This window comes from Ambystoma mexicanum, chromosome 9 (assembly GCF_040938575.1).
Source record: "Ambystoma mexicanum isolate Mex_15411 chromosome 9, UKY_AmexF1_1, whole genome shotgun sequence".
Lineage (NCBI taxonomy): Eukaryota > Metazoa > Chordata > Amphibia > Caudata > Ambystomatidae > Ambystoma > Ambystoma mexicanum.
The window spans coordinates 623895391-625048823 of NC_090931.1; the positions used below are offsets into that span (position 1 = coordinate 623895391).

The window sequence follows — 1153433 nt, forward strand, 5'->3', positions numbered from 1 at the left end:
GTACAATGTTTTATTGGCATGGCTGGGAGCACGCATATTTAACAGTATGTATTAAGTAGCGTTTTGTACGCTGCAGGAATGTTTGGTTCCACCCTACCAGCCTGTCATTTCTATTGCATTACACCCGCCCTTCGCCCCCGTCACTTCCACTGCAGGCTCCGTGAGGCAAGAGCCAATAGGAAGGCTAGCTCTCTTGTCCAATGGGAGCCGGCGGTTAGCTGACCGGCGTATTTGTGGGGGTAAAGTTCAAGGGCTGCTGTGTGGGCTCACAAATAGTAACCAGGAAGTGGTTGCGGGATGAGATAGCGAGCGTGCTCAGGCTCAAGCCTTCACCCGTGACCTGCTCAGGAGAAGGCGTTTAATGTGTCTAGAGAATGGCAGTGTATTCTAACGAGGTCCAACAACCAATGTGTTCATTTGGAGTGTACCCCCCTTTAATTAGTGGGCACAGCCGAAGTTTAAAGACCGTGTGATTTTCTTAGCTACAAGGCACCCGAGGAGACAGTGTGTGAACTGTGTGGAGTTACACTTACTTCAGTGTGTGACCAAACCAGTTCTACTAGGATTGTCAGTCTTTCAGGTTTGGTGGGGCTACATCAGGGGTGCGCAAAGAGTTTGGAGCTGCACGCATCGCGCAGTAATCGCGAGGAGTTCAGGGACTGTTACTCCTCGCCCGGGGGCCAACTCCACGAGAGTACAGGGAGTGAGTTGCTCGGCAACAGCATTTATTCTCCTCTTCCTGTATCCGAGCATCACAGTGCCCTTTTAGTGTAGGGGTGGTTGCATCTAAGATGGAGAACCTTCTGCTGGGGTCAGGGCTGGTCCTAGGGGCCTATGTCCTCATCTACTACAACTTAATCAAGGGGTCCCGCTGTCGGAGCTCCCGCAGCCTGAAGGGCAAGACGGTGATCATAACAGGTGAGTGCTGTCGTAATGAAAGAGGTACTGCCCTGTTGTCAAAACACCGTGTCAGGTTGGAGGGGGGGGAGGGGTGGGTGGAAACATTTTATACATTGTCATTTGTTTGCACTGCTGTCATTTCCTCGAGGTGCTGTGTGCTTGTCAGGGTGCCTGACCGCCCAAGTCCTGGGTGGAGTGGTGTGTCCTATGGGGTTGATGTCCTTTGCCATGTGTCGCGGGCAAAGCTTGTCGTGGTGTATTTGTCGTTGTCTTGTGTGTGCAATGGTTTGTGAATGATTTTCAACGGCTTTACAAGGGAGATTTGCCATTTGTGCTTATTTTTCAGAGAGCATGCAGAATAACTGTGTGGTATACACTGTATTATATGTGAGCAGTAGAGGATGGTCTGTGTAGTGGCCACGTTTGCCCAGTCAGCTGTGTGCACTTGTGGCTAAAGTGGTTTACATTAGTTTGGGCATGAGGTGATCTCATCCCAACCTGCCGCTGCGTGGCTTAGGTGAATTCACCAGGGCATGTTTGGGGTGCTAACTGGTTCGACAGAAAAGCGTAAGGTGGGATGGAGGAGAGAGAGCTTTTCTAAAAGTTCTTTACAAATCATGGAGGTTCTGGATTCTGTGGATGTGAATTCCATGGTTGTGTGGTGTAGACTGATGTTGGGGAGATTTTCCTTAAGACATGCAGTTAGGGTATTTCGGGATGCCTTTGTAACTTAGGGATACTAGTGATTTCCTCAAGGTTACCAGGCTCCCTAAGTGTAGTGTGGCAGTGCAGCCCGGACCTAACTCTCAGGAGGTGGAGTACAGTGGTTAACCGGTACAGAGCACACTCTCCAGCAGGCAGTTTTCTGATGCATTCACTGAGCAAGTTTTTAGTGACTACCTTAGGTTCTAGCGATGACACACTGATGCAGGAGGGACCCCAAGACTCCTGGTAATGGCAATTTGACATGTGGTGGTTCCCAGCTCAAGGGTCTCAGCTAGAGTGGCTGAAAGGCAGAGACATTGTCGTCAGTGGTAGTCTGCGATACAAGGTTTCAACATAGTCCTCAGGCACTGGATTTTACTTTTGATTCTGGGGGTCAGCTTGTGAAGACCCTGGGGAAGAACTATTATAGAAGGTATTCTTGCAAAGTCATCCTGAAGAGGGGCCAGCCAAGGAATAAGGACAGGGAGGTGAGTTTGGTGTGGTGGAAGGAAAAAGGGCATCACTGAGCATTGGAGCTTCCCAGATGGTAAAGATGTCTTGTGATGAAGGAACTTGGGTCTAAATGGTGTGAAGCGTCTTAAGGCTCCCAGCAGCGAATGAGCTCCCACCTCTGTATCCGGAGGTGCAGAGACACGAGGACCACGGGCAGTAGCTGTGATCCAGTAGTCCCTACCAGGCTTGGGGAAAGGAGTGCTGCAGTCAGTTCCTTCTGATCTTCTGGATAAGCCGAGCCTCGCTGTCAGATTTGATGTAGTGTCAAAGATGCTGGTGTTCTGTTGGTTCTTCCTCGAGCAGCAGGCTACCAGAAATGCAGTTAACGCTTCCACGCAGTAGAGGGTTGATTTTTATCTCCCTTGGAATGTAGTGCGTGAGCACAATGACCAATCGCACACCAAAAATCATTGAAACAAGGGGCTTTATCAGCGAGTGGCAATCATCCCTCCAAACACATCCATGCGCTGAAGAAGGGCCTTACAAAGGACATGCATCTTACTCTCTGCCAGACTGGCAGCTGCATATCCCAGCCAGAACTGGTTGCAGGCAGGCTTCAGCCCCCAGTTCTGGGTAACAGGCAAACAGTGGCCAAAGTTAGCCACCTCCTTTCACATAAACAAAGGGGAACAAGAGTTAGTAATGTGCTCTTCAAGGCTTTGAGGCAAACAAAGGCATTCAGTGTTGGTAAAATGGAGGACGGGTTTTAAAAATGACCCGGCCAGGTAAAATGAATTCCTCCAGTGGAGCCATTTTACACAAGCAAAAATGCAGCCATCAGCCTAATCACATGTCTGTGAAGGATACCCTCTCTTACACACTGAGGTAGCATTGGGGGTACTCCTACCTTTAGGATATTGATATTTTATTTCTATCGTGCTCGTACACAAGTGTTTCACAGTGCGGCAAGGGAATGGAGCAGGGGAGAACAAAACAACTATCTTACTAGACCCAATGACATTGAGAATGCGCAAGTGAATGGGAGAGGTGGAGGGGAAAAGTGCATGGAGGGGGGAGAAGTGGAAAGTGCAGAGCAAAGGAGATGCAGATAAATAATAAATAAATAGTAAAGGCAACAAACAGTGGTAGTGCAGCCAGCAATTGGCAAGTGCTGGGTTTAAGGCAGCAGACAGGGTAGGTCTGATAAGTGCAGGAAGAAAAAGGGGGGACTGTATGGGTACAGATACAGACCCCAATGCAAGGGGTGGGCGAGAGGGGGAGCAAAGGCAGAAGCAAAGATGAAGGTCTTGAGTTGCTTCCAGAACTGGAGATTGTTCTCCTCAAGTTTTAAAGTGGCAGGCAGGCTGTTCCAGAGGGAGGCCCCAGCCGAAGACTGAGATCTACCCCCAGCTCATTTCTTTGACAAACGACTGACCCTGAGGGAGTTAGAGGTAGAGGAGCAAAGAGCTAGAGAGGGGTAGTATTGCGTAGGAATAGCTGAAGGTATTTTGGACCCAGGCCCAAGAAAGCCTTGTGGACAATGCAGAGGGTTTTGAATTTAATCCTTGCATCCACTGGGAGCCAATGGAGAGATATGATCCCAGGGCTTAAGGCCAAGGACAAGTCTTGCAGTCCTGTTCTGGATTAGTTGCAGAGAGTATAGTTGCAGAGAGTAGAGGCTGGTAGATTTAGAAAGAAGCTGTTACAATAGTCCAACCTAGAGAGAACCAGAGCTTGGGAGACCATGAGCTTCTGGGGAAGGAGAGGAAAGGCAGAGAACCTGTGAGGAGGTGCAGTAGGAAGTTTGACTTTTTGGAGACATCAGCGATGTGGGCGGAGAAGGAAAGATGATCCTGAGGTTCTTAGCCTTGCAGGTGGGGGTTTGAGGAAGGCCAAGGGAGGCCGGCCAGAGAGTGAGGGAAAAGGATGGTGAAGGTGTGCCGATGAGGAGAATCTCAGTCTTGCTGGCATTCAGACAAAAATCATTGGCGGCACACCAATCTTGAATGGCAGTTAGGCAATCGTAGATGAGAGACGGAGAGGAGGTGGCCAAGGGAAGCCTGAAAATGAGTTGAGTGTCATGAGCGTAGCACTGGAAATTTGAGCAGAAAATGTCAATGCAGGGGGTGAGAGTTGCCAGGTATTGGTTGAAAATCCAGGGCAAGAGATTAGACCCCTGGGGAACACAAGTCATCGCACCAGGAGTCATAAGGACTCTAAAGCAGAGCACATAGAAACAGAGCCACACTGTCAGACATGGGGTAAATAAAGTCCAACGTTGGGCTTTCTGTTCAACAACTGAGAAGGAATAACTTGGGTCTGGTGCCCTGTGCACTGGCCTTTAATGAGGTGCTTCTCGCTAAAGGTCACACCTGTATCTTTAGAGGATTCAATGTAGTCATCCTCACTGGAGACTCCTTGTTTCTTCTTGCTTGCTTTTTGTTTGTCTCTAAGCCGTTCGCTGAATAAGTAAGGCCTTTCCTGACCTCCTGCTACAGTGTTGCCTCAAGTAACGGGAACAACAAATGACCCCTATACGGAAAAAAATACAGGAAGGAAAACTAACCTTGTGGACTGGGCTAAAGGACCTTGAAATGGAGCTCAAAAGGACTGGAGAGTGTGAGGATCCAAGCAGGATGGCAGGGTATCAGAGGTTAAGAAAACGGCAAAAAAAGGGTTGAAGGTAGCGGAAAATAGGGATGCAATGCACCAGTAGCAGAGAAGATTAGCGGAGAACGGGATCAAGAATTGCAAAGGCAGGAAGAGGACATCGCAACCCTTGCATGCTCCCGGGTAAGATAAAGTGCTGGTTCGTCGTCGGACGCCGAATGGTATAGTTGCTGATAGAGCGGGCGGCATCTTAGAGCCAACCAGATCGTGCCTGACGGTTCACTATTAACGTGATAGAACGGCTACTTTCTGAAGCACCATCGCTGCCACAGCGACCACTGCCCTGTGACAAAAGGTAATTCGAGCACTTGTTAGGCCCAGAGTGTGGTCCCATTGGTTGAGATATAGAAGCAATCATGTTGCGGCATTGGTTGTATGTCTTTGACATACACTTTTCCAAGAGGGCGATCGCCATTGTGTTCTGAACTCCATGAGTTAATACCAAGAAAGGGAGGCAATGCCCAAAAACCTTCCATACATGTAATACCGAGTGGGTTTGTATGGGGCCCTTTATTTTGTTGCCCCTAGACACGTGCTTCTGCAGTTCAGGGGAGGTTAGGATGGCTAGAGCCAGGTGTAAAGCCTGTGGTGGCGATGGGTGCTTGCTGAAAGAACTTGTTTGCAGGTAGGATTCTAGGTTGGTTATTATGATTATATTTTAGTGTCGGTTTTTCGAGAGTTGAACTCAAGATGTATTGGTTGTCAGTGCTGGCATTCTGCTAGTGCCACTGATCTGAGGGAGGCACAGTAGTGTTCCATAGGGATAAAGATGTAGAGACCACTCAGAGTGCTCAAAGTAGCCCCCGGTGCTTAATGTGTGCTAGCATGAGTGACTGCAGTGCATGCGGGTTGTGGAGACTGGTAGATGAGTTGAAGAGGTGGGAGAATTTGTCAGGCTGTTGAGGATGTTTGCTGGCCTGACCTTGTAGGGTTTTGGCCTGCTGGCTGTGGAAAATGGGGACTTCTTGTACTTGTTCTATCATCTGGATGGCGGGCTCTTGCCATTCAATGTTCTTTTTTTTTAATTATCATAGTTGGGTGGTGGTAGTTGGGGAGGATCTGAAGGAATCCAGTGTGTGTGGTTGGGTTGGACGGACATGGTGGGTTTTGGTTATTGAGTATGTTAGAATTAGGTTGCGTTAGAAGAGGTGTCTTTAATTCCTCTGCTTGGTGTGGAGGGCCTGCAGTAAAGACAGTGTGAGACAGCCCAATCTGTGCTACAGTCCTGGTCATTGCATAGAGCAGAGAGGGCAGATTCCCAAAGGGGTGTTGGAAAGGCTTACCTGATTGAGCCTGGAATAGAATGCAAACTGGATTTCAGTTTGAGGAGTAGATGAGTGGAAGGCTTTAGCACAGTGCTACTTTGTCGTGCTGGGGAGAGAGCGGTTTCTAGGATGAAAGCAAGATGTTCACTATTTTAATCTGCTTGTGTGTCGTCCCAAGCTCACCGGGCAATAGGATGAATAGTTGAGTTGGAGATTTCAAGTTGCCGCAAGTCGGTATATCACAGATGTGCATTTATATTCTGGTCATTTTGGGTTATGCAGTAACCTACTTCAAAAACAAAAGATACAAATGAATAGGTCCAAGGATGCTAGGCTCAGAACAACACCTCCACATGTATTATCAAACTCTGCATTGCTAAGGAAGGAATCACTCTTCAATAGTACTTCAGTCATTGCGTGATAATTGTGTTAGATGAGTGTGATAGAGCGGATTGAGATAGACCAGGCAATACACGGTTTGACTTGAACTATATCTTTTTATTTAACTTCTTTAACTTAACAATAACAACGTTAGGCGGTCTGCTGGTAACCTTTGACCCTATTCTTCGTCAGGCCGACTGCCTCCACACTCTTAGACTGTTGTCTAACGAACTGGTCAGAGATACGAGTCCTTTAAGCCAAGCTTGGCCTGTCCTTGGCCTTTCGAATAAAGCTAACCCTAATGGGCTTGGACCTCTTGCAAACTCCTCTGTGTCTTTAAAGTGGCTTGCCCAGGGGAATGTCAAGCGAGGGGTTAATGGCTGATTGCAGTCCAGTTTAATGTCTTTTGATTCTTTTCCCCTCCTCCAAGAATGAAGGTCTTTCTTTATTTCCTCTTATGAACTCCCTCTATCTCTTTCTCTTGACCTTTAAACACTCTTTCTTGCTTTCATTTAGGCCCACTTGGTAAAAGAAACTTCTCGCCTCGTTTGTTTCTCACAGCTTCTTTGTGTTCGTGTCTCGGGTGAATCGCTCTCTCTGATCAGCTCTCCGTGTCAGCTGGCTCACTGGATACACTTCCCGTGACGTGCTGGGCTGGCCTGGTGTTCCGTTGCGGTTCCTAGACGGCGGGCTTCTCCCTTCAAGCCAGGCCCCGCCCCCGCAACAGTGGGGGCCGAAGAAGCACTCTGGGCCTCTCGCAGCTGATCTGTCAGCTCCGGCTGGATCGCAACGGTGAGGGCCGGAGCAGCGCTCCGCGGCCTCTCACAGCGGATCTGTCAGCTCCGGCTGGATCGCGAAGACACCCCCTTGCACAGGAAGGCCCGTGCCAATGTGATTGGCGCTCTGCCGCTCCTCACAGCTGGTCTGACAGCACCAGCCGTGCGACGACTACAGCCTTCGGCCAGGGAGAGCTAGGCCAGCGCTATGCACAGTCTTGCAGCTGCTCAGACAACCCCTTCCTCCGACACGTCTCGCATACTCTTCAGCTGTTCGGAAGAGTCTTTCGGTCGTTGCTGGCCGTTATTTGCTTCCTGGTCTCCACACCCGATTCACCTCTCTGTCTCTCGTTTTAATTCGGCTCCAGCTTAAATAAAGTACAACTTCACGAGATGCTCAACAGGAGCATATCTCGTCTTAACTCTTTGAGAATTGCTAATAAGCCCACTCATAAATTGTCCCCTCTTTGGGGGGGGGGGGGGGGGGGGGGGAGTCTTTCCTCCTCGCTCTTCTCCATACTCTACAAACAACAAAAACCAGAAGTCCAGTATTAAAGTAAAGCACCACACTTTTCTCTCAGTAGAGCACTTGCTTGTCTGTCAGCAGGAAGGCCCTCCCTCCAAGACCATCTGACATCATCCCTGCAGTGCACTCCTCCTGGAAAGACATGGTTTTAATGGCTCTTCACTATTTAATTGACCCTGATGTGGCTTAGCTCCCTCTGACTCATCACAATGAGGCTTCAATATTTTATTATTTCAGGTAGCGCTTGACCACTGGACTGTGTGCGTCTTGGGGCACTTCTTCAAAGAGTTTAGGGCCATTGATGTACTGAAGGGTGGCAGATAAATTGTTATGACCTGATCAGCAAGGAACAAATAGATCCCGCCAAGGGCTGACTGAGCCTTGGACCCCTATTAGGAATGGCTGGTGGATTAAGGTTGGATGGCCTATTGTATTGAAGCAATGGAGAGGTTAAGAAGAATTCAAACATGTCCTTCATCAGTGTCGGCCTTTGTCCCGTATGATATATTTTATTTATATTGTGCTCATACACAAGTGTTTCAGAGCGCGACCAAGCAAAGGGAGGGGGTAACAAGGGAGAAACAAAAACAACAATGTTACTAGGCCCAGTGACATTAAGAACACGCAAGAGCAGGTAAAAGGGGGAGAAGTGGAAAGTGCATAGCAGAGGAGAGAACAGAATAAATAATAAGTACAATAAATAAAGGCAGTGAAGAGTGGTAGTGCAGCCAGCAATTGGCAAGTGCATGATTAGTCAGATAGGGTATATCTGATAAGTGCAGAATAAAAATGGGGGATTGTATGGCTACAGATACAAATCCCAGTGCAGGGGTGGCCCGGAGGCAGTGCAGGAGGGAGGCAGGGTGAGTAGGTACCTGGGCCCGAAGGACAGAGGGTGGTCAGGTGCACGCTGCCACGAGAGAGAAACAGATCAGCCAGGTAGAAAAGGGGCAAAGGCAGAAGCGAAGGGGAAGGTCTTGAGGTGCTTCCGGAACCGGAGATGGTTCTCCTCAAGTTTCAAGGTGGCCGGGAGGCTGTAAAGGGAGGCCCCAGCCGAAGACTGAGATCTGCCCCCAGCTTGTTTCTTTGAAAAATGACTGACCCTGAGGGAGTTGGAAGTAGAGGAGCGAAGCGCCCGAGTGGGGAGGTATTTACGGAGGGATAGTTGAAGGTATTTTGGACCCAGGGCACAGAAAGCCTTGTGGACAATGCAGAGGGTTTAAAATTTAATCCTTGCATCCAGTGGGAGCCAAAAATGGGATTTCAGAGCTGGAGAGATAGGATCCCAGGGCTTGAGGCCAAGGACACGTCTTGAAGTCCTGTTCTGGATCAGTTGTAAAGGGCGGAGAGTGGAGGCAGATAGATTTAGAAGGAGGCTGTTACAGTAGCCCAACCTAGAGAGAACTAGAGCTTGGGAGACGGTGAGCTTCTAAGGGAAGGAGAGGAAAGCTAGAGTACCTCTAAGGAGGCGCAGTAAGAGGTTTGACTTTCTAGAGATGTGTGAGGTGAAGGAAAGTGGAGTCAAAGAGATTCTTGGCCTCGCAGGTAAGGGGTAGGAGGAGAGCCAAGGGAGGCCGGCCAAAGAGAGAAGAAAGGATGGTGAAGGTGTACCAATGAGGAGGATCTCAGTCTTGTTGGCATTTAGACAAAGAGCGTTGGTGGCACAACAATTATGAATGCCGATTAGGCAATCCGAGATGAGGGAAGGAGAGGAGGTGTCTGAGGGAAGCATGAAAATGAGTTGGGTGTCATCAGCAAAGCATTGGAAATTTGAGCAGCAAATGGAGATGCAGTAGGCAAGAGTTGCCAGGTATTGGTTGAAAAGCCAGGGCGAGAGGTCAGACCCCTGGGAAACACCACAGGTGGAGAGGGATATAGAGGAAAGGAAGGACCCAAGTTGTACCTGGGAGGGTCGATCAGAAAGGAAAGAGGTCAGCCTGATCAGTGATACCCAGGTTGTCACTGAGACGATTGAGGAGGGCGGTATGGTTGACCATGTTGAAAGCAGAGGAGTGATCAAGTAGGATGAGGACGGAGGGAATGTTAGAGTCAAGGTTGGAGAGCAGGTCTTCACGGATGTTCAGGAGAGCAGTTTCTGTGCTTCTGGCAGCTCTGAATCCAGATTGTTGGTCATGGAGAGAGCCAACAGTGTCGGAATTAAGGTTAAGCTTTGAGATGGCCAGCTTTTCCAGGAGCTTCCCCAAAAAGGGAACAATGGAAATTGGGCGATAGTTAGCCTTACAAGAGGAATCCGCTGTGGGTTTCTTGAGGAGAGGATGCCCAAGGGAGTGCTTCAGAGGGGAGGGGAAAGATCAAGAGGCAAAAGAATGGTTGCAGAAATTGGCAAGGGCTGGAGCGAAGGTGTTGATGTGGTCCTTAATGGTTTTAGAGGAACAGGGATGGACCTGTTGTGATGAGGCTTTCATAGATCGGACTTGTCTAGCAACCTCATCTGGGGAGAAAAGAGGAAAGGGGGAGAAATATGGAGGGGGGGTGGCTGAGGGAGGGTCAGCAAGCCGGACGGAGAGGGGAGAGAAGGGGGGGGCAGAGGAGAGGGTGGACAAGATGTCCTGGGTTTTGGAATTAAAGTAAGCAGCAAGGGCATTGCAAAGAGCCTGGGAGGTGAGAGGAGGGGTGGAGACTGCAGCAGGGCTGGCCAGCTCCTTACAGATTTTAGAGTTTGGCCGAGTTGTTGGATGCCACAGAGACGAGGACTTCAATGTGGCCTCTCTTCTTGGAGCAGACAGCGAGGCGGTATTGCCTTTTGGAGCAGGCGGCAGGACAGTTTGTCAGAGGATGAGCAGGAAGCCCTCCATTTCCTCTCAGACGCCCTACACTTGCGCTTTAGTGTAGCTAGGTCAGAGTCATACCAGGAATTACACTTGGCTTTGGACTTCAAACGGATTCTCATGACGGGGGCAAGAGCATCAAGAGTAGCAGAGATAGAGGAGTAGAGCAGGGACAGGGTTGTGTCAGCCTGAAGTGGGGGACGGGGGAGAAGGTGGCAGCGAAAGCCTCAATTGACACACGCTTCATGTGCCGTATGTCGGAGAAAGTGGGTGGAAATCTTGGGGAAGGCTTGGCTTGGTGGGAGGAGATGGAAAGATGAGGGGAGGAGGCAGTGATCACTCCAGGAGAGAGTAGTGGTGACAGGAATAGGTAGGGGGAGGCCAGAGGAGATCAAGACATTAATTGTGTGACCGGCAGAGTGAGTCGGGCCGGAGGGGAGGATAGAGAGGGAGAGTGAGTCACGTAGGTCACGAAAGAGCGCAGATGAGGAACAGGGAGAATCAAGATGGTTGTTAGGATCACCAAGGAGCAGGAGTTGAGTGGTTGAGGCAAGGAGGTAGGAGGAGAGGTCTGCCCATTCAGTGAGAAAAGAGTACATTTGACCATGGGGCAGGTAGAGAATAGCGACAGTGAGAGTGGCTAGGAGAGCGAGAGAGAGCCTTCATACCAGGCATTCGAAAGAAGAGTAAGTCTGAATGGGGATGATGGAGGCAGGAATCCACTTGGGGAAGATCAGGGCTACAGCTCCTCCAGGCAGTTGGATCTGAGGGCAGAGAGGATCTTGTAGCCGTCTGGGAGGAGTGTGTCAAAAGTCGTGACAGAGCTGGCCGTGAACCAACTTTCCGTAAAACCAAGCACATCAAGGTCAAGTTCTTCTAGGAGGTGGCAGATGTCAGAGGAGTTTTCGACAGCAGAGCAAGAGTTGAGAGTGGCAAGATGAAGTTTGCCAGCCTTAAAAACCTTCCGGGGAGGGGTCAAATCAGGGGTACGCCCTGCAGAAGTGTGGAGGGAGCTTGAGATGGGGAAGAGGCGGAAGGAAAAGAGGGAAAGGTAGCCAAGGGTGGAGAGTAGGGGACAGCTGGAGATGAGAGGAAGTTGATGAGGCGAGGGAACCGTCTATCAAAGAGGAGGGGATTAGCCTGAGGACCTTGCACCATGACAGTGCCATTCAGGTAGACATTAATGGTGACTCTGGAGGAGTCAAATTCATGAGGACTTCCCAGCGGGTGCCACCATTAATGGGAGAGGAGGAGACAGGCCAGAGTACAGAGATCATATGAGGGGTCCAGGGATAAGGCGAGGGAACAAAAAAGAGAAAGTCAGTGAGGGTTTGTCTGGCAGAGGCGCTGGAATAGGTATTGGCGATGGGGAGACCCTGGTTGGAAGCCAAGATATCCTTTTTTAATTTCTTCTTACCAGATTTGGCGAGCAGGGATGGATATTTAATAGAGAAGCAGTTGGAGTAGATGGGGTAAACAGATAACGTCATGAGCAAGTAAAGAGAGGATGGCAGTAGGAGAAATATGCAAGAAAAGCGGTAAGGAAAAGTCACCATTAAGTCACTGTAGTCTGCACTGGTGGCAGAGTGTACTGTTATATGAACAAATGGAGTCAGTACGCCGCCTGTGCATTGTGATGGAGGCTGTTGGGTTCCCTTAACTCCTGTAGCTGCAGGTAGACTGCTCCCACAATGAATCCACCAACCAAGTAGTCGTTGACTATTGGACTATGGTTGTTTTGATTGATGCGACCTGCTTTCTTAAACACTGGTTTGAAAAAGTCCTGTTTATTTGTGCTTTTATTGCTGATTTGAATGAGGCACACAAACAGTGCAGTCTGCTTTTGCAGTGTATTCCATGACTTCCTCAAAGGGTAAAAGACCTTAAGGAGTTCTGCTTTTCTGCTGATGGTGGATATGCATTGACGTTGTTGATGGGGTGTTAGAAAGAGGCTTGGTGTGTGGCAGAGAGAAAGCATTAGGAAATGTGAAGCAATAGCTATTTGGGCAGAGCATAGGCTTCCAGGCCTCAAGATTTATTTTGAAATTGGTCAGGGTGGGGTGTGCACAGGCATAAAGATGAATGATTATGTTATGGACACAATCCATTGAGATATGGAACTCTTGATAGGTGTCCAACCAAATCTTTGTAAGGGCAATGATTAGGCCGTTGGATTTATTTCTTTGAGAGCCTTCTGCTGTTTGGTATTGTCTGAGCAGACAATAGTAGTTGAGCACACTGCCAGGAGTAAAAGCATTGCACAATCTATGCCTCAGAGACTTATTGGTACCATTGAGCCCTTCCCACTCCTCCTGAATCCTCTTGACTTGTACTCTTTCGCGCTTCCCCCAGAGCCACTCCCCAGCACCTGGTCTCTCTGCCCCCCTTTGCCCGGTGTCAACCCGTACCGTGCCTTCCTCCTCCAGGCCCTGCTTCCCTGCCCCGCTGCCCCCATCCACCAACAACTTTGCCCTCTCTTGCCTTTGACAATGAATGTTCTTGTTAACCTGTTTTAGTATGGCCCTTTCTTGGCTTTGGCAATGCGGGTTGTTAGCTTGCCTTAGTATTTCCCTTTCTTGGCAGTGATGTTTTTTTAATTGGCTTAAATATTGCTCTTTCTTGGTTTTGGCAATAACGTTTGCTTTCAGGGTAACAATTGTAACCTTTCTCTTGTCTGTTCACAACAATCTTATCGCGCCACTTCAACTTCTTTAGATCAGTTCGGTATTCAAAATGCACACACAAGTGGCCAGCGGGCGGTTACAGAGAGTACCGAGGTTACATACTCTAGGTAAACTTCTGCTTTCACTGCTGCCTCCTCCGGTTGGCCTCCCCAAGGCCCGTGCCGACTGGGAATGGAGCATTCTTTGCTCCAGGAGCACTGCATTGCTCGCCTTTCACCGGAGCACACGTCTTCAGCGGGAAAACTTGTCACTACAACACTTCCTGCTGCGCAACCTCGGCATACAAGGCCATTAGGGTTAGAGACCCTCTCAGAACCGGCATCCGGTCTAACTAGCGGTGGCCCCGGCGTCTGTTTCCCTTCTGCTGCCACTGCAACGTGGAGTCACAGCATTCACTCCACTTGCTGCTTTTCTCGTTGGCCTGCACTTGAGGAGGTCTTACATACAGTCACTCTCACGTGTGGTTTATTAGAGCCATTAGGCTGCTTCAATTTTCCAATAGGCCATTAAGAGGGTAGCGTCTCTTGGGAAGTTATTGAAGGTGTTCTGCCAGGCCTCCTGACCTGATTTACGCCCACCCACCCCCACCTGCATGTGGTCCTCACGCAGAACACCACCCCTAGGGTGGGTATCAAGAAGCATCTTCCTTTCTCTGGCCACATGAGTAGGGTCCCAGGCCAGGTTTTCTGGGGGAATCGCCTCAGCTTCATTTTACCAGCCAAACCAAAATCATACACTTTCTCCAAGGGACCCGTGTAATGTGTGACACCTTCAGCCAGTCCTTGAATCTTGCATGCTAACCAACATCACAGTTTTGCGGTTTTGTATTTACCCATATGAGCATTGAGTGTCTAGTTGAGCGCAAACATCTATTGGTTGATAAGATATTGGGCTAGAAGTCAAACAAATTATTTAAGAAAAGTAATGGCACTCCTTTTTAGTGGAAAAAATGAATGGCAGGCAGGGACGGCATCGGGGCCGTTAACGTTTTTTAAATGAAAGGGGCCTCAACTTGCCATTTTTTTTTTAACATAATTTTATTAATTTTATTCAAACAAAACAAAACCAACATACAACCAAAAACCGCAGTGTCTTACAGAAACAAGAAAAAAAGGGAGAAAACACATAATCAAATTAATGCTTAATCTTGGCCACTGCTCCCCACCCTCCCACCCCCCATCATGAGCCTGTCTGTTTATTGTTCTCCGTGTCCGCTGCATGCGGCGGGGTCCCGCTTCCTGTAGATTCCGTATCTTGTGTTGCTCCAAACAATTCCGCTATGAGTAACTTCCATGCCATCAGGGTCCCTATCTCATCCCCCCCCCTTACAGTGTTCGACTCTTGCCATACTATCGTTTCTGCCTCTGCCCATTTCTGTAGTTCCTTCCACCATACCTCCACCCGTGGTTTATGACAAGCCTTCCAACCCATGGCAATCCTCCGTTTAGCAAGCACATACGCTAGGTCTTTCAGTTTATTTACATGCTTAAGTTTTGATGATCTGGGGTACCCTCCCAACAAACAAGCCCAAGCTGTGTCTATAAGAAGCGTGACCCCTTTCTCAGCCAACGTTTGTGCCACTTCTCCCCAGAATCGCTCAATCACTGGGCATGACCAGAACATATGTGTCATATCCGCGTTCTCCTCGTCACATTTGGGACATGCTTGTCGTCCAGCATTTTCAAACTTGGATATCCTTAAGGGCGTCATATATGCTCTATGTAGTATATATAGTTGAATTTGTTTAAGTCTAGCATTCCTCGACACCTTCTTATGGTATCCGAGCGCCCGTTCCCACATCCCATCCTCTATCGGGGTTCCCACCTCTGCATCCCAGTCTAGCCTTAGCTGCGTCGGGTCCTTCTCGACTTTAGACATCACCATCTCATATAGCCTGGAAATCTCATGCCCCCCATCTGAAATATCATATATTATTTCTATGTTGGCATCGGGTTCTTCTCCCAACACAGCTTCAGGCCACGTCTCCCGGACTCTCATAACAATTCTATGGTATGTTATGTATTGGGCCGCATGCAATCCTGTCTCTTCCCCCAGGTCCCCAAAATCCAGAATGGCCCCCATCTGCCAGACATCTCCTAACGTCACCAGCCCCACAGATTCCCAGTGGGTCCTGAGTATAGCTCTCAATTGCGCATCATCCCCTGCCAACACAACCAGCGGCACCTGCGGGGAGCAGGGAAATGGGTTCTCCATCATCCGGCACGCCCTGCGCCATATCTGCCACCCCAGCATCATCTTAGGGCGCTCTCTCATTACGGCCCTTGGCACCCAGATCATTTCCCTCAAGTGAAAGGGGGTGCAGTCCTGCCCAAATAACCTAGACTCAGGTGTCACCTCGTCCGAAAGCCACTGAGCCACATACTGCAGCTGACACGCCACATAATACACCTCAAAATTGGGCAGTCTTATTCCCCCTTTTTCGTAAAAGTTCTGCAACTTCCACAGCGCCACCCTGTTCCGGGTGCCATGCCACAAGAAATCCCTGCACATACCGTTAAGCTTAGCAAAGAACTTCTTGGGTATCATGTATGGGACATTGCTAAAGTAATGTAAAAGCCTCGGCAGGACCACCATTTTCAGCATTGCACCCCGCCCCATCATAGCCAAGGGCAGCTTAACCCAGAACTGCATACACTTCTCGATTTTCCTGAGTGCCACCTCGGTATTATGCTTGTGCTCCTCCTCCACGGTATGATACACATCTACCCCTAAATACCGGAAAGAGCTAACCTCCCATGGTATCTGCAACACTGGTAACCTCGTCTCAGGGGTTCCCTTATAGTCGCCTAGTGGGAACATGCTGGACTTCTGGGGGTTTACCATTATGCCAGACAGTTCTGCGTACCTAGCCATGACCTCCAGTATGTACTGGAGGTTTTCTTCCGGGTATCTTAAGTATAGCAGCAAGTCATCTGCATATAAGGAAATCAGATGTCGTTCCCCTCCCACTTCAATACCTATCGTGTCGTATTGCTATCTGAGGTATATCGCTAGGGGTTCAAGGGCTAATATGTAGAGCATCGGGGACCAGGGGCACCCTTGCCTAGTGCCTCTACTCAATTGCCACCTCTCGGATATTACTGCACCCGTCTTGACTCTAGCCAGTGGCTCACTATATAGCATCATCACCCACCTCATATACCCGGGTCCCATACCATACTTCTCCAAGGCCGCTAACAACCATGGCCATTTGACCGAGTCAAAAGCTTTGACCGCGTCCAAGGACACAATCGCCATTTCGCCCTCAGCAGTACTGCCCCATTCAATCACCCGTCGGAGTCTCCTGTGATTATGGGTTATATTTCTATTTGGGACATAGCCCGTTTGGTCTGGGTGTATCAGCTTGCTGATCACTCTCTGTAATCTGTTTGCCAGGACTGCCGTCAATATCTTGCTGTCCTGGTTTAAAATTGAGAGAGGTCTATAGGAGCCACAGCTGTGTACAGGTTTATTAGGCTTAGGGAGCGGTATTATGACCGCCTCCCTGAGCGTTTCCGGCAACCGTCCCACCTCAAACGCCTCGTTGAGCATATTCAACATCGGGGGGAGCACCTCTGCTTTGTATGTCTTATAGAATTTACTCGGGAACCCGTCCGCCCCTGGGGTCTTGCAGGTAGGTAATTGCCTCACCACTTCCTCTAGCTCTTCCAGGGTGATCGGTGCATCTAGCTCCTCCCTGTCCTCCTCACTTATCATGGGTAGTCATATATCTTCTAGTGTTTCCAATATTTCCTCTCGGCTACTCCCTATCTCATCCGCATACAACGCTTTATAATATTCTACAAACTCCTCGTTGACACCCTCTTGGGTGTCTACCACGCTACCATCTTCCATAATCACTGCTCTAATCGGGGGCCTTGGCGCCTCACTCTTATATAACCACGCTAGCAACCGCCCTTTCTTATCCCTGCCCGCATGCTGTCTCTCAATGTACTTCTTGTAATTCAGGTTACTGAGCCTTTCCCAGTGCTCTGCGCATTGCTGTTGAAGCCCCAATACTCGCTCCATGTCTTCGCATCCACCCTTCAATATTTCCTCTAGCGCCTCTTCTGTCTGTCGTAAATCAGTTAGAACCCCGCCCTGCAGGCGCTTTGATTTTGCTATTGCGACCCCTCGCATCACTACCTTGAAGGCTTTCCATAATGTACCCGCTGAATCAACGCTGCCCGTGTTCTCCTCAAAGTAATTAACTATCTCCTCCCTCATGTCTTCTCTAAAGACCGGATCCTTAAGCGCCTCAGCGCGAAGGCGCCATGTCGGGATCTTTGCCCTCGGGGGGCGGTACTGCCACCCCAGTACCAGTGGCGAGTGATCGGAGAGGACCCTCGCCTTGTGCTCTACCTGGCCAACCTCCACCATCACATCCGACGTGGCAAAGATATAATCCAGCCTCGTGTGTAGCTGATGAGGGGCGGAGTAATGAGTACTGCCTGTCCTGGGGGTATCTGGTTCTCCACATGTCCACCAGGTGGAAGTCGTCCAACAGTGTCTGCAGCGCTTTCGCTGCTGGGGAGGGCCCATCCATCCTGCTATCCAATCTGTCTACATTGGGATGGAGTACACAGTTAAAATCGCCACCCCAAATCACTGCGCTTCCCATACATATGCCGAGGTTAGCACTTGGAGTCCTGAAGTAGGCCGCTGTATCCCGATTGGGGGCATACGTGTTTATAATGCTGATCTCTCTGTTCTCCACCAGTCCTCTCAACATGACCATCCTCCCGTCCGTCTCCGCCAACTCCTGCAATGGTTGGAACGGAACATGCGGCGCCACCCAGATTAGTACTCCCCTAGCATACGCAGAGTATGTAGAGCCCACCACCACCCCTTTCCATTTCTTAACTATCGCCTCCATCTTCTCTCGCGTCAGGTGCGTTTCCTGCAGCAACGCGATATCTATCCTCTGCCTCCTCAAATACAACATGACCTTGTTCCTTTTCAGGTAGCTGTTGAGCCCCCTGACATTCCACGTAATTATTTTGAGATCCCCCATAGCTCATCCCCCTCATCTACTTCTACCTCCAGCAGGTCCCACCCTCCTGCGCGACACAGATCCAACCAACCAATCTTGCTATATGGGCTCATGTTTAAAACAAAACTCACACTCCCCAAAACTATATACATATCGAACTCCCCTTCCCCAACAAAACCGTTCCCAACCGTTGCCCAGCTCCATCCCTCAGCTCTCCAGTATTCGCGCTCAGTGTGCCATCCCCGCACTCTTCAAGGCCCCTTGCTCCTTCCCAACACCCCAGGGTACTTATGGCAGAAAATCCCCGCAGACGTCCACCCTCGGCAAAGTGTGGAGACCTCTCGTGCCCCCTTGGCATCTAGCACTGTTTACAGGCCCAATGGTGTAATTCCGACTGTCGCCGTGTTAGATCGTTTCCATTCGCGGCTGCCGTGTATACCGCACTGTTCAGTCCCCCACGCCGGGGGGTATTTTGCTCTGTGTAACTGCGCAGCTGGCTCTCCAAACACCCGTCGCTGCCCACCATGCACCCTAGCAGGCACCCCGGGGCAGCCCAGCTCGAGTGATACTGTCCAGGCTTCTCTTCCGAGCTCCACAATGCAGCCTGATTGCTGCTATGGCCTCAGCTTCAGTCCTTAGGCAATCCAATGCCCGGTGGGCGGGGTTTCATGCACTATCCTTTCCTCACAGTGGCCCTGCTCATGGGTGCTGCGTCTTTATCTATCTGACCATCCACCCGGCTCCGTTGTGCTGAGCCCCTTCCAATGGAGACCTGACCTCGTGGGGGGAGCATTGCGCCTCTACTCACCTCCCTGCTGCAAGGTGTTTGTTGAAAAGTTTATGTATGCTCTGCTTTGTAATTACCACAGACCTAGCGTGACAATCATGCTGCGCAGTGATCTCCCCAGTCCAAGACGTATCACTGTGCTGCTATTCCAATGAGCGCTTGTTACAGTTCCATAACTGCGGGTGAGTCACTACTGGACAGCAGGTCCTAAATCATCCGGCGCATTGCATTCATTTATGCTCTTCCCTTTGGCGCCTCATCCCACCTGGCAGTGGGCCACCACTTGTGTGCAGCAGCTTACTGGTCAAGCCTCACCAATCCATGCCTCATCAGCTCCGCCTGTTGCCTGCACTCCACAATGCTGTCCACTGTCATGCGCTTGCTCCTGTCTACGCAGTTAATGTGTTAGTGTGTTACAGCCCAGACTCCATCGGCTCTGCTTCTGAGGAGTGACTGCGTAATATTCCTGCGTTTCATTCCATCTCCGTTGCCTCTCTCTCTCTCGTGAGCAGCGTCCATGTAATGCCCACGCTATTTCTGCATACGGGACACGGGACACAATGTATCTATCCCAGCGTAATTGTTCGCAGTTGCTCGTCCGTCGTTCTCCTGTGACCTCGCCGGTTTATTGAAGTTGCAGCAGAGGCAGGCGCCCGGCATCAAGCCTCTTCCTGGATACTTCGTGACTCCGTCCCTCGTTGTATTATGGACCCTCTTTCTCATGCAATGGGCCCTATGTGGATACCGTCCGTAGTCACCTGTATGTTGCGCTGGCTGCACTTCACTGCCGACCGCGTTGTTTGTTGTCAGTGGTCTTGGCACCCGCTCAGGCCATTATGATTCCTCTGCAGCCTCATATGTTCCTGTCCCGTTCCTCTGTTCCGAGCGGGCTGCCATTTTCGTTTTACTCTCGGCAGACTTCAAAAGGTTTCCACTGCCCGTAACTCGTGCATCCAAATACCAATCATTGCGGTTTCATGCTGTCTGCATGCTGCGTGTCTTCATTCAGCCGCGCTTTCAATCAGAATCCCGTTCCGCCTTCACTCTCGACATTCTCGCGGGTCTCTTTGTCCTCAGTGCGCCGCCATCTTGCCTCAATGTTGCCGCTCGCGGTCCGTGCAACAATGTTTCATATCTTGCACTCGCCTGGGTCGATTTACTCGCGGGTGCCTGCTAATTGTGCCAGACGTCTTCATACATCCATGGTGCTATTTTAAAGTCTGTATCTGCTGCCAGGCAGCTGGCGCTTCTCAGGATCAGTCCACGGATCACGGAGCCCAGTAGAGACGCAGCCTACTCCATGGCTGCCAAGCCACGCCCCCCCTCAACATGCCATTTAGCAGTCTTATGATACTTGGATTCCTTTCTATATTTTCGTTCTCTGACTTTTAAATGTGCACTTGCATCTTCATTTGCTGGCGCCTTTCTGCCACCTAAAGGGCTCCAGCAAATGAAACTTGTAACACAGGCACTGCAGATTGGCCATTTAAAGCAATGAAGTGCACCCTGGCAATAATAACGGCCTATTATCCCGAGACCGCCAGCCAGAAGGGAGCTGAAATAATAAATGCCCACTAAAAAGCAATACGTTCTTCTTTGTCAGCAATGAGCGGATGTGGTGGAATCGGTGTTAAGACAACAAGGTGATAATCGGTGGGCATTTAGGGTTTCAGCTCCCTGATGGTTGGCAATTTCGTGATAATTGGTGGCTATTAACCCTGGCTGTATTTGTCTCCATTATAATGTATGCACCTCACGGGTGCCCCAGACAGTTTTCCCGCACTAAGCAAGGGGGGAGGGATGGAGGGAGCCCAAGCATCCTGTTGAAATTTGCCCCCCGCACTTCTTCAGCCGGCCCTGATGGCAGCCTACATCATTGCATCCTATCATGCGAGTCTCGGGGTTGCCTCAGTTGATTCCACTTAACGCTCTTTGCAAGGCTTGTCATCCAGCGTACAGTCCATGAGCAACTTCTAAAACAAATGTAGTCTCATATTGGCAAAAGAGAAGACCGTGTTGCCACATCTCCACGGTATTAGTTGTTTGGTTGTGCCATCCATCCACTGACATCGCACTCTCCTCTCTTTAGTCTTTCCATTGCCTATTCTGCATGACTCCCTTTCCTCCTTCCTAGCTTGTCTTTCTTCTCTTTGACCCCTTTCCCCTGTACGCCCTTAGACTCACCCTCGAGCCGTCATTACTGTACCCTAAACTGTTTTCCCATCTTAGGAGCATATACCGTCGCTTTGCCGAAGTAAATTACTCTGTGGTAATTTACTTTGAGAAAATAACTTAATTGAAGAAATCCTGATTTGTTTTTTTTTTTTTATAGGTTAGGAAATACAGGGGGAATTTACAGTAGTGGTGGCAATGGGTTGAGGGGAGAGTGAAGAGTAAGATGGGCACCCCCATTGGAGAAAAAATGAAAAAACTCTTTGAAGTGCTTTTAAGTAAATTACCACAGAGTAGGTTACTTTGGCAAAATGACAGAACCCTTGGGAGTACCAGAAGCAAACTAAGGTGGAGAGCCAAGTTGGGTGAAGGTTTGCCATGAGGTTCATTCCAGGTTCTGGTTATGGACTTCTCTTCCTCTTGCTCTGTTGCCATGTTTGGGGTTGTTGCCTGGTTGTGTTAGTATCATTATTCATGTGTGCTATTGTATGTTCGATGGTGGATTTCACTCTTGAATTCTGTCCTTTCTCAGGAGGAAACACCGGCATCGGCAAAACCACTGCGCTGGATCTTGCCCGGAGGGGAGCTAGGATCATTCTGGCATGCCGCAGCAAAGAGCGAGGCGAGAGTGCAGTCTACGATATCCGCAGAGTGAGGCCTTGTGAAAATTTCCCATCTCCCAGCACACTGTTTTGCCACACCTTGGAACTGTTGTGCCCATGACCAACCCTGATGTGTTTTCAAAATGTTTTGATAGACATGTTTATGGACTGCACTGCCCAAAGTACTGTTTTGTTGCTTCAAATATATTTTTGCCGTCAACCATTACAAACGCAACGCAGCGACCACGTTTTACGATCCATGGGGTGATGGAGGGAGGATGAAGAATCCTCAATAAAATACACATTATTTATTTATCATGACACTTCCACACACATTGCCTAAGTAAATACATTAGAGAGTAAAATAATACATATGTGTTGTCATAGGCATTGTTTTATTATCTTACTGTGATTTGTTCATACACAGTGTGTAAATAAGAGGAGACTGCAAACACCTGTTAAAGAGAAAGCACACCCTGAGGCAATCCCTTTCAGGCTGTGTCGCAAACATCAGGAATACTCATTTCCCTGAGCTTTGTTTTTTTTTTTCCTTTATCTTCCACAGAGAACTGAACGCCACCAGATTTTTGATATTTATTTGATCAAAAATGACTTACACTAACACATATACAGATGGTGGAGTGTCATGATGCATACCCCCAGGCATCCAGACCACGTCCATCAGCCCCGGGAGCAGGCATCATGTTGCCTTGAGAAAACCCAGCAACCCCTGTTAGGGGCTGTCTGGGTTCAGTCCTGGCGCCTATGGCGCCAGGCTCATATGGGACATCAGTCCTGGCACCATAGGCGCCAGGCTCATATGTGCACACTTACCTGATGCAGACCATGCTGCAAGAAGATCCAAACCCATGTGAGGCCTAGAAGGGCCTACTTTACCTTAGGGACTATTTTGTTACTCGGGTGTGGTCGGGGTGGAATACCTACCTGGGACTACTTTGGAGGCTATTTAAACCAAGCCGAAGAGCAGCACACGCTTCGCGTTATTCTGCATCCAGCAGCGTAACGTTCACCGTGCCAGCAGAAGCATCCAGCCTTCTGCCATGCCCGCCTCGAACCGGGAGCACCTAGAAAGAAGGAAAGAAGCAAAGGTTAGAACAAGAGTATTACCTGATTTCGTACCTGATTTCGTACCTGATTCCAGATTCATCGCATCTTCAAACCAGAGGAAAGACTTTGTTTTAAATTGCATCGCAGCAGCAGCGCTGCGCCATTCTCGCCGTTCCACGCAGCATTTCTTCGATCCGGCGCTGTCTCCATCTTTACATCGCCGAATCCCGGCATCTAAGGGGGACAAGAAACAACAAGGTGAGCAGAGAGAACAGACAGAGACAATCTCTTTAGCCGCCATATGCTTACCTGATTTTACCGCCGGAGGTATTATTCATCAGCACGCCACATCTTCTTATGCCGCACCTGTAAGAAAAGGAGAAAGCAGCAAGTTTAACCCTTGGCATTATTTACCGGACAGTGTTGGGTAACACAGACTTTTACGGGAGCGCTTTCAGCAGTCAATCTTCTTATTGGGTCAAAGTTGCAAGATAAAAGAGGAATTGGGCAGGAGTGAATTCCAGACATTTTGAACTCTTATGAACTATATACTTACGGCTCTTCGCCAGGACCTTTTTGGAGTCAGGATTCATCTACAACTCTTCCAATATCTTCAGGCCAGTGAAGTAACTGGTCATCAACGCGCCCCTGCGTGCTTTGCAGGATGGAGGGCTCATCCTTCAAGAATATAAGGTGAGATTGCTGAGAGGGCACATAGGTGATTAGTGGGGAAGACAGTGGGGAGCTATCACTTGAATCACAAGTGGCTAAATCCATCCCTCCACTTGTAGGAGAATATTTCTACGGGTCAAGCAGACAAGATTAGGAGGGCAGATCCAGTCAGTCATCGCTGCACTACGCATCACGTGGGTGGAGGCTGCAGCAGTCTGGGTCCGACCGACGCCCCTGTGGGAGCCAGGTGAGCGTAACAGAACACGAAGCCTACCAAAAAAAAAACACCCGGGCGTTATGGAAGCCTCTGAAACCGATCAACTAGCCCAACTGTTAGGGGAACTTAGGGCAGAGGAGCACTCTGCACGCCAAGAGACTAATGCCCTCAGGAGAGAACTTATTTTGTCAAAGGAACGCACTGATGATCTTGCTAGACAAGTGCTGCAAAGCCAAGCCGGCCAAACACCACTACCTGGACTCGGAGGGAATCCAACTCCTGTCTCTTCGAGCAATCCTGTGCAAGTGGTTCTACCAGGGAGCATTCCTTTAGCTCCACCCGAACGTTTTGCTGGGGACCCGAAAAGGTTTGCCGTGTTCATGAACCAGTGCCACTTGCACTTTCTATGCAGACCAGGAGCTTTCCTAAACGACCAAGCCAAAGTAGCCTTTGTACTATCGTACCTTAGTGGCAGCGCAGCAGATTGGTCAATCCCGCTGGTCAACCAGGATGACCCTCTTCTTTGGGATTTTCAAGGTTTTCAATTGAGCATGGAAAAACTATTTGCCAGACATTCACAGGGTCAGGCCCTGGATAACGAACTTTTATCTCTACGACAAGGCACTCAGGATCTGCTAACCTATATCGCAACCTTCAACAGGTTAGTGGTGGAAACCGATTGGCCAGAGGTGAAAAGAATTGCCTTATTTCATCGTGGGCTTCGGGGTGAACTCAAAGATGTTTTGGCCCAAGTGGTGAACCCACCCCAGGATTGCACAGAATATATAGACTTAGTAGTCCAGTTAGACCACCGACTCCAGAATCGAAAGGCTGATTGAGCTAAATTCGAGAATCGAGTACTGGTCAAACCACATGTTACCTCCAAAGGAACTGATGCATCAGGACCCATGCAGATCAGGGGGGTTAAGGGACCCTTAACGCAAAAAGAGAGGGAAAGAAGACGACAAATGCAATTGTGCCTTTATTGTGGGGCTTCAGGACATTTTCTAAGGGATTGCCCTATTAAACCATCCAAGAAAGTAGCCGGAGTAGCTGTTAGAAATCAAACGGAGCCTGAATCGGGAAACAACCACGCCCGACAAGCGTAGAGGTCCGCTTGCCGAGCTTGAAGAAGGACACTCAGACCTCGCATCTAATCGTACCAATGGTCCTCATTGATCCAAGACTCCCATCACATATGCACGCAGCAAGGGCATTTATCGATAGCGGGGCCGTAGGAAACTATATGGACCATAAATTGGCTTCTAGGATGAATCTATCTCTCTGCAAAAAAAAGACCGCTCCGGATGTCGTCACCCCAGTCGATGGAACTTAAATTGCCTCAGGGCCTGTAACTCATTCCACTACAGAGATGACATTGCTGGGTCAGGACGGGCATCGAGAGACTATTGTGTTTGACATAATCAAAGCCCCACAGTTGCAAATAATACTGGGGATACCTCGGTTAGAAACACATAATCCTTGTATTGATTGGCGAGAGAAGAGAATAACCTTCCCCGATTGTACACACACCTGCTACCCGGAAAAACCCTTGAACAAAGGCCTGGCCACAGTCACTACTCCAGTCGTGCAGTTACCTCAGGAATACCAAGAATTCCAGGACGTTTTCCAAAAAGAACAGGCAAACACCTTACCGCCACACAGATCATACGATTGTCAAATCGACCTCATCCCCGGTGCACAACCCCCATGTAGCAGAATCTACGCCCTAACGGAACCCGAAAACCTGCACCTACGACAATATTAAGACCAATACCTTGCTAATGGTTTCATTTGTCCATCCAAGGCCCCTGTTTCCTCAGCTTTGTTCTTCGTGCCAAAAAAAGGTGACCTTAGAACGTGCATAGACTACCGCGCACTAAATCAGATTACGGTAAAAAAACAGTACCCATTGCCTCTGATCCCCGAATTACTAGACCAAGTAAAGGATGCTTGTATCTACACTAAGTTAGATCTCTGAGGAGCATATCATCTGGTACGTGTAAAGAAAGGAGACAAATGGAAGACGGCCTTTCGCACTAAGTATGGATTATTCGAGTATCAGATGATGCCCTTCGGGTTGTGCAATGCACCAGCAGCCTTCCAGTATTTTATGAACGATGTCTTTCGTGAACTCATTGACGTCTGTGTTGTTGTATACATAGACGATATCCTTGTGTACTCCTCCTCAGAATTAGACCATGTTAAGCACGTACGTGCAGTCCTTGAGAAACTATGCCAGCACAAGTTATATGCAAAATTGGAAAAATGTGTTTTTCATGTTACGGAAGTTGAATTCCTTGGATTTATCTTGACTTCAAAAGGAGCCCGAATGGACTCACGAAAGGTGGACGCAATTCTCAAGTGGCCATCACCTAGTTCAGTTAAAGGGGTACAAAGCATGCTCAGATTTTCCATTTTCTACCGCAGATTCATTCCGGACTTCTCACATGTTGTACATCCCATCACAGCACTTTTGCGAAAGAACAAACAATTCTTGTGGACCGAACAGGCTGAAAAGGCCTTCCAAGAGCTGAAAGCGAAATTCACGTCTGCGCCTGTCTTAAAGCATCCACGCCCAGAGCTTCCATACATAGTGGAAACTGATGCATCCAGTTTAGCCATGGGAGCTGTCCTGTCCCAGAAGGATCCTGATGGTCAACTTCACCCCGTGGCATTTTGGTCCAGAAAGTTCTCGGCACCCGAGTTAAACTATGCGGTTACCGATAAAGAGTTATTAGCCATCAAATCCGCCTTTAAGGCTTGGCGACACGATCTTCTCGGTGCCGGGCATACCATTACTGTAATCACCGATCACCGGAACTTGCAGTATCTATAAACAGCCAAAGCCCAGTCATCGCGCCAACTTCGATGGGCATTGTTCTTTGCCGAATTCGATTTTGTGATTACTTATCGACCAGGCTGTAAAAATGGCAAGGCAGATGCCTTATCCCGAATAGGAATGGAAGAAGCATATGCGAACCCGGAGCCGGTGCCTATAATTTCCGAACAAAGAATTCTTGGCATAACTACTTTACAGACACTAGAAGAAGTTCATTTAAAAATCCAACAACTCTTCGATCCAGCAGCCCTGCAGGACTGGGTAAAGAAAGGCCCGGATTACTCCTTCATCAATGATCTACCCTACTATCAAGGATGACTATTTTTACCACAGGAGGAATTACAGGAACTTGTCATCTCCAATTATCATGATACCCTGATGGAAGGTCACCCAGGTATCGCAAAAACCAAAGCTAAAATTAAGACAATCCTGGTGGCCCACCTGGCGAAAAGATATAAAGTCATTTGTGATGTCTTGCGACATTTGCGCCCAAAACAAAAGTCAGAAGAAAAAACCAGCTGCCCTTTTACAACCTTTGGATATTCCACCTACACCATGGCACACCTTATCTTTAGACTTTATTACTGATCTGCCTTCATGTAATGGATTTACACCATTCTAGTTATCGTGGATCTTTTTTTCAAGATGGCCCACTTTATTCCTTTGAAGGGATTACCTTCTGCTTCAATTCTGGCCAAGGAGTTCCTCGAACATTGTTCGAATACGCAGGTTTCCTTCCGTATTGGTCTCTGACCGAGGTAGTCAATTCATTTAACATTTTTGGAAGAAATGTTGCCAATTGGGGCAAATCGATGTAAGGTTATCAACCAGTCACCATACCAGACCGATGGTCAGACGGAAAGGACCAACCAGACCCTTGAACAGAACCTACGTTGCATGCTTCACCAGACCGAAAGTAATTGGAAAGATATTTTATGGATTTCCGAATATGCATACAATAACTCTGTACATTCGGGAACCGAACAAAGCCCCCTTTTTACACCATATATGGACATCACCCTCGAACCTCAGAACTTGATTCGCCTCAGCACTTAGAAATGCCTGCAGTTAGTCATTTACATTCTACTATTACACAAGCCTTCAAGAAAGCAACAGAACATTTAAAGCAAGCAAAAGAGAAATACAAGAAAAATGCTGATCTACATAGAAGTGAAACTCCACAGTACCAAATTGGAGATCAGGTTTGGCTAGCTACAAAACACATACCTCTAATAGGAATGCAGACTTTTAATCCTAGATATTTGGGACCTTACACCATTAAGGCCATTATCAACCCGGTGGCCGTCAAACTGGAATTACCCTCCAAAATGCGAATTCATCCTGTCTTTCATGTTTCACTTTTAAAAACAGTTCAACCAGGAACAAGACTACCCAAACCACCATATCCTATCTTGATAGATGGAGAACCTGAATTCGAGGTGAAAAAGATCCTGGACTCCAAGGTGGTTAAATCAAAACTTTTTTACTTAATCGATTGGAAAGGTTACGGGCCACAGGAAAGGTCATGGGAGCCTAGTGACCATGTTCATGCACCACGATTAGTGAAGAGATTCCACCGGGACTTCCCAGACAAACGAGGACCAAGCGGAGGAACGACTTTAGGAGGGGCCTTGAGGGGGAGTGCTGTCATGATGCATACCCCCGGGCATCGAGACCACGTCCATCAGCCCCGGGAGCAGGCATCATGTTGCCTTGAGAAACCCCAGCAACCCCTGTTAGGGGCTGTCTGGGTTCAGTGCTGGCGCCTATGGCACCAGGCTCATATGGGACATCAGTCCTGGCGCCATGGGCGCCAGGCTCATAGGTGCACACTTACCTGATGCAGACCGTGCTGCAAGAAGATCCAAACCCATGTGAGGCCTAGAAGGGACTACTTTACCTTGGGGACTATTTTGTTACTCTGGTGTGGTCTGGGAGGAATACCTACCTGGGACTACTTTGGAGGCTATTAAACCCACGCCCGAAGAGCAGCACACGCTTCGCGTTCTGCATCCAGCAGCGTAACCTTCACCGTGCCAGCAGCAGCATCCAGCCTTCTGCCACACCCGCCTCGAACCTGGAGCACCTAGAAAGAAGGAAAGAAGCAAAGGTTAGAACAAGAGTATTACCCGATTTCTTACCTGATTCCGGATTCATCGCATCTTCAAACCAGAGGAAAGACTTTGTTTTAAAACGCATCGCAGCAGCAGCAACGCGCCATAATCACTGTTCCACGCAGCATTTCTTCGATCCGGCGCAGTCTCCATCTTTACATCGCCGAATCCCAGCACCTAAGGGGGACAAGAAACAACAAGGTGAGCAGAGAGAACAGACAGAGACAATGGCCCTCATTACGACCCTGGCGGAAAGTGACTGACCGGACCGCCACAGCGTAAATAGCGTTTCCGCCATTGCACGATGGAGCAAAGTGCGGCCCATTCCGACCCATCGGGCACGAGCACCACGGCATGGCGGAAGTGCAAAGTCCGCGATGGCGGAAATGACCCCAAAACGGCCCACACCGCCGCCGTACGGCGCCCTAGGTGCAATACCGCCACCCATCTTAGCGGACACCGCAGTGAGCGCCAACCGGAAAGTACGGTGACCGTAAATATACGGAAACGGAAGTAAAAACATGGGCCCGGAACGGGAAACAACACGCCGTACACCTATAAAACCACAAAATCCACACAACCACTAAAAACACTACCCTGAGACACATCCCAACCCGTCATCCACCCTAGCGAAACCAAGAAAAATGGGAAAAGTAGCGAAGAAAGCGTGCGACCGCAAGCGGCAGGTCCACTTCTCCCGTGAGGAACTCACCGTGCTTACAGACACCCTCCAGGAGAATGCCGCCGCCGTCTTCTCCACGCAAATGACCAGGACGGCACTTGCGAACAAGAAGGCCATATGGGCCCTGGTGGCACAGCGGGTAAGTGCGGTGGGGACCGCACCCCGCAACCCACAGCAATGCAGAAAGCGATGGGACGACCTGCGGATACGCGTCCGTAGCATACTTTCTGCCAACCGCAACATTGCCACAGCCACCGGGGGAGGATCGGAATCACCCATCAAGTTGACCCCCTGGGAAGAAATCTGTGCCTCCACCATTGGAATGGAGAGCATAGAGGGAGTCGGAGGGATGGAGAAAGGAGTGCAGACATCCGGAGAATCCGGTAGGTGGCCCAAATAAAACCATGCCAAATCCACAATGTCCAATCATGTGAATCACATGTGTCCACATAGCGCAACAGCAACACATGGCCAGGAGAACTTCCACACACATTGGCCTGATAGCGCACTTTAAAACTCACAATAAATACATAAATAATTAAAAACCCCAAAAACACCCACTACACGTGCAGCAGGCACACCCTAACTGCAGGCTGCCAAACAACTGCACCCTCACTCCACACACAAATGAAAGCACCTCCAAGGCCCCGACCCAAATCACCCTCGGGTACCACCCCAATGCATGTGATACATTGCCATTCCAATTCCCACAGACCCATTAATAACGCTCGCCCTCCTTTACTCCACCACAGGGTCCGATCCAAACGACGAGCTTCAGGACACCCCTACCAGCACACCTGCAAAGAGGGCCAAGACCAACGGCCAAAGACCCTCCACCTCAGCTGCACGCATCAAGACACGGCAGCAGCACAAATCAGGTGGCAGCACAGAGGAGGGAACATCAACAGGCACCCCAGCAGCCAGCATGCCCACAACAGCAGCACCACAGGTCCCCCCAATGGATGCTATAGAAGGCACTGCCTCTGGTGGCAGCAGCACCATAGGTGACACCCCATTAATGGCAGCATGCTCCGACACAGAAGACGGGGATGTCGAAGTCAGATCCATCCATGACCTGTCCCAATCCCCCCTGTCTGTTCCATCCCGTACACCATGAGGATACCACGCAGGGGCACCCACAAGACGACGACTGGCCATCCCCCACAAGCCCTGTGGCAGGGCAACATGAGGCGAACAGCCACTCTGTGACACCACCGCAAATGGCCATGGCCCAGCAGAGGCAACAGTCCCTCGACCAGTTAATCGTGCAACGGCAGCAACTGGCCACGCTCCTCAAGGACCATGCCGATGAATGTGGGGGCACTAAGGCAGACATAGAAACATCAACTGAGACACTTAGGGCAGAAATGGAGAGAAGTACAGAGACACTAAGGGCACAAATGGAGAGTAGCACCGAGTGCCTGAGAGTACAAATGGAGAGTAGCACCGAGAGCCTGAGAGTCCAAATGGAGAGTAGCACCGAGAGCCTGAGAGTCCAAATGGAGAGAAGCACCGAGAGCCTGAGGGGGGAACTGCATGCGACGTCCAAAGACGTATGTGCCGAACTTGCCGCAGTGCGCCGTGTGCTCACTGAGCTCTCACAAACCCTTAGGGACATGCATGGACGTGAGCAGGCAGAGACATCATCCGTTGCAAGTTCCGTCCAGGGCAGCCCCCAACGTAGATCTGGGAGGAACCTGCGCTCCACAGGCAGGGGTGCCCCTGATACCCGCAGAGGGGGCTTGCAATAGCGACTGCCCACTGACAATGAGCATCTTTGGACACTGGTGTTCGGGGGGGAGGTAGGAGGGTGGAGGGGGTGTGTTGGGCTCACTTGGGTGGCGGGTCGATAGGGTGTTCAACATGATATCACATATGCCATAAACAATGCACGATCAACCAATGAGATGTGTGGACAATGATCTTTGTGTACTAGGCCATCATAGGCGTACAGTCCATATTGTGCATGTACCAGACACACACAGTGCCACGAGTCCCGTGTCCATGTATCAGCCACCAGGCGTGAGTGCTAGAAGCATGCATCAATGAGATGCTGACGAATGTCACGGCCCTCCTGTGCCTCGCGGACTCCTTGAGGTGCTGCCACATCCCCACCCTCATCATGACCATCTTCAGGTGCTTGCAGTTCTGCGTCAGGGGGCATGGGCACATTTCTACGTACGCACATGTTGTGTAGCATGACACATGCCATCACCATCTTTGCAACCTTCTCATGGCGGTACAGGAGTGCCCCGCCAGACCTGCTGAGGCACCGGAAACGAGTCTTCAGTAGGCCGAATGCCTGTTCAATGACTACACGGGTACGTGAGTGGGCATGGTTGTAGTCCTCCTCATGCTGGTCCCGTGGGTTCCGGACTGGTGTGAGGAGCCATCTCTTCAGTGGATATCCGGCATCACCTGTATGTGGACGATAAACGAATTATGTGGAATGCCATTGCTACGTACGCACCCCCCCCCCTTCCTGCCAGGTCATTGCCGCATCACATACCCCACATCATCATGCATGAAATGAGACTCACTGAGTAGCCAGGATCTGTACCCTGCGTGTCGCTCCATGTAGCGTGGTATTGTTGAGTTCCTCAAGACCATAGAATCATGGGTTGATCCAGGGAATCGGGCACAACAATGTGTAATGATCCTGTTGGAGTCACACACCATTTGTACATTCAGAGAATGAAATTGTTTTCGGTTGCGGTACTGGGCCTCCATGGCATGTGGGACGACCAATTCCACATGGGTGCAGTCGATGGCACCAAGGCAACCCGGTATGCCGGCAAGTGCATGGAATCCCACTTTTGTGTTGGTAATTTCCTGCTCCGAGCGTGGTAGAGAGATGTAGTCGTCTGCGTGCTGCAGGAGGGCATCGAGCACTTGCAATAGTGTCCGTGAGAACAGTGGCTGAGAAATGCCATGCAACTGTCCGACTGTGTGCTGGTAGGTGCCTGTGGCCAGGAAGTGGAGTACAGACACCACCTTCAGTAGGGGTGGGATGGCGGTTGGGCTATCTATCATGCTGACAAGGTCAGCCTGTGTCATGTCCACAATGGCGGCTATGGTGTCCCGGTCCAAACGGTAGAGGGTGTGGATCTGCTCATCAGTGAGGTTGAACGGATGTGCTCGGAGGCGTGGGATTGCGGGCTGCCTGCGTGGTGGTAGTGGCTGTGCTGGCGGCCCTTGCTGGCCCTGCCTTGCCCTCCTCCTCCTCCTCCTGCGTCTCCTCCGTGCGGCCGGTTGTAGTTGGTGTTCGTCTTCTTCTTGGAGTTGGAGTACTTGCAGTGCTATCAGGTCCCCCAGGGCCAACATTGCGAGTCCTGCCGGTAGCATTTCGGAGTGGGTGTGGTTGTGGGAGGAGACTGGGTGTGCAATTTATGTGTTTTCAGGCTGTATGGCCTCCACCTGTGGTGATTCATTCCACCTGTGCAAGCTGCTCTCCCCTTTGGCCGAGCACGTCCCGCACACAACGCTGCAATTCGAGGAATGGCATCTTGCTATTGCAATCATGTATTTGTACCCGATGGCCGTGTAACATTGGTTGATATGTTCATTCGGCTATGGTCCCATTGTTTCACATACAATCTTTGCAGTTGCGAACAGACTTGTGAAGGGTCAGTGGAACGTAGTACTCGAGTAACGGTGGACCCTCATGCATCACTGTACCGAGTTGCAACGACGGGCGGGGCGTCCCATTTGTGAGTGAAGGCAGTTGCCATTTTCACACACAGCCGCACTAGATGGATTAATTTGTGATTTCAAGCGGCCACAGATGCCTTTTCGACGTGATGTTGCAAATGAGGAATTCGAAGGGCGGCGCTTTCGGTTATCAGCTAGCGGCGAGGAGATGCCCACAGGTCTGACTGCAAATATAACGTTCTATTGTTCAATGTCCTTGGGACAGGGGCCATGGCGAGGATGCAATGATTGATATGAATAGTTTGGGATGCGCAATAGCGAAGTGGACGGTGAGGCCGGACGTTCCCAAATACATGTTACTTCACAACACTGGAATTACGGGCTGGGGCACAGTGGATTTTGCAGGCTGCATAACGCACAGACTCAATGGAATTCTCACATGTTATGTGAGTATGGAAACAGGCGTTATCATTACGGGATGAGGGAATGATGAATGGATGCATGGACAGATGATTTGATACAGTGTTTGCCATGTACAGGGCTTCTTGGAATCTGTCCGCCTCCCCTGCGCTATGTGATGCAGGGCTGCCATAGTGGGACCATCGTCTATCTGGCCTTGTTGAGCCCTCCCTGTCTCGACGCGCCCTCAGACACTTGTGTCCATGCACTTTACCAATCCCATCTGATGGATTCTGTTTTCACAGACGCAGGCACAGGTACACTCGTTTGTGATGGTGTTTACACCTCGATATAGATAGTTATGAGTCGCAAGTGGTTTTGGGGTGGTGATGATCCTTTGGAGTGGGCTAGCATGCATATGGCTGTGGATTTAGTGTGATCATTGAAGTGAGTTGTTCGAATGTAGTTCTGATGGCCATTCTGTTCTTTTTCTTTTCTTTTGGTTGACAGGTATCTCCTCCCCTTTTGCCACTGCCATCTGTATGCCACTCCTGCAGATGGCTTTTACTCCCGACACCTGCTGCTTCGTGTTAATCAGTGGAGCAGCATTACGATCTTATGGGACGATCGCCAATGGGCCACATGCCCTTACGCAGTACTAGTGGCTCGGAGCAACATTTCGGCCTTTCAGCTGGACTAGTGCCTCCCCATTGGGACGGCCCTGCGGTTCTGTGCGCTTCCATGTTGTCTTTTCGTATGAGAATGTGGCCCTGTGTACCATGAAGGAACAGGGCGTCGCACAAGAAGCAGCTGGTCATTTCTTGCGGATGCAGCCCACAATGGTGAAATGTGTTTTGGAGTTCATGGCCTAATGGCTGTATGGGCTTGGTGTATTTGTTGTGCATTAAATTTCTATTCTGATATGGGCCGTGTAGCGTTCTTCTTTGCAAGTGATGTGGCATATTCCTATTTGGGGAGCGATGTATTGTGAGGAGATCTGCATTGGGTTCCAGCTTCGGAGTATAGTTGCGTGGTACTGTGCTGGGCGCGTTTGCCTACGAAGCCCAGTGAGGTCAGGTATGAAGGCTGCCAATATGACTGTTTGAATGATGTCATGCTCAGGGGCGGGGGATTAGGTTTTGTGTAACAGATGCCGGTCAGCCAGGTGGACTGGTGGAATGATGTGATTTTCGGAATATTGCTGGTCACAGGTGCCTGTGTTTGCGTGCGTTTCTTGGTGGGGGACTGTGGTCATGTCCATTGGAATGGCTTCTGTATTCGTGCCATCTGTGCCCTGCAGCTCCCATTGGCCCCTCTTGAGATTCTTTTGTTCATTGGCATGCATGGGTGACTTGTACATTTCACTGGTTGCATTGTGACTTCATTGCACCTACGGGGAGTTGTACTATGTGGCCAGGGAGCGGTGTACAGGCACTCAGTGGGGCCGTTTACGGTTGATTCGCGATGCCGTACTTCTCACCATGGCGGAATGGTACTTTCCGCCGTGCTTGATGGCGTTAGGTACATGTCCGCTAGGGTCGGAATTCACGTACCCTTGCGCCATGGTGGTATTTACGGTTTGGCATGGCGCGCGCGCGCGCGTACTTGGTGCAGTTAGCGTTGGCGTTCACTACGGTGTCGCTAATGGCATCGTACTTTGCGGTGACGGGTCATAGTCGCACCGAGCGCTATTCGATGGCGGTATTGCATTTCCGCCATCGTTTTTCGATTTCCGCCAGGGTCGTAATGAGGCCCAATCTCTTTAGCCGCCATATGCTTACCTGATTTTACCGCCGGAGGTATTATTCATCTGCACACCACATCTTCTTATGCCACACCTTTAAGAAAAGGAGAAAGCAGCAAGTTTAACCCTTGGCATTATTTACCGGACAGTGTTGGGTAACAGACTTTTACCGGAGCGCTTTCAGCAGTCAATCTTCTTATTGGGTCAAAGTTGCAAGATAAAAGAGGAATTGGGCAGGAGTGAATTCCAGACATTTTGAACTCTTACGAACTATATACTTGCGGCTCTTCGCCAGGACCTTTTGGAGTCAGGATTCGTCTACAACTCTTCCAATATCTTCAGGCCAGTGAAGTAACTGGTCATCAACGCACCCCCTGCGTGCTTCGCAGGATGGAGGGCTCATCCTTCAAGAATATAAGGTGAGATTGCTGAGAGGGCACAGAGGTGATTAGTGGGGAAGACAGTGGGGGAGGTATCACTTGAATCCACAAGTGGCTAAATCCATCCCTCCACTTGTAGGAGAATATTTCTACGGGTCAAGCAGCCAAGATTAGGAGGGCTGATCCAGTCAGTCATCGCTGCACTACGCATCACGTGGGTGGAGGCCGCAGCAGTCCGGGTCCAACCGACGCCCCTGTGGGAGCCAGGTGAGCGTAACATGGAGGCATTACCCCGAAGGGTCCCTTTTTCTCAAAGATGAGAACAAGTGGCGAGCGAATTGAATCAATCAATATCCATTTACTTCTGGCGTAAGCCCATACAAAGTGTAGTACAGGAAAAAAACAAATTGTGGGACCATAAATAACATATCGACACATGATACAAAAATAATGGACTAAACCAGTGCATGTAATCGTCATAAGTTAAAAACGAGTGGATCAATTGTAAAAACGAATCTTTGCTTTTGACCGAATTTGCCATGCCTTATTAACAAAAGGTGCACATAAACATCCTCATGATTAGTCATTTTGAATAGAACATATGCATCTTTGGCACATACTTGTTATTTAAAAATAATAGCTGTATGCAGGGCAAATCGGCAGAAAGTAAATATCCGTCTCGACTTCAGAAGTATAAAATGGACACAGGTTTGAGGAGTCTGGACCATTTGTTAACTCTGCGACAGGAAAAACGTTCACTCTAAATTCAATAAATACAGCTCTATTGATACTAGGAAACACATAGTTGAGATTGGGTTCTGGGTCCATGTTAGTTTTGAATGGCAAATAACCTGGAAAATGTGATGGACTGGAAGTCAAACATTTTATGCATAGATGGAAGGCGTTGAGTCGGGTCCTGGTTGCCCTCATAGTTTCCTACATGACTGCGGCCCCTTCAACTAGGAGATGTGGCTTTGTTATTCTGCATAATGGACTCTACAGGTGCCTATACCACTTTCACGATTACCATTCAGAGACTCTACTATGGCTTTGAACTCATTTTAGACACTTAAATCATTTGATTTGTTTAGGTGTAACCCGTAAAAAAGAGGTCTAATAAGAGCCAAAAATGTAAGGCGTCCGACACCTTTTTCCATCAATCACAAATTCATAGGAGTGCTATAAGGAAGATTATTTTCTTTTGTGTCTTGGTCATAGAAGAAGTGTCAGTGTATTCCCATAGTTTGCTGCCGTATAGGGCAGTGGACCGTGCTTGGGCTGAGTACACATCAAATTCAGTTAAAAGGGAGTTGGTAACCATATTGTGAATTGAGTGTGTGTACTGTTTCAGAGATCCTTTTAAGGATAATATCACTCTTGGCTAGTTGGGACGACCATTTGACGTTATCTTGTAACCTGACCCCTAAATAATGATAGACGCATACCTGCTGGAGCAGTTCCCTTTCAATAAATATTCTTGTTTTTGATTTTATAAGTGAAATTTCAAACAATCACCATAGTTTTACAGCTTTTGAAATCCAATTTTCTATCTTTATGGAAGTCTATCAGTGATTTTAGCTGTTTTAGAATGCCCGTTTTGGTCTTTGAGATGAAGACTGTGATACCTGTGTACATGAGAATGACGACTTTGCGGTTAGCAGTTCCTGGGCCGTCTGTATTTAATTTTGCAATTCTTAAAATCAGATCATTAACATAAATAAGAAAAGGTGAAGCAGCGAGGACGCAACCCTCGCATACACCATTTGTTAGCGGGAATGATTTGGTAGTTTCCCCATCTTGGACACACCTAAGTGGAGTTGAGTTGTTACCATAAAGTTTTCTGATGTGGCTTAAGATTTCAGGAGGATTATTAAGTTGGTATAAAACGCTCCAAAAACCAGCACAATCCGCTGAGTTGTATGCTGATTTGACATTAAAAAAAACTAAAGTCCCCATTTTAATTTGTTTTTATTGTACTATAGTCAAAAATATGACGTTTCACATATGCAGAATACAAAACATAAGATTAAACAATCCATACAATAAAAGAGAACAAAAAAGGAAGGCTAAAATCATTATTTTCTTATAAAACCTAAAATTTTGAGCACTCTCAATGCTTCAGTGATGAGACCTACTTCATGGCCGGCTATCAATTTCTCCTAGAAAGAATTCAAGGTCCACCAACTGACCAAGCAAGCGACCACTTAGCTCCGCAGTACACCTGCAATTGATCATTGTTCTTTATGGACTGCGTTAGCCTCTCGTCACATAGGGAACAAAAATTGGCTCCACTCGAAGGCTTCTCGTGAATTGACTGGATTTCACCTGTGTAAATCAAGTTTAAACGGAACCTTAAAAATTCTGACTTTAATTTTGAATTTGGAAAACGTCTCAAATAATTTGGCAAAAGCCTCCTCGGTTTGTCGTAGATTGGCAGTCTCAAGATCTTTGTCAATCTATGCATGTGTGTTATTGTTTGAATACAGTCCATACTTGGCAAAGTCATTTTAACGCCCACTGGGTTCATAATAAGATCATCCACTACTCGATCACTCTGTTGCAAGATCTTGATTGCATATTTTTCCAACTGGACCAGAACGGGGCAAGACCCCCGTTTTTACCATTTTACATCTGTATAACAAGATGATCTTCCAATCCATATACATCTTTAAGGGTTGTAATCCTAATTTGTACCTCTGGTTTACCATTAGAAGGCTCTGAGAAAGAATCGGTACCTTCTTCCATAACCTTCCTTCTACTCTGGACCAGTTCATTACTTGGGATTGAAACTTTACATCCAATCCGTACAGTAACGATGGAATGACCTTTAAATTATAAAAGCTTACCAGGGGAGATATTGAAAACGTACAGTAGGTATTGCTGAATCCTTTTAATTTGGCATACCAACTGAGCCAGTTTGTCCTCTGTCAAATTCAAACTGAGCAAGTGTTGAAAAAGAGCCCAGACTGAAGCCCAAATAAGTGACTTCTTTTACCAGAGGAACTGATTGTTCTAAAAGAGTCCACTTAGAGGTTGGGGAAGACTTCAGGAGCCTCCTAAAGGCAACAATGTTAGATTTAGCTGGGCTTATTTGGAGGTAATTTACAGAGGCATATTTACCAAAAGCACTTGAAAGTCTATGTAGGCCTATTGGTGTATAATCCAAGAGGACTATACCGTCTGTGTAGGCTATCCAGTTTAAAGATTGAGGACCAATCTTCAGACTAGGCAACGATTGACGGTGTAATGCTTCTGATAAGTAAGCTAAATAGAAGTTAAAGAGGCAGGACATAATAATACACCCCTGCCTCACTCCTCTCCCAGTTGATACAAAGTCAGACAAGTCCCCCCCCGAACATTTACTCTAACTTGTAAGTTACAGTCCGCATGCATACTCGCAAGTATTGCAAGTATTGCAAGCAAGGAATTTGGCAGCCCCATGCAAATCGTTAATCGTGTCAACGGCTTTGGAAAGATCTATCTATGCCCCATATAATGTGGGACCACCCTTCATCCAACACTTATTTGGCACGATAGACATCACAAAGCCGTAAAGCAGAGAGAACCCTTCTGAAGCAGATTTGCTGCTTGCTTTGCCCAGACTTCGAAATCCCTCAAAATAGCCCCTGAAAAAATGTTGCCATCAGCATCCAGGTGGGCGATCTGGCGATAGTTGGAAGGATCCGCCTAATCGCCTTTCTTATAGATCGAGATGATAATAGTCAGCATACATGAATCTGGGCGAAGCGCACTATTTTAAGTATGAAATTGGTCAATCCATTTGGGCCAGCGGCCCTGGAAGATGAAGATCTTTTCATTAGGTCTGATATTTCTTTGCTTAGGGTCAACCTCCACATTGTATGGAGTCTCTTTAGTTACTGAAGGAGTGAGAAACCTGTAAATGTCACCAAAATAATTACGCCAGTGTAAACCCCTCTCGGGCTCCTCAGCCATGTTCAGGGAAGTTGAAGAAGCCGTGGAAAACGCCTGGTCGGAAAGGACATACCCAGGGCAGCTTCCCCAACAGAGGAAGATGCGGTGAACCGTGAAGTCGCCAGCAAACGAGCAGCGTTTGCTGAGATAATGGCTGAGGGGCAGACAGTAAGAAAAGAGGACGTTCCTACTGCAACCACAGCCGAGGAAAATCAAAGTGAATTAATACTTTGGCCAGGCGAAAGTGTCTGGAGTAAAAACACGTGTCTTCACCTACACAGAGACAGTGGGAAGTAATGGAAAACTACATGGAAGGAACTCTGGAGCAACAGAGTGGGGTTTACCTAAATCAAAAAGCAACAGAGTTTAGAATACAAAGCAGTGTTAGGCAATGCTTGTTTTCACTTACCTAAAACTTCAGTGCCGGGAGGGTCAAACAGCAGTCCATGAGTCAGCCGTGCAGAACCCATTATGGCGGCTTACATTCTGATAAGACGGGGCAGGGCTTGGGGAGGCTTATCAAAGCTTCACAGTATGGGAGAATCTGATTGGTCTAGGAGACTCACACCCCTATATAAACCGGACATCAAGAAGGGACTAACAGATTGTTCTCCCTTCTGTTTCAGAACAGACTGAGGTGAGGAAGGAGCTTCAGAACTTCATTGGACGTATGAGGACTAGATCCAGGGTCTTACCTTATCCTCGAAGAAGCCCCAGACCCAGGCTATCTTTGGACTTCATTTAAAGGAGAATTATCATGTTTTTGTATTTTTTTTTATTTTCCTTTTCTTAGTCAATAAAGACTAACATTTTGTTTCCAGTCGTATCCTATCTAGTGTGTTCTTACAGCCAAGATGAATCCGCTATAACGTTAAACGATTAGTCAGAGAATCCTTGGAGCTATTTAAAAACGACCCAATATTCGGTGAATTATTGTTCACCATAGCGCTCAACATTATTTCCCCATCTTGTTGGTATCTATGTGATCCGGACCAATTTTTAAAGTTATTCCGTAGAATCTTTAATTCTGTTTGGCACTCTTGTTGTGTTTTGGTTGTCCGTTTTAGGCTAGATTTCCTCAGGGCTTTTTCCTGAGCCATGTTTCCTCATGAAAACAGTGTGCAGGAGTTTGGCGCTTTGTAGGACCGTTGGATCCTGGAACATCCAAATTGCATAAAAAGTCCAAAAAGCTGGTTGGATTACATGCTCTGGTCAACTCCCAGTCAGGTCGTTGTCCACTCTTTTTAAGTTGTTATTCAGTGACACCTCGTCTCAATTTCACTACTCTGTTTTTGCATTATTCAATGTCAGATAAGAGAGATGTCCTTATGCCGACCCCAATGTCCTGTGGGTAAAATACCTGAGAGCATATCATGATCACTACTGCTCCCACCTATAATCTGGAAATCTTCACACCTGGCAAGCAGATCTTCAGAAAGAAATGGATAATCTATGGTTGAACTCTGCAGACCCCTAGACCAAGTTTGCGCTGAGGGGGGGAGGGAGGGGAAATATCCCTTCCGCACATTCCCATTGACCATGACAAGGTTCCAATCTGAAATGAAAACAAACCATGAACCACTATTTACTGTGGGCTTTCTAGATGTCGTTACTAGACACAATATTATGCACTGGGAATTAAGATCTGACCGTATAATGCCTGCTGAACCATGTGTGGTCTTTATTCTCAACAGGTCAGATGGTGACTCCAAAAAAAACGGTTAGATTCTGATAAGTGGGGTTCCAGTAGATGTTGATCACAATTTCCTTCCACTTAATGATACTATGGCAGCTAGTACACCATGAATTGAAGTTGGCATCAATGGAAGCCTAGACCCTGAATGGCAATCGTAAGGCCTCCAGCCGGCCGCCCACCCGTACCCTGGATCACTAATTGCTCTACTATGAGAAAGCCATCCGTCTTAAAATGATGGGTCAGCCAGGCTTCCTGAAATAAGATTAGTTCATAGCTGCCAAATATACCCTCTCTCATTGCTTTGCTTTTGAAAGAACTGGAACCCTGCATGTTCCAACCCAACATTCGGAGGTCCTGCTTCACTAGAGATTGTCCTTGGTCCCGCATCGCTTCTGAAAGTTTTGAGACTGCATGTCGGGCAACGAAAACCACTCCTTTATCTTAGTATTATGCGAACAACGCTGCTCTCCGGAAACTTATGTTGCTAATCTAATATTTTATGTTCTAGTGGTAGAGGAAAGACCTGCCTGATTTGTTACTCAACTAACTTCTAACAATTATTTCCCTTTTTCAGCAACACATTTGCTTAAGATGTCAAAAAGGCTGAAAGCCTGGTCGATTGTGAGATAATTTGAGGGTATAAATAAAGTGGGACATAGACCAGGGACAAAACAAAGAGAAAACAATACGGCAAAGGTTTTAGAGCAATCTACCTGTGGCCCTCACCCAAAAATAATGTTAGCCCATTCTACCCCCAGGAAAAGTTCATTCGCCCATTTCTTGCAACATTTACACTGTCCACACTCATTTTAGCCTTTTACCAGCCCTCAAAGTCCATCATCGGAGCTTGTATGCACTATACTGCAATGCCATGGGCACCCAACTTGTTGGTCATTTCAGCAAGAACTACCTTAGCTGAACGTGCAGGGTAAACTGACATTGATTTAAAAATCTGCTGCAAGAAATTGGAAATACTGTGGCACAAATCTGTTCAGTTGCAGCATTTATATTAAAGTAGAATTGTTGGTTTGTTACTAAACTTGGATAATTGAGTTGCCCTTACTGTTCCTCCTTATGGGGAATACGTTTGCAGAGGTAATTCCTTCATTTAAATATGGTGTGGGGGTGGGGAACACTGGCGCTGTAGTCCTCAGATGGTAGAAAGCAACAGTGACTTTTTCTTTAGACTATTCAAAATGAGTGGCTTGTGTGTAAAATACTCGATTAGCAACATTTGAGAAATTCAATTTCCACCACCTTAAAAATGACACATTTTGCATTTTTTGTTACAAGTACAAAATTGCTGTAAGCTGTGATGGTCTGCCAAACGAGGCCCATCATGGCTGAACGTACTCTGATGCCAAGCCATGGCTGATGCTTCCCTTGCTGTACAATCCACACATGCAACCTTTTTGTCCATATTGCCCACACCACCAACCCACTTCAGTCCCATACAGAAGACCCTTTCCTTCTTTTTTCCCCAGTCTAACACTGCACGCCTCTTGATTCCTACTGTATCTTTGCCAGGGCCTTGTCCTTCTATGGAAGGACTGGGCAGGTGCCTGGCAGAATACTGATTCCCTTCCCACGCATGGAGCCCCATTGCCCCGTGGACATGGCCTTGCCCTCTCTAGTTGCCTCTCAATCGTGTAGGGGACTGCAAGCATTACCTCTGATGCGCTCTGTGAATCTGACCTTGCTTACCTCACTCTGCTAGGTTGGTCCCTGGTCTTTTAATGGGTTCCAGAACAACAAGGTCCAGTTTGGCCCGGAGTGATAACCCCCTATTGCTGAAAAGAAATGGCTTTAAGCCCAGCAGGTAACAAGGGGAATGTTTTCAGATACACCCATAAAAAGCTGGATGTCTGCCCTGGGACATGTCCAGCACTGTCTGCCTGTGATCTCATTTTGCTGGTCTCTCCCATAACCTTATTTGATTCCTGACCCCACTGTGATTGGCAAGGGCCCGTGTGGATCTTCAATTCCTAGCCAGTAGTTTGACTGGCATCCTTATAGTCTATGGAGTAAACAGCGGAGTCCAAATAATACTGTGCTTATCTACACTCAAAGGCAAGGCGTTGGCCGACGATCATCCACAAGCTAATCTTTGCAAGGGGTGAGGCACATCAGCCAATGAGGCCCTTGCCTGTCTGGAGGCATCTGAGCTGCCCCCTCTGCCAAGGATACACTAATCTCTAATAAGCAACTTCCAGCCTGGACCCGAGTGCTCTCTGACTTATCGCTCTCCGAGTCTTATTCTGTTTTATAGATTTGGGAGAGATTGATCTGTGGAACTGTTAAAGCACATCTCTTACTCAGCGAGACCTGGAAGGAAGAGCAGGGGGCAGGTACGAGGGGGGCTGTTTGAATGTGCATAGATGGTGGGAGCTAGGAGTGAGGACTGGGAACAAGCGTCCTTAAAGAAGCACAAATCCAGCTGCAGGTGTCCAAAAGGCCCATGGTTAGTAGTCGGTGGTAACTGGGGGCTCCTTCCCCAGGTTTCCCTATCGGCACCTTCTGGCGAATCGGCCTTGGGAAACCAACAATATAGGGAGTCAGTACTTTCGTGCGCACAATTCTCTTCTATGAAAATTTGTTCGAAAATCTTATGTTACCTTTTCCTTTCTAGACCAGTTCTAGTTCTATATAGCTCATCTGAGGGCCTACCAGCTCATCCCTACTCCCAACATTACACACGGAAGTACACAATCTCCCCACCAACCTTTAATCTAATAATATTTACTGCTACAGGCTGTACACCAACACTAAAGGTCCTCTCAAAGTAGACAATAGCAACCCCCCCCCCCCCTCCCTGTAACTTCATTTTCGGGAAATGCAGATAATTTCCTGGAAAGTTGTGTTTTATTTCTTTGTATGCTATATTGATTTGCATAATGCATGTACAAACGGTCAGGTATGTCCAGGGACGTCTGCTGCTACCCCTGGCTCCACCTCTGCTAGACATGTCCTTGCGACCCCTGGGCCACTGGACAAAGAGGCAGTGCCAAGAGCAGATATGTGTTGCACCTGAAAAAGGCAATTGTGAATGTAGCGAAATATGTACAACTGCTTTTTTCATCTGGAATCTAGATCTCGTTAGCTGGAGAAATAACAGGGATGCAGAAAAAGCCACGAAGCCACCATCGCTACTAGTTTGGTAGTCCATGAGTAAAGACTGCCTGGATGGTTGCATTCAGAGGCGGGGCTGTTTGTGCAGCTCATTCCTAGTACTGTAGCAAAAGGAAATATCTGGGGGCTAGGTCTAGCTGGCTGGGAATGGTTAAGAGCAGCCTGCAGTACTCAGTGACCACACAGCAAGAACACAAATCTCATTATTTCTCGTCCGCTTTGCACATTCAAGGAGCCACTTGGCCTGTGATGAGTGGTGTGTCCTAGGTTCTGCCACCAATCCTGCCTGGGCACTCTGTGACCTGACCCAGACCTGCATCACAGGCACACTGCAGATGGATGCAAGCTGAGAATTTGCTTGAAGCTGCCCTTTGCCTTTTGAAGTAAACCATCTGCTTACTTTGGGAACAAGAGGATGCAATGCAACATGTGCTCAGTTCCTGTTCAGTGCTTAGAAGCTGGAAAGCAAGTTATAAGGAACAGAGAATTGATAGCATGGTCCCTTTCTAGGGGTGATGTTATGGAGCTGCTGATGCTGTTTAGATTTTGACATTATAAAAACGTGCAACTACTGTGACCCAACACATCCTTCCCATCTGACAAAAGAACTGTGACTTAGTTACCAAATGAGCAAAACAGAAAGGTGATGGCTGGATGGTTTCAAATCATTCATAGCCACTGCCACAGCTCTGGGCAACACTCCAGACCATCATTTTCCAGCCTGCCAAGCCACTATACAGAAGGGGAAAGACCATCAGCAAATCATGCTTGGTCCCACCCCAAAGGGGGCAGTCCAGCCCGAGCTGCTAGATCATACCCCTTCTGCACAAGACCACAAGCATCCCCAGACATGTTCCAGCCTCATTGGGTGCCATGGGTGAGGAGTAGCCTAGGTCTGCAGGCCTATCAACCGTTTCTAGGGGTGATGTCATGGAGCCGCTGCTGTTTGTTTTAAAATGAAAAGTCCTGCAATTGTGACCTCCAACACATCCTTCCCCTCGATCTCCCATCTATCAAAAAACATGGTTTACTTACCAAATAAGCAAAATAGAAAGGTGATGTCTGGAAGGTTTCAAATCCTTCATAACTGTCAGAGCTCTGGCTAACCCTCCAGACCATCGTTTTTCTGGTTGGACTTGTGTTGGTCAGCTGCTGTTTCCAGTCTGTGTCGGACACTTGGCAAGCACTGATATCTGGCTTTGGGGTTTAGGCCTCTTTAAGATGCTTTATTTACAGTTTAGCCTCAGTGATGTACAACTGTGCAGGTTGTGTTGGACGTCTGCTTGCATTCAAAGTGATGTGGTAATATGGGCATGTACACACTTATATTAACAATACATGTGGTGGTCCGTTTTTGTATGCAATGTAATCATTTTACAGGGATATCGTAAGCATATTTATCTTGGTGTACTGAGGAACAATGCTATGTGATGCCACTTCCTGTTTTGTCAAGGGGTGAAAGGCCATGTGATGTCACTTCCAGTGATCCCACTTGGGGTGGGGTCAAATGACATAACTTCCTTTGATGTCATCAGTGGGTCGTGTGATGTCACTTCTGCTACCCCAGGCATTTTGGTTAAATTGTCGCTGCGTATGCCTCTGTGCACTAAGCTATTCTCCACTGCAGGGAGGGCAATTCTCAGTCGCACTGCGCCCAAGAGTGAAATATAGTCATATGTTGCAAGTAATTGAAGAGATATGTGGTTATAAGTCCTATGGGACCGAAGATAAATTGAATGAAGGACAGTGCCAGAAAACTCTCTCTCGGCCTTTCACATCACTTTGGCTTTTCCTGCTGTGCTGAAATTACCGCAATTGCGAAGCCGTGAGAGAGTTTTCTGGCACTGTCCTTCATTCAATTTATCTTGGGTCCCATTTACAGCCTCGGATGAAGAGTCGGTTTAGACTCAACGAGTGTCAGGCTACTTTGCAAATAAATCCATCAGACTTATAACCACATCGCTCTTCAATTACTTGCAACACATGCCTATATTGCACTCTTGGGCGCAGTGCGACTGAGAATTGCCCGTGCTCTAATTGTTTCCACAACAGTTGGTTGTACTTGGCAGTACTCCCACACCTCTCAGGCACCTGCAGCCTATGTGCACTCTTAATATTTATTCATACAAGTGCTGTGGTTTTGTGACTTTTTCTGCCAAACCTGTGTTATTATCCACTGCAGGTGTGGCCTCATAGTCGCATGTCCATCAGGCCCTCCTCATTCCTGGGTCTATGAAATGCATACCATCGCATTTGGTAATAAACATATCAGTCTATAGTGCCAAGAAACCCACCTGCAGCTGAACGAATCTCTACAAATGCACAATCTATTATAGTTTACCCTAGCCACTTATGGCATTTCTGGGCCACGATATGGAAAACTGCATAAATGAACCCATATTTCGCTTTTTTTTTTTAACTTCTGATATGATTTGGTATTTATAACGCGCCTGCACACAAGTGTTTCTAGGCGCCACAAGACGAGGAAGACAGGACAGCAAAGACAGGACAACGATCTACTAGGCCTTTTGTCATTCCGATCGTTCAAGTGCGACAACATAAATGCAAGGGAAAAGGGAGGGTGGGGGGGTTTAGTGCAGTGTAGAGGGAAGTGGAAGGTGCACAAGCACTCAGGGCACCAAGCTTCTGAGTAAGTGCCATTTTAGAGGAAAGCACCTGTAGGGGACAGAAATCTACCCACCCGCCCCCCCACTCTCAGCTTGGAGAAACATCTGACCCTCACAGTTCAAGATAGCTGAGCAAAGGGCTCTAGAAGGAAGGTATTTAGGCAGAGAGAGTTGGATATAGTGTGGGCCCCGGCCCCAGAACGCCTTGTGGACAATGCAAAGAGTCTGGAACTTGATCCTTGCAGCCAGTTAGTGCAGAGACTTCAGGCTTGGAGAGATGCAGTCCCTGGGTTTGAGGCCAAGGATAAGTCTTGAAGTCCTGTTCTGGATTAGTTGAATGGGGCGAAGAGTAGAGTTAGGCAAATTGAGAAAGAGGCTGTTGCAGTAGTCTAGCTTGGAGAGAACCAGAGCTCTGGAGACGGTGAGCTTCTGGGGGAAGGTGAGAAAACGGAGACTACCTCTGAGGAGGTGCAGCTGGAAGTGGGCCTTTGCAAGGTCTGTGATGAGAGAGTGAAGTCGAAGATGACCTCAAGGTTTTTTTTGCATCTGAGGAGGACAGCGGTAGAGGACCCAAGGAGGGTGGCCATAGTACAAGAGGGAAGGTGGAAGCAGGGGTCCCAATGAGTAGAACCTCAGTCTTACTACCGTTGAGGCAGTGATCATTGGAGATGCACCATTTCTGAATCATGGATTCACGGTCAGGAATGAGCGAGGAAGGAGAGGAGGCTGAGGGAAGCCTGAAAGAGAGCTGTCTCATATCCGCATAACACTAGCAGTTGGAAGACGAGGTGGAAATCGGGTAGGCCAAAGGGAACAAGTAGACCAGAGCCAGGGGGAGAGTCTAGAGCCCTGGGGGACAACACAAGTGGAGGGGGAGGTGGTGGAGGGGAAAGGACCCAAGTTGGACTTGGGAGGGTCAGTCCAGGAGGAAGGTGGTCAGCCACGCCAGAGCCTGATCTGTGATGCCCAGGTTCTTGCAGAGATGTGTTGGGCAGAATCCTGTGCAGTTCCTTTGGGGAAACACTGCAAAAAGATTAAGACTACAGGAGCAGCAGTAAACCCAATTGGTAGCAGTCTGCACCACCCAAATTTACCTGGTAGATGTGGCTGAGCAGTCAGACTTCTCTCAAGAAGAGTAGGGCAGTATGCAGACTATACACAATAGGGCCAAAACACAGTAGAGCAAACAAACACTGACCAGAGCTTTGTATAAAAGTATATAGTTATTTATTTAAAACACACTTTAGGTAATACACTAGCACTCTCAATGAAAAGTAATCTAAAACACAGTCAGGTAAGTATACACACCTCCGTTGATAACTATCAGACAAGTCAGGGTTAAAGCACAACTATTTGTTAAGACAGAAGTGAGCGCTTAACCTAGATGGCACTCCAATAGTTTAGGTTAAAAAGGGAGAGAAAAGGCAGAACATAAAATAAAACAGTTCCCAACACTTAGTTCAGAGCAAGGGGTGAAAGGCAGGTTATACTGTAGAGCCAAAGTTCATAGGCTAGGCCCACTTTAAAGGGAGCCAAGCGAAATGTGCCCAGGATCACAGTTAAAAGTGCACTGAAAGTCTTTGCAGAGTGTTCAAAAGAGGTTGGGGTGAGTCAGAAGATATAGTTAGAAGGCCTAGAGCCAACCCAGTTTAGAAGCCAAGGATTTAAGGATCACCTTTAGCAATCTGTAGAAAGGGAGGCCTGGCAGGACACAGTACCTTAAAGAGAAAGGAAGCTCCAGCGGGGGCAGTTGTTCCTGGCAGTGGTTGAAGTTCGTGGTTCCGACCAGGGGAAGAGAAGATCTCATCGAGGAGGAAACGTGGAGTCCTTGCACTGCACAGGGATGAAACCAGCCGCGGAGTTCCCGATTAAAAGGTGCGGTCCTTTTATTTGCGGTCAAAATTGGTGAGCTTGGCCATCCAGCCGGCGGGGTGCTTGGCACGGGCGATTCCACCAAGGGCCGTCTTTGGCAGGCGAAAAGGGTGAACTGGTTGGTCCCACCAGCTCAGAGGACGAAGACTCGTCCAGCAGAAGATCTTCTCTTGTCGTCGGGAAAGTGGTGAGGTAGCTGCAGCAGGGCTTCACCGGCGGTGTCTTTGTTGCAGATGGCTCAGTTTCGTCCCTCTTCGGATTCTCAGGTCGTGTGGCGACTTCTGAAGTTCGAGTCCCAAAGGCCCTGCTTTTATGCAGAAAACCCCCATTCATCAGCCTAGCTGTCAATCACACATGCTAAGTGGTGAGCCGGGCGGCTCACCACTGGGCCAATCAGAGTAGAGTGCGACTTGGGTTGCTAAGGCAACGCATACCAGGGTGCCAATTCCCCCCCCCCCCCCCCCCCCCCCCCTCCCCTCCACCCTTCCTCTGGAACCCAGACAGAGTGGCACCATTTGGAGGGCTTCTGTGGAGAAGCCTGCCAAAATAGTGGAACAAAGGGCTCGGCCTTGGTCAGAGTTACAGAGACAGACACAAATGCCATTTTAGAATCGAGTTCTGGCAAAAAGACCCAAACGGTGATTTAATATTAAATAAATAAACCGGCGGTATCTTTAACATTGCACCAAAAAGTGGTGCGTTTTAAAATCAATGGGAAAATCCCATAGAGAATATTCCGGTGGAACATTTTGCGTGGTAACCACTGCCACCAGCCAGAAACTCGACAAGGGGAGACGGGACAGTGCCCCCTCGAAAACAGACCCAGGGGCAATCGAATTACCCTTTACCAATACTTCCACAATATGATGGTTTGTACTGGTTCTGTTCACAATTTTGGACTAGTAAAGCCAGTGGTGACTTTATATGCCCTGGGAGACAGTAGTCAGTCCCAGGGTATCGAGTCTATGTTTGGGGGTCACTGTGACACCCCTGTGGTACTGCACTGAGGGTGCTGTGTACCAAACATACAGAAAAACAGATGATACCCTATGGAGTAAAAAGGAACCCCATAGCCCATAGGCACATAACAAGTCAAAGACATACCTCAAATCATGCCTAAGAGTGGGAGTAAAAGAGTCTCACTCTTAGCAGGAGAAACAAACCCCCCAAAAATCCAGCAAAGCTGCTGGGGGACTCACTAGGTTTGGGAAATTAGCCTTATAAGAGAATTCTCCCTAACAAGATGATTAATCAGGATGGTGTGATTGACCGTATCAAAGGCAGAGGAGGGGTCAAGGAGGATGAGGACAGCGAGAGAGCTGGATCAAGGTTAGTGTGCATAGCTTAACTGGTGTTCAGAAGAGCAGTTTCCCTGCCTATGGCTGCTCTGAAGCCAGACTGATGGTTGTGTAGACAACCAACCGATTCAGTGTAGAGGGTTAGCTGGGAGATGGGCAGCTTTTCCAGGAGCTTGCCCAGGAAAGGAGGGATGGAGATCGTACAATAGTTTGCCGGACAGGAAGGATCGGCCGAAGGCTTTTTTTTTTTAGAAGGGGGTGCACAAGGGTGTGCTTGAGGAGCGAGGGGAAAGATCAAGTTGAGAGAGAGATTACAGAAATCGGCCAAGGCTGGTGTGAGGGAAGCAATGTGGTCCTTGATGGTTCTGGAAGAGCAGGGAAGCACCTGTTTGGAAGACACTTCCACAGATCGGACTTGTCTAGAAACAAAGTCGGGTGTTTTAGGAGAGGGGTGGCAAAAGGGGGCCTAAGAGGAGGTGAGGAACGTGAGGACAGGATGCCCTGAGTTTTTAGTGTTGAAATGAGAGGCCGGAGCCGAGCCGACGGCCTGGGATGGAACGGGAGAGTTGGAGACTACAGTAGGGTTGGCCAGCCCCTTGCAGATTTGAAAGAGTTTGGCCGTGTTGTTGGAGGCCACAGAGACGCGTGTTTGAATATGGACCCTCTTTTTGGAGAAAGCAGAGTCTATCACCTTTGGAGCAGGCAGCAGGCCAGTTTGTCGGAGGAGGCGCCGGATGCCCACCACTCCCGCGCAGCTACCTTTCACTCAAATTTCAGGGCAGCCAAGTCATTCATACCAAGAGTTCCACTTGGAGGTAGGCTTCTGACAGATCCTCATGACGGGGCCGTGGGTGTCGGAGTGTTGCACATAGAAAGATGTAGGTTGGCTGTGTCACAGTGGCACTCAGCCGCAGGAGTAGGAGGAGCAGAGAAAGTGGCGCAAAGGCGGCCATTGGCACTTGCTTCATGGGCTAAATGACCGAGAAGGCAGGTGGCAGTGCTGGGGTGGGCTTTGCCTGGGGGGACCGGATACTTCAAGTAGGAGGAGAGCAGAAAGTGGTCAGTCCAAGAGAGGAGTAGTGAGAGGGTTAGATGGGGGAGATGTCTGAGGAGATGAGAACATCCAGAGTGTCAGATCATTGAGTAGAATGGAAAGGGAGAGAGTCGCAAAGGTTGCAAAAGAGCCTAGAGGAGAGGTCCGAGGCATCCAGGTGGATGTTGAGATCTCCGAGGTGGAGAAGTTGAGAGGAAGAGAAGAGGTGAGGTTTGCACATTCTGAGAGGAAGATTGTGACTTGGTCAGGTGGCATGTAGATGGTGACCACAGTTGGAGAGAGGCCGAGAGAGCGAGAGAGAGAGAGAGAGCGAGCATGCACACCACACATTCAAATGAGAAATAAGTCTGTGTGGCAATGACAGAAGCAGGAACCCATTCAGGAAAGAACAGGGCCACTCCACCTGTGGGCTGATTGGTTCTGGGCTCGGAGAGGATCCTATAGCCCAAAGGGAGGAGAGTGTCAAAGCTTGTGACAGAGCTGGCTGTGAACCACGTCTTGGTGATGGCGAGGACATCAAGGTCTTCCAGGAGGTGTCAGAGGAGTGTTTGACAGCAGAGCAAGAGTTGACACAGCACAGGTTTGAATCCCGATGCCACGCTTAGAAACCAATCCCTGGTATTAAGCACGTTATAAATGAACAATTATAACAATAACTGTAAATGTCAGAGGGGCCCAAGGGGGGGGCAGAGGCAATGTTCATTGTTAAGTCTTAGTCGTATTTCTCGTTGTTTCTCATCTTTAAAGGCTAGGGGTTGCAGCTCGGCAGTCTATTTTAATATTAATCTAGGAAGAGCTTTTTAAAATTTGCAACATTAAGACCTCGCTTTTCGGCCACAATTGGGTGGGAAAGCGTGCTCCAGAAGTGTCAGCTTCCTTGACCCCATCCCATATTTCACATTGGATAGTTTTTCAGTCTGGTTTTAGGTGTTTTTATTTTCTTTGCAGCCTGTGGCTCTCCCCCTCGGTTTGTTCCTGCGGTTTTGCATTGCTAGCCTCTGTGAAGCATGCGGTTTCTCAACCTCTGTGGTTGTTGCCTGCGGTTTCGTATTGCCCACCGCTGTGAAGTAGTCTGAAGTTTCCTGCAAGTCATGTTTAATATGTGAGTTTCTTGTACTCACTGAGGCTCGTGTCCTAGTAAACTATTGATGCTGCCGCGCGGCGCCTGCCTTTGGCATTGTATGCTGGGATTCTGACAAGTGGACCTGAAAAGAAGCGTCGGACCAGGTAAATTAGGTGCAGGTCTTTATTACAGCGGGCCCACCTCCTCACGGCTCCACTAACCGTATACTTTTAAAAGCCTGTATCCCAGCTTCACGAGCCTCAGAGAACAGGTTGCATGTCTTGTGAAGCTGGAACGCGGCCAACAAAGGAAACACAGATCATTACATATCTTCCACCTTAAAAATATAAAGTACAACACACCATGTAAAATACAACACTGCTAAAAGAACTTAATAACTGAAGTAGTGAAAAATATAATAAAGAACTAACTGATCACTTAACAATTTGGTAGACATAACCTAGATAAAGAAAATCATTAAAACTGTAAATGTGCAAAAGCAAAAATATTCACTGAACAAAGTCCTTCATCCAACTAGGTTTGCTTGAAAGTCTCTTATTATCACCCTTGTTGCTTTCTTTGACACATCTACTTTCAGGATAATCACTCTCCCTTTGCTCTCTTGTAGATTGTCTTTCACTCTCACCCAACACTTTCTCCAGCTCTCCACCAACATTATTTCCTGCTCTTGCCAACTGCCCTGCGACCACACCTCTCGTCCATCCATTATGACAACTCTACCACGTACTGCAGAAATTCTTTTGGGACCTATGAACTTACTTTCCACACACTTTTGTGTAGACCTGGGATTTTTTTACCCATACCCAATCTCCAATTCCACTCTATATTCTTGACACACTCCCTCCTGTCAAACGACTGTGTTCCTCATTTGTCTTTTTTCAATCATTCTCATTATGGCACACCTATTCACCGCAATGGTCCCTGCCAAACCTAACCACCCAGGACACAACTTGGTAACAGGCTCCCTTCCTTTGAGTGAAACAAAAGGAGATATGTTGGTAGTGGAGTGAGGAGTCGTTAGATAACTCCACATCATGTGATTCATTACCTCCCTCCAGGGAAGGCCATTACACATTGCAAGCTGGATCCCCCTTTGATATATCTATTTACTCTCTCGACCAGACCATTCGCTCTTGTGAGATAAAGTGCTGTTCTGCGTTGTTTGATACCATAGTCCCCCAAGAACATTTTCATGAAATGAGAGACAAAGTGTACACTGTTGTCTGAAACTAACTCAGCTGGACAACCTTCCCTGAGAAATACCTTTTCCAAAAAAGAAACTAATTCAACCGCTGTCACTTCTCTGACTGCCTCCCACTCCACCCATTTAGAATGGAAAACCACCAGCACAAAAATGTATTTAAAATCATCTCCTAACCCTGCTATCGGTCCCAAGATATCCACCGGTAGCTTCTGCCATGGTTGACTTGGTACCGAATTAGGTATCGTAGGCACTTCCCTCACTACCTTGCTTTTATCACCCAGTTGATTAGCATTACACTAAATCTTCAGCCATTCTGTCTATCCTGGGCCCCCAGTAGTTGTCTCAACCTCCTCTTAGTGGCTCCCTCACCCTTGGTGGGCTAAATCTTAACAAACTCCTTCGGGAGGCACTATACAACTCCCCCCCCCCCCCCCCCCCTCCTCAACCTGTCACCCAGTAGACTCAACCTGTCTCGTATTTCCCATGAAACTACAATTTATTTTTCTTCAAGTAGCTCTTTATCAGGCCACCCTTCAACCATCCATTGCTTTATAAATGAAATCCTGATCTGCAAGTTTAGCTTGCTCCCACTCTTCTCTGCCCACAATCACTAACTCGGGAACAACCTACTTTTCACACTCTTGAAAATGAACTGTTTGATCTTGATCCACTGGCAATATCGATAGACAATCTACCAAATTTCTTTTTCCTGGTATATAACAAACTTCAAAGTTGACTGGAGCCCGAGACCCCATCTGCTTATTCTTGGGGATCCTACAGCCCATCTGCTACTGTTAAATAATTGTACTAAAAGTTTATGATCTGACCGTACCGTAAACCTCCTTCCCCACAGAAAATATTTGAATTGATTTGCTGCCCGGAACATGGCCAATGCCTCACACTCTATTACTGAGTAATTTTCTTCAGCCCCTCTGAGCGGTCTAGAGGCAAATGCTATAACCCTTTCAGCCTTATTATTGTCATACTGCAGCAATGTAGCTCCCACACCTAAACTGCTGGCATCAACTACTAACACTGTTCTGTCATTTGCATCAAATTTTCCTATCAAAGGAGCCTGAACAGTCCCTTGTTTGATCAATCTAAAAGCTTCCTCACATTGTGTGGACCTCTGAAATTTGACCCCTTTTTTAATAAAGCACTTAATGGTGTGGAGATACCTGCAAAGTCTCTCACAAACATATGGTTATACTCCGCCAACCCTAAGAAGGACCTGACTTGGTCTTTGTCACTGGGACATGGAGCTTTTTCAATGGCCTCTACAAGACTTGATTTGGGTTTTATGCCCTGTCTTGAGACCATGTGACCCAAGTATTCCACACTATCTACAGATGGTTTACATTTATTCAGTTTGACAATTAAACGGGCTTCCCCCAACTTTGTCAACACAACCTCAACCTTCAACAGTTTATCATGCTCTTAACTAGACTCTGCATACACTAGTATGTCATCCTGGAAAATTATCACATTCTGAACGCCCTCCTTCACCATCTCCATCACCCTCTGAAAAACAGCAGCTGCTGAAGCCAAACCGAATGGCATTCTGCAATATCTAAATGTGCCTTTGGTAGTGATAAAGGTAGTTAGATGTTGACAATCCTCTGAGAGTGGAATTTGATGGTATGCTTGTGATAAGTCAATTACAGAAAATGTGTTTGCTTTCCTCAACATGGCCAACTCCTCGCTGATAATAGGTAAAGGGTGATGATCCACTAAGATGTTCTTATTAAGGTCTCTCAGGTCAACACATAGTCTTTTATCCCCACTGGCCTTGGTAGCTACAACAACTGGTGGCAACCATTCTGACCCTTTCACTCTCTCTATAATGTCTCTTTGAAGTAATGCTTCAATCTCCTCCTTTACTTTGTGTTTGAGATTCTGTGGAACTGGTCTGACTCTGTGTATACTTGGAGCAGCTCCCTTCTTTAGCTTAATTCTGTGTTCATAACCCTCTAGTTTCCCTAGGTCCTCAGTGAACACATTCGGGAACTCTTTTTTTTTTTTTTTGTTTCCCCCCCCCCCACTGATCTCTCACTTCTGTGATGGTGACTGGGTTCTCAGCGTTTGCTTGAATCCGAATCCCAAACTACTTCTCGCTCCAGCCCAACAAAGAGGATCCTTCTTTAGTGACAAATATGTCAGCTTCACAACTCCTCCCTTTTGAACTTGATGGTGGTTGAAAACTTTCAAAGTAACTCTATTTTGACATTTCCATACGCATATGGTTCTATGTCTGGATGCTTTAATTGTTCAATGTTCCCATATACAAAATTCCCAAATGTTTTCCTAGATATAATAGTCCATGGAGAGCAACTGTCCACTTTCATTGTGACCACTCTGCCGTTGACCATGAAGACATCAATTGGCCCCTTATCAGCATTGGACACATCTCCTATTTCCAAAACATGTTTGACTTGTTGATACTCTCCAGCAATGTCCTCTTGTTCTGGGCACCTAGTATTGGCATTGGCTTCTATGTTTTCCACTGAAGAGTTTTCCCTGCAGACTCTGGCGAAACGTCCCTTCTTTTTACACTTGAGACAATTTGCACTCCGTGCTGGACAGAATGGGTTTGACGAGACATGTCTGTTGCTGCAACACTTAAAACACTTTAAGCTTCTAGCATTGCTGGGCTTCTTGCTGTTTCTGACTGCCACCACCTCATTGATCTGCTTGTCTGTCTTCATGCTGGCCATGTACTTAGATTTCTCCTCCATACCCCCTTGCCACTTCCACCGCTTGCTCAAGGGCAGGTCTTTTGACAATAACTTTTGTCGCTCCCTACTATTGTTGGTGCAGTGCACCAACAGATCACGAATCAGTGATTCTGCCAACTGTCCAAATTCACACAAATGGCTGAGAGTGCGAAGTGCAGCATTAAACGTTTCTACAGGTTCATGAAGTTCTTTGTTCCTTCAAAAGAACTTGTGCCTCTCAAAGGTGACATTCTTCCTTGGTTCAAAGTGTAATTTGTAGTTTCCTGACTGCAACGGAGAACTGATCCTCTTCTCCTTGACCCATCTACACGGGCTCTGCCAGGCCATCAAAAACGCTGCATCCTTCAGTCTTTCCTGGCTGGTGCAAACTTATCCCCCCCAATGGCCACCAAGTAAGTGTCCAACAGTTTCTTCCATCTGTCCCATCTGATGAGCGGAGTACCCGATTCTGACAGAAAAGGTGGTGGGGGGGCATACTTGTAGCTGCCATGTTTGCTTTTAGATTGCAGGTGTGGCTTTCAACTTATTAGTTTATGCCAATCTGGTTAAACCACGCACATACACACTGTTTGTTTTGTTTGTGTATGTAGTACAATCGGAAGACTCAATTGTGAAGGTGGTGGCACCCTTAATATGTCTATACCACTAATGGCCTGGATATTGCAGTCTTAACATATGCCAATGGTTAGCTGGAAAGGCTCTCTGCCCCTTTTAATCAGCTGTAAAGATGATCCAATTACTGTACTTGCCACTATCATACAGAAATGACGGCACTTGTGAATTCAAATTCTCTGCACATTGCCACCAGGTGCTACAGCACGCATGCGTTGTCCCAAACTTCCTGCTCCTTACTACAAAATTGTGCCTTTGAGCTGTTTAAATGCGTGTGCTAACTGCTGTGTTATGCCAAACCTGTCACTGCTTGCCCCTCTATTAAAGAAAATATGGTAGCAGGCCTGCAGATCCCGAAATAAACAATTGGGCATGGCTTCACCGGAGACGTTGTTGCTCTAAGTTGGCCGCATCACGCTCAGGGGAAGAGCGGAGCGGCTTGATTGGACGGAAACTGACTGTCTCTGCCCTGGGTATGCATCTGGTCCCTCGTTGGCCACTGCAACGCCCTGGGGAGGGGGCGGAGCGGCTTGAATGGGAACTGGCGAAACAGCTGTTCCTGGACAGCACCGCCGGCAGACTTCTCTGCACGCGTAGAGCCCTCGGTGACGGGGTATGAAATATGTGCGGCGTGCCCGCTGTTGCTCCTTTTAAACTCGTCACCAATGAAAATAAGCGTCGGACGAGGTAAATTGGGTGCAGGTCTTTATTACAGCGGGCCCACCTCCTTCACGGCTCTGCTAACAGTATACTTTTCAAAGCCAGCATTCCAGCTTCACGAGCCGCACAGAACAGGTCGCATGTCTCGTGAAGCTGGAACACGGCCAACAAAAGAAACGCAGATCATTAAGGGACTTCTGGGAAACTCAATTGGGGATAAAAAATGTGTTAGGGGGAGGTTATCTTGTTTTTTTTTCTAAGATTTACTTTTGTGGTTCCAGAATGCTGGTCCATTTTTATCAAACAAAATGAGGATTGCCCTCTGCATCGACTTCTGCCGTTTGATGTTCTTAGTTGTGGAAGTTTTCGTTTTGCAAAACGTAGGGTGGCTTTTCTTTGTGATTTTCTTCTCATTCTGCCACCCCCCACCCCCATCACACCCTCCCTCTAGTTTAGCTTTTGGGGCAGTAATGCTCCGGTCTCCAGTAGTTTTAGCATGCGTTGTTGTTCACATGAATTAAGGATGCGAGTTGTGTATAACACGCAGGCCTTTTTGACCAATCGCCCAACGATTAACTGGTTCAACCCACGGACCGAATCCATCTGTATTCCACTTTTAAGCCAAAGGAAAGGATCTGGCAGACTGCTGCCTCAGTCCACGATGTTCACAGAAGGGGATAGGCGAGGCTGCAATGGTCATAAACCTTTTGAAAGTTTTGTATCTCAGTGTGTACACCAAGCAGGGGCAGAAATGCCCATAACCACCTCTGCCCTCTCCAGCTCTGACTGCTACCGCCCCAAGAGGCGAGGCAGGCAGGGCTGTTTCTAGCCAACATAGGGCCCAAAGCAGAGCACTGGACCGTGCCCTGCACCCACACCACAAGCCCGCCCCAACACTACAAAATCTTTGAAATATGAGCAAAATCTGCTTTATTAACTTGTAATTGAACTACTTAAAAGTATAAAGTAGGCAAGCAAAGTAGACAATATTGCAAAAAGGAATTCCTTTTAATTGTCGAAATGGAGCATACGTGGCTGGGTTTTGATGCGTAAAAGCATTATTTCTGGCGTGTATCATTTTTCTATAATTTTGCACTCACTCGAAAGTATAACCTGAGCCAATGTCTTTCTTCAGTCATTTAAACCATAAATATGGTTTTATCAGTTTTAATGTAGTCCAACTCCCCTAAAGCCCCCCCTCTGCTATCAGCCCACTTCTCGAGCATGCTCAACAGTTCCAAGGCTAGTGGAGTTCTCTGGTGTACCAGAAACCAGACCACCTCCCCACCATTCCATCATCCTCTTCTCCCTACTCAACATCCCCCGCAAAGCCCCCTCCACCCACCCACCCCAACATCAACTCAAGGCTCCCTAGCACACACACCCCTTGTATCCAATGCACTCGCCCAACTTCCAAACTTCCAGCACTATCCCCAGGCCCCCCTCCTCCAACCTTCTCTCAGCTTTCACTAAGAGCAGCCTGAACAGACCTGGTTGACTCCCCAATCAGCAGCCCCACCCACCTTAAACCCTCTGGCACCCTCACTTCGCCCTAGACACAGAAGCCCCTCAATTTTTATTTTATTTACTTGTGTGCAATCAAAGGAAAAATTGATTTTTACAAGAAGTTGATGAATACAGTAGGTGTAAATCAAAAAGAAAATCAAGAGAAGAGTTCGCCAATGTAAAACTCAGCGACTAAACTTCACAGAAGTTTTCAGAGTTGCACCGGCAGATCACTAGCTAAGCCACCGATTTTAATGAATGCTGCTTCCAATATTTTGGCCGTGGCTACCGCCCATCGAGGCTTCTCGCCAGATATTAAACGGCACCACCACGTGTGCTCCTCGATCAAGACCGAGTCAAGCCAAAGCGGAGTCAAAAATGGAGCGCGAATGTCGTTCAAAGCCGGGCAGTTTAAGAGCAGGTGGCGGATGTTCTCCACCGAGCCAGGGTCTTCACACAATTTGCAGGCCTACCTCGCCTCCCTTCCCAATCTCATCCCGTCCCACTCAGCTACAACTCTATTTCCCGCCCAGCCATCTATCCACTCTTCCACTCACCTAGAAACTACACTAGCCCCTTGCACCCCTCAAGCTGCAAGCCCCTTTGCCCTTCTCTCAATTGGCTTCACCCCTTAACATGTCTCCCTCACCACCTCTCCCTTCCAATCCCTCCATTATTGGACCAACCACCGATGCCCTGTATCCTTCCCTCTGCACCCTCTCTCAAAATACCAACCCCTCCCCCTCAATTACCCCCTTCCTCCGGCCACTGCCCCCACTTTCATGCATACTCAACACCAGATCTGTTGCCAGAAACCAGACACCCGATATTCGATCATATCTCCGATGAAAGCCCAGACCTCTTCCATTACCGAAACCTAGTTCTCTGAAGACTTCCTTCCTACTGCACCCCCCCCCCCCCAACCCATTACTCCCTGATCATGCAAAACGGATGCAGCAGAGCAGAGGGAATATCCATCCTCCACAAACTTCACCTCGAGAAACAACCCTGCAGCAACGTCTGTGAATCCCTGATAGTCAAATTCCAACTGTCACCCTCGTTCACCCACAGCTTCCTCCTCCTTTAGAGACCGCCTGGCTGTAACAGAACATTTGCAGATTCTCTTAGCGACTCTGTAGCGGTCATCATGATCTCTCACCTTGCTGCTTACCCTAATAGATGACCCGAACGTCTGGTTCGATATCCCCTCCAACCCCATGACCTGTCATCACATCGACAACCTGGAAGCCCTCCAACTGACCCGCTCATATCGGAGCCCACCCACGTTGCTGGTCCCACATTGGATGCCGTTTTGAACTCCACCAGTTTGATTTCCTCCACCCTCACCCGTCCCCTATTCCAGACTGATTACTCTGCCATTCTTTTTTCACTCCTGACAATACCCCACCTCTCTCCCCCTCCCCTGCCGCCTCCTCCCTGATTCCCTTTTGGAACAAGGTCATTATCTCCTGGACTTGTCCTCCACCCTTCCCTGACTCCCCCCTTCCCTCCGTCCCCCTCCAAGGAGGAACCCCCCAACCCCCTCTACTTAGACCAATGGCTCTCTGAAGCGCCCCCCCCCTCACACCCTCCAGATCTGCCTCCTACCGCACAGGTCCTTCTCCCAGGTGGTTCAGCCCCTCCCTCAAATCCCTCACGCACTGTCTGGAACACCATGGCAGGCCAACCCCTCCCCGCAGAATAAAGCCACCCTTGCTAGACCGATCAGGGCCTACAGGATAAATATCATGAAAGCCAAACAATCTTTGTATAGCACCCGCATCTCTAACACCAACAATCCCTGTAAGGAACTCTGCAAGATTATTACAGAGCTCAAGACCCCTCTCTTGCCAACCCCCTAGCCCCATCTCAGAAGCACTCTAAAATGCCCTGTCAGACCACTGCTACAACCTACAAGATGGCCATTGAAAGGAACTTCACCATCAGCACTAAACTAGCTTCTTTCTCCTGCTTCTCCCCCTCCATGCCCCCACCCCCGACACGCACCTTGTCCCCCCCCCACCCTTCTCTGCCATCTCCCAACCCAGAGTTCCTAAGGCTTCTCTCAAACAGCTGCTCCTCCGGAGACCCTCACCCTCCTGCTCTCAAGAACATTCTCACTTACACCTGCAGATTTTCCCAGAAGCATACAAAACCTCCCATGACAAACCTTACTCAAAAAGCACTCTCTTGAGCCCCCTCTCCCCCTCCAATTACTTCACCGTCTCTAACAATCTTGTCATTGCCAAGCACCTAGATCGCACGGCATACTCCCAGTTCACCCTCTTCGCAGAATTCCATGGCCTTCTTGACCCCGACCAGTCAGGCTTCAGACCCCTCCATGGAACCGAAGCATCCTTTGTCTCAATCTGTGATGACCTAAAAAGGACAGTGGACTCTGAAGGCTGCGCCACACTCATCCTTCTTGACCTCGGGAGTTTTGGACATGATCCACCACACCACTCACACGAACAATCTCTTCTGCCTAGACATCAGGAACTGTGCCCTTAGATGGATCTCCTCCTTCCTCACGGACCGCTCCCAAATTGCCCTCCTCCTCCCTTGCCTCCCGGCCAGTGCATCACGGAACACTTCCCCTCTCTCCTTCCTCTTCAACATTTACTTATCCCCCCTCGCTGCTTTAATCTGCACCCAGAATCTCGCCTGCTACAACTACGCCGATGACACAGATTAATCTCAAGATTCCGAACTCCACTACCTCGCCCGTCCCAGACCTTGCCTCATAGACTTGGACCACAGGATAACGAACAAGCTCCTCCTCCTGAATCCTGCCAAAACAAAAATCCTCCTCTGCAGTAAAACATTGCTGTTCCCCCTCTCCCCCTGCCCCCACCACCCCTTGGCAGCCGTCCTTATGACGCCCACCCTCTGCATTATCCTTATTCAAAAACTTAGTATGTGCCATTAGCTCAGACCTGACCCTCTCTTGCCACAGTTTCTTTCCAGAATAGGGTCAGAGAGTCAGATAAATATATTTCCAAAGGGCCTATATTCTACATCTAGTTTTGAAGTTTGAAGTTTTGTTTATTTATAAAGCGCAAACCAGGCCCAGGAGCAACCGGGCGCATACTCTTGAAAACAGATTACAATAATCAGTAAATACACAATAAATTTACACAAATATACAACAATATACAGAAATAAATACCATTAGCAGGTTATAATACAAGTACAATAGGAGGTGTATATACACATAACCTATATTACACGTGGAAGGCAGGTCTGAGTGAGGAGCCTCATGGATCATGAGAGAACAGACAAGTTTTAGCGTTGTTCTTGAAGGTTTGGAACGACGGTTCAATTCTGATAGGAGTAGGCAGTGTTCCAAAGTTTGGAGGCTAAAACAGGGAAGCTCACACCACCTGCTTTTTGGAGTTTGAATCTAGGCAGGGTGAGGCTGTGAGTTTGGGCTGATCTAGTGGGTCGGAAGTAGGTGTCGAGTGTAAGGCGGGAGGAGAGGTAGGGTGTGGCATTGTTCAGGCATTTGTGGGTCAAGGCTAAGGTTTTCAGGGCAAGTCTTTGTTTTACTGGGGGCCAACTTAAGTCAGATCTGACGGTGGAGATATGGGAACGTCTCGGGATGTTTAAGGCTGCCCTTATGGCATTATTTTGTACAGTTTGCAATATATTGAAGTTGGACTGACTAGTCCCTAGGTAGAGGGCACTACAGTAGTCGATTTTGGCCATAGTGAGTGTTCTGGCGAGGGTGATACAGTTGATTGAGTTAAGAAAGGGTCTACAGGCGGTGAAAAGTTTACAAGTATAGGCTGATGCCGACCTTACTGCATTAGTTTGTCTATTCAAGGAGAGCGTGAAATCGAGATAGATGCCTAAAGTTTTAGTGTCTTTGGAGAACTTGATATCATTGCCGTCAATGGTGAAGGACTTGTAAGTTTGATGTATTTGTTAAGACGATGGCTTGATCCTAGTAGTAAGAGCTCGGTCTTATCATCGTTAAGGCAAAGTTCATGATGTGCCATCCAGGCCTGTAGGACCAGGTAGGCGTCATTCAAGGCTTTGGTGTCAGCAGTGTAATCACCTGTGATAGGAATGAGTATCTGGGTGTCTGCGTAGTTGGTGTAGGAGACACCCAGACTAGATCTAGTGACCACCACTGAAAAAAGTGTATCACAACGAGTGGAGCAGCAAGTATTAGACACATTAGTTGGTGCTAGTTGCCCAAACACAATGTCCATAAGGCCTTCTGGGGTTTGGGACCAAAATATCCCCAGCTTTCTCTTCTGAAGTCTCTTCCTACTCGAGCTCTTCGCTCCTCCACCTCCCACTCCTTAAGGTTCAGTCGTTTTTCCAAGCAACGAGCTGGGGGCAGATCTCTCTTCGGCTGGAGCCTCCCTCTGGAACAGCCTCCCTGTCGTTCTGAAACTTTAGCAGAACCATCTTAGGTTCCGGAAACAGCTCAAGACTTTCCTCTTTGCTTCTGCCTTCTCTCTCCACCCCCCCCTGCTGATCTCCTGTCTGATACTGCACTGGCTACCCTCTGAACCATGGGCCCAGGTCCCTGCCCTCCCTGTTGCACACCTGCACTGCCTCCTGGCAACCCCGCACCTTGGGCTGTATCTGCATCCCTACAGCCCCCTACCTGCACTATCTAACACTTGCTGTTGTAACTTAACCCCTGGCACTGCCACCTGCTGGCCACACTTCTTTTTATTTTGATCCTATGTCCTGCACTTGCTCTTCCTCCCTTTCCGCTGGCACTTCTCCCCTGCACTTGCGCGATCTGTCACTGGGCCTAGTGAGATCATTGTCTTGTCCCCCCCTTGTTCCTCTCCCCTGCCTTGTCGCGCCTTGAAACACGTGTATAGGCGCGCTATAAATAAAATATATCGTATATCGGTGATCTAGAGGGAAGGTACAACAAAATCTTTGAGCAAGCTTGTGAATACACTTGTAAGTTAGGCATAACATTTTAAAGGCATAACATTTTAAAGACCATCTGTTGCTGGACTGACAGCCAATGAAGAACTCGTTGATAAGCAGAAATAGAGTACCATTTGGGCAGTCTAAAAATGAGGCGAACATCCACATTTTGAAAAATGTTCAGCTTGTTTCAGAGGCAGTGCAAAATCTCTGCTTGGAGGGTATTGACATAGTCCAGTTGTGAGTTTTTATAAGGGCAACCACCATCTGGTCATGGACTGCTTAAGGGATAAAATTAAGTCCGACTATGATGTCCAAGTCATCAAAATGATGCTCAAACGATTTAATTTATCTGGTACATAAGTGAAGTTCTGGTTCCCAAATAAACCCACGGTCCTTCACCTTGCTACAAAAGGATGGGTGCAATCTGAAAAGAGTAGGAGGTGGCACAGAACATAGTGGATCATTTAAGAGGTGTTTTAATCATAGCAATAAAACTTCCGTCTTCGGTGGGTTAAGCTAAACCCCATCGAGTATCATCCATTGATGAACCTCAGACATTTGCCGAAGAGCGGATAAATTGCAGCAGATGCAGAAACGTTGACATATATCAGCGTATCCTCCCCGTAGGAATGTTGTTGCTGGAACTTTTGAATAGTCTTGTGAGGTTGACGATAAATATCAAATATTAAAGGCGATAAGGGGGCAGGGCCTTGAGTGACTCTACTACCTAGCTACCATGTTGATAAATATGTAACCCGTGGAACAAATGGGGCCCACCTAGGTTGGGCCTACATATGTTATTAGCACCTGTAGAAAGAAAAAATAAATAGCCATGCACCCAGAGTTGGCTGAATATACTTTATTTGATGTGTAAATGTAGTGTGCTTTAATTACTGCAATTACCTGTCCTTTGGTAGTAGACTGTAGCACCAGCAACGGGTCATTTTGGCATCCTGGGGCAAACACAATGGACATGCCAACCCTGCAGTGGTCGGCTGTCGTAGACTGGAGTGACTGGAAGGGAGCTGCGAGAGAACCCCCACCAATTGGGCAGCTTGGGGAAGAGAGTGCAGAGGGATGGGACGAGGATGCCAGGTAAGTGCAGACATAACAGTAAGTAAAACACACTACTTTTACACATCAAATAAACTATATACAAACAGCTATGGGTGCTTTAAAAAAAGGTTTTATTTAGCGTGCAAGCTTGATGGAGGGATTCATCACCTGTTTGAGATCACTCTCGCAGTGAGACCATTGCGCCCCATAGAGAGAGCTTGATTTGTTTGCCACAGATATTCACTTGCACCAAAAGGCATGAGAAAGTCAGTGTTCTGGCTGTGAGGGAACTGTTGTGATCAGCGTACCTGATTATTCATGAGCTGCTGCACATGTGTTTGTACTCCACAGTTTGTCCATGCCCTGACAGTTGGAATACAGTTTCAGTGGTAAGGAACACTTTGTAGCGCCTAGCACTAGGGCGCAAATGTGAGAGCAACTGGCCGAAGGCAAGTCTAATCTTTATCCGATCACAAGACTAAAGGGAGGAAAGAACTTTGAGAACATTTGCAAAACTGTACATAGTTTAGGACTAGATTAGGATTTGCCGACGTGCTGTCTACCAGAAGAACTGAAGTAACAGACTGATCTCAAGAGTCCAACTAAACTGCAGCAGTGGCTTCCTACAGTTGATGGAATTAAATATGCTCCTCCACACTGTTAGCAGAGAAGACCAGATATGGAGAGGAACTGTGGAGTGTGGTGAAGCAGGAGTGGACCACTGGACATGGTTAACCTGAAAAAGGTTTATTAACTTAAATGCAAAACCTACCTCATCTGGCCCTTACTGCTATGATGATGATCCCCATCTTCAACTGAAAACCTAAGGTGCTCGTCAGGATGTCTAGTCAACACAATAGCTTGTCCTCGGTCTGAAACCTAATCAAACTGGCCCCACCAGCACACACAAATGATAACATCTAAAGTAAATGTGCATTAGGCTTGACTAATTAGCATCTGATGGCCGACACCCCCTCCTTTTGTTAACCTTTTTTTTTAAAAACACTTTTTTATTAGCGGCAGCCTTCTCATGGGCTTGCTGTTATCTTTCTCTGGGGTGTCAGTGTCTCATCTCCTTTCTCTGTTGGCGTCTTTCAGGACGCGAGCAGAAAACCTTATTTGGCCAGCATTTCTGGGCTCTGCAAAGTTCTGCAGGCTGCTTGCCATGCACCTTCACTCTGTGGTCCTGTCTGCATGCAGCGCTGCTTTCACACCATAGCGGCTGTGTCCTCTCTGCTCGTTTACAATCCAGCTGATTGACTCTACGCGAGCTGGTCTCTCCTCTCTCCAGGTAAGGATCTTGTCCCTTATAGGCTGTTGCCTGTAACAAGAGACACTTCAATTGATCCTGGGGCTTCAACTTCAAGGAGCGGTCAGTAGCAGAATTAGACATCTAAAATATCATTACATTATTGGGATCATTCACTCCCCTGTAGGCTAAAACATTTGTGATATTGGCGTTAAGGGAGATATTGCATATATGTTCATCTAGGAGTTCTTGTCTGAGCTGAGACCTGCTCAAAGCCGACTGCTTGGGTTGTCTCCTCTGAGGAGCCATATCCCAGCTCGAAGTGTGGGGACCAACCACGGACAGTTGAATGTGTAGTTGGGGTGGAGCTGCCCAGGGTTATGGGTAATAATAAAAGCTGGAAACATGTCTTTGGATGCCTTGTGTTATGTTACATTGCTTATGGGATGCTAATAAAGTACAACATAGGGTGTTGGCCATGAACCTGGGCAGTTGCCCCTCTCCATTTAAATATGTCCTCCTTTATTTTGCATGTTGCTTACCATGGGTTTCTCCCCACAGCTGCTTTTATGGTTGCAACATGGGTTGTTAGTGGTCCTTCCCTGGCCTGGTGGCAATGGGCAACCAGTGTTCCAGGTGAAAAATCACCTGGGCTGATAAATATAATGATGTTTGATCTTCAAGTGCCTAATCAAATGTTCCTTTATGGCAATGACTTGATATGTTCACAATTAAGCTCGTTATATTAACACAATGAGGAAAAAGCATATGATTGCAGCTTTATTTTGCCAAACCACAATGGAAGCTATCAAGTATCGGTAGGCAAATTAATGCAAGTGAGAAGAGTATCCCCTTGGTTTTCCAGCTGCACTTTCAATACTTAGAGACACAGTGAAAGCACACGATACAATCCACCTGTTTCTAGTCATTGTTTCACACAGCATGTTGCTTGTTATGCACCCCTCATTTCAAATCGCCCAATATTCACGCTTTTAAGGCATGACCCAGGCGCTAGCTGCTCCCAATTACCCATTCAGTACTGTCGCCAGCCATCTACCAGTAATTGCTCCCGGCATGTTAGGAAGGCATTTGACAGACTCCAGATAAGCCTGCATGCTGTCCTGTTGCTTGCTTGGTGCCAGAACTACAAAATAACAAATTCGAGCAGCACTCTTGTAGTCTGAGATTGGAAGTTAATACCTGAAGGCTGGGAACAGCTGTCTCTCAAAATACTATACATGGCTTAAAATGTGGATGCCCACCTCCATGAAGGAAGAAAATGTAAGAATCGAACTTTGTGTCCTACCTAGAACACAGTTGCACTCTTTCTTTGACAAGATACCATAAATATCGCCACGTATTCTATTAGGGATAATTACACAGTATTAATAAAGTTTACTTTGAAAGGAAGTAAATGATCACAAAACTTGTACTCGCCACCCGAGACTATGGTCTGCTCCTCGCGGTTTCCTCCCGTGGTTGCTTGTAGATCTCTTGCTGCCAATTGCCCGCTCTCCCCTGTTAGCTCTCCGCTCCTGCTCTCTTCACTGCATTCTTCCCCCATGATCCGAGCTCAATAAATACCATAATAACGGTTCTATGTTCTTAGATTGCCTAGTTTCTTTTGGTGTTTTTTTTTTTGCTGAACATTTTTGGGCGAAAACTCATTGTTTTTTGTGTTTTAAAAGAATATATTTGAGGGCGTTCCCTCCCCCCCCCCCCCCCCCAACCCCACCCCAATTTTCCTATTATCTAGTCCCTATTCCCAGGCCCCTATATTTTATTTGATGTTTTTTTCAGCTGAACATTTTTGGCAACAAAATCTGCAACAACAAAAAAAACAAGTGATGTAACAAAGTTGTACCAATAATAACATTCCAAATTGAAGTTAGTGTCAATAGAACTATCCATGTATGTATAGCAATTCAAGGGTTAAACATTGATTTATACATGGTCCATTGTATAAATGATCACAGTAAAGTTGACAAATATTCATCATCGTAGAAGTTAAATTGAAAACTCTTGTTTCTGGAGTATCCCTTCAGGAGTAAAGAATTTCTTAACCTCCTAAAAACAAACAAAAAAAACTGCGTACCAAATTCTTACCTCTGTTTACCTATAAAGAATCGATCATGGATAACCATCCGGACGAACCTGGTATTAACTTCCCTCCATTACAATAAATGCAAAAGTGTCACCTTGAACATTGTCGTGTGCTCAAAAATTGTTCTGAGAAATATATACCTAAAAGGAATTTACTAAGATGAATAATGAATACATTCCAAAACATATTTTACCGTCAATAACTAAACAAAATTTTACCTGAATTCATGGCAATTCACTTACAAAAAATTGTTTGCCTGCAATTGCCCTTTTAGGGACATTGAAATCTATGGGAATAAAAAACTTATGTAGAACCACAATAAACAACAAAACCCTGTCATGAAAATCATAATCAGCGTTGAGGCAATATAACCATACTACAATGCTTGCTGACTATAATCAAATTAAGTGTTGTTGTTTGGGACACTGCTGAACTGTGGCAAATAGCAGATGAGTGTGTTGTCCATGTATACGGATAGAAGCTTCAGTGTACTGTTCATAATGTCACTTCCGGTCCGGGCTGAACCGCATTACCGAATGTTAAGGAGCCAAGGCCTTAAAGTAAAACATTTATTATAAAGGAAACCTCCCCAAAGGCAGCCATTTTCAAAAGGATTGCAGTTCCAATGGGCACCTGAGATCCCATCACGAAATGAACCACAGAAATAGTAGTCACTGGAGCCAGGTTTAAAATGAACACATCTTTATTGGTAGAAAAAAAAAAAGTGTTGCCGCTCCTGCAGCTTTATCATGGTTTAGTTAACATTACGAACACACTTTTATTCATACCAAACACAAAAAAGGGTTAATGAAGATTAAATAGGACGACAAATAGTCTGCTTTCAGAACCCGTATCTTCATTCGTTAGAGTGCATATAGTGCCAAGATGATATATACATTGCAGCGAAACGGAATTAAGATTGGATAAGCAGCAGCTAAAAGCAGCTCCTGGGTATCCAACGTTAGCCGGTGACCAGGAGGTAATACGGCAGGACGAGGAGCTAGTACACAGCGTTCTGCAAATCTAACTTCCACATAAGATGCACAAATATAATTGTGTACAGTATTTGACCCCTTAGGCTTTATATGTGATACAGATGTGTCCTTATGTTTATTTATAGATTGTTCTAAATGCAGTTTTAAATTCACATGTGTATTTTGTTGGCATCAGGTGGCCTGGGAGCCAAAAGTAGCTCTCTGTAGCTGTAGTCATAAAGCTAACCAGGCTCTTCTAGGCTACAAGCCAGGAGCTAAATAGCTCACAGCTACCCTCAATTTCGAACCCTGAATTCATTCTTGCCTGAATCGTCTTTATTTTAACATTCCAGACATTCGATTAATATGGAAACCTAGTCATGTGGGAAGTACCAATGTCTAGGTATGGATTACACAAAAAGGTCAAATTATGTTAGCATACCTATTGAAAAGACAGCCCGGAAGTGACATCACTTTCGGTAATCAAGAACCTCGACTGCAAATTGCATGAAATCATACCTCCCAAAAATAATCCCTTTTTAACCACACAACATAATTATTCTTAAATGTATGTAAAGTCGTAATCCTACAATTAATGAAAGCAGTTCAAATCAAATTCCAAGTCCATCCCCTTAGGACTTTGGGTAGATAAAATAAGAATAAAATGAATTTTGCGTTGTATATCCCATCCTCTCCTAGGCAGTGACACTTGTTCCAAAACCACACCTTTTAATTGTGCCATGGAGTGATACAATGCAACAAAATGAACTGCCACATGTGATTTTAAGTTCTTGGTCCGGATTTGTGTTCAGTCCATCTTGTTTGTTTATATGCTTATTGCACTGGAAGCCCACGGAATGTTGTCTTGACCTTCCAGGTAGTTAGACCCACGCCGAATAAACAACATTGGCGTTTCTGTCCATGAATAATGTTAGAAGAGCCACATGTTGCAAAATCTCTTAATTTGATCGTCTTGCCTGTATAGAGATGGATAATAGCTGAACCTTTGCTATTGCAGTGTTGACGAAAGTAACATGGAAAGGTACCAATTTTCAAATTTTGCGGACACATTTGTTGTACATTCAGCCTTAATCAGAATATTTCTGATCAATTGAGGATTGTTGTATGCAAAAAATCAGAGCGTCCATAAATAAGCTCGATGCCACTGTCATATTCAAGAATTTTCCAATGCTTAAGGATTCTTTTATAGATGAACTCTGACATGAATGCACTAATGTAAACCAAACTTGTTTCTTTAGATGGTTTACTTTTAAACAACTCACTTAGCTGTATTAGTGATGCCTTCTTTTAAGCCAAATTCAAACGATGCTCATACAGTCTAGATCTTAATTTATTTAGTACCTCATTTTGTATTATCAAAACATCAGAATCGGAAATGATCCATTTTAACCTTAACAGTTGGCTGTATGGTGAATCCTGAATAGTATTGGAAGTATGAAAACCTTTCTCATGTAAGAAATTGTTACGGTCAGTAGGCTTAATATATAAAGATGCAACAAGTTTCTGATCAAAGTTCCTGTCATGATCTCTGCTTCCAAAAGATCAGGACTTGCCCGACTCCCTTGGAAGCAGACCCATAACCCCGGTTCCGAGTGCCAGCCAGTCCCAATTGGGACCTTTTGGACTCTGTCCTGGCGCCAGTGGCACCAGGCTCATAAAGATGCCCAGTCCCAGCGCTGGAAGCGCCGGGCTCATAATGCTTGGGTGGACTTTCCTGCAGCAGACCATGCTGCTTACTTACCTGCCAGTTGAGCCCCTGATCCTCTTCTGTTTGGGACTACTTTTCCTGTTGGGTGGGGCAGGAGCCACTCCCTCAGTTCAGAACACTAGACCTCTTCTGGAAAGCAGGAACTCTTTTCTCACCTAGGCGAGGCTGTGGAAGGAGACACCTAAGCACTACAGGAGGCTATTTAAACCACACCCGATGGATGAATCTTGCTTTGCGTTATTCTGCATTCTCTGCAGCAGAACGCTCATCGTGTCTTCTGCTTCTGATCCTGGGCCTAAGGGAACAAAGGCTTACCATCCTGGAATCCAGTCTTCAGCAGCACCTGTAAAGACAAAGAAAGAACAGGTTAGCACTACAGTCTTCAGTGGCAGCGCATCTCTTACCTGGTCCATCGGCTGTCACCAACGCCTCGCACTGCATTCCGGCATCTGAAAGACAGAGGCTTACCTACTCTTCGCATGCTCCGGAGGTCTTCGCACTGCATTCCGGCATCTGAAAGACAGAGGCTTACCTACTCTTCGCATGCTCCGGAGGTCTTCGCACTGCATTCCGGCATCTGAAAGACAAAAGCTTACCAGCTCTTCGCACGCTCCGGAGGCCTTCGGCGCTGCATCTGAAAGACAAAAGAAGGTGCGTTTAAAGACATTGGGCAACTTTATTACTCACGTGTCATTACTCCTTCCCACGCCGAATCCAGTGGGTATTCCAGCACCCTTCAGCTTCTCTAAAGCTCCGAACTTGTACCTGCAAGATAAAAGGGACAGTTAGTGCGCATCGTGAAGCAGGCTACAAGCGCTTACTTACGTGCTTCCAGGCGCTTCTATTCCTCACGCGGGTTCGATCCTCAACTCTCATCAGCCCGCCATCCGCCATCGCCGGAACCCTGCAAAACAAGAGATATCATTACAAAAGACTTTTAAGACATTTGAAGTGCCCAGAACTTACCGTTCGTGCAGTTAACGACAGACAGCAGTCCTCTGAGGTCAAGAGGCCTGCACCCTTATCCAGTGAAGAAACTGGTTACGGCACCCTGCCCCGAGGCAGATGGAGAGCTCGGCGTTCACTTACCTAAGGTGAGGGCGTTAACCTTTGGGGTTCTACAGGAGAAGAGAAAGGGAAGAGGAGAGAGGCACCCAATAACCCCAGTTCATTAATCCCATATTTTCTATCTGCAGACATCTTACTCTTCGAGTCAGACATACAGTGCACAGAGGTCCAGCCCATAGAGCCAACCGTGTGTTACACATCACCTTTGAAGATACGGCATTCACCCAGTCAAGACCGGCGCCTCTGCGGGAATCAGGTGAGCGTTACAGAACGCAAAGCCTACCGCAAAACTCCCACCCAGGCGCTATGGAAACCTTGGATACCGACCAGCTAGCCCAGTTACTTGGGGAACTAAGAGCAGAAGTGCATGCAGCCCGTCAGGAAACGAATGCTCCAAGAAGGGAACTGATTATTTCCAAGGAGCGAACAGACGCTCTCGCTAGACAATTGCTACAGTCACAAGCCGGACAAACTCCGTTACCCGCATCAGGAGCAAATCTTCCTTCAACATCCTCTACGAACCCAGTGCAGATCAACCTACCTGGGAATGTACCTCTGGCTCCGCCCGAACGATTTTCTGGTGACCCAAAGAGGTTTGCAGTATTTATTAATCAGTGCCGGTTGCACTTCTTATGCCGGCCAGCAGCCTTTCCAACTGATCAAGCTAAGGTAGCTTTCGTGCTTTCGTACCTTAGTGGCAATGCGGCAGACTGGTCGATCCCTCTAGTTAATCAAGATGATCCGGTTCTCCATGATTTTCAAGCTTTTCAGCTCAGTATGGAAAAACTGTTTGCAAGACATTCACAGGGGCAGGCCTTGGACAATGAGCTCCTTTCATTGCGACAGGGTAATCAAGACCTTTTGGCTTATATTGCGTCTTTCAACAGACTGATAGTGGAAACTCAATGGCCTGAGGACAAAAGGATTACGCTGTTTTATAGAGGTCTACGTGGAGAGCTCAAAGATGTGTTAGCCCAAGTAGTGAATCCCCCGCAAGACTGTTCGGACTATATTGACTTAGTCGTTCAAATTGACCACAGACTGCAGAACAGGAAGGCCGATCGTTCCAAGTTTGATGCTCGAGTATTTTCCAAACCACCAACTCCTACCAAAGGAGTAGACTCCGGGGAACCCATGCAAATAGGGGGCCTGAAAGGACCACTAACACAAAAGGAGCGGGAAAGGAGAAAACCGCTGCAATTATGCCTCTATTGCGGAAACTCGGGGCACTTTCTTCGAGACTGTCCGGTGAAACCAGCCAAGAAGGCAGTAGGAGCTGCAGTTACCAGGGTCACAAACTCTGAGCAGGGAAACGACCTCGCCCGGCAAGAATAGAGGTCCTCTTGCCGAGCGTTAAAACCAGTTCCGTGACCTCGCATTTCGTGATACCTATGGTCCTCATTAGCCCTGAACATCCGGATCGATTACATGCGATTGAAGCTTACGTCGACAGCGGTGCCATCGGCAATTATGTGGATCATGAAATGGTTTTGAGGATGAATCTGTCTCTTTGTCCAAAGGCTGTAAAGGATGTCATTACTACGGTGGATGGTACGGAGATAGCCTCCGGACCAGTAACGCACACCACCCAAGAAGTGACGCTAGTAAGTCAAGATGGATACCATGAGAAGATCGTGTTCGATGTGATCAAGGCCCCTCAGTTCCAGATTATTCTAGGAATTCCTTGGTTAGAAAAGCACAATCCTCAGATCGATTGGCGAGCAAGAACGGTTCAGTTTCCAGAATGTGTCTCTACTTGTCATCCTCGACCTGGTGTTGCACTGGCAGCAATTTCCTCAGAGGCTCCCCAGTTACCTCCTGAATACCTAGAATTCCAAGATGTTTTCCGGAAGGATCAGGCTAACTCTCTACCTCCTCATAGGTCTTATGACTGCCAGATAGACCTGATACCTGGATCTACTCCTCCTTGTAGTAGAATTTATGCCCTCACCGAGCCTGAGAATCTTCACCTCCGACAATACCTGGATCAATACCTAGCGAATGGGTTTATTCGTCCTTCCAAGTCCCCTGCTTCCTCAGCTTTGTTCTTCGTTCCAAAAAAAGAAGGGGACCTTAGAACTTGTATAGATTATCGCGCCCTGAACCAGATCACAGTTAAGAATAGATATCCGTTACCTTTGATCCCTGAACTCCTGGACCAAGTCAGAAAAGCATGCATATATACAAAGCTGGATCTTAGAGGAGCCTACCACTTGGTACGAGTAAAAGAGGGCGATGAATGGAAGACGGCCTTCCGCACCAAGTATGGGCTATTTGAATATCAGGTCATGCCCTTCGGACTTTGCAATGCCCCGGCCGCCTTTCAATATTTTATGAACGATGTCCTCAGAGAGCTCATAGATGTGTGTGTTGTTGTTTACATTGACGACATCCTCGTTTATTCTTCATCGGAAACTGAACATCGGAAACATGTGAAAATGGTCCTCGAGAGATTGCGTCAACACAAACTTTTCGCTAAGTTGGAAAAATGTGTTTTCAACGTGACTGAAGTTGAATTCTTGGGATTCATATTATCACCTAGCGGAGTGCGTATGGATTCAAAGAAGGTCGATGCAATTCTCAAATGGCCATCGCCATCCTCCGTAAAAGGTGTTCAAAGCATGTTAGGCTTCGCTAACTTTTACCGCAGGTTTATCCCCGAATTCTCTCGAATAGTCCAGCCCATCACCGCCTTGTTAAAGAAAAACAAACGTTTTGAATGGTCTACCGAGGCGGAACAAGCTTTCCAGAATTTGAAGACTAGATTAATCTCTGCACCGATCTTAAAACATCCTCGCCCAGAACTCCCCTACATCGTTGAAACTGATGCTTCGAGCCTTGCCATGGGGGCAGTTCTATCACAAAAGGACCCAGTAACCGATCAGTTGCATCCCGTGGCATTTTGGTCCCGCAAATTCTCGCCTCCTGAAATCAATTACACTATTACTGATAAGGAACTTCTAGCTATCAAGTCCGCCTTTAAGGCTTGTCGGCATTATCTTCTGGGGGCCCGACACACCGTTACTGTGATTACAGATCACCGAAACCTGCAATATTTGAAAACCGCAAAAGCTCAGTCCTCTAGGCAACTCCGTTGGGCACTATTCTTTGCCGAGTTTGACTTCATAATTACCTATCGACCTGGTACAAAAAACGGTAAAGCTGATGCCCTTTCTCGGATGGGAGTGGAAGAACATTTGATCAATCCTAAACCTGTACCTATCATTCCCGAACAAAGAATTCTAGGTGTAATCGCCACACAATCCATAGAGGAAGTTAAGGATAAAGCCAGGCTACTGGTAACTCCAGCAGACATACAGAATTGGCATCTGCAGGGAAAGGACTTTACGGTGAAGGACAACCTATTATATTTCCAAGAACGGTTATACCTGCCCAGCACAGATTTACAGAAAAAGGTAATCTCTTGTTATCACGATTCTTTAATGGAAGGACATCCCGGTATGACCAAGACCTCGAAAAAGATCAAGCGCTACTTCTGGTGGCCGTCTTGGAAAAAAGATATCCGAGACTTTATAATGTCCTGTGGAGTATGCGCCCAAAACAAGAGTCAAAAGGAAAAACCAGCCGGCCTCTTACGCCCTATTGACATCCCACCTCACCCTTGGCATACGCTTTCTATGGACTTCATCACCGATCTACCTCCATGCTCCGGATACAATACGATCCTAGTAATCGTGGACCTATTCTCCAAGATGGCGCATTTCATTCCACTCAAAGGCTTGCCAACAGCAGCAACTCTGGCCCAAGAATTTCTCGAAAACATCGTCCGACTGCACGGTTTTCCTTCAGTTCTCATTTCGGATCGAGGTAGTCAATTTATTTCTCATTTTTGGCGAAGTTGCTGTCGGTCGGCTCAAATTGATGTGAGACTTTCGACCAGCCACCACCCTCAAACCGACGGACAAACCGAGAGGACCAATCAAACTCTGGAACAGTATTTGCGCTGCATGCTACAACAAACTGAAAAACCTTGGAAAGATATCCTTTGGATAGCCGAATATGCCTACAATAACTCTGTCCACTCGGGAACTGGGAAGACCCCGTTTTTTCTTTTATACGGTAGTCACCCTCGAACCTCGGAGTTGGATCCACTCCAAGATCTTGGAACACCAGCAGTAGACCACCTGCATTCTACCATCACCCAAGCCTTTAAGGAAGCCGTTTCTCACCTTCAAAGGGCTAAAGAACAATACAAGAAAGGAGCAGACCAACATCGGAAGGAAGCCCCCCCCAATATCAAGTAGGAGATCAAGTCTGGTTATCCACCAAATATCTACCTCTAAAAGGACCACGCACATTCAACCCAAGATACCTTGGTCCCTATTCCATCACTACCAAAGTAAATCCAGTAGCGGTCAAGTTGGACTTGCCCCCTCACATGAAGATACATCCGGTCTTCCACGTCTCTCTATTAAAACCCGTGCAACCTCAAACCCGACTAACTAAATCTCCAAAACCTATTCTAGTTGCTGGAGAAGTCGAGTTTGAAGTCAAAAGCATCCTGGATTCCAAGATCTCCAAATCTAAACTATTTTACCTGATTGACTGGAAAGGCTACGGTCCCCAAGAAAGATCCTGGGAACCTGCAGAATATGTCCACGCCCCTCGTCTAATCAAAAGATTTCATCGAACATTTCCTAACAAGCCAAAACCCCCAGAGAAGCCCGGTTTGGGAGGGGCCTTGAGGGGGGGTGCTGTCATGATCTCTGCTTCCAAAAGATCAGGACTTGCCCGACTCCTTTGGAAGCAGACCCATAACCCCGGTTCCGAGTGCCAGCCAGTCCCAATTGGGACCTTTTGGACCCTGTCCTGGCGCCAGTGGCACCAGGCTCATAAAGATGCCCAGTCCCAGCGCTGGAAGCGCCGGGCTCATAATGCTTGGGTGGACTTACCTGCAGCAGACCATGCTGCTTACTTACCTGCCAGTTGAGCCCCTGATCCTCTTCTGTTTGGGACTACTTTTCCTGTTGGGTGGGGCAGGAGCCACTCCCTCAGTTCAGAACACTAGAACTCTTCTGGAAAGCAGGAACTCTTTTCTCACCTAGGCGAGGCTGTGGAAGGAGACACCTAAGCACTACAGGAGGCTATTTAAACCACACCCGATGGATGAATCTTGCTTTGCGTTATTCTGCATTCTCTGCAGCAGAACGCTCATCGTGTCTTCTGCTTCTGATCCTGGGCCTAAGGGAACAAAGGCTTACCATCCTGGAATCCAGTCTTCAGCAGCACCTGTAAAGACAACGAAAGAACAGGTTAGCACTACAGTCTTCAGTGGCAGCGCATCTCTTACCTGGTCCATCGGCTGTCACCAACGCCTCGCGCTGCATTCCGGCATCTGAAAGACAAAGGCTTACCAGCTCTTCCCATGCTCCGGAGGTCTTCGCACTGCATTCCGGCATCTGAAAGACAAAAGCTTACCAGCTCTTCGCACGCTCCGGAGGCCTTCGGCGCTGCATCCTGCATCTGAAAGACAAAAGAAGGTGCGTTTAAAGACATTGGGCAACTTTATTACTCACGTGTCATTACTCCTTCCCACGCCGAATCCAGTGGGTATTCCAGCACCCTTCACCTTCTCTAAAGCTCCGAACTTGTACCTGCAAGATAAAAGGGACAGTTAGTGCGCATCGTGAAGCAGGCTACAAGCGCTTACTTACGTGCTTCCAGGCGCTTCTATTCCTCACGCGGGTTCGATCCTCAAATCTCATCAGCCCGCCATCCGCCATCGCCGGAACCCTGCAAAACAAGAGATATCATTACAAAAGACTTTTAAGACATTTGAAGTGCCCAGAACTTACCGTTCGTGCAGTTAACGACAGACAGCAGTCCTCTGAGGTCAAGAGGCCTGCACCCTTATCCAGTGAAGAAACTGGTTACGGCACCCTGCCCCGAGGCAGATGGAGAGCTCGGCGTTCACTTACCTAAGGTGAGGGCGTTAACCTTTGGGGATCTACAGGAGAAGAGAAAGGGAAGAGGAGAGAGGCACCCAATAACCCCAGTTCATTAATCCCATATTTTCTATCTGCAGACATCTTACTCTTCGAGTCAGACATACAGTGCACAGAGGTCCAGCCCATAGAGCCAACCGTGTGTTACACATCACCTTTGAAGATACGGCATTCACCCAGTCAAGACCGGCGCCTCTGCGGGAATCAGGTGAGCGTTACAGTTCCGGACATAAGTGTCCAAAAAGTAAATGTTATCTTGATTCATATTCAAAGTAAATTTAGTACGATAATGAATTTGATTAATAGCATTGACCCATGTTAACTCTAATTCAGTACCAGTGCAAATGCCATAAATGACATTGTATCCTCTATAGAATATCAAATGACACCGGCAAGTTCATAAGTCAATATATAGTGATTTTCAAAATAATACCTAAACACATTAGCATATGTCGGAAGTCCCAAGAATCTGAAGAAATAATTGATATTGAAACCTGAAAAAACGGGTAGTTCAATATCAATTTCAGTAATGACTAAATAAAGATGTTATCAACTCCAATGTTTTCATGTTGCAGCAAGAACCATTCAATTTCTGAAATTCCTTATGAATGAGGTGCTGACGTATCCAAACTACATCACAAGTACACAGAACCAATTGTGAATAATCAAAGGTAATTCCATCAAGAGTCCTTAAATAGTCACTGGTATCTTTCAGATGGGTCTCCGTGTCAATTATCAAAGGTTGTACAATTTGATCGATATATTGGGCTAGAGGTCCCAAAAGTTGTTATTGGAATTTTATTTGTCAAAGACACTTGATCTAGACGGAAAGCCATCTTGTTTTTTCAACCTCATCCAAGACAATCAGTTCCATTAATTGAAATGTAGGGGCAACACCTAATAGCATATATGTCGGTGTCCTTCAGTAGACATTCCTGAATGTAATCTCAGGTGTTCATAACAACCAGAGTTCCATCCTTATCTGCAGGTTTAAATCTAAGATTATCCTGACTCGCTAAATCCTTCAAAGGTTTTAGTTTATTTGTGAGATTGGAATGTTTTATGGACTTGTAATTCACTTGCTTGAAGCCCCTAAGAACCAGCTGTTCAAAAACGTCAAATGCTAGATTTCTAACTGGTGGATGAAATGTATTTTTTTATTTAAATTAATTTAACCCGTGTCGTCTTTCAGTAATATCTTCTCTAAATTCAGTCGTGGAGAAAAATACTGTCTCATTTTACATAAAAATATGTGAAGGTCAGTTTGTTGCTTTAGAAAATTAGTATTTTATGTGGTGTGACGAATCGCAGGAATTCATTCCTTCTCAACAAGGGGAACCCCTTTCCCCTTTTGAGGATAGGGAGGTGAGCCTGCTCTGCAACACCCTCCCTATAGCTCGAGGGAAGTGGAAACCTCACTGCCAGAGCCTCCCCCTTTGGGGACACGTACTCCCATTTCTGTGAGGAACTCCCTAAAGCATATACCAATTTTGCCTCTTCAGACATATCCTATAAAGATATCTGAAGAAAATACTAATAGGTGCCATTGTAAATATTACTTTAACTTTAAAAAACACATTAACTGAGACGAAGAGGATGACCTGTGTATGAGAAGAGAAGCCATGGGAGACCGAGAGACAAGAATATGAATTTACGGCAGAAAAGTCCAATGGTTGCAAAGCATACGAAAGGGGAGGAGCCTGGAGATGAGAGAAGGAAGCCCACAACTTACGAAGCAGCTCGCACGCCGGCACTGATCAGAGGCTGGACGCTCCACGTCCTGAACTAGAGAGAGAGCAGGAACCAGAGTGAGACGTGCAGCATCTCTTAACGAGAAGGAGAGAAGTGAAGTTGGATGCACCACGTCCTAGAAGTTGGGAAGCGAACGAGACGGAGAGTGGTGGCATGACCACAATAACCATGTGGTGGACCAGGGGTCCTGTAAACGTTGCTGGTACTGCTCTGCCTTCAAATACAGCGACACAGAGAGATGTTAAGGGAAAGGCAGAAGCCCACCTGACAATCTGATGAGACAACCAGGAGAAAACTGACAACCTGGTGACTGTTAGCCCTACCAGCACAACGTAACAGGGAAGTGGGGAAGACTGGAGACCCGGGAGGGGGGAGGGGGGCGGAGAACCATTATTGGAATGCTTATACCCGTCCCAGTACATATATATATATATATATAGATTTTTATTTGTAATGCACTCCCAGTCCTTAGGCATCTGGCCTCTAGCTTACAGGTTGCATAGTTGCCTTTTACATTATAATATTTACAACATTACATTTAACATTTTAATATTTACAAAGTTACAAATGTACATTGCACGTAGATTAATTAAGCGATTGTCAGGTTACAAATATACAGGTAAAAGATATGTAGCTTACATGTTGCCTAGAGTGACCCATGAACAGGTGCATTGAACTGGAGGGGGTGTTGGCTGGTAGCATATATACAGGTAGGTTTCATGGTTGGCAATGGTTGGATATTGTACAGGTATGTGCAGATACATTATCAGTAGTGGCGATCTTGCTCCAATAGCCAAAGCGTACTGTTTTTCTCAATAGGTGGTAAAATGGTTCTGCTCTTATCGTAGGGGGTGGGGAGGGAGTGCTTTCCAGCTTTTGGCTGCGAGGACTGGAAAGCTAATTCCTCCTGCTCTTTGTAGGTTGAACCGAGGGATCTTTATGCAGTTTGTCTGGGCAGTTCTGGTCGGGCGGGTAGAAATGTTGAAGTTTAAGCTATTAGACCGGTATTGGGATGCACTGTTGGTGAGACACTTGCGAGTAAGACAAGGTTTTGAATGTGATTCTTTGCTTAATGGGAAAGCCACTTCAGCTTGCCCCTGATTTCTGAGATATGATGAGATCTAGGGATATTCAGAGCTGATCGGATAGCGTTATTTTAGATGGCTTGCATCTTGTTTAGATTCTGTTGGGTGGTACCTAGGTATAGAGCATTACAATGGTCCAATTTTGAACAGTACAACGCTGGGGGGCGACTGCCTGGCCTTAACAAAGATAGCCCCACTCTACATGGATGGCTGTGCCCAAGACACAGAAGGATGCTGAGAGGCATGGACGATGCCACACAAGGGAGGTGGTAGCTACATTCTTAGAACAGACCCCGGACGCCCAACAACTGGTAAAGGCGGCGTATTGCACACAACAGACCACGTCAGCATATTGGATCCGCAGCTCTGGGTCGAGAACCACGGCCCAACACTTCCATCGCAACAGAGCTCACTATATGTTGCAGCTAGACCACTAACACTGAGGACAGGGGAACGAAACCCCGAAATCCCCACTGAGTATTCCCACTCCCCCAGACACTGTGGTAAGAAGACATACAATGCCCAAAGGGGCAGCGCCCAAAAAAAGAAAAGTCGCCATTGAGAAATACAGACACCTAAAGCAAGTGACAAGGATTGCACTGGTCCTGGATCAACCAGGCAGACTGCGCCTACAGCCACGCAAGTCACCGAGGGCCCCCAGGCGGTCTTTGCTTCAATGCAACAAGGCTTTGCGGCCTTGAACGACCGACTGGACGAGATCAATGCGAACATAACCACGATCAGAAACCAGCTTGAGAAGGCCACCAACCGCATCAGAGGCCGAAAACTGGATCAGCACCACAGAAGATGTGCTTGACACACTACGGAACACTGTGACAGAGATGGTCAAAGATCTGGGAACAGTGAAGCTCAAATGCGAAGACTTGGAAACTAGATCCCGTCGCAATAATGTGCGCATAGCGGGGGTGCCCGAAGATGTGCTGAAAGGCCGGATGGAAATAGTGGTGGAGGAATTGCTCAGACTTGTTGGGGACCCTGGCTGGTTCTCGATGTTTGTAATTGAAAGGGCGCATAGATCCCTGGTGCCTTGCCCCGCACCGGGAGCCTACCCCAGACCTATTATAGCCAGACTGATGAACTATAGGGACAGGGACCTGGTGCTCCGGGCAGCGAGAGACAAACTGGAACTGAAGCTGGGCCCCAGCGTCATCCGGATCTTCATAGATTATACATTGGCAGTCCAACAGGAGCAACGCTCATTTACAGGCATAAAGAGAATGCTAAGTGAAACGGGAGTGACATGCAATGCTGTACCCCGCCAGGCTCCGTCTACAACATAATAACAAAACCTACTTCTTTACTTTTCCAGAGGAAGCAGCCTCCTTTGTTGAATCCAGCATCCCAATGCCAGCCAAGCAGATGCCAGGCGCCACCGGTGTAAGTGATGACGTCTCGACACTGTCTGGTTGAGAAGTCCAAAACAACTGTCTAAATACTACATTTAGGAGCAATGGACATAGGGCTACAGTAGCAGATACCCAGGATCAGTATATCCTTCCTATATAGTTGTCTTCTGCAACGTACTGTTATACTACTGAGTGCCACTGATCATCATGTGTACTGGAAACGTTCATGTTGGTAACTTTATGGGCCGCTATATTATGGTCCTGGGCCTCGGCAGCCGCAGAACCCCCCCCCCCCCCCCCATGCGGGTGCAAGGTTTTGTTGAGCCGAGAAGGGTATGGGGGTGTGGGGAAATGCATAGTTCAAGTTCGGGGGACTATGAGGATGGGAGTTAAAGTTAAAAATGCACACATACAAGATGGTCATATGGAAATAGCAAGGGGCACTTGGTCACCATGGCACTTACTAGACATTGTGCGGAGAATGGCTGAACAGGGCCCAAAAGGATTTAAACAAATACGTCGGAATGTAAGGGGACTGGGGACGGCAGTAAAAACACGGAAAGTAATGGCGTACATTAACAGAGAACTCGGAACACCCAGATCGCATTCCTCCATGAGACGCATCTACTGGGAAACCAGGCGGACAAGATGGCACTGGGCTGGGGCAACTACATCTTCTACACAACCTACTCAAGCAAAGCATCGGGGGGTACTCACATTACTACATAAAGCACTACCATACACCCACTTAGCGGCTGAGTGCAATCCGGAAGGGCGATATGTGATCGTTCACTGGAAATTGGCAGGGACGGAGGTACTCCTCATTAATCTCTATGGCCCAAACACGGACGAGCCTGACTTCTATACCAAGATCTTCCAGAAGTTTGCTAAATATCCTACTGCTCACATAATTATGGGTGGGGATTTCAATACGGTACTAAGCACCCAACTGGATCGTACATCCAACAGCCCCAGAACACTCACCCAGGCTGCGCGCACGATACACACGCACAAAACTGACCTGGACCTGCGCGATGTCTATGGATTCGGCCCAAATTTTGTGGGATAGGTACGGATATTATGCACGAGACCGTATGCCAGAATCTTTGTCAAGGGGATCCTTTTCACGATCCTGGAGCTTGCCGGTCGTACAGGGCTGCCCGCTATCCCCTCTATTATTTGCAATGGTTATAGAGACACTCGCAGGTTTGCTGAGAGCTCGACATAGCAAGATAGGAATTTCACTGGCGGGGAGGTTGGAGATCATTACACTATATGCAGACGACCTAATGTATTTAAAAGACCCTGAAACTACCCTTGGTAGTGCGCTACGATTGGTCAAAGAATTCGGGGAATATTCGGGGCTGAAGCTGAATTCGACCAAATCTTCCCCTCACAGAGGCAACTCATAAACCCACAGAGCTACATGGGCTCTCATGAACCCACACACAGGTGAAATACCCGGGCGTTGAAATAGCATGAAATACGCAGATCGCCCACGCCTCAAACTATGCATCAATAGCTGACATGCTATGTGCCAAACTTGAACGTTGGCTGTCCTTGCCAATCTCGCTTATGGGTAGACTCGCTCTAATCAAAATGATCCTCCTGCCAAAACTATTCTATTTGTTCAGTACTGTCCCCATATGGCCGGGCAGATAATTATTTACCAGAATCCAAGGGGCATGTACACCATTTGTCTGGAATGGGCAGCCCAAAGTGAGTTGGCAAAGACTTACCCAAACGTATCCCTGAGGTGTTCTCTCTGCTCCAGATTTTGTACAATATTATCTAGCAGCGCAAGCATATTAAGCCACATTCTGGATAGAGGGGAGTCCCCCGGGCACCACACTCAGCGATCAAAACGCATACACTGGGCCCATTGAAGTTTCTGCACAAAGCAGCAGCAGCCAGAGTCAGAAATGACAACACCATCAACCTGGCATTGGTAACCTGCTTAGCCTGAACCTGATTGGCCGGACACCCCGGACATGAGATCCTGTATCATCCAAACATGGCGTTATGGGAAGCACACTATTCCCTCTCCCCCCTCTCCCTCCTCCGCCCCCACGCAGGATAAGACCCTCGCCACACATGGGAGAGATAAGGGAATACACCGGTTTGGAGATCTATTCATAGATAAACAGTTGATCAGTTGGGAGGAGATTAATTAGACCATAGGGGGCAACCCACTGCAGAAGCTGCAATACCTATGACTGTGCTCGGCCTTAGCAGAGGTATGGGCTATATTCCCTACTGTACCACAGATACATCCGGGCCTAGGGTACATGTTTTTGGCTAACGCAACCAAGACGTCCATCTCCACGTTATATAAAATTGTACAATCCACCAAAGAGTTATTACCCCTAGACGACAAAGGAAAATGGGGAAATTGATCTGGGCCACACGATCTCTGACCAGAAGTGGGCAAAACTGTGTGCACGAACAAGAAATGTCTTGTATAACTCAAGCTATTGGTTAATACACTATAAGGTATTGCACAGAGCCTACTACACCCCGGCCAGGATCAGAATCTTATACCCTATGGATGATGGGAAGTGTCCCAGATGCCGGAGTGAAGAAGCTGGCATGCTCCACATGTTGTGGTCGTGCACGCGGCTATCTAAATACTGGACAGATGTGTGCAATGTACTTGATGAAATGTCAGATCAACCTATTGTGTGGGATCTAGGTATATGTATGTTGGGTACAGTCAGTAAAATGAACCCCACTTGGCGTACATTGCTTAATCTCAGTTTGATACTTTCAAAGCGGACAATATTAATGCGATGGAAATGTTCTGAACCACCCACAAAGAATGATTGGGAAAGGGACATGACATGGGCCAATGACTGTGAAGAAGTATATGCCAGCTTACTACATGTACACAGCCGCCCCAGAGACATATGGAGCAGATATAAGCAGTATTTGTCCGATCAAATGTGTTGGAAATGGGGACTTTGATACAGTATTACAGTGCCTCTAAGTGTACCTGATTGCTGTAAAACAAAATGATGATGCTGAAATAGAATGTCAGGTTATGATGTTATGTCTGCAAGTTAAAATAAAACAATAGTCCAATTTCAATAGGACTGGGATTCTGGCTAGAGTAATACAATTAGCTGGTGTTATGTAAGGTCTGCAAGCAGTGAGGAATTTGCCAGTATAGGCGGTAGAGGATGCAATGGCATTGGTCTGTCTTGTGAGTGAAAGAGTGGAGTCCAAGTAAATACCTATAGCTTGTACATCTTTGGAGATTTTGATTATATTGCCATCAATGTTGAAGGCAGTGAATTGATCATCTAATTTAAGTTTAGCAGGTGATGTAAGGAGAAGCTACTTTGTCTTATCGCCATTAAGACAGTGTCTGGGCTTGGCCATCCAGGCTTTTATAATGAGATAAATGTTGAGCTTGTGGCTATCGGTGGTGTAGTTGCCTGTGATGGGCATGAGTATTTCGGTGTCATCAGCATAATTCATGTAGGTGACACCCAAATAGTCAAGGTCATCAAACAGTGGTTTGGTAAACACATTGTAGAGTGTTGGTGACACACGAGCCTTGGGGAACACTGCATGTTACTGGTGTTGGTTCAGCTGAAGCTGATGATGCAAAGACTCTCATGGATCTGTTATTGAAAAATGACTTAATCCAGGCATTTGCTTCGTTTGAGAAGTGTGCCAGCAACGTGCGGTGACTGCACAGGATTTTAGGATTAACAAAGTCAAACGCTGCCGATAGGTCGAGAAGGAGCAGCAGGACGTGTATGCCTTTATCTTTGAGGGATTGGATTTGTGTGTTAAGGTCGATCAGTGCCGTTTCAGTCCTGTGTCTGGGTCTGAATCCAGATTGTCTGAGACCAAGAAGATTGTTGGATTCCAGATGATGTTGTATCTGCAGATATGCTGCTCTATCCAGGATGTTTAACAGAAAAGGTACTCTAGTGATAGGTCGATAGTTTGCAGGATTATTAGGGTCTAAAGTGGGCTTTTTTAGTAGCAAGAGTACCCAAGTATCTTTTTAGGTTATTGGGTACAGTACTAGATTTAAATGATGCATAAATTAGGGTTTTAATGAAAGGGGCGAGTTACTTAGCAGTCTCTTTAATAATGGGCGCAGAGCAGATATCTCCCTGGCAGTTAGAGGGTTTTAATTTCATGATGATATTTTCAACTTCTTTGAGAGGGGTGAGAATTTAAATTGGTTAGGCATGTTCTTGTCCGGTAGGTTGGGATTGGGATTATGTGCAGTATTTGATAAGTGGAGTGTTTTAGATTCTATTTTGCTTTGAAGCAAAGTGATTGCACCTTGTAAAACTATCTTTAGTGCAGGTTTCAGGGGGCAGGGCAGGCGATTCTAACTCTTAGTGCTTTATTTCGCATTGGAGATCCGGTCATTGTAATTGTCTTTTTAGCCTGGACAATGGCTATTTTATAATTCAGGGGCGCTAGTGAAATGTGGTCTTTGTCTGTGGTAGGGGTACCTCTCCATAACGTTTCTGCATTTCTCTTCAGTTTCCGTAGAGATCTGAGGTGGGGGGGTGTACCAGGAATTGAGGTGCGCTTGAGGTTTAGATTTGCAGGATTTTAATTGTGCTAGCTTATTAATAGCTGAGAGTAAGGTATGGTTATAAAGGTTGACTAAGACTTTGGGATCTGTAATAGCTGTATTGTGATTAATGATGGGCTGGAGCAAGGGCAGGAGTTTCTCCCGAGTTGTTACGTTTTGTTTCTTATATTCATAGGTGGGGCCAAGAGCAGATTGTTGGAGTGGGTGCTTTCTTTTATACTGAAGGAGATTATATGATGGTCTGACCATGCACAAGGTATATTGGATGTGATGTGTATGTCACAATCGAGGTCGGCTAGCCTTCAAGAGTTCTGCCTTTATTGTGGGTAGGTTCACTGATTATATGTAGAAATCCCAAATCAGAGTCGGCAATGGCCGCAGCTTTAGGGTATTGATGGCCCAAATTAAGATCAACCAAAAGGATAACTTGAGATTTGGGTTTGATATTAGACGATGGGAGGATTGATTATATCGTCCTCGAAGTTGTGGGGCCTGGCGGACGGTAGATGAGGTGTATAGTGATTAGTGGTGGATGGTGAGGTCGGTAGTTTGATGGATAGTAGTTCAGCAGAGGATATAGTTTGGTTGGCAATGGGTCTTAAAGCAAGGGTTGTTTTGTAAATGAAGGCGATACGCCCGCCCTCGGAAAGGTTAGGGTCACGGTCACGCCTGATGGAGTAGTTGTAAGGGATATTAAGGGCAAGAGACGGTCCTGAGGCGGCATGGAGCCATGTCTCTGTGATTGCTATGAAGTCGAGGGCATGAGATGTAATGTAATCTGCTCTATCAAGTGCATGGGCTGGCAGGGATCTTGCATTGACAAGTGCTCCTTTGATAGCAGTATGGGCACTGTCGGGTGTGTATTTCGCTATGGGCAGGCGTTGTTTGATTGTAGTAGCAGTGAGTAGCACTTTCTTAGAGGCGTTGTCTCTTTGAGTGTTGCGTTTGTTGACAGAACGGGAGTGCCTCAAAGAGTCTCGAGCATATTATTTAGTGGACAGGGAGAACTGGGCTCTAGTGTAGAATTCGTTAGATTGGAGCTGTTGGGATGAGTGATGCTAATGGGCAAATCTTTAATAGTTGGTTCAGTAAGCAATGGTACTGGTGTTGTCAGCTGTAGTGGTTGTAGGTGGCCATATCTGTGTGTGGTGTCCAGTGCGGGTGAGTGCAGTGATGTAATGATTCTCAGTGTGTATGGCAGATGGTGAGAAGCCTGGTGGGGTATGTCTAATGGTGCTGCTTGTGAGCAAGGTGGTAGAAAGCGAGATGGTGGTATATGGGTGGATAGCGGCAGGCTGCGTGCCATGGATAATCAATAACATGTGATGAGGTTAGAGTCCATAGTGGATGTCATTGTGTTGCAAGGTGCAGTAAAGGCTGTGGTAGGATGGTGCAAAAATATGAGGCAGTTTAGTAAGATGGCTATGTTAGGGAGTGTCATGCACATGGTTAGGCGTTTTGTGTGAAATGCTGTCTGTGGAGAATAGGGCCACTATGGACAGTAGCTATTTTAGGTATGGTGCGCATATTGTTAAATGGTTGGGCTGTGAGATCTAAACACTAGTGGGTGGCAGGCGTGGTGGTCACTATGTTGGGGACAGCGCTATGCAGGTACCAATCAAGCGTTACAAGGCACTTGGAATACAGTTCAGTTCTATGTCAAGTGGACAAAGGTCAAGATGAAGTAACAGTTATGATACAACTCCAAATGCAAATTAATGATGCGGTAGGCAGTCTAGTACTCGGTGCATGATCTCATTCTAGTACTCAACATGCAGGGCTTGAGGCTAACTCGGGTAGATGACGTGCTGACATTAGTACTTGGATGTTGGCATCATAATAAGTAATCGAATGTGAGGGCAGAGATGCAACTTAGAGGTGTAGTTTTCATCAGCGGCAAGTTGATACAGTAAGTTCGCAGTTGGTACTGACAGCAGTTTTGCACAAGAGAAGCTATAGCGTCAGGAGACAATCATGGGGCACAACATGTTAAGAACATGTTAAGAGGTATATATAAAAGTAGGCTTGGTAGCTAATCACAGGTGTTTGGTGAGCAACAATCGTACAACGTAATGGGTAGTGCATGACAGCATTGGCATACTGTGTTAGAGCTATTAACATAAAAGATTGCTGAGCGATGAACGCAAAAATGCAAATGTGTGCACATAGGACACATGGATAGGATAAACCGATGCAAAGGCTTATATGCAGGGTTGGCAAATAGTGTATACAAGGTTGTAGGATCAGTCATTAAGGATAAGATAATTATGTATGTCTTCGTTGGTGCTGTAGCGTAACTAACAGCGTAGCTTTGGCATGAGTAGAACTACAGCGCTATGAAGTTAGTGATTTATATGTCCATGAGAACAGTGCTTACCATACTGGATGAGATGACCAGAGCATGATGATATTAAATCCCAGTGAAGCAGATAAGAATGAATATTGGAATACTCATAGGGTATATCACGTTATTATCTAGAAAAGTGAATAAGTATCGCTACTGGAATACTCCTACTTGTCCCAGTGAGCAAGGCGGAAATATCACCCTAATAGCCAGACAAGGGAATGAAGATCGGTATTGCAATGTGCACTCTCCCCCCTGCTTCTCTGCTCTTTCCCAGTTTATTCTGTTCCCTCCTCCTCCCTTCTCCCTCACTCCTCCCGCCCTCCCTTTGTTTTCTATGCATTTATTCTATCAGAATTGTCCCTTGTCCTAGTATGATAGCAACGTTTGTCTCTTCCCCCCCCCCCCCATACTTGTTCTCCTCCTCGCCCCCTTCCAGCACTATCTGAAATGTCGTCAGGCCTGGTACGATAGTCTCTTGTTTTGTTCCTCACCCACTTTCTCATCCCTTCTCCCTCTCCTCTTGTAAAATTCCGGCTCTAACAGAAATGTTATCAGGCCTAGTACGGTAGTAGCCGGTCTGTTTCCCATTCCTTCCTATCTGTATCTTTGCATTTGCTCTATCTGAAATGTCGCCAGGCCGAGAACGATAGTTAATTTCACATTCTTGTTGTTCATGGTCTGTAAGAATGTCATTGTAATTTTCCCTTGTTCCCTCCCTTGCCGTGAAGCGCTTTGAAACACATTGTGTACAGGTGCTATATAAACTATCATATACTCGTATAAGTCAAGAAAAACTAAATAAAGGAGAGAGAGGCAAGGAATAAGTGAAAAAGCTGAAGAAAAGGCTGGAACAAAGTAGATACAGAGGATGTTTTCAGAATTGTGTACAAAAAGTGAGTGTAAAAGGAGAGAGTTGTTATTTGATAACGCTACCAGGGGGAAAAGAAAAACTATTATTCATTAATAAAGTTAAAAGGAAAACAAGAAAAGAATGGAAATCTCTAGTTAAAGAGGCAAGGGAGGAAAACCGAATATTATTTTAAAAGAACCGAGTGAATTGATCAAAGCAGTCTCTAGAGAATACTTGAAGATAACTTATTGAACTGAAGTTTGCAAGAAGCAAAGACATCCGGAGAAGGGAGTAATTCTCCTGTACTTGGTTATTGGGATTAGTGGTAGGGTTAGTTTGGGCAGATTCTTTGTGAGAAATTCAATGATGACTGACGAGCACCGTAGCTAGTTTTGTTATGATGGGACGCCTTATAATATAGGGAAGGATAGGCCTTTATTCCTTTCTTTAATAAATCAGTGAAATGAATAAACAGTCTGCATCCTCCTTCTGACCTGCCATATTGGGTACAAAAGAAAGCCCTTTGCAAATTGTTTGTCTCTAAATCTGTTAGTGAATTTATCGGATATTACATTCATTATCAAGTCTTTCTTGGTGATTTCCTTGTGGGTTGATTTTATTTTGCCCTCATCTAGTCTTCTCTTCTTAAAAAAGTTGTGATCTTGGGTGTCCTGTTTAAATTTCTTTAACTGTTTAGATTCTAATTACTTATAATCCTCTAATGTAAGGTTAATGGACTCCAATGTGGCTAGCCACTCCTCTCTAGACAGATGCTGTGTAAGATTCATTTTTAATATCTCACTTCATGTCTGCTGAGATTGTTGGCAGGTTCTTCAATTGTCAAGACACTCAGATCTAATGAGCACTTGTTAAGACACTAACAGCATTTTTAACAAACTGAGGGCTATCCTTACAAACAGTGGGATGTAAAGAGACTCTAAGCCATATTATTTCAAGTCCTTTGTTGATTGTTGGGGAAATATGGATCCCAAAAATAGTCCCTTAAAAGTAAGCTAAAAACATGGGGGGATTGCTTGGGTTTAGAACAACATAGACTCCTTGCTCAAGAGTTTGTTTTTACGGGTTTCCGCTTCTTACTTGCTACCATAATGAAAAGAGTACACTGCGCAATACCAATAATCATACATTTTTCAACAAAGCAAGAGGATTCCACAAACGATAACCTTTTTTGCCCAAAGAATCTGGAGTGTGATGACCAGCAAAAGAACTTGGCTAGGCCCCAGAACACTTATTTTTTAAGCCTGGAAGCTTAAAACAAATGTTATCAGCCTGTTGCTATATTTTTGTTGCCATGCGTTTATAAAAAAAAATTCAAACGTGCTGCTTTCTTTCCATTGGTAAAGTCAGATATATAATGTAAAAAAAAATAATGTATTCTGAAATGATGATGAAACAAAACACCATTTGAAGTTCCATTACTTTTAATAACACTCTATTGTATTTAACTTGAAATAGTGCATGCCTTTATATGCAAACTTGGATTTATCTTGGAGTAGTGCAGCCCAAACCGTAGGAATTTGCGTCGGAAGCCTTATCAGGGAGATGCTGCTGTCCGCAGTAAGATTGATCTGCCGTAGCCTGTTGAAACCAATTTACCAGGTTCTGGTCATGAGAAATTGTTTGTTTACCCCAAGAGGAAAATCATATTTGGAGCTTTCCTATAGTACTATTGGACCAATTGCCCATTTTTATAGAAACAATAGGTTTTTCAGCCAGCACCAGATCCGAATTGCATACAATTATGTATATTATAAGACATGAAAAATGAATTTCTCCAAATATATACAACTCATAGCCATATCGTATCTCGAATCAGCTATCCTGATGTATAGATTGTTTTTTATTTTTATTAAACTACCACTCTCCCATCAAAAGTTATTGTATGCAAATGAAGGGCCTCTCCATAAGATTAGAAGTGAATTTCTCCTTCGTGTCCAGTCCAAACCGAGAAGTGAATGGCACCCACTCCTTAGTCACTAGATTAGAGGAGGAGATTTGATTTTAAAATACATTGCACACAGAGAAATTAACATTTGGGACAGGTGTAAGTGGATTTAGGTCAAGTGGCCTAAATCCCACCACGCTGTCCATGACTTCTCTGTTGGTGCCTTCATTTCCCCGCCCACCTTTTTTTTTTCCTACTAAAGCAGCCCTCCAACCTCTCTTCCATTTGCAGGTACAAGTGAATCTAGGTCACATGGCCTAGGGCCACCCACCTTCTTAGCACTCTCTTCCTTTCTGCTCTTAACATTCAGATCAAGGGCTGGGCGTCCGAAGTGAAGAGAAGACAAAGAAAAGGGCAATTCCTGTATGGATCAGCGCTGCTGCCCCTCTTAGCATCAAGTGATCTCCCTTGAATATGTGTTTCACTCCTCTCTGCCAACAGCCCATTCCTACCATCACCAACATTCCTACCATTGCCACTCATCGCAAACCACGCCGCTCACCAGCAACATCATGGACATCAAATCACAGCAAACTTCCCCTTGTCACCATACACCCCATCACCACTCTATCATCCATCATTCCATGAACATTGATGTGAGCCAGTGTAAGCTCAGCAATCAACCATGCAGCTGACATCGCCAACCTCATCACCACACATGAGTTGGATGCCATCTTCATTACTGATACCTGGATAACATTCACTTCCACCCACACACCAACATGCATGTCCTCATCCCCAGCGGCTACAGAAGTCTACAACAAGACCGTCCATACAAGATCAGTGGAGGCCTCGCCATCATTCATAAGGGATTCATGGCCATGCACCCAACCACTTGAAGAATGAGTGCACTCTTTGTACGTAAAGAACGTTTATTGTATGATTTATTCGGGGAGCAGTTAGATGGTGTTGCAGGACCAAACAAACCTAAGCCTCAATGCACCACATCAGTTTACATCTTTTATACATTTTTGCAACAGTTAAAACATACAGATACTTTATTGCATTCCACCCCCCAAACATGATTGGACAAAAGCCTCTTCAAAGAAATCCCATCTTTTCTCAATTCCTACGTTTTCATTGGCCAGTATTCTTACTAGCCATCTTCAGATCGTATTTATAACACACCTCTCAGGATTCGTTTGTGGTGGGTCATGACATCAGCACATGGTTAAACATTGGCATTGAAACAGAATTCATTACTAGCAATAACTGGCCCAAGCCTGGGTAAATGATTTCTTTTTGAGTTAGTGATTTTTTCTCATTGCCCAGGTCATTATTCTCAGTGGAAAATTCAAATCTAAATTCCCTGCCGCTTTATCGCACATAGCACATCTGACAATACAATTGCAACTCCTGGTTTCTTACTAGTTAGCTATGGGCATTGGCTCACCCTGTGTTTGACTGCTAGCTAGAGCAAATGAGGAAAACCCCTGCTGTCATGCTCCTATTCATCAGTAGATTACCTTCTGCTGTCTGTTATTGATAAAACCATAAACTCATGGGCAGTTCCTGCAGCTCCGCTGACTGTGCATTTTGATCGGTACTTATTAACCCATCCCCTGACTTTCAAAGCCTCACAGAATAAGTTACTTAACAGTCAAAGTTCACCTCGCAAGAAATCCTGACTACAGTGGGTTTGATTCATTTGTAAAAGCCCACTGTATTGAGATTCATTAATTCCCCATCTATTTGTATTAATGTGTATGCATGTTTTTACATTTTGGTGGGTTTAACATTTTATTTTTCTACGCATGTGCAAGCTGATGTGGATCAATTCCCATAATTAACCACACTTTGACACATATGAAAAGTGCAACATCGTGCCCAGTTCGCCCCCCCCCCCCATCACTTATCAATACAGCGTTTGTAACATGAGCCCCTTGTATTCATGGGGACCTTGCCTGACCACTCCACACAAACATTTACTTCCTGGGTTCCATCTATGTAGATGTAGCAGTGCTATGTTTCACAGGCGGTCTAAGTGCTAGATGAATGCATAATACCTTACGCAACTGAAGTGTTTCCATTCCTCTCATTGGTCTGAATCCGACTTGTGCTTGTTCTTGTGGCTGCTTGTTTTCTACATGTTTCAGGATTTATTCCTAGACCTAGCTTTCTGGGAGGTTTTGTCAGGTATGGGATGTTTTGATATTGGTCGGTAGTTGATTAGGTCTTCTTTGTTTCCTGAGTGATCTTTAAGGAGTGGTTTGATTTATGCAGATTTGAAGCTTTGTGGTACATTTCCAGTTTTCAGTGAGTGGTCAAAGAGGGTGCAGACATATTCTGCCTGTGTTTTTTCCATGAGAATAACTTTGTATAAGTTTGGTGGGCAGGGGGTCTGTTGGTGAGCCTAATTTGCTGCATTTTTCCACTAGGCCGGTGAATTTCTCCATCGAGATGGGTGGGAAGAAAGTAAGTTGGCTAAGGTGTTGGTTGGTTATGGGTGCTGTTGGTGTTTTTGGATCTGGTCTTGATGATTTGCTGGATTTTTGGGATGTTTTTGAAGTGGTTTGCCAGGTTGTCACATAGTTTTTGGGAGGGTGTGGGTGGTGTTGTAGGCAGTTTGATTTCTTAGCTCACCGTTGGTGCTGAACGTTGCTTTCTCGGTGTTGGTTGAATTGTTGATACGTTGTTGAATAGCGACCAGAACTCTGTGCCACAGCTACACACTAACAAAAACCAAAAGTGACAGTACAACATCAAGGCAGCAAAGTTAGTATTCGAATTTAATGTGGTGATCTCCACAGTTGCAGAACCCAAAGTGGCAAGGTTCAACTGTAGCAAAGTCAAAGAGGTGAAGTTTAACAGCATAATCGAAACACAGCCGTTTCACAGGGGCACATTCAAAGTGGTAAAGTTTAGTAGGAACATTGAAGGTGGCAAAGCTCACAGTATCCAGGCTCACAGTGACCTTGTCCCACAGTAGCAAGATTTAGACTGGCAGAGTTGCAATGTTCAAAGTCTGAATGTTTCCCAGTAGCACCGTCAAAGTCGGAAAGTGCCACCAGTGATAAAATTCAGGGTGCATAAAGTTCACGGTATCAGGTTCCCAGTGGCCAAGTTTCACAGTAGCAAAGTTCAAATTAGCAGAGTTCTACAGCTGTAAAATTAATGTGGCACGGCTTCACAATACTAGGATTTGAAAAGGCAAGGTTGCACGGTATCAGAATTTAAAGTTCAACGTGGCAAAGTTCCACAGTGGCAACATGCGAGGCAGCAAAGTTATACAGTAGCAAGTTTCATAATGTCAGACTTCGGAAGCGGCAAAGTTTCACAGTAGTAGGATTCAAAGTAAGGAAGTTCCATAGTGGCAGAACCCAAAGTGGTGAAGTATCACAGTAGCAGAGTTTAAACCAGCAAGGTTCTTCAGTAGCAATGTCGAGGTGGGAAGGTCTTGTAATGAAAAACTTAGGGGAGCTTTATAGAGGGAGCCTAGAGTTGTCATTCCTTACCTTTTTTTCCAGTGGTGGTCCTGGTTTGTGTCACTGCAGCGCAGAGCTGGGTGCCAGGTAAACACGAAATTGTCCTTGTCCTCTGCTAGCTGCAACAAGGCTGTACTGGGAGGGTCAGAGAAGAGTGCCATTCTAGGTCATATGAGCCCTCCCCACCCCCCCAGCAGTACCAATCGGAGCCTAGGGAGGGCAGGGGCAGGGGGTGGCGAGTGGGAGTTTATTTGGGTTAAATTAAGGAAGGGGATCGGGTGGAGATGTGAGAGGGGGTTAGGGGATTGCAGGAGTTTACACCTACTTACCTGCAGGTGAGCAGTGGGGGTCTTCTTTGCGTTATGACTGGAAGCAAGTTGCACAGTTAAGCAGTGTGAGAGACATTTTATTGTAAGCAATAGAAGCATACTTAGAATTCCTAGTATTCTTTAGAGCTTAATATATACATAGTTTATGTAAATCGATGCTTGTGTGTGAAACATACTGACATGCAGGTAGGTAACATTTCTTTTTGCTTACAAATTGTCTGAACAGATCGTGATGAATTCCCTGGCATGAAGCTGAAGACGGCCTTTGTTTGGATTTGACTTTAATTTTCTATAAATAAATTCAAGTTTTCACACAACTGCCTGTTTTTGCCTGGAATTGTGGGGTGGATCTGTACAAGTGGGGGTGTGAGACCAGCAAGATCATACTATTGCGGAGTCTAGGAGTTAAAGTAAAATATATCCTCCTAATTAATAAGACAAGATGGAGGTCTTTTTTTCTGCCATACTGAGAAGGGAAAACACAGGATAAGGTAGCAATTCAATTTGCAAATTCTCAATCTGTCCCAGGTGAGCAAAGGGTTTGACAGGGAGATTTGCAAGGAAAATAAGACCACCAAGTTTTTAAAGATGCTTCTGAGGGGGCTCTTGTGCAAGATGGTGACATAGACGCTCTTTCTCCATCTGCGCTCCTATGGCAGATTTGCGAGGCCGTAGGTGCTTCCAATCAGCATGGATTGCCTCCATCCAGGCAGGAATTGTCTTCGGTGTGGGTGGGGCGTGAGGAGAGCTGTGCCAGAGGGAGCGCGGCAGCTCCAGTGGGGGAAGATTTTGAGTCCCGTTCGCGAGGAGCCGGTGGAGACAAGATGACGGTGTGTGGCAGCTGCTGCGGCCAGTGAGGAGAGGGCCGCGGTGCAAACACAATGCAGGGAGCCGGTGAGCGGCCCTGCCTTTACCATTACAGTGGCAGGGATGGCACAACAGGGAGGAGCTTGAGGCTCGGGACATGCACGGGAGCGTTGTCAAGGTGATGGCTTCCTGTGCGGTCTCCCAGTAACACTGGAGCAGTACGTGAAAGCAAGGGACAGCTCCTGCCCCCTAATTGAATGTTTGTCCCAACCCCCAAATCCCCCATGGGGAGCCATTTGCTGTACTGAAGGGCAGGTGACCCGTGACCTGGGGGGCGGTGACTACAGCAACCCATAGAAGCAATGTGGTAAGGAGCGACCACTAGAGCCAATTAAACTGTGCCATAGCCCAGGCAACATTCACTAGCACGAGGAAGGAGGACATAGCCTGGGACATGTGTGGGCAGGCAGTAGAGCAGCCACACCAAGGAGCACATACGCAGCAGGGTGGGCAGGACTTACCCTATCATGCAAGAACTGCACGGTACGTGGCGCAGAGGGTGCCCAGAGCCATATAGAGGGAAGAGGGCGCTGGCACAGCTGTGTCGAATAGGGTGTAAGGAGAGTGGGGGCAAGGAGAGGAGCAGGAAGTGCCCCAATAGAGCATCGGCAGGGAAGCTGCAAGAGGGGCAGAGAGCAGTGCAATACCCACCGGCGAAAAAGAGGACGAAAAGGCAAGTGCAGGCAAGAATGGACACATTTACGGGAACCCCCAAAGACTCCCCTGCCTTGCAACACAGGTGTGAAGGACACTGGACACACCACAGGCCTCTCCAACTCAGACAACTTTTGGCTGCTATCCAGGACTCGATCTTTGTTGTAGGGCAAAGTGGATGCAGTAGGGGCAGAGGTGAGCTTTCTGCGACACAACCTGCAGAAATGTCGACAAGAGTGGGGAAAGCGGAGCCAAGGATTTCAGATAGAGGATGTGATGCAGCCGATGCAGAAGGATATTCAAGACTTGAAGAGCAGAACAAAGCTTTTAGAAGTTAGGGTAGAAGACGCAGAGGGGAGGGCCTGTTGCAATAATATAAGGATGCCAGGCCTCCCGGAGAAGATTGAAGGCCATGCCATGGAGCTGTATCTTGAAGGATGGTTGACAGAGTGGATGGGGTCATCATGGATGTCGCAGTTCTTCCTGGTGGAACAATCCCATCACATCCCGAGGATGAGAGTGTGACCGGCTGGGGACCAAGACTGCCAACCAAGGAACAATGTGATCTGAACAGAATGGAGCTTATTGAGGCCTGCTTATGGCCTGGGTATAAGTGACTTAGTTGGAGCGTAACTGGAGAACTGTGACGAGCACAAACACCCGGATAGGCTGCCTGCAGGCGAGGACGATCATTGCTTTGGCTTTTGATGTAGTGACGACCGATGCTTCAGGTTTGGGAGGGACACATAGGGAAGGATGCAGGATGTTGGGGATGTTCTACGCTTGGTTACGGGTTTTCTCAGTGCACTCATCTGGGAGTGGGACAGGAGGACATCCATTGGCAGGGCTGGTGATGTAAGGGTCTCCAGGGGTCGGACGCTGTTCGCGAGATAGGAATGGCGGAGGGGGGTCAGCTGCATAACAAGTCCTTCAGCTGCATGTCTTGGAATGTCAGTGGGCTCTTAGATGAGAACAAACTGGGGCTAGTGGCGAAATTCTTGGCGGCATGCCAGTCATACATTGTGCTATTACAAGAGACTCATATGCTGGGAACGGTGTGTAACATTTTGGGAACGGCAAGATATTCGGTGGTGGAGCATGCAGGGTTTACCAAAGGATCCAGGGGGTGGCAATTCTAATCTGGAAATCACTGTCCTTGCTAGCACAGAAGGTTGAGAGGGAATAGTGAGGGAGTAGGATCCTCATGAAAGGCACACTATGGGGGTGAACGCTGTGTATTAACTTTTATGCCCCTCCGACCCTGCAAACGGAGCCATTGAAGAGGGTGCAAGCCCTGTTGGCCAAGCAAGGGTTGGCTCTAATGACACAGTGCATCCCAAGATTGATAGGAAACCGTGTGGGGGTAGGAGTCACATCCTCTGCTTAATTCCTTTACAGAGGGAACTGGGTTGCAGGATGTATGGAGAGAGATGCACACTGGGGGTGTGGGGGTGTGGTGGGTTCTCCTTTTCTTCAGCGTGCACTCATCCTTCTCACACATTGATTATATTTTTCTCCCGAGCACTATGGTGGGCAGGGTAACCAAGGCCAGGTTCCTCCTAAGGCGTACATCAGATCATGCCCCCTTATGTGTAACGATTAGGGGAGCAGAGATGAGGCAGAGTGGGGGATGGTGGTTAAATGCATACTATCTGAAAGACGTGAGGACAGCAGAGGCTCTGAGGGAGGACTCTGGCCTACTTTCTGAACAGGGGGATGGTCGAAGGCCGCTCCACACTCTGGGAGACATACAAAGCGGTGGTATGGGGAAGGGCAATGCAGGTGGTTAAAATCTTATGGAGCGCAGAGATGATGTACTGGAGCAGGAAGTAGAGGTTGCGGAGGAAAAGATGGTGCGGCATGGAACGGACGCAAACAGGATGGCCCTCACCAAGGTGTAGCAGCTGTACAGATCAGTGGCCCAGGACGAGGCAAGGGCAGCTCATTGGGATAGGCAGGCAAGGGTTTATGACACAGGTGATGAGTGCGGCACACTGCTGGCGTGGTTTGAAAGGAGGGATGAAGGGACGAGGAGGTTGAGGGGGATTAGAAGGGCGGATGGGGCACTTGATTACAAGAGTCTAGATTTAGCTGATGCGTTTGCAGCATATTACGCAGTTATATCGGGGCCCGGTAATTGGGGATGTGGCCAGGATTGTGGGATACTTAAGATACAGGACTGGCACATGTGACCCTAGAGCAAAGAGAGCGGAGATCCAATCTGCAATTAATCAACAGTGGAGGTAATGAGGGCCATGTTTGTGGAGAGCCAGGAGAGGGGCATACTACCCTAGCACCAGTGGTCGAAGTGTACGAAAAGAAGTAGTGAAGCTATGTTCCTTGCCGGTCTGCCCCACGCTCCACAAATCCCATTGCTGCGCCCCCTCCCAGACACAGGCCAAACCCCCAAACAAACACACCTGTTATTTAAGGGAATGTTCAGTGAAGTACCAGCTTCAACATCTTTCTACACTTTTATTTTAAAACTAAACTGTTCCCGGAACGGTTTCTTTTTAAAATAAATGTATAGGAACAGTGAGACTAAAAAAATAAAGTATAGGAGCACCGCTCCCGCCCACTTCGACCTGTGGCTAGGACCTGTGGCAGGTGATGATTGTAGTATTGCACAAGGAATGGAAGCCGCCGGACCAATTTAGTGGAGATCACCCGATCTCCCTGATTAAAAGGGAGGTGAAAATACTGTCAAAGGTCTTAGCCAACAAACTATTGCCAGTCATCGTGGCATTGATACACCCAGATCAATGCGGGTTTGTTCCAGGTAGGGCAACCAGGTTGAATATCAGACCCTTACATAATGTACTGAGTGCGGCCTCCTCCCTCAAGGGGCCACATGCAGTGATGGCGATCGACTGCATGGGGTGGGAGTATAAATCTCTGGCAGAGCTACGTTCACCCAACTAGGAGCCTCCTTGGTCAAAAAAATGCTCGAGGCTCCACAGCTGTAAATCCTTGCAATCTATGGGAGCTTTTAACAATCCGACTCCTGTTTTGGTGTTTTTGGTTTTATGGCCTAAAAAACAGCCAACAGAGCTGTGAAAGAATGTCATCTAGCGTGGGCAGGATAGCTGTACCTTTTTGTTTAGAAATAAAATGTTACAGGTCATTCTGTTTCTGAAAGGGAAGCCTGCTAATTATATCCCCCTTTTTAATAAAGCTCCATTACAAAATCATAGTTCACTCATCTGCCTTTAATGTGACCGTTTCCTGACCTCTCCAGTAGCAGCAGGGCAGGGTTTCATGTACACAAAGTTCCAACAGGCAAAGGTGGCTTTTTAATAGTCTACGCCTATGGTTAAAAACAGAACTGTGCACCTGAGCTGTCTGGCGGCAAGGTAATTAATATAAGCCTTGCCTACTAATAACATGGTGCCTGCAGAAGTTACACAATTACACAAACGCAGCATTTGGATGTCATATTGCTGTCCGCTTTGTAAGGTGATTCTCTCATGACCGGGGTGGGTATTATTGGTCTGACTTGGGTGTACCGACAACATTTTTGTGGGACCCTGACAGTAAGCTGCCTCATGGATCCCTCATAGAAAGGCTGACTCCTTCCTGCAGGTCAAAGGAACCTTCCCTGGGAAACAGTGCTTCAAATATGGTGCCGACATAACAATGGCCTTATCACGCAAGGGTTCTAATGGGGGAGGGGAGGATACCCTATATCTTGTCTTTAGTGGGTTAATCTTTGGACTTTAAGACGAGGATTCACCTTGAACTCTGTTGGAGATGCAGTCTATTCCAAAGTTCCAAAGTCCTTTGCATAGAGGTGGAGAAAGAGGAACGCTCTTAACCCTACTCACCGTAAGAGTACTTTTGGGGTGAAACTGATGAGGACTAAGCAGCTTCTGCTGCCTGTGCACCGAAAACAGGATTTTGCTCACCAGAGGTGAAGGAGGCCCTGTAGGTGACATACCAGCTTTCTGGAGTGGATGGGTGAAAGCAAAGGATCTCCTTTTCCATGGCGATCTTAGATTGGGCCTCCTAGTAACTTGGAAGCCATGAAGCAGCTCCGAGTCCTGTTTAATTGTTTTGGTTTTCCACTTTCAAACTAGCTCTACTGCGCTTTACTCACTTCAAGCCACTACAGGACCTGTGCTGCTGCTTTGGCCCTCTAAGAATTTTGTACCGCGTTACTTCGAGATCTCTTGTCACCAACTCAACCCAGTGAAGCACATTGCCTCTGCGACTTGACCAATGCCTCACTGGCGTGGGAGCACCTGACTCGCAGCTTCCCAAGTGCTGACTCGTCACAACAGAAGCATTGTCTCAACCCGCTTCCAACGTCAACTCTATCAGCTGGAAGCCATCGAGTCACCCATCTTGAAAGTTGGCTCGACCCAGCAGAAGTATCATCTCTACTCGACCCGTCTTGAACGCTGACTGTGTTGTTGGCTCACCAATGGAAAATTGCAACTCGACAGGCTTAACTACAGAAAAGCAACAAGAAGTCCAGCTCAATGCTGTCGAGCCACCAAGACCAGCAATAATGGTATTTGCATTGGTCCCCTCCCCGCGTCCACTCTAAAAGGCCCTCTTCGACCCACCTTTGTCTTTTTAAGACACTTTCAAGTACTCTTGATATTTACTGCTCAAATCAACTGCCTGCAGCCCTGTCTTCACTCAAAGTGCCCTATTTTCTGCAAAAGTCTGCATTCTCTGAGTTTATTGCATGGTTAGTTTTGATTAAAATTCCTATTTTTATAGAACCTTGGTTGGACATTCTTTTATGTTGGTGCCACTGTGCTGTTGTGTTGTATCTTTACCAGTTCACAGTACTTCTGAAGAGTATGGTCCACCCTCGGCCCACGTTACCAAAAGAGGCAAATTAGTTATATCTGTCCGGCTATGCCTCTTTCACCTTTGATTGGGATCACTGCTGTGTATTAGTAGTAGTAGTGTGGGCCTCAGTAGGCTGTTCAGCCAGTATTTATCCCAGTACAACTGCAGAGCAGTAGTCGTTTTTGTCAGAAAGGCCTAAGTGAAGCACTGCGTGGAAGTAGGTGGTTTTGAACTGTGAGCAGCAGTTAGCCCTGGTTTCGACTTACTTTTTATGCGAGCAGAGCTTGCTCCTAGTTTTCAGTTGCCCTTGTATCGACTGACCTCCCGTCTGGCTTGCCTGAATCGCTTTATTACCTCACCTTCTCTTGAGTTGGCTGACAGATTTCAGCTGCCCACCTGCTATTTTTCAGGCAGGTTGGCCCATTGCCACAATACACTACAATGGTCGCACCATTTAGGTTTGTAATGTTTTGCTATTTGACAGCGCGATTTGTGACAACCTTGTTTGCTGCCTTAGCTGGTGATCCGTGAAGCAGATTTTGAATTATTTAGGCAGCATTACTAAGCCCTCCTTTAATTCTGCTGTTTTTGTCGTTTAGCAGCACATGTTGGATCCTCGGGTCCCAATTCTCGACCACTCCTGATGTTTTAGTATGTGTTACATTTATTGAAATGCTTGTGTTTTCTCCTGTGCTTTGCTTTCTTGACGCCCACCGCCCCCATATTTTAGTTTCTAAGAAATGTCTGAGTTCTCCAGTGCACTACCTCTACTGCGTGTCCGCCCTACGGCACCTGGAAGTTTGCATGCGAGAGCCAGGGCTCTGCCCTGGCAGTGTCCAAATATTGCCCTTGAGTCGGGCTCTGCAGGGCTCTCCGAACTTGCTTTCCCGACCAGATCTGATCATTGCAGTAATGTAAATACAAAACTGAGCGGCAATACTGCTCTCCATCGGTAGATGTCACTATCCGTCCTGATTATAATTACATCAGTTAAATACTTTTTGAATTGGTGTAACAAGTTTAATTATTGCAACACATTATATTACGTATTTCTTTCGAAGGATCTATGGGATTTGCATGGTGCAGTGACCTATTTTGATTTGAAGTTCTATTTTATTGATTAATGTGTTTTGGACAATAGCTTTAAGCGCACTTATATATTTTACCCACTTTCATTGCACGTATGAAAACTCGTGGCTCGATTAGGTCACTCTTAATTACATAGGCCCCAACTCTTTGGAGATTTGAGTGAGGCAGACTTTTTTTTCCTTCTTTTTTTTTTTTGTATTACCGCCCCCCAAAGCTGCATCACTGAGCTGTAGAGCGCTCGTCGATTTCTGATCTAACTAAAAGCACTGGGGAGAGCCATGTGCCAATGTTTTATAAGCGTCCTTTATTTAACCTGGAGTATGTGCAGTGCTTTAAGTGGGGTAAGAAATTGAGGGGGCCAGGGGTCTCATTTGGGGACGTGGCCTAAGAATTCATGGGCGTGTCTATAAGGCACGTATAATAATTTCAGATTTGTGTTATAGTGCTCCTTGCAAGATTCCTCTAGCTTCCTAGGACTGTAGAGGGCTCATATTTTTTTTGAAACATACTATAATAGACCGTATTACTGTTGTCTATTATATGATTGTTCAATCGCATGGGGAGCAGGTGCAAGTGGATCTAGGTCACCTGGCCTAAGCCCCGCCCACCTGATGCCTTCCTGCCTGCTGCTCTTTTTCACCACTTAGCAAGCCCCGCCCACCTGGTGCCTTCCTGCTTGCCGCTCTGTGTCCCTACTTAAGGAGCCCTCCAGCCTCTTTTCCTTTGCAGATGGGGAGCAGGTGCAAGTGGATCTAGGTCACGTGGCCTAAACCCCGCCCACCTGGTGCCTTCCTGCCTGCTGCTCTTTTTCACCACTTAGCAAGCCCCGCCCAGCTGCTGCCTTCCTGCTTGTTGCTATTTTTCACCACTTAGCAAGCCCCGCCCACCTGGTGCCTTCCTGCTTGCTACTCTTTTTCACCACTTAGCAAGCCCTGCCCACCTGGTGCCTTCCTGCTTGCCACTCTTTTTCACCACTTAGCAAGCCCTGCCCACCTGGTGCCTTCATGCTTGCCGCTCTGTTTCCCTACTTAAGGAGCCCTCCAGCCTCTTTTCCTTTGCAGATGGGGAGCAGGTGCAAGTGGATCTAGGTCACCTGTTCTAAGCACCACCCACCTTCTTAGCCCCGCCTCTTCCTGCCTGCTCTTAACTCTTAGATCAAGGGTGTCTCTCGCCCAGGCATCTGCAGTGAAGGGCAGACGGAGAAAAAGGGCAATTCCTGTTTGGACCTGTTCGGACCAGGAGGACCCAGGGCCCGACCCCCACACCCCCTGCTCAGACAGCAGGTAAGCATGCACAAACATAGGTTGCCCCCCTCTGTCCCCACAGGCCATCCCCACCCCCTCTCGTCCCCCTGTGATGTTCCCTTGTGCCCCCCCCTTCTCGCACACAGGTGTTGCCTGTTTTGCTTGATTCTTCTACCCTGCTCCCCCAGCCTACTTCTTCAGGAGTCTATCCTGATGCATTCTGGTTTCACCATCTTGTGGCCAATGCTGGATTTGACTTTTATGGACTTCATTCATTCACGGTGTGTCACTCTTTCTCAACTCTCATGCTGGACTTACTTAGCATCTTGTACTCATGGTGGCCCTGAATCATGCTGTTCCCATCTTCAACCTGTATCCTGGCTTGCAACATTGTGTTACTACTGACTTCTGCAATTTATTCGCTCTCCACTCTTTTTGACTGCTTACTCTATTCTCGCCTCCTTTCCCTTCTCCCTTTTCCCATCTCCTCCCGTTACTTTCTTCTATGCACTTACTCTATCAGAAATGTCCCTGGACCTAATATGATAGCAACCTCGTCTGTTTCCTCTACCCTCCCATTACTGTTTTTTTCCTCCCCACACACCCCTCCAGCACTATCTGAAATGTCGTTGGGCCTAGTATGATAGTCACTTTTTTGTTCCCCCCTTTCTGCACCCCTCTCCCTCACCGTTTTGTTTTTCTCCAGCTCTATCAGAAATGTTGTCAGGCCTAGTACGGTAGTCGCCTGTCTGTTTCCATTTCCTTCCCACTCTCCCCCTCCCTTCCTTATCTATGTCTTAGCTCTTGCACTATCTGAAATGTCGTCCGGCCGAGTACGAAAGTTAATTTCACATCCTTACTGTTCATGGCCTGTAAGAATGTCATCGTATTTTCCCTTGTTCCCTCCCTTGCCTTGAAGCGCTTTGAAACACATTGTGTATAGGTGCTATATAAATAAACTATCATATCATGCAATATATTTGAATTTAACATCAAGGCATTTTTTGTCAAGTTATTGCTTTCCGAGGCTTTAAAAAGTAAGTTGTGAAACCCTTTAATGCTTTAAGAATGTGCTCCGCCAAGCAGTGCGTGTCCTTTTGATAATGGAATGCCGATGTACTGTGTAAACGAGTCTCCAAATTGCGAAAGTATGCGGCTTTGGTTTCACTTCATGACGGGAAGCGTGAAACATTACCGTGCCTAGCAATTGTGCTGTTTCGTATTTCCAGTTCTGAACTCAGCGTTCACTTTTAGCCTATCACCGCAACTGACGGACCATGGTCAGGATAAGCCAAGATTGTTTGTTTTATCCTTACTAGCAATTGCGTCACTGAGCAACTTACCCCTTCAGGCAGCTGTGACTGGCAGAAGTGTCAGCCAGTCACAACGTTGCTCAAACAGTTTGCGCGACGCTGTGACTGACTGGCAATTCTGTCAGTCACAGCATTTGCCTGACTCAGTTTGCCACTGACTTGTCTGACTTCATCATGGGCGGCCGGCAGGCTCATCCCCCGTCACCGCTGTGGCGGGGGATTATGACCCTCTGGCGCCGTTTCTTGGTAGGACGGGGCCCCCGGCTCAGCCTCACTTTTTGGAGTCTGTCGGGGACCCGGCAGGCCCGGCCCACTTAAACCACTGATGTGTTTAAAAGCCGAGGCGCCCCACTCAGCGATCTGCTCAGCCCAGCATGTAACTATGTAAAGAGCAAGCTATCTTAGTATTCTTAGCAGGAAAAATAAATATATGCCCATGACTGCTTGTGAAAATAACCCCCAGAGGAGCCCAGCACCAGTTTGACTGGGTCCCACCCTTCTGGGAAGAGAGTAAGGGGCCGTCTCTCCTGAAGCACCTACTACCCATAGACCACTGTCTGCATAAAAACACAGGGCATATGGTAGAAATTGAGTTTTAGAACTTGAGCATAATATGTAGAATATTACATTTGCACCAAGTCACACATGCCACACTGCCAGTTAGTAAATGCACATCCAATTCATAGCCGCATAACCAAGGCATTGTGGTTATGAAAATGTGCTCAAATGCTAGCCCAAATGGAATATTCTACTTTCAAGTTTCATTTGGAAGAGGTTTTCTAATCCTTTAACCCCCCCACCCCACATAAGTTTATATGTGTATGCTGTAGTAAAAAGGTTTTGGAGAAGAAAAAAAAACTTTCATCTGAAATGTGAAAATTGGTAAGTCCATTTGAGCCAAATCACACATTCCACAACGCCACCTAGTAGCCATCGCTGGAAGTTCACCTCCAGTTCTGAGCAACAGCAAGGCATTGTGGGTATAAGTAAGACCCCCAAGGGCTAGCACAGGCACCAGTTGGAGGCAGGAGGAGACTAGCAGGGGAGGGGGAGAAGGAAGGAGGAGGCGAAAAGGAAGGTCTTGAGAAGCTTCCGGAACCTTAAGGAGATCTGGCTCAAGTCGAACAGAGGGGTAGGGGGGGCGGTCTAAAGGGAGGCTCCTGCCGAAGAGAGATCTACCCCACACTCTCTGCTTGGAGAAACATCTGATCTGCAGAGAGTTGGAGCTAGAGGACCGAACGACTCTAGCAGGTAGGTATTTAGGGGGAGAAAGTTGGATGTAGCGAGGTCCCAGGCCCCAGAAAGCCTCAAGGATGATGCAGAGGGTCTTGAATTTCATCCTTGCAACCACTGCAGGCCAATTGAGAGATTCGGTTTGGAGAGATGCAGTACCTAGGTTTGTGACCGAGGATAAGACTTGCAGTCCTATTCTGGATTAGTTGAAGAGGGCCGAAGAGGCTGTTAAAGTAATCAAGCCTTGAGAGAGCCAGAGCTCTAGCAACATTTCGTTTCTGGGGTAAGGTGAGGAAAGGGAGAATGCCTTTAAGGAGGTGAAGATGATAGTCTGCCTTCTTGGCAAAGTCAGTGATATGAGGAGAGAGAGGAGTTGAAGTATTTAGCCTCACACAAGAGTGAGGAGAAGGGGGGCCCAAAGAGGGCAGCCAGAGTGTAGGAGGGAAAGCGGGGATAGGAGTCCCAATGAGAATGTTCTCAGTCTTACTGGCATTAAGGCAGAGATCATTAGCAGTGCACCATGCCTGAATAGCAGACAGTGGGGAATGAGAGCGGAAAGAGGGCTGTGTCAGCATAACACTGGAAATGAGAGAAGGTGGATGTCGAGGGTGAGGTAGAGGAGAGAAAAGGGCCCAGTTGCACTTGTGACATCCGATTTGAGAGGATTAAAGCTGGGGGCCATTAAAAGATGCTAAGTCTTTGACAGTAGTGCTCCACAGTCAGACATGCGTTAGGCAGAAGTTATGAAAAGCATACAACTGAGAGCAGGATGGCTTGAAGTCTACCACAGCTGTCTACCACAGCAATGCCATACTCGCACTGTCTGCCAGTATGCAGGACACCAGCTCAGAATAACTGAGAAATGAGCCCAGACACTGTTCTTGTTCAGCGCTTTAACTCTCTCTTTGGAAACAGCCGACGCCTGTAGGTGCTCGGTCATTACAGCAGCTATGTTGATAGATTCAGGTGCTGTCTCAAAACGATAGCAGCCTTGCCAAGAAATGTGGCATGAGGTGCCAATAAGTGTGCAGAAGCCCTGTTGTGGATAATTGACATTGCCCCATGAAATTGGTATGGCGCTCTGTGGGTAATTGGGGGTACTGTGCATAAATATATAGCAGACTTGCTGAGCAGCACTGGCACTCTCTAACATACATAAGTCACTACGTGGGCTTTTATAAGAATTGTATTCATTTCAATTTTCTACATTTCATACCCTGTACCTAATTTACGAGGTGGTTTTGACTTAAGTATATAATTTGATCAACATAATATACCATCGACCTGAATTGATGCACAACATACTATTCAAATATGAATCATCATTTTCTTGATTGATACCTCTCTTTATATACACGTGCCCATACATTCATGTGGATGGCATATTATGTTGATCAAATTATGTAGTTAAGGGCAGACCACCTCCTAAATTAGGTATTCAATGGTATGAAAGGAAGAACAATTTTGTATACAAGCCCACGTAGAGCTTTGTGTACGTTATAGACGTTGTCGGGCCCCTGGATTCGTGGGAAAACAGGGAACCCTGGTGTAAGGTACAACAGAAAAAATATAAAGCAATGCTAAGAGGTGTCTGATATAACGAATATCAGCTTCCCTCACTGGGAAGGGTTGCTAATGTTCCATTAAAAGAATGAAAGCCTACCCAAGAAGTGCTGGTAGATTTTCGCACTGCCTTCCTGTATGCATTATACATGCTCAGAAATGGGTGGGACAGTGGGGGCGAGGGTATGGTTTCGATCGCAACTTTCTTGCTCTCTGCTCAGACAACTAACCATAGACCGTGCCCTTTCATGCAGTCTTTTTAAAGCGCATCTTCATATCAAACATCAAAAAGCTTTTCCTAATCGCATGTGCAAGCACAATTGCTTGCTGAGCATCTCTCCTAAAACTTCTCATCGAAAACCCCAAGCCATTAAATGACATTAATGCACTTCTGATATGAAAATAAAACGGTACGAAATGCTTATGCTGCTGTAAAGAGCTGCCTCAATTGCAGCCGATGAAAACGGAGGAAACCAAACGCAGCCATGCTTGACTAACATGAACCCAAAAAATGCAAGCAATTGAACATCCTAGATCACTCAAGGACCACACACTCCTGTAGTCTAAATGACTCAACAGTTGCCAATTCTACTGACAGTAAAAGTATTATATAGGTAGAATTATTAACAGAGGAGAGTGTTAAAAAACAAACCAATCACACCTCCATCCCAGTTGCTTCTGGTAAGGAACTGTGCGGATAGCTAAAGTAAGAGGTGGGTTTCAGTGCTTAATTTGTAAAAAAATAAGTGCCAGTGCCCAAAAAATATTGGCCCCATAATTCTGGGTGTGGCGCTGCCCGCAGTGCGGGCACAGTGCCGCCCTCAGCGCGGGCGCGCCGGCCACACCAGTTCAGTGCTAGACCTACCTAGATCAGCCCACCACCAGCCCATCACACTGCTGCTGCTGTTCCATGTCACATGTTTGGTGCTGCAGCAACTGCTGGCACAGGCTAGTAGTGGAATGGATGGGGAAGGGCACACATGGGTTGAGAAAGTATAATGCTTTAAAGTTGGAAAACACTTGTTATGTTAGGTGTAGTGGTTCCAGCATTCTGGCAAACCCAGAGGCAAAAGAGTGCATTTGAACACACTTCTAAGTTCTAGACCACACTTTTTAGACATCTGGACTATACTTGCTGTCCTCGAAGTGAAAATGCATTTGATAAAATTGTTGCAAAGCTCAGGGTGTTATCTTATTTGCCAATTTTGCAGAATGATCCCCCCAACCGCCCAGCCCACCTCCTCCCACTGCCCTGTTTCCCAAATGGCTGAGTGGAGCTGCGTTGCAATCATTGTCCTGGGACTCAGCAATGTGCTTGATTGGAAGCAAGACGACACGAAGCAACACAGGTTCGATCCCCGACTCCTCGCTTAGAAACCTCTGGGTATTAAGCATGTTATAAATGCGCAACTAAGACATGCTCCTCCTGTAACTGTGCCTCGATGCCCCCGGGCTGTGTGAGCGCTTTAAAAATGCAAATAAATAAAAAAGCATTCTGTTTCAGTCACTGTTGCACTGTATTTGTCTCTACCCCTTTTGCCCCATCTGACAATCTGTTAAAGTACACCAAGTATTGTTAATCGATTACCTCAGGAAGAGCACCCTCCCCTCAGCCCGTTCCTTAGTCACCTGATCCAGGTGATTTGTGTAATCAATTTACTCGCAAGCCCTTATCAGTCATCACAACTCATAAATTCATCCCCCTTCACCCTTCCATCAAGCATGAGCATGGTGTTGTATAACTCGGAAAAAGTCATTTCTGCAAGACATTGACCCTCATTACAACACCAGCGCTAAACCATGGTGCTATTAGCACAACGGTTGCTGCCAGTATTGTAACGAGTCAGCCATGGTGAAATGGGGCGCTGGCCCCGCATGAGTTCCGGTGCCCAAAAAAAGAGTGCCGGTGTTGGCCACCGGCAACTACCCCCACAAATTAAGCTGTGGTGGGTTTACAAGCTACTCCTTGAACAGGTTGTCGGCAGTGGGCTCCATGATTTATCGGGGTGCTCCTGGTAGGGAACAATGACAGGCTTCGTATTCACAAGATGTATGTGCATTAAAAGGCATGGTATGCTGCTACCCTTGCAGGCACTATCATTTTTGTTGTTGTTGTGGATACCAGGTTTACCTTTGAACGGAATCTATTGCATTGGAGATGGGAGGGAAACGGTGTCCGGAATGGATAATGTTGGCATGTATGGGGCTTGTGGATGTTGTTTGGTTATTTACCCACCCTTTGACTGCCTGTGGCCATGCACATGACTATTCTGATTCCCACTGACTATCGGCGCCACCCCAACCAAATCACACTCTCCCTGGGATCTCTCTGCGCTTGCTCTGTCGAGCAGTAACGTCAAGGCATCTGATCTATAGTATAGTACCTTCCAGTGTTATATCTAAGCAGCCTTCTGAAAGTTTGAGGCTTAATAGCTGCTGTATATGTATGCCTGGGGTAATAAGTGTGTTGCACTTGCACTGAAGTTCCATGAAAAACACGCATTGGCAAAGCCAGCAATTTTGGCTTGTATATAGTTATTAGGCATTTGCCTGGCACTGTTCTCACATTGAGTTACTCGCACAATTTGCAGCTGTTGACATTTTATGGCCAGTGTGTGCCATTAAGGCAGTGTCCGGCAAATGCCTGTACACAAACCCAAACTGTTGGCTTTGTCAATGCTTTTTTTATCCTCGTGGTTCGTTGAAAATAGTCTATCTACCTATTTTGCGCTCGGAACCATGATCATTATCATTTGCGCGTCTAGTGTTGCCTCCGTCTGTATAACTAAAGGTGGAGAGAGACGTTAGTTGGACCTTAGATTCCAAGTAATCGCCCTCATGGATTCAAGGAGTATCTACAGAGGAAGCACCTCATATTGTATTGGTACGTTTATCGTCACTATCTATGACGTACAAACCTTGCGAGATTGTATTATTAATGTGAAGTAACTTTTTTCCTGTGCTGCATTGTTAAATTTTAGAACTCGTTTAAATTCAGACAAATTATTGGTTTTCAGCACTGTTACTTATCAAACTAAATCGAAGAGAAAAAAGATGGTCCGACTCGAAGCATACTCGTAGCAGGGGAATGGCTTGACCTAAAATGGAAAAACGAGAATTCTATGCCAGGGCTTTCAAATCTACACAATTTACAGTTCAGTATGACTCATTTAATGAAATTATTCATACGTGCCTCCACTTCTACCGCTCTTGTCTCGGTGGTGGAAGACTTCCTCGGCCCACCAGTCCATAATGGTCTCTGTGCTGGGGGGACTCCCTCAGCCCACCAGTCTACTCTTATCTCACTAGTCTGAGCGATAGGAGACTCCCTCTACCTACCCCTGTGGTCAGTGCTGATGAACTTCCTGGGAGATTCCCCAAGATCCCCAAGCTCACCTCTCAACTTTTAATAGCCTTGATGCAGCAACTCCTCCGATGCACTACACAACAGATACACTATTGCACGTCTGTCTCAGCAGTGGCAGGGAACTCCTTTCCACCACTGCTCTCGTCTGCCTCTTTCAGTTGTAGAGACCGTCACCCCACGTACCTCAGCCATGTGTTTTCAATGGTGCACATTCAGGCAGCACTGAGTGCGTGGCTAGTTCTTGCTCAGGGTGATATTGAGTGGATTCTTTTCTCTTCTCAGGAGTCTGGAAACCAGCAGGTTCTCTTCTTGAAATTGGATTTGGCGAGTCTGGCTTCGGTACGGCAATTTGCTGATGCATTCCTCAAATCTGAGCCCCAGCTGGATATCCTCATTAACAATGCAGGTACGTTATCAATTAATTGATACTGGTGCCGTTCCAGGATCTTGGTGACCATTATATGTAGGAGAAACTCGTAGTTGTGCAAACAAAATGTGGAGTTTAGAACAAGCCCATAAATAGGCAGGTCTGACTGCTACTGTGTGGCCGTCCATAGGGCGTCTTCCTGCTACTGGGCGGTTGTCCACGGGATGGCCGCCATGGGCAGGCCTTCTTGCTACTCTGAGTTGTCCGCATGTAGGCCTTCCTGCTAATATGTGGTTGTCTGCAGGCAGGCCCTCCTGCTGCTCACCGCAGGCAGGCTCACTTGGCCGACTGCAGGCAGGCTCTCCTTCAGATGGTCCATACACCTTCATTTTATGCTCCTGCAGAATAGCCAGCCTGTGCATAGACTATTTCTATAACTGTGCTGCCAGTCCATATCTGACATTCCATATCCCCCACTCTACCCTATTCTTCGTGTGCTTTGCCTATAACTTTGCTCTGAAATGGTCTGTGCAGATTCTTTAATGTTTGTTTGTGATAATTGCAAACGTATAAAATTCCACCTTTCTGCCCCACACAGGTGTCTCTTCAGATGGTGCCACAGAAGAAGGCTTCAACCTGATGTTTGGCGTGAATCACCTAGGTCACTTCCTGCTGACACACCTGCTCCTTGAACGTCTGAAACGCTGCACCCCAAGCCGCATTGTGATCCTCGCTTCCAATGCCTACCGCAATGGCAAGATTGACTTTGGGGCTCTGAACATGCCCACAGGAGGCTGGAAACAAAACTTCCAGGCATACTGTGACAGCAAGCTTGCCAACATCTTGTATGCCAGGGAGCTGGCGACCAGGCTGCAGGGAACCAACGTCACCTGCTATGCTGTTCACCCAGGTAGGCCTTATCAAACGCCCTGATGGGGCACGGGGGAAAGTGGGGGGAATGCTTGGTTGAATATTGGAGCTAGGATTGTACTCCATGCTCATCTTTTGACAACCTAGACGACACTTCAGGGTAACTGAGCTTTTAGCACAAAGGCATAAAGCTATCTCTTCTCACTCAAACTATAAGATACCGGTGAGGGATCCGTTTGGGAGGTGAGAGGGAAGACGTTTTTAAAAGGTGCTGAATGGCAGGGCAAAAGGTGTGGTAGAAAAGGCAATAGATGCAAGTTTGTGGGGAATCTTGTTTTATGGGTGCAGGATGAGATTGTAGTTGAGTTGAGAAGGTGTTGGCATAGAAGTTCAGGGTAAGAAGTGTACAGTGAGATTTTGGTATGAGGGGTGAGAAGGCTATGGTGATGGGAAGAAACACGCAAAAACCTTAATGGAGTGAAGACACTAATGCTGTACCAAATGCAAGATCTGCGGGCAGGAGATTAGGAGTTTATGATCCCTAAATTGTGCAGACCAACTGGAATGGATCGCGGCAGCCAATGGCCCCTTGCAAACGTGTACATCTTGAAATTGGACAAAAGGAAAGTGTAGACTCCACGACCACCGAAAGGAAGGCCACATATGAAATGTTGCTTTGTGAAGACTAGTAAATGAGATAAGAATCCTGCGGGGGAAAGCCAGCCAATCGGGAGGCTAGAAACGCAGGCTGTAACTGCGGATCTAGCCCATGTTCCGAACTGCCTGATGGCCGGTTCCCCCCACACGCCATCTCCACCCCCACCCCCATCTATACCCTTTTTTCAAAACCTCCCTCCTCACGAGTGCTGCCACTGCAGCTGCTTCAGCTCTGTGAGGCTGCCATGGAAATGGAAGATCGGCTCTGTATGGAACCCCGCCTTCCAAATCCATAGTGTTTATTTTGGTACAGTATTTTCTTTCCATGAACGGGACGCAGCGATGGGATCTGTTCATGAAAAGAAAATACTTCAAATGAACCCTGTTCCTGCCCATGGAACTGGTGCTAATAGTATTAAACACCTGTTCCAAGGGCTGGAACGGAACACCTGTTGCAGCCCTTGGAACGGGTGCTCAATGCTAAATTTAAAACCCCACTCAAGATGAGGATGTGAGCTTATGTGTGCAGAGGGGACAAGTGAGTAAGGTGCAGATGTGAGCAACATGTATGTCCTGGGCTCTGGTTTTTATAAAGTTTATGCTAGGTTTGTGGTGGCCCAGACATGTTTATCTATGGTGGTTGCTTAGAGGACTGCAGTACCCAAATAGGTTCTTCAGAAACTCATAAATATGTTGCATAGGCCACACTGCTGCCAGATTTTGGGGTTCCTTTCCGTGGGAGCTTTCACTCCCCATTTTCCTGCCCACCACAGTGCTGGATCCTTACGTTTGTATTAGTGTCTTCATTTAGCACTAAGGGATTTTAAGTAGCAAGTATATGTCATCCGTGAATTCTAGATTCCTCCCACAAGCTTGACTCTCCCTCTCTCTGCAATGAATGTAAGTGATTGCGCGCTCTTTGACAGTGGAAAGCGATGAGGTTACCATCAAGGCGCTGCATCATGCATTGAGAAATGCGTGTCCAGCCCAGTGAGCCTCCAGTTCTGTGAGGAACAGCACGTTCTACACGCCCAGTTGGCCTGTCCAGAACCAGTCAGCCTAATCCAGAACAGGACTGCGAGACTTGTCCTTGGCCTGAAGCCCAGGGATCGTATCTCTCCACTAGCTCCCTGTGGCTGCGAGGATGAAGTTCAAGACCCTCTGCATCGTCCAAAAGGCTTTTTGGGGCCGGGGACCACACTACATCGAAACTTTCTCTTCCTAAGCATCTTCTTGCTTGAGCCCTCTGCTCATCCACCTCCAACTCTGAGGGTCAAACGCTTCTCCAGGCAGGGAGTGGGGGGGTAGATCTGTCCTCTGCTGGGGCCTCTCTCTGGAACAGCCTCCCTGCCTCTCTCAAACTTGAGCAGGACCACCTAAGGTTCCGGAAGCAATTAAAGACCTTCCTTTTTGCTTCCACTTTCTCTCTCCCTTGCTGATGTCCCCGTCTGCTGCGCATACTGGCCACCCACTGAACATATGGGACCAGGCTCCTGCACGACCAGTTGCCATTGCACTGTCTCTAGGCCTACCAACCACTTAAGGGACTGTCTCTGCAACCCTACAGTCCCCTGACTCTCTGCACTTATGAGCTACCGCCAGTTAGCACTTAAGTTACTTTCCACTCCCCCTGCACTTGCATGATCTGAATGATACTAGGCCTAGTAATATCGTTGTTTTGTCCTCCTTCTGTCCTCCCTTCCTTGTCTTGTCGCGCCTAGAAACACTTGTATACAGGCACGCTCAAAATGACTTTTCATATCATCCTGCTGCGTGTGACGTAAGTTCCACAATGTGGGAGCCCAGCAAGAAATGTCAATTAAAATGCTTTGGGCCTGATGCATCAGAGGGTCACACCTAAATTCTGGGCATTAAATAAGACAAATTATGTGTTAAGTGGTGGCAAAACCTTCCAAATGCAGGCCAAGTTAGAGCTTGTCATTTAACAGTCGGTGCTATAAGATTTATGCCAGTTGACATTGCTTATTGTCAATGTTTTGGAACTCCAGTCAATGAAATGTGATCACCAGAGAGCTCTTCCATGTCATACAGTTTCCATAAAAGTAAAAATATATATATTGATGAAACTGACTTACAGATTTCTAATACAAATACTTATAGGAGGAAGTGGCGGACAGACCTTCATGCGTCAGAAGATGTTACGAGAATTTACGAGTTCTAAAAGGAATGGGTTTCCGCATTTGGGACAGACCTCCACCCCTATGGACCTGCTGCCTATGGCAAAGCCGGGTAAAAGAAGCATTTACCGATCTTGCAGTCCTTTTAAAAGGGTTCATTCGAAAAGTTAACATACCCATAAGAATGTAGAGTTCCTTCCAGTCTGTGTTCATCCCAATATTAAGGAAGTGATGCACGCAGTACTGTGTATACAGTCTGTGTGGGAGATTGGCTAAACCCAGCTTCATGCCTTTCTTTTGGCACACCTCACTCTGCACCATTGTCAATCCAGCTTTTGTGTAGAGCAGGGGACAGTAGCTAAACTACTCTGGTGTCTGTTTTGGCCAAAGCACTTGCAGATCTTTTTAGAACTGGTAATGATCTTCAATATCACAATCATAGTAGTCTGCTGGAGCTTCAATAAATGGCAAATGCAGTGTGAGCGGAAGGGGGTGGAGGAGGGGCAAATCGCTGGTCCAACATTCAATTTTTTCTATTTTTGATATTGTGGTGATTGTGAAGAATCCAGAAAATGTGTCCCTTCTCAAGGGGAAGCCACCCCCTTTGGGAGTAGGGAGGTGAGCCTGCTATGCAAGACAGTCCCTAGAGGACTGGGCAAGCATGATCTTACTGGGGTCGACCCCTTCCCCTTCGAGGACAAGGCAGTCCCAAAATGGATTTAGCCCTCGTCTCACTGGTCAACAAGTCCCACCTGCCTTAACGAGAAACAATCGCCTGATCAAATTGGAGAACATCCTTCTCCTCCAACCTATCACCAACACTCACACACTTATATATGGTCCCTGCCAACTTGGTGGACCTCTACAACCAGAATTTACTCCAAGCCCTCGACCAAACAGCTCTGCTGAAATTGAGAAAAGCCAAGCCCCCAGCACACCTAAACAAATGGTTCTCACTAGACTTGAAAGCCCTTTGTAAAGCCAAAAGATGCTCCAAAGCTATGTGCAAAAAGAACCCCTCTATCCAGAACAAGGAAAAGATTAATAATGCTTCCAGCAGCTACAAAACCGCTATCCCGAAAGCTAAAAGTGCCATTTTTAACCGTATAATACAAAACGCAAAGTCCAGCTCCAAAGAGCTCTTTTCCATCCTCAAAGAGCTTGAGTCTGCCACCTGACTCGTGCATTAAAGACGCCCTTTGGTGTGGCAACATCCAAAAGGCACTTCTCGACAAAATCGCCCTACTACAAACGAAAATTGAAGCCAAAAAACTCAGCTTCACACCAAGTGCCAAATCAAGTGAATCCCACTCTACTCCCTTTACCTACCTTTTTTGAATTCTGACCAATCACTACCAAAGAGGTAGAAGCTATAATTGCTAGCCTTAAACCTTCTAGGTGCCAGGGAGACATCTGCCCAGCTACAATTATAAAAGAGGGTGCGAAGGAATTTGCTCTCTATCACATCATTCATGAATTCCTCTTTCGCCTCTAGTTCAGTCCCAAAAAAGCTTAAAGATGCCTGGGTCATGCCTCTCATCAGAAAACCTCATCTTGACCCTACCATTCCAACCAACTAAAGACGAATAACAACCGTCCCCTATCTCTTGAAGATATTGGATAGAGCAGCCTATATCCAAATAGAAAACCACCTCGAAACCAAAAACCTTCTTGGCCTTCGGCAATCCGTATTTAGACCATGACACAGTATTGAGACAGCACTCCTGGACTTAAAAATCCAAATGGATGAAGCCGAACATGATGGAAATCCTGCCTTACTCCTATTACTCGACCTATCTGCAGCATTCGATTGTTGATCATAAGATCCTAACCACACATCTGACTACAGCAGCTTCTTTTTCCACTACAGCTGCTGCATGGGTCTAATCCTTCCTCTCAGACATAACAATGAGGGTCTTTTCTCCATCAGCCTCAGCAGAACCCTCACCAATCAAATGTGGAGTCCTGCAGGGCTCTTGTCTCACCAACCCTATACAACAACTTTACAAAGCGTCTATTCGACCACTTAGATGACATGGGTGTCCCTTACACAAATTACGCTGACGATATGCAAATTCTCATCACTCTATCAGGTTCAGATGATAAAGACTCCACACTCCTAAATTAAATTTACCTCAGAATTCAAGCCTGGATGGCTGAGCATGGTCTTTGCCTCAACAACGACAAAGAGCTACTGCTCATCGGCTCCAGGCACCGCCTCAACAAGCTAGATCCCCAATACAACACATTCAATATTGATGGGAACAACATCAAAGTGTCTATGGATGCCAAAACACTTGGAGTCTACTTGGACTCCACCTTATCCCCGTCTAAACAAGTTAACGCCACAGCATCAGCAACAGCCTATATCTCCAAATTAATAAATTCTTGCAGAACCTTCCTGACCATTATTAGCTGCATCACGCTTGGAAGAGCCCTCCTACTCTCCAATTTGGACTATTGTAACACTCTATACTTGGGCACTAGCAAACGTAATCTCAATAAGTTATAAGTGCTGCAAAACAACAGATCAGCTCTTAATATTCCTTGCTCCAACCACATTTCCCAAGCAAGACACAACACAAACTGGCTCTCAATAGAAGACAGGATCATGTTTACAGCTTTAATGATCACTCACAAATGCCTCTCAAACTCTGCCCCCAAATACTTGATTGATAAATTCTCCAGAAAAGAATCCTTCAGACCTACCAGAGCGAACTACCTTCATTGCCTTAATATCCCTAAATTCAAATTGCAGAAGGCCAGCAGGTCTAGCTCCCTAGTGCTGGTAGCCAAAGCTTCAAACCCTCTGCCCCCTGCTCCAAGAGTCGAACCATCCTTCAGAAACGAGGTAAAATCCTTGCTCTTCTCCCAACTGAACTAAGTATATGCTGCCAACACTGATTATACACCAATGTATCTGTCTACCACATACAAAGGATGTGGGCTTAGATCTGTAACACTAGACGCCTCCCTCGACGTTCTCCACTCCCATACTTATATACGCTGTATATAATTTGTATAGTGCTTTCTAAGTCATTTTATTTAATTTGCAACACTTGGCAATCGCCTACACTGCATTTTACTGTATCTTATTATCATTGTATGAGACTACCGATTGCTCATGTAAATAACTGTACCATTATATAACAATTGTCGTATATGTAAGAAAAAGCGCCTAGATACCCTTCGGTTTGGTGCCCTATATAAGCAAATAAACTAAACCTCCCTTTTGGAGTGAATCCTCATTGTTTGTGTTACATGAGATTTCAAAAGTATTGTGAGAACAAAAGCCGTTTGAAAGGGAATGGCATGGTTACTGACCCCGCTCTGCTGGCTGCTGGACCTTGTGCAAGGAGACAACCCTGTTTTCTCTCTTGCTACACAGGTGAACATCAAAGGAATCTGTATCGTACCTGGGGGTGAGGGGCAGTAAACCTGAGCCAGCCCACGCACAGGCAGGACCGCGTCCAATACGTGTGGGGGGGGGGGGGAAAGAGGGCTGGATGCCTGACGATCGAGAGTCTCTGTGAGCTGGAGACCAAACCTGACGAAAGCTGATGCACCCATGCCCCTGATCATAGCAGCAGAAGCGCGGACCGCTGCAGAGAGGCAATGAATGCAAGGGTGCGGCTCCACAGTCAACAGTTGCCAGCGCTGATTCCGAAGGACACCACTGACAAAGTACGCTGACGGCACAGAGGAAAGGGAGGTGAGCGGTTTGATACCACAGAGACCCAGAAGGGGTTGGAGACACTCCAGCCCACATACGGCCAAAGAGGTCTAGCAGCCGACAAGAGGCTGAGTGACCCAGAGACCCTGAAAGGGTTATAGATTCAGCCACTTGTATGTGGCCAAAGAAGTCAAGCAGCCCACAAGAAGTTGGGAATCTAGAAGCCCTGAAGGGGTTGGAGACACTGCAACCGACCTACATCCTATACGACCAAGCAGCCCATGACCGGCTGTGCAAAACAGTAGACTAGAAGGAATCTGGGACACTACCACTCAAATACGGCCACTGAGGCCGAATCTCACATGAGAGGCTAAGAAGATCAAGACCCTTGAAGAGGGCCACAATATTGTACTGAAACGATTCTTCAGTTAGAGAAAACATTGGTAAATTTTGAGAATCCTATTGAGAGCCGCAGGAGCTCCCTTCAAAATAGAGTGCCAAGAATAATACAGAACTTGTGTGATTTTTGAATTGTGGTCTAGCTTGCTGAGGGGGACGAGTTCTTCCTTTTGGAAGTATCTAGAAACCAGAGACTGTGTTAAAAAAGACGGTGTTTGTTTTGAACGCTACCCAAGCTTGGTGAGGGGGCTAGGAAGCGTCTTCGGGAAGTTTAAGAAAGCAAGAATTTTTCGAGAGAATATCAAAGTTAGCTTGACATTTTTGGTTTTCCAAAGGGTGCCGAAGGACAAGGGGCCCTTCTCTCTGAGGCATAAGAACGAAAGACTCATTGTTTTCAGACTATATGCAGTGACCGATTTTCCACTCTAAAGCGGGAAACAACGAAGTACAGAAGGATTGGGGGTGAAGTGTCAGCAATCGCTAACAAGAGGGGAGCAGAACACATTGCTAGGCTGATTTGAGTTTCGTTATTGTTAATGATAGGGCAGGTAATAGGACAAGAATAGGTTGAGGACAGATGACGGTTATTTTTTAAGACTCCTTGACGAGCGCCTTCTTTGTTATTTTTTTAGCATAGGGATTCATCACCAGTAGAAGGGCCATGGTAGGCATTTCTTTTCTTTAATAAAAGCCAACCAGGATTAAAATGTCTGTGTTCGTCTCCTACATTTGATTTACCACTAGATGTCCGAAGTGGGTTTCATATGACTCTAGATAAACTTGCAGAGTTCTTACCGGGCCCGGGTTGAAGTCCATAGAAATATTGGGTCCTATCGGGCAATTGGGGGATTAAACCCTCTTTAGGGGGTGATCGGAAAACCTCCTTAGTCAGGTAATGGGCAACCAGTACCACAGACCTGTGGCCTCTCCCCTGACCAGTGGATTTCCCAGTGGTTTGGAAAACGAAGGCAAGTTTAAGACCCCAAGCCTGAATTATTTTCACCCTCTAGTGAAAAGGTTGTTGAGGGGCTAACCCAAAAACCCTTGTGTTTAAATATGGCATCTTCCCCATTACATCAAACACGAACCAGGCACGGGCAGACTATCGGGAGAGCCTAGATGGATTAGGATGTAGTCTGGCACTGCCACATGGAGCGTTTAAAACAATATTGAGAGGGAAAGCACTTGGGAGCCGCCTTCCATAATTTTTGAAGACTGGCAACTGTGACAAACGAGGAGTCGGAGTCGGCCGAGTTACTGACATGTTAAAAGGTTTTATTTAAATGAAAAGAAAAACATCTAGCTATCCCTATTGCTGTGAGGGTAGTTCCATACCTAGAAGAGAGAACCGGCTCCCCTAGAGATGGAACCAACCTTGCTAATCTCTATTAGGTTGTTTGTTTCTTTTGTGATAATGGTGGCAAGGTCACAGGTTTGTCGAGGTGTAGCCCACACCTCTTTTGTTTAGTATAGAGAAGGGGGGTTAACCTGGATACCTCACATCTGTTTTTTCAAAAAGAATTAGATTTTCCACGCAGTTCTCACGTTTTGAGTTTAGTCGCAAGAGGTTTTGTTTTTATTTCATCTTATTGCATTGAGAACACCTCTTATAGATACAGTGGGGGCTGTTATGTCCCGAGTGTGGTCAGCCGACACGTGTTTCGACCCATAGGTCCTTTTCAAGGCTGATACATGTTCAAAATCACATGCATATTGTGACTTTTTGTGTTTCATGTGACATTTGGTGATATAGTACGTGTTAAATTGTGCATGGTGTTGGGTGGAAAGTAGTGTAGAATGATGACATGGATCATACATTAACACATTGTAGTTTAGATGAAACCATTGTAGATCATGTGGAGGAGAGAAAATAAATGGAGAGAGGGGAAGCATGCAAGGTCAGCATAAGTTCTGGAAGAAGTTCCAGATTGTGATATTGGTGGATCTAATGTCCTCTTACCTATGTAATGCGGTCCAGCGCCCCCTATGGGGTCGTTGTTTGTTAAATCACGTAATTCTTGTGATAACAGCTGGGCTCTGTTGGGCCCTGTATAGATGGGACGCACAAGTGTTATTCCCTGTTTAAGGGGCTGGCAGGTGTTGTTGCTAACATAGGTTACTTGTTGTGCCTATGCATACCGTGGCTTGGGGGGGTGGAGTGGAAGGAAGTGTGCCTGGGTGTTAATGGGGGGGGGCTGCCATGCTTGCGATTGGTGGTGCTTGCGGGTGATTCCTATGCCGTTGGCATGTTCCTGTAACCTGTAGTGCGCTTAACCGTGTTACTGGCACTGATGAGTTCCTATTTGCAGTTGCAGTGTGTTATTAGCGCAATAGGGGCAAAACTGATGCTGCAGAGTCAGAAGGAAGCGGATGAGCAACAGGTAAGTGTGGGCGGAGGGTGAAGATGTATTGGTGATGGGGGCATAGATGTGTGGATTATGGCAACTGTAAATTGGTTTTGTGGTGAAATTGACTACGGTCAATTCCGCCGCAAACAATTCTGCCACGGCCAAATCACACAGATCCGGCTAATGCCCTAATTGACTCAGGCACTTGACAAACCGCCATTCGATCTGATTTGGTTTATCCCCAGAGGATAAAGCCAGGGAAGGTCATCAAAATAACTTGCGTCCATGGGGATGCCAAGGTATACCTAGAGGTCCCTCTCACTCTAGAGGTCAGAGGGGACTGTACCACCCTGAAGGTAGTTGTTGTCCGAGGTTTACCCGAGGAGGCAATATGGACTGACTTCCAAACCTTTCCTGAGCTCTTTCAATGGAATATTGCTGCAGGAAACTTGGATAGATATTAATCATTGTCCTCTTGGCAAGAATTTCCCAAAAGTGACCAGGATCCAACATGGGTTTGGTAGGGAGGTTTTTTCTCCCTAATAACCAACCCCGAAGAGCGGAGCTCCGGTTTAAGAGAAGAGGTATCTGATGAATCCAAGGAATTTCTCCCTTCTCCTCAAGAGGGAGCAACCCCCTTTGGGACTAGGTGAGCCTGCTACACAAGACTCTCACTAGAGGAGAAGGCAAGCAGGATCTCACTGAGGCAATTCCACTTAGAAGAAAAGGCAGTCCTAAGCAGGGATATGCTTTCCACCTCCCTTTTGGACTGAATCCTCCTTGTTCGTGGATTACATGAGAACGAAAAAAAAGTCCATTCATTGGGAATGGCTTGGTTACTGGAATCGCTCTGCTTGACCGTGTGCAAGAAGCTGGGAACCAATCCCGTTTTCTCCTGCAACACAGGGGATCATTAAAGGAAGCAGGATCATAAGGAATCCAGATCATATCCTGGAGTGTAGAAGCAATAAACCTAAACCGGCCAGCATACCTTTGCCGTGATGCTGGCAGATTATACCTGGAGGCAGGACCACATCCAATATGTGGTGGCCCAAGGAATCTCCGAGCCTGCAGAACGCTGCTGTGCCCAGGCGGGCAGGACGCACAATGATCCAGAGTCTCTGACAGCGCAAGACCGAATCAGATTAAAGCCAATGCACCTGTGTTCCCGAGCAAAGATGTGGCAGCTCAGACCACTGCAGGAGAGGCAACGCACACAAGGGTGTGGCTCCAGAGTTGAGGGTGTCCCTGCAGCTGACCGCGAAGGACACTGCTGAAATTCAGGAACGTGGATGGCATGGAGGAAAGGAAGGGGGGTGGTATGACTCGAGAGATCCTGAAGGGATTAGAGACACAGCAACCCACATACAGCCAAAGAGTTCCAGCAGCAAATTAGAAATTCGGCAAACCAGAGACCCAGATGGAGTTTGCGGGGGGCAGGGGGGGCGGTATATATACTGCCATTTGTATATGTCCAGAGAGACCCAGCAGCTCACGAGAGGATGAGCGAACCAGATACCCTGAAGCGGTTAGAGACACTGTCACTTGCATAAGGCCGAAGAGTCCAAGCAGCCCACGAGAAGCTTAGGAATCAAGAAGCCCTGAAGGGTTTAAGGACACTGCAACTCACCTACGTCTGATACAAAAATGTAGCCCGCAAGAGGCTGAGCCAAACAGAAGACCTGAAGGAATCGGACACTGCCACTCAAATGCAGCCACTGTGGCCCAATCTCACACGGAAGGCCGAGATCAAGACCCTTGAAGAGGGCCACAATATTGTACAGCAACAGAATCCGATTCTTCAGTTAGAGAAAGAACTTTGAGAAATTAGGGAAATCCTGTTCACCTCTAGCACTATCCAAAGTAACCTCAAAGAATCTTCGGTGCTCCCCTTACTAAAAAAACTCGAGACCCAGCCATAGCTACGAACTACCGACCGACCACAACAGTGCCTTTTCTTCTGAAAATTTTAGATAATATGGCTTATCTACAAAAACAGAAGTATTTGTAATACAACCACATCCTAGGTGCACGACAATCTGGCTTTCGGTCACAACATGGCACAGAAACGTCCTTAATAGACCTTAAGGCCCAAATCGACGAGCTTAGGGACAATGGGAAATCGGCCTTACTGCTCCTCCTTGATCTGTCGGCTGCATTTGACACTGTGGACCACAAGGTCCTATGCAGCCACCTGGACTCAGCTGCTCATTTCTCTAAAGAAGCGATAACATGGATACAATCATTTCTAAGCAATAGGACTGAGTCTTTTCTCCCACAGCTGCAGCAGACACCATCCCCATTACTTGTGTAGTGCCCCAGGGATCTTGTCTCACCCACATTATACAATATATTCACCAAGCCCCTCTTCGATGATCTGGACCAACTTGGTATCACCTACACCAATTATGCAGATGATACTCAGATTCTCCTACCACTTACTGGGTATTACAACAAGGATTTGGCCTTGGTGAACAGGGTAGATCTCATCATGCAGGCATGGATGGCTGCTCAAGGGCTATGCCTTAATGATGACAAGACTGAGCTTATCATCCTAGGCACTAACTCAACCCTCAAAAAACAGAGACCTAAATATTCTACATTCAATATTGAAAATAACCCTATTTCTGTCGCCAGCGAGTAAAAACCTTAGGTTTCTACCTTGACTCGACACTTTCTTTCACAAAACGGGTCAATGCCATGGCTTCGGCCACGGCATATACTTGTAAATTAATCAGAGCAGGCAAATCCTTCCTTTCCAATAACAATTGTATTACCCTCGCCAGAGCCCTCATATTATTGAAGCTGGATTACTGTAAGCAAACAAAGGGGGGTCTGGGAATCTCTCTACCAGCACGAACATAGCCCAATGACCTGTTCTTGGGTGAATAACCCCTGGGAGAGACTCTACCAAGTCTTTAGCTCACTGTCCTTTTCACAGAGAAGAAATTTCCCCGCATATCAGCCTTTGTCCTGCCCAGGGGCAGTCCAGCGCCGAAATGCTAGGCTGGACTGCCCCTGGGCAGGACAAAGGCTGATATGCGGGGAAATTTCTTCTCTGTGAAAAGGACAGTGAGCTAAAGACTTGATAAAAGAACTGAAACCCTCCAGAACAACACCCTGAGAGCGGCCCTCGGAATAGCTAGGAGAGAACACATTCCCGAGACCAGAAGACAAAACAACTTCTTATCCACCCACGACAAAATCCGGCTGAAAACTGCCTCATACTCACAAATGTCTGAATAATGCTGGGCCCTGCTATCTGAAAGAGATTCACCAGCAAATCTTCATTAAGACCCGCTACAACAGCCAGCAATAATTGCCTCACAGTCCCAAGATTTAAACTTTCCAGAGTCTGGGGATGCAGCTTTCTGGTCAAGGACACACAATTCTGGAATGCCCTACCCACCGCATTGCGAGTGGATCAACCATATTCAAAGTTCAGACAGAACCTTATCAACTGGTTCAAAGACAACGACCAGTAATGTGGCTATTCCACACCTTACTATCCTGTAAATGGATCTCAATCTGTCTGAGAAGGCTGCCCTCTCTGTTTGCCTCTTGAAGTATGACTATCACTTTCACCTCCTGCTGACCCTGTGTTAATATTTATATTGTACATGCTATACCTTTTTTACTACTGACCTATCTGTACCGCCCTGATTTGTATTTTCTGATGTGTAACTAAGCTGTAAAATGTCTTATTCCAATGCACACTATTACCCTCGGGTCTCGTGCGCAATACAAATAAATAAACAAACCAACCTGTTGAGGGCCTCCAGGTCTCCCTTCCTTCAAAATAGAGTGCAAAGAAAACCAAAATTGAAAACAAAAGGTACCTAAGAACCACAGAATGTTAAAAAGTACACTTAAGTTGTTTGTTTGGAACTCTACTCCTGCTTGGTGAGTGAGGGGGATAGGAATCGTTCTCTTCTGTACCTTTAGGAGACGGTCTTTGTTGAGAGACTATCAAAGTTGGTGTTTTTCCCAACAGTTGTTGAGGGGGGGGGGGAATGCCTTCTCTCTGAAGCATGAAAACCAAAGACATATTTTTTTAAACTACATGCTGCATAGACTGAAATTCCACCCAAAAGGGGGGAAAGGACTGGAAGTACAGAAGGGGTAGGGTAGCGCGGGGTAGGGGGGATGTTATGGGCACGGCACACACGTTCCAGCCATCCCTAAGAGTGGGAACAGAACACTTACTAGGCTGATATGTGTTTCATTATTTTTAGTGCTAGGGCAGGCAATAGCAAAACTAAGTTGAGGTCCTAGAACGGTTGTTATTTTTGAAGTCATCCTGGCAAGCATCTTTTGTTATTTCTTTTAGCATATGGAGTCCCCAGTAGAAGTAGGGACAGGATAGCATTTATTTTCTTTAATAAAGCCAACCAGAATGTCTTAATGTGCGTCTCCTATGTCGGACTTATTTACCCAAAACTTTTTATTTTTGTGTGACCACTTCCGTTTGTGGCTATATCACAAAATCATGGCTTCTGCCTTCATCCTTATTCCAACAATGCAGTACCTGATAAACCTACCAATGCATTATTGTGGCACAAGATGCCTTTGAGTTTTTGGTAACCAGCGATTACGTTGCAGGAAAAAATAGTAAACGGAAGGTGTAATAATATTGAAATTCAAAAAAAGAAAGAGGATAAAAAACATTGAATTGAGGTTTGCCTATCGACAAGCATGTGAAAATTAAGATTTGCAGATGGGAATTGTATATAAAAAACATGTCTAGGTAGAGTTCTGTTGAAAAAGGGAAACATTATTGGAGGCTTTGGTTGGGGGGGTAAGGGGGTTTCCCCACCGAAAAAAGTGGCATTTGTAAGTCGGGTGGTGATAGTATGCATGTTGAGTGAGGGGAAAGGACCACAACAACCTTACAAACATTTTAGCAACACAAACGCATTATTGGCAGAAACGCATTCTGACACCCTAGATCGTGAATGCAGGCACCTCTGAAAAGGGGAATTCAATATGTTTCTCAGTTGTTTGCAGATGGATGAATGACCATCTTGTGGTTATAAAAATGGCAAAATCTCATATAACCGAGTGTTTCACTTGCCTCTCCACTTCCTTTAATCCTCCTCGATGCAACGGCAGCAAGATGGTGTGCTAAGCTCTGTCCTACACAAATAGAGCTGAAACATTCGCCTCTGTTCACATGCCCTCCACCAAACGGCCAATGAAAGGCTCACCTCCTTCCATTTCTTGCTTATTCTCTGTAAGGCAACACAAACCAAGTCTGCATCCCTTTGGAACCCTGGGTGGCAGCTCTGATCCCCTCTACATATTGCTAGAGCAACATATGTTCGGCTATGAATCTAATTATTCACCTAAACACCAAATGCTTTTATTTCAGCCTACCCATGTCCAAACAGCCATTCAAAACCTACTTTGGGGTCCCACCCGACCAATCCCATGAACTAGTAGATCGTCTTCGAAAGACACCGTCCCACTTTGGTCTTAGAAAAGAGGTCCTAACAAATCCATTGGAAACCTTAAAATGCCCTTGCCAACCCAAACCGCATTCTCATAAACCTGAAAACTCAATTCAGTAAAATGTGCATTTTACTTTCTGTAATCCCTGTGGTGGTGTTCCACCTAGAGATTACACACGAGTCAGTAACCCAATCCACCACGGAAACCCCTTGATGTGGTTTTGGTAAGGTATGAACATCTGTAATGGTGTCATTGAGCCCTTTGAGATAGATGAACTCTCCGTACCACTTTTATTTTGGTGCATACTATATGGGCTGTCGTGTTTGTTTACTTTGAGGCTAAGTGAAACCATTATCACTTACATCTTGTAATCTGTTTCAACTGAGTCTTCTAATCTCTGCAGCCTTTCCACTGTCACAGACTAGTCTCTGGCTGTAGAAAGATCTTTTTTCTGGAAACCAAATTACTTTGCTGGCTTATCCCACAGTCTTTTGATTTCCTTGGGGCATATCCCATCTTTGCCTGTAAAATGTTGTAAATAACAAGGATTTAATATCATTCTTAAATCCCTGGTGTGGCCATCCCATAATCCTAGTCCCATGTTGATCGAGTTTACAGATTTCCACCCTCTATTGTCGATCATTGTACTCCATGTCAACCCAGTTCTACGCCTGTTGTTTTTCCTGCTCTAATATTCTACATACTATACCCCAAACAAGGATCTGCTATAACTGTAACTGTTCTCCCCTTCACGGACACTCGTAATCCCATTCTTGTCGCATTCCCGCTCCATATCCTCCCATTTAAATCATGCTCCACCTGTCTTAGTCCTACAATTTTTGGTGAAATGCTCTCTCCGGTTTCTGTTTCTGACTTAACTCCATTTTTTTTTCTTGTTATGCAAGTAAGAGGGAGTTAGCCCTGGTGGCGCTTATACCTTTAAAGAATTATGAATATCCTTGGCCTGTTGTAGTTTGTTCCAACTTTTACATTTTATTTTATACAATTGGTGAGGTACAGGATATTGGTGGTGCATTTCCTTTGACATCTGCACACGCTTGGTTACGTTTTTATGATTGTGTCTTCTCATTCAAACTTATCACAACTTCCTTTTTGTTCGGTTTGTGCTTTAGTCTGTTACTTCACTGGGACATGGTCAATTGCAGCTATGCAGTTCAATTCAATCTTGTTGCCGTTTCTGTATTATTGTATAGACCATTTCCTTTTTATGTAATTTGTCCTTAAGTCACAGTTACTGCATTGGAACATAATCAATTCCTTGACATTGTTTCACTTGCTGCTGTCTGCAGGGTGGGATAGCTCTTGTTTTTTAAAATACATATTTAAAAAAACAAAGAGAAAACGTTCAAAGATGCAAACTACAGAGTGAACCTTTCTTTAAGAACATAAGACTACACACATGGGCTCGCTCAAACATAGGTAATTACAATTTTAGTTAGCCCCAAGTAAGACCCTGGCAAATCTCTATCAAATATGACAATAGAAACGCTAACCATTGCCACTACAAATATTACGGCGTCATATTATGCAACTATATTAACCCAATCTGAGCCCAAACCAAAATGGCGGCCGCGATGCGGACACATCATGACGTCACAGCATGAGCAACGCGATGACGTCATCGCCATGCGCAATGGTATTCAAAGATGCTATGCGCCGAGTATTCAGCAACCAGAATACCCGGAATCCAACCACAGATTGCGAGGGACCCAAGACACACAAAGGTAAGCACACCAGGCCATGCAACTCATCAAATGTGTAGCATTGGACTTGCAAAGAGTCTTTATATGCAAGCCATGGAATGTTGGCTGTGTAGAACCCCATGTCACCCAGGGTTCCACGAAGGACGGTTGGGACACAGGATGGGACAGATAACCTGGAAAGATGTATTCGCCATAGCTCCCATTCCGCTTCCTCTCCAATCCCTGTAACTTAATAAAACTAACTTCAAATCACACTCGCCAGGTCTCCAGAGTACTTAATGTTTCCTGCATATCTGTGGGACAGGGAATACTACAAAATATCAGAGTAGAGCCCCAGCACTTGACTCACTTCTCTTTGAGAATAGATATAACTAAAAAACACTTTTAAATATACTCATGATAGCTCATATCTCTTTAGGACACACCATCCTTAAGAATGTCTACCTAACACGCTCAACTTTAAGAAAACTCCATTGAAGTAGCCTGTAAGTATTGGCCCGTTGAGTGTATAGCTAATGCAGCTAATGCTAAATTAAGAAGTATATTCTCTCAATACCATGTCTCTTAACTATACTTCGCAATCTATTCCAAAGGTAACCCACCTAGTGAACAGAAGAACGAAATCTCCTCCCCTGAAGAACTGCCCCCACAGGGGCGGGGAAACACGTGTCGGGAGTCATCATTGCAAAATGTAATCCAATGCCCTCCCTGCAGACAGAGTGAGGCAAGAAAATCAGTATCCTAAACCAACATTTAGCTCCTTTTGAATACAGCATAAAGTGAGGCAATAAACAATACCCAAAGAGCCGACAGTGAAAACCAGCAGCTATCCCACCCTGCAGACAGCAGCAAGTGAAACAATGTCAAGGAATTGATTATGTTCCAGTGAAGTAACTGTGACTAAAGAACAAATTGCATAAAAAGAAAATTGTCTATACAATAACTGCAACAACAAGATTGAATTGAACTGCCTAGCTGCAATTGACTATGTCCCAGTGAAGTAACTGTGTCTAAAGCACAAACTGAACAAAAGGAAATTGTTGATACAGAAATTGTGATAAGTTTGAATGTGAAGACACAATCATAAAAACTTAACCAAGCGTGTGAAGATGTCAAAGGAAATGCACCACCAATAACCTGTGCCTCACCAATTGTATAAAATAAAATATAAAAGTTGGAACAAACTACAACAGGCCAATGATATTCATAATTCTTTAAAGGTATACGCGCCACCATGGCTAACTCCCTCTTATTTGCATTTTATCATAATCCTGACCAGTCACAGGATATAGCCCAGGTAAGCAGCTGACCAAGTACTTGCATAACTTTATAACAATATTGGGTTTAGCGCCTAGCTGTTGAAGACTGGAATAGAACTATCAAAAAAAAAAAATCTTGTTACCCAGTTAACCAGTTCTACATTCCCTACAAAACTTAGCCATCCATACTACGTAGCACTTTGACACGTTTTGTGTTTTCAGTGCATTGAGCAGTGAAAGTATTACATGCATCTTAGATATGATCCGTTTATGTCAAGTTGTTCCTGTACTTTCTTGTCATAGTTCTTGGTCCCCCAAGGCGTTTTTATTATTAAGTCTTAAACCACAACTAGCAATGCACTTACGATTGGCTCATATTCCCCCTACATCTTGGAATCAAATTTGTCTTTCCATTGATTTTTCTTCTCCAAATCTCTTCTGAGACCTAGCATATTCCTACACCTTGTAATCTCCACCCTATACCCACATCTACCTCTCTTTGCACAAGTAACTACTGATATGTTTACACACTGTGCTTGTGCAAGCAGTGCTGTGTTATAGCCAAATGAAAATGTTCACTTTCTAAACTTGCACAAATATGTGTCAAGCAGATTTATCATGGTGTCCATTTTATAGGAGAGCGCCATAGTGAAGCCAGGACTCCAGAAAAGGATTAACCCCCTTTCTGTCTCCCAAGTGCCATGGCATACATGTAATTGTCACTTCATAGTTTGTGCCCACTACTGCTGAGATGCATCCCGTGGCGGCGGGCAAATGCGCAGTCCGACTCTGTGTTGTGGACTCGGGGGCCGCTAGCGTCTGGTTCGCGCAGGGCACGGATGTCCGCACCGCAAGGATGCTATAAAGATACTGCGGACTCAGGACTTCACACTCATCAACCATACATACCCGTTTCTTCAGTCTCTTGTTGTCACTGCCTCCTGTTTTCATCTTCTGCCTGTTTTGCCAACTTGTTTCTGGATGCCCCTTGCCTGCCTTGGTTGCCTCCTGGATTGATCTCTCTTGTACCCGAACCCTGGATTGCCTGCTCCTTAGCAACCTACCTGCTTTTGGATTCATCTTCGTTCTTAAAATTCTCCAGCATGGGGTCTGCATGGATTCACATGCGCCTGAATATTCCCGGTTGTCGGGCCTTTTCAACAGGGCTTAGAAAAAGGAAGGCTGCAGCCTCTTCAAACTCTGCGTGAAGTGTGGTTTAAGAAACGTTTTTGTGGAAGATCGACACCATTAATGCTTGTACTGCCTGCATCCGAATTGTGATGAGGAGGGATGCAAGGTGTGCTGTGGTTTCTCGAAGAAAACCAAGAAAGACAGATACAGCAGACAGTCGGCGTGGCTCAAGTCGAGTAAGTCCTCTAACACAGCCATGGGCTGGGTCAAGCCTCATCCAGGACCATCCAAACTCGGTGTGTCCGTGGATAGTCCGATGAGCGCTAAGGCTTCAACCAAGGCCAAGTCAACGGAGTCGACAACGCACCATCGATGAAGGCAGCCACACGCACTTTGTCTAAATCATCGTCGTCCACCGCGGCTCTGAAAGAGCGGTTCCAGGAAAGAGGTGGCAGCCGCAGAAGCAAGGTACGGCTGTGAAAGCAGTGGCAAAGAACCCAGTGCCAGGGAGAGACCCGGTGGCCACTCTGGTCCAACAGCCGCCTGAGAGGAAAGCGGTCCCACATGTGGAGCCTCCCAGGTATGCGGACCCGCAGGCTAACTGACGAGGACGACGATCCTCATGAGGCATGCTGCTAGGATCACGGAGGGGGAGAACCTGAGGGTGCAGCTCAGTCCCCGGTGTGTAAGAAGACTCATTAGCCCAGATCCGACTCTGTTGGCTTGGTTTACCCCTAGACCTAGGGATGTGGCTCTAGGCATTTTATCCATCCTGCACACTCACCGAAATTCAACTGCGGATGCCCATCGTCTGGGCCGGCATCTCCAGAACCTCTGGAAATTAACTCTCCCCCGCAGAAGAGAAAGTCCAAGGAGGGCGTGGGTCCTCTGCATCATCTGACCCCCGCCGCCGCCACCACCACCATCTCGTCACAACAAGACTCCTACCGGAGTTGCAGATCCGCGCACGGACTCAGCTACCATGGCTACTGGTACCTGTGAGGACGACAATTTAATTGTGGCAGATTCTGCATACAGGCCCAGTAGTGCCTCCCCTCTGGACGAAGTTGGATCTTTCATTCGGTCATCTTGAGGGCCTCAGAACTGTTTTAGTCCCTGAGGAGACGGAGGGCTTCCTGTACCAACGACACAAGTAGAGGAGGAAGACCATCAGGTTTGCTCCCTTCCTGGACGACATCTGGGAAGAGGGCATAGCCCTTATGAAGAATCCAAGTACAGCCCAGACGAAATGGGACGGATTGAAAAAGTACAGGGTAACCAAGTCGGCCTCCAGGTGCCTAAGATCTCAGCCCTCGCCAGATCCAGGGGTCTCTGCCACAGCTAGGGAAACGCTTGGCGTACCCGTGCTCGGCAGCATTGCTATGTCAGGACCAGAAGAGGAAGAAGCTACATGCGATGGGCAAGAGGATAATTTACAAGGCAGCCTCTACCATCAAGGCATCAAAAGCCCTAGCCATTTTATCCCGTTATGACCGGGAACTCTGGTACAAGCGGACCCTATTCTGGACTTCCTACCCGAAGATGAGGTTGAGGCACTGGAACTGTTTCAGGAAGGTGAAGTGGCCTCGGATCACGCCATCATGGTGGCGGTGGACATCGCAGACACAGGTTTTCGCCAGATGGGGGAGGGTCCAAGATTTGTAAAAATTATAGTCAGTCGACAACCCCATTTTAAGACCAATACATTCCTGTCTATCTAACTTGATACAAATCTCCCGCGGGACAAGACCGGGGTGCCCATTGTCACCTCTATATATGCCATATACCTAGGAGTGAAACTAACAAACTCAGTATCAACCATGTATGGGTCAAATTTCCCGGACGTGCTTGCCACAATAAGAACCGACCTAAACAGATGGACTCCATTGAGAATATCCTGGCTAGGCAGGATAGCTTCAATAAAAATGGTGGTGCTCCCCAAACTGTTATAACTATTCCAGACGCTTACAATCAAGATACCACAAATATTTGTAAGACTCTGAATAAAATGGTCTTGCAGTATATATTGCAGAAGAAAACCCAGAGAATAGAATAGGAAACCCCTGACAGTGGACACAATACCTTGCGTTTCGGGCGAGCATAGGTACTCTGACTACTACAGTGGGGATTTGGCACATTATAAAAACTTTATAACATGACACTTTGACCGGATTTATTTGTACAAGCTGACCGTCTTTTGGTTGGCCTGTCTGTGTATGCTATTGGTTTGTGGTGTTTGCTACAGGAATAAACAGACTACACATTGTGGCTAAGCTGCAAGCAGGTAAGCCCCCAAGGTTTAGTTGAAGGAAGTGGGGAGTATAAACTGCAGACCTGTGACCAGTCTATGCCCTATGCAGAAACAGCAGGGAGGTTTCAGAGTAAGTGGGTCCTTTTGGTTTCAATCCTAAATTAGGGTGGTTCTTCGCATGATAATCTTTTGTTGGTACCTGGGATGTGGTCTTCTCAGCAGGAGGTTATTTGTTAATCATAATTCGATAGACCTGCATAATTTGTGTGTGGATGGGCCTTTCATAACCTTAACCCAAACAAGCCAACCACTTAAGAAGGGAGTACACGGTTGTACATAAAGCAAGTTTATTGTGCAATTTACTGGAGAGCAGTTAGATTGTGTTGCAGGACCAACCTAACACAAGTATAAACAAGCCACATCAGTTACCATCTTTTTATACATTTTTGCAGCAGTTAAAACACTCCCAGATACTTTATTGCAATCCATCCCCAAACATGATTGGACAAAAATCCTCTTCAAAGAAATCCCTTTTCCAAATTCCTAGGTTTTCACTGGCAAGGTTTAACTTAAGTCATCTTCAGATGATATTCATAACAAGCCTCTTCTTAGGATTCGTCAGTAGTAAGTCATGACGTCAACACATGGTTAAATATTGGTATTGAAACATAATCAATTGCGAGCAATAACTGGCTTAAGCCGTTTAAGCCCTCACTCTTGGTTTGCACATGGTTCATATGAATATCCCCAGCAGTATGAGGAAGGCTGGGTAAATGTTTTCTCTTTGAATTGGTGATGCTATCTCATTCATAGGTCATTAGTCTCAGTGGGAAATTGTAATCTAAATACCCTGCTGCTTTATCACACATAGCACATCTGACCATATAATTGCAACTCCTACTTAGAGTTTAGCCATGGGCATTGGCTCACATCGTGTTTGACTGCTAGCTAAAACAAATAACGAAAAACCCTTCTGTTACCCTCCCATTCGTCAGGAGATTTCCTTCTGCGATATTGAAAACCTCACTGAATCAGTTAATTAACAGTCAAAGTTCACTTTGCAAACAAACCTGACTACTGTGGGTTTGATTAATTTGTAAAAGCCGACTATATTGAGATTTATGAATTCCCCATTTATTTGTATTAATGTGCATTTTTACATTTGTGGGTTTGACATTTTATCTTTCTACACACGTGCAAGCTAATATGTATCAATTTATAGACGAGCTGTAACTTTAAAGTAACTAAAATGTCCCATCCATAATTAACTACACTTTGAAACATATGAAAATTCCAACATTATGCCCAGTTTGCTGCCTCCACCCCCACTTATTAATAAGGTGCACACACCATTAACCCCTCGTAATCATGGGGACCTTTCCTGACCAACCCCAGCATTTGCCTTGGAATAATTTACACGGAATGTAATGCTCCGTCCTCCCAACCACAATAGTTTATGGCTAAGAATAGATTTTTTTATTTTTGTTAGCATTTTTATTTAGACTCAGTTGAGATTAGACCGTTGTCTACACACACCCCCCCCCCCATTAGTGCAAGATATTTCTACACGTGTGTTTGATGGGAGCAAGGCAAATTAAATCCCTTTCTTCGTAGTGAGCGATTTTGGCACTGGACCTGTATACTTGGAGTCATGCAGTCAGTTCCCTTTGTTTCAGTACTGAAGTTTTTTTATTTTTCTTCCTCCAACATGGCAAAAGAAATTGCCCTAGATAGTGCTTTGCGGGGACCTCTTTGCATGATTTTTGGTGTTTATTAGACTTCTTGAAAGGTTTTGATGGGATTATTGTGAGTACCAGTTTCGTTAGTTTTGTTTACTTTTCAATTAAAATATTGTCAGTTTGTTGCAATGGTCTTGAAGTAGAGGACATGTGTACCGCCTTGAAGAGCTTGTGGGGCAGTTAACAGCTGTGTGCGTGTGTATTTGTGTTGCCTGACTGGAACCCTGTTGTGGTATGAGGTTGCAGAAACTGGCCCGACTGGTCTGCGTGGGTTTGTTCGGTAATGCTCATTCATTCTTACATTTTTGTACCTCGAGAGCTGCAGGCCCTTCTACTTCTGAGACAGTCACGATATTGAGGAAAGTCGTCATCTGGGCATTTTGCACCCACCCATTTCCTGGCATGTAGGCGTGACACAGTGCCTTTCCAGTTAGTGCCTTGGCAGGAGAATGGAAGTCTGCCTAGTCCTCCCAAACTACGATGTGCTACTAACCAGGAGCATGGGGGTATTGTTATTTGTATAGATTAGGGGTGTACCGAAATTCCGCTTTGAGTAAGTATTCCTCTGAAGTCGGACTGAAAATCAAATATTCGGCTTTGGCTGAATACTTATCCCTCGAAACCGAATAGTTTCCCCAAGTACTGCTTTGACTGCTTGCCTGAAATCATTCAGGCGTGTACTGTGTTGTTATATAGTTGCCTTCTGTAAATGTTTCCCAGTTTTTCTTTTTACTATGACATCAATAAAGAATTTTGTTTTTTAAATCAATAAACAAATGCTGCTGCCACTTTATTTGAGTACCTACAGAGCATGGGCGTGAAAGTGCAAACAAAGTCCTTGCCCTTCATGTGCTGGACAGACCTTCATCCGTTGGTTTGCTGGAAAGGGGTGATTTGAAGCAAAACTCAATATTTTGAATGCATCTCTGGTCGCTGCACTATTTTGCAGTTGGAAACCGTTGAGCTGGAACAATAGTTTATGAAGTCTCTATTTGAAAATGGTATTCTCTTTAAGTGATTACTGATTTGCTGGTGACCTGCGTGAGAAATATGAAAGTTACAGGTTTAAATCCCACCAATTCCCAATCAAATAATATAATCAAGTGGATTAATATAGCTGTTACAGAGATCCCAGTAATTTTCAAACTTGAGCAAAATAGCTCAGGAGGTAGTGTGCCTGCAGCACAGAACTGTATTGAGCCTGCAGGCCAAGGCTATAAAGCAAGTAAGATGGCTAAGTGGGAAGTGTGCCTGTGGCAGAGAGGCGCTTATAATATCGAAACCTAGGTTACAATTACTGCTTGCAATTATGTCATGTTGACAAAAGGTCTCTTTGAATTGAGTGGAAGTGGCAGATGTTACTAAAGAATGTGGGACATTTTGGTTAAAAAGTCTGTGGCAGCAGAAATATTCCTCCCAACATTAGAGGGTTCAAAAAGAGGGATGTGTGTAAGAAAGAGGAGATCCAAGTCTGCAGTTTAGAAACATTTGACCAAATTAATCAAATAAGTAAAATAAACATGCACGTGCCAATTAAAGATCTGCAAATCAGCACTGCCCCTTCCCTACAGGGTCAGCCGAAAACTATGGATGCCTCGGCATTCCCTATATCTTTTGTCTTTTACCATGCCCGAAAATACCACAAACAGACCCCACCCAAAAAAGAAAGAATAATGCTAGCTTAAAATGAAGACATTTTGCAAATGCCTCATCCCCTTTCAGTACCACAGGTAGAAAGCATAGCATCCCAAAGGCTTGTATTTAGTAGTACTTCAGCAGGATTCTAATTGATGTACTCACTCCTTTTGTGTTCGGAGCCAGAAGGCTAAAGAAGGGCAAGCCCAAAAGGAACATTTGAAGGTACAAGTACACACACCCCAGTTTCCCCTCTGGGATTGCATACTATACTTTTGGGCTAGTCTTAGTTACTTGGGCCCTGCCCAGCAAGCGACACCTATGAATGTACAAAAATATAATCTGTGTAGTTATTGAACATTTTTTTTTCTGATAACTTATTCCTTTCATGGCTTAGACAAACATATTCTATAGACAACAAAGAAATGCAATAAAAAATAGGTATACATGTTTTAAAGTTTTTAATTTGCAGTGTTTTTCTTGTCTACATAAAATGATTTATTAAAAAGGCAACTATTCGGGTCACTTCAATGTGATTTCATTGAATCCAAATGAACTAATCCAATTACAACTAATACCAAAATAACTAATTCATTTTTTGTTGTTTTTGAGGAGGTTCCCTCCAAAGCCCCCTTTTTTGTGTCTAATACTTTCCCCCACCCCCAAAACCACTATTCCCACTCCCAACCCCTTTTTTGTTTTTTCCAAATTCGTTATTTTCGAATTAGTTATTTGGTTTTTTTTGTAATTGGATTCGTTATTTTGTTATTAGTTATAATCCCTGCATACCATTCGGGTCCGTATTCAGCTCAGGATGAATAATTATCCATCTCTTCCGTATTCGGCCAAATACTTAAATCTACTATCTGGTCCACTATTATAGATATATGGATTATTGCGTTCAGATTTGTCTCATCTGCAATATTGTGTGCAGTTCTGGATATCTCCTTTGGCGTATTTTGTCCAGTTCCAGCGGTCTTGCTCTGGTATACTGTGCCCAGATCTGTAGGTGGCACGTGCAGTGTGTGGTTTGCCTCAAAAGAAGGCTGATATACAGTGCACCGGAAAGCTACAATGGTGCCACACTTGCATGGCTAATTCTTCATAGGCAGGTGGCCGTGAATTTGTATGGCATGGAATAGCAGGGGTTGAAGTGTAAATTTTAAAAAGAGTCAAACTATGTGCCCATCTGCCCCACCCACTTCGTCACTGCGCTCCATTCATTCAAAGGCAACGCTTTCCGCCACTTTCTTCACATCAGACTCTCAGGCCAAACTTTCAGAGCTAAGAGGCTCATTGATCTGATATTCTCAACACAAGCACAACGAGGATGAAGCAGCATTTGCATCTGCATGTATCCAGATTACAATGTGAAGAAGCACCTGAAAGCTTTGCAGAAACTTTGATTGCCCCATTGCCGTAGCAGAGATGTCGGCCAGGTACATATGTTCCTTGAATGCTCAAACTAGGCGCTTTGGTACTGGCTTTTCATAGACATCTCTCACTTTGCAGAATACTTTGTCTCCACAGCTTACATTCCTCTATGCTCCAAATGTTCATGATACAATATGATTATTTATTGCAATTATCGCAAGGTAACTTCTAGCTGAGTAGTGGAAGCGCAGCGATCTCCTACTTTTCAAGGAGTGGAAATTCGAAATGACCAGCTGTTTACTTTGAAGACAGTAGAAATGAGACGGATTTACTGAAAAGTGAGCAACCTTCTACAGATGGGGTGGAACCTTGTGTTTACCCATTCCTCTCTGGTTTCCAATCAACGACTAAGTGGCTGGATCGGATACAGAAGGACACAGCGGAGAGTCTAGACATTCACAGGCAAACACCTGCTCTGCAGAGGGTGATGGCCGCACCTGCTTAATTGCAAAAATAGTGCTGTTTCTTCTTTCGCTTCTCTGTGTTTTATTTGTGTACAAAAACTGAAAAATATATCTTTTTTTTGTAAGAGGATGTATAGATCTTAAAAAGCATTGAGAATGTGAGCGCAGACCTTGACATTGAAGATAAAGTGCAGTAGGTAGCTTTGCAGCATATTGACATTATGTAAACCTGCTTCACCTAATCAAGATTCCTAAATGCAGCTGCATCTCGTAATTAAGAAATCCATGAAACCACTCAATTTGTATCCAACAATGCCTATTGTCATTAATGATTCAAATATGCTCAACCATAATTTGTGTGTGTTAGTAAAGAGTGACTTGATTTACAAAGAATGTGCCACAACTGTATGGCCATCAGTTTCGCCCTTTGCTGGGCTTCTTCAAGGCATTTTAAATCATGGTTCAGCATATTTGAATCATTAATGACAATACAAATTGAGTGATTTCCTATATTTCTTCAATATGAGATGTGGCTGCATTTAGGGATATTGATTAGGTGGAGTTAATTGTAAGGCTTTTGGTTGTGAGCCTTCCGTTAGCAGAGCAGCCCTCAACGATAGTTATTTTGATATGTGAATATTTCAGTGGCGCAGCACTGCAAAAACTGACAACCAATCAGCTTCTATATTATGTAAGCATAACCCACATTGTTTATCTTTTTAAAGTGTCAGTGCCACCAATAATGACTTCATCTATTGGAAGTAAACCAGTCTGTGTACTGTATATCAAGTGATTTTCATTCTACTTTAATCCACTTTGTAGGCCACTTCGGGACATGCAAATATGTTCTTCCGATATGTGCCGATTCTGCCACTGTCTGTCAAGAGTGAAGGATAATTCAGGACATGCCATTCCACTTCCTTTAACACTGATACATGTTAACAATGGACAGATGTATTTATTTCTATTCCTAGAATACAGTCGTCCATTCTGCGAGGCTGAAGTGCATCTATGTAAAAAATCCGAGTGTTCTAGGAGAACTATTTTATAGTCCTGATTTTTGAAAATGTCATATAAACAGTCTGCGCTATGTGAAAACGTTTTTCTCTTAGTCTACTTCATGGTTGCTATCCTCTTAAGTGACATGACATTTTGAAAATCAACTAAATAAAGATATTGGAGGCTTGATTAATTCATTTTGTTCCTTCAATAACAATGTGATTTATTAGATGTTAAGTGTCACTTTGCAGACACTCCAGACCACTTGTCCTCCGCAAAGAGTTCCCGAATTGGTGGTGTCCCATCCTTCAAGTAGGAGTTGTGGGTCATCGTGATATGGTTGACTTGCATGGAAAAGCTGTGTCTCCGTTCTCCCATGCCCAGCAGTCTTTTTTTTTAGTTTGCACAGTATATGTAAACTAAATGTTTTCTATTGTTCTGCCCTGTGGCGTCCCAGTTTGCTGTCTCCAACTCAATTCCCATCACACACCAGTTTATGTACCAACCGGTTTGCCATGACCCTGCCAGGGGTCTGCAACGTTAGGCTATTGGACTACAACTCCCATCAGCCTGAGCAAGCATAATGGGAGAAGGGCCCTGGGAGTGTTAAGTCAGAATAATCTGGAGGCCCTCAGGAGTGCAGACCATTGCTTTGTATGAAGCACTTACAAAGGGATTGTTCTCTGTTGGAATAAACCTTCTGTACAGTTCATCTTGGAGAAATACTCTCCTCTTGAATTACCTGTATAAAAAGTGTGTGTTTTTTTTTTTGTTTTTTCGGTACCAGGCTTAGTTCCACTATTCACTACAAATGGGGCGTTTGCGGATTTACCCGGTTGGGGACCCCTGTGGTACAATATATTTCCACCAATGATGCGCCATCCTCGAGGCTGCAGGAGGCTCACCAGGTAGACGAACAACCTATACCCATTTTCAATCTGGCTAATGTTGCCCTCTCGAAAATACAAACATCAGCCATTTCGAAAGGACTTTCTTATGTCCCCACACATCAAACCGATTGGTTTAACACCAAAATGGAGGTGCGTACATTTTTCTGCCCGGTACGATTAAAAGTCTTTTTTGAGGATCAAGATTGTGAGGACATGGACCCCGACTCAGGGCTACATGTACCATCCACTTTCTGTCCCCAGGACCATCAGGTACCCCCTGAAATTATCACTTTTGAGAAGTGTTCTAAAAGATCTACATTCCCTTAAACGAGAAAAATCCAATAACCATCACAACCTATCAAGAGAAGAAAACCAAGCCATTATTGAACTATCCAAGAATCGCTCGTTGGTTATAAAATCAGCGGATAAAGGTGGTGGCATCGTTTTGATGACATCAACCCAATATCTACTCATGGTTAACGACCTCCTAGCCGACGGCATAAGCTATATTAAAATCAGACAAGACCTGACTAAAAACATTTTGAATGAGATTACTGAGATCTCCAACTATGCCCGGGAAAGAGACTGGATTACCAAAAAAGAATTTGAATTCCTGACCAATAATCAAGGGAGGGTACCTACCATCTACGCCCTCCCCAAGATTCACAAGAATAGTGTTAACCCACCAGGCCGGCCAATCGTGTCTGGATGTGGTTCGATCCTTGAACCAGTTTGTAAATTCATAGACTTCTTCCTGAAACCCATCAGCGTCCTGACCCCCACATATTTACATGACACTACCCACACCATTCAAACTTTTGAAGACCTACCCTTTGACCCGACATTATACTTGCTAGTAACTATGGACAGCAAATCCTTGTATACTAGCATACCGCAGGGTGAGGCTGTTGAATGTATGAGGAAAATGTAACCTTTTCCACAAACCAAGCGATAAGAAATACCCTGCTCCATTTTTCCAGCGACCACCCGAGACACCTTAGAGAAAACCTTCCATTTGGCCAGTTTCTTAGAATTAGACGTAACTGCACCAACATCGAAGATTTTTACCAACATGCACAGGACCTTGATAGCAGACTGATCCAGAGAGGGTATCCACGCCATATAATCTCCAAATCTAAAAAACGTGCCAGATTCTACAATAGGGAGGCCTTACTGACACCTGAAACCAAAGCCCCGGACTCCCGCACCAGGACTACCTGTGTCATCACACACAGAACGCACTCTCAGAAAAAACTAAAATTAATTTCCAAATATTGGCCCCTGACTCGACTTTGCCTCCAGGATGAGCCAGTTCCCAGATTTGCGTACAAACGTGGCAAGAACTTAAGGGACCACCTTGTTAACTCAAGATTCGTTAAACCAGCACCCAGAGTGGGACTATGGAATCTGAGGAGTGCTGTGGACCATTTTCCGTGCGGAAACTGCACAGCCTGTAAATTTACAAGAAAGACTAAAGATTTTGTGGTCAATGGAAGACCATGGACCCTTCGTAATCTTACAAACTGCAAAATCAAACAAGTGGTGTACGTTATTGACTGCCCCTGTGGCCTCAGATACGTGGCCCAGACGATATGCCCAGCCCACATTAGAATCTGTGAACATCGTTCCAGAATTCGGTGTAAGATCATGATGTAACGCTCACCTGGTATCCACAGGGACGTCACTCAGCCTGTTCTGACCTCTTACGACCTTGAACGCTTCCCTGGAGGCTATTCGACTGGAGACTGGGCCTGAAACACAGGATTGGTAGAGTTGAACTCCCTATTGTCTCTGTGTGCTTGAACCCCTTCTTCCCCGGGGTCCAACCCTTCCCTTTGATCCACAGCTCACCTTGTTTTCTTGGGTAGTGTGCTCTCCGTCCTGCCTTCAGCGCAGGGGCGAGTTGATTGATGCAGGCTCGTTGCTGCCTAGTTACTTCACTGGCAAGAGTCCGACAGGTAAGTATGAGTCTTTTGAACAGTTCTCTAACTTTGTTCCTTTCCTTCCTTAGATGATGGCCGGCGTCCCGGGATGGCGGCGTACTGCTGAGATGAGTAGCGCTGAAGGTGAGTGAGAGCGCGATGCACCCCTTTTGTATTTGCATTGACCCGAGTTCTTTTTCTGTGTCTTTTAGGTGCCGCGATGTTTTCAGCATGGATGCCGGTTATGAAGAACAAATGCGGTGGGTAAGCGCGGTATGCGGCGCCTCTAGATGTTTCCACGCTAACCTGGAGTGTCTTTTCCCTCTTGCAGATGGATGAGAAGTTCCGGAGACAAGAGTTCCCCCAGAGTGGCTGGGTTTCAGGTAAGCGTTTGAAGCTCGTACAGTATTTAAAAATAAGCAAAGATTTGCAGAATTCTTACTAATGCCTTTTTTCTGTTCTTTTCCCTTTTCCTTAGGAAGCGGCATGCCGGGATGGGAATGACACCACTGAAGATGCCTGCAGAACAGAAGGAGCGATGACTGATGGGCAGAAGCGCCGCAAGGTAAGGCTGTTTCTAACGGTGTTCTTGCAGGAGCTGAGCGCAGAAGAAAGATGCAGGCCTACTGGAGACCGATCCGAACACGGTGAGTGTCACGCTGCAGGTTCAGAAAACGCAAAGCATGTTTCTCAGCCTAGGTGTGGCTTAAATAGTCTCTGGGTATCCCAGGTGCCTCTGGGCTGAACCACACCCAAAAGACTAGACCGCGCATGCAGTTCTGGGGACCGAAATATGTGGGGGCATCCATCTTGTCCCCATCAATGCACTACAAGTCCAATCCCCAATGTTATCCTATGGGAGTGAGTGAGTCTGGTGCCACAAGCGCCAAGTCTGACTCCAAGTGGGTCTTTGGAGGGATGGAGAGGCCCTTGAGGGCCATGTAGGTGATCGTGGCCTGGCTCCAGCCTGACCTCTTGGAGGGCTGGGGACATGAGGGGCAAGAATCATGACACATGAGTGCTCCACTAGTAAGCCACTATGTAGAATTCCACCCCACCATTCTGTTGATGACATCACTTGGTGGATTGTAGACTTAGTTGTCCACTCCACTAATGCCCTTGCAAGTCTTCTATCTAAAGAAGGCCGATGGATTCACCGGCTTGATTCCTTTTGCAATGGCCTGAATGAGGAATTCATACCTCCATTATGATCCCTCTGACCGCCACAACAGCTGGCACACACACCTCTCCAACATTGCCCCCCTGCCTGTTTGGCGGTGTTTGTTGCCGCTCTGACTTTTCCATTTCCCTTGCCTCCCTATTTTTCTCCCCTCTGACACCTTTGACCTGCTGCGCACCTCCGCAGCAGCACAGCCGGTCTATACCATTTAGGCAGTAACTCTCTTCCTCACGACCTGCCCCAGCACTGTGTGCTGCATGCTCTTTGGCACCTCTTTGCCACTCGTGGATTGAAGAATTAATTGTGGAGTGCCCACCTGGCAGACTTTGTTGCCCCTCCGTTTTCACCATTTCTTCTCTTCCCCCTTTTTGACCTGCTGCGCACCACAGCAGCACCATGGCCGGTTTATTCTAACTACGCAGTAATTCTCTGCTTTACGACCTGCCATTATTGGTCTGGACAACTATTTGTGGAGTGCCCTCCTGGTCCGGACCCTGGTACTACACGACCACCTCTCCGTGACCTCCCCAGCGGGGTCTGTTTGTCTTTCCTCAGCTTTGTGTCCCGCAATGACGGGGCTTCTTTTCCCTACCCCCCTTTCCCTCCCCCCGGGGCCTTATTATCCACCATTGTGGGTTTGCCTGCCCCGTTGATATCTCTCTGCGATGTTGTTTTGCTGGTTTTCACAGCAGCAGCGCAGCCCGCTCATTATTTTGGGCTTTGTTTTTCCTTTTGTGGCAGGTGCCCCGCCTCCCGCGCCATTGGCTCCTTTGTCCCATGACACGCTCCACTCAGGTGAGCGTTGTACGGGTTGGCGCCAGACACACCTCCGCCCAGCCTTCTTGGCGGCCGGTTGCCATGATAACCTTCCCACGAGTTGCTAGCCGGCTTCTATTAGCCCAGCTGCTCGTTGCGCAAAGGCTTCACTGCTGTGTTTTCCTAATCATGACGCGGCATTTCTCTTCTTGCTGCACGCCTCACCTCCATTAATCACTCCAGCCAAGCGTCCGCCGCTCTGCGAACGCACAGGTAAGCGGACCTGAAACTTTTCTCCTCCCCACCCCCCTCTTTTCCATACATAATTTAGGGCTCCCATTGGCATAGCTAGGCACTGGCGCTGCCTTTCTGTAGGTGATTTTTTTTTCACCTTTTTATAAAAAGAGAACATGTCGCCCTTTTTTGCAGTTCTCTTCAGGCGATTTTCCGTTATGTGCTGTTCCCCTTCCGGTGGTTTATCCACCTATACCAATGTGAACAAGTTGTCCCCTTTGTAATGTGCTTCTCCGGGCGACTTTGCATTCTTTTCACAGCATCATCTGTGCTGCGGATTTGGTCCGTGCATCGTCAGTCCATCCTGGACTCCTTTCCTCATCCAAGCCTTTCAATCCAGCATTGTCGGGTACTGTGCTCACAGGTAACCTTTCTGCCATTGTATGCACCACTTTCTTTCTAATCCGCTCGACCGGTGTATCACACGCGTTACTTATGACACTCACGAGCAGTCGCTCTTCTTATTCTGCCTTTTGGTTGTGGTGCCTAAAATTGTGTCTGCCATATCTCTGCCTTTTTTTCCCACATTTTCCAAACTAATCCTTTTTTCCCTGAAAATGGCCACTCCTGTGCCCTTACCTACCGGACACTTTCACACGTGGTGTGTGCACAACCATATACTAATACACCTTTTGCTGATGTCTGTATGCAGGGTTTGTGCAACAGCCAACCCTATCACACTTTCCCTCAGACCTGAGACCCGTTATCTCTTGTGCTTGCCTCCACAGTTGATGGACTCCCTGTACAGCAAGCTGGAGTATCGGCCATGGTCCACCCCCTTTGGCTGAACTTACAAGTAGTGTAAGATTCCTAATACACCTGGATAGTAGCTCCACGGATTCCCCCTGCCCTCCATGTACATACAGGGTGAGTGATCCGTGCCCGTGTGACAGCAGTAAAACAAACTTTGATATCCCACTGAATGTATCCTATAGAGTACTAGTTGTACCAACTATGTCCTATTCTTCTCGGCCCCCTTTAGGGAAAAACTACCATACTACATAGTTCGTGCCCTCAGGAAGGCCCCAACTACTGATGCTTGTTTTGGCACGCCGAAACATGTTTTCCATGTGTTTTGTTCCCCTCCCGTTTGGAAGTACTTCGGGAACAATTTCTTGATCTCTCCTACACGTTGGCAGTTAACCATATGGTAGATAACCATATTAATCAAGTTGATTGAATGATTTCGCTTTTACCTACCAGGGTAATTTTTTATACACCCTGGTAATACCTAGTCCACAGGAACAATCTTTTTCCTGCTAGGATTTTTTCATCAATTGAGTTCTTGAAAAATATCCAGTTTGTTCTCTGATGAATATACCGCTCTTGGTGAACTTATGTATATACGATGAATGTTATGTTTTATGTCTTTTTCTTCTTTTGATATTTCTCTTTAACTTGTGTAAAAAGTAACTTGTACTACAAAAAATGTGTTTTGTGTAATAAATTTATTGTTTGTACTCTTAGGACCTTTTCTTTGGTTTTTGTTCTTGTGACTTTCTTTGAAAGCATATACCTTGTACTGACATGGAGATTTGACCAAAATAACTGACAGAAATTAGGACTGTCACAAGCGTGGGTACATCTTTTGGTTCCTTGTTTCAAACGTGTCAATTGCCCCTGCCCACGCGTGCACACCGGGGCACACCTATTGTTTATATATAAATGATTTCCTATGAACAGCAAGAAGCTGTGCCAGACCGTTCTATGCCAAGTCAAGCTATGTTTCAAGCAGAAAATGTTCCAGTCTTAATTGCCTAACGAGTGGGACCTGAAGCTATTGTAGTTGGGCCCAGTGCAGTGACATTATGTCCACACAGCACTGCAGAGTGGGCATTTACACATTTTGAGCTGGAGGGGACTGGGGACCAGGGGATTTCATGGAACCGGTAAGTGGTCTCATTGATGGAAGGTCTCGCATGGGCACCTTCTGCTGGAGGGGTTGACGAGGTATCCCTGAGATGGAGGTGCTGCATTGAAGCACTGGGCGAGCTGGGCTAGAGGGACATCTGGTGGATGGCTGGTGGCGAGGTGCCCTGTTGATGGAACACCCTGGGAGGTGCTTTCTCATTTAGTGTCGGGGAGTGTGAGGCACCTGAAGGTGTCTCACATGCTAGTCCCCGGAGATCTGTCGTCCAGGTGGCCAGGACACGGCCGTCGCTATTGGATCCATTTCCTGGGGATGGACCAGGGGAGGAGGATCACTTGGGTGAGGGGTCTTCGAGGAGTGGAAGTGGGACACCGAGGCTTGAGACGCAGCATCACCTTCCTTGGAACACCTTTCCCCTTTCCTACCCTGTAGGATATTTGGAAGCACTGCCCCCCACCCCTTTTTCCAACACGAACACTCTTACACGGTAACGGACAACGGACTAAGCAGAGACGTTTACCTGACATGTCCCAACACACAGGTCAGGCAGAGTCAGGCAATTGAAAATAACCACGCACACCAGACAGCCCTTTACCTTCCCCAGAGGGATAAAAGGCGTAGCACGAAAGCACACTTCAAGCAAGGCCAAATGCACAAAGAGACAGCTACATCAAACTGGCAGTTCAAATGGATGAGAAAGGCGGCGAGACCTGGAAGGATGACGAAGTGCGATTGCTCTTGCCCTTTTCAACTCAGACCCGCGAAGCAGCCGAGAGGGAAATCTTAAGACCGGGAGTTACAGCTGGCGTGCGGACCAGCAGATGTCAACGGTGCACGGTGGTCTCCCGCATTGATAAAGCAGGTGGGGAGGCAAGCTGGCTATCATGGCACTATCCTTGATGCCAGAGATCAGACAAGCCAAAGGGTTCAGCACAGCCGGTGAGTCAGAGGAAGCTGATAGCAAACCAAACTGTGTTGAGCCCAAGGTTGCAATTAGCAACATTTTGAACGCAAGAAGAAAGAACTTGTGTGTATGTTTGAACTGTTAAAGCCCAGACACGGGCCAGCTGCAGAGTGGTCAGGTGCCGTAGGAGTGCTCATTCGAAGGACTCTCGCTGACCCCTTTGGTGTTCATTGAAACTGCAAAGACCAGAAGGCCCCTGGAAAGGGCAACGTGAAGTGTCAGAGTGGTCCTACAAGGGTCACATCAAATCTCTTGTACAATCGAAAGTCTCTGACCCATTGCTAGGAGAAGACTAGGGGAAGGGAACCACGCTTTCCGACAAGGTTGGGAACTGTGGAGAAAGGCAAGTGTGAACCAGACAAAAGGATGCCAAAAGAAAGCTAATAGAAGGGAAATCCTGCTTTCTGATGAACTGAGCAATACATGGACTGTTAAAGAAAGGCCATATTGAACCTGACGGAGGGAGGCCCATCTGTACATGGAGGATCCGAGCCCGGCGGAGGGAGGTCCTGGTGAAGACACCGATGAACGTTGTGTCAACAAGAGTGAACCCGGTCGAGTGTTACCTGCAGTGGGAAACTGTTTAAAAGGACATTTGAATATTGCAAGATATATATTTTTAAGGTCGGAATGAACCAGATGGAGGGAGGCCCAACTTGAAAGAGGATCCGAGCCTGACGGGAGTTCCTAGGGGCAAAGAGCAATTGCCCAAGGTACAGGAATACCGAAGCAACTTTTTGTTTGTTTATTACTTTGAATCAGCAGGCCTTCTAAGACAAGAGACTTTTACAGGAAAGAACCTAAACCTCTGACGGTTTTGATATCGTTGAACTGGAACTGTGAACCTTGTGCTGTCGAGGCCCGGAGTGTGCTGTGCTCAGAAGTCCCACCTTGTCCCATGCTTAAAACGTGGGGAAGGGATACTCAGCCATACCATCCTGACTTTTCATTTTGTGAACACTTTTCTTTTCTGTTGAACATTATCCCACACTCTTTTTGTAATTTAGCAGTAAGGATTGGCAATAGTTTTGCTTTTAGTATAGGCCCCTTTTTATTTGACAAGATCCCACTAAGACTGCCTTATTATTTGATGGTCATAGCTTGCCCCCAACTTAGATTTCGGTTAAGGTTCGGCATTTATCTCACCCATTATAAAGTTCAATAAACATCCTTGAACTGTGATCACTTGTGTCTGTCTTTACTGTTGCCACCATGAGTTCCTTACAGGAGACCCCATAAGGATGGAGGTCTGCGTTTGTGTGTTGGCGGAAAGAGGGACTGAATTGGTACCCAGAAGATGGTGGGGCTGGTGCAGATCCCTGAATTTGTGGTTAGTGCTCTGGAAGAGGAGGGGTGTGTTTGGGAAGGTGATCTGTCAAATGAATTAGCATGGGGGGCTGGGGTTGGTCCCTTGGCATTTGCAGGAGCCATGGGCAGTGACTCTGACTGGTGAAGGCTGGTTTAGGGTTCGGAAGACACTCCTAGCTCTGTTAACTTTCTAATCCTAGACAGACAACTTTTATGTATTCCTGGGCTCACCTAGTAGTCACTGTGATTAAGCAATTCTCTGTTCAGCATGGAGCCGGGTAGACAAGAATACAGTGTGACGCAATGATTTTGAATATAGTAATGTCACGTGCAGAGAGGTGCTTGAAAATATACTTTATAGCTTGTTAAAACATAAGTAAGATGTTGATGTAGATTAGAGATGTCATTCAAATTCAAAATGTCTAGGTGTAGAGAGGCGTGTTTTTACTTCTCAACCCTGCTTGTTGAGGTGAATCACAAAATTAAACTGACCTGGGACTCTAGGTTACAAACTTTGATATTGTTAGCCTGGGTGTACTGTGGAACTTATGTTGGCTCCGTTGGGGTTCAGTCTCTCATACGAAATAGTTAGAGAGACTTGATAGGTGGGGGCATTCAGTGTGTACTGTAGAGCCCATAGTGGTAAGCATAGGGCCTAATGTCAGGCAGGACCAATGTGAAAATACATTGCCTTGGGACTGCTTATTTGACTTTCTGAAGGCCTGCCAAGTGGTGGGTAATTCACTTTAGGGTATTTTGAGCAGTTTTCTTGACCACATTGTTTTATTATTTATAATGCGCACCAGACCCTAGTGTATCAGGGCGCAGAAAAGCAGGAAGAATTTGTTCAGCTTCGGTTACATTGCTGTGCAGTTATATACATAAATAGACAAGTATACAAATTAAAGTACAGAATAATACAAGCAGTAGGAGAGGGACATGAATAGTGGCACAGGTATGGGCAGTTCTAACGTTAATTTTCCTTAATCCAGTGAATGATGATGTGCCTGAAGTGTAGGTATGTTTGATCTACGCTTAATGCAGGAGGAAGGGAGTTCAAAGTTGGGCGGCTTTCACCGGAAAGCTGCTTCCTCCGGTTTTAGAGCGTTTAAATCTGGGCACTGTCAGGAGGTTGGAGCATTGTCTCTGTATTCTGTTGATGAGTTATCGTGGGGCTGCATTATTAAGGCATTTGTGAGTGAGAGGCTACTTTTAGTGTGATTCTATCCTTTGTGGTGAGCCAGTTATGTGATCTCCTTATGTCAGAGATGTGTTTTTTTTTTTTTTTAGTGCTGCTCCAAAAGCATTGTTTTGTAGGATCTGGATTTTGTCAGTGATATATTTGTTCGTCCCTAAGTGTAGGGCGTTAACAATAATCCAGTTTTGATAATATTAAAGCTCTTGCCAGGGTAGTGCAGCTGTTGGTGGAAAGGAATAGCTTGGCCGCTCTGATTAGTTTACATGTGTAGGCAGTAGTGGAGGCCATGGAGTTGACTTATCTGTTGAAGGTGAGGGTGGCATCTAGGTTGAAGCCTAGTGTTTTGACTTCTTTGGCTACTTTGGTCGTGTTGCCATCTATGATGAAGTTGGTGTAGTTTAGTCCAACTTCATTGTTATTGGATGAGGTGCCGAGGATTATACGCTCTGTCTTATCATTCAGGCATAGACCATGAGGCCATCCATGCCTGGATGATGAGGTACATTCTATTCACCAAGGCCAAATCCTTGTTGTAGTCTCCCGTCAGCGGTATGAGGATCTGGGTATCATCGGCATAGTTGGTTCAGGTGATACCGAGACCATCAAGATCATCAAAAAGGGGCTTTGTGAATAGGTTGTACACGGTGGGGGAGACAAAACATCCCTGGGGCACTCCAGAGGTAATAGGAATGGGGGCAGCGGATGCTGAGGTTGAGAAGATGCGCATGGTTCTGTTGTTAAGGAATGATTGTATCCAGCCTAACGCTTCCGGCGAGAAGTGTGCGGCCGAATCCAGGTGGTTGCAGAGAATTTGATGGTCTACGTCAAATGAAGCTGATAGGTCGAGGAGAAGTAGTAGTGCGGCTTTACCATTGTCTCTGAGTGTGTCAATTTGTGCCTTAAGGTCAATTAATGCTGTCTCAGTCCGTGTTGGGGTCTGAAACCGGACTGTCGGATTCCTAGGAGGTGATTTTGTTCAAGGTATTGCTGTATTTGTAGGCATGCTACCTTGTCTAGAATTTTAAACAGGAAGGGGACAGTGGCGATGGGTCTGTAATTGGTTATACAGGGGTCCAGTGATAGCTTTTTGAGTAATGGGAGGACCCAAGACTCTGAGGTTGCGGGGATAGTACCAGTGGAGAAGGAGGAGTTAATCAGCTTTGAGATAAAGGGTGATAAGTCTCTGGCTGCGTCCTTTAAGATTTGAGATTGGCATGGATTGCATTGGCAGTTTGAAGGTTTGAGGGTAAGTATGACCTTTTTGACCTGTAGGATGGTTTCTTTGGAGAAGCTAAAGCAGTGTGGGGGGTTTTGTGAGGGTCTTAGTGTAGGATGGGACATGCTAGTTTCAGGGGTTGAGTGGTTTCTTTTTTGCTGGCAATCTTGACTTGGAGGGTTGCTACTTTATTGGAGAGGGCGTTTTGGATGTTGGTGCACCAAGTATTGTCCTTTACGCAGGTGTCTGGGACTGGGATAGGGGATTCCAGTTCTTGAAGAATTGTGAACAGCTCTTTTATACTGGAGTTTCCTTGAGAGATTCTCTGGTTGTAGGAGTCATGTTTGGCTAGAATGATTTATTTCTTGCAAAGGGAGGTTAACTTGCTAAGCTTGATCTTATTGCATTCAATACTTTCTCCCTCACTGGGTGAGGGATCCATGGTGGCAGTTGTAGTAATCCAGCAATGTGCCTGATGAAGATCTTCAAGGGAGATTATCTCCTGGAGCTGGGGTACAGTGCTGCTATCTGGTGCATCGGAGATGTCACACCCTTGCAATGTGAAAACTGCTCAACAGTGGCAGTTCAGGTAGGATGGGGACTCCTGTGTCTCACCATTACTTTATTTCTTTTCTGCGACAAAATATCATTTCTTTTTTCACGTAGCAACTGTAGGCCTCAAGCTCTGTTCGCTGCTGGTGATCGCAGTGTCTGCTGATTCTACTCCATCTCATCATACCAATGTAGGGACTAGGCAGCAAGAACACATTCTTCAAGCTTTGTGTGACGATTGTCCCCGGCAGGTCAAGAAAACAGTTTGTTGGTTCTCAGTTTGCTCTGGTTGGTAGAAGGCCAGTGTCCGCAGGTACCAGGCCAAACTTTGTCCTCAGAATATTGATTGGAAGACTCTAGGCACCAGCACAGCCTTCTTGGTTTAAAGTTGTGCATCTACTGTGCTTTGGGCCCCCTCACCAGATTCAATCAGGTAAGACTTCTGAAGCTCATTTTATATGCAATATTTGGGCTTGGGGAATAAATCCACTCCCAGAAACCAAGGTGTCTGCCATTCTGCCTTCCTTAATCTCACTTATTCCTTCTTTCATCGCATTTTGTGTCTTTTGTGCAAACGCGAAGCCTGGTGTGTTTTCTGACATCTCTGCACCCCATTTTGCATTGCATTTTGTGTCTCTTGCGCAATTTGTAACATCTCTGCACCAATCTGCTATACCAAAGTATTCCCAGTGCATTCGTTTTCTTGCTTCCCTTGGCTACTAGGCTGCCTGGTGAGTTTGTGCTCGTACTGTGCTGCGCAGCACCTCCTCTTTCTTCCTCCTATCTTCCATCGCCCCTGTGGCACTCACCATCTCCCCTATCTTTTCTAATTGCTATACTATCACCTATCTTGCCTCCCTCACGATGCCTGGAAGAAAAAAGCATATAAAAAGACATCCTGGCCACTAACCCTGCCTACCTGTCGCATATACCTATGTTAGTGCAACTTCCAGACAAATCTTCACTGACATCCTCTTTTCTGTCCCCTCTCAAGACCTATGGACTCATCTCTGCTCTTTCTCCTCTCACATCCTCGCCCATTAATGGCAGCACTAGATGGGAAGTACTCTTGGCGGGCTTTGCATCATCCAGGTGTATCATTGTCTATCATACTGGTACTATCTTGGTTCAGGATCCTCAACCCAACAACCTCCTCTTTGACCGGCACCTGCCGTCCCTTATTAACTTCCTTCCCACACCTACTACTCCTTCCACTCTCTCTGCCCCCGTCCCCTCTAGCTGGTGTACCATGCCCCTGTATCCCTCCTCAGAAGACCTTCAAAGGTGGTGACCACCTGGATCTAGCCAAGCATAATGCTCGTTGTGCCATTAAACACTGCTGACATCTACCCCCTCCTTGAAGACCTTGATTTCGATAACCTAGCTCTTACCGAGACGTGGTTAAATGCCAGTCATAAGGATCGGCCTGAAAAATTCCTCCAAGTGTAACACCTGGTTCTACTCCGAACATGCAACCCTGAAACACACAAGTGCAGAGCTGCGGAGCAGAAGTGGCAGACCTCAGGCTCACCCTCTGGCAAACTGGCTTGTCTGTAGCTCCAAAGGCTATACCGACTCGCCATCCGCTCCAAGAAAAGGGCCCACATGCAGGCTCACGTCTCGGTGCATCCAACAACATGACTGAACAATTTTAAAATCTGCAAGGAACTAGTCGACCCTTCCACAGTCTCATCTTCACCTCTTCCTTCCCAGGCCTTCTGAAGCGCACTGGCCACACACTTCACTGAAGGAACTCTGGACATCCTGAGCACCCTTTCATCCCTCTCCTTGCCCTGCCTCCTATGGCCTCCTATCCCCCTCTGCCTTTCTCTATTACACCTGATGAGGTCACCAGAGTTGTCCGCTCCATGAAGGTCTCCTCCAAACAGGTCCCCCCTGTTCCTCCAGAACCATTAAGGACAATATTGGCTCTCTTGCCCCTGCACTTGCTGATTTCTGCAACCAGTCCTTTTCTTCTGGATCTTCCCCTTCTCCCTCAAGCACTCCCTTGTTCGGCCCGTCCTGAAAAAACCTTCTGCAGACCGGTCTTGTCCAGCCAACTACTGCCGCATATCCATCACCCCCTTCTTGGGAAACTCTTGCAGAAGCTGGTCTTCCCTTCACTGTCCCAGCACACTGAACTTGTTGGTTGTCTACTCGACCATATCAATCTGGATTCCGAGCATCCAGACGCATGGGAACTGCTCTTTTGAACACCTATGAGGAACTGCTTGCATCTCTTCACTCCAACTCTCCAGCTGTTCTCATTCTACTTGATCTCTCCTCTGCATTTGATATGGTCAACCGCTCCATCCTCATAAAACAGAGGCCTAAGTATCTGAGTGGGCACTGGACTGGCTGACCTCCTTCCTCAATGATTGTCCGTCACAGGTTATTCTGGGCTCTTTCTCCTCCCCCGCCATATGCAGTGGCCCCCCCTGGCTCCAACCTTTCACCCTGGCTCTTTAATACCCATCTTGCTCCACTTGCACACCTGATCTCCACCTTCTCCACCAACTTCAAGTGTTATGCAGATGACACACAACTCTTCTTCAAACTTCCTTCTGGCCCTCTCCTTACTTTGTCCATCATTCCTGACTGCCTATCTGCCATCCAGTCCTGGTGTACTTCCAATGTGTTACATGTCTTTCCATCGATTGATTTATTTTTTTGCATCGCGAATATTTTCCATTGAAATGTTTCCATTGAAAACTTTACCATTGAATCACTCATTGAAACTGTTTCATCGCTGCTTTCAATGGAAAATCGCTAATACTACACAACTAAGAGGGATCTGTCCAGTGCTGGAATTGCTTCCATGCGTTAAGCACTGGAGAGCTCCCTCTAACTTCTGTAGTGTCAGCGAGTGCACTTGACACTTTTATTTTAATGCGGGGGGGGGGGGTCTCCTCCCCCAACCCCCAAATAAAATAAAAGTCCATAGTCCAGTCAGATGGAGCTGTCCAGTGCTGAAATATATTCAAAACAGTTGCAATGTATTTCAGCACTGTACAGCTCCCTCTAACTTGTGTGGTGGTTATTTTTTTTATTGGGGGGGCGGGGGTCCCCCCCACCAATCCCCCCAATCCCATGTTTACAAAACTGCACCCTTTGCCTCACCCAAACATCAATACATCTATTTTTTAAAGATCCATAGACACTTTCCATCGAATTTTAATGAATTAAATGCTTTTCCATTGAAATTCAATGAAAACAATTGTCAATTAATATTAATTTCTATGTAAAGGTATTTCAATACATTTCGATGGAAAAAGTGTCTATGGATCTTTTTTCAATGGAAAAGACTGCATACCCTTCCAATGATCTCTGTGTCAAAGCCAGCAAGACCGAGATCTTTCCTATTGGGACTCCTGCACCCTCTTTCTTCCCCTCACTCTGGCAATCTTCTATTGACCTCTTTGTCTTCATCTGAAGCCAGAAACCATGGCATCATCTTCGACTCCTCTTTCTTTCCTCCCTCACATTCAGGACCTTGCCAAGAAGACCCACTTTCAGCTCCAGCACCTCAAAGGAATTCTTCCTTTCCTCACTTTCCCCCAAAAGCTCAAAGTCTCTAGAGCTCTAGGTCTCTCTAGGTTAGACTACTGCAATAGCCTTGCCTTAACTGACTCTTCTTCTCTACGATCCCTCCAGCTAATCCAGAGTAGAGCTATAAGACTTATCCTTGGACTCAAGCCCAGGAACCACATCTCGCAGCCCCAACAGTAGAGTGCACAACTTGATGGTAGTATTGAGGAAGAGGTCTCATCTCTAAGGAACAGTCCCTCCCTGCCCCCCACCCAGCCAATACAATTGGAAGAAGGGCCCAGTGGGCTGTGAAGTAGTTGTGAGGGGCCACAGGGTAGTACAAGGTGGGAGAGGGAGATATGACTAAAGGTTCTGAAGGGGAGAGGAGGGGACTTTAAGGGACTCTGGAAGTTAAAGGGGGAATGGTCGATCTTTCTCATCAATCTCACAATAAAGTGGTATAAAGGAAGAGACTATTACAGTGATAATGTCAATTATGATAACGTCCTATAATGTACAGGGATTAAATTCCCCCGCCAAACTGAAGAAAGTTAAAAGGCTACTGGACCGCAATAAACCAGACACTATCACATTACAAGATACCAACATAAAAAAAGGCGGAAAAGGCAGTCCCCCGCTTTCAACACTTCACACACATCTATCAAGCCAACGCTCTGAGTAGGTCGTCGGGGGTTTTGATAGGCATCAGACAGTCTCTGCATGCAAAAAAATGGAAGATAAATTGGGCAGGTGCATCTTTGTGCAAATCCAATTGGGGCATAAAAACGTAACTTTGGGATCTGTATATGCTTCAAATTCTAACCAGCCCAGCCTCCTTCGCACTGTACTTCAAAAACTAGAAAGATTTATGATAGGGGTGATTATACTTACAGGAGACTTTAACTTAGCTTGGGAGCCTTCCAGAGATTGTAGTTCACATCGTCCCCAGGGTAATAGTCCCCTTCCCAAAACCTTAAAAGCAACCTTTGAGAATTTGTCCCTCAGGGATGCCTGGCGAGAAATAAAGGGGGGAGGATAGCGGGTTGTCTCGTTTTTACATGTACACCAGACGCATTCCAGTAGTGACTACGTTTGGGTTTGGGTGTCTTTGTTGGGGGAAGCGCCAGGCATGGACTTGGGGGTAATTTACCCTTTCAGATCATGCACCGCTGACTATCTCAATACGCATATGGGAGCCCCGAAGAGGTTTATGGGCGTTCCACAGGGAGATCGTGTCTGATGAAGCGGCGCTGGGCACCTTGCAGGACAAAATAAATGAATATTTTACAGAAAATGAGAACTGTGGAGTTTCCTTGGAAGGAGTATGGGAGGCTTTCAAGGTGGTCCAGAGGGGGTCGGGGGGTAATTGTTACAATTCAGTCTCAAAAAGGAGAGCGAGAAAACGGGTGGAAGGAGACATAGAGGCCCACATTCAGGAAACCATGCAATCTCTAGCAAAAGACAAACGCTCCACATATAAGAAATTGAAAGACCTTAACTCACAGTTGGAACTGATCTGCTCTCGCAGAGCGAAGAGGTCTCTACTGTACACTAGAAAGCTCCAATAAAGCGTGTAGACTACTGTCCAGCCAAGAGCAGGCAAAACCAACTATATCGGCCCTGAAGCAGAAACCGAAAATAATCTATGCTTTCCAATCTTATTATGGGGCTCTACATAGATCTGACCACCCTGACCAAGAAGCAGTGAAGCACTTCATAGGTGGGTCTCATTGCCACTGGTTGCGAACCAGGATGGGGCTCTCCTGGAGGGTGAAGTAGGTAGCGTGGAGGTAGAAGCTGTAAATAGGGGGCTGCTGAGAAATAAATCCCCGGGTCCTGATGGATACCCGGCGGCTTTCTTCCAGAGATTCCAAATAAAGCGGAGCCCAATTCGAGCAAACTGTACAACACATTTACTCATAACGGCAGTGTGACTCCCTCGATGTCAGAAGCCAAAGTTATTGTTTTAAGTAAACCTAATTGGGACCCGACGTTCTGTGGATCCTATCGCCCAATAGCGCTACTGAATTTGGATGCCAAGATTTATATGGGAGTATTGGCAGCATGTTTGGCACTTCTCTTACCAAGGTTAGTGGAAACTGATCAGGCAGGCTTTAGAAGAGGTAGGCGTACATGGGACAATACTAGAAGGGTGCTCCATCTGATGGAGAAAGTAGAGTGCCAGTCGGTGCCTGAGTGCTAATCGCAGTCAACCCGGAGAAGGGGTTTGACCGAGTTGAATGGACATTTCTAATGGAGACCCTTACACACATGGGGGTGGGTCTGAGATTTGTACAAATGATAGAGGCAGTCTTCAATAACCCCATTTTAAGACTATCAATAAATTCCTGTCTATCTGACTTGATACACATATCCTGAGGGACAAGACAGGGGTGCCCATTGTCACCGCTACTATATGCCATATACGTGGAACCATTCCTTAGGTCCATTAGACAGAACCCGGCTATACAAGGGATTACCTTTGGCGCAGAGGAACATAAAGTGTCCGCTTTTGCATATGACATTTTGATTTCTCTATAAGAGCCGACCATATCAATTCCGACACTACTACAAGAAATGGCCAAAATGGAGAAGTTTTCTGGGCTAAAGGTCAATAAGGCTAAATCAGAAATTCTGAATCTAGGGCTTACGGGAGACCAATTGGTGACACTGCAGAGAGTCTCTCTGTTTAAAATCGCTAAACACTCGATTCCTTACCTAGGAGTGAAACTAACAAACTCAATATCAACCATGTATGGGGCAAATTTCCCGGACGTGCCTGCCACAATAAAAGAACCAACCTAAACAGATGGACTCCATTGCAAATATCCTGGCTAAGCAGGATAGCTTCAATAAAAATAGTGGTGCTCCTCAAACTGTTATACCTATTCCAGATGCTTCCAATCAAGGTATCACAAATATTTTAAGACTCTAAATAAAATGGTCTTGCAGTATATATGGCAGAAGAAAACCCAGAGACTACTACAGTGAGGATTTGGTGCATTAGAAAAACTTTATAACATGGCACTTTGACCGAATGTATTTGTGCAAGCTGACCGTCCTTTGGTTGGCCTGTCTGTGTGTGCTATTGGTTTGTGGTGTTTGCTACAGAAATAAACAGACTACACTTTGTGGCTAAACTGCAAGCAGGGTAAGCCTCCAAGATTTAGGTGAAGGAAGTGGGGAGTAAAAACTGCACAGACCTGTGACCAGTCTATGCCCTATGCAGAAACAGCCGGGAGGTTTCAGAGTAAGTGGGGCCTTTTAGTTTCAATCCTTTATTAGGGTGGTTCTCTGCATTGCCGGTCACATCAGTGTGTTCCACTCTCTAGATAATCTTTTGTTGGTACCTGGGATTTGGTCCTCTCAGCAGGAGGTCATTTGTTAATCATAATCCGATTGACCTGCATAGTTTTTGTGCGGATGTGCCTTTCATAACCTTAACCCAAACAAGCCAACCACTTAAGAAGCGAGTACACGGTTGTACATAAAGCAAGTTTATTGTGCAATTTTCCAGGGAGCAGTTAGATTGTATTGCAGGACCAACCTAACACAAGTCTAAACAAACCACATCAGTTGCCATCCTTTATACAATTTTGCAGTAGTTAAAACACTCCCCGATACTTTATTGCAATCCATCCCCCAAACATGATTAGACAAGCATCCTCTTCAAAGAAATCCCCTTTCCCAATTCCTAAGTTTTCATTGGCCAGTTTTAACTTGAGTCGTGTTCAGATGATATTCATAACTTGCCTCTTCTTAGGATTTGTCCGTAGTATGTCATGACGTCAGCACCTGGTTAAACATTGGTATTGAAACATATCAATTGTGAGCAATAACTGGCCTAAGCTATTTAAACCCTAACTCTTGATTTGCACATGGCTCATATGAATAGTCCCAGCAGTATGAGGAAGGCTGGGTACATGATTTCTTTTTTAATTGGCGATGCTATCTCCTTCCCAAGGTCATTAGTCTCAGTGGAAAATTGTAATCTAAATACCCTGTTGCTTTGTCACACATAGCACATCTGACAATATAATTGCAACTCCTGCTTACTTACAGTTTAGCCTTGGGCATTGGCTCACACAGTGTTTGACTGCTAGCTAAAACAAATAACGAAAACCCCTTCTGTCACACTGCCATTCGTCAGGAGATTTCTTTCTGCTGTATTGATCAAACCATAAAACTCGTATCCAGTTCCTGCAGCACCGACCGTGAAGGTTTTGGAGTTACTTATTAACCCCTTGCCTGGCATCTAAAACCTCACTGAATCAGTTACTTAACAGTCAAGGTTCACCTTGCAAACAGTCCTGACTACTGTGGGTTTGATTAATTTGTAAAAGCCCACTATATTGAGATTTATGAATTCCCCATTTATTTGTATTAATGTGCATTTTTACGTTCGTGGGTTTGACATTTTATCTTTCAAGATGCGTGCAAGCTAACATGTATCAATGTATAGATGAGCAGTAACATTAAAGTAACATATCCCATCCATAATTAACTACACTTTGAAACATATCAAAATTGCAACATTGTGCCCAGTTTGCCGTCCCCACCCCCCAGTTAGTAATACGGTGCACGCAACATTAACGCCTTGTAATCGTGGGGACCTTTCCTGACGAACCCCAGCATTTGCTTTGGAATAATTTACGCGAAATGTAATGCTCCGTCCTCCCAACCACAAATGTTTATGGCTGAAAATAGATGTTTTTATTTTTGTTAGCATTTTTATTTAGACTCAGTTGAGATTATACTGTTGTCTTTCCCCCCATTAGTAAAAGGTTTTTCTACACGTGTGTTTGATGGGTGCAAGGCAAATGAAATCCCTTTCTTCGTAGCAAGCGATTTTGGCCCTAGACCTGTGTACTTCCTTTGGGGTCATGCAGTCATTTCCCTTTGTTTGGGTACTGAAGGGTTTTTTATTTTTCTTCCTCCAACATGGCAAAAGAAATTGCCCTAGATAGTCCTTTGCGGGGACCTCTTTGCATGATTTTTGGTGTTTATTAGACTTCTTGAAAGGTTTTGATGGGATTATTTTGAGTACCAGTTTCGTTAGTTTTGTTTACTTTTCAATTAAAATATTGTCAGTTTGTTGCAATGGTCTTGAAGTAGAGGACATGTGTACCGCCTTGAAGAGCTTGTGGGGCAGTTTGTGTGTGTGTGTGTGTGTGTGTGTGTGTGTGTGTGTGTGTGTGTGTGTCTGTGTCTCTCCTGACTGGATCCCTTTTGTGGAATGAGGTTGCAGAAACTGGCCGGACTGGTCTGCGTGGGTTTGTTCGGTAATGCTCATTCGTTCTTACATTTTTGTACCTCGAGAGCTGCAGGCCCTTCCACTTCAGGGAAAGTCGTCATCTGGGCATTTCCTGGCATGTAGGCGTGACACAGTGCCTTTCCAGTTAATGCCTTGGCAGGAGGATGAAAGTCTGCCTAGTCCTCCCAAACTACGATGTACTACTAACAAGGAGCATGGCGGTATTGTTATTACTTGTATAGATTAGGGGTGTACCGAAATACGATTTTGAGTAAGTAGTCTGAAAATCAAATATTCGGCTTTGGCTGAATACTATCCCTCGAAACCGAATAGTTTTCCAAGTACTGCTATGACTGCTTGCCTGAAATCATTCAAGCTTGTACTGTGTTCTTATATAGTTGCCTTCTGTAAATGTTTCCCAGTTTTTCTTTTTACTATGAAATCAATAAAGATTATTTTTTTTAAAAATCGTTAGACAAATGCTGCTGTCACTTTTTTTTATTTGAGTACCTACAGAGCATGGGCGTGAAAGTACAAACAAAGTCGTTGCCCTTCGTGTGCTGGACAGACCTTCATCCGTTGGTTTGCTGGAAAGGGGTGATTTGAAGAAAAACTCAATATTTTGAATGCATCTCTGGTCTCTGCTGTATTTTGCAGTTGGAAACCGTTGAGCTGGAACAATAGTTTACGAAGTCTGTATTTGAAAATGGTATTCTCTTTAGGTGATTATTAATTTGCTGGTGACCTGCGTGAGAAATATGAAAGTTACAGGTTTCAATCCCACCAATTCCCAATCCACATAATATAATCAAGTGGATTAATCTAGCTGTTGCAAAGATCCCAGTAATTTTCAAACTCGAGCAAAATAGCTCAGGAGGTAGTGTGCCTGCAGCACAGAACTTTTTTCAGCCTGCAGGCCAAGGCTATAAAGCAAGTAAGATGGCTCAGTGGGAAGTGTCCTTGTGGCAGAGAGGCACTTGTAATATCGAAATGTAGGTTACAATTCCTGCCCTGCAGTTATGTCATGTTGACAAAATGTCTCTTTGAATTAAGTGTAAGTGGCAGATCTTACTAAAGAGTGTCTATTTTTTTTTATAACCAAAATGTCTGTCTGTGATAGCAGAAATATTCCTCCCAACATTAGAGAGCTCAAAAAGAGGGATGTGTGTAATAAAGAGGACATGCAAGTCTACAGTTAAGAAACATATTACCAAATTGATTTACAAATCAATCAAATAAGTAAAATAAACATGCACGTGTCACAGATCTGTAAATCAGCACTGCCCCTTCCCTACAGGGTCAGCTAAGAGCTATGGATGACTCTGAATTCCCTATATCATTTTTGTCTGTCTTTTACCATGCCCCAAAATACCACAAACCTACTCCACCCAAAAAGGAGAGAATAATACTATCTTAAAATGAAAAGACATTTTGGTAATGCCTCATCCCCACTCAGTAGCACAGGTAGAAAGCATGATATGATATGGCATTTGTAACGCGCCTATACACAAGTGTTTCAAGGTGCGACGAGGCAGGGAGGGGGGAACAAGGGGAAGACAGACAACGATCCTACTAGGCCAGGTGTCATTCAGACCGCGCAAGGGCGAGGGGGAAGGGAAAAGTGCAAGGGGAAGGGGAGGGGGCAAGTGCAGTACGTAGTAAGTAGTAGTAAGTGTAAGTAGAATAAAGTAAATAAATAGGGCCAGCTGGTGGCAAGTGCAAGGTAAGTGCAGACAAGTGCTGGGAAAGGGGGGTGCTGTAGGGATACAGAAACAGTCCCTCAGTGCAGGGGTTGCCAGGGAGGCAGTGCAAGAGGAGAGTGACTGGGCCCAGGACCGAGGTCGGTGAGAGTGGCCCAGTTGCAGATTAGGTGCAGATTCAGTCGAGAATTTAGCTGGGGAGAGGGAGAGAGAAAGCAGAAGCAAAGAGGAAGGTTTTGAGGTGCTTCCTGAACCGGAGATGGTTCTCCTCAAGTTTCAGGGAGGCAGGAAGGCTGTTCCAGAGGGAGGCCCCTGCCACGGCGAGAGATCTACCCCCAGCTCGTTGCTTCGAGAAGCGGCTGACCCTGAGGGAGTTGGAGATGGATGAGCGAAGGGCTCGGGAAGGAAGATATTTAGGAAGAGAGAGTTGAAGGTATTTAGGCCCCAGGCCCCAGAAGGCCTTGTGGACAATGCAGAAGGTTTTGAACTTAATCCTGACAGCCACTGGGAGCCAGTGTAGAGATTTCAGTCCTGGAGAGATACGGTCCTTGGGCTTGAGGCCAAGGACAAGTCTCACAGTTCTGTTCTGGATGAGTTGCAGGGGGCGGAGAGTGGAGGCAGGCAAGTTAAGATAGAGGCTGTTACAGTAGTCCAGCTTTGAGAGAACCAGGGCTTGGGAGACAGTGAGCTTCTGGGGGAAGGAGAGGAAGGGAAGAATATCTCTGAGGAGGTGCAACTGGTAGTGTGACTTCTTAGAGACGTCAGATATATGAGGAGAGAAGGAGAGTGTGGAATCGAAGATGACCCCGAGGTTTTTTGCCTTGCAGGTAGGAGCAGGAGGAGGGCCAAGCGAGGCTGGCCAGAGAGCTACAGGGAAGGAGAGAGTGGGTGTGCCGATGAGTAGAATCTCAGTCTTACTCGCATTAAGGCAGAGGTCATTGGCGGCACACCATTCCTGGATGGCAGACAGACGGTCAGAGATGAGGGAAGGAGAGGAGGAGGCCGAGGGTAGCCTGAAAATGAGTTTGGTGTCGTCCGCATAGCACTGAAAGTAGGGGCAGAGAGCGTCAGCATCCCAAAGGTTTGAATTTAGTAGTACTTCAGCAGGATTCTAATTGATGTAATCACTCCTTTTATGTTTGGAGCCAGAAGGCTAAAGAAGGGCAAGCCCAAAAGGAACATTTGAAAGTGCAAGTAGACACATCCCAGTTTCCCCTCTGGGATTGCATACTATACTTTTGGGCTAGTCTTCGTTACTTGGACCCTGCCCAACAAGCGACACCTATGAATGTACAAAAATATAATCTGTGTAGTTACTGAGCAATCTATTTTCTGATAACCTATTCCTTTCATGGCTTAGACAAACATCTTCAGTAGACAACAAAGAAATGCAATAAAGAATGGCGCTGCATATTTTAAAGTGTTTTTAATTTGCAAAATGTTTTTCTTGTCTACATACATTTATAATATTAAAAGGCAACTATTCGGATCGCTTACATGTGATTTCATTGAATACAAAAGAACGAATCCAATTACAACCAATACCAAAATAACTAAGTCTTTTTTGTTTTTGAGGAGGTTCCCCCTTTTTTGTTCCGAATACTTTTCCCCCATCCCCAAAACCACTATTCCCACCCTTTTCTTTTTTTTCTTTTTCCAAATGTGTTATTTTGGAATTAGTTATTTTGTTTTTTGTTTGTAATTGGATTCGTTATTTTGTTATTAGTTCTAATCCCTGCATACCATTCGGGTCCATATTCAGCGCAGGATGAATAATTATCCAACTCTTCCGTATTCGGCCAAATACTTAAATCTACTATCTGGTCCACTATTCTAGATATATGGATTCCTGCGTTCAGATTTGGAGGCCTCATCTGCAATATTGTGTGCAGTTCTGGATGCCTCCTTTGGCGTATTTTGTCCAGTTCCAGCGGTCTTGCTCTGGTATACTGTGCCAGATCTGTAGGTGGCACGTGCAGTGTGTGGTTTGCCTCAAAAGAATGAAGACTGATGATACACAGTGCACCAGAAAGCTACAATGGTGCCACACTTGCATGGCTAATTCCTCATAGGCAGGTGGCCATGAATTTGTATGGCATGGAATAGCAGGGGTTGAAGTGTAAATAAAAAAAGTAGTCGAACTATGTGCCCATCTGCCCCTTCGTCACTGCGCTCCACAGAGACCCCATACTTGCCCTAATTCCCCCAACTCAAATGATACCTGGGTCCTGCCTTTCCTCCATTCCACCCCACAAAGTTGTATTTTACAACTGTTCCTTCAAGACTAAAGAAGACACTGAAATAAAATGCATTTAAATGACCAGTGTCAGTCAACATACCCACAGCATTCAGGTCTGTGCACCCTTCCCGGTCACCCCCCCCCATTCACACCTTTTAAGGGACATACCTAGGACTATAGCCACACACATACCCTCCCAAAAGTGCACAGACCCCTGCAATTGATGCATAATTGCTGAAGACAAAGGAAGATTACTGTCGGCAATGCTTTTCGACTAGCAACAGGTTTATGTCCCAAACAGTCTATTCACATTAACCACCTCAATCCACCCCCTTGCGAGATAGCAGAGTGATTTATGACCCTGGATTGCTAACGGCGGGTCCCTGGTTCAAATGTCCAGTACGGGAGATGTATAAAATAAAAGTGCCCACCCGCAACAGTGCTCTTTGTCACTTAAAGTAAGGATACGATAGTGGGTTTGCCTGAAAAGTAAGGGAACGTTGTACCCTTTGGTTACCACCCACTTTGTTCTCTGATCAGTGGGAGAATAGTGTCAGTGGCCATTGAAATACCTCTGGGGTATGCGAACAGTAGAGCATGAAATCCTTTGCTAGTGGAGGGTTTGCAAACACGTGCATCATGATGTCCTGTTTTGTGTTAATTGGAAAGTGTTATTAACAGAGGGATATTCCACCAAAGACTAATAAAAGTACAGAACCGGATTCTAGCTGGACCGTTGGGAAGTGGAAATCCAATATAAGGCCTTGGACTGGCACAGAGAATCTTGGTGTCAAGAGCAAGTATAGACTGGAGGCTATGTAGCCTTGCTGCTATTGAAATATGAAGGGGAAGACTGGGAGGTCCTGCCAACCCACATATGTAACTTGCTATCTGTATAAAATATAATGTTCATGTATTTTCACCTTCAGAAATGTGATGATCATTTTGAGCACCCATAGAACATGTATGTATGTATAGTATATCTTTTGAGGAACTCTTTCGGTGGGATTGTCCTGTTGCTGGACCTCAGCGCCCTTGGTTATATTGCTGGCATGACTCTTCAGGGTCGCATGGAAAAGTAACAGCGGAGTGTTAAACCACAAAATAACATAAGGTTAAATTTCACTAATACTTTTCAATGGTAAATGAACAGGTATTCATGTAATGGTCCATGCACTTATTGATTTATATATTTTATTATTTTTTTCATTATTCTTGATTTACTTTTAATTATTATGGTATCAGGTACTACGCACACAGCCTTACCTAGTTGCACTGTTTCCCACTAGTATTCTTAATGTCTTGTGAATAATTTCATGGGTTAAAGCCCAGATCCATCTACAAAAAACAAAAGGAATTGTTGTTGGGAAGCATGTTCGTCCTGTTATGTGTTTACATTAACCGAATTTGTGCTGGCTCACGTTTCTTAATTCTCATAGTTCCCATAAAGAAAGAGTAACAATCTTTAAATGGTTGGAAAAGTGTTCTATGAGCATTTTTTTCACTTGTTGTTGGCTGGCCTTCACGGTAAATGCAGCAAATTGAGAGCGATAAATTTACAGGCTTCTGTTCTCTTGCGTTTTAAGCACACACTTTAATAATTGTTCAGAAATGTTCCACGTGTTCCCACGTGTGCGAGATAAACCAGACCCCTTCGTATTTCTAGCCTCCCTCCCCCCCCCATGAGCGGGCTTACCTTTCCTTCACTGCGTCCCGTGACAAAATATCGTTGTGTTTATGGCGTCACCACCAGACTATTGTATGCTACGCTGTGGTAGCCTGGCAACCCAGTCTCGTTTCACCGTAGTTGCCCGCGTCCATATTGGAATGGGAAACCTAACTGAGTTCACATGTTTACCCATGGTTCTGATCGTGAATTAACCTCTTTAGTTACAAAGAGTGATCCGATGTACAATGTACAGTTACTAATTTGGCATTTGTTGAAAATATTAGCCAAATAGTTGCCTGTTACTTTTCTTTTTATTTTAATAGGTTACTAATGCTAGTTAATACCGCATTATCTATAGTCCTTTCTCAATTACTGGTACCACGGCCATGTTCCTGGGCTACTCAAAATTACGGTCTTGTTTAATACAGTATTTCAGTTCTAGTCCCTGCGATATGTTATGAATGGATTTTATGTCAACGCTTTTCTGTCAATGTGTGAAAACCTGTCTGATAGCACGTGTGTCTTCCCTGATACCATATATCCCTTACTTTATCAGTTCCAGTTGAAGGTAGTTCTTTATTATTCAATACAAATGGATTGATATATTCTCTCTGTATTCATGGTTAACACAAAGCAATTTGTACATTTGCACATTTTCTAATTATTAAAAAATGCTTGTTCTCAATCCGCAAGTTCAACAAATACACTTTCAGTCAATGCTCTTCTCAGTGCGTAAACACATATATTATTCATAAAAAGGAGGCCATCTCATTGTCTGTGTTGAGGCCTTTCACTACAGCTTGAAATTTGCAAATTAGTTCAGCTTCTTGTTGCATGCATGAGTTTTAGTTCTTGGTCCCCGCCTCTTGGGCCTAAGGTTACTTTTTTCAGCCCAACAAATCTCAGCGCTTTTTTATCGTCCATCTGATGTTTCTTCTGCCAGTGTTGGGCTAGTGGTAGGTTTGTTGCTTGACTTCCAGTGGTTGATAGTTGTTCCCGTATTCTAATTCTGAGTTCCCTAATGGTACTTTTACCAATGTATATTTCTCCACATTGGCAAATGATGGCATACACCACATATTTTGTCTTACAATTTATATAATCTTCAATTCTTTGTGTGACACCATATTTGTCCTTTAAGGTTGTTGAATTGTCCAATGCATACTTACACATTGTGCAGGTGCCACACTTGTAGAAGTCTTTAGGAAGTGCTGGAAGCCATGTTATTGTATTATCCTTTTTCAGCTCTGGAAGAAGTGAAGGACTCAAAGTTTTTAATCGTTCTTGCCCGTTTGTAGATTATAATTGGGTTGTCATCAATGTATTTCTTCACATTTGGATCCAAATGGAGTAAATACCAATTTTTCTTTAGAATTTTCCTCAGAACTATGTTATCCGCATAGTAGGTAGTAATGAAGCTTATTTTTCGTCTTTAACCAGTTTTGTGTTAGTGGCTGAGGTATTGGATCTGGGATTTAACCCATGAAATTATTCACAAGACATTAAGAATACTAGTGGGAAACAGTGCAACTAGGTAAGGCTGTGTGCGTAGTACCTGATACCATAATAATTAAAAGTAAATCAAGAATAATAATGAAAAAATAAATGATAAAAAATAAAATATATAAATCAAGAAGTGCATGGACCATTACATGAATACCTGTTCATTTACCATTGAAAAGTATTAGTGAAATTTAACCTTACGTTATTTTGTGGTTTAACTTACTATTTTCTCTTTTTTCTCATCTAATTGTTTTATTCAATCCGTAACACTCCTACCCTTCACCCCTCCCTAAAATGGCCATTCTTTAATTTTATTTTAGCTTACTTAATTTGTGTATTTTTGATTTCAATAATTCGTTGACTTGAATGTTCTTACTTGATAAATCAATAACTCTCATATGTTGTTAATATGGGAATTTCATGGTATGTGCTTAACATGTGTAAATTATCAAATTATAAAAAATGTTATGTAATACTAATAGCCCTGATTTGAAAAAGATGATTTAGTCATCGAAACGCGTGTAATCACAAAGGGCACCAGAATATCTCATAATAAACAATAAGATGTGGATTTTCTGAACACTGTAAAGGGAGTCATTTGTCATCCTTTTCAGTTATTTGTGGGCGCTTGGGAATAAGCCAATGTAACACCCTAAAGATGTATGGATGTATGTATGTATGTATGTATGTATGTATACATAGAAATCTGCAACGTGCTCCGCCTTTTCACTTTTGTTTACCAGCTGTCCTCTGTCTGGCAGGGGTGGTCCGCACTGAACTGTTCCGGTACATGAAGCTCTGGATGAAGGTTCTGGTATTCCCCATTGCCTGGCTCTTCTTCCGGGACTGCACGGATGGCGCCCAGACGTCCATCCACTGTGCCGTGCAGGAAGGCATTGAACCATTCAGTGGTCGCTTCTTTGCCAACTGCCGAGTGAAGGAAGTCCGCAGCCATGCCCGTGACGACGCAGTGGCAAAGAAGCTCTGGGAAGTCAGTGAGTCAATGGTGGGTTTGGCTGGGTAAGGCCCGGAGCAGGATTGCCTCTACTGCGCAAAATACTGTACCATCTTAATAAATCTTAGGTTTTGGGACTACACGGCCTAAACCTCATCTTAAGACTTTTCTCTAACTAAGCAGCACTGTCTGAGGATGGAACTACAACTATGGCATGAAGCTAATTCGGCAGACCAAATGGAACTTGCTACCCAATGAAATCCATCCGAGCAACACTTCCAGCATAGCTCAGTCTTATTGGCTGATTCCATTACTAAGCGGACCCGCTTTTTCTTTAGTTGTGGTCCATTGCACAATGTCTCTGCTAAAATCACTCCATGGAGACCAGCCTCTTTGACAGGTAAGAGTTCCATGTCATTGTGCGCATTTTATTGTGTCTACAATGGGTTGTCTGACGACGAGTTTTATCCCTGGTCTGAAAATGACAGAAGAGTATTGGAAATAATCTTCACACTAGTATACCACACACAAATATCCGTTATTTCCCTTTCGAATTCTGATTTAAAGGGCATTACAATAGTTTTAAGCAATTGAAAAACAACTGGAGATAATGGTCTCCTGGCATAAATATCTTAAACATGTTTGACCAGCTTAGCCTTATGCGCTTTTTCAGCGCTAACTTAGTATAATGGAGGACTGATTTCCTGTCCCTTCCTGTGACTCTAGCGTATTGATTTTTTTGTAACTAAAAAAAGCACACTTCACACACAATCCAATAGGTCTACATCGCTGCTTAACACAGATATTAAGATGTTCTAGGATGATACTCCCAAAATGCCTGTCCAAATTTATGAAGACATTTGTTTGACTGCGGCAACATGCCTTCACCCCTGAACGCTTCACCAGTGAGCATACCAACTATGTTCAGCTCAGCTTTTGACAGTGGTCGTTTCTGTGGGTGGTACCAGTAGACATTGCTATGGGACCAAATGATTTGCAATATGCACAAACACCAGAGCCCCCTTTCCTAGAGTCTTGTCAACTGCAAAGCTTGCGGGAAGTTACCAATGCAGACAGGACAGCACAAAGTCCTTTCTACTGTTTGCACTATTTTTATAACCATTTGTTATTTATAGTGTGACATAGGAAGGAATTCACTTTTTCAAAATGGCAGTCGTCAGTGCGGTCCTGGCCTAAGCGGACAATATCGCTATTACCACAAATACAATGGAAGTATTACTGCCAATGATTCTACCGTTTGGAGAAGAACTTGCCCAGTACTCTAGCTACAAACTTATTACGACTATAGCCACCGTTATTATGATTGAAAGTAATACACTTTTCATTTCGTGATGTCAAAGGTGTAATATCTGGGGGTGACGCCTACTCTCTTCCACTATCGCCAGATTCATACGGGTTTATAGAAAAAAACGTCAGAGTGCTTACACAACTGTGACTCCCATTGGAAACTGGAGGGCTGGCTATCCCAAACTTCTTATATTAGTAGTGGGCAGCAATCTGTCAGCGACTAACCAAATTAGTAGATACTACATAGATGGCAACATTACCCATTTGCATACTTGTCTAAGAGGGACAGGATTATTAATCAAATGCAATACCCCCCTCCTCCCAGTTCTTTAAAGATCAAACTAAAGTGTCTTCAAGTTAGCTGTCATGTATGATGTGACATTGCACATGCATTGAAACTGCCCAACCTGCGAAAGTATATACCCGTCTGCTCAATCCAGAATTTTCCCTGAGCGTTCGGTGACAGCGGCGCACCAGTGGTTAATGAAAGAAATAGGACAATTATAGAGGCGAGGCCATCTGACACAGCTACGCCAAGTACAAGAAATATTGAATACCCTGCAACTGGAATTCTTCCATTCCCCTACACAAAAAAAAACCTAACCAACTGTCTCTTGGACATCCCGTCTCTGTTGCTGTTCATCCAATGGCAACGCTTTCCGCCACTTTCTTCACATCAGACTCTCAGAGCTAAGAAGCTCATTGATCTGATATTCGCAACACAAGCACAACGAGGCTGAAGCAGCAATTGCATAACTATGTACAGATTACAATGTGAAGGAGCACCCGAAAGCTTTGCAGAAACTTTGATTGCCCCATTGCCGTAGCAGAGATGTCGGCCAGGTACATATGTTCCTTGAATGCTCAAACTAGGCACTTTGGTACTGGCTTTTCATAGACCTCTCTCACTTTGCAGAATACTTTGTCTCCACAGCTTACATTCCTCTATGCTCCAAATGTTCATGATACAATATGATTATTTACTGCAATTATCGCACGATTACCTCTAGCTGAGTAGTGGAAGCGCAGCGATCTCCCACTTTTCAAGGAGTGGAAATTCGAAATGACCAACTGTTTACTTTGAAGACAGTAGATCGATTTCCTGGGGCAGGCTAGAAGGATTTACTGAAAAGTGGGCAACCTTCTTCAGGTGGGGTGGAACCTTGTGTTTAACCATTCCTCTCTGGTTTCCAATCAACGACTAAGTTGCTGGATCGGATACAGATGGACACAGCGGAGAGTCTAGACATTCACAGGCAAACACCTGCTCTGCAGAGGGTGATGGCCGCACCTGCTACATTGCAAAAATAGTGCTGTTTCTTCTTTTGCTTCTCTGTGTTTTATTTGTGTACAAAAACTGAAAAATCTTTTTTTGTAAGAGGCTGTATAGATGATATTAAAAAGCATTGAGAATGTGAGTGCCGCCGACCTTGACATTGAAGACAAAGTGCAGTAGGTTGCTTTGCAACATATTTACATTATGTAAGCCTGCTTCACCTAATCAAGATCCCTAAATGCAGCTGCATCTCGTAATTAAGAAATCTATGAAACTACTCAATTTGTATCCAGCAATGTCTATTGTCATTAATGATTCAAATATGCTCAACCATAAATTGTATGTTAGTAAAGAGTGACTTGATTTACAAAGAATGTGCCACAACTGTATGGCCATCAGTTTCGCCCTTTGCTGGGCTTCTTCAAGGCATTTTAAATCATGGTTCAGCATATTTGAATCATTAATGACAATACAAATTGAGTGATTTCCTATATTTCTTCAATATGAGATGTGGCTGCATTTAGGGATATTGATTAGGTGGAGTTAATTTTAAGGCTTTTGGTTGTGAGCCTTCCATTAGAAGAGCAGCCCTCAACGTATAGTTATTTTGATATGTGAAGATTTCAGTGGCGCAGCACTGCATAAACTGACAACCAATCAGCTTCTATATTATGTAAGCATAACCCACATTGTTTCTTTTAAAGTGTCTGCACCACCAATAATGACTTCATCTACTGGAAGTAAACCAGTCTGTGTACTGTATATCATGTGATTTTCATTCTACTTGAATCCACTTTGTAGGCCTCTTCGGGACATGCAAACATGTCCTGCCGATATGTGCAGATTCTGCCACTGTCTGTCAAGAGTGAAGGCTAAATCAGGACATGCCATTCCACTTCCTTTAACACTGACACATGTTAACAAAGGACAGATGTATTTATTTCTATTCCTAGAAGTCGTCCATTCTGCGAGGTTGAAGTGCATCTAGGTAAAAAATCTGAGTGTTCTAGGAGAACTATTTTATATTCCTGATTTTTGAAAATGTCATATCAAACCGTCTGCGCTATGTGAAAACTTTTTTCTCTCTTAATCTACTTCATAGTTGCTATCCTCTTAAGTGACGTGAAATTTTGAAAATCAACTAAATAAAGATATTGAAGGCTTGATTAAGACATTTTTTTTTTCCTTCAATAAAAATGTGATTTATTAGATATTAAGTGTCACTTTGCAGACACTCCAGACCACTTGTCCTCCGCAAAGAGTTCCCGAATTGGTGGTGTGCCATCCTTCAGGTAGGAGTTTTGGGTCGTCGTGGTATGGTTGACTTGCATGGAAAAGCTGTGTCTCCGTTCTCCCATGCCCAGCAGTCTTTTTTTTTAGTTTGCACAGTGTATGTAAACTAAATGTATTCTATTGTTCTGCCCTGTGGCATCCCAGTTTACTGTCTCCAACTCAATTCCCATCACACACCAGTTTATGTACCAACCGGTTTGCCATGACACTGCCAGGGGTCTGCAAAGTTAGGCTATTGGACTACAACTCCCATCAGCCTGAGCATGCATAATAAGAGAAGGGCCCTGTGAGTGTTAAGTCAGAATCATCTGGAGACCCTCAGGAGTGCAGACCGTTGCTTTGCATGAAGCACTTAAAAAGGGATTGTTCTCTGTTGGAATAAACCTTCTGTACAGTTAATCTTGGAGAAATACTCGCCTCTCGAATTACCTGTATAAAAATTGTGTGTGTTTTTTTGGTACCAGGCTTACTTCCACTATTCACTACAAATGCGGCGTTTGATGATTTCCTATGAACAGCAGGAAGCTGTGCCAAACGTTCTATGCCAAATCAAGCTATGTTTCAAGCAGAAAATGTCCCAGTCTTAATTGTCTAACGAGTGGGACCTGAAGCTATTGTAGTTGGGCCCAGTGCAGTGACATTATGTCCACACAGAACTGCGGAGTGGGCATTTACACATTTTGAGCTGGAGGGGATGGGGGACCAGGGGATTCATTGATGGAAGGTCTCGCATGGGCACCGTCTGCTGGATGGGTTGACGAGGTATCCCTGAGATGGAGGTGCTGCATTGAAGCACTGGGCAAACTGGGCTAGAGAGGGGACATTTGGTGGAGGGCTGGTGGCGAGGGGCCCTGTTGATGGAACACCCTGGGAGGTACTTTCTCATTTAGTGTCGGGGATTGTGAGTAACCTGAAGGTGTCTCTCACGCTAGTCCCCGGAGATCTGTCGTCCAAGTGTCCAGGACACTGCTGTCACTATTGGATCCAATTCCTGGGGGTGGACCAGCGGAGGAGTATCACTTGGGTGAGGGGTCTTCAGGGAGTGGAAGTGGGACACCGAGGCTTGAGACGCTGTATCACCTTTTTTGTAACACCTTTCCCCTTTCCTACCCTCCAGGATATTTGGAAGCACTGCTCCCCCCTTTTTCCAACACAAACACTCTTGCACAGTAACAGACAAAGGACTAACACCAGAGACGTTTACCTGACATGTCCCAACACACGTGTCAGGCAATTGAAAATAACCACGCACACCAGACAGCCCTTTACCTTTCCCAGAGAGATAAAAGGCAGAGCATAAAAGCACACTTCGAGCAAAGCCAAACGTACAAGGAGACAGCTACATCAAACTGGCAGCTCAAATGGAGGAGAAAGGCGGCGAGACCTGGAAGGATGATTGCCCGTTGCCCTTTTCAACTCAGACCCGCAAAGCCTCAGAGAGGGAAATCTTAATACCAGGAGTTACAGCTGGCATGCGGAGCAGCAGATGTCAACGGTGCACGAGGGTCTCCCGCATTGATAAAGCAGGTGGGAGGCAAGCTATCCTTGATGCCAGAGATCAGAGAAGCCAAAGGGTTCAGCACAGCCAGTGAGTCAGAGGAAGCTGATGGCAAACCAAACTGTGTTGAGCCTAAGGTTGCAATTGGCAACATTTTGAACGCAAGAAGAAAGAACTTGTGTATATGTTTGAACTGTTAAAGCCCAGACACGGGCCAGCTGCAGAGTGGTCAAGCGCCGTAGGAGTGCTCATTCGAAGCGCTCTCGCTGGCCCCTTTGGTGTTTATTGAAACTGCAAAGAACAGAAGGTCCCAAGAAAGGGAACGTGAAGTGTCAGAGCGGTCCTACAAGGGTCACATCAAATCTCTTGTACAATCGAAAGTCTCTGACCCATTGCTAGGAGAAGACATGGGGAAGGGAACCCCGCTTTCTGACCAGGTTGGGAACTGTGGAGAAAGGCAAGTGTGAACCCGACAGAGGGATGCTGAAAGAAAGCTAAGAGAAGGAAAACTCTGCTTTCTGATGAACTGATTAATACATGGACTGTGTTAAAGAAAGGCCATAGTGGGAGGTCCATCTTTGCATGGAGGATCTGAGCCTCGCGGAGGGAGGTTCTAGTGGTGAAGACACTGATGAACGTTGTGTCAACAAGAGTTGTGTGTCTGCAGGTAACCCGGTCGAGGGTTACCTGCAGTGGGAAACTGTTTAAAAGGACATCTGAATATTGCAAGATATATATTTTAAAGGTCGGAGTGAACCCGATGGAGGGAGGCCCGACTTGAAAGAGGATCCAGCCCGACGGAGGGAGTTCCTAGGGGCGAAGAGCAATCGCCCAAGGTACAGGAATACCGAAGGAACTTTTTGTTTGTTTATTACTTTGAATCAACAGGCCTTCTAAGGCAAGAGACTTTTACAGGAAAGAACCTCAACCTCTGAAGGTTTTGATATGGTTGAACTGTGAACCTCGTGCTGTCGAGGCCCAGAGTGTGCTGTGCTCAGAAGTCCCACCTTGTCCCGTGCTTAGAACGTGGGGAAGGTATACCCAGCCATACCATCCTGACTTTTCATTTTGTGAACACTTTTCTTTTCTGGTTAACATTATCCCACACTTTTTGTAATTTAGCAGTAAAGATTGGCAGTAGGCCTTTTTATTTGACAAGATGCCACTATGACTGCCTTATTATTGATGGTCATAGCTTGCCCCCAACTTAGATTTCGGTTTAGATTAGGTGTTTATCTCACCCATTATAAAGTTCAGTAAACATCCTTGAACTGTGATCACTTGTGTTTGTCTTTACTGTTGCCTCCATGAGTTCCTTACAGGAGGCCCCATAAGGATGGAGGTCTGCGTTTGTGTGTTGGCGGAAAGAGGGACTGAATTGGTACCCAGAAGATGGTGGGGCTGGTGCAGATCCCTGAATTTGTGGTTCACTGCTCTGGAAGAGGAGGGGTGTGTTTGGGAAGGTGATCTGTCAAATGAATTGGCATAGGGGGCTGGGGTTGGTCCGTTGGCATTTGCAGGGGCCATGGGCAGTGTTTCTGTGACTGGGGAAGGCTGGCTTAGGGTTCTGAAGACACTCCCAGCTGTGCTAACTTTCTAAACCTAGACAGACAACTTTTATGTATTCCTGGGCTCACCTAGTAGCCACTGTGATTAAGCAATCTTCTGTTCAGCATGGAGCCCGGTAGACAAGAATACAGTGTGACGCAATGCTTTTGAATATAGTAATGTCACATGCAGAGAGGTGCTTGAAAATCTACTTTATAGCTTGTTAAAACTTAAGTAAGATGTTGATGTAGATTACAGATGTCATTCTAATTCAAAATGTCTAGGTGTAGAGAGGCGTGTTTTTACTTCTCAACCCTGCTTGTTGAGGTAAATCACAAAATTAAACTGACCTGGGACTCTTGAGTTACAAACTTTGGTATTGTTAACCGGGGTGTACTGTGGAACTTAGTTGGCTCTGTTGGGGTTCAGTGTCTCATACAAAATAGTTGGAGAGACTTGATAGGTGGTGGGATTCAGTGTCTACTGTAGAGCCCATAGTGGTAAGCATAGGGCCCAATGTCAGACAGGTCCAATGTGAAAAGACTTTGCCTTGAGACTGCTTATTTGACTTTCTAAAGGCAAGCCAAGTGGTGGGTAATTCACTTTAGGGTATTTTGAGCAGTTTTCTGGACCACATTGTTTGTATTATTGTTTATAATGCACGCACGACCCGAGTGTATCAGGGCGCAGAAAAGCAGGAAGAATATGATCAGCTTTGGTTACATTGCTGTGCAGTTATACATAAATATACAAGTATACAAATTAAAGTACAGAAGAATACAAGCAGTAGGAGAAGGACATGAATAGTTGCGCAGGTATGGGCAGTTCTAACGGTTATTTTCCTTAATCCAGTGAGTGATTTTGTGCCTGAAGTGTAGGTATGTTTGATCTACCCTTAATGCGGGAGGCAGGGAGTTCTTTAGTTGGGCGGTTTTCACCGGAAAGCTGCTTCCTCCGGTTTTAGAGTGTTTAAATCTCAGCACTGTCAGGAGGTTGGAGTTGGCAGTTCTAGTAGGGCGGTTAGAGCATTGTCTCTTTATTCTGTCGATGATGTATCGTGGGGCTGCATTAAGGCATTTGTGAGCGAGTGAGGCTACTTTTAGTGTTATTCTATCCTTTGTGGTGAGCCAGTTGTGCGATCTCCTTATGTCAGAGATTGTTTTTTTTTTTAGGGCTGCTACGTGCTGCTCTAAGAGCATTGTTTTGTAGGATCTGGATTTTGCCAGTGATATATTTGTTAGTCCCTAGGTATAGGGTGTTAAAATAATCCAGTGTTGACAATATTAAAGCTCTTGCCAGGGTAGTGCAGCTGTTGGTGGAAAGGAATGGCTTGGCCGCTCTGATTAGTTTACATGTGTAGGCAGTAGTGGAGGCCATGGAGTTGACCTGTCTGTTGAAGGTGAGGGTGGCATCTAGGTAGAAGTCTAGTGTTTGACGACTTTGTCTACTTTGATGGTGTTGCCATCTATGATAAAGTTGGTGTAGTTGAGTCCAACTTTATTGATATTGGATGAGGTGCTGAGGATTATAAGCTCTGTCTTGTCATCATTCAGGCATAGACCATGAGAGGCCATCCATGTCGGGATGGTGAGGTACACTCTATTCACCAAGGCCAAATCCTTGTTGTAGTCTCCCGTCAGCAGTATGAGGATCTGGGTATCATCGGCATAGTTGGTGTAGGTGATATCGAGATCATCAAAAAGGGGCTTTGTGAATATGTTGTGCATGGTGGGGGAGACATAAATTCCCTGGGGCACTCCACAGGTAATAGGAATGGGGTCAGCGGATGCTGAGGTTGAGAAGACGCGCATGGTCCTCTTAAGGAATGATTGTATCCAGCCTATCACTTCCAGCGAGAAGTGTGCAGCCGAATCCAGGTGATTGCAGAGAATTTTATCGTCTACTAAGTCAAATGCCGCTGATGGATCGAGGAGAAGTAGTAGTGCGGCTTTACCAGTGCCTTATGGTCAATTAATGCTGTCTCAGTCCTGTGTTGGGGTCTGAAACCGGACTGTCGGATTCCTAGGAGGTGATTTTGTTCAAGGTATTGCTGAATTTGTAGGCATGCCACCTTGTCTAGAATTTTAAGCAGGAAGGAGAGAGTGGTCATAGATCTGTAATTGGTGGGTATAGAGGGTCCAGTGATTGTTTTTTGAGTAATGAGAGGACCCAAGACTCTTTGAGGTTGCTGGGGATAGTACCAGTGCAGAAGGAGGAGTTAATCAGCTTTGAGCTAAAAGGTGATAAGTCTCTGGCTGCGTCCTTTAAGATTTGGGATGGTCAAGGATCACCATGGCAGTTTGAAGGTTTGAGGGTAAGTATGACTTTTTCGACCTCTAGGATGGTTACTTTGGAGAAGCTAAAGTGGTGTGTGGTTTTTTTGTGAGGGTCGTAGTTTGGGATGGGACATGCTAGTTGGGGTTTCTTTTTTGTTGGCAATCTTGACTTGGACGGTTGCTATTTTATTGGAGAAGGGGTGTTTTGAATGTTGGTGTACCAAGTATTGTCCTTTACGCAGGTGTCTGGGACTGGGATAGGGGATTCCAGTTCTTTAAGGATTGTGAACAGCTCTTTTATACTTGAGTTTGCTTGAGAGATTCTCTGGTTGTAGGAGTCCTACTTAGCTAGAACGATTTCTTTCTTGTAAAGGGAGGATTAACTTGCTAAGCTTGATCTTATTGCATTCAATACTTCTCCTTCACTGGGTGAGGGATCCATGGTGGCAGTTGTAGTAATCCAGTGATGTGCCTAGTGAAGATCTTCAATGGAGATTCTCTTCTGGAGCTGGGGTACAGTGCTACTATCTGGTGCATCAGAGGTGTCGCACCCCTGCGCTGCAAGGTGAAAACTGCTCAACGGTGGCAGTTCAGGTAGGATGGGCACTCCTGTGTTTCAGCATTACTTTATTTCTTTTCTGCGACGAAATATCATTTTCTTTTTTCACGTAGCAACTGTAGGCCTCAAGGTCTGTTGGCTACTGGTGATCGCAGTGTCTGCTGATGCTGCTCCATCTCATCATACCAATGTAGGGAACAGGCAGCAAGAACACATTCTTCAAGCTTTGTGAGATGGTTGTCCCCGGTAGGTCAAGAAAACAGTTTGTTGGTTCTCAGTTTGCTCTGGTTGGTAGAAGGCCAGGGTCCGCAGGTACCAGGCGCAAACTTTGTCATCTGAATATTGATTGGAAGACTCTAGGCACCAGCACAGCCTCCTTGCAGTGGTTTAAAGTTGGGTATCTCCTATGCTTTGGTCCTCCTCACCAGATTCAATGAGGTAAGGCTTCTGAAGCTCATTTTATATGGAATATTTGTAACCTCTCTGCACCAATCTGCTGTACCAAAGTATTCCCAGTGCATCAGTTTTCTTGCTTCCCTTGGCTACTAGGCTGCCTAGTGAGTTTGTGCTCGTACTGTGCTGAGCAGCCGCTCCTCTTTCTTCCTCCTATCCTCCATCGGCCCTATGGCACTCATCTCCCCTATCTTTTCTAATTGCTATACTATCACCTATCCTCCCTCCCGCATTCCCACACAAGGTCTGGAAGACCAAAGCATGTAAAAAGACATCCTGGCCACTAACCCTGCCCACCTGTCGCAGATACCCATGTTAGTGCAACTTCCAGACAAGTCTTTACGGACATCCTCTTTTCTGTCCCCTCTCAAGACCTATGGACTCCTCATCTCCGCTCTTTCCCCTCTCACATCCTTGCCCATTAATGGTGGCACTAGATGGGAAGTACTGTTGGCGGGCTTTGCATCATCCAGGTGTATCATTAATTTCTATTGTACTGGCACTATCTTTGTTCTGGATCCTCAACCCAACAACCTCCTTTTTCACCAGCGCCTGCCATCCCTCATTAACTTCCTTACCACACCTGCTGCTCCTCCTTCCATTCTCTCTGCCCCCCCCCCTTCCCCTCTGACACGGTGTACCACGCCCACTGTACCCATCCTCGGAAGACCTTCAAAGGTGGTGACGACCTGCATCTAGCCACGCGTAATGCTCGTTGTGCCATTAAACACACAGCCAACATCTTCCGCCTCCTTGAAGAACTTGGTTCTCGATATCCTAGCTCTTACCGAGACGTGGTTAAATGCCAGCTCAGTCACTGCTTTTGACTCCCTTGTCCCAGATGGCTAAAAGATCATTGCCAAACCTTGTCCGAACTGTGCAGGTGGCGGGGTTGCTCTGATTTTCACTGAGCGGATCCCTTCTTCCCTCATACCCACCCAGCCTTACTCTTCCTTCGAGAGCCTGGTTTGCAAGCTGGTCATCTTTACCACCTCCTTTCTGACCATTGCCACTATCTACAGGCCACCTGGCTCGACCACTCTGTTCCTCTCTGCATGGGCTGATTTCTCCTCCTGTCTCCTTACAACCACCTCTAAACTCCTTCTCTTTGGTGACTTCAACATCCACCTTGACTGCTCAACCACGGCATCCACTCTCTTCCGTGACCTCTACACCTCACTCTCCCTTTCCATTCACTCTTCTGGTCCTACTCACTCAGCTGGACACAGCCGTCATCCACACTGATCACCCAACTCTTCCTCTCAGCCCATTCTCTCCTCTCGGCCCTCTGGCCGCACCTTCACCAACACTGCCAACCTCGTGAATGTACATCGGTCCAATGAAAGGAGTGTCAGCTGCTGCCTTCGCATCTACCTTCACCCCCCCCCCCTCTCCCCACTATAGACTGTACCCCTGACTCTGCTCTCAGCAACCTCCATCTTGCCATCACTAATACCCTTGACTTTCTTGCCAGAGTCATAAGGATCTGCCTGAAAAATGCCTCCAAGTCTAACACCTGGTTCTACTCTGAACATGCAATCCTGAAACACACGTGCAGAGCTGCCCAGCAGAAGTGGCAGACCTCAGGCTCACCCTCTGACAAACTGGCCTGTCGCCTGCTCCAAAGGCAATACTGACAGTCCATCCACTCCTAGAAAAGGGCCCACATACAGGCTTGTGTCTCGTGTGCATCCAACAACATGGCTGAACAATTTAAAATCTGCAAGGAACTAGTCAACCCTTCAACAGTCTCATCTTCACCTCTTCCTTCCCAGGCCCTCTGCAGCGCACTGACCACATACTTCACTAAAAGAACTCCTGAGCACCCTTTCATCCCTCTCCCCACTCCCTGCCTCCTATGGCCTCCCATCCCCCCTCTGCCTTTCTCTATTACACCTGATGAGGTTACCAGAGTTTTCTGCCCCATGAAGGTCCCCTCCTGTTCCTCCAGAACCATTAAGGACAATATTGGCTCTCTTGCCCCTGCACTTGCTGATTTCTGCAACAAGTCCTTTTCTTCGGGATCTTCCCCTTCTCCCTCAAGCACTCCCTTGTTCGCCCCGTCCTAAAAAAAACCCATCTGCAGACCCGTCTTGTCCAGCCAACTACCGCCTCATATCCATCACCCCCTTCCTTGGGAATCTCTTGCAGAAGCTGGTCTTCCCTTCACTGTCTCAGCACACTGAACTTGTTGGTTGCCTACTCGATCATCAATCTGGATTCCGAGCATCCAGACGCACAGGAACTGCTCTTCTGAACACCTATGAGGAACTGCACGCATCTCTTGACTTCAACTCTCCAGCTGTTCTCATTCTACTTGATCTCTCCTGCATTTGATATGATCAACCACGCCATCCTTATAAAACGGCTCCACGATACCCTAAGTATCTCTGAGTGGGCACCGGACTGGCTGACCTCCTTCCTCAATGATCGTCCATCACAGGTAATTATGGGCTCTTTCTCCTTCCCCCCCGCTCCAACCTTTCACCCTGGCTCTTTAACACCTATCTTGGTCCACTTGCACACCTGATTTCCACCTTCTCCCCCAACTTCAAGTGTTATGCAGATAACCCACAACTCTCCTTACTTCCTCCATCATTCCCGACTGCCCATCTGCCACCCAGTCCTGGTGTACTTCCAATGTTTACATGTCTTTCCATTGATTGATTTATTTTTTGCATCGCAAATATTTTCCATCTAAACCTTTCCATTGAAAACTTTACCATCAAATCACTATTAATATAATTAAACGTGAACATTCATTGAAACTGTTTCATCGAAATGAATAGATGGTAAATTTTCAATGGAAAATCGCTAATACTACACAAGAGGGATCTGTCCAGTGCTGGCATCGCTTCCATGCGATTAAGCAGTGGACAGCTCCCTCTAACTTGTGTAGTGTGGGGGGGGGGGGGTCTCCTCCCCCAACTAAAATAAAAGTCCACAGTCCAGTCAGATAGAGCTGTCCAGTGCTGAAATATATACAATACAGTTGCAATGTATTTCAGCACTGGACAGCTCCCTCTAACTTTTGTGTGGTGTTTATTTTTTATTGGTGGGGGGGGGTCCACCCCCCAATCCCTCTCAAACCCACGTTTACAAAACTGAATCCTTTCCCTCACCCAAACATCAATACATCTATTTTTTTAAGATCCATAGACACTCTTTCCATCGAATTTTAATGAATTAAATGCTTTTCCATTGAAATTCAATGAAAAAAATGTCAATGAATATTAATTTCAATGAAAAGGTATTTCAATCTATACATTTCGATGGAATACTATGACTTTGTGCTGAATGTGGTTATTGTCATGCTACGGCCTCATAGTCTTGGGGGCATAATATTGTTTAGTCTCACCCTCTACCCCAGTGGAGAGAGCGAGTATAACCCAATAGGTTTTATTTGTATATAGAATTTGTAAGGAAATATGCTGTTACTGTAGAAAACCCCTTAGTTATGCACTGCATGTCCCTTACCCTCGTTCTAGTTTTCCTACTTCCCCATTTCTATCCACTAACTTTCCATAACCCTCTTCTCCCCCCATTTGCTTACTCAAGGTGACCATCTCGTCAAAGTGTAGGCACCTGTGCCAACCAAGGTGGGAGGATAGTGTTGTATGGCTCTGGGGTCATGTGGAGGATGTGGCCATCCCTTTTTCCGCGCGTGAAATGTGAGACAGTCTTTCTCTGTTTGCGCCCTATATTGTGGTGCTAGACTACCAGGATGTGTTGAATGCAATGGAGACTCCGAGCAAAGCCCAGAAGATGCAGCTCATGAAGAATTACATTAATCACTTATCATTGGCCCTCAGTTATAAAGCAATGAACCTCAGCTTGTACCTTAAGGAAGGCCATGGGGATACAGTTCCTTTGTCCGAGGACACACCACAGGAGAGTCCTAGGACTGTTGGGGTACCTCGCTGGTCAAACTGTACCTTCTTTGTGTTGTGTCAGAGAAACAGGCCTCTGGGGCTGCCAAACAGAGAATGACCGCCAAGTACAAGGTCTACAAGTAGCATCAGCAAAACCACAAAATGGTTCCCCATTAGATCACGGCAGAGGCCAGTGACTCCTGTTATTGTGAAGGGGTTCTCTAAATTGGATACTGTTTTTTTTTTTATTGGAGTATTGAGCGCAGACCTAGCTTCAGGAAGCAATATAGCGCTTCACAATCATAAGGGGGAGGAAGGATAGGGGTGGCAAGGTTAGGGAGCAGAGAAACAAGGGAGTAGGGTTCTGAGAGGGGAGTAAGGGCAATTGTCAGCAATGGATCTACAAGTAACCAGGGGAGGAGATAGTGGGGATCAGATCACCCAATTTTGGGTATGTTGGGGTGTGGACCGAGGTGTTTAGGAGGAGCTATTTCTTGAATAGGAGGGTGTTGAATTTTGATCTGTTGTGACGTCTAGGCTAACATTTGAGCTTTGTTCGTCTAGCTTGTGCCGCCCATGATCAGATGTCACCTGGAGACCTTTTGATAGTTCTTACCTGCCAGATTATTTGCAAAGCAGCTACATAATGTAAACCTCATTTGGTTGCCCTTATGTTTCTTTGAGTACTGTTGAACTCTTATTAAATGGGTTGTTGGTCCGCGTGATGCCCTCTAGCAGCAGCAATAGTAGGTGCATCATTGTTGCCATAAAATACATTGACATACCAAGAAGTGGTGTTGGGAAGATCCACCCACAAACAGGAAGTGACGGACACCTTGTCATCTCTCTGGTCAGTAAGATTCTTGAGCAGGTGATCTTGGGCATGTCTGTGGCAGCAGCCATCATCCCAGCACAAGATATGCCCCTGACACCTATGGCCTGAGAGGTTCTATGAGAACATCAATACACAGTGTCTTTTTGGAGAAGCCTGGGTGGCACTGAGCAGGCAACTGGGTTTTGTTTTTATGATCACAAATATGAGGGAGGGTAATGAGATGCTTTCAGCTGATCTATGACGACCAAGAAAAGAAACGACTCAGCCCATATTGTCCTATATTATAAACTAACTGAATTACTTTAGGAGCTTATGTGTCACGGGGGTAGACGGTCTGACAGAGGCCCAGAAAAAGCAGAAGTGGGACAGAGTTTTCTTTTCCGGTTAGAAGGAGGAGGTTCCACTGTTTGACCCTTTGCAGCATAAGTGGCAAGCTGCATGGATGGAACTTGGCCAAAATCTGCAACATCGGTTATGTGCTGTGGAGGACAGGCTGATGCACAGAATAAATAAAGATGACTAGGCCCCATATCATGGGATTGCTGATGTGGCCCCGTTTATCTAGAACCAAGAAGATTCAAAAGGGACTTCAGGGCAAATGCTGTACCTGGTGGAGAGCTGCAGGAGTGGCTACAATCATGTCATGGTTGAACTTTCATCAGAGATGACCAGTGTTCCGAGGAGGTTGCCGCTGATTGTAAGCATCTTTGAGATAATGTATGCCAGAAAGTGTTGGCTTGTGAAGGTCGTGGGGCAAGACACAGCAACAAGTGATGTTCTGCCAATGCTGTCCCATCAACGATGGTTCGCACTAGGCTCTCTGGTGAAAACCTGGAACTTTTGGTCCTCTGCTCAGGTGGAAGAGATTGGTGAATCTGCAGTGATGATAAATGTTGTCGGGGACCAAGAGGGAATAGCTGGCATTCATCTAGTCATTGAAGGAGCTGCTGCTGTAACTGTATGACATCCTTCATAGTTCTCATAGACTACAGCCCTCCGGCTTTCCTGCCTTCTCTAGAACCATTAAGTTGGGTAACCCACCCCTATTATCTGTCAGTAGCGCCAAGATGCCCCTTGGGGTGAATGTGCGCTCTACATATACACCTGTTATGTTATGGATGCTATTGGGAAACCTCTCCAGTTAGAACCGTACATGCTCACTGTGGAATATTGCCTTCTCGTCAAGAATGCCAATGTCTGATCCTTCCATAATTGTGTTCTGGAGATTAGGCAATGACGAGACCGACCAGGTCCTCGTTTTATGGCAGAACCACCACTTGGGCAATCTTGTTTGTTTGTGCAACCAGGCCCTTCCACAGCAAAATAAAACAAATACTGAATCCTGTGAAAAGGATAAGGGGGCCTATGGACCGTGTAGTGCAAGATGGGACATCTCGAAGCTTGTGTAGTGCAAGATGGGACATCTCGAAGCTTAACCGAGGAGACTAATCTGCAAGTAATGTCATATTACGTGTTGGAATACGCCTTCATACACAAGCTTGGCAGTGCTTCTTTGTAAACGCCATGGAACTTGTGTGCTGAACCCTTCCCTTGATTATGTGACTATGAAGGGTTTACTAGGTGATTACTAGGATCAATAGAGGACACCCTCATCCTTTGCCTAGGAGTAGATCACTGTCCTCTGGACACAACTTAAATATAAATCATTAGTTTACATGACAATCCGTAGCATTTTATTTTTCTTAGATATACTTATCACTGTGCCTCAAAACTCTTGTGTATAGGTGCATTACAAATGAACAATAATTAAAACTACTTGGATAAAAGATTTGTTATTTCAGGGTGTATATCCCAAGTGTATAATGGTGTAATCCGTCATCTACATTTTTGAGATTTGATGCAAAATAAGCAATATAATTTCACATCAGTGATGTTTAATATTCGGAAAATGTGCAGGAGATTAATCTTTCAGTATAAACCTTCATAAATAGTAACGTTAAAGGGTTTTATACCGTACGCAAGCGCCACTTGTGTGGTCTCTCGGCAATCCAGTGGTTCTGTGAAAAAAGAGGGGGGAGGGGTAGGTTAGTGGGAGGAGCAGGAGAAAAAGCAAGGGAGCTGTAATGTGCTGTTGGCAGCGTCAGATCGGATGTACAGTTCACTGAGCTTGGGTGCGAGATTCGGGAGGCAGACGTCATGTGGTGTTGTGCAAGGTTTTGTATGCTATGTCGTGTTGTGAAGTGTGTGGTTTGCTGTACTTAGTAGTTCTGGTTCTTTTAGTGCAGTGTGTGAGAGGTGTATGCAGAGGGTTAATTGTTAGTAACAGTTTGGGTTGTTAGTGGCAGTGGGTGATATTCAGCTTTTATGGTTTATTGTATTTTCCCTTCCGTGTGCCCTTTCTAGTTCTGTTGCCCGAATTCTGAGTGCAGTCCCCCTTTGTAATTAAATGCCCAGAGAGTGTTCAGCAGGGAGTTCTTAACCCACCACCCCATGGTAAATTGGTTAAAGTTCTAGTAGGGCCATATTTAGTGTTTGGTCCCTCTTGTTGCCCTTATTTGTGGCATGCCTCGGGAATGATCGCCTCCCCCTCCCCTTTTCCATTCCTGGGTTTTCCTTTGCCTACTTCCCTGGCCCTAGCGTTTCTCCACAGAAAACCACAAACTAGCCAGAAAACGATTGCAAAAAGCACATGAGACAGGCCAAAAAAGGATTGGAATCAATGTAAAACGACTTGCTGAGCATCATCCAGCCCCTGAGACTGTAATCTAGAAGCACCATGCAAGGACACAACTTGGAAAGCAGTCAGGAAGGCAAGTGGAAAGGGCTGCCAGGAACAGAGGCAGAGAGACACCTGACTGATTCAGCCGATTGCAAGGGGGAGGGTGGGGCCAGTAACAAAGCCAGAAACAAACAAAGGACTACACCACAGACACTGCACACCTTAAATGCAGGCCAGCTCAGAAAGCGGGGGTTGCGGGGAGTCCACCAAAAACACAAGATAAACATCACAGAAAACCACAAACTAGCCAGAAAACGATTGCAAAAAGCGCACAAATCCCTCCACAAAAGCACCTAAGAAAGGCCAACAACGGATTGAAATTAATGTAAAACTACTCACTGAGCATTAACTAGCCCCTAACACTGCTTTTCAAGTGCTGTCCATGCAGCATGCCTACCCCAGCACTGCCACCTTCCTTCTTGGTCATTCAGCCCATGAAGTGAGTGTCAGTGGATGCCTTTGCCTAACTTCTCTGCTCCTTCTCCGGCTGACTTGCACTCTGACACAGCCCTCTATAACCTGCATCTTTCTATCTCCAACACTCTGGACAGCCTTGCCCCTGTCATGAGAATCCATCTGAAGTCTTCCACTAAGTGCAACTCTTGGCACAACTCTGACCTCGCCGCCCTGAAACGCAAGGGCAGGGTGGCTGAGGGTAAGTGGAGGGCTTTGGGTGCATCCTCTGACAAACTGGCCTGCCGCCTGCTCCAAAGGCAATGCAGACTTTCCAAGAAGGGAGTCCATATCCAAGCCTGCGTCTCTGCAGCCTCTAACAGCACAGCCAAACTCTTTAGAATCTGCAAGGTGCTGGCCAATCCTTCTGCAGTCTCAACGCTCCCAGGCCTCCTGTACGCTCTGGCCTCTCATTTTACCACTAAAACGCAGGCCATTCTGTCCACCTTACTCTTCCTCTACCTCTCTCAGGTCCCCTTTGGCCACCTCTCCCTCTCCACTTCCTTTTTCCTCCTTCGCCCTGATAACTCTTGATGATGTCTCCAGACAAGTCCAATCTCTGAAAGTGTCTTCCAAACAGGTGCTCCCCATTTCCCCCAGAACCATCAATGATCACATTGCCCCCCCTTGGCCAATTTCCGCAATCACTTTCACCACTGGATCTTTCCCCCCTCTCTCCTCAAGCACTCCCTTGTGAACCCCCTCCTAAAAAAAAAAGCCAGCTGTTGATCTTACCTGTCTGGCAAACTATCACCCGATTTCTATCACTCCTTTCCTGGGCAACTCCTGGAAAAGCTGTCCATCTCACAACTGATTTCACTCTGAATCTGTTGTCTGCCTCCAGGACCATCAGACTGGTTTCAGAGCAGCCAGAGACACAGAAACATCTTTCCTGAACACCTGTGAAGATCTGCTTGCTAACTTTGATCCCAGCTCTTCTTCTGTCCTCACCCTCCTTGGCTGTTCCTCTGCTTTCGATACAGTCAATCAGGCCACCCTGATTAACCGACTCTGTGTGAACCTGCACATCACAGATCAAGCCCTGGCGTGGTTGACCTCCTTCCACCTGGACCATCCCTCCCAGGTCCAGTGTGGGTCCTTTCTTTCCACCACCTCTCTCCACATGTGTCCCACAGGGTTCTATCCTCTCACTCTGGCTCTTCAATGTCTGCCCCTTTGGCCCACCCAATCTCCACCTTCTCTCCTAACATTCAGTGTTATGTGGATCACACTCGGTTCTCTTTCAAGCTTCCCTCAGCCCCCTCTTCTTCCTCACTCATTCCTGACTGTCTTATCAGCGAATTAGAATTGGTGCGCCTCCAATGATCTTTGCCTAAATGCCAGTAAGACTGAGATCCTTCTCATTGGGACCCCCTGCTCCTGCTTGAACTTTCACACTGGCCTCCCGCCATGGGCCTTCCACCCTCGCCTTCCTGTGAGGCAAAAAACCTCAGTGTCCTCTTCAACTTCACTCTCTCCTTCTCTCCTGACATCACGGACCTTGTCAAAAAAGGCCCACTTCCAGCTGCATCTCCTCGGAAGTATTCTACCTTTTCTCACTTTCCCCCAGAAGCTCACCGTCTCCAGGGCCCTGGTTCTCTCCAGGGTGGACTACTGCAACAGCTTATTTCTCAATCCGCCTACCTCTATTCTTGCCCCCTGTAACTAATCCAGAACCGGACTGAGAGACTTATCCTTAGCCTCAAGCCCAGGGACTGTATCTCTCCAACCCTGAAATCTCTCCACTGGCTCCCTTTGTCTGCAAGGATCAATTTCAAGACCCTCTGCATTGTCCACAAGGCTTTCTGAGGTAGGGGACTGCACTACATCCAACTCTCTCTTCTGAAATACCTTCTTGTTAGAGCCCTTTGCTCAGATACCTCCAGTTCTCTGAGGGTCAGACTCTTCTCCGGGCAGAGAGTGGGTGGTAGATCGCTCTCCTCTGCATGTGCCTCCCTGTGCAATGGCATACCTGCCCCTCTAACTTGAGCCGGATCACCTGAAGTTCTGGAAGCAGCTCAAGACCCTCCTTTTCTCCTCTGCCTTCTCTCTCTCTCGCTCCCCTGCTAACTAACTTACCTGTCTGTTGTGCTGACTAGTTGCTTGGTTCCCTCAGCCTCTCACTGGGCACCAGGCTCCTCCGCGACCAGTCGTCCTTTGCACTGCCTCTGGACCTACCACGCACTTGAAGGCTGTACTGTAACCCCTACAGCCCCCTGCCTCCCTGCACTTACCCAGAGCCGTGCTACCCTGGCTGGATTTACTGAGAGCCATGCTGCCCTGATTTCACTCCCCCCTCCTTCTCCCTTGCACTTCCCCATCTCCTTCCCCTTGCACGTCTATTGTCAAGCTTGCACGATCCGAATGACACAAGGCCTAATAGGATCGTTTGTCTTGTCGTCCCTTTGGCTTCTCTCCCTTGTCTTGTGCCTCCTAGAAACACGTGTGTACAGGCGCATTATAAAAGACATACATCATAAAAGCACCCCCCAACACCCCCACCCCCTTTCAAACCTCTAGATGTGCAGCTTCCTATTCTAAACATTTTCCTTTCCCCAAACTATTATGGTCAATTCTTAAGGAAATTGACTTTCACAAACCATTATTCTTGGGTGTCACTGGTGGCTTTGCACGTGTGCTTCGATCTGTAATGAGGGTTGTTCCTGTAACATGTCTTAAGTATACGTATCTTCTCTTGTATAATATACTTATAGAATCCATATTAATGTGGAAAGAATATTTGATGCGACTATACTGGGAAAATGAAAATAAATTAGTATTTTCAATGTCAAGAGTTTGGACTTTTGTGTAGGCCTGGAAAAGACACTTGCCAGGGACTGCCGTAGATGTATTAACTGACTATTGATGTTAGCAGGTGCAAAATGGAGTTGGCACCTGGACATCTAATAGCAGTTCCTGCAAATGCCTAATACCTATACACAAGCCAAACCTGTTGACTTTGCTAAATCTTGTTTTTAACAGGACGTCCATGAAGGACATAATGTTTATAAATCGAGTGCCTGAAGGCAGACATCGTTAAGACATTTGTATTACACCAGTAGTGTGTTTACAACTCCAGTTAAGTGATTACCTCGTAGAAGACCGATTTGAAAAAAACACTGGAAGACATTCAGAGCATAAAGTTTGATGGTAAAGCTTGATTAAAGCTAGCTCAAAGAGCTCCAATGAGGAGGTGTTTTGGGCAGGAACTGGGTGGGAATGGCCGTAGGGATTAGCATGGCCGTATGCAGTCAATTGCTGGGCAAATAAACCAAACACTGAGAAGCTTTGTATCCCTCCTCCTATGCCATTTCTCACTAAGCTAATGCAATAGTTTGGGCTTTTAGGTGGGCACTAAAGCGCTACCGAATAGCCCAAACTAAAAAATTGGAGAAAAAAAATGGATTGAAAAGACTTTCCTTCAATTAAGTGCTTTGGGTTGGTGGGTGGGGCGGTCGGTCATTAACCCTTTCTATTTTAATGGAAGGAGATCCCAATAGTGGAACTAAGTGGAATAAGTTTTTATTTTGATAAAAGGAAAGATTTGTAAGAATAGATAAACACTTGGTATTAACGCTATATTAATTAAGAGGGATGACTCCCGGAAGGACTTCTAAGGAGCCCACCTAGACTCTTTCTCTCCTAAGAGAAATTTACAATAAATATGACCATGTTGCCAACAACGGTGCACTTATGTCGCGTCTAGACCAGTATCTTGAAAAGCAATCTCCAGGGAGATCTGCAGAATGCATAGAAAGATACCAGAACCAAATATAATGGGTGGAGGGGTTGGGAGAGAGGTGTGTAGGCATACTGGGCAAGAGATGGGTGTAGGCAGGCAAAATGAAACGTATGTCTCTATGTAGCGCCCTCAGCCCACCCGTTACCAGTCTCAAGCAGCCCCAGCTCTACCTGTAACTCATTTAGCGTCCAGATGCCTTTGGGCCTTAGTTTCGCGCTTTATATATCCATAAATAAATAAAGAGATCACCCTGGATGTGCCTTGTGCCACACTGGGAAGGGTCAAGAAGAGGAAAGGGAAGGGTCCCAATGCCCCAAATGAAGTAAAACACAGGGTTATGACACTTCATACTATTAAAAAAAGACCACAAAGATACACTGACAGCGATGTTTCTTATGTAGTCACTGGCTTTGAAGGGGAAAGAGCTGATCCAGTTCACTTTTTTAGAGTTTTTATTATTTTAATGAAAACGTGGGGTTTAACACACTTAACATGTAAAACCTGACTAAACGGAAGCATTAGAATATCAAAAAAAGTCGTTAAAAAGATAAAAAATTCTATAAAGTGCCCTTATAAAATAAAAAGAAATGCACAAAGGGACCTTCCCTTTATCGCAGACGGCCTGTCCCAGGCTTCCTGCATGAAGTCCTTCCCACGTGGCTGTCTTTCATCTAAATGATCTTGGAAGTCTGGGGCAAGCGTGCAGGGTGGCTCAGGGGAGCAGCAAGGAGCCACAAACAGAGTCCTGACCCCGGGCTGTGTATGTCCAGGGTGCCCAGCTGATTGTCCTGATGGCACGGGCTGTGTGTGTTGCGAGCAGCTCAGCTTAGCATCAGCAGGGGGCCCCCCATAGGAGGACCTTAAAGCTGGGCCGTGAATGCCAGGAACGGTCTGGCAAAGTGGCAGTGGGGAGCCAGAAAAATATGTCTCCTGTGTTGTGACTCGAAAACAGACCGTGGATGGAGGGAGGGTCCGCTGGTGCAAGGAGATTGGCCCAGCAATGGTCTCTGCTGTGCTCCCTCTCTACGTTTGGGAGCACGGCGGGTGTATGAGCCTGTGGTTGTGTGCACCACAGGGCCCCTCCTTGTCCCTAGGGCGCTGCTCTGCAGTAGGAGATGCCAGGCCATGGCAGGTAACATCGCCTGGCACACTTCTTGGCATTAGGGCACTGGGTTTATGAACCGAAGCAAGATCAACCAAGTATTGGTTTTAGAGGAGCGGGTCGCCAGCTCGCTGTCTGAAGTGAGGATTGGGCGCCTACTGATTCTAGGGTGCCGCGTTTGCACCTCAGTTAATGTTCCTGTTTGATTTGAAGGGTTCATCGTGCGACACCTGCACACAGAGACCCTTCACTTAGGTGCAAGTCAGGGGTGCCCTGCCCTGGGGTGCACTATCTTTTTGATATATTTTTTTAAAAATTTTAAAACATTTGCCATTTTTATTTTTTTTAAACATGAAAACTTCCTTCCACTCCTTTTATGGTGGGGAGGCGGGTTACATGCTCCCTGGAACTATCCTCGGCTCCGAAGATAGCCTTGGCATAATCAAATGTGTCCAGCCATGATCTTTATTTAGGGGGCCACCAGTTGCCACCCACTAGCCTGAATCTCCGGCACCTCCCACAGAACCCCTGGACTCACAGTAACCTGCTCTAAAGAGGGGGCAACGGAAGACCAAGGAACCGAAGACTGGATCCTCACACTGAACTCCTGGTGAACCACATGTCTGTTTTATAACTGGTGACTTGCTCTCTTTCCCCCTGGTGGAACACCGGAGAGCAGCCTGGTCATTGTCTAGGGTTTCTTCCTGAACTGACAATCAATATGCTGAATCAGGGTCCCTATCGACCAGTGGAGGGTAACATTTAATTATTCTCTGCCATTTCCGAAATAGCGCAGGTGATGGGAGCAGGTTCAGGATAACGCTCAATAGGAGCAGTCCTAGGTTTGGACTCAGGCTTTCTAGGAGTGGGTTCTGGACACACTGGGGCAGGAAACCACACTAGCGACTAATCGGGGAAACTGACTGCTCTCGCCATTACTGTCCTTCCTGCTAGTCTTGCCATTGTGGGAGTTCGTGGAGCATATGGTGATTGAGCCAATAGGTGGTCGTCTTTGTTAGCAGCGTCACTGCTGCCTCATCATAGGCCACTTGGGTGTTGAGATGTCTACCTCTTCTTATGTAAGCGCGACCTGATCTCCTATTGAGAGCAGTTGGTTGGAGTGCAAGGTCTTCATATTCCTTGGCCATCTTTCTTCCCGCAGTCACTAAACCGGGTTCTCTCCCAGCTGATGATCTTCAATGAACGGTTGGGACTCCCACTTATAGCCCAGCTTGTTCCATCCCCTTCTCTCCAGGCTGCGGATCGATCAACCCACAATCACCAGGCTGAAGAGCGTTGAACCTGACAGTCGCCCGGTAGTAGTGTTTCTTGCTTTCAGCCATTTCTCAGCTGCAACCTGGGAGAGCTGATGGATTTGATCTAGCTGAGGTTTGAGATGCTTCACATAGCTGGTGCCAGTTCCATCTGTGGACAATCCAAAACACAGATCTACAGGCAGCCAACATCAAGTAGTATGGTGTAAAGTTGGTGGCATCGTTCTTCATACATTTGTAAGCATAGGTCAGGGTAGTGACATGCTGATTGACTCCACCTGGTCTTTTCCTCTGGCCTCAGGGTGCCTGGCTTCATCAAGAGAGTGATTGAACATCTCCACATATGCATCTCCCTGGGTGTGATATGGAGTTGTAGGGGTCTTCTCAATGCCAACCAGCTCCAGCATCTGCTTAATGAATGTTGATTCGAAGTCTGGTCACTGTTCAGAATGGATTCTGGCTGGCCAGCCATAGTGCATAAAGTACTTCTCCCACAGCACAAGGGTAACGGTGGTGGTGTGTTGATCTTTGGTGGGAAATGCCTGGCTGTCTAAAGTAAAGTGGTCTGTCACCACCAGGATGTTCTGCACACCTAGGCAATACATCCCCTACCTGAAGAAGTCTATGCAGATGAAGTCCATGGGCCCGGGTACTCTGCAGGTGATGCAGACAGGCTACTGGACAACCCACTGTCTTACCGGTGACATACCTGGTGCTGTACGAGGAGTAGTACTCTACATCAGTGGCTAGTCGGCGCCAGAAAATGATCTGGCCAATTCAAATATTCTGTCGCTGCGGGGATATACATGCTGCTCATGAAGATTATACAATGCAGCTTGACCGAAAGGCTGCGGTAGCTCCAGGTGATGTACTTCCTGGTCTTCAACATAGCTTTCCTTGTACAGGACTCTACTTCTGTACATGCATCTTCAACACCCTGCGCTTTGATTTCTTATAAAGGTTCTGAGCACTTCCTCTTCTTTGGTCTTGACTTGAAGGAACAGAGTGATGCTAGGGTCTGCTACTTCTGACACTTGGAGCGCATCTCAGGTCAGATGCAGTAGCTCTGATACTTCCATGTTGGTGATTTGTAGTAGACCACTGGCACAGTCTCAGCCAAGGATCCCAAGCAGTCTCACCCTTGCCTTTGTCTTGGTCCTGCGAATTTGCAGCCTTGCAGATAGCCCTGAAGCCTGCTGAAGACAACTCCTTCCATGCTGTGTATCTAGCTGTATCACCCATGAAGCATGAGGCCTCCAAGAGAGGGCATTGGCATTGATGTTAGTGTAGCCAGGTCGGTAATGTAGGTTGAAATTGTATGTGGACAGAGCATTGAACCATCAGTGTCTGGTAGCATCCAGCTTCAGACTTCAACACATAGGTCATGGGGTTATTGTCAATCCTCCTAATTAAAACAGCACTGTAGAGGTAATCCTGGAACCTCTCAGTAGCCTGCCACTTCCAACACCAAAAACCCCAACTTGTGGGCATGATTTCTGTTCCATGCAGGCATCGCTAGCGAAAGCACTCGGTCTCATCTCACTGTTGGTCTCCTGGTACCAGACAGCTCCCAATCCCTCCAGGCTCACGTCCATATGCAAGATGTACTGCAGCTGGTGATCCACGTAGGTCAGGACCAGTGCCTGCGGTAAGGGTCTGCTGAGCTCCTCGAAGGCCTGTCAGTCCATCTTTTGCCAAAAGGCTCTCATAGGTGGCATAAATGGTCAGTAGGATCTTGTGGTTTCCTTTTGCACTTCTGGATAGATTGATATCATTTGGTGAGGTCCACAAGTGGTCCAGTGATGATGTTGTACTTGATGCTTGTCCGGCAAAACTTGCACTTTCATAGTAGGTGGTGTTGCAGCAGGAGGTCCCAGCTAGGCCACAGGCTTTACTCAGTCACTTAACATGGCTAATAAGGGACACTAGGCACTCTGTCAGCTTGAGCATCTGGATCAGCTCAGTCCAGCTAATTACTTGATGCCGATCCATGAGGGTGGTACCTGTCTCTCTGGTTGGTGTCCAGTCTGTTATAATCGGTTACAATGATTAAATATATTTACAAATCAATCCCTATCCACAAAATTGCACAAAGTAACTCGAAGGATAAAAGTAGAAACTTACTCTGGTTAGAATAGATACATATGTACACTTTAGCCCAAGGATGGCAGACAGGAGGATTGTAGGAAAAGCCAGGTAGGTAGTGTAGGTGTAGACACACCACCAAAGGGTGATCTTTGCAGTGCCTCCTAAAATGGAGTGTGAGGGTGTGTGTGTAGGTACACTGGGCAAGAGACGGGTGTAGGCGGGCAAGATGAAACATACCTACATATGTTTGGGAGCCCCTCTCCTGATGGCGAACATGGTTCAAATAAACCTGTTGTATGGGATGTTTCCCCACTCACGAAGGTCTACAACCATAAGTTAACAGTGTTCCACAGTGAGGGAGCCCTGTGCATCGAGCCAACTTGGATATTAACAGGCAATGTCTTGCTATTGCAATAGGATTCAGTCGTTCCAAAGTATTTAAGGAGCAGCATTTTATTTGGCCAATTCTTACACCTCTACTATAAAGGCACGTAGAAAGAGGACTATGAAGGAGACAATTTGGGAGTAACCTGGAATAAAGGGTTATCATTAGCATGTTCTGAAAGGAGAGGTGAACGAGAACCAAATGGCCGTTTTGAAAGGAGCTGGAACCAAATAGCTGTCACCTTTTCAAAGTTGTTACATAGTTAAGTGTATTATCTTAAAACCTATATTTTGCATAGTGGCGAGGTACATTTGAGGCATCCCTTTATGCATTGAAAAAGAAGCACCAGCCTCAAAGATGGCGTTATACGTTGAAACATTAAGAATAAGGCTAGAACTAAAGAAATTATATAATTACAAAGAGTTGCCGGGCATACTTGTACTATGGAATCACCCTTGTGTCTCCTGTGCAGTATATCAAGTGGATATAGGACTGCACAAAAACTGGCAACAGAGACCTGCTAGCAACACAAGCATTGTAGTCTATGCCATTACATTTCCGTGAGGCAAGATCTATACTGAGCGAAAGCTAAGGGAGGTGAAAACCAGAAAAGAAACATGTTCCAGCAGGCCTAAACGAAGATACCTTTAACAACATAAAGAGCTCCTCTGAGCTAGGCTTGGCAGACTGAGCTAACTGAATTGTACAACCTTGTTTAGTTTCCACAAACAGGAGTAGGACCAAGGTTAATTCATGTAACTAAGACCGAATACACTATGTAGGCGAGTTGCAGAACATACAGCTGGACCATAAACACAGAAGGGCCATCATGTTTCTGACCTGCATCCCAGGGAAAAATATACAGCATGTGTAGCTGGTTTGCAATTTGTATGATGTCCAGGGAAAAAGATGGTCTGAGGAAGAAACGCTGGAACACCTTAAATTGTAACTCAAGTGGTGAAGCTATGATGTACCCCTTAACAGAACAAAATCCAACCACAGATGTTCAAAAATAAAAACATCAGAGGTGCCCCAGACACACTGCCTGATGATATGAAGGGACACAAATAGAAAATGTTTTTTTGAACTGATCTCACTTGCGGGCCTACATATGGACACCTCCTGTTTCTAGTATGGCCACGGGCCTGTTTCTTGTAACGTCCGGCCCTTCCTCTGTCCTTATTCCATTTTTCAACATTTACATACAGCAGTTGATATCGCCCTACTCCTAACTGCAACAGAATCCAGTATGACAGAACCTCTACTCTTTCCCTGGCGCTTGTAGCCAGCTATAGATCTGTATTGCCTAAATTCAGAATCTGCAAGGAAAGTGACTCTCCTAGATGATGTCAACTTTTTTTCTGTTTTAAGCAATATAATAATTTTAGCCTTGAATATTCTTTCTAAGATCCCTACTCTTTCCACTCATTAGATTTGATAAAATAATATTCAGACCTAATTGGTCCTTTATGTCTTCTGTATATCGGTATGTACCCTGTAATACTCCCATTAGAAAGTACTGGCTGTTCTCTGTATTTTGGCACCATGCGTCTTTTATTCTCTTTTTGTATGCTGTAAAATGCTGACTAATGTGTACTGCAGTTGACCTTTTTTTTTATTACCTTGAGCACAGTTTAGCCACAAAAATGTTTTTTTCAAAAACGTTGAACTTTCATACTCGTGGAACATAGGAGCTGCATCAGACACTGCGCCTATCCAATGGCATCAATTACATAACTGCCAACCCTTCAGGAAAAGAGGGTAGGTGGACAGTATCACAAACATATATCACAGCCAGCATCAGATTGCTGAGGGACAATATATTTAGAACAGTGAATGATTGTATGCATGCAAACCGACTGAATAGGACTTAACAAAAGCGTAAAGTGGTATACGGTAACATTGAGATGATCTAGTTTATTCCTGAAACTATTTGGAGTGCTTGTGTGAAACTCCAAGGTATAACATGGTTATAATAATCATGACAATGACAAGGCCACACAACGGAAAGACAATTGTAATATTAAGTGTTACATGACTGCAAATAAACTGCAATGGAGGTGAACAACAAGAGACATCAAGGTAAGACCAAGTACACAGAGGTTAAAATAAAAAGCAGTGTTTGGTCACCATAAACATGTGCATGACACCAATTGAACAAGAGTAGAACTGCAAACTCGGATTGTCTCAGTTGTTTGGTAAGCAAGCTTAATTTTCTTAAGGCTTTAGCACTATTGAGATTAGGTTCCGAACATCATGAACAGGCTATCCAGGGCATTTGCAGCTGTTGTTGGACCTAAAAATAAATCCTTGAACAAAGAGGCTTATCGGACCAAAATAGTTCTCACAAGTGGCTGTTGAATGAACTTCAGCCTATATTTTGATGATAATGAGTCTAGTAAACCTTATACAATTGCATGGAATTAATATAGACAGTGGGTCAATATTAAGTCATCTCGTAGTGTCCGCAGATTTATGGTGCCAAATGAGCACAGAGGGAAAGAAAGTAGGCCATGTGAAGTAGGCAGACCACCCAGTATGTTATTCCACTATTTCAAATGTTCGGGGTTAAGCGCCACAAGAATTGTAATTAATGTACTGTGGCTTCTAAAGAGTATCCACATAGTTAGATACATATAATTATACACTTTCTGTGATTACATTTCTCCTACAAGTTGGGGTGTTAATGCAATGCCATGTGTGATTCTTTGTTCCTCCCAAAAATCATTGAATGTGAAAGTCCATTGCCTGAGGAATTCCCCCTGGTAATCGGGGAAAGAAACCTCTTTAGTTTAAGAGGCAGCACATCTGAAATGTAACCCGTAAAGACCAATTAGTTTATTAGGCTTGATTTGGCAATGTTTGGCATATTATCTGTTTTTTAAAAGTAGGGCTGGTAATGATACAATTGCTTTATTGTGCATCTAATCTGGAGATTTGGGCAATGAATTGCATTTTTCTGCCCTTGGGATGTGCATTGAAGTAACTAAACTGTTTTATGTAGTGGCACAGAAGACAGAAAAAATATGGTGTGGATGGTTTCCCAGAGTAATGCCGGAGATCATGAGCCACCATTCTCCAGCTTTCCATTAACACAGTGGATGCTGGTACATAAGATGCACGTCTAGGAATTATGCCCGTGGTCTGCCTCCTATATTCCCCTCTTTTCGGTGGGACATGGCCAGACAACCCGGTTTTAATAGCTACACCACCTTAACTATGAGCCTCCCAATTGTACAACCCATGAAAACACTGATGGCATCATCAATAGTGACACTGGAAACTAGGGCACACTGAAGACAGCCATGGCCTATTGCCATGTTGCATAAGCACAGCTTAATTTGTGGGGGTGGTTGCCGGTGGCCAACACCGGCACTCTTTTTTGGGCACCGGAACTCATGCGGGGCCAGCGCACGTGCAATTGCTTTGCTTGTTCTTCCACTTCACTTTGCTTCGATTATAAATCATTGGGATTTTTCATTCTGATCTTGATCTCTCGTGCTAGCAGGTTGCAGGCCATGGCTGGCTGGGCCTGGGAGGGGCCAGCAATAGCAATGAACAACAAACTGTTACAAACAACAGCCAATGAAAACTACCATTCTGTTGTTACTATGCAGTAGTTGATACATTCTGTATAGTAACACAGTATGTGCAGTTTTTCGTTGGCTTCTCTACTGAGCCAGTGAAATGACATGGTGACGTGTTATTGGTGCCACAGAAGGCAGCACGGCGCCACCTTCATTTCACGAGTTACTGTGAAGTGAAGGTGTCGATGCGTGGCATCGTCGGTCCTGACTTGTGAGAGAGAGAACCTGCCCTGCGTGGTGCGGCCTAGTTGCTTCCTGGGGGCCCCCTCTGCCTGCTTTTTCATTTATGCGGGTGCCGGTGTACGCACCCGGCCCTCCCCACCCTGGGGCCCCGACAGGAGACTACGTCCCAGCCGGCAAAGCAGGTAAGTCAGTTGTTGTTGCGTGCAGTGCAGCCTGAGGAGCCTGTCACAGTTAAGTGATCAGGCAAGGCCCAGTTCGGGGCCCGGGTGGCTGCACGGTCCCCTGGTGGTATCCTGACTGCCCAGGAGTCAGGACCCCACCAGGATATGGATGGTTTGGTCTTAGCACAGTTGGTTTTTAGGTTGGAATGAGTGTCCACCAGTTTTGAGTTGTTGAACAATTCTAGGAGGACTGAGGCATTTATTGTGGTGAGGTATGTGAAGTTTACCTCGAGCTCATTGACCAGGAAGGTTTTGAAAGAGTGGCGCTGAGTCAGAGGACGTTTAGCCTGACCTTTGTGGGCATAGTTCACTGGGTGGCGTGGTCTGACCCATTGAGTGGGATATGGTCTGCGCAAGTGATGTCAACACTATGTCTAGGGTGTTGCCTTGGTTGTGCGTGGGGGAGAGCACAATTTCCTTGAGGTCCATGGCTCCGGTCAGTACGAAAAGCATGCTTTGAGTGTGGCGTTCAGTGTGAGGTTGGAGGATGTTAAAATCTCAGAGTAAGACATTAGTAGAGTGTGCTAATTTGCCAAAGGAGAGTAACTTGGAGATGTTGGCAATGAAATAACATCACAAAGCAAAGGCAGAAGTAGTGTATAGATGTTACATTGCAACAACAGTATTGTTAAAGTTTCAACGAACTTTACAGAGGAAAATGCTTTCTTCTGCAACCTTTGTTCCCATCCATGAAAGTTCACCATATTTGGCCGACCACTGTTCTGGCTAAATTGCCAAACCTGAACGCTCCAGCTGAATTTGGCAAAGTTTCATCAATGTTTTCATGCAGAAAAACATTGCTGAAAAACTGTTATTTGCACTGGGCTTTCCTCCAAGGCAGAAACATGCACTTGTTAGCCCACAATATCTTAGAATTGCACACTTTGAATTTCAGAATTTTCGGCAGCCACCTGGCCTACCATGAAGCAGTGCAATCCACAATAATGTTAAGTGCATCAACCAATTGTTTTATGTCCACATGTATCTATCTGCGAGCATGCCCCGTAGGTTTAGAGGGACAAGCAGAATTAGAAGTATACTACAAATCACGCAGACAACCTAAAGCCCACAAACACACACACAAGTCTATTTTACAAAACTCATCAAAAGCCCCCACACACCCTATTAAGTCATGCGAACTAGAGTCGATGGGACCAATCAAAATAAAAGTATTCTGCAAAATGATATACAGTCCACAAAATATGTCACACCAAACACACAGTTGGGCCACCGTAGGTGCCTGAGGATAAACTTATTAAATATATTTTACAAATTTCACAAAAAACATCCCCAACCCGAGTATGCACCCTGACGCATACTCCTATATAAAACAAAATAACACTGAGCTATACCCTGAAGATGGCTGCACCTAAGTTGTAAATACTACAATTAGATTTTCATAAACAAGCACATGTTCACACTCAGCAAGTTGTTATGTGCAATGAAAATTCCAATGCATTTTGGACCAAACTGGTACTTCGTCATGGCAATGTCTATGGATAAAAGAAAATAAGGATCTTTCAGTGACCATCCACAAAAGAATGCTGAGGTAGCTAATTGCTGCAATTTAAGTTCCCCAGTAATTAACAAGAATAGATGCAGCTAACACGTACCTGGATAGAAGATATATTCGAGTGCCACAAAAAGATGTAGTGGCATGTCACAAAAATCTGAAACATAGAGTCAATAATTATTATAGTGGGTCCACTAAGATGGCAAAAGGGTTAAAAATGCATATTAAAAGTATAATACATCTCTGTGGTGAGCCATACCTGATTCAAAATGACCCACCTAGAGGTCTAATGTAAAGACCAAAAGACAGGTTTTATCACAATAAAGAAAAAAGGAAAATGTGTGTCAGAAAAATAAACGATGTCAAACCAGTCGCTGTTAGAAGGTCCAATTAGACCTATATTTAATGATCATAATACAATAAGGGCTTACCAGAAATGTCAACATGTTACATCCAAACGCAGATGTAGGAGGAGGTATTTGCTACGGAACAGGCAGCAACATTATACATTATCCATATATATTTACGGAAAGCCCACAGCCGACTCCATGTGGACGCATTGCCACGGTGATATCGCATAAAAACACAATGGGCCTCATCACATGGTATGCAGTAACCATGGCGCTATTAGCGCCATGGTTGCCGCCCGTATTTTACCATGTCCGCCTTGGTGGATGGCGGAATTACCGGCCTACTCCAAGGTGAGAGGGGCCGGTAATTCCCGATTCACCAAGGCACTTCCTCATTCCCATTTTTGCCCCCACAGGGCTCAATGGGAATGGGGAAGGAGGTAATTACGGTACCGCAAATTGCGGTACCGTAATTAGCACCAAGGTCCCTTTGGGGGCCCGTTCCTTAACGGCTGGTAAAACCAGCCGTTGAGGTCGGGTCCGGCAAAGGGACCTTGTAGTAAGGCGGTAAGGGTTTACTGGTACCGGTGCCCTTACCGGTACCGGTAAACCCTTACCGCATACCGTGTAATGAGGCCCAATGTCTTCATAGCATTGTAAACAATGTGTATACTCGAAAAGGTAGCAGGAGCCCCTCTCTAGATAGAACATGGCATGATAACCTGCTCTGTGGTCGTTTGCCACTTTGAGAGTCCGCAACCATCACTTTTTGCTCACTGTACCTTTCACAAAGGAGGAATATCCATTTGCATATCAGTCTTTGCCCGCCCACAAGGGCAGTCCAGCACCGAAATGCCAGGCAAATCTCCTTTGAACAAGAGTACAAACAGCAACCTCAGACATGTGTTTCAGCCTTGTTGGGTCTCATCAGTGAGGTGGAGTGCCTCTCTGAGTACAGTGAGCAACGGGTCCACGTCTGGGTTCCGCCTGCTAACTTAAGGTGACCAGCCCCAGGTTCCTTGCAAAAATACAAGAAAAGGTAGCAGGCGCCCCTCTCTAGATAGAACATGGCATGATAGCCTGGTCTGTGGTTGTTTCCCACTTTGAGAGTCTGGACTACCCTTGTGGGCGGGACAAAGACTGATATGCAAATGGTATTCCCCCTTTGTGAAAAGTACAGTGAGCTAAAAGCGATGGCTGCGGACTCTCAAAAGTGGGGGGAAAACCACAGAACAGGTTATCATGCCATGTTCTTTCTAGAGAGGGGTGCCTGCTACCTTTTTTCTATTTTTGTAAGAGACTTGGGGTTGGGCACCCTAAGACCTGGGGTAACCCAGACGTGGACCTCTTGCTCACTGTGCTTAGAGAGGCACAGCTCCACTCACTGATGAGGCTCAACAAGGCTGACACACGTGTATGGGGTTGCTGTTGGTACTCTTGTTCAAAGGAGGTCTGCCTGGCATTTCGGTGCTGGAATGCCCTTGTGGGCAGGACAAAGACTGATATACAAATGGTTATTCCTCCTTTGTGTAAATTACAGTGAACTAAAAACGATGGCTTCGGACTCTCATAGTGGGAAAAAAAAACAGAACATGATATCTTGCCATGTTCTTTCTCGAGAGGGCCGCCTGCTACTTTTTTTTGTAATGTCTATACTTGTGGAACCACAGTGAGCACAAGTAATTGGAAAAAAGGCATACCCAAACAAAAAACTGAACGCAAGGCTGAGGTAGGTAACCCAAAAATAGTAGAAATACACGGACACAATAAAATAAAAATAGAAACCCAGCAAATAATGACAAAAATTCAAAACAAAATAGGATGATGGAAACACCACAAAAAAGACGGATGAAAAAATATGGAAATAAAAATAGATAAAATGTCAACATAAAATGCAAGAAATAAAATAAAATATAAAATACCATAAACAATATAAAGAGGCAAGTAATAGGAGAACATACACAATTGTACAGTCTCAACATTCATAGTGAGGAATAGTTCCCAAATCCAATAATCAACCGTTTACATTTGGACCAACATATGTAATCTGGAACCGAGATAACTGTGGTGAAATGAGCTACGTCGTGTGTATATCCCATAACATGTAGTGTCCTCAATCTAATAATGCTGTATCACAATGTAAAGAAAGATAAATGGGACACAGCTCTGGTACTTCCTAAAGTAAAAGTATGCAAAACGATAAACAGCTCAGAGATTACAGATATGATATATTTTATTTCTATCGCGCTCGTACACAAGTGTTTCAGAGCAAGGCAAGGGAGGGGAACAGGGGAGAACAAAACAATGCTCTTATTAGGCCCAGTGACATTGAGAATGTTCAAGTGCACGGGAGAGGGGGAGGGGAAAAGCGCATGTAAGGGTGGAGAAGTGGAAAGTGTGGCGCAAAGGAGAAAAAGATAAATAATAAACAAATAATAAAGGCAACAAACAGTGGTAGTGCAGTATGGGTACAGATACAGACCCCAGTTCAAGGGGTGGCCCGGGCAGTGCGGGAGGGTGGCAAGGGGAGCAGGTACCTGGGCCTGGAGGACCGAGGGTAGCCAGGTGCACAGTTCCAAGAGAGAACAGATCAGCAGGGGAGAGGGGAGCGAAGGCAGAAGAAAAGAGAAAGGTCTTGAGGTGCTTCCGGAGCCGGAGATGGTTCTCCTCAAGTTTTAGAGTGGCAGGGAGGCTGTTCCAGAGGGAGGACCCAGTCGAGGACGGAGATCTACCCCCAGCTTGTCTCTTTGAAAAGTGACTGATCCTGAGCCTGAGGGAGTTGGAGGTAGAGGAGCGAAGAGCACGAGAGGGGAGGTATTTGTGGAGGGATAGCTGAAGGTATTTTGGACCCAGGCCCAGAAAGCCTTGTGGACAATGCAGAGGGTGTTGAGTGTAATCCTTGCATCCACTGGGAGCCAATGGAGAGATTTCAGAGCTGGAGAGATACGATCCCAGAGCTTGAGGCCAAGGACAAGTCTCACAGTCCTGTTCTGGATTAGTTGCAGAGGGTGGAGAGTAGAGGCCGGTAGATTTAGAAAGAGGCTGCTACAATAGCCCAACCTAGAGAGAACCAGAGCTTGGGAGACCATGATCTTCTCGGGGAAGGAGAGGAAAGGAAGAGTACCTCTGAGGAGGTCCAGTAGGAAGTTTGCTGTCTCTAAAAAGTCAGAGATGTGGGTGGAGAAGGAAAGTGTGGAGTCAAAGATGACCCCAAGGTTCTTAGCCTCACAGGTGGGGGTAGGAGGAGGGCCAAGGGAGGCCGGCCAGAGAGTGAGGGGAAAGGATGGTGGAGGAGTGCTGACGAGAAGGATCTCCGTCTTGCTAGCATTCAGACAAAGATCATTGGCTGCGCACCAATCTTGAATGGCAGTTCGGCAATCTGAGATGAGAGAGGAAGAGGAGGTGGCTGAGGGCAGCCTGAAAATTAGTTGAGTGTCGTCAGTGTAGCACTGGAAATTTGAGCAGAAAGTGGCAATGCAGTAGGCGAGAGTTAGCAGGTATTGGTTGAAAAGCCAGGTCGAGAGGGTAGACCCCTGGGGAACACCACAGTTAGAGAGGAAGATAGATGATAGGAAGGACTCAAGTTGGACCTGGGAAAGTCGATCAGAGAGGAAAGAGGTCAGCCACGCCACAGCCTGATAAGTGATACCCAGGTTATCACAGAGACGGTTGAGCACAATGGCATGGTTGACTGTGTCAAAGGCAGAGGAGAGATTGAGGAGGATGAGGACAGAGGGAATGTTAGAGTCAAGGTTGGAGAGCAGATCTTCACGAATGTTCAGGAGAGCAGTTTCAATATATAATTGATCTAAATAATCATTGATGAAAATCAACATATCAAAATTAAAGACTCACAAAAAGCAAATTGCTTGTATCCTCATTAATTCCCCCGGGCACCAAAGCAACACGTGTATGAATCCAAAATGCGCCTTTCTGCTCTATCCTCTTCTCTAGATTACCAGATGTATTCAGTTTCTCAGTGACTTATAGTATTTTGAAACAAAGCTGGGTTATTGATTTCCCGAAGTCCTTGAAGGGCTTAGCTACTGATGAGTTCATGTTGGTCCTAATGCATGAGCGGTGCTCATGCCCTTTTATGCATGCTTTCCTGTGGTTCTGACTTACATAGTAGATGCCACAGGGGCAACAAATAGAGTATATGACATTCTCAGAATCACATGCAGCAACATTCCTAAGCAAGATCGATTCCCCGGTCTTGGGGTGAAATAGTGTTCCCTTAAATGATATTGTTGCAGTTGCCACATTGTAGACATGGCCATGTGCCGGTTTGTGCAGTGGTAGTTACATTACATTGCTCAGTGTGCATTAATGCATATCATAAATTACTGCTCCTACCAAATGCAAACACTCAGGAGTAGGGAAGTGTTAACTAGTTCTGCTGTCACATTGGAGCATGGTGTACACCGCACATGCAGTTACCATGCATGTAGCACACCTGTGACAGGCTCATAACCATTTCGGGGGTGCCAGTCCCTGAAACCTCCTCTTCTGCCATGCAAGCTGCCAATGCTACCACCCTCTGTTGCACAATGCCTCACAATATTGTTTCTGACCAGGGTTTTGTTTTTCTGTTTTAGGACAACTCCCAGAAGGCCCCTCGGAGCAAGCAATAGAACCCGGACCGCAACTAGGAGGACAAAATCAAGAACAGTCAGAGTGGACAGGAAAAGTCCTTGCAAAACAGAAATGAGACACTCAACACACGACCTGCCAACCCCAAACAGACCCCAGGGGAACGGTGAGGTAACCAAAAAAAAACAAAAAACGAGGAGCTGCAGGGGTGCACGAGAAACACTAAATCCTCCGCAAACCAAATGGGAAGAAAACTTGACAGCACATGAAGGGAGCTACAAGGAAGAGGAGCAGCCCGAGTCCCTGCCTTCTATCACGCCTTCAGAGACTGCAAAGAAGTCTGTGCTGTAAAAGTGGGAGGGGCATTAGAGAGTTTTTTCAAAGCTTTTCACCTGTGTAACCTAGCCCGTGGGGACAATGCAATATCAAATTGGCCAACTGTCAGGTGAACACTACAAAAAATGGAAGGAGAAGGTGTTAGAATCAGGAAGAGACACGTATATAAGGGGAGAGTATGGGTCGTTCGGATGAGGTGCAGTGGAGAGTAGGCAAACCAAGAGACCAGCCAGGAGGGTGTACCAGGTGGAGAAGGTGATGGAGGCTGTTGGGAGTATAGAGAGAGATTGAAGGCAAGGTATTGGTTAAGAGAGAGTCGTACTAGTTGTGTGCATTGTGAGAAAGGGTGTAAAAGGTGAGTGATATAAAGGTAGGGGAGTTGAAGTTTAAAGGGAATTTGGGGGGAGAGAGAGGGAGAGAGCGAGAGAGAGAGCGAGAGAGAGAGAGAGAGAGAGAGAGAGAGAGAGAAATGGCAGGCGTAAGGTAGCGGTAAAGGATAGGTGGAGAGAGTGGGGTATGGTGCAGCTAGAGAAGAGGCGTAGTGAGGCGACAGGGTTAGAGAAGGGGAAAGAGAGGGGAGGAGAAAGGTGAGGGACCAAACGAGGGAGCGAGTGGAAGGAGCAGGGTCTCTGAGTCTGGCAACATCTTAAAAGCATTATTTGATATTTGGGGAAAGGCTAGGATACCATAAGGAAGTCCTGGAGGGAGAAAGATAAGGATTCTGCATTTAGGCCTCGGTCCATAGCCAGATAGATGGGTTTACCAATCTCTAGTGTCCATCATCTTGGGGATTAGGGAACGCTGGGCTAGGGTCGAGAGAGTCCACACGAAGAGGATAATGAGGAGGACAGCCATTAGTTAAACTCCCTATAAATCCCAATAAAAACCCTTAAACTGTCTTTGAGACTTTGTGTTATTGAGGCCATCTGTCAGACACCACAGCAGTGGCACACCTCTAATTTCTCAAACACAAATGGCAGAGGGCAATTTGAAATGGGTGCACAGCAGACGGGCAATACAGCATTGCATCACACTTTAACACACTTCCACGACAATCCACCCGTTCACAAGTGCACCTTTTGAAAACAAACATGCAGACAATCAGGATTTGGCAGGCCTTGGTCAACACTCTGTTAAGGTACCACACCAACTGAAAACCACCCTCTTTCGGTTGCAAAGCATAAACCGAAAAGATTCCCGACCCTGCAGCAAAATTACAGAAAACATGGGCTCCAAATAAAGACTACTACCAACATAAACTGTGGTAAGACAATTACAACATGCAAGAAAACATCATGACTTCTGGATCTAAAATGAACACAGAGGCTGTTAATGTGCAGTCAATTATACAAACGTTGCACAGGAAAACTGTAATATATTAACTGTAAAACAGTGTTAACTTTAAATAAATTATTGCAATATACATGAGTGCAACTAGCAAAATCTAAACGTTTACTTGTTACATAAGGTTTCATGGGGGATGAACTTCCTTCACAAACTTGACAACTACCATGCCTAAATATGTTCTCTGGATGGATACAAAACATGCGCGAAAAGATGATACTCATAGCAACAGAATAAAAATAATTCGGCATTGAAGGATTGTTATAGATCAGCAGTAGACGGTAAAAGAACATAGTGCCCAAAGAGTAAGAAGATGAGATCCAACGAAAATGAACAACCACAACGATAACAGTCCATTTTTATGTTGTGACATATTCATGTGTGCAATTTGTTGTGCTACTACACTGAGTAAATTGTCAATCCACAGATAAAGATAGTAGCTTAATGGTGTTTTTATTATAGTTTAAAACAATTGGTCTGGGAGGATTGCGATGGTTGAAACTAATCTCGTCTCAACGGCTCTCTCGATCTCCCTGTGGGCTGCCTCCACTCTATTCCAGACATACCTAACCCCCAGAATCTCTCCCAACATTCTCTAACGCAAGGGTAACCCCTACTAAGACTTTCTAACCTTGACGGGGAGACTTCAAGGTAATGGCCTGTTCCATCTATCCCCCCTGGACTTTCTTAGGGATACTTCTGGTCTTTTGGACTGTCCAATGTTGCAAGGGTTTCTCTTCTAGTTGCTCGCCTTCTTCTCAGTTGCTCTGTTACTCTCTCTTTCCCTCTGTCGGTACTCTTTTTTTTCTGTGATCTTCTTAGCTTCCCTCTTTCTTACTGTCCCCCATTCCTTTTCCTCACACCTCACCTCCTTTTCTCGTCTCCCATCTCCTAACTGCTTCTTTCTCCTCTCATCTGTCACACTTGCACTACCAACAGGTGCCTGCTCTCCCCTACCCCTCTACCTGCACCTCTCACCTCCCTCACGCACCCGGTCTGCTCCTCCGTCTCCTAACCTTACACAACCTCTCTGCCTGTCTCCCACCTGACAACTTCCTCCTCCGTGTCTGTTATCCCTAGTGGCAGTCCTGCAGTCTACTTTCTGGTGGTCTGTCTTCCCTGGCCACCCTTACCTGAAGGAGGAGTCAAACCTACCCTGCTCACCATAAAGACTCAGACCTACCGCGGAGCGGGCGGAGAGTGGCAGTCCTGCAGTCATGGCTGGCATGACTGGTCTGACTGGTCTGACTGCCCCCCCAAACACTCCTCTAGAAGAAGATAACGAGCGCTTAAAAACTTTGTGACCCCGTCCACTCCTCGAAAAACTCCCTCTAGAAGACCCGCAAAACTCACCAAATACTTCAGCACCAACCACCAAACTTTCCAAAACTGCAGGAAACAAAGTGGGAAAAAAAGTATTCAAATTACCCACAAGGACTCTAACCAAAAGCCTGTGGCCGACGCCGAATGAGTCCCAACTTTCAACTGAGCCTCTCTTGAAACCACCAGAGGAGCTTGAGGAGCGTGAGACATCTATTACTCAATATCAACATTCAAATTCTGACATCGCTTCAAGTTCACCAAACACGATCCCTCCCACCATGCCTCCCCTCGCTCGCTTACCGGCTTGCCCCGGAGGGGGTGCTGTGTCTGCAGTCGAGGGGAGGACCTCTGGTGGGTCCGGATCCGTGTGCTGGTCCGCGCGGGCGGCGGTGGAGAGTCTGGAGGCCGCCCGACCTCGCGGGGCCCCCCCGCCTTCCAGGACGCGGAGGCGTCGTTGAATCCAGCAAGGAAAATGATTGGGAACTCTGATGTTTCCCTGGCCGCCGCTGACTCTGCGGAAGATGATACTCCCGCGGCCCCGCATTCGACTCTTGCACTCGTCCATGCTGAAGGCGAGAGCCGGGAGCCGCGGGAACGGCGTGATGGAGGCGCGGAGGCAGCTGGACTTGGCCCCGCTGCGGCTGCAAGCCGCCGACTGCATGCCCTGACAGCCACGTCATCAGAGCAGGAGCTCTGTGAGACCTATGACGATCTTGAGCCATACCCCCCAGAGACTCAGCCTACTGAGAAAAACAAAACAAGCCCAACCAACCCAAAAAAAGATCAGCGCCAAGCGTGAACGACGACGAAAAGAAAAGGAAATCGGCAATACAAAGCCATATCTACTCGTGAAAACAATACAACACAAAAAAACATTATTAAAACGAAAGCAGAGAAAGTGATAACTAAAATCCTAAACACTAGACCAAAACTTTCGCCATTGTCAACATTGACAAAGTTCTTTAAAAAAAAAAAAAACAAAATGGGAGAAATCACACAGGCACGCGTTATGAGCTCACAGATGCTGAATTACTGGATGCAGTGCACGACCTACAACCTCTCAGCAAGCACAGAAAAATTGAAGGAAGCGAAAAGGTTACACCAATTCCTCCAAAAGCAAAGTCACTCCACACAGGACAAAAAGATATTCAACTTGCCAATCCAGAAGGCAATTCTATGCCAGACAAAACAATCACCATAGTGATTCCTGACGATTTCACCTTTGGTCAAACCCCGCTCATACCGCAAACCTCAGCCTCTTCATCTTCTCCAGTGATCGTTCCTTCAAGCCCAATACCAAATGAACTTCAAGTGGATACAGACTCTGAGATCGTCCCAGTTGCCGCCGTAAACAAGAAACAAACAATTATCCCTCCATCCCCTCCAATGTCAACACTACTCTTCCCAGTCTTACAGGATATAACTACCCCCTTACCCTTGCTACCAATTGAACAAAAAGACTCAAGTCATCAAGAACCAGAAGACCAAAATGAACTCAAACAAATCGACCACACAAACCGACCACCTCAGGAACCCAGAGACAAAAGGAAATCACATCGCAAGTATGACCCTCGACCGGACAGGAGAAGCTTCTATATGCCATCCACTCCCACACATGGACCAGGTAGAAAATCATCTGCTTTGACAAATGAAACACCCTCAAAGAAACTGGACCTACTATCATATGTGTCGGCATTATCAATTGCCCTTATTCCCTTCACCAAACTCTATGAATCGCTAAATGAAACACTAAAAGATCAAACAGTACTTCAAGTTATGATCCACACGAAACTCACCTTCCTCGAAGGTCACGTCAGAGCTCAAAAAGACATAAAGAATACTCCCTGGACAAACCTGGCAGATATCAACGCACGCCTACAGACAATAGAATCGACTCTGAATCTCCTAGAAGAACGATCAACACCAGATACAACAGCAAATCAACTTAAAACACCTATCTTACCTATTGATCTCACAGCTGAAAACTTACACAAAAATATAGCAGCTAATCAAACAAATCCGATCTCCAAAAAAACGCTACAACATCCCCCCATTTCCACAAACGGATCTATCACCAACATCGTCCTAGTTATCGACGACGAAGAAAACAGAAGCAAAGCGGCCAAAGACCAAATGGAGCAACCCTATTCAATCTTTGACTCAACCAGATCCAAAAACTCAAATAACCCTACAGCCTCAGACGCTACTAACAAAAAGCCTCTTCCAACAAAAAAAATCACAAATCAAAGATCCAACCCCGGCACACCACACAGGAGGCAGCAGTCTTCCCAAAAAAACACATCCCACCAATCGAACAACTCACTGAGCTCTCCACCTTCTCTCACTACTCAACTTACCAGGGGCTCACCGACAACAACGGACGACTTCCTACAAAACTCAGACCTAATGAATCTTTCAGAACACCTAGATCCAACACTCGATACGAGCAATACACCTCACCAACAAGAAGAAAATATCAACCCTTCCAAACCGAACAAGGAAAATAATACTCCCAGGATCAACAACAATCGTGAAGAACAAGAAAGTCCACTGACCTTCCTAACCCTAGAAGAACGTCGACAAAAGATAGAACGGTCGGCAGAAATCAAACAAACAACAAATTCAACCAAAACGAACATGCACCTAAGATTCGTCAGCACGAAGATCGATCAAAAAAAGGAAAAGACACGTGCTGAAAAAGATAACAACACCCAGCCAAAAAATCTAAACGAACCCGACCGATCGTCTGCCCCAGAATATTCGCCCAAATCATCGCGAAGAAATCGAGAACGAAGCAATAGCCAAAAACAAAATGCTGTCTATTCGACTCAACAACAAAACTCCAGAACAAACACACAATATAATTCCAACTACTCCGAACGTCAGACGGAAAAGTGGATCCTGAAAGTTGAACAAACGAAAGACAACAGAGACGAAGTCACACTAAACAGAAGAGGAGTCTTGACGCTGATACATCTTGTTCCAAAATTGTCCCAAATAACGTCAGACGATCTAACAATTGTTGAACCAAGTCACTATCACGGAAGAGCTACATGCCACCTTCACATCATCTCGAGAAGAATCAAAAACAAACTGCTAGACCGAGAAAGGGACTTCCGCAGTTTGGGATATCATCTCTCTCAACAACAAAGCAACTACGAGAACCCAAACTCCAAACACACAATACCCTCAGCGAAGAAATCACGTAACAGCGAAAACGCCTATGACCCAAGACCCAAACATAACATAAATGGTAGGGCACATGAACGGAGACCTTCATACCGAAACACCACTACGACCGCTCAACAAAACTTAGATAAGCTACCACCAACTAAGTCTCAACCTCCATCTCAAACTGCCCGAACTCCATCCATATCAGTCGCTGCTACTAAAGACAACCAAAAAGCGAAAATAGCCTTCCAAAAGGAACGACACGACCAACACAAGAACCTTACCAAAACCATCCACTTACCACAAAACTTGCCCTCTACACCAAAAACCAAAAATTCGACTTCATCTAGCTTCTGGGCTTGGCTCCCAAAAGCACTGGCAACGCATCGATCGAAATAGCAACTCATGGACAGATCCAGCCTACAAGAACCAACAACTACTCAAGAAAGACTCCCTCGTGACTTGAAACTACAATCATGGAACACCAGAGGATTCAAACAATTCACCTCACCTAGCGACGTCAACCTAGGATCAGCAGATCTGTGGTGCCTCCAGGAAACCTGGTTGACCAAAACTCCATCACTCGATGGCTTTGACCTTCGTTTGGCACCAGCGTCAAAACGATCACTTGGCCGACCATCCTCAGGCCTCATAACTGCATGCCGAATCAACAGTGGCCTGGCAATAACAGCCATTATCGTCTCAAACTATTCAATGCAGGCATTACTGCTAACATGGGAACTCCCTCCTAACGCGGAAGCACTCCACCAGACGATCCCGGTGGCAATACTAAACGTCTACTGGTATCCCGCGGCAATTGATGAAAAAAACTTTATGGCCTTAATTGAATCCACTGTGGACGAGGTACGCACCACCTACAACACATACCACATTATAATATGTGGCGACCTAAACGCCCAATGCAAACAAACTTCCACTAAAGCCAACACACAGAGTGAACGACAAGGCGGAGCTTGGACCAAACTGATGAATTCTAGACACCTTCACAATTTGGATCCTGTGTATAAAAGCAACACCCGTCATCCAACATGGACAAACAACAACTCGACATCCACCATTGACTATACTTTTGTATCCAAACCCATGCTATCCTTAGCAACTTCTTTCGATGTCCAGCTAACGTCATCCAGCGACCACAACATCCTGGTAACCACATGGAAACCACCACTCATCACCCGAGATAAAATGGAGTATGGACTTGAACAAAATAATCAAAAAAATAGACTGCGTCTCACAGCTCAAAGCATAAGAGACTTGACAAATCGTTACTCAAAAACTAACGATACACCTGAACACAAAACCATGGATTATGCTCCCCTGCTTATCTCATACATGACACAGCGAACCAACCCAAGCAAAACCACTCAAACACCCATCCATACATACGACAAACTCTTGGTTCCCAGACGCCGTGCCTACAGGAAAGCAAAAAGATCAGCAGCAACACTTCCCCCGTCCAACAGAGAACTAACCATCAAAGAACTAACGAGAGAATATAAATCTTGGGTGAGAAGACACAGATGGACATTGCATCAACAAGATGCCGAAACCATGCTAAAAGCCATCTGCACCAATAACTCAAAAGAATTCTGGTCTCTACTCAATAAAACATCTTCGTTTACCGGACCAGAAATTACCAATTCAATCGATGAAGCAACTTGGGCCACCCACTTTAGATCACTCTTCGAGCTGCCAAACACTCTATCCAAATACGAGCGTCCGAAACCATTGTCGACTGACCTGAATCGCCTAAACCAAACTAACATCTGGACAAAGCTGGACGATTTAGATGACATTTGTAACATCATTAAAAAATTGAACAAATCCAGAGCTCCGGGACCTGACGGTATCACCAACTTTGACCTGAAATCACATCCAATCGAATGGGCCAAATTCATAAGATCCGTGTTCACTCGATGCGTGGCTGCACAATCGATACCTCCTACACGGCTGTCCGCAATAGTGGTCCCGATTTATAAGAAAGGCGACAAGCAAGACCCTACAAACTACCGCCCTATCGCGCTACTAGACCCTATAGGGAAAGTTTTCGGGTCCCTTCTCCTAAAAAAATTCCAATCTTGGGCCACAGAAGCTCCGTGCAATGACAACTTCCAAGCCGGATTCAAAAAAACACTGGGAACCACGATCAACATCTTCCTCCTAACCATCTTGAAAAGCAAAATAAAAGACGGCCACCCAAAAGTGTACTCAGCCTTTATAGACTTCTCCAAAGCCTTTGATAGAGTCGATCGCAACAGACTCTGGCAGAAACTATCTTTCTGGGGCTGCCCAAGCGACATTCTAAATCCGATTAAGGCACTCCACAGGGATACCAACATTAAAGTACGACTAAATCAGCAAGGCAACTTATCCACTCAGATCAACACGGATAGAGGAGTCAAACAGGGCTGCCCTTTGGCCCCGGCCCTCTTTATCGCTTACATGGGAGATTATCAACATTCCGAAGCCTCAATCAGATCCTTCCCACCAAAAATAGCACAAACACCCATCAGTAGACTGCTCTACGCGGATGACCTTATTTTGCTGGATTTAACACCCATAGGCCTCCAGCGCCAACTCACCAATCTACAACTATTTTGTAACGAGAACAATTTGGAAATCAACACCGACAAAACCAAAATCATGGTGATGGAGCGCAAAACCAGAGAGCGGGACAAATACAACTGGTTCCTGGAAAAACAAAAATTGAAAGAGTAAACAGCTTCAAATATCTTGGCGTAACTCTGGACAATTCAGCAAAAGAAACATCTATGCAAGAATCCCTGTTCGATAAGATCCGAAGCCTGGCAACAAAAGGCAAAGCAATAGACAGAAAATTTGGTACATTTTCCACCATCTCGCTACTGAACTTCTACCAGCAAAAAGTGGTCCCCATGGTTACATATGGATCAGAAGCGTTGCAGTGCGTACCCAAGACTCTTTGGCCCAAATTGGAAGCCTATTTCTGGAGGACGACCCTTGCCCTTCCGGACTCAACGCCAATCACACTGATCCGTCGGGAACTCAGTCTGCTTTCTCTTCAAGGCACTGTAGACTGCAGCACTCTGGTGCTATATAGGAAATGCATTCTATCAAACTGTTCCTTTCTCCACGGCCGAGTGTCCAAAGAAATTCTAGAGGGAAGCTGCATCATGCTACGTCAATGGAAAAACGAAAACCAAGCTCTACTGAAAATCATCGAATGTACAGAAGAAGATCTGATTAACAATCCTACAAGAATAATAAAAAAAACTAAAGACATGGACTGGATTCGCACTTTAGATGCAGCCTCAGAATACAAGCTTGTCTCTCACTTACCACCGCTATGGAAAAAACGTGACGATCTACAGAACTACATCAAAAGATTCCCCAGCCGAGCGGCACGCAATCTTATAATCAGAGCAAGACTGAATCTTGTGGACACCAACGAAATCCGCCACATAAAGAAGCAATCACTGACTAGTACCTGCAGATTCTGTGGAAACGAGAAAGAGACCATTCGCCACCTTATAATGTCTTGCCCAAGCTTGACAATATCCGCCACCCCTATATGAAATATATCTGCCAACTCTCCACAGTAACTGATGAAGATACATGGTGGAAAAGGATGATAAGTGATGACCGGACATCGTGGCAACTAGCGACATACAAAATCCTTGACGCTTTAACAGAAAAACTCACTGCGCAGCGAAATGAAAACTAAGACTCTCCTTGCTTCCTTTCTTTCATTCATCTTTTACACCCTCTCGCTGCCCTACACTCAACTGGTACAACTCACTCCTACACACAATACCAAACCTGCACTCACTTATAACACAGCCACAGTCTTCTCAGCACTCCACTCTACTGCACTGTCGGGTATCCGCCACCGCTCATCCTGATCACCTTTCACTCTCATCTGTGTTGGCTGGGTGTTTACAACCCAGCCTTCCCCCTACCAACACCCCTCCCAACTCCATTGGCCCATCTGGCCACATGCTCCTATTGGACAATCTCTGGCTAAGCTATCCCTGGAAGGCTTTAAAAGGTATTTTCGCCCCAACCCTTTTTCAGTCTCCAATTTCAGGATATCAGCCATTTGCTCAGACTGCTCGTTTTCCTTGTGGCTTTCTTCATGTGCTCGTGAGTTGTTTGCTCCCAATTCAATTTGGAGAGGATTTCTGTCTATCCTGATCCCCTGCAGTCCCTTTTCACTCTGTTAGTTTTCTGTTGCCCTGCCACTCCCACAGGGTCCACCGGGGGATGGTAGGTCAGGTGTCGGGTGTGTCATTTCTATTGAACAGGTAAAATGCCAGTCTATACCTTGCCTGTTCTCAATTCCATTCCACTCATTCTGGGTTTTCTTTGTTGCGCCCAGGTACACCCAGGGAGGAGTTGTCCTAAAAGACAACGGAGAACTCTGTCCAGAAAAGAGGCTGACCCGGATTATGCACGGGACAGCTGTACTAGCTGACAAATACAATGAACAGCCATCAGGGTGGGAGGATATGGGGCAGGGACTGGGGCCTCCTGAACTGTTTCACCCCGCCTCAGGGGTAGGATTAGCTCTGGCATACACCCTAGTAGGCTGCCCACCATACCCCCAGGTTGGCGAGCGTCTCTGTACTCCTGACAGGGTCAAGACCCTGACCCTGTCACAAAATTCCATATAATGTCTCGAGTCCCAATACAAAATCAACAGCAAATCAACGTGTGAGGGTCACTTCACAAATAGTTAAGAACTTCTTCGTATTAACACATGCATGTGAAGAATTAAATGCATCTCCCCTTCAAAAAAGAGGAAATCAATAATGGAGTTGTTTTTTCAACAAATGGTATGGTTACTAGCTATAAAAAGGGGAAGTGAATGCTCATTGGGAATATCAACGTCAAGGGTTAACCTAGTGTGACCTATTTAACACTTAACAATATTAAAACAAACATTGTTGGAACTTTAGCACACCATCACAAATAACAAGTAAACAAAACAGCAGCACCTTAACATACTAACCTGCATAGCAAGCATACAATATATTATAAAAACGCGCATTACATTTTAAATCAATAGGAATAATATACACATTATACTACATGACCTCAAAATATACACCCATGATCACACCCTTTATAATAACTGAGGTCAAAACGTACACCTATAAATACAACTTATGTAAAATGACCAGCACACCCTCATCATTAGTAAAATCACAAGTTCACACAATATACCACAGTAGTATATTAATAACACACCAAAGACTGTGCCAGGGTCATGATTTTGGTGGGTCTTGGATCAGGCACACCTCTCAACCTGGGGCAGGAGGACTACCAGAGTTTTCACCAGACTGAGGAGCTGAGGGCCCCTTCTCTGATCTTCTACATGTGCTATTCTCGCCAAACCCTATTCTGGCCAGAATTATTTTTTTCATTACATGACTACAAGTCCCAGAAGACCATGAAGTAACAGAAAGGCACCACTCCCAGCTGGATGAAGCTGTCACCTTGCAACTGATTCAAGAATGGCAGGGGCAGTTACACAGCACAACCATACACCAAAAAGGACCGCATCTCTGCAACAGCTGCACAGCAACCGAGCCCTGCACAAGAGAGACTGATTCAACAGCTCATGTGCCAAAAGGTCAGAGGGGCTAAATGAGGGTTCAAAACCTGCAGGTATTGTGGCCCATCACCAGGTAAAGAGTAAGCCCAAATTGAGGCGTCTAATAAGAAGTGTAACCAATGGAAGGGGAGAAAAGGGATGTCGGGAGTATAAAAACCCAGCGGCAGCCAGAATGAGAAAACAGTGTTTAAGTGAGGTCAGGTAGAGTGAAGGCGGACTGAGACACCAAGGGGAGAAAGGTTTGTGGCACAGTGTGTCTGGTGGAGTCTGGAGGCTGACCGCTGTGCTTTTTCTCCCGTTTTCAGCAAAAAAGTCTGAGTCCGCTTTCTACTGCTACTGCTACGAGTGGAATTTTGAACTTAATCACTGCGCTGGCGCGGAGCGCGGCGCGGTGTGTGGCACAGTGTGTCTGGTGTCCCGTGCACCGTGCACCGCGCACTGAACCCGAACTGCTGACTGAAGATCAGAGGTGAGAATCACTAAGATCTACCAAGACCTAGCAAGAGCGTCCAAGAGTGAACCCAGCGCTTCCTTGCCTGCCCCCTTTCCCCATCCACAGTTATCTTTCTGTCACTCCCTCCCTTCCTCCCTCCCTCCCTCCCTATCCCCATCCTACCCCTCCCTACACATTTCGAGGTCTGGTCCCCGGTACACCCCCTTTTCTTTCCTCTTTTTTTCCTTCTTTTTTTTTCTTTTTTTCTTGTTAACCTAATCCACCCCCCTTAGTCACTACTCCTCCCCCTTTTCCCCCCTCACTCGACGGTGCTCTTAGCTCACCTCCTGTGAGCCCTCCGACTGCCCTTTGACTGTCTGGCATCAATCAAACACTGAGTGGCATCGGACTTCCAGTGGCTGCTACTTATACCATCTCCTGGGTCGCGCTAGAACTCTTTCTGCTGCCCAAGCCCCCAGCAGAAGGCGACAAACCCCTGGAAGCCGTCTCGGGCTTTTGTAACCCGTGCTTCTCAAGTGCTTCTCAAGTATAGTCCGCAGCATGGTATCGCTACCCCCTGAAGGGGGTCAAGGGCGCTGGACCCGCAGCATGAAAACCCAACAAAAGATTGCTCACAGAAGTCTGAGCTCTCTCGGAACTGATGCAGAAGGAAACGACCCCGCAGTCGAGACTGTGGTGGAGCATGGGAGTCCTCGTACTCCTCCGTCTTCCGACAGGGTCTCCCAGGTGACTAGGGCGGAGGAGGGGGGGCCAGGCTACCTGCGGGGTCAGATTGAGCTACCGCTCGTAAGTACTCAGCAGCCGTCATTACTCCTAGACCAGCAAAGAAGAAAAACTGTATTCACCTTCAATAGTTCGACTGATGAAATGCTTCGTTCCCCCTCCTCCTCAACCCCTGGCCAGCCAACCGTGCAAACGAGAGGTCCCGGGCCCGAGGCGGTCGGAGGACATCCCCGGCAGGGATCTGTCTGGCTGGGGGAGCTGGGGGTGGAGGCAATCAGCGAACAGAATAACCAAAATTGAAAATCCAACTACCTGGGCCCGGAGAAGTCTAGAATGACACAAGGAGGAAAACAAATAGTCTCGGATAGCCCACAAATGCTCGGGTCTGCACCGAGCCTGGTGACTTCAGTGGTCATGCATACCAATAAAGACACAGGAGTTTGCATGAGCAGAGAGGAAGAGGTCTGTACGGATGTACCCAGGTCCAACCTAATAGAAGAAAGCGTCACGACGCCAGAAATTGTACTGGACTTGTGTGGAAGGGGTCACAAGGCAAACATAGATGACTTAGTGTTTGAAGCTCGGGAAGGTTCAAATGCCTCGTGTTTCAAAGCCCCCGAGGAAACACTAACTGCAACGGGCCCCTCAATGGTGCCCCTCCCTAAAATAAGCCTGGAGTGTGACGGTAACTCCGGAAGTACGACCGCCAAGGATCAGGTCTTGGAACCTATGGGGTCCGTATCAACTCACACATTAAGTGCATCAAATGATTCGCTCTCCGCTCTGGAGGAAGAAGAACAAACAACAAAAGTAACAAGTCTCAAAAGAACCTGTAAAGGAACGGCAAGAAGACCCAGATCAAATAAAAAATACAGGAAAGATCATGATAAAGGAAAGATTGCAGCTGGAAGAGGACCTGCTAAAAAGAATTTACAAACAGGTCTAAAAGGGCATGGCGGAGTAAAGGGGCTATCAACTCCTTTACTGTCGACCTCCCTGAAAGACTTTTTCATAAGATCTAGCAAGCGTAAACTAACCCCGGACCATGAAATGTCCGACGCAGAAATACTTGAGGCTATAGAAGACCCTCCCCCACTGAATAAATCTCGGAAAATTAATCTAATACAGGGGAACTCGGCGCCCAGAATTAAATGGCATGCTCACATCACACCTATTGAGGTGGGGGTCACCGAGGCAGTAAAAACTGTCTCCAACGTCACTCAAAGTGCCGGTAACCAACCATCACCGGCCAAGTGTATAAACAGTCCATCAGCGACGGAACCATCGATAGGCCTGATTGTAGAACAAGGTTATCCGAGGCCTCGGGCGGGTGGAGAAGCAGGTCTGACCCCCTCACTCGACCCCCCTAATCTCACACAACTGGGATCTATATCTATACATCCCCCGGAGAAAGAACCAGAAGTAAGCATGCAGTCTGTGGTTAAGCCACTCGAATTCCCCCCAAGCCTCGACAAACAAGAGAGACCTTCAGCTAGAGTGAGGCATTCATTGGGGGACGATCCGTATGGTTGGACTCGTGAGCATATACAAACTAATGCTAACAGAAGGGGGACAGACGCATTAAGCGCCACCCAACCTCTAAAATCATTTATAGATAAAAACGCAACGGAAAGATTACCCCTTCACCAAAGTGAAAGGGGCATACACACGCCCCACAGATCGAGGAGGCAAAGCGAAATATCAGTTACCTCCGATAAAGAGACGTCGGCTTCGAAAAAAAAATCTGACCTGCTGTCCATTATGTCGGCCCTCACCATAGCACTCAACCCCTTCAGTAAATTGTACGAATCTATACACGAGGCTTTAAATGACAATACAGCAATAATCAGCACCCTAAAGGATAAACTAACCTTCATTGAAGGCTACGTAACGGCAGTAGAACAGAGCTCGGCTGTCATGCATCAAAAAATCGAAGAAAAAATAGAAAACCTGGGGAGGGAGCTAGCCAACACTGCACTAAGAGTGAAGTCTACCAACTTATCTACCGCCAGAGGCACACAAACGGACGAAGCTGGCCTTATTAAAAAAAAGGACGTAGCATCCATCTTTTTAACAGGCCCACCCAAGTTACCATCATGCCCCACAAAGCAAATACTAGCCCCAAAAAGTCAAACCAATGACAACGCCAAGACGAAGGGACCAGTGCTGTGTCTTAACACAAAAGAACCCTTAGATGGACCAGAGAGGGCGAAACCCCAGCTGCTTAAGGGCCAAACAACAAAAAAGGATTCAAGTAGCCCTCCAGAAGACTTACCACGGCAAAGCGCTGCTGTGGAGAGGGGAGGGCCTCACCACAGGCAAAGCCAACTGAGACCCGTCGTAGTGCCGTCTATACAAATGGATGGAACTGATTCATCAATCCTGGATCTGGATTCCTCAAATGGCTCCCGGCCCTTGGAGTGTGTAGAAATAACGACATCATCACCTGAGAGACAGAGAGTGGAAACAAGACAATCCCTCCCGGATGAGAAGGAGGGACAAAAAGAAAGGGAAAAAGAAAAAACAAAAAAAGAGGCTCAACAGCTACCACAAAAAAAATCTAATACGGATGAAGACCGGAAGCACAGTCCCCAAAGACAACGCTCAAGCACTCCAAGTGCAGGCCTAGAGGCCATTGAAGCCCTAAAAAATAAAGAAAGAAATAGAACTCAGACCAAAGAAATGACTAAACCCACATGGAAATCACGAACACAAGATCAAAGAATTGATCGGAAGTATTCCTTCCAAGAAGATCCGAGCAGGTCTAAACAAACAGGAAAAAAAGACCAAAAATCAAATGAGATAACAATCTTCAAGTTAGAACAATCCTCTTCAGGACATAAGCACATTGTCCTGAACAGAAGAACTGTCTTAAAAATAACAAGGCAAGTGGAAACACTAAGGCACTTATCGACATCGGATCTGGTTCTGGTGGAACCGTACCACAGGGACAACACAGCGAAGGCCTACTTACATGTGAAATCAAAAGTCCTAAAGGATTGCCCTCTAGAAACATCAAAAGAGCTGCAGCATTTGGGACTAAAATTAACACAAGTACAGATTACCAAAACAGCGAATGAAAATGGGACCAAAGAATATCAGACTAGCTCACAAGAACACTCGGTCAAATGGAAAAGAGAAACTCCTAGGAAAAAAGGCAGATACCGAAAATACACCCCAGAACGGTGTAGAGAAGAGAGGAACAAACAGGATGAGTACCACCATAAATATCGAAAACCGATACTCTCAACAACTACTAGGAACGTACGACAAGAAATAAACACGATTCCGGATCAAACAACAAGAGTCCAAGGTGCTCCATCTAACATGTCCTCTAAAGCCCAAGCGCCCTCAAAACCATGGAAATGGTTAACAGACACCTTCGGGCGCCAAAAGAAGGATTAGCAGTTAGCCCATGACGCCACCCAGCAGAAGGATACTAACTTCAATGTGTCCAATAGCTTGAACAAAACCACACTACAGATGGCGTCATGGAACACCAGAGGCTACCTTCACCTGACTAAATCTAATACTACAAACTGGAACGAATTCAATTTAATCTGTTTCCAAGAGACCTGGCTTGCGGATAAACCTTCCCTGGAGGGATTCACCTTGGAAATCTCCCCTGCCAAGAGAGCAGCCGTGGGGAGACCATCATCGGGACTACTCACGGCAGTCCGAATGGGTTCCGGAATTGAAATAAAGAAAAAAATCAGCGAAGATTACGGCATGTTAGCCATTCTAGCGAACTGGAATCACGAAGCTGTGGGAGAACTCGGAAAGTCCACTACCGAGCTGGTTGTGATAAATCTCTACTGGAACCCGGAAAAAACATCTACAAAAGAATTCTGTAACATGGTTGCAAATACCATTGATGATGTGAGAATTCACTATGGCAGCCCCGACATCATCATCTGCGGGGACCTGAATGCGAAATGTGGAACGCACTCAAGAAACGAACTGGTCCACCCCGCATTAAGGAAAGTTGATGAAAGAGGACGGGCATGGCAGTCCCTGATGAAATCAAGACACCTTTATAACATTGCAACCTTGCAGGAGGGTGTGACCAAAATCCCTACCTGGGAAAGAGATACCGCAATTGCTAATATAGACTACATCTTCATATCAGACGGGATTACACCCTTCTTCCAGGAATTTAAAGTAATAAGAACTGTAGAAAGCGACCACAATCTGCTCCACTTCACTTGGAGGGGAGTAGTGAAAGTTCATCTTATGTATCAATTCGATATTGAAACCAACAAGCAGCAAAACAGGATCCGTATCACGTCAGAAAACCTAAAAATAATGAGGAAGGCCCTCGTTAAAAACCAAGCAGCCGGGCAGAATGAATCTGTTAAACAACGTCCAGAATATGTGTCCTTATTGATTCCACATAAAGTGGCCTTTGGAGGGAAGCCTTGTATTCAACCATCGCATACTCATACGTTCAATGCAACTTTAGTTGCAAAACGCAAAGCAATTAGAAAATTAAAAAGATTAGCGGCCAAAGAGGCTACTGAGGTCGCGTGGTCTGCATATCGCTGTGGAAAAATAACATACAAAGCATGGCTAAGAGAAGAGCGACAAAAGCTCTACCAAAATGACGCTGAGGCCATGTTAAAAACTTGGGCCTCGAAAAGTAGTCGAGACTTCTGGTCGTTATTAAAGGTCGTAAAGAAACAGCGACCAGCACAGATTCTTAGCTGTGTTTCTGAACAGCAATGGGTAACCTACTTCTTAAATCTCTATGCACTCCCAGAAAACGGCACATTGAAGAAGGGACAGCAACATCATTCAGTATGCCAGACTGAACCTTGGAAAAACGTAGCCGTCTGGGGGGATATTAGGGAGTCCATCGCCCGCCTTAAAACCTCTAGGGCACCAGGCCCGGATGGCTTGACCAATAATGACTTGAAGCTCCATCCAGAAGCGTGGTCCGACGTGCTGTGTGAGCTGTTCGATCAATGTGCAAAGACCAAACAAATCCCCATCTCGTGGACGGAGGCGGTCCTAATACCGATTTATAAAAAGGGTCCCAGAACAGAACCGGCCAATTACAGACCAATTGTCTTACTGGACATAATCGGTAAAATATTCGCCACCTTGATACTAACCCACTTTAAAGAGTGGGTTAAGAACTCGCCAGCACAAGATATATTCCAGACTGGCTTCCAAAAAGGAGCAGGTACTGCGATCAATATCTTAATACTAAACACCATCAAGGCCAGAGCAAAAGGTGGTGGCCCCGGAGTACATATGGCAATGATCGATCTTACCCAGGCTTTTGACACCGTGGATCGTAACAAACTATGGGCAAAGCTGGAAAAGTGGAACTGTTCACCAGCCATCCTAGAACCGATCAAGGCTTTGCACACAAAAACTTCTCTCTGTGTTCGACTTTGCCAACAAGGAACCCTTTCAGACAAGATACTTACAGAAAGGGGTGTCAAACAGGGCTGCCCTCTGGCTCCGGCACTCTTTGTCGCCTTCATCGGAGACTTCCAGAACACCGAAGATCGGGTGCGATCGTTTCCCCCGAAGTTAGGTGAATCATCAATATCAAGATTATGCTACGCAGATGACCTGATCTTGTTAGACCACACTCCTATTGGTCTACAAAGACAGATCGACAATCTCTACAATTACATGGAACAGAACAACCTTAAGATAAACACGAAAAAAACTAAAGTCATCTCGTTCACCAAAACAAATCAAAAAACAAAGGCTCCCCACGCATGGTATTTGAATAAGACCAAGATTGAATCAGTAAAAGACTTCAAGTACTTAGGTGTCATGCTTGACAATACTCTGAAGGATAAATCGCTCCAGCATTCGCTGTGGGAAAAAATCCACAACCTAACTGCCCAAACCAGAGCTGTGGACACCAAATTTGGGAAATTCTCCTGGGCACCGGCACTTCACTTTTATAAATCAAAGGTCCTACCAGCCTTAACTTATGGTATGGCTGCAAATCTATCACTCCCGGCAGAAATCTGGATCAAATTGGAAGGTTACTTTTGGAAGTCAGTTTTGGCTCTTCCCCAATCAGCCCCTATGCCAGCCATTCGTAGGGATTTGGGTCTGCAATCGATAAACGCAGTAATAATTCAAAGCGCAGTCCAGTTATATACAAAAATTTTGAGCCCTAGTTCGCTTCCCATCTTTCAACTTATGAGCTCTGAAATTGCCAAAGGCACCAGCAAACCCCTACGTGATTGGGTTGCAAACATTTCTGAAAAATTGATTGAAGTGGCCTGCCCTCCAGAAATGCTGCTAATCAATCCAGGGAAGGTGAAAAGAAAATTGGAAGATCAAGATTGGATCAATACCTGTGAAAGAGTTCACCAATACAAATCCTTAAAACATCTTCCGCCGACCCATAATGGCCTGAAATCACCCTTAAAATACTGCGTAAAATTTCCAGACAAGAAGCTCAGAAAGACTTTCATGAGAGCACGTCTGAACCTTCTTATCACAAAAGAAATATTGGCAAAAAGAGCTCCCACGCAGGAGAACCATTGCAGACTATGCAAAGATCCAGACCAAGTCGAAACACCATACCATTTAATCATGAAATGTCCGGCTATGGCAAATGAAAGACACTCTTACCTGACACCACTGGCTTCTAATGAAATCATCTTAGACGACGAAACGCGCTGGTTCCGTCTAATTGCGGGAGACTCGGCAAGATGGTCTAGGATGACGGCGAAATTTCTTACTGAAGCCCTAAGAAGGGCGTCTGCTATTCCATCACATATTGGGGACTCTAGCATCCTAGAAATTGCCGAAGCCTAAGCCGAGACTCAATTATTGCTTGAACAGATTCAGTGGTGTCCTAAGTAGGAAGCAGGAAGACGAAAGATAAAAGACTGAATGTCTTAATGTGTGAAGTTATCTCTTCTTTTTGCAAAAACCTAAACGGTTAAAACAAATTTAAAAAAAAAAAAAAAAAAAAAAAAGAAAGGTTTTTGTATCAGAGTTTGTGCTAGAGTTTGTTGCATTTGAGGTGTTGGTAGTGGTAGGAGTGAGGCTATTAATGAGTAATTTAGACCGTATGATAGGGGATAGGAATAGAGGGGAGAGAAAAGTAGATTGGAGAGAGGAGTGTAGAGGGATAGAATAGAGGGAAGGGGAGAGGAGAGTGGAGAAGATAGTGTGGAGTTAGGTAGAGAAGAGGAGAGTGGAGGAAAATAGAGTGGAGAGCTAAGAGGACTGTAGAGTGGGCGGGGAAGGGAGAAAAGAGGACAGTAGAGAAGAGTGGGGCAGGAGAGGAAAAGGGGAGGAGTGTAGATGAGTGTAGTGGGAAACAGAGAGTAAACTAGGAGATTGTGGGCTGGTCTGGCCACTATCCGGTGTGTCTCAGAGTGGGTTGGAATTTTCCAGATCCCATAGGCTTGCCCCCTTCCCCCACCCCTTACCAAGGTATGGTGTTTCATCCTCAAGGATATTGAGAGACCAGAACCGGGGACCATGAACTCCATCCCAGGATGTATATGGGAAAATAAATCTCTGAACTGAGATGTTCAGGAGCAATCACAATCCTGCCTAGAATCACTGAAGTTGAAGTGCAAATGCCACGAGTTAAAAAGATCTGATAACGACCCACCAGTACTGGGCTAATGAACATGCCTCTAAGCGCCCTAACAATCAGCAGTGCTTACAGAGTGCAGGTTAACAGTCTGCATTAACAGGGCTGGAGAAGCCCACTCACAACTGTCTTGGGAGTAAAATTCACAGAAAGGAAGAGAGAGGAAGCGTTCTCGCCACGTCTTGCAAGAGCACAGAGAACACCACACTGGTATAACCTGTGAGTTTGCTGAAGGAAGTGTTGGGAACCGGAGACCCGATACAAGGGTAAAAAGTTGGCCGGAGGTCCTGGAAAAGACCTGCAAAATGGAACCCGAGACCCCATGTTGTTGAGGTACTGGCCCAAGTTGAAGGCTGAATCTGATGTCATGCAGAGAGCTGCCCAAGCTGAATGCTGTATTGGAGATTGTGGAGATGTCTACCCAAGTTGAATGCTGAATCTAAGGTAGTTGAGGGACTTCAGAAGCTGGATTCTGAAACCCAGGCCTTGGAAATATCAGAGCATCTGAATCCCAGACATGAAGAGACCTGAGAAGCTGAATCGCAGACGTGGAGGGACCTGATTGAACGAACATCAGGTCAAGGTTAGACAAGATAAAAGAAAAGCTGGGAATTAAGGTCCACCACCCAAGTTAATATTAAAAGCATAAAAGCAAGGATATGGAAAGACCTGCTTCCAAAAATCATGAAGCCTGAGAGGAAGGCAAATGTGTGTTGTAATGGTCTAGAAGAGACCAGTCTGGCGGACTACCAAATATTTGAGCTAAATCCAGTGACTAGGTGGGAAAAGCTGAGAATCCAAGGTGAAAGGGAGAGCCTGCTAAACCTTGAAGTAAGGGACAAGAGAAGAACCAGAGTGAAAACGGACAACCACAGTGGGTCCAGACTCTGTATAATCCGTAAAAGAGCCTTTCCGGGCCAGGCTTCTTTTTCTTTATATTCACGACAAGCAATGAGTGGTGCAGCATATGCGTTGTGAACTCCTTTGTTGGCCAAGATTGTTTTACTTTTACTTTACAACATTTATACTGCGCAGCCATAAACCCATGGGTGTGAGGGCGTGGACAAGACAGACGAGAAAACAGAACAATACATGTCCCGAGAAGAACTTAACTAAAACGGTGAGGAGGCAAGGACTAATTAAAAAGCAAGGTCTTGAGCTCTTTTTTTAAAGGTGCTCGGTGATGATGGATTTCTTAAGTGAGATGGCAGAGTATTCCATAGCGTTGGAGCAATGCACAAATATGCTCCCGCTTGAACTTTCTTAGTTTTGCATCTGGGCAGAAAGAGAAGATTTTGGTTGGTAGATCTTAGGTTTCTGTAACCGGGTTTTTCACTAATATGCTTTTGAAGATAAGGAGGCATAATCATCATGCGACACTTGCAGGTAATAACCAGCAGTCTAAAGGAGATTCACGCCTCCACAGGGAGCCAGTGTAGTGCCTGGCATGCTTCTGTAATGTAATGTGTGTGCTTTAGGGCAGAGTACTTCTAAGATTAGGTTATGTTTGTTTTTTTTGTTTATTCATTCATTTATAATGCGAACAGACCCTAGGGTATCGGGGCGCAGCAGTTACAGGTAATGCAAACCTTAATTAACAAGTTACAAGATATAGCAAGAAGATGCAGGCAGGGTGATACAAGTATGGTGCAAGAGTACTAAAATATATACATGGGTACAAAATATAACAAAAAGGCGAAGTAAATACAAGTATGGTACAGGGATGCAGAATGCAAGAATATATACAGGCATGGTACAAGAGTGCAGCACTATATACATAGGTACAGGGTGTGAGTCACACATTCAGAGACATTAGTTATCGTTGGACTTGAGCCACTGGATGTAACTGAGTCTGAACTTCGGATAGGGTTGATCGTCTCTAATGGATGTGGCAGGGAGTTCCAAAGTTGGGCCGCTTTGACAGGGAAACTGCTGCCACCGACCTTGGAAAGCTTGAATCTGGGGATAGTGAGGCAGTTGGTATTAATTAGTCGCATGGGTCTGGTGGAGGTTCTCCTTTGGAATCTGTTCATATGATAGCTGGGGGCAGCACTATTTAGTGCTTTATGGGTGAGGGAGGCCGTTTTTAACTGAATTTTGGTGAGGGTGGAAAGCCAGTTATTTTGTCGCCTTAACGCGTATATGTGTGATCTTTTGGTCACGCCAAGGGCCGCTCTTAAAGCATTGTTTTGGAGGATTTGTATCTTTTGGATAATTGATTTATTGGCACCAACGTATAAGGCATTGCAATAGTCGAGCCTAGAGAGGATAAGGGCTCTAGCCAGGATAATGCAATTGTCATCAGAAAGAAAAGGTCTGCCAGTTCTGATGAGTTTACATGTGTAGGCCGTGGCGGAGGCCGTGGTGTTTACTTGTTTAGCAAAGGAGAGGGTGGAGTTGAGGTAGAAGTCAAGTGTCTTTACCTCCTTAGCCACCTTAATGAAGTTGCCATTGATTATGAAGGATGAGTACTCCTGGCCTAGTTTCTTGAGTTTGGTGTGGATACCCAGGATGATGATCTCCGTTTTGTCATCATTAAGGCATAGACCATGGGTCGCCATCCATTCCTGGATGATGAGATGCACCCTATTCACCAAGGCCAAATCCTTAATGTAATCCCCGGTAAGTGGGAGGAGAATCTGTGTATCATCTGCATAGTAAGTGTAGGTGATACCAAGATGGTCCAGATCATCGAAAAGGGGCTTAGTGAACATGTTGTATAATGTAGGGGAGACGAAAGAACCCTGGGGCACCCCGCACGGGATGGGAATGGGATCTGCTGCTGCTGAGGGGGGAAAAAACTCATAGTCCTGTCGCTTAAAATGGACTCAATCCATATTATGGCCTCTTTTGAGAAATGGGCAGCTGAGTCGAGGTGTCTGCATAAGACCTTGTGATCCACAAGGTTGAATGCAGCCGAAAGGTCGAGAAGTAGGAGGAGGGCTGTTTTCCCTTTGTCTCTTATCTCATCGGCTTGTGACTTCGAGTCAATAAGGACGGTCTCAGTTCCGTGTTGGGCGTGGAAACCTGATTGTCGTGCTCCTAGGAGTTTGTGGAGTTCCAGATACTTTTGAATTTGGAGATGGGCAATCTTATCAAGTATTTTTAGCAGGAAGGGTACTGTTGTAATGGGGCGGTAATTTGTAGGTATGAGTGGATCTAGGGTTTGTTTTTTTAGTAATGGGAGCACTCATGATTGTTTGAGATTGGATGGGACGATGCCAGATTAAAAGGAGGCTTTAATGAGTTTAGATATACAAGGGGCAGGTTCTCTTGCAGCGTCCTTTATGAGCTGGGCAGGTAATTTGGAAGTATGCTACCTGAGTTGGTGGATGCTGGAGCATTTCTTAAAATGAGAGTCTCTCTCTCTCTCTCTCTCTCTCTCTCTCTCTCTCTCTCTCTCTCTCTCTCTCTCTCTCTCTCTCTCTCTCTCTCTCTCTCTACACACAGGTGGATGTTAAGTCAGGAGTGAGGAACAAGTTACTTACCTGTAACTCTGGTTCTCCATCATTGGTATCTTTCATAGATTCACATGCTGTAAATATCCCCCGTCATCAGGCTGGGAATCCTCGGTAACATAGAGCACTTTAAACTTAAACTGAAACTTTCAGTCACTTTTGTGCTCTATCATAGTCATTTTGGGTCATACTGCTCACAGCCAATAGGAACACTTCCCTTAGCTCCTACCCTGTCAGCCATCTTCAGATGTGGCAGTGCAGGCTAGTGGCAGTAAAAGCCAAAAGACGAGCCATGCGGGCTAGGCGGGAGGTTCACATGTGAATCTATGAAAGATTCCAATGCTGGAGAACCGGAGTTAAGGGTAAGGAACTTATTCCTTCTCCAGCATTGGATCGTTCATAGATTCACATGCTGTGAATAGATTACAAAGCAGTATTACAACAATACCCATGGGTGGAGGCAAGCTTCCAGTATAACTTGCCACTTGAGACGTACCCACCTTACGCAAAAACGTTAATCAGAACCAACTGGCCAACGCTAGACTCTTCTGCAGAATCTCTGTCGACACAGTACAACCTGGTGAATGTATGCACCGAACTCCAGGTGGCTGCATGGCAGATGTCAGGCTGCGGAATTCCGGAGAGGAAAGCAGTGGTTGCCGCCACGGCTCTGGTAGAGTGAGCTTGGGGCCTGCTAGGAAGTGGCCTGCCCGCTTGCTGATGGCAGAATGAGATGCAGGCAGCAATCCATCTTGCGATAGAGGACTTTGAGAGAGCCTTCCCGGCCCAGATGGTCCAAATGAAACAGTTGATCTGTTGAACGGAATGACCACATCCAGCATTTGCAGTGTTCGCTCCGCTGGAGATATTGGTGTGCCAAAGAATACGGGCAAAACCACCTTCTGATTTAGATGGAAAGCAGATGACAAAGACCCAGGGCCATCTTAAGCACTTTTGGGGCCCGGGGCACAGACATCTTTGGAGACCCCTCCACCAAAACAAAGGAATTAAGTGATCAAGAATATCCGATCGCACCCACCCTTCTTCGCAATCACAACCCATAGGTTGATATGCTGCCTCACAGCATTCAAAATAAGCATGTTTACTCCCTTAAAGTCCCCTTACCCTCTTCATTCTTGGTCTGATCAGAATGATAAACAAGTGGCATTTGAAGGCCAACATTAGCAGGGTACTAAGAGGTTACTTCTGTTCTTGTATAGATACAGGAGACAGTTGATCAGTAGCATCCAGGAAGGTATGCAGCCTGTACTATTAATGCAGGACCATATGTAAAAGGTGAATGTAACTCAGAAAAGAGAGAGAACTCCCATTGGCTGCCTCACAGAATGCAAAAGTGCTCAAGCATGGTTAGAGGAGACTAATTGGATGGAAGGAGAAAGCTACACATACCATAACATAGCATGGACAGTGGATGCAGATTAGAAACTACCAGGAAGGTATCCAGACAGACTGAGATTAGAAGTGGGATATGGCTTTCAAATAATGTTCCTTTGATCTCTAATGGCAACAAGTGCCTATGGTGTGCAATATATCCATGCTCCCTAGTAGTGGAAGCAACATTATAGCCAGTGAAACCATGAGTGAGGCTTTTTTGAAGATGATACCCTGAGAAGGAAATCACTCTGAAAGTCTGACAATTTTGAAAGGTTTAGGGACTGGCAATCTTGAGAGGTTAGGCAATACAAGATTAAATGAGATTCCCAGGACCACACATTGATTAAGGGGTGAAGCTGGGATTTGTGCCAACTATGCAATTTCTGCATATGAACACTTTCTTTTCCAGTTCTTACCATGAACTAAAATAATCTCATGTCATAAAACTGACTTGGAAAGTACACAAATCAAATGACCAAACATGAACATTTGTAAAAACAAAATATTATAGAAGGGTGTTACGCAAAATGGGAATGATTCAAGCTTCATTCTCTCTATCAAGGGAAGTACATAAGTGCCAGCATACCAATAGAGTTGATTTAACAGATCTAGTCTGGGCTTACTTACAAAACACTGGCTTGTGAAATTGTCATTTATAAACATGCAGAAAAACCGACTTTTTCCAAAAAAAGCAAACGTTTTTGTGTGAAAAGAGCAGACCTTAAAATATGCTTACCAGAGGCCTGCAACATCTAGTCTGCTATTTTCTGTCTACCAACCCTTCCACTCAAATGGCCTATAAAAGAAGAAAGATCAAGTAATGGGCCAAACGATGCCACCAGCACGTGAGAAGGCAAACCTCACAGAAGACAGCACAGTAATGTAAGAGATATTAGCTGATTTGACCAAGATGACTGTATCGTCTGTTGGAAAACCCAGGATACAAGCATGAACGCTTTGGTTCCACAGTCTTGAATTTGGATACTTATTCACCTCTTGGAATAACAGTTTATGCTAATCGTTGGAGGTGATATCCTACGTTTTTGCAATACCCCATCTGAACAAACCAATTTCTAGACCTTCACTATATGGATGACATGTTAATTTTTTATAGCAACCCCTATCTGGTGCAGGTGCATTACTGATAATAGCACCCGTTGTGCTGCAAAACCAAGTGCATATGCAGGCAGGTTTCTAAACTTCAGACATAGGAAAGGCTCAGCCAGCATTGCTGGAATGTGCTATTCTAATCTTGCATATGTACACATATCTCTGTAATTAATTAGTGCTTAACACAGAGCTAACCTCTGAACCATTGTGGCACTCAGTGTATCAAAATGCATTTCAACTTTGGCTATAGCACATGATCAACATGATTCCCACACGAAAGAAAGAATGCTACAGGAGTTGTGCTGCAAGGAGCACACAAACTATGTATACCACAGTGAACACAGAAAGCCTTACATGACGAATTTATCAAGGCAGAATGTACTTGTAAAACAGACAGGCAAAAGGGTTTAGAGCTTCAGCAGCACACCATCAAATATCCTGACATGTGCTATTCAAGCCTGATGAACAATTGAATCTTACTTCTTTAAATCAGGCAGTCTTGTGGGGCACCCCTCCAAGGTGGTGGCCCGAGGTAAGTGCCCTTTTGCCCTCTCGTAAAAACGTCTCTGCAAAGGGCGGGTTAGTACGTAGAACAGCTTTCTCCTTGTGAAATGTCAAATAGGGCGTTTTTGCGGAATTTCACCCACTCACCTGGCCGAAGGTACGGCCACCAAGAATGCCGTTTAGCAGGAAAGATGTTTAATAGATGATTGGTGCATGGGCTCCATAGGCAGCTCCATAAGTCTTGCATATAGCACATTCTGCTGGTGCTGGGCTGCGGACAGGTGGAAAAGACTGAAACAGCCCACTCAAAAAGTCCTTCACCAGCTGGTGAGACCACAGGGATGGCACTCCTGCAGCGTGGTTGTACCTGGAGATCACAGATAGATGCACCTTAATGGAAGAATGTGTTAAACCAGATTGAGCCTGGGGCAACAGATCCTCCGGCTGGATGGTCTGAGGTCTCAGCTGCTGGTTTTTGCACCATACTTGAAAACGCTTCCACTTACACCTTTAGCATTTCAAGGTGGACGGAGATTTAGCCCTGGCCAGGATGCCCTGGCAATCTTGCGGTAGGGACAGAGTCCTGCAAACACAGGAGCCAGGCCATCGGATTGAGAGAGGCCGGGTCGTGATGCAGTACCGCTCTCTGATTCCTGAACAGGAGCGACTGGTGTGGGCGCAGCTTGATCAGTGTTGCTGACGAGAGGACAAGGAGGTCAGAGTACCAAAGCGGTCCTGGCCACGCAGGGGGCCCTAATATCAGTTTGCACTGATACAGTCTGAAGTTGTGTAGGACTCGAGGAATCGGGGAAAATGCATACAGAAACTTCCCTTCCCATGGAAACGCAAAGGTTCCCCCAAGCTCTCCAGATGGGGGAAGCGGCTGAGAAAGGTCTTGCAGCGACTGTTGTCATGGGTGGCAAAGAGGCTACTCTCCGGAGTGCTCCACATTTCAAACAAGTGAAGCTAGTCGTTGTGCAGTTCTCACTCATGGCAAAAGCGTAACTCCACCATAGTGTTCTGATCACACAGTAGTTGAAGGGGAATGAGAAACATGCCCTGCTGTAGAGCCCAATGCCACAGGGCTTGAGCCTCCCTGGAAATCTGTGGGACCTTGTTCCTCCTTGTTTGTGGATATAAAACATTGACGTTGTGTTGTCGGTGTAAATACATACCACCTTTCCCCTCAGCAGGGGAAAAAAGGACTTCAGGGCCCAGAAAATTGCTCGTTGCTCCAGCCGGCTCTTTTCCTCCTGCTCCTAACCAAAGGCCCCTGGTGTATTTGTCTTGACAGTGGGCGCCCCGGCCCTTCAGTGAAGCATCTGTCATGATGGTGCAGCTACCTGAAGGGGGTGCCCTGCACCAGATGTTCCCTCACTGACCTCCAGCGAAGGCTCTGTTTGAAAATCAGTGTCAGAGCAATGCAGTCGTCCTCGGACCTTGAGGCTTGGATCCAGCGGGCATCCAGAATTCCTGCACCGGTTTCATGTGTGACCGGCAGTTGGTGATCAACGGAATGCATGATGACAACATCCCTAGCAGGGATTTGTAATTGTGGACTGGCGTTACCTGGGCGCCGTGGAGACAACGCACCTTATCATTAAGAGCTGCCACCCTTTCGTCCAAGGGTCTGGCGGTGCAGGTTTGGGTGTTGAGTCTTGCTCTGTGATAGGAGTGCCTGTTGTGATGGCACCAGTCACGACTTTGGGAAGTTGATGGAGAAACCCAGTTGCTGCAGACACTGAATGGTGGTGGCAGTGTTGGTTTCTGCCAGGTGATATAAGGGGAGCTTACCAACCAGTCAACTCTGCTGGAGGTGAGCCACCACTGGAGCCAAGGCATTTGGTAAATACCCACAGAGAAGACCGCATGCCAAAGGGAAGGGCATTGAACTGATAATGTACCCCTGCCACCACAAAGCATAGGTAGCGCTGGTGTGAGAGGCGAATACGGATGTGAAAGTAAGCGTCCTAGAGGTCGAGGGATGCCAAGAAATCTCCTTGTTGTGGCAGGGACAACACCTGCTGTAGTTTGACCATGCGGAACGTCGTTTGTGCTTTGAGGAACTTGTTGAGCACCCTCTGATCTAATATGGGCCTCCAACCCCCTGACTTGTTGTGCAGTGGGTATTTCCTTAACATGAATTAGCAGGAGTTGACTCCTGCTCTCAGCTTGCCCTTGGGACCCTTCTCCACTGCACCCTTTTGCTGCAGAGCTCTTACTTCCTGAAGCAAGAGGTGTCACAACTACTCTGGTTTGTGCGCAGGAGGAATGTCCGGTGGATTGTCCACAAACTACAGCGAGTGGACCTGCGGGAGGAGGGATAGCACCCATTCGTCGGTCGTGATGTGTCCATTCTTCGACAAACGACAGTCCTCCCACCGGGGTGCTGAAGCAGGGGGACCTGGCCCTGGACCGATCATGCCTGTTTGATGCACTGGCCCCTAGATTGGGAGGAGCCACAGCATTGCTGCAAACCCCTGGAGGACTGTGACCTTTTCCTGTACGATGAGTGCAGGGTCTTGTAATAGGAGGAAGACTGATACGCAGTGCGGTTATCCCGCAAAGTCCTGCCATAGCGCCCTTTTCCTGAACAAAAGGACTGGCACCTTTGCTGTAGTGTGCCCAAGGAGCGAGTGGTTTTCGTGTTCATTTTTATGGACTGTAAGGCCTCATCCACCTTCTTTCCAAAAAGGGCAGATCTGTCAAAGGGCATATCCAAGACCCTGGACTGGAGATTGCCTTGAGCAAACCCTGCCTGTGTAGGACCGCTCCATTCCCAAGCTGGTCAAAACCAGTATTGGCAATGTCGCAAGAGACCTTAATGGCACAGTCTGATGCCAACTCGCCTTCATGGAAGACGTCCAAGGCCTCTTGCTTCTCGTCATCCAGCAGGAATTCCAGCAGGGGGCCCAACTTGTACCACAGCTCGCGATTGCAACGTGCGAGTATGGCCATTGCATTAGCCACCCTGATAGTCTTGGCTGCGGTGGTAATGATCTTCTTACCAAAGGCGTCAAGGTGTTTGCCTTCCTTGTCTGTGGGTACAGAGCAGGATGATGATGGGTTAGCTGACTTTTTCGTGGCAGCTGCAGAGACAACAGAGTCTGGTGTGGGTTGAGTGCAGAGGCAGGTGGCGGTGCTCTCTGGGGCTCTGTACTTTTTGTTGAACCGGTCTTTCTTAGCCAGCGCAGTCCCGGGATGCGCTAAGGTGATCAGGCCATCCTCCCAGACGTCTTCCAACAGCTGGATAGACATGATAGATTTTCTCTGCTGCTCTCTGTGCTGGTACAGCACACTCTCCTTTTGCTGCTCCTCCGGCGCAAGGCCGAACATAGTGGTGCCCTGGACATGAGCGCGTGGAAGTCCCCTACTTCCTCAGGGAGTAAGTCCCTGAGTGGAATGTCATCTGGTTCCCATCAGCTGTGATGAAATTGTCAAATTCATCAGTGTGGGTCGAGTTTGTGGAGACCACGTTGTCGGGGTTCTGTGTCTGTCCCAGTATCCAACAGCCTCTGTGGCACTGAATGGTGCTTACCCCTTCTGGGGGGACAAGGGATGTCATACATTTTCCTGGAAGGCCCGGGGACATCTGTGCGAGGTTGCCTAATAGGCTCCGCAACTGGGGCTGGTGCAGGCTGCTGTTGTTGCAAGGTTGCCACCAGAGTGGCTGAAGTAGATAAAATGTCCAGTGACATCTCTCTTTGTGGAGGCAGCGATGACTCTGGTAGACTGATGGCTTGAGCTGTAGGCAGAGGTGGTAAAGGTGATAGCCTGATCAGGCTTGCCTCACCCTGCGGTGAACTTCTGGGTGGTGATGTCCTGCGTGCTTGTGACAGCAGCAGTAAAATGATAGACGATGTGGAGGAAGCAGAGGAGGAGGCCAATTGGGAGAGAGGCTGCACTGACACAACAATACCACCCGGGAGCAAGGCCACCCCAAGGTTAGGGAATGATGCCCATGGATGGGCCGTCAATGCAGACACTGTGCTGGTGTGGGTGTCGGAGACGCCAGTGACAATGGCAGTGGCAACAATGGTATGGAAGGAACCACTTTTGGCTGTCGACGGGGTCATCAACAAGGGTATTGCAGCTGTGGACATAGATGCCGTCGCCGAGATCCTCATGGCCGTCGATGACGCAGTAGTTGTTGCCGTTGATGGCTTTGTTTGGCAGTCATAGCGAGGTAGTCCTAGTCAACGGCTTTGTTGATGGAGTGCCAATGGATGGCGTCAATGGCCCTTGGGGTATACGACCTGGAAGGAGGATTGGTCGTCGCCGATGACTGCATCGTCACCGATTTCAATGACTAGCCAGTTTTCCATGTGGATCTAGAAGACGTCTCCTTCCTGGGGCAATGGAAAGGCCTTGGCTCTCCTTTTCTGCTGACACCCCTTGGGCACTGACCTTTGGTGAAGACCTGTCCTTGTGCGAGGATATGGGCCTGTCGCTGGAGGTGTCTTTATGCCTCTTCTTGTTGGTGGCCTGGACTTCATGTGACCTAGACCCCTTACTGGAGATGGTTCGCTGGGCCATCCTGCCCCACCCTAATGAGACATGACTCTGTACCGAAGAAGAGTCAGAGGCCCCGTCGGCATCCTCGAGCCACGCGATGAGACAACAGTGACGATCCCTCAGCATCTTGTTGGAGAACGACTGGCAGATTTCGCAGTCCTGGATGACATGGTGAGGATGAAGACGGCAGAGGCAGTCGTCTTGGTGATCCTCCACGTAGACCTTCTTCAGTCCACAGCAAGCACAGGTCTTGAACAGGCTCTTCCTCATGGATTCCGCCATAATGTAGGCCCAACTGCACAGATGAAACTTCGTCGAAGATTACCGGTGGCGGGAACGGTCTACGGAGCTAGATGTCGAAAAAAGAAAAAACCTTTTTTGTGGAAAAGATGTTGAAATCCAGACTTATTAGTAGAAATGTTGAAGACGATTTTTGAGGATTCCGTACACTAATGTACGGTAAGGAATCTGAAAATGGACAACAGGGTAGGAGTTAAGGAAGGTGTTCCTATTGGCTGTAAGCATTATGACCCAAAATGACTCTGATAGAGCACAAAAGTGACGGAAAGTTTCAGTTTAAGTTTAAACTGCTCTGTTACCAAAGATTCCCAGCCTGACCACGTGCAATATTCATAGCATGTGAATCTATGAAAGATTGAAGCTGGTGAAGAAACACTAACCTATCAGGGAAAGTCCAGGTAATGTTTGCCAACAATGGATATGACGATTTATAACCAGGTTGAAGATCTCATTGGACACAAAGTTCATCAATGAGGTTATCATAAGCCCCAGAATAGAGAAGGTAACTACCTTGAAGGACAATGTGGGAGGTAAAGTAGGATTTGGTTTTACCAGAACATCTTGGACTCTCACAGATGTTACTACAGATTCTCCCTCTTTGGTCTGGACTTAAACATCCTTGAGAACCCCTCTCCACGATTCCACATCTCAATGAAATGACCCACCGTTGAGAGATGCTGTTTGACTGGACATGAGTCAGCAGGTGTGATGTTATAGGGGCCATGTGTTTCTCGAAGTAACTGGCGCAAAAATCTTAAAGAATGATAGCAAATCTTTATACCACCTGCTAGCTCCTAGGGCCTGGCTTAAGGTGCGATCGGGCAGTGCTGCCGCACAAGGCAAAAGGAATATGTGCCCTTTCACTCTTTATTTCTTTCTTGTGCCTTTGCTTTGTTTTGATTTTAAGTTTTGATATTTCTGACTTTGGTGCCTTCTTTCCCTCTTACTTTTTTTATTTTCTTCTTTCTTTTGCTCTTTCCTTCACTATTGAACTCCTTTTGTCTGGTCTTTTGCTCCCTAACTCTTTATTCCACATGGTATTTTTGTCCCTTCCCCCGCTCCCTCTCTCTCCGGCAGGTGCTAGAGGAGAAATATATGAGACGTGAATTTTAAGTTGTGGAGCACGAAAGCAGCTCATTAATCACTTGTGATGGTGATGGTCTTTTTCATGTCCTTCCTCTGAGGGTTTGCTTCCTGCTGTCAAGCTAGGCACACTCACTGTATAGAAAGCCCTGCTAAGCCCACGGACCACACAGAGGCAGACTTGCAGTTAATGCACATACAAGTCCCCAGGTGTTGCCATCCTAGGGGTCGTTGCCACGCAAATGTACCTGCCCACTCCTGGCACTAAAGAGAGGGATGAGCCCAACCACTCTTTGTAACACATTTATCATTAGCAGTGAGTGCGACATAAGCAGGATTTGAGGTACTGCCACAAAAACGGCCCTCTAAGGCAGTGTGCAGACAAGCCGGCGATGCCCAAGGACCATTACATAGATGGACTAGGCAGGTCAGAAAGACCTGCAGTTGCAACACAATAATGCTTTATTTGCATGCCCAGACAAGTACTACCAACACTATTATTTAGTTTATATAGCAAAGCCCTCTGGTAGAAACAGGCCTACAGTAGTTATCAATGGGTTGATTTTCCTAAACTATATGTCTAACTAGACCTTTTACAGATTTGCAGGAATTATGTTCCCCACATTACTAACTGAATTGCTTAGCAACCTTTGACTTTTGAATTACTTTGGTATTCTCATTTCTCCGAGCAGTGTTGTTCATGAACCATATGTGAAGAATCTGATAAGATTCTCCCCAGAAACCTGTTCTGGGACCCTCCCAATGTGGCCAGGGAAAGGCAGACTCTTCCTGATCCCGACTGTTAGGGTCCCGGGCAGACCTGTGCTTACCTGACATTTTCACTGCTGCACAGATAACCATGGATGTTTGTGCATACTGCGTTCACGAGAGATCGGGTTCTGCTACGCGAGAGATCGGATTCTACTTTGCAGCGTTACCGTCTCCTGTGGCAACTGGGGAACATCGGGAAGTATTCCCGATGTTAATGCCGAGTTCTTCCGTGCCCGCACAGGCGAGCAGCATCACAAGTCAGCTGACTTGCAACACTTTAATAGGGCCTTTCCTCTAATTCACGACTAGCGCACCGGATCATGGCATAAAGCCCAAACATTTTCATTACGTCCTTAATATTGCAACGGTCACACCCATGGCCAGAACCTGTGCATCCAGAATTGCTCCAAGCTTTTCAGGTAATTAGGTATAAGTATTTCGTTAGGGACTGGATCATCCACTAGAGTTCCAGGCTAGGAGTCATTCCTCATTGGGTAAGAATGTTATTATATTGTTTACATGTTCTGTTGTAATCAAAACAGTATTTTCAACATCTCCAATAACATAACCTTATGTCTCCACTACAGCTCCTGATCCTTTCACTAAATCCAGAGGGGGTGTGTGCATTAGCACTCCTGCCCTGGTCCATGTGTCACACAAATTTTACTTTAATCTATTGAGCTTGTAGATTAGGGAAGAAGTAGCATAGCTTCTCGACTTCGAAGAAATCATCTGAAGCATCCCGAAACTCTGGCAAACCTTACACCGACCCTGGGAGTGGTGTAATGCAGTAGGATCACATGGGGCGGGGGGGCGACAGACCAGTAAGACTGGGATATCCCCTTTTTAACTTTCCCCGTAATTCCACCCTTTTGATGGCTCTTTGCCAAACTAAAGAAGTTAAAAAACCTAACTTTGTTGAAAAGAACTACATGTCCCAGAATCCTAGAAGAACTGAGAGGAGCAAGAGCGCTGAAGCTGCATGTGGATGTAGTAGTCAGGCAATTAAACCTGGTAGCCACTGCAGGAGTCAGGCAATTGAAGCTAATTGCTCACACCTGAAGCCTATTGTAAAACCTGTGAGGCATAAAATGTGTCAGCAGGAGAAGGAGCTGGAGCAGGAGTTGGGAGGCCGGCAGTGGTATTAGCAGAGGAGAAGCACGAGTCTGGGAAGTCATGAGGAAGTGGGAGCACAGAAGGGACGCTGACCGTGTAGATGGCAGATTTCACCTGCAAGTTCTGGGAGGGTCCTGTGTTCCCAAAACATGTATTGCAGAGGCTATGCAGAGGAAGGTGTGCTGGAAGTGATGTTTTCTGCATGTGAGCCAGGTTGCTGTGATTTCAGAGCCATGACTGTGCAGGACCCCAAGGCCAAAAGCAAGAAGGCAAGCTGAGGCTCTCGGGAGTAAAAGAAACTCCCAAATAAGGTAGCCGGACTAGAGACACCCGTGCTGAAGAAGGGTGTGGGTGCCAAGTTAGCCAGAAGTGGTAGCAGTGGTGGAGGAAGTCGGGGAGGCAGAGCAACCCGCAACTGCAGTGTCCCTGAAGCTGGTGAGTGAAGCACAGCCTTCAGATTCACTCCATATGCCTTGCTGGTAGCTGTAGTCAGCTCTGAAGTAACTTGCGTAACGTTTAAAGCAAGTTAAAGTTGTTTGATATCTTTACACTGTTGGTGAGAATGGAATTGTGGCACTTGCGCTTATTCCGAAAGCTGTAATATTTGCGTGAGAAGTGAAAAGCCAGTACATCCATTGTTGAACTCTTTTCGGATAAACTGAGTGTTTGCGTGTCCTTGATTGTGAAGAAGGAAGGCTTGTAAAATCCATTCCGAATACCTAACATTGACGTTGTACAAGAGTTGCAAGTAATATCAAGTGAAAACTGTATCAAAGGAAGGTTGTGTGTGACCAATTGTCTTTCCCGAAGGAAGTCTGAAGTGGTCTCCTTCAACGCTACAGGGGAATACAAATCTATTCATCACTTTAAGCTTAAAAATGTACCTTAGAGTGGTTGTGTGTGCCCAATTATATTTTCATTTTGAAGACTGAACCTTGTATTGTATGCAGAATTGATATTCTTTCGCATTCCAAGGAGTTAAGAATACGCAGTACTGAAGAGAACAAGCTTTACCAAAGCCAAGGGGTGAATCTTTTCCAAAGTGACACCAGTCTTGTTCAGAGCTATCCACTGACTAAAGTTGTCCAGTAGCCCAAGAGATAAGTATGGCATTGTTACCTGAAGCTGAAAGTGTGGCACTATGGCTTCTGGGTAATTACCTGAGCAGAAAAGGTGCGAGTAAAGTTGGGGAGGGTGAGCTGGGTGCTTGTAAAGAATATTCAGAAGTTAACCAGTAATGCTTAAGGCTGCTGAAGCTGAAAGGAAGTACATCTTGTGGGCAGAAGCAGGTTATTCTTGTAGCAGTCAGACAGACAAAAGAGGCAAAGAGGCTGTCCCCTTTTTAGAAAGTCATTAATGGGAAGGGTGCCTTGCCCACCCGAAGAGGTCGAAGTGTCTTGTCAGTACATGCCTAATAATTCTAAAGACACTGAACGGTTGTAATTGTATTCTTGTGGCAGTCAGACAGGCGGAAGAGGCTAAGAGGTTGCCCCCTTTGTAGAAAGTCATTGAAGAGAAGATTGCCTTGCCTACCTGAAGAGGTCGAAGTAGAGTTTGCCTAATAATTCAGAAGTAAAGTTGTAGCTGGAGAAGTCATAATAGTAAATATTACATATTCTTTTGAAATCATAGAAATAATCTTGAAAAGAAGACAATGTATCGTCATAACCCAGGCTACCACTGGTGCTATTTTCTTTGCTGGAATTGGAAGGGGATCTTCTCAACCAATACCAAAGAATTGTTATCAGCGTTTTTTTGTTTGATGGACTTTTGTTTTGACTTGGAACTGATAAGAACTGGTTCAAGGCTTTTCTTTTCCTTTGAACATTTTGAAGTTGCCTTTAAAGCCTGGGGAAAGGATCTTACCCAGGACAGGTGAAGCTCATCCAGATATTGTTTGATATTGCTTATTATCTTGCGTTGCTTTATAATTTCCTTTGTATGTTTGTTGTTTAGAGTGAGGGCCAGTTTACCCATGCTAGAGATTGTTCCCTTGGCCTATAGACTAGGTAGGCAATTCCTTGGTAGAGTAGGGCAAGCAAGCTTTATTTGAAAACATTTACTTTTAAAAAGTCATATTTTCAGAAAACTACAAGCAGTTGTCCGCCTCGCATTACTGACCTCTCACAGTTAGCAGTTAACTTCTGTAAACGGCTTCCACTGTGTAGCTTGAAGGTGAGTTATTAATGAAGACCGCAAGTGGGATGGTTCGGATGGGAGCTGTTAATGGCAGTGTTTTGACCATTTAATCCTCATGGATTTGGATCTGCGCTGGTAATCTCCTACACTAGGTTTGTCCTGATTATTGCAGGCAGCCATGGAAGCCTGATGGTGTTGGGGCTTGACATCATCAATATCCATTGATGTGTTAATGGGAGGCCGGGGATTGCTTCCGATTCCAAGAGGGTTTGCGTCTGACCAGAAAAGAGGTTAGTGATAATATTATTATTACTTATTGGTTATATATAGAGCGATTTCGCCAAAGCGCTGTACAACGAGCATTTTTATATACTACAATTGGTATTACCCAATCGAAGTAGGTACTCATTTATCAGATAGATGACTCAGTTGGCCTTCCTGGGATTCAAACCTGCAGATTGCACACAGATTTTAGCAGCGAACATGCAACCCGCTGAGGCTCAGTGCTGTTTGCTGTTAAATAGCTCAGTGGCTGTGGAGCTAAGGGGACCTGTCTAATTGGCTGTGAGCATTATGGCCCAAAATGAATTTAAAATGGAGCACTCAAGTGTCAAGCAGTTTAACAATGTAAAGGTAAACTGCTTTAATGTTACCGAGGATTCCCAAGCTGTCAACGGGAATATTCAAGAGAATGTGCATCCATGAAAGATCCCAATGCTGGAGAACAGGAGTTACAGGTAAGTAAACTGTTCCTTACCAGCTTACAGTACAGTTGCCTATCGGAATGCATTGTTTGAAACTTACTGCAGCCTGACCTGAGATGCAAGTTGTTTTTGTATCTTTTTCTACCTGCTGTAAGAACCACTTTTTACACTTGACATTTTCTAAGGGCATGTCATTCTGTCAATTATGTTATATGTCATCAATGGCAATGCACCCTTAAGAGGTGGTAATTATAGTCGAAAAAATAAATGTTGCAATGTGCATAATGCAAAGCAAGTCCATGGACTTCAGAAAGCGCAGATCGTATGTTAGGCGCATACCCCAAGTTAACAAAAGTTGCTCTTTATTTGCCCCCAATATGGTCCAAAGAATTCTCCAATGGCCTTTACCCACTTCAAAATGTACCCAGAGTGGGTTTTCATTCAGCAGCTAACATGACACTAATCCCTCCATTTCTCCCTGTACTTTCAGTCCCTGGCTGCTGCTGAAGCAGACTTTCAACAGGTCGCCACTGAAAATGAAGTTGAGCACAATGCAGGTCCATTTTCTGCTTTCTTAACATTTACAACTGTCAGGCAACCCAAAATGGCGGGCTTCAACTACGCAACGATTGATCATCACGATCACCTACTCGCAAGTGGCAAACACGTGTGCTATGTGAAATAGACATAATATAGGTCTGCAGTCTGCCTGTCCTATTATTGTATCAAGAAAAGAATTGCCTTTTAAGGATGACCACTGTGTACAATGTGGCGTTCATCAGCAAAGTTGGATTCTTTTTATTTTTTAATGCGATCGACCGGGACTATGGCAACATTTTCGATTTTGTACAGATTGAAATGTAGCCTCAAAAGTATCACACTGGTAAAAAGAACCCATCGGGTGCAGAATTTAAAAAAAGAAGAGCTGTGGAGAAGGAAGCCGAATTTCAAGGAAAATATAAATAAATGTATGAACCTTCAAAAGTAGTTGACATGGACAACTTAAGTTACAGAGTGAAAAAGCCAACCAAGAGAAGCCTATGACATCAAGCTATGGTCCCCGTCACTTTGTGCAAAACAAATACCAATGCTGGTACTCTTTATGGTGTAGATAAACCCAAACTCACTACCTGATATTTCGGATGTTCATGATTCCAAAACATCCAACACAAATCTAAGTGTGACAGATCCAGCTTCATGGTCTAAAACTTGCCATACTAAAATTATAGATTACTTAGTTCTTAAGTAATTCGGCTTACACATTATCCTTGCGATGCAGGCGCTCACCATTTCTCTAACAACCATTATTTTCATACACTTCCTAATTTAGATGGTGGTTGGATTCCGAAACGAGGGACCACATATTTTCTTCCGGCCGCCTACGTTTTGATCAAGACTCTAGTTAGCATCTAGCAAGTGTTGCCTTCAATGACTGGAGCCATTTATCTTCTGCCCTAAAATATCATAAAATCAGTGCTAATCACAGTAATTGATTGAAACTGAATATAGACCTATCCAAATGTACAAATTGATATGTTCGAACAACTGTTTATTCAGAAGTAATCAGACCATTGGGAAAACCTTTTGACTAGATTGTGCCTGTCAGAAAAGGTATGGCATTTCGTCTGATACTGTACACAAAAAATGGATAGGATCTATGTTTTATACAGTTATTGGCCAAATTTGATCCCATTATGCAAGAACACGGTCGTATTTTGAAAGTTGAATTAGCAGTTCATTACTGCGAGTAAATATCAGAAATTCACTTACTGAATTAATGGCTGAAGAAGTTAATGGCAAAATCATTTCAAGGAAAGACATTTAAAAATGTTTTTCAATAATAGCCGACTGCACACCAGACCTCAGTCACGTGGAACAATTGTCTTTGGGAGTAAGATTTTTCTATTTCCCACACGATAATGCTGAAATCTGTGAACGGCTCTTGGGGGTTTACCCCAATTGTCGACTGCACTGTTAAAGGACTACTGGATGTAATAATGAATTGCCTGGCAAAAAATAATCTAGACTTAAAACATTATTGAAAACAGGGATATGACAATGGAGCAAATGTGAAAAGCAAGAATACTGGTCATCAAAGGAGAATTGTAGACCATAATCCATTAGCATTTTTTTGCCTTGCGGATGCCATAACCTGAACCTAGTTTTGTGAAATATAGCAAAATCATCTGTCAAATCTGTCTCTCTATATGGGATCTTAGGAATATGGTATTCTGTTTGCTGCCTCTGTCAATCATTGGCAGATTTAACAGATAATGTTAAATCTTTCACCTTAAACTGATTTAGTGACACACATTGGGAAGCACACATTGCCAGTGTAAAAGCTGTTAGATATCAGATTTGTGACATCATTGATGCACTTATCAATGTTGCTGAGAAGGAGGAAAAACACGATCCTGAAATTGCACATGAAGCTACTACTTTGTCATCAACTGAAAGATTTCCGTTTTTTTTTCATTGGTCATTTGGTAAAACATACTCTTCCAGCTTAATGTTGTCAGTAAATCAATGCAGAATGAGAGTATTGGTGTGTGCGAGACTGTGTATATTAATAAAGGGTGGTTGACTGTGTCCAGTGTTTTGTACGAGTACAGAGAAAATGGTTATGAGAGAGCTATTGCTAGGTACTAGTGAACCTGCTAACCTTCTTGAAGTTAAACCTTGATTTCATAAAGTGAAAAGAATAAGGTACGTAAAACAGCATTTTGATTATGAGAGCAGATATGAGCTAAGGACGAGGCAGTCTGTGGTTGAGTTGAACCGTTCTCCTCTGATGCCTCAGTTTCCAACATTGGCCCCTGCCACCTCACCAAATACAAAAACGCTGGAACCCGAGACCTCGGCACAGTCTGTGGAAGTCTGGTTAGAGTGGAATTAACCAAAAACCTGGCCATGGACTTCTGTCTCACTTTTGTCGGACTCCTTAATTTGGGATCCTGTCAGATCTTCTTGGAGGTCTGCCTGGGGCCCATTTACCTGTACAGCCGCCTGGCTTAATTGACAGGAAGTGGAAGCAGCTACCTCACGGCTGGATTATTTGATCATAAGTTTTGTGTATAAAATTGGGGCGGACTAAGGCAGCTCCTTGAACCAGTTGGGCGTGCCCCACTGTTCTCTCTCTTTTTGAACTCCCAACAACAATATTTATTTCTGTTATCTTATTTTTGTCAAAAGGCATAACGGAGGTTAACATATTCATTCATAAGATTGAGTGTTTGTTAGAAGACTTTAATGACCCAGTGGTGGCCATCCTGATGTGAGCCCTTCCACTTTGGACAAGCATTCTGACCACCGAAGGTAACAAAAGGCTCGGCAGTGTCAAAAACACTCCAAACAAAATTGTCATTTACTAAATCCACAACTAATCTTATACTGTCCAAAGTCGCTTCTCAAAAGGAAAGATTTAGTGATCGTAATCCAACAGTCATTCCAAGGTCACCTAACCAAATAGGGGCCTGCAATTACACCTTCCCATTTAAGATGCATAGTATTAAGGAGAGTATTATGGAAAAGAGCAGAACATATGGAACGGCCCCTAATTAATCATTCAATGTGCAAACAATTACTGAGAAACTATACATAGAAGTACCCATTTTCATAGCTGAAGGCAGAGACTTCCAACAGCTGTGATCCTCTTCTCACCCTTGCTAACCAAGACCCTGTGGACTCATTGAACAATGATCTTTGCCCCAAGATAGTGGACCGAGCCAGCAACAATGAAGACATTAAATCAACACAAGAGATGTTCTAAAATGTGTTCGCAGCAATGGGGTTTGGTCTAACTGTTCTTTGTTATTGTGTGAGATAAAAAGACTATACAAGGTTAGGGGGAATCTAAAAAATGAATATGCTTTAGTTAAACAAGATTTAATAACCTAATTTGTTTACTGGAATTACCTAATCGTAGCCCACAACTTGAAATGCTAAAAACGCATTTACCAAAACCAAATCCTTCACTTATGAGACAAAAAGAAAAAGATATGATCTAGTCCTGCAGTTGATTGACAGTCATGCCTAAGTCACCCTTATCCAAATAGGATTTTTGATACGCTCATGGGCAAGACGTCTAAAGAACAGGTAATTACACCTACCATGTCTCATACAGAGTAAGTGTCACTGGCATAGGGTAGACCAAATGGGAACCATCGACAGGGCTCCCATCCCATGCCCCCATTCATGATTTAAAAGGTAGAGCACTATATATTGTCAACGTCCCAAGGTTGGAATAAGGCAAACGGGAGGGGAAAGAAAGCCTAATGAATAAATGCATTTATTGGACAAACCACCCGAAGCACTGTCTTTCATTTGTGAGAGGAGATTCTATCAGTGTATTTCGTCACCATGCCAGAGGGGCAGCGCATCAGGACTACATTGAGATCATCTTTCACAATCTAGACCTTGCAAACGGTCTTATATCAATAGACTTCCGCCCCCCCCCTCGATTTAAAAAATAGCAAAATAAAATGCAGATTACTAGATGACCCAATTCATGGACAATTCTTAAATAACCACTGTTCCAACTCCGATAACCAGTCATCAACTACTAATGAAGTGAACCCACATGATTCTAGTATCTGACACATCTTCTGGTCACCACCCCCAGCCCCCGCCAGTCACTTCCTCCCAGCTTTGCCAATCTCCTGGCAGAGCGAGAACTTCCCCAGCATTTTTGTCTGGTAGCATGGAACAATGCAGGACTGCAAAAACATTTGTTTAATACCAACTGGGTCGATTTCATTAGATCGTTTGACCTAATATGTCTTTAAGTAACATGGCCTTGTTCATCCCATCTACATGAAGGAAGGTATATGCATGTTTTTAATTGACAACTGTCGGCCAACCTATTATCTGAGATGGGCAAAGTGGGGGGCGGGGGGGTTATGTATGTGGGTGAGTGTTAAACTAAATGCTTGTATAAGATGCAACAGGCACACCAGGTATACATGGGCTAGATGTGGAGATTCTGGGATGGGCAACACTCTCCCTCTTTAACATCTATGATAGAACTTACGGGCCTGATGGCATGAGAACACTTCAGAATTTGGAGCATTTAATAACTAATCTGACAACTAATGAATCGGGTAACAAAGCCAAAAGACAACCTTAATAGCTGATGGAATATGAACCCTTAAGTGAAAAGTTTAATGTTATTGATTGATCCTGACATTAAGAAATCTTATAAATATGCCCTGTAAACCACACAGCTCTTCTATCGACTTGGTATCCAAGCATGCAAAGAGATGATCAGAGTTTGATTCACTTCCAATACCTACTTATTACAATGCTGGAACATCTAGTGACATTGAAGATATTTTAATTGATTTATATAATTGGAAATTTGTGAAGACCTTTCAAGTTGTCAAAGAGGTAAAAGTGATCACCACCCCCTATAACCATGACACTATTTACAAACATGGCAACCCATGTGCCGTTGGAAAGGTCACAGGCCCTGTGCTTCTTGGGTAACAATAGACTCTTGAGATGGGATGGCTGCGATCTGAATAAAATCATATGAATGATCCATAGAAATCAAATTCCGACTTTTGAAAATATTTCCAATTTGTCAGAGGTTGATTCCTACATCATTTGCCATTTACATGAGGGTTACTACTACCAGTGCTCTCCTATTTTCACCAAGACACTAAGAGCAACCTCCGCTCAACTACTGAAGAGAGAGACTTGGTTTTATTAAAGATTGTAAGTATAAGAAAAACATACAGCTTGCTGTACTTAAATCATGCAATTGTGAAGATAATGCTAACAGAGTATTGAGGTCAGAATATAAGAGTCTGTTGAAAGAGAAAAACTAAAGAAATCCATATAATTGGGAAGCTTTAACATTGGCCTCTAATTCTAATGATTCAAGGGCATTTTGGTAAAAAATACACAAAGGTACATCACAAAAAGATTACTCACTACCCTCAGCATAACTTGCATAATCATTACTCTACGCTCCATCTAAAGGACAGAGAGCCCTTCTTAATGAATGCAGAGGCTGTGAATACTGTTCACCTAAGGGAAATTGCATACCTTTAGAATTAAGTCTTTCTGAGGGCATTGTTGCCATAAACTCCCAAACACGAGATAAAACCCCCAGCCCAGATTGTATCCGGATGGATCTTTATAAAGATGGACCAACTGTGTGGGACCTCACCTTCATATGCTTTTTAACGCTATTATTAACTTCTGTGGGGTCCCAAATTCTTGGAAATTGCGTGAGATATATAACAAGGTGGGCTGTCTGTGAATTATAGACCGATTTCCCTGCTGGATGCCTGCAGTAAAATATCCGGCAAATCCCTCCTTCTCAGATTGGAAAATTGGATGATGTAGACATCCGCTATCAGCCTTCAAGCAGGCTTTAGGAAAGGGGTCAGCACCCTGGATCAATTCTTTAGATTAAAAATAATCATGAACACATATTTCCATCAAAGGTGGCTCCCTATATCCACTATTTAATGACCTAAAAGCCGCTTTTTACAGGATACCCAGAGTAGATCCCTGGAGAGAATTGATAAGGATGAATATCCCATTGCCTCTACTGAAAGCCATCATAGAGCTATACGAGGGGAGTATGGCCTGTGGCGGCTGGGGTACAGGGTAGTGCACGCTACCCTTCGCTGTGGGAAAAGGAGTGAGACAAGGGTGTACTCAGTGCTTTAAGTGGGGTAATACATTTAGGGGGGCCCTCATTTGGTGGTGTGGCTAGCATGATGGACGTGGCCTAAGGATTGATGGGCGGGGCCTAAAGACGAACATGTAAAACTGGTCGGGCCTACATTACTAAGTACATATCGTAACACAGACTACTTGCTACATGCCATAAATTATAACAAATCAAATCTCAACGTTATTATTTATTGGACCCTTAACTAGGGCCGTTGACAAAAGTGTATGTGTTGAGGTACACACAGGGGTAGGCATCCTCCTCCATTTTGCAGAACGATGGTCCACCTAACAGAACTGAGGTGCTCCCATGATGTCACAAAACCCTCTTCTCAGCTGCCTCCCTACTTCCCTCTCTGTGTTTGTAGTATTTATTTCCGTTTTCCCATCCTCCCCTCACTCATTTTCGTTCCACCAGCAAGCCAAGGTCTGCATACCCCTGGTGGGGGAACACCACAACCCTCCAGGGACAAGCCTTGATGCCCTTACACTACTATGGTGCTATATAAACGCCTATTAACATAGCATAGGAAAGCCTATGCTGTGTTATGGCACTCCCTTCTGAGTACGGATATTCTGCTGGGTTATTGGGTGTGTGGTTGTCTTGGTAGCAGTGCTCTACTCTATTGAAGCGTGTGCACCAGTGTCTAATGACACGCTCCCATGTGTAAGGTCATCCTCGGTGTAAGGTCTCCCTGCCCTCTGTAAAGGCGATGTGCTTATGTAAGGGCACTCGCCCTTTCTAAGGTTCAAATCTGCTGTCAAACAAGCCCTCACCCTTCAAGGTACACCTGCCCCCTGTATCACTTCCACTACCCCGCATGTGTCATCTTCTCTGCTCCCTACTCTGCATAATTGTGCACAACTGTAAACATGTGTATCATCAAAGTCTCATTGTTTGTTTGTTTATTTATTTGGTAATGCGCACCAAACCCTTAGGTAGCTGGGCGCAACAGGACAAGTAAGCTTAAAGCTTAGTTACAGAGCATGTCAAGTGCATATGCATACATGAGTGGTGGTACATGCTGTAAACATCCATATTATTAGGATGTTCTGCATCCCCTTCATGTTTCCACTCCTCTTCACAACAAGGTTGAACTCTATGTATATTCCGCTAATATTGTAACGCGCCTGGATACCTGCTAGCCCCTCTTAGCGGTGCTCTGTTTGTGCTGTGTTTCTGCTAGAAGTGCTATGTGACCTTAAACAAGTGGCCAGATTAGAGTGAGAGCAAACACTGAGCCAGAGACTAGGGAGAAGCGCATGCCCCCTCCTGAATAAAAAAAATAGACCCATTCTGTTTTAGTTCTAATGCAGGGGACATCATGAAGTACCCTGCAGTAGAACTAAAACAGAAGGCGTCCGATTCAGAACGATTCACCCAAGGTTTGCAGAAGGTCAGGGGGTGTGTGCATTGGGCTGAATCATGCGCACGCCAGCGCACCCACTGACCCTCGGCGAACCTGGGGTAAAAGAAAGCAGACGCACGCATCACGGAAGGGAAAATAAGATAGAGCGAAAGGCAGGCAAAGATAACAGGAGGTGGAAAGTCGAGAGCAAGAACAGTTTCCGCTGGTAGAGGCGAACACACGGAAGTGAGAAGTTTGCCTCGACCACTTGAAACTGCAAAAGCAAAGTCACTCATCATACAGCAGTCAGGAAAGGGCCCAAAATGTCACCCTCGCAATTGCGACAGCCGAAATGGCCGACTTTTTTTTAAGCTCCCCCTTTACACCACATATATAGTGGGGGGGTGATGGGATATTATAGAAATATCAGGGGGTGGGGGGTCTCCCCGGTCATATCTATGTGGTGTAAAGGGGGGTTTAATTTAATTTAAAAAAAGAGAAAAAGTCGTCATTTGAAGCCGTCGCAATTATATGTGGTCGCAGTGATCACATAGATCCCAGCAGTCACGTTGTTTTGGATGTAGCTATGGGGCTGTGGCTTCTCGTCGGATATCGGATGGTCTCAGCAGGCAGGTAGGGGCTTGGAGTCTGGTGCCGCGCAGTAGGTAAGAAAGATTTGCAAAATGGTGAGCCCTTCTATCAGGGCTCACCTGGAACTGCAACTTCCTCCTGTGACATTTTGTTTCAGAAAGCTGTGTGCTTCCTGCAGACAGCTGTGACTGGCAGAAATGCCAGCCAGCCACAGCATTGGTCAAACAGTTTGACAGAAGTGCCATACAGCTACAGCGTTGCACAGTCAGAGCTGCCTGACTCAATGATGACGGCGGGCACGTCTCCTGTCGCGGCTGTGGCGGGATAATGATCTGCCATTGTGTACCGGGACTGGGGGTCCCTGGCAGGGCCCCGGCTCAGCCTCACTTTTTGGAGACTGCCGGGGCCCGGCTGGCCCCGGCCCACTTAAAGCACTGGGTGTACTCTCACACTGTTCTTGCTTAATTTGTTCTTAAATGGTGTTCAGGATGACCTGCCAGTACATACATCGGACGTCGCAACACTTGGAGGTAAAAAATCCCATTACTGAAGTTTGCGGACCATGTCATCCTCCTCTCCTGCACTCCAGGTGGATTAATCAAGCTGAAGGAACACTTTGTCAAATACTGTGAGCATATGAAAGGTCTGGGAGCCCCTCTACCGAGAATGAACAAGGCCAAATAACCTGTTCTATGGGTAGGTGCCCACCTGGGAGTGTCTACAGCCATGTCTTAGCTTCGTACTTTTCACGAAGAAGAAATAGCTATTTGCATATCTGTCTGGTCCCACCCACTTGGGCAGTCAAGCACTGAAATGCTAGGCAATTTTCCTCTGAACAAGAGTACCAGCAGCAACCCCAGACACGCGAGCATAAGGGCCCAATAATAAACACTGAAAAGACAACACTAATGAGGTGTGGTAAAAATGTAAGACCATGTTCATGCATGGACCTATGCATAGGGGATATCAACAGTGAGGATGTCCCTTTTTTTTACTATCTTGGTGTAAGGCTAGGGTTGAACATGAAATGGCAAAACCAAATTGATAAATTCAATGCAATTGAATGTAAAACGGCTGGGGGGACTGTGTTGTCTTTCTCAAAAGCCTTTTGTAATGATATGGCCTCCTGGGCCTTAGAGATCAGGCTCTTTTCGGCAGCATTGTATGGTGTGGAACTTTGGGGACACTGCAATATTTTCTCATTGGGAACAATTGAAAATACATTCTTAAAAAATGTACCCCCTAGTACACCGAACATACCATTACATTTAGAGGTTTACCTCTTATCATAGATAATGTCCATTTGAAAATAGGACTCTTTTGGATACGTATCTGGTCTGGGAATTCACTTTTGTATGGATGCATTGTTGGACCTATTGGGGTACCCAAATGCTAACTCTCTCTCATGGTTTAAGCAAATAAAGAACCATTTATATCGTCTGCACATGGAGAGATATTGGCTGAATCCTGCATCAATTACCCTGACTGGCAGATATGTTGTAATTGACACTCTTGTCAAATGGTCTATGGGGAAGAATATTAGCAATTGCCTGGTGCTTTTGACAGGCTATGTGCACCTTAATATCAATTGTGACCGCACTTTTGAAACATGCTTAATTAATGCCCCAATCCAAAGGTCATAGGTAAGACTGGCTGGGTACGTTACCAATTGCCTCTTTCAGGTCGGGTTGGAACAAGGATATGTCTGATGGTTGCCCATTTTGCCTGACTATGAAAAAAAGCATCCAACATTTCCTCTTTTTATGGCCCAGATATAAAAGGGTGAGTGAGAGGAATCTGAACTTGTCTACACAATAGAGGTGTTCAATCTCTAAATACTGCAGAACTGTTATGTAAAGGTTCTGAAGATCTCAATGTTTTTTTTGCTGGCTGTACTTATTTGGGCCGCGCGTGATGGCTAAGAAGTATATCTCCTGCTATATCTTAAACCAACCCGTCCCAAGTAATTAAGAGATTTCGGCCATGACAGTGGATCTTACCTCTAATTATAATGTAACTGCATATCATACCAAATGCTTAACTATGAAGTTAAATGTGTAGCATTTTCATGAAATATCGATAATTATAATTAGGTTTATGTGTTCAGCAAATGTGTTTAACTTGGAGATGTATTTCATATTCTTTACATCATGTTTAACGTTTGTGAAATTGATTGAGTGATTTCAATCATTATCCATCTGACATATAGAATGGTTTTATATGGATGATTTTAAGGAAGTCATTTTTATTTTTTTTGCACTTTTATCGTTACTTACTAACCAAAATAAAGTTTATGATGATGAGCCCATTACAACCGCCAAGAAACAATTTGAAATCAAATGTTTCACTACAGTGCTTGACACAGCTTTAATGTCAATTCAAGAATGATTTGTATAACTTCAATTGCATGCAGAAGCAAAATTTACAAAATAAATAAATTACAGAAGCAAGAAGAGCTTGAAAATAACTGCTCTGTACTCGAGTAGGCCTTCACAGTTGCCGTAGATACAGATATTGAAGTGAGTCCTCTATGAAATGAACGTATAGGTCTTCAGAAGCTTGTGGAAAATCCGACTCCACTAAACATTTAGAATTTCATTAAAAAAATAAACCTGGATAACTGCCTCCTAATATATAGATTTCTTTAAGAATGTTGTTGACAACACCAATAGCTTGTCTTTCAATGGCAAACGAGGTTTCTCAAAACATGCACTTAACAGAATCAATTAAAACGTTTGCTTGTAAAAAAGGAAGAAAAGTCATATTTTATTAGTTATGAATGTAGATTTATATGTACCATCCTATGTTTTAGTTATCAAGTCATTATTGAACCACACATGTAATTTATTTTGTTTATATTACATAATGAGAGTGGATCATATGTGAAAACCAATACTAAATGAAACTGTATTGTGACATTTTAAAATATTCCACACTTTGAGAGTATTGTGTAAAAGTGCCTTTTAACAGTCGCCTATAGTGTCAGTCTTCCTGTTTTACATTCATCAGAACTCAATTTACTATTGTGTGGATTCCTTTGTCCACTTTCTTCCCTTAGTCTTTGCCTCATGGCGGTTTTACAGAAGGTTCGGACTTTGTGCAGATCTTCAGGTCTGCTTGTTGCGTGCTAATATAAAATGTGCCGCATTAGATCGGTTTATAATACCTTTTTTCTTTAATATGAGAATCATCGTTTTTACAGCCATACTTTCAAGGTGTTGTTTAAAATAAACACACTCTATTTATCCTACATTTTGATGTCTCGCAAATGCTTTACTTATGCTATGTTATTTTGTTTTCTTCATGATAAAAAAATGCTTCCCCGTCAATAGATGATTTCGGTAGGGAGGTGCGCAAGTGCACAGACAAGCTACATCTCTGGACGGGGGAGAGAAATGTCAGCCCATGAACGCACTTGTCATCAGAATTGGAATTCGGGAGATGGGGCCTCTCAGTAGGATAGTGACAGGTTGAAGTTTCATAGTGGAAATAGCCAGTCCTGTTTGTGAGAGTTTGAGAGCAAGCTGACCGGCCTCCCTTGGCCCTCCTCCTACCCCTACCTGTGAGGCCAAGAACCTTGGGGTCATCTTTGACTCCTCACTTTCCTTCTCCTCACACATCTCTGACATCTCTAAAAAGTCAAACTTCTTACTGCATCTCCTCAGAGGCACTCTGTCTTTCCTCTCCTTCCCTCAGAAGCTTTCTGTCTCCCAAGCTCTGGTTCTCTCTAGGTTGGATTACTGTAACAGCCTCTTTCTAAATCTACCTGCCGCTACTCTCCACCCTTTACAACAAATCCAGAATAGGACTGTGAGACTTGTCCTTGGCCTCAAGCCCTGGAATCGTATCTCTCCAGCACTGAAATCCCTTCATTGGCTCCCAGTGGATGCAAGGATTACATGTAAAACCCCCTGCATTGTCCACAAGGCTTTCTGTGGCCTGGGTCCAAAATACCTTCAACTATCCCTCCGTAAAAAACTCCCCTCTCAAGCCCTTCGCTCCTCTACTTCTAACTCCCCAGGGTCAGTTGTTTTTCAAAGAAACAAGCTGGGGGTAGGTCTGTCTTCGGCTGGGGCCTCCCTTTGGAACAGCCTCCCTGCCACCTTGAAACTTAAGGAGAACCATCTCCGGAAGCACCTCAAGACCTTCCTCTTCTGCCTTTGCCCCGCTTCTCCCCTGCTGATCTGTTTTCTCTCTCAGCACTGTGCACCTGGCCACCCTCTGTCCTTCGTGCCCAGATACCTGCTCACCCTGCCACCTTCCTGCACTGCCTCCAGGCCACCCCTTGCACTGGGGTCTGTATCTGTACCCATTCAGTCCCCCACCGACTTCTCTTCTGCACTTATCAGATATACCCTACCTGCTTAACCTAGCACTTGCCACAGGCTAGCTGCACTACCACCTTTATTTATTTATTTACTTGTACTTATGTATTTATTCTGTTCTCTCCTCTGTTCCGCACTTTCCACCTTTCCCTCTTCCATGCAGTTTCTCAACTTTTCCCTTTCGCATGCACTTGCACGTTCTCAATGTCACTGGGCATAGAAAGATTGTTGTTTTTGTTCTCCCCTGTTCCCCTCCCTTTGCTTGGTCGCGCTATGAAACACTTGTGTACGAGCGCGATATTAATAAAATATCATTTTACACTTTTCACACATTTTACTCTTCTCACACTATCTTGAGGCTTGGTTCACTTCACTAAGGATTTAAGGCAGTTCACTGCTTGTGCCTCAACTTCAGAATCCTTGCCCCATGTCTCTGCGCAGGTGCCTCCCCTTCTTCAGCCTCTCCGGCCCCCTGGACTTAGCTCTCACTGACCTACATGGGTAGCTAATCCCTCCTAAATTGGGGCTTTCTTCCTCCCGTCTTATGCCCTGGGTGATGGGTCTTACTTGTCTTGGGGGGCAGTGTTGTCCTTCTTGTCCATCTTCTTCCTGCATCCCCCGCAGCAGGCTTCTTCCGCTTACTTCTGTTCCTTGCAGGCACAGGTTCTCCTTTTTACGACCAACTCGTCGGCATTGCTACAGTGTGACTTCCAGTTTTCTTAGGGTAACTTCTAGGGTTTATTAGCAAGTACTTAAGTTACAGTTACAAGAAGATATAGACATAAGTTAACCGGATATAACACTGGCTTCCATCACCCGGTTTCAGTTAGGGTGTGGTGGGACTAAAGCAGCATGCCAACCGGCACGCTTGCATCAATTTTATACAGTTAGAAAGGTATCATTAAAAACTAGCTAGATTATTACAAAGGTCAACTCGAGAGGAGTTTGGCCTCAAGGAGCACATCAACCAGCTGGAGAAATCCCAAACTATCAGGTGTATTTACACTTAGTGATATACATCATCCTAGTTCTATATCAGAATCGCAGTGGAATAGCGAAAATCGCAGTGCAATTGCGAAAATCGCATGAAAAGCAGCGCACGTCGATTCATGGAAGGCTGTGCGCGAGAAAACCAGCGGATGTGCGATAAAAAAGTGTGCGGTGCACGTTGGCGCACAGGCCATCTAACAGCGTGCGCCAGGTCACAGCGAAAATCGCACAGGCCACAGCGAAATTCGCACATAGCGCGGCGCACGCAACAAAAGTAGGCGGAACACGGGCGTAACACTCGGAATGGGGAACAACTTGCCAAAACGTGGGCGTCACGGGGGAAGTACAGGGCACAAGTGCGCGGAACGCCCACACGCTCGCCTACAACACGTATTCATGGAATAGAATAGGGCAAAAAAGCGCACGCTCAAACCAGCGCACAGGCACAAACACGACCGCCACAAGAAAGCAGGCGGTAGCGTCTCTGCGGCTGTAAGAAATGTGCGCCAAAAGGTGCGCCAACAAATAGCACCTATATACTGCCATGATGAATGTCCCATACTGTGGCCCTCCAGGAAAAATGACATGCAAAGGGGTACCCACAAACACGGACACCCACTGACAAAAAATACGTGTGCGTGTATACCGGGGTGCGCGGGAAGTCTAACACGCGATTTCAGCAGGGTACGTGCATCACAGGGGTTCGCGTGAAGTTATTCACGCGATCGGGCCTGGGGGAGCGGGCTACGTGTATTTCAGGGGTTCGCGTGAAGTTTCACACGCGATCGGGTCTGGGGGAGCGGGCTATGTGTATTACAGGGGTTCGCGTGAAGTTCCTCACGCGATCGGGCCTGGGGGAGCGTGCTACGTGTATATCAGGGGTTCGCGTGAAGTTTCACACGCGATCGGGCCTGGGGGAGCGGGCTATGTGTATTACAGGGGTTCACATGAAGTTCCTCACGCGATCGGGCCTGGGGTAGCGGGCTACGTGTATATCAGGGGTTCGCGTGAAGTTCCTCACGCGATCGGGCCTGGGGGAGCGTGCTACGTGTATATCAGGGGTTCGTGTGAAGTTTCACACGCGATCGGGCCTGGGGGAGCGGGCTACGTGTATATAAGGGGTTTGCGTGAAGTTCCTCATGCGATCGGGCCTGGGGGAGCGTGCTACGTGTATATCAGGGGTTCGCGTGAAGTTTCACACGCGATCGGGCCTGGGGGAGCGGGCTACGTGTATTACAGGGGTTCGCGTGAAGTTTCACACGCCATCGGGCCTGGGGGAGCGGGCTACGTGTATTACAGGGGTTCGCGTGAAGTTCCTCACGCGATCGGGCCTGGGGTAGCGGGCTACGTGTATTACAGGGGTTCGCGTGAAGTTCCTCACGCGATCGGGCCTGGGGGAGTGGGCTACGTGTATTCCAGGGGTGCGCGGGAAGTTCCACACGCGAATAGCCTGGGGGCGCGTGTATTCCAGGGGTGCGCGGGAAGTTCCACACGCGAATAGCCTGGGCGCGTGTATTTCAGGGGTGCGCGGGAAGTTCCACACGCGAATAGGCTGGGCGCGTGTATTTCAGGGGTGCGCGGGAAGTTCCACACGCGAATAGCCTGGGGGCGCGTGTATTACAGGGGTGGGCGGGAAGTTCCACACGCGAATAGCCTGGGCGCGTGTATTTCAGGGGTGCGCGGGAAGTTCCACACGCGAATAGCCTGGGCGCGTGTATTTCAGGGGTGCGCGGGAAGTTCCACACGCGAATAGCCTGGGCGCGTGTATTTCAGGGGTGCGCGGGAAGTTCCACACGCGAATAGCCTGGGCGCGTGTATTTCAGGGGTGCGCGGGAAGTTCCACACGCGAATAGCCTGGGCGCGTGTATATCAGGGGTGCGCGGGAAGTTCCACATGTGATTTGACAGTGTGGGTCCTCCCAGGTGTACCCTGTACACCCTCCACGGCCCCTGCAGGCAGCCCACACCACAGGGGACTACCCTGCATCCCTGGTCATGTCCCGCAGGCAGCCCACCCACCATGGGCATGCCCCCCAGCAAAGGCACATGTCTCCTTGAACTAATGACCACCAACTCATGTCCCCTTGCACCCCCACCCCCCAGCACTGTGGGGCACCTGCCAGCAGGCCCCCACCCATGTCCAACTCATGTCCCCCACCACCCCCAGCCCCCAGCACTGTGGGGCACCTGCCAGCAGGCCCCCACCCATGTCCAACTCATGTCTCCCACCACCCCCACCCCCCAGCCACCAGGGTCACCCTCCACCAGGCCCCCACTCATGTCTCCCACCACCCCCACCCCCCAGCCACCAGGGGCACCCTCCACCAGGCCCCCACTCATGTCTCCCATCACCCCCACACCCCAGCAGTGCAGGGTCACCCTCCACCAGGCCCCCACTCATGTCTCCCACCACCCCCACCCCCCAGCCACCAGGGTCACCCTCCACCAGGCCCCCACTCATGTCTCCCACCACCCCCACCCCCCAGCCACCAGGGGCACCCTCCACCAGGCCCCCACTCATGTCTCCCATCACCCCCACACCCCAGCAGTGCAGGGTCACCCTCCACCAGGCCCCCACTCATGTCTCCCACCACCCCCACCCCCCAGCCACCAGGGTCACCCTCCACCAGGCCCCCACTCATGTCTCCCACCACCCCCACCCCCCAGCCACCAGGGGCACCCTCCACCAGGCCCCCACTCATGTCGCCCATCACCCCCACCCCCCAGCCACCAGGGTCACCCTCCACCAGGCCCCCACTCGTGTCTCCCACCACCCCCCAGCCACCAGGGGCACCCTCCACCAGGCCCCCACTCATGTCACCCACCACCCCTACACCCCAGCAGTGCAGGGGCACCCTCCACCAGGCCCCCACTCATGTCTCCCACCACCCCCACACCCCAGCAGTGCAGGGTCACCCTCCACCAGGCCCCCACTCATGTCTCCCACCACCCCCACACCCCAGCAGTGCAGGGTCACCCTCCACCAGGCCCCCACTCATGTCTCCCACCACCCCCACCCCCCAGCAGTGCAGGGTCACCCTCCACCAGGCCCCCACTCATGTCACCCACCACCCCCACACCCCAGCAGTGCAGGGTCACCCTCCAGCAGGCCCCCACTCATGTCTCCCACCACCCCCACCCCCCAGCCACCAGGGGCACCCTCCACCAGGCCCCCACTCATGTCTCCCACCACCCCCACACCCCAGCAGTGCAGGGTCACCCTCCACCAGGCCCCCACTCATGTCTCCCACCACCCCCACCCCCCAGCCACCAGGGTCACCCTCCACCAGGCCCCCACTCATGTCTCCCACCACCCCCACGCCCCAGCCACCAGGGGCACCCTCCACCAGGCCCCCACTCATGTCTCCCATCACCCCCACACCCCAGCAGTGCAGGGTCACCCTCCACCAGGCCCCCACTCATGTCTCCCACCACCCCCACCCCCCAGCCACCAGGGTCACCCTCCACCAGGCCCCCACTCATGTCTCCCACCACCCCCACCCCCCAGCCACCAGGGGCACCCTCCACCAGGCCCCCACTCATGTCTCCCACCACCCCCACCCCCCAGCCACCAGGGTCACCCTCCACCAGGCCCCCACTCATGTCTCCCACCACCCCCACCCCCCAGCCACCAGGGTCACCCTCCACCAGGCCCCCACTCATGTCTCCCACCACCCCCACCCCCCAGCCACCAGGGGCACCCTCCACCAGGCCCCCACTCATGTCACCCACCCCCCCCACACCCCAGCAGTGCAGGGTCACCCTCCAGCAGGCCCCCACTCATGTCACCCACCACCCCCACACCCCAGCAGTGCAGGGGCACCCTCCACCAGGCCCCCACTCATGTCACCCACCACCCCCACACCCCAGCAGTGCAGGGGCACCCTCCACCAGGCCCCCACTCATGTCTCCCACCACCCCCACACCCCAGCAGTGCAGGGTCACCCTCCACCAGGCCCCCACTCATGTCTCCCACCACCCCCACACCCCAGCAGTGCAGGGTCACCCTCCACCAGGCCCCCACTCATTTCACCCACCACCCCCACACCCCAGCAGTGCAGGGGCACCCTCCACCAGGCCCCCACTCATGTCTCCCACCACCCCCACACCCCAGCCACCAGGGGCACCCTCCACCAGGCCCCCACTCATGTCTCCCACCACCCCCACACCCCAGCAGTGCAGGGTCACCCTCCACCAGGCCCCCACTCATGTCACCCACCACCCCCACCCCCCAGCCACCAGGGGCACCCTTCACCAGGCCCCCACTCATGTCTCCCACCACCCCCACACCCCAGCAGTGCAGGGTCACCCTCCACCAGGCCCCCACTCATGTCTCCCACCACCCCCACCCCCCCCAGCACTGTGGGGCACCTGCCAGCAGGCCCCCACCCATGTCCAATCCATGCCCCCCTGCACCTGGGTCCCAACATTCCCCAATCATGTCCGTAATGCCCATCCTCCCCTGCCAAAAGGCCCAACCAACTATCACACCCACCCACATATCAAAGGCAATTACATGTTACAACCCCAATTTAAATAATGCAATTGAACACATGTCTGTCACACACAATGGCTGCAAGTGAATGACAAAACACCCAACATGACATGCCTGAAAGCAATGAGATGATACGACACATTGAAGATTAAAAAAATAATATGTATTGAACAGCAAGTAGAATGGAAATGAAATAAGAAAAAACACAAAGCAAATCAAACAAAACAAGATGAATGTCCAAGAAAATAATCTGAAAAATTAAAATAAGCCAATGAAGAACCATGAAGAAGATCATCCTGGGTCCATGAGCCCAACCAAATTAAACCTAACTATGACTACTAACTAAAAACTGAACTATATACAAAAAAGTGGTGCATTGTCTAATCGCAACCAAAAGAAAAATCAAAAAAACAAAGGAAACCTAACCCTAACTATACAACTATATGCAAAGGCAGCGGGCTATTCGGACGGCTCACTGGTTGTTGTCATGGGCCAGGGCATCATCGAACTCCTGGTCAATGGCTTGGAGGCGGGCATGTTCCCTGGCCCCGAGGTCCCGCAGGGATAACGCAGTGTCAAGCTCAAACTCCCTGCGAAGACCCTCGAGGCACTCAGCCCGCCTCAGCGCCCTCCGCATGGAGTCCTCCGCCCTGACCATCGTGAGCCGTTCCTCCTCTGCCCGCTGCCGCTCCGCACCTATCCGCTGGCACAACCGCTCCCATACGGAAGCCACTCCCATTCCAGGGTTCTCCTGCCCTCCGGCCGATGCCTGCACCCCTGATGTTGATGGCCCCGAGCCATGATGCCTCCCACGTTGAGCCTGCTGCTGCCTCCGACGCAACTGCCTGTGCCAGCACGACGGCATCCAGGCTGATGGAAACCACCGACGCCGTCGTGCACGTGCCCTGCCCGATGATGCCGTCACATCCTCCATCTGCTGGGGTCCAGTTGCTCTGGTGTCCACCCCTGCTGGATCTCTGACTCCCGACTGTGGCAGGGATGGGATCCCCACCGAGCTGGCTGCATTGGTCGGGGCAGGTCCACAGGGGGCCCTGGTGGCATCTGGGCTGGAAGACGGCAAGGAGAACGACTGGTGGATAGCCTGCACAGAGGAGGAGAGGGCCGCCACATTGGCCAACACATGCAGGAAACCCCCGAACATGGCCGATCCCAATTGGGCCACGTCGGCACGGTGCACTTCGTGATGACGTGCGTGCTCCTCCCGGGAAGCACGCACGGCATCACGAATCACAGCCGTGCGCATCGCGACCCCAATCAGGACCTTCTCCGCACGGCCAGGGGTTCCCACGTCCGCAGGTGGAGGGGAGTCAGGTGACATGGACATCCCCTCTACCTGCGGACAGGCCTGGGACGGGGCATCCCTGCTGGTGCATGGTGGTGCACTCACAGGGTCAGGGACAGCGACATGCACAGGCCCCTCCACAGTGACCTGTGCTGCCTCCTGCCCCTGGCCCTGGACTGCACCACTTGCACCAGCAGGGATGCCCCCACCAGGCCCCATGTGTGCCCCAGTGGCGGCCTCCTCCTCCTCTGTGCAAACCACCAACCTGGATGGCTCCTCACCGTCTCCCACCGTAGCAGGCCCCTGTGGGGGCTCACCCACCCCTTCCGCTGCAGCCGTGGGGGCATCCCCGCCGCCTTGCTCCACAGCGCCGTCTCCGCCCTCTTCTTCACTAGCCGCTGCGTAGAGGGAGACAAAGAACACAAGCATCAGGGCACTGTACAATGGTCCCCTAGACAGGAAGCAATAGCAGATGAGCACCACTGTCAAAGTACACTTCCATCATGTCCCTCCACAACACATGGGTCAGTCCAGGCAAAACACACACAGTAACAGGCATGGTGCATGCCATGGACATTTCCATGCATGTCCAATGGACTCTTGAAACATTCAATGATATGTAACTCACATGCATCATGGCTCATGCCCATCACATGCACACACTTCACCTCAGTCACATCCATCTGGCCCCAAACACACCAAACACAGCGGATACAAGGGTAATTTGGCTGCTTTACTGAATCTGTGCATTGTCACACACATGTGTCATGCATCCATGGCATGCACAAGTCACAGACACGCAGGTCAGGCACACAGACATGGCTACCATATATGTACCTGGCATCAGCACCCATCCCTCACCCCCACCCATGTCCAGGTACAGAGACTGGCATGCTCTCATGTTCAAAATCTGCATAGGGCTCCCCATGCGGCATTTCAACACATGCAACAACCATGTGCATCACACATCACTGGTCGCACATGCATTACCATGATGTCCCTGCACACATACATGCATACATGGCCTATGGCACACATACAGGCAAGTATCATAGAACCAGCACACCGCAACATGCCCTGTCTCACACAGTAATGCATGGACACTTACCGCTCAACTCCAGACGGGCCTCCCTCTCAAGGATCTGGGCGTGGAGCGCTGGGCGTACGCGTTCCAGGACCCTCATCTGGATGGAACTCATGCGGCCCCGGCCCCCCTCCACGAGGCGCTGGGCCTTCACAAGGGTCCTGGACCTCAAGTCCTCCCAGCGCTTCTTGATCTTCAGGACGTCGCGGGTTGCCACCCCCTCCGCGTTGATGGCAACCACACAGTCGGCCCAGATCCTCTGCCGTCCTTCCTTGCTGGCGCGGGACGATCCAAAGAGGGCATCATACTGCCCCAGGACATGCTCCACCAGGACACCAACTTCGGTGACAGTGAAGCTGGTGCCCCTCTGCCCCTCTGGCCTGGGGTTGCCACTGGTGCCAGATGTGGAAGTGCCCGACATGGCAACCCCAGAGGCAGGTGTGGGTGGGCAACTGGGTCCTGGGGCTGGGCTGTGGAGCGATGTAATCCCAGTCGGGAGTCTTCAGTTCCAGCAGGGGTGGACACAGCAACTGGACCCCTGCAGATGGCTGATGTGCAGGCACCAAATGGCAGGGCACAGTGGCAGCAGGCAGGCAGGCAGCAGCAGATGGCACGTGGGAGGCTGCTCGGGGCACTGGGGGGCAGTAACTCGGCCTTCTGGGCAGGAGCGTGGGCTTCCGTGTGTTTTCGCGTGGCCAGCTTGATACGGAGTGATTTGGCACGTGAAAATCCTGCACGTCAGCGTGAAATCCGAGGAAAGGCCCTTAGCGCGTAAGCGCGTCAGCACGCATACGCGATTCTATTGGACCAGAGTCCCTCAGCGCGTAAGCGCGTCTGTGACGTGACCCGCACGGGTGTTCCCCACTCAGCACGTGATGACGGGGCACACGTGGAGATACTGCACGTCAGAGTGTCATCGCGTGTAATTGGACAAAAGTGCGCGTACACGCGATTGGCCTATGTACGTGTATTTAATGGGTGCGCGGGCACTTACACACGCAAGTACGTCAGCGAACCTGTATCCCGTGGTGCGTGTGAATTTCCACACGCTATTGGACTGGGAACTGGATTCCAGGGGTGCGCGGGTCACACGCTGTATCCCGTGGTGCGTGTGAATTTCCACACGCTATTGGACTGGGAACTGGATTCCAGGGGTGCGCGGGTCACACGCTCGCCTAGAACACGCGCAAAGCATAAATTTGCGGACTTTAACAATAACAAGCTCAGACGGCAGGATGAACATACCGTTCCTAGCAGCAGTGGCAGTGGGCTACCAAAGGAGGAGGAGGAGGATAGTCAGGGCCAGAATATTCACACCCAGAACCAGCCTTTTCGGGATGCCTGATGACCAGGTGTATGGGAGGTACAGGTTTCCACCACACATCATACTGGACCTGGTGAGTGAGTGGGAGGAGGACCTCACATCACCCACCCTGTGCTCCCAAGCACTCAGCCCCCTGGAGAAGGTCCTCAATGTACTGCACTTCTTAGCCACTGGATCATTTCAGCGGACAAGTGCCATAGTGGGTGGGGTGTCACAGGCCACCCAGTCACGCTGCCTACACCAGGTCTTGAACATCATCACTGCATGCCCATCAGTCCGCAGGCACATATACCTGCCCAGAACACCTGCAGAAAGGCATGCTGCCGCCCTGGATTTTTACGCTGTGGCACGATTCCCCAAAGTGCTAGGTGCCATCGACTGCACCCATGTGGCTCTACGTCCCCCCAGGGCATCTGAGCACATCTATAGGAACCGCAAGCACTGGCATTCCATCAACGTGCAGCTAGCATGTAATGCCAAGGGAATCATCACCTCAGTATATGCCAACTATCCCGGCTCCACCCACGACAGCTTCATTTACCGAATGTCCACCCTAAGCCGGGACCTAGAAGCTGGGCGGCATGGCGATACATGGCTGCTTGGTGAGTATGTATGCCACTGCACATGCATGCATGTTGGATACTGAGCAAGGTCACAACCCCACCAATGATACCAATCACCACCTCCACAGGGGACAGTGCCTACCCTCTCAGCCCCCACATGATGACGCCAATTCGGAACCCCACCACGCCACCCCAGGTAAGATATAACACAGCCCACATTACAACCAGGGGCATAGTGGAGCGCACATTCGGAGTGCTAAAGTCACGCTTTCGCTCCCTTGACCGTTCTGGCGGGCAGCTGTTATACGCTCCCCCAGTAGTGTGCAGGATCATAGTGGCAGCATGTGTCCTGCACAACGTTGCAACACGCCGGGGCCTGGCCGTGGACATGGTGGTGGCCCCACATCCCCAACCACATGCACAGCCGCTGCGCATGGGAGGGGAAAGGGCACGGGGGGAGGCAGCCCGTACACAGCTAGTGGCTAATTACTTCACATAGAAATCACACCCCTGTGGAGTGCACACTGCCCTGGCACATTCCATCTGACAATCAATGATGACTCAACCTGACACTGATCCTGAATGTCTGGAGAATGAACCAGGAATACCATGTCAGCCTGAGATTGTTCACCTGGAAGTGTCACAATGTGTGCATCCCTACCCACACAGACACCACCAATGCAGTTTTGTGAAGTTACACATTGAAGCAGCTAAAATGAATACCCACTTGCAAAATGCAACAAGAGGACAGTGCCATGTCAGCCAACCCAACCCCAGCACCGCCACACGACACACCGTGCCATGTCATGCTAATTGCAGGTAAACAAAGTAATCCCCACAACATGACATCAGTCTCACTATGTACAGTGGCACTATTAGAAACCTGCAACACCTGAAATGCTCACAGCAATGCCGGACCAACAACATACTTGAGCACGTAGTACCATTAACATGACATCACAAATGTTACATATTAGTAGTCTCACCACCTGGAAATGCCTGCACTCCCACCACTACCAACTGTGCAGTGTTGTCGCCATGTAGAGTTGTAGGTGCACTGCTGCCAACATGGTCCCCATCTCCAGACTAGAGGTCCTTGTGTGGACATGAGGAAGGGACCTGCAAATTGGGAGGTAGACACAGAAGAAGAGTTACACATCAATGCAACATGCAGTGTACAACACAACAGCAATATGCACTATGAATGTATACACAGTATTGCCTACAGACTGGCCACACAGCTCATGGGAGTCCAACGTCACTGTGTAATTCACTGTCACTTGGGCACACCCTTTGCAAGCCCATGGAAACGGGAAGCAGGAGGGGTGTGTGACTCAAACCCAAGTATCTGAACCAAATACATTACAAGCCTGCATGTGCCCAGCCACAATGCAGCGTATGCCCACAGGAACCACGGAAGCCAACAGATCGTCCCAAAAAAATTGGGAATAAAAGAAATCAAAATAAAAATAAAAATAAGAAACAATCAAAAATGGCCATTGATGGGCCCGGGGGGGTTGGGGAGGCCACCCAGGAGGTCCGAGGACAGGATGCACACCAGAACCCACCTGCGTGGATCCTGGGAAGATAAAACACCTCCATGGGCTCATGGCCCACCCGGCTACCCTATTGTGGGAGTATCACTGCTGTCGCTATTATCACCCTGTGCAGCTGCATCCGGAGGTGGTTGCACTATGGGAGGCAGCCCACGCAAGGCCCTAGTCTGCTCCTCCATGGCTGCAAGCATGCGGGTGTGGTAGGTCTGGTTCTGGAGGATGAGTGTGCGGAGGTCCCCATGCAACAACTCACGGGATGCCCGGACCTCCGCCCTCGTTGCCTGCATCTCAGCTGAGAGCGTACGGGTGAGACGCTCCAGCTGCTGTTCTGTCCTTTGGTGTGTTGAAGCCTCAAGCTCAACAAGAGTCGTCCTGAGGTGAAGGAGCTCCTGCCTCAGGGCTTCCCTGTGGCCCTGGGACTCAATGGAGATGGCCTCCTGCAGAGTCGCCAGTGCCGCCCGCCTGTCCCTGTTGGACCCCAACATGTCCTCCCTGTGTGACTGGCAGATGGAGTCGGTTGCCTGCTCTAGTCGCTCCATCAGCCTTTCTGGGGGGACAATGGAAGTGGCCACCCTATCCATGGCCTGAGCCATCATCTCGGATGATGCAGCCTGTTGGGTTGCCATACCGTAAATGGATTGCTCCCATGCGGTATTGCCGGGTGGCGTACGGCCACCACGTCGGCGGGCACCACACCTGTCTGGGGCAAGGCGAACTGCGCCTTGCTGTGCCGGCACTGCCTGAGGCTGCAGGACTGCATTCCCCCTCTGATCTGCTGGCCCAGGAACAGGATCAGATGTCGCGGAGTGTGACCCTGCATCCGTAACCACCGAAGGCGTAGCTGCCAACACTGACATCCCCATGGAGGGTCCTGACCCTGGTGCAGGTGGGTGAGACAGAACAGAATCCCTCCCTGGAACACTCACCTGCGACGGCACGTAGGTCTCATCCGAATCAACACCTGAGTACAGCTCGGGGGAGGTGCAGCCAGAGACACCCCTTGAGAGCACGACCTGCAGCACTTGTGGGTTCTCCCCCACCACCACACCACGTTACTCACTGGTGGTTGGTCGGCCCTCGGACCCCTCCTGGGTCTGCACCATCTCCACAACCCCAGCAGTATCAGGTGCGTCTTCCCCTGCAAAGACATGAAAACAAAGAAATGGAAACAGGCATTAGCACCATGGCACACAATGAGGGCTGAGAAGCAAGAGAACCAGTACTTGATTGACACATGTCCCACATGACTAAAACCCTCCCATGCATGCACCCTCACTGCGTATGAAGTGCAGGCAAATGGCACACACTGATGACACCAAGATGGAAGATGAACACATTTTCTGCATGCTGCCTGGCAGTGGCATCACACATTGGCCTGTGATTGCCAGGTGAAACACACATGCCATCACACAGATGGCATGTACCATTGCTATTGAGTGAAGATGGAGAGGAGGGCAGCACCTATTCATTCAGTCCAGTTCCTGCATGTAATTGCTTTTCTAATTCTAACAGGTCAGATTTTTCACCTGGAGCTGCCAGTCTGAAATGGTCCAATTGCACAGGGACATGTGTGTACAAATGATATCCAGGTAACAAAGTCACTCCACTTTACCATACCCATGTCAGACATGTGACTAGTGGACAGCGACATGCCTAGTGAAAGTGGTGGAATGCAAACAAACTGACTGAATGAACAGTGAAAAATAAGCAAATATGTTGTGGCAAGGTGACACTTCAAGGGCAACTGGCGTGCAGTTGGGCTAGATGTCTACTGTTGGCAGAAGGGATACTGCTATGGCCAAATGCAGCTGCGCAGGAAGGATTGCATGAAGCACATGGCTGACCCATACGACTCAGGCGCACACACTCTCACCTGGCACACAAACAGAAGCCCTCACACACACACCATGCACATGGATGACACACACATGCATGTGCACTCACCGGACAATGCCTCGTAATCAGCCAGATCTCCCACGCCTTGGATCTGTTCCTCCGTGACGTAGGTCCCAGCGACTGACTCATGTGGAGTGAGTTCTATGTCTACTACTGGAGACCCACCTCCAGTCACTAGAGTTGCGGCATGACTTGAGGCCAGCTTACTCTTTGCCCTGCGCTTTAGGTCATTCCAGCGCTTATAGCAATCATTGGCTGTGCGCCTCACAATTCCAAGGGCACTTACGATGTCCGCAACGGTCTGCCAGTGTGCCTGGCGTTGTGCAGGTGTGGTCTTGGATCCTGCAACAATGACCATCTCGTTGTCATGTCCGGACACATACTCGACAAGTGCATTCAGTTCGTCATCCGTGAAGCTGGGCTTCCTGGACGGGCCGGACTGTGTAGCCGTGTCTGGGGCATCAGCCTGTGCCGGACGAGCACTCTTCCTCTTCCGCTTGGAAGGTGGTGGTGATCCTGAGTGTCCTGCGCCGCTCTGGACACTAGGGGCAGGAGCCCTGGTGGACTCTGTATCAGGAGTGTGGGATTGCACACTCAGCATGGGAGTTGGTGCAGGCATTGGCTCTAGTGTGATGGTGTCAGGGGGAATGTCAGCAGCATGGACTAGGACCGACACTGTCCTGGCTGGGTGTGTGAGGGCTGGGGTGGATGGAGCCGCAGCTGCCCCTGCAGCCTCTCCGCCCTGCCTCCTTGGTGCAGCAGATGACCTTGCTGTCCCAGATCCACGTGGCATGATGGCATCAACGTGCACCAGCGCACGTGTCGTAGCCCTGCTGACCTGGAAGTCAGCCATGGAGTCAGCCAGGTCTGGTGCCACAATGGGCTGGTCCAACAAGGGCTGAGCATGGATGGTGTCAGCCACATCAGCCTCAATGGGAGGAGGGGAGGGGGGATTATGGGTGCCCGTGACTGGTCCTCCACACATGGGGGGACAGGCTCACCCTGCAAGTTACGACCACGTCCCCTACCGGATCCACCACGGCCACCACTTGTGGCTCTTCCACCTTTGCCACCCTTACGGAATCCTCGCCTCCCAGCCATGGCACTGATGTTAATGTGCGTATGGGAGTGGATGTAGACTATTGTCCTGGGCAATTGGGGGTCAAAGGGGTTGGGTACCAGATGGTAATTGTACCCTAGTGCTCTAGCAAGGCTGAATGTAACCCCTGGGGAAAGATGACGGGTCACGCAACGCACAGGAGGCCCAAAAAAGGGAGATGACGTGCACGCAACCCCTCCTAGACCACGTGTGCAGAAAGAAAAACCTGCACTACGCTGTGGCACCCAGAAACACAAGAATGAACGTATGCGTGTCACACGCAGCCTAGAATGACCTCTGAAGGGGTAGGCTACACACGGGGCAAGCACAGATGTTAGATACGTGCGTGACTCACCGTCTGCCTGGTAAACGAGCGTGTAAAAGGAGCACTTTTGGTTGGCAACACCCCCGCCAAAAGAAGATTTGTACGCTGTCTGAGGAGACAGGACAACAGTAGAAGGGAACACTGTTTGAGGGAACAGGCCCAGGTAAACCAGTAAAAGCGAAAGAAGAGAAAAAGCTGTCAGAGGTAACAGGGAATACGAACTTGAAACGCCGTGAAGTAAATCGCGTGTGAAACGACAAGAAGTACAGAATTCACCCACTCGCTCTCCACGAAAAGCACGTACAAGGAAGTGGTGTTCTACGCGTACCTTTTATACAGGCCCACACGTCCAGCGTCACTTACGCGGCGTGTACGCGCTAGGGCCATTTCCACCAATTACACGCTTTGTCACTTCTGCGTGTAGGGACATTTCCTCCAATTACACGCTTTGTCACTTCTGCGTGTAGGGACATTTCCTCCAATTACACGCTTTGTCACTTCTGCGTGTAGGGCCATTTCCACCAATCACACACGATGAGACTCTGACGTGCAGTCTTTCCACGTGTGCTCTGTCATCACGTGCTGTGTGGGAAACACCCGTGGGGGTCACGTCACAGACGCGCTTACGCGCTGAGGGCCTTTGGTCCAATAGAATCGCGTATGCGTGCTGACGCGCTTACGCGCTAAGGGCCTTTCCTCGATTTTCACGCTGACGTGCAGGATTTTCACGTGCCAAATCACTCCGTACCAAGCTGGCCACGCGTAAGCACACGGAAGACCACGCTCCTGCCCAGAAGGCCGAACTACTGCCCCCCAGAGCCCCGAGCACGCTCCCACCTACCATCTGCTGCTGCCTGACTGCCTGCTGCCCACGTGCACTGCCATTTGCTGCCTGCACATCAGCCAGGGGTGCTGTTGCTGTGACCACCCCTGCTGGTACCGAAGACTCCCGACTGGAATTCCATCGCTCCACAGCCCAGCCCCAGGACCCAGTTGCCCACCCACACCTGCCTCTGGGGTTGTCATGTCGGGGCAAACACCATCTGTGACCACTGACAACCCCCGGCCAGAGAGGCAGAGGGGCACCAGCTTCAGTGCCACCGAAGTTGGTGTCCTGGTGGAGCAAGTCCTGGGGCAGTATGATGCCCTCTTCGGAAGTTCCCGCGCCGACAAGGAAGGACGGACTCGGATCTGGACTGACATTGTGACTGCCATCAACGCGGAGGGGGTGGCAGTCCGGGACTTACAACATGTCAGGAAGCGCTGGGAGGACTTCAGGTCCAGGACCCTGAACAAGGCCCGGCGCCTCTTGAAGGCAGCGGATGCCAAGGGGCGCCGGGGCCACTTGTCGGAAGAACAGATGGGGGTCCTGGAACGCATATCCCCAGCGCTCCACGTCCAGGTCCTGGAGAAGCAGACCCGTCTGGAGTCGAGCGGTGAGTGTACATGCATCCTGATTGTGAGCAGTGCGTGTGGTGATTATTCGGTATTGTGCAGGTTGCACATCTGTTTGTATGGGGTCGAGTGTGGGTGGGGGTGTACATGGCCGTGGGGCTGACACATGCGAGGGCTGTAATGTGTGAGACATGGATGGTGCTTGTGTGTGTAGGCTTGCATGGCAAATGCAGTTGTGCGTGCACACATGTTTGTATGTATGTGTATGTAAGTAGACATGTCCGTGATGTCACGCATGTATGTTGTATTGGGCTGCATGTATGAGCACTGTGTACATGTGCATGTGTGTGTATTTGACAAGGGTGCAACAGTGATGCAACATGGATGCATGTGACTGTGGTATGTGTAAGCCTGATTGGCAGATGTGACATGGATGCCCGTCTGAACAGTGCGACACTTGGCCGAGGTGTACACATGCATGCAAGTGTGGTGGTGTGTGTACATGTGTGGTGCACTTCCTGTGTTGCATGTGATGTCTGGGTCACCTTTGGCTGCTCATGCTGTTGTATGTGTATGGATGGTGGTGGCAGTTGCGATATGGCTGTGGTATGGCTCATGTGTGCGAGTTGCAATGACATGTGTGTTGGGGATTGTGATGACATGTCTGAGGTTTGCCAATGCCACTCATGTGCAACTGTCATGTGTGTATGTGTCCATTGTACAGTGCCCTGATGCCTGTGTTTTGTTTCTCCCTGTGTGCAGCGTCAACTGATGAAGAGGGCGGAGAAGGTGCTGTGGAGCACAGCGGCGGGGATCCGACCGCCAGCCGGAGACGCAAGGCCCGGCTCCCCTCCCGTGTTGTCATCTCGTCGGGGAGTGAGGAGTCCGGTGCCGCGTCCCAGGCCGCAGCTGCCGGGGGGAGGTCCAAGAGGCGGAGGTTGGAGTTGGACTCCTCGGCAGCAGAAGGGGCAGCTGGGACCCCACAGGGCCCAACAGGGGAAGATGGCACGGAGTCATCCAGGTTGGTGGGGGGTCTGGTGGAGGAGGAGGCCGTGCAAGCACCAGAGACGGGGTCTGGAGGTGGGGATCCCACTGGTGCTAGTGGTGCAGTCCAGGACCAGGGACAGGAGGCAGCACAGGCCGCCGCGGAGGTGCCTGTGTGCAATCCTGTCCCCGATCCTGTCCCTGCATCATCTTGCACCAGCAGGGATGCCTAAGTCCAGACCCGTTTCCAGGCAGGGGATGAGCTGACGTCAACTGGCCTTCCTCTGCCTGCGGACGTGGCTATCCAGGTCCGGGTTGAGCCTGTCCTGGCTGGTGTGGCGTTGAGTCAACGGGCCATGCGAGGTGACCTGCAGTCTTTTCATGGAGAGACTGCACGTCATCTCGAATGGCTCGTTGACCACGTCAGCCTGCTGGGACAGGTCACCCAGGCCGGATTCCTCCGTCTGATGGGGCTTGCTCCGACCCCCTCCTCAACTGGACCCCCTACGCGCCAGTCGTCCTCTGTGCCATCTTCCCACCCATCAGTCACCTGGGTGCCCTGTGGAGCTGCCTCTGACGGTGCGGCCAGGCTGGTGGAGGAGGCATCCCTGCCACAGTCGGGAGTCGGTGGTCCAGCAGGGGTGGCCACATCAACAAGTGCACCCCAGCCGGCGGAGGATGTGCAGGCAGCAGGAGGCAGTGCACGGGCAGAGGCAGAGCAGCAGCAACATGGTGGGAGCCATGAAGGCTCGGGGCTTTCGACATCGGAGGGGCAGGCATCGGCCGGAGGGCAGGGGGACCCAGGACAGAGAGTGTCTTCCGTGTGGCAGCGGTTGGGCCACGCCATAGGTGCGGAGCGGCGGCGGGCGGAAGAGGCGCGGCTCACATTGTCAGGGCGGAGAACTCCATGCGGAGGGCCCTGAGGCGGGCCGAGTGCCTCGAGGCAATCCTATTGGGGTTGGAGGAGGACACAGCGTCGTCCCTGCGGACCCTCGGGGCCATGGAACTGGACCGCCTCCGGGACATCGAACAGGAGTTCGATGATGCCCTGGCCCGGGACACCACAGAGTGAGCCGCTGGACTTGCCCGCCGCCTTTGTATATAGTTCTTTAGTTTTAGGTTTCCTTTCTTTCGTATTATGATTTGGAGTCGACGGACACTGCTCCACTTTTTGTATATAGTTGATTTTTAGGTAGATTTTTTAGTAGGTTTCCTTTGTTCAGTTGGGCTCATGGACCCTTGTTATTTTTGTACATAGTTCTTTATTGCATGGAGATTTTTTTGCATTTGACTTTGGACAAAAAATTTTTCTATTTGGATTTCAAGTTTCATTTTTTCATACGGACATGCAGCTTACTTTTTTCTCATTCACATTGTAGTTAGTTTTCTTTCTTTAGCATTCTTATTTTTTTTCAATACAATTTTGTTTGCATACTTCACTGTGTGGTATCATCTCATTGGTTTCATGCATGTCATGTTGTGTGTTTTCCCATTCAATTGCAACCATTGTGTGTGACGGACATGGCTTCATTAGCTTCATGAACATTGGGGGTGTAACATGTGATTTCCATTTCCATGTGGGTGAATGGGTTACTTGGTAGGGCTTTTTGGCTGTGGAGGCTGACCATTACGCACAAGATTGGGGATTGTGAGGACCTGGTGGGGGCTGCCCATGGTGGCAGGGCGGTGGGGGGTGGTGGGAGACATGATTGGGGGCCTGGTGGAGGATGCCCCTGGTGGCTGGGGGGTGGGGGTGGTGGGAGACATGAGTGGGGCCCTGGTGGAGGGTGCCCCTGCACTGCTGGGGGGTGGGGGTGCAGGGGGACATGAGTGGGGGCCTGGTGGAGGGTGACCCTGGATGCTGGGGGGTGGGGGTGGTGGGAGACATGAGTGGGGGCCTGGTGGAGGGTGCCCATGCACTGCTGGGGGGTGGGGGTGCAGGGGGACATGGGTGGGGGCCTGGTGGAGGCTGCCCCTGGTGGCTGGGGGGTGGGGGTGGTGGGAGACATGAGTGGGGGCCTGGTGGAGGGTGCCCCTGGTGGCTGGGGGGTGGGGGTGGTGGGAGACATGAGTGGGGGCCTGGTGGAGGGTGCCCCTGGTGGCTGGGGGGTGGGGGTGGTGGGAGACATGAGTGGGGGCTTGGTGGAGGGTGCCCCTGGTGGCTGGGGGGTGGGGGTAGTGGGAGACATGAGTGGGGGCCTGGTGGAGGCTGCCCCTGCACTGCTGGGGGGTGGGGGTGGTGGGAGACATGCATTGTTGATCAGTAGTGCAAGGTGACATGTGGGTTGGCTGGGGGGCATGCCCATGGTGGATGGGCTGCCTGCGGGACATGAGCAGGGGTGCAGGGTAGTCCCCTGTGGTGTGGGCTGCCTGCAGGGGCCGTGGAGGTTGTGGAGCATACACCTGGGAGGACCCACACGGCCAATTCACGTGTAGTACTCCCCAGAACCCCTGAAATACACATACCCTGCAGAAATCGCGTGTGGAACTTCCCACGCTCCCCTGGAATACACATACCCTGCTGAAATCGCGTGTGGAACTTCCCGCGCACCCCTGGAATACACGTACCCTGCTTGCACGGGGCCAATCGCGTGTGGAACTTCCCGCGCACCCCTGGAATACACGTACCCTGCTTGCACGGGGCCAATCACGTGAGAGACTTCACGCGAACCCCTGAAATACACGTAGCCCGCTCCCCCGGCCCGATCGTGTGAGAAAGTTCACGCGAACCCCTGTAATACACGTAGCCCGCTCCCCCAGGCCCGATCGCGTGAGAAACTTCACGCGAACCCCTGAAATACACGTAGCCCGCTCCCCCAGGCCCGATCGCGTGAGAAACTTCACGCGAACCCCTGAAATACACGTAGCCCGCTCCCCCAGGCCCGATCGCGTGAGAAAGTTCACGCGAACCCCTGTAATACACGTAGCCCGCTCCCCCAGGCCCGATCGCGTGTGGAACTTCCCGCGCACCCCTGAAATACACATACCTTGCTCGCACTGGGCCAATCGCGTGTGGAACTTCCCGCGCACCCCTGAAATACACGTTCCCCGCTTGGCGTTTGCTGTTTGCCAGCCTGGTGAACTGGTCCAGGGTTAGCGCAGCCCTTTGCGATGATTTAGCGATTTTGATGGCTTTTCCTTGCGCGAGGGCGTTCTTCGGGGCGTTACTGGCGCTGCTGCAGGGTCGCTGCGATTCTCTGCGCCACGGCTGGTTTGGGAGCCTAAAATCCATGAATACGCTGTGCGCGGAAATCGGTTTTAGCGCACGTGCCTGGCGCAGTCAATCGCACGCGGACACTCTGCGCCAGCTGCTTGCGACACTTTTCTGCGAAATTCTATGAATTACCCTCTTAGTATTTACCGTCAATAGTCCTCTACCATATTCTCATGAGGGTCATGGTGGAGAAGGGGGGCAGGTAGCTAATATAGTTACATTATGTACCGTGCTTACCTCCCGGTGTATCAGGGTGTTTCCTGGTAATGCATTCCCAGCGGCGACATCAGTATGTGTAACTGCGTCTCCGATATGTTTCTGGATGCAGTTAGTGTACAGAATATGGATACCACTGTAACAAGGACTGAAAAATGTTCGTACTTATAGCAGCAATGTTGTCAAGCAAATAAAGCATAACTGGTGTGACATTAGAGATGCAGTTGTTTTGCAGGAAAGATCTTTAGAGTCCACATATAATTCTTAGGACAGGCAACTTAAAGAGAAAACAGGTAAACAAAACAGGTAAACAAAAAAACAAAAATTAAAGAGTTGCTAGAGTTTGCCAGCACATAGATTCATTTAAGCCTTTCACATCTGTGCACAGTCTGCAAGTCTGTATATCCACATTTGCTCGCGTTTAAAGAGCAAGTTTTGAATGTTGCCTCCTCTTGTTGGAATCTTCACCTTTTCAAGGATTGTCCATTTGATTTCTGTTGGACTGTGCTTCTTTTCCAAGTAATGTTCCACCATGGGTGCTGAGATTATTTTGTTCGTATACAAGAGTGGTACTCTGCCAGCCTAGTTCTGATCGGGCGAGCAGTCATCCCTACATACCTTAAGGCGCATGGGCATGTAATCAGATCAATCAGATAAATGGCATTCTTGCTGTTGCAGTTGGTCATATCTTTCTGTATCCATGGATAGCGCCATCCAATATCCATGGTTTTAGTTCTCATTGTTCCAGGGGAGGCACTACAAGACCCACATGGAGTGTGTCCTGATGGTTTTTCTTGATTCCAAAGTGTCTCATGGAGGAGGCTTTTTTCTTTGTAGGTTTTGACGAGGGAATCCCTCAGATTCTTGTTTCTTTTCATTGCAAATCTCAGGGGAGCCAAGTTCGTTTCCCCTACGTTCAAAATAGGCCAAAGTTTTAGAACTTCTTGTTTAAGTTTATTGGTGAGTGGAGAAAACATAAAAATATCTGTTATCTTGTCTTCGGAGTTCTTTGGTTTTTCATGCTGTTCTAGGGTGATATCGCGTGGTATGATGCATGCTCTTTTTCTGGCCTGTTTTATGGTACTTCTAGGGTATCCTCTCTTCTTTAGTTTGTTTGCCAGATGTTCTGATTGTCTTTCAAAATCTAAGATGTTTGAACAATTTCTTCTATACTTTAAGAATTGGCCAAAAGGTAAGTTGTTCTTCAGGCTGGCCGGATGAAAACTCGAAAAAGTCAACAAGGAGTTCCTATCTGTGGGTTTGTTGAATATCAATGTAGTTATGGTATTGTTGCGTACCTGAAGTTAGCGATCTAAAAAGTGTATCTCGGATTTGCTATGAGTTTTAGTGAACGTCAAATATCTGTTTTGTTCGTTGAGCCAAATCATGAATCTTGTGAGTTCTTGTTCAGTGCCTCTGAATATCATCAGGACATCGTATATGTAGCGTGACCAAAGTTCTATCTGAGTTTTCCAGGGGTTTTCATTAGGACAGATGGTGTCCTCCTCGAAGGCTGCTACGTACAGATTGGCAAGAATCAGCGCATAGATTGCCCCCATTGCTGTGCCTGATATTTGCTCGAAGTATGTTTGTTCATATATAAAATAGTTCTTGGTCAGTGCTATTTCCGTCAGCTGCATGATCAAGTTTACTGGAGTATCTAGAGGTGGATCCAGATTTCTGAGAATATTCTCAACCACTTGTAAAGTGGCCATTTGAGGGATTTGTGTGTATAATGATTCAATGTCCAAAGTTACCAGTGGGAACCTTGGGAACGGAGCTTCTAACAAGACATGTATCTCTGAACCTGAAGAAATAGGAGTTGTCTCAAATTACCTCTGGTCCAACATTCCAAATACTCTACCTTTGGTGCCAATAAATATTCCGTGAAGCGAGCTCACGTGATATAAATGTTGCCTCTCGACTTGGATAACAGAAAAGTATTTTTTCAGCCGGGAGACATTAGACCATCTCCTTTATTTTTAACCCGTTGCATTCCAAAAAACGAAATAAAGTTTGATGTTTATTTGGGAAACAACAAAAACATAGAAAAACATAATGTGTGGAATCCTGAAGGATGAAATGAACAGGAACCCAACACTATGGATCAAGTCCGGAATAGAAGCAATGTTTAAATAGAATTTACTCAAATCATACTGTGTTACGATAAATATAGCCTTGTCATGGTGGACTGTGCCACCAGGTACCTTGAAGCATTCCCTCATCAAACCAAGAGCCAGCAGCAGATACTTACACACACTCTCCTTTATTTTTTTTAATGGATTAGGTTTCTAAAGAATTACTAATGGGGCAGGGAAATACATGTTGGTGTAAGCGAATGCCACAGATAAAACAATGTTTGGGGATCAAGACCATCCACACCTCAGTGTAGGCTGGTACAGAGATTTAAGCAAACTGCTAAGTCCATCTTTCGGCAACTCATCAATGAAGACCATCAAAATTGGGATATACTAATCTCATGGGCATTATATTTAGTGGGCAACCCCCCCAGTGTTCCACTGGCTTTGCACCATTTCAATTAGTGTGTGGGTGTCACAGTTGATTCAAGAAATGCTCTGAGTCTCAGAGATAGTTTAAGGGGTTTTATTTGGGTTTTCAGGGCCCTGTGGCTGCTCTCTCTCATCAGGAAAGCACCAGAACATCCTAGCCCTGGTGTCCCTATTACCCAGGTTAGTATATACAGAAGACTGACCCCCTAGCATCTAAGTTCTGACTTATGCTACAGTGGATAACATACGTGCTGAAAGCCTTCTCTGTCTAATCTACCTCCGGGACTTCCTAGACTGACCCTACACTATCCAGTGCTTAGTTGTAAAAAATAAAAGGATGATGGGTTGTGCCTCTGACATTCTGCCAGACTTGATCTTTTTTTCTATTATGCACACATATTACTCTCCCTCTCACTCTCTGTTCTTTCCCTCTTACTACTCGCCTCCCGTCAACTCCACCTACCGCTTCTACTCCCTATATCTTCTTCTGTTCCTCACATGTCTCTCACTTCTTTTAAGCTGTAACCCTATCCCTTACTCTACTACTGCCCCCCTCTCTACTACTCCACCTCTTCTTCTACTCACACGCTACACAGTCACATCCTACACTTCTTTACCTAAGCACACAATTTACTCTAGGACGTCCTCTCCCACTGGAGTATGACTTGCACTCAATAGCCAATGCCTCACCTGATTTAAAAATCTCCTCCTCCATCCTTGCCCTTGCTGGTCTCTTGGTCTGCCACTGCTACCTGCTCTGATCTAATCTAAACAGCCCATAACTTCCTTTTTCCTGTTGCCCTCTGTATACTCCCTTTTCTGTTAGCTTTGGGGGTCTTGCCCTGTCCAACTGATCCTGCTTTCCCCTCCTGAGTGGTGTTACAAAAAGGAATGTTGATAAATAGCAGGTTAAGCCCCACCCCTTTGCTTCACGTGGCTCTGCTGTGATTCGTGGCTTGCAAAGTCTCTATGTTGGGGAACATCTGGAAGGCATCCCCACATGTTGGCTAGTTTCTGGGGTCACGGCTCCTTTCCATTTCTCTGATGGTTTCGGGTTAGGTCCACAGTGCTAGATGAGCCACCACCACTGCTTTGGAGCACACTACTGCACTCTGCATTCGAGGGGCTTTTCTCAGTGTAGTTCTCTTGCCGAGGAGATGTTCTGGGTGGCAAGATCTGCTCGTGTGGTGCTCTGGCAGCAGCTTTAGCTTATGGGGTGTGGATTGCTGCTTTGGTTTCCATGGTGTTTTTGCAAGAAGTAAACAAAGTCTGATGAGCATCTCACTTATGGGGTATAGCTTGAGACAAGATTGTACAACATAGAAACATACTGGAACACGGTTTGGCATATGAACTGTGATCCTCACAACTGCCACTGTCTGCCAGGGAAGTACTGGCTCTGGATTTCTCCCTGGTGGACCGCCAACCCCCCTCAGACGGGTTCCATCCCCTCTTGACAAGCCCAGGGTACTGGCCATGTCACAAAACACAATAGTTGAAGACAAGTGGCTCTGAGTTCCAACATTGCTTGTACCATCTGTTGTACTATTTGATGTTTGGCTTACGGTAACTGGTAGGATGGGATTTGGATGGACTTTCCGAGAGGAGAATTGAGGCAATGCACAAACCCATTTACTCACCCACGTTACTCTCCAAACACCTCATGGAAGTGATTGAGTTAAGCCTGTTGGTTTGATTGATCATCAGACTGACATGGATAATTTTCCTCAGGCTGGTAGCGAGGACTGATGTATAAATGCCCATGTTGGCCATCATTGTGGAGGCCTCTGGATCCCTCTATGCCCTCAACCAGTAGAGCTACTGCAAAATGTATATCGTAAACATTAAAATATAGCTGATCTGTGCTGGAAAGTCTTGATTACTTGTTCTCAAACTGACACTCATGTTTATTTTTGTGTGTTTATTTTAGAACAACACGTACGCTTGGTTTAATTGCATGACAACTGTTTTGCAAGAAAAAGGAAATCTGTAGCAGAGATAAAACTGCGAAGTGTTCTATAATGGAGGGGAAGATGAGGCTTACCGAGAAAATTTGTTGCAGGTAGTTAAGTTAGATCAAACAAGAATTCAAAACTAATCCTGATTCATATTTGTCTATTGATTATTTTAGTGTTTTCAGTAAGAACACTCAATTTTTCCATGGCAAATCTTGAAATGATGATGGAGAAAGGATATTACTTGTATATCCTAGTTTATTGTGGATAGACCACTCCTGGATGAATCCCTTGTATCTAGAATTATCTTGTTTGGTGCTAATAAAGTGCTTACGGATCATTGTCAGCATGCTGGACAGATACTATCTTGGTTTTCAGCTTTTCTTGGTGATCATGCACAAACGTTCTCTTCCACCTTTCCGTTCTGCCTCTGTTCCTCTGGTCTTTGTGGCCCCTCAGTGTTCAGCCTTGTCCCCCCAATCTGTTTAATGTGTATATCCAGCCTTTGGTTGACCTCATCCACTCTCACGGCCTCTGATGCTATTCCTATGCTGATGACACCCAGATTATTCTGCGGCTTGATTTTTCTTATCTTGATCTGGCATCTCAGTTGCAGCGTTGCCTGGAGGACATGGGGTGCGGGATGGGCAACAACTGACTTAAACTAAACGGGGCAAGGCTGAGATCATGGTGGTTGGCCTCCCCCTCTGCCCTTTCTCTTTGGACCCCTGCTTTCTGGCCGCCTTCTCTTGGCACCTGTCCTAGTCCGGTTTCTGTTGTGAAGGATTTGGTGGCCAGGATCTCTTCCTCGCTCTCTTTGGAGACTCAGGTGGCCTCTGTTTGTCAGCCTGGGCACTACAAACTGAGAGTTCTGTGCAGGGTATTGGGTTTTCTCCCTGCACAGTTTCATGCTCCAGTGGTTGCTGCACTGGTACTGAGTGGACTACATTTTTGTAACTCTCTGTATCTAGCACAGCCACTGTATTTAATCCACCTCCTCCAAGTGCTGCAAAATGTAGCTGCCAGATTGATGGTTTGTACTCCCTATCGCATGTCCATCACCCCAGCCTTACGGCAACTACATTGACTCCCTGTGGCCCACGGGGTGCACTTTATATCTATGTGCATTGTGCACTGGGCTTTCTATGGCGGGGGGGTCTAATACCTGCAGTGCAAGTTTCACCCCTACGTTCCAAATCGCCCACTCCTTTCCCTTGAGTCGTGCACTATCATTGTTCGGCGGGTGCGGCTCTGCCAGGTTTCGCTGGTTAGTGAAGACGTTTCTTTTTGTCTAACTCCGTGACAGGGGGTCTGAGCCTTCGAATGTGCTCTGTTTATCGACCAAAGATGCCCTTGGCTGGACGTGCGATTTATAAGTTAATTTAAGATAAGATGCAATGCTCTGATTGAAAGGTTTCCCTCCATGCAAAGGCGTTTGTGAGTGCCCTACGAACTGCAGTTAGGTCGCTTTCATGGGTAAGACTTCACGGCCCAGCATCACGGTACGGGCGGCAGCACCTGGCCCTAGTGGAGTAACTTTGCTGAAAATGTTGAGGGGGACATGACATCTGAAGAAAAGGTGCCCCAGCTAAATGAATGGGGACAACATGGTGTGCCATGAAAGTTGGGGGGGACAAACACCCCTGTCCCCCCCTAAAATTACGCACATGCCTGGCCCCCCATAATTACCCCATCCACCACCCCTAGGCACAGGCAGGCAACTTCATCACAGATGTGTTTAATCAGGGATTTTACAATGCATGCATTTTCATTTCAGCGTGTGTTTGCATTTGAATTGTTTTTTAAGTGACGTGTTTTTGGATGATTTTTCTTTTTACTTTTGAAATGAGAACATTTCCTATACAGTTTCTTTTAATGAGTGGAATACATTAATGAAATGTGCACATTAGTAAATGAAACTGAGCGACGCAATGTTCTTGGGTGCGGTGTGAGTTAGTGCTGGGAAGGGGTGTGTGGCTCTGAGGATTGATTCTCTGTCATTAGGTTCTGGATGTATTGATTGGAATGCCTTATGATGTGTTTATGAGGTGGTGCACAAATGATGTCAGCCTGCATTGCTGATGATGTACTGTGATGGGGTTGATTGTGTGCATTCACGATTGTGATGGGGTGGTGCTTGGCATAAGTATTTTTGTGCATTACAATGTGTCTGAGGTTTGTGCATGATATTTTGACAATGGAGTTCTAGGTCTGGCCAATCGCATGTGTTTGATATTAGAGAGGGTCCCTGCTTCGGCCCTGCATGATTGATATATTGGGACATTTCAATGTTCAATGTGTGAGTGTTGAATGAAAGGGGGAGTGTGTCTAAGTGCTAGGTTGGTCTGGATGGCAACATACCTTTTTTTGGATGACTTGTCTGGCTCTGTAGGCATCACTATCTTGTCTTGAATGTGCGATTGACGGCCCCACAATGGCACAAGTTTGTTTTGCCAGTGACTGCATAAGTGTAGTTGTTACAGTCGGGTTTATGCAGGAGCCTAGATGTGTGATTGGCCCTCGCATTGTCATGTCGTAGGAAACGTTTTGAATTTTGTTTCATGCTTGGTAGCACGTTGCGTGTATTCGTTTGGTCCACGATACCTTTCTGCGCGTGAGTAGTCTTGTACTCTTACTGTAGTGTCCTCTCTCTATGCCCAAGACACAGAGGACAGGCTCCTTCTTTCCTTTTATGCCTGCACTGCATATTTCAGAATTGCTTTTGTGTCTGACCTTGGAGCGCATGCACTTCATGTTGGGTGTGGGATCCAGAGATATGTGTCTATTGACCAGTGTAAACTATATTTTGTTTGACCCTTCGACCTTACTGCGCATGCGTTCCAGGTTGGACGCTCCATTTGCGAATGTCTGTTTATTGGATGGTATAAACTTCATTTAGTTTGGCTCTCCTTTAGCCTCTGGTCTTGTCTGAAACGACTGGTACATGTTTTAGAATTTTAAGTTAATATCTCTAGTTTGATGAGATTTTCGAAATGTGTGTCTTATGCACCTTAGTTTAATGTTAGTTTTATGCCAAAAGTCTTGAAAATCAAGACTGAGAGTGTGAAGGTATATTCGGCAAAATAGTGCATCCTTCAGCCTCTATTGAAATCCTGATGCATAAAATATGGCTTTACAGTAGTCATATTGGCAATGAAAGCGTTAATAAAAGGTTGCCAAATGTGGCATAAGCATTTGGATTTGGCAGACCAGTTGCATGCACATTTTTGTGAACTTTCATGGATGAGAACAAAAGTTAGAAGAACACATTTTTGCATTTTCCTTTGTAAAGTTTTTTTATAACCTCAACTCTTGCTTCGGCGTCAGCAGTAATATCCATAAGCTACTACTATTGTGCTTGCTTTCTGGTGTTAGGGAATCAGCATGAGTGTTATCTACAGAATGTATTTTGTATAAGAACGCTGCGTCTGTTTTTTGGTGAGCTGCATATATTCCTTGACAATGGCTGCAAAGCACCCGTATCAGGCGGGGCTCTTCAAGGCTGTGGTAAAGTGGTGTACGTGTGTGAACCCTTCACTCCGGGGTCCTTAGTCAAACCTATTGATTCCTCAGATCTGACATACAAGGGTGAGCTTTTGTTGCCTCATTTTCATGCACCTCACTGCAGTTGTCTGTTGCAGCCTCAGATGGAGTCTCATGCACCCCATTGTAGAGGTCTGATGCCCGCTCAGATGGCGTCTGATGCACCCCATTGTAGAGGTCGGATGCCCTCTCAGATGGAGTCTCATGCACCCCATTGTAGAGGTCTGATGCCCGCTCAGATGGCGTCTAATGAGGTGTATGGGACTCCATCTGAGCGGGCATCAGACCTCTACAATGGGGTGCATCAGAGTGGTCTGTTGCAGCCTCGGGTAGAGTCTCCTGCACCCCATTTTAGTGGTCTATGATGCCCATGCAGATGGTGTCTCATGCACCTCATTGCAGTGGTCTGTTGCATTCTCATGCACCTCATTGCAGTGGCTTGTTGCAGCATTGGGTACAGTCTCATACACCCCATTGCAGTGGTTTGTTGCAGCATTGGGTTGCAGTCTCATGCACGTCACGGTAGTGGCCTGTTGCAGCATTGGGTGCAGTCTCATACGCCTAATTGTAGGGGTCTGTTGCAGTCTTTTGTGGAGTCTCCTGCACCTTATTGCAGTGGCCTGTTGCAGCATAGGGTGCAGTCTCATACACCTCATTGCAGTGGTCTGTTGCAGTCTCTCCTGGAATCTCATGCACATCATTGCACTGGCCCGTTGCAGTCTCTCATGGAGAATCATACACCTCATTGCAGTGGCCTGTTGTAGCATTGGGTGCACTCTCATACACCTCATTGTAGTGGTCTGTTGCAGCCTCAGATGGAGTCTAGTGCACCCCATTGTAGTGGTCTATTGCAGACTAAGGTGGGGTCTCCGGCACCTCATTGCAGTGGCCTGTTGCAGCATTGGGTGCAGTCTCATACATCTCGTTGCAGTGGTCTGTTGCAGTCTCTCATGGAGTCTCATGCACATCATTGCACTGGCCTGTTGCAGTCTCTCATGGAGCCTCATACACTGTTACTCACCGGTATGGGGAGTGCGTAAAAAGCAGACCGGTCCTCTTGTGCTGGGGATTTGCTTGAAGAGCTCGGGTTGGAGCCTCCACCCGAGCCTCCTCTCTGTGAGGGAATGATCTCTTTAAACTGATATGACCACCTGCTGAACTGTACAGACAAGGGGACCGATCAATCAAAAGAGCAGGGAGATCACACCGCCACGGACCCAGCTGTAAAGAAAAGACAAGAGATGAATATTCTAGCGGAATCAACCCTGGCTTTCCCCAAAACTATTACCCTTAATAGAGTACCTGAGTGAGTTCCCCTTAAGCCACAAAAAGGACCTGGAGCAACCTATAAAGCAGAAGAGACTTTGATACTAGCTAAATGTGAAAACTGCCCAATGATGGTAATCAAGGAATAATACTTTACCACTGGTGGAGGTAAGACTAGTGCAAAGAATCCTGGGCAACAACGAAAGTATAAAACAAAAAAAAAGGAAGGTTAGTAGGGTAGCTATATCCGGACAGAACCAGGGTCGCACTGGTTTCGGGATGGTGCACCACAGCAAAGCGTTCCAAAATGCACTTTAGAAATGAAGCAATGTTATCCAAAGATGAGGTAACAGTTCGATGAAAAACAGGATTCCAAAATGAAGAATTGGCCTTACCAGTGTTATTCCCCAGGAGAACGCAAACACTGTGAGGAATGGGCTCAAGAGTCCGTGGACAAGTGAGAGATGGTATTCATACAGGAAGTAGCAGTAGCAAAGTCTTAAACCAGGGATCCAGGAGCAGGCAAAAGGTCTGGTACAGGAGCGGACAGCAAACAAAACCAAATCACAATCCAGGAGTCCAGGAGCAGGCAAAGGGTCTGGTACACGGGCGGTCAGCAAACAAAACCAAGACAGGATCAAGAACTAGAAGTCTGTGTGCAGGCAAGGTCGGTACACGGGCGGACAGCAAACAATACCAAGGTAGAATCAAGATTTAGGAGTCCGTGTGCAGGCAGGGTCGGAACACAAAGAAAACGGGAGACTTCCGGAATTAAGGCACAGAAAGTAGCACTTCAGAAAAATGCTGGCTGCAACTATAAACAGAAGCGGTGTTCTGAAAAACCGCTGTAGGTTAAATACAACAAGGAGGCGGAACATAATCGAAAACGAGGCTCCCGTATTAATGCCGGGAACTACAACCCATGTCAGGTTTTCCGGGAAATGTAGTTTATTGCAGCTATTCTCCATGGTAGCTGCCACCGTGAGAAAAAAGGTGCATGACAGGGCCGTAGCCCCTTATGAAGAGCAACCACTTTCTTGTTCCTCTTTCTGGCTTTACATAGAGCTCCCCAACTGTCCTTGTTAACGCGGGAGACCGGAGAGGCACGGGGCAGACACCGGGGAGTGTGATGAGGCGAATGTCGGGGTGTAACAGCATCCACCCCCAAAAGCGGCGCAGACCCCCTCCGAGCATGGAAGCGGCGTAAGGGCACTGGAGAATGAATGTTGCATAATGGTTCCCAGGATCTGTCTTCGGGGCCGTACCCTTTCCAATCGACCAGATAAAAGGGGCGCCCCCTGCAGAGACGAAAGTCCAGAATCTCCGCCACTTCATACTCATCACCCCCGTGCACCTGAACCAGAGGAGGGCGATCGGGCAGCCGAGTAGAGGGCGGACAAGGTTTCAAAAGACAGACATGAAACACAGGATACTGTTTCCAAGAGGTAGGTAAGGAAAGACGTACAGCCACCGGATTTACAATCTCCGTGATGGAAAAAGGACCTACAAATTTAGGCAGCAACAAACGTTTGCCAGGCATTCGCAAATTGCGGGTGGACAACCAAACTTTCATGCCCACTTTATAGTCGGGTGCAGGTTTTCTGTGATGATCAGCATTCTTTTTAGCCCTCGCTTGGGCTTGAAATAGATGGAACGGACCGTTCTACGGATTGTCACCAACTCCCTCACACAATCCTGAGCAGCCGGGTTGTCGATGGGAAGAGTCGAGTCCAGTGGCAATGATCATGGATGACAGCCATACAGAGCAAAAAACGGCGAGACCCCTGAGGCGTTGTGCATAGAATTATTATAAGCAAATTCTGCAGAGGGAAGCATTGTCAACTATGAGGCTTGAAAGCGGAGGCAGAGGCACCGAAGGAATTGCTCAAGGGTGGCATTAACCCTCTCAGTTTGTCCATCAGTCTGAGGATGGTAAGCAGAACTGAACCGGTCGTCAATACCAACGGACGCAGTCAAGGCCCTCCAGAAACGTGATGTAAATTGAGAGCCACGGTCTGAAATCATGATAGCAGGCAGACCAAAGAATCGGAAAACGTTCTTAAGAAAAAGGGAAGCCAAGACAGGAGCAGAGGGCAGACCCGAACAGGGAATGAACAATGCCATTTTGGTGAAGTAGTCAATGACCACCCATGTGGTATCAAAGTCCTTCACAGGAGGTAGGTCCACAACAAAGTCCATAGAAACCATGTACCATGTCTTGTGGGGCACAGGAAGAGGCCGTAACAGACCCACAGGTTTAGAATGGGAGACTTTGCATTGAGAACATACTGAACAGGATGCCAAATAGTCAACCACATCCCTGAACATAGTGGGCCACCAAGACCATCGGCGTAAGGCCTCCAGCGCCTTCTGTTGACCTGGATGAGCCGCGAATAGGGAGTCATGCGACCAAGCCAGGGCATGCAGGCGTGCCCGTCCTGGAGGCACAAACAGGAGTGCCTGAATGTAGGGCAGGCCTTGAACCACATCAAGATTAAGAGTGTCACATTCCTCCTTATGTGTGGAGACCCAGTCTGAAATCAATGTCCGGAGGGTAGATTGAGGGGTGCAGGCACAGATAACGTTACAAGGTAACAAAAGAGGTTTGTCAGAGACTTCGCTGCCAGAATGAAGGGCAATGCACGACAAAGCATCCGCGCAAGAATTCAATCGGGCCGGCCGATATGTGATTGTGAAATAAAACTGGGAAAAAAAAGATGCCAGCGAGCCTGTCGGGCAGTAAGGCATTTCATTGATTTAAATGCCAAAAGACTCTGATGATCGAAAAGATTGTGACCTGATGACGAGCCCCCAAAAGATGATGCCGCCATTCAGAGAAAGCATCTTTTATGGCTAGGAGTTCCCATTCCGTGATCGGATAGTTGCGCTCATAAGGGGACAATTTCCTTGAAAAGAATGCGACTGGATGAACCTCTCCTGAATCTGGACATTTCTGAGAGAGAACTGCCCCGATAGCCGACCCAGAAGCGTCAGCCTCAACCAAAAACGGGAGTAAAGGATTAGGATGCTGTAATACTGGAGCGGAAGTAAATGCTGCTTTAAGGGCATCAAACGCTCGCTGTGCCTCCTGGTTCCATTGATAGGATTTCTTAGAGCTAGTCAGTGCCGTCAGAGGCGCAGAGATAGAGGAAAAGGAACGGATGAAGCGCCTATAGATGTTCGAAAACCCCAAAAATGATTGCAAAGCTTTAATCGATGTAGAAACGGGCCAGTCCAAAATAGCTCTAACCTTGGAACGGCTCATTCGTATACCTCGACTGGTCACATCATAACCAAGAAATTCCACCTCACTGGAATTGAAAACACACTTTTCAGCCTTGACAAATAAGTGGTTTTCTCTCAACTGTTGCAGGACAATTTGCACGTGTTTCGTGTGTTCCTCTTTGGAGGACGAATATTTGCCAGAACTTCCGATCCAAGGTTGTCTCCTGGCTGAAACTAGGGTCCCACTAGGATAATGTAATACCTAGCGCTACCCGCACACATCGTAACCACGTGTGCCTTCCTGCTCTCTTGTATATTACAGTCCTATAATATGTCTGCTGATCTGTATATAACTTTATGTACCTATTTTTGTATCATGTATCTTCTCTGTGTATTGTAACCAAGCTTTGAAATTTCTTATATGCTGCGCCCTGATACCCCCGGGTACAATCGCGCATTATAAATAAATAAAACAAACAAACAAACAAATATGAGTATATTGTCCAAATATACCACTACAAACTGTCCAAACAGTCATGAAAAATGTCATTCATAAACGCCTGGAAAGTGGCCGAGGCATTGCACAGACCGAACGGCATAACCAGATATTCATACAATCCATAAAGTTTTTTGAAGGTGGTTTTCCACTTGTCCCCTTCTCTAATTCGAATGAGATTATATGCACCCCTAAAATCAAGCTTAGTAAAAATTACAGAGGAACCGAGTTGATCTAAAAGTACTGAAATGAGCGGGAGGGGGTACTGGTTTTTTTACTGTCACCGCGTTTAATGCCCTATAATCAATACAGGGGCGGAGGTCTCCCTCCTTCTTAGGGACAAAAAAGAGAGGGGAGGCCGCAGGGGACCTGGAAGGTCTGATGAAGCCAATAGCCAAGGCCTTGTCTATATATTCCTTCAACACCTTATCTTCTGGTACAGTAAGAGAATAGACCCTACTAGCAGGAATCTTAGCCCCTGGCAATAAGTCGATGGGGCAGTCGTAGGACCTATGAGGTGGCAACTGGTCTGCCCCTCCTTTGTCGAACACGTCTCGAAAAGACTTGTATTCAGGAGGGATTTCAGGTTCAGGAGACTTAGTGATGGCTCCAATTACAGACATGGACGCCACCAAAGCCTGACAGGAAGACTCAGGGGACACATTAGTGTCTTGGAAACATTTATCATTATACTCAGACGAAGGAAACTGAACGGTTTTCTTTGCCCAATCAATGGCTGGATTATAATGTTGCAACCAAGGGATGCCCAAAATGACCTGGAATTTGAGGGGCTTTAATTAGATCGAAGGAAATTGACTCTGCATGTCCTTCCTCTGTTTGCATACGAACTAAGGAGGTATTTTGTGTAACCAGGCCAGAGATCAAAGATGTGGCATCCACAGCGTGAACAGCCTCGGGTTGGGCTTTAGACAAAATAGAAACATTATTACGTGTGGCGTAATCGTAATCCATATAATTTCCGGTTGCCCCAGAATCAATGATCGCCAAGGAAGGAAAGGTATTAGCTTCAATAGTGGTAAACACCACAGGAAGGCTAACGGGAGCAGAAACAGCACCATGGGAGTCCAAAGAAAGTACCCCCGGCGTAGGGACTCTGTCTATCGCCGGGTTCTGGCGTTTCCAGATTTTTGACAGGTTTCTTAGGGCAGTCCTTCAGTTGGTGTTCAGCAGACCCGCAATACATACATAGATTAAGTGATCTGCGATATTCGCGTTGTGCAGGGGTCAAAGGACCTCTCACTGCCCCGATTTGCATAGGTTCTGGAACAGAAGTGGAAGGAGAGGGCTGGTCCAAATGTGGAGTAATAGGGACTGGTGCCTTGCGTTCCCCTTTTCTTTCGGACCTTCTAGCATCTATTTGCAAAACCAAATCTAGCAATTCACCAAAAGTGGTAGGAACCACTGGTACTGTAGCCAAAATGTCCTTTAATTCTTCCGACAACCCTTTATAAAAAACAGCTGATTTTTTCTCTTCAGGCCAATCTGTCTCGGCTGCTAATTGGTTGAACCTGGTAAGGTACGAAAACAAAGAAGACGTGCCTTGACGCAGATTGAGAAACTCCAGGTCAGTAGCCTGAGATTTATAGCGGGTGTCAAAAACTCTGTTCATGGCAGTGATGAGTGCATCACAGTCGTAAAGGACATAGCTATTGGACTCGAGTAATGGATTAGCCCAAGCTGCTGCTGTGCCCCCAAGATGGGAAAGGACAAAGGCTGCCTTTGTAGTGGAATTAGGAAAAGCAGTGGGCCGACACAGAAAATGTAACTTACACTGGTTGATAAATGTCCGGTATTGTTTGGGTTCCCCGGAGAAACGTTCTGGGGGGGCCAGCGGGAAATGGGTAGCCATAAACACCGGGTTTGCCGTAAAGCCAGAAGCAGAGGCCGTAGGAACACTCGAACCCGATGCAGTAGCACCAAAAGTATCCACCCCCAGGGTTTGGGGAGTTGGAAAACTCTGTAAACTGTCGATCCTATGATGGATAGCATCATGTGCAGCTGTCATGTCAGACCGAAGTTCGGACACCAAGTGAACCAAGGTGGCCAAAGGATCGTCTTCTTCCATCGGCTTCTGTTTTTGTTACTCACCGGTATGGGGAGTGCGTAAAAAACAGACCAGTCCTCTTGTGCTGGGGATTTGCTTGAAGAGCTCGGGTTGGAGCCTCCACCCGAGCCTCCTCTCTGTGAGGGAATGAACTCTTTAAACTGATATGACCACCTGCTGAACTGTACAGACAAGGGGACCGATGAATCAAAAGAGCGGGGAGAACACACCGCCACGGACCCAGCTGTAAAGAAAAGTCAAGAGATTAATATTCTAGCGGAATCAACCCTGGCTTTCCCCAAAACTATTACCCTTAATAGAATACCTGAGTGAGTTCCCCTTAAGCCACAAAAAGGACCTGGGGCAACCTATAAAGCAGAAGAGACTTTAGATACTAGCTAAATGTGAAAACTGCCCAATGATGGTAATCAAGGAATAATACTTTACCACTGGTGGAGGTAAGAATAGTGCAAAGAATCCCGGGCAACAACAAAAGTATAAAACAAAAAAAAAAGGAAGGTTAGTAGGGTAGCTATCCCTGGACGGAACGAGGGTCGCACTGGTTTCGGGATGGTGCACCACAGCAAAGCGTTCCAAAATGCACTTTAGAAATGAAGCAGTGTTATCCAAAGATGAGGTAACAGTTCGATGAAGAACAGGATTCCAAAATGAAGAATTGGCCTTACCAGTGTTATTCCCCAGGAGAACGCAAACACTGTGAGGAATGGGCTCATGAGTCCGTGGACAAGTGAGAGATGGTATTCATACAGGAAGTAGCAGTAGCAAAGTCTTAAACCAGGGATCCAGGAGCAGGCAAAAGGTCTGGTACACGAGCGGACAGCAAACAAAACCAAATCACAATCCAGGAGTCCAGGAGCAGGCAAAGGGTCTGGTACACGGGCGGTCGGCAAACAAAACCAAGACAGGATCAAGAACTAGAAGTCTGTGTGCAGGCAAGGTCGGTACACGGGCGGACAGCAAACAATACCAAGGTAGAATCAAGATTTAGGAGTCCGTGTGCAGGCAAGGTCGGAACACGGAGAAAACGGGAGACTTCCGGAATTAAGGCACAGAAAGTAGCACTTCAGAAAAATGCCGGCTGCAACTATAAACAGAAGCGGTGTTCTGAAAAACCGCTGTAAGTTAAATACAACAAGGAGGCGGAACATAATCGAAAATGAGGCTCCAGTATTAATGCCGGGAACTACAACCCATGTCAGGTTTTCTGGGAAATGTAGTTTATTGCAGCTATTCTCCATGGCAGCTGCCACTGTGAGAAAAAAGGTGCATGACAGGGCCGTAGCCCCTTATGAAGAGCAACCACTTTCTTGTTCCTCTTTCTGGCTTTACATAGAGCTCCCCAACTGTCCTTGTTAAGGCGGGAGACCGGAGAGGCACGGGGCAGACACCGGGGAGTGTGATGAGGCAAATGTCGGGGTGTAACATAGACCTCATTGCAGTGGCCTGTTGTAGCATTGGGTGCACTCTCATAAACCTCATTGCAGTGGTCTGTTGCAGCCTCAGATGGAGTCTCGTGAACATCATTGCACTGGCCTGTTGCAGTCTCTCATGGAGCCTCCTGCACCTCATTGCAGTGGCCTGTTGCAGCATTGGGTGCAGTCTCATACACCTTGTTGCAGTGGCCTGTTGCAGCATTGGTTGCCGTCTCATACACCTTTTTGCAGTGGTCTGTTGCATCACTGGGTTGCAGTCTCGTGCACCTCATTGCAGTGGCATGTTGCAGCATTGGGTGCAGTCTCATACATCTAATTGCAGTGGTCTGTTGCAGTATTGGGTGCAGTCTCATACGCCTCATTGCAGTGGTCTGTTGCAGCATTGGGTGCAGTCTCATACACCCCATTGCAGTGGCCTGTTGCAGTCTCTGATTGAGTCTCATGCACACCATTGCACTGGACTGTTGCAGCCTCTCGTGGAGCCTCATGGACCTCATTGCAGTGGCCTGTTGCAGCCTCGGGTGGAGTCTTATGCACCAACGATTTTTTATAAGACCAACCAGACAACTGCATTTTGCTAATCTGTGGCTATTAAACCAAGAAGCTGTGTTGGAGGTATTGCTATGCAACAGATGGGGTAGATAAATGTTGCAAGGGAGTAGGGAGGTTGTTGGGGGGGGGGGGGACCTTCGGCTTCTACAATGTTCCGAGGAGTTGGTAAAGGAAACTCCGGGTTATCTAGTGGCATCTGTGACCCAGTGTAGGAAGGCTACATTGCAAGAGTCGCCTTTCGGGTGGAAAACCACTGAGCTGAGGCCGTCTTCCGAATGGGGTATGCTCTGCAAGCATGCATAATGCCCACTGCTAAACGCTCAACTGGACCGGAGATGGCCGCCCATCCCTTCATCTCATTAGGGCTAATGCTTCCCACTGGCGGGGGTGGGGGGCGTCCATAGAGTGCCTCATTACAGACCGCCGCCTCCAGCCCAGGCGCTTAGTGGTTGAAAGCTTTGCACTTAGCTCGATCTGTTTGTGTTTCCCACTACACGCATTTAGCACTGCTCGGCTGGCTGCAGATACTCGTGCTGGGACACCTTACTGGCGGAATATGCGGTCCCAATATTTCCTCCAGCTGCAGTCTTGTTCTCTTTGGTAATGTCCTATTTTTTTAGCGCATTTTGTATACATAGCTCTCAACAATTTGTGTCGCAAAGGCGGGTGAAAACCCACGATTTTGTTTTTGGCAGGTGAGAGCCCATTGGAATGAATGGGCGTTCAGGAGACTTGGCGGTGAGTCAGCTCTTTACAAGGCAGGTGACATGCAAAAAGCGTACACGTTGAGAGCTATGTGAGTGACGCCTTAACACTAAACGTCCTCTTCAGCGCACGTGCAGACGGGGAATTTGTACGCAAGTGTCTACGGGTCTCAAACTCTACCCATTTAAGCAACGTGTTAACTGACAGACAATAAAACAATTTCTATTTTGCAACTAACATTTTTAGTTTTCGTCGGGAAAAGTACTTTTTTGTTTGTTTTTTAAATGTTTTTCGTGTTATACAGATCAGTATATATTGTCGCCGCTAAAGATCGACTAGAAGGCAAAAGAACCCTATCCATGTCTGCCATTTTGGATCCCATTTCTCCTCTTCCAATTAAGATATCAGCTCCTGCTTTTCTCCTAATACGTATTGGTGGATGTGAGATTTTAGCTCGTGGCGCATCATCCACGGTCATGTTTGGTCGGTCCTTTGTGAGTCATTCCTGCGTGGGTCAAAGAAGTTAACTGCGAGCAAGGAGCCAACAACATGACCACAGGGCAGGTGCAGGATGTGAAGGGCTGCTGCTGAGTAAGTGTCTCAGCTGAGTGCTGACTTATAGATACATTATTTGTGGTGTTTGGCAGGTAAGTTCACGAGTGTGTTAGTGATTCTGTCTACATTGGTACATTACTTTAATGTAAGAAGGAAGCACTTTCGTGCTGTTTTCAGTGCAAAGACAGTCCAAATGTTAAACTTGCCACCATTAGAATCAGGTGAAAAGGATAACTAGATTGATGTCTTTAAAGAAGCAGTTACAAATTTGGGGCCTTATTTACAAAGCCTTTTTCTATGGGGTTTTCCCATTGAAAAGTGTTTTTGTAAATCAGGCCATTGGTGTCCTATTTCGAGACACCACTGGTATTTCATGTTACATTATATGTTTTAATCTTGAGCGGTATTTGTAAATCACACATCTGCCAGGGGTGGTGCACCCATCTTTTCCAATGAGCATCAATCCCAAATATATTGATACTGCGGGGAAAGGCAGTGAGTGGTGGGGCAATGGGTGGCAAGTTTCTGCCCTGACACGGCGAAGCTGCCCTGAAAAAAATTGGGGCCCTTGAACCCATTTTACAAATTACGCACCGATGATTGTAGACGAGGTGCCCAAGTGTCTGTGTGATAGCCTTTGGTGGCTGTGCGACAGGAAGGTCGGTAATGTGCTGGAAAATGATGCTGTGGTTATAGGGATGCTGTCTGTTATCCAAATGTATGTTAACAAATTGCAATTTTAGGACGCCTGCTCCTGAAATTGCAATTTGTAAGCATTAGCGCAGAAAACAAAATGAACGGGGGTGGCAGGGAAATATGCAAGGAGGAATAGGAAGACATTGGAAGACAAAGGAAAAAGCAAGGGGCAGACTTAACTCCCACCCTACCATATAGTGCAGGCCAGAAAAAGAAACGGGAAAATACCGTAAGAGTTCTGTCATTGAACTGCATGACTGGAACACGTGCATTACAGATGTTGGCACGTGATGGACCTGTAGTGCGAGCTGTGGTCGAGCACCCTCTGAAGATCTCTTGGTTAACGCAAAGCGACGGATTTCACCCGACCCTCCCTCTTAACTGGGGTCACCCAGGTCTCCAATGCTTTCCCTTCAGTCTTTGCCTCCTGGGCCGGAGGTTGGCTTTCACCATTCCTCCTGCATGTGCAGGGTTGCTTCCTTTGCTGGTGGCCACCTCCTCTTCACATGGTCAATGGAGTAGAGGCACCAGGACCTCCGGCACCAGTAAGGAAGGGCTGCGGGTCAGTGTGTGGGTGGTGGGTCAAGAGTGTGAGGCCGTGATATAAGTGTACAAAAAAGTAGTGGAACTTTGACTCCGGCCAGGGACAGAGTAAGAAGGAAAGGAGCAACGGGAAACACATTTTTTAAAGGTGGCAGTCGTGCTGGTTGGCAGCCAATTGATTTGAAACGGATTTCAGTTTTGCTCTAACTGAAATCCAGTGGTAAAATGGAGAAGTGTGCTTTAACTTCACAAAGAGCAGTTCCGAAATGGTGAAAATGGTTGCAAAAAGTAGTGGAGCTGGCTTCCACATTCTGATTTCTCATTTGTGAATATTTCTTCCTTTCTTGTAAATCCTATCCCACACTCGTTTTGATATTTAGTTGTAAGGAATGGCAATAGTTTTTTTTTGTATAAACCTTTTATTTTGACAAGACGCCACTAGGGCTGCCTTATTTTGATTTGATGGTCGTAGTTTGCTCCCATCTTAGATTTAGGTTTGGACTAGGTGTTTTTCCATCCTACCTATACAGTTTAAAAAACACCATTGAACTGTGATCACTTGTGTCTGTTTATTCTTGATACCATGCCTTCCTTACAGTACTCATTTATCGACCTCAGAAGGATTAAAGGCTGAGTTTGGCCTTGCTGGGATTCAAACCTGTGACCTGCACATCAAGCACAGATCGCAGCAGTGAACGCTCAACCCACTGAGCTATCTTGCCGACATTTCATTTTTCATTGTTAAACCTGTCTATTATGTATGTGCTCATGGGCTTTGCAATGGGGAGACGCTGAGTAAAGATGATCATCACTTCCCACATCTGCTGAGTTTCAGGGGTTTTGCTGCATTAAATCTGATCACTTTAACTAAAGATTTTCAATGAATTTCTAGGGTTTTGTTATACCATAGTTTATGCAAGGGCCACTAGCAATAGCCTTTGGCCATGGTCAATGTACATGTTCCACCTACAGGTTCCCTTGTGCCCCACTAGCCATGGCCTTCGTCCCTGGTCAGTGGGCATGGCCTTCAACCGTGCCCATTGTATATTTTAATAAACTAGGTTTCTTTCAAGCCCACTCGTCATGACCTTTAGCCACAGTCTTTCACCGTGGCCGCTGCACATGTTGCACCAATAGGCTTCTTTGGGGCCCACTGACACAAATACCCCTTCCCCCTGCCTACTAGATGTGATAACAACAGATGTCCCTACATTTCTTTGTTTTTCACCTGTTTGCATTTCCCCAATAATTTCTGCAGTAATATCACGCTAATTTCCACAATAACGCTCGAAAATGAAAAAGTCCTCAGAGGCGCTCCCATGTGCCTCCTTCCTGTTCCCTAGGTCCCCCACCCACCTCAGTGGATGTTTATTTCACTGACCTTGCCCCTTACTCCCTTTCTCTCTTTGCTTTGTGTGATGCATTTTCGTTTCCGAGCATGTCTTGCGTTATTACCGCTGTAATCTTGCAAAATTCATCCGATAATACGAAAACGTCCAAACTGTAACTCTCTCTCCACAGGCCACCCCCAAATCCCTATGCTGTCCTCTTTCCCCCTCCCTACCTCTAGCCTAATGGGATTGCAAAGTTTTCCTCCTCCAAATAGCTTATTTGCACTTTTCATATTTGTATTCCCCCGCATCGAGCAAAAAAACATTTTGGGTTTTCATTTCTGAAAAGGCTCTCTGCTGCTAAGCACCATGGGAGATATAGCTATATTATTGGGAGAAGGGGGCATCCCCTTCCCTGTCAAATATTTTTAAAACTACTGAACGGAATAACCACAAACCTGTCCCGGAAATGTAGTCAATGCTTCGTTGTCCAAGTGGTTTCTTATTTGGTCCCATTCCCTCCAGCGGTTTTTGCTTTTCGGTTTGATAAAATTTGGACTTTTTCTCTAAGAGAAAATTAATGAGAGCATGCCAAAAACAGCTTTTTTTTTGCTTTCTTAACTTTTTCATTTTTTAATGACTCTTTCCCATAATTTCCAGTCTGGGGCGGGAGCAGGGCGTGACAATCTTTTTGTTTTGAAAATATCAGCCAAATCTGTCATGTTAGTTAAAGGTTATTAGCAATAGAATTTTAGGATATGCTATGGCTCATGTTACTCACCTTAACTATAGTGCAGCGACCACTGCACTACTATACATATATATTCACTGAATAAAACTTTAGTTAAGGGACAGTTAAGGTGATCAGATTTAACGTAACACCCTTGAAATTCAGCAGATTTGGAAAGTGATGATCATCTTAACTCTGCGTCCCCCCATTGATGACCTATAGGATCTAATGATGTGTTATTTATATATAGGGTAATTCATAGAATTCAGCGCATAAGTGGCACATGCAGCTGGCGCACAGTGGCGCGTGCGACTTTCTGCGCCAGCCGCGTGCGCTAAAATCCATTTCCGCGCACAGCGTATTCATGGATTTTAGCTTCCAAAACCAGCCGTGGTGCAGAGTGGCGCAGCGACCCTTCAGCAGCGCCAGTTACGCCCCCAACCCCTCCCCGTTTGCCATGCACAGCGCACAAATCCCGTACATGGCGCACAGGCCCCCAATCACGAAAACGCCTGTTAAACTCCCCGCGCACCCCTCCGAATACACATACCCCGCTGCACGGGGAGTCTCACGTGATTGGAGCGGGGTACGTCTATAACTGGGGTTCGCTGGAAGTTTCACACGCGATTGGAGCGGGGTACGTGTATTTCGTGGGTGCGCTGGAAGTTTCACACGCGATTGGAGCGGGGTACGTGTATTTCGGGGGTGTGCAGGAAGTTTCACATGCGATAGGCCTTGTGCGAGTGGGGTATGTGCATTACTGGGGTGCGCGGGAACTTACACACGCAATAGGCCCTGTGCCAGTGGGGTACATGTATTTTGGGGGTTCACAGGAAGTTTCACATGCGATTGGAGCGGGCTACGTGTATTTCGTGGGTGCGCTGGAAGTTTCACACGCGATGGGAGCAGGGTACGTATATAACTGGGGTTCGCGGGAAGTTTCACACGCGATTGGAGCGGGGTACGTGTATAACTGGGGTGTGCGGGAAGTTTCACACGCGATTGGAGCAGGGTACGTGTATTACTGGGGTTCGTGGGAAGTTTCACACGCGATTGGAGTGGGGTACGTGTATAACTGGGGTTCGCGGGAAGTTTCACACACGATTGGAGTGGGGTACATGTATAACTGGGGTGCGTGGGAAGTTTCACACGCGATTGGCCCAGTGCGAGCGGGGTATGTGTATTACGGGGGTGCGCGGGAAGTTTCATACGCAATAGGCCCTGTGCGAGTGGGGTACGTGTATTACTGGGGTGCATGGGAAGTTTCACACGCGATTGGCCCAGTGCGAGCGGGGTACGTGTATTACGGGGGTGCGCGGGAAGTTTCACACGCAATAGCCCCTGTGCGAGTGGGGTATGTGTATTACTGGGGTGCACGGGAAGTTTCACACGCAATTGGCCCAGTGCGAGCGGGGTATGTGTATTTCAGGGATGCGCGGGAAGTTTCATAAGCAATTACGCTGTCAGAGCGGGGTACGTGTATCCAGTGGGGTGCGCGTGGAGTCCCACACGTGAATTAGCACTGTAGGTCCTCCCAGGTGTCCCCTCTACCCCCTCCACGGCCCCTGCAGGCTGCCCACACCACAGACTACCCTGCACCCCTGGTCATGTGCCTCAGCCAGTCCATCCACCATGGGCATGCCCCCCAGCCAGGCCACATGTCACCTTGCACTACTGTTCACCAACTCATGTCCCCAGCACCCCCACCCCCCAGCAGTCAGGGGCACCTGCCAGCAGGCCCCCACTCATGTCCCCCAGCACCCCCACCCCCCAGCAGTCAGGGGCACCTGCCAGCAGGCCCCCATTCATGTCCCCCAGCACCCCCACCCCCAGCATTCAGGGGCACCTGCCAGCAGGCCCCCACTCATGTGCAACTCATGTCCCCCAGCACCCCCACCCCCCAGCAGTCAGGGGCACCTGCCAGCAGGCCCCCACTCATGTCCCCCAGCACCCCCAACCCCCAGCAGTCAGGGGCACCTGCCAGCAGGCCCCCACACATGTCCCCCAGCACCCCCACCCCCCAGCAGTCAGGGGCACCTGCCAGCAGGCCCCCACTCATGTCCCACTCATGTCCCCCAGCACTCCCACCCCCCAGCAGTCAGGGGCACCTGCCAGCAGGCCCCCACTCATGTCCCCCAGCACCCCCAAACCCCAGCAGTCAGGGGCACCTGCCAGCAGGCCCCCACTCATGTCTCCCAGCACCCCCACCCCCCAGCAGTCAGGGGCACCTGCCAGCAGGCCCCCACTCATGTCCAACTCATGTCCCCCAGCACCCTCACCCCCCAGCAGTCAGGGGCACCTGCCAGCAGGCCCCCACTCATGTCCCCCAGCACCCCCACCCCCCAGCAGTCAGGGGCACCTGCCAGCAGGCCCCCACTCAGTCACCCAGCACCCCCACCCCCCAGCAGTCAGGGGCACCTGCCAGCAGGCCCCCACTCATTTTCCCCCACCACCCCCACCAGTCAGGGGCACCTGCCAGCAGGCCCCCACTCATGTCCCCCAGCTCCCCCAGCACCCCCACCCCCAGCAGTCAGGGGCACCTGCCAGCAGGCCCCCACTCATGTCCCTCAGCACTCCCACCCCCCAGCAGTCAGGGGCACCTGCCAGCAGGCCCCCACTCATGTCCCCCAGCACCCCCAACCGTCAGGGGCACCTGCCAGCAGGCGCCCACTCATGTCCAACTCATGTCCCCCAGCACCCCCACCCCCCAGCAGTCAGGGGCACCTGCCAGCAGGCCCCCACTCATGTCCCCCAGCACCCCCAACCCCCAGCAGTCAGGGGCACCTGCCATCAGGCCCCCACTCATGTCCCACTCATGTCCACCAGCACCCCCACCCCCCAGCAGTCAGGGGCACCTGCCAGCAGGCCCCCACTCATGTCCCCCAGCACCCCCACCCCCAGCAGTCACCAGCAAGTCCACACTCATGTCCCCCTGCACCCCCACCCCCCAGCAGTCAGGGGCACCTGCCAGCAGGCCCCCACTCATGTCCCACTCATGTCCCCCAGCACCCCCCCCCCCCCACAGCAGTCAGGGGCACCTGCCTGCAGGCCCCCACTCATGTTCCCCAGCACCCCCACCCCCAGCATTCAGGGGCACCTGCCAGCAGGCCCCCACTCATGTGCAACTCATGTCCCCCAGCACCCCCACCCCCCAGCAGTCAGGGGCACCTGCCAGCAGGCCCCCACTCATGTCCCCCAGCACCCCCAACCCCCAGCAGTCAGGGGCACCTGCCAGCAGGCCCCCACACATGTCCCCCAGCACCCCCACCCCCCAGCAGTCAGGGGCACCTGCCAGCAGGCCCCCACTCATGTCCCACTCATGTCCCCCAGCACTCCCACCCCCCAGCAGTCAGGGGCACCTGCCAGCAGGCCCCCACTCATGTCCCCCAGCACCCCCAACCCCCAGCAGTCAGGGGCACCTGCCAGCAGGCCCCCACTCATGTCTCCCAGCACCCCCACCCCCCAGCAGTCAGGGGCACCTGCCAGCAGGCCCCCACTCATGTCCAACTCATGTCCCCCAGCACCCTCACCCCCCAGCAGTCAGGGGCACCTGCCAGCAGGCCCCCACTCATGTCCCCCAGCACCCCCACCCCCCAGCAGTCAGGGGCACCTGCCAGCAGGCCCCCACTCATGTCACCCAGCACCCCCACCCCCCAGCAGTCAGGGGCACCTGCCAGCAGGCCCCCACTCATTTTCCCCCACCACCCCCACCAGTCAGGGGCACCTGCCAGCAGGCCCCCACTCATGTCCCCCAGCTCCCCCAGCACCCCCACCCCCAGCAGTCAGGGGCACCTGCCAGCAGGCCCCCACTCATGTCCCTCAGCACTCCCACCCCCCAGCAGTCAGGGGCACCTGCCAGCAGGCCCCCACTCATGTCCCCCAGCACCCCCAACCGTCAGGGGCACCTGCCAGCAGGCGCCCACTCATGTCCAACTCATGTCCCCCAGCACCCCCACCCCCCAGCAGTCAGGGGCACTTGCCAGCAGGCCCCCACTCATGTCCCCCAGCACCCCCAACCCCCAGCAGTCAGGGGCACCTGCCATCAGGCCCCCACTCATGTCCCACTCATGTCCACCAGCACCCCCACCCCCCAGCAGTCAGGGGCACCTGCCAGCAGGCCCCCACTCATATCCCCAGCACCCCCACCCCCAGCAGTCACCAGCAAGTCCACACTCATGTCCCCCTGCACCCCCACCCCCCAGCAGTCAGGGGCACCTGCCAGCAGGCCCCCACTCATGTCCCACTCATGTCCCCCAGCACCCCCCCCACAGCAGTCAGGGGCACCTGCCTGCAGGCCCCCACTCATGTTCCCCAGCACCCCCACCCCTCCAGCAGTCAGGGGCACCTGCCAGCAGGCCCCCATTCATGTCCCACTCATGTCCCCCACCTCCCCCACCCCCCAGCAGTCAGGGGCACCTGCCAGCAGGCCCCCACTCATGTCCCCAGCACCCCCACCCCAGCAGTCAGGGGCACCTGCCAGCAGGCCCCCACGCATGTCCCACTCATGTCCCCCAGCACCCCCAGCAGTCAGGGGCACCTGCCAGCAGGCCCCCACTCATGTCCCCCTGCACCCTCATCCCCCAGCAGTCAGGGGCACCTGCCAGCAGGCCCCCACTCATGTCCCCCAGCACCCCCACCCCCCAGCAGTCAGGGGCACCTGCCAGCAGGCCCCCACTCATGTCCCACTCATGTCCCCCAGCACCCCCCCCACAGCAGTCAGGGGCACCTGCCTGCAGGCCCCCACTCATGTTCCCCAGCACCCCCACCCCTCCAGCAGTCAGGGGCACCTGCCAGCAGGCCCCCATTCATGTCCCACTCATGTCCCCCACCTCCCCCACCCCCCAGCAGTCAGGGGCACCTGCCAGCAGGCCCCCACTCATGTCCCCAGCACCCCCACCCCAGCAGTCAGGGGCACCTGCCAGCAGGCCCCCACGCATGTCCCACTCATGTCCCCCAGCACCCCCAGCAGTCAGGGGCACCTGCCAGCAGGCCCCCACTCATGTCCCCCTGCACCCTCATCCCCCAGCAGTCAGGGGCACCTGCCAGCAGGCCCCCACTCATGTCCCCCAGCACCCCCACCCCCCAGCAGTTAGGGGCACTGCAGGTACCCCCACTCATGACCCCCAACACCCCTACCCCCCAGCAGTCAGGGGCACCTGCCAGCAGGCCCCCACTCATGTCCCACTCATGTCCCCCAGCACCCCCACCACCCCCACCCCCAGCAGTCAGGGGCACCTGCCAGCAGGCCCCCACTCATGTCCCCCAGCACACCTACTCCCCAGCAGTCAGGGGCACCTGCCAGCAGGACCCCACTCATGCCCCACTCATGTCCCCCAGCAGCCCCACCCCCCAGCAGTCAGGGGCACCTGCCAGCAGGCCCCCACTCATGTCCCCCAGCACCCCCACCCCCCAGCAGTCAGGGGCACATTCCAGCAGGGCCACACCCATGTCCCACCCATGTCCCCCAGCACCCCCACCCCCCAGCAGTCAGGGGCACCTGCCAGCAGGCCCCCACTCATGTCCCCCAGTACCCCCACCCTCCAGCAGTCAGGGGCACCTGCCAGCAGGCCCCCACTCATGTCCCACTCATGTCCCCCAGCACCCCCACCCCCCAGCAGTCAGGGGCACCTGCCAGCAGGCCCCCACTCACGTCCAACTCATGTCCCCCAGCACCCCCAACCCCCAGCAGTCAGGGGCACCTGCCAGAAGGCCCCCACTCATGTCCAACCCATGTCCCCCAGCACCCCCACCCCCAGCAGTCAGGGGCACCTGCCAGCAGGCCCCCACTCATGTCCCACTCATGTCCCCCCTACATGAAATACAGATGCACAATCATGTCCCACTTCTACACCAAAATACCACAGCACGCCACCCCATTCTTGAGACGCAATGATTTCCCAATCCACCCCACACTGACATGCCTATCTAAAGACTCAAACCAATAGTCAACTATGTACATCAACACATGTCCGTCACACACACACACTGGTTGGCATTGATTGTGTAAACCCACATTTTCACATGCATCAACCCAATGAGCGAATCCCACACATGGAACTAAAATATGAAAATGTATTATGTACAAAAAAAATCAATGACATGAAAGCATTAAAAAACAGCAAACATGAAATGAAAAGCATGTGCAAAAGATGAGTAAATGAAAAGTATAACCAATCCAAACAAATCCGAAAGAAAAATAGTCCAAACTCTCCCTCCAACAACGCAAATCCAAAGGAAACGTAAAAAGAAAAATCCATTGATCCATGGTGAAATCAAATGAAAAAGGTCAAAATAATCCATTGTCCAACTATGTACAATCTATTGTCAAGGGTCCATGAGCCCAACGAAACAAATGAAACCTACCTAATAAACTACCTAATAAAAAAACTATATACAAATGTGTGTGGCATAGTCCATTCACCACAAATCAAAGGAAAAGGAAACCTAACTGTAAAAACTATTTACAATGGCAGCGTGCTAGTCCGACGGCTCACTTTTTGATGTCCCGGGCCAGGGCATCATCGAACTCGCGCTCAATGTCCTGGAGGCGGTCCTCTTCCATGGCCCCGAGGGTTCGCAGGGATGATGACATGTTCACCTCCAACTTCCTGCGAATTGCCTCGAGGCACTTGGCCCGCCTCAGTGCCCTCCGCATGGAGTTCCCCGTCCTGAACATTGTGAGCTGTGCCTCTTCCGCCCCCTGCCGCTCCGCATCTATGGCGTGGCCCAACCGCTGCCACACGGAAGACACTTGAAATCCTGGGTCCTCTTGCCCTCTGGCCGATGCCCGCCCCTCCAATGTTGAAGGCCCCGAGCCATCATTGCTCCCACCATGTTGCTGCTGTTGCTGTGCCTGTGCCTGCGCCCTGGCTCTTGCTGCCTGCACGTCCTCCTCCGGCTGGGGTGCAGTTGTCTTGGTGGCCACCCCTGCTGGACGTCCGACTCCCGACTGTGGCAGGGATGTGTCCTCCACCAGCCTGGCCGCTGGCTCAGAGGCAGCTCCACAGGGTACCCAGGTGATACATGGGTGGAAAGATGGCATGGAGGACGACTGGCGCGTAGGAGGTTCAGGTAAGGAGGGGGTCGCAAGAAGGTCCAGCACACGGAGGAATTCAGCACCGGTGACCCGTGCCAGCAGGTCAACGTGGTCAAAGAGGCATCCAAGATGACGTGCAGTCTCTTCACGAAAAGACCACAGGTCACCTCGCATGCCCCGTTGATGCAACACTACCCAGGCCAGGACAGGCTCAACACGGTCACGGATAGCCACGTCCGCAGGGAGAGGAAGGCCAGTTGTTGTGTGCTCATCCCATCCCTGAAAACGGGTCTGGACGTAGGCATCCCTGCTGGTGCCAGATGATGCAGTGACAGGATCAGGGACAGGATTGCACACAGGCACCTCTGCGGCGGCCTGTGCTGCCTCCTGTCCCTGCCCCTGCACTGCACCACTAGCACCAGTGGAATCCCCACCTCCAGACCCCGTGTGTGTCCCTTCCGCAGCCTCCTCCTCCACCAAACCCCCCACCAACGTGGATGACTCAGTGCCATCTTCCTCCGTTGGACCCTGTGGGGTCTCAGCTGCCCCTTCTGCTGCCGAGGAGTCCACCTCCGACCTCTGCCTCTTGGTCCCTACCCTCGGCAGCTGCGGCCTTGGACGCGGCACCAGACTCCTCACTCCCCGACGAGATGACAATCTGGGAGGGGAGCCGGGCCTTGCGTCTCCGGATGGTGGTGCGATCCCTGCCGCTGTGCTCCACAGCACCCTCTCCGCCCTCTTCATCAGTTGACGCTGCAGACAGGGAGAGATAAAACACAGACATCAGGGCACTGTACAATGAGTGGCAGTGTCAAACTTCAGACATGGCATCAGACTCCACGACACACATGTCATTTCAACTCACACACATGAGCATTTCCACAGCAATATTGCACCAGGCAGCACCATCCATACACATACAACAGCATGAACAGCCGAAGGTGAGCCTGACATCACATGAAACACAGGGAGTGCACTAGACATGCACACACGCCACCACACTTACATGAATGTCTACATCTCCTCCAACTGTCGCAGTGATGCGATCGCCATACATGTCACATCTGACATTCAGCCATCTACATATCAGTGTCACGTGCATCCATGTTGCATCACATTTGCCCACTTGTCAAATACACACACATGCACATGTACACAGTGCAGATACATGCAGCAGGAACCACCATCCATGTGTGACACCACAACCATGCCAACGTACATACACAGAAAATCAAACTTGTGCTCCCACACCTGCATTTGCACAGCATGCTTACCAACACATACACCATCAATGTGTCTCACACCTAAGAGGACTCACATGTGGCAGCCTCACGCCCCTGTTCATACACATCCCTACATGGCCCTACGAAAACACACGTGCAACCTGCACACTACTGGCACACCACCACACACACAGCGTCCAATCAGTATGCATGTACACTTACCGTTCGACTCCAGGCGGGTCTTCCTCTCAAGGACATGGACATGGAGCGCTGGGCATATGTGTTCCAGAACCCTCATTTGGTGGTCGGACAGGAGGCCCCGGCGCCCCTTGGCATCCGCTGCCTTCAAGAGGCGCCGGGCCTTGTTGAGGGTCCTGGACCTGAAGTCCTCCCAGTGCTTCTTGACATGTTGTAAGTCGTGGACTGCCACCCCCTCCGCGTTGATGGCAGTCACGATGTCCATCCAAATCCTGGTCCGTCCTTCATTGTCGGCGCGCGAACTTCCAAAGAGGGCATCATACTGCCCCAGGACTTGCTCCACCAGGACACCAACTACCCTGGCACTGAAGCTGGTGGCCCTCTGCCTCTCTGGCTGGGGGTTGCCAGTGGTGCCAGATGGTGTTGTGCCCGACATGGAAACCCCAGAAGCAGGAGTGGGTGGGCAACTGGGTCCTGGGGCTGGGCTGTGGAGCTATGGTATCCCAGTTGAGAGTCTTCGGTTCCAGCAGGAGTGGTCACAGCAACTGCACCCCTGGCTGACGTGCAGGCAGCAAATAGCAGGGCACGTGGGCAGCAGGCAGTCAGGCAGCAGCAGATGGCAGTTGGGAGCATGCTCGGGGCTCTGGGGGGCAGTAATTCGGCCTTCTGGGCAGGAGCGTGGTCTTCCGTGTGTTGTTGCTTGGCCAGCTTGATACGGAGTGATTTGGCACGTGAAAATCTTGCACGTCAGCGTGTAATTCGAGGAAAGGCCCTTCGCGCGTAAGTACGTCAGCACACGTACGCGGTTTCATTGGACCAAAGGCCCTTACCGTGTAAGCGCTTCTGTGATGTGACTCGCGTGGGCGTTTCCCTCGTGACGTGGGCATAGTGGTTCAGCGCGCGTGAAAAAACTGCACGTCCATGTGTGAATGCGTGTAATCCGAGGAAAGGGCCTACGCGCGTAAGTGACGTGATGCGCGCAGGCGTTTCCATCAACACGGGTGCATGTTCATCGTCCACGTCCAAAAACTGCACGTCCGAGTGTCAGCTCGTGTAATTGGAAGAAAGGGCCTTAGCGCGTACACGCGTGAGTGACGCTGTACGTGTGGGCCGCTTTAAAAGGTACGTGTAGGACACCATTCCCTTGTACCTGCTTTTTGTGGAGAGCGAGTGGTTGAATTCTGTACTTCTTGTCGGTTCACACGCGATTACTTCACAGCATTTCAAGTTCGTACTCCCTGTTACCTCTGACAGCGTTCTTTATTTTATTTGGGCCTGTTTCCTCAAACAGCGTTCACTTCTTCTTTTGTCCTTTCTCCTCAGACAGCGTACAATTCTTTTGGCGGGGATGTTGCCTACGCGTGTTTTTTTCACGTTATTTTTCCAGGCAGACGGTGAGTCATGCATGCATTTACCAACTGTTCTTGCTCCATGCGTCGCGTACCCCTTCAGAGGTCATTGTAGGCTGCGTGTAACACGCATACGCTTGTTTTTGTGTTTCTGGGTGCCACAGCGTAGTGCAGGTTCATTTTTCCACGCACGTGGCCTACGAGGGGTTGCATGCACGGTACTTATTGTTTTTGGGGTGCCTGTGCGTTGCGTGACCCGTCATCTTCCCCCAGGGGTCACAGACAGCCTTGCTAGAGCACTAGGGTACGAATTCCATCTAGTACCCTACCCCTTTCTCCCCCAATTGCCCAGGACACTTGTTTACTGCAACTCCTATACGCACAACAACATCAGTGCCATGGTTGGGAGGCGACCAAGCGGTAAAGCAGGCAAAGGTGGCTAACCTCCAAACAGTGGGCATGGTGGCCGCGGTAGTGGACGTGGCCAGGATTTGCAGGGTGCCCCTAGACCCCCATGTGTGGAGGACCAATCAGGGACACCCATGCTCCCCCCCCATGGTTGAATGAAACGTGGCTGACACCATCCCAGCTCAGCCCTTGTTGGACCAGCCCATTGTGGCACCTGGCCTGGCACAGGATGACTCCCAGGCTGACTTCCAGGTCAGCAAGTCTAAGCCACGTGTGCCGGTGCAAATTGGTGTCACCAGGCCACGTGGATCTGGGGCAGCGATGTCATCTGCTGCCCCAAGTAGGCAGGGTGGGGAGGCTGCAGGGGCAGCTGTAGCTCTATCCCACCCCAGCTCTGAGTCTCCCAGCCAGGACAGTGGCGGTCCTGGTCCATCAAACTGACGTTGCCCCTGCCAACATCACACTTCAGCCAATGCCTGCACCAAGACCTATGGTCATTGTGCCTTCGCACACTCCCAGCACCCAGTCCACCTGCGCATCTGCCCCTACTGAGCAGAGCGGCGCAAGCCACTCAGGCTCTGCTCCACCTTTGAAAAAGAGGAAGAAGGGTGCTCTGGCACTACAGGCTGAGACCCCAGACATGGCTACACAGTCCGGCATGTCAAGGAAGCCTAGCTTTAATGACCCCGAACTTGATGCACTTGTGACCTATGTATCGGCACATAGCCGCGAAATGGTGGTGACTGCAGGGTGCAAGACCACACCTGGTCAACGTAGGGCACACTGGCAGACCATCGCGGACCGCATAAGTGCCCTTGGATTTGTGAGGCGCACAGCTGATGATTGCTACAAGCGGTGGAATGACCTGAAACGCTGAGCAAAGAACAAGCTGGCCGCAAATCATGCCGCTACTCTGGTGACTGGCAGTGGGTCTCCACCAGAGGACAACGAACTCACTGAACATGAGTCTGTTGCTGGGACCTTCGTCACAGAGGAACAGATCCAAGGCGTGGAGAGCTACCTGATTACGAGGCATTGTCCGGTGAGTGCCCATGCATGTGTGTGTAATCCATGTGTATGTTGTTTGGGTGACGGGTTCTGATTGAGTGCCAGGTGAGGGTGTGTACTCCTGAGTGTTATGGGTCACCCATGTGCTTCCTCCAATACATTCACGTGCCTTTGATTTGGGTATAACAGTATCCCTTCTGCACACAGTAGCCAATTAGCCCCACATTACTGCTTTTGCACTTGAACTATCATCTTGCAACAACATTATTCTGATTTTTTCTGTGTTCATTCAGGCTGATTGTTTAGATATCCCATTTTTCATATGCTTTTTTCATCCCTAATGCCACATATGTGACATGCTTCTGTCATTGTTTACACCCCACATTGTGCCACTTTAGTTACCTGGTTATGTGAATGTTTAAACCATTCAGGGCGAGGGAGTATTGGCCTGCTGAAATGTATTTTTAGGGCCTGTTTGCATGTGGAACATGATAGTTGTTTCCTGTCATGTTGAAGTGACCAACCATTGATGTGTACATCTGCCTACAATCACTGACTAATTGTACACTGGATGTTTTGCAGTGTGCGGCACATGCATATTTTGCAACACTATTCTGCATTAATCTTCTCATCATGTCCATGTGACATGGATGTGTGACAGTACTCATTCACTGACATATCGTTGTAGTTGTCTAATTTACCATGGCTATGCTACATGACATCTGTGTGCTGGCATGTGTCATGTATGTGTATTGGACATGCCACTCACAGGCTGATGTGTGATGTCAGTGCTTCACGACATGCTGCAAATGTGTTGCTTTTCCATCTTGGTGTCCTCATTGTCTGCCTTTTTGACTCCCTTTCAGAATCATTGACAGTGCATGCATGTCAGGGTTATGGTCATGTGGGACATGTGTTAACCATGTACAGGATCTCTGTCTTGTCAGGCCTATGTGTGTGCTATGGTGCTCATGCCAGTTTCCATTTCTTGTGTTTCATGTTTTTGCAGGTGACGACGCACTTGATGCTGGTGAGGTTCAGGAGATGGTGCAGACCCAGGAGGATTCTCAGCCACGACCATGCATCAGTGGGGGACGTGGTGTGTGAAAACACTTTGGTACTGCAGACCATACTGTCGAGGGGTGCCTCTGGGTGCAGCTCCCCAGACCTCTCTCTATTCAGGTGCTGAGTCGGATGATGGGACTTATGTGCTGTCGCAGGTCAGTGCTTCTGGCAGGGATTCTGGTCTGTCCAACTGTCAGGGATGGCACTCTATTAAGAGTGGCACAGGACACCCAGAAAGGGTTTGGGTGGTTGTGCCAAAATAAAGTGGACAGATAAGTACACACACAGCTGAAAGGAAAGAGAACGAAGAGTGGGCAAGAGTAGCAAGGAAAAAGATACAGAATGAATTCCCTCTTGGGGTGTATGCAGATATAGGAAAAGAGTATTCCACGAACCTTAGGAAAAAACTCTAGCCTTCTGCACAGTTTGCTATAACAGAGGCCCACAATGTTTGCTCATGGCTTGGAACAGCAGCTATGGGTGTCTGTAATGTAGAAACGAGACAAGGGAAGGGGCAGAGGTTGACTGATGGGAACCAACAGACAAGCTCTGTACAAAAGGGTCTACAAACAGTACAAGAGAAGATACTTACAGACAAATCCAGGTAAAGGAGGTTGATAGCAAACTAGCAGAAGGAAATGAAGGGAAAGTCGTGTAACAGGATAGGATAGCAGAGGACAGTAAGGAACAAGGTTGAGAGCTCAGAGGAGCAGGAAAGCAATGAGCAAGCCCACAGGAGCAGGGCTGTAAGGTAGAGAGCCCAGAGGAAAAGGGCTTAGGGCAGCAGAGTAAAGCAGGCTGCACGGCAAGGAACCCAGAAGGGCCGGGCAGCAAGGAGTGGGCCCTGAGGGGCAGGGCCGCTGACCGTAGAAGTTTGCAGAGGACTGTAGAGGGCTGCTAGGCCGAGAACCCAGCGGAAAAAGGTAGGTAGTAGGCAGCGGAGCGTGATAAGCTGAAAAGTAGGAAGCCCAGAGGACAAGGGATGTAGGCACCCGGAGTGAGGCAGGCTGCAGAGCGGGGAGCCCAGAGGACAAGGGCTGTAGGCAGTCGGAGTGAGGCAGGCTGCAGAGCAGGGAGCCCAGAGGACAAGGTCTGTAGGCGGCCGGAGTGAGGCAGGCTGCAGAGCAGGGAGCCCAGAGGACAAGGGCTGAGGCTGGAAAGCAGCAGAGCATGATCAGCTGCAATGTAGAGAGCCCGGCAAGGCAAGGGCGGAGGCTGGAAGGCAGCAGAGCGAGATCGGCTGCAATGTGGAGAGCCTGGCAGGGCAAGGGCGGAGGCTGGAAGGCAGCAGAGCGTGATCGGCTGCAATGTGGAGAGCCCGGCAGGGCAAGGGCGGAGGCTGGAAGGCAGCAGAGCGTGATCAGCAGCAAGGCAGGAGCCTGGAAGAGCAGGGCAGAGGCAGGGAGCCCAAAAGGCTAGGGCTGTAGGCAGCAGGGTGTAGCAGACTGCAAGACAGGACGCCCAGAGGAGCAGGGCTGAGGCAGGGAGCCCAAAAGGCTAGGGCTGTAGGCAGCAGGGTGTAGCAGACTGCAAGCCAGGAGCCCACCAGGGCACTGGAACAAAAAGCAGGTGAAAGCAGGAAACAGCATACAAAGTTTGTAGCTCGAAGCAAAAAGGTGCCGGAAGGACTCTCAATGCAAGAGACTGAGCTCTCACAGGCAGCAGCCTTTATACTGCCCAGCCCAGCACAGAGGCAGGCTAATTGGTTGCACCTGGCTCAGCACACCTGCAGACAATCGACCACCTCCCTCTCTGTTCCTGAGCTGGTGGAAGCAGAGCAAATCCCTAGGGCTTCTGGGGATTGTAGTTCTGATGAAGAAAAATAGGAATAGCCAGGAATAGATGGTTATAGCCCAGTGCATTATGGTAAGTGTAGTTTTCTGGGAAAAATAAAAAAAGTCTTGCAAATGGGAAATAAAGTCCAAATAGTGAATAGCGGTTGATCCAAGAGTTTTCTGTAGATAAATGAATAACAATTTGTCCATATTGATCGCCAATGTATGCGCCCATGGCGCAGGCATGACACCAACCCACCTGGACCAGGGGTAGAACCCTCTATAGGGATGTCAGTGTTGGTAGGTCCGCCTTTGGCGGTTACGGATGCAAGGTCACACTCCACAGCATCTGATCCTGTTCCTGGGCCAGCAGATCAGAGGTGGAATGCAGTCCTGCAGCCTCAGGCAGTGCCAGCACAGCAAGGTGCAGATCGCCTTGCCCCAAACAGCTGTGGTGCCTGCCGACGCGGTGGCCGTGTGCCACCAGGCAATACTGTATGGGAAAACTCCATGTCTGGTATGGCAACCCAACAGGCAGCATCAGTAGAAATGATGGCTCAGGCAATGGAGAGGGTGACCACTTCCATTATCCCTCCTGAAAGGCATATGGAGCAACAACAGCAGGCAACAGACTCCATTTGCCAATCTCACAGGGAAGACATGTTGGCGTCCAACAGGGACCGACGGGCGGCACTGGAGACTCTGCGCAAATCCATATCAATAGAGTCACAGGGCCACAGGGAAGCCCTGAGGGTGGAACTCCATAACCTCAGGCAGAGTCTGCTTGAACTTGAGGCTTCTCGAAATGTTAGGGCAGAACAGCAGCTGGAGCAGCTCACACATTCGCTCTCAGCTGAGCTGCAGGCAACACGTGAGGAGATCCGGGCATCCCGCGAGGCCATGCGTGCAGAAGTGCAGGCAACCCGTGATGTGCTGCATGGGGATCTCCGCACTTTAATCCTCCAGAATCAGACCTTCCAGACCCGAATGCTTGCTGCCATGGAGGACCATACCAGGGCTTTGCGTGGGCTGCCTCCCATAGTGCCACCACCTCCTGATGCAGCAGCAGAGGGTGAAGAGACCGACAGCAGTTCTCCCACAATGGCATAGCCGTGCAGGCCATGAGCCCATGGAGGTATTTTTTTTCCGCAACATCCAAGCTGGTGGGTGTTGGTGTACACCCTGTCCTCGAACCTCCTGGGTAGCCTCCCCCCCTGGCCCCCACATGGCCATTTATTATTATTTTTTTTATTTTTTTTTACAGTGTGTTGCCTTGTGTGGCTCCCGTGTGCATCCACTGTATTCCGGCTGGGCACATGTAGGCTTGTCCTGAGTTTGGGTTAGATGCTTGGGTTTGTGACACACACACCCCTCCTGCTTCCCGTTTCCATGGGCTTGCAAAGGGTGTGACCAAGTTACAGTGATTTACACAGTGACATTGGGCTCCCATGAGCTGTGTGGGCAGTCTGTAGTCAATACTGTGTGTACATCCCTAGTGGGTATTGTTGTTGTATTGTACACTGCATCGTGTATTGATATGTGCTTGTGTATCCATGTCTTCCTCCTAATTTGCAGGTTCCTTTCTCATTTCTTTACAAGGCCGTCTCCTTTGCAGATGGAGTTCATGTTGTATGCAGTACACTGACACATTTGCGTGGCAGCAACACTCTACAGTTGGAAGGGGTCGATGGGCTGGCTTATTCAGGTTGTAAGACTACCACTACTTTGACTTAGTACTGTCATGTTTTTGCAATGTTTCATGTTGTGTTGCTGTATTGTGTTGGTGGTAAGTATTTGTTCATGTGTGCTGTTTGTTATTGATTACTGGGAGCATATTGTCTATGGGCAGTTTCCATTTGGGACAGTGCACATTATGACATTTGTGTCAGGTCTTGTGCATTGCTTTGTTTGCTTTCACATTGCATGACATGCCATGGTATGTTGGGTGGCAGAGCTGGGGAGGGGTTGGGTGACATGGCGCTATTTTCATGTTGTATTTTGCAAAGGGGTAGTCATTCATGCAGCATAAATGTGTGTTTTTTTGGTGACACAGCATTGGTTGTCTTTCGGCAGGTAGGGATGCACACAATGTAACAATTCCAGGTGACCAATCTCAGGCTGGTATGGTTGTGACAATTGACTGTCCCTTATGTCATCATCATTGATTGTCAGCTGGTATGTGCCAGGGCTGTGTGCACTCCACAGGGGTGTGATTTTAGGTGAAGTAATTAGCCACCAGCTGCGTACGGGCTGCCTCACCACGTGCCTTTTCCCCTCCCATGCCCAGCGGGCGTGCTTGTGGTTGGGGATGTGGGGCACCACCATGTCCACGGGCAGGCCCTGGCATGCTGCAACGTTGTGCAGGACACATGCTGCCACTATGATCCTGTACACTACTGGGGGCACGTATAGCAGCTTCCCACCAGAGTGGTCAAGGGAACGAAAGCGTGACTTGAGCACTCAGAACGTGCGCTCCACTATGCCCCGGGTTGCAATATGGGCTGTGTTGTATCTTACCTCTGGTGGTGTGGTGGGGTTTCCGAATTGGCGTCATCATGTGGGTGCTCAGTGGGTAGGCACTGTCCCCTGGGGAGGTGATGATGGGTATCATTAGTGGGGTTGTGACATTACTCAGTATCCGACATGCATGCATGTGCAGGGGCATTTATACCCACCAAGCAGCCATGTATCACCATGCCGCCCAGCTTCTAGGTCCCGGTTTAGGGTTGACATTCTGTAAATGAAACTATCATGGGTGGACCCTGGATAGTTGGCATATACTGAGGTGATGATTCCCGTGGCATCACATACTACCTGAACGTTGATTGAATGCCAGTGCTTGCGGTTTCTGTAGATGTGCTCAGTTGCCCTGGGAGGACGTAGAGCCACATGGGTGCAGTCAATGGCACCTAGCACTTTGGGGAGTGTACCACCCCGTAAAAATCCTGGACGACAGCCTGCCTTTGTGCAGGTGTTCTGGGCAGGTATATGTGCCTGCGGACTGATGGGCGTGCAGTCATGATGTTCACACAAAAAGAGTGGGCAACACACATCTGTATTATAGGCTAAAAGCAACCGAGAAATTACCAACTTCTATGGTGTGTAATACATTCAGCCTTACAAGGCTGAATGTATTACACACCATAGAAGTTGGTAATTTCACTCTTATTCTGTCACTATTAGACAGGCGTTGCAACACTGCAACCTAGTTGAGAGTGCACAGTAGGCAGGGATAGTACCTCTTTTTTCGCTCTATCCTTCTGTCTTCTGCCACAGCCTTGTTTCTCACTTCATTTACAATCAGAGTCCACACCACAGTTACTCTTGGGTTTGGTTTCACCAACTGGACCTCTCTTGGGTCTTTCTCGGCTGCTTTTAGCCTATAACACAGATTTGTGTTGCCCACTCTTTTTGTGTGAACGTTATCTACTAAGGGCAGTACCCTGTTAACTTTGTAGATTTTGCCCTATTGTTTGTTGCAGTCATGATGGCCAACACCTGGTGCAGGCAGCGTGACTGCGTGGCCTGTGAGACCCCCCCCACTATGGCAGTTGTCCGATGGAATGAACCAGTGGCCAGGAAATGCAGTACATTGAGCACCTTTTCCAAGGGGCTCAGTGCTTGGGAGCACAGGGTGGGTGATGTAAGGTCGTCCTCCCACTCACTCACCAGGTCGAGTATTATGTGAGGTGGAAACCTGTACCTCTCATACACCTGGTCATCAGGCATCCCAAAAAGGCTGGTTCTGGGTGTAAAAATTCTGGGCCTGACTATCCTCCTCCTCCTGCGGTATCCCACAACCACTGCTGCGAGGAATGGTATATTCATCTTGGCGTCTGAGCTTGTTTGTTGTTTGCGCGCACATTTATGCTACGCGGGTCAACGTACACCTGCTTCCTGCTGGCGTACGTGTTTCCGGATTAGCGCGTCTTTTTTGGCGCATGCATTTGCCCCGTTCGATTCCATGAATACATGTTGTAGACGCGCGTGTGGGCGTTCCGCGCATTTGGCTCCTGTACTTCCCCGTGACACCCACATTTTCATGCATTGTTCCCCATTCCGCGTGTTACGCCCCCTGTTCCGCCTACTTTAGTTGTGTGGGCTGCGCTATGTGCGCTTTCGCTGAGCGCATAGCGCACACTGTTTGGAGACGTGTGCGCCAGCGTGCGCCACGCAGGATTTTAGCGCACATCCAGGGATTGGCACGCGCACGGACTTCCATGAATCGCTGTGCGCGGGTTTCGCTGCGATTTTCGCACTTGTGCTGCGATTCGCACGCTTTCGCACGCTTTCGTGGGAATTTTCAGCGCACATTAATTCCATGAATCGGCCTCATAGTCTTTACACCTAAGTGCTTTACATACTACACATATACCTACATTGATAGACCTCAGAAGGATGAAAGGCAGAGTTTGCCTTGCCAAGATCCAAACCTGTAACCTCAAGACTGTTGAGAGGCAGATGAATGTGTCATTCACAGCGTCGGCCCCTCCCCCACCTCCATATCATAAGAACGAGAGAAATGCGACATTGATATGATACGGCATTTATAACGCGCCTATACACAAGTGTTTCAAGGCGCAACGAGGCAAGGGGGAGGGAACAGAGGGAAGACAGAGACTACGATCTTAATAGGCCAGGTGACATTGAGATGGTCTCTGCTCCTTTCCCGCCTCTATACCACAAGTTTGACAGATGCTATTCACTAAGGCAACCCTACAGATCTTATCCTCCATCAATCAAAGAAGAAATTAATCTGTAAGCTCAAGAAGAAATGAACCTGCTGTAAATAAAGATGACACATGTAGATACATTAGACACAAAGCAGATATGCACTCACCATGAAGATACACAGACAATAGGTCAAAACTTTCATTTAGACATGAAGAATATTACTTGCATCAGTAGACACTAGAAACATATCATAATCAATGTATACACTGAAACGCAAGGCAAGCGAGATGCACACAAAGCTTGCTTCATGTAGAAATGCAATGGTAACCAGTGGCCATTTTGGATGAAATGGACGGCAAAGCCACGTTTGAGTGAATGGGAAGCATCGAAGAAACATGAAAGCTGCAGGGAGATTCGACTTGCTCAATTACCTGAACATTCAGATCTGTGCAGACCAGATAGTAGCTGCACAACTCCTGCCAAGGCTATTGTGGAAAAGGGCGGTTTGTGTAGCTCTAAAGCGAACAGAAGATAATAATTCCCAAGCATAAGGCATATTTCTCTTAGATTAAGTAAAGAAACAAACAGCCTTTGAAAGCCATGTGCCCAGTAATGAATGCTTAATATTGGAAGAAAAGTAGCTCGAACAAGTCTCCAGTGGCCAAAGAGGGTAAAGACACCCGTGTTAATATGGGGTAAAATCCTAATAAAAGTTGAGCAGAATATTTCCAAGTGTGGGCTCCTCACACGTGACTGATAGTTGGAGAGCAGTAGCTTTTCGTTAACCCCAGACATAGATAGGCCCATGCCTTCACTCCCCTTAAGTTCTCAGAACAAAGATACCAGACAGAGCCAAGTTCAAAGCTAAAGTCCTGGCTAGTGGCCTAGGAAATCAGAGCTGGTGTCTTATTTAATTGATAAAAGCAGCTCCTTGATGCCGCTCCCTGTACCACTATTGTTGCTCATGTGCTGATGACCTGCCAAACTCTCAAGGTTGGTAAAGCCAAAGCCAACCAATCAAAGCTCTCGAATGATGCAGTCTTGTAACTGTTCCAATAGCCAATAATTTGTTGATACAATGATGTCTTTCCTACTGTTATCAAGTTTGGGGTGGTCCGAGGTGGGGCTATCAGATAGATTGTACCTGATGAAACTACTAACACATATGCATACCATATGTAGACAATTCCCTAACCAATCCCAATTCCCTATAGGTTTTTGTAACCAATATTGAGATGCACGTCAATCTTTTTTTTTAAAAGATATTTTCATGCTTGAGAAGAACAAGAGCGCAGAGACTTACATGCTTTTTGCTGTCCCTGTTTTATATATGGATTGTTAATAAAACAGGCCTTTGCCATTTGCCTTGTGCCTTCTGGTTATTGGGCTCGGGACCTACCGACCCATCTGTTCCACTAGGACTGGGGATTGCCAGTCCACCTGTACGTATGGTAGCATAGGATGGTTCAGTCCAGGCCCTTCGGATAGTCGATGCCCCCCACCCCCACTGCAAGCCTGAGGACTGCAGAGGTGACCTGTGAAGAACAGTGAATTACTCGTACAATTGAGACAGTCAACAGGAGCCCACTTGGAGAAAATCCGAGTGGCCGATTGACGGAGAATCGATACCGATACACAGGCCGATACACAGGTGTAACTATAGAGCAATGAAGTAGCAAACAATGGTGGGAGGGATTGGATTGACTTGGATTGGTCTGTGTATATTGGGGAATAAAATGATAAAGTGTTTAGTTATTAGAGGATACCTGTAACCAGGGTTATAGAAGGTGGCGCACCAACCCTTGTGATGAGGTATTATGTTATTAAGAGTAAAGAGATTTCCTGCGACAAGGTCAAAGAAGAGTGCACCACGCCCCGTTTGGGGTAACTTTAAGAGATAAAAGGATACCTTGATAAGAAGGGCAGGAAGACGGCCTTAGTGATTTTGTTGTGTTATTTTGAGGGTGCACCCATATGTGTAGTGATTGCTGGTACCAGCAGGAGGGTGAGAAGTGGTTTAAGTTGTAAAAAACGAGACTTTATGGATATTGGTTTACATCATAGAGCACATGGAGTTGTGGTTTAAACCGAAGGGGTGGGGTCCTGAGTGTTAGCAGCTTTTGTGGTGCTTGCCCAAACAGTTGTTGAAGCTGAGTGGCTTGGAAAAGAGGCACAGAAAGTGTTGAAAGTAGAGGAAAGTATTGTTGACAGAAGATAGTGAAGGAGAAGTGAAGAGATAGTAAGGTTAAAAAGGGTTATTTAGGTCCAGTAAGTATCAGCAGGTAGAGCGTGACATGACAACATGGGAGGAGATACTCCCCTAATGCATTTATGCAAATCACTGCCGAGGTATAAAACTAAGATGTGTTCATGGCACAGCGTGTAAAATGTTTATGCCCTGGCCACAGGAGGAGACGCTTTCGAAATCAGTGCTGCAACACATGACGACATACTTACACGCTGCGTACAAACAGAAAAAATTGAACAAAAGGTTGGCCATTTTAGAATTATGGAAGATGTTTGGAGACGAGGTAGAGGATCTACCAGCGAGAGAGTGGATGTTTAGTCAGCATCAGGGTTGTTGCTAGGTCTGGAAAAGATCTGGGGCTCTGCTAATTTTGGGACTGTCAGGACTGGCGGTTAGCTAGCCTTTTTGGTTGTAACCGCTGAGCTTCTATCCGGGGCTATAACCAAAAGATCCGGGACAATAGCTCCCTCAGCCCCCCCCCTAGCAACGCCTCTGGTCAGCATGAAGGGGAAGGCACAGCCCCCTCAGCTCCTCCTCCTCCCAAGAGCATTGTGCCACCAAATGAAGGACAGGGATTCTACCTATCGAAAGAATTAAAAGCAGCAGCAGGGTATACTAACACAAATATGCACTGTGATGACTCCTGCAGAGTCGTCACTAGTCCCCAGCCTAATGTCTCCTCCCATGTGGCCAAGGGAAGGCAGCCGCTACCTGATCCTGACCCTGGGGGTGGTATTCTGAGGGTGGATCACAGGGGAGGAGATGGATGTCGGGGGGATGTGATGACTTCTACAGGAGGGATGCAGTATTCTTTCCTTATATGTGAAGAAGAATCCCTCATCCCAGAATTTCTAATGGCCTGTTGTCATTGATCAGAACACTGGAATTGTAAGCGCTTGAAACCTACTTTGGCTGAACATCAAAATCAGAACTTTACTTCTCATTCACATATGCATAGTGCCTCTAAAACTCTTTTGACATCTGAGGTTGAAGAGGGTTGTCATGTAGATAAAAATGTTCAACAAAAGCATTAAAAAACATATTGTAAAACCTTGGACTCCAATTCCCAGAAAGATTTTGATACTGGGACGAAGAAGATGAGCATAGAGTTAATGAAGAGCCATAGTGCTGCCAAGAAGAACGTGTCGTCTAGTTGTTGCTATTTCCATCAATCAAGCGAAATCTGCAAATTACCTGCAGGTGAGAGAAGCTGAAGAAGTCGTGTGGCGCGGCAAAGTATGCAGAGCGGCAAGCGGGATCGTGGAGGAAAGTAGAAGCATGGGAGGAAGCCCAGCTGAAAGGGATATGTGCTCCCGAGTTGCAGAGAATTGCTCTGATGTGCAAGATCATCAGGCAACCCGACAGAGCCCGGTGAGCTCCCGGGAAGTGTTGCGCAGGCAACGGCAGCCGCAGGAGAGCAGCTGTCAATGGTATTGTCGGATGGTCTAAGAGTTTACCAAAGCTCTTCTCTCAGCGATACCGCACCGCAGCCACGTGAGACAACAGAGAGATGCCAAAAGAAGCCAGTGAATTGGCCTAAGGAGATATGTAACCCTGATTTCTCCAAAGGGAACAATTACAATTAAGAGAAAGTTTTGAATACCAACCAAATAGAACTATGGGAAAAATAAAAAGGCACACATGGTACAGTTCTCCTGACATAAGATGTCAGTTGGGGGAAACTTGGAACTGGCCATGCCGTAAATACTTTATAAAGAGAACAAGAGGGCAGTTGTGGCACTGTTCTCCTGACGTGAGAATCTAAGAATTTAGAACCAGTATTGCCGTAAGCCAAAAAGACATTGTAAAGAAGAAAACGGTTGTACAATTCTCCTGACATGAGATGTCAGTTGGGAGAAAGTTAAAACAAGCATTGCCAAGAGACGTTACCAGAAAGGATAATAGCAAGAGTTTGAACCAACCCTCATATAAGGGATATCTGTATGGGGAGATTGATACAATTAATCGTGGAAGTCAACAAAAGAGTGCTAGTGAGAAAGCACTGTTATGTGATACCTATGAAGAAAGTGAATGTAAAGAGAAGCCTGATAAGGATATCCGGCATTGAAACCTTTATGGAAACAGATACCTGGTAGGAGAGTAAACCAGGAAACTCACTTTAAGTTGGTGTGTTGAAAAGAGACTTGGTCATATTAAGTTCTTCTTTCCTTTGAACCTTTTGTTAACCAGAAACTTTGAGAATACTTGCCTTTAGCCATACTTGAACCTCAGTTGTGGATAATATACTTTGTTCTGTCATTCTGAAAAGTACTATGGACTTACTTTTGCCTTATTCAAAACAACATTGGGCAAAGATGCTTTGTTCTGTCATCCTAGGAAGTATTAAAGACTTTCCTTTTCCTTGGTCAAAACAGCATTATGATATAATATGATATTTTATTTATATTGCGCCTATACACAGGTGTTTCAAGGTGTGATGTGGCGAGGGAGGGGAACAAGAAGGAACAAGACAACTATCTTACTAGGCCCAGTGACACTGAGATCGCCCAAGTGACATTGAGGTCGCCCAAGTGCAGGGGAGAGAGACGGGGAGAAGTGCCAGGGGAAGGGGAGGAGGAGCAAGTGCAGGACATAGGATCAAACATTGAAAACAGGAGTGCGGCCAGCAAGTGGCAGTGCAAGGGTTAAGTGAAGAAAAACAGATGATAGATAAGTGCAAGTATGGGGGTTGTAGGGTTGCAGATAAAGCCAGAGGGCAGTGCAGGAGCGCAACTGGGAGGGCAGGAACCGGGGCCCGTGGTTCAGAGGGTAGCCAGGTAACCAGTGCGATATAGGACATGAGATCAGCAAGGTAACGGAAGAGAGAAGGCAGAAGCAAAGAGGAAAGTCTTGAGCTGCTTCAAGAACCAGAGATGGCTCTGCTTAGGTTTCAGAGAGGCAGGGAGGCTGTTCCAGAGGGAGGTGCCAGCCGTTGAGAGAGATCTGCCACCAACTCGTTGCTTGGAAAAGCGACTGACCCTCAAGGAGTTGGAGGTGGAGGAGCGAAGTGCTCGAGGAGGAAGATACTTCAGAAGAGAAAGCTGGAGATAATTTGGTCCCAGGCCCCAGTAGGCCTTGTGGACAATGCAAAGTGTCTTTAACTTCATCATTGCAACCACTGCGAGCCAATTGAGCTATTTCAGTGCTGGCGAGATACGATCCCTGGGCTTGAGGCCAAGGACACGTTTTGCAGTACTGTTCTGGATGAGTTGCAGAGGGCGGAGAGTAGAGGCAGGCAGATTTAAAAGGAGGCTGTTACAGTAGTGAGGCCTAGAAAGAACCAGAGCTCTAGATACAATGATACAATGAGCTTCTGGAAGAAGGAGAGGAAAGGAAGAATGCCTCTGAGGAAAATGACATTAGGGAAAATATACTTTGTTTTGCTATTCTGAGAGACTAAGAGAGATTTCCTCTTTTATAAAACCGTCTCATGCAAAGAACTTTTGTTTTCTCATCTCGAGGAGAGTGTTAGGTAAAAGACATTTGTAAGATCTTAAAGAGACTGGTTTTGACACAGAACATTGTGCATAATTTGGTTGAGACAATCCAGGGGAATTGAGTTGTTAACCCTTGGATACAAGAAGTGTTTTGTGGAAGTTATGTTTGATTTATTGCACTTTTCTATTGAATTGAACTTTGAAATATTTACCTTGCACATTTGGTTTGAATGTGTTCGTGTGAGGGTCAGACTGAGTTTGAATACTAGGTCATCCTACTTTAGTTTTATTTCATTGGAAGGGACACTTGTTAGGATAGGGAAAGTTAGGCATTTATTCAACCCCTTTTTATGTCAGTGAAATGTCTGAGCTTGAGAAAAGTATCTCTTTGTGTTCGCCACTCATTGCTGACCCCTCACAGCACCTTCCGCTTACAGTAGTGAAGGCACTATGAATGCGGTCAAGTTAAATAAACAGACGCCAGTGTCTATGTGCAATAAGTATAATGAGCGCTGCGAGCTGCAGGTCAAGCTAAAAGAGATTGAAGGAGAAATGCAAAGGCAAAAAGGCTGATGAAGTGATAAGGAGGATGTGGCGATCATCCCGAATGAGTGGGTTGGAGGACAGATATGGCTTAATAAATTAGATGGAAAGAACATGAGGGATGCTAAAGACAGAGAAATGGAAATTTAAGAGAGACAGGAAAAAGAGGAAGAAGAGGGAAGAAAACAGGACGAAGAGACACGGCAGAGACACAAACAGGAGGAGAAAGAAAGAGAATGGGACAGAATAAATGTGAAACTGAAGGAAAGGCAAAGGAAACATGAAGCATACAAAGAGAAAGAGAAGAGGTGATACAAGGAGAAGAGAAGGGAGCTAGACAAAAGAGAAAAGGAGAGAGAAGAAAGGAAAAAATGAGAAAACAAAAGGAAGAAATGGAAAGGCAAAGGGAAGTGCAGAAAAAGAGAGTGAAGGAAATCGAAGAGGAAATAGAGAGGCAGAAAGATACAGGAATGGAACAGAGCCAAGAGAAATGGCAAAAGGAAGTTGAAAGGATTGTCAAGGAACGTATTCATCGAGAGAAGGAGAAAAGTGAGGAACAGGAGCAGGAAAGAGAAAGGAGTTTAGAAAGCCATAAAGAGGTAGATGAGATAATAAAAAATCAATCATACTCTCTCAGACGAAGATGAGGGAGCAGCAATACGAAGAAGGGTTGTATCCTGTACAGAAGCAGGAGGGACAGTGGTATCATCCGAAAGATAATGAGGAGTGTAGTAGGGTCCCCACAAAGAGAAGAGAGTTTACTAGAAAAGGCACATAGGGATTGTACAGAACAAGCCATCTTAAAAGGTTCGATTTTGGGGACAGAGAATTGAAGGAAGTGATGAAGTTGAGATGATGCTTTCAGATGAGAAGAGACATGAAAGTGAAAATGAGGTAGAGGGGGCTGTGCTCAGTGAAAGAGATAGCGTAATCCGATTTGAAAGAACCAGAAGGGGAAAGGCCAGAACTTGTACCATACTCTAAATGTCCAAAAGGGCAATCGCTTAGCATGGAAGAGGCAACCCCATATGTAGACAGGTTAAGAACGTTACCAGAACGAAAGAAAGTGAGCATTACAGATGCTGTCCTCAAAAGAAAGAGTGTAGCTGGAAGTGAACATGGGGCAGGATTAATGCAATTCCCATTGTTGAAAAAAAGGTGGAGGACGGCCTCAATATATACCATGGCCACAAATGGATAAGGATAATTTGAGGTGTAAGTTACCAATGTTGACATCGGGAGCGGGTAAATGGATTCAGGAATTCGAGAGAATGACGGCAGGAATGACGTTAGCAGTGGGTGACTGTGAAGGCATCACGAAAAAGGACACAGACAACAGATTCAGATCTCAAAATTAGCACTTTTCTTAACTTAAATAGCAGGATGGAAAAAGGCCTAACTTGCCCTATACTAAGGTAGGATTTCCTACCCAAAGAAAACTAAGGAACGTCTGAGTCACGAAGTTCAACTGAAGAATCTGTCAGTGTCCAAAATCTATATTTGCCCTCACAACTAATCCTATAATCCTATACAAAGTGTAGGGATATACGTAAGCACAAGAAAACAGTTCTGAGCTTCTTCCAGCTCGCAGATTCTGTTCAACCCTCTTCCCCAAGTGTGAAAACAGTTGTATAACAAAGTCTCAAAAATCTCCTTTGAAAACCATAGAATAAGGAATTGTTTTTATTTTCACATCACTTGGTTTTAATTAAACCTTAGATGCAAACATCTACAAAACATAAAAATATAAAACAGATAAAAATCATCATCGTCTTCAAAGGCCCATTCTACAAAACAAAAAAAAGGAAGAAGAAAAAAAGAAAAGAAAGTAAAGGAGAAGCAGGAGAAGGAAAAAAGTAAGCCAATCCACAGCCAGGCTTGTAGTAACCTAAATAAGAGTGAAGATTCTTCTAACCAGCTGTAGTACGGCTAAAGACAGAGAAAGCCGTCCGCCCCATTTTATGGAAGCCCACCAATCCTCCTGCGATTTCGTTGATGATAGAAAAAGGAAATCGTTTAAATCATGATCCAGGGTTCTCTTTCCCAAGTTTAAAGCTGCTCCCAAAAAAAGCACTGGGGTTCCCTTGCCTGAGTTCAAAATAGTTTGCACTGTAAGCACTAGGGCTCCCTTCTCCAAGTTCAGAATAGTTCACAGTGAAAGCACTCAGGTTCCCTGCCCCAAGTTCAGAATAATTCACAGTGTAAGTACTCAGGTTCCCTTCTCCAAGTTCAGGATAGTTTACAATGGAAGCACTGGCGTTCCCTTCCCCAAGTTCGGGATAGTTGACAATGGAAGCATTATTTTCCTGTATACAAAGTGTAGGGATATCAGTAACCAAACGAAAACCATGTTTAACCCCCAAGTTTCTGAGCTTCTTCCAGCTCGTAGCTTCTGTTCAACCCTCTTCCCCAAGTGTGACAATAGTTGTCCTCATGTGCTGCACAGACCTTTTCACTTGCGTGTGAGTGAACGAAATGCAGACAAGCCATATGAATATCAAACTATTAAGACCCTGCGCAAGCGTTTCTAAGAGTCAAAAGAGTGTAAGCAATGCCAAGGGCCAAGAGAGAGCAAGTGTTGCCAGAGGTCAAGAGAGAGCAAGTGCTGCCAAGAGCCAAGAGAGAGCAAGGATTGCCAAGTTGTCCTCTAGCCAGGAGAGGAACAGTTTTGTTGTGTTTGACATTGATGAACTCTTGGGAAATCTGTAAGGTGAATACACCAGTTCCCAAGTGGAGGACCCTTTGCTTTGTGAACTTTTTGAGAACTTAGCCAGACAAGAGGGGCTGGGGCGCACCCTCCCGTTTGTCAGCTGAAAGTATTGTGGGAACCTTTGAGAACTGTGTCTTGATGAAAGTGAAGAACCTTTTGTTGGACAAAAGGGGCTTGGACGACTCCCCTATTTGTCATTTTGAAGTGCCTGAAAGCCTGGTGAAGAGTCAGTGGAACATTTTTTGAACACTTATCATTTTGAGACTCAACCCTTACACATTTTGATCCAAGTAGTACCTGAGGACAAGATAGGTTTGGACATAGACAGAACGTTTGATTTGGACTTCCTGACATAGACTGAGCTTAGTTTCAGTTAGGTAGGGAGAATCCCACTTAGACTAGGGCAAGGTTTCCAACCCCATTTTCCTTTCAGTAAACGTTTATAGCCAAAACTATATCTTTTGTGTCTGTGTCTGCTTCATGATGCTTTCACAGTGGGTGGAAAGGAGTACAGGGAGTGAGGGGTGGAGATACTGGGGGTAAGTAATTTGAAAGGGAGATGTGCGTGCCAGTTACTGTTCTAAACACTAGCTTTGAGACGTTGGCTAAAAAGGACTTCATCTCCTCCCACTCCAATACTCCTTTCGACCCACCCCCGGGCTCCTTCACATACCTGCCAACCCTCCCAATTTGAGCGGGAGACTCATGATTCTTTCCACCAAAAATGGGGCTATTTTGTACTTTCTCCCTTCTAAAATAGTCGTATCCCCAATTCAATCCAATGGGTAAAATTCACTTATGCGATTATAACAAAATCTCCCTCCCAACTGTTGCAAAATGTTGGCATGTATGCCTTCCTCAATCCAACCACAGACACTCTTTGCAGTACCTGGGCTGTATTCCCCTCCAGTCCTCTGTGTCAGTGTGTAAGACTTCGGCGCACTTCTCTGCACTATGCATACATACCAACCCTGCTGATTTAGATGGGAAACTCGATTTTTCAGTGAAAATTATTGCTATTTTTGACGTTCTCCTGCCTAAAATAATGATAGCCCCAATGCATTCCTATGGGGATATGTATGTCTCCCGATTTTCCTGACACAATCTCCCTCCCAGGGCAGTCGGAATGGTGGCATGCATGACTTTGTAGTGTGATTTTGAGTTGTTTGTGGAGGAATTAATGGACTGTGGTAATGAGCATACCTCTACGTGGAGCCACAGAGATCAATATATATATTTGGTGTACAAAGTTGCCTAATTTATTTATTTAAATGTTCAAAGTTTGGTATTGCACATGTTTTGTATGTGGGTGGGTGTATATATACACCAAGAAATACAATTTCCTGGAGAAAAAGATTTGCATTTGAGCTAATTTGTATACCCACAATGCCTTGCTGTTGTGGCTCAGAACTGGAAGTGAACTTCCAGCAATGGCTACTAGGTGGCGTTGTGGAATGTGTGACTTGGCTCAAATGGACTTTCCTACACATATATATATATATATATATATATATATATATATATATATATATATATATATATATATATATATATATATATATATATATATAAAATACAAAAACAAACTTTGTTGAGGGGACATTATGGTTAAGTTGTCCTAACAAAAACCTGTACACTTCACTAAAAAAATACTTTCCACCTCCCCTTTATGCTTCAAATTAAAACTGAAAACCCCTGAAATTCGACAGTTATGGTAAACTAAGCCCCCAACCCTGCCACCACCCCTGTGCACTGCTAACACTAACATGCAGACCATGAAAGGTGTCATCTCAAATGTCATTGATGACATCAATGACGACATCACTTGTTTAGCCCCTTTCTTTTCCTTCCCTGCCATACATAAATATGTACATTCAGTAAAATAAATGTCACTAAAGGAATGTTATACTTCACAGTGCAACCAAAAACCACTGCACATTCCCCCATTATGGTAAGCTAAGCAACCATAACTTGCACCATCTACGTGCATTGCTAAGACTAACACCCAGGACATCAAAGATGACATCAAAAATATCATTGATGACATCACGTGTGCCTCACTTATATTGGTGCATTGAAAAATGTAGGCCAGGTGGTTTTATCCACTGACCAGCACAATATGAAAATTGAAAAGGTGCTGTATAGCAAAACGTTACCCTTGTAGTGTGTTCTTAAACTACTTTCCTTAGGGTCTGGTGTGACCTCATGATGCACATGCATGGGGCAATAGCAGGCCTCAAACAAACAATTAATTTGTATACAGGAAGGTCGGATGCTGCTAGTTCTTTCTTCCTTACGCCAGTTCCCCTGTATGTGCGTCTCATTTATAAGCATTGGGTCGTCATATGTATTGTTTGTGCTAGCACAAGTGTGTATTAAGTCTAGATTTGTGAGGTAGTTATTACATGTGTAATATTACACAATCACTCCTGACATCTTGCTACCAACATAATTGAAAGAACCCCTTGTAGTTAGGGAGTTTTTAGGAATATTATTTTCACATGTGATGTCATCAGTGATGTCATCAATGATATTTGTGATGTCATCTTTGATGTCCTGGTTGTTAGTCTTAGCAATGCACATAGATGGTGCGAGTTATGGTTGCTTAGCTTACCATAATGGGGGAATGTGCAGTGTTTTTTGGTTGCACTGTGAAGTATAACATTCCTTTAGTGACATTTATTTTACTGAATGTACATATTTATGTATGGCAGGGAAGGAAAAGAAAGGGGCTAAACAAGTGATGTCGTCATTGATGTCATCAATGACATTTGAGATGACACCTTTCATGGTCTGCATGTTAGTGTTAGCAGTGCACAGGGGTGGTGGCAGGGTTGGGGGCTTAGTTTACCATAACTGTCGAATTTCAGGGGTTTTCAGTTTTAATTTGAAGCATAAAGGGGAGGTGGAAAGTATTTTTTTAGTGAAGTGTACAGGTTTTTGTTAGGACAACTTAACCATAATGTCCCCTCAACAAAGTTTGTTTTTGTATTTATATATATATATATATATATATATATATATATATATATATATATATATATATATATATATATATATATATGTGTAGGAAAGTCCATTTGAGCCAAGTCACACATTCCACAACGCCACCTAGTAGCCATTGCTGGAAGTTCACTTCCAGTTCTGAGCCACAACAGCAAGGCATTGTGGGTATACAAATTAGCTCAAATGCAAATCTTTTTCTCCAGGAAATTGTATTTCTTGGTGTATATATACACCCACCCACATACAAAACATGTGCAATACCAAACTTTGAACATTTAAATAAATAAATTAGGCAACTTTGTACACCAAATATATATATTGATCTCTGTGGCTCCACGTAGACGACAGCGGCAGCGGCACAGCCGGAGGGGTTTCCCGGCTGGTGGACCGGTGTCCTTGCGCCCCTTTCCACGGTGGCGGTTGCCATGGCGACACCCCCACGCGTCACATGACCAGAAGACTCCCGCAACACTAATCCCTGTCTGCATCCCTGTCTGCATTGCGTTCCACGTGACATGCAGCCGCGGCCACGTGATCATGTCACATGACCACGCTCGCATTTGAAATGGGCCGAGCAGACGCGGAAACATTGCTTCACAGCTTCTTCACGGAGACCTGTTTTGGCGTGTTGTTACTCTTGCTATTCTTGTACTACCTCGATCACGGAACGTTTACTTGGACTGCCCTTGGATTATTCTTGGATTTTGGCGCGCTCTCTGATTACCTGGATTTTTTTACCTCTGGCTTGGATACTGGACTTGCATTTGGATTTCCCTGGCTCCAGTTTTGATTATTGGCTCCCAACCTCGGATTGTGTTTAGGACTGATCGGATTATGTTCTTGTTCCCTACCTGACTCAGGTGTATTCCCGGAGTGCCATCAGAACACCCCAGCCTGTTGCCGCTGCCAGCTGTATTACCTGCCTACACCTACAGATTCCCCACCTGTTCCCAATAGGTAAGCTGCTGGTGTTACCCTGTTACTACAGTCCCTCTTATTGTTGCTAGCATTGTCACTGTTTAACATAACCCTTCCTTGCCTTACAGTGGTCAGGGGGTTCTTCCGGCATTCCCGGTTCCAGGCTGACGACACTCTACACCTGTGGCCTCGAAGATTGCTCGAGTAGTGTTTTTGCTCTTAATCGTGTGGTACTTGGGGACGGAGGTATTTACTATCTACACAACCATCAAGTTAGAACAGTAGTAATAAGTAAATATGGAAACCTGAAGATGTGAAAAGAAAACGACACATTTAATAACCATGTAGAATGAAGTGGATGGTACCATTTAAAAAAAAAAAAGGATGCCTCCAGCGTAATCACTTCACAGAAACTTGGCAGCCTGGAACGGCAGGGGATGGACGCAGTAGGACGAAGGGAGATTACAGCAAAAGAGTGAGTGCAGGTCATTTTTTTATATGGGTGTGGGTTTTTTTTGGTATGCGGTGCAGAAATAATAATTTCTTTCTGTAGTTTTGACTCAGAAATGTCTAGTACTTTGGAGTGGCTGGAGGAGTATTTCCCGCATGGCAAAATGTCTGAAGACAGCGACAATAATGGTACACATTGCTCTGCATATGCAAAATAATGACCAGTATTTTATAGGCATTTAAATTATGTATTTTTTTTTTCAACAGACCAGGAAAGAAAAGAAGAAAAGGGCAACAAACGAGACAGAAGAAGACAGGATAAAAAGGATAGAGCAGAGAATGGACATATTGAACGAGAATTTTAAAAGTTTACGGGAGTTTGTGGAGGACTCTGTGAGAGGAAAAGTGTGTTACCCATTGCCCCACCTACACCTGCCCTGCTTCTCCATTCCCTAGTGACCCATCCCCAAACCTTCAAGAGGAAAATAGACGTTTTGACGAAATATCCATCCCTTCTTCCGCTCACAAATCTTCTCCTCATAACCACAGCCCGTGTTGAATCCTAATTCCCCCATATTTGTTTCAGTGTCCGCTTCCCCCGCTATTTCTTTATAATGATGTGTGTGTGTGTGTTTTCAGTGTTTTTGTACAGTAGTTGTAGAGAAAGAGTTTGTTTAATTCTTTTTTTTAAAAGACGTAAAATGTTTGCGAACAGCGCGCCTGTGCGACCTATCCGCAAGGAATGGAATGTGGCTGCTGTAAAGGCAGTACACCTACCCTTAGTAATGTCAAGTAAGATGGATTTGATGTTTGACTGCATCATCTGTTGAAATTGTGCGTACATAAACAGAAAGGGGTGTCCAAAGGATATAACACCTCGCTGTACCGTTTGAAAACGAGATGATACATGTTCGTAGAACACACCAGATATCCGGAATGGGTGTAAATGAGCAAAATGGGAGTGTATGAAGGACAGTATAGCTGTCTGTATCGAGCGCAGCCAAAATGGTGCCGTCTGTAGAACAGGCACGGTGGCCGGCAAGTTCGTATGCAAACAAAATGGGGTTGTCCTAAGGACACTGGAACTGTCCGTACAGTGAACATAGCATGCGTGCACATGCGCAGTACAAACATAAGTATAGCGAACAACGCTCCTGTCCCTAACTGTCCGTCTTACTTGTGTCACACTTTGATTTACTTTGAGAACCTGAACTTTGTCCGTAGGACACCAGCGCGCATGCGCACGTTTGATACTCTGCATTTGCTGTCCAGGGGACTTCCATTACTGGTGCGGATGTGTTGAGGACGTCATCATGTGACCGCACCCACACTCAGCGTGGGGACTAATTAGCGCGGTTGGTGTGCTTCCACAACAGTACAAAACAACTTGTAGACACAAGGCAAAGTATTGTAGAGTGTAAAAATTTGAATATCCCAGACAATAGCTGACCTCAGGACTTGCTGTGTAAAATTTTTGTACCGCTTTGCAGGGATGAAGACGGTCACGAGGCACACCCCTCCACCCCTACAAATGGCCACACCCCCGAGCGCATCTTCATTGTCCTTGTAGCTATAGCAGATTGAGGTGTACTGCCTTTACTGCTGTAGTGACCAAAAGGAAACTAATCGGTATGGCTTCCATATCTGTTGTTGGGTCATTTGCCTCTGCACCACCCCCAAACCCGCCACCATCATCACCTCCCCAAGGGCCTGCAGATAGATATACAGGTGAAGATGTAGAGAACGAGGAAGAAGAGGAGGAAGAGAATGAAGTGGAGGAACTCCGCACTAGGAGAACTTGCCGGGAGTCGTGGGTGTGGCGGTTGTTTTCTGTTTATGGGAACGTACCAAAAGCACGTGCGAACATGGTGATGTGTAACCAGTGCGAGGTGGTGCTGACTCGTGGGAGATTTGGTGCGTACAGTTTTGGTACGACAACCATGAAGCGACACCTCACTTCGTTCCACACTGCGGACATTCGCAAGGTGGTGCCATGTGAAGAGCGTAGTCGATTGAGTTCCTCCACAGCATCTTCCATGTCCGATCCTCCCACCACAAGAGACACTCCTGTGGGGGAGCGCCTTCCACCAGCTGCCTCACAAGCCATTCGCAATGCTGTTAACCCTTACCTTTCAAAGGTGACAGTAGTGTGCACGTATTGTGACGCAGTACTCTGCAGGGGGGAGAGTTTTCGAAGTGCTTTTTAGGCTGCAGTCACAGAGCACCAGAAGAAATGCTCCTTACCTAAATAAAGCTCACCCTATATCTTTCTCTGTTCACTTGCCCTTTCTTATCCCTGTGGCCGGTGTCCCTTCCTTACCCTCCTTTGGCCTCTTCTCCTAGTGTGTCATGTGCTGTTAAGCAATAAATGTAAAAACATCAAAAATCACAGAAAAGGCTGTTTTCAGAGCCGCCTCTCTCAGTATAACAATACAATTATGAAGTGACGGTCGTAGACCCCCGTGGAGTTCTGAAAAAGTTTGTGGACAGTCGTAGGGAAAAAAAGGGAGGGCGCAAGCGGAGCAAACACAATAAAGTGTACACTCGGAAAAGAGCCTTTTGGTGGTGTGTTGTGTGGGTCAAAAACTGTGGATTGGTGAAAACGTATTGTCAGGTTAGGGTGATTGCAAAATAGGTTGCAATGCATTTTGTACATTGCGAAGAAAAATCTGATTGCCAGCATATGTGAGGTGGACTCCATCTCTGCGTAAAGAACCAAAGGGGGGAGGTCACATGGGGAAGTACTTGGATTGTTTAAGTACTCATGAACTAAGAAAGATGTGGAGAAAGGAGAGGTTCAGTCAGGTAACCAGTTACAACATCATATTTTAATATTAATCAAAAAACATTATAAAATTGTATAATACATTCACATAATATCAACCTTAAAAACCATTGAATTCAATAGTAATGCAAAATAGTTGTATCAAAATTGTTGAGAAAATATCTATTACTAATTGGAATCATGCATGCCCATCTCTGTGTTAATATATTTCATTGAACGATGGAGATGCTTTTGCAACAAGTACTAAAGGCAAAAAAAGTGCTAAGTGCCAACTGTAGATACAGAATGTTAAAGTATCATAAATGTTACAGTTTCGGCGACAAGATTTTGTCTAGTTCGTTAAATTGAACTGATGGTCGCTTTCATTAGGGTGCACTGTAGAGTACAAATCACATTGGAGACATACTGGTACAACAATTTATACATAATTTGTAAATAGCCCAGTAGATCTCATAGATGAAACGTTGAATTGTTCCAAACTTGATTGCAGGTCTCATCTCATCTCACTAGATTAATCCACATGTGGCGCAGGAAACCATTGTATTGTAAAAGCAGGCCAACCAGAAAAAAGATGAAAACCAATTTACATCTCTGATATTGAAGTGTTTCCAAGCCTGGAATACAACTGATGACTCGAGGTAGAGTTAAGCAGAGTTGAGTCCAAATTATTGGAACCCTTCAATGGGAAAAGGTGAGGAGGTAGCCCCTTGATTAAGGAGGCCTACGTAGACTGCCTCAAATCTCATCTGGTAGCCTTTGTTCTGTTTCTGCATATGCAGAAAATGAAAGTGCAGCGAAACAAAATGTTTTCATTGTGGAAAGAGGACATGCCAACATCACTTAAAAAGGCACACACAGCCTTATTCACATTGCGTCTCGCTTTCTCCATTTGTGGACCAAACACAGAAGAACGCAGCCATATTTGTCTTTGTACAATACGGGAAAAAAGTATTTGACAATTTGGAAACATGTCCATGAGCTTCGCGAGTCCTTCCTTCATTGCAAATTGCAAAGAAATTCCAGATACATGGCCTAAACTGTTTCCTCCGCAATGAATGATCAGTATATCTGGAGGACGCTCTGTCAGTAAAGTAACACAGAGAGGTACCAAGTCCAGCCATCTCATGCCATGCACGCCATGCCAGTGCACTTCCACATGAGGAAATCCGAGATCTGCAGATAAACTGCAGCTTTCTGCATGCACCTTCAACCAATGTATCCATGAGTCTCTCAAAATCCAGATAATCTGTTTTCGAGCATGGAAAGCCACGGCTGTGTGGTCTCCTGTGAGGGAGAAGACAGTCTTACTAAAGTACGTCGGTCATAACACACCTACTAAACTTTATGGACCAATCCCTAGCTCCGCTCATTTTCATTTACATGCGTCTCCACCCCTGAATCCCCGTTGGTGAAATGTGCTAGTTTCAAACTACCGCCAAGTTCGCGGACATGTACAGGATCAGAGCGTGACGACGGTACATTAAAGTACTATTCCCCTTTTTCCCCTCTGAAAAGAGAAGTTTTTTTAATTTTTGGCCAGATACCGTATAGAGATCTGGTATTTTATGTATTTTTTTGTATTTTTTGTCCTTGCTTTACTCCTGCAAACATTACAAAACCTTCTCTAAAGCAAGCCTTACGTTCCAAAAGAACATCGCATTTCCCAAAGAAGATAGCACAACACCATCTCCTTCAAAGTAATCCGCTTTGCTTGGAGCAATGCTATCATGGCTGCAAAAAAACATACCAGCTCGTACCATGAATGCATGCATGCCCCGATTGATGATACACCTCCCGATGCTTTGATCTGGACAGAAAACAGAATTGTTGTTCCATTGTACTCTAGGGAGTAAAGCAGAAAAAATGACTTTCGTTGTTGGGAAATGGTCATGAGTGCTTCAACCAACTGCGCCAAATCTGCCAACAAAGTACGCGAACTCGCGTATCCCAAATGGCAAGCACCGTAGTGCAAAATTACGACATGAGGAGTAGTCATTGTACGCATGTCTCCACAAACTTGCAGAATTGCCGCAGCATTCGCATCAGTGTCAGCGCTCCACACCACCTCCACTCCTCTCACATTGAAATGGTGTGCCACATGCCTACTCTCGGCATAGTGTTGTAAGCCTTGAACAAAAATGTCTCCAAGCACCAAAATCTTGACCCTCTCCACCTCTGCCATCTTCAGTGTGCGCACTGTCTTTCGACACAAAAGAGTAATGTGAACATCTGATTGGCAGATGCCTACAGTCGCCTTTCCATGCAGGATTTTCTGTAGAAACCCGTATGTGACATGCCCTACCAGCGGACAAGCATTGCCTATGTGCGGCACGTAACTCTTACCCAGTCCTTCCACCCTTTCTACAGCGGTACCAAAGCGAGTCCCTCATTGGACACAACTAAGCAGTCGCACAATCATACACCAATCACATTGAACATCGCTAATTTTAACTCTGTCATCAACATTGCGCACTTCAAAATTACTGTTGATGACTCTGAATGGAAGTCGCATATCATTGCAAAGCACCTACTTCACAAGCTACTGTGCAAGTATTGTGATTTTCTACGTACAGCTCCATGCATGTGCACATGCATGAGTATAGAGTACAGGTATGTATATTTTAATCAGAGAACATGTGGAACCCTTATGATTTAATTTAGACAAAATAATGCCGCTAAATGTGCATAGGGAATACATAACAAGGCTCCCCCTTTTAAGTGCAAGATGTCCGATTTGTCATTCACAAACCGCACAACTGCTTACTGTCTTCCGCATAACCTGTACATACGTTGCAAGCATGCCTATTTAGGGCAGAACTCAATTTTGTATGTGAAAATGTCGGAGTTGTGTACTCTGTACGGGCTACAGTAATGCTACTTGAAATGTGATTGTATGAGAATAGTAAGTGCTCCCGATTGCGGTGGTGACATTTCCTTCTGAGGGTCTCCCGATTTTTCAGCATTGTGCTTTTAATTTACAAGTAGAAAATGTTTCCCCATCTAGTACTATGCCCTATGGCTTACAAACCTCTCTCCTATGCATAGTACATCTTGTAAACAACAAGGCATTTCCATACCCTTAAAAGTTTTAGCTATTTTGAAGGACTTTCAAGTACCATATTGCAAGTACCATGCAAAAACTGCACAGAGTGAAGTGAAATGTACACGTGCACTGGGTTGAAATATGAAAGTTGAATGCTCTGACGAAAGAAGCACAATTTATGTCACACAAAGTAATTGATTTTTTTTTATCGCAGTTAAGACTAGTCTCCTGAGAATCAACAGTATCTACACTGCAGACGACATATCCGAAGAAACCTGGTCATCTTGCAAAAAAAGTAAGTACAGTACAACCCTTATATTGTAACTACTCCTCAAAGATGCTGCGTGCGCTATTTGTTTATTTTGGGCACCAAAGCAAGCATTGATATCTAAACCATTCTACCTACAAATATTCATTTATTGAACAAAGAATAACAGGCAGAATGGCTGACAAATCCCTGCATGTTTGGTACTCAAATAACATATGTAATCCTTAGAACAGTGATCCCCAACGTGTAGCTCGCGAGCAACATGTTGCTCTCCTGACCCTAAAATGTTGCTCGCCCGTTGCTCTGGGTCATTGTGTGAAGGCTAAGAAGAAGGACATTCAGATATGAGACAACAATGGCAGTGTACCCTGAGCCAGAACTGTGCAGGAAGGCTAGCCAATCAGCCTACTCTATTTGACAGGCATGACATACTGTTAGGTATTGACGCTTTAGCTGTGGAGGCATCAGTAGAGTGGTCTGAGTGGTGGGGCAGGCCAGGTGGGTGCAGGGAGCAAGGGGGGGGGGCGGTTACAGAAATGAATCTCTTGGGGCTTCAGATGAGACAGTCCCCAGTGATTGAAGAGAACCTGAAGCACAGAAACTAAGCTGGCCTGGCCACCCATGTGAATACCCATGGTACTGCTCTGTAATCAGAAGTAAAAAGCACTCCCCACTGAATCCACCCTTATTCAGACAATTTCTGTTTTAGCACTCTGAAATGTATATGCCACTTGAAACTCTGGTACACTATGAGGTGCATCGCTGGCTGGATCAAGAATACAATCTACGAAGATAATGTTGCCGCCAACTGAGCCTTCCCCCGTTGCACTCAGGTAGACCGCAAAGGGGTTAGTCGTCGAATAGTACGAAAAGAAGTTGGAAAATAAGTGACTTGAATGCCCAACTGTCAAGGAAGTTCCAATAAGATTCTTTTGTACATGTATGATTTGCGTTTGTTGCCAAAATGTAATTTTTTGGTCCAAAATGTTTCACAATAATTTCATAATCTTTGTGAAAACATTTTCATCTTCTGATTCTTCTTTCTAGTACGGAAGTGCATTAATGGGAAAAATAATTGAACCAAATGCCTGTGTTTGTGTTCTGGTGACAATTGCCAGCTTCTGTGCCTTTATACAGCTGGTGCCGACATATTGGGCAAATAAGTGGCATGCATGCTCAAACTTTCCTTCTTAAACAATTTGCTTATGCCAGTTTCTTTACATGTGAAGTTTGTGTTTGCGGGCCCCATGCCTCATAATTGGCATAAATGTTACATACTACTTGTATTGCAGTGCCTGGTGGGAACATTCACATTGTATGATGCTTTGCTTATCTGGCATATGACTAATGGATTTCTAAGGGGAATGAGCTCCAAATTGTGCACACTTAATTAGTGTAGCTACCAACTGCAATTCACTTATGTTACTGAAAATAATTTCTTAGTGACATAGAAATTATTTTTACTTTAGTATAGTGTTTCTTGCTAGATTCTTCCTGCTTCTAAATTCTTTAAGAACGGATATTACCCAATGTAATGTAATGAATTAATCAACCTCGAGCAATGAATGGCTAAGTCGACCCTGCCACAGGTATGAACTTGCGAAGTGCAGGCTGACCCCATGTCAAGGGAGTGCACTTAACAATTGAGGTATACAACCATAAACATATAATGTGTACAATATGAAGGAAGAATGCCGCCCCTTCTGTAAAGTGGTCTTCAAAAGTTCCAGTTTGTGTACAATGTTACTGGCCCACTAGCATGCTTAAGAATGCACCACTTACAACTATATTTCCCAGGGGATTGCTTGGGGAAAGAGTACCCAAATCCATCAGAAATCGTTTTTTTTTTTTATTCCTAATCACTTGTCTTCAATGTAACAGACCTTGAGTGCTTTAAAAAGCACTATTTTCCGCTAGATTTCTTAGGTGGATAACCCTCCCCTCACACAAAGCCTGGTTGAAATGATCTTTAAATTCTACCATATTCTGTCTAGTTTTACTCATCCTGTTCTCCTAAAAATGCCCAATTTGCCCCTAAAGATCCTGACAATCCCTTTGGAGGGATAGATGGGGCAGCACCAAAATAAGCCTTTATATTTTGCAGTAAATTCTACTGTTAAAACGTGCTTAAAAAACATTTACCATTAAATCGCTTGAACATTTCCTGGGAGAGAACTCCAAGCACTCAAATATTTTCATACATCCTGCAATGTTTTTGAATAATTTTGCTGGCCCAGTGCCTAGAAATGCACTGTTTGCCACTTAATTTACTAAAGATTGTATTTCTATACCAGTTTAATGTCAAATGATGTTATGATTTGTTCCAATCATTTTACCACTGAATGCTGATAAATTGCATCAAAGTGCTGAAGTTGCTCACCATTTCATCTGACGCTCAAATGTTGCTCATTGCTAACAAAAGGTTGGGGACCCCTGCCTTAGAAGGTTAGATTGTGAAAAGAAGTTGCTGTAGCAAGTTTATGGCATTTCAGTTATTAATAATGGTTCTCGTCACAAGTAGGCCACTTTGTACTCTCATCTGAAGCACATTGTAGTAGTATACAAACAGTAAAGTAGCCTTACCAAATCATTTCAAGCGTTCAATGCACGTTGACACACCATAACAAAGAGCTTCCCCATCAGACGCATGCACATATGCACACTGCACACATACATTGGACAACAGACCAAAGTATACTTTTTTTTTCAACAGACACCAAAGAATGCCTACCAAAAAGCAACTCCGTAGAAAGGAACGCAGAAGTAGAGCAAATAAAAATAAAGGTGCCCAATGTAAGCATCCACCGGTTGTAGAGTTTGTAGAGAATGTTGGTACAAAACAGCTAATGCAGTTGGTTAATAAAATAATGGAAGTCTCAACTACCGAAAGTGTACCTCCTCCATCAAAAAGTGTCACAAAACACAAAAATGTTGTAAAAAAAACGGCTACCAGTACAGCTAACAATGTTCCTAATAATCCTGATAGTGTAAGAAGAACCGATAGTAAAAAAAGTATTTTAGCAAAAATGTTTCCTCACAGAGTCCTTAAGAATCTACTAAGAAGAGGACCGAAATCACCCTCACCTTTTAAAACCTACCGTAGAAAGTTAATCATACAAGCTCTCGTGGACAGTGCAATCCTTCTCAAAAGGAAGTTGTTCATAGTTTTGTTAGTGCTTTCATCCTATTTAACACTAATAAGTACCAAACTACAAAAGAAACTCAGCAATAAACGGAATGTGAACAAAAACTATTTCTTACATGTTTGTGGTGGTGAATGGAGTCACACAACAACCACATAGCCATATTTTAATGAAGAAGCATACAAACAAAATCAAACAAACACAACTGCCATCCATAGCAGTGGACGAGGGCATGAGAAAATCAATACTACCATCATGGAACAAGAAACAGTGCTGACAAAACTATCCCCTGAAAACTCAGAATTACCTCTCGATTCAGCAGTACCACACCGTCCAGTGTACAAATGGCTGTGCACATCAATGTGTGTCATTCCAAACAAAGCTTTCAAATCTTTACGTCAGTTCCTCAATCAATATGTAAAAGGTAAAGAGAAAAGTAAAATGAACGTGCTGCAAAATATGGATATTTGTCCAGTGCGGAAAGACACCGGACTAAAAGGACATTCATTAGCTTGCATTTCTGGGCCTATTTGCAAAAGTACCTTCCATGATATCAAAAGAATATCAATACATCATTCCAATGTAATAAATTTAGTGTATAAAATATACTATGCAAAAAGTCCAGCTTCAGAATTAGGCAATGTAAATACCACTCTTCTGCATGGTACACCCAAATACTTACAATAAGAAATTGACCGTATTCAGAAAATGTATTTTGGAAGTGAGAGCCACTTACAAAATGCAACAGCTTTAGAACATAGTAGCAACAATTCTGCACATAGCAACCTTCTATTACACACATACAGAAAAGAAATAGTAAAATTTAAAAGGTCATCGGCTGAAGTACCAAACCATGTGTGTGTGTGTGTGTGTTGCCGCAGAATGTTTTACAAAAGGAACACAAAAAATGTGGACATAGCATACAAAATAGAAGACAATGAAGACTCTAAATGGTTTGAATTAGCTTTGTACCTTTTAGCTGAAAACAAATATGAACTAACTGAACGCCTAATATGTTGCAGTTACTGTACTGCAAAATTAGACACCAACCACACTCCTTCACGTGCTATTACAAATAATTTGGAATTGTTTCCATTACCAAAAATCCTGCAACAGCTCAATTTGTATGAGAGCATAAAAATTCAAACAGTTCACCCATTTCAAGCAACTATAGGCCTTCATCCAAAAACAGCAAAATTACCTTCCTCTGAATTGGTGAAAGGCATTTGTGGCAAAGTAGTTTATTTGCCATTAGATCTAACGGAAAATGTACACACTCTAGGAGTGCAATGTTCATTAGAGCATTCTTTAATAGTCTTGGTAAATGGAGTACCAACAAAGGACAACCAAATTTGGGAACTATTAGTGGACTTACACAAAGTTAGACAAGCATTGCAATATCTAAAAGACAATAATGAGTACTACAAGGAAAAAATATTGATGAAAGCTTAAGGGAAACAACTGAAATAATTCAGGAGCCATCAGAAACTGGACAATTCAAACTTCTGGATCCAGCTACAGTATCCACTCTTTTGGACCATTACACAATTCATCCATTGCATTCCAATGAAAGCATAGGTGATGCACTAGAAACTTACCAAATGCGACAAACCAAAGGGTCACCAATGAGTATTTGGGAAAAAAGTATAGAAGTATGTGCTTTTCCACCGCTATTTCCTACTGGCAAAGGTGGAAGATACGATGATAGACCCACTCAGATTGGGGCATCAGAATACCGCTCATTACGAATGTATTCGCAAGATCCCAGATTTAGACAAAATGTGGAATACATATTCCACCTACTCTATGAAAGTGAATTAGCAACACTATGTTATGGAGTTGCACACATTCTTAAATCTGGAACCCACTTTCAAAATATGTCAGCTACGCAGTTAATACAAAAAGTACAGGAAAAAGATGAGGTTTTACAATCAAGTATAACAAATTTGTTTGCAAACATGCGTGGTACAAAGGAATACTGGTTCAGACGGCATGGAGACATGCGTTGCATGATCAGAAACCTTGGACCACCGACTTGGTTTGTTACGCTAAGTTGTGCAGAATATGCATGGGAAGATTTACATGACTTCCTACGCATAGCAAACAGCAACAAAAACAACAGAGATATATAAACACCTGGAGAACTTTGCTCTCTAGATCCAGTTAATGTCTCGAGATATTTCCATCATCGTTTCATTGCCATGCTACACTTTATTTGCAATAAAACTTTTCCTCCCCTTGGAGAAGTGCAGCACTTCTTTTGGAGAAAAGAATATCAAGCAAGAGGAGCACCACATATTCACATGCTGTTATGGATCAAAGGTGCACCGAAATTTGGGCACGACAGTGATAGCACTGTTTTGCAGTTTATCCAAAAATATGTCACATGTGAAATCCCTTCACAACAGACACATAGTGAGCTGCATGGGCAGATTTTACAATTTCAAAGACACAAATGTGGCAAATATTGTCGACGCAAATACAAAAACAAAGATAAATACTACACCAAGTGCCGCTTTGGTTTCCCTAGACCAGTTACAGAAACAGGTGAAGTAAACGACTTCATGGGCCTTATTTTGACCCAGGCGCTAAGTGTTTAACGGTGCCGTAAAAGGCTGCGGCGCCGTTAAACACTTAGCGCCTTATTACGAGGTCCCTTTGCGGGACCCGACCTTTACCAGCCGTTAAAGTAGGGTGCGGCAAAGGGACCTTGGTGCTAAGTACGGTGCCGCAATTTGCGGCACCGTACTTAGCGCCTTCCCGATTCCCATTGAGCCCTATGGGGCAAAAATGGGAATGGGGAAGGGCCCATGGTGAATGGGGAATTACCGCCCCGCCAACCTTGGAATGGGGCGGTAATTCCACCATTCACCATGGCGGACCCCGACATGGACCATGGTGCTAATAGCACCAGGGTTTAGCGCCGGGGTAGTAATGAGGCCCCATGTCTTCAGTTTGACATAGTGTTAAAGGTAAATCACATAAAAACACGTATTACATAAAAAGAAGGAAAGAATTAAAATATATCGATGATTACAATGCAATCATTGCCCTCTTATGGAATGCAAACATAGATGTGCAGTACATTGCAGACAATTCAACTGCTGTTGCACGATATGTTACAGCCCACTTAACAAAAGCAGAAAAAACAGAGCTTCAAGACCTCTGGGATGACCTAGCATCAGACAAAACATCATCACAGAAATTGTACAGCCTAGGCATAAAAATGCTCTCTCATGGAGAATGTGGGGCCTATGAAGCAGCAGATCGTTTAACCGGCACTGCTTTGTATAGAAAATCAGACAACATAGTCTGGCTCAGTCTTGGTCCTGCAGAATCTAGAAAAAGAGTGCTAAAATCATATGAGGACTTAGAAACAATTGCCAGAAATGATCCCAACAGCCAAGACATTCTAAAAAACAATTTACTGGAAAACATACTATCCGAACAGGAGTAGCACTCTGGAAAGCATGTGTCTATACCACATAGCTCAAAACTTTGCATACAAAAATAATGTAAAACCCGATGAAAGCAAACGTAGATATAGAGTAACCGATTGTGAAGGGAGCTTAGTGAAACTTACCAAACAAAACTTAATTAATCATGTAAAATTGTCATTAAAAACTCCTCAACAGAAAGAACTATATTACATGTCTCTGTTACAACTTTTCAAACCATGGAGAAAAGAGGAAGACATACTAGATAACTATGACTGCTATGCAGATGCTTTCAAAGCAAATGAAAACACTATCACCGACGTGAACTTTAAGCAGTACAAAACAATGTTACACAATGAGCAGCAACAGGAAGAAGAACTTCAGGCCCAACTAGATAAGGACTCTTCCGACAGTAGTCAACCTTCTGTAACAGGAAGTCAAGAACCACTAGGACAACCACTAATAGCAAATGAGGCTGAAGTAGCTATGGCAGAAGTAGAAAACACCCTGTATCAGTATCAAGAAGATACAGAAGACTTATCTGTACAACAAGCAAAACTTAACAACGATCAGCGCACCATTTTTGTATATGTAACAAAACAAATTGTACATGGTGTGCAACACGAAAATAAAGAATGTACCTGCCAAAATTACAAACCTATACTGCTGTACGTCAGTGGTGAAGCTGGGTCAGGGAAAACATTCTTAATCAAAATCATCAGCAAGTTCCTTCAACAATTGACAAACAACAACTGTCAGCTGTTGTAACGGCCCCCACAGGTTTAACTGACAACATAGGCGGTGTTACTTTACACCGATTACTACTGCTTCCAGGAGAGCATCTAAATAAATTAGACTACTATAAACTTTCTGCAGAAGCTGCAATGGAATTACGTAGAGTATTGAAACAAATGAAAATGCTATTAATAGATGAAGTGAGCATGGTCTCCAACCTAATGTTGGCTTTGATTCATCTCAGATTGCAAGAAGTACTTAAAAATAACAACGAAGAACTCTTTGCATCGAAACACATCATCGTTTCGGAGATCTTCTACAATTGACACCAGTGAAAGGTGAACCGATTTTTAAAACCTTAGGCCACAAACTCTGCCGGAAAACTGTTAGTAGCATAGGTAATGTTAACCTTTGGCAACATTTCCAATACAGAGAATTAACTGAGAACATGCGGCAATCTGCAGATCTCACTTATGCCAACATCTTAAAAAGTATTAGAGTAGGTGTATTATCGCAAGAATCACAAGTTGTATTGAAAACCCGGCATATACATGTACTTTATGGCGATAATGCATGTACAACTGATGTTATGGAACAAATAGCGTACAAAGATGTCAATTGTATGACCTTAAATGCCGAATCTTGCAAGCTGTTTCAAATTCAATGAAACAATGTTAAAGAAAGAAATGCAAACAATAATAGAAATTTGCACCACAGATAAACTAGACGTACATGGTATGACAGTACCCATGTGTGAGCAAGCCACAACAAGACTTATAGTTTAGAAAATTCAATCTCCAACACAGCTGGGTTGGAAAAAATATTGAAATTGTCCTTAAATTGTAGAGTAATGTTTAAACGTAACCTTGACGTAGAGCAAGGGCTAGTTAATGGAGCACTGGGCACACTTGTTGGCTTTCAATCAAACCCACGTGATAGCAACATTCAGTTTGTAAATGTTCGCTTTGATAAAGTTTCAGCAGTGAAAAGGATAGGGCGCTCAATTGCTCGATTCCTTCTCTTCAAAGACATGTATGTACGTAGAGAGCAATTTTCTCTAACTCTTGCATATGCAGTTACATTCATAAATCCCAAGGTCTTAGCCTAGACAAAGCATTGATAGATATAGGAAACACAGTGTTTAAGGAAGCCATGAGCTACGTAGCATTATCACGCTTACGTACACTTGACGGTCTATTGCTAATAAACGTTGATTCAAGTAAAGTCAAAGCTGATATTCCTTGCATTCTAGAATACAATAGATTGTGTTCACTGTACACCCCTCATCTGAAACAATACCCTGTTCCAGATAAAGTGAAATGTGGTAAAAGAAAAGTAAATGAAACAGAAATGCAACAGAACTCAACAGCAAAGTCCGCAAAGAAAAGAAAAGAAGCTAAAGTTTCATCAATTGCCGCAAACATAGAACAACCTAGTAGGGAATGTAAACCAGGGACGTTGGCAAAGAAGCAACAGAAAAATCGAAAAATGCACTCAGATCCAGAACTTGCTGGGCCATTCAAATTTGCAAATGAAAGTGGGGTAAGTTGCTATGCAAATGTAGCAATGAATATTCTATTTCAATTGCCACCAATTGTTAAAAATATTTACCTGCACAGTACAGACCAATTGTGTTTGCAAATGTTAGTGCTGCATAGAAATGCAACAAGCAATCCTGACAACACATACAGTGTTCATGGAGTAAGGCAACAATTGGACGACTGTGCTGGAATGGTGAGGTTCACTATGAACTTACAAGAAGATCCACAAGAATTTCTAATGTACATACTATTAGTATTGGAAAACAAAAGCATACCTGTAAATGAAATCTTCCAAATTTTGTACATGTGGAAACATACATTCACTCTCTGCAGCAAAGTGATACAGGAAGAAATCCCAAATGAGCGATTTGTGTATGTTTCCATACCAAATTGTGAGAGCATTCCATTTCAGCAATTTGTACAAAATGCAAACCATGGCAGATTATGTAGTATTTGCAATTCAGACAATCACTCCACCTTACTGATACAATCAAATAGTGCCTACATAATACTTATGCTTCTACGTTATAATGCAGATGGCACCAAATACAACTGCAACTGACTGGATTCACACACGGTCAAGTGTCACTTGGAAAGAAAACCTTTACAACTGTAGGTATAATCTACCATGCAGGAGCTACAGACAATGCAGGTCTCTACACTGCATACATTGAAAAGAATTGTGGATGGTTCGAATGTAATGATAGCACCATTACTCTAAAGCAGAGATTGCCAGCTAACCTAACAAATGCGTATTTAATGTTCTTAAAGCCGAAATTTACGAAATAATGTGTACTTCAAGATTGTCAACAAATTATGTGAAAGACTACAAACAGTTAGAATACGCCCACAGGTATCTAACTACCCAAGAGGATGGAAGAATGACACAAATAAATGATTATCACAGATGGTTGGAAACAAATGCGCAGGTAGAATACGCCTACAGGTATCTAACTTTTGTTCAAAATCGGCAGGAAGGCAACAAACAAAACATTAATGAGAATGATGAAGGAAACATGATATACAACAACACAAATGAATGAGTATCACAAATCTGTAGGAACAAATGCACAGTTAGAATACGCCTACAGGTATCTAACTGTTGTTAAAAATGGGCAGGAAGGCAACAAACATAACATTGATCAGAAAGATGAAGGAAACACTCAAAGGAAACAAGGAAGTAGTTACTACCATAGTAAACAAAGGTTTTTTTTACTCCAACAAGGATTTCTTTTCCCCAGACCAAGGATTAGAAAAGCAAACACAGAAACTGAGCGCAATGCACAGTACACTGGTTTGTAAACTAAATATGAGGGTAAAAAAAAAGGTTAACTGTCTATTATGCAATGTAGTACATTTTCAAAAAATGCAAACACTAACACACCTTTTTCTTTTATCACAGAAATGGAAGTAAGGCCTTCGGCCGAAGGCCTTACTTCCAAAACTCTAGGCCCTGGCCACAACCACTGTAGCATGTGTGTAGAACATACGTCATTAAGAAGGTATAAGTGTATTATTGGGTGCATAGCCTTCAGCCATGCACCCAAGATTGCAGGGTCTCCCCAAAACCACCTCCGTGATGTGTGGTAGTGGGGGTTATTCTATAGGTGTGTTATCCTTCAGTGCTTTTGGCTAGAGGCTTCACTCCTAGCTGTATGTCCGTACATCTTACTTGGGATGGGTGTGCAGTGGCTTCCACGTCTAGTACTTATCACTTTGCTCATGGGTGCATGGCCTTTGGCCATGCACCCAAGACTGCATGCACTCCCCACAACTTGCCAATCAAAACGCAACACTACGGGTGTGTGCATGGGTGGCACATGCGGCGGTGGTTGTGGCCAGGGCCTACAGTCTTGGAAGTAAGGCCTTCGGCCTTCGGCCAACGGCCATGCATGCAAGACTCTAGGCCCTGGCCGCAACCACTGTAGCATTTGACACCCATGGCGGCGTACTAATGAATATAATAATAGCCATAGGAAAAAATAATACATTCACGGCATGATGTCAATTTCAATGTTGACTACCACTACGTGTGTGCTTTCAACAGTTACAAGTTTCCTGTCCACTGCATGGACTGAAGTGCTATCGTTATTACACCCCACATTTACTGTGCGTACAAGGTGTCCATATAAATTACATCATGAAGACCGACCCCCAGAACAAATGCACTGATCACCCATGTCTTACTGTCTGAACCTTTTCCAATGCTCTGGACATAGCAAAAGAGTTTCACGAATAGAGCATGTGTACGCTGGTTGTTGCTCCGCTTTCGGCAGATCCAAGATGTCGGGCGCATCCAAACAATCTGACGCAGAACACGTCTCGCAGCAGCCAATGGACAGACGTTGCGTGTCCGCGGTCATGACGCCAGCCCCTTAGCCAATCGGTATCTTCTTCGTGGACCGAACAGGGAAGTGTGACCGCAGAGCGGACATAGATATCACTAATTTTTCCAGACCTACTTTTTGATAATTATAAAGAAAAATACTGCACAGCTTGTCACCAAATTTACAAAAGCACGCTTTCTGGGCCAAGCACCTGTACCTGCTGCAGATTTCGTCAAAATCCGCCCAGCGGTTTGACCTGTAGCCGTGCGCAAAGTTTTTCCCCCATTCAGTCTATGGAAAAAAGACGTTTTGGGACCCCCCTATAACTTTTGCACGAAACACCTCCAAAATTTACGAAAAAATTCAGAGTGGCCCATATTCTTTTTTTGCAAAGTTTGGTGAGGATTCGTCCAGGGGGAGCGAAATTATAAGCCGCCCAAAAAGTGCTCTTCCTATGGAAACAGCAACTTAACCATAACTACACGGCCATGTAATATATATATATATATATATATATATATATATATATATATAATATTATTATATTATTATAGAGGCAACAAATCCAAATCGTGTACGCATGTGTAGTGTGGCTATTTATAGCAGCTTAATGGGTGCTTGTGCTTAACATGCACAAGCTCTAAGCAAGCATGCCTTTTACCATTGAGTTCCCTTCTGTTATGGGCTTGGTAATATTTTTTTCAAACCATTGTGGCCTAATATACAATCAAAGACCAGATTTTGTACCAAATATTCTCATGTCTATATTTGTAGCTGTGTTACAGATTTTACGAGCCTTATAGATAAATGGTCTCTTAATGAAAAACACATTATATACCAAATCATCTATACTGATCTTTTGGGGTACCTGTAGTAAATCCCAGTCATCTCATGCACTCAGCACTTTATACTATTCTGCAATTTTTAATTGGAAAATATTAAAAAAACTAGGACAAGTGTTCTTCTCATTTAATATCAATGGGAATACCATTAAAGTCTCCAAAGAGGTAAAAACCCTTGGTTTCTATTTGGATTCCACACTGTCTTTTGACAAACAGATAAAAACGTTAAACTCATCTACGGCTTACACCTGTAAGTTGCTAAGAGCAGGTAAACCTTTCCTCTCGGAGGATAGCTGTTTGATTCTGGCTAGAGCCTTAATACTTTCCAGAATTGACTATTGTAATGCCCTATACAGTGGGGCCGATAAAACTACCACCCGGAAGCTCCCGATATTTCAAAATTATGCTTTAATAGCAGCCCTAGGTACCAATAAAAGAACTCATATTTCATCCCTTAGACGCCAACATAAATGGCTGTCTACAGACAACAAGATTCAGCTCAAGACGCTTTCTCTGACTCACAAAGCCCTGAACAATGCTGCCCCTAGTTACCTTTCAGATAAATTCCAGAGAAGAATCTCTCCTATACTCACCAGAGCTGGTAATACTAACTGCCTGACTATTCCTAGATACCGGCTCACCACCATTGGTGGCAATAGCTTCCCTGTAAAGGCGGCCAAACTGTGGAACACCATTCCTCAAGACCTGCGTAGGGACCAACCGTTCCCATCCTTTAGGAGAAATGCTATCAAACACATTGTCTCGACTGACCCATAGTCTCCTACCCCTTCAGGCCTTTTACTCTCTATCCTTACGTAACTACATCTTACCTTTGAAACACATGTGGAATCTGTTCCACTTGTGAGTCTAGCTGTTACATGGTAGTGTAACATGCTGTCATGATGCCTACCCCCGGGCATCCGGACCAAGCCCATCAGCCCCGGGAGCAGGCATCCAGGTGCCTACAAAAAACCCAGCCAAACCTCCGGCTAGGGGCTGTCTGGGTACAGTCCTGGCGCCATTGGCACCAGGCTCATAGAGGAAATCAGTCCTGGCGCCATACTTACCTCATGCAGACCATGCTGCAATGAAGTCAAGCCAACGTGAGGCCTGAATGGGACTACTTTACTTCAGGGACTATTTTTTACTCGGGTGTGGTTCTGGGGGAACTTCTTACCTGGGACTACTTTAAAGCCTATTTAAACCACGCCCGAACAGCAGCACGTGCTTTGCGTTATTCTGCATCCAGTAGCATAATGCTCACCGTGCCTGCAGTCAGCATCCATTCTTCTGCCACGTCCGCCTCGAATCCTGAGCTCCTAGAAAAAGAGGAAAGGAGAAGAAAGGATAGAACACGCACTTTATTTTAATTCCTTACCTTATTCCGGATCCATCACGTCTTCGATCTTGGAAAAGACATTATTTCCGCACGCGTTGCATCGCCAGCTGCAGCGCCGCACCATACTCACCAGTCCTCACAGCATTTTTCGATTCGGCACTGCCTCCATCATTTTCCTCACCGAACTCCAGCATCTAGGGGACAAAGAAATATAAGGTGAGCCGAGAGAGCCAACAAATACAATCTCTTTTTACCACCATAGACTTACCTGATTTACCACCGGAGGCATTATTCTTTAACATCCCGCAACTTCTTACGCCGCACCTGTAAGGAGAGAGAAAAGAACAAGTTAAATACACGCATCTTTTACCGGACAGTGTTGGGTAATACAGACTCTTACCTGAACGCCATCAGCTGCCACAAGACAATCTTCTCTTGGACCGGCTGCAACACAAGAAGGGAATGGGACAAGAGTGAACATCGGACATATTGAACTCTTTGGACTTTATACTTACAGGTTCTCGCCAGGAACCTCGGAGTCAATATTCATCCGGAACTCTTCCAACGCCTTCGAACCAGTGACGTAACTGGTATCTACGCGCCCCTGCATTCCACGCAGGATGGAGAGCTCATCCTTCAAAAACATAAGGTGAGATTACTGAAAGGGAATATTGGAGGTGATTAGTGGGGAGAACAGTGAGGTGCCATTACTAGAATCCACGGGTGGCTAAATCCCTTTCTCCACTTGCAGGAGAATACTTCTACGGGTCAAGCAGACGAGATTAGGCGGGCCAGTCCAGTCCGTCATCTCTGCACTACGCATCACGTTGGAGGAGACCGCAGCTGTCCAGGTCCAATCAACGCTCCTGTGGGAGCCAGGTGAGCGTAACACATACTGCATACTGTATATTTGAACATTGTATACCGTTGAAATTTATATGTCTCTATTCTACCTGTGAGTTTGAGGGTTCCACAGAGTAATCATCTGCAATTTGTATATTTGTACATTATATATCATTGTAACTATTTGTACTTTGAACTGTGCTCTGTATCTATTGTAATTCCTATTATATTGACATACTTTATTTCTGTACACTGTATAATTATGTAAGTCTTGCATCTTCATACTGTTGCGCCCTATTACCTCTGGGTCTGGAGCGTGTAATAAGTGAACAAACAAACAAACAAACAAACAATATACCTTTCGGGTTCCGATTTCAGATCCCTTAGGCATTATCAGAGATCTATGAACCAAATTATGTACTAAGCACTTTACTGTGACGCTCATAGTAGCGGTGGAGGTATGTGGTATCTTCGATATTTCAGGTCCTTTACTGAAAGGTACAATGCACAACAGGGTGCTCATGTATGCCATAGAAGGCGCAGCTGTTTGTATTAAAGCTCGTAGTTGTACTGGGCATCTTCTAAAAGATATTGGGCCTCATTACAAGGTGGGCGGTAAGGGATTACCGGTACCGGTAAGGGCACCGGTACCAGTAATCCCTTACCGCCCTATTACGAGTTCCCTTTGCGGGTCCTCCCTTAACGCCTGGTTGTACCAGGCGTTAAGGACGGGACCCGCAAAGGGACTTTGGTGCTAAAAACGGTACCGCAATTTGCGGTACCGTTATTAGCGCTTTCCCCATTCCCATTGAGTCCTATCGGGGCTCAATGGGAATGGGGAAGGCCCCCGGTGATTGGGGAATTAACGCCCCGCCAACCTTGGAATGGGGCGGTAATAGCTCCATTCACCAGGGCGGCGTCGGTAAGGGTTTGGAGGCAGCCATGGCGCTATTAGCAGCATGGTTACCTCCAAACTCCTAATGAGGCCCATTGACATTCGATAGACTATTGCTTTGTACCACATATCAAGGCTTAATCAAAGTGGAACTTGCCATCATGCCAAGTATTAAGATGTGACTTTATTTGGGTTTGCTCATATTTGCAGAGATGTTATGCACTGACTACCATGTGTTTTGTTATGGGACCAATGTATGCACATATAAAGTATCGTGCACTATGCACTTTACATGAACTTTTGTTTAGCATTATGCAACATGCACTTTATACATAAAGCTTCATGTATCATGCACTTTACGTTAATATATATGAACTATTATGTAACATGCACTTTATGACGTACCTGATGGTATTCCTATATTCATCAACTTTGAGGCACTTTGCACATTTTTACCATGCACCTTATTATATGGCAAATGTAATTTCTATATGACAGGACTACCATGTATTTTATTATGTGATTCATGTATGCATATATCAAGTATCATGCACTATGCACTTTATGTGAATTCATGTTTAGTGTTATGCAACATGCACTTTATATATAAAGCATCATATATCATGCATTTTACGCTAATATATATGAAGTATTATGCAATATGCACTTTATGATGTATCTGATGGTACTTTTACATTCATCAAATTTGAGGCACCTTGCACTTTCCAGTAAGTTTCTTATTATGTGACAAATGTGATTTTCACATTTAGAAATGACTGCTTTGACTTAAATCAAATTGAGTGGAAAAATGAAGCACTTCTTAATAGCATGCACATAGAATTCAGCAGCACCCTTAGGGTTCTCTGCTAAGCAGTGTCCACACCCAACATGGCGACCAAAATGAGCTGCCAATTATCAATTTGGAACTGCCTCAAGTGTTTGGAAATGGAAAAGGCACTCATTCATCACAGGAAGGTTAAAACCCAGAAACGCTTTCACTTTACACAATCTGACAAAGCCTGTAACAGACATTATGGATACAGGAAAAACCAAAAAACCCCAGAAAACAACCATGACTCCCGCTACCACAGTGCACTGCAAGGACTAACACCAATGACATCAAGGATGACATTATAAATGTCATTGATGACATCACTATTGATATTACATGTGTATTTAGTTTTCATGAAAAGCCTCCACAAGGATTGTCGGTGTAATGTCGGCAGAAAAATATCACAGATCATTGGAAGAACTATAATGACGCAAATAGTTCATTAAAGCATGCATTCCTATAAACACTATTTCTTAACATAGTTCTTTCTAGTACATGAATCCAGTGATGTACAAACGTAGGCATTGTCTGCACCATGCATCGTAAAGGTGCAATAATGAAAATGTTCTCATGTTGGATAGTGCAGTGATGAATGCTTTCGTTTCAAAGTTTTGTGTAATGTAACACGTGTAATAACTAGCTAAGAATGCCTCACTTCCTACGTAACAGTACTGGTATACGCAAAACATAGAGACCACAAATCATACTAATATCAGCATATACAGAGAAACTAAAGTCAGCAAAACCATAGCACTACTACCACAGTGTTCATACCCTCACTGACTATCTTCATGCACAGACATGATTGCTGTGTTTCAGGGTTGCCTCTTCTCCTATGTACATGTATGATATGATGTGACTGAACCATAAGGGAAGTAGTGTAATAACATATCAGAAGGGTAAGGTCTGCAAATATGGTACCTTTTGATTTTTTACTTCCTGACTGTCAGTGAAGAAAAGCACCTGGTGTACATATGCCACTGAACAAAGAAAGAGGGAGCCGGACATGTCATGTCATCAGTAATGTCATCAATGACATTTATGATGTCATCCTTGATGTCATGGGTGTTAGTCCTTGCAGTACACAGTGGTAGCGCGAGTTATGTTTGCTTAGCATACCATAACTGGCAAATTTCTGGGGGTTTTCGGTTTTACCTGTATCCATAATGTCCCTGTAACAACGTTTTTCCATTGAATTGCATAGGTTGTTACTAGAGCAACTGAGCCATGACGTCCCTTTAACAACATTTTTTCAGTGAATTACATAGGTTTTTACCAGGATACCCTTAGTTTGTAAAGATGTACGGTACAACATGCTGCACCCGCTAGCAGCATGTTAATGCGCACAGCAGTTGCGAAGTTGCGTCTGGCCTCGGACATCGGATGTTATTCAACCTGCTCAGAAAGCCACAGGCTCTCCTACAAAGTGAACCATTCAGCAAACACAAGGAACATATAGAAACAGCACGATGTACATGAATTGCAAGGGAATATACAATAGGTCTACAAATTGTGCACTTATGAAACAAACAGCACAAAGTCATAAGGACTGTACCATTACAGAATGCACCAACACGACATGTGACCTCTGCCTTCAACAATCTTACCACACAGCGACTTCAAAAGGGAACAAAGAACGAATTGGTAGAGTAAGGACTGGAAAGTACCAACAGCAGAACGGCAGTACAACATTCTAAGCACAGTTAAGTTTGTCTGATAATTGCCCAGGTGATGCAGTATACAATAGTAGGTAAGCATAATGTTGCTTTCTTTACGCAGCAATGGCAAGCACCTTACAGTGGCTGCAAAGAAATTTCCCGCGTAACAGTATGACATGATAGTAACCCCATTCGTATGTACAGAAGTTTAAAACATACAATATTTCATATGTATTGCTTCATGTACACCTAACAGATTTTCTTTTCTGTAAAACAACATATTTGAAAGGGAAGCAAGGCTGTAGAAGCGGCACCCCTTTCACAATAGCATATGGGCAAAATAAAGGCAAGAAACACTATAAATAGCAATGTGGGGAGCCTGGAAGCCAGAATGGAAGAATTGGTGAACAATTTTGTCGCCTTAAAAGATAATGTATAAGGAGAGATTATGGGCAAAATAAAATTCCTCTGCCCGATGTACACGTGTACCTCTTCCCCATTTCACAAGATGCCATCCCTTCAAAATCCGTGTAATCACAGACGGTACGATGATACCTCAATCCCTTCCTCCCCTCTCTACCAACTTGTTGAAACCCCCACTTCCCTACAATAAGTATGCACTTCTGCTACTCCTTCTCTTTACTAAAGGTATATAGGAATGTGTGATGGTGAATGTTAACATGTAAGTTGTTGTCCAGTGTCCATGTACCTTATCCTTTTTTTTTAAATGCCGTTTTGACGCAGTACAGCACAGTACGGGTGGGAATGACTGCAATTAAGGAAAAGGGAGGTACCCTACTGACACCGCACCTGGACCGCCTATTCGCAATTACAATACAGGCATCCGCAGGACGCTAGTATGACCCGCATGTCGACATCTTGTGGACCACCTCCAATTAGTTGTGGGAGCGGACGGTTTGTGCGTTGTACAAGTACGCGCATGCGCATCTCTTCCTCTGTCTGCTGGTGACACCGCCCCTGTCCAGCATATGGCAACAAACTTGTAACAAACTCTTATTTGTTGGACCCGCCAATGCACGTCCTACAGCTTGTTCCAAAATGGTCGGCGCAGGTGTGTTGCACTATTAATCAGGCCACAGAACCCAACGCTATGCATAGCACACCTATCCACATGTGCACAAAGTATTCCACCCAAAAAGCGTCCTGCAGAGAGCCAAGCCAATGGAGAATATTGGCGATGCCACCATGCAACCGCACCTACGTTCGGCCTGGGCCCTTATTTGGTGGGCGCGATCCGCACCCTTCTATAGCAGAAAAGTATACTGTTGTACTATGTACAGAGTCGTATTGAGAAAGTACACATTTACAAACACCGCACAATCTGCCATTGAACATGTATGTATGTGTGTCAACAATTTAATGCTATATTCTGGGTGCCCGTCTTCACACCAACCCTACAATAAGCCACACTATAGAGGTGCTCCCCAATCTGTTTGGAGCTTTTCACACAAGAGCTGGCCACATAGCTTTGCACTGTAATTGATGCCGGCCCAAATCTGCTTTGCTACATTACATTCCCACGTAATAGCACCCATGTCAGCCCGACTGACTACGCACAGTAATGGAGAAAATTATTAATGCCCCTTGCTATCAACCAAATCGTCAGTGTCGCCAATCCCCACTGTCCCATTCTCATATGCAGCATTCTGAAAACGGTAGTATGTGGCACGTGCGCTTCCCCAAGTACTGCGAGGGCCATGCCCCACTACACCAGAAGCAGTCCTTCTGGTCTGTCCTCTATGTTCTTTCCAACACGACCTCACTGGGTACTGTGAAATATTCACACACGCATCCATCAATCACATTGAAGAGCTCTCCATTTAACACTATCAGGCCTGTGCAACAGTCCTCTGTGTAGCCACCACACCCAGAAACGTTATTACGCAATCCCTTAGCATCCACAGTCCTATTTCTATGGCAGCCACTCTCAAAAGCCCCGGATGTGCCTTTGGTACTGTGTGCGGGTGTGAGGGAAGAAAGTGCAACCAGGGTAGGGGATTGCATGTTGAGAGGTGGCTATGAAAAGAGCCATTATTTTTAATTAATTTTTTTACATGCTTCTAGTCAAACAGCTTCTTTTCTGTTTTTATATGATTTTGTGTTTCATTCTCCTCACATTTTTACAGTAAAGTCTTCAGTGCATCCTGCAGATTGGCAAACAAAACAGCATTACCAACGGGTGACAACAAAATGCCATTTGCATCGAAAAACTCTGCATTTCGACAACTAATCGTCATTGTTGCAGAAGAACATCCCACCAGCGGACAAAATGTTAGACATGCTTCTGTTGATGAGACACCTTCCAACCTCTGGCTGGGAACAACATGCATTACCATTATCCCATGCTCTTGGGGGTGGCATTGATGAGAAAAGCACCTGGGCAGTGGGAAAACGCCTCTTCGCTGACTTCATCAACCTCTTTTGGTCAGTTTGTGCCCATCTTCTGGTGGAGTGGGCTGGAGCCCCCACCAGCTGCCCTGCCACCCTGCCCGCTGCCCTGCCACAACACTTACCTGGACGCATTCTACGACGGCAACTGCATCCGACACACGGTGAGCAATCCTCAGGCTGCCAGCCAGCCCCTGCCTGGGCTCCGATCTACAGCTACCTGATTTCCTTCCATTGTGCTACCGAATCTGTCCATATAGCATCGCACCGACTTGCCCACATTTTAAAAATGTCGGGCGCGATGCGGCCTCAGAACGAGGCTTGGCTTCTCCACGTTGCTAAGCAACGGCCGGAATAAGGATCAGGAACATCCGCCGGCAGGCGGAAGAGCCGGCTCCAGCTAAGGCCAGTATAAGGCCCTGTTAGCTCCTGTGGCCTTCCAGTTTGTGCCCATCTTCTGGTGGAGTGGGCTGGAGCCCCCACCAGCTGCCCTGCCACCCTGCCCGCTGCCCTGCCACAACACTTACCTGGACGCATTCTACGACGGCAACTGCATCCGACACACGGTGAGCAATCCTCAGGCTGCCAGCCAGCCCCTGCCTGGGCTCCGATCTACAGCTACCTGATTTCCTTCCATTGTGCTACCGAATCTGTCCATATAGCATCGCACCGACTTGCCCACATTTTAAAAATGTCGGGCGCGATGCGGCCTCAGAACGAGGCTTGGCTTCTCCACGTTGCTAAGCAACGGCCGGAATAAGGATCAGGAACATCCGCCGGCAGGCGGAAGAGCCGGCTCCAGCTAAGGCCAGTATAAGGCCCTGTTAGCTCCTGTGGCCTTCCAGTTTGTGCCCATCTTCTGGTGGAGTGGGCTGGAGCCCCCACCAGCTGCCCTGCCACCCTGCCCGCTGCCCTGCCACAACACTTACCTGGACGCATTCTACGACGGCAACTGCATCCGACACACGGTGAGCAATCCTCAGGCTGCCAGCCAGCCCCTGCCTGGGCTCCGATCTACAGCTACCTGATTTCCTTCCATTGTGCTACCGAATCTGTCCATATAGCATCGCACCGACTTGCCCACATTTTAAAAATGTCGGGCGCGATGCGGCCTCAGAACGAGGCTTGGCTTCTCCACGTTGCTAAGCAACGGCCGGAATAAGGATCAGGAACATCCGCCGGCAGGCGGAAGAGCCGGCTCCAGCTAAGGCCAGTATAAGGCCCTGTTAGCTCCTGTTAGCGCACTGGTAGTGCACAGTGTGGGAAATCCTATCTCCTTACTGTGATCTCATCGGCGGGCAGGATCTCAATGTTGGAGCAGTGCCCTGCACGCCTGCATCCGCTGATCAGGCCTATCCACCCATAGAGGCCTGCATCTCCGCTAACAAGACTCCCTTCCACGGTCATCTCAGCATAACGCCACCAATTTCAATCCAGCACCCTGCTATCTGCAGCGCTTGCACTCACCACCCCCTTGACCAGCACCAGTTGTATTCTGATTGGCCTCTCCAGTCTATCTCCAAACCAAGGACCTGACCCCATGACAATTCTCCATAAGGTAATACGAACGCTATCTCACAATTTGATGCTATACTATCTCCTTTCTCACGGTGCCATTGTGGCTGTATATATATAAGTATAAGCATAGGCAGCTTACTGTACCTGCCCTCAACTCCATACTGTGTACTGGCCTACAGTGCCTGCCCTCAATTAGACTTGCCATCAGACTGCATTGTGTTGTGCCCTATGGTCGCCTTGACCTCACTTGCATTGTGTTGTGCCCTATGGTCGCCCTGACCTCACTTGCATTGTGTTGTGCCCTATGGTCGCCTAGACCTCATTTGCATTGTGTTGTGCCCTATGGTCGCCCTGACCTCATTTGCATTGTGTTGTACCCTATGGTCGTCTAGACCTCATTCGCATTGTGTTGTACCCTATGGTCGCCTAGACCTCATTTGCATTGTGTTGTACCCTATGGTCGCCTAGACCTCATTTGCATTGTGTTGTACCCTATGGTCGCCTAGACCGCACTTGCATTGTGTTGTGCCCTATGGTCGCCTTCACCTCACTTGCATTGTGTTGTGCCCTATGCTCGCCCTGACCTCATTTGCATTGTGCTGTACCCTATGGTCGCCTAGACCTCATTTGCATTGTGTTGTACCCCATGGTCGCCTAGACCTCATTTGCATTGTGTTGTACCCTATGGTCGCCCTGACCTCACCTGCATTGTGTTGCGCCCCATGGTCGCCCTGACCTCACCTGCATTGTGTTGTGCCCTATGGTCGCCCTGACCTCACTTGCACTGTGTTGTGCCCTATGGTCGCCCTGACCTCATTCGCATTGTGCTGTGCCCTACGGTCACCTCAGACCCAACCCACATTGTGTTGTGCCCCACCTATATCACCAATGCCCCCCACCCGCCACTCCTCTGTACATCACCCTAGCCCCAGCATGCTACTTTGCCTGACGGCGATCATGTTCCCCTTCTGTGTCATGCAAAGCAACATACCTTGCACTGGCAATAGTTACCTAGCCTATAACAATGGCTTAGTCAGACCCGCCTGCCCAAGACATCACCCGATCACCTGCCCCACACCATTCCTGCCCACCACACCAGCCTTCCTCCCGGATCCTAAATCCGCCCATCCCACCCATAGCCATGCACACTCTCCGGATGTCCCAGCTAATACGCACCTAGCTGTCTACAAGCGGAACCCCATCAACACGAGAGCATCATGCCCCACTTTCGACTACAGCACCACCACAATAGCTAACCCAACTATCTCCCGAACCACCACCTTCATCCCTTCCGATCGAAACATTAGACTTGGCGCCAGAACCCACTACAGATCTAGCAAAGGCCCAGCCAAATCACCTAATAAGACCAACCCTCACACTGTAACACCTATCAACACCATCCATCCCATTCCTAAAGGAGCTCTCCTAAATGTCAGATCACTAGTCGCCCACTCCACAGAAGTCGCAGATATTATTCTAACAAACAACCTGGACTTCCTTGCGGTAACCGAAACATGGCTGCACGATGCTGCAGGACCATCTCTCACTCTAGCCATACCTGATAACTACACCATCCTTAGAGCAGATAGACCGAACGCTCGAGGAGGCGGTGTAGCCATTATCTTTAAGTCCACGCTTGACATCAGACTAGCCTCCTCTCCTCCACTTAAATCCTGTGAGCACATCACAGTCAAATTTCAAACTTCCCCTAAAAGTACTATCACGTTGCATTTAATTTACCGACCCCCGGGCCCACCTGGCTCATTTGAGGAAGACATCACCTCACTAGTTGCTGAAAGCTCCAAACCATCAGCACAAATGATTATACTTGGAGACTTTAATCTTGGGTTTAACGACCCCCTCGACACCCCAGCCACTGCCCTGGCCATGGCATTAGAGGAGCATGGCCTCCAACAACTTTGCTCCAAACCCACCCACTCGAAGGGCAGAATCCTCGACTGGATAACGGCCCTTAATTGCAACATTACTGTGAAAGATCCCACACAACTTATTTGGACTGACCACTACTTCCTCCCTTTTGACATTCACACTAGCAACTTAGCGCATAAAAGGCCTATCATTGCACCTGCCTGCCCAACCAGGAAAAAGAGCAACATTACAGCGGAAGCCTTAATACCTTTGGTGATCCCTACTTTGAACGCACTACCTGCTATAACGGACTTGAACCAATTGGTCAACGTCTACAATGATTCCATGGCCAAAGCCATCGACATCATTGCCCCACTGAAACTGCGTAAAGGGAAACCTAAAGCGCACCTGAACACATGGTACACCCCGGAGCTCAAAACCCTCCGTCAACAAAAAAATAAACTCGAAGCACTATGGAAATCAGTGCCTTCTGTAAATAACAGAACTAATCTCACCAACATCTCCACTCTCTACAAAAACGAGATTACACGTGCCAAGAAAGAATCTCTCAACACTAGAATCTCCCAGGCAAGCTCCAGCACAAAGGAGCTCTTTAACATACTAAAGGAATTAGAAAACCCCATTACTCCCACCGACGCTTGCACTAAGGACAAACTGTGGTGCACAGGGATCCAGAATGCCCTAGCTAACAAAATCTCAGGGCTCCAAACCAAAATCAACAACAAACGACAACAACTTACTCTTGATCCTACCTCCATCCCCATTCCCCCTCCACTTACTGCCACCAGCTCAGGCTTCACCTTCAAAAAGGTATCCATATCGGAGGTTCAGAAAATTATAGCATCCTTGAAACCATCTAACTGCAAGGGGGACAGCTGCCCCGCACAGATCATAAAAGATGCAGCTAGGGATCTCTCCCCATTCATCACTAAACTAATAAACCTGTCTTTCGCCAATAACATGGTCCCCAGCAATCTGAAACAGTCCTGGGTCTTACCTCTACTAAAAAAAACTACGCTCAACCCTGACATTCCCACGAATTATAGACCCATTACCACCGTCCCATTCTTACTAAAAATCTTGGACAGAGTGGCCTATTTACAAATCCAGGACTACCTCGAGGCAAATCATTTACTAGGAACTCGCCAATCTGGCTTTCGACCACAACACGGGACAGAAACGGCCCTTGTTGATCTCAAATGCCAGATAGACGAACTCAAAGACAAAGGTAAGGCTGCCATCCTTCTACTCCTCGACCTCTCCGCTGCCTTTGACCTGGTCGACCATAAAATCCTGTGCAACCATTTGTCTCTGGCAGCACACTTCTCCCACTCTGCGGTCACATGGATCCAATCTTTCCTGGACAATAGGACCATGCGGGTCTTCTCTCCCTTAGCAGCAGCTGACCCTATCCCCATTACCTGCGGTGTCCCACAAGGTTCCTGTGTCTCACCCACCCTATACAATATATTCACTAAGCCCCTATTCGATAAGCTGGACAATTTGGGTGTCACCTACACGAACTACGCAGATGACACCCAGATACTCCTCACCTTATCAGGTAACTACAACAAGGACGCCAAATGGATCAACGAAGTCTTCTCCATCATTCAGGCATGGATGGCCACACATGGCCTGTGCCTGAATGATGATAAGACTGAACTGCTCCTTGTCGGTTCACCTAACACCATCCGAAAACTCTGTCCCGGCTACACTAGCTTTACTATTGACGGTAACACCATACCCATCGCCAAGAGCGTAAAAACCCTCGGCTTTTACCTAGACACGAACACCAACCTAGCTAAACAAATCAACATGACTGCCTCAGCCACTGCCTACACTGGTAAATTAATTAGGGCCTGCAGACCATTGATCTCCCCTAACAACTGTCTCATCCTAGCCAGAGCACTCATTCAATCCAAACTGGATTACTGTAATAGCCTCTATGTAGGTGCCAACAAAACAGTAATCAATAAATTGCAAGTCCTACAAAACAACGCACTCCGTGCCGCCCTCAATATCCCCAGAAGAGAACACATCTCCGCCACCAGAACTGCTTGTAAATGGCTGTCCATCCAACAAAAAATAGACCTAAAAACTATATGCCTTACATACAAAGCCCTTAATCATCTTGCCCCGCCCTACCTCTCTAACAAATTTACATTAAGACAGAATACTAGAACCACCAGATCGTCTAACACTTTACAACTAACAGTACCCAAATACTCCCTCAAAAGAGCCGGTGGATCCAGCTTCCCAGCTCTGGCCTCACAACTTTGGAACACTATCCCACTGGATATCAAATCCACACCCACTTTCCAACCCTTCAGAACCAAGATCATCTCCTGGTTACTTAACAAATAACCATCCTACCATATATGTATGCATTCCCAATGTCCAATTGTTTTCCTATGTTATTTGCCTATTATTATCTATGCATTAACTGCCTTCCTGTTCAACTTTCCTATGCCCTATTACTACTGTACTATTGTCCGTTACTTGTAACATGATGTTAAAGCGCACATATACCCCTGGGTCAAGAGCGCTATACAAATAAATAAACAAACAAACAAACAAACATGGAACAAATGTGAACAAGCCGCATAACCCAAATGCATGCACCATAATGTACGACTACAACATTTACAGTTGCAAAACTGGAAATTTTTCTGCAAAGGTCAAGGAAAACACGAAAACTACGCACATGGACAGCGCTCCATACTGCGTCCACTCCATCCAAACCAAAGTCACCATCAAAGTGTCTTTCCAGGGCATACTTGTGCAGATCTATTAGGAAGGGATCACCCAAAATCAACACAACTTTCTTCTCCATCCCTGCCCTCCTCACTACGCAGAGTAATAACAGAGTAATAAAAAAAACACAGATACCGCCCCTTTCTGTAACCCACTCCCTCGGTACCTCATTGGATAATCCTCACAGTCCCATTGCCATTGGCCAGCACAGTGAAAAGCGCACAATGTGGCATACGTGCTTACCCACGTTCCGCTAAGGCCACACCCCAGTAAAGCAGAAGCATTCTTTCTTCCCTTTCCAGTAGTCCTTGTCCAGCACTCCCTAATTGGCTACTCTTAAACGGTCACAGACGCATCCACCAGTCACATTTAAGATTTCTCCGTAGAAGGCTATCATCTCACTTCAAAACTCATACTAACCGTTACACACGCACGGTAGAAATGTCCTATAAAGCAAACGCACCTGAACTGCAAAGTGCTGTAAAATGATACATTACTAATACATCCACATTCATCGACACCGCCAGCCATCACCACGCCGTGCGGGTACCACTACTTTTTGCACAGTACATTTGCACCTGTGTTACAAGTCTATCGCACCCTGGCACGAATCACTGAATGTCCATACTGTAGTACAAATGCATACTGCCATTTGTCCCACCACCTACCATAACATAGCTTATACCATGGTAGGTGCTAGCAAAGTTGGCATTTTTCCATACCTGCCATTCTTATATGCAAACGGTTACTCTCTTCTTGCTGTCAGTGAATTGTACGATGTTTTCCCCCATTAGCACACCTGCTATAAAATTTGAACAAATCACACACAAAACAACCACTGAACGTATCCCACCAAAGTATGCCACGTGCATACATTACATTAATAACAACAGATTGCCTGCCACTTACCTTGCACACTTTCTACATAGCAATTTACTGAAAACAGAAAAATGTGTATGTGCGAATGTACAACTGTACCATTCACAAATGTACATAAGGAAATGAAAGAACAAAAGCAACTGCTCCACTCATGGTGCAAGGACATACATGTAGAAAAGTGCATTCAAATGCACACACACAAGCATTCTCCTTTGCAATGTCTACATCTTTCTGACCCTTGTTGTTATTCCTCCAGAATGACAGGTTCTCCATTTTGTTACTGTACAGTCCTACCGCAATATCCACACTTGCTAAATAGGACTTCATACAATACGCTTGCAATTAACCCAGCCCCCCATCACAAACATGCTCGTACTCCCAAATCCCTATTGACATACTGACCCCTCCAATGACACACACACTTTCTCATCCTGCCAACACATCCCCCTATACTTTTGAAGAATGTATTGTACAAATGCAATTAGTATGCCATTACCCAACATATGGTGTTACTATCTTCTTATACAGGTGTAGTACCACCTCTGTCCTGAAAGACACCAGCATGTGCACTTCAAAATACAACCTGCAATAAACCTACTGCTACCAATCAACAAAGTAAGTACAATACCATCATAGTGTTTTATGTGTTACTGTGACAGTGCACTACTCTTGCATTGTACAATACAGATTTGCAGGAACCCACCAGTATGTACTCCATTCTTACTCACAACACCTCTGCAGGTGCTCAGTGTTCAGTATGTCGCCAACATTAGACTAATCCTCAGGTACTAAGATATAGTCCCTACGCGAAATGTAGAGGCCATTAGACTGTAAGACATTTGCATTTATATGCCTACCCTCTTAGACAACCAGTTATGCACATTACAAACATACCCATTTCACCATCTCCACACCCACACTTTCCTTTCTTCTCCAACAGGTACCACACAATGGCTACCAAACATCAACTCTGTAGGGAACAGCACTGAAATAAAGCCACACAACCTAAAAGCACAGAAAGTAGGAATGCACTCCAAACACAACGTGTAGAGAAAGTTATAAGAGAAGAGCTAATACAGTATGCACCTACCAGTAAATAAACTGTAATTCCTCTAGCAAAATGTGTGATTGGAAAGAAAACCACTACAAAGAGTGCTACTCGCAGTACTGCTAACAGAGCATGTGGAAATGGTAATGTAACCAGAAGCAAGCATTCCCAAACATTAATTTTACAAAAAATGTTCCAGCACAGAGTCCTTCAGAACCTTATACATAGAGGGGATAAATCTCACGCAACCGTGAAAAGTTACTGCAGAAAAGTAATCTTGGAAGCTGTTGTAGACAGAGCAATGATCGTAAAATGAAAATTATTTACACTAATTTTAAACAGAATAAACCCACTAATAATATTATTTGGTAAACTACGAGCAGTACTTCGAAACAAGTGCAATATCAGCATAGATACCTTTCACCAGATCATTCCAGGTGAGTGGAGTCACACCACCACCACAGAGCCATACTTCAATGAAGAATGATACAAACAAGAGCAAAGCAACTGAATTGCCTTACATGAGAGTGGACAAGGGTATGAGAAGAGACACTGCTTTCACAAATATCCCCATCAAAGTTACATGTCACTCTCCATTCGACCGAACCAAGACGCCTCACATACAAATGGCCTTGCACATCAATGTGTAATGTTCACCGATGCTCAATCAAATATTTGCAGCAGTTCCACAATCACTATGTGAAAGGCAACGTGAAAATTAAAATACAAATACTGCTAAGTATGGACTCCTGTCCAGTGCACAACTACACAGGAATACCAGGACATTCCTTAGCCTGTATTTCTGGACCAACTGGCAAAACCACCTTCCACCATATCAAAATGTTAGCAACCAACCATTCAACTGTCAGAAATCTCGTTTACAAACTGTACTATGCAAAAAGTCCAGCTTTAGCACTGCAACATTTAAATGATATTCTCCTATACGGTACAGCCAAGCAAGTGCTTCAAGAAATAGAGCACATCCAAATGAAATATTTTGGAACTAAAGAGCACGTGCAAACTCCAGCATTTTCAGACAACAGCAATGACAACATTGCAGATGTCCCCTTTTTGTTTCACACATACAAAAAAGAAATAATAAAGTTCAAAAGCACATCTGCTGAAATACCAACCCACGTATGTGTGTGTTGTCATAGAACTTTCTATAGGCAGAGCACCAAAAGTATAGATATAATGCAAAAAATAGAAGACAATAATTTCAATTAGCTCTGTACCTTACAGCTGAAAACAAATACAAAATGACTAAGACCTGCATACTGTGCACATACTGCACTGCAAAACTTGACAATAACCAAATGCCTTCATGGGCGATCAGTAATCATTTGAAAGTATTATCACTCCCAAAATGCACTGCAGCAGCTTAATTTATATGAGAGCATTATAATCTAAACAGTGTACCCATTTGAAGCAATAATGTGACTACAAGCGAAAACTGCAAAATTGCCTCCCACCAAATTACTAAGAGGCAATCGTGGGAAGTAGTTTAGTTGTCATTAGAGGTAAAAGAAAATGTACACACTCTACGCGTGCAAAGGCCATTAGAATAATCTTTGATTATCTTGGTAAATGGTGTACCTACAAAAGACAAAAGAATTTGGCAGCAACTAGTGGACTTAAACAAAGTTAGGGAAGCCTTGCCATACCTTACAAAAAACAATGAATACTACAAAGGGCCTCATTAGGACCCAGGCGGAGTGGGTTTCCGCCAGCGCTAATCGCGGCGGACCCGTCCGCCGTACTACGAGTTCCCTTAGCGCCATGGAGGTTTTCTCCGCCTGGTTTTACCAGGCGGAGAAAACCATGGCGCTACGGGACCTCGTTGTTAATTACGCCACCGTATTTTACGGTGGCGTAATTAACTCCTTCCCCACTCCCATTATACCCTATGGGGCAAGAATGGGAATGGGGAAGGGCAGAATGGGGATTGGGGATTTACCGCTCCGCCGAGGTCGGAATGGGGCGGTAAATCCGCCAACCCCCATGGCGCTATCGACGGCTTTCCGCCGTGCTTCGCGGTGCATTTAGCACCGCAAAATCCGCCTGGGTCCTAATGAGGCCCAAAGAAATAAACGTTGAAAAAACCTGAGAGAAACTACCAAAATAATTCAGGACTTCTCGACAAACTGGCCAATTTCAACGTCTAAATCCTACTGCAGCCTCCAATATTTTGGATCACTATACAATTCACCCACTGCACTCCAAAGACACCATAGACGATGCACTAGAAACATATCAAATGCGGCAAGTGAAAGGTGCGCCAATCAGTATATGGGAAAAAAGTGTAGAAGCACAAGCCTTTCCTCTACTCTTCCCAACTGGAAAAGGTGGAAGATATGATGAAAGATGCACACAAATAACAGCAGCAGAATACCGCAGTTAACAAATGTATTTTGAAGATCCTAGATGTAGACAGAACGTGGAATACATATTCCATCTTCTCTTTCAAAGTGAACTGCCAACACTATGTTATGGAGTTGCACACACTTTGAAAACTGGTTCCCATTTTCAAAACATGTCTGCTACACACTTACTTCAAAAGGTGCTAGACAAGGACGAAGTTTTACAGTCAGGTATCACAAATCTCTTGGCAAACATGCGTGGTATGAAAGAGTACTGGTTCCGATGGCACCCGGATGTACGGTGTATGCTACGCAACCTTAGCCCAACCACATGGTTTGTCACTTTAAGTTGTGTAGAGTATGCATGGGAAGACTTGCGCACTTTCCTAGGCATAGCAAACAAAAACAAAACAGGTGTACACATAAAGACACCAGGAGAACTGTGCTGTCTTGATCCTGTAAATGTTTCACTTCTGCTTCCCTTTTTTTAATATTTAATAGATACACCATTTAAAAACCACACCCTCCTTACTATGTTTGAAGAAGGCATGAAGTAATTGCTTTTCTTTACTGACCGACGGCCCCAAACATCTTCATGCTGCAATACACCAAACTCCGTAGTATGGGGCAGCCACCGACACATGGAGACCCATCGCTCACACAGTCTGGCATTGTGCACTGTTGCCTCGTAAGACACTAAACATATACATATTCTTTAAGGCCTGCACATATACATTTCATATACGTTGCCATCTGTGCATTCACTGTACCATGTGTACGTCAACATCATCTCTCCTTTTTCCTGATATTAACTTCAACGTACTGACACTACCAACATTCTGCAACGCATTGTAAAATGAAAACACGTCGCCGCCTGGATCTCTTTTTTTTCGCCTTGGTCTCTGGAAAGCAAAACCTAACATACCTCTCCTTCAACATGACAAATGCTCATTGTAAAAGAGTCTTGAGTGGAAAGCAGGCTTAGCTCCAAGAGCACACATTATATGCAATTGTACAGAAAAAGTAAAGATAACTTACAGTGCCCCAAAGTTAGACTTCAACGGTTCATTACGCCGTACACAGCACTTTCTCGTCCGCCCAATACAAGCATGGAATTTGCAGAAGTTATGTAAGTACAACTTTTCATTACATGTGTATTACCTTTACACTGTAATAGACTGCACTTCTGTGTGCATAATTATGAAGTCCCCTTAGCGCTCACTTTGTCTGTCTGCATTGTACGGGGGTTTCCAACAGCAGTAGTCACACCGAGTTACAGTGCCATGTCTCTACCATTCAGCGTAAATGGCACCTATCATTTTGTTCCTTTCCTTGCCATGCTTCTCCAGCCTCTGCACATCCATTAATAAACCATAAGTTGAAAGGGAACGCAACTCGTGCATTGAAACAGCACACCTCATTCTCATTCATACATTGCTACATTGCCTGTTCTGTCCTTACTATGCCCTTTCAGACAGTTAACATTTCTACGCACCCTTATTGTACAGACATTAAAATGGCCCACAGGTGCACTTAGCACTCTACCACCATACAAACATGCACACGTGCTATTTTCGTATTGCATTCTCTAGCAAAAGAGCTCCTGCATTCTCCTGCAATCTGAGAAGATCCCCATGAGGTTTTTTTTCATCTTCCTTTGGACACACACACAGAGATTGTGCCATCGGTCCAATGACACTCGCTAGCACCGTCATCTTTTTTAAAAAGGAAACACATGAAAGGAGAACCTGTTCGCAAAGTTTGCAAGACATTTCCCATCCGTTCTGCCCTACAAGGACAGTACCCCCTACAAAGCACACAGCAAAGCAGTGGGTGAACATATAGCGGTACTCATTCACACAAACTACATAACCCAAAGGTCCATGGGACAGCCACCTACTGCCCGTTTACTACATCCTTCCCGCTAACACTTGTCCTGTACGCTGCCACTAATAACGGCTACTTACATTTATTCTTATTCCTGTTTCTTTTCAGATACCTTGCACCTTACTGCGCATGTCACACCTTCCACCTTCCAACAGATGGATGGTGGACGGATCATTACAAGATTCCCATAAGCGATGCATTTTCCGTCATTATTACCTGGGCCAACCAATATGGGCCTGTATGTCCATTTGCGCCTCCAGCAATAAGAACCAACCTACTAACTTTCATAATGTAACGCATTACAGAGACAACAATGCCTACCTTTCCTACCTTGCAAAGAAAATGCGTTCTCCCACACGGTCCACCAAGGACCATCAAATAATCCTTCTCCCCCTTTCCCACAGGACAAAAGAAGTACAGAAATGCACAGACGGCATTGCACACTGAAATTGCACATTTGTGTCAACAGTCTGTACCAAATAAAGCACTTGCAACACTTCACAGTGTACTTCTTAAAGTATTAAAATGTTTTCTGACCGTACGGTCTGTGTGTGCATGTCTGCTTTTGCTTCTGTTTATGTTGTTCTTTCCATACTTTGCTGCTCAAATTGAAAGGCGCGCTATGCTGGGCACGCACGTTATAAAAGTACCTGACTCCACGGCGTGACCAATGACTGTCCACAACTAATGTCAGCTATGGAAGTGAGTGTTGCCATGGTGTGTCGCGCCGACATGTAAAGGTAATGCAAGCAATGCACACATAACAATTCCACACAATAGGAACGGCAACCACGTTCGTTGCCCACCTCAAGAACTACACAAAGCAAAGGTAGTAGTGGGATGGCCTGCCGTCCTGCACATGGCAGCACTTAACCAATGCTTTTCTCCAGTGCAAACGCATGTGTGTCGGTCTGTACATTAGCCATACTTTCAACATGTGATGCTAAGTAACTCATGTCATATCCCAATGTCTTCCATCACTCCCAAAGCAAACGGTATGATCAGGGGCACACCATACCAAACTCAAAAGGTGGCATGTCAGTCCCTCAATGGCCACAAATCCAATACTGTACACAATAAGCACGTCCAGGCACTCCAAACCACCTGTGGTGCTGCACCAATTCTAACATGTCCTCCACAATCAATCTGTAATGGTTACCACCCACAGGAGACATACATAGTTTCAAGTGTAAACGCTGCAGTTATGTATGGATACAAGAAGCAACGCAAATAAGTCAACAATCTGAAACCTACTTGCAAGCAATGCCCTGACTGTTACGTCCAAGAGCCCTATGCATGCACACAAGGCAGTATGTCCTTGGCACTCACAATAGTACATAGTACACCAAATCCACATATCCTGCTATCATATGCAATGCACTCCCCATCCGCAATGGAGTCTGCCTGCACTGAACACAGAATGTAGTGGCCTGTACAGCTAGCCAACAATGAAGTGCATGTGAGTATCTCCGTAAATGGTCCATATCGCAAAAGTGTTATGCTAAAAATCTCCTTTCATGTCGCTATCTCTTAGTGCCCTCCCTGAAGCAAGGCTATGTTTACGGCCACACAATTCCACACGCGAATGTTGGCATGCGTCACCACTAGTATACTAATATACCTTAAGATAAAGTGATCCATAGTCTACGGATTAAGTTAGACGTCCCCTACAGCACAACGTCCCTACAGAGTTTTTGAGTATGTGCGCTGAATTGGTCCTTGCTAACAGTTTCTTCAGGTTTAAGGAGGAATATTTTTTGCAAAGTAAAGGGACTGCAATGGGCTGTACCTTTGCCCCGAATTTGGCCATTATCTTTATGGCACTGTTAGAAGGAAATAAAGTCTTGAGTAACATCAACCCATTTGGTTAGCAGATCAAATTATATTGTAGATACACAGATGATATGATCTGGGAGGGTTATGTTGAGACACTGCTCTTGTTTGTAGACTGGCCTTATCAGGTAGATCCAAACCTACATTTTACATTTGACCATTCTATCACGGGAATCTCATTTCTGTATTTGCCAATCTTTAATGAATCGGGTTTCCTGCAGACTGAACACTACAGGAAACCCACTGAAAGAAACACCACGTTAAAATTTGTCAGTCAACATCTTAAAATTTTGTTATGTAATCTCCCTTACGGGATGTTTTTACGTCGTTATATCGTAATTGTACTAATATCGTGAACTTCAATAAGCACGCTGATATTATAGAAATTACTTTCCTCGAGTGAGGTTACCATGAGAAATTGATCAGACACTCTAGAAAAAGGGTACAATACACCAATCATGAGTTATTGCTTTGCCCTAAGGTCAGACCAGCTGATCCACTTTCTGCCAGCACAGTAATGCAATTAAAGCAATTATCCTAAAGAACTGAAGAATTCTCAATTTGACAGAGATTAAATTGCAAAAACCGTTCTTTGCATTCAAAAAGAGCAAAAACGTAAGACAGAAACTTACTTGTGCCAACAGACTATCCTCTAAACATACATCAATTAGAGATACCAACTTCAATCCGGTATTGGGTCATTACCCTTGCACCTCATGTGTGGCCTGCAAGTATTCTAAGAAAACAACTTCTTTCTTTGGCAAAGGTAAGACTTGGGACTTGCACACTTTACCACATGTAAAAGCAAAAATGTTATCTGCGTGATCCAATGCCCCTGCCAAATGTTTTATATTGGGAAAACAACAAGAGAGGTAAATGTGCGCATCAATGAGCATTGCTCAATAATTAGAACATATAATTTGAATGCACCAATAGTGCTTCATTTCGTAGAGATGGGCCATGATATGGACCAACTGACATGGTTTTGCGTACAAAGAATTGGTGCATCCAATATTGTGCAAATAACAAACATATTGACCTATAAGGAACAATTGTGGATTTTCAATCTTAAAACATTAGTTAAAGGCCTTAACACATTAGAACCATGGAATTCCAGCTCGTCATAAAAACGCATTGTAACCATATAGCTTTCATTCTGTCAATAATTTTTGTGTTCCATTTGCAAAGGTGTTTTCAACATAAATAGCTTCCCTCCCTCCGTCCTCTCTTTTTAGGCTTAAGAGTCTGCCCCAAATCAGAAATAGCAACCGTTCTTTTTATTTACTTGGGTTTCATTATACACCACTTTTATCTTCTAGATTATTAGTGCGGCACCACACCACCTAATGTAAATGCTTTATGTAATTGGACTAGCGTAATTGGTTCCTTTTTCACTTTAGTAAGTGGCCTCAGTAGGTGTAGCAATATGCGCCTTTGTGCATTTCCATTGTGGCTGTAACATTGACACGCTTTACCTTTAAGAAGGCTTGGGTCTCTTGAAATAAACATGGGAGTGTTTCCCTTTTTCTATCACGTGATTGCCGCAGCGGCACATGACTTACGTATTTCTAGATGTCCGCACATGCGCACTATGTCAATGTGCGTTGTGGAGGCCACCGGATGCTGCACGGATCGGGTCTGTGTCCAGTGGGATGCCCTTTACTTCATAAGTACTTTGCCGCTTCGGGTACATTTTTGGGAATCATTGTGCTAATGGCCAGACAGGCCCTGCCTACTTCTTTAGCTATTTCTACCCATGTGAGCTCACGTCTGCAATTGGGTTCCACATAAATACATTTTGCGCTTATTTGTGGACCTTATGCTACAGATGGACTTTGATTTCGGCGTTCTGTTTTCTCGCAGTCTCGCGTTGTACATGCAAGTAGTGGGACCTTTATCCGTCTCAAAGCTTATTGTCCAGTATTTGGGATATTTACACCATGTACCATTCTGAGCATGCAACGCTGTCTATGGTAGCTCTTGTACAATAAGGGCTGTTTTAAAAAAAAAAACTCTGTATTCTAGGTTTATGTACGTGTGAATGTAATTCGGTTATTATTCTTTTCCATCCAGATGATGTATAATACATCTTGTTTGAACCACACACTGCAAACAGCATACTGGGCATTGGCTGTCGTAGTAATAGCGCTTCTGGTGCCATTTACCAACATTGTTAGTACCCAATGTGAAATAGGTTTGGCTTCTTCCTAATAGTGAGGTGAGTTACCCCAGCCAACAGTGTATATTTTCACTACACCATTTGTTACTTTAGGCGTAATTTAACTACTATTATGTTCTTCCCAGGAACTGAAGCCTTTTTGGTTTCAACCATTGTGTTTTTTAACCAGTTAGTTTTCTGATTCCTTGCGTTGAAATTTGTGATCATTGATGCAAGGTCAGTTTTTGATTCATACTCTGGGAAATGAGTTGCACCGTCTTGAATTCTTCCGCTGTGTTTTCTCTCTAAAAAAATCTAAAAACTTGTGGTTTTTAATTTGTTTTTTGCAGGTTTGTGTATAGGAATTATTTTTCTCTTTTAGTGTCCTTGTTTTCTATGTTGTTTGTATAGGTAAGTGCACTAATCATCATGTGCACATTCCTTTTTAGTACATCCATGTTTTTCCTGATGAAGACGTTGATCAAATCATCTCTATATGTCAAAACCGGTCGAAGAAAGCTGAGGATGTGATCATTGGATTACATTTATATGATCCACTCCACTAGTTGAGCAAATGTTTTATAATTGTAGTGATCTTTAACATTGAATGCACTTTATGAAATAAGCTTGTTAGTTGTGACCATTAGAATGTCTCATTACACACCTAATGTATTTTGGTTTAGTTTTAGAAGTTTGTGATGGATGATTGGTGCTGAATGTGGACGAATGAGTGAATGACTCACTGTCAGTTTGATAAATTGGCATGTTTTAAGTTCATGTTTTCTTGCAATGTAAATGAAATTCGAAGTGTTGACTAATGTATGATTAATTAATTTCTTACAAATTGTGTATCAAGCTAAATAAATGTTTGATACTTTATTAAAATTTAATGTCCTCTGGACAATTCTTTCAGTATAAATCTGGTATGGTAATACCCTGGTCCAGAGCGTAGGATTTCCTACACCTTTCAGTTATTCATGTGTCACCACTGGTGCAGTAACAAGTGTAACATGTCCTCCACAATTATTCTACAAAGGTGGGTACCGTAGCACACTTACATATGTTAAAGTGTGAAGTCTGCAGCAACGTATGGTTGTACTAACTTACCCAAATGACTGAAGGAAAAGGGAGTGCACTCTGTATACATATGTGTGCACTCCACATACCACTATCACACTGATCTCATGCATGGGCCCATTGTATTGCGGGGGTTCTAGCCAAGGCTTAGCCTTAAGGGTACATTCAGAGGCCTACGGCCTCCACCCATCCACCCAAAAGCCTACCCCTTGCCCACAACCCCTACAGGGCAATGCAGCCATGCCATGCATTGCAACATGTAGCCACAGACCCTAACTCATTCCACTTAGCTACGGTTGTATGAATGTACACAACCAAAGGAACAATCTGAAACCTAGTTCCAACCAGTAGCCAGACTGTCAAGTGCAAAGGCCTTAGCCATGTACATAAGGCAGTAGGGCCTTCACACTCAAAGCACAACATGGTACAACACTTTCAAATTTCCTGATCCTGTCCACACAGCGCAGTCGCCTGTGCAGTTACCCGACAATAAAGTAAATGTGAACAGCTGTGTTAATGGTCCTTATCGCAAAATGTGTGCCATACAGCACAGTATAGCTACAATAAGTTACCCAAATGTTCAAAGGACAAGGAAATGCACTCTGTGTACATATATGTACAATCCACATATCTGTATCACACTGATCACATTCGTAGTTCCATTGCCTTGTGGTGGTTGTGCCCAAGGCCTTTGCTGTTGGGTGAATTGCGGAGGCCTAAGTCCTCCGCCCATACACCCAACAGCAAAGGCCTTGGCCACAACCACTGCAAGGCAATGGAGCCATGCATGGGAACATGTGGCCACGTTCCATAACTAAGAAAAGCACCACAGTCACCAGCACCTCTTCCCAATGCTGCAATGCAAAGGAAACCTACAAACACCACATAACCACTGGCATCCCTACCCACCCGCACAACACATTTTCAATATCTTCGTATCATCCGCAATCCAGTCCCCATTTCCCATGTAGCATCCATACAATCAGCACAAAAGGTAGTTACCTGAAGACGTCACCACAAAATGCTGCAATGCTCGCAGACACCACTCGCACACCACCGTCTTCTTCGACCTAAACAAATATATCATATGTTCCACTTTCCACTCCGCCAACCTTCCCATCCCCTCTTTCAACCATCCGACCGCCAGTACTATGTTTTGCAATCCCTTCTGCTGCCGCCGCACTATCCTCTCATACACCATGGCAGCGTTTCCCAAACATTTTGATGACCAGCACGCTTCCCTCCAGCCACCCACCGGCCGTGTCCAATGTTCGCCGGCATCATGGCACACTGCAAGCCAATGACACTTGTGTCCGTGGAGCGAACAGGGAAATGGGTTCGCGGAGCTGAGACAGATATTACTAATTTTTTCAGACGTACTTTTTAGATCACTGCATCACTGCTCTGAACTGTGGTAAACTAGGGTGCTTTTCTCCCCTCGCAGGTGGCCCGGTACCTAATACGCTTTACTGTTTGCTCTGAACTGTGGTAAACTAGGGTGCTTTTCTCCCCTCGCAGGATTCTCAAACTTAGGTGGCCCGGTACCTAATACGCTTTACTGTTTGCTCAAACTTAGGTGGCCCGGTACCTAATACGCTTTACTGTTTGCTCTGAACTGTGGTAAACTAGGGTGCTTTTCTCCCCTCGCAGGATTCTCAAACTTAGGTGGCCCGGTACCTAATACGCTTTACTGTTTGCTCTGAACTGTGGTAAACTAGGGTGCTTTTCTCCCCTCGCAGGATTCTCAAACTTAGGTGGCCCGGTACCTAATACGCTTTACTGTTTGCTCTGAACTGTGGTAAACTAGGGTGCTTTTCTCCCCTCGCAGGTGGCCCGGTACCTAATACGCTTTACTGTTTGCTCTGAACTGTGGTAAACTAGGGTGCTTTTCTCCCCTCGCAGGATTCTCAAACTTAGGTGGCCCGGTTACCTAATACGCTTTACTGTTTGTTTGCTCTAATTTTGGTAACTTGTGCTTGCCGCTCACTTCCTGTCTGCGTGCTCTCGTTTCGTCTGTCTCCCCCCCCCCCCTCCCTTCTACTCCATGGTGCTCTCTGTCTCGCCTATCTTCTCTAACTGCTTCTCCATTGACTATCCTGCTCTCCTCACTAAATCTGGTAGGAAAAAGTTTAAAAAGGACATCCTGGTCTCCAACCCAGGCCTCCCTATCGCTGACACCTACACTAATGCCTGCTCTAAGGAAACTCTCACTGACATCCTCTTTTTCGTGCCTTCGCCTGACCTATGGACCCTTCATATGGTCTCTGTGCTCTCTCCTTTCTCCTCCTCTCCCATTAATGGTGGCACCAGTTGGGATGTCCTCTTGGCCCCCTTCCGCTCCTCTAAGGCCATCATTAATGTCTACGCTAATGGGACCGTCTTGGTCCAAGGCCCTCAGGCCAACCTTCACCTCTTCGATAGACGCTTCCCACACCTCATCAACTTCCTCTCCTCTCCTGCTGTCCCCCCTCCTCTATCCTTGGCTACCTTGCCTCTACCCTCCCTCCCTGCCCCCTCTCGTGCTCCTTCTTCACCTCCTTCTTCAATACCTCCGCAGGGCGTACCTCTGATCTGTACCCCTCCCCGGAAGTTCTTCAAGGATGGCAGCCTTCTCCACATTGCCACTCTAAACACTCGCTCTGCCATCAAGCACTCCTCCGATATCTGTCACCTTCTTGAGGAACTGGACCTCGACGTCCTTTGTCTCACTGAGACATGGTTCACAGCCAGCTCTGCCACCAGCTTCGACACACTCCTACCTGACAGTTACAAGATCCTCTCCATGCCCAGGCCTAACCGTGCAGGGGGTGGTGTTGCCCTTATCTTCCCTGAGTGGATTCCTGCCACTGTCACTCCTACGCAGACCTACTCCTCTTTTGAATGTCTTGTCTGCCGACTCTCTCTCTCTCTCCTAGCCATTCCCTTACCGTGGCTACTATCTATCGGCCACCTGGTCAAATTTCCTCCTTCCTCTCTGAGTGGGCTGACCTCTTCTCCTCACTCCTGCCCTCAACCACTCAACTCCTCTTTCTTGGCGACTTCAACATCCACCTTGATGCCTCCAGTCCCCCCACTGGTCTCTTTCGTGACCTCTGCGACTCTCTCTCACTCTCTATTCTCCCGTCTGGGCCTACTCACTCTGCTGGGCACACTCTTGATGCTCTGATCTCTTCTGACCTTCCCCTCTCCGTCCCTCTCTCCACTCCTCTCTCCAGGAGTGATCACTTTCTCCTATCCTCCCACCTCACCCTCCCTACCCCACAGGCAAAGCCACCCTCTTCACTGCCACCCACCTTCTCGGTCATCCGACCCATGAAGCGTGTGTCAGTTGAGTCTTTCGCTGCTTCCTTTCTCGCCCCCCCCGCCCCTTCGGCTGACTCCCACCCTGACACAGCCCTCTCCATGCTCCACTCTGCTATATCTGTTACTCTTGATATCCTTGCCCCCGTCATGAGAATCCGCCTGAAGCCCAAAGCCAAATGTAACTCCTGGTATGACTCGGATCTCGTCACCCTAAAACGCAAGTGCAGGGTTGCCGAGAGGAAATGGCGTGCATCATGTTCATCCTCTGACAAACTGGCCTGCCGCCTGCTCCAAAGGCAGTACCGGCTCTCCGTTCTCACCAAGAAGATAGCCCTTATCCAAGCCCGCATCTCTGCGGCATCAACAACTCTGCCGAACTCTTTAAAATCTGCAAGGAGCTGGCCAACCCTGTTGCAGTCTCTACCTCTCCTGTCCCCTCCCAGGCCCTCTGCACTGCACTGGCCTCTCACTTCATCTCAAAATCTCAGGACATCCTGTCCTCGCTCTCCTCCTTTCACCTCCCTCCCTTCCCGGCTCTTCCTCTGGCCCTTCTGCAGTCACCCCTCCTCCCTCTTTCTCTGCCTTTCCACCTTTCTCTGCTGACGAGGTTTCCAGACAAGTACGATCAATGAAAGTCTCGTCTAAACAGGTTCACCCCTGTTCCTCCAAAACTATCAAGGACCACATTGACTCCCTGGCTCCTGCCCTGGCTGACTTTGGCAACCACTCCTTCGCCTCTGGAGTCTTCCCTTCCCCCCTCAAGCACTCCCTTGTACACCCTCTTCTCAAGAAACCCTCTTCCGACCCCTCCTGCCCGGCTAACTATCGCCCTATCTCCATCACTCCCTTCCTGGGCAAGCTCCTGGAGAAACTGGCCATCTCCCAGCTTAACCTCCATGCTGAATCTGTTGGTAGTCTTCATGACCATCAATCTGGCTTCAGAGCTGCCAGAAGCACGGAAACTGCTCTCCTGAACATCCGTGAAGACCTGCTCTTGAACCTCGACTCCAACACTCCGTGTGTTCTCATTCTGCTCGATCTCTCCTCTGCCTTTGACACTGTCAACCATGCCATCCTGCTCAACCGTCTCCGGGAAAACCTGGGTATCACTGGTCAGGCTCTGGCGTGGCTGACCTCTTTCCTTTCAAATCGACCCTCCCAGGTCCAACTGGGGTCCTTCCTCTCCGACATCTTTTTCTCCACCTGTGGTGTCCCCCAGGGATCTAATCTCTCCCTGGCTGTTCAACCAGTATCTGGCACTCCTTGCCCACCGCATCGCCGCTCTCTGCCCTAATTTCCAGTGCTATGCGGACGATACCCAGCTCATTTTCAGGCTACCCTCAGCCTCCCCCTCTCCTTCCCTCATCTCTGACTGTCTGTCTGCTATCCAAGAATGGTTTTGAGCATTAGCATTAAGGCTGCTAATGACCTCTGCCTTAATGCTAGTAAGACTGAGATTCTACTCATCGGTACTCCCACTCCCTCCTTCCCTGCAGCTCTCTGGCCTGCCTCCCTTGGCCCCCTCCCTGCTCCTACCTGCAAGGCAAAAAACCTTGGGGTCATCTTCGACTCCACACTCTCCTTCTCTCCTCATATTTCTGACGTCGCCAAGAGGTCACACTACCAGCTGCACCTCCTCAGAGGTATTCTCCCCTTCCTCTCCTTCCCCCAGAAGCTCACTGTCTCCCGAGCCCTGGTTCTCTCGAAGCTGGATTACTGTAACAGCCTCTATCTTAATCTGCCTGCCTCCACTCTCCGCCCTCTGCAACTCATCCAGAACAGAACTGCGAGACTTGTCCTTGGCCTCAAGCCCAGGGATCGTATCTCTCCAGGACTGAAATCTCTACACTGGCTCCCAGTGGCTGCGATGATAAAGTTCAAAACCCTCTGCATTGTCCACAAGGCCTTCTGGGGCCTGGGTCCTAAATACCTTCAACTCTCTCTTCCCAAATATCTTCCTTCCCGAGCCCTTCGCTCATCCGCCTCCAACTCCCTCAGGGTCAGCCGCTTCTCGAAGCAACGAGCTGGGAGTAGATCTCTCTCCGCGGCAGGGGCCTCCCTCTGGAACAGCCTTCCTGCCTCCCTGAAACTCGAGGAGAACCATCTCCGGTTCCGGAAGCACCTCAAAACCTTCCTCTTTGCTTCTGCTTTCTCTCTCCCTCTCCCCTGCTGAACAGCTAATATTCTTCACTGAAACTGCACTGATCCTGCAACTGGACCTCTCTAAACGGCCTCGGCCCTGGGCCCAGCCACTCTCCACTTGCACTGATGCCCTGGAACCCCTCTGCACTGCGGGACTGTCTCTGTATCCCTACAGCCCCCCCCTTCCCCAGCACTTGTTCTGCACTTACCTTGCACTTGCCACCAGCTGGCCCTATTTATTTATTACTTTACGCCACTTACCTTGTACTGCACTTCCCCCCTCCCCTTCCCCTTGTACTTTTCCCCCTCCCCCACCCCTGCACTTGCGCGATCTGAATGACACCTGGCCTAGTAGGATCGTTGTCTGTCTCCCCTTGTTCCTCCCCTCTCTGCCTCGTCGCGCCTTGAAACACCTGTGTATAGGCACGTTAGAAATACCATATCATATCATATCATATCAAATGTATTACTCAGATTTCAACCAAAACACACAAAAGCACTCTTTCTGAACCAAGCTCTTGCTCCTGGCGCAAATTTGGCTAAAATCTGTCCAGCGGTTTGGGCTGTAGACGTGCGCAGTTTTCCCCCATTCAGTCTATGGAGAAAAAAAAGGATCTGGTTGGAAGCCCCCCTATAACTTTCCCCCCCTCCCCAAACCTGGCACAAATATTCAGAGTGGCCCATATACTTTTTTTGCAAAGTTTGGTGACGATTCGTCCAGGGGGAGCAAAGTTATAAGCTGCCAAAAAAGAGGTCTTCCGATGGTATGAGCAACTTAACCATAACTACACGGCCGCTACCGCGGGCCATGTGAGATATATACATATATATATATATATATATATATATACACACACACACACACATATTATAGGATTATAGGGCGGCGGTCGCTGCCCTATAGTTAAGGTGAGTCGGAGACACATAGGAACCCCTCAGAATTTTATTGTTAATAACTTTTGATTCGATTAACAAATTTGGCCAAAATTTCTTAAGTGATTAAAAGTCTGCAGCCCCCCCCCGCCCTCACCCAGACTGCAAAGTTTCATAAAGATTCGTTAAACAATAAAAAAGTTATTTAGCGTGAAAAAAATATTTTTTTTCAAAAAGTGCGGCCTATTTCCCCATTCATTCCCCCATAGACAAAAAAAGCTACATTTTTGCCAAAGCACACAACCGCTGGATGGATTTGGACCAGGTCCGAAACAACTTGGGCACAAAGCATTGACTTGCGGTCAATGCATGGTTTGGGGTTATTCCGTGCCGTAGTTATTTTAAAATTGACATAGAAGAGGGTGCACCCTTCCCCAAAAATTATAGTTAAAATTATAATGGTGCATTGCAGGGTCATGGTTTTCAGAAATTAACCGACCTCCATCTTGTTTTTCAATCGATACGAGAGATATTCGCAGCTATAGCTAAGATTATGGGAAAATGAAACGCAGAAAAAAGTTATTTGCAGGTCAGAAAACATACGTATGCATTCAGGATAGAGGTGGGGGTGGCTAGAAAGCACTGAGTGGAAATTTGTGAGTTGGAGGGGGTCCGGGGACCAAGTTTTCAACACAAATCTTTCTCTAGTCTCGGCTGTATCTGAAAGCAAACTGCATCACAGAAGCAGCGTGTGCTCTGGGGTGAATGGGAGAGGTGAGGCTATATCCAACGTTATAGAAAACTGCCAGTATGGCCAGTGACTCAAATGCCCTCCAGGTATCCCATTCATGCTGTAACCAGGAAACATTCTGCTTAGTTTCAAAGGGAGGAAGGGGCCAGCCTCCTCAGGCAATGTTGCCTGATAAATGACCCAAACTTGCAAGACCACTTAGAGAACTGGGCTGGTCCTTTTCTTGCTTTCAAGCTAAGCAGGGTCAGCCCCGCTTTGAAGCTAAGCATGGTTAGCCCAGGTTACTGCATGAATGGGTGACCGAATGGGCATCTGAATTATTTACTTTTTAAACTGTGCTACTGTCAGTCCTTGAAAGTTTTGCACTCGGGGGCAATTTTTTGCCTTTTGCTGAATATATGCACCCCCCCATAGAAGAACATTTAGAGAAACATGGCCTAAGGGGGCTGGATCTTTCCTCCCTTTGAAACTAAGCAGAGTCGTTCCTGGTTATTGCACCAATGGCAGACAGTCCATGGTCCTGAATGCTCTGTGTTTTCTTAGCTTTAAATATCTCATAACACACGGCATCCGCATTTTTATAAAATAGAAAAAAATGAAATAAAAGAACAATCACATTTATGCTGTACACTGCTATCAGAGCACTCTGGTCTTGAGGAGTTCAATATGCCGCACTTAACCATTATGCTACAACAATGTTACTGTTTGGATTTCCACAAGTTTCATACCTAGCCTTTTAACATTGAACATGCTAATTATAGGCTAAATATGAAATGTATGCCCTATAAAGCACCAAGCCATTGTGGCCTAGTGGTTACGTGCAGGGCCTTGAACTCTGGCAGACTAGGGTTCAAGGCTGTATTTTTTTTGTATTTAACTAATTTAATTTAATTAAAAGAAAATCAATGCAAGTGGGAGGTGGCGAGGTTTGTTGCAGTGCAGTCCTGTTATCTTATTTAGCATGAGGGCATTTAGACGTAGCTGCAATGTCAGCCACGTCCAAACATCCTGGGCGCCAAAAAAAGGGTGACGGAATGGTTTTCGCGCTGAAAAGGGCATGCCGGAATGGGTGCTGCAATGAAATGCCCGTGCCAAATTGGGCCGTGCCAAAATTATGGCACCGAAAAGGGGTGTACCGCTTGGAGAATGCTGCTTTACCAAAGTGTGTGCTCCATGGCAAGTAATTTAATCTCATTGCTCATTGTCAAAAAACATGAAATATCTCATAACACACGGCATCCGCATTATATTTTTTTAAACAGTGCTGTCAGTCGTTGAAAGTTTTGCACTCAGAGGCATTTTCTTTGCCTTTTGCTGAATTGCATTCTGGTATTTGCAGTCCCACAGTCAAGATGGGGGGAATAATGCAATAATTGTACACTTTTGCCTAACATAGTTCTAAAAGGATTTATACATTTGAGAGACACTATACTATGTGTATTTTTGAAGTTAGCTTTATAAAGCAAAGTATTGGTGAAAGACAGGCATGGGGGTGAGGAGGGGAAAAGATGAGAGGGCAAGTAAGTCATGAGTATGTGCCCACAATGTGGCAAGAGTTTGCAATCCTGGACAATGGTGCACATATTTTCCCCTGATTGTGATTGCTTTTCAGGGCACCAGTAAAGGACACATATGGGTGGACAGTGTAACTTTTTTTCAGAGGGCGGATGCAACCCCGTGGGTTTTTTGAGGTTGGTAAGCTTGCATAAGTATTTGGATACCAGGATTTTACTCAGGTTGTCATGTTCCCAATGCAGACGCTTACCCACAAGACCACAAGCACTTGTTTCATATTGTGATTTTGTTTTCCATGGAATATTTCACTACAGATTGCTGAGTTTAAAATGTGAGCACCTTTTATACTTTGCCAGCATATTTATTGAAAGATTTCCTCTCTCAAGTTATTTTTCTGGTGTTCGTTACTTTTTTAAACATCCAATGCATTTTGTCTTGCACACTTTCTACGGAGGAGAAGGTCAATTGAATTACATTTGTATATTTCAGTTTAAAATATGTGGCCACTTACTGTGCGTACATTCATGGGTGCCAGCTTTCAATTTTCGCTATGGGGAAAAGTACCTGGGCATATTTTATTCTTGCAGCCGTTCATTTTTTACCTTTTTCTGTGCTGCTTAAATGTGGGTAGTTGGGGGTCATGCGATTTATCTCAACAGTCACCAAGAGGCCTAACCAAAGTGTGTGATACTCTGCAAATAATATAATCGCACAGGGCATTAACTAAAAACATTGGGAGTTCTCAAAGCCTGCAATGTTTTATGCATAAAGAAATTAGATATTTTTACAGCTACAGTGACATTGAGGGCAAAAAATTACTGGTGACATGGGTCTCCCATCCATGAAGTAATCAGAACTGACCCTGCTTAGCTTCAAACTGAGGACAAGGCCAGCCGCCTCAGGCCATGGTGCCTAATAAAAAAGCAAATTTGCAAGACCACTTACAGCAACATGGCCTGAGGGGGCTGGCCCCTTTCCTCACTTTGAAGCTAAGCAGTACTGTGCTAATTTTCAAGGGGGCCAACTTTTGATTTTCGGTATGGGTGCAGAAGGTACCTGGGCATATGTTATTCTTGAAGCCGGACATTTTCTCCCATTTCCGTGCTACTTAAATGTGGTTAGTTGGGGTTGTGTGATGTATCACAACAGTCACCAAGAAACCGGCCATAAAACAAGGGGCTTGGAACACGGTACAGGACATTTCGGCATGGGCAGTTAGGTGCACGCCATTATTGCGTGACCGTTTCGCAGCAGGTTCTGTTTTGGCGCGCCCAGTTTGACGCAGCCAGTTGGCACAGGGACCTCTCGGCGCAAGTATTTTGTGGCGTGAGAGGTCACAATTGGCATGACCCTGCAGGTACTTTGTATTTTGTAATATGGATTAAACATGAAAAAGATGTATTTACTGCAACATTATAAAACAGGATGGGACATGTATTACACTGTCGTTGCAGAATTAAACACGTATTAAACAAGAAACACATTTATTTACTGCAACATTATAAACTGCAGGCAACTATCCCTCCCAAACAACTTCACACCATGTACACACACACACACCACACACACGCTCACATCAAACACACACATATTCCAAGCACACCCTCTCAGATGACATGCACACCCTCACACCACACATTCCCCATTACGCTGTACATACATTCAAAAAGAGGACTACGTCGTCTCTGGGCAACATTATAAAACAGAAAAAATGAAATTAAAAAATCACATTTATGCTGAACGCTGATCTCAGAGAACTCTGGCATTAAGGAGTTTGAGATGCGGCACTTAGCCATTATGCTACAATGATGTTATAGTTTGGATTTTCACAGGTTTCATACCTAGCCTTTTATCATTGGACATATTAAGTGATAGGCTATGAAATGTAAATCCCATAAAGCACCAAGCAATTGTGGCCTAGTGGTTAAATGCTGGGTCTTGAACTCTGGCAGACAAGGGTTCAAGGCTGTATGTTTTTTTATTTAACTAAGTCTAGTTTAACTAAAAGAAAAGTAATGCAAGAGGGAGGTGGTGAGGTTTGTGGCAGTGTAGTCCTGTGATCTTATTTAGCATAGGGACCTTTAGACATGGCTGCAATATGAACCACGTCCAAACATCACTCACGCCAAAATAATGGTGCCGGAATGGCTTTTGTGATGCAATTTGGTGCGCCGATGGGCAGTGCTGGGATCTTATTTAGCATGAGGGTATTAAGACGTGGCTGCAATGTCAGACACGTCCAAACATCCCATGCGCCAAAATAAGGGCACCGGAATGGTTTTCGCACCGAAAAGGTCATGCCGAAATGGGTGCTGCGACGGAATACCCTTGCCAAATCGGCCCGCGCCAAAATGATGGCACCAAAAAGGGGTGTACCGCTTGGAGAGCGCTGCTTAACCAAAGTGTGTGCTCCATGGCAAATAATTTAATCTCACTGCGCATTGCCTAAAAACATTGTGAATTCTCAAAGCCTTTAATCCGAAGGCCATGGCTAGTGGTCTGGTTGCGTTTTAAAAATCTATGCAATAACAAAAACCTTGAAATTCAAGGCAGAAACTTAAATTGCAGGTACGTTAAGGTGAGCAATAATTTGTAACAAACATTTGAAATTCAAGGAAAAAACTTTTGTTGCAGGGACGTTAAGGTGAGCAATACATTGTAACAAAACCCTTGAAATTCAAGGAAAAAACTTTAGTTGCAGGGACTTTAAGGTGAGCAATACATTGTAAGAGAACCTTTGAAATTCAAGGAAAAAACTTTAGTTGCAGGACGTTAAGGTGAGAACTTAATGTAAGAAAACCCTGGATTCAGCTAGAGCCACCTTAACTTCGCACCCCTGTTGCGCAGACTATGACCACAATGATGACATCACAAATCACATCACTGATGACATCACTAATTACATTACAACAGTAACTGGCATTAAGCATGGCCTCGAGCCATGGTCAGTGTGCATGACCAAATATATTTTAACACATGAATGGGTACTAGTTATGGCCTTCAGTTATGGACAGTGGTCACAACTCTCACCCATGAACTTTCACCGAGCACTGAATATTTTAAAACACTAACAAGGTACCAACCATAGATTTTGGCGTTTACCAGTGGACGCAGCTTTCAACAGTGTCCATTGTATATTATAAACACTGAACAGGCACTAGCCATGGATTTAAGCACAATACTGGCCAGTGGCTACAATCTGTGACTGTGCCCACTATATATTCTAACATATAAATGGGCCACCAGCCATGGCTTTTGACCTTGATCAGTTTGTACATCTTTTTGCCATGTCAACTGCAAATTTTAAAATAATAACATGCAATAAGCGATGACCTTCGGCTGTGCCCACTGTGTATTACACAACACTAACCAGCCACTAGCTATGGGCTTTGACTGTGTCCACTGTATATTATATACACTAACCAGCCGCTAGCCATAGTTTGCAACACAATACTAGCCAGTGGCCACAGCCTTTGGCTGTTCCGACTGTATTTTCTGACATGTTAATGGGCAGTAGCTATGGCCTTTAGCCATGGCCACTGACTCCAGCTTTCAACATTGCACACTATATTTTAAAGCATTGACAGGCTACTAGGCCTGGCTATTTAACCAGGCACATTGGTATTTTTACTAAACGACCACTAGCTATGGCCTTTGATGCTGGCCAGTGACCCCAGCCTTTGTCATTGTCAAGTCCACCGCCTAAATTGTTATTAAGGTAATCAAAGTTTTCATGAGCTAACTTATAAATGATGTTATGTCTAATTCCATTTTTGATGTAATTAGTTATATACAATGAAATTAGTGTTAGCACCAGTGATGTGATTTGTAATGTCATCAATGTTCCCATATAACATGTAATTTGTGATGTGATATGTGATATAATCATTGTGGTCATAGGCTGCGTAACAGGGTGCGTGAAGTCAATGTGACTTTAGCTGAATTTCCAAGTATTTGTTGCATTAAGTTCTCACATTAATAATTATTATATAACTTGCCTTAACCTTTTGGCATTATTGAAATTGTAGTATTGGAGGGCGCCCAAATATTTTAAATGAGCAGATATTGTAAAGAATGGATTAAAACAGGAAATAAAATGCAGGCATGCAGATAACCCTCCCTCCAGGCAGCGAGCATCCATCAATGAAGAGCCACGCCTGGCACTTCCTGCGTGTGTAACGCGCCCACGCCACCTGACAACTGTCTGCCTCTGGAACGAGCCCGTCACTCGGAGGGAGGGTCCTGCGCGCTCCCGTCTCTCTAAGCATCCGAGCTATACGCGCTTCCGCTGGCACACGCTGAACTGCGGCTAGGGAGGCTTGTTGTGGAAAGAAGAAGAAAAAAACCATCAGCAACCCCGCCCCGGAGCTGGTGTGCAGTGGAGAACCTCTGACAACAGGTCTGATAGGATTGACCCTGCTGGGCTCCCACGAAAGCAGCGACACTTCCCAGGCGCCCCTGGTCCTAGCTGTACCCTTCATTACTGAGTTAGGGGCTCCTGTTTCACCCCCCCCCCCTTCCCAATTGGAAGAACTCGGATCCCATACACCGCCTCGTCTATAGTTCACACAACCCCCCGAGATGGGGAATTGTCACACGGTGGGACCCAACGAAGCGCTAGTGGTTTCAGGTGAGTGTGTGTCTGTGTTGTTGAGGGGGGGGCGTGTTTGGTGCTGGTGGTCTTGTTTCTCTTGGTGGGGGAACGATAGTGTTTCTGTGAGGCATGAACAGGAGTCGCATGGTGGCAAGAAAGGTGGCTAAACGCAGATGTTAGGGGCTTATGTGAGGGTGAGAAGGGTGTACTAGTAAAGTAGGGGGTCTGAGGAATCGAATGCGTTTCACTGGCTGGCTTTGAAGACTGGATTTGTTATTGTTGAGAGGGGGAGGGTAGTGATTTGCCCACTCGCCAGAACAGTGTGTGGTTCCTATGGAGCAGAGTAGTGTTGCTTAGCGAGAGGGGGGGCCAAGGTGGTGATAGGGCGTGTTCATGGGGAGGGGTTCTCGGATGCAATTGCTGTGTGGCTACGAATCCAGTAGAGCCCCACCCAAGGGAGTGGAGATGACAGTACAAAATGAGGAAATAACGGCACGGGGTTTCTTAGGGAGAAATGCCAATACGACGGAAAGTGGGATATTCGAGTGTTTCATGTTATTTGGCGAAATATTGGAAGGATGGTGGAGAAGAACCGGGGAGGGGACAGAGGATCACCGTGGGGGAGGAAAAGAAGAAACAAAATGGCAGGAAGGGGTAGTAAAGTGGGAGGGGATTAACATTCAAGGAGCAAGCGTGTGGTAGGTACATCGTGGAGATACTGGAGTATAAACCTGGAAGTCACATTGTTAGGAAGCTATGCAGGGGTGTCAGAATAAACTGTCCCAAGACATTTACGCCCCCCCCCCCCCTACAAGGAATCCTAAACCATATGAGGTGGAAAATTAGGCTGTAAGCATTATTTCACAATAAGCTATGCGTAACAAACCGAACCAGATAAAATAAGAAATGGTAAACATTTTGGCGAATATGGGATCAGGTGAGCGGGGATCCTGCTCCATCGTAGGGCATACTCAGGGCTGATACCTACCGCCTTTAACCAAAGCTCACGACTTTTATTTGCAAACAGTGTTGAGCCTTGTCATATTTTCGCATTCGCAGCTTATTTTTTGTCTATCATAACCTCTTTTCATTGCCTTTTTTTTGAGGCATAGATCTGTCACACATTTCCAATCACCAAATCCTTAGGTATTATTTGTCAATAATAAAACTAACTTTAGTTTCTTTGCCTTTTTTCGAGTCGTTTGGGCTGTGTCGTGGTTTTCTCTTTTTGTTTGTGTTTTATGTATCCATTGTGCCCTTTTTGTTGATGGATTTTCCCCCTCCCACCCAGAGGACTGGTGTTACCTGCCCCAGCCACCTTTGCAGGACTTGGGCGCGCAGTAGTCTGGGTGCCTTTGTCTTTCCTATCCTGTGCCCCTCCCTGCACATCTGAGTGCCAAGGAAACGTGTTTTTTTGGCTGTTTCTCATTTCCTTGCGAGGAAGCCCTTCCTTCCTCCATTCCTACCTCCCAACGTATCCCTCTGGGCCTACTACCTGCGGGTCCCATGGGAAACAACGTTGAAATTGACTGGCGAAATAACGTGAGCATGGAGAGTGTTGTATTTTGATGAAACAGGTGACTTAAAATAGCAACAGGAAGAAGATTAAAGTGCAGAGGGAATGCACCAATTAGAACTTACATGGGAAAACGAGTAGCAATAACATAATACAAAGAAGTTATATGAGGAAAGGGGACGGAATAGCATCTGGAAAGAAACGGGTGGAGTAACTTGGGGAAGCGTAGTAAAATGGAGTCGAGGAGAAAATCTATGCGAAGAAGGGGATAGTAACGGGGGTCTAGGCAGTCGGCCTAGCGAAAAAACCGAGCAGGGCACAGGCATTAGTGGGATGGGAGATTAGAGATAGAGCAGGGGAAGAGGTTTGCCCAGTAACACGTTGGAATGCGTTAGCAGTAGGATGGAAAGAGCAGAGTAATATTTTAGAATGAAGAACAGTAAACATGGGAGAGCCACAAGGAAGGAATGGAAGCAATAACATACAGGGGGCATAATTTACGGGAAGAAGATGATGGAGTAATAAAGGGAAGAAATGGCGAGAGCAACGTGTTTTGGAAGATGAGCAGTAAGATTGGCTGGGGCTTGGAGGAGAAACCTGAGAATAAAGAGGAGTAAAATGGAACGCGGCGTAGTCAATTGGTAGCCAGGCGGGTGGATCACAAGATAAGGTAGGGCATTGCCAAGGCGGGATAGTAAGATTAGTAATACAACAAGGTACTGTGATGGTGCCCCATCCCAGCAGGTGATTGCTGTGACTATTAGGGAGCCGTGAATATTTGGACATACGAGTATTTCTACACTGAGTAGTACATGCACTGTTTATTTTAGGGGCTAAAGGAAAGTCTCCTGGCTCTCATTAATCTGTGTCTAGAGCCGGATTCACACTTTACTCCCTCTTTTCTGGAAACATTTGGGTTTCAGCATGGGTCTTGATGTTGGCTTCTCAGGCTTGATTGTTTTATGACCACCTGTAAGGTCTCGTTGACAGTGTTTTTCTTTTGCCCAAAAAGGATACCAGTGTGCAGGCTGTTTCCCGCACTTGTTTGCTGTGATATTGAGCCATGGCCCCTGTCGCCTGTTACTTGAGGCTGTGTTTTGCATTGAGAATTCCTTTCTTGTCCTTATCTGGGTACCTGGTAGCGCTTGTAGTTGATTCCTCTATGTTTTCAATCCCTAATACTTTGTCCATCTTAACAATAAGCACTTTTCCAAAATGTGTTCCTGTCCACATGTGAGTGTTCTCTTTCTCGGGTAGACAGTAGAAGTAATTCCAATAATGAACAGCTTCACCTGTTTCGTTGCCAATAGTATTTCACGTTTCCTCCTCTGTTCAGATCAGAACAATGTGGCGCATGTGTCAGCTCCTCCATGTTCAATGTGCCCTAATTTACTCAAGTAAAGGGGCTGGAAAGGAATAATAAATCTCTAGCCTCCTTTAAGTATTTGTTTTTCTGTGCTCCTTAGCCCAGTTAGTAAGGGGCAGAGGCAGGGTGGTCCTGCTCCTCTTTTTGCAAGGAATGCTTGTGCATTACATAGTTTCGGTCAAAGTTAGTAATATAGAAGATGTGGATGACTAACTTCTCTTTCTGATTGGTTTAGTGCCATAATACTTGTGAATAAATGGCTTGAGAAATAATGTTATTAAGAGTATGGATACCTATTGCAAGGGGAAAGAAGACCTCATGCATACCAGAAAATACAGAGGATCATCGGGCATTGGTCTAACAGGGAAGTAATAACTACCGGAAAAGAGTTATCACCAGAATAAGGAATAACTTGCAGGAATTATTGGATGTGTGGAGGGAACTGCACCCGGGGGAGAGCTTCACGTTGTATTCCATGCCACACGGGACGCATACCGGTGTGGATTACTTTTGCGTATGCAAAGAGCTGCTGGGGAGGATCGCATCCTGTGATCTGGTCCTGTTGGATGGCCTGACCATGATAATGGTATTCATGCAGTGACAGCAAGTTTAAATACACAAAATACACAGGTTTCCCGTTGGCGTTGTAATGATTCCCTATGGAAGGATGCTTTAAAAAAGAAAACCAAGTTTTATCGAAATGCAAGTACCATCACCGACTATTTTCAGAGGAATGGTACGGGAGGTCGACCTTTGTACGGTGTGGGAGGCAGCAAAGATGACATGAGGGGGGCTGCTCATCAGGGAAGCGTCTAACTATGCGCCCAGATACCTGAGTTTGGAGAACTATATAAACAAACAATAAGAAGAGTGGTTACTATTGGAAGATTGGTTATGCTTCGCAACTAGCACGTTAGTCCCACTAAGAGCAAGTATGCTCCATTCTATCTATTCCTTGGTGAATGCCTCCTTAACTCAAGGCTGTGTGCCTCTGAAAGGAAAAAAATCCTATTTCACTCCTCCTTTTTAAAAAAGCCAACATTGGACCATAAAACACTGTCCAACTATCACTGTATTGCTGGTCTCCTGTGGCCTGCTAACATTTTAGAAATAATTGTGACCACACAGCTGCAGGATTTTCTTGAAGAACATAACATCTTGGATTCTTACCAGGGTTTAGACCAGGTCATGGCACAGAGACTGCATTGACTGCCATCTTGGATCACCTACTTTAGACTGCCGACAATAGTGTCAACGGCATGCTTGTCATGCTAGACTTGTAGGTAGTTTTGACACAGTATCATCATTGGCACATGTATCCGATGAAGCACTGAAATGGTTTACCTCGTTTCTGACCGATCGCTTTCAGCAGGTTAAAGCAGGTCCTTACCTTTCTGACTCATTACCGGTTACCTGCGGAGTGCCGCAGAGTTCTTCCTTGTCTCAGCTATTGTTGTATATATCCGTCCACTGCTTAATCTTTGCCTAGTTTGACTTATCATTCATATGCGGACGATACGCATATCTATGTCCAGTTAAACCGACCATTTGAGGCAATGGAATGAGTCTTAAAATGTGCATTCGAAATCCAAAGTTGTATGCTGGAAAACAAGTTAAAACTGAATCCATCTAAAACGGAGATAATCGTCTTTGGCCTAGAAAAAGAGCCTAGCAAATGTGGTCCAGTTTGTTCCCTGTCCAACTCTATTTGGAACTCCAACCATATACACCCAGACAGTAAACATTTTTGGCTGCATATGGCAGTCCAAGTTGTAACTCACAAGTCAATCGAACTATTAAGCATGTCTACTTCCACCTAAAACTTCTCAGGCCTCTACTCCCGCTAACCTCTGAGAAGGATCGCCCAACAGTAGTGGGAATTCTCACAAACTTCAAAGTAGATTATTGCAATGCTCTCCTGACCGGCATACCGAAATATCAACTTCAGCGGCTTCAGGTAGCCCAGATTTTCATGGTGTGATGGATTTTTAACAACAATTTCAGAGTTTCGAAAAATCCTTAATTTGCTCCCAGTGCAGCAGAGGATCCAGTTTAAAATACTGTTTGGTTTTGTATCCATGGCCTTGCCCCAGCCTATCCGATTCTAATTCCTCGTCCTAACTGACCTTTACGATCTATGGGACAAGGCCTGCTGGTGGTCCCTCCCCAACCCCCAGGACAGCTATATGGGTTGACAGACGTTTCTCCCTTCCGAGCCCTAGAGCCTGGAACGCCCTTCTGTTAAGGCTATGGCAAATTGAATCCATAACATTTTCAGGAAGCAACTGAAGCAACTAAAGACATATCTGTTTAAGTAAATCCCCAGACCAACCAACTTAAAGCAAGCAATTCATGTCATGTATTTATTTCTTTTTCCCATCAGCGCCCAGTTTCTGCCAGGTTCCCCAATGGGATATGTGCGTTACAAATACGGAACCAAATCATAAAGTTGGGAACCCATGAGAGAAAGGACCTCATAGGAGAAGTTGGAGGGAGGGATGCAGGGGGGGACGGTTTCTGGAGATGGGGAAAGTTGTGCGCAATTCCAATTTTTGCACCAGAAATATTACGAAAAGGAGGATAAAGCAGGCGCACTCCTGTTGAAGCATCTGAGGGGGGCGTCATAGGGCAGATAGATGGGTGGAGGGGTTTTCAGATGCCTGGAGGACATTGGCGACTGGTCACAGAACCTGTAGACATTGGCGACTGGTCACAGACCCTGTAGACATTGATGACTCTTTGCAGCATTTTATGAGTGGCTGTACAGTCTAGAGAATGAGCCGAGTGAGAAGAGTATCAGGAGATATTTGGCCAAAGCTTCCCTCTCCTGGTTGGAACCGAGTGAAGTAGAGGGGTTGGATGCCCCTATTTCTGAGGAGGAAATAAGGCAAATGCAGGCAAGGCCCAGATTTGTTGGTCTTTCACATGGCTGTTATTCAACTTAATTATGCTAACGGGCAGGGCCCCCAGTTCGTTTCGCCAGGCGTTGATCTCTGTATTGCGTAAGGAGGGGGAAGGACCATTGTCTGTACACGTCTTACTCCCTCTCCTCAAAGATATTTACTAGGGTTCTGGCTTCTAGATTTTGCTGCCGTTTCTCTCTTGTTTGATGTATCACATGAGCCTTTGGTGGCGCAGCTGAAGCATGACCATCGAGTGAAGGGGGTGGTAGCGGGTGACAGTTTAAGTTGGGAATGTATGCCGACGACATTCTCCTACATTTAATAAACCACCTGCATGTCTCAGTTCTGGCGGCCTTGGAAGTGATAAAGGAGTATGGGTCCCTCACAGGGTATAAGGTTACTAGGACCAAGTCCATTTTGTTCCCGTTTGATGTGGACTCTGGTAGAGACATGACTGCTCCACCTCGACCCAACATCCCCAACGAGAGAGAGCTGTGTCAGTATTTAGGTGTGATCATCGCAAACTCTTTTGAGGAACTGTCTGGTGCCAATTACCTGCCATTGTGGGGTGGACAAACCATTTTTTGGATGGGTCGGCTTAACGCCTTAAATTTTCTCCCCAGGATATTAGGTGTTCAAATGTTACCAGTAGCAGTGCCGAAGGGGGTGTTTGAGGCAAAGGGCTGTATGCTTTGCTTCCTTTTGGGCTGGGAAAAAGCTACTGGTATCCTACAATAGGTTCACAGATCTTAATTTATACTACAAGCCCAGCTTAGGGTGAGGACATGGATAAGCTGTGGGTCTACCTAGAGAACCACCATTTGAGACTGGCAACAGTGGGAGGAGTGGTTGTGGGTCCTGAGGGAAAAGGTCCCACAAAGTATAAGGGAACACCTTGTACTGGGCGTGATTTGCAGCATCTGGAGGCGAGGCCCGGGAATGTGGGGGGGTCACCACCTGGCCCTCGCCATTGAACCACTTGTGGGCCCTGGTGATCAGGGACGACATCCAAATTCCAATAGATTTCAGGGCTGGTTTGAAGCCGGCTTGAACGGAGTGGGCCAGATATGGGTAGAAGGAAGTTCATCACCATCCAGGCACCGAAAGAGGCATCGCAAGTTGGGAGACTCACTGTATTTCTATTCCTTCCGTTAATGGGGGTTTTGACAGCAGAGAAATGGAAGGAGTTGGTTCAGCGGGAGCTTACATAGTCGTAACATATTTTGAATACACAACGGGACATATAGGGGCTCCTTTCCCTGCTTTATGCTTTCCTGGTAAAGGCTAGTATGGGTGATATGGATGGGTAGAGGCTACTATGGATGGGCTTCAGTTCAAATGGGAGTGGGACTTGGGGCGTGAGGTGAATGAACAGCTATGAAAGATGAAGTATTCACGCGAGCCGGGGTGAGTACTTAAGGATTAATGTTTATTTATGATAACAACTGGCGCCCCGCACTGCGACCGTCTCTTACAATTCTCTTCATGTAACTGACTAGAACCCTTAAGTTCATTTCTAACTAAAGATTCTAAGAGACGTTGCAGCGCGAGGCCAAAAAATCCAACTAAGAATACTACACCCCCCCACCCCATAAATATTGAATGGGAACATATGGCTTACATCGTAGTACAATTAACAAGACATAATGGCCATATGACTTACATCATAGTACAATTAACAAGAAATAATGCTAGGAAACCAACCATTTTCCAATGCCCTTGAGTAACATTTGACAACCTACCTACTCATAAATATGAATGCTTAGCCTAGAGAACATTCTGAGAAAGTAAAATGATAAAGAAAACTAAACATAAAGTGTACATTTACTTAGGCATAACATAATCCCTGGACCAATATGGTAATCTTCTTTCTCTGAACTTCGTGGAAGATTACGTCCAACTACATTTTGTACATTGTTACCTTGTCGCATATTCACATCCATTCCTTCACTTTGTCTCGCTACGTCCCTATCATCACTCTCTATTTCATTTACATTCTCCCTTCTAAACAAAACTTCATCTGTAAACAAATCATTTGCTCTTTTTTATTTACCATAGAATCTGCATTCGTCCTGTTTGCCTCCCCATCTCCATCTACTTACCCTGTCCAAATTCCATACCGCTCTCCCAGCATCTCTAACTGCTCTTCTAAACACTTGCATAACTTTAATTGGACTGCTATATTTAGTCACCTTTCCTCACCTTACGACCACACTTAATCCGTACATAATCTCCTGGTGAGAGTCTCAATTTAGGTTCTCCAACATCCGGTTTTCCACTAGACCTCTCATTTTTATTTTGATGTTTGAATAACTTATATTTCTTATCATCCACTACTTTCCTACGATTAACCCAATCTGGATTAAGTAAAGTATTTGGAGCTCTTCCTCTCATCAATTGAAAAGGTGACACATTCATTCCTCTCTTAAGTCATCCTACTGCACCACACTTTCTCTTTGAGTACTTCATCCACCGACAAGTTATTACTCGATGCCAATTCTACAGCCTCTACAATCACGCGATTGTATCTCTCCACTAATCCATTGGTTTGAGGATGCTATAAAGATGAAAACCTCCATTCCATTCCTGATCTTTTGGCAAACTCTCTTATCTCTTTACTTTTGAATTGAACTCCATTGTCGCTCATTATCACTTTAGGGAATCCTTCCCTTCTACATATTTGCATAATGAACTTCATAATCTCTTGACTATCAATCTTACTCGCAGCCTTAACTTCAAGCCACCCTGAATAGTAATCAACTAGTACTATTGGGAACTTTTTCTCTCCTATCAATTTCCCGTATGGCCCAACGATATCAATATCTATCATTTCCCATGGCGCTTCACCTTTGTGAATGTCAATAGACTTTGACTCTACAACTCTTATCGCTATTTTGACATGGCCAACAATTTCTAACCACTCTTTCTACCATTAGGTCCATACCTGGCCACCAATATTTCAATCTTATGTTATTTTTCGTGCCTGTAATAACAGGATGACCCTGGTGTGCTTTCTCAATAAGTTCATCATATAACTTGCGTGGGGGAGTCAATTTGTCTCCTCTCAACAAAAATCCATCCTCCATGGACAACTCATCTCTTACCTCCCAAAATCTCAAACATGCTTCCTGAACTGCCTTTTCAGGCCACCCAGATTTCATGTATTCGCATATTTGTTGAAGCTCATCATCCTTCCCCAACTCCTCAATCCACTTATCTTTGGACGTAACTTCAAACACAACAGCTACCATTTCGTCATCCATTTCTACTATCATCTGCTTACTTCCCAAAGGTAATATCGAAAGAAAATCAGCTACAACATTCCTTTTTCCAGGCACATACTTCACAGAAAAATTATAATCCTGCATTTTAAGCCTTAGCCTTGCTAATCTTGGCGAAGCTCTGCACATTCCCTTGACCGTGAGAACCTCAATCAACGGTTTATGATCTGTCTGAATAACAAATTTTGTTCCCCACACATATTTCCTGAAGTAATTTACCGCCCAGGAGCAAGCCAACAACTCTTTTTCAATCACTGAGTATCTATTCTCCGTGTCTGAAAAAGCTCTCGAGGCATGACTGATTACTCTTTCATTTGCATCTTCATCAACCTGTGATAAAACTGCTCCCAATCAGTTTCCACTGGCATCTACTGTAATTTTAGTCATCCTACAAAATTCAAACCCTCCTAGCTCCAATGAATTGCAAATTTCGCTCTTTATGCATTGTACTGCCCTGTAGCAATCATCATTCCATACAAACTTAGCATCTTTTTTCATAAGTTTCCTTAAAGGTTCTGTGACACTCGCAAAATTTCCTACAAATCTATTGTAATACTCAAATAATCCCAAAAATGATCTTAACTCGTCTTTGTTCTTAGCATTAGGGGACTCTTTGATTGCTTCCATGGCATCCTTTTTAGGTTTATATCCTTTGCCATTTACAGTGTGCCCTAAATATTCCACTTCATTCACTCCAATTTTACACTTGCTCTGTTCAATTTTCAAACCCATATCTTCCAATCTTTTCAACACCCTTTTTAGCCTGTCATCATGTTTTTCAATTCCTTTTCCGAATACAATAATATCATCCTGATATACGAAAATTCCTTCTACTCCCTTGAGGACATGCATCATCACCCTTTGAAATACAGCTGCAGCAGAGGCTAAATCAAGCGGTATGCGCTTATACCTAATATAGACCATGTGGCACAATAAAAGCTGTAATATCTCTACAATCTTCAGTGAGTGCAATTTGATGATAAGCTTTTGAAAGCTCTAATGTTGAAAACACATTTGCATCACCAATACAATTCAACATCTCAGAAATAATTGGAAGAGGAAATATGTCAATTATGTTCTTATTGACGTCTCTTAAATCGATGCAAATCATGGGTTTGCCATTCTTCTTTAGCGCCACCACGATGGGACTCACCCACTCCGAGGATTCCATTTTTTCTATGACACTTTCAGATTCCAACAATGTCAACTCCTTCTCAACTTTGTCAGCTATGGCAAATGGAACCGGTCTTAACTTTGTGTGTCTAACCGGTATTGCTCCTTTCTTCAGGCGGATCCTGTGCGCAAAATCCTTTAACAAACCTAACTTTGATTTGACTTCACTCTTTTCTACTGACACATCGTTTCTGACACTACTATTGACTAATTGTATCCATGTTCTGAAGAGCAGATTCTATCTGATTCTCAACCCAGCTTGATCTCTCCATCCTATGATGTTGATGCCCTTTTCTGCCATATAAACTTTAACTTGGGCCCGTCTGTCTTTAAATTGGATGATGCTGGGAAACCATCCAATCATCTTTATCCTTGATCCTTCAAATCCACCCGGATTTTTAATGTTTGATAAATTCAATTCGCTCCACAGACCCTATGTCACAAGGTTTTTCCATGTCCTTTTGGTAATGATCGTCCAAGGTGAACAACTATCCACCTTCATCTTAAGCTTCCAGTTATCTAAGATCACCTCGCAACTTGGGCACTTAAACTCTCCTTCTGGGGGTTCTTGTATGAAAAATACTCTTTCCTCCTCTGACTCTTCCTCTTCGTCCACGATGACTGAAACTCTTTTCTTTTTCTTGCAAACAACTGCAAAATGACCTTTTATGCCACAATTCCCACATTTCTGTCCTAGAGCAGGGCATTGTCTTGCATTTGCGTAATGGCCATATCTGCCACAGTTGTAGCATCTATTTCCATCCCTTTGGTGGTAATTCTGATATCTATGATCATATTGTGTGCGAGGGTCACTCTTAGTCCAGCTTTTCCCATGAACTTTACTTGAACTTCCTTTTATATTCTGGATTTTTCATCTTGTTGCTCTTCCCTGGAGCAGCTTCAGCCTTGTCTTTAGGTCGCAGTGCATTAACCTGGCTATGTTCTTCCTGCTCCTGTACCAATTTCGTAGTGTTTACTTGCATACTCTGTACAGCTTCTTCCTTCTTGTTTTTCATTTCCTTAGAACATAATAGACTATGCTCAACTCGTTTGGCAATAGCTATAGTCTCAGGTAGTGATGGATTGCCAATCATCCACAGCCTGTCTTGAACTATATTATCCTTTGAGTGAATTATTATCTGATCTCGTATTAGTTCATCAAGAGTGATACCATTACCAAACTGACATGTTCTAGATAAGCCCCTTAATGCTGACACACATTCCTCGATACTTTCACTTTCTTTTTGCACTCTGGTATAGAATTTATATCTATCTAGGCCACATTGGTTTCCGGCGCATAATATTTGTCCAATTGTTTTATGGCTCTTCCATGTTCGTCAGCATCTCCAGCCTCATCTCTTGTTAACTCTGGAAGTTCTCTAAACTTCCTTTTGACCTTCTAATCCGAGTGCATGCAACAATAATAGTTTATTTTTCCTGGATGTGAGTTCTTCTTGATCCACGGCCTGAATATAATTCAGCCAAAATTCTTTCCATTCTGACCAGACAACTGCTGGTTGTCCTGGAGCCGGTAGAAAACTTGCAGGAGGTTGGATACTGATTCCTTGCATTATAGTATTCCAACACAGCTCTTAAGACTAAAAGTCTTTTAGTAATGAAATTCCTAAGTTCGTGTGTTCAAATAAATAGAGATGAGAATTTTTTTTTTTTTTTCGTTCTTTATGTACTGGGACGAGGATGAGGGTGCCTAATCCTCACCCTCCTTAGACTTCCTGGTCTTGATCCAGCCGGATCATGTGACCGCTATCTGTAGAAAGCTTCTTTTCTCAAATGTACGCGCTCAACAGTCATATGCGTGTGTTCCAATGCAATCGCTACACGTAGCGATGTGGGGACTGAGGGATCCTTTATTTCCTAATGCCAAAGAGGTGGGGCTGGAAAGGGCTTCCGGAGAACCAGGGGCAGCAAGTGTCCGGAGCTCAGCACGAACCAACGAAGCCTCAGTGGTTGGTTCGGAGCGTTCAAGCTCTAAGCTGCAGCCCCCTCTGTGGATTGGCACTGTAAGGCAGCGCAAACCGACACGTGATGTGTCAGTTCGGAGCATCTGCTCTCGTTCAGCTCCACGTTACTGTGTGTTGTGTGACAGCACAAGCCTGCGCTAACCGGTATCGCGCCAGGGCTCGGAGCAGCTGCTCTCGTTCTCCTGTGCTGTGTGGGTTCACCAGGGGCCGGTATCCTCGTCGCCAATTGAAGTATTCACGCGAGCCGGGGTGAGTACTTAAGGATTAATGTTTATTTATGATAACAACAACCGCCGCCCGCACTGCGACCGTCTCTTACAATTCCCTTCATGTAACTGACTAGAACCCTTAGGTTAATTTCTAACTAAACATTCTAAGAGACGCCGCAGCGCGAGGCCAAACAATCCAACTAAGAATACTACAAAAGAGTTTGTGCAGTAGAGTGTTCAAGACTTCTATAGCCCGACAATATAAATTGCACAGGGTGATATTGCTTCATTGCTGGCAGTATGATCCAGGTCGGCTCTCTAGAATGTTCCTGGGGGTGAGCCCTATGTGTTGGCACGGTTTTGGGGAAAGGACCACGTATTGGCACATGTGGTGGTCTTGCAGTAAGGTACAGGGGCACTAGTCGTGGTTTTGGTGTGGATAAAAAAGCATAGATTGGATAGAAATTTGCCCTGACCCAATGTTGGTGCTTTTTGGTTTGGAGGCAGTGGATGGGAAGCCATGTCTCACATGGTGCATTTCCTACTATTGGCGGCGCAAGCATACCTTGCAACACATTGGAAGAGAGAGAAACTTCCAGGAATGTCAGAACGGCTGGCCAAAGCTGGGGAGATTTATCTCATGGAAAAGTTCACTGCTGCTCTTAATGGGGTGTTGCAGACTTTGAAGGGGAATGGTCAGGGTTTTTGAATGGGTTCCCAGTGTCCTGAGGATATAGGGAGGGAACAGGAAGCCTTTAATGTGGGACAGGATGAGTTTTTCTCAGTTCTCCTCTTGCCCCTGCTCTGAGGGCAACTTAGTGTATTTAGATGTGCTCCCACGTCACAGATATTTTATGCTGTTTGATGCAGTTGCAACTTCGTTTCATTGATAATGCTGTGGGGTTGTTTTTCCTGTACGGGGTAGAGAGATAACAGTTGGAGCAGAGTGGTACATTTTGTTCATGGATTATGTGCCCCCTTCTTCTTTGCAGTGTTAACATCAATAACAATTGAAAGAAAAATAGGAGTAACTCATCATGTGGTGAATTAATACACACTGGGTGTGCAAGCAGTGTGTGTTTGGTGATCGAGGTGTCCGTAGCTCTGCTGGGAAGCTCTTTGACGTTGAACCTGTGTGGAAGCTCACTTTCAAGTCCTTCTACTTCTGTGATTTGCGGACCAGTTTTCATAAACACATTGCACATTCGCGGAGCGGTGCGTGGTGCGCGGTGTGCAAGCAGTGTGTGTTATGGTGATTGAGATGTCAGTAGCTCTGCTGGGAAGCTCTTCGACGTTGAACCTGTGTGGAAGCTAACTTTCAAGTCCTCCTTCTACTTCTGTGATTTGCGCACCATTTCTCATAAACACACTGCGCATGCGCAGAGTGCAAGCAGTGCGTGTTCGGTTTTGGTTGCCGGGTGCTGCTTGTGGGAGTGTACCTTTCTGACCAGTATGAAAATCAAGAACGCTGAGGTAAGCAGCATGGAGATGCAGAATGCGGTAAGCCTAATCTAATGTCGGCTGCGAACGAGGATATTGAATGAATTCTGTGCCGCAAATAAGTAATCTGCTACCCAAGTATCAAAGATTTTAGCCATTTTTCCCATAGTGACTGTACATGAATGGAGTCTGAACGCAAGTGTCAAAATACGGTACACAGCAACATTTCCCATACATAAACTATTACATGTTGAGCTGCCTCCTAATAAGTCGGAGCTGATTGGTCCATGCCTAGCTGGTGACTGCGGATTTGTCTATCTTTGAACCAGCTGGAGTTTATTGGACATAGGGCTGTGGGCACAGCATTGAATTTTTTGCTGTGAATTCGCCGGTGACTGGATACTAGGCAGACTTGATATTTTACACCCTGTTCGTGACTGCGGATTCATTGAGCCTAGGGTGTTCCTATCGAGCTGCCAAACGATCCTAATTTTACTGCCTCTGCCACGGTTTAAATAAAATGAAACTTGGGAGCAAATTGAAAGGCAATAAAAAGACCAGCAGTGGCGTGATTGAAGCTGATATCGTGGAAATAAGTACTCGGACCATTACATCTAAAGAAAAGAAGAACAGACTTGTTTGGGGAACAAACTGCTGTTGTGGAGATTCATACCGAACCAGAAGGAACTGGTGTACTCTTTAATGAGGCTGCTTGCACCTCAGCAGAATTTGACAATAATAATTAATTTGTGCTGCAGCCTTCAAGGACAAATATCTAACTTGGAGCGGATGAATGCACAAGGGCATGGTGTGGAACCTGGAAATCGTGCTGCTCCAGACTTATGTGTAGCTGATGTAACACCTAGTATTCCACATGCACCGGTTACTGATACACTCCTTCTCGCCACAACTTACTGGTCTTGTGGATGGTTCAACTGAGGTGAATTGTGAAATACAAGACAATGTGCCTTTTAAGCTCTAGCCATGAATGTGATGACTAACATTGGAAATAAGCTTAAGGAATTGGACAATCACAATACGGCAACTAGCTTTGCCTTGACCATTATGTTAAGATTATGTTAACTATTGTCTCTCAAGTTAGATATAACACAGATATGATGAAGGTGAATACAACTGTAGGCCCTGGGGCTCCAACTATACAAAAAGAAGCTATACCAATGAAACCTTTTACAGTTGACATATGTAATGATAATTTAGAATACACATTAGTGGAGATCATGGTTGGGGGTGACTGTGAGAGTGTGGAGGGATGTCGTCTGTCTAAAAGAGAGAGGAGAAGGAAGCAGAAAATGCTAACAAAACCTATGCAGTCCATAGCCGAGGCTGTGGGTGTAACTAATGGAAAGTGAACCCGTAATGAAAAAACCTCTTCCAAAAGAGCCAGAAAGAGAGCGACCAGGAATGTCAAAAGGCTTGCCCTGAAAACGGGTAATCTAACAACATGGCTGATTGTTTCTGATAAGAATAAACTAAAGACTAGGAACACTCCTATACAGTCCAAAGCTGAAAGGATATCTGAGGAATCCAGTTAAAGTTCTCTGGATACAACAGGTTCCACTCTAGATGGTAGCATTGATAGTAGTATTGAATCTGTGGAATCCCTGTTCCCTAAAAAGAAGTCCAAAGTAAAGTTTATAAGCCTGGTACGGGAACTGCCTCGGATCACATCGAGGAAGATCAAGAGACCATTGGAGATACCTGTCCTTGCTGGGAATTGGAAAGACTGTCTACCACGGAGACAATTCACTATCTCAGCACTTGCTAAGATAAATAGCCTATTAATGGAAGCAAGTTGCTGGAAATCCTCAATTTTCAACTGGCGTTGAGGATTCTAAAAAGTGGGGATTTCAAGTTTGTAGAGCAATGTCCGGAAATGTCTAACCGGGTTATTGCTTTTCCGAAGCAGTGGCCTGTCTGGTCAGGGATTGTAAGGATGAATTAAAAAGGAGTGGATCTCTGTTGGATGCTGGAGATGAAGTGTTGATGAAGGTGGAATGTATAAAACTAAGGAAAAGTATGGTAATGCTGGATTGAGAGATTGAGGAAAGATGCTTAAGGGTGATAATGCTGTAGTGAAATCCTATTGGGAATGGGTTTGCTCCTTCTTGCCACCTATCAACAATTTACAGTAGTATCTTGGAACACTTGAGGGCATCGGCAACCTTTGGGTAAATCGGGCTCCCATAGACTCTTCAATAAGGCGCAAATTTGTCATAAATCACCAATGTATCAATTGAAAAGGATACGGTAACCAAAAAAGGATACAATTGGTAGGGCTCTTCCGGATCCTTTTTCACACGACTTGATTGTAGGTAAGTCAAATTAGACCTTCCAAATGATGCAACTCTCTGACTGATGAAACAGGCAGAGAGATGGATCACTGGAAAGGGCGTGGGTATTGTATCGGAAGTCAGCCTAGGGTAGATAAAGTATCATAAGAAACTGTCCCAAACTCAACTCACTATAATGGCACAGTATTAGCATTAATTCAAAACACTGACCTTGTGGCAAAAACTGAAGAATTCAACGGAAGTCTCTTGAAGAAAACCAGGATATGAACCAACGACAAAGGAGGGGAAGATTAGTAAGGGAGGCTTATCCCGAACGGCACAAGGCTCACGCTAGATACCAGGTTGGTGCACCACAGGATAGCGTCCAAAGTACTGTGCACAATCGCCTTCCAATAGTTAATGAAATACTTCCTTTCCCACGAAGAACAAAAAATAGAAGTTCACCTGTTAACTATCACAGGCACCAAAGGTTCAAAGTAGTTCAGAAAACCACGTGCAGGATTGCACGTGACAGCGTACACGCAGCCAGGACAGCCGCGCTTGCAGACAGCCTCCGCGTGGAGATTTGACACACGAACAGGATACACGCAGCCCAGGACAGCCGCGCTTGAAGACCACACGAACAGGATACACGCAGCCCAGGACAGCCGCGCTTGCAGACAGCCTCCGCGTGGAGATTTGACACACGAACAGGATACACGCAGCCCAGGACAGCCGCGCTTGAAGACCACACGAACAGGATACACGCAGCCCAGGACAGCCGCGCTTGAAGACGGCGTCCGCGTGGAGATTTGGCACGCGAACAGGATACACGCAGCCCAGGACAGCCGCGCTTGAAGACAGCGTCCGCGTAGAGATTTGGCACTCGAACAGGATACACGCAGCCCAGGACAACTGCGCTTGAAGACAGCGTTCTCGTGTGGATAAGAACGCGAACCGGATACACGGCTCCAGGAATTAGCGTGTGGAGGAAAACGCGCTACAAAAGGCCAAAGAAGTTGCTGAAGGGAATGCGAGGAAGCAGGTCCAGAGTTCAGCTATAAAAACGCCAAAAATTAATTAATCGGAAGCAGCGCTCGACGTTTCCACGCTGCTTATGTACGTACTGCCGTAACACACGTGACAGAACTAAGTCACGTGAATTTAACGACGTGAAAAATGCAGACGTCGTTTTCCTGGCAATGCATCAAACAACCTCCATTTCGAATAGAACGGTCTAGCGATTCTATGGGCGTAACTCATTCTGTATGGAGAGGTTGTTCCCGGTCCAGAGATATGTCCAGCAGGCATGACAAAATGATTATAATTTTTTTTTTTATACAACCAGCTGATTTTGATTGCTATACGGCATACTGTAATTATGCCAGAGGAGAAAAGGGCAGACCATATGGGGGGCATACCTATTTTGGTGTCAAATGTTTTCAACTCATACGAATGTACTCTAGTAACTAATAATCCTAATGTACTAATGGTAGATGTATGTGTGAATAATGATAGCAGAATCATGTTGGTTAATCTATATGATCCTCTGGGCAATGCTCCTACTGTTGCTATTCAACTGGATATATATGAATGCTCAACTGACAAATGTACCTCTCGGGGTGAGATGAATGTTATACTGGGTGGAGATCTGAATTCTAATGTCATATTGCCGAATAATGTGGATACGATAAAAGCTGAAAGGTGGAAAACCTTTATAATGGATATGGAATTGCAGCTGGCGAATGGATATGGGTCTGATAAGTCCAAAATTGCTACCACTTGGACTAATGGCCTTTATACATCAACACTGGACTATATTTGTTTAAGTGACAATCTGTTTGTACGCCTGACTGATTTCGAAATAGTGATGAATTCATTTAGTGGTCATGCACTGCTGGTGTGTACTGTTATGTGGGACACAAAACAACTGCATTTGGATAACATTGGGGAAGTTAATATTTCTTGTAAAGGTAACAGACTAGGATGGTCTGATGCTAATCTAGCCAAGACAAGAATATGAGGATTACAGATGGAGCATAAGGCCACTCGATCTGCAGAAGATATAGTGAGCTGGAAATCTGTTTGTATGCATGGATTGATGCCTATAGGCGGAAAGTTAAGACCCTATAAGAATGGACAAGGTAATCTGAGACTATATGACAATGTAATACGGGGCATGAAAATCGGGATGCGTAGAGAACTGCGCATATGTGATCATAGTGACCTTGGTCTTGGGTCATTACATAAGGCCAAACAACGTATTGGGAACAATCATAGAAATGGGATTAGACGGTACCTGGTTTCTGAAGATATCAACTGGCAACACACAGTGCGGCTGCTGATCAATGGTGATAATAAGAAATTCTGGGCTAGTTTCAAATCTATTAGTAATGCTGGAAACCATGAGTTTATAGCTCCCATTGACAGCTCTATCTGAGCTAAGTTTCTTACCGGCAAATTCAAAGGTGAAGTTAGTAAGCTGGAGGAAAAAAAACTATCTTTAATATGACCACATGCAGTAATGATATTATACTGGTAATTAAGAACTTGAAATCCTCAAGAGCACCAGGACCCGATGGACTTTGTAATATTATAATTAAAGATGATCCAGAAATATGATGGGCGGACATATTGGCCATTGTATTTGAAAAGGTGATTGATACTGGAATCATGCCTAATTCTTGGAAGATGTCCAATATCATCCCAGTGTACAAGAACGTGCCCTACAATCTCCCTGAGAGATACTGCCTTTTGGTGTTAACTGATGTGCCTAGCAAGATCTTTTGTAGTCATAAATCTAGTGAGATTAATAAATAGATCAACAGTGAACATATTCTGGATAAGGTTCAAACAGTGTTCCGCAAAGGCTGCTCCACCAACGACAATATCTTCATTGTGAATACATTAATTGAGCAGGCCAATGGTGCAGATAAGTTACCTTTGTATATGCTGTTTGTCGACTTCTCTTATGCGTTCGACACTGTTGAGCTTGGGAAATTATGGAATAAACTTGAATCTTTTGGCCTAAACATCTACTCTAATCTTGCATGATGATATATGATGGAAAAGGCCAGGATCCGGCTTGACAACGCAGGTGCAATGTCATACCCTATATCTATCGAAAAGGGTGTCGGGCAGGGCTGTGCCCTAGCACCAACGTTGCACAATATGTTTATGGCCGATTTCGGAAGAATCTTTAAGAAATTAATGCCTTTCCCAGAATAGGAACCTGCAAGATAGGATTGATTAGTTATGCAGATGATATCATATTTGATTAATGCTTATATCAGCATCTGCAATAGTGTTAGTGCCATCTGTGAATACGCATCAAATAATGGCCTAAAACCTAATCTGTCTAAAACTCAATTTATGGCTGTTGGCCGTAATTGCTGTAAAATTTCAGGAATTTCCTGCTCGCTGGGTGTGCTTAAATAAATATCTAGGACATGAGGTCTGTGGCGAAAAGGAAAAAAAATGTAACCTCATGGGATGTCCTTTTCTAAGAATACGGCTGGATACAGCCTATTGGGTATTAATAATGTATATAAACAGAAGTTGGCCTCAATATTCTTATATGCCTTGGAAACCTCATATTCTGATTGATTGGTTAGATTAGGATGATGTGACTGAAGGCATGATCTGGAGAAGATTACTGGGGTTTCACTAAATCTACTCCTGGCCAGGCTGTTCGTCTTGAGCTTGGTCTTATTTCCTTATCTGCATGCATAGATTTCAATAGAGCAAAGCTCTATATCGGGATTACATTTGCTCGCCCTGAAACTCTTCTGTTCATCCTTCGGAAAGGTCTGGAGGGTGGAAAAATGGAGGCATTGAATACGTTTCAGGAGAGAATGTTTCAATTCTTTGACGAAATAGGATGGACTCCTAAATGGGAATGTGGGGAAGGTACAGTTATAAAATCTCTTAAGGAATCTATAGAGAAGTGGGACTGGGCTGCGAGCCACGATAAAGTGGCAATTATGAAATGATTAAGTACATTTGCCAAGATGCCTTCCGAGTATAAAAAACAACTAAACTATCTAAAATTGCTGCCTTCCCAGTTGACAACGCAGAATATTTCTAGATATCGGACTCAAAAGCCTGAATGTCCTAAAGATAAGAGGAGCATGGACTGGTATTCCGGTCGAGAAGAGGACTTGTAGACTCTGTCTCAATGATAATGTGATGGAATCCGCTAGACATGTACTTACCTGCTGCCCGAAGATGAGACTGATGTATGATAAATATTTGAGTTTGAACAGGAATACATTGTAAGTGAAACCTTCTGGTTGAGATGCTTATCTGGGTTTAATAATAGCCTGGTTATCGCCATTACCCAGATTTTGAAGAAGGCTAATGAATACCTGCGTAAATTTGAAGAGGATGTTAAACTGTTGAAATTTAGTTATGACACAATGTTGCTAGATGTTAATATATTTCTTTACTTGGTTGCTTTAAGAGGAATGCCACCATTCTGCCCTGGTCATTTTGGTATTTTGAAGTATGCTGACGCATATGCGATCTGCTTGGATATACATATATGGGTATTTACAGCTTAGCCATATGTTACAAAGGCAGGGTGTATGTGTTGCTCAGTCTTCTTTGTGTCTACTACTTGCCTAGTTTTCTTAGTATATGGTTTTATGCTTATTTTATACATTTAAGTGTAATGAGTATGTTACTTTTTTGTTGAATTTTTTTTTCTTTCTATGTATTTGTGTTGGAATCTGTGTAAAAGTTCAACTATATACACACAAAAATAAAAATATGCAATTGGATGCTCCCAACAGAAAAAAGAAGGAATAAGGATGCAAAACAGGCATGCCAGAGCCTGTCCCCTGCTTCCACTCCACCACTACTTCTATTAATATTTTCCTATGGGTTGCACTAGAAGAGCATTTCCAAATTAATTCACTATTAATATTACTGCCCAGTCTGAAGATTATCTTTACGGTAAAAAAGCATCCTTTTAATTTTCATGCATTACTAGTTATAATGAAGTTCTCTATTAGAAGTGAAAATATATTTTACTTCCAACGTCACCACATATGCAATAAAATACACCCAGATCTTATTTGGAATAAGAAAGCAAGTTGGAAATGGGTTGAAACAGAACGAGGGAGAGCAAATGCTCTAGGCTCCGGAAGATCCAATTTAAAGGAAATCGTGTGCCATTGATAGGGCAGGTGTAAAATGTGAGCATAATCTAGGAGGAAAACGATGACAGAAAATGCTGCGAAAGAAACCTCGCTGCATGAGGCAGCAGCTAGTTACCGAGAAATGCGACTTTAGGATGGATGTTTATTTGCGTGTGAGATAGTATGACGTAGTGCCAAGGGTTACTCAGTAGAGGAGATTTAGAGAAGAAATAATGTGACGCAGGTGAAGTTACCTGATTTGACCGTTGGGCAATAACTTCACAACATAACTAACTGAGGAATTGCCTACAATTATTAGGAAATAATACTTGACTGAGGAGTAATGTAGTGAGGCTGCAACAGTTTGGCAACCAGTTTAAGGTAATGTATGCAAAGAGTGACTGCACAGTTCTATGATGTGAAAGGATTGTGGCCAGATTGGGGGGGGGGAAGAGCATGTCATGACACAAAGTGAGCAGTGGCATGAAGTTCTGGCCTATTGTGATGAGGGACCTGGTTTATTGATGGACAATAAGGGAACACAATGCTGTGGATTACATTCAGTAAGTGGTACACATAGTAAAAATCTGATGGTATTTGTGGAATGTTGGAGAAGAAAAACTACAGAGGTGTGTGTGAACGAATAACTCCAGAGCCATGACGCCATGGTGTGTTGCATTGGGGTAATTTGTTGGCTCGAGCACCAAAATTGGAACTTGCCGCCACCACCACCACGCAGTACTTAACATGATTGGGGAGATGGATAAAGGACAGTGAAAGATGGAGTTGAGCAGAGAAGAGTGCATTACATGGTGGCAGTAAAGGTTGGTGTTGACTTGCAGGGTCTGTGGTTGTTGGGGCAAGTGTAGTCCTGAATGGATGGAAGATGTGCGAGAAGAAGGCATTCATCTGGTTTGATTTAGTCTGCTAGTCATACGGGTTTTTAACTCGTACAGGGTTAAATAACAGTCCATTGCAAGCAAGGTTGAATTTGGTAGTGGCATGAAGCTTATTTAAAAGCACAAACCTAGGTAAGTGGCAGTGGGTCGCTGTTCTAAAAGGAGCTTCCTTTAATGGGTTCACATTGGATGGACGCTGGGCTGGTGCTCGGTTTATTAGCTCACTAGGCGGGCACAGTAGCCAATTCAGATTGCTCGGATTGTGGGATGAATGCCATGATTCAAGCCAGTGCTGTGAGTAAGTTGCAAACTGATCTCGGCTAGCTATCTTCTGCCCCCTCGGTCCATTTGCCTACTCTCACCCCTGCCCCATATGCTCTCCCTTCCGTCTGTCTTTTCGTTCAGCCGGCTGTTGCGCCACTAACTATTGGAATTGAAGAGGGGCTCTACTTCAAAGTGGCCATCTTGAATAAGTATTTGTTTTGAATTAATTGGCTGCACGCTCGCTGCAACCCCTTCCAGTTAAGCAAATACTTTGCTGTTGGCACCCCTGTTTAAAAACATTGGGTACTAATGGAAATAAAATGACTGGCTTTTTAGAAAGCTGTTGACGCATAGAAGAGGCAGTGACACCAATTTGTAATGCAGTTTTATTGACGTTTCAGTTGTAAAACGCCCATGCACAAACACAAGTAGAACGAGGGTGGACACCTAAAGTTAGGCACCCTGCTAACCAACAGTCCCTCTCGGAATGACAAGGTAACCGTTCCAAATGACACACATGGGTTCTAATAGTGATGGACAGTAAGGCGTGGAAAGGAAAGACCTAGCATGCGTGCGCACACATGGATGCTGCTAGACTTGTGAGGCACGGGCATTAGATCTTCACAGTGGTTAAATGGAATTCCATGCCATGCCCAAGCCTCTAGGGTGCTGTTCTCTCTACACCACAGTCCCATGCTCACTGGAAAAGGTGTTGAGCTCACAGGCATATGAGTCACTGTCCCTAGACCCAGACCTCCACCGCTCATCCTCTCCCAGTAAGTCCCTGTCTTCAGCTCGTGTGTGGCCTGCATACAATCTGAAGCTGTGTGTGGGTCCGGACCTCGGGCTCGTCCACTAGCAAACGAGTCCTCTAGTTACAGCTACACAATTCTTGTACCACCCCCACCCAGCCTCAATCGCAACAAAGCCCCTCCCCAAATGTGTGACTCTCTCAGGCTTGAAGAACACTGTATGTGTGCCTTGTGAACTCTAAAGGGTTTGTGTACTGTTACACGATCACTCACTCCAACCTCACCCCCAACCCCCTGCATGCAGACGGCATCATAGGACTTGCTCTAGTCATCCTGGTGGCCCTCAACCCACACTCATATCGCTGAGTGATCCATGACACTATATGCCCACTCATGCATCCAGTGAGGATGGATGTGTGGGCACCCGCTTCCCCCTCATTCTAACAAAAGCCAACATGCTGGTCGCCACATGGAGGGGGTCGGGGGCGGGGGTGTTGGGTGTCACCATAAGCTACAATCCAGTTGCGTGAACGATAGCTGCAGGTTTTCTTTAAATACACTGTTGAGCCCCTTGACTTACCTGTTTGCTTTAAGGTTTTACAGAGCAGTACTGGTGACTTTCTTCTTTGTATCTTCTTCGAGACTAAGTACACCCCATTATTAGAAACGATGCTCTTGGGTAAGCCTCACTGGAAAATACCCGTTGAATTTAATTGGCAATTGGTCATGATCTGGTCGAGCTATCCCTGGTGGGCATGGTTAACTAACTTCTATCTTAGTTGCTTGTGGAGGTGTGCACCAGCCGCAAACAAAAATTCAAGATTTGCTCATCTCGTTTTAGTCGAAAGATGAGCGTAGGGGTCTTACACGACCAACCCCAATCAACATACTCTAGGACTTCAGGCAGTCCTGCTTCCTTATGCAACTCCTTCCGCATACCGTTTTATCTATGATGTCTGACTGTTGCACACTCTTGCTACCCAGTCCTCATTGCTATACTTTAGAATGGTAGCACTACTATTGTGACATTGAGACAGACCATCCCCTACATGGTTCTCCCTCCCTGAATCATACAGCGCAGTTTATTTGAATTCTTGCATGCTTGGGAGCCACTCCCAATACAGTGTAGAATAGAGTTGGATTCGGTGTACAGTGAGGGAAATAATCCACAGGTACCATGAGGCTCAGCAGCAACACGCCATGGCCTCCCTCTCAAATTAAATAGGCCTCACCCTCTGCACTCCAAAATGGGGCTGAGAACAGCGCTGCAAACAAACCCTGCACACAAATATCAGCTGTCGGGGAAGGTCTTCGCTCTTGGGTCAATCTTGTATGTGGTAGATGTTCACACCATTTCCACCTTGCGTGCGGAAATCTTCATTAGCCTCCTCCTTCCAGACAAACGTTGTGCCCTGCTTATGCAGCTTGCGGCAATGCGTCCCATCTTACTTGTGAAATTCATGATGAATCTGGAATAATTCTGTCCTATTAAAAAAAAAAAAACAAAAAAAAAAAAACCCTCGGTTGTTTCTTGCTGGAGGGCAATTGAACTTAAGCATCACCTATTCTAGTTTAGGTCAAGTGCAAATCCCCTGTCGTTATGAGGTGGCCAAGCTAAGTCAGATGCTCTTAATGATAATGGCTCTGCTCTACTATAAGACTTTTTTCCTTCTTTAAGGTCAGCCACCACCTCCTCCAAGATTATCGTAAACCAACGTATCATGCTCCGACTTGGTACAGACTGAAATCTCATCCTGGAAACCATGCACACCTGGTCACTTCTTGAACATATCCTCCATCACTCTCTGGAACACTGCCAATCAAGGCTGGCCTTCACTCTGCAAGTGCACGGGGCGAGTGGAAAAAAATGTGGCACCCCCTCCCCCAGCACACCGACCCGGGTCACTGCAGAGAGACTAGGTGCGAGGTAGGGAGCCAAATGTTTTGTTGCTGTATTTAATGAAGTACTCTACTCCTCACTCCCATGCAGGAGCAAGGAGCTAAGCACTTCAATACAGCACGGCTGTCAAACCAGCATGGGGCTGTTCTCCAATGCTGGTTTGACAGCCGTGCTGTATTGTAATAATGCACTCGGCCCTGCTGCTGGCACACCCAGCACAGGCAGGCAAGCAAGCGGGGCGCATTTCATTACAATAGGGCACCTTCACCCACCACGCCAGCTCGGGGAGTGTTAGGAAAGATTTCCATTTGTGTGTAATTTTTCCCTCCAGTTGTGTACCCCCCAACTTGTTGCTGCTGTTTAGCCTTCTGCTGCACTCCTCTGGGCTTTCGCTCACTTTTTATGGGGAAACTGACATGCCCATAAAACAGTCAGTAATGGGAGACTTTGTTTCTCTTAGTCCTTTCCAATGTTGCAACTTTTCTGCAACATGCAACAAGTGTACAATCCAGTACAGTACACTTGGGTCTCTGTCATTTCCGAAGACCCTAGATACTCTCAAAGGATTTTTTAGGAGATGTGTCACGGACAGGGCTGGTGGCAGCTTATCTTTTCATGTAATTTTAACCCTTTCCTGCCAGGTAAACTGCGATTACCGCGTTTGGTATGAATAGGTGGCCTGGCTCCAAAATGGCCATGCCTCGAGTTTTTGTCCTGTCCTTTGCCATCTTGCCCCTTCGCCTTCCCCAGGTCTAGCCGACCAAGGTCAGACCTTATTTGGGCATGCATTTTCCCGCAAAACGCCAAGCTTTTGCGGGCGTCTGCATGCCTTGTGTGTGTGCCTCCAGGATGTGGGCTGGGGTGTCTGTTCTCAATACACATCCTGGGTGCCATAGTGTCTGGAGTGCTGTGTATGCCTGGGACTACCGTGGTCCGTGATTGGTCCACGTATGGTATAACTTTATGTGAGCAAATCTCCCATTGGGCCATCTTTGGTTTGGCGCAAATGAGATTCTGGATAAGAGAAGCCCCCAAACACCCATGCCATGTCGATCACTGGAGTTCTCACTGAACGAAGGATAGGATCCAAGTATCCTGAAGCTAAGAAGCTGAGTCGAGGAACTGCTGGTGACCTGCTGGAAGGTTTTGTATCCTGAGCCCGCTGTCGTCCTGTGGGACCCCTCTGCATCTGGTTGTACTAGAAGGTCTGCGAAGAAGCTTCGACCCATTGTAATAGTGGGACCAACCATTCTTGGCACCTTCATCAAACCCTGCAAGTAAGCCTTCTCGGAAGTGTCCCTGGACCAACCAGTGGGCTGACCGGCTTATGCAGGACCTTTGCTCTGTCGACACCGCCGTTTTGAGGAGGCCCTCGAAACTTGGTATATCGCTAGCTCTGTGCTCACGGCACCCTCGCACCGAATTTCGTAAACATGGCATTCCCAGGTCTGAAGTGAGATGAGTGCGCCAGAACCGCAGCATACGCGGTTACTGTGTCGCCCTTCCGTGGTGACGACCTTTGCAGGTGCGCTGCATTTGTGCCCCTCTTGTCCCTGAAGCCTGTGCAGTGAAACTGGCCTGCTCCATCCACCAGGAGCGGAGAAATCGCCACTGTCCCGTTTGGAAATCATTGCTGTCTTCATCGCTGAAAGCCGCAGAGCCGCACTTGTACCTGCAACCGAAGTGGATTCGACTGCCGAAGTTGGGTTCGGAGTGCACCGGGGGTCGGTGAGTAATTGCAACCCTAGCCGATAGCCCCTAGCCCCTCCATCCATTTTTACACACAAGTGGCCCCCGAAGGCCCCTCTCCTTTCCACTGCTAGTGTGATAGATTCCCAACTTTTGGAATCGACTCTGCCCTCAAGTGGAGACCCTCCTCGAATAGTGGGAACCTATTCTTCATCGCCTCACCCACCTTCCTGAGTTGCTACAGACCCTTGAAGAGACCCCGTTTTGCCCATTTGAACTACCGCGTGCACTTGCATTGCATGTACATTTGAGCATTAGGCTGCCCTCTTTTTAGGGATTGGACTGCCTCTTAGTTAGGAGTGTGTTGGATGCAGATGGGACTAAAGAATATTTGCACTACATGTTTCTTTCCCCTTTTAGGTTGTGGACCCATTTGGGCATTAACCCTTTAGACCCCATTGGTCTTGTATATATGTATTTAGACAGGATTGTGTTGGCTTAATAAGTATTACTGTGATTTGATTTGTGTGTTTGAAACTCAAAGGCCTTGAAATAAATGTATATGTATTTTGAATATATCTACACCTGACTGGGAGTTATTTGTAAGTGTCCTTTACTCTGTGTGCTCATTGAGGTCTTTCGGTCACCCTTGCCCCTCCTGAGACCTAGTCGTGACCGCCGCCAAGCTACCTTGATTGGTCTGGCTTGTCCAGGTTACCCTGTTGCAAGAAACTAGGCTGGCCTCCTGAACCTCTGCCCACCAGGTCAGAGCTCAGAAATCCATCTTAACAGGGAGCCCTTGAAAGACAACCCCACCCCTCCCTTAGCTGGCAAGCGAGGTAATGTCGCCTGGGGCTGCCCTGCGGCCAGCCCTGCTGCAAATGCTGGCCTGAAGGGCTTGTTGTTTGCACCCATTGTCATGATAGATGTTGGGAGGCGATTCCACATGCTAGTCGGCCTAACAGTAGACCGATGACAATCCCTCTGGGTTAAAATAAAAACCTCACCAAATGCTTCTTTTAATTTACTTACTCTCAATTTGAAGAACAATTGTTTGAATGAATTGCTCTCACATCCAAATCCAGGAACACACTGATTATAATGGGGGACTTTAATTACTGGTCCAACAACCACCTTGACAAGCAGAGAGTCGCACAGTTGGACTCCCTCATATCTATTGGACTTCGACAATGGATGGAACTACCTACCCAAAAAAGGTGGGCACACATTAGACTGGCTAATATTTCAAACTCTTGCAGTTTCAACTAAATGTGGTCCCATGTGCATGGTCTGATCATGCTTTGATTCAAGCAATCATTACCTTACCAGCCCCTCCATCTAAACTGTGCTCATTGCCTCGTATGCACAAACTAAGTCGCAATCTTAAAAACATCACTGCTGCTAATTTCTCTGGTCTACTATCCTCACGATTACAGACTCTTGCCAGCTTCTCGGACTTGTCTTCTCTCGTAGAACACTTATCCACCTCCATAGATGAAGCTAGCTCTCACCTAGCGCCATTGAAAGTGAACACAATCAAACCTGAAATGCAACAGAAGACCTGGTTCTTTGAGGACATTATCTCTGCCAGGCAAGCCAAAATAGCCTTTTAGAGAGTTTGGCGAAAATATCCCAATGAAAATAGCATTACTGCATATAAACAATCTGTTCAGAAATGTAAGGCTATGATTATTTCTTCCAAAACCACCTATTATAATAAGAGAATTATAAACGCGAACTCTTTAAAATTCTGCCTGAACTCCAGGACTCTCCTACCAATGGCAATCTTGTTAAAGACTCTGCCTGATGTCAAGAGATTCAGAACGGTTTCATATCTAAAATTGCTTCTCCCAGAGAAACCATCAGGAATATTCAAAATTCTCCTCTTGAACCTGATATTTTGGATAACATTCTGCATAAGCTTGTAGGTAAATCCAAAAATATCCCATTCTTTTCCTTTTGCCACTACTCTGAAGAACAAGTACGCAAGACCATCCAAGATTTAAAATCCACCACTTGCCCCGGGGATGATTGTCCCACTGACATCTTTAAGGATTCCCTCAAACTCCTGGTGCCTTGGTTGACAAAACGTATCAACTTCTCGTTTGATGAGGGTGTAGTTCCATCTTCCCTCAAGGTTGCTTGGGTCGCATCTTTGCTCAAGAAGTCCAATCTGGATCCATTGGTTGCTGACAACTACAGGCCTGTCACAAATGTGCCATTTATCCTTACAATTTTGGATAAATTGGCATATCTTCAATTTCAAAACCATATTGAGGAACATAAAATCTTGGGCCTGTGACAGTCTGGCTTCAGCGCAGAGCACGGGACAGAAACCGCCATGCTAGACCTTAAGTCTAACCTGGCCTGCATGGTGGACAAATGTCATCCTGCCCTGCTGATTCTTCTGGACATCTTTGCGGCCTTCGATTCTAGTAGACCACGCTCTACTATTGACTAGGCTCGGGGAGGTCACCCACTGTTCTACTTCAGCATCCAGTTGGATATCCTCCTTCTTGGGACCTCGGACTGTACGGGTTTTCACTGAGGTTGATCACTCTTCACCTGACATCCAAACATGTGGTGTCCTCCAGGGTTCCTGTTTGTCTCTGCTTATTTTTGACATATACATCCAGCCCTTGCTTGACCTGTTAAACGCCCTCGATGCCTGGTATACAACTACGCTGATGATACGTGGGTTGTTCTTCAGCTCAGTGGTCATTATGAGCAAGATGTTTGTGCTATAAACATCAACGACAATGCCATCCAGGCCTGGATGGCATGCAATTCATTGGCACTCAACTGTAAGAAGACAGACCTTTTGATTGTTGCTTCTAAAGCAAGTTTGAGTTAGTTGGCACCATAGTATTCTAACTTTCGGATTGCGGGCAATATTATTGCCGTCTCAACGAAAGTTAAAACCATGGGGGTAGTTCTTGACGAGGAACTGTGAGGCCTCATGTTTCTTACATCCACTCCACATGTGGTCTCATCACCAAACGCATTCATTACATTCGTCCTTTCATCATTGTTGAAAACTGTGCCTTGCTATCTACTGCTCTCGTCAATTCGAGACTTGTCTATTGCAACAGCCTGTTGGCGGGAACTACAGCTCTCAACATTCGGGCCCTGGAAGTAACCCAGAATAATGCGGTCCGAACGACTTTGGGTCTCTCTAGACCCGCACACATTTCCGTCGCCAGGAAAGTATTGATATATCATATGATATGGCATTTATAACGCGCCTATACACAAGTGTTTCCTATTGCGTTGGCTTACTATTAAACAAAGGATTGCTCACAAAATTATGACACTGGCTTTTAAATGCCACTCTCAATCATGCCCGGCTTATCTCTCGGATCGTGTAAAGCCTAATCCCAATACTAGGAACCTTCGTTCCTCTATGACGCCTACCTTCTTCCAACCAAGATTCAAACTGGCCCGGCTTGGAGGGACCAGCTTTGATATTCAGGCACCTCTTCTGTGGCATTCTCTTCCTGCCTCTATGGGTCAAGCTAGTAACTGTATCTCTTTCAAGAAAGCAATTAAAACTCATCTCTTTAACCTTAGCCCAGACTAATCTAGTCTCTGGTTATGAATTTCTTTTCCCATGCTGCTTTGTTGTTTCTTGTCATGTTCTCTGAGGCTTACGGACATGTGGCGCTTTATAAAAATTCAAATAAACCATTTAATGGAGGCGTATGCGGTAGTATGACCACTCCGTAACATTATAGAGGCAAAATACTTGCTGCTCTCAATTGATTGATCCCTGCCCTGCACAATGAATCTAGTTCATCTTAGATTTGTATGTATCCTTATGGGCCCTTGTCTTAATTTGTGTACAGTAGGTGTTGCTCCATCTTTCAAATCTATTGTAATCTCTAAACGTGCGCTGTAGACTTTAGGGAATGCCTCTAATACCACTGTGCCAAGTCTGTCCCCAGGTCATCGACTACAGTGCAGAGATGCTCCTGCTTTCCTTGGTGGAGCTCTATGCCAGTGTGCCCTGGTGGCGCCGACTCAACAGGGAATCTCCTGTCTTGGCTATGCATATCCTGCACCTGATTTGCCTGACTTCGTTGTAAAAGAAGTCCTTCAGGGGTAAACATTTCAAGTTGCAAGCTACTAGTCAGCCATAAAATGTCACTTACCAACTCAATTCTATATATACAGACTTCACACCGTTTTTACTTTCAAGGAGTCTGTTATCACTTGCCAATAGCTAGCCCAAATTTTTCACCTGGAGTCGTCCATATACCCAGTCACCTCTATCTATCCTCCCCATATGCTTTGGCTTTTATGTCACTAGCTTGCATGCTCCCCACCCGGCCACGGATCATTGTACACAGCCGTTGACCCCCATGTGTACAGTCACCCTAAGTCGACTAGCCTGGGACCAGGCCTTCCCTGCAATGAGGATAATCTGGGATTGAGGGGCTGCACATTGTCTCTTCGCCCTTGTCAATACTGCTTAAGTTATTTTCGAACTCCTCTGTCCACATAGCTGACATTCCTGGGAACACCCCATCCTCTTGGGTTGCTTGCACATCCAAATATTCCCCGTCTTGTTGCTCATGTTACAAGTTCTGTGAGGGTTGGGCATTCTTTGATCTTGGCGGGGTGATGTGCGGAAACATGTGCACTTGGGGCCTTTTCTGGTCCCCATTGCCTCACACTTGTTCTGGTTCGCCCCCTTGAACTTTTATTTTCTTCTTCTTCCTTTGCCTAGAACCCTTCCTTGGTTACTCTACAGCGTGCACGCTCACGCATTTTGGAGTAACTTTTCTGCCAGGTTGGCATGATTACTGGGGCAGAGGTTTGGATTCTACATGATCGGCCTTTGGACTGTCGTGAAGCTACTCGCCCATCCCGACAATCCTCTGTGCTCTTTTCAGAGTGACATAGCCCGTACAAAGGCAACTCATGTACACGGGTAGGCGTGGATGGCGGAGTCGGTAAAGGGCGCCTGCATGTAAGAATCTTTTCTCATGTTGGATAGCTTCCACTGAGCGTGGGGTTCTGCTTCCTAAAAAAAGAAGCAATGTCTTCTTCAATGTGAGATTGGTGTGCAAAGTGTTATTGGCGGCACCTGCCTTTCCCTCCTCCATATCCTAGTCACCAGTACCAGAGGTCGCAACTGGCACCTCCTCCTGGCTGTTCACACGATCAGCCTGTGCCTTGCTTCAGCCCGCTGCTGTGCCTGGCTGCAATTCGCTGCAGGGTCTGCCGAGGTGTCGCACCTCTCATCGCCACAAACTTGTGAAATGGAAGAGTCAAGGACAGCAATTCGGCATGCAGATTTATTGAAGTTCAAATGGCATAACACCCCACCGTGGGTAGTGAGTGGACCCCTAAAGCAAGTGGTTGTGTGGGTGTGGTACAGGATGTTGTATTTGGTTTATTTATAAAGCTCAACCAGGCCCAGGGGCATACAGGCGTGTACGTTTTTTGATCATGTTACAAAAGAGTACAGTTACATTAGCAAGCAGTAGGCAACTGTTACAATAGTTGCGGTTTCAAATAAATACATACATTGGTATTACAAGTACAAGCGTACATGTTGCAGTTAAGGAGGTGTGCCGAAGGTGAGACAGATAGTAATATTATTTACAATATGTACAGTGGGTAGGCAGTAAATATAAGCTCTAGGATGTTAAGCTGTCAGTGTGTCCAGGTCATGAGGCCAACGTTTGGTGTTGCGTTTAAATGGGTTGAAGGAGGTTACAGACCTGATTGGAACAGGTGGTGTGTTCCATAGCTTTGAGGCTTATACAGGGAAACAAACTCCTCCCAAGTTATGGAGTTTGAATCTTGGCATAGACATAGTATTAACTTGAGCTGTTCTAAGTGGTCTTGTAGATGTGTGTGGGGTAAGTTGGTTAGAGATGTAGGATGGTGCGAGGTTAGCCCTGGCTTTGTGGTTAAGGGCAAGAGTTTTGAGGGATATTCTATGCTCTATAGGGAGCCAATGCAGATTACGTCTAGTCTCGGAGATATGCGACTTCTTAGGGATGTTGAGGGCTGCTCTAATGGCGTTATTTTGAGTAACTTGTAGTTTGTGAATATTTTTGCGGCTAGTGCCTAAGTAGAGGGCATTACAATAATCTACTTTGGAAAAGACTAACGTTCTAGCAGGAGTAATGCAGTTGGGAGTGGAGATAAACGGCCTACATGCGGTAATAAGTTTACGTGTGTAGGTGGCTGAAGACGCTACGGCATTGGTTTGTTTGGTGAAGGATAATGTGGCATCGAGGTAGATACCAAGGGTTTTAGTATTATTAGAGACAGGGATGGGGTTACCATCAATCGTGAACGATTTGAAAGCAGTATTTAGTTTTTTTTAGTTTAGCGTGAGTACCAAGGATAATCAACTAAGTTTTTTCGTCATTGAGACAAAGTCCATGGTGTGCCATCCACGCTTGTATTACTGCGTATATTTCATTGAGGGTTTTGGTATCAGTTTCATAGTCGCCAGAGATGGGAATGAGTATCTGGGTGTCATCCGCATAATTAGTATACGTGACACCCAGATAGTCAAGGATATCGAAAAGGGGCTTCTTAAATACATTACAGAGCATTGGGGATACGCAAGAGCCTTGCGGGACACCACACAGGACTGGTGAGGGTTCAGCCGAGTCAGTAGGAGAAAAGACCCTCATGGTTCTGTTAGCCAAGAAGGATCTGATCCAGGCAGTGGCTGCGCCGGAAACGTGAGCTGCAGATTTCAGGTGGTGGCAGAGCGTTTGGTGGTTGACCAAGTCAAAAGCTGCTGACAGATCAAGCAATGAGAGCAGTGCTAGTTTGCCATTGTCTTTTAAAATTTGAATCTGAGTAGTGAGATCTATTAGGGCAGTTTCCGTGCCATGTCTAGGTCGGATGCCGCATTGCCTTAGTCCCAGAAGATTGTTTCTAGTTAAGCCTGTATTTGCAGGTAGGCTGCTCTACCTAGTATCTTTAGTGAGAAGGGTACAGTTGTTATCGGCCTATAGTTAGACGGGTTGGCTGGGTCAAGAGTGGGTTTTTTGATTAGTGGGATGACCGAGGCGTCTTTTGTTATCAGGCACTACTCCCGTTTTGAAAGAGGCGTTGATAAGGTTAGTAATGAATGGTGCCAGTTCATGAGCTGCTGCTTTGATAATCTGAGCAGGACAAGCGTCGCCTTGGCAATTCGATGGTTTAAGTTTCCTAATGATGTTTTCTACTTCCCAAATTGAGAGGGGTGAGAAACTAAATGGTTTACAGGTTGGCTCAAAGGTAGGTGACTTGTTAGGAAGTTGTTGTTTGTCATTAGGGTCAGCGAGTAACAGGTCTTTTTTCGCATTGATTTTAGATCGTAAACGGGCTATTATATCTAGAAGTGCCTTCTGGATGTTGCTGCGCCATAGTGCATCTGTGACACATTTATCAATAGGGGCAATCGGGGATTCTAATTCTTTTAGAATCTTAAAGTTCTTTTGTGTTAGATTCTGCTTGTTCAATCCTTCTGTTATAGGTTTCTTTTTTGGCAAGTATAATAGCTTGTTTATAGCTAGAAGTTGCTGGAATTAGTTCATTTTTATTATTTACTAAAGGGCACTTTTTCCAATGTGCTTCTGCAGTTCTTAGTTTTACGTAGGTCTCTAAGATGCGGCGTGAACCATGTATTCAGGTGACGACGTGGTTTAGGTTTCCGGAATTTTAGGGGGGCGATGGTATTCAAGGCTTTAAGTATTGCCTGATTGTAAATGTCTACTAAGACTGTGGGGTCGGATGTGGCCACGTTGTCAAGAAGGGGAAGTAATAGCGGTAGGAGTTTATCTGGTGTAATGTCTTTCTTATTTCTAGTGCGGGTGGCATGATCCGACCAAATACATGGATCATTGGATAGAAGATCGATGGAGCAGTTAAGGTTGGTGAGCCAGTCCAATGTTCTTCCTTTGATGTGTGTGGGGTCATGAATAACATGGGTATGACCCAAGTCTGATAGGGTGTTGGCTAGATCACAGGCATTATTATTCGTGGGGTCATTAAAACCAAGGTTGAAGTCCCCTAGTAGGATAGTTTGTGAATTAGGTTTAGTGTCGGTGGATACAAGGGTTACAATATCCTCTATAAATGAGGAAATGGGTGCTGGTGGTCGGTAGATAAGGTGCGCTGTTGCTGTGTGGTTAGGTGATAGTGGCAGTTTGATGGAGAGGGATTCGGCAGAGGGAATTTGAGCATCCTGAATGACTCTAATGTCGTAGGTGTTTCTGAAGATGAGTGCAAGTCCGCCTCCCTTCACTTGGTTGGTGTTTCTATCGCATTTTATGATAGCATAGTCATTTGGTATAACAAGGGCCAGAGGCTGCATTAAGCCATGTTTCCGTAACTGCGAGGAGATCAAGCTTTTCATGAGTTATGAAGTCGGCGATGTCCAGTGCGTGAGCGGATAGGGACCTAGCATTCACCAAGACTGCTTTGATGAATGTGTCTTTTGCAGGAGTTTTTTGCGATGGTAGAGATGGGCCATGGATGGTGATAGGGGCTAGCTTGCTGTCTAACTCAGTGGCCAGATTAGCTAGAGTATTACTGCGCTGTGTTGCTCTTGTGGGCGTGCTGTGGTTGGGGTTTTTTGAATCGCAATCGTGCTCCTAGTCTGAAGTTTCTAATTGAGATGCTTGGGTGGTAAGAGCATGGTAAGGTTGGGGCGTAGTTGTTATTGATGTTGTTACGGGATAGGGATGAGCTATTATAAAGCTTCAAGTATGGACGTTGTTTTAGTGGGGTGGTTCTAGAATTGAGTCTGAGGTTTCCATTAGTAATAGCGCAAGGTTGATTGGGAGTTGGTCTGGTAGCAAAATGGCGTATCCAGTGTGCTGGATCATCCAAGTAAGGGTTGGCAGTGTCCATAGTAGTAGTCCACAAGGTGTGGGTAATGGGTAACTTAGGTGTGTGTGTTGGTTAGTATGTAGGCAGGGCTGGCTTGTCTAACGTCTAGTGTAAATGTACATTAGGTGGAGGAGTGTGGTCAGGCACCAATACATAGTGGAAGTAAGCTAAGCCAGTGGGCAGGGATGGAGGACTCAGTGTGTAGTGAGTACTATGTCTGAATGCAAGGCTAGTGGCACAGGCAGTACATAAGTTCAATTGAGGACACGTAGTTCAGGTTAGGCAGACTGGCAGGTGTGATGGCTGACCTTAATTCATTTAAATACAAGAGGTGACACGAACGTGGCCGGATGTAATATGTAACATCAGGTGACAACAGTTGGCTATCAATACATAGAACGGCACATGAGTTATGTTAGATGTAAGTTGGCAGAGAGTGGGAGTGCGGCTAAGCATACAGGCAGCGAGCATATAGGCAATGATGGCAAAGTATTGCAGTAATTAAGCATAGCGCATGGAGACGGTTCAGGCAGTTACTGGCGCTTAGTGGATTAATCTACAGAATGCGGTCGAGTAGATGAAGTGGAGCATGGGTGCCGTGAGTGCTGGGCGAGCAGGGGAGTTGCAAGAACAAACAGTCACATGATTCTATGTCGCCAAAGACTATGCGAGTTAATGTTGGCCTATCGGATAGCTCAGTGGGTTGAGTGGTCACTTCGATCTGAGTGTGATCTGCAGGTGACAGGATCGAATCCCAGCAAGCCCAACTCAGCCCTTCATCCTAACGGTGTCGATAAATGAGTACAGTACCAACTTCAGTTGAGTGATTCTGTGTATTTGTCCGCTGTACAGCGATTTTGCGAAAGCTCTCAATAAATAACATATTCACAGAATGGTGGAAGAAAGCTTGTATGTTCAGATTCTGGCGATTAGTCTAGTTGGTCTCAAAGGCTGAGGGAAAGCAGCAAGGTTACTGTCCTATGTTTGGTAGGAAATCTCGGTGAGAGCTAGGCTCCATATTGGCAGCATCCTTTTTGGTGCAACACATTTTGTTAGTTACGTTTACAAGTGATGTTGGTCAGAACACGGTGAAACGTGATTTCGGTAGATGAGTTTGAAGGAGACAGCAGTGAGGAAAATGTGCAGTGCTGACCTCTCCGGCCTTCAGAACAGGGTGTAAAATGCATTCCACCTTTTGAGGGAATTCAGGAAGCTACACTTGGCCCCTCGCTATGAGAGGTATTGAGCCAGCAGCTGCATGGGCACACCCAAGAGTTAATTATTTATCTGGAACTAAATGCAAATTAAACAAAATGAACAAGACGCACCAGCAGTGTGTACACAGTTTTTGGAGGGCAGGTCATTTTCGAGATTTTCAGGTCCTATAATTATAGTATGATATTTAAGAATTACGAGGCTATCTGTGACGGGGCCGGTCAGCCCGAACACGATTTCTCATAAAGTTATCATTTGTGTCTTGGTGCACCCCACCAGTTTGTGATTTAACTGTTATATTTTGTGTTTAATGTAAATGTGCATGACCAGCACCTAGCGAAAGAGGTCAAAAGGGCGGGAACTAAAGGCTACGCGGTTCCCTTACTTTCCTGGGGCAATCCTTCACCGTCCCCTTACTTATTCGACCGAGAATACCTTTCCAGGACGGCAACTTTCCAAACCTCTTTATATTTTATTTTCTATTCAGTTGATAGAAGATACAACTTTTAAAAAAGCTTAAAAAAGAGCAAAATGTTCCACGTATACTTCGATTATCTATTAATCAAAAAGTACACAGAAGATTGAGTCAGCTTTCCTCCATAACAGTGTGAGATGGAAAATTAACCCTCCGAGTTTCCATCCTCCAAACCTCCTCCAGAGGCGTATGCATGTCAGTGCCCCCATTTCTAAATGCTATATTCCTTAAGGGTAAGGGCGCTTCGCAATATAGCAATAAGAATATTTTTTTCTTTTCAACATCACCCCTACTGGCGACTTGAACCTGAGGGCTGTCAACATCAAGCCATGGAAACATCACACGGAGCTATCTCTAATTATGGGTGTAAAAACCATTCCCAGGCGGGCAAAAACCACCTCTTTACAGAAATCTGTGTATGAATGGCTGTAGGCTCAGCCTTTTTCCCAGGTTTTGAAAGCAGTGTGTGTAGCGCTGAGCATGTTCTTTAAGAGGTACGAATGGTGGGTGGAGAAAGGTGCATGCATGCCGAGGGTGACCTTGACTACAATGGTAGTCGTTTAAATGACCTTTCTTTCGTGTTTTCTTCGGTCTTACTAGAACTATAACACACTGTTGCAGGGTGGAGTGGAGGAAAGGAAGGACCCATGTATGGGGTTTGAATGGGGGGGGCGGGCGACGGGGAGTATGGGAGAGATGGCAGAAAAGGGGGCGGGACAGAGGGAACATCGATTCACTCATTTATTTTTTACACTTTCCACTGACTAGCATACACATCTGCTGCCGGTGCTCAGGCTTTGGGACATATTGCTAAGGAAAAGCAGGGAAACATTGGCTGAATTTAAACCTTCTCGCGTCCACGTTACTCTGATTTCTAGGTAAAACACAAAAGCAGGGCAGCTACCATTGTGTTTGCCTAGGCTATCCCAGAACTAACACGATAAGGAGTCGCTTACTTTAAACCTGTTAATGCTTGGGGTTGGTTTCTGGCATTTTTAGTACATATGCAGGAGTTTGGTTATCCTTCGGTCCGACCTACCAGATGCCCTTCTATGTACTGTGAAGCTTTGATTAAAAATGCCAAGATGTTGTCTACTCTATGCCCCCCTGTCCGTTCTGTCTGCGTTGTTTTGTGCTCCGTGTGTTGTCTTAAGCTCTTTGCCAGCCGGGTGTTATTACTAGCTTCATGCTTCCACATTTACATTTGTCTCCTTATTTTCTGTCTTGGCACAAGATGGCTCAACAGTCCATCTATACATAGCATTAAGCTAAAGTAGAGGACTGGGTGAGGGGAACTCCAAACCAAAAAACTGTCCTATCGTGCTGTTGTCCTCTTTTAGAGCTTACTCGTACTTTCTATTTATTTATTTCCCCCCTTCCCACGTCTGTAAAGTGGGCACATGTGAAAATGGTGATACAAGTTTTTAATGTGTAAATTAACTGTCTTTTATTCCTATTAGGGTAGCGACTAATCTTTATATCCAAACCTGACCATGCCCCATTAAAGATGGTATGCTACATTCCTGAGATGTGTACTGTACTCCACTGGCATTTGCAATGTCTCCAGACACCCAAATGCTGTGGGGCTTTGCTCCTATGGTGACTGTAGCCCTGTGTATCTTGCTGGCTCTCTTGGAGTTACCTCGATGGGTTACTGTTAAGATGGATTTCTGAACGCTGTCCTGGAGGGGCAGAGGTTCAGAAGGCCAGCCTAGTTTCTTGGAACAGGGTAACCTCTGGACAAGCCAGACCAATCAGGGTAGCGATGGCGGCGGTCAAGACTAGGTCTCAAGAGGGTGACTGAAAGCCCGCAATGAGCACACAAAGCAAGGACGCTTACAAATTACTCCAGACAGGTGTTATATTAAAAATAGATACATTTATTACAAGGCCTTTGTAACATCAACCATAGTAAAGAATCACGGTAAAACTCCAATAAACCAACACATCACAAGCTGTACAATATATATTCAAGACCAAGGGGTCTAAAGAGTTAGAAGCATGAAATATGCAGACCACCTAGATGGGGAGGAAAACAGGCAGTGCAAGTAATCGTTAGACCCAGTTCGACATCAGAGGCCACCTAACTAGAAGGAAGTCTGAGCCCTATGAAGAGTGGAGCCTTGTGCTCAAAAGTACCTGCAAACGTGGGTGCTAACGGGCAAAGGAGAGTCTCTTCAGGGAGATCAGGCAGTTCAGAGAGGTGAACAAAACGATGATGAACAGTTCCCCGCTACTCAAGCACGGCCTACACTTGTGGGCAGAAGCAGGGCGTGAGTGAGAAAGGGTTGCTGTTTACGACAGCGGTGGAGTGCCACAGGCTCCTACGGGAGGGTGACCGGTTAGGGTATTGACTACTCACCTGTCCCCGATGCAGGCAGACCCAGGCATCTCCGGTTCCGTTTCGGTACTGGCAGGTTCAGGTGCGATCAGCAGAATGTCTCGACGCCGTGTAGATTCCGCGACAGCAGGAGTCCAGGTCGAGGGTGTCCCAAATGCAGCGAACACGCACAGGTTTGTTACCACAGCAGGGCAACTCGGCAACCGCATGTATTCCGGTCCCAAAGCACACGTCTCACTTCAGACCTGGGAATGTCAAGTGTACGAATCATGTGAGAGTGCAGAGGACACAGGATTAGCAGTAAGCCAGACGGCGGTGACAGAGCAAGGTTCCTGTGTAGTCTGGTCAGTCCACTGGATGGCCCAGGGACGCTTCGGAAGGCTTACCTACTTGATTTGGTGAAGATGCCGAGAATAGTTGTTCCCACTATTCTAAAGGGTCGAAACACCAGTACAGGCCTTCTCGTTCGATCAGAGGCAGAGAGGTCTCACAGGACGACGGCAGTGCAGGGTGCCAAACTTCAGCGGGTCACCAGCGATTGCTCGACTCAGCTTCTTAGTTGCAGGATACTTGGCTCCTTATCCTTTGTTCGTGAGAACTCAGGAGAGCGACATGGTAGTGGTGTTTCCAGCCTCCTCTTATCCAGAGTTCCCTTCGCGCCAAAACGGAGAGGACCCAATGGGAGATCTGCTCACAAAACATTCACACCATACTGGACCTATCACGGACCACGGTGGTCCCAGGCATTCAAGACACTCTAGACTCTCTGGCATCCAGGATGTGTATTTGGAACAGACATCCCAGCCCACATCCTGGAGGCATACACAAGGCATGCAGAAGCCCGCGAAAGCGTTGTTTCGCGGGAAAGTGCATGACCAAATAAGGACTCGACCTGGGGGAAGGTGAAGGGGCAAGACGGTCAGCGGACAGGACAAAGAACCTCGTGGCTTGGCCATTTTGGAGGCCAGGCCACCCATTTGGGCCAAACACGGGAAGCGCGGTTAACATGGCAAAAAGGGGTTCAAAACACAAACTATAGCTGCCACCAGTCCTGTCCGTGACACATTTCATAAGTCCAGTGAGAGTTTCTAGGGCCATTGGAATGACTAGAGACCCAAGAGCGCGGTAATGTAAGTTACGGTGCACTCTTGTTTCATGTTGCTCAAATGCTGCAACATGAGGAAAGGACTAAGGGAAACAGTGTCTCCCGGTACTGACTGTCTTAAGGGCATGTCGGTTTCCCTGTAAGAATGGAGCGAAAGCCCAGAGGAGTGCGGTGGAAGGCTGCGCTTCTACGCAAAGTCTAGATCGGGGTGTAAAACAGCAAAAAGTTTGGGGGTTGCCACATGGAAGGAAAATTACCTACAATCATGAAATCTTTCTTACGGTTACCACTGATCTTGGTTTTAAAATGTGCTAAAAACGGATTCTGCAGCCTTGTTTTTCAAGAACAGATGATTGGGTTAACCAACGCACCTACACTAACGTAGCCTTTTTTGTTCTGTTAAATATGTATTCTCTAAAATAGCCCTTTTATGTGGTCGTATTTGTACTACCTAGGATTCAATTGGGATGGCAAAGCAGTTGGAGATTCTGGACTACTCGATGATGGGATGGGCCTTGAGCTGGCTCCACTGTTTCAGGTGCTGAAGATTAGGGGTTGGATTATCTAACATTTGCACCAGTGTTAACAATTGGGCAAATGCATAGATAATCTGGAATGGCGCAAACCTGTTTCGTCACAATCGGTATGATGTAAATAGTTATGCAATATGGCAAACCTTTCTTTTTGTACTATGTTTTCTGCATGTTAAGCAGCAACTATATTAAATACAAGTTTGAACTCGTTTTTGCCTAAGTCAAAATCTTTTTAGATTATTCAGTTTGGGGCTAAACCTCCATTTCACATTATCTAAGGAGAAGAATTGGTGTGAAATTAATTTGCTTATTTTTTTTTGCGCACAAGGTGAACGTTTTATTAATCTGGCCCCTGGTAGGGCTCCATCACTTTACTAAAAGCTGGTATTATAGGTTTTGAGTTGCGCTTAGACCGTCCTAGATGCCAGTGTACTTGAAGTGAGCTATGGTGGGAGGGAAGTGGGTATAAAGAACTGTGCATCATTCATAGCGATCCAACTCTCCACATTGCTGAAGACCCAGTGTTTGTTAAACCTTTCAATCGTGGCAAAAAGCCTCATTTTAAAATAAGGTTTTGACAGTGCCAAGGAGGTCGCTGTTAAGGGACCCTACTGAGTCTTCGATGCGTTTGGTTTCATGGAGTTCCATGATTCCAGTCTATATTGTCACCCTGAAATGGAAATGTTTCCTGAAGAGGCAGTGGTTTTCCTGGAGTCCGAGGCGGTCTGGGTGACACTTCCAGAGTTTAGGGGTAACTATCACCATCCCTTTTCAAACTCAATGTGGACCGGTTGAAGGCATTTAACCATTTAAATTCCCCAAACGTGAATCTCCATGACCTGGGATTGCTGGCTAGCCTTCTCTGCTGTCAAGAACATGGATGGTCACGCCCTGGGGGTGTGGGCGGACAAAGGAATTTACTTTCAAGTGGCAGTGGTGCTGAAGCAGTTCAGCACAATTGCAGTAGTGCACAGTTGGAAATTGATGGGAGCTATTTAGAGCCTGCTTCTATCCTAGAAGAGCATGGTTCGCTTGAAACCAACAGCTACAAGGAGCTACCTTTTGGCTCCCCATGCCAACTGGTGTCTTGCATGCATATCCAACATTAACTTTGAGAATGTTAAGAAAGAGGAGTCGGTACACATCTAGTACATATTTACACATAATGGATTGTGCAGAAATTAAGTGTGCATCTCGTGCGATAGTTAGATCTGTGTGCTGGGTACTGGCATCTGGTTCCCCAGCAGTACCTCTTGCTTATAGGTGGTGTCTGAGACCCAGAAACTCGTTTTAACCTGCTCTTCAAATCTTGAACCCTGTGCAGTGTATCCGTTTTGCTGGCACCACGCCAAGATAGAATCTGTCTACTTCTCTGGAAGCCATGTGAGATCCTTTTGTGAAATGTCACTTGGCAAACCCTACTAGTTCACTTATTACGGTACTTTATGAAGCCTTCATTTTTCATTTGTTTCAGAGTGTTTTCTTTTCAGTAAACTATCACACTCAATTTAATCTTTTTAATCTTCGTTGTAATTCATGTTCGTGTGTTGGTTCTAGAGCTGTCACCAACACGTATATTTCTAGGAGTGATCTTTCTCTCCCAATGCTGCAACTATTGACAAGATGCAAATGATAAGCAGTTGCGCTATTGTTTTCATTTACACTCACCTCAACACTTCATCCTCACAATCCTTTTATTGACCAGATTCCAGGAACGCCATGCTCACTGTACTGGATACTCTTCTTTCTCTCCCTCCCCTTATTTTTCTAGCCCCTCAGTTAATCTGACAGTTCTCATCTTTCAGGCTTCATCATTCCTTATTTCTACAATAGCAGCTTTTACCCATCCTGACCTCTTCTAAGACTCTAACTCTCAACATCCTTATCTTATTTGGGGTGTCCATGGAGCATGGGAATATCTCCATGAAGCTGCAGGGAATTAAATAATCTAGTATAATCAGAGTGGCGTGTGGTCTGAGGATTTGCAGATCGTTCCCCATTTATGACTTGGGCGATTACACTTCTTTTACATGTAGCAGGAGGATTAGGAGAGTTAGTTTCTATTTCTGGTGTATACGTGTTTTTGTTTTTTTGACACGAGTATTGTTTTATTTTTACCAACAGTTTTCTTCAGGGCTTCTATTTTAAGTTGTTCTGATGAGACTTCAATACATTCCGTATTGTCTGCCTCTTAAGGCCGGGGCTTTGACTTTAGTTGAGATTTTCTTTAGAATAATGCTATCTTTTTGTTTTGGTTGAAGTTCTAGTGTGGTCATGGGGGGAATTTCTATTGAGGCATGTTCGGTCTACGCTTTCAGTTGTCTTTCATTGCGAGACGAGCCACTGCAGGCTTTTAAGTGCGGTGTTAATTATCTCTCACCTAACCCTCCCATTAGACTTTCCTGCACGTTGTGTTGTCTGTAGGCATATGCTTGTTCTTTCCTTGGTTTATTTTTCTTCTGTGTGCATCATGGATTGATATCTTGCGATGTGTTTTTTTTTTTTTTTTTGTGTTTCTGCTTTCTTAATCCCTTAGGGATTCTCTCCCCTACTGGTCATCAGTTTCTGGTGGTTTTCCCTTTCCTTAATCTTAAACAAAGAGATTCATGTCTCATCTCTCAGCAGCAGTCTGTATGTAACCTGGGTTCCTTTTCTGTGAATCTGAATCATTTGACTGCAGCTTTTGTTTTGTGGTTGACCCCTATGTCCGCTATTCCACATGCTTCCTTTACCTTATTTTGGGCCTATGACTTCATGAGGGACTCCCACCAGGACGTCCCAGAGAAAGGTAAGCCACGAAAATAAACTGCTGCTGTAATATTTAACAATAACATTTTTACCTCATCCTCTGTTCTTTCGCCACTGTTCAGCGTTCAAGCCCATGGCATTGTTCCCTTTCAAATCTATTTGCCTTTCCAATTGATCCTAATCCATTTTTAACCTTCCTTGTTACATAACCTTTCTCTTTTTCTCCCATAGCTACCTGTTTCCTTTTTATCCTATCCTTACACTTGATTTGTCTTCCAATTTGCCCAAGTTTCAATGGCACCTGCTTGTGATGCTTTACTGCCCCTGTCGCCGTTCTAGATTCTCCAGTGAAGCTTTTGTCTCCTTATCTGACTAATATGCCCTCTGACTCAAACCCCTCGAGTGTGTTGCAAAGCCTTATCAGAGTGCAATGTGCCACAAGCCCCAACTCACTGCCTGCCTCATGTTCTGTGTGATCAAGGGAAATGCCCAACCATGGCTTCTCTGACCGTGTGATCTGTGGCTTATTTGGGACTTTTCAATACTGTATACTGAGAGCGGGTGTGTATTTGGGTCTTCTAACGGCAAGAGCAAACAGAGAATTTGTTATAACTATTTAACTGGACATACGCTGGATTAGGCAAACTTGGAGAATTCTGGGTTTGACAAACTGGCATTTTTCAGACTAGGTATAGCCGGTTTGTAAAACTGCAAATATGAGATTGTGCAAACTGGCACTACACTGGGGTTATCAAACTTGGAAAATTGAATTGTGTGGAGCTGGGAGTATTTTTATTTTATTGAGCATTTGTTAGGTGTCTATACAAAAGAATTGTTTCTCAAAGTGCCACAAGGCTAAATGAGAAGGGAACAGGGGGAAAAAATAACAATGGTAAAACAGTAAATATACAGTTGTGGTCCTACTAGGCCTTGTGGCATTCGGACAGTGCAGTGATGAGAAGTGCAGGAGTTTAAGATTGATCGAGACGGGGAGGGGTGTGGCGGGGTGTGAGGAGTGGACAAGATCTGGTTGAGGGCCCGGGCGGGAAGTGCCAAGGAGGAGATCTCAGGTTAAGTGCTAGTGGAGGCAACTCCCAAAGGTGGGTTGCAGGGGCCCACAGGGGCAGTACAGTGGGTCGGGGTGGGTAGATTCATGAGGATCAGGCCACCAGTCTCGGTGGCAGTGGGGTGATTAATCGGGAAGGGAAAGAAGTAGAAAAAAGCAGAGTTTTGAGCAGTTTCTGGAACTTCAGGAGGCTCGGCTCAAGTCTGAGAGGGGCAGGGAGGCTGTTCCAAAAGGAGGCACCAGCCGAGGAGAGAGACCGCTGGAGAAGCGGTTCACAGTGAAAGAGTTGGAATTTGAGCAGCGTAGGGCTCTAGCAGGGGAGTATTTAGGCATGGAAAGTTGGAGATAGCATGGTCCCAGGCCCCAGAAAGCCTTGTGGACAATGCAAAGGGTCTTGCATTTGATCCTTGCAGCCACGTGGCACCAGTGGAGAGATTTTAGGGCTGGAGAGATAGTCCCTGGGCTTGAGGCCAAGGATAAGTCTTGCAGCTCTATTCTGGATCAGCTGTAGGGGGCATAGGGAGGAAAGGGGGAGATTGAGAAAGAGGCTTTTACAATAGTCAAGCCTAGAGAGGACCAGGGCTCGAGAGACCATGTGTTTCTGGGGGAAGAGAGTAAGGGCCGAATACCTCTGTGAAGGTGCGTAGGAAATTTGACTATGTTGAGACATTGGAGATGTGGGCAGAAAAGGAGAGCGTGGAGTCTAAGATGACACTGAGGTTCTTAGGCTCACAGGTGGGAGTAGGAGGGCCAAGGGAGGCCGGCCAAAGAGTGACGGGAAAGGAGGGTGAGGGTGTGCGGATGAGGAGAATCTGTCTTGCTGGCATTCAGGTAGAGATCGTTGGAAGCGCACCAATCCTGAATGGCAGATGGGCAGTCGGAGATGAGATGAGATGAGATGAGAGGAGAAGGCTGAAGGGAGCCTGAAAATGAGTTGAGTGCCATCCGCATAGCACTAAAAGTTAGAGCAGAAAATGGCAATGCGGAGGGCGAGAGTTGCCAGGTATTGGTTGAAGAGCCAGGGTGTGAGATTAGACCCCGGGGCAACACCATAGGTAAAAAGGGAGATGGATGAAAGGAAGTACCTGGGAGGGTCGATCAGAGATGAAAGAGGTCAGCCAGGCCAGAGCCTGATCAGTGATACCCAGGTGGTCAGATGGTTGATCAGGATGGTATGGTCGACTGTCTCAAAGGCGGAAGAGAGATTGAGTAGGATGAGGACAGATCGGATGTTAGAATCCAGGTTGGAGAGCAGATCTTCACTGATGTTCAGGAGAGCAGTTTCTGTGCTTCTGGCGGCTCTAACCCCAGATTGATGGTCATGGAGATACCTAACAGAATCAGAATGAAGGTTAAGCTGCGAGATGGCCAGCTTTTCCAGGAGTTAGCCCAGAAAGGGAGTCATGGAGATTGGGCAACAGTTGGATGAACAATAAGGGTCGGCAGTGGGTTTCTTGAGAAGAGGGTGCACAAGAGAGTGCTTCAGAGGGGAGGGGAGGGGAAAACTCTTGAGGCGAGGTTGCAGAAATCAACCAGGGCAGGAGCGAGGGTGTCCATGTGGTCTTTGATGGTTTTGGAAGGACAGGGATGAACCTGTTTAGACCAGACTTTCGTAGATCGGATTTATCTAGAGACCTTGTCAGGGGAGAAAAGTTGAAAGGAAGAGAAAGAGGGTGGGGCACGGGGCTGTAGGAGGGACAAGATTCAGAGAAGGGGAGGAGAGGTGTAGGGGATGAGAGGGACGACAGAATATCATGGGTTTTAGAGATGAAGTTAGAGGCAAGGGCCGTGCAAAGTGCCTGGGGAGGGACAGGGCCCAGTAATGCAGGTGAGAAATTTCTTTCTATGCTAAACATATTCTAGCAAACTGAGTGATATCAATCAAGGTCAGTATTGGCACTTTTTTGTTCACTGTTACAAAATTGGGTTGATGAGGGGAAAATGGTTAGTCGAAGTATAACAGATTTTCAGCTGGTTCAATGGATGTTTCTCCCAGAGGGATGTGGGCAGTCTTTTATCCCAGCAATGACTGTGTCAACAATTAAAACATGTAAGGGAACAGGCACTGCAAAAGCCAATAGAGTTCAGAAGAGGAGCCTTTAGGAAACCAGGACAACCAAAATCAATGGGACAGTTCCAGTTCTGATGCAGCTAAAAAATGTTAATCACACAGTCAAGAGTTCTTTGAAAAAATCACAGTAGTTCAAGGGGCGCCTGCCTGTTGGAATACAAGCTGGAAGGCCTGGACATGTGAGTTGAAGTCACCTCTAGATGGGTGGAAATGGTACTTCCCAAGCCAGGAAGCACCACAAATGGCAAAAGGTAGTTATACCCCAAGTCCCACAGTACCTTAGAATTGAAGAATAGGTTCCATCGGGATGCCTTCCTGATGCAGTGATTCAGCCCCTTGTATGTGCTCCTTGTGATGCAGCCCCTTGTACGTGCTCCTTGGTCATGGTGACGAAAGGGAGGCCGTCTGGCAGGCTTCTGCGGCAGAACTCTGGAGAGTGACTTTACAGCAATGGATTCCACAAGATTCAGTGGCTCTTTTTGGTTTTGGCACCTTTTATTCAGCGCCAAGAAAAAAACAAATTTCACGGGCTGGAGTTTCCTCTGTCCTGAACTCTGATGAGGGGACTCTGGATGAAGAATTCCTGATTCTGGAGATCCTGGAAGGTGCCCACAAAGTTTTGTATGTCTTCGTTCTCTGGAAGACAATGCACTCGATAATGGTTGGGGGTCCCCAGGCACTGGGATTCTGCAGCCTAGGAAAGTCACAGCAAGTTGTGGGATGAGCCAAAATGAAGCGGGTCTCAAGGCTAGTTGGTCCCATGGGCTAGTAAACCAGCCCATGGGGGGAAGCCGTCCTGCACGGATCTTGCCTGTCGAAATGAAAACCAGGTCAGCACAGCTGCAACGCTTCTGCTTTCCTGAAAGGGGCTGCTGGCTTCTCTGCTCATCCTCTTTGTCGGATGTCTTGTTGCAGTGGTTGACTCTGCCTGTAGTCCCAAAAGCCTTGCCTTTTATGCAAAATCCTACATTCACAGCCCTAGGGCCGTAAATCACCTTGGGGGTGTCAGAACTGGTTTCAGTCAGGCACACCTAGAGACAAAGGACAACAACGTTTCAGGACCCTCCCTCACTTCCTGCCTTTCCAGACATATTGGAGCCTGGGCGGGCTTCAGGGCTGAAGCTCGCCAAAGGCAAAACGCACAAAGGATTCAAACCTAGTAAAAACAGAGTAAAAGCCCAGAAGGATCTAACAAACAAGAAATGGCAAAGAAAGAAGACAGGGGACATTTTGGAAAAATGGTCACCCATGGGAGCTTTAATGCAGCTGGGAAATCGGCCTGCACAAAAGGTAGTAAAAAGTAACCACTGCCACCAGCCGTTCAAGTTAGTTAGTGTAACAAAATGTTACATGAGAAGTGGGGTAAGGAGTTACTATGTAAACCCCCCGCAGGCCCCCCCCCCCCCCCTCAGCACTCCACATAGGGTGGTGTGTCCTGGACCCGTGTGTTGGACCCACAAAGGAAAAAGTAAGTAAGATAAGTTATCTCACTGTTCCTGGGAACGGTAGTTCACCCAAGAAATGTATTTAAACATTAAGAGAAGTCCAGTGGACTTCTCAGTGGCACTGCAGAGAGGGTGCTGGAGTCGCTATGCAAAAAGCAGATGCCTATGGATTTGACCAGACTCCATTAAACAGTTAATAATCCAAGTCAGAGAAAAATGCATGAGTGGCAAAAAGTACCACTCACTCAGAGGTTAAAAAATCAAAAAGAACCCAGATTCCAGCAAAAGAGCGGAGGGTCTCTAAAGTTAAAGGGGGAATTGGCACAGAAACTGAAAATTCACCATAACACCAATCAACATTTTTTAGATATTTGATGAGTCTGCAAAACGAGCTACGTCCGCATCTAAAATGGCCGATTACCGTTTGATTTGGAGGTCTTTGTCGTTGATGTTCATATGTGGGAAATAGCACATCTTTTTAGTTGTTTTTGTCTCTTAAAGCCAAATCTTGTTTTTTCTGGAATAAAGTCCAGGGTTTTCAGAATGTGCCAGTTACGGAGAACGGTTCTGCTTAAGCCGTTACCGATTGGCCTGAAAGTAGTAATGCAGGTGATTTTGTCTAACTTAGTTCTTTCTTGTTTAGGTAAACAGATGTTCATATTCATATTCTGTGCTCTTTTCGTTACTACTGGTATTACTTTTCATGGATAACCATGTTTTAATCTCATAGTTGGATCTCTACTACCTGTGTACAAGTCCTGCAAATAAAGAGTAACTGTCCAATCGTTATGTTATTTTGCATTTATATAGCGCTCTATATAACATTGTTATGACCTCAAAGCGCTGGTCGGTTGAACGCCCTCGGGGACCGCAGTTCAGGTTAGTAGAGAGGGTTGGTGTCGAATGTTGCGTGGGTGCACCAGTGATGTGTGCAGCTGATGTAATAGCTAGATGGTAGCTGCATCCTAGTATTGGGTTCAGTGGTGGAAATGTCAGTTGATTGTGTGCAGTCTGGTGGGTCGACACCCAGATTGGGTTCTGGCTGCGTTAGGCCCGTAGGACGCCTATGTGAGCAGCTAGGCTGGTTTGTCATGAGATATAGCTGTGTTTTGTCAGTGATGTTCTTATGGGGTAGTGTTTGTATGTGAGCAGCTAGGCCGAATTTATCGATGGTTATAGTTGTACTCTAATTGTGTGATTGTGTAGAGTAGAGTAGAGAGTAAGCGTGCGCATGTGCTTTGTGGATGGACACAAAAAAGGGGGAGAGAGAAGCAGAGGTTTGAGCTCACAGTGACAGGACTGGGGGGGGTAGAGGGATACATGGCGACATGGGTAGTTTACAGTAACAGGACGGGGGGTAGAGGGATACATGGCGACATGTGTAAGGGGGGGAAGCAGGGCAGACAGCGATATACAGGCGCAGTGGGGCATACAGCGACATCATGGGGACTGGAGGGGAGGAGTACACAGTGACATGGGCTCAGTGGGGTACACAGCGACATCACCGGGACTAGAGGGGCAGTAATACTGAGGGATATATAGCTGCATCACAGGGATCTATAGTTGCATCACAGTAGCGGGGGGCATGGGTACACAGCGACACATAGTCATAGGGGGCACAGGGAGACAAGGGGCTGGGCTTACAGTGACATGATTGGGGGCGTAGAGGGATACATGGCAACATCAACGCGCATATTCTTTGTGGATGGGCACAAAAGGGGGACAGACCGAGGGTTGCGGTTACAGTGAAAGGACTGGGAGTAGAGGTATACATAGCAACATCATGGGGAACAGGTAGGGCACACAGCGACACAGGCACAGCGGGGCATACAGTGACAATACAGGGATTGGAGGGGAGGGGTACGCAGCGACACAGGTAGTCGGGTATACAGTGACATTACCCCGACTAGGGTGCGGGTAGTAGTGAGGGATATATAGCAGCATCACAGGGATATATAGCTGCATCACGGGAACAGGGGGAACGGGGACACAGGACACAGCGACACATGGGCACAGGGAGCTGGACTTAGCGACAGGGCGGTGGGTAGAGGGATACATGGTGACATGGGAACAGGGAGGCTGGGTACACGGCGATACATGGGCACAGTGGGGTATTCAGTGACATCACAGGGACTTGAGGGGAGGGTGATACAGTGGATACATTGCGACATCACGGGAGTAGGTGGTCAGGGTGCACAGTGATGCATGGGTCACAGTGTGACCTCACAGAACTAGACGAGTTGCGGAATATCATATAGTCTTGGGTGTGTCGAATATGAGGGGGGAGCGAGTTCCACAGTGTCTGGGCCAAGGTAGAGAAAGCGGATCCTCCGATCCTGACAGAATTGGTGGGCGGGATCACTAAAAGGAGGGCAGAGCTTGATCTTAGGGTGTGGGGTGGGAGGTAAGGTTTTAACGTTTCTCGCAGGTATAATGGACCGGTCTTGTGCATTGCACGGTGAGTAATGCAGAGGGCCTTGAAAGAGGCCCTTTGTCCGACTGGGAGCCAGTGGAGGGTTCGGAGAGCCGGGGAGATGTGGTCTCTAGGCCCCAGGGGGAGGAGCAGTTTAGCAGCAGCGTTTTGCGCTCTTTGGAGTTTGAGGTGTTAAAACGGCGTTCCTAGGTATAGGGAGTTGGTATAATCCAGTCTCGACATTACAATGGACATAACGGCGGCAAGTCTGTTCGGGAAAGAGAGGTAGGGAAAGATGAGCCTGAGAAGTTTGAGATGCTAGTGGCACCATTTAAACACATTGTTTATTTGTCGGGAGAAGGTTAGGCCAGTGTCCATAGTGCAGCCTAGGTTTTTTACTGTGTTGGAGGGGGATTGGCCTAGGGAAGGGGGCCAAGGGAGAGGATGAGGTAGAACTGCTGTTTCCACACACCAGGATTACGGTTTTTGTGGGGTTTAAGAGGAGGTGGTTAATTGTCATCCATCGGTCAATATCTAGGAGACGGGCTTCGAGGTTGGGCTGGGGGTTGGTGTCAGAATTGTGAAATTTAAGGATGATTTGGTTATCGTCAGTGTAGTTGTAGCATGAGATGTTGTGCGGGCGGATGATTTTAGGGAGGGTGGACATATAGAGGTTGAATAGGAGAGCAGATAGACATGCGCCTTGGGGTGGTCCGGTATTAACTGAGCATGCCGCTGAGACAAAAAGGGAGAGCAGGGTTATTTGTTTCCTGTTGCTGAGTAAGGACACAATCCCATTGAGAGTGGTGCCACGGATTCCAAGGGATTGGAGACAGTTAAGGAGGGTTGAGTGATTAATCGTGCCAAAGGCTGCACAGAGGTCGAGGAGAATTAATGCAGTGCATCCTTCAGAGTCTGCAGTGACCTTAAGATCATCCCAGATGGAGGTTAGAGTGGTTTTGGTACCGTGTCTAGGTCTGAAGCCAGATTGAGCCGGGTTGAGGAGGTTGTTGGATTCAACAAAGGCGTTTAGCTGGGAGTATGCTGTCCGGTTGATCGTTTCGCAAGGAATCTCGTGTTAGAGATAGGTCTGTAGTTTTTGGGGTCCAGAGGGTCGAGGGATGGCTTTTTAAGAAGAGGCTTGACATGCATGATTTTAAAGGTGTCTGGGAAGATGCCAGAGCTGAGGTATTTAGTATGGTTCTTGCGTGTTCACCTGTGCAAGTAGACGAGAATATTTTTCAGGACAGAGGCGGGGCAGGGGTCAAGGGGGGAGCCAGACGGTTTGCTAGCAGATAGTAGAAACTCGTCGCTGGAGATGGGACTGAAGGAATCCAAGGGGGTCTGGGGCGGAAGGGGGAGGTGTAGTTGTTGCTTTGCTTGGTCGCTGGGGGACAGTTTGTTGTTAAGGACGGTCATCCTGTCAAGAGCGGTGGTGTAGAAGTTTAGGGAGATGGAGTCACAGAGCGATTGGGATGGGCAGGTTGGGAAGAGGTGCAAGTGGGTTTGACGAATTCAGAGATGATTTTATGGACTTCTTTGCTGCGGTTTCCACAGTTGAGAATTTGTTTGTTGCAATAGGCTTTTTTGGCTTTCCGGATTTCAGCTCTGTATTTACAATGGTGCAAGCCGAAGGCTGATCTGCTGAGATCGGTTTTTGGTGCCTGCCATTTGCGTTCTAGAGATTTATTTTGTTTTTTTTGGTGTTCCTCAGTTTGGGGGTGAACCATTTGGGAAATGGCCCATTGCGTGAGGAAGCTGGGCATGAGGGGGTGAGGGGGATGTCTTGATATTGGGGAAATCTTCCTCGGGACCAGCCCTTAGAGCAAAAATTACCCAATTCAGCCCAAAATACAGGTTCTATTGTGCCGAGCAGTGATCTCATGCTAGTGACAAATGACACCTTCAAAAAGTTTTAGTATTTATTCTAAACAGTGAATTTCAGCAACATTTTGGGATTCAAGTTAGAGAAGATTACAAAACACAAACTTAGAGAAATACAAAATATAGAGAAACATAGAACCTAGAGAAACATAGAGAAACACAGTCTTACGCCCCTTCAATCAGCACTGGGAGACCCTGGCCCTCATAAAATAGCTGTAACAAGCCCCGCTCAGAGGACAGCGCTGCAGGGTGCCGAAAGAGCAACAGGTTCCGGACACTCGATTTTGCTCGAACCAAGTCCACAGATCGATCTCCCACCTGAGTCATGTGGGCATGCATTTTTATAATCTCGTGCTGTCAGTCCATGACGCACAGTTCTAGAAGCTTCCCTGTGCAAAATATAGGCTTGCTCATGGAAAAACCCAACTCTGTGAATTTCCACTGTGCTCCTTTCCTGTGCCCCTCCCTACTTGGAGCCCATCTGCGCGAAAGCTCAGGAATGTCTTATCAGTGCCTTCGCAGAGAAAAGATTAGTTTACAAAACCATGCAGGGCTACAGTTAGAAAGTCGAGATGAATTAAGCCTATGTGAGCAAGCTCTAAAAGGCATGCCCTCATAGCTTAGTGTTCATAGCGCTTAAGACTGGCTATCTAAGCGCTATATAGGTGCCATAATGTTCCAAACACTCCAATAATGTCTATTAGCTACAGAGCTGGGGCCTTCGCCCTGCCTGTCTATCTACAATGCATAATGTGACCTACCACCCCTACTAGGCCTGCATATTCCTTGTAGCTCACTACTGCGTAATGGAAGTGCTACAACAGACTACTGTCAGCATTTTCGGCACATACTTTGAATAAACTATTGGCTTTCAGCGGCTAATGCTGTCATCTAAAGCCCTGATTGGCAAATTTGCAATTTTGTGTATCACTACAGGGGATTAGAGATTCATTGAGCCATGAGTCGATGGTTAAGGATCTGTCTGAGGGGGGTGTGCTTGTAGGGGATCTAAGCAGTAGGGCTTCGGCAAGGTCAGTTCCAGCATTTCAGGTGTTGGGGGGAGGCCAGGGGAGGAGTAGGGGCAGGGATGAGGATGGAGAAAGGGATGACCAACTGGTCGGACCAGATGAGGGCTAAGGGTGGGGGGGGGGAATAGATTAATCTGCTCATGGGAGCTGAAGATTGCATTGAGGGTGTGCCCCCTAACATGGATTGGACCATTCGTATGTGCTCTGCCTTCATAAAGACTGCCGATCAGAGGATGGGTCGTGGGGTTTGAGGGAATGTCCAGACAGATATTTAAGTCTCCTAGGGGAGTCAGCGACAGGTGGTTTATTTGAATGGTGGCTGCAGAACCGCAGAGGTTGCTTGAGAACTGTCGTAACCAGGGGGTCTGTAGATGAGTTGGAAGCTATGGGAGAAAGTTGGGGGTAGTGAGAGTTTAACTAGGAGGCATTCGCATGAGGGAATGCATGTCTGAGATATGACTAGACATCGAAATAAGATTTGAAGAGGACTGCCACGCTGTTTCTTCAGGAAGGTCTGTTGAAGGGGATGAGTGAGTAGCCGGGGCGGGGGGGAGGGGTGAAGCTTTGTGTGCGACAGGGGCAAAGTCGCCAGAGCCAGGTTTCAGTGATCAAGACCAAGTCAGGTTTGTCAGAGGAGGTCAAAGATGCTGTCTGTTTTTTGCTACAGAGAGGGCATTTAAAAAAGATGCATTTGACTTCTGGGTGGGGTGTGATCATGCAGGAGGTCATCAGGAAGTGGGAAGGGGGCGCAAGGGGCCTAGGAGGGGGGGGTGTCGGTGGAGCCTTTCAGGTCGTTGAGACTGGGGGTGGTATTAAGGGGGGGGGTGCCAGTGGATTCTGAGTGGCGGGGGTGGGGTTACATCGGTAGAGGATGGGAAGAGTAGGCGGGCAGAGGGGGGTGTGGGTAACCTTGGGAAGGGGCAGGGGAGTGGACAGATGGTCAGTGGGAGTGGGGGGGGTTAGAGATTGGAGTGTCTCGACGGGAATGGGGTTCCAGTCTGCAGGCTGAGAAGTTGCGAGAGTGAGGATGGAAGCAGTGTGAGGGCGGGGGGGGGATTGCGGTGGGGATGGGGAGGGAGAGATTGGGAGGTAGGGTTGAAGTAGAGGTGGTGAGGAGTAGGCAGTTGCGGAATGTGGCCACTCTTTTTCTAAATTTTATGGGTTTCGGTGCAATGGGGGGGTGAGAAGGTAGGGTGGTCGGAAGGAGATGGAGATGGAGATGGAGATGAAGCTACCGTTCTTGCGAGGGCGAGGTGTGCAGTTTTTAGAGACTGGAAGGGATATGGAGTTGGGGTTTGTTGGCGGGGGTCGATGGTGGGGGGGTGAAGATTGGGGGAGGTAGGGTGGAGGCGAGGATGGCCAGCTCAGAGGTCGGTTAGGGGGGAGGGAATTGGGGGTGATAGTGTTGAAGGGATGGTTGAAGGGATGGTGCAAGGGAGGGAGAGGAAGATGAGGGTGTGAGCCGTTTGGAGCGCCAGAAGGCTCCTCTGGCTTGGGAGTTTGATGGGGGGGGGGCCAGGTGTCATGGCGAGGTGTCATGGCGAGGGGCATTGGGGAGTGCGCAATGGCAGTCAGAGGGAGGGTGTGGGGGCGGAGGGTTTGGGTGGGATGGGTTGGCGGGATTAGGCTTCTGTGGAGGGAGGTGGATGGCGTGCCAGAGTGCATCTCTGATTTTGGAGTTGGATATGGGGTTGTGGTAGGAGAGTGGGTGAATGGCGTTAGGCTGTAGAGAAGTGCATAAGAGGGTTTCAAAGGTGGTATTCAGGGGGTAGTGGGAGGGTTTGAGAAGGTGGATGCTAGATAGCGGGTCAGGTGCGGTGGGGGATGAGTGAGTATGGGAGGGCTGGAGCGGTGGAATCTAGGAATTGGGATGGATGCGAGCGGAAGAGTCTTGCGAGATGGGTCCCCATTTGGTGATCGGAAGGTGGGATTTGAGAGATAGTGGTGGTAAATGGATCCTAGGTCTACAAATCTACAATTTTAAGCATTTCGACAGGCGGAATACAGCACAGTAATCTCTTGAGCACACTAACTGGATGCAAGGGATGTTAACTGGAGCAGTTTCTAAGCGATTAGGACCGGCAGAATACCACACCATAGTGATTAAGGTGCAGTAGGCAGAGAAACGCAGTAGTAGCTAAGGCGCAACAGGCTTGGGTAAGTGACACAGGCAGAAAAAACCACAGTAATCTCTTGGCACACTATCAAGATGTGAGATGGGCAACACAGTAATCTTTGTGTGTACTATCTAGATTTGAGACGGGCTAAGAGGCAGAATACAGCAGTAGTCTTTGAGCACACAATCTACATTTGAGACCAGCTAAAAGGGCATAAGACAACCAAGTAATCTTTGCGGGTACTATCTACAGAGACAGGCTACTGGCACAATATCTTGGCCGATTACAACACAGTAGTCACTTGGGGTAGCAGTCTTATGATTGAGGGACAGGTAGAGAGCAGCACAATAATCTCAAGGGCGTACTATCTTGGAGTGGATCAGGCAGGTAGGGAAAGTTCTAGGAGTTAGTGACGTATACCATTATAAACGCTGGTCTCTGAAATGCTCAGCAAGGTTTGGCGTAGACTAAAATTGCAGGAGGATGGGTATTTTGTGAGGTGGGAGTCACCTTGGTTACACTTGCCTTCTTGTCTGTTGCAGGTTGACTGCTGGCCACTAGCTTCCACTGCAGGCACGATCTGGAGCTGCCTCTGTAGGGGCAGCCTTTTGCCTTGGGTCCTTAGCCGCAGAGGACTGCCCTGGGAGGGTCAGTTATGACCAGAGGAGTTAGCCAATCGAGGACGGTGGGCGGGCAGGTAGGAGGGCTGCAAAAGGAACCAGGAAGGAAAACTGCGAGGGGGATGGCGGCACACAGGGGCACAGAGAAGCATTTTCACTAAAATTCCAGGCAAGTTTTAAATAAATTAGAGGTCAGGAGCACTGCACTAACCTGCTCGGATGGTTGGCAAGAGACAACCTAGGGATGGAAACTGTCCTAGTTTAATAGGTTTTTTTTTGTCTGTGAACGTTCTGTACAATGTTGTTTCCAGGGTTCTTTTGGGTGATTTTTGGCTCATCAGGGCCAGAAAGTCCATGTTGTTCTGATCATATGACATGGCTAACTTTAAAATATTCATCTTGGATATTCAACCATGTTAAGAAACTCAGCAAGTGCGTCTGGGCCTTTCCAGGTCATGAAGACATCATCGATGTAGTGATACCATCCATGTTCTCACGGAATGAATTGTCATCACTATAGATCGTAATGTATTCATAGTGGTCCATATATAGGTTTGCCATATCTGGAGAGAGTAGCTGCCATACTTGTACCATGTTTTTGGTTGTAAAAACACTCCTTCAAACAAAGTAGTTTTCAGTTCATGCAATCTTATTGCACTCTGATATAAACTTAGCTGGTACTTGATTAAGTGTGGTACTTGATAATTGTATTTTGATTCAAATACAATCTCATGAACTCTACACTAGCCATCTGAGGGATGCTGGTGTAGAGAGAGCCTCCACGTCTAAAGTGACTAAAAGGTAATGAGATTGGTATGTGCTAGAATATTACTCATCTCGGTAGTATCTTTTAAGAAAGATTTCATTGTATGGGCAAATGGTCTAAAAATATGTATCAGTATAGATTGAGCCTATAGCCGACACTATAGGTCTGCCTGGTGGAGTTGAGCTGTTTTTATGCATCTTTGGTGAGATAAAGAATGCCAGAATAGTGGGATGTGTTTTGGTGAGAAAAGCGTTTCATCAGAATCTATCCACCCATGGACGAAGGCATGTGCTGTAAGGCTCCCAATTTCTTCTTTTCACCTCAGAGTTGGATTGATGTCCTAGACTAGTGTTAAATGTGGAGTTATTCAATTGTTTAAACAACTCTGCCTTTTAATCTTCTATATCATAGCACAATGCCTCCCCCTTTATCCGCTGGTTTTATTACGAAATTCGGGTGGTCTTGTACGTTTCAGAGTGCCATTGTTTCTTCTCTATATAGGTTGTTGCCATAGTGATTATTTTTTTTAGATATTTTTTTTTGTTCAAATGTTTATCAATTTCTGCAAGAATCTTAGATTTCGAAGGTTATTTCTGGGCTGACAATTGCCTTTGATGCAGGAAACGTGGAAAGGGTTTTTAACCCCATTACACTTTCCTCTGTGTATTTGCTAAAGGATTGTGATTTATTTATTTTATTTTTTTTTCCCCCGGGTGGAGGCGTCTGAAAAATGTCCTCAGTTCTACCTCCGTCTGAAATTGGTCTGCTCATGTGACATGAATGAAACTTGGCCCTTTACTGAGGTCATTGGTTTTGTGGTGAGACAGTATGTGGTTTGTGAAATGGTGCTACTGTTCTTGTTGCTGTCTTGTCTGGTGTCCGTCCTGGATTCCCCTGGTCTGAAGTTGGGCGCAAGGAGGAAGCAAAGGTAAGAAGGCAACATGTGATGTCTGATGCTGGTATTTCGCTTTATACCGATGCCTTCCCCAAGGAGGAAGGAAAGGTAAGAAGGCAACATGTGATCCTGGTATTTCGCTTTATACCGATGTCTTCCCCTTTCCAAGTGTCCAGCGAGAGTGCTAGACAGTTCACTGGCGCTTATAACTTTTTTTATTTTAAATGCGATGTAATGGCCATTTTGTTTTTTGAAAATGACAAATCCTGTAGTCATTAACGATTTTGTCAAGTTCTGAGATTTAAATTGAATTCATGTCATTTTTCTCTTGGAATTGCGTGAGGCTGATGGATGTCTGCTGGCAAGCTTGATGTAACTAAGGGGTCCGTGTACAATCGTGACACAAATTGGGTTGGGGGTAAGGGGTAATGCGCTTTCTGCTCGTTCATTCAGGTATAAAGAAAAACATATTTTGGGGCATGGTCCAGGATGACTGGTGGTATGGGTGTGTGTGTGTGTATGCATAATATATATATCTCACCGTAATCGTATTTCTGATGCTTGTATCTGCTTAGATTCACATGCTTTGCATAGGCTGACATCTAGTGGAAGCTGCGAGTATTAGTTTGTTTTTCGAAACTCAAAAATGGGCGTCGACACATGGCATGCCAGTAATGCTATCCCTAGTGTGACGTCCACTGTACCCATGATCCCTCGCGCGTCTAGGACCCTCAGATTGTTTTTTTTCGCCATACTGGTAGGAAGCATCCCGCGGAGTTCCCTGGCCTTAGCCATAATTTTGCAAAAAATTCTAATATTTCACCATTTTCTCCACCCCAACGTCGAGTCACCGACCTTCGACACTCTACGCCAGCGGAGAAGAAAAACAACCGTTGAGAGCTGCATGACGGAATTGGGCCTCGGAAGGCCGCTGGCCTCGGCCCGGGCCTTGGAAGGCCTCTGGCCTTGGCCCTGCAAATAGGGAGAGTGGTGAGGTAGTACATACTCTACTATATATAGATAGATATATATGCGCTTTCTTATATATTCCTACACACACTAGCCCGCTGCCACAGGGTGCTTATGGAGGGTACCCCTTTCCAATTCTGCCCCAAGTGCAACAGCAAGTACCCTTGGGTTGACACACGCCACGTGTAACCTCTGCTTGCCGAGGGACCACCCCGAGGCCAGCTGCAGAGCGTGTTGTCGATTTAAACTGAAAACCCTTAAGGACCGTTGCACCAAACGTTGGGCCCACCACGCCAGGCAACAAGAGGCCATGGCAGCGGAGGGCGCCTTCAGCGATGGCAGCGACTCGTGTTTTCGGACGGCGAGGGCAATGTGGTGTCGAGACAGCCAAGCGCAAGTCCCCGACCTCGGAAGGTTGTCCGGCAGGGCAGCTATGGGGAAAACCCCCGGCGACACGAGTGCTACCCACAGCACTTCCACCACACGAAGTCCCACCGAGACTTGACACACACATAGAGTTCTCGGAAAGAGGCACACAGAGAACGGTCCACCGAATCTGTGTCCTCTGGGCGTTCTCGATTGCCGCATGACTCCAGGCAGCCATCCACTGTTGCCAAAAGTGCCTCGCTCCCTAAGGTAACAGAGGTTCGATCGTCGGAAGACAAAGCCGACCTCTATCCCCAGGCCGCACTCCAGGAGTCTGCGTCAGCAGACCGCGTGACAGCTGTTCCCGAGTCCGACCTCCACACTCGAGAGATAGGGACACTACCCCCGAACCTCGACGCCAGACGTCAAAAAGCTCTGAAGGGGTGAAAACATTGGGGAAACATTCTTCCACCCACGGGGAGGGGGGAAACAAAACCAACAAAAGAAGCATTCTCAACCTTCTTCTACACCTCAGAAGCAGTCAGACACACATGTCTCAGCCTTCTGTCAAATTACCCAAGACCCCTGCACAAGGACATAGGTCCAGTCAAGATAAAACAGGGAAACTCTCCCAGGAAAGAGTAATTCCCAGCTCTAAGGAATGGTCTAGTGATGACATAGACAGAGTTATGTCTAGGATGTCAGCCTTGGCAGACTTCTATGCCAAGAATTCTGAGCACTTCCTCTCCTATACCCCAGATGGGGCTACACCCACAGGCTCTAGGGACCCGATACCCCCAAGTAAAAGGTCCCGGGTTGAAACACCAAAACAAGGTCGGTCTTCGGACCTTTCTGTATACAGCCCTACTCCCAATATAATGAGGATCCACTTTTTATTGAGGATCCAGATTTGGGCACGTTGGGAGACCAAACGGGGATGGGCTACTATGGGGATGACGAGGACCAAGAGGACGAGGAGGACCCAGATACTTACATGGTAGATTCCCCATTAGACAAAGAGCCCCCGGTTACCGACTCCCCTGTCGACAAACAACCTCTCCTGAATGAAGTGTTGTCCAGAGCGGGAGAACACTTCCACATTGACACCCAGGGAGCACAGGAAGAGAGGGACTTTGCCGAAGAATTGGTGTGAGAAAGGAGAACTGTTGCACAGGCCATCCCTATCCTCAAATTTATACAAAGGGGAATGGACCCTTCCCTTGTAAATCCTAACCTCACCAGGGCGGTAAACCCCAGGATCGAAAAACTATTCAGGGCAGCCCAATCAGACCCGCTGTACATAAGGGGGCATCTGAAACCGGACTCCCTGGTAGTGAGAAACACCCGAAAGAGGGCGGGGCACCCCTATCATTGTCTGAAGCTCCTCCTGACAAGGAGAGCAAGAAGATTTATGGTTTGGGTAGGAAAGTAGCCTCCACTTCGGCCTACCAGGCAAGGATTGCCAACTCCACCACCCTACTGGCGAGTTACAACTGCCAACAGTGGGAAGAAGTCGCGGCACTCATCGACTCCCCATAACCCTTAAAAAGCCAGTTGGCAAGGGTTGCGTCGGAGGGAAGAGCCGTGTCCGGTTCCATCTTAAAAGCAACCTTTGATGCCGCGGATAACGTCGGCAGATTGATAGCAGAGAGCACTGTCATCAAAAGACATGCTTGGGTAAAGCAATCTGGGTTCAAACCCGAGACCCCAAGCATCGTTAATAGACAAACCGGTGGAGCCTGATTTACTGTTTGGCAAGGCGGTAGAGGACGTGCTAAAAAATGCCAAGGATGAGTACGAGACTCTTAAATCCCTGGGCCAATTAACCAACAAACCCCCCGAATCAAAGGGGGAATGGCAATTTTCGTCCCCACGCGGCCAAACTTCCCACAGAGGCTCCAACTATTCCCAGGGGCAGTGTACACCATTGAACAACAACCAGCAGTCTACCCAGGGTTATGGCATGGGTAACAAGAGAGGTCGTGTTAAGGGTAGAGGCAGCCCCAGTAGAGGTGGTGGCACGCCTCCCCCAAAACAGTGACGTTCCGTTCAGGGTCCCTTTTCGCGCATCCCCAGTAGGGGACACATTTCCAACTTAACCCAAGCTTGGGTGGGGATCACATCAGACAGATGGGTGCTGTCCACAGTGTCCGCAGGATACTGCATAGAACTGTTAGAGCGTCCCCAAAACCACCCTCCACGACAAGTACACACATTAGACCATCAGAAGATCCTCCTCGAAGAGATCGCCAATCTTCTAGCAAAGGACGCGATAGAACTCGTCCCGGGACACCAGGTAAACAAGGGTATTTATTCAACTTACTTCCTTGTGCCAAAAAAAGATTTGACAATGCGCCCAGTATTGGACTTACGCCTGCAAACAAGTATGTCAAGCCCCAAAAGCTTTGCATGACTACTCTCCAAGAGGTAATCCCCCTCCTAAAAAAGGGGATTACATGGCAACATTGGACATGAAAGATGCCCATTTTCCTATTTCCATTTTCCTAGTGCACAGAAGATACCTGCGCTTCAAGGTGGACAGTCAGCAGTACCAGTTCAAGGTACTGCCCTTCGGGATGGCCTCGGCTCCAAGGGTATTCACCAAGGTAATGACGGTGGCGGCGGCACACCTATGCAGGGAGGCAATCTCAGTGTACCCTTACCTGGACGACTGGCTCATCACGGGGAGACCCCAGTAATTTGCAGAACAAACATTCAAAGAACGATCGACCTCCTCTTCGAATTAGGTTTCTCCATAAACGAGAAAAGTCAAGTCTGGTGCCAAGCACCTCCAAACTGTTCCTAGGAGCCGTCCTAAACACACAAGAGGGGTTGGCTTTTCCATCAGAGGAAAGAATTCAGAATATACTGCTGCAAATTCCGCAATATCAGGCCGGTCTCCAGATAACGGTACGCAAAGCAATGCGTTTGCTGGGCATGGTGGCATCATGTATTTACCTGGTCCCCCACACGCACCTGCGCATGTGTCCCATGCAGGAATGGTTGGCGAAACAGTGGTATCAGGCAAGTGCTTAGTGGGACGATCTAGTGGTTGTTTTGCCAACACTTGTACAAAGCCTTCACTGGTGGACAAGAGAAAATCTGTCCAAGGGGAAACCCTTTTACGACCCCGAGATACAGGCGGTAGTCACACGGACGCATGCCTGTCAGGGTGGGGAGCACACCATCTCCACCACACAGCTCAGGGTCTCTGGTCCCACTCTGTGGCCAAGAATCATATCAACCTGCCAGAGCTTCTGGCAGTATTTAGAGCGCTCCAGGCGTTCAAGCCCTACCTGTTGAACCTGTTAGTGCAAATCCGGACGAACAGCACTACAGCATGTTTTACCTGAACAAGCAAGGGGGGGGGGACTCGGTCGCCAAATCTGTCCAAGCTTGCCCAGACAATTTGGATATGGGCACTCAGACGGAACATCTTCCCGTCATCTCAGCATGTTCCAGGGGATCTCAATTCTCTGGCGGACGCCTTGAGCAGAGATCCCCTCCCAGAGGAACACGAATGGTGTCTACACAGAAATCGTAGAAGATATCTTCTCTCGTTGGGCGTTGCCCACTATATACCTATTCGCCACAAGCGAAAACACAGTGCCCAGGATTCGCATCCAGGTTCCCCCAGTCAGGCTCCCAGGGGAACACCCTGTGGATGAACTGGTCAGGGATGTTTGCATATGCTTTTCGACCAACACCTCTAATCAGGAAGGTGGTCAACAAGATGAACAGAGAATCAATGACGCTCGTCCTCGTTGCTCCCATGTGGGCAAGACAACCGTGGTTCCCACACTTACGCAGACTAGCGGTGTGCGAACCCATCAAACTACCGGGCTGGCACAACCTACTGTCCCAGCACCAAGGTCAGAAAGTGCATCCTCAACCCAACTCAATGAACCTGGCAGCATGGCTCCTGAGGTCATAGTTTGGACGTCTCAATTTACCGCAGAGATGTATGGACATCCTAAGAAATCTAGGAAGCCAAACACGAGGCACTGCTACTTTGACAAATGGAAAAGATTTGTTATCTGGTGCCAGAATAAGCAAATCAACCCAGTCGATTGCACCCCTTCCACTATTGTCACATGCTCCACCTGCTGGATGCAGGGTTGTTTTTTAACCCGCTGAAGGTACACCCGGCAGCTCTGTCAGCATACACCACCTCCCATAACAAGGTTTCGTGGTGGAAAGTACCAGTGGTTAAAGCCTTCATGGAAGGAGTAAAGAGACTTCACCCTCCAATTTCTAACCCTCCACCAGGATGGGACCTTAATGTGGTGCTATCTAAAATCATGGGGCCCTCATTCGAGCCCATGCATAAAAGCAGTCTCAAACAACTGACTTATAAGACAGCCTTCTTAGTAGCAATTACATCTATAAGAAGGGTCAGCGAAATTCAGGCTCTGTCAGTGCAGGATTCTTTCTTTACGGTTCATAAAGATAAACTGGTTTTACGTACACACCCTAGGTTCTCACCTACGCTTATTTCTAAATTCCACGTGAACCAGTCCATCGAGCTTCCGGCTTTCTTCCAAGACCCTCAAGGCTAGGCTGAGGTGAAACTACACACCCTGGATGTGCGTAGGGCGGTCCTATACTATGTAAACAAGACCAGACCGCTAAGGAAAACAGACCAACTGTTTGTCTCCGTAGCTAAAGGCAAAGCGGGAAATCACATCTCTAAAGATGCCATCTCTAGGTGGATTGTTAACTGTATCCAGCTGTGTTACTCTTTCTGAAAAAAACTATTCCTTTCACGCCAAGAGCCCACTCTACAAGAGGCATTGGGGCCACTCTGGCTTTCATCGCAAATGTACCCTTTGACACCATTTGCAAAGCAGATACTTGGAGCTCTATTCACACCTTTACTAAGCACTACTGCATTGAAACTCATTCCAAGACAGATACTCAAGTGGGACAAGCGGTTCTAAGACATTTATTTGCTCATGACCCTTCTCACATCCCACCTCCTTCTAACACTGCTAGCTAATCTATGCACAGCATGTGATCAAAGCAGATTCCACAACCCTCTAAAGGGATACATTACTCACTGTGATCGTATTTCTGATGCTTGTATCTGCTTAGATTCACATGCGACCCGCCCTTCCTCCCCTCTGGGAGAAGGCGCATGGATGCTTGTAGTCTTATCTATCTGCTTGGATTATCTGTACTCACGCTACTCCTCATGCTACCTCATGTCAGAATAAATACAATCTGAGGGTCCTAGACGCGTGAGGGATCATGGGTACAGTGGACGTCCCACTAGGGATAGTATTACTGGCACGCCCTGTGTCGATGCCCATTTTCGAGTTTCAAAAAACAAACTGTAATACTCTGCATGCAGCTTCCACTAGATGTCCAAGTCACTATGCATATAAACTTTTTACTATTGTGCATACATGAACGAAAAGTTTGAACGCCTTCGAAAGTGCAAACTTCAGAGATACCAAGCATGTTTCCAGTTAGAGTTGAGTGACCTGCGCTGCCCTTTTAAGGACAATGCTGTGCAGTTGCCGGTGAGGTGCATGGACTTGTGCGGTGGCGATGTACGTAGTATAAAAGACTGGAAACGTGACGTTATTCCGCGCTGAATTCCTTAGCCGGAGCCAGGTTTCAAATTAACGGGTGTAGCCATTTCAGGAGAGACTTCCTTGTTCAGAGATGATTAAACCTGTGTATGAAATGACAACAACTATATTTGTTTGTACAGAAAACTACTCTGAGTTGCTGAGTGGACTCTGTAGCCAATCCAGTACTGGACTTGAAAGCCTGTTTTGTGTGTTTTCTCTGCTTACCCAATACCCAGAGCCAGATGTCTTGTTTACTTTAACCCAGCGTTGCAGTCACCAACCTTTAGTCGCTATATTATGTAAGTCTTTCCAGTTATAGGGATGAGCTTGGGAGCAAGAGCAATGAACAGATCATGTAGCTTGGTAGAAGCATGTAAATTAAGATCATTGACAGTCAGGCTGCCTAAGAAAACATTCAGAAATGTTAGTGTTACATTAGCAGTAAAGACTAGCTTAAGACCTTTCCATACTTCTGTGAAAACATAAATCTAAATGGACAGTCAAAAAACATATGTTTATAGGAGGCAGGTGCACCGCCACACAACAAACATTTACCATCTGAACCAGCCATGGATTTGGATAATTTCAAGAGGGTAATAAAGGCTCTGTGAATGAAGAAGTACAGATGTTAAATTGGCGGAAGCAGAGATGCCCCTGATTGTAGTATACAAAAGAGACTAGGTATGGTAACCGAGGACACGCCCAAGGTCAAGTTCTGACTGCGCGCACAGGCCAATTGGAGTCCACAGTTGTCAATACATTGTAAAATTTGGAAGCTTTGATATTAGAAACCATGGTCAAAAGCAGAAGTCTGGAGGCATCAGGCGGTAGGATGATGTTGTAGAAACTGGGGAGTGCATCAAAGCACGCATTGACCGGATTATTATAAAAGTGTAATGGGGATGGAATAGACATCTCTAAGCAGTTTGAAGGGAAAGAATAGAGGGACCATGAACAATTTGCTGAATAAATATGTTTCCTTTTTATTTAAATAGGATTTGCTATATAGAGCTCTATCATTACTGGTAGTACCTCTGTAAATTCTATTGTGCTCCGGTTGTTGCAAATCTGTTTGTAGACTACATAACCAACCACCTTTTTTATTTATTTTTTGTATGTCTATTTTCACTGCTTGTCTGCTGTTAGATTCACAAACACTATGGTCTGGGCAACGGTTGAGCAGGCAGGCACTTAAGTCACACTGCGATTCTGCACCATGATTCTATTGGACTGCATATTTCTTTGTGAGAGGAAGTTATGTAGACATTGTACCTTTTTACAGGAGATGATTTGGAGCTTTTGAAAAGTGGTTGCAAAGTAATTGAATGACGGGCAACAAAGTCTAACCATTTCTGTTGAAAGATGGGTGCACAGTTCCTACCTCCACTTGTTACACATCTCTAGCTAACAAATCAGACACTTTGGAAAAAAAACATAATTGAAACTTTGTTTTTCTTAAAATGCCGAATGCCCCGGTCTGTACTTTTAGCCAAAGCTTTTGCTTTATAATTTATTTTGCCCAGTCAAAATTGGTCCTTGTTTTATCAATCTTGGGAGGTTGAACCAGGGGGCCTCCGCTGCTTGGAATTCAGCCTGAAGGTCTTTTTGTTCAGATTCTTCCATAAGCGTGAGTTTTCAAATGTATTGGAGACCATGCAGTAACCTGACTTGTATTCTCTTTAGGGTGAAGGTCCCACAGCTTTTCTTGCCCCTATCCTTTTCAGTCTTTATTTTCAACCACTTTACCAAGTTCCTTCACTCGTTTCGACTGGTTTTATTATTACGCCACTGTTCAGGTTCAGTTCTTTGTGGTTTGTGACCGATGGACTTTGTGGCCAATTTTAGAAACAGCCCGTCTGTAGGAAGGAGTAAATGATCTATCATTGGCCAAAGCTTAACTCCGAAAAGACTGACATTTTGGTATTTGCTGTGGAAGAGGACCAATGAGACTTCAACTGTCCCGATCTTAGTGCCGCTCCTAGCACCATTCTCCTGGGTTAAGAACCTGTATTTCAAACAGGGTTGCACTCCCTCAAAGGGGCTAAACATTGTACATACCATGCTGAGGGAGCAAAACTGACGGAGGCTCTCCCAAACTCCACATCTACTGGCTCAGCTGAGGATACCCAAAAAGAGCTAAGGAACCATTGAATACTAGACCAACAAAAAATCAAAATCCAACATGGCTTCTGAGAAATCTGTGACCCATTACCACAAAGTCTCAAAATGGCAGCTCCTCAAGTGTTAATATCAACCATTTTGTCTGTGCCTTCAGCTGTGTCAAGTTCTGATGCCAGGTCCAAGTCTTTGCTGTCCTCTTTGGGGAGAGATCCTTGCAGTCCAAGAGTGGATTGGACTCTGCATATGACAGTACCATTACCACGGACAGTCTCTCTTCCTCGGCACCATTACACTACGTGGATCTGTGGTTGGAGGATCCCTCTTGGCAGTCAGTGTCAACCGAATCATGGCAGCAGAATCAGTTTGGCAGACTGATACCGTCTCCACAGCCAAGGCAGTCCTCGGAGGATGCATTTTTCAGCATTTTTTTTTAAAAGCCGGATGCATTCAAACCCAATGAAAATCTACTTCAAGAACCTCTTCAGGAAGTTTTCCTCGGACCACCGGGACCTCCAAGGCCATTGAAAATACTGCCTCTGCCTCCTCAACCACCAATGGCACGACTCCACCCCCGAGCCAGAGGTGTGCAAGCCTGTGCCACATGCTCTGCGCCTCCTGCTGAAAATCCCTCCTATAAGGGGGTGGCAGATGCACATGAGGAAGAGGAGGAGCCGCCTTAGTCAGGTTGTTTTCATGACCGGGTGATTAATCTTATGTCTTATTTAGACACCCTGTTACCAGAACTGCCTTCCTTAGAACAGGGTTTTTTCAGGGGCATTTACTCTGAAAACAAGGTCATTCAGGCCTCTTTCTTGAGAATATCATGGCTGAGGCAACAAAAATGTGGGGAAAAACCATACACTGGCCAACACATGAACAAACAAAATAGATGCTTGCTTCAAGCATCTGAATAAATTCCCTAACCACATGCCCTTTTCCTTCTTCTACGTGATGACAGTAGCTACTCTCCACTCTGTCTTTGGCATCTTCAGCATCACAAGTCTTGTCAAAGGCAGACAAGATTTTACAGGGCATTGGGAAGAAAGTGTTTGTAAATGAAGCTCTCCAACTCCGTCGAGCAAATACAGAATCGGTCCTGGCAGCAGCCAAACTAAAGATGTGGAAGGAGCACTGCCTTCGAACAGTTCATTTCCCAGGACAAACTAGACTATTTCAAGGCCAGGTCTATCTGTTGCCAGAGTCCTGGCTCAAGATTTATTAGGAGCCGCAGCCCATCGTATGGATACCTCAGCATGTGGCCGTATGATTGGATGCTTATGCCACCCAACATGTTTGGCCCCATGCGACTAAGTTCACAAAAGAAGTCCCAGAGCAGGTTCTCGAGCTTCCTTTTGATGTTAAATAGCTTTTCCACAGCTCTAGTGATGATAAGCTTGCTTACGATTAATACGAGTACCTCAACGGCAAAATCCCTATGCGTCCTCATAAAAGCACTGGCAGCAAAAGCTTCTTATCCCAAGAAGTTGGACTTGCGTTCCAGATCTTTCGCAGGTTTCACGGGTTTCAGGAATGGAAGTCGCAGCGGCCAGACCCCTCTCCTAGCGTCCCTTGCCGCAAACAGCAGAAATCGATTAGTCAGGGGGCCTCCCCACGGCCTGTATCGGCCTACACCTTGGGGGCCAAGCCATCCTTTGGATAAAAACCCCAAATGATGGTTCAGAATGGTCCCACATGACTCGGGTAGGAGGACCATTTTCTCTACATCTGGAGGCTTGTTGGACCTTCACAAATGATTCTTGGGTCCTATCGGTAACCTGTTCGGGCTTCTGTCTCCGTCTCACGCCAGTTACCCCTTCACTCCATCCTCCTTGATGGAAAATCTCCTTCTCTGAATACGGAAGTTGAGAAACATTTGGACTTAAGGGTAATAGAACCAATCCTTCCTGCTGAATCGGAGGAGGGCTTCTACTCCCACATATTTACAGTGCCGAAATGCAACCAGGCTGGCATGTGCGCTTTTAGATCTGTCCAAATTCGATCTCCACATTCCCCAGAAAAAATTAAAGATGATCAGTCCTGCACAGATCCGTTTGTCTCTGGTAAAAGAGGATTGGCTCGTTGTAGCAGATCTTCAGGATGCATACCTTCACATCCCGATATGGCTCCAGCACCACAAATACCTTTGGTAGGGAGCAAACATGTTTAGTACCAAGGCCTTCCCTTTGGAATGAGCTCAGCACCAAGAGTCTTTATCAAAATGATGGCGTTGAAAGAAGCTTTTCTCAGGTTTCCGGGAGTCATGTCTATCCTTCTTTTGGACGACTAGCTCCTCAGATGTTGCTGTCCCCAGAAAGCAGCTTCCCAACTGCAGGTGTTAGTACAGCTTCTATTTTTACCTGGGATATCCATAAGGTGGAGGAAGTCTTACATGATTTTCTCTCTAGATCTGATTTTCTTTGGTGTCTGCTTACCACGATGGGCAAGGTTTTTTTTAACGGACGAAAGGATCAGGGATCTGATTGAAGCATGTATATAACCTTTTTCTAAATGCCACTCGTATGTCGGCATGGTGTTCAAGAGACTGCTGGGCTTCAGGGCCTCCTGTGTTTTGGCTCTTTCCCCTAGCAAGATTCAAAATGAGGGTCACACAGTTAGCCTTAAGATGGAGCTGGTATCGGTCTCCAGACTCAACTGATTACAGAGATGATGGACGACCTTAAGTGGTGGTCTGACTACTCCAACCTCTTAGAGGGGACCCCCTTATTCGGAGTTGTCCCCTCGTGTAACATTAACTGATTCCACTCCTTGGTTGGGGAGCTATGTTGGGTCACCGTGAGGTGTTCGACCTATGGCCTCCAATGGACAGGGAACAACATATCCATTGCCTCGATTTGCTATTTCTCTGGCCCTGAAAGGTTTCCAGTCCAGCAGCACCAACAGTGTAGTTCGCATCAGGACAGACCATTCTGTCTCAATGGTTTAAGTAAACAAGCCAGGGTGGGTGGGTGGCCAGGTCCCTTTCCTTAATCAAGCTATCCCTACAGATCTGGGAATCAGCCATACTGAAAGGAATATGGCTTCTAGCACTACACATCCCTGTCCAAGAGAACACCACAGCAGATTACACTCTAGGTCTCCCGTACGCTGATGGAGACTGGTTTGTGACCCAGAGCAACAAGAACCTTCCGCTGTATACCTCCAGACAGGGTCTGGGCTCGGGCTTCCTGGGAAATGCCCTACAGATCTCCTGCGACAGAGTGTTGACCTTAACCTTCCCACCTCTCCCTTTGATTATTTGTGCTTTGCTGAAATGCAGATAATGAAAGTCTGCACAGTGGTGTTTTATTGTAACTTGGAGGTGAGCAAATTTCTGGTTTTTGGACCTAAAGACTGTCCGGTCTATGCCAATTCAGTTACCGAAGTATCCCAATCTACTTCACCAGAACAAGTGACATCCCACCCCACAATCTCTACTTGGAGTCTGGTTCCTGAGATCAGGTCGCTGGCACAGTTGAACTTATCTGATGATTATATATGTATTCTACAGGCCGCACACAAACAGTCTGCGCATGCATAGTACAAGAGCAAATGGCTCTGCTTCTTTCACTGCTCTCTAAACAAAAACGACATTGCGAGGACCTGCTACATCCTTTTCCTCCTATCAAGCCTCTTCAGGTGAAATGGGACCTCAATGTGCCGCTCAGTGCACTTTGTCATAAGCCCTTCGAACATACAGCGACTGTGGATCTCAAATTTCTCACCTGGAAGGTGGCCTTTTTGGCCGCCATCACTTCATAAAGAATTATTGGCAAGGTATAGACTATGTGCACTGAAGAACCCTTCATGTCCTTCCATAGAGCTAGTGGTGCTTCATAAATATCGTCCTTTCCTCCCTAACATTTCAGAGTTCCACATTAATCAATATATTAACTTGTTAGTATTTATCCGTACCCTTCTTTCAGCGTGAAATGGGTTCTGCACAACATAGACGTGAGGAGAGCTCTTCAGTTCTGTGTCGATAGGGTAAAAGACTTGCGTCCTCCCATCTTTTTATAACCTTCGGGAATGCCAAAAAGAACAGGCTGGATAGTTTTTTGTCATGGAAGCCCACACACTACAAGGCCTACAGGTTCCCAAGGGCATCCACGCACATCTAGTGCAGGTGTAAAGCTGCCTCTGGCTTTCCAGAGGTACTTCCCCTGGTAAACAATTGCTTGTGCGGCTATTTGGGCTTCGCTCTGCGTTCTGTAACCATTACTGTCGTTTGCCTGCATTCTAGGGCTCGTACTCAGTTTGGTCAGGCGGTCATCAAACGTCTTTAACTAAAGGAGTTTAATCCATCCATCCATCCATTATCTATTCATCAGTGCTCGGAGTGTATCTACCACAAATATGGAGGAAATTGCCTTTTCCTCCATACTTTCGCCCGCTGTCCCTTCCAAAAAGTTCCCTTTAGTTGCTAATATGTCTCCCAACCTTGGCGATTAAAAGGACCGAAGGGCCATGCGCTGGGCAGAGCTCAGGAAAGCAAGGCTAGAGCAATAGGTCTGCTGACCCCGTAATCAAAATAAAAAAGTGTTTTTGAATGCTGCTAAAAAGTACTTTGATGGAATATCCCATAAGTAGGGTGGAAAGGGGACTATGGACTAGGAGTATATTAGTCATTAGGGTGAGTAACCTTTTCTTTCAGAATGTGTATGCCCGCCTATTTATTAGTAGGTGCTTGTCTCTTAGATCATGTCACGCCCATCTTGCAACCATTACATTGGCTCCTTTTGTGGCAAAGTATTCTGTTAAAATGGCCTCTCTGCTAGGTGTAGGTTTCTTCATGGCCTTGCCTCCTGTTTTTTCTGGGTTAAATGTAGACCCAGCCCTGGGTGCACATTATGCACATCTTCTATTTTCTTATTGCGCACCCCACCATTAAGAGGTTAAGAAAAGTTGGTTACTTTTTTGGTTCTGACTTCCTTGTTGTGAATTTCTATTTGCTACTTATTTCGCAAAGCTGTAAAAAACGGTATTCATGTATTCATAATGTTAGGATTGTGTGATTCTAGCGCAAAGAGAACATTCGGTGCACAAGGGCACTACAAATACTATAAACCTGAACTAATTTCTTAATGTTTTAAACCATTCAAGTCATGGTAATTATATTGTGCCACCCTCAATTTTAAGGTTCTTTGGTACACCCAAATAAAAAGAGAATAGTTGGGCACCACACTTAAATTGCAACAAAAATGCATTCATGTTCTTGAGATAATGAGGTAATATATGCAGCTCCGATTGAGTAGAGCGAGAGCACATGGTTTACCAAGTTCAACTTTGGATTTTTTTTAACATAAAATGCACCTGCCACCTTAACCTTACAAGTAGGTACGTGAAAATACCATAGAAAACGTTTTTGTGCCCACAAAGAGGAATTGATTATAACTCTCTATTCAGATGTCCGGCATAAACCGGTTTATTTAGTTTGATTGTAGATACAACCTTACTTCTTTTCATGCAATCTACAGAGCATTTACAAATCAACATGGGTGTAAAGTATATATATTAAAGATAATTGAAAGCAAAGAAAATAAGGAACATTGAACATATTCCGTTGATGAGTCCTATGGTGAGGGGAAGTAGGCCTTTGGTTGGGACTCGTACTGAGGAAAAGCATTGAGCTCGCTAAGGGTGCCATTATACGGGATAAAGAACCATACAGTTCGAAACGACAAAGCCGGTCTCTGCAAGTTGCAGCTGGTAACTATGAGCCGATCTCTGAGGATGTGAAGTTTTTACAGTTCTGTTGTGAAAGTCGGGACTTCCCTTTCTCTGATGCTGAGGCAACATTCTGGATGTCTGATTTGCGATGTTTGTCTGCAATGCATGGGTTATGAACTCATGCACTGTTCATTAGGACTATAGTGACCAACGTTTTTGCACCCTGGACAGGATCATATAAACTGGCAAAGAAAATTATTTTAATTCACACCCAAAATCCATGTGCAGGTTTTGGTTTTGCTACAGATTCTGAAGGCTTCTCCTCACCAGATTTAGCTTGGGTACTAGTATCACTACTTTGAGTCAGGCGATGCTTAGTTTGAGAGGATTTAAATGGTGCCATGCGGGTCGTTGACAACATGAAATTTAGGATTTTATGAGACGGGGACTGCCTTAAATCGACATCCAAGCATTTGTGGATGTGCTACATAATGGAAGGTCTTCGATAGCTCTCAAGATTGGGGTGCGGGGGGGGGGGGGAAGAACTGTGAAAACCTTTATGAAAGGATGGTGTGACGAGAAGCATCTGAACGTTTTGGCATTTCGGATTAATGCAGGCGTACACATTTCAAGTTGGAAGCTACTAGCCTGACATAAAGTTACTATTGCCCTCTATTCTCCATCTGCAGACATTACACCATTTCTATTCGCCAAGAGACCAAGATCAGTTGCCAATGGCTAGTACAGATTTGAAGCTTGATTAATGAATATATTTTGTTATTGGAGACTGCGTAAGTCATAAGCACCCTTCTGCAGTGTCTGTTGATTCACCTGGAAGGTGAAGAGATTTTAAAGCTGCTTTGTGACCCCTCACTAACCTATTGTCTACCTGTCCAGTTTAAGTTTTCTGGTAATTTCAGTGAAATGCTATCACTTGAATCTCGTTCTAAGAGTTAATAGATGGGTTCTTTGCTCTTATTATTGGTCATGTTACGTCTGATGGTGCATGGTAAATAAGCAGTTGCGTCGAAAGAGGAATGGTTCATTTAATTGCAAAAACTGTTTTTTTAATTGTCCTGCCTCTTCTTTGACCCACTTTAGATAAGAGGATAACAGTCCTTACTAGACAAGTCAATCATTGGCAAACCCAATTAGCAGCTTTATCTGTAAAATGCACAGTGGAAGTTAGCAGCGGTATGAGAAGCTCTGTTTGTCAAATCTCTGGCATTGCTGTAAAAAACAATCCAAAAAAGGTTTCAACGGATAGAATATTCTATTGCTATGCCAGAACCTTTAGTCCACTGTAACCTTTCAGTTCACTGAGAGCTGTGAGAGAGATCGCTTTTTTTTAACTTTTTTTTTAGGACAGCCACATGATTATGAGAACTGTGCAAGTAATTAAAACAGATTTGAAATAATGTACCTATTCGGGTGTTGTCCTGAATACCTTGAAGGTATGTAAGAGAGCTCCAGAGTTGTGATTCATTGCCATAAATCATTCCTTCTGTCCCCCAACCGAACAAACTGCTACAATGTTCCTTTTCTCGACTATTCACCTAATTTAAACTTCTAAAAATGTGCATCAATGCTTTCTCCTTCGAACAATATGCATGATCGTATTTGCTTTTTTCTGAAATATATTCTCAGTATTTAATTTGGCAAAAAATAAAGACCTGGTGATGCTGGTCTTGCCTGTGGTTTTGAGAATGGCAGTGTTGCGCCGAGTAAACCATTTGCATTACCAACCATGCATGGTTGTATAGAAATAATACAACATGTCTTGGATGTCCATTAGTTGCCCAGTTCTAACCGTATCAAGTCGTTAGCTGGCAAACAGCAGTCCCACTTACTAAGAACTTTTGAACTTTGATTGTCCGACGGGTTTTTTGAGCCAGTGGTCATTGAAAAAGACGACCTGCATTTCACATGGCAATGATCAACATAAACAGCATGGTTTGTCAGGTGTTGCCACAGAATGGATCGCCAAACAGTAAAGTGAAGACTAGAAAGTTTTGGATTAATCTAAACCACTGATATTGTTTTCGGCAACCATTTCCAGACCATCGTTGCATCTGCCATGTCATTACAGAAGGGGAATGACTATACGTAACTCGGGAGAGGTGGGTGGATTGTGCATAATTGGTTGATATAACTAAAAGCTGTTGGTGTAGGTTTGCAGCATTTTTTTAAGCATACATTTTTTTATTTTTGCTATTTGACATTTGAAATATCTACGTATTTTTCTATTTTCTCTTTAAATTGTATCTCAAGACAAATGGTGCTTCTTTGAACACTACCTTCTTTTGATTTGTATTATAAGTCTTTATTTGGAAACACCCTGCTTTTCCAAGTTTCTGCGTCCATCCCATGTAGAGATGTTCCCCATTGGCATTAAATGAACCCTGCACCAGCAACTCCAAGATTGTCAGTCACTTGTATTTATTTATTGTCCATAGATTGTTTCAAAAGGAATATTTTTAGCAACACATACCAAGGAGACTCTAAAACTTTACTTCCCACTGTCCGATATAGTCAGTGTGACAGAATTGCCACATGTGAGGGTTGTATAACCTCACAATGATGCCGATAATTCTCACTCTGAAACAGGCTTTTGCTGATCGAATTCTCCCTTTCATCAAGTGCTTCCTGGTGAAGCATAGTGCACCTGTGTATGCCTCCCCCCCCGCCCCCCTGCGGCCTTCAGTGACAACAGAGCAGGGTCAAAGATAGCATGTGCATACCTGAATACAGACTGCTGGAGGCAAAAAAAGTACACCAGGGGGTGGGAGGGAAATGCCCTTTGAAGCCAGTCTTCCTATTCCCCAAAATGTTAATTGTCTCTCTCGAAAGGACCTGGAGGCAGAGGAAGCTATAAAGTTAAACCCTGGTTGGTTATGCAGGGGACCTCTTGAGATCACATAATTATAAAGCCACAAAGAGTGGAGTCCTATAGTTTTCAACCTGGATCAGTGACTCCTCTTTGGCGGCAGAGTGATTTCAGAGTTGCCTCGACCCAAACGAAGTATCCTCTTTGTGGAGGTCAGGACGCTTCACTTTTGTTGCTTCTGTGAGAATGTGACCCTTCCCCCGCCCCTTTTCCAGGACAGGAAATTCCTTTATGGGTTGGGCTGAGAACTCACTTCAAAAATATGCCTGCCAGGATACAATAGATTGTGCACACCAGGGTACTGATTACCAAAGACCCCTTCAAGTTTAGCAGATGGGGGAAGAGGAGGGAGCTAGTCTCCTGGGACAGAGGTACAGCCCACTGGAGGGGTTACCCAACCTTGGATTTTCCTGTAGCCCCCTGAACATCCTGCCCCCTCCAGTTTTGCTGCAGACAGAGCAGCCTGGGTATGTCAACCAAGGCCAATGGCTACTTGTTACAGCAGCCTGGAATTGACCTGTGACAACTGGATTGCTTTGGACCAGTGGGCTTCCCTCGTGCCCAGGAGATCGATGACGCTTACTACCTAAAATGCTGGCTGCCTGGAAGTGATGGCTTAATGGTAAACGCAGGTAAAAATCTGGGTGGTCCCTTATCGAGGTTTTCTCACTGCAGTATTTGTGTCAAGATGGGTGCCTTTCAGGCACTGTCCCCACTTGGTCTTTTTCCTCCACACTCGTGTGCCCCTCTCCCTCCCTTCCTTCCTCTTCTCCCTGCTACTTCACCGACCCTCTGTCCTATCTCGTCACACTCCCTCTTCTGTGCCTCCGATGTTACTCTCGCTTTTCTCCACCTCCACTCTCCGAACTTACACTCCCGTCTCCATACTACTACGAAACTCCCCAAACCACTACTACTCTCCCTCTCTCCACAATACACTGCATCCTACTACACTACACCATGCTTGCACCTTCTCCCACAATCACTCGTCTCTTACTCCTTCAATCACCTTCTCATTCACCCCTAATCTTTTCTCCCTCTCCTGGTGGCTCACTGTAATTAAACGCAGTGTCCTAGTACATGTGTGGTTCATCTGTTGTGTTTGGGATACTTTTTTTAGCAGTAGGAACTCTGCCCTGCCTGTCGAAGGTCACAGTATTATTTTTTTCCGAGTATGTTGAGAGTGCTAGAACACTGAGTGGTCTACTCATATTTACTAATGCTGGACTGCCATTTCTTGTGCTGGTCTGTGTCGCGGAGCAGGTTTACTCTGCTGGATGAGGGAGAGGGTTGCTCTGGGGCACAGCAGCTCCCCACTGGCTCTCTCCCTGGCAGGCTGCACCCTTGTTCTTTCACAGCTAGGAATGATGTATGTTGAAGTCCTAGGGGACATAAAAGACTGGGCAGCATTGTGCATTCTCGGCATAGTGTAAGAAAGGGAGGTGCTCCTTTCAAACATGCATGCACATGTAGAAGGGACATGGACTGGGGTCTCGCAACTCCGGCTCTGGGGCAGGACTGGCTGTGGTGAAAATCATGTCAGGCCTCCTACCCGTTGCGGCAAAGGGTTCCTATTCCCCTCCTCCACAGCATCAGATCCCTGACCGGTCACATTAAGAAGTGCTGCCATCCGAACACCCACGTCACATTCTGTCTTACTTTAACGCACTTGTACTCCTCAACCTGATAGTCTATCCTGCATCTCCCTTCATTACTTTCCCCTCTTTTCCTCTGATGCAACTACTCTCCTGTTCTCTACCACTTTTCCCTCTCCGCTACTTTCCCCTCTACCACGCTAGTACTCTCCCCTCTACTCCTCTCTCCCTTCGACTACTCTGCCCCGCTCCCCTCGGATGGTCTGCCCCTCTTCCCTGCCCACTGAATAAACCCCTCTGTAAACGCAGTATGTTTGTTCACACTTACAATATTTTGCTTGTTAACTGTTTCGGATACAGCAGTCCACAAGGCCTCTTCACAACTCAATCTCGCCCCAATTGCTTTCAATGGAACATTGACATGGTTCACTCACACAGGGTGGTCCCATGCATCCATTCCATTTAATTAAATCGCTCGTGCAGGCTCCGGCATTCAAGCACAACAAAGAAAACGGACCCTTTCTTCACGGGGACATTTGTCTAACACTCATAACACTCTTCCAACACACCTTCCTAAATACCTGTACAAATTGCAAGTTATTAAGGACTTCATATTGTTGGAAATAAGGAAAATGGAACATTTGAGACGTCATAAATAGTTGCTCTCTTCTGACGCCAAGAAAGAGGGTTTTCACTGTAGGAGACACCTTCAACACGAATACAACGTGGTGCTTACTGGGAGATGTCGTTTAAATTTGGAAAATATAACCAATAATATGGAGTTTTTAACCCCAGTGTTTTAGTATGGCCTGTTTTATGCCTTTCGGCAACACCCGCTAACTAAAGAAGTCACAGTTGTATCTAGCATTAGTGTCGACCTAGAAAACTTTGGCTAACGAAGCCAACTATAACGGGAGTATTTTTCTGGATTTTCTGCAGACTCTTAAGACCTGTCCTTTTTGATGCTGAAACATTTTATGTGAACTAGTGATTCACTTACTACTTGATGCCCCTCATACTAAAATTCGTCGGTGTACTTGGTGCAGTGTTAAGTTGCAGATTTAATCATTTTAATAAAAAAGGACCCTGTGCTGACAGAACCGTTAGGCACACGTTCCAATCAATATGAGAGCAAATAAGTAATGGCAAGGAAATCGCACACTGGCGTAACTGTTGCTTTGAAAGCATAGGGGAGTATGGAGAGACGCAGGTCAGTCGGCTGTCATTTTTCTCTGCGTCAAGTACGTATACGGGAACGTCTCAGTACCCAGAGGAATCATTCGAACCGGATGCCGAACGACCGGGCTAAATATTCCTGCTCTGCTGACAAAGGAAATGAAGTAGCCTGGGCTACCAAATACCTAGAAACGTGTACGTTATTTGGCTTCTAAAGCATGACTTGGCAGCAACTTCAGTAGTATTGGGTCGATGGCACCATTTTGTTGGATTTTGTCTTTCTAGATTACTCGAGAAGTAATCCAGTAGACTTGGGCCTTAAGAGCCCTTCAGGGCAAGCACTAGTGTTACGAACATGGTGAATATGCCTGCTTCCTGGCCGTGGTTAAGAGGCATTTCACGTAATTTTAATTTTATTTAATTTTATTTAAAAAACGTATTTTACGTATTGTACATACATATCCAATCGCACACTTCGGTGGGTGTGTGTGGGTCTGTGAAAAAGGTCTGCTTTTTGGCTGAATCCTCTACTTACACTTTACAAATTCCTAGAGATGGCTCAGACTGCCTCTAAATATGCCTGTTGACAGACCAAAATGAATGTGTATTGCAAAGGAGCATGGACGCCAAGGGTTCTTAGGCCAACGGCACTGAAGATCCAGATAATCCGGGCAAGTTTCTCTATACCTTTTCCTGGTTAACTGGCTAAACTGAGACCGAGTGCTGAGCCCATAAGGTGGCATTCACAGGGAAGCGGTAGAGCTGTTGAAGATACAAAAGACCATGAGCGATGCCAAGAATACCCGCAAGTCGTGAGTGAAAAGGGACGTCCAACTTGTAGCCTGCGTTTTCAAATTGAACCTGGGCTTTTTTTTTTTTTGCTGAGCAAATGTTGTGATACCCTGTCCGATTCGATGTACATGGAGGAGGCAGATTGAAGAGTACGTGCAGAAGTGGCACAGTGGTGAGTAACATGTATTTAGGTCATCCTTCTCGCCTGAACCGGTAAACCTTTCTTTTAATTAGTGGTCAGTGAACATTGTCTGATTTATTATTGTTAATAGTCAATGTTTCTAAGAATCAAAGGGAAACCATACGGGGGAATAGGCTAGCTGGGTGGACTCTGGCTATTGTTTCTGTTAACAAGTAGTTAAATGTAGACACTTTAGTAAGTCACCTTTCTGCTCTCATTAGAACTAAAGTGCTGAAAACATTTTGAAGATTGTTTTTTTTTTCTTCACGCCGTAGGACCCTGAGCACCACCACCCCCTAATACAGCGTTTTCCAAATATACACAATCTCATTACTCAAATATTCATATATGGCATTTATAACGCGCCTATAAGTGTTTCAAGGCACGACCAACCAACACATTTTTTGCGTTGGGTAAATACATTTATGTTCAATTCATTTTCTATTAACAACTTTATTTTGCTATGCAGGGGGTGATTGCCATTTCTTTTAATCAACGGTCTGTGATCTTGCTGTTCGAACTGCTTTTGCAAATGTACTTTTTTTGTCGCTCAACTCGCAGGTTTTATTTTACGGAACCAAAACCCCGACAGTTGAGATGTTGACATTTGGTAATTTCCCAAACGGTCCCTCCAGAGAAAATTGCAGGAATGGGGGCAGGGGGGCATACTATGCCTTTTTAGCCAGAATTTTTTTTTTTTTTTTTGCATTGCTGCTCGCTGTATTTTGTTACGGGTGTGGCTGGCATGGACTGGAACAAAATGTGTTGTAAGTATCGCAGGTCCACATCCGGCGTCTTTGTGCATGTTTATGTTGAACCGCATTCTGTGGTTAGCAGCTAGCTGTTGCGTGGTTTATTTGACATTTGCAGAATCTGCACTTCATTTCCCTTAGTTGAACATGCAGTGTCGCTGTGGCAGACTTACAAATCCTACCTGTAATTTAAGGGTTTACTTTTACGAAGTGGCCTTTCCATAGATGTCATGAACTAACCGCAGGCAGGAAAGTAAAGCTTCTTTAATAGTTAGCCTAGGTAAACCCAAAGGTTAGGACACCAGTACATCAGGGAAAATCCACCGGCACACCCTCTCGCAGCTGGCCTCTCCAACGGTCATCCAAGGAACATTCTGCAGGCAGCAAACAACCTCATGACCTCACATTCATGCAAGGCACGAAAACGTACATCAAAATACAACACTTGCCCCACGCTGCAACTTTCAGCTGCAGGACTGTTTGCCAAAGAAGTTAATGGTTGTATGATGGTTTTATTGCAGTGGAGAATATCCTCTGCCTTGGAAATGAGCACCTGCGCTGTGAAATATGCATTTTCTTGCTATGACAATCTTTTTCATAACTATAGCTTCTAGGGGGACGTGGCTAAGAAGCCATGGGATAGGACGTGTCTCATGGTGTCTCCTGCTGATCCTGAAACATCCTGCTGAACCCCAGCGTGTAAACGGATGCAAATGACACATAAACTACAGTTCTGCTAAGGGAATATGTGTGGAAGAAGATGGTAATACTTAATTGAAGTTCTGAGGTGATTTACCACAGTTATGGCAAGAGGAGCTGCGACAGAACCCCTGAGAAGAGTTAAAAAATGGCGCCGGCATGAGAACAAAGGACGCCGCTGTTATCTGCAAACACAACGAATCAGGACTGAAACGGGACTGGTGTAAAGAGACACACGACTAGGGGCCATAACCGATGCATAATTACAAACCACCCAACGTCTGTACGGCCCATTATCTGAGGAATTGCGGTAAGGTTGTATGTGCCCCAACAATGCAGCCTATGCTGCTTGAAAGCGAACTGCACTTATGGGACACTGGATGGCGGATCTGTTCCCTGTGGCCAGCTGGGAAGGGCACCCGGGCAGGAGATAGCAACGCAACGAGGAAGGTACGAGTGCGGATGATGGCCCGCATCACAGCGCACCCGGCAGCGTCGGAACAAAGGGATACCACAGGCTGTGAAGCCATGCTGCCTCGACTGAATTGGGAATCACCATGCCGCTAAACATTGGGCTGTGTGAAATTGCGAGGAACGCATAGCAACCGGGAAACGACCTGTGGCCACAGTGCATTGGGTGACCGTGAGATATCCTGCTACTAAAATAATCGAAGCAGCGCTGTGCCGTTCTGGACACATACGAAAGGATACAGTGTTACCATTCACTGTCAGATGTCTGTTGCCTCAAAGTTGTTAATCGGTCTTCTGGCGATCGGAGACGTTGGCATGGGAAAGGCGAAGGCAAACACTGGTGATGCGTTAACCTATGAAGCAGGCAGAACTGGTGTCCAGTCTCCCACTCGAAATACAGCTGCCAAGGGAAAGTACAACGTGAAGCAGCTGAAGGTACGTGCCAGTTGGCAGTGAGGTCTCTTGCATGTGATTACGGCCACAGTGCCAGGACTTTTATACGTGCAGCGCTGAGCACGACAGTGGCTGTTTCTCCCCTGTCGGAGACTGGCCCCGAACGGTGTTCGGCCACAGAGGCAGCCGCACGCCAAATCGGGCACGGCATGTAATGAATGGTGAAGAAGGGTCTGCAATGGAAGTATAGTGGAAACAGAAGCTGCTGCTTGTGAAAGGAAGCATGATGCGAAACCCTATGTGCACATGCAATCGCACACTACCCGGTGCCACAGGGTGGTCCCCTGGACACGTAATCAGCCTGTGGCTGATTACGGAGGATGTACAAGACCATATATGCAAAAGGGGAGCGGTCCCCGAAAATTGAATGGGGAAGGGGGGTGGGGAGTGGGGGAGTGGGGGGGTGGGGAGTGGGGGGGTGGGGAGTGGTGGTGGTGGTGGTGGTGGTGGTGGTGGTGGTGGTGGTGGTGGTGGTGGTGGTGGTGGTGGTGGTGGTGGTGGTGGTGGTGGTGGTGGTATTCACAGCAGCTGGACCAAGCGCGCGACCCTGAACCAGAGCTTTCCCTCCGCTGAGCGCAAACCTGCAGCTCTTGCCCGAGGCCTGGGAGCCCTGAAGCAAACGGAAGAGGCACAAGCCGCGCCCTCAGGTGTTTTGTAAGTAACAGAGATGCTAACTGAATGGACTCGGGGCAGAATGAAGCTAATACCCAAGCAGCTCTCTAGCTGAAGATGCAGGTAGTAAACTGCAGTGTGGGGCCACGGGGCTGCTGCCTAGATACAGGATTCCTAATCGGCAGCTGGGGCAATAGCAGTGGACGGGAACGCAACTAAAACACTGCAACAAAGGCGACAAGGATGGTGGGCAGTGGCCCTGCATGCAGCAACTCTAAGCCAACGCAGGGTCACAGGCCATAGGACTGGCATCCGCACTGACCTGCAGGAAGCAAACCGCAAATGAGAGATCGCAAAGACTGGGGCCGAGCTTGGAGAACATAAGAGACCGCTGATACGGGCGCCTGAGAGCGCTTTAATATCCAAAGACACAACCCGCATCCAGCGGGTGCTGTCAGCAGCACCCCAATAGATCCAAATGACCAAGCCGAGGCATAGAAGAGACTTTGGAGGTTAGCCCCAACTATAGTGACGCGATACGTCAGGTGATCGAAGCTGCCCAAAATGAAAGGGAAGCAATCGTCCGAGGAGTTACAAAAACACCTCAGTCATCCGATAGGGGCAGAAGCAAAGATAGGAACCCGCACACAGACACTGCACCAGAGCGAAATCACCAACAGATCCTAGATGCCATTGTAGACCTGAAAATCGCATGGGAAATCAAACTGGAAGCAGCCATGTCCGAAATGGAAACATCCCTGGACCTCAGAATTGGGGCCGTACAAGAGGAAGTGAATTTACTGAGACAAGAAGTTAAAGTAGGGGAACGCACAGTTGAACTAGAAAAGGAAGCACACGCAAACACAGCTGCCTGCACGTCGCATGCCTCGGAGATCCACATATTACGGCAACAAATGAACAACCTAGAAAACAGAGCAGAGGAAGCAGAAGAAGGGGCCCGCAGAAACATGCGTATTGTGGGGCTCCCAGAAGGAGAAGGACTAAACCCCACTGATTACATTGAGACCATGCTATTGCAAGAAATGAAAGGAGGGGCACTTACCCAGGGTTTCGCGGTGGAGAGAGCACACAGAGCCCTGACAAGGAAGCCACCGCCAGGAGCCCACCCCCGCCCCCCCCGGCCCCCCGAGACTGATAATCGCCAAAATCTTGAACTATCGAGACAGAGAGAAGATCCTGGAATTTTTACGAAAAGGGGGTACAATACAGAGGGCATCTGCGTCTGTCACGGCTTACCCAGACTACACTCTCCGAGTGCAGAGGAGGCGTCTGAATTATGGAATGGTGAAGAAGAGGCTACGAGAGGCGGGCTTCAGGTAGATGTTGATGTACCCAGCAAAACTGAGTGTTTCACAAAAACAGGGCACTTTTTTTTTTTTTTTTTTTTTTGAAACCCCGAAAGATGCGACAGAGTGGCTGGATAGACAGAACTGCCCATCAGGGGAGACACACAGGAGGACGGAACAGAGAAGTGAAGCGGCTGCTCCTGACGCTGAGGTGCTGTATAAATTGACATTGGGACTTGAATATAAGACCGGGCATATGTTAGAGAAGGCTAAGGGTGCACCCAATATGATGCAAGATTGCAGGAGATACATTAGACCCACTCCTACACCCCAGTAGTTGGATTAGATAGGTTACTGGTAGAGCAGTAACCTCCCGCTGAGTTCCTAGTACCGGTAGGCCGAGATAGGACTAAATGCGGGATCGCCTGAGATCCAGGGATGGAGCTGGGCAACAGTTTGGGACGGGAAGGGTGGGGGGGTGGTAGGGGAATTGGGGGGTTTTGTAGTGTGGTTTATTAAGGAACGAGCTTACACACAAGTGCAGTGGTGCTTAATCGGGAAAGTGAGGAAGGACAGAGGTGGAGACTGGGAACGGCCGAAATATGGGGGACCTTAAGATACTAACCTGGAACGTCGGGGGGGGGGTGTGGGGGGCTCAACAGTTACCTGAAAAGGAACAAGATTATGATGTATTTAAGAAGGCAGAAAGTAGATTGGCCCTATTGCAGGACACGTATCTCACGAAAGAACAGGAGGTGATGCAACGGAAATGGAAGAGGACTTTCATAGGTGCTACATATTCGGCTTATGCCAGAAGGGTAATCACCTGGGTGGTGCCATATGTCCCTTTCCAGTCGCTACAGACCACTATGGAGGCAGATGGGAGGATGGTGGCAATACAGGGATTGATAGAAAACATGGAATTATGCATAATAAAGGTATTACCCGAATTGTTCAACTATTTGTTCAACAATAAAGTTTGGAGATAGATGAATGGAGGGATCGTGAGGGACAGTATTTAGGTAGGCATCGTTGCAGGTAGTTGGGTCCCAGGCCCCAGAAAGCCTTGTGAACAATACAAAGGTTCTTGAATTTGATCCTTAGCCAGTGGAGGGATTTTAGCGCTGGAGAGATGCGGTCCCTGGGCTTGAGGCCAAGAATAAGTGTTGCGGCTCTGTTCTGGGTGAGTTGCAGGGCAGAAGGGAGGTTGAGGAAGAGGCTGTTGCAATAGTCCAGCCTGGAGAGAACCAGGGCTTTGGAGACAGTGAACCTCGGGGGAGGCTTGGGGGGAGGGGCTTTGCTGGGGGGGAGTGAGAAAGGGTAGAGTATCTCTGAGGAGGTGTAGCTGGTAGTTGGACTTTTTAGAGATGTCTGAAATGTGAGAGGAGAAGGAGAGAGTGGAATCAAAGAGGACTCCAGGTGGGTGCAGGTGCAGGGCAAAGGGAGGCCAGCCAGAGTGCAAGTGGGAAAGCGGGAGCAGGGGTCCCAGTGCGAACAAGGTCAGTCTTTTTTTTTTTTAAACTTTTTTATTAGTGGTCACGCATAGGCTGTTACACCACAGCACATCTGTTTAACTGTTACATGAAGAGTAAAATATCCATTACATTTCACATAGCAATATTATGACGACAAGTCAGCATCAGTAATCGTATTACAAAGGTAGAATCTGAACGGGCCCCAAATGTCCTTAGGTCTGCATGCCGAGGGTCGGGTTAAAACAAACTGTTCCTGACTCGTTGACATGTGGCAATTCTTGTAGGAATTGGTTCATGGTGGGCGGAAGAGAACTTTTCCATTTCTGTAAAATACATTTTTTGGCAATAGCGCATTAAATGTTAAATAATCTTCCTAATTTTTTCTGACTGCTTGCCAATGTCCCCAAACAAGTACTTCTGAGGAGTCAAATCGGGGGGTACATCAGTGATTTCTTCCAGCAGCTCAGCCACCGCCCTCCAGAATCCCCTCAGTCCCGGACAGTCCCAGTACATGTCCTAAATGTAATGCTCCTCAGGCTGGATTCTTTCACAAGCGTCAGAGGTGTCTGGTGCAAACCTTGCGATTTTGGCCGGTATATAATGTAGCCTGTTCAGGATTTTAAATTGGATCACCCTTAGGCCAGCATTAAGCGAGACCTTCTTGGATAACGCACAATAACTGGCCCATTTCTTTTCTTCAATGAGCCCCCTGTAAATCCGCTTCCCACTGCTCCTTTATCTGATTCAATGTGGGGGTATGAGCTTGAGCAGCTGTGTATAACCTAGAAATCCCCAGGCCATTTTTAGATGTTACTAACTGCACACATGGATGAGGTGGGGCTTCATCCGGGAAGAGAGGCCACCTCTTCTGGAATGCAGACCTCATACAGTAATATTGCAACGTTTTCAGGGGTCCACCCCCCAGCGCCCTCAGAAAGAGACCCCAGTCCACAAAAACACCATTAACAAACATGTCACCCAGCTTCATTTCCCAGGGGTCCCAGGACTCCTGTATGTTAGCGTCATGCGTGGGGAGTATACCTGGGAAGTCCCAAAGCGGTACCTCTGGATTGTAGGCGACCTCCAATCCCAGCCTCTTGAAAATAGCCATCCATGCCCTGACTGTGCAGCTAACCGGATTATATGCACATGTGTCTTTATACTTTGGATCAAAAATAACTGATTGTATATTCGTGGGATGTGTGGTATGTTCCTCTATCCATGCATCGGGTGTACTGTTCTCGTCATTATACCAATATTTCACAAATTGGGCTTGGGAGACATATTAATAAAGCTCGAAATCGGGAGCCGCTATACCTCCAGAGGAATAGGGTTCTGTCATTTTCTCCCAGCTAATCCTAGCTGTTTACCGTTCCAGAGAAATATTATTACCATGGATCTGAGCTTGGAGAAGGCGGCCCTGCCCGGCCATATAGGAATATTGACAAATAAGTACAAAAGTTTAGGGAGGACCACCATTTTAAGAATGGCAACACGGCCGGCTAAGGAAATTGGGAGCTGTCCCCAAATCTGAAGCTTGGCTCCTAAGGCCTGCAGGGAGCCCTCATGGTTATCTGCATAGAGTGTGAGCTTGTTCCTGGAGACCAGTATTCCCAGGTATGTAATGTGGTCTGCGGACCACTTGAGTCCCCCTGTGTCTGTAAGGCATCGGGTGGTAGATGTTAGAGGTAATATTTCCGATTTGGACATATATATAGTATACCCAGAATAGTCTGCAAACCCCTGGATCTCTGTCATGATGGGTGTTATATTTACCTCAGGCTCCCTGATATATAGCAATGTGTCATCCGCGTAAATTGAGATTAGTTGGGTGGAACCCTTCATTGTGATCCCTTTGTCTAGTGTCTAAGACAGACAGCGGCCGCCATAGGTTCAATGGTCAGTGCGGATAGTAGGGGCGAAAAAGGACAACCCTGTCTGGTCCCCCTCTCCAAGAGGAACATCTCGGAAATGGCTTTATTGGTCAGGACACGAACCCCAGGTTCCGTATATAGGAGTTTTACGTATCATATAAAGGTGGGACCCACCCCAAACGCCTCAAGCACCGAAAGGAGATAGACCCACGATACCGAATCAAACGCTTTTTCAGCGTCAAGGGATATGGCCACTGCGCTCCTCGCGGGGTCAATCTGTGCCATAATACCAAAGAGTCGTCTGAGGTTTAGGGCTGTAGATCGAGTAGGGACAAACCCATTCTGGTCGGGATTAACTAGGGTTGGGATTGCTGGCAGAAGGTGATTCGCCAGGACCTTTGCAAAGGCTTTAGCATCCGTGTTGATGAGTGACAAGGGCGGTAGGATGAAACGTCCTGTGTGGTGGTTGCCTGGGCTTATGTAGTACCATTATTATGGCCTCTCTCATAGTTGGGGGGGCAACCTGCTGGATTAGAGCGCCTCCTCCCACACTTGTTATATCGGCACGAGTTCCTCACGGAACTCCTTGTAAAATTCAGCGCCCAACCCGTCCGACCCCGGTGCCCTGCCTGTTGACAGATCCTTCATTGCTTCCCCAATCTCTTCCGTCGTTACCGGCTGATCCATCGCCAGGCGCAATTCGTCAGGGAGCCTAGGGAGAAGAGGGCTTCAAGATAGGTCTTGATTTCTGCGGATGTTTTCTTATCTTGGTTTGAATATAACCTCTTATAAAATTCCATAAATTCCCCGGTAATGTCCTCATCCCCAAGGAGAACTTTCCCCTGTTGCGTGCGTACACTTGTGATCTGTGTGGGTTGTTTATCGTGTTTAATTAGGTTGGAGAGCGCCCTGCCAGCCTTGTTGCCCTCCCCGTACCTGCGCGCCCGAATCGGGGCCGCCACATATCGGACCTCCCTCAGTGCAAGCTTGTCGAACTCTTGGAGATGTGTGTGTATATATCAGCTAGTACTGTCTTGTCTTGCGTATTTAAATATGTTTTCTCAAGTGCATCTAACTTTCCTTCAACAGACGACAATTCGGACCTCACATCCTTCAACATACCCGCAGTTCTAGACATCAACAAACCCCTCATCCAAACCTTGAATAATTCCCACACTGTCGAGAGTCTGTCGACCGATCTGATATTATTGGACAGAAACTCTGAAATTTCAGCATGGAGTGACTCCACTACCCCGGGTTCACATAACATTCCACCAGACATCCTCCACCTCCTGAAGGGACGTGGGGTGTTCCGGAATAGTAGTTCCAACAATACTGGGGAATGATCTGAGAGAGTGCGGGCAGGATTTCACATCGCTCAACCGAGGGCATCATGGGCGTGGAGACCAACCAGTAATCAATCATGGACTCGGAATCATGTACCGAGGAATAAAACGTGTATCTTCTACTGCCCGGGTGGACCTCCCTCCATGCATCAACCAGTGAGAGCTGTCCAATGACAGGTCTAAAATTCAGTGCTATCCTGCTTGGGGGTCTTATCACCGTAGAGGATCTATCAAGAACCGGATCAATGGCCAAGTTGAAGTCCCACCCCCCCACAAGACACCCGAAACATCCACTGATATAACCATCTGATATATATCCAAGTTGAAGGCCGGGTCATCGATGTTGGGGCAGTATGTATTGACCAGGAGAATCTGTTGGTTAGCCACCTCCCCCAAACCATGACAAATCTCCCCTGGGGGTCGACCCTGTGACCTCCAACCCGGAACCCAAGGCCTAGGTGAATAAGGGTGAGAACCCCTCTGGACTGAGTTGAGTAGTCTGTGTGGAACCTCAGGAGACCCCACCCGGGCAGGATGTGAGAATTACCCGTCCCCACCGCATGGGTCTCCTGCAACATCAGTATTTGAGGATTATGCCTGGAGACGTAATTGGAGATCTTCCTAACCTTAACTGGATTGTTCAACCCCCTCACATTCCACGTCAGCAGTTTAACCTTTAGCCCATTACCGGGGACCCGCGATGGAGAATTAGCCATGGTCAAATCTGACGAGGTCACAGTATTCGTGCCATACAATCAGTGCCAGCCCAAACGTGACCAAAACTTTACTTTTCAACCAACAGGTCGTCCCATTCCACCCTCCATTTAGAGGTAGCCAAAATCCTCAACAAAATGCCACCACAAGTCCATCCAACAGCTGAACGCAACAGCCCCTTCACCCTGTCCCACCCGCCCCCCTCAACACCCCCAACTTGACGATGTACCCCATCAAACTTATGGAACATTCCACGGGTAGCCATGTTGCTTCACATGGCCGCCGATCAGGTCCAACAACTCCACCAACCAAAGTGCCTGGTGTACCTTAATCGGTTACCCATCTGGGCCCCAGGCCCAACCAGGGTCGACACACAAGTGTTTCTCATTCCACGGGTCTGGGCCTGTTGTTTTGTGCTGGTCTGCCACCTCTGGGCGGAAGGGGTATGGAAGTTTCAATATAATGCATGGCCTCCGCTGGGGACTCGAAGAAATGGGCCCTGCCCGCATGTTGAAGCCTCATTTTCGCCGGGAACATTAAAGCGTATGGAATCTGGCGCTCTTAGGAGTTTCTTAATTGGTTCATAGGACCTTCTGCTCGCTTGAACTCCAGAGGAGAAATCAGGATAGAAATGTATACGACTTTCCTCATAGTGAAGGGTGCCCGCCTCTCTCGCTTTTCGTAGGATTGTGTCGAGCAATTACAGTGCGTGGTAGCGCGCCTGGTTTAGGTGCAGGAGCCAGCGTACGATGTGCTCGTTCCACCAGAAATTGTTCAGAGAAAGCCTCCGGTCCGAATAGGGTTTTAAGCAGTGTCTCAAGATGTTTCTCCATTTGGCCCTTTGCAAATGATTCCGCTATGCCCACGACATGAATGTTATTGCGCCTGGAGCGCGATTCTAGGTCTTCGCACTTGTTCTGTAGCTTCGTCATGCTTTCCTTAATTTGGATGATATCACAGCTGTGGTGCGAGATAGTATCTTCATTAGTGCTGATGCGGGTTTCAGTTTCCGTTATGCGTAGGCTTTCCTTCTCCACTCTAGCCTTTAAGGAGCCAATGGTAGAGACTATGTCATCCAATTTTGTGTTTGAGCGAAACCCTTTTTGGACTATAGCTGTTGGGTTGTGCAAATTCTCACTGGATTCAGCAGCAGGGTTCTCGGTGTCGGCCGCGTGGGCGTCAGCCGACGCGGCCTGACCCTGGCCACCCGTGTAGGCGTCCATGGGGCCCTCCCTCAGCTTTCCCGGAGTCTTGGAGCCTTTTGCAGGCCTCTGTGGTTACCCCCCATGATGAATGGCGTTCCAGGTGGTGCAGTATACTGTATCCCGAATGTTTTATAGTTTACCAGGAGGGGTCCCGAGCCACTGCTAGCTCTGGGGCCCACACCCAGCCCGGTCACCCGTCCAGGGTGTGCTCCGCCGGCCCAGCGACCCGCCCGTCGGGGACCGGAGCCTACTTCAACAAAGGTGTTTGCAGGTCCAATTTAGTCGCTACCCCGGCCGACCATGTGGCACACCGCGGGGGCTTCCTCTCTGCCCAGCCTCGCCTCCTTACCGGTCGACAGCGCGGGTATTTTCACCAGAGTTCCTCAGGCCGCGTACTGCGACTTCCACCGGATGTCTTGCCCTGCACCGCACTGTAGGGTTCGTAAGGAGTTCTCTGGGGCTCAGCAACTAGGGCAACCCCTACCGGGGCTGGATCGGGCCGCAGGCAGGTACAGACCAGAGAGTTGTCCACGCCGCGGTAGCCCAGAGGCCATAACGTATCACCAGAAGAGTGTCGGGGCCGAGCCGGCACCAAGCTCCTCCCACCTTGGGCCCAGATGTAGTAGACTTCTCTGGAGCTCGCTTCCGGATTTCTGTTCCTCCGTGCACTGGTCAATCTGAATCGCGCCGTATCTCTGGCGTCCCTGGACCTCGAGCCTCAGGATTTCGTCTGGTCACCCACGGGCTGCCGGGCCAGCCCCCCAGATCGTCCGAGCTGAAACAGGCAGTGCTGGACAGATAAACTAGCTCAGGATTTCTCAGTGGAGCTGGAGCTCTTGGGTCAGGCGGCCATTTCCAACGTGCGCAACAACGCCCCCCGCGAACAAGCTCAGTCTTAGTGTCGTTGAGGCAAAGGTAGTTTGCAGCACACCATGGGCCTCATTCCGAGTAGTGCGCGAAGGGATACCGGGCACCGTTAAGGACATCAGTGCTGGTAATCCCTTTGCGCCCTACTACGAGTTCCCTTAGCGGGTACCCTCCTTAACACCTGGTTTTACCAGGCGTTAAGTACGGGACCCGCTAAGGGAAATCGGAGCCAATAACGGTACCGCAAATTGCAGTACCGTTATTAGCTACTTCCCCCCTTCCAAGGTCGGAATGGACCGGAATGGACCGGCAAGTCCGCATTGAACCAGGTCAGAGTCGGACCCGGTTTTGGAGGCAGCCATGGTGCAAATAACGCCATGGCTACCTCCAAACTTGAAATGGGGACCCATGACTGAATAGCGGACAGACAAAGCGAGGAGGAGGAGGAGGAGGAGGAGGAGGAGGAGGAGGAGGAGGAGGAGGAGGAGGAGGAGGAGGCGGCTGAGGGTAGTCTGATAGATAGTTGCATGTCATCTGCGAAGCACTGCAAGTTAGAGGTGAACGTGGCAATCGCTGTGCCAGGGCAGCCATGTAGAGTTGGACTGACTACTTTCTGCTCTCCTCTCATCTGAAACTCTCTATCCCTCAGGCAGAACCCCCTTCAGCACTGCCACCTACCTTATTGGTCATTCGGCCCATGAAGCATGTGTCGGTGGAAGTCTTTGCCTCTACTTTCTCTGCTCCTCCTACTCCTGCGGCGGATTCGCACCGTGACACAGCCCTTTCTAATCTGCATCTTTATATTTCCAACATCCTTGCCTCTGTCATCAGAATCCGACTGAAGCCTACCTCCAAGTTCAACTCCTGGTATGATTCAGACCTCTCCGTCCTGTAAAGCAAGTGCAGGATGGCTGAGACAAAGTGGACGGCTTCAGGTGCATTCTCTGACAAACTAGCCTGGCACCTGCTCCAAAGGCAATACAGAGACTGTCCTGTCCAAGAAGAGAGCACACATTCAAGCCTGCATCTCTGCGGCCTGTAACAACACCGCCGAATCCTTTAAAATCTGCAAGGAACTAGCCGATCTTGTTGCAGTCTCTACCTCTCCTGATACCGCCCAGGCCCTCTGTATGGCTCTGGCCTCTCAATTCTCCTCTAAAACTCAGGACATCCTGTCTTCTACCTCCTCTTCCTCTCCCGCTCTTGGCCCCCCCCTTTGGTCATCCATCCCTCCCTCCCTCCTTTTTCCTCTCTCTCATGACAACATCCGACGAGGTTTCTAGACAAGTCCGATCTATGAAAGTGTCGTCCAAACAGGTGATCCCCTGCTCCCCCATAACCATCAAGGACCATATTGACACCCTCGCTCCAGCCTTCACCGATTTCTGTAATCCCTCTTTTGTCACTGCAACTTTCCCCTCGCCCTATAAGCACTCCCTTGTGCACCCCCGCCTCAAAGCAGTTTACTGACCCCACCTGCCCAGCAAACTAGTGCCCAATCTCCAACTTTTTCCTGGGCAAACTCTCTTGGAAAAGCTGGTTATCTCCCAGCTTACTCTCCACAGTGAATATGTTGGTTGTCTTCATGACCATCCGTCTGGCTTCAGAGCTGCCAAGGGCACTAAAACTGCTCCCCAGAACACCTGTGAAGATCTGCTCTCTAACCTTGATTCCAGCATTTCTTCTGTCCTCATCCTCCTTGATCTTTTCTCTGCTTTCGGGACCGTCAACCACACCATCCTGATCAATCGACTCTGTGAGAATCAGGCCCTGGAGTGGCTGACCACCTTCCTCTTGGACCGTCCCTCCTGGGTCTAACTTGGTCCCTTTCTCTGCCACCCCTCTCTACCTGTGGCGTTTCCCGGGGCACTATCATCTCACCCTGGTTTTTCAACCTCTACTTGGCCCCTTTGGCCCACCTGATCTCTACCTTCTCCTCTAACTTTTAGTGTTATGTGGATGACACTCTGCTTTCCTTCAGGCTCCTCTCCTCTTTTGCTCGTTCCTGAGTGTATATCCACGATTCAGGATTGGTATCCCTCCAACGATCTCTTCCTTAATGCCAGTAAGACAGAGATCCTTCTTATTGGGACCTCCTCCCCGGCTTTCCCTATCTCTGGCCGCCTGCCTTGGGCCCTCTTCCTTCGCACCAAAACACCTTGGTGTCCTCTTTGACTCCACTCTTTCTCGCCTCACATCTCGGACGTTGCTACGAAGTGGGACTACCACCTGCACCTCCTGCTCTGTCTCCAGAGCCCTGGTTTTCCCTAGGCTGGAATACTGCAACAGCCTCTTTCTCAATCTGCCTTCCTCTACTCTCAACCCTCTGCTGCAAATAATCCAGAACAGGAATGTGAGACTTATACTTGGCTTCAAGCCCAGGGACCCTATCTCTCCAGCCCTGAAATCTCTCTACTGGCTCTGTGGCTGCAAGGATTAAGTTCAAGACCCTTTGCATTGTCTACAAGGCTTTGTGCAGGCCCCCGGCCGCAGTACATCCAATCTTTCAAAATACCTTCCTTCTCGAGCCCTTCACTCGGCTAATGCCGACTCGCTAAGGGTTAGACTCTTCTTCAGACAGAGTGGGGGTAGCTCTCTCTCCTCTGCAGGTGCCTCCCTCTGGAATGGCCTACCTGCCCCTCTTAAACTTGAGCCGGATGTTGTGTTTTGTACTTGGTTTGTTTTTGAAAATTTTCCTGGACTGATTCAAGTTCTGTAACCTAACAGTTGCTGGAGCTGAGCCTGGCTGGCTGTGCCTGTTGCTCGCTTCGTTTTATCCTAATTACAGTATCTTGCCCTTACCCTGATATCCGTGCATTCACTCAACACTGGCGATGAGGATTCCGGGCTTTTTGACAGAGGAGAAGTGACCGCGGCGAGGCACGTTTTTTTTTTTTCCTGTGCCTGCTCACCATTGGAGCTTTGGGGTGGCGTGGAAGGAAGGCGGAACACTGAGCAGGGTGCAGCAGAGAGCAACAGGCACTGCGTTCGCCCATGTGCCCAGGTCAGAAGGGAGCGCTGAATTGTGGAGGGGGCAGAGGCCAGGATTCTTTATATTTGAACTAACTAGAAGCGCAGCAGGATCGGGAAAAGATTACTGTGCCTGCAAACTTGTTACCCTTCTGATTTGCCGCTCTGTTATTAGTGTATTACAGTACCTGTAAACAGATTCCTGCAAGAGGAACAGCACAAGTGGAAATTGTATAATTTCAGACACTTCAAAAGACACAGTGAGCACTTAACCTGGCCAGCTAGCACACCCCACCAAAGAGATATACATTTCACCACCTTTGTCCTTCCTTGCAGAGCCTGGTACCCCTCCTATAAGGTGGGAGAGATGGAGGATGATGTTTGAAAATTACCTGGTGGCAATAGGGGGGTTCAGTGCAACCAGGAAGAAGGCTCTATTGCTCCATAATGTGGTTACCGAGGGCTGTTGTATATATGATGGCCTAGCGAGTCGACTGGAAGAGGATGCTGGAGACCTTGAGTATTCTGTGGCAGTTAAATGTATAGAGGAGCACTTCGAGTTTTTTGGGCTTGGGAGCCTCAATTGTTTACATTGACATTTGGAAGGAAGAGCATATTATTCCATTCGCTTCAAGGCCATTAGGGGCGCTGAGATAAACTACTCTGTAATTGAGAGGGAAGCCTTGGCTGTGTATTGGGCAGTACTACACTTTAAGTTTTTCCTGTGGGGTCAGGAATTTTTCGTCCGAACGGATCACAAACCCCTGGTGCAGTTGATGAGCAGTGAAGGTTGTGCGAGGGGTTCTCCCAGGATTTCTAGGTGGATGCTTGGATTGCAGGGATATAATTTCCGTATGTGCTATGTACCAGGTAGGGAGCACTTAGTAGCTGATTGCCTCTCTCGTTTACCGATGGAGGAAGTAGGGGAACCTGTAGGAGTGACCCAGGAAGAGGACATAATTGCAAACGGTGGTGCCGTGGAAAACGAAGTGTGTATGTCCGGATGGAGAGGATGTGACAGTGGCTAGGGTGAAGGAATGGACTTTAGAAGGGTGGCCAAGGAAAGGGAATACGGATGGGGTTTTGATAGTTTTTTTGAAATCAAGCATGAGTTAAGTCTGTCTGAAGATGGTAGCAGATTTAGGAGAGGTTCTAAAGTTGTTCCCCCTGAAGGAGCCAGGAGTAGGTTGATTAACTTAGCTCATCAGGGTCACCCATGTATGGGGGGAACGAAAAGACTGTTGAGGCAATCGTTTTGGTGGCCAGGGATGGACAGTGAGGTGAATAGGAAGGTCCGCCAATGCAGGGAGTGTGAAATGTGTGACAAAAGTAAGGTAGTGAGAGAGGTTCCTCTCTTGCCTGTGCAGGTTCCGAGTGAACCTTGGAAAAAATAGCAGTAGATCTTATGGGTCCCATCCAAGGTTTGAGGAACGGTTTTAAGTTTGTTGTTATGGTGATTACCATTCAAAGTGGTTGGAGTGGAGGGACTTGAGGGAAGCCACCACGGGTGACCATTTAGCGTTTTTTGAAGGCGTTTTACAGAGAGGGTTTTCCATCCGAAATCATTATGGATTGCGCTTTGGGATAAGTCATGTGCGCACAGCTTAATACCACCCCAGAGCGAATGGATTGGTAGAGCGGGCCAAGAGGTTTCTCAAAGGGGACATACAGCTGGCACTGAGATATGGGTTATTGTGGATGGAAGTTCTGAAAGAAATGGTGTAGAGTTATTGCGATACCACATTGTGATTTTTTTGTTTTTATAATTACTTTACATATACCAGACATGTGGTTGTAGTTCCTGTTATCCTTTTTCCAAAACGTTAGTTGCTTTCCAAGTGATACTTAGACTAAATTTATTCGGTTTCTGTGGAATGCAGCTTTTCTTTATGAAAGTCAGAAGATTAAAAAAAGGTTGTTGGCTAGTGAGAAAAAATGTTGCCATAGAACAATAATGGTGTGTCTTGCTGAGAACACATTTTGGAGTGATTGGACCGAGATAGCTCAGTAGAACTCCTATATTCTGGAATAAGGGGTTGTAAGTATTTCTTTGACTCCTTTTCCAGAGTTGATGAATTCGTGATCCTCTATCTTATTTCAACAGGATCGGTCTATGGCCTGGTTTGCGATCCTTAGTTCCTCGCTTCTGTATGCCAGGGCACAAAGCAATAGCCTCAATCCTAACCTTATGGATGGATTATCCCCATGTGGCTGTCCTAGTTGATCAGAAGTTAAAGCATTTTCTTCCATTCTTGCTGCTTTTGACAGTGCATACCGGGGAACCTAGAAAGAAACCCACACATAATGTAGTTCTAGGTCTTAGGGGGGGGGGGGTGCAACAGGTAACATTGTACCTTATGTCACACAAAGTTAAAAAAGCTAGCTAGGGTCACATACTCGGGGCCAACTCAGGAGTCTGACCCTCAACACATCATAGGCCAGGTAACTAAGTATAGAACAAGCAGTATGCTAAATGAATGCAAGGGGAACCATGCTGTGATACGTTTTCACAGACCAAGTGACAAAGCACTTATGTGAAGGCAGTTTAGTCGTCGGAATTGGTGACAAGCGCCATCCGGTGCATCAGTGAGTCTTAGGACAGAGTCGCTAGTTCTAAAAGTGAGACGAGAGCTTTACCTGCCGTGTTCTAGAGGCGGGGGATGTTGCTAACTCTCCAGCTTACTGCGTGCTGCGATGGGCATGCAGCGCGAGCAGCGATCCGTTAATTCATTTAGAATCCAGGCAACGCTGTGGATGAAATAGTGCGTCCAACTATCACATGACTGATCATGTGTTGGAGATCACGCAACTTCTCGTGTCAAAATAGAAAAAGGACCAATAGAATTTGGTGGCCATTTTGATATGGGTAGAGAGAGTGTCTCATGATAGCGTGAAGTATTCATCATCACTTTATTGCACCACACCCCGCTCGATCACCAACGTTTCACCATTCATATCATTAAAGGGACGTCAGCCAGCCACAAAGTTGTGCCCCGGCTGGTTGGGGTTATTGGGGTGTGTGGATGTTGACCGACATGAAGTCAATGAAACTGTTAGCGAAGGCTCAAAATGAGTATAAGTGCAGTTTTGACATTGCAGCTAATGTCAAGGTACAGGAGTGGTCAGTTGGGGAACTGGTTTTGATAAAGAATCCCAGATTTTGGTCTAAATGTCTGGAGAGTAAGTTCTTGGGTCCCAAGAGGATCAAAGCTGCTCGGGATGGTGTTGCTATTGTAGAACGTGAGGTTTGGTCAAGAGTGGTGCTGGGATGAGCGATAAGTTGGAAATGGAGAAGGAGGCTGTCGATAACAATGGTCTGAAGAGTGATGGAGAAGGAGGTTGTGAGTTGCAGGACACCAGAAACCAATGGCCAGATAATTGACCAACAAAAAGGAAGGATTAAGAAAATGGCACGGATTCAAAGACTTCTATTGCAATTGTGTTGATTTGTGTGGTGTTTTTGTTTCATTATAAGGAGAGAGATGTGTTGTGTTTTGTACTTGGTTTGTTTTTGATGAGGTTCCAGAACTGATTCAAGTTCTGGAACCTAACAGTTGCTGGAGCTGAGCCGGGGGTGGCTGTGTCTATTGCTCGCTTTGTTTTATCTTAAAGTATCTTGCCCTTACCCTGATATCCATGCCTTCCTCAGAGTCTCACTGGGTACAATACTCTTTTTGATCAGTCACCCTTGCACTGCCTCTGGCCTACCACACACTTGTGGGCTGTAACCCTACAGTCCCTTCTTCTCCTTGCACTACCCAGTGCCACACTGTCCTGGCTGCACGTACTCCGAGCATTACTGCCCTGTTTCGCCCTCCCTTCTCCATTTCACTGCCCCCCTCCTTTTCCCCTTGCACTTCTAGTCTCTGTGCCACAGCATCCCGGGTGCTATGGTAGCCCATATTGCTCCCACGACCTGTGCTTTGTAAGCACCCCGTTTTGCCCCATGGATGATAATTGCTCCACATTGCTTTTAGAGAGTAGCCTGGTGGCAGCTGTAATTTAGTTGTTGCTTCTTCAGGGCAGCAAGCTGGAGTTATCTTCACCATTGTTTTCACTCCTGGAAAGGGTGATTATTCTACTTCAGTCTGACTGCAGTAACATTGCTCTGGGGTTGATATTTCTGGTGTCCCAGATCCTGTAAACTGCCCTGCCAGGGAAGGTTGTTTACTCACTGGGTCGTTCTTGCCGTTCCTAAGTGGTGTTTTGGGAACCATCAGTGCAAGTACTTGCCTCTATGTTCTTGACTGGTTGGTTATTTACTCTACTTGCGCTCAAGGTCCACAGTGTCCATAGATTTAGAATGGCTCAAATCTGGCTGTGCTTCCTTTCTTCCTTGGGCTCCCGGTTCTCAAGTCTAGGTGTTGTGACTGGAACACTTTTTGTGAAGGTCACCTCTGGTGTCCCATGGGGTAGTTTGCGGCCTTATCCGCATCTGTGGGGGGAGAAGAGGTGCTTGCCTGAATTTTCCTAATAACTGCAGCTGCGCCTACAGACTGTACTGCTTTATTCCTATACAAAATGTTTACATTTACCTAAAACTGAAATTTAAAGTGACTAAATGGGTACTTCCCTGAACATGGGGACTTTTTCTGCCCCCCCCCCCCACCCTAGGGTGCAGAGAGTTTTAGGCCAATGACTAGAATTTTAACCTGTATCACTGATTAATTTTAATGCATTTTTAAAGTATTACATTACATTATGGTTACTTTTGTATCTTTTGGAGTTCTAGTATCGTAATATGGCCATATGGGTCAGATACATCAGTCTAATTCTATCCATACTATCTTTAGCCTCCACCTCTAAAGTATTAACCTTTTTCTCTTTCTAGGTGCTGCCATATTTCATGTATGTGTGCATTTTCATCATTCATTGTAATGTGTATTAGAGTTCTAGGAATTATTGTGACTCTTATGTTGTAGTTTTGGGTCTGGATTACAAATAGGAATGTATTAATCTATTGTGTCTAGGGTATTTTCCTTACAACCCTTAGCCTTATATTGTGCCTACCACCAGGCAGTAGACCGCACATGTAGTTTGAGTGGTTTGGGTCTTAGTTAAGCATTCCTTGTTTCATACATATACTGTGTTTATTTTACTGATCTGTTTAGCCCTTATTTAATCTAATATAGATTCTATTTGTGATTTTGTAATAGTGTATATTTTTCAGTATACCATTGTAGTGTGTTCTTTGGAGTAACTGTTCTTGACCACACACCACCTCTCCCCTGAGTTAAGCTTGACTGCTCTGCAACAGCGATCTAGCTAGAGAGCTCTGCTCTTTCCTTTTGGTTGGAACCCCATTTGATCTTGGGTTAGAGGGTTTCACATCCCCTACCAGAGGGCGGTGAAAAATATCCCTAACAGTGGAAAAGTAGCAGAACATCTGATGGTTGAACATGGTCAAACTCTGAACAACAATGCCTAATAGACCTGTTATTCCTGGTTGACTCCAAAGAACAACCGGGTGAGATGTGCTTGTTTTGAGAAATGTTTGAAATAATGGCATGGGTAGCCGACCACTAGACTCTGAGGAAACACTGTGGGAGACATCACGGAAGTACACAGCAGTGTAGTGGACTGATTGCACTAACGGAGAATATAATATGCCTTTGTTGCTTAAACTGGACACATAGGATGGTCAGGCCCAAACTGCATGATTTCAGATGTCTGCTGGAAATGTAGAAAAAGTTATGGCTCCTGTTTCCACAAGTTCAGCCAGGATTAAATACTGGACTTGGGTTGAATACACATTCAGTCCTTTTTCGCAACTTGCTTGATGGCCATACAACAAAGCCGGACCAAAGGCTCTAGAAAGAAATAAATGGCCACAGGTAAGGCACTCGTGTTGCGTTCTTGTATGTCTGGCAAGCGTCTTCTGTTCGAGGATTTGCTGGTGTAAATTGGAAAACTAATTTCAGAGAGAATAATCCTCCGCTCCCGTCATCAAGAGTACCTATTCCAAGATGTTGGAAGTGATTTAGAAACTGGATGGTGTAAGATGTGGCAACTCTCGAAGACCATGCCATTGCGTGTCACTGCTGTATAATATTCTGCATAGTTCTATATCTTTAGCTTCTGGATGCTAACATTGCAATTTATTTCTCCCTTGTTTATAGTTTCTTTCTTAACTACTTCTTGCCTTGTCAATCATTGCAAGTGTGGTGACTATTAGCATCTTTATTTGAATACACAATCACTTTTGAATGGATGAGCGAGGTTTGTAGCTGGCCTTTGACAACATAATAAAGTATTGGGGTGCACATTTGCGCTTGCTACTAGCAATTGACTTGTGATATTTGGTTCTTGTCCAGTAGAACCGTCTTGTCCCGGGAGGATAGCTCAGCGGCAACGTGTTCGCCTTGGAAGCAAGACGAAACGAAGCAACATAGGTTCGATCCCCGGGTCCGCGCTTAGAAACATCTGGGTAGTTAAGCGCGTTATAAATACGCAACTAAGACAAACAATTAAGCCAAAAAAAAAATCCTGTAACAGCGCCTCGATGCCTGTGTGAGCGCTTTAAAAATGCAAATAAAATAAATAACAAATGATATGGTCTGTGTATGTATAGAATTGAGGTGGCGAGTGACTTTGTGGCTGGCTAGTAGCTTGCAACTTCAGTTTGTGCCCTCTGTATTAATTGCAATTTATTTTCTATAGGTGCATATTTATGGGCAACCAAATGGTCAACGCAGAGGCATACATTTACTATGGCACTAGTTATCCTGCTGTCATGTCGCAAAACACAGACTACTACTTGAGTGCAGTAGCCTTTGTTGAGCTACCCAGGCTCCTCTACGCACAAAGCAGGAGGCAAACAGCCCCAGCTTCTAGTTATTTCAGTCACACCAGTCTTCCACCTCGGCTGACTTGGATCGTCCTTGACCCAGCAGCTGTCTGTGTAAGAAAAGTTATTAGTTATTCCGATTTTAGTCTATTATCTACACATTTGAGTTGTGCCCTGCTGCTAGGGGTGTACCGAAATTCGGCTTCGAGTAAGTATTCAACTAATTGCGGCAGAAAATTAGATTTTCGGATTTGGCCGAATACTTATTCCATTATCACTTGAAGCAAATAGTTTCCCCTGAAAATTAGGACTCTGGCATCAAGCTGTCTCCTGCTTCTAACCCCCCGCCCCTCATGCCTCCCTCTCTCCTCTTTTTGCCCCTCATCTGTGCAATTTATCTCTCGTATTCTTTACCACCATGCTCTGCGTCACTCCTTGTCATTTCATATCACTCTGGTTTGATTCTTGAGCCATCCATCGCCCACACCATGAAACGGAGCGATTGATCTATCTCTCCGGGACCTGGACAAAGTACGGCAGTATGCCCCGGAGGAAGCAGAGTTAACCACGGCAGATCAAACATTAGATCCACGGGAGATGTGTATTAAGGGGCAGGGGAGTGGGGGTCGGCTAGAACATGGGAAGCCAATGGGGGGGGTCACCTGACAAACTCGCCAAGCAGAAAAAGAATGCAGAATTTAAATTTGAATGCAGGCCTATTTGCCAATTCCAAGCCTTGCTTGATCACGTGTTCTGCTTTTCACGTTTTTTTTGCATTGATTGTGTGCATACTAGAGTATATGAAAGAAATGGTACATTTGTTTCCAGAACTTTGGCCAACAACAACAAAATGCCATGCGCCACAGCATTTCAATAGGGCATGCAGACAAGTGATTGTGGGCCCTCTTTACTACCTCTGCGTAGTCACTGTGAGGCATACCTGCCTAGTATCCGAGTTTACGCCAGAGGCTCTGGGTTTTTACGCTCCGGAGAAGAGCGTGAATTCTCCAGGTTTCCCGCAATCCAAGGAAATCCTCCCACGCCTCGATGTGATTAACTACAAACATAGTTTGTGGCCAATCACATTGAGGTGTTGGTGGAAACTTAGGATCTGCAACAGATCTGAAGGCTGGCGCCCAGTTAGCAAGCATCACCTACACTGATGTGAGCTAAAGAGAAGAGCGTGAGCAGGGGAAATCTCTGATGGAGAGATGCCTGGAGGAGGCAGAGCTGGCTGGAGGAGGCAGAGCTGGAGAGAGCCAAGGAGCCTGTGACTTTCAGGACAGTGCTGAGCATCAGAAGGAAACGCTGGAGGCCCAGCATTTCCGAGGAGAAGGGAATCCTTATTCCGATGGTGGCGTGACCACGACTACTTTGTGTTTGGATGTGTCCCCATTGAACAATGCTGAAACCACCCACCAGGTGAAGTCAACGAGAGGACCTGCACCCAGACCCAGTGCACAAGAGAAAGGGCTGAGTGGGGAACAATGGCAACAAGGAGAAGCCTGAGATCTGGAGCAGAGAAGGAGAACCTGATGGAGCGCTGAGCCAGACCGTTTTCCCCTGCAGATACAGAGGGAACTGGGAGAACTGGAGTACCAGGAGGCCGCCAGGAAATTAAGAAGTAGGAGAAGCTCGTGCCAGTGAAATTGACGATACCAAATATAAACTCCTTAAAGTGTTACTGTGTTAATGTGAAAGAGAAAGTATTAAGAACGGAGCACAAACCTCCTGGAAAGAGGGGAGGTACCCCATGGCTTAAGAAGTAGAGTGGGGGGGGACCAGAGGGTTTATTAATATGAATGATGGGCAAAGTGAAGCCAAGTGAATCAGCAGTTCAGGAGCCGGTGTAGGTGAGATAAAGGAAAGGAGGGTGTTTGAATTAGTGGGTAATTTCATCTGCTGAGCACAATCATGTTCTCTTTACATAGTCTGGCTAAATGCACTGGTACTACAATTGCAAAACAAATGCTTGAAATGCCCCGAAACCTACCTCTAGCCTTGTCACCAGGCACTAGTTGAAGTGTTTCTGGCATATTGGCTATCCGACAAGAGAGGGGAAATAATGAATTAAATTAGAATCCCCCTTTGGCTAACGGTTCTATGTGAATTTTCAATTTTGTTTGTATTTTTTGTATCTTTTTTTAAGGCCTTACATAAACACAGATTCTTATTTGGGTCGATCTTGTGCAGCCCCCAAAAAGCTGAAAAAGCACATGCCTGTGGGGTTTCTTCCAATTCGGGGTGTTTAATCCCCCCTAGACCACCTTTCCACCCAACCGCATACACACACGCAACCCATTCCTTTCTCCACGCCGCTCCCCCTTCACAAACATTACTTTTCTCACACAATCGCACTCACCTGGCACTCTTGCTACTCCTCCCCTGGGTCTTGCTGTGCTGGTCAGCTCCAGCATGCACTCGTGTGCGTCACAGGGGCTGATAGACAGATGAAGAAAGATAGCTGAAAGCAATCTTTCTAAATCGGCAGTTTTTTACCCTTAATACCTTGGCTAATATGCAAAAGGGGGTGGTAGTTGTTGTATTGTAAGTAGCATTGGAATAAGGGACAGAACATGTTAATAGTAGTTAGAATGTAGAATGTTAGAATATGGAACCAGAGGTTGGAATGCAAGATTTAACAGTTACATAAATATGATTAAAGGAGTTGGGTCATGCCGTAAGAGCTCTTATTAATGGTGGTCATTATTATAGATAAAACATTTGGTGACGAGGAAGAAAGATAAAGAAATCGCGGTGACCGTACCGTGAAAAGAAAAGTAAATTGAAGGTACCGTGTTCAAATGAAATGAGAGGATTTGGATGTATGGAGACGCACTAAATGAAAGAAATAATGGGAAAAACCGCCACTAACATAGTCGGGTGCTAACATTGAAAAGGAAAGAGTGCCTGATGCGATTGTGCTTGATTTTAAAATAATATAAAAACGTTTGCACATGCCAGAGCGCACGAGGAAAGCAGAGCACGAGTGACTGGGGCTCGTGAATGTACATAAACAAAGTGATAAAGCACCCTAGAACGTGGAATGCGTGCCGAGGAAGTGCTTCATGAGTAATGACCAAAGTAAAGCACCCGGAAAGACACGTCATAATGTATGCTAGTCGAGCTATGAATAGCATTGAGGAGAAATATTCACAAGCAGAAAAATAAAGTTTGGCTGCTGTGTGGGCTTTTGAGAAGTTTCATCACTTCATAATAGGAAAGCCTTTTGTGCTTATCACGGATCACCAAGCTTTGATATCTCTATTTGGAAATCCACGGGTGAAGATGCCTCCACGTATTGAAAGGTGGGGAATACGATTACAAGAATACGATTATCGAATTGTACACAAACCAGGTAAAGACGCGAACCCTGCTGACTACTTGTCCCGACCGCAAAGAATGAAAATAAGATGCAAGTTGAAGCAGAGGATTATGTATCATATTTGTCTGCTAACGCCTTGCCACCAACGAGATCAAGAGCGGTATTCATGGAAAAGAGCAAAGGTGATCTGACGATTCAAGCAGCCATAAAATTAACAATTACTGGTCAATGGAAAAGATTAGTGGCAAAGCAAGAAGTTGGTGAGGAAGTAGATATAAAGGAATTGCAGAAGATGTCGAAGATATGTGGAGAGCTAACATCAACAAATGATGGCATGCTGTTAAGAGGAAATAGGCTGGTGGCACCTAAAAGTTTAAGGAAATCACTAGTGATTTTAGCGCATGAGGGTCATAGAGGAATAACGAACACAAAGAAAATGTTAAGGAATCATATATGGTTCCCGTGGATGGATGCCATGGTTGAGAACTTTGTGAAGAAATGTTTTGCGTGTCAAGTAACTGCACCTGATAGCAATACTAGTCCACTTCATATTGTTCCTTTACCTGAAGCGCCCTGGAATAGGGTATCTATGGACTTTTATGGACCATTGAAAGAAGGAGGATATTTGCTGGTGATATTGGATGAGTATTCACGATTTCCATTGGTGAAACATGTAGCTTCGACAGCTTTCCATCATGTGGTGCGAGTTCTAGATGAAGTTTTCAGTGAGTGGGGAATTCCCAAAACAGTCAGAACTGGTAATGGTCCTCCATTTCAGGTGTATCAATTTAATTTGCAGCATATTTGGGCTTTAAACATAGAAAATGATGCCGCTGTGGCCACAAGCTAATGACATGGTGTAGAAATTCATGCTCAATCTGAAAAGTACAAGGCAGAAAGCTATAGTGAGAATATGGTAATGACTCAAGCAGTGACACAAATGCTTCAGAACTATCGTAATACTCCAAATGAAATGGCAGGATATTCTTTATCTGAACTGATGATACGGTATAGACCTCAAACTCGTATCCCACAGTTAAATGATTATACCCTAGAAGAGGATGAGGAAATAAGGCAACGGGATGAAGAGAGGAGAAAAAGAGTTAAAGAATGGACTGATAATAAAAGGAGAGCAAAAGATAACAACATTGAAGTGGGAGAAAAGGTGTTCGTTTCGGCAGAGATCATGTTCTAAATTGGATCCAAAATACAAGCCGGTGGTGTGGAGAGTAAAGAAAGTAAAGGGTCCTATGATCACTGCAGTTGATAAGGGCAATCACGAAATTACACGGAACGCGTCATTTTTCAGGAGGCTATTTCAAGAGGATCGGTTTGATGAACCAGACAGGTCAAGATGTGGGAATGTTGGAGTGAACAATGACATTTCGACATGGGATGAACTTTCGGTGAACTCTGGAGATATCCAGGGTAGTAGCGAAGGAGTGACTAAATGTACAAGAGATGGTTAAAAAACTGGTAATGGGTTAAATTCGGGTGATGGAGATGTAGGAGGTAGGATTGAACCTGGTAATGATGGAAGACTGGAACCTGGTGTTCGAGTTGCAGTAAATAAAAATCGTCCTTGTCGTGTAGTGCGTAAGCCAGATAGGCTTATTGAGCAGATGTAGGTGTATAGACAAGCCAACAAACTGTAAGTACAGAATAAGCGTTTTACATGGATATTTGATGAAAGTAAGAATTTAAAATGTAAATGAGCAATATGACCCGAGCGGCGGGGGCATTACCGACTCAGGTAATGCCCCGGGGCCCACTGCGAGGGCCTTAACGAAGGCCCCGGGGCATTACCTGAGTCAGTAATGCCCCTGCCGCGAGGGTTATATAGCTATTAGTGCCCCCGCCCGCATTATGTGCGTAACCGGGGCACTAAAAGCATTTTTTTCTGTCCCGAAACGCTGCAAACTGAGTCCGTTGTCCCTTTCCATGGCGGCCATCGGGAGCGGACGCGCTGGGAACACAAGTGTTCCCAGCGCGTCCGCTCCCGAAAAAGAAGCAGAAGGTAAGTGGGGTTTGGAGGGAGGGGATGAAAAAAAAACAAAAACAAAAGTTACCTGCGTCCCCGGCGGGGGACGATGGAAGCTTCCAGCCGTGTGGAGGCGCGGAGCAGGGATGGCCCCGCTCCGAGTCTCCACACTGCTGGAGGCTGCTATCGTCCCCCACCGGGGATGCAGGAGCAAGCAGGTAAGTGGAGTGGGGAGGGCAGGGAGGAGGGAGGGAAGGGAAGAAAAAAAAGCTTACCTGAGTCCCCGGCGGGGGATGAAGGCAGCCTCCCAGTCGTGGGGAGGCTCGGAGCGGGGATGGACCCGCTATGAGCCTCCTCATTGGCTGAGGGGCTGCCACGCTCCCTGCCGAGGACAAGGCGGCTGGAATGCCGGCCGAGAATCGAAGGATTCTCGGCCGGGTATGGACCCGGCGAGAGCCAATCAGAATGCGTGTTGCATTCTGCTTGACTCTCGCCGGGTACTAAATATGTTTATAAGTATCGAATATAAATGTTAAGTAAAGGGGGAGTTGTTGTGTTGTAAGTAGCATTAGAATAAGGGACAGAACATGTTAATAGTAGTTGGAATGTAGAATGTTAGAATATGGAACCAGAGGTTGGAATGCAATATTTGACAGTTACATAAATATGATTAAAGGAGTTGGTTCATGCCGTAAGAGCTCTTATTAATGGTGGTCATTATTATAGATAAAACAGTAGTGAACACTTTCGAAGCTGACAAAGAGTTGGCTAACTTGATGGATAGCTCGGTGGAAGAAATAGTTGGGGCTACAGGGAGCAGTTTGCAATCGACTCCAATATACTCTGATGTAGAGGGGGAAGATGATGAATCTGACATCTTGGTCCCTTCCTCTAAATCAACCCCACAGCCAAAACACAAACGCCAGGCTTTTTAAATCCAACTAATAACAATTATGAAAATAATCTGAGTGCAGAGAAAGCACTGATTTCCTTAAACTGTTTTCTCTTTTGTTTTATTATACAAAGGAATAAAACAGGAACTTCAAATGCCTACAGTCGTTTTGGGGGCTATAAACAGAAAACTGGATACGGCCTCGAATGAAGCCATCTCGAGGCTTATTTTATGCAGAATTGCCTCAGCAGTCAGATGTCCAACATATCACAAGCCATTCAGATGTTACAAAACAGAGGAAGTGTGGAGGCTGAATCATTGAAAAATCTGCCAACTGCTCCAGTAAGACAGGTGGATGGTTCCCCTATTTTGGTCTCTGGGGTGGGAAGGATAAGGCTCTGGTACTCGTGCACAAAAAGGCAACGCAAAAGCACAACATAGGAACCCCAATGGGGAGAGTTAGGGGGAGGGGGGAGTGCATGGTTCCAATCTACGACAAAAAATCGTCCAGAAAATCTCTGTGTAACCCGACGATATGGATGCATTTGCTAAAACAAAGCCAGTTGAACTGAAAACATTTGTAGAAGTGGAAAAAGACACCATGAATCGATTATGGATAGGTTTTCGGAAGAATCTGAGAATGGCCCGGACAAGCCTCATAGAGTAGAACTGTTCACAAAAGTATGCAAATAAAAATCTGTGTTTCCACCTCTGCTACACAAAGTGGACAACTTTAATTTCCTGCAACGGCCCCAAAGAGCAGCATGGTTTGTACTGCAGTTCTTAGAACTGTCTGTGCAAACCGATGACAGGGCTTTGGCATCCGCCCCCTTCCACTCTAATACAGACATGCACCCCACGGCTACCTGTGTAAGTGGCCTCTAGTAACCTGGAGAGAGCAGTTTGTGTATGGAAATGGTGGATAGTTCCCCTTACAACCTTTGTATGGAGGGGGGGGGGCAATGAGTAAACAAAATGAGTTTGTAACGAGAGGAATGAACGTAAAGTGCTCCGTCATATTCAGCTCTTACTTTTATCTCAAGTGCGGACTATATCCATGCTAAAGTTGTATGCTCTTTCCGAGTTGCAAGGGTTGGAAAGAAGTGAATCCGTAACACCTAAAACTGTCTTTTGTATACTTAGTGGCTCGAGCAAAGACTCTGGGTGGAAGGAATAAGGCAGGCATACTGACAACGGTATAATATTAAGCCGAAAAGGCAGTGTGGAATGGCAGCATCATCGACACAGATGTTTATCATGAAAAGTATTTATAAGGATGACTTTCGTCTTGTCCTTAACAGGACGCCCATACTTGCCGTGTTTTCAGAGATCTGGAACTTATATGGCATCAATTCCATGGACATTGAGAGAGTGGAGTTCAGGCTCTCTTCTCGTCGCAACATTGTTTTTATTCATGTGATCTCAAATATGGTAGTCGAGGCTATTTTGCGCAAGATCCCTCTTCTTGGAAGCCTAGGTCTTATGGTGGCTGAAGTTATCTTTACTAACACAGACAAAGGAGGGCAGAAAGCCGCACACAAATGCTCTTCTATGATAAATGACGTACCCAATCTAATTATGTCTAGTGACAATTCTGTCCTGGAAAGTCAGAGTAGACAGCACCTGTTTAAAAGCGACAGTTAATAAGCCTGACATTATTTGCCTACAAGAACATTGGTTGACTTGTCCCCTAGTATTGATGGGTACACTGAGTTTCAGGCTGCTCAGAAAGGTAGTGTCCACCCCCCCCCATAATAAAAATGGGGGCTTATCTCCCGATTAGCACCCGGCGGTGGAAGCCAGCCAATCGGTTGGCTAGGAACGCAGGCTTGAACCTCCGATGCAAGCCCGCTGCAAGTCCCCTGCTGCCATCTCCCCCACCCTCACCCTTTTTTTAAATGTTTTATTTTTTAATTTTTTAAACCCTTTACACCCCCACTCACATTATTTTGGCTGCAGAAGCACTCGTAGCTGCTTCTTCTTGGCTCCTTGTGGAGCCCACCTTCCCTTTTTCCATGGCAGCCACCTTTGTAAAGACTTCTCCTTCATTCAACGGGACGCACGCAGCTTTGGCAACTTGGGGTGCTAATGGCCTTAAACCCCTTTTCAAGGGCTGAAACGGGGGTCAAGGCCCCGGAGCCTTCATTATCCATCTTCGCCTCACTTGGGGCGATAACTTGGGGTGCTGGGCCGTTGACCTCGCTCCAGCCCTTGGAAGGGAGGCTGAACGCCATAATAAAATCGGCAGTTGCATTAACGAAGTAAATGAGCTAGATTCTCCGACTAGGGCATTGTTAACGGAATATACATTGAACATTACTGGGGGAACGAACTGGACCCTGCTAATTAACATCTATTGGCATTAGGGTGTAAAGCATTGGGTACGTTTTTGACAAAATTAAGGTATGTTTTTGAAAGTTGGCTGTGTAAAAGGGTTCCCGAACATGTGATTGTTGTGAGAAACCTGAACTCATCCTGTAAGCTTCCAGTTCATGCTAATCTAGAGAATTGTACTGATCTTTTTAACGATCACTATATGAAGATTTGAAATGGAGTAAAATGGCTTGCTTTCATGTACTCCCTGGATCTGCTTCAGGTAAACTGGGCAGTGAAAGGGGATGTCCCAGAAAGCTATTCCTGCTTCAGTGGAAGGCTGAATCTATCTTGGACTACATCTTTATGGATGAGTATTCATTCTCCAACGGTGTCAGCCACCACCTGGAGCGATCATTGCATGTTGAGCTGCTCACTGGGACAGCATTCCGTTGATCCACAGCTTCTTCCCATGAGGTATTGGTCAACATTTGGGCAACAGACTGACCTGGAATACTGGTTCAATCAGAAAATGTAATGACACGATTAATCATGGATTAGACACATCAGGCTACCATTAAAAAAAACGGGCCTGTTTTTTGTCTATCGAAAAGAAATTCAAACCTGGCCTTAGCATGGGGGCAAATGGAAGGAAAAGTATAGTTCCAACATAGGTGAATTCCCACGCTTATGATCTGAGTATTTCGGAAAGAAACGAGATGAGAGCCGCAGTTAGGTCTGTTCGAAACTCCAGTCCCACCAGATCAGTAAAAAACAGTCATTTCACAAATGATTCTAAAATTTAAGAATTTGATTAAGGGTTAAAGAGTAAGGCTCCAGCATCAGGATGCTGGCTAGTCTTGGTGCTAACAATGCAATCTACCTTTTGGAATCTTGTTCACTCTTCTAAACACATCAGTAAGTGTACAAGTAAATGCTGTATTAAAGCACACATGGGTTACCCATTTTGAATCCTTGTATGCAATCCATAAGGTAGATGCAGTTTCATTGTGCCTTTCTAATTGCGGAGACGGTTGTCGTGAATTTAGAGACACGGCACACTCCAGACCAGGACTCTTGCCACTGGCCAGGGATGTGGCGCACCATAACGCTTTCAAGTTTATTAATTTCAGATTCTGCTTTGAGAAGGCAGCCAACCCGTCTCACACCCCCCTTGACGAACGGTACGACGTCCTTTCATTGCCTGCCTGTTCATCCTCTGGCTTTTTAATGTGCGCATTCCATCTAATGTGCTCATCAAAATTTTTAGGGGGGGTGGGAAAGGGCAGATCAGGGTTTGGGCGGGTGGGCAATGAGGGAGAGGGGGGTCTCAAGGGGAACCCGCCGCCAAAAAAAAACCATGAGAACGTTCGATGGAATGTGCATGTTAAAAAGCCTGGGGATGAACAGGAAGGCGATGCAATGACATGGAACCTTACGAACACCCTGTGTCGCAATAGACAATGACCAGGCCGATGTGTAATAATACAATATATATATTTCTGATGCTTGTTAATCTGCTTAGAATCACATGCTGTGCATAGGTCCGACATCCAGTGGTCACTGCGGAGTATTGCATCTTGTTTTTCGTAGTCGAAAAGGGACGTCGACAAGGCGTGTCTGAAATACTGTCCCTATAGTGACGTGTGTTGTACCCACAATCCCTCACGCGTCGAGGTCCCTCAGATTGTTTTTTTCCGCCCAGCTACTGGTCGCCTTTACGCGGAGCTCCTCGAGAGACATTGCAGATTCCATCTCCTCGACCTTTGGTCGTTTTTTCCTGTTTAAAGATTTAATATATCGATCCCTCCCTCGACGCAGTTGTGAAGCTGTCTCCGCCGAGCAAGATCTTCGATGGAGGGGACGAGCGGAGGAGATCCTTCGGCGTTGCCGAACACGTGGCCTGGCCTCGCAGGCCAAATACAGTAGGGAGAGTGGGGTCGTGGGACATCTCTGATTCTTTTTCTGAGAATGCCTTTCCTTTTCCCCTTCCTTTCCCTTGGGGTAGTTATCACGGTTTATTGCCTCGGCTATGGAGAGGACACCCTTTAGGTTTTGCCCACTTTGTAAGGGCAAGTTTACTTGGAAGGACAAGCATTCACGGTGTAACCGCTGCTTGCCCCTCGATCACAAAGAGGAGGGTTGCTCGGTTTGTCGGCTTCTAAAGCCAAAGACTCTAAAAGACCGTAGGGTCAAGAGGTGGGCGGCCTACGCTATGTCGAAGGCCGGGTCTTCACCCGCCGCTGCGACCACCGACAGTGACGAGGAACGTGATAACACGACCTCCGCTACGGAAGTCGTACACCCCTCTAAAGAGCGCTCGCGCTCTTCGTCGTCTGTCCCCGGCCCCGACGGGCTCGGCTCACGCCCTGCTTATGGGGATGAACACCCCGGCGACACTGACGCACACGATACAACACATAAACACACAACCCATAGCTCTTCTTCGTCGAAGACGAAGAAAGCATCAGCGCCCAAGGAGACGCAGGTTACACCGGCGGCCTCCTCGGACCGTTCAGGTTCGAAGCCCCTCTCGCAACCGCAGCCGCGACCAGCGACTGGGCTTTCGGCAAATAAGGGCGCCGCCCCCAAACCATTGGCTGGCGCGCACCAGCAGAGAGCGCACGCCGCCGTAGAACGATCGACACCCATAACGTCGAAACCCCAGCCCTCCGCTGACAAACGGATCGCAGAGAGCTTGTCGAAGATCGTGGCAGCCGACGCCCAGAAGCGTACGCCGAAGGACACGTCGAGCGCTACGCAGAGGTCGAAAGACACAACGAAAAGGCCCGAAGACAGACAGGGACTACCCCCTTCAGTCGGGGGGACCCCCAGCACTCCGGAAGGCTTTTCGGAAGGCGACGGGACACTTTCCTCGACGTTATGGGAGAGGTAGAGCCGTTTTCAGCTAGATGACACTAATTGTCCCCCGCTAGACCGTTCAGGGGTACCCCATGAAACCATGGAAAGGCTCCATCTCTGCATGGAGAGAATGGAGAGGTTTATGAACGCCCAGAACCCTCCCACTCCCAAGAGACCAAGAGAAGGACCTCAGGAGGACCCCAAGGCCAAATACCCGAGGCAGGACACAGCCTTAGACTTCCATAATGTGTATGACCTCACGGGTGAGGAACAATACTTAGAAGAGGAGGAGGATTTTGTGGACAATGAAGAGGGACAGAACCAAGAGGAAGGTCTGGAAGACAGCCCAAACATGGTAGGAGAAGGCTTCGGAGAAAATCCAGAAGAAGGACCTTCTCATCCCTGGCAATCCCCATCAGTATATTCGGACACTGATGTCCTGAACCTAAATCCTCCTGACAATTCACCTGTTAGAAACACGTCTCCCATTGACGATCAGCCCACATTCAATGCCCTGTTGCGCAGAGCAGCAGCACATTTCGAACTGGACACTGTGGAGATCTCTCCGGAAATAGACTTTGTGGAAAGAGTAATTAAGGAGAAACCCCCAGTCAGCCAGACCATTCCCCTCCTCGCTTCAGTGAAGAGAAGAATCATCCCTTTGCTATCCACACCCGCACTAATCAGAGGAGTTAATCCAAGGATTGAAAAACTTTTCACTCCTTCACCCTCAGACCCGCTGTACATCAGGGGACATTCCAGTCCGGATTCCCTTGTAGTAACTAATACAAGGAAGAGGGCAGGGGTGCCGCTGTCCACCAGTGAGGCACCACCTGACAAGGAGGGCAAGAGGTTATATGCCCTTGCTAAAAGAGTCACATCCTCGGCTGCCTTTTCGGCAAGAATTGCGAACAACAATTCTTTGCTAGCTAGCTACGCGGACGCGCAGTGGGCCAAACTGCGCAAGGACGCCGAAGAAGCGCCGGAACCACTACGTACACGCCTGCTATCTACTATTGGCAAAGGAACCCAGGTCAACCAGAGTATTGTAAAGAACTCTCTGGATGCTGCTGAGACAGCGGGACGTTCCCTGGTTCAGGGAATACTCCTAAAACGCCATGTATGGCTGCGCAGCTCAGGGTTCAAACCGGAGACACAGGCGTCTTTAATAAATAAACCTGTTGAAGACTCGAACCTCTTCGGGAAAGCAGTGGATGAGGCTCTGGAAATGGCTAAAAAAGAGTTTGATACTATCAAAACTCTTGACCAGATCTCTAAGCCCACGCCTTTTTATACCAGACGCGGCTATGGCAACAAACGCTTTTTTCGTGGCCAACGCCAACAGCAGAATCAGCAGCAACAGTACTCTGCCACCAGTTACCAGACCAATAGTGGGCAGTACAGCCAAAGAGGCCAGCGCAGGGGCAAAGGGAGAGGTCGGGGGTCCACCCCCAGAGGCTCCCAAGCCCCCAACAACACCAAGTGACGTGAAGATTTGCGTCCCCTCCCATGCAACACCGGTCGGGGGCCGGATAACATCCTTTCTTCCAGCATGGGAGGGAATAACGTCAGACCGCTGGGTACTTTCCACCGTAGCCCACGGATACTGCATCGAATTCAACAGTTCCCCAACATACAGACCCCCGAGGGGACGACGCATGACACCGGAACACCTTGCTATCCTTCTCCAAGAAGTACAACAGCTGCTGGAAAAAGGAGCCATAGAGGTTGTGCCTCTATCTCAGGTAACGGAAGGTATTTATTCAGTGTACTTCCTTGTACCCAAAAAGGATCTAACCATGCGCCCTGTATTAGATCTCCGCCCAGCGAACAAGTTTATCAAACCCCAGAAGTTTCGTATGGTGACCTTACAGGAAGTGATCCCACTGCTATATCAGGGAGATTACATGACAACATTGGACATGAAAGATGCATACTTTCATATTTTAATGTTGCCAGCGCACAGAAGATACCTCAGGTTCATGATAGAGGGCAAACACTACCAGTTCAGAGTGCTACCCTTCGGCATAGCATCAGCACCCAAGGGTATTCACGAAAGTACTGGCAGTGGCAGCGGCCCACCTGCGCAGGTTGTCCATCCCAGTTTACCCTTACCTCGACGACTGGCTCATAACAGGGGATTCTTACGAAACATGCTTCTCCAATATCCAAAAGACGGTAGACCTTTTATTCCAGTTGGGCTTCTCCATCAACGAAAAGAAGTCCAGCTTAGACCCCAGCCAAGTCAAACAATTCCTAGGGGCTCTAATTCAAACAAAGGACGGCCTCGTCTTCCCCTCCAGCGAGAGGGTCCAAAACATGCTGTTTCAGATCCCTCAATATGTGACCGGTCGAGAGGTGACGGTATGCAAAGCAATGCGCTTGCTAGGCATGATGGCGTTGTGTATTTATTTGGTACCTCACGCGCGCCTGCGCATGCGCCCTATGCAAGAGTGGCTCAACAGCCAGTGGTGTCAGGCCAGCGGATTATGGGACGATCCAGTGGTGGTCTCGCAGGCCTTGGTTCTCTCGCTACGATGGTGGACAAAGGAAAACCTGGAAAAAGGGAAACCCTTTGCCACACCCGCGGCGGAAGCCACTCTAACCACAGACGCATTCCTAACAGGATGGGGGGGCTCACCTATCCCATCAGACTGCTCACGGACTGTGGACTCCGAACGTAGCATCCAAACACATAAATCTACTGGAGCTACTAGCTGTGTTCAAGGTGCTAAAAGCCTTCCAGGAACACCTACAAGGCAAAACTGTGTTGGTCCTTACAGACAGCACCACAGCCATGTACTACATCAACAAGCAGGGGGGCACCCACTCTCCAGGACTGTCAAAACTGGCCCAAAATATATGGAAGTGAGTTCTCAAACAAAACATGTTCCTACTGTCAGAACATGTACCAGGGGAACTCAATCTGCTGGCAGACAAACTCAGCAGAGATTTCCCCCTGCCCGAAGAGTACGAATGGCGACTACACGAAGACATCGTCTTCGACGTCTTCACACAATGGGGATTCCCAGAAATAGACCTATTCGCAACCCTGGAGAACTCACAATGCCTAAGTTACGCCTCCAGGTACCCCCAGAACCAATCCAAGGGGAACGGTCTGTCGATGCAATGGTCAGGGAAATTTGTTTAAGCTTTTCCCCCCCGACTCCCCTTCTCAACAAGGTGGTGCACAAGATGCACCAGGTACAAGTAACCATGATACTGGTGGCCCCAATGTGGGCCCGACAGCCATGGTTCGCTCACTTGATGGAGATGTCTCTATCTCCCCCAGTGAAACTCCCCTGCCCGTACAACATGCTGTCAAAAGACAAGGGCAGGACTCTGCATCCATGCCCCCAGAACATGAACTTAGCAGCTTGGCTCCTGAGATCATAGAATTCGGACATCTACTGCTACCGCAGAGATGTATGGACATTCTCAGGGAAGCCAGAAAACCTAACACTTGCCACTGCTACTCTAGCAAGTGGAGGAGATTTGTCATCTGCTGCAGAGGGAAAGGCATCAACCCAATTGACTGCTCTCCCACACATATTGTTCTATACCTGACCCACTTATTGGATTCAGGTCTAGTGTTCAATTCCATTAAAGTCCATCTAGCGGCACTTTCTGCATACACCACTTCCCAACTCAAGGTGCCGTGGTGGAAGATCCCTGTTATAAAGGCCTTCATGGAGGGAATAAAGAGAATACACCCCCCGATAGCTGACCCAGCTCCCAGATGGGACCTTAACGTGGTACTTACCAGACTCATGGGCTCACCTTTCGAACCCATGCACAAAGCATCTCTTAAAGACCTCACTCTTAAGACTGCTTTTTTAATAGCTATCACCTCCATCAGGAGGGTAAGTGAACTACAGGCTCTTTCTGTTCTAGACCCCTTCGTTACAGTTCACAGAGATAAGGTGGTTCTACGCGCACACACCCAAGGTTTGCTCCAAAGTTCATATCGAAATTCCACGTAAACCAGTCTATAGAACTGCCAACGTTCTTTCAAAATCCTTCCAACTTGGGAGAAAAAACTCTGCACACACTAGATGTGCGCAGAGCGGTCATGTTCTACATGGAAAGAACCAGACCACTGAGGAAGACTAACCAGTTCTTCGTCTCGGTGGCAGCAGGAAGAGAAGGGGATGCAGTTTCAAAGTCCACTATTTCTAGATGGATTGTTCAATGCATCACTCTCTGCTATACTCTTGCTAAGAGAGAACTGCCCTTTAAGCCTAGAGCACACTCTACTCGAGGCACGGGGGCGTCCATAGCATTCATTGCAAATGTTCCCCTTGAGTCCATCTGCAAAGCGGCTACCTGGAGTTCTGTGCACACCTTTACAAAACACTACTGTCTAGATGCACACTCGAGATCTGACTCCCAGGTGGGTCAGGCAGTATTAAGACATCTTTTCTCTACTGTTCCTTCTCATAACCCACCTCCAACTCCGGGTACTGCTCGCTAGTCTATGCACAGCATGTGATTCTAAGCAGATTAACAAGCATCAGAAGACAATGCATTACTTACCGTAAAAGCATTTCTGATGATTGTATCTGCTTAGATTCACATGCGCCCACCCTTCCTCCCCGCTCGGATGGAAGGAACATAGACTTCCTTTTATATCTCTCTTTTCTGTACTCACTCACGTCTAGAAGGCTCCCTCAGGGCAGAAAAATACAAATAGAGGGACCTCGACGCGTGAGGGATTGTTGGTACAACACACGTCACTATAGGGATAGTATTTCAGACACGCCTTGTCGACGTCCCTTTTCGACTACGAAAAACAAGATGCAATACTCCGCAGTGACCACTGGATGTCGGACCTATGCACAGCATGTGAATCTAAGCGGATACAATCAGAAATGCTTTTACGGTAAGTAATGCATTGTCATATATATATATATATATATATTCAAATGAAAATCAAACTGATTCAATATAGGGCAGCAATCACCAACATGGTGATAATTACACATCAAAATGATAGGATACCCTTAATTTGACTTTCCAACATCGGACACATCAATGCAAAAATGAATGAAAGCAAGATTACTTTTTGGTAATACTTTTAGATGGCACACCTGTTATGTATTCCCCCTGCAACACACCCCCGAACCCCTGTTGACCAAGTTTTTGTATGGGAGGAGAGGAGTAGCAAGGAGTCGGGTATAAGAGGCAAAAATCAGATTGGAAATCTAACCTACCACCCCTGAATGGGAGGCCAAAATCTGATTGAAAACCCTTGAAAATTAGCAAAATGGCACTCGGAATTCACTGAATAGTTATTTTACATGTGTGGTTGAATGGATAAAACAGGAATTTGTGTGGCTGTACTAAAGAGGCAAGGTAACCTACAAGGTGAGATACTAAAGATGCATACAGGTGAGAAATCGACTTTTGGAAGGAAAACGGCACGGCAAAAATCACACGTGGCAGAATTGCAATTGCTTAGTTTTCACAGGTTTAAAATAAGCAAACAGCTTAGAAAATGAGCTAAACAGTCAAAATCGGAAATCAGTTTTACTGAGATACAAAGGCACATAACAGGTATGAGATGGAAGTAAAAGGATGACTCTTGATGGTATGGGATTCTTTATAGGAAAGGAAAATCGGATTTTAAAAGGGAAACACTTTCACAGGCAAACTCGATTTTGTTAACTGAATGATTTGTTCTACTGCAACTATCTTTTACTTGCTAGGTAATTAAAGAAAGACACGGCAAGCAAGGAGGTTAATTTGCAGGGTTAACCTATTCACGCCGTGTTCATTCTTATGGGAAATTAATTTATTCAAAATAGTACTAAGGACTTAGTCTATGTATAGCATAATTCTTTCCAAATCATTTCAGTCCTTTGTCTAACACAGATTCTTCTAAGGACCAGATATACAGAGGATTCTGACAATTTAAGAGTTACTAGGGTATTTATAGGTTGTTTATGGGGTTGGACAGAATGCCAGGTAACAGCGGTGTGTGCATCTTTTTAGGGACGGGTGATGCTTACAAAATGCACTTGAGTTTGGTAGATTGGACAGCTAACCAGGTCTCTGGACAGCCTGACAAGGATCTGGTCACTGTGCAGCGGCTGGGCTCTCCTTTAAGTGAACAGTGGGGCAACCGGGGTCTGGTCCCTGTGGACAGCGGGTGCATCAACTGGGCAAAGACAGGTCTGGTCGCTGGATTCTCCCAAAGGGGTCAGCAGCCTTTCCTCCTTTGTCCCTGAATTATTGGGATTTTTGAAGGGTTTAGTTTTGGATAGTGGCTCTTCCTGGATAGGAGGTTCTGCCTGGATATGGATCCAGCTACCTCTGACTGGAATCTTGCAGGGTGAATGTTGAATGTCTGGATCTCTGGATTTTGAATGTTGGGTTTTTGAATGTCTGAATCTTGAATGTCCTGACTCTCTCCATGCTTCCTCCTTTTTATAAGCGGATGACATCAGAGATTGTTTTACTATGTGGGCAGAAGTAACCTGGACCTATCTTTTAAGATGGGATAGGTCAGGCTGTGGATGTCGCCGCCTCCCTGCAGGCGGATTGGATCCAGGGAAGTGACATCAGTTCTAGTGTGGGTGTTTTAGGATGTGCCTTGTTCATCCACATTTACTTATTCCAAAATCAGTTATGAAACAAACTCTGTATATTTACAATTGTTGTTCTCCTGAAAATGAGATGGGCAGACCCCATATTTTACAAGGAATGTGCATTCCAAACCCCAAGTTTGTGCGATGCTGTTTTGTCCTTCTAGCAATCTATCGCCATTTCTATGGAACACATTTCACCTAAAATTCCACAAATGGCTATACACAAGCCTAACAGTTTGAGGCATATTTCCATTACATTTTACATCTGTGTCATGTACGCTTTCCTCAGAAATGCCTCTTTAATGCCATTTGCGTCACCCACATGCTAGAAAGACCCAAATAGTCTCATCTTGCTGATACAAAAATTACATTACAGCCCATCATAATTTCCCATTACTGCTTATTCAGATTACTGAAATTAATGTCTTAATGTAAAAAATCTTTTAAATCAAATTGGCTGGCTTTGTTCCCAAAAGTAGAGTCCTTCCAACCCCCCAGCCAAATGTCTTTCCCTGGTCGACTTTGCACAGAGGTTGCAATGGCTTCTCCTTTAAAGTCGGTCAGTTTGAATGCTGGGGATTTCACACTTCTGAGGCAAACACATGGGTTGGAATCCCCCTTTGTTCTTGTGAGCATCTCTGCCATGCAGTCTGAGGCACCCTGTAATTATCACTTGTCAGCCCAAAGAACAGGGTCCCTGCCCTTGCAGTATCAAATCACGGGGATGGGCGACATTTGTTCTTTAAGCCAAACTTGTCTAGCATGAATGTATGAGATTCAGCCAGGCTGTTGAAGTTCTTTTTGTGAGGAAAAATAAAATATACAGAATAAAATATACCTATATTCTTGCAACTTTTCTTCCCAAAATACACAGTGGTCTCTGAGCATTTTACAGTATTATTCCCATTCAGCTTTCACACTGTCATTTTACTGCTTTGCAAAACAGAATAACACAGGTCAATTTTATTTTTCATGTTCATTTAGCAAATGCGGTTTTCCTCGCATTTTCATTCTGAAGGCTTCCATAGCTCTGGTAAATTTCTATACACGGGATATGCTTGAGAAATGGGTTCTTTGAAACTGACACCAGGCAAAGGAGAAAGAGCTTCTTTGAAGTGCTTTGCGTGTGTTGATTTGTTTCCAAAGTGAATGTTCGCCGTGCAGACTGAAATGAACTGCCTGCTTTTCACAGACTTTATTTGACACAACAATGCCATTCAGGGAGGAATGGCCCTCATGTGATGGTGTTCAACCTGCATATAGATGGACATGGCTGTGTTTTACTGAAGGGTATCCACGTACTGGACCTAAAGGGTGGTCTGACACCGAATCTTCCCTTAGTTACTAACCCCAAGCTGGGTGATGTTTAAAGATGAAAGTAGCACCAGTGCAAGGTCGTTTTAAACACAGAACATTTTCTTGTGCAGCTTTAAGTTTTTGCAAATCGCACACAGCAGCGCTGAGCCACTCTGCCTTGGAATTCTTCTCTTTGGATTCACATGAAGAAAATAGATGCAGCAATTCTTGGGGTGTCTGTGTTCCATCTCACCCCATATGTGCTCAGCAGAGACAGCGCAGCAATTATTTCTGTAACTGCTAAAATGCATTTTTCGGATGCAAGGGATTTCTGCTGGGCTGGTAAAAATGCCCCACACAGTGCGCAATATCAAATTCACGTCTCTGTGCAGACTGTTCTAGACGTCATTAAAGGGACAAGTCATTCAAGGGCTCCTGGCCTAACAAATTATCCAACACACTATTCACGGATAATACTTCATGTTGGGCAAACTTTTTGTCCTTATTATTTTTGGACATACAACAAAAAGGGTCTGTTTGCCTCCTACTTGGAGAATATCTTCGATAATACCCATATATAAACGTGGCCCTCACTCAGACCTCAACTACTGCCACATCTCCATTCGTGACGCATATAGTAAGATCTACGCAGCAGTCCCTTTTTAAAACATCTTGCGGTGTGGGCTGAAAGTATTGGGCATCTGAGTACATGGCAAACTGAATTTAGGAAATCATGTGGTACCATTCTTGATGGGTATATATGGAAATATTGTCTAGACCTTGTCCATGATGGTGCTGCAAGTCTATACATGATGCAACTATAGATGTAAACTCTGCGTTTGACCTTGTTATTAATCTCTTATGGTGAAACTGAGTAACTGGGGAATACCATCTGGGTTTCTGGAATTAATAATAAGGCTTCACAAATCTACTGTGCTACAGGTCAGACTAAACCAGGCCAGTGTATTGTCTAAAGAAATTCAAGTTGGAAACTGACTAAGACAGGAGTGCATATTAGCCCAATGTCTATTCAATCTGTAAATTTCCGATGTGGGGGGAAGCCATAGAACACGCCACCTTTCTCGCCCAAAATTGGCCAACTAAGGGCCTCTTGGTTGGCTTGCGTTGGCGATTTCCTGTTGCTGGATTGTACAGCAGTAGGACTGCAGTGCTTACTGATTGCTTTTGAAGGTTACACCAGTTCGAACTTTATAAAAAATGAATGCAACCAAAACAAAGGTATTAAGGGGAAAGTGGGTGATGGATAGAGTTTTATTGGAGAAAGTTCTTGATGATAGACACTTGGGTTTTTATATCACGGTTGCTCCAAACAGGGTGAACACACTGCAGTATTTTGAACTTAAGACTGATCTGTTAATTTCTCAAAAAAGATATTCTAAGTATACCATTATGCCACCTATAAAGTATTGTGCACACTATACTCCCCAAGATGACTGGAATCGGTAGCTTTCCGCTTTGGGTCCTTCAAATTATTGAAACACTGGAAAGCAGAGTGTGGAGAATTGGGAATACTAGATTTGGTTCCAACAGTAGCGTTTTATGATGCGTTTGTGTAGTATGACCATGGTTGGGTGGAAAATTTTATTTTTTTCAATAACTTGCTGGTGCTCTTTTCTAATGCTCTACTTGGACCTTAATCAAATTCTACTAGTCGGTGAGGAAATAAATATGAAGGATTTTGGAGGAGAATGGTCTTACAAGGGAAAACCTCATTAATTCCAGATAAGGTTAAGAGCTTCAAAACAATGACTGCTGTAAAACAGATTCCATACTCAGAAAAGTATGCAGCAGCTGTCCCATGAACTTAAGCATTTCGGGTCCTGCTCAGCACTGCAGACTTTTTCCCTGTCCCAAACTTAGAAGGGACTTTGCAAGATTCCATTGGAATCAATATAGAAACAAAGGGGGATTCCAACCCATATAGGTCTTGAGGAATTTTAAGTCTATTGATTACAACAATGATGCCTGCCATTTTGGTTGTGAAAGGGGAACCAGTGAGACGCTCTAACATTTAACCATGCATTGCTTGACTTTGTGCCAAAAATGAAGTTTCATTTTGTAAAATTCTTTGAAAAAGGGCTGTTGTTTGACAAAGATGTATTCTGGAAATGCTGCTTGAGTGGCACGCCAGTTTCACTTGCTATAGCTACCGTGGGCTTTAACTCCTTGGGTTTTAGTAGTGAAACGAAGGGAATGTGGCCTAAGAAGAAAACAAAGAATACTTTTAATTTACTTCCAGAAATATGGGAAAAAATGAATGCAATGTTTTGTTTTATGATTTTTCTGTGATGTATATAATGTATGAATTGTAATGTTATTGATTTTATTTTGTATGAGAGATTGTTCAGGTTAAACAAAGTTTTAGCTAACATACAATTACATTTAAAAAAATACATGAATGGGAAGTGGAAATCTAGTGAAGCAGATAAAAAGAAATCGTCAAAATAAGCAACCCCGGGTTTTGGTGTGGGGCGAGATCATGTCAATACAAAGGATAACCAACCTAAGAATGCATAGTATACAAGCCTGGATCAAAGTATGAGAGAGTATGATATGATAGTTTATTTGTAACACGCTTAATACTCCGGGGGGGGGGGGGGGTTCTAAACGCAGACTCGGTGATCGAACCTATGGTGCTCCGTATTCTCTTGCTTCCTAGGCGAGCACGTTGCCGCTGAGATATCCTCTAGAGACCTCCAGTAATGCAAAGACTTGTGGAACAACTGTCCCTTAAGGGGAGACCAAACCTATGTACATTGTAAAAGCGCTACAAGATTTTGTCCATAAGGTGGCATACTATTTGAAGTTATCTTACTGAAGAGTTATGGAGTAAGAAGAGACATTGCCATAAGAGATAACCAGAGAGGGAAGAAATTCCCCTAGTATAATTAAAGTTGGGCAAAACAGTGGTAGGGTAAGTTAGAACTAGTTTTGGAACCTGGACATATTCATTTGAGACTTCCTGATGACTAGAGTTATTATTATAGGCAGGGTTACCCCTCTATTAAAATAGTAAAGAAGGCCCATCTTTCCCTATTGCTAAACACCAGTAATCCTGTTCAAGTGTCTGGCTCCTTCTTCCGACCCGCCACACTACCAAAACTAGACTAAGGGTGCTCATCCGTCATCGAAGTCCAAAGAAAATGTCCATCTAAACCCTACTAACTGTCCCTACTTCTGTAACTAATAACTAAAACGTTCTGCTTCTGGTAACTTCCCTTTAGCCATACTTCCTGGGCTGCTTCTCAGGGTTATTCCATGAAAACAAAGTCCTTGTAGTTCCAAAATGTGGGTAAAAGTCCAAAGTTTCTTCAGTTTCAATTGATTGTCTTAGACTCTGCGGCTCTGGATATGTTAAACGGTTTAGCCGCTTTGGGATTAAGGATCCTTCTTACACTTTTTGGCTTTTTATCTTTTAATCCTCTTTTCTCACTTTAAATCCTCCAGATTCGTTACGTTTCATACTGTATCTGATCGGGCGTTCTTGACCCTCTTCATGTACTATGGTACAGCAACTTCAGTGGGCTCTCCAAAGGCTTAGACTTCAGGTTTCCCAGTAACCAAACTCTTTTACTTTGGTTCACGTTCCTACTATTTCTGATAGAGTAGTCTCAGGCTTTTTGAACCACTATAGTTTATGCTCTTATACTTTCTCTGAACTTTTGTACTTTGGATTTCCTCTGGCTCTCATAAACGGCTTTCACATTCCAATCAACTAGTCTGCGTCTCATAGGGCACTGTTGGGCCCCCTCCGATCCTTGTCGAACAACCCTCTGGTTTTATCCCGAAGACCCATACTTTGGGTTTCTCAGATTCCCATCATCTGCGTTCTTCTCAATGTTTCTCACAGGGCATTGCCAACCCTCTTAAATCTTTATATCATCTAACTTTTGTGGGCTTCCCCAATGTCTTTTCGGTTTCTCTCATAGGGTGCTGTCGGCAAGTTCCAGCTTCTCCCAAAGTCGATAATGTAGGTTTCTCAGGTTCCTGTAACCGGTATTGTAACTTGTTTCATACAGTTGGTTCAGTCCCAGTTTCCTCCCCTTTCCTGAACTACCCGAATAGTTTTTCTTGAGCTAGACTGGTTCACAGGGCTTGTCGGTGTATATGGCAGCTTCAATCTTCTCTTCGCTATTTTCTTGGGTTATCACCGACAATCACTGACCCGCTCTGTCTGTCCACTTTGGTAGGCTATGCACACTTCGGCAGACGGGAGATTTCGTTCCTCCAGGTTTCGACTGGTCGCGAGTGGTGTTTAGCGATCCCACCAATGCTTCCTCGTGGTCCCGCCACCAAGTGGGGGTGCAGCGGTTGCTCCAGTGCTTGCTACGCCGGGCTTAAAACGTTCTCCTCAGGTGCCCGCTCTCCTGCTGGCTACGCAGTTTCGTGGTGCTCCACCCCTAGAGGACTGTCATGCACAACATCCGTGCCCCCACTAGGACCCCGACAGCACCCTCTGTTCGCCCGTTAGACCCACCTTTAGTACACCTGCACCCACCAGTATTAGAGCACCTGCAGCGCGGGGGTCGCGTGGACAGATTATGACCCGAGGAGGAGGCCGTGTGCAGTCTCGTGAGTTTCACTTTTTGCACTGGCAATTGCCCTGGCGAGTGCGGTCAGGCAGAGTCTCGTCGATTTCCTGGTCACATGATGCTTTCTTGGTCACGTGATCCTGCTCGCGTTCACATGACAAGGAAGTGGGCGATATAAAACAACGTCCTCGCAATCACTTGTTGCTTCACAGCTGTTTCACGACTGTGTTTGGCATTTTGGCTTCGATCAGGATCTATACTACTCGACTTCAGGAACTACGGACTTTGGATTACGGACTGCTTTTTGGATACTCCCTGGCATTGGCGCATTTCTCTGTGATTACCTAGCTCTTCGACCTCGGAACTTCATAACTGACTTCTTTTTGCTTTCCCTTGGGATACTACGAACTTACCAAAGTCCACGTCTTGCATTCTTTGGTTGTTGGGACTAATCGGGTGTGTTGCAGCTGGAGGTCCCTCTCCAGCTTACCAGCAACTGAAAAGAACTGTTCAGGCAACCTCCCCACAGCACCTTCCCGGGTTCTGTGTGGTTAGCAGTGTCCCGCTACCCCTGCTTAGGTAAGACTTATATAGTCTCTATACTTTCTGCTACCGCTTACACAGATTACTTTGCTTGTTTGTGCTAATCCCTGTTTCCTTTACAACGGCTCTGGGGTATCGGCTTTGCGAGGTTCCGGCAATCCAACCTCCACACCTGTGGCTTCAAGGACCGCACAGAGAGTATATTTAATTCTCCTTGTGGGGTACTTGGGGACGGAGGCCCCTATACTCTTCACGACTCAAGTCTCGACAGACTGTGAAAGTCTTTTTGTCATGTGGAGTATGGAGGGTTCAGCTGATGACCCTGTGGCCGCATTGGTACAGGCAATTATAGTATTCCTGGCGGACATGGCGGCCGCCATACATCAACGCCTAGACTCCATTCAAAGTATCCAACACCCTCTACCCGCAGACCTAGAGCTTGGGGATTCTGTAGCACACCCCTCAGCACCACAGCATCCTGTAGCAAACCCCTCCTTGCAGATCCCAGTAGTAGTACCCACTCCATTTCCATTAGTCGCCCTGGAAAGGTTTCACAGTGACCCTAAACAAATGTCGCACATTCCTTAATCAGTGCAAGTTGCATTTTTTGTGCAGACCTTTGGCCTTTCCTGACTCCACCACAAAAACCGCATTTACTCTCTCATTTGGCCGGTACGGCCGCCGCATGGGCCAATCCTTTATTAGAAAACGACAGTCCTACACTGTACGATTTTGATTTGTTAGTGGCAGAAATGATCCATGTTTTTGACACTAGACGCAAGGCCCAATCGCGTGATCTTGAACTGCTAGACTTACACCAAGGTAGAAGCACCCTCATTGAATACATCACTCGCTTTAATCAGTTGGCAGTTGAGACCTCATGGCCGGAAAACGAGAAGGCGCTTGTGTTCTATAGAGGGCTAAGCAACACTATGATGGATGCCATGTTTGTCGTACCCTTTTTGCCATCCCAGTATACTCAGTGGATCTCGCCCTACAAATCGACGTTCGGAACGTAAATCCAAAACTGGGTTTTCCAATACATACCGAGTTACCTCATCCTCCGAATCATCTGGTGAACCCATGCAAGTTGGTGGGATCCGTAGTCCCATTACGTCCACAGAAAAGGAGCGTTGAAGAGTAGATAATGCCTGTTTCTGTTGTGGCTTAAACGGACATCACGTCAAAGTTTGTCCCCGACCCCCCAAGAAGAACCAGGTTTTTCAAATTGCTCGATCTTAGACCCTGGGACTGGGTCGAGCACTCCGTGTTTTTCCTCGGACTCAAAGCCCGCTTTTGGTTGTATCAGGCCTGTTGTTGTGCAAGCCACTTTGAGACCTACAACAGACATCTCCCATCTAGTCACCATTGTCATCGATTCAGGGGCCACTGGGAATTGCATTGACATCACGTTAGCTGCTTCCCTGAACCTCCCGTTGGTGAAAAATCACGTCCGGAACCCGTTCAAGCGGTCGACGGCACTGCCCTGACTTATGGCCCTATTAAAAAAACAGACTGCCCCTTGTGTTATGGTCATTCAGAATACCCATAAAGAAACAATTTCTTTTGACTTCATATCTATGCCACAGTTTGGTCTAATCTTGGGCATCCCATGGTTGAAGGAGCACAATCTGTTAGTTGATGGCAGTCAGGGCAAGTACATTTTGAATCTGAGGTGTGCCAGAACTATTGGCTTACAATTCCAGAGGGGTTGGTTATCCGTCATCAGTGTGTCACAGATTTCCCCCCTTCTCACCGGTCTGTTGCCTGATGTCCTCCTTTGGTGGAGTCTTTTTGTATGGTTCGGGACTTAAATAAGACCACTCGGCCGTCCTCGGCTTCCAGATTACGTTCAGCTTCGATGTCCAGGATCACGGGAAACTCCAGGAGTATTCAAGAAGGTGTTGGTGGCGCGCGGAAGCGGCACAGAGATTCCAGGAAGTAGAAAAGAGGGAAGAAGTCGAAAGAAGGGAATCCAGGGGCCAGGGGATAGCAAGTAGCACTAGAGAAGGTTCGGAACACACATCCGATAACACCTAGTAGCAGCATTGAGACGCGGGGGTGTAGCTTCTTTATAGAGGACGCTGCGTAGAACGTGAAGACTGGCGAGCAGCGTGCTGAGCTTGCCGCCCTGTTGGTAGTATTATGGAGTGTAAGGCCCGACGTGACAGGGACCAGTAAGCTCAGAAGGGGCGAGTTCGATGGTTCATGACAGTGTTGGGCACCATCGCACAACTTGCTTTGGAGGATGCCGGAGATTCCACTCCTGATCGGCACCTAGTTGGGGCTGTCAGTGGGCATTCCTACGGTCTACCAGGATTTTCAGGAGGTTTTTGACCAGGGATCATCGGAAGTCCTCCCTCCACATCGCTCCTACGATTGCCCTATAGACTTGCTTCCCGATTCCACAATACCCACTGGCTGCATCTATTCCGTGTCCCATTCCGAAGAACAAGCTCTAAAAGATTACATCCAGAAGTCATTAAGATTAAGACACATACGTCCCTCCATGTCTCCGGCCACCAGCACAATATTCTTTGTCCCCAAAAAAGAAGGCGATCTTCGTCCTTGTGTGGATTATCGCCGCCTGAATGCTATCACTGTAAAAAAAGATATATCCAATACCACTTATCACACCCTTACTGGACCGGTTGACCCATGCTTCTGCATATACAAAACTCTATCTTCGAGGGGGCATATAACCTGGTGAGGATCCGCACCGGGGACGAATGGAAAACAGCATTTTGTACCCGTTATGGGTTGTTTGAGTATACGGTAATGCCGTTCAGACTTTGCAACGCCCCGGCCACTTTCCAACGATTTATGAACGAAGTATTCAGTGACCTATTTGACGTATGTGTGGCTGTCGATCTGGACGACATCCTCATATATTCACAGAATATGGAGGACCATGTGACACATGTGCGAGAGGTACTGTCTCGCCTCCGCCATCATTCTCTTTTCGCCAAGCCTGAAAAAGGCCAGTTCCACACCGAAAATGTCGAATTTTTGGGCTTTCACATTACCCCGGGGGGGGGGGGTTTAACCATGAACCATTCCAAAGTATGGGCAGTGTTAGATTGGCCAACACCAGTTGATCTCCAGGGCTTGCAATCCTTCCTGGGATTCGCAAATTTTTACCAGCCCTTTATCTATGGCTTCTCATCCATTGTAGCGTCTCTTACGGCATTGACTAGCCCTACTGTCCCCTTTCTCTGGTCGGATGAACAGCAGAGTGCATTCGAAACTTTGAAATCCACTTTTACCACTGCCCCGGTCCTTAAACATCTGGATCCTGGATTACCTTATGCCTCCTTTTTTGCAGTGGGGGCTGTTCTGTCTCAATACTGCCCCACTTCTGGTCATCTACACCCTGTCGCATTCCATTCCCGCAAGTTCTCTCCTGCTGAGGTTCACTATACAGTCACAGAAAAGGAATTATTGGCAGTCAAGGGTGCGTTCCATGTGTGGCAACACCATCTTTTGGGAGCGAACATCAGGTTACCGTGTTTACGGATCACTGTAATCTCCAGGATCTGGTTTCTCTTAAATGTGTCAATAGTCGTTAGGTGCTTTGGCATTTGTTTTTTGCAGCCTACGACTTCCAGATCAAACATCGATCAGGGTTGACAAATGGGAAGGCGGACGCATTGTCTCATTACCAGTATTTCCCGAAACCCTGCTGGAACCGAAGAATGTTATTTTTCTCTGTACTCCTCCTCTGTCCCTGTTGTCTTCGATCCGCACTTGGGTGACCCAGCATCCTGACCAATTGTCCGAATGGGACCCTGTATATCACGATGGTCTACCTTTCGTGCAGAATAGACTAGTTCTACCCACGACTCGCACTCTCAATCTTGCTCTGGAATGGTCCCCATGACATCGCCATCAGTGGACATCCCGGTCAGAGGCGAACATTAGCATTACTGAAACGCTGGTGTTGGTGGCTGTCTATGAAATGGGATGTTGATTGCTATGTGAATACTTGTTCTTTGTGTGCCCAGTGCAAGCATCGTAGAGGGCGACCTCTAGGCTTTCTGCAGCCATTACCTGTGCCCCCTCAGCCATGACACACCCTGACATGGACTTCGTGACTGATCTACCCCGAGTCCAGGGATGTGACACGATATGGGTCATGGTAGATTCGTTCACTAAAATGGCCCGGTTCATCCCGTGCTCTGGCATCCCTTCTGCTCCTGTGTTGGCCGGGCTATTCTTCAAATCCATTTTTTGTTTCTTTGGGTTACCTACCATTATTGTCTCCGATAGAGGTTCTCAGTTCACGTCCCGTTTCTGGCGCGCCTTGACGAAACTGCTTGGTGTTGACACTCGCTACTCCTCGGCCTATCATCCGGTAACGGACGGTCAGACTGAGCGGGTGAATCGGACTATGGAACAATACCTGCGCTGCTTGGTCTTGCAACATCAACTGTCTTGGTTCAGTGTCCTACCCCTCACGGAGTTTGCGTACAATAATGCCACACATTCTTCCACTGGTTTTTCCCCTTTCTACGCCCTGTATGGTCAGCATCAACGTACATTGCCTGTCCCTGATTTCTCCCTCTCTGGCAATCCTGCTGCTGCTGCCTGTGTCCGGGATCTGTCTACTGTTCATTCTCGGACCCTTACTCCCCTCCCTGAGGCTCAGGCATCTCTGAAGTCCGCAGCTGACCGGAAACTCGCTGTCGCTCCTGTCTAATCCGTGGGGGATAGGGTGTGGCTGTCCACTCGCCACCTCAGTTTACAGAGCTGTCGCAAACTTCTGACCCGGTTTGTTGGGCCTTATGTGGTGATGAGGGTGATAAATCCTGTAGCCTTTTGACTCTCGGTTCCCGCTGCCTGGCACATTCACCTTGTTTTTCACACCTCTGTGTTGAAGCCCTGTCCCGGTCCTACCCGTCTCCGCTGTTCTCCCGTTTCCGTGGATGGCCCTGATGAGTATGAGGTGTCGGGTATCCTGGGCTCCCGTTTCGCTAGGGAGAGGTTGCAGTACTTGGTGGACTGGCTGGGTTTTGGTCCTGAGGAACGCTCCTTGGTTCCTGCTGGGGACGTCCATGCTCCCCGTCTCGTTTCCTGTTTTCACAGGGAGCACCCGTCTTGCCCACGTGGGCGTGGGTCCTTAAGGGGAGTGGGGGGGAAGGGCTCTGTCATGCACAACATCTGCGCCCCACTAGGACCCCGACAGCACCATCTGTTCCACACATACTCCCCGTTAGACCCCCCCTTAGTACACCTGCACCCACCAGTATTAGAGCACCTGCAGCGCGGGGGGGGTCGCGTGGACAGATTGACCCGAGGAGGAGGCCGTGTGCAGTCTCGTGGGTTTCCCTTTCTGCACTGGCAATTGCCGTGGCGAGTGCGGTCAGGCAGAGTCAGGCTATTGCATCGATTTCCTGGTCACGTGATCCTGCTTGCGTTCACGTGACAAGGAAGCGGGCGATATAAAACAACGTCCTCGCAATCACTTGTTGCTTCACAGCTTTTTGGATACTCCCTGGCATTGGCAAATTTCTCTGTCATTACCTGGCTCTTCGACCTCGGAATTTCATAACTGACTTCTTTTGCTTACCCTTGGGATACTACGAATTTACCAAAGTCCACGTCTTGCATTCTTTGGTTGTCAGGACTAATCAGGTGTGTTGCAGCTGGCGGTCCCTCTCCAGCTTACCAGCAACTGAAAAGAACTGTTCACGCGACCTCCCCGGGTCCTGTGTGGTTAGCAGTGTCCCGCTACCCCTGCTTAGGTAAGACCTTTAGTCGCTATACTTCCCGCTACCGCTTACACAGATTACTGTGCTTGTTTGTGCTAATCCCTGTTTCCTTTACAGCGGCTCTGGGGTATCGGCATCGCGAGGTTCCGGCAATCCAACATCCACACCTGTGGCTTCAAGGACCGCACAGAGTATATTTAATTCTCCCTCTGGGGTACTTGGGGACGGAGGCCCCTATATACTCTTCACGACTATAGAGTCTCGACAAGGACATAGCTATGTCGGAGGTCCTCCCCTGCGTAAGGTCCTCTGCACTCGATTGAAAGTTTCTTTTGAGTTTTTGTATGTCATCTCAAATAAAAGGGATGGGTCTTTCCTCTTTGACTATGGAGTTCAGGCGAGAACTAACATTACCTGAAACCAAAGATTGATCACTAGGTGCATTCAAAACAGAAGTATTCCAAACCTCAAATAAGTGTTTACAATTCCCATCTAGGCAGTTCATGTTTTCTGTACCGGGAGTTCCTCATCGGAATGGGAGTCCTTGTCCCTGTGTCCTTGTCCCCAAGAGTGGAGTCACTCCCAGTGAAGTCCCACTTGCCCAGACCCCTAAGGAAGGTTTGGCTTGGTGGGTTCACCTCCCTGGCCTCCAAGGCAGTGGCTCCGACCTGTAGAGACGGGACGAATACCCTAGATTGTCCCATTCACAAACCATCTGCCAGAAAAAACATCTCTTGCCTGTCTATAGCATTTCAGCAGGTTGATAAAGTGTCTATTACGGAAGAAAATATCTAACCATCTTCCCGAATAGCTTGGAACCAAACTGGTCTACTCAGCTTTAAAAAGTTATTAAGAAGCAACTAAAAATCTTTTTCTTTCTGCTTGCGCTTAGTATTGCTTTGGCTGATTCTGCACCTTTCTGACTTCTATGGCCAGATTCTTTCACTCAAATGCTTTAGAGGACCTTGCGCTGTATAAGATATGTTAAAGTAACACATTGTCCCAATTTAAAACATTGGGAAACCGGACTTGTGCCACACAGCGCAATATCTGTTACACTATGCAATAGCAAGGTTATGCCACTTCCTGATACAAGCGGAGTCATTTATTCACAATCTAAACCTCTGGTTTGGTAGTGTCTCCACATGAAAGGCCCTCAAACCCTTGTCTTTGCCACCTCTACTACAGAATAGGTTTTGTCTTTGCCAAGGGGCTGAACCCGACAAGGAGACTGAATGACCAAAGTACAAAATGTAATGGATAACCCTACAACAGAAAACAAATATGCAACTGTGGGTATTTGTTGTACAGAACTCCAATGTACTGCATAGCTTTAGCTTCCAAGCAGCAATGTCCATAGGCCAGAATCACGCAAATGTTATGTGAAGGCATCATGAGTAAGACACACAACCGGTTCAAATTCGTTAACAAATCTTTTATTAACTTTAAAAGGCAGGGTAGAGAAATGCCTAACTTGCCCTATTCTTAGGTTGGATTTCCCACCTAAAGAAAACTAAGGATAGTCTGCATCAGGAAGTCCAAAAGAAATGTCGGTCTGTGTCCAAAACCTATACTTGCCCTCACAAATAATTGCATACAATGTGTAGGGATGTTTGCATCAAAATGAATAGTGGCAAAAATAAAGTTCCCAGCTTCTTCCAGCTCTTGGCTTGTAATCGGCTTCCCCTTCCCCAAGTTGAAAGTAGTTCATAGAATACAAGGGCTCCCTTCCCCAAGAGTTCAAATCTTCCAGCTTTCAACAAACACAACTCCTTTGGACACTTACCAGCTCTTTTGACATCTGTACTTTTCACTGGCTCATATAGTTCTGTTTCTAAATGTTCAAATCACGTAAGAGGCTGTTGCACAACACAAGCTTCTTTATGGATGCTCTCCTTAGCTTCTCCATACAGGGGGCACTTAGACTAGGCGCAGTCGTCGGACCACACAGTCTACCCATTACAGGTCCGACACTGATGCCGGTTCTTGACTGCTTTCAATCGACAATTGGCCACTGCCTTCCTTTGACATTGAAGCTTGACCCTTTCATCAGTGTCACTCTTCTAACACTTTTCTGTGGCTTGCTGGGCCACAATGCACTTTGCTACCCTTGTTCTATATTCCTCTGGATCTTGCCAAAACGGGTATGCTCTTAAGCTGCAGTTCCTTGAATTCTTTTAGCTTTGCCCAAAACTTGGTTTCTCATCTCATACACTTCTCTTGACTTTTGCCCCTGTTTGGGCCTCAAACAATAGATTCTGTGGTATCTGCCACATGTCACCTTTTTCACTCCACTCACGAGTGCTCACAGCTTGCTTTTGCCGTGGGTGGCATTCAAAAGTGCTTTTAATGTCTTTCAGTTGGTTCGGTATTCAAAAGTACTTGTTTCAGCGTTCACATTTGCCTTTCTTGCGTTTCACCGCTCAAATGTTTCATGAATATATTGCAAGCATGGACAAAACTGCCCTGCTGCCGTGTCCGGCTCCCTTTCCCAGGAGGATTCACCAGATGTCTTTCACTGCACTTCTGCATGGTCCCAGGCAGCCACAGCCTTTCTATCCCCCTGATGTCTCTCTGTAGCAATGCAGCGGCGTTCCGTGGCTTTGCTCTGTCTGCATGCAGTCAGTGGGTTTGGCGTCCTGGTGTGAGCCCTCCAGCGGGTGACTGTTCACCCCGGACCTCTGCCTTCCAGCAGCCTCACTTTCCGCTGCTTTCCCTCTGCAGCCTCTTGGTTCTCCAGCGATTCTCGTACCACAGTGCTCTCTCGCTCTGCTTCAGTCAAAGAATTTGCTTTGCCTTCTCCGCCGCCTTCTCCTAGTCGGCTCACCTCGAAACAAGTCACATGTAGTCTTCATTGACTCTGGACTCCTTCGTCCCACTACGAAAATGGTGTTTGGGGAAGTTTGTTTTAATAAAGGAAGTATATATAACTGTGTTGTCTCGTCCCAGGGTTTTGCAGTGGTATTTCTGGGGGACATTTTGGAGGGAAGAAAAGGGGAAAGGCTGACCGCCTACGAAGACTTTAGAGGTAGAGGGTTAATTGTGAAAACGTAAAGGGGGATACCATGTCTCACCGAAGGGCGTCCTCTCCCCAAGTTCCTTCCACCCATGTGGGATCCACCCCCAGGATCGAGATCCAAAAGCGATGGCCTTTTCAAGCCCACCTGAGAGGAAGATCCAGGGGGAAAAGGAGCGAGGACACCATCTGGTTCCTCAGTTAAGAAAAAGTCAGTACACAAAAAAAGTCCAGCGACTAACTCCCCTTGCTGAGGTAATGGGTCCAATAGAAGTGTCTCCTCTGATTAGGTGCAATGTCTCAGAATAGGAAAGGGAAAAAGTCGGAATAGACGGTGTGGCTAATCGCCTCACTAACAAACCTAAACGGCATGTAGCCTGATAGCAGGATGCTTTGCTCCGGTACATTAAGTGTACAGTGTGAACTCCAAAGCTGAAACCCAGGACATGAGGTAGGGTTGAAATGTCTGGATGTTTGTAGGTCTAGTGCAAAACGTCTGGCCAAAAACAGAAATGTGTTCAGTGCCAAGCCTTAAGTGTAGAATTCCATGGTGCCAGACGCTGTAGACGCTGGTCCGATTGTTTGTCGTGATGCAATGAAGCAGCACCCTGTGATGTGGACATGTGGAAGACTGTCTGAAAAATGTAGTCCTCTGTCACTCCTGTCCCCCACCCACAGTTGGCTTGCCAGCACAGCAAGCACCTTGCAGAATGCTTCATGCTGGGCTTTTGGTGGGAGTAACTGTTCATGGCAATGAACCAAACATCATCTGTTGCAATAGTTTTCGTTTGGAGTTTCATCAAATTTCACAACCGAAATAACCAATTTTGGCAGTTGTTCCACCCCCCTCCTCCCCATCAGATAGGACTGACTACAAATTACATCTCCTTCAACATTGGGGAAATTGGATTGGATCTTTTGTCCACAAACAAGTGATCAGTCTGGGCTGAATGAGAATATGGAATTAAATTGTTGCATTTGAAAGGTGTGGAAGTGTTATGTGCATGTTTAGTGCAGAAGGAAGATTTTCCTGATTGCCAACATTTAAAACAAATAACTGGGCACTCATATTGTTTTTTGAAAGGGCTTGACTGCAGACCCCATCCCCCTGCAAACTACTGACCTTTTCCCGTCATATTACAGCTATCATAGTTGAGTAAAGAACTCGGTCCAAACTGACGTTGGTTAGCTAATATTGATGTGGATGACTAGCTCCAATTTTCTCTGTAAAAAAGCAGTATAGTGCAAACCCCACAATGGTCCATTTCCAGAAATACTCTTAAGGAAAGACCATTTCATGCCCTACGAACATGCCAATTTCAGTATTGAGTGGCTACCAACCACTCTTTGGAATTGTATTGTTTTGAATGAACAACTCCGGCTCTTATGTTGCAGACTTGAAACAATGTCAGACTGAGCAACAGTTCTGATTGGCCTTATTCTAGCCTGGTTAAAATTGCTGATAATTGGGAACAAATCGGCAATCTTAAATAATACGAATACCTGCAAAATCATATGGCCTCTGGTCTAAGTAGTTCTCACAAACACCACTTTCCAATTGATTAGTTACCTGGGCAGCAGGCTTCTCTGCAGGCTTCCCTCCTTTCTTGAGTGCACGTGATTGGAGTATAGATGACGACAATCCTGTTCTGCCACCATCTTGCTATGCTAGCTCGATTTATACAGGCATAGCATGGTGGAGTTCAGAAGGAAACACAAAAAATGAGGGGAAAAGACAGGGGCATAAAAACCCCTCCACCAGCGGTCAGGATGGGAATCCAGCAAATCCAGCCACCAGACGTTGAAGCAATTCCAAAGGCAGCCAGAGCAGGTAAGTAGAAATAAAGAATCTGTAGTATTGAAGGCACAGCAATGAGGACCGCAAGAAACTGGAGCTGGAAAGCTGAGACATGGAGGAAAAAAGGACTGGAAACAGAAATCGGAAAGCCGATATGGATTTGAGTAAATAAGCAAAAATAATGGACACAAGGGGGAGAGTAAATGCTAAAATTCACCAGGCGGAGGTCTCCGTCAAAAATAAATGCACTTGTAAGTGAGTTTAACAATCATTTATTGCAATAAAACAAAGCTTCCGCGGAAGAGACGACACGTAACGTCATCAGAGGGATGCTGCTAGTGTGTGCTGCTAACATTACGGTGAGCATGCTTTTTATAGGAAAATGATTACATTGAGTCTTATGCCTAGCTCGGAACCAGACATTTCCAAACATACAGTTTCCTGCCGGAACACTTCTTGGCTGTATTCCCAGACATTGCGGTGAGGTTTACAAAGGCCGGGATCGCAAACGGACATTACTCTTATAACTTATCTAATCAAATCATAATACACTTCAGGATGCAGGTGTAACCTTTAACATGCATGGTCGTACAATGAGCTAGTTCATCACACTTGACAGTGGGCAATTTTGCAAGCTACACATATCCTGCTGCTGTAGTGATAATGATGTCCATTTATGGTTTGTTGAACAAAAGCAGGACATATCTTTTACAGAGTGACGCACGAGCGCCTGACACAAGTTCCCCTTCACACATATCCCAGAGAATAACAACTCCAAATATAGATACGTTTTATGCTTATGTCTCGGGAAAGAGTGCGGATGCTGGCAATCATTTATCCATGAGAGAGAACCCAGGGTGAGTGAACCCATGCTGACTTGCAAGGCCGCTTTCTGTGGAAGGAAAGTGCAAGAGTGCTCGCAGATTTTGTTTATGTAGCTTTTACGGGAAAGGAGAGCAGAGGGAACATTCCTAAATCTATGAGTAATCTGTGCTCGAGGCGAAAACCCTGGGCCTAGTGCACGGACACAAAAGCAGTTGGTTTAACATGGACATCATGCTATAACATGCGCAATGTTTTAAGTCTTGCTGAGGTAAAGAAACATGGCAATTACATGATTTTGCTACTTACAAACGACCCTTTTGCGTCAGCAAGACTTTATCAGTAATACACCTGGTTTGGTTTGTATTCATTCATTCATTCTTTCATTGTCGTTGTCTGACACATCAATCTTTTGTAACCCCTCGATTGCCTCCTCTAATTTTATCATCTCAGTGGTGGCCATGGCATTAGTGGGTTTGGGTGCCAGTGCTCCCATCATTTTCCTGCAGCAATCTCCTATGACAGACATACATAAGGGAAAGCGCTGAATGCAACAGCAGCAAGCAGCTATTAATCCTCCTACAACGAGAAGAGGGGTGAGGAGTGTCCATCCCTAGCTTAGTAATAGATCCCAGAACCAGGATGTCCCATCCCCAGGCCCAAATTCAGAATGGATTTGAGCTGCCATTTTATGCATTTCATCGATCCCTTTAAAGATATCGGTGCTATAATCGGGTGGAAGGTGCAACAGGAAGTGCCAATTATTTTACAAGCCCCTCCTACCTCTGCTAGCATTGTGTCTAATACTAGGCGGTTTTGTAGTGCGACCATCCGGACTGCCTGTACTTCCTTAGTTAGGTTAGCCAATATGTCGCCGGTTACATTTAGTTCCTTTTCCACTAATCTAGCCAGGTGCCTAATGCTTCTGGAATTCATTACTATCCCCATGGGCATTACTATGCCCTTTAGGAAATCAAAGAATTCATCCCAAGTGGTGTCTTCCTTAGTGACAACACCTCTTTTCCTTTGTCCATAATTTCCCGTGTTCAATTTTGTTCTCCTACTTTCTTTCTTCATATTAACCGTCTCTAATGGTTTGTAATGTAGTCCTAACATTATATAGCCACAGTACATCTGCCTTTCCAATAGTGAGGCAACCAAAGGAAGGCGTGTTTCCCACAAATAAACATAGCCCCTTCCGGAGGAAGGAAGGGTGCTGACTATTTAAATCCACTGTAATTTGGCAGTTGTCGGCCCATAAAGACACTTTTATGATGCGTTTGGGTTCGTTGATAACAAAAGGGGGCTTATCGAATTATATTCTGTACAGGTATCGGGGAGGGCAATTCCTCCTCTTCCCTGTAGAAAGTAGGATTGGGTCTATGTTCCTAGTGTCTGGCGGGCAGGGAGTGGATCTATTTAGATACCGGGTTGCATTTGGTGCTAGGGGAACGTAAGGCAATGAAACTTTTAATAGTATATGGCTCCCTATTGTAATTTATCCTAACGTTGTTGTAGGCCGTTGAGTTAAGCATGTCGAGAACACTTTGTCTATTTTCATCGGTTATTGAATCGATCAGTTCTTTATATTCACGGTCCCTTTCCGCCTGCTCACGGTTACTTTCTGCTATCCTTCTTTCTGTATTTTCACCGTCTTTTCACATCTTATAAATGGTGTGTGTAGCATTATGGGAAGCATCCAAGAGAAAATTTTGCAGGGGCACACGGGTATCATTTGTGGCAGGAGTCGCATACCATTCGGGCCCACTTTCATGGCTGTGGGGAACATACATGCATATATAGCAATTAGTCTTATTTAGGATCTGGTTCGTATCATTCATCCATGTCAGGATGCTATTCCTTGGGTGCTTTTTCCGATACTCCTGATCTATATGGGGAATAGTTACTAGTTCTGGTGTTGGAGGCTGCGATGTGGTGGGTAGCAGGTTACGGGCAGCATAAATATCATGATGCTCAAGGTACCAGAGGAATATGGCGAACCCTACTGTTATAAAAATACAGACAAGGGATGAGATGAGCTTTTCCTTTGGGGTGCATGCATATCTATTTACTCAAGGACGCCTCTGTCCTGCATCCTCATTATCCATTTTAACAACCTACTTTGTTCCCTCGCGCAGGGCTGATCCCAGATGTCTGTGTTCCGGAACTTGGCTGCCAAATGTATATATATTTATATCACAAAAAGTTCAAAGTCCCTAACAATAACCCTAACGGTGCCGTCCGTTTATGCGCTAGATCGCAAGGGTTGCACAATATAACCCGTTCTGCGGTCACCGCTTCTGGCTCCTACCTTGACTCGTCTCGTTGAGGTTACTTCCTACCCTTGGGGGGAGGGGGGGATGCTGAGACCATTTCATCTGTGTCTCGGTGGGGCTACTTCATACCCAGGAGGGGTTGCTGAGGCCACTTCATCTGTATTTTCAATTGTCCTTGCTTGTTCCGACCCTTTATCAAGTCCTTTCTCAGCCAGATGTCAGAGTTCAAACATAGGCTATCAATGTTGATTCCTGGGGTGCAAGTTCAACCTTGGAGTGTCCTCCGTTAGTTCAGCTGCAAAATGATCCGTGTCTTTGGTTGGGGGGGTGGACTATCTGAGGTGGTGCCTTTTTGAGATGATTGGCGTGTATCCACGTCTTGTGTCCAGCTACCTTGACAGCAGTTTGTGTTGCTAAGAGGACCAAGAATGGCCCCTTCCAGCGGGCTTGCAAGCAATTGGTGCGATCAAAACTCTTTACCAGGACATAGTCCCCTGGTTTGATGGCGTGGCTCTCTCCTTCTAGGACCGGCGGTGCTGCTTCTTTCACCTGTTGATGGATAATAGATAGTTTGTGAGTTCAGCACAGTAATCCCTCAACAATGGTTGTTCAATGTTACCAATAAGCCTTGGTTTAGGGACAGACCAGGCACTTGGGGGGCGACCCATCACGATCTCAAGGGGGGACAATTTGTGCGTTCCCTTTGGAGTGGTCCGCATACTCAACAATGCCAAAGGAAGGGCATCTGGCCACTTCAGGTTTGTGGAGGCACAGATTTTTGCCAGTTTGTTTTTGACTACGGCATTCGATCGTTCAATAATCCGGCACTCTTGGGATGATAAACGGAATGGAATCGCTGATCGATACCTAAGGCAATACATACATACTTCACAACTTGACCAGTGAAGTGTACTCGTTGTCGGAATACAGAAGGCTGGGCACAGTGTACTAGGGCACCCAGTGTTTCGGGATATATTTAGCTGTGGAAATAGCAGTGTTGTCTCTTAGGGGGGTAAGCATCCGTCCAACCAGAGAACCCACACCTCATTACAAGACAATATTTTAGTTTAGCAAATGGTTCAAGTTGTATAAAGTCCATGTATACTACTTCAAATGGCTGCATAGGCAGTCTGCTATGACCTGCTGGTACCTTCACAGATTTGCCCACATTGTGCTGGAGGCAGATGGCACACTGTGCTGCCCACCTCCTGCAATACGATCCAATTTTCCGGTTCTTCCATAACTTGCTCAGAATGTCCTCCATTGCACATGCATTAACATGGGCATTCCCGTGTGCCATATCAACTACCATGGGTAAATAACTGTCAGGGAGCAACCACCTCATTTTGATTTTGTCCAGCCACACCCCTTTAGAAGTTTGTCCATTGTTACTGTCTTTAGTCCATGCTTTAATTTTGCAATCTGCCGCTTCCTTTTGAATGTCCTTTACTATCTCTTCAGGGTCCTTTCCCAGTTCACCATTATCCCTCTTCCCATCCACATCCCTTTGCAGCATGTTAAACTCTGGAAGGGGCAGTTTACAGTGTTCCATGGCATATTTAGCCACCTGGTCTGCGAAATCGGTTCCCTGCCCCACAAAATCTACCACCTTTTTATGGGCGGAGCACTTCACTATAGCCACCTGAGCGGGTTCAGTCAGTGCTGTCAATTCATCAAATTACCATGTTTTATTTTGGTACCATGTGAGGTGAGAAACCCTCTTTCTTTCCATAGCAGGCCAAAATTAAAGGCCACACCATGTGCATAGGCTGAATCCGTATAAATGGTTACAGTTAAACCTTTGCTTAGTTCCAGGGCCTTTGTCAACGCTCTCAATTCTGCAGCTTGCGCTGATTACTCTGGTATGCGTTCCATATGGACAATTTCACTTTCAGTTGTAATCGCGTACCCACCCACTGTCTCCCCACTTTCCAGCTTTTAACATGAGCCATCAGAAAATAGAACCCCATCACCTCCCTCCAGGGGAAGGTCACTCAGATCGACCCTACCTCGGGTCTGCTCATCAGTGCGTATAAGGCAATCATGCATGTCTTGATCTCCCTCACCACTCGGCAAGGGTAAAAGGGAAGCTGGGTTTAAAGTATTGCATCTCATGATAGTTACATTTGGTGCAAACAATGTCAATTCATATTGTGTCAAGCGGGCTGCTGTGAGATGCTGAGTCTGAGTTCTATTGAGCAACACATCTACGGCATGGGGAACTCTCACAATTATAGCAGTTCCCAACACTAGACCAGCACTCTGTTTAAGAGCTACCGCTGCTACGGCAACGGATCGCATGCAAGGGGGGGGAAGTGCTGCAGCCACACTTTCCAATGTGCCAGAGAAATAAGCACAAGGCCTTTGCTTTACATTTTGTTCCTGAGTCAATACAGATAGAGCACAACCTTTTTGTTCATGTACGAAAAGAGTAAATGGCTTGTCATAATTGGGAGTCCCGAGCCCCCGGGCACTACACAAGGCGCTTTTGAAAGCGTTGCAGGCCTCTCTCATTTCTTGCATGCAAGTGAAGGGTATCTGATCCTTTTCTGTTTTCAGACATTGTAACAGGGGTTTTGCTAGCAGGGAGAACTCGGGGACCCAATGGCGGCAATATGATACCCAACAGTCGTCTCAATTCTTTAAAGGTACTGGGATAGGCCATTTCTTGGATTATTCGTACCCTTTCAGGTGACAGTGATCGACCCTCTGCAGTGAGAACATATCCCAAATAATCAACTTTAGGCATCACATACTGCATTTTCTTAAGCGATACTTTGTGACCATGATAAGCCAAATGTTGTAACACGATCAAGGTACCTTCTTTACAACTCAATCCAGTGTCTCCACAAATAAGAATATCGTCCACATATTAGATGAGCATCACACCAGGGGGTAACACAATTTCATCCAAATGTTTTAGTGCTTGGCTAATGCCGTTGTGCTAACACAAAGGAGAAAAGGTATCTGGATTCTTCAGCTATCGGTATGGAGAAAAATGCATTTTTCAAATCCACGACGCTGAAATAAGTAGCCGTGGGGGGGTCCATAGTAAGAATACTAGTCACACTGGGGACAACTGGATACCTAGGATCCACAACTTTATTAATTCTTCTGAGATCAATAATACTTCTGTACGGGGTCACTTCATCTCCTTTCTTATGGACTGGAAGAACCGGAGAGTTACAGGGACTGTCATCACATTCTTCAACAACCCCAAGCCGTATCAGGCCCTGTACAATCCTAACCAATGCTGCTTCCCCTTCTGGAGATATTCTATACTGTGGGGTTCGGGGTAGAGGGACACCATGTTTTACCTTGATCACAACAGGGGGAATGTTCAAAACCCCCCACATCATTACTGCAAGTAGCCCAAAGCTCTGCGGGCAATGCCTGTAATTCTGGCGGCAAAGGTTGAGTCAGATAACAACCACCAACTTTAGATTTACATATGGTCATTCGAATACCTGACGGAGAACAATAAATGGCTGCATTTAGAGCTTTCAAAAGATCCAATCCAAGGAGATTTTCAGGACACCTGTTAGTAAGTAACCATTTGTTTGTCAATCTCACTCCACATATAGATGTTTCAACTTTCTGGGACACTGGAGTACATATGGGTTCCCCACCGAACCCTACAGAAACCTTATTTTCACCCGATAGTGGAACTGAGGGGACGGCCTTTACGTCAACCGAGCTGTTACCTGCCCCGCTGTCAACCAAGCATTTAACGGTGGGGTGCTGTCCTATTTGAAATTTAACATACGGTCCTTTCTGGTCTATAGGAACAGACACCGCCTCCCCAGGTTTGCTGTATTATCAAAGAACATCATTCCACTCAATTCATCCTCCGCAAACCCATTGCCATTCACTCCAACCATTTGTCGCTGCGCCGCGCCAGTTGAGAATACATTATTTTCAGGGTTTACAAACCTTCCCTGTCCTTGGGGTGGTCCCGTATAAGGTTCACCTCTTCCTCTCCCACCCGCCGATTGACCACCCCGTGCCATCAATATGGGACACTCGTTTTTCCAATGTCCCATCTGTTTGCAAAATGAACACTGCTCAATTTGTGGGGGTGTCCATTGTGGGGCATTACCTGCTGGGTTTCTTACCTGGGGTTTCTGACCCTTTTGTTTACTATAAGATGGTTGTACCAGCTGTTGCATTAGCACCTTATTTTTTAAGTTCTTGTCTGCCTGTCTCTTACCTTTCATTTCTTCCTCCTCTTGCCGTTCGGAATATTTATCCATCTCTAGAATCTGGGACGGAGTGCTTGCCTGCCAAGTGCTCTCGCCCAATTTGAGTGGTTTCTTAATTCCTTTACGCAAACCCTTCACAAAGCCCATGGCGAAATACCACAAACCTGTAGGGTTGCTAACAGACTGACCACTGTGTGCCTTAAATGCACTTTCAAATTTCAGGAAATGGTCCCCAACTGTTTCTACAGGGCTCTGTATAACAGCATCCATTTTCTCAACATTCACATCTACCTCTGGCAACACGTCACTTAATGCTTTTAATATTCTCGTCCCTAGTGTTTTCAGGCTCTCTGGAATGGGGTCAGTTGGTTTCCGGTCTATATCCTCTTTTTCTAATGCTGTCCAATTGATATGCCCAGGAGGGTCCTGAGATCTGAAGGGTTCCCATACATCAGCCGGTGTTACGGCAGACATCACATGATCAATGTCCTGCAGAGTGAAGGTACACATTTTGAATAGTGCTCTTAGCTCCCTATAGAATCCCGCGGCATTAGTCCTAGGGTCCGGGGTGCTTTTTATTATACTAAACAATTCTGCTCTAGTGAGGGGTACATAGACCTATGTCCTGGTTACAGTGGGGTCTTTGGCTGGGTCTACGTTTGCTGTAACAATAGGTGCACATTCCCTCAGGGGTGCCATCATTGGGGTTCTTGGGAGAAATACTTCTAATAATTCTTTGAACAATCTGCGCGTCCTAAGATCCTCTACTTCCCAATTAGGTTTATACATTTTTAACTCGGCCTCGCACTCTCACCTTTTTACAAACTTCCTCCTGCCCACCTGTTGCACATTCCGATCCTATTTTGTTCAAAAGTCCTTTCAGACATACCAGTCGGGTTGCCTCGCTATGGGTGGCAAATATGTCCATCCAATATTCTAACTTCCCTGGCTCCTTTTCTTTAAGTATCCCTTTAATCAAAGCGTTAGCCGTTGGTTTGGCATCATGTAAGGACTGCGTTCTTCTAAAACTTTCCTCTTCTTCCCACATCACTTGGTCGTGGTAATCTTTTATTTTTAGTTACCCGGTCAATTATCTGATTGTATTTATCCCATAGAGCTGCCCGATCTTTTTCAGTGTCAAGGTCCTTATAAATGTTATGCAAACCCGCTGGCCACGGGCGTTCGGCATCATCTCTCAACCACTTATTAACAAGGTTGCAATGTATTCCCATTACCTGGCGAAATTCCTTTTTTTGGCAGGCGTTCAATTTCTGTTTTACCCCTGCAGCCGGGTTATCAAACAATTCCTTTGCTATGTATTCTGACCTTGCATATTCAAACGGAGTGAAGAAGGGTGGCTTTCTAGGCAAATGCCCTGCTTCCTCTTCCTCTGTATTATTTGGATCCATGGTGCCGATCTGGGTACCATATGGGGGTGGGGGTGGAGGAGGAGGTGCAGAAGGCACTTGAGGCGCAATATTAGATGGGGATATGACAGGTACTTTTAGTCGCAAAAGATTCTCTGTTAATCTCATTGCATCCTGATCAGCTTCGATGTTAAGACTGGCGATTTCCTTTTCTGTTTTAGGGAGAAGTGGGTACATACCTTTACTATATTTTATTAGGTCAGCCCGATCCTCTACATCTAGCTGGTGCTCAAATTCTTTGTTATCCAACTCACAGGCCTTCTCCTGCAAGGTTTGTTTTTGTTTCTTTCTATCCTTTTTATCTTTGGACATTTTCTGCTTTATCGCTTCTCTTCGCCACTGGCAAATAGCATCATGCTGGGCGGGGCGGACCTTTTTCCTAAATAATACCAATTCCAAGTGCTCAATTGTCTTAACATCAAAAGTCCCTACTTTAGGAGGCCATCTAAATTGAACGGACTTTGTGTAGTCCTCCCAGTTTTTGCAACACTGTACCGCCCCCAGCCCATAGTTGGTTAGCATAGTATAACACGGAGTGCCTTCAGCAGGCGCATGCATAGGTTCCTCATTCTTATTTCGGTCACACAAGTTTCCCATTATTAATAAAATACCTTACCAAACCCAAATAATATGTACCATAAAACTGATAACAATTATGGCTTACCGTCCACCAATACAATTTCTGCAGATACAATTCACTCACTGCACCAAGGAGACCTCCCCTCTGTCTGGTTCGTCTGGTCCTTGGCAGAGCAGTCGTCTCTCCCTCTTCCTGATCTCTGTCTCAAGATGAGGACTTGTGCTGTTTGCAGCAAAGGTGCGATAGAATTTGTGCCTACTAAGTCGTCCGCCGGAGACAGGAGCTCAATTGAAGGCACACATCAAAGCGATGGACTGCATCTGCAAGGCCACCAGCCAGGGACGCCAATTAGTAAATGCTCAAATTCACCAGGCGGAGGTCTCCGTCAAAAATAAACGCACTCTTTGAGTTTAACAATCATTTATTGCAATAAAACAAAGCTTCCGCGGAAGGGCCGACACGTAACATCAGAGGGACGCTGCTAGTGTGTGCTGCTAACATTACGGTGAGCATACTTTTTATAGGAAAATGATTACATTGAGTCTTATGCCTGGCTCGGAACCAGACATTTCCAAACAGTTTCCTGCCGGAACACTTCTTGGCTGTATTCCCAGACATTGCGGTGAGGTTTACAAAGGCCGGACATCGCAAACGGACATTAATCTTATAACTTAACTAAGCAAATCATAATACACTTCAGGATGCAGGTGTAACCTTTAACATGCATGGTCGTACAATGAGCTCGTTCATCACACTTGACAGTGGGGACTTTTGCAAACTACACATATCCTGCTGCTGTAGTGATAATGATGTCCATTTATGGGTTGTTGAACAAAAGCAGGACATATCTTTTACAGAGTGACGCACGAGCGCCTGACACAAGTTCCCCTTCACACATATCCCAGAGAATAACAACTCCAAATATAGATACATTTTATGCTTCTGTCTCGGGAAAGAGTGCGGATGCTAGCAATCATTTATCCATGAGAGAGAACCCAGGGTCAGTGAACACATGCTGACTTGCAAGGCTGCTTTCTGTGGAAGGAAAGTGCAAGAGTGCTCGCAGATGTTGTTTATGTAGCTTTTACGGGAAAGGAGAGCAGAGGGAACATTCCTAAATCTGAGGTAATATGTGCTTGAGACGAAAACCCTGGGCCTCGTGCACTGACACAAAAGCAGTTGGTTTAACATGGACATAATGCTATAACATGGGCAATGTTTTAAGTCTTGCTGAGGCAAAGAAATATGGCAATTACATGATTTTGGTATTTACAGGAGCATTACCTCCAGTGATCGTTACTAGAGGGTTGCAAGGCTCCAATCCGACCAGAAAGCTGTGCTAAGTACAGCGACCGCAGCAGCAGGGCACCATCTTGAAAAACAACTAGATCGTTGGGTGCGGTATCAGGAAAACATGATGGTGACTCTGCAAGGTCTCCACTTCCGCCGTTGATGCCACAGCCACGAGTGGGGAGTTGACAGCAGACTAGATTCACTGAAGCCAGTGACTAGGACGACTTACTTGATGCTTCGGGTTCATGCTGCAAAAGGAGACCAAGATGCATTTATAGTGCTGGGATTATATGGACTCTCTCGATGCCACATAATACTTTGATCATGTGCTTGATAAAGGGTTATATGGTGAACCTAAAGTGCATTGAACGAAAGATGATTAAGTCGTGTTATGTTTCGTTTAACGTTTTTTTTAGACTGTGACTGCGCACTATCACAACCTGAGTGGTCCCTTGGCACTCTGAGGAATCTGCAAAGCAAGAGGTTAAGGAGCGGCGGGGGGGGGGGTAATTTAGTAGGACTACGCGGGAGGAAAGAGCCAAGAGAGTGGTGATGTGCTATTGGCAGCTTCAGTTCAGTTTACACCGTTCGCTGAGCTTGGGTGTATTTTTCTGTTGGTAGCCATCATATGCCGTTGTCCAGGCTATGTGTGTTTTGTTGCAGTGAAGTGTATGTGGTTTGTTGTGCTTTAGAGGTATGGTTGTGTTTAGCGTTTGAGATATGCATGCAGAGATGCGATTTTAAAAAAAATCATTTTTATTCGGGTTGGTTAGTGGCATCACTATATAGATATGGCTCATGCTAATCCTTAAAATTCTATCCAGATGTGACGCATGCCAATGTTCACCCTTCTATCTAGCTGTAATGCATGCTAATCTCCACAATTTTGTCTAGATTTAACACATGCTAATCTTCACACATCTATCTAGATGTAGTGCATGCTAATCTTCACAATACTGTCTAGATGTGACGCATCTTCACAATTCTTCCCCCCTATGGCTGATAAGCATGGGTAGGCTGAGTGCCTGGGGAGTAGGCTATTCGGTAATGAGACAAATGGAGTAGTGGCTGTACCCCCTACGTGCACTACTAGTGGGCAAAACACCTAGATTTCAGACATCGCATTCAGGTCAAAGCATCTAGTCTACCATTTCCTGCCCCTGAGAGACCAAGTGAATCGCATTTCAAACCCCAAATCTGAGTGCAAACTGATGCATGGCTGGTTTCTGTCATTCTGTCCAAGAGTGGCATGTGGCTAGTCTAGGCAATCAATGAATGCAGAGTTTACTGTCTTATAAAGTTGGGTTAAATGCAGAATGCGAGATGTGGCTGCGGCTAACTAATGCAGTGGTGCTAAAGCTGGGTCATCGCTTGCACTATCAGGCCACAAGTGGAGTAACGGATGCCCTGCGCAAATGGCTGAAACAAAAAGATTACCCATCACGATGTAGGTTGAATGCATGTAGGTATATGATAGGTAAAAAAGTAATGAGTGGGGAGAGGAGCAGTTTAATGGAGTACAGTAATGGCTGTGCCCCCTGCCTGCACCACACTTTCCTTATCAGTCGCTGCTGGTTGACTGCTGAAAGCTTCGCAGGCGAACACGGGCACAAACACGGACTGGGGCTGCTTCTTTAGGCGCTGCCCTTTTCCTTCGGGCCTTTGGTAGAAGGGGCTGCTCAGGCAGGAGGGCTGCCCTCGGTGGCCGTATTAATAGTGCTACCGGCAGTCGAGTGCAGGTGTGGCTGGGTATTGGTAAAACTCGATGTAGCGAGGTCGGCAGCCAATCGGGGGAGGGGATGAGCTATTGGCAGCAAACAGGACCATCAAGCAAGCAAGCAGAGCAGAGGAGGCGGAGAAAGGCAAAAAGAGCGCCAGAAAAAATGAAAAACGCAGGAGGGGAAACAAAATGCAACCAAAACGTGGTCTGAGGGCACAGGGGAGAAAGGGTAAACACTCACCTGCTTTCCGGAGCTAAAGAGAAGTGCAGGGGTCAAAATGAAGGATCTGATCGCATTTGTAGATGGGTGCACGCTTTATAAATCAGATATGTACATACATGGAGTTTGTTGATTAATTCCACTATGAACGTTTTCTTTTTTTTTTTTTTGGTACTGTTTTTCCGTTTTTTCTTCATTCACAGTATCCGGCATCAAAATAAATTAATGCTTTGCAGTATATTTGTTTCCGTATTGGGTGTGCAAGTATTGCATACATACTCCCCTCAACCCTCCCACCCCCCCCCGCATCGAGTTCTTCCTGTGGACCTTTTTCAACGTAAGAAAGTAACGGTTATAAAGAGGAGGGGTTTGATAAGAAGAGGTATTTGTTGATAATTTACTGGAGATCATAGCTCTGTCTTAAGTGTAAATCCGGGGAGTGCGAGTGCCCATGGGTTTTGATGGCTACATTTGGTTTTCGCAAATGAGAGCACGTTTTTTTTATGTTTAACAAATTAAACAAGGATTACATGAGCTTCCTGTGAGGTGCAGGATCTCATAATGTGTTATGTTGCCCAGAGTCGTCAAAGCTGGGTAGTACAATGCAAGGAGTTATGGTTACCAGAGATTGGTCATTTTAAATCTATAAGCAAATCCTGATTTCAATAACTGTGATTGAATGCAGATTTTGTAGGAGTCTGTACGTGTTAAAATGAAATATTCTTATTTTTCTTTGCATTTTTGAAAATGGGTGTGTATGAGCAGGCCTTTGGAAAGTAGGACTCCAGGTCCATATATTAACTGGAAAGGTTATCTTGCCACTGACTTCAATTACACTGAGTGGTGCTTTGAAACTCCATTCTTTACTTCTTGTGAGCCTCGGATGACTGTCATTGTTGTTCAAGGTCGATTATCATTCTAAGTTGAGTCTGCAATTTATTAGACATGCAGGGTTGGCAGAATCAAAGGCTTGATGTATTATTAAATGCCTCTGATGTCTTGGGATTTATTTCTTGGTGGGTCGATTTTGCCTCCCTTTGGGGTATTATCCTAATGGAACTATAATAATTTTATATTTCAGGTGGGAATTAAGATGCACTGAATTGGACAGAGGTGGTGATGCCACGGAAGATCTATGTTCATAAGTTGCATTGTTTTTAGGAATCTTTAAAGGGTACTCAAAGCTGTAATATTTCGCTGTATTGGGTTATTGATGTCTTTACCGAACTATAGAATGGCTCAAGTGTTATGACCCTGGATGTATGACTCCGCCAAAAGTGGTCGTTCCATTGTCATGCTTGATAGAGCTTCAAGATGGTCAGTGAAATCACTATGTGCTGTCAACACTTCAGATTAGATATTTGGGTTTACATTACTAATGCCGAGGTGGTTGCTTTGACTAGTAGGATAATTAATGGGCGTATGGCTCTTGAAAAACCTACTGGGCCAATACTTGCTTTGAATTCTATTGATAGTTGAAGGGGTTGAGTGAGTATCCTCTTTGAAAGAACCATTTTGTTTTGGATGTCAAGTGGTGTATGACCAATTATAAATAACATTCTCTCTGGCAATTTTAGTTATTTTAGAAGTAACAAATAGACCAGCTTAATTGCCAGCTAGGAATAAATGGAGGGCACGATAAATTTTTTTTATTTATTTCCAAAGTTGATAAGAGTTCAGTAGTTAGAGGTGCCTGGAGTACAGGATCTTTTGGAATGATAATTTAATATTACAAGTTGAAGTTGGTGCAGGTGTCTAGCATTTTCTTAATCGGGTGGGGGAATGATGAGAACTGGAGATGAAATGTGTATAGTGTCCTGGAATGTGAATGGGATCCATAATCAAGATTTTTAACTATTTGGATGATATGAATACGACATTTGTTTCCTGCAGGAGACTCATTTGATGCAGGATGAATTAGCCAATCTGAAAAAGGAATGGGTTGGGAAAGTTTATGGTTCCTCGCGCAATTCAAAGTCAAGCGGTGTTGCAGTTCTAATACGCAAGAATGTGCCATCTGACGAGGAGGGTAGAATAATTGCTTTGTTGGTGAATATTCAGGGAGAAGTTATGACAGTTTAACATTTATGCACCATCAGTAGATGATGGCTCATTCTTTAGGCAGGTGGCACAAATTATACAAGCTTTGAATACACCAAATGTTTTATTAAATGGAGATTTTAACGAAGTCCTGGACCCTAAAATCGTTAAGTGTAGATTACAAAGGAACAAGAATAATCATTCAGTGGCACTTCAGGCTCTGCTTAAGGAACATAATCTAAAAGATAATTGGAGATTACAACATCCATCCGTGAGGGAATACAGTTTCTACTCTGGCGCTCATGATACCTTTTCTAGATTAGATATGTTGCTAACTGCGGGTAAAATGGCCGAAAACTATCAATTAAGTGAAATTGGAAATATACTGTTAAGCGATCATGCACCAGTAGCAATGTATCTGAAGCTTGATTTTGAGCTTAGAATCAATGTATTCTTCCATGTGAACGTTCTTCTGAGTTAAGAGAAGATTCTAGAAAAGATTGTCTGAGGCGTAACACTTTGTGGAACAAAACCGTACTTGGGGGAACTAGATGCAATGACGGTGTGGGAAGCCTTTAACCCTTTAAGTGCAATGGGTATTCCACCCCCCCCAGTGCCCAGGCCTTTTTTTGGTGATTTCGGTATGTGGCCATTCAATGGCTTGTAACATTTTTTTTACATGAGATATCTCGGCCAAATTTGGCTCCTTTTTTTTCCCCACATATAGGTGGTTGCAACGCCACCCAGGAATCCTAGGTTGCTGTAGGGGGGTGAGGGAAAATAAGCAAAAAAGGGCGAAAATGTTTTTCCAAAAATGCCAATATAATGTACTAAGAAGCCTGTGGTTTTTTTTCCTTGTAAGAGCTAGGAACAAATGGCTTGCAGTGCTGAATTCCCCAGTGTCCTGGCTTTCAGGAACAGGTTGAGTGGAAACGAAAAAAAACATTATTTTTATGTGGTTATCAACTGTTTTGTGAGAGGTAGGCGATTTTGGCCATTTCTGCCAATTGGACATGCATAGACGGAATGGAAGAAAAGGGTAGGAAAGCCGAATTGGAGGACAGAAAGGCATATATTTCTGAAAAGTAGACAAAATACCAAGTTTAGGAAGGGGTGATTTGCATAGGCCAGGCAACAACTAGGTAGGGGAAAATGTCATTGATTCGGGGGAAAAGCGGGAAAATGACTGAAAAAAAAGGCATGTGGTGGACATGGTTGGCTTGGTACGGCAATGGCTTCTAGGAATTTTGAGAAAAGCAATGCTCCGCTACATTCCCCGACTCTTGCAGTTAGGGAAGCGCACATTTTTTGTAGTGTTTTACAAAACCAGCAATACCACAAGCCAAACACTGAGCTATGGTACACAGGAGTTTTTTGCTTACGTCCTGAACAGACACACTTGCATGTGTAATGAGGAAAACCAATGTGGTAAGGAACAGCAAGCATACTTTTTTTGAAAGAGCACAGGCAGACCTTTTCAAGGGTAGGTGACTTGTGCAGGTTACAAAAGTGTATGGTGCCTAAAGCAGCAACTAAATGTAGGGCACATTTAGGAAACAAAAGGGTTGTGTGACAAAGGGCACCAGCAAATGGGTTAAAACGTTATGAAAACCACAAAAACACAACAAATGTTATACCTGCCCGTGCTCCCACAGGTGTCCCGATGCAAATGGTACAACACGTGTGGGTGCGCTTACCTGGGCGCCAAGGGGAAAGCCTAAAACACAGGTAACCCCAAGTCTGTTTTGACACGTGAATTTCACACTTTCTGCAGATGGGCACACCATACAGATATGGGCCTCGGGTGTCCAAGCCACCAAGGAAAATGGGGAACCCCATGCATTTCCGAAAAGAGGACACCCGTGGGAATCCGCAGAGGTATGATTTGTGCAAATCAGCCCAAAATGTATTACCCAGAAGCCCCGGCAAAGTCTGAAATGTGCCAAAAAAAACCACATTTTTCACTTTGTCAGGGGTTCTGGGTAAAACATTCTGGTCTGCTTCGCGCAAGTTGGACCTCTGTGAATTCCCACTGGTGCCCTCATTTCAGAAATGCATGGGGTTCCCAGTTTTCCTTGGTGGCTTGGACACCCTAGGCCCAAATCTGTAGGTTTTCTCCCCAAACCCTTTTGTGGTTACCAGTGGGTTAGCCTTTTCCCTTTGCGGCTAGATTGGTGAACCCACACATGTGAGGTACCGTTTTCGTTGGGACACCTGTGGGAACGCGGGAAGGTATGACCTCTGTTGCCGGCGTGTTTCAGTGGGTGAGCAGAGTGAAATGTCTGGAAACTGTGTTTTTTACCTCCAAATTTGGACTTTGCCAGGGGTTGTGGGTAGTAGATTCTGGGCCGATTTGCGCAAGTCATACCTCTGTGGATTCCCACGGGTGTCCTCTTTTCAGAGATGCATGGGGTTCCCTGTTTTCCTTGCTGGCTCCGACACCCTAAGCCCAAATCTGTAGGTTGCCCACATGAACAAAATGTGCTGTGGCGAAAGGCTTGGGGTTACCAGCAGGTTGCCCTTTTCCTTTTGCACCCCCGGTAGCTGCACCCACACATGTGAGGTACCGTTTTTGTCGGGACACCTGTGGGAACGCGAGAAGGTATGACATCTGTTGTTGGCGACGTGTTTCGGTGAGTGGATACAGGGAAATGTCTCTGAGAATTGTCTTAATTTCCAGCCAATTTCAGACATTTTGCTCTGGCCACCCACCAAAACACACCGCCAACAACACAGGGCCTACCTTCCCGCGTCCCCACACGTGCCCTGCTGAAAACAGTACCTCACATGTGTGGGTGCACCTACCGGGGGTGCAAAAGGAAAAGGGTAACCCACTGGTAACCCCAAACCTTTCGCCACACTTATTCCTGGTGCCCCCCCCCACCCCCACTTGAATGGGGGGGGGGGCACCTCATGTACTCATACCATTTCAGGGGGCAAAGAAATCCCAGGCCCACCCCCATCCCCATTCATTTCCATATTTTTTTTTTGGCCCCCTTCCCTGCGGGCAGATGATCATCCATCTGCCCCCAGGGTTGTACACATGTGTGCCCCCATACTTACTGTAAGCAGCCCCCACCCCCCCCCCCCCCGCATTCAAAGACTTCCCTGGTGTCACAAAGGGTGTTGTTGGAAAGGGGACAATCTCACCTTTCCAACGACACCTCCCTCGATCTCAGGCTTGAAAACAGCCAGAGATCAAGGGGGAGAAAGGTGAACACTCACCTTCTATTTTCACCGCAGCAATCCCGAAATGGCTGCTGTGGTGAAAATTATTTTCACGTCGGCGTGCTTTACGCACGCTGACGTGAAACTGAAGGTAATCCAGCCCCCTGGCAGTGAGGGGAGACCTTCCCCTCACATAGCCTGGGGGTTGGATAATAGTTTTGTGTGATCCCAAAAAGGACGAGCTATCTCGTCCTTGGCACTGCATATGCAATGTCGAGGACGAGATACCTCGCCCTTAGCACTTAAGGGGTTAAGTATTCAATGAGGGGGATACTATTACGTCTGTATAGCAGCAAGAAAAAAAGGCTTGAAAAGGAGAGACCAGATCTGGATTTACAGATGTCTTCCGTTGTAACTGATGGAAGAACCGAGGCAATCAGAAAAAGTTAAGGAAATTGAAAACAAAAATTAATAACCTGCTAACAGAGCTGAACGAAGTTTGTATCACTTAAGGTGTTCCTACTATGAAAGAGGGGAAAAATGCGATAGGTGGTTGGCGCACTGATTGAGGAAATTGAATTCAGACAGGGCTATAACTTTGATTCGTGATCCCGATGGTTTAATTACATTTAAACCAAAAGATATTAATGACTTCTTCAAGAAATACTATATAAAATTGTACCGCAATGAACCTGTGTGGAGTGAGAGATCACTTCATTGGGAGCCTAGAGATCCCAAAGATTTCTGAAACGGAGCATAAAATTCTAGAAGAAGAGCTGACGATCAAAGAATTAAGGTCAATCAGTAAGCTGACTACGGGGAAATCGCCTGCGCCTGATGGCCTTACAGCTGAATTCTATAAGATTCTACTAAATTCTGCCCTTATTTAATGAAGGATATGTTTGATTCATCACTAAGAGTTGGCCTATTACCACAACCGACCAGTCATGCTATGATATCTGTGCTCCTAAGAACGTAAAGGATGAAACTCAACCATTGAGTTAACGCCCAATCAGTTTAATAAACACGGACAACAAAGTTTTTTAAAACATTTTTTTAACCATTTCTTTATTGGCATTTTACTTAACAATGCAAACATCCAACAGCGACCTCCACCACTCCGCCACCCCCCGCCCCACCACCCGCTACAATCATGAAGGTGTAGAGTCTTTCCATAACAGGCCGCTCCGGAAAAGCTGAAGAGAGATGAAAAAAGAAATTTATAATTATTGATAGACCTATTACATTAGCTTTCAACAAAGGTCCGACACATTGTGGGTGATGGGTCAGCAATCCAAAAGTAACCCTTTTGAGAGGATCAGGTCATGCTATAGCCTCCACACCGTCCTCCTCACCCCCCCTCCTCCCCCCAAGACAGCAGCAGCTACCCCACAGCCCGTGTGCCCTGGGCCGTCTGGAACAGCGATCAGCAGGTATTCGACAGGCACCTCTTCACTAGACAGGCTGTTGCAGACCACCCCGCGGTGACCGGGGACCAGAACCCCCACTACTTGGTTGTTTAAGGAGATATAGCGTATAAGCATCCCACATCTGCCTGTCTCCCCAGCCCGATCCCTTCATTGCGCCCATGGACAACAAAGTTTTATCCAAGGTTTTGGCCATGCGGTGTGAAAGTTTAGTTCCAAAGCCGATTCATAATAATCAGTCCGGGTTTATTCAAAACAGACAACCTTCAAGTAATATACAGAGTCTTATTCAAACAATGTCACAAGCCACAGACTCAAATGAGGATATTGCGGTAATGTCTTTAGATGCTGAAAAGTCATTTGACCGTGTTAATTGGAACTAAAAGGCATAAAATAAGCAGTGTCGCATAGCAATTTGCTATGCAATTCTGTAGGTTTGCTAATCAAATGGGCACTTGTATAGCAAAGTTAGCTCTTTAAGTTGCCCTCTTCAATTAAAGCACAGCTTGCCCTACTACATTCCTCTTGTCCTCAGTGCGCTCTTCAATCTCTTTTCCCAGTTCACTTCAAGTGCTGGTGAAGAGAAAGTGCAGAAGTAATCATCTACTCCACTCTTAAGTGCCAAGGGCATGTGTGGGAGTGCTAGGCAAGAATTCCTTTTTCAAATAATTGCAAACCAGAAGTAATCGGGAAGATACATTTATTAAGCACTCTATCCTGTCTGGTAAAGACCTCTATGCGTCAACTTGCATTTTAGAAAATGGAATTGCAGGATTGTCTTTAAAAAAAAAAAAAAAATACAAGTTGTTACATAATGCATAATTACAGTATTGATGGTTTAAAATACTGCATCATTCTCCATGCTTTACAGTAAAGTTTATGGTAATGTTATCTATATTTCAGTGTCAACTATACTTTATTTTGTTGGGGAAGATGCATCACATTGACGAATGAACACTTTTGAAAATGTACATAATGAAATTCTTTTGATGGCAAGCCTAGTTCTGTAACCTGCAGGTTGCATACATCTTGCAACTGGCGCTCCTATGAGTGAAATCATACTCCCGGACATTCTGACATTCAATATTATCACCCTGTTGCTTTATACAAGGTACCCTGAAAGTGAGATGACCACAAACTACCATATTCCACCTAGTTTGCCCAGGTCTGTGCTTGCTACACACTCCGCTTAGTATCTTTCTTGCCTCTTACCTAACAAATACACAAAGCGCACTAGATGCTTACACAAAGTAGTGATCAATAGTATCATCCAGTCTGTACATCTACAACTCTAATGCAATACTAAACACAGTAGTTGGCCTCCATAGCTTGTTTTGCATTTTGATTGATTGATTGTGTTATATATTATCACCTGCCGGGGGATAGCTGGCCAAAATCTTTTCAGAGCCTATTTATCTTATGTGTTTTTGTCCATTCATGCAGCTAACCTTCTACATTTTAGACACTTACCTATGGTTCGCAAAGTCTTTTCGCCCACTCGCATAGTAGAGTAGATCTTATGAAGGGCGAGTAGCATTTGTAAGAGATGTTTGAAACTTTTATTTAACATTTACTTTACAATAAATGTAAAATAAAAGTTTCACTGTGCATTGTTGGCCTCTGGGTGGCAGCAGGGTTCCAAGCTAAGTGGGTGTGTAGTGACATGCACCATTTTACAGAAATCACATTTTAAAGGTGGTGTTCTCCGTGACATGTCTCCGTTTGAATAGGTAAACTAAGTTACACAACCTGCAGGTCTAGCTGAATTTTCAAGGCCCGACTCCTCTCACTAATGTCATATTTCAGCGTTACTCAAACTGCTGTATTGTTTCTCATTTCATGTTTTAGGTACAAATTACTTATGGTGACATTAACAATATTAGTAAAAAATTGCTAATCAAAACAGATTTCATTTGCAAACTCTGCTAATCAATTTTTGAAAACAAATTTATGCCTTGAACTACCTTTACACTGTTGTACAAAATGGGCCCAGGTGAGAGATGTATATCATGGAGTAAATTATTGTATCCAAAACCTACTGCTGATATAAATACAAATGGATTAAGATACATTTGAGCTAGAGAGAAACTAGGCAGGGATGCCCATTATCACCAATTTTGTTTTATCATTGCTATAGAACCTTTGGCCATTGCGCTCAGGCATGAAAGAAGGTTGGGTGTGATAAGTGGTTCAGGTGTGGAACAGAAGCTTTGGTTCTATGCAGAGCGGTCTTGAAAGATTTGGAACATTTACTACTCATTTCGATGGAGCTTCTGTCAAATTGCAGTGTGTCATCAGGATATAAAATTAACTGGGTCAAATCTATTGACAACCTGTAATAAACAGTTGGTTACTTCATTGGGTTTTAAATGGTGTGTGGATAGGTTGCGATACTTAGGAATATGGTTAACACCAAAGATTGAGGATATGGTACGTGACAATTTAAAACAGTTAAGCAAAGATTTCAGACTAGATTTGGAGAGATGGAAGGTACTGAACCTATAAACTCCTTCAAAATGAATTCGGCTCCTAAGACTAACTATGTCTTAGGTATGCAAATGTTGAAAATTGTCTCACAATATTGGAAATAATTTTATATTACAAGGTTAACGCTTTGGAAGCTACAATTGCCTCTGGAAAAGTCTGGACTGGGGTCCTGAATTTTCACGCTTATTGCGCATTCATGTCTCGATTATTTATTCCGTTCCTTGAAAATAATCCAGATGATTGGGCGATAGCTGACGCAGGTTTTGCGGGGCCTTTGATGCCTAGGGTAATTTTACCTGGCCTTGCCGATGTCGTTAAAATTGCTGTAGGTTGAAAAAAAACCCATAGGAAAAGTGGATTTAGAAAATGGGCTAAATTTTGACTTTTTTTCAGTTAAATCCAAAAAGGGTGAGGGAGGTTTGACAAGTAGAATCTATTAGCGGATTGTTGCGGAATATAAAGAGAATGATCAATTGCGGGGAGATTGGAGTAGGAGACTTGGTTGTGAAATTACTTAAGGACTTTGGTTGAGAATATGCAAAAATGTCAATCTATGTTCGATCAGTTTGGGTGAAAGGTCCTGGCACATCAAAATTTTGAACAGGGTCTAATGGACCCCAGAGCGATTATGTAAAAAAAAAGGTCTTTCTGACACAAATGATTGTTGGGGGGTGTGTACATCCTATTGGAACATTGGAACACTGGAACATATGTTGTGGGATTGTGAGGGTGCATGATTTTTGGTTGAATATTTGTGTAATATCTGAGGTTCTAGGGGAAAAGATTGCTTATGATTTTAGAACATTGGTCTTGGGAGGAGACGAGTTGCAGGAAGATTTTACCACCTGTCAAAAGAAATGGCTAATTAGAGGTGCTGTAATAGGAAAGAAAATTATCTTGAGAGGGCACAAATTAGGTGAAATGGAGAGGATGATCTATAGGATCTATAGGAGAGAAAGGAAAAGTTCTCTTTTTTGAAAAGATTTTGGGAAAATTCTTGGATTTGTATTAGTCTCTTTTTGCTGTGTGGATAATTTGGGGAGAGGGTTGAGAGGGCATGTATATATTTTGTGGTTTTATGTATATAGTATTATAACGTTTACCTCTTTGAATTCCAATGTTCACTTGTAATTTGAATTGACTGGGTCAATTTGCTCATGTATTCATGAACTGAATAAAATGAAAATAAAGAATTAAAAAAAACCCATATACATTGGACCCCAGCTTTACAGCTTTCCTGCCAATAGAACAGGACTTTTGTGGGTGTGCCGGCTCAATGTATTCTCGGTCCACTAGATCCAGAAGGCCCAGTGAGGGATACTCTGTCAGAACCTATTTCTTTAATGGCATCCCAACATGCTGCAGTGTGTCAGAGGTGATTGATCAGAAGGCAGCATGTTAGTGCCATAGAGAGCAAAAGAACAAACCCACTGTTTATACTCTATCTCTTGCATAGAAGTACAACTCCCTGTATTTTTGTTACAGGCGGCTGTTGTGGATCAGATGATAAGCAGTATGTTTTTGGAGGATGGGCTTGGGCCTGGTGGTGCATTTCCGATACACAGAGGTAAGGAAATCCTTTCTGTTTGTATTTCTCAATAGTGGCAGTGCAGCTTTAGTTGTTCACTGCGCCTGGCAATGTATATCGTGGTGATTGGCTTTCTCTCCACATCTCTCAAGTCAATTTAAATCTCTTTGCTCAAATTTGCATGTTCTAGAAATCTTGTTTGAAGAAATGACGCTACTGCGCTTTCAAAATGTGAGGTTCCCACACCAGGAATATACATATACCACTGAGAGGCGCAGATGTATTTTGAAGTGATTGGTTCCCATGTGGTTGGTTTTAACCTTTTTTCCTAATCTCCGTTTTGTATAATGATCACAACACACCCATGATAAGACCTTAAAGTAAGGCAGGGAGCTATTTAAGGCTTGACTGCCAATGAAGGGTATAGCCCTAAAATGCAAATTGCAGCTATGGCACCTATTTTTCTATCAAGTGATGATTTGTTTTTCTTTAGTTCCAATGGAAGGTTATATGCCTTTAATTCTATGCTCCCTATCCTATTTTATGGTCCATGCCTTTTTTAGCCCATGTACCACTGCACTAGATTTGGTTCTGTATGTCTGTTTTATTTAGTGGTAGATGCGTGTTTACCTTTGCAAAAAGCTTTTGTGCGCTTTGGAATGTTTATTTTGACACATTTGTCTGCACCATTCCATTGGGCTCTGGATCTTTTTTATTTTTTTTTAAAGCAAATCCTTCTTACACTTTGGCATTCACTTGTGTAGTTGTACAGGCACACATGTTTTATTCTGCTTTCACCTGCATTTTTCTAACTCGCAGATTACCAACTGTTTGGGATTCCTTTATGTAGACTAGGATATTGTGCTCGTCAGGAGATGAAAGGACAATGAGCAAGTGGCCTCTGCCATAAAGATCTTCTTATCCATCCTTGAAAAAGCTATGAAGGCGTTCCCGGCATCCAGCGTCACAAACTCGAACATCATAACTTTGGCATAGCTTTGGCTTGTGCTCCTAGGCGTTTTCTCCTAAAGATGACTTTATTGGCTATGTCTCTCGAATCTTCTGTATAAAGTGTCCAAGAAATCAAATGGAATACAAATATATATTTTAAAGGAGTTTCGTAAATAACAATCATGCGAAAAGTGGCGCTTTAAGGTGCCTGGGAGAAACTTGCAAGCCAAATGGTACGAAACCGCAGTATGACATTTAAACATTAACTAGAAGGCATGGGATGGGATTTCAAACCTATGAAGTCTACCTAAGTACGGAGATATTAGAGGTCTGCATTTCTAGGGTGAATTTCACAATGTTTATGGTTTTGCTAGAGCACCACGAGTTTCTGAAGTCTGGCGCCTTTGAGTGGAGACATTACAATAAACAGTAGACATAGGTACACCTCGGGCAACCTTTTGCACGTCCAAGGCAGGCCGAAGATTGAATTGCTACTTGATGCAGCTCAATGCTGCAGAGTGATAAGCAAGAGCAGTGAGACACTCGTCGTCAATGTGTGTAGTTTTCTGCATTCAATATTCTTTGTCTGCTTTTTCAGATTCCTTTTGAAAATCTTCAGATAGTGTTCCGTTTTTAGGAGTGAGTAGAGATTATTCCATAATTTCGGGTTTAACACTGCTAGTGAAATGGAGTATTCTGAGTGCCTGCTTGAAGTTCTAGCAACACACACTGTATTCTAGCTCCTCTTTCCAAGTTGGTTAGGATGGCAGAGGGAAGGAACCAGTCAATGGGGGGGCGGGGGTGGAAGGGCCCTGTCTATTTGATGACCTACCATACACCTTTTTGATTTTGAACATGGACTTTTAATGGCCGAATTACATAAATGCATCCAGTATTCCAGCTGGAATCGAATTCCTGCATCACCAAAGAGGTTTAAAAAAGTGATTATTTTTTCTGTCTATTCTTGGTCAAGGCCCTGTTCCTTAAAGAAAAGCAGTTTCGAACATGGAGATCGACACTGCTTTTGAATTGTGCAAATATTTCTTTGCACGGAGGAACTAGCCCAGGATAGCAAAGTCTAAATGAAGGAATATTTTGTTATAGATCTGAATCGCTTCCAAAGGGTCCGCCCGGACTCCTGCTGTAGAATGGGTGAAGTGTGTTTCTTTCTACCATTACGGGGCAGCTTTTTGTGATAGGTCATCCAGCTCATACTGAACAGAAGTAGCTCAATATTCCTGGCCACTGTGATATTCGAAGACCAAGCTATCCTTTAAGATCCCACCAAACTGGCAAGTTCACCTTCAAGTTCCTCCCCTTGTTATCTCTTCAGAGAACCACTTTTTTCTCACTGTTTTCTCCTCTCTGTAGATCCTGCTGTTGTGGGTTGGGCCTTCTCTGTTTTGGCCCCTAAGTGACACAATGCCCTTCCTCTTCAAGTGTTCCATCCTGTCCTGTTTTTTTTTCATGGCATTCTGGGACTTTTAGTTTGTGTCTCCTCCATTGTAACTTCAGGGCTACATATCTCAGAATATCAACCAAGAAAGGGACTGGATGGCTTTCTCTCCCATGTTTAATTATGGGGGATTTGAGCGCTCTGCTAGATTTCTTACCTTTTTGCTTTTTGATAAAAACGCGATGCACCTTTTCGCTAGAGCATTTACGAACTCTTGAGCTGTTCCCCGTACGGCACAAAGCAAAGAAACCACCTTTGTGCATGTGCATTTAACATGTATTCATATACATGGACGCCCAGCAAGATAAATCTCAATAAATACTCCAGTAGTTTTTTTAAATAGTTTCAAACCACATTCTTCCCAAAAATCGACGTTCAACTGGGAGCCACGTGTAATACTAATACAGGTCTTTTGATGCCATCATTTGTGGCTTAGGCATAAATGTGACCCTACGACAAGTCGGAGAAAGTAGTTTTGTTATGAAAAGCAATTTATTAAATAATGTGACAAACGACTGTTTCTTTCAGATCCAAGCGCAGCAAGGCCACCAATAGAAGCAGTAAGGCGCTATTCAAGACCACTTAACATTACATTATCCAGCTTAGTTTCAGAGTCGTATGTGACCAAAACTCTTATTTTAAGACTGGACCTAGACAGATATACAAAATCCACTCCATCCGGATTGCACCTTGGGCAAGCTCCTGATGCTGTGCAAGAGGTGATGTTTGCTATTAAATGAGATACTTGGATTGGGGGCAGAGCCCTTTCCAGACCGCTTCAATCAACAGCCCCAGAGCCACTGCTTATGCAAGTGTAGAGGCATCTCATACAGCGAGGATCTAATTTTTCTAGGATGTTCTAATCTATTATTGTACTAATCATGGGGGCTCTTGGAAAGGCAGAACAGGTAGCAGCCATCTCCTGTTTAATGTATAGAAACCTTAGTGCAGTGGCTATCTTTGGCTCCCCAGATGTTTTGGGCTACAAATTCCATAAACCCTAGCCAGCATTTCAGTAGGGAGGAATCCTATGAGCCGTAGTCCCAAACGTTTGGAGAGCCGCAGGTTAGACCCCTGCATTAGTGTAGGATTACCCGTCATCCCACCTAGCTCTTGACAGCGGTCTATAGTAAGAAAAGTATTGCATTCATATAAAACATCTTATGTTGCCACCCCAAGCTTTTGTAGTACCTTGATTTATTGCCTGAACATACGTAAAGGGGAGTCGCACAATTCTGCCTAGAAGAATGCTTCAACTATATGGTGGAGTTTGTTGAAGTTTAAGGTGTCATTTTTGGCTTGCCCAAGTAGTCGGACCTTGGATTTATTTAATGTGTCGTTAGTTTGGGGTCCTCCAGTAAGGTTGTTTCTAAATTACCAGTTTTGACAAGTATTATTTACAATGTCACATGTTTCCTATAAGCTTAAGGGCTATGCCCGGTTATGGCATGCTTGTGCAACCATATACGTCCCCGGCAAAGCTAAGCATCCACTCTCTAGGGGACTGGGGAATCCGCCCATACACGACCTATCAAAAGGAAGCCTAACAAGTGTAAGGAAGTTCCCTGTAGTTTTAGTGGGCTCATCGTAACGAAGTACAAATTTTACTAAAGTATTTTAATCCTCAAAAGCCTACCTCTGAGGGACAAAAGAAATTGAACATGTCTATTTTACATGCCGGGTCCAACAGTAGCGGAAGTTGTCTTCCATTTTGGTTATGGATTCCGTGGGCAAAAATAACTTTGATCTAGTTCAGTTGATATGTAGGCCTGATAAAACACCATAGTCTTTAACCTCCTGCACAATTGTTAATAGTTTGATTTTTAAGGGAATGGATGACTGTGGAGATTGTCAGTGTTTATAGAGGTGAGTATATTTTAATAGTTATGTCCCTTTATAAGAATTATCTTCATGAAGTACAAAAGCCAGCCGTTTGATTATCAATGAAAAGATTGTGGAGGGGGGCGCACATCACTTCCTCAGGCCATGGGCTAGTTGAAATAGAAATGTGAATCGGTTTGTGGTGAAACTAGGTGTAGGTTCATGGTATTGCATACCTACCCGGGAAATAAATCCCTCTCCAACCCCCATCTTGCACAACACTGTAAAGCGAAAAGGCCATTCTATTGATTCAATTGCTTTCCCAGCATTGAGCAGTGAGTCCATGGCATAAACAAAATGTGCTTGGGTGGAACCACCCGGTATAAAACCAGACTTGTCCTGCCATACCATTTGGGGCACCAGTAAGAAGCTTGCAAATAATTTCATTATCAACATTTTAAGGCGATAGATGCCTATAGGGGGTGCCATTTCGTGTTCTCCATGCCTGGTTTAGGAAGCACTGTAATGCTTGTTATCCTTGGCGATGGGGGCAGTTTTTCATTGGCTGAGTCTTCCTGAGATACGTGTTGTAGCTTGGGGACAAAGTTCAGAATATTCCCTGTAGCATTTGACTAATAGCCTGTTGGGGCATGGGATTTTGCCAAATGCAATGATCGACTAATCTCTGCTTCTGCTTTGAGAGATGCTCTTTTTGAACTCTTCGAGCCAGACAAACGTGGTCCAGTCCAGGAAAACCTCAATCCAAGCAAGAGTCATTCAGTGTACGGGGTAATATTAGACAAACACATAAGTCCGATTCATGTAATTTCTCTCAAAAGTGTTGCACGCGGCTGGCGCACAGCATGGCCGTGCGAATGTCTGCGCCAGCATCGTGCGATAAAACCAATTCCCGCGCACAGCGTATTCATGGATTCTCGCCTCCAAAAGCAGACGTGGCGCAGCGACCCTGCAGCAGCGCCAGTTACGCCCCCAAGAACGCCCTCGCGCAAGGAAAAGCCATCAAGATCGCAAAACCATCGCAAAGGGCTGCGCCAACACTGTACCAGTTTACCGGACTGGCAAAAGCGGGGAACGCGTATTACGGGTGTCGGAAACACGCATGCGCGAGAAGATTCACACGCGATCGGGCCAGGGGGAGCGTGTGCGTGTATTTCAGGGGTGCGCGAGAAGTCCTACACGCAAATGGCCTGGGTGCGTGTATTCCAGGGGTGCGCGAGAAGTTCTACACGCGAATGGCCTGGGTGCGTGTATTTCAGGGGTGCGCGGGAAGTTCCACACGCGATTGCCCTGGGCGCGTGTATTTCAGGGGTGCGCGGGAAGTTCCACACGAGATTGCCCTGGGCGCGTGTATTTCAGGGGTGCGCGGGAAGTTCCACACGCGATTGCCCTGGGCGCGTGTATTTCAGGGGTGCGCGGGAAGTTCCACACGCGATTGCCCTGGGCGCGTGTATTTCAGGGGTGCGCGGGAAGTTCCACACGCGATTGCCCTGGGCGCGTGTATTTCAGGGGTGCGCGGGAAGTTCCACACGCGATTGCCCTGGGCGCGTGTATTTCAGGGGTGCGCGGGAAGTTCCACACGCGATTGCCCTAGGCGCGTGTATTTCAGGGGTGCGCGGGAAGTTCCACACGCGATTGGGCTGCGTGCGTGTATTTCAGGGGTGCGCGGGAAGTTTCACACGCGATTGGGCTGCGTGGGTGTATTTCAGGGGTGCGCGGGAAGTTCCACACGCGAATGGCCTGGGTGCGTGTATTTCAGGGGTGCGCGGGAAGTTCCACACGCGAGTGGCCTGGGCGTGTGTATTCCAGGGGTGCGCGGGAACTTCCACACGCGATTGGGCTGCGTGCGTGTATTTCAGGGGTGCGCGGGAAGTTTCACACGCGATTGGGCTGCGTGCGTGTATTTCAGGGGTGCGCGGGAAGTTTCACACGCGATTGGGCTGCATGCGTGTATTTCAGGGGTGCGCGGGAAGTTTCACACGCGATTGGGCTGCGTGCGTGTATTTCAGGGGTGCGCAGGAAGTTCTACACGCAAATGGCCTGGGCGCGTGTATTTCAGGGGTGCGCGGGAAGTTCCACACGCGATTGGCCTGGGCGCGTGTATTTCAGGGGTGCGCGGGAAGTTCCACACGCGATTGGCCTGGGCGCGTGTATTTCAGGGGTGCGCGGGAAGTTCCACACGCGATTGGCCTGGGCGCGTGTATTTCAGGGGTGCGCGAGAAGTTCCACATGCGATCTGGCCTGGGGGAGCGTGTGCGTGTATTTCAGAGGTGCGTGGGAAGTTTCACACGCAATTGGGCTGCGTGCAGGTATTTCAGGGGTGCGCGGGAAGTTTCACACGCGATCTGGCCTGGGGGAGCGTGTGCGTGTATACCAGGGGTGCACGGAAAGTTTTACACGCGATTTCAGCAGGGTACGTGTATTTCAGGGGTGCCGGGGGAGTCCTACATGTGATTTGCCAGTGTGGGTCCTCCCAGGTGTTCCCTGTACACCCTCCACGGCCCCTGCAGGCAGCCCACACCACAGGGGACTACCCTGCATCCCTGGTCATGTCCCGCAGGCAGCCCACCCAACATGGGCATGCCCCCCAGCAAAGGCACATGTCTCCTTGCACTAATGATCACCAACTCATGTCCCCTTGCACCCCCAGAATTGCGGGGCACCTGCCAGCAGGCCCCAACCCATGTCTCCCACCACCCCCACCCCCAGCATTGTGGGGCACCTGCCAGCAGGCCCCCACCCATCTCTCCCACCACCCCCACCCCCAGCATTGTGGGGCACCTGCCAGCAGGCCCCCACCCATGTCCAACTCATGTTCCCCACCACCCAGCACTGTGGGGCACCCTCCACCAGGCCCTCGCCCATGTCCCATCCATGCCCCCCTTCACCTGGGTCCCAACAATCCACAATCATGTCCGTAATGGCCATCCTCCCCTGCCAAAAGGCCCAACCAACTATCACATCCACCCACATATCAAAGGCAATTACATGTTACACACCCAATGTAAATAATGCAAATGAACACATATCTGTCGCACACAATGGCTGCAAGTGAATGTTAAAACACCCAACATGACGTGCATGAAAGCAATGAGATGATACGACACATTGAAGGATGAAAATAAAAATGTATTGAAAATCAACTTGAATTGAAATGAAATGAGAAAACCCACAAAGCAAAACAACCAAAAGAAGATGCATGTCCATGAAAAAAATCCAAAAAATAAAAAAATCCATTGAAGAACTATTTACAAGATAATCCCGGGTCCATGAGCCCAACCAAATGAAACCTAACTATGACAACTAACTAAAAACTGAACTATATACAAAAATGTGGCGCATTGTCCAATCGCAACCAAATAAAAAAAAAAAATTAAAGGAAACCTAACACTAACTATATACAAAGGCAGCGGGCTAGTCCGACGGCTCACTGGTTGTTGTCATGGGCCAGGGCATCATCGAACTCCTGTTCAATGGCTTGGAGGCAGGCATGTTCCCTGGCCCCGAGGTCCCGCAGGGATAATGCAGTGTCCAGCTCCAACTCCCTGCGAAGACCCTCGAGGCACTCAGCCCGCCTCAGCGCCCTCCGCATGGAGTCCTCCGCCCTGACCATTGTGAGCCGTTCCTCCTCTGCCCGCTGCCGCTCCGCACCTATCTGCTGGCACAACCGCTCCCACACGGAAGCCACTCCCATTCCAGGGTTCTCCTGCCCTCTGGCCGATGCCTGCACCCCTGATGTTGATGGCCCGAGCCATGATGCCTCCCACGTTGAGCCTGCTGCTGCCTCCGACGCAACTGCCTGTGCCAGCACGACGGCATCCAGGCTGATGGAAACCACCGACGCCGTCGTGCACGTGCCCTGCCCGATGATGCCGTCACATCCTCCCATCTGCTGGGGTCCAGTTGCTGTGGTGTCCACCCCTGCTGGACCTCTGACTCCCGACTGTGGCAAAGATGGGATCCCCACCGAGCTGGCTGCATTGGGCAGGGCAGGTCCACAGGGGGCCCTGGTGGCATCTGGGCCGGAAGACGGCAAGGAGAACGACTGGCGTATAGTCTCCACAGAGGAGGAGAGGGCCGCCAGTTTGGCCGACACATGCAGGAAACCCCCGAACATGGACGATCCCAATTGGGCCACGTCGGCACGGTGCTCCTCCTGGGAAGCACGCACGGCATCACGAATCACAGCCGTGCGCATCGCGACCCCAATCAGGACCTTCTCCATACGGCCAGGGGTCCCCTCGTCCGCAGGTGGAGGGGAGTCAGATGACATGGACATTCCCTCTACCTGCGGACGGGCCTGGGACGGGGCATCCCTGCTGGTGCATGGTGGTGCACCCACAGGGTCAGGGACAGCGACATGCAAAGGCCCCTCCACGGTGACCTGTGCTGCCTCCTGCCCCTGGACTGCACCACTTGCACCAGCAGGGATGCCCCCACCAGGCCCCATGTGCGCCTCAGTGGTGGCCTCCTCCTCCTCTGTGGAAACCACCAACCTGGATGGCTCCTCACCGTCTACCGCCATAGCAGGCCCCTGTGGGGGCTCACCCACCCCTTACGCTGCAGCCGTGGGGGCATCCCCGCCGCCTTGCTCCACAGCGCCGTCTCCGCCCTCTTCTTCACTAGCCGCTGCGTAGAGGGAGACATAGAACACAAGCATCAGGGTACTGTACAATGGTCCCCTAGACAGGAAGCAATAGCAGATGAGTGCTACTCTCAAAGTACACTTCCATCATGTCACTCCACAACACGTGTCAGTCCAGGCAAAACACACACAGTGACAGTCATGGTGCATGCCATGGACATTTCCATACATGTCCAGTGGACTCTCGAAACATACAATGTAATGGTACTCACATGCATCATGGGTCATGCCTATCACATGCACACACTTCACCTCAGCCACATCCATCTGGCCCCGTACACCCCAATCACAGTGCATACAAGGATGACTAGGCTGCATCAGTGAATCTGTAAATTGTCAGACATGTGTCATGCATCCATGGCATTCACAAGTCACAGACACGCAGGTCAGGCACACAGACATGGATACCATATATGTACCTGGCATCAGCACCCATCCCTCACCCCCACCCATGTTCAGGAACAGAGACTGCCAGGCTCTCATGTGTGCAATCTGCATAGGGCTCCCCATGTCGCATTTAAACACATGCAACAACCGTGCGGTTCACACATTACTGGTCGCACATGCATTACCATGATGTCCCTGCACACATACATGCGTACATGGCCTATGTCACACATGCAGGCAAGTATCAGACAACCAGCACACTGCAACATGCCCTGTCTCACACAGCAATGCTTGGCCACTTACAGCTCAACCTCAGATGGGTCTCCCTCTCAAGGACCTGGGCGTGGAGCGCTGGGTGTACGCGTTCCAGGACCCTCATCTGGATGGAACTCATGCGGCCCCGGCCCCCCTCCACGAGGCGCCGGGCCTTTATGAGGGTCCTGGACCTCAAGTCCTCCCAGCGCTTCTTGACCTTCTGGATGGTGCGGGTTGCCACCCCCTCCGCGTTGATGGCAACCACACATTCGGCCCAGATCCTCTCCCGTCCTTCCTTGTTGGCGCGGGACGATCCGAAGAGGGCATCATACTGCCCCAGGACTTGCTCCACCAGGACACCAACTTCGGTGGCAGTGAAGCTGGTGCCCCTCTGCCCCTCTGGCCGGGGGTTGCCATTGGTGCCAGATGTTGATGTGCCCGACATGGCAACCCCAGGGGCAGGAGTGGGTGGGCAACTGGGTCCTGGGGCTGGGCTGTGGAGCGATGTTATCCGAGTCGGGAGTCTTCTGTTCTAGCAGGGGTGGACACAGCAACTGGACCCCTGCAGATGGCTGATGTGCAGGCACCAAATGGCAGGGCACGGTGGCAGCAGGTAGGCAGCAGCAGATGGCACGTGGGAGGCTGCTCGGGGCACTGGGGGGCAGTGATTCGGCCTTCTGGGCAGGAGCGTGGTCTTCCCTGTGTTTTCGCGTGGCCAGCTTGATACGGAGTGATTTGGCACGTGAAAATCCTGCACGTCAGCGTGAAATTCGAGGAAAGGGCCTTAGCGCGTAAGCGCGTCAGCACGCGTACGCGATTTCATTGGACCAAAGGCCCTTATAGCATAAGCGCGTCTGTGGCGTTTCGCGCACGGGCGTTGCCCTGGCAGGGCTTGGAGATCCCGCGTGCCTTTACACTGCTCTGTACGTGCTTTTCGTGCGGTGCGTGTGTTTTCCATCCGTTGGGGTTCACACGCTATTACTTCACAGCGGGTGTTGGCTACGCGTTCTTCTACACGCAAGGCAGACCGTGAGTGTAAAAACACCCGCGAGCCCCTGGAATACACGTACCCCGCTCCCCCAGGCCCGATCGCGTGTGAAAACACCAGCGAGCCCCTGAAATACCCGCACGCAGCCCAATCGCGTGTGGAACTTCACGCGCACCCCTGAAATACACGCACGCGCTCCCCCCAGGCCAGATCGCGTGTAAAACTTTGCGCGCACCCCTGAAATACACGCACATGCTCCCCCAGGCCCGATCGCGTGTGTAAACACCCGCGAGCCCCTGAAATACATGTACCCCGCTCCCCCAGGCCCGATCGCATGTAAAAACACCCGCGAGCCCCTGGAATACACGTACCCCGCTCCCCCAGGCCCGATCGCGTGTGTAAACACCCGCGAGCCCCTGAAATACATGTACCCCGCTCCCCCAGGCCCGATCGCATGTAAAAACACCCGCGAGCCCCTGAAATACCCGCACGCAGCCCAATTGCGTGTGGAACTTCACGCGCACCCCTGAAATACACATACACGCACACGCTCCCCCAGGCCCGATCGCGTGTACAAACACCCGCGAGCCCCTGAAATACACACGCCCAGGCCAATCGCGTGTGGAACTTCACACGCACCCCTGAAATACACGCACACGCTCCCCCAGGCCCTATCGCATGTGGGACTTCTCGCGCGTGTAGGACTTTGGCGCACATTTTTTTTTCCTGCGCAGGGACGCTACCGCCTGCTTTCGTGTGGCGGACATGTATGGGCCTGTGCGCGTCTTTGGCCGTGCGCTGTTTATCCCTATTCGATTCCATGAATACGTGTTGTAGGCGAGTGTGTGGGCGTTCTGCGCACTTGCCTCCTGTACTTCCCGTGACGCCCACATTTTCACGAGTTGTTCCCCATTCTGCGTGTGACGCCCCGTGTTACGCCTACTTTTGTTATGTGCGCCGCGCTATGTGCGAATTCGCTGTGGCCTTATCGCACGGCGTTCGATGACCTGTGCGCCAACGTGCGCCGCGCACTTTTTCAGCGCACATTTCGCGCGTGCACAGACTTTCATGAATCGCACGTTTTCGCACGCGTGCGCTGTTTTTTCGGCGCACGTTGATTCCATGAATCGGCCTGATAATGTTGTTGTCCCCAGAAGGTAAAACTCCATTATTTCCGATTGCAGGTACTATTTATTAGCTTTTTGCTGAATGTCCCAAGATAAAAATGGCCCTGGGCGTTCGCCTTGTCTTTATCTGCAGGCCCAAACCCTAATGGACATAACGCGTGTTTCTGCTTGGGCTACCTCACAGAACTTTGAGTCTCTCCCTTAATTTTGAAAAGAGATTCTAGTTGCTTAAAGAATTGTAAGATGTCCCCAAACCACACATTTTCTTTCCAAGATGTTCTCGGATCACAAAAGTGTGATTGCCTGATTTTTTGGCACACATACTTTAAAGGTTTGTGACAGACAACAAAAAACAAGGAAGTGATCCCTCATTCTCCAAAAAGAAATGGGTTATCTCCTCAAGAGGAGTACGGAAGCCAAAGGCACCCAAAACACCATGGTGCTGGTTTGCCTTAACACAATGGAAACAAGGGTCACAGTGAATTAGACTTAAAACCCCTCTTGAGGACAATGCAACTGGAGTGCCAGCGTGATCTACTCAGCCCCTTTGTAAAGGTTCTATTACCCAAATCGGACAGGTGCGTCTTCTGTAGAAATTTTTTTTTAATATGGCGATTCAAGTATGGTAATTCTTTCCTTGGCTTTAATGGAGTTATTGCCTCTCTCATTCAAGGAGACTGCATGGATTTCACTAGGGTCAGTTTGAAGAAGTCTCGTACAGTTGTAGCTGACTGAGCACACCCTTGCTGGACCCGAATCCCCAAAGATCTTAATATCGCTTTGTGCTCTGTGTGTGACTGGCACAAAACCTATTGGCCTCAGATTCCCCTCACACTGGGAGAACCACAACACCCAGTGGGTAAACCTGACCACTGTAACCGCTAAATTAGTTAGGACCGAGTATACAAAATAATTGTTGTCAATTTCGCTATGGGGTTGCCAACATTGCTTCAAGATGGGGAAATCCCTTGTAAAATGATAGTCGCATTCTGGTTCCCTCTGCAGTAGGTCTACAGTATCTACGACTCTTAAGTAGCAGCGGACCTAAAGAGAGCCTATTTCATCATTTAATGAAGATCTTTAAAACTTGATGGAATCCGACTTGAGCACAGAGGGAAGGAACCCTCCATGCACATATATGCCTGTTCTTTGTTATCCAGCAGAAACTTAAAATAACTAAGATGTATAGGTACAATAATTGTAAGCTGCAAACAAGCTGCAATGTCTAATGGCAGCAGCGTTGATTCAGCGCCTAGGGCTGGTCATATCAAAATTGATGTTTATGAAAGCAGACGTTTCTTTGGGAGGGGTTATGGATTGTGATTTCCTGTTAGGAAGAGATTTTAGTTTAGCCATAAACATGGCGCACTGTACTCCATAGTCTGAGGCACTTTGAACTGAATGACTGTACTCATGGAGACAGGGGGGGGGACCTGGGTTGCCTTTGGGTGGCAGGAGAGACGTGGGGGTAGGACATGTTTGGGGAGATATGGCGCAGTATTTTAGCTGATTGATGTCCCTTTTCTTTTGGCAGCATGTAACGGGATCCTGGCGTGGTAGCTGGATACAGGCAATTATTGACCAAGGAAGAAGACCTGAAGCAGCCTTAGGGTTGTATGCCACCTTTCTATTTGGAAATGGAAGGCGAGCATAGGATTGCCGAGGAGAGAGCATTTTCTCCAGGAACAGATCCATAGGACTGGTCTCCGTTGATTCCGGCAGTCCTATAGTGAATGTTATTTCTCCTGGAACGGTTTTCGAGGGTCCCCATTTTTTAAATCACAATGTAACCTGATCTTTACAGTGTTGCAAAGTATGCAAATCTGCTTGCTTTAGTGAGTAGCTCAACTTCAGAGATGGAAGAAATCAACAGTGGGAGAGACGTCCCAGAGGATTCAAGCACAAAGAGATTTATATTGTACAGGACTGCCCCCTACTGGTCACCAGCTGCAATAACCAGTGTTCTGGAACCTCTGCTTCAACATTACATAGTCAGGCTGCAAATCAAGATGAAGCAGGATGGGTTTCTGGGGTCTGCAGACAGGTGTACCCCTGCCTGATGCCAGGTCACAGCACGTTGCAGCAGAGTTGTGGAGATGGCGGCCGTATGTGGAGATTCCACCGTCACCAATGAGGTCATCTGAACTTCAGTGGTTTTCTGCTCCCAAAGACTACTTATTTAAATAGGGTGGTGGTGTTCCACTCAATATGCAATAGGCAGTGCTTTGGTACCCTGCTAATTCCAGAGGCCATGGGCCAATTTGCGGGCGCATGCAATTCCACAAACCAAGGGTGGTGGTGTCCGACTCTCCACAGCAATAGTGTTGCTAGGTCTGGAAAAGATCTAGGGCTATGCTAATGTCCGGACTCTTGGCTGGCTAGCATTTTGGGTATAACACCTCAGCTTCTATCCAGGGCTACAACCAAAAGACCCGGGGCTATAAGCCCCCTCTGGTCCCCCTCCCTCCTGTGGCAACGCCTCTGCTCCAGAGCAAGCGTAGCACCGGCTGAACCTCTGCGGTCAGCAGTGACTCGGGAATTGACCTGCAGCCGCACAAGAGTCAGATGGAGGAGGAAAACCTGTCTGTTTTCACCACATCTTCAGAGGCGTCATCTGCGAGAAAACGATGACCTAGCTAGGAGGCATATTAGGATGAAATGGCAGCATATATGGGCTTCCTACAAAAGCTTCATTGCACTGCATCCATTTTGGCGATGCACGTAAAACGTCTTAAATGTATATTTGTCATTCAAAATGTTGAATTGCACATATGATCAAATTGCAAGCTTTCTCCAAAGGGCCACAATCTGCAGAAATTCAAACTCAAATGTTGGTAGAGCCATTAATATATTGCGTGGCTAAAAATCAATGCATTCAGAAACCGCTAACTAGGCCAGTATTTGCAACATTTGGCTGTTTCTTGAGCTGTGTGAAGGCTGGATTGCTAGACGGATTGTACAATTAAATTGCAGGCAAAGCAGACTGTTGTATATTAAATTAATGAGATTTCCTACGTTGGGGATATACACTACACTGACACTTTCGAAATAAATATTTAGAAGACCTTTGTTAGAGCAGCAGTGTGGCGCTATTTACATATGTTTTTGAGGCTTGTGGAATCTGCTTAGATCACATGCTATGCATAGGCCGACATCTAGTGGCAGCTGCAGAGTATTACAGTTGTTTTCGAAATTCGAAAAGGGGCGTCGACAGGGTATGCCAGTAATGCTATCCCTAGTGTGATGTCCACTGTACCCATGGTCCTTCACGTGTCGAGGTCCCTCAGATTGTTTTTTTCCGCCATCGTGAGCGGTGGCTTATCACAGAGTGCAATTTCGGCTAACGCCGTTGACTTTATCAAACTTAAAAAATAGTTACTCTTCCTGTCCTTTTTCGATTGCTGTGTCTCGACGCGGTGAAAAATCAACAATCAAAGGACAAGAAGAACTGTCCGATGAAGAAACTTCAACGGATTCCTTCGGCCTTGGAAGGCTTAACGGGCCTCGGCCCTTACAGTAGGGAGAGTGGGGGGGGGGTGGTCATATCACAATGTATTTCTCCTCCCCTTCGTTGCCCTGCTGCCTGCCCCAACCATGGATAGGGCACGTTTCAAATTTTGCCCATCCTGTAACAAAAAATGTCTGTGGGTGATGAGCACAAGGTGTGTAACCTGTGTCTGAATCGAGACCACGACGAAGGGCACTGTCGGGCTTTCAAGCTCTTTCGACCCAAGACCCTCAAAGATCGTAGGACAAAACGCCATGCCCATCACGCCATGCAGACTGAGGGAGCCTCCAGCGACGACGTCCTTTCAGACGGCGAGGGTAACAGGGATCTTCCACGTTCCCCAGTGCTAGCCACCGACCCTGGAAGACAGGCCGGCGGCTCTGTTGTGGGGACTACACGCAGCGGCAAGAGCACCCAATCTCCCCACACTAAACACATACCCTGGGACACTGAGTCAAGCACACGCTGAGATTTGGCGTCCAGGGGCAGATCTGCGGCTTCGCTGTCCTCTGGGCACTCCAAGAGTCGGTCGCCTCATGACGGGCCCCAAAAGACTGAAGACGCCGCCCATAAATGTTCACCTTTCGAACGTTGAAAGATGCAGTGGATTACCATCCCGACCGCCAAACGTCCAAGGACGTGGTGAAAACCCTTCCCAATACCGAAAATCGACCTGTGTTGTTGAAAACTCGTAGTTCGAAAACTTCATCCTTTGATCACAGGGATAAACAAAAAAAATAAGTCCCTTAAGGACAAACCACATAGTGAAAGGCCTACCCCCTGACACAGAATTTTGCAGGAATTTGAAGATGCCCTACAGAAGGGCACTTTAAGTGAAGCCCTACATAATAAAGGCCTGCCTGCATCTGCTGTTCCTTGCCCAGACATTATTCCCAGTTCAGCCAAATGGTCAGCTCAGGACATAGTTATGTTCAGAATGACTTTCTTTGCTAACTTCTTCGAAGAGCACCCTCACGCCTTTGAGAGCATATAAAATGCACCTCCCACTGATCAGGCTACCACTTCTCAGCCCCGTCAATCATCCCAGCCATCGGGGAAAAGGTCTCTAATTTCTTCTGATCCTTATGATACGTCTACTGACAAAAAATAATCACGCATCCTTGCAGATCTGAGACATTCATGTAGACACAGAAGAATATCAAAAAGATACTCAGTACTAGGATGAAGAGGATGAGGGGGATAATAATGAGGATGAGGCAGAGGTTTATGCTATGGACTTCCCAGTTCCACAGGATTCACAGTTACCTGATTCCCCAGTGGATAATCAACCCATGTTTAATGCCATTTTGGACAAGCAACTGAGCACTTAGGCATTGAGACTTGGCAAGACAAAGATTTTGTTGAACATCCTGGGGCACAAGAAGGCTGCCACCAAGTTTATACCAGTTTTGAAGTCCGTCCAAAGGAGGATCCAACATTCTCTGGAAACGCCCAATCAAACAAGGGCAGTTAACCCAAGAATAGAAAAGTTATTCCGCCCGGCCTCATCTAACCCCTTATATATAAGGACAGCTTAAGCCAGACTCACTGGTGGTCACAAGAACCCGAAAGAGAGCTGGTACACCTTTGGCCTCCTCCGATGCTCTACCAGACAAAGGGCGCAAAAAACTCCACGCTATGGGTAGGAAGGTGGCTACTTCCGCAGCTTACCAAGCAAGAATTGCCAACAATTCCACACTGTTGGCAAGCTACGAATGTGCTAAATGTGTCGAGGTTACTGCTCTAGCTGATGCTGCTCCTGAACCACTGAAATCCAAACTTAACCTGGTTGCAGCCGAAGGCAGGGCCACTGCCAGCAGCCTGCTTAAGAACAACCTGGACGCGGCAGATCATGCAGGACGCGTTATCGCAGAAGGCACTATCCTTAAGTGCCATGCATGGCTTCGATAACCCGGTTTTAAATTAGAGACTAAGGCCACCTTGCTAAATATGCCAATAGAACCTAAAGTGTTATTTGGCAAAGCAGTGGAGGATGCTTTAAGGACAAGTATGAAACAATTAAGTCCCTTGGTCAACTCATTAATAAACAGACCGGACAAAGGGGTGGAAAAAAAATGCTTTCGCGGACAAAATCAAAGAGGCTCCAGTTACAGCCAAAACCAGAATACATCTTGGAATTACAACAAAGGACAAGCGTCCCAAGGTTATCCTAGAGGCCAGCACAGAGGTTGCGGCCGGGGGAGACCCTCATCTGGCAAAGGTGGAGGAATGCATCCCAAGCATTGACGCCCTGCTACAGGTCCCCTCCCATGCCTCCCCAGTCGGGGGATGAATTTCAAACTTCACCCACGCATGGGAGGGCATAACCACAAGTGGGTGTAATTGACAGTAGTGGGAGGTTATTGCATGGAGCTCCTAGAATCGCCATCAAACCTCCCCCCCGCGCCAAAGGAAAACGTCCAGAGAGGAACAACTCCTCTTGATGAGTATGTCAACGCGCTACTCGAAGACATCGAGATTGTGCGTCCAATGAGGTAAACAAGGGTATCTATTCAACCTACTTCCTTGTACCAAAGAAAGATCTGACAAATGCGCCCAGTATTTGTTCGCAGGGCGCAAGTCTATGAAAGCCACAAAAGTTCTGCATGACTAGGCTACAAGAGGTAATTCCTCTACTAAAGCGTGGGGATTACATGGCAACAATGATATGAAAGATGCTTATTTTCATATTTCACTGCTCCCAGCGCACAGAAGACTCTTGCGGTTCAAAGTAGCGAACCAGCACTACCAATTCAATGTGCTACCCATCAGAATAGCCTCGGCTCCAAGGGTATTCACCAAAGTACTGGCGGTGGTGGCAGCACACCTGCGCGGGGAGGCAATCCCAGTGTATCCCTACCTGGACGACTGGCTGAACACAGGAGAAACTCCCCATTTTTGCAAACTAAACACTTAAAGAACCATAAATCTTCATCAATTGGGCTTCTCGATAAACGAGAAAGTCAAGTCTTGTACCAAGTACATCAAAACAATTCCTTGGAGCTGTATTAGATACCCAAACAGGCTTAGCCTTTCCGTCTATGGAAAGCATGCTAAACATTAAACATGCTTCAGCAAATACACCATTATCAAACCGGTCTCAAGATAAGCGTACGCAAAGAAATGCGATTTCTAGGCATGATAGCATTGTACATTTATCTATTCTCACACGCATGTCTGTGCATGCGACCAATGCACGAGTGGTTGGCGAAACCATGGTCTCAGGCAAGTGGTCAGTGAGACGATCTAGTGGTTGTTTTGCCAAAACTGGTAAAAAACCTACACTGGTGGTAGAAAGAAAATCTGTTAAAGGGAAAACCCTTCCACGATCCAGAGGTACAAGCGTTTGTCACTGCACAGAACCATATCAACCTACTCAAACTATTAAGTACTCCAAGCACTTCAGACGTTCGAGATGCAACTGATGGACCAGTTGGTTCTAATTCTAACAGACAGCACAACTGCCATGTTCTATATCAACAAACGGGGGCACACACTCTCCAAATCTATCCAAGTTGGCACAAAGAATATGGAGGTGGGCACGCGGAGGGATATCCCTATCCTCCCAACACGTTCCAGGGGGACTCAACACTCTAGCAGACTCTGAGCAGAGATGCCCTACCAGAGGAACACGAGTGGCAACTACACTCGAGCGTCGTAGACAACCTCTTCTCTCAGTGGGGGTTATCCCACACTAGACTTGTACGCTACAAAAGAAAATGAGCAATGCCCAGACTGCGCGTCCAGGTTCCCCCAGCCAGACTCCAAGGGGAACACCTTATGGATGAACTGGTCAGGGAAATGTGCTTATGCCCCTCCACCCCCGACACCATTAATGAGCAGGAGTGTGAACAAAATACACAGAAACAGATAACGCTCGTCATAGTTCATCCTATGTGGGCGAGACAACCATGGTATCTGCATCTGCACAAACTTGCGATGTGCGATCCCATCAAGCTCCCTTACCTAACCAACCTGTTAACCCAACACGGAGGAAGAACGGTACACCCTCAGCCACACTCAATGAACTTGGCAGCATGGCTCCTGATTTGGGACACCTTCATCTACCACAGCGTTGTATGGATATCCTCAAGCAGGCAAGAAAACCTAACACTAGACACTGTTATTTTGACGGAGTGAGAAAGATTCGTAATTTGGTGGCAGTCCAAACAAACAAACCCCATAGAATGTACTCCTTCTCAACTATATGCTCCACTTGTTAGACTCTGGGTTACTATTCAACTCTATAAAGTTCCACCTGGCGGCTTTATCAGCTTATACCACCTCTCAAAGCAAGGTATTGTGGTGGAAGATTCCAGTCATTAAAGCATTCATGGAGGGAGTCCAAGGATCCACCCTCCTATTTCAAAACCACCACCAGGATGGGATCTCAATGTAGTGTTAGCAAAGCTCATGGGGCCCCCATTCGAGCCTATGCATAAGTCGAGCTTTAAACACCTGACATACAAGACTGCCTTCTTAGTGGCTATTACTTCCATGAGAAGAGTTAGTGAATTGCAAGCCTTGTCAGTGCAGGACCCTTTCTTTATCATACATAAAAATACATTGGTTTTACGTACTCATCCTAGGTTCCTCTCTTAATTCATTTCTGAATTCCACATGAACCAATCCATTGCGCTTCCAGCTTTCTTTCAGAAACCAGCTAGTTCAGCTGAGGTGAAACTCCACACTCTAGATGTGAGGAGGGCGGTGCTTTACTACGTAAACAGGATCAGACCGCTTAGGAAGACAGATAAACTGTCTCCATAGCATCAGACAGAGAAGGAGACCGCATTTCGAAAAATGCAATCTCCAGATGAATAGTAAGATGTATCCAATTATGCTGTTCATTATCTAACAAGATACTGCCTTTTACACCAAGAGCTCACTCCAAAAGGAACAGTGGAGCCACTCTGGCCTTTATCGCAAATGTCCCCCTAGACAGAATTTGCAAAGCAGCTACATGGAGCTCAGGACATACTTTCACTTGGCATTACTGCCTTGACACACATTCCAAAGCAGATACACAGGTGGGACAAGCGGTTCTAAAACATCTATTTGCCTCTGCTCCTTCTCACGACCCAACACCTTCTCATAACACTGCTTGCTAATCTATGCATAGCATGTGAGCAAAGCATATTTCACAAGCTTCAGAAGGGATCCATTACGCACCGTAATCGTATTTCTGATGCTTGTTAATCTGCTTAGAATCACATGCTGTGCATATGGTCCGACATCCAGTGGTAACCGCGGAGTATTGCATCTTGTCTTTCGGGGACCGAAAGGGGACGTCAGCACAGGCGTGTGTGTAACACTATCCCTATCGTGACGTGTGTAGTACCCAAAATCCTTCACGCGCTGGGGTCCCTCAGATTGTTTTTTCCTGCCCAGATAACTGGTCTCCCTATAGCAGAGCTCTTACTAGAGACATTGTTTATCTTACCGAATTGTCGGTTTATTCCCTGTTAAGTCACTTCGCAAATAACCTCTTCGGCGAAGACTACGGGGGAATCCTCTACGGCTGTGGATTTTGGTGCCTAAGATCCGGTGGCCGGATTGTGCACGTGGTGAGGCCCTCTGGCCGACCTATACAGTAGGGAGAGTGGGGTTGGGGTGGCCATATTGTTTAGTATGTCTTTCCTCCTTTTCCCTTTCGGTCTGGTCATCCTTCCCTTTTGCTATGGAAAAGACTCCTTTTAGATTCTGCCCTAAGTGTAGGGTCATATATCCTTGGAAGGACGAAAACAGGACGTGTAACGCCGGTCTCCCCCGTCCCCCCCCTAGAGCACGACGTGAAGCGGTGTGCGGCGGGCAAGCTCCTTCGGCCTAAGACCCTTAAGGAGCACCATGTAAAGCGGTGGCCCGCGTACGGTATGTCACGCATGGAGCTCCCCCTCCCCCACCGCCACACCAGACCAAAGTGACGGGGGTACTTCGGATGACCAAACGTCCAACGCGGAAGTTATAGACCTTGAGGCGGACACTTCTAGATCCGCCACACCCGTCCCCGACCGTTCCAGGCTAGACTCTGGTCTTGTTACAGGGACCACACCCGGCGACAGGGCGTACAAGCACATCGCACTAAGCACATAACCTCTACACCAATTTCGACGCCTTCTTTGAATAAGGCGAAAGCGCCAACGGGGCCGCCAAAGTCTTCGCCGGTTCCCTCGGATCGCTCTGATCCAAGGTCTTCCCCGCATTCGCAGCAGCGCATGACGTCTGGGCAATCTAGACAAACCAAGGGCGCTACTCCTAAACCTACACACGTCGAAAGTTGGGAGCCCGACGCTTCGAGTTCCAAGGCCCTCAGTAGGCCCGAAAACTACGGCTAGGCCTCTACCCGGAAACCCATCCGCTAAGCCTCCTGGTGGCACGGACAGTATTTCTACTGCCGACAAATCATCAGAGCCTTTGTCTCACGACGATTCGGCAACTATCCAAAGTAGCATCGGAAGAATTGCAGCGGCGGTGGCCCTTATTCCGTTTCCGCCAAAGGTTATGGGTCAATCCCCAGAAAAGATTTCGGCAGATTGGATTCCCGATTCCGATGATTTCTACGTAGATCGAGAGACTCACTCCAACACCCTTAGAGGTTCCCATCGGCGCCAAAGTGCGGAGAACGTCACTTCTCCTCCCGCCGGCCCGTTTGGGTCCTCTAAATGGACTACAGAAAAATTTGAGGGTTGTATGGATCGGCTGGAGCGGATTATCAGTTCCTCCGATCATCCGCCCCCGAAAAAGGGCTCCGGTAGACCCTAACCCCCAAATTCAAGTAGATCAGTCTCAGGTTTTCCAACAAGAAGACGTGAATCCATATGGATACTTATAGAGACATCTATAATGAAGAAGAAGCTTCCTTTCTCAAACTATGAGGAGGATGAACAGGATACGACGGACAACTGGAAGGAAATCCAGCAGAAAGGTGAAAACCCTTGGACACAACAAGATCAGGACTCTGATGTTTTGTGCCTAGATTCTCCTCCGTCCACCCCGGCTCGCCAGGCCTCCCCTGTGGCTGACCAAATGGCTTTCAACTCCATGTTGAAAAAAGCGGCAGAATTCTTCAAAATTGCTACTCAAGAGGCGGTACCGGAGCAGGATTTCGTGGAGGATATTATTCAAGAAAAACCTCTGGCGAGTCAATCCATCCCCCTCCTTAACTCTGTCAAGAGACGGGTAGCTCCCTCATTGGTCACACTTGCTCAGACACGAGCAGTGAACCCGAGAGTCGAAAAATTATTTTGGCCTTCTCCTACCGACCATCTGTATATCAAAGGGCACGCCATCCCAGACTCACTGCTAGTGACTACCGCTTGAAAGAGGGCAGGGGTACCCCTTATCACGGGAGAATCACCACCGGACAAGGAGTCTAAAATGTTGTATGCCCTGGGCAAACGTGTCCCATCAGCAGCTGCATACACCATTCGGGTTGCTAATAATACTCCGCTATTAGCAAGCTATGTTGATGCCCAATGGAGCTTACTCCAAGAAGGCCTCCAGGAGGTTCCTGAACCTGCCAGAGCAAAGCCCTCTCACCATTGTTTCGGAGAGAAAACTGGTTAACCAGTATGTGGTGAAGAACACCCTGGACACTGCAGAAACAGCAGGCAGGCCTCTTGCACAAGGTAGTTTTTTGAAAAGACACTCATGGCTGTGTACATCGGGCCTCAGACCTGAGACTCAGGCCTCCCTCATTAATAAACCCATTGAGGAGACTAACCTCTTCGGGAAAGCAGTGGATGAAGCATTGGAGACGACCAAGAAGGAGCACAAGACTATTAAGTCTTTGCACCAGATTACACAAAAACCCTCCTCCCAGAGTGGTAATAATTCTCAGCGGTCCTTTCGAGGACAATCCTGTGCCGGTCAAAACAACTACGGCCCGGGTAACTTCAACACGAATCGAGCATCCGGAAGCCCTACTTACTACCCCCCAAGGGGTCAGTAACGCGGCAAGGGTAGAGGCAGAGGGTCCAATCCCAGAGGAGCCACAGCCTCTGGTCAGAAATGACCACCAGGTCCAGGACCCCTCCCATGTCTCCCCGGTCGGGGGGCGATTAAAATCTTTCCTCAAGGCATGGGAGGGGATAACTTCCGACCAGTGGGTATTAAAGACGGTCGCCCACGGTTATTGCGTGGAATTTGCCCGACCTCCTCAGTTCAGACCACTGCGCTCACGGCGCCTTTCACAGGACCATCTGGAGATCCTGATCCAAGAGGTGGAAGCACTGCTGGGAAAGGACGCCATAGAAGCTGTCCCTTTTCTTCAGGTAAACTAGGGTAGTTATTCAGTGTACTTCCTTGTACCCAAAAAGAATCTCACCATGCATCCTGTTCTGGATCTGCGCCCAGTGAACAAGTTTATAAAACCCCAGAAGGTTTGCATGGTAACACTGCAGGAGGTGATACCATTGCTGAAACAGGGGGACTTCATGGCAACATTGGATATGAAAGATGCATACTTTCATATTTCAATGTTGCCAGCGCACAGAAAATACCTAAGGTTCATGATTCAGGACAAGCACTACCAGTTCAAAGTACTCCCCTTCGGCATCGCCTCAGCGCCAAGGGTGTTTACCAAAGTCCTGGCAGTGGCAGCAGCACACCTGCCCAGACTATCAGTCCCAGTTTACCCTTACCTCGACGACTGGCTCATTACGGGGGACTCGTTCGACACTTGTTTTTCAAACACCCAAAAAACAGTAGATCTCCTCTTCAGCCTAGGTTTTTCAATCAACGAAAAGAAATCCAGCTTAGTCCCAGTCAAGTACAACAATTTCTAAGAGCGCTAATTCGGATGGAAGACGGCCTTGTCTTCCTTCCCCTCCAGCGAGAGGGTCCAGAACATGCTCTCTCAGATTCCTCAATATGTAGCCAGTCGGGAGGTGACGGTACGCAAAGCTATGCATTTGCCAGGGATGATGGTGTCATGTATATACTTGGTTCCGCACGCGCCGTTACCCATGCGTCCCATGCAAGAGTGGCTCAACAGCCAGTGGTGTCAGGCCAGCGGACAATGGGAAGATCTGTTAGTTGTCGCGCCAGCCCTCGTTCTCTCTCTGCAGTGGTGGTCAAGAGAAAACCTCTTGAAGGGGGAAGACCTTCACCACCCCTGCAGTGGAAGCCACTCTCACGACAGACTCCTCTCTCACGGGGTGGGGGCTCACCTGCTTCAGCAGACAGCACACGGAGTGTGGTCCCCTCAAGTAGCGTCCACCCATATAACTTACTTGAGCTACTAGCGTTGTTCAAAGCATTGAAAGCCTTTCAGGTGCAACTGCAAGGGAAGACAGTGCTGATCCTAACCGACAGCACTACAGCAATGTATTACCTGAACAAACAGGGGGGCACTTACTCTCCAGGGCTGTCCAAGCTGTCCCAAAACATTTGGATATGGGCTCTCAAACACAAGATGTTTTTTGTTGACCCATCATGTTCCAGGGGAACTCTGTCTTTTGGCAGACGTACTCAGCAGAGATTTTCCTCTGCCAGAAGAATACGAAAGGCGGCTGCACGAAGACATTGGGCCTCATTACACGGATGCCGGTAGGGATTTACCGGTACCGGTAAAATACCGGTACTGGTAAATCCCTACCGCCTTACTACGAGGTCCCTTTGCGGGTTGGGGGATTTAACGCCTGCTTTTTGCAGGCGTTAAAATCCAACCCGCTAAGGGACCTCGGAGCTAATTACGGCACCGCAAAATTGCGGTGCCGTAATTAGCGCCTTCCCCATTCCCATAGAGCCCTATGGGGCAGAAATGGGAATGGGGAAGGGCAATGGCGGAAGGGGGATTTACTGCTCCTCCAACCTTGGAATGGGGCGGTAAATCCCCTTTCCGCCAAGGCGGTGCCGGTATTTTACCGGCATGAGTCATGGCGCTAACAGCGCCATGGCTCACCGCCTACCGGGTAATGAGGCCCATTGTGTCCAACGTCTTCGCAGAATGGGGTTTTCCAGAGATTGACATGTTCGCTACTCATGAGAATGCCCAATGCCAAGACTACACCTCCAGGTACCCCCAAAACCGATCCAAGGGGAACTGTCTCTGGATAACTTGGTCGGGGAAATTTCCCTACACCCCCCCTCCCCCCCCCTGACTCCCCTTCTCAACAAGATAGTGCACAAGATGCACCAGCAACCAGTTACCATGATAAGGGTGGCTCCCATGTGGGCCCGCCAACCCTGGTTCGCGCACTTGATGGAAATGTCCCTCTCCCCACCAGTCGAGCTGCCCTGCCCGGACATGCTGTCTCAGGACAGGGGGGAGACCTTACACCCATGCCCACAAACTCTGAACTTAGCAGCCTGGCTCCTGAGATCATAGAGTTTGGACACCTGCAACTCCCTCAGAGATGCATGGACCTACTCAGGGGTGCGAGAAAGCCTAATACATGTTATTGCTATGCCAGCAAATGGAAACCTTTTGTCATCTGGTGCAATTCCAAGAGCGTCAATCCCATCGATTGCTCACCCTCACACATTGTGTTGTATCTAACCCACCTGTTGGACTCTGGGTTAGTCTTCAATTCGCTAAAGGTTCATCTGGCTGCTCTGTCAGCCTACACCACATCACAGCGGAAAGTATTGTGGTGGGAAATACCAGTAATTAAAGCCTTTATGGAAGGGGTTAAGAGGATTTATCCTCCCAACTCTCACCCAGCCACTGGATGAGATCTGAATGTGGTTTTGACCAGGCGCATGGTAGCTCCCTTCGAGCCTATGCATAAAGCAAGTCTGAAAGAAGTGATAGCCACTAGGAAGGCTGCCTTATAGGTCAGATCTATCAGAAGATTTAGCGAACTACAGGCTCTGTCTGTTTTAGACCCCTTTGTTACAGTCCACAAAGATAAGGTAGTTCTGCGCACTCATCCCAGGTTTGCGCCGAAATTCATTTCGAAGTTTCATGTGAACCAGTCAATCGAACTACCCACTTTCTTCCAGAACCCTACTAACGTGGCCGGAAGAAGCCTTCACACACTAGACGTGCGCAGGGCAGTCCTGTTTTACCTGGAAAGAAGTAAACCACTAAGGAAGACTAAACAATTCTTGTTTCAGTGGCAGCTGGTAGAGAAGGGGATCCTGTCTCTAAATCAGCTATCTCAAGGTGGATTGTCAAATGCATCACACTGTTTCTCTCTTGCTAAGAGAACTGCCCTTCAAGCCTAGAGCACATTCTACTCGAGGCACTGGCGCATCCATAGCATTCATTGCAAATGTTCCTCTTGAGTCCATTTGCAAAGCAGCAACCTGGATATTGCCTGGACACTCATTCTAGGTCTGATTCTCAGGTGGGACAAGCAGTACTAAGACCTCTTTTCTCTACTGTTCATTCTCACAACCCACCTCCAACTCCGGGTACTGCTCGCTAGTCTATGCACAGCATGTGATTCTAAGCAGATTAACAAGCATCAGAAGACATGCATTACTTACCGTAATAGCATTGCTGATGATTGTATCTGCTTAGATTCACATGCACCCTCCCTACCTCCCCGCTCGGGGTGGAAGGAACATGTACGTCTTACTACTTTCTCTCTTTATGTACTCACTCACTATAGCCTGGGCTCCCTCATGGCAGAAAAAATACAATTGGAGGGACCTTGGCGCGTGTGGGATTTTGGGTACTACACACATCACGATAGGGATAGTGTTACAGACACGCCTATGCCAACGTCCCCTTTCGCTCCCCGAAAGACAAGATGCAATACTCCGCGGTTACCACTGGATGTCAGACCATATGCACAGCTTGTGAATCTAAGCAGATACAATCAGAAATGCTATTACGGTAAGTAATGCATGTCTTCTGATGCTTGTATCTGATTAGATTCACATGCACCCACCCTTCCTCCCTGTGGAGAAGGTGCATATATGTTATGAGCTTTCTGCCAATATCTGCTTGGATACAACTGTACTCACATTACACTTCATGCAACCTCATGTCGGAACAAAACAATCTGAGGGACCTCGACGCGTAAAGGACCATGGGTACATTTGACGTCACACTAGGGAAAGTATTATTGGCATGCCCTGTCAACGCCTCTTTTCGAATTTCAAAAACAACTGTAATACTCTGCAGCTTCCACTAGATGTCGGCCTATGCACAGCATGTGAATCTAAGCAGATACAAGCATCAGAAATACGATTACAGTGAGTAATATATCCCATATATCGCAGTGCTGCATTGATTCCGACCCAACAAAAGGAACACAAACTAGGGTAAGCATTGCTCAACTTTTTTGCAACTGCTCCAAACTCAAAATTCTCACTTTCTGTCGGGGGGGAGGAGATGTGGAATTTAGTCCCCCTTGCACTATATGTGAATCTATGGCTGATTCAAGCATCAAATTATCTATTTTTTTACTAGAACTGTTATTCAAGCTTGATACCTTTTTTTTTTTTTGTAAAACCACAATCGTATAATGTTGGCATAGAACGGACCAAGACCACAAAAGTGTGGTACATTTTATTTTGCACAAACTATTTCGTTTTAGCCCATATCATTAGATGTTAGGGTGATGCATAGCATTTCAACCTAATGCCAATATTAGGCTGCCAAAGCATTGTTACAAACAGCATTTTTCTGCTGCATAAACTAGGCTTGCATCTATCAAGCGAGTAAACCGGAGTGAGCGTGATGTTCCTATAGATACAAATCAATAACGTTTCCAAGATTCAAATCAAATTTACTTTAGTGTTTCCAGACAGTCCTGTCCATTGCCCCCCCCCAAAAAAAGTCTGTGTAAATATGCAGTTAATTGTGCAGCCATGCTGTGCATTTGGGAGTGATAAATGCAGTTCTTAGTGAGACCAACAGGACTCCTCAGGGTCAAGCTGTGCAAATGCCTTATAAGCCCCACAACACTGTCTGTGTCGTGCCTGAGACTGCTCCTGGGGCATTCCTGCCCAGAACACAATGTTCAGTCATTTGTAATGTATGCTTACTCTGGGGTCAGTTGGGGAACAAGATGAGCACCCGAGTTGAAGGGAATTTTTATCACCCAAAGGCTACCATCAGAATCTGCACGATAGATGGCAGTTGCCACAGTTGCAAAGACAGTTATTCAACAGGTAAGCCCACAGCACCACTAGGTTCTTTGTAATCTGAGCATAGAATTGTGAAAATCGTATCTTATCTTAAATACATGGCTAATGGAGTTATAGGAGTACACAAAAAAGTAATGGTTCCTAGACCAGGATGATGTCATGCCTCCACAAATGAGTTGAAATCTCTAGTGCTAGACATGTTAAGTACCTTGTGTTGTCTCCAAATCAACCGCTTCACAATCGCAGAAGTCTCCAACAGGCCATATTTGTGTACGTATCTTTGATGTGCAGGCAACATCGCTGCATGGTGGATTTCTGTTTTAAGGTCCGCAAAGTTTGCTCAGGTTGAAACGCAGCTTGGATCTCTTCGCCCTACTTTAACCATCGTCTTTTCTACCAGACCAATGACGAAATAATCTGGTTTCTTCGGAAATCATGTTTCTGATGTTTGTTAATCTGCTTAGAATCACATGCTATGCATAGTCCGACATCCAGTGGTCACTGCGGAGTATTGCATTTTGTTTTTCGTAGTCGAAAAGGGGACGTCGACAAGGCGTGTCTGTCACACTATCCCTATAGTGACGTGCAGTGTACCCACAACCCTTCACGCGTCGAGGTCCCTCAGATTGTTTTTTTCCGCCCAGATATTGGTCGCCTTTATGCAGAGCTCCTCGAGAGAAATTGCAAGTACATTTACTCGACCCTTTGGTCGTTATTTAACATTATACATTAGAACCCTCCTTCGACGACGTAGCCGAGAAGCTGTTTCACCGCCGAATAAGAACTCGACGGTGACGACTTCGACGGAGGAGGTCCTTTGGCACTGCCGAACACGTGGCCTGGCCTCGCCGGCCTAAGACAGTAAGGAAGAGTGGGGTTGTGGGACATTTCTTGTTCTTTCTGAGAATGACTTTCTATTTACCCTCCCTTTCCTTCGGGGTCGTTGTCACGCTTAACTGTATCCTCAGCTATGGAGAGGACTCCCTTTTTAGATTTTGCCCGCGCTGCAAGGGCAAATTCACTTGGAAAGACGAGCACAAATGGTGTAACTGTTGTTTGCCCCTCGACCACAAAGAGGACGGATGTGCGGCCTGTAAGCTTCTTAAGCCTAAGACTTTAAAGGACGGCAGGGTCAAAAGATGGGCAGCCTACGCTATGTCTAGGTCCGATTCCTCACCTGCTGCTGCCGAGTGTGACGAGGATAGTGATAACCCGATCTCTGCGTCAAAGGTCGTACACCCCTCTAGGGAGCGTTCCCGCTCCTCGTCTGTCCCCGGCCCCGACAAGCTCGGCTCACGCCCTGCTTATGGGGATGAACCGGCCGCGACACGGACGAACACAGAAAACACAAACGCAAGCACACACCCCACGGCACGTCGTCGTCCAAGACGAAGACAGCCCTATCGCCAACAGAGACGCCGGCCTACTGGCGACCTCCGCTGACCGTAAGGGTCGCAAGCCCTCGCCGCGACTAGCTACTGGGCTACATAGACAAGGGCACTACCACCAAAACATCAGGTGACGCGCCTCGTAAGAGCTCTTATCGTCCCCGAAAAAGACTTGGCACCTCCCAGCACGACGCCAGACAAACCCTCGACTGAGAAACTAATCATCGAGAGCTTGGCGAGTATAGTTTCCAAGGACGGCCAGAAACGGACGGCGAGTGACACGCCGAAAACCGCTCACAAGGCCAGGGAAGCGCCGAGGATGCCGGAAGGAAGGCATCGCTCCCTCCCGCCGCCGAAAGAAGGCCCTAGCCTGCGAGAAGGTTTCTCAGAAGGCGAAGGGAACTTATCCTCGACGTTATGGGACATACCTAGATGGATAGAGGCAGAGGGACCTCCTTTTTCACCTCCAGCCCGTTCTGGTTTACCATGCTGGACTGTTGAGAGATTCCAGTCATGCATGGACAAGCTGGACAGATTTATGTCCACTCCTGAAAATAAGACCCCTAAGAGACCAAGGGAGGCGCTTCAGGAGAACCCTAGCGCTAAAGATCCTAGATTATTTAACCCCCTCCAAGAGGACATGAATACTTATGACCTCACTAAGGAAGACCCTCACTTCCAGGAAGATGAGGAGTTCTTAAATAGTGAAGACCAACAAAACCTAGGAACAGAAGGTTTTGAGGAAAACACTGACATGGGTGGGGGGGGGCTTTGAGGAAGACCCAGATGAAGGTGGCTTACAGCCCTGGCAGTTACCAACAGAGTCTACAGACCCTGACATCCTAAACCTTCCCTCTCCTCAGACCACACCGGTCAGGAATCCATCACCAATAGATGATCAACCCACCTTCAATGCGCTACTTCGAAAGGCTGCGACGCATTTCGAGATTGAGACTGGCGAAATTACCCCCGATACTGATTTTGTGGAAAAGATCATTAAAGAAAAACCTCCTACTAGCCAAACCATTCCCCTCCTCGCCTCAGTTAAGAGACTAATTACTCCATCACTGTCCACACCTGCACTGGTAAGAGGAGTCAATCCCAGAATTGAAAAATGGTTTACTCCCTCTGTCGTACCCATTATACATTAGGGGTCACTCAATTCCGGACTCCTTGGTGGTAACTACCACAAGGAAAAGAGCGGGGGTTCCACTGTCAACCAGCGAAGCACCCCCAGACAAGGAAGGAAAAAAGCTCTATGCCCTGGGTAAGAGAATTACAGCCCCGGCAGCTTTTTCAACCAGGATTGCCAATAATAATATACTACTGGCAAGTTATGCTGATGCCCAAAGGGGAAAATTACAGCAAGGCCTCGAGGAAGTTATTGAGCCCTTAGGAACTCGCTTATTGGCCACAGTAACAGAAGGAACTCTGGTTAACCAGAGCATCATTAAAAACACTCTTGATGCTGAAGAAACGACTGGCCGTTCCTTAGTACAGGGAATTCTTCTGAAGCGTCATGTCTGGCTCCGCAATTCCGGTTTTAAGCCAGAAACACAGGCGTCACTCATTAACAAACCAATAGAGGAGTCTAACCTCTTTGGGAAGACGGTGGACGACGCACTGGAGACTGCAAAGAAAGAGTTTGACACTCTCAAGACCTTAGACCAAATCTCAAGGCCTCCCAATAAGCGAGGATTTGGCAACAGACGCTTTTTTTCGTGGGCAACGCCAACAACAGCAGCAACAACAACAGTACACTTCAGGCAACTGGTCCTCTACTCAGGGAACCAGTGGCCAGTACACGCAAAGAGGACCGCGCCGTGGCAAGGGCAGAGGTCGGGGCCCCACTCCCAGAGGTTCCCCGGCTACCAACACCGAATGACCCGAAGATTCGGGTCCCCTCCCATGCATCACCGGTCGGGGGCCAGTTAACATCTTTCCTACCAGAATGGGAGGGAATAACATCAGAATGATGGGTATTGTCAACTATAGCCCAAGAGTACTGTATAGAATTCAGTCGGTCCCCCAAGTACAGACCCCCAAGGGGACAACGCCTGTCATCGGAACACCTCGTCATTCTTTAAGAAGTGGAACTACCGCTACTAAAAGGAGCAATATAGGTTGTGCCTCTATCACAGGTAACGGAAGGTATTTATTCAGTGTACTTCCTTGTACCCAAAAAGGACATGACCATGCGCCATGTACTAGATCTGCGCCCAGCGAACAAATTTGTCAAACCGCAAAAATTTCACAGTGACCCTACAGGAAGCAATCCCCCTACTTTCGCAGGGAGATTACATGACAACACTGGACATGAAAGATGCATACTTTCATATTTTAATGTTGCCAGCGCACAGAAAATACCTCGGGTTCATGATAGAGGGCAAACACTACCAGTTCAGAGTGCTACCCTTCGGCATAGCGTCAGCACAGAGCACATTCACGAAAGTACTGGCAGTGGCGGCGGCCCACCTGCGCAGGTTGTCCATCCCAGTATACCCTTACCTCAACGATTGGCTCATAACAGGGGATTCTTACGAAACATGCTTCTCAAAACCCCAAAAGACTGTAGACCTTTTGTTCCAAATGGGCTTCTCCATCAACGAGAAGAAGTCCAGCCTAGACCCCAGCCAGATCAAACAATTCCTAGGGCTCTAATTCGAACTAAGGACGGCCTCCAACGAGAGGGTCCAAAATATGCTGTTTCAGGTCCCTCAATATGTGGCCGGTCGAGAGGTGACGGTGCGCAAAGCAATGAGTTTGCTAGGAATGCTGGCGTCATGTATATATATATATATATTTTTTTTTTCTTTTAGTTTATTAATAAACTTTTTGAAATACACAATTCTCTAATCAATTTCCTCATTCACAAAAAAAGAATAACACAACCATTCTAATGTCCGGCACACAGGTTTAGATATCAAGCATGTCAATAAAGTTTATCACCGAGCAAGTTAGACTGACGGAACTCCCACTCAAGATTCTGAACCACCATTCCTCCATATTTCCATTTATCGGTGCATACTTGCTCAGATGTGTCGATCTTTTCGAGTTCAGTTTGAGACAGCCGATTACCAAATGTTTTATGGTCTCGATTTCTTTAAAACAGAATCTGCACCAGTTATCACAAATCAAAGGATCTTTTCGTCTTAGTAGGACTTCTTTTGTTCGTAACGCATTCATTCTTAGGCAAAGAAAACGATCACAGTGATGTCTTGAGGGAAACTGAACAAGATATCTTGGCATCGTGTTTAATTTGTTAGAAGTTGGCCCCAATTTAGGCGCCGACACCATGATTTCCAAACGCTCCATGTTACGTACCCAGGCCCATTCTTTTAGTTTTTTCTTTGCGAGTTGAGGCCATTTTATCAATGTTTCTTTGCTTATACTGGCAGCTCGCATGATGTCGTGAATTTTTGTGGACCAGGAGGATATAATCTGCTCAGATGGTCGCACATCATCTATCGCCAAGATCTCATAGGCAGGTTCTTTCTTCGGGAGTATCATTTTTCTCAGTAATGCTAGTGACTTCCAAATTACTGTTGTATATAGATCATCTAGCGCAAGTTCATGCCTTATTACTGAGATTGGGAAGCAATTTGGTAGCTTCAGCACACGTCGCCAGAAGTGGCCTTCCAGTTTTGCCCACAGTTTGTAGTCAAGATTCCAACCTGCTTCTGTTCCATAGGTAACACATGGAATTACTTTTTGCAAATAGAATTGTCGAATCGGGGTTAGGGAAAATTTACCAAACAGGTTGTGGATTCGGGTTCTTTGAATAGCCAAGATATTCATACGGCAGCCTACATGTTTTGACCAACTCATCTCGCAAATAGACGCAGATATCATTATGCCTAAATATCTTATTTCCAGTACTTCCTCGAGTTTCGAGTTTCCAATTTGCCACTTGAAGGAGTTTTTCTTTATTCCTTTATGCGTTCCAATTTTCATAATTTTTGTTTTCGTCGCATTTATACTCAAGTGATTTGCATTCATATACTGATATAATTTATGTAATAAACGTTGTAGGCCAATCTGCGTGGTATCTGCTAAGATTATGTCGTCCGCGTAAACTAAGCAGTTTATGTGGGATCCATTTATTTTCGGCGGAAAACAACGTACGTCTTTCAGTGCTGATGGGATATCGGCGATGAATAGCTTAAACAGGCATGCTGCTATGGGACAGCCTTGTTTTACGCCTCTTTTGGTCCTCATTTTCTCCGACAGAGTTCCGGCTTCATTCAATCTTATCTGGATGGACGTGTCTGTATGCAATGCAATGATCGGAAACAGAATTTCATCTGGGCACTTCCAATTGTTTAATTTTGTCCATAAGGTTTCCCAATCGATGCAGTCGAATGCTTGATGGAGATCAATGAATGCTATGAACAGATGAGTTTTTTTTTCTATAGCATTCAGCTTGAGTAAGTTTAACAGGGTCAAGTTGTTTTTCATTCCAACGCCTTTTGTGAAACCAGTTTGTCTGGGATCTGTGATTCCTCTTTTATCGGCCCACTTAGTTTTTTTTGCAAAAAGTTCGCAAACACTTTGCCAATGGTGTCTAGTAGGGCGATCGGCCGATAGTTTTCCGGATTAGCTCGATCGCCCTTCTTAAATATGGGCACTATAATTGCCGAGGTCCACGAGGCCGGAATCTCTCTATGCTTTTTAATGTTGGCAAATAAGATCTCAATCAGTTTCGCCCATTCCAGTTTGTTCTGTTTAAGCATTATATTAGAAATGCCATCAGGTCCAGCGGCTCGGGAATTATTCAGTTTTCCAATGGCCGATAAGATGCCGTCCCTGGCTTCAGTGCAGTCCCAGTTTACAGACCTTAGATCACGCTATTTGATGTCAGTTTCCACATCCCCTGCAAAGACCTTAGTGAAATGTTTATTCCACTCTGCCTCAGTGACCGCATTTGCCATTTTGATCACATTGTTGGTTGTGCAATTATTTAGAATTTGCCAGATACCTCTGCATTTGTGATTTCATCATGGTCAACATGACTTCGCCTCTTTCTTGGTCTCGTTGGAACTTAAATGCTTTAGCCCAGTTACGATATGTTTGAGACCTCTTTTTTATCAGGTTGGCACTATTACTACCGCCTTGTGCTTTCAGTATACATATGTCACGTTTTAGACGCTTTTTTTCATCGTATACCCTTGTGCTCCATTCATGGGTATGTTCTTTCGCAGAGTTTTTTTTTCCACAAGTTCGATGAACTTTTCGAAGGTAACAGGGACACATAATCCACGTTACAAAGGGACATTGGGTCTACTGCCTCTAGTTTCGCCGTGATACAAGATATCTGAGCGGTAGATAGTCGTAACCTGTTTTTTCCATTATTTAGTTCCAAGACTTGAGTCATTGCTGACTTTTTAGTTCCTGATGTAATCCTCAGATGTAATACCAACGGATCATGGTCACTGTTTTTAGTGGGGATTATGTTCAGTTCATGAATTAGGTTCCATGCGTGTTTTGAGACCCATATATAGTCTAGTACCTTTGCAGTACCCATGTTGTGCCACGTATATTTAGGTGGCCTATCTCCATCCGTTTGACCATTCACCATGTCACAATCATAGGCCTCCATGATATTCTCCCAGATGATCTTTCTCTTCTGATTTAAGAGACTGTTGGAACAGCATTTGGTTAACGGCACGCCCTTTTCATTGAACCAGGTCAGGTTCATATCACAACATATTATAAGTATGATGTTAGACTTCTTATACATGTACTTTTCTAACAGGTTTATTACCGTAACTGTTCGTTTCTTAGTGGTGATCATCGCTGGATTCCAATATATATTCAGTATTAGTAGTTGTTGAGGCTTTCCCATCATGATCTTTTTGTTGTAATAGCGTACATTGCACAAACAAATTTGGATTTTCGCTGTTGAGCACCTTCCAATCACATCCGATTTTCAACATGGTTATCAGGCCGGCGAAAGGGCGTCCGTATGGATTTTTCCCTTCAGGATTCAGCAATGTAACATAGCCGTCTTTCACTGGCGGACATCTTAGCCATGTTTCTTGTAAGCAAATTATGAGATTATCATTCAACTCAATCGGAAAGCTTTCATAAAGATGTCGAAAGCCTCTCGTATTCCAAGAGACAAGGGAAATCAAGTTCTGTTCGTTTTCAGAGACTAGTTACTTGGAACCTTCATCATGTTTGTTGATTTTTCCAGAGCGATGCAAAGGCAATTCAATTCTCATGTGTTTTCTTAATTCATTGCTTCGTTGTTCTTGAGGAGACTCCTTATATCCAAACCTGTTCGACGGATTCTTGCTATCCAATGATCTTTGACTGGCCGAGTCGGACAGAACTTCCCTTATCTCAAAGCCAAACTGCAGTATTTCGTCCTTTGCTGCCAGGATTACATTACGTACTGCTTTGGAAGGTATGTGCAGATAAACTTTGTCTGCATATTTCTCGGACATGTATTCAATGATGGCTATATCATTGGACGTCACAATTCTCAATGCCGGCACCGAGTGTAAGAGGCGCATTACATTCTTTCTGTTCAAATTCACGTCAGGATCATCTTTATGAATGTTCGTAATTGCGATTCGTGGATTTCTATCGGTTGGTGACTCGTGGTCCCTTGATTTACTCTTCTCCACCTCATTTAGTCTTTGTCGGGCTGTGCATTTGGGGTTCAGGTTTCTGGTATTAGTACTGCCACCATATTTGCCACAAGTCGATGGGTCTTCATTTGGCAGTTTAACTGATGTCCGTGTGTCATGCATGTTTCCCCTGGATATTTTTTTGGTTCCACAAACCGACTGGGCCCGGTGAACAGAGTCCATAGAGCGAGATTTGGTTTTTAGGATCCAAGGGTTTCTCGCCCTTTTTTCCTTCGACGTCAAGGATTCATTTCGGTCAAAATTAATGGACTCATTTGATTCTAGACTACTTGTTGAGCTATTCAAAGTATTAGGATTAATTGTCACGCAATCATCCTCTATTGAATACGTTGATAAATCACAGAGATCAATTGATGGGGTTCTATTTAGGCTTTCTGCTGCTTCCGATTCTAACCTCTGACGTTTTTTTGGATTTCCCTTTTCATCTGCCACTTCTACGACATCTTTGCTTGTTCTTTCGCTCCCTTTAGAAGGTATTGGTGCATTGTTTTTTTGGATTCTTGTGAAAAGATTCGGTTTGGCAGGAGACGTCAGGTTACGTATAAATTTTCTTGTTTTGTTGTCTAGGATCAGAGTGATTTTTCTTTTCTTTTCGTTTCTTCTGAGTGTTACTATTTGAGACTTGCATCTTTTTGGGTTTCTCGATATTTTCTTTCCCTGTAGTTGGGTTTTTTCCCAAACCATTGAAGGTGTTTGCAGCTCCATTAAAGATCCCGAAAGAAGCACTTGGTCGTGATTGGTTAGCACATTTCTTGGTGTCATGAGACTTAGATACGGGCTCCAACACTCCTGGCTTAAGTTTAGATGACATAGAAGCTGGCTCAGCAGCCCCCATTTTTTCCGCCTCGTTATTGGACATGACTGACTCTTTTGACCTCAATTCAGTTCTATCAGAGTCAGCTGTTCCAATGGTGTCTTTTTCTTTTGGAAGTGGTATTAAGGGAGCAATTACCTGCATTATTTTGGTGCATTCATTAGTCAATGAATCCGCACATAAACTATTTGTTCTTTTTTTTCTCTGATGACACCGCAGTAATTATTTCGAGATCATCTGTCTCTGGGGGGCGCATCATTCTCATTAGCGTGGTTGAATGCTTTAGGCAGGCAGCAATGGATGTTATCAAGTCTTTCTTTTCCTGATTTTCCTTTGCCATACCTTCGTTTACTTGCTTTTGCATCTGTAACAGCGCGGTTTTTTCGGTTTCAAGATTATTTTGCAGCTGTATGATGAGATGTTCTTGTTTAGTTAGTTTGTTCAAAATGTGGGAAAGCAGCCCTCCATTTGATTGAAGCGCCTCATGTAAATTTTCGTATAATTTGGTGAACGGGAGTAAGGCAACCGACGAGGCGGCTAGCACATTATGTATTTGAAGGGCAGCTGCAGCCGATAGGTTTGATTTAAAGGCTGCTGCTACACCGCAATCTGAGTTTCCATCAACTGGTATTGGCAAATCCTTTTTCTTCCCTGTCATCGATTCTCCAGATCCCACCTTTTTATTAATCATTGGATTGAGATTTGTCGGAGTTCTCGGAGTCGAACCGGTAGATACAGACCTTGTCTGCGAGTTTTGGAAATTACTGTAGGCACTGTCCGCCCCTTGGGTCTCGAGCCGTGAATGACTGTTTTTACGATAGCTTGAAACTTCATTTACGTTTCTCTGCACCTCTCCTGGCGCTTGATGAAACGATTGTGGCGAAGAAGCCATTGTGGCGTTGTAAGGGCTGAAGGAGCGGGCCTTCATGTTATGATTGTCAGAGGTCTCCATTCCATTTCTTAAGGAGCCTGTGGACAACCGTTCTTTCATTGTTTCAAAGTCGACTTTCAGTCGTTCTGCGAGTCTAGCTTCACGTCCTGCTAGGTCCAATACCTGAGTCGAGAATGTGTTGTGTGCAGGGGAGTTTATGTAGGAGTTTTGCAACTCGGCAATAGCGCATTTCTCTTTCCGGATCGCTTTAGCTTTGTTTAGATTTTTCGCAATTTCTGCACTTGATCTTGACTCGATTTTCAGGTTGGCCGAGGTATCTTTGGTCGGAGATCGCCCAGAGATCTCTCTCTCTCAGGGTTAATGTATTTGCTTCTCATTTCTGTCTCAAGTTGTTGAATATCGCGATTATTTGTAGGTTTCTTAGTTTCACACATTGGAGTCTCAACGGAGTCCAACGCCATTTCTCTCTCGTGCTCGATGAGTTCTAGGTCTGTCACGTCGCACTCGTACATCGGCCTTGCCCTTTTTTCTTCAATCGTATGGTAAGAGACATTTATGAGGGGGGCAGAGACGTTTCTCTTCAATTCGATGTGCTCACTAATTATAGCGCTTGCACTGGTGGTTGCACTAGCTTCAACAGGCAAGATTTCCTCCTGGCCGGTCACAGGATCAATCAGGACTGCCAGGGGCAACTCTATCGTTGATTGAGTGAGAAGTACATTCGACGGAGAGGTATCACCTGCTTCCAAGTCTAATGATATTACTGTGGGGTTGCTCACTAGCTCAGATGTTGGTTCGGGAGCTGAAGGCAGACCCCGTAGTGTCGAGGTGCAAGGATTACAAAAAGCACTGTCAATACTGCCAGGCAGCGGTGGTTTAGATGGCAAGTATGGGCATGATGGGTGTGTGGAGAGGGTGAATCTCGAGCTTGAGTTAGGAGGTGTTTTACCCTCAGTGTATGGCTCACACAGCCTCTGCTGGTTCCTTTTATGACTCTCAGGGAATCTATCTGATAACCCTTCTTTAAACATGCAGTCTCTCGGAGAGGAAGTATCGGTCAATGAGTTGGAATCTAAAGATACAACCGCTTCCATTGGCTCAGGCTCGTCCAGACATAAGGACTGGGAACCTTCCACTCTCGATAAGTCCAACTTTCCGTTGGCTTGTAATGTTTGCCTGGACATGGCACGGGTCAAGGGCCCTGGTTCTGACATGTCAGCTTTCTTACCTTCTCTCCGGCAAGTCATTAATCGCTCGTTGATCAGCCTCGATTTTCAGCCTCAGCAGCGGACTGCCGCAGACTGAACTCGGCCCGAACTCCGCGCGCGCTCCGGGCGAGTTTTTAAAGTCAATGGGGCTTCTTTTCCTTAAAGGAATAGTGGCTCGAAACACAGTACCTCCATATCAAAGAGTGTGGCTGCAGCTCCTCACATCCACCAACCGCACCAGCGTCTGCCGCAGACTGAACTCTGCCCGAACTATATATTTGGTACCACACGCACGACTGCGCATGCGCCCAGTGCAAGAGTGGCTCAACAGCCAGTGGTGTCAGGCCAGCGGACAATGGGACGATCTAGTGGTGGTCTAGCAGGCCTTGGTTCTCTCGCTACGGTAGTAGTCGAAGGAAAACCTTGTAATAGGGAAACCATTCGCCACCCCCACAGTGGAGGCCACTCTAACCACAGGATGGGGGGGCCTCACATATCCCATCAGACTGCACACAGAGTTTGCACTCAGAGCGTAGCGTCCAAACACAAAACTTGCTGGAACTGCTAGCGGTCTTCAAAGCACTGAAGGCTTTCCAGGCACTCCTGCAAGGGAAGACGGTGATAGTCCTCACAGACTGTACCACAGCCATGTACTATCTGAACAAGCAAGGGGGCACTCACTCTCCAGGACTGCCCAAGCTGTCCCAGAACATCTGGAAGTGGGCTCTCAAACACAACATGTTCCTGTTGTCACAACATGTACCAGGGAACTCAATCGGCTGGCAGAGGAACTCAGCAGAGACTTTCCTCTGCCTGCAGAGTACGAATGGCAGTTATAAGAAGACAGTCTTCGTCTTCACCCAATGGGGATTCCCAGAAGTAGATCTGTTCGCAACTATGGAGAACTCCAAATGCCAAGATTACGCCTCCAGGTACCCCCAGAACCAATCCAAGGGGAATGGTCCATCGATACCATGGTCAGGGAAATTTGTTTACTCTTTTCCCCCCGACTCCCCTTCTCAACAAGATAATGCACAAGATGCACCAGGAACCAGTTACCATGATAATAGTGTCCCCTATGTGGGCCCGGCGGCCATGGTTCGCTCACTTGATGGACATGTCTCTAACTCCTCCAGTGAAACCTCCCTGCCCGTACAACATGCTGTCACAGGACAAGGGCAGAACACTACACCCATGCCCACAGACTCTGAACTTAGCAGCCTGGAACCTGAGGTTATAGAATTTGGACATTTACAGCTCCCTCATAGATGCATGGACATTCTTAGGGAGGCTAGAAAACCTAACACTCGTTACTGCTATTCCAGCAAATGGAAAAGATTTGTCATCTGGTGTAGAGATAAGAACATCAACCCAGTTGACTGCTCTCCCACACAGATTGATCTTTACCAGACCCACTTATTAGACTCAGGTCTGGTCTTTAATTCCATTTAAGTTCATCTAGCTGCACTTTCCGCATACACCACTTCTCAACACAAAGTGTCATGGTGGAAAGTCCCAGTTGTTGAGGCCTTCATGGAGGGAGTAAAGAGAATACACCCTCCTATAGCTAACCCAGCTCCCGGATGGGACCTAAATGTGGTACTTACCAGGCTTATGGGCTCACCCTTTGAACCCATGCACAAAGAATCCCTTAAGAACTTCACTCTTAAAACTGCTTTCTTAATAGCTATCACCTCCATTAGGAGAGTGAGTGAACTACTAGCGCTCTCTATACTAGACCCCTTTGTAACAGTTCACTAGGATAAGGTGGTTCTACGCACACATCCTAGGTTTGCACCAAAATTCATTTCTAAATTCCATGTCAACTAATCAATAGAACTACCAATGTTCTTTCAGAACCCTTCAAGTTTGGGAGAAAAGAGCCTGCACACACTAGATGTACACAGGGCTGTCATGTTTTACATGGAAAGAACTAGACATCTGAGAAAGACTAATCAGTTCTTTGTCTCGGTGGCAGCAGGAAGAGAAGGAGATGCAGTTTCAAAATCAACTATATCTAGATGGATTGTCTAATGCATCACTCTGTTACACTCTTGCTAAAAGAGAACTACCCTTCAAGCCAAGAGCACATTCTACTCGAGGCACTGGGGCTTCCATAGCATTCATTGCAGATGTCCCTCGAGTCCATTTGCAAAGCGGCAACCTGGAGTTCTGTACACACCTTTACAAAACACCATCTAGATGCCAACTCTAGATCTGATCCCCAGGTGGGGCAAGCAGTGTTAAGACATCTATTTTCTACTTTTCTTCTCAAAACCCATCTCCAACTCCGGGTACTGCTCGCTAGTCTATGCACAGCATGTAATTCTAAGCAGATTAACAAACATCAGAAGACCATGTATTACTTACCGTAAAAGCATTTCTGATGGTTGTATCTGCTTAGATTCACATGCGCCCACCCTTCCTCCCCGCTCGGATGGAAGGAACATAGACATCCTTACCTTTCTCTCTTTTCTGTACTCGCTCACGTCTGATAGGCTCCCTCAGGGCAGAAAAAATACAAACAGAGGGACCTTGACGCGTGAGGGATTGTGGGTACACTGCACATCACTATAGGGATAGTGTTACATACACGCCTTGTTGACGTCCCCTTTTCAACTACGAAAAACAAAATGCAATACTCCGCAGTGACCACTGGATGTCGGACTATGCACAGCATGTGAATCTAAGCAGATACAACCATCAGAAATGCTTTTACGGGAAGTAATGCATTGTCATGTTCCTGAAACGCTGACGAATTAGACGGGCCTTCATGTAGTCTTTCTGATAGTCTCAGGAGGATAGCTCGGGGGCAACGCGCTCACCTTGGAAGAAAGGTGACGTGGAGCAACACAGGTTTGATCCCCGGGTCCGCACTTAGAAACCTCTGGGTATTAAGTGCGTTATAAATTACCAATTACAATGGAAAATTTTACAATAACTAGATTTTCACCCTCTGTTTTTTGCAACAAATCTTAAGGATATGCTGGTTGGTGAAGTTAATTGTTCAGTAACTCAGCAGAAGAAGCTTGTATGACTCCAGGGTTTGGGCATTTATGTGAAGTACTAGTCTCTCTTGCCATATGAGCAAAGTCCTATCATGTATGCCGTTAACAATTTGTGACTGGCTTTTCTTAGTGTTGCTTTGCGAACAGGGGCACAGTCACTGTGGAATGAATTGTTTTGCTTGTGTTGGCAGTGCCCACAGTTTGTCCATATAATGTGAGGGTTTACGCTCTCCTGTCTAGAATGCCAAGTATGGTCATGTTCACCCCACTCAAGTACTTGCTCTGGCTTATTCGAGAGCCCAGCCATACATTTGTGACAAACCCTTTCCTTGTAGCCGTTCTATATTTAAAGACAGCAGTCAAAGTTCTGTTCTTTCCTTGTCTATTTAGTTTTGGCTGTTAGGTGGAGCTAAAGTGCTACCTATAAGTCGAAGCTATTGCAAATGTGGGACACAAAGCATGTAGGTGTTTGGTTATTTACGCACCCATTGACTGCTGTGGCAGATCAGGAGGAGGATGCGGACACCCTGAAGACATTTCCCATGAAGATGTATGAAATAATTGGGTCTAGCTCTCCCTATAGCTAAGGGGTGAACCTTACCTATATTAATAACAAAGGTGCTTGTCAATTGTCTGTAAATGACCAAATCAGAACCAAGTCTGCTGTCCAAAAACGAATCCTATCTGACTATACCACTATTCAAAACAAACCAGGGCCAGGAGAGTGACTCCCTTCTCCTTGTGAAGCAGGATTCTGCTTTCTCTTAGAGCTCTTTCAGGATAGCCTTTAGCCACTTTCTGTACCACATTCTTGGATACAGTCTTTGCGTTTTCCCCTCTTCTTGTGGGATTACTTTCCAAGGGTTCTTACGTGAAGTTTGTTTAATCCTTAAATCCACATGGTTTGGCCGGATATGACCTTGTGTGATAATTTATTAGTGGAGGTATTCCTTCAAGACACCCCCAGCGGTGTGGTTAAACCCTTGGTTTCTCGCCTATTTGATACTCTGTCTCCCTAGCGTTTGGTATTCTAGTTCAGAGACGCTCTGAACTTCACAGGCTCTGCTGTGCTCGTTGGCTCCGCCTCTCGCTTGCGTTACGCAGCCAGAAAGCCTCGCCGGCTGCCGAAATGATTCTCTCCGATCTTAGCGTGCCTTCTTCTTTAAACAGCCTCGTCCCAGTGAAGACCAGGTTTGTCCTTAAAGAGACTGCTTATTTTCTCTGATAATCGGGGTACATTGTAAATTTGTGTTCGGCGTAGTCTTTTTTTTCTTTTTTTTACTTTTCGCTGTTTGGTATCTCCGTTGATCCCATGTATGCCATCATGGGGAATAGGTTAAAAAGATCCTTAAGGGGGACAGGGACTCGCATTCCTCTAAAGGGGGGGGTGGGGAGTCTCTTCCAGTGAGGTCCCACTTGCCCAGCCCTTAGGGAGGGTCTTGCGGAACAGGCTCACCTCCCTAGCCTCAAAGGGGGAGGCTCCCTCCTTGGGTCGAAGGACAAATTCCCTCAATTTGTCACACTGCCCATGCTAACCCCCATGGCTAGTCCCCGCCCACTTCCTGTTTCTCCCCACCCAAAACACATCCTTCTGGTATGTCTTTGAGCTAACTTTTAAGCCTTCCAATCAAAATGTGTGTTCAAAGTGCCTGCCAGTTTTTTTTGTTATTTTTCAAAGCAGTCTTCTGAGAGTTAATGGCTTAATTGGAACTATGTGTTAATTGGGTCCACCTTAAGCCACTCGATTTATAAGCACTATGCGTGGCCTTCACTGCAGTCCTGTTAAAAACAAGCCCTGGCAAAGCCAACCGTTTTGGCTTGTGTTAGGCATTTGCCAAGCACTGCTCTATGCCCAGGTACCGCACCATTTTGCAGCTGCCACCATTGATGGCCAGGTAATGGCAGTACGGGAGTGCATGCAAATTACGTTTTTCATGCTTGCACAAAAGCCCAAACTATTGGAATTGGCAATGCTTGTTTTATTTTGATCTTGGAATTGAAACTGGCTCTTCTTGTGTGGACCGTCATTTCTCCTAAGAGAGTAAGTGAGCTGCATCCTTAATGTTGAGCGGCTTTAGTTTTTTTCAAAGTTAAAAATGGTTTGAAGACATTTCAGCAAATCAAAATCTGTTACATATTTGTTCAGTTTTGTTTTCCCAGCGGGAGGCGTTTTAATTTTCTTAAAGGTAAGCGATCTCTGAAGTTATTTTTTGGTCGTGCTTTGAGCCACCTGTTAAAAAAGCAGATGGCATTACTTGTCTGTGACCATTTATTCATGCATTCAAGGTCCTGCATCCTTTTTCCAGTCGCAGCGAACTAGTTTCAAAATGTATTTTTTATCGGTTTTTGGGAGCAGTACCGTTTGCTGCAGTGTGTTTCAGTTTATGCCTCTCAACCTATTGTCCTAAAACGGTTTACATGTTTACATTCTGCTTTTTCTACAGGGGGTGGTGGGGCGGTGAGGGAAGCATGCCTTAATTTCTTGAGAGGCTGCTCCAAATAGCGGAATTTGAAAAGAAAAAGGCATTTAGCAAACATAATTCATATCCCTCCAACCTTTCCATATTGACTCTCTATCTAGAGGGTTTAAAGAGAAAATGTTGACTGCAAAAATGTCGAAAAAAAATGTAAAAAAAAATCTTTTTTATTTTTTTTATAGGGGTGGTTCCCCAACCCCCGTTTATTTGTACTACCTAAACCCAAAAAAACATACAAATAAAAAAAATTCAGATTTTTATTTTCGACATTTTTTTCGACATTTTTGCTTTCGACTTTTTTTTCGGTATTATAACTGGATACCATCAAGAACATAGAATATTTAACCACTAACTGTAGTTTCTTTATGTTCTGATTCGCAATCAGCTCCAGGATATTCTGCGTACTTATGGCGAAAAGAGCTTTTACAGTAAGCTAGCCAAGTCACCCACAGAGTTTTTAATTTCTAAGAGTAGCAATGGAAAGCTCAAGCACAATGCCCGGTTACATAAACAATTGATTTGTGAAGGTAGGCAGCACCATGGCAGCCTCTCCAAACAGGTAATTTATGAAGAGTAGCATTCAAAAGCGCTAATACAATGGTAATTACCAAACAGTTGGTGATTTTTGTAGAGAAGCATTTAAAAGGGCTATTAAGAAGCTAGGTTTCCCAAACAGTTGGCAATTTGTGATGAGAAACATTAGAGGGAGCTAGCATTGCAGGTAAGTTACTTTTTGTTTTGTCATTCTCGATTCCACTTGTTATGGCGTATGCTTGGCTTTCCTTGGATTTATCTGAAAGCACACCATTAATCTTTTCTATGACTTTAAGGTCCTGGAAACTCACAAGTACAAATTGGTGAAGGGTGGGTGGGGCACATCATTTGCACATAACTTAAAGGAGAAACTTCAAGGTTGCACTGTTGCGGGCACCTGATATGATTTTCAATACAGACAGGAGTTCCAGCATCCTATGTCCCATCAACTGGCGTTACCTGGGCAATGGTCGAGTGCCTTTGAAATAATGTAAATGTTTTAATGAATGGCCTATTGCTTTTGCCATTCATATCGTGCTTCAGATTTTCTTTCAACTATACTGCCTCATTGTATTTGAATAGTGCTTTTTACTCAAAATTTCCGGTTCTTAATGTTATTTCATCTCTCACTAAGTATTTTATTTTACTGTGGCTACTGTTTACCTTGAGCTTTCTCCTTCAAGTGACATCTTAGATAGAATTACAAATGTTATTTCAAATGCTGTCCTTAAATACCACTAACCACTATTTGAAAACTCCTTCTTTCTTTGTCTCTTGTTCTGAGAGTAGCTGCTCAACCTTATTTCATGTCTGGCTTCTGCTACCGTGGATTCCATGGTCAGAACACCATTTAACAATTGTCTGTTTCCAAATGTGTGAAGTGGAATAATTTCTACATTGTTTTTCAGTCAATACTTCGACATTATACTGCTTTGTTTCTCTACAGATGGCCTGTCGAGACTCTACTCGCTTATTTGCCAAAGGTTTATGTTGCATTTGAGTGTGACATCAATTGATTTATGGAATCTGTAAACTGTTAACGCTGTGCCCCTCTAATAATACTAAAAAGAGGAAAAACTGGACTTTTTCTTGTTTTCTGGACGATGTAGAATTCCATTCTTTATTTTTTATCTTGGGAGGGACCAGGGTTCGAAATTGCCAAGAGCTATTTAGATACTGCTTACCTGGTTATATTGGTGCCAACAGCCCCAAGGAGTAACTTTTGACTCCCCTGGCCAACTGGGAATTTGTCTGAAGGAGCATTAGAACACATTTAGAAGATCTTTTAAACTATGATGGGCCATATATAATGGGCATAAGTTTGCCACATATGTGGATGTTAGATTTCTGACTGACTAGCTCCTAGTTCACCAAAGTTGGCTGATGCGGGATACCCAGGAGCTGCTTTTTGCTCCTGCGCCACAAATCCTTATTTCGACCCCTGGGCACTATGGTTCTATTGGTACAGTACGTTGCAGTGAGGGCAATAGCTCCCGCTGCACTAACTGCAGAAACCAGATGGTGTTCTACAGTAGTTGTCGAGTGGTTGGATTCCGTGGGTACAGAATACTGCTGATTGTTTCGATGACATCAAATACCAATAGCTGAAGGAAAACAACAAGTTAGTTTCCTATAAGCACAAATAATCACAAGCCTACGTGTGGGTCTATATTTTACTACGGCCAGTTTTGCCATGCAACTATTTCACTGCAGCCGTACATTAATAATGCATAGAATGTTTGTCATGTTAACTAACCATTGTAGTGAAGTCGAGGCATTTAAAAAAAGTGTGCCTTTTAATTTATCTGAAAATGGATAAAATGGCTCAACTTGATTTTGAGCGATAACCTACTTACTTGCACATCTTGCTCAATTGTCGATTTTAAATATTTTATCTTACTTATAGATGCATGTGGCTTCGCAGGTACCCTCTGTGCAGGCAGGTCCGGGATCATGTTAAGGAGTTTGCCAGTGTAGCATTGACAAATACAAATTGCAGAAAGCCATTTTTTGCTTTGAAATATCAGGAATAACCAGATCCTGTGTTGATTCTCGTGTCCCGAAATGTATTCCTACCAAGGCTCTTTATTCCCAATCCCATCCCTTTTCTCAATTTAATAAAATCCCTTTCTCAGTAACCAGATACGTTTCCAAGACATGGACTGTCCACTGGAATCGTATTTAAATAGCAGCATCTTTCATGACTAATTGGCATACAAATTGTTTGAGTACTAAATTAAGATGATGGGGGAGGTGGCAGTATCATAAGGACGCAAGACCTGGCCTTTTTAACTGTGTAAACACTGCTATCATTAGATTCAGAGATGGGGTAGAGTAGCTGTGACAACGTGTAAAGTCCTCTAAAACGAATATGGAATAGAAATGTAGTGCTATTTCTGAAGCAGTGTCGCTAGGCAGTTGTTAAACCATGATCATAGGGAACAAAGAAGACTGACTGTGATTCCGTTGTACTGCAGCATCATCTTTTAACAGACAAAACTCATGGACACATTCCCACTGGCCACTTTGAGGAAGCCGCGTTCAACACGCAAGTAATTGGAAAGAAATAGCGTGGGGTTTTGGTTAACTGAGTCTATCTTGGTTAGAGACCTGTACAAATACTCTTGGCAGAAAACTAAAATAATTAAATCACTTATGCCTGTACATTGGCTGCATGAATAGGTGAAAACCCCAAAAAGTCCAGTTTTTCTTCGGTGGATGTTATTTTTCTCTCTGATAACTGCTTTGTATATTTGCTGTCCTACCCTTATTTACTGCTACTCAGACTGTCTTTGGAGGTTATGACCATCCTCTGTCGCTGTGAGAATATTGAGACATCGGAGGGGGTCCCGCTTTACGTAACTGGGGTTGCACAGGTAATGAAGCACACGCTTTCTAACGAATTGATTTCCTTTCTTTTTTACTCTCTCCATGTTTTCATACAGCAACGGCAGCAGGGGATATTTAAAAAACTAACCATTTCCCTTCAGTGGCATATTAAATCCAACAGCCTCCTCTCTCCCTTGCTTTCTCTCATTCCTAGTGCAGTGATTATAGAAATTGGTTCTGTGGGTAATGCACAGTTCAACTCCACTACAACAAGTGCAATCCTGATATTTTAGTTGATGTTGGTTTTAAGTAATGCTTCTACTGTTGACAAATATTTTGAAGTCACTTATGAAACTTCATTCTTCAATGCAAGTTACCTTCATGTACAGAAAAGGTGCTGGTGTATTGGAATGCTGCATATATTGCTAGGTTTACCACTCTCAGGGCAAGGTACATATTTTTGAATGTGCCCATTGGCAGTGTTAATACCTCGAAGGTAGGTTTCAGATGTATGCTGATGGTATTGAAGCTTGTACATTGATCAGGGCATTTTCATAGTGTTCTACATCACAAGTGGCAGAATGCGCCATGTTGTCCCATTACAACCAGTGCAGCATACATGTTTTTTTGTGAATTGTGGACTTCCCCTGGTTGCTGTCTTGGGTAGATTGTGAGCGAGCTGGGTGTACGATATATTGACACAAGATTGGCTTTGTTCTGTGGCACTCCCCTCTATGAATAGCAGTAGCTATTTTCTATATTTGAATTTGCATTTTGTTGACATTAAACCCTTGCTGCCAAGATCACAGAATTTCTTGCACAGCATAGAAAAAGCAATGAAAGGCTGCACTCTGGAGCAGCTAATTCTTTGTAAGCCCCGCCCCCTTCAAAACACACACACTTGCTCCAACTTCCATATTTCAGGAACTACTCTAAGCTTTTTAGCCCAGTACATGGTCTCCAGCTTAGGACCAGTGTAACACCCAGAGTCCCTAGCTTGACCTTGTAGCGTAACGCACCCCCCTTAGGCATTGGGATAAAACCACTGTGTGCTGGCACCAACATAAATAGCTTGTCAATAGTGACTGCGCTGACTGGTTATAACGCTGGCATTATACATCTAAATACACATACAACAAAACATTAACTTTAAAGAAATGACATAGATTTTACATTGCGCATATTATCTACATAGTCTGTTTCCATAGTCTGTGACCGCTATCTAGTGGTCCTTTTAATAATTAGAATCCTGGTTTTGTGGTTTTAAATTTTTTTTTGTGCTAACTTTCTTTTGCCTTATTACGTTCAACCTACTTTTGCCTTGCTAATACCCATTACAGGGGCACAACCCTGACCCCTGTGTCTACTTACACCTCTTTCCTCTTTTTTGTCCTCCCCTTTGTGTGATTTTTAACTGAAGTCTATTAGGACTCCACCCCACCCCCACTTAAACCCAAACCAACCTGCAATACTATAGTATTGCCTACAACTCATTTTTTCTTCATTGTGGCACTTTTTTTTACCCTCTTTACTTTTGTTATTTTCACCCCTTCATTTGTCTATTTTTCTCTGCAATGTAATGCTGGTTACCGCGCTGACCAGGCTTCTGCACTTCGTGGCAGCCACCATTGCAGCCCCTCTCGGGTGCCTTTGGGCTAGACACCTCCCTAGGATGTGAGGATTGGGACATTGTGTAGGTACCAGCATACTCACTGAGGACTCCCTTGGGCACATGCCTCTGCCCCACACCTACAGAATCCCAGTTGTACAGGGCGTAAATGGCTGCTTGCTGGTCATTTCTCCAGAAGTGCTTCTTAAAGGGAGCCTTAGCCAAGGTCTGGGTCTGAAGTTGTTCCTGCACCAAGTTCTCTAGTTTCTAACCCATGGTGCCACCTACTTCTTCACCAGCGCCTGGTGAGTAACCTGGCTAAGCTCCTCAGCCCCTGGTCTCGGTGATGTAGCTCCTATTGTGCATCCCAGAAGAAGCAGGTGGACACAGATTCAAACAACCTTAGTACTATCCTAGTAGTAAGAGGGTCTATAGTCAGGCAAAATGCTTTCACTCCATACTTTATCATCCCAGGTTAGACGAAAGTCACTGCCGTCACTGAGGTGGTTTTGTATTTCAGCCTTCAACCAGTCCTATGTGCTTGCTGTGGCCCCCTGTACAATGAACAGCTTGACTGCCTTCACAGCTGCACCCCTGTATAGAGGGAGCATGCAGATCAATGTGTAGATGGACAACATAGACAAACCTATTTGCTCATTGCAGACAAATACCAGTGCTGTTTAAGTGGACTGAATCTTACTGTTGCACAGAGTGGAGTTGTTTGCAGCCACAAACTTTAGGAAACCTATTTCAGGTGCCCTTTTGGGCAGTGCACTGGGTCATAGATATGACTGTCTGCTCTACATACATTCACTCCAACTCTACATCTCGTTTAGAAGGCTCATTAAAAGGTCTTGGGCCTGGCTTTTTATGGTAAAGAGCTTTTTGGCATTTAGGTATACTACACCCAGTCAAATGCAAGGCAGGTGCTAACACTGTGATGTCCTATGGAAGAAGTGGATACAAAGATTGGTCCAGGCACACCATGAAATGGTTGTGATTTTACTAAAAGTAAAATCAGGGTGGTAAATTTCAGTTTATTTTTATTTGGGGGGGAATGCCCCAACCCCCCCTGTTTTTCTATCCTTTTAACCCCACCCCCACCCATTTTAACCCCCTACCCCGGTACCTATGTATCTTTCAATCCCAAAAGGTGTCCAGTAGTCCAGAGATGAGAGTAAGGCAAGATGGTATTTTGCTCTGGTGCCTTTACCAGTGACATTGTCAGGCTGACTGTGCTGTGTTTGAATGACCTGAAAGTCCATGGTCTGCCTCTATCCTCTGGGTCCCAATAACGTCCAGCCAAAAGTAAGCTCGCATTCAACTGATAAAGCCTGTCCCATCGCATTTGAGGCCCGTCGAGTGCAAACTAGCAATGCATTGGGATGAAGCGAACAGTCTGTAGTCACATCAAGTTCCAAACTAAAGAATTGCTGCAGAACTTTCAGTGATGGATAGTAACATTTTTATGTTCACGATTCCATTAGCATTTGAACAGTGACCCATTTTTATTTTTCATATGACCTGGGATTACAATACAGACACAACAAAATCCTTTTTGTTCCTGGTCTCCCAAAGGCACATGTATTGCTTCCTTCAACATGTAAATGTTATGTTGATTAGCGAACATATACATGTCCTTTTGAGTGACAAAAACCAAACGGCTTTTGTTTCTGTGAAGTTCGATTAGTGCAGGAGCCTGCAACCTTTGGTCCGCCAAATGTTTGGACTGCAACTCCCATCAATGCTATTTAGCATATTTAATGGTGAGGGATCATCGGTCATTCCGTAACCTCTTTAGTGCTACAGGTTGCAGACCCCTACCTCAGTGCTTCCGAGCCAGAGACCTTCACAACTACAGACTCCTTGGAGAAAGTTGGAAGAGCCGCACTGTATGATACTGTGGTCTCACGTAGCAGTCCTCCCACATTAGTGTTCCTGAGCTCAAGGTGAGGAGGACGAGGAGTTTTATCTTGGTGGTAAAAAGTTGCAAGCTACTAGATGGCCATTTAGTCACTTGTCCCCCTCCCTTTGCACCGTGCGCACAATGTCGTACTCGCCAAAAGTCCATTATGCAAACACTGGACTTGGAGAGTACTGTACAATAAGACTCCATAATGATCCCATTCATGCATTACTCTTTGCATGAAGATCCTTGTTTTTACAGAATGTATGCCCCAAAAATGTACTTTGTTTCTGATGCCTTTAAGAGTAGTAATTCAGTTGCATGCCAGTAGCACAGTGACCCAAATATTAGATTGTTAGAACAAAAACGGAACTGCCTTCTTGAGTATTAAAAGATCCACGGAAGACCACATATTGAGTTCCCATGTGCAAGAACCCCCATCTCTAAGACCTTTTCTCAGAGATTCCAAAACTGAATAATTGATAAAACTTGTTCTTCCAACCCTGTAATGAATGGGCAAAATGTCTAATTCAGTTGGGACGGCACTATCTTCTAACATTTCTCTTAAGCTTGATACCAATACTGTGAAGCTTATTCCGGTCTCCTTTCTGTGTGCTTGATTTTCCCCCCACCACTCGTTCCATGCCCTTATGTTTTATGCAAGTATCTTTCCCCACATGAAACTAACCTGCTCCAAAAGGTGTTCTAGTCAGCGTATTCTTCCACAATTTCCTACTGCTAGCAGGCTTTTAATATACCTTCCAACGTGTTCTTCGTGCTGTTTGAAATACACCAACATAACTCCAATACATTCTTGCTTGCATGAAACCAACCTTTCTCAATTTCATGCTTAATATTCCCAGCTCACTGCTGGATCCAAGTAGGCTACGGAGGGCTGAAACGAGAGAATCCTTGCACAGCAAGATACTTGGCTATATGAAAGGCGATAGAAAATACAAAAGTGGATACCAATTCCCCTGTAGGCGTGCACCTTAATTATCAGATTACGGCTGAGTTACGCACTACAATGTGTGTGTGTCTACTCTTCGCAGCCCGAAGTTGACTTGTGTTTTTGCTTTGGCAACTGAACAAGACACGAGGGTTCATGATCATTTGCTGAGCCTACCCTCCTGATGAAGGTGGTATAAAATGTTGTTCACCACCAAAACCGGTTGATGATGAAGACGGATGTGTGGGATATTGCAACTCACCGTATACAATTTTGGTTTTAAAATTGCTTCAAGTGAAGGTCGTTTTCCCACTTGATTTCTTTTTGCCAATTCATTCAGCGATGCATACAAATGAATGGGCTATATGCAAGTAGTAGACGCTGTGGATTAAGATTATACAGTTGCCTTATCCTAAATTCGGAGGACGTTTTTAGATTTTTTTTACATGCATGATAAATGGATAGTCCAGAAAGCATATTCAGACTAGTTTTGAAGACCATTTTAAAATCTTATTCAAGTGGGTGTTTGGGAAATAAGGGATGGTTTTCTTTTCATCTTTCCCCTAGATAGGGGGCCCATCACTGCTTGCTAGGGTTGGTACACTTGCAGAAGGTATATTTATCCAGCATGGGGTCTGGCATGGATTCACATGCTCATGAATATTCCCCGCCAGGGTGGGAATCCTCGGTAAGGAAAAAAATCAGTATCAGTTTCGTTTCTGATCTGTCTTTCTTAGTAGTAACCAATCACTGGTCTCTGGGTCATACTGCCCCCAGCCAATGACTGCCCTCTCCCTAAGCCCCGCCCCTGGCAGCTATCCTCAGATTTTTACTGCACGCTCAAGTGTTGGGAGTCCTCGTGCTATAGCTCTCAAGCTTTTACTGCGGTTTGCGCTTTTTCAAAAAGATTTCTCATTTTTCGGTTTAATCGAGCCTCGAGCTCCACTGTTTCTACTTCCGATCAACGGGGACCCGTTTCAGATTTATCTACACCCCTCAAGGGTGAAGTTTTTCGAGTTACGCTTCTTGGAGGATTCCAGAAGTTTCTGAGGCCTACCTCGTGGACGAGAAGAACATGGCCCAGGAGAAGGGAAGCTCGACTCACGGCAAACTGTTCAGGATCTGCCCGGGATGCAACCTACAAAATGTGTTCGAGGACAAGCATTCAAAATGCCTTTACTGCCTCCACGAGGACAAAACGCACGTGGGGAAGGACTGTGCGTTTTGCTTTAACATGTCGGATCGGACGATGAGGGATCACCGGACCAGTCTTTCCAACTGGCTGGAAGGCAAGAGCCCAGCAGGTGAGAAGTAGTCCGAGCGGTCTTCTAAGTCTTGTGAGGGCGCCTAGGCGACTGGTGCCCAACAGAAGGCAAAGCACTGCGGGCGCCGAACGTTCGGGCTCCTTGGCTGCCAGGCAGGGCGCACCTTCACCGACGCCATCAACCACAAGCCAACGCTCTGGCTCGGGGAAGAGAAAATCCGAGAACCCGGCTAAGCTTCTGGAGAGGTGTCATGACTACCTCCAAGGAGCCAGGTCCGACCCAGCAACCCCAGAGGCAGGCATTATTCCCCCCAGGGAAGTGCCAGCGGGCCCAAGCTGGGGCCCTTTGGACACAGTCCTGGCGCCTTAGGTGCCAGGCTCATGTTGGACCCCTGTCCTGGCGCCTTAGGCGCCAGGCTCATAAAGCTAGACATGTGTTCAAGTGTTTTAATGTGCACTTACCTGATGCAGACCATGCTCCTACATTCAGGCCCTCTTGAGGCCTGAATGGAACTACTTTACCTGTGGGATTACTTTCCACCTGGGTGTGGTCGGGGAAGGATACATACCTGATCGGTGGAAGGATACATGCCTGGAACTTCTTCCAAAGCTATTTAAACCACGCCCGATCAGCAACTCACGCTTCGCGTTCTGCTCCTCGCAGCTGGACGCTCACCGTGTCAGCTCCTGCATCTGGACTTCAGCCACGCCTGTCAGCAACCTGGGTCGCCTGCAAAGGGAGATAAGAGAGAATTGGAGAGAAAGAAGACCTTACCAGCTAAAGCTGCATCACAGAGACATCACACCGACGATCCTGAAAGGGAAGACATCATTTTAAAAGCATTTCGCTTCGATCGCTGCAGCGCTGCATTTAACTCACCTTTCCTGGGCGCCTCCATCTTCAGCAGCGATCATCCGGATCCGCACCCACTTCTCGGAGCCTAGAGAGAAGAAGACAAGGTGAGAGAAGGAAGGGAATGGGAAAGGCTCAGTTTCCTTCTAAGACTTACCTGTTGGGTCATTCCCATTTTATTTCGGGTCCTGCTGCTTCCTGGCATTCCGGACCCCGGCCCCTATGGGGAAAAAGACAGACATTGAATGAGCCGAATGCAAAGACATTACCTGAACGCTCATCCAGAGCTTACCTGTCATTTACTGGAACTGCACGTTTCACTTCGGGTCGGCGCCATATCTCCAGCATTCAGAACCCCGGCCCCTAAGGGGAAAAAGACATAAGCATTAGCGCTTGCTGCAATAAGACCATGAACATTATTAAGCTTGAACTTTTGAACTTGCAACAGAACTCTTACAGCGCCTCACCTGAATAGTCAAGCTTATTTTGAACTCCCATCAAACCTCAATCCAGTGAAGTAACTGGGTTTCAACGCGCCCCTGCATCAGAAGCAGGATGGAGAACTCATCCTTCCAGACCCTAAGGTGAGACTTCACGGGGAATCGTGGAAGGGTATCATGGAGGGTTGGAAGGGAGTGGGAGGCTTGAGCATTATTCCGTCAGTAGGTAATACTCCCTTTCACGCACAGGGGAATATTCCTGCGAGCCAGAAAAGCCAGAGTAGAGGGGCCCTTTCTGTCCATCCTCAGAGTCCTGCGCTTCACCATAGAAGAAGCATCAGCACTCGAAGCCAGACCTGCGCCTCCGTGGGAATCAGGTGAGCGTGACAAGAGGCCCCGGTTGATCTCGGAGGAACCAGCTGAGGGGGAGCGAAGCGGTAACCCTCCCCCTAAGGTGAAGGCCTCAAGCGTGCCCAAGGTGGTGATGGCCTTGATTCACCCGGCTAAGGCCTCTATCGAGAGAGTCGCTGCTGCCCTGGCGAAGCCTGTGGAGGCGACCTCTGGGCCCAGAGTTTCCCTGCCTCCTCGGAGGGAATCCTCTTTTAGGCCCATCGAGAAGACCCCCGTGGAGACCCCGGTGGAAAAAGAGGGGGGGGTGAGTGGCCGTGTCACACAACCTCCGAGGAGGAACTGACCGAGAATTTGGAAGAGGCCCAGCCACACGGGAGGAATCCCGAGGAGGGGGACGACGAGAGCGAGGGTGGCAACGACAACGAGGTTCCTGTGGAGGAACAACCGTCCCTCCTGGCAAGCCCGTTGCAACCCGAGCCTCAGGACAACTCTGTGGCCATTTTGACGGCAATCCAAGCCTTATGCACAGAGATGAGGACGAGACTGCCCCTGCCCCCGACGGATGACCCAGCTGTACCGGGTCCGTCTGGAAGCCCCCTGAACAAAAGGAGAATTCATCCAGTGCCCCTTCAGCCCTCACTGCCTTCTCAGCCTTTGCTGCCTTCCCCGATCCTGAGGGACGACACGGGAACAGACAAGGCCACGATGGGGAAAGATGACGACGGCGGTGACGACGGAACTGGCCTCCCGTCTCCGAATCCTCGGGCGTCCCCACCCGACGAGATTGGCTCCTTCCACGCCATGATTGCCAGGGCATCCGAGCTTTTTCAACTCTGCCCTGAGGAGAAGGAAGGCTTCCTCTACCAACGGCGCATGGCCAAAAGGAAGATGGTCCTTGCGGTGCCGTTGCTGGATGACATCTGGGACGAGGGACCTGCCCTCCTCAGGAACCCATCCATGACACCTGCCAAGAGGGACCGGTACGAGAAGAAGTACCGGGTCTCAGATGCCGCCCCGTTGTGCCTTAGGGAGCAGCCGACCCCGGATTCGGTCGTCTCAGCGGCGGCCAAGAAGAAAGCAGGGGGGGGGCATCGGCTTCACCCGGCTTCATCCTCAACTTCCCCACCGGACGGTGAGGGAAAGAAGTTGGACGCCATGGGACGACAATTAAGGCGGCCAATGCCCTAGCAATTGTGGCCCGCTACGACAGGGAGTTGTGGTACAAGATCGCCCCCCTGTTGGACTTCCTCCCGGACAACAAGAGGGCAGAGGCCCTGGCGTCCTACAGGAGGGTGAGGTGGCGTCGGACCACGCCATAACTGTGGCCACAGACATTGCCGACACCGGTTTCTGCCAGTTGGGCAACAGCGTTTACCTTCGACGGTGGGGGTGGCTCAAGGCAACAGATTTCCGCCAGGACGTGCAAGCCAAGGTTTTGGACATGCCCTTTGACGGGAACAATCTGTTGGGAAAGACTGTGGATGAGTCGCTGCAGGCCATCAAGACCGACACGGAGACTGCTCGGGCCTTGGGAGTTCTGCAGCAGCAGCGGCCGCCCTTTCGGAACTCTGGAGGCAAGCAAGGTGCCTCCAAAGGATTTGGCGGCGGCTCCTAGACCTACCGTCAGGCAGCCTGCTCCTCGTCGCAAGAAGCCTACAGGGGCGAGGCAAGTCCGGTGGATCTCGCCATCGTCGCCATCGTCGCCAGGGAGGCCAGGGCGGCAAGGCTGTTTCCAAGCAAGACTGACCCGGCCGTCGCGTCGGGCCCCCACCGAAGCATCCCAGTGGGAGGCCGGCTGACATTTGTCAGCGTGTGGCAGTCCATCTCCACCGACTGTTTGGTGCTGGATGCCCTGGCCCACGGGCACACTCTGGAATTTCTAAAGAAGTGCCCCTGAATTCCTCCCGTGGCCAGGAAGGAAAACCACGTCCCTCAACTACTGTTAGAGGTAAGGGTAATGCTCAAGAAAGGAGCCATCAAGCTCGTCCCAAAGAGGCTCCGGAGTATACTGAAGATACTTCCTCGTCAGAAAGAAGACAGGAGGTTGGCGTCCCATCCTGGACTTGCGTCGGCTAAACAAATACATCAAGGCACAGAAGTTCCAGATGGTCACCCTCCAGCACGTGCTGGGCCGGCTGGAGGAGGGCGACTTCCTAGTCGTGGATTTGGAGGATGCGTACTTTCACATCCCCATCCTAAAAGGACACCAAAAGTTTCTCAGGTTCGTAGTCCAAGGGCGGCACTACCAGTGCAAGGCCCTCCCATTTGGATTGAAGTCGGCGCCCAGGGTGTTCACCAAGTGCCTAGCACCAATGGCGGCGCGGCTGCGCCTGCAGGGGATCCATGTCTACCCCTACCTGGACGACTGGCTCATCTGAGCAGGCACAAGGGAACTCGCCGTAGAACACACAGCAAAGACGTCCGGCTGCTCACGGACCTGGGATTCTCCATCAACTTCCCCAAATCCCACCTGGTTCCGTCACAGGTCGCGCTGTTTCTGGGAGCCAAACTCGATACAGTAGCGTAGTTGGCCTCGCCGTCGGAGGAAAGAACGCAGGCCATCCTGGGCAAGGTACGGCGTCTGCTGGCCACGGACGTGGCCAGAGTGAGGTCTATCAAGTCCCTTCTTGGGATGATGTCCTCTTGCATCTATCTGGTGCACCTATGCAGGCTTCGCATGCGCCCTCTGTAGGAGTTCCTTGACGCCCGTTGGACGCAAGCGACGGACAGCTTCGAGGTCAAGATTTCGCTCAACAAAGCATCCCGCCATGCAATTCGATGGTGGATGACCCGCGCGCATCTCGCCGCAGGCACGGATTTTCAGACTCCAGCATACCGGGTGACGGTGACGAGGGATGCCTCCCTGGAGGGGTGGGGAGCGCACACCGGAGATCTTCACGCGAGAGGCCTGTGGCTCCCGGAGGAGAGGCCGCTCCACATCAACATACTGGAGCTCCGAGCAGTGTTCTGGGCCCTCAAGTCATTCCTCCGTCCCTCAAGGGCAAGGTGGTGAGGATCTTCACCGACAACACCACCACGATGTTCTACATCCGGAAGCAGGGAGGAACCAGATCCCCAGCCCTGTCCAAGGAAGCCCAGGATCTGTGGCAATGGGTCGTTGCCCAGGGGATGTTTCTGGTGCCTTTTTATCTGGCAGGGATAAAAAGCACTATTGCCGACTCACACAGCAGGGAGCTGTGCTCGTGCTACGAGTGGGAACTACGCCAGGGTCAAGTAGATCATCTCTTCCAGCGCTGGGGCAAACCCCAAATCGACCTGTTCGCGACGGCGATGAACTCCAAGTGCCAGAGATTCGGCAGCAGGTTTCCCTAGCCGAGGAGCATGGGCGATGCTTTCTCGTTCCCCTGGGACGGTCTGTTCCTGTATGCGTGCCTCCCGTTGCTGCTCAGGCTCATCAACCAAATCAAGAGGTTCCGGTGCAGGATGATCCTCGTCGCACCGAGGTGGCCGAGACAGATATGGTTCCCGGACCTTCTGGACTTGTCAGCGTCCCCACCAGTCAAACTGTCGACGGACGCAGATCTTCTCTCCAGAGAAGGAGGCGCCTTTCTTCATCACGACCCGGAGTCGCTGAACTTGCAGGGCTGGCTCCTGCAACACTAGAGTTCGGAGGGTACGATATCCCGACTGACTGCAGAGAGGTTCTTGCAAAGGCCAGGGCGTCCTCAACTCTCAAGTGCTACGGACACAAGTGGAAGAGGTTCTCTGTCTGGTGCCGTGCACAGAAGATTAACCCTCTACGGATTACAGCCCCTCAAGTGCTACCGTACTTACTGTCGCTTGCCAAAGCTGGACTAGCGCACGCTTCCATCAAGATACATCTGGCAGCGATTTCCTGATATACCAGAACTGCAGGACGGTCGTCCCTGTGGTCTCATCGCCTGGTGAAGGAGTTTATGAAAGGACTTTTCTGATCGTTCCCGCCGGTGAAGACTCCATCCCCGCCGTGGGAAATCAACGTAGTGCTGACGAGGCTCATGGGCCCACCATTCGAGCCCTTGCACTCGGATCCGTTGAAGTTTCTGTCGTGGAAGACGGCGATCCTTGTGGCCATCACCTCTGCACGATGCGCGGGAGAGTTTCAGGCCCTTTCCTGCAAGCCTCCATACTTGACATTCCACGAGACGAGGGTGGTGCTGAGGACGCACCCCTCCTTCATGCCCAAGGTGCCGTCAGACTTCCATCTCAATGAGACCTTGGTGTTACCAGTCTGAAGTTCTACGTGGACCGAACGAAGAGTTTTTCGGAAGACATCAAAGCTCTTTGTGAACTTTGGACCTGTGAACCATGGGAAGGGTCTCTCAAAGGCTTCCATTTCCAGATGGCTGTCTGGCTGCATCATGCACTGTCATCGGTTGGCAAACCGACTGTTGCCCGGCCTTCTGAGAGCCCATTCTACCAGAGCGATCGCTGCTACCACAGCGTTCTTGTCTGGTGTGCCCCTGCTGGACATCTGCAGGGCTGCTACGTGGAGGTCGACGCACACCTTCACGAGATTCTACTGCGTCGACCAGGATTCCAGGGAGGAGTCCAGAGTCGGCCAGGCAGTGCTGCGCAACCTGTTCGCTTAAGGTGAGCCTGGTGAGGAGGTAAGAGATGCTTAATTTTGAGTTTTATGTAATGCTTAATGTTGAGCCTTGCCACCTCCCATGGTTGTGCATGTGTGTACTGCTATGTATTCTTATATGCATGTGAATCCATGCAGACCCCATGCTGGAGAAGGAACAAGCTACTTACCTGTAACTGTTGTTCTCCAGCATGGGTCTGGCATGGATTCACATGAAAACCCTCCCTCCAACTCCTCTGCGGCTCTTCACTTGGTCATATTGCCACTTTACATATTACCAAATATGAGGATGGCTGCCAGGTGCGGGGCTAAGGGAGAGGGCAGTCATTGGCTGGGGGCAGTATGACCCAGAGACCAGTGATTGGTAACTACTTAGAAAGACAGATCATAAACGAAACTGATACTGATTTTATTTCCTTACTGAGGATTCCCAGCCTGACGGGGAATATTCATGAGCATGTGAATCCATGCCAGACCCATGCTGGAGAAACAGTTGCAGGCAAGTAACGTGTTCCTTAGTACATTTTCAGTGACATTTACCTAGGTTTACAGGTTTGTAAGTAGATGGAATTGTTTTCTGGTTGCATTTTGAATGTTTGGCGATTAGAGAGGAAATGCGTTTTTTGCCCAACAGGCCTTTTGGTTTGTTATTGTACAAAGTACACACCCAACATTCTCCTTTGCTTTTATGTTGCCTCTGCCCCATCATCAAACGCATGCCTCCTCTTCTCTTAGATTCCCACATTTGCCTACTGGCCTCTTTGAATGTAGGTCTAAATGAGGTGCATCAAGCACATTATGTTAGATTGAGGGTCTTTGAATATGAGTCGGATAGGTCTTCTGTAATGAACTTGGTTTACACGGTTTAGCATGTTTTTGATACTGAATACAAAATTGTAAAATATTGGGTTGTAAGAAGGTATTTTCCATGTATATCCTATGGTAGGGCTGTGAAACAGTTTGCCCGGGGGTCCCTTGGGTGCACCCAGTAGGCATAACTCACTTTACATATTGTTACATTTATGCTAGAATTAAAATGAGTCGTGAAATAGTTGTGGTTTCCGCATTCAGATATGTGCTGTGTAATGGACTTTGTATTAGGGAGATTCTTCATTAGTATAGTAAATGATGCCCAATTATTAGCATTCACAGCCTTTGTAGACTTCAGGTTGAAACCTTTTTTTCCACTGTCTTATGTCATGTCCTAATGGGCAAATAATCACTAAATTGGATCCTTCATATTGGCACGTTTTAAAGGCAGCCAAAGAGCTCTATTTAGTGGCCATCTTGCTTGACATGATGTACCATTTTTTTTATAAAGTTGCAGACATTTTTGCCTCTCCCTTCCACACAATGCAGGCAAAGAAGCCTACATTGTGTAGTCCTGTTGTCCCTTATGCCATTTAAGGCATTTAGGTATCAGTGATGTTGTGCCTGCATGATGTCTTACACCATGTTGCATTGAATGGATTGCAGGGCCCTTCTCTCAAGTTGTTAATCTGCTTTTATAATGTGCCAGATCAGTGCCGTAATGGTTTTCATAGCACGTTGGGATGATATTTACTGATTCCCCAGGGAAGATTTGGTCCTGTAAGTAAGGGCAAGATCATCTTTGCGGGAATTGCAAAAAGGAAGTGGGTACTGTGAAGGCATCATGAGACGGACAAGGACAACCGGTTAAATTTCATTTAACAAAGTTTTATTAACTCAAATGGCAGGATGGCGTAATGTCCAACTTTCCCTAATCTAAGGTGGGATTTAGCCTCCTAATGAAAACTAAGGATAGTATGCGTCGGTTAGTCCATAGGAATTCTGTCTGTGTCAAAACCCTATACTTGCTCTCACATTGAACTGCGTACAATGTGTAGGCATGGCAGCATCAACAATGTAAATTGTTCAAAATAAAGTTCATAGCTTCTTCACTCTTGGCTTGCAATCAGCTTCCCATTCCCCAAGTTCAGAACAGTTCATAAAGCACAAGGGTTCCCTTCAGCAAGGGTTCAAATCTTCCAGCTTTTAAAATAGCACTTGACTTCAAAATCACCTAAAATGTTATTGCAAAACACAAGCTTCTTAATGGATATTTTCAGTGGCTTTTCCATTCAGGGGCACCCGGGCTACGGGCAGTTGTCGGACCACATAGTTCACCCATTACAGCTCACGCAACCAGTACCCTTGCTTGACTGCTTTTCCATCAATACCAGTCCATTTCTTCTCCTTAACAGTTATGCTTGCTTCATTCACGTCACACACTCCTGACACTGTATCGTGCCTTGGTTGGCCAACATGCACTTGTTACACTTGCTTATGGTCTCTTGCCAACGCTTGTTTCCTTGTAACGTATAGTTCCTTCAACTCTCTTAGATTTGGTTATTGCTGGATTTCCAGGTAATATAGTTCCTTTTAATTTGGCTATTGCCAATGCTTGGTTTCTCGTATAATGCAGTTCGTTTCGTAACAGTTCATAACCTTCCTTTCACTCCTCTCGGTTTCAAGAGTGTTCACAGCTTGCTTTCATTCCTGTCAGTATTCAAATGGCCTTATATCTGCTTTCATTCAAATAGCAATGTGTGATTTCATTTAAATCCTTGTCCATTACTTGGTTTATATGTCTGCCTGCGGAATAAGGCAGAGTGTCTTCCCCTGAATTCTGGCAAACTACAGTAAGGTAAGGCATGAAACACTGGTTGTGGATTTAATGACCTTGACCTTTTGCATGGCCGAGTGTGGCTACTTTGTAAAGAGTTACTTGTAGAGGTTAGGCAGCCTATGGTATACGGGCTGTGACGCAGCAGCACTGTCAAAAAGTGTACCGCTTAACCAAATAACAAAATGAGGAAAAACAAAGCGCAACAGCGTGGATTAAACTCGCCACCTACAGTACACTTGAATGACAATCTTGCACAGAAGCGAACAATGGCAGAGGTGGTGATGGAAATGAAAGGTAATGGCACCGATTTGGGTGGGGTAATTAACCCGCCAGAGCAGGCGGTTATCCTGTTGGACATTTCCTGTGTCTCCACCGGTAAAGATCGACAACACTGATGCATCATGCTCATTAGAGCACATAGATTTTTTGAGGACTTGGATAACTGCAGAAATGTTGATTTAATTTCAGATGCGTCAATCTTGGCCCCAGCAGTGCGGCACAAACTTGCCAAACGGGTCCGCCTGTCACATGGGGCATGATTGTCAAATAGCCCGATTTGGGACATGCAGGAGGACGTCTCACTACATAGACCTGCATCAGTGAGGCTTACTGACTATTCCCCACTTTATTTGACAAAATGACATGTTCTGCTGAAACTTTGCTGAGATAATGGAGGATAGGGCTTTGCTCCCGAACCCTAAGGAGATGTTATAGATGTAGATAATTCCTCCACAAACTCGACCATTTCAGGAACAGAAAGGGAGGAAGAAAACTAAGAATATTAAGTTCAGCAGAAAAACAAAAAGGGCTCAAGAAAGTTCCTCTGTTCCCTTAGAGGTACAGATGGTCTAATTGTGGCTTCTAATGTAGCCTCCATGTCAGATCTTAAAGCTGTAATGGGAAGGTCAGAGGAGGGAGTTGCAGGGACCAGTAATGCACTCTTTACATCACAGCAAGAGGCATCTTCATTGAGTACGGGCCTGTCAAAGTACCATCAATAAGCTTTCTAAAGGGCTTATTACTATTTTATTTATTCATTTTTTAAACCAGTGCAGTAAATCTCCCTAATCTTGAAGTTCCAATGTCTGTTCTATATCAAGCTACAGCCAACAAAGAGAACTTGGACTTTTTGATAAGCACAGACGAGCGTGATGATTGCAGAGTAGGGACATATCCGGTAACCGACGAGTTCACGGAACAATTAGCTGGGCCTTCTCTGCTCAATCCAAGTGCTATACCCTTTAAACCAATCATCCAACAAGCAAGCATTCCAGAAAGTCTTTCCTCTGCTCATCACATTGGAGGACCGAAGAGGGAAGATTATTAATCTGCTAACTGAAGTATCTAAAACTGTGGCTGAGGTCAAAGTTCAACCAGATCAAAAAACCTATTATTGAAGACTGCTGCGAGTGGATGACTTCCTTGCTGGTCTTTAGGCTGGTGCAGAATCAGTTGAAGGTCTGAGGTGGGGCGCTCTAAAATGTTACCTTGGAACATATTTTTGCTGTTCATGGTTCTTTTCCGTTAAACAGGTGTTATGTTTTAACTCTTTTTGGGGAATTGCCAATTTTGAAGTACTTCACCACCAAAGATTTATCCCAGGTACAATTTACTGATGGGAACAGAGTCGATCTGGTGAGACTTGGGTTCTATTCTGAACTGGTTAAAGACCTGCTCCTACGGGAGGGCCCTACACTTAGACAGCCAGGCTACCTAATAACTGATGCCTCAGCTCATATAGATCTTTCCACACAGCCAAAATCGATATGGGTCTAATCTTTCATTTGTCCAAGAGCCCCTGCTAGTTACAGTAAATTCAGAAAGGCCAAATGACCACTTGGGTGAATGGCACACTGCATGTTCAGGGGGGGAGAGAGACACAAGACTGGGAGCCAAGTGAAATCTGGAATACACACAGATCTCAAGACTTGAGATCAAACTACCGTTTGTGGGACACTGCTGATTTTAATTTGCCCTCAAGAGACGTGGCTTACAGACATCCCGATATTGGATGGGTTTGACGTGCGCTTTGAACAAGCACATAAGGCAGTGGTCTGCATCCTGTGGCTCTCCAGATGTTTTGGACTACTATTCCCATGATTCCTCACCATCGACTAGGTTACCTAGAACTGCTGGTAATTGTAGTCCAAAACATCTGGTGAACTGCAGTTTGCAGAACCCTGACATAAGGGCTTACGAGGGCGTCCTTATGGAGGGCTGGTATGTGCACTCCGTCCTGCAAATGGTATTAAGATGATCAATTTGGAGTTGGGAAGAGATGATATTTTGGGCGTCACTTGAGTAGTCTGTGCGAGGGTCAGCCCTAAAGTCATCATGCATTGTCTTGAATGTTTATTTTCATCCAGGAGTGACTACTGTGCAGTCGTTCATGGAAACTTGTAGGGGAACAAAAACATTATTTTAATACTGGGTGACCTGAAACAGACTCCCTAGATCAGCATTACTATAATATGAAGGGTGGAAGAAAGGCCGCGATGTCAAAGGAAAGAGGGCAAGTAATCTGGTCTACTTTGGAACTCTGGGAACTGTCACTCCCAAGTGGGAGTTTAAAGGGTGACATCCCAGCATGTTACACCTGGGGTAGCTCGGTGGGAGACTCTACTTTAGATAATGTATTTATGTCGATTGATTTGGCCTCTAGATGTGAAACTCTGCTGGTAGCTTCAAGCAAAGAAAGTGATCATCAAGTTATCAAAGTTACACCTGATGAACGAAGTAGATGCAAGAAAAACCCATAGTGTTGGTTTAGCAATAAGGGGAAGAGACCATGTAGTCCTTTGGCGACCCACTCTCTCAAGTAGACTGAACGCCACAGTGGAGGATTGGTATGAAGAGGGTACATTTGAGAAGATGGATCCAATTAATTTGGTATCCCTAATCCAGTACCTGATGAGAGGGTTGGCTTTGGTAAGGAAACTGGACAAGGCCCAAGTTGTGGGCAATTATCAACATAGATTTGGCACACTAGGTTTACAGAAACTGGCTTAAGACATATCGACATACTATATCAACTTGATGCTGGAGTAATGTTGAGCACTCTCCAATCGGGAGTGGGCCGTGTTTCTGGTATTTGCTGAAATCAGTAGATAATCACGTCTTGATGCAAACCCAACCGATCGATGCGTTGGTTTGGGTGGGTCATTTTGAGGCACTTTATCAAATAGGAATGATGTAAATTGCACTGGCTAGGTCACTTTAAGATGTTCCAAAATAAAACACCTTTGACAATAATATAGATGATGTTCACAGTGCAATTCTCAAAGCGAAGAGTTCAAATGTGCCTGGTCCTGATGGCCTTTCAAATGACATTTAAATCAAATCCTTCACTTTGGGCAAGGGTTCCGCTGGAACTGTTCAATAAAATCATGGGACGGTCAATCTATCAACCTTCCTGGCTGAACGCGATAATTGTGGTCATTTTCAAAGGTGGAGATCCGCTGAATCTGAATAACTATCAGCCTATATCTCTGCTGGATGCCTCCTATAAAATCTTTTCAAAATGTTTGAGGGTGCTCCATGCCTGGGAAAAAGAAACAGTGCCTGGACTTGATAGACTTGAATCAGTCGTGGGGGGAATGGGGGTTAAAAGAGGCACGAACACCTAGTTGAATTGCCTAGTTTTAAGGCTGTTAATTAGCCAGTCGGTGGAGTCAAAGTAACAGATTTACTTTGCCTTTTTGGACATTAGCAAGGCTTTTGATTGCATCAATAAAACTAGGTCATGGAGTAAAATGTGTACAAATGGTTGTCCATCCCTGCTATTGTCTATGCTAGAGGCACTTCATGTGCACTAGGGTGCAGATAAAATTGTTTCACCAATGAACACTGGGTTCAAACAAAACGAGGATTGCGTCAGGGGTGTGTAATGGCCCCCTTTCTGTTCAACATGTATATAGCTGACATCATTGATGGCTTAAGAGGCATTGGAGCGAATCCCCCCAAAATTGGGATCCCTTGTGGTCCACTATCTTCTCTATGCAGACAATTGGTGCTTGAGGACTATATGCCAATTGGGCTGCAGTGCTCATTGGAGACAGTCAGCCGGTAATTTAAAGACTTAGTTGGACCTTAATATATCGAAATCTAAGGTCCTGATGGTGAACCCTGGGAAAAGGAGGGTAAGGACCCGGTATAACTGGATTATTGGTGACCAATCCCTTGGTGTTTCAAGTTTTAAATACTTGAGGGGGGGGGGGGGTTACCTTCGGTATAAGATCTCTCCGGTTTCTTGGACGACATTGTTGAAAGCCATGGCAGGAAGCATGGCTGCCCAGATGAGGAACCTGGTTAGGAAATTTGGTAGGTTCTCAGTAAAATCAGTAGTAATAATGTAAAATCAAAAATTCATGCCTAGAACTATCCGTGGTGCAGACATTTTGGAGGAGGACTGGAATTGGACCATGCTGGAAGCATGCATGTGGAAGAAAGTGCTGGGTCCCCCGTAAATATGCTGCAATCCGTCACAAACTTAGCTTGGTTTATTTACAGGTACGCATTGAATGGCTAAGTCTTCTGCTGTTTAGATCCATTTTGGTACCACCCTGGAGTACTCTTTTTATATCCCTCAATGAATTGTGGATTGGCCGTGCCTGTAAGGTTCTAAAGGTATGGGTTGCTATTTACCCAGTTGATATTAGCCAAAGTCGAGTCTTGCGAAGAAGAATTCATGCACTTTGCACTTGGGGTTAAGAAATAGGTGAAGGAACACCACTGGATTGCTAACGGAGAAAAGTTGGTGGGCCTGTTTGAACACTTTCAATTTGACATTAAGCCACAAAATATGTTACAGGTGTATTTAGAAAAACGCCTTTCTAGAGCATGATGAAGGGTGCCATTGAAAATAAAGCGAAGCCTGTTCCCCCACTCTGGACTTATTGGGAGCTAGAGCCAGAATTCAGCGGCAGGAGAGACTTATTGAAATAGGGACACAGACACGTTAAAACATTTAATGATAGTCTGTACCGCCTTGAGCAACGGTCATTTACAAATGCTTGAGGGTTGGAGGACAACAATCTTGATCACCTGCTGGGAAAGGATGTGGCACTGTTTGCTGTCCAATTCAGGAGATAAACTGTTGGCTGCATTAAGATATCTTAACCTAATTCTCCCAGAAGGAAATTTGCAAATTTTTGGTAACCCCAATATCCGCACACTGATTTGGATCTATTCTAATCTATAGTTGGAATATATAGTTGGGTGTTTAATGTGTAATTGTATTCGATGGACAAATGTGTAAATTTTTAGACTGTCGTATTTTAGTGAGTGAGTTTAATTTTTGAATCTTGTAATGGCCTGATGTCTAGACATTGTTTTAATTGTGAGGATTTTTTTGTCTATTGGAGTTTGAGTATTAGTATATTGATATTTTGTAGTGATTTTTAAAAAAAAACGTTTTTAGGTGTTGAACGTATGATGGGAGGTGAATTGTATTGGCAGAATGAATTATGGAGTGCTTTGTGGCAATTGAGGCCACTTTTGTTGGTCCTGAGTTTGACGACTGTTGATGATTATTCCGTAAGCTCTTCCTCTTTCCTCCTTTTTTTCAATGCATTGATTTACATTTATTGTAATGGATGTTTTTAATGTTGTTGATGTCGAGTTGTTGATGTCGAGTTGTGAAAGGTTTAGTTTTAAACTATAACGCATTAAAGGAATATGTCTGCATGCCAGCCCGGTCTCCCCCTGCACTTCCCTTCTGATTGCACTTACCAGTCGGACTTATGGCTTTGTACAAGGTCCTCGACCTGTTCCTTTCTCTCCGGGTGGTACCTCGCATCTTTGCCCAGCGAACTTCCGCAGCTTACGCTCATCCAGTGCTTCTTCTGTGACTAAGGACCTATACAATCGTTTCCCTCGGTCACGCCGGCCTCCTTCATACGGCTTGCCACTGGCCTCCAGTGTCTGGTACTTTCGCTTCCTGCTGCATAAATTCTGCACTTTTCCACGGGTCTCAAGTGCTCCCCCTGCCTCAACGCTACACTGGAGAGGTCTGCCTGCACCCAGCAGTTCATGGGCGTTCTCATACAGCTGACTATATTTCCACCTTGATTCCGGCTTTTAAAACTCCTGCCTCCATACTTATTCCAAAAAGGACTAGACAGCTCACCACTACAGCGATAGTCCTGCTTTACTCTTGTTGTCCTCGTCTCAGCACTTGGCTGGGGTCGATATGTGTCTGCATTAACAAAGTGAGGATGTGTTGCTCTAGTTGTCCTCTTCTTCGTCCCAGTAGTATACTGGTGTGTTTGAGGAATGTTTTTAGGGGAAGACAAAAGCCTGTAAAGGATTTAGGGATGGGGGTGGGGGGGTTTGTTGTGAAAGCGAAATGGGGGGATACCATGTCTCATCTAGGTGATCCTCCCTCTCATATCGACCCCCAGGGTTAGGATCCAAAGGCGCTGGTCTTTCCCTGGCCACCCAAGAAGAGGATACCAGGGCAGAAAAAGTGATGACACCTTCAGGTCTCTCACAGTACAACTCTGCATATGTTTTGGCTATGTCAGAATGTGGTCGTTTTGAGGGTGGGGAAGAGTCCTGCAACCTATAGATCTTGTGTTGGGTCTTTACCTCCCTTGTACACCTAGGTTGTATTTGCTGGGTCTATTCCCGGCCTGCATTAATGTGTCTGCTGGTAAGCTCTTCTGGGTCTAAAGAGCCCTTATGGTGGCTAAAAAGCTTATTTTGAAGCATTGGAAGAGTGATTTTAAACCCACTGCTGACGACTGGCTTCATAGCCTGTTGATTCTCTCCAGCAGTGTCCTTTCAATTCAAGCAACATGAAAATGACCAGGACATCTGGAATGCTTTCAATGATTTATGACTAGCCCTCTTCTCCCCACACACCCTTTTTTCTTAACGTTTTCGTTTTCATTTGTATAGTGTCAGGTCTGATACCTTAATGTTCTAATTGTGTTCTTATATGGCTGACTGTTGTAGCTAATTTACTGTTAACTATTCAATTATTAAATCCTTAAATATATTTTTTTATGAGACTTGTCTTTGCAACTGCCAAACCCGGAGCAAGAGTTTTGTAGTAAAGAACAGACTTCGTTTGAACGTGAATATTTGTAACAGAAGGGAATGGGGTGGATGACCAAGCACAGCAACATTGAGAAAAACCTGGAACCTCGATTTCGAAAGGGTTGTTTCCTGTCATTTCCTTCTATACTTTAATTCGCATTGAGACATTATGGTGCATTACTTGGAATTGGCTATTGTAGTATAGTAGTACATAGCCATGTAAAGTAACACTATATAGCCAGATCTACCTGTTCAGGCTAAGTTCAGTATACAGTATGAAAGGTGGAAGAGGCTGTGCAACAAAAAGGGTATGTTGGGAGAGAAAGCCCAGATGTCTAAACTTAAGTTTGCAGTGTGTTTGCCACCGTTTGTGTTTTGTTATGTTACTATGATTTTACTGTTCAATAGGGCTATGGCACACTTGGCTGTACAGCTTCTTATGCCACCATAAGCAGACTCACAGGACTGAGATGCAGGGAGGCAATAATTCAGGTAACAAGCCAACAACTTGAACAGTGCATCCCGAGATTGGCTTGTTGCTTGAGGGACCCTTCAGAGCTAAAGTGGAGACAATGGTTTTGAAACCGGAGAGAATGTGTTCCAAAACACTTGCAGACAAGAGAAATGGCGATTTTTACAACTTGTACACCTGGAAACCTTTCCATAAAAACCTCTGCGAGGGTTTGCATGCCAGATGGATTTGCAATGATTGCAACTTCCTAAAAATAAAAAAATACATAAATACAAAATTAAAAAAATAATAATATTGTCCATTTTGTAATCGCTTTGATAGTTTATGCCGCGCCAAATCATCTAGATCACCACTGCAGTAGTCTCAAGCCTCGTAGCACCTAAGCTTTTCTTTCGGTGCATGATGCTTCAGGACACCGAGCGCAATCTTTTAATCCATTCACAATGCATGGGTGCCAAGTTGACACTGGATGTTTTGAAAGGTTTATAGTCATAATGTCGACAACAAAAATGTCGAGTCAAAAAGTCGAAAAAAAAATGTCGAAAAAAAAATGTTGACTTTTTTTTTCAATGCATTTTTTTTTCGAAATGGGGGGGTTCCCCCCAACCCCCTTTTTAAAAATTTTTTATTTTCCCCTTTTTTTTACTCCCGAACCCCTAAAATAAATATATAATTAAAAAAACCGAAAGTCGACATTTTTTTTTCGACATTATTTTGTCAACATTTTTGTCTGTCGACATTTATTTTTCGACATTATGACTCCCCACCGTTTTGAAACCACGCCAAAACAATCGCCAAGGCAAAGCACTTATACATGCATCCTGAAGCAACACATCGGCAGATTCTAAAGACACTAAAGCTGGAAAGAAATGTGGGCACTTGAAATGTGTGGATTTTTAAACTTGCCGCCTCTGGGAGCAAATCCCTGCATCGGACCTCCTGCAAGCACTTGAGACCTGCTAGGAACTTCATGGGGATGCTGAGTCAGGACTCTTCTTAGGATGGGCTCTTCTGAGTTAATCTGCATCATCCAATCTTAATTAGCCTTCCCGACTGGGTAGCAGTTGCTGTGTTTTAATAGGGGAATAATGTGAATCTTAGTCCAAACTGGAAAAGGAAGAGAAGAACTACTTGCTTTCCACATGTCTTAACCTCCAGGTGCAAGTCAGGTCAAAGAAATCCAAGTACCGCGCTATCACAAAGGCTGACCTAGATAAAGCCCCACCTCACGTAAGGGTTCTTCTTTTCAACTCTACATTCACCCCCCCCCTTGCTGTCCCTGCAAAAATAATAAATACGCTACCAGATGTCATTACCAAGCGTTCCAAAAATTCTATCATGTGAACATTGGCTATACATAATCTTCTGTTTCACCAGAACAAGTCTCATCGTTTCATCTGCTTGCACGCTCCTCATGCGAAACACGGAACAATGAATGGTGGCAGTCCCCACTATAAATATTCTGGTATGCAAAGCATGATGGTGATGTTGATCCCATCCTTCAGCAAACACTTCTTGCTCCCCTTTGAAGAAATTAGAGTCCTGCAATTTGGCTACATTGATGTCTTCACTCTTCATATGACACAATCCTAATTTATACAGGCCTCTGTTATTGCTTCTAATTTGCCTGCCTGTCATTTAACTCTAGATGGGAACCATGCCCTTACTCAACTGTGAATGGCCTCTCCATGTCCAATGCACCCTCCCACCACGCAGTCACAAATCCAAACCCAGCACCCCAACATCCAGGTGAAGAATCCCCCAGATGTGACTTAACCCCTGCCCATACCTTTGCTAATAATGCTAGCCATGCTTTAGTTCACAAAAGCAGACTTGGGCTCACGAGTGAGCGTCCCTCTATTGGAGACTTTATAGTGCAGTAAGCAGCTCCCCCCCCATAATAGTACCTGGGTGCCGTGTTCAGGACATGGCTGAGCTTCTACCAATGGGGGTTTGAGTATGAGATGCCCCAATCCCTCAAATGTCAGCCAGTGATTAGCTCCATTCCAAGATTCAGTATGCTTCCATTGCTGCTTCCATTATGCCACAACACTTAGCTGCTGCTCCATCTTTCCCAACTTCTGCTATTCACAACTCGCTCCCTCTCTGCTTCAAAGCGGTCCTTTCCTATTGTGATATGATATATGATATGGCATTTATAACGCGCCCATACACAAGTGTTTCAATGCGCGACAAAGCAAGGGAGGGGGGGACAGACGGAAGACAGACAACGATCCTACTAGGCCAGGTGTCTGCTCACCACACCAACAGAGCCACCACCAGCCCTGCATTCTCGCCCAGTTCTGGTGCTTTGGGCCAGGACATCACCAGGCCATTCAGCAAATCTGTTTATGAATTGGCACATTGCAACCAGCCCCCCTCCCCCCCTTACCCCCTTTCCTTTCCGGCAATGAGCAACCTATCCGCCCCTGACCGTCTTTACAGGGAACCACCTCACTGACCTACATCAACCTTGTCTCCCCCCCCTACTTACCGGTCTCTCCAGGCTCGGACCTCATGCTACAGGGGCACAGTGCAGGGGCCTCACATGAATCCATATCAAATCTTACCCAGCGCTTTTGCTGGTGTGCCAGCTAACAATCCCCACACCTGCCATATGGTGAAAAAATACAGGCAAATGCCTGCACCCAAAAACAGGGCCGGCCTTAGAAGCTGCAGCACCCAGGGCAGCAGAACAAAAATGTGGCCCTGCAGGCCCCTAGTCATGAGGTGGGGAGGAGGGCACCACACTTTTCAATAAGAGCTGCAGTGGCCTATTGTTAAATGCCCTCCACTCCCGAGAGCGGGGCATATTTCATTTCATGAGGGTACCTGCCACACTTTCTCACACCATGCCAGCTCGGGGGAGACCACGAAATACTCCCCCCGAGCTGGTGTGGAGGGGGGCTAATAGCGCACCTGGCGGGCCTCCCCAAATTGGAACACTTCAATCATAACCGTTCGCTCTGATTAACTTGCACATACCCATCCTTTCCCAGCCCCTCCAGTGACCTTCCAGCTCCCAGTTCTATCTCAACCTCCAGATAAAAAAAGAAAAATTAAATCATCATTTTTTTTAACCTCCACCCATTCTAATCTGACTAAATCATTCAGCAATTAGACTAGCACTTTTTCTGGCCGTTGCAGTTAATCAAGTTTCACCTCCCAAGGAGCTCTGTCTATGTCGCAGATATTGCGGTTCTCTTCTGCGCCTCTTGGGCTTCCGGGGGCTGCAGGAGATCATTTGAATGCTTTGGACCTTTTTGTGCCTCTATCCCACAGCGCTCCATAACTTCTAACTCACTTCCGGCCCTTCTTTTATTTTCACTACCACCCCATTTTTCATCCTTTCCCTTCCCCCACTTAATGTTCCTCCCTTTGTCCTCTTCCTGTGTAGTGCTTTGAAACGGCCGGAAAGCAGTAATAGGCAAGAAACCCACACATGTGCTGTATATTTATTTGGTTCCCATTACTAGATATTTTTCTTTAACCTTTTTGGGATTGTTGTGAAGTTTGCGGACTATTTTTAAAAGGATAAAGCTAGGCATCGCACACTTGGTGATGGCTCTAAGGTTTTGAATTAATCCTAACTCATGGCATTGTTGTGGGCAACCTTCCAGGCTATTGTTTTCTGTTTGCCCTGCCATTACAGAGAGGAGGAGCCGCGTTTGTTGTGTGATAATACATTTAGTCAATTTGTAGTCCTTTTCAGGAATGCATATTGTACTTGCAGAAAATTACTTGTGGTTGTAAAGTTTTTGTTTTTATCAAAGTAAACGTAACATTTAACTTTATGGCAGGAAGTTAAACTGAACTATATCGACAGCAAATCGGGAACATTATCCTTTAAAACTTAAAGGTCTGAGGCAAAAATATTAATGCTCTGAAAAAGGCATTTTCTGATCTCTGTAGATGGATTGAGGTTGTTGAAGCATTGCTTAAATACCACAAAGTGTATTTGCCCAGCATTCCTTTGCCATTATTTAAAAAGGTTTTTTTGACTGTGCATTACCGATGGTGATCTCTGCAGTGGCGATGGAGATGAAAGCGAGAGGGAGCTGAAATGCTGATTTGTGTTACGAGGACATCTGCAAATGTTTTACGTTTTTTGGCAGGATTTCCTTAGAGATAATGACGTTACAGCCCCGGTGTGAGGACGTAGAGACGGCTGAGGGGGTTGCTTTAACTGTCACAGGTGTGGCGCAGGTACAGTAACAACCTAATTTTGGGAATGCATGCTTGACTTGGTTTCTTCATATTTTCTTCCTTCCACTATCCGGTACTCATCTGCTTCAGTAGAATGTGTTTTTATTTGAACAGCATAGCATCCTCTGTAGTAATTTTTAGGTTTTCTTCTGGTTATTGTTGGACATGGCCATACACAATGTACCATTCCCTCGACCCCTACCCCATAATGCTGTTTTATTGTGCCCAGATTGAAGTTTGAAATGAACATATTTACTGCTTTTTTTACAACAAATTGCATTGGCATTGGGTATCTTAAATTTTTATGAATAGAATAAAATACTTCGTGAAACTGTACCCGCATCCCTTCGATCTCTGAACGTTTTGCTACTTGGCTGAAAAGTTGCTAAACTCTTCAAAAGCAGCACAGGGAAGCACAGCACAGGACTATTTCAGACATCGATGAGAAGGTAACCTGTATAATATTGGCCTTCTATCTTTTGACAGTGTGTCGAATCCAGCATTCGTGGGTTGAGGATGAGACTGCAATTTTTAGATTGCTCATTTACATTTGTTTTACTAAAATATTAGTTCTTCGTATATCTGTATTTACCCATATATATGTATATACATGTATATGTATATGTGTATATATATATATATATATATATATATATATATGTATATACATATATTCATGTTCACTGTGGGCATTTTGCTAGGAGTGGCTTGGTAATTATGTGTGTATGAACTTTGGGTCTTATGAAAGCTGCTTATCACTAGATGCACAATTGGTGGAGACCAAAGCCCTTTTACTAAAGATAAACTCTCCAACAGGGTGAAAGTTGGCTTGGGTTTACTAAATTCATAAACTTTCGAAAAATGTTGGTTTAATAGGGATCATGTCATGAAGTCAAAGGGTTGGTTGGTCTCAAATGGTAGTTTCAGGTGACTTCAACTTAAAAAATGAAGCTTTGGGTATTATGTCCAGGCTTAGTGATGAAGATTGTAGTTGGAACATGCCTCCATTGGAAGCCTATTCACCATGGTGTAAAGCTGGCATGTACCCCCTAGGGTTGAAATCTGGATCTGACCAGTCCTCCGAGCATACAGAGGTGAATGGTTTTAGGGGATATACTGCCAAAAGAGACCTTGCAGAATGGAAACTATTCCAGCCATATCCACTATATTTTGATTGTGGGAATGGCAGAAAGCTCAAAGCTTTAATATCCTACTCAAGAGGGAGAGCTGCCATTACCCTCTGTCTGTACATGCATCTTGATCTCAAATAGAGCCCTCTGCCTGCTGAGAAGTAGGGGTGCTAATTACCCTGTTAAGATATTAGAGAATTAAACAGTTGGGATTGGTGTGATCATTAATATAGAATTCCTCAGATATTACAATCTCTTGTCTGTTTTCAAAGCCATAACAAAACCACAAAAGCCCAAATACGTACTAAATCCCTTTTTGAATGCTAGCAATGTATTCAAGTTAGGGGAACCGACTGCTTTTTACTATTTCTATGCTTAATGTAAGTGTGTACACTGTAACTTGCATGCATTTGCCAGTGTTGAAAGGTATTTACTAGGTATGTGGGCTCTAATAACTCTTTGGCCAAAGTTAGTAGGGGCTGTCATCTGATTGGTGAATGGGGAAGGACCTTGGGATAAACCGAGGCAGGAACAGTGGATCAGTAGTTTTCTGTGCACTCATTATTTTTACATAAGTGACCAACCACAGCTGAAAGTGGCTTTGCACCCCAGGAGGTTATTTTGCCCACATCCCCAACGCTGGCATTTAGGGGCAAAGCCATCAAAGGGGTCTATACAGCGGTAAATACTGGCCGTTTGCGGCACCACCATCACAGTTAAATATTTATGCATGAAATTGTTTGTTACTTGCTAGTGGTGTTGCCACTTTGATTGAAAGAAGTGCCTTCCCTGGTCTGCTACGGCTACCTCCTGGGAGTGTCTAGCAGAGAAGCCCTTTAACCTAGTTGTAGACTGATATTAATGAACCCTAAACTCAGATGCTAGTAAAATCCTAATACCCATATAAAAGACCTTCAACTGTACAGAGGCATTTGCTAGACCCCTGTATGACCACTTTGGCCCTTTTGCATGTGGCTCTCCCAAAGCCTTCTGGTATCAGTAGTTTCAACAAACGTGGGTTCAACCAGAGTTTCTCGAGTGAGCACCCATGTGGTGTCGGACCATTTTGCAGCTGGTTTTGCCTAGATGTTAACAGTTCTTTGAACTTCTAAGTTGCGACTTTAGTTCAACACAGTTCAGTTTCTTATTGGCTCTCCCCTCGACTCACTAGCTGTGATGAACTGCTTGGCCTCTCTTGTATCTGGAGTCTAGGACGGTGCCATGGTATGCTCCGTGTACCATTGACATCGGCTGCAACACACGCTGGCTATTATTTGAGGTCTTACGATTCCTTTCATGGAGGTTTTGCAGGTCTGGGTCAGAAAGGGCAAGGTTGCTTCTCTCCTTGTCCCCCCCCCCCTTCGATTCTCTCTGCCTTTCTCCTCTTCTTGAATTGCCATACTGGAATAGCTGTCTCGTCGTGCGGTCTCCCTTGCTCTTATTGTGCTCTTGTGCGCCACCTTTTATCCATGTGGGAAAGGGAAAGGGCCGTTGGGTGCGTGTGATTCTTGTCAATTGCCTGACTTTGCCTGACCCTTGTACTGGGACATGTTAGGTAAATGGCTCTGGTGTTAGTCTGTGGTCTTTCGTGGTGTCCGAAAGTGTTCGGGTCGAAAAAGGGTGGGGTGAGGGAATGGGGGGGGAAGTGTCTCTGAATGTCCTACGTGGTAGGCTGGGGAAAAGGTGTTGAAAGAAGAGGGATACCGCGTCTCACCAGCCAGTGTTCCACTTCCACTCCCAGAGGACCCCCTCTCCAGGTGATTGTCCCTCATTGGTCCACCCCCAGGAACTGGATTCAATAGCGATGGCCGTATCCTGGCCACCTGAATGGCAGATCCCTGGGGTCTAGTTAGGGAGACACCCTCAGGCTTCTCACAGCAGTCACCCCTTGGAGGTGGCTATGTTCTGGAATAAATCTCCCCCGCCACATTCTTTTTGGCAGTCCTCCGCAAAGAGTAACAATTGTAGGACACTGGTTTGAAAAGCATTTTAATGCTACATTTAGGTCTGCCTAATGCTGACTCTTTCCTGGCTTTTTAAGACTACATATTCTGAAACCAATTTGGCATATTTGATCAGTTTCTGCTAAAAAAGATAAAGGCTTTTTTCTCTAAGCTGAGAGATAGAAAATTAATAGCTTCTATTGGAACTAAGTCATGGGTCAGTCACATAGGAGTCTCGTTCATCAAGCAATGAATGGGGTCAAAACATTTGCCACCAACGCTCATGGAAAAATGTATGCTCTCCCTTTTTAAATGTGAAGACTTATTCCACCCACAAGCACTTAATGAAGAGCCAAATGTTCACTCTGACCACTTAGTGCCTAGTAGTTTTGACTAAACAGCTGCCCCAAACCTTTCTGGCCTCCTCCCAAAAAAGGCATTTGTAGTCTCAATCCTTCATAAGATTTCAAGGCTTTCAAGAGCATTTTTATATTGGGTGATTGGATATGCGTAGTGGACCTGAAGGATTCCTACCTCCATGTTCCACCTCTGCTTCCTCGTCAGTTCATGTGTTGGCTTTTCCATTTTGAGTAAGCAGTTCTAGGGCGGCGTCTCATCTGTGTTCCCCGGAAAGTCTTCCCAAGGTTAAGACAACATTCTCTTTGTACCCGAGGCCTTGAAGGGTCAATGCATATCCCCATTTGGATGACTGAGCAACTGGACGTCTGCGAACATATACACCATTCAGCCCTCCTCATGCTGCTAGATCTGTATTTTTTTTGTTTGTACATGGACCTTTTTAATCACAATCTGCTTTCATTATTTTTAATCTCATTTTGCGGAGCAGCAGTGATACTCGGGTATATTACGAGGGAGCAAATGTCCCCCTCCCTCCTAGAAATTATTCAAATGTTCAATCAGCTGCACTTCATTTTCTAGCTAGACGCCCCATGGCTTGGTGGTTTCAGCGCTTATTAGGCAATTGTATGGCGCATATGGGGCTGATGTATGTGTAGGCTATTCCACTGCCAGACTAAGTATTTGACTGGTATATGAAGCCTCACAGTGTAACCAGTCTACTCTTTCATGGACCATGCACATATCTATCCTTCCACCTGTGAAAGTGGATATTCATTGGTAGTGTGACACTTGTATCCTTTTTGTACACCCCTTGGAAGATCTTTCCTGTGGTATTAGAGGGACAATTCTGTATAAGTAATAAAGGGATTTATTGATTCATTTAACTGCTAACTAAGTATATGAAAGGAGTCTCTGAAGAAGGATGCTTCTGTCTCTCCAACCGCAGCTTCAGTGTCCTCTCCACCATTCCACATTCTCCTTCCAGAATCCCTGTAGGTTCCACACCAGTGCAGCAGCAGATATTACCATGCTACACATCCCTCTTCCTTCTAGACACATCTTCACTCTCCATAGTCCATTAAGTACTTCGGTCTTTGATACGTTCTCCCAAACCTTGATACAGAAGTTTGTATCCCAGTTGGTGCATATTTTTAATTTACTGGTAAGGAACATTCTTGGTTCACTCCATTTTCATCAACAACCATTTTGTCCCTACTCTCACTATTAGCTTTACCATTCATCCCCATAATTCTTCCATTGTTCCATACCCTTCCGTGACTTGTTCTTACAGCATGTTTAAACACCTCAATAACTTGGATCGGATCAGACCACTTAATGCTTTTCACTCCCAAAGCTTCTGGAAGCTTTACTCTCACAAAACATCCTACTTCCAATTTCCTGTTACACCTAAATCTTCTCTTGTCATGCCCTGCTTTATTACTATTTTGTCTGTCTAATCATATCTACCGCCTTACTGGTTATTACTCCCATATTTAGCATTTCAGTCATCCATCCAGCGCATAACTTAGTGGTGGCTTTTCTACCCCTGTTCAATTCAAATGGTCATATTCCTGTGGTACTGTGCGGAGTAAACCTTTGTGCTACAACCACCTTTCTGACTGCTTCTTTCCAACTCATTCCAGTGGCCCATGCCCATCTAATAGCATCTTTGAGAATTTGGTTGTATCTTTCTACTGCACCATTGGTGCATTGTGGGTGATAAATCGCACTAGTTACATGCTTTAATTGATTTTTTTTTTAAATACTCTTCCATCTCTAAATACTCTTCCATCTCTCCGGAAATAAATTGGGTCCCATTGTCTGATAAAATAACCTCTGGATAACGTTCACGACCACATAACTCTTCCATGAAATTAATAATATTCTTGGTCGTGACACTCGGCCTCATTTTTACTTCTGCCCACCTTGTTAGTATATCCATCATTACCACACAAAATGTTTGACTTCCTTCACTCCATACTTGGTCCCGTATATCAATTCCTACTTTCATCCATGGTCTACTTGGTAGATCAGTCATAACCATGGGGGGGTACTCATTACTCACACAACCCTTATTACAAAGGATACAGTCCCTTACGCGCCTTTCGATTTCTGCATCGCATCCCGGCCACCAATACATATTCCTTATTCTACTCTTGGTTTTGGAAATGCCTTGGTGCCCTTCATGTCCCAGTTCAATTATTTTCTTCCTGACGTCTTCTGGTGGAATTAGTCTGTCTGCTCTAAGTAAATATCCATCTTGTACACTTAGCTCATCTCTGACATTCCATAATCCTTGTACTTCTGCCTCTTTAATTTTATTAATGGAAATATGTTTACTGTTGATATTTTCTATCATAAACTTCATCTTCATGTCTTTATTCATCCCTTCCAACCATTCGTCTTTGGCAATAGCTGTCCTGCACTATAAATATCATTTCTTGTTGTTCTTCACTTTCACCTTCTTCTTGAACATTCGTAAGCCTAGGTAGGCAGTCTGCAGCATAATTGCTTACACCCGGAATGTGTTTAACCACTACATTGAATTCTTGCATTCTATGAACCCATCTCCTTATTTTTGCCCACACATTATCCAATCCTTTATTCATGAATAGTTCCACAAGCGGTTTGTGATCCGTGTGTATCTCAAATTGTGTTCCCCCACATAAAACTCCTGAATTTGTTTACTGCCCATACAATAGCTAAGGCCTCCTTTTCAATCGTTGCATATGACTTTTCTGCTCCCTTTAACAACCGCAAAGTAAACGCAATTATTTTCTCTTCTCCATCATGCAGTTGTGCTAACACTGCACCTAGGCCTACGTTACTGGCGTCTGTTGTAATCATTGTACGCTGTCCTCTTACATAGTTTTTCAGTGCTGGCACAGTTGTCAAAGCATTCTTTATGTAATTGAATTCTTTCTCATAATTTTCACCCTATATTTCACATTCATCTTGGTGAGATCCCTCAGGACGGCTGTGTGATCAGCAAACTTCGTACCATATTTAGAATAGTATTCAGCCATTCCTAGAAATGTTCTCAATTGTTCTTTATTGCTGGGGGTCGCCATAGTATTGATTGCAGACATCAAATCTGGTTTTGGTGCAATCCCTTCCTCTGATGTAACATGGCCTAGATATTCAATTTGCTTCCTATATATTTTTGACTTTTCCTTGCTTAATGTCATACCCATCTTGTGCAATTTCCTCAATGCTTTTTCCAGTCTACTATCATGCTCAGATTTATCTTTGGCATATATAAGAATGTCATCCTGAAAGAAGACTATACCTTCATCACCATCAAAAATGTGATGCATGGTCTTCTGAAACACAGAAGCTGCTGATATAAGACCAAACGGCATTCTCCTATATTGATATAAACCATCCAGGGTTATAAACGCCGTCAGATGCCTAGAATCCTTATGCCACATCAATTGATGATATGCCGAAGTAAGATCTAGAGTCGAAAACACTCTTGCTGACCCCATAGTTGATAGTAACTCTTGAATGTTGGGTAGTGGGTGTCTTTCAGGAATGATGCATTTGTTCAGTTCTCTAAGATCAATACACAGTAACTTTTCCTGAGCTCTTCCTTACTACTACCAATGGTGACACCCATTCTGCAGCATCAATTCTTTCAATTATGCCTTGCTCCTCCAGTTTCTTCAATTCCTTTTTAACCTCTTCTCTCATGGCTAGAGGCACATTCCTCAGCTTCTGTGCAACTGGTTTACAATTTTCTTTGAGTTGTATTCTGTGTGTAATACCTTTCACACAACCTATTCCATCCTTGAACACCACCTTCTTTATTGTCTCTGCAGTCATTTCATTTGATTCAATCACATAAACAGATTCTTCCGCACTAGCATCCAATCTAACCTTAAGCCATGCCTGTTGTCCAGCTGAGTAAAGGTGACGCTCCCTTTTTCGATACATACTTTCCCATTGGCGGTCCTATCCTTGAAAGCCAACTTCGCTTTAAACCATACAAAAAGGTCTATTTTCACACCACCATAAGCACTGGGATTAATGTCTGATTCATTTAGCCATTTCGGACCAATCTTTTTCCATATTGCTTCCGGCAATAGCGTGTATTTCGCTCCTGAATCTGTCATCATTTTTATTGGAGAGCCATTTATCATGATGATGGTCTTGGGACTTTCCAGTTCTGTTTTATTTGCATTATCACTGACAACAAAAACACATTCTTCCTCTTCATTTTCTTCTGCACCACCAATCCAATTCATGTTTCCTTTATCTATCCTACAACATTTGGCCAGATGACCCCTTCCATTGCAGTTCTTGCAGATTATATGGATAGCCGGACATTCAGGACTGTTAGCCCAGTGCATGGGACTGTCCCATCTAAAACCTGTCCTGATTCTTCCTCTGCCTCTTTGACTCAATTAAGGTTGACGATTATTCATGAAACGCCCTTGGTCATATCCTCCATATCCACGTCCAAACCCTCGACTCTTCACATCACCACTGTACTTGTATGTACTTTGCATCTTGGGTTCTTCTCTCCATTTCATCACAGCACTTTGACTGTTCCCATGACTGTTTCCCCGATCAGCTCTTGTCTTCTGAGTTGCATTGATGGGAGTTTCTGGTTTTAAAGCAGTACTTTTCACTCGATCTTCTAAAGTTTTTACACAATTTTCCATATTTTCAACTTATTAGCGATGCGTAGTACTCCATCCAAATCAGGGTCATCTTCAGCCCATAGACTTTCTCTAATCTTGGCGCTATTACACTCTAGCATGAATTGAACTCTGAGCCTCATCTAATTGCAGTCCGAATTTGCAATTCTTTGCTAGTTTTCTTAAAACTGTTATAAATTGTTCCACACTTTCCCCACTTTCTTGCGATCTCTTAAACTTATCTTTCCAGAATTGTGCTCAATTTTTTTCGTAATGTTTATTCAATTTGGCAATGCATTTCTCGTATTCATTCACATTCCCGTCATCTGGTAGGTTTGCTAAATCTTCATACTTTTCTTGTCCTGCTGGCCCCAAACAATGGAGTAACGGTGACTTTTTTTTCTCTCTACACTATAGTTCGTTCCACAGACAACTGAAGCATAATGTTCAAATGATTTTAACCATCTCTTCCATGGTGGATTTGATTCTCTAGCTTCAAGCAAAAACATGGCTGGTGGTGGAACAGTGTGCATTGTCAGGTTTCTGGCTGTGTTGATCACCAGCACCTCTGTTGTCAATGGTCGCTACTGTCACTTTTCTCAAATTGACAAAGGAGTTACACCCTCCTTGTAATTTCTCTCTATATTGCAGCAGTGTCAGTCTGGAAATATTCATAGAATTCCTGCACAAATTCCTTATTTCTCTTTCCTTATACTGACATGACTGGTGGTGGATGATATGGATAATTCTTCTTTTCTCTTATGAAGAACAAATCATTTCTTATAATGCACTATATAAAGTCTGTATAATATCTCAGGCTTGGCAATAGACGAATTCTCTACACCATGTTTCCCTATTTTTTATTTTGTTTAGGTACTGGGACGAGTAAGAGTAGGAGCAGATCAGTAAATCTTTATTTCCTCCATGTTTTTTTAATTTTTATTATATATTTCTTTTATAGTGCTAGGACAAGTAGTAGTAATTAATTGCTCCTCACTGTTTCCTTCGATTCCTTGTGGAATGTCACTTATGATTCATGTGCATGTGTACATTGCCAACATATTGTTTCCTTTCACTCATGCATCATTTCGGCGGTTGCGCAGCGCTACTTCAGACTTAAACTCTGTTTCCGTTGCCGGTTGCTACAGTAACCTCTTCCTAGGGCCGCACTCAAACGACATGCATCATCACGTCGCAGGTCCCTTTTTCCTGAAACCTCTCCTTGACTTCTGTATGCCGACGGCAGCGCGCGATCGCTCGAGGAAGTGTCTACATTTAACACAGTCGCACATATTAACGTCAAGTGCGACTGTAATTGCGTTAATGGCGAGCGTGTTGCATTACTTAAATGCGCGCCTGCAGTCACGTTTAAACAGCACATAGACAGGATTGGTGCCTCTCACCTGTTTATTTTCTTTGTTTTCTGTAACAAACGTTCTGCTCATCAACTGGTTACCGCATAGAACTCTTCACAATTCCACTTCCTCGTCGCCAATTGTGGTATTAAAGAGGGACAATTCTGTTATAAGTAATAAAAGGATTTATAGATACATTTAACTGCTAACTAAGTATATAAAAGGGGATATGAAAGGAGTCTCTGAAGAAGGATGCTTCAGTCTCTCCAACTGCAGCTTCAGTGTCCTCTCCTCCATTCCACATTCTCCTTCCAGAATCCCTGTAGGTTCCACACCAGTTCAGCAGCAGATATTACCATGCTACATTTCCCAACATTCTTCTCAATGATTGGCTGTGGGGCGACTCTTGGAGGGATTGAAAAGGGGCAATTTTTGATTTGCAACCTTTTATCTTAGTACTGCAAGGATTGCATCAGTTTCCTGGAACCCAAAGCCATTATTCTGCCTATTAATGCATTTCTACCATTAATTTGTAAGATGTCAAATAACCTCATTAAAAGGAGCGATCCCAGCAAACTCGCTTTCTGTGACCACCACTTGGCCCTGCAAGTTTTACTGCAGGATTGCGATTGGTGCAATGAGTGTTGGTTGTGGTTTTTGGAGTCCATAGGACTAGACCAGGATTTTGTCTGATTGAGGGTTATACTGACTATTTTTGCTTTTGAAGTGGAGGAGGCCAAACTTGTGATTTGGCAGGGCAGTAAAATTGATTGTAAATGGGTTGGTGCTGAAATGTGGCAGTAACAGAATCGCAGCCCCGTTTTTACTGCTCCTCCAATCTTGTAATGTCACTAATGTGGACAGATCACACCACAGCACTGTTTAACACACCCAGTACGTAATCTCCTTGCTTGTGATATCTGTTGGAGTTGGCCCTCTGCCTGGACAGCTACCTGAACATAAAGTGGACTTTCTATGCAAATTCGGATCAAAACCATGACTGGGCTCTTCAACCGGAAGGGATGAGCAGCATATTTCAGAGGTAGGCTTTCCATTGATTGACCAGTTAGTATCTCATTTAGTTTGAAGTGCCATTGAACACCTGAGACAGATAGGATCCCACCGTGTTGGTTAGGAGGAGACTCATACAGGCCCGCAGTGGCTGAAAGACTGGTACCAGACCCTTGCAGGAATGAGAGGAACGAGGGGGAGAGTGAGTGGTGAGAGAAGGAAGGGAAGACTTGGGCCCAGATTGGCCGAACGACAGGAATCGAGAAAGGGGGAGAGAGAGAGCAAAAGAGGAAAGAGCAGAGGAGGCTGACTGCTTGAAAACAGAGCCGGTCCATGGGGTAGGAGGGCGAAATGGGAGAAGGGCAGACAGGGGGTAGGGTACCTGCTAAAGGGCCTCTGCAGCTTCTCTGCCCCAGCCACCCGTTAAGCTCACCACTGCCAGCAACCAAAAAAGGATCCCATAGTGTCCCTCACCAGCCTCTTGAGGCTGTCGGCCCCTCACCCTCCAGAGCCCACCCACCACCAGGATGAACACTACAGAGGGAACTGGTTTCTAGGCAGTTCCCAGGGTCTAAATGAGGCTTGGTTACAGGAAGGAGGGGGAAATCACAATGTGTAGGACAAGTGAGCAAACACAGGCAGGGACAATAGATGAGAAGGGTAGGCCAGGTTGTTAGATTGCTGTTATTGGGAGGGGTGAACGTTCTAAGGAAGAGTTGAAAGGTCCAGGCCTAGGCTGCATATTACACTGGCTGTAAAACTGTCAGCTATTGCCTGGGCTGGGAACAGGTTTCGTTTTCAGTAGAGTTGTCTGGGTTTTGAAAGGAATCTAGTCCCTGTGTAGGGGTGGGAGCATGGCTAGAGTTGCACAACACGCCCCCCCCCCCCCCACGTACCCATGCTTTAATACACGGATACACACAGTGCAGGGGTCACAGAGTTGAAGGTTACACTTAATTGCAGGAACTCAACACAGGTACACATAACATGGCCGGTTCATACATTCACACTAAAGAGACAATGTGTACTATCCATACAGTGCAGGAACACAGGGTAAAAGGTGGCCAGTGTGCCAGGAGCCGGACAACTACAGAGCTCTGAGGGGTCAGAAATGTGAGACAGACAACTTTGTGAAGGTTTTATGGCATTTTATTAACTCAAAGGTTGGACAAGCGCCTCACTGTCCCTATCCCGACGTCGATTTCCTTGCCTAAAACAAACTAAAGGAAACGCTTTCTTATAAATACAACTACCCAACAAGGTAAAAACTGCCAGTTCAAAAGCAACACATACAGCAGTTAAATTCACAGTAGGATAACGGTCTCTCCTTATAATCTGGGTGAAGGCCGCTTCCCCAGATTAAAGCAGGATTTGGTTCAACTGTTCCAAAAGAATAAGGAAATCCTGTCTTGTAACACAGAACTTTTGTTGCCAAGTTGGAATCAAAAAGAACGAACACTTCAGAATTGCTCCACAAGGTTTCTTTCTCTGCCACTTGTGATATTAGGAACTCAAACAGTCTATGCATAAATCAAGAACATTTCCTTAGTTCATTAAGATTAACATAAATTGTGTATCGGGATTATTCTGCAACAACATACTTGTTTTCAAAATGTTAAACACTTGCTTCAGTAATGGAAGTTTGTCAGGATGATTCTGTAATATTTTACCAAAACACATCAATGGTTCTTCCACTTCTTCTTGGACTTTTTAACACCAATTCACAGTACTTCATCAAATTCCACCTGGTCTACTACCATGCCGGGCCTGCTACTTCAACATTCTCAGTTATGGTGTACTCTCCTGCCAGGCCAGAATAAACTACAAGTACTTGTGTGGTAAAGCTCGGCTCACAACAACTTATCAAAGTCTATTGCTTCACAACACCACTTTTAAGAATTTCCTGATGGAAATCAAGATTTGCATTGGTGCTATTTATTATACACTTGTGATTTCCACACACTCTGCAAGTTATGCTGCACTCTTTCTGAATATCTTTCACCAGAAGAGCAGCCTTCTTGCCTCTTTTGTTTCCACACTTCACTAACCAAATAATGGCAATAATTCTGTCTCACTCGGACCCTTCTTTAGCAATGTGGTTTTAAACAAGTTCCCTTTATGAACTTCTTTAAACATGGGCAATATGATTTACAAACATTTGGATTCTTGTTTGCCCATTCTTGACTTTAGCAATGATTGTCAATTTGAATGTGCTTGTTGTAACCCTTTTGACTTTGGCAATGGTAGTTTGTATTGGGTTCTTGAATTATTGACCCATCTTGTTGCTGGATTTCAAATGTACCCGCATGCAAATAATCACACCCCCTTAGTCTGATAAGCTTTTATCGTTGCACTTGCTCCTTTCAACGTCAGTTTGGTTTACAAAATACTGATGTATCTGCTTTGTCAGTTCGGTATTCAAAATTATTTATCCTTTTATTTCCCGCTACACGTGTTTCCTGCTTTTAAAGCACCTGGTCTGAGTAAGCTGGCAGTTACGGAGCTCTCTGGTGTCACAATATCTTGGTGAAATCAACTGGTCTGGCATGCGCATGCATTCCCCCATGCTGCTTCCAGATCCTCTGTCTGAAAGCAGCCGGTTGCTGGACTGCAAGAAACAGCTTAGTCTTCTACGGTCCGTGCTACTCGCACACATAGCCTTCTCTGTTCCAAAGGCTCCCTGGTGCTCGCCTGCCACCGGAGACTGCCTTGCTGTGGGAAAAGCTTTCCAAACTTTCGCTTCACTCTGTGCAGCCTCTGCAATTCAAGTCTCCAGGGGATAAAGCTTCCATCTCCGACGCCTACCGCTACGCGACCTTTGCAATTAAGGCTTCTTGCGGTAAAGGCTCCCTGCGGTAAAGGCTCCCTCAGGACTGGCAACCACTAGACGGTAGTCCCAGCGTAGTCTTCCTCCTCCAGATTCTGCTTCTGCTGCAACATGGAGAGTTCACAACTCATACAACTACTGCTCTGCGCCTCCTTTCTCGTGGCCTGCACTTAGAGGGGTTGGGGGAGGGGGCTTTCAAGCCTCCCAGTCTCCCTCAGGTGTTGGTTCCTTTCATTAACAAGCTGCACAGTTTTGTTCCTCTTCAGCCCTCTTCATCGTCCAAGTACTTTGGCGATTATGGGACTTGAGTCTATAATGTAAGAACCGGCTTTTCTCAAGGGAGTTTTGATATCCTGCTCATTTCTTTCCTTGGTTATATGCCCTAATGGAATATCATACGGATTAATGGATAGATGCAGCTTCACAACGAAATAAAGATCTTCAGGGTCTAAATTGGTATTATTTACAGACTCAATTTTACTATTCCTTTGGGAGTCAGGGGAGCTTCCATCTCAGAGTCCATGTTTTTAAAAGGGTTTTTCATTTCTCCCAATGCATAAATTGTTAATGTTTTCACCCACATTAAGATATTCAACTTGGGAAGTTGATTTATTTCTGACAACAAGCCATTACATATTTTGGCATTGCTGATATTTCTTCCTAGAGGGAGACAAATACTGCGTCTCTCCCAATGGAGTCGTCCTGCTCCCATGTGGCCCTTCTCATCCCGGCTAATACCACCCCCAAGGTCTGGATCAGGAAGCATCTGCCTTTCCCTGACCACATGAGAGGAGACTTAAGGTAGGACTCATCAAAGCTTATAAAGGAACAGAACAAAACGCAGTGGGCAGGCAATATTGAAGCCAGGTACAGTGAAGTGTCTATGCAGCAACCAAATACAGATTCCTACATGTAGGAACAAATGTCAAGAAGGTTCAGGCTTCTGTCATGGACAAAATAAAAACCCAGGAGAAACAGGCAAGCATTTGGGAGAAATAAACTACATGCGGACGTGGAGTGTGCTGTTCCCTACAGCACTGCGGGATAAGCCTGTGCATAGCCCATGAATCGCCTGCCCCTCCAAGGTTGCAAGACTGCACGTTGCTATTAAAGTATACTCTTAATTGTGCTCCCCGCCGTGGTCTAGGGAAGTGCTTAGAAGGTGAGATATTGCTGCCTCTGGGGGGGATAGTCGAGAGAAACTGGAGCAACAGGCAGACACCATTATTGATGCACTTGTGACATTGTATTGGCGCTCCTCTCTGCTCTTTTTGGCTTTTGACTTCCAAGAGGAGCACATGAAGTGTGCAATCTACACTGATGGTGCTGTGGTGAAAATTGAGCACAAGCACAACGCCCTCTGGTGAGTCTGGGGAAATGGATAATAGATCTTGTCCCATTGGAATGTGCTTTTCTTCTTTAACTCTAGACCTCCAAGGTTCACCAAGTCCTGCAGGACCTCACAGGCTATTTTACAGACTTACTTGTGCTTATCTGATTTATTGGGATTTTGTAGTTTTTTTCTTCCAATTTAATACCTGCGCTATCAACATTGCTGGCTCATCATGAGTTGTGAACGGAAGCTCTTTATGTGAGGTTTTGTACCCCACGTCACATCCCTCGTAATAAAGAAATCCACTAGCACCTTTTCAGGTGTGATCTCATGTGATTTCCGAGTCCTTTCCGAAGGGTGTGCTGCCAGTAGAGTAGAGAAGTGTTGGTGAAGAGACCTCTAATTTCCACCGAATTCCCACTGACTGACTTTTCTTTTTTTTTTTATGCTTCTCCTCACGGATGGTCCCTTGGAAAAACTAGGCCACAACTGATCACACTGCCACTACTGGAGCATTTTTGACATTTTGTAGTCTTGGAGTTCTACAGGCACAGCTTTTCATTTGCTTGTTTGAACACTGATTCTGATGTTTGTTAATCTGCTTAGAATCACATGCTGTGCATAGTCCGACATCCAGTGGTCACTGCGGAGCATTGCATTTTGTTTTTCGTAGTCGAAAAGGGGACGTCGACAAGGCGTGTCTAACACTATCCCTATAGTGACGTGCGGTGTACCCACAATCCCTCACACGTCGAGGTCCCTCAGATTGTTTTTTTCCGCCCAGATATTGGTCGCCTTTACGCAGAGCTCCTCGAGAGACATTGCGAATTAATTTACTCGACCTTTGGGCGTTACTTATTAATATCTATTACATAGATCCCTCCCTCGACGTAGCTGCGAAGCTGTTTCTCGGCTGAGTAAGAACTTCGACGGCGGTGACGAGACGGAGGAGATCCTTCGGCGCTGCCGAACACGTGGCCTGGCCTCGCCGGCCAAAAGACAGTAGGGAGAGTGGGGTTGTGGGACATTTCTTGTTTCTCTCTGAGAATGCCTTTCCTTATCACAGTCAAATATTTCCTCAGGTATGGAGAGGACACCCTTTAGGTTTTGCCCGCGTTGCAAGGGCAAGTTCACCTGGAAAGAACAGCATAAACGGTGTAACCGTTGCTGACCCCTCAACCACAAGGAAGACGGCTGCGTGGCTTGTCAGCTTCTTAAGCCTAAGACTTTAAAGGACCGCAGGGTCAAAAGGTGGGCGGCCTACGCCATGTCAAGGTCCGATTCCTCACCCGCCGCCGCAGAAAGTGACGAGGAATGTGATAACCGGACATCCGTTTCGGAAGTCGTAGACCTCTCTAAGGAGCGCTCGCACTCCTCGTCTGTCCCCGGCCTCGATGAGCTCAGCTCACGCCCTGCTTATGGGGATGAACACCCCGGCGACACTGACGCACACAAGAAACACTCCCATAAACACATAACCCACGGCTCTTCTTCATCAAAGACGAAGAAACCATCAGCGCCAACGGAGACGCAGGTTCCACCAGGCATCTTCCTCAGATCGTAAGAGTCTTAAGCCCCCCTCGCAACCGCAGACGCGACCAGCGACTGGGCTTCCCCCAGATAAGGGCGCTACCCCCAAACCACCAGACGAAGCGCTCTGTCAGAGAGCGCCCGTCGCCGTAGAACACACAACACCTGTAACGTCAATACCAGAGCCCTCCATTAGTCGTCGAGAGCCTGGCGAGGATTGTTTCCGCCGATAGCCAGAGGCGGACGGCGAAAGATACGTCGAATACCGCTCAGAAGGGTAGAGAAACGCCGGAAAGAAGGCAGTAACTGCCCCCTTCATCTAAAGGGACTCCTAGCCTGCCAGAAGGTTTTTCAGACGGCGACAGAAACCTTTCTTTCTTCGACGTTATGGGAGAGGTCAAAGCGTTTTCAGGCCCAAAACCCTCCCCCCCCCCCCCCCAGACCGCTCGGGGGGTACCTCATGAGACCCTGGAGAGACTCCAGTTCTGTATGGAGAAGATGGAGAGGTTTATGGTGACTCAAAACCTACCACCACCCAAAAGGGGAAAAGAGGGACCTCGGGGCTAAATTCCCTAGGCTGTTTACATCCTCCCAAGTGGATGTAGATTTAAATGACTTCAATGAAGAGGACCCCCACTTTCAGGAGGAGGAAGAATTTTTAGACAACGAAGAGGAGCAAAACCTAGAGGGAGGAGGGTTTTGAAGATAATCCAGATATAGGTGGGGGGCTTCGGAGAAGACCCAGAGGAAGGTGCTTCACAGCCCTGGCAGTCCCCATCAGCGTTTTCGGACCCTGATGCACTAAACTGTCCCCTCCCCAGGACTCGCCTAATAGGAACACGTCACCTATATACGATCAACCTACATTTAATGCACTACTACGCAAGGCAGCAGCGCATTTCGAAATAGACACTGGGGAGATTTCTCCTGACATTGACTTTGTGGAGAAGGTAATCAAGGAGTAACCCCCCTGTCAGCCAAACCATTCCCCTCCTTGCCTCAGTAAGGAGACGAATTATCCCTTCACTATCTACACCCGCGTTGGTCAGAGGGGTCAACCCGAGGATAGAAAAACTATTCAGTCCCTCTCCTTCTGACCCGTTGTACGTCAGGGGCCACTCTGTCTACCAACGAAGCACCACTAGGTAAAGAGGGTAAAAAATTGTATGCCCTAGGGAAGATCAAGCCTCCGCTGCTGCTGCTTTTTAGCAAGGATTGCAAACCACTCCTCGCTAGCAAGTTACGCAGATGCACAATGGAGCAAGCTACGTAAGGACGCCGAGGAGGTACCAGAACCCCTACGTACACTGCTTCTAGCCACGATTACTGAAGGGACCCTAGTCAACCAAAGCATCATGAAAAACACTCTGGATGCTGCAGAAACGGCTGGCCGTTCCCTAGTCCAAGGAATACTCCTCAAACGCCATGTCTGGCTGCGTAATTTGGGGTTTAAACCTGAAACACAAGCATCTCTAATCAGCAAGCCTATAGAAGATGCCAACCTCTTTGGAAAGGTGGTTGATGAGGCACTAGAAATGGCAAAGAAAGAGTTTGACACCATCAAAACCCTAGACCAGATTTCTAGGCCTCCTAACAAACGTGGCTATGGCAAAAGGCGCTTTTTTCGAGGACCACGCCAGCAGCAAAATCAGCAGCAGCAATACTTTGCCAACAACTGGTCCTCTAACCAAGGCACCAGTGGGCAATACAACAAGAGAGGACAACGCTGTGGCAAAGGGAGAGGTTGGGGTTCCACCCCTAGAGGTTCCCAAGCCACCAACACCAAATGACTCGAAGATTCGGGTCCTCTCCCATGCATCGCCGGTCGGGGGCCGGTTAACATCCTTTCTTCCAGAATGGGAGGGAATAACATCAGACCGCTGGGTACTATCAACCATAGCCCGCGGCTACTGTATAGAATTCAACAGTTCCCCAACGTACAGACCCCCAAGGGGACGACGCATGACACCAGAACACCTCGCCATCCTTCTGCAAGAAGTGGACCAGCTACTGGAAAAAGGAGCTATAGAGGTCTTGCCTCTATCTTAGGTAACGGAAGGCATTTATTCAGTGTACTTCCTTGTACCCAAAAAGGACTTAACCATGCGCCCTGTATTAGATCTGCGCCCAGCGAACAAATTTGTCAAACCTCAAAAGTTTCGTATGGTGACCTTACAGGAAGTGATCCCCCTGCTATCACAAGGAGATTACATGACAACACTGGACATGAAAGATGCATACTTCCATATTTTAATGTTGCCAGCGCACAGAAAATACCTCAGGTTCATGATAGAGGGCAAACACTACCAGTTCAGAGTGCTACCCTTCGGGATAGCATCAGCACCGAGGGTATTCAGGAAAGTACTGGCAGTGGCCCACCTGCGCAGGTTGTCCATCCCAGTATACCCTTACCTCGAGGATTGGCTCATAACAGGGGATTCTTACGAAACATGCTTCTCAAATACCCAAAAGACTGTAGACCTTTTGTTCCAACTGGGCTTCTCCATCAACGAGAAGAAGTCCAGCCTAGACCCCAGCCAAGTCAAACAATTCCTAGGGGCTCTAATTCGAACAAAGGACGGCCTCGTCTTCCCCTCCGAGAGGGTCCAAAACATGCTGTTTCAGATCCCTCAATATGTGGCAGGTCGAGAGGCGACAGTACGCAAAGCAATGTGCTTGCTAGGAATGATGGCGTCATGTATTTATTTGGTACCCCACGCGTGCCTGCGCACGCGCCCAATGCAAGAGTGGCTCAACAGCCAGTGATGTCAGGCCAGCGAACAATGGGACTATCTAGTGGTGGTCTTGCAGGCCTTGGTTCTCTCGCTACGGTGCTGGTCGAAGGAAAACCTGGTAATAGGAAAACCATTCGCCACCCCCGCAGTGGAAGCCACTCTAACCACAGACGCATCCCTCACAGGATGGGGGGGGCTCACCTATCCCATCAGACTGCTCACAGAGTTTGGACTCCGACCGTAGCATCCAAGCACATAAACTTACTGGAGCTACTGGCTGTGTTCAAGGCACTAAAAGCCTTCCAGGCACACCTGCAAGGGAAGATGGTGATGGTCCTCACGGACAGCACCACAGCCATGTACTACCTCAACAAACAAGGGGGCACTCACTCTCCAGGACTGTCCCAGAACATCTGGAAGTGGGCTCTCAGACACATGTTCCTACTGTCACAACATGTACCAGGGGAACTCAGTCTGCTAGCAGACGAACTCAGCAGAGACTTCCCTCTGTCCTCAGAGTATGAATGGCGTTTACACGAAGACATCGTCTTCGACGTCTTCACACAATGGGGATTCCCAGAAATAGACCTGTTCGCAACTCTGGAGAACTCGCAATGCCAAGATTACGCCTCCAGGTACCACCAGAACCAATTCAAGGGGAACGGTCTATCGATTCCATGGTCAGGGAAATTGGTTTACGCTCCCCCCCCCCGAATCCCCTTCGCAACAAGATTGTGCACAAGATGCACCAGGAACAAGTTACCATGATACTAGTGGCCCCTATGTCGGCCCGGCAGCCATGGTTCGCTCACCTGATGGAGATGTCTTGATCTCCTGCAATGAAACTTCCCTGCCCGTACAAAATGCTGTCGCAGGACAAGGGCAGGACACTGCATCCATGCCCTCAGACCATGAACCTAGCAGCCTGGCTCCTGAGATCATAGAATTTGGACATTTACAACTCCCGCAGAGATGCATGGACATCCTCAGGGAGGCTAGAAAGCCTAACACTTGCCACTGTTATTCTAGCAAATGGAAGAGATTTGTCATCTGGTGTAGAGGAAGAAACATCAACCCTGTTGACTGCTCTACCACACAAATTGTTCTGTACCTGACCCATTTACTGGACTCAGGTCTAGTATTAAATTCTATTAAAGTCCACCTAGCAGCACTTTCTGCATACACCACTTCCCAACTTAGTGTCATGGTGGAAAGTCCCAGTTATTAAAGCCTTTATGGAGGGGGTAAAGAGAATACACCCTCCGATAGCAAACCCAGCTCCCGGCTGGGACCTAAATGTGGTACTTACCAGGCTCATGGGCTCACCCTTTGAACCCATGCACAAGGCAACTCTTAAAGACCTCACTCTTAAGACTGCCTTCCTAATAGCTATCACCTCCCTTAGGAGAGTAAGTGAACTACAGGCTTTCTGTTCTAGACCCCTTTGTAACGGTTCACAAAGATAAGGTGGTTCTACGCACACACCCGAGGTTTGCACCGAAATTCATCTCGAAATTCCATGTCAACCAGTCAATAGAACTACCAACGTTCTTTCAAAACCCTTGAAATTTGGGAGAAAAAAGCCTGCATACACTTGATGTGCGCAGAGCTGTTATGTTTTATATGGAAAGAGCTAGACCACTGAGAAAGACTAATCAGTTCTTTGTCTCGGTGGCAGCAGGAAGAGAAGGAGATGCAGTCTCAAAGTCCACTATATCTAGATGGATTGTTCAATGCATCACTCTGTTACACTCTTGCTAAGAGAGAACTACCCTTCAAGACAACAGCACACTCTACTCGAGGCACTGGGGCATCCATAGCATTCATTGCAAATGTTCCCCTCGAGTCCATTTGCAAAGCGGCAACCTGGAGTTCTGTACACACCTTTACAAAACACTACTGTCTAGATGCCCACTCTAGATCTGATTCCCAGGTGGGACAAGCAGTATTCAGACTTCAAAGGGATTGTGTCCTCCGACGTATTCCTTATCTTAGATATCTCCTTCCAGCTTTGCTGGCCTCGGAAAATTTTTCTCTGGAGGGCCCTGCGCGTCGACGTCCGCCGAGTCGATGTCCCTCGACAGCCGCCGTGTCAACGTCATCCTGCCTATAAAGGCCGCGCGCAGCGTCTGTTGCTCAGTTCTGTTTTTCCGCGCTTACTCAGTGCCTCGGAATACCGTTGCTCAGTTTCGTAGTCAATTTATCCTATTTACCTCGAGATATTCGATCCATACTCGATGGCTTCCTCGTCGGAACCGACGACCCCTCGGTCCGGCTTCAAAAAATGCAGAGATTGTGGGAAAAAGATGTCGCTGACTGACCCTCACAGAGTTTGTCTGTGGTGTTTGGGAGCTGAACACGATTGTTCGGAGTGCGAGGACTGTATGTCCATGACAGCCAAGGCCCTGAAGGCGCGTAGGGGGAAGCTGGAGAAAGGTAAGACTTAAAAAGCTTCTTCTTCCTCGACAAAGTCGAGACATTCGTCTCCTCGTCACCATTCGCGCTCCAGGTCTCGGAGTGGGTCCCATCACTCCTCGAGATCGAAGCACTCGAAGAGGAGACGTCGAAGATCCCCTTCTCCGTCCTCCTCTTCCTCTGTTTCTCCTAAGAGAATCCCTTGCTCCACGAAACATAGTTCCCGGGCTGAATGGGAGGAATTCTGCAAAAATATGATGAGCGTCTTCGAGAAAGCGGCCTCGACCCCCTCAAAGACTGCCGAGAGCGATGCTCTGGTCGAAAGACCCAAAGGTCAAAAACGCCGCGAGTCGCATTACCTGGTGAAGGAAGCTTCTCGAGCGCGTCACGAACCCTCGAGTAAAGCTATGACCTCAAAACCTTCTTCGAAGGTTCCGTCGACGCCATCGACGAAGGTTCCGTCGACGCCGAGGTCGGTGTCTTCGACGCCGTTGTCGAAGGGACCTTCGACACATGGGTCTGTTGACTCGACGCCATCTTCGACACCTGCGTCGACGCCATGGAAAGTCGCGGTTACGGCGCACCCAGTGGCTATCCCCAGGTCCTCGATGACTATGGCGTCGAGATTGTCGACTTCCTTGAGCAGAATCCCAATTCTATCGAGGACCTCGAGGCCTCCGCCTTTGTTTTCGACGCCACGCCCGAAGCCTTCTACGACATCGACGTTTTCGAGGCCGATTACGACAACTTTGGCACCCTCTGCCTTGGAGATGGGTTTTACACCCTTTGTGAGTTCAGAACAATTGAGAACTATGTCCTCAATTATGGAAGAGGGAGAACTATCTGAACAGGAAGACACATTTGAGTTGCAGGGACCTGCAACCCCAGTTCAAGAGGAGTTATCCTCAGAAGAACGCAGGTTAAAGGATCTCCATGATTCCTTACATGAGGCAAGTGGGTTAGACACTTCCCCTGAGGTGGAGTTCGCTAGGCCAGACCCGGGGGAACATGCTGAAACCCCCTATAGAGCCTTAATGGCCAGAATCACAGAATTTATGGGGTGGTCAACACCTTCACAGGCTTTCCAGCTAGATGACCTCACAGATATTCTTGACAAAGGTCCACAGGAGGATCCTGTAGTGCACTTTCATAAAGCTCTTCAGAGGAAAATCATGACAAACTGGGAAACCCAAGATGTCGTCCTGGCAGTAAATAAAAAAAACTGTCTACTAAATACAGGGTATCTTCTGCAGACCCAGAGTTTTTGTCAAAACACCCATCCCCAGAAAGTCTGGTTGTACAGGCAGCATCTTCTACTGACGTCAAGACTGCTTACCCTACCGTCCCACAGGACAGGGACGATAAGAAATATGATGCTATGGCAAAGAAAGTTTTTTTCGGCATGTAGCATGGCGTTAAAATCTGTTAATGCTACTTGCACCCTTGCTAGATTCAGCCATACACTTTGGGAGTGTGCTTCTACAGCGGCTGACTTCATCCCGGAGGGAGAAGAAAGGGAGGCGTTCCTAAATATCATACAGGACGGTAAAGACGCTATGTGCGAATCCCTCCAGACGGGCATTGATTCGGCTCACAGTATCAGCCGAGCAATGGCGGCAAGTACAACAACCAGGAGATTCGCTTGGTTGAGAAAGTCTGGTTTTGCCCCAGATGTGCAAGCCAGGCTCTTGAACATGCCATTCGATGGCTCTTCTTTGTTTGGGAAAAAGGCGGATGACAGTTTAGAAAAACTGCAAACATCAAAAGCAGCAGCAAAATCCCTAGGCACTGCAATCCGTCAGACACCTTTTCGTCCCACAGGAACCTCTGCGAGGGGCAAGTCCTTTCGCTTCTACTCCGCATTCGGAAGAGGTAGAGGACGACCGGCTCAAAGGGGACAAAGAACTACCCGAGGTGGACGGGGTAGATATTCAAAAGCCGCAGCAACAGCAGGTGCCTCTTTACCATCGGCATCTGCATCAGCCGCCCCAAAACCACTCTGAGGACTTCCCTCACAGGACACCTGTAGGAGGCAGGTTAACTCAACATCTGGCGGAATGGCAGGCTATCACGTCAGATGCTTGGGCATTGGAAACAGTTGCCCAAGGTTACTGCCTGCCTCTCCTACGCATACCTCGGAGTCATCCACCGGGGATCAGCTCTCAGAAAGCTCCAGATCCGCTCCTCTTGCAGGAAATTTTGGACCTGCTAGAGAAAGGTGCCATAGAACCGGTACCTGTAGCGGAGAGGAACAAGGGCTGGTACTCCCCTTACTTTCTCATTCCAAAGAAAGACGGAGGACTGAGACCCATCTTGGACTTGCGAGAATTGAACAAATTCCTCAGGAAAGACAAATTCAAGATGGTAACTCTTTCTCAGATCCTTCAGTTCCAGGACTGGTTGGTATCTCTGGACCTTCAGGACGCTTATTTCCATGTGCCTATCCATCTCAAACACAGGAAATACCTGAGGTTCGCAATTGGCAACTCGCATTATCAATTTCGAGTGCTGCCATTTGGGCTGACCTCCGCCCGAGGGTCTTCACCAAGTTAATGTCGGTAGTGGCAGCAAGTCTAAGGAGGGAAGGGATTCACGTCTACCCCTACCTGGACGATTGGTTGATCAGGGCTGTATCTTCGGAACAAGCTCAGATCCAACTAAATCACGTGTGCCACTCCCTTCACAGACTGGGCTTCTCCCTCAATTTAAAGAAGTCACAAATGATACCATCGCAGAGACTCCAGTTCATCGGAGCGATCCTGGACACTTCCCTGGGAAAAGCCTCGCCACCAGAGGTGAGGGCTCAAGATATTCTACAGATGGTTACCAAATTCCAAAATGCCCAACGTCTCCCAGCCTTCGACTTTTTGAGGTTGCTAGGCCTCAAGGCATCCTGCATTTTCCTAGTGCCAGAGGCTCCCCTGAGAATGAGATCCCTCCAGTGGGCACTGAGGACTCAGTGGTCACAATTCTCAGGAAGAATGACAGATCCTCTTCAGGTTCCCGATAGGGTTGCTCGAGACCTTCAGTGATGGGCCTGTTAGGAGAACATTCTGAAAGGAGAACAGTTTTGGCAACCCTGGCCGGAGATAACAGTAGTCACGGATGCCTCACTCACGGGGTGGGGAGCCCATGCCAACGACTTGACAATCAGCGGTCGTTGGTCTCCATCAGAGTCCAGACTACATATCAACCTGTTATAGCTGAGGGCCATCAGATTTGCGCTGAAGGCGTTCCTGTCAGCTGTACAAGGGAAGAACTCCTGATAATGATGGACAACACAGTGGCCATGCATTACCTCAACAAAAGAGGAGGCGTAGGATCACTACCCCTGTGCAGAGAGGCGATGCAGCTCTGGTTTTGGGCAATCCAAGAAGGAATCTCTCTATCGGCAGTTCACCTAGCCGGAGAGAAGAACTTGACAGCGGATGCTCTGAGCAGGCAGAGCACAGTCTCCCACGAGTGGGAACTAGCTCAGGAAGTCCTTCAAGAGATCTTCGCCCTTTGGGGAACCCCTCAGGTGGATCTGTTCATCACCAGTGTCAACAGGAAGTGCGATCTGTTCTGCTCAAGGGAATTTCCCCCGAGAGGAGCTCTGGGAGACGCGTTCATAGTGGACTGGGAGTTTCTGCTTCTGTATGCGTTCCCACCGGTCCCTGTTATTCCTCAAATGATCAGGAGGTTGAGAAGATTCCGGAAAACCATGATCCTAATTTCCCCGGATTGGGCCAGGAGAACGTGGTACCCAGACCTTCTAGACTTGTCCATCTGCCCTCCAATTCGACTTCCACTCAGAGAGAACCTACTCTCACAGAAGGGAGGTCAGGTTCTCTATCCAGACATCAAAACCCTCAACCTTCATGCTTGGCTTCTGAAAGGCTGAGGTACAACGATTGGGACCTCGCTGGTGATGATATGGAGGTATTGCTTTCGGCAAGGAGGCCAGCAACAAAGTCTTTATACCGCTGCCGTTGGAACAGATTTTGCAGCTGGTGTAGAGAAAAGAATATCGACCCCTCTTCATGTGGTACACCAATGGTTTTGTCCTTCCTACTCTATTTGGCGAATTCAGGCCTTCAAGTTGGCACTATTAAGGGCTATCTCGCAACGCTATCCATCTTTAAGCGCTCTGCGGAAGAACCATCCTATTTCAAGTTACCCTTGGTAATACAGTTTCTAAAGGGGTTAACTAACGTTTATCCCCCAAGACCATTCCAGGTTCCCCTATGGGATTTAAACTTAGTCCTAACTTTCCTGATGGGCACACCTTTCGAACCACTCCATTCTTGTTCGTTAAGATTTCTTACCCTTAAAACTGTTTTATTAATAGCACTTACATCTGCTAGAAGGGTGAGCGAGTTACAAGCTCTTTCTTGTAAACCCCCTCATACAATCTTTCACAAAGACAAAGTTGTCCTGCAAGTGAAGCCTAATTTCCTCCCAAAGGTGGTTTCTGAATTCCATATCACTCAGAAGATTACCCTGCCATCGTTCTATCCTCCTCCTCATCCGGGGAAGGAGGAAGAGAGGCTGGACCCTAGAAGGGCTTTAAGTTTTTATATCAGTAGACTGGCCAGGATAAGACAAGCAGACCAGCTGTTTGTAGGCTACACAGGTCACAAGCTGGGGTTACCGATAACTAAGCAGACCATTTCCAGATGGATCATTCTATCCATTTTGGAATGTTATAAACTGGCAGGAAAAGAGCCCCCTCAAGACCTTAGGGCTCATTCGACCAGAGGTATTGCAGCTTCATCGGCCCTCAAAAGAGGAGTGCCGGTTAAAGACATTTGTGCGGCTGCCACATGGTCGTCTGTCCATACCTTTACACGATTTTACAACTTGGATTCCTCCTCCAGTCAAGAGACTAGGTTTGGAAAGGCAGTATTGCACTCTATTCATCAATAAAAGTCAGCATGAAGTCAGTACTCCCACCGCCAATAAAAGAATACTGCTATGGGAGCCTATCTAAGATAAGGAATACGTTGGAGGACACAATCCCTTCAAAGAACAAGTTACTTCTTACCTTGTAACGTTCTTTCGATGGGATGTTCCTCCGACGTATTCCTTATCGACCCTCCCATTCATCCCCGCAGTTCTACTTCCCTTGTTGTTGCAGCTTACGCTCCTTCAGGGTGATTAGTCTAGTCCAGACAGAAATACTGTGGGCTACAAAACGGAACTGAGCAACGGACGCTGCGCGGCCTTTATAGGCAGGATGACGTCGACATCGATACGGCGGCTGTCGAGTGACATCGACTCGGCAGACGTCGACGCGCAGCGCCCTCTAGAGAAAACATTTCCGAGGCCAGCAAAGCTGGAAGGAGATATCTAAGATAAGAAATACGTCGGAGGAACATCCCATCGAAAGAACGTTACAAGGTAAGAATTAACTTGTTCATTTTTTCTCTACTGTTCCTTCTCACAACCCACCTCCAACTCCGGGTACTGCTTGCTAGTCTATGCAGATTAACAAACATCAGAAGACAATGCATTACTTACCGTTAAAGCATTTCTGATGGTTGTATCTGCTTAGATTCACATGCGCCCACCCTTCCTCCCCGCTCGGATGGAAGTAACATAGACATCTTTTTATATATCTCTTTTCTGTACTCACTCACGTCTAGAAGGCTCCCTCAGGGCAGAAAAAATACAAACAGAGGGACCTCGACGCGTGAGGGATTGTGGGTACAGCGCATGTCACTATAGGGATAGTGTTACAGACATGCTTGGTCGACGTCCCCTTTTCGACTACGGAAAACAAAATGCAATACTCTGCAGTGACCACTGGATGTCGGACTATGCAGCTTGTGAACCTAAGCAGATATAACCATCCGAAATGCTTTTACGGTAAGTATTGCATTGTCTTATCCTTCGAGACCTGTGCGACTGTACTGCGGGGAGGGTGGGGGAGAGGCGGACTAAGATAGCTCCTTGAGTTGTCGGCATTCCCTGCATGTTCATCTTATTCATCTAGGTCAGGAACTGCTGGTGGAGCAAGCATTTTTATATCCTTTTAAACAAAACATTTGTATCCAGTGCATTAAGTGTACCAGCGCCTACAGCTTTTTAGCTTAATTGGATGATAACCCCAAATGGTGATAATATAATGTAACTTAATGTTGTTGGAGCTCCTTTAGGTAGTCACGCAATTTTTTTGTTTAAAACATATCACTTGTTTGACCGACATTCTATATGAGCTTTTGAGCTTTTAAACGGAATGGAATGTATATAGGACTCCCTGACTCATGAAGTTTTATAATGCATCTCAGGGTCTTTTTCTTATGATAAATCTAAACCTTGGAATTCTGCTGAAACGGGAGTGTTGGAGTAGGAGTGTCTGGTCCCAGATGCTGTCAGCGGATATTCATCGAAAGGTTTAATGTGTTTTGCCACATATTGTTATATTGCGATATTTTATTGTTACTGTTATCAATCTTTATAAGCTGTGAGGAACCAAGAATGAGAGAAGGACACAGAGGACTCGTGGTGATTGGTATAAACCTTTATTAAATAATAAAGCGGCTGGAAAAGGCCTCACTGTCCCTAATTTAGGAGGGATTGCCCTACCTCAACCAAAAACTAAGGCTCTATCCTGTGTCAACATCCTATCCTAGCTAGGGGTGTCATGGTATTAGTTTTATGACGGTACGATAACCTTCTTGCCAAATGACGGTATATCATGGTTATCGCGGTATAGCAGGTGGAGTTAACTAATCTTAACAAATATTTTCTAAAAGGTCATAAATTGACCGATCTATCATCACAAACAAAACCAAGCACCCAGGGCCAGAATTGGGCTTTTCAACATACTTTCCACTGAAATGCCACCCCTTGCTTCCACCAAACACACATGTGGAGAGGAGGAGGAGGAGGGGGGGGAGGGAGAGACCTGCTGCGACTGGCAAAGCAAACTGAATAGCTTTTCTTAAGTGGTCATTTAGGCTTTATGCTCCGCCACTGGCTACGCACACGCACACGCACCCCTTTAGTTTACTTGCGGACCAAAAGGTGTTGAGTACTCACGGACATGTTACCCTTTGGTATGGCAGCAGGGAATACCCACAGAGATGAGTGAATTTCGCAATGTGACTTATTATATGTGAATTCAATGATAGAACCAGGGAAATCCCCCATTGCCATATGTTTAGAGAACATTATCCATTATAAATATATAAACCCCAAAGCCGCCAACCCAAAGTAAACCCTTTTCCTTCTTGGCACTGTATCTATTCTTCCTATTGCTAACATATTGATTTTGTGTCAGGCATGTGTGGTTTATGGAATGGCATTAAAAACTGCTCCAACTGAAACTACTTGGCAGACGGCACATCCAACAGTGCAAGACCAAGACTGTGCAGCACTTGCTTACTGCAGCCTTTCCAAATCAGATTGAAAAGCACACTTTACGGTATGAACGGTATAAACAATGTGACGGTTATTATTGTTCAATTAAGTGGTTCACGGTATCTTTAACGGTATACCGTTATACCGTTACATCCCTAATCCTAGCCCCCTCATTCTAAAAGTAACTCTAACGTGGTAAAGGTATTGTCTGTGGCTTGATAAGTGCACAAATGTTCAAGTTCAACAATAAAGTATAAATCCAAAAAAAGTTCCAATTGGTTATGTTCACGGTTCCAGGGAATGACTCCCTTCCTCCTGGTTTCTCTCCACCAAAACAAAAGTTCTAAAGAATAACCAAGTTATTTGTAGCCCAAGAGGATAATCCCCTCCTCTTGGTGTTGCGATTCACTCCAGGAAAAGGACTCCCTTCCAGGTTTTTTCCACATTCAATGTAATTCACAATCTTAAGTGTATGAATTCACCTTTGAGCCCCAAATATGTCTAGCCCAAGCCAGACCAGGGGTCACAAGTTGGGCTAACAGAATATTATGCTTAGCAATATGCCTAGCCAAAGTCAAACTGGGGGCCGGGGGGGGGGGGATTCAATCCATCCTAGTGTCCCTCATTGGGAATCCTGCAGACTCTTACGATCTACTGGAATGCAACTTTAAAAAGTTCACAAAGCTATGTGGCAGGACTTGACTGGCATCAAGTGTGTCTTAGAGGAACTTAAGACACATTCCAGGCCACCAAGTAGGCGGACAGGGGGACATCTATTATATTTACACCAATGAATTCGGATGAACACGCTCCTAGTTCAGGCCATCACCCATAAATAGTGTTGCGGATAAGGTTGCAAAGGTTCTCATCACACATGAGGCAAGGAACCATCCCAAGAGACTAAGAGTACAGGTGTTGCATTACAAGAACCTTACGACTCCTTTTGTTTTCACTTTGTCCCTATAGTAGGAAAGCCAAGCCAGGAAGCAAGGATGGTCTCATGAAAAAAATAATACATTGGATGCAAACTAAGAGGTTGTTCTCTCATGCGGAATGACATTGGTTGGGCCCCGCCAAGCTTGTACAGGAGCCTAAGGGACATTATTAGAGTGCAGTTAGTGGAGGAAAAGCTAATTGGGGATCATCATGGTGATGGAATAGTGGGCTCGTCCTCCAGCAGGATTGGAAGTTGCAATCAGAATTCATCCACCCATATTACAAGGTTAGAGTGCAGACAAATTATGTAGAGCGGGTGACCATACAGCGGACTAGTCCCTGCGAACCCCAGTCAGCCCTCTACCCCATTCATCTGATAGGAATCACCCCACATGTAATCCATGTCAGGAACGAACACAGTAGCTCAGGTAGTGTCTCTGAGAGCTCCATGGGCAAGGGTGGAATCATCCCACCACCCATGATAATGTCGACAAGTGGGATTGGGGGCACCTCAGGCGAATGACCCGTCGTCTGCATGAATATAACACACAGAACAACATAGGACAAAGAATAGTCCAGGTTCAATTTGAATGACGAATTCAGCCTCTCCACCCTGCAGATAACTCTCTGGTCGCTGCGGTTGGTTTTGAGTCTATCAATCCCAGTATATGTGGGGTAAATTCTGCTTCAGGGATTGAGGTGCGCATCACATAGTGGAACATTGCTGGGATAAATGAACACTTAACTGATGCGGATTTGTTAAATTATATCCAGACATTTGGGGTCATCAGCCTGCAGGAGACCTGGGTGATAACACCACTCCCTCTATAGGGATATGCCACAGTCGCCATTCTGGCCACGCCAGGCATGGGAGGTTAAACACTGAGCTCTAATCTGTAAGAGTTTCTGATAATGGGTCTAACAACCTATTGGAGTTGCAGGTGAATCTCGGGAGGCCATCTTTCTGAATTTGTACAATAGGCAGATGGAAGGGCAGGGGGTGGGGGGCTATTCACCCTGCTCCAAAAAAGGGTTGACTCTTGCAGCGGCTCAATCAAAGTCGTAGTTACGGGAGGCTTCAACCTACAATATGAAACGCTGGACAGCATGTTCAGAGATTCTGGATGAGGACGACTCAAGAACTGAAAGCTGTTAAACCAAAGAGGAAATATAATCAGACTGGCCACCTCTTCCACATTCTTATGACTTCAAATCTAAGGGCATGCAGTGGAAGGTTCCCAGGGGACACCCCGGGTAGCATAACGTTCAGTGGAGGTACACACAGAAGTCAGATTGACTACATACTAGCAAATGTGGAAGCATGGGCATTACTCATAGTTTAGTGACCAGGAGAACCGACTAATCATCTCCCATTGACCCTTGTAGTAGATGGTGCTTTCTTTGGAGTAGACCTAAAGACAAAAAGGACCAAAATGTAGCCTTGTGTGTGGTGGGTCATGCTAGGCTTACTGTCAAATGGGCGAGACTAGATCCCAAGCTGATAACAAAGATCTATTAGAGTATGCTCCCTATGCTCGAGGGGTTCTTTCCTTTCAATCATAATCCTTCTGAAATATTAGATGCTCATGAGATGCTTACAAAAAGTTTACCAAGCCCTGCAAGCAGATGAAACATCATGCACATGGAAGGATGCCCTGTTATGATGGGGATTGTCACCGAGCCAAGAGGTTGCTTATTAAGCAATTGAAAAATATGAAGAACAAGAAAAGGGAATAAGGTGAGGAGGTGAGGAATTCCCTGTTGGTAGCAATCCATGAAGGGGGTTCCAACAAATTCTGGGCAATGATAGGCCTAGGCTGACAGGTAGTTTCCAGCTCTATTCAGGGCTGCATCCCAGAATCAATCCAGGGGGGTCGAGCATTTTAGGTCGTTGTACCATGAAGATAGGGTCTTTGAAACCTGAGGGATTCCTGGTACAAGTAGCGATAAGGATGCCACCACACCTAATTACACTCTGCTTACCTTGACACAAGAAGAAGTCTGAATTGCTCTCTCGAGTCAAGAGATCTGGTAAAGCCCAGATAAAGTTCTAATGGAAATTTATGCATCAGAGCGTGAAGTCTGGACTCCCTATTTAACTAAAATCTTCAATGCATTGCATATGCATAATGTTGTGCCTCTTTCCTGGACCCAAACCGAAATGGTGTCCATGATCAAAAAGGGATGTAGGGACTTGCTGGGTAACTACCGGCTGATCTTCCTACTGGACGCTGAGGGGAAAACATTTGCAAGGGCTTTCTTGACCTACCTAGAAGACTGGATTGAGGAAGGTAGGGTGTTAAGCCACCTGAGGGCAGGTTTTCGTACAGGATCAAGTACAGTGGATAAAAGCTTGCATTTAAAGATGCTATGCAACAAATGTCACCCTCAAGAAAATGTGCATCTATGCTGTTTTCATTGATCTTTGAATAGCTTTTGATACACTGCCTAGGTCCAGATTATGAGACATTATTTTTAGTCTTAATATCTCGGTTTCCTTACTAAGGGCGATTCAAAGTTGTTATACTAGTCCCAAAGCATTCATTAGATGGGGCATGGATGGTAGTACCTCTGCACCAGGGGGAATAGAGATGGGAGTGCGCCTGGGGTGCATTTTAGCTCCTAAACTGTTGTGTTTTTATAAATGGGGTAATTGAAAAACTGTTAAAGATCAAAACAGACGCCCCACTACTGGCCAAGGATGGGGTCCCCGTATTTCTGCTGATGATGCTGTTCTCCTCTCCCTGACAACACTAAGGGAGGAACCCCTTCAAAAAAACTACTCCATGGATAGTAATATCTCTACCTTCACAAAGGGTTTAGAGAGACAGAATATAAAGATACAAGGTAGAGAACATTCAGCAGCACCACACTCATAAAGTTAACATATCAGTAAGAATAAAGTGCAAGTGACACCAAGCAAAATGCTCACAATTAAATTGTAACAGTTCAATCCCAATTTCTGAATAAACCAGGAAAAGCCTTCTAATTGAACATTAATGTAGCATATGAAGGAGAAAATATGGTCAATGGAGACCCAAAAACATAAACCAGCGGAACTATTTACTGGTATTCTGCCTCGACATGTTTCAGTTCATATATTTTCATTTAGAACTTTCTTCAGGAGGATATTTTTATCCGTCACTTTCTCTTTTCACTTCAAAAATGCACGTAAAAATATTTTCAATGTGCTAGAACCGTGTGAGTGCTAGCGTGGGGGTGGTGATAATACAGAAAAAAAATGGAATAAATTCCATCTTCAAACGGGTATGCCACCCCTCAAAGGTTCAATTATCTCAACTTAGGTCTGGGAGTTCTGTAGCGCTATTAGATAAATAGCGAAGAAACAGATCGCATAATGAGTCACTTCAATTGGATGTAATGCGGCTTCTGCGCTCAGTCCATAAACCGGAGGTCCGCAGCAACACGTACGTCAGCCCTCTTAAATGGCACTTTTTCTGAGCGCATCAGGCGGAGCATCAAGCTGTAATTGCTCTGCAGTATCCTCGTCTTCTGCAATGGCGATGCAACTCGCATCCGTGTAGTGAGTATCTATAAATGCGTGCACCGTTCAAAATCCTCCTGAGACGCTACTAGGTTGGGGGGTTGTCAATAGATCGACGCCATATTCAGTTATTCTTCATGATGTTTTAGTCTTTATTCGTATTTTATAATGTATTTTAATGATTACCAATAAACTTTATATGTTGTGATATTAACTTTGAGTGTGGTGCTGCTGAATGTTTTCCCCTCTCCCTCACACCTACAGTCTTTAAAACCCAGCTCAACGTTTTCAGAGTTTTGTGAACATAATGGGCTGTCAACGTTTATAAATCAAAGTCGGTGGGCCTCATTACGACCCAGGCGGAAAACCATGGTGCTAATAGCACCATGGTCCATGCCGGTAACTTACCGACTCCGCCATGGAGAAAGGGGGAATTACCACCCCATTACAAGGTTGGCGGGGCGGTAATTCCCCCTTCCTCCATGGCCCTTCTCCATTCCCATTTTTGCCCCATAGGGCCTAATGGGAATGGGGAAGGCGCTAAGTACGGTACCGCAAATTGCGGTACTGTACTTAGCGCCAAGGTCCCTTTTGCGGGTCCCTTCTTTAACGGCTGGTGTAGACCAGCGGTTAAGGTCGGGTCCCGCAAAGGGACCTCGTAATCAGGTGCTAATGGGTCAACGGCGCCGCAACCTTTTACGGCGCCATTAACCCATTAGCGCCAGGGTAGTAATGAGGCCCAATGGTTTTTAAGAACAGTAGACTAAATGGAAACGGGTCCCTAAGGCTACAGTGAGCGAAGGGCAGATTGAGCGGGCAGATCAATATGACTATCTGAGCCTAAGGGTATGTGGTAATTGCAGCTGGTTTGGACCGAGAGCCAAGGCGGGCACGTTGGCTAGGTACAGCAGTACTCTAGCAAGGTTTAATGGAGAACATGGAAATGGGGCACTTAAGGTATCCCTGGAAACATACATGCACACGCCTGACAAGTGGCCCTGTATGATGCTGAACTCTGGGGAACTACCGATTGCTCAAACTCGTCATTTATTGAAACCCAAGTATTTGAAAAACATTCTTGGTCTGCCTCATAGTACACCTAATCTCCCAGTCTTTTAGAGAACAATGTGCTGCATATTGAGGCCATCTGCAGACCCAAGCCAGTTTACTACTAGGTAAGAATCTGGCCATCGGATCTGGGTAAATACAGGGATGCACTTAATGACCTCACGTCCCAAGATTGGGGCAGATCACTCAACTGGTTTGTACATATAAAGAAAGAATTGCACAATATCGGACTGAGTGATTACTGGTTTAGGGCGGATAGCATTGGCAGCAATAGTAAATTGGCCAGAAGGAGAGATTATGAAGTCAAGATGTTGCTAGACATGAGCAAAATAGGTCAATCAGCGCTTTTAAGCAGATACTGGGGCCTGAAACAAGTGATTGGTTATGAGACCGATCTAGACAGCGGAAGTCCCAGGCAAATGAGATGACTTTACTTGAAATTGCACCTGGGCACACTACCAATTGCGAGTTTGTGTAATGGAATAACATTGTGGCAGTGTGCCCATTCTACCCAGATTCAATCGAAAGCGCTGCTCATTTTGTACTAATCTGCCCACAGTACTAGACATGCAGGAAATATTTTTTAAACTACTGTTTAGGGCAGGGGTGCACAACTGATTTTGACAGAGGGCCAAAAGTACCTTACATGATGGCTATAGTGGGCCGAAAAGTAAATGTGGGCGGGGTGGTAGGCGGGGCGTGGCAGGAGGCTTTTTCAACCCCCAATTTGTATTAAACACATGGAAAAAGAATTTTTTGAGGAGTAACAATTTTTAATTGCATTTCAAACTTCTATTTTGTACTACATTTTCCATTGTTATAATTTATTTCTATTTAGTTATTGTATATCGTCTGTTTAATTAAATTATATTTTATTGACCCTTGATTTGACATTCCGTTAATTTGGACTGCTATAGTTTGCTGTTTGGGTTGCCCAAGAGGAGTATGGCCTTAGTTGAGGCAGGTTTCCTCAAAAAGCAAAGGATATTCATCTCCTAACTGTGCCTGTTTTAGCTTTATTATTGGATTCACTCTTGGCGTGCAACACTATTCCCGATGGCTCCCACCCCCAACCAAACACTATGCCCCATGGCCCCCTCGCCCCCAACCAAACACTATGCCCCATGGCTCCCACCCCAAGCCAATGCCCATACAGACCTGAACCCCCCACCCCCAACTCGGCACACAAACTCTCAAGCATGCACCCATACAGACCCGAACCCCACCACCCCCCAACTCGGCACACACTCAAGCATGCACCCATACAAACTCTGCATCCCAACATACACCGCACTTACACTCCAAAAAAAACATTCATGCACACCCGACACCCCCCACCAACCCCCGCATCTCAACATACACAACACAAACCTACAAAAACAAACATGTCTGCACACCAGACACCCACCCCGGCATCTCAACACAAACATACACACATACAGCAGAACAGACCCGACACACAAACGCAAACAGACCACTTACCGGACATGCTGGAAGGCAGGCTAGCTGGAACGCTGGCGAGGCCTCTGGCACTACAGCTGGCATGGGCATGGCAAGGCCGAAATGCCTTCCGGCATCAAGCCTTACTGGCCACGCCAGCCATAGTGCTGGCCCTCAATTGGTGCAGCACACGCACTACGTGCTCGTAGGAGCTATGTGATGCGTGTGCCCTGAGCCAGTGAGGGCCTGTGTTTTGTCCGGCCCGGAAGAGAAGAGTTTCAAAGACTTTCCTAATGGAGGGCGGCCGATGCTGCTTGCGGGCCGCACTCCATTAGGAAAGTCTTTGGGCCTCGCGAGCCGGACAAAGTGCCAGGGTGGGCCGCAACTGGCCCGCGGGCCGTATGTTGTGAACCCATGGTTTAGGGTGAGGAATGTTGGAACTATGGTGGAGGAAATAGCTCTGTAGCCATTCCACTGATACTCTGGCAGTTCACTCCTCATGCAATTACTTGATGTGAGCCTGGAACAGAAGACCTGCAAAGTCAGCCAAATTGCATTGCCGGAAATGAGTGAAGCCTGCAACTTGTAAAGTACAAATATTTAGATTTATAGAGTATTGTACTTGGTCAAGTCTTAAGCTGATGATGGGGTTATTTACTTATTCCATATCATGTGCATGAAGAGCAGGTGGCTTCCGTTGCCTACTGGCGTTTGCATAATAAAATTAAGAACTGTACGTTATTGACAGACATATTGATTTATGAACGCTTCCTGATGAATTTAATCAAATGATAAACTTATTGCATTACACGTTATGCGATTTTAACATATTCTATTTATTCAGATGGTATATGTGATTGTTGTATTGATGTGTTGCTTTTATGTTATTTTATCGAATAAAACTGAACCGAATAAACCACAAGCACAGGAAATGCAGTCAGGGCTTGTCATCAACCGAAATAAAATGTAGAGCAACATGCATGTACTGGTAATGTAAACGCACTCACAAACTGTATTTGGGGGTGATTCCATGTAGATTCATAGGCAGGGAAAAAGAAATATACAGTCACATACAGTGCAAGATGAAAATACATTTGGGGGAAAATGAAAAATCACACAATAGATAAATAAAATGAAGAAAATACAGAACACACACAGTAAATTGACATGTATAAGGGAACCACAGGTGCAGGCTGTCAGGGGACCACCTGCGGAGACAGACATTTCCACAACCACCTATGCCCCTCTTAAAAGCACTTACTGGAATGCAGTAGACTGCAGCTTGCACACTCACACCCAAGACGGAAGGGGAGGAGAGGAAGGGGCATACAGCTTGTGGCACTTGGTCAGGGCTAGAAAATCATGCCTGCCCAGTGAGGCAGTCGCACAGCACTAGGGTCACACTTCCCGAACTATTGCACAGGATGGGGCTGAGGATGAGAAACTGACACCACCCTGAGCCTGTGATCAGCAGGGTGAGGTGAAGAAATCCCTTTCTCTGTGTAGGGTGCAGTATTGGGCATTTTGCACATTAAGTAGTGGGATGTTGGGGCGGCAGTAGGGAAGGAGAGTGGTAGTGTGAAAAGGAGAGGGCAGCAGTGAAAGGGGAGAGTAGGCTGTGGTGGCGAGGGAGAGTGGTTCAACAGGGGGGAAAGCAGAGTGTGGGGTCAGGAAGAGTGGTGCGGGGAGGTAGGAGTGGAATGGAGAGAGTTGGAGAGGGTGGGGAGGGAAGGTGGAGTGGGTGCAGGGGTAGGTGTAGAGGAAGGGAGGGTGGTGCAGGGTTGGGTGCGGAGGGGGTGTGGGAGTAGGTGGGGAGGTAGGGTGGGAAGGTAGAGTGGGGGCAGTGTTATGGTAGAGTGGGGGGGTGGCACAGGGAGAGAGTGCAGCGGTGAGGGAAGGTGGGGTGGGGTGGAGGTAGGCTAGGGCATGGGGCGAGTTAGGGGAGTGTTGGGGGGGTGGAGCAAGAGGGGGCTTTTGTGGTCAGATGGAGTACTATTAAAGTTCCTCTGATACTGCAACCCTTTTGTTAGTGGATGACCTATGTTAGCCCAAATGATTCCTAGGACAGTGGTTATTTGTAAGCATCCCACTTGGCCGTAGGGTGGTTATAGCACCTTGTATTGGTTTTAGGAAGTAGGCTTATGACGGCTGTAAATTGGTTTTGGCTTCTTCAGGGTTGCAAGACAATTTACAGCCTTAGTAGCCAATTGTGCCTTATTGGTAGCTATTGGGGCACTGCTCTTGTACATTTTCTTTCTGGCCTACTACTTTGCCTTGAAACCCACAAAAAAGACCTGAAATAGCTATTATCCACACATGGGCTCATGGCTAGCCCTGAGCCCTATATTGTGTTTTGGACTTGTCGCTATTATACATACTTTGTGGAAGTTTCTGGGTACAACCTAATTGGTGGCCCACAAACTTTTTTGTTTAGGTGCCCTGGTGTGTGATTGGAGTTCTGGCTTAGGTCAGCCTATGATTGTATGTTTTCTTTAGGAGACCCTTCCTCAATAATATTGGATACTACTGGGAGGTCTGAGGATATTTTGCCTCTCACCAAGGTTGTCGTTCGCTCTGGTTTGGATGTTTGGCTAAAGAACTGCTTACTTGGGCTGTCCTCTTCCTCTCCCCTGTCCTTGTTGGCTGAACTGGGACTTCCAGGACCACTCTGGGGTGTTTCACTGCAAATGTCCAGTTGTATCGCCTTGGCAGTGCGTCTTGCAGTAGGAAGCTGCAATTGCCCAGAAGCGCATAGGGAACCCAATACCCCCCACCTCTGATTCCTTTGAGCTGTCCTGGGTCACCTCCCTGTTTGCTTTGTTGCACTGTTCTCTGCTGGAGCCGACAGAACCTGTCTAGTCTGATTCTTCTGTTCTTCTGCAGTTGTCGCCATCTTTCCTTTTAACCTCCTGGTTGCTGGGTCACACTAAGCTGAAAAGAACAAATAGCCTTTAGTCTGTCAGTGTCGTAGGTATAGGGTTTCAAGTCCCTGGAAGATTGGTCCCTTAAAACCATCATGCAAAATAACGTCCTATGTTCATTGGGCTGTTTCACCAGCCCTAGGCAGTCTTATTTGGAACTACCTCTGTGAGTACTTAAATCTGGGTCCTGGGTTGGCGAGCAATTTGAGATGTCTACAGGGGAATCCCCTAGTCAAAGGATTTTGCCAGTCCCCTTCTACCACATTTTGCCATAAACATCTATTGGCCAGAATTCTGCTTAGCTTTTTTTGTTCTTCCTGGGGTTGTTGGGACGCAAACCTGGCACTGGAACTCTTCAAGAGGGTCTGCTCTCAAGTCCTTTGGTTTCAGCCTTCTCAATACTGGTGGGCGAGGACTTGAACTTGCCCTCCTATCTCTCATTAATGTTGCTGTGCCTACTGACATTGTCCATTTGATTCTTATGGGGATCTTTTGAACTTGCATGTAATTCTCCTTAATAGCAGCTATGCATTGTAAAAAGACATTATTCCAAGAAATTAGTTGAACTTAACACTGTAAAAATACCGATACCCAGTGGTAGTTGCTAAAATTCTAAAACACCACTGACCTCCAAAGTCACTTTCCTTCCCACCAAAACCGCAAGAGTACTGTAAAGCTGCATACAATATGGTCAGTGGCGAGGACACGTCTCCAAGAGTTGCAATTTACATTTGCACAGGCTTTTCTGAGATAAATACCAACATTAGCGGGTTCATTATCACATTTATTCACGCTTTTCCAAAATGCATGCTCACCCAACTAGGGAGGGACTTGAGTGATTTACACGCGTCTCAAATGGGCGAGTTGCAAGGATTTTAGTTCTAAAAGACTACAGAAAACCACTGCATAACTCCCAAACCATCTCCCACATCTACCACTGCAAATGTGGTGGAGGTTAAGAGCCTCTCCTTTGATTCTGGTGTCAGGGGGGTCGACAAAAACTCCTGCTATCAAACAGAATGACCGACAGAGGCCCTCAGTCCCAATCGAGCGATGCTCAAACGGTAATCCAACTCCAGTAGATCTATAAATCCGCGGTACATTACTTCTAGACCCATTGTCGGCTACTGATGCACTCTCCACGCAACCGGAGGGAATTCAAATCAAGCAACAGTTCCCTTAGAAATTCGAATTGGGATTAGGATTTCCTACGGGAAAGAAATTCAACACACCTTCCAAATCCTCATTTCCAAAACACTTAACCCCATAATCCGATTTTTCAAAAGTTCCACCTTCTCTTAGATTCTGTGACAATAGAGCCCAGTACCAAGGGGAGTGCAGACCCAGAAATGAAGGTTCAACCAGTCCTTTGCAAGAGTACCCAAGTTGCTTGTCGGAGGAATAGTTAGTCTTTCAAGCAGCAACAAAGAATATCGACAAAGACTGACCTGTTATTCAAGTTGAGAGATCTTTTCTCCTCCCTCAGAACCATAGTGCAATCAATTAACAGAGAGCATTAGACAGATGCCTTGGGCCCAACATAACTCAGACTGCCAGAATTCTCCAAAATACCCTAACATCCGGGTCAGGTGCCCAGAGGGGACAACAATGGCAAGAGGTAAAAGAGGGATATGTGGGGAAAAGACATTCTAAGCCTTTGAAGAAGCTTCCTTTCTAACCCATAAAAGGCCCTTGAATTTAATAAATTCAAGAAACTAGTAGCAGCAACTCTACTGGGAACTAGAACCAAAAGAACAGAGAAAAATAGTGAAATTCCAAGAAACGAAATCGAATAGTTGCCATTAAGGGGAGAGGAGAACACAGAAAACACAACAAAGAACGTCTTCTCTTTCAGAGATGGTGCGATGCCTCCTGAATAAACGTTGGTCAAAATAGAAGACCCTGTATTCAATGGTATCGAAACAGAAACCGAAAAGTGAAAAGAAACTATAAATCAAGAAAGTTCAGAAACAATAGAGGTACCTTACCCCAAAGATTATCCTCTTAGGAGATGATCGCAAAGAATCTGTGGAAAGGCGGGATACACCTACTGCATATTTTATCTCCAAATGTTTGTTTTTTCCGACTCGTTCCCTAGCCAACTCGTGTGAATTGAATCTCGGAGAAGAAAGTACATGCATGGTGGCGACCCAAGTTCAAGTTTGAGAAATAAATGACATGATGAAAAAATTCATGGCAAGCTCTTACTGTGGAATAGTTTGTTGAAGGCTGTGCCCTCTGATTCAGTGCGTGAACATGTTTTCTGGACAAAAACAAACTATGCAATAAAGTTGAAGAGTACCAATGTCGCCCTGAGTGCCACTCGATTAAACCCCAACCAAATTTAATTACATTTTCTGAATAATTAGGTGCCCAAGGTCGCTTTTATCTCCGGAGGAGAACAGAAAGTTGAGGGAGACCTCATCCCAACAAGGGGTTTTCCACGTTGGAAGAGGATACCTTGAGGTTCGACACTAAGAAATCCATAGTGCTCCTGAAGAGTCCAGAAAAATAAATTCATAAACTGACTGACGTTCAGAAAAAGGATGAACACCTGTTCTTCCCCATTTAGATAAATGGAGGGAAAGATCGTGTACTTGTCAGTGTCTAAAGAATGGAAAAAGCTTCATGAGCAAAGCAGTGTTTCGGCAACTCCAAAACGACCTGTTCATTCCTTTTTCTTTTTTTTAATGTGGTAAATCCGAATTTGTTTTGGATATGCAAAATTCAAAACCTGTACTACCTAACGTGTTTTAAAAGATTCAATTGGCAATAAAACTATTGACCATAATTGTTTTATTGTTGGAGATGTCACTTCTGAATTTTATCTGGGTAATAACATTCTCCATCGATATATAAATAATTGCAAAATTTAGTTTGAGGCTGAAGCTGGTCTTTCCTGTAGCTCACAGGCTAAGACATTTACAACCTTAGTGATCAGTCCTCCATTCCGCCCCCTCCCTCACCTGAATCCAGTGCCATCCATGCTTTCTCCTCCCCTCGCCATCTCCCAACCCCACTCCCGCCCACCAATTGCCTGTTCTCCCTGAGAACCCCATCCAGTCCCCTAAACACATTATGCTACAACTTCGGGAGACAACCATTTGGTTGAATAACCGGTTATATTTTCAACTCTTGAATGGATTTTATCCGCATTTGTGTCTAGGACCACTGTTTGTAAGGAACAAGTTACTTACCTGTAACTGTTGTTCTCCAGCATGGGTCTGGCATGGATTCACATGCTCATGAATATTTCCCGTCGTCAGGCTGGGAATCCTCGGTAAAGAAAAAACCAGTATCAGTTTCGTTTCTGATCTGTCTTTCGTAGTAATAACCAATCACTGGTCTCTGCGTCATACTGACCACAGCCAATGACTGCCCTCTACCTAAGCACCGCCTCTGGCAGCCATCTTCAGATTTGGAAGCATGTGAAGTGGCAGTATGACCAAGTGAAGAGCCGCAGAGGGGTAGGCGGGAGGGTTCGCATGTGAATCCATGCCAGACCCATGCTGGAGAACAACAGTTACAGGTAAGTAACTTGTTCCTTCTCCAGCATGGGGTCTGGCATGGATTCACATGCTCATGAATAAAGAATACATAGCAGTACACACATGCACAACCACGGGAGGTGGCAAAGGCTCAACATTAAGCATTACATCAAACTCAACATTAAGCATCTTACCTCCTCACCAGGCTCACCTTAGGCGAACAGGTTGCGCAGCACTGCTTGGCCGACCCTGGACTCCTCCCTGGAATCCCGATCGACGCAGTAGAATTTCGTGAAGGTGTGCGTCGACCTCCACGTAGCAGCCCTGCATATGTCCAGCAGGGGCACACCAGAAAGGAACGCCGTGGTGGCTGCGATCGCTCTGGTGGAATGGGCTCTCGGACGGCCAGGCAGCGGTCGGTTTGCCAACCAATGACAGTACATGATACAGCCGGAGAGCCATCTGGAAATGGAAGCCTTCGAGAGGGCCTTCCCCTGATTTACAGGTCCAAAGTTCACAAAGAGTTGTGACGTCTTCCGAAAACACTTCGTGCGGTCCACGTAGAACTTCAGCGCTCTAGCCACATCCAGCGAGTGCAAAGTCCTCTCAGCCGGCGACAAAGGCGACGGGAAGAATACAGGCAACACCAAGGGTTCGTTGAGGTGGAAGTCCGACGGTACCTTGGGCATGAAGGAGGGGTGCGTCCTGAGCACTACCCTCGTGTCGTGAAAAGTCAAGTACGGGGCCTTGCAGGAAAGAGCCTGGATCTCTCCCACCCGTCGTGCGGAGGTGATGGCCACAAGAAACGCTGTTTTCCACGACAGAAACTTCAACGGGGCCGAGTGCAGAGGCTCGAACGGAGGTCCCATGAGCTTGGTCAGCACCACGTTGAGCTCCCACGCCGGGGCCGGAGCCTTCACCGGCGGGAACGATCTGAACAGTCCCTTCATGAACTCTTTCACCAGACGATGAGACCACAAGGACGTCCGCCCCGTGGTTCTGGTGTATCGGGAGATCGCAGCAAGATGAATCTTGATAGACACGTGTGCCAGTCCAGCTTTGGCCAGCGTCAGCAGGTACTGCAGTACTTGGGGAGCCGTAATCCGTAGAGGGTTAATCTTCTGTGCGTGGCACCAGACAGAGAACCTCCTCCATTTGTGTCCGTAGCATTTAAGAGTCGAGGACGCCCTGGCCTTTGCAAGAACCTCTCTGCAGTCGGCCGGTATGTCGTATCCTCCAAACTCTAGCGCTGCAGGAGCCAGGCCTGCAAGTTCAGCGATTTCGGGTCGTGGTGGAGGATGGCGCCTCCTTCCCTGGAGAGCAGATCCGCGTCCACCGGCAGCTTGATTGGCGGGGACGCTGACAAGTCCAGAAGGTCCGGGAACCATATCTGCCTCGGCCACGCAGGTGCGACGAGGATCATCCTGCACCGTGACCTCTTGAGCTGGTTGACGAGCCGGATTAGCAGTGGCAAAGGAGGGAACGCATAGAGGAACAGGCCCTCCCAGGGGAACGAGAAAGCATCGCCCATGCTCCTCGCCTGGGGAAACCTGCTGGCGAACCTCCGGCACTTGGAGTTCGTCGCCGTCGCGAACAGGTCGATCTGGGGTGTGCCCCACCGTCGGAAGAGGCGATCCACTAGATCCTGCCGTAGTTCCCACTCGTGGCACGAGCGCAGCTCCCTGCTGAGTGAGTCGGCGATGGTGTTTTTTATCCCTGCCAGATGAAACGGCACCAGAAACATCCCTTGGGCGACTGCCCAATGCCACAGGTCTTGCGCCTCCTTAGACAGTGCTGGGGACCTGGTTCCGCCCTGTTTCCTGATGTAAAACATGGTGGTGGTGTTGTCGGTGAAGATCCTCACCACCTTGCCCTTGAGGGACGGAAGGAAGGACCTGAGGGCCCAAAACACTGCACGGAGCTCCAGGACGTTGATATGTAGGGATTTCTCCGTCGGGAGCCAAAGGCCTCTTGCGTGCAGATTTTCGGTGTGCGCTCCCCACCCTTCCAGGGAGGCACCCGTGGTCACTGTCTCCTGGTGGGCTGGGGTCTGGAAGTCCATGCCCGCCGTCAGATGCGCGCGGGTGCCCCACCACCGGATCGCTCGTCGGAAACTCTCGTCGAGTGTGATCCTTTCCTCGAAGCTGCCAGTCGTTTGGATCCAGCGCGCGTCCAGGAACTCCTGCAACGGGCGCATCCGGAGCCTGCACATGGGAATGAGGTAGATGCAGGAAGACATCATTCCGAGGAGGGACTTGATGGACCTCACCTTGGCCGCGTCGGCCACCAACATCCGCTGCACCTTGCCCAGGATGGTCCTGGTCCTCTCCTCCGACGGGGAGGCCAGAAGGGACACTGTGTCGAGCCTCGCTCCCAGAAACAGAGCGTCTTGCGCGGGCACCAGGTGGGATTTGGCGTAGTTCACGGAGAATCCCAGGTCCGTGAGAAGTTGGACGGTCCTTGCCGTGTGAACCACGGCGAGCTCCCTTGTCTTGGCTCGGATGAGCCAGTCGTCCAGGTAGGGGTAGACGTGGATCCCTTCGCGGCGCAGCTGAGCCGCCACCGGTGCGAGGCACTTGGTGAACACCCTGGGTGCCGACCGTAGACCGAAGGGAAGGGCTTTGAACTGGTAATGACGCCCTTGGACCACAAACCTGAGGAATTTTCAGTGCCCCTTCAAGATGGGAATGTGGAAGTAGGCATCCTCCAAATCCAACGACGACAGGAAGTCTCCTTCCTCCAGCTGACCCAGGACGTGCTGGACGGTGACCATCCGGAACTTTTGCGCCTTGATGAAATTGTTCAGACGTCGCAGGTCCAGGATGGGGCGCCATCCCCCCCGTCTTCTTCTTCACGAGGAAGTATCTTGAGTAGACTCCGGAGCCCCGAAGCCTCTTTGGGACGAGTTCGATGGCGCCCTTCTTGAGCATCGCCTTCACCTCCAGGAGAAGTTGAGGGACGTGAAGTTCTTTCCTGGCCACGGGGGGGACGCACGGACACTTTCTCTGAAACTCGAGCGCGTGGCCCCGGGCCAAGGCGTCCAGCACCCAACGGTCGGTGGAGATGGACTCCCACACGCTGACGAAGCTCGCCAGCCGGCCTCCCACCGGGGTGCTTCGGTGGGGGCCCGACCCCACGGTCGGTTCAATCCTGCTTCGACGAGGCCTTGCCCCCTTGTCCTTGGCGACGACGGCGGGGTCCGCCAGATTTGCCTCGTCCTCCTGTAGGCCTCCTGAGACGACGAGCGGGCCGCTTGACGGTAGGAGGAGAAACCGCCGCCGGAACCTTTGGAGGCGCCCTTGCCTCCGCTGCTCCGAAAGGGCTTCCGTCGTTGTTGTAGAACTCCAAGGGCCCGGGCCGTCTCGGTGTCCGCTTTAATGGCCTGAAGGGAATCGTCCACTGTTTTCCCAAACAGGTTGTTCCCATCGAAGGGCATGTCCAGGACTCTGGTCTGAACGTCTTGACGGAAGTCCGTAGCCTTGAGCCATCCACGCTGCCTGAGGCAAATGCCGTTGCCCAACTGGCGGAACCCAGTGTCGGCGATGTCCGTCGCAACGGTAATGGCGTGGTCCGAAGCCACCTCACCTTCCTGCAGGATCTCCAGGGCCTCTGCCCTCTTGTCGTCCGGCAAGAAGTCCAGCAGGGGAGCCAGTTTGTACCAGAGCTCCCTGTCGTATCGGGCCACGATAGCCAAGGCGTTGGCAGCTTTAATCGTCGTCGCTGCAGACGAGATGACTCTGCGTCCCATCGCGTCCAATTTCTTTCCCTCGCCGTCCGGTGGGGAAGTCGAAGTGGAGGCCGCACCCCCCCCGCTTTTTTCCTGGCCGCCGCGGAGACGACGGAGTCCGGGGTAGGCTGCGCCCGGAGGCACAGGGGGGCCGTGTCCGGGACCCGGTACTTTTTCTCGTACCGGTCTCTTCTAGCTGGCGTCGTGGATGGGTTCTTGAGGGTGAGGCCCTCATCCCAATTGTCATCCAATAGAGGCACCGCGAGGACAGTCTTCCTCTTGGCCTCGCGCCGCTGATAAAGGAAACCTTCCTTCTTCATCTCCTCAGGGCAGAGTTGGAAAAGCTCGGATGCCCTGGCGATCATGGAGTGGAACGATCCAATCTCGTCGGGCGGAGAAGCCCTGGTGGGAGGCGACGACGGTAAATCCTCGTCGTATACCTCGTCGTCCGTACCCGTCGCTGCCGTGTCAGTCCCCGTATCATCCCCTCGGGTGGACGGGGAGGAGGGCTGGAAGGGGCGCGACGGCTGAAAAGGAGGAGGAGGGTGGATCCTTCTTTTCTTGGCAGGGGGAACTCCAGAAGGTCCCGGTTCTGGGTCCCCCGACGGGAGAGGTTCCGTCGGCAACGGTAGTCTCGTCCTTATCTCTGAGCATAAGGACTGTATAGCCAACAAAATGGCCGCCGAGCTGTCCCGTGGCGCTGGCAGAGGGGAATCAGACGGGCGATCAGGGGCCCCGTCGGTACCCTCGACGATGTCGTCACCTGCGTCGGGATCCATCCCGACGGGCCGGTCTTCTTCCACACCGAGGCCGTGGCTTAAGACTTCGACCAGCTCCTCCTCCGAGGTTGAGGCCAAATCTACGACGCCCTGCCCCCCCTTTTTCTTCCCCACGGAGGATTTCACGGGGGTCCTATCAATGGGCACAAAAGAGGACTCCCTCCGCGGTGGCAGGGAGACTCTGAGCCCCGAGGTCGCCACCACTGGCGTAGCCTCCACAGGCTGAGCCAGGGCCGCCGTGACAGACTCGATAGAGGGCTCGGCCGGATGGATTAAGGCCTTCACCACCTTAGGTGCGCTCACCGCCTTATCCTTGAGGGGGGGGGGCAGTGCCTCGCTCCCCCTCCGCCTTCGAGCTCGACCGGGGCCTCTCCAGGAGCCTCGCCGGGTGCTCGGCCTTCCTCTTACCCGACCCAGAGCGTTGGCTCGTGGTTGATGGTGCCGGGGAGGGTGCGCCCAGCCTGGCGCCCGTAGAGCCCGACCGTTCGGCGCTCCCGGTGCCAGCGGACTCGCGGTGCTTGGCCTTATGTTGGACCCCCGTCGCCGGGGCGTCCTCAAAGGTCTTAGAAGACCGCTCGGATTTCTTCCTCTTCTTCTCGCCGGACGGGCTCTTCCCTTCCAGCCAGTTGGCGAGACGTTGATGGCGGTCCTTCATGGTCCGCTCCGACATGTTGCCGCAAAACGCACAGTCCTTCTCCATGTGCGTCTTGTCCTCATGCAAGCAGTAGAGACAAAAGGAGTGTTCGTCCTCCTTAAAGACGTTCTGGAGCTGGCATCCAGGGCAGATCCTGAACAGCTTTCCGGGCGTCGAGCTTCCCTTCTCCTGGGCCATGTCCGGGCCTGAGAAACCTCTGGAGTCCTCCAAAAGCGTAGCTCGACGAATCCGACACGGGTCCCCGTTGATCGGATGGAGAGTCGGTGGAGCTTGAGGCTCTTTTGACCGAAAAAACGAAGTTTTTTGAGAAAAAACGTGAAAAAATAGCACTAACGCTCGAGAGCAATAGCACGAGGATCCCAACACATGAACGTGTGGTAAAAATCTGAAGATGGCTGCCAGAGGCGGTGCTTAGGTAGAGGGCAGTCATTGGCTGTGGTCAGTATGACGCAGAGACCAGTGATTGGTTATTACTACGAAAGACAGATCAGAAACGAAACTGATACTGGTTTTTTCTTTACCGAGGATTCGCAGCCTGACGACGGGGAATATTCATGAGCATGTGAATCCATGCCAGACCCCATGCTGGAGAAACTTAGCTACATATTAGAGTATAGCCACTATCTTTAGGTGCATTTTAATTTAGTATAGCCTCTGTTTTTAACTTGGGTGCCTTTTTGAGTATAGCCACTATAATATTTAGCTGCTTTTTTTTTTTTGTTTTTTTATAGCATAGCCACTGTATTGAATTTAGCTGCATATTGGAGTATAACCCCTGTGCTGACTTTAACTTCACTTAAAACGTTGCCTCCTAGTTGAATTGAGCTGCACTTGGAGTACAGGCACTGCGTTGATTTAGCAGCGCCCGAAATCGAACCTTCAATCAATCTCCACCTAGATTATTAACTGCACTTGAGTTTTAGCCACTCCGTAGAATCTAGTTGCATTTTGAAGTTGTCACTTTGAGTACTCTCACTGTGTAGAACCCGTTGCTAAATCGAGCTGCTCTTTCAGCCTCTGTGTTGAATACAGTTGCACCTTGACTTTGTCACTGCATTATTTATAGTTCCCCTCTTGAGTGTAGCCCACGCACACTTGAATCCCAAAACTGTGTTGAAACTAGTTCTGAGCTCAGTGGCGTAGCGCAAAATATGGTGGTCCCTGTGCTCGGCAACTAAATCACGGGTTGCGCCACACTCTGTGCTGACCACTACCACGCTTGTGCAATAAACACAATCATGCTGCTGAAGGGGCATGCCGCAAACCGCACCAAGAGAAAGCTATAAATGAAAGATATATAAATGTGTTTTAAGGCATTATATGGCACACTTTCTTAGAAAATGTTTTGCAGGGTCCAACCAATCCAAAAATCAAATGCATGCAAGTGACCAACAGTGCACAGAAACATCAATGCTTTCATTCAATGCTTTGCTTTTAAAAATGCCATGCCACAATTAAACATGTCCAACTGGCTGCACAATGTAGACCAGTCTAGACATGTAACATATTATAGTAAAACATTCCATGCCACGTTAAGGCATACCTAGACTGGTTGTACCAAAATGGCAGTTGAAGCAATTACACTCATCATGGTTATTTTATCACTGATGCCCAGAAAAATATACAATGCCACAGTTAAAAACGCCTAGACTGCAACTCTGCCTTCAACACCCCTGGCACTAACACCCCATCCCCCGACCACCCTGCCATCTCAACCCGCCCATGGAAATCTTAATCCTGGCATCATCCCAGACCTCCCTCCTCTCCACCTCCATTTTTAATCAACCCCTTTTGGCGTCCACCCTGCACCTTTGCAGGCCCCCTTAACCTCCCTCCCTCCAACTTCCCCGCTCCTCCCCCCAGGAACTGCACATCACAAGCACTCTTTTCACACTGTAAGAATGCCCAGAGCCTCGCCCTCCCACCTCAAGTCACCTCACTTTCACTTATCAAACATCCCCCCCTTTCTCTTGCCCTTTCATCCCACAACTTTGCCCTTCCTACCCCCCTATCCATCTGCACCTCCTCACAGGGCCTCCCCGAGGGGATCCCCTCGTCGACCATCTCTCACCACCCTTTCCAGCCCCCCCGCCGCTCACCTCTTACTACTCTCCTGCATCCTCCATGCCAGGTCGGTCGCCAAATTCTGACACAACATATTCAACCTGATTTCCTCTGAAAACCCAGACTCCTCATCACAGAAACCTGGTTCTCTGACTTCGAACCCATTGCGCACGAGGATTTAAAGAAACTATTCAAAGACTTGGTTGCCTTACCGGAATCTTGGGAGTCTAAACAAGATACCAAGGAACTGTTTACAAAAGTGACTATTCTTATTACAAATGAGAATCCAGGGGATGTGATCCATCCTCTGGAACCAAGGGTTTCTGCTTTGGAGAACATTTTATTGGAATTATACTTAATTCAGTTGTGAATGTTTTTTAGTCGAAGATATTTTCCTTACACATTATTCGTTTATAGTGCGAGGGTCAGGATAGGACGTCTTGGACACAAGGACAGTTTTTCAGTTATTGACATTCTGCCGCAGACCGATCCTTATTTTTTGGTTTATAGGCAGGGCAAAACCTCTTTAACATAGGGTCAGAGAGGCATTTTCCCAACTTTTATTTTTTATTTTTAATAGCTTCTATAAATATGGCAATCCTATGTCCAGCTCTCATTTCTGACCCCTCGCAGATGGCAGCCATTTCGACCAATCACATTCTCCAATGCCCTCAAACATTCTCACCCGCTCCAGATCGGCCTCCCACAGACCAGGCTTTCACCTAGATGGTTCAACCCTTTGCTCAAATGCCTAAAATCACTTAACCACTCTCTAGAACGCAGATGCGGGTTGGCCCGTCGGATCCATGTCTACAAGGCAGAAATTCAGAAGGCCAAAAAATCTTAACAGAACATCTCCGACTCCCGTAATGGCAGCAAGGAACTCCACAAAATCATCTCGGAATTATCTGCACTTGCCCCCCTTCCCCCACCCGCACATCACCCAAGCACTCGAATTCCCTCAGACCATTTTTTACAACACCTCGCTAGATGGAAACCACACCATTGGCACAAAACTAGCAGCACTTTACACCCTGATCACCTGCACCAGTGCCCGACCCCTCCCTCCTCCCACACACTCTCGACCCTAATTCCTGAAACTACTTGCTAGCAGCCACCCGTCAGGATCCCCGAATGATGCATGCCCTCCCACCCTCCTGAAATCAATCTTTTCCTCAAACTGTGCATCCAGCATCGCAAGATCCATCATTGACTTCTCACTCACCTCAGTCATATTCCCAGCAGCGTTCAAGACATCGCACATCCTACCCTCTCCTCAAATAACCTTCCCTTGACCCCTCCTTCAATCCATCAAAAGACCTATTTCTAACAACCACTTCTTAGCCAAACTTACTGACCGCACAGCCTACTCCCAGCTTTGCCTCTTCATCGAATCCAACCGCCTCCTTGACCCCGCCCAGTCCGGCTTCAGGCACTTCTGTGGACCCAAATCATCCAAAGTCTCAATCTTGGATGACCTCAAAACTACTGCAGATACAGCAGGCTGTGCTACACTCATCCCCCTCGACCTCTGGATGGCCTTCAACACCATTGACCACAACATCCTTATTGACTGACTCCACTCACTTGCAAAAGGGACACAGCACTGAGGTGGATTTCTTCCTTCCTTGCTAACGAATCACCCCCCTCCCTTCTCCTCGGTTCCTGCCTTGTTACTGACTGGGTCCCACAGGACGCCCCCCCTAACGCTCCTACTCTTTAACTTGTACTTGAGCCCCTTCCCCACCCTTATTTACTCATATAACCTAACCTGCTACAACTACACTGACACCCAGATCACCTTTAAGATCCTTAAGGCTGCCTCCTTACCCCATGCTGATTTAGTCTCCTGCCTCACAGACATCGATCATTGGATGACCACCTCCTCAACCCTGAAAAAACAGAAATCCTGCTCTGCGGGAAGACTGGTCTCTTCCCCTATCCACCCCATGGCCTTCCTCCCTAGGCCTCCTCCCCCATCGCATCTATTGCACTGAAGATCCTAGGATGAACCATGGATGATGTTCTGACACGCTCACCAGAATGAACACTGTAGAAATCTTCCTATCAACACCTCCACATTCTGACACATCTTCCCTTATCTCTCCTACCCTCAGTCACTGCAACCATGGCAATAATCCTCTCGACTAGACTACGCCAGCTCCCATTACCTGGGCGCCCCAGCATATCAACACGGAAAGCTGCAATGGGTGCAAAACATGTGGAGCCCTGGGCCCCAGAGAGCACATCACTCCTGCCCTACGTGTCCTTCCCTGGCTCCCAGTTGGGGGACTGGCCACCTTAAAGGCCATGTGCCCCACCCACTGTGCCCTTCACAAGACAGGCTTAGGATACCTTCAACAGAAACTCACCCGTTGCCAACCCTACAGTAACCTGCGCTCGGGTAATGTGCTCCTCCTGGTAATCCCTCCCTTCAAATCAACCAGATTAGAAGCCAGAATTAAACTACAGCAGAGAATAGACAGTGGGTCTAGATGTAGCACTCCTACGGCATGATTTACGCAAAGTCTCCTCGAGAGTCTGAGGCGGTTGGTGGTTGGGAATGCCATGGGCCTCCTGAGTGGGGATGTCAAAGCCCTACTTCGCAGAACAGAGCAATTGGAAGAAAGAACTGAGGCATCCGACTGGAGGTCTTGCAGGAGCAACCTGCGCCTAAATTTGCTAGCCAAGAGAGCTGAAGGGCCCTCGATGAAGCTGTTCCTGGAAGAGTGGATTCAAGAATGGGTGGGGCCGCAAGGGCTATCCATGTTCTTCTCCATTGAACAGGCCCATAGAATACAGAGTAAAGAACCTGATCTGAAGTGGGCGCGAGAACTGCAGAGAGCCAGAGGCTGCAGAGCTGGAGGGCATGGAAGACTCAAGCAATCCTAAATCGGACCCTAGGACAGACTGGAGCCTGCCAGGAAGACCCCTGAAGGTACAGGAGCACACAGGCCACTTGTGGGCTCACAAGGGTTTTTCTGTAGTACATAAAAGTAACACAGGAACAAATCGTACAAGCTGGGGGAGCAAAAGACACTTGCGTAAAGAGAAACTCTGAGAGCCATAAAGGGGAGGAATTTCCACTTGGGGGTTATCATCCAGCCCCTAGCTTTTCAAAAGAGAAGCAAGAAGAAGTTCCATATCATCATCTTCATGGCACTAGCTGGCAGAGATTGAACCAGGTCTGCCAGATCACTATAGTAGAGAGATGTGGGGCTGGGAGACTCACCCACAAAAAGAGAGCAGTACAAACCATCATCTTCGATGCAGTACCTGGCAGGAGAGTTAACCAAGTCTGGAGACGGGGAAACATGGGTCTGGGACACTCGCACTGAAAGTTTTGAATTGTGCAACCAAGTGAAAAGAGACCAGGGAAAGGGAGTCATTCTCCTGGTAACCAAAGCTTAAAAGACTTTGTGATACAAAGCGTTAAAAGATTAGCGGTGTGCCTGCCAAAGAGAAGGCCCGGAACTTTATTTTGTGTTGGAAAATTTTGACAAGGGGAATAGTCATTCCACCTGGTTAAGAACTTGCAACCAGAACTGTGCCACCCAGTCCAGGAGAAGAGGCTTTTTCCTGGACCAAGAACATTGTTGCAACATTTTAGTTTAAGTTTTAAGTGTAAGGATCCGATTTGGAGATTTTGACACAGAATGGTGGACTCTTTAGTTTACAACGGCATTTTGACATACCCCTTTAGCATTTTAGTTGAGACAGGGGATACCAGTTATAGAAGTAGGAAAAGTTAGGTTTTCTGTGTGTTCTTGGTGAATAAGTCTATAGCAACCACCATCCCACGTGTGTTTCCTCCTTCTGTGCTTTTACACCTTATATACAGTTCAACACATGTTGGATGCGAACTAAGGATAAATCATATGTGCATATGGTGATGTGTGTTACAAAATTGTCTATTCCTGTAAACCAGTGGTCTCCAAACTGGGGGGCTGCCCCGAGCGATGTCAAGGGATTTTCCAGATGCTTTAACAACTGATTAAGATGACTGGGTTTGGTATAAAAAAAGGACAAAGGCGATTACTTTCAAAATAAAATAGAAGCAGTAGACAATCAAGAACATGCCCCCCCTCAGTATCAGTTTGAATATCACTGCTGTAAACGTAGCATAGAAAAGTGATGCAACCAGTGTATTGGTCATTCTTCATTGAAGCTCGAATTTCATATATGCATACTTTGTTTATTTAAATTGATTATTTCTATTTTATTCGCACCCAGGGAAGGGCACTCAGCTATGATATGGCATTTATAACATGTCTATACACAAGTGTTTCAATGTGTGAAAAGTTGGCTGGAAATGCGGGCCAGAACAGTGTACCACCTGCATTTTCCAGCTATCCGATGCCCTTCCTTGGGTGGCGTCATCTTTGTGTGGCGGCAACAGGGGAGTAGTTAACTCACCCCAAAGACATTCTGCTGCATTTCCCCCCATCCTCCCTCCCTCTGCACCTGCAAGCCCAGAGCTTTGTGCTGCGGTCCCATCGCCTGTGCCGCCCGCCATGGAAATGGGAAAGGGATTAAGTACATTTTCCTATGACGACAGCCATCGGGTTCATAAAAAGAACTTAATAATTAAAAGGTGTGCCTGCCTGATCTGGGCTGGGTTGAAAATTCCCCCAAATTGTATGTCGCCTGATTAAAACATCCTACAGAACTCACTGATCAGCGACTTTAGCTTTCATTGTAGGGTGGAACTTGCAGCCCCAAAACTTATAGTAATGTGATTGCAGGAGACCTTTCTTAGGTGTCTTGTTGGCAGGTAGGGCTAAATGATCATGGGAAAGGTAGCATAAAGTGTGCAGTATTTTTAGTGATAGTGCTTCAGGTTAAACTTGCCCTTACAACACATGTTGGCCTTCAATTCTCTTTCAAACCCATCATGACTTTCCTAAAATTCTAAGTTTGACCCCTATCGCCTATTGGCTGTTTATGCCTTGTATCTACTTTACGATTTCTGTCCCTATGGAGGAACAGGCAAAGGGCCCCACCTGTTTATTTCCTTCAGTTCTGAAACTGCTCTTTGAGCATTCTTTGGTTTGACAGTGACAGTGGAGACCTCCATAAAGAAGCTACTATGTTAAATTCTCTTGTAGTTGTCCTTTAACGTCTGCACTCCTTCCCCCACAAGCTAGGACTAAACGGAAGAGCCTATGGATTGGTAGTAATGGGATTACGGAGGAGTCGAGTCTTTTTTTTAAAATGTATTTTAAAAAAATAATTAAATGCCTACTAGTGCTGTTCTTAGGAAGTTTTCAGAAAGGATAAATGTGAGATGTCCACTTGTAAAACAACCAGATATCTGGCCCTGAAATCTTTAGCTAACCATCAAATATACTGCAGACTGCCCCACCCATGGTTTTCAACCACCACTGTTTGGCATGCTCAACTCTCCTTGGCACCCCCTTGCTATAAGACATTGAAACATTTGCATATTCCTTTTTGGGGCTATTTTTCCCAAAAAGATTTTTTAGCATCTACTCTGGGACAGAAGCCAGTTGCTGGCTAAACATTGGTGTATCTGTAATTTATAAATGTACATGCTGACCTCTAGAAATGTCGGCGGTCCAGCACCCATGTAGACATGGCAGAGATTCATATGGTGGAACTATGAGACAAACAGCCTTTCAGAGACCACGTGTAACCGGTGATTAACCGGGCAGACTAACATCTCAATAATTAAATGAGTAAATACCATTTTTTTCCCCCTAAATAATGCAGGCTATGGTGAACCGTTGGATTTATCCAACATGCTTTGCTCTGTCACTTTCAGTTGGAATGAGTAGTTTCCGGTTTGAAGACTATAATATTTTTGTCCCTATTCATCAATATGTTTCATGGTGTGTGATACTCGTTGTGATATGAGGCTTGGATTTAATGCGTGCTGCTTGGATTTAGACACTCGTCGACTATACATTTGAGTAGTTCTATGACTGCACTTTGTGATTGGCCAATAATGTTGGCTTTCTGCTTGGTTTGGGGATGGCCCATTTGCTGCTGCTGCTGTTGAACGTCTTCAGTTTGCCTTTGCCAAATGCTTGTTTTTTTCTTTTCTATCTGCAGGTGAAAATAATGACAGAAAAGGAACTTCTAGCTGTTGCTTCTGAGCAGTTTTTGGGGAAAAATGTCCAGGAAGTAAAAAATGTGGTCCTTCAAACTTTGGAGGGGCATCTGCGATCCATCTTGGGTATGAGGCTCGCCTGCAGGCAGGGGTTTCCATTTTCTGCTTTGTCTTTTTTTGTGAAAATCGCTGGTGCTATATGGCCACTTTGCCTATGATCCTCAGTCCATATTTGCTTCATGCACTACTTTCACTGTGCTAGTTCAACTGCCGAGCTCCTCCTACTCGTGCATCTTTGTGGTGAAATCCTCCTTTGTATGATTGAAATGAACTTGTGAAACTGCATTGAAAATAACGGAATTCCAATGGGAAAAATAATAAACACAAAGTGACAGAGGTTCGAATATGTAGTGTTTTTAAAAAAGCTGAGCAACAGCTCCAGTGTTTTACACATACTAAAAAATACTGAATTTGTTAAGCAGCTCAAGTGAACCCAAAGGTTGACTGGCAGTGAAGTCTCGCAATGATTGGTGGCCATGATAACCAGTAAGCTCATGATATTGGCTTAGTAACATCACTGCCTGGGTTTTCATTGAACAGCTGTCCTTAAACCCACTGAAGATGGCTATCTTGGTAATAAGTGTGGCCTATAGCAGGGCGTATTGGAATAAATCAATTTCCAATTTAGCGGCCTTTTTCTCTGGCCAGTCAACGTATTGGGAATTTTTATGGCGCAACTGCTCTTTGCAAAAACCATGCAACAAACCTGTTCCGTGAATAGGACAGTTGTGAAGAGCCGTTCTAGAATATGCTTCATGTATACAAATAGTTGATTGTAGAGCCATTGCCTGAAATGCTTTCAAACAGTATTGGAGTTAAGAGGAGCAGTAAAAGTGGAATCCATGGGCTGGCAAGTTGATAATTAATGCTTGATTATCAGTTTGGTGTTTTCTTCATGATAGAATGGACTATATTTGGAGAATTGTAAGTCTTTTAGATTCACATGCTATGCATCGTCAGTCGTGAAGACCTTCGGCTCAGATTAAAAGTAGAGAATGGCAGAATTGATTGAAATCCTATCAGTCTTGTGGCATAGTTTGTTTTCCTAGAGCAGGCGACATAGAAGGCACATTCCTTGGTCAGTAATTTGGGGGTGATTTATTGTCGTCCTATTGGGTAATCTGTATTGAACAAATGGGACTGCAGTGACTCCCCCTGAACGATGCAGCCAGTTTCAAAATGTGTTACAAATACTATTGCAATTATCGTGTTTTCTGACGTGGCTAAGCCGTCTCCCGAATATTTTGCAGGTTTATTGTTCAATGCTCTGGCAAAACTGATTTACATATGTTAGTCCGAGCCCGCTGTGGTTTCTTTATTTTTTTTGTTTATTGGTATTGTCCCACTGACATTTTCTCAAGTCTCCAACAGACCTAGTATTCCTGCATTGGACTAGTTCATCTAGTTAAATTCCGGCCACACATGCTCACAAGCACACTGTACAGTGCCCAGACAAGATTTTGCAGCGCAAGTACTTTATGCCCTATTTTCTTATCTTTTTGAAAATGCCAATATACACCAATCACATGTCCGCAAAGAAACAGCCACAATCTCGGTCTACCATCTAACTCTGTAGTTACCAGCACCTTGAATAACCTGGACTGTATGCTTTTCCTCTCAGGGCTTCACTTGGGTTTTTCTCAAAGGGTGTGAGGGGACGCAAGATCTTAGAGAGCCAGTTGGGATCAGAGGCCCTTTAGGCGCATGTATTCAAACGCATTCAGGGAGTGTTTATTCCCAGGATTTCACTAAGGGGTTCATATTAGTGAAGGATTCACCTGGGAAAAGTTGGCCAGCTCTCTCCAGACCCATGTCTGACCACGTTTGTGTGAAGTGGCAGCCCCTGCGACCCATCACAACCCCCGCTCCCCCCCCACCTACTGAGCTCAATTGTGATGGCCAGGAGGAGAGGAGTAGGTTTGTCTTGTTTTCTCCATAGAAGCCACAGCACACCTAGGCTTGGGTGGGTCTTGGCTTGGCCCAGGATCACTCTTTTTGGGACCACAATAGATCCCTAACTTTTTTGGGGTGGGTGAATTCATCCTCCTGATAAGTGTCTTGGGCTTGTAGCTGGGCGCTTTGTAGTAAAGCCAGAAGTCTGAGAAGCCAAACCCTTCCTGGTCGAGAGTTAAGGTTGTGTATCTAAATCTCGGTTTTACCCTGCCATACAAATGTGTCAACCATGGATTTTAATTTGTCAAAGGAGGACTGTAGGAGGGATATGTTAAGCACAGTAAAGAGGTAGAGCAGGTGGGGGAGGACATTCATTTTCATCGCCACCATACGTCTCTACCATGACAGCGTAAGGGTGGGCCACCGTGCCAGGTCTAATCTTATTTTTTCCATTAAAGGGGGGGAGGGAGAGATTGCCTCCTCCAGTCTTGTCAGGTCATTGGGTAGTTTAACTCCCAGGTATGGCATAGCAGAGTTTTCTTACCTCTGGTGGCGGTGTCGTCTTCTCCTACGGCCATGAACTTGGATTTGGGGATATTTATTTTCAGGCCTGAGAACCCACCAAAGGTGTTAAACTGGTTGAGGAGTTCAGGGAGGACTGTTTCCATGTTGGTTGGGTAACGGAGAATATTGTTGGCAAACGAGGAGAGCTTGAATTCAGTTGTCCCACCCCGGATCCCTGTGATCTCAAGAGTTCCCTCTAATTGCTTTGGCCATGGGCTCCATGGATAGGGCATAAAGCAGACTGGAAATGGGCCAGTCCTGCCTAGTTCCTCTGGATAGGTGAACGAGGCAGATGATTGTGCCATTCAGTGCCACTTTTGATATGGGGTCATTGTACAGGGCTGCAATCCACTGCCTAAAGTTCTCACCCAACCCCATTTTTTGAAGGACTTTTCCCATATAACAACTCAGTCGCAGGCTTTCTCCATGTCAATGGAGACCAGGTGGGCACTTACTTGCTGGCGTTTTGCCTCATGCATCAGGTCTATCTATCAACTTCTGCACCTTGACAGCCTGGGATGAATCCCACTTGGTCTCTGTGCACAAGGGTAGTCCTAAGGTGACGGGGTCTATTGGCCCAATACCTTTGCCATGATTTTGACGTCAGTGTTGAGTAGGGAGATGGAGCGGTAAGACTGGCACTAGAATGGATCTTTCCCCTCCTTGGGAATGACTACGATGAGGGCTGAGAGCATAGACCTAGGGAGGGAGCCCGATGGCATCACCTTGTTAAATAGTTTGGCCATAAAGGGGGCTAATGTAGATCAAAATTGTTTGTAAAAGTAGACTCTGAAGCCGTCCTCACCCGGAAACGTGCCCCGTTCATACTAGCAATGGTTTCAATGATCTGCTCAGACATGGCCGCTTCCAATGTCGCTGCTTTGTCTGGTGGAAGCGTGGGGATTGGCAGGGCATCTAAGAACCGGTCTACACAAGTTCTGTCACCTTTGTACTCAGACTTGTAAAGGTTCTCGTAGTACACTCTAAACTCTTCCACGATGTGGGCATCCTGAAGGAGTCGGATTCCCCTTATCGGGTGGATTGCTGCCACCCTTCTGTTTCTCTGCTCCTGTAGTCGCCAGGCCAAGATTTTATCCACCCGCTTTGCATGTATTTCTGCTTGAGGAAGGCCAGCTTCTGTTCTGTTTGGCCAACCAATAGGGCCTTAAGTTTGGCTTTATGTTCCTGGAGTTTTCAATTGCCCCTGGGATTTCAACTTGCCTCCCGGTTGCAGGGCTTCAATGTTCCCCTCAGTACATTCTCTTTTGCTCCTGGACCCCATTCCTTTTAAAACTCCTCTCAGCGTGACTTTAAAAGCCTCCCAGACTCCCTGAATCTCCACCACCACTATCATTCATGTCGATATATTCCCTAATCGCTTTCAGTACCTCCAGAGCTCGCACATTCTCTCAGCAACAGGTCGGTGCAAAACCACCTGGTTTCCGGTTTCTGTGGAGGGAATTCCTCAATTCTAACATTCACCAGGTCGTGGTCTGACCATGGGATGGATTCTGTCGTGGATTCTTGGACACCACTCTGGCGTGGGGTGTCTACGAGGATCTAGTCGATCCCTGAGAAAGAATCGTGCACCTTGGAGTAGTAGGTGAAAGGGGAGGGCGGGGTCACTGCCTCGTACCGGATATAGGAGTCCACCACTCGGGTCTGAGTTGACTTGCTGAAAGCGGGCAGCTTGCCTAAGTTGCGGGTGGAGTGCTGTATGCTGGGATGACATGTTCCTATTGAGGTCTGGTTCTGGGACCATATTAGAATCGCCCTCTTATCAGGGCACCTTCCACAAACCCATGGATCTTGCTTGTGATTGATTCCCAGTACTGCCCCTGGTCCTCATTAGGGCAGTAGAGACCATAGTTGGTGCATTCCCCCTTACCTCTCCTTTCACCATCACAAAGCGGCCATTAGGGTCCTTCAGAAGCGCTTTGTGGGCAAAGTTAAATTTGCTAGCAACTACCACCACTCCCACGTTTTTGGGATATAAACGGGAAGCGTGGAACACCTCCCCTTTGGGTTTCGCCTGCAGGGATAGGTCTCTCCCCTCTGACAGTGGGTCTCTTGTAGGAACATCAGATCTAACTTCAAGAGATTGAACTTGCGAGTGGTCAGCTATCTTTTATGGGGGGGGGGGGAGTGTATACCTCTTATGTTGAGAGATCCCACTGCCACATTGCCTATTCTAACCGCGTGCGCCTGTTTGCTTTTCCATTAAACACTGTAAAGTGACTCTGCAATGTCTGACATTGCGTGTTGTAGGCCTTGTACTAGCCTGCCTTACAAGTCCTTACTCACTGTTGAATGACCTGGAATGAATATAACATTTCAACCCTGAAAACTTGCTTCAACAGAAGTAACAACCCCCCCCTCACCCCCCAAATCCACTACCCCCACCTGGCCTTTGTGCAACATTGACAACGTTTCTGGGCCAGACCACCGTCTGCTCCACCACCTTCAAGCTACCAAGCACAAATTAACGCCTCTGAGCCCCACCAACAAGCCCATCTCTTCAAAAGCTCTGCTCGCCGTTCACCCCCAACACAGATAACCGTCCCAAAACCCTACAACAGAAACTCAGAATCAGGAATTAGATTTCGGGTGGATTACATCGCAGGCTCTTGACCTTCCCCAGGCTATTAAGCCGCTCCTCCAATTTCAACTTCAGTGTGGGGAGTGGGGCCCCCGGATTCCCCCAGGCTACAATGCTGGATACTTATCTCCCCTCTCGAATCGGATGGTGAATGACGGCCCCCCTCATGGTTGTGTGGGGGGGGGGGTGCACTCAGGGTTCAGTTTCTTGAATTTGCAGTGACCCGAGTCAGCATCTGTCTACAAAGCCTCTGGCAGTGACGTCACCTTGTGCGCCCCCCTGGGCTTCTGAGATGGGCGTTGGGGCTGAGTCACTGAGGAGCTCCTGGAATACTCTGCCTATGTCCTCTTCCAACACGGTTGTATTTGTAGCCTTTCGGGACGCCCCATCTGTAACAGACTATTTTTGGACCTCGGCCATTTCGTCAATGGAGTGCTGAGTCTCCTTCTGTTTTTTCTGTGCAGTAGTGGAACTTGGCCAAGACTGTCCTTGGACTGCGGGGGCCCACACCCGCTCTGTGGGCCCCATCAATGGTAGGTTCATTGGTGTTTCCCTCATTAAAGATTCCTAACAACATCATTGATGGCTTTCACAATGTCGCTCTGCATTTCACCTTCTCGCTCCGGGAAGCTGAAAAACCTGTTTCTACGCTCGTGGTTTTCGAAGCCGTCCATCTTTAATGAGCACCTCTCCTCTCTCCTTTCCAACTCCAGAAGTGTATGTCAATCTGTGACTCTGAAATGTCCACCAAGGATTGGTTGGCTTCGAGACCCTGGAGACCATGCTATCCACTTTCTTGTCGAGCCCATCCAGTCTTTTCGTGATGTCTGCTCTAAAACCCCTTCTTTCCGCTAAAGGCGCGTTCATGCCTTTTCTCAATGAGTTGGCCTCCTCCAAGGCTTGTGGTGGAGTGGCGGGCATGGTGTCTTGAGCGTGCTGGGGAGGCTGATCGTATTGGAATTTCTTGAGTGCTGATGCCCAGCTCATGTGTAGTCCTGTGTCGGCCGTCTGCACTGAAGCACCTTGGCTCAGGGCCTTTCAAGGTCCGGCAGTGGAGGGGCTGCCCCCGAGGGCACACTTGTTCAGTGATTGGGTAGATTATAAGGTTTTTTGGGCTCCCAGGGCAGAGACTGTGGGTATTACTGTGCCGGATGGGTAGGCCTTGGCGCCCTCTTCCCCCCCTCCCCCTCTTTATCCCCCCAATACTCTCTACGAACCAGTTAGGGGAGCGTGCCTCCTAAGATTTCCCTGCCTCAGTACTGCCTTGACTGAATGTGAGGTGGTGCTCTGTGGGGCCAAGACGCGGGCAGACCTTGTTGCAGGGGGGGGGGGGTCTGGGCTACTATTCCGGGCCCCCCGCCTGGGCGATCAAGCCCTGGAAGGCACAATCCTTTTGGGCCGGTGCAGGGCTGTGGGGGCTGGCTGCCATGTTACAGCTGAGCTGGTGCAAAGGCTCAGGAGACCAGGCCCCACGTGGATTGTGGGCCCATGGGGCCGAGTCTCGGCTGTAGTACTCCGGGCATCAACTCTGTGGCTCATGCAAGCCGTTGGGTGGTGTTCATCCTCCTCATGAAGTTGGTGCGCCGCAATCATGGAGGGAGGCAGGGGGAGCCGTACCTGTAGGAGACTGGGCCACCCATCGCCTGCTCGCTGGCGGGAGTTGGCGCAATGCTACGGTGCTTGGTGGGGGAAGGGGAGCTCACTCTGAATTCCCCTGCATCCGGCTTCTAGAGCCGGGGGAGGGTGTGCCTTAGGCCCTGAGGTCCAAGGCTGGAGGTCCAATGGGGAGAAAAACGATTGTGGCGTCCTCTGGCCGTGCCAGGCCGCCGCCTCCGCCGGTGGTCTCCACTGCACCCAGGCAGTGTTGCACGGTTCTTGTGGGCGGCTCGGGCACAGGCTCACCCCGCTGCCGGAACTTGTGGGTATATCTCCTCCATCTGGTGGGCCAATGAGGTCAGGGTTGCTCGTGGGTGGGCCCCACACTGCAGCCCTTCGGGGGGGCGGTGGAGGGAAACACCTAACACAAGTGCATTTTGGGGGGGGACTCCGGTCCGGCTGGTGAGGAGCGACGCAGAGAGCTATCCACATCCCTGCGCCCCCAGTGGCCAATCCCTTACTCCCCATGTTTAAACTTGATTTTTTCATTTGTATAGCGTGCGAACCCTGGGGCATCTGGCAGCTGAGAGTACATGTAATTTCAAGGGAGTAAAAAAGTTTTCTCCTTCATAACAGTAAAAATGTGACATCCAGCCGATGCATGCGAAAAATTTCAACTGTATGGAAATCATTATCATGCACCAGTGATCCACTTCATGACCGAAAATCAGGTTTCGAAGGGATTGTGTCCTCCGACGTATTCCTCATCTTAAATATCTCCTTCCAGCTCTGCTGGCCTCGGAAATATTTTTTCTTTAGAGGGCGCTGCGCGTCGACGTCCTCCGAGACGATGTCCCTCGACAGCCGCCGTGTCGACGTCATCCTGCCTATAAAGGCCGCGCGCAGCGTCCGTTGCTCAGTTCCGTTTTTCAGCGCTTACTCAGTGCCTCGGAATACTGTTGCTCAGTTCTTGTCAGATTAAACCTATTTACCTCGAGTTATTCGATCCGTACTCGATGGCTTCCTCGTCGGAACCGACAACTCCTCGATCCGGCTTCAAAAAATGCCGAGATTGTGGAAAAAAGATGTCACTGACTGACCCTCACAGAGTTTGTCTGTGGTGTTTGGGAGGCTAAGGCCCTGAAGGAGCGTAGGGGGAAGCTGGAGAAAGGTAAGACTTTTAAAGCTTCTTCTTCGTCGACGAAGTCGAGACATTCGTCTCCTCGTCACCATTCGCGCTCCAGGTCTCGGAGTGGGTCCTATCACTCCTCGAGATCGAAGCACTCGAAGAGGAGACGTCGAAGATCCCCCTTCTCCGTCTTCCTCTTCCTCTGTTTCGCCAAAAAGAATCCCTTGCCCCACAAAACATAGTTCCCGGGCTGAATGGTAGGAATTCTGCAAAAATATGATGAGTGTCTTCGAGAAAGCGGCCTCGACCCCCTCGAAGACTGCCGAGAGCGATGCTCTGGTCGAAAGACCCGAAGGTCAAAAACGCCGCGAGTCACAGTACCCGGCGAAGGAAACCTCTCGAGCGCATCTCGAACCCTCGAGTAGGACTATGACCTCCAAACCTTCCTCGAAGGTTCCGTCGACGCCGATGTCGGTGTCTTCGACGCAGTTGTCGAAGGGACCTTCGACACACGGGTCTGTCGACTCGACGCCAGCTTCGACACCGGCGTCGACGCCAATAAAAGTCACGGTTACGACACACCCAGTGACTATCCCCAGGTCCTCGATGACGATGGCTTCGAGATTGTCGAGTAGAATCCCAATTCTGTCGAGGTCATCGAGGCCTCCGCCTTTGTTTTCGACGCCACGCTCGAAGCCTTCGGCGTCAACGACCTCGACGTTTTCGAGGCCGATAATGACAAGTTCGGCACCCTCTGCCTTGGAAATGGGATTTACACCCTTTATGAGTTCAGAACAATTGAGAACTATGTCCTCAATTTTGGAAGAGGGTGAATTGTCTGAACAGGAAGACACATTTGAGTTGCAGGGACCTGTAACCCCAATTAGAGAGGAATTTTCCTCTGAAGAACGCAGGTTAAAGGATCTTCATGATTCCTTACATGAGGCAAGTGGGTTAGACAATTCCCCCTGAGGTGGAGTTTGCTAGGCCAGACCCGGGGGAGCATGCTGAAACCCCCTATAGAGCCTTAATGGCCAGGATCACAGAGTTTATGGGGTGGTCTGCACCTTCACAATCTTTCCAACAAGATGACCTTACGGATATTCTTGACAAGGGCCCACAGGAGGACCCTGTGGTGCCTGTTCATAAAGCTCTTCAGAGGAAGATTATGACGAACTGGGAAACCCCAGATGTCGTCCCGGCAGTAAATAAAAAACTGTCTACAAAATATAGGGTATCCTCAACAGACCCGGAGTTTTTGTCAAAACACCCATCCCCAGAAAGTCTGGTGGTACAGGCAGCATCTTCTACCAATGTCAAGACGGCTTATCCTACCGTCCCACAGGACAGGGACGATAAAAAATATGATGCTATGGCAAAGAAAGTTTTTTTCGGCATGTAGCATGGCGTTAAAATCTGTTAATGCTACTTGCACCCTTGCTAGATTCAGCCATACACTTTGGGAGTGTGCTTCTACAGCGGCTGACTGCATCCCGGAGGGAGAAGAAAGGGAGGCGTTCCTGAATATCATACAGGACGGTAAAGACGCTATGTGCGAATCCCTCCAGACGGGCATTGATTCGGCTGACAGTATCAGCAGAGCAATGGCGGCAAGTACAACAACCAGGAGATTTGCTTGGTTGAGAAAGTCTGGTTTTGCCCCTCATGTGCAAGCCAGGCTCTTGAACATGCCATTCGATGGCTCTTCTTTGTTCGGGAAAAAGGCAGATGACAGTTTAGAGAAACTGCAAACTTCAAAAGCAGCAGCAAAATCCCTAGGCGCTGCAATCCGTCAGACACCTTTTCGTCCCACAGGAACCTCTGTGAGGGGCAAGTCCTTTCGCTTCTACTCCGCATTCGGAAGAGGTAGAGGACGTCCAGCTCAAAGGGGGCAAAGAAGAACTACCCGAGGTGGACGGGGTAGATATTCAAAAGCCGCAGCAACAGCAGGTGCCTCTTTACCATCGGCATCCGCATCAGCCGCTCCAAAACCACTCTGAGGACTTCCCTCACAGGACACCTGTAGGAGGCAGGTTTACTCAACATCTGGCGGAATGGCAGGCTATCACGTCAGATGCTTGGGCATTGGAAACAGTTGCCCAAGGTTACTGCCTGCCTCTCCTACGCATACCTCAGAGTCATCCACCGGGGATCAGCTCTCAGAGCTCCAGATCCGCTCCTCTTGCAGGAAATTTTGGACCTGCTAGAGAAAGGTGCCATAGAACCGGTACCTGTAGCGGAGAGGAACAAGGGCTGGTACTCCCCTTACTTTCTCATTCCAAAGAAAGACTGAGGACTGAGACCCATCTTGGACTTGTGAAAATTGAACAAATTCCTCAGAAAAGACCAATTCAAGATGGTCACTCTTTCTCAGATCCTCCAGGCCCTTCAGTTCCAGGACTGGTTGGTATCTCTGGACCTTCAGGACGCTTATTTCCATGTGCATATCCATCTCAAACACAGGAAATACCTGAGGTTCGCAATTGGAAACTCTCACTATCAATTTCGAGTGCTACCATTTGGGCTGACCTCCGCCCCGAGGGTCTTCACCAAGTTAATGTCGGTAGTGGCGGCAAGTCTAAGGAGGGAAGGGATTCATGTCTACCCCTACCTGGACGATTGGTTGATCAGGGCTGTCTCTTCGGAACAAGCTCAGATCCAACTAAATCACGTGTGCCGCTCCCTTCACAGACTGGGCTTCTCCCTCAATTTAAAGAAGTCACAAATGATACCATCGCAGAGAATCCAGTTCATAGGAGCGATCCTGGACACTTCCCTGGGAAAAGCCTCGCCACCAGAGGTGAGGGCTCAAGGTATTCTACAGATGGTTACCAAGTTTCAAAATGCCCAACGTCTCCCAGCCTTCGACTTTTTGAGGTTGCTAGGCCTCATGGCATCCTGCATTTTCCTAGTGCCAGAGGCTCGCCTGAGAATGAGATCCCTCCAGTGGGCACTGAGTACTCAGTGGTCACAATTTTCAGGGAGAATGACAGATCTTCTTCAGGTTCCCGACAGGGTGGCTCGAGACCTTCAGTGGTGGGCCTGTCAGGAGAACATTCTGAAAGGAGAACATTTTTGGCAACCCTGACCGGAGATAACAGTAGTCACGGATGCCTCACTCACGGGGTGGGGAGCCCACGCCAACGACTTGACCATCAACGGTGGTTGGTCTCCATCGGAGTCCAGACTACATATCAACCTGTTAGAGCGGAGAGCCATCAGACTTGCGCTGAAGGCATTCCTGCCATCTGTACAAGGGGAAAAACGTCCTGATAATGACGGACAACACAGTGGCCATGCATTACCTCAACAAAAGAGGAGGCGTAGGATCACTACCCCTGTGCAGAGAGGCGATGCAGCTCTGGTTTTGGGCAATCCAGGAAGGAATCTCTCTATCGGCAGTTCACCTAGCCGGAGAGAAGAATTTGACAGCGGACGCTCTGAGCAGGCAGAGCACAGTCTCCCACCAGTGGGAACTAGCTCTGGAAGTCCTTCAAGAGATCTTCGCCCTTTGGGGAACCCCTCAGGTGGATCTGTTCGCCACCAGCGTCAACAGGAAATGCGATCTGTTCTGCTCAAGGGAATTTCCCCCGAGAGGAGCTCTGGGAGACACGTTCATAGTGGACTGGGAGTTTCCGCTTCTGTACGCGTTCCCACCGGTCCCTGTCATTCCTCAAATGATCAGGAGGTTGAGAAGATTCCGGAGAACCATGATCCTAATTGCCCCGGATTGGGCCAGGAGAACGTGGTACCCGGACCTTCTAGACTTGTCCATCTGCCCTCCAATTCGACTTCCACTCAGAGAGAACCTACTCTCACAGAAGGGAGGTCAGGTTCTCCATCCAGACATCAAAACCCTCAACCTTCACGCTTGGCTTCTGAAAGGTTGAAGTACAAGGATTGGGACCTCCCTGATGATGATATGGAGGTGTTGCTTTCGGCAAGGAGGCCAGCAACAAAGTTTTTATACCGCTGCCGTTGGAACAGATTTTGCAGCTGGTGTAGAGAACAGAATATCGACCCTTTTTCATGTGGTACACCAATGGTTTTGTCCTTCCTTCTATATTTGGCGAATTCAGGCCTTCAAGTTGGCACCATTAAGGGCTATCTCGCAGCGCTATCCATCTTTAAGCGCACTGCGGAAGAACCATCCTATTTCAAATTACCCTTGGTAATACAGTTTCTAAAGGGGTTAACCAATGTTTATCCCCCAAGACCATTCCAAGTTCGCCTATGGGATTTAAACTTAGTACTAACTTTCCTGATGGGCACACCTTTCGAACCACTCCATTCTTGTTCGTTAAGATTCCTTACCCTTAAAACTGTTTTATAAATAGCACTTACATCTGCTAGAAGGGTGAGCGAATTACAAGCTCTTTCTTGTAAACCCCCTCACACAATTTTTCACAAAGACAAAGTTGTCCTGCAAGTGAAGCCTAATTTCCTCCCAAAGGTGGTTTCTGAATCCCATATCACTCATAAGATTACCCTACCATCTTTCTATCCTCCTCCTCACCCGGTGAAAGAGGAAGAGAGGTTACACAGGCTAGACCCTAGAAGGGCTTTAAGTTTCTACATCAGTAGACTAGCCAAGATAGGACAGGCAGACCAGCTGTTTGTAGGTTACGCAGGTCACAAGCTGGGGTTACCAATAACTAAGCAGACCATTTCCAGATGGATCATTCTAGCCATTCTGGAATGTTGAAACTGGCAGGGAAAAAGCCCCCTCAAAACCTTAGGGCTCATTCGACCAGAGGTATTGCAGCTTCATCGGCCCTCAAAAGAGGTGTGCCGGTTAAAGACATCTGTGCGGCCGCTACATGGTCGTCTGTACATACCTTAACAGGTTTTTACAAATTGGATTCCTCCTCCAGTCAAGAGACTAGGTTTGGAAGGGCTGTACTGCATTCTATTCATCAATAGAAGACAGCGTGAAATCAGTACTCCCTCCTCCAATAATAGAATACTGCTATGGGAGCCTATCTAAGATGAGGAATACGTCGGAGGACACAATCCCTTCGAAGAACCAGTTACTTCTTACCTTGTAACGTTCTTTCGACGGGATGTTCCTCCGACGTATTCCTCATCGGCCCTCCCATCCATCCCCGCAGTTCCACTTCCCGTGTTGTTGCAGCTTACGCTCCTTCAGGGCGATTAGTCCAGACAGTATTATTGTGCGCTACAAAACGGAACTGAGCAACGGACGCTGCGCGCGGCCTTTATAGGCAGGTCGACGTCGATACGGCAGCTGTCGAGGGACATCGACTCGGAGGACGTGGACGCGCAGCGCAGCGCCCTCTAAAGAAAACATTTTCCGAGGCCAGCAGAGGTTGAAGGAGATATTTAAGATGAGGAATACGTCGGAGGAACATCCCGTCGAAAGAACGTTAGAAGGTAAGAAGTAACTTGTTCTTCTCTCACAGTGAACAAGCACCCTCTTGCAAATGGAACAGATGAGAACTTAACATCTGAGCTTCCACTGCTTGCAAAGAATTAGGTATAACAGAAGCCTATTTTTTTAAATATTTGCTCACACACAACAGATCAGTCCGTTTGAGTAGGAGCAGTTTAGGTAAACGGGCGAATCGGGATAACTGCAATGCTAGCTTTTATCATGTAGAACCAATGAAGTGGATCAGTGTAAGGTAAAACAAGGGTTTGAGATTCTCACACAGAGAACAGATAAGGTATGAGTCTCCACAGTAGAAGCACCCCTCACATAAAACAGACGAAGCATCTGCTTCAGGAGTGCACACACCCCTCCTAATACAGAAAAGGTATTCCATGGGCCTAAGTAGACCATAGTCTCCTCACATGGAACAGGAACGTTTTGGCTATCAACAGAATTACCATAGATAAGTTGTTGGTCACAGCGGTAGCAGTTCAACTTCCATAGAGCAGGAACTGCATGGAATGGAGCAGTGCAAGCACAAAGTGAAGGGACTCAGAAATGTATGCTACACTTGCTTGGAACAGGAATATCATAGACCTCAGCAGTCCACATTTCCACCCCAAAGAACTTGCCCGACAAGTGATACGAGATCCCCTCTCATAGAATAGGAAAAACATCATAGCAGTGGGATCACCACTCAAATAGAACATGAACATGTGCCTCTGCAGTCCAACGTCATCCTAGAACTAATCTTGCATTGATGGACTATTTCAAATAGGTATACTCTGCTTCTGTAATCGGAAAAGCTCCACATAGAATTTTAGAAGGAATTCAACCTTCGAACAATAAAGAATGTGTACCAATTCCCAGCCACTCTATACAGTTGGTTCACTTCCTAAAGCATGCTGCAGAAGGTTGTTAATATTGCAGGGGGATAGGTCACTCAATACCCCTTTCATTGTTCCTGTACAAAGGTCTGCACATTTGATTTGTTCTTTATATATTTAATTTTTTTAACTCCACACAAGTCTGTTTGATTTACTGTGTAATTGGCATGGTTTGTGTTTTGAAGTTTAATTAATCATCAACCGAAGATTCTGCTATCAAAACTCCTTATTACTGGAATAAGTACTAATTAATTATATGCTATAGGACAGTGCACAGAAGAAAGTGCTTGGTGCTAAAATCTGTATCTAATCGTATGGTCAAATGTTGGCTGGCTTGTGTGTTGGCCTTTAATGCTTCACAGGTCAGTAAACGGACTTTCAACTTGGCTAATAATAATAATGTGCCTTGAATTTGGAAGAATCCAGCATGAAGCTGAAACCTTTTTAAAATACTGATCTGGATTACAACTACAGGGACATGTTTTGCTATGTTTTTATTTCATTTTCAGGTGCAGCCATTTCTTTATTTTGCAACCTCACTTGCACTGTCTGGTAAATCAGGTTTTGAATGTTTAGGCATAGTTTTAAAGATTTGATGGAGGCTGTGACCCATGTGACTGGTGTAATGGTAATAATTCACACTTCAGTACGGGCCTTTCTTCCTCTGACCATTTATTACATTGACTCCAAGACAAGGTTTAATAGATGTTTAAACTAGACATTGAATACATGTCTTTGCCCCAGATAAGATTTTGAGGCAGAAATACTTTACACACTGTTTTAATAATTAAAGTGTAAATTAAATGGTGAGAAGAAAATAATTTGCCTCAGCAAGAGTGTAAAAAAAAAAGTATGTGACACGCAACCAAAACATGACTAAATTTGAACTCCAATAGGACACATAAACGAAACAGTTGTATAGCAAATGTGTTGCACACAACAAAGGAACTAAAAAAAAGACTTTTGTGCAATGCAAGCAAGCATTCACTGAGAAAGTATAATTTGTTTGTAAAAAGGATACTTAACAAACTTGTAACTAGTTTTTAAAATCTTTCTTACTACTACAATACTAAAATGGTGGCAAAATAAATAGGCTTGCATAAATCTCCCCTAAATGAGCATTTACAGACACACAAAACTACAGAAGTCAAACAGAAAGAAACCCATTATCACACTGTGTGCTATTTCTGACAGGCTCAGTGCACACAGCTCAGAGAAAAATGTCTGAATTGCTCCTTCATGGCCTGCAACTCCATACATGCAGATACGATTCAAAATGTGGTCTGGTTTCTGTTAAGTCACCTTCCCTTTACTCGCAGATTGGTGCGTAAATGATACGCATGGAAAGATAGGTGTTGTATTTTTAAGATTTTAATTTGCAACAAGACCCGTTATGACCCTTTTCTTCGAGGCCTGAGTACTGTGGTAGGTCAGACATAGTAGACTACAACAAGAACATGGTCCAACACCTTTTTATTGGTAACCATAAAGGAGAAAACCCTATCCTTATATCTAAGATGATTTCCCGAAGCTAAAGATAACAATAAACCGATGCTTGTCATGAAGTCACAATTCAAAGACAGTTCTGTCACAAAAACTCTTTTAACCAAACACTCCCTTTCTTCTCTAGAAGGAAATGAAGAACTTCAGCTGTTGTTGCTTAAATGATGTTTACTTCAACCTGGGAGATGGCTGGTTCGCTGAACTTTTTCCCCCAAAGCGCAATGTAGTAGGATTTCCCAATACATACACAAAATGGCAATTTTGCTCTAAAGTAAATTCTTTCAAACAATCTTGCATGTTCCTTTTCCTCTGTCCCCTGCCCAGAGACAGATCGGGTTGGTATTTATGGTTCACAAACTCACCAGTTCTAGGCCCTCTTGGGCCATCCTGTAGATTAGTCAGGGTCTTTCCCACTCTCAGCCTTGTGTGGGCCATGGGCATATTCTGCCCTCTGCAGATTGCTCCTTTGAGGGTTTCTCTCATTCAGTGGCCTTTGCAGGATGTGGGCTTTTTGGCCTGGTGCGATCGCTTTGTAGGTTTCTGTCTCTGATAGCCCCTTGTATTTTTTTGTATTTTATTTGTTCTTTTAGTTGGGATTTATTAAGTGCTTTTATTCAATGGACTATACAGGGATTCATAAAAACAATAGTGACGATGCAGGCAAGAATAGAACAATCAGCCTTGTATATCAGTTTGCAATAAATAGGTCTTCAGTGAGGAATTAAATGGTGAGATATTGTTCGCTCCTTTTCATTTGAATTCTCTCCCACTTTTTCTTTCAAAGTAAATGAAAGAAAGCGAGCACTAGCCCAAAGGGGGACCACAAGAAATTGTGACTGAGAACGAGTAGAGAGATAGAGACCATCAAGGAGAGCTAAGTAGGTGCAAGATTAAGAAGAGATTTAAAGACTAGACATGGAAAATTACATTTAAGACAAATGAAATGAGAGACAGCCAAGAGTCGAAATAGAACAGACAATCGATTCACGTGGGAGAAGATGGAGATGGTGAATGGAAGCATTAAAAAACGATTTCAGCGGAATAAGACTGGGGAGGAAGACCAAATGGAGAGACTGAGCAATAGAAAAGTCAGAGAAAATATTAATAAAGAGTTTTGTTGCATCAAAGGTTGAGCTTTGCAGATATTGTATAAAAGTTAACGACATGCGTGGGGAAAATAACGAGATTTGAAAATCTGAGCCAAGGAAGATATAGGAAGCAAAGATGGAGGAAGAGAAAGAATGGCGTTTGCAGGGAAGAATAGTACTTCTGTTTTGGCAGCATTTAATACCAGTGTTCAATCATCCAGGAATGAATGGCTAGGAGACATGTAGAAAGTTTAGCGTGAATTTCAGGAGTGAATGAGGAGAAAGATGGGAAGAGTATTGTCTGGTCTTTCTCACCATTTCAATGCAAACGATGAAATAACTTGTGCCAAGGGAGAAGTATAGAGATAAAACCGAAATGGATCAAGGTCCGATCCTTGGAAAACAATGAACAAGAGGGATTGTGTCAGAAGTAGATCCAGCCCATGAGACCGAGAATGTCCTTTGGGATTGATGGGAACGGAACCAAGAAAGGACCGATCCTGAAAATCCAAAAGAAGAAAGAGAAGAGAGTAAAATAGAGCTTGTGGGCTGCAGGGTACTTGAGCCGGTGCAGTACCCCTGTGTTGGGTTGGGTCACTGTTAGCTGCTCGTGGGCTACAGGCTCCTTGAGCCAATGAATCACCCCTGTGTGGGGGTGTCTCTGGTAGACCAGTCTGGGCCATGGCTCCTTGAGCCGGTGCAGTACCCCTGTGTTGGGTTGGATCTCTGGTAGCCCCTCGTGGGCTGCGTTCTTCTCAAGCCATTGTGGTACCCCTTTGTGTGGGGTGGGGTTTTCTTAGATGGACCCTCGCAAGCTATGGACTCCTCGAGCTGATGTGATACCCCCCCACATAGAGGTATGTCTCTTGCTGTTTCGTCCAGCGCAAGTGGAGGTTGTGCTTCCTGCCTTGCGGCCCCTCTGTGCCTGGCGACTCGGCCTTCATCGAAGCATCAGTGTCTCCAATGCTGCGCCCTCCGCTCACCCACCACAGCGTTCGTTTTTGACTTTGCTCCGTTTCCACGTGGCTTTGCGGGATTGGTAGCATCTCTCTTCTGTCTTTGATCTTCTGTCACGTTCTAAAATTGGTGCTTCAGGAAAACTGAAGATTCCATTAGTTGGTGGAAGTGTCTTACGCAGGTAAGTATTCCATCCATCCCCCTTAAATGGCCCCTGAGTGTTTTCCCTGGGTTCCAACCCATGGAAATGAGTGGGGAAGTGCAAGTCTGGTAGAGTGGGGGTCACCTCCAGTGGGATCCTACTCGCCCACACCCATAGGAAGGGTATTTTTTAGCGGGCTCATCGCCCAAGTCCTCAAGGGGGAGGCTCCCTCCTGAGAAGAAGGGACACATTGCCTTTTGTCGCAGTATGCAGCTGTGCAAAGGTACCTGCAGTCTTCCCTACTCATGGTTTGGGACTTTTGACGAAGTTCAGCCATATGTCACGTTTGCACATCTTAAATGAGTACATAATGCCCCAACTCTGTTGCATTACTGGAGGGAACAATTTTCAGGGCATATCCGACTTTTTCATCGTTGCTCAGAGATGGTCAGTCTGCCATTTTGGTGTTGAAGGTCTTTCTTTGTGTACTCTTCGAATACATCATAACATGTATCCATATTATTTTCTGTCGAAAGGATTCTCTGTGTTGTCCTGGCTTCACCATCATATTAACATTAACAACCCTCTTGAGGGTCCCAACGTTTTGGAGGTATGCCAACAAAATAACTTCAATCACAATAACCCATATAATCTGCAAGTCCAAGGAAAATGTATGGACATATGCACGTTTGTTTGTATAGTATAGTGGGATCCTGAATGTCACATTCAAGCAGAACATGACATTTTCATAATACGGAATAAAACCATTGAAGCTTTTCAAATCTACCTTGCTCTAATAAACAGGAATAGGGTAAATCCACAATTCACACATGAACGGAGCATGAAATCCTTAGTTTGGTTGGCTCTAGAAAGGAAGTGCTGAATGGCCACTGTGGCGATTCTATGAATGGGGTCACTTCTCCCCAGCAGGGAACCCTCTCCCGTTAGGCCAGGGCGGTGCGACCGCTACTCATCAATCCCCTCGGGGATGATGCAATGCGGGCGGGCCCCTCATTCTTTTGGGACATGGACGTCTATTCTGAGTTGTCGCACCAGTTTTCCGTTCCAAACCACATCCCCAATATACACAACCTATCTACAACTTCCCACATACTGTATTGCAACTCCAACTACCGAGAAGAGTCAGTGATTTGAGGCTTAAACCTGGGAAACCAATCCGAGACTCTGAACCTAATTTTCAACCGGTGGGCCTTCTAAAACCAGAGGAGAAACCAACCTGGACCAGCCAGAATAAAGTCACCGGAGGGAGCGCTAGTCAAGACTGGAGAGTGAAAGGCTGAAGTAACCGGAGGGTGGCTGACCCTCATTTGAGACTGGAAGAACAGAAGCTTGGCTCTGTGTCAGCCAAGCCAAGAGTAACCAAGACTAGGCAGTGGTACAACCTCAAACCAGAGGTGGATCGGGTGGTCCAGTGCCGAGACTGCATGGAGCCTGGGGAAAAAACCTTTGGCGGGGCAGCAGTATGTCTTCAAGGTCAGGCGCACCTGTACTCAGACTGCAAGGAGCCCAACACCAAATCACTGGTGAGGCAGTGGTGTAACCTCAAAGCCAGGGTGGCCGGTCCCCAATACAGAGACTGCAGGGATCCTTGAGACGAGGAACCGCAGTGGAAAGGACGAGAGCTCACGAGAAGCCGGGTTGTCACACTTGCTACAGACTGCGAGACCACCGTACACGTAGCTAACGGAGTACGGGTATTGCAATCAGGGCGGGAATGCAAGAGGCGGGGGTCCAGGCCCGTTCAAACCCAGAGGTTGCGATAAAACCTTGTGTGGTGGCCAGAGGACATTGTGATAATGATTACCCCTGCCTAAGCGGAGAGTCTTGATTCTATTAAAGACACAGAGGCAAGCATTATGCTTATTCTGCTTTTATTTCTACCTTTGAGCAGATTTACATCTTCACATTTCTTTAACATTTTTTATTTTTTTTGCTATACATGAAAACAGAAAACACTCAAAACTTCATCTCCCATGAACCCCACTGTCTCTGGTAGTCCTCTGCCCCTATCCTCACACATGAGCCACTTTCTGCCCGGCCCTTTCCTTTTCTTTTGATGCCTTCCAACTGACATCTGGATCCACAACCAAACTCTTTGAATGGAAATTCCAATACGCTGCTCCACGGCTCCCTCCAGTCTGTACTTCGCACCTGAAGTCCTCCCATGGCCAACCTTGACTCTCGGACTGCTAATCTGTGCTTATTCTGATCTGAAACTTTCAGCCAGACTTCTGGTCATCACCTGACAGAGAGAGACATACGTTGGGGTGGGTCATGCGACCCAATGTAACAAAATACAACTGTCGTACATCACACAATTTGCTCTCAATGCCTTGTGTCTTTGGGTGGGATAATGCTCGCCTCTGTGTCTTTAATAGAATCAAGACCCCTGCGCCAAGGAAGGGGTAATCTTCATTCTATGTAAAGACTGGAGGAAAGAATTATTCGTGTTCAAAGCTATCCACCAACGCCGATGCTGCGCTCACTGTGTATGCTATACACCTATGCATGACTTCATGTACCTACCTGTCCTCTAAGAAAGCATCAAGCATCCTTGGAACCCAAGTTTCTGTAACCAAACGTCAAGTATCCTCTGTAACGATATGCATTCTGCAACTATGCTTCAAGTATCCTTGTAACTGCTGCGCCCAACTATCCAAGGGTTTTGGTGCGCATTACCAAATAAATAAACAAAAAAACAAACTATAGGCTTAAAGTGAAAGGTCTTAAACGTGGTATTGCTAGCCCAGTCTGCTGCTTTTAATATAATCAGTTAGACTTGCTCTGGCTCTGAATGCTTTGGAAGCCGTGACTCCTCTTACAGAATGCGCCCTGAATTTCGTCACATCCACCGCTTTAAATGTTTTTCTGCACATAAGCAGCGCCCAAAGGCCTCACTTCATATTCTTTGATACAGTTTGCTATGCATATTTTGGGCTGTTCCCAAAAGTAGGGATACGAAATAACCGTCAAGTGACCGTTAGTTCTTTTGGCGATTGGAAAAGGTCACTCTGTCTGGCCCGAAGGATTTCCTGTCTACTGCTAGGGCTTTCACGTCTGACGCTCTTCTACATGATAAGAAAGGGATGGTATCTCAAGAAAACTCGAGGTACAAACAAGGGCACAAATGTCAGCAGCTCAATAGCTGCAAAGCAATATTCCATACGCCATTTGTTTTTACTGGAGAGATGATTCAAAACAATGTGGTTTAAACAAAAGTATTATTAACAATTACCAACATAAAATCTTATTGGATATAGTCACTACAAATCATTCACCATGGCATGATTCTCATAGTAACACATTTGCATACATTTATATTTTAAAAAGTTATTTATCGTTAGATTCCACAAATATGCATCTCATTCAATCGACATTGGATAACCATAAATTAATTCAATTTGAATCTGTTTAACAAAAAATATGGTCTGATATCTAGACAGGGAAATGCTGCTGTTGTGTCTCCTATCTTATACTACGCGTTTTGGCTTGTTAAAACCCTTCTTCAGGTACCGATATAAGTTGTCTTTCTGAAAAAATGAATATGACATAGTGTTACTAAATTAATCATCAAGCTCTAAAAGTTATTAACTGAAGAAAAAACTAAAGCCTAAATTGGTTAATCACTTCACTAATCTGTTACTGTGATCAGTGATCATGGTCAATATTCGCAATGGACTCTGAAAAGGATATTCAAATCCTATGAACAACAAAAAGATGTATATATAAGTACTGTAGGAACGGTCTGTGACTTACATTTGACCTATTAGTGAACAGCGATGTATCACAGGACCAGTGGCTCAAAAAAGCACTGGGTCCCGCTCATAGATTACGGCCTTTATACATAGTGGTTATTGGTGACATAACGTATGACTCACCTATTGGGTTATGTGGTTTAGAATCTTGTCGCCCGCGGATTCGTCAAACGTTTCCATGGTTCCTTAACATCATCATGTAAGATGCAACGGCGGCTAGAGTAAAAACAGTGAAATCTTGGATGTAACTCTGGGTTAATGTACGTAATCATACATGAACATGTGGATCAATTGGTAATGAACCAGTACCTTAACATTAGTTCCGAAGACTTCTCTGTATTGTGAGTGAAGGTCTTCGCATACAGTTAGTTCTTGTCAGGCTTAGAAGAAATTAGAAACCCGCGTGTATCTAGGTTTTGTAAATTCCCACGCAGCGTTGCCTGAAAACGTATGTAATACGGTAAACAGGCAGCTAACCGCAGCTGGTATTCGTCAGCTGTTAAATAAATGGAGAAAGATATCTCAGTATTAATCATACAGTTACTCGAATTAACTATGGGTATGTCGCTCAATGTTCTATCCGCTAGATCTCAGTCATATAGGTAAAGCAAAGTATTACCTGCATGTAAGAGCGTTAGCGTGTCTTCGCGTCTTATCTGGAGAGTGACAGAATGTTTCCTGTTTAGCCGGCCGTTGCTGCGCAATGCCAGGCAATGTGTGTCATATAGACTAGAGTCTCTCAATTACAGAGAAGGCTCGGAGATCTGCCATCTTAGATGGAAAAAAGGCCAAGAAAAATACATAGCAGGTAATCTATAGGGGAAACCTGCAAGCTAAATTTAATGGGTGTAATGCATACCCAAAAAAAAAAACTATGGGTCATTGAAAGATTACTTGAACTAAAAAACGCTCGATTTCAATCATTTGCATGTAACCTTGCCGTATTGCAATCTGGGCGTGGTGTTCTATAGTAACCAATGTACCGGTTCATCACTTATAGGGGATCAAGCTTCACTGGAGCCCATATAGGATTCTTGTAATGGGCAAACTATAGTAGGTGTGTTACGTAGATGGATTAAATCTAACAGTGCTAAATAGGCATACACTTATCTCAATTAGGAGTTATAAAAAATGGTTCACAGATTGTATGCATAAATACCCATGTATCACAAATAGCAATATAAATCCAATTCGATATTCATCCCTCGTGGAGACATTGAGTCCAGTCTATCGATCCAAAATGTTTCCCTTGTGAAGCATTTTTTGTAAGTTAACTCCACGTCTTGGTAGTTGAACGTGTTCCAGAATAACAAACTGAATTTGGGTGATTGTGTTTCCTTTCAGTGAAGGGTTGTGCCACATGGGATTTGGTCATTTTCAACTTAACGTTGGATTTATATTTACACCATCGTTGTTTCACTTTCCTTCTGGTAAGGCCCACATAGTAGGGCCCACAGACATTTGATGCCATAAATGACACTTTGTGTATCGCAGGTAGAGGTATGCTTCAATAAGATCTTATTTCCTTTGTGTGGGTAATAAATGTAATTGCCTTGCGTCACATTGTGGCAGCAATTGCAATTATTGCATGGAAGGGTTCCCTTGAATTTGTTACTCTGTATCTTATTGGTGCTAAAATCCGATTTTATCAAAGTCTTGAACCGACTTATTTTTATTGTAAGAGTGGCGGTGTTGGAAAAAGGGTTTTTTTAGTTCAAGTAATCTTTCAATCATCCATAGTTTTTTTTTTTTAGGGTCTTCATTACACCTATTCAATTTAGCTCGCAGGTTTCTCCTATAGATTACCTGCAATGTACATTTCCCTGCCATGTTCCCATCTAAGATGGCGGATCTCCGAGCCTTCTCTGTAATTGAGACTCTCTAGTCTATATGACACACACACACACACACATTGCCTGGCGTTGCGCAGCAACGGCCGGCTAAACAGGAAACATTGTCATTCTCCAGATTGACGCGAGGACATGCCAACGCTCTTACATGCAGGTAATCCTTTGCTTTACCTATATGACTTAGATCTAGCGGATATAACATTGCCCGACATACCCATAGTTCATTCGAGTAACTGTATGATTAATACAGAGATATCTTTCTCCTTTTATTTAACAGCTGACGAATACCAGATGCGGTTAGCTGCCTGTTGACCGTATTACGTAAGTTTTCAGGCAACAGCGTGCAGGAATTTACAAACCTAGCTATACGCGGGTTCCCAATTTCTTCTAAGCCTGACAAGAATGAACTGTATGCGAAGACCTTCAATCACAATACAGAGAAGTCTTAGGAACTAATCTTAAGGTACTGGTTCATTACCAATTGATCCACATGTTCATGTGTGATTACGTACATTAACCCAGAGTTGCATCCAAGATTTCACTATTTTTACTCTAGCCGCCATTGCATCGTTCATGATGATGAGGAACCGTGGAGACGTTTGACGAATCTGCGGGTGACAAGATTCTAAACCACATAACCCAATAGGTGAGTCATAAGTTATGTCACCAATAACCACTAACTATGTATAAAGGCTGCGATCTTTGAGCGGGACCCAGCACTGTTTTTGAGCCACTGGTCCCGTGATAGATCGCTGTACACTATTAGGTAAAATGTAAGTGACAGACTGTTCCTACAGTACTTATAGATGCATCGTTTTGTTTATAGGATTTGAATATCCTTTTCAGAGTCCATTGCGAATATTGACCATGATCACTGATCACGGTAACAGGTTAGTGAAGTGATTAACTAACTTAGGCTTTAGTTTTTTCTTCAATTAACTTTTAGAGCTTGATGATTAATTTAGTAACACTAATTTATATTAATCTTTTCAGAAAGAATCAACTGATATCGATACCTGAAGAAGGGTTTTAACAACCCGAAATGCGTAGTATAAGATGGGAGACACAACAGCAGCATTTCCCTGTCTAGATATCGGACCATATCTTTTGTTAAACCGATTTAAATTGAATGAATGTTTTTTTAAATATAAATGTATGCAAATTTGTTTCTATGAGAATCATGCCATCGTGAATGATTTGTAGTGACTATATCCAATAAGATTTTATGTTGGTAATTGTTATCAATAATAATACATTTGTTTAAACCACATCGTTTTGAATCATCTCTCCAGTAAAAACAAATGGCTTATGGAATAATGCTTTGCAGCTATTGAGCTGCTGACGTTTGTGCCCTTGTTTGTACCTCAAGTTTGCTTGAGATACCATCCCTTTCTTTTCAGTATTTGGATCTAGTAGCATATATCTTAACAGGGAGCACTATTAAGTTTACTTAAATTTATTGAGAACTTTCTGCCTTCAATTAAATATCAACTATTACTCAAGTGTGCATCTCTACAACCAAACTGGCTCTTCTACATGATACCAAGCACAGCAGCATAGCTAGCTTCCCTGACAGCTGCTGGTCAGATAAATCTGTTACGCGGCCAGTCCGGGAACAGCCGCAACACAGAGGAGACGTCCGATAACTTTTCGTACTTAGGAATGGGTGCCGTGCTAGCCTTCACACCTCACATCAGTCTGGCTATCGTCTGGTGTTCCCCCTATAGGGACTCCATCTAAAGGATTATGGCCAGCTGAGATAGCTGACCTGTAAACTCCTATTGTTCGAAAATGCTTTCCCTTCTTTGGCTAAGGAAGCTAGAAAGTTTAGCACCTGCACTAGAGGAGCAGAAACGGGATGAAGGTTGCACAAGCTGCACCCGAAGTGCCATCTCTTCCAAGTTGCCTCATAACCTTTGAGTGTAGAGGGGGCCCAGGATTGCTTGCTTGATAAATTCTGCAGCTGACCCCGAAATGCCTGGCAAACTCAATCTGCTCCCGAGCCCCTGCCTGCCATCGGAGGTAGTGGGCCTTTCCTCATCGGAGGATGATGGGTACGCCAGGAGATCCTCCCTGATGGGAAGGACTCGCAGGAAATCAGTGGAATGTTCCATCAGAACTGGAAACCATGCTTGTAAGCTACAGCGCGGGACTATTATCACTACGTTTTCTCCTGACCTTCACCAGTACTCTCGCTAACATCACAAAGGGGGGAAATGCATGGTGCACTGCGCTCGACCACGCTTGCAGAAAAGCTTCTGCCCCTTGAGCCTCCGGATCCAGCTTCCAGCTGAAAATTCTCACCAACTGTCTGTTTAATCTGGATGCAAATAGGTTGGTGTCTAGGGGTCTCCAGAGTGTTGCGGTCTGCGCAAACACCTCCTTGTGCAGCATCCAATCGCTGTAGTCATGCCAATAGCGGGCGTTCCAATCCGCTACTACGTTCCGCACGCCCGGAAGGTACTCTGCTGCACAGAGATCTTGCAGTCGAGACCATGCCAGATGTCCTTGGTCAATTCTACTAAAATGGGCAATAGAGTTCCCCCTAGGTGGTTGATGTAACGGACTGCTGAGATGTTGTCCATCCTGAGTAGGATGCAACATTCTGCCCTGTGCTTGGCAAAGGCTGTTATTGCGAAGGAGCCTGCGAGCAGCTCCAAGCAACTGATGTGGGAATTTAGCTCTTCCTGAGACCATCTTCTGCCTGTTTACAGGTAGCCGCACCAGCCTGCTCTGCTGCCGTTGGACTGTGACTAGCTCTGGGACGTCTCCAAATATGGCTCACCCATTCCAGGCTTTCATGTTCTGAAGCCACCATTCCAGTTCTGATCTCCCTTCCTGATCTAGGGGTACAAATTGATGGTGTCCCAGACCTCCTTGTAGGTGACAGATTTTAGTCTCTGCACAGCCCTGTAATCTAGCGATCCTGGAAAGATTTCTTGTATGGAAGCTACTAGATGTCTGATAATCCTTCCTAGGGCCCGAAGAGAAATTTCTTTAGCTAGAGCTGCTCTGAGCTCCTTCTTTATTGCTCTCATCTTGGGGCCTGGCAGCTCCAATGTTGCCTTCATTTAAGAGGTTGATCCTGGTGTGGCACTCCTGCCGGGACTTTTCCTGGGGCACCGCCTTCAAGGGACAGGGGCACAGCGACCCTCCATTAAAGGCAGGAAGCTACTTGCAGATTCTGCTTGCGTGCCCAGCCTCTCCCGCAGGTGGTAATATGAAATACAATCCTAATCAAAGAGCAAAGCAAGCTCTCGAGGTGAACTACAGTACATGGTATTGCAGTAGATGTACAGAATGGATGGAACTATTGATCACTACTTTTCTTAAGCATCTAATTGGCTTTGTATGTTCATTTTATAAAAAGAAAGAAAGTAAGCGACTATGCAGAGTGGATGGCGTAGCAGGCAGAGAACTTTGCAAACTAGGGGGAATATTGTAGTTTGTGGCCATCTCACTTTCAGGGTAGCTGGTATAAAGCAACAGCGTGATAAAATGATAGAATGTCGAGGAGTTTGGGATCAGCTCATGGGATAGGCACCTGTTGCACAGATGGATGCAACCAGCAGGCCACGGCACTGTGATTTCTGTGCATTCCCCATATAATTGTGTACTTTTTCAACTGTTAACTCATATGATGCACCTTAGCCAACAAAAAGAAATATTTGACACTAGATGTAATACACTAACCTAAACGTTACTCAAAAACTGAGACAATGCAATGCTTTACAGTAGCAATACTGTAATTATTCAGTATGTATCAAATTATATTTTTAGGAATGGAATTGACGGACTGTCTCTAAAAAAAAAAAAAAAAAGTTAATGCATACTGGTCATTGCTAAACAGGATATGGTTTGTTTAATAAAAGTGTAATTCCAATTTGCAATTATTTGAAAAAAAAGAACTTTTCTTGTCTAGCACTTCCACACAGGCCTTTGGCCCATTTTGAGTGGAGGAGATCATTTCTGCTGCACTTTCTCCGTTAGCCCCTTTGATCTTGCAGTGAACAGAGAAAATGGGATAGAGCGACCCCTGAGAGCAAGAGGAATGCAGAGTGAGCGGTGCTTCATTAACAGGATAATTTAAATAGCTAGCTGTGCTACACATGCCAATTGAATTAGCAAACCTACATAATTACATAGCCAATTGCTATGCAATACTGCTTGTTTTATGCCTTGATCTATTATTGTAACTGTGTGTTCAACAGCATCTGTTAATATTGCGTTTGTAGATAAACTGGTTTTAGATAAACCTAGTACTGCACCTTCCTATAGTAACCTCCAAATCTAAAGGCTCACTGTTGGCTATTTATGGGGTCCGCATGATCTAGACTGTACCACAGATTGTCCTGTACAGTATATGGATAGTCTGTGTAGTGCACAAGGTATACTGCTCTCTCAAAACAAAAAGGTCAATTTTATTGTCCCACTGGCATATTTGTGTAATGAGATTTTCTTACTGCACCTACATGATCTGGTGCACTCTGGACATGCTGATAAGTGAATGTTGAGGATGTACAGACCAGCAGAATACTTTTTTTGAGTAAATGGGGAGTAAATTGGTAAGGTATTTTTTCACATTCCAAATAGAGATCTATATTCAATGTTTTTATTTTCAAACATGGTCCACTAACTTTATAAAAGCAATCAAAATCAATCTTTGATTTGTATTTTCGTGTTTTTTAATTGCCCCTTGTTTAATATCAGTAGCTTCAATATTGAAATTAAAATGAGTAAAGATTTGATAAATGCAAATTGCTGACTCGTATGTTTACTACACCCTCAGTAACCATCCTTTCTTAGCTTATGCCTCGTGTTAATACCAAAATAATAACATAGCCTGCAATAGTTATATATAACCCTGTCAATTATTTTCATATCACAGGCGAGTTGTTAATTGACCTGTAATTAGAAAATATTCTGACAATTGCTCTTTAATCGGTTATTATGCTTCATTTGTGAGGTTGCAATGCCTGCTGCTTAAGCAAGAAAAATACCTGAATTCTAGCTGTTACACCGGTTGTTAAAGCAGTTATAAGCTTTTCAAACTGAAGTATAAAGAAGCCTCAAACTTCTTAAAATACAAAATAAAAAAATGCATTTTATTTCAAATCTTGAAGCACAACCTATGCCGCTGTGGCGATTCATTTTTAGCATAGACGGTTGTTGCTGCTAACCATTTTAATCCCTGCCACAACAACCAACAGAAAAGCCAAATTACCTGAGCGGGCGCCCTAACCTCAAAGGGCCACCTTTCGCGGCAAGGTACGTATAATGAACCACTCCACTGGCTACAGGCCTGGCTAACCACACACAGCACTATACAGCAAGGACCACGACACAAAATCAGTTATGCTGTTCAGACATTTTCCGCTTACTTGCAAGTTACTATGCTTCAAAATCTCTGACGACAGAATGCAGCGCAGTACTACGATAAATGTGGGCATGCTGAACACTAGCGAGTCTCTAGCACCAACGTCACCCCTACTCTTTTCAGCACCCTTCCACATGCCTGACTGTGCATGGGTTGCTTCTCTATCGGAGGCTGGCCAGCCCAGCTATGTATGCCTTTGTCGTCCATATTGCACCCAACATAATCGTGCTCAGGACCTCCAACTCTGAGCATCCTAAAACATATGATGGGTTGGATAAACAAAATAAGGGGGGGGGGGGCGGAATACCGTGCCTCACCCCCACTCCCCAAAAACCCCTCACCCAGGAGATCCTCCCGCACTGGTCCACCCCCAGTGTCTAGATCAAAGGCGATAGCCGTGTCATGGGGAACTGGCAGGTGAGACACCTGATTTCTTACAACACCTACCGGGGTACTCAAAACGCTCCAAGTTTATGCCCTTAAAGGGAAAATGTGTGTATCAATGTCGGTTTGGGTTTAGGTGGGAAGTTCCTTTGCACCCTCTGAACTTGAGGCTCTTGGGATCCCCTGAGGGGCTCGAGGAGCCTTTCTTGCTGCCTTTGGCTCTCCCATGCCCAAGTGGAGGAGGCTTTGTCACACTACTTAAAACCTAACAGAAAAAACTGTCATTTCATGGGCTGTGATAATGTAATGCAGTTGTTTTACATGATTATCGGAATATGTTTCTACTGTGCATTTTATGCCTTCTGGGAGATGGAAATAGGGATTGCATGTTACAGCTTCGACACAACTATTTGCATTAAGAAATTGGTTATGGGTTAAGGAAGTGCAAAGTTTGACTGCAGAACAAGTGAATCAACCTTCATTTTCATGCACGAGCCATGTTAACTGTTCTTTTCGGCTTACAGGTCTCCTGGGGAACAGTGTTAACTTTTTTATTTCAAATTGTGCCATCAGGTACGCTTACAGTTGAACAAATCTATCAAGACCGGGACCAATTTGCCAAGCTAGTGCGGGAGGTGGCATCACCCGATGTTGGACGAATGGGTATCGAAATCCTGAGCTTCACTATTAAGGTACGGAAAGGCAAATTAATACAGTGGAATTTTATTTTAGCATTTGTTTGGCAGTGAGGACAATTGGAGAGCACTTAATTGTGCCTTCATATCGGAAAAAATACATATTTACTCCAGTGTCACACTTCGGACATCCCAAAAGACAACCTTTTAGACAAGTGTACTGGGGCAAGAACTTGTATTTTAGTGGACTGTACACTGGATGTCACATTTGATCTCAAGCTAAAGGGATGTAGCCTAGAGTGTGGGTTAATTTTTGGATGGGGCCAAGCTTGATTTGCATGTGGTCTTCCCCATTATTTAATGAATTGAAGTCTAAATAACAATGGTCTAGCGTTGCCCTGAGCAATGCCAGTGGTTTTTAGATTAATCATTCAAACCTTTCAGTCATCACTAATCGTTGTTTCTGCAACCTGCGAGTTCATGTGTGGCTCTACTATTTCTGGAGCTGTGCAGTGTATACCCCTTCTCTTTCTCTGAGTGCATCATTGCTCGCTTTCTCTTGTGGTTTATCCAATTGTTTACCAAGAACTATAATTGTTTGTCCACTCGTGAAGTCCGTTTTACTAAAGTTGTTCAAGTTTGTGGGCTTTATATGATTTATGCACTTTTGCATTTTATAATTTTACATTCACCTGTAGCCTGGATTATAGCTTAATATGCTGACTTGGAAAACAAACTAAATTTTTATACTGACCGTGTTGTCCAACACGAGCAGTAAGGCAAAAGCCAAAGAAAACTATGCCTAAGCTTTTAAAACTTGCTCCCCATTGCTGGCTGTTTTCAGTGAATGTGTACCCTACGTCTGTGAATATAGTGTCTGAGAGGTCCAGACAATTACCTTTTTGACACCTCATCAATTCTAGGCTTCCTTTTATATCCAGAGTTGTATGGAGTGCTGCAGTTTCTTTGCCAAATGAATTTGTAGTGAATTAGTTTATTTCATTTTTACCAGGGGTCTGGTTGGGATTGGGGACTTTCCACACAAACTACCTCTGCAGCACCTGGCTACCCTCCCCCACCATTATACCTTACCATATATCTGTAGTAAAATAACTCTGGTGGGGGAATGCAGCAAAACATAGTTCAGTAAAGTTGCCATTCGGCAAAGGTAAGTAAGCTAGACCATTTCCAGTATTGAAATTGAGGCTGCAGTGTCTGTAGATTGAGAACTGTGAAGTCATCGTGCATAAGCCTTTTTACTAAAATTGTCAGTCTGATTATTTTTGTACCTGTCCAATGTTCTTCTGCTTTCCCCATTTGTTAAATGGTATATTCAAAACTCATTCTCTCGATGGTAGGCCGATCTACATAAATTTGCAACGCTGACGGCTATGGTCAGTTGGTGGAGATATGTAACATTCCATGCAACCCAAGTGAGTGACCACTCTATACTCGTACAGAAGTTCTGGTAGACCATTGTATGCCATGATTGGAGTAAACCTAATTGCACTCCATTCACAGTAATTGTCATCCATATTCAGGGGGAGACGAGCACAACCTGCATTGCCTGTGGCAAAACTAAGAATGGAATGAACATCAATTTAAACTGTTTTCCTGAAAGGAGTTCTTATGTTCTTCAAAGTCATTTTATTTATCCAAGTTGTTGGAAGTAAACTTAACCACATAAATATTCGTAGTAGTGTTGAAGGTTCTTCTCAACTATGGCAGGCAAGTATACCAGAGCAGGAACTTCGTAGTGGTACTCCTGGCAGCTAGGTGGACCTGGAAGAAATCAATGAAGGACTGTGGTGTTAAAGTTTCTCAAGAAGAAGCAGCATAAACTGGTGAGATCATCCTAACAAACTGTATTGTTGATAAAGAAAATGTGTTGAACTTTTGCTATAAGTGGAAAGGCAAAGGTCTATCATCAAATTGAACTATTGGTTAAAGTGAAGCGGAGAACCTCTTCTCCAGCATGGGGTTTGGCATGGATTCACATGCTCATGAATATTCCCCGTCATCAGGCTGGGAATCCTCAGTAAAGAAAAAATCAGTTTGTTTTGTTTCTGAACTGTTTTTCTACTAATAACCAATCACTGGTCTCTGGGTCATACTGCCCCCAGCCAATGATTGCCCTCTACCTAAGCCCCTCCTCTGGCAGCCATCTTCAGATTTTTACTGCACTTTCAAGTGTTGGGAGTCCTCTTGCTTAGCCCTTGAGCTTTTACTGCGTGTTGCGATTTTTCTAAGAGTTTACTCTTATTTTTTTCGGTCAATTTGAGCTTCAAGCTCCACCGGTGCATCTTCTGATTAACGGGGACACGTTTCGTCGAATTTCACTTCTTGGTGGATTCCGGTAGATCTTTGAGGCCTACCACGCGTACACATGGCTCAAGACAAAGGCGACTCGACGCCCGTTGGATCCAAGCTCTTTAGGATCTGCCCAGGATGTGGACTACAGTACGTCTTCAAGGAGGATGAGCACTCCCGGTGCCTCTAGTGCCTGCACTCCGACAAGTTGCACGTAGAGCAGGATTGTGCGTTCTGCAAGAACATGTCCATCCGGACCAAGAAGGACTGTCGTAAATGACTCGCTGACAGGCTGGTGGCGAAGAGCCCGCCAGCAGGTGAGAAGTCGTCATCTGAGCGGTCTTCTAAGACCTTTGAGGGCGACGGGGGCTCAACAGAAGGCAAAGCACTGCGGGTCTGCGGGCACCGGGAGCACCGTTGGTTCGGGCTCCTCGGCTGCCAGGCTGGGTGCAACGTCACCAACGCAGTCCACCACGAGCCTACGCTCCGGCTCGGTGAAAATGAAGTCGGAGAACCCGTTAAGCTTCGGGAGAAGCCCCGGACGATCCCGATGGAGAAAGCCAAGTGGGAGCGAGGCGATGACCCTCCCCCACGGGGAAGGTCATGAAGGCCCAGATTCACCTGGCTAAGGCCTCGATTGAGGGAATCGTTGCGTCCCTGGCGAAGCCCGCAGAGGCGACCCCAGTGGAGACGACCTCCAGGACTATCCCTGCCATCCCCGAGGGAATCTTCTTTCTAACCGATCAAAAAGACCCCTGTGAAACCCTGGGCTGAAGGGGGGGCACAGTAGTCCTACCAGACTGATGCCTCCTCCGAGGACGAGATGGCTCTCATCAAGTCAGTCTCCTGGACAAGAGGATCGACTTGGTCAGGACCTACGGGAAGGATCCCGACGAGGTGGACGTGGAGAGCGAGGGTGGAGCCGACGAAGAACGGCAGGTTGACGAGTAACCGGAGGAGTCTCTGCCGCCGCTCCCGTCGCAACAGATGCCACCACTGTGGGACAGATCGGAAGACATCTTGCTGGCGCTGCACACTCTGTGCACAGAGATAAGGACAAGGTTGCCCTTGCCTCCGGCAGACGATCCAGCGGCGCCTGGACTGTCGGGGAGTCCGCCAGCCAAGCGGATTCGAGTCCATCCTCCCAACCCTTCCATCCTGCACCTCATCCCTTCCGCCGAGGGATGAGACGGAGACTGAGACGGCAACGACGGGGACAGGCGACAGCAGAGACGATGGAACAGATCTCCCATCGCCCCCTCGTCTGGCTTCCCCTCCCGACGAAAATGGCTAGTTTCGTGCCATGATTGCAAGGGCCTCAGAGCTTTTCCAGCTATGCCCCGAAGAGCAGGAGGAGGGATTCCTTCCTTAACGACGAGTGGTCAAGAGGAAGACCGTACTCTCAGTCCCGCTGTTGGAAAACATATGGGACAAAGGACTGGCCCTGCTGTAGAACCCCTCCACAGCCCCTGCAAAGAGACTGGAACGAGAAGAAGTACCGGGACCCAGATTCCGCACCTATGTGCGTCACGGCACAGCCATCCCCGGATTCGGTGGTGGTCGTGGCAGCTAAGAAGAAATCGGCAGGGGCGACGCCATCTACTTCCACCTCCCCGCCGGACGGCGAGGGGAAGAAGCTAGATGTCATGGGATGTCGGGTCATCTCGTCGGCAGCAACAACCAAGGCGGCCAACGCTCTCGCTTTCGTGGCCCGCTACGATAGGAAGCTGTGGTTTAAAATCGCCCCCCTCTTGGACTTCCTCCCGGACGTCAAGAGGGCGCAAGCCCTTGAAATCTTACAAGAGGGCGGGGTGACTTCAGACCACACCATCACGGTAGCCACAGACCTCGCCGACCATGGGTTTTGCCAGATGGCAACAGCATTTGCCTTCGCCGGTGCGGTTGACTCGGGGCCACCGACTTCCGCCAGGACATACAGACCAGGGTACTGGACATGCCCTTTGACGGGAACCACCTGTTCGGTAAGGTGGTGGACGAGTCACTGCAGGCTATCAAGGCAGACACCGAGACGGCCGTGCCTTGGGCACGCTTCATCAGTGACTGCCGTCCTTTTTGATCTCCGGAGGCAAGTCTGAAGATGCCTCCAAAGGATTCGGCGGCAGCTCTTCATTGTACCGTCAAGCGGCCCACACTTCGTGGCAGGAACCCTACAGAGGCCGCAGCAAGGCCGGTGGACATCGTCGTCGCCAAGGGGCCCAAGGTGGCAAGGCCTCTGCGAAGCAGGATTGAACTGGCCATGACGTCTGGCCCCCACCTGAGCACCCCATTTGGGAAGCCCGCTGGCAAACTTTGTCAGCGCGTGGAAGTCAATCTCCACCGACGGTTGGGTGCTGGATGCCCTTGCCCATGGGCACACGAGTTCCAAAGGAAGTGGCCACACTTTCCACCGGTGGCCAGGAAAGAAAACCACTTTCCACAGCTACTTCTGGAGGTACGAGCGATGCTGAAAAAGGGCGCGATAGAGCTTGCCCCGAAGAGACTCCGGGGCTCAGTAGTATACTCGCAGTATTTCCTCGTCCAAAAGAAGATTGGCGGCTGATGACCCATCTTAGACCTCCGCCGCCTCAACAAATACATAAAATCTCAAATACTCCAACGTCCCGTCCCCTTTCCTCCATACTTATGGGACATCTCTCCGTCTTGTGGGACGGGACCGGAGCACTTTTGTAAAAAGTATCCCAAAAAATGTCTTTCAAAAATGTGTCCTTCCTCTATTTCTGCGCGGGGCCCAGCACGTGGCCGTAACCCCGCCTACCTAGGCTCCGCCCATCAGTCCTTTTCTCCGCTTGTTCGGGGCTGGACACACTTGCATCCTCGGAAGATTTTCCTCTCTGGCTCTCGCCAGCGATCGTGTATCTGTCTGTCGTTCAAACTAGACTTTCCAGATTGTTACTGTCACCGTCGTTTCACGAGGGTGGATCCCCATCCTCTTAGGATGGGGATCCGCCCTCGCGAGTGCTTGTGCCCAGATCACTATTGGGATTCCTGTTTTTACGACTCCCATTCGGTCCGGGCACTTCAACATCGGTTGGAGCGGTGGGAGGAGGTGTTCCGACCAACTCCTCCTTCACATTTTCAGGCGTTCATCGACTAGAAGAAAAAACGCCCGGTAAGTTCTTTACTTTTCAGAGCACCCCGGCCGGGGGATACCTTTCCAGGTTCCTCTCGGACCGTGAGGGGTGTTGATCGCTCTGTCACCGAGGGGTTCACCCTGAGGTGCCCGTTGGGCCTAATAATTTTATCAGAGTTTTCTCCAAGGGTCTCCATAAGAGTCCTGTGGATACCGGAGCACGCTCCGAGCCTCCTCCTGTGGGAACTGTTTGTAGACCTAGTTCTACTGAATCGTGGGATACCGGAGCTCGCTCTGAGGCCTCTGTCGGCTTCCCTCAAAAATTAGACCGGGGTGCACGCCGAGGCCTTGGTGGAGCTTGCTGTTACCGAACAGATGTTCGAGGCCCGCGTGGAAAAGGCTGCCACTGGATGTGGGTCCGAGGTCCCTCTTTCTGAGGCTAAAGTTAGCAACATTTCTGAGAGGCCTGACAAGGCCTTACCGGTGAAGGCTGTTGCTCACCGTTCCCGCTCTTGCAACGATACCAGATCTGTTGAGGGGGCAAAGAAGGAAAGCTCTTCTTTACCGGCAGTGCCGAGATCCTTCCTGGAAAGGCTGGTTTGGCGGTTGGCATGTCGCAGAAACATTCCAGGCCTCATAGTACCGGCTCTGCCGAGGTTCCTTATGTTAAGGCTAAAGTTAAGACCGCTGATCCATTGACGGAGACCCGTGCCTCACTTACTCACGTGCCGCCGTTCCCGCCACGACCGCGGCGGCCATTTTAGGTGCTACAACTATGCCATCGGCCTCCAGTGTAGGGCTTGGTTCCTTGGGTGAACATAGTCCCTTGTGCGCATCCTTATCGGCCAATTTACGATTGGAACACCCGGATGCCTCTTCCGCACAATGTTTCTTTGCCTGCGGGGTCGGCACCTTTGATTTATGTGGATACGTTGGTGGAGGGCCCTGTGTGGCACCCTTCTCCGTTGCGTCCCTGGTTTTGTCCACCTCGTGAGAAGTCTCCTCAGGTTCCGAGGCAGTCCCGGAGGAGGCTTTTTTCGGTACATTTCAAACATTAATGCGTACCGACCCCATGAGGGAATATTTTAAAGGGCTTTTCAGGGAGATATGTCTACCTGCATCTCCGGCTCCATCCGTTCCTCCAGTGGTTCCGCCGGCGCCTCCCTTGCCTACGGTGCCTTTCCTAACCCTTCCGCCTTTGCCCCCGTTGTCCCCTGTGGACAAGGCAGCGCCTGACACGGTTCAGCAGGATCCTGACCTGTCAGCTGAAGCGCAGGGCGATCAGGACGACGAGAACCTGCCCCGCTCTATTAGAGCTTTTCATGACCGGGTAGTGGACATGGTGTGCTTCTTGGATGTTCCAGTGCCCGAGGCACCCGCTCCGCAAGAGGGCGTGCTTTCTGGGGCGTTCACCCTGTCTCCTTCGGAGTGTACCGGCCTGTTCTTGCAGAAGGACGTTCTGGCCGAGGTCCGCAGGGTCTGGGAAAAGCCACACTCTGGACATTTTGTCAATAAGAAAATTGACGCGAGATACAGGCTGCATTCTTTGGAAGAGGTGGCCCTGTTGTCTTGTCTGCCCCCTTCCTCCACAGTGGTGGGCACAGCCACTTTGCAATCCAGGCCTGCAGCATCCTCTTCCACGATGGCTACTCAGGTTCTGGGAAAGGAGGACAAGCTCCTTGAGTCCCTTGGGAGGAAAATCTTTGCCAACTCGGCCTTGCAGCTCAGGCAGGCCAACGCCGAACTGCTGTTAGCGGGGGCTAATATGCAGATGTAGAAAGGTCTGTCAGAGTTTGAAGAGTTCATCCTGGTTCAGAAACTGGAAGACTTTAAAGGGGGGTCTATCCGACGCCAGGGTCTTGGCACAGGTTCTCCTGGAGGCTGCAGCTCATCACGTAGACACCTCGGCTCGGGGCCTTATGCTGGGGGGTTCATACCTCACAGCCGGCGCGTTGCATGCAACTAAATTCTCAAAAGATGTGCAGGACAAGGTGTTGGACCTTCTTTTTGATGGGAAGGAGCTCTTTCATTCTACAACAGATGTAGAGCTCCCCAAGATGAAGGATAGCACTCCGACAGCTAAGTCCTTGTCGGTCCTTGTTAAGACTCCTTTCAAAACCCAGAGACTGTTGTCGCAAAGCTGACCTTCCTCTGGCTTTAGGGGCTTCCTCGAAAGAAAATCTCGAAGAGTGGATACCCCTGCGGGGAACAACCGACGTAGGCAGCAAACAACGTTGTTTTTCTCCCGCTCCTCCGCCTCCTCCTCAGGTTCAGGTGGCAACGCCACCAATAAACCTACTAAATGAGGGTTTTCCGCGCTCGCACAAGACCCCGGTGGGAGGACGCATTGCGTCTCATTGGGAGGCTTGGCAGACCATCACAGAGGACAGATGGGTCTTGTCAGTCGCTCTGGCGGGCTTCCGCTTACACCCATCCCCACACCGTCAACCCTCCTTTTCAGCTGTCGGGCTCGCCCTCCCGCAAAGCCGAAGTTCAGAAACTTCTGGACCTCAGAGCTGTGGAACCAGTTCCCCTGGGGGAGCTAGGGGAGGACATCTACTCCCAGCTGTTTACGGTGTCCAAACCCAACCAGGCTGGCCTGCGCACTATCCTAGACCTTTCCCAGTTCAATCTTTTCCTACCCCAAGAGAAATTCAAGATGATCACGCCCAGCCAGATATGTTCTTCCTTGCAGATGGGCGATTGGCTCAGCGTGGTGGATCTTCAAGATGCGTACATGCATATCCTGATTTGGAACCCACACAGGAGATATCTTTGTTTCTCTTTGGGAGAGGAGCACTTTCAGTTTCGAGTGCTTCCTTTTGGCCTCAGCTCGGCGCTGCGTGTCTTCACGAAGATGTCGGCGATTAAAGCCGATCTTCGTTTCCAGGGTATCCATGTGTATCCATATTTGGATGATTGGCTCTTACGCAGCCCTTGTCCGCTGGCAGCAGCGGGCAATCTCCAGTCTCTCCTTCAGCTCCTGTTCCATCTTGGGCTGTCGGTGAACTGGCGGAAATCTTCCATGACGGTCTCGCAGGACCCGATTTTCCTGGGTTTTCGCTGCAACACGATCGACTGCAGAGTGTACCTGACCGGGGACAGAATGGCGGATCTGTTAGCCCCGTGTCAAATGTTTGCTCAGTCGGAGAGCATGTTGGCCTGGTGGTTCCAGAGGCTTCTGGGCCTCATGGCCTTGTGTGTGCTGGCTCTTCCTCTTCCTAAGATGAGACAGACCCAGATGGCTCTTCAGAGTTCGTGGCGTCAGGCTGTGGACCCAGATTCCAAGCTGATAATGATTCCGGCTTCCATGAGAGGGGACCTGGAATGGTGGTCATCTCGCAGCAACCTGTCGGTGGGTGCGGGGTTTCAGGACCCAGCCCCTATGGTGACGATCACGACTGACTTCTCCCTCCTGGGGTGGGGTGCGACGTTAGAGCTTCTCCAGATCTCTGACCTCTGGTCGCCTCATGGCAAGCTCCTTCACATAAATCATCTGGAGCTTCTAGCGATCTTCCTAGCGTTCAGACCGATCATTCTCCGTGCGTATGCGGACCATCTTGTAGGCAATGTGGTGTCGATGTATTACATCAACAAGCAAGGAGGAACAAAGTCCCCCCCCCCCCCCCGTGGACCTGTCCATCCAGATTTGGGAGTGGGCCGTGCTTCATGGTGTCTGGCTGCTTGCAGTGCACATCCCGGGCCAGCTGAATGTCACAGCGGGTGCCCTCAGCCGGCGGACAGTGGTCACTACGAGTGGGAGTTGAAGGTGGAGGTTGCGTTGGTTGCGCTGGGGCACACCGGAGGTGGATCTCTTCGCTACGGCAGTGAACAAGAAGCTTCCTCGGTATGCCTCCAGAGGGGGGCTGGGAGCCTCCGCTCTGGGGGATGCTCTCGAGATTCCATGGCACAACATTAGAGCTTATGCCTTCCCGCCTCTGCCTCTAGTCCATCGTGCAATTTGTAAGCTGAAGAACTCTGAACTTCTCCCTTCTACTCATAGCCCCTTGGTGGCCGGCCAGGTTTTGGTTCTCAGAACTTCAACACCTGTCGGTGTACCCGCCGATCAGGTTACCAGTGACCCCCGATCTTCTTCCTCAGGGGGAACAGCAGATGTGGCACCCCTCCCCGGAATCGCTCAGCTTGGTGGCATGGTGCCTGAGTTCAGGTCTTTAGAGCATCTTAACTTGTCTGCGGATAACATGCGTATTATCCAGGCAGCCAGGAAACCCTCGACCAGATCCCAATACAGGAGTAAATGGCTCAGGTTCTGTCATTGGTGTTTGGAAAAGCAGTTGGATCCAAGGGTGGCTATGAAGTGCTGTCCTTCATGTCCTCCCTAGCAGAGTCGGGTGTTCACGTTCTGTCATGCAGAACTTACCTTTCAGCGGTCTCAGCTTATCTTTCTACAGACCAATGTTCTTATTCTGTGTTAGGCAGAATCCTGTGTAGTTCCCTTGGGGAACACTGCAAAAAGATTAAGTCAGCAGTAAACCCAATTGGTAGCAGTCTGCACCACCCAGATTTACCTGGTAGCTGTCGTTGAGCAGTCAGACTTCTCTCAAGAAGAGTAGGGCAGTATATAGAGTATACACAGTAGAGCAAACAAACACTGACCAGAGCTTTGTATAAAAAGTATATAATTTATTTAAAATGCACTTTAGGCAATATACTAGCACTCTAAATCAAAAGCAAGTTAAAACAGTCGGGTAAAGTATACACACCTCCCTTGATAACTATTAGACAAGTCAGAGTTAAAACCCCACGATTTGTTAAACAGATGTGAGCGCATAACCTGATGGCACTCCAATAGTTCAGTTAAAGGGAGAGAAAAAGGCAGAGCATAGAAATAAAACAGGTCCAAACACTTTTAGGAGTTCTCAGCAAGGGAATAAAAGGCAGTATATACTGTAGAGCCAAAGTTCATAGGCCAGGCCAACTTTAAATGGAGCAAAGCGAAATGTGCCCAGGATCACACAGTTTAAAATGCACTTTGCAGAATGTTCAAAAGAGGTTGGGGTGATTCAGAAGGTAGTTAGGTCTGGGGCCAACCCAGTTGGAAAGCCAAGGATTTAAGGGTCACCTTGGGCAAACCGAAGAAAGGGACGCCAGGCAGGACACAATACCTTAAAGAGAGAGGAAGCTCCAGTGGTGACAGTTGTTTCTGGCAGTGGTTGCAGTTCGTTGTTTCGACCAGGGGAACAGAGGATCTCGTCGAGGAGGAAACGTGGAGTCGTTGCACTGCACAGGGATGAAACCAGCCGCGGAGTTCGTCGATAAAGGTGTTCCTTTTATTCACGGTCAAAGTGGTGAAGCTTGGCTATCCGGCCGGCCGGGGTGCTTGGCACTGGCGATTCGATCAAGAGACGTATTTGGAAGGCGAAAAAGGCAAACTGGTTGGTCCCACCAGCTCAGAGGAAGAAGACTCGTCCAGCAGAAGATCTTCTCTTGTCGTTGGGAAAGTCGTGAGTTTGTTGCAGCAGGGCTCCACCGGTGGTGTCGTCATAGATGGCTCAGCTTCTTCCCTCCGGATTCTTAGGTCCTGTGGCGACTTCTGAAGTTCCAGTGCCAAAGGCCCTGCTTTTATGCAGAAAAACCCCCATTCAAAAGCCTAGCTGTCACTCAAACATGCTAAGTGGTGAGCTGGGCGGCTCACGACTGGCCCAATCAGAACAGAGTGCGACTTGAGTTGTTAAGGCAACGCAGTCCAGGGTGCCAATTCCCATCCCCACCCGTCCTGTGGAACCCAGACAGAGTGGCACCATTTGGAGGGCTTCTGTGGAGAAGCCCGCCAAAAAGTGGAACAAAGGGCTCGACCTTGGTCAGAGTTACAGAGACACACGAACGCCATTTTAGAAAAGAGTTCTGGCAAAAAGACCCAACCGTTGATTTAATATTAAATAAATAAACCAGCGGTATCTTTAACATTGCACCAAAAAGTGGTGCGTTTTAAAATCAATGGGAAAATCCCATAGGAAATATTCTGGTGGAATATTTTGCGTGGTAACCACTGCCACCAGCCAGAAACTCGACAAGGGGGGGACTGGACAGTGCCCCCTTGAAAACAGACCCAGGGACAATATAATGCACCCCTTCCAGTGCTTCCACAATATGATGGCTTGTACTGGTTTTGTTCACAATTTAGGACTAGTAAAGTCAATGGTGACTTTACATGCCCTTGGAGACAGTAGTCGGTCCCAGGGTATGGAGTCTGTTTGGGGGTCACTATGACACCCCTGTGTTACTGCACTGAGGGTGCTGTGTAACATACACAAAAAACAGATGATACCCTATGGAGTAAAAGACCCCATAGCCCAAAATCACACAAATAGTCAGAGACATACCTCAAATCATGCCTAAGAATGGGAGTAAAAGAGTCTCACTCTTAGCAGGAGAAAAAAACAAACCCCGAAAATCCAGCAAAGCTTCTGGGGGACTCACTAGGTTTGGGAAATTAACCACTGGGTTACTCAAGAGTGTTAGGGAGAATTCTCTTACAAGGCTAAGAGGCATTTTGCAGGCTTGACACGCCTCTACCCTCCAGTTCGTAGTCCGCACCCGCCGTGGGACCTAAATGTAGTCCTGACTGCACTGTGCCATAAGCCTTTTGAACCAATGGCCACGGTGGACCTCAAGTACCTATCCTGGAAAGTGTTCCTTCTGGTCGCCGTTACGTCAGTGAGGCGAGTGGGTGAGCTCCAGGCTTTGTCAGTGGAGCATCCCTTCTTGGTCTTTCACAAGGATAAGGTAGTCCTACGGACAAACCCGGCCTTTCTACCTAAGGTGGTAACTGAATTCCATCTGAATCAGTCGATCTCCCTGCCAGTCTTTTTTCCGAACCTGCCTCAGAGGCTGAAAGGGTTCTGCACCGTCTTGATGTCAGAAGGGCTCTTAAGTTCTACCTTGACAGGACTTCCGAGCTTAGGAGTTCTCAACTTTTTGTGACTTTCGGTAACCCTCAGGGTAAGCAGGCGACTATTTCTCGGTGGATCGCCACCTGCATTAGTCTTTCACCGTCCAAGGGCTGAAACCTCCTAAAGGTATTCCTGCACACCTGGTGCAGGGCAAGGCATCTGCGGTTGTTTTTCAGAAATGCGTCCCCTGGGAGTCCATCGCTAGGGCAGCTACTTGGGCCTCTCCATCCGCTTTTTGTAAGTCTTATTGTCTTGACATGAGCTCGAGAGCTGATGCTCAGTTTGGTCAGGCTGTGCTGAAGAACCTTTTTCAATAAGGGGCATTTCCATCCACCCGTAGTTCCAGTTAGGAGTGCTTGGGAATCTCCCATAAGTATGGAGGAAAGGGGACGGGACGTAGGAGTATAACCAGGTTACTCGCCATAGTGACTACCTTACTCCTAGTCCATAGTTCCCTTTCCTCCATACGCCTGCCCGCCGTCCCCTCTAATAAGGTTCCTCTGTTATTGCTAATAGGTCTCTGACCTGGCGATAGAAAAGGACTGATGGGCGATGGGCGGAGTCTAGGTGGGCGGGGGTTACGGCCGCGTGCCGGGCCCCGTGCATAAAGAGAGGAAGGACACATTTTTGAAAAAATAAAATTGGGATGCTTTTTACAAAAGTGCTCCGGTCCCGTCCCACAGGACTGAGATGTCCCATAAGTATGGAGGAAAGGGGACTATGGACTAGGAGTAAGGTGGTGAGTACCTGGTTATTCCGGATGGTCACCCTTCAGCGTGTGCTGGGACAGCTGGAGGAAGGGGGACTTCTTGTGGTCGCTGGACCTGGAGGATACATACCTCCACATTCCCATACATTTCTGCGCTTCGTGGTCCAGGGGCGGCACTATCAATTCAAGGCACTGCCCTTCGGGTTGAAGTCGGCACCAAGGGTCTTCACCAAGTGCCTGGCGGCGCGGCTGCGCCTCCAGCGGATCCACGTCTACCCCTATCTGGACGATTGGCTCATCCGAGTGAGGTCCAGAGAACTTGCCGTCGATCAAAGAGCGAAGACCGTCCTTCTGCTCACGGAACTGGGGTTCTCGATAAACTAGTCCTGCTTGGTGCCATCGCAGGGCGCCCTGTTCCTGGGAGCCAGGCTCAACACAGTGGCACGGCTGGCTTCACAGTCGGAGGAGAGGATAAAAGCCATCCTCGGCAAGGTACAAAGGCTGACCATGGAAGTTGGCAAGGTGAGATCCATCAAGTCCCTGCTCGGCATGATGTCGCCATGCATCTACCTTGTGCATCTGTGCAGGTTGGGGATGCATCTACTGCAGGAGTTCCTCGATGCTTGGTGGATACAAGTGGCAGGAAGCTTCGAAGACGTGATCTCCCTCAACAAAGCTTTACGACGAGCAATCCGGTGGTGGAGCACCCGCGCACACCTCATGGCGGGCATGGACATCCAGACCCCTTCGCATCAGGAAACTGTGATGGACGCCTGCCTGGAGGGATGGGGCGTGCACACCGGAGATCTCCATGCAAGAGGCCTCTGGCTCCCGGAGGAGAGGTCGCTGTACATCAACCTCCTGGAGCTCCAGTCTGTGTTCTGGGCCCTCAGGTCCTTCCTTCCGTCCCTCAAGAGCAAAGTGGTACGGGTCTTCACCGACAACACCACCACAATGTTCTACAACCGGCAGCAGGGGGCACCAGATCCCAGGCGCTCTCCAAGGAAGCGTAGGATCTTTGGCACTGGGCGGTCACTCAGTGAATGTTCCAGGTACCCTTCCACCTGGCAGGAGTGAAGAACAGCATCGCCGACTCACTCAGCAGGGAGCTGCACTCTTGCCACGAGTGGGAGCTTCGGCAGGGTCAAGTGGATCTTCTCTTCCGACGATGGGGCAGTCCCCAGATCGATCTGTTTGCGATGGCGACGAACACCAAGTGCCGGAGGTTCGCCAGCAGGTTTCCCCAGCCGGGGAGCTTGGGGGATGCATTCTCCTTCCGCTGGGATGGGCCTGTTCCTCTATGCGTTCCCGCTGTTGCCATTGCTTCTGCGACTCATCAGTCAACTCAGACGGTATTGGTGCAGGATGATCCTCGTTGTACCGGCGTGGCCAAGGCAGATTTGGTTCCCGGACCTTCTGGACATGTCAGTGTCCCCTCCAGTCAGGCTGCCGACAGACGCAGATCTTCTCGCCAGGGAAGGAGGCGCAATCCTGCATCACAACCCAGAATCACTGAACCTACAGGCCTGGCTCCTGCAGCACGGAGTTCGGAGGCTACGATTTCCCGGCAAACTGCAATGAGGTGCGTGCCAAGACAAGTGCTTCCTCGACTCTTGAGTGCTATGGAAATAAATGGAAGAGGTTCTCTGTCTGGTGCTGTGCACAGAAGATCAACCCTCTACGGATTACGTCCCCTCAAGTGCTGCCGTACTTGCTGCTGCTAGCCAAGGCAGAGCTGGCACATGCCTCCATCAAAATCAATCTGGCGGCTATCTCCCGCTACACCAGAACTACGGAGTGGTTGTCACTGTGGGCGCACCGCCTGGTGAAGGAGTTCATGAAAGGACTGTTCCGCTCGTTCCCGCCAGTGAAGGCCCTGGCCCCGGCGTGGGAGCTCAATGTGGTGCTGACCAGGCTCATTTGACCAAATATGAGGTCAGACTATAGCCGGGCATAGGAGACCTACAATCAACGTCTCCTCTAACTGTACTCCCATTCTGTGTTTCATGTACCTAACTACATGGTATTTTTCACCTACTAGGAAGTTGTTTGTTAAATGTGTTCTGTTTACGCCTTGGGCATCTATGAACAATTTTTCACTGATTTGTAGATATAATCTTGTGTTTGTTCAGTACAATGGTTATTATGAATTGTTATGCAGATAAAATTACTCTTTTGCAAAATATTTAAGTATCAGCAAATTAATAATAAAAAGCTGAGTTTCAAAAATTGAGACGTGTTCACTAGCAGCAAGTGTTTGTTCCTAACAGTGGTTGCCCCATGAGCATGGGCTTCCAAAAGGGTTTAAAACCAGTTTTGCATTTAAGTGGTTTTGCATGTTTTAGAATCGTACAGGGTAGGACAACCCCCAAATTATAGATTTTCAGGCTCATGGGGCCACCATTCGAGCGTTTGCATTCGGCGCAGCTGAAATTCCTATTGTGGAAGACAGCCTTTCTTGTGGCCATCTCCTCCGCACGACGCGTGGGAGAGATCCAGGCCCTCTCGTGTAAGCCTCCGTATCTGACATTCCACAAGATGAGGGTAGTGCTGAGGACGCACCCCTCCTTCATGCCCAAGGTGCTGTCGGACTTCCATCTCAACGAGCCCTTGGTGTTACCTGTTTTCTTCCCGTTGCCGGCTGAGAGGACTTTGCACTCTCTGGATGTGTTCTATGTGGACCGCACAAAGAGTTTCCGGAAGACATCACAGCTGTTTGTGCACTTTGGCGCTGTGAATCTAGGGAAGGCCCTCTCCAAGGCTTCCATTTCCAGGTGGCTCTCAGGCTGCATCATGCACTGTCATTGGTTGGCAAACCGACTGTTGCCCAGTCGTCTGAGAGCCCATTTGACCAGAGTGATCGCTACTACTACAGTGTTCCTGTCTGGTGTAACCCTGCTGGACATCTGCAGGGCTGCTACATGTAGTTCGACTCACACCTTCACGAAATTCTACTGCGTCGACCGGGATTCCAGGGAGGAGTCCAGAGTCGGCCAAGCAGTGCTGCGCAACCTGTTCGCTTGAAGGTGAGCCTGGTGAGGAGGTAAGATATGCTTAATGTTGAGTTGTTGTAATGCTTAATGTTGAGACTTGCCACCTGCTGTGGTTTTGCATGTGTGTACTGCTATGTATTCTTGTATTCATGAGCATGTGAATCCATGCCAGACCCCATGCTGGAGAAGGAACAAGTTACTTACCAGTAACTGTTGTTCTCCAGCATGGGTCTGGCATGGATTCACATGCAAACCCTCCCTCCAACCCCTCTGCGGCTCTTCTCTTGGTCCTATTGCCACTTTACGTGCAACCAAATCTGAAGATGGCTGCCAGAGGAGGGGCTTAGGTAGAGGGCATTCATTGGCTGGGGGCAGGATGTCTGTCAGAATCCGTGGTAGTTGAATCCGTAGTGTAGTAGTAGAGTTCTTCCTACAATGTACTCCTCTAGGTACCTGAGGTGAAACCCAGAGGGGTCAATTAGTCGAAAGATAGAACACCAGACGAAGGACCAGGCTCTGTAAAGGGAACAATGGCACGTTAGTCTGAAGGTCAGAATGAATATTCAATCTTTGCAAGAACTAGCAAGGCATTAATCTTTGGACCAAACTGGCAAGGCACTAACATAATAAGTTAGACCAGCCTAGAAAAACCCATCTAAGAGGCTTCACTTCCCATCAGAGTTTTCACAATGGTATCTCTAAAGAGTAAAAGAAGATGCAAGATAAAGCAAAAAGCAGCTCACAGAAATCAAGGTAGAATAATACTGTCAGGGACTGTGATTTACCAGGACAGGCTCCTGCTGGATTGGGATAGCCCCACGGAGCAACCACTGTATTATCTAACCCGATGGCACAAGGACACTAGACGGAAACAAATGTCTCTAGTCCCAGGACTATCCCGCCGGCACGAGGACGCCTCACAACCTGAACGCCAAGAAAAGTAGGTCTCCAGTTTGTGGCACTTTGTGGAAATACACTGGTGCGATGTGGAGATGTTTCAATGCAGCCAATGCCAAAGGGAGCGTGGGAAATGAAGCGTTGTCCACGGGTCCAGGTATTGGAGCGGATGTTCCAGTTGATGTGAGCAGGTAAGTAACAATCCAGGTTCACAAATGATGACTGAAAGGAGTAGGATTCCAGGGATGTTCAGAGTCTGTTAACGTGCAGGCCGAGAGGTTTTCAAATCAGCAGGCGAAAGGGGTTCTCAAGGGGCGTTCCGGGTCTGTCATCGTGCGGGCCGAAAGGTATCAGTTTAGCAGGCAAAAGGCAAATCCTAATAGCGGTCCGGGTTGGTCAATGTGCGGGCAGAAGGTATCCATCCGTTCAGCAGGCAAAGGCAAGTCCTAATAGCGGTCCGGGTCGGGATTAGAAAACTGGAAAGCAAGACAAGGCACAAGATACCATACAGAGTTCAAAAGTGTGCGAAGCCGTGATTTTGGCTAAAATCTGAAGCAGTGACTCGCGCAATCCGGAAGTTTTTTATGGGTTGACATGGAAACAGACTCCACCCCTCAAACACTGCAACGAGTGTGTATCGGACGCCAAAGTCACCATGGCAACCTGTGTCCGATACATCTAGGTAATTGGGGACGGCGAAAGTGAGATGGTGCAGCGAATGGCTTCATGAACGCAGTCGTCGTCTGCATGCAGATCGACCCATGATTGGGCCATTGTTTTTGTTTTCAAGCCGTTGGTTAACACGTGACAGGATTCTGACAATGACCAGAGACCAGTGATTTGTTATTAGTAGAAAGACAATTCAGAAACTAAACTGATTTTTTTTTCTTTACCGAGGATTCCCAGCCTGACGGGGAATATTCATGAGCATGTGAATCCATGCCATACCCATGCTGGAGAACAGTTACAGGTAAGTAACTTGTTCCTTTGTGGAGCCAGAGGAACCTTGATTCAAGCATGGCAACAATCCAGCACTTGGTTATTTGAACTCTTGAGTGAAAAGGCCTGCTTTGCGGGGACCCTACCCATGTTAGAAGGACATGGTCTTTGTTGAACCTAACTGATTATTTACCATTTTTTTCCCACTTTGTATTGAATGTATGTATAAGTGTGAGGGACAGATTCCTTTTATAGTGTTAGGTTAGAGATAGTGAGGCGTTTATCCAACCCTTTTCTGTTTAATAAAATGACATCTTGTGAAAACCTTGTCCGCCTCACATTTCTGACCCCTCACAATGGACTCAAAGTTCGAAATCGCTGTGTGAGATGTCTGCTTTTCATTTTACCAACCCAGTGCAGTCTCTCATGGCATCATATTTCTCTGTGAAGAGGGCCATCTGCTCTTAATTTCTTTTGCTCCAAAGAACGATACTATGGTTTGATCCACCAGGTTAATATTAAGTAGCAAAGGAACATTTGCACCTTTGCAAGGAAGTTCATAGCTGCATATACAAAGACAACCGAGACAGGCTCAGTAGGTTCCATGTCTGCTTTTGTTTTTTCTCTATGCAACTTTTTTTCATTTGATACTTTAGAAGACTGGGAGCAGCACACCCCATGCACAATTTCCATTTTACCTACCACCTGGTATGTTCTTTTTAAAGAAAAAAAACATTTGAAGGGATTGTGTCCTCCGACGTATTCCTTATCTTTAATAGATCTCCCAGCTTGCTGGCCTCGGAAAAATTTTTCAGTAGAAGGTGCTGCGCGTCGACGTCCCTCGAGCCGATGGCCCTCGACAGCCTCCATATCGGCGCCGACGTCATCATGCGTATAAATAGACTTCCGCAGTGTCCGTTGCTCAGTTCTGTTTTTCCACGCTTCGTAGGGCCTCGGAATATCGTTGCTTAGTTATTCAGTCAAGTATACTTTATTATTCCTCGTGGATACCGACTCGTACTCAATGGCTTCCTCACCCGAACTGACTCCACGGTCCGGCTTCAAAAAATGTCGAGACTGTGGAAAGAAAATGTCGTTCACGGATCCTCACAGGATCTGTTTGTGGTGCCTGGGAATCGAGCACCATTGTTCGGAGTGCGAGGACTGCATGTCCATGACGGCGAAAGCCTTGAAGGAGCGTAAGGGGAAGCTCGAGAGAGGTAAGGCAGTTAAAACTTCTTTGAAAGTTTCCTCGGCGTAGTCGAGCCATTCGTCTTGCCATCACAAAAGACATTCTCGTTCTAGATCTCGAAGCAGTTCCCATCACTCTTCGTGATCTAAGCATTTAAAAAAGACGTCGAAGATCCCCTTCCTCATCTTCTTCCGTTTCCCAAAAAGGGTCTCCTGCCCCACAAAACGTAGCTCTCAGGCTGAGTGGGAAGAATTCAGGAAAAAGATGCTGAGCGTCTTCGAGAAAGCAGCCTCGACCCCCTCGAAGACTGCTGAGGGTGATACCCTGGGTGAAGGACCCGAAAAATCAAAACGCTGCGAGTCGCAGGACCCGGCGAAAGAAGCCACTCGAGAGCGTCACGAACCCTCGAGTAAAGGCAAAGTCGCGTCTTCGACGCCGTCGAAGATTCCTTCGACGCATAGATCGGCGTCTTCAACACCATTAGCGAAGGATTCTTCGACGCACAGGTCAGTCGAGTCGATACCGTCTTCGTCGACGCCGAGAAAGGACAAACCCTCACCCACCTCACAGCCAGTGACCATACCCAGAGCCTCGATCACGAGAATTTCGTCGACAACCTCGAGTAGAATTCAGATACTCTCGAGTTCATCGAGGCCTCGCCCACCTTTCTCAATGCCTTTTTAGATGGCTTCGAAGCCTTTAACGTCCGCGTCGACCACGTCGACATTTTCTCAGCCAATCGTGACGAATTTGGCTCTTTCTGCTCTGGAAATGGGATTTATACCATTTTCAAGACCTGATCACTCCAGAGTCTTATCTAGTTAGGAAGAAGGGGAGGATTCGGATCAGGAAAGACCTTTTCAGTTGCAGGGATCTGCAACTCCTGTACCAGAGAAATTTACCTCTGAGGAAGGTAGGTTTAAAGACCTCCAAGCTTCCTTACAGGAAGCAAGTTGGTTGGACACTTCCCCAGAAGTGGAATTTGCCAGACCAGATCCAGGGGAACATGCTGAAACCCCTTATAGAACCTTGACGGCAAGGATAATAGAGTTTATGGGGTGGTCCACTCCCTCACCTGCTTCTCAGCAAGACAACCTCACAGACATCTTGGTCAAAGGTCCACAGGAGGATCCTGTGGTGCCATTTCATGCGGCATTACAAAGGCGAATATTGGCAAACTGGGAAACACCTGAGGTAATCCCAGCGGTTAACAAAAAATGATCAGCTAAATATAGGGTGTCTTCTGCTGACCCTGAATATTCCAACGCCCAACTCCGGAGAGTCTGGTTGTTCAGGCAGCTACTTCATCAGGTAGTAAATCGCCTTACCCTACTGTTCCACAGGCCAGGGATGATGAGATAGGACCCTATGGCCAAAAAAGTATTTTCTGCATGTAGCATGGCGTTGAAATCCATCAATGCTACTTGTACGCTCGCAAGGTTCAGCCACACACTTTGGGAGTGTGCTTCATCAGCGGCTGACTGCCTCCCGGAGGGAGAAGAAAGGGAAGCGTTCCTAAACATCATCAAGGATGGTAAAGACTCTATGTGCGAATCCTTCAAACTGGCATCGTTTCTGCTGACGGCATCAGCAGGGCCATGGCAGCAAGCACAACAACCAGGAGATTTGCTTGGTTGCGGAAGTCTGGTTTGGCTCCAGATGTGCAAAGCAGACTCTTCAATATGCCCTTTGACGGCTCTTCCTTGTTTGGTAGGAAGGCGAATGACAGTTTAGAAAAGCTTCAAACATCAAGGGCAGCAGCAAAATGCCTGGGAACTGCAATCCGTCAGACACCATATCGCCCCTCATGAACCTCTTGGAGAGGTAAGTCCTTTCGCTTCTATTCCGTATTCGGAAGAGGCAGAGGACAGCCGGTTCAAAGGGGTCAGAAAAAATTCATCCGAGGTGGACGGGGTAAAAATACAAAAGCCGCAGCAGCAGCAGGTGCCTCTTTACCCTCGGCATCTGCATCAGCCGCCTCCGAACCGCTCTGAGGACTCTCCTCGCAAGACACCAGTAGGGGGCAGGTTAACTCAACATCTGACGGAATGGCAGGCTATTACGTCAGATGCTTGGGCATTGGAGACAGTTGCCCAAGGTTACTGCCTGCCTTTTCTACGTATCCCTCAGTCATCCACTGGGGAACAGCTCTCTGTAAGTTCCAGATCCGCTCCTCTTGCAGGAAATTATAGACCTGCTAGAGAAAGGTGCCATAGAACCGGTACCTGTAGCGGAGAGGAACAAGGGCTTGTACTCCCTCCCCCCCACCCCCCCCTACTTTCTCATACTGAAGAAAGACGGAGGACTGAGACCTATCTTGCACTTACGCGAATTGAAAAAGTTCCTCAGGAAGGACAAGTTCAAGATGGTAACTCTCTCTCGGATCCTTCAGGCCCTCCAGCTCCAGGACTGGCTGGTATCTCTGGACCTCCAGGATGCTTATTTCCATGTGGCAATCCATCTCAAACACAGGAAATACCTGAGGTTCGCAATTGGCGGCTCTCATTATCAATTTTGAGTTCTGCCATTTGGGCTGACCTCCGCCCGAGGGTCTTCACCAAGCTAATGTCTGTTGTGGCTGCAAGTCTGAGGGAAGGGATTCACGTCTACCCCTACCTGGACGATTGGCTGATCAGAGCTGTATCCCCGGAACAAGCTCAGATTCAGCTAGATTATGTCTGCCACTTCCTTCACAAACTGGGCTTCTCTACTCAATTTAAAGAAGTCACAGATGCGACCATCACAGAGACTCCAGGTCGTTGGAGCGGTCCTGGACACTTCCCTGGGAAAAGCCTCGCCACCAGAGGTGAGGGCTCAAGATATTCTACAGATGGTCACCAAGTTTCAAAATGCCCAACGTCTCCCAGCCTTCAACTTTTTGAGGTTGCTAGGCCTCATGGCATCCTGCATCTTCTTTGTGGCAGAGGCTCGCCTGAGAATGAGATCTCTTCAGTGGACACTGAGTACTCGGTGGTCGCAATTCTCAGGGAGAGACCTTCAGTGGTGGGCCTGCCAGAAAAACATCTTGAAGGGAGAACTGTTTTGGCAACCATGGCCGGAGATGACCGTAGTCACAGATGCCTCACTCATGGGGTGGGGAGCCCATACCAACGACTTGACCATCAGCGGTCGTTGGTCTCCATCGGATTCCAGACTACATATCAACCTGTTAGAGCTGAGAGCAATCAGACTAGCGCTGAAGGCTTTTCTGCCATCTGTACAGGGGAAAAATGTCCTGATAATGACGGACAACACAGTGGCCATGCACTACCTCAACAAAAAAGGAGGCGTAGGATCACTGCCACTGTGCAGAGAGGCAATGCAGCTCTGGTTTTGGGCAATTCAAGAAGGAGTCTCTCTATCGGCAGTTCACCCAGCTGGAAAGAAGAATTTGATGGCGGACGCTCTGAGCAGGCAGGACAGTGTCTCCCACGAGTGGGAACTAGCTCAGGAAGTCCTTCAGGAGATCTTCGCCCTTTGGGGAACCCCTCAAGTGGATCTGTTCGCCACCTGTACCAACAGGAAGTGTGATCTGTTTTGTTCAAGGGAATTTTCCCCGAGAGGAGCTCTAGGGGACGCGTTCGTAGTGGACTGGGAGTTTCCACTCCTGTATGCGTTTCCACCAGTCCCTGTCATTCCTCAAATGATCAGGAGGTTGAGAAGATTCTGGAGGACCATGATCCTAATTGCCCCAGACTGGGCCAGGAGAACGTGGTACCCGGACCTTCTGGACATGTCCATCTGCCCTCCAATTCGTCTTCCACTCAAGGAGAATCTTCTCTCACAGAAGGGAGATCAGGTTCTCCATCCAGACATCAGAACCCTCAACATTCACGCCTGGCTTCTGAAAGGTTGAGATACAAGGTTTGGGACCTCCCTGATGTCATGGAAGTGTTGCTTTCGGCCAGAAGGCCAGCAACAAAGTCTTCATACAGCTGCCGTTGGAACAAATTTTGCAGCTGGTGTAGACAAGAGAATATCGACCCCTTTTCATGTGGTACACCAACGTTGTTATCCTTTCTACTCTACTTGGCAAATTCAGGCCTTCAAGTTGGCACTATCGAGGGCTATCTCGCAGCGCTATCGATCTTCAAGCGCACTGCAGAGGAGCCATCGTATTTCAAATTACCCTTAGTAATACAATTTCTAAAGGGATTAACTAATGTCTATCCTCTAAGGCCATTCCAAGTTCTAGTTTTTAGTCTTAAATTTCCTGATGGGTACTCATTTCGAACCACTCCACTCTTGTTCGCTAAGATGTCTCACCCTTAAAACTGTTTTGTTAGTGGCTTTAACATCTGCTAGAAGGGTGAGCGATTTACAAGCTCTATCTTGTAAACCCCCCTCACACAATTTTTCATAAAGACAAAGTTGTCCTACAGGTGAAGCCTAATTTCCTCCCAAAGGTGGTTTCTGAATTCCACATCACTCAGAAAATTACCTTACCTTCGTTCTATCCGCCTCCCCATCCGGGGAAAGAGGAAGAAAGGCTACATAGGCCGGACCAAAGGTGGGCTTTAAGCTTTTGCATCAGCAGACTTGCTAGGATTAGGCAAGCAGACCAACTGTTTGTGGGTTACTCGGGCACAAATTAGGACTACCGATAACAAAACAAACCATTTCCAGATGGATTATTTTGCCCATTCTGGAATGTTACAAACTAGCAGGGAAAGAGCCTCCTCAAAATCTTAGGCTCATTCAACCAGGGGTATCGCAGCCTCCTCGGCCCTCCAAAGAGAGGTTCCGGTTCGAGACATATGTGCGGCTGCCACATGGTCGTCTGCACATACCGTCACAAGATTTTACAACCTGGATTCCTCCTATAGTCAAGAGACTAGGTTTGGCAAAGCTGTATTACATTCTGTTAATTCCTTAAAGGAAACATGGCGTTTTACTCCCACCTCCAATTACACACCACTGCTATGGGAGTCTATCAAAGATGAGGAATACGTCAGAGGACACAATCCCTTCGAAGAACAAGTTACTTCTTACTGGTAACGTTCTTTCGATGGGATGTTCCTTCTACGTATTCCTTATCGCCCCTCCCATCCATCCCCGCAGTAATACTTCCCTTGTGGTTGCAGCTTACGCTCCTTCAAGGTCAATAACCAATTCATGTAAAACAACTGTTAACGTCAAAACGGAACTGAGCAACGGACGCTGTGCGAGTCTATTTATATGCGTGATGATGTTGGCGCCGATACGGAGGCTGTCGAGGGACATCGGCGCGCAGCGCCCTCTACTGAAAAAATGTTCCAATTCCAGCAAGCTGGCAGATCTATTAAAGATGAGGAATACGTTGGAGGAACATCCCATCGAAAGAATGTTACCAGGTAAGAAGTAACTTGTTCTTTCTTTAGTGGCTTTGTGTCCTTGTTCAAGTTCCAACAAGGAAAAGATATCCTGTGAAAGCAGCCCAAAAGACATCTTTTCCAGAATATTTTGGTATCTTAGTCTTGGCTAGTGAAATGCATAACTCCTTTTTTTTTTTACTTTTAAGCGCATGTGGTCTGTTACATAGTTTGTGCAGATAATTGTGGAATGGGCAACACATTTACTATAAGGTTTAGCAGTCATGCGTAGTGGCATGTCAGAAAGTACTCTGCTGCAAATAGGATGCTCAAACCCGTCTTACTCTTCATTGAGAGCGTCCAATTTGACCAGATTCTCTTACTGCTTTGCAACCTAAAATGGTATACATACCAGTAGGACCTTAAAGAGGAAAATATTATCTAGAGGGAAGACAGCAGAGAATTTCAATCGCATCTGACACCCACTGCATAATTTATACTTGCAAACAAGTAAGCTGTACTGAAGAAAAACCTGGCACAGAATTGTGAAATGGCGCGATCCCTTGTGGAGCAAGTGTTCATCATTTGCATGTCTTTATTGCAAAACACCTTCAGCCTCTTGAGTTTCTAATCTCCATTTTACTCGTGCCTGCTACTGCCAGAGCCAATCCCAGTGGAGCTCGTCCCTTTTGCACATGCACATCGAAAGTTATTCATCTTTCTAGGATCATTTGTATAGTGACAACTCATCAGACAACTAAAGGATATCTGACAGGTTTAAAGCACCGGAAGGCTGAAGGGGTTCGGGGTGGGGTTAAGTGCCAAGATTAAAACAAGAATATCTTGATGGAAGGGTTGCCGAGATTAAAACAAGAGCATCTTAATTCTGTTTGAACAATAGCAAGATCTTCATTTGGCAATCCTGGTTCATCTATTGTTTAGCTACCTACAAAGAACATCCTATCGTGTGGCCATGTTTGAAATGCGTGATGACTGCTCTTTATTTTTTTTATTTTTTGCAACCAAACCTTACATTTGAGTAGCCTTTTATTTGCATTTATTGAAATGTATAAAACATTTTCGCAAAAGTAAAAAAAGTGGTACAATAATAATAAATATAAAGATGAAAACAAACATAAGCTGTATGTTAAGTTGTAATTAGTGGCAAAGGAAGAAAGATGAATATTAATGCGAGTGCAGATGAGGAACAAATGTGAAGAGGCAAATAATTCCAGTTTTTCAGGGCCAGAAGGGAGAGGCACTGAAAAAGAGGCACAGGTAGGTTTTCGGGAGTCGGAAAATGAACATGGGGAAATATGAACAGAAAGATAAGGAGCAAAGCAATGAATGCATTTAAAAACAATGACCAGGATATGTAAACAAAGGCAAGACTCTTAGGGTAAAGGGGAATCGGCAAGAGGAGTAGGAGTAATAGAGGCATGTGTAGGAAGGAGGGATAAAAGAGTTAAAACGGAATGAAAAGAGGGGTAACATGGGAGGCAGGAAGTCAGAAGAGAGAAAAGAGGTTTAGTAGCTTCAAAGGTGAGAAAAGGGCATATACGATGAATGTTGGAAATGGAAACAACAAATACAAGCCATGGGAGAGATATGGCTACAGAAGGAGGGAGCAAGGAATCAAAATAAACACCAAGATTGCGTGCAGAAAAAGAGCATGACCTGAAAGTATTAGGGAAGAAAAGGCCAGAAGTACTAGATGGAGGGGGTAGAGGGAGGAAAGAATAACAGTTTGGTTTTGGATGGGTTAAGGTGTAACAAAAATGTGAGGACATACAGGTTTGGACAGCAGACAAATGGGCTGATACGGTAGAGTATAGAGAATAAGAGCATGATGGAAGAAAGACCTATGAGTATCATAGATACAGGAATGTTTGAAAGAGTCAATAAGAGCAAGGAGGGGGGTGTAGTATAAGGGGATGAAGAGGCCAGGCACTGACCCCTGCAGAACACCATAGAGAAATCCTCCTTCCGGTACCTCAGTTTAGACATGCTTGATCTGCTACATTCAGACCTCTGTAAAAGATTAACATACTTTCTCAGAAGAAGAAAGTACTTTCTGAATCTCTATCATTAGCTTGCCTTGGAATCGCTGTTCCTGATTTACTAGGTCTGGCACTTTAGTCCTTCTTCATATATAAGTGTTCTAATGTAGAGAAGAATGAACTTTTGCCGACCTGTCATTGGAAGAAAATAGTGTTTGTACTGTTCTGGCCTCTGTTCTGTCCCAGGATTGTACAGGCATCACATTGGCTCTGAAAATAGATATTAAAGGGTCATTGAGATGGGGGTTTTGGGGGTATGTGATGACATCCGAAAATGTATTTTTACAGTACAAGCAAAGTGTGCTTGAGGTAATTGTTGTCTCCACACTTTGCAAATTGAAGAAGAAACTGTTCACAGGCCTTTCCCAGCTTGCTTAGTACTCCATTTTACTGAGAAGCCACACTAAAGGTTCAACCAGATCACACTTAAGGTCACTCTACCTTTTAGAGTTAGTAAATACTTATGTCAGGCTTCCCCTCGGAAGTGGTGAGCTTGTTGTGAATTTAACAATTACAAAGCCAGTTAAGGTACAGAGGTCCACACAAGTGAGTACAAAAATAAACTTATCAAACCTTAAAAAGCATCATGTGCAACTTAGTACTACAAAAACAAAATAACTATTGAAGGGGGCGTTGCTAGGAGCGCCATCAATTTGAAATGCTCTGTGTGCGCCTCAGATGATACGAGGGGGATAATTCCATCTACCCCCTGCCCCACAAACTACTGCCAGCGGCTATAATTGGCAACAGTGGCAACCGGAGGAGCGGGGGCATCTTTGGGTGATTTTTCTAAGACCGCCGACCCCTGGAAGCTGTGCTTCGCAGAGGGAAACATGAAGGGTCAAAAATGTGAGGCGGACAACTTGGTAGAAGTTTTTCATAAAATGCCATTTTATGAACTCAAAAGGGTTTTCCAAATGCCGCACTATCCCTACCCTGACGAATATATATCTGCTTATCAAAATAAACTAAAGGAAACACTCATAACAAAAGTAATCTGTCCCTCCCACTTATTTATACAAAAAACCTAACAAGGTAATGTATGCCAACTCAAATAAAACGCGAATGAGTTATGTTCAATATAAACCTAATCAATTTCTCCTTTTAACCTGGGTGAGATCCCATTCCCCATATTCAAACAGGATCTTCAGTCAACAGTTCAGAATAGAAAGGTTCAGTCTTGCAACAAAGTTCTAATGATCCAGTTCTTCTTGCTCCAAAAGGTCTCTCACTTGGCCTCTGTCCAACAGTTCAAAATATGCAACAAGTCTATCCCTCCACTTGTAGCAGAATTCAACACTACTACTTCTTAGAACACAAGAATACTGCCTCTGTCTATATAGACAACAAAGCTTTTGTCAGGATGATGTCAAAATAGTTCACAATATGCTTTAGTGGTCTTGCCACTTCATCTTCTTCAGTCTTTAACACTGTACTTCAATGACTTCTTCCTGGTCCACTTACCTGCCAGGACTATTCCTGCAAAGTCCCTTGCCTGGTATCCTTGCTTGCCAGGACACACTGAAACACTACTGCAATTACTTCTGTAGTAATGTCTGCTTCAAACAATTTGGCAAAGTCTTTTGTCTTTTATCTTCTGGGAAGATATTGGTGCTCTTTGTGTGGTTTGTTTCATTGTTGTGATGTGCATGTGTTTTGTCGTGCTGTAGGGATGTGGTTGTGTTTAGTTCAGAGTTTGACTGGTTTATGCAGACGGGTGGGTGTTTTTAGTAGTCAGTTGGTACCCTATCCTACACAGTCTGTTTTGATTGACTGTGGCCTGTGTCCCTTCCCCTGTCGTGTATTCTGGTGTGCTGCACTTATCACTTCCATGTTGTGTGCAGATCAGTGGGTCCTCAATCGGCTATTCAGTGGCAGTACCTTTCAACCCCAAGCATTCAAACCAAGTGCTGCCCATATCCCGTCCCTCTTAGCTCACACTGGTGCGCAGCAACTACCACCCCCAATGGTTCCTTTGGGGGTGGGAGGACATTCCCTGTGCTTCACGACCGATCACTTCAGAAATCGGAATGCCTCTCTCCATATTTATTCCTCGAAGGCTCTGTCAGTGGTCCAATTGGGTCTGACCCATCTCTTTACCCCGCTTCATTTTTGACCCTCTATAGGGACTGGTACACCGAAGTCTCCCTCCCACTCGAACAACTCTTTTCTTCTCTGCACTCCACTCTGGTCTGTCTTACACCCCAGTCTTTCTTATGGATGCACAGCAAAATTTGGCCATAAACAGTGAATGCAGTGACACCCAGATCTGAGACGGCAGCAAATGATGAAACGCCTACATTTGAGGTACCTCAATATGTGGAGAAATGCCCAAATTGGGAGTCAACAGTGAAATCGGTGACACCTATGTTTGAGATAAAGCAGTGAGTGATAAGATAACCAAATTTGAGGCATCCATGTGACCCACGGTCCATTAGTTCCGAGTTCGGGACACGCCTCTCCCTGCCCTTTTTTATCTAGGGCCCTCTATCTGACGTTCAGTTAAGTCAGGCCCATTTCTCTCCCCTGTTTACGATTTGACCCTCTATGGGGGTGGGTACACCTGGGCCTCCTTCCTGTTCAGATGGCTCTATGCTTCCCTGCACAGTCTGGTCTGGCCTACTCTTTTTCAGTTCATTTCATGGGGCGTGGGTGGTGTTCATTCGTTTTCGTCCCCTTCTGAGTTGAAGAGCCAGGTCTTTAGAAGTTTAGAGGTACATAGATTTTGAGATACCTGGATAGAGGGAGGGACTCCTAAAATAGGAACACAACAGTAAATGTAGATATGAGATGCCCGGATAGGAGAGACGCCTAAAATGGGGACACAACAGTAAATGAAAGGGTACTTAAAGGTTGGTGCGCAGCAGTGATCAGTCTGCTACTTACTAGCTGGCAAACCTGGGTGTGCTTTATTATGTAGGGGAGAGGAGAGGTAGGGAATTGTAGAATACAGTAATTGCTGTACTCCCCACCCAGACCACACTTACTTTGTTAATCGCTGGTGATTGACGGCGGCCAGCTTCCCAGGCGAACACAGGCTAATGCGGACTGGCGCCGCGTCTCCTGCAGCTGCCTTTGCCTCGGGGCCCTTTGACAACAGGGCTGCCCTGGGAGTCTTAAGAGTCTACCTCTTGGAGGGAGGGGAACAGCTAATCACGGGCACAGTGCAGGGGAGAGTGGGCAGGGGAGAAGTCACACAGGTGCGACAGACCGCTAGAAAGATGGAAAAAAGAGCAGGTCAAAACGAGCAGGAAAGCAGAGGAATGGATGACAAAACGAGCAGGAAAGCAGAGGCATCGAGGAAGAAAAGCAAGAAAGCAGAGGTTGGAGGAGAAAAGGAGCAGTAAGGCAGTGAAATGGGGGAAGAAAACAAGCAGGAAAACAGAAATGGAGGAAAGAAAGGGCAAGAACGCAAGGGAAAGATTACAAAAAAAGAGGGAGTGGCGCAGGAGGCAAAAGCGCACCTACCTCATCAAGGCCAGGATGCTGGATGGAAAGAGCATCCTGGTCTCCTTAGGAGGTATTGGCTTCCCTAGTTGAAACTGCCAATCACAGGCCCAGGGAGGGGGTAGGTTGCACAGGTGCTACAGAGACTGCTAGAAAGATGGAAAAATTCAAGGAAAAAACAGACAGGAAAGCAGAGGAATGGCGGACAAAACAAACAGCAAAGCAGTTGAATGGAGGAAAAAAAGCAGGAAAGCAGAGGCATAATTACAGTATTTCTTCTGTAAACACTGCATTGTCTCCATGTTATTCAGTGAAGTTTAGGGTAGTATATCTAAATCTCATAGTGTAAACTATATTTTGTTAGGCAAGAATTGATGTAGTAATCCTGGGGGAGACTACCCAACCTTTGTCCTCTTGGTATTGGTCTGTACTACACAAGTTGGTAGTGTGACTGAGCAGCCAGACTTATCTCAAGAGGGGTAAATGCGAGCTGTAGAGCTGTAGCATTGAAATTCACCAATAGAAGTATCTAAATAACACTTAAACTCAAAGATTTCTAGTAAAATAATCATCACTCCTACGTCCCGTCCCCTTTCCTCCGTACTGTATGGGCGTCCCTCGCTAGGGATGGGAGACAGAACCTTTTTCACCAGAAAAATCCACTTCTTTTTAAATTTGCATGCGCTCCCCTGACTCTGCCCACTGGCGCCATGCCCCAGTCCTCTTTTCCGCATCTGCGGGAATGGACCACTTTCACCAGCGCTCCTGAGTTAGGCCTCGGCCTAATAATTCCACACATTCTTCCCCAGACAAGTATTTTTGTCTTCTGCCTTTTTGTCTTGTATTTAGATACCTCTGTCTTCTGGCACCACGCTCCACTCCGGCGCATGTCAACATCGGGCTTCAGCAGGTGTCAAGCCTGCGAGCGGCTCTTCCCTACGTCTGACCCCCACGCTCTTTGCCTCTGCTGTCTTGGCCTGATCACATCTGGGAGGGTTGTACCGCGTTTGGCGCGCTTACATCGCTCGCTGTGAAGAACAGGTTAGCTCGGTGGAGAGAGCTCTTCGGAAGGTCGCCTCAGAGGACTTGAAGGATTTCATCAGACACAAGTCAATGCCCAAGGTAGGGCCACTGTTTTCATCCGCACCCCGGAAGGGCGACTCCTTCCCCAGGAAACGTTTGAGCGGGAGGGACCGGTCGGGTCCTAGCACAGGTACCAAGGCTGTTTCAGCTACCGGCCGCCAGGATGATGGGTCGTGAGATCCTACCGGTGATGTCACTGAGGGACTGCAAGGTTTTATTACCGGGCCTCCACCCGAGGGGCTATGCCCTAGTGGCAGGTAGATATCTGAGGGGGCACCTGTACGCAGCACTACTGGTGTCACAGCTGAGGGCACACCGCCTATGAGGCCTCGGCCTGAGGTGCAGGGTAGGCCTCCACCAGCAAGAGTCAGGAAGAGGCCAGGCCCAGTGCGGCAAGCCTCACGCAGACATGTGGCATGCAGCTTGTTGGAGAGAATTCTCAGAAATGTGCTAATTCCCTCCACCTTAGAGACCCCCAGCAACTTTGCTGGATTTTGAGGACTTGATTTTTTAAACTGAAGAGTGAGACCCTGTTTTCCCACTCATGTATTTTAAATGTGATTTCTGAGCTTGTGTGTATCTTTTGGTTATGGAGCCTGACAAACTCCATAGGCATCATCTTTTACATTGTGGCACACAGCACCTTCAGTGCAGTGGCACAGGGGAGTATTTCAGATTTCCCAAAGGTTTAAATACCTTCTCTGGGATAAACTACTGTTTCCTAGAGCAGTAAAGTGAAATTGACTTTACTTACCTTTTGTAATTTTCTAGACCCAGCACACACTATCTTACAATAGAGTGCTGGAGGGGTTACTTATTATCCCCTTTGTTAAGCTTCTTATGTAACAATTTTGTTACCCTTTGGTGTCTTAACTACCATGGTGCACCTTTACCGCAGGCTGCGTTCACAGCTACAGTAAAGCACCCAAAGGTGCCATTTTTGTCAAAATGGCCTAGGTCTTTCACCATTTGTTCGTGTAAAGGTCCTTTTTGAGATTTTCTCTGCGTGCCAAAACAGGTTTGGTCCCATTGTTCGCTTTGCCTTTGGCGGGCTTCACAAGTGAAGCCCGCCTCTGGCTCCAAGGTGTCTGGGGTAGGCAGGAAGTGAGGGAGGTGCCCGAAACTCCCTGTACTTGGTCTCCTAGGAGACCCAAATGCACTCTGTAGTGATTGGCCGGCTGACTGTCCGGCAAGGACAGCCACCCTGCTGGGTGATTGACAGCTAGGCTGGAATGAATGGGAGAGAACTGACTAAAAGGCGAGGCTTTTGGCTTGGAAGGCGCAGTCGACCACTGGACGAAGGAACCGAAGAAGAACTTGAAGAGGACGCCTGCTGCAACTCCTGGACCGTTGGTTTGTCCGGTGAAGCCCTGCTGCTGTGCTGAAACTCCAAATTTGTATAGACCGAGAAGCCCCTGCAAGGACGACTTCTTCCTTTGGCGTTGATTTGGTCCCACCAACTCAAAGTAAGCCCCTGGACATCCATCTCGTAGCTGGTTGAATTTCCACAGAGTTGCTGCTGGAAACCATATAGCCAGGGTGAGAACACCAGATTGTGTGTGTTGCATTTAAGCTGGCCTAGAGCTCCAGGAAGATCCTCCGGACTCCCAGGGAGCAGGACTGACCGAGCCTGAGCCCCCTCAACAGAGTGCGCGGCCCCAGAAGCAAGGAAAGTCCATCTCGACAGCCAGGAACCGCAGTGTTGCTATTTGCGGTAGGCGCATGGAGCTGAAACACTGAACAGCCACTGAAAGTGAAGTTTGCCGGTTGCAAGTTTTGACAGTCCCAGTACAGTGCAGGAGTCCCCCGAGGTCCTCCCACTTGTCCACACAACTGAGGTCCAGGAACAGTGGGATATGCCGAGCTGCACAGGAACAGAACTAATCTGCTGCACTTTTTCTTCAATTCAGGTACTGTAACAAAGTCTGAGAGAACTTACCTCTTGCTATAGAGTTGCTTGCATCGTCTACTACTGAGAAGTCCAATGGCGTGTGGCCCTACAGTTGATTCTTCTTTTCTTCAAAGACTTCTAAAACATTGTGCAAAGACTTATCTACTTATATAGGATGAAGCACTTCTGATGGATAAGACGTTTGCCCATTGACTTTGGCCTGGCTGCTCCACACGCTACCAAAACTGTGTAGTACAAGCTTATACCAAAGGCTGGGTTTCCTACACCTGCCGTCAGAGTTGTTTGTAGTGTTCCCAGAGGGTACTGCATACAAACTTTGCCTAACACAGCTCGACAAAATGGCCGCTGTGCCAGACAAAATGGCGGCTCGTCCGACATATCCCCCTTCAGGGAGCAGGTAGGGGACAGAGTTTCCAGGTCGGACTGGTCTTCACCAGGCATGTGGCCTACAGCATATCCTACAGCGTCGCAGGGAAGACTTCAACAACCTCAGGGCCCTGCGCCTACGCACGCGCCATCAAGCGCTCCACTGGTCTGTGAGGACAGGTTTTTTGAAAAGTTCCTCACGCTTGAGACTTCCACAGATGGACGTCATCCTCTAGGATGTGATCAGGGACATGCTCCCTCCAGTTCTGCCGCTAGCACCCACGGCATCTCCACCCGTGGCTACAGCGCCTCAGGTCCCAGTGCAGCACCAGCTAGCCATGCCTGTTCCCACTGTACTGGCTCCACTGCCTCCTGAAGATCCAGCGGTTCCGTATCCGCCTCCGGCTCCGGTCAGTATACTTCAACCCTCTGCGCCCAGCACTCCTCCAGCTGTACCTGACCAAGAGGACACATTGGTGGACTTTGAGGAGGAGGACATCGACACATCTTCGTCAGCCAAGGCATTTCATGAACGGCTTGTAGGTTTAGCCGAATACTTGGGGGTTCCACAACCCAAGGTTGAACAAGCAGAGGCGGGGGTCTTGGCAGAGGTCCTCACTCTACACCCCATGGCTAGAATGGGGATTCCAATGTAAAAGGCACTGGCCAAAAAAGGATGGCTTACACCTCCTTTCGCGCAGCCTACCAACAGGCGCCTCAACACTAAGTGCAGGTAATTGGGGGGGGGATCCACTCTTGCTTTCGGCACTCCCTCAGCCACACTACTCCAAGCCACAATCATCCTCTGCTACCTCGGCACTCCTTGGTAAGGAGAAGATCTTGGAAGCATACGGAAAGATCTATTCCAACGTTTTGCTGCATCTTCGCCAGTCCAATTTGGATGCTATGCTCGCTGCTGTCAGTCAAAGGCTTTGGCGGGAAATGGCTGACTTCCTTCCAGAACTTCCGATACAGAGTCAGGTGCGTTTCAAGGCGAAGGGCTGGCGGAAGCAAAAATTGTGGCACAATACATCATGGAATCCACGGTGGCTCACATAGACACCTGAGGCCGTGCCATCTGCATCGCTATAGACATGAGAAGAATAGCCTGGCTATGGGCTACCAAGTTCAACCTGGACGTCCAGGAGCGCTTATTGGACCTTCCAATCGAGGGTGGCAACCTTTTCCGTTCCACCACTGATGAGGAACTGCATAAGAAACGGTTCCCAGACTGCAAAATCCTTATTTATCCTCTTGAATGCCACACCAGCGTTCCGACAAGGGTCGGTTCTTTGGAGGGTTCCGAGACAACCAGGAACGAAGGTCCAGACAGCCAGACCAGTCAACAAACCAACAATGCCGCAAGCAGCACAAGGTGGGGCATAAGTGCCTTTTTTTCAATCCCCTTCCCCAGCCCCTGCCTCAGAGGGGAAAAAAGGCATGACCTGCTCATCCGGGTCCACAAGTCTCCGGTGGTGGGCAGGCTTGTCCTTCACTCTCAATGCTGGCATGAAAGGTTTGTAGACCCCTGGATCCTGTCAGTAGTATCCTCGGGTTTCTGACAGCCAGTGTCCATGGAGTTTGGTCCAGTCAGGAGCAGGCAGCCCACATCAACTGGCTCGAGTTGATGGCCATCTGGCTTGCTCTCAAAGCCTTCCTTCCGTTGATCAGTGGCAAGGCGATCCTTATTCAGACGGACAGCTCCACCGGCATGTACTACATCAACCAGCAAGGTGGCACCACGTCTCCTCCCCTATGCACTCCGGCAGTCAGCATTTGGGAGGGGGACTCTGGAGAACAACATTCACTTGACAGCAGTCCACCACCCGGGGGAGTCCAACTTGAAGGCGGACCCGCTCAGCAGGCTGGAAGCGGACAGCTACGAGGAACAGGTCCTGCAAGTGCTCTTTGACAGACGGGTTGTCTTCAGGTTGATCTCTTTGCCACCTGGTACAATAGGAGGTGGCCCCAGTTTGCGTCCTGGCAGGGACAGGGCTGGGGCTCTCTGGGCGACGAAATGCAGATCCAATGGAACAACATGAACGCGTATGCCTTCCCTCCCACTCCCCAGGTGCACAGGGTAATTTGCAAGATCAGGGACGCCCGGCACCTACGTATCATCCTGATGGCTTTGTGGTGGCCCACGAGACCATGGTTCTTGGAACTACTCAGCCAGTCAGAGCAGGCCGCGGTGCACTTTCTACTTGGTCCAGCTCACCTACTCTCACAGCAGGGAGGCATAGTCATTCACCCTGCCCTCCAGAAGCTAGCCCTCGCAGCTAGGTTCTTGAAAAGGTCACACTAAGGCATCTACGTCTGTCACAGGCTAACCTAGACATTAGGTAGATACGGGGGGTGGAGGGGCTTGGAGCCTTCGTTTTTGTTGAAGGGGGACATATCTAGTAAGAAGAGAAGAGTCATAGGCTACCCCTGTTCTAACTGTATGTAGAAGGTAGGCTTGAGGGAAGCAGGTTGCCAGTGTATAGATGCTGGCAAAGGAGGGTCAGGGGAGAGAAATTTTCAAAACAAGTAGATTTATTCAAAACATTATTGCACACTATAAAAACAGTAAGTATATAGAAACGGAACCTATTCAAGGGTTTACTTGAGCCAAACCTCAACACAAAATTAGAACTGTTTTAAACATCAGTTTAAAGTGGAGGTTGGTAACATATTGTGTGAAAAGGGTTTACATTACTACTTTTAAACAGATAGTAGTATTGGTTGTCGACACAGAAATATGTTACCAGTCCGGGGTGGAGTAAGCCTTCACTTGAGCATAGTGGTGGTGTAAAATGAAGGGTCTGGACTTTCATCAGGACGTGGTTCAAGGGGGAAGTTTTCTAAAAGAAGATAGCAAAATTTAGAATAGTGTTTGAAAAGAAGGGGGACCACAAACACTGCGGAGTCAAGGCCTACCTTTAAATATCAGCGGTTAGACTGGAAGATTTGTTTAAAAAAAGGGAGCTGCGCTGTTTGCTAGGCGAAGCACTGTAGCCTGGGTCTACAGGGATGAAATGGATAACAGTAAGTTATCATATATGTAAAAATAAATTACAGAAAGGTGATAATGTTTAAAGGAAGGGGTACCTTTTTCCAGGGGTAAGGCTGGAAAACCAAGGTAGTTGTAGGCAGTACCCAGTGAGTCGAAGGCACTGAAAAATGAAAACCAATTCAGTAGGGTTTGGGAACTAAACCGGCAAGGTGCTGTAGATAGTGCCTGCATTTAAAAGTGAAAGAGAAATGAAGTGCCTATTTGTGCTCGGCCAGAGTTGGTGTCTGAAGAGGCCAAAAGAGAGTGCTCACAACATTGTGAACTACGGTGGTTGAGTGGAGGATTAGGGGTGTGTAGCCACAATGTAATATTTATGGTGACTAGCACAGAGTGGAAGGGCTTGGAATTTAATACGGCCATCAGTGAGGCATGGTAGCCAAATAACATAAAATACCGGCAGAGTGACTCGTGCGGCGAGCGTAATACGGGTGAACCGCTCGAGGTTTTCATCAGGGTTCTAAAAAGTAGAAGAATCACCGAATTGGGAATGCAAGGCTTACCTGGTGGCGTTACGAATAGGGCAGTGCTGGTTGGTGCGCGGAAAAGATCTGTGGTTCTCTTCGAGTGGGACAACAAAGTATTGATCGCGGCGCATGCGTGCAGTGGGGCCGTAGGAAGGCTACCAACACGCATGTGCGATTTAGGAATACTATGTTATGGAGCATGCGCGATGAGTGCTGTGGCAGCTCCAAAAATGCTCATATATTGGGAAAGTTGTCTAAGAGGGGCAGGGGGGACTCAAACGTCTTTGCCAGATGTACATTATTTTGCATGGTAATCATTCGGAAAGGGAAAAAGGACAACTAGTAATAACACAGCACTAGATGTGGTCTAAAAACATTATTCCATTCTGTTGTGATTTAACAGTATATTACTTACTGTAAAATGAAGGCAATAGGAAATGTTGCTAGTATACATTAGTTACATAGCCACTAGGTATTCATATGGCATAATGTGAGCACAGGTGATAGCATGTTTAAAACAAAAGAAAACCAAAAAAGGCATATACATATTGCGAGATAACAAACAACGTTAATGTCCAGGTAAATACAGCGGAAATAGTTCATTATTTTCAGGCATAATATTTAGAGGGTCAATTTAGAATATATTTGGATTACTGAAAGAGGATGGATAATCAACTAGATGCCAATCTCTCCCATACACAACATGATTGGCATCTAGTTGATTATCCATCCTCTTTCAGTAATCCAAATGTCGTAAGCCAACATTTTTCAAACCATGTCATGTGCCAATAATATATTCTAAATTGACCCTCTAAATATTATGCCTGAAAATAATGAACTATTTCCGCTGTATTTACCTGGACATTAACGTTGTTTGTTATCTCGCAATATGTATATGCCTTTTTTGGTTTTATTTTGTTTTAAACGTGCGATCACCTGTGCTCACATTATGCCATATAAATACCTAGTGGCTATGTAACTAATGTATACTAGCAACATTTCCTATTGCCTTCATTTTACAGTAAGTAATATACTGTTAAATCACAACAGAATGGAATAATGTTTTTAGACCACATCTAGTGCTGTGTTATTACTAGTTGTCCTTTTTCCCTTTCCGAATGATTACCATGCAAAATAATGTACATCTGGCACAGATGTTTATTGAGCCGCCGCCCCCTCCTCCCCCTCTCAGACAACTTTCCCAATATATGAGCATTTTTGGAGCGGCCACAGCACTCATCGCGCATGCTCCATAACATAGTATTCCTAAATCGCACATGCGTCTTGGTAGCCTTCCTACGGCTCCACTGCACGCATGCGCCGCAATCGATACTTTGTTGTCCCACTCGAAGAGAACCACAGCTCTTTTCCGCGCACCAACCAGCACTGCCGTATTCGTAACGCCACCAGGTAAGCCTTGCATTCCCAATTCGGTGATTCTTCTACTTTTTAGAACCCTGATGAAAACCTCGAGCGGTTCACCCGTATTACGCTCGCCGCACGAGTCACACTGCCAGTATTTTGTTATTTGGCTACCATGCCTCACTGATGGCCGTATTAAATTCCAAGCCCTTCCACTCTGTGCTAGTCACCATAAATATTATATTGTGGCTAGACACCCCTAATCCTCCACTCAACCACCGTAGTTCACAACGTTGTGAGCACTCTCTTTTGGCCGCTTCAGACAGCAACTCTGGCCGAGCACAAATAGGCACTTCATTTCTCTTTCACTTTTAAATGCAGGCACTATCTACAGCACCTTGCCGGTTTAGTTCCCAAACCCTACTGAATTGGTTTTCATTTTTTCAGTGCCTTCGACTCACCGGGTACTGCCTACAACTACCTTGGTTTTCCAGCCTTACACCTGGAAAAAGGTGTATCCTTTCCTTTAAAAATTATCATCTTGCTGTAATTTATTTTACATATATGATAACTTGCTGTTATCCATTTCATCCCTGTAGACCCAGGCTACAGTGCTTCGCCTAGCAAACCGCGCAGCTCCCTTTTTTTAAACAAATCTTCCAGTCTAACCGCTGATATTTAAAGGTAGGCCTTGACTCCGCAGTGTTTGTGGTCCCCCCTTCTTTTCAAACACTATTCTAAATTTTGCTATCTTCTTTTAGAAAACTTCGCCCTTGAACCACGTCCTGATGAAAGTCCGGACCCTTCATTTTACAACACCACTTTGCTCAAGTGAAGGCTTACTCCACCCCGGACTGGAAACATATTTCTGTGTCGACAACCAATACTACTATCTCTTTAAAAGTAGCAATGTAAACCCTTTTCACACAATATGTTACTAACCTCCACTTTAAACTGTGATGTTTAAAACGGTTCTAATTTTGTGTTGAGGTTTGGCTCAAGTAAATCCTTGATTAAGTTCTGTTTCTATATACTTACTGTTTTTATAGTGTGCAATAATGTTTTGAATAAATCTACTTGTTTTGAAAATTTCTCTCCCCTGACCCTCCTTTGCCAGCATCTATACACTGGCAACCTGCTTCTCTCAAGCCTACCTTCTACATACGGTTAGAACAGGGGTAGCCTATGACTCTTCTCTTCTTACTAACCTAGACATTATACAGGGCGCTAGGAGCCATGCTACTAGGAGTCCGTACAAAAGAAAGTGGACTAGGTTTTGTCACTGGGCTGAATCAAAGGAAGTTGATCCATTGACCTGCAAGTTGGACGATGTCTTATCCATCTTGGCGCACCTGGCACACTCTGGTGCAGGTGGACACTTGTCGCACCTATCTGGCGGCCATCAGAGCCTACCGGAACTCGGGAGGAGGAGGTTTTTTCATACTCTAACTTGGTGGTTAAAAGACATCTGGCGGGCATCACCAGGCTCTACTCACCTATCAAGAAGCCACACCTGGTGTGGGACCTCAATGTAGTCTTGGGCGCCCTGGCGCATAAACCATTTGAACCTATGTCATCTGCGGACACCAGGCTAGTCACCATTAAGACGGCCCTACTGGTGGGCCTTACATCTGCACGCAGGGTTTGTGAAATCCAAGCTGTAGTGGATTCAGAGCCGTGTACTACTTTTCATAAGGACAAGGTGCTGCTTAGAACTCACCCTGCATTCTTACCTAAGGTGGTCTCTTTGCACCTGAATGAGGAGATAGTGTTACCTACGTTCTTCGTGGACCCTAAGGAGGACGCTTGGAGGGCTCTGCACTGTCTAAACGTCAGGCTCTAAAATTCTACCTGGACAGAACCAGGAGCTTCCGCAAATCAGATGCTCTTTCTCACTTTCTGTGGGCTTCCAAGGCCTCCATAGCAAGGTGAATGGTTACTGCTATGAAGGGCAGTGCAAGCTTTCCCGGCAAACATGCATGCCCATGCTATCGGAGCCAAGGCTGTGGCGTTCCAGAGGCGTGTCTCATGGCAGGTTCTCAGCAAGAACCTTACATGAGCTACGCCATCGGCCTTCTGCAAGCACTACTGCTTGCAGAAGGCCGTACAGTAGTACACAGAAGTGTGTCCAGATCAGACACAGCATTTGGTCAGGCAGTTTTTAGGAACTTGTTTTCCTAGGAGGGGCAACTCTCCACCCTGGGCTAGATTCAGTTGGAATCGCACATACAGTATGGAGGAAAGGGGGTGGGACGTAGGAGTAATTGGAAGTTTCTCACCGTAGTGACTAACATACTCCTAGTCCATAGTCCCTTTCCTCCATACGTCCCACCATTCCCCCCCTGCCCCCAAATAAACTAGTGTCGTTGGACGCGTCAATGATTTTACCATTGCCTAAGGGGACTGAGCAGTGGCTCCCCCCGCACGCATCTAAATTTTAGAGGCAGAGTTGATATTTATTTATTTTTGGGTCGAAAAGTTTCCAGCTTCCATCCCTAGCGAGGGGCGGCCATACAGTATGGAGGAAAGGGGACTATGCACTAGAAGTACATTAGTCACTACGGTGAGTAACTTATAATTTAACGGTCAGTTTTAATTAAGCATTCGTTAAAAAGGGCAATGTGTGACAATAAAAATGCACTTTAAAATACTTTCTCAGAATCAAGGCAAAGCAAGCAGTTACTCTTTAGAGATGCTTCATACACACTTCCTACACCCTGAGGTGACTTCACTAACTAGGACAGTATTGGCATTTATAGATCACTTTTGCACTTAATAAAATTCTGACGTTGGTAGAAGGAGGGTCACATAGAACAAAACCTACAGAAGGAAGTGTTGGGCTAGCTGAGTAACGAAGGTAGGGTCCTATTTATATATCGCCTATGAGGGATAGTAAGGATCAAAGTCAATGAACTAGAAGAGTCTGCAGGGAGCCAGCACAGCCAAAGTCAATTGGAGCAAAGTCTATGGAGCTGAGGCACTTCTTAGGTAGCAAAAAGTCTTGCAGAAAGTTAGTTTGTTGTGAAAGCTAGAGCTCAACTCTAGAAAAGCCTCTACTACAAGTCTGTCTGGTTGCAGTGATGCAGATCCTGTGTTCCTAGGCCTCATTCGTGGGGACAAGAGGAAGGATGTCTGGAGGACTCCTGCACAGCAGTTCAAAGGTCGGTGGCAGCTATGGGCGTTCTTCGGATCAGCAGCACTTTGCGATTTCAGCGCTCGGTAAACAGCACTGCCGCGGATCCTGGACACCACTTGGGCTTCCTTTAGTCCAGCAGTCTGGTGTGGTGACTCTAGCTTGGGTCGTCCTCCTTTGGAAGGGTCCTCGAGACTCCTGGTGCTTTTGGCCGTCTTACAGACGTTGCACTAGACTATGGATTTCTCGAACCCTGGCACTCTGTTCCAGCAACAGCAAAGATATCCAGCCAGTTGGGGAAGGTCTTCCAGCAAAGTTCGTCTCAGGGTTAGTTGGTCCCACTAACCCAAGGGAAGAAGTAGTCCTTTCCGGAGCTTCTCTTGTCGATCAGAAAAGGAGTTTCGGCACAGCAGCAGGGCTTCAACGGGTAGTTCAACAGTCAAGGAGGATGCAGCAAGCTTTGTTCACGGTTTCTTCGTCTGGGTATTCTTCCCAATGGTCGACTCTGCCTTCAGTCAAAGAAGCCTCGCCTTTAATGCAGGTTTCTCCCGTGCATGCACAGCTTAGCTGTCACTCATACAGCAGGCTGGCAGTCTTACAAGGACAGCCAGCCAGCCAATCAGGACTGGGTGCATTCAGGTTGCCCTGGAGACTAAGGACAGGGGAGTTTCGGGCACCTCCCTCACTTCCTGCCCTTGCAAACACACTGGGGCCAGAGGCGGGTTTCAGTACTGAAGCCTGCCAAAGGCAAAACTAACAAAGGGGTCAAACCTGGTTTGGCGCACAGAGTAAAACCCAAGAAAGACCTCACAAACAAGAAATGGCAAAAAAGACGACCAGGCCATTTTGACACAATGGTCATCCATAGGTGCTTTACTGTAGCTGAGGATTCAGCATATGGTAGAAAAGCACAATGGTAGGAAATTAAATGTCCTGTGGCAGTGGTTTAAAGTAGTGAGGGTAATATAAAAAAAATGTTACATGAGTAAGTAGGAAAAGGGGCTACTAAGTAACCCCCAGCACTCCGCATAAGGTGGGGTGTGCTGGACCTACAAAGAGAAGAGAAGCGAAGTAAAGTCAATTTCACTTTACTATTCTTGGGAACTGTAGTTCACCCAAGAAAAGGTATTTAAACATTCAGAGAAATCTAAAGGACTTCTCTCTGACACTGCACTGAAGGTGCTGTGTGTCACTATACAAAAAGTACATCGCTATGGAGTTCGTCAGACTCCAAAAACAAAGTAAACACATAATCCAAATCAGATCAAAATACATGACCGCGTGAGAAAAGGGTCTCGCTCTCTCCAGGATTGAAATTAAAAAGTCCTGAAGTCCAGCAAAAGAGCTGGGGGTCTCAAAGGTTGAAGGGAAGTAGCACAGAAATGTGAATTCTCTGTAACCTATTTCATTTTGTTCAGGAAGTGCATCATATTGACCATTGAATACTTTTGATAATGTACATGATCACACAGCCAAATGCTTTTGATGGCAAACCTAGTCCTGTGACCTATTTGCGTGCAACTGGTGCTCAATCCATGAGCTGATCAGTTTTCTGCCATTTACAACGTCCACTCTGCGTACAGTTCTAGTTAGCTTTGTGTATTCACTATGTAAGAGGAAAGAAAGTAAGCAACTAAGCAAAGTTTTGATCAACTGTCCCATCCAGACTGTACATCTACTGCATTACCATACACTGTAGTTGGCCTCCAGGGTTTGCTTTACTCTACAAGTATGATTGCATTACATATTGGCACATACGGGAGAGAGCTGGCCAATCCAGAGGGTGGTAACAAAAGCAGAATCTGCAAGTAGCTGCCTGCATTTAATGCCGGCCGCTGCGCCTGTGCCCAGCCTTTACTTGGCCTGGGGCACCGCCTCCAAGGACAAAGTCTCCATTGGAGTGCTGCACCTTGATGACCCCCCCCACCACCACCACCCACCTCTCCGGCCTACTCCCCTGCACACCACCTTGTTCACATTCAGGTCCTGGAAATACTTATTTCCGACATCATATATATATGGGTCAGTTCTTTTTAATGGAAGGATGAATTGCACAAAGCTTGGTTTCCTTTTAAAACAAACAAAAAAAGTTGCAGAACCCCAGATTGCAGCCCTGAGTGCTAATAGCAACATATTTTGCTGTCATGGAGGCACAGGGCTGGAATGCTGCGCTTGTGCTTACTTGACTCTGGCTTGAGGATCGTTGGCGCCCCTGCCTTCCACCCGGAAGTGGTAATTAACGCTATATAGAAAAATGGGAGATCAATGATTGGCAAGTTCAATGTTGTCCACCTGAAGTTGAGTTACCCGATCTGTGCAAAACCATACGTTTTTAGTCTCGGGCTATGACTTTTATTTAACATTGAACTTTTTGGCTTTATGAAACTTCGTCTTACATAGGAAATTATGGGTCCAGCATGCAATATAAAGGATACTGCCGTGTGCAACACTGACTGCACCTAGCTGTACAGAGCCATGTTTCCAGAGCCTTTTTAATTTGATCTATTTATTTGGGTGCCATTCAAGAACATAACCTTTTACATTTTACAGACACTCCTCTAAATAATGTCTTACTTCGGCGGTACACAAAAATGCTGTTTTCTTGCTAATTAAATTTCTTGGTGACATTTAAAATATGAGTACATAATTGCTAATCAAATAAGTTTGTTTGCTAATCAAGAACATTTGAATTGTCAAATTCTGCTAATCAATTTTTGAAAATGTATTTATGCCTTGCTAGTATGATACCTTCCTTGTAAAGAACTTGAAGTGGCACAATAAGAACTTTGAGAACTCACATCAGTTCTGTATTCAAAACCATTAGATTTGACCAGCGGGCGATCAGAGCATTCTGGGGTTCACACAATGCTAGTGAAATCACTGTGTAATCACATACGCGTCTGCTTGCTCCGCTGCCTCCAGGTCTTTTGCTTCCTCTACTGCGCTCTGCCTGGCAAACTGCTTCTGTCTGCTTTACGCGGGCCGTGCCGGTGGCAAAAGGAGCGTTCCTCGCTCCAGATACTTTGGTGCTCGCCTACCACCGGGGCCCAACTCTCAATGGGGAATGTGTTTCCACTTTAGGCTTGCCGCTGCGCAACCTCTGCTTACAAGGTCTTTGAAAGTAGAGATCCTTTCAGAACCAGCATCCGTTCTAAAAATCACAGTAGCTACGGCGTCTGCTTTCCTTTCAACTTCTACTGCACCGTGAAGTTACTGCAATCACTCCACCTTCCACTACTTCTCCACATGGCCTGCACCCTAGGGGGTATTATATGCTTCTCAATCCCACTTGGGTGTGGGTCATTAACACCATTAGATTGCAAGTTGCAGAACAGGACCTCTGCATCACTCTTCTTCTTCCGAGTACTTTGGGTATTGTGGGACTTGAAGTCCCCAATGTTTGAATTACTACTTTTACTCAATGTTTCTAAATTCACCAACTTACGACTTAATGAGTGGTCCTGATTTACAGGGGAATTAGAGTTTTCAGATGTTAATGTTTTGAGATTTGTTTTTAACATTCCCCTGTTGATGATGGGAGTTTTCACCTCACAACAAATTGATTGACTTTTTTCACCACCATAAAGACAATTAGCTTTGGGAAAGAAAACCTCCCTCCGACAACAACCCATTGCATATTCTGGCATCACTGATATTTCTTCCTCCTGATGAATACAGTGTCCTTCCCAACTGAGTCCTCCTGTTCCCCTGCAGCCCTTCTCCTCCCAGGTGATTATCCCGGCTAATACCCCCAGGATCAGGTGGCAGCTGCTTTCCCGTAACCACCTGGGAGGAGAGAACTCTGCAGGATTCACATTTGCCCAAGATGGCAACGTGCTCTGTGTCACACTGGTAGGATGACTCACCTGGCACTGGCCTGATGCCAATGGAGCGGTGTGGCCTGCCACTGAACCTTCACACACAGATTGGAAATGGATTTGTTGCATCTGGGATTGCAGTTCTGCTGTATTGAATGCGCGGACCCCCCCCCAGCGCTGTGAGTTGGCAACTGGAGCTGGCTCGGGGACGGCCGGAGCAGGTGGCTTGCATGGGAGGAGGTCCTGTGGTGGCTGCCATCCCCCTACCACCCTCAGAGTGTGTGCAATGGGGGCTCGGGAGAAGTGTTGCCTGTGTTCTTAATCGATCTGTGGGATTTGGCCTCCTACAATCTGGCCCTGGTGGTCCCATCATGCCTGCATGGGTTAGCCTTATTTCCTTTGTTGGCTCATCCCTGGCCTTGGTAGCTTAACTGGCGAAGTTCAGGGGGACCGGTGGATTGTGGTGTGCGGATTATCAGAGACCATGCAGTGGCCAACAGGGCTCAGTGTGGGCTCCTCTGGTGGCCCCTTGTGGATTGCTAAATTGCTTAAAGCGTGTCTCGGACAGAGATAGTAACATGGTGAAGACACCGAAAAGGTAGCAAAATGTGGACATTGCCACAATGCTCTATGCCACTGAAAAAGGCTGAAAGTGTCTCAGTGCAGGTGCATGCCTGTCAGGGGCTTCCCTCTCAAGTGTCTGCCAAGTCTGACCTGCTCAGCGAGATAAAGTAGATTCAGCACAGCAGAGCTGTACAAGTTCTCGGCGCTTGACAATCGGATGCTACTGTGTGTCATTTGAAGTTTCTTTTTAAACAATTTTTATTTATTTCAACAAACAACCAAAAAGAAAAGACGGTGAACAACTATACATTCCAAGTATCGTTTGCAGTTTCACAACGTGTCCACCGCCTCCCCGTTACCCCCCGTTATCTCAAACTTACCCCACATCACAGCCTTCCATCACTCTATCCGGGGACAACCCTTCCTTTGCTTCCCCTGAGGTGCCATCGTCTTCTAGGCACGTCTGGGCATACCCAGACAGTGTAGCTACTTTGTGCCTTCACACCATCAAGGTCTCCACTTCATCTCCCCCTCTATTAACTGCTTCACTCCACACCATCGTTTCAACATCCGCCCATTTCTGAAGGTCGTGGCACCAGACTTCTACTTTTGGTCTATTACTAGCTTTCCAGCTCATGGCAATTCTTCGCTTCTCAAGTATATAAGCCAGGTTTTTGAGTTTACTCGCATGTTTCAATTTACGCGACCTGGGGAACCCCCACCATACATGCCCACAAAGATTCTACCTCCAGCCTAATCTCCTTTCCGGTCAATCGGTGGGCCACCTCCCTCCAGAATCTCCTTTTTCTGGGCACGCCCAGAACATGTGCACCAGTCCCGCATTCCCCTCCCCACATTTAGAACATGTTTGTGTTCCTGCGTTCTTAAACTTAGCAATCTTCTGAGGGGTCATATACGCTCTGTGGGTAACATATAACTGGATTTGTTGAACCCACGTGTTCCTGGACACTTTTTTGTGGTATCCTTGTACCCTCACCCACGACCCATCAATCATGGATTCCCTAGCTTCCTCTTCCCAATCCTGTCTCAGCAGAGTCACCTCCTTCCCCACCCTTGACATCAGTAGTTCGTAGATTTGATTCGGGAGACCTCATGGCCTCCGTCTGACACATCAAAATTCTATTGCCGTGTCGGGCTGACTCTCCAGCACTATTTCTGACCATGTGTCTTTTATCTTCCGTACCAACCTAGTATAAGCGATGTACTGTCCCTGGTGTAGTTCGGTGTCTTCTACCAGTGTATCAAACTCCACAGCCTTCCCATCCTGCCACACATCCCCCCGCCCCCCAGCATTGCTATACCAATCGGTTCCCAATGCTTCCAGACTATCTTCCTCAATTGCTCATCCACTCCATTCAGTGCCACTAGCGGTATCTGTGGGGAACACTGGGACGGGCTCTCCATGGCCCGGCAAGCCCGTCGCCATATCTTCCATCCCAAGTCTAACATTCTTGTCCCTCTGCCTTGCTGTAATTTTGGAAACCATATCCATTCTTTCAAGAAAAACGGGACACATTCAGCCCTCAACAACCTGGACTCCGATGTGGAGTCATCCGATAACCACCTCGCCACATACTTCAGTTGGCTGGCCAGATAGTATATCTCGAAATTGGGCAATTTAATGCATCCTTGGTCATACGTGTTTTGCAATTTCCATAACGCTATTCTGTTCCTAGTGTTGTGCCATATGAACCTCCTACATGTACCCTGAATTTTAACAAAGAATCGTTTGGGTATCATATATGGTATATTCACAAAGTAGTGTAACAGCCTAGGCAGTACCACCATCTTTAACAGTGCCACTCTCCCCATCATGGTCAAAGGGAGCTTGGCCCAGAACTTCATACTTTTCAATGTTCGCCATCGCCTTCTGTGTTTTGTTTGTGTTTGACCTCTACAATGTGATGTACATCAATCCCCAGGTACCTAAAGGTCCTGGTCTCCCGTTGTATTTGTAATACCGGCAGTTCCTCTCGTAGTATCCCTTTATATCTACCCAGGGGGAATATACATGATTTCTTGGGGTTCACTGTGATGCCAGACAGCACCGCGTATCGCCCCATTGCTTCAAGAATATATTGTAGGTTCTCTTCAGTATATCTGAAATACAACAGCATACATTGATATCAAATGTTGCCCTCCCTTCTTATTGATCCCCACCGCTCCATATTGTTGCCTCAAATATATTCCTAGGGGTTCTAGTGCTAAAATAAAAAGCATCCGGGACCACGGACATCCCTGTCCAGTACCCCTGCTGAGTTGCCATCGGTCTGAGATGGTCGCTCCCGTCCTAACTTGAGCCAGTGGTTTACTGTACAGCAGTTGGACCCACCTCAAGTACGTGGGCCCAACCTTGTATTCCTTCAGGGCCGCCATCAACCAAGGCCATTTGACAGAGTCGAAGGCCTCCACTGCATCTAATGAAATTATTGCAACCTCCTGGGGGGGTCCCTTTCAGTTTGTTCTATAACATGATGGAGCTGTCTGAGATTGTCGGATATGCTTCTGCGCAGAACCTACCCTGTCTGGTCAGGATGTCTATATGACCCACAGTCATGCATGATTTATTAGGCTTAAGAAGCAGGATAATTGCCTCCCTCAGACTCCGGCAGCATTCCCCCATCTAACGCCTCATTTAACATTGCTAGTACCGGTGGGAGCAACTCTGTCTTGTACGTTTTGTAAAACTTTCTAGGGAGTCCATCCGCCCCTGGTGCTTTAATAGTAGGTAAGAGTTTGATCACTGCTTCCAGTTCCTCTAATGTAATTGGGGCCTCTAAGTTCTCCCTCTCAGCTGCCTCCAATTTGGGAAGGCCGATGTCCTTCAATTTTTCCATCTCATCAATATCTCCCCCCCCCTCATCAACATCCATGGACAGTTGCTGGTAGAACTCTAAAAAGCCTTTATTCACTCCTTCCTGGGTATCTAGTATTTGTCCATCCATCCCCCATACAGCTCTGTTTGTCTGGGTGTCTTACTCTTGTACAACCAGGCGTACAACCTGCCTGGTTTATCTCGATCCGCATGCTATCTTTCAACATATCTTTCAGAATTCAGTTTGCATAATCTCTCCCAGTACTTCCGGCAATCCCGTTGCAGTTGTCGTATGGTTACAGCCTCCTCTGGGGAATGCCCTCCCCTGCTCATTATTAGATCTAATTTTATTTTCTGCTTTGTGTAACTCATGCGTTATTCCACCTTGCAGGCCTTAGGATATAGATATTGCAGCCCCCCCCGCTCACCACCACCTTAAATGCCTCCCATAATGTGCCAGCTGATTCTACGCTTCCGGTGTTGTATTCCAAGTATTCCACTATTTCTTTCTTCAGGTCCTCTCTAAACAGTGTCTTTCAAAGCTTCGGCCCCAAGTCTCCATGTCGGGATCCATGCTCTAGGCGGCGAGTACTGACATGCCATAACCAGTGGTGAGTGGTCTGAGGGGACTCTCGCTTTGTATTCTGACTGCACTGGTTCCCCTGTCGGCTCCGGTTCCCCTGTCAGCTCCGGTGCCGCCAATATGTAGTTTAACTTTTTGTGCAGGTTTTGTGGGGCCGAGTAGTGACAATATTGCCTATCCTGTGGGTGGTGCATCCTCCATACGTCCACTAAGCGAAAGTCCCTTAATAGGGTCTTCAGAGCTTTAGCTACTGGGTTGGGCTTCTCAAGCTTCTGATCTGTCACTCCTGGGATCTAGCGTGCAATTAAAGTCCCCTCCCCATATGGCTGCCCCCCCCCTGATATATGGGCTGATCTTGCCATATAGAGTTCTGAAGTAGCTGGTAGCATCTTGGTTCGGGGCATAAGTGTTGATGATGCTTAGCTCTCTGTTTTCCACTAGTCCTCTTATTGGCACCATCCTCCCATCTGGCTCTATGGTGGACTGCAACAACTTAAAGGGGACATGCAGTGCTATCCACGTAATTACCCCTCTGGCATACGCCGACTATGTTGCTCCTATGGTGGTCCCGCTCCATTTCCTCCCCACCACTTCCTGTTTTTCTTTTGGCAAGTGAGTTTCCTGTAATAAAGCAATATCGATTCTGTCTCCTCAAATATATCATGACCTTATTCCTCTTCAAGTAACTATTGAGCCCACTGACATTCCAGGTCGCAATCTTGAGGTCTCCCATCTTATCCATACCCCATTCCACCCCTGTCCTCCCTTGTCTTCCGCTCCATGCGCAGTGCTTTATAGGTGTATGCTCGCGCCCCCTCTTTTCTCAACACCCCTCTCACCTTCCTTTGTCTTCTCTCATGGTTTGTGATTATGGGCCCGCTCTCCCACCCACCCTCTCCCCTTGGCTTGTGATTGTAGGCTTGTACCACGTCGAAACCCCCAACATCCCTCCCATCCCGCCCTACCAACTCCCCAAACTAGCCCCGTACCCCCTCCCACCCCATACCCAACTGCCCAGCTCCATCCCTGGATCTCAGGCTATCCTGCATCTAGTCCTTCTCGGCCACACCGATATTCAGAACTCGGCAGGGGGATACCCTATTACTGGTCTTGCTACTAAAACTACTGGGAGGGTGAGGATGTATTCCCTCACTGTCTCCTTCATTAAGCCAGATTACACAAAAGCCATATTATGCACGATGTGTGCCCAAAGACCCATGCCACAAGAGCAAGTAGCATCCAATGTTTACATTACTATGCTTTCATGATGAGCCCCTTGGGATCTAACATCAATTACATCCGTTTATAGTACGGGTGGGAACAATGCTGGGTCCCTTATCCTGCTCGATCTGAGCCTGGCTCCCCGCAACATCCGGGCAACCCAGCGTGTCTAGCCAGCTTGCCGCATCTTCTGGCGTCTCAAAGAAAAACGCCTTGTTCTTGTGCAAGCCTTTTAGCCTTGCTGTGTACAACATGTACTTGAAGCCGGATTCAAGTAACCTCCTCTTGATCACCACATACTGTAGTTGTTGTCTCTGTACCCCCAAGATGTAGTCTGGATACGCTGTGACTGTGGCTGACGCTCTAGTCCCCGTTCCACTTTTGTGGAAATGTTCAAGGATTTTCTCCCTGTCCTTATAATTCAGGATCTTGGCGATGATCGCTCTGGGTGGGGCTCCCGGTTGGGATCTTCTCACTTGGGTCCTATGCTCCCTTTCCACCATGAACCCTTGAGTAAGCGCTTCTGCGCCCATCTCCTGTATCAACTTGTTCTCCACATAGTCCGTCAGGTCTGTACCTTCTTCTCCCTCGGGTAGGCCCTCCCTTCTGCTTCCTCTGCTCGACTTTCTAGGTTGCGTACCGGTTGTTGAAATATGTGGACTTCGAAGGGATTGGTTTCTCCGACGTATTCCACATGAATGACAGGCAATCACCACAGCTGTGCTGCTTCGGAAAATGTTCTGCGTCAATGATGTTGCTAGACTGTCCTCGAGGGCCTCCGTCGAGCTGACATCACCGGATGTTATAAGTAGGACGCACGATACCCGTAGCCTCATTTCCGTTTTTTCCACGAACGTGTTCGCTTCAGAGATCTCAGCGCGCCTCAGTTCTTCTGATTCTATCGGTTTTTCAAACTTGGTCTGTAAAATTATCATGTCTTCTTCTACCCCGCGGTTGGGGATTCAAGAAGTGTCGGGACTGCGGTTCCAAGATGCCACTTACGGAAATGCACAACGTCTGCCTCTGGTGCCTCGGCGAGGACCACGCCACCGATGACTGTGAAGAATGGCAGTCTTTGACGTCAAAGGCCTTGTGGGAGCGAAAGAAAAATCTGTCGGTAGGTAGGGTTTCCAAGCCCCGAGAGTCGAAATGCGCTAGGCTTTCGACCGACGATTCGAGGGGCGACTCTCCGCATCGTCAGCGTAAGTCCAGGGGGTCTCGGTCCCAGAGTGGTTCCCGCCATTCCTCTGCCTCTTCGAGGCACTCGCGGTCACCGGACGCCTACCCTGTCCTCGTCCGAGGTCTCCGCCAGATGGGTAGCTTGTCCTACCAAGCATTCCTTTCCTGTGGAATGGGCCGCATTTCGTAAGGAAATGTTGGTGATTTTCGAGTCGCAGAACTCTTTTCCGTCCGCGCCTTCGAGAGAAGCCGGCAAGGAACGCGCTAGCGGTCGGCGCGATCACCGGGAACCTTCGAGTTCCCGGTCGGACAAGGTGGATCGCTCTAGCCATGCCCGCTCCAGGTCCCGGTCCTCAACGCCCTCGAGACCGGTAGAGCCTGTGAGGTCTTTTAAGAAGACGTTGACGCCATCGGCGCCATGTCAGTCGAGTCTCTCTCTCTCTCTCTCTCTCTCTCTCTCTCTCTCTCTCTCTCTCTCTCTCTCTCTCTCTCTCTCTCTCTCTCTCTCTCTCTCTCTCTCTCTCTCTCTCTCTCTCTCTCTCTCTCTCTCTCTCTTTCTTTCTCTCTCTTTCTCTCTCTTTCTTTCTCTCTCTCGGCTCTGCCTCTGCAGAAGTCATCGGCGCCGAGGCTGTCGAAGGACACAAGGTCTGTGTTGAAGCCATCGGCGCCACGCTCGATGCAGATTTTTGTCGATACCTTTTTTGGAGGCTTTACCGGAGGTACCCCAGTCATCGGTGGGAACTCCGAGGAAGGCCCTGAAGAAGTCGGTAAGGCCTGTATTTGAGCCATTTTCTGTGCCCTCATCCAGGGATTTATTCCAGCCTCTGGATTACATCTCTGAGGTGGATGAAGGGTCTGAGGAAGGTTTGGTTCCTGATGAGGTTCCTGGTGACCTATTATCTGGTCATAGCCAGTTGGAAGACCTGCGTAAGTCTTTGCACGACGCCAGTGGTCTTGATACCACCCCGGAGGTTGAGTTTGGCGAGCCTGGTACGCATGCTGAATCTTCGTACAGGCGACTCATGTCGAGGGTGACGGAGTACTTTGGGGGGGGTCTGCGCCACCAGTGGATTTTCTGCAGGATGACCTGACTGATATCCTTGGCCAAGGTCCGCCCACTGACTCGGTGCTGCCATTTCATATGGTGGATTTTCTGCAGGATGACCTGACCGATATCCTTGGCCAAGGTCCGCCCACTGACCCGGTGCTGCCTTTTCATATGGCTTTACAGAGAAGGGTAGCGGAGGCTTGGACTGCTCCGGAGAGTCTCCCGGATGCGAGCAAGTCGTTGCCGAAAAAATACCATCCAGCCAGTAGCGACCCCTGCTACTTGACCACGCACCCCACTCCGGAGAGGTTAGTGCTGCAGGCAGCTACGGCCCCAGCAAAGCAGGCATCGTACCCAACCATCCCTCCTTATGGGGACGACAAACGTTTTAATGGCTAGGCGAAGAAAGTGTTTTCTTCAGGTGGTATGGCTTTACAGGCAGCCAATTCTGTGTGTGCCTTAGCACATTTCACTCACACTCTGTGGAATTGTCTCTTTGGCGGCTTAACATATTCCCGAAGGGGAGGAACGGGATGGTTTTCTTGCCCTCGTTCAGGATGCCATGTGTGAATCCCTTCAGTCGGGTCTGGACATGGCAGCCTGTGTCAGCCGGTCCATAGCTGCGAGCACCGTGATGCGCAAATTTGCGTGGTTGCGGAAGTCGGGGTTTGCTCCTGACGTACAAGCCAGGCTTTTCAACATGCCCTTTGATGGTGTCCATCTTTTTGGCAGCAAGGCAGACGAGCCTTGAGAGCTTGCAGACCTCCAAAGCTGCAGCAAAGTCGTTGAGCGCTGCAGTTCGCCAACCTCTGCCTTTTCCTCCTAGGGGACAGCAATGGAGGGGAGGTTCCTTTCGATACTACTGTTCCTTTGGTAGATCGAGGGAGCTGCAAATCAAAGGGGCCACCTTGGGAGTACCAGAGGTTGAAAACCGGGTACTCTAGGTGCCAAGGCCGCTCTGGCAGTTGCCTCTTTGCCCTGAGGCACTGCCGCAGCCGCTTGAGCTCAGTCATGAGGCCATGTCCCATGGTTTGCCGGTTGGGGAAGGCTGGCACAGCAGCTTGTAGAATGGCGTGCCATTACTTCAGATGTGTGTGTTCTGGGGATCATAGCCCATGGATACTGTCTTCCTTTCCGGCAGAGGCCTCACGACAAACCACCAGGGAATCTCTTTGAAGAGTCCGGATCTGCTTCTTGCGCAGGAAATCAAATCCCTGCTGCAGAAAGGCGCCATAGAACTGGTGCCTGTAGCGGAGAGGAACAAGGGATGGTATTCCCCCATATTTTTACATCCCGAATAAAGACTGGGAATTGAGACCCATCATGGACTTGCGTGGTTTGAACAAGCTCCTCACGAAGGACAAGTTCAAGATGGTTACTCTCTTTCAACTCCTCCAGGCCCTTCAACTTCAGGACTGGTTGGTGTCTCTAGACCTCAAGAACGCTTACTTTCATGTGCCGATTCATCCCAAACACAAGAAGTACCTGAGGTTCGCGGTTGGCGACTCGCATTTTCAGTTTCGGGTCCTGCCGTTCAGATTGACCTCCGCCCTGAGGGTCTTCACCAAGCCCATGGTGGTGGTGGCAGCGTATCTCAGGAAAGGGGGATTCATGTCTATCCCTACCTGGACGATTGGTTGATCAGGGCGCGCTCTCCCGAGCAAGTCCGGGATCATCTGTCAGTCACCTGCCACTGCCTTCACAGGCTGGGCTTCTCCCTCAACTTGAAGTCCCGCTTGACACCTACCCAGCGGCTCCAGTACATCAAAGCAATGCTCGACACATCCCTGGGGCTGTGTTTTCCTCCCCAGGTGAGGGCTCATCACATTCTGCAGATGGTGAACAAGTTTCAACATGCCCAGAGTCGCCCGGCGTTCGAGTTCTTGAGGTTGGAATCCTGCATTCTCCTGGTGCCAGAGGCCAGGCTGCGGATGACATCTCTGCAGTGGGCTCTCAAGATGCAGTGATCACAGTCCTCTGGCAGGATGTCGGATCCCGTTCAGCTGCCGCCCTCGGACACCCAGGATCTTCTGTGGTGGGCCGTCGAAGGCAATCTGATGAAGGGGGCTCCATTTTGGCTACCCTGGCCGGAGGTAACGATCATGACGGACGCATCCCTCTCGGGATGGGGAGCTCATGCCAACGAGTTGACAGTCAACGGTTGTTGGTCTCCGTCAGAGTCCAGACTCCATATCAATCTGTCAGAGCGGAGGGCAGTCAGACTAGCCCTGAAGGCTTTTCTGCCGTCTGTGCGGGGGACGACTGTCCTGATTCTGACGGACAATACAGTGGCCATGCACTACCTCAACAAAAAGGGGGGGTGCAGGGTCTCTCCCTCTGTGCAGAGAGGCCATGCAGTTCTGGTTCTGGGCCATCCAGCCGGAAACTTCGATCTGCGCAGTTCATCTGGCCATAGACAAACGCGGCGGCGGACGCTCTGAGCAGGCAGAGCACGGTCTATCACGAGTGGGAGCTGGCTCAGGAGATTCTCCTGGAGAACTTTGCCCTTTGGGGGACCCCACAAGTGGATCTCTTCGCCACCACTGTCAACCGGAAGTGTGAAAGATTCTGCTTGTGGGAATTTCCTCCAAAAGGAGCCTTGGGGGGACGCGTTTGTAGTGGAGTGATCATTCCCACTTCTGTATGCGTTTCCTCCAGTCACCGACATTCCGCAAGTGCTGCAGAGGTTACAGAGGTTCGGTTCCCGATTGATCCTCATTGCTCTGGCATGGGCCAGGAGAACGTGGTACCTGGACCTTCTCGACATGTCCATCTGCCCTCCACGCCGTCTTCCTTACCAAGACTATCTTCTCTCACGGGAGTGGGGGGGGGGGGGATCACGTTCTCCATCCAGAGGTCAAGTCCCTCAACCTTCATGCTTGGCTTCTGAAAGGTTGAGGAATTGGGTCCTCCCTGAAGACGTGATGGAGGTGTTGCTTTCGTCCAGAAGGCCTGCAACGAAGTCCCTGACCGGTGCTGTTGGAGAAAGTTCTGCAACTGGTGCAGGGTTAAGAATGTGGATCCTTTTTCATGGGCCATTCCTGTGGTTCCGTCGTCTTTGCCTTCGTTAGCCCACAAGGGCCTGCAAGTGGGTATCATTAAACGTTACCTGGCGGCGCTGTCCATACATAAGTGCTCATCTGAGGAGTGTTCTTATTTTAAAATTCCTTTGATTTCTCAGTTTCTGAAAGGGCTCACAAATGTGTTCCCACCGTCTCCTTTCCAGGTGTCTGGTTGGGATTTGAACCTTGTTCTAAAATTCCTCATGGGAGCTCCTTTTGAGCCTTTACATTCTTGTCCTTTGAGACTGACCTTGAAAACTGTATTTTGAGTTGCGGTCACTTCCGCTCGCTGAGTGAGTTGCAGGCACTTTCCACCCTTCACAGGGTTCCATAAGGACAGGGTTGTCCTTGGGTTTCGTCCTTCTTTTCTTCCGAAAGTTGTCGGAATTTCATTTAAGCCAGAAGGTCATTCTTCTGGCGTTCTATCCTCCTCCGCATTCTGGTAAGGAAGAGGAGAGGTTCCATAGGTTGGATCCTAGGAGAGCTTTGTTTCTACATCTCACGCATGTCCTGGGTCAGAGTGGACGATCAGCTCTTTGTTGAATACGCTGGAAGGCGTTTGGGACAAGCTGTTACTAAACAGACTTTGTCTAGATGGATTAGCTTGACAATTTCTGAATGCTACCGCTTCGCAGGTAAGGACCCTCCGGTAGGCTTACGGGCCCATTCTACTAGTGGTGTGGCTGCCTCTACTGCCCTGCAGAGGGGTGTTCCCATTTGTAACATTTGTGAAGCAGCCACATGGGCCTCTGTCCATACTTTTGTAAAACACTACTCCCTGGATTCTATCCATGGGCAAGATTTGGCCTTTGGCAAGGCGGTCCTCTATTCTGCTATTTAATTGGGCATTCTAAAATTCTAAATTCTTTTCCCTTCTCCTTACATAGATACTGCTTTGAGAGTCTGTCATAGATGTGGAATACGTCGGAGGAACCAATCCCTTCGAAGAACAAGTTACTTTCTTACCTGGTAATATTCTTTTGATGAGATGTTCCGACGACGTATTACACATCGCTCCCTTCCTACCTGCCCCTCTACAGAATTTCTTATGCGATTGCAGCTTTCGTTTCTGCAAGGCTTTCTGTAGTCATTCTGGCAGAAGATTGGTGCCACACGTTCTGGGGAAAAAACTACAACTGAGGCTTCGGGCATTGTGCGTCCTACTTATAACATATGGTGACGTCGCCTCGACGGAGGCCCTCAAGGACTGCGTATTGATGCAGGACGCATTCGCTGAAAATTTTCTGAAGCAGCACAGCTGTGGTGATTACCTGTCATAGATGTGGAATACGTCATCGGAACATCCCATTGAAAGAATGTTACCAGGTAAGAAAGTAACTTGTTCTTCTGTAGCGTTGGCCATGCTGGTATTGGTCTTCACTTGCTCTCCAACCCATTAGTGTGCTCTGCTAGCGTTCTTGCGTTACGTCACAGGAGCTTGACATCTACACTGACTGCATCAATTTGACTTCCAATGAGGTCTTTAATTCTGCCATGGCCACGTTGAGCTTTTGCTCCCACAAAGATTTCAAATCCGCAATGGCTTTCATGATCTGTTGATCACCACGCAATAGGGTGGCTACTCAGTGAGGAATTCCCTCAGTATTCGAAGGTGTGTCCGGTGACTGGGACAGCTTTGCGAAGATGCCCATTGTGGGTTGTTTCCCTATGACTTTGCTGATCTTGGACGCCATCACTTCTTGTATTGTGGGTGTCCTTTTCGCTCCCAGGAAGCCACGTGTTTGCAATGGAGGCAAAAGTTAGCAGTATGCGTCTCATACGAATAATGTATTTTCAGCCACTGCACAACCTTATCTATTACCCAGTCTGGGTTTGTGAACTGGTGTGCTATCCGCTTCACTGTCGCCCAAATGTTGTGTGGCCTGATCCACTTTGGGTCAGTGCAGCAGCGCCTCTGATTATCATGAGGCCCATCCGCAACATTGTGTCATCGTTGCGCCAGGTGTCTTCCTTGGCTGACCGTCTGTGTCCGCTCAACCATTACGTTGTTTCACCATCCAGGATCTGTCTTGTCAGCTCTGCAGTCGCATTTCTGTCGCATTCAGGTGAGCCTCAACTAGTGTCCTTAGGACCCTCAGCCCTCTGTCCTGGCAGTCGGGTCCGGATTTGTATACTGTGGGCATGCCTGTAGTTTTGCCTCCACATCCAGACCTGCCTTATGTCATCGGTCTAGGGGGTGCTGCTGACATGGGCTATGCAGTAACTTTCATGTGGAGCACACTCCGATGCAGAAGCTGAGAGTGCTGTGTCTTCCTGATCATCCCACTGTCCCTTCAACGCCCCGTTGTGTGGGGCTCACTTGCCTCAGAAATACTTGGGCGGATTAATTCACAACACACCCGTGGTCTTTGTTATAGGCAGTTGAGTGAACAGTATTCGCTTATGGCCACAATATTCGGTGCACAGTGGATTGTTGGCATGAGCAGCTGGATCCCTCTCAGCGTGTTGGTGATCCTCCTTTTAATCCATTTCCATTGCAGCATTCGAGGTCCATGCACTGGCTACACCCCCGCATTGCCAGCAGTCCCATATTCCCCTTTCCTCCCTGCGGGCGTCCGTTTGTATATAGTGTAGTTATCTGGATGCTGCCTCTTAGTGGTGTGCTTAACTGATATTTGTTTCTGTGAATCTCCTCACAGTCGCCACAGTCATATTGTCTAAAATGTATCACATGCCCGTATGGCTGTCTCAACTTGATATGTCATTACCGGTTTCAGCCCACGCGTCCCTCGATACTTTGTTAATCTGGGTTTCCGGCATTCAAATGCTTCATTCCCATCCATGCGATAGCAGTCGACGCTCGTGTTCGACTCACTCGGCTAGGGTGAGGCAGTAGATGTGTTGCTCCTGCTCCCTGGCCCAGCGATCTGTCGCAGGGTCCCAGTTCTCACCTGCGTGTACACTGTTTATTGTGAGGGCTGCCTATTTGTTCGCCCTACATCAGGCATCAGCCATTCCACGAGCAGAGCAGTCCAGGGATCGCTGCTCCTTTTTATAGTTGCAGATGCTTATCTGCTCTGGTCAGCTCGCTGCGCGGCCCCGGGCAGTAGTTTCATTGAGACAGCAGTCTCTGCATTTGTTCCCTTTATTCGTTAGAATCCGCCATTTTGTTTTCTTCGTTCGTGGAGTCTTTGTGGTGTTTAAAGCGCAATTAGTCTATTCACTATGCACTTTTAGTATGCAGCACAACCTTGTACGTCCATATCCTTAATTTAATAGGTTGTGGGCATCCTATAGCATGACTTTCACACGGATCAGCACAGGATCTGCAGGAGCTCTTCCGGAAGCGCGTCCTATTCCATGGCTTGGTTGCCACGCCCCTCGTGTGTCATTTGAAGTTGGTGAATGGGCTCATAAAAATTGAGCCTTTAGAGGCCATGGAGGAGAAGCAGGACGACGCTGAGAATCGCTCCCGCAGAAATTGTGCGCATCTGGGGTGGGTCCCAGTTAAATTTAGTGATGAGTGTTTGGGGGGAGTGTCCCGAAATACGTCAACAGCCTGTTTTTCTATATTCTCAAACTCCTGGCCAACTTCATGGCGGAGTTGGATAGTACGCCCTGCTTCAGACCAAGAGCGTGTCTGTATCGGGGGGTGGGATGGGGGGAGAACCACTGGATGTTCTCACCCAGGAGCACTTCTTTGTCATTGAAGAGCATGAAATGAAGGAGTGAGGTATAATCCAGACCTCGATTTTAGAAATGCTAAGATTGCACGGTTTCATATTCTGGAGGCCTCGACCTTGCAGAAGATGAGATCATTACGTCCCCATTGCTGCATAGCTATTCAGTCATGGGTCACCTATAGGCGGGTTTCCTTACCACGCTTAGCTTCACGTTCAAGGAGAAATAGTGTTGTATTAAATCCATGAAGGAAGGGGAGCCACTGCTGATATCAGAAGGAGAGAAATCGGGAACTGAAGAAGGGGATGAGGGTTAGTTTTGCGCAGACTCCTGGTCGAAATCTTCCTCCTAGTCGGGGAGTCCTATTAGTTTGTTTTTGTCCTGTCAGGGTTAGGTGGGAGTGGTAGTTTGGGGTTCTACAGTTAGGGTTACAAAAAGCACGGTATCAAGGCTTGAGTCTGCAAATACTTCTTTGGTGGGGGACAGACAATTTAGTTGATGTTCTGCGTTTTCTTGCCTCTGACCGTTCCGGTTAATGGAGGTGGCAATGTGCTTCGCTTGGGCACATGGAATGTTCAGGGGCTGGACTGCCCCATGAAAAGGAAATTGGTCCTTCGAAGACCGAGAGATTTGACTATGGCAATATTGTTTTTGCAGGAAACTCTCCTGCTTTAGGCTGACAAGCATAGGCTTATGCACAGGTCCTAGCCTTGACAGTTTTTAGCTACTGGTGGTGAAGGTGCTGAAAAGAAGTCGGGGGTCGTCAACTGACTAGTCATGTGCCGTTCACCAATGTTAAATCTCTGAGAGACCCTGTGGGTAGGGGATACGTATGTATAAAATGTAGTTTTTGGTCATCGTTTCACCCTTGTGTTGCTCTATGCTCCTAAGAGTGGGCTGGCACAGATTATCTGAGCCTTTATTCCCCAGATGCTGGCATTTGCAAATAGTATTAGAGGGAGACGTCCGCTTGGTTCCCAATCCTGAGGTAGATTAGACCACACATCCAGCCTACCAGAGTTGATTATTAAAAGTGCAATTTCTCTTACTGGTTTGTTTTGCTAGAGTTGGGATTGGTGGATGTTTGGGGTTGTTTAATGGGGATATTGGGGTTAATGCATTTTATGCACATGTGCATGGGGGATTTTCCTGAATTTTTTTATGCTGCTCCCGATCTTATTCTTCCTGTGCATTCGGGAAGTGGTAGGGCGCGGAACATGGTTTCGGATAATGCTTCAGTCGTGGTGTCCCTGACAGTCGTCCGCTCCTTTCCCCTCCCAGCTATACAACCCTATATTGAAAGGTGAGATGTCGGGAGTAATTAGTGTAATAATCAAACTATTTTGCGGAAAACCGCAACACCAGCTTCTCCATGGCAATCCTATGGGATGCTATGAAGGCAGAGGTAAGAGGGGAAATTATAAACTGTACATACACCAGAGCGTAAATTGTTTGGCTCTCAACTGGAGACAGAGGTACAGGCTGCTGCGGGGGCTCGTAAACAAATGCATTTTCGAGGGGCGTTTAGGATGCTTAAACTGGCAAATGCCAAGCTGGAGGCACACTGATAAGTCGGCACAGGCATTGTCGAAGACCAAGCAGTTCTACTATGTCCATGGCAATAAGGTGAACCGGTTGGAAGTCCACAAGTTAAAAAAAAAAAACTCAGAACACTCGTCACTCAATGCTTGTATGTTGACACTGGAACCTTGCGTCGCGGGGACACTGATAACTATGATGGCAGGCAAATCCTTGCAGCCCATCGAATTAATGCACTATCTTGCTGATGTCTCTCATCCGGCTATTTGTTGAGCTGGTTCATGATGTTGACTCCCCTATTCAAGCTACTGAGGTGGCATGGGCCATAAAACCCCTCAAGAATAAAGCTCCAGGCCCGGATGGCTTTACTGCCACCTTCATAAGTGCAGGGTTAGAAGATTCTGAAACTTCTTAAAGGAGCTATTCAACTCTTTCCTGGCTACGAGTAGGATCACTCTGTCCATAGAGGAAACGACTAACACATTGATTCCCAAGCTGGGAAAGATCCCACTAGCTGTGTTTGTTATAGACCAATTACCCTAATAACAATGGTAAACTTGATTCCAAGATACTGATGTAGAGATCATGGGGGTGCTCCCAGGGCTGATGGATGAAGACCAGATGAGATTTATTGTGCATTGGAGTACCCATGGTAATAGGGTCTTAAACTTAACCGAAGTTGAGCTCAGGGATTGAGTTGAAATGGGGGTTATCCCCTTTGATGCTCATAAAACCTTTGTCAGGGTGAACTGGGCATATATATAGAACACACCTTGGAAGCCTTTGGGTTTGGTCAGAATTTCAGGAAGCTAGTTTTGGCAAACTACCAAGAGTCAGTCAACTTCCATTAGGGTTAACGGACCCTGCACTCCGGGGATAGTTGGCTCAAGGGGGAACCAGACAAGGTTGCCCCCTATCGCCACTGATTTTCACATTGTTGATGGAAGCAGTTGGCAGAAAAGTGAGGCATAATGTAGGGATTAAAGGAATTAAGGTGGGCAGCAAGGAAGATGAAATGTCCCTATACTCTTGGTTATCATTACGTCATCAGAGATGTGAACAGGGCTCAAGTCGAGGATACACGCAGGTGGACAGTCCCCTCCTTTTATTTTTTTTTAGAAGTTCCCCCACTTTTTTCAGAGGGCACCTTGATGTGCTCATTTCTGGTGACACCACATTCAATTGCTATGTTGAGTCCCCCACCATTTTTTAAGGACTTGTCCCCTGGAAGTGAGGCCCTCGCTAGAGGTTTTATAGATTTAGAGCAATACTGAGGTTAGTGTCAAAAGGAGAAGATGAGGGAATAAAACAATGGTTAACAAATATTCTTAAGCAGGTAAGTACTTTTTTAAACCCTCCAGTGGAAAGTAAATTAACCCTTTCACGGGGGGAAGGCAAAGCACAAAGTCAGAGGTAAGAAGGGTCTTTCAGGGAGCCAGGACAGCCAATGTTAATTAAGCAAAACTCTAGGTGAGCTGACGCACTTCTTGCAGGTATGTAAAGTCTTGCACAAGGTTTTAGAAGTTTTTGTATAAAAATGAAATCGCTATAGGGCAACAAGTTGGGAGGCTTGTGGGGGGTAAAGCTGCAAGCAACTCTGCAAAAGCAACCAAGACTAGTCTCAACTGAGAACGAGCAAGCTGCACGACAAGAGGTAGTCCCCTTAGTTTTACAGTACCTTTTGGTTAGGTCAGGTCAAACAACTTTATTCGGCCAAAAAAAATGACCATCAAAGTACATCCTACAAAAACATTACTAAAAATAAAAATGCAGTTCTGATACAGCGTTGCATAAAATCAAACACAGAGAAAACAGGGCAGTACGAGCAATCCACCCCCTCCAATGGAGACCATAAGCAGATCATTAGGGCCAAAATCAGGTCCCACCATCCCCATGCCTCCTCCAACACCCATGGCGCCTCGGGCCTAAGACAGTCAAATTAGCACCTGAAAGGAAGCTGTTACTAGGGAAGACCCCAGTCTTTACTATGGCAGATCTAACAGGGGTGACAGGGCTGAGGAAAGGGGGCATACTGATTGAAATCCCACTCTTCGATAACTTGCCAGCCCGACCACAACCTCCCCAAACCCTGTATGCTATACGATGGTCCCAAAAAGTCAATTTAATGCTGTCCAGGGAGTTTTTGCCCATGCTGGTAATTCTGCTGCACCCCGCCAAAGCCTCTCTACGTACAAACGGGCAGCCTCCAGTGGTATTTAGCCAGAACAGGCATTTGTTAAGTAAAGCGTCCCTTGGCTCTGGCTTGTCTGCTGCCAGTTTGGGCACCCCCTGAAGAAAGACTATTGTATGATTGGGACTTCCTGATTCCAGCAACTTTAGTTGAGCCCCGATTTCCATGGACCCTGGGCTTTGGGTTCGATACATTCGGAGACCATGGGGGCAGAGACCTGTGCCTGTATTAGGTCAATGGCAGCCCCGTTGGGGGTGGACAAAACCAAAGGGACCTCTACAGGAAGACAAACTGGGGGACATTCCGGGAGTGGGGGCGTGTGCCCTTCGTCAGCTGGGGTATTGATCCTGGGCTCCTCCACTTGAACAGTTCCATCTCCCTTTTTTTGAGCCTCTAGCAAAGTGTATAACAGATCCTTGATGATGGCCAGTTCCGCCAGTACTTGGGTACACCCACACCCCCTATGCAAGGGCGCTTCCTCGGTGGGTTGGTCAGAGGTCAATTTGGGCTCATGGTTACTCTCAGCAAATGTATTGTTTTGGATGGTGACCTCGACCGACCGAGAAGGGGACACACCAAGGGGGGAGCTACCCCCTAAACTAGTAGATGAAAGTATATCGCTCCACAAACTATTGTGGGAGCTATTGTGGGAGCTTGAGGAGGAATTGCCCCTTTGGGCAGTTAGTGTCAGTCTGTCCCCCGCAGCCAAAACAGATGATATAGGAGAGTCCAGCCGGGGCCCAGAGGGTAAAACAACCTGATTCCGTGCAGGTAAGGGGAAGGGGTCTACCCTTGGACTATCCAGAAGATGACGGATCTCATTGAGCAGGAAGTGGGTATCCCCAAGAGTTGCAGGTGCTGTGGCCTCATGGGTGGTTCCTGGTGCGCAATGTGTTATCGAGGCAGCTAAGGGACCCGCTATCCGAGACCTCTTTAGCTGTCTGAATTTCCTCTTGGCGCCGGGAGGGGGGCCCGGGCCAAGCTCAGGTCCAAAAAACACAAGCGGTGCAAGGGTTGGGGTCCCCGCAGTGGCTTGAGCAAGGTGATCCGGCATAGGGGCCCAGAGAGTTGATTCAGAAATAGGGCAAAAAAGGCGCCAGTAAGGGATTGACACCTAGGTTACCTCCTTTACAGACAGCAGACGGCAGCAGCTTCCATACGGTGAACAACGGTGAGCAGCGGCTTCAAACTCCGACCTCCCTCTGTTCAGTGTTGGAGTGACATTTCAGCTAGCAAACAGGGAGTGCAACGCTTCCCCTCAGCGGTCCGCGAACACCCCTGCGGGACGCAAACACCCCGCGCCCTTTCCCCGCGGGCTTCACCCGGCGGGCTTGAATGTCCGTGCGTTTAAAGTGGGGGGCGTGGCCAAAGTACGAAGGCCCTCCTGGGCCAGACAAAGTCCCCCTGCGGGACGCAAACACCCCGCGCCCTTTCCCCGCGGGATTCACCCCCTTTTGGTTAGAAGAAATTGGTTCCAGCTGGCTTCTGTTCCTGTGAAGGTCTGCAGATCTTGCAGTTCCTGGGCCTCAGTCGTGGGGACAAGAGGGAGGACGTCTGGGGACTCCTGCACTACGAATTGAAGGTTGGTCGCAGCAATGGACAAACTTCAGATCAGCTGCACTTTGCGGTTTCAGCTTCTTGCGACCCTCGCAAATAGCACCACTGCGGTTCTCGGATACCTTAATGGACTTTCCTCGCATCTGGGGTCCAGCACTCTGTTGAGGGGGATCAGGCTTGGTCAGTCCTGATTCATGGGGGTCCAGAGGAGCTTCCTGGATCTCGGGTCCGATTTAGACACTCACTTGATTCTGGTGTTCCTCTCCCTGGCAAATGGTTCCTACAGCAGCAGTGGAAGTACAGCCAGCTCCGAGAGGATTTCCAGATGAGCTTGTCTTGGGGTCGATTGGTCCCACCAACCCAAGGGGAGAAGTAATCCTTTGTAGGTCTTCTAGTCTAGGCGAATTCTGAGCTTCAGCACTGCAGCAGAGCTTCACCAGGCAAACCAACGGTCCAGGAGTTGCAGCAGGCGCCTCTTCCAAGTTCGTTTTCGGATTCCTACGTCCAGTGGTCGACTCTGCCTTCCAAGCAAAAAGCCTCGCCTTTTAGGCAGGTTTCTCCCTCTCAATCGCACAGTTTGGGAGCTGTCCTCTGAGGACAACCCGCCAGCCAATTACCTTTGGGTGCATTCCTGTAACCAAGGAGACTAAGCACAGGGAGTTTCGGGCACCTCCCTCGCTTCCTACCCTGCCAGACACGCTGGAGCCAGAGGAGGGCTTCAACGGTGAATCCTGCCAAAGAGAAAACCAACAAAGGGACCAAACCTGGTTTGGCGTGCAGAGTAAATCTCAAGAAGGACCTTTCCAACAAGAAATGGCGATAAAAGACGACCATGGCCATTTTGACAAAATGGGCACCCATGGGTGCTTTACTGCAGCTGCAATTTCAACCCGCAGTAGAAACACACAAAGGTAGGAAAAAGTAAACCACTGCCACCAGCCATATTGTAGAAAGGGTTCCACAAAATTGTTACATGAGAAACCAGACAAAGGAGATACTGAGTCATCCCGTAAGATAGTGTGTGCTGGGTCTAGAAAGTTACAAAATGTAAGTAAAGTCAATTTCACTTCACTGGTCTTGGAAACAGTAGTTTAATCAAGAGAAGGTATTTAAATCTTTGGGAAATCTAAGACTTACTTCCCTGTGCCACTGCACTGAAGGTGCTGTGTGTTGCAATATAAAGATGATGCCTATGGAGTTTGTCCTACTCCAAAGTCAAAAGAAACGGAGTCCAAATCACAGAAAAATACATGAGGGTGGGGGAAAATGTCTTGCTCGCTCCAGGTTAGAAATTAAAAGTCCTAAAGTCCAGCAAAAAAAGCTGGCGGCCTCTAAGGTAGAACGGAATTAGCACATTTCTGGGAACTCTCCATAACACTCTGCATACATTAAATGGCCAGCAGGGTAAAAACATGCTCAAAACTCAGATTACCAAATGCGAGCAAGTGGGTTTCGTCATTTTGTAATTCAAGGTTTTTTGGGATTCGGTTTTATAACGTTGATCCCAAAATTCTAGATTTCAATTTGCGGACACTATCAAAAAAGGTCCTAGACATCTCGGGGAATAAGAAGGCATGGATCTCCAGGAAGGTACTGATGCGCGGCTTAGATGTGGGCGACTGGGGGTCCCCAATGTCGATCCTAATCAAGCAGGCCAGGTTTCTTGCCCTGTGCCCCCAAAGGGGGATAGACAGAGCGTTTGTGTGCTGGGGTTGACAAAAAACAGTTATGCAAACCGAGCGTTACGGCTGGGTCCCCGGCATGGATAAGATACAGTTCCGCTGTTGGATAGATGTAGGCTTAGCAACTCTGTAGCAATTATAGAAGTATGGTAGGGTGCTGCTTTTTCTGAATGCAAGATTTCATTCAACTTGGGTGAAATGGAAGGTTTCCGTTCTGCACAACTGACCTTTGTTTTCTCATCCCAACACCAAAACGAGGGGCTCTAGACCACTGAGCGCATTGGATATCACTCTTCAGAGGGTATTAACAAAATAAAAAATCTCAACTCTGTATAGATTGCTCGACAAAGTGGATTCCCAGGAACATCTGCCCTATATGGTTTGGTGGGAACAATACCTGGGGGATGGAGATTGACGGGGAGGCCTGGCAGTGCATATGGTCCTGCATGTACATATCCTCATGATGCGCCACTGACCAGGAGAATGTGTTTAAACGGTTATCTAACCCTGCAGAGGTTGCACTAAATCAACAGGGACTACTCCCCTAACTGTTGGAGGGGCAGCAGGGTTGAGGGCTCTTTGAAACGTAGTATGGTCATGCGGCAAGGTGAAGTATTTCCCGAAAGAAGTACTACCCTGGTTTAAAGAGCTCACCGGCCAACAGCTGCTGATGGATCCCATGATTGTACTAGTGGGTGACACTGACTAGGGAGTATTCCCTATGTCTGGACCTTTTGGCTACTCTCATCGGTCACCTATTGGTGGCAGCCAAAATAACTGCCTGCAATTTGGAAAAAACCCAAAGGCCTGCTGGTCCAAATGTGGTGGGTGAAGATGTGCGAGAACTTGGTCGGGCGAAAAACACAGTAATGGTTGAGGGAAAGTATGAAAAGTAAAAGTCAATATGGATGCAGTTCATAGAATATTCTGAAAGGGTTCCTGTGATTACTGTGACTGTCCATTCTTAGACAATTTTCATTGCTATGATTTGCTTCGAGAGGCATTACTGTTGCTTAGATTTATGCGGGCCCTTTCTGGTTTGGCTGCCTGGGTAGCAACCAATGTTGACAGTGTTATTGATGCTTTATTTTTTATTTTATTTAGTTCATTACAAACTTAAAAATGTATAAAAACGATGTATTTTTTTTCATGGTTTCACATTCATTACTAAATTACGTTATTTCACCATCAAACCTCCATCATCTCGTTGTTAGGCATTATCGGGTATAGTACATTGTCAATAAGTCTCTTTCGAGGGGATTGGGTTCTCCGAAGTATTCCATATCTATGACAGTAATCACCACAGCTGTGTTGCTTTGGAAAGTTCCTGCGTCGATACGCCGCCTTCGAGGACCTCCTCCGACGGCCGACGTCACTGGATGTTCCAAGTAGGACGCACAACGCCCGTAGCCTCAGTTCCGTATTTTCCGCGAACGTGTTTGCTTCGGGAATCTCAGCGCACCTCGAGTCTTTGGAGTTTCTGTTTCTCGGTTCTTCGAACCTGTTTGGTGTTTGTGAAGTACTTTCTTCGTGAAGATATCTACCTCGTCTTCCACACCGCGTCCAGGCTTTAAGAAGTGCGGGGACTGTGTGTCCAAGATGTCGGTTACGGACTCGCACGACGCCTGCCTCTTGTGCCTCGGGGAGGCCCATGACACGGATGACTGTGTCGACTGCCAGTCGCTCACGTCTAAAGCCTTGCGGGAGCGCAAGAAAAAGTTATCGGTAGGTAAGGTGGCCAAGCCCCGGAAGTCGAGGTCTGCAGGGCTTTTGACGGACGACTCGAGGGGGCGACTCTCCGCGTCGTCGTCTGAAGTCCAGTGGGTCCCGGTCCCGAGTCGGTCTCGCCACTCCTCTGCCTCTTCGAGGCACTCCCGGAAGCGCCGTCATCGGTCGCCTTCCCCGTCCTCATCCGAGGACTCCGCCCGTCGGTGGGTCGCTTACCCCACCAAGCATGCGACACCGGAGGAATAGGCGTCCTTCCGGAAGAAAATGTTGGCGATTCTTGAATCGCAGGGCACTGGTCCGTCCGCACCTCCAAGGGGGGTCGGTCGTGATCAGCCGAGAGACACCGCTCGCACGCCTTCGGGCTCGAGTGGTTGCCACAATTCGCGGGAGAGGTCCCGCTCGGACAAGGGGAATCGTTCTCGTCATGCCCCGTCCAGGTCCTCGACGCGCTCTAGACCGTGTGAACCTGTGGTGTCTTCACGGAAGACGTCGACGCTGAGGTCGTCGACGGACTCTTTCGAGGGCTTGCCTTCGAAGAAGTCGTCAACGCCATCGGTGTCCCGGCCGTCGAGGGACACGCTCGGGGCCCTGGCCACGAGGACTGTCAGCGCCGTCGATGCTGTTGACGCCGCACTCGGCGTCAAGGTCGATTCACTCAACGCCTTTCGAGGCTGTGTTGATGGGGGGGGTACCCCGTGGCTCGGGGGAACCACCTAGAAAGGCTCTGGCCAAGGTCAAGGATGGCTTTGGTTCAAGTTCTGTGCCTTCTTACCGCCATCTGGAGTTCATTTCAGAGGTGGATGAGGGCTCTGATGGCATGGTGCCTGACTCAGTGCCAGACGAGATTCTCATAGCCAGTTTGAGGACTTGAGGCAGTCCCTGCATGATGCTAGTGGGTTGGACACCTCTCCGGAGATGGAGTTTTGTAGGCCTGAGACTGGCACTCATGCCGATTCTTCATGCCGGCGCCTTATGTGAAAGGTCACCGAGTACTTAGGAGGGTGCTCCCCCGGGGGGAGTTTGTTCAGGATGACCTTAGGGATATCCTCGACATTGGTCCAACTGCCGTTTCATATGGCTCTACAGAGGAGGGTGGTGGCAGCTTGGACTGCTCCGGAGAGTCTCCCGGCAGTGGGCAAGTCTTTGCCGCGAAAATACCGCCCAGCCAGTAGTGACCCCTGCTACTTGTCCAAGCACCCTACTCCGGAGAGTTTGGTGGTGCAGGCGGCTACGGCCCCGGCAAAGCAGGTGTCGTACCCTACCATCCCTCCTGATAGGGACGACCAGCGTTTTGACGGCTGGGTGAAGAAAGTGTTTTCTGCAGGGGGTATGGCGCTTCAGGCGGCCAACTCCATATGTGCCTTGTCACGTTTCACGCACACTCTGTGGAAATGTTTCCTTGGAGGCTGAACATATTCCCGAAGGGGACGAACGGGATGGTTTCCTTGCCATGGTTCAGGATGGCAAGGATGCCATGTGTGAGGCCGTTCAGTCGGGTTTGGACATGGCAGATTGCGTCAGCCGGTCCATGGCAATCTGATGAGGGGGGCTCCATTTTGGCTGCCCTGGCTGGAGGTGACGATCGTGACGGACGCATCCCTCACGGGATGGGGAGCTCATGCCAACGAGTTGACAGCGGTCGGTGTCCGTCGGAGTCCAGACTCCATATCAATCTGTTGGAGCTGAAGGCCGTCAGGCTAGCCCTGAAGGCTTTTCTGTCGACTGTGTGAGGAAAGAATGTCCTGATCCTGACGGACAACACGGTGGCCATGCACTACCTCAACAAAAAGGGGGGGGGGCAGGGTCACTTCCTCTGTGCAGGGAGACGATGCAGCTCTGGTTCTGGGCAATCCAGCAGGAAGTTTCGATCTCGGCAGTTCATCTGGCAGGAGACCAAAACGAGACGGCGGACGATCTGAGCAGGCATAGCGTGATCTCTCACTAGTGGGAGTTGGCTCAGGAGATTCTCCTGGAGATCTTCGCCCTTTGGGGGACCCCTCAAGTGGATCTCTTCGCCTCCAGTGTCAACCGGAAGTGCGAGAACTTCTGCTCACTGGAATTTCCTCCAAACGGAGCCTTAGACGCGTTCGTGGTGGAGTGGTCATTCCCACTGCTCTACGCGTTTCCTCCAGGCCCCATCATCCCGTAAGTACTGCGGAGGTTTGGTTCCCGGATGATCCTCATTGCTCCGGCGTGGGCCTGGAGGATGTGGTACCCGGACCTTCTCTACTTGTCCATCTGCCCTCCATGTCGTCTTCCCTACCGAGACGATCTGCTCTCACGGGAGGGGGGTCAGGTTCTCCATCCAGAGGTCGGGTCCCTCAACCTTCACGCTTGGTTTCTGAAAGGTTGAGGTATAAGGATTGGGACCTCCCTAAAGATGTGATGGAGGTGTTGCTTTCGGCCAGAAGGCCAGCAGCAAAGTCCCTGTACTGTTGCCGTTGGAGAAAGTTCTGCGACGGGTGCAGGGTTAAGAATGTGGATCCTTTTTCATGTGACATTCCCATGGTTCTGTCTTTTTTTACTTTCTTTGGCCCACAGGGGGCCTTCAAGTAGGTACCATTAAAGGTTTCCTGGCGATGCTGTCCATATTTAAGAGCTCGTCTGAAGTGTTCCTATTTTAAAATTCCTTTAATTTCTCAGTTTCTGAAAGGGCTCACTAATGTGTTCCCTCTGTCACCTTTCCAGGTGCCCGGTTGGGATTTGAACCTTGTTCTCAAGTTTCTGGTGGGTACTCCGTTTAAGCCTTTGCATTCATGCCCTTTGAGACTGTTAACTCTTTAAACTGTATCTTTAGTTGCAGTCACTTCCGCTCGCAGAGTGAGTGAGTTACAGGCACTTTCAGTTAAACACCCTTCACTGTGTTTCATAAGGAAAGGGTTGCCCTTGGAGTTCGTCCTTTTCTTCCGAAGGTGGTGTCGGAATTTCATTTAGGCCAGAAGGTTGTTCCGGCATTTTATCCTCCTCCACATCCTGGCAAGGAAGAGGAGAGGCTCCATAGGCTTGATTCTAGGAGCGCATTAAGCTTTTATATTTCACGCATGTCCCGGGTCAGAGTGGACAATCAACTCTTCATTGGTTATGCTGGAAAGCGTTTGGGACAAGCTGTGACGAAAGACTTTGTCTCGCTGGATTATTTTGGATATGAGTGTTACCGCTTGGCGGGTAAGGACCCACCGGTCGGCTTGCGGGCCCATTCTACCAGGGGTATGGCTGCCTCTACTGCCCTGCAGAGGGGTGTTCCTATTCGTAACATCTGTGATGCAGCCACCTCGGCTTCAGTACATAATTTTGTACGTCACTACTCCCTCGATTCCATCGGGTGCAGGATCTGGCCTTTGGCAAGGTGGTCCTTTACTCCCCAATTTGATTGGCCATTCTAAATTTCTGTTTTCTAAATTCTTTTCCCACCTCCTTGCATTGGTACTGCTTTGGGAGTCTTTCATAGATATGGAATACGTCGGAGGACCCAATCCCCTCGAAGCACAAGTTACTCTCTTGCCTGGTAACGTTCTTTCGATGGGATGGTCCGACGTATTCCATATCCCTCCCTCTCTACCTTCCCCGCTACAGAATTTCTTATGCGATTGCAGCTTACGTTTCCGCAAGGCTTTGTGTATCAGACTGGCAGAAGACTGGTGGCACACGTTCTGGGGAAAAAACTATAACTGAGGCTGCTGGCGTCGTGAGTCCTACTTATAACTTCCAGTGAAGTCGGCTGTCGGAGGAGGTCCTCGAGAGCGGCGTATCGACGTCATTGACGCAGGACGCAGACTGCGAAGATTTTCCGAAGCAGCACAGCTGTGGTGATTACTGTCATAGATGAGGAATACGTCGTCGGACCATCCCAAGAACGTTACCAGGTAAGAGTAACTTGTTCTTTCAAGCTCTTCCAAGAAAAATACCAAAGTGAATGTTAAACCACTCTTCACCACTTAAACAAGATCTTTCTGTCATCTCCGTTCCTAATTGTACGGTTCGCAAATCCCTTAGTTGACTACAGTATAAAACAAGGTGTTTCAATGTCTTGCTTGTCGTATCACAGAACCTACACAGGTCATCGGATGCTGCTGTTCTGTTTCTCAAGTTTAGCACCTCTTTTGTCTTAAAAAGATTCATACGGAATTTTATAAATGTTTTCCTTTTATTATTGCAAGGTAAAGTTTCCAGGTATTTAGATAGTGTTCAGTGCTTTCGCTTCCGACACAGTTTGACTTGTACGTCTATGAACTGATCTTAGTTCTAAAGTTCTGCACCAGTCCTGCTCCCACAGTTTCTTCTTCACTTTTGTTTGGGTTCTGGATCGGGATCTCTTTATTCATATTTAATTGTATAAGCAGACTTTCGCACGTTTGTTCCTATTCAGCAAGGATTGAATCAGATGTTGCACTTATAGGTGTATTCAAGATCTTAAATTGAGGCAGATCAGCACCAATTACTTTTCTGTATAGTACTAGGGTGTTCCACATCACCCTCGCATTAATCTCTGTTAACCCCAATTCGTACCATATACAGGTGTTTGGCGTCCCTCTTGGTAATTGCAAGATTTTGCTCCAATAGGTATTTTCACACCAAGACCATGTTATATGTGAACACCCCACCATTTCTTCGCCTCCAAATATCAAGGATGGTGTAACTTTAGCTTTATAGAACTCCATTGTTGGCTTTAAGGAACATTTTCTGTATTTTTTTATTTATTGTTGCTCCTTGAGCAGCTAAAAGTTTGCATTTTCTTTTAATTTTTTGCACCATCGGATCATCAGTTATGTGCAAGTTAATTAAGACCACTAGATATTGAATCTGACTTGGTCAATTGGTGGAGAATCTATAAATTGCACATTTGAATTGTTTTTTTGTTGGATTTGGATCCTATTAGATTTTGTATTACTAGGATCCCTGTTTTTGCCACGTTTATCACAAATCCATTTCTTTCCAACCAGCGTTACATCAAGCAAGACCATATCGCCTGCATATAGTTTGTAGCTTAGCTGGTTCTCATTGATCTTCGGTGGAAATGCTCTGACTTAGTCCAGCTCTCTTCCCACGTCTGAAATGAATCGGTTGAACAAGGTTGCTCACAGAGGGCAGCCTTGCTTTACAACCCTTGGTGCTCTTATTGCAGAGGAAAGGGAGCCCTTTTGATCGAGCCTGATTTTGATTTCAGTATTGGAATACACCTCCTGGATGGCATTCATTTGACTTGTTGGGCATTTTCTTGCTGCCATCTTTGTTCAGAGTATTTCGCGATCAGCACAGTCTAAGACGTGAGCCAGATAGACAAAGGCTAAATATATTCTTTTTTTTCTTAATCACCTCCATTTTTAACAGGTTGATCAGGAGCAGTTTGAGGGCACAGCCAACTACTTTTACAAACCCCGTTTGACGAATGTCTATTACTTCTGTTTCTTTAATCCAGGTTCTTAGATGGTTTAGTAGTTGAGTTGCGAAGATCTTCCCCACTACATCCAATAGTGCTATGGGTCTAAAGTTTTTTGGCTCAGATCTTAGGCCTTTTTTAAATATTGGAACAATCGGGGCACTTTTCCAAGACCTGGGCACCCTCTTTTCTTTTGGAATGTTTTGAAATAAATCATAACTCGGTCCATTCTTCAGGATTCTGTTTAAGTATCATGTTTGTCAGCCCATCAGGGCCAGGAGCCCTTGATGTACTTAATTTTTTTATGTTTTCAAGTATGTCTTGCTTGCTAATTTACAGATCCCAATAAGTGAGGGCTTCTTTGTCCTGATAATTTGTTTGTCCTCGTTTCCTGAATAGCTGAGTAGTGGGCAATCCATTGGCTCTCAGTAACCAAAGAAGATTGGAGAGCACCTTGAGTGCATCTACATTATTTATCATTGCCCAAAACTTCCTTGTGTTCTTATACGTCATGATCCTCTTTATCTCCTCTGCATCTTTTTGCAGCATTATATTTTTGAGAACGTATCCAGGATTTATATGACAACTTAGTTCTTTTAATTTCTGTTGATCGATCGCATTCATTGCTTCTCATAATCTCTTTAATGGATCTTCTTAACTCCTTTTTCTTAGCAACAATCGGTATCGTAAACATGTTGGTGTCTGAATCCTGGCTTGCTCCTCCCAACTTGTTCAGTATATTGTTCTAGGAGTACGGGGTACTCAATTGAGTCAATTTGTTCGTTCTTTCCCCCATCTAGAAGCAATTTGGTTATCCTTGAGATTTTCTCACCATCCATTCATATCCTGTTTCTTCCTGGCGTTACATTCATCTGGACGTTCCACGACTCTTTCTCTAAGTGATACAGTCCATCTATTTTAATTGTGACCAAATTATGATCACTTTGGGCCATTGATAGGACCTTTAAGATTCGTTATCTTCTCTGCCATGGAGTTAGATACGTAGAAGTAGTCTAATATGGATTTGCTTTGTCCCTGTTCCCATGTGGCGTTGGTGGGATGTCGCCTCTAGTATTTCCATTCAGTAAGGTCAATTCTCACATATCCATTTCTTCTGCCCAAGCAGTTTTTATTTGATATGGATCTTTATTATTTTTTTTTTGTGATACTATTATCTAGTTGATGACATTCCATGTTAAGGTCCCCACAACGTATTATTTCTGCTTCTTTTTCCTTTGCTTTAATTGAATTGATAGTCTCACAGATCAAATTAAGGAATTCAGATTCATCCATGGCAAAGTGTTGTCAGTAGATGTTAATAATGTGTAGCAGTTTCATACTTCAATTTTTATAGATGATTTATATGTAGGGCGATGGGTTTGTTGACTTTATTATACGGATGTCTTTACTTGTTTTAACCATTGTTATTAGGCCTGCCATTGGCCTACCCTTCACCTGTTTGATTGCCGGGTTCAAGGCGATTTCAAGGCCTACTGAACTTGGTAATGATTGAAGCCAAGTTTCTTGTAGGCAAATCATGTGCAAATTATTCAGCTCTGCTTGGGTCTTCCCAAACAAGTAGATGAACCCTTGTGTTCCAGAAGCCTATCCGTATTATTTTTTCCTTTCTGGCATTTTGGCATTAGCTTTCTGAGCATGGATTCAAAGTACCTGCCAGCCAGCTCCATTTTCCCAATTCATTCATTGATCCCATGGCTTTACGTTCGTTCTTGTTAACATTCGCGGGATTTACATTGCAATCAACCGTAATTTTGATTTGTTTCTTTGGACACTGTTGCTTCAGATATTTGGTCAGTATTTCTCTCAGTCAGTGTTGATAGCCTTTTCATTGAATCAGCATTCCATTGCTGATCGCGGTTTGGATCATTTTATTCTCGTTATAGGTGTGCCCACCTTAAGCTGGATATCTTATCGTGCATCTCTTTGGGCAGGGGGTTTTCAATGCAAACTTCCTTTATGTCGAAGCCCAATGAATTCAAATCCATGTTACAGTTCATAATGAGGTCTCGGAGTGTTATTACATATCTATTCAAGAATCAATCTGTGGAGGTCTCATTTAAGAATTCCACTGTTTTAATGTCCTCGTTTGCTACTGATTGCAACTGCGGTATGTGCCTAAATAGCTGTAGCACATATCTGTTCAAAATTAACGTCTTGGGACCGAAAGATTCTTTCTAACAGGCAATAATTTGAGGCTATCTTTTGCCTTTCGATTATGTTGTTACAGGCTGCAGTTAATTGTCTCTTGTCCGCTCTCCAATCTTCCTCCAGTGTATGCTGATTTTCAGCTTTCCTCTTTAAGATCTGTTCGTTCAGCGTAGGGTTTAAGGACTTCACTTTTTGAAAATTGACCTCAACAAAGAAGGCTTTTTCCGATATTTCACTTCTCTGATTGGTTTTTCTGGCTGTTTTATTTATAACTAGATCTCTGCGCTCATCTAATATCAGAAATCTATTTCGTTCGGCTGTAACACAGCTTGTTTTTCTTTAGTCGGTGAACTCAAGATGGTGCACATTCTTTTAGGACGTGTCAATCCACTCATTGGGTTGCACTGTAGATTGGGCTCTGGATTCACTTTCAGAATCAGTCGTAACTGATGCAGGCTTCTTCCTCGCTCCCCGGTTCTGCCATATCATTTTCAATATCAGACTCGTGTGTTGACAGGTTAGCTAATAGTTCTATTATTTTATCATCCTAAGCTTTCTGCTCACTCAATTTCTTAGCTGTTTTATGTAGTGATTCTTGAGGGAGCATCTGTCCACCAGGATACTTTGTCGGGAGAGCTTTAGTTGATTCAGGTTTTGATATTTCGTACAAATGTGCACTCCTTTTTAACATGGATATTCTTTCGATTCGTTACATTTTTTTCTTTTTTTTGTCTGTTCCCGTTTTTGTTGCCTTCTTAATTTTTTGTTGAGCCATGCTTTTTTTTTCTCAAAGATCATAAAATTTGCATTTCCTAAGGTGCTACTTTTCTCGTTTTCATTCTCCAAAGCTGTTGGCATTGTCATAAATCCTTCTGTGTTTGCAGAGGTCAATGGAACAGCATCTTGATTATCGTCTATTTGAACTATTTCAGTTCCACTTAAATTCTTAGCGACCAGGTTCGCTTATGCAAATCGGAGGTTAAGCTGTCTTTCGGTGAGATATCAGTAACCGCAACAGCCTGACTTGCCAACACAGCTTGAGTTCTTAGGGGTACTGACACATTTCGTCTGGCTTTTGTTGTTGGTATTTGCAGGTGCTGCTTCCATGTTTTCTACCGTTAAGTACTTGCGATGGTGGGGCTCTTTGTTCTTTTGGAGCATGCTCTCGATCTTCACCTATAGATTGTTTTTTTAGGATCATTAGAGCTTCTCTTTCCACCTTGGCTAATGGGCGCCCTCAGCATTATTTTTAAGTTGATCTCTCAACAAAGTATTTAGCATTTAATTTTTCTTAACATTGTTTGTTCCTTGTTGCTTCATTTCTCCAGCATGGGGTCTGGCATGGATTCACATGCTCATGAATATTCCCCGTCATCATGCCGGGAATCCTCGGTAAAGAAGAAATCAGTTTCAGTTTCGTTTCTGATCTCTTTCTACTAGTAACCAATCACTGGTCTGTGGGTCATACAGCCCCCAGCCAATGATTGTCCTCTACCTAAGCCCCTCCTCTGGCAGCCATCTTCAGATTTTTACTGCACGTTCAAGTGTTGAGTCCTCATGCTATAGCTCTCGAGCGTTTACTGCGTTTTGTGTTTTTTCGAAGAGTTTACTCTTAAATTTTCGGTCAATCGAGCCTCAAGCTCCACCGACTTTGCTTCCGATTAACGGGACCCGTTTTCGGAATTTTCTACGCTCCTCAAGGGCAAAATTTTGTCGTGTTTCCACTTCTCAGAGAATTCCGGATGATTTTGAGGCGTACCTCGTGGATATGGCCCAGGACAAGGGAAGCATGACGCCTACTGGATCCAAGCTGTTCAGGAGCTGCCCTGGGTGCGTGCTCCAGAATGTCTTCAAGGAGGATGAGCACTCTTGGTGCCTCTACTGCCTTCATGATGACAAAACGCACGTGGAGTAGGACTGTGCGTTTTGCAAGAATATGCCCGAACAGACGATGAAGGATCGTCTGATTCGACTCACCAACTGGCTGGAAGGGAAGAGCCTGAACCAAGAAAAATTAGTACTGCTACTGACCAGGTATGTTCCCATATGTTATCAATGAGTGAAACAATTATATCCTAGTGGACGGGAATCCTGATATTAGTGGTACTACTGGGGAAAAAAACCTCTAAAATGCTACTCCATGAGGATGTCCAGAAAGAAGATAAGGTTTAAACAAAGAGAATCACATACAACCATGGTGATGAATAAAACGTGGTTTGTATTGAGATAAAGATCATTCAAACATAAACGAGAAAACATTTACAAATACTTTGTGTGTGAAAATTCAAATACTCTTAGACATAAATGAAAAACGAAAACATGGAAATCAGTTTTGCTTCAGTACATCAATTAGTGCAAAGTCCTTGATCATGTAACATGGCATATATCACTGGTGAGATCATAAAGGCTATGCTATAGTGCAATGGTGGGTGTAGGGTGCTACCCGTACACCGTATTCAGTACAAACATCTGAATTTTTCAGATGGTAGTATTATAGGTGCCGTATTCAGTAAAGCATCTAATTTTTCAAATGATATTTCAGGTGCCGATATTTCAGGGAAGAGCCCAGCAATAGAAGAAAACCGAGCGGTCTTCTAAGACCTTTGAGGGCGCTCCGGCGACTGGGGCCCAACAAAAGGCTAAGCACTGCGAGTCCGTGGGCACTGGGAGTGCCGATCGGTAGGGCTCCTCGGCTGCCAGGCAGGGTGCACTATCACCGACTCCAACCACGAACCAAAGCTCTGGCTCTGTGAAGAGGAAGTCGGAGAACCCGGGTAAGCTTCGGGAGAAGCCCCGGTCGATCCTGATGGAAACAGCTGAGGGGGAGCGAGGCAGTGACCCTCCCCCCCCAAGGTGTAGGCCTCAGGCACGCCCAAGGAAGTGAAGGCCCTGATTCACCTGGCTAAGGCCTCGATCGAGGGAGTTGTAGCGGCACTGGCGAAGGGGCTAGAGTTTCCCTGCCACCCAGGAGGGAATCTTCTTTTCTGCCCATCGAGAAGATCCCTGTAAAACCCCAGCAGGGAAAAGGGGGTGGGGGGGCATGGTAGCCATAACGGGCTCAGATACCACCTCTGAGGATGAGTTGGCAAGTGTCCAAAGGATCCTGGACATTAGGTTTGAGGAATCCAAGGCCCACGGGAAGGATCCTGATGAGAATAGCGACTGGGGAGCCGACGAGGAAGATAGGGCCACGGAGGATTCCGCACCCCGACCGTCGGCCCCATTGCAGCTGGTACCCTTACCACAGGACAATTCAGGAGCTATCCTGATGGCTATACAGACCCTGTAGGCAGAGATCAGGACGAGGATGCCCTTACCCCCCACCGAGGACCCAGTGGAGTCTGGTCCGTCGGAGAGCCCGTCTAACAAGCGGAGGCGAGTCCACCCCCCCCCCTTCAGCCTTCACCCCCAACCCCTTCTCCGAGGGATGAGACGGGAATAGAGACGGCGGGGACGGAGGAGGGAGTGGACCTCCCCTCACCACCACCTCGGGCCTCTCGAAATTGGCTCCTTCCACGCCATGATCGCCAGGGCATCTGAGCACTTCCAGCTCTGCCCAGAAGAAGGAAAGTTCCCAACGGCGGGAGGCCAAGAGGAAGACTGTCCTCTCAATCCCGTTACTAGACGACCTCTGGGACGAGGGGCTAGCGCTCCTGAAGAACCCGTCCATGGCTCCTGCCAGGAGAGACTGGTATGAGAAGAAATACTGGGTCCCGGACTCTGCCCCTATATATCTCAGGGCACAGCTGTCCCCGGACTCGGTGGTCTCAGCGGCGGGGGGGGCGACGGCCTCTACCTCAACTTCCCCACCGGACGGTGAGGGGCAGAAGCTGGACGCCATGGGACGATGAGTCATTTCGGCGGCAGTGACGACGATTAAAGCGGCCTATGCCCTTGCGATCGTGGCTCGCTACGACAGGGAGTTGTGGTTCAAGATCGCTCCCTTGCAGGACTTCCTTCCGGGTGACAAGAGAGCCGAGGCCCTAGAAATACTACAGGAAGGCGAGGGGGTGTCGGACCACGCCATCACGGTGGCCACGGACATCGCTGACACCGGCTTTCGTCAGATGGGCAACAACGTTTGACTTTGCCGGTGCGGTTGGCTCAAGGCCACAGATTTCTGCCAGGACGTGCAGACCAGGGTTCTGGACATGCCCTTCGACGGGAACAACCTGTTTGGCAAGACAGTGGACGAGTCACTGCTGGCCATCAAGGCGGACACCGAGACGGCTCGGGCCTTGGGTGGTCTTCAACAGAGACGGCCGTCCTTTCGGAACTCTAGAGGCAAGCAAGGTACTTCCAAAGGATTCAGCGGCAGGCCCTCGTCGTACCGCCAAGCGGCCCGCTCCTTGTCGCAGGAGGCCTACAGAGGACGCGGCAAAACAGGAGGATCCTGTCGCCGCCGCCAAGAAGTCCAAGGCGGCATGGCCGTGACGAAGCAGGATTGAACCGGCCGTAGCATCGGGCCCCCACCTGAGCACCCCGGTGGGAGGCCGGCTGGCGAATTTCGTCAGCATGTGGGAGTCCATCTCCACTGAACGTTGGGTGCTGGATACCCTGGCCTGCGGGCACACTGGAATTTCTAAAGATGTGGCCCCGTATTCCACCCGTGGCCAGGAAGGAAAACCACGTCCCTCAGCTGTTGCTGGAGGTAAGGGCGATGCTAAGAAAGGGAGCCATTGAGCTCGTCCCAAAGAGGCTCTGGGGCTCCGGAGTGTACTCCCGATACTTCCTCGTCCAGAAGAACGGCGGTTGGCGACCCATCCTGGACCTTCGTCGTCTGAACTAGTACATCAGGTCCCAGAAGTTCCGGATGGTCACCCTCCAGCACGTGCTGGGACAGCTGGAGAAAGGCGACTTCCTATCGTCGCTGGACTAGGAGGATGCCTACTTTCACATCCCCATTCTAAAAGGACATTGCAAATTCCTGCGAATTGTGGTCCAAGGGCGACACTACCAGTTCAAGGCCCTTCCCTTCGGATTGAAGTCGGCGCCCAGGGAGTTCACCAAGTGCCTCGCACCAGTGGCGGTGCGGCTGCGCCTGCAGGGGATCCACGTCTACCCCTACCTGGACGATTGGCTCATCTGAGCAAAGTCAAGAAAACTTGCAGTTGATCACACAGCGAAGACCGTCCAACTGCTCACAGATCTGGGATTCTCGATCAACTTCGCGAAATCCCACTTGGTACCATTGCAAGTCGCTCTGTTCCTGGGAGCCAGGCTCGACACAGCGGCGCGATTGGCTTCTCTGTCAGAGGAAAGGACAATGGCCATCCTGGGCAAGGTACAACGGCTTTTGACCATCGACGAGGCCAGGGTGAGGTCCATCAAGTCCCTGCTCGGCATGATGTCCTCGTGCATCTACCTCGTGCACCTGTGCAGACTGTGGATGCGACCACTACAGGAGTTCCTCGACGCCCGTTGGATGCAAGCGGCGGGCAGCTTCGAAGACAGGATCTCTCGATGAATTTCCGCCAAGCGATCTGGTGGTGGGGCACCCGCGCGCATCTGGCAGCGGACATGGACTTCCAGACCCCGGCACATCAGGAGCCGGTGACGACGGACGCCTCCCTGGTGGGATGGGGAGCGCACACCGGAGATCTCCACGCAAGAGGCCTTTGGCTCCCGGAGGAGAGGTCACTACACCAACGTCCTGGAGCTCCGAGCCGTGTTCTGGGCCCTCGGGTCGTTCCTTCCGTCCCTCAAGGACAAGGTGGTGAGGGCCTTCAGCGACCACATCACCACGATGTTCTACATCAGGAAGCGGGGGGGCACCAGATCACCAGCCCTATCCAAGGAAGCCCAGGATCTGTGGCACTGGGGCGTCGCCCAAGGGATTTCCCTGGTACCCTTCCATCTGGCAGGAATAAAGAAAACCATTGCCAAGTCACTCAGCAGGGAGCTGCGCTCTTGCCACGAGTGGGAGCTGTGGCAGGATCAAGTGGATCTCCTATTTTGACGGTGGGGCAACCCCCAGATCAACCTATTCGCGATGGCGACGAATGGCAAGTGCTGGAGGTTCGTCGGGTTTCCCCAGCCGGGGGAACATGGGCGATGCCTTCTCATTCCCCTGGGACGGCATGTTCCTGTATGCGTTCCCACCGTTGCGACTCATCAGTAAACTCGAACAGTCAAGGTGCAAGATGATCCTCGTCGCACCGGCGTGGCCGAGGCAGATCTGGTTCCCAGACCTTCTGGACATGTTGGCGTCCCCCCACCCCCCAGTCAAACTGCCAACGGATGCGGATCTTCTCGCCAGAGAGGGAGTCTCCTTCCTCCACCACGACCCGGGATTGCTGAACTTGCAGGCCTGGCTCCTGCAGCACTAGAGTTCGGAGGATACGATATCCCGGCAGACTGCAAGGAGGTGCTTGCAAAGGCCAGGGCATCCTTGACTCTCAAGTGCTATGGACACAAATGGAAGAGGTTCTATGTCTGGTGCCGTGCACAGAAGATTAACTCTCTGCTGATTACGGCCCCTCAAGTGCTGCCGTACTTGCTATTGCTGGCCAAAGCAGGGCTGGCTCATGCCTCCATCAAGATCCACCTGGCGGCTATCTCCCGCTACACCAGAACTCCAGGGCCCTTGTTGCTATGGTCCCATCGCCAGGTGAAGGAGTTCATGAAAGGACTGTTTCTGATCGTTCCCGCCGGTGAAGGCTCCGGCCCCGGCGTCGGAGCTCAACGTGGTGCTGACCAGGCTCATGGGGCCGCCATTCGAGCCGCTGCACTCGGCACTTTTGAAGTTCCTGTCGTGAAAGACAGCATTTCTTGTGGCCATCCCCACCGCATGACGAGTGGGAGAGATTCAGGCCCTCTCCTGTAAACCTCCATACCTGACTTTCCATGAGACGAGGGCGGTGATGAGGACGCACCCCTCCTTCATGCCCAAGGTGCCGTCGGACTTCCATCTCAATGAGCCCTTGGTGTTACCTGTTTTCTTCCCGTCGCCGGCTGAGAGGACTTTGCACTCGCTGGATGTTGCTAGAGCGCTGAAGTTCTACGTGGACTGCAGAAGAGCCTTCGGAAGACATCACAACTGTTTGTGAACTTAGGACCTTTGAACCAAGGGAAGGCCCTCTCAAAGGCTTCCATTTCCAGATGGATCTCTGGCTGCATCATGCACTGTCACTGGTTGGCAAACCGACCGTTGCCCGGCCATCCGGGAGCCCATTTGACCAGAGCGATCGCTGCTACTACGGCGTTCCTATCTGGTGTGCCCCTGCTCGACATCTGCAGAGCTGTTACGTGGAGGTCAACGCACACCTTGACGATCTTCTACTACGTCGACGGGGATTCCAGGGAGGAGTCCAGAGTCGGCCAGGCAGTGCTGCGCAACCTGTTGGCCTGAAGGTGGGCCTGGTGAGGTGGTAAGAGTTGCTTAATGTTGAGCCTTGCCACTTCCTGTGGCTGTGCATGTGTGTACTGCTATGTTTTCTTGTATTCATGAGCATGTGAATCCATGCCAGACCCCATGTTGGAGAAGGAACACGTTACTTACCTGTAACTGTTGTTCTCCAGCATGGGTCTGGCATGGATTCACATGCGAACCCTCCCTCCAACCCCTCTGCGGCTCTTCTCTTGGTCCTACTGCCACTTTCCGTGCTACCAAATCTGAAGATTGTTGCCAGCGGAGGGGTTAGGTAGAGGGCAGTCATTGGCTGGGGGCAGAAGCAGAATGACCCAGAGACCAGTGATTGGTTACTAGTAGAAGGACAGTTCAGAAACAAAACTGAAACAGTTTTTTTCTTTATTGAGGATTCCCGGCCTGACGGGGAATTTTCATGAGCATGTGAATCCATGCCAGACCCATGCTGGAGAACAAGTTACAGGTAAGTAACTTGTTCCTTCCTGTATCAAAACTTCCATATTTATCATTTTTGAGTTTGCTAACGCCATCAGCATGTTTTGATCTTTACAAGTTTCATTTAATTGTTTGTTAAATTTTATGAGGTGCCACAGCAATGTTCAAAGCAGAGATTATATTAGGTTGCATTTCATTTATCACTTGTTCCACCATCTCCAGTCTGCTCGATCTTTCGGGGAAGTAGATAAGCCAATTTGTTTTACTTGCTTATCTTGGGGGCTGCTAGTCTTATTTTTGGGAAGTCTCGTTCAACAAACGTGGAGTCTGTGGTTGTTTCATCAGCTGACTCAGATGAGTCACTATTGGGAACGGTCCGTATTGACTTTTTAGTTTTTGATTTACTGCCAATGTAGCGTTAATTTCCATCAAGTTCTTAAGTAGTTGGTCAGTGACCGCTAAAAAGTTGCGTCTTTCTGGTCCCTTCTCAGACTCCATACCCCTCTTGAGTGCCTATAATTCCAACATCGGGCAGCAAACACTTCGTCTTGTGTAATTTGAGGGGGATGGTCTGTACTCAAGGTCACATCTTCAAGGTATTCACGTTCAATCCTGGGCCACTTGCCAACTTCAGTTTGTGTGAGAAATGTCTTCTTCTCATTCCCCGGCAAGATTGGTTTTTGCCGATCCACTAGACTCCATGCTAGAACTCTCAGCAATGGGACTCCAGTGAGTAAATTCTTTCTCTTTGATTTGATTATTTACTTCATATGACTGTGCAGAACCATTTTGCAGTATAAGTCGGTATCCACACAACCTCATTTATTACCCACACTTTATCAATCGCCTCACATCGCTTCAGATTTGGTATGTTCCAGTTTTCAATTTTATTTTTTGTTAAAGTTTGGTCAATCTTTGCGACTGTGTAGTAGGAAGACAAACAAGCATCATCACTCATTTCCGTCGCTGCCCCAAGCCCTGGGGTGCCGCTCGATCGTGTGTCTGGATGCGGCATCTCAGTACTGATACTGGCAGTTCTATCGATCCCTGCGCTGAAGTCAAACAGACCACACTCACCACAGGGGCACACTCACCATACTGTGCACTCGGAGTAGATCCGGTTGTCTGAAAAGATACCTGTAATTCATGACGTGATGTCTGATCTTTCAGAGTTCGAAACGCAGCACTTGAGTGTAACCAGATGCTACCGTTGCTGCAGATTCCGACTGACAGCGTCGCTGCGCCCGCGCTAGTGGAGGTCGTATTTTCTTTCTTGACACTCGAAGGCTATGGATTCTGTTTATCCCCAACATGTCTCCAACAGTTTGTGAATATCCTTAGGTTCACTTTCCACAGTTTACACAGTGAACACAAGGAACACTCCCACACACTCTGACGCTGTGTGTCCGGGGGTTGGTTTTTGAGTAGTCTGTCCTTGCAAGGCAATGGAAAGTGAAAAGTTCCTCGTGCAAAATCACTGAGAACGTTGAAAGTGCAGTTATCCGGACACTAGGAACACTCCCACACACTTCCCCTGGAATATGCCTCGGGAGTCCTAAGAGCCCTGTACTTATGTTCTAGTTGCCCCATGGACTTCAATGCATTCACACATTATAAAGCTTCTTCTTGTGTAACTATCATAACCCATTGCCGGTGTTTATGCTGTATTTCGCATTTGTTGCTGTGATCACAGTCCGATAAATAAACTTTGAAAAAATAAAATCACTATTGAACATAAGGAGATTGGTATCATCAAAATGTTACCCACCACTTCGGTGTTTAGGCATGGGTGTTTGTATATTCACTGTAGGGTTGCTAAGTAGGGGGTGAACATGTTATGAGTAAATTCACAAGCCTAACATTTACTAGTGAACTCTAGCACAAGAACAATGCTTTAGAAGTCCTTCCTTACCCTATTTTGGTGTTCATCCTTACAAGCAAGTGGTCTTATCAGTCAGGTTTTTGTAGACCGTCGCTGTTGAAAGTTCCTAGTCAGTTATCTAGCTATGGGGAGTGTAAACTAGTAGTCCCCAGGCCTTCAGGTGACTATAAAGAGGACCCATGGCCCATACGCCACCTATGGCTGGCAAGTAAGCTCCTTTTTAAGTTGGAACTTAACACCCAAAGAAAATCAAGAGTAGCTAGGGGTGCCTAAAGAGAGCCAAGTTATCTGGACACCCAGACTCCAACTTGCAAATCCACCCTGGGACACAGAACCTTTCGGAACAACAAGACTTAATGTAAAGCTATTTGCTGAAAGCTCCTGTGCTGCAGGTTGGTGGCTTCCACTGACGGGTTAGGTCCATGCAGAGACTCGTGGACAGGGTGAAGGCTTCTCAAATTGGGCTCCAGCATCATGGGAGAGGACCTCCTCAGGAGTTTCAGATTGGAGCAGATGTTTGTGCGACCCTGAACAGGATAAGCAGGCCCCCAGGAGTAAGATGGTCCGATCGTGCTTCCAGAGATGCCCATATTTAGATATCCTCTTTACGCCCTGTGCACATTAAAAACATGAAGGCTTCAGTGGGTGTATGTTTAGGCATTGTGGTGATTAGCCCTTTTTCATAGTTCATAAAGCAAATACTAGATGAGCAAGAGTGTATGTGAGGACTAAAGAGTATATTCTACAGAAAATTTAGGATACTCTATGAAAACTATATTGCAGTCAACAGGTGGCCACAAGCATTTTAAGACAGCTGCTGCAAAATATTACCAGGTGAATTGGGAGATGGTGATGTATTTTAGAAAACAAATATTCAGAGGATTTTGAAGCCTGTTTTTCCTGAGATCAAACTGAGGTACTGCTTAATCCAGAAGGATAACTTTTAGTTGGTCGAAATAGAAAGGAAATGTAAACCAGCCCCGCAAGTTCACTTAAAAGTCTAGGGTCCTCTTCTGCCTCATTATGTCCCTGCAGTGAGTGCTTTTGTTTAACCTGATCACTGCAGAAGATCCATCACAAGAAAAGTAGAGTCATAAAATGCTACATGAAGAAAGGTAGGTGCATGTGCTTGATTTATAATTAAGAATACATGTTTGCACCGTTACTGGCAAGATATGATAAATACTAGCGACTCAAATGGAAGAAATTATAAAACCTCTTCCTGAGCATGCTAGTAGAAGGAGCTGCAATGTTGTTGAAGGTGGTCAAATTAATGCAATACAGGTTGAGATGCTGCCAGGCAAGAAGCTACAGTTTTGGTACTTAAAAGGCATTGTTCACTATGTATCTCTGGCTGTAGCCCAGAGAACCACAAACAGATGATGGGATTGCCATTTGTAGAAACGCTTATTGGGGAAATAGACAAAAATCTAGATAACGTAACAATAGATACTGTTTAATGTGTCTTGTACTGCACACTGTTGCCACTTTCTTGGTCTCTTGGCGCTCTGGCAGATCTCCAAAGGAAGGAAGGTTGCAGGGTTTGTTAGTGGGATTGAGAGTGAAAAGAGTAAGAGCTTTCATGTGGTGTTGGCACCTTCAGTTCGGAGAAACCAGTCAATTGGTGTGTTTTCGGTCGGTAGCCATCACGTGGTGTTAAGGTGTTGAGTTGTGGTTGTTTGTGGTTTGTTTTCAAGTCCAGTGTTGTGAAGTGTGTGTGGTTTGTGGTGCAGTAGAGGAGTGGTTGTGTTAAGTTCGGGGTTGGAGGGTGCGTATGCAGAAAGTTACTTTTTAGTAAGGTTACATTTCCTACAACCAATAATCCCTCCAAAATTTCCCAACCCCAACAGTTCATAGAAGTTCTTTACCACCCTCAGCAATCCATCCACGTGAGACACATTCCCTGTCACCAACATTCCATCCAAGAGGGGCACAGTTTGTGCACCGAAACAATCAGTCCAAGTTTGATGCATCTCCCACCCTCTCGTAATCCAGCCTGGTGTAACACACTTCCTATCTATTGACAATCCATTTAGATGTGATGAATGTCCTGCCCCCAGCAGTTTATCGACGTGTGATACAATTCCCATCCCAACAATCCATTTCGGGGAGCTGAACCCTGCATGCTACAGATGTTAACCTAGTGCCCGTTTAAGGGCACAGCAAGGAGTGTAAGGCTTAGCCATATTGTAATACCAAATGCAGAATGTGACTAACGCTGTCGTGCTTTGAAACACTTCTATATGGGCGCGTTATAAATAAAATATCATATAACCTATACATACAGGCTGAGTGTAGAATCTGGCTAGTTTACACAGTTCGGCCTCCTGCCGTATAAGGTTGACCTATGCTGGTAAGATAAATGCTGGTAGGCGTATGATATCAGGTGATGAGTGGTGGCTTTTTCTGGGGTATATTAGTGGCGGTACTCCTGGTGTTTCGGGTAGCTTTCGCTTAGTGGATTTTGCATGATTTAGCATGTAGGGTTGTGTTGATGGGGTAGGACCCTTTGGTTGGTCTTGGTTCATGTTGGGTGTGTTCGGTTAGTCACTGTTTTCGTGAGGTTCCTTTCCGTGTGTTTGCTCACTTCGTGGTGCGTAGATGTTGTTCAGGCGTTTTCCTCCCCTTTGGTGCTGAGGAGCCAAGTTTTAAACGTTTTTGGAATTCTTTTCTGGAGGGAGTTCCAGAATTTTATGGTGATGAAAGAGAAGGCTGATCCTCCACGCCTTTGCCTCGTCTAGTGATTAGGTTCTAGGCAGATGTCGTTGCTAGATCAAAGTGTTCTTGCTGGTTTGCAGATGATTTTCTTTTGTAAGAATTCCTCTCTGGCCGTAGATTGCTTTGTGTGGTTTTGTACATTGTTTTGAAGATGAGCATCCTTAGCGCTGGTCTGATGTGGTCTCTTCGGGAGAGTTTGAGGAGAGGTCTGGTGGCTGCATTCTGTATTTGTTGTAGTTTCCTCAGCAGGTATTTCAGCCTTCTGAGGTATATGCTGTTGGAGTAGTCTATTCTGGACATGAAGTAGATCATGGCAAGATTTGTGCGTGAAGGGAAAAAGTGAAGTATCTTTTTGATGGTGTGCAGATGGAAGAAGGATTTCCTAATTATCGTGTTTACTTGTGGTTCTAGTGTTAGCTCGTCCATTAGGATTCCAAGGTTTTTACTACTTTTGATGGATAAGGTGGGGTTCCCAGTTCTGTGGGCCATTGGGATGTCTTGGTTGCTTCCTTGGTTGTTGGGTGAAGTCATGATTTCCGTTTTGTCTGGGTTAATTTGAAGGTTATTAGTGCTCATCCATTGGTAGAGGTCTTTGAGCAGTTTTGTTAGTGTGCAGTTTGTCTTCATTGCCGTTGATTTTGTAGACTATTTTGGTATCCTCTGCGTAATTGTAGCATGTGAGGACTGGTCTTTTGATGAGGCTGATTAGGGGTGTTGGGTAAATGTTGAACAATAGTGGGGATAGCAAGGAGCCCTATGGCACTCCACAAGTGATGTACAGCGGTGCGGATTTGAATGGTTTTAGCCATATTGTTTGTTCTTCCAGACACGGGGATCGCCAACAAAGCACTCCTCTCGATTAACTCCTTCCTGTGTCTTTAAGTCTTATGATGAGGGTGTTATGGTCGACCATGTCGAAGGCTGTGGAGAGATCAAGTAGTATCAATGTGGAGTTTGTGTTGGAGTCTGCATTGGTCTTTAGGTCGTCCCATATAGTCGCGCTGTCTCTGTTCCTCTCATGGGTCAAAAGCCTACTTGTGCCTGATCGAATAGCTGGTTGTTTTCAACGTGTTCCAGTATTTGTTCATAAATGTAGGTCTTTTAGTTTTGCCTGCTATGGAATGTTTGAAATGGGCCTGTAGTTTGAGAGGTCTTCAATATTGCCTGTCCTATCTTGGAGTGGTTTGATGTAGGCTGATTTGAAGGCTTGTGGTACACTTCCCGTTGAGTGACATGTTGAGGTTTAGGTAGTATTCCGATAGTATTCCCTGTGCAATGATCGCTTTGTCGGTTTGGTGGACCGGGATCAGCTCGAGAGCCTTCCTTATTGCTTATGTTCACCAGGCTGATTACTTTTTATCTTGAAATTAGGGGATAGCGATTCAGCCTGGTCTGTGCGTTGGGGGTTGGTTGAGGTGAGTGGTCGGGTGGGTCGGTCTACTTTGTATGTTGGTGATTTTATTCTTAGTGATCTCCGAGACCGTCGCATCATTTTTGCGAGGAGATTGGTGTTATTGCATCTTGGTGTTATTACATCCAGCAGAGTTTCTCATCTCATTTATGATATTGAACAATTCTTTGAGTATTTGCTTTCCTGATCAGTTCATGTATTTCTTTCTTGCTTTGAGATTGTCTGCATTGAATGATCAGCTCTGTCCTTTTATATGTAGTTTTCCCTCAATTCTTGTTCTAGTTTCCAGTTTTTTTAATTTTTTCAGTGCTTTGAGGTGCTGCGTGATCCATCTAGCCACAGATTTCTTTTATGAGATGACTGGTTTTTCCAGTGATATGTTATCTATTATTTTCGTGATGCAGTGCAAGATTGTCTGTTTTGTCTATCTTTTGCATTCAGGGTAGTGATCGATGGCTTTGAGGACTCTAGTTGTTCCTCTAGGTCACTGCTTTTGGCAATTCTCCAGTTTCATTTCCAGATCGGGCGGTTGCTTCAGGGCTTGTTGAATGCTTTTGTTGGAATTTGAACCAAAAAAGGTATAATTCGCCAAAGAGATAGATGTGCACTCCAACTAAAAGACCTTTTCACAAACAATTTTATTAATTTTTATTTAACAGGTCCCCAATATAGCTAAAACATTTTAATCTTATTGCACATATTCTCTGGCACAGTTGCAAACCATAGATGTGTCTCAAATAAGCCGAGCTGATCCACAGATGGCGGTTGCCGATCTGTGAATGAGATGGAGAAGGTGGATTGGGGGGGACTTACAGGTGCTTACAAATGTGCTGTTTGTTGTGGAAGATTGAGAGAGACCCTCTGTTGGATTGCCGGCTCTACGCTTTGTTTTGGACTCCCTAGTCGGCTAGAGGAAGTGCTCTTTGACTGAGTTGCAGACAGCGAAACTCTGCAAGTATTTTGGACTGCTGGGGAAAAAAAGCTGTGTGTGACGTGTTTGAGCCCGCCTCCTGCTTCCAGCAAGTCTTGAAAACCCCAGGTGCACGCGCACATGCTTACAAGTGTGCTGTTGGCATAAATAGTTAAATGCTATAGCTCAGTATGTTAAATAGCTAACAGTTCTTTTTAGTCCTGTAACGGAACGTCTGTGTTTCGAGAACTAATTGGTTAACTAAGAACCTACCTCCTTATTGCTGTATACAAAAGGGAAAAGGGGAGCGGGCGTTTTAATATTCCTGTAATTATATTTTGATTTGTCCTGTTTTGTTTTATTTATGCTGAACTAGCTCTCCTTTTATCTAACATATTTAGATCTCAATTTACGAGTGGACTGTGCTCTTTGGTAACAGCTGTATCGATTACATGCACTTTATATTAGTCTCCGGTATGCCGGATAAAAACGATATAGCGAACCTTGTGGCTCCAGCTTTGGTTACTCCTAAATCATTGACCCAAAGTATTCAATTATCGCGGGTAAAGAGGTCTGTTAAAGACTTTTGTACCTGCTCCCCTTTGGCTGACATCAGATCCTTTTGTGCTCCAGGGTTTCGGGCGCTTATGCTGGTGCAAATACCCCCACTGGACATGCATATTTCATCGGTCAAAATTGTAAATGCCAACATGGAGATAGTTGGAATGAGAAATGACCAGCCGGCTTGTGCGAGTACACCAACCGACTCCCTTGTAAGTGCGGGTGCCCTGATGCTACAGGCACTACAAGCGGATATAGCCCCAATTTTGTCTACCCTACACCTCCCTCTGGCATCTAATAAGTTGGATACATTGCAAAATCAAGGTCCGATGAAAACAATAACACTTCCTGAATGCCAGACAGTTACTCATGACAATACCATAATGACACCTATTGCAAAACGAATTGCAATTACTGAATCGCCTTTGAAAGACACAGCAAGCACACAATCTTCCTTCCCGTAGATGCCGGCGAACTGTGATCTTTCTCAATCTCCTACGATGTCTCACCAACAACCCCCGAGTCATCAGCCCGGTCTTTGTCCTTTCTTCAGCCGGCCTCTAACCGGAAGTCTGCTTCACCTGGGGGCCCCCTGTAGACATGTCAATGGCACTTTTTCAGTGGGTTTACAAATTACTTTGCAATCAATGAATGTGGCTTTATTTTCGCTAAGTAATGTGTACGAGTCCCTGGACACAAAATTGAATGCCCAGCATTTATTACTGGCTCAACTTAACAGTTGCATGGGGCAGATAAAAGCCCTTTGTGTGCGCTGTAAGCCCATCCAAGGCAGACCAAATATTTAGTGGCTGAACCGGTGGCACAGTTGGAGCGGCCCACTTACACACAAGATGTTTTACTTATTGATTGTTCACCTTGTCAGCAATTCCAGCTGCAGCAAACCAAGGAGAAAGATCCCACCCTAAAGCCTCTGGAATTGCCTAATCTAACAACCTCTATGAATGATTTAACAAAGGCCTCCGTTACTTGTACTTCAAGCAATCAGGATGGTGCACTTTGTTAAGTAGGGCAGCCTTGCCAAAAGGAAAAAAAAGGCTAAAGTTAAGGATATTGTATGTGTAGATGGTAGTCCCCAGAGTATCATCTTGGCAGAGACTGATGGGTCTTTCCAGGAAAAAGGTGCAAAATGAAAAGGCAGCTGCTTTAATGCTAAAAAGGATAAGTTGGCCCGAGACAATTAAAAAATTAAGACCAAATATATTAAATCTAGTGGTGAACAAGCCTACGGGTTTCCAAATATTCATTGGCAAACTAACTTTACCTAAAACTGCGGCTTCTGTGGCGCGTGTAGCCATAGCTAATACATATCGAAAATGAAGCATCTCAGACTAGCCCAACCATTGAAACTCCAAACTCAAAATACAGCTTTAGCTTATGAGCCATTGGAATCTCTTGTTAAAATAGCACTGGAGACTGCTATTAAATTGAGCACTGAAATACAGCAGCCCGGTGTAGTCGATGCGCCCAGTGTAGCCATGCACGTTGATCTGCTGGCTCCCCACACATGTAATGATAATGGATCTTTGGAGCCGAAGGGCTTGCTCTTGAAGCAAGACAATAACAGAGCAAAGCTGGAGACCTGGAGGGAGGAAATTGATAAAACCTTGGTGTCTTCTCTCCCAAGTCGTAAATTATGATCTCCTGTTAATCGACTGAGCCCTTGCCTACGAGATCGGGCACAAAATTTGAGGGACTGTATTGGTAATCTTCCTCCTCCTGGTAATGAGCCCCTTAGAAAGTTTCAACAACAACTGATACAAGGTGTAAAGCAATATCCTAATCATGCGATGAGTTAATTCTCCAATGCCGGCAGCACCCTTATCCGAATTATGATCTCAATCGACAGTCGGCCATGAATATCTTGCTGGAAATTCTGACTCTAGAAGATGTGGTTTCGAGTGATATTGACCAAATTGAATTTCTACACGATTATGACCTTACCATTGTTAAGCTATGGATGAGATCAGCCCTGGTGAGAAACCTCTTAAGGCAGGCTTGTCATGAACTTTATCATCTGGGTTTCCTGCTGCTTATTCAGTCTACTCTAGAGCTGCAGCGAGTCGCAGGGCGGGATAAAACATCACCCCAATTATCTATGGCTAATACCCTACTAAATGTGAAAATCCCGGATGTTAGACAGAAGCAACATTTGCTCCCTCTCCTCGAGACAAAATCTGTGCTGGCCTCTTGGAACACTAGGGGTTTTAAACATTTAACCAGTACTGCGAATAACCTCTTGGAGGAATACGATATTGTAGCCTTGCAAGAGATTTGGCTTTATAAGCCACCGCTTTGGGATTCTCATAGTTGCCCTAATACCTGCCATACCCCCAATTCGAGTTCGCCCCATGGATGGACTAATGGTGGCGGTTAAATCCTCCTCCAATTTAACACTTGAAACCTGGGCTTCCCCGACTAGTTTTCTTCAAATGGTTATGATGGAGTCGTCTGATTCTGTAACTGCAGTAATCAATGCCTACTGGAACCATGAATGCATTAGAAGATCTCCTGAATCTGACCATGCTTGATCGCCTTTGCGGACATGTCATTTTGGTGGGAGATTTTAATGTTTCATGTATCCCGCAGGCCGATAAATCGCAGACTCCTATTGCGGCTAAATCTAATTCACTAATAAGGGGGGGGCAGCATTTGCATAGTTTCAATGGGGGACATCCCTGCCGTTTATACCTGGCATAGAGGGAAGCAGGTGGCACTATTTGACTATCTTTATCGTTAGTAGTCTGTTTAACTCTGTACGTGAGTTTCATGTTGTCAAACCTTTAGTGATCATGATATTATGGAGGTAAGTTTGTTGTGGTTTCATCCGTCAAGAGAATTGAATCGATCATTAGCCACAGGGATGAAGTTAAATAATGCCTGCAGGATTTTAGCGGTAAACTCACAATTCAGACTAGCACACGCATGGGTGGGGTAGGCTGCTCCCTATATGTGGATATTATGCAAACATTTGCAAAAGAGAGAAAGCTATCTATTAAATCGGGGGAAAACAAATGTTCATGTGTATGTCTCTGAACTGGCAGCCCGGAAATCTCTTTATAGAGCTGACAAAAGAGCTGCAAGCTTACTCTTTGGTCTGAGTAGGATCACGATTAAGAACCCTCAAATGTTAGTACAAGAACTGGTTGAAGGCTAGAAAAGCTCTAACATCAGTTCTGCATCGGGTTGTAAAAGTAGAGGCCTTTGCTAATAAGATCTCGGCTAGAATCTGGACACTTTTGAATAGGGCGTATGGTGGTCCGCAGTTGGCTGCACAAGTAAATATGGCTCCAGAAGAAACCTGCGCCAGTTTCTATAAAACAATGTATGCCATGGCCCCTTTGAGCAATGCCTTTGATATGCATTATGCCTCGCACAGTGACCAATTGTTTTGACCTAGATGACCTCTTTTTCATTTCAAAGTTGTTATCCTCTAAAGCCCTGGGCCCTGATGGCCTATCAAATTATATGATCAAGCAAAATCCTACGGCTGGGGCCCATATATTGTTTACCATCTTTATCCAAACCATCAGGACTAGCATGCTTTCCCCCTCTTGGAGAAAGTCAATTGTTATACCGATCTACAAGAGGGGGGATAGAGCCAGCCCTCCGAACTATAGACCGATTACTCTGTTGGACATCCCGGGCAAGCTCTTTGCGAGAATTAAGTTGCGAGACCTAAATGTATGGCTGGATAGCTCCAAACGGCGAGATCCTAACCAGACCGGCTTCTTGTCGGGTATGAGTACAGCAATAAACTTGCATACTTTACAGGCGATAAAAGGTAATGAATTGAATAAAAAGCAGCCAGTCTTTTTGGCCTTTATTGTTTTTCAGGCTGCGTTCGACTCAGTGTGTAGAGTCTTATTGCTTAACAAACTGCGTAACGCGGCCGGTCCGGACTATCTTATTGGATCAAAGAGCTACTCTCTGACCTCAATTCAGATTAGGCTTTCATTAGATGGCAATCTCTCGGAACCTGTGCTAACTTTTAGATCAAAACAAGGTGCATGCCAACAGGCAACTCTGTTTAACTTCTTTTTTTCCGGTATGGCCCAAGACTTTATAGGACTTGTTTCTGATTCACTGTGGTTGGGGGGTGGAGGGGGTGGGTGGTGGAGGAGGCGGTTTCGGTCCCTTGGTTGTTTTACGCTGACGACCTGGTGTAGCTAGCGAAGACACTCAGGGGGCTGAACGCCCTTCTTACTCAATTGGGAATTTATGTTGAAAAGAAGCTATTGACAATAAATCAGTCTAAGTGTAAAGTCGTGATTTGGTATGTAAATCATAGAGGGCCACAGAAGGCTTTCTCTTTGCTCTTGCAAAATAACAAATTAGAAGTCGTCCAGGAATACAAATAGCTGGGAATAATCATAAGTGGCCACCCTAGGGATCTCCCCTATCATCAGGACCTGGACCGAAAATTGAAGATGGGCATTGCCCAAGCTAGTGTTATCCAGGGGCGGTATGGCACATTTTCACTTGTGCCTACGATTACCTTTTTTAAACAAAAGGTAAAGCCAATTCTTACCTATGGCTCTGAGACAAGAGATCGCCTAACTGAATCCTCCTGGCAGAAGTTAGAAACTCCCTGCGGCAAACCCAGGATAGCCCTCCAAAAAAGTGCTTCTATGTGTTTAATTTGACATGAAATGGGCATGACTTCTCTGTACACGGCATATTGCTGGAAGATGGTTACCCTTTACAGGAGGTATTTAATTGCCACGAATGCACCTACAATCTTAACTGTCTTGGCTAAATATGTGCTAGCTACACATGTTAAAGTCGCAGCATGGAGAGAGGGTGCCAAGAAGATTTTAAATCAATTAGGGATGTCTGAACCCACCTTGATTACCAACCCAAATAAGGTTAAGGGCAAACTTTGGTTACAGGATTGGATTCGGACAAGGGAGAGATGGCAGCTTCTCAAATTATTTGAGGTGCAGCCTTTTGCCATGAAGAAATGAAATGAAGCCGAGCAATATGCGATAAAATTCCCAGATCCTAAATTAAGAACACTGTATATGAGATTAAGATTTAATCTGTGGCATACTAAAGAGATCCTGTTTTAAGACATATGAGTGATGACAATCATTTTTGTTTTTTCTCTGAGGTCACAAAAATAGAAACCCTGAAGCACCAGTTTGCTGAATGTCTGGTATTCTTATCAACAAGAGTGACATTTTTTAAATATACTCCCTGAATATAGAATACTGGACGCAGATATGCTTTGGAAATTGCTCTATAACAGCTCTAACTTTAGAGTGAATGTAGCATGATAAATTTAGTTCAATCTCTTAATTTGTTGGAGCAGCACAATTGATTTATTTAACCTGTATGTCATGTATGAAAATGACCACTGATGTTATATTCTATTTACACTCTGGAATAACATTAGATTTTTTTTAAAAAGAAACTAGCTGGTCGCTAATAATTTTCACAAGGTATAGTTTGAAGTAATGAAATACTTCCTTTTATGATAACGAGTAAGTCTTGGAGTACAAATGAATTAACCTCTATGACTTTCTATGTCTTGTATGTATTGATTTTTTCCTTTTGCCCCAATAGGGGGAGAATCAAAATGCTAAAGATCATGAATGATATGATGTAAATATGTGATGTTCTTGTATTGATGTAATGAGAGCTGTTGTAAATAGGAATTGAAAAGAATGAATGTAATTGGATGTATTTTGTTATGTAAAAAATATAATCTTTTGAAAATTTATAAAATTTGAAAGGCTGATTTTCAGCTAAAACAAAATACAAAAAATTGAAATTTGGGGGACTATTCGGGTGCAGGTACTGTGTGGGAGCAGAGTGCATTTTCAGTGATTTCAACATACATTTTCGACTTTTTTATTTAGGATGTATATGATAAAGTGGAATATCTGAGTTCTTTGGGAAAGACCCAGACAGCTGTCGTGCAGAGAGATGCAGACATTGGTGTAGCTGAAGCAGAGCGAGATGCCGGCATCCGGGTATGTTTTACTCACCAGGCACTCATCCATGCCTGATCACTTTTGGTAATATGTCTTTAACACATTGTCTTTCTTTTTAGATTGAGAATGAACTGACTAAAGTTCTTATAAATGATAGAATTAGTTTATTGCAGCTTTAACATTTCTTAATGGTAAGCATTTTTTATTAGACGTATGCTTCACATATTGATAACCTTGCCATAGAGCATAATCAACTGTCGTAAAACCTTGATAACGAAGTGCTGCAGTACCCAATGAATGCTAAAAACCACATTTTCGGGGGAGCAGTTATATGCCATTCATGCATACTGTTTTTTTAACCTCTCCACTGGTTGAATCCCGGTCTGAAAAAGCAGGTGCACTGTGAATTCAGCATGATGTACCTTTTCCCTTGCATCAAAAGTATCAGACCACCTGCCAGTGCCAACTTGCCAACAGATGTGGTGTTCTAAGGGTCAGACCCCTTAATGGATGCAGACACAAGGCATCCGGAACACCAATGTTCGTGTCTAAGCTCTAATGATTGGAACGCATTGTTGAACATGAGGTATACAGAGATAGGGGGACATTTTACCATTCAAACATTAGTTGCATATTTTGTTTGCCACCATGCAAGCCATTATTCAGGGTGAGGGATACTGCAACAATGAGCCTTTGCACTCTTTGACCTTGGCAACACATTTGTAGTGGTCAAATTGTGTGCATGTCCATTTAACTGCGGGTAAACCGCTATCCAGCCCTCAAACTACATGGAGGGTATGAAATGCATGTACTTTAACTCGTGACTTAATGCTTTAGTGTACACTTCACACAGTGGTGTAGTGTCATTCTTAAATTTAAATTGGCATTGCAACCACTACATGTAACAAGTGTGGCTATCGGGTAGCCGCAGACCTTTTTATTTACAAAAACTGAAGTTTGGTTGTTATTTTTAATTTGTTTTCCCAACTTTACTTATTAAGGAAGATTCACGTCTCACAGAAGCAGACATTACAACAATAATGATGGGCACAGTCGAGTGAAACTAGCGCCATTAACTGATACATCAATATTATATTTTAAGCCAATCAAAGAAGCTGAGCGTCTCAATATCGATCCCTAACTTGCAGCCACCAATCCCTCTACAGCAGTATCCGTGCATTGTGCCAGGAGGTAAGTCACTAAGGGACCCCATATGCTCTTAGACCTGGTCCGCGGCGCACAGTTTGCCATATTCCCCATCTGTATCACTCAACCAAATCATCCAACTAAGCTCGAATAGAAGGGGGGAGGGGGAGTGGTTGGTCCAGCACATCAGTACACATCTCAGAGCCACTATCATGCTAGTAGCCAGAAGCTTTCGTCCGGGACCCGGATCCCCAGGAAGCCAGCCGAACATGCAACACAACTCCCAGGGTATGTCATAGTCCAGCATACAGGAAAGGATACCAGTCATCCCAACCCACAAGTCTTGCAACTGGGGGCACGACCACAGCAAGTGAAGGAAGTCAGCTGGACTCACCCGGCATCTTGGACACATCACTTATACTGGGGTCAAAAAGGCAAAGGTGGGCAGGCACAAGATATACCCTATGAAGAGTCTTAAACTGGATTAACTGGAGTTAAGTATTGAATGCCCCATTGTGGGACCGCTCACATTGCGTCACCCACTGCTTATCCATAATTGGAAGCCCAAAATAATTGTTTACCCTTCAAGACCATCCTGTCCTCGAAAAGCTTCTGAGATACAAACACCCCATTGGGATACAACTCGGCTATATTACCTATGCCCACACCTCTCCATTCCTGGACCAAGGCTGCATCGCAACTAAGCTGAAGACACTCAATTTGCCAGAGCTGGAGCCCTGGGTCATAAGAGATGTCCACTGCCATATTCTTAAGGATCCTATTCCAAGCGTGCACCGTACAATCAACTAGGTCAAATTTACAATCATCCTTAACCCTCCTTGACACTAGAACACCCTGAGCTGCTAAAGGGTGCACCGAACATTTTTCAATCGGCACATGTGAGTATGCTGGGGACCCTGGCATCCAATAGGAAACCAACTGCACTTGTGCTGCCAGGAATACAGCTCCATATCAGGTGTGCAAATGCCACTATGTTCCCAAGAGAGGACCAGGGTGTCCTCTGGGAGGGACTTGAGGTGCCACACCAGTCTTACCAGCAAGACCTTCAAATCAGCAAAGCAGGCTGCTCACGGCCACACAGGGATGTTTTGAAACATATGTAACAATTTAGGGACCACTATCATTTTGGTAATGGCAACCCGGCCCAGGAGGGTTCGGGGTAACGAACACCTCTCGGATTTCAAGTGATTATCCTCCAGCAAAGACCAGGAGTTCCTACTAACCCATACACTTAAATACTTGACAGACAATTGCTACCACCTGTACCCACCTTTATCAGCTGGCCTAACCGTAGCCTCATTGAGTGGAAACAAAATGGACTTGGATCAGTTGAGACCAGAGTATTGGCTAAAATCAGCGACTTCTTGTTACAAAGAATACAGGTTTACACCAGAGTCTTTAAGATATAGAATTGCATCATCTGCATACAAAGACATCAGTTCTTCTCCCCCTCTCTCACCCAATCGCCAAACCACGGGTAAGGCGGAACTTCCGTAGCCTAGCCACCAAGAGGTTCTATCGCAAGTGCAAAGAGTAATGGAGATAACTAGACACCCCTGTCTAGTGCCATGACCCATGTTGAAGGCCACGGAATGCTTACCAAACAAGCTGATCTTAGCCTTCGCACCAGTATATAGAAATCTCACCACTGAGAGGATGCTGGAACCCCCACCATTTTCAGGACCTCGAAGAGGTACCCCATTCAACTGAATCAGACGCCTTCTCCATGTCGAGCAAGGCCGCGGCCACCTGCACTTTAGAATCTATTTGCGCTACTGTAGCAAAAAGTCAGTGGAGGTTCAGCAAGGTCTATCTCACTGGGATAGACCCGGACTGGTCCGGATGAATCTCATCCGAGATGAATGGGAGCAATCTGTCCCCCTGGACCTTAGCAAAGATCTTGGTATCTAAACTAATAAGAGATATCGGGCGGTACAAGGCACAGTCTAAGGGGTTGTTCCCATCTTTTAGAATTAGTCACCACAGCCTCATGCATTGTAGTAGGCAGCTACCCCGAGCACATTGCTTCCTCCCAAACATCCACCATGTACTCAGTAACTTCTGGCCCCAGTTCCTTATAAAATTCTGCTGGTATACCCTCGGACCCAGGAGCCGTAGCCATGGGGAGCGCACAGTCATCCACCAGGTTTTCATCTATCGTAATCGGCTTAGCCAGCAACTTAGCCGTCTCCGGGCTTAATCTTGATAAATATTCAGCTAGACCAACTTGCGGCTGGGGGTGCCCAAGACTCTCACACCCACACAAAATATGCCGGAAAGTCGTCTAGGATAGCGTTGGACTCCACTAACACTAGCCCAGCCGGCCTACGTATTGCATCGATATCGGAGGCCCCTGATTCCTGTCGCAGAATTGCCTCCAAAAACTGGCCTGATCTACCCTCCTTACATAGCAGCGTGCCGTCATCCGGCGCTAAATATTTGACCTCACAGTCAGCCAAATCATTGAAACGATCAAGAGCCCCCCTTCCCCCCCCCTCAGCCCAGTCCCGGCCTCCACATGATCAGCCAACGTCACTACAGCCTAAACCTTAATATCCTCTAGTCCCAGCAGCTGTATCCTGATCATTCTCAACACACCAAACTCTAAAGACTTGCAGCCACCACAGAGGACCACCTTAAATGCCTCCGATATAGAGGCCATCGTACGCACAGAGCCCATGCTATTTTGAAAGTACGAGAGCACAATACTGACCTCCTCACTTCGGTGAATTAGAGCTGACATAGCCGTAGCCTTAAATTGCCAATGAGGTCTAGGCTTCCCTTGCTGGCCCATATCCAGCCATCCCAATAAAGGGGAGTGGTATGACTGAGTTCTCGGGAGCATCAGGAGCGGACTAGCAAGAACAGTCCAGGAGCGGGGCTATGCACTGATGAATAGAAAGATTCTTTCACCCCAGGGTGAAGCACTCGCCAAACATCCTGCATAGACCTGCATCTTCGCACCACACTAGCTGCTTGGGAGAGTGGATGGGCACTTCCAGCAGATCTATTCATTGGCATTTCCAAAGTGACATTGAGGTCTCCTGCCCAAATATTAGTATGCATATATTTCTCCAGCATGGGGTCTGACATGGATTCACATGCTCATGAATATTCTGGGAATCCTCGGTAAAGAAAAAAATCAGTTTTTCGTTTCTGAACTGTCTTTCTACTAATAACCAATCACTGGTCTCTGGGTCATACTGCCCCCAGCCAATGACTGCCCTCTAGCTAATCCCCCTCCTCTGGCTGCCATCTTCAGATTTTTACCGCACGTTCAAGTGTTGGGAGTCCTCGTGCTTAGCTCTCGAGCTTTCACTGCGTATTGCTTTTTTTCAAAGAGTTTCCTCTTATTTTTTTGGTCAATTAGAACCTCAAACCCCACCGATTCTTCTTCCACTCAACGGGGACCCGTTTCGGAATTTTTCTACGCCCCTCAAGGGCGGATTTTGGTCACATTACACTTCTTGGAGGACTCTGGAAGACCTTTCAGGCCTACCCCGTTTTGGACATTGCCCAGGACAAACAAAGGAGATCCGACGCCTACTGGTTCCAAACTGTTCAGGAACTGCCCAGGATGTGAATTGCAGAACGTCTTCAAGGAAGATGAGCACTCCCGGTGCCTCTACTACCTTCACGACGGCAATTCGCACGTGGAGAAGGACTGTGCGTTCTGTAAGAACATGTCCGTCCGGACACTGAAGGATCGTCGTACTCTACTCACCAACTGGCTGGAAGCGAAGAGCCCAGCAGCAGGTGAGAAGAAGAAATCGGAGCGGTCTTCTAAGACCTTTGAGGGCGCTCCGGCGACAGGGGCCCAACAAAAGGCTAAGCACCGCGAGTTCGCAGGCGCTGAGAGCGCCGTTGGTTTGGGCTCCTCGGCTGCCAGGCAGGGCGCAATATCACTGATGCCATCGTCCACGAGCCAACGCACTGGCTTGGTGAAAAGGAAGTCGGAGAACCCGGGTAAGCTTCGGGAGAAGCCACGGTCGATCCTGACCGAGAAAGACAAAGGGGGGTTAAGGGGGGCGAGGCAGTGACCCCCCCCCTTAAGGTGAAGGCCTCAGACGCGCCCAAGGATCGTGAAGGCCCTGATTCACCCGGCGAAGGCCTCGATTGAAGGAGTCGTGGTGGCCCTGGCGAAGCCTGCGGAGGCGACAACCGGGCCTAGAGTTTCCCTGCCACCCAGGTGGGAAACATCTTTCCAGCCTATCGAAGACCCACTTGAAACCCCGAGATGAGAAAGAGGGAGGGGGGCCATGTTAGCCCTAACTGACACTGATACCACCTCTGAAGATGAGCTGGCTGGTGTCAAAAAGATCCTGGACAAGAAGTTTGAGCAGGCCAGGGCCTACAGGAGGGATCCTGACGAGGCGGACGTAGAGAGCAACAGCGGGGCCAACAAGGAACCGCAGACCATGGAGAAAGCGGATGACACCGCACCCCAGCCTTCGCTCCCGTCGCAACCGATGCCACAAGACAATTCAGGAGCAATCTTGATGGCTTTGCGGGCCCTATGTACGGAGATAAGGACAAGGGTGACCTTACCACCAGCGGACGATCCAGCGGTGCCTGGACCATCGGGGAGCCCACCGAACAAGCGGAGGCGAATCCATCCTCCACCTCCTTTCCAGCCTTCACCCCCATCACCACCTCCTAGGGACGAGACGTAGACAGACGGGGACGGACAATGGTGGCGATGACTGGATGGATCTCCCATCACCCCTGCCCGCGCCTCCCCGCCCGACGAAATTGGCTCCTTTCACGCCATGATCGCCCCGAAGAGTAGAAGGAAGGGTTCCTCTACCAACAATAGGAGGCTAGGAGTAAGACAGTCCTCTTAGTCCCCTTACTGGATGACATCTGGGACGAAGGACTGTCCCTTCTGAAGAACCTATCCACGGCCCCTGTGAAGAGGGTCTGGTACGAGAAGTACCGGTTTTCCGGACTCCGCTCCTACGTGCCTCAGGGCACAGCTGTCCCCGGATTCGTTGGTCTCCGCGCCGGCCAAGAAGAAATTGGCGGGGCGACGGCATCAACTTCCACTTCCCCGACGGACGACGAGGGGAAGAAGCTGGACGCCATGGGACGATGGGTCATCTCGTCGGCAGCGACAACCATCAAAGCGGCCAACTCCCTCGCGATCGTGGCAAGCTACGGCAGGGAGCTGTGGTTCAAGATCGCTCCCCTCCTGGACTTCCTCCCAGATGACAAGAGGGCGGAAGCCCTTGAAATCCTGCAGACAGGTGAGGTGGCTTCGGACCACACCATCACGGTGGCCATGGACATGGCTGACACCAGCTTTCGCCAGATGGGCAACAGCGTTTGCCTTCGCCGGCGCGGTTGGCTCAAGGCCACCGATTTCCGTCAGGACATGCAGACCAGGGTACTGGACATGCCTTTCGATGGGAACAACCTGTTCGGCAAGGCAGTGGATAAGTCACTGCAGACCATCAAGGCGTACACCGAGACTACCCGGGCCTTGGGTTCTCCATCAACAATGGCTGTCCTTTCGGACCTTCGGAGGCAAGTCTCAAGGTGCCTCCAAAGGATTCCGAGCCCGCAACAAGACAGGAGGACATTGTCGTCGTCTCCAAGGTGGCAAGGCCTCAACCGCCCATGACTTCGGGGCCCCCACCTGAGCACCCCAGTGGGAGGCTGGCTGGCCAAATTAGTCAGCGCGTGGGAGTCCATCTCCACTGACCATTTGGTGCTGGACGCCCTGGCCAACGGGCACTCCCTGGAGTTCCAAAGAAAGTGTCCCTGTTTCCCACCTGTGGCCAGGAAAGAAAACCATGTGCCACAGCTGATTCTGGAGGTACGAGCAATGCTGAAAAAGGGCGTGATAGAATTTGTCCCAAAGGGGCTCTGGGTCTCCGGAGTATACTCGCAGTACTTCCTTGTCCGAAAGACCACCGGCGGCTGACGGCCCATACTAGACCTTCACTGCCGCCTCAACAAATACATCAAGTCCCAGAAGTTCCGGATGGTCACCCTTCAGCACGTGCTGGGACAATTGAAGGAAGGCGACTTCCTGTCGTCGCTGGACTTGGAGGACGCTTACTTCCACATCCCCATACGAAAAGGACATCGAAAGTTCCTACGTTTCGCGTTCCAAGGGCGGCACTACCAGTTCAAGGCCCTGCCCTTCTGATTGAAGTCAGCGCCAAGGGTCTTCAAGTGCCAGGGGATCTGCATATACCCCTATCTGGACGATTGGCACATCCAAGAAAAGTCAAGAGATCTCGCCGTCTATCACATAGCGAAGACCGTCCACCTGCTCACGGAACGTGGATTCTCGATCAACTTCGCAAAGTGCCACTTGGTACTGTCGCAGGATGTCCGGTTCCTGGGAGCCAGACTCGACACAGTGGCACGGTTGGCTTCACCGTCTGAGGAGAGGACGAAAGCCATCCTGGGCAAGGTACAATGGCTGTTGACCATGGAAGTGGCCAGGGTGAGGTCCATCAAGTCCCTGCTCGGCATGATGTTGTCGTGCATCTACCTCGTGCGTCTGTGTAGGTTGTGGATGTGGCCACTGGAGGAGTTCCTTGACGCCTGTTGGATGCAAGTGGCGGTCAGCTTCGAAGATAAGATCTCCCTCAACGAGACTTTCCGCCAAGTGATCAGTTGGTGGGGCAACCGCGATCTAGCGGCGGGTATGGACTTCCAGACCCCGGCACATCAGGAAACTGTGACGATGGACACCTCCCTGGAAGGATGGGGAGCGCACACCGTAGATCTCCACAAAAGAGGCCTCTAGCTCGCGGAGGAGAGGTCACTACACATCAAGGTCCTGGAGCTCCGAGCCGTGTTCTGGGCCTCAGGTCATTCCTCCCGTCCCTCAAGGGCAAAGGTGGTGAGGGTCTTCACCGACAACATCACCACGATGTTCTACATCCGGAAGCAGGGGGGCAACCAGATCCCCAGCCCTATCCAAGGAAGGACAGGATCTGTGGCACTGGGCCATTGCCCACGGGATGTTCCTGGGACCCTTCCATCTGGCAGGAATAAAGAACACCATTGCCGACTCGCTCAGCAGGGAGCTGCGCTCTTGCCACGAGTGGGAGCTTTGGCAGGATCAAGTGGATCTCCTGTTCTGACAATGGTGTTCGTCGCCGTCGTGAATAGATCGATCTGGGGATTGCCCCAAGTGCCGGAGGGTCGCCAGCAGGCTTCCCCAGCCGGGGAGCATGGCGACGCATTCTCATTCCCCTGGGACGGCCTGTTCCTGTATGCGTTCCCGCTGTTGCTGCTGCGACTCATCAGTCAACTCAGACGGTCCCGGTGCAAGATGATCCTCGTCGCACCGGCGTGGCTGAGGCAGATCTGGTTCCCGGACCTCAGCGTTACCCCCCCCCTCCCACCCCTCAGTCAAATTCCTGACAGCCGCGGATCTTCTCACCAGGGAAGGAGGTGCCATCCTCCATCACGACCCGGGATCACTGAACCTGTAGGCCTGGCTCCTGCAGCACTAGAGTTCGGAGGGTACGATATCGCGGCGAACTGCAAGAAGGTGCTTGCAAAGGCCAGGGTGTCCTCGACTCTTAAGTGCTATGGACAAAAATGGAAGAGGTTCTCTGCCTGGTGCCGTGCACAGAAGATCAACCCTCTGTGGATTACGGCCCCTCAAGTGCTGCCGTACTTGCTGTCGCTGGCCAAGGCGGGGCTGGCTCATGCCTCCATCAAAATCCATCTGGCAGCGATCACCCGCTACACCAGAACTCCGGGGCGGTCATCTCTGTGGTCTCATCTCCTGGTGAAGGAGTTCATGAAAGGACTGCTCCGCTCGTTCCCGCCGGTGAAGGCTCCGGCGTGGGAGCTCAAAGTGGTGCTGACCAGGCTCATGGGTCTGCCATTCGAGCCTCTGCATTCGGCGCTGTTGAAGTTCCTATCATGGAAGATGGTGTTTCTTGTGGCCATCACCTCCACACAAGGAGTGGGAGAGATCAGGCCCTCTCATGTAAACCTCCATATCTGACATTCCACGAGATGAGGGTAGTGCTGAGGACGCACCCCTTCTTCATGCCCAAGGTGCCGTCGGACTCTCATCTCAAAGAGCCCTTGGTGTTACCTGTTTTCTTCCCGTCGCCGGTTGAGAGGACTTGGCACTCGCTGGATGTAGCTAGAGTGCCGAAGTTCTACGTGGACCGCACGAAGAGTTTTCGGAAGGCATCACAGCTCTTTGTGAATTTTGGCCCTGTGAACCAAGGGAAGGCCCTTTCGAAGGCTTCCATTTCCAGATGGCTCTCCGGCTGCATCATGCACTGTCTCAGGTTGGCAAACCAACCGTTGCCTGGCTGTCTGAGAGCCCATTCGACCAGAGCGATCGCTGATACTATGGCTTTCCTGTCTGGTGTGCCCCTGCTGGACATCTGCAGGGCTACTATGTGGAGGTCGACGCACACCTTCACGAGCTTCTACTGTGTCGACCGAGATTCCAGGGAGGAGTCCAGAGTTGGCCAGGCTGTTTTGCGCAACCTGTTTGCTTGAAGGTGAGCCTGGTGAGGAGGTAAGAGATGCTTAATGTTGAGCCTTTCCACTTCCCGTGGTTGTGCATGTGGGTACTGCTATGTATTCTTGTATTCATGAGCATGTGAATCCATGCCAGACCCCATGCTGAAGAAGGAACACGTTACTTACCTGTAACTGTTGTTCTCCAGCATGGGTCTGGCATGGATTCACATGCGAACCCTCCCTCCAACCCCTCTGCGGCTCTTCTCTTGGTCCTACTGCCACTTTACGTGCTACCAAATCTGAAGATGGCTGCCAGAGGAGGGGTTTAGGTAGCGGGCAGTCATTGGCTGGGGGCAATATGACCCAGAGACCAGTGATTGTTTATTAGTAGAAAGACCGTTCAGAAACGAATCTGAAACTGATTTTTTCTTTACCGAGGATTCCCAGCCTGACGGGAATGTTCATGAGAATGTGAATCCATGCCAGACCCATGCTGGAGAACAACAGTTACAAGTAAGTAACTTGTTCCTTATAACTGGACAGGAGTGATTCAAAGAACCCAGGATTGGGCCCATTGATGGTCACAATCATCATCGGAATATGAGCCCAGCTACCTACACAATAACAAACCTACCCTGTGGTTCTATGACCTTCTCCACTAAGTGAAACCGGAGCGACCTGTGTATTAATGTTAGGACCCCAGCCGAGTAAGCAGAATATGATGTGTAGTATCTATTGGATCCCCAGGACCTAGCAACCCCTTCATTTGCTGCTCCGAACAGGTGGGTTTCTTGCAATAGGAGCACCTTGGCACGATGCCGCTCACAATCACCTTGCAGGTTTTGCGTGGCTTATTCAGCCTTCTAACATTCCAAATTTTAATATTATAGCCAGCCATGATTCCATATAACCACACAGTTCAGCTCTGTACTCTCGGAGCCAGTCACCAACTTTGCTCCAGCACAATTCGACAGTGCGCCACCATACCTCCAGAAGAGGTGAATCAACTTTCAAAAAGAACATTCCCTGAACCTCTAGCCCCCCCAGCCACACTGCCTGGCCCCAGATAGCAATAAAACATTCCTTCCTGTTGTCAACCAACCCCCAAAAACTAACATGGGTAGCCCCCTGGGGGTGTGGTACACCACCACTAGATTGGCTCATCAACACCAACTGCTTGCAGGGGGGGGGGCTAAGAACAGTAAAGATGTCTAGCCATAAATCAGCCTTAGGTGCTCACACCCAGTGCACACGCACAAACATAGCATCCACCAGAGATAACCCATCCGCAGGGCTCCATCCACCCCCACACCCGCCCCCCTCCCAAGGGAGCAACCACAGTCGCCTGTGGAGCGTTTACCACAGCCTTTCAGCATAAGTATTGTCTTAGTCTTTCGGCAAGGTTTCCAGAAAATCATGAACCGCTCCAGGCTCAGTGAAAGACTTTTGTCCCCATGGACGGTTCTTAGTCTGGAAGGATACAGCATAGCATACTGCAGACTGCGATCTCGAGAGCACGCTTCGCTGCGAGAAAGAGGCGAGCCCGCTGAACAGATTGGGTGACATCTGGATAGAACGAGACCTGGGCTCCATCATACTGCAAGTCCCCATGTTTTCAGGTTTTTTTGAGGATCAAGTTTTTTTGAGGATCTTTGAAGTTTAATAAGCGAGCTATGACCGGGCGGGGACTTTGACCCGGTTTAGGAACCACCTGTGATATTCTGTGCACCCGCTCAATCAAAAACTGCAGAGACAGCGGTGGAGATTGCAGCACGTCTTGGAAAAGCTTCTCCAAAAATACCTCCATGTTACGTTGTGATGCCGACTCCGGGATCCCCACCACACAAATGTACCGACAGGACCTTACCTCCAAATCCTTGTTCTTTTCCTTGATCTCCCTTTGAAAAGATTGAATCGCCTGCGTCACCTCCGCACTAGTAGCTTCAAGCATTCGCACCCTGTGCTCTGTTTAGGAGGTCTGGCCACACTCCTTATCTAGTCGTTCCTGCATGCGGTCTACCTTGTAGGCCGTCCCATCCAACTTGGAATAAATAGCCCCAAACCCAAATCTCTTTTCAGAAGGCACCAGTCCAAGATCCGAAGCTGGCATGCTGCTGGCAGGGCTGAGCTCTCCCTTTCCCAAATGAGCCCGACCAGTTTTATCTGGTGTATCCCGAGAGGACAACATATCTCGCCCATTCACTTAAGCCCTCTTTTTGGGAGAAAGGCAAGCAGGACTGTTTGTTGCCCCTTCGCCATGTATTTCTCGCTCCAGAGCTCAGCAGGATAGTATACAAGAGTGGCCCCAGGGTTGCTGCAACCCCTCCTCTACTGCACCTTGGACGGCGCGCAGATTGCTACTGCAGCCACACAGAAAAACAGGGGAGGAGGGAGGGTACAGGCCCCCACCCACCAGTACTCTGAGTTCCCTCTAAAACGCCACCAGGAGCCACAAAGTCAAGGGGGAGAAAGCCAGGTGTCCCACACAGCCAAGAAGTTGAAGTACAGTCTACAACACCACAGCAGATAAATGGCCACACCAGGCAGGACTGGCAGACTTCAGATCGGTCCGCAAAAATCTTGAGAGACTGCAGCAAGGTGCGGCCAAGTTGGAGGTCCCCTAGGCAGTCGACCCTGTTGATGTGCACTGCGCACTGCAGATATCGGCCCAAGGCAATCCTCACTGGCTGGGCGTCCTGCAGCAGGGAACACTCGGGTGGACATGCTACTCCAGTAGTTAAAAGCAGCGCCGGAGCGGGAAGCCAAGGGAGGGCTCCTCGCCCACCCCATTGCAAGATCACGAAGTGCTGACCAAACCGGTCCCGCAAGCCCCGTGGTGGGGACACCACTCCTCCTGCGTCTCATGGCAGGGGCACTACCACTCCTCTGCCCCGCTGCGCCAGTTCCTTCCCCAGCAGACCAGATCCTTCCGCAGCAGACTGCAGCCACCCGGCTACACCCCCCATGGGACGCAGTGCCGGGATTGCAGCCCTTCACTGGTCCTTAGCACAGACCCGCTGGGCCGTGCTCCAATGGGCTCTCATGGTCGCACACCCGGCCTGCAAGGCACGCTCAGCAGTCTCCCTGTGCCGGTGTCTCAACCCTCCGCATTCAGGCAGCGGCTCACCAAGGTCTCATGGGGCCATGCCGAGCAGATGGCAGGGGTGCGCTTGGCGCAGTTAGTGTATGGCCTCCCCCTACTGAGTACCTCTCGGAGTTCAGCAATCAGCTGCCATCTTGGTTCTGAGCTTGCTAGTGCCCCCTGCAGTCTTAATTTAACAAACACATTTACTACTTTAGAATGTGAAACATCACATCTTGCTTTCAAATAGTGTGTTTTTCACTACTACGTTTTCAGTTTTCTCTGCAATGCCATGAATGTTTTATCAAACTTGCTGAACCCCACTTTAAGACTTACATCATAACTAACAGGACTGCTAGAAATGAGTTGTTCTGCGATGTGCACCCTGGCCTTCCCTGATCAGATGTATTGCTCTGTAGCTCTGTAGCTACCCCAAAACGTGCACTTCATTCAGCCAATGGTTTTAATGTGATGAATTTCTTTTTTTTTTTTTTTCCTCCGTGGAAGAAATGTCCAGGAAGATGTTTGGTTTCTCATTTCATTATGTCACTGCCATCTGATGAATTCTATGGATCTTCAAAAGCTAATGCATTTTACTATCTCAGCATATTTTCAGTAAGTCCAATGCTTGAAACCCAAGCAAGGAACTGCATAGAATCATATCCCTGGCATGCTCGAGCCAGCCCTCACCCGTCTCCCAAGCCCTATGTGACACCTTATTACACTTCCACAATGTCACTATTAACAGACACTCCACCATCATCTCTAAATTGGAACACATGCCCCCGCCCACAGGCTGACCATCGTCAAAACCCCCTTCGATACTAGCCTTCAATTCTTTCTCTCCCATTTCACACCAGGAATCCCACTTGCTTGTAGCAGAAAGCCGCCCTTCAGGCTCCCCTGAGGAGCCCTGCCTGCCCACCCTCAAAAACGTTCCTATCCTCAACCTGTGCAGGTAGTATTGCACGCTCAATCCTCAACCACTCACTCACATCAGGATCCTTCCTGGAAGCCCTAAAAAGGAACAAGTTACTTACCTGTAACTGTTGTTCTCCAGCATGGGTCTGGCATGGATTCACATGCTCATGAATATTCCCCGTCGTCAGACTGGGAATCCTCGGTAAAGAAAAAACCAGTATCAGTTTCGTTTCTGATCTGTCTTTCGTAGTAATAACCAATCACTGGTCTCTGCGTCATACTGACCACAGCCAATGACTGCCCTCTACCTAAGCACCGCCTCTGGCAGCCATCTTCAGATTTGGAAGCACGTGAAGTGGCAGTATGACCAAGTGAAGAGCCGCAGAGGGGTAGGCGGGAGGGTTCGCATGTGAATCCATGCCAGACCCATGCTGGAGAACAACAGTTACAGGTAAGTAACTTGTTCCTTCTCCAGCATGGGGTCTGGCATGGATTCACATGCTCATGAATAAAGAATACATAGCAGTACACACATGCACAACCACGGGAGGTGGCAAAGGCTCAACATTAAGCATCACATCAACTCAACATTAAGCATCTTACCTCCTCACCAGGCTCACCTCAGGCGAACAGGTTGCGCAGCACTGCTTGGCCGACCCTGGACTCCTCCCTGGAATCCCGGTCGACGCAGTAGAATTTCGTGAAGGTGTGCGTCGACCTCCACGTAGCAGCCCTGCATATGTCCAGCAGGGGCACACCAGATAGGAAAGCCGTGGTAGCTGCGATCGCTCTGGTGGAATGGGCTCTCGGACGGCCAGGCAGCGGTCGGTTTGCCAACCGGTGACAGTACATGATACAGCCGGAGAGCCATCTGGAGATGGAAGCCTTCGAGAGAGCCTTCCCCTGATTGACAGGTCCAAAGTTCACAAAGAGTTGTGACGTCTTCCGAAAACCTTTCCTGCGGTCCACGTAGAACTTCAGCGCTCTAGCTACATCCAGCGAGTGCAAAGTCCTCTCAGCCGGCGACGAAGGCGACGGGAAGAACACAGGCAACACCAAGGGTTCGTTGAGATGAAAGTCCGACGGTACCTTGGGCATGAAGGAGGGGTGCGTCCTGAGCACTACCCTCGTGTCGTGGAAAGTCAAGTACGGGGCCTTGCAGGAAAGGGCCTGGATCTCTCCCACTCGTCGTGCGGAGGTGATGGCCACGAGAAAAGCTGTTTTCCACGATAGAAACTTCAACGGGGCCGAGTGCAGAGGCTCGAACGGAGGTCCCATGAGTTTGGTCAGCACCACGTTGAGCTCCCACGCCGGGGCCGGAGCCTTCACCGGCGGGAACGATCTGAACAGTCCCTTCATGAACTCTTTCACCAGACGATGAGACCACAAGGACGTCCGGCCCGTGGTTCTGGTGTATCGGGAGATCGCAGCAAGATGAATCTTGATGGACGCGTGTGCCAGACCAGCTTTGGCCAGCGTCAGCAGGTACGGCAGCACTTGGGGAGCCGTAATCCGTAGAGGGTTAATCTTCTGTGCGTGGCACCAGACAGAGAACCTCTTCCATTTGTGTCCGTAGCATTTAAGAGTCGAGGACGCCCTGGCCTTTGCAAGAACCTCTCTGCAATCGGCCGGTATGTCGTATCCTCCAAACTCTAGCGCTGCAGGAGCCAGGCCTGCAAGTTCAGCGACTTCGGGTCGTGGTGGAGGATGGCGCCTCCTTCCCTGGAGAGTAGATCCGCGTCCGCCGGCAGCTTGATTGGCGGGGACGCCGACAAGTCCAGAAGGTCCGGGAACCATATCTGCCTCGGCCACGCAGGTGCGACGAGGATCATCCTGCACCGTGACCTCTTGAGCTGGTTGACGAGCCGGATTAGCAGAGGCAAGGGAGGGAACGCGTAGAGGAACAGGCCCTCCCAGGGGAACGAGAAAGCATCGCCCATGCTCCTCGTCTGGGGAAACCTGCTGGCGAACCTCCGGCACTTGGTGTTCGTCGCCGTCGCGAACAGGTCGATCTGGGGTGTGCCCCACCGTCGGAAGAGGCGATCCACCAGATCCTGCCGTAGTTCCCACTCGTGGCACGAGCGCAGCTCCCTGCTGAGTGAGTCGGCGATGGTGTTTTTTATCCCTGCCAGATGAAACGGCACCAGAAGAATCCCTTGGGCGACGGCCCAATGCCACAGGTCCTGCGCCTCCTTGGACAGCGCTGGGGACCTGGTTCCGCCCTGTTTCCTGATGTAAAACATGGTGGTGGTGTTGTCGGTGAAGATCCTCACCACCTTGCCCTTGAGGGACGGAAGGAAGGACCTGAGGGCCCAAAACACTGCACGGAGCTCCAGGACGTTGATATGCAGGGACTTCTCCGTCGGGAGCCAGAGTCCCCTTGCGTGCAGATTTTCGGTGTGCGCTCCCCACCCTTCTAGGGAGGCATCCGTGGTCACAGTCACCTGGTGGGCTGGGGTCTGGAAGTCCATGCCCGCCGTCAGATGCGCGCGGGTGCCCCACCACCGTATCGCTCGTCGGAAACTCTCGTCGAGCTTGATCCTTTCCTCGAAGCTGCCCGTCGTCTGGATCCAGCGCGCATCCAGGAACTCTTGCAACGGGCGCATCCGGAGCCTGCACCTGGGAATGAGGTAGATGCAGGAAGACATCATCCCGAGGAGGGACTTGATGGACCTCACCTTGGCCGCGTCGGCCACCAACATCCGTTGCACCTTGCCCAAGATGGTCCTGGTCCTCTCCTCCGACGGGGAGGCCAGAAGGGACACTGTGTCGAGCCTCGCTCCCAGAAACAGTGCGACTTGCGCGGGCACCAGGTGGGATTTGGCGTAGTTCACGGAGAATCCCAGGTCCGTGAGGAGTTGGACGGTCCTTGCCGTGTGGACCACGGCGAGCTCCCTCGTCTTGGCGCGGATGAGCCAGTCGTCCAGGTAGGGGTAGACGTGAATCCCCTCGCGGCGCAGCTGCGCCGCCACCGGTGCGAGGCACTTGGTGAAAACCCTGGGTGCCGACCGCAGTCCGAAGGGAAGGGCTTTGAACTGGTAATGACGCCCTTGGACCACGAATCTGAGGAATTTTCGGTGCCCCTTTAGGATGGGAATGTGGAAGTAGGCATCCTCCAAATCCAACGACGATAGGAAGTCTCCTTCCTCCAGCTGACCCAGGACGTGCTGGAGGGTGACCATCCGGAACTTCTGCGCCTTGATGAACTTGTTCAGGCGTCGCAGGTCCAGGATGGGGCGCCATCCTCCCGTCTTCTTCTTCACGAGGAAGTAACGCGAGTAGACTCCGGAGCCCCGAAGCCTCTTTGGGACGAGTTCGATGGCGCCCTTTCTGAGCATCGCCTTTACCTCCAGGAGAAGTTGAGGGACGTGAAGTTCTTTCCTGGCCACGGGGGGGACGCGCGGGCACCTTCTTTGAAACTCGAGCGCGTGGCCCCGGGCCAGGGCGTCCAGCACCCAACGGTCGGTGGAGATGGACTCCCACACGCTGACGAAGCCCGCCAGCCGGCCTCCCACCGGGGTGCTTCGGTGGGGGCCCGACCCCACGGCCGGTTCAATCCTGCTTGGACGCGGCCTTGCCGCCTTGGCCTCCTTGGCGACGACGGCGGGGTCCGCCAGACTTGCCTCGTCCTCTGTAGGCCTCTTGCGACGACGAGCGGGCCGCTTGACGGTAGGAAGCGAAACCGCCGCCGGAACCTTTGGAGGCGCCCTTGCCTCCGCCGCTCCGAAAGGGCGTCCGCCGTTGCTGCAGTACTCCAAGGGCCCGGGCCGTCTCAGTATCCGCCTTGATGGCCTGAAGGGAGTCGTCCACTGTCTTCCCAAACAGGTTGTTCCCGTCGAAGGGCATGTCCAGGACCCTGGTCTGGACGTCCTGCCGAAAGTCCGTAGCCTTGAGCCATCCGCGACGTCGAAGGCAAACGCCGTTGCCCATCTGGCGGAACCCAGTGTCGGCGATGTCCGTCGCCACGGTGATGGCGTGGTCCGAGGCCACCTCACCTTCCTGCAGGATCTCAAGGGCCTCCGCCCTCTTGTCGTCCGGCAGAAAATCCAGCAGGGGAGCTATCTTGAACCAGAGTTCCCTGTCGTAGCGGGCCACGATAGCCAAGGCGTTGGCCGCTTTAATCGTCGTCGCCGCCGACGAGATGACTTTGCGTCCCATGGTATCCAATTTCTTTCCCTCGCCGTCCGGCGGGGAAGTCGACGTGGAGGCCGCACCCCCCCCCGCTTTCTTCCTGGCTGCCGCGGAGACGACGGAGTCCGGGGTAGGCTGCGCCCGGAGGCATAGGGGGGCCGAGTCCGGGACCCGGTACTTTTTCTCGTACCGGTCTCTTCTCGCTGGCGTCGTGGAAGGGTTCTTGAGGAGGGAAAGGCCCTCATCCCAAATGTCGTCCAACAGAGGCACTGCGAGGACCGTCTTCCTCTTGGTCTCGCGCCGTTGGTAAAGGAAGCCTTCCTTTTTCTTCTCCTCAGGGCAGAGTTGGAAAAGCTCGGATGCCCTGGCGATCATTGAGTGGAACGATCCAATCTCGTCGGGCGGAGAAGCCCTGGTGGGAGGCGACGACGGAAAATCCTCGTCGTATGCCTCGTCGTCCGTACCCGTCGCCGCCGTGTCAGTCCCCGTATCATCCCCTCGGGTGGACGGGGAGGAGGGCTGGACGGGGCGCGACGGTTGAAAAGGAGGCGGTGGATGAATCCTTCTTTTCTTGGTAGGGGGAACACCAGAAGGTCCCGGTTCTGGATCCCCCGACGGGAGAGGTTCCTCCGTCGGTAACGGTAGTCTCGTCCTTATCTCGGAGCATAAGGACTGTATAGCCAACAAAATGGCCGCTGAGTTGTCTTGCGGCGCTGGCAGAGGGGAATCCGACGGGCGAGCAGGGGCCCCGTCGGTATCCTCGACGATGTCGTCGTCACCTGCGTCGGGGCCCATTCCGACGGGCTGGTCTTGTTCCACGCCTAGGCCGTGGCTTAAGACCTCGATCAGTTCCTCTTCTGAGGTTGAGGCCGAATCTACGACGACGCCCTGCCCCCCCTTCTTCCCCACGGAGGGTTTCACGGGGGTCCTATCGATGGGCACGAAAGAAGACTCCCTCCGAGGAGGCAGGGAGATTCTGGGCCCCGAGGCCGCCACCACTGGTGCAGCCTCCACAGGCTGGGCCAGGGCCGCCGCGACCGTTTCGATAGAGGGCTTGGTCGAATGGATCAAGGCCTTCACCACCTTAGGTGCGCTCACCGCCTTATCCTTGAGGGAGGGGGCACTGCCACGCTCCTCCTCTGCCTTAGAGCTCGACCGGGATCTCTCCAGGAGCTTCGCCGGGTGCTCGGCCTTCCTCTTACCCGACCCAGAGCGTTGGCTCGTGGTTGATGGTGCCGGGGAGGGTGCGCCCTGCCTGGCGCCCGTAGAGCCCGACCGTTCGGCGCTCCCGGTGCCAGCGGACTCGCGGTGCTTGGCCTTATGTTGGGCCCCCGTCGCCGGGGCGCCCTCAAAGGTCTTAGAAGACCGCTCAGATTTCTTCTTCTTCTCGCCAGACGGGCTCTTACCCTCCAGCCAGCTGGCGAGACGTTGATGGCGGTCCTTCATGGTCCGTTCCGACATGTTGCCGCAAAACGCACAGTCCTTCTCCACGTGCGTCTTGTCCCCATGAAGGCAGTAAAGGCAGAAAGAGTGTTCGTCCTCCTTGAAGACGTTCTGCAGCTGGCATCCAGGGCAGGCCCTGAACAGCTTTCCGGGCGTCGAGCTTCCCTTCTCCTGGGCCATCTCCGAGACCGGGCCTGAGAAGCTTCTGGAGTCCTCCGAAGCGTAGCTCGACGAAATCTTCACCCTTGAGGGGCACAGATGAATCCGACACGGGTCCCCGTTGATCGGATGTAGTATCGGTGGAGCTTGAGGCTCTTTTGACCGAAAGAATCGAAGTTTTTGTGAAAAAGCGCGAAAAAATAGCACTAACGCTCGAGAGCAATAGCACGAGGATCCCAACACATGAACGTGCGGTAAAAATCTGAAGATGGCTGCCAGAGGCGGTGCTTAGGTAGAGGGCAGTCATTGGCTGTGGTCAGTATGACGCAGAGACCAGTGATTGGTTATTACTACGAAAGACAGATCAGAAACGAAACTGATACTGGTTTTTTCTTTACCGAGGATTCCCAGCCTGACGACGGGGAATATTCATGAGCATGTGAATCCATGCCAGACCCCATGCTGGAGAACTGTCTATATCAAACCCATCCTCAAAAAACCGCCACTACACCCACTCCTCTCCAAGAACTACCGGCCAATCTCCAAAGCACGCTTCATGGCCAGACTCATGGACCGCACAGCATAAAAGCAGCTTGGCCTAGTCACCGAAGCCAACAACCTCCTAGACCCTGTGCGATCGGGCTTCAGGCCGCTCAGAGGAATAGAATCCTCCCTAGTCTTCATCTATGACGACTTAAAAAGAACAGCTGATGCGGAAGGCTGCGCTGTACTAGTCCTCCTTGACCTCTCCGCAGCTTTAGATACCATTATCACACTATCCTACTAGACAGGCTACAAACACTAGCAATCAAAAACACGACCTGTGAGAAAACGGGTCCCACAAAGAGCATCCCCATCTCCCCTAATCTTCAGCCTCCTACCTAAAACCCCTTCCCGCAGTCATCCGCTCCCACAATGTTACTTGCTACAACTACGCAGACGACACCCGGATCATTCTTAAAATGCCAAAATCTCCAGGCTCCAACAGTCCAGACCTGTTATCATGCCTCTCGGATATTGACCACTGACGACCAACCACCTCATCATCAACCCTGGGAAAAAATCCTAGTCTAGGGGAAAGCATCACTTTTCTGTGGCCGCCATCCATAGGACATGCACCAGCAACTCCAAAGTGGGTAAAAAAAAAAAAAAAACTCAGATGCACATTGGACACAGACTTATCCCTCGCCCAACACACCACCTACGTATCTAAAACCTGCTTCTTCCATCTATGGATTCTCGGGCATATTTTCCGTTACCTCACATATCCTCACCGCGTCACGGCTATCAACGCCATCATCATGACCCACTTACACTACGCAAACTGCCTCTACCTAGGCGGACCAGCGTTTCAACTAAGGAACATACTGCAGCACGCCTGCTCATTGACCTAACTCTGAGAGAACACAGCCTTACACTAAAAGTCCTCCAATTACTCACAATTAGTCGACGCACTACCTCCTAAAGCCATGTGCATCACCCACCGGCGATCCACAACACTGGTCCGGAATTCCTTTAAGACAAAATCCTGCGCTACAAGCCAACAAGGAGTCTCGGTACTCGCACAGCATATCACCTAGTGGTCCCACTTCACAACTCCTCCAGGCTGGGTGGATCCTCGTTCTCATTCAAGCGATGATCTGGAAATCCCTACCCCTACACATTCGAAATACTGAATCACCTGAAATTCAGAAAGGTCCTCAAAACCTGGCTTTTCTCAACATCCTCTTGAACCCCTTACCCCCCTCTCCTAAACTATATAGCTGAACCCAAACACATTAACATTCCTACCCACCAATTAAAGCACGGATGCCGGCAGCGTTCGCAGTGGCTCACCGGGACAAACTATCGCCCACACATGCATAACACCCCTACCCATCAATAATGCAGGGAAGCCGTCGGCATTCGCAGAGGCACCGCAATAAACCTTACTCCTCCGAAGAAAAATACCTTTCGCAAAGGCACTCCACTACAAATTTTTCGCCCTCACAGTTGTCCTTCCTCTTCCCCCCATCATCCTCATTCCCCCATGCCCTCCCCCTCCGGGACTCGCCGTCGCTGCTTAGACTTTTCGCTCCATAGATACCATGAAAAACGAAACCAAGCTGTCCACATTGGACAAAGGAAAAGAACGCTGCAGCTGAAATACATTAAAACATATGCTATACCGTACACCACGTCTGTGGACACAGGCACGGCCATCCATCCATGCACCATAGAATGCAGCGATGGCTATGCCATTCCTGTACAGCGACTACCAACGAAAATAAAAATCGGTGTAGCTCAATACACATCGATTCTTCAGCAATAGCACTCTATCTTAAACCACCAGCAGCGCCCACCTAAGCCTCCAGATAAGGTGGGTACAAGGCTTTTTTCCGCATGAAAATCTTGCAAATACAATTTTCCTGGGTACATTTACACACAGGTTTAGAGCAGAGGGCAGTGTAAAAGTCAGGTTACTTAATAAAAATCAAAAGAAGCCTCCTAGTTTCTATCTACATGGATGTAATTGCAAGCCACCTCTGAAACAGAATGTATTTCTCTGAAGCCTTTCAAAAAAAGAAACTGCAAAATGTGATGAAAGGAATGGTTTCTTTCCATTCAACTTTAGAAGCACTGTGCATAATTTCCTAGAATTTTAGTATTGTATAATTAATAAGATTTAAAACTAAGTTGCAGTTGAGAATTAATATTTTGGAACAAATTGTTTTTTTTTTCAGTGAAAGCAAACCAGTATTGCACAATTGTATTTTTCAGAATTCTGGTGCTGTGTGCATAATCGTGCAGAGGCAGATCATTTTTACACTGATAATTTAATTTACACTCTAATTGTAAGTGTGTGAAATGATGACCATGCACAGTCTAGATTACATCCATTCAACCTTGCAGTCAATGGGGTACATTACTATAAATGGTCAGTGGCAGCAGAGTCTTTGCTCAAGGGTGAGTGATTGTCATTACACCAATCACCGGTGTTCTAGCCTCTCAAATCTTCGACTACAATTAAAACATCCAAAACTTGACTCTCCAGGAAGCTCAAGCGCTGTTCAAAAACAAATTGAAGTTACATTTGTAATTGAAATAGAAACTCAGCACAACCTGTCCATGTGATAATCCAGATAGGTATTTAACTTCATGTTTGCAATCTGTGCATGATCTGTAGGTTGCAGGCTCGAATCCCGGCAAGTCCAACTCAGCCTTTCATCCTTTCGAGGTAGATAAACGAGTACCGACTTTGGTTTGCTGATAATTGTGATAAATATGTTCTATGTACAGCACTTGGTCAAATGGTTATTCATATAGTCCTTTTGGCCATTAGATTAGATGTAGAATTTAGCATGGAGTCATTGCCTCTCTGCACTGTTGTATCAGAACCTTGGTATAGCATTAGGTAGTAATGGCTCCAGAAAATGAGGACTCATTAAACATCAAATGATAATTCTGCTATCGAACCTCAAATCACCCAATATAATTAATGTTTGCTTTACTATGTAATTGGCTAGGTTTTTGTGATTTCAACATTTAAATATATACAGAAGAGATCAAATGGCCAGACCTTAGAGTACACCTTTCATTATTTTTCTGTCACAATGCAGAAAGCTGCCGTACGGTAATGATTTCCATACAGTTTGTGCATGCGTCGGCTGGATGTCGCATACATTTTACTCTCTTGCAAAGGAAAAAAGTAATTTTTACTCTCTTAAAATGACATTTACTCTCAAAGTTTAAAAACAGAGTAAAATACTCCCACCTCAAAATCTTATCTGGAGCACTGCGCCGACCCACGTGCCTGACCTTTTGGGCTGCTTATTGGAGCCTAGCCAGCCACCGAAGTCCTAAGCTGGCAAAAATGCTCACAAGCATCTCTTAATCTAAACTCTTAGAACCTCCAACCCATTGACTGTGGTCACCTTGGGCGTTCCAATCACAAAGCACATTGCGGCCAATACAAATGGGGACAGAGTGCTATATAAATAACTAATGCAATACAAAAAACTATCGAAGAGTGTTTCTTGTGAGAAGACCCTTTCTAAATATTTTACACTTTACCATCATTGTCATGATCTCCGGAGGTGTGGTGATCTGCCTAATTACTTTATCAAATACACATTATTTTCTGACTCCCTTGTTTGTTTTCTGTCCCTAGGAGGCAGAGTGTAAAAGGGAAATGTTAGATGTGAAATACCTTGCTGACACGAAAATGGCTGATTCCAAGAGAGCATTTGAATTGCAGAAAGCCGCATTCAGCCAGGAAGTGAACACTAAGGTAAGGTCCTATGGGTTGCTCAGAGCTCACTGTCTGCTTTTAAAGACTTGGCAGAGGTGTATTGATCAAGTGAGTGAAGTACAAGTTGATATTTTGTTAATATAGAGGTGAACTCCTTTCAGTAGATGGGTTATTACATCAGTACACAAAGAATGGAGCAGCTGTTATGGGAAGCCTCTTTGCGACTGAGCAGCACTGTCAGCGCAAAATAATGCAGCTTGTAAGTAATGTGTTGTGGGTGTAATGTTAGAGGGGGGCCAGGGTGTTTGCCGCCCCCAACTTTCGTGGCACACCATTTTGTCCCCCTTATTTGGCAGGGGCCCCCTTCCTTTCGATGTCATGTTCAAACATTTTCAGCAAAGTTGCTTCACTGCTTTGTGAATAAAACTTGTGATTGTCTTCTTGCTGTTTGGGTACAAAGTCAGTTCATGTCACACTGCTTACCATCAGAAGATGATCTCTAACATGCTAAACTATCCAATTGCTTAACATGGTGCAGTTAAGTGTTGGTAAAATACGTAAAAGGAGCCATTTAGAACAGCGCTTGAGCTTTCACGTTTTTAACCCTAGTAAATGCAGTTGTCATCGCATTTGTTTTATTATAAGGTCAAGCCATTTGGTGCCCTTAAGGAATTGTTTTCGTTGCTGTAAAGTGGTTCTTTTTTTCTTTCTTTAATTTAATAAAATGTAACCTGTCCGTGGTGGCAGTCTACATTTTTCTTCTCAATATTGAGGTCGTTGCCCATTTTGGACTTATTTTTAGCACAGTTTATTTAATTTAGTTGCATATCATTTCTTTTCTTGGGTTTTGCTGCAGTGATTTTGCAGTGTGAATCAGTTATAGGTTCACATTCTTTGCTTTGTCCAGTGGTTTTATCTGCAATTGTAAAACATTGAAGAAATAGTGGCTGTTGGCTTATGGCTATGTGTATGTATTTGTTTTTCTTATAAAGCAAAAAGCTAGCTAGCAAACAATGCCATTATTGCACAAAGGGAGGGCTACAGAGAAAAGGGAGCGCCATGGATTTGGAGGGAGTAACAGGCAGGAAATGGGAGAGGGGATGTGGGGGGAGGATAAGGTGCTATTGGGGTTCTGCAGAGCAAAAAGGTGTTTCTTGAATTGCAGTGGCTTCAGTTTATTTCTGAGTGTAGGAAAGATGAGGTCAAGCTGATGTGTATTTGTATGTTGTTCCCAAGTATCCAGGTGTATAGCAAGGGATGGTCTTTTTGCTTTGGTGGTTTATTACATGCATCTTTTTGAGTCAAGTCTGGCAGTTTTGTGCTTTCCGGTGGTGCAAAGGCCTCCATACAGCAATACAGGATGGACTTTATTGCCTTGCATGTGATGCTGGGTGTCCTGAAGGTGGGGCAGGCTTGCAGTGGTGTAACCAGTGTGAGGTTGGAGTGAGGTGTTCTTTCTCCTTCAGACCTCTGATTAGATGACTGGCATGGTGTGTAACATTTAGTGAGGCTAAGCAGTAAGTGGGAACATCGGGTGAGGAGAGGGGTTCTCTGCTCAAGTGGGAAGTGGACAGGGCCTTGATGACTGTTCTAGTGTCTCTGACCGGCTTGAAGGGCTCCATTTTCCCCAAAAGGGGAGAGCTGGTAACGGGCAGTTTGTCTTCATTTGTGATGTTGGTTTTGAAGGAATGGTTGCTGTTGCGGATGTTAGCTAAGGTGAGAAGCCATCTAGTTGAATTTATTTCAGACAGTTCTGGATTTGAGCATGTTTGGTAGAGCCCCCAGAGGAGGATACATGTTGTGTTCATTAGATTCAATTGAGTTAAATGTTTGCTAACATTCCTGAATGAGTGAAAGGTTAAGGGTTGTCACTGACCTCAAGGTTGAGCTGCTGTCAGCATAGTGGTGGCTTATGGGGGCATGTTTGCAGTAAGACCTTAATATGAAATTAACCAGAAAACCACAAAGACCATGGCTTTGGCGCCATTGTCTGATTTTCTTTTGCCATCATTGATTTTGGTGCAGGAGTTGACGTTGCAGAAGCGTTTATTAAAAGCATGGAAGATAATGCAGAAGCACAACCAAAGACATTCCACTGTCTTAATTTCCTTTTATGGGAGCTCTGAGTTGTAAGAGACTATGGTATTTGGGAATTTAAAGGTTCCTCACAAACTTGAATGCCTCTTCACTCATGAACAAAAATTGCGTTGGTAATTCAGTGTACCCTTTGCTTGTCAATACATTGCAATGGGCATTCGAATGCAGTGCTTTGACAAAAGATTAGTAGTCTCAGAAATAAACGTTGAACCTAACATGACATGCAGTTGAGCTCAAGCACTGATTCTTTTAGACACCAAAGAGGGCGTCAAATTTGAGGACTTGCACAAACAATTTGACATGTTTGAGTCCACGTGGAGAAGGAGCCTTGGTCACATGTTGCTCCTAAACACAAAGAAGGGCAGTCTAAACTGAGATCTATGCAGAAAATGAAAGGGTGCTTATAGTGATGATTGTGTTTCTTACACACCGTAGATGTGTTCCTGTTGAGATTAATTTTTAGATTTGGACCATTGGATAGATTCTGATGAGCTCGCCCTGTTCTGGTGAACAGGAAATTACAGTATTGTCTAGCCAAGCTCTCTCGGGCTAAGGCAATAACGCTTTCGCTTGGGAGAGTGTGAGAGTGGTGAAGAACTGTTAAGTGCACACAGAGCTCTCTTAATGACACGAGTTAGGCAGAATACATAAAAATACAATTATTTATTTAGGCATTGGACAAGTTTTAGGAAATAATGTTTAGTGTAATACTTCCCTGCAGTTTTCAGTTTCTATTATATACACATTTACATTTGAGGTGCTTGGGCTACAGAGCACCAACACTACTTTTGAACACTGTTAAAAGGATCTTGGCAACAGTAGTGCAGCAAAGTAAGTGAATAAAGAACAAGTTCAAGAAGTGATATGCAAGGAAGAAAGAAGGTTAACGCACAATATACAGCCTTTTAAAGTGTAGTGCCTTATTTTCATAAGTCCTTACCTAGCCAGAAAAGTTGGGCCTTGATGCCCTTTCATCCACAGTCGCAATAAAACCCTTTTCAGGAGGATGGTCGTCTTTAAAGGTGTCTGAGCAAGTGTTGACAAGGCCAACAGACGGTTGTCTTTGCAACTGGAAGAACAATTGCAGTAAAGTGCTTGGGATACCTTCGCTCAATCCAACCCACTTAGGGGAATCCCAGAGGAGGATCCTTGATCAGGACTTCACGGTCTGAGTAGAATTTTATACCAGTCAGACACTATGGAGGTATGTTTACTCCTCCCGTGTACTCTGATTCACTCAGGCACCACTTTAGAAGCTCCTGAAATCAGTCTGCCGGCATGCTTCATGTTTTGGTCTCGTTGGAGAGGGTATAGGTGTCGCTGATGCAGAGGTCACTTTCAGTGGCATGAGCTAGGCCTTGCTAGTTAGTGGTTCCACACACACTGGTGAGACTGATCCTGGCACTAGATTGATCCTGGCACTGGACAGCAGAACGACCCTGGCTTGATGAAGAAAGGACTACCACTTTGTCGATGACTGACCCCAGGACACGACGCAGGTGAAGATCAGCGAGGACACTGTGAAGAAATGGCAGAGGTCGACACAAATGGTACAAATAAAGAAGCTGGCCCTACAAGTCCCTCTGATCATTCAAAAGAAAGGGCAATAACACTCAGCCCGTGTCCTTTGAGTTTAGTTAGGGATCATATGTGTGATACTATCTACCTTCAAACAAATACATGGTGATAGCACGGAGATAGGCAAAATGTATATAGTTCCCATGACCCTTGCCCATGGCCCTCACTGGCAAGTCAGCCTTCCAGTTAGGGCCAGGTCAAAGGCCTTAACACCTCATTCAAGACTCTCTTGGGCGCCAGGCTCATAACCATCATGAAGACCAACATTAGAATGGGACTATTTACTTAGGATTATTTAACTTGGGGGGGGGGGGGGGGTGGGTTGTGGGGGTCGAGGTGTTAAACCAACATGGAGGCACACAGAGTTCAGTTACAAGGAACTGAGCTATGCGGTCTAGTCTTTTGGGTGTGGCAGGCCTAGGACTATTTTACCTGGACTACTTTACCTGAGACTATTTAAACCGCACCCAAACAGCAGAACATGCTTTGCGTTATTCTGCTGTGGGCAGTGTAATGCTCACCGTGTCCAGTTCTTTGATGCCAGCTTACCTAAAACCAAGGACCTGCAGAGAGAGAAACACTACGAAACTTACCTGGAACAGTATCCTGTCTTCAATCCATCGCTGACTTCAGTTCCACTCACCTGAAGGTACAAACTCCATCATCCGGCACCGCATGCATCCTGGAATACCATAACCTGGAAAGAGGAGAAAGAAATACAGCATTAGTAAGCGTTTACTCACGTTTCCTCCTGAATGAAGAAAGCCACACAATTCTTACCTGGTTAGTCATCTCCTGGTCAGTATCATTGCTGGAACATTACGGCGCTCGGCGAGGAACATCGCAACCTGCAAGGAGAGAAAAGACAGATTAGCAATATAAAAGGCGAAGAAGAGCCGCGCATCGCGCAATACTCACCGGACAGCATCGTGCACACCGTGATTTCGCCTACCGGCCCATGCTCATCTTCAATCTGCATGACAACACCAAAATACCTTTCCATACCTAAAAGGAAAGGAGCAAGACATTATTATTCGAACTAAGAGGAATATAATAACTGCATATAAAGACTGTAAATCAGCAAGCCTACAGAGTCGCAGCAGGCATGGATTCCTACAGGGGCTTGCACCAGTGAAGTAAGTTGGTCGCTGCTCGCCTCCCCACATCTACGCGCCCCTGCCATGAGGAGCAGGATGGAGAATCCACCTTTTACAATATTAAGGTGAGGAGAGGGCCCAAGGGGGAGGAAGGAGTTGAGGCCAAAGGAGGTGGGAAAACAAAGACAATCTGGTATTGAATCCAGCTCTCCTATATTTTAGAGCCATCTTTAACCAGAGGCCCTTACCAAGGGACTGGGAGAGGGTTTGAGAGTGCAAATCATCACACCAGGGCTGGGTGGCGTCCCCGTGGATAGCAGGTGAGCGTAACAATAATCCCTTAGGTAAAACACCATTTATTGAATACATCAACCGGTAAGTAGAACCACCTACTTCCTCATATCAAAAGATCTTGTTAAAACCACCTTATATACAAAAACATTGTATTGAAATCCACCAGTCATCAAACAATAATACAGATTCCAATCTCAGGTTAGTAACAAAGACTCAACCTAACACAATGATGGTTATTACACCTATTTTACACTATGTGCCACATTAGCCCGACTTGCATAAGTTTCTGTCCTGTAATGCTGTTACTAGCTGGACATTCCTCAGGTGCAGAAGATTAATGAAAAATGTGTTCTTATAGGTGGTGGAGAAGAAATAATTCCCTCTGGTTGCTCCTTGTATAACACATCAGTGTCCCTGTATAGGTGGGTACACAATTAAAAACATAAATATGTGAGCTTCCATAGCCAATTATTAGACCTAGCTAACATCCTTCACACCACAAGGTATACAAGTATACTATTAATTGTGTGCCTGAACGTACCTGCATTGTTAATTCATCAGGCAGACAAAGCAACTCCAATTGTTGCATCGACGCTCAAACGTTAAGCTGACTCCCTCTCCATTCAGTGCCTGCAATACAAAATATCTTCTTACTAGATATTATGGTCTATATCAATTTGGCTAGAGTACACACTCTAGGACCTCCTACCATCTCCTTACCTTTCCCATCAGAGAATAGCAGGAATGAGAGAGGCTTTCAAGGAGATCTGTTCCTCAATCCCTCATTAACACACCTATGAGCCAGACGAGAAAACCAATAAGGGCGGAGCCCCATCTGTCAATGGCTACCTCCTAGATTTTAATAATCACTTCACCAACACAAGGAAACTCACTTACTTGCAAAAGGGGCTCATCACTTAGAATCCACGACTCTTTACAATCAGGGGTGGGAATCACTATTGCTTCCCTCAAGACGCTAGGGTGGACAGGCACAAATCAAACCTATATAAGTAAATGGGCGGTTCATTAGCCCCCTGGACCATATACAGTCCAGAAAACGTAGGGCTTTATGACCCATTCTAGAAGTCCAATCTTACCTTTCAATAAGGCACACTCCTCTCTACCATGCGACAAGTATATACATTGCGCCCAAAATATTGAAATAAGAGTAGTTCTCATACATTCTTTTCTAGGAACATCTCAATAGTCCTACATTAAACAGAAAATTAAATAAGTTAAGGACCACTCAGTGTCTAACACGGGGCCCTCCTGTGGCACTTCAAGCCATACCGTGTAGGGAAAATGTAGTATATTGCCCCCTCTAAAAGTTTGGACTTGGCTACAACCAACAAGGAGAAATGCTTGTTCCTCGCCGTTCAGCAAACCTCTAGCGGCCATTCCCGCCATCTTACAAGCCGTTGCGTGCTGCGGTAATGGCATCATCACGTTGCATGACAACCTTATACGTCGTGTGGGCGCTCGGAATGACGCCCTATGCAACTTCAATCAAAACCACCCTGAAATGTACTGCCTCACACATCAAAAAACCACCAAGTTCTGGAAAACAAACTCCCCATGGTAGTCAGTTCTAAGAGAGAAAGAGTGAGTCATCAATGGTTGCTGGAAATTACCAATGGTAAATCTATAGATCTATGCAACTGTCATTATTCGGAAAGCGTGGCTCCCGCAAAAGTAAATTTCATACTGCACCGGGATGCCCTCGCTAAAATGCATCTGAGGGGTGTCCAGCAAGTAAGCTGCAAAAATGTTGGAGTGGGAAGGACCCCCTAGAAATTCAATGATATATAGGTATAAATGTCCTTTCTCTGGCAATGTCCCTTAAGACCAGAGGCTATATGTAAAACATGTGTAATTACATAGTGATAGCACAACATGTAAACATGAAACAAACAACAATAGCACTTGATTCTGCCATAATTTCACCAAAGGACAGTTCAGTAACATGATCATGAAGTGAGTCGGATGTACCCCACAATAAGCAGGTATAATACGGTTTGCAAATTCATACAAGCTTCATAAATGAAAGACATCATATTCAAGACTCCACCCGGTGCTGTCATTGCACTAGTCATTCAGGATTTTCAAAATATGCCACATTAATACCGTAATCAGTGTAGCAAAATTTACCCCCCAAAATGCAGGTATGAACCTGTTAACAGATTGCAAGTCTATACATGCTGCATCAAAGGAATTGATGTGATCATCATGTTCGAAGTCCAAGTACTATTGTTGCATTCGTACCATTACATAGGTTAACATCCTAGATGACATTGGACATTACCCCCATGTTGTGCATGCACAACATGAGATTAGGGGTTGTGCACATTAACAATGGTATACAATTTCAAAAACCCTGAAATGGGGTTGTTAGCATGTTATACTTTAAACACCGGGAATGTCTCCAACAGGGATGATTTAACACTAGCCTAACTGCACGTTCTGCCACTCAATATTCTCATTGAGCCCTACTAGATGGCTCTCGGTGAGAAATATAAGTTCTCCAGCATGGGGTCTGGCATGGATTCACATGCTCATGAATATTCCCCGTCGTCAGGCTGGGAATCCTCAGTAAAGAAAAAAAATCAGTATCAGTTTCGTTTCTGATCTCTTTCTTAGAAGTAACCAATCACTGGTCTCTGGGTCATACTGCCCCCAGCCAATGACTGCCCTCTCCCTAAGCCATGCCTCTAGCAGCCATCCTCAGATTTTTACCGCACGCTCAAGTGTTGGGAGCCTCGTGTTTAGCTCTCAAGCTTTTTTGCTGCGTTTTCGTGCTTTTTCAAAGAGATTTCTCATTTTTCAGTCATATAGGGCCTCAAGCTCCACCGTGTCTACATCCGATCAACGGGGACCCGTTTCGGATTTTCTACACCCCTCAAGGGTGAAGTTTTCATCGAGTTACGCTTCTTGGAGGAGTCCAGAAGTTTCTGCGGCCTACCCGGACATGGCCCAGGATAAAGGAAGCTCGACGCCCGGAAAGCTGTTGAGGGTTTGCCCTGGATGCCAGCTGCAGAATGTGTTCAAGGAGGACGAGCACTCGAAATGTCTCTGCTGCCTTCATGAGAACAAAACGCACGTGGAGAAGGACTGTGCGTTTTGCGGGAACATGTCGGAACGGACCATCAGGGACCCACACCTTCGTCTCTCCAACTGGCTGGAAGGAAAGAGCCTGTCAGGTGAGAAGTCTGAGCGGTCTTCTAAATCCTGTGAGGGTGCCCCGGCAACGGGGGCCCAACAGAAGGCAAAGTGTGCGAGTCCACGGCACCGGGAGCGCCGAATGGTCGGGCTCCTCGGCTGCCAGGCAGGGCGCCTCCTCTCCAGCGCCATCAACCACGAGCCAAAGCTCTGGCTCAGGGAAGAGGAAGGCTGAGAACCCGGCAAAGCTTCTGGAGAGGCCCCGGTCGATCTCCAAGGATCCATCTGAGGGGGACCGAGGCGGTGACCCTCACCCCAAGATGAAGGCCACAGGCCCGCAGAAGGTGAAGGCCTCGATTCACCCGGCCAAGGCCTCTATCGAGGAGGTTGCGGTGTCCCTGGTGCAGCCTGAGGAGGCAACACCAGTGGAGGCGACCTCGGGCCCAGAGTTTCCCTGCCACCGCGGAGGGAAGCCTCTTTCAGGCCCATCGAGAAGACCCCCGTGAAGACACCGGTGGAAAAAGAGGGGGGGGGGGCCGGTGGCCATTGTGGACACGGACACAGCCTCTGAGGAGGAACTGGTTGAAGTCTTGGAGGGCCTCTGCGAGGGCGTCGAAGAGGCCCGGTCCCATGGGAGGGATCCCAACGAAGGGGACGACGAGAGCGCCGGTGGCGCCGGCGAGGTTCCTAGTCAACCGCCACGCCTGTCGCTTCTGGAGCCGCAGGACAACTCGGTGGCCATTTTGTTGGCAATACAATCCTTATGTTCAGAGATCAGGACGAGATTGCCCCTACCACCGACTGAGGAGCCAGAGCCAGGCCCGTCGGGAAGTCCCCCAAACAAGAGAAGACGGACCCATCCAACACCGCCTTTTCAGCCCTTGCGGCCTGCTCAGCCTTTGCCCACGTCCCCCGTACCTGGGGATGACACGGGAACGGACACTGCCACGACAGGTATGGATGAAGATGATGATGGCGGCGACAATGGGACGGAGCTCCCATCGCCTCCAGCCCAGGCCTCCCCGCCCAACGAGATTGGGTCTTTCCACGCTATGATCGGCAGGGCATCTGAGCTTTTTCAGCTCTGCCCGGAAGAGAAGGAAGGTTTCCTTTACCAACGGCGCGAGGCCAAGAGGAAGACAGTCCTCGCCGTACCTCTGCTGGATGACATCTGGGACGAGGGTCTCACCCTTCTCAAGAACCAGTCTACGACGCCTGCCAAGAGGGATCGGTACGAGAAGAAGTACCGGGTCCCCGACGCGGCATCTTTGTGCCTTAGGGCGCAACCAACCCCTGACTCGGTCGTCTCAGCGGCGGCCAAGAAGAAAGCGGGGGGGCATCGGCCTCAAAGTCAACTTCCCCGCCAGACGGCGAAGGAAAGAAGCTGGATGCAATGGGACGATGAATTATCTCGTCGGCGGCAACAACTATTAAGGCGGCCAATGCCCTTGCGATCGTGGCCCGCTACGACAGGGAGTTATGGTACAAGATTGCCCCCCTATTGGACTTCCTACCGGACGACAAGAGGGCTGAGGCCCTGGAGATCTTGCAAGAAGGTGAGGTGGCGTCGGACCACGCCATAACGGTGGAAACGGACATTCCTGACACCAGTTTCAGCCAGCTAGGCAACAGCGTTTGCCTCAGACGAGGGTGGCTCAAGGTGACGGATTTCTGCCAGGACGTACAAGCCAAGGTTTTGGACAACAGTGGATGAGTCCCTCCAAGCTATCAAGGCGGACACGGAGACAGCTAAGGCCCTGGGAGTTCTCCAGCAACGAAGGCCGTCCTTTCAGAGTTCCGGAGGCAAGCAGGGTGCCTCCAAGGGATTCGGCGGTGGCTCCTCTACGTACCGCTAAGTGGGCCGCTCCTCGTCGCAGTAAGCCTATAGAGGATGGGCGGCCAGGCGTCCTCCAAGCAAGATTGAACCGACCGTGGTGTTGGGCCCCCACCGAAGCACCCCGGTGGGAGGCCGGCTGGCGAAGTTCGTCAGCATGTGGGAGTCCATCTCCGACCATTGGGTGCAGGAAGCCCTGGCCCAGGGGCACGCCCTCGAATTTCTAAAAGAGTGCCTCTGCATTCCTCCCGTGGCCAGGAAAGAAAACCACGTCCCTCAACTGCTGTTGGAGGTAAGGGCGTTGCTCAAGAAAGGTGCCATCAAGCTTGTCCCAAAGAGGCTCCGGGGCTCTTGAGTATACTCAAGGTACTTCCTTGTGAAAGACAGGAGGGTGCCGACCTATCCTAGACCTGCGATGACTGAACAAGTACATCAAGGCACAGAAGTTCCGGATGGTCACCCTCCAGCACGTGCTGGGACAGCTGGAGGAGGGGGATTTCCTGTCGTCGTTGGATTTGGAGGATGCATAATTTCACATTCCCATTCTAAAAGGACACCGGAAGTTCCTCGGGTTCGTGGTCCAAGGGCGGCACTACCAGTTCAAGGCCCTCCCGTTCGGATTGAAGTCGGCACCCAGGGTTTTCACCAAGTGCCTCGCTCCAGTGGCGGCGCGGCTGCGCCTGCAGGGGATCCATGTCTACCCCTACCTGGACGATTGGCTCATCCATGCAAGGACAAGGGAGCTCGCCGTAGAACACACAGCGAAGACCGTCCAGCTGCTCACGGACCTGGGGAAGTTGATGGAGAGCCCCAAGTCCCACCTGGTCCCCTCTCGTCACACTGTTTCAGGGAGCCAAGCTCGACACAGTGGCGTGTCTGGCCTCACCGTCGGAGGAAAGGACAAAGGCCATCCTTGGCAAGGTGCAGCGGAGTGAGGTCCAACAAATCCCTCCTCGGGATGCTGTCCTCTTGCATTTATCTCATGCGCCTGTGGAGGCTTCGGATGTGCCCTCTACAGGAGTTCCTCGACGCCCGCTGGATTCAAGCGACGGGCAGCTTCGAGGACAGAATCCCTCACAACGAGACCTTCCGACGAGCGATCTGGTGGTGGGGCACCCGCGCTCATCTAGCGGCGGGGACAGACTTTCAGACCCCGGCCTACCAGGCGACAGTGACGGATGCCTCCCTGGAGGGGTGGGGAGCGCACACCGGAGATCTTCACGCGAGAGGCCTTAGGCTCCCGGAGAAGTCGCTCCACATCAACATCCTGGAGCTCCGGGCAGTGTTCTGGGCCCTCAGGACTTTTCTCCCGCCCCTCAAGGGCAAGGTGGTGAGGATCTTCACCTGCAACACCACCACGATGTTCTACATCCGGAAGCAGGGCAGAACCAGATCCCCGGCGCTATCCAAGGAAACCCAGGACTTGTGGCATTGGGCCTTTGCTCAAGGGATGTTTCTGGTGCCATTTCATCTGGCAGGGATAAAAAACACCATCGCCGACTCACTCAGCAGAGAGCTGCGCTCGTGCCACAAGTATGAACTACACCAGGATCAAGTGGATCGACTCTTTCAGCGATGGGGCAAACCCCAGATCGACCTGTTCGCGACGGCGACGAACTCCAAGTGCCAGAGGTTCGCCAGCAGATTTCCCCAACCGAGGAGCATGGGCGATGCTTTCTCGTTCCCCCTGGGACGGTCTGTTCCTATATGCGTTTCCTCTGTTGCCGTTGCTGCTCCGACTCCTCAACCAGCTCGAGGTCCCGGTGCAGAATGATCCTCGTCGCACCGGCGTGGCCGAGACAGATCTGGTTCCCGGACCTTCTGGACTTCTCAGCGTCCCCACCAGTCAAGCTGTCGACGGACGCAGATCTTCTCTCCAGAGAAGGAGCGCAATTCTTCATCACAACCCGAAGTCGCTGAACTTGCAGGACTGGCTCCTGCAGCACTAGAGTTTGGAGGATACGATATCCCGGCCGACTGCAGAGGTTCTTGCGAAGGCCAGGGCGTCCTCAACTCTCAAGTGCTACGGACATAAGTGGAAGAGGTTCTCTATCTGGTGCCGTGCACAGAAGATTAACCCTTTGCGGATTACGACCCCTCAAGTATTGCCGTACCTTCAGTCGCTAGCCAAAGCTGGACTATCTCATGCTTCAATCAAGATACACCTGGCAGTGATTTCCCGATACAGCAGGACTGCAGGGCGGTCATCCCTGTGGTCTCATCGCCTGGTTAAAGAATTTATGAAGGGACTGTTTCGATCATTCCCGCCGGTGAAGGCGCCAGCCCCGGCGTGGGAGCTCAAAGTGGTGCTGACCAGGCTCATGGGTCCGCCATTCGAGCCATTGCATTCGGCCCCCGTTGAAGTTTCTGTTGTGGAAAACAGCGTTCCTGGTGGCCATCACCTCCGCACGACGCGTGGGAGAGATCCAGGCACTATCCTGCAAGCCCCCATACCTGACCTTTCACGATACGAGGGTAGTGCTGAGGACGCACCCCTCCTTCATGCCCAAGGTGCCGTCGGACTTCCATCTCAACGAGCCCTTGGTGTTATCAGTCTTTTTCCCCGTCGCCTCTCGGCCGGTGACAAAGGACTTCAAAGGACTTTGCACTCGCTGGATGTAGCTAGAGCGTTGAAGTTCTACGTGGACCGAACAAAGAGTTTTCGGAGGACATCACAGCTGTTTGTGAACTTTGGACCTGTGAACCAAGGGAGAGCTCTCTCGAAGGCTTCCATTTCCAGATGGCTCTCCTGCTGCATCATTCACTGTCATTGGTTGGCGAACCGACCGTTGCCTGGCCGTCCGAGAGCCCATTCGACCAGAGCGGTTGCTGCTACCACGGCGTTCTTGTCTGGTGTGCCCCTGCTGGACATCTGCAGGGCTGCTACGTGGAGGTCGACGCACACCTTCACGAGATTCTACTGCGTCGACCGGGATTCCAGGGAGGAGTCAAGGGTCGGCCAAGCAGTGCTGGGCAACCTGTTCGCTTAAGGTGAGCCTGGTGAGGAGGTAAGAAATGCTTAAAGTTGAGTTTTATGTAATGCTTAATGTTGAGTCTTGTCACCTCCCGTGGTTGTGCATGTGTGTACTGCTATGTATTCTTATATTCATGCGCATGTGAATCCATGCCAGACCCCATGCTCGAGAAGGAACAAGTTACTTACCTGTAACTGTTGTTCTCCAGCATGGGTCTGGCATGGATTCACATGCAAACCTTCCCTCCTACCCCACTGTGGCTCTTCACTTGGTCATACTGCCACTTTAGGTGCTACCAAATCTGAGGGTGGCTGCCAGAGGCGGGGTTTAGGGAAGAGGGCAGTATGACCCAGAGACCAGTGATTGGTTACTACTACGAAAGACCTATCCGAAAAGAAACTGATACATTTCTTTACTGAGGATTCCCGGCCTGACGGGGAATATTCATGAGCATGTGAATCCATGCCAGACCCATGCTGGAGAACAACAGTTACAGGTAAGTAACTTGTTCCTTTCTGTTCCAAATTAATGATTTTTTTGTTTATATGCACCTGGGATTTCCTACTTACTTTCTTCAAACTAACCCACTCAAATTCCATATGAGAGTGGCCCAATTCTCCTAATTGTTTGACTATGGGTGCTTTTTCAATCTTATTCTTCGGCAACTCCTTTGTTCAATCATACGAGTTTTACATTTCCTATTGGTCTTCCCAATGTAGATAAGAGGGCAAGCGCATTTTATCACGTAAATGTTATCGGTATTGCAATTGGTGTCCATTCTTGACTGAGACCCAAATCAATAGATGTCATATGACTGGTCTAGGAGCACATAGTACAGGTACCACACGGGTAGTGTCCAATTACTTGAGGCATACCCCACAAAGTGCTCTGAAGTACTCGCTGACTGTTCTTCGTTTGTATGTCATTCTTCATTACAATATTTCGAATGTTAGTACTCTTTTTGAAAGCTACCAAAGGTGGAGGGATACTCAACTTTTTTCCAGTTTGTGGCGATAATGCCCTTGACTTTGTGATGGGTCACTGAAGGTGTTCACAAACACTAAAGGAGTATCATAATTGTTACCATTAAAGTTTGTCACCTTTTCCTCAAACAGGGCTTCCTTATTTTTGTTAAAAGCCCGCTTAGCAGACTGTCTTGACAAATTTCACAGGGTACCCTCTGTTACTCAATTTTTCCATGAGTAAATGTGCTCCTTTCTCATAGTCCTGCTTAGTACTGCTATTGTGCTTTAAATGCAACAACTGTCCAAAAGGCAAATTGTCCCAAACATGTTTGGCATGATGGCTCCTGTAGTGCAGTAAAGCATTTTGATCTGTAATATTTCCATAGGGTCTTACCCAAAAATGGGCTTGTGATAGTGAGCTCCAGATAATTCTCATCTGAGGTGCTTATGCTAGCAGTACATTTTAAGTATCTGTTCTGACCAGTGAGCCACAAAAGGAAGTTCTTAGTGTCATCAATGGTCCCATGTCATACTACAAACACATCATCAACGTATCTCAGCCATCTTAAAAAAAATCTTTGTAGGAATTGATATCCGCATCCACCATGGTTTCTTCTTACATGTCTCCATACAAATTGGCAAGGGTGTGAGTCATAGCAGCCCCCATGGCTGTGCCTTCAACCTGTACATAATACTGTCCCATAAACTGAAAAAAGTTGTTAAGAAGAGCCATTTCGGCACACCATAGTATGAAGGCATTGCTCACTGGGTGCTGGTCATCCCTTTTTAGCAAGGTTTCTTCGACTACTTCTAGAGTCACTCGCTGAGGGATATTGGTGTACAAAGATTGTATATCCAAACATATTAACATGTCTTGTGTGTGACTGAAATACTATCCCTTCAATTTTCAAGCTAGCATATCTAGTATCCTGTATGTAACCTTTCATGTTCACGACAAAAGGTTGTAGATAAAAATCCACAAACTTGGAGAGTGGTTCCAGGAAACACTTTACTCCAGAAACAATGGGTCTACCCGGGGGTTTCTGAGTTTTTATGAATCTTGGGTAGTATATTGTACACAGGAGTTCTAGCCTTCTCTCTCACCAAGTATTCACCCTCTTGTTTTCTGATAAGATGTATGTCAACAGCCTTCAACTTTCTCTCTTATGATCTTTAGTAGATCTTTACTGGGATCTTGATGCATCTTCCGGTAACTGACCTCATCCGATTACAATCTTTCACATTCATCAATGTAATCCTGTTAAAGGATCACAATGGCACCCACTTTGTCAGCTTGCCTGATGACAATATTATCATTTTTTCCCAAATTGCGGAGGACCATTTTACTCAAATTAGAGTTCCTAGGGATGCCTTTCTTTTCAAGTTTCTCAATTTCTTGTATGTCTTTAGTTCCTGAAACCTGGGATTCAGGAGAATGAGACTGACGAGAAGGATTCCTCAAGCCACTACAATTGTGTGTTTGACTCATAGGCTGATCTTTGAAGAATTCCTTCAGGTGTGCTTTGCGCATAAAGGCATTGAACTCCGTTCTAAATTCAGACAGGTTGAGATGACAACATTCAGACCCCTTTTCAAGGTTTGTTCCTCCAGGGGTGTGAGACTGATCTTGGCCAAGTTAACTACCAACCCCTGTAGCTGTGTGTTTGCATCCAATCTCCTGTCCATTCCTGTCGACTGTTCCCTCTGCCTAAAAAAGGGGGCGCCTGGACCCATTGCGAGCTCCCTGATGGCCTCATGAGTTTCTACCACTTTGCATGTGATCATTTGTATTCCTACATCTCTGTCCTGGATCATTGGGATCTTCATTCTCTCCTGCTGTATCCCCTTCTTCACTTCTTCTGTCCTCCTGTTGAGGCTCCAAATATGTAATCCTTTGCAATATATGCAAAAGCCTTCTCATGTGTAAAAGATACCAAATCTTTCTTCATCCTTTTCACCCTCTCTGTGATTGTATCCAATGTGAAGGCCTGCATCTCTTTCATATGCGCCTCCAACTTTCTTTTAAAAGTTTCAACATCGAATTTCTTTTTTTTATTTCTTCTAACAGATTCAGGTTGATCATGATTTTTTTTACTCGTTTCTTTGGCTGTTTCTATAATTAAATCTAGCCAATAAGGGCCACATTTATTGGCTATGTAGCTCCATTTTAGTTTGAAATCAGTGGCTTCTAGAAACAGCCTTGGTTCATTGCGGACAATGAGTCCTTGGGGTAATGCCTGATTTTATTTTTTTTTTAGTTTTTTTTTTCCAGCGTTAGTTACGTTTTTGAGACAGTTCATCCCATTGATCATCTTTGGCTAGGTCACTTGGGTCTACATCCAGTCCTAGACCGGGAACAGAATTCAACAATTGTAGCACATAATCCTCATTAACCAACCAATTTCCAATGAGACACAGGCAGAGGACTAAGGAAAAGTTATAAAAGAGAGGTTTGCAAGTCCCTCTTCAGAGCTGCAACTGCTGAGGGGAGGGCCTCTTGTTTCACAAGTAGAGGGTCTGCAGAGTGCCATGTAAAATTCTGGATGGTGATCAATGCAGCGAGGTTGCCCTTAAGGAAGATGGTCAGCCCACAGGATATTTCAGGGACGCCTCTAAAGGCTTCCATGAGCATGATTCCCAAGCAGGGTGTCAGGACTGGTAGTTCCCACTGGTCCAGAGTTCAATCACTGATGAAGGCCTTTTGGAGATTAGCAAAGGAGGAGGGCTTTGCTGGACAGTTGAAGACCCCATGTTCATTGTCTACAACAATGATTTCTGGGACTTCAGTGAGATGCACCTCTTTGAAGGGTCTTGGCTCCAACAGCGATCAGACAAATACCTGCAAAAGTTAATCTTTTATCCAGGCTATGAGCTTGAGTTGCCTACCAATGGTAAGGATCTGGACCATTCAAACTGGTAGGGCTGTCCATTAATAGACTGCCTTCGGCCCCCACATCTGCCCAGCAACAGACGCACTTTGGCCTGGATGTGTACAGACACTGGACAGTCCAGTTCCCCACATCCTGCCATAAACGCACACTGCAGCTTTGCCTAGGAAAGGGATTACCATGTATGGTAAATCCAGCCCTGAGAGAACAGGAAAGCCAAAATACAAGATGCCCAAAGGGAAGGCAAAAATCTCATGGCACATCCATTTTTGGATATGCAGAAGTGCTTATTAGAATACAAAGAAATGCAGTCGAAAAATATCTGCTTCCACCATCCCTTCTTCGACTCATCATGCAAATAACAACTAAGTTAACAAAAACAAAGTTACAGAGCCACTGAGTAGCTCTATTCCATCTTGCTGTATGGTGTAGAGTGCAGTGTAAAACAATTTCATAATGGAAAACAGAGTTCTCACTGATTGGCATAGGGGCTGGTCAATTCCATCCAAAACAAATTCACTTTACAAGGCAACTGAAGTAAAAACGCTACACTTGCCACTAAAAGTCAGGACCGATGCAAAACAGCAGCAAGGGTCCAAAATGTCTAGTTAAAAAAGAAAATCTTTTCTAACAGTTCCCACAGACTTTGATTTTGGTTACATGAATGATGGCTAAAGGGCAAGAGCAATACCACCATTCCTTCATTTTAGTTTTGTTTTGGGACATTTTAAAATGTACATAAAGAAAGAAAACTTTAATGAAAAGAACCCTCCCTTAACTCCTGCACACTGCTCCAATACAATCTTTTTCACCGATCCATTATGTAAGGAATAAAGGGTGTGACAATGTGAGATCATTAAGTTTCTGTGCCAAAGTGCATGGTACAAAGATTTGCAAAAACATAAACCACAAAATTTAATGATATACACTTCCATGATCCTAGACTAAAGTAAAGCTAGTTTATTCTCGAACTCTTTATCCATTGTCAGCATGTGCTCATAGGCAGTAGATAATATTTTCTCTCCATTTTTTTTAGCATTCCTGTACTAGTTTGCTTCCAATGCTGCAAGACATTGTGCCTACACACGGATAGCACCGGTTTCCTCCATCTTGCCTCCTCTCCTAACAGAGGGTCGGGCAGCCCTGTCATACCCAGGAGCGCTAACTCTCGAGAAGGCAGATATGTTCTAGAAAGAGTGTTGATCAAAAAATAAAAAATATTTCTCCATAACTGATGTATCATCTGGCACTCAGAAGAGAATGGAGGAAAGTGCCAGCCTGACTACGACCCCACTAGCTATCTCTTTCATGTAATTTCACAGGTTACCAATATGTTCTTTGTAGAATGTTTTATGATATAAATTGTGTTTTTCTGTATTCCCACTTTTTACCTGGAAGGTAAAGTGGGCTAACTGTGAAAGTCTGTGGGTGTGCTTATGCCTAGGACATATGTTTAAGGAGACCCATAGTACGCAAATACTTATACAGAGTAGAATCCTACTAAACCAGATTGCTAACATGTAGGAGCCTCGAGCAAATGTAATGCTTCAATTTCAAATGTTTCCAGATGTCCTTGTCAATTTTAAAGAGTTGTTGCAACATTTCAAAGAGATAAATGAACAATCATCAAACCATTGGCCAAACAATAGAAGACCCTTATCTTACAAATGTCTTCAGAATAAAAAGTATCTATTAATCTAAAAACGTTTTTCAGGCATATAGGAGAATTATTAGAAAGATGCAGTAAAAGGCCTAGTGACCAACATGGCCTACTGTGCATGTTTTGAACAGGCCAGAATCTGATTTCGGCAAGGCAAATGGATAGAATGACCTAGCCACTGTAACATGTTAAATGGGGAAAGCAAAAGGGGGTCAAATGTAATCAAACACAGGTACTCTGACCCTTGGATTTGAACTCTATTCAGATGTGCCAGCAGGGTGGCTTACATGTATTTTTATATTCTAACCTCCTTCAAAAGGTAATGTTCTCTTTTTTTTCTATTAATCTAAAATATTTGACCTCATTGTGGAGTACCAGAGGTGGAAAACAGGGTACTCGAGGTGCCAAGGCCGCTCGGGCAGTTGCCTCTTTGCCCTCAGGCACTGCCGCAGCTGCTCAGTCATGAGGCCATGTCCCCTGGTTCGCCGGTTGGGGGAAGGCTGGCACAGCATCTTGTAGAATGGCGTGTCATTACTCCAGATGAGTGGGTTCTGGAGATCATAGCCCACGGCTAATGTCTTCCTTTTCTTCAGAGGCCTCACGACAATCCACCAGGGAATCTCTTTGAAGAGTCCGGATCCGCTCCTTGTGCAGGAAATCAAATCCCTGCTGGAGAAATGTGCCATAGAACTGGTGCTTGTAGCGGAGAGGAACAAGGGATGGTTTTCCCCATATTTTTTGATCCCTAGAAAAGATGGGGGATTGAGACCCATCATGGACTTGCGTGGTTTGAACAAGCTCCTCAGGAAGGACAAGTTCAAGATGGTTACTCTCTCAAGTCCTCCAGGTCCTTCAACTTCAGGACTGGTTGGTGTCTCTAGACCTCAAGGATGCCTACTTTCATGTGCCGATCCATCCCAAGCACAAGAAGTACCTTTTGGTTCACGGTTGGCTACTCAGTTTAGGGTCCTCCGTTCGGATTGACCACCGCCCCGAGGGTCTTCATCAAGCTCATGGTGGTGGTGGCAGTGTATCTCGGGAAAGGGGGGATTCGTCTACCCCTAACTTGGATGAATGGTTGATCAGGTCACGCTCTCCCGAGCAAGTCCTGGTTCATCTGTCAGACACCTGCCACTCCCTTCACAGGCTGGGCTTCTCCCTCAACTTGAAGTCCCACTTGACACCTACCCAGCGGCTCCAGTACATCAGAGCAGTGCTCGACACATCCCTGGGGCTGTTTTCCTCCCCAGGTGAGGGCTCATCACATTCTGCAGATGGTGAACAAGTTTCAACATGCCCAGAGTCGCCCGGCGTTCGAGTTCTTGAGGTTGCTCGGCCTCATGGTATCCTGCATTCTCCTGGTGCCAGAGGCCAGGCTGCGGATGAGATCTCTGCAGTGGGCTATCAAGATGCAGTGGTCAGTCCTCCGGCAGGATGTCGGATCCCGTTCAGGTGCCGCCCTCGGTCGCCCAGGATCTTCTTTGGTGGGCCTTCAAAGGCAATCTGATGAAGGGGGGCTCCTTTTTGGCTACCATGGCCGGAGGTGACTATTGTGACAGACGCATCTCTCAAGGGATGTGGAGTTCATGCCAACAAGTTGACAGTCAACGGTCATTGGTCTCAGTCAGTCCAGACTCCATATCAATCTGTTGGTGCTGAGGGCCGTCAGGCTAGCCCTGAAGGCTTTTCTGCCGTCTGTGCGGGGGAAGACTGTTCTGATTCTGACGGACAATACAGTGGCCATGCACTACCTCAACAAAAAGGGGGGGAGGCGAAGGGTCTCTCCCTCTGTGCAGAGAGGCAATGAAGCTCTGGTTCTGGGCCATCCAGCAGGAAATTACGATCTCGGCAGTTCATCTGGCTGGAGATGAAAATGCGGCTGGGGACGCTCTGAGCAGGCAGAGCACGGTCTCTCACGAGTGGGAGCTAGCTCAGGAGATTCTCCTGGAGATCTTAGCCCTTTGGGGGACCCCACAAGTGGATCTCTTCGCCACCAGTGTCAGCCGGAAGTGCGAAAGATTCTGCTCGCGGGAATTTCCTCCAAAAGGAGCTTAGGGGACATGTTCGTGGTGGAGTGGTCCTTCCCACTGCTGCACTCGTTTCCTCCAGTCCACGTCATTTCTCAAGTGCTGCAGAGGTTAGGGAGGTTCGGTTCCCGAATGATCCTCATTGCTCTGGCATGGGCCAGGAAAACGTGGTACCCGGACCTTCTCAACATGTCTATCTGCCCTCCATGCCGTCTTCTCTACCGAGACGATCTGCTCTCACGGGAGGGGGGGGGGGTAGGTTCTCTATCCAGAGGTCAAGGCCCTCAACCTTCATGCTTGGCTTCTGAAAGGTTGACATATAAGGATTGGGTCCTCCGTGAAGACGTGATGGAGGTGTCGCCTGCAACGAAGTCCCTGTACAGTTGTCGTTGGAAAAAGTTCTTCGACTGGTGCAGGGTTAAGAATGTGGATCCTTTTTCATGTGCCATTACTGTGGTTCTGTCTTTTTTGCTTTCGTTAGCCCACAAGGGCCTGCAAGTGGCTACATTTAAAGGTTGCCTGGCGGCGCTGGCTATATTTATGCGCTTCTCTGAGGAGTGTTCTTATTTTAAAATTCTCCAGCATGGGGTCTGGCATGGATTCACATGCTCATGAATATTCCCCGTTGTCAGGCTGGGAATCCTCGGTAAAGAAAAATCAGTATCAGTTTCGTTTCTGATCTGTCTTTCGTAGTAGTAACCAATCACTGATCTCTGCGTCATACTGACCACAGCCAATGACTGCCCTCTCCCTAAGCCCCGCCTCTGGCAGCCATCTTCAGATTTTTACCGCACGTTCAAGTGTTGGGGTCCTCGTGCTATTGCTCTTGAGCGTTAGTGCTTTTTTCGCGCTTTTTCTTAGGAAACTTTTCTCTTTTTCGGTCAAAAGAGCCTCAAGCTCCACCGTTTCTTTATCCGATCAACGGGGACCTGTGTCGGATTCTTCTACGCCCCTCAAGGGTGAAGATTTCGTCGAGCGACGCTTTTGGAGGACTCGAGAAATTTCTCAGGCCCTTCTCGGCATGGCCCAGGAGAAGGGAAGCTCGACGCCCGGAAAGCTGTTTAGGGTCTGCCCTGGATGCCAGCTTCAGAACGTCTTTAAGGAGGACGAACACTCCCTTTGCCTTTACTGCCTGCATGAAGACACGACGCACGAGGAGAAGGACTGTGCGTTTTGCGGCAATATGTCGGAGCGGACCATGAAGGACTGCCATCAGCGTCTCGCCAACTGGCTGGAAGGAAAGAGCCCGTCAGGCGAGAAGAAGAAGTCCGAGCGGTCTTCTAAGACCTTTGAGGGCGCCCCGGCGATGGGGGGGGGTCCAACAGAAGGCCAAGCACCGCGAGTCCGCTGGCACCGGGAGCGCCGAACGGTCTGGCTCTACGGGCGCCAGGCAGGGCGCATCCTCCCCGCCGCCATCAACCACGAGCCAACGCTCTGGCTCGGGTAAGAGGAAGGCCGAGCACCCGGCGAAGCTCCTGGAGAGACCTCGGTCGTGCTCGAAGGCCCCATCGGAGAGGGAGCGAGGTGGTGACCCTCCCCCCAAGGAGAAGGCGGTGAGCGCACCTAAGGTGGTGAAAGCCTTGATCCATCCGACCAAGGCCTCTATCTTAGACAGTCGCGGTGGCCCTGGCTCAGCCTGTGGAGACTACACCAGTGGTGGCGACCTCGGGGCCCAGAATCTCCCTGCCACCGCGGAGGTAGTCCTCTTTCATGCCCATCGACAGGACCCCCGTGAAACCTCCGACGGAGAAGAAAAAGGGGGGGGCGGGAGGTCGTCGTGGATTCGGCTTCAACCTCTGAGGAGGAGCTGATCGAAGTCTTAGGCCACGGCGCTGGCGTGGAAGAAGACCATCCTGTCAGGAGGGACCCCGACGTGGGAGACAACGAGAACGTCGAGGGTGCCGACGGGGCTCCTGATCGCCCGTCGGTACCCCCTCAACCAGTGCGCAAAACAACTCGGTGGCCATTTTGTTGGCTACACAGTCCTTATGCTCGGAGATAAGGACGAGACTGCCGTTACCACCAACTGAGGAACCGCTCCCGACGGGGGACCCGGAGCCAGGCCCTTCTGGGAGCCCTCCTCTTAAGAGAAAAAGGATTCATCCTCCACCTCCTTTTCAACCTTCGCGCCCTGCTCAGCCCTCCTCCCCGTCCACGACACGTGGGGATGATACAGGGACTGACACGGCCGCGACGGGTACTGACGACGAGGTTTATGACGAGGATCTCCCGTCGTCACCTCCCACCCGGGCTTCCCCGCCCAGCGAGATCGGATCGTTTCACGCCATGATCGCCAGGGCATCCGAGCTTTTCCAGCTCTGCCCGGAAGAGAAGGAGGAAGGTTTTCCTTTATCAACGGCGCGAGACCAAGAGGAAGACGGTCCTCGCTGTACCTCTACTGGACGATATCTGGGATTCGGGTCTCGCCCTCCTCAAGAACCCATCCACAACGCCGGCTAGAAGGGATCGGTACGAGAAGTACCGGGTCCCGGACGCGGCCCCCTTGTGCCTTCGGGCACAGCCGACCCCGGACTCGGTCGTCTCCGCGGCGGCCAGGAAGAAGCGGGGGGGCGGGGCCTCTACGTCAGCCTCCCCGCCGGACGGCGAGGGAAAGAAATTTGACACGATGGGACGCAGAGTCATCTCATCGGCAGCAACGACGATTAAGGCTGCCAACGCCTTGGCTATCGTAGCCCGCTACGACAGGGAGTTGTGGTACAAACTCGCCCCCCTGCTGGACTTCCTACCAGACGACAAGAGGGTGGAGGCCCTAGAGATCTTGCAGGAAGCAGAAGTGGCGTCGGACCACGCCATTACGATAGCGACGGACATCGCGGACACTGGATTTCGCCAGTTGGGCAACGGCGTGTGCCTTAGGCGGCGTGGATGGCTCAAGGCTACTGACTTCCGTCAGGACGTGCAGATCAGACTCTTGGACATGCCGTTTGACGGGAGCAACCTGTTTGGGAAAACAGTGGACGATTCCCTACAGGCCATCAAGGCGGACACGGAGACGGCCCGGGCTCTTGGTGTTCTCCAGCAACGATGGCCGCCCTTTCGGAGCAGCGGAGGCAAACAGGGTGCCTCCAAAGGTTCCAGCGGCGGATTTTCCACCTATCGTCAAGCGGCCCGTTCGTCGTCACAGGAAGCCTACAGGGGACGAGGCAGGTCGGGCGGACCCCGCTGTCGTCACCAAGGAGGACAAGGCGGCAAACCTCGTCGAAGCAGGACTGAACCGGCAGTGGGGTCGGGCCCCCACCGAAGCACCCCGGTGGGAGGCCGGCTGGCGAGCTTCGTCAGCGTGTGGGAGTCCATCTCCACCGACCGTTGGGTGCTGGATGCCCTGGCTCAGGGTCACGCGCTCGAGTTTCTAAAGAGGTGCCCGCACGTCCCCCCTGTGGCCAGGAAGGAACATCACGTCCCCCAACTTCTCTTGGAGGTAAGGGCGATGCTCAGGAAGGGCGCCATCGAGCTCGTCCCAGAGAGGCTTCGGGGCTCCGGAGTTTACTCAAGAAGGAGCTCGCCGTGGAGCACACGGCAAGGACCGTCCAACTACTCACGGACCTGGGATTCTCCATAAACTACGCCAAGTCCCACCTGGTGCCCGCGCAAGACGCACTCTTTCTGGGAGCAAAGCTCGACACAGTGTCGCCTCTGGCCTCTCCGTCGGAGGAAAGGACGAGGGCCATCTTGGGCAAGGTGCAGCGGATGCTGGTTGCGGACGCGGCCAGGGTGAGGTCCATCAAGTTCCTCCTCGGAATGATGTCTTCTTGCATTTATCTCATCCGCCTGTGCAGGCTCCGGATGCGCCCGTTGCAGGAGTTCCTGGACGCGCGCTGGATCCAGACAACGGGCAGCTTCGAGGAGAGGATCACACTCGACGAGAGTTTCCGACGAGCGATCCGGTGGTGGGGCACCCGCGCGCATCTGACGGTGGGCATGGACTTCCAGACCCCCGGCCACCAGGAGACAGCGACCACGGATGCCTCCCTGGAAGAGTGGGGAGCGCACACCGAAAATCTGCACGCGAGAGGCCTTTGGCTTCCGACGGAGAAGTCCCTCCATATCAACATCCTGGAGCTCCGTGCAGTGTTTTGGGCCCTCAGGTCCTTTCTTCCATCCCTCAAGGGCAAGGTGGTGAGGATCTTCACCGACAACACCACCACCATGTTCTACATCAGGAAGCAGGGCGGTACCAGATCCCCAGCCCTGTCCAAGGAGGCGCAGGATCTGTGGCATTGGGCCGTCGCCCAAGGGATGTTTCTGGTGCCGTTTCATCTGGCAGGAATAAAAAACACCATTGCCGACTCGCTCAGCAGAGAGCTGCGCTCGTGCCACGAGTGGGAACTACGACAGGATATAGTGGACCGCCTCTTCCGACGGTGGGGCACACCCCAGATCGATCTGTTCGCGACGGCGACGAACTCCAAGTGCCGGAGGTTCACCAGCAGGTATCCCCAGCCGAGGAGCATGGGCGATGCTTTCTCGTTCCCCTGGGAGGGCCTGTTTCTATACGCGTTCCCTCCATTGCCGTTGCTGATCCGGCTCATCAACCAGCTCAAGAGGTCACGGTGCAGGATGATCCTCGTCGCACCTGCGTGGCCGAGGCAGATATGGTTCCCGGACCTTCTGGACTTGTCAGCGTCCCCGTCAATCAAGCTGCCAGTGGACGCGGTTCTTCTCTCCAGGGAAGGAGGCGCCATCCTCCATCACGACCCGAAGTCACTGAACTTGCAGGCCTGGCTCCTGCAGCGTTAGAGTTTGGGGGCTACGACATACCGGCCGACTGCAGAGAGGTTCTTGCAAAGGCCAGGGCGTCCTCAACTCTTAAATGCTATGGACACAAATGGAAGAGGTTCTCTGTCTGGTGCCACGCACAGAAGATTAACCCTCTACGGATTACGGCTCCCCAGGTGCTGCCGTACCTACTGACGCTGGCCAAGGCTGGACTGGCGCACGCGTCCATCAAGATTCATCTTGCTGTGATCTCCCGATACACCAGAACCACGGGGCGGACGTCTTTGTGGTCTCGTCTGGTGAAAGAATTCATGAAGGGACTGTTCAGATCGTTCCCGCCGGTGAAGGCTCCGGCCCCGGCGTGGGAGCTCAACGTGGTGCTGACCAAGCTCATGGGACCTCCGTTCGAGCCTCTGCACTCGGCTCCGTTGAAGTTCTTGTCGTGGAAAACAGCATTTCTTGTGGCCATCACCTCCGCACGACGGGTGGGAGGGATCCAGGCCCTTTCCTGCAAGCCCCCGTACTTGACTTTTCACAACACGAGGGTAGTGCTCAGGACGCACCCCTCCTTCATGCCCAAGGTGCCGTCGGACTTCCAGCTCAACGAACCCTTGGTGTTGCCTGTTTTCTTCCCGTCTCCTTTGTCGCCGGCTGAAAGGACTTTGCACTCGCTGGATGTGGCTAGAGCGCTGAAGTTCTACGTGGACCGCACAAAGTGTTTTCGGAAGGCACCACAACTTTTTGTGAACTTTGGACCTGTCAATCAGGGGCTCGAAGGCCTCCATTTCCAGATGGCTCTCCGGCTGTATCATGTACTGTCATCGGTTGGCAAACCGACCGCTGCCTGGCCGTCCGAGAGCCCATTCCACCAGAGCAATCGCAGCTACCACGTTCCTATCTGGTGTGCCCTTGCTGGACATCTGCAGGGCTGCTACGTGGAGGTTGACGCACATCTTCAGGAAATTCTACTGCGTCGATCGGGATTCCAGGGAGGAGTCCAGGGTCGGCCAAGCAGTGCTGCGCAACCTGTTCGCCTAAGGTGAGCCTGGTGAGGAGGTAAGAATTGCTTAATGTTGAGTTTTGGATATAATGCTTAATGTTGAGCCTTTGCCACCTCCCGTGGTTGTGCATGTGTGTACTGCTATGTATTCTTTTATTCATGAGCATGTGAATCCATGCCAGACCCCATGCTGGAGAAGGAACAAGATACTTACCTGTAACTGTTGTTCTCCAGCATGGGTCTGGCATGGATTCACATGCGAACCCTCCCGCCTACCCCTCTGCGGCTCTTCACTTGGTCATACTGCCACTTTGCGTGCTACCAAATCTGAAGATGGCTGCCAGAGGCGGGGCTTAGGGAGAGGGCAGTCATTGGCTGTGGTCAGTATGATGCAGAGATCAGTGATTGGTTACTACTACGAAAGACAGATCAGAAACAAAACTGATACTGCTTTTTCTTTACCGAGGATTCCCAGCCCGACGACAGGGAATATTCATGAGCATTTGAATCCATGCCAGACCCATGCTGGAGAACAACAGTTACAGGTAAGTAACTTGTTCCTTCCTTTGATTGCTCAGTTTCTTAAAAGGCTCACTAATGTGTTCCCACCGTCTCCTTTCCAGGTGCCTGGTTGGGATTTGAACCTGGTTCTAAAATTCCCCATGGGAGCTCCGTTTGAGCCTTTACATTCTTGCCCTTTGAGACTGTTGACCTTAAACTGTATTTTTAGTTGCGGTTACTTCCGCTCGCAGAGTGAGTGAGTTGCAGGAACTTTCTATTAAGCCACCCTTCAGTGTTCCATAAGGACAGGGTTGTCCTTAGGGTTCGTCCTTTTCTTCCGAAAGTTGTGTCGGAATTTCATTTAAGCCAGAAGGTCATTCTTCCGGCGTTCTATCCTCCGCATCCTGGTAAGGAAGAGTTGAGGCTCCGTAGGTTGGATCCTAGGAGAGCTTTAAGTTTCTACATCTCGCGCATGTCCCGGATCAGAGTGGACGATCAGCTCTTTGTAGAATACGCTGGAAGGCTTTGGGACAAGCTATTACTAAACAGACTTTGTCTAGATGGATTAGCTTTACAATTTCTGAATGTTACCGCTTCGGGGGTAAGGACCCCCTGGTAGGCTTACGGGCCCATTCTACTAGGGGTGTGGCTGCCTCTACTGCCCTGCAGAGGGGTGTTCCCATTCGTAACATTTGTGAAGCAGCCACATGAGCCTCTGTCTATACTTTTGTAAAACACTACTCCCTGGATTTTATCCATGGGCAAGATTTGGCCTTTGGCAAGGGGTTGGTCTATTCTGCAATTTAATTGGGCATTCTAAAATTCGAAATTCTTTTCCCACCTCCTTACGTTGGTACTGCTTTGGGAGTCTGTCATAGATGTGGAATACGTCGGAGGAACCAATCCCTTCGGAGAACAAGTTACTTTCTTACCTGGTAACGTTCTTTCGATGGGTTGTTCCGACGACGTATTCCACATTGCTCCCTCCCTACCTGCCCCTCTACAGAATTTCTTATGCGATTGCAGCTTTAGTTTCCGCAAGGCTTTCTGTAGTTATTCTGGCAGAAGATTGGTGCCACATGTTCTGGGGAAAAAAACTACAACTGAGGCTACAGGCGTCGTGCTTCCTACTTATAACATCCGGTGATGTTGGCTCGACAGAGGCCCTCTAGGACAGCGTATCGACGCAGAAAGTTTTCCGAAGCAACACAGCTGTGGTGATTACCTGTCATAGATGTGGAATACGTCGTCGGAACATCCCATCGAAAGAACGTTACCAGGTAAGAAAGTAACTTGTTCTTTGCTGCTGTACCATCAAACATCCCCCTCACCTTCTCCAGCGACTGCTTGCCAGTCTATGCAAAACATATGGTTCTATGCAGATCCTCAAGCCTCAAAGCATACATTTCGAATGGATAGTGTCCTCCCACGTATTCCTCATCTTAAGATGTTCGTATCCCAGCTTCAGCTGCTTCGGAAAAATGTTCACCAGGGTGCGCTGTGTTCGAGACTGCGCAGTCGAGGGCTGCCGTCGGGCGTCAACGTCATCCGCTGTATAAAGGGCTCGAGCAGCACCCATTACCACAGTTCCGTTTTTCCGATGCAACTGATTCGTGTTACGAACGGCACATCAGAATTTTCTTCTATGTCCTTGTCTTCAAACCCCTCCACACCCAAGACAGGGTTAAAAAATGTCTAAAGTGTGGCAGGAAAATGTCTATAACCAACCCCCATCGGAATTGCCTCTGGTGCCTCAGCCCAGACCATCGGGTTGACGAGTGCGGGTCCTCTCAGGCCATGTCCAGTAAGGCTCTTGGGGAACGCAGCGGTAAACTGGTGGTAAAGACGAAAGGATTCGGATGAATCCGGGAGAAAATCTGGTCACGAGTAGAGAAGGTCGAGATCGGAGAGTCGCTCTGGGAAATAGTCTTCGAATAAAAATTCAAAGAAGCGACATCATGGGTCTTCTTCCTCCTCGTCCTCTTCCGAGAGGAAAGTAAGTTACCCTTCAAAGCACGATTTCCCTGAAAAATGGGAGGCCTTCAGGGGTTAGATGCTCAAAATATTCGAGAAAGCAGCCCAGACTCACTCGACGTTGCCGAGTGATCCTACTCCCTCTAAAAGTGACAGCGGAAAATCAAGATCCAAACACGCAAGGGTTGAAAAAGAATCTAGAGTGTCTTCAAGGGAAAGCTCCCAGACGCCTCACACTAAATCAAAGCCTCTGGTGCATAAATTGACATGACTGACATCCTGAGTAAGGGTCCCTTAAAAGATCCTGTTCTCCCATTCCATAAAGCTTTACAAAAAAGGGTAATGGTAAATTGGAACAATCCCAATTCGATTCCAGCAGTAAATAAAAAAAAAAAAAACTGGTACCAAAATATAGGCCAGCCTTATCAGACCCAGAGTATTTATCCAAGCATCCCTCTCCTGAAAGTCTTGTAGTTCAGCTGCAACCTCCACTAGGCAATCCGCTTACCCATCAATACCACCAGACGGGGACGATAAAAAAGTTGATGCTTGGGCCCGGAAAGCTTTTACTTCGGGCAGCATGGTCGTGAAATCGACTAATGTCACTTGCACATTAGCAAGATTTACTTATACCTTGTGGGACTGCATGTCATCAGCGGCTGAACGCATCCCGGAAGGTGAAGAACGGGATGGTTTCCTGGCTATAGTGAAGGATGGTAAAGAGGCTATGGAGGCTTACCTTCAGTCAGGATTGGACACTGCAGATAGTATAAGCAGGTCCATGGCTTCTACCACGGTCTTGCGCAGATTCGCATGGCTAAGAAAATCTGGTTTTGCACCTGATGTACAGTCTAGATTACTTAATATGCCCTTTGACAGCTTGAGGTTGTTTGGCAGCAAGGCGGACGAGAGCTTGGAGAAGCTTCAGATCTTGAAAGCGGCAGCAAAATCACTCCGCGCCACTATAAGGCAACCTCAACAACACTCTTATGCAAGCTCATCTTCCTGGAAGAGTCGCCCCTTTCGCTTTTATTCCTCTTTTGGAAAAGGGAGAGGGCAGGCCAGTCAGAGGCCAACAGAGAAAACCTTTTCGTGGTGGAAAAGGGAGAGGTGCTATATCAGCCAAAGCAGCGGCTACTACCTCCTCAGCCACTGCTGCAAAGCCACTTTGAGGTCTTAACGCACAAAACCCCGGTGGGAGGCAGAATCACTTGGTATCTGTACAAATGGCAGGGTATTACGTCAGATGCCTGGGCACTAGAGATGGTGACCCATGGTTACTGTCTTCCTTTTCATCAAAGACCTCAAGATCATCCACCGGAGTCAACTCTGTAAAAATTCCAGACCCGCTCCTTGTGCAGGAGATTTTAACCCTGCTAGAGAAAGGTGCAATAGAACATGTACCTGTAGCGGAGAGGAACAAGGGCTGGTACTCCCCCTATTTTCTCATCCTCAAAGGACGAGGATTGAGACCCATCTGGGACTTGAGAAGCTTGAACAAGTTCCTCAGGAAGGACAAGTTCAAGATGGTGACCCTTTCTCAGATCCTTCAGGCTCTTCAGCTTCAGGACTGGCTGATTTCATTGGACCTTCAGGATGCTTACTTTCATGTGCCAATCCATCTCAAGCACATAAAGTACCTGAGATTCGCAATTGGTGGTTCTCATTATCAGTTTCGGGTTCTACCATTTGGGCTAACCTCTGCCCCAAGGGTTTTCACCAAACTGATGGCAGTGCTGGCAGCGAGTATCAGAAGAAGGGGATTCACGTCTACCCTTATCTGGACGATTGGCTAATCAGGGCGAGTTCATCCAAACGAGCCCAGGAACATCTGGCCTTGACCTGCCACTTCTTGTAATTGAGGGAGAAGCCCAGACTGTGTAAGAAGTCACAAATGATTCAAGCCAAAAACTCCAATTCATCGGAGCGATCCTGGAAACTTCCTCAGGGAAATCGCCTCTGCAGGAGAGAGAGCTCACCACATTCTGCAGATGGTAATGAAGTTTCAAAATGCCCAACATCTACCGGCATACGACTTTCTAAGGTTGCTAGGCCTCATGGCATCCTTCATTTTTCTGGTGCCAGAGGCCAGATTGAGGATGAGATCCCTTCAGTGGGCCCTCAGGACTCAATGGTCCCAGTTTTCAGGGGAGATGTCAGATCGTCTACAAGTCCCAACCAAAGTGGCTCAAGATCTCCTATGGTGGGCTTGCAAGGAGAATATCCTCAAGGGGGAACCTTTTTGGCAACCCTGGCTGGAGATAACGGTAGTGACAGACGCCTCACTCACAGGGTGGGGAGCCCACACCAACGATCTGACAATCAGCGGTCGTTGGTCTCATCGGAGTCCAAACTACACATCCACCTTTTGGAGCTGAGAGCAATCAGACTAGCGCTGAAAGCTTTTCTGCCCTCTGTATGGGTAAAGAATGTCCTGATAATGACGGACAACACAGTGGCCATGTACTACCTCAACAAAAGATGAGGCATAGGATCACTTCCACTGTGCAGAGAGGCATTGCAGCTCTGGTTCTGGGCAATGCAAAAAGGAATCTCTCTATCGACAGTTCACCTTGCCGGAGAGCTAAACACGGCAGCAGACGCTCTGAGCAGGCAGAGCACAGTCTCCCACGAATGGGAGCTAGCTCAGGAAGTCCTTCAAGAGATCTTCGCCCTTTGGGGAACCCCTCAAGTGGATATGTTCGCGACCGGGCCAACCGGAAGTGTGAACTGTATTGCTCAAGGGAATTTCCCCCCAAGAGGAGCTCTAGGGGACTTGTTCATAGTGGACTGGGTATTTCCACTTCTTTACGTGTTTACTCCAGTCCTGTGATTCCTCACGTAATCAGGAGGTTGAGAAAGTTCAGGAAAACCATGATCCTAATTGCCCCGGATTAGGCCAGGAAGACCTGGTACCGGTCCTCCTGGACATGTCCATCTGCCCTCCAATATGTCTTCCACAAAGAGAGGATCTTCTCTCGCAAGAGGAAGGTCGGGTTCTCCATCCAGAGGTCAAGACACTCCTCCTTCACGCATGGTTTCTGAGAGGCTAAAATACAAGTATTGGGACCTCCCGGATGACGTAATGGAGATTTTGCTTTCGGCCGGAAGGCCAGCAACAAAATCACTGTATAGGTGTCGTTGGAACAAGTTCGGTAACTGGTGCAGGGATAAGAATGTGGATCCATTTCCTTGTAATAGTCCAACAGTACTTTCTTTTCTCTTACACTTAGCCAATTTGGGGCTCCAAGTTGGAACGATAAAAGGTTACTTGGCAGCGCTATCTATCTTTAAGCACTCTTTGGAAGAGGTGTCCTATTTTAAAATGCCTCTAGTCATTCAATTCTTGAAAGGGTTGACATGCACTCCATCGGACACCTTTTCAGGTGCCCACCTGGGACTTAAATCTAGTCTTAAAATTTCTCATGTGTGCTCCTTTCAAACCTTTACACTCTTGTCCATTAAGACTGCTCATTCTTAAGACAATCCTGTTAGTGCCTGCAACTCACTTACCCTGCGGGCTGATGTTATAGGCACTGTCTTGTAAGCCTCCTCACACCATTTACCCATAGGGACAAGGTTATTTTAAAAGTCAAACCATCTTGCTTGCCTAAAAAAGTGTCTGATTTTCATCTGTCACAAAAGATTCTGATCTTCCTTTTATCCTCCACCTCACGCTAGTAAGGAAGAGGAAAGGTTGCATAGACTGGAGCCAAAAAGGGCTCTGTTTCTATATTTCCAGAATGGCAAATCTCTGACAATGTGACCAACTATTCATTGGATATACTGGGCACAAATTGGGCCTTGCAGTATCTAAACAAACTCTATCCAGGTGGATAATTCTAGCAATCTCTGAATGCTATAAACTAGCTAGTGGAAAGAGCCTCCAGATAGATTAAGGGCTCATTCAACCAGAGGCATGGCAACTTCCATGCCCCTTCAGAGGGATGTCCCCGTGCAGGATATTTGTGCTGCGGCCACCTGGTCATCAATGCACACCTTTGTAAAGCATTACTGCTTGGACTCTACTTCATACCAAGGAGGACTACTTGCAAAAGCTGTCCTTCATTCAGTCCATAATTAAAATATCTAGTACTCCCACCTCCAAAATTTCCACTGCTATGGGAGTCTATTTTAAGATGAGTTATACGTGGGAGGACACAATCCATTCGAAGAACAAGTTACTTACCAACTGTAATGTTCTTTCGATTGGATGTTCCTCCCACATATTCCTCATCGACTCTCCCATCCTACCCCTGTGTACAGTTTACGCCAGTTGCACTCTGAATTCCTTAAGAGCCGGAAGACTTAAAACCTGATCAACTGATGCGACCATGAACACTGTAAAAACAGAACTGAGGTAACGGGCGCTGCTCGAGCCCTTTATACAGCGGATGATGCCGATGCCCGACGGCGGCCCTGAAGGCCTTCGACACTGCAGTCTCGAACACAGCACCCCCTGGTGAAAAATGTTTTCTGAAGCAGCTGAAGCTGGGATACGAATATTTTAAGATGAGGAATACGTGGGAGGAACATCCAATCGATAGAACATTACAGTTGGTAAGTAACTTGTTCTACTCACTGTAATTGTATTTCTGATGCTTGTATAGGTTTATATTCACATGCGCCGGCCCTTCTTCCCCTCTTGGATTTGAAGGTACTTGGACATCAAATACTTTAAACTTCCTCTTATGTACTCTCTCAAACACCTCATGCTTCCTTGAGTCTGAAACAAAACAAACTAAGGGACATAGACGCATGAAGCACCGTGGGTACTACGATGTCACACTAGAGATAGTATTACAAACTCACCCAGTCGACATCCATTTTCGACTTTCGCAAAATATGCAATACTCAGCACGTACCACTAGATGGCCTATGCAAAGCATGTGAATCTAAGCAGATACAAACAACACGATTACGGTGAGTAATGTATGCCATATATGTATATCTCTCGATGTTAACAGTCTTGTCTCTATATATATATATATATATATAATATTTTGGTCTATCTTCAACTCTATATATCGCCCAGGACTAATCAAGAGGACCTTGCAGGCTGCTGGGATTACTGCTGCAATTGTCATTTGCCAAGCCAACTAACCTAAGGTGACGCGCTGCCTCTCGACCACAGAAAGCCGACTAGCCATTTCCTTCCATTAAGCCAGTGGGGATGATGAGTTCTTTGTCCTTTTCTTGGCACTCTCCAACCTCTCATAGGACCCCTTCTATCTTCTTCAGTATGGAAAGTCTGCACATTCTTTGAAAAATTCCTATTTTGAATCTGGGCAAAAACCTGCTGTGCTTGCTGCTTCCTGTGATTTGACATAAGGAGGCAATCCGAATTAGCCCCACGTTTGCTGATGTGTATGTGAACATGGCACACATCTGGATGTCCAGGGTTTCCTGGACATCCTACATCTCCTATGTGTTTCCCATCTACATCAATTTAGCTTTCGCAGATGCCTATAGCAACCTGGCGTCCAATCATAAGCTAGGCATGCCATTGTTTATCCTGGGCACATAATCCATCATTCCAATATTGATTTGTTGTCCTGCTCTCTCTCCTTCCCAACTGGTTGGGGGAAACACCTGCATCTGCAGGTGGGTTGTCAAAGCTGGCTCTAAAAGATAGTTGCCCCTTTAAGAATGTTTACAATGATGGACTACATTGCACGCATGCATCCCTCCGCTTGCCAGTCCCTCCCTTCACCTCTACGTCACCAACCACCCAACACCCAGTTCCTGTTTTTTCCGCATACTGGGCAGGTTGAAAATTTGTGCGCTCCGGGACTTCCCTTTTTGGGGCTTTACTTTTTGGCTGTCCATCCCCTTTTTCATTAAGATTGGTGTATTTCTCTTTCTTTACTTCGTGATACAATCCCATATTAAACAGCATGCGTCGGAGGGAGGTAAGAAGCAGTTCTCAGTGACTAATCCTCATCATGCCTGCGTCTGATGCCTGGCAATCTTATCACTTGGTGAGTTTGTGTGTTACCTTGTTGAATTCACTGAGGTCTGCATAGTATTTTTATTTTTTCCATGACCGCTTGGAACAGTACCGAAGTCGACTGTCTTCTTCCTGGTCCTTCCAAAAGCCTTCAGACATCGGTAAGAGGGAGACTGTACCTGCAGGTGGGGTACATGTTTCAGCACCAGCCCTGTGCACCCAGGTGAAGACCGCCACTCCAGTTCTGGGGTCCTCACAGGACCATTCAGGGGGAAACCCTGGGCGCTCAAGTATTTCTGGGTGAGAAAACTTTAATAATTCTTGGTGGGAAAAATGTTAGTACCTCCAGTTGTGAACAAATCTTAAAAGGTCTGCCCGATACCAGAAGATCTGTTAATTCCAGACAAAATCACTACAGTACTGGTACCAACAAAGTGCTCTCCTACCCCGGAAATCAACCGTACCGGCAAGATTAGCCATAAAGAGGTGAAAGCCTCCAGGGTTGAATCTGTACCGACTGGCTCCCCTGGGACTGCATCTGTACCCAATTCTGCTACCCAGTTGAATCTTCTGTACTGAAGAAAGGCGAGAAGGTCTCAAGAGGCACAAGCTTTCTCGATGGGTACCAGGCTCGTTGCCAGTTTCTTCAAAAAAGCACAAAAGAAGGAAATCTTCTAAAGACTGATGCCCCATAGGTACCGGAGGAGCATGTTAGCCTCATTTAGGACTCTGAAGTATTTTGATGAATCCAAATCCTCACAGTGCCACCTGAATAATTTTTGGGCACTATAGTGAGACCTAAGATTCCAGTGATGTATCCCCAATTTTCTTGTGAGACTGAGCAATTTTTGGCTGAACCTACTCCATTGAATCCGCAATTAGTGTTGACCAATATACAGGTACCCAGACCTGTGGTGTTCAACATTTACAATCCTGCTCCGCAATCATCCAGGATTCTCTTCTGCATCTACCTTGAGACTAGAAGAAATCCGAGGTGAGCAATCTGATATGGCTAAAGATATTACTAATACAGTCCTGGTGACTGTTGCCTGAACAGTTTCTGGAAGTCTAGCCCAACATATTAAATGGGGTCTCCTGAACGTCCTCAAGCAGGGAATCCCAAGGAGTCAACTCTATTGCCAACACCAGTTACAATTGTACGAGAGGATGCTGCCCCTCCTAGCAAGAAACAAAAGGTGTCAAGAGTCAGATAATAATTTTGATGCTTAGTGAGTACCTTACTTTGATTCTGATCTGTTTTCTGTCTTGGTTTTGGGTGCCTTTTGGAGGGATTTGTGTGTATTTTGCAGTTGTTTCTTTTAGCTAGTTCTTGGTTTTCTGAGGTATTTATTGGGCGTTTTCCTTTAACCCTTCCCTCCCCCCCACCCCCCAAACAGCACAAAGGCAGGGCACTCCAGATGTAGTCGTTTGAAGGAAAAAAGCCAGAAACAAACACCCACCCAACCCCTCAGCAATTGGTTCAGACAGTCAGGTGTTTATGCCTCTGTCCTGGTGGCCATCCCTCCCTGCTTACCTCTGCCTTCTCCCATTCACCTTCATCCAGCCTTGTCACATTTGGATATAATTGTGAAGATTAGCCACCTAGAAGAACTTTGAGAGTACCCATTGTACTAAAACTACCCAACCTCACTCCTGCTCCTCTCCTACACACATTCTTTTTTACTATACATGCCTTACAGACATTCACATACAACCCAGGCATTGGACCTCACCCTTACGGATACAACAAGTCGGTGCACGCAATCAACCCATCTGTAGCCCAACACACACAGATGCCAGTTTCACCTGGGTCTGGACCTATCCTATCCCTCTAACTTCACTAACCAACCCCGCCCTCTTTCTTGCAGAGCCACGTGAGTGCCTGGAGCATGCCCCTGGGTGGTAGTAGTTCACGGTATACGTCAACATAACATAGCATCAGAGCCATGAATATGTTCCACAATGGTGTTTGTGGCTACTAGGCTGAGTTACCAACTGGAGCCCTCTCCTCTATGTTGCCAGCAGGCTCGCGCTTGCTCACCTGAAGCCTGCTTACTTCCAGTTGCATTGTCTGCCCTTCTCCAGATTTGTGGGATACCAGTCAGCGGGCTCCCCTTGGTAGGGATCCTGCAGTCCAGTAACAGGCACCACCCATGATTGCGTGTTCTGAAGCGGAGACCATGACCACTGCCAGCCAATCACAATCTGGAAACTCTTCTGCACCCACATTCCATGGGCCATCCTTGTTAGGCAGAGTAGCATGCAGTACCCTCCTGGACCACCACATACAATTAGGACTAGAGGTGTAAGCAAAACCATCCTTTGGTTTAAGTCTGTACTACAGTTTTTGGTAGCGAGCTGGGCAGCCAGGCTTATCTCAAGAGGGAATGTGAGCAGTAAAAGGATGTTACACAGAGGTCTTATAATCACAGTGGTTCAAGTAGACACTTGCACTCAATGTTTCTTGGTAAAACACTTACTAAATTATTAGTAATTCAGAAAACATTCACTAGAAGGTGGCAACTTAATATACACAAATTGAAAAGTATTGCTTTGGTACTGAAGTACGAGTAAATTAAGCTCCCCTGAAATAGGAGCAAAATGGCATTTCAGTCACTTTAAATAGGAGTACAAAGGCACACGTTAATAAAATAGATTACAAATACGTTCTTAGGCAGTGCAAATAGTTTTAGTTTACTAGAGAACTCCATTCAGTTCAATAGGCCAAAGTCAATGAGCTAGTGTCTTGGATAGGAAAGAGCAGTTTTTGTAGTAAACGGTAAAGTCTTTGCCAAAGTTCTCAGAGGTAGTTTGTACGAAAAGGAATCATGTGTTGGGTCACAAGCTGATTTGGCCTGCAAGTTGGGAAAGTTTCGCTTCTTTCGTTCCAGTGGTCGACTCTGTTTAAAAGGCGAGTCTCTTGGACTGGAAAACAGTTCTCGCCCTTTCATTCCAGCCTAGCTGTCACTCACCCAGCAGGGTGGCTGACCTTGCCAGACAGTCAGCCAGCCAATCACGCCAGAGTGCATTTGGGTCTCCTAGGAGACTAAGCACAGGGAGTTTCGGGCACTTCCTCACTTCCTGCCCACCCCAGACACTCAGGCGCCAGAGGCGGTCTTCAGTCTGGAAGCCCGCCAAAGGCGTAAGAACAAAGGGACCAAACATGGTTTGGAACACAGAGACAAACTCTAGAAGGACCTTTCCAAAAAGAAATGGTGAAAAAAGACGACCGGGACCTGAAAAACATGGCTCCTGCGATTTTAGCTACCGGTGTTCGTGGTTGGGAAAGATCATGGTTGTTCGTTGTAAAACCACTGCCACCAGCCATTTTGATAGGAAAGGGTAGCATTTGACTGCTATATGAGTGTCTAGACACGGGATACTAGGTAACCCCTACAGCACTCTAGAGGAAGATAGTGTGTGCTGGGTCTAGGAATTAAAAAAACGAGTAAAGTCAATTTAAACTTACATTCTCTTTGAAACAGTAGTTTATCCCAGAGAAGGTATTTAAACCTTGGGACGGCCTAAGAAGGCTTCCCTGTGTTACTGTACTGTGGGTGCTGTGTAACACACATGAAAAGATGATGCTATGGAGTGGTCTAAAACTCCATAATCAAAGAACACAAGAGTAAAACACACATCAACATATATAAGTGGGAAAAAAGGGCTCACACTCTTTCCAGGTAAAAGATCAAGTCCTCAAAATCCAGCAAAGTTGCTCGGGGTCTTTAAGGTGAAGGGAATCGGCACATTTATGAGAATTCTCCCTAACACTCCTCACTGCAATCATTATTGTTAGTCTTTCCCAAGTCTTCTGATTTACCTGTAGTTGCTAGTCTTCCCTGTGGGCTCTCCTGGGTGTGCTTACAGAACCTTTTTGTGTGCGTGTATATTTATCTATATCTTACTGGTAGGCTTGGAGTGCTACATCTTTTTCAAATGAAAAAAACTGGGCATCGACAGTGGCGTTCCTGTAACTATCCCTATCTTACATGTACAGGGACCCAAAATCCTTCCCGTGTCGATTTCCTCAGATTGGATTTTTTTTCCTCCATCTGTTTCAAGACAGAGAGGCCCTTACGGTGCCAGTTTAGGCATCTGGTGGGAAGATTTGAGACTGAATGATGCCGAACAAGAGTGGAGGACGATGCAGACAGTGTGGCGAATACAGCGCCGAGGCATACAGTAGGGTGAGCAGGGGAGATTTTAAATAAACTAATGGCACATATATACATTCAGCGTTCGAGGATACATAATATCACCCTCGTCTTTGCCATCAGTGAGGCTATGTTAAAACCTCGATTCTCTTATGGAGGACACACTGTTTAACAGGTGTTGCCTGGTGGGATACACACAAGGTGTGTAATAATTGCTTACCCTGGGTCCACACCCAAGACTGTCGCCAGGCATGCCGGAAATGTAAGCCGAAATCGCTTGGCGAGCGTAGGCAGGAACATTTGGTGACGTACACCATGCTGTCTGAGCCGGCACAGAATGAGACTGCAACTAAATGTTTGGTAGTCGAAGTAGAGGTTTCCAACGCAGGGGCTGAGGCCTACCCCAACATACAAACCAAGAGGCACTAGTGGGGGGAAGCTGCGCAGCTGATTTTTCTTTTTTTTGATTTTTGTCCCCTGAGCTTAGACGGCTCTTCAAAAAGAGTTCTGGAGAACTCCCCATGCGACCGAGAGGCTGTTTAGACAGAAATACAAACATTCTAGTCAAAAGATCAGAGGGGTCCTCATTGAAGTAAAGGCAGCAACGTTTCCCAGACAAAACACTTGTACAAGACCAAGGATAAGTATACCCTGAAGAGATTAATTTCCACTACACAAAACTGACCTACAGAGAAGGGTCTAGCGCCATTTCAAACACTATGAAAAGACTGTGTTAGTGGACGTGTGACTGAGGAGAACTGGGCAGGGTGGGGTGACGAAAGGGGGTAGCCCAGGAATAGAAATGTTCAACGCTGAAAGTTGGCCATTGGTTTCTCCGATGTCGGAGGGCATCCCTCAATGTCTAACAAGAGTGGTCCATGGGGGAGACTATGGCAAAAATGGTTTCCTTCATGAAGAGCCATGACTGCCCCAAAAAGAGAACTTGTGTTCCACAAGGGGAGACTCCTGCAATGGCGGCAAGGTTCCAGGGCTAGACTACTTCCCAGGAGGACACTTACACAAGTTACAGGACCCCACAGAGGGCTCAGACGTGCACTTGGATGCTCAAGAGTATGTGGACCTAGATGATTATATAATGGCCTCCCCAGATTGGAATGAGCAACCATGGTCATCCCATACAGAGGACATATTACTGTATACAGACCTAGTCGCAAGAGCAGCAGTGATTTGGGATTATGGCAGAAAAACCTACCAAAGATTTATAGAGGATTTGCTGTAGGAAAGGGACAGTTTACCACTGCATCCCCCTACTTGATTCAATTAAGAGGAGTAATCCCTCCTTACCGCTACGTGAATCCAATGGTGGAAAAGAAATACAAACCCTCCTACCCTTTATACATAAGGGGTCAACCCAGCTCAGAATCTTTAGTCGTTACTACAGTATGCAAAAAGCAACTCTGCCTATGCAGTTACGGAGTGTCCACCAGACAAGGAAAGTAGACTCATATATGCTCTCGATGAAAGACCGGCCATGTCTTGATCTTAATCGGATGACATGGAGGGACTGGCTAAACAGAAACCTAAGGAAATACAGGGAGATTTTGGGAGGATCATTGTGGAGAGTGACCACTCCACAAATTTATTTGATTTATTTTTTACATTTGTAAAGCGCACAATCAGCCCTGGGGCATTGTGGCGCTGTTTCAAGTAAAGCTTAACTTAGTTACAATAACACAGAATTGAACGTAAAGTGGGGGACATCGGACAGGTGGTTCGAGGTTACAGTGAACCAAAACAAGCAGTGGAGGTTTGTGGTTACATTGAACCTTTACACAAGTGACATAGGGGGAATGCAGCCAAGCACAGGGAAAGGCAGCTAGGTTCTATGTTCACTCATCTTGTGTTCCTAAGTGAAGATATGAGGTTCTGGATTGACCAGGGGACAGAGTGGCTAGTTGAAGAGGGTGGTTGTCAGGGCTTTCTGGAAGGCCATGTGGGCGGTCTGATTCCTAAGGGTGAATGGGAGAGAATTCCAGAGTTTGGATGCTAGGAAGGGGAAACTGGCGCCTCCTGCTTTGGCCCTTGCAAATGCCATTAGTAAAAATAGTTTGGATGCAGTGGAGACAGCAGGCCATTAGATGGCGGTTGCAACTGTTGTCAGACATGCTTGCCATAGGAGTATGCAGAAACGCAGGCTACCTTTTTATAGATCAGCCAGTGGAGCAGACTTGTGATTTGTAGCTATCTGGAGCCTCATCTACCTGTGCCCCAAATAGGCAACACCCAATACACATTAAGTCAAATCTCTGGTGGTGCTGTTTAGAACAGAGGGTTCCCAACAAATAAACAGGCCCTTTGGTCTGCTAAATATATGCAGCCAAGCTCCCACCAAACACAAACTGGGCATGGCTGGTTCACAGGCCCTCTGGGTAAGACGAAAACATACCCTCATGAAATATGTGCGGGGGTAAACTTGGGGCTAGAGGACAATCCAAACAAGTGTCGTCCTCCACTCAGAAACAGACTGAGGAGCAGTTGGTGTCCATGGAGCACTGCATCAAGGCTATTACTGTGCAACTGGAAAATGACAAGAGAACACTACCTCCTTCTGTAATAGTAAGTTGAGGGCTTACTACTAAAGTATGCCATTGAGCCCTTGCACATCGGGTAAACTGCATTTACTCACTTTGTTTTCTAGTCCTCCAAAAAGGACAAAACAAAAAGACCAGTACTAGATTTGCGCCCAGCAAATGTAAAACCCCAAATGTTTTGAAAGACCACCCTTCAAGAAGTCATTCCCTTACTGAAATGAGGAATATACATGACCACATTCGATATGAACAATGCATACGTTCATATTTCCATGTTCCCCAGTCACAGAAGATTTCCTAAGATTCAAGGTAGAGGCACACAAGTTCAGAGGGCTACATTTTGGAATAGCATCAGCACCTTGTGTGTTCACGAACGTTCTTGCGGAATTGGTAGCACACCTACGCAGAGAGCATACTAGTCTATCCCCATTTAGACAATTGGCTCGTAACAGGCAAGACATTAAAGTCATGCCTACAGAACACACAAAAAGTGATGAGCCTTTTTCGAATGGATTGTCCTCCAACGTATTTAACATCTTTGACATGTAATGTCCACAGCTGTGCACTTAGGAAACTTTTTCAGCAGAGGGCGTCCTGCGTCGATGACGTCGGGTCGATGTCCCTCGAAGGCCACCGTCAAGGGTGATGTCACCTTATGTTATAAATAGGATGCATGGCACCTGTGACCACAGTTCGGTTTTTTTCTGCAAACGTGTTGCTTCGTGAAACTCGGTGCGCCTCGTGTGTTCATCGTTCAGATGTCTTTTTCTTCGACCCCTCGGTCTGGCTTCAAGACCTGCCGGGACTGCAAGTCGAAAATGTCGATCACCGACCCGCATTGCATTTGTTTGTGGTGCTTGGGTGAGAGTCACGACAATGACTGTTCGAAATGCTAGTCGCTGACTGCCAAGGCCTTGCGGGAGTGGAAGGGGAAGCTCCAGGCAGGTAGGGGTTCTTAGTAAGTCCCGTAAATCAAGTCGAAATCCAAAGGGGGTGTCCGCCGACGACTTGAGGGGCGATTTTCTGTGTCAGGAGGAGGCCCTGGGTTCTCGGTCCCGGAGTGGTTCCCGCCATTCTTCTTCCTCGTCGCGGCAATCGCGGAAGCGCTGTCACCGATCGCCTTCCCGGTCCCCCTCGGAGAATGGAGCCACGAGGAAAGTGGAATGCCCGACAAAGTCCTCGACTCCGGAAGAATGGGCAGCCTTTAAGGAGCAAATGTTAGCGATTTTTAAATCGCAGGGCACGGGCCTGGTCGTGCCTTCTACCGAAGCCAGCCAGGATCTGTCTCGTACCGTGGGTTGCACGCCTTCGGGCTCGGGTCTGCGATGCGGCTCGCATCGGGAACCTTCGGAGTCCCGTTCGGACAAGGTTTTAGAGTGTTGCAAGAGACGTGCTTATAGGTCTCGGTCTTCATCCCCAGCGAGACCGCTGCAACCTATTTAAGGGCTCGACGTCGATGCGATCAGCGCCGTGTCCGTCAGACTCGGACGTCAATGCTTTGACATCTTATCAGCCCACGCCGCCGTCGGCACCAGTGTCGACGCAGAAGCCTTCACAACGCTGAGGTTGTCGATGCTCTCGGCGTCTAAGCCTTCGGATTTGGATTTTTGCCCAAAATTCGCCATTGGAGTACCCCGATGTGGTGGATCCTCCTAGGAAGGCTCCTTTGAAGTCTGTGAGGCCTGTATTAGACTCCAAGCCCTCTTCTGTCCCCAGGCCAGTGTTTCAACTCCCTCTGGATGACATATATGAAGAGGAAGAAAGGTCTGATTTTGAGGACCCTGGTGAACTTGATGTGGCTCCAATCTTTTCTGGTGACCGTCCGTTGGAGGAGTTGAGGCAAATCCTTCATGATGCCAGTGGGTTGGACACTTCTCCGGAAGTGGAATTTGGTAGGCCTGAGCCTGAGGCTCATGCAGTCTCTTACATACAGGAGGCTCATGGCTAGGGTCTCGGATTATCTGGGCTGGTTCAGTCCTCCTGAAGACTGTGTGCAGGATGATCGAACTGACATCTTAGATCAAGGTCCGTCCTCTAACCCGGTGTTACTGTTTCATCTCACCTTACAGAAAAGGGTGGCAGCTGCTTGGCAGTCACCGGAATCTCTTCCGGCTGTTAATAAATCTTTGGATAAAGCTGGGGTCGCTAACGGAAGGGCAGTTGTCACTCACCCCACTCCCGAGAGTTTGGTGGTTTAGGCGGCCACGGCCACCTCAAGGCAGACGCTGTACCCTAACATCCCTCCTGACAGGGACGACAAACACTTCGACGGTTGGGCTCGGAAGGTATTTTCTGCGGGGAGCATGGCATTGAAATCTGCCAACTCCACTTGTGCCTTAGCAAGGTTCTCACACACTCTGTGGAACTGTTTCTTTGGCGGCTGAGCATATTCCTAAGGGGGAAGAAAGGGTTGGCTTCCTGGCTTTCGTGCAAGACAAGGTTGCTATGTGCGAATCCCTACAGCATAGAGTGTTAGCTGGTCCATGGCTGTGAGCACCGTTACATGCAGATTTGCGTGGTTGCGGAAGTCTGGTTTTGCTCCGGATGTGCAAAGCATCTTCTGAACATGCCCTTTGATGGCGCAGATTTGTTTGGCAACAAGACTGACTAGAGCCTTGAGAGGTTGCAGACCTCAAAAGCTGCAGCAAAATCTTTAAGCGCAGCTGTGCGTCAACCTCTGCCTTTTCGTCCTAGAGCACAGCAGTGGAGGGGAGGTGCTCTCTACTCCTCCTTTGGTAGAATGAAAGGGGCCAGTGAAAAAGTACCCCTGGTGGTCGGGAAAATAGCTGCCTGAGCGGCTTTGGCACCTTAGCCTCTTTACCTTCAGCCACTGCCGCAGCCGCTTCCAAACAGTCTTGAGGCCATGTCCCATGGTTCGCCGGGGGGGGGGGGGGGGGGACTGTCTGAGCATCTTGAAGAGTGGCGAGACATTACTTCAGAAGCGTGGGTTCTGGATACCATAGCCCACGGCTACTGCCTTCCCTTCGTACAGCGGCCTCATGACAATCCACAGGGGAAGTTCTCTTTGAAGCTTCCAGATCCGCTCCTTGCGCTGGAAACCTTAACCCTGCTGGAGAAAGGCGCTATAGAACTGGTGCCTGTAGCAGGCACTATAGAACTGGTGCCTGTAGCGGAGAGGAACAAGGGATGGTATTCCCCTTATTTTTTGATCCCAAAGAAAGACCGGGGATTGAGGCCCATCCTGGACTTGCGTTGGGTGAACAAACTTCTCAGGAAGGAAAAGTTCAAGATGGTTACTCTTAAGTCCTCCATGCCCTTCAACTTCAGGATTGGTTGGGGTCTCTGAACCTACAGGATGCTTACTTTAATGTGCCGATTCATCCCAAGCACAGAAAGTACCCGAGGTTTGCGGCTGGAGACTCCCACTTTCAGTTTCGGGTCGTGCTGTTCGGATTGACCTCCACCCTGAGGGTCTTCACCAAGCAAATGGTGGTGGTGGTGGCAGCGTACTTCAGTTGAGGGGGAATTCACGTCTACCCCTACCTGGACGACTGTCAGATCCGGGCGCACTCTCTCGAGCAAACATTGGATCACCTCGGTCTCACCTGCCGCTCCCTCCACAGGCTGGGCTTCTGCCTCCAATTTCAAGAAGTCACATCTGACACCTTCTTAACAGCTCTACTACATCGGGGCTGTGTTAAACATGTCCTCAGGGAAGTGTTCGCCTCCCAAGGTGAGTTTTTAAGGTTGCTCGGCCTCATTGTTAGGGAGAATTCTCAAAATGTGCTTATTTCCCTTACCTTTTGAGACCCTGAGCAACTTTGCTGCATTTCTAGGATTTGATTTTTTTACCTGGGAAGAGTGAGCCTTTTTTCCCTTTTCCCACTCTTCCATGTATTTTGATGTGTGTTTTACTTTTGTGCTCTTTGGTTATGGAGTTTTAAAACCACTCCAAAGGCATCATCTTTTTGTGTCGCACTGCACCTTCAGTGCAGTGGCACAGGGATCTTTCAGACTTCCCAAGGTTTAGATACCTTCTCTGGGATTGACTACTGTCTCCCAGAGCATGTAAAGTTGATTTGACTGTACTAGTCTCTTTTAAATTTACAGACCCAGCACACACTGGGCCTCATTAGTAGTTTGGAGGCAGCCATGCCCTTAATAAGGGCATGGCTGTCTCCAAACTCTGGTCCGGGTTCCCTGAATGGGGAAATACGGGGCCGTTCCGACCTTGTAGGGCCCGGTATTTCCCCTTTCAGGGAACCCGGACCTTCCCCATTCGAGCCCCCATAGGGCTCAACGGGGAGGGAGCTAACAACGGGCCCGTTAATTCCGGGCCCGTTGTTAGCCCCCTGGTCACCTCGCCGGACCCGCTATGGACATATGGTAAAACCAGACATCCAGAGCGGGTCCCGCAAGGGGACCTCGTAATGCGGCGGTATGGGTTTAATGGCGGCACCGTTAAACCCATACTGCCAGCATCCTAATGAGGCCCACTATCTTCCTATAGAGTGCTGGAGGGGGAGCCTAACTTCCCCAGAGTCAAAACACTCATGCAACAGTCAAATGTTACCCTTTCCTACTTTAAATGGCTGGTGGCAGTGGTTTAGATCAAACTACCACTATTTTTCCCGACCGCGAACAACGGTAGCTAAAAATCGGGTCAGCCATGCTTTTCAATATGGCGGCCAAGACCGATCTGTAAAAACAGACTCTGGTAGACTTTTTTCGCCAATTCTTTTAGGAAAGGTCCTTCTTGCGTTTGTCTCTGCGCGCCAAACCAGGTCTCGTCCCTTTGTTTGTTGGCCTTTGGTGGGCTTCAGTGCTGAAGCCCTCCTCTGGCGCCAGGGTGTCTGGGGTGGACAGGATGTGTGGGAGGTGCCCGAAACTCCCTGTGCTTAGTCTCCTAGGAGACTTGAATGCACTCTGGCGTGATTGGCCAGCTGGCTGTCCGGCAAGGACAGCCACCCTGCTGTGTGAGTGACAGCCAGGCTGGAATGAATGGGTTAAAACCATTTAAAAGCAGGTCTCTGGGACTTGGAAAGCAGAGTCGACCACTGGAACGAAAGAACCGAAGACGGGGCTGAAGGAAGAGGACTGCTGCAACTCCTGAATGACCGGTGAAGCCCTGCTGCAGCTCCGAATTGCCTGAAACTCCAACGACAGAGAAGCCCTTCAAGGTTAACTTCTTCCCTTGAGTTTGGTGGGAAGAACCAACTCGCAAGCCACCTGGACACCGTCCCCATCTGGTCGAATTTTCGACAGCATGTTTTTTTTTTTTAGCTCGTTTTACAAACTTTTACAACAATCTTTCATTTGCATTGTTGCAGTATTTCTTACTGTATTCAATGTTCCATTAAAATCATTCACAATTAATACAAAAAACATTGCTTATCATATTCCACTATTTCACAGAAACAATTAAGGTTGATATTAGTCACATTGCCAAATTCAATTAATCATTATACCGATGCAATATGAAACGATCAATCAATGTCCGTTATGTGCACCAAGATATTCCAACAATTAGTCAGATATTCATCCCGCCAATACAGAAATTCATTTGCAGTGTTCACTAAATTTCTTTTTTTTTTTACATGCTAAGCAAAACCCAACATCCTCCAATTCTCTATCTAATAGCTTAAATTTGCTGGTCTCCAAGTCTGCATAGATATCCATTTGCTTCTTCAGTATCTTACAAGATTCTACTTAGGCACATGCGGTCGAAAATGTCCTATTCACATATCTGCAGCAAGGTTCTCCCCCTTTTCTTTTCTGCAGGGTTAATCAAGTATGCAAGTTACAAATTTTGTTCACAGCAATCAGCTGAAGGCAGATAACTTTTTCTGCAGTTCTACATCAATAGCATATAGTAGCCGTACCAAGGCTAGGACCAGCATAACATTTTTCACCCACATACATCGGATCCACAGCCATTCCCTCCCACATGACATGTAACTGACATTCGCCTCCCCAAAGTTGAAATAACGATGAGTATCAAAGTAACTGCAGTATACTGTAAGATGTTTTAGTGTTTCTTTCATTGTCGAGTTTGCACAAAAACGACATGCACCAAAGTTCGCCTCTCCGGGTTCTTTGTACCAAAATTGTATTTTTTCATTACTGGGAAACTGGTTTAGTTTGAAACATAAGTGGTTATATTTTCGGGCAAAATGGCCTGCAATATGTAGATATCTCGATCTAGGAGTAAGATTAGTAAGAGACTGTGCAATTTCCATATAATTTCCATATACAGTTTAAACTTTGAATATGACTGGATAGCTACCATTGAGACCGTTCCAAAGAGCTTTTTTTTTTTTTTTACATACATGGGGCGCAACCGAAGGTCACCAATCGTTACATTAATGCTGTCCGATAAAACTAACATTTCCTCATAATATCTTTTGATGGAGTTTGGATGGTTTACTGCCATCATGTTGGAGATGTTTTCATACAGGGAATTCTACGAAGGGTCCAACATTTTGGGAAAAATTCTTGAGACGCCTCCAATTGAGGCGGCTGCGAGTGATATTGGACCAAGCTTGTGTCGCAGCACTGCACTAGGTACTGAGTTGGCGAGCCTCAGTTTTTTCCCACATAAAGGCTTGGGCCTGATTTAAGCAGGACCGAGTTTTCAGAAGGCACATGTCCAGACCATACAGAACCACAGCTTCTACTTTTAGAGTATAGTACTCGATTAGTGGAGTCATAGAATATTTGCAATATCCGTTATATATAATTTTGATTTGCGAACATAAGGGTTTAATCTTCTCTTTAATCCTAGATTTCCACATGTTTTTTGACGCGATGTTGCAAAGATTATATCCGAGATACTTAACTGAGGGGGCTTGTTCTATTTGGGAACCAACCAGTGACCATTTATATACAACTTTCTTCCTATGGTTGTTAAATATGATAATCTGAAGGCAAATACAGCGAAATCCAACATTATGTGAGTACGCATATGATGCAAAGAGTTCCAGTTTTGTTTGCAGACCAAATGGTGTCAAATCAAACAGTAAGATATTGTCTGCAAATGCCAACCACTGTATTTTCAGGTTACCAATCCTAGCATTATATACTACTTTTCCTTGCCATATGTTGTCCATGTCACACAAGTAAGCGTTAAACAGAGTGGCTGCTAAATTGCATCCTTGTCTACTCCGATAAAGGTGGCAATTGCATCGGTCAGAGATCCCTGTTTGTTGATACGGAGGCGCACATGGGTGTTTTCGTGTAGCAGAGCCAGCATATGGAGGAGAGTAGGGTCGAATCACATGTTTGCTAGTTAGGACCACAGCAGAGTGCGGATTTCTGTGTCAAAGGCAGACGTTCGATCCAGAGATGGCATATATATTGGGCCACATTCGCCATTTCTCGATTTTGCCAGAAGATGCGCTAGAATAGTGGCGTTCAAGGGAGTACCCATTGAGCAGCGGAATCCCACTTGAAACCTAGATAGCATATTTGTAAGGTTCATGTGGATTTCTAATTCTTTGAGGATAAGAATCGAGAATAGCTTTTCAGATGTATCTAGTAATGCAATGGCTCTGTAGCTCGCTGGATCTTCAGTCTGCCTTTTTTCCATATCGGGACCACAATAGCAGTGTTCCGTGATGTGGTTATCTTGTGAGATTTGAAGATGTTATCATATTTTATTTTACACACACAGGCCCAAAAACTAAGATCTTGTTTCATGACACATGCAGGGATCCCATCTGGACCTGGGGCTTTCCAGTATTTCAGTCTTAGTATCGCCCATTCTATGTCTTTTTTCGACCACGGACAAGACGCAGCTGTAGAGGGGGTATTGCATAGCAAGCGGTTATATTACAGAATCTAGAGGGTAATTGATATTTGTCTAGAAAAAAAGTGGTCCAGATTGGCACCGATATAGGACATTCCAGACCAACAATCCTTTTGTCCACACCAAGTCGAAGCATGGCCCATATGGATCTCCTGTTCGTACAAAGGTAGGAGACCATATTATGATTGTCTTTGATTTTAAGGCCCGTTTTATATTACAGCATTTGTTGGAGTACATGTTACAGATCTTTCTTTTCAAATTTAAATATTATTCCATAGTAGGATAAATCTTTCCTAGTCTACGAATGTCTATTTTTGAGACATTTTAGTTTGTGAATCTCACTATTACGGGGTAAGCAATTATCGCCCGGCCTTGGACGGGATCCGCCTAGTCAAAGCAACGTGTCTGCTATCAGCTCAGTGAAGTACCTCTCTATCCTACTGGTATCGCTGTAAGCCTCAGATAATGATCCTGACCATGGGGCTGCCTCTTTGATAATTTTGTTTAATTTATGGCATAGTGTCATTCCATCTTATAGATATGGATGTGCGCTCAATCTCTACATATGATAGCACAGGATCATTCGGTAGTGCGGATCCATTCACCCTAATGGTTGTACCAACTATTACATGATCTCCAGAGTGTAACTCTAGAGAGAATATGTGGGATGCTGATGGAGCCAAGGTGTGTGAAACGGCTAGATAATCAATTCTGGAGTTCAACATATCCCGCCGCCATGTGTAAGGTAAGGCCGTGGAGCAAAATTCCAAAAAGAAGATATCCCAACTTTCCAAAAAATATCTCCATCTTTCGCCATTGGCTTGTGCATGAAGTTCGTGGGCAGAGGGAGCGTGCCTTAAATTCTTAGAAGCGTATCCAATGCTACATGCATTAAAATTTCCTCCAATGATCATATGATTTTGAGAATGACCGGAATAAATATCCTCCAGAATTAAATTCAGCTGGTTCAACATTTCATCCAAAGGCATTTTCAGAGGGTACCAATATATAGCAATTACAAAAAATGGCATTGGAGGTTCAGCAATAAACGAAAATTCAATAAGTAAAATATTGTCAATCTCCTGTACCATCTTTGACCTGATATTTAGAGTGTTAAGGCAAATTGCAAGCCCTCCATAGGGACACCCTCCCCTTCCAAACTTTGCCTTCGCTGCGTACGTAGTAAAGCCATTTACCATGAAGTCCTTTATGTTCATGGTTTCCTGTACTATGATTATAGAGGTTTGAGCATAAGAAGGAAAGTTATGCTCCCATGTATTAATACTTTTAAACCCACATGTGTTCCAGGATAAGATGGATAAATCGTGGTTACTATGAGGATTTAGAAGTTGGCTTTACTTCATTTAAAGTCTTTCCTTTGGCAAAGTCCAATCCTTGATTGCCGCAGTCAAATTGGCAAGTTGGGAGAGTGCAGATATTTCTGTATCTTTAAGAACCTGATTTATTAAAGGAGATTCTTCATTAGTAGACTACTTGGGAGGTTGAAATTGTAGGAAGGTTTTTGCCGCCTCGTGAGATTCAAATTGAGCTTCTAGGGCTTGAACTTTTTCAAAGTTCACACAGTGTTCGCGCAACATCTTGGTTATTATAGGAGAATACCAATAAAAGAATGGTATGTAAGACCCATTCTCCTAAAATAACCAAGTTCAATCCATTCAATGTCATCTGATCTCAAATTTCTTAAGGATGGAATGAGATTGAAAATGTGCAATAAGTGCGAGCGGTTAATCCTTTTCTTACCGTTTACATCTTCATCACTTTGACAGGGAAATGGCGAACATAATAGGTTGGCAAATTCATTGGTAGCATTAGAAGGGGGTTCCATAAGGGTACCTATACTCTTCATCTGTGCACTAATTGCATCAGTAGTAGATGGTAGCTTAGCATTTGGGTTACCATTCATATTCTCTTCATTATCAACTGTTTGTTCCTCCTCAGACTCACTCCATCAGTTTCCTTCGGTAACGTAGGAACTGCGTTAGATTTGCGTTAGATTTCAGTTTCATATCAATCTTCACTTTCAAATTGTTAGTTGAAAGTTTAGAAGATCCCTTGAAAGGGAAGAAAGAGGACAGTTGGGATTGCTTAGATGGTTTAGATTCACCGGACATTGTCGCAACTAAGGAAGGTTGTAGTAACTTCTCTGCGGCATCAAACAACTCCGCCGAACTCTTTAAAATCTGCAAGGAGCTGGCCAACCCTGTTGCAGTCTCTACCTCTCCTGTCCCCTCCCAGGCCCTCCGCACTGCACTGGCCTCTCACTTCATCTCTAAAACTCAGTACATCCTGTCCTCGCTCTCCTCCTTTCACCTCCCTCCCTCCCTACCCGGCCCTTCCTCTGGCCCTTCTGCGGTCACCCCTCCTCCCTCTTTCTCTGCCTTTCCACCTTTCTCTGCTGACGAGGTTTCCAGACAAGTCCGATCTATGAAAGTCTCGTCTAAACAGGTTCACCCCTGTTCCTCCAAAACTATCAAGGACCACATCGACTCCCTGGCTCCTGCCCTGGCTGACTTTTGCAACCACTCCTTCGCCTCTGGAGTCTTCCCTTCCCCCCTCAAGCACTCCCTTGTGCACCCTCTTCTCAAACCCTCTTCCGACCCCTCCTGCCCGGCTAACTATCGCCCTATCTCCATCACTCCCTTCCTGGGCAAGCTCCTGGAGAAACTGGCCATCTCCCAGCTTAACCTCCATGCTGAATCTGTTGGTAGTCTTCATGACCATCAATCTGGCTTCAGAGCTGCCAGAAGCACGGAAACTGCTCTCCTGAACATCCGTGAAGACCTGCTCTTGAACCTCGATTCCAACACTCCGTGTGTTCTCATTCTGCTCGATCTCTCCTCTGCCTTTGACACTGTCAACCATGCCATCCTGCTCAACCGTCTCCGGGAAAACCTGGGTATCACTGGTCAGGCTCTGGCGTGGTTGACTTCTTTCCTTTCAAATCGACCCTCCCAGGTCCAACTGGGGTCCTTCCTCTCCGACATCTTTTTCTCCACCTGTGGTGTCCCCCAGGGATCTAATCTCTCTCCCTGGCTGTTCAACCAGTATCTGGCACTCCTTGCCCACCGCATCGCCGCTCTCTGCCCTAATTTCCAGTGCTATGCGGACGATACCCAACTCATCTTCAGGCTACCCTCAGCCTCCCCTTCCCTCATCTCTGACTGTCTGTCTGCTATCCAAGAATGGTGTGCCGCCAATGACCTCTGCCTTAATGCCAGTAAGACTGAGATCCTACTCATCGGTACTCCCACTCCCTCCTTCCCTGTAGCTCTCTGGCCTGCCTCCCTTGGCCCCCTCCCTGCTCCTACCTGCAAGGCAAAAAACCTTGGGGTCATCTTCGACTCCACACTCTCCTTCTCTCCTCATATTTCTGACGTCGCCAAGAGGTCACACTACCAGCTGCACCTCCTCAGAGGTATTCTTCCCTTCCTCTCCTTCCCCCAGAAGCTCACTGTCTCCCGAGCCCTGGTTCTCTCGAAGCTGGACTACTGTAACAGCCTCTATCTTAATCTGCCTGCCTCCACGCTCCGCCCTCTGCAACTCATCCAGAACAGAACTGCGAGACTTGTCCTTGGCCTCAAGCCCAGGGACCGTATCTCTCCAGGACTGAAATCTCTACATTGGCTCCCAGTGGCTGCGAGGATAAAGTTCAAAACCCTCTGCATTGTCCACAAGGCCTTCTGGGGCCTGGGTCCTAAATACCTTCAACTCTCTCTTCCCAAATATCTTCCTTCCCGAGCCCTTCGCTCATCCGCCTCCAATTCCCTCAGGGTTAGCCGCTTCTCGAAGCAACGAGCTGGGGGTAGATCTCTCTCCGCGGCAGGGGCCTCCCTCTGGAACAGCCTTCCTGCCTCCCTGAAACTTGAGGAGAACCATCTCCGGTTCCGGAAGCACCTCAAAACCTTCCTCTTTGCTTCTGCTTTCTCTCTCCCCTGCTGAACAGCTAATTTAATTCCTCACTGAAACTGCACTGATCCTGCAACTGGACCACTCTAAACGGCCTCGGCCCTGGGCCCTGCCACTCTCCACTTGCACTGATGCCCTGGAACCCCTTTGCACTGCGGGACTGTCTCTGTATCCCTACAGCCCCCCCCCTCCCCCAGCACTTGTTCTGCACTTACCTCACACTTGCCACCAGCTGGCCCTATTTATTTATTACGTTACGCCACTTACCTTGTACTGCACTTCCCCCCCTCCCCTTGCACTCTTCCCCCTCCCCCACCCCTGCACTTGCGCGATCTGAATGACACCTGGCCTAGTAAGATCGTTGTCTGTCTCCCCTTGTCCCCCCCTCCCTGCCTCGTCGCGCCTTGAAACACATGTGTATAGGCGCGTTACAAATACCATATCATAACCGTTTCCTCCCCCCAGTGTCAGTTACTGCTGTGCAATTTTCTGTAAGGTCATTGCTAGTCTCCCGAGTTACATTTTTTCCTTTTTTTTCCCCTTTGCATTCTTTGTTTTATTGCCCTCATCATTTGGGGTTGTCATATTTGTTTTGGATATCTTGAGTGCTTTTTTGCTTTCATCATCCAGCTGATCTAGATCAAGTGTGCCGGAGTTGGCACAAGAAGTATCTCCCTTCTGGTTACCTTTATTGGCAGTAAAAGAGACTCCCTGATTTCATGGTTCCAGTAATCTTCACCTCCTTTTTAGTCAGTGAATTTCTATTTAGCTGGCGCATGTGGATGCGTTTTTGTCTACGAGACATGTGAGGGCCAGAAGTAAACCCCTTGTTGCCAGTAGGCAGAGACCAGGGGTGCCATGCTTGCTGTCTCTTCTCCTCCCGACCCTTCTTTTTCCTTTTCAATCAGATCGGTGAGGGCAGATGGACTATATATAGATGCTCCGCTCGGGGCAGGTAGTAGTAGGAGGTGTAAGTCTACATGGTAGCTGTGTCAGCAATGATTCAAACATATCTAATTCTGTGTTAATTATATCAGTGCCTATAGGTATCCTACCGGATATTTCAGCTCGTGTGCTTTTAGTAAACATCAGCCGTTTATCCAAAACGTTTGCATATGATCTGGAGGAGGCCACAAATATTTTCTCAGATAGGTTAGTTTGTACTGTTCTAGAGTGCACTATGAGTTCATGTGTCTGTGTGGACTCTGAATTGACAAAACCTTTCCTACCTGGAGCAATTTTGGTTGCATTTGTAGGGATAACTTTCTCATTCCCCATTAGATACCCCTCTATTTTACTTATTTTCATGAGGGTTTCTTTAGATGTCCATTTCAATTCTCTAATTTCCAGGTGTGTAAGTTCATGCCCTCTATCTAGTAAATTCAAAATCCTTGTCAATACAGGGAATGAATGTTCAGCATTTTCAAAGTCATTAAGCGCATTTGACATGCCCAGAGATGCAATTCGAGATACTTCATGGGCTGCCAAAGATATCGATTTTGCATCCACTGGGCTGGATTACTTATTCATTGTTATAAGTACCAGTAGTGTGTATATTGGGGATATGCAGAGTTTCATCCTCAATGGCAATTACAGGCTTAGATATTTTTTCACATACCTTCCCACTTCTTAAACCACTGGCCATAATTCCACACAAACACAGATAAGTAGCTTAATTGAAATCAGTAGCTTGCTTACTTACACCCGTCAACGTGCTTTTGGTTGCCAAGTAGATGTGCCTTGTTGAATGGTGCGGATTGAACACTGTTATAATATATATAGCAAGGGACTATACCGTGGCCTCAAGGCTAGATAGCAGTAGCACCTTGGCGCAGGCAGAAAGTAAATCTTAATTATCTAGGCGCCACCTCACCACCCGAACAGCCCAAACAGCACTTGCAGGGTGCGCACGCTGTGGCGCAGACCCGTGCCGCGATGAAGGCTGTCCCGGGGGCGGGCAGAGAGGAGGGAGGCGGAGGTTCCCAGGATAAGGAGGCAGTTCCTAGAAAAAAGCAAAAACAAAGAAGGGACACTTCAGTGCTCGTTTCGTGAGAGTGATTCAATGGAGAAGATGCGTGCACACGCCAAGAAAAAAAAACACTGCGCCCAAGAAGCACAGTAAGGCCCCAAGGATCAACAAAGGAAACAGTACTGCCCCAAGGATCGGCAGCACAAGGGATAGAGTCCCAAAAGTCCGGAGCCAAGTAACAAACGTCTGCCCGAGCAGTAACCTTAATTACTTAGATCACGTGATGCAGGACCTCCTCTGTGTTGCGGACGCTGGCGGAGCATAGTGCTTCCTCTTACAGACTGTGTCTTAGGCAGCAGGTAGATCCTTTAGGCAGGGGCACGAGTCCGTGGGTGTTCAGAGTCACAGCCCAAACAGCACCTCCAGGCACAAAAGGGGTGCGTGCCGTTGAAAACCGAATAGCCAGAGGGAAGGAAACCAGCTTGTGGACTTTAAGGCATTCACACCTTAAACTGACGTCTTGCTAAGCTTTTGGCCTCATCCCAGGGCATTGCAGGAACCTCCCGATGTCGTCCTTCTTGTCCCCATGAGTGAAGCTCAGGAACAGCGAGATCTGCTCGAACTGCCAGGAACAACTGCCTCAGCTACAGCTCTTTTTCAATACAAAGGTACTGTGCAAACGCGGTCTGGAAATCTTTTCAGCCATTGTGAAAGTTTATGGAAACTTTATCAACTTGAAGGCTTGTCCTTCCCTAAACAGTCATCAAACTTTTCGCCTAGCCAAATTCTTCGAAACTCTGTGGCAAATACTTAACCGTTTACTGCCGAACTGTGCTATCCTATACAAAGACTCTGAACCATTGACTTTGGCTCAGGCCTATGAACTGAATTGCTGGTTGTAGTTTACTGAAACCTTTTGCCCTGCCTATGCAAGTATTTGTGCTGTCTATTTTTATAACCTTGTCTTTTTTTTTTACCCCTTTTTAGAGTATCTGAAGTGCCATTTTGCTCCCACTTCAGGGGAGCTAAACTTGTTCATTTACTCATTGGTTGTGTATTGGTGCTTTATTAGTGTGTGTGTGTGTGTGATATTCCGCTGCTCTTGCTAGTGTAATGTTTTCAAACGGACTGTGTAAATAGTTTCTTGGTAAAAGAATATACATTTGAGTAAGTGTTTGTTTGAATCACTCTAAGCGTTGGTCCTTTGTGTAACTTGTTCTACTGCTCACTTTACTCTTGAGATGTCTGGCTGCTCAGCCATCGCTACCACTTTCCTGTGTAGTACAGGCTTGTACCAAAGGTGAAATTGTACTTATACTTGTAGTCTTAATGGTGTATAGTGTTCCCAAAGGTACTGCACATGATTCTGCCTGGCACCGGAAAAATGCAGGATGCTATGGGTGTTAGAGGCCCTGCTGAGGATGAGATCTCTGCAAATGGGTCCTCAAGATGCACGCAGTTCTCAGGCAAGATCGGATCCCATTCAAATTGCACTCTGTCTCCAAGGATCTTCTGTGGTGGGCCAACGAGGGGAACCCGATGAAGGGGGGGCCGTTTTGGCAACCATGGCCGGAAGTGACTGTAGTGACGGATGCTTACCTCACAGGATGGGGCGCTCATGCGAACGACTTGACCTCCAGCGGTCGTTGGTCTCCGTCGGAGTCCAAACTCCACATCAACCTGTTAGAGCTTAGGTCCATCAGGCTACCCCTGAAGGCTTTCCTGCCGTCTGTGCAGGGGGAAAAGGGTCCTGATCATGGACACCACAGTGGCCATGCATTACCTCAACAAAAAAAGGGGGTGGGGGTAGGGGAGTAGGGTCACTCCCGTTGTGCAGAGAGGCAATGCAGCTCTGTGCCATCCAGCTGGGAATTTCGATCTCGGCAGTTCATCTGGCCGGAGACGATGGACGCTCTGAGCAGGCAGAGCATGATCTCTCACGAGTGGGAGTTGGCTTAGGAAGTCCTTCAGTAGATCTTTGCCTTTTGGGCTACCCCACAAGTGGATCTCTTTGCCACCAGTGCCAACCGGAAGTGTGAGAGATTCTGCGCAAGGGAACTTCCTCCGAGAGGAGCCTTAAGAGACGCGTTTGTAGTGGATTGGTCATTCCTGCTGCTGTACGAGTTTCCTCCAGTCCCTGTCATTCCTCAAGTGTTGCAGAGGTTACGGAGGTTCGGTTCCCACATGATCCTCATTGCGCCATCTTCCCTACCGAGCGGGTCTGCTCGCTCGCGAGGGGGGGGTGGGAGGGGTCAAGTTCTCCACCCAGAGGGCAAGACTCTCAACCTTCACGCTTGGTATCTGAAAGGTTGAGGTGTAAGGATTGGGACCTCCCGGATGACGTGATGGTGTTTCTTTCGGCCAGGCGGCCTGCAACAAAATCCGTGTACCGTTGCCAGGATGTCCAGGGTCAGAGTGGACGATCAACTCTTTGTAGGATATGCTGGACACCGATTGGGCCAGGCTGTTACCAAACAGACCTTGTCCAGGTGGATTATCCGATTGGCGGGTAAGGACCCTCCTGAAGAGCTGTGAGCTCATTCCACTAGGGGCGTGGCTACTTCCACCGCTCTCCACAGGGTGTTCCTATTAGGAATATTTGTGATGCTGCTACATGGGTTTCGCTCCACACCTTTGTTCAACATTACTCCCTGGATACGATCCATGGTCAGGATATGGCCTTTGGGAAGGCAGTTCTTTATTCCTCAATCTGATTGGGTACTCCACATTCTTATCCCTCATCATTTATTAGTACTGCTTTGGGAGTCTGTCAAAGATGTGGAATACGTTGGAGGACACAATCCATTCGAAGAACAAGTTACTTACCAACTGGTAACATTCTTTCGACTTGATGTTCCTCCAACATATTCCACATGGCCCTCCCAGCCTGCCCCTCTGGAGAATTTCCTATGCGATTGAAGCTTCCATTTCTGCAAGGCTATGTGCAGTCGAGCAGGCATGAGTCTGGTGCCACACGTTCTGAGGGAAAAAACTTAAACTGAGGCTACGGGCGCCGTGCGTCCTATTTATAACAACCGGTGACGTCGCCCTCGACTAAGGCCTTCGAGGGACATCGACCCGACGTTGATGCAATACGGCTTCTGCTGAAAAAGTTTCCGAAGTGCACAGCTGAGGACATTCCATGTCAAAGATGTGGAATACTTTGGACGAACATCCAGTCGAAAGAAAGTTACCAACTGGTAAGTAACTTGTTCACACACTAGGGTTCAACATGAACGAGACAAGCTTAGTATCATCTCAGGAAAAATGTTACCAGGTGAAATAACAGACTCTGAACAAGCACTGGCTTACCTGTCGGAGGAAAGGGCACAGGCAATTCTAGCACAGATCTCCACATGCCAGATGGGTGCACAGATATCAGTACGGAGAGTAAGAGTAATGATATTGATATGCTTGATGGCATCCTGCATCTACATTATCCAGCACGCATACCTAAACATGCGTACACTACAGCAGTGGCTCTCAAGCCAGTGGTCTCAGACGGATGGTGATTGGCCGGCACAATCTATTGGTTAAACAAAGGAAGCTCTGCAATGGTGGACAAGACCAAACTTAAAGGGGAAGACCATTCAGACCACCTCCGATCCAGATAGCACTGACTATGGACACATCGCTACTAGGGTGGGGAGCATATTGGCAAGAATTGACAACCCAGGGAGCATTGTCACAAAATGAAAAGGAGTGCTGCATAAACTTAGTAATGCCGTTTTGGTGGCAAGGAGTTCAGCTATCTTTCTAGAAAAGATTAAAGAGCAACAGTCTCTCTCTCTCACTCTCACACTCTCTCTCACTCTCACACTCTCTCTCACACTCTCTCTCACACTCTCTCTCACACTCTCTCTCACACTCTCTCTCACACTCTCTCTCACACTCTCTCTCTCACTCTCTCTCTCACTCTCTCTCTCACACACTCTCACACACTCTCACACACTCTCACACACTCTCACACACTCTCACACACTCTCTCTGACACTCTCTCACACACACACACCAAGGTTTTTGTCCAAGCCCATGTTACCGGGGAGAACTGCTGAGCGGCCAGTGTAAACAGAGTGTTGCAACACATTCATGAGTGGGAATTAAGGCCACGGTTTTCTCGCCTTGCCTGCTATTTTGTTTTATCCCTGGGTTACCACCGTACTGCTGCCTGCTTTCGTCATGCCCCCCTCCTCTTAAACCTGGCACCCAGCCTGCAGGGTGAAGCCAGCGGGGAAAGGGTGCAGGTGTTTCCCACCCACAGGGTGTTTGGTGCTTGGAAGGAGAGGATGCCTGGATTGGGAACTGTTCTACAGTGGATTTGTGGCTTTCGAGGCAGTACACCGCAGAAACCAACCTGCTAAACTAGAGTGGTCCTTTTGGTTGCATGGTTCTTGAACACCTGCCCAGGTGAGAAGACAGGCAGGGGATCGGAGTGGGAGTAAGGGGGGGGGGGAACACCATCTCAATACTACCACAACCACATCATACTGACTTTTTATGTCACAATTTGCAGCCATTAGCACAGTTTTGGGTTGAATGACAAACTCCAATGAGCAGCTACACAATATTTAGTGACCCCGCCCGCCATGTCACTTGCTGCACCAGAGGGAAAATGTGCACTTTCAGGTGCAAAATCCCAACAGCTCCCTCGCCACTCCCAACACCCGGTGCTGCTAAGAATGGGCCCAACATCCCCGCAAGACCTGCAGATGTGGCATATACCCTCATCAAAATAAATAAGTTCCTTTGCTCCATCAATGTCCCTGCAAGCTTGGACACCTGGGGGTGTGATGAATCCTATGGCGTGATCACTGAACCCAGCCAGAGATCTCCTCCCATGTGGCCAGGGGACAGAAGCCGCTACCTGATCCTGACCCTGGAGGTGGTATTATGAGGGAGGATCACATGGGCGGAGACGGCTGGCGGGGGAAGTTGATGACCCCATCAGGAGAGACATGGTATTCTTTCGTTCCCAGAGAAGAAACCCCCATAAATTCCAAACTCTTAATGGCTAGTTATCACTATAAATCCCCTCATTGTCAAACCCCCCGCTCCTGTAAAACATTCTAGGCAGAATACCATTCACACCTCATAAGTACACAATATACACATAACCTCTCCTGTCTCTGTTTTTGTGCTAACTAAAAATCCTAAACAAAATCACCTCAGAGAAGTTCTATAAATCCTATGTACTCCAACTCCCTTAAAGCCTCAAGTAATGACCCGAGGGAGAATGAGTTAACGTGGATCAAAGGAAACACTAAGCTGAACATTGGGGCCTTGTTGTTGTAATGATGTCCAAGTATGCGGGACATATACAAATGGTGTCTGCATTGGAGAAGAGAAACACCACGGAAGAAGAAAGCAGTACTGAGGGAGAAGGCAACTGCACGGGAGCGCATTGTGCTGAAGAAAGCAGACTTTCAGCCTGCCGCTCGCCAGCAGTACCTACCAACATGGCGTGAAGCCACAGAGGACACGGCAGGCCCCAGGCGAGAGCAAGCTACCGGGAGTGCGGTCGCGTCCAGAAGCAACGGGTTTACCGGCGGGTGAGCGTTGAGCCGGCAGGAGAGCTGGAAGAATGTCTGCAGAACAGGAAACGTTGTCCTAGAGTGACGGCTTCACCGCAGCAACGTGCCACGGGTCGGGAACACTACCAAACGTTGGTCTGCCCAGAGATGTTGGGGACTGTGATGTAACAACAGGTATCTGAGCAATTAAGAACTCATTTTGAATACCGACCAAATACAAAGACAGAATTTGCCCAAATCCTCATGTATGAGATGTCAATATGTGGAAGGTTGGAGCAAGTGTTGCCCCAAGCCAATGAATACTAGTGAAGGAGTTGAGACAGAACTTTAACAAGTCTCCATATATGAGAGGTCAATATGGAGAAAGTTAAACAAGTAGTACCTCAAGGCACAAAAGTATAGACCGTGAAGGAATAAAACTGTGCTATACTGAAAGGCAGTGAACTTTAAAAGATGTCCTGGTGAAAGAAGTACATCATAAGGCAGTGTGCATTATGTATGCCAGGGAATCTGCAAGCCGCAGAAAGGAATTCCTTGAAATCCATTTAAAGTACACAGAGGAATAAGACATTTTGGACAGATACCTGGCAGGATAAATTAACAGGTGATCTGTAAGAAACATTCTAAACACCAGGCACGTTGAAGTTAAATAAGCACATCGACGTTGTGAGAAGATACCTAGCAGGAGAGTATACTAGGGGATCTGATCAGCCTACTAAAAGATTCCTAGCAGGGGAGTATACCAGGAAGTCAGTTGAAGTCCTAGAAATAAATGTATTTACTTTTGCAGAACATATGGCAAAACAGGTGAATCAAAAACTCTAAGAAAACAGGCAAGTGAAAGCTGTGAAATTGAACAAACCCTTTTTCCCGTTACAATCAAAATACCTGGGAGAAGAAAATAGATGGCACAAAGGAGGTAAGCGGAGACCTAAAGAAATCACAGGAGGATTTCTGATGGACAAATAAATCTGGTAGTCTGCTAACATATCAGAGGTTTACAAGAGCACCGATGGAACATTTCATTGTGAATAAAATCCCTTTGGTTTGTGAACTCAGTGCCAAGAAAGAAACCTAGACAGGGCTGAATGATATTTAGAATGCGCTTATCATATCATATATAACCTAATACCAAGAGGTTTCTAAGCGGGGATCAAACCTGTGTTGCTCTGTGTCGTCTTGCTTCCAAGGCGAGCACATTGCCCCTGAGCTTTCCTCCCGAGACACCTTTGCACCAATTCCCCCAGTTCACCTCTGGCCCTTGGACCAGCTGCAATATCCACCCCTGTCCTGGCTGATGTGGGGGTCTCAGGGGTTTATGCGTGCAAATGCAGCTCTGTATGGAACATATCGTTTGTGCAGAAGCTTCCTTAATGTGACATAAGGAACCAAAGTGGTTGCTTGAAAGACACCTTTGCCATCCTGCCCGAGACATCCAGGCGAAGGGGAACCCCCTGCCCCTATCTGGATCCAAGGATTATTTTGTTGAATTAATCTACCCCCTTTTTAACTATTTTTACCAAACCTACATCCGAGACACTTTCCTTACTCCCTTAGTTGTTCACTTCTATTGTGAGGATCAGATTAGTATGGTTTGACACCAGGACAGTGTATATTATGTTGACAAGGAGACAGACTGATCTTTAGTTTCCTAGGTAGGTCAACTCTCTTTAGGCTAGGGACAGAGAATCCTTCATCCAACCCTTCTTTATTTTAATAAAGCGGTCTGATGTTGAAAACACTAACAGTCTGCCGCCTGTGAGGGCTCAGAAATGAGAGGCGAAGACCATGTGCAGGTCACCAAGGGCAAAAAGAATCACCCATGCACTAGCAGCGGTGATGGTGATGTAGTCAGCAGCCGCATTAACTGGGTCGTAGACCACATAGCTTAGACTCCAGCCAGCCTATCAACGAATGGGGGGTGGGGGGAAGACAGTTGAACATCTTCAACCCCTAATTGACTTTCTGCCCAGGTGTGGCTGCAAGAAACCCTGATGCCTAGATTAACGTCACCACCATGCCACCTGCTACTCTGTTCCCTAATCTGTGTCGGCTGGACAACCTCGGCACTAGTAAGGGGGGGCACAATTAAACCAATGGTAGATCGCATGTAGGCAAGCCCCTAATCTTAATGCAAACCCCAGGGTGGGGCGTGAATGTAGGGGGAACGTTGGTAATATGAATGTGTTGAAGCAGGCCACATCAACGGGGGCCAATAGTGGGACTCCACTTTGCACCAATTGCCCCTGCCCCTGCTCCACCCCTGTCCTGGCTGATGTGGGGGTTGCAGGGGTTTATGCGTGCAAATGCAGCTCGGTCCTATCTGAACTAGCAATAATAAAGAACTTACTTCTATTGTTGGAAGAACACGGGAAATGTGGGACCAAGGGGGAGCCACTAATCGACCTGGGGGGGCAGAAAGGAGGACTTTTAATGCACCAGTGATAGCAGCGCCTGCTAACCCCACCACCTGTCCAAATAATATCAACCCTATCCAGCCCAGGCTGGGATGCACTCGTGGAAATAGAGCCCCAAACCTGAAATCGCCCTACACAAGCAATTGCCACTGGCCCTAATAGACCCATGTGGCTGTGATCATGGCCCGAGCACACATGTCCACACCACTCCCATCCTCACAGACCCCTATATGGAGGACAATTGGTGTTCCCAGGGCTAATGTCACCACTGGAAAGTCACGTTGAGGAACTACCTATGCGCAACCTAACCTTGGGGATAGTGGCTTGCATTGGGGGGTAGGGGGTTGATATTTTTACATAAGGTCCTCAAATTGGCCCTGAATCACTACAAGACCAGGGAGGCCCTTGTGAAGAAATGCACCCATTGGATTTGAGCCATGTGGGGCCACCTACTTGTAACACAGGAAGAGATCCAAAGTTGTACTAGATTGCCCTGCCAGGGAGAAGCCCCAAAGACTGTCTGGATCGATTTTTGGGGAGCGAAGTGTGGCAAAAAGTATCTTGAGCTTTATCAGGTCACCCTTCAGCTAACGCGCGATTGAAGCCAGAAGCCATACCAGCAAAATTGTTGATCCCCCTTCCTGAAAATAGGCTGCACTGGTTATTGATAGATTGAGCATGTTTGTTTAATTCAGACAGATTTTCAAGCAACTGGGTTAAGACGCAATGGATCTTTTCACCAAAAAAGACAAAATGTGAAATGCCCCGCATTTGCATTGATGTGCCCAGAGAAAGGGTCACTAGGAAATGCACCATGGATGACAGGGTCAGGGACATTGGCTTAGTCAACGACTGTCGAGTACCACAAGGGTCCTCACTTTCACTACTGTACTTCAACATCTACCAAACTGCACTAATCAGAATCTTCCAAAAATACAACATTACATGCTGCAACTACGCAGATGGCACTCAACTCGCCTACAAAATCGAAGACAATCAAGCCGATCACTCAACCCTAATCGAGTGTCTAAAAAGTTTTTAATTGGATGAACGCCAACAGCTTGAAAATCAACCCAGGAAAGACAGAATTCATGATTCTATCCAAAGATCAAGAGATCACCTATATTCCATGGCCAACGGAAATGGGAACCGCACCGAATCCATCTAAGGTAGTAAACAATCTGGGAGTCCTGATGGACAACATCATAACCTTAGAACCACAAATAAATGCAATAATCAAGAAATGCTTCTTCCTCCTTCACAAGGCAAGAAGAATCTTACCTTTCCTCTCATTCACCCACAAAACACTCAATCATCGCCCTAATCATGTCAAGAATAGACTGCAAACAGCCTTTATCTTGGGATTCCAGAATACCTCCTGAAGAAAGTACAACGGGTTCAAAATGCAGCAGCTAGACTCCTCCTCAAACTATCCAGAAGAGACCACAACACTCCGGCCCTAAAAACCCTGCACTGGTTTCCAGTCAAACATCTGATCACCTTCAAAACAATGTGCATAACACACATGACAATCAGCGGACAAGGAGCTGAATTCCTGCAAAAGAAACTAACAATCTACAAGCCAACAAGACCCCTCAGATCAAGCAACGAAATCCGTCTGGAATAAAAACCATACCTTAAGAAAAAACTGGGGGGCTCCTCCTTCTCCCACCTAGCTTCAAAAACCTGGAACAACATCCCGAAAGAAATTTGAAACACCATAGACCACTTACAATTCAGAAAATTAATAAAAACCTGGCTCTTCAACATCACAGATGCAAACTGAAAAGCCAAAACCACCAAACGCGAAACTCAATGAAAAGGATGACTTATAAAGCGACTTTCCTAATTGTTGCATCAATTAGAAGAGTAAGCAAACTGCAAGCATTGTCGGTCACAGAACCATTCGTAGCCATTCACAAACATAAGGTAGCATCTTAAGAACACATCCATTGTTGTCGCCCAAATATATTTCAAAATGCCATGTCAACCAATCCATTGTACTACCTTGTTTCCACACCAATCCTTAATTAGGGTCGAGAAAAGGCCTTAGACACACTAGATGTGTGCAGAGCAGCAATATTCTACAAGGTGAAAAAAAGTGACAAGTCAGTTTTGTTTCATTTGCAACAGACCGAGAGGGGTGAGGGATACCGTTCCTAAGGCCACCATTTCAAGATGAATTGTCAAATGCATCCAACTGTGCTACATACTAGCACATGAAACACTAACATGTACCTCAAGAACTCACTCCATACACAGCAGCAGGGCAATGTGAAGAGCCAAGAATGAGACTCGGACGACTCATGTCTTGGTTATAAAATGTTAACAAAAAAGGGGGGTTGGAAAATGCCTCAATGAAGAGGTATTTTCCTTACCTCAACCATAGGTTCTGTCCTATGTCAAGATGTCCAAAAATAGTGTCCTTTGTTTGAAAGGTGCGCAAATGTTCGAAGAGAGATACAATTCCAACACAAATGTTTGCAATGGATAATGCTCACAGTTCCAGGGAATGGCTCTCTTCCCCAGGTCTCTCTTCACCAACACAACAGTTCAATAAAACAACAAAAGTTTGTGTTAGCCCCATAGGATATCTCCCTCCTCTTGGCTTTGCAGTTCACGTTTGGAGAAATGTTCTCCCTTCACCCAGGTCCGTTCAAGAAACTTCCAAACTCCTAAAGTTGAACTCTCACCGTTCATTTCCAAACTGATAAACGCCTCTTTCGCCACAGGTAACATCCCGGCTAATCTAAAACAATCATGGGTGCTCCCGCTTCTCAAGAAGCAGACTCTAGACCCCCTCATCCCCACCAACTATCGGCCCATTACTACGGTACCTTTCTTACTGAAAATACTAGACAAGGTTTGCCTATACACAAATTCAAAGACACCTTGAATTACATAATCTTTTGGGATCTAGACAATCTGGTTTCCGTCCACTCCATGGAACCGAAACTGCCCTCATTGATTTAAAGACCCAAATAGATGAACTGAGAGACCAAGGTAAGACAGTACTCCTCCTTCTACTTGATCTCTCAGCTGCTTTCGATCTAGTGGACCACAAGGTCCTTTGCAAACACCTGGACATTGCTGCACACTTCTCCACCCATGCCACTAAATGGATTGAATCCTTTTTGAGTGAGAGAACAATGAGTCTTCTCCCCTTTGGCAACAGCCGACCCTTCACCAATCACGTGCGGAGTCCCTCAAGGCTCTTGTGTCTCACCGACCCTATACAACATATTCACTAAACCCCTCTTCGATGATCTGGACCTTCTAGGTATCATCTACACTAATTATGCAGATGATACACAGATTCTCCTCCCGCTTTCTGGGGATCACAGTAAGGACAGGGAGTTGGTGAATAGGGTGTACCTCATTATTCAGGCATGGATGGCATCCCATGGCCTCTGACTGAATGATGATAAAACCGAGCTGATTATCCTGGGCACACAGGCTAATATCAACAAGTTATGCAAGGACTACTCCATGTTTAACATAGATGGCAATAGCATTAAGGTCTCGAGAGAAGTAAAAACACTAGGTTTCTATCTTGATTCCACTATGTCTTTCACTAAACAAGTTAACTCCTTAGCTTCCACTACAGCTTATACCTGTAAACTAATAAGAGCAGGTAAACCCTTCTTATCTAACGATAGTTGCATGATCCTAGCGAGAGCCTTCATATTATCCCGTCTTCATTATTGTAATTCCCTTTACAGTGGTGCTATCAAAACTATCACCAAAAGGCTACAAATCTTACAAAACAATGCCCTCAGAGCTACTCTAGGCAAAAATAAAAGGGAACATATCTCCTCTATCAGACGCCAATACAAATGGCTCTCCACCGACAATGAAATCCATCTAAAAATGATTTCCTTGATGCACAAAGCCCTCAATAACGCTGCTCCTAGCTACCCGATGGACAAAATAAAAAGAAAAATCTCGAGTAGGCCTACAAGAACTTCCAACTGCTTGGTAATTCCTAGATTTAAACTTGCTAAAATTGGCAGCACCAGATTCCCTGTACTAGCCGCTAAATGGTGGAATGCCCTGCCACACAACTTGAGAACAGACCAACCTTTCTCACACTTTAGAATGAGTCTTATCAAACACCTCATTGACAAAAATATGTAATGTACTGCTAGACACTTGTGCTATGCTACTTTATCTGAATGTATATATGTATTAGAGATATATCGCAAATGTAAATAATTATAGTAACATTGTATATAACTGACCGCCTCGCTTTATAGCAATGCCCCATCTCTTGATCAGATCTGCCTCCTGCTAAGTCTGTACATACCTATCTCTCTATCACTGTACATTTTGTAACATTGGAATACTGTAATTCTATGTAACACTGTAAGCTTTGCATATTCTCTTCACTGCGCCCGGTTACCCCTGGGTCTGGCGCGCATTACAAATAAATAAACTAAAGGCATGAATCTTCCTTGGGGTTCTTTGGCCAACAAGCAATTTAAATTTAATGTGACTTGGATGCAAGTCCCAGCTTTATTCAATACTTGGTATACGGTCCTGCCAGGTTCTTCTCCACATTCACTGTGACTTAATTCAATGACGCGGCTCTCCACCTGCGTCTGGGATCTCGAGCGCAGCTGTCTCTGCCACTTGCTTCTCGCTTGGCTCTCCACCAGGGTCTGGCCCAGCTTTCTCTTTTCTCGGTCTGGATATTGTTCCCCGGCCACAGACAACCTTCCGGCCAACCTCTGGCTTACTTTGAGCAGTATGTCCTGGAAGTGGTTGTCCTCAGATCTCCTCCTTGCTTTCCTTGCCTCTCAGCATGTTTCACGGGACTCCTCCAGATAGCGTCTCCCTGAGCCATGCTGAATGGGTTTTTTAATGTCCTGGCACTTATCAAATGTTCATAACGACTAGAGCACGTCTTGTGCTTTTCACATTCATGGAGCTTCATTGCTCCTTTCAGCCACCTTCCAGTGTTTCCATACATGTAGGAAGGACGGGGAGGTTTTGTTTTACTCAAATGATATTTAGTAGGTGTTGTGTGTAGTGGAAGGGAACTATCATAGTAAGCCATAATGGCTTGGGATATGGAGGGAATATCCCTAAAAGGGAAAGGGGGGATATGTGTTCCTATCTGATGCTGTCAGCCCCCTGAGGGTCGCTCCATCCGCCCCCCCCTCAACCCTCCAAACCCCCCCCACCCCAAATGTGGTCCTCCCTCATATAGCCACCATCGGGATCGGGCAGTTGCTACTGGCCACATGGGGAGAAGATATCACCACACCTATCCCAAAGATATCATCAGATTAATCACAGCAACCTTAGGCTTCATTGCAACTGTCCCTCTAGAAGAGATTTGTAAAACTGCAAAATAGAGCCCAGTATGTACATTTACACCGCACTATGGTGTAGACACACAGGCAAGAGGGGATTCACAAGTGGGACAAACCATTCTTAAATTACTATTTTCTTCTACTTATCTCGCACCAACGTTTCAGGTATTGTTTGCTAATCTATGCCTAGCATGTGAAGCTAAGCAGATTTCCATGCTCCAGAAAACCAGTATTACTTACCCAGTAATCTTCTTTCTGTAGCTTGTACCTGCTTAGTCACATGCTATGCATAGTCTGCCATCTAGTGGTTTGATCAGAGTAGGAACAAGTTACTTACCTGTAACTGTTGTTCTACAGCATGGGTCTGGCATGGATTCACATGCTCATGAATATTCCCCGTCAGGCCGGGAATCCTCGGTATAGAAAAAAATCAGTATCAGTTTCGTTTCTGATCTGCCTGTCTTAGTAGTAACCAATCACTGGTCTCTGGGTCATATTGCCCCCAGCCAATGACTGCCCTCTCCCTAAGCCCCGCCTCCGGCAGCCATCCTCAGATTTGGTAACACGTAAAGTGGCAGTATGACCAAGTGAAGAGCCGCAGAGGGGTAGGCGGGAGGGTTCGCATGTGAATCCATGCCAGATCCATGCTGGAAAACAACAGTTAAAGGTAAGTAACTTGTTCCTTCTCCAGCATGGGGTCTGGCATGGATTCACATGCTCATGAATAAGAGAATACATAGCAGTACATACATGCACAACCACGGGAGGTGGCAACAGGCTCAACATTAAGCATCTCTTACCTCCTCAGCAGGCTCACCTTAGGCGAACAGGTTGCACAGCACTGCTTGGCCGACCCTGGACTCCCAATCGACGCAGTAGAATCTTGTGAAGGTGTGCGTCGACCTCCACGTCGCAGCCCTGCAGATGTCCAGCAGGGGCACACCAGACAGGAACGCTGTGGTTGCAGCGATCGCTCTGGTCGAATGGGCTCTCGGACGGCCGGGCAGCGGTCGGTTTGCCAACCGGTGACAGTGCATGATGCAGCCGGAGAGCCATCTGGAAATGGAAGTCTTAGAGAGAGCCTTCCCTTGATTCACAGTCCCAAAGTTCACAAACAGTTGTGACGTCTTCCAAAAGCTCTTTGTGCGGTCCACGTAGAACTTCAGCGCTCTAGCTACATCCAGCGAGTGCAAAGTCTTCTCGGCCATCGACGAAGGCGACGGGAAGAAAACTAGCAACACCAAGGGGTCGTTGAGGTGGAAGTCCGGCACCTTGAGCATAAAGGAGGGGTGTGTCCTCAGCACCACCCTCGTGTCATGAAAAGTCAAGTATGGAGGCTTGCAAGATAGGGCCTGGATCTCTGCCACCTGTCGTGCGGAGGTGATGGCCACGAGGAAAGCTGTCTTCATGACAGGAACTTCAAAGGCGCCAAATGCATAGGCTCGAATGGGGCCCCCATGAGCCTGGTCAGCACCACATTAAGCTCCCACGCCGGGGCAGGAGCCTTCACCGGCGGGAATGATCGGAATAGTCCCTTCATGAATTCTTTCACCAGGCGATGAGACCACAAGGACGCCCGTCCCATAGTCCTGGCATATCGGGAGATTGCAGCCAGATGTATTTTGATGGAGGCGTGAGCCAGTCCAGCTTTGGCCAGCGACAGTAGGTACGGCAGTACTTGAGGGGCCGTAATCCGCAGAGGGTTAATCTTCTGTGCACGGCACCAGACAGAGAACCTCTTCCATTTAAGTCCGTAGCACTTGAGAGTTGAGGACGCCCTATCCTTTGCAAGAACCTCTCTGCAGTCAGCCGGGATGTCGTACCCTCCAAACTCTAGTGCTGCAGGAGCCAGGCCTGCAAGTTCAGCGACTCCGGGTTGTGGTGAAGAATGGCGCCTCCTTCTCTGGAGAGAAGGTCCGCGTCCGTCGGCAGCTTGGCTGGTGTGGACGTTGACAAGTCCAGAAGGTCCGGGAACCAGATCTGTCTCGGCCACGTCGGTGCGACGAGGATAATCCTGCACCGGGACCTCTTGAGCTGGTTGATGAGCCGGAGCAGCAATGGCAGCGGAGGGAACGCATAAAGAAATAGGCCGTCCCAGGGGAACGAGAAAGCATCGCCCATGCTCCTCGGCTGGGGGAACCTGCTGGCGAACCTCCGGCACTTGGAATTAGTCGCCATCGCAAAGAGATCTATTTGGGGTTCGCCCCATCGTCGGAAGAGTCTATCCACCTGATCTGGCGTAGTTCCCACTCGTGGCACGAGCGCAGCTCCCTGCTGAGTGAGTCGGCGATCGTGTTTTTTATTCCTGCCAGATGAAGAGGCACCAGAAACATCCCTTGGGCGACGGCCCAACGCCACAGATCCTGGGCTTCCTTGGATAGGGCCGGGGACCTGGTCCCGCCCTGCTTCCGGATGTAGAACATCGTGGTGGTGTTGGTGAAGATCCTCACCACCTTGCCCTTGAGGGACAGAAGAAAAGACCTGAGGGCCCAGAACACTGCGCGGAGCTCCAAGATGCTGATGTGGAGTGACTTCTCTGGGAGCCAAAGGCCTCTCGCTTGAAGATCTGCAGAGTGCGCTCCCCAACCTTCCAAGGAGGTGTCCGTCGTCATCGTCACCTGGTGAGCTGGGGTCTGAAAGTACGTGCCCGCCGACAGATGGGAGCGGGTACCCCACCACCGGATCGCCTGACGAAACGTCTCGATGAGAGGGATCCTGTCCTCTAAGCTGCCCGTCGACTGGACTCAGCGGGCGTCGAGGAACTCTTGTAAGGGGCGCATCCGAAGCCTGCAAAGGCGCACCAGATAAATGCAGGAGGACATCATCCCGAGGAGGGATTTGATGGATCTTACCCTGGCCACGTCCGTGGCCTGCAGACACTGCACCCTGCCCAGAATGGTCCTGGTCCTTTCCTCCGACGGCGAGGCCAGCCGCGCCACTGTGTCGAGCTTGGCTTCCAGAAACAGGGCGACTTGCGACGGAACCAGTTGGGATTTTAGAAAGTTGATGGAGAATCCCAGGTCCGTGAGCAGCTGGACGGTCTTCGCAGTGTGCTCCACGGCGAGCTCCCTTGTCCTTGCCCGGATGAGCCAGTTGTCCAGGTAGGGGTAGACGTGGATCCCCTATAGGCGCAGCCGCGCCGTCACCGGTGCGAGGCACTTGGTGAACACGCTGGGTGCCGACTTCAATCCGAACGGGAGGGCCTTGAACTGGTAGTGCCGCCCCTGGACCACGAACCTGAGGAACTTTCGGTGTCTTTTTAGAATGGGGATGTGGAAGTACGCATCCTCAAAGTCCAACGACGACAGGAAATCGCCCTCCTCCAGCTGTCCCAGCACGTGCTGGAGGGTGACCATACGGAACGTCTGTGCCTTGATGTACTTGTTCAGTCGTCGCAGGTCCAGGATGGGGCGCCATCCTGCTGTCTTTTTTTACGAGGAAGTACCTTGAGTAAACTCCAGAGCCCCGAAGCCTCTTTGGGACGAGCTTGATGGCACCATTCTTGAGCATCGCCCTTACTTCCAACAGTAGTTGAGGGACGTGATTTTCCTTCCTGGCCACGGGTGGAACGCGAGGGCACTTCTTCTGAAACTCGAGGGTGTGCCCTTGGGCCAGGGCGTCCAGCACTCAAGGGTCGGTGGAGATGGACTCCCACACGCTGACGAACCTCGCCAGCCGGCCTCCCACCGGGGTGCTTCAGCGGGGGCCCGACCCCACGGTCGGTTCAATCTTGTTTGGAGGCCGCCTTGCCTCCTTGACCTCCCTGTCGACGACGAAGTGGCACCACCTGACTTGCCGCGTCCCCTGTAGGCTTCCTGGGACGAAGATCTTGCTGCTTGGCAGTACGTGGAGGAGCCACTGCTGGATCCCTTGGAGGCACTTTGTCTGCCTCCGGAGCTCCGAAAGGACGGCCGTCGTTGTTGGAGCACTCCCAGTGCCCGGCAGTCTGTGTCTGTCTTGATGGCCTGAAGGGACTCATCAACCGCCTTCCCAAACAGGTTGTTCCCGTCGAAGGGCATGTCCAAAACCTTGGTTTGTACGTCCTGGCGGAAATCCGTGGCCTTGAGCCATCCTCGTCGTCTCAAGCAAACGCTGTTGCCCAACTGACGGAAACCGGTGTCGGCGATGTCCGTTGCCACCGTGATGGCATGGTCCAAAGCAACCTCACCCTCCTGTTGGATTTCAAGGGCCTCAGCCCTTTTGGCGTCCGGAAGGAAGGCCAACAGAGGGGCGATTTTGAACCACAACTCCCTGTCGTAGCGGGCTACGATAGCCAGGGCGTTGGCCGCCTTGATAGTCGTCGCTGCGGATGAGATGATCCGCCGACCCATCGTGTCCAACTTCCTGCACTCGCCGTCGGGCAGGGAAGTTGATGTCGAGGCCGATGCCCCCCCCCCAGCTTTCTTCTTTGCCGCCTCCGAGACGACCGAATCCGGGGAAGGTTGCGCCCGAAGGCACAAGGGGGCATCGTCGGGGACCCGATACTTCTTCTCATACCGGTCCCTCTTTGCCAGCGCCGTGGCAGGGTTCTTGAGGAGGGCAAGCCCCTCATCCCAGGCTCGTGGTTGATGGCGCCGGGGAGGATGCGCCCTGCCTGGCAGCCAAGGAGCCCAACCGTTCGGCGCTCCCAGAACCCGCAGACTTGGGGTGCTTAGCCTTTTGTTGGGCCCCCGTCGTCGGGGCGCCCTCACAGGACTTAGACAGCTCGGACTTCTTTTTCTACTTCTCGCCTGACGTGCTCTTCCCTTCCAGCCAGTTGGCGAGACGGAGGTGGCGATCCTTCATGGTCCGCTCCGACATGTTCCCACAAAACGCACAGTCCTCCTCTGTGTGCGTTTTGTCCTCATGGAGACAGTAGAGGCATAACGAATGCTCGTCCTCCTTGAAAAAATTCTGAAGCTGGCATCCAGGGCAGGTCCTGAACAGCTTCCCGGGCGTCGAGCTTCCTTTCTCCTGGGGCATGTCCGGGGTAGGCCTCGGAACTTCTGGAATCCTCCAAAAGCGTAACTCGACGAAATCTTCACCCTTGAGGGGCGTAGAAAACTCCGATACGGATCCCCGTTGATCGGATTTAGAAACGGTGGAGCTTGAGGCTCTATTTAACCGAAAAATGAGAATCTCCTGAAAAAAGCGCGAAAACGCAGCAAAGCTCGAGAGCTACAGCACGAGGTCTCCCAACACTTGAATGTGCGGTAAAAATCTGAGGATGGCTGCCGGAGGCGGGGCTTAGGGAGAGGGCAGTCATTGGCTGGGGGCAGTATGACCCAGAGACCAGTGATTGGTTACTACTAAGAAAGACAGATCAGAAACAAAACTGATACTGATTTTTTTCTATACCGAGGATTCCCGGCCTGACGGGGAATATTCATGAGCATGTGAATCCATGCCAGACCCCATGCTGGAGAATTACATCTTTTTTAATTAAAACAATTCTTGTAACACTATCCTGCGTAAGTAACATTGGTCACATTTAGTGCTACTTAATGTGTTTTTCAGTGAAGATTGTGTGCACAGTATTTTATGTGTTCTCCCTTCTGAGTGATCTCTACTTCAAACCACCAGTCTATGCCCCTGCTAAGAATGAAGCTTAACTGCTCAATCAGACAAAAAAAAACCTTCCATTGCAGAACATGTGCTACAGACCAGGAACTGCTGGGACAGCATTTTTGTTCCTTCAGCATAAATAAATGTTTTTTGCATTAGATTAATGTATTTTGTTGCATTAACCTATTGTCCTATGCTTGTTGTTGGACTTGCACTCATGCATGGCAATAGTTCCTTCCTTTGGGTCAGTCCCAAAGGAATGACCCATGAGGCCTGGGTGTCATGTGTATGAAAAAGTGTCACCAATTTATTAAGCCACTTTAAATTGTGCTGTCATGCAGAAAGCTCCCATACTCCGGCTGCCTATTAAGGGGCTGGGAGGAGCAGTTTGTGCAGTGGTCGTGAAAAGCCGACCAGCTATGCAGTACACTAGAGGAAGGCCAACCGGGCTGCTCCAGCAGAGCAGCCCAGCCCAGAAGGGTGTGTGTGTAAACCACGGGAGATCTGCCACATGTGGAAGAATTCTTGTGGGAGAAAATGGAGGACTGCAAGGGGGTGCAGGTGGCACCCAGAGGTAGGTGGGATTAAGCGCCTGGAGTGTTGCTTACAGGTGTAGGCAGAGCCCTTTGAACAAAATGCAATCGCATTACCGAATTCGAAATTGTTTTTCCACAGATGAATTTTCTACATGTCTTCATTATCTTCCCTTTGACAATTGTCTCACTACACTTATATACACAGTCTTATGGTATACATTTCTATCTGTGTTTATCCATTTTTAATTTCTTATAATTTCATCTGCATTTATCCTGCCATGTGAAGAAAAAAAAGTACCTGCTACGAGCATTTTTCCACTATATCCATATGAAAAATGACATTGGCGCTTAGATGCCTGTAAGGGAACACTAATTGAGTGGTGCTACTGTAGATAAATCGAGTTCCGTTTTGTCTTTCACTAGAAATGGGATACTTTGCAACAAATGGGGTAGACCTAGAACTGGTATTAGCAGTTTCATTTGCACTTTTACTACAAATGACAAGTTTGCAGATAAGTAACCTATTTTTCTTGCAAATTGGGACATAAGAAATGGACTGCAACATTTCAATCTACCCTTTTCTCCTTAAAAACGTGTTCTCTCAGCTTGCACATCAAGTCAAAATTTGGCCTTCAAATGAAATGGCTGCTCTTCAAAAAATAAAATAACTATTGTGGATTTATTGGACCTGTGCTACATCTCTCCACCAAGAATTGAAAGAAAAATAGCCTAATTTTTTCACACACTGTATTATGAGGGTCTGAAACCCCACTGTCCTTTGATACATGACTGCCAGCTTTTATTTGTAAAAACGGAAAAGTAGCTCTCTTGTTCCCAAGGATGTCAAACAGAATGTAATCTTTGTCCTGTTTTCCTACACCTTTTCTGTATATCATGTGAATGGCTTCCGGTTTTCTTTTTTTTTTTTTTACTAATATTTGGACATAAATACAATGTGAGGTTGGCGTCAGTTTGGAGGAGCATTTTGGGACCCTGCCACGGCGCCGGCAAAGAGGGACCGGTACAAGGATCCTGTTGGTGATCCATCCCAGTTGATTCTTTGAACCTTTTTAAGTAAACTTGCTGCATAGGTTGGATTAACTGCTAGGTGCCAATTTATGCGCAGCATATGAATCTAAATAAAGTTGCAATTCAGTAATTTCCCCTTACAGTACATCAAATGTCATTTTACCTCCCATGCAGAAAGCAGAATCTCAATTGGCATATGAGCTGCGAGCAGCCACGGAACAGCAGAAAATCCGCCAGGAGGAGATTGAAATTGAGGTAGTACAGCGCAGAAAGCAAATTGATATTGAAGAAAAGGAGATTATCCGAACTGACCGTGAACTTGTAGCAACTGTCAAGAGGCCCGCTGAGGCCGAAGCTCACAGGATGCAGCAGATTGCAGAGGGACAGAAGTAAGTCGAAATTAAATCATTTTCATGTTTCTAGAGTTTTAAATGGAGTGAGGGGGAAAGCAAGGGGCAACGCGTTTGTCTTGGAAGCAAGACGCAGGGCAACAGGTTTGAATCCCGATCCAATCTTTGGTATTAAGTGCGTTCTAAAAGAACAATTCTAAATATAATGGCTTTTAAGCTGCGACAATTGACCAATTTCTGAATTTAAGAAGGCTCGAACTGCAGCTTCACAGATGGTGCTACATAGTTTATTTTATTTTACTTGTCTAGCGCACCTGACCCAGGGGTATCTGGGCGCTCGTGAATAAGAAGATGGTTACAGTGACAAACACACATTACACACATAGCACAAGCAAGATTTCGGTCATGAGCATGGAGTAGATGCGGGCAAACATTGAATGATAGTAAGAATTAATCCGATTTCTTAATCATGTATACTACTACTATTCTGCAAAATGTACCTGTGTAGCCAGAAGATGACACTACTCCTGAAGTTGTCCTGTCTATCCGATTTACTGTTTTTAAGAGGGTAGTGTCGGGAGTCATTGTATTTCAAAACATTTAAAATTAGTTAACAGGGCCCCTTCAGTGAACATCTGGGTGAAGTCCTCTTTCTCACCCCCTTAAATGATGCCAGATCTGTTACAATGCATCAACAATAGATTTCACTGATCACTGCAGGACACCAATGCTGCAATGGCAGCTAATGCCAACATATCCATAATGGAGTATTAAAGGCTTTTCCAATTCTGTATAATGGCTATTTGATCCTCTTTCTAACTATCTTTCATTATGTCTAGCCCTCTTCCTTTTTTGTACTTTATTTCATTTTGTATTGATCCTTTCAATACTACTTTTCATTATTTTGTTTATTCCTTCCTTTCCCTCTCTCCTCGGTCTACCATTAATCTCCTTTTAGTTTCCAGTCCTCATTACTTACTTTTTCTTTTCACAATGCTTTCCTGTCTTCCCTTTTTCCTTCATGGCTTTCCTTTTTTCCTTTAGTCATTTCCTTTTCTTTCGTTTTTCACCTTACCATCCTTCATTCAATCCTTTTCTTTACACTATTCCTTCATTCTTTTCACTAAATTCCATTTTCCCTTAGGCTTCCTTCATAACCTCTTTCTGTGCAACATGCTGTGCATCCCAATGTGTTCCTTCATTCCATCTCTTTTTTAAAATGTGCTACGTTTTTCTTTTCTTCTACCCATATTTCTTCCCTTCTTTCCTTTGTTCTTCCTTTCATTTGTTTTATTTCTTCATTCAATCTTTACATCTTTCCTTCTATCATTGCATCTCCATCCTTCTGAATTAATTTATTTGTTTTTTCCACTTCATTTCATTTTTGTACTACTTTTACTCGTTACGCCTTTCCTCAACCGGTAAACAAATGATCCACAAAAGTTTGTTCTTCTGCTTGTCATCAGTTTAATTGTCTAATAAATGGTTCACTATAGCAATAAGCATCCGTTCTGGTGTCTTAATGGGTGATAACGTCCTGGGGTTGAAAGGGCCTTAACGCTGGACCACAGGACCATTGCCACCCTGTGAAGCCCCCAAAATGGGTGATTATTGCAATTTGCACCACAAGGCTAACTCTTGGGGTGCTGACAGCAATACATTTGTGTAAATCAACGGGTCGCAGCGAGTGCACGCCCCATTGATGCATACAAAGGCATCCATTCCTCACCTAATATGCCCGCCATGGAACTGGAAGTCGGGCCCTGATGCGGAGCCCCTTTTCCATTTTCATGGTGTCGATCGGTTGAGGTGTGGGGCAGCGGCACCATAACAGGTGAGTGGGGGGGGTGGTGGGATTAGGGTGGGTGCTGGCAGGGACGGGGAGAGTGGGGAGTGGGAGGGAAGAAGGCTGGTGGGTGACTACACTGTTCGGATTGCTCGGAGCACAGGCTTGGATCGAGCCTGGGTTTTTAACACCCGAGTGGCGCACCCAACGAGGATGCTAAAAAGATCTGACCAATCCAACCACATTTCTTACTAATATTTTCAGTAAAGCAATGCCAACCTTATTTCCTTGTACTAAAATTGATCGGAGCAAAAATGCATCAACTCTTTCTATGACGGGCAGCAACAATGTTGCACTCCTCCATCGTAAAATAAAAAAATTGAATGGAAGCTTTATCTCTGAAAGAAGCTTATTAAATAGGGCAACATTTTACATGCTAACATCCTATTACCTATTCTGCTTCCTTGATCAGTTATTTCTCCACATTCTCTCCCTCATTTATGAATCAGAGTATTTAGTTTGTGGTGCGTTATGTAAATTGTTATTATAACATAGTCTCGTGGACCTAATTGAATTTATGTATTGATGTTTTTGTGTTTGTAATATTGGGGGGTATGTAGCCCTCTTTTTTGTTAGGGGGGTCTAAGTCATGAGGGGGGGTTCAGAGATATCAAAAAACAGGGACTCGGGTTACCCCACCTATCCAGCACACTTTTTTTAAAAGAGCCCTGCAAGTGGTCTGTACATCAGAGAACACCCAGGATACATATAACACAATATATTTTATTCATGTGAGTTTAAAAATAGCATAACAAAGCTATCTTCCGAAACCTTTTCATTGCCCGTAAAAGATGGGTTATGCATTGTTTGTCAAAAAAACAATCTCATGCATTGATTCTTTGCATACAATCCTTCGCAGTGTGGGTTAGCACATTGGGTGACTTTAGAATGTGGTCAGGTTGACTACACTTCTGTCTAGTTGACACTAAATGGTGTTTCTGGCACAGAGTAGGTGGCTTGGGTTCTGGTGCCGTCTTCAGGACGAATGTAGTGGACTTGGTGGGGTCACCGATGTATCAGAGTCAGGACATCTAAAGGTAAGGAGGTACAATTTAGAACATGGGTGTGTCTCTGCAAGGACTATGGTGCCTGGAGAATGTGCTGGGTAGCATCCTACCTGAGCCTTTTCTTTTCAGTGTCACAGGTAGGTGAAGAATCTTGCTTGGATACTTCACTCCAAGTGCCTTCTGTGCACTGTGGATCATTTGATCCTGTGTATCTAGGGATCTGCTCTGCAGCTCAAAAGGCTGTTTAACAAAAAGATAGTAAATATCTGGTGAGACATAGCGTTGACAAGTGGTGTCTACACTTGCATATGTGTTTATTGCACCTGTGCTGGCTGTTATATTGGCCGACTAACAGTGCTCACTATTTGGCCGTGGTGGTCTGCTATGAGCCCGAACCGTATCTGTCCCATGTATTCATGCTGGTTTGTGTTGGCTTGACAAAATGGTGTCTAGCTGTGATCTACGTGGCACCCCTGGCGTGTGACTATCAGCACTGTGCGGGGACTCTTTGTTATGGTAGAAAGTGGTCCCTTCCGTGCGAGGCATTGGAGATGCCGTGCAGGCAGGTGGTCGCTGTGCAATGGGATCTGGCGCTTACCTGTGTGTTCGTAGCTGCAGCTCGCCGTGGATATGGCGGTGTCTGCAGCTACGCGCACGCGTATAGGCTTTTTAAGTGCGCGTTATTGGTGTGCGCGCGCGATAAGTGTGTTGGTTTTGGACATGGGGGTAGTGTCTTGGCTCTGACAAGAGCACGGGGAAGACCTGCACACGGTGACGGCAGCTGGTTGGCTTCCGATCTGCGCTGCCTGTGGCAGTATCTGTGTAAGTGGGGGGTGCGCAATGTCTCCTCACTGGACGTATTTAGAAGAGCAGATTACATTTCAAAATATATACATCATCGATGGCATTGTTCTACATGAGCCTCGTACCATAACATTTGTTCTTGGCATTAAGTGTTGCAGACAAAACATAATCTAGTAACATGTATGAAACGTTTTAGCATTGGACTCCATGTTAATATTCCATGTTGATCTTTCAATTGGTATGCAGTACTGGCTGAATTATTAGAAACCTTTTAGAAACACAATTTAGAAAAACGGGTCCCACTCGATGGACACATTTAGACCGTTCTTCACTGTGTCTAAACAGGGTATCAATTTTTGTTCTAATTTCTTTAGTTCCAAGTCTCTGTCTCCCCCTCTGGCTTTGGCTTCTATGGTTTGTATCACACCATCTTAATTCCGTGTGTTTCTTTTTAGTAAAATGGGCCACCATTGGTTTGTTCTCTATTTTGTTTTTCAAACGGGACCTGTGCTCGCAAATCCTGTCTCACTTCACGTTTACTCTTCCCAATGTATAGCAGATCACATGGGCATTTGATCATATACACGCTCCATTTGGTGAGGCAGTTTGAGAAAGTTTTTTATTTCCAAACAATGCCATTTAAGGATACCGCTTTCTGGTCTTGTGTGAGATGGCAGACTGAGCACTTGCCACAGCGGTAGTGGCCGACTACTGGTGGTAGATGCGAAAGAGTGGTTTGGACTGTTGTGGTAGATTTCTCTGTGGGGTATGTGTGTACCAGATGATCTTTAATGTTTCCATTTCTCTTGAAGGTGAACCGTGGCGTTGTTGGTGCGAAAGTGTCTGTAACAGATGCCAATTTGTCAGGATTGTTTTTCTAAGTGCATTGCTGACTGGTGAGAAGGTGGTGACGCAGGTCAGTTTGTCTTTGTTCTCTGTTCTCATCTGTTTAGTCAGGCAATCTGTCCTGTTCCGGTTTCTTGCCATTTTGCGAGCCTTTCTGATTATGGCTGCTGGGTACCCCCTGTTTTGTAGTCAGTTTTCTATGTCTTTGCTATGGTTGTCATATTCAGGTAGGGAGGAGCAATTCCTTCTTCTACCGAAGGGTAAATTTTCTTTTAGAGCCCGAGGGTGGAAACTTGAGAATTGCAATAATGTGTTTTTGTCCGTTGGTTTTCGATAGTGTAGTTGTGATTGTCCCATCTTCTGCTCTGAGGATGTTCAGATCTAGGAAGGCCAGATTGTTGGTGTCATGATGCATTGTGAACTTGATGCAGGGGTCCACATCATTAAGCCATGCGTGGAATTGTTGCAGTTCCAAAATGTTACCTTTCCAAATGTTAAAAATGTCGTCTATATACCTCACCCATCCAACTAGCTTGTTTTTGTGTTGGTTGAGGTCGCTGTATATGAATCGGTTCTCTAAGTTTGCACAGCGACCACCCGCCTGCACGGCATCTCCAATGCCTCGCATGGAAGGGACCACTATCTACCATAACAAGAGTCTCCGCACGGTGCTGATAGTCACACGCCAGGGGTGCCACGTAGATCACAGATAAGACACCATTTTGTCAAGCCAACACAAACCAGCATGAATACATGGGACAGATACGGTTCGGGCTCATAGCAGACCACCACGGCCAAATAGTGAGCACTTTTAGTTGGCCAATATCACAGCCAGCACAGGTGCAATAAACACATATGCAAGTGTAGACACCACTTGTCAACGCTATGTCTCTCCAGATATTTACTATCTTTTTGTTAAACAGCCTTTTGAGCTGCAGACCAGATCCCTAGATACACAGGATCAAATGATACACAGTGCACAGAAGGCACGTGGAGTGAAGTATCCGGGCAAGATTCTTCACCTACCTGTGACACTGAAAAGAAAAGGCTCAGGTAGGATGCTACCCGGCACATTGTCCAGGCACCATAGTCCTTGCAGAGACACACCCATGTTCTAAATTGTACCTCCTTACCTTTAGATGTCCTAACTCTGTGATACATCGGTGACACCACCAAGTCCACTACATTCGTCCTGAAGACGGCACCAGAACCCAAGCCACCTACTCTGTGCCAGAAACACCATTTAGTGTCGACTAGACAGAAGTGTAGTCAACCTGACCACATTCTAAAGTCACCCAATGTACTAACCCACACTGCGAAGGATTGTATGCAAAGAATCAATGCATGAGATTGTTTTTTGAGATATCCTAAACAATGCATAACCCGTCTTTTACGGGCAATGAAAAGGTTTCGGAAGATAGTTTTGTTATGCTATTTTTAAACTCACATGAATAAAATGTATTGTGTTGTAGGTATCCTGGGTGTTCTCTGATGTACAGACCACTGTTATGCTTGAACTAAAATGACGCTGGTGCGCAGTGCATTATGGGAGCGCTCTGAGCCATGATGGATATTTACTTCATGCCGCAGTGAAAAGCTGCACACATTTTGCTGAGTGTTAGATTCACAGTGCTGAGGAAAACATGCTTTCCAAACCTGGTATGCGGTCAAGGACATTTCTGCTGGGAAAGCTAACTTTGTTATGGTTTGTTATGAGCGTGTTTTTAGAGGAGGGAGGCACTCTGCTCCTTGAGGGTGGCTGTCGATTGACCCAGCTGGCAACCAACGGCTGCTCATCAATACGCAAGTGCCATTTCCAGAAGGTTCGAGAATCGCCACCCCTTTTCGGAGTGTGCATATATGCGGGGCCCTGGGGGTGGTCAGGTGAGACTTCAGCCGGAGGAGGACGCTTACGTCTGGCATTCCTGTGAGCTGTGGTACTCTTGGCCTGGCTGTTCCCATGGTCTTCCAGCCGCTTCTGGGCGAGATGAGGAATCCAGTTACGCTCACGGTGATGTATTTCCTTTCGCATTCTTTGCTTCTTCTGTGATTTGTCTGTTACTGCTGTGAGTTATTTCTATGTTATTACTGGTTGCTTTTAAACTTTGAATAAATAGCCGTATAAGTGCTCATTATTTTCTAAGAGTGTGTGGTTGCGAGTTATTGCGTCTTTCTGCATTCAAAGTATTGGCTCTATAATTGCATTGGTGATTTATGATTTTCCGTGTACTCCGAGGAGAGCAATACAACCACTTGCAGGGCTCTGTTAAAGTGTGCTGGATCCATACCCGGCCAGTGTTGGACAGATGGGGTAGCCAGAGTCCCTGTTTTTTGATCTTTTTGTGTGCCCTCCATGGCGATGGGAGAAAGGGCTATTGAATGTGAAGTTCTCTGGTATTAAACGGCTTTACAAGCTCCTTGTATGTGTAGCTGAAGTAAGTAAAATGCAGAGGTGAATTTTGTTTCCTCCCTCCCCCCCAAACATCTTACAGTGGTGTTCACAAACTGGAGTTTTATAGAGAGCAGTTGATGATGTATGCGGTTTAAATGAAGGGCCTACTTGAAAACAAAAAAGAAAAACCTATGCCAATTCAATGAATCACTGGAAAAGTAATTAGCATTTCAACAGGACTATTAATTCCAGTGGTATAGTTCAGGCTCTGAATTCCAGATATCTGATTGTGTCCATGTTATGTTAAAGGATATTTATCCAGCGCTCTGCCACCACCACAGTGGTCCCCTGGCACTCTGGCAGATCTGAAAAGCAAGAGGATAGGGTAAGTTAGTAGGACTGAGCGGGAGAAAGAGCAAGAGAACTGTGATGTGCTGTTGGCAGCTTCATTTCGGTTTACGCTGTTCGCTGAGCTTGGGTGTTTTTTTTCGGTTGGTAACCTTGTGCTGTTGTGCGTGGCTATGTATGGTTTGTTTTTTTGCGGTGTAGTGATGTGTGTGCGGTCTGTTGTGTGCTTTAGAGGTATGGGTTGTGTTTAGTTCAGAGTTTGAGGTGTACGCAGAAGGGTGAGTTTTTTTTTTGTATTTTTTTTTATTAGTACAGTTGGTTAGTAGCATCACTATCTCGATGGGACACATAATGATATCCGCAATTCAGCTCGATGTGACGCAAGCGAATATTCACAATTCTGCCCAGTTCCCACAAAAGCTAATCTGCACAGTTCTGTCTAGATGTGATGCAGGTTAATCTTCACAAATCTGTCATCTGTGCCAGAAACCTGCTGAATTTTGTCTGCACCTTAGGATTTTTTTGTTAGTTATCGGGATGCATCATGTGTAATTTATGTCATATAGACCCAGTGCAGGGTGTTAATTTTGATTAATTTGAGCTGGGCATTTTGGACACTTTAAATCTGTTGGCACATGATTTCCCACTCCTTCCCTCCGAACATTGTTTCCATAACCCGGTCCCATTTTCCTTTTACCATTAGTTGGGTCTGGGCTCTGCTGCCCTGTAGTGCTGAGTATAACCTTGATTTGAATTATGAATCTCTTCCTGTAAAACTCCTCCTCTCTCACCATCCACTTCCCACAGCTTCCTACTCATTTGCAGAACCCTTGGCTACAACAAAAACTGACACTCATGGATGCACTGACAACTACCTTCAACCTACATCCAGCACTTGCCATCGTAGGTGATTTCAGGATCTGGCCTGACTCCCCTTCAGCCCCCATGACCCACTCTCACAGACAACCTAGAAGCATTCAAACTGACCACCCATTTCTCTGCCCACCCACACTGGAGGCCACACCCTCGATGCGATCTTCACCGCCACAAACATCATATCCACACTGTCTCCACTCCCCCTAACATGGACAAATCACTCAGCAATCTTCTCTGTCCCACTTTCAACCGAGGCCAACACCAACCTCCACACCTCTCACCCCACTCTGGAACAAAATCGTTATCACCCCAGATCTACTCCCAGAACTCTCCCGACAGGAAGGGCCCCCCATCAAACTCTTGGACCACTGGCTCTCCAGCAGACCCCCACCCCAACGAAATGGACCTCTCCGAGATCAGGTTCCACATCCAGGTGGTACACCACCAACCTCAAATCGTTAATAACCCTCAAGCACGGTCTGGAACGGACCTGGAGTACCAACCCAATTGCTCGAAGCAAGACCAACAAAGGCCTACAAATTGGAAATCATAAAACCCAAAAAAGCATTGGGAACAGAAGCTTGAACTCTCACAACCCAAGTCAAGGAACTGTATAGAATAATCTCTAAATTAAAATCGCCAGGTTGCTCAACCCCAAATCCCTGTGCAATGCCTTATCAGAAAATTTTTACAACATTGCGATCGACTGACATTCTGCAATCATCTTTAAAATCTAAATAATGCCCCGCCCAAACTCCCTTCGATATCACACCAGGAGTTCCTCTTGCTCCTAGCACAAACCACCCGTCAGGTTCCCCTAAGGATCCCTGCCAGCCCACCCTCCTCAACATCTGAACCTGTGCAGGAAGTATTGTATGCTCAACTCTTAACCACGCCTTAATATCGGGAATCTTCTCAAAAGCCTTAAAAAGCGCCTAAATCAAAATCTTCCTCTCAAAACATATGCGCAACCCACTTTCTCCCTGGAGCTACCGGCCCATTTCCAACATCCGCTTCATGGCCAAACTCCTGGACCGCACAGAATACAAGCCACTCGGCCATTTCACTGAAGCCAACAACCTCCTTGCTCCTGCCCAATCTGGCTTCAGACCCCTCAGAGTAATGGAGTCCTCCCTAGTGTACGTTTGGGATGACCTAAAAAGAACAGCAGCCGCTGAAGGATGATGCACGGTACTCCTTCTCCTTGACCTCTTTGCCGCCTTAATACCATTGACCACACCATTCTCCTAGACAGGCTTCACTCTTTAGGAATAAAAGACATTGCCCTCACTGGAATCTTCTCCTTCATCTCTAATCGCTTGCAAATCTTGCTCCTCCACCCTTTCACCTCTGCATCCTACCCAGTACCGAAAGGTGTCCCACAGGGAGCATCCCTAATTCCCCTCTTCAATATCGATCTGTACCCACTCCCCACACTGATCCGCTCCCACAATCTCACCTATTACAACCATGCAGACAATAACCAGATCATCCTTAGATCTGGGCAGGTGGAGCCCAGTGATTTTGTCATTGTGCCTCTTGGATATTGACCACAGATAACGGCCAACCACCTCATCCTCAACCCTGTCAAAACAAATCCCATTCTATGGGAAACCTGCGCTCTTGCCTCAATCTATCCCCTTCCCTCACTCCCTAGGCCCCCCACACCCTACTGGCAATCTCCACCTCGGATGCACCCTGGTCACTTTTTTTTTTCTTTTTTTTTTTTCTTTTTCCGGCCTATCTTCCCATACCTCACCTTGCTGTTTCTCTGCCATCATCCTCTCCCACTTGGACTTTGCAAACAGTCTTATTCCTACGTCCCGTCCCCTTTCCTCCATACTGTATGGGCGTCCCTCGCTAGCGATGGGAAAGGAACCTTTTTCACCTGGAAAAATAACTTTCTCACCTTTTAGATGCGTGTGGGGGCATAACCCCGGGAGCATGCACTCCGTTGGCGCCACACCCCAGTCCTTTTCTGCATCAGCAGGAGCGGATCTGCTTCACCTACGCTGTGGTTGAGGCCCTTTTCCCCCCCTCGTAATTCCACGCGTTTGGAGTCGTCCCCAAGGATATTTGTCACTCTATTTTATTGTTTATTACTGATCAAGATTTCAATGTTTTTATAGAAATTAAAATTTCGAATGGATTGTCCTCCAAAGTATTCCACATCTTTGACATGTAATGTCCACAGCTGTGCACTTCGGAAACTTTTTCGGCAGAGGGCATCCTGCGTCGGGTCGATGTCCCTCGAAGGCCTCCGTCACCGGATGTTATAAATAGGATGCATGGTGCCGTAGCCTCAGTTCTGGTTTTTCCTCAAACTTGTTTACTTCGAGAACTCGGCAGGCCTTGTGTATTCTTCGTGAGAATGTCTTCCTCTTCGACCCCTCGAACTACGCGGTCTGGCTTCAAGATCTGCCAGGACTGCAAGTCTAAAATGTCAATCACGACCCGCATCACAGTTGTTTGTGGTGCTTGGGCGAAAGTCACAACCCCGACTGTTCCAAATGCCAGTCGCTGACTGCTAAGGCCTTGCGGGAACGTAAGGGGAAGCTTCAGATAGGTAGGGGTTCCAAACCCAGTAAGTCTAAAAGTAAATACAACTCTAAGGGCATGTCCACCGACAATTCGAGGGGGTGACTCTGCGTTGGAAGGAGTCCTGGGGTCTCTGTCCCGGAGTGGATCCCGCCATTCGTCCTCGTCTTGGCGTTCTAGGAAGTGCCGTCACCGGTTGCCTTCCTTTTCCTCCTCGGAGGATGGCGTCGTGATGAAAGTGGCTTGACCCCGGAGGAATGGGCTGCTTTTTGGGAGCAGATGTTGGCGATTTTTCAATCGCAGGGCACGGCTCCGTCTGCGCCTTCTGATGAAGCCGGCAGGCAATAGTTTTGATCCGTGGCTCACACGCCTTCGGGCTCGGGTCCTCAACGCGATCCTCATTGGGAACCTTCGAGGTCCCATTCGGGCAAGGCGCAGGATGGTCGCAAGAGATGTGCTTCCAGGTCTCAGTCCTCGTCCCCAGCGAGACCTTAGAAACCTGTTAAGGACTAGAGGTCGGCGTCGACTCCATCCGCGCTGTCCGTCGGATACCAACGTCAAAGCTTTGCCTTCGTATGAGCCCATGGCACCAGTGTCGACGTAGACACCCTCGATGCCGAAGCCATCGTCGCCCTCGACGACTTCGAGGCCTTTTGGCTGAAATTTACCGTCTGAGTTCCCTACTGCTGTGGATCCTCCTAGGAAGGCTACTTCCAAGTCTGTGAGGCCTGGTATTGACTCCAGGCCCTCGGATGTTCCGAGACAGATGTCATCCAGAAGAAGGAATAAGTCCTATGAGGAGGAGGAGAGGGTCAGATTTTGATCTTGACCCTGTTGAGCTTGATGGGGCTCCTGTCTTTTCAGGGGATTGCCAACTGGAAGAGTTGAGGCAAACTCTTCATGACGCTAGTGGCCTGGACACGTCTCCAGAAGTGGAATTTGGCAGGCCTGAGCCTGGGGCTCATGCAGAGTCGTCCTACAGGAGACTGATGGTTAGGGTCTCGGAGTATCTGGGCTGGTCCAGTCCTCCTGAAGATTTTGTGCCAGATGATCTTACTGACATTTTAGATCAAGGTCCGTCCTCTGACCCGGTGTTGACTTTTCTTCTTACCTTACAGAAAAGGGTGGCGGCTGCTTGGCAGTCACCTGAATCGCTTCCTGCTGTTAACAAACTGTTAACCAAGAAATACCACCCTTCCGGTAGCGACCCCAGCTAGCTATCCACTCACCCCACTCCCGAGAGTTTGGTGGTTCAGGCGGCTACTGCCATCTTGAGGCAGGCAGCGTACCCTACCATCCCTCCTGATGGGGACGACAAACGCTTCGACGATTGGCCATGCAAGATGTTTTCTGCAGGGAGTATGGCATTGAAATCGGCCAACTCCACTTGTGCCTTGGCAAGATTTTCACACACTCTTTGGAACTGTTTCTCTTGCGGCTGAGCATATTCCTGAGGGGGAAGAGAGGGATGGGTTCCTTGCTCTTGTGCAAGATGGCAAGGATGCCATGTGAGAATCCCTTCAGTCGGGTTTGGACACGGCCAACAGTGTTAGCCGTCCCATGGCTGCGAGCACCGTTATATGCAGATTTGCGTGGTTGCGGAAGTCTGATTTTGCTCCGGATGTGCAAGCCCGTCATTTGAACATGCCCTTCGATGGCATGCATTTGTTTGGCAGCAAGGCTGACTAGAGCCTTGAGAGGTTGCAAACCTCAAAAGCTGCTGCAAAATCTTTAAGCGCAGCCATGCGTCAACCTCCGCCTTCTCGTCCTAGGGGACAGCAGTGGAGGGGAGGTTCTTTTTGTTACTACTCCTCCTTTGGTAGAACGAGAGGAGCCGCCAGTCAAAGGGGGTCACCGTAAAAGTACCCGTGGTGGTCCGGGAAATGGAGGTGCCAAAGCAGCTCAGGCAGCTGCCTCTTTGCCTTCAGACGCTGCCGTAGCCACTCCAAAACAGTCATGAGGTCATGACATGACCCATGGTTCGCCATTTGGGTGCAGACTGTCTCAGCATCTCGAAGAGTGGCTAGCCATTACTTCGGATGCGTGGGTTCTGGATACAATAGCCCACGGCTACTGCCTTTCCTTCCTAAAGTGGCCTCAGGACAATCCACCGGGGAAACTCTTTGAAGCTTCCCGAACTGCTCCATGTGCAGGAAATCTTAAGGCGCTATAGAACTAGTGCCTGTAGTGGAGAGGAACAAGGGTTGGTATTCCCCTTATTTTTTTTATCCCAAAGGAGGACTGGGCATTGAGACTTATCCTGGACTTGCGTTGGTTGAACAAACTTCTCAGGAAGGACAAGTTCAAGATGGTCACTCTTTCTCAAGTCCTCCAGGCCCTTCAACTTCAGGATTGGTTGGTGTCTCTGGACCTACAGGATGCTTTCATTCCAAGCACAGAGTACCTGAGGTTTGCGGCTGGCAACTTGCACTTTCAGTTTCGGGTCCTGCCATTCGGATTGCCCTCTGCCCGAGGGTCTTCACCAAGCTGGTGGTGGCAGCGTATCTCCGGCGAGGGGAGTGCGGGGGGGATTCACTTCTACCCCTACCTGGACGACTGGCTTTTCCGTGCGCGCTCTCCCGAGCAAGTATTGGCTCACCTCGGTCTCACCTACCGCTCCCTCCACAGGCTGGGCTTCTCCCTCAATTTCAAGAAGTCGCATCTGCCACCTTCCCAACAGCTCCATACATCGGGCTGTGTTGGACACGTCCTTGGGGGAAGTGCTCGCCTCCCAAGGTGAGGGCTCATCAAATTGTGCACATGGTGGACCGGTTTCAACATGCCCCAAGTCTCCCAGCTTTCGAATTCTTAAGGTTGCTCGACCTCGTGCTGTCCTGCATTTTTCTGGTGCCAGAGGCCAGGCTGAGTATGAGATCCATGCAATGGGTGCTCAAGATGCAGTGGTTGCAGTTCTCTGGCAAGATGTCGGATCCTGTCCAGATTCGACTCTCGGTCTCCCAGGATCTTCTGTGTTGGGCCGACGAAGGGAACCTGATGAAGGGGGAGCTATTTTGCCAACCATGGCCAGAGGTGACTGTAGTGACAGCATGAGCACCCCATCCTGTGAGGGATTCATCCAACGCCTTGACCGCCAGCAGTCGTTGGTCTCCGTCGGAGTTAAAATTCAACATCAACCTGTTAGAGCTGAGGGCCATCAGGCTAGCCCTGAAGGCTTTTCTGTGCAGGTGAAGAGTGTCCTGATCATGAACAACACAGTGGCCATGCATTACCTCAACAAAAAAGGTGGGTGGGGTCACTCCCGTTGTGCAGAGAGGCAATGCAGCTCCGGTTCTGGGCCATCCAGCAGGGAATTGCGCTCTCGGTAGTTCATCTGGCTGGAGATAAAAATGCGGTGGTCGACGCTCTGAGCAGGCAGAGCACGATCTCTAACGAGTGGAAGTTGTCTCAGGAAGTCCTTCTGGAGATCTTCGCCTTTTGGGGAACCTCACAAGTGGATCTCTTTGCCACCAGTGCCAACCGGAAGTGCGAGAGATTTTGCTCAAGGGAATTTCCTCCGAGAGGAGCCCTGGGGAAAGCATTCGTAGTGGATTGGTCATTCCCACTGCTGTATGCGTTTCCTCCAGTCCCCGTCATTCCTCAAGTGTTACGGAGGCTACGGAGGTTCAGGGGTCCCACATCATCCTCATTGCTCCAGATTGAGCGAGGAGAGCATGTTACCCAGACCTTCTAGAAATGTCCATCTGCCCTCCACGCTGTCTTCCCTACTGAGAGGATCTGCTCTTGCGAGAGGGGGGTCAGGTTCTCCATCCAGAGGTCAGGACTCTCAATCCTTATATCTCAACCTTTCAGATACCAAGCGTGAAGGTTGGGACCTCCCGGATGATGTGTTAATGGTGTTGCTTTCGGCCAGAAGGCCAGCAACAAAATACCTGTACCGTTTGCACCAGTCGCAAAACTTACGCCGAGGACATAATGTGTTGATTTCTTTTCTTCAGTGTTCCGTTCCTATGGTTTTGTCTTTCTTACTTTCTTTGGCCCACAGGGGCCTTCGTGTAGGTACCATTAAAGGTTACTTGGTGGCGCTGTCTATTTGTAAGCGCTTGTCTGAAGAATATTCTTTAAGAAATTGAGAAATCAAAGGAATCTTAAAGGTCTGACTGCGTTCCCGCCATCCCCTTTCCAGGTGCCGGTTTGGGATTCGAATTTGGTTTTGAAATTTTTAATGCGTGCTCCATTTGAACGTTTGCACTCTTGTCCTTTGAGATTGTCCTTCAAGACCGTGTTCTTGGTTGCAGTTACTTCCACTTGCAGAGTGAGTGAATTGCAGGCACTTTCATCTAAGCTGCCCTTTACTGTGTTCAACAAGGACAGGGTTGTACTATGGGTACGACCTTCCTTTCTACCTAAGGTAGTATCTGAGTTTCATTTGAGTCAGAGTGGTTCTTCCTTCTTTCTATCCTCCTCATCCTGTTAAGGAAGAGAAGCGACTACATAGGTTGGATCCTAGGAGAGCTCTGAGCTTTTATATTTCTAGGATTTCCAGGGTCAGAGTGGACGTTCAACTCTTTGTGGGATATGCTGAACACCGATTGGGCCAGGCTGTTACCAAACAGACCTTGTCCAGGTGGATTATCCTCACTATTACTGAGTGTTACCGATTGGCGGGTAAGGACCCTCCTGAAGGGTTGCAAGCTCATTCCACTAGGGGCGTGGCTACTTCCACCACCCTCCAAGGGGAGTTCCTATTAGGAATATTTGTGAAGCAGCCACATGGGCTTCTATCCACACTTTTGTTAAACATTACTCCTTGGATACGATCCATGGTCAAGATATGGCCTTTGGTACGGCGGTTCTTATCTGATTGGATATTCTAAATTCTCTTCCCTCCATTTTTCTGATACTGCTTTGGGAGTCTGTCAAAGATGTGGAAGGCGTTGGAGGACACACTCCATTCGAAGAACAAGTTACTTACCAACCGGTAACGTTCTTTCAATTGGATGTTCCTCCAACGTATTCCACATCGCCCTCCCAGCCTGCCCCTCTGGAGAATTCCCTATGCAATTGCAGCTTACATTTCCGCAAGGCTATGTGCAGTCCAGCAGGCATTGGATTTGTGGCAAACATAAATAGGAGGCACAGCACCCGTAGCCTCAGTTTATAACCTCCGGTGACATCACCCTCAACGGAGTCCTTCAAGGGACATCGACCCGACACCATCGATGCAGGACGCCCTCTGCCGAAAACGTTTCCGAAGTGCACAGCTGTGGACATTACATGTCAAGGATGTGGAATACGTTGGAGGAACATCCAATCAAAAGAACGTTGTCAGTTGATAAGTAACTTGTTCTACTGTCCTCCGGTACTTCGCCCCTCCCGAGTGCATGTTCCTTTTCTACGTCAGACCTGCACGCGTTCTTCCTCGGGTGACTCAGCGAAGTCCACGGTTGGGACGGGTGTCCGGCGTGCAACGCCCTTACTCTGGTCGCTAAAGAACCGGCCGGCCAGGTGGAGGGAGCTGTCCTGCAGATCTCCACCTGAAAATATCAAGGAGTACGTACATAGTAAAACAAAACCCAAGGCAAGTGGTTTATTCTCCAAGGCACCCCGCAAAGGGGACTCCTTCCCAGGGAGGAGACCAGGTGGGAGGGGCCAATCAGCGCTATTACCAGCAAGGGTACCAAGGCTCTCAGAGCTACCAGCCTCATGGCCAAGGGGTCCACAGATCCTCCTAGTTTCCAGTGCTGAGGGGCCAGATGGCTTAGTGCTTTTTTTGACTGCGTGTAGGTGCCCCCTCAGGCTGGGCCCGGTAATATAACAGGGATTCCCCAGAGGGGCTTGGCTCTAACACCACCATGTCAGAGAGCGAACTGCTTACCAGGTCCACACCGGAGGTGCAGGGGAGGTCTGAGCCTATGTGCACAAGCAAACTGGTGGAGGCCAGAGCCAGTACCTCTGAGGGCACCAATGCCGTACGTGGCATGGTACAGGACAAAATGGCACAGCAGTCCAACAAATGGCGGCACGTTCTGAAGCATGCCAATCCACTGATCCCCCCCCAAAGACTTAATTCACCCCAAGGGTGCAATGGTCTCCCATGAGTCACATGGTGCATTTCCTACCTGGTTCCCTTGGGACCCCTGGGCTACACAGAAGTGGGCTGTTCACAGGGCTGACACAGCACGGGAAGAGCACAGCAGTACACGTCTGTAACCCCGTCAGTGCTTGTGCAGGAGCACAGCTCTCCAGAGTCCAAGGAGTGATTTTTCCAAAATATTCCTCACACTGAGATCTCAAATTTGAGGTATCCTGTGGGGAATCATCCAAGACATGGTCCTGCAGCCCCCGGCTCCAATCCAATTGCTGTCGGCTCCAAGCCTAGGCTCGACTCCCTTGCAACCCTTAGCCTAACACTCCGGTCCAGTATCTGCCACCTGAGGCTGGGCGCAAAGTGTAGGCAGGCAGAGGGGGGCTCTTTAATCCTGCCGGTACACCCACAGCCACATTCATCTAGAATTGCGGCGGCATCCTCAAATCTTTGTCTACGTCAGCATTCCTAGGCAAGGAGGAGAAGCTTCTGGAGACCTATGCAAATAAAGGTATACTCCAATGCCAGCCTGCGCCAAGCGGACACCATGCTCGTCGCTGCTAATATGAGGAAATGGAGGGAGATGGCGGATTTCCTACCAGAGTTGCCAGCTCACAGGTAGGCATCTTTCAAGGCCTGTTTGGCCGAAGCCAATATTGTGGCACAGGACTTAATAGACTCCATTGACATGGCAGGTAGAGCCATTTGTGTGACTACAGAGCTCAGTTCTGACGTAAAAGACAGCATCCTCAACCTCCCTTTTGAAGGAGGGGACCTGTTCCACTCATCCACGGATGAAGAGTTGGCTGTCTGGGAATTGCTCTTTTTCTTGTCCAGGTCCTTTGCTGTACTTGCGAAGCCAGCATCCATGACCTTCGGATAGGGTCAATCACGTCTGATGGTGGTCTCCTGTTTTGGGCTGCTTCAGGGGCTTCCATGATCAGAGAGTTGGGCAGCCTGACGGATCCCCCAGCCAGCACAGGTGCGCAAACAGCAAAGAACTTTGCACACAGGCTTCTTCCAGTCCCTCTCCCAAGTGCCAGCCTTAGAAGGAAACAAGCAGTGACTGGATCATCAAGGTCCACAGTTCTCTGATGGGGGCTGGCTTGCTCTTCACATTCAGTCCTGGCAGGCACTTTTCGCTGACCCATGGATCCTCTCGGATGTATCACAAGGCTTCGGGTCTCCCCATCCCTCAAATCCCCCCATTCTCACCCCCCCTTCTCAGATTGGGCATATCTCTCCTGCAAGAGATCCACTACTGCTCTGCTCACAACCAGTGAGCTGAAGTTCCCCTATCGAAGAGAGGCTTGGGATTCTACTTTCGTTTTCGAAATACAGAACCTGCCAGGCCTGACGGTGGTTCTGGATCTATCCTTCTTAAACCTTTGGCTGCCCCGACAAGAATTCAAGATGGTTACACCAGTGCTGATTGTAGAGTCTCTTTGTGGGTGAGGCTTGGTGTGATCCCTGGAACTGAAGGATGCATACCTACATGTCCCAATATGACACACCCACTGTTTGTTCCTCCAGTTATGGGCTACCACTTCCAGTACAAGATTCTCCCATAGGGGCTCAACTCAGCCCCAAAGGTATTTACAATATTCATGAATGCAGTGGCTGAGCTACTCCAGTCTGAGGGCCGCGCCATGCGTACCCATACCTCAACGACTGGGTGGACAGGGCACAATTATCAGGGGAGGTGAGGAATACGGCCTCAAGACTAATGGATGGTCTTTACGAGCTGGGGTTTTCCATAATCATTGGAAAGTCTCAGGTCCAGCCCACACAAGCATTTGTCTTTCTGGGCCTCGGGTGGGATACCAAGGAGCAGCAGATCTTTCCCACCATGGAGAAGGTGGCGGCTCTCAATGCGGCTACTGGGCCTTTTCTCAGCAGGTCGGAAACCTCAGCCTGGTGGTACCAACACCTCCTAGGGATTATGGTGGCGTGCCTCCTGGCTGTGCTGCATACCAGGATAAAAATTAGGAGGGTGGAGTTACACGGTTCCATGAGGCAGAGCAAAGAACCTGGGTCTCAAGTTACATTAGTCACCATACCTACGCAACTTGTTAAATATTTCTATTTACTGCCCCTTTCCTTCAATTTTTATGGATACCCCAAACATTTTGCTTTTATTTATTATCCTGACCTGTACATTTTACAGTGCAGTGAAGCCTTAAGCTTCACTACACTGTCTTCTACTCATCTGTTATGAGGAAACTGACATGTCCTTCAGCCTGTCAGTGCTGGGAAACATTGTTTCCCTTAGTGCACCCCATTGTAATATGCATCGTACAATAAGTAGTTACAAAGTTGCAAGACTTTGTTTTGCCCTAGACTAACACTCAAAGGATTTTGGGTTACTCTAGGTGTGCTAAATGGACAAGCTGGTGGCAGCCGTGACCTTTTACTGTTTGTGGTGCTTTTCGTTTTAGTCTTACTGCGTTTGGCCACTAACTGTGGCTCATGACCAACATGGCTGTGCCACGTGGTTTTTCGCTTGTCCTTTGGCCATCTTGTTCTTTAGCCTTCTTCCTAGCCTGTGAGGCCATGAAAATCCTTATATGGATTTCCAGTGCCCCGGAAAGCAGAAGCTTTTGACGGGCAGGACTGTGTGCGTTTGTGGATTGGGACCAGACAGTCCCAGCCCACATCCTGCCAGCAAACTAGTTTGTGTCTCTGAGTGGTATGCATGAGTATTCCAGCCATTGGTCCTGATTGGACCACTGCTTGGGGGGAGGAGGGGGATGGGGTGGGGTGGCTAGTACTGCTATGGGGGTGGGGGTTTCGGCTCCTACTTAGCTTTCAGTATAAGAGGACACAGGCACCCATTCTTGAGAGATCCTGCCAAGACTCCAACCGGAGACCCGACTGAAGGAGGCCTGGCAACCAACTTCTGCTGCTGTCTCGAGGGAGCCCCGTCTTGCCCTTGATCTTCAGCAGTCCTGCGAAGGAGCTGTGACCCTTAAAACAGAGGGAGCATCCATTACTGATGTCTGCTCTGTACTCAGCAAAGAAGAGCTGTCGAAGTGTCCCAGCACCGTCCTGTAGCTGACAAACTCGGAGTTTGGGCTACCAGGCTGTCGCTGTTCCGAGTTGTGTGCCTGGAACTTGGGGATCCTCAGCTTGTCCTACAAGACTTACCTCAGTGAAATTTCAGAGTCCTAGCATCAAAGGAACACAAAGATAAGATGAAATGTCTGACCATGACGAGTGAGCCCCTTTGCGTAGTCGTGCTGCAGTGACCACCGTCCGAAACAGCTTAACTGCGTCAAGTCCAGTCCTGACAGGAGTCTTGTATTGTGATTTTCTGCATTCCTTATCCGAGAGACCTTGCACCAGCGAGACACCGACCGGAGATCAGCTTGAACCTGCAACCCCTGCGAATCGTGAACTGAGGCTGACGGCGGTAACAACAACCTCCGACCTTCTGTCATTGACCTGCCAAATCCTGGGAAGAATCTGAGTACATGGTTTAAGTTCTTACCTGCCCCTAAACTCCCTTTAAAAGTTTTCTGAACTATTATAAAACTTTTACTATATGGTGCAAGCAGTCAGAAAGTTGGGAACACTTGTTAGTTGGAATACACTGTCCTCTAACCCTTGGAACTGTTCACTGGACCCCAGAGGCCCTACCTTTTGTTTTTCCTGCATCACAAACTGTCGCAACTTTGCTGAACCTTTGGGCATAAGGTCCCAGACAACTTGGGGAAGGACCTTTTTGAAGTTAGGGTTAACCCTCTGTGGACCTGTAGTACATAAACCCCTGTAAAGGAAAGTGCAGATTAGGTTGCTTTGTTGTGCCCTACTTCTTTGATTGTATATATGTAATCTATCATTAGTGGTGTGTGATATTTCTACCCGTTAGTCAATTTTCATAGTGTTGTTTGGCCATAAATAACTATTTGTATACATATGGTTTAAGTGTAATTTGTGATTCCCATTATGTGTACTCATTGTGGACCCTTTACAAACTCACCACCTCTTGAGACTTAGCCAAGACCTCTCGCCAAAGTTGTCCCTGTCACAATATAGGTTGGCCTTCTATACATCTGTCCACCAGGTCAGAGTATAGAAAATCAGACCGAACACAACTCCACCAGGATTTGGTGTGGTGGAGGCTGGACACCAATCTTATGGCAGGCAGACCATTCAGACACCCACTTTCTGCATATTACATTACGACAAACTCCTCACTGCACAGGTGGGGGGGGGGGGGGCACGCTGGGCGATCAGAGTGTACATGGTCTGTGGACAAAGGAGGACCTGAAGAGTCATCAATTGGCTCGAACTAATGGCTCTATGACTGGCTCTCAGGGTCATCCTTCCGGTGATCAAGAACACCATTTTGTATTCAGTCTTAAAGTTCCACCTGCATGTACACCTCAACAAAAGGGGGAACCAGTCTCCTCCCCTGTGCAGGCGCACCATCGACATATGGGAATGGGCCCTCGCCCACAACACATGTATTGCGGAAATACATCCACCTTCTTGGGAGTCCAAACTGGAGGCGGACAGATTCAGCTGGCTGGTAGTGGCCAACTACGAGCGGCAGCTGAATGAACAGGTTCTACAGGAGATCTTCAGCTGGTGGGGACAGCCACACCTAGACATATTCTCCATCAATCACAACTGTAGATGCCAGCAGTTTGCTTCCCGGATGGGATAGGACACATGCTCGCTGGGAGACGCCTTGCATTCTCCTACCTACTTCCCCCCACCCCCTCAACTCCACTTATCCACAAGGTCACCTGCAAGATTAGAGGCTAGTCAATGGAGGCTAATCCTGATGGTCCCACAGTGGCTGCCCAGACCATGGTTCTCAGACCTCGTATGGCTGTCGAGTCCGCCTCCAGTGCCACTCCCAGTCGGGGCAGCTCTGCTCCCATCACAGCAGGTCGAGGGGGCGGTACCCGGAGAAATTAGCACTAGCAGACTGGTTCCTGAGCACATAATTCTGAAGTACCTTTGCCTGTCTCAGAACAACATGGACATTATCCAGAAAGCAAGAAGCATCTCCACCGGAAACCAATAAGGATCAAATGGGCAAAGGAAAGAGGTGTAGATCCATTGACGTGCACATTGGATCAGGTGCTGTTCTCGGCACACTTGGCACAGTCAGGCGTTCAGGTAGACCCATGCTGTACATACCGTGCGGCCATAGGGGCCTACAAGAACTTGCGGGGGGGGGGGGGGGGAGGGCGGCAACTCGTTCTCCACGTCCAACCCTGTGGTTAAGAGTCATCTGGTGGGACTAACCAGATTATACCCTCCTATCCGATGCCGACACTCGGTCTGGGTACTCAACGTGGTTCTGGACACCATGACGCATAAACCATGCAGGCCCATAGCGTCTGTTGAAATCAGATTGGTCACATTCATGACAGCCGTGCTCGTAGGGCTTACCTCAGCACAATGGATCACCGAGATTCAGCCTTATACAACGTTCCATCGTGGAAAGGTAGTGCCCCACACCCACCCCTCGTTTCTCCCAAAGGTGGTGTCGTCTTTTCACCTCAATGAGGAAATACTGTAAAAGCTTTTCTGCCTCCTCCTTTGGATTCGGGAAGAAAGTTGGAAGGACTGTCTCTACGTCAGGAGAGCTCTAAAATTCTACCTGGACAGGAAAAAGGGCTTCCACAAGTCAGAGGCTTTGTTTGTCACCTTCAGTGGTTCAAAGCCAGGTTGTCTGGCATTAAAGGCCTCAATAGCCAGGTGGATGGTCACGGCCATTCAGGAAGCCTACAAGTGACAACAGTTGAAGGCTTCAGCAAACATGGATGCTCATGCAGTGAGGGCAAAGGCAATGGCGGTTGCCTTACAGAGGCATGTGCCATGGCAAACAATCAGCAGCAGGGCTGTCATCTGGCCACCCCCCCCCCTTTCAGCCTTCTGAAAGCATTATTGCCTAGATGGCAGTACAAGATCAGACGCAGCCTTCGGGCAAGCTGTCCCGAGGAACCTGTTATCTTAAGGGGTGACAATGTCTCCTCACTGGGGCCTCGATCCAGTGTTAATAGCCCATAATGAATGGAGGAAAGGGGACGGGACGTATGAGTAATAATCAGTACAGTGAGTAACTTATAAATATACTCCTAGTCTCCTTTCCTACATACATCCCAACATCCTTCCCCCTTAATAAGCAACGTTGTTAGGCTGTTTTATCTAGCCGACACATCAAAGGGGACTGAGGTGTGGCGCTGGAGGGTGGAGTCACGGGAGCGCATGCTACTGGGGCCACGCCAGCACGTGTCTAATTTTAAAGGGGGAAAAGAAATGTTTTCTGGTGATAAAGTTCTGTTCCCATGCCCAGTAAGGGACGCCCATACAGCATGGCGAAAAGTGTTCTATGGACTAGGGATATGTTCGCCACTACCGTGAGTAAAATATAATTTATCTAGGTGTACCAGCGTTCCAGTTAAGGAAATGGCAAAGAATCCAAAACGCTGCGGCCCGCCTGCTGATGGCCTCCCTCCCAGAGGAGACATCAGGCCTACACGGAGTCCTCCGCTGGATCCCTATTGGTCGACGCACTAACTTTAAAGCCATGTGCATCACTCACCTTGCCATCCGCAACACTGGCCTAGAATTCCTCAGACCCCAACTCGCTACCACCCCTTCAGGATGCTCGAATCTGGCACTGCATCTCACCTAGTCCCCCATTACAATTGTACCAGACTGGGCGGATCTTCCTTCTCTGTCCAAGCTCCGACCATCTCGAACGCTCTGCCCCTCCACATCGCAACATTGAGGGCTTGTCTAAATACCAGATGATTGTCAATCTGCTCTTTCCTCTTTTATTTCATCACACTATGCTGTGATTGACCTGCACAAAGAAGCACTGGCCCAAACCCAACAACACACCAATCAACCTCCACTCCCCCCGAACCACTGTGGATGCCGGCAGCGTTTGTACCCTCCACACCAACAGACTATCGTACATCACTCCCCTGTCCCTCCGGGCCCCTCGCGCTGCTCAGGCTCTGTCTAAAGAATCTACATGCTAGCGAGACCAGCCAATCATTTTGGACCTAGGAAAGTGACATTGAAGATGAACATCATCCAGGTTTAAGGTATTTATAAATTGCACCACGTCTGTTACATGCCACAGGCATGTCCACCCATCCATGCACTATAGTATGTAGCGATGGCTATGCAAATCCTGTCTTGCAGCTCGCATAGCCGTCCACACTGAAACCCCTGACGTGCTTTAACACCCCTGCTATTAGTATACAGCGACACCCTACGGAAAATGTCAGTGTAGCTGGGCTCCTAGTCTCCTGCACTAGCATTCAATCCTAACCCACCAACAGCACCCATGTGCCTGACCTTTAGGCTACTTACTGGAGCCTAGCCAGCCCTCCTAAACCCTAACCATGTAGAATGCACACACGCATCTTAGTCAACTCTTAGAATCTCCCATACATGGACTTCGGTCCCCGAGGGCGTTCCACCACAAAGTGTATTGAGGCCATACAAATGGGGAAATGGCGCTATATAAATGAGCAATACAATGTTTGATTGCCTATTGGGAGTAGAGCATGAAGGATCGGTGTGGTTTGAGGTTCTTATGGTATAGTGCTCCATTTGGATGCACAGAGGCACATAAACTCAATATTCAATGGCCAAACCAATTTGTTTTGCCTGACCTTGACTTTATCAAGGTAATTATTGATCAGTCGCAAAAATACAGTACAAATGTGTTACAAAGACAAGATTTTCACAATATCTATATTGCTTAAATAGTAACCGATTCCAGAATTCACAAATTATAAAGGTATATCTCTTTAATTTGCTTCAAAATAATTTTTGCTGCCATCTAATTCTGGTGATGAAAATTTCCCAAATTGTATTTGCAATATTCATGATGTATGCGATTCATCCTCGGAACCACTCCTGTAAAGTTTAAATAAATCTTTTGTTACCACTGAAATATTTCACAAGCCCTTTCAGCTGTGGTCTGGTGCTATTGCAACCATCAGAATTAATGTCTGGATTTCAGATATTGTAATGTAAAACCAAACATGGATGTTAAACGCACATTCTGAAGTAAATAACTAGGAAAATATATTTCAATGAGTTCATGTGTACTTGTATCACATGCTGTTACTCGTATATGGGATCAGTGCATGACATCTTTAACCCACAGTGTTATTTAAAACCTGGATAACTGACTCGCTGTGATTCGGATGCCTTGGCTCTAGCAGCTGATGCCCAACCTCGGATTATAGAGGATTGTGCAGAATGGGTGTTCTAGTTTACTTTGCCTTTAGTCCGATGCATGATTATTCCAAATATTGTTAGGCAAATGAGGTATGTTTTTTTTTTTCCTTCACAGAAGCCAGATTGGCAAACAATTACATTTTCAGAATTTCTAATACATTCTCGACCAGATAACTGCAGTAATGACAACTGCAAAGAAGCTGCTTGTGGTGAAGCAAATGTTCTCAGTTGAACGATGAACATTCAAAGGAGAATCGTGAAAGAGAAAGGAAAAAAAAGTGGGTGTTATTAAAGCAAGAGAAAGGGGAAACTGTGCATAGATGGGAGAAAGCAAAGAAAAGTAAATAATTGGCAGATGGAAAGAAACAAAGGTAGAAAGAACCAAAGAGAAAAATGGAGAGCAAGGAAGAACGGCTAAAAAAAAAGAAAAAACAAGGAAATGGTGTACGGAGGAAAGAATGTAATGTGGAATGAAAGAACAAACTGAAATATAGGAAATTAATGAAGGATAAATTCAATGCAGGAAAGGTGGAAGGGCAAAAATAGTGAAAGTAAGAAATAAAGACCACTAACTGAAATAAATGAACACAACTAAAGGTGGAAAGAATAGATTGCATGAAAGAGGAAATGAATATAGAATCAAAGATAGAAAGATGGAATAAAGTCAAACATAAAACAAAAGGAATGAAAAGATGGGATGAGAAAGGAACATGGAGAGAAGAGGGTAGATGGGAAGGAATAAAAATAAGAACAGAACGATAAAAGAAAAAATACTAAGGATGAAAGACATGTGGGAAGAAAAAAAGCATCACTGCAAAATAACATTTTACATCTACTTTAGTCTGTTTCACATGTGTACCATTGCACTAAAGAGTTGAACAATGTCTAGTCCATTGATACAATGTAGTCAAGTCTGTTATTTCATATTTATAAATGAGCATGCAGAAGACTCTGAAATAAATGGAGATATGCAATCTGATAACGTAATGTTTCCATGCCTACCTTTCACGATTTGTTTCTTTGCCTTCCTGGTTAGGGTGAAACAGGTGCTCATAGCAAGGGCAGAGGCTGAAAAAATCCGGAAGATAGGGGAGGCCGAAGCATTTGTCATTGAAGCCATTGGCAAAGCAGATGCTGAGAAAATGAGACTGAAGGCAGAGGCCTACCAGCAGTATGGGGAGGCTGCTAAGATGGCGCTGGTGCTGGAATGCCTACCACAGGTAATGAACATTACGTATTTAGCAGGAGTATCTATTCTAGTTTGATGGTTGTTCTTACAGATAACTTTAATTTTGTTTTTGTGATATAGTTTACAACAAAACTTTACACACAGATGCACATCAAATCATTCTACACTATCATTTTTTTTTTTTAAAGAATTCATAAAACTCATATCACATTATACAGGTTTCTCAATATAATCATGTTAGAACAAAGACATTTCACACAGGTCTCAAAGGTTTTTAACAAATTCATCACATTAAGTCTCTCGTTGGGAGTCACGAGCAGTTGACACCAAAAAGACTCCTAATTCAGCAATGGGCGGGTGTAAAAATAAAGATTTAAAAATGTCATCCTGATATGCAGCTGAGACCACACATTCCACAATAAGATTTTTCAAGGACTTGCATTCAGTTCTACAACATAGACATAAACGTTCAGGGGATGGAACCGATGCCCCTGCACCCAACACATCATTGGTTGCACATATTGCATATAAAATTAACCTACTTCCAGCCAAACATTTCTCCTAACTCTTGAAGCATGTTTTGTCGGGTATTTCTGGGGGGAATTGACGACTAGATATCCAAAAGAAAAGTGATCAAATAACTTATAGGTAGACACTTCTTCCCCCGTTTGTGATCCAGTAATTTTCAAATAATGATTTCTTAATTTTACTTGGCTTACACTCCAATTCGTCCAATGATACTGCACTGTCAAAAGCAACAAACAATAGTTTACCCAGATCTTAAGCGCAATACATTTGTTCTCTGTGTATAATGCATTCAATTGGACAAATAGGGTTGATGCTTGAGGAAACAAAATGGATCTTAAAATAATTTTCCAATATATCCTAGTGGATAAGGATATTTTGCCCGGAATGTGCTTAACCGGCGGGAAATGGGTACCAACTGGGATGCATAAAAAGTTTCCAAATGAAGCAGTCTTATTTTATGGAGAGGAGGAACTAGATTGGGATAATCTTGGAATTAGGACCTGGTTGTACATCTTGAGCGCAGGGAGTAGTGAGAAGCGTCCATATTTTCTGTCCAGCACTCGGTTGTGCTGTTGCTGAAACTGGCTCTAACTTCAAGGCTTGGTTGGCAAGAACAACTGATCGATTTGATTTAACCAATACCACAAGGTACCTGAATTCAGTGACCACCTCTAGCTTTTGGTTGTCAATGCACCAACCAAAATTTGGTCTACCTGATGACATCTTCCTACGGTTAGTTAACAAAATGTTTGATTTTGGAACATTAATCTCTAAACCAAGTTCCCTAAAGCAACCTTGTGTCTGTGCCAACGATTTTTGTAGATCTATTGCAGTGTAATCAATCAACACAAGGTCATCGGCATATAAGAGGTATTGTATTTTCATATGTCCCAACCTTGGTAAATGAACCTTGGTGCCTTCCAAGGCTGCCCTAATGCCAAAAATATATAGGTTAAACAAGAAGGCCGCTAATACAGAGCCTTGATGTAAGCCTGAATCTACCCCAATCCAACCAGAATACATACCCCTCCTGTCCAACCTAACCTTAATTCTCATATCTTTATGCATTAGCTCAAGTAATAGACTCTGTGGAATGCTTTGAACCAAGGCCTCTGGACAGCCCCAAAGCCCAATTCAATCCACAGTCGAAAGCTTTGGATATATCCAGAAAATAAAGATAGTGTACGCTTTGTTTCAAAAGCCTGGTTCTTCAGAAGCTGTAATAAAAAGAAGTTCAGGGCTGTGCTGGTTCCTTTACGGAACCCGCACTGATTTTGGTCCAACCTGTTAGCCTGAAAAGGCCATCTCTAGTGCTTGAAGCACGAAGGTAGAAACAATCTTGTAAGAGGCATCCAAAAGGGAGATCGGGCGATAGGGTGAACCTGGGTAACTGTCGCCCTTTTTAATAACTATAACAATGGCCTCTCATCAGGTTACAGGACACCTAGCTTGCCCGACCACGTTAGAGAAAAGCTGGAACAGCACCTCAGCCCATAAGCAAAGTGCTGATTTTAGAGTTGCACTGGAGAGCCCATCCAGTGCCGGAGCGTTCGAGGACTTTGCTCTCCCTGTAGCTACCTGAATACCTTGCAAGTCTGTCTAATAAGGGCCAGGCCTCCCATAGAGTGGGTGCGCTTGCGATAAGTACATGTACTGTCAGTACAGACCGCAGAGTAGAGCTCTGAAAAATAATTCTCCAGCATGGGGTCTGGCATGGATTCACATGCTCATGAATATTACTCGTCAGGATGGGAATCCTTGGTAAAGAAAAAAATCAGTTTGTTTCATTTCTAAACTGTCTTTCTCCTAACACCCAATCACTGGTCTCTGGGTCATACTGCCCTCAGCCAATGACTGCCCTCTGCCAGAGGAGGGGCTTAGGTAGCCTTCTTCAGATTTTTACTACACGTTCAAGTGTGGGAGTCCTCGTGTTTAGCTCCTGAGCTTTTACTGCGTTTTTTGACAGATTTTACTCTATTTTTCGGTCAATCGGGCCTTGTGCTCCATCGATCAACCTTCTGATTAACAGGGACCCATTTTCGGATTCTTCAGCGCCCCTCAAGGGCGTATTTCATCAAGTTTCTTCGGAGGCTTCCAGAAGATTCTCAGGCCTATGCCGCGTGGACCATGTCGAAGGAAAAGGATTCAGCTCCCATGTTCAGGATTTGCTCTAGCTGCAGCTTGCGGAATGTCTTTTCGGACAACAAGCATTCAGAGTGCCTCTACTGCCTGTAGCTGGCGCACAACAAGGAGGATTGTGTGTTTTGCCAGGAGATGGCCGTGCGCACTGAGGGATGGATAAAAGTGTTGGTAAGCTTCAAGGACAAGATCACATGAAACGAGCGTTTCCGTCAAGCGACAGTGGTGGGGGGGGTTCGCGCACATCTGACCGGATGTGCAGATTTCCAGACCCCACCGCACCAGGAGACTATCACAATGGACGCCTCCCTGGAAGGATGGGGAGCTCACACAGGAAGTCTTCATGCAAGAGGCCTGTGGCTACCGAAGGAGAAGATGTTGCACATCGTGTTGGTACTGCTAGCAATGTTTTGGGCCCTCAAGGCTTTCCTTCCATCCCTCAAGGGCAAGGTGGTGTCGGTCTTCACGGACAAAACCACCACCATGTTTTACATCAGGAAGCAGGGGGGCACCAGATCCTGGCTCTCTCCAAAGAAGCGCAGGACCTGTGGCACTCGGCCTTCCCCCGCGAGATGTTCCTCATCCCGTTTCATCTGGAGTGAAGAACAGTCGCCGACTCGCTCAGCAGGGAGCTGCACTCTTTCCACGAGTGGGAGCTTCGGCAGGACCAACTGGATCACCTGTTCCACATATGGTGTTCGTCGCTGTCTCAAATAGATCGATCTGGGGATTACCCCAAGTGCCAGAGGTTAGCCAGCAGGTTTTGCATTCTGCTGGGACGACCCGTTTCTGTATGACAAGTCAAAGAGGCAATGGAGGGATCGCAATCAACTCAGACGGTCCCAGTGCAGGATGATCCTCGTCGCACCGGCGTGGCTGACTGATATGGTACCCGTACCGTCTAGACATGTCAGCAGCCCCTCCAGTCAAGTTTCCGGTGGTCGCGGATCTTCTTGCCAGGGTAGGAGGGGCAATTTTGCACCACGATCCAGGATTGTTAAACCTGCAGGCCTGGCTCCTGCAACGTTAGAATTCGGGGGCTACGATCATCAGGTCCAGCCTTGGCCAACAGCAAAGTTCATCTGGTGGCTATCTCCCGCTACACCAGATCTCCAGGATGGTCCTCATTGTGGTCACACCGTCTGGTTAAGGAATTTATCAAAGGACTGTTCCGTTTGTTCCCACCGGTGAAGGCTCCAGCCCCAGCGTGGGAACTCAATGTGGTGCTGACTAGGCTCATGGGTCCTCTGTTCGAGCCTATGCATTCGGCGCCATTGAAGTTTTTGTCGTGGAAAACAGCTTTTCTTGGTGCCATCACCTCCGCACGACGAGTGGGAGAGATCCAGGCTCTCTCATGTAAACCACCTTACCACAAGACTACAGTAGTGCTATGGACGCATCTTTCATGCCCAAGGTGTCGTCGGACTTTCATCTAAACGAGCCCTTGGTGTTGCCTGTTTTCTTCCTGACGCCTTTGTCGCCAGCTGAGAGGACTTAGAACTTCAGCGCTCTAGTGTTGCCGGAAGACGTCACCTTTTTGTGAACTGGCCCTGGGAACCATGGGAAGGCCCTCTCCAAATCTTCCATTTCCAGGTGGCTCTCCGGCTGCATCACCCATTGTCACCAGTTGCCGTAGGAGGTAAGAGATGCTTATGTTGAGAGCCTTTGCCACCTCCCGTGGTTGTGCATGTGTGTACTGCTATGTATTCTTTATTCATGAGCATGTGACTCCATGCCAGACCCTTGCGGGAGAACAGTTACAGGTTCCTTCTCCCACATCTTTTTCGCGATCGACTGATGTTGTAGAAGGACATGGGCATCCCCTCCATGTACGAGTTTCCAGAAATTGGCCGTATCACGAGATACCAATGATGTTAACATAGCTTATGCATCTTTTTGCAGTAGTATGGCACAGTGGCCCTTAATCCAATTTGTATACCTTTTTGTTTAAGCCTTGCTATGATAACTTTTGCATTTGGACCCAACTTAAGTGTTTCCTTGATATCCTCCTTCAGCTTCATCTTTTTAGCAGAGAAGCCACACGTTAAACTTGTGGATCGGTCTTAAACGGTTATTATCAGTTCTGATATTCAGAAAAGGGATCGGAGATGCTAGCATCTTCAAATAAGGTGAGAAAGGTGACATGTCTACAAAGCATCCCCCCAATAAGTCTTTGTCAATCTTTGCGTTGAGTCTGGCCGCGTATTTAGGGAGCCAGATTATTGCCTGGTTACGCAAATTGATCTCGCTAGAGTCAAGGGTCTGGTCAGAGTTTTGAATTATAAAAATATCACCATGGGAAGCCCCAAGAAGTGAGTTATCACTACAGGTGTTTGTAGAGTTGATTCAATGTTGGATAGTTGGACAGATACCTTCTATAAATCCACATTGGACTTTATATTTGTCTCTGTCCATATCCTTCCAAGTATAATTGGGCTGTTTCAGTCAAAATGTTACCGTTTAACAGGACAAGGTCTAAACTGTCCAGCCATGAACAGAAAACTATCCCTCGAGCAGGAGGAGAGAACCGCCTAGCCGTCTCAGGGTAGTACCGCTGAGTCTAAGCATTCAGAATTAAAATCGCTCAGAACAAAACCAATATTCAGTAATAGACCGTTTGATTTCATGTCATCGATTATTAATGTATTTGACTCAAAGCAGTCGAGACAGGGTTAAAATAAATGTTCAAAACAATTACAACACGTAAAAGTTCATTAGAATGATCATACCAAGGTATTTTACAGCCTAAAATGTCAGGGTGGACCAAACCAAAATATTCAATGGTAGAACCAGTAGATGCACGCCAAGCACAGACTAAACTGCCATACGGCCTGCCTTTCAAACTGTTCCTGGCAGGTTCAAACATAACCGTGAAGCCGTCCACTAAGGACGTGTCATTAATAAGTTTCTTGAATGCAAATTAGATTGGCTTCTTTCCAAAGTTCCCTATTCGAGCGGAGATGGCAAAACCCTCTCGAATTCCAGGACAACATTCTAACCGGGGGAAATTCAGTGAGTACCCCTTTGTAGAGGGTTGTGGTGGTATTAGGAATTTGAGACCAGTCATAAATCACCTGACGACCCAGTCTCCATGGGGAAACTTGAGTAGATTTTTTTGCGCCACCAATGGGACATGTATTTTCAAAGGCTCACAGTGGTTATGTACTGGTCCGCCATCTCTGCCCTGAATAAGTGCCCTTAGTGTCTTGTGGTCAATCAACGGACACAGTGTGCCCCATATAAAGCAGACATTCAGCCTCAGCAACAACTAAATTATGAATAAGTTTATGGTAAAAACACATTTTAACCGAATCAACATGCCTAAAATCCATAAAGAAAATTCTCGCAATGTCCTTTGAGCAAGGCAATTTTAGGCTGGCTATTTGGCCATACAAGGCTAGAATTTATTGACGGTTCAAAGGAAAATACTCTTTGACCCTAAAGGCGTGTGTCAAACATATGTAACTCAAGTGTTCCCCCTCAATCAACACTGAGCCTGATGTTCCAGGGGCTTGTGTATCCTGCAGAATAATTTTCCTCCTCTCCTCCGTGGTTAAAAAACCAGGGGCTCACATAATCGCTAGCGGTGCTAGCATTGCTATTGGCTCAAAAGATTTAACAGTAGGCTGCATTATCAGCGGGGCAGAATTAATAGATACATGAGAATGAAGTGCTCCTTGAATAACGACACCAAGAATCGTGTTTTGGAGCGGAGAGCCGCCTTCCATGGGCAAAACACAAGCAGCCTCCTTGTTGGATTCAGTGGAATAAGTACTCCAGGAGGAAGCATTTGGGCCCTCATCTATTCATTCTGTCCTTTTAGGTTTAAGATGGGTAGTAATCCATTTTTTTCTTTGCTTCCCATTCAGAAAAGGTCAACTGAGCAGAAGTTTTGGACGGCGTCTGTGTGCGAGTCGTGCCCTTCTTACAATGAACAACCCCCTTAGAAATCAAAACCTGAGGACTAGAAGTAGAACGCCCAACTGAGAGCTCTGAGTCGTCATTAAATATCCGTTTGTGCCTTAATTGAATGCAAACATTTAAGAGAGCTTTTCTTGTTTGTCGGGGGCAACAAGGACGATGTTTTGCCATTTTTGGCTTTCTTTTTCGTTTTGCGACCAGCTTCTGCTGGTGCTGCAGACAACAGCTGCCCGTTTAGAAGATACTAACCCACCAGCCACCTCCACAGGCGGATGAGAGGGAGTGTTATGTAAAGCTGCCAAGGCCTTACACCGTATCGGCGCCGACGTCACCATGCCCATAAATAGACACGCGCTGCGTCCGTTGCTCAGTTCCCTTTTGTAGTATAAGAAAAGACATGCCTGAATCGGTTAGTAACCTTGAAGGAGCGAAAGCTGCAACCACAAGGGAAGTTATCACTGCGGGGATGGATGGGAGGGGCGATAAGGAATACGTCGGAGGAACAGCCTGTGAAAGAACGTTACCAGGTAAGAAGTAACTTGTTCTTTAAAGGGATTGTGTCCTCCGACGTATTCCTTATCTTTGACAGACTCCCATAGCAGTGGTATGTAATTGGAGGAGGGAGTGATAGTGTTATGCATCCCTTTAGGGATGGACCGAATGGAATACGGCCTTGCCAAATCTGGTCTCTTGAGCAGTGGAGGAATCCAGATTGTAAAATTTTGTGAATGTATGTGCGGACGACCATGTGGCAGCTGCACATATGTCCCGGACCAGTACCCCTCTCTGGAGAGCCGAAGAGGCTGCGATACCGCAGTTTGAATGAGCCCTGAGATTTTGGGGTGGCTCCTTCCCTGCTAGTCTAGAACATTCCAGGATGGCCAAGATAATCCACCTAGAGATGGTTTGTTTCGTTATGGGTAGTCCCAACTTGTGACCTGCATATCCTACAAACAGTTGTTCTGCTTGCCTGATCCTAGCCATTCTGCTGATGTAAAAGCTGAGAGCTCGCCTAGGGTCCAGCCTGTGTAGCCTTTCCTCCTCTTTGCCCGGATGGGGAGAAGGGTAGAATGAAGGCAAGGTAATTTTCTGAGTAATATGGAATTCAGAACCACCCTTGGGAGAAAATTAGGCTTCACCTGAAGGACAACCTTGTCCTTGTGGAAGATTGTATGAGGGGGTTTACAGGAGAGAGCTTGTAGCTCACTCACCCTCCTAGCAGATGGTAGTGCTACCAGTAGGACAGTTTTAAGTGTGAGAAATCTCAATGCGCAAGAGTGAAGTGGTTCGAATGGAGTGCCCATTAAGAAGTTTAAGACCAAATTTAAGTCCCATAATGGAACCTGGAATGGTTTTGGAGGGTAAACATTAGTTAGACCCTTGAGAAATTGTACCACTAGAGGAATTTTGAAATACGATGGTTCCTCCGCAGTGCGCTTGAAGATAGAAAGCGCTGCGAGATAGCCTTTTACAGTGCCAACTTGAAGGCCTGAGTTTGCCAAGTAGAGTAGAAACGATAACACTGTTGGTGTACCGCATGAAAAAGGGTCGATATTCTCTTCCCTACACCAGCTGCAAAACTTGTTCCAACGGCAGCAGTATAAAGACTTAGTTGCTGGTCTTCTGGCCGAAAGCAACACCTCCATGACGTCATCTGGGAGATCCCAATCCTTGTACCTCAACCTTTCAGAAGCCAAGCGTGAAGGTTGAGGGTTCTGGTGTCTGGATGGAGAACCTGATCTCCCTGCTGCGAGAGAAGATTCTCTTTGAGTGGAAGATGGATTGGAGGGCAGATGGACATATCTAGAAGGTCCGGGTACCACGTTCTCCTGGCCCAATCCGGGGCAATTAGGATCATGGTTTTCCGGAATCTTCTCAACCTCCTGATCATTTGAGGAATAACAGGGACTGGTGGGGATGCGTAAAGGAGTGGGAACTCCCAGTCCACTACGAACGCATCTCCTAGAGCTCCTCTCGGGGGAAATTACCTTGAACAGAACAGATCGCACTTCCTGTTGGTGCTTGTGGTGAACAGATCCACCTGAGGGGTTCCTCAAAGAGCGAAGATCTCTTGAAGGACTTCCTGAGCTAGCTCCCACTCGAGGGAGACTGTGCTCTGCCTGCTCAGAGCGTCCGCTGTCAAATTCTTCTCTCTGGCTAGGTGGACTGCCGATAGAGGGATTCCTTCCCAAATTGCCCAAAACCAGAGCTGCATTGCTTCTCTGCACAGTGGCAGTGATCCTACGCCTCCTCTTTTGTTGAGGTAGTGCATGGCCACCGTGTTGTCCGTCATTATCAGGACATTTCTCCCCTGTACTGATGGCAGGAAAGCTTTCAGCGATAGTCTGATCGCTCTCAGCTCTAATAGGTTGATATGTAGTCTGGACTCCGATGGAGACCAACGACCGCTGATGGTCAAGTCGTTGGCATGGGCTCCCCACCCTGTGAGCGAGGCGTCTGTGACTACTGTTATCTCCGGCCACGGTTGCCAAAACAGTTCTCCTTTCAAGATGTTCTCTGAATAGGCCCACCATTGAAGGTCATGGGCTACCTTGTCCGGAATCCGGAGGAGGTCTGACATTCTCCCTGAGAATTGTGACCACTGACTTCTCAGTGCCCACTGAAGAGATCTCATTCTCAGGTGAGCCTCTGGCACAAGGAAGATGCAGGATGCCATGAGGCCTAGCAACCTCAAAAAGTCGAAGGCTGGGAGACGCTGGGCATTTTGAAACTTGGTGACCATCTGTAGAATATCTTGAGCCCTCACCTCTGGTGGCAAGGCTTTTCCCAGGGAAGTGTCCAGGACTGCTCCAATGAACTGGAGTCTGAGATGGTATCATCTGTGACTTCTTTAAATTGAGGGAGAAGCCCAGTCTGTGAAGGAAGAGGCAGACATAATCTAGCTGGGTCTGGGCCTGTTCCGAAGATACGGCCCTGATCAGCCAATCGTCCAGGTAGGGATAGATGTGGATCCCTTCCCTCCTTAGACCCGCCGCCACTACCGACATCAGGTTGGTGAAGACCCTTGGGGCGGAGGTCAGCCCAAATGGCAGAACTCGAAATTGATAAGAGTTGCCAATTGCAAACCTCAGGTATTTCCTGTGCTTGAGATGGATTGGCACATGGAAATAAGTATCCTGAAGGTCCAGAGATACCAGCCAGTCCTGGAGCTGGAGGGCCTGAAGGATCTGAGAGAGTTACCATCTTGAACTTGTCCTTCCTGAGGAACTTGTTCAATTCTCATAAATCCAGGATGGGTCTCAGTCATCCGTCCTTTTTTGGTATGAGAAAGTAGGGGGAGTACCAGCCCTTGTTCCTGTCCGCTACAGCTACCGGTTCTATGGCACCTTTCTTTAGCAGGTCCATAATTTCCTGCCAGAGGGGCGGATCTGGAACTTTTAGGGAGCTGTTCCCCGGTGGATGACTCTGAGGGATGTGTAGAAAGGGTAGGCAGTAACCTTGGGCAACTGTCTCCAACGCCCAAGCATCTGACGTTATAGCCTGCCATTCCGTCAGATGGTGAGTTAACCTGCCCCCTACAGGTGTCTTGTGTGCGAAGGCCTCAGAGTGGTTTGGGGGCGGCTGATGCAGATGCCGAGGGTAAAGGGGCACCTGCTGCTGCGGTCTTAGTACCTTTGACCCGTCCACCTCGGGTGGATCTTCTTTGGCCTCTTTGAGCCGGCTGTCCTCTGTCTTTTCCGAATGCGGAATAATAGCGAAAGGACTTTCCTCTCCAAGAGGTTCCTGATGGGCGAAAAGGAGTTTGGCGGATAGCAGCTCCTAAGGATTTTGCTGCTCCTTCAGAAGTCTAACTTTTCTAGACTGTCATCCGCCTTTTTCCCGAATAACGAAGAGCCGTCAAAGGGCATATTCAAAAGTCTGGCCTGTACATCAGGGGCAAAGCCCAACTTTCGCAACCACGCATGCCTGCGGATTGTTGTACTTGCGGCCATGGCCCTGCTGAGACTGTCAGCGGAATCAATGCCTGTTTGAAGTGATTCGCACATGGCATCTTTGCCATCTTTAATGATGTTAAGGAAGGCTTCCTTCTCTCCATCGGGTATGCAGTCAGCCGCTGATGAAGCACACTCCCATAATGTGTGACTGAACCTGGCGAGCGTACAGGTGGCGTTGAAGTCCATCAACGCCATACTACAGGCAGAGAAGACTTTCTTTGCCATAGAGTCGTACCTCTTGTCATCCCTATCCTGTGGGACAGTAGGGTAAGCAGTCCTACTGCTGGATGAAGTTGCTGCTTGAACGACCAGGCTATCTGGGGTCGAGTGTTTTGACAGGTATTCAGGGTCAGCAGCCGCTACCCTATACTTTGTCAACAGTCTTATTGACTGCTGGGATAACTACGGGAGTTTCCCAATTAAATGCAATTTCTTTGTAGGGCTGCATGGAAGGGGACCACCGGGTCCTCCTGTGGGCCTTTGTCCAATATATCCGTTAGATCATCCTGTTGGAAAACGGGTGAAGGCGCAGACCAACCCATAAACTCAATTATTCTTGCCATCAGGGTTCTATATGGTGTTTTGGCATGTTCCCCTGGGTCTGGCTTTACAAATTCCACTTCTGGGGAAGTGTCAAGTCCACTTGCCTCATTAAGTGACTCCTGTAGTTCCTTCAGCCTTCTTTCTTCAGAGGTGAAATCCTCTGCAGCAGGCAGTGTGGATCTCTGTAAACCAAAAGTTTCTTGGTCAGAGTCTTCCCTTTCTTCATAAATTGAAGAAAGACCAGGGTATTCTGATCTCTGAAATGGAGTAAAGCCCATCTCTAGGGCCGAAGGAGACAAACTCGTTGTTATTGGACGAGAAAATGTCGAAGTCGACGCCGATGTAACCGGCTTCGAAGGTGCCGAAAATGGCGTCGAAAAAACTGGAAGGGGTCTCGAAGAACTCGAGAGGATCGGGATCCTACTCGAGGGCATCGACGACGGTCTCGGTGTCGTGCCGGAGGCCCTTGAAAACACCGTTGGCTGTGGAGCCTTTGTCCTCTTTGGTCGACGATAGCGTCGAGTCGACCGATGCGTCGAGGAACCCTTCGACAATGGCATCGATGGCGCCGACTCGTGCGTCGAAGGAATCTTCGAAGACGGTGCCGCCTTACCCGATGGCTCATGGCGCTCTCGGGTGGAATGTTTCGGCGGGTGCTGCGACTCGCGGCGTTTTGATTGTTTGGATTTTTCACCCGGGGTATCACCCTCAGCTGTCTTCGAGGGGGTCGAAGCCGCGTTTTCGAAGACACTTAACATTTTCTTTCTGAATTCCTCCCACTCAGCTTGGGAACTGTTTGGTGGGACAGGAAACTCTTTCTGGGGACACCGAAGACGACGAGGAATGGGAACTTCGACGTTTCTTTTTTGAGTGTCTAGATCTCGACGAATGGTGGGAGCTGCTTCGAGATCTAGAATGGGAGTGTTTTCGACGGCGAGGAGACAAATGCCTCGACTCAGCCGACGAAACCTTCGAGGAGGATTTGGTTGACTTACCTCTCTCGAGCTTCCCCTTTCGCACCTTCAGGGCTTTCGCCGTCATGGATATGCAGTCCTCACACTCCGAACAATGGTGCTCGGACCCCAAGCACCATAAACAGACCCTGTGTGGATCCATTATTGACATTTTTTTACCGCAGTCTCGACATTTCTTGAAGCCGGATCGCGGCATCGTAGGTTCTGATGAAGAAGCCATCGAGAACGATAAGGAATATTCGTCGAAATAGATTTAGATAAACCTGACTGAACTGAGCAACAACGTTCCGAGGCCCCACGAAGCGCGGAAAAACGGAACTGAACAACTGACGCAGCGCGTGTCTATTTATGGGCATGGTGACGTCGGCGCCGATACGGTGGCCATCGAGGGACATCGACTCGGCGGACGATGACGCGCAGCGCCCTCTACAGACAAAAATTTCCGAGGCCAGCAAGCTGGAAACGTATTATCAAAGATAAGGAATACGTCGGAGGACACAATCCCTTCGAAGTAAGGTTTATCCACAGCCCTGTCGAAGCCTACGTTTACCTGATGAGGGTAGCCTCCTATATTTTTTGGTGGGTTTTGGACTTTTTTTTTATACTAGCCAATCTTAATCCAAATCCTCACCATGGCTACAGCCAGCACAACCTTTAAAACATAGGCCACAATGGCAACCTGTCAGCAGTTCCTTTCGACGCTGCCCTAATGCAATCTGTTTAAAGAATGGAGCAATTTCAAAGGAGACAAAGAGCTAGACTAATTACTTCTCTGCCAAATTAAGGAGAAGCTAGACCCTCACGAAGCAGGTCCCCTGCGACCCGCACTTAACGCTCTTCACCGTCAGTGAGCAGTCACCATAAGCAGCGAAAGCACTATAGTGAGTTGCCAGATGGCAAAAACAGAAGCATTCTCCCTCCCCGGTTCTCAAAGCGTAGGATCAAAGAGCGCAGAGCACCATCTACTATCAGTCTCTGAATGGCATGAAGACCCCATGGACGATCCGATGGAGCCAGACAATGGGGACGACCCTTTCAGAGATTTTTTCTGACCCTGAGACGCAAAGGGATGAGCCAGAGAGAGAGCTTCTCATGGATATGCCCGACACAGAAAGGAATGACTGGGACCCCAATGTTATTGAGAAGCAGAAAAAGCATGACTGAGGGGGACCCTCCCCTCAGGTTTGATAGTCTCGTTTCACTCCACCATTGCCAAATCGGCTGAGATTTTTAAAATCCAAGTGGCTTCTCAGGAGAAGACATCAGTGCTCTATTAGCATAGGGACAAAAGATGCCAGACAGTACCCACGATTCCGATCCTGGACACAATTTGGGCAATGGGGAAGAGAAGACATTCGTCATTTCACATCTGCATTGGTTGCGAGACCAGATGGAAAAGTACAAAGCCCCCAATTCGACTCCTCTGCGCCTAAGAGGTCACCCTGAGCCTGGCTCTGTGATGACAGTTTCAGCGAGAAAGAGACTGCAGAATCTAACCTCCCCACTGACAGCCCCACCTGACAGAGGGTCACAAAGTCAAGGCCAAGGGCCGAAAAGTATCAACGCATGCCTCATTGGCTGTGAGGGCTGGAAACAAAATGGCGATGGGGAGATATGGCTCCGAATGTCACGACTGATTAAACACCCATCAGTCGAGTTTCAGGAGTAGGCTAAATCCCTAGTTGTGGATGATGGCTGCCAAGAGAAGCAACACCAGGGAAAGGAAAGTTACCATGAAGAGCAACACAGAGAGCAAGGCTGGGGATGTCTGAAGGTTTCGGGAAACAGAGAAATTCGAGAGGGCAAGCCCGTGTGAATCGGAGCAAAAAAGTACAAACACTTTGTATCTAGCTAAACTCACATAGGGCGCTTGTCTGTTTGGGTTTCTCAGGCTCCTGTAGACTTGTAGGCTTTCCCAACATTGGTACAAACATTTTGTATCAACCTGGGGAAACAGGCGAGGTTACGGGACCCTGAGAAATGAGTTTCCAAATGCCCTGTGCCAATAACATGGAATGAAAATGAGCAAGTCTGCCAGAGAGCTGTAGGACTATGGGGAGTCCAAGAGCCACGGACTTTAAACATATAGAAGATCTTCTTTTCTTTCAAATATCAGCATCTGCCAGAAAGACGTGGACTGTTTTAGTCTTGTGGTAAGAGGAAACAAACTGAGGATGTTTTTTTTTAACGTCTGCAAGAAAGATGTTAACTCTTGGATATTGTTTAAATGTTCTTCAATAACGTGCAAGTATTGAGGCTAGGCAGACGTCTGACCCAGATGCCGTGTCCTGGTCCCCCTCGTTTTTTGTTAGTTTTTCGAAAGTGGTAGGGGCAGTTAGTTGGTTATGATTTGGATGGACGATTTATGTTTTGGACTTTGACAAACACCCTTACTTTTAGTTGTGATAGAAATAGGGCAAGTTAGGAGTTGCCTAGCTATGATGGGAGTTTTCTTTTTTTTCTTCAATAAAACCACCTTGAACATGTCATTAAGTCGTCCCACTCCTTCTGGTTGGCCACACTTATTATTGCTAAAGTAATAGCTACTAAGGTTTTGTGAATCCCAACCTCACAAACGCCGGGTATCTTTGAAAGCGTATCCACACTACCTTTCAAAGAGGTTTCCTAATTTTTCATATTAAACCATTTCCTTTACTGTGTTTTATCCCACATCCGGCCACTCTTGCAGAGAGACTTACACACGCTTCATGCCAATGTAGCTTTGTGCTCATATCTCAAAATTACTCAAAATGGAGGGTGGTTTTGATGCATTGTATTGCACTTACTGGAAATAGGCAGAGATGGAACAATAAATTAGCTTGTGAAGTCCCATAAACCTCTTAATCAGGTGGTCGAACTGCAGAATTTGACGCTGATACATGGTTTCATTGCTGCATAGCATTTCCATTTAATTAAATGAAAGTTTTCAATCTGCATTTTGTGTTCTATCATACAGACAAATCTAAAGACGTTAACAAATCTAACCAACTGTTGAACCAGTTGATGTGGGTTACCTGATAGGTTTATGTAACTTATTCTGCTACCAGAAATCGAATGACTCTTTCATGGGAGTCCGATAGCTCACCCCACTATGCAAAAAAGGGGCTAATGCTGTTTGAGAAATATTCCATTTACAGAAGTTTGCAAAGCAACCATTTGGATGTTCATGCATTTGCTTGAACTTGTACTCTGATGTGAGAACAGTCAGCAAGGTTGGGAAAGCCCCCTTGAGGAACAGGTTTTGCTTGAGCCTGAAAAATCTGCCCTTTGGTTCCAGGTTGCTATTCTTTTTATTCACTTTCCTGGCTACCCTTTTTAGGGGATGAGTTTGCCATCGAATTCCGTGTTTTATATATTGTTAAAAATCCATGATGGAGAAGGGAAAGGTACCTTATTGTAATATTCTAGTTCTCCATCCTGCGTATTTTCACTGAATTCATAAATTAACCACCTGCCCTCTCCTATCCTGAATCATATTCAGCAATGCAATTTACATGTTCAGGTCTACTACATGCATCTCTAAAAAAATAAAAATGTTTTTAAAAATGTTTTAAAAAACAACCCTAGATGGCCGTACAGTTAATTTGTGAGAGCTTTTAGCAACCTGCCAAGGCTTTAATTTAAGGTGATGGTGTTGCTAGTGTGTGTCTGTTCATACTTTCTTAGGCATTTACTTTTTATTCTTGGCAGTGGTCGAAGTGAGCTGAAACGATCGGGAGCAGTGCGCCACTAATCTTGCAACCAGTTTCATTATTCCGGAACTGTTTTTTGTGAAGTTTAAGCACATTTCTCCGTTTTACCCCTTGATATCACTTACAGCTAAACTGAAATTATCTGGTTCAACTCAATTGGCTGTCAACCAATGTTGCATGTTGCCATCTTCCTTCCGACTCAGAAGCATACCAAAAAAGTAGTGGAACTGGGACTACAGCAGGGGACTATCACTGATTCTTGGTCTAGTACAGGATTGGATATTGTTTTACAATTCACTGGTATGCTTTATGGAGAAAAATGCAAAAAGGTGAACCAGGCAAGCAATATTCATTGTTATTGTGTAAGGTATTAACAGATTCTTGATAATCAAGTCTTTCTACTAAGTCTTCTGGCATACCACACATGGGAATAGAAAGGCAGTGCTTATACAATGGATATATCCATGATGGAGAACTGGGGTCACAAATAACTTAATATACTCCCTTAGATTTACTGATGACATCCATGAATAATAGTATTTGATAAAATCTTTTTAGATTAGTGTTTTCTAGCACTTGCATTCAAATAGTATGAAAGACTACAAACATCTTCGATTCAATTGCTTTCCTTTAATCTGTAATTGTATTAAGAGAGACTGAAGTATGAGATTATGTACTCGCATTGTGTTATCGCCAAGTTTAGTTCACAGTAGTGCCGTTTGCAGCAGTACACGCCATAATGTATGAGTAATGTCAAAAGAGCAAAGGGTTTTTGGAAGCGTATACTCTGGATTTTTTGATGTGGTGTTGTTAACGTCCCCTTAACGAACACTTACTTGTTCAGTAAATGTGTGTCCCTTTGACACCAAGAGGATCTTCCCAACCAGAAACTGCAGGAGTTGTGATTTTGGATTTGCCATAAACTTTAAAAATGTCCACACACGAATTTCCTGAGACACTATCCAATCTAGCCCTTGATTTACAATTTACTTTTTAAATAGCAATTTACCTAGTACACATGGGTTTCTTAAAATGTCCTGCCCTTCAGACTTGTGCTCAACATTTTAGATACTTGTGTAAAAGTTTAACATTCTTTGTTTCTTGGCAGATTGCAGCTAAGATCGCCGCTCCTCTTGCCAAAGTGGATGAGATTGTTATACTCAGCGGAGATAGCAACAAAGTGACCTCAGAAGTGAACCGTTTGCTGGCGGAGCTCCCGGCATCTGTGCAGGCTCTCACTGGAGTAGATTTATCCAAGGTGAGCCCAACAGCACGTTCTATAGCATGTCAATAGAACAGTCAACTCGAAGGATCTAGTCGCTAGTAAGACATTGATTCCACTCCATGTACATTACTGCTAATGTGTTTCTTAAACTGCATTTTCTCGACGACTGCAGAGGGTGGACTCACTTTAATGCTTCATGCTTTAGCCTTCTCATTATGCATTCCTTTGTGAACTGTTCTGTGTGAATGTAACACCTTACAATATTTTGAGAGTGAAGCATTGCAGCAGATTCTTTTCTGGGTGCAAACGTGTTTACTTTTGCTTTCATCATTCTGGAACGTCTAACCACGTCCAGCCCTTTCAGCACAGATGTTTCCATTTTGGCCTTATGTACTGTTACATTATTTGCCACTCACTGGTCTAATTCTTGTCGCCCTCCCTGCAGATTCCCCTGCTTCAGAGAGCGAATGGAGTCTAGTCATGACGGCGGGACTGTACATCTCGTGATGACCGCTTCTCCTTCTGCACTCTTACATCAACGGCCTTTAAACACTTGGGAACTTCTTGTTTTATATCAGACGGACAATTCAATATTTCTTTTTTTGTGTGTGTAAATCTCTGGTGCCTTATTTTGTAGGACCAGAAGCTAGGCATTTGACATCTTTGCTTCATTTTATTTCATTAACAAAGCTTTGTTTTTAAATGTTATAAATGGCATTCGTTTTTACTTTATTCTAACAGGAACCATCTATTTTCTTTTTTCCCCAACTTTGTCTTGTCGGTGCCTTTTGGGGTCATCTGCCAGTGGATGGCTTTAGTGAGGTTCGGAACTCGACTTCTAGAGCAAGCTATTACCCAGAGGTAGCAGTGAGCCACAAATGCAATTAAAAGGTTTCTGCATCCACCTTAAGAGAAATATTCAGACCCCAGCATGTTCTTTACATAAAATCAACCAGCATAATGTATGTGTGAGAGCTAATGGGGCCATCAGATTCAACCTGCCTCATCCAAACAATATATATAAATCTCACAGCCTCCACAATACATGGGAATCCCTTTCGAAAATGTATACACTCGGATATTTTCAGGAGGTGTGGCTGCTCAAATGCGTACTGTTGCAGAGTTTCCCAGTGTACCTTTTTTAAAAAAAGTTTTCTTCCTCCTACAAGTGATACCCTAGTTATTTATATAGCTCTTTGGATTAAGGCGCTATATAAATGACATTATCATTACTCAAGAATCAATCGTTGCATAATGCACGGTAGTCGGCATATACACTTAAAAACAAACATGCATAAAGCGTTTATTTACAGTTAGGTATTCTTGGGGAAATGGTATTGCCACCTGAACCTACATACCCATGTAAGCTTCTAGATCTTATGCAGCTGTCTGCATTCTGGTCTCCCTCCGACTTCCACCTCCCGCCCAGGTAATCAGGGTTTTTTGCATTTGTATTGTGTTCAGCTGACATGGAAATCGATAGCAGTAGAGTTAACCATTTAGTGTTCTGTACACGCTACTAAATGGTGACTTGGCGGAAGGGGTTTTTGCTGAGGTTAAAAAGTCATGTATGGAAATGGTGCACGATTTGGCATCCAGGCAAGAATGTTGGTGAACTTGCTGTCTAGTTTTTATTATGTTTTTAACTGACTTATGTGGCAGTGGCATATATCTTTGCAGTTTGGCCCTCAGTAATGGCTTAACAGTCCTACTACCTCTTAGATTAAGGGGGTTGCAAGCACTCTGCTCATTATTTGGCAGAATAAGGTCAGCAACCAAAGCCTCCTGTACAGTCAAATCCACAAACTAAGCTACAATAGGAAAGACCTGTAAAGGGCGCTGGTGATGGTTTGCGAGTCTGACATAAATCACCAACTTATCAATGTCCATATCCTTGAGAGCTTCTTTACTTCAGTACTAGAGCATAGAAGTGTTCAGTGTTGGAGGGAATACCTGGAGACTCATTCCTCTGGAAGAGTAAAAGGCAAAAAGCAGATCTACCACTGCAGCAACTAAATGTTGAAGCATCCTCATTTCGAAGTGCCTTCTGTTGCTTTACAAATGCATTGTTCTGGGTGAGCGCACATGCAATGTGTGTGTACCGTAATACTGCCTCTTCAGTCGCTAAAGCAAGACGCACTATAGGGTAGGGACTTTTTGTCCTAATCGGATCAGACTTTGGCGTGCAAGGCCTATGTCTGACACAGGTTTTTGCTGAGCAGCTCTTCACTTGCCATCATATCAAAAGTGGTGCTCACTTTACACAGGGCATTACAGTGGGGATCTACATGTGTTTCTTTCCCTATTAGAATTAGACTGTGGTTCTTGTGACGGTTGTTCAAATCTGTATGTTGTTGCCTCCTTTTACTTGTCCTACGATAAACTGAAGTCTGCTACTGTACTTCGATTTAGTACAGTTTCTGTGCCATCTGTTAAAATTTCTGAGATCATAAATGTTAACGGTTGTCAATGCACAACCACAGAATTGTGTCCAAGTACTACCAATGACCAGCATTATGCTTTGTTGCCGATGATTCTTTAAGAAATATCACATTTTGTGGATCACTGCTCTCATTCTTTCCACTGCTCTCATTCTTTCCTTGGAACAGATAAAGCTGTATGTTTTATCATAGCACCTTTTATGTGAAATCCAATGATTTCAAATGTGCAATTCCATATTTGCTATCAGCCCAATCCTTCAGGGGAAAAAGACTGTTGTAATCAAATAGATGGACTGTTGCAAAGGCCACCCAGCCAAAACAACCTATTAGAACATAACGTTTTTCATTTAAATGTTATTCTTCTGGGCCTGTTCTTGGCCAAGCAGCATTGGCTGGTTTTGTACACTCAAATAGCCTTGCAGAGGTAAATAACTTCTGTAATGCCAGTTATCCTAGCAAAGAGGCTCTCTTACTCTGTGGGTCTTAAAGATCATAACGATGTGAACGGATGCCTGCCAATTTCCAGGGATCTCTTGTGCATTATTCAAATGACTATATATCTAAGTTGCCCGTTTGTTTATTGTGTGTTTATTGCTGCATATTCAACATTTACGTGTGAATGAAGCCAAAGAATGGAAAACGCTGACCATCCATTGGCTTAAGCTAAGGAAATTAATCAAACCCTCTTAGAACCCAGATTCTAGTAGTAGATTTGGAAGTAGCTTCTAGGTGATATGTCAACCACTTTTTTTTTGTTGTGTCTCGGGCCTTTTTGACAGCCAAGGACCGAAGCAAACCCTTTTCTCTCAAATTGTATGTTATTGAAGCATTTGAAGATGGGGTTATTAATTGTTACCCAATTTTAATTTTGAATATTTTTGTATTTTTCTATTGCACTGCAAATCATTGCTGGTCCTCATGGTCTGATTCTGTACAGCCCAATTTTAAGTCTTCGTACTTGATCCATTAGTCAAAGTAACACAGAGCATCACTTTATCCCAGACTGAAGTATGCTCCTGCATACGCTCACGCTTCAGGACAGAGATTGCTTTGCCCTCTTTGGTCAGGGGAAGTGTTGATATGCACACTCCATCTAGCATGTCCCACCGTTGCAGAGACAAGCATATTGGGAAAGCTGTGATATATTGCATATTAAGGATGGAGGACATTAACTCAGCAATTACAGAAACTGAGCGAATTATTGTACATATCAAACGACTGTCTTGCTGCAACATATTGGGGGAAATGCTGAATGTTTTTTTAGTTCAGTGGATCATTCAAGTTTTTTGTTTTTCACAGCGTACCTACACTCCTATATACTGACTGTGGGTTCTGTCTGAATCTAAAAAAAAAAAATCAAGGTCCTAAAATATACTTTTATATGAAAATTGGTGTAGATGGAAAAACAAGTTTGGGGACATGTTTTGATGGCAACTACTGCCATGCCAAGACGATTTGGAACATGGACATATCAGCCCTATAATATGACCTGCTGTAGAAAACAAGAACCCGCTTATATAGGTACATGCAAAGACATCCTGGTGGTAGGCCACAGATTCACATCTAAAGGCCAAAAATGGTATGGAACTAAAGTAATAGACTACCAGGATGTGATCCAGTAAGTCACCATGGCAAGAGACTAAAAGGATATGACCATTAATTGAAATATTATACTGAGAAATAGGCTTCCATGACAATGTGGACATATCAGTTAATGCTGTGATGACGGGTTTGCTCTGAAAGTCTCAGGAAGGAGTGGTGTCTTGGTTTGGAAAACTTTGCCCTGCGTCCTTTTTTAAAAAAAAATTATTTGTGGCCTTTTTTATGTATATTTTTGAGAAGCCTGGTTAGTGTTCACATTTGCATGTTCTGTTTTGATGACAAACTCTTTGCAAAGTTACCAGAAAGCCTTTTGGTTACAGGCACTCTAGAGATGTCACTCAACAGATGTTCATGAGATGTGCAAATCTTTTTTGTTTAGCAAAATATATGAATACATTTTAGTAATATTAGAAGTGTATCTTAAGTGAAGGTTTTTGCAATTACTGATATATACTGCAAGTCTCAGGCGCTTGTTTTTATTGTGCATACCATTGTTTTCAAATTTATTTTAGTACTACTCTGGTATGAAATAAGGTCTTCATGCACATGATTCAGTTAATGGTTTATACTGCAAATTAATTTGTCAATATTTTCAGCTATAACCCTTTTTAACTTCAGAGCATTAGATGCAGTGCTTAACCCGGTTCCTCAAAGCTTGATACCACTCCAGGTCATGGAGTTAAATTTAAGTGAAGGGGACTGCAAACATTTCTGATGTGTTTGGAGATCATTTCTAATTCAAGAAAATGGTATGTTTTTATTGTGGTGTGATTTATCTACCTTGTTAATTACTCTAGCAACTAAATGCCCTGAAACAAATATCAAAGGATGCAATACCATAGCCCAGTGAGGGTCGAAATGTGAGATACATGCCCAGGAGTAGGGCGCAGCACCATCCCCTTATTTTACTAAAGTTAGTCTTAAAAGTCATGTTTTTTTTAAATCTGGTGTATTTGCAAAAAGTGAAAAACACCCTGCCCTCTAAAAGTCCTGGACATATCACTGCAAAAGCTTGTTTATCCCAATTCCAAGGACATTGAAAATAGAATTCTATCTATTGTCTGTTATGGATTTCCATTAAACATGCTCACACTGGCAGAGCAAACTAATCAAATAACTCTGCAATTTTCTTTGATCTGTGATGCAGAAAGCATCAACTTGGGACAATTCTGCCCAAAGATGGCTCACCTGCTCAGAGCTACTTGGGACAAGTCCCTTTGAAGAGCTGCAATATAAAAGTCTTTGTTTTCCGTCCATCAATGATTGATTGCATCATGCCATTATTGTATCCTCGAAGAGTTGTGAAATGCTGCAGAGTCAAGGAAGGACCCCTCTCAATAATCCAGCATCACAATCAGAAACCCAATAATGTGCGTTTGTGGGTACAAGTATATGTAATCATATTACCATAGGGACTTGCCCAATGCAATTTAGCTCTGTTTTGGAATATCTCCCAGTGGCCTTGCTATTCGTGAGGCGAAATTAGGCAGTTAAGGTCCAGCCAAACGTGGATCTTTGCAGCATTCTTATGCAATAATTGTGTGGTACTTTGGAACCCAAAATGCGAGGATTCGGAGGAAGTACAAATACTGTGACTGATAGATGACTCTGAGAAAAGAGATGGGTTGAGTAGAATATTAAACTTTAATTTTCAGCATATTAATTGTGAACAGAAAGATTTAAAGATTGTCTTCACTTAGTGGTCTTGGCACATTTGTTGAAATTCCTTGGCATCTAGTTTCTGGAATGAGGTGCTGTTCTGAGGTTCATGGACTAAATCAAGAGTGGCTGTGACTTCATGAATAATGGGCAACGTTTGAAATGGCTTCCCACACCAAACCATGCTGCAGGGTGAGTAGGTGGGTAGCCTGCTTGCTGTATTGACTAAACTAACTGGGCTTACTGCCAGGGTACAAACGAGAAGGCATACTATTAACACATGGGCATTAATTAAATCCTTAGTCTTTTTCTTGGAAGGGAAGTTCATAGTGAATTGTAGTCCAACAAAAAGTCCCCTTAGTGCAGTTACTAAACTGTTATGTTGATTCCCTCCTACGGGATGACATTTTACATATAAATTGATGGAACAAAAATTCTCTTGACTTTTGGTGGTTCAAATGCCATAAAAGATAACTTTGGTATCTATTCAAGTGCTGACCAACTTTCATGCGCTTAGCAAATGGCGGAAATGGAATGCTGCCAAAATTGAACTGTTGATTTGAAGAGCTACAAGTATTACTTGGAACCACATTTTTTAGCCCCAGTACCTCACCTGTAAATCAACGATTTGAAAGTTATTGACTCCTATTACAAGATTGCATTTTAAGTCCTGCTTTTCACAGCCAAAAATCATTTTATTTCTTAGGCCTGACATTCCAGCAGTCACACGGCTGGGTTTATGAATGTGTCTTTCACAACACTTGGATGACTACTAAATGCAGCACCTAACCTCGTATTAAAGCTTCCTCGCATAGTTCACCTCAACGTCGGCTGCATTGGTTGCTGAAGGCAAGCCACATCCTTATTAAATCCACTGTCCAGAGGCTTTCTCTCCAGGAAACTACCAGACCCACCTAAGAGTCAATTTAAGAATGGGAAGAGCATGGTGGATAATCAACTTAGGTGCGCACCCTTGCGGTTGAGCTACAAAGGGAAGATCATGTGCCAGAGCGGCAGCTTTGACACAGTAGATTTGTTCTGGATGTCCTCTTCAAAATCTCCCCTCTTCCCAGTGATGCAATCAGCTGAGCACTGTCCCCTTCAGTTCCTCAGGTTAATGCTCAGCAACAGAGTGAGGCTATTTGGGACATACCATACTGCACCTGGACCTGTGTAGCGTTGGGCAACTCAGATTGAAAGTTAGTGTGAACAGGTTTCAAAGCAGACTCCTTCATAGATGGACACTGTTCTGCCTTTGCTATTGGTGTTTCTTGCACCTATTGTTTTTTTTTCTCATTCTTTTTTGTATAACATGACACTAAATTTTACATTTGGGCACTGAACAGACCCACCATCAGTCAGCATTAAATATCAAACCATGGCACAGGTTGTCATTTAACGTCTCTATGACCTTTCATTACATGGTTTGTGAATTAAATCTTCAAGTGCCTTGAAATCCACTTTGAACCTCACTGATTAACCAATGAGTCCAAAGAAGAAATGGAGGGGGGTGAAAAGGTTGTACAAAATGTGGAACCCATAACCATTTAAAGGGGAAGAACCGATCTAAGTTGTTAGTCCACCCATTGGCTTCCTCAGTTTTGTTAGTGTAACAAAGCCCAATATCTCAGAATTAACTCTTTAGATCGACCATCTGCATTATGCACTCGTTGTCCCACCTTCTCCATCATTTCAAGAACATAATGTGCTATGCTGATTGGGGTGATCTTTATTTTATGTTGTGGCCTGCACCTGTCAGGAGTGATTGAAGGAGTACTTCTCACCATGATCTGTTTCTTTAAAATTATTTGCGTTTTAACAAGTAACCAGAAAAGAAGGGGGTTCTAAATAGCTAACAGCTTGGGAGCACTTAATGTCAAATCTATGCAGACAAAAGAATATATTGGTCTTGCAAACCATTTGAGATTTGGATAAAGTTAGAAAACCATTGCTTCTTGTCTATGCACTGGTTAAAATCTCATGTTCCAGCCAAAAATCCTGATGTTGAAGTTATATGGTGCACAGAACAATATCTTATTATGCATTGAAAAGGCACGGTTAAACACTGGAACAATTCTTGCTGTTATGGGGTCAATTATGGCTTGTTGAGAATATATTGTACACACTACATGAAGAACAAATCGTTTTACAACTTAAAATGTCTGGGAACTCCCTGTTTAATATGACTGTTATATTACATCACTTGTACCTGCATGTGCTGTGCCTCCTGTGTTCAAGTGGGTCCGCCTAGGATCCTGCCATATTTGAATGTTTCATCCATGTATAATAAAGTATGTTAACCACTATGTTCATGATTATGCACACATTCTTTTGTTTTGCACAGTTCCTTATGCAACTTCTTTCCTGTAATGGACATCTGGAAAATATTTTCATTTTTCTCAATCACCTTCCATTGATGGCAGTGGAACACTGCACAATTTATTTGTCTCTCCGCATGAACGCCACCAAGATGTACAAATTCTCAAATGCAATTTCTTTTTTCTGCCAGCATTAGTACATTTTTGGATCTGCAGTTGCCGGTAAAGTTCTTAACCATCCACAAATGTTGCTTCAAACCACTAGATGGGGAAGGGAGAAAGGACAAGTCATGGAAAGAGTAAATGAAACCACTGTTCAACTGAGTAGGTTAGCTTCATGAGTAGGTTAGCTTCATCTTAGAATGAAAAGCAACATCAGTGGACTTTTGCATTGTTTACCCCTTTTTAATAACTTTTGCGAATGAGTGACCTGAGCCATAGGGAGGTACTGTCATTTAAGTCAGCTTCTTGGCTGCTAAGTTAAATCTGGTTCCTGGTCTTCTCAAATATTTGTTTTGAAGCCCTTGTTATGCAACTGGGATGTATACTGCACACACTGGACTATTTCCCCCAGAGCACTTGGAGATCAGGCAAGTGGCAGCAAACACTTACCCACCTTCCTGATTTTCTATGCTCTGGTGGACAGATGTATAGAAGGCCAACCTAGTTTAATGACAGGGGCAACTATGGGAGCTGTAGCCAACCCAGTTCAAGGTAGGTAGATGAGTGGTGTAGACTAAGTCTCATGAGGTGGTGAGCTCGTAAGGGGTCCCCAATGAGTACTTAAATTGTTTAAATGTAATCCCTGATTTTGCACTTTGTTATAGAAATATGAATTTTTTGAGGGGATGGTGTCCTCTGATGTATTCCACATCTCTGACAGCACAGCTGCAGTCATTACCTGCTTCGGAACATTTTCGGCAGAGGTGGGGTCCTGTGTCGATGTCAATACGTTGTTCCTCGAGGGCCTCCGTCGAGGGTCAACATCACCGGATGTTATATATAGGATGCACGGCGCCCATAGCCTTAGTTGGAGTTTTTTCCGCAAACGTGTTTGCTTCGGAATCTCAGCGCGCTCGATTGTTCTCTTTGATAGCGATGTCGTCTTCTACTACCCGAAGTCGGGCTTTAAAAAAATTTCGGGACTGCGGTTCGAAGATGTCCATCACGGACCCGCATGACATCTGCCTCTGGTGCCTTGGCGAAAGCCACGCCACCGACGACTGCGATGATTGCCAGTCCCTGATGTCTAAGGCCTTATGGGAAAGTAAGAAGAAATTGATTTATGGGGCTTAGACACGCCACCTACGTTTTAAAGTCCGCTGAGCTTTCAACCGATGACTCGAGGGGCGACTCTCCATGTCGGCAAAAATCCAGGGAGTCTGAGTGGTTCCTGCCACTCCACTGCCTCTTCGAGGCACTCTAGGAAGCACTGTCACCGGTTGCCTTCCTCGTCGGACTCCGCCAGATGGTTGACTTGTCCCACCAAGTCTTCATCGCGGGTTGAATGGGATGCATTCCGCCAGCAGATGATGGCGATTTTTGAATGGCAAGACACAGTTCCGGCTGCGCCTTCGAAAGAAGCCTGCAGGGAACGGGCTTGGTCCACCACTCGCACGCCTTCGAGCCCGGGCGGTTGGCGCGATCATCGGGAGCTGTCGAGGTCCCGCTCAGACAAGGGAGATTGCCATAGCCGTGCCAGGTCCCGGTCCTCGACACCATCGAGACCGTCGGAACCTATGAAGCCTTCGAAGAAGGCGTTGACGCCATTGGTGCCGTGTCCGTCGAGGGATGCTCTCGGGGGTCCGCTCTCAAAGTTGTTGGCACCTCGTTCAACGCTGATGCCTTCGACGCCATTTGTGGAGGATTTTTGCTATGGAAGCTCCGCGGAAGGCTCTCAGTAAATCTGAGAGGTCTGTTTTTAAGCCCTACTCTGGATTTGTTCCAACCTTTGGAGTATATTTCAATCTAGGAGGAGGAACAGAGGTGGAGGAAGGGCCTGATGATGAGATGGTTGTGCCTCCTGATGACCTTTTGTCGGGGCACAGTCAGATGGAGGAACTCCGTCAGTCCTTGCATGATGCCAGTGGTCTTGACACCTCTCCGGAGGTGGAGTTTGGCAGGTCTGAGCATGGAACACATGCCGAATCCTCCTATAGGTGTCCCATGTCAAGGGTGACTGAATACTTGGGGTGGTCTGCTCCACCTGTTGATTTAGATCAGGATGTTCTGACAGACATCCTGGACCAAAGTCCACCCACTGACTCGGTGTTGCCATTTCACATGGCTTTGCAAAGAAGGGTGGTGGCAGCTTGGACTGCTCCGGAGAGTCTCCTGGCAGTGAATAAGTCTCTTCCGAAAAAATATCGCCCAGCCAGTAGTGACCCCCTGCTACTTGTCGATGCACCCTACTCCGGAGAGTTTGGTGGTGCAGGCGGTTATGGCCCCCGCGAAGCAGGCTGCGTACCCTACCACCCCTGCTGATAGGGACGATAAGCGCTTTGATGGTTGGCTGCCTTCAAAGCCATACCCCCAGATGAAAATACCTTCTACGCCCAACTCTGTTTGTGCCTTGGCGAGATTCACTCACACTATGTGGAATTGTTTATCTTTGGCAGCTGAGTATACTCCCGAAGGGGAAGAACGGGATGGTTTTCTAGCCCTCGTGCAAGACGGCAAGGATGCCATGTGCGAATCCGTTCATTCGGGTTTGGATACGGCAGACTGTCAACTGGTCCATGGCTGCGAGCACCATTTGCGTGGTTGCAGAAGTCGGGGTTTGCTCCTGATGTGCAATCCCGGCTTCTGAACATGCCCTTTGATGGGGTCCATCTGTTTGCTGCAGCTTTGAAGGTTAGCAACCTCTCAAGGCTCTCGTCAGCCTTGCTGCCAAAGTCTTTGAACGCTGCAGTACGTCAACCTCCGCCTTTTTGTCCTAGGGGACAGCAATGGAGGGGAGGTTCCTTTCGGTACTACTCTGACTGGCAGCTCCTCTGAATCTACCCAAGGTAAAAGGGCCACCGTAGGAGTACCAGAGGTGGAAAGCAAGGGACTATAGGTGCCAAAGCCTCTTGGGCAGTTGCCTCTTTGCCCTCAGGCACTGATGCAGCAGCGTCTGCTCAGTCATGAGGCCATGTCCCCATGGTTCGCCGGTTGGGGGCAGACTTGCGCAGCATCTTGGAGAATGGCAAGCCATTACTTCAGATGTGTGGGTTCTGGAGATCATAACCCATAGCTATTGTCTTCCCTTCCAGGAGAGGCCTCATGACAATCCACTGGGAAGCTCTCTTTGAAGCGTCCGGATCCGCTCCTTCCGCAGGAAATCCTATCCCTGCTGGAGAAAGGTGCCGTAGAACGGGTGCCTGTAGCAGAGAGGAACAAGCAATGGTATTCCCCTTATTTTTTGATCCCGAAAAAAGACGGATTGAGACCCATCATGGACTTGCGTTGTCCTTCCTGAGGAGCTTATTCAGCCAAGTTCAAGATGGTAACTCTTTCTCAAGTCCTCCAGGCCCTTCAACTTCAAGATTGGTTGGTGCCTCTCGACCTCAAGGATGCTTACTTTCATGTGCCGATTCATCCCAAGCACAGGAAGAACCTGAGGTTCGCGGTTGCTGGCTCGCTTTTTCAGTGTCGGGGCCTGCCATTCGGATTGATCTTTGCCCCGAGGGTCTTCACCAAGCTGATGATAGTGGTGGTGGCAGCGTATCTCAGGAAAGGGGGGGGGGGAATTAACATCTACCCCCTACCTGGATGATTGCTTGAGCAGGGCGCGCTCTCTCGAGCAAGCCCTAGATCATCGGTCTGTTACCTGCCACTCCTTTAAATTGCAGGAGAAGCCCAGCTTGTGAAGGAAGCCCCACCTGACACCTACCCAGCGGCTCCAATACATCAGAGCAGTGCTCGATGCATTCCTGGGGCAGTGTTCGCCTCCCCAGGTGAGCGCTCACCACATTCTGCAGATGGAGGACCAGTTTCAACGTTCCCAGAGTCTCCCGGCGTTGCTCGGCCTCATGGCATCCTGCATATTCCTGGTGCCAGAGGCCAGGCTGCGGATGAGATCTCGGAAGTGGGCTCTCAAGATACAGTGGTCGCAGTTCTCTGGCAGGACGGTGGATCCCGTTCAGATTCCGCCCTTGGTTGCACAGGATCTTCTGTGGTGGGCCATCAAAGGCAATCTGATGAAGGGAGCTCCATTTTGGCAACCTTGGCCAGAGGTGAATCTCGTGACGGAAGCATCCCTCACGGGTTGGGGAACTCATGCCAACAAGTTGATGGAGACCAACGGCCACTGGCTGTCAGAGTCCAGGCTCCACATCAATCTGTTGGCAGAAAAGCCTTCAGGGCTAGCCTGACGGCCCGCAGCTCTGTCTGTGCGGGGGAAGAATGTCCTAATTATGACAGACCATACGGTGCCATGCACTACCTCAACAAGAAAGGGGGGGCGGGTCACTCCCGTTGTGCAGGGAGGTGATGCAGCTCTGGTTCTGGGCCATCTAGCAGGAAATTTCGATCTCGGCAGTTCATCTGGCCGGGGATGAAAACATGGCAGCGGACGCTCTGAGCAGGCAGAGCACGGTCACTCACGAGTGGGAGCTGGTGCAGGAAGTTCTGTTGGAGATCTTCACCCTTTGGGGAACCCCACGAGTGAATCTCTTCGCCACCAATCTCAACCGGAAGTGCGAAAGATTCTGCTCGTGGGAATTTCCTCCAAGAGGAGCCTTAGGGGACGCGTTCATAGTGGAGTGGTCCTTCCCACTGTTGTACGTGTTTCCTCCAGTCCCTGTCATGCCGCATCTGTTGTGGAGGTTACGTAGGTTCGGTTCCCGGATGATCCTCATTGCTCCGGCATGGGCCAGGAGAGCGTGGTACCTGGACCTTCTAGACACGTCCATCTGCCCTCCCTGCCGTCTTCCCTACTTAGATGATCTGCTCTCACGGGAGGGGGGGTCGGGTTCTCCATCCAGAGGTCAAGTCTCTCATACCTAGATACCAAGCATGAAGGCTAAGGATTGGGACCTCAGCGAAGACATGATGGAGGTGTTGCTTTCGGCCAGAAGGCCCGCAATGAAATCCCTATACCGTTGCCGTTGGAGAAAGTTCTGTGACTGGAAAGGATCCACATTCTGTACCCTGCACAAATGTTCCATTTCTTTGGTTTTGTCTTTTTTGCTTTCCTTAGCCCACAAGGGCCTGCAAGTGGGTACCATTAAGGGTTACCTGGTGGCGCCGTCCATATTTAAGTGCTCGTCTGAGGAATGTTCTTATTTTAAGATCGCTTTTGCTTTCTCAGTTTCTAAAAGGGCTAACTAATGTGTTTCCACCGTCGCCTTTCCAGGTGCCGGGGATGGGATTTGAATTTGGTTTTAAAGTTCCTAATGGGAGCTCCGTTTGAGCCCTTACTTTCTTGTCCGTTGCGACTGTTCTTTAAAACTGTATTTTTAGTTGGTTATTTCTGCATGCGTGAGTGAGTTGCAGACACTTTCCGCCAAGCCACCCTTTACTGTTTTCCATAAGGAAAGGGTTGTCCTGTGGGTGCGGCCTTCTTTTTCTTCCAAAGGTTGTGTTGGAATTCCATTTGAACCAGAAAGTGATTCTTCTGGCATTTTATCCTCCTCCACATCCTGGTAAGGAAGAGGAGAGGCTCCATAGGTTGGATCCTAGAAGAGCTTCGAGTCTCTATCACAGATATCCTGGGTCAGAGTGGACGATCAGCTCTTTGGAAACAGCCTGAAAAGCGACTTCTCGCATAACCAACAAACAGACCTTGTCTAGATGGATCATTTTGACAATCTTTTTGTTACCGTTTGGCGGGAAAGGTCCCTCCGGTAGGCTTACGGGCTCACTCTACTAGGGGTGTGGCTGCCTCCACTGCTCTACAGAGGGGTATTAGGATTTGCTATATTTGCAAAGCAGCCACATGGGCCTCCGTCATACTTTTGTGAGACACTATTCTTTGGACTCCATCCAGGGGCAGGATTTGGCCTTTGGTAAGGCAGTCCTCTATTCAGCCATTTGATTGGGCATTCTAAAATTGTAAAAAACAAATGTCCCACCTCCATACCTTGGTACTGCTTTGGGAGTCTGTCATAGATGTGGAATATGTCAGAGGACACAATCCCCTCGAAGAACAAGTTACTTATCTGGTAACGTTCTTTCAATGGGATGTTCCTCCTACGTATTCCACATCTCACCCTCCCAGCCTGCCCCTCTACAGAATTGCTTATGCGATTGCAGAAAGCCTTGCGGAAACGTAAGCTGCAGTCATGCTGGCAGGAGATTGGTGCTACACGTTCTGGGGAAAAACTCCAACTGGGGCTACGGGCAACGTGCGTCCTATATATAACATCCGGTGACGTTGACCCTCGAACGACGTCATCGACGCAGGACACCCTGTGCTGAAAATGTTCCGAAGCAGGACAGCTGTGGTCATTACCTGTCATAGATGTGGAACATGCCGGAGGAATATCCCATCGAAAGAACGTTACCAGATAAGGTAAGTAACTTGTTCATTTATGTCCATATGACACTGAGAAAAATTGCTACTAACAGGTAATACTATCTCACAACACTAATAATCGATACCTTTCTGTGGCTTGTGGATCTGCTTCAAATCACATGCTCTGTATAGGCTGACATCTAGTGTACGTATTGCACAGGAAGTTTTCAAAGTTTGAAAAGGGACGTCGACGGTGTGTGTCTGTAATACTATCCCTAGTGTGATGTACCCTGTACCCATGATCCCTCACACGTTGAGGTCCTGCAGATTGTCTCTCAATTGTGGCAAGTTATTTTGCAGAGTCTGTAGCTTGAGCTACTTAAGAGTTAACCTCATCCAAACCTCTTCTGTTTGCACTAATTCGACTGCTGTTTTCCCGGAACATCTCAACTGCTGATCCTGGCTTCCAAAGTAGGTGTTCTGCTCTGAGGACAGGCTATGGCCTAACCAGTAGGGTGAGGGGGGTGGTTGGGCTGATCTTTCTTTATTAAAGAATGCATACACCCCCCCCTATATTTCCTGCCCCTACTACTTTTGTCCTGCTTCCTATGTGTCTGCCTTCCACTAGGGCGTGCCCCCCCTGTCTCAAGTGCAACAGAAAATGCCTGTGGGTCGACAAACAGTTTGCAACCACTGCCTTCAACGTGACCACCTTGAATCCCGTTGCTCGGTGTGCAAGCACTTCAGGCCCAAGATTCTAAAGGAGCGCCGGACCAATTGGTGGCCGGCTTACGCCATATCAGTGCAGTCTGAAACGGCTGCCGAGATATTTGAGTCAGACCACAAAGGCTCAGGCAACCAAGACTCCGATTCAGAGCTCGAGGACACTACTGTGTAACGATCTAGTTCCTGTCCCCAGCCCTGAAAAATGCAGTTGCAGTGTGCTGCTATGAGGAAGGCCTCTGGTGATGCCACTGTAAACACACACCACCTCCTATAACCACCCCCTAGCTGTCCCTTGACAGAGGGCCGCGTGCCGTCAGTTCGTGCCTCCAGTACCACTGCCAACTGCACCCGCTGTGGTTCCCCCTGTGTCCTTACCACAAGGTGTTTATGCGCACCCTTGCCCCGAGTTTCTGCATGAACACTGATGGCTGAGGCAGAGTCGGAAGAAGCATAAATCACCTTCTTGCCCAGAAAAACACCACAAGGAGCCTTCTGCTCATGGTAAACAAGCCGCTCAGGATTAATCCTCAACTCTGTCTTCTGCCCTCAACAAAAAAAGCACCCTCGGGAGACCCATGAAGACACCCTGGAGCAGATGGCCGGTAGTAGCACCTCCTGTGGCCTCAAATATCACTCCGGAGCAGCCATGGTCCATCCTGTATGCTACCCCCCTGGACCCAATCACAGTTTGAGGACACCATGAGTAAAATGTCATTCTTTGTGGACTTCATGAGTTTGCTGCCCACTCCCTCAAGACCTGCTGAGCAGCCTCCTATACCTCCCCAGTGTCGGCTACACCCTCTCTCCCTGCCCCAACCCTGCCACCTGGGGAAGCCTTCACAAGGATCTCTTAATGGGGACATGCAGTTGACACAAGCTGACCAGTACATGTGGGTGGTTATTCAGTGACCCCAGCCAAGAGGGTGAGGACACCTACTTTGATGACCAGGAAGACCTAGACCTAATCTTTGACTGCCCTCAAAGACTGAGGGGTCAACACACTTTCTGTTGCAGACCAACCGCTCTACAATGAGCTGCTGAAAAAGGCTCCTTGTTGTTGATGCCAAAACGGTAGCAGAGCAATCTAGTCCCACAGGGACTGACTTGATTGAAGATAAGCTCAATGAGAAAAAGCATGTTAACCAGTCCATCAAGTAAAGGGTCTCACCGTCCTAGTCTACCCCCCCCTCTCTTACTAGGGTGGTTAACCCACAGGTAGAAAAATCTAGTGGGCCTTCTCCTTCATATGTCCGTCAAGCCAGATTCTCTGGTGGTGACCACTACCAGAAAGAGAGCTGGTGTTCCACTTGCAACCTCTGAAGCACCTCCCACCAAGGGGTGCAAGAGACTTGATACGCTAGGTAAGCGTATCACAACCTCTGCTGCATACCTCACTAGACCACCTTGTTTTCCAGCTACAGCAGCACCCAGTGGGATGAGTTCTCACAGCATCTGGACTCAATACTGGAAACCGGCTCGCTCACACCTTCTTAAAATCACCACAAGGGTAAACGGGTCTCGCAAAACATCCTGAAAAATGCCTTGGACTTCAGATACTGCAGGAAGGGTAATTGCAGAGGGTACTCTCCTAAACAGACATTCCTGCTTAGAGACTCAGGATTTAAGCCAGAGAAACAGGTGGCCTTGATTAACATGCCCATCAAGGAGGGTCTCCTCTTTGGCAAAGCTGTCGACAACCAGCAGGAGACATGGAAAAAGGAGCAAAAGAAAAATCAAGAACCGTGGTCAAATTTCGAACAAGCACTTTGTTCGGAGGGGAGCGTTCAACACGCACTGAAAACTTCAGGCGCAAGGCTAAGGAAAATAAGACGAAGCACGTCTCGTGCCTCATGTCCTACCAAGACCAGCCGCGTAGGTTTTACGTGGGAAAGGAAGAGATGGAGCTGCAATCTCTAAGGGTGCAGCAACCCCTGCCTCCAAATGATGGACTGATCCATGTTCCCTCCATGCTTCCCCAGTCAGGGGTTGCATAACACTTCGCCCAGCAATGGGAGGGGAATAACGTCAAACCACTGGGTCCTCGATTGTGGCCAAAACACCTTGACACCATCCACTGTATGTAGGATGAATGTCCTCCGAACACCTCCACATCCTGAAGGAGGAGATCCAAATCCTACTACAGAAAGGAGCCATCGAACTGGTGCCCTTAATGGAACAAAATCAACGTGTTTATTCAATGTACTGCCTTGTTCCAAAGCAAGTTCTAACAATGCGCCCATTGCTGGACCTGTGCCGTGCAACGTACGTCAAACCCTAGGCGATTATATGGCAACATTGGACATTGAAATATGAAAATATGCATCTTTTATGTTGCCAGCACACAAAATAAATACATCGGAATCAAATAGGAAAGCGAGCACTACCAATTCCTGCCAGTGTATTCACCAAGGTCCTAGCCGTGGTGGCCGCCCACTTGCAAAGGCAGTCCATTCCAGTGTACCCTTAGACGACTGATTGTTTGACTAATTACCAGGGATTCTCCCCAGAGGTGCCTTCAAAAATGCAGCAATCTGCTGTTTCAGTTGGGCTCTCCCATAAACAAAAAGTGAAGTCTGGTGGCCAGCCAGGTAAAGCAATTTCTGGTGGCACAAATCAAACCTGACGTCTGTCTAGTCTACCCCACCAAATAAAGGGTCAAAAACATGGTTTCAAAGACCTCAAAATGTAGCCGGTCGTCAGGTGATGGTACGAAAGATGAAGTTAACTGTGGTCGCAAGCTAGCCGGTTGTGGGATGATCTAATGGTGGTTTCGCAACATCTGTCTCTGTTCAATCACTACAGTGGTGGAACAGTCTGCTGATGTGTGGAAAGGCTGTCCCTTTAGCAATCAAGGCCACTCTCATGACAGACGCATCTATGACTGGGTTGGGCGCTCACTTCCTGCATCACACTGCTCACGGCCTGTGGACACAGGCGCTAACCAGGAAGCACATCAGCCTTGTGGAACTACTAGCGAATCTCAAAGCACTTTAAGCCTTCAAGACTCAGCTAGCACACACACACAGTCCTAGTCCTTATGGACAGTACCACGCCCATGTTTTATGTAAACACACAGGGTGTGTATGTTCTCCAGGGCTGTCCAAAAAAGGCCAGAACATCTGGTTGTGGGCACATCACAACAGGTTCCTAGTGGCACATCACAACAGGTTCCTAGTGGCACATCATGTTCCAGGGAAACTCAATTCTCTGGCAGACGCACTAAGCAGGAGTACAATGCTACCCTCTGAGGACGAATGGCGACTAAATACAGACGTGCTAAACATCTTCTCAAGCTGGGGTTTCCCAGAGATGGACTTTTTGCAACCCTGGAAAACACGCAATGCCAAGATTGCAGGTCCAGGTTTCCCCAGAAAGGATCCAAGGGGAATGCACATCTGATGAACTGGTCACAGAAATTTGCATTTGCCTCACCCCCACCATTTTCTCCCCTCTGCCATCAACCCCCCCCCTCCCCCCGCACCCACCCTCGACACCTCTTCTCAACCAAATAGTCCACAAGCTACAATTAACACTGATCCTAATAGAACCAGGTATGGCGGGCCCACATTGAAGCTCACACCTGCAAATGAGGTCCCTGTGTCCTCCCATGAAACGTACCTTGATTCTAAGTCAACAGGTTGTCCCGTGCATGGTAAATGCTGCACCCGTGCCCTCAGCTCAGGAGCCAAGCTGCTAAGTTCAGCTTCTATCAGAGTTTGGTCACCTTAACCTAGACCAAAGGTGCATGGAAATACGAGGAGGCACACAAGCCTAACACAAGGCACTGCTATTTTAACAAATGGAAACACTTTGTAATGGTGCAGGACAGGAGCTCTCAATCCAACCGACCAATATAGTAAACTACCTGCTCTACTTACTTGACTCAGGATTTGCCTTCCACTCACAGTACACCTAGCGGCTCCCTCTGTATACACCACTTCTCAGAATACAATTGTGTCCTGGAAGGTACCCATAGTCAAGGCTTTCATGCAGGGTGTCTAAAAGCTGTACCCTCCCATCTCTAATCCTACTCCCAGCTGGGACCTCAATGTCATACTCGCAAGGCTCATGGGAGCGGCGCCCTTTGAGCCTATGCACATAAGGCCACCCCTAAACATCTGCTTCAGATAGCCTTCCTCAGACGTTAACTCTGTCTTGTATGTCAAACTACAAGCTCTGTCTGTGTAGAACTACGAAAGGGTCTTCTACTAAGACAACGTGGTGCTACACACACATCCTCTCACCCACATTCATATCAAAATTCTGTGTCAAACTACAGAGCTTCCTGCTCTTTTTACAGAACCCAATAAATGCAGCACAAAGAAGTCTACATAGCTTTGCGTACATCAAGTGTGTCATGTTCTACCTTCAAAAGACTGACGATCAAGAAGACAGATCTTCTCTTCCAGCAGCTACAGATACAAAGAAGCGGAGACCCCGATCTTTAAAGCAGCAATTTCTAAATGGATTGTCAACTGCATCCAACTCCTGTTACTCTCTTCCCAAGAGAACATTGCCCTTTTAAGCCCAGAGCACACTCAACTCAAGGCACTGGGGCAACTTTAGCCTTCCTAGCAAGCATGCCTCTAATTTGCAAGGCTGCCACTTGGAGTTCAGTAAACACCTTGACCCAGCATTAGTGTCTACAATCCTTAACAGTCCCACCTGTGTATCATCCCTAGAATGTGTCCAATAGGGCATCACACACCGGTCCTGGACACTTGATCTTATCCTGGGATGTGGCACTCAATAGGAATACTTTTTCTTTAATTTCAATTAATTCAAATTGAGCTGATACCCAACCTGTCTCACACCTCCTTTTACAAATACCCCGGGTCACAATGGACCATGAACCAGGCCGGTTGGTGAAAATACAATATTTATTTATTTTCAGAATTCACAAAAATCACATGACTTTTCACATTGGGCAGGAATCACCAATGGGGTGATAATTACAATAAAAACGACTGAACTATACTTGGTTAACCTTCTACAGGAACATATCCAAAGCACAATTGAAGAGGAGCATTGTTTTGAATTAGGATAGATGGCACCCCAGTTAAGGTTTCCCCCCTGCAATGTTCCCTCAACCCACAAATAATCAAATTCCGAGTGGATAGAAAGAAGCAGCAGGTAGTCAGGGATAAGAGACAGCAAACCGAATACAAATCAGACCTTCCCTAAACCCTTTGCAATAGCATGAAATGACATTTGGAAATTGGCAAATAAATAATGTGCGGTTAAATCTTTGATACAAATGTGATTGCGCGTGATTATGCATCCCCGTCATCGTGAGAAATCATAAGGCAAGGGATCAACAAGAGGTATACAATTCTAAACAACAAGTGGAAAGTTTGAACATGCTGCAGCCGAATTTACATGTTGGAAAATTGCATTTAAATGCAAACTAATTTTATGAAAAATGGGTGAAATACTCTGATTATGAATGTGGTATAGTGGTGAAAGTAGGTCTCTAGCTATAAAACTGGATGAGATATGCAAGATAGAAAAAGGTTTGATTTGGATAAAATGAAGCCATGAAAGAGGAAAGAATAATTTGAGAAAAGTTCAGGTTTGACTTCAACCCTGTGTCCCTCTTTATCAATATAGTCTTAGTAAGATCCAAGGTTGATTTGCGACTTGAACACTGGGGGTGACGATAAACTAGTTTAACTTTTATGCAGAAATTAGTCATATTTGGAATAATTAAAGTGAGGGCTTATGATCTATGCAGAACTAAAAGAAGAGGAAAGTGGTGCTAATGCTTGGAGATAGATGACAAGACGCACAGAGACTTCTAACAGTTTTAACAAGGTACCAGGATATAGCTAGGATTGCTTAGAAAGTGCTACAAAAATAAAGGGGCAGAAACACATAGCCTACCGTATCCTATGGGGTGGGGAAAAATACACTGTCCAAAAATTCCAGATTCAAAAAGTGGACTGTCACCAGATAGCGGACTCTTCTGGCAAAACAGCTGGGCAAGGTCTGGTCACCGGATACTAAAGGTCAGCGGGCATGCAGGTAGTGGCAAGAAGCTGGTCTGGTTTCAGGATGCTTCCCAAAAAGGGTACCCCAGCTTTTCCCCTTTAGATGGAATTTTAGTGGGATTTTCTGAATGTAGGCCTTTGCTGGAGTAGAATCAGATATATGCTTTGGCTTTGCAGTGGGCTCTGGTGTCTGCCAGGAAGAATGGGAGATCAGGAACGCAGCACAGGAACTTCAGGAGAGTCTGGCGTCCTGTAGGGGACTCTTATAGTCTATGATGTCACTATGCATTATAAATATGGTGGGGCAGGCTTAGCTGAGCACGCCTCTAAACAACTGGATAGGACAATCAATGTTGGTTACCTCCTCTAGGAGGTAACCCAGTTTACGAGGTTGCATTTTATGAGATGAAGACTTCCCACGGATCTTTTTGCCAAAAATCAACCTGAGCATAATTTACACATTGGTTAAAATGCCACAATTGTACAAATTACATAGCTGTCCTATCCTCCAATCTGTCTATGCTCTACACAAAATATGTAGTCTGTGAAACATTGTTTCGCCCTTTTAATACTTTAGTCATTTTGAGTATGAAATATTCAGCCTAAAATTCTATAACTTTATACATTAGTGTGGATTATCATAAGGGATGCAAGTATTAAAATTCGCAATGGCATCATGGATATTTTCCTTATAATACCCAATTCTCTACCATTTCTATTCCCCCAGTGTCAGTGAAGTCTGACATCTTTGCAAAAATGTGAAAAGTTAACAAATGAAAGCCCATAAAAATCACATGCAAGACTTATCTTTGCCACAGGACTTTATTTTATAAATAAAACATTTAAACTTGTCTTTGGAAACAAATGTTCAGTAGTGTTCCCCATATTTGGGCATAGCTTCCAAGGCTACCTACCTCCCCCCTCAGTCCACGGTTGTCATGGATTTTTCTTTAAAGCTTCCTGTAGAAGTCACAGGGAGGTGTGATTTTTCACTTCGCACATCCATGTCCCAGAAATCCTATTGTAAGAGACTGGAGCACAGACCAAATTCAGATGAGTATGTGAACTTTCTTTGTCTTGGTCAGTCAAAGATTTCCAAACTAGTAATTATCAGCCACGTGTCCTGAAAGTTTATGGTGGTTCCTTTTGGGGGAAGTCTTAGGTTATTCCTGTTGGCTAAGCTGTTTTGGAGCTTGCAAAACCCAGCCAATGCAGTTTAACAGTTTTTATTTTATTTTTAAAAACAAGCCTGTTGAATAAAACAGACCATATGTCTCCCTAGTAACAAACCCCTTTACATTGCTATGCATGAAGAAGTTTTGACTCAACATTGTACTTTCAAAAACATTAATTTTTTTCTGGTTTGTAAAGCCCATTTTGACACGTGGTAAATGTTGCTGGGATTTCTTTCAAATTTGGTTTTTTCATCAGACTTCCCCATTTTGTGTAAATGAAGCTGGCTACAGCTATAGAACAACAGTCTGTACAAGGCAAAGGTCTCCTGAAATTGAAAAGAAATTCTAGCTTTCTGTGCACATGTCAAGCAGTGATTTTTGACATTTTGAAGTTTAAGCGTTTTTCAGTGCAGCTGAAGTAAAGCTTTTGTTGATTTTTCTCAGATTTGGCTGGCACAGCCTGCCATTCAGGGATCATGCTTTCTTCTGCTGAAGCACAATATGGATATGGATGGGCATGGCAAGGCCTTATTAATAAAATAGTTTGATGAAAAACAGATTGAAAAAGGGACTATTTTACATTAAAATAGTGTCAGAGCAGCATCCTTTTCAATGGGAACTTTGGGCTTGCAGCAAACCAGCGCTGCTTTTTCACTCTTATTTTGTACATGTAAGCCACCCACTGGCAGGCTTTTTCAGTGCGCCCCCTTGTTTCATCCTGCCCAATATGTGCTTGGCAAGATGGTGCAGCCTTTTTTTTGTAGTTGCAAAACACTGTTTTTGGGGTGAGGCAGTGGTGCTCAAAGGAGCCAGCGCAGCCATTTTGCTGTTTTTGCCTAAGCGCTGCTTGGTTATGGAGAAGAATTCTTTTGAGTGAGTAAATGTAGCCCACAGGACAAGCGGCGCTGAAACATCTCTTTGCAGTGCTATCTTCTAATAACCCACCTCCTTCTACTAATACTGCTCGCTAATCTAAGCAGAGCATGTGATTCTAAGCAGATCCACAAGCTAAAAGGATACATTACTCACCGTAATCATTTTTCTGATGCTTGTATCTGCTTAGATTCACATGTGCCTGCCCTTCTTTTCCAAGCACCTTGTACTCAGAGGGGAGGAAGCATGGATCTTTCACACCTCATGGTCTCTACCTACACTTCACGCTCCCTCTTGTCGGAAACTAATAATTTGAGGGACCTCGACACGTGTGGAATCGGGGGTACAGGGTACGTCGCACTAGGGATGGTATTTCAGTCACGCCCTCTCGACGTCCCTTTTTTCAAACTTCGAAAACCTCATGCACAATACTCTGACGAGCTGTGTTGGACCTTCCTTCCTTGAACCTTTCCCTTCCCCTTCAAAAGTTCAAGATGGTTAGCCCAGCCTTCATAGCGGAGACATTGGGCCTCATTACGAGTCCGACGGTAGCTGTGCCAAAAAAACCGGCAGGCTGCCACCGGACCCGGAATAAATTACCACCTCCGTGATTGCCGTAATCACTGGGGCATTACAACCCCAGTGACCCGGTAATTCCAGAGGCGTAATTCCGTTAATCCCCATTCCCATGGAGTCCCATGTGGATGGGGACAATGGAAACACTGCCACCGTATATAATGGTGCTGGTGTTTCCATTTCCATCTGCAGGCGGGTGGCGTTACTCCCGACAGGTCAGACCTGGTGGGAGTGAAACCGCCAGCCTGCAGAACTCGTAGTCTGCTGGTCTGAAGACAATGGTGGCAGCGGTTTTACCGCCACCCTTGTTTCCGGACCGGCAGGCTTGTAATGAGGCCCATTGTGTGGGGGACTGGATGTGTTCCCTGGATCTGAAGGATGCCTACCTACACGTCCCGATCCGGGAACCCCATTGGGTCTTCCTGAGGTTCAGCATCATAGGTTTTCACTTTCAATACAGGGTTTTACTCTTTGGACTCCAATAGCCTTGTAAATTTACAATGCTAAATTAACGCAGTGGCAGCCCTACTCAGGGCACATGGCCATCACATTTATCCATATCTAGACGACTGACTAGTCAGGGCGAGATCTCCGGAGGCGGTTCAGCACACAACCTGCGCCTTCACGGACACACTATACGACCTGAGATTTTTTTTCAATCTGAAAAAGTCTGTTATTGTCCACGCAGAGTCTGACCTTGCTGGGCCTTATATGGGGCACAAGGTCCGAGAGGATCTTCCCCTCAGCGGACAAGATTGCAGCTATCAAGAGGGCTTCTGGACATTTTGTCAGCAGAACTCTGTTGGGAGTCATGGCCACATGTCTCCTTGCAGTGCCACATACGAGGCTCAAAACGAGGCTGCAGCTGCACTTCTCAGCCTCCTTGAATAATGAGCAGATCCGCATACCAAAACATCTCCACCAAGATCTAGTCTGGTGGGGTACAGACATAAACCTGCGGATAAACAGGCCCTTCCTGCAGCCGGCTCCTCAGGTCACCATTACCAAAGACTCATCCGTAGAGGGATGGGGGACCACCCTGGATAGTCAGTGTCGATGGAGTATGGTCACGTCAGGAGCAGTTAGCGCACATCAACTGGCTCGAGAGGATGGTTATCTGGCTTGCCCTCAAAGCCTTCCTCCCCATGATCACCGGCAAGTTTACTCTCATTCAGACAGCTCCACCTGCATATATCACATCAACAAGCAGGGGGGCACCAGGTCTCATCCTCTCTGCAGACTGTTGATCAACATTTGGAAGTGGGCTCTAATGAACAATATGCACTTGTCTACAAGCCACCTCCCGGCGCAGTCCAACCTAGAGGCGGACAGACTCAGCAGGCTGGGCTCGGACAATGGCAGTTGAAGGAGGTGGTCCTGAAGGGGATCTTCACCAGGTGGGGTCATCCACAGTTGGACCTCTTTGCCACCAGTACCAACAGGAGATGCCTCCTGGCTGGGGCAAGGCAGGGGTTTGTTGGGCGACGTGATGCAGCTTTGCAGGGCCTTTGGCTCATCCTGGTAGCACCATGGTGGCACGCCAGACCCTTGTTCTTGGAACTCCTCAGTCTGTCGGATCAGCCTCTGGTACACCTCACGTTGGGCCCAGCACACCTACTTTCCCAGCAAGGGGGGGCACAGTGATTCACCCCGCTCCACAGAAGTTATCCCTCGCAGCATGGTTCCTGAACACATTACCTTGAAGCATCTGTACCTGTCACAGTCTAACCTGGATATCATACAAGGGGCTAGGAGCGGTGCTACTAGGTGCCAGTACAAAAACAAGTGGACCAGGTTCTGCCACTGGGCAGAATCAAAGGAAATTGATCCATTGACTTGTTTGTTGGACAACGTTCTATCCTTTTCAGTGCATCTCGCCCATTCCGGGGTACAAGTAGACACATGCTGCACATATCTGGTGGCCACTAGGGCCTACAGGAAATTGGCAGAGGTCGTCTTTTCATCTCAAATCCGGTGGTATAAAGGCACTTGGCGGGTCTTACTAGACTGTACCCACTTATCAAGAAACCACACTCTATGTGGGACCTTAATCTTGTCCTGGGCATCCTGGTGCACAAACCATTTGGACCTATGGCGTCTGCGGACATCAGGCTAATTACCATCAAGACAGCCCTGCTAGTGGGCCTTATCTCTGCACGCCGAATCTGAGAAATCCAGGCACTGGTGGCCTCAGACCCATATACTACATTTCACAAGGACATGGTGGTGCTCAGAACACACCCTGCATTCCTACCTAAGGTTGTCTCCTCTTTTCACCTGAATGAGGAGATATGATCCGAGAAGAATGTAGGTAATAATGAGGACGAGGCTCAGAGGGTATTGCACTGTCTGGATGTCAGACATGTGCTACGATTTTACCTGGACATACCCAAGAGCTTCCATAACTCAGACGCCCTCGTCATCACCTTTAGCGGATCAAAACCAGGTTGTCAGGCCGCCAAGGCTTCCATAGCAAAGTGGATGGTTATGGCTATCAAGGAGGCGTATGAAGGGCAGCATAAGCCAGTGCCAGTAAACATGCATGCCCACGCTATCGGAGCAAAGGACACAGTGGTAGCGTTACAAAGACATGTTCCGTGTCAGGCTATCTGCAAAGCAGCTACTGCTTGGATGCCAGCGCCAGGTCGGATGTGGCATTTGGCCTGGCAGAGTTGAGAAACCTGTTTTCTTTGAACGTACGCCCACGGTTGAGAGTGGCCCCTCCTGTTATAATTACTCCTACATCGCATCCCTTTCCTTAATACTGTATGGGTAATAACAAGTTACTCACCGTAGTGACTAACATACTCCTAGTCCATAGTCCCCTTTCCTGCATACATCCCACTGGCCTCCCCCCTAATAGAACTAGTGTCTTTAGGCAATGTTAATGTTGTCGACGCGTTAAAGGGGACTGAGGAGTGGCGCCGGTGGACAGAGTCAGTGGAGCGCATATTCCCAGGGCTGCGCATCTAAATTTAAAGGGGAAATGATGTTTCTGGCGAAAAAGGTTCTGTATCCCATCCCTAGCGAAGGACGCCCATACAGTATGTAGGAAAGGGGACTAGGAGTACGTTATAAGTTACTCACGGTAGTCACTAATTTCTGCCTCTAAAATGTTTTCCCTATACCATGACAGTCATGTGGGCACTCTTACAGAACCGTTTGCTCAGGCCCACCTCTTAAATGATTGAGTCTTTCCTCTTGACTACTCAAGACACCTGCCACCTTTTGAGAAACACAAACTTAGCGACATAGCAACTGGTGAGAGCTTCTCAGAAACTGGCGACGTTTGGAATGCCAAAGTCAAGTTCCCCAAGTCTGAGGTACCAAGATGGTTACACATTTAAAAGCTAGACCTGCTAATCTGATCTGCATTCTGATACATACTACATGAAAAGCTCATCAGGCCTCAGACTGTTCTGGTGCCTCTGCATGCAAGAAATATCACGCCCGTGTGGCATTCTGAGCCCTTTGCTGTTATGTATAGAAAGAGCAGGGAGGACCATGCATTAGCATATCCGATCCAAGATTTTACCTCAGCAGCACAATGGTGCTATAAAAGAAATGGCATTATTTTAGGCGGAGAAAATACTAAATGTTAGCATTAAGCTGTGGTTGTAAGGACACCATGTAAACAAAAATCAAGCCATGTTTTTTTTTGTTTTCTTCCCAAAGGTGATTTATTGTTCTAACCTTAATTTGGCAATAGTGTGCTTTGGCGCCTAGGTTTGACTATTATTCCAGGTATTCTAGCAGGGGCTGAAAGTCACACTCCTTCCCGGAAATCAACTTATACCTGGGTGTTGTCTACAGGAGACTGAATTATCACTGGGAAAGATTGCAGAAGATTGGAAAAGTGGAATCTGGTCTAGCTGAAGGAAAACTGGGATAAGAGCGGAGCCCTGGGAAACTGCAGGCCAAGAAAGACCCCTGAATCCTGTGCATACAAACGTTCTAAAGCAACAAGAGGTGTTCCTGGAAGGATGGACAGAAGTGGTTAAAATCTAAAGAAGGGTGGCATGGATCACTGCATCAAAAGTAGCTATATCTCTAACATGACTGGGAAAACTGTCACCTTGCTCAACTATCCCACACACACAAACCCAGTAAAGCTGTCTTTCCCATGGCCTGGGTGAAAGCCTGATTGAAAGGGGGGGAGGGGCAGGGCAATTATGTAAATCCAGATTGACTTGCAGTTTGTTGACCATCTTGTCTTTGTTCCATGAGATTTTAGCAAACACTTTGTCAATTTCTGCAAAGAAGCTATTCTGTTAAACAAAAAATAACTTCCTAACTCAAAAAAAACTACGTTTCGCAAGAGGCTTTGAAAAAAATGTGTAGTTCTGAAACATGGAGCATGTGACCTTGCTTCCCCTATCAGCTGGAGGGAGCCTGCCCTTTTAAGAGCCCAGGACCTTCTCCTGCAGGCCTCTTCTGTAGCTGCGCCAACCTAAGTACACTTGCTGAGAAGGAAATACCCAAAGAAACCAACACTGAACTATCACATGCGTCCTCTCAAAATCGGCGAGCCATTCGCTCTCTCAGGTGACTACCTCCAATACAGTGTGATTAACCAGGTTACTCACCGTAGTGACCACCTTACTCCTAGTCCATAGTCCCCTTTCCTCTATACTTATGGGACATCTCTCCGTCCTGTCGGACGGGACTGGAGCACTTTGTAAAAAGCATCCAAAAATGTTTTCAAAAATCTGTCCTTCCCCTCTTTCTGCACGGGGCCCGGCACATGGCCGTAACCCCGCCCACCTTGGCTCTGCCCTGCGCATCGCCCATCAGTCCTTTTCTATTGCCAGGTCAGAGACCTATTAGCAATAACAGAGGAACCTTATTAGAGGGGACAGCGGGCAAATGGAGGAAAGGGGACTATGGACTAGGAGTAAGGTGGTCACTGCGGTGAGTAACCTGGTTATACTCCTACGTCCCGTCCCCTTTCCTCCATACTTATGGGAGATTCGCAAGCACTCCTAACTGGAACTACGGGTGGATGGAAATACCCCTTATTGAAAAAGGTTTTTCAGCACAGCCTGACCAAACTGAGCAACAGCTCTCGAGCTCATGTCAAGACAATAATGCTTACAAAAAGTGGATGGGGAGGCCCAAGTAGCTGCCCTAGCGATGGACTTCCAGGGGAAATGCTTCTGAAAAGCAACCGCAACTGCCTTGCCCCGCACCAGGTGTGCATGAATACCTCTAGGAGGTTTCAGCCTTTGGACGGTGAAAGACTCGGTAATGCAGGCGCCAATCCACCGAGAATTAGTCGCCTTAGACGCCTGCTTACCCTGAGGGTTACCGAAAGTCACAAAAAGTTAAGAACTAAGCTCGGAAGTCCTGTCAAGGTAGAATTTAAGAGCCCTTCTGACATCAAGACAGTGCAGAACCCTTTCTGCCTCTGAGGTAGGGTTCGGAAAAAAGACCGGCAGGGAGATCAACTGATTCAGATGGAATTCAGTTACCACCTTCGGTAAAAAGGCCGGGTTTGTCCGTAGGACTACCTTGTCCTTGTGAAAGACCAAGAAGGGATGCTCCACTGACAAGGCCTGGAGCTCACTCACCCGCCTTGCTGACATAACGGCAACCAGAAAGGACACTTTCCAGGACAGGTACTTGAAGCCCACCGTGGCCATTGGTTCAAAAGGCTTATGGCACATTTAGGTCCTACGGCAGGTGCGGACTACGGTCTGGAGGGTAGAGGCGTGTCAAGCCTGCGAAATGCCTCTTAACCACTGGGTTACTCAGAGTAGAAAGATAAGCAGAGACCGCTGAAAGGTAAGTTCTGCATGACAGAACGGGAACACCCGACCCTGCTAGGGAGGACACGAAGGACAGCACAGTGTCAATCGTAGCCACCCTTGGGTCCAACTGCTTTTCCAAACACCAATGACAGAACCGGAGTCATTTACTCCTGTATTGGGATCTGGTCGAGGGTTTCCTGGCTGCCTGGATAATACGCATGTTATCCGTAGACAAGTTAATATGCTCTAAAGACTTGAACTCTAGCACCATGCCGCCAAACTAAGCAATTGTGGGGAGGGGTGTCACATCTGCTGTTCCCCCTGGTGAAGAAGATCGGGAGTTACTGGTAACCTGATCAGCGGAAACACAGACAGGTGTTGAAGTTCTGACAACCAAAACCTGGACGGCCACCACGGGGCCATGAGCAGAAGGGAACAGTTCACAGAGTTCTTCAGCTTGCCCGATGAACTAGAGGCAGAGGCGGGAAGGCGTAAGCTCTCATGTTGTGCCATGGAATCTCGAGAGCATCCCCCAGAGAGGATGCTCTCAGCCCCCCTCTGGAGGCATACTGAGGAAGCTTCTTGTTTACCGCCGTAGCGAAGAGGTACACCTCCGGTGTGCCCCAACGCAAGAAAATCCATGAGGACCTTCGCCTTCAACTCCCACTCATAGCTGACCACTGTCTGCCGGCTGAGGGCATCCACTGTGACATTCAGCTGGCCGGGATGTGCACAGCAAGCAGCCAGACACCATGAAGCATGGCCCACTCCCATATCTGGATGGACAGATCAACCAACGGTGCCCACACCGCAGGCAACAAAACATTGTGCGGAAGGGGCATCTGGGTGTTCGGTAACACCAAACCCCACCAAGGCCTCGGGGCGCACCCCGGCGTAAGAGCCAGTTGTCCAAATAGGGATACCCATAGATACCCTGGAGACGAAGATAGGCCGCAATCACTGACATCTTTGTGAAGACACGCGGCGCCGAACTGAGGCCAAAAGGAAGCACCCGAAACTGGAAGTGCTCCTCTCCCAAAGAGAAGCAGAGGTATCTCCTGTGTGGATTCCAAATCAGGATATGCATGTACGCATCCTGAAGATCCACCACGCTGAGCCAATCGCCCATCTGCAAAGAGGAGCGTATCTGGCCGGGCGTGATCATCTTGAATTTCTCTTGGGGTAGGAAAAGATTGAACTGGGAAAGGTCTAGGATGGTGCGCAGGCCAGTCTGGTTGGGTTTGGGCACCGTAAACAGCCGGGAGTAGAAGCCCTCCCCTCACTCCCCAAGGGGAACGGGTTCCACAGCTCTGAGGGCCAGAAGTTTCTGAACCTCGGCCTTGAGGGAGGGTGAGCCTGACAGCTGAAAAGGAGGGTTGAGGGGTGGGGTAAGGGGTAAAGGCAAGCGGAAGCCCGCTCGAGCAACTGACGAGGCCCATCTGTCTTCTGTGATGGTCTGCCACGCCTCCCAATGAGACGCAATGCATCCTCCCACCGGGGTCTCGTGCGAGCGCGGAAAACCCTCATTTGGCAGGCTTATCGGTGGCGGTGCCACCTGAACCTGATGAGGCTGAGACGTGGGAGAAAAACTGCGTATGCTGTTGTCTACGGCGGTTATTCACCGCAGGAGTATCGACTCTGCGAGATTTGTGGTCGAGGAAGCCCCTAAAACCAGAGGAAGGTTGACTTTGCGACAACGGTCTCTGGGATTTGAAAGGAGATTACACCAGAACAGACAAGGATTTAGCCGTCTGAGTGCTATCCTTGGTTTTGGTGAGCTCTACATCAATAGAAGAATGAAAAAGCTCCTTACCATCGAATGAAAGGTCCAACACCTCGTCTTGCACTTCCTTAGAAAATTTAGTGGCATGCAGCCACGCCTGCCGTGAGGCATCAACCCCAAGCATCAGGCCCCGAGCCAAGGTGTCTACGTGATGAGACGCAGCCTCCAGGAGATCCTGGGTCAACACCCTGGCATCGCAAAGGCCTCCTTTGAGGTCTTCCAGCTTCGCGACCGGGATGTGCTCCTCAAACTCCGACAGACCTTTCCACATCCGCACGTTAGCTCCCGCCAATATCAATTCGGCGTTGGCCTGCCTGAGAGCAAGGCCGAGTTGGCGAAGATTTTCCTCCCGAGGGAGTCGAGGAGCTTGTCCTCCTTTCCCAGAACCTGAGTAGCCGTCGTGGAAGAGGATGCTGCAGGCCTGGACTGCAAAGCGGCCGCAGCCATCACTGTGGAGGAGGGAGGCAGACAAGACGGCAGGGCCACCTCTTCCGAAGAATGCAGCCTGTACCTCGCGTCAATCTTTTTATTGACAAAATGTCCTGAGTGTGGCTTTTCCCAGACTCTTCGGAGCTCGGCCAGAACGTCCTTCTGCAGGAACATGCCGGTGCGCTCCAAGGGAGACAGGGTGAACGCCCCAGAAAGCATGCCCTCCTGCGGAGCGGGTGCCTCGGGCACTGGAACATCTACGAAACTCATCATGTCCAGTACCCGGTCATGAAAGTCTCTGATGGAACGGGGGAAGGTCCTCGTTGTCCTGATCGCCTTGAGGGTCATCTGACAGGTCAGGATCCTGCTGAGCAGTGTCAGGCACTGCCTTGTCCACTGGGGACAATGGAGGCAAAGGCGGGAGAGCAGGGGGGGGGCACCACGGGCAAGGGAGGCACCGGCGGAACCACCGGGAGGAACAGGTGGAGCCGGAGGCGCCGGTGGACATATCTCCTTGAAAAGCCCTTTGAAATATTCCCTCATGGGGGTCTGTGCGCATAAGCGCTTGGAATTTACCGAAAAAGGCATCCTCCGGAGATTGTTTCGGAACCTGAGGAGGCCTCTCATGAGGTGGACAAATCCAGGGACGTAATAGGGAGGTATGCCACACCGGCCCCTCCACCGACATATCCACATAAATCAAAGGAGCCGCCCCCGGGGGCAACGAAACATTGTGCGGAAGAGGCGTCCGGGCGTTGCAATCATAAATCGGCCGGTAAGGATGCACACAAGGGACCTTAGGTTCACCCAAGAGACCGAGCCCACACCAGAAGCCGATGGCGTAGTTGTAGGGGTAGCACCTAAAATGAACGCTGTGGTTGTGGCGGGAACGGGTGCCATTTTGTCCTCATCTGAGGGGAACTGCGGCACGTGAGAAAGTGAGGCAGGGGTCCCGTCGATGGATCAGGGGTCTTAATCTTAGCCTTAACATAAGGAACCTCGGCCGAGCTGGTACTATGAGGCCTGGAATGTTTTTGTGACATACCAACCGCCAACTGAGCCTTCGAAGGAAGGACCTCGGCACTGCCGGTAAAAGAAGAATTTTGCTCCTTCGCCCCCTCAACAGATCTGGTGTCACCACAAGAGCGGGAACGGTGCGCTTTCACCGACGAAGCCTGGACCGGCCTCTCAGAACTGTTGGTAGCTTTAGCCTCTGTAAGAGGGACCTCGGACCCAGGCCCGGTAACAGCCTTTTCTGCACGGGCCTCGAACATCCGTTCGGTAACTACAAGCCCAGCCAAGGCCTTGGGTCGCAGCCCGGTTTTGTTTTTGAGGGAAGCCAACAGAGGCCTCAGAGCGAACACTGGTACCCTACGACTCAGTGAGAAAACTCCGGGAGAATTAGGCCCAATGGGCACCTCAGGGCGAACCCCGGTAACAGAGCGATCAACACCCCTCCCGGACCGAGAGGAACCCGGGAAGGCACCCCCCGGTCGGGGTGCTCTGAAAAGTAAAGAACTTACCGTGCGTTTCCCACCGCTCCAACCAACGTTGACGTACCCGGACCGAAAGGGAGTCACAGTAAAAACAGGAGTCCCAACGGTGTTCCGGACCCAAACACTCTAAACAAAGAGGATGGGGATCTGCCCTCGCGAAGCGACGGTGACACGATGAACAATCTGGAAAGTCTCATTTGAAAGACAGACTAGTAAACGAATGCCAGCGAGAGCCAGAGGAAAAAAGGGAAGAAAACCTTCTGAGGATGCAAGTGCGTCCGGCCCCGATCCAGCGGAGAAAAGGACTGATGGGCGATGCGCGGGGTGGAGCCAAGGTGGGCGGGGTTACAGCCGCATGCCGGGCCCCACGCAGGAAAGTCGGACACATTTTTGAAAAAAATGTGGATGCTTTTTACAAAGTGCTCCGGTCCCGTCCCACAGGACGGAGAGTTGTCCCACAAGTATGGAGGAAAGGGGACGGGACGTAGGAGTACGTAGTTTTCCTCTCCCCTTTTATGAAAATAATCTTACTTTTGTAGACGTTCCTTCTCTTTCTCATCAGGTTCTAGCCTCTCTTCCCAGAGTGCTGTTGCATGCATAAGCTTGGTCTTCCCGGTCCCTGGGTGTGTGTTTCCTAAATGTCTTTATTATATTCTCTCTCTCATCTTCGGGATCTGTGTTGGCTTTTCCCTTTTCCCAATCCAACGAGTTTTCAACTCTACTCCTCTCCTACTTTGTTTGTGCATTTCATGTAGCTGTGCCTTTCATGAACATGGTTCTGTTTCCGCAACTTATTTCTAATACTTTTCTCATTAGCATTGTGACGAGTTTTGGTTGAGTTATGATTCCCTCGTAAGTGTCCAGTAATGTCGCTGCCCATATTACCTTCTATTCCAAGGGGTAACGTCACTGGTAAGGTCTTGGACTCTTTCTGCTTCTTCTTGGCTCTGCGGCTCACTCGTTATGCCATCTGTTTCACGTGTGCTTCTTTCTCGTCTTCCGAATCGAACTTGCGATGTATCTTGGCTTGGGAGTGGGTTTCTCCTATCAGTAGTATTGGCGCAGTTATGCGGGTGGCTTACCCACCACCATTGCTGACTGGCCATGCCCACAACGTGGGCTCTTCAATCGTGTTCCATTTTCTTCCATTCTCATATGCTGGTCTGCCAGCATCTTTGGCTCTGCATCTCAGCTCAACTGGTTTCATAGGCTCTGCGTTCTGCGGGTGCCCTGCCCCTTCCATGCACAGGGAGTTTACCTGGTTCTCTCTGCTTTCCGGCATCTCGGCTTCTCACCTTCTCTCACTCTTGTAATCTCTTATCCCTTTTCAGCATCCTCGGCACAGTGCGTTTGAGGGACTGATTTAAAGGGAAAGTCTTCATTCCCTGTTGTGTGTAGCATAAGTTCACTTCATCTTTATGGAATTGAAAATGTTCTGTTATGTAAGACAAATCCATATAGGCCATCACTTTGAGGGCATCAGGAGTTCCTCACAGGAATAGAAGTCCTTGTCCCCGTCCCTCCCGGTGAGGTCCCACTTACCTCGACCCCTAGGAAGGGTGTTGCAGAATGGGCTTCCCCACCCTAGTCCCACAGGGAGGCGAAGGGACTACCGCTTCGGGAGAAGTTACAAATTCCCTCAATTCATCACAGCACCAAGACATTAAACTTCAGGCAATAATATTTGGTGTCACCGGAAATATGTATTCACAATAACAGAGGTCGAAGACATGACTTTAAATATACATTAACATTGCAGATGACCGCTAAAATGCCAGTCTTTGTTCTAAAACTCACTGGACCCACAATGGGTGCAGGAAAGACCATCAGTGACAGGTACGTACCCCCAAAGTCATTTTAAGAGCTTCAGGTGGCTATCGTGTTGATTTCTATGGGAACATTATAAAGTCATTGGCCAAATCTGTGTGTATGGGGAAATGGTAGGTAAATTCCAGTTGTACCCAATAGGTGCCGATTTGGTGGCAAACTACCTTAGGGTAGACCAGAGAAGCCCCTCACTGAAGACATCCAGTGGTCCGTTTGAGAACTAGGAACTCCAGAAGATGTTGCAGCACAGCAGGAGAAGCCCCAGTGGCACAATGCTGTAGAGACTCTTGCAAATTTTCACGATTATAGATCAGAGACGCCTGAAGGTGACTATTCCAAATAACCCACTACCCCTGAACCCAAAGGTAAGAATTCACAGTGCATGGTCCCTGAAAGCCGGCTCCAAGAAGGCTAAACTGCTCCATAAGTGCAAGGTTTATTTTCTAGATCCAGTTTAGACTTACCAGGGATTTGAAGACCAGGCCAATGACGACTCCAAAGACTGAAAAGAACTAACACCCTTCCTGAAAGAGTGACCCTCAGGCAAGGAGCAAAAGCAACAGCGTGGAATACTAAGATGGCGGGAACTCAGCAAAGCAGTTTCTGGGGGCACGAAGGACAAAAGGAGGGAGCACAGCTACAGAAGATAGTCCCACAAAGAGACTTATGGTGGGGGTGATGCAGGAATGCCCTGAAAAGCCATTGATATGGTCCTCGAGGAGACTTGCAAGGAGTTCGCGAGGAGCATGGTGAAGTCCCTGCAAGCCCTCAACAGGGAAGCAGAGGCCCGCCTAGTGGAAGTGGACGCAGCGTTCGATGCCCCGGTGAAGACTGAGAGGGAGCATAGCGAGGAGGACTAGCCCACCGCCATTGTATATAATTCTTTAGGTGTAGGTTTCATTTATTTCACTTTTATTTGGAGTTCTGGACTTTGCTCCACATTCTGTACATAGTTCTTTTTAAAGTTCATTTTTTAGGCTTTTAAGACAGGTTTTGGGACAATGGGCCCTGGTTGTTTGTAAATAGTTGTATTTTTCCAGGATCAATTTTAGTTCACCATGGAGGAATGTTTTTTTTTTACATTTGTGTTTTTATTTGGACTTACATTATGTTGAAAATGATAAACTTAATTTCATTTTAATTTTCACGCTCTTGTTTTTTAATTTAATTCATGCTGTTTTTATATGTTGTTTTTACTGAGTATGATTTTAATACTGATGTTTTAATGTATTTTTACCTGTTGGAATTAAAGTGGTGTCTGGTCTCGATGGTTTAGTGCAAGTTTCACTCTTCCATAACTCAGTTCTGTGTCCCTACTTTTGACCAATGTTGTTCATTTGTGTGCACACATGCATGCATGCATGTGTGATTTTAGGATTCCGATGCCATGGGGCATGTACTAGCAAGCATGACTAATTGATGGGTGTTGAGGTGCACTGGGAGTGTGCAGCGTGTGGTGGCATTTGATTTCACATGTGCTGCTTTGATGTATATTAGTCCAAAGTGTTTGCGGTAGGGGCTGTCCCATGAGACGGGACCTGCCTGTTTCAGGCAATTCGGACCTGCAGCAGGGCTTCACCGGTCGTCCAGGAGTTGTAGCAGTCCTCTTCCTTCAGCTTGTCTTCGGTTCTTTCGTTCCAGTGGACGACTCTGCTTTCCAAGTCCCAGAGACCTGCTTTTGAACAGTTTTCCCCCATTCATTCCAGCCTGGCTGTCACTCACACAGCAGGGTGGCTGTCCTTGCCGGACAGCCAGCCGGCCAGCCAATCACGCCAGAGTGCATTCAGGTCTCCTAGGAGACTAAGCACAGGGAGTTTTGGGCACCTCCCTCACATCCTGTCCACCCCAGAGACCGTGGCGCAAGAGGAGGGCTTCAGCACTGAAGCCCACCAAAGGCCAACAAACATAGGGACCAAAACTTGTTTGGCACGCAGAGACAAACACAAGAAGGACCTTTCCAAAGAGAAATGGTATAAAAAGTCGATCGAAGTAGTTTTTTACAGATAGGTCCTGGGCGCCATATTGACAAACATGGCTGACCCAATTTTTAGCTACCTTTGTTCGCGGTCGGGAAAAATAATGGTAGTTTGATCTAAACCACTGCCACCAGCCATTTAAAGTAGGAAAGGGTAACATTTGACTGTTACATGAGTGTTTTGACTCTGGGGAAGTTAGGCTCCCCCTCCAGCCGTGTCAAGTCTAAAAGACTTCCCTGTGCCACTGCACTGAAGGTGCTGTGTGACACAGAAAAAGATGTTGCCTATAGAGTTGTGTTAAAACTCCATAGCCAAAGAACACAAAAGAAAATCCAGCAAAGTTCCAGGGGGTCTCAAAAGGTAAGGGAAATTAGCACATTTTGAGAATCCTCCCTAACAAGCACAGATATGATATATTAATAAAGACACCATGAAATGCAAAATGGAAAAACACCTTGATCCGAAATATTAAGAAAGGCATACAATGCAAAATGGGGGAGGGGATGGAGAACACCTAGTTTTGAAATATTGAGAAAGACACCATCCAACACAAAATGGGGGATGGAGAACACACCTACATTAGAAATAATAAGAAAGGTACACAATGCAAAATCAGTTGTGTGGGATGGAGAGTGCCTAGCACTTGAGGGCAATGGAATCTTTAAACTCTATATGTAGAGGAGGATCTGTAGACTGCATGACCGGAGCCTTCGAATAACTTCTTACTTGAAATCAAATGAGCTTTAGCATTCTATATAGGAGGGACACATCACATCTAGAAGTTGTATTACAGCAGTTCCTTTTCTTGGGGATAACTATTGAAGATGACTGAAGCGTTAATTCTTCTTCAAGAGGCAAGACGCTATTGTAGACAGGACGCTACTTCATGTTGACACGAGGTGTTCTGCATCTTTGTGTGGGATGGAGATCAGACCTAGATTCGATATATTAAAAACAGGACAATGCAATGCAAAATGGGGTGTGTGGGATGGAGAATGCACTGATATTTGAATAATAAATTAACTCACTGTAGTGACTACCTTACTCCTAGTTCCTAGTCCCCTTTCCTCCATACTTGAGGGACATTCTGTCCTTCAGGACGGGACCGGACCGCTTTTGTCACAAAGTATCAAAAATTGAATTATTGTCCTTTTATTTTTACAAGTGCTACAGTCCCGTCCCGAAGGTCGGAATGTCCCACAAGTATGAAGGAAAGGTGACGGGACGCAGGAGTAATATTAAGAAAGACAATGCAAAATGGTGTATGGGGGAAGGAGAACATCTAGAAATGAAATAAGAAAGGCACACAATGAAAAATGGGGTGTGGGATGGAGAACACCTCAATATTAAATATTAAGACACATTGCAATGCAAAATGGGGGGTTTGGGGTGGAGAACACACCTCAATATTAAATATTAAGAAAGGTACACCCCATTTTGCATTGCCTTGTGCACCTTTATTAATGTTTTCAACTAGGTGTGTTATCCACCCCACACCCCCATTTTGCATTGCATGCTTTTATTTAGATTTCAAATCTAGGTGTGTACTCCATCCCAAATATGCCCCTTTTTGCATTGTGTGTCTTTCTGAGTTACCTTGGGGAACCCAGACGTGGACTCCCTGCTCACTGTGCTTAGAGAGGCACAGATCCACCTCACTGATGAGGCACAACAAGGCTGAAACACGTGTATGGGGTTACTGTTGGTACTCTTGTTTAGAAGGGAATTGCCATAGCATTTTGGTGCTGGACTGCCCATGTGGGCGGGACAAAGAATGATATGCAAATGAGTATTTCCCATCTGTGAAAGGTACAGTGAGCAAAAAGCGATGGCTGCAAACTCTCAAAGTGGGAAAAAAAAAAACACAGAACAGGTTATCATGCCATGTTCTTTCTGGAGATGGGTGCCTGCTACCTTTTTGAAAAAAATCATTCAATTTTGCTTTGCATTGTGTGCCTTTCTTAATATTTCATATCTACGTGTGTTGTCCATCCCACACAGAATAGGGAGTCAAAACCACAATCTAAATAACCCATGGCTGCCTTTCTGGAGGTAAAATCTGTAAAGATGTCCCTAGAATCAGCCCAAACTCAGGAGTTTGGGGTGATGTCCTCTGTGGAGGCATGCCCCTTTGGCTAGGTGTAATGTGTTTTGCCTATGTTCCAATCCATTGATCCCAGCAATAGGGATTCTTACATTAGACCTAGATATTTGGGTAGTTCTCCCAGAGTGGGATTTCTCCACAATATGTCAGGCCTAAATAACAATCAAAATCAAATTGAGGCCCTATGGTCTGGTATGGGCCATTGTATGAGTAGTTTGACTCTAATAAATGGTACATGGCCACCAAGAAGACCAAGATATGTGGATAGATTAATTGAAAATGGAAACCAGCAAGGGGGCATTTCCCACCAAATGAAAGACAAAATATGATTTATGTCCCTCACAATATAACCAATCACCACCACCAGTAGACCATTGTCAATGGATGGTGTTGTCCACCTCCTGTGTCACATGAATTCAGAGGTAACAAATAGAAATCAATCTCCTGAGAGGTACCAGAATAGGCCTAATCAGGGTAACCGGCCTAGGTCACAAAGAGGAATTCAGAGACATGGACAGGTTTCAATGCTTGGCGGCCCAAGTCAAAATGTTGTCTGAACAGATAGGAAAGTTATGTGCAGTTCAAAAGCAACAGCCAAGTGAAGGTGCAGAATGTCAGGAGTGATCCTGCATTCTGACAATAAATGACTAGTTAATAATCTCAGCACTGATGAAAACACAAATGCCTATAAATTCCCTTTGAATAACGCTTCTGAATTGCTTACTGATTTAAAAATAAGAAAACAAATGAAAGTAAGACAGGGAACACTCACAAAAAGGGAGTGTGGTTCAATTTAGAGTTGAACCAGACTATTGAGGTGTGTGAAATTAAACAAGAACAATGCAAAGAACAGAGAAACATTTTAAAAGAGCATCCAATGTGAACATAAAACACAAGGCGAAGAGTTAGGATCAACAGATAGATTATCCTCACTTGATAGTCAGACTACTGTTGATACCCATACAGAAGGGGAGACAGTAGCTCAAAGGAAGGGTGCAAGTCAGTCAACTGAGGAGTATTTTGAACCACGGATATTCCAAGGTACAGAAATTACAACTTCTGGCGCATTACACTTAGCCTGTTAGGCTCAATGCGAAACACAGATGTCACGGGACACTTGTGAAAATACCCAGTTAAAAGTTTGCAGTGTAGCGAGCCCAGACAATGAGAACAGTACAATAAGAAATTGGGGTATGAACATTAGTGGTCCCAAGTCGGAGGGGGAGTCAGTGGCTACACTCTAAATGGGTTCTGAGCCCAGGAGAATAGACAAAGAAATTCAAAATGAAGTGGGCAAAAATGAGGGAAAGATGTCATTTCATATGCCTAGCAAAGAGTAAAAAAGTGCTAAGGAAAGTAAGTCCTGAAATCAGCAAAAATTCACACTTTTTATGTGTACTAGAAGAGGTTGAAGATAGGTACTATGCTCCTATTACTATTGAAGAAAAGTGTAATGCATTTGCAATGATTGAGACTTTTCACTAGTTCTTTTGACATTATTGTTGCTTGTATCAATGAACGGAGATCCCCACAAAATCACAAAGGTGAGGCAAAACAAATTCCCTGTGCATAATTTCCATGGGGGTCGAAATACCTATCAAAGGTGTCACTGAGGTTGACAAAGATAGGGAAGCATCGAATTAGACAGGAAGTGTTGATTACATCCATTAATGAAATACCCTTTCTCATAGGGACGAATTGCCTCAAGAGGTTGTCGTTCCTCATTTATGGGGTAGATTGAGTATTATGGTCCTTCGCTAGAAAGCCATTGAGACCTAAGAAAACAAGGACACAAAGCAACAGTGTAAAAGAATGCCATACCGTTGCTAAATCAGAAAGTGCAGTGGAATTTTATCTTCAGAATGGCTTTCTCCTCGCATTTTATCCTGGCACATGAAATTGCCAGTGACGCTGGACACACAAAGAGAAGCAGCCTTTGGAGATTTATTTGGACCCCAAGAAAAAATGGCAAACAGAAATAGATGAACACATTACATTTTTATATAAATGAAGAAAAACGCAAACCAAATGTCACTACAGAGGTAAATAAAGAAAAGCACATTTCAACCATCTCAGAAATACACAGGAGATGGGAATCCTGAAATGACTGAAGCCACTTTAGCGCTTGAACATAAAAGGAGTTTTATTAATGAAAAGGTACTCCAGCAAATAATTGACAGTGAAGAGATCCCAAAGTTCAGAATAAAGAATCAACACATTTTTGGACTAGATGACCCCTAGACAGGACAAAGGATTGTAGGAAGATGCATAATAAAGATTACAATTGGCCCTTTGAGTATTCATCACAATGTGTGGATGATGAGCGGGACACAAAACACATTTCATTTGGGAAATAACATCATGCACAGGATGTGTATGATATTAGACATTCAAAATCAACAGGTTCGGTCCAGGTTGGGTGGAGACGCACCTGGATTTGAAGACAAATAAGCCTCTTACCATTGCGCCCAAATGACATCATATTCAGTTGAACTGCAGGTGAAAAGGGATGTTACCATTCCCACATTCACCAGACAAGTTACTGTAGTGTGAAAATACTGAAAGGGACAACAGATAAAAGGTTCTGATGCCTTTGTATGCCCAAATGAAGCCATAAGGCAGCAAGGGTTAGACTGCGAATATACACCACTGATGGGATCTGAATGGGTCCATCCCCAATCTCTGATGGACAATAAAGGGTGTCAAGACATTCATTTGAAAGGGAATTCAGCAATAGGAATGGCAATGCAGAAGTCTTACTACACTGCTGATTTCAGTAACGCAGTGATTGGGAACATTCCTGAAAGCTATGTGCCTGCACAGGGTGAGTTGCCAGAATCCTTGGATTCCAAGCCTAAAGGAATCTTTAAAATTCATTCTGTGTATACCCTTATGAGCCAAGTGAAATAGCGTGCTGTCATCAAGATGATTGGAGGGTCGCTACACAATGGAATACAAAGAGATACTGCCACACGATAAGAGGAAAGTACAGAGATTCCTCCTTTGGAGGACTTGTCAGAGTTTTCTAAAATGGTAGAGGAGCAAATTCGAGCTGCAGATGCTTGCACAAGTGAAGAAGAAAAATACCAATTGAGAAGAACAAGTTACTTCTTACCTTGTAACGTTCTTTCGACGGGATGTTCCTCCGACGTATTCCTCATCTTAGATATCTCCTTCCAGCTCTGCTGGCCTCGGAAAATTTTTCTCTAGAGGGCGCTGCACGTCGACGTCCTCCGAGTCGATGTCCCGACAGCCGCCGTATCGACGTCGACGTCATCCTGCCTATAAAGGCTGCGCGCAGCGTCCGTTGCTCAGTTCCGTTTGTAGCCCACAATAATACTTTCTGGACTAGACTAATCACCCTGAAGGAGCGTAAGCTGCAACAACACGGGAAGTAGAACTGTGGGGATGGATGGGAGGGTCGATGAGGAATACGTCGGAGGAACATCCCATCGAAAGAACGTTACAAGGTAAGAAGTAACTTGTTCTTCGAAGGGATTGTGTCCTCCGACGTATTCCTCATTTAGATAGGCTCCCATAGCAGTATTCTATTATTGGAGGAGGGAGTACTGACTTCACGCGGTCTTCTATTGATGAATAGAAGACAGTACAGCCCTTCCAAACCTAGTCTCTTGACTGGAGGAGGAATCCAAATTGTAAAAACGTGTAAAGGTATGGACAGACGACCATGTAGCGGCCGCACAGATGTCTTTAACCGGCACGCCTCTTGAGGGCCGATGAAGCTGCAATACCTCTGGTCGAATGAGCCCTAAGGTTTTGAGGGGGCTCTTTCCCTGCCAGTTTATAACATTCCAGAATGGCTAGAATGATCCATCTGGAAATGGTCTGCTTAGTTATTGGTAACCCCAGCTTGTGACCTGCGTAACCTACAAACAGCTGGTCTGCCTGTCTTATCCTGGCTAGTCTACTGATGTAAAAACTTAAAGCCCTTCTAGGGTCTAGCCTGTGTAACCTCTCTTCCTCTTTCCCCGGGGGAGGAGGATAGAAAGATGGTAGGGTAATCTTCTGAGTGATATGGAATTCAGAAGCCACCTTTGGGAGGAAATTAGGCTTCACTTGCAGGACAACTTTGTCTTTGTGAAATATTGTGTGAGGGGTTTACAAGAAAGAACTTGTAATTCGCTCACCCTTCTAGCAGATGTAAGTGCTATTAATAAAACAGTTTTAAGGGTAAGGAATCTTAAACAAGAATGGAGTGGTTCGAAAGGTGTGCCCATCAGGAAAGTTAGTACTAAGTTTAAATCCCATAGGGGAACTTGGAATGGTCTTGGGGGATAAACATTGGTTAACCCCTTTAGAAACTGTATTACCAAGGGTAATTTGAAATAGGATGGTTCTTCCGCAGTGCGCTTAAAGATGGATAGCGCTGCGAGATAGCCCTTAATGGTGCCAACTTGAAGGCCTGAATTCGCCAAATATAGAAGGACAAAACCATTGGTGTACCACATGAAAAAGGGTCGATATTCTGTTCTCTACACCAGCTGCAAAATCTGTTCCAACGGCAGCGGTATAAAGACTTTGTTGCTGGCCTCCTTGCCGAAAGCAACACCTCCATAACATCATCAGGGAGGTCCCAATCCTTGTACCTCAACCTTTCAGAAGCCAAGCGTGAAGGTTGAGGGTTTTGATGTCTGGATGGAGAACCTGACCTCCCTTCTGAGAGAGTAGGTTCTCTCTGAGTGGAAGTCGAATTGGAGGGCAGATGGACAAGTCTAGAAGGTCCCGGTACCACGTTCTCCTGGCCCAATCCGGGGCAATTAGGATCATGGTTCTCCGGAATCTTCTCAAACCTCCTGATCATTTGAGGAATGACAGGGACCGGTAGGAACGCGTACAGAAGCGGAAACTCCCAGTCCACTATGAACGCGTCTTCCAGAGCTCCTCTCGGGGGAAATTCCCTTGAGCAGAACAGATCGCCTTTCCTGTTGATGCTGGTGGCGAACAGATCCACCTGAGGGGTTCCCTAAAGGGCGAAGATCTCTTGAAGGACTTCCTGAGCTAGTTCCCACTCGTGGGAGACTGTGCTCTGCCTGCTCAGAGCGTCCGCTGTCAAGTTCTTCTCTCCGGCTAGGTGAACTGCCGATAGAGAGATTCCTTCTTGGATTGCCCAAAACCAGAGCTGCATCGCCTCTCTGCACAGGGGTAGTGATCCTACGCCTCCTCTTTTGTTGAGGTAATGCATGGCCACTGTGTTGTCCGTCATTATCAGGACGTTTTTCCCCTGTACAGCTGGCAGGAATGCCTTCAGCGCAAGTCTGATGGCTCTCAGCTCTAACAGGTTGATATGTAGTCTGGACTCCGATGGAGACCAACGTCCGCTGATGGTCAAGTCGTTTGCGTGGGCTCCCCACCCCGTGAGTGAGGCATCCGTGACTACTGTTATCTCCGGCCAGGGTTGCCAAAAATGTTCTCCTTTCAGAATGTTCTCCTGACAGGCCCACCACTGAAGGTCTCGAGCCACCCTGTCGGGAACCTGAAGAAGCTCTGTCATTCTCCCTGGGAATTGTGACCACTGAGTCTTCAGTGCCCACTGGAGGGATCTCATTCTCAGGCGAGTCTCTGGCACTAGGAAAATGCAGGATGCCATGAGGCCTAGCAACCTCAAAAAGTCGAAGGCTGGGAGACGTTGGGCATTTTGAAACTTGGTAACCATCTGTAGAATATCTTGAGCCCTCACCTCTGGTGGCGAGGCTTTTCCCAGGGAAGTGTCCAGGATCGCTCCTATGAACTGGAGTCTCTGCGATGGTATCATTTGTGACTTCTTTAAATTGAGGGAGAAGCCCAGTCTGTGAAGGGAGTGGCACACGTGATTTAGTTGGATCTGAGCTTGTTCCGAAGAGACAGCCCTGATCAACCAATCGTCCAGGTAGGGGTAGACATGAATCCCTTCCCTCCTTAGACTTGCCGCCACTACCGACATTAACTTGGTGAAGACCCTCGGGGCGGAGGTCAGCCCAAATGGCAGCACTCGAAATTGATAGTGAGAGTTGCCAATTGCGAACCTCAGGTATTTCCTGTGATTGAGATGGATAGGCACATGGAAATAAGCGTCCTGAAGGTCCAGAGATACCAACCAGTCCTGGAGCTGAAGGGCCTGGAGGATCTGAGCAAGAGTGACCATCTTGAATTTGTCTTTTCTGAGGAATTTGTTCAATTCTCGCAAGTCCAAGATGGGTCTCAGTCCTCCGTCTTTCTTTGGAATGAGAAAGTAAAGGGAGTACCAGCCCTTGTTCCTCTCCGCTACAGGTACCGGTTCTATGGCACCTTTCTCTAGCAGGTCCAAAATTTCCTGCAAGAGGAGCGGATCTGGAGCTTTCTGAGAGCTGATCCCCGGTGGATGGCTCTGAGGTATGCGTAGGAGAGGCAGGCAGTAACCTTGGGCAACTGTTTCCAATGCCCAAGCATCTGACGTGATAGCCTGCCATTCCGCCAGATGTTGAGTCAACCTACCTCCTACAGGTGTCCTGTGAGGGAAGTCCTCAGAGTGGTTTTGGGGCGGCTGATGCAGATGCCGATGGTAAAGAGGCACCTGCTGTTGCTGCGGCCTTTGAATATCTACCCCGTCCACCTCGGGTAGTTCTTCTTTGTCCCCTTTGAGCCGGTCGTCCTCTACCTCTTCCGAATGCGGAGTAGAAGCGAAAGGACTTGCCTCTCGCAGAGGTTCCTGTGGGACGAAAAGGTGTCTGACGTATTGCAGCGCCTAGGGATTTTGCTGCTGCTTTTGAAGTTTGCAGTTTTTCTAAACTGTCATCCACCTTTTTCCCAAACAAAGAAGAGCCATCGAATGGCATGTTCAAGAGCCTGGCTTGCACATCTGGGGCAAAACCAGACTCTCAACCAAGCAAGTCTCCTGGTTGTTGTACTTGCCGCCATTGCTCTGCTGATACTGTCAGCCGAATCAATGCCCGTCTGGAGGGATTCGCACATAGCGTCTGTATGATATTCAGGAACGCCTCCCTTTCTTCTCCCTCCGGGATGGAGTCAGCCGCTGTAGAAGCACACTCCCAAAGTGTATGGCTGAATCTAGCAAGGGTGCAAGTAGCATTCACAGATTTTAACGCCATGCTACATGCCGAAAAAAACTTTCTTTGCCATAGCATCATATTTTTTATCGTCCCTGTCCTGTGGGACGGTAGGATAAGCCGTCTTGACATCGGTAGAAGATGCTGCCTGTACCACCAGACTTTCTGGGGATGGGTGTTTTGACAAAAACACCGGGTCTGTAGAGGATACCCTGTATTTTGTAGAAAGTCTTTTATTTACTGCCGGGACGACATCTGGGGTTTCCCAGTTTGTCATAATCTTCCTCTGAAGAGCTTTATGGAAAGGCACCACAGGATCCTCCTGTGGGCCTTTATCAAGAATATCCGTGAGGTCATCTTGTTGGAAAGATTGTGAAGGTGCAGACCACCCCATAAACTCTGTGATCCTGGCCATTAAGGCTCTATAGGGGGTTTCAGCATGCTCCCCCGGGTCTGGCCTAGCAAACTCCACCTCAGGGGAAGTGTCTAACCCACTTGCCTCATGTAAGGAATCATGAAGATCCTATAACCTGCGTTCTTCAGAGGAAAATTCCTCTCTAATTGGGGTTACAGGTCCCTGCAACTCAAATGTGTCTTCCTGTTCAGACAATTCACCCTCTTCCAAAATTGAGGACAGTTCTCAATTGTTCTGAACTCATAAAGGGAGTAAATCCCATTTCCAAGGCAGAGGGTGCCGAACTTGTCATTATCGGCCTCGAAAACGTTGATGTCGTCGACGCCGAAGGCTTCGAGCGTGGCGTCGAAAACAAAGGCGGAGGCCTCGATGACCGACAGAATTGGGATTCTACTCGACAATCTGGAAGCCATCGAGGACCTGGGGATAGTCACTGGGTTTGTCGTGACCGTGACTTTTCTTGGCGTCGACGCCGGTGTCGAAGCTGGCGTCGAGTCGACAGACCCGTGTGTCGAAGGTCCCTTTGACAACGGCGTCGAAGACACCGACCTCGGCGTCGACGGAACCTTCGAGGAAGGTTTGGAGGTCATAGTCCTACTCGAGGGTTCGAGACGCGCTCGAGAGGTTTCCTTCGTCGGGTACTGCGACTCGCTGCGTTTTTGACCTTCGGGTCTTTCGACCAGAGTATCACACTCGGCAGTCTTCGAGGGGGTCGAGGCCGCTTTCTCGAAGACGCTCATCATATTTTTCCGGAATTCCTCCCATTCAGCCCGGGAACTATGTTTCGTGGGGCAAGGGATTCTTTTTGGCGAAACAGAGGCAGAGGAAGACGGAGAAGGGGATCTTCGACGTCTCTTCGAGTGCTTCGACGAGGAGTGATGGGACCCACTCCAAGACCTGGAGCGCGAATGGTGACGAGGAGACGAGTGTCTCGACTTCGTCGACGAAGAAGAAGCTTTAAAAGTCTTACCTTTCTCCAGCTTCCCCCTACACTCCTTCAGGGCCTTAGCTGTCATGGACATACAGTCCTCGCACTCCGAACAATGGTGTTCAGCTCCCAAACACCACAGACAAACTGAGGGTCAATCAGCGACATCTTTTTTCCACAATCTCGGCATTTTTTGAAGCCGGATCGAGGAGTTGTCGGTTCCGACGAGGAAGCCATCGAGTACGGATCGAATAACTCTAGGTAATTAGGATTAATCTGACAAGAACTGAGCAACGGTATTCCGAGGCACTGAGTAAGCGCGGAAAAACAGAACTGAGCAACAGACGCTGCGCGCGGCCTTTATAGGCAGGATGACGTCGACACGGCGGCTGTCGAGGGACATCGACTCGGAGGACGTCGACGCGCAGCGCCCGCTAGAGAAAAATTTTCCGAGGCCAGCAGAGCTGGAAGGAGATATCTAAGATGAGGAATACGTCGGAGGACACAATCCCTTCGAAAAATATTTATGGAATTCAAACAGCTTTTGCCAAAGATGCCTATGATTCTGGGTTAACCGATTTGCATGTTGCCACACTACCAGAAGGACATGGTAGGAAGCCAGTATAGGTCACCCCTGCCATGTTTGGGATCACTAGCTAAAATAATCAAAAATGTAGAATATAGAGGAATCATTAGCCCTATTCATAGTACATTAAATACTGCGTTTTTAGGTGTGCTAAAACCTAATGGCCAATGGCACTTGTGTACAGATCTATGAGAATTAAAATAAAAAGGTACCTGTTTCAAGGTGCCCCCTTCCATTTATTGATCAGGGTCTTGCACAGGTTCACGGGTCAAAGGCGCTTACCACACTAGACCTTACAGATGGATACTGGTGTGTGCCGCTATTGCAGGTTCCATCTGGTTGGAAACCTTTACCCCTACTTGTGATGCACACAGCCATTCTATAGAAAATGCATTGAAGTGGAGGGGAACACACAAACCTCCTTTTGATCTATTGTTGCTGGTTGTATTGCCCAAATTTGTTGGTGTCCACATTTCCTTCTAAACTATGCAATTTACCACTCCAGCCCACATGGTGCCAACCCACAACCTGACAACTCAATTGAAAATCCATGATATATGGGTGCACCTTGCCCGCAAGCAACCCTTGCATCAGGTTAATTGTCCGGCCTTAAACCCAGCCGTGTTAGGCAGAATTATATGCAGTACCCTTTGGGAACAGCACACACAATTAAGACAAATGACAATACAAATTCACCTTTGGTACAAGCCTGTACCACACAGTTAAAGCGGTAGCAGTGGCCGAGCAGCCAGACGTATCTCAAGAGTAAGTGAGCAGTATCAAATAGTTACACAAAGGACAGCAATTACTATGATTCAAACAAATCCTGACTCAATGTTTTCAAGTAAAAGAATATACATTTATTTTACTCTTCAGTTGTATAACATTTCATTATTCTTAGCAGTTTAAAAATCACACTCTTAATACACCACACAACTCCCAATATATTTCAGACAAGTTAAGTTCACAAAATGAAGTGGGAGCAAAATGGCACTCCAGCAATTTAAAAGGGAGGGAAGGACAATGTTATTAGGAATTAGGCAAAACCAACAGGCAAGTACTCGGGGCAATTGAGCAAGAGGAACTACAATGATAGAATCGGGTAGAAAAGGCTTAGGGCCAAAGTCACTAGGTCAAAAGTCTTTTGCTCAAGATCACACGGTTCAGGTTAGTTTGTGGTATGGTAAAGTTCGTGCCACGTGTTCTGGAAGAGGTTGGTTGGCAGAAAAGGTAGTTCAAAGAAGAGAGAAGGACAAGCCCTCGGATTGGAAAAAGATTTCAAACACTTTCACTGCGTCTGAACGAAACGAACAACCAGATTTGCACAGTACCTTAAAACGGGGAGGAAGCTGTAGCTGAGGCGGACGTTCCTGGTAGTTCCTGCAGGCTCACTTTTCCTGTAGTGACTGTCGGACTGACAAGTAGGAAGACTGGAAGGTCCTGCACTACCCAGGGATGAAATCAGAAGCAGAGCAAAACAAATAAAAGGTGCGCTCCTTAAAACCCAAACAGGGTCAGACTTCCTGCTATCCGGCCCACTGTTGCTCTGTACAGTGAATTCGACCAGAGGAGGGGTCCTGGCTTGAAGATTGGGTGAACTGGTTGGTCCCACCAGCTCAAGGAAAGAAGATTGCTGGAGGATCATTTCTGTCGTCGGATTCTGAAGATTCGGATCTGCAGCAGCACTTCACCGGGAGGTTCAGTCGTTGCAGGGGTCCTCTTCCATCAGCTCCTCATTGGTTCTTTCGTTCCAGTGGCGACTCTGCTCTTCCAGTCCCAGAGACCTGCTTTTTATGCAGTTTTCCCCTATTCATACAGCCTGGCTGTCAATCACACAGCAGGGTGGCTGTCCTGGCAAGGACAGTCACCCAGTGTCATGCAACTGCCCTCGATCCCGCCCACACCTACCTTGCGGCAACGGTGCCCGGAGGGCCCGGCCCAGCATCGGCAAAGGCGCGGGCTGCCTTCTGGGATTGCTGCGCCAAACCACGGGGGCTGCGGGCCGCTGCTGACATCTGCGGCTCGGCGCCGTGCAGCAACTACGGCGCCATGGTGCTTGGGGCAACGGGTGGATGGGGCAGCCATGGCGATTATGGTCCCAGTGGACCCTCCGACATCCTGTCCGCTTACGCGCGGGTCACGTTATGCAAGTCAGGGGCAGTTTAGGCAATATCACGTGACCAGGAAGTTCCACATAAAAGCAGCGCCCACCCTTAGCCATACACTTCTCAGCTGTTCTCACAGCGCGTTGGCAGCTACTGCTCCTGAGCCTGCTTTGTACCTTGGAACCTGTTTTTTGGATTGCCTTGGATTACCCTTTTGCAATTGGAAAACTGTTTCCTTCTCGGCTTTTGAACTTGGTTTCTGGATTGCTTTTGCTGACCCTTTGGATTTGGTGAACTTGGACACTTTTGGACATTAATTAACTACAGTACCCGTCCTGTAATCCAGTCTTGCCTGCAAGATTAAAGAACTCACACGTGGACCCTGGCTGCATTTTACCACCTCTTCAATTCCCAGGGAGGGACATCTAGGTATAAGAACAGCGGTCCTCCCATGGGTAGGTGTCAATAACCCTATCATATCACAGCCTCTGTCCTTGTAGCATTGTTTTATCTAACCCTATCCTTTTCTTGCAGCCACCTGGGATCCGTGTTCCTGTCCCCACCACCGGTGGTCTTAATAATCAGTCAGTGAGTGGTTTTATCTCTCTCTTGACTGGTACTTGGGAATGGAGGTATACATAACTTTGTGGACCTCAGATCGTGACACCCAGCCAAACAAACAGGAGTGCAACTTGGGTTACCAAGGGAACCCATGGCAGGGGTCATAAGACCCCTCCCTCACATCCTGCCTACCCAGACTTTCAGGCATTTTAAAGAGGGCTTCTGTGCAGAAGCCCACGATAAGATGGCGAACAAAGGGACCAAACCTGGTTTGGCGCACAGAGTAAAACACGAGAAAGACATTCACGAAAAGAAATGGCGAATATTACGGTTCCCGCTGGGTTTAAAGTATATATGGTCAAGCGGGTTTATGTTTGAGGCTAATATAATAGCCTAAAACAATACCATGGTTATTTAAGATAACCGCGGTATAAAAAATAGGGAAGTTACCACTGCCACCAGCCAAGTCTTGATGTAAAGAGAGAGTAGCAATGCTCCAAGAGACAGACAAAAAGGGATAATAATGATCCCTTTCCAATACTCCATGTAAAATGGAGTGTACTGGTTCTGTGGATTAAAGAGACTAAATAAAGTTAATGGCAACTTTATCTTTTCTGGGGGACAGTAGTCAGCCCCAGAAAATGGAGTCAGTGGGACGTCTCAAAAACAACCCTGTATCACTGCACTGAAGGTGCTGTGTAACACGCATGAAAAATATGAGGCCAGGGAGTAGGTGAGACTTCATTTCCCAAGATCACACAAAATGTAGAAACACAAACAGCAAAACACATGTAAGAGTGAGAAAAAAGCTCACACTCTTACCGGGTGAAAAAAATAAACCCTAGAAATCCAGCAAAGCTGCTGAGGGACTCATTAGGTAAGGGAAATCAGCCATTTATGAGAATTCTCCCTAACAAGCCTTACCAGGTAGCCGAAACCCCTCCGTCATTCAATAACAGACTCCTGTATACACAGATTACATCTCTTCCACAATACGGCATGCCATAAAACGGGCTTGGTCGAAACGGAAGGCTGAGAGGGAGCTCTGGGGTCAATCTTGTAGTACCAGTTTCCTGGACATTCAAAGTTTTCACCTCGCAGCAGATCCAAGCTTCGGTGATTCACACAAACGTCCCACTATGAGGAGGCACACAGAATCATGTATTCATAATATCCCCCATATCTCCCAACTATCCCAAAACGCTTCCTGTGTATGTGTGTGATATAGACTCCTGTGTCCCTCATCACAATCTCCATTCACAACCTTCTATCTCGCATGCACTTGTCTAACTCTTTGCCTCTTATTAAGGCTGAGTGCCACTCCATGCATTAATATTGTATCTATATCATATCAAAGCTATCATATTGCTTTGCGCATGTAAACCTAAAAATATATCATTTTACACAAATAACCCTAAAAGTAACATTTATCCCATTCACATTGACACAAATATAGTGTAGTTAATTTGCAACATCGCTGTCACCACAGTACCCAATATGGCACACACAATTCAAACTTCTCTTTACCCGTGGGACCTTTATTAACTACCCCAACAATTTTGAAGACCTCACCTTGAAATATGAGTGCTTGGTCTGTAGACATTGTACCATGGGGACCACACGCAGCCAGACGGTCTGACAATGGAGAGTTTGAGACCTACAGGAACATAAAGGCACAAAGATATATCTGTGAGGCTCCCAGTGAGGTGAGCTGCAGGTCTGTGAGGTTCTCCTACATCCCATTCCCACAACTGACCAACACTGCAATGTGCAGTGTTGTCACTGGTGGACTCAAGTGCTACAACAGAGACAATTAACCAACAGCTGTCTAGATTATGAGATTAGAGTGCTCTGCTGCCCATGACAGCATGGAGGATTAGTCTCCACTACATTTGCTACACCAACTTCTTACGTCACCATTCCAACAGCGCTGCCAAAAACAACTATGGGACATACCGGGGGCACCAGACAGGGGTGTCCGTTATCACCTATGTTGTACGTGCTGGGGCTGGAGCCAATAGCAAATTATTTTCGAAAGCAGTTCCTGGATGCAGGCATTTGGGTAGGGGGTGTTGGCCACTTAGTTTCGCTGTACGCGGACGATGTACTACTGTACCTGAGGGACCCACACCTGAATGTACCAGTGGTGCTAGATAATTACGCAAAATGTGTCTGGAATCCAATTCAGCAAAGAAAAGTCTTGCATATTCCCGATAGGGGGCCTGAGGGGAAGGGGCATGGAGGAATTGCCAAAGGATTGGGCTCCAGCGGGAACAGGAATCATTTAAAGGAATGGTTCAGTCAACATTTTTTATTGTCCCTACGGGTCGGCCATGTGTTTTTAAGCCTAAAACACTCGATTTTAGAAAAATTTCCTATGGACCTTACCCGAGTTTTCGTCCATTAAACGCACACGAAAACAGGATTATCACAAAATGGCAGCGCCCTGGCTGACCTGCTTTTGCGGCACTAAATCATATCCCCTGCCTCTGAGCCTGTCATCAGTAGACGTGTACCGCCCATTTCACAACGCCAAATCACGTCTCGTGTCAACAATCGCTGCGCTTCAGCTAATGACGTGTCGCCATGGAAGTGGCAAGACGCCTCTTTACTCAATAAGTATAAACAGACCGTTTCATACACAGCAGCAGATTTTCGATTCCATTCCTCTCTGTTACTTTGTGTATTCTGTGACTCGTTTATGTGCTCTGGTCAGCTACCTTTGCCGCTTGTAGCCCGTGTGAACACCTGTACCATCGCTATAAATTATTTTAGTTTGTTTACCACACAATGGCTACAATAATGCCCTACATGTACGAGCCCGAGTATACCGAGGAGGAACTACTGGAAAGGGAAACATGCGAAAACGATGGGGCTTCGGACGGCAGTTGGCAGGACGAATCAACGGATGAAGACACTGGACCTAGTCGCATGGACGCTGTTTCCACCTGGTGCACATGCAATCAGTGCAAGCTAATGCCAACTGAGGAGAACTGCTGCTGCTGTGAAAACTCGTGATGCGTGGCCTAAATTTCGGAAGGTGAGCCACGACCGCAATGCATCACCGAGCTGCCAGACTTCAGAGCAGCCCGTCTCACACGGTCCGTGTTGAGGATAATGATGATGCTTATGCACGAACTTCGCGCAACTGTTCGTCCTTGTAATCCGAGTAAGCATAATCTGCTTGTGATGCCACTACTATTTCATGGTCGTCTCCTATATCCAAAATTACATCTACATATCATTGTAACACATGAAAGTCGTTCAATAGTGTGCAGTGTCTAGATAGCATTTGTCCGAGCAGAATGCCATAAGTTACAAGAATTGTCATTGACAACAAACATTTAATGAACTTATCTTGGTCATTTAAAAACAGTTTGTATCATTTTTTCACAGGTGGTACCGGCTGGTGGCCCATCGTTCCTTTACATGGTGGCTTCACGGGAGGCTTGGACACCGCGTTCGAAGAGTAATACCCGCCTCTGCCGTTCGTGCCGTAAGAGAAACTTTCCCGAGTGACAACGGTCAGTACAGGGGATTGTCCCTCGCTGTGCTGCAACCTGACCTGTACAATGTGTAAAGTTTTGTATTTTTGTGCCATCAAAAAAAGAAACAAAATAAAACACATACTTTAACAACGGTTGTTTCGATTTTTTAAATGAATCGAGTGAGTCTCCATTCATTAGTCTTCCTGTGCCTTATGTGCATGCCCCAGGCCCATCCATCCCAAACCCTCTATCAAAGGCGGTTGGCGCCAGTGGATGCGCACTGCCATGGGGGGCTGTCAGGGGCGCGAACGGCCAAGGTGCCAAACAGCATGTACACTTCAAAAGGTATCCCACGCCAAGAGCCCATTGCTCACATGGCCTCCTCACGTGTCTCCAGGCAGGGCTCCCCCTTGAAGCAGGCCATCCCCCCTGCAATCCACTTTAGTGTGTCTCCATTCAGCAGTCTTCCTGTGCCTTATCTGCACGCCCCAGGCACATCCATCCCACCCCCCTCTATCAAAGGCGGTTGGCGCCAGTGGATGCGCGCAGCCATGGGGGGCTGTCAAGGGTGCGAACGGCCAAGGTGCCAAACAGCATGTACACTTCAAAAGGTATCCCACGCCAAGGGCCCATCGCTCACATAGCCTCCTCAGACTGTGTCCGGCCAGGACCCCCCCCCTCATGCTGGCCAGCCCTCGGCAAACCACATAATACCACGACATACACACGTCATTCATTCACAAACACACCCCTGTTTGTAATACTTTATAAACCACTTGATATGTCCAATGAGACCATCTTTGTGCTTTGCAAGTCAACTCCTGAACGTGCTACCTGAGAACCACTGAGATCTATGATAATCTGCTGGTCATCGTGCTATCGGTGAACTTCTGTGACTGTTTCGAGCAAACTCGTCAGTGTGCTACCTGTGGCCATCTACCTGTTCTCCTGCAACATACTGCTCTGCTTGCTGAATCCAACTGTTTGTTGGTCAAGGTAAGACCATGTATCCTAGTCATATTTCGCTGATTTTTAAATTTCTATCTATTTGCGAGTAGAGTACTGAATAGTGCTATGTTCATTGGTCTCGTTGATATTGACTTGAGTTTCCATTGTTATGCTATCAATAGATTTGTTAATTTTCATCAATTGTCATCAAATTGCATCCTTCGGGGGTCCAATCTATAATGTAAGCATGTTTCCTTCTCTGCAAGACAGGACATCCAAGGGACGAGTCACATGTTCAGAGTTTAGTCACATTTATAAATTTCTGCAATTTATGCAAATGCTAAGCCGCACATGAACTGGTATAGTTCCTGCGACCAAAACAAACCTTGCATTGAACATTGTATGGTTCATTTAGTTTTGTATCACATTTTTATTCATCAAGATTGTATAATAATGTCGATATTTACTTTTCAGAATTTTCAACAATGCCTGCCTGTTCGATTAGCGGTTGCCCTTCGAAGACCCATTCTAAATCTGGAGGCACTACAATGCATGTATTCCCGAAAACTGTTAATCGAATAAGAATGGGTCAGACATTGCGGATATCCACTGGATGAGCTGGAAAGTAGAGTCCAACAAAAGTCTTAGAGGACAAGAGGGGTGATCGATCCCGCATCTGCAGCCTGCACTTTTCCTCGAACATGTACACAACATCTTGGGTAACAAAGAAGAATAAACGGCGAACGACACGAAAATTGCTCGCAAACGCTATTCCCACGCTATTCGTCCACATTCCGCCACTGGTGAGTCAAGGCTTTAGGCCTTGCGGTAGTGTGTAGGAAGTCGAATGGATCAATTGATATTTTAGGTGTTGTGTCCCTTGTAATACTTTCGACATTGATATGAGTGTATAGCTTTTTGAATACTGACATTTATCAATATATTCTTTTTCGATTTCATAACCCACAAACAAAATCTATATATGGGCACAGGGAACTGTGCTATATTGCGCATTTTCAATAGCATTACTCTCAAGTATTCTGTCTCCTTACAAGGCAATTTTTTATATTGGCATTTCATTAATCAATAATTTACCTTTACAACTGCTTGACTATCCCTTGAATCTGAAGCAAGAACATTGCACATCCGTGACGTGCTCGCAGTTATCAACCACTTCTATTGCGTATCAGGTAATCTTACTTGGCTATTCCGCTACAGACCTGTTTTATTCATGTCAAGTAATATTTTTATTGTATCGTGTAATTATTTTACCAAATGTTTGGTTAGTGCTTTCCAATTGATATACACCTTAGTTATTGTACACTGGTGTTTGTTTTCAGTTATGATTAGTGTTATCCATAGTAATGCAAGTACTGTCTTTCAGGGAGATGCTGAAGCGTCCACCACATTGACAACATCCCTAGATGTTCTTCAGCAGCACGAGGTATGGATACTGACAGCTCCATCGAACTAGATCATCAGAGCTGTAATACTTGTAGTTTGATTGTTCTACACAATGTTTCATTCGTGGTTAGCCATTGATATGTACCTGTGCGGTCGACCCCAAGTGTGTCTTATGTTTTCAATAATCCTTACTAATGCAAGTACTATCCTTCAGGCAGTTGATGGAGCGTCAACCCCTGCACTTGATGCGGAGCCTGACATTCAAGTAATTCCAGAGGAAGTGGAAGCGGGACCTTGCGTATACGAATCGGCGCAACAGCTTTCGGAAGTGCGCACTTCATTTACAACATCCCTACATATTCTTCGGCAGCACGAGGTATGGATACTGACAGCTCCATCGAGCGTCATATAACGTGATTCCATTTGCTATACTTTCTTCCCTATTAACGCAAGTACTGTGTTTCAGGGAGACGACGGAGCTTCCACTACAATAACAACCCCCCATTTAGATGATGCAGATGTAAATAAATCGGAGAAATAAGTTGATGAAATCTGATCCGGTTTAGATATTCCTTGATTCTTTTAGACAATGCATCATTTGTGGTTATCTCTTTATATGTGCCTGTGCCGTCGACCCCAAGTGTGTGTTATGTTTCCAATATTGAAAACCATACTAATGCAAGTACTGTGTTTCAGGGAGTTGCTGATGCCTCCTCTCCAATACAACCATTCATGGCAGTCCATGCGGAGCCAGAGGTATGGATACTGACAGTTCCATCGAACTAGATCATCAGAGCTTGAATACTTGTGGTTTAATTGTTCTATAGAATGTTTAATTCATGTTTAGCTATTGAGATGTACCTGTGTGTTCGTCCACACGTGTGTTTTATGTTTTCAATATTGTGATACATAGTAATGAAAGTACTATGTTTCAGGGAGTCGATGGAGCGTCATTCCGTGCTGTCTATGCGGATCCAGAAAATATAGTCATTGCAGCGCAAGAGGAAGGTAAGACATGCAAAAACTAATCGGGGCAACAGCGTGCAGATGTTGAAGTTCGAGTCAAGAAAGTTGCAAAGAAAAGAAACAAATACGGTTAGTTACAAACAGTTCATAATTTTAGGAATTGTTTTGTGTTGGGGACTATATTATGTTTTTTCCTGTCAATTGTACTATACTTTATATTGTGCTTAAAATGAACATCCCTTTTCCAATCTGTCCTCTAGTTACTCGTGGGTGTACGAACTATACATACACAGACAGTTAAGCAAATGAGAGATGTTGCTTGCCAGACCATTTACACTATGGAGGAACTATTAATTCAGACGCGGCGTGTTGAGACTCAGGATGCTCATGTCCAATGGCCAGAACATGAATTGAATGTGTCCGTAGAATCCAGTAAAGTTGTATTGGACCATTGCTACAGTTCGAATGCACCACCAAAAGATGATGATACTGAATGTATTGAAGATAGCTCTGACGTAGTCACAGATCAATTCACACAATCTACACCCGCCAAGAAAATGCCACCCAAAAAGCTGTCAACAATGTTGTATTCTCCCATCAATACTGAAGTAACAGATGTTGAGATGACAGAATGAACCAGCAGCAGCACCAAACGACGTATCAGAACTTGATATCAGCGATATTTCTTTCGAATTTCTTGATATGTCCTCAACGGCACAGTCCGAAACAAATGTTTTTTGATAAATTGTAATGCAAATTGTGCATTTGAAAGAATATGTATTCTGAATAGGGTGACCAGATCTAAAAAGTAAAACACCTGACACGGCAACTAACATAAAAGTAGGATTAACTCTTGAAAGCGGCTGTCACGACACTAAACTTCAGTAGCGTTTGGAGAAGGGGGTTTAAGTGTTACTGTTCAAAGAAACACATTATAATTAATTTATCACAAACTAACACTATCTTAAGTTGTAAAATGCAGCATTTCTTCTTTGCGAGATTGTGCATTCCTGCCTGCCAGCTATGAAGACCTACTACAAAAAACCGGGACCGTTGCAGTTTCCAATGGGAAAATGATCTTAAGAGGGACAGAGCACCAAATACTGGGACAGTCTTGGCAAAACTGGGACGTCTGGTCACCCTAGCCCCAGTTAGATGAAGGGTTGTGTTCAAGATTCCAGGCTAGCAGAGCAGTCAACGGTACTTAATCCCCCATTTGTCCCCCTCCCCCCCCCCCCCCCGACGCCCTGCCTTTTGTTGATGTGGGAATTTTGGGCTATGTCGCCCAGTTATATTTTCTTTTTGTAGTCAATGCTTTAATTTGTACGCTGTTTTTAAGTTGCTTTTGCAGAGCTGGGGTAGGCCTGCCTCTTCCCTGTGGAGCCTGGGACTACACAATAACAGAGCCATTGATCCCCCCGCCCCCTACCACGCACTTCACTTCACACCTCCTCACCTGGGACTCGCCCAGGCAGGTACTCCTGGGGTGGGGAGTGCTAGGATAGCTGGCTACGACCATTGAAGCCCCGAAATGGGGTGGGAGGAGGGGTTGTGGGCAGAGAGGGGAAGAGGAGCCCCTGCTGATAAAGCCAATTTACTGGCCCCCAGCCTCCAAGCTGCTGCCGCACAGGGGAAAGAGCGAGCTACCACAGCTATGCAAATGCCCCAACATTTATTTAACCTGGACACATTGGATTGTATTTCAATAGATATTTACATCTCAAAAAAGCAGATGGGGCATTTAAAGGCAATATTTAATTCGCCGTAGCCACCCAGCCATGCAAAGCCGGGACAGAGGGTGATTTCCCCAGACTGTCCCGGGAAAACCGGGACATCTGGTAACCCTATGTATTCAGCAACACTGGTCAAAACGACTAGCCACAGAGTGAATTAACTTATAGTGGCCAAATTGGCCAAGTCAGTGGCATGCTTTGACCACAAAAACTGGCCCACACCAGCATTGTGTTTTTAGTTCAGTCATGGGCCTATTTGCCCTGTGGGCCAGTCCGAGCCTGCCTGCTGAGAGTGACAACAGTGGTGCATGGAGGTTAGCTGCCAAATTTATCACGAGGCAGGCAGCCAGAGCCAGCAGAAGGGTTTACACTAACTAGCCATAACTTTAATGCAAGCACTGCAAAGTGCATATTAAAAGCCCTAGAATGAAAATTGAGACTTTCCTTTCTGTGCTTTGCGGATTGGAAACATGGGGTCAGTTGCTGGGCCCGCATAGGCTTGTGGCCTCTTGTTTGTAAGGGTCGAAAGGACCCGACGCTGTGCCCGATTGCAGGGCTGGCTGGTAGCAAGTGGCTGCGCTGGCATAATATTTCTCCTGCCTGTTCGGGTGTCAGAAATATTTCCGTTCCATGGTGGGTGCTGAGGGGCCCTGTCGATTCTCGAGCCCCCCCCAATGATGAGCCTGTGCATTGCTGTGGGTAATTGGTTGCTTTTTACCCATTTTGTAGGAATTGGAATTTGTCTGTAGAGGAATATTAGGCGCAGTGGACCTTCCCAATGTGACTTTGATAACACAGGCCGGAGAGGTACCGAGCCTAGCCCAACTTTTTATTCGAAAAGAAATATCTTTCGTTTTTGGTGCCACAGGTAGCACTTTGAATAGTCTTCCATTCTCATGATTAAAGGTCTACTGCAAGCAGGATGTGTTACTGCTGCTGGGCTGTTAGAAAATGGCTGCGCTGGGAATACATTTTCTACCACCTGTTCGGGTGCACATAGCCCCGCACTAAAACCACAGCCAGTGCTGGCTGAAAGCCTTCTAAATATACTTAGAATCACAATTGAAATTATATTTAGAATGCTTTCTGCCACCAGGCTGTTAAAATTGCAGGGCTGTTTTATCCCATTTGGTGGCAAAATATTAGGCTCAGAGCCCTTTGCTAGCACGCAGCTCTGCACGTATAACAAAGCCTGCAAAAAGCTAAATCATTTATTCTTTCCCATTGGCTGGCTGCACAGATAACAAAGGCACAGCGATTACAGCTGTAAACTTGTCAGCAGCACCTACGACTTGCAATATTTGATTTCTGATCAGGGATGTTAGCACTTGCATTACAATAGTGCTTAGAAGCAAGAGTAAACGGGAGACCCGCGAGTTCATACTGATTTAACGTTCAAGCTAACTCACAATGTCTAAAGAAGCTATATGCCTTAACACGACCTTTGCACAGAATGACTCAAAGCTATTTTTTTTTTAAAGCGGAGTTCATCCATGAGGTCAAACATGGTTTTGCATTCTGAGATTTGTAGTCTTCTGTTCAGGGTGGTGCAAATACTCAAAGGAGGTTGCTTTCGGTGTACTTTGCAAATAAACAAGACCATTGAAGTTACTGAAATCAAAAAACAAATGTGTACTAATTAGAGCTTGGAAGTGTGTGGCAGGTAAGTTTCTTTAATTGCTAGCACATGCTGGCCTCACTGCTTAACCGAAGTATGTGATCCTGGGCAAATCATTTCACCCAACCACACCAGTGCTAGCAAGAATAGAAATATGCATTTTATCCTTAGGCAGTGTTGGTGGCCTCAGTCCTACAGATAAGGGGTGTATCAGCCACTTTTACTCCCTAAAGAAAGGCAAATACACCCATAAAATAAAAATAGTGAGTACAAAAACTCCCAACAAAAAAATAGGAAACCAACCTTGTGCCCCTGCTTTCACCCACGCAGCTCCATGGCTATGTTTGAACCAGTAATGCAAGTACTACCACAGGAAGTAACTGCCTGATCAGAAGTAAAGCTGTAGCTTTTATTGTGCATGAACAACTAGGTGCAAAGAAATATCATCATCATCAAGACCATTTCATTTTCCAGTTAAAACAGCACTGTGCTGCAACACTGACTGTATGACCCAGCCACACAGAGCCTAGAACTGAAAAATGTTTTAGAGCTTTCTTTATCATTTGTTTGTCCATTCATGCAGCAAACCTTTACATTTTACAGACACTGCACTAATGATATACTTCAGGAGGTACATAGAAATCATTTCTGCATTCTTGCTAGTGTTATGTCTTGGGGTACAACTAATTCTGGTGACATTAAATTTTAGTACAGAACTGCTAATCAAATAAGTGTTTTCTAATCAAAAAAGTTTTAATTAGCAAATTCTGCTAATCAATTTTTTAAAACTAATTTATGCCTTGCATTTAAATTTGAAATAGTAAGAAAGGCACACAATGCAATGCAAAATGTAGGTAGAACAACACCTAGATTTGAAACATCAGGTAAGGAACACAATGCAAAATGGGTGGTGTGGGATGGAAAACACACCTAGATTTGATATATTAACAAAGGCACGTCATGCAAAATGGAGGTGGAAAAACACACCTAGATTTGAAATATTAAGACAGTGCAATGCAAGTTGGGGGTGTGGAGGATGGAGTACACACCGAGATTGTAAATATTAATGAAGGCACACAATGCAATGCAAATGGAAGTGGAAAAACACATGTAGATTTGAAATATTAAGAAAGGCATACAATGCTATGCACGTTGAGGGCACGGGTTGGAAAATGCAGATAGATCAAGAAAGAAACAATGCAATGCAAAATTGGTGTGTGGGATGGAGAACACACCTTGATTCGAAACATTAACAAAAGCCCACAATGCAATGCAAAATGGGGGGTCTGGGTTGGAGAGCAAACCTAGATTCAAAATATTAAGAAAGGCACACAATGCAAAGCAAAGCGGGTGGGGTGGGCAGGTATGGAGAGCACACCTAGATTCAACAAAGAAAGGCACACAATGCAATGCAAATGAAAGTGGAAGGGGAAAAAAACACTCCTAGATTTGAAATATTAAGGCATACAATGCTATGCACGTTGAGGGTGAGGGATGGAAAACACAGATTAAGAAAGAAACACAATGCAAAATGGGGTGTGGGTGGAGAACACCTAGATTTGAAATATTAATAAAGGCACACAATGAAATGCAAATGGGGGTCTGGGTTGGAGAGCACACCTAGATTTGAAATATTAATAGTCACACAACAGAATGCAAAACGGGGGGTGTGGGATGAACAACATATTTAAATTCTAAATGGTAAGAAAGGTACACAATGCGATGCAAAATGGAGGTGGAATAACACCTAAATTTGAAACATCACGTAAGGAACACAATGCAAAATGGGCGGTGTGGGATGGAAAACACACCTAGATATATTAAATGTATTCGATTTGAAATATTAAGAAACACAATGCAAGATGGAGGTGGAAAAACACCTAGATTTGAAATATTAATAAAGGCACTCAATGCAACATGGGGGTGTGGGATGGAGAACACACCTAGATTCAAAATATTAATGGAGGCACACAATGCAATGCTAAATGGGGTCTGTGGGATGGAGAACGCACCTAGATTCAAAATATTAATGGAGGCACACAATGCAATGCAACTGGAAGTGGAAAAACACACCTAGATTTGAAATATTAAGTAAGGCATGCAATGCTATGTATGTTGAGGTCGAGGGATGGAAAACACACAAAATAAACACAATGCAATGCAAAATTGGTGTGTTGGATGAAGAACACACCTAGATTCAAAATATTAAGAAAGGCACATAATGCAAAATGGGTGGGGTGGGATGGAGAGCACACACAGATACAAAATATTAAGAAAGTCACACAATACAATGCAAAACGGGAGGTGTGGGATGGAGAACACATTTAAATTCGAAATAGAAAGAAAGGCACATAATGCCATGCAAAATGGAGGTGGAATAACGCCTAGATTTGAAACATCACGTAAGGAACACAATGCAAAATAGGGGTGTGGGATGGCTAACACTCCTAGAATCGATATATTAACAAAGGCACACAATGCAATGCAAAATGAAGGTGAAAAAACACACCTAGATTTGAAATATTAAGAAACACACAATGCAAAATGGAGGTGGAAAAACAACTACATTTGAAATATTAAGAAAGGCCTCACTGCAATGCAAAATGGAGGTGGAAGAAAACACAGAATTGATATATTAAGGAAGGCACTCAATGCAAAATGGGTGTGTGGGATCGAGAACACACCTACATTTGAAATGTTAAGAAAGGCACGCAATGCAAAATGGGGTCTGTCAGAGATTCAAAATATTAAAGGCACACAATGCAATACAAATTGGATATGGAGAACACACCTAGATTTGAAATATTTATAAAGGTACACAATGCAAAATAGGCGAGTGGGATGGAGCACACCTAGATTCAAAATATTAAGAACAGCACACAATGCAATGCAACATGGGGGGTATAGGATGGAGAGCACACCTAGATTCCAAATATTAACAAAGTCAGACAATGCAATGCAAAATGGAGGGAGAATTTCAAATACAAGAAAGTCACACAATGCAATGCAAAATGTGGGGTGTGGGATGGAGAACAGAATAAAAAAAATTAAGGCAAACAATGCAATGCAAAATGGGAGCTGTGTGATGCAGAACACACCTAGATTCAAAATATTAAAAAAGGCAGCCAATACAATGCAAAATGGAGGGGGAATAACACACCTAGATTTCAAATATCAGGAAAGGCACACAATGCAAAGCAAAATGGGATTCGTGGGAGGAGAACACACCTAGATTTGAAATATTACTAAATGCACACAATACAACGCAAAATAGAGGTGTAAAAACACAATTAGATTCAAAATATTAAGAAAGGCACACAATGCAATGCAAATATGGGGTGTGTGATGCAGAACACACCTAGATTCAAAATATTAAGAAAGGCAGACAATGCAATGCAAAATGGAGGGGGAATAACACCTAGATTTCAAATATCAGGAAAGGCACACAATGCAAAGCAAAATGGGATTTGTGGGAGGAGAACACACCTAGATTCGAAATATTACTAACTGCGCACAATGCAATGCAAAATGGAGGTGTAAAAACACAATTAGATTCAAAGTATTAAGAAAGGCACACAATGCAATGCAAATATGGGGTGTGTGGGGTGAGAACACACGTAGATTCAAAATATTAAGGCACACAATGCAATGCAAATATGGGGTGTGGGGTGAGAACACACCAAGATTCGAAATATTAATGAAGGCACACAATGCAATGCTAAATGAAGGTGGAATAACAGGCGATTTGAAATATTAATAAAGGCACACATTGCAATGCTAAATTGTGGGGTGGAGGACACCTATACTCAAAATATTAAGAACACCTAGATTCAAAATAAATATTAAGGGGGCAATGCAAAATGCAGGTGGAAATACACACCTAGATTTGAAATATTAACAAAGGTATGCAATGAAAAATGGTTGTGTGAGAGATGGAGAACACACCTAGTTTCAAAAAATTAATAAAGGCACACAATACAATGCAAAATGGGGGTGTGGGATAGAGAACACACCTAGATTTGAAACATTAAGAAAGGCCCACAATGCAGTGCAAAATGGGGGGTGGGGTGGAGAACACACCTAGATTTGAAACATTAAGAAATGCACAGAATGCAATGCAAAATGGTTGTGTGGGATGAAGAATGCACCTAAATTCAAAATAATAATAAAGGTACACAATACGAGGCAAAATGGGGGGTGGAGGGGAGAACGCACCTAAATTCGCAATATTAAGAAAGCACACAATGCAAAATGGGGCGGGAGGGTTGGAGAGCACACCTAGATTTGAAATATTAATAAAGGCACGCAATGCACAATGGAAAAACACACCTAGATTTGAAATATTAAGAAAGGTACACAATCCAAAATGCACAGTGGTTGGAGAAAACACCTAGATTGTTAATATTCATACAGGCACACAATGCAATGCAAAATGGGGGTGTGGGATGGAGAACACACCTAGATTCGGAATATTCAGAACGGCACAATGCAAAATGGAGGTGGAAAAACACACCCGATTTGAAATATTGAGAAAAGCACACAATGCAATGCAAAGTGGATGTGTAAAACACAATTAGATTTGAAATATTAAGATAGACACAATGCAATGCAAGTTGAGAGGTGGGATGGAGAACTCACCTATATTTGAAATATTAAGGACACAAAATGCAATGCAAAATGGCGGGGTGTGGAATGGAGAAAACACCTAGATTCGAAATATTAATAAATGCAATGCAAAATGGGGGTGTGGGATGTACACCTAGACTCGAAATATTAAGAACGCTATGCTAAATGGAGGTGGAAGAACACTGAGATTTGAAATATTAAGAAAGGCACACAGTGCAATACAATTTGGGGGGGTGGGATGGAGTACACACCTAGATTCTAAATATTAATGGAGGCACACAATGCAATGCAAATGGAAGTGGAAAAACACCTAGATTGGAAATATTAAGGACACACAATGCAATGCAAAATGGGGGGGTGTGGAATGGAGAACACATCTAGATAAATTATATAAAGAAAGGTACACAATGCAATGCAAAATGGGGTGTGTGGGATGAGAACACACCTAGATTTGAAATAAGAAAGGCATACAATGCTATGCACGTTGAGGGCGAGGGATAGAAAAGACACAGATTAAGAAAGAAACACAATGCAACATTGGTGTGTGGGATGGAGAACACACCTTGATTCGAAATATTAACAAAAGCACACAATGCAATGCAAAATGGGGGGTCTGGGTTGGAGAGCACACCTACATACAAAATATTAAGAAAGGCACACAATGCAAAGCGGGTGGGATGGAGAGCACACCTAGATTCGAGAAAAAAAGAAAGGCACGCAATGCAAATGGAAGTGGAACACACCAAGATTCGAAATATTAATAAATGCAATGCAAAATGGGGCGTGGGATGGAGGACACCTAGACTCGAAATATTAAGAAGAACGCTTTGCTAAATGGAGGTTGAAGAACACAGATTTGAAATAATAAGAAAGGCACACAGTGCAATACAATTTGGGGGGGGGGTCGGACGGAGTACACACCTAGATTCTAAATATTAATGGAGGCACACATGCAATGGAAGTCGAAAAACACACCTAGATTTGAAATATTAGGAAAGCACACAATGCAAAGCAAATGCGGTATGTGGGGAGAATACACCTAGATTCGAAATATTAAGAAACGCATACAATGCAATGCAAAATGGGTGGTGTAGGATGGAGAACACATTACACAAATTCAGGCACACAATGCAATACAAAATGGAGGTGGAAAAATACCTAGATTTAAAATATTAAGAAAGGTACACAGTGCAATGCTAGTGCGGGAGAGGGGGAGTGGAGAACACACCTAGATTCAAAATCTTAAGAAAGGCACATGTGAACCTGAAGATACAAAATGGCCTCAAACATCAGAGGGCGGCCGCGAGTCAGATAAACCCGACCGCGTGTTGGAATCAAGAGGCGGCCGCAGTTCGGGCTTGGGGGATATTTATAGAGATGGCAACAAAGTCGCTTCTGATTGGTTAACCAGTCTCTGGCCCCTATATAACGGTGAAACTGACAAAGGACTGTGTTTTCCCATTCTCTTTCAGAACAGTTGACCTGAGGGCGAGAGCGAGCCACACCAGGGACGCTCTGGGCCTATGAAGACTAACCAGAGGAATCTGAAGGTGCATCAATACCTAAGAAGGAACAGAAGACTGAATTAAGTTCTGCTTGAAAGATATTTTCTTTTCTCTTCTTCACCTGAATAAAGGATTTTTATTTTCTTTATTCCTGCCTCCCTGCCTCATCCTTACAGCACGCAATGCAAATTGGGGGGGATGGAGAACACCCCTAGATTCGAAATATTAACAAAGGCACACAATGCAATGCTAAATGGAGGTGGAACACACCAAGATTCAAAATATTAATAAAGGCAAACAATGCAATGCTAAATAGAGGTGGAATACCACAACGAGATTCAAAATATTAATAAAGGCACACAATGCAAAACGGGAGGTGTGGGATGAAGAACAAATTTAAATTCGAAATAGTAAGAAAAGCACACAATGCGATGCAAAATGGTGGTGGGAAAACACCTAAATTTGAAACATCACGTAAGGAACACAATGCAAAATGGGGGGTGCGGAATTGAAAGCACTCCTAGAATCAATATATTAACAAAGGCACGCACAGTAAAATGAAGGTGAAAAAAAAACCTAGATTTGAAATATTAAGAAACACAATGTAAAATGGAGGTGGAACACAGATTTGAAATATTAAGAAAGGCACGCAGTGCAATGCAAGTTGGGGGGGTGGGATGGAGTACACACCTAGATTGTAAATATTAATGAAGGCCCACAATGCAATGCAAATGGAAGTGGAAAAACACACCTAGATTTGAAATATTAAGAAAGGCATACAATGCTATGCACGTTGAGGGTGAGGGATGGAAAACACACAGATTAAGAAAGAAACAATGCAAAATTGGTGTGTGGGATGGAGAACACCTCGATTCGAAAGATTAACAAAAGCACACAATGCAATGCAAAATGGGGGGGTCTGGGTTGGAGAGCACATCTAGATTTAAAATATTAAGAAAGTCACAAAACGGGGGGGTGCGGGATGAAGAACATATTTAAATTCGAAATCGTAAGAAAGGCACACAATGCGATGCAAAATCGAGGTGGAATAACACCTAGATTTGAAACATCACGTAAAGAACACAATGCAAAATGGGCGGTGTGGGATGGAGAAAACTCCTAGATTAGATATATTAACAACATTTATTCGATTTGAAATATTGAGAAACAATGCAAGATGGAGGTGGAAAAACACCTAGATTCAAAATATTAAGAAAGGCACACAATGCAAATTGGGGGGGTGGAGAACATACCTAGATTCGAAATATAAAGAAAGGTAAATAATGCAATGCAAAATGGGGTGTGTGGGATGGAGAACACCCCAAGATTTGAAATATTGAAGGCATACAGTGCAATGCTAAATGGAGGTGGAATAACACCAAGATTCAAAATATTAATAAAGGCACACAATGCAATGCAACATGGGGGCCTGGGATGAAGGACACCTAGACTCGAAATATTTAGAATAACACTGTGCAAAATGGAGGTGGCAAAACACTGAGATTTGAAATATTAAGAAAGACACAGTGCAATGAAAGTTGGGGGTGTGGGATGGAGTACACACCTTGATTTGAAAGATTAACAAAGGCACACAATGCAATGCAAAATGGGTGGGGTGGGATGGGATGGAGAGCACACCTAGATTCAAAATATTAGTCACACAACACAATGCAAAACGGGAAGTGTGGGATGAAAAACACTCCTAGAATCAATATATTAACAAATGCACACAATACAATGCAAAATGAAGGTGAAAAAAACACACCTAGATTTGAAATACAAAAAAGCACACAATGCAAAATGGAGGTGGAAAACACACCTAGATTTGAAATACAAAAAAGCACACAATGCAAAATGGAGGTGGAAAACACACCTAGATTTGAAGTATTAAGAAAGGCGCACACTGCAATGCAAAATGGACATGGAAGAAAACACAGAATTGAAATATTAAGGAAGGCCATCAATGCAAAATGGGGGTGTGGGGTGGAGAACACACCTAGATTCAAAATATTAACAAAGGCAAACAATGCAATGCAATCTTGGTGTGTGGGATAAAGAACACACCTTGATTTGAAATATTAACAAAGGCAAACAATGCAATGCAAAATTGGTGTGTGGTATGGAGAACACAACTAGATTAAAAAAAATTAACAAAGGCACACAATGCAATGCAAATTGGAGATGAACACACCTAGATTTGAAATATTAAGAAAGGACTCCAAAATGCCGATGGGTTGGGTTGGAGAAGACACCTAGATTGTTAATATTGATACAGGCACACAATGCAATGCAAAATGGAGGTCAGAAAACAGCTAGATTTGAAATATAATTAAGGCACACAATGCAATGCAAAATAGGCGAGTGGGATGGAGCACACCTAGATTCGGAATATTAAGAAAGGCACACAATGCAATGCAAAATGGGGGGGTGGGTTGGTAAACATACCTAGATTCGAAATATTAATAACGGCACAATTCAATGCAAAAGGGAGGTGGAAAAACACACCCGATTTGAAATATTAAGAAAAGCACACAATGCAATGCAAAATGGGGGTATGGAATGGAGAGCACTCCTAGATTATAAATATTATGAAAAGCACAATGCAAGGCAAAATGGTGGGTGTGTGATGGAGAACACACCGAGATTCGAAATATTAACAAAGGCAGACAATGCAATGCAAAATGGAGAAATAACACCTAGCTTTCAAATATTAGGAAAGCACACAATGCAAAGCAAAACGGGGTGTGTGGGGAGAATACACCTAGATTTGAAATATTAATAAATGCACACAATACAATGCAAAATGGAGGTGTAAAAACACAATTAGATTTGAAATATTAAGATAGGCATGCAATGCAAGTTGGGGGCGTGAGGTGGGATGGAGAACACCTAGATTCAAAATATGAAGGCACACAATGCAAAATGGGGGGTGGGATGGAGAACACCTAGATTTTAAATATTAATAGAGTTACACAACGCAATGCAAAACGGGGGGGGGTGTGGGATAAAGAACATTTAAATTCGAAATTGTAAGAAAGGCACACAATACGATGCAAAATGGAGGTGGAATAACACCTAGATTTGAAACATCACGTAAAGAACACAATGCAAAATGGGGAGTGTGGGATGGAAAACACACCTAGATTAGATATATTAACATTTATTCGATTTGAAATATTGAGAAACAGACAATGCAAGATGGAGGTGGAAAAACACCTAGATCTGAAATATTAAGAAAGGCACTCAATGCAATATGGGGTGTGGGATGGAGAACTCGCCTAGATTTGAAATATTAGCAAAGGCAAACAATGTAATGCAAGTTGGGGTGTGGGATGGAAACACACCTAAATTTGAAATATTAAGAAACAGAATGCAATGCAAAATTGGTGCGTGGGGTGAACACACCTTGATTCGAAATATTAAAAGGCACACTATGCAACTCAACTAGATGTGGAAAAACACACCTAGATTCGAAATATTAAGAAAGGCACACAATGCAATGCAAAATGGGCGTGTGGGTGGAGAACACCTAGATTTGAAATATTAAGGCACACAATGCAATGCAAAATGGTGGCGAAACAACATCTAGATTTGAAATATTAAGGAACAATGCAAAATGGGTGGTGTGGGATGGAAAACACCTAGATTCGATATATTAACAAAGGCACACAATGCAATGTAAAATGGAGGTGAAAAAATATGTCAAAGTCTGTGGTACCTCCCCTTTCCCTCTCTTCACCTGAGTCTTCTAGAGACTTGTCAGATACCTTCTTCTTTCGGTTCCTTTTAGTCTACTTTGGTTTCCTTTCCTTTTTCTTGTGCAAATAAGGGCGAGTTCCTTCGGAGGCCTCCGTGAACAGCTGCAAAACAGGATCAGGATGAACCCCAAGGAGCAAGCTCCCAAATATGTCCAGGGAAAATGCCTGATGTGGTAGAAAAAACCCCGTCTGTGATGACAGTTCTGTTTTGTCGGAAGAGATGATGACTTGAAGTAATTTCCTTCTGGTAATTCAAATGGTAGGTTAAACTTCCTTGTGGCTGTGATTCAACCAAAAGGTACCACCACCGGCACTCGGTAGCAAGGTTAGTCGTCCTGGTTCCTAACAGAAGCGGGCACAGCAGTGCCGGAACTTTCCTTACTGGATTCTGCCGCAGATAGGAAGTATGGCAAGAGAATTGTGACAGGAAGATTTGACACGGAATGGTCAATCAACGGACACCACCTGGAAAATATGACCAGGAGCACAAAGGTGTGCGTGCTGAGAGTCTTCCAGAGAAAGGGAGAGACGAAAGACAGAACAGTCAGGTCAGAAGGGGGAACCCGAAAGTATGCGATCCATAATCCAAGCAGAGGAAATGACAGAAAAAAGAGAAAACCAAAGACAGACTAAACCAGGTAAGAGTAAAATAGAAATATTAGGAGTCAAGTAAGACACCGCGACGAAAGAACAGAATAAGATCTACAGATACAGCCAGATACCGGAAGGGAATCGAGGAGTAACAGTCAGATAACGCGTTAGGCAGAATCAGAGAGTACCGCAAAGCCGGTAAACAAAGTGAACCGATAGAACGATAGATAACTTGTAGGAAATAGACAGAAAAAGATCAGAAAGTAAACAATCAAAAAGTAAACGGAAAGCGGAACGAAGAGAGTAAGCAAAAAGTAATTCAGGGAAAACCGCAGCAGAGTGCTAGTACATAGCAGACGCACAAGCACAAAGGGTCTTAGACTGATACAATGCGAAGCATATCCGGAAGTAACCGCTTATATTCTTGCGGCAGCCATTTTAAGGGTAGACTAGACCGCAGCAGCCGGTTAGAGTGAACAATACCCGCCAGTCTCCACTGATGCCAACGCTTCCAGGGACTAAGCGTGACAACACACCTCTATTTCAAATACAAGAAAGGCACAAAAATGCAATGCAAGTTGGGGAGTGTGGGATGGAGAACACACCTAGATTCAACATATTAACAAAGACACACAATGAAATGCCAAATGGAGGTGAAAAATCTCACCTTGATTTGAAATGCAAGAAAGGCACACAATGCAAAATGGAGGTGGAAGAAAACACAGAATTGAAATATTAAGGAAGGCACACAATGCAATACAAAATGGGGTGTGTGGGATGGAGAACACACCTAGATTAGAAATATTAACATAGGCACACAATGCAAATGTAAGTGGAAAAACACACCTAGATTTGAAATATTAGGAAAGGCACACAATACTATGCAAGCTGGGGGTGTGGGATGGAGAACACACCTAGATTTGAAATATTAAGAAAGGCATACAATGCAAAATGGGAGGGGTGGGCTGGAGAGCATACCTAGAATCGAAATATGAAGTCACACAAGGCAAAGCAAAATGGGGGTGTGGGATGAAGAACACACCTAAATTCGAAATAGTAATAAAGGCACACAATGCAATGCAAAATTGGGTGGGTAGGGTTGGAGAACACACCTAGATTTGAATTAACAAGGGCACACAATGCAATGCAAAATGGGGGCATGGGATGGAGTACACACCTAGATTCAAAATATTAACAATGGCACACAATTAAATGTAAAATGGAAGGGGAATAACACACCTAGATTTCAAATATTAAGAAAAGCACATAAAGGAATGCAAAATGAGGGTGTGGGATGGAGAACACCTAGATTCGAAATAAATATTAAGAAGAGGGCAATGCAAAATGGAGGTGGAAATACACACCTAGATTTGAAATATTAACAGAGGCACACAATGCAATGCAAAATTGGGGTGTGGGATGGAGAACACCTATATTCAAAATATAAAGGCACGAAATGCAATGCAAAATGGGGGGCGTGGGATGGAGATCACACCTAAATTCGAGAAATAAAGAAAGGCACACAACAATGCAAAATGGGGTGGGTAGGGTTGGAGAACACACCTAGATTTGAATTAACAAGGGCACACAATGCAATGCAAAATGGGGGCATGGGATGGAGTACACACCTAGATTCAAAATATTAACAATGGCACACAATTAAATGTAAAATGGAAGGGGAATAACACACCTAGATTTCAAATATTAAGAAAAGCACATAAATGAATGCAAAATGAGGGTGTGGGATGGAGAACACCTAGATTCGAAATAAATATTAAGAAGAGGGCAATGCAAAATGGAGGTGGAAATACACACCTAGATTTGAAATATTAACAGAGGCACACAATGCAATGCAAAATTGGGGTGTGGGATGGAGAACACCTAGATTCAAAATATAAAGGCACGAAATGCAATGCAAAATGGGGGGCGTGGGATGGAGATCACACCTAAATTCGAGAAATAAAGAAAGGCACACAACAATGCAATGCAAGTTGGGGAGTGTGGGATGGAGAACACACCCAGATTTGAAATATCAAGAAAAGAACACAAATGCAAAAAGGCGGGTGGGATGGAGAACACACCTAGATGCAATATATTAAAGGCACACAATGAAATGCAAAATGGAGGTGAAAAAACACACCTAGTTTTGAAATATTAAAAAACATACATAATGCAAAATGGAGGCGGAAAAACACCTAGATTTGAAATATTAAGAAAGGCGCACAGTGCAATGCAAAATGGAGGTGGAAGAAAACACAGAATGGAAATATTAAGGCACTTAATGCAAAATGGGGGTGTTTGAAATTTTAAGAAAGGCATGCAATGCAATATGGGGTCTGTGGGATGGAGCACACCTAGATTAAAAATATTAAAAAAGGCACACAATGCAAAATAGGCGAGTGGGATGAGCACACCTAGATCAAAAATATTAAGAAAGGCAAACAATGCAATGCAAAATGGGGGGTATTGGTTGGAGAACACACTTATATTCAAAATATTAATAAAGTCACACAATGAATTGCAAAATTGAGGTGGAAAAACATGCCCGATTTGAAATATTAAGAAAGGCACTATGTGCAATATGGGGGTGTGAGATGGAGAACACCTAGATTCGAAATATTAAGAAAGGCACACACTGCATTGCAAAATCGAGGTGCAAAAATACACCCGATTTGAAATATTAAGCAAGGCACACAATGCAAAATGGGGGTGGGTTATGGAGAAAACACCTAGTTTCGAAAGAAGAAAGGCCCACAATGCAATGCAAAATGGAGGTGAAAAAACACCTCAATATCAAATACAAGAAAGGCAGTGTGGGAGTATGCGGCATCTCGACCTGCAGGATTGGCGCTGGTGGGACCGGAGGGATCCGGGATGGTGAGCGACCACCCCAATCCCGGCCACGACTGCAGCCGCTTCCCTCGGTGTAGTGGCGCAGGCCTCACAAGCCCGCAAGGTCTCTGGAGGTGGCTGCGAGGACCGCAAGCCGGCGGTCTGCCCACTTTGCCTCAACCCTATTAACAGGTCAGCAGATCCCTTTCCAGCGGGACACAGACTGATGTGGTTGCACGAGCCCTGCTGCACAGGACCCGAGGGAGGTCTGTCATCTCACCCTAACAGCAGACCTCAACCGTTGTGAACGGGAGACTGTTCCGATTTGGACCGCAGGTATTCTATCCCTCTCCACACTTCACTCTAGGCACCCGCACGCTACCTGATTACGCCTGAGGGGGCTTCCCTCGCCGCCTTAATTACACTCTAGTCCCCTACGGAGGGATTCTCTGGACACGGAGTAGCTAAAAGGCAGCAGGAGCTCTTTTGTCACCACCTTATAACTGAAAACAGCAACCTCACAGTTAAAACATTTCAACGTGCATGGTGAATTTTCAGTAACTCTGCTTAAGAGAAGAAACTGAATGAAACGATCCCCTTCCTACGGCTTCTGCGATTCCTCTGAACTATCAGGCTGACGTGATTTGGTGATTAAAATACTCTTATTAGCAATGTGTTGGATGCACTAGGGCGACTGCGGGCCTAGTGCCTTTGAGCCCTGAGTGTCATCTGTGAAAACGCTTAGCGTGGAGAACAGTGTATTACAAACACATGCCTTGCATGGGGGTGACTGCAGACTATGTCTTTGAGCCCTCACGCTATTTAGCGTGTTCTTTTTGCCAGTTATCTAAGTTGCTAGGCGGTGACTGTGGGATTTAACTGCCTTGTAACCTCCTCGTGCAGTCGCACTAATTGCACTATTTACACAAAAAAGTTTTGGTGTGGAGGTGACTGCGGGCCTTTGAGCCTCCTCACGACTTTTTCATTTGCAATAATTTTCTCCTGAAATCATTGTCTCCCTCAAGCTTTACTCAGTGCTGCATTTTGAGAAAGTGAGTGATACCGTTGAAATAGGTTCGTGCTTGAAACGTATTCCATCTTTTTATAGTACGTATGCATCGCGCTTTCACCCCAGAAGTTGACACGAAGTTGAAGGCTGTTGGGTAGCTTGAGCGGGAAGGATTGTAGGGCTGGCTTTGTTGGAGGCTTTGTATCAAGGGATTTTCATGATTTATTGTACTATCATTGTTTTCATTATTACTCACTGGATGTGCCTGTATGCAGATTGATATGCTGTAGTATTAACAACTAAGCACGTAGTGATAGCCCTTGTATTCTTATTTGATAAATCTCAGAAACGCCAAGAAAATAAAAAGAAAAAACCCCACAGACACCGACTGTTTTCATTGTGCATTAAGTACGTAGTGGATGGCTGGCCAAGGAGCCTAGCCCCAAAAGAAGTAAATTGTTATGCGGGAAGGACACCAAACTTACACAAATGCAGAAAGTGTCTGCTGAATACAATATGGGAGACACTGTCTCTTCAATGTCTTGGGGTGCTGTGAACAGAGTTTAATCCCCCCTGAATCCAGAGACCATATGTCATGAAGTTGCTTTCACTTATGCAAAATCATGCAATAATGAACACAACCCGCCCAGACTACATCCCTTACCTTTCACATCAAAAAATCAAAAAGATGGTGATCAACTCTAGGAAATGTTTCTTGAGTATGTGAAAATGTGGCAAATTCACGCAGATGGAAGACAGAAGATGATTCAGGGAATGCGCCCTCTGATATCTCCATTCTGGCTCCGGCCGTTCTAATTGAATTCAAAACGCGGGTTCAACTATCTGATGGGCCGTCTACTCCTGTTACCGCCCCTTTAGGGCGTATCTCTATGGTACACACTTGTGACCAAGTTTCCCCCATAAGAGCGTCTCATGAGTCTTATCTAGAAGAAAAGTGTTTAAAAAAAGAACAATAGGAAGTGCTCTCGACATGGATGATGAAAAATACATGGCAAACAATACCTCCCTAGTGGGGGCAAATAAGGACATCCTTGCTAATCACCCTATTTTAGATGTTATTTCTCCACTTGGCGCGGTACTAACTAATCCTACTGAGGATGTGAACACACTTGAAGCCTCATACACCGTTCTTTCTAGAATTCTAAACTTATTAGACAGGGGGCATGATTATACACATTATGAACTCAGATCTGAAAGCCTTCCAAATAAAAATATTAACCAAATGAAAAAAACTCGAGGGATTCATTTTTGCGGAAAATTACAAACGAGAAGGACGTTGTAAATCACCATTGCCCAAGGAGGAATATCACACTGCGGAGGCAGCCACTCAAACAGATCTTTGTAACCTGAATGAACAGCAGGACGACACTCATTCCGTTTTTCTCCCCCCTCCTTTAGTTTTCCACAATCCTTTGCTCAAACGGTAGCAGACACACGATCTGTGGAAACTATCAACATTTTCACATACTCTCAACTATGTCAAATGGTAACTTCTAATGCTGAGAAAATAGATCAACTGCCATTTTTAATGCAGAACAATGATGTAGATCAAGACAGGTCTGCCAATGAAGAACTAGGAAATATCCTACCAGGGGAAATTGAACATCCAGATAGCCCATCAGCGCTAACAGCTATAATAGAAGCTGAAGCGAATACAAAAACAAAAGTGGACAGTGAGGAACATGCTGAGGAAGCGCAAACAAAGCCAAAGGAACAATACTTAAGCTCCAGGAAGGAAAAATGATCATACTTACGGGCAATCAAAAGGAACACCGATCGTTTAGCAGCTCAAAAAGACTCAGGCAGTAAATCCAAAAAATCCAACAAAAAGAATCAAAACAATAAGAAAGAAACCTCTATCAGAACGCCTCAGCAGAACAAGAAGGCATCAGGTTCCCAAGGACCGTTGCCTTCTTGCCCTCCTGACCATGGTGTTAACTTGGATGAACTTTCGCGGGGAGAGTACGGTAGCCCTGCAACTGGATCATGGTGGTGACTAAAAACTAAGCCCCTATAGGAAATCCTCCGTGGCATCATGACACGACTGACGTTTTGCGCATGAGCCTGCCAGTAAAAAAAAAATACAGAGTAAAGCAGAAAGTGATTCACTTCTAAAAAAACAATGAATTTACATCTACGCTGACAATTCCCTAACAAAGCCAGTTATCAATGTATTACAAACCTATTGCGAACAAAACAACCGATTTAGGTAAAGAGATAACCATTAGTGAGGGGAAAAACGCTACTTCAAAATCTGAGCTCCACAATGTGTCTTCTCTAGCTCAAGGGAAGCCGGAGTGTATCCTTGGTGTGGAGAGCAACATCTCTCTTAACATGCTCTCTATTTGTCTAGCTCTTACAGGTCCTTTAGTGGAGGCCTCAAATCAGCAAATGAAGCCCTCTTCTAAAACGCACAGCGTAAACTCTGACGGGCAAGTGAACATCAAACCTTCCACTGTGTCTTCACCTAAATCGCCCTTACCTAAAACTAAAGGGTCAACTATACGAGAGGACTCCCCCTCCCCCTGCATGCTTCCATCATTATAGGGTGGTTGAGCAATCCAGAAATCAATGGAGACAAGAGACTGAACCGATCATTTATGCATCAGGCTTTCAAAAATATTCCGGCCTTAAGAACATCAACAAACATCCAGTGGATCACACTACCACCTATTAATAATTATCGAATGGTACTCCAAGTACAATCACAAATAATTGCGGAATTAATCTGTAACCATATTAGAGAATTTAAAATGATCGGCTTATCCTTGTATCCATTCGATGCTATTGAAGAAGCAATTGTTTTTAATGAAATGCCTTTAGAAACACAAAAGCCATCACTTAATTCTGTTGGAGGGGGATACAGTGTCCGTGCCTCCCGAAATAGCGGTGATAGCTCAACTTGCTGCTCTCGGTTGGTCATGGTTAACCGTGTTAGTGGGTAATCTCCAGGGTACGGCTAACCCAGCCTCCTCATAGTAGCAAACCCTCATTGAGGGTAGTTTCTTGGAATTCATGTGGACTTAGAAACTTCTCTTTTTGGGTCGATTTTTTTAGCCCACCTGCGTCTGTTGATATTATGCTGTGTCAAGAAACAATGTGCGTGCATCCATTCCAAGTAAAAGGTGTTGCTGCAATACCTGCGGTTGCCCAACACGGCTTGCAGGGAAGACCATATGGTGGCTTAGCAATACTTCTTAATATAAATTTGATTTACAACATACTTAAAATTTACAGATTGCATTTGTTTCTGGCGATGGTGGGGGAAATCGATGGGTTTTTGAAGGACATAGACCCAATTATATCGCTTTACCATAATCCAGCTAAAATTCTCATTGAATCTATGTTTACCAAAATCACCACTATGTTTGATGAGGTGTTCACCGAATGGTCCAACTGTAAGGTCCTCTTGGGAGGCGACTTAAACTCAGAATGTATAAGCTTTTGTAAGAATGAGGTATGCACTGAAAACGGCATACAACGCTTTTTAACGAGTCAAAGAGGCTTGCAATGGTGTGATTTCTTGGCCTACTGGGATATTCTTTTTATTGCCTTTCAGGCTAAGGGACATATCACATGGCAACGTGACTATAAGAACTCTTATACTGATTATTTTGCTGCCTCTATGAATCTGATTCAAGACTGTAGTGAGACTACACTAACCTCCGTAGAGTTAAGTGACCATGCAATTCTAACAATAGAGGCTATGAGTTTACAAATGAAGAGTGACCCCACACAATCCTTATTACTCTGTCAAGTTTAGGTTTCAAGTTTATTTATATACATATAGTAAAACAAATGCTTTATATAACACAATGAATGCAGTTACAACACCAGTATTCAAAGCAAATTAAAACCAATCACATCTCATCTAATTATTTTCCATACAGTACAATACATTGCATGATAAGCTCAGTCAATACTACGTAAAATTAGTACAATCCTTTTATAAAAAGCAACCATAAAATATATCAAATTTATGTCATTGCCGCTCATGAAATGTGACCATAATGCTTAATTTCGACAGGCTCGAATTGATTGTTGTATGACTTCATATGTTTATAGTGCAGTGCATACAAACTATCATACACAATCAATAGATGTTACAGCGTCTCAGTGGTTTCGTAACCACACAGACGACACAGTCGCTCAGCACACGGTAATCCTAATTGGACACCTTCTGTTTCGAGTGCCCCAGGTATGTTAAATTTCAGTAATAGTTACTACTGGACAGTGTGAGGACTTGGATATGCCTCGATATAGGCCGGCGGGGAACATCTGTTTGGGTGTTCTTGGCAATAAGTGCCATTGTGAGATTTAGTGGCAAGGTTACTGAGCTGTTGTTCATAGCAAACTTATTTCAGTACTCTTTTAGAGTTGATTTCATAATGAATATGCTAATTTTGCTATGGATTAAAGATACACACGCCCACTTAGTGTGTAACTTTTTTAGTTTGCACATGAAACCAAGCAAGGCTTTACATTCAAGTCTCAAGAACCAGCTACATAAGGTACTATAATTGTATCAGTTTCCAATCTATTTAACTTCTCAAAATGTATCACACAATGGTTAATGAATACATATGGCATCCCCAGAAAATCAAATTTGAGCTAAAGCTACTGCACACTTACATTAAGAGGTAAGCGGAGCAGCTTTCGTAACAGACAAGCTTCAAAACGCTCCACCAATTTAATGAAGATGTCGCCCCAGATAATAGTATATAGTAATATTGCTCTTATTTTTGCTGTATATATGGTCAGTACTGTTGATACTGAATAACCACTGTTTCTGCTGATAAATATGCTCAAGGCATTAGTCGAGATCATGCACCGGGCCTGCAGAGAGACCCAGTGGGCATTCCATGTTAGTCGGTCGTCGACAATTATTCCTAAGTATTTATAGGAGTTCCACTGTTTTGCCATTCAGTTTCCACACATTTTTTTGGTCTATGTTTTTTTTGTGAAGACCATCACTTTACTCTTATCAATATTAATATGTAGACCATTGTCAGCGCAATAGTTGCCAAGGGCATCAAGCATTTGCTGAAAACCTGCGGGTGTATAATCCAACAAAATGAGATCATCAGCGTACGCTAGCCATCCAATGATCACATCAGAGATCTTCACAGGGTTTGCAGTGAAGAGGCAGAATGCCATTTGCATATCCGCCAAGTATAAATTGAAGAGTACTGCAGCAACCATACACCCCCGTTTACACCACTAGATGTCATGGAAGTGATAGTTTACCCTCAGCATTTAAGCGTATCCGTACTGTAGTGTCAGTGTCAGTGTGCAGCATCATCAACATCCTAAGACCCATTGGAATTCCCCAACTATGCAGCTTCTGCCATAATCTGTTTCTCTGCACCGTATCAAACGCTGCAGAGAAATCGATAAATGTGCAGTATACATCAAGACCACGTTTTAACTAGGAATGTTCAACCGCAGTGAACAACAACAACAAACCATGCACAGTTCCTGATTCTTCCCGGAAGCCGATTTGGTTTGGTGGTAGTATATTGTTTTCCTTAATCCACACATTCAGTTCCTGCAATAAAACACGAGCAAATATCTTGGATGAGGTGTCCAACATTGCCAACATACGAACATTTCTCGGGCAATCCCAAGCACCTTTTTTATGAACAGTTAGTATGTGGCTGGATTTCCAAAGAACTGGTAATCGTTCCAGTGACAACTATCTGGACAAACAGTAGGTGCAGGGTAGCCACCCAGAGCTCTGGCTGCTTTTTTATTAACAAATTGCACACACCATCGGGCCCTGCAGCTCTTGACTTTTTTAGGTTCATGATAATCGCCAATATGTCTGGTACAGTGGCACGACAGACCCAATGCTCAGATGGAATTTGGAGTATGTCCTCATTAGCAGCGGTGCTGCTTATATGACTGCACCATTGATCTTCAGTTATGCAATTAATGGACAACGGACGTGAGTGCGAGTGTTAAAGCAATTGCCATATGCCAACAGAAACACTGGTACTTGCCTTCTCAGCAATGCGTTCCCATAGTCTAACTCCACATTCCAACTTGTGTTGTGCTAACCATTTATTATAGTTCCTTTTAGCTGTTTTAATTAAAGAGGGGACAACCAGTGAAGAAGTTAAAAAGGCATTCTCTGTCAAGATTGTTTGTATTTCGAGACAAATCTTTTTTTTGGCTACACCGATAGTTTGGTCGAACCCATCACGGCGCTTAAGCGGCATATTAGATCGTTCAGCATTGCTAGTATATGACCGTCTTTCAACTACCTTTTCTCTGATTGCCAACATAATAGAGAATTTAGATAACATGACCTCATCTTCATTCGCTTCACAAGAACCCGTCTCTATGAAACCAACAGTGCAGACACCACAATATTTGCTTAGTCAATGTTACGCTCATGCCATCGAATGCGGTTCCCTCTCTCATTGAGTGATAATTGGCCATTTCCATCATGAACAGCTGGGGTATTCATTTGCGTAGGCATCTTGAGAAGCCAACGCAGCGGAACATGATTGCTTTCATATCTGGCGACCGTGCTCATATCTCTTATATAGGCTAGCCCACTTATGTTTGAGAGTGCATAATCGATTGTTGATGCTGACCGACCTTCAAATCTGGTAAGGGCTGTGTTGGGGTCACCGGGGGTTGAGCCATTCTGTTTTTACTCTATGTCCCTGAGGTGGAGCATCTAGATATGCGATAAGTTGAATTCACTGACTGATCAAGAACTACAGTCAACCTTGCATGAAGGATTATTGAATACTCCCCTTCAGCGGAGTATAAACCAAGTTTAAGATAATACGCACTGCAATTGAAAAAGTGGTAAAATTTCCAACATGCCAAAAACCAACCACAGCACGTGCATCCTCATAGTAACGTAATTAAACTTGCTAAAGCAAAAAAAATGCTAAGTTAAGACATCTCAAAACATGCTCTTTAAGCGAAGAGGAATTTCAAACAAGTAAGAAAACTATCTGTAATCATTATAGAAATATATGCAAAAATTAGATTATATCTTCATCACACAACCAATCAGGTGATGTTATGCAACTCATATCGCAGTGATAGGCGCTCCATGTGGGCTCTGTTACGTTCAAAGGAACAATCAACCACCATAAATCAGACTTCAAACATCACTTCAGACGTGTGTACTCAATTTTTTAGGCAAAAATGTGCCCTGCCAGAGAGATTTGATCATTCACGCTCCAAATGTACAGCCATGGCCTATATTAATTTTGCTGGTTGGTCAATCGAAGAAATTATCATAGCCATTCGGATATTGAAAAACTCCAAAGCCCCCGGACCCGATTCCATTCCACCTTGTGTAATGAAGAGAAATCCTCCTTTATGGGCTGTTTTGTTGAAAACTCAGATTGATTACATCTTACAAACCGCAACTATTCCTCTCTCATGGTTGCAATCAATGGTGGTTCTGATTTTTTTAAAAAAAGGCATAAAGACAGACCCAGCAAATTTTAGGCATATTGCCTTAATTGATGCAGGAGCAAAGGTTTTAGCAATCTTGTTACTACAGGATCTTCAAAACCACATCAGTTCACATAAAAGCCTATCTAGATTCCAAATTGGTTTTCGTGCTCAACTTGGAACAACGCTAAACGCATCTATTGTTGCTCACTTGCTTGTAAAAAGAAAAATTCCCAACTCAGGCCTGATTTACATGGCATCAGTCGATCTGTCGGCTGCCTTTGACTGATCTGTGCAAGACTCTGGACAAAGTTAGAACGCTTGGGGTACCTGCATATCTTATTGCCCTGATAGCAAACTGTACCATAACACCTCCTACTTAGTAATCAAATACATCAGGAACAACAACACTGCCAATTCCCACAGAGGTGGGGGTTAATTGGGGTTGGAATTTGGTGGCGACCCTGTTTAACCTCTACCTTTGCGAAATTGTTGAAAAATGAAAAGGAGATTTCTTATCCTGCAAGGTTAGGCCACTTGAAGATCCAATGGCTCGCCTTGGCTGATGACATCTTAAGTTTTGATCGTACCCCCTTTAGACTGCAAATAAAGCTCAATATATACAGAGTATTTGCATATCAATCTACAGTGCAAGGTCCAAAAATCAAGGGCTTTTACATTACAGAACTTGAAGCAGAATACTATAACTGCACTATAGTCAATCGACCGCATTGCCATCCCAAAGGCCTTGACCTTAAAATATCTACACTACGACATAACTGACTCAAATTCAACAACAATGTGGAAGAGTGGGCTGAATAACAAGGTCATGGCTTTGTCTACACAAATGCGGATTGTTGGTGCCATTATTTGTATTTTATACGCTTAAAGTGGAAGCGATAATTTTGTATGGACTGGATATGTGCCTTTTAAACATTGACAGTGTTCTCGACCAGATTCAAGGTGCACTCTGGAAGCGCACCTCACCAGGCACAGTTACTGCCCAATGCTGTACTCCATCAGGAATTGGGACTTATCGCATTGTCAACCAGATTTCATTTCACTAGTGGCGCCTGACTAATTTATCAAATTTTTCAAAAATGTTGCACCCCCCTCCCAACTCTAATGAATCAAGATTGACACATGATCATTGAGAGAAACTCACCATCAGTAGCAACATTTTATGACTCCTTCAGCAAATTGTTAGAAGAATGCACGCTTTGCCCAACTGATCTGGAGTATCAGCTCCAACATGCGAAGAAACGTCCATTTGAAAATCAATGGGTAAAAACTTTAGAATTGGTATGTACAAAGAAACTAAACACGGAGGCTGCTCGGTTCTCATCTAAGAGGACACCTCGTTGAATGTAACTGATGAAGTTTCGCTGTTCTTCGTTGAGGGATATCTATTTACGAAGTTAAATCAGTTATACACCCTAGAATGAACCATGAAATGGGGCAAGCGAGGGGTTATTGAGGGAAATATGCAATGCCGTTTTTGCCACAATATAGCGCAGTATGAAAAAATTAAACACCTTGTAATTTACTGTCATTACTTGACGTTGTCTGAGGGGATAGTGCTGGCGGTCATTTATGTGGGGATACTCTACTAATACAGTTTTGTCTCTAGCAACATTTCTGGCAGAGCTGAGTGTTGAGTTAGAACTCCGGCACGCACGCTACCAACAGTGATGGTCTTTGCTTATGAATAATCTAAACACAGCTGACTAATGAATTGTAAGAGGTAACCTTTCATGATCGATTCATGTGACTATGATTTATGTTTTACTAGCGAATTTAATGTGTGCTGGTAACACATTTTGACACATGTCTTTGAACAAAGGATATACAAAACAAAAGAAGAAAATTCGTATTGATGTTAAATGGTGATGCCAGCTTAATTGTTTAGTAGCAAGAACAAAGTTCATCAAGTAATTGTTTATTTTATAAAATATGAAAATGTAAAATTATCAATGTTGTGAAAGTTTGTTCAACAATCTAAAAAACGAATTATTAAATCTAAAATAAAAAAAATACAAGAAAGGCACACAATGGAATGCAAAATGGGGGGGGTGATGGAGACCACCTAGATTCAAAATATTAATAAAGGTACACAATGAAAAATGTGTGTGTTGGGTGGAGAGCACCTAGATTCGAAATAAATATTAAGGAGACAATGCAAAATGGAGGTGGAAATACACACCTAGAATAGAAATAATAACAAAGGCATGCAATGCAAGTTGGGGGGTGAGATGGAGAAAACACCTAGAGTCAACATATTAAGAAAGGCACACAATGCAAAATGGGGTGAGGAGTTGGGATGGAGAACACACCTAGATTTTAAATATTAAAGGCACACAATGCAATGTAAAATGGAGGTGAAAAAACACCTATTTCAAATACAAGAAACGCTCACAATGCAATGCAAATTGGGGAGTGTGGGATGGATGTTAGGGAGAATTATCTTATAAGGCTAATTTCCCAAACCTAGTGAGTCCCCTAGCAGCTTCGCTGTATTTTATTTTTTTCTCCTGCTAAGAGTGAGACTCTTTTCCTCTCACTCTTAGGCATGATTTGAGGTATGTCTTTGACTCTGTGTGCTTATGGACTATGGGGTTTTCTTTTTCCTCCATAGGGCATCATCTATTTTTTGTGTGTGTGTTACACAGCACCCTCAGTGCAGTAACACAGGGGTGTCATAGTGACCCCCCAAACATAGAATATACCCTGGGACTGACTACTGTCTCCCAGGGCATGTAAAGTAACCATTGACTTTACTAGTCCTAAATTGTGAACAGAACCAGTACAAACCATCATATTGTGGAAGTAGTGGAAGGGGTTAATTATATTGTCCCTGGGTCTGTTTTCAAGGGGGCACTTTCCAGTCCCCCCTTGTCGAGTTTCTGGCTGGTGGCAGTGGTTACCATGCGAAATATTCCACCAGAATATTCTCTATGGGATTTTCCCATTGATTTTAAACGCACCACTTTTGGGTGCAATGTTAAAGATACCGGCGGTTTATTTATTTAATATTAAATTAACGTTTTTTTTTGTTGCCAGAACTCTTTTCTAAAATGACGTTTGTGTCCGTCTCTGTGACTCTGACCAAGGTCGAGCCCTTTGTTCCACTATTTGGCGGGCTTCTCCACAGAAGCCCTTCCAATGGTGCCACTCTGTCTGGGTTCCACTGGATGTGTGGGGAGGGGAATTGGCACCCTGGACTGCGTTGCCTTAGCAGCTCAAGTCGCACTCTATTCTGATTGGGCCAGTGGTGAGCCGCCCGGCTCACCACTTAGCATGTTTGAGTGACAGCTAGGCTGTTGAATGGGGGTTTTTCTGCATAAAAGCAGGAACTTTGGGACTGAACTTCAGAAGTCGCCACAGGACCTAAGAATCCGAAGGGAGAAGCTGAGCCATCTGCAATGACACCAACGGTGAAGCCCTGCTGCAACGAACTCACCACTTTCCCCAACGACAAGAGAAGATCTTCTGCTGGACGAGTCTTCTTCCTCTGAGCTGGTGGAACCAACCAGTTCACCCCTTTCGCCTTCCAAAGACGTCTCTTGGTGGAATCGCCCGTGCCAAGCACCCCGGCGGCCGGATAGCCAAGCTTCACCACTTTGGCCGCGAATAAAAGGAACGCACCTTTTACCAACGAACTCCGCGGGTGGTTCATCCCTGTGCAGTGCAACGACTCCACGTTTCCTCCTCGACGAGATCCTCTCTTCCCCTGGTCGAAACAACAAACTGCAACCACTGGAGCTTCCTCTCTCTTTAAGGTACTGTGTCCTGCCTGGCCTCCCTTTCTTCGGTTTGCCCAAGGTGACCCTTAAATCCTTGGCTTTCCAACTGGGTTGGCACCAGACCTAACTTTATCTTCTTGAATCGCCCCAACCTCTTCTGAATATTCTGCAAAGACTTTTAGTGCATTTTAAACCGTGTGATCCTGGGCACATTTCGCTTTGCTACATTTGAAGTGGGCCTGGCCAATGAACTTTGGCTCTACAGTATATACTGCCTTTATTCCCTTGCCGAGAACTCCTAAAAGTGTTGGGACCTGTTCTATTTATGCTCTGCCTTTTTCTCTCCCTTTGACTGAACTATTGGAGTGCCATCAGGTTACGTGCTCACATCCGTTTTAACAAATTGTGGTGTTTTAACTCGGACTTGTCTGATAGTTATCAAGGGAGGTGTGTATACTTTACCTGACTGTTTTAACTTGATTTAGAGTGCTAGTATATTGCCTAAAGTGTGTTTTAAATAAATAATTATATATTTGTTATACAAAGCTCTGGTCAGTATTTATTTGCTCTACTGTGTTTTTAGCCCTATTGTGTATACTCTATATACTGCCCTACTCTTCTTGAGAGAAGTCTGACTGCTCAGCCACAGCTACCAGTTAGATCTGGGTGGTGCAGACTGCTACCAACTGGGTTTACTTCTTACTCCTAGTCTTAATATTTTTGCAGCGTTCCCCAAGGGAACTGCACAGGATTCTGCCTAAAAATGGAGCACACACCTAGATTCAAAATATTAACAAAGACACACAATGCAATGCAAAATGGAGGTGGAAAAACACCCTAGATTTGAAATATGAAGAAAGGCACAAAGTGCAATGCAAAATGGAGGAAGAAAACACAGAATTGAAATATTAAGGAAGGCACTCAATGCGAAATGGATGTGTGGGATGGATAACAGATTTGAAATGTTAAGAAAAGCACACAATGCAATGCAAAATGGGGTCTGTGGGATGGAGAACACCTAGATTCGAAATAATAAAGGCAAACAATGCAATGCAACATGGGTGTGTGGAATGGCGAACACCTTGATTTGAAATATTAACAAAGACAAACAATGCAATGCAAATGTAAGTGGAAAAAAAACACCAAGATTTGAAATATTAGGAAAGGCACACAATGCCGTGCAAGTTGGGGGTGTGGGATGGGAAACTCATCTAGATTCGAAATATTAAGAAAGGCACACAATGCAAAATGGGGCGAGGGGTTGGGATGGAGAACACACCTAGATTCAAAATATTAAAAAAGGCACACTATGCAATGCAACTAGACGTGGAAAAACACACCAAATTTGAAATATTAAGAAAGGCACACAATGCAAAATGTGGGGAGGGGTTGGGATGGAGTACACACCTAGATTCAAAATATTAAGAAAGGCACAACGCAATGCAAAACGGGGGTGGTGGTATGGAAAACACACCTAGATTGGATACATTAACAAAGGCACACAATGAAATGCAAAATGGAGGTGAAAAAACACCAAGATTCGAAATTTTAAGAAAGACACAATGCAATGCGAAATTGGGTCTGTGGGATGGAGAACACACCTAGATTAAAAATATTAAAGGCAAACTATGCAATGCAAAATTGGTCTTTGGGATGAACACACCTTGATTCGAAATAATAAAAGTCACACAATGCAATGCAACATGGGTTTGTGGGATTGTGAACACCTTGATTTCAAATATTAACTAAGACAAACAATGCAACGCAAATGTAAGTGGAAAAACACACCAAGATTTGAAATATTAGGAAAGGCACACAATGCTATGCAAGTTGGGGATGTGGGATGGAGAACACACCTAGAGTCAAAATATTTAGAAAAGCACATAACGCAATACAAAACAGCGGGGGGGGGGAGGTTGAATGAAGAACATATTTAAATTCGAAATTGTAAGAAAGGCACACAATGCGATGCAAAACGGAGGTGAAAAAACACCTCTATTTCCAATACCAGAAAGGCAAACAAGGCAATGCAAGTTGGGGAGTGTGGGATGGATAACACACCTAGATTCGAAATATCAAGAAAGGAACACAATGCAATGCAAAAAAGGGGGTGATGGGGAACAAACCTAGATTTTATATATTAACAAAGGCACACAAAGAAATGCAAAATGGAGATGAAAAACAGAACTCAGATTTCAAATACAATAAAGGCACACAATGCAAAATGGAGGTGGAAAAACACAGATTTGAAATATTAAGAAAGGCGCGCAGTGCAATGAAAATGGAGGTGGAAGAAAACACAGAATTGATATATTAAGGAAGGCACTCAATGCAAAATGTGGGTGTGGGATCGAGAACACACCTACATTTGAAATGTTAAGAAAGGCACGCAATGCAAAATGGGGTCTGTCAGATGGAGAACACACCTAGATTCAAAATATTAACAAAGTCAAACAATGCAATGCAAATTGGAGGTGGGAAAACACACAGATATTAAGAAAGGTACATAATGCAAAATGGGGAGTGGCTGGGTTGGAGAAAACACCTGGATTGTTAATATTGAGACAGGCACACAATGCAATGCAAATTGGAGGTGGGAAAACACAGATATTAAGAAAGGTACATAATGCAAAATGGGGAGTGGCTGGGTTGGAGAAAACACCTGGATTGTTAATATTGAGACAGGCACACAATGCAATGCAAAATGGGGTGTGGGAAAACACAGATATTAAGAAAGGTACATAATGCAAAATGGGGAGTGGCTGGGTTGGAGAAAACACCTGGATTGTTAATATTGAGACAGGCACACAATGCAATGCAAAATGGGGTGTGGGATGGCTAACACACCTAGATTCGAAATATTAAGAAAGTCACACTATGCATTGCAAAATGGAGGTGGGAAAACACCCATTTTGAAATATTAATAAAAGCACACAATGAATTGTAAAATTGAGGTGCAAAAACATACCGAATTTGATATATTAAGAAAGGCACAATGTGCAATGCAAAATGGGGGTATGGGATGAAGAGCACACGTAGATTTGAAATATTAAGAAAGGCACACACAATGCAATGCAAAATGTCTGGGGTGGGATGGCAAGCACACCTAGAGTCAAAATATTAAGAAAGGCACACAAGGCAATGTGATGCAAAATATGGGGCAGGAGGGAGATGGAAAGCACACCCAGTTTCAAAATATTAAGAAAAGCACACAATGCACTGCAAAATCGAGGTGGAAAAATACACCCGATTTGAAATATTAAGTAAGGCACACAATGCACTGCAAAATGGGGGTGGGAGGGGAATAGAGAACAAACCTAGATTCGAAATATTAAAGGCCCACAGTGTAATGCAAAATGGAGGTGAAAAAACAATTTCAAATACAAGACAGGCAGTGCGGCAGTAGGCGGCATCTCGACCTGCAGGATCGGCACTGGTGGTACCAGAGGGATCCTGGTTGGGGAGCCATCACCCCATCCCAACACCGACTGCGCCCCTTCCCTCTGTGTAGTGGTGCAGGCCTCTCAAGCCCGCAAGGTCTCTGGAGCTGGCTGCAGGACCACGAGCCGGCGGTCTGCCCCCTTTGCCTCAACCCTATTAATGGGTCAGCAGATCCCTTTCCAGCGGGAAGCAAGTCCATGACTCACTGGAGGACACAGACTGACGTTGCTGCATGAGCCCTGCTGCACAGGACCCGAGGGAGGTCTATCATCTCACCCTAACAGCAGACCTCAACCGTTGTGAACGGGAGACTCTGTTCCGATTTGGAGCGCAGATATTCTATCCCTCCCCACACTTCACTCTAGGTGCCCGCACGCTACCTGATTACGCCGGAGGGGGCTCCCCTCGCCCCCTTAATTACACTCTAGTCCCCTACAGAGGGATTCTCTGGACACAGAGTAGCTAAATGGCAGCAGGAGCTCTTTTGTCACCACCTTATAACTGAAAACAGCACCTTCACAGTTAAAATATTTCAAAGTGCATGGTGAACTTTTCAGTAACTCTGCTTAAGGGAAGAAACAATTCCCTTCTTACGGCTTGTGTGAGACTTTTGGGATTCCTCTGAACTGTATCAGGTTGACGAGATTTGGCGATTAAAATACTCTTATTAGATATGTGTTGGATGCACTAGGGCGACTGCGGGCCTAGTGCCTTTGAGCCCCGAGTGTCGTCTGTGAAAACGCTGAGAGTGGAGAACAGTATATTACAAACACACGCCTTGCATGGGGGTGACTGCAGACTTTATGTCTTTGAGCCCTCATGCTATTTAGCGTGTTCTTTTTACCAGTTATCCAAGTTGCTAGGCGGTGACTGCTGGCTTTAACTGCCTTGTATCTTCCTACTCGTGCAGTCGCACTAGTTGCGCTATTTACACAAAAAGGTTTTGGTGTGCAGGTGACTGCAGGCCTTTGTGCCTCCTCACGACTGTTTCATCCGCAATCATTTTCTCCTGATATCATGGTCTCCCTCAAGCTTTACTCAGTGCTGCATTTTGAGAAAGTGTGTGATACCTTTGAAATAGGATCATGCTTGATCCTATTCCATGTTTTTATAGTACGTATGCATCGCACTTGCACCCCAGAATTGCACCCCAGAAGTTTACACGAAGTTGAAGTTTGTTGGGTAGCTTGAGCGGGAAGGATTGTAGGGCTGGCTTTGTTTGAGGCTTTGTATCAAGGGATTTTCATTATTTGTTGTACTATCATTGTTTTCATTACTACTCACTGGATGTGCCTTTATGCAGATTGATATGCTGTAGTATTAACTAAGCACGTAGTGATAGCCCTTGTATTATTTGATAAAACTCACTCCAAAAAAAAAAAAAACCCCACAGATACCGACTCTTTTCATTGTGCATTAAGTGTTATCATGTCCTCACGGATACGTAGTGGATGGCTGGTCAATGAGCTCCCCCCCTCCCCAAAAGGAAGTAAATTGTTATGCGGGAAGGACACCAAACTTACACAAATGCAGAAAGTGTCTGATGAATACAATATGGGAGACACTGTCTCTTCAATGTCTCGGGGTGCTGTGAACAAACAGTTTAACCTCCCCCCCCCCCCGAATCGGGAGACCATATGTCATGAAGGAACACAACCGCCCAGTCTACATCCCTTACCCTTCACGCCGAAAAATCAAAAAGAGATGGTGATCAAGTCTAGGAAAGGTTTCTTGAGTATGCAAGAATGTGGCAAATTCATGCAGATGGAAGACAGAGAAGATGATTCAGGGAATACGCCCTCCGATATCTCCATTCTGGCACTGGCCGTTCTAATTGAACTCCAAAAGCGGGTTTCAACTATCTGATGGGCCATCTACTCCTGTTACCGCCCCTTTAGGGCATATCTCTATGGTACACGTATACACCTGTGACCAAGTTTCCCCCCATAAGAGCGTCTCATGAGTCTTATCTAGAAGATAAGAGTTTAAAAAAAGAACAAACTCCTTTAGGAAGTGCTCTTGACATGGATGATGAAAAATACATGGTAAACAATACCTCCCCATTGGGGAGCAAATAAGGACATCCTTGCTAATCACCCCATTTTAGATGTTATTCCTCCACTTGGTGCGGTACTACCTAATCCTATTGAGGATGTGAACACACTTGAAGCCTCATACACCGTTCTTTCTAGAATTCTAAACTTATTAGACCGGGGGCATGATTATGCACATTATGAACTCAGATCTGAAAGCCTTCCAAATAGAAATATTAACCAAATGAAAAACTCGAGGGATTCAATTTTGCGGAAAATTACAAACGAGAAGGATGTTGTAAATCACCATTGCCCAAGGAGGAATATCACACCGCGGAGGCAGTCACTCAAAAAGATATTTGTAACCTGAATGAACATCAGGACGACAATCATGCAGTTTGTCCCCCTCCTTTAGTTTTTTCACAATCAATTTCTCAAACGGTTGCGGATCTGTGGAAACAATCCAAATTTTCACATACTCTCAACTATGTCAAATGGTAACTTCTAATGTTGAGAAAATAGATCAACTACTATTTTTCACGCAGAACAATGATGTAGCTCAGGACAGGTCTGCCAATGAGGAACTAGGAAATATCCTACCAGGGGAAATTCAACATCCAGATAGCCCATCGGCGCTAAAAGCTATAATAGAATCTGAAGCGAACACAAAACCAACAATAGTGGACAGTGAGGAACATGCTGAGGAAGCACAAACAAAGCCAACGGAACAAAACTTTAGCTCCAGGAAGGAAAAACGATCGTACTTATGGGCAATCAAAAAGGAACAACTATCGTTTAGCAGCTCAAAAAGACGCAGACAGTAAATCCCAAAAATCCAACAAAAAGAATCAAAATAAAAAAGAAACATCAGAATTTCTCAGCAGAACAAGAAGGCATCAGGTTCCCAAGAACTGTTGCCCTACTGACCATGGTATTAACTTGGGCGAACTTTCCGGAGAGTAATGTAGCCCTGCAACTGGATCATGGGCTGACTAAAAACTCACCCCTGTAGGAAATCCTCCCTTGCATCTTGACACGACTTGACGTTGTCAACATGAGCCTGCCAGTAAAAAGAAAATACCGAGTAAAGCAGACACTGATTCACTTCTAAAAAAAAGAAAAATTAATTTACATCTACGCTGACAATTCCCCAACAAACGCAGTTATTAATTTATTACAGACCTATTGCGAACAAAAGAACCAATTTAGGTAAAGAGATAACCATTAGTGAGGGGAAAAACGGTACTTCCAAGTCAGAGCTCCACAATGTTTCTTCTCTAGCTCAAGGGAAGCCTGAGAGTAGCCATGGTGTGGAGAGCAATGTATCTCTTAACATGCTCTTTGTCCGGCTCTTACAGGTCCTTTAGTGGAGGCCTCAAATCAGCTAAAGTTACCTGTGAGGTCCTCTTCTAAAACACACAGCGTAAACTCTGACGGGCAAGTGAACATCAAACCTGCCACTGTTTGTTAATTTATAATGTGCACCTAACCCAGAGGTAACAGGGCACAGCCATAAGGAAATTCAAGACTTACATAGTTACAAAAATAGTATAGTGCAAAAATATAGTTACAAAAATTACAAAAAATTACAATGGAGCATATACACAGGTGCTCGGCGTTGCAGATATAATACATTTCGGAGTATATAGTTACAGGAAATTACAATACAGCATGCACACAAATATACAGGTGGAACAATTGGGCAAAGGTGTGGGAATAGAAAACATATATACAATGGGTGATATTCAGAGTCAGGTATCCTAAATCAGTCTAGTAGGTGACATATTTAGACAACGGGAGAGTGGAGGATGTTAATGTAGCTACTTCTGAATAGTAGGTGTGGCAGGGAGTTCCTGTGTCTTCACCTAAATTGCCCTTACCTAAAACTAAAGGATTAACTATACGAGAGGATGAGGACTCCCCCCACCCTGCATGCTTAAATCATTATAGGGTGGGTTGAGCAATCCAGAAATCAATGGAGACATGAGATTGAACCGATCATTTATGCTTCAGGCTTTCAAAAAAATTCCGGCCTTAAGAACATTATCAAAAAACGACACTGAGTGGATCACACTACCACCTATTAATGAATATCGAATGGTATGCCAAGTACAATCAAAAATAATTGCAGAATTAATCTGGAACCATACTAAAGAATTTAAAATGATTGTCTTATCATTGTATCCATTGTTTTTAATGCAATGCCTTTAGAAACACAAAAGCCATCACTTATTTCTATTGGGGGGATACAATGTCCGTGCCTCCCGAAATAGCGGTGATAAGTAAACTTGCTGCTCTCTCCTCTACCACCAAAGATAGGTCATGTTAGTGGGTAATCTCCAGGGTACGGCTAACCCAGCCTCCACATAGTAGCAAACCCTCATTGAGGGTAGTTTCTTGGAATTCATGTGGACTTAGAAACTTCTCTTCTTGGGTCGATTTTTTTAGCCCACCTGCATCTGTTGATATTATGCTGTGTCAAGAAACAATGTGCGTCCATCCATTCCAAGTAAAAGGTTTTGCTGCAATACCTGCGGTTGCCCAACACGGCTTGCAGGGAAGACCATATGGTGGCTTAGCGATACTTCTTAATATAAATTTGATTTACAACATACTTAAAATTTACAGATCGCTTTTGTTTCTGGCGATAGTGGTGGAAATCAATGGGTTTGTGAAGGACATACCTAATTAGATCGCTTTACCATAATCTAGCTGAAATTCGCATTGAATCTATGTTTACCAAAATCACCACTATGTTTGATGAGGTGTTCACCGAATGGTCCAACTGTAAGGTCGTCTTGGGAGGCGACTTTAACGCAGAATGTATAAGCTTTTGTAAGAATGAGGTACGCACTGAAAACGGCACAGAACGCTCGTTAACGAGTCAAAGAGGCTTGCAATGGTCTGTTTTCTTGGCCTTCTGGAATATTGTTTTATTGCCTTTCAGGCTAAGGGACATATCATTACATGGGAGCATGACTATAGGAACTCTTGTATTGATTATTTTGCTGTCTCTATGAATCTGATTCATGACTGTAGTGAGACTACACTTACCTCCGTAGAGCTAAGTGACCATGCAATTCTAAAATTAACAACAGAGGCTATGAGTTTACAAATGAAGAGTGACCCCACACAATCCTTATTACTCTATGTCCCTGAGGTGGAGCACCTACATATATGCGATAAGTTGAACTCACTGATTGACCAAGAACTACAGTCAACCTTGCATGAAGGTTTATTGAATACTCCCCTTCAGCTAAGTATAAACCAAGTTTCTAGGATAATACGCACTGCAATTGAAAAAGTGGCAAATTTCCAACATGCCAAAAACCAACCACGGCAGGTGCATCCTCACAGTAACGTAATTAAACTTGCTAAAGCAAAACAAAAATGCTAAGCTAAGACATCTCAATACATGCTCTTTAAGCGAAGAGAAATTTCAAATTAGTAAGAAAACTATCTGTAATTCTTATAGAAATATATGCAAAAATTACAGATTATATCTTCATTACATACCTATCAGGTGATGTTACGCAACTTATGTTGCAATGATAGGTGCTCCACATGGGCTCTGTTGCATTCAAAGGAACAATCAACCACCATAAATCAGACTTCGAAACATCACTGTAGACGAGTGGACTCTGCTGGTTGGTCAACAGAAGAAATCATAGCCATTGGGATATTGAAAAACTCCAAAGGCCCCGGACCCGTTCCATTCCACCTTGTATAATCAAGAGAAATCCTTCTTTATGGGCTGTTGGATTACATCTTACAAACCGCAACTATTCCACTCTCATGGTTGCAATCAATAGTGGTTCTGATTTTTTAAAAAAGACATAAAGACGTTCCACTGGCAAAGCTTGGAGCTCACTCACGCGCCTTGCCGAAGTGACGGCCACCAAAAAGGACACCTTCCATGACAGGTGCTTGAGGTCCACCGTGGCCATTTCTTTGAAAGGCTTATGGGACAACGCCGTCAGGACCACATTTGGATCTCACGCCGCCGAAAGATAAGTTCTACATGAGAGAACGTGAACTCCCCGTCTCTGCTAAGTAGGATACAAAGGACACAGTCAATCGTAGCCCGCCTTGGATCCAACTGCTTGTTTAAACACCAATGACAGAACCTAAGCCATTTGCTTCTGTACTGGGACCTAGTCAAAGGTTTTCTGGCTGCCTGGATAATGCGCATGTTATCCGCAGACAGGCTAAGATGTTCTAAAGACCTGAACTCCGGCACCATGCCGCCAAGCTGAGTGATTGTGGGGAGGGGTGCCACAGTTGTTTCCCCTGGTGAAGAAGATCGGGGGTCACCGGTAGCCTGATCGGCGGATACACTGACAGGTGTTGAAGTTCTGAGAACCAAAACCTGGCTGACCACCACGGGGCTATGAGAAGAAGAGAACAATTCACTGAGTTCTTCAATTTGCAAATCGTCCGATGAACTAGAGGCAGAGGCGGGAAGGCATAAGCCCTCATATTGTGCCATGGAATTTCAAGAGCATCCCCCAGAGAGGAGGCTCCCAGTCCGCTTCTGGAGGCAAACAGAAGAAGCTTCTTGTTTGCCGCCGTAGCAAAGAGGTCCACTTCCGGAGTGCCGCAGCGCAGGAAAATCAATGAGAGGACCTCCGCCTTCAGTTCCCACTCGTAGCTGACTATAGTCCGCCAACTGAGGGCATCTGCCGTGACATTCAGCTGACCCGGAAAGTGTATTGCAAGTAGCCAGACACCATGCCGAACCGTCCACTCTTAAATCTGGATGGACAGCTCCACGAGTGGGGGAGACTTGGTGCCCCCTTGCTTGTTGATGTAAAACATCGACACCACATTGTCCGTACGAATCCGGACCACCTTGTTGGCTATGATCGGTCTGAACGCCTTGAGCGCTAGGAGAATCGCCAGGAGCTACAGATGTTTTATGTGCAGGAGCTTGTCCTAAGGCGACCAAAGATCCGAGACCTGAATAAGATCCAACATCGCACCCCACCCCAGAAGGGAGGAGTCCGTCATGACCGTCATCGGGGCTGGGTCCTGAAACCCCACCCCCACCGACAGGTTGCTGAAAGACGACCACCAGTCCAGATCCGCTCCATGGAAGCCAGAATCGTTATCAACTTGGAGTCCGGATCCACAGCCTGAAGCCAAGAGCTGCGAAGAGCCATCTGAGTCCGCCTCATCTTGAGGCGAGCAAGAGGAAGCGCCAAAACGCACGAGGCCATGAGGCCCAGAAGCCTCTTAAACCACCAGGCCGACATGCTCTCCGACTGCCAACAGATCCGCCATTCTGTCCCCGGTCAGGTACACTGTGCAGTCGATCGTGTTCCAGCGAAAACACAGGAAGATCAAGTCCTGAGAGACCGTCATGTAAGATTTCCGCCAGTTCACCGACAGCCCGTGGTGGAACAGGAGCTGGAGGAGACACTGAAGATTGCAGGCAGCTTTCAGCAGGCAAGGGCTGCACAAGAGCCAGTCCAAATACGGATATACATGGATACCCTGCAGACGAAGATAGGCCGCAATACATCATCTTCGTAAAGACATGCAGTGCCGAACATAGGCCAAAAGGAAGCACTCGAAACTGGAAATGCCCTTCCCCCACAGAGAAATGGAGATATCTCCTTTGTGGACCCCAGATCAGGATATGCATGTCGGCATCCTGAAGATGCACCACGCTGAGCAAATCGCCCAGCTGCAGGGAAGACTATCTGGCCAGGCGTGATCATCTTGAATTTCTCTTGGGGTAGGAAAAGATTGACCTGGGAAAGTTCGAGGATGGTGCGCAGGCCAACCTAGTTGGGTTTGGCCACCAGAAACAGCCGGGTGTAGAAGCCCTCCCCTCGCTCCCCAAGAGGAACGGGTTCCACATCGGAGGTCCTGCAGTTTCTGCACCTCGGCTTTTAGGGAGGGCGATCCCGACTGCTGGAAAGGAGGGTTGAAGTAGGGGGTAGGGGTAAGCGGAAGCCCACCCGAGCGACTGACAAGACCCACCAGTCCTCGGTGATGGTCTGCCACGCCTCACAATGCATCCTCCCACCAGGGTCTCGTGCGAGCGAGGAAAACCCTCATTTTGCAAGCTTTTCAGTGGTGTTACCACCTGAACCTGAGGAGGAGGCTCAGGAGCGGGAGAAAAACAGTCTGTTGCTGCCTCTGGCGGTTATTATCCAGAGGAGTATCCACTCTCTGGGATTTCCGGTCTAGGAAGCCCCTGAAACCAGAGGAGAGCCGGCTTTGCGAGAGCAGTCTCTGGGTCCTAAAAGGGGTTTGAACCAGGACTTAGCTGTCTGGTGAGCTCCACATCCGTTGTGGAATGAAAAAGCTCCTTACCGTCAAACGGCAGGTCCAACACCTTGTCCTGAACCTCCTTCGAGAACTTTGTGCCATCAACCACGCCTGTCGAGAGGTGTCAACACCCAGCATAACGCCCCGTGTCGACGTGATGAGCCGCGGCCTCAAGCAGATCCTGGGCCAAGACTTTGGCGTCAGATAAACCCGCCTTAAAGTCTTCCAGCTTCTCGACCAGAATGAACTCCTCGAACTCTGACAGACCTTTCCACATCTTCATATTCGCCCGTGCTAACACCAGTTCCGCGTTAGCCTGCCGGAGATGCAAGGCCGAGTTAGCAAAAACCTTCCTCCCAAGGGAGTCCAGAAGTTTGTCCTCTTTCCCCAGAACCTGAGTCGCCGTCGTAGAAGAGGGCGCTGCAGGCCTGGACTGCAAAGTGGCCGCGGCCACCGCTGCGGAGGAGGGGGGCAGACAAGATGATAGGGCCACCTCTTCTGAAGAATGCAGCCTGTATTGCGCATCAATTTTCTTATTGACGAAAAGTCCAGAGTGTGGCTTTTCCCAGACCCTGCGGACCTCGGCCAAAACGTCCTTCTGCAAGAACAGGCCGGTACGTTCTGAAGGAGACATGGTGAACGCCCCCGAAAGCTACCCTCCTGCGGAGCAAGTGCCTCGGGCACTGGAACATCCAATAGGCACATCATGTCCAGTACCCGGTCGTGAAAAGCTCTAATAGAGCGGGGCTGGTCTTCGCTGTCCTGCTCACCCTGCGCATCATCCGACAAGTCAGGATCCTGCTGAACCATGTCAGGCACTGCCTTGTCCACGGGGGACAATAGGGGCAAGGGCGGAAGGGTCGGTGGAGGCACCGTAGGCAAGGGTGGCGCTGGCGGAACCACTGGTGAAACGGGTGGAGCCGGAGGCGGGCATATCTCCCTAAAAAGACCCTTGAAATACTCTCTCATGGGGTCGGTGCGCATGAGCGTCTGAAATTTACTGAAAAAGGCATCCTCTGGAGACGGTTTTGGAACTGCCGGAGAAGGCCTCTCATGAGGAAAATTCCAGGGACGCAGAGGAGAGGGTTGCCACACGCAAATCGAAGGTGGCGAACCCACAGGCAACGAGACATTGTGCAGAAGGGGCATCCGGGCATTCCAATCGTAAACTGGACGAAACAGATGCGCACAAGGAATTTTATGTTCACCCGCGGAACCAACACCTACACCTGAGGCTGATGGCGTAGTTGTAGGGGAAGGCCCAAAATGGCCACCGTGGTCGTGGTCCCAACAGCCGCTGTTTCGCCATCACCTGAGGGGAATTGCGGCACGTGTGGAAGTGAGGCAGGGGTCCCCGTCAGCAGGTCATGGGTCTTAATTTTAGCCTTTGCATAAGGAACCTCAGCCGAGCCGGTACTATGAGGCCTGGAATGTTTCTGCGACATACAAATTGTCAAGCTAGCCTTCACAGGAAGGACCTCGGCACTGCCGGTAAAGGAGGAACTTTCACTCCTTGTCCCCTCAACAGTTCTGGCGTCGCCACAAGAGCGGGAACGGTGAGGAACAACTTTCACCGATAAGGCCTTGGCAGGCCTCTCAGAAATGTTGGTCACTTTAGCCTCTGCATGAGGGACCACGGACCCAGGTCCGGTAACAGACTTACTAGCGTGGGCCTCAAACATCCGTTCGGTAACACCAAGCCCAGCCGAGGCCTCGGAGCGCACCCCGGTACTTTTGAGGGAAGCCGATAACGAGGCCTCAGTGAGCTCCGATACCCCACGATTCAGTAGAACAGGGTCTACAGGCAGCCCCCACAGGAGGGGCCTCGGAGCATGCCCCGGTACCCACAGGCCCCTTACAGAGACCCTCAGAAAACTCTGATACAATTACTAGGCCCAGAAGGCACCTCGGGCCAATCCCCGGTAACAGAGCGATCAACGCTCTTCCCGGCTCGTGAAGATCCCGGAAAGGTATCTCCCGGCCGGGGGTGCTCTGAAAAGTAAAGAACTTACCGGGCGCTTCTTCCTTTCGTCGATAAACACCTGAAAATGCGAAGGAGGAGTACGTCGAAACACCTCCTCCCACCGCTCCAACCGACGCTGAAGGGCCCGGATTGAAAGGGAGTCTCAATAAAAACATGAGTCCCGACGGTGATCCGGACCGAAACACTAGACAAAGGATGGGGATCCGCCCTCGCGAAGAGTCGGTGACACGATGAACAATCTGGAAAGTCTAGTTTGAACGACAGACTAGTACACGATCGCTAGCGAGAGCCAGAGAGGAGGAAAAAAAAGGGAATAATATCTTCCGAGGATGCAAGCGCGTCCAGTCCCAATAGCAGAGAAAAGGTCTGATGGGCGATGCGTGGGGCAGAGCCGAGAGGAGCGCGGTTACGGCTCTGTGCCAGGGCCCACGTAGAAAGAGAGGAAGGACTACAAAGAATTGACATTTTTGGATGCTTTTACAAACCGCTCCGGTCCTGTCCCACAGGGCAAAGGAATGTCCCATAAGTATGGAGTAATTAAGAAAGGCACACAATGCAATGCAAATTGGGGGTTGGAAAACACACCTAGATTCGAAATATAAAGTAAGGCAACACAATGCAATGCTAAATGGTGTGTGGGATGGAAAACACCACTAGATTTGAAATGTTAACTAAGGCAACACAATGCAATGCTAAATGGAGGTGGAATAACAATGAGATTCTAAATATTAATAAAGGTACACAATGCAATGCAAAATGGGTTGTGTGCGATGGAGAACACCTAGATTATAAATATTATTGAAGGCACACAATGCAATGCAAATGGAAAAAAAACCTGGATTTGAAATATTAAGAAAGGCACACAATGCTATCTAAGTTGGGGTTGTGGGATGGAGAACACACCTAGATTTGAAATATTAATAAAAGCACACAGTGGAAGTGGAAGTGGAAAAACCCACCTAGATTCAAAATATTAAAGGCACACAATGCAATGCAAAATGGGGGTGGAACAACAGCTGGATTTCAAATATTAAGGTACACAGTGAAATGCAAAATGGGGGTGTGGCATGGAGAACACCTAGATTCGAAATATAAAGGCACACAATTCAACGCAAAATGGGGTCTGTGGGATGGAGAACACACCTAAATTCGAGAAATAAAGAAAGGCACACAATGCAATGCAAATTGGGAGAGTGGGGTGGGGGGTGCAGAACACACCAAGATTTGAAATATTAGGAAAGGCACACAATGCTATGCAAGTTGATGGAGGGATGGAGAACACACCTAAATCTAGATTTGAAATATTAATAAAGGCACACAATGCTATGCAACATGGGAGGGGTGGGATGGAGAGCACACCTAGATTCGAAATATGAAGAAAGTCACAATGCAATGCAAAATGGGGGTGTTGGATGAAGAACAAAATTTGAAATAGTAATAAAGGCACACAATGCAGTGCTAAATGGGGGGTGGGTTGGAGAACACACCCAGATTTGCAATATTAAGAAAGCACACAATGCAATGCAAAATGGGGGCGTCGGGTGGAGTAAACAGATTCATTCAAAATATTAACAAAGGCACACAATGCAATGCAAAATGGAGGGGGGATGACACCTAGATTTCAAATATTAAGAAAGGCACAATGCAATGCAAAATGGGGGTGTAGAATGGATAACACGGCTAGATTCGAAATATTAATAAATGCACACAATACAATGCAAAATGGATGCGGAAAAACACCTAGATTTGAAACATTAAGAAAGGCGCACAATGCAATGCAAATTGGGAGAGGGGGAATGCAGAACACACCTAGATTTGAAGTATAATGAAAGGTACACAATGCAAAGGAAAATGGGGTGTGTGGGATGTAGAACACAACTAGATCCGAAATATTAACAAAGGCACACAATGCAATGCTAAATTGAGGTGGAATAACATACCAAAATTAAAAATATTAATAAAGGCACAAAATGCAATGTTAAATGGAGGTGGAATAACAACAAGATTCGAAATATCAATAAAGGCACACAATGCAATGCTAAATGTGGGCGTGGGATGGAGGACACCCAGACTCGAAATATTAAGCAAGGCACACATGCAATGCAAAATGTGGGTTGTGGGATGGAGAACACACCTAGAATCAAAATAAAGAAAGGAATGCAATGCAAAAGAGGGGTGTGGGATGGAGAACACACCTAGATTCGATATATATATATATATATTAACAAAGGCATGCAATGAAATGCAAAATGGAGGTAAAAAAAACACCTCTATTTCAAATACAAGAAAGGCACGCAATGCAAGTTGGGGCGTGTGGGACAGAGAACACACCTAGATTCAAAATGTCAAGAACGGAACACAATGCAACGCAAAAGTGGGGTGTGTGATGGAGAACACACCTAGATTCGATATATATATATTAACAAAGGCATGCAATGAAATGCAAAACGGAGGTAAAAAAAGGCTAGATTTGAAATATTAAGAAAGGCACATAGTGCAATGCAAAATGGAGGTGGAAAAACAGCTAGATTCAAACAATTAAAGGCAAACAATGCAATGCAAAATTAGTGTGTGGGATGGCGAACACGCCTTGATTCGAAATAATAAAGGCACAAAATTCAATGCAATATGGGTGTATGGGATGGTGAACAATGCAAAGTGGAAAAACACACCATGATTTGAAATATTAGGAAAGGCACACAATGCTATGCAAGTTGGGTGGTGGGGTGGGACAGGTTGGGGGTTTGGGATGGAGAACACACCTAGATTTGAAATATTAACAATGGCACACAATGCAATGTAAAATGGAGGTGAAAAAACACACCTCTATTTCAAATACAAGAAAGGCAAACAATGCAATGCAAGTTGGGGAGTGTGGGATGGAGAACACACCTAGATTCAAAATGTTAAGAGAAACAATGCAAAATTGGTGTGTGGGATGGTGAACACCAAGATTTGAAATATTAAGAAAGGCACACAATGCTATGCAAAATGGGGGTGTTGGATGAAGAACACAACAAAATTCGAAATAGTAATAAGGCACACAATGCGATGCTATTTGGGGGGTGGGTTGGAGAACACACCTAGATTTGCAATATTAAGAAAGCACACAATGCAATGCAAAATTGGTGTGGGTATAGAGAACACCCCTTGATCGAAATATTAATAAAGGCACACAATGCAATGCAAAATAGGGTGTGTGGGATGGAGAACACCCCTAGATTCGAAATATTAATAAATGCACACAATACAATGCAAAAAGGATGTGGAAAAACACCTATATTTGAAATATTAAGAAAGGCACACAATGCAATGCAAAATGAGGGGAGTGGGTTGGAGTGAACACCTAGATTCAAAATATTAACAAAGGCACACAATGTAATGCAAAATGGGGGTGTAGGATGGAGAACACGGCTAGATTTGAAATATAAAGAAAGGCACGCAATGCAGAATACGGTGTGTGGGATGGAGAACATACCTAGATTTGAAATATTGATAAATGTACACAATACACTGGTAATGGAGGTGGAAAAACACATTTAGATTTGAAATATTAAGAAAGGCGCACAATACAATGCAAGTTGTGGGTGGGATGGAGAACACACCTAGATTCAAAATATAAAGAAAGGTACACAATGCAATGCAAAATTGGTGTGTGGGATGGCAAACACCTGTATTTGAAATATTAACTAAGACAAACAAAGTGGAAAAACACACCAAGATTTGAAATATTAAGAAAGGCACACAATGCTATGCAAAATGGGGGTGTTGGATGAAGAACACAACAAAATTCGAAATAGTAATAAGGCACACAATGCGATGCTAAATGGGGGCTGGGTTGGAGAACACACCTAGATTTGCAATATTAAGAAAGCACACAATGCAATGCAAAATTGGTGTGTGGTATGGAGAACACACCTTGATCCAAATATTAACAAAGGCACACAATGCAATGCTAAATGGAAGTGTAATAACTCAAAATATCAATAAAGGCACACAATGCAATGCTAAATGGAGGTGGAATAACAATGATTTTCGAAATATTAAATAGGCACACAATGCAATGCAAGTTGGGCGGTGGGATGGAGAACACAGATTATAAATATTGAGAGGCACAGAATGCAATGCAAAATGGTGGTGCAAAAACTGAGATTTGAAATATTAAGAAAGGGGAACAATGCAATGCAAATTTGGGGGTGGGATGTAGAACACACCTAGATTCGAAATATTAAGAAAGGCACACAATACAATGCAAAATGGGGGGTATAGGCTGGAGAACACATTACACAAATTCAGGCACACAATGCAATGTAAAAGGGAGGTGGCAAAACACCTAGATTTCAAATATTAAGAAAGGTACACAGTGAAATGCAAGTTGGAGTGGGGGCGGGGGGGTGGAGAACACCTAGTTTCAAAATATTAATGAAGGAACAATGTGATGCAAAATGGGGGTGTGGGATGGAGAACACCTATATTCGAAATATAAAAGCACACAATGCAAAATGGGGTGTGTGGAATGGAGAACACCCCTACATTCAAAATATTAACAAAGGCACACAATGCAATGGTAAATGGATCAGGAATAACACAACGAGATTCGAAATTTTAATAAAGGCACAAAATGCAATGCAAAATGGGGGCGTGGGAAGGAGGACACCTAGACTCGAAATATTAAGAACACAATGCAAAATTGAGGTGGAAAAACAGATTTGAAATCTGGGAAGTGCTTTCAAGGAAGTATCTTTTGAAAGGGCTGTCTACGGCTGGCGATGCTGTGCGTGTGAACTCTGCTCCCTGCTGTGAAATTCGCTGTGAAATTCGCTTCAGTGTTACTGGAAAGAGAAGGAGAAAAAAAAAACACAACATGGAACTTGCATTTTTTTTTCAAACTTCCGCCCCTTTTGTCCCACAATCCATTTAGTGGGGAAATCTTGAGCTTTCTGTGCGCACGCTTTCAAGGAAGTGCTTTCTGAAAGGGCTGTCTACGGCTGGCGAGGGCTCGTTGGGTGAAGTTTGACAAAGTTCAAATTTGTTGCCTTACTTCTTTGACTTTTGTCTTTTTCTATTTTCTTCTTTTCGCTACATTATACTGGTTAGTACTGCTCCCTGACAGTGTGCCGTATGTAGATTTAAACACACACGCTTACTAACAACCACTAAGTGATTGCAAGTGATCGCAGGTGTCTAAGTGAGCCCTTGACCAACACAGGTTTTATCTGAATTTTGGTTATCAGTGTCTTCCAGTGTGTTCTCTGTACTGTCTCCACTGCCGGATTTGTCATCTATGTTCAGAATACCTTATAAATTTAAAACGGACATGCCGTCAACGGTGACAGTGCCATTTCTCACAATCAATCTTAGCCCTCACTCGTGAATGCAGAGAAAGGTATCTAAAAAAGATATTACGTTAACACCGGCAAATTTGAAAACTACGGTTATGTCTGACATTCGAAAATACTGTGTTGCCTTGGGTTCTTTGAATAACGTAACTATAACTAGCTCAATAGTACAAATAGGTATAATTGATCTGGAGCTGACGGCAGGTGATCATAAAATAGAGCAAGGAGAAAACTGCTTTTAAGTACTTCAAATCCCCCTCTTAATCACTCCAGATCAAGGGGGAATAAACATCAACAAGCTTGCCTGGCCCAAATTGACTCACCTGCTCCCCACACTGTGGATGAAACCATAGAGACTACTCCTTCACCGAATCTCTGCGTGTGCCAGACTGATTTAGCTCACACTACATTATCGGATTTGTCATTGCATGCAAGCTTTTCGGAACCTTTATACGGGCTTTAGCCTCTAAACTTATCCTGAATCTCCTATACAGAGAATGCTCATTCACCTTCTGTCTCAGTTTCATTTGTTGCTCCCACTTCGAGACGCCCAACAACACTACCTCCACCAAGGGCGTTGAACATACAACCTTTGCTAAAAATTACTCTTGTAGCAATTAATAACACCTTAGTGAGCTTGGGCCGTCTTTTTGAAACTATGGATGCTAAAATTACACACCAAAAACAAACAGACAAACTCACTGAATGGTTGTTAAAAGAAAAGCACTCAAAAAGGTAACTGAAGTTCTTCCGTTTTACCAGCCAGTAGTTCTGGCGAAACGTAGAACGGACTCTGTTCCCCTGCTGGTGTCACAGAAAGTTACACCTCTGGAGCCAGTTCTACCGATTGACAAAATCATCGGTTTAGATACCGAACAATCTACGGGCACTGCCTCTGGTGAAAAGACCACTTGAGCACTGAGCTCAAATGAGAATGCTCCAAAAATCTATGACATCTTTCAACGGGGGCCACAAAGCTCTCTTGCCCCTACAAGTCCTGTAAAAACTCAAAAAAACAATGTGCAAGTTGAAACGACGAAAAAAAGCAAGAACATAAAAAACGTTAGAACTGTGAACCAACCAGCTGCAAAGCAGTTCATAAAGGGACTCGTTACTGTTCAAAAACAGAATGCTAGCTTGACTCTGATAAAGAAATACAAAAACATGCGGAAAATCAGAGAATCGGAACGGGAAGGCATTGTGGTTCTGCGAGCTCCTGCTCAGGAGCCGTTATACCAACTGGTTCAGGAAATTTCTAAACAAGATGATTTTGTTCAAGACAACAGTGGCGAGGCACTTGATGTGCACAGGGAAAAGGAAACGTGCCACACGGAGAGCAATCATCTGGATAGACAGGCTACCGAGTCTCGAAGGAAAGAAATTCGAGAAGCACAACCTAGCCAAGGATGCACACAACAACAGCTTGAAGAGGGATCTAACATTCATCCAAAAATGACGGTCTCGCAGAAACCAAGTCCCACAGGAAATCAGTTAAACAGTAACCACAGGAACATGAAAGCCAAACCGGTTCAGCATACACTGATTATGAAATGCCGCCCAGCACCCTTCAAACAATTTACGTTATGCCGTGCCAACATACTAAGCATTTTTAAGGATACTTCTACCTTAAATAACATTGCGTCTGTTGATATTGCGCAAGTAGAATTCCTGAACCTGTACAGACCAGAGATGGTTAGGTTGTGGATACCATCAGGGAAGGTGGCGCAAGCAATATGGAATGCAATCCGAGTTGTTTGAACTAAGATTCACCATTGTGCAAGACAAACAAGGCTATGAGCCTCAAAATGTGGCGAGACCTGTAATAAAAAAATACATGAGTGCTCAACATTATACAGACACAGAATGGGAAAACTGTCGAGCATAACTTGAATTACAAAAATCAAGCATTCATGACAAGGACATCAGATCAACACAGACTAGTCTAGCGGCTGGAATACTCATGGATACTCCCATCTCACTGAATCTTTGGGGAGCAAATTGGAGAACTTTGACATAATTGCACTCCAAGAAACGTGGTTATTAATTGACCCTGTGTGGAATGACCATAATATACTGCTTCTCCCTGCGATCCATGCCACCCAAGGCCGACCGACATCAGGCCTAATGGTGGCGACTAAAATCAGTTCAGGATGCATTCCGCAACCATGGCTCGCACCCAACAAGTATATCCAACTGGTCAAGATTTTTCAGCATGCACAAGTGATTGCCTTATTAAATGTCTATATGAATCCAGACGGTATACTCTAAGTTCTATCAAGACCTGATCAATATGCTGGAGGAAATTGCTCTTGACACGCATGTGACAAACACTGTCTTGCTAGGAGACTTGAACTTGCGTTGTCTCGATACAGTTGCTCAAAAAAGATCTGATGTGCGCAAGTGGTCCATCTTAATTAAAGAGCAAGGTCTTGTTATGATGAATGGAGCATTCCCAAAAGACATTCCATCTAAACCAACTTGGTTCAGGGGTCGGTCACATAGTATAATTGACTTCATATACACTGACAGTCCTCTGTTCAACCAGACCATCACATTCCGAGTATTGGAGCAATCAGTCAGGGACCATAACATCTTAACAATGTGTTGGAACTCAAATTTGAGGAAAGTTCATGAAGCTAGGAATTACTATTCTCATGACGGAGATAAACAGCTCCAAAACTCGATTTCGTTGGAACAAACTCAAGTTAAGCCAACTGAACGAAACAATACTACACAATTCAATTAAAGATGAAACGTCCTCATACCGTGGCCCTCTTCGCATTTAGAACCACTGGGCTAGCCAACAACTTAAAGCAGCAGAAACCTACCTTGATCCACTCCTTTGATCCAGAACAGAAGGCTATAAAAAACAATTAAGAGAAAAAACACTCGCTCACTGCCTGAACCTGTCAGATCAACCACTCTACGCTCCATTAAATGTTGCTACAGAAACTGGACCCACAGTTGGAGCCGAATGAAATACCAACACGATGGTGAGATAATGCTACGTGCCTGGACATCAAAAAGCACAGCTCTCATGTGGTCAATTCTTAATCAAATTGGGAACACCAAATGATTGGCCAACATTAATGTAGTTCGAGGATTGTTGGTTACAACACTTCCAGGAACTGTATAGCACAACTAAATGGAAGTGGTCCAGGCTCCTCTTACGGCATGTACCTCCTGGCATCTGAACATATCAGTAGAGGACATAATGGAGTTCATCAACAAGTCATCTAGATCACGGGCCCCGACGGCTAAGTAATGCCATGTTCAAGGCTTATCCGCAGGACTGGGCAAGAATTTTATATAACATCTTTTCTAATGCCCTTATTAAAAAAAAAAACAATTCCGGATTCATGGTGTAAAGCCGTGGTAATACCAATTTATAAAAGTGCCGATCGCCTTCGCCCATCCAATTACAGCCCAATATCACTGCTGGATGTGGCGGGGAAGCTATTTGCTTGATTCGTCTTGCGAGACTTTAATTCATGGACTGTACAACATCGAAAAAGAGACCCCCGACAAATGGCACAGGTATTAACCTAATGTCTCTCTATGCCATCAAACATCAGGCCTACACTCAAAAACAGCCATTGTATCTTGCATACATAGACTTTGATGCAGCCTTCGACTGTCTCGGGAATTGTTAATCCTAAAGCTAGAGAGGGCTGGATGCCCTAGCACCCTGATAGATGATATCCATGAGCTGCACTCTAATACCTCTCTACAGGTGAGATTGAATACAGAAGGTCTCCTGTCATCGTTGTTGCAAACCAGAAGAGGGTTGAGACAAGGGTGCATCCTTGCCTCAGCCTTATTTAATTTCTTTATACACGATTTAGCAGAGAATTTCCAAAATCTAATCAGATGCTCCAAGATTAGGTCAGACACCATTGCCCACTTTATTATATGCTGACGACCTAATTCCACTGTCGAAAACCGCTACTGGTCTTCAAAATGTACTGCATGCTGTAACTTCGTACATCAATAATAACCAGTTTACGGTGAATACGATGAAAACCAAGTATGGTTAGCAATGTGTCCATGATGAATTCTAATAGATATTCTTGGACTCACAAGGTTCTGTGATAGAGGTAGTAAACAGGTACAAATATCTAGGAATGCAAATTGATGATTCTCACCTCAGCGGAGCACATTTAAAAACCCTGGAAGAACGAATGACGATGGCGATTTCGCAATCAAAGTTAACACTACGCACATATGGGAAATTCTCCATAAAAACGTTCATTAACTATTACAACATGAAGATTGTTCCAATTCTTTTGTACGGCCTGAACAGATGGCCTAATTTGCATTAAAAAATTCTAGTAATATTAGAGGGGAGATACTGGAGGAAAATTCTCAACTTGCCCCAGTGCACCCCCGTTGCGTGTATACGTAATGAACTTGGCCTTTTGTCGTTGCAGTTTAGACTCTGGTGGCGGCAATGTGCTCTGCTGAGAAAATGTGTCCTTGCTGATAATCCTAATACCTTGTTGTTCTCTTGCCTCCTATAGTTTAACTTCCTCTCATTGTTTTCCGGCAAATTGGTGTAAAAATGTGTATGAGGCAATGGCTGATGCTGATGTCTCATTGCAGACATTGTTGGAAAATCCGGATAGAGCAAAACAGAAGCTATATTTACATAATTGGATTCAAACTGGAGAACCATGTGGCACCTACAGAGATTTTAGAGATAACCCATTTGCAAACAAAAACTTTGGTGATTGTGAAACGTATCTAATTCAATCTCCATCTATTGCACTTCGCTCAGCCATACTACGGTTTAGACTAAATCTATGGTGTACCCGATCAGTAATGGCTAAGCGAAACGTATTCCCTCATCTTTAAACTTCTGTCGATTTTGTGGAAAAGTGGAAGCTGAGGAAACCTTGCAACACTTGTTTATGGAGTGTCCTGGGGTGGGGAGAGAGCGGGAAGTTTTTTTTATATAAACATTGTCTACAATATGGAACTCTGGATCAAGAAGACAGATGGAGTTTTTTCTTCTCACTCAAAATGATTACCTGTGTATATAGCCATTAAAGGTTTTTTTAGAAACACTACTCAATTCAGAGTAATAATAGAGATGTGGTTAATTGTACGGGAAGGAATCTGTTCTCTCTTTAATAAATTTTATTTGTGATTTTACTTAATTAGGTACAAAATAAAATTGTGTACAATAATTGTTTTACTCTTCTGATAATTTAAGACATGTATTAATGTGAGGACTTATTGTATGTGACAATTGGTGCATCCTTTTCTTGTTCATTTGTTCCTTTTCTCTTAAGTTGTAAAGTTGATAATTCAGCTAAAACAACTTTTAAATAAAAAAATTAAAAATTAATATTAAAAAGGTGCACAGTGCAATGCAAGTTGGGGGGGGGGTAGGTGGGGCTGTTGGATAGAGAACACACCCAGATGCGAAATATTAAGATAGAAAAACAATGCAATGCAAAATTGGTGTGTGGGATGGAGAACACACCTTGATTCTAAATATTAACAAAGGCACACAATGTAATGCAAAATGAAGGTGCGAAAACACCTAGAATTAAGAAAAGCACACAATGCAATGCAAAATGGGGGCGTGGGATGGAGAATACACCTAGTCTTGAAATATTAAGAAAGGAATGCAATGAAAAATGGGGCGGGGGGTGGAATGGAGAACACACCGAGATTTGAAACAATAGGAAAGGCACACAATGCAATGCAAAATTGTGGTTGAAAAACACTGCAATTTGAAATATTAAGAAAGGCACACAATGCAATGTAAGTTAGGGGTGGGTGTGGAATGGACAACACACCTAGATTCAAAATATTAAGAAAGGTACACAATGCAAAGCAAATTGGGGTGGGGGCGGGATGGAGAACACACCTAGCTTGAAATGTAAAGAAAGGTATGCAATGCAAAATGGGGGTGTGGGATGGAGAACACACCGAGGTTTGAAACCTTAAGGGTGGCACACAATGCAAAATGTTGGTGGAAAAACACTGCGATTTGAATTATTAAGAAAGGCACACATTGCAATGTAAGTTAGGGTTGGGGGTGGGATGGAGAACACACCTGGATTCGAAATATTAACAAAGGCACACAATGCAATGCAACATGGGGGTGTGGGATGGCGAACATCTTGATTCAAAATATTAACAAAGGCACACAATGCAATGAAAATGTAAGTGGAAAACACACCTAGACTTGAAATATTAGGAAAGGCACACAATGCTGTGCAAAATGCGGTTGTGGGATGGAGAACACACCTAGATTCAAAATATTAAGGCAATGCAAAATGGGTGCAGGGGGTGGAGAACACACCTAGATCCGAAATATTAAGGCAATGCAAAATGGGTGCAGGGGGTGGGATGGAGAACACACCTAGATACGAAATAGTAATAAAGGCACACAATGCAATGCAAAATAGAGCACGGGGTTGGAGAACACACCTAGATTTGAAATATTAATGAAGGCATGCAATGAAATGCAAAATGTGGGTGTTGGATGGAGAACACCTAGATTCGAAATATCAAGAAAGGATCACAATGCAATGCAAAATGGGGGTGTGGGATGGAGAACACACCTAGATTAGATATATATTAACAAAGGCGCACAATTGAAATGCAAAATGGAGGTGAAAATACACACCTTGATTTGAAATACGGGCAAGGCACAACTTGCAAAATAGAGGTGGAAAAAACACCTAGATTTGAAATATTACGAAAGGCACAGTGCAATACAAAATGGAGGTGGAAGAAAACACAGAATTGAAATATTAAGGAAGGCACTCCATGCAAAATGGGGGTTTGGGATGGAGAACACACCTAGATTTCAAGTTTTAAGAAAGGCACAGAATGCAATGCAAAATGGGGTCTGTGGGATGGAACACACCTAGATTCAAAATATAAAGAAAGGCACACAATGCAATGCAAAATAGGGTGTGTGGGATGGAGAATTCCTCTAGATTCGAAATATTAATAAATGCACACAATACAATGCAAAAAGGATGTATAACACCACACCTATATTTAAAGTATTAAGAAAGGCACACAATGCAATGCAAAATGGAGTGGGGGTTGGAGAACACACCCAGATTAGAAATATTTTGAAGGCACACAATGTAAATGGAAGTGGAAGTGGAAAAACACACCTAGATTCGAAATATTAAAGTCACAACGCAATGCAAAACGGTGGGTGCGGGATGAAGAACACATTTAAATTCGAAATATTAACAAACGCCTACAATGCAATGCAAAATGAAGGTGAAAAACACACCTCTATTTCAAATACAAAAAAGGCATGCAATGCAAGGTGGGGAGTGTGGGATGGAGAACACACCTAGATCCGATATATTAAGTAATGGTACACAATGAAATGCAAAATGGAGGTTAGAATACGCACCTTGATTTGAAATACAAGAAAGGCACAACATGCAAAATAGAGGTGGAAAAACACCTAGATTTGAAATATAAATAAAGGCACACAGTGCAATGCAAAATGGAGGTGGAAGAAAACAGAATTGAAAAATTAAGGAAGGCACTCAATGCAAAATGGGGGTGGAAAAACACCTAGATTTGAAATTTTAAGAAAGGCACACAATGCAATGCAAAATGGGGTCTGTGGGATGGAGAACACACCTAGATTTGAAATATTAAGGAAGACACAGTGCAAGGCAAAATTGGTGTGTGGGATGGAGAACACACCTTGATTCAAAATATTAACAAAGGCACACAATGAAATGCAAAATGGAGGTGGAAAAACACCTAGAAATAAAATAGTAATAAAAGGCACAAAATGCAATGTTAAATGGGGGTTTGGAATGAAGAACACAACTAGGTTCGATGGAGGTGAGAAAACACCTAGAAATAAAATGGTAATAAAAGGCACACAATGCAAAATGGGGCGGAGGTTGGAGAACACAATTAGATTTGAAATATTAATGAAGGCACAATGCAATGTAAAATGAGGAGAGTGGGGTGAAGTAAACGCCTAGATTCAAAATATTAACAAAGGCACACAATGCAAAATGTAGGGGGAAAATGCACCTAGATTTCTAATATTAAGAAAGGCACGCGATGCAAAATGGGGGGTGGGTTGAGAACACACCTAGATCTTAAATATTAAGAAAGCACACAATGATATGCAAAATTAGTGTGTGGTATGGAGAACACACCTTGAGTCGAAATATGATCAAAGGCATGCAATGCTAAATGGATGTGGAATAACAATGAGATTTAGGCACACAATGCAAGTTTGGGGGTGGGATGTAGAACACACCCAGATTCAATATATTAAGAAAGGCACACAATACAATGCAAAATGTGTTGTGTGGGATGGAGAACACCCCTACATTTGAAATATTAACAAAGGCGCACAATGCAATGCTAAATGGATCGGGAATAACAAGATTCGAAATATTAATAAAAGCACAAAATGCAATGCAAAATGGGTGCGTGGGATGGAGGACACCTAGACTCTAAATATTAAGAAGAAAACAATGCAAAATGGAGGTGGAAATACACACCTAGATTTGAAATATTAGCAAAGGTATGCAATGCAAAATGGAGGTGTGTGATGGAGAACACACCTAGATTCAAAATATTAATAAAGGCACACAATGCAATGCTAAATGGGGGTTGTGGATGGAGAACACACCAAGATTTGAAATATTAATTAAGGCACGCAATGCAAAATGGGTGCGTGGGATTGAGTACACATCTATATTCAAAATATTAAGAAAGGCGCAAAATTTGGGGGGTGTGCGATGAAGAACACATTTAAATTCGAAATAGTAAGAAAGGCACACATTGCGATGCAAAATGGAGGCGGAATAACACCTAGATTTGAAATTTTAAGAAAGGCACACAATGCAACATGGGGGTGTGGGATGGCGAACATCTTGATTCGAAATATTAACAACGCCACACAATGCAATGTAAGTGTAAGTGGAAAAACACACCTATACTTGAAATATTAGAAAAGGCACACAATGCAATGCAAAATGGAGTAGGATGGAGTACACACCTAGATTCAAAATATTAACAAAGGCACAACGCAATGCAAAATGTGGGTGTTGGATGGAGAACACCTAGATTCGAAATAAATATTAAGAAAGGGACTATGGAAAATGGAGGTGGAAATACACACCTAGATTCGAAATATTAACAAAGGTTTGCAATGCAAAATGGGGGTATGTGAAGGAAAACACACCTAGATTCGAAAAATTAATAAAGGCACACAATGCACAATGCAAAATGGTGGTGGAAAAACACTGTTATTTGAATTATTAAGAAAGGCACACAATGTAATGTAAATTGGGGCTGGTATGGAGAACACACCAAGATTCGATATATTAAAGGCACACAATGAAATGCAAAATGGAGGTGAAAGTACACACCTTGATTTGAAATACAGGAAAGACACCATGCGAAATGGAGGTGGATAAACACCTAGATTTGAAATATTACGAAAGGCACACAATGCAATGCAAAATGGAGGTGGAAGAAAACACAGAATTGAAATATTAAGGAAGGCACTCAATGCAAAATGGGGGTGTGGGATGGAGAACACACCTAGATTTGAAATATTAACAAAGGCACACAATGCAATGCAAAATGGAGGGGGGAAAACGCACCTAGATTTCAAATATGAAGAAAGGCACACAATGCAATCCAAAATGTGGGTGTGGGATGGAGAACACCTAGAATCTAAATAAATATTAAGACGGGGACAATGCAGAATGGATGGAGGTGGAAATACACACCTAGATTTGAAATATTAACAAAGGTATGCAATGCAAAATGGGGGTGTGTGATGAACACCTGGATTCGAAAAATTAATAAAGGCACACAATGCAATGCAAAATGGGGGCATGGAATGGAGTACACACCTAGATTCAAAATATTAAGAAAGTCACAATGCAATACAAAATGGGGGGTGTGGAATGGAGAACACACCTAGATTTGCAATATTAACAAAGGCACACAATGAAATGCAAAATGGAGGTGGGAAAACACCTAGAAATAAAATAATAAAAGGCACACAATGCAATGCAAAATGGGGCGGGGGGTTGGAGAACAATTAGATTTGAAATATTAATGAAGGCACAATGCAATGCAAAATGTAAGGGGAATAACGCACCGAGATTTCAAATATTAAGAAAGGCACACAATGCAATGCAAAATGGGTGTGTGGGATGGACAACACGCCTAGATTCAAAATATTTGAAATGCAAAATGAGGGGAGTGGGGTGGAGTAAACACCTAGATTCAAAATATTAAGAAAGGCACACAATGCAATGCAAAATGGGGGGTGGGAAGGAGAACACACCGAGATTTCAAACATTAAGAAAGGCATGCAATGCAAAATGGTGGAAAAACACTGATTTGAATTATTAAGAAAGGCACACAATGCATTGCAAATTGGGGTGTATGTGGGATGGAGAACACACCTGGATTCGAAATATAAAGAAAGGTACACAATGCATTGCAAAATGGGGTGTGTGGGATGGAGAACACAACTAGATTTGAAATATTAACAAAGGCACACAAGTGCAATGCTAAATGGAAGTGGAACACCACCAAGATTTGAAATATCAATAAAGGCAGACAAAGCAATGCTAAATGGAGGTGGAATAAAAAGGTATGGGTCTAGCATTTTGTGCTTGTGAATCCGTGGCCATGCTTCATAGTCTAAATAAAGTAATTTGCTTGGTAATGTATTACTTGTGAAAGTCAGAAATATTTTAAAAAGTGAATGGGGGAATTAAAGTCTATTTATCCTAATACAATTCCCAAAGAAAACAATGCTAATATAGGTGAGGGGTACTAATCCTACTATTAGGAAATCAAAACCATTTTTGTAAATTGGAATGGTGTAGTAGAATCTTGTGTGTTCTTAGTTGGTAACAGTGCTTTGCTCACTCAAACGTAATTAGATGAAACTCGCAGCTTACATTAAAATTGCATGCACATGCTCCAAACCCACAGCCCCATGCTCGCACAAGGGGCAGGGGGGGGGAGCAAACTAATGTAAATGTGTCCATAAAAACAATGTTTCTATGCAACCTTCTTCTGGTACCAATACAATGTTTTTCCCTAAATTTACCGATTATGTGATTTGAACACTGCCAATAATGCCGCAATACCAGAATTGAAGAATATTAAGAAAGTGATAGAGGGACTGAATGTGTGCATGACATTTAGTGAGTGTCACGGGCAGATCACACATTTGTTTATATGGGTTCTGAAGCATCATGTATCGGATTGTGGTTACTTCCCCTACATAACATAAGGGGGATGCCTTTCAAGGATACACAAAGCTTGCTTCATGTCCAATAATTGTGGGGGGTTGGGATTAGACCAGGAAACATTAAATTGGGGATTGACATTTAAAAAACATATCAACAAACCTCAATACCATTATCTTTCAGATTTTAAAAAAGGGCTTGAGCTTTTCCAGCCGCTCTTCCACCGATTTTGTTATTGGATACACAATTTAAGATTTTGAGAAAGCTATTTCTCTTAGCTTTACAATTGAGGGTTGAGGAGGACAATATATTTTCAAGTATATGACTGGCATTCCATGAAGGCTTAGGATCAAACAAGCAACCTTTAAATCTAAACACAATATCAAATGATATATATATATATATATATATATATATATATATATATTTTTTTTTTTTTTTTTTTTTTTTTTAAAACAGCCTTTGTGCAAAGCGTTTGACAAAGTCAATAGGGCCAAACTGACAATCTCCAAGGTATTTGAATTTCCTGGAGGATCTGCTGAACTTAACATTACTGAATCATGCCACCAAAGATTGTACCTGCAGGCAGACAATGTACATTGCACTACCGGTCCCCTGTTGATACTGACGTGAGGCAGGCCTGTGTCCTTGCCCACCCACCTCTATTTTCCCGTTCTGTTAATGGGGCTCTATTAATGGTTTACATGAAACCTGACTTGGTTGTAAGGCTTATGTCCCTGGTTTTGGTGATATTAACATTCCAGTTCTCTCCTATGCCTATAAGTTAGTTCATGGGAAATCTTGCCCACTTGGAGTCAAATTCCGCAGTCATGGAATGTAGAGCTGATTTTCTTGTGGTTAATGAACCAATAAATGTTAACACTTCGATAAAGTATTTAGGGATTCCTTTTCCGTCTAGATTCAATGGTGTCATACACATTGAAAACAACTAGTGAGTCAGTTGTTGGGGCCGGTTTTTAGGAGAGTTTATACAGAGCACACCATGGAAATTTTAAATGTTTATATAGTCAAAGCAAAGGCTAATTCTAAATATGGGGCTGGCATTTAGGCAAACTCGAAAGTATAAACCAAGTCCACAAAAATGTTCTTCCTGAATAGCTCCTTGGATCCCGAATGGCCTCCACTACGGAATTGGGCAGGGCCTTTAGCTCTTCCAAATATACACCAGATTCACATGCTGGGCCACTTAGGCATGTCAAAGTGACACATTCTTGTCTAAGGACACCGTGTGGCCTGCCACAAATGGTTACTGTCCCTATGACCAGGGAACAGTCTTGACATACACTTTTGTCCTCAACCCACACAAAGTGGCCACTGGCAATGGCCAGTTCCCAACTTCTCCCCTACGTGACTACTAGGCATGTACTGCAGAAACACCAGTGCCCATGTGGACTGTGCATGGCCTTTGAGAGTGCACCAAACTGACCTTGCCTTTCAAACAAACGCATGGGTAATTTGGAACTCTGGATAATACCAAAGAATAATATGGCTTGCTGAGTGAGTCACGTGTCTCCACGTGACCAATTCACCAACATGAGAGCTCTACATGTCTTCACATATCCTAGTTTCCCCCCCAAATTTTACTCCCTGACAAAAATACATCTATGAGCATGACTGAGGTCTACATTTCTCAAAGGTTTCTATTCCTCTAAGCACTGTTTTGTGGCGATGGTCACATGGGGCCTCATTATGAGTTGGGCGGTATTCCGGTGGTGAATCTGCTGGAATACCGCCCAACTGAATTACCGTTACCGCCACCTGGTCAAGCAGAAACGCCAGATTACAAGTAGTGGTGGAAATCCCCATTTTTTATGAGTCCATAGGACTGGGGATTTTTTGGCATGGTTAACATTGCGGTAATTAAGCAGAGTTTGCTGATTTTTTGGGCGGATAGATGGAGGATTCACCTCCAGCACAATGCTGGAGGTAAATCCTCTACTCCAGGGCCCTACTCGTAATATGGTGAAGTGGGAACATTGGCAGTAATTCCGTTACCACCAATGTTTCCTGCTCCACTAAACTTGTAATGAGACTTGTGGTCCTTTATCCTAGATGCTAAACAGGGTCACATTCATGTACATAGCTCCATCACTAAAAACACCAATGTGGCCACTGTATAACAACAATCTATACACAATCAGTGTGCCATCCTATGTGGCACATGTTCATTCTTATTTTTTCAGTTTTTTGGTTACCTATTCTTTTTAAAGAGGTATATATTAATTGCTGCAGGATTAGTAATTGGTGAAAGGTTTTAATTGGGTCTCATTTGTTGTGTTGCAACACGTAGGAAGGTAAATCTATTGGCATAAGAGGTAGAATGGAAAGATTGATACAGGGAGGAATATGGGGAGGGATGTTGATATAAGGGGGGATAAACAGCTTGCGGTCGTGTAGCTAAAGCAAATAGAATTGACTTTTTTATTTATTTGGTTAAAACATCTCAACCTTTCAATACACACAAATGTATATTCAATCAATTTACCTAAAACCATTTTTATATTCAACAATATATCTAAGAGATTTACAATAAAAAATATTTAAAGTTTACAGCTGCATTAAAACATCCAAATGCAACAATGACAATATATAAAATGGCAGCACATGATAAAAAGATATCACCATTTCTTATTAGCAGCGTTTTTAATTTACTTAGTAGAATCAGAAAGGTTTTGCAGAGTGCCAAGCTTATTAATATGTATCGTCTGCTTGATTCAAGATAGATTACAATCTGGGGAACAATATCTAAAGGAGGATTATAAGCAGTATAAAAGATAGTATCAGGGGTAGCTGTGATCACACGTTTCTTATAATGGGATCGAGTGGGTTGATACGAAGCCTAGAATTGGCAATTCTAGGAAGTTGCTCACTGACACCATCACTATTTTTTATTATTTTTTTATTGTTGTTTTTTGATGCAAGCATCTTTACAACACATACAAAAAGACTTACAAATTTGCTCACTTAACATTAAAAGTGAAATATCAAACATTTAAAAGAGCAACACATACAACATATTTTACAGTTATTAAAAATAAACTGTCCTGTGCACAACAAAACCATATAGCTAAAGTTTTACATAAATTCTCAATAATATTCTGTACATTACGTCTCAATCCAGACATTTTCTAAAGGAGCTGTAAACCAATAATTCACTACCTTCTACAGTACATGACCCACAGTAATTCTCATTCAAAAACCATTTCATAGTCACATCTGTGATAGCACAACAATTTTTGTTCTCCCTTGCTTACCCTTGGCTATTACAATTTAAATAATACTCTCAAGTACAAAAAAGGCATGAAGGAATAATTACACTGGATCAATTATGGTATTACTGCAGCTTTCCCATGACCCAAGATTGTTTTCTAATACTTTCAAGAAATGAAACAGAGCCAGTATCAGATTTCCTATACCCCCACATACATTGTGACCATAGTGTTTCAAGCGAAACGCCATTATCCAAGTTTGCATAGGATCCTAGATATTTCTGCCTGTCATGTTTAAAAAACATGCAATATAGTAACAGATGTTTCAATCACATTGTCAATTTAGCAAAATCTACACCTATCATCATATGGTGTCCCACTGGTGTTTTTCCAATGTTTCATGCGTACATTAGTTGCCAATAAGTTGAATTTAAAACGCATGTACATTGTTCTTACATTGTTACAAGGAACCGCCTTGATGTATTGGAGGTAAGGCTTTTGATTATGACGAAAATTTGCATATTCGCCATACGATTTATAATTCCCAATCATGTCAGATGTAAATGCCCAATCATGTTGATACAATTTCTTTTTTTTACAATCTGTGGGCATGATAACATGTCCTCTGGGTGCATCGCAATCGTTTCCAAACTTTGTTTTAGTAAATTACAAAATAGGAACAGTGATTTTGGTTTGCCATTCTCTATCATAGCAGCTAAATCCTCATTTAAGGAATTCCGAACTGGTTGTAGCATTTTTGCCAAATTTGAAAATCTTTTCCATAGAAACCTTGATGCTAAAGATGTGAGCCATAGTTTATGAATGATAATAGGATTAGGAAGTGAGTTAGGTAGATGTAACACCTTCTTCCAGCTCATACCTTGGATGGTATTCAGAACGGAGCCAATAGATAATGTGCACAAGTCTAGGCCATATAAGATGATTGCTTCGACCTTAAGAAGGTAGAGCTCGATAGGAAAACCTACAAACCTTGTGATGTACAATCTTCATCTGTCCCATCAAAGGAAGGATTTTGATAGTAATTGCTGATTGCCATTTCGCTATAGAGTCGGTATTTGACAGATTATAGCCTAAGTAGATCATGCCCAATGAACGTGGGATGACAATCTCATCCATTTGCAATTTATAAGATATTATCTTTCTTTTGTTGGTAAAGACAAGTATGTTCGATTTCGCCGGATTTGTCGTAACATTATGTTGATCACAAAAGAAAGAAAAGTGATACAATTTATTTTGTAGGCCGAATGGAATCCGGTCAAACGGGATCACGTCATCGGCGAAAGCAAGCCAATTAATTTGCAAGGCCCCTAGTTTGACCGGAAAAGAGTCGGCATGTGCCCACAGATTGTCAATATCGGCGAGGAACAGGTTCAATAAAATGGCTGCTAAATTGCACCCCTGTTTTACACCTATATACGTGGATACAGGATCTGTTAAGAGCCCGGTTTGAGCGATTCTCACCCTATAGTTTGTGTTGTTGTGCAATAAGGCAATCATGGCAATGGTGTGTGATGGAATCTGAAAGGATTGCATTTTTTCCCATAAAGTTCCCCTAATGACACTATCAAATCTGAGGAAAGATCTAATAGTGCCATAAAGATTGGTCCATTGTCTGCCTGATGAGAGGCCAACAAGTGCGCTAGAATTGTGGCATATCACTTTAATACTATGTCCTCTAAAGAATGCATTACATAGTTTCTCCTGAGTCATGAATTTGAAATCATTAAATAGGTGTTGTAAATGCAATTTACAATTCTAAAAGAGCCGGGCAGTAGATTAAGATATGTTTTGTCGTTTCAAGTTCAGAGATATTCATGCAATTACGACATGTTCCATCTGCTACTGGTGCATAAGGCCTTACTCCGAGATAATTTTTTGTAGGCCATACATTTGTCCTAAATTGTAGGAACAGCAATGGATATTTCAGAGATGGAAATGTTGTCAAGTATAATTCAGGTTTATCCATGGATTTGACATTTCCAATTTTATACCACCAGAGTTTGGTTTTTGCCTTAAAGGGATTATTTATTAGTAGGTCTGATGTAATGTCTGCTGCAATCATATTCTTTTGCTACACGTAGCCAAGGTCATAAGGAATTGTCAGAATCAGGGCTCATAAATTTAGCTATAATTGATAGCAGTGTCTCAGATGTAGCCGCTAATAGGCACTTCTATAAAATTTTAGGCATTTCCAAATTACGATGATGTTAAGTGATAAAAGGCCAATTTTGTATCTTATCTCCATAGGCAAACCTGTTAGCGCTAGGTTTCTTCCATAATAAGCCTTCTAACTTGGTCCAGTACTTTATTCCCTTATGCTTTCTAGAATTAGCGCCATACGTAACAATTGGTATCACTTTTTGTTTGTAATAGGTCAATAGCGGTTATAGGAGAATTTCCCAAATTTCCTATGTATTAATCTCGCTTGTGATACTGAAGTTTGTATTTTGGATCTTAATTCTGAGCTCTGCCAATTGTACCAATATAGTCCCTGTCTATTTCTTTCATTCTCTGCTCCAGTGTTGTAAAATTTGATTTATTATGCCATAGTTTAAAAGTATTCATTTGGTTTTCATCATTATTAAACGGATATTGAATCTGTGGCTGGCTGATGTTAAGAGTTTGGGTCCGCACAGGTTCTGTTATACCAGTAGATAACTGTTCCAATCAGATGATCTAGAGGTTCAACGCATTCTGGTTCTGATTGTGGATTTTCCACTATAGGATTAGGTTTTTTTCCCAATCGCTCTTGCATTTGTTTGGAATTTCACTTAATCTGGGGTTGTTAAGATTTGTATGAGTTTCCTGGAGTCTAAGTTGCAACCCTTTATGTAGAGATCTTTGATTCTGTCTTTTCCCCTTGAGCTATTGTTTCCCCCCCACCTTATTATGAGCTTCAAAAATAGCAAACGCAGGTTTAGCATTATTTATATTTTGGTGTATAGCTTCAGGCTCCTGTTTCTGGTCGTTGTTAGTCAGTGATTCACCCAATGTTTGAGCAACTATAGGTTCATCCTCTATTATTGCAAGAGGTTACACTCTTGGACAGCAAATTTGGAAAAAGTAAGGGATGGGGAGATAGACGCACATGGGAGTTTTAATAAAAAATCGATGACAGTTATTTGTAATTCGGTGGTGTTACAGTGATGTTTGACAAGCCAACAGTCTGTTTATCAGGTCAGTTTATCTAACATTTCGTAAAGCTTGGCTACAGACATTAAGGCAGTATTCACAGCCGCCAAGGTGATGTCTACCATGAGGGGTGGCTCATTCTTACAGTTCCCCGGCCTTCGAGCATTGGGGTTAACATAGGACGCTGAAGAGCAAGTTGAGGAATCAATGGAGTTTCCACATAATATGGGCGATTATGATGGGTCAAGGGGAGTTATGTGGGAGAACCAAATTTCGTGGTGATGGGATTTGTGTATCAGGAATCAATGTATGTCAAAGCATCTGTCAAGAGTGAATCAGAGATTTCACTAAAGTCTATTAACAGTGAAGTACGATCTGCAGCTGTTTGTGTTTGTAAATACTCTTGCGGTGCATTGTGATCCACATTCTTGTTTTGAGCACTCCTAATGCTACATAACTTTCTGGTATGACCAGTCAATGATTTTGCTTGCTTGCATTTTTTCACACTTGGAGCATGTGTCATTGATTGCGGTTGTTTGCTGAGTGTATGACAGATGCAACTAGACTGACACCAGTTTGATTTGTCAGCATTGTTGTTTTCAGGGTATACGAATAACTCATAATACATTTTTCTGTAACTTAAATGTGACCCACTCCTGCCAATAGAGTTATCTGCAACGTTGATCTCAATATAAACGATCGACTCAAAGGCCCCAGCCCGCAGTCACCAACCACATTCTTAATAGCACAATTTGTTATTGTATATTGCCAGTCAACTTAAGCAATGCAAGTCTGGAGTGAGAAATGGTCGGATCAAAGGCCTCAACCCGCAGTTATCAAGCACCTAACAAAGTTTCTCAGAATAACCTGGCAATAAAACTATAAGGCAAGTGGGGACCAAAGTCTGTCTGGAGAAATTGCTTAATACTGAGCTAGTTAATTTGCATCAAGTAGAGAATGTTTAAAAGAGAGAACAATTAACAATCACCTTTGCGCACTGTATAAGAAGCCGTTTCCACGCACAAAACACTTAGCTCCTCACTTCGCGCACGTGCTTCACACAGGTTCGTATATATAGGTGGAGCCCTTAAAGTGAAAGCAGCGTTGCAGGTATTTCCAGCTTTGGAACTGTTTCCAAGTTTAAACATCACTGTGAAAGGTAGCAGCGGTTTGCAATGAACAAAGGTAGCCAGGCGGTCAGCTTCCACACCAAACACTTAGCTCCTCAATTTGCCATGTTGACAAGGTGTAATATAGACTTTGCCAGCCTAACCCACAGTGTCTATCGTTTGGCACTTAATTAAAAATGCATTCAGAACCCAATTACAGCAGATCCTGCATTAAGGCTAGCTGTATTTTGTACCTTGTTCTGTTTTCATATGAATTAGAATTGAGACAATTTGTTACATTATTAGTTTCGGTTATTAGTGCTACCTATGAGCAGACACTTTTGTATTAAGAGTACAGCTAGGTAGAAATAGGGCATGAGGGACACAAAGCTTGAAGGTGTTTGGTTATTTACCCACCCATTGAGTGCCTATGGCCATGCTGATCCCTTTGGAAAGTCCCACTCACTAAGAGGCTCCCACCCCCACTCAAAAAATGTCCTCCTGGGGTCAGAGCTAGCTTCATCAAACCATACCATCAAACATGCTCAAAGTACCTGCCAGTGTTTCCTCAAAGTTGTGTTCTGAGAGTTGTCTTATTTGTAGCTTTAAACATGCTGTGTAATACAAATGTCTCAACAAGGTCTGCCTTTAGCCACTCTATAAGCACTAATGGTGTCCTTCACTGAAGTCCTGTCAAAAACAAGTAATTAGGTATTTGCCTGACAGCTACTATATGCCCAGGTGCTCGCACCATTTTGAAGATAACATTGATGCCCAATAAATACCAGTACGGCAGCGCCTGGTGAATGCCTTTCCCACGCCTGCATAAAAGCCAAAGCTGTTACCATTGCCAGTGCTTTAAGTCATGTATGCCGTAAAATTAGTAGAATGTGCCACAATCATTCAATCAGATGTATTGCTGCAGCACAATTGGTGTGGATTACATGTCCAAGACGACCTGTGCTGTGCGCAGGCTAACATGTTTGGTATCTAAGAGGTTGGGGCGGGCTCACTCACTGACAAATCCAATGGGAGCCAACAGTATCCCAACAGTGAGGGCTACCATGAGGCCTGCACACACTTCATCCACCTGAAAACCACAGTAGCATATAGCAGGAACAGTGTCTTTAGTACTGCTCTTACTGAACCACGAAACAGAGGTTCACTTGACTGATTTGCTTCACTCACAGAAGGCATTTCATCACCAAAGATCTTTTTTGGGAGTGTGCTGGCGTAAGCATTCAAGAAAAAAATCGAGCCTTGAACAGCTATGATTTACCTCATGTGTTGGCACATAAAGATGTTTACTAGATCTCCATCTGTCTTTCTCACTATGCAATCTGGGGGCAGGGCAAAGCTAAAAGGACATTAAAGCAACACCCATTATGCATCATCTCTTCAAGGAGTCTTCTCAGCACCTAGGCCCTCACATCACTCCTCACACCACCTGACTTGCTAGACGCCACCTGCCCCTCCCCTGCACATCACCCGGTACAGCTGTTCCCCTCTGCATCCTAACCTCCCCCCACTGTATATCTGTTACCTCTGAAAAGCGCTCAGTTATGCATCTGTACGGTTGTATACCTCTGTAAAGCACTCCATTGCTTCTCGAAGTTAGCGCCGTGCTCAATAAATGTCATAATAATAAATGTCTAATAAGTGAACTAGGTGCCTAGGCTGAAGCGGTTGACCACATTACCAACCATATACATTTTCAAGTAGACATTTGTTACTGTGCTATCATACGTTCCTTCCATTAATCTGGCTGTGGCAGACCCTGTTCAGATCCTAGGCAATCTTCAAGCACTTGGTAACCAAGTGCTTGATCGTTTGAATAATTCTTATTTTGAAATCTACACGTGCATAATTTAATAAGTAGGTTGATGCAGTGGCCAGTTCAAAAACGGGATTTTCAACAAGTGGTGGAATGTGCACTCATTTCACTTGCATAGAAAGCCTTTGCACCAATGGACACTAGGTATCAGGAGACGTGCATAAAAAAAGCACACTTGTGATCTACACGCACCCTGCTCTACCAATACAGTTGCACACACTTGGCTGTTAATGGTTGTTCAATGCATTCCTAAAACATCTTACAAGCATGGTGTGGTTTAAAACGAGGAGCAACACAACATCCCTCATTTCTAGCCCCTCGGTACAGTTTAAATTACATACAGCAGCAGAAGTGGGATACACCAATGCGCCACGTATTTAGGTCTATAAATTTTTTTGTAATTTATATTCCACCACGGCAGGCCCATTAAGTGCCTGCCATTGTGAAATGCACTCCCAAAACCCACAGTGGCGGTTGGAAACCTGTGACGGGTTCAGTACTTTGAAATAGAAAAGTTAAATACAAATGTATTTGTCTGAATGTTACCACTAACTTTAATTTTCAATGTTAACCTAGCCAATGTCACAAACACGCCGTACAAAAACACTGAAGGAACCCTCTTCAAACACGCCAGAAAAACGTCAACATGTAGCAAAATCCCCAACGTATTCCTTGCCAATGAGGCAAAAATGGTAGAAGACTGAGAAAGGCGAGTGGGGCATTTAGCCCTAAATAACATGCAACGGGCTAATACCGACAAACAACGTCTGAGTTCCCAGACAAGTTGCATCTGCCTCTTTCTGCAGCACTAAGAGCTCGGCCAAAAACAGTTTGTTACCGGACCACCCAGTAACATTACATTTGTGCACCGTAGCAAAAGATGATTTTTTTTTAAAAGCATTTTACATTCAGTAACACGCAAATGAGATCGAGCGGCGGCTTTTTCTAAAAAGTTCTAGCGAAACTGCCTAACCAACGAACGTTAAACTTCAATCCGTTGGTTAAATGTTTTAAGCATGTTTAATAAAAATGGTGGCAACTTTCATTTTTGCTCACGTGGGTGTGAAAACTTAATCAATGCTGCTGCTAAAGAGGAACAGGCATGCTAAAAGTTAAGATGTAAGCCTTTATCAAGTTTTTTCAGTAAGACAAATGTACATGTTCACAAACTAAAATGTGAACCTATACAAGAGCAAGCAAACATTTCTAAAGGCGGTATTTTTTTTTAGCTTAGTTCAAACTTGAATACAGTATCAACACAGCTTTCAGTTCATCCTTGTTAAATGTTTATCTGTGCCCGTTTAAAAAAAAATCAATACAGATATTTGAACATAAGAAATAGAGCACCACTATCGGTACACTCCTAATGTCTATACTTGGGGGAAGGGGGGGGGTATCAAACATTTGAATCGTAGAACCAAGATGACCCGCGCAGGCGCACAAATATTCCTTTGGGTCTACAAATGAAGTGTATAGCTCTGTTCCGTCAGGCGAGAATAAAAGCTAGCGCACTAATCCCCTCCACGGGGATGTACCTCCTAGAACAGGATTTAAATAATAGTCAACCTCCCTGTGGGTTTATCGTAATACTTCTTCGTTTCGGCACTGACAGTGGGTCCCTGCTGCTAATGAAACTTAGCAGCAGGGGGGCGTCACTGTGCTTGCGTGGGGATTGGAATTGACTGCCGGGCAAGTTCATTCATGTTAATGAAAGCAGGGCCCAGCCGTGAAGTGATTCTGCTTGCTGCGGTTTCTTAAACGCTTATTCAGCTGAACAAGAGCAACAACTCGCGGTTAAAATAGGGGAATTAAGCAGACAAAAACCGCAACAAACGACCTGGACAAATTAGACTTAGGAAAAAAAGAAGCACAAAATCCCTTACACTGCTCCAACGTTACACGGCAAACACGGCTCTCCGGGTGAGCTTTGATTTTATACCTGCCTTCCCAGTAACTGGAGGGAACCATATTGCTCAGCGAGCAGGGGGGGGGGGGGTCATTAACCTAATATCGGTTTCAAATAAAGCGTGTGATGGTTTTGCTGTGATGGGAATATATAAAGATAATAAGGGGGTTTTAGTGTAACTATTTAAAAATATGTTGAGGTAAAGGGAGGGAGGAAAACTAAAAACGCCGAAGGTAAACGTACCCCTGCGCAGCTGAAGGACGTGGACTGGTCCAATTACAAAGAGCGGGAAACTGCCTAATCTACGAAACGAAACTTCAATCAGTTGGTTATATGTTTTTAAACATGTTTAATAACGCTGACAACTTTCATTTTTGTGGGTGTGAAAACGTATCAATGCTGCTGCTAAAGGGGAATAGGCATGCTAAAAGGTAAAAGGGAAGCCTTTTAAGGCATTTACTGCCACATTACCTGTCGCTGTAAAGCTTAGTTTAGTTTATTTAGAGAGCGCGCCAAGCCCTAAGGCATCTTGGCGCTGAGCTCATAGGTTACATACATTTTACACTTGACAATAAAGCATATATACAGATTTACAGGCTGCACGATTTTGCAGTTTACAATTTAGGGTGACCAGATTTCCAAAACGAAAAACCGGGACGACCAACAACATAAAGGAGGGACTACCCCATCGCAGCCCACCAATTAACGCCCCTCCCCCAACACGCCCCCACAACCAACACCTAATCATATTTTCAGCACTTCTTTTTATAAACTGTATATGATCTCATTTGTGCAGTTTTGCCGGTGAATCTGTAGGAAAGAACATAAACAGTGCAACATAAGAAAACATGACATAATAGGATGGTTGGAATTCTACTGGTAGTATAATTCCATCCAGGAGTCATTATAACAGAATCTTTGAATGTTAATTCAAAACAAGCTTTGCTCTAATTGATATTAGATGGCTTGCTGTACATTCATTTCCAAGCCAGTCTGTGGAGCACAGTCATTAAATGTTGTGACTTGTACCTGAAATGTTGGGGGTTTGCACCAATCCTCCAGCTCCAACATTCTAAACCTGTTGTGAAAAATAATTACTATTTGCTGTATTTTACCAATACCATACCCAACCATGCAAACCCTGGACGGGGAAAAAAATCCCCAGACGGAGAGTGATCTCCCCGAACTGTCCAGGGAAAACCAGGACGTCTGGTCACCCTAACAATAATGCCTATATACAGGTGCTATAGCAGGAGCAGAAGTGAATACATATGTGAAGATCGGAATAACAGAGCTGTAAAAAAGTGAGGCATACAGATTGCGTGGCCAAGCTTGGGCCAAACATTTGCAGATTAGTAATGATAAAGGTTAACAATAGTATATTTGTTTGTTTATTTATTTATATGGCGCGCCGGACCAGAAGGTATGAGGGCGCAAGCATTACTAGTATATTCTCAGCTTAGTATTCTTATTCTTATTTTAACATAAAGTGAAGCCCGTGGGTCAAGGGCGCGGGGTGTTGGCAGCCCTCTGGAGCTTTCCTGGATTGTTTTGTCCCTGGAGGGACACCGTAACTGAGGCCATGCCCCTTCCACTACTTCACCCCAGGCCCTAGCCCGGCAGGGTGAAGCCCACGAGTCAAGGGCGCTGGGTGTTGGTTGCAGTGGGGCTGGTGCAACTCAGCCCCACTGGCGTCCGGAAGCCAATCATGGGCAGAAGGGGGATGTTGCACAAAGCTCTGGTGGTCACGCAGGGAAAGGGAGCTTGTACTGAGAGCCTTTGCGGGAATGGAGCATCTGGCCAATTGTCTTCGGCTACTGTCCGCGACAAAGAAGGAGACTCAGGGAATCCCACACCCAAGCTTTCCTGCACGTCCTGTCCGCAGGTGGGGCCCCCACTACGGCCCTTTGGGTTCACCTGTGGTCTTGTTTCGATCCCTCTCCATACTACCGGCCCGACTAGCCCCTTTTTGAATAAACTTGTGCCCCCTGTTAATCTGCTAACCCCTGGAGAGGGTCTTGATACTCTGGCCAATGGCTGCAAGAGGATTTCAAAGGGCATCTCGAAACTGACTTGAGGGCATGTTTTGTTGGCCCCACTTTTGGCTCCACCTCTGATTTCCTCTCTGGCGCTGGCCCCTCTTTATCCTTCTTCTGGCCCAAACCCTCATGCCATAGTCCCGACTGAAGCCGAAGCCCACTCCTTTGCTTCTTTTGTGCAGATGTCTCTGGATTCCAGGGATATGGGGGCAGCTGGCTTCAGTGGGGGAGAGAAGTCCAGCCTTCCGTCCAGCATCAGGAGCGAGCCCATGTCTGATGTTCCCTCAGGGATCAGCTTCTTCCTTCATCTTAGCCAGCTTTGGGCTCCTAAACCCCCCTCAAAAGGAGATAATTGTCCACCAGCTCCATCTTCCATAGCATCTGCTACTCTGTCAAGTTGCCCCTGCCACCTCCTGCTCTCTGAGATGGCCAAGATTAAAAACCTCTTGCTAGTTCTGACCAATGGGGTGTTGGGGGAGAGGGAGGAAGGAAGTGCGGGGTCGGGAGGAGAGGGCTCAGTAGGGGATGGCCCAGCGGGGCAAGGGGGGCAGAACCTAGACTCTGACAATGGGATCCATTCCTCTTACCCCTGTACGCCCCCTGCTCCCGTGGTTAGGACTCTCCAACCCACAAGGAGTCATCCAGAGGTAGTTCTTCCCCCAGTGCCACACTTACAGAGGGAAACCATCAACCTAGTCTCAGGGGTCAAGCATCCATCTTTGCAGAATCCCATGGGGAATGCCCAGGGAAACTTGAGCCCAGTGGGGAGGAGGGTCAGTGCCCTAATCCCCGGTCAGGGGAGGCCTCTGCCGGGGCATCACACACCCAATGGCTGTAGCAATTCCATGGTGCTTCTACACGGTATCCCAAAACTTTCCACTGACATTAGAGAACCTTCGGAACAAATGTCTCTATTTATTTATTATTTATTTATTTATTCATATTTGTTTAAAGCGCACAGCAGCCCGTAGGAATCGTGGCGCTGTTGCATATATGCATATCTGGTTACAAAGAAGGCTCATTAGTTAAATTGGTGATTGAAATTACAGTACATCTTGGAATTACAAAGTAAAGGCAGGCAGAAAGTATGCAGTACGGTTAATAGCCAGCAAGCAGGGAGCAGGTGGCTAGTGGGTTAGTGGGCGCTGTGGAGTGGGGTGGGTTATGAGAATAGTGTGGTTTTGATGGATTTGCAGAAGGGTAGTAAGGAGGATTCCGCTCTCAGTGCGTTGGGGAGGGTGTTCCAGAGTTTCGGTGCTTTTTGGGGGAAGCCAATTTCGCCAAAGTTGGCTCTTTTTATGGAGGGTACACAGAGTTGTTTGGCAGGATGGCTTCTTGTGGGGTGGTCAGAGATGTGTTTGGATATCGTTTATGATAGGTAAGAGGGTGCAGAGAGATTGATGCATTTATGTGTAAGGGTGAGGATTTTGAAATTGATCCTTTCCCTTACTGGGAGAACAATGTGCTTCACGTCTAGCCTGAGATATGTGGTCATTTCTGGGAATGTGAAGGGCTGCACGGAGCACATTGTTTTGTGTGAACAGGTTGTAGAGGGTGGGGCAGTATATGAGCCCTGTGGGACTCCACAGTTAATGGTGGTGGGGGCTGCGTGGGCTTGGTCAGAATAGACCTTCATGGCCCTTCCTTCTAAGAAGGAGGTAATCCATGAGATGGCTTTGTCAGAGAAGTGGGCGGCGTTGTACAGGTGTGAGGTGAGGATGTCATGGTCCCCAAGGTCAAACGCGGCGGAAAGTTCGAGGAGGAGCAGGAGGGCAGGTATGCCTGTGTACATTATTTTGGTGATTTGATTCTTAAGATCTAGGAGGGCAGTTTCAGTGCCATGGCCTTTGCGGAAACCTGATTGCCTTCGGCCTAGGATGGCATTGGATTCCAGATATTGTTCAATTTGGATGTGGGAGGGTTTATCCAGGATTTTGAGGAGGAATGGAATGGTAGTGATTGGGCGGTAGTTGTTGGGGCATGAAGGGTGGGTTTTTTTAATGAGTGGGCGAACACAGGCTTCTTTTAGGTTTTGTGATACAATTCCAGTAGAGAAAGATGCATTAATGAATGCAGTGATGATGGGAGTGAGTGATTCTGCGCATTCTTTGATGATGTTAGGGGGGCAGATGTCCCCTTGACATTTAGAGGGTTTGAGTTGATTGAGAATGTTAGTCACTTCTGGCTCGGTGACGTCTCTGAAGACGAAGAGGGGAATTTGAGAGAGATGGTTAGGTAGGGGGAGACAGATGAGGAGTGCCCTGATTGTCAAGGGCTTTACGCTGTGTTATTATTTTTTCCTGGAGCATTTGACTTTGTAGATGAGGGCGTCCTGAATGCCGGAGCACCAGGCTATGTCTGTGAGATCTTTAAAGATAGTGAAGATTTCTCTCGATTTGAAGTAAGCTTTAGAGATTCTTTGGTTGAATGATTCTGATTTAGCTAGGAATATAGCTTTTTGTACATGGATGAGATCTCTTTGAACTCTTTACGGTTGATTGATTGGGCGATGATTGCCATTTAGCTAGTGCTTGACGCTCTTTAGTGCGTAGGGCAGAAAGTTCATCAGTGAACCAGAAGTTAGAGTGCATTGATTTTTTTCTTTTTTATCTTCTAAGGGTGCTGTGGATTTAATAGCTTGGGTGAGCATGCTGGCATATGTGTCAGAAATACGAACTGGGCCAAGCCCAGATGACTGTATCATAGGAAATGAGTAGAGAACTACAGTACCCCGTAGGCTTTGGGGCGATTGTAGTTCCAGCCTCCCGCCACTAACCAGCTGCAGGTAATTGGGACAGTTACTAAACCGTTGGCCGCCCGTGCACTGGTGCTGATAATTGTTGATTATACAGCACGGGCAGTCACGGCGGTTCGCTCTCGGAGGAAGAATGCAGGAGAGATTGTAACTTTGCTTGAAGTTAGGCTGCGGCCCGCGGTACCAGTTCGAGTGGAGACATGGTTTGTAAGGGGTGCTCGAGCTCCATTACTCGTTGCCCTCTTCCGCAGTACTTGTGTCTCACGCGGATGGCGCTAACACGCTGAAACCTTTCTACATAGTGTGAACATTCACGCATCGGTGGTGTCCTCGGCAGTGGACGTCCCGTTCACGGAGGTTGAAGGCGATACTACTGGAAGGCACCCGGACAACAAGATAAGTGCTTCTGTTTTTTGTTACATGTTTATTCCATGAGGGTGTTAAATTCCATTCTGTGTTGGAAAAGTTTAAGTTTGGAGTGGACGTAGTACTACCAAGTCATATGAATGCTACGCTCACCCTTGGGTCTATGATTGGCAATAGACCTTTGCCTTAAAGTGTGATTATATTCATACATTGAAAATTACCAGGAACCTCATGCTTTCATGCTTTGAGTACAGATATGACTGTGCAAATAGCCCAGACGATGGGTACCATTCTCTGAAGCCAGAGTGCAGATTTCTGTCCTCAGTTGGCTGTGCTTTATGGTGTTATGTTGCTTACCTGCCCTTCGGGCCATGAGTTCATGTCTATTTCATATGGGAGCAGTTCCCTTGATTGTGTCATCCCGCTTACTGCTTATGTGTGTTCATGTCAAAGCTGATGTACTATGTTGAGCATTTACGTTTTATGCATATTCAGGTTTAGGTAGAGTTCTTGTGAGTCTGTAGTAGGTGGTGTTCAGGATCCGGGATACAGACTGGAGGTGAGCAGGTGTACTTAGAATTTGTGAATTGCATGTTGTCTCCCCTCCTTCCCTTTGTCAATCCACCCCCTTTCCCTAACTCCGTCTTCCCCCCATTGGCTGCCACATGGTAATCTCTTATATTACTATTCAGACGCCCGTGCCAACCACGGTGGGAGGGTCGATCTATTCGGCTTCTATGGTTCGGGAGAGGGGGTCGATCCCCTATCATCCCTTACGGTTTTTGACAATATGTGTTGGTCAAGGAGATGGGGTTGTTGCTAAATGGGTGTTTGAGTTCGGGGGTATCGAGAGATGAGAGTAAGTTGGTTTTGGTTAGTTTTTTAGAGCTCCTGACTTTGGCAGGTGGGGCGTATGAGAGAGTCTTGCGTTTAGTCGTGGTGGGAATTACAAATTGGAGCGGTGGTGGTGTGTCCATGGGAGGGCGGAGATGTTGGTGATGGCCGATGCGCAGTTGTGGTCTGCGATGCAGTCGATGGATCGGCCTTTGCAGTGAGTGGGAGCAGTGATTTTATGTTCAAACCCAATGTGGGTGAGTTCTTTTGCTAGGAAGGCGGCTACTTTGTCCTTAGGGTCATGCAGGCCTAAGTTAAGGTCACCCAGTAGGATCGTTTTGGTAGAGCTTTTTAAGTTATTACCTACAATTTGGAGAAGGGTGCTTTTGGAAGTTATGAGGAGGGCCCAGCGGTCTGTAGGTGATTAAGATGTTTATGGTGCAGTTAGGTGAGATGGAGAGTTTAGCACTGACGAGGTCTGTGTTGTTTTCCCACTGTTGGGTGCAAAGTCTAATGGAGAGAGTATCTTTAAATATAAGGGCTACCCCTCCACCTTTGGAGCTTTTGCGGTCTTGTCTCAGGATCGTGTATCCTTGGGGGAGGGCAAGGGAGAGTGAGGGGCCTGATGCTTCATTTTGCCTGGTTTCGGATATGGCTAGTAAGTCGAGTTCAAGGGCAATGATGAGGTCGTTGATCGCCATTGCGTGTGCTGGAAGGGAACGTGCATTGATGAGTGCGCATTTCATATCTGTATGGGGTGGTGTAGATGGTGGTTTGGCTTGAGTACTGAAGTTAGGGCTAAGGGGTGTGTTTGTGGGTGACTGCGTGGATGAGCGGGGATGGGGTTGGGTATGGCGCAAGTGGTGCAGGTTTTGGGTTGCTTGTGTTGTGTTGGATGTATACATGTAGTAGGGATGCGAGAGCTAAGTCTGGTATTTCTGAGGTTTGTAGTGGGCGGAGTGCTGCTGTGAGTGGTGTGTCGCTTGGTGCGGGATATGAGTCTGCACAGCCTGTGGTTAAGGAGGATATGGTCATAGAGTTTAATGGTGTACGTGCTGGGTTGGGTGTTCTGTGAGGGGCATGGGATGGCATGATTGATATTTTTTGGTGGTGTGAGATTGGAGTGCATGAGTGGCATGCTGCAGATGGACCAGAGGGCAAAAGTGATGAGAGGGATGGCAAGGTGGTGGAAGAGAGGTCAGGTGCGCTGGGGTTTCGGTGCATATAGGTGTGACATGGGAGGATGCATTTGCAGCAAGGCAGTTAGCGACTGGCTATTTATGTATATGGCACTATAGAAAAGGGCGGTTTATAAAATTAGGCTGTTCTAGTAAAGGGCAACAGTACAGATGGCCATTGGAATTATGCTGATTCTGGCAAAAGGGCATGCAGCAATACAGAAAGCAGTAGGCTATTGCTGGCTATGCAAGTGGCAGTACATGAAAATGTTTTTTTTGTAATAGGCTGTCCTGGCAAAGGGGAGTTTAGTTTAGTTTAGTTTATTATTTGATAATGCGCTCCAAACCCAGGGGTAGCCGGGCGCAGCAGATACAAGAATGCTTAAGCTTGAGTTACATGCATAGGAAACATACAGAACATACACAGCGATATAAGTATGCAGGCTGTAAGAGGGACTGTTATCGAGTAACAGTGCAGTAGGGGTGGTAGTGGCACCCGATTTAGCGCCTCGGCGCTGAGTGTGAGTCATCATTAGTCCAGAGCCAACTTTTCACGTTGCGTCTAAATCTGGTGTAAGGTAGATTAGCTCTCAGTGCAGAAGGCAGTGCGTTCCAGGCATGGGCAACTTTAACAGGAAGCTTACTCCACCCGCTTTGGATAGTCTAAATCTGGGTGTTTCAAGTAGTATGTGGTAGGAAGCTCTAGTATGGTAAGTAGTGGGTTTTCGGGTCAGTCTAGCCGCGATGTAAGGGGGTGCAGTGTTATTCAGGCCTTTGTAGGTGAGGGATAGCGTCTTGAGGAGGACTCTATCGCTAATTTTTAACCAGTGGTGGTCTTTCCTAATGTTAGAAATATGGGCTCTACGGGGTATGTCCAGGGCTGCTCTCAGTGCATTGTTCTGGAGTATTTGCAATTTGTTTATGACTGTTTTACTGGCACCCACATAGAGGGCGTTACAATAGTCTAATTTGGACATTACTAGGGCATTGGCTAGTGTAATACAATTAGTTGAGGAAAGGTAGGGTCTACAGGATCTAATTAATTTGCAGGTGTAAGCTGTGGAGGAGGCAAGGGCATTAGCTTGTTTTTTAAGGGATAGAGTAGAGTCGAGGTAGAAACCTAATGTTTTTACCTCGGTTGCTACTTTGATTATGTTGCCATCTATGCTGAAGGCACGGTAGTTAGGATTGAGTTTTTTTGAGGTTGGAGTCGGAGCCCAGGATCAGTATCTCTGTTTTGTCGTCATCGGAGCCCAGGATCAGTATCTCTGTTTTGTTGTCATTCAGGCAGAGGCCGTGGGATGCCATCCATGCCTGAATGAGGAGGTAGATCTTGTTTACTAGAGCTGAGTCTTCTACAAAGTTGCCAGAGAGTGGCATGAGGATCTGCGTGTCATCCGCATAATTAGTGTAGGTTACCCCCAGTCTGTCAAGTTTGTCGAAGAGTGGCTTAGTGAAGATGTTGCACATAGTGGGAGAGACACATGAACCTTGTGGGACGCCACAGGTGATTTGAATTGGGTCCGCTGATGCTAAGGGGGAAAACACTCTCATCGTACGGTTGGCTAGGAAGGATTGTACCCAGTCTATAGCTTCACTTGAGAAATGGGCAGCAGACGCTAAGTGGTTGCATAACACTGCGTGGTCCACCAAGTCAAAGGCCGCCGATGGGTCAAGGAGTAGGAGCATAGCTGTTTTACCTTTATCCTTCAACTCGTCGATTTGTGTCTTAAGGTCGATGAGTGCCGTTTCGGTACCATGAAGTGGTCTGAATCCGGATTGGCGAGAGCCTAGTAGTTGGTGTGTCTCCAGATAGTTTTGGATCTGGAGGTAAGCTACTCTGTCTATGATTTTAAGGAGAAATGGGACTGTGGTGATGGGTTTGTTTTTTAAGCAGGGGCAATACCCAGGATTCTTTGAGGTTAGCGGGTACCGTGCTTGTTCTGAAGGACGCGTTAATTAGTTTCAAGATGAAATGTGCTAGATCTCTTGCTGCGTCCCTAATAACTTGTGCTGGGCAGTTGTCGCCTTGGCAGTTAGACAGCTTTAGTGATAGAATCACCTTTTCAGTTTCCAAGATGGAGATATTGGTGAATCTGAAGGGTTCGTGGCTACTTTGGGTGGCTGAACTGGGTGCGTCGGTTAGGTGGGAGGTATGGGTTATTGTCGGGCTCAGGGCAGCTTTCTTCTTGGCAATTTTAGTTTGGAGGGTTACAATTTTATTAGCTAAGGCATTTTGGATACTAGTGCACCAGTGTTTGTCCTTGGGGACGTTGTCTATAGGAGCAATAGGATTTTCCATTTCCCAGAGGATAGTGAAGAGTTCTTTCGAGTTAGAATTAGCCTTGCTGATCCTCTCGTTAAATTAATCTTTTTTGGTTTGGATAATTTCCTTCTTGTATTTTTTGGCATGGTTATCAAGAAGGGTTTTGTTCTCTGCCGAGGGTGTGTGCCTCCAGATGGCTTGGAGTTTACGTTTTTGGAGTCACACGAGAAGGCAGGTACTGGGGGAGTTGGTCTAATATAGGGCTCAAATTGGTATGGCCGAGGCAAGTTGGGAGGGCTGGGTCTGCGCGGTCAAAGCATACTAATCATATGCACACAGTTAGAGAATTAGCTTGCAGTGCGGCCGGTTACTGGCAGCGCAAGACATGGTATATAGTCCATTTAACGTGAGCTGTTAGCAAATTGCACATTTGAGCTGCCTCTTAGTGCAAGGTGCACAGAAGTATGGAGGCCGTTCAGCACTAGCTATAGTGAGTTGTCTGGTGCAGCGTTACGGTGTTCCAAGTCACGTGACGTGTGAGAAGTTGTTTACAGTAACGGTGGGTCTCAAAAGCAGCTTACCAGGATGAGTAGTTGTAGAACAGGGAGCTGGATGCTTGCGGGCAGAGTTTCTTCATTGGTTGTGGGCTGTGGGGGAGTGCGGGTCTGTGTCCAGGGGCACTCTGCTGGAGTGCACCAGACTATCCAAATTCCCAGCTAAAACGGATACTGTCAAACTGGTTTTTGGTTTTTATCACAGAGTCAGCGCACCCCTCATCCATGCTCTTCTGTGCTCCAAATTCCCAGCTAAAACGGATACTGTCAATCTGGTTTTTGGTTTTTATCACACAGTCAGCGCACCCCTCATCCCTGCTCTTCTGTGCACCATAGGAGCCCCCTCTAGTAATAGTCCCCTCTCAAGGGTAAATTCGACTGCCTTGTGCCCGAGACGCTATGGGAAAGACAGAGGACAGGGGGCGGTGATTCCTGATTATTGGCAAAATTACCTGTTCGGGGGCACTCAAGGAGGGTCTGGCATTCTGCATGGCTTTGCTGTTATTTTTTTTATTATGTTTATTGCATTTATGTACTAGAATTGCTTTTTAGGATGTACTTTGATGGTCTTTCAGGCCGAATAAAGTTGTTAGACTAACTGACATAAAGTATTAACAAGGTAAGAGGAAGAGCTATACCCAGGTTGGCAATTTTATAAATGGTTGATGTGTTCTTGCTCGTGCAGCCATAACTTGGCATTTATTCTAAATAGATGATAGGAAGGTTCTGATCTGAGAGTAATGCGGAGCACATTCCAGCTTTTGGCTGCTAGGACAGGGAAGCTTGTCCCTCCAGCTCTTAGAAGATTGAACCGTGGGATCTTAATGCAGTGAGTCGGAGCGGTTCTGGTCAGGCGTGTTGATACATTATGTGTAAGGCTGTTGGACAGGTATTTAGGTGCCTGGTTAGAGAGACAGTTGTGAGTTAGAGACAGGGCATTGAGTGTGATTCTTTGTTTAATGGCAAGCCAGTTCAAGTTACATCTAGTTTCAGAGATGTGTTGTGATCTCAATGTATTCATGGCTGACCTGTTGGCATTGTTCTGTATGATTTGCATCTTATTTAGGTTCCGTTGAGTGATGCCTAGATAAAGTGCATTGCAATAGTCGAGTTTCGAGAGGACTAAGGCTCTGGCTATTGTGATGCAGTTTGCTGTGGTCAAGAATGGTCTGCAAGCCGTGATCAATTTGCAGGTGAGGGCGGAAGAGGAGGCAATAGCATTAGTTTGTCTTGTCTTGTTAGTGAGAGAGCCGAGTGGATGTAGATGCCTAAGGTTTTACATTCTTAGATATTTTAATTATGTTACCATCGATGTTGAAAGAGGTGATTTGTTGATTTACTTTGTTCAATTTAGCAGGTGATCCGAGAAGAAGCAGCTCTGTCTTATCATCATTAAGAGTCCATGCTTCGCCATCCAAGTTTGTATTATGAGGTAGATGTCATTGGTTGTTTTACTGCCTGTGGCATAGTCACCGGTGATGGGGATGAGTATCTGGGTGTCATCAGCGTAATTGGCCTATGTGACACCCAGATAGTCAAGGTCATCAAACAGAGGCTTGGTGAAAACATTGTATAGTGTAAGTGACACGCACGAGCCTTGGGGGACACCACATGTGATAGGTGTTGGAGCTGAAGATGCTGTCGGTGCGAGGACCCTCATAGATCTATTATTGAGAAAGGACTGGACCCAAGCGTTTGCTTCGTGAGAGAAGTGTGCAGCGTATGTGAGATGATTGCAAAGGATTTTATGGTTCACAAGGTCAAACACTGCTGACACGTCTAGTAGCAGGAGCAGTGCCAGTTTGCCTTTGTCTTTGAGGGCTTGAATTTGGGTCTTAAGGTTAATCAGAGCTGTTTCGGTCCTGTGTCTCCATCGAAACCCAGGTTGTCTGAGACCCTGGAAAACTGAACTGGCATGCTAGATTTATATTTACACAAATACATTTTCTTACATTGTAAATTCGATCGTTCGCATTCTCAACAAAGAACAACCACACAGCTCCAACGTTACACCGGCAAACACTGCTCTCAATGTGAGCTATGTTTTTATACCTGCCTTCCCAGTAACTGGAGGGAACCATATTGGTCTGCGAGCGGGGGGGGGGGGTCATTAAGCTAATATCAGTTTCAAATGAAGTGTGTGATGGTTTTACTATGAAGGGAATCTATAAAGATAATTGTGGGTTTTAGTGTAACTATTTAAAAATATGCTGAGCTAAAGAGAGGGAGGAAAACTAAAGTTGCATAAGGTAAACGTACCATGTGCAGCTGAAGGACGTGGACTTGTCCAATAACAAAGAGTGGGAATCTTTCTGTATAGTCAGTTCACTGCAAGCAGCACTGGATTATGGGTGCCGTGTTTATTTGAGCTAAGATGGAGATGATGGTGAGTTTAAACTGTTGAGATGGTTTTTAATGTTGGAGAACAATGAAACCTTCCTTTGCAAGCAAGTTGGTTGTTTTACGAGACCCTGCTATGGATCGTTTTGGGAGTGGTTGAGTTACACTGATGTAACAAAGTGTTGGGTCTAGTTAGTACCAAATGATTGTCACTGCTTACTAATTAGCTTCCTATTAATTATCTGACATACATATGATAGGAGTGCTTCTTTTGTGCTGTTTACTGATACCTGCTTTTCCTTTACCTTCTTTATAATTTGTTAGTTATAGTGCAAATCAACCTATGTTTTCTCTATTCCTCAACATTTATGTTTCAAATATATTTTCCACAAAATAAAGGGAGGCTCTTATTCTAGAAGTGGAGCAATTATTTAATCTTTGAGGTCATTCAATACGAATAATATCAATTGACAACGTGTGCAGCTGTAACATACATGCCAGCGTAACCAATTTCCTTTATTAGAAGGTAATCCACTCCTGGCCTTTGATTTGCGACTTGTAGTCCATGATTTCCCCTTTATAAATGAAGGGGAAACCCTGGATATCGAGTCCCAGAATGCAAATTTAATACCAGGACTGCATCAAAGTGCAGACAAGTGCTGTCTGCTGAGGAGGCAGTGTGGACCGGCTTATTCTTGCCTGGTGGTCTAGTGCTCAGCAATCAACGTTCCTCACCTGGAGCACAAAAACTCTTTCCACACGTGTCAGCGCGTGGACAAGTGCTATATGCCTAGGAGACTGTCTGACACACTGTGTGAAGGGCTATTCTTCTCTGGTGGTGTAGTGCTCGCCAATCCACGTTCCTCGCCTGAAGCACACAACTCCTTCCACATGTGCCTGCGCATGGACAAGTGCTGTCTGCTGAGGAGGATCTCTGACATGCTGTGCAGAATGGCTATTCTTCCTTGGTAGTCTAGTGCTTGGCAAACAACGTTCCTCGCCTGGAGCACATCATTCCTTCCCTACACTTTAGTGCACAGACAAGTACTGTCTGCTGAGGAGAATGTCGAACTAACATGCTGTGCGCAGTGGCTATTCTTCCATGGTGGTCTGGTGCTCAGCAATTAATGTTCCTCTCATGGAGCACAAAAGTGCTTCAACATGCGTCAGCGGATGCCAACATGCTGACAGGTGCTGTCTGCTGCCAGCGGCTGGAGGTGTGGAAGAGTATCAGCCAGGGCAGCCGCTCGTGAATGTCTACTGACGTGATGCAATCAGGCTACCGGTTTAGGATCAACCAGACTTTGCCGGAGGGCGCTTCTCTTCAGGTACTGGTATGCACAGAACTGAACTGTAACGCTCACCTGATTCCCGTAGAGGCGCCGGTCTTGACTGGGCGTATACCGTATCTTCAAAGGTGATGTGTAACACACGGCTGGCTCTTTGGGCTGGACCTCTGTGCACTGTATGTCTGACTCGAAGGGTAAGATGTCTGCAGATAGAAAATATGGGATTAAGGAACTGGGTTATTGAATGTCTCTCTCTTCTTCCCTTTCTCTTCTCCTGTAGAACCCCAAAGGTTAACGCTCTCACCTTAGGTAAGTGAACGGCGTGCTCTCTATCTGCCTCGGGGCAGGGTGCTGTAACCAGTTTCTTCACTGGATAAGGGGAGCAGGCCTCTTGACTTCAGAGGACTGCTGTCCGTCGTTTACTGCACGAACGGTAAGTTTCGAGTAATTCTAATGTCTTTAAAGTCTTTAGTAATGATGTTTCTTGTTTTGCAGGGTTCCGGCGATGGCGGATGACGGGCTGAAGTGAGTTGAAGATGGAGCCCGTGTGATGAATAGAAGCGCCTGGAAGCACGTAAGTAAGCGCTTGTTGCCTGCTTCACGATGCGCTCTAACTGTCTTTTTATTTTGCAGGTACAAGTTCGGAGCGGCTGCAGGGTGCCGGAATACCCACTGGGTTAGATGTGGAAAGGAGTAATGGCACGTGAGTATTAAAGTTCCCCAATGTCTTTAAATGCACCTTGTTTTGTCTTTCAGATGCGGGATGCAGCGCCGAAGGCCTCCGGAGCGTGCGAAGAGTTGGTAAGCTTTTGTCTTTCAGATGCCGGAATGCAGTGTGAAGACCTCCGGAGCGCACGAAGAGTAGGTAAGCCTTTGTCTTTCAGATGCCGGAATGCAGCGCGAGGCGTTGGTGACAGCCGATGGACCAGGTAAGTGAAGAGCTGTCACTGAAGACCGTAATGCTAACCTGTTCTTTCTTGTCTTTATAGGTGTTGCTGAAGACTGGATTCAGGATGGTAAGCCTTTTTCCTTAGGCCCAGGATCAGATGCAGAAGACACGATGAGCGTTCTGCTGCAGAGGATGCAGAATAACGCAAAGCAAGATTCATCCATCGGGTGTGGTTTAAATAGCCTCCTGTAGTGCTTAGGTGTCTCCTTCCACAGCCACGCCTAGGTAAGAAAAGAGTTCCTGCTTTCCAGAAGAGTTCCAGTGTTCTGAATCTAGGGAGTGGCTCCTGCCCCACCCAACAGGAAAAGTAGTTCCAAACAGAAGAGGATCAGAGGCTCAACTGGCAGGCAAGTAAGCAGCATGGTCTGCTGCAGGTAAGTCCACCCAAGCATTATGAGCCCGGCGCTTCCAGCGCTGGGACTGGGCATATTTATGAGCCTGGTGCCACTGGCGCCAGGACTGGGTCCAAAAGGTCCCAGTTGGGACTGGTTGGCACTCGGAACCTGGGTTATGGATCTGCTTCCAAGGGAGTTGGGAAAACCCTGACCTTTTGGAAGCAGAGATCATGACAGTACCCCCCCTCAAGGCCCCTCCCAAACCGGGCTTCTCCGGGGGTTTTGGCTTGTCAGGAAATGTTCGGTGAAATCTTTTGATTAGGCGAGGAGCGTGGACATATTCAGCAGGTTCCCAGGATCTCTCTTGGGGGCCGTAGCCTTTCCAGTCAATTAGGTAAAATAGTTTAGATTTGGAGATCTTGGAGTCCAGAATGCTTTTGACTTCAAACTCGAGTTCTCCATCAACTAGGATAGGTTTTGGAGATTTAGTTAGTCGGGTTTGAGGTTGCACGGGTTTTAATAGAGAGACGTGGAAGACCGGATGTATCTTCATGTGCGGGGGCAAGTCCAACTTGACCGCTACTGGGTTTACTATGGTAGTGATGGAATAGGGACCAAGGTATCTTGGGTTGAATGTGCGTGGCCCTTTTAGAGGTAGATATTTGGTGGATAACCAGACTTGATCCCCTACTTGATATTGAGGGGCTTCCTTCCGATGTTGATCTGCTCCTTTCTTGTATTGTTCTTTAGCCCTTTGAAGGTGAGAAACAGCCTCCTTAAAGGCTTGGGTGATTGAAGAATGCAGGTAGTCTACTGCTGGTGTTTCAAGATCTTGGAGGGGATCCAACTCCGAGGTTCGAGGGTGACTGGCGTACAAAAGAAAAAACGGGGTTTTCCCAGTTCCCGAATGGACAGAGTTATTGTAGGCATATTCGGCTATCCAAAGGATGTCTTTCCAAGTTTTTTCAGTTTGTTGCAGCATGCAGCGTAAATACTGTTCCAGAGTTTGATTGGTCCTCTCGGTTTGTCCGTCGGTCTGAGGGTGGTGACTGGTCGATAGTCTCACATCAATTTGAGCCGACCGACAGCAACTTCGCCAAAAATGAGAAATAAATTGACTACCTCGATCCGAAATTAGAACCGAAGGAAAACCGTGCAGTCGGACGATGTTTTCGAGAAATTCTCGGGCCAGAGTTGCTGCTGTTGGCAAGCCTTTGAGCGGAATGAAATGCGCCATCTTGGAGAATAAGTCCACGATTACTAGAATCGTATTGTATCCGGAGCATGGAGGTAGATCGGTGATGAAGTCCATAGAAAGCGTATGCCAAGGGCGAGGTGGGATGTCAATAGGGCGTAAAAGGCCTGCTCGTCTTTCCTTTTGACTCTTGTTTTGGGCGCATACTCCACAGGACATTATAAAGTCTCTGATATCTTTTTTCCAAGACGGCCACCAGAAGTAGCGCTTGATCTTTTCTGAGGTCTTGGCCATACCGGGATGTCCTTCCATTAAAGAATCGTGATAACAAGAGATTACTTTTTTCTGTAAATCTGTGCTGGGTAGGTATAATCGTTCTTGGAAATACAATAAGTTGTCCTTTACTGCAAAGTCCTTTCCCTGCAGATGCCAATTCTGTATGTCTGCTGGAGTTACAAGTTGCCTGGCTTTATCCTTAACTTCCTCTATGGATTCTGTGGCGATTACACCCAGAATTCTTTGTTCGGGAATGATTGATACAGGTTTAGGGTTGATCAAGTGTTCTTCCACTCCCATCCGAGAAAGGGCATCAGCTTTACCGTTCTTTGTACCAGGTCGATAGGTAATTATGAAGTCAAACTCGGCAAAGAATAATGCCCAACGGAGTTGTCTAGAGGATTGGGCTTTTGCGGTTTTCAAATATTGCAGGTTTCGGTGATCCGTAATCACAGTAACGGTGTGTCGGGCCCCCAGCAGATAATGCCGCCAAGCCTTAAAGGCAGACTTGATAGCCAGAAGTTCCTTGTCAGTAATCGTGTAATTGATTTCAGGAGGCGAGAATTTGCGGGACCAAAATGCCACGGGATGCAACTGATTGGTTACCGGGTCCTTTTGTGATAGAACTGCCCCCATGGCAAGGCTTGAAGCATCAGTTTCCACGATGTAGGGGAGTTCGGGGTGAGGGTGTTTTAAGATTGGTGCAGAGATAAATTTAGTCTTCAAATCCTGGAAAGCTTGTTCCGCCTCGGTAGACCATTCAAAACGTTTGTTTTTCTTTAACAAGGCAGTGATGGGCTGGACTATTCGAGAGAATTCGGGGATAAACCTGCGGTAAAAGTTAGCGAAGCCTAACATGCTTTGCACACCTTTTACGGAGGATGGTGATGGCCATTTGAGAACTGCATCGACCTTCTTTGAATCCATACGCACTCATATGAATCCCAAGAATTCAACTTCAGTCACGTTGAAAACACATTTTTCCAACTTAGCGAAAAGTTTGTGTTGACGCAATCTTTCGAGGACCATTTTCACGTGTTTCCGATGTTCAGATTCCGATGAAGAATAAACGAGGATGCCGTCAATGTAAACAACAACACACACATCTATGAGCTCTCTGAGGACATCGTTCATAAAATATTGAAAGGCGGCCGGGGCATTGCAAAGTCCGAAGGGCATGACCTGATATTCAAATAGCCCATACTTGGTGCGGAAGGCCGTCTTCCATTCATCGCCCTCTTTTACTCGTACCAAGTGGTAAGCTCCTCTAAGATCCAGCTTTGTATATATGCATGCTTTTCTGACTTGGTCCAGGAGTTCAGGGATCAAAGGTAACGGATATCTATTCTTAACGGTGATCTGGTTCAGCGAGCAATAATCTATACAAGTTCTAAGGTCTCCTTCCTTTTTTGGAACGAAGAACAAAGCTGAAGAAGCAGGGGACTTGGAAGGACGAATAAACCCATTTGCCAGGTATTGATCCAGGTATTGTCGAAGGTGAAGGTTCTCAGGCTCGGTGAGGGCATAAATTCTACTACAAGGAGGTGTAGATCCAGGTATCAGGTCTATCTGGCAGTCATAAGACCTATGAGGAGGTAGAGAGTTAGCCTGATCCTTCCGGAAAACATCTTGGTATTCTAGGTATTCGGGAGGTAACTGGGGAGTCTCTGAAGAAATTGCTGCCAGTGCAACACCAGGTGGAGGGTGACAAGTAGAGACACATTCTGGAAACTGGACCGTTCTTGCTCGCCAATCAATCAGAGGATTGTGTTTCTCTAACCAAGGTATTCCTAGAATAATCTGAAACTGAGGGACCTTGATCACATCGAACACGATCTCATGGTGTCCATCTTGACTTACTAGCGTCACCTCTTGAGTGGTATGCGTTACTGGCCCGGAGGCTATCTCCGTACCATCCACCGTAGTAATGACGTCCTTTACAGCCTTGGGACAAAGAGTTAGATTCATCCTCAAAACCATTTCATGATCCACATAATTGCCGATGGCACCGCTGTCGACGTAAGCTTCAATTGCATGTAATCGATCCGGATTATCAGGGCTAATGAGGACCATAGGTATCACGAAATGCGAGGTCACGGAACTGGTTTTCACGCTCGGCAAGAGGACCTCTATTCTTGTCGGGCGAGGTCGTTTCCCTGCTCAGAGTTTGTAACTTTCGTAACTGCAGCTCCTACTGCCTTCTTGGCAGGTTTCACCGGACAGTCTCGAAGAAAGTGCCCTGAGTTTCCGCAATAGAGGCATAATTGCAACTGTTTTCTCCTTTCCCGCTCCTTTTGTGTTAGAGGACCTGTCAGACCCCCTATTTGCATGGGTTCCCCGGAGTCTACTCCTTTGGAAGGAGTTGGCGTTTTGGAAAATACTCGAGCATCAAACTTGGAACGATCGGCCTTCCTGTTCTGCAGTCTGTGATCTATTTGGACGACTAAGTCTATATAGTCCGAACAATCTTGTGGGGGATTCACTACTTGGGCTAACACATCTTTGAGCTCTCCACGTAGACCTCTATAAAACAGCGTAATCCTTTTGTCCTCAGGCCATTGAGTTTCCACTATCAGTCTGTTGAAAGACGCAATATAAGCCAAAAGGTCTTGATTACCTTGTCGCAACGAAAGAAGCTCATTGTCCAAGGCCTGCCCCTGTGAATGTCTTGCGAACAGTTTTTCCATACTGAGCTGAAAAGCTTGAAAATCATGGAGGACCGGATCATCTTGATTTACTAGAGGGATCGACCAGTCTGCCGCATTGCCACTAAGGTACGAAAGCACGAAAGCTACTTTAGCTTGATCAGTTGGAAAGGCTGCTGGCCGGCATAAGAAATGCAACCGGCACTGATTGATAAATACTGCAAACCTCTTTGGGTCACCAGAAAATCGTTCGGGCGGAGCCAGAGGTACATTCCCAGGTAGGTTGATCTGCACTGGATTCATAGAGGATGTAGAAGGAAGATTTCCCCCAGATGCAGGTAACGGGGTCTGTCCGGCTTGTGACTGTAGCAATTGTCTAGCGAGATCATCTGTTCGCTCCTTGGAAATAATCAGTTCCCTTCTTAGAGCGTTCGTTTCCTGACGGGCTGCATGCACTTCTGCCCTTAGTTCCCCAAGTAACTGGGCTAGCTGGTCGGTATCCGAGGTTTCCATAGCGCCTGGACGGGAGTTTTGTGGTAGGCTTTGCGTTCTGTAACGCTCACCTGATTCCCGTAGAGGCGCCGGTCTTGACTGGGCGTATACCGTATCTTCAAAGGTGATGTGTAACACACGGCTGGCTCTTTGGGCTGGACCTCTGTGCACTGTATGTCTGACTCGAAGGGTAAGATGTCTGCAGATAGAAAATATGGGATTAAGGAACTGGGTTATTGAATGTCTCTCTCTTCTTCCCTTTCTCTTCTCCTGTAGAACCCCAAAGGTTAACGCTCTCACCTTAGGTAAGTGAACGCCGTGCTCTCCATCTGCCTCGGGGCAGGGTGCTGTAACCAGTTTCTTCACTGGATAAGGGGAGCAGGCCTCTTGACTTCAGAGGACTGCTGTCCGTCGTTTTCTGCACGAACGGTAAATTTCGAGTAATTCTAATGTCTTTAAAGTCTTTAGTAATGATGTTTCTTGTTTTGCAGGGTTCCGGCGATGGCGGATGACGGGCTGAAGTGAGTTTAAGATGGAGCCCGTGTGATGAATAGAAGCGCCTGGAAGCACGTAAGTAAGCGCTTGTTGCCTGCTTCACGATGCGCTCTAACTGTCTTTTTATTTTGCAGGTACAAGTTCGGAGCGGCTGCAGGGTGCCGGAATTCCCACTGGGTTAGATGTGGAAAGGAGTAATGGCACGTGAGTATTAAAGTTCCCCAATGTCTTTAAACGCACCTTGTTTTGTCTTTCAGATGCGGGATGCAGCGCCGAAGGCCTCCGGAGCGTGCAAAGAGTTGGTAAGCTTTTGTCTTTCAGATGCCGGAATGCAGTGTGAAGACCTCCGGAGCGCACGAAGAGTAGGTAAGCCTTTGTCTTTCAGATGCCTGAATGCAGCGCGAGGCGTTGGTGACAGCCGATGGACCAGGTAAGTGAAGAGCTGTCACTGAAGACCGTAATGCTAACCTGTTCTTTCTTGTCTTTATAGGTGTTGCTGAAGACTGGATTCAGGATGGTAAGCCTTTTTCCTTAGGCCCAGGATCAGATGCAGAAGACACGATGAGCGTTCTGCTGCAGAGGATGCAGAATAACGCAAAGCAAGATTCATCCATCGGGTGTGGTTTAAATAGCCTCCTGTAGTGCTTAGGTAGCTCCTTCCACAGCCACGCCTAGGTAAGAAAAGAGTTCCTGCTTTCCAGAAGAGTTCCAGTGTTCTGAATCTAGGGAGTGGCTCCTGCCCCACCCAACAGGAAAAGTAGTTCCAAACAGAAGAGGATCAGAGGCTCAACTGGCAGGCAAGTAAGCAGCAGGTCTGCTGCAGGTAAGTCCACCCAAGCATTATGAGCCCGGCGCTTCCAGCGCTGGGACTGGGCATATTTATGAGCCTGGTGCCACTGGCGCCAGGACTGGGTCCAAAAGGTCCCAATTGGGACTGGTTGGCACTCGGAACCTGGGTTATGGATCTGCTTCCAAGGGAGTTGGGAAAACCCTGACCTTTTGGGAGCAGAGATCATGACATGAACGATGTGTTCAACAAGAACACTAAATCTCCTTCTTGCAGTATTTTACCCACCGAAGATGATGGAGTTCAGCCGTCAACGAGTAGGGGAGGTCACCTTTCTACCTCCATTGAATATTAACAGTATTCTAACTGAGGCTGAATCAACTGAGCCTACTGAAGCTCAAGCTGAGTTTGCTGCGAGTGTGCAGGTGAGGTCGAAATCACCCAAGCACTGATGGCTAAGTGAGGAGACGCCCCTAGTAACTGATCAATTAAAAAAGATGTCAGCAGAGATTCATTCTTTAGAGAGAAAGATTACAGCATTTTTCTCAAAATCAATGGTAGAGGTGAATTAGCCTGTAGAGGAGCAGCCGAACGCCTCTGCAGGGAGTCCCGCCCCTATTCTGCCTATAGGTTGGAAACCGGAAATTGCTACATGTGCTACACCAGTAATGATACCTATACCATGAAGAGCCTTTGAGACAAGGTATCCACTGAGGAAACCCTATATGATGTATCCCCAAAAGTATGACGGTCTCCTGAGGGACATCCCCGAAGGAGTGTGAAGATGTAAGAGGAGGGGTTGGTGACATCACAAGAAATGAGAGTGACGCACTGAGAAGGAAGACCAAGGAAGAGAATGCACAGATAATGAAGAATCTGATGGCGAAGTGAAGAATCGAGAAGACTTTCATGTGCAGAATAAAGATTGAACGTATGAAGAAACACTGCAGAAAATGCAAGTCATTTTATAATTGTACAGATGCCATAATGCAAGTAGACTAAGTAATCATAAAAGGCTGGCTATACGTAGTGAATAGACTGCAGGCTGTGCCACCAAAATATATATATATATATATATAAAACATTGTTAAAGGGACGTTATGGTTAAGTTGTGCTACTAAAAACCTATGAAATTCAGTAAAAAAACTTTGTTAAAGGGATGTTATGGTTCCAAATAAAACCGGAAAACCCCTGAAATTCGCTAGTTATGGTAAGCTAAGCAACCATAACTCACCCCACCACTGTGCACTGCTAAGACTAACACCCAGGACATCAAAGATGACATCACAAATGTCATTGATGACATCACTGATGACATCACATGTGCATTTACTTTTTATGAAAAGTCTGTACAAGGGATTCTTATTATAATTTTGACAAAAAAGTGTCAACGATCATTGGAATAAATATCATCATCTACATAGTGCATTAAGCAATGCATTGATATAAATAGCATTCTATAATGAAGTTCTTTCCAGTATACTAAGCTACTCATGTATAAACATAAGCATTGTGTGTAGCATACATGATGGAGGTGCAATATTCATAATCTTGCCATGTTGAATAGTGAAATGATAAATGCTTTCTTATTATAGTTTAGCATACTGTGAAACATGTAATAAGTAGCTAATAAAACCCCCTTACTACATAATTTCATTATTACATACAAAACACAAAGACACAACAACACATACAAATATGAGTATATAGAGGGAAAGTGAAGTAAGCAAAAAATCAGCAGTAGTACCAGAAAGTGTTCATAACCTAACTGATTATCTTTAAGCAGAGAAATGATTGCTCTGTTTCAAAACTGCTACTTACCCTATGTGTATGTATCACATTGTGAAAACAGAAAAAGAATATCGAGGCTAAGCACCCCAAAAGGAAATACACCAAACACGGGTTACAAAGGAACATACAGAGTACTTTATTCTATACTGAATTCAATTACAAAAACAGTGCAAAGTCAGATAGCAATCGGCCCTCAGTACAACACAACGAACTCCAGCGTGGTTCAGTGTGCTCAGTGAGAGACGCTGTATATTAGAATGCATTCGGTTTTTATACATTTTGTGGGCGCGATGCCCAGCCCCACTTCGGGTTAATATTCCTTTTAATATATCACCGATCTAGGGTTCGCATATAACTGGTTTGCTTTTAATACATGTATCAACAAGCATATGCAATAGCTGTGAATTCTAAAGTTTTCCATGCAGGCCTTCTTAAACATTAATACAATGTAATAAGACAGATGTTTTTTGTTCAGTATTCGAATATATTGTCTCGACATATGCTCGTGGATTAGTTTTCATTACACAAGTAATCCCTTTACACATAGGTCAACGAAGGACGAGTTCTCAGTTGCCTGCAGGCAAATTACACATTAGCTATGTACAGAGGTCAAGGCGGCCATGTTGTATTTTGCAATGACATCGTCCACCATTTTTGCTCACAGGTTGATTTTTACACAACAAATCCTAAAATGGCGGTTTGACCTAAAATGGCAGCCTACATAGATATAAGGTCAGGACCTTGCAACACAGATTTCTTTCTCAAGCGACTTTCGAGCAGCTTGGCGTAGGCCAATATTAAATATATTTATTACAATAGGAGGCACAATATACTTTCTATTTCAACAAACCCTCCTTTTGGCCTATGCCAAGTGCAAAAAAACTATTTTGGATCTCCTTGCAAATAACTCCATGCGTCATTGTCCATGCACCCTGAATCACTATCAGAAATATCTATTGCCATTAGGTCTTTTGCTAAAATATCCTTCAATACGTATTCTTTGGCAGTCTTATCTGGGACATATACTTTATGTCCTATCGAACCTATCGCTTGTGCGCAACATCCCCCTAGTATCGAACACATACCAGGCAGACACTGAATACAACAACAAAGAAATAACAGTATTCCCAAAATAATCAATAAGACCGAAAGCACCTTCCAACCCCAAGACGGCAAGAAGTCCCAGAACCAAGTGCTTAGATCCCAGTTTCCCTCGGGAACATGCACTTCGGAACTAAGGACGTGCAGATTTTGTATTGCCTTGAAGATGGTTGGGGAGGAATCTGGTACGAAAACACAGCAAGCGGACCCCACTAATTTGCATACTCCACCACGCTCAGCTAGAATGACATCTAATGCCATTCGATTTTGAAGTGCTACTAATCTTATCGCCATTTGTTCTAACATCATATTGTAGAGTATGTGCGTGGTCCGGTTGATGGTTCTCTCCAGTACTCTCGCTAGTTTTCTAATATCTTCTGAATTCGCTATCTGCCCCCAAAATAGCACAACTGATTTTGCTATGTCTCCCAATACTTGTGCCGGGTGTCACCATTCTCATCCCGCCGTGGACGAGTCTTGGAAACTTATTTTGTACTAGCTATAAACACCCCAGCTAACAAGATCCCTAAATAAAAGGTTCCCTGCCAATCCCTGGGCAACCATGGGAATGCTACATTACCGCAGACATAGTAGACAGGTTCGCCTACATACAAAGGTCTGTTTTCTCCAGTCAAATTTGCAACGTTGGCACAACCTAAAAATGTTCCCATTGACTGGGTTCCATTCCTCTGTATGCAAAAGGAAACTGAATCGGGGCTATGGTTAACAGTGTAAGAAGGAGGCATGGCATCCTTATTGCCTATCAGAGCCATTTTAAAGGAAATCAAAGATTGGAAAGGACGAGACAGTTTATCAGAAGAAGACCTAATAGAAGCAACATTCGGTTTACTCCTATTTGCAAAAAGTGAGCATCCCAGGTGAGTCAAAACATGTTTCTCAAAACTATTCAAATTGGTGCCATCAAAGTTCCCTGATACGCTATCATTCCATTGGCCAAAGAACAGTGCTCTAAGAGAAGCATAGCAGGTAGTTGTCAATGGTAAGAGATGAATATACCAACCTAATCCCTTATTCCCTGTGTTGTGGTAAATGTGAGCAGACCCAGCAATTGGTTTTATTAAAAACGGCATGTGTAGCATTCATGATAAGTAGTAGAGTGTTATTATGATACCTTTGTCAGTGCCGGGAATCTCTAGGAGACAAAGTATGCAAATGTACAAAGGGAGTAGGAACAATGGGTGCACTTTCAGTAGGCAACAAAAGTTCTAAAGAATGAGTTTCCTCTAGGTACCATAATCCTAGGGCAGCGACTATAAAAAACACAAATATCATTACAAGAATAAAGCAATACATTTTCGGGGCCCAGGCATTTTGTCCATTGTCCCAGTTGGTCACCCCATTCTTTACAAGTCCAATACGAGCGTCGGTGGTAGCAGGCATTGTAGTCTTCGGATGGAAACCCCAATGTTCGTTGCTGGCGACCCCCTGGTCACGCGATTTCTTAGTCCTTCCACAACCCCAGCCAACAGAATCCCCTTTCTCAAATTTGGGCAAAAGCAAGCCCTCGATGACTCTTTTCCTTCTCCGAATGCACAGCCGAACCGTGCTGTATGTCTATCTACATGGTCACAAGTTGTATCGTACTTTTCCTAGTACTGATTGATCCGGAAACAATATGTCGTCACTTCCTGCTGGAAGCAACATGTCGGAGGCAAATGAAGAGGCTGAGTTTGAAACAGCCGTTTCCGGGTGCAAAATTTGCAGAGAGTGTGGAGACAAAATGGCAGCTTCCCCAAGCCTCCTGGGCTCAGAGATATTCTCTGACACACTCTCAGTGCTGCTTACTGCTTTGGGATCATTGGTTGCAGTATTAGCGAGGGGTTCTGTTTCTTCTGTAGCATGTGGCACAGGGCGAGGAAGTTTCTTGATGTGTGACGCATGGATCCAGTTCTTTCGTCCAGCTACTCGCACCGCTGTCTGGGTGACCAACAGGACCTGGAATGGCCCACGCCAACGAGGCGCGAGGCAGGAGGTGCGCTCAAATGATTTGACAAGCACCCAGCTCCCAGGTCGTATGCCGTGGCCCGGGCCCTCGTATCGCATAGGTAAAGCTTCTCGTACCTGGTGGTAAATCAAATACAGGTTTTTAGTCAATTGGCTACAATAATCTGAAAGTAGTACATTTTCAACATTCTTTAAATTTTGGCATTTTGGAAGATTCCAGATATTGGTAGGTCTCCCCATTACCACCTCAAATGGAGAGAGCCCAGTCTTAGTTTGAGGGGTTGTACGCATGGCTAGTAACACGATCGGTAAGGCGTCCGGCCATTTTAGTTTGGTGCCGGCACACGTCTTAGCGAGCTTGTTCTTGATGATACCGTTATGTCTTTCTACTAGTCCGGCGCTCTGAGGATGTCTGGCCGAATGGAACCGTTTGTCAATTCATAACGCTGTACATATCTGTAGGATTACAGCGGCGACAAAATGTGGACCATTGTCCGACCAGATAACTCTCGGCAAAGCGAACTGGGGGAAGTACTCCTTTAACATGGTTTTTGCAGTGGTCATGGCTGTAGCATCTTTAACATGGAAAGCCTCAACCATTTACTAAAGGCACAAATGACCACTAGGACATGCTTTAAATTGTTGCATCGTTCCATTTCAATGAAATCAAAGTGAATAACTTCGAAGGGGACAGAAGGTGGGCCAAAACTTCCCCTTGGAGTTGGTGTCCCCTTTCCCACATTGTGTTGTAGGCAAATCATACAGTTCTGGACGTAGTGCTGGGCAATTTTCGAGATCTTGTCATTTGCCCAAACTTTTTCTAACATTTTCGTAACCTGCTGGGCACAAACATGTGTAGGGCCGTCTGCCATTACAACCATCATCATGACATAGGTGTCAGGTAACAGCCATTTTCCTTCAACCATGTCCACCCAACACCAATCATCATCAAGTTTTCCCAACCCTTCAGCCCATCTCTTAGACTCTTCCATCGTGGCATCAGCTTGGATATCCCGTACAGACCCAACACCCTCATCCATTACATAGGCATCTACAGTCTCCCTTGCAACATACATTTCCGTGAAAATATCTGTGGCAGTTTGTCTAGCTATCTGATCAGCGAAAGTGTTCCCTTTTCCAATATCATCCACAATCTTTCGATGTGCTGCACATTTCATAACTGCTAACTGAGTAGGGAGCGCAAGCGCTGAGAGTAGTTGCACTATTAGGGAGCCATGTTGAATCTTGGTGCCATGCGAAGTTAGGAACCCTCTTTCTGACCAAAGTCTCCCAAAGTTGTGAACCACCCCAAAGGCATACTGACTATCAGTATATATATTTACTGCAAGCCCTTCGGAAAGTTCACAAGCTCGGGTCAATGCTATAATCTCTGTGGCCTGCACAGAATTATGCATAATTCTCTTAGTTTCCACAACCGTGCTCTATGTAGTGATTGCATAAGCGGCTGTGGATGTACCATCCGGAAGTTTAAAGCAGGAGCCGTCACAAAACAGCTCTCCTTGTGGATTATCCAAAGGAGTATCTTTCAAATCAATTCTGCCCTTTGTTTCTTGTTCGGTCGTATGCAAACAATCATGTGACTCTTCATCGCTGCAAGTATTATCTTGCTGAAAAGGTAGGAGGTCAGCCGGATTAAGGACACAACACCTCTTAATTTGAATGTGAGGAGCAAACAAGATCAATTCATATCTTGTCAACCGTGCAGAAGTGAGGTGTTGCGTTTGATTTCGGTTCAATAGAACATCATCAGGGTTAGATCATGGCCTAGGACCATTCCCTCACTCTGTTTTACAGACGCGGCAGCAGCGACAACGCGCAAACATCTTGGCAAAGCGCATGCTACAGGACCAAGGGCGGAAGAATAGTAACCGCACGGCCTATTCTTTCCTCCATGTTCCAGCGTTAATACAGCCAAAGCACATCCATCACATTCTTTCACAAAGGCCTTTTCATAGTTTGGTGTGCCCAAAACCGGTGCAGAGCATAATGCAGTCTTAAGGAAGTCAAACGACTGCTGGTGTACCGCGTTCCATGGCAATGGCAAAGAAATGCCCTTCTTTGTCAAAGCCACCATCGGTTTGAACACTAGTGAGAAATTCGGGATCCACAACCTACAGTAAGAAGCCATACCTATCAAGGCTCTAACTTCCTTCTGTGTATTTGGGACAGGCATGCCAGAAATGTGTTTTATTCTTTCAGGTGTCAATCTTCTTCCCTCCTTTGACAGGAGATAGCCGACCTCCTGACAACAATATTGAAATTTTTTAAGCAAAGCTTTGTGACCATGCTTAGCCAGATGAATAAGTAATAACACAGTGCCCTCCTTACAGGCACTCTCAGAGTCAGCAGCTAGAAGCAAATCGTCAACGTACTGAAGCAAAGTACAGGTAGAGGGCAATTCAAGGGTATCAAGTTGTTCTTTCAAAGCCCTCCTATAAATACTAGGACTCTCTGTGTACCCTTGAGGTGCACGAGTAAATGTATACGAGCGTCCCCCTAAGGTGAACGTGAACAAATATCTACTATACTTGTGTATAGGAATACTAAAGAACGCATTCTTTAAGTCCACAACACTAAAGTAAGTAGCTGTAGCTGGAATCATGGTTAGGATCGTCGTCACATCAGGCATAATTGGAAATTGTGGTGCCACAACTTTATTAATGGCACGTAAATCAATTACAAAACGGAATGGAATTACATTATCGCCTTTCTTGTACACGGGTAAAATTGGACTATTACACAAACTTCCTGAAATTTCTTCAATCACACCGCGATGCACAAAATCGGAAACAATACATTTCAAAGCTTGCTCGCTCTCAACTGAAATCTTATACTGGGGAATGCGAGGCAGCTCAATTCCATGTTTCAAAACTATCTTAACAGGCTCGATCTGTAAGCCACTGACATCATTGTCGTTGACAGCCCACAAGCTCTCTGGTACATCAATGGATTCTGGAGGCAAAGGTCTAGTAAAAAATTGCTAGGCAGAAAATTACTGTGGTGAAATCGTCAAGCGCACTCCATCAGAAGAACAATAAATCACTGCATTTAATTCGTTTAACAAATTCAACCCCAGCAAGTTCTCTCCGCAATCCGAAGTCAACAGAAAAGGACACTGGTCCGTAAAGGGACCCAAAGAAATAGGTACCGGCATAGAAACCGGACAAACAACTGGTGTACCAGAAAACCCTAGAGGAATATTGGTTTGCCCTGACAGTGGAATGTTTGGAACCCGGGAATGATCAATGGAGCACTTCTGTGCTCCAGTGTCTATCAACAACTGATGTTTCCTATTTCCCACCACCATTTCAACGTAGGGACCTTTCTGATTAACGGGAATAGGTGTAGGTTCCAAATCCTGCTTCGGGCAATCCTAATGAAACAGAATATTATCAAAAGGAAGCTCTTCAGATAAATATGCGGCGGAAGGATGATCAAATATATTCCTAGTGTCCGCACTCGGAGTCTGATTGTCCTGCGAAAAAGGTTGTTGAGGGTCCTGTGTAAACTGACCTCTACCAGGGCCCCCTACGCCCGGGCGACCTCTGGATCGCTTACCATATTACCAAATGTATTATTTGACCTTTGTTGAAGGACGGGGCATTGTGCTCGCCAATGACCCTCTCGACGACAATAAGCACACTGATTAATATTCACAGGACCCAAGAACACATTCCCCTGTGGGACATACTGACCTCTAACCTGATAATTACCCCCTCTGGGCCCCTAACGATTTGCTGCAATAGCACTTTAGTTTTTAAATCGCTTTCCGTTTTTCAATCCTATCTTTTTCATTATTGACACAGTTCTCATAGTACTGAGCCATGTGCAGTACTTCTGATTGTGATTTCGCCTGCCAAGCGCTCTCAGAAGACATAATCTGTGACTGGATGTCAGGCAGTAATCCACGTACAAATTTGTCCACAAATAATCTTTTCCCAAACTCTGTGCCTAAGTCTTGTCCACTGAAATCCGAGAATACCTGTTCGAACCGATTAAAGAACTCGGTAGCTCCTTCAGACTTTCCTTGGACACAGGCCGTAAGCTTGTCCTAAATAATTCTCTTTTCGGGAATTATGGTTTTTAATTTAGCAATGATTCTATCAGGCAGAGTTAATATCACCTGTTGTGGTCTTTCGCCAGCTGGTCTTTCCCCATCGAGTCTAGTTATATTCGCCCATGTAGCTCCCAACCTGGGTACATCGTCAATAGTTCTAACCTGTTTCCATAAATCTACGGGCAGGAGTACAGGAAACAACAAATCAATGTCACCTAAGGTGAACACTGAGGATTGCAAAACAGATTCCATCTCTTTATAGAACCCTGTCAGATTTTTCCTAATGTCAGGAATATACTGTCTAATGGTGTTCACTTCCTGCCGTGAAAACGGGACGTGAACAAACTGTGATACCTAATGTGCAGGAATGTTCATAGCGAGTATACCCTGTGCAGCATCGGCCTCAACCTCAACCTTCGGGACAAATGTCAGAGGAACCTCTCTCATAGGCAACTGAGATGTAGGCAACTCCGAATGCTTACTAAGCAACAGAGCCAAGTCGAGCGCTAAAGCAGTCGAAGAAGTGTCAAGTGAAAAAGCTCTCTTATAAATGCTCAATAACTATGTGGGACAACTAATCTTCCTTTTTACACACTCATCCTGCAGGTACTCTACCATTACCTGTATCACTTTCCTCTGCATTTCCAACGTATATTGACTATATGTGTCATATACCTCAACTGGAGTTATCGATATGTCTGAAATCCATCTAATTGCATCTCTCTTACAAATTCGCATTTCCTCCGATATCGGTTTATGACACGGAAGGAACCGTTTCTGTACATACATATTCTCCTCTTTATCATCCTCATTCTGTATCTTTTCTAACTCGTTTCTATACCCAAATAACCTCTCGACATGCTCGTTTACCTCTCCACAGTGTCTCTGGAAAGTGCTAGAGTATTTAGATCCCTTAACCCTTGCGGAACATCTGCATTATTTAATCTTCCCCATATTATACATAACTGAATCCCTAAACCTTCAATAAAAACATTTTTCTCAGGAAAATTATACGTATTATAAAGTGTGGCAAAAACACTAGCTTGATCATCCTTCTCCATACAATGCTTAGCCCAGGCAATTAGCTCACGTTTCTTCTCCGGTGGTACAGTACTGCGAGTGACAACCTTTGACCCTGCACCTCAATCGATTACAAGTGGCTCACTTGGAAGAGAGGGAGCAGGCAAATTTGATGGTGGTAGTATAACTGGTGTGATAAAAAGAGGAAGAGGAGCAGGAGGAGGGACAAATACTGGAGGAATAGGAGCAACAGGTTGAGCAGGAAGAACAGGAAGAACAGCAGGAAGAGGTACAGCAGCGGGAAGAGGAACATACGGAGGTGGTGCAGAGGCACCAGGCCTTCGTTCATTTAATATTTTGTCAATAAACTCATCAGAAACATGAAGATCTTTGGAAGGATATATTTTCTGAATACCAAGTGAGAAAGCCCTATCCATATTTCTAACCGACTCAGACTGTTTATCCTGGTCATATAATAACGCTTTTTCGGCATTCGTTTTATCACGGCGCGCATGTTTCTCTCTACTCTTAAGCTGTTGTAACGCTTCTTTTTTCCAATTCTGCAAAACATCAAATGCTGCAGGTCTAGCCTTTTTCTTTAACAAGACTGACTCCAAATATTCAATGCGAGGGATCTCAAAACTACCATTGATTGGCCACTGAAGTTCGGAGGCATGTCTGGTTTGTCTGTGCCAAATATCAAATACTATACTTCCAATGCCGTACTTACAGTACATAGTACATGCCGGCGACCCCTCCTGTGGTGCGGGACGGCTAAATTCCAACGATTGTCTATCACTGCGGAATAATGCCCTAAAGAAGGTAGACAATTTCCCAGGCATATCTCAAATTCTTGGTGTTACCTGGTCAATAATTGTGTCTGCAGATACAATGCGCCAAAATTCAAATTGTCAGGGTTGAATTAAGAATCAGGTCACGACTCACCTGACCAAACCTAAGGAGGACCGATCGGTACTTCTAAGAATCATACCTAACTAATCTTACCTCGTGTATGGTGATTTCGGCAAATCTGCCCGTCTCGATAAGTGGACCCTTGTCAAGATGCGGTCTCAGACCACAAGCTAATCGTCCAGGGATCGGATCGTGCAGCGCTGCTGAGGTGTCGCGTCTCATCCAGGGGCCCCTTTCTTTTTGTCACACCGTCCGATCCCGGTCCAATAGCGTGTGTCAACCTTCAACAATCCGGCATCAATTCTGAGGGTTCCTATTCGGGCGCCAACTGTGAAAACAGAAAAAGAATATCGAGGCTAAGCACCCCAAAAGGAAATACACCGAACACTGGTTACAAAGGAACATACAAAATACTTTATTCTATACTGAATTCAATTACAAAAACAGTGCAAAGTCAGATAGCTATCGGCCCTCAGTACAACACAGCGAACTCCAGCGTGGTTCAGTGTGTTCAGTGAGAGACGCTGTATATTATAATGCATTCGCTTTTTATACATTTTGTGGGTGCGATGCCCAGCCCCACTTCGGGTTAATATTCCTTTTAATATATCACCGATCTAGGGTTTGTGCCAAGTCTCAAATAATCGCATATAACTGGTTTGCTTTTAATACATGTATCAACAAGCGTATGCAATAGCTGTGTATTCTAAAGTTTTCCATGCAGGCCTTCTTAAACATTAATACATTGTAATAAGACAGATGTTCTTTGTTCAGTGTTCGAATATATTGTATCGACATGTGCTCGTGGATTAGTTTTCATTACACGAGTAATCCCTTTACACATAGGTCAACGAAGGACAACCTCAACAAGTGGCCTGCAGGAAAATTACACATTAGCTATGTACAGAGGTCAAGACGGCCATGTTGTATTTTGCAATGACATCGTCCACCATTTTAGCTCACAGGGTGACTTTTACACAACGAATCCGAAAATGGCAGTTTGACCTAAAATGGCGGCCTACATAGATTTAAGGTCAGGACCTTGCAACACAGATTTCTTTCACAAGCGACTTTCGAGCAGCTTGGCGTAGGCCAATATTAAATATATTTATTACAATAGGAGGTACAATATACTTTCTATTTCGACAACATGATGTGTCTGGACCCTAAGGAAAGTAGTGTGAGTACAATGTATACAAATATGAGCATATACATGGAAAGTACAGTAATAAGAAAACAACAGAACTATCACAAAGTGCTGATAACCCTACTGATTATCTTCATGCATAGAAAGGATTGCTGTCTTTCAAGCCTGTGTCTTCCCCTATGTATATGTTTCATATGATGTGACTGGACCCTAAGGGAATTACTGTAAGAACATACTTGAAGGATAAGTCTACAAATATAGTACCTTTTGAATGTTTAGTTCCTGGCTGTTGCAGAAGAAACCCATGTGGCCTAGATATGTCAGTAAAGGAAAAAAAAGGGGGAGCTAGACATGTGATGTCATCAGTGATGTCATCAATGACATTTGTGATGTCATCTTTGATGTCCTGGGTTTTAGTCTTAGCAGGTCGCGGTGGCGGCGCGAGTTATGGTTGCTTAGCTTACCATAACTAGCGAATTTGAAGCGGTTTTCGGTTTTACTTGGAACCATAGCATCCCTTTAACAAAGTTTTGTTACTGAATTTCATAGGTTTTTAGTAGTAGCGCAACTTAGCCATAACGTCCCTTTAACAAAGCTTTTTTACTGAATATACATATACATAGTGTGAATTTGATAGATGTTTACTAGGATTCCCGTACTTTATATACATGTAACATAGAACATACTGAACCCTCCGCTAATGATTTTGATGCCCGCGGACTGTGCGTATGTCCGCGGATGGTCGCGGATGACATCAACACTACCCAAACACTCAGGGGGTATCAGAAATTGTTCCATCAAACCACATGAACACTGCACAAGTTCAAAAAACAGCACGTAAACACATTATATGTAATAATAAATAAGCAGTGGAACCTACATATCTAACACATCAACCATCCATTTAAATACCATATGTAATAAAATGGAATATACCAAAACAAAAAAGATATGCCTCCAACATAATTACCTCACAGAAACTGCAGAGCTAGAAGCAACAGTAGACCTACACAACACTACGAATACAAGTTACCAGAAACTAGTAAATAAACTTCATTTTTCTTATATATTTCTAAACTTTTTGTATTAGGTATACTACAATTAATATATTTTTGTTTTTCACACAGAAATGTGCAGTACTTTGGAATGGCTTGAGGAGAATTTTCCACGTGACGAAATGTCTGAAGACAGCGATAATAATGGTAGACACTTCTCTATATAAGCAAATTAATAATCATTACTTTATGTGTACTTAACATATATATATTTATTTTTAACAGAACATACAAACATTGAAAATAATACACCAAAAGACACAATGGAAAAGACTCTGCAACGCATGGAACAGAAAATGGACATTCTGAAGGAAAATGTCAATGTTTTGAAGCAGTTTGTGGAGGACCTCATAAAAGAAAAAATTAAATACCATTGTCCCACATGTACCTGTCCTCCCTCTCCATTTCCCAGTCTCCAAACCCTCAATACCAAGAAAAATGTTTTGATGAGACTGCCATCCCTTCATCCCCTCCCATCCATCCTCTCCAAACCCCTAATTCCCCTGTATTTGTATCAGTTTCTGCTTCCCCCTCTCTTTCATAAATTGTGAGTATGTATAAAATAAAAAAAAATGTTGTTTCTTTTAATGAAATTCTTTGTGTCGTTTAAAAAAAAAAAGCATTTAAAATGTCCGCGGACAGCGCGCCTGTCCGAGCTGTAAATAATTGACAAAATGGGGATGTCCTAAGGACACTACACCTACCCTTACCATTCGCAACCAAGATGGAACTGTTCTTAGAACACACCCGGTGTCCTAGATGTCCGTAAATGAACAAAATGGGGGTGTCCTAAGGACACTATACCTGTCCGTTCCGTTCGCAACCAAGATGGAACTGTTCTTAGAACACACCCGGTGTCCGGGATGTCCGTAAATGAACAGAATGGGGGTGTCCTAAGGACACTATACCTGTCCGTTGCATTCGCAACCAAGATGGAACTGTTCTTAGAACACATCTGGTGTCCGGGATGTCCGTAAATGAACAAAATGGGGGTGTCCTAGGGACACTATACCTGTCCGTTCCGTTTGCAACCAAGATGGAACTGTCCTAAGAACACGCGTGGTGTCCGGGATGTCCGTACTGAAACAAAATGGAGGTGTCCTAAGGACACTATACCTGGCCGTACAGTCTGCAGAACATCTACACACATGCGCACCACACCTGTAAGTCCTGCGAACATCGCGCCTGTCCGTAACTGTCCGTCTCACTTGTGTTGCACTTTTATTTAGCATCAGGACCCGAACACTGTCCGTAGAACACCCGCGCATGGGCATAACCATTCCCGTGCATTTGGTGTCCTGCGTACACCCGTTCCCTTCACAGACGTCTTCCCAACGTCATCATGTGACCGCACCCACGCTGAGCGTGTGTCCTAATTTGCGGACACTGTCCGTTTCCTCAACATTTTAAAAGAACTTATTCAGACAATCCAAATTATTTTACAGTAAACAATCACCATTGCACATGTCCCAGACAATGGCCCTGGCTTTCCACATACTTTTTGAAACTTTTTGAACCTTTTTGGGTGTTCGATCTGTTCTCAAAGCGCACCCCTCCACCACTATAAAAGGCCACACCCCAAAGCTGATCTTCATTGTAGATCTGCTCTCCAACCTTGACTCTAACATTCCCTCTGTCCTCATCCTCCTCGATCTCTCTTCTGCATCCGACACGGTCAACCACACCATCCTGCTCAACCGTCTCCATGAAAACCTGAGTATCACTGATCAGGCTCTGGCCTGGCTGACCTCTTTCCTCTCAGATCGACCCTCCCAGGTCCAACTTCGGTCCTTCCTTTCATCTATCTTCCTCTCTACCTGTGGTGTTCCCCAGAGGTCTGACCTCTCGCCCTGGCTTTTCAACCAATACCTGGCAACTCTCGCCCACTGCATTGCCACTTTCTGCTCAAATTTCCAGTGCGACGCTGATGACACTCAGCTCATTTTCAGGCTGCCCTCTGCCACCTCCTCTCCCTCTCTCATCTCTGATTGCCTAACTGCCATTCAAGATTGGTGTGCCGCCAATGATCTTTGTCTGAATGCCAGCAAGACGGAGAGATCCTCCTCATCAGCACACCTTCACCATCCTTTCCCCTCACTCTCTGGCTGGCCTCCCTTGGCCCTCCTCCTACCCCCACCTGCCCTACCCCCACCTGCGAGGCTAAGAACCTCGGGGTCATCTTTGACTCCACCCTTTCCTTCTCTGCCCACATCTCTGAGGTCTCTAAAAAGGCACATTTCTGACTGCACCTCCTCAGATGTACTCTGCCTTTCCTCTCCTTCCTCCAGAAGCTCATGGTATCCCAAGCTCTGGTTCTCTCTAGCTTGGACTATTGTAACAGCCTCTTTCTAAATCTACCTGCCTCTACTCTCCGCCCTCTGCAACTAATCCAGAACAGGACTGCAAGACTTGTCTTTGGCCTCAAGCCCTGGGATCGTATCTCTCCAGCTCTGAAATCTCTCCACTGGCTCCCGCGGACAGTCCTAGGACATACAAGATTTTAGGGTGCTGCCCTAGCAAAACCACTGCACTTTTCTCTGGGAGCAAGTGGTGGCTCTGAAAAGAGCCTTTTGGTGGTGTTTTTGTGTGTTTGAAAAACTTGACATCGTCAACATCTACTGCGAAATAGGTGACTCTAATTCCAAAAAAGGTTGCAATGCATTTTGTACATTTCTCAGAAAAACCTGATTGCCAGCATAAGTAAGATGGACTCCATCTCTGTGAAAGAAATTCCAGACACATGTCCTAAACTGTTCCATCCACAATGAATTATAATTATGTCTGGATGATGCTCTGTCTCTAAAGTAGCACAGAGAGGTACCAAGTCCAGCCACTTCATTCCACACACTCCATGCCAGTGCTCTTCCACATGAGGGAATCCAAGATCTGCAGCTACTCCACAACGTTCGCATGCACCCCCAACCAATGTATCCAGGAGTCTCCCAAAATCCAGATAATCTGTTTTCGAAAACACAGCCATAGCTATCTGTTCTTCTCTCAGGAAAAAGACGCTCTGACACAACACACCCAGTAAACGTTCCGGACCAATCCCTAGCTCCGCTCATTCTCATGTGCATGCCTCTCCACCCCACAATCCCCGTATGTAATACGCGCTGCCCACAGACAACCGCCATGTCCGCAGACATATCGAAAATCTGAGCGTGGAGAATGTATATTTAAATAGTGTGCCCCATTTCCCCTTTGAGGTTGGCTCTGAAAAGAGCGTTTTTCTTTGGTTTTGTTTGCAGATGCCTGACAGACACTTGTTGTTTTGTATTTTTTGTTTTTTTTTCTTCTTACTTTACAACTAAAATGTTCACATAACCTTCTCCAAATCAACACTTACATTCCAAGACAGCATGGCATTTCCCAAAAAAGATAAAGAAATGCCATCTTCTTCAAAATAAACAGCATTACTCGAATCAATATTCCCATTATTACAGAAAAACATACCTGCTCTAAGCATGAAAGCACACATGCCTCGATTGATTGCACACCTAGCAATGTTGTGCTGAGGATAAAAAACAGAACTATTGTCCCATATTGCCTAGGTAGTAATCCAGAAAAAATTACTTTCGCATTTGGAAGGATGCTCGTTACTGCTTGGAGCAACTGTTCTAAATCTGCCAACAAAGTAGGGGCACTCACGTAGCCCAAATGGAAAGCACCATAGTGCAAAACTACCAGATGGGGACTGTTCATCCTACGCATATCTTCACAAACTTGTAGAATTCCCTCTACATTGCAATCAGGCACAGCGCTCCACACCACCTCCAGTCCTTTAACATCGAAATTGTTTGCCACACGCCTTCATTGAGCATACTGCTGTAAACCATGGACAAACAAATTTCCGAGCACCAACACCCTGACTTTCTCCACCTCTGCCATCTTCACTACACACACTCTCTTTCTACACAAATCTGCAACGTCAACATCTGATTGGCTGATCCCTACAGTCCCCTTTCCATACTGGATTTGCTGGAAAACCCCGGATGTGGCACGCCCTATCCGCGGACAGCCGAGGTGTCTGCGTGGCACTTAACTCTTAGCCAGCCCTTCTACCCTTTCCACATCACTCTCGGTGCCATTCCCTTATTGAATACAGCTAAGCAGTCACACAACCATCCACCAATCACATCCAAGACCTCTACATCTAACTCCATCATCAGAGTTCCGCACTTCAAATATACTGTTGATCACTCTGAGTTCAACTCTCATAGCACTGGAAAGCACCTACTACAAAAACTACTGTACAAGTTTCCAAGATTTCTACTTACAGCTCCATGCATATCCACATGCATGAATACAAACTACAGGTATGCATATTTTATTCAGAGTACATGTACAACTCTTATGAATGCATATGAACAAAGTAATGCCACTAAACCTATATAGCCTATACATACATGCCGACCCTCCCGATTTAAGCGCGAGACTCCTGATTTTTTATTGAAAAACCGCACTATTTTTTACTGTCTCCCACATAACCTATATTTACATGCCATCCCTCCCGATTTAGGGGAGAGACTCACGATTTTTCATTGAAAAATCGCACTATTTTTTACTGTCTCCTGCCTAAATTAATGCTAATCCCAACACAATCCTATTGGAAAAATAAATGTTTCCGATTGCTGTGATGAAATCTCCCTCTCAGGTGCTTCCGATTGTTGGCATGTCCACCTATAAAATGAACTTATTGAAATGTATCCCATCTACTACAATCAACTGTCACTTCCAAACCTGTCTGCTATCTACAACAAACCTTTAAAAAAGCAAGTGAATTTCATGCACTTAAAATTGTACTCATTTGCAAAGCATGTTGAACTAACATATTGTAAATAGAATATAAAGGCAGCACATAGTCAAATGAAATGCATGCATACACTATGTTCAGATATCAAACAAGAATACTACCACAAAAACATAAAAATCAACGTCTACATTCACATCAGTGCTATAAACACACAAAATTACTAACTTCTTTCTTTTACAATTGCAGTGAACACCACTCTCCTGAAAATCAGCAGCATCTGAACTACAATCAACATATCTGAAGAAACCTGCTCGTTCCTCAAACACACTGTGTGGTTCATTCATGTAATTTGCGCCCCAAATAAAAGAGCAATTTCTGAACCATTCTGCCCACAAATCCCCATTTATTAAACTGGCAGAATGGCATACAAATCCCTGTTTTTTTGGAACACAAATGACATACTCAACCCTTAGAATGTTAGTACTACAAAACAAAGAACTGTTTTAATTTTATACCATTACATTTACTACGAATGCATCTCCTCACCACTACCTCACTTTCTACTCTCATCTGAACTGCAATTTAGTAACACACAAAAAGAAGAATAGCCATCCCAACTAATTGTAACTGCCCAATGCACAATCACACACCACCACACACATCCTTCCCATCATACTCAGACGCTCATGCACACAGCACACATACATTGCAGAACAGCCCAACCCCTACCCTCTTTTTTTTCAACAGACCCCAAAGAATGCCGACCAAAAAGCAAGTTCGTAGAAAGCAACGCAGAAATAGAGCAAATGAAATTAAAAGTGTCCAAAATAAGCATCCATCTCTAACAGAGTTGGTACACAATGTTCAAACAAAACAGCCAATACAGTCTTTTAGCGAAACAAAACAAACTTCTAGCACAGAACCTTTGCCTCCTCCATCAAAATGTAAAACAAAACAAAAAATGCTTAACAAGAATTTGGCTACCACTACTCCTATAACTGCTCCTATAAATCTTAATATACTAGCAAGTAACCATACCAAAAAAAGTATTTTAGCGAAAATGTTCCGCCACAGAGTCCTTCAGAATCTTATGAAAACAGGAGACAAATCATGCATAACCCTTCAAACCTACCGTAGAAAATTAATCTTAGAATCTTTACTAGACAGTGCAGTCCTTCTCAAAAGAAAGTTATTCATTTTAGTGTTAAATAGAATGAAAGCACTAACAAAACTAACTACTAAATTACAAACAAAAACTTCTCAATAAACGGAATTTCAACAAAAATAACTTCTTAAATATCTGTGGAGGTGAATGGAGTCACACCACAAGCACAGAACCATATTTTAATGAAGAAGCATACAAACAAAACCAAACAAACACAATTGCCATCCATAGCAGTGGACGAGGTTATGAAAAAATGTATAATACCATAATGGAACAAGAAATACTGCTTAAAAAAATATCCCCAGAAAACTCAGAATTACCTCTCCATTCAACTGAACCAGAACGTCCAGTATACAAATGGCCATGCACGTCAATGTGTAACATTCCCAAAAAATCTTTCAAATCTTTACGCCAGTTCCTCAATCAGTATGTGAAAGGCAAAGACAAAATCAAAATGAAAGTGCTGCAAAATATGGATACCTGTCCAGTGCGCAAATACACAGGAGTACAAGGACATTCATTAGCCTGCATTTCAGGACCTATTTGCAAAAGCACCTTCCATCATATCAAAATGATATCAACACATCATTCAACTAAAAGAAATCTAGTCTATAAACGGTACTATGCTAAAAGTCCTGCTTTAGAACTAGCCAATATAAATAACACTCTTCTACATGGTACACCCAAAGACCTACTAGAAGAAATCGACTATATCCAGAGAAAATATTTTGGAAGTGAAAGCCACTTACAAAATGCAATAGCTTTACAACAGACTAGCAACAATTCTGCACATGGCAACCTTGTACTACACACATGCAAAAAAGAAATACTAAAATTTAAAAGTACATCCGCTGAAGTACAAAACCATCAGTGTGTGTGTTGCTGCAGAACATTTTTATAAAAGTAACACAAAAACTATAGACGTAACATACAAAATAGAGGACAATGAAGATTCCAAATGGTTTGAATTAGCTCTCTACCTTATAGCAGAAAACAAATCCGAAATAACAGACCCCTTAATACTTTGCAGTTACTGCACTACAAAACTTGACAACAACCAAACTCCTTCACATGCTATCACAAATAACTTGGAATTATTCCCACTACCAAAACCCCTGCAACAACTTAATTTATATGAGAGCATCATAATTCAAACAGTGCACCCATTTCAAGCAATAACACGCCTTCAACCAAAAACAGCAAAATTACCTCCCTCTGAATTGGTGAAAGGCATTTGTGGCAAAGTAGTTTATTTACCATTAGATCTGAAAGAAAATGTGCACACTCTGGGAGTGCAACGTCCAATACAGCAATCTTTAATTGTCTTAGTAAATGGTGTACCAACAAAAGACAAAGAAATTTGGCAACAACCCGTGGACTTACATAAAGTTAGACAAGCCTTGCAGTATATAAAAGACAATAATGAATACTGCAAAGAAATACATATTGAAGAAAACTTAAGGGAAACAACTGAAATAATTCAAGATTCACCAGAAACTGGTCAATTTGAACTTCTAGATCCTGCTACAGTATTCAATATTTTAGACCATTATACAATTCATCCATTACAATCTAATGACACCATAGATGATGCACTAGAAACGTACCAAATGCGACAAACCAAAGGATCACCAATGAGCATATGGGTAAAAAGTATAGAAGCATGTGCTTTTCCTCTACTATTTCCTACTGGCAAAGGAGGAAGGTACGATGATAGACCCACTCAGATAACAGCATCAGAATACTGCTTGTTACGAATGTATTCTGAAGAGCCCAGACTTAGACAAAATGTGGAATACATATTTCACCTACTCTTTGAAAGTAAACTAGCAACTCTATTTTACAGAGTTGCACACAGATTGAAATCAGGAACCCACTTTCAAAATATGTCAGCTACGCAATTAATACAAAAAGTGCAAGAAAAAGATGAGGTTTTACAATCAAGCATTACAAATCTGTTTGCAAACATGCCTGGTACAAAAGAGTACTGGTTCTGACATCACAGAGATGTACATTGTATGATACGAAACATTGGCCCACCCACTTGGTTTGTTACATTAAGTTGTACAGAATATGCATGGGAAGATTTACATGATTTCCTACGCATATCAAACAAAAACAAAACAAACATAGATATACTAACACCTGGACAACTTTGCTCTCTAGATCCTGTTAGTGTTTCAAGATATTTCCACCAGCGTTTCATTGCTATATTACACTTTATTTGTAATAAAACTGTTCCTCCCCTCGGAGAAGTGCAACACTTCTTTTGGAGAAAAGAATACAAAGCCAGAGCAGCACCACATATCCACATGCTTTAATGGATTAAAGATGCTCCTAAACTTGGTCAAGATAGTGATTCCACTATTTTACAGTTTATCGGAAAATATGTCACTTAATGAAATTCCATCAAAAGCAACAAATAGTGATCTGCATGCACAAATTGTACAATTTCAAAGACACAAATGTGGCAAATATTGTTGTCGCAAATACAAAAACAAAGGGAAATACTACACCAAATGCCGCTTTGGTTTCCCTAAACCAGTTACAGAAACAGGTGAAGTGAACAACTTCATGTCTTCAGTTAGACATAGTGTTAAAGGTAAATCACCTAAGAACACATATTACATAAAAAGAACAGAAGAATCAAAATATATCAATGATTACAATACAATCATTGCCCTGTTATGGAATGCAAACATAGATGTGCAGTACATTGCAGACAATTCTACTGCAGTTGCACAATATATTACAGCCTACTTAACAAAAGCAGACAAAAACAGAGCTTCAAGACCTCTGGAATGACCTATCATCAGACAAAACACTATCTCAGAAATTGTACAGTTTAGGCATAAAAATGCTCTATCCTAGAGAATGTGGCTCCTTTGAAGCTGCAGATCGTTTAACCGGTACTGCTTTGTATGGAAAATCTGAAAATATAGAATGGCTAAGTCTTGGTCCTGCTAGATCTAGAAAAAGAGTTCTCAAATCATAGGAGGACATAGAAACAATAGCCAAAAATTATCCCAACAGCCAAGACATTTTGAAAAACAATTTACTAGACACATACTAACCGAACAGGAGTACCACTTTGGAAACCATGTGTCTATACCACATAGCCCAAAACTTCACATACAAAAATAATATAAAACCCAATGGGAAAAAAGGTAGATGTAGAGTGACAGATTGTGAAGGCAGCTTAGTGAAACTTACCAAACCAAGCTTAATTAATCATATCAAATTGTCATTAAAAACTCCTCAACAGAAAGAACTATATTACATGTCCCTGCTACAACTTTTTAAACCATGGAGAAAAGAAGAAGAGATCCTAGAAAACTATGACTCCTATGAAGACGCTTTCAAAGCAAATGAAAGCACTATCACTGATTATAAACTTTGTTCAGTTCAAAACAATTTTGCACAATGAACAGCAACACAAAGAAGAACTCCAGGCCCAACTAGATAAGGACACTCTGACAGTAGTCAACCTTCTGTAAGAGGAATTCAAGAACCACTGGGACAGCCACTAATACCAAATGAGGCAGAATTAGCTATGACAGAAATAGAGAACACCATGTGTCACTATGAAGAAGATACCGAAGACTTAACTGTACTACAATCAAAACTGAACAAAGAGCAGTGCACCACTTTTCAAGAAGTAACAAAAGAAATTGCACATGGTGTACAACATGAAAATAAAGAATGTACCTGTCAAAATTACAAACCTATACTACTGTACGTCAGTGGTGAAGCTGGTTCAGGCAAAACATTCTTAATTAAAATCATCAGCAAGTTCCTTCAACAATTGACAAACAACAAACTGTCAGCTGTTGTAACTGCCCCCACAGGTTTAGCTGCCTACAACATGGGCAGTACCACTTTATACCAATTACTACTCCTTCCAGTAGAACACCAAAACAAATTAGAATATTACAAACTTTCTACAGAAGCTGCAATGGAACTACGCAGAGTGTTAAAACAAACGAAAATGCTACTAATAGATGAAGTGAGCATGGTCTCCAACCTAATGTTGGCTTTAATTCACCTCAGATTGCAAGAAGTACTTAAAACAAAGTACGAAGAACTCTTTGGAGGAAAACACATTATTGTTTTCGGAGATCTTCTTCAATTGACACCAGTGAAAGGTGAACCTATTTTTAAAACCTTAGGACACAAACTCTGCCGTAAAACTGTTGGCAGCATAGGAAATGTCAACCTTTGGCAAAATTTCCAAAACAGAGAATTAACACAAAACATGCGCCAATCTGCAGAGCTCACTTACGCCAACATTTTAAACAATATTAGAGTTGGTGTACTATCTCAAGAATCACAAGCAATATTAAAAACCCGGCACATCCATGCACTTTATGGCCATAACTCATGTGCTACTGATGTTATGGAACAATTAGTGAACAAAAAATGTCAATTGTATGTCCTTAATGCCAACTCTGGCAAGCTGTTCCAAATTCAATGAAACAATGTTGAAAAAAGAAATGCAACCAATAATTGAAATTTGCTCCACAGACAAACTGGACGTACATGGTATGACACTACCCATGTGTCAACAAGCCACAACAAGACTAAATACCTTAGAAAATTCTATCTCCAACAGAGCTGGTTTGGAGAAAATGTTAAAATCATCCTTAAACTGCAGAGTAATGCTTAAACGTAACCTTGACGTGGAGCAAGGACTAGTTAATGGAGCACTGGGTACAGTTGTTGGCTTTCAAACATACCCACGTGAAAACAACATTCAGTTTGTCAATATTCTCTTTGACAAACCTTCAGAAGTAAAAAGGATAGGTCGCTCAGCAGCTCGATTCCTTCTCTTCAAAGACAGGTATGTACGCATAGAACAATTTTCTCTAACTCTAGCATATGCAGTCACCATTCATAAATCACAAGGTCTTACCCTAGACAAAGCATTGATAGATATTGGTAACACAGTCTTTAAAGAAGGCATGAGCTACGTAGCACTATCACGCTTACATACACTTGACGGTCTATTTCTAATCAACTTTGATGCAAGTAAAGTAAATGCTGATATTCCTTGGATTTTAGAATACAATAGGCTACGCTCACTATACACCCCCATTCAAAAACATATCCTGTTCCACAAAAAGCAAAACGTTGTAAAAGAAAACTACTTCAAACAGAAATGCAACGGGATCTGACTGCAAAGAGAGTAAAATAAGCTAATACTGCATCAATTACCACAACCAAAGAAGTACCTACTACTCAAAGTAACTCAGGTACTTCTTGAAAGAAGCAACACACACTCCGAAAAAATTACTTGGACACAGAACTATCTGGTCCATTCAAACTTTCAAATATAACTGGTGTAAGTTGCTACGCAAATGTAGCAATGAATATTCTATTTCAATTGCCACCAATTGTTGACAACATTTACTCACACAGTACAGACCAATTGTGTTTGCAAATGTTAGTACTTCATAGAAACGCAATAAACAATCCTGACAGCACGTATAGTGTTCATGGAATAAGACAGGAATTGGACTACTGTGCTGGAATGGTGAAATTCACTATAAACTCACAAGAAGGCCCACAAGAATTTCTAATGTACTTACTACAAGTACTGGAAAACAAAAACATACCTATAAATGAAATCTTCCAGATTTCATACATGTGGAAACATACATGCACTCTCTGCAACAATGTGACACAGGAACAAATCCCTAATGAGCGCTTTGTATATGTATTCATACCTAATTGTGAATCCGTTCCATTTCAGCAACTTGTACAAAATGTAAACCATGGTAGATTATGTACTACCTGCAATTCAGATAATCACTCCACCTTACTAATACAAACACATAGTAAATACGTAATAGTAATGCTTCTATGTTACAATACAGATGGTACCAAAAACAACTGCAAGCTGACTGGATTCACACATGGTCAAGTATCACTTGGTAAGAAAACCTTCACAACAATAGGTATAATCTACCACGCAGGAGCCACAACCAATGCAGGTCACTACACTGCATATATAAAAAATAAATGTGGATGGTTCGAATGTAATGATAGTACCATTACTCTCAAGCAGAGATTACCAGCAAATCTTACAAACGCTTATTTAATCTTCGTAAAACCAAAATTTAATTACTAATCTGTACTTAAACATTAACAAAACTTCAATTAAAAAACTATAAAGTGTTAGAATACGCCAACAGGTATCTAGCTGCCCCAAGATTCTATAACAACCAAACAGATAAATGAATACCACTAAATTATAACAAAAAATATACAGTTAGAATACGCCAACAGGTATCTAACTGCTCCAAAAATCTGCAACAAGCCAACAGATAGAACAGTAGCCAGAAACAACAAGTGAACACTGAAAACAAACAAACAAATAGACTGTAGCATAACAAAAAAAGTTTTTTTTTTATCTGACATGTTTTTTTTCCCACAGACCCAAGGATTTGAAAAACAAACACAGAAACTGAGCAAATTGCACAGTACACTGGTTTGTAAACTACTAAATATGAGGGTAAAAAAAAGCTGAAATGACTATTATGTCTATTTATAAAATACATACACTAACATGCTCTTTTCTTTTATCACAGAAATTGAAAAAGAATATGTACTCCAGTTACCAAACTCATGAAAAAAATATATCCAATCTCAAAAAATCAAACAGTAAGTATATTCTAATTGAACGCATAAATACCTCTGCATAACAGAACCATTGAAGCAAACATCTAACCATACACCACAATACAAAATGTTCACTTCCATGGATATGTTACACTACAGTGCTTGTTACTAAACTCTACAATCTTAATGAGATGACGTAGCAAAACTTGACATACAAACTATACAAATCAAACAGTACAGAAACTGTAGATTTCAAACATTTGATAGATATTTTCTATGGGTGTGATCTATGGGTGTGATATGCTGCGGTGGTTGTGGCCAGAGCCTAGAGTCTTGGGTGTATGGCCTACGGCCTACAGCCTGTAGCCATGCACCCAAGGCTTTAGGCCCTGGCCACAACCACCTCAGCATATCACACCCATGCTGGCTTACAACTTCAGTGCTTATAACTTCGGTCTTGGGTGCATGGTCTTCAGCCATGCACCCAAGACTCTAGTCCCTGCCCACAACCACCGCAGAATATCATACCCATAGTGGCTTATAACTCTAGTACTTATAACTTCAGTCTTGGGTGCATGGCCTGAATCTAGGCCCTGGCCACAGCCACCACAGCATATCACACCCATAGATCACACCCATAGCATCAACATTTTTAACTGTCTATATGGGCCCACCCATATCACACTTTCTGCAAGATTTGGTAAGAATTCATCAAGGGAGACCGCAGTTAGAAACTGTAGATTTCAAATATTTGATAGATATTCGATTCTATGGGTGTGATCTATGGGTGTGATATGCTGCGGTGGTTGTGGCCAGGGCCTAGAGTCTTGGGTGTATGGCCTACGGCCATGCACCCAAGTCTCTAGGCCCTGGCCACAACCACCGCAGCATAACACACCCATGGTCACACCCATGGTGTTTTATAACTTCAGTACTTATAACTTCGGTCTTGGGTGCATGGCCTTACTTTAGGCCCTGGGCCTAACCACCGCAGCATATCCCACCCACAACCACTGCAGCATATCACACCCATGCTGGCTTATAACTTCAGTGCTTATAGCTTCGGTCCATGCACCCAAGACTCTAGGCCCTGGCCACAACCACCGCAGCATATCACACCCATAGAATCAAACATTTTAACTGCAGCATATGGTAAATTTTTATGTCTGCTGACACCGCGCATGTCCTTAGAACAGTTTCAACTTGCCTGCGGACAGCACGGACGGGAATGCTATCCTTAGCACACCCCTCAATTTCACTAATTACGAACATCCCGGACAGCGCGGGAATGGGGAATACATCAGTAGCATCTGCCACCGAAACAAATACAGTATTTCACCCATCTCTTACTCCCCAAACCTCCCCAAGCACTCTTGCACACCAAAACACTCCCCAAAACTGCATTTCGCCTCTGTTCGCCGCTGCGCTGTCGGCGGATCCAAGATGACGGGCGCATCGAAAGAATCTGACGCACATCACACCTCACTCCAGCCAATCGACAGATACATTGCGTGTCCGCGGACATGGCGGGAGCCAATTAGCCAATCAGTATCCTGCCCACAGAGCGAACAGGGAAGTGTCTCTTAGACCTACTTTTTAATCGTTTAAAAAAAACTACTAGACAGATTTTCACCAAATTTACAAAAGCACGCTTTCGGGACCAAGCCGCTGCTCCTGCCGCAAATTTGATGAAAATCCGTCCAGCGGTTTGGGCTGTAGGCGTGCGCTAAGTGTTGTTTTCCCCATTCAGTCTATGGGAAAAAAAAAATGTTGGGACCCCCCCCTATAACTTTGCCCCCATAGACCAAACCTCACCAAACTTTGCAAAAACAATCAGAGTGGGCCATATACTTTTTTGCAAAGTTTGGTGAGAATTCGTCCATGGAGAGCGAAGGTATAAGCCACCCAAAAAGTGTTCTTCCTATGGGATTAGCAACTCAACCATAACTACACAGCCACTACTGTGGCTGTGTAATTTATAAATTTAAATAAATAAATAAATATATATATTCTGGATATTTGATGCCATGATTTTAGTAAACTCAACCCATGGAGAAAGGCGGATTGATAGCTGTGTGTGCCACAGCAAAGAATAAGCCGAAGCTCGAAGATGGACCAAAGGAAGACTGCTTGGCTTGGTCAAAGGTTAAGAGCAGCCAAAACTGGTTATCAGTCCTTGAAGAACAGTGAATGTGAGACACAAAGGAATCCCTTAATAAGTTGCAAAGAAAGAACAACATAGGTGCCAAGTTTCTCTATTCAGGATGATACAAAGCTATAAACTGGGTCGAAAAACGGTCTCTGATCATGTGAGTCCGAGATGGAAACAGAAGTGGGCATGCAAGCCTGAACCTTTTGATAAGAACGTGCTCCCCTTATATTCCCACAGATGAGAACCTACTACAAGGCCAAGTTCAAAGACAATCTGAATGGCAGACAGAAGAGTGATGAGAGACGATGGGCTAATTGGGTGGGAAGGTACGGTCAAGTCCACACACCAGCACCTGGGGTACCAACTTACGTGCTGCTAGAGAATCGAATATTCTAGAAGGGTACAAGTGTGCCAACCAATTGTAGAAGGCCATATAACGAAGGACCTTATAGTTTGAGAGCCAATGATGTGCCGTGTTTCTAGTCACTGTCAAAGATGAATTGCACTAAGGGAGGGCATGAACTGCCCACCTGATTATAGCGACCCAATCACGATCCTATCCCATATAGAAAATATACTTAGATGTTCCCCTTGAGCCAACCACAATCCCCTGTAGGCTTCTGTAGTTTGACCATAGTATGACATCACGTATGACCCATTTTTACTATATAAATGTGATTTTTCTATGAAATGTGTTGAGATCGTGCTGCGCGACGTCTGTTTATCTCCCTGTTTTAGACAATTGATATTAAAACAGAATATTTTGCCAACTTCCTGGGTTGGTCTCCTTGTTTGGTGTGAGAGCTATTCTCCATCCCATCCATCGCATGATGTGTTATCTTAATTAAAAAGACCATACAGGTTGAAGCTGGTAATAAATAAAGCTGCTGACCAGAGAGGGGAAATTACAGATGTTTGTGTATTTATTTGTGTATTTTTGTCATTTGTATAGCGCACCTAACCCGGAGGCATCTGGACGCTGGTAACATAAGAAGGTTGGTTGTCTTAGTTACATATAGCATTGAGTTACAGAGGGTGTGTTACAAATGATTAAACATAGCATTGAGTTACAGAGGTTGTGTTACAAATAGTTACATAGTACAGATTGTGTCTGGCAGAGATTGTAAAGCAAGCAGTACATTGATAGGGAAGATAGCATCACATTGTAAAAAGAGAGGCAAAGGTTGTATAGCAAGCAGTACATTGATCAGGAAGATAACATAACATTGTACATTGAGAAGAATGAAAGCATTGGCTTTAGGGCTTAGTCAGTGTTAATCGTTGCACGTGAGGTACATTTCTGAAGGTTTCTATACGTTTTGGGAAAAGAGCCAGGTTTTTAGGCCTTTACGGAAGGACCATATGTTGAAATGCTGGAGGAACTATTTCCAATGGAACATAGGGCATATAAGACCCACAATAAGCAGATTATTTCCAAACCCAGAGTTTTAATTTCTCAACGTGATAAAGACAACCCCCCAATTACTGGATCATTTAATGATCTGACTATAATATCATCTGGTTGCTGCCCCCAACAGTCCATGCAGAAGGAGGCTGTTCAAATGAGAATGGAGGTTACACTGCCAGACTCGGGTTCGGGTCTGGGCCACTCCACCATTTCTGGGAAGCACAGAGTTGTATTAGGTCATCTTGCAATAGTTGGTGATCAGTTTTTGGGAAGTATGGTCAACCTACAACTTTCTGATATGACGCCAAATGTTCCCTTGGAACGAATCTTGGGAACACATTAAATGAATATGAATATTCAGGGAAGCTGCTATGAGTCAAATGGTTGTCTCACTATTCTACCTCATCTGACTCTTTAGTAGCAATAGACCCTCGCCATATTTTAAGACCCACATGCAGTAGGAGACCTGTGAGTACTGTGATACCTATTAAGGACCCTCTTGGCAGTGTGGATGCAATGGCCAATATGACTATAGCTTTGAAACCCTTCTTAAAACTATATGAGACCATGAATGACTCTTTGAAAGAGAAGGCAACATTACTGGCTATTCTCCACTTTAAGATTATTTTTATTGAGGTATTTATTATGGCACTCAGACCTGACCTCTCATTAGTACTGGAAGATCTAATGGACAAAGTTACTACTCTGTCAAGTGTAACTGACCAGCAATTGGGAGCCAAAGATAAAGTGCCCCATGTTCTGGTTGTGGAGCAAGAAAATCTCAGTAAACAGCCAATAATTAACCATGCCTTTGGGAGAGAAGTAAATGCTACGACTGAAATTGTTGAAGTAGGTGGTGGTGAATCCGTCACGACACAAAATTCTGTGACGGGACAAGTAGTGTCAATTTAGCTCAGAAATCGACTCCGGAGGAGTCGTAAATGAGTGGCAAGATTTAGAGGTATGTGCTGAGTTGGTTATGGATGTTTTGGTGGAAGCTTTTGGGGAGCTAAATACACAAGAATGCCACCCTCCCCTAAAAGTTCAAAAAATAAGGGGAAATGTAAACGATTGTAAATGGCCGGGAAAATGATTTACTAAAATTGTATAAAGTTCCTTAATTGATTCCTTCTGTGGAAGATATCGAGGACCCACTACTTAACCTATCAGTTTATAAAGATGGAGACTGTGGTGAGGAGACACAGGGCCTCATTATGACCCTGCCGGTCCGGTAACAACGTTGCTGGTAGGCTTACCGACACTGTTGTTACTGAACCGGCAGAGTGCAAGTTTGCGAGCCGGATGCCATCCTGCCTGGCAGGTCTAAACTGGCGGGCGGAACAGCACCCGCTCGCAGACTTTGACGGTAGCACCAGCACCATTATGAATGCTGCCAGTGCTACCGTCTTCCCCATTCCCATTGAGTCCTATGGGACTCGAATCGGAATGGGGAATACCATTTTTCCTGCACCTGACTTGCCGGAATGCCAGGGTCGTAATAGCCCAGTAATTCCGGGAAGCCAGGAACTGGAAAAATCACGAGTCCAGAGGCCAGCCTGCCGGTTTTACCGGCACGGATATCACTGTACTCGTAATGAGGCCCACAGTCTGCAATTAACCAATTTGCTTGCCGTCAAGACAACTTTGTTAAGATTTAGGTTAAATTTGGTTCCAGGCTGGATACAGCAAAAGTAAATGAGGCTGGTTGTAATTCTCCGAAGTTTTAAACTTTGGTTCACAAAAGAAAAATTGAAGATGCTTGACACACTGATCTAAAAGAGACAAGACTATCTGAAGCCCCCAGACACAACTCGTCGATTGGAAATAGGAGAAAGGAACCCACCTTGAAAATTGAAAAAATACTGGGAGAAATGCATATTACTCGAGAGATTGATTCCTGCTAATGATGATCTTATATTGAAGAGGACTAATTTGTTTAGGTTTATTCCACCACATTCCAAAAATGAGTTATTTCAATGCTAGACATAAAGATGGTTGAATGTGTTAACAAAATACAACTAGATAAAGTTCGCTATCATTTGGAATCAAATCTTGTAAAGTTAACATTGCTAGAGGCTACCTCTTACCATTAGGGTTGGAATTAGTTGAAGCTAAAGATAATACAGCTTTTCTTTCTCATTTGTATGCTGAATATGATGATGATAAGTAGGGAGGTCAAATATTAAAACATTTGAATGGTGAGCGAGATATTTTGGTTTTGATCAAGGGGGTAAAGAAGATGAGGTTGGATGGATCCATTTTCGATAATATAAAGAAAAGCCAATTAGAGTGACATATAATGTAGATGGCAGGATGGAAATGTGTGTGGTTAGTGAATTTGGGGGCCCACCTCTGCTGCCCAAAGAACTATCATGGATGTGGGTGACAGAAGCCTTAGCAGGTGGGAAGAGAAACAGGTAACTGTATGCAAATTATTCCAGGCGATTGATAATCAGATCCTGCAACATGGTCATGTTTATTTATTCAAAGAGGAAGGGGCTTAGATTTGATGATTTTCATGTATTACGTCTGCAAGAGACTCAGCTTTGTTCCCACCCAATCTTAGATGGATTCACCTCTTATGTAAAACCCAGTGATCAAAGGCCAAAAAGGCAGACCATCTGTGGTTCTCTTGATTTTGATAAAAAATTGGTTGGGCATACATTTTAAGAAAATGAAAAAATCCCAATCCATTTATTTAAATATTAAAATAGTTTTGGGACCCCATAGTACACCCTGGTCGAGAGACATGGGTGATTTTTAAACTCTATTGGGATCCTGTAGCTGTTAAGACCCACACATTTATAGAATGTGTATGACGGAAATGGATGAATTGCATATTAATTTGGATGATCCAGAAATGATTATATGTGGAGATTTGAATATAACATGTTGGGATGAGAATAATTCGTTGCTGAAGAACTTACTCTTGTATGGAAATGCATCAGCTTTTAGAGGGTTTACTTGGTTAAATGAAATGAGATTGAAAGACCTCCATATGGTTAACGGGAATGTGATAGGACATCCCGAGATGTACTGCATGGTCCAGAGGTAAATATACAGCTACCGGGGATTATGTATTGATCTCTAGTAAAACACTACCATCCATTCGGCGGTTTCAAGTAGTTCCCACCATTGTGAGTGACCATGATATTCTAAAGCGTGTAAATGAAAAGGAAAAAAATGATTACAGAAAGTTATGACCCTGAAATTATGGTCACCTCTGGTCCGAATCGGTTGCAAACAAATCCAAGCTCTGTAATGCAATTTACCAAGAACTCCAGAGACCATTATCTGTTTGGGAGGGGAGGAATTTGTATGAATGTCTAAAATATATTCCATTGTTAGGAAAAAAAGGGGAAGGAGGAAAATTAAAGCTTCAACGTCATAATATTTATGATGTTAAGATTGTGGCAGCAAAAAAGCAACTTGCAAGGGACCTTAAATGTATACAAATATTCTCAGGTGTCCAAATGCCAGGATTAATACAGAAAAGATGACAGAAATATAAACACTGGTTAGTTTCACAGAAAGCCAATACGCTACAACAGGCCATGTTAAAAGCTATATGTAATAAAGCGGCGGGCGCGATATGGTCAAATTATCAATAGGAAGGATTTACCCCAAGCAGCACTGCAAGTTAAATGCTGTTTCTGAGGATCTTTGGGTTGTGCATTTCAAAGAGATATTTGCATGTTTGGACGATAGAAAGGATTGGGTTGTTGAAAGGCAGTGTAATAATTGGAAGTTTAAATTTGAAAGAGACAACATTGTTGACCTGATTAAAAAATCCAGTGGGTTGAGGGCAGCAAGGCCAGTTGGGCTATTAAATGACATCTTAAAAAATGATCCTGATCTATGGGCTGTGTTCCTTTGGTTGCTGTTTGATCAGGTGAATAAGTTGCGCAATCCTGGAAGACCACAGTTATAATTCCTATATTCAACAAGGGCAATAGGTAGCATTTGAAGAACTCCCGCCCTATTGCCCTTCTGGATGTAGCAGGAATGTGGTTTGCATCCTTGCTTCTGAATCAGTTGGTGAGGTGGATTGACGAAAATAATTGCAAAGATGAATTTCAGACAGGCTTTGGTAAGGGGGCTGAACTAGTGTAAATTATTTTATCTGGAGTATTTTTTAAAGTAGAATGCTTCGCTCAAATACAAACATTTGATTAGCTTTCATTGACCTGACACCAAGCCTTTGATAGCATAGATAGAAATGTATTATGGAACAAGATGAGTAAATGGGGCTTCCCATGCAAATGTTTAGAAGCAACCAAGGCTCGTTATGATTCTATCTTTTTATGTCCCGTGAGGATAGCTCAGCAGCAACGTGCTCGCGCGGAACTAAGGCGACACGAAGCAACAGAGATTCGATTTCCGGGTCCGCGCTTAGAAACCTCTGGGTATTAAGCACATTATAAAAATGCAACAAACACATATTCCTGTAACACCGCCTCGATGCCTCCGGGCTGTGTGAGCGCTTTAGAAATGCAAATAAATAAATATATCTCTCAGAGTACGTTTAAACTGTACAGGTAATTTATTTTTTAAAAATTAAGACCTATAGGGGTCTCAAAAAGAGCTGCCCTTTGGCTCCAGCATTGTTTAATTTGATTTGCTTAGACCTGGGAGAGACCTTGAATTTGGTAAATGCTTATCCACCACGCCTCAGTTGAAAACCAATAAGTAGACTTCTGTACGCCGATGACTTGGTCTTGCTAGACCAAACACCATTAGGCCTAGAGCGGCAATTATCTAAGCTCATTCCTATGCCCAAGCCAATGGACCAACATTAATGGTACTGATTCTACGATCTGGTTTTTCTAAGCGTAAAGAAAACTTTAGTGGTCTTGAATCAGGCACCTTTACAAAGGTTTGAGACATTTTCATACCTGTTATGTGTGTTAATTGTTGTATAGCTGATACTACAGCTATGGTAAGGTTATTACAGTCAACAATTTGAAATCTGGCAGCTCAGCATACAGTGATTCTTAAGCCCAAGTCACGCTTTTCGCTTCTACCAATAGTTCAATTTTATAAATTAAAGACCACTGCTCTGAGGGGCGTGGGATGGCCGCCTGATTTTCGTGCTTCTGCTCTGGCACTACATTTAACATCATTCTGCAATGCAAATTCTTTGTGGTCCATTGCGGCATCTCTGGAGAGGTTTGGGCTGCTTGCTGAGGATATCCCTGTGACATTTGTGGGCAAAGCCTCAAGCGGAGAGGTCCCGTGATGAAAGAATCTGACGTCCCCTGTCAGCTGTTCGAAAACTACACAACGTGAGGTACATTCGCACAAAGGAGGCACCGTTTCTTCACAATGCGGTCTCCTAATATAAACAGAGCCTGGAAACAGCTTTAAACGAAAAAGTGACTGTTTGTTTCTTCAGCAGCAGCATTTTTTTTTTTAAATTTCCTTTTTACTTTTTTAGTGCTGAACTGCTATTTTGTCAATACATTTAACCATTAGAAAGGAAACTAATGCATATTTGAAATGGAATATACTTGTTATCATAAGATTAAAGCGATATGATATGATATGGCATTTATCAATCAATCAATCAAATATGTTTATTCGAATAGCTAGATTAATTAAACTCACAAGCATTTAAAATTAGACAATAAATATATGAGTTAGCCTTTACAACACATATTTAAAAGTCTATCTTGAGAATGCCATGTATTCACAATAAAATGATTAAAGCACAAATATATGTCCCATAACATGATTAAAACATCACTGTTCGCCTAAAAGACCCTTTCTCAGGTGCATGGCCCTTTTCAGGTAACGCAGAAGGGCCTGAGCTGTTGGTGCTGTGTCGGCGGTCAGAAGTAAGAGTAAACCCGGCCTGAATAGGCGAATGTCAAAACGCTTAACAACGAGCAAAATTATGGACCTTCTAACTTCCTTATATGCCAGACAGAACAGAACCAAGTGCTTAAGGACATCTCTTGCTGCCCCACATGCTGGGAATCTGGAGTTATTGGGAAGGCCAGACCACGTTGTGATGTTTCCTCTTAGTTGCAAGCAGTCAAACCTAGCCCTTATAATCAACCACCTTTCTCCCTTTTTCATACTCCTAAGAAGGTAAGGCTGAATCTCGTTCACCCTGCGTATCACTGCACAATTTCTATCTGAGTTAGTGACAAATTCCATACTCTCCCTCTTTTCTTTCATCGTCCGATACAAAAGCTGCTTATAATCTTTCACCTGCCTTTTGGGGGGAGGGTAGGGATGTTGCTGTTAGACAGGGACTCTGTAACAAGGGCTAGCCATTGGAATTTACATCACTTTTCCTTCACCATAAGGCTCCTAATAATAAAAGGGCACAACGTAGCTCGCTCGTTTGCCCATAGACAGAGCCAAAAAAATACTTTGGGCTAGGACCCATTGATCTACCAAAAACTCAATCCCCAGTTCCCTTAGTTGCTGAAACACAGGGGGAGGAGCCCGGGAGTCCCAGCAGCTGTCGAAAAAACTAGTTTTCCTTCAACTGGAGCTCCACTGCATTTGTTTATCCCCATAGAGGTGCTCTATACAAAGTGGCCGCCTTAGTCTGGGTCACATAAACCTTTAATACCAAGTCCAAATGTTGGCCCTGGCAGCGTGACAAGAAGCTGGAAATACCAACCAACTGCTGGGTCATCTTTAAGGATTGTTTGTTCACGTGGGCACTACCCGTAACAGATTCAGAGAATCTGATGCCCAGATAATCAAATTCCTTCACACTAGGAATGGAGTCCCCATTGCACACCATGGGGCACATCTTTGCGGGCCTCTTTCTCCCTACACATCCCATTACAGCAAACTTGGAGGTATTGACCCCAAAATCTTCATAAACACTGCATAGGCATCTATCAGAATCTGTAAGGCCTTTGGCTATTAGCACTGTGTCAGCGGCGTAAACCAGAACCGGAAAGGGCCTCCCACCCAAATGTGGTTAGTCTGCACCAGTATTCACAAGGGTTTTAAAGAGCCTGTTTATGTAGAGAGCAAACAATATAGGGGCCAGAACACAGCCCTGGAGTACCCTGAGACCAACTTCAAAACAGCAGGTACACTATCCCCTGGATACAATATGGACACTAGCCCTATTATCTCTATGGATTTCTTGCAACACGACCAACACTTTCTACAGGCATCCCAAGCACCCCAGCATGGCCCACAACTTCTCTCTGTCCACTTTATCAAAGGTCGTGCTTAGGTCCATAAAAGCAAGATAAACCATCTCCCCCTGCACAACACAGAGTTGTCAATCAATAGGTACACATTGGTGCTCTGTTCCATGGTTCCCAGACCTGGCTGAAAGCTAAACTGGATGTTCAAAAGAACGCCTCCCTCCAGGAGCCAGGCCTCTAAATACCCCAGCAGAACCCTACCAAATATTTTAAAGGAGGTGTCCAAAGGGAGATGGGGTGGTAGGACATCGGACACATAGGGTCTCCCTTTTTAAAAATCGGAAAAATAATTGAATTTTTCCATGAGGTCCACCTCCTCCAAACAGTGAGGCAAAATTTGGGACCCAGGCTTTCGCTGCCACATGATTGCCCCTTCGGCTTTCAGATGATTTAGGCCTCGGACCCCCTTCCCAAATTTCCAAAAGCCTTTTGAGACATTTGTCCTTGCAGCCTCTGAAAAGCCCACCCATGCATCCACTTCTATCTACAGTTTCCTTTTCTCCAATACGGAACGATAGTGGGCTCTCGCCTGAGTAATCTCTTCCCAGGAGATGACAGGTGCTTTTAGAGTCTTCAGGAGTGATTATTTGGCAGATGTAGAAGGGGCACCGAACCACCCCCTCCTACTGGGTTTACCCTTTTTCCTGCACTGAACCACGAAGCCCTCAGTTAGCGCCCCTAATAGACTAGTGAAGCACTCTGCTACCTGCTCCTGGTTAACCTCATTTTCTAAAATTCCATTTATCTCCTGGGTTTTCCCCGCCAGAATACTCAGGTGCTGGCCGGAGGCTCTAATTCTCTCCCAATTGATTCCTCTTTTAGAGACTGCCTCTACTTCAGCCAGACAGGGAACACTATCGTTCATGGTTTCCCCTCCCACAATCCCCCTCAATGTCAAGGTTAAGGGGTTATGATCCCTACTAGTATCTACCACCACCTCAAGACATACTATGTTACCCCACAAGTCCAGGGATAAACAAAAGTAGTCCATTGTGAAAGAGCCCCGGTGGTTATGAAATGTCAGATTTCCCAGAATGTCGGGCACAATGCGACTGTTTATGGATCGCATCCCCCATTCGATGAGCAAAGCACTAAACTGCAAACCCATTGCACAGGCTTTCGGGTCCTTCATTATTGGTTTTGGGATGTTCCTCGACACATCCTCCAGGGGCTGGAGGCGGTCTGACGGTAAGCCGGAACAAACCCAATTTGAGGTTAAAATATCTGCCCCCTACCACTCTTGTTAGGGTATTCCCCCTCATTCTCAGGAAGTCATCAACAAAGTCCTTGAGTTTCCCCAACCGATTCCCCCAGTGTTATGAGGACTATTTTAGAAATGTAAAACATCCACTGTAGCCCCCATGGGGGATGATATTGACAACAGCTGCAAAAAATCCAACCCAATCTCCACCACATTGACCACGCAAATTCAACGCGGCCTTAACCAAAATCAACATTCCACCATAGGCTCTGCCCCTAGAGTTTGTCCTTGCTGGTATGCCATATGAGAGATATCCATCCAGGAAAGGGATATCCTGAGCCCAAGTTTCCTGCAAGAGGATCATTTCATGGGACTTCAGAAAGTCTATAATATCCACCATCTCAATTTTTCCCCTTGCCCCTGCTATGTTCCAGGACAGCAAGCTCACCACTGACAAAGCTTCCCTAGGTCCAGCCCAAACTTTCCCAACAATAGGGCAGGGTGGACCTCCCCCCAACCTCTCACTATACTCTGGTCGACGTGGAGACTGACAATTAGTCCTGATCGTCGATCGAAATAAGATGGTCAAAACGTTTATGAGGCAATGGCCACCGATCAGCGACCTCCCCAACTTTGGGCGGCAGCCACCCAATTAACTAAACACAATTGGGCTTGTACTGGGGGGTCCTCTTCCCATCAAGCATCTGGCATCTATGAACACTTCTCAGAGACAGAGCAGGAGAAAATCAGGCACCTGGAAGGGTCTCTCAGCAGTCTTTATTATCTGTAGTTTCAAGACACGCTTCAGACAAACTCAGCAACATTGTGCCTTCAACCTGCTTATATAGGCTATTTGGATGATGCAACATTCTTATGCAAATGACTACTTTGGTTAGACTATGCGTCTGATAGGTCCTCTTAGCCAGAGAAAAAAACCTTCCTTCACTACGATTGGATGGCTTATCTGATGCACACCAAGCCCACATTAGAATAGCTGGCACCCACACTTTTCCCTGACGCACAAAACTGATAAGCTTATTTTAGACCTGGCTGGACACATTTATGACATTTCTCTTTTTCTGCCAAAAACAACTTTATCACATCAATGTCAACTCTTTATCTACTTTTCGAGGGGTCCTGCCAAGATAGTTAGTGCCTTATACCGTGGAGGAATGAATCATCTCTATTATATGATGCCAAATACTGCAGCTGGTCTGTCAAATTTATCTACATAAAGCACAGTATGCCCTTCTCATTAACAACATAGATAAATGTATCCAAGTTTCATCATTAATCTTGTCTGCTTTTCCTGCCAAGTTCAATTTTTAACCTCCCAGACCCAATTATCTCACTGCGAGGTGCTGCCAAATACTATCTCAAATGTATCAACCTCTGTGGCTTATCTGAAAACTGTTGTCATGAGTCATAGTCTCTCACACCTGCCTTAGAACTGGACACGATTGCGTAATTGAGTCACCCATTTTGAAATATATCTTTGTCTGATACTGAATTAATGCTGCAGGGAGCTATTGTATATTTATTTCAGCATTTCTTACTTATGTATCCCTTCTTCATAATATATCTTTATATACTCATGCTAGATGTGTGATATTTAAAGCACCCTTCACTTTCTGGGACATTCTAACCCAAATATCCACAGCGCCATGTACACTTTTTACCTTAAATAAAGGCACTATATTCCTGATTTCTGCAATAATAGAACCATTTGATCTGCCTATCATATTATCTATACTCAGTTGAGGGGGGAGGGGTTGGCACCCACATACACACACCCCACTGGTTGATATCCGACCACTGTTTAATATACAACCACTACACCCAGTGTCCACCCTCCCCATATACAGTGTACCTATGCATCCCTATCTCAGTCACCCTCCTCAATGTAGTGCTTTATCTCAACATGGGAGGTGTTGGGGGTCTCTGGGTGCCCCCACGCGTGCCCGTGAGCCCCTCCACCCACAGACTCAGACCAGACACGTCTGTGTGCTTCGGGCTCCCTGGTCGCTCTGACGCGGCCGGGAACGCCCCGTTTATTTAAGACGCACGCGGCGACGTGCAACGTCACGTCGCCGCGTGCGCGTCTCCCTCACGGGGCAACGCCACACTCCTCCTTTTTCCGGGAGGAACAACAACAACAGACACTTCCAAAAATTGCACTGCACACAACATAACAATTACAAACTCAGAGCCCATGCCCCTTTAATGTCAGCCTCCCGATTCCCCTTACTCCGGAACACAGTCAATCGGCCCCAGCACATAGTCTCCGAGATAGGCAGGTCTCCCTCGCCCACCCCTCTGGGGGTACCTCCCGCCTACCTCAGCCGCAGGAGTCCCAGCTGCTCCAGTGCCTCGTTCTGGCGACCCCACGAGTTCCCCCCGGGGGGTATCTTCATCCGGGAGGACAGTCTCATCCGGGTCAGGCGGGAGCTCAGCTCGAGAGTCCCCCAGTTTCTTAAAGAAGCTCACATTCCGAGTGACAGCCGACTTCCCGTCCGAGGCCGTTACCATCGATCCCTTTACTGCCACCACGTCCAGCGGCTCCGGTTCATATGGGAGCGAGAGTTTTCCGTGGGGATGCCAATTCCTGATCAGCACTTCGTCGCCCGGTTCCAGCCGCTGCGGACGAAGACCCCGCCGTATGTTCTCTTGATGTGTCCTTGCCTGTCGCTCCACTTCCACCCGTTGGTCATCTATTACGCCGGGTTCCTTTTCATGTACCTCCGGGAGGAGACCTCGGGGGCACCTTCGGAACAGGACTTCAGCCGGGGCCACCCCCGTTGAGGCGTGTGGGGTGGTGCGGTACACTCTCAAGAACTGGTATAGCGCCCGCTGGAGGGGCTGGCCCTGTCCCTGGGCTATCCGGAATGTTTTGTTCAATGTCCTCATCAGCCTCTCCGCGTCCCTGTTCGCACGGGGCCACAGCGGGGACACCTTCCGGTGCGCCACTCCACAGCTCTCCAGAAATTCCGAGAACCTAGCGCTCTGGAATGGGGACCCATTGTCCGAGCACGGAGTCACGGGAAACCCATGGGTGGCAAAGATTTTCTCCACAGCGCCCACCACGTGCTCAAATGCCACCGACTCGACGAATTCCACCTCAGGGTATCGGGAGTATTCATCCACAATGGCCAGGAAGTGAGTGCCTACGGCCGTGGATCCGAAGTCCGCATGTACGACCTCCCACGGCCGGGTCCCTCGTGGCATTACTTCGATTTCAGGCTCCCGCTGGACTGGGGAGGCCGCCTGGCACCACACACAGGCCGCTACGAAGTCGTCCACTTTTTTCTCTAGCTCGGGAAACCACACCTTCAGCCTCAGTCTCGCCTTCGTCTTGGCGGCCCCTTGGTGTCCCTGGTGTGCCAGGTTGATGACTTCATGGATTTTGGAGCCCGGCACCACCAGGCGATCGCCCCGCAGCAGCAGGCCCGACTCCGTGAAGGACAGTTCGTCCTTTACCTTCCAGAGTTGCTCGAGGGTCACTTTAGCTTCTTGAGTGCGCCCTGCCACCAATCCCAGCACGGACTTCCAGGACCCCGACCGCATCGAGCTCCTCAAGATGCGGAAACACTCGTCGTTGGCCGCAGCACTCTCCAGTTCGGGTAGCGGCATTGCGTTGGGGGTGGCACCCTCTACCACCATCCTGACGTGGTCATCGGCTTCCTCAGCACACGAGTCTTGTGCGGGTCCTCCACCGCCCACCGGGTGCCTGGACAGGTAGTCAGCCGCATTGTTGGCACCCGGCCGGTAGATCAGAGTGACGCTATACTCCAGAAGGGCCAACATCCACCTCTCGATTCTGGCTGGTGGTTTTGAAGATGATCCGGCCATGATCGGAAGCAGCGGCTTGTGGTCCGTTACCACTGTCACGGGTCTCCCCAGCACATAAAGCCGAAAATGCCGACAGCCCCACAAGACAGCCAGGGCCTCGCGTTCAATCTGCGAGTATCTCTGTTCGGTCTCGGAGAGGGCTTTGCTGGCATATGCCACTGGCCTTATCCCCCCATCTCTGCCCACTTGGGTGAGCACAGCACCGAGGCCAAACGGGCTGGCGTCCACCACAATCTCGGACTCCAGGGCGGGGTAAAAAAAAGCCACGGTATCATCTGCTGTCAGGGCGCCTTTGATGTCCTCGAACGCCGACTGTTCCAACGGGCCCCACTGCCAGGTGGTATCCTTTTTCGTCAGGGCCCTCAGAGGCTCCGACCTCGAGGCGAGATTCCTGATGAAGCGCCCACAGTATGTTACCATTCCCAGGAAGCTCTGCACATCTGACGCCGACTCAGGGGGGCGCGCGGTCCTGATGTCCTGGACCTTCCTGGGGTCCGGAGATACACCGCCCTCCTTGAAGATGAAACCAAAGAACTCAATGGTCGGGCGGAGGAACTCGCACTTGTCCTTGTGGAGAGTGAGCCCCAGCGACTGCAGCCTCTCGAGGGTCTTGGCCAGACGTTTCAGATGTTCAAGTTCCGTCCTGGCAAAGACCAGAATGTCGTCACTAATGTTTAGGACGCCCTCCAGGTCTGCGAGAGCGCCTCGGATCAAGTTCTGAAATACCTCGGCTGCTGACGACACTCCGAAACTCAGCCGCTTGTATCGGTAGAGCCCCCTGTGGGTAGTGAAGGTTGTAATATATCGGGACTCTGGGTGGAGGACAACTTGGTGGTATCCAGCTTGTAAGTCCAACTTAGAGAAGAACCGGGCCCCCTGCACTTCAGCAATGATGTCATTGATTGTCGGGGTCAGGTGTCGTTCTCTCCTGATGGCCTTGTTGGGCAGCCTCATGTCCACACAGATCCGGACGGAGTCCGGCTGTTTTGGTTTCCTCGCCACTACGATAGGGGATACCCATGGTGTGGGGCCCTCCACCTTTTCGATTATATCCAGGTTCACCAGGTTGTCTAGTTCCCTGTCCACCTGGTCCCTTAGATGAAACGGGATCCGCCTGTGTTTCAGAGCCACGGGCTGCACCGACTCATCAATGTGGAGCCTCACGGGGTCACCCTTCATTCTCCCAATCCCTTTAAAGATGTCAGCATATTTGTCCAGCAGATCGTTGATGTCCTCTAAGTAGACTGAGTACGCGAAGCTCACTATGCCAAGAGCCTCCGCTGCCGCACAACTCAACAGGGTGTTGCTGCTCACCGGAGTCACGTAGAAGCCGGCCTTGATCTTCGACCCGTCATGCTCCACCTTGGCGACAAGCGCACCGTCCAGTGGCAGGGGCTCCCGCCCACCAAATGCAAAAATGCGGGCTCTCGGCGTCGCCAGCCTCGGGGGTGGATTGAGCGCGGCATAATGTCCTCTCGCCATTACGTTGACTGAGGCCCCCGTGTCGACCAGCACCGGGACCGGCGAGCAGTTCACCTCCACGACGCATCTCGGCTCTCTCCTGCTCCTCCCCTTGAGGACTTCCATGCTGGAGACGAAGAAGATATTCTCCTCATCCTCTTCCTCCGCTTCTTCCGCCGGCGTCTCCTCTCCCGCCTGTTCCACCTGAGCTACATTGGGCGGGCGGTTTTGGCGAGGGGTCCACAGACGGGGTTGTCCCCTCGGAATCAGTACAGGCAGGGTCGCCCTGCACACCCTCGAGAAGTGGTCGGGCACCCCACAGCGTCCGCAGATCTTTCCTATTGCCATGCACTCAGACGAGTGGGGGAGGTCATATCCGCACTTCTGGCATGACTCCACTGGCTTACCAGCTCTGTCTCTGGGAGCCCCACCGGGCCTTCGCACCCCTCTGCCGCCTCGCCAGACAGCGCACACCTCTTCCGGCCTCGCTGCGCGGGATCCGGCCTCCATCTTGTTGGCACGGGCCTCCGCCACCTCATGGCACCGCCCGAGCTCCAGGATTCTGGGCAGGGTGAGTCCGGGCTCTCTCAGGACCTGTCGCCTCAGCTTGCCAGATGAACATGCCTGGATTAGCATGGTCCTCATCATATCCTCTGCATCCCCCCACGCACACCCTTGGGATAGGCGGCGCAGGCGGCCATAGAAGGTGTCGAGCGTTTCATCCTCCTTTTGTCTGGCCGACAGCATGACGAACCTCTCATAGTCCACGTTGGCAAGGGGAATGAAATGCGCGAGGAGGGCGGCTTTGGCTTGGTCATAGGAGTTGTCCACCGGAGTTAACGACTCAAATATCTCCTGTACAGCTGCTCCGGCCGAGTACAGCATCGTAGCCACCTTGCTGTCATTGTCCGTGACCTGGGCGGCCCGAAAGTACATGTCCAGCCGTCCAATCCATCTTCTCCATCGGGGGCCCAGGCTGGACGGAGGACCCGTAGCGTCAAACTCCGGAATGGGCTGCAAGGCCGCTTGCGCCCTGGCTTGGGCCATGGCCAGGGGTGGTGGTTGGTTCGGGGGAAGAGCGGCACCAACCGTGGGTGTAGGCAGCCCAGACGTCGCAGGATGTGGGGTTGGCTGTGGGGGATTCTGTTGAAACAAATCTGCCAGGTCTTCGTCCTGCGAATCCTCCGAGGCCGTGGCAGTCGCACCCTCCAGGGCGCCGAAATCACTCATGGGCCCAAGCGCACAGGCACCCTCGTTCTAGTCCTGAGGGCCGCAACTTGCACCTCTCCCCACACTGCCACCACCCTCGTGATGATGAAAGGGTTAAAGAAGCTACCTTGAGGCGTCTCGTTCCAACGTGGATCTCAGGAGCGGGCATGCCATCACCCACGTGATGATGAAGGGGTTGAAGAGGGTCCTTGAACCAAATGTTCCAAAAATTGAGCTTCAAAAATGGAGTGGGCTGAGAAGGCCCAGCCACCTCAGTCCATCTTCCAGCTACCACACGACGTTACAGACTGAAAATTGGCCAAAACATCAAAATTCAGGCATGGGCCTGCGGGTTAGGCTGCCCGCAGTCAGCAAATCCAAAAATTGGGCTTGGGTGGCCTTCCGACTCCAAACCGGAGCTTTCGGAAGTTCCTCAGCCACGTGCGCAAGATGGCCGCCAGCCGCGTGTATGGTCCGCGGCCACAGCGTGAGACGAAACATCCGCGGATGTTTCGTCGTCGGAGAAAAATTATCCGGGATCGCTCTCACCGCCGGGCCCGGGCATCCAACACTCGTCGCCACTGTTGGGGGTCTCTGGGTGCCCCCACGCGTGCCCGTGAGCCCCTCCACCCACAGACTCAGACCAGACACGTCTGTGTGCTTCGGGCTCCCCGGTCGCTCTGACGCGGCCGGGAACGCCCCGTTTATTTAAGACGCACGCGGCGACGTGCAACGTCACGTCGCCGCGTGCGCGTCTCCCTCACGGGGCAACGCCACAGGAGGCATCATAAAAGACACTTCTAAAGAATCAACAGTGTCTTCAACCATATTGTATTCTCTTAATCTAATATATATATATATATATATATGTATTACATGGCCGCGGTAGTGTTGCAGGGTTTCCTTAGAAAACTGTATATTGATGTTTTCTGGTTGTAGTTGGATACTAGTTGGTGTATTGTAACTGTTTATAGTTTTTCTTTAGTAGACTTGTTGTCTTATTTTATTAGTTTATGGATTTAAAGGTTATTGAGGAGATTTTGTTGATGTTCATACTCAGATTAGTGATTACATTTTGGGTTTAAGAATATTAAGTAAGCGTTTACAAGATTTGCTGGTAATCTCTGCTTTAGAGTAATGGTAATATCATTAAATTCGAACCAGCCACAATTCTTTTTTATGTATGCAGTGTAGTGACCTGCATTGGTTGTGGCTCCGACGTGGTAGATTATACCTACTGTTGTGAAGGTTTTCTTACCAAGAGATACTTGTCCATGTGTGAATCCAATCAGCTTGCAGTTGTTTTTGGTACCATCTGCATTGTAACGTAAAAGCATTACTATTACGTATTCACTATTTTACTGTATCTGTAAAGTGGAGCGATTATCGGAATTACAGGTAGTACATAATCTGCCATGGTTTGGATTTTGTACAAGTTGCTGAAATTGAATGTATCCACAGTTAGGTATGGATACATAAACAAAACGTTCATTAGGGACTTGTTCCCGTGCCACATGGCTGCAGAGAGTGCATGTATGTTTCCACATGTATGAAATTTGGAAGATTTCATTTATAGGTATGTTTTGGTTTTCCAGTACTTGCAGTAAGTACATTAGAAATTCTTGTGGATCTTCCTGTGTGTCAGGGTCGGACTGGGACAAGAAATAGGCCCGGACACGCAAAAAAAAGTGGCCCACCTATCGCCTCAAAAAAGTGGCCCACCCCTTGCCTCAAAAAAGTGGGCCACCCCTCGCCTCAAAAAAAGTGGCCCTCAAACCATCATCCGTGAATCGCGTCAATTCACAACTTTACAGAAAATGCTACTTATGGAGGGTTCATGTGTTTGTTACATCACAACACAACTCATAAAATAACATAACTCTGCATACAGTTCTGTGACAGGGTCCACAGCTCCAAGGCGCAGGAATGGCATGAACCAACCACCCACACTGCGGTTTTGGGGCCTGCTGCTAGTCGATGCTTATACAGGGCTCCGCAACCCCAGTATGGAAGGAGGGTTAGGGTGACGATGGTTGGATAGGAAGGGGTAAGTAGGGAAACCGGAAAGAGGTTTAGGGAGAGGTTATGGATAGGTTGGGGATGTTAGGGTAAGGTTTTGATAACTGTGCACGCTTCCAATGAGCTGTTACACTCATAGAAATATGACATTTTATAGCACTTACGCTTAAGCTCTTTTTATTGAACAAATATGCATACAATATCACCCAACCTGTGTTGGTACTCATTCATCGACCTCAAAAGGATGAAAGGCTGAGATGGCCTTGGTGGGATCCGAAACTGCAGATCACACTCACATCGCAGCAGTGAACGCTCAACCCACTGAGCTATCATATGGTCTATAGTAAAATTAGCAATTATTCTGTAATGGAACCATTAAACTGGTAACTGAGATTTAACAGCAGACCAGTTAAGTTGATCTGCAGGTCTGGTGCAAAGTTGACCACATATCAAGCCTGCATACATCTTTCAGGCTTCAGAGGTTGGCAAAATAGGGAAAGCAGTGCACTCACAGGACATCCCATACTCTGAGCCCTCGTTACCACATACATGCAAACAAACATCCTGAACATCATGCCAGGGAGTTGCGAAAGAGAGACACATTATGGCACAATGAAGTCAATGACCACTTGATGTGCTATGGTTATTGCAGCACTTGAGGGAAGAATCTCCAACGATGCGCCATATACAAAGTGATCGCATTATGAAATGTACAAAAGGCAAACATTCACAGGACGACTATGGATTTCACTTAGGTTTAGAACGGGGAATACTCGCTACACTAAAACATATGGACTGTGTTTTTTGCAACCATTCATCTATATAGCGCCTAAATCGGTGGGGGCACATGTGAATTAGTGTGTCATTGTCCCCCTCAGCATGTAGCTTGATGCAGCCTCATGTTGCAATCACTAGCCATTCTCTCCTCTTAAGGGCCATGCCCAGGACCATGGCCATCGACACACCCCTGCCATTTCCTGCCAACACCTCTGTGCCTACACAAGCTCCCCTGCGCCCACAGCAATTCCCAGATTGCTGCCCTAATGCTTGGGAATGGGCTTCGTGTGCAAGCAGTCCTTTGAAATAAACAAATCTTAGCCAGCACTTTAGAGTAAGCATAATGAGGTTTAACAGATGGCTGTTACGGGGCAGAGCCCAGGTTCAAATCCCCAGCAGGGGGGAAATTATAGAAAAAAAACAAGTGGTCATTTCTACCGTCCCGGGATTGTATACCAGGTAACATACAGTAAGGGAATAAGGGAATGAAGGCAGATTTCCCTGAGAAGTAATGGAAAGTCCTGTACCCTTTAGTTCACTCCCACTTTGTCCTCTGCTATAAGCAAACCAGATGCAAATGGGGGAAGCGTAATTTCACAAGCACAGGAATGTGTAGGAGCGAGGCTCCAGTGTTGCGTCCAAGTTGCTACACTTTTATCAGTTCCACAGTAAATGTGGTCATGCAATTTGATAATTAATTTGCGTTACAATTGGGGTTCGTCTCATTTCTGATTTCCTTGGAGAGAAACGTATATTTAACTGTTGAGTGCGCAGCACGGTGCAGCATTCCTCTCTGACTGTGCAACCCTGCTGTCTGCCCTCCTCTCACCCTCGGTGTGTGCTTGTTCTGGAGTTTTGTTGATGCAGACTTTTGCTCAATGGCAGTGGACAACAAAAGGATCTTAGCTCGGGCCAAAAAAGCATTTCTGTTGCTCAGTGTATTGAGCGATATGACGAAAAACATTTCACATTTTGTTGTTCCATAAAGACTGTGCATGTTTTTTTGGAATAATTAGCGTGACTGGTGGCCAGCAGAGAAAGATTAAAACATAAGAAGTCTTTGTAGCAAGCAGCACCCTGGAGCTTTACCAAGAGCCCCAAGGCCCTGCCTCTCTACCCACCTGCACAGCACTCAGGCCACGCACCGTTACTCACCTCTTTCTGGCAGTAGCGGGTGTGTCCACGGTCAGGTGACGATGGCTGTGTCTCCATGCACCACAGCCAGGTCCTCCACCAGCACGGCTTCTGGAAACTCCTCATCAGCGGCAATCTTGATCACCTGAAGGCCCAATTTCTGGTGCAGGATGCCCGTGTAGACCATACTGCCGGTGGGCCTTGGCCAAATCCACTGGCTCCTCTGCAGCCCGCCTGTGTGTCGGTGATGTGAGTGACCCCGGCTCACCCACTGGTTCAGATTCTTGGCCCAGAGATTCCAGGATGGCCCTCTCCTTTCTTGCAGGAAACCCCTCTTTTCTCCTTTAAACTGCAGTGGGAGCAGCTGGTCTGCTCTCTCTTCAAAGTGCACTGATGGGCAGCAGGCTCTGGCGCAGAGGGCACAGAAATCAAAGGCAGGAAGGGAAGGGGTCGCAGGGTAGCCGCTAGCCGGGGACTCCCTGCAGGAAAGGGGCTGCAGCAGGTGGAGAGTAGGGATGTCACGGTATTGATTTTTTGACGGTATGATTACCTTCATGTGACATAACGGTATACTGTGGTTATCACGGTATAGCACATACGTGTGTTTAACCATTATCTTAAATACTATTTTGCCAGGAAAAGTCACACATTTTCAGCAAGACACAAAACACAAACAAGAGATGCCACTGTTGTCTTAGTTCTTCTTACATTTTTATTTTAGTTTAACTCAGCAGAGGGGAATCCATGCATTTAGCTGCTTTGATAATTGTTATATGCCATGGACAGCAACTTTTGAAAGATATTCTTGAGAAACAAAAGTAGATTGTACACCATAACACTTGTACCTATAAGGCATGCCACAGTAATACATGACTAGACTGGCTGCACCAAAATGCCAGTGTAGCCTTGCAATAACAGATGTCATACCTACTTTATTATGGATACCCATTAAAAAAAAAGTTTAAAAAAAAAATAAGGTCTCTTACGCCACAGAAATAAGAGACTACACTACTAACTGTACACAAATGCTATTCCAGTCACTAAACACATATGCTGAAGAAAAACAAAGTGTGCACAACTGCACATAAGCTCCTACCCTCAGATGTGAAAGTACACATAATGTGGTTATAAGTTGGCACGCATCCGTGAGGAGGGGGGCGATGTGGGCATTTGATTTTGCTGAGGAAGATGGGCAGTGGAGGCTTTGAAAGTAGCAGCTTTAAAGTTTCACTGTATTTGTGCAAGTACATTTTTCTGCATCTGCACAAACACAGTAAAACCTGAATGCCGCCGGTTTCAGGAAAGGCTTCCCTCCTCACCTGTCTGCCATACGCAAGTGAGCACATCAGCCCCTTCGAGGGGTGCACGTGCGCCTGGGCTGAAATTGTGGGGTCGGGGAGTCGGGGGAGCAAACCCTTCAAATGTTGGTGGAGGTGCTAATTTCAGAGAATGTGGGAGAACGGCAAACTTACTTGTGTAGGCGAATCTAACTTCTTTAAACATTCCAATGAGACTATCCTGGTGAAGTCTCAATGTTAAAAGCTGTTAGGCTCTGCCCTTTACCTCTGAAAGCACCCACTTACGGACTGCTGTGAGAATGGACAGTCTCCTGTACCCCCTCTACCCTTCCAATCACTCCCCTGACATACAAGTGCTAACCCCACTTCACGATTTCAATAGCCTAAAAATGTATGCATAACTGGTCTCGTAATTTGCTTCTGTAAATCATTTGACATGGACATTAGAACATATATAACATTCCTCATATGACAATGTGTCTTCTTTCATTGTTCAGTGTGTTACCTTTATTAAATGTAGTGGTTTTAGTGGTGTATCTGGAAACACTACAATGCCTTAAGTTACCCCTTTGTTCTATAGCGATTAGGTTCTTTTGTGGTGGTTCTACATCTAATATGTATTAGGTGCTTCTGCAAGTTTTTCTTGGCAAACATTAGTTGCTATTTACCAAATTCAAAATCTTCCCATAGTAAAGGGATCGGTTGCACTTTACCAACAAACATTTTCCAATAGTGGCCAGCATTTCTTTTACCATTGCTTTGATTTTGCAATTTATTTCTTCACTACCCATTGCCTCCAGGAACCTCTCGCCTTAATGTGCAGCCTGACATTATACGCTTTGATTTTATGGACAGGGATGCTGGCCACCCAAAGGTTGAAAGATGGCAGCAGGGATGTCACTTTCTCACTGCAAACCTTTCCCCCATACTTGGTTTCTCCTTGGTAAAGAATCCACCATGGCCTCTCTGGGAAGCCCTCTTGCAGCACAAAGCAAGACCCTGCCTGCCCTGAAAAACATAAAAAGAGCAGAAATGCTACACATTGCTCTCCAGACAGCCAACATCAAAATATGAATGTGCTGTCTAGTCAGCAGAAATGCATACCAAAAAGAGTCTTCCAGAAATGTGCTTTGTTTATTAATCCATGTCCCCATCATACAATACATTTGCCATCCGGTGGTACCAGTGAATTATTGTAAAGCCGAAGCTAGAATGGGACACAACCCCATAACGACCTGGTATGTTTGTTGTGACTGGTATGTTTGTTGTGTAGCAAATATGCTTCTCATAAACCGCTCCAAAGAATATAAACATAAACCAAATTATGTTTTACAGAGCAATGCAAAATGGCTCACCATGTATGAATGAACTTCAAAAGTTTCCACTTTCAAAACCTAACACACCAAGCACGGTGGGCTACTCTGAGCGATCATCTCTTAAAACAAGTTGGAGGGCTATTCATATAAAGTTGCCATCTTTTGCATCTTGGAATGCGTTCTGGTTATGGAGCATGAAGAACAACACTAGCCAAGGAAAGTCTCTATCTCCCAATCTATTACACTCTTTCGTGCTTTCTCTCGCTCACACACATACAGGCAGTCACACTCGTTCTCTAAGAAGCTTAACCATCTTGCACATATCCTCAAAAGACAGCGCCACTGTTTAGAGGCATGGTAAAACACAGTTCAACCCTGTGATTTATGTTGCACAGTACACACGAATGCAGGTGCACAGCTAACAGTGAAATGTGTTGTGTTAGTAATTGCAGCGCCTCTGTTTACACGAAGCCCAGGCGCTTTTAACTTATGTGTCATGTCGGTCCAGCCATGGCTGTAGGTCAGCCAGGTCAAGTCAACATCACACAAACTTTCATGGGGGTGGGGGAGAGCTAAAGCCTAATCAACTCAATGATTATGTGCCACTTCTGAACATAGTTTTCACATACCAGGGGCGAGCACAAAATACAAAGGACTCGAGAGAGGTCCCGACTCATGAAACTCACCTGAACTAAGAGCAGCTAGCTGCAGATAAGGGTTCAGCAGGGCTCCCGCTCCAATGCCGGTGTGGCGCACACGCCTGCCACTAACGCTTCCAGTGACTCGAATCTTCTCTGGGGCTTTAGTGGGCCATGATGGCTCAGGCTCCAGTGGTGGGTACTGGGCTGGTCAGTTAACTTTAATGAGTTAAGCATGGGCATTACTACACGAGCGCCTGCCTGCTACACGCGCAACTATCGCTCTGATTACAGCATGGGGTGGGGGGAGGGCATCCCAGCCCAGGCAGACTCCGCCTGCGCTCTCACGCTCAACCTCGGGTGGAGAAAGGAGCACAGAATCCAGTGCCTGTCTGTGCCCACGGTGCTTAACGCCGCTCATTGTGCACAGAGACTGCACAGCACACTGTGCGCATGCCGCACATGTATTAAAATGAAGGTAATTCTGTAAACCGTTGCAAATAAAATAACGGTAATTAAATACAAATGAAAGTGATGACGATATTTATACTGGTACGGAATACCATTACATGCCTAGTGGAGAGAGGAGAAGACGAGAAAGGAATGGGGCACAGGGCCTGCAAAGGCAATGAATCGCAACAAAAGGAGCGGCTCCCCCAGTAGCCGCTCCTTCTGTTTTGATTAATTTAATTTGCAACAACTGGCATCACGCCGGCGCCAGATCGGCTGAGGGCCCATGGCACTGCCAGGCCAGCAGGCCTACGGCTATGTGATACATTCATCAAAGAAAGGTAACACTTGTGTGTTACCTTTCTTTAATGAATGCATCCGCTGTGGCGGGAGATGGCTGCTAAGCGGGCTGCAGGCAGCCCGCAGGCAAGCCAGCCAGTGCCCTGAGCCAAGGTAACATGGCACACCGGCCCACATTAGAAGAACGGCCCCCAGGGCCTCAGATCTCATCGGCCACGGGCCGATTGGCCGACGTGGCCAGTCCAACCCTGCTGTGTGTTTATAGTGAATTTTACCATTCCAGCACAGTAGCACAATTCCTGCCTTATTCCAGAAACACTGTAAGTGTTCAGGATTGTTGGTTGCATTTCTGTGAAGGACTAACATTTGCAAACACAATTGGTCTGTCCCGTTTAAGTAAATGTTTTCAACAATTGGTGGCAATTGGAATAGAATATTGATTGCTACATTTGCATATCAATTTACACCAGTTGTATTTGAAAACTTGAATGGACCAGATAGTTCTGTGTCCAAGTTATTTGTTCAGAGTGCGCGCTGTTTCTTTGAAGAGGTAGTTGGTTTTGTTTGTGCACTAGATTCTTCTTTGGTTGTGGTCATTGATGAAGTATTCGCTTCTTTTAATTTCTTTGGAGGTATTGCTGTGAGATCCTGCATAATTTGAGTCTGAAATAGTTTTCTTTTACAAACCTTTGCTTTTTGAGGAACAGGATAGGTTTTGAGATGGGGGGCGTAGAGTGCACAAAGTCTATTGTATTCTAGAATGCAAGGAATATCAGCGTTTACTTTACTTGCATCAAAGTTGACTAGAAATAGTCCATTAAGTGTACGTAAGCTTGATAGTGCTATATAGCTTATGCCTTCTTTAAACACTGTGCTACCAATATCTGTCAATGCTTTATCTAGGGTAAGACCTTGTGATTTATGAATGGTGACTGCATATGCTAGAGATAGAGAAAATTGTTCTCTGCGTACATACATGTCTTTGAAAAGAAGGAATCTGGCTGTTGAGCGTCCTATCCTTTTAACTTCTAATAGTTTGTCAAAGTGAATATTGACAAACTGAATGTTGTTGTCACGTGGGTATGTTTGAAAGCCAACAAATGTACCAAGTGCTCCATTAACTAGTCTTTGCTCCACGTCAAGGTTACATTTAAGCATTACTCTACAGTTTAAAGATAATTTTAATATTTTCTCCAAACCAGCTGTGTTAGAGATAGTGTTTTCTAAGGTATTTAGTCGTGCTGGGGATTGTTCACACATGGGTAGTGTCATACCGTGCACGTCCAGTTTGCTTGTGGAGCAAATTTCAACTATTGGTTGCATTTCTTTTTTCAACTTTGTTTAATTGAATTGAGCACAGCTTGCAAGAATTGGCATCAAGGACATATTTATTTTATTTATTTTTATTTGCATTTTTAAAGCGCGCAACTGCCCTCGGGCATGGAGGCGCTGTACAGAAAGCTCACTTGATGTAGGTACCGTACGTGGACACAGTAAAAGATTGGTTACAGCCATTACTCGTGTTCCAGGTTACATGGGAATAGTGACATAAATACAGTATGAGGACACAGTAAAGAGAATGGTTACAGTCCTTACTTGTGCTCCAGGTACCTGGGAGCAGTGTGGCAGGTATTTGTTTACTTAAATAAGGTGGTTTTCAGTGCCTTTCTGAAGGCAAAGAGTGATGTTTCTGATATCAGTTTAGGTGGCAGTGAGTTCCAAGATGTTGGTGCTAGAACTTCAAAACTCGAACCGCCGGCTTTGGCTCTGTTGAGGTGGGTATTGAGAGTTGGTGCGTGTACATGTCCCGTTTAGGTCTGAGTGACTGCACTTATATTCATTCAGTTAGATAGCTGGGGGCGGAATGGGAGAGGCATCTATGGGTGATAGTGAGGGTCTTGAACAGGATGCGCTCTCTAACTGGGAGCCAGTGAGCTTTTTGTCTTGCTTGAGAGATGTGCTCTGTCTTGGGGATACTGAGGGCTGCATTGTTCTGAGTAATTTGTAATCTGTTAATGTTTTTGGCGGATGTGCCCAGTAGGAGGACATTGCAGTAGTCCAATTTTGCACCTATACTGTCCCTGGCAATGTTGAGGCAGTTTTCAGTGGATAGGTGGGGTTTAAAAGAATTGATTATTTTAGTTGTGAGTGCTGCTGCTGAAGAGATATAGCTTACCTGTATATCCATGGACAGGGTTGAGTCTAGGTACACTCCTAGAGCTTTTACAGAAGAGGAGACAGTAATTACAGTGTTCTCAATTTTGAAATTGCAGTATTTGCTGTCTAGTTTTCCAAGGATTCCCTTGGGGCCAACCAGTAGGATCTCCGTCTTGAGGCCATTGAGACAGAGGCCGTTTGCTGCCATCCAGACCTAGATAATAGTATATGTGTCTTGTAGGAATTTTAGGTCTTGCTCGTAGTCAAAAGATAATGGGAGGAGCATTTGTGTATCATCAGCATAATTGGTGAATGTTATGCTGAATTCTTCTAGGTCGTTAAAGAGTGATAAAGTAAATAGATTGCAGAGGGTAGGGGAGGTGCAAGATCCTTGTGGTACTCCACAACTAATAGGGGAGGGAGTGGCTGATGCTTGGTCTGCCCTCCAGGAAGGATGTAATCCAGGTAGTGGCCTCAGTGGAGAAGTGAGCTGTGTCTGTGAGGTGTGTCTTTAGGACTTTGTGGTCCACTAAGTTGAACGCAGCCGACAAGCCGAGAAGTAAGAGGATTGCAGATTTACCCTTGTCCATTTTTCTAGGATGTTGTGTAGTTCTAGATAGGCTTGTATCTGTAGATATGCAGCCTTGTCCAGAATTTTCAGTAAGAATGGCACAGTTTCCAAAAATCTAGAATACTTTGGAGGCCCGAAAAAGGGGTTTACAAATAGCCTAGACCCCCTAAAGTCCAGAAAAAGTTGGTGGCCCAGAAAATGTGTCACAGAGCTCCAAAGGTCCCAAAAATATTGTCAGCCTGTAAAGGGCCTTAATCCGCATCCTGGACACCTGCAATTCCCAAAAACATTTTAGGCCCAGAAAATGCATCCTACACCCCTGAGGTCTAGAAAATGTTGGCAGGCCAAAACGAGCCTTAAAGCACATTTTAGGCCTCTAAAAATCTAGAAAACTTTGGAGTCCCGAAAAAGGGGTTTACAAATAGCCTAGACCCCCTAAAGTCCAGAAAAAGTTGGTGGCCCAGAAAGTGTGTCACAGAGCTCTGAATGTCCCAGAAATATTGTCAGCCTGTAAAGGGCCTTAATCCCCATCCTAGACCCCTGATATTTTTGGGACATTCATTTTTGGCTATTGTTTATATGTTTTTCATATGATTTGAGAACTATTTTTCTGGATTTAGCAGGACCAAGGCTTAGCCATACTATGTTTTCAGATTTCCTATACAAGGCAGTACCGGTTAAACGGTCTGTGGCTTCCTAGCAGCCACATTCTCTATGGGAGAGCATTTTATATGCCTAAGCTGTACAATTTTTGTGACAGTGTTTTGTCAGATGATATATCATCACAGAGGTCTTTGAGCTCTGTTTTTCTGCTTTGGTTAAGTGGGCTGTAACATATCGTGCAACTGCAGTGGAATTGTCTGCAATGTATTGCACATCTATATTTGCATTCCATACGAACGCAATTATTGCATTGTAATCATTGATGTATTTTAGATCCTTCTGTTCTTTCAATGCAATATGTGCTCTTAGGTGATTTACCTTTGACACTATGTCTAACTGAAGACATGAAGTTGTTCACTTGACCTGTTGTTGAAACTGGTCTAGGGAAACCAAAGTGGCACTTGGTGTAGAATTTCCCTTTGTTTTATATTTGCGACGACAATACTTTCCACACTTGTGTCTTTGAAATTGTAAAATGTGTACATGTAGGTCACTATGTGTAATCTGTGAAGGGATTTCACAAGTGACATATTTCTGAATGAACTGTGAAACAGTGGCATCACTGTCCTGACCAAATTTAGGAGCATCTTTAATCCACAAAAGCATGTGGATGTGTGGTGCTCCTCTAGCTTGGTATTCCTTTCTCCAAAAGAAGTGTTGCACTTCTCCAAGGGGAGGCATTGTTTTATCACAAATGAAGTGTAGCTTAGCAATGGAGCGATGATTGAAATATCTTGATACATTGACAGGATCTAGAAAGCAGAGTTCTCCTGGTGTTTTCATATCTATATTTGTTTTATTTTTGTTTGCTATGTGTAGGAAATTGTGAAAATCTTCCCATGCATATTCTGCATAATTTAATGTCACAAACCAAGTGGGTGGCCCAAGGTTTCTTATAATACAGTGTACATCTGCATGACGTCAGAACCAGTATTCTTTTGTACCACGCATGTTTGCTAAAAGATTTGTAATGTTTGATTGTAAAACTTCATCTTTTTCTAGCACTTTTTGTTGTAATTGCTTAGCTGACATATTTTGAAAACTGGTACCTTATTTCAATGTGTGTGCAACTCTGTAGCATAGAGTTGCTAGTTCACTTTCAAAGAGAAGGTGGAATATGTATTACAAGTGTTTGTCTGAATCTGGGGTCTTCAGAATACATTCGTAAAGAGTGGTTTTCTTATGCTGTTATTTGTGTAGGTCTTTCATTGTACCTTCCACCTTTTCCAGTTGGAAAGAGTAGAGGAAAGGCTTGTGCTTCTACACTTTTTTCTGATATGCTGATTGGAGATACTTTGGCTTGTCGCATTTGGTAAGTTTCCAGTGCATCATCTATGGTATCTTTAGAGTGCACTGCGTGAATTGTATAATGGTCTAAAATATTGGATTCTGTAGTAGGATCTAGAAGTTGAAATTGGCCAGTTCCTGACGAGTCTTGAATTATTTTGGTGGCTTCCCTCAGGTTTTCTTCGATGTTTATTTCTTTGTAGTATTCATTGTTGTCTTTTAGATATTGCAAGACTTCTCTAACTTTATGTAAGTCCACTAGTTGCTGCCAAATTATTTTGTCTTTTGTAGGTACACCATTTACTAGGATAATCAAAGATTGATCTATTGGATGTTGCACTCCCAGTGTGTGTACATTTTCTTTGAGATCTAATGGCAAATAAACTACTTTGCTACAAATGCCTTTCAGTAATTCAGAGGGAGGTAGTTTTGCTGTTTTTGGTTCAAGACATATTATTGATTGAAATGGTGCACTGTTTGAATTATGATGCTCTCATATAAGTTAAGTTGTTGCAGTGGTTTTGGTAGTGGAAATAATTCCAAGTTATTAGTGATAGCATGTGATGGTATTTGGTTGTTGTATAGTTTTGCAGTGCAGTAACTGCAAAGTATTAAGGGGTTAGTAGTTTTGTATTTGTTTTCTGCTATAAAATAGAGAGCTAATTGGAACCACTTGGTTCGTCATTGTCTTCTATTTTGTACATTATGTCTACAGTTTTTGTGCTATTCTTATAAAAAGTCCTGCGGCAACACATACACACATGGTTTGGTACTTCAGCAGATGTGCTTTTAAACTTTAATATTTCTTTTTTTGTATGTGTCTAGTAGAACATTGTCATCTGTAAAGTTGTTGCTAGTTTGTTCTAAAGATATTGAATTTTGTAAGTGGCTTTCAATTTCAAAATATTTTTTCTGGATGTGGTTGATTTCTTCGAGTAGTTCTTTGGCTGTACCATGTAGAAGAATGTTATTTAAATTGGACAGTGCTAAAGCAGGACCTTTGGCATAGTAGAGTTTATGAACAAGATTTCTTACAGTTGAATGGTGTGTTCCTATCATTTTGATTTTGTGGAACGTGTTTTAAAATAGGTCCAGAAATGCAGGCTAATGAATGTCCTTGTAGTCCTGTGTATTTTATCACTGGACAGGCGTACATAGTTTGTAATAGTTTTATTTTCAATTTGTCTTTGGCTTTCACATACTGATTGAGGAAGTGGCATAAAGATGTGAAAGATTTTTTGCCTATGTTACACATTGATGTGCCCGGCCATTTGTAGACTGGACGTATTGGTTCAGTGGATTGGAGAGTTGATACTAAGTTTTCTGGGGATGTTTTTGAGAGCAGCGTTTCTTCCTCCACTGCTATGTATGGCAATTGGGTTTCTTTGCTTTTGTTTGTAAACTTCTTCATTGAAATATGGTTCTGTGCTGGTGGTGTGACTCCACTCACCTCCAGAGATGTTTGCGAAGCTATCTTTGTTGATATTCCGTTTATTGAGAGTCTTTTTTGTAGTTTAGTAGTTAGTTTTGTTAGTGGTTTCATTTTGTTTAAAACTCAAATAAATTCCTTTTCTATGGTATGTTTTAAGGGTTGTGCATGATTTCTCTCCTGTTTTTATAAGGTTCTGAAGGACTCTGTGGCAGAATTTGTTTTGTAAAATAATATTTTTAGTATGCTTACTTGTGACTACATCGAGATTTATAGATGCAGTGTTAGCACTAGTGGTAGCTGCAGTCTTTTTAATAACTTTCTGTTTAGCTTTACATTTTGAAAGAGGAGGCAAAGTTTCTTTACTGGAAGCTGCTTTTGTTTCGCTTAGTGACTGTATTAGCTGTTTTGTTTGCACTTTTTGTGTACATTCTGCTAGAGGTGGATGCTTATTTTGTGCACTTTTATTTTGATTTGCTCGACTTCTGTGTTGATTTCTACAGAGTTGCTTTTTGGTAGGCATTCTTTGGGGTCTGTTGGAGAAAAAAAGAAAGAGTGGGTTGGGACATTGTGCAACGTATGTGCGCATTGTGCATGAGTGTCTGATTATGATGGTAGGCATGTATGTAGAGGTGTGTGATTGTGGAATGGGCTGTTACTTCAGGTTGGATAGGGTATTTTCGTATTTGTGTGTTACTATACTGGTGTTCAGATGACAATACAAAGTGTACACTTGCTGAGGTGCAATCGGTAATACTGAATCTAATGCTGCTGGGTTAATACAAGTG

General features: G+C 46.4%; 2 protein-coding genes across 6 annotated transcripts; both read left to right on the forward strand.

Moving 5' to 3' along the window:
- The first annotated feature begins 212 nt into the window (after nt 1-212).
- Nucleotides 213-172981, forward strand: DHRS13 (dehydrogenase/reductase 13). Of its 2 annotated transcripts, none has more exons than XM_069615301.1 (5): nt 213-918; nt 21634-21752; nt 112037-112160; nt 112720-113031; nt 169020-172981. In XM_069615301.1, the coding sequence occupies exons 1-5, from the start codon at nt 792-794 to the stop codon at nt 169298-169300; spliced, it is 963 nt and encodes a 320-aa protein (XP_069471402.1). In that variant the 5' UTR covers nt 213-791; the 3' UTR covers nt 169301-172981. The 2 variants fall into 2 exon arrangements, with proteins under 2 accessions (XP_069471402.1, XP_069471403.1); XM_069615302.1 differs by having other exon boundaries at nt 169038-172981.
- Nucleotides 172982-387290: 214309 nt separating this feature from the next.
- FLOT2 (flotillin 2) lies at nt 387291-953727 on the forward strand. 4 transcript variants are annotated; one of them, XM_069615303.1, is made up of 12 exons: nt 387426-387812; nt 547047-547128; nt 593178-593252; nt 621337-621427; nt 676715-676838; nt 706483-706601; nt 803127-803240; nt 826712-826831; nt 902448-902662; nt 928589-928772; nt 945603-945752; nt 946165-953727. In XM_069615303.1, exons 1-12 carry the CDS (start codon nt 387764-387766, stop codon nt 946195-946197), a joined length of 1356 nt encoding a protein of 451 aa, XP_069471404.1. In that variant the 5' UTR covers nt 387426-387763; the 3' UTR covers nt 946198-953727. The 4 variants fall into 4 exon arrangements, with proteins under 4 accessions (XP_069471408.1, XP_069471405.1, XP_069471404.1 ...); XM_069615304.1 differs by lacking the exon at nt 593178-593252 and having other exon boundaries at nt 387295-387812; XM_069615305.1 differs by lacking the exons at nt 593178-593252; nt 621337-621427 and adding an exon at nt 595055-595145 and having other exon boundaries at nt 387427-387812.
- Nucleotides 953728-1153433: the final 199706 nt, after the last annotated feature.

Bases quoted from the DNA above. Each gene is read 5' to 3' on its own strand.
- DHRS13 (XM_069615301.1), top strand. From the start codon at position 792: ATGGAGAACCTTCTGCTGGGGTCAGGGCTGGTCCTAGGGGCCTATGTC. The intron at 112,161-112,719 runs GTACGTTATCAA...TGCCCCACACAG, and splicing joins TATCCTCATTAACAATGCAG to GTGTCTCTTCAGATGGTGCC. The intron at 113,032-169,019 runs GTAGGCCTTATC...TTTGTTTACCAG, and splicing joins CTGCTATGCTGTTCACCCAG to CTGTCCTCTGTCTGGCAGGG.
- FLOT2 (XM_069615303.1), top strand. From the start codon at position 387,764: ATGGGGAATTGTCACACGGTGGGACCCAACGAAGCGCTAGTGGTTTCA. The intron at 826,832-902,447 runs GTAAGGTCCTAT...CCTCCCATGCAG, and splicing joins GCCAGGAAGTGAACACTAAG to AAAGCAGAATCTCAATTGGC. The intron at 928,773-945,602 runs GTAATGAACATT...GTTTCTTGGCAG, and splicing joins TGCTGGAATGCCTACCACAG to ATTGCAGCTAAGATCGCCGC.